Source organism: Balaenoptera borealis (genome assembly GCF_965194805.1).
Source record: "Balaenoptera borealis genome assembly, chromosome: 17".
Taxonomy (NCBI): domain Eukaryota; kingdom Metazoa; phylum Chordata; class Mammalia; order Artiodactyla; family Balaenopteridae; genus Balaenoptera; species Balaenoptera borealis.
Window position 1 is genome coordinate 13156951 of NC_138876.1, and position 1153433 is coordinate 14310383.

Consider the following 1153433-nt stretch of genomic DNA (forward strand, 5'->3'; position numbering starts at 1 on the left):
AAGCAATGGGTAAGAATATCTTCCTAGGAAGGTTGGGGGTGAGAGTAAAAAAAGACAATTTGTATCAATGGTTCTCAAACCTGTCTGCACATGAAAACCACCGAGGAGCTTTCTGGATACCCAAGCCCCATCCTCGGATCAATAAAAACAGAATGGGGGGCTTCCCTGGTGGCGCAGTGGTTAAGAATCTGCCTGCCAATGTAGGGGACACGGGTTCGAGCCCTGGTCTGGGAAGATCCCACACGCCGCGGAGCGGCTAGGCCCGTGAGCCACAGCTACTGAGCCTGCGCGTCTGGAGCCTGTGCTCTGCAACAAGAGAGGCTGCGATAGTGAGAGGCCCACGCACCGCGATGAAGAGTGGCCCCCGCTCGCCGCAAGTGGAGAAAGCCCTCACACAGAAATGAAGAACCAACACAGCCAAAAATAAATAAATTAATTAATTTAAAAAAAAAAAAAGTTGAACCTTCTTTATAAAAAAAAAACAGAATGGGGAGTGTGGACCAGCACTGGCATTTTAAAAATTGCTCCAGGTGATTCTATTGTGAAGCTTGGGTTAAAACAAGACTGATGTGCATGGAAGATTAGCATGACTCATAACTGGTCATCAATAAATGGTAGCTTAAAGGGAGAGGTATGAGCATATGGCTCTCACCTGGGACTGCCCCGTCCCCTGCAAGCTCCAACTTACCCCACTGTGGCAAATAGCCTGAGGTTAGCGTGTCATCCCACCCCACCTATATAATATATTTGCATCACAGAGCCTAATGGTGCCCTTAAATCACATCATGGAGACAGCTTCGGACTCCACCTGATACTAGCCCCAGGTCTAAGGTGGTTTCTGCTGCTGTGGCATCTGGGGTTGAACACTAGGGCCCATTAATGCACAGGAACCCATATCCTTAAGGATCCCAACAAGCACACTCCCTGCTCTTTAGGGGCCATCAACAATTCATGAGATGCTCTGGAAACACTCTAGAGCTCATCAAACTTATCCCTTGCTCCACCTGCTTACTATGGACATGGAACAAAGTGTGTGTGTGTGTGTGTGTGTGTGTGTGTGTGTGTGTGTGTGTGTGTGTGTGTGTGTGTGTGTGTGTAGACTGAGGGACTCCTGACCCTAGAGTCAGAGGCCTGGCTCCTCTCTCACCTTGTCCCAGCCTGGGTTCCCAAATGAAGAGCCTGAATTAGAGGCTTGTACCGAGGTAGTTTATTTTGGAAGTGATCCCAAGGACCATGAGTGAAGCACCAGTGAGTAAAAGAGGAAGGAAGAAACACGAACGCAAAATTATGCTATCAATTCGGCCATGACTAGGAGTGATTGTGGCTGAGTGTCCTACCAGGTGAAATATGTCTCAGAACAATTCAGCTGGGAGAATGAAAAGGGGATGTATTTATCCAGCAGTTCCAGCCCCCACTTAGGTTAGGAGAGGTCCCTCCAGCATTAATCTCTCAGATAATCGATCCTTAGAAGCCAAGCAAAGTTTTATAGAGAGCCAGAGAAGCTCGGGCAGAAAGATGACCCGCCCCCTCCTCCCCCAGCAGAAAAGCTGTTGAAACTGCATGGAACCGTTTGCACAGAATATGGGGTTGGGAGGGTGGGAGACAGTGTAAAAAGGTGCTTGATACCCAGCTTTCCCACTGAGCCCCTGCCACAGCGGAGGTTCCGGGCATGGTCTCATCTGGTCCTCCCCCGTCCCCAACAGGCTGTCATCTTTCTCTTCATTTCACAGACTAGGAACCAGGACCTCAGAGATGTCAGGTAACCGACAGAGGCTGAAGGGGACTCAAATCCAGGCCACCCACCTCGGACTCCTCTGCTCTTCACCCCTGTGCTGGGAAATGGAGTTTCCAGACACATCATCGCATCTTTCCGATTCTTGGTGTCCTTGTCTGTAAGACCATGTTAATAACCTCTGCCTCCTTCCTAGGCTGTGATGAAGACAAAATGAGAAATGTGTGTAAACTCTAAAGGGAAATACACATGCGAGGACTTTTTTTTTCCAGAAGGCAAAAAACAAAACAGTATAACAACATGTTCATGGTAGCAGTGGAAGGCATGAACAGGTTTGAAAGCCACATCCATGACTTAGGTGGTTCTGCTTGAACAGACAGGCTGCCACAGGGAGCCTGGTGCTGAGGCAGGTTCTTCCTGGTTAGGGGACAGCCTTTCTCTGGGGTTCAAAGAAACATCTAAGTAACTGGGGACAGAAGGACAGTTGCTGGGTGTGCCTCCGGTTGTCCTAGAGAAACAAAAGCTAAGAACTACAGTTTCTCTCACGCGACGTGAAGCAGCTTTGCAATTGAAAGACACAGAGCAATCCACCTGGAACAATTATGTTTTCATTATTATTCCCAAGCTGCTGTGTCACAAATCACATTCTCCATCCCGGGGCATGTTGGTGCAGATCTGCCGATTGCAGTTCCCATCATTCCACCAGCTGACCGCTCCAGCCGGGCCCTGGGAGCAGCGAGCCGGTGGCTCACCAACTGCCGTACTGGCACACAGATTGCAAACCCAGCCGAGCAGATGCTGTGTACTGAAGGAAATCTCCCCATTTGAAAACGACTACAAAGTCCTTTTTACTATCAAATGCCTGTTGGGGTTTTTCTAGAAAGAAAGACCGTGAAACCCTTGAAGATTTTCGTGTGACCTGCATTACAGCTCAGCTAAGAGTGCTGAGGCTGGGTGTAACTCTGTCTCGCCTGCGCAAACACAAACACACCCAGGCGCCCCGGCTCTATTTAAAGCGGAAGACTTGAGAGCTCAGGAGTGCTGCCATGCTCATGCCGCCATCATGTGGCTAGAAGAGGAACTGCACCAGGAATCTGCCAAATTTGATGCGGTCTGGTGTGTCTTCCATCCTTTCTTCCCTCCCTCCCTCCCTTCCTTCCTTCCTCCCTCCCTCTCTCCCTCCTTTCCTCACTTCCTCCCTCTTCTCACTTCCTCCCTCTTCTCACTTCCTTCTTCCCTTCTTTCCTTCCTCCTTTCTGACACTGTGACAAACACTGGGACATAAAAATGCATCTGAGACACCGCCTGCTTTTAAGTAGCCTAGTGAAAGAGAAAAGGAAAAGTGAGAGGGAAATAATTAAGTTCCACTGTTTCCAGCCCCTTCTCCTGGGTTCTTGAGCATTATCACAGTTAATTCTCACAAAATCCCTGTGTGGAAGGGGGTGTTATTGACAACTAGTTGTCAAATGAATTTGAGGGGTCATGCAACACATCCTTGATTACTCTGATTACTCGGCTATTAAAATAGATCAGGCGAATTCAATGTCAAAATTGTACAGCTTATATTTAAGAAGAGCTCATTCACACAAAAGTTCATAGGCTTTACATCTAGGGGGCACTGAACAAATTATGCTTTTGCTTACTTATTGCTTTGAATTAAAAATCAGTATTTTACCAAAAAAAAAAAAAAAAAAGACCTTAATACTATGTCCTTACCTATTTTTCTATTAGATTATTTGTCTTCTAATTCTTAACTTGTAGAAGCTCTTTGTATCCTAGGGCTATTATCCTTTTTTGTGTTATATGAGTTGTAAATACTTTCTCATAATCAATTATTTGCTTTCTTTGTTTATGGAGTTTCTTAACAGTCAGAATATTTAAAATTATTGTTTGTAACATAACTAAAGCTGCTAATTTTGTTTTCCTTTTATAGTTTCTGAGTTTCCTGTCTAGCTTAGAAGGCCTCCTCTACCTCAAAGTATGACAGAGTCTTATTTAATATTATTTTTAACAATGATTTTATAATTTATTTTTATGTTTATATTCAGTCCATGTGAATTTATTTTTATACTCCATTTAAGGTAAGCTAACTTCATTTTCATCCAAATGTGAAATCAATTGTCTCTGCACCATTTAAAAAAATCTTTCTCCACTGAACTGAAATAGCACATTTACCATAGAATGTATACACATATATAGCTGGATCTTATCTGTTCCACCAACTTATTTATACTTCTCCACTACTATGCTACTTTTATTTGGTAGGACAAGCCCCCACCCCTTACTAATTTTCTTTTACAAAATATTCTTAGCCATTCCTAAACGTTAACTTCTACATCATATATGTATACATTGTCTGAATTTTTAGAGTAAACAGGCATTAGTTTTGTTAATAGAAATAGTCTTCATTTCTTTATCTTTTGCAGGGCTTACATTGTTTTTTGGATGCCAGGGAAAGCCTGGGCCTGTCTCTGAAACTGCTGGAGGGAATTTGATTGGCCCAGATTCAGTCAGTCTATTCCACTGTTGCCAGGGGAGGGGTCTCATGGCTGCCAGGGGCCCACTCCTAACAGTGAGCAGTGGTTGTTCTCAGTAAATGGGGTGGTGTGACATGGGCAGAGACCCCAAAGGTGTTTCCTATGTTCCTTAACCCCAATTCATTCAAAAATCATGTATTGATTGCTATTTATATGCCAGGGCTTGAGACTGGGGAATCAAAATTATATCAGATACACTCTTTGCCTCCAAAGAGCTCAGGGTCTAGAAGAGATAAGACATATATGAAGACAAAATAAGTGCCTTACTAGGCAGAAAAGTGTAATGGACACATGTGCATGGTGCTGAGGTGGCTTTGGGGCAGGGGAACAGTGAAGTCCTCCCAGGTGAGTCAAGAATGGGACCAAGAAGTAGTTAATGCTGTGTGAGGGCCACATAGCACATTGTCCCCTCCTCCCACAGCTCAGTGGCAGAAAGGTGTGTGATGATTCTTGTGTGTATATCTGTGTGTGTGTGTGTGTGTGTGTGTGTGTGTGTGTGCGCATGTATGCAGGTTGGCCTGATCCCCTGCTCAGGAGCCTAGCCAGAAGCCACAGAAGTTGCAGTCTTGGGTTGAAGAGAGGGATTGAAGGATTTAGGAAGGAAGCAGCTCATACTCATGCCGTTCTTCTTCGCTGTCCTCAAGTGACAACACAGGCAAGCACTTGAAGCAGGCTTTTCGAAAAGACAAAGTTCTCACTGTCCCAGGAAATGGAAGCTTATACCCTGAATAAAGACTCTGCTTCATACTGTACCACCTTCTCCTGCCTCTCTCCTGACACACAAGTGCTATTTGTTTGAGAGTTTATCTCAACTGGAGGTTTTAAGGAAGGGCCCCTTGACATTGCCGTAGATCCTGTGTTATGCTTCAGCTGTTTTTTGATGTTTGTCTGTTCACACAGATGAAGTCATGAAGATCACAATCTAGGGCAAGATGATATTTTCTATGGTAATTATTGTTCTTGGAAGTAGGAGAGCAGAGTAGGAGAGAATGTGAGGGATGGACAGGATCTAGGCAGTCATCCAATGCACTGTGGGGTTAACCCCTGAGGGAAGAGATCCGGAGAGGTGACATGACTTGGCCAAGTTCACACGGCTAGTTCGTTTGGCACAGATGTATCTAAAGAGAACTTTTCCAATTATACTCTAATAAAGATGTTTAAAAAAATAAAAAAATAAAAATAAAGATAACTTGTCTAGGAATGCTTCCCCCATCACATCATCATGCAATGAACGGAGGCCTCCTGCTGATAGAATGCATCACCTCTTTTCTTCCAAACATCAAGATCAGGGTTATTTATAATTTTTGCATGTGACAGTTTGCAAATATAAAATTTGATCCAGGATAGTGAAATTCTTTCAAAGGACAAGCCATAAAGGATACAGGCTCTTCTCCCCACAGCACCAAATAAAAAAAAAAAAAAAAAACAGGCCTCAAACAAGGAAAGGCTTATTAGATGGGGCATACTTATCTCCCACTCCAAAGTCTTCCTGACAAAAAATTTTCCCTAAATACTCCTGTCCCTTTGCTTATTCCTCCGCATAGAGAGCCCCAAATCTTCTCATTGGAGAGTTTGGGACAAAGCATGGGGCTTTCATAGCACACCTTTCTGCTTCCCTTTAACAGTCCAAAAGTGCTTGCAGAGAGCAGTTGTGTCTCTGCCATGTAGAATAAAGTCCTGACCCCAAGGAGAAACATGTCTTTTTTCCAGCACTGCCAGTAGCTGGGTGGAAAAGCCAGCCTAATTCTGGGGAACAGTCTTAGAAATCCATTGTTGCCTCAACCCCCATCATTCTCTTTGTCAGTAATAAGGCTGGCATTCTGTTCTCCATCTGGCCACCTCCGTGCATCTCAGTTGATTCAGAGCTCTGACAGGGAAAGGGGGTGTGCTGGGTTCACCCCTTCCATCAGAGAATGTCAATATGCATCAGTAGTAGCTAACTTAAAGACTGTGAGTAGCTTTCTCATGGTTTCTACAAACGTTGCCAAGTGGATCTACAATTTCATGTGAAATGAAAATGCTTTTCTTCGTCACAGTTGAAAGATGTTTCAAAACTCAACATTTTTTTCTTCCTATACTTGGCTTTTTGGACAGAAGCAGAACAGAAAGTATGATCAATGAGCACTGAACTCGACCTGCAAAACCAGCCACTCAGAGGACGCTCCCAGGGCCAGCACAACCTGGAGGTCAAGGAGATCACACCAGCATCTATTGAACACACCTGGACTATCTTCTTCCTAGAGTTTCAGAGAATCTCAGCATCCAAAAAGTTCTCACTGGTCACCTAATGCAACCACTTTGAGGAATCTGAAGTCCCGCAACACTATCCCCAACAGCATCTGTCCAGGCTCAGCTCCCTCACTGCCAGAGAACTGGAGTTTAATAAAACCCAAGGTAGCCCAGGCCATCTTTGGACAAATCAATTTGTGAGGAAGTTTGTTGTTTGGTTCTTCAAAGCATGTTCAAAGTCACCTCCCTGAACTCCACCTAAATTCTACTCTTTACGGGACAATACTGCCTTTCATCAATTCTAAGATGCATATTTGTTTACATTTTATCTCTGAACGTGGAGTGCCTCAACATTTTCTGACTTAACATCTTGTGACGGTGCTTGGCTGGGCCGTGGATGTGACATAGTTGTTGCTTGTGCATGTGTGAGCTTAGGTATTCCTGGTGGTGTAATGAAAACTGCAATCTCTCAATGTTTCAGTCATCAAACAATTTAGATGCCTTTGGAATAAGGAGCGTAAGTCCCCTTTGTGCCCTAAAGAAACTTAACAATCGAAATTTTCTGAAAATCACAAAAGTACCAACATCAAAATGTTCAAAGGCATCTTGGAAAAAAAATCCTGGAGATAATAATGGAGCACCCTTAAACGATGTTGTATTATAATGTTGTTATAAAAAGAACAGAATTGACAGCACAACAAAATTGCTTAACTAATGTGCCTAATACATAGAGTGTAATAACTATTTAGGAAATGAAATACTTGTTGATTTATAACATGCCAGTAACTGTGCCAAACCCTTTCCATATTTTATTCCACTTAGTCCACATAGAAACCTAATGAGGTAGTTAGTACAGATCTGCTATCCCTTATACAAAACTAACTTTTGGGGCAAGGTGAATTTTGATATTTATAACTATTTTTATTATTTTAGAGAAGTAATATAGTGCATATATTGTATCTAATCTAACACCATCAACACGTCTTGGGGTAATGTGCTTTAATCAAACACATTAATATTTGGCAGCAAAATACATGCATATTGACAAAAAGTGGGATAAAGAAAGACCCCAGCAAGCCCCATGTCAGTTTGGGTCACGTTTAGCTGTCAAATGAGTTTGCCACGGGCTTATGAAAATATTTTCTGTCTTCAGATATTTGGGGATTTTAGAAATGCAAATGAGGCATTTTGGGTTTGTAATACTATCTCCATTTTGCAAATTAAAAAAAAGTGAGGCTTTGTACGTTAGCTTCCCTGACGCACACAGCCTACAAGTGTGGAGTTCGGTGTGAGACCCAGATCATTCTCACTCCACAGCACGCCATGCCTCACGGTCTTAACCACGATGCTCTATGGCCTCAGGGAAACATCTGTCATGTGGTTGAGGGCCGGCCAGCATGGGCCCTGAGTCTTCTCTTCTGCACACTAACCACCAGCATACAGCCACTGTCTCAAATGTTCTTGCCCTGATGGATGCTCTCCCTTGAACACACAGCTGTTACCCCCGACCCCCTTTTAACCATTATAGCACAACAAATCTCAGAGAGCCCAGAGGGAGACATCTGCTAATGCAAGACCAGAAAGGTGTGGTGAGGAATTCAATTCGCTAGCAGCACCAACCACCTGTTCAACGAATTAAAAATACAAATACAAATTCACAAGCAGATGATGTGGTCTCTACTTTTATAGTGCTTATAATTTTAGAAGGAAAAGATAAAAGAGAGAGCCATCATTGGTTCCAAACTCAGGTTTGAAAAACTTCCATCCCAGTTCTATTGGAATCACAATGCCTCATATAAATTCCCCCGGAGAAGTCACAAATATCATAAGCATTTTAATAATAATACTGTATAGGCTTTGTAGCCAGCTTATCTGATTTGAATCCCATTCCTACCTGGGTGACTGAGCAAATTACTTAACCTCTCTTCGCCTCAATTTTTCCATCTAACAATTGGGGATAATATTGCTTATCTTTAGGAGTTAGTGCAAGAATGAAATGATTTCACACGTGTGGGCTCTCGAACTAGTAGTATCTGTCCATAATAAGAACTTGGTGAATGTGAACTTTGCATCATTGTCATCGTAAACACCATCATTATCATCATGGATATATTTTAACCTATGAACCATGGTCTCCCAGAAAAGAAAAGAGTCAGAAGCAAATTTAGGAGCCAGATCTGTCTGTCTCTGAAGCTCAGGATCTTAAGCATCAGACTGTCTTACTTCACATGCCCAGGAGCTGTGATGCCTGAAAACTAACCTACCCCTGAAATTTGACAGCCCTTTCAAAAACCATGCCAAGGAGCAATATCATGTCTTTCCCTGTCTCAGAATCAGTGACTTGGTGCAAAACAAAACAAATATGCATGGCCGTCTCCACGGAATCTCCTTGGTGTATTAAAGTGGGTTACATCTGCTTCAACACTATCATTATTAAAGCCTTTCCTATGGGTGAGAATTCATGTGGTGCCCTCTAAAGGAACAAACGTGGCTAAAACAGCCCTAGTTCTCAAAGAGATCTCACCCTAGTAGAAGTTATAATATTTATAGCAATACGTTAGAATATAGTAATATATATATATGACTCTGGACACTTTGCACTTAATCCTCATTTGCTGCATCTGAGTCCAAATTTATTTATTAAGAGAATGATTTTTATCTTCTCCTATGAATTCTTAGATCTTTAAAAGGAGATACCATGTCTTGCTCATTTCTTTATCCATATTGCATACAAATTGAATACTTGATAAGGAATGAATCAATGAATGAATGAATGACATGTGTGGTCTCCAGTCTCTAATAGGAGTCTACCATATTGATTCGTGGTCCCTCAAACAGTCTCTAGAGCACACGGGTGAGTACACCCCACAGTCAGTACTTCCATCAGTCTTTCCCCCACACCCAAGCATGCCCTCATCTGGCCGTGCCAAAAAATGTCCCCTCAGGGGCTACAGGGAAGGGGACAAGCTAAGACCTAAACGCAGCAAGGCTGACTTCTCTTTTAATAACCTTGCCAAAATGGGAAAGGGAAGGCAAAATAAAAGGAGAATGGGTCATAAATGCACGTTGCCCTAACAGCACAGGTAAACCCTCGGCGTAAACTTGTTTCCGTAGCTAGAGTATAAGTAAGTTCTGATTTCCCCTACAGTCTTAGAGGAATTTTAAGGGCATTCCCACTGAGCAAACTGTTAAATGTGTGCTCACAGATGCTCACCTTCAGGAAGCATTTCTTAGCTACTGCACATCTCACTGTGATTGCCCCTTCCCCTGAACACCTAAATTGGCAGTGTCTCATAGTGGTTGTGTTTGGGAAATGGAATCCAACCCGGATTCAAATCCCTCCACTCCATATACTAGCTGTGTGACCTTCTGCAATATACTCATCCTCTTTAAGCCTATATTTCCTTATTTTAAAATGCACATATCAATAGCACCTGCCTGATAGAGCTGTTTCAGAAATTAAAAGAACCTGCATGGAAAGTATTCCGCTCATTGTTTGACAAAGTTGTCTTAAAAGATGTCTGAGACTATTATTATTATTTATTGCATTGATAACTTATGTTACATTTAATATTAGATGTTCCTTAGGTATTTAAGTATTTAATGCCTGTTCGTTTTGTCTTTTTGATGACAATAGCTACATATTGAATTTCTGTTGTAGTCTCAAGGTGATTAATAACAGCACAATTTCAGCAAGATATGATGGTTTTTGGCAAAATTTTGAGGTAGGTGAGAGCAAGCTGTGTAGTAGAGTGGCAAGAATGTATCTGAGCCCTCTTTGTCTTCTCTGACCAATTGTCTCCCCAAGCCATCACCTGCCCACCTCTAGGTAGTATAGTCTCCTAAGTCCAGGAAACAAAGTGTAAGTTGGATCCTGTGAATAGGTTATATTATGTGGCAAGAGGAATAAAGGCTTTGGATAAGCTGTATTTATGATGGGGAGATTATCCTGGAACATCCAGGTGGCCCAATGTAATCACAGAGTAATTTGACGGGGAAGCGGGAGGGAGAGGGATCAGAACCAGAGAGATGACATCATAAGAAAAACTCACCAGGCTATTGCTGGTTTTGGAAATGGAGAAAGGGAGCCTTGGGCCAAGGAACGTGGTCAGCTTCTAGAAGCTGGAAAAGGCAAGGAAACAGAATCTCCCCTAGAAGTTACAAAAGTCCTGCTGACATCTTGATTTTAGCCTAGTGAATCCATTTTGGACTTCTGATCTCCAAACTGTAAGATAATTAATTTGTGATTTAAGGCACTGAGTTTGTACTAATTTGTTCCAGCAGCAAGAGGAAACTAATACACTGGCCCTTGAGGTTATATAATGGGGGAGCTCCCAGGGATAGTCATGACTTACAGAGTTTATTCAGATGACCTGGAATAGCATAGCCAGAAAGAGAATGTAACCTGACAAGTCAAGGAGGAGAAAGATGAGCAGAGTCTGAACCATCATTCTGAGCATGAAGACGGAATGACAGGGTGACACAGTACGGAGAGCAAATAGCAAGGTAAGAAGTTAGGAAGATCAAGGGCAGGGGGGCTAGGCTATAGGGGCAAGGGGGCTGAGGTTCAAGGCTGACACTGGGAACAGTAGCAGGGATGGGAGGACAAATGCTTGACTGCATCCTGACAAGGCAAGGATATGCCTGATATTATAGCTCTGGCAGCTCTCTTATTGGAGAGGCCCTGACAGTTCACCATACTGGAGACACGGTTCCACATATGATGTGTACCTGTACCTCCTATAATACCTTCCATGGCCCCTGACACCAAATCAGCTCTCAATATATGCTGACAAATGGTCTGTCCAAAGAAGTCAATGCCGGTGGTCAGTGGGATGATCTCCCCCATGAGATATGAACTCTATCTACTTGTGGAAGCACATCCTTCTCATCATAATAGTCCTAATATCTCACTTCATGTGAAGAAAGCCAACGCCGATAATACTCTATGATAAAGCTTGTTGTCACAGTTTTATGTTAATCAACAGTAAGCTTTTGTTCCTTCCTTTTTCCGCCCACTCTCCTTCCTCTTTCTTTCTGCTCACAGTAATATTCCAAAAGCTCTGAATGTGCCAAAGAATGAAAATTCCACTGAAAGTATGGGACCCAGGGAGATGGGAAGCGTGAAAGATGGTGTGTTTTATAGTTTTTTCCAGGATGCCATGGATAGCGTAACGGTCTTTTCCTCTATGTTTCTTGTCTTTTCTGTCCAACCTTAATCTCTCCTGACTCTCTAACATAAAAATCACTTCTCAGTGTTCAGCATACTTGGAGTAAGAAGGCAGCATCAGTCCCTGGGGAATATGACTAATTCTCCTCACATACGATTGGAGAAGGAAAGGAGCTTTCAAGTTCAGTGTCTTCAATTACTGCCAACAATACCTAACACCTGAAACAAGTATTAGGAATTTCATTTTTAAATTATGGATGCCTAAATAAACAAATAAAATTAAGAACACCATGAGAAACTGGAAAACACAGATAGTGTTCCTCACATTGGAGTGTTATTTCATTTTATGACAGTTGCCTAAGGATGTCCAGGGCGTATAATTAAAACCTGCACATTGCATTCATTTACACTGCAGGGGAAATGTGGGGCTGGCAGTGGGCCAACAGGAGCTCTGGGCCCAGATTTCTTTCCAACTGACTGTGTGTCCTTGGATTAGTCTCTTCCCCTGGAATAGGGCCTTTTGGCTCTGTGTCATCCAAGCTTCACCCCAGCTCTGAAGTCCATGTCCATATTGCTCTAACTAAAGGTCACTGTCATATTTCCAAGGCTGCCTTCACGGTCAGAGAATTTAAAGACCAAATACCAGTGTATCGTGGTGACAAAATGCTCTTGGCTACCTGGCAGAGCAGTCATTGACCACAGAGCAGCAGAAAGGAGTGGAGAAACTGTACCCTCGACATGGGTCTCAGTGGGCACTGACTGGCTCCTGAGGCTACTGCTTAGGAGGTTACTGTCACGAGATCCCAAGTCCCCCCCTTCCCCAATTCCTTTTTTTAAAAAAAAAGGAATTTCAACTTCAATGTCAGCATTAGAATGAGTCAGGCAGTCATACAATCTTAGAACTGAAAGGGGCCTTAGAGATAATCTGCAGCATATCATTGCTCCTTCCCAGTACTAAGCCCATTTATAGGTGAGGACACCCAAATCTCGAGAGAGAGAATCTGGCCCACAGGTCCACTTCCATTGAGTGGCAGAGTTAGACTTGAATGCCAGTGGCTCCCCCCAACAGACTCCTGCTGTTTCTGTGACTGCAAAGGCCATCCTTTTCTGGAGTCTCTATGTTTGGCTAAAATATAGCCCACGGGAGTCCTATAAACCCTTGCATTGCAAAGGGTGGTCCATTACCCAGCAGCATTGGCATCAGCTGGAAATTTGTTAGAAATGCAGAATCTCAGGCCCCTCCCCAGACCTACTCATTTAGAATCTGCTTTTTGTGATAAGGCCTCTGAGGTGATTCATGTGCACATTACAGTTTGAGGAAGCACTGGCATCAACTGTCCTTAATTCAGTACAAATAGTCACAGTTCCACAACACACTTCCAGCTTAGTAGTCCAATGCTGGGAATTATCACAATTCAGTGTGGCCCAAGAGGACCATAAATGGTTACTTATAAATCAGCATTAGCAAGTGGTTCTTTAGTCCTCCATACAGAAATCTGTGACCTCCAGGAAGAAGCCTTAATGATTTTCAATCTCTACTCAGGAATCAACATCCATTTTGGTATCCAGGAAACAAGGAAGAGGTTTGGGTTTTTTTTTAAATATCAGATGACTGTGACTCTTTTGTTAACTTCTGCTTACTTTGCTCTGGCTTCGGTTTCATGAAACCAGAACCTCTTATTTACATAGGGTTTACATAAGGTTCATTGTTCTTTCTGTGGCACAAAGAGGCAGCCTAGGGAAGAGAAAGGAGCAAGAACCCTGGGCCCAGAGTTCCCCAGAGCTGAGTTTCAATACTACCTCAACTACTTAATAGTTGTATGACCTGGAGCAGAGCAGTTTACCTCTCTGAGTTTTACTCTCCTCATCAGTAAAATTGTTATGTCAATAATAATGAACTTATCAGAGTTGTGAGAGATTATATATATGAAAATTCCCAGCATGCAGCAAGTATTCAGTAGGATTCAGAGCTGTGTGATTTAGAAAGGTAGTAAATAGAGCATGCAATAAATACTTCTTGAGTATCCACAATGTGAGTAGACACTGGGAGAACAACAGTAAATAAGGCACATATAGCATCTGTCCCCATTGGAACTACTATCCATTGAGAAAGTAAAAAAACAAAAACAAAAACAAAACAAAACAAAACAAAAGAAGACAATGGTTGAGTGCTTACTATGTGCCAGGTGCTGTTCTAAGGACTTTACATGGATTGACTGATGATCATCACTGCTATTCAGTGGTTACTAGGTACTATCCTTACCCCATTTTACAGATGAGGAAACTGAGGCACATAGGCACATAAGTAACCTGGCTAAAAGCTGTGCAGCTAATAAGTAGAAGCGGACAGGGTTATGTTCCCGGACAGGTCAGCTCTGGAGTCCAGTTACTTAAGCTCTATGCTAACCTGTCTCACTACGTGCAACAACTAAATATATATAAATAATGTGCTCCAAAAGGAGATGGCCAGAGAGCTAAGAGTGTAGTGGGGGGCCCCAACCTAGTCTGAGGGGTCAGAGAAGGCTCTCTGAGAAGGGGAAGAGAAGGAGGATGGGAAGGAGGTGATGAGAACTCAGGTAAAGAAGGGGAGGGGTCATTCCAGCAGAGGTCTTCCTAGGGGTGAAGACCTGAGATTAATTGAGAACTTAGTTAATTTCATATTAAGTGAAAGAATAGTGCTCGATTCCTGAAGAGAACTGAAGCTCTCCAACCAACACATACACTCACAGATACAACCTCTTGAATGCTATTTCTGTCATATATGCATTCCCAGGTTTTAGCCATGGCCACTGTCAATATCTATCCTTCTAAGAGGTACAAATGAAGGACAGCAGAGCTGGCAATGAGAAGGAGAAGACGGAGGGCTTTGGCATCGAGTCTGGCCATGGATCCACTGATTCCTCCTTTCTGTGTGACCTTGAGAAGATTATTTAAAACTGTTTTCTAAACCTCGGTTTCCTTATCTGGAAAATAGGAATAATAATACTGTACTTCTTATACTTGTAGTGAAGATTAAATAAGCCATGCATGTATGGTACCTGGCCCATAGTAGGGGCTCAAGGAATGTTTTCTCCTTCTCCTTTACAGTGTTCAAAATTAGAAGCTGGCAGTTGTACAGGGAAACCAGATACAATCTCTGAACACCCAGGTCCCCTCACTCAGCCTCCATCTGTGAAGATGTTTGGCTTTTCTGATGTCTTAAGCAAAGGTCCAGTTATCAAGTTCTCTCACAGAGCACCCACGAGCCTTTTCAAAAAAGCCTTTGCTTGTTTAAGATCCTTCAAAGGAAGCAAAACTCCAATTTAGATGAAGACATATAAATGCCCTATTGACAGTCTCTCTAATAAACAAATAAATAAATAAGATATGAAACCGGGCAATAAAATTACAAGATAAGAAGACAACTAATAAAATTAATGGGATTTTTTTTCCCATGCTAAAGGAATATGTATGATCTCAATCCCCAGAGAATGCCAGAAAGAGAAATTTGGAATCAACAAAGTCAGACTTTTTCAGGGATACCTGGAACTTCAAAACCAAAATCATCTTAAAGAATACTGGGTTAAGTCCCCCATTTCCCAGCATATTTGAGTGATTTTTAAAGCTGAAATGAAAATCACATGGGGTTACTGGCAGAATGAGGACTTGAACTTGGGACTCTTGGGGCAATCAAGGGGCAGCATATGAACTGATCAGCTAAGGGGATCTGCCACTCAACACAAATAATTCAAGTTTCAATGTTTAAGCAGAAAGCTATGGATAAGTGGCTAAATTCCCTTCTCTGAAGAGGGAAAATGGAGTTAAAACCACTATAAAGCAACAAAGCCTCAATTCAACAAATTTAAGAACATATTCTCTTTTCCTAATAGATGTAATAACCCTCATGCTTGACTTTTCTCATTGACCCCTTTGTGAGAAGTTAGTAAAGTTTGCTTAGATTGCATGTGATTTCCATACTGCTCACCCAATCTTAAACTCATGTCAGTGGGTAATCACAGGCCAGTTCCTGTTCTAGTTCTTGGTCATTAAGCAAGAACGCTGCGTGCTGTAGCCTCTGCCATGCAAAGCCATCACCCAAGGAAGGTAAGGCTATTCTCCATCATGGCCTCTTTCCAACTGGGTATCAAGGCAGGCTTCCTAATCCTGATGCCCTTCAAATGCCTTTCAAAAAGCTACAAAAGACTCCCCAGTGCAGTGATGCACTGTGTGGTCTGAACAAATCAGCTATGAAAGAAACTTCTGGGGCAACTGAGGACATTTGAATTTGGATGGGCATGATGTGGCACTAGGAAATGACTGTTAATTTTGATGGATATGGTAATTGCATTATTGTTATGTAAGATAATAGCCTAAATTTTAGAGATGTGCTATAGAATATTTGGGAGTGAAATGCCAAGACGTCTGTAATTTGCTTTAAAACATAAACTACTTTAAAGTACTAAGCAAATTTTAAAGGAGGATAAATCAAATGCAGCAAAATGTTAGTAAGTGTTAAATCCAGGTATAAGTATCCATTACAATATCCTGTCTACTTTTCCATATGTAAAAATTTGCATTCGAAAAATTTTTTAAAGAAATAAAATTATTCTGTTGCAATTTAGAAAGAGCTATGGAACATCACCTCTTGTTTTTCTGTTTGACCAGCCAAAAGTCAACCACCAAAGATAGATTCTATGATGAAGAAAATAAGAACTCCTTTCTTTTTAGGTAAAAAGAACACACAGGCAACTAATACATGAATATTTACTCACTGCAAAAACTTCCAACCATCAAGAATTACGAGGAGTAAGAAGTTAAAGTCCCTCTCTATGGATTGCCCTCTCCCTGTCCACTTCCCCCAACAGCTCCCATCCCCACCCTTCCCCCTCCCACCGTTAACAGTTTAGTGGAAGTGAGTAGGAAAATGGATTTGTGCTCTTGGGCCAAATTCAATGCTGAAATCATCCATTAAAAAAAAAAAATGATAGAAGCATAGTAGTGGGGTGGAGAGGGGGATAGGGGAGAAATGAGAGGAAATAAGCTTTCTGAAGCACTGGAAAGCTGGATGCAGGTATATTACTTTTGGAAAGACACCTTGGTGCTCACTCTGTTTCTCCGCATGAGGAGAATATCGCCTTCCTAATACTGAGTTCAGTTCATCATCCAGGAGAGCCTAAAGTTTGCAAATACTCCCTTAAACCGAAATGCCCAGGTTGGTAAAGTAAAGGCAATTCCCTCCCCCAAGGTTCTAGGGTCATAAAGTCCTTCCCCACCAATGAACATTCTCAATACTGCTTTCTCAACATGGCAGGCTCCAATCTGGGAAGACAGTGTCACCTTCAGTTTTTGGACCTGATCAGGATCCAAGGCTCCAGAGTGGAAGCCATGACAAGATGTCTCCCTTACATTGTGAATCCCTGGTTAAATGAAACAGGAACTTATGCTGAATCTGTAGGTGACATCTGTTTTCATTAATCAGCAAAACAGGCACTGTGTAATACCAAACACATTGGTGGTTTCATGAAAATATACAATTTGGTATGATTTATATCCTTATATTCCCTAAAACTTGATAGAAGCAGATTTTGTACTAATAGCCATGCTCATGTATAACAGTTTATACCTGAAGTGACAAAGGAATCATCTACCTTTAGAAAATGTGACTCCAGTCCTCTCAGAGTGCTCAAATGCACTTAGGTTTCAGCAGGAAGAATTTAACTCTTATGGTTTGATGAAAAACACTGAGCTAACTGTTGAGAATGCTTCACATTGTACTGAAACAATGGACCGGCTCTCTTGTTTTGGGTGGTATGGTTGTGATTTCCAGAAATTGTATGAATCATTTGTCCCAATCAGGTAATGATCATGCCAACTTGGCTGGGCACCAGGTGGCCTTTCCTAAAAGCTGCAGAAGAAATATGTGCTATAAATAGAAATGTTCAAGAAGTATTCCCTGGAAGAAAAACCCTAGGTGACCAAGATCTCTTTTTCAGCTATCTCGCTATCAAAAAAAAAAAAAAAAAAGGCTCCTTCGGGGTCTTTCTTCTCTTAGATCGGTAAGTGTAATTATAAGAAAAGGATCAACGGGCCATATTTTTTAGAGAGGGGAAAGGAAGTAGTATTTCTCACTGCTTTAGCCATGTATATCAGTTAAGAATGCTTTGGGTTGCAAATAAGAGAAACAAAGTCTAACAGAGGCTTAAGCAAATATTAGCTTTTTCTCCATCATACATCAAGAAATGTATAGTTGAATAATCCTAAAGTAATATGGCAGCTCAAGGGTAAGGTACCCTTGAAAGGTCAAGAACATCCATTCCTTCTACCTTTCAACTTCACTATCCTTAATAAATCGACCTTTCTTCCTCATTGCCTTGTCTAATGGCTACAAAATGGATCCCATAGCTCCAAGAAGCAAAATTTCAATAAAGGCAGAAAGAAAGAGGAGAGCAGTTATCTATCTGTCCCTTTTATCTGGAAAGAAAACACTTCAACCTTAACCCAAGTTTCCCTTAACTCTCATTGGTCTGAACTGGATTACATCATCTCCCTTAGCTAAAGGAAGGCAAGAAAAATGCCTTTTGCAAAGGGAAAACGTGTTCATGACTGAATTCGACCGATTATGATTTGCTGCCTGGGACTGTACACATTGCAGAGGTTGTTGGTATCAAGCAGTAAGACGGAGGTGGACATTCAGCAGATACCTGACCCCTCTGTCCCATCAGATGACCACCCTCCACCTTCAGTCCCTTGTGTTCTGTCTCTTCTTCCCCCTTCTGCCTTTAACACAAATAGAATATAAAGCATTCTCATTTTTTAGAGCTCGGTTTAATTTGTCCTGAATGGTCTCCTTGGGGACGCCACCTCTGAGGATTTTATCCCACAGAAACCATCCCACAGAAATCATTGAATATTTGCTGTAAGCCAAACATTAGGCTAAATTGGAAATATTTTTGATAATTCTCAAATAATCCCACCAAATAGTTACATCCCTCATCATATAGTAATTTTTCCCCAATCAGCACAATCAGTATGGAGTGAAGCATTGATCTGAACTCAACTCTATCCAGAGCCAAAGACCTTCTCTCTCTCCCCTCTCATGTATGTGCTCTTTTTCTCGACTGAATTCCCATGGAACTCAGAGCATTGCCAAAGCCCCTGTTTTCTCCTATATTACTCTATGAATTATTTATTTGTGTAAATTATACAAAAGGAGTTCTACTTCCTAGGGTCAGGAAGGTCTTCAAGTTGTCCTTGTCCTTTATTTCCAACCATATATAATTAGCCAAGTGAGCTTTCTTTACAGGGTTTTATATCCAGGGCATAAGGAAAGCTTCTCAGTGAAGACTTGACCTTAGTGCCCTTGCCTTATCAAGGAATAAGGAATGTTTGTTAAAATTATGATACATCGGTTCTCTATCCTAGCTAGTTTAGCTGGTCTAGGGTGGGACCTAGGTAGAGCCCAGACACCAGTATTCTTTTTAAAACCTCCTTAAGTTTTCATGTGCAGCCCAGATTGCGGTTCTAAGATGAGACCGAGTCTCTGCACGTGCACCCAGCAGTTTCAGCCCATTCTAATGATCAGGCTGGTCTGTGCAAGACTGGCCGCTTACATGACCTTTCTGAGGGAAGAGCAGAAATTCTTTCTTGGCTCCAGTCATGATGGAGAATTTATTCCAGTCCTAGGCTTGAGTGTGCCATAAGTGTGTTAGGGGCTTTTGTAAAACATAACAGAGCTAACCTCTTATAGAACCTCCACTACAAAGATAGTCACTACGCTAAGAACTTTTAATGACTGATTCTTTTCTTCCTTACACTACTCTTTGAGCTAGGTATTTGCATTACCCCATTTTACAGAGAAGGGAAATTACTTGAAGTCACACAGTTAGTACATGGTGGAACCAGGGGTCCAATCCAGGAAGTCTGACCCTTGGTCTCTCGTTTTCTCTATGTGGTGTTTCATGTTCTAGACATTGGAGTCTCTCAATGGCATTTTGAAGTATTATTCTCTCTACTGAGCCAGAAAAGAGGCTGGGAAGTTACAGCCCAGGATTGGCCTGTACCTCTGTCTTAGAGCAAGGGAATCTGATATAGAAGGAGAAACAAAGGCAGCCATTAGCTGTCAGGGGATTTATGATTCTATGAAGTCAAGCTAAAGAATCTTCCTACCATGTGTAAGACCTCACACTATGTACAAGGACTTGATCTTTTCAAGACACAGACAACAGTTATTTCTAGGCAGTATGATACAGTGAATTAACTTTGGAACTCAGAGTCTAACAGAGTTTGCATGGCAGCTCCAAATTTATAAGTAGGGTCCCATAAGCTAATGCCTTTAACTTTCTGAGCCTCAATAGCCTCAACTGTAAAAAGAATAAAACCTTACGCTCCCAATAGCTCTGAGAATAAAAGGAGATAATAAACATAATAGCCTATAAATAACTGTAAACAACTGCCTAGTTCCCTAAGAAACATCCATTCAGTTCAGCCATCAGATGGTTAAGAAAGCCAGCTTGAGTGCAATCACAAGGTTGAGATATTTTATTTCTGAACAAAGGTTCTATAATTTCAGCTTGGCTATGTCTGTACCCAGCTCCTCACCCAATCCTTGCAGCAGCCTGTGAGACTTGTAAGCAGATCCAGAGCTCTGCAGTAATGCTCTTTGAAAAAGTATTGTGTTTTAATAAGTCACTTTTCTCTCCTCCAGCTAAGTTCACATGAATTAGATTGCAAGGCACTTTATGCAAAACGTCTGACCTTCACTGGCTCTGATTTGCATTGTCATCGTTCCTTTATTCTTCTAAAGTGCCTTCATTTTGCATAATGTTATAATGTTATTCAGACTGTGCAGTTAGCACTATTTCATTTCTCCAATTATAACCATTTTAGGAAAAGCTATAGATAACCTTCAGATACCCATGCCTGTTTCATATTTCATTCACAAGGAGGAAGCAATGAAATTGGACTTTAAAAAAAAAAAAGGAAAACAAACTTAAAAAGCTCATTTTGGGTGGATTTTTAAAACTCCAAGCCTAGATTTTCTTTCCGTTTTGGGGATTGAGAGTGTTGTCTCTGTCCCCCATGAAAATCTCTGCATTACCGTTTAGTTATTACAGGCAAAGCTTTCTCTTGCAGCAGGGGCATTCACTTAAGCAGAATAACCCAGTGCTATAATGTGAAGAGTTTCTCAACCTCAGATCTCTCTTCCCACTGTTCCCATAGGTCGCACCCCACTGCGGGAAAGCCAGCCCAAGGCCAAGGATTAGAATCAGTTAATAAACCAATGTCTGTAAGAAACATGACATATTACGTTCATTGTTATCTGCCATGTGTTAGTGTAAATGAGGTTCTGATCCTTTCTTCCAATTTAAAATTAGTTGGAGAAGACTGAGAAATATATTCTGAGAGAGGGAAATGGAGAGGGAATGAGGAAATGACCCCAAACCAAATGTCAACCCTTTCACACTTTTGCAAAGACCCTTGATTACAATTTGGATATGGTAAACAATAGAAGGAAACATTCATTTTTCATAGTATTTATCAAATACCTACTATTCCCCAGACAAGTCAAGCAGCATGCAATACAAAATGCACCCACCTTCAACAGGGCTTACCATCCTAGTCACAAGATTGTGGTAGGCTAGGCAAGCAGTCAATGAATCATGGAAAGTCAGAGAGACTGAAGATCCAACGCAGAATTAAACTTTGATATACAAAGAGCATATCTGTTAGCTTACTTCTCTTCACATGAACTGCAATTTGCTAAATACTTAAGGAAATGATATTTAAAAATTTAGTCCATGCAAATTGAGAAATGAATCTAATCAGTATTTAAGGCCATCTCTTTGAAATAATTGCTGTTTTTCTTGGTCCTCTCCTCAACTCTGCTCATCTGGCTATGTGGGAGGATGGCTGACATGACCCCATGGAACTGTGTGGAAGGTCCTTCCTAAGGTTGGATATTTGAGTGTATTCTGGGCAGCATCTCATCAAGTATCCTTGATTTTGCTTCATCTGTGGGCAGTCGCTGATGCTGACATCCATGAATAATGAACTCTTCTATAAACTTTTCTCAGTCTGCTTGAGTCAGATGCCTCTACCCCGTAAGTCCCCGCCAAGAACCTCCTTAGTTCTTACTGACACTACAGACCTCTTTGAGTCTGTGCTACTCCTTCTCTCCAGACTTGGCTCAGGAAGCCACCCCTTGACTTCTGTTGAAGGGTCTCCTCAACCCCATTTTAGTTGGTCCCATTGCAGGCTCAAGGGCTCTAAACCTAGCGTCTCATCTGTTGTACTGGAATCAAGGAAATCTCAAGACTGACAACAAAACCCTCTCTCCATGCCATACCATACTCTTAAACCATGCTGGGACTCCTCTTACTGGCTTGTGGCTGCTCTGCATTACGGTGTCCTCCTTGAGTCCTCAGCAGGAAGGTGGACCAGAGCCCTTTGCCCTATATAGTCCCCCAATCTAGCCAACACATCTCCTTCCCCCTTCCAGAGTGGGAGGTGCAGTTACATCCCTGGTTGCCTTTCTCTCCCATCCCTGACTTCTTTCTTGGTTCTCTAGGTTCAGAGAGAGAGAGAGAGAGAGCCTTTCCCTTCCTTCCCAAAGGCATTCAACCATCCCCCCATTCCCTGTGCTGTACTGGCAAGCAGGGTATCAGGAAGCAGGAAAATTAAAATAAAATCAATTAATATGTATCTAAAATAATGTTTTTTATCCTTAAATATCCAGATTCTCAGTCACCAAATGCTAGACCAGCAATTTTTTGCTTCCCGTTTTATAGGTAAGAAGACTAAAATGAAGAAAGTCAGAAATAAAATTAACCCCACATTAAATATCCATCTCTTTAGTGACACTACACTTTGGAAATTTTCCAACATAATTGTATCTTATGTTTCTTTCTTTGAGGGATGCTCTTCTTGCTCCTGACCCTTAAAACAGAGGTGTTTCTCTAAAGTTATTTCCTTGGTTGCCTTATTTTTTTTTCTCTTCACTACTTTTTTATATGTGTGTGATTTCATCTACTCTCAGCATTTAGCCAGCATTTTTCAATCTAGACTCAACATTTTCTTCTTATCTTGCCCATTTTCCCAACTGTTGTTGGGCATTTCTACCTTGGGAGAACACTGGTTCCTCAAACCGGACATTCAGAGAACTGAATGGTCCCCATGGCATTGACTTTCTAATTTCTATTCATATCATGCTTTCTTCAAACATCTTACTATTATATTTGGGTCTTCACTCACCAATCCTGGCCATGCTGGTTCCCACAGATTCTACCTTCTTGGTCTCCATGATATCCTTATTTATTGCTCTCTCTATCCCTGCCTTACTTCATACAGGACCTCATTACCTCTCACTGGGGCATGAAGTCAGGTAGGTGTGATGGAGTATAAAGAAAATGGTATCTTGGTATCCATCTTGGTATCCTGGCATCCTAGACATTCCAATACTTGGCCCCAAACACATTTCATGTCTTATCTCCTGCACTCCAACTCATCCTTTACAGACCTGCTGAAGTTGGCAGCTCATTCTCCTTGAATGTGGGCTTTCCTGTTGCTATACGGCAGCTAAGGTTTTGTTTTTTGGGGGTTTTCTTTTATCTCAAGTGAGCTTGTCAAACCTCTCCACTTATTGCAATATACTGACCAACCAAGGTCCATTTTAGATACATCTTTGTGAACAGTTTCTTGAATGGCTGTCTTTCATGAAACCCAATAACACACCGTTTCCTCACCTATACAGCTACTCTTCAGCCATACAAATGAGTCAACTCTTTGGAAAAACTTTCTTTGATCCTCAGGCCAGGTTAGGTTAAGGGTTCCTTCTGTGTTATCCCAAAGTTTTAGGGGAGGACCTTCTTCTATCTCTGGCTCCCTCCTTCCATAAATAGACACCACTGGGAAAGAGACATACCTGGTTTCTCTATTTTCATTCTTCACTCACTTATTCTCATTGAAGGAAGAGTAAGGTATCTGATTCCTGGATTTGAGAGAAGGGGCTGAGCAAGTTTATCCTGACCTCTGCTTTTCTTCTCTCTCTCCCTGTTTCTCTACCCCCTGAAGCTTGACATGCATTCTGTTCTGCTCTCCATTAGGTGGTAATAACTTCTCTCTATGGGAAAAGCTTAGGCTCTTATACCATTATACCAGAAGCCAGAGGGATAAGTTCAGTTCTGGTCTGGAGTGTTATTAGTGAGACCTCTGGGTGACATATCTGGTATCACATTCGCTAATCCACTTTTTATCACTAATAGAACTGACATGCCGCTGTGCATGTGTTTCTCCCCTGTGCCTCTCAACTGACTCAGAACTTGACAGAGGAAACAAGCAGTACCTCATACCTCCTTCATGATGGTTTTCAGTATGGCCAATAGCAGTTTCTTTCTGTCTCTTCTCCCTAGCCTGTACATTCCTGGAAGACAGGGACGTTCTTTTTCATTTTTGTATCTCCAGTGTCTATCACATTATCTGGCTCAATGAATATCTTCACTGAATGGATGGATAAATGAAAACTCTATACCACACATATGGCTTGTAATATATCTTAGAATTGCATAAATAAATGAATGAATGACATGTACTTGTATACTCTCCGTAACTAACTCTGATTCCTTAACACAAGTTGCCTACAAGCTTGAGCAATCTGAACCTCAGAATTTTGCTGCAGGCTTACAGTTGAAGAATACTTGCAGCTCTTCCTCACTGCTTTGATTTTCCAATGCTGATGACACTTAAATTTGTCCAGGGAGCTGCAGAACTGTTCAACCCTATCACCCAGAGCCAAATGATCTACTAAGCATGGCATCAGAGCTGGGTGATAGCATCCCTCCACCCACGATCTTCTCTTTACTCTTTTCTGCTCTCCCTTTGTAAACTAATTCTGTCACTTACTGTATTTTAAACCATAATAGTATCTCACTCAGCCTCCCTTATCATGAACAAGCTGACACAGGAATTCAGGAAGCCCATTATGTCTACAGAAAAAGACACTTTTTTTGGTGAATTTTTTTCCCTCCAAATTCTTGTCCTCTTTCCCAGAAATTTAGCTGTGTTATTTTTAACCTGAATTAGGTGTGTCTCTTTCCAGGAGACTTCCTTTCTGCAAGCAGTGGAAAATACTTCAGCATGCATCCTCAATTTTAACTTATTAGCAATTATATTATTTTTTAGCCATCTCTACAGCCTGGGTTGGTATTTTAATATAGGAAATAGGTGCTAATTTGAGCATGATTTTCATCTTGGGGCTTCTAGACCACCACCATTTGTGTAGGGAAGGAAAGCATCTGATGACCCCAGAACATTTCACACTTCAACTTCTTTCATGAACTAATCACTTACTAGTAATGAGTAAATATTCTATACTCTCTCTACCAGTTACTTATTGCTGTTTAACAAATCACTCCGTAATTTAGTAGCTTTAAATGAAAGCCATGTATTCTTTCTCATGAGCTTATAGATGACCTGGGACGTTTTGCTGATCTGGGCTGAGCTTGGTTGATCGTGACTGGGCTCACTCACACATTTGTGGTCAGCTGAGTTAGGCAGGCAGCTCAGCTAATCTTGGCTGAGCTTCTATGTCACATGGTTGAGGATGGACTGGTCCAAGATGATTTTTTGACAGTTCAGCTCTGTCTGATCTCTCATCCTCTAGCAGGCTAATCCAGGCTTGGTCCCATGCAGTTGGTAGGATTCCATATTCAAGAAAACTCAATCATGCAAGAGAAGAGGACACACTCAAGGGCTTTTCAAGCTTCTACTTGTGGCATGTTTTCTAGCATCCTAGTAGCTAAAGTAATGTACGGTCTTAGTCCAAAGGTCATAGGAAGATGGGCTTCTAGTTACAGAATAAAGAGCATGAATAATGAGAAGCCATTGAGTAAGCCCATCAATGCAATTGATTTACCACTCTCCAAACTCTCCATCTGACTGGTGGACCTCAGGAGAGTATAACTGTAATGCCCTACCTAATTTTATCCCTGTTGGGAATAACATCATCATCATCAACAACAACAAAAAAATAGGTTTCATGGACCACCAACTACAGTGCTTAGACTTTATATAAATGTTCTTATTTAATCCACACGACCCTATAATGTAGATACTATTATTATTTCAAGCCAGGCACTCGAACTCCAAATCCTATGGGTATAAGCATGAGCCCAGTCTTCTGTAAAAGCAGTTGGCCATTTTGTCTCCTATAGGAACACACATCATAATGACGGCCTTTTGTTACACTTTGTTCTTATCTCCTGGTAAAAAGTCTTTGGTGAAGAGCTTATACACCATATCTCTTTTTTTTTTAATTAATTTATTTATTTGTTTTTATTTTTGGCTGTGTTGGGTCTTCGTTGCTGCGCATGGGCTTTCTCTAGTTATGGCGAGCGGGGGCTACTCTTCGTTGCGGTACACGGGCTTCTCATTGCGGTGGCTTCTCTTGCTGCGGAGCATGGGCTCCAGGCGTGCGGGCTTCAGTAGTTGTGGCACACGGGCTCAGCAGTTGTGGCGCATGGGCTTAGTTGCTCTATGGCATGTGGGATCTTCCCGGACCAGGGATCGAACCCATGTCCCCAGCATTAGCAGGCGGATTCTTAACCACTGTGCCACCAGGGAAGCCCCAAATCTCTTCTGCTGGTGCAAATTTTTTGAATGGCTAAGAGATGTGTGAATATACAAGCATTTATGAATTTGAGACATGAAGTGAAAAATACTACTCACGGATCATTTCTCAATCATGGCTCACAAATCATTTTATACCACATCTTGAAATCTCTCTTCCCCCTCTCAAATTGTTGCTAAGCAACAACAACAAAAAATGGGAAAGAAATTGCTTCTGTGAACATCCCTCAGCTCTGGATCTATCCCATCTAGACCTGCTTTCACAAAGATGCTGGATCCCGGAAGGAAGTGACATACCCATGCAAACATGAATCAAACTAACCATGTTTAGTAGTGGTTAAGAATGAAGGAGATTAGGGGGAGAAGAGATGCCTGGTACTTAATAAAGAAGCCATCATCTTATCATGCCTAACTTAGGTTACTTTTTGACACAATAGACTCTTCAACAAACTCCAGAAAGTAAAAAATCACTTTATCTTGAAAATCTCATTGCTTATCAAATAAGCTTCTGAAACGACCAACACTGTTCAGCATGATAGTCTTTAGGTGCTGTGATTTCATCCTTAATGAAGGCTAAGCTGTAAGGTGCAGAGGAACATTATGAAGTATATCATAGTGCTTATTGCAGGTCCTTTGTTTTGAGTGTTCAGGTTTAATTTACATTACATGTTCCATGGCCCCTGGGAGTGCCCCAAGTAACAATCTAAGCCAAGGGTCAATAAAGTTTTTCTGTAAGAGGCCAGATGGTAAATTTGTTAGACTTTTCAGGACATATGATCTCTATTGCAATTCTGCCATTTTACACAAAAACAGCCATAGATAATACATAAATGACTGTCCATGGCTATTTACAGAAAGAGATGGTGGGCCGGATTTGGCCTATAAGCTGTAGTTTTCCGACAACTGCCCTAAAGAATCAAGAAGTCTCTAGAGATTCAAACTCTGTTGCTTTGGAGAATAAGTTTGGCTTCTGAGTAGGATGAGGCTTAGGCCAATTTAACTCAGAAGCTTAACTTCCCCTTCTTGTCATACTCAGCAACTGGAATCTGGACAGCCTTGGTTAAGAACGATGTTATAACCAGTGCACTTGACAGCTAAGAAGGGGATTCTGTTGGGGAAACAGTCTGCCAGGGAGAAAGAGACTGCGGCCACAGAGGAGCCTTGTTTCCCTCTGACACAAATGCAGGGTTTTTCTCTGGCAAAGGCTTAACTCTAAAGTGCTTGGAGATGTAAAGACAGGATGAACTAAGGGACTCAAGTTAAATACTTAAAAACCACTGGACTAGAAGCAAGGAAGACTGAGGTCTAGCCCTAACCTCGCCACTAACTAACCGTACGAGTCAGTTATTTGATAATTGGGCTCAAGTTTTCCCCAACTATTAAATAAGAGATTCCAGTGTTTCTCATCTGTGTACTCATCCATCTGCATCAGAATCACTTAGGCTGCTCATTTAAAAGGCAAATTTCTGGACACCACCCTAGTCCCATTGAATTATCATCTCTGAGGGTTGGAGCCTGGTGACATGTATGAATAACATGAGCTCCAGGGGTTCTAAAGATACAGTAAAATTTGAGAACCACCGGACAAGAAAGATACTCTCCAATAAGCCTTCTAGCCCTGACGTCCTGTGCTTCTGAAATGTGGTATTAAATCTATCATCTTCTGCATGCTGACTTCTCAGGAAGAAATGCCTGTTAACTGTGACACATATGGCATTCATTAGAGCTGTGTGGAATTTCGGCAAGAATAACCAGCCTCAACTATACCTCTGCTTGGAGAAATGGTCTCTTGGCCTGGGCAGATGTATTTGACAATCAGAAGGGGAAAAAAAATAACTCCACACCCTTTTCCTCAGGCCAAAATGCAAATTTGGAACTCACCCTGCATGCCTTCCCAGGGAGGCGGCCACAGCTGATGAGGGACTTGTGCTTGTAGCAACAAGCCCTGGAAGCTGAATCACATCCTTGAAGCTGACACAACTCCCTTCAGCTATAGAGCAGCTGAGGGAGAAGGCAAAGGTGTGTGGATGTGTGGCTGTGGTATATGTGTTTGTGATGTGTGTGTGGTACCTATGTGAGAGTGTGTGTGGTATGGTGGGGTGAGTGGGGGAAAGGTGTCTGGTGTTTGTGCCTTTGTGCTCGATATGTGGTGTGTGTGGTACGTGTGATGTTTGTGTATATTGTACATGCAGTGTGTATGTGTGGGTGTGGTGTCTGTGGGTATGGTGTATGTTGTATATATATATATCAGGGTGTGTGTGTGTGTGTGTGCTGGCAGAGGGCAGGATAAGGGGGACGGTTAGCCAAGAGAGCCAGGGTCCATAGATTCAATAGTCTCTACTGTGTGCCAACCTCAGGCCAGGTGCTAAGAGTACAGAGATGAATGAGAACAAGACACTGCCAGGAAAAATCTGAGTCTGGTGTGTAGCCTTTCCTGAGTGTTATGAGCCAGGCTCTTTCCCTGCATCTCCCTCACAACAACCCCTTTGAGACAGAGATTGTGGTTGTTCTCATCTTACAGCTGAGGAAGACTAAAGCTAAAAGAGATTAACGACGGAGCACTGTAACAAACCTGAAGAACTTGGACCCAGGCAGGTCTGGTTCCAGAGCCCATTCTACTAACCACCACCATCACAGTAGTAATTTTATTGAGGGTTTTGCACACTTCAGGATCTCAGGATGTGCTCAAACAACCCCATGAGATAAGACACTGATATTCTCATTGTGCCAATGAGTGAGTTGTCCAAGGCCACAAAATCAGTACGTGGCAGACCCAGGATCTAAACCCAGGCAGTGCTGCTCCAGGGTGTGTGCTCCAAGCGTTCTGTTACTTTGCCTCATAAAGGCAGACAAATGTGGCAATAAATGACAACACAGAAGATGCACATGGAATGGTTAGAGGAAGGAAAGGATAAATTTCTGGGGGAGACCACAGAAGGCTTCCCTAGGAAGTGCTATATGCTTTCTTGAGTTTGCAAACCTGACTCTTGGAGAAATAGCAGAGTCCATATTCCTCTGGCCATAACTTTAAAGACAACAGAAAGAGTCTGATGGCTGTAATTTCATACCTGCTTGATCTGTCTTTGGTTGGCGGGGAGCAGGGAGTCGTGTTCTATTTCTTTTTTCTTTCTTTGAACATAAACTCCCTTGATGAAATGTGAAATGCCTCTTTTGGTCATGTAAATAGTCTCTTATAGTCCCCCCCTCCCCAAGAAGCCAAAGAGTAGTCAAGGGCAGGCAAGCCTCTACAAGAGCAGAGAAGAGGGAAAGTGAAAAGCCTGTATATGCAGAATACTGTTGCCCACAGAGCAAGGGGCGGGAAATTGGAGAAAAAGTCTTGCTGTATATTTTGTCCCCAGCCCTACCACAGTTTTTAGTCCTCTTTCCAAACTAACTGGAAATGATTTATTAATAAACTCATGATCATTATGTATTTCAGGAAGACAGGTCTGACTAGCTATATTCCCAAAAGACTATCTTCCCAATGGGAACTTACCCTCACAGTCTTGGCTTTAGCTGTGCAGGACAATAATGAATGCAGCCAGAGCCTAAAGTCTGTTGCAACTATGGTGTGTTTGTTTTTATAAAGAAAATTTTGAAAATAAAGCAACACATATAAGAGAAGGATCCAACTTAACTAAATAAATAAGTACAGAAACTGCACTGGAAGACACCTTACCAAGTCAACTGAACCAACTCAGTGTGAGCGTGTGTGTCTGTGTGTGTGTGTTTGTATGTGTGCATGTATGTGTTCATGTGTGTATGTGTTTGTATGTGTGTGTATGTGTTCACACATCACTTCTGGTCCCCTAGCACTCGCATATTTCCAGGAATGGGAGATCACCACTTGGCCAGGCAGGTCACTCCACTGTTTTGTGACTCAAGTGGTTAGGATGGGCTCCTTATGATATTTACCATTTGTCCTAGTTCTGACTTCTGAAGTCACTCAGAGTTGATTTTGAATACCGTTTAGTGACTTCAAAACCTTTTTGGAAGAAAGACATGAAAAGCAAATGTATATAAGTAAAATAAAGAAGCACATGAATTCTTCTCCACATAAAAAGCCCATTGATTATTTGAAGATGACTAATAAATTCCTCTAATCCTTCTCTCCTCCATCCAGCTTAAATACCACTTCTGCCTAGCTCCATTCCCCATGTCCAGTCACATGACTCTCCCCAGACACACACATGTGCACACATGCATACACACACTGCCAATTGGTGGATTCAACTCTCCTTTAAAACCCTGTGACTGATGTTGTCCTTAACTAAAGTGTGGAGTGATCAGGAGACTTCCTCTAAAGCTAAGTTTGCTGATGTCCAGCTCAGCACTTATGCAGCATCATTACAATCACACCCCTTGCCCTGTGCCCACTTTCCCAGCTTGTAGGCTCGGCTCATCACTGGGTCTTCTGGCCATTTCCTCAGTGTGTCCCCATCTTAAAACCACCCTTCTTTAATGGCTGGTTAAATAAGAAACATTTGTTTCTTCTTGGACTGAAGTCTTGATTCCAGGTCCCTAACCAGCAATATTTCCTGACACCATGGCATCAGACATTTTAACAAACTCAGTCTTCATTTTAAACAATCAATTAAATGTTTACAGAGAAGGCCAAAGACAGACAGGTATGCAGGTAGCTAAAGATTACTCTGTTCTTCAAGCAGTGTGTAGCTATCAAAAATTACTATCATCCAGTCTTCATTTCTCAAGTTTTTCTTCCAAAATACTCTGAAGGAAACTTCCAAGTCCCTTGCTGAGATTGACACACATGGCATCAGGGCACCCACTGCTTTGCTAGTCTAGCAATCCTACCAGAGAAGAAAAGAAGGGAATTTGCCATCACCTCTCTTATTCTTAGGTAAGCCATACGAGTTCCCAGTGGTCACTGCTTTCTTCTCTAAGTGCTGAGAAAAAATTATATGTATGTATCTATATATATATACACACACACACACATATATACACACATATACATATACACACATATATACACACACACATATATATACATGTATACATATATATATTTATACATACACATACACATATATTTCTCAGTTATAGAGTTTTCTTGGGGATAGATATCAAATTTAGATGTAAATTCTAACACATATTTTCTTCCTATTTAGTACTGAATAATTTGCACATTTTCAGTCCTCTGGAATTGTCCTCTGCAATTCCTAGAAGATTACTTAGAGTTACAATTGTGTACTCAAATCTTCTATTAAGTCATTTATTCAAGGTGGTGACCTTGAGCAAACGATTTCTTTTCTTTCCACAGTTTATCTGTAAAATGGATATATGTCTTCCAGAGTTGCTATGAGAAAGGAATTCAACAGCATACCTAAAACACCTAACGCAGTGCCTGACGTGCCCTTTAATGAAGGTCTGTCCCTGCCCTGTGGTGATCCACTTATTTTGTTTCTGCATCTTGACCTCTGTGCTTCCATGGTATTTCCTTATGTATCTTCCTCTCCACGTTCTGCCCTTTCCAGCTGGAAGATCATTGCCCTTGACAGAGATGACATAATTTTATAAAACTTAAACAGCAATGTTTCTTCACTCTTCACTGTTAACATTCTGTTTTCTGCCCTGGGCAATGAGCCTCTTCCTTCCTTATTCTTATTTTGAAAATAGCTTCTAAATAGTCCCACTGCAACTCCTAGTACCCTTTTAATTCTGAGTACTTTTCACAAGTCTCAATTTATTCAGCAATTATCATTTAAAGGCTCACTATATCCAGCATGTACTCAGTGTTGAGGACACATCAATGAACAGATTGATGGGGTCCCTATCATAACACATCTCACAGGGGGCATCAGTTTCCTGTAGGTGAAGCTGTGTTTAACCCGTGCCCCAAGTCCTAGGGTGAGTGTAGCACATAATGGAACTAGGATTCTAATCTAAGTGCACTTTCTGCTATGTGATATTGGCACAAATGAATTTTTTGGGAAATATTAACAGCACCAAGGAAATATTATGAGGTACACTGTTAGGAGGCCCCATGATCCTCCTTCTGACATCATCTACCTCCACTCAACTGATTATCCACTAATCCTTATCAAGTGGTTACTGGATAGGGTAGTTAAGGTGTAACTGATAACATGTAAGGAATGAGCCTCTTCCAGTGGGAATGGAGTAAGTGGCTTTATTCATATCCACACACTCTGAGAGGGGGTGGAAAATGATTTAAGTGGCTATCCTTTCCCCCATCATTTACCAGTCAGTCCTAATTCAATCTTTCCACAGCTCGCAAACATTAAGCTCTAAATACAGTGAACAGAAGATCATTACACTCCATGATTACACATCCTTTGCCTTAAGAACCCACCGCCTTCTTTACTCATTCCCCATGTAGTGAGGTATAAACAGTGTCTTCAGCAGCAGCGGGCAGTGGACCTGGACTCTTGTCTCACTCCCGTCATTAACTCAGTGTGTGACCATGGGAAGTCATACCTCTCTGGACCTCCCTTTCTTCAACTGTGAAACCAAGGACTTAGAAAGTTCTTGAAAGAAGGTCCTGCTCTAAAGTTCTAAGAGGTCAACTGCCTCGTTCCAGAGACATTTGGCTGTGCATAGATGTTAGCAATCAGCATCCTGCCCCAAGAGCACTTAGCTTAGCTCTGTAGGAACCAGGACACAGCTCTTCAAGGGGGCTCCCACGGTGTGACCTGAGCATTCACATTCTTTTCCGAGAGCTCATTCACTCATTCACAGTCTTCATGGGGCTTATACCATGAACAGAATTGGATCTGGGCAGAGGGCTGGTAGCCTGACTGTGTTACTTATACACTCTGTGGCCTTGAGAAAAACACGTCACCTCTCTGAGCCTTTTTACTTTCTCTGTAAATCTGTCACAATGGTACATCTTTAAAGGCAGTGGTGGGTCTAGAAATTTTATGACTATATAATTGATCTGATTGGAAGATGGCCTGAGGGGCTTGCCTTGAACCTGTGATTGTGAAGTTAGCAAGCACGAGCACAGTGCATTTGCTTAGATTGTGTATCTATTTAAGGAGTCTAGAATGAGAGCACAGGTGTAGGTTATATGAGGTGGTGGGACTCAGGCCTCCTCAAGTTACCCCAACAGCACAGTCATTATTCACAGAGCTGTTCTGACAATTCAATGTGATTCCATATGCCTAAGTGCCTGGCATGTGTTTAGAGAAATAAAACAACATGCTGGTTTTGAACGTGAGTCAGCTTTGTGCCCAGCTCTAGGTGAAATACACATCACCCTGAAGTCCTTTATCCTGAAATAAGGTCCATGAGAGGAAGACAGCATTTTTGTAGGGGCAGCATGTAAAGAAACAAAATGATCCTCTCTTGGGAAATACTGTCTTATTCTTAAGATTTGAGGTAAACATTTGAGATTTTGGAATATATCAGATGGTAGCTACATGGCTCCATGAGTCCTCAGTTAAAGCACTGGGCTTGCAGAGTTGTGGAATCAAGATTGCTTATCCTACTCTTGACAACATTTGGAAATTGAATTTGTGCCTGACTCCTAGCAGGCCTTCAATAAGTGTTCAGTGAATGAATAGATGAATTAGTGAATTAATGTATAAATGAAAAAAAAGCAACAATAATGAACTATTTTCTAAGACCACCTCTGGGAATTTTCAATTTCCACACATCTCCTCACTCCCCAAGTTAGTCTACCTGAAGGAAAAACTCCAGAATATTTTATTCTCATAACATTTCTAAACGCATAACCACAGGAGAATGCTCAAAGTATTTTGTAAACTTCTTATTTTTCTTCTAGCACTGGCAAATTCCACTCCGAGCTTTTAGATGGATAGATAGATAGATAGGCAGGGCGGCACTCCTCTGCAATCTAAGTGTTTGTAGGAGTTGTCCCCAATATCCATTCGCCCCTCCTCAGTAACAGAGGCCTGCTTTTTCAGTTGGGCACATGGCTGCACAGGATAAACACTACATTTTCCCGCCTCCACTGCAACTAGGTATGGTCATGGGGTGAGCTCACAATAGAATGTGACGAGTTCACAACAGAATGTGGGCAACTTCCTGGAAATATCCTTAACCAGAGGGGGCTGTTCTGGCCTTTCCCCTTTCCTCTTAAGTGCTAGCTGAAAACACAACCATCTTGGAGATTGAGATGAACTTAGAAATGGAAGACACTTGTAAAAAGTAAAAGATAGGAAGATGGTCCCTAATACGGGTCCCTTCAGACCTTACCTAAAAGAGAAATAAACCTCAATTTGAAAAACAAAACCAAAACCGTATTTTGGTGTTTTTTTTCCCACATAGTCAAAGTAAATCCTGACTCACACAGAGTTGACACTAGGAAACCTTGGAAATACTATTCGTGCAATGTGCTCATAGAAAATGACCACTGGACTAGGAAATGGTTATTGGACAAAGTGTAACTGATAACAGTGAGGGTGAGCTCTGGTCCAGCTTCTATCCCTAGTTAGTTTGCTGACATTCAATAAACCACTTCCTTTTTAAAGCCTCAGTTTTGCCCCTCAGCAGAATATGAGCATTAAATAAATATCTCCTCTACAAATTTACTACCCCATGATAATTTTAGAAAAATACAGCATGAGCTCCCGTGTGAAATATCCTGTCAAGCTTAAGGATATTAAGGAAAGAAGAATCTGGTTGTAAACACACTCAGTCAATAGTTGCTGTGTACCTGACTCATGCCAGGTACTGTGCTAGGTGCTGGGAATATAGAGGTGACTTGAACAGAGACATTAACAAATATTGATAAATAATTGTAAGTAGGAAAAGATTTGCATAGAATAGAAGCACGCATGTTATGGAACCATGTGTCAGGGGAACATTGCCTGGTTGTAGGAAGAGGAGATCAGGAAGAAATACATGAGGAAGTGATATTTAAACTGAAATATGAAGGCTGAATGGCAGTTGACTAAGGTGGAGAGTAGGAAGAAACACAAAAACATCTATCTTAAGTGAACTTTAAAGGTTCCTCAAGGACAAATTGATCAAGATTATTGAGCCACAAAAAGAGACTCAGATTTACTCTCTCCCAGACCTGGCCCTATTATAAGCTGATGCCTCCCAGCAAAATCTCCACCCAATCCTTAATACTCATAACTTCCAACTCTGGAAGATATTTTTTCTTGAAGTGGTAACACTGAGCATTTTTAGACTACATACTCTCCCTTTCATGTGTACAGCAGTTTTCAACTTAGTGTACACAAAGCAGACTCACATATACAATTTCACATAATATACAAGGTAGATAGCACTAGCCTCAATTACAGGGCAGAAATGGAAACCTGGTGAAGTTAAGTAGCATACTTGTGTGTAAGTGATGGGACCTGAATTTTTCCTCTGATATTCTATTTCCTGGTCCAGTGTCTGTTCACCCCTCTTTCTTGTGTAGATACCATTTTCACACACAAGTGCGACTATAAGGGAAAGAAATTAATTTATCTCTTTTAAAGGAAAATTGGCCAATTAATCGAACAACGCTAGCAAGAGAGATTAAAGTCAAATAATTTCTTCACTCCATTTAGGACTTGCTTCCAAGCCAAACAAGAAAGTAAATAAAGACTTTAAATCCACCCTTTGGTTTTTGACCCCAAACATTATTATACAGCTTGATCAGAGTCTTTATTCAACAGAATTGGATGTAAATGACAGTTGTGTCATTTCGACTCCACCCTCAAAGGATAAAGATTCACCACCTTAGGGAAGACTCAAAAGAATGTGCTATAAGCCCCGAAGGCAGTTCTCAGGAATGTTCAAACAAGTTTTGAGCAGTGTCAATGCCCTCTGAATCAGGGTTCAACTGGATGAGATCTTTAATAGTGATCAGCAGTTCTTCGAATGATTTGGTTGTGATATACAAAAATACACTGAATTATACACTTTTAAATGGGAATTATATCTCAATAAAATGATTTTTAAAGTGTAACCTCATTGGTTTATCTTGTACATAGTGTTACCACTGGATAGCTGCTGGAAGACTCAAAGAAGTAGCTTTACGCCTATAGGTTACAGTTAAGTTGGAGACACATAAACCTACCATTAACCTTGTTCCTTCCTGCTCATGAGACAGCTGGTGACCTCCCATCACCTCCTTCAGTTCCATGAGCTCATCACCTCCAGTACTTCACAGGAGCCCAGGGACCTAGATGGAGCCTGTCTTTCTTCAACAAAGATCTTTGCAATGACAGTCTAAAAGAGAGGAATCTCCATGTCACGGGCCAGCTACTTTGGGCTCGCCAAGTGTTCATAGAAACTCACAAATCTCCCAAGGCTCCTCAGGAAAACCATTTCCTCAAGAAGATTCCCTACAGCAGAGGTCAAGGAAGCTGCAGAAATCTCCGCCACGTGGGGGCAGCAAATGGGAAAACAAAGGTTGGAGAGGTTAAAGCTAACTGCTCTGAGGACATGTGTGGAAGAGTTTTACCTAAAACTAAACTAAACACACACACACACACACACATACACACTTTACATGTCATTTTAACATTTATGCATAAAATTCTCTCTTCATTTTTTTTATATATACTCTCCCTTTCTTTATCACTCCTTTTTTCTTTCTTTTCCTACTCTCTCTTTTTAACTCATTCATCAAAGGGTGTACCCAGTGCCAAGCACTGATGGAACAACACTGCCATAGTCCCTTCTGCCACATAACTTATGGTTATTGGGATATGTCCAGATAAAGAATCTAGAACATTGCAAAATTCCTTCTCACACTCATTCTTGCAAGGGGTCCAGTCTAGAGCCATATGTGAAGATGTGTCATTCCTGGAAAATGCCTCCTTTGGTCAAGATTAAATTGAATTTGGTCACCAACAAGTCTTAGCGTTTCCAGAGGCACCACTGAAGCTAGGATGAGTCAGAATAAGCCCAGAGACCCAAGGGAATCTTGATTGTTAACATCCCTGGAACAGAATGGGAGGCCCCAAATCACGGGAATCTTGGTTTTCAATATCTACCTGGCCACAAAGAACCCTGGTTTTCTTTAACTCCTCAGAAGTGGGAGAGGCCCAAACATCACAATGAATGATTTAGGAGCAAAGAATATGTCAACCTGCCAGTGCTGCAGGGCCCCAAGATTACTGATGCCAAAAGAAAGGTAGGTGGGAACACTAAGTACCTCTGGATTGACTCAAACACCAGAGGTCCAAGTGGCACTGGAATGGCGTTTCCAAGATAGAAAATCATACATATTTGAGTTCATTAGGATTAAGTTCTGCTGTGAGTAAAAGAGACCTAGAAAATTATTGCTTAAGTAAAGAAAAAGTTAATTGCATTCTCAAATTTAAGAAGTCTTGAGGTAGGCATTTCACAGTTGATACATGGGCTCCCCATTGTCAGCAACGAGGACCCTGCGGTATTTGGTCTTTCATTTCCCAAAATACCCACATGATACAAATTTCTTTCTGAAATTAGCTATTGCATATTCCAGGAACTAAAGGGAAATAAAGAGTTAAGGACACCCCTCCTCTCTTTTAAAGAAAACTCCTGGAAGATCCCAATGACACTATTGCTGACATAACATTGGTCAAAAATTTAGTCACATGACCACACCTTGTTGTAAGGAAAGGTGGGAAATTTGGCCAGGCAGCAATATGCCCGGGTAAATATTTGGGCCTGTTGCTAAATGAAAAGGGAGAATGGATTATGAGCTCAGCTATAGATAATCTCTGTCATGGTCATCAATGGATTAGCTAAAAAAAATTATTTTTAAGTTTCGTAAACTTGGGAAGGAAAACTTCTGCCTCTCTGAGCCTTGGTTTCTTCAATTGTAAAATGAAGACGTGATTACTGAGGTGTTACCCATCTCATTTCTTTTTAAAACCTATTTAACTTGGGTAGATTATGCAGAGGATTTTTTTTTTCCAATTCCTAGGCTCCAAGTGTCTTCACAGCTCTCTGCAAAACCTGGGTATCTTTTGGTAATACGTGTCTGACCAGGATATGTCACTTTCAGTAAGAAGACAAATCTATCAGAGTGTGGTTGAGCTAATGATAAGGAAGAACAAGGTCCATTAAACTCCAGGTTAACTGCCAATTAGCAGTTGACTTAAAAATCAGACAGAATTATATTAGTCCTTATTTTTCCAAAAACATGTTCAGCCATGAGTATAAATGAATCTTTTTGTGCTATTGAAATACAACTGATCCTCTCTGGGGAACCCACTGAGGACCCAGAAGGCAAGGAAAATGAACTTCACAGCATCTTGTGCAACTTTCCCAAACACAGATGCTAATTCATCTTCTGAAAATTTCAATCAACCTGTGTGTGCACACACATGATTACAAGGGGAAAGGAACGTGTCTAAAAGAACTCCACATGCCCAGGTTTTTCTGGCAGTTGACCAGGGAAATTTTAATGTTCCTATTGTTGACCCAGTACCTAGAAATAAAGTCTTTAACTTTCACCTTCACTGCCCTTCAATCACTGAACACATAAGACTAGTTCCTGAGATACCACGATCACCAAACGCTAATCCAATTGTAATATCTCATTCTGAAAGTCATGCATTTATACAACCTGAGGTGCTTTTATAATGTTGAGGCAAAGAATTCAGATTCAGGAACTGGATGGCTGAGGGTGCTAGTTCCATTCTGAAATTTATAAGCTGTATGACATTGAACAAATAACTTCGATACACCTCAGTTTCCACTTCTGCAATATTAGGAATGATCAGGACATTTATCTCTTTATGGGAGTATTAAGTACAAGAAATCCTGCAATATAAGCAATTGATAAATGTTACCTTAAAAAAAGGCAAGCAAACTTTTATTCCTCCACATTCCACTTCTTCACTTCCACTAAAATTTCTCTTCAGCCTTATTTCCAATTGTACATCCCTAAATCCCTCCCACTTCCCCAGATCTATCTTTTTTGAGTCCTCTGCTAGCTGGAGACCATGGGGGAACTGTTTCAACTGCAATCGTGTGAGCCCCCTCCTCTCTCTTCTTGGCCTTCCATTGTCATCTGCCTTTCCAATTTCCACCCTCTAGTTCCAGGCCCTCGAGTACTGATAGGAGAAAAACACTTAGCAACACCATAAATTCATATCCAGCCTCAGCTGGAATCAGAATGCTGAGCGGTACCTCTGTTAGTCACACCTAGTTCCCACTTTCCACAGTGAGGTTCCCTCTTTCCACATACGAAGCTGTTATGCCAATCATGCCCTCTCAGCATGAATTATTTTCATCATACATGTCCTAATTCACTCAGTTAATAAATATTCACTCACTCTCTACCACAAGCTACATTAACAGTTTCCAAGGAGGCTACTCTCACTAAGGGAAGCCTGAGACTCACTTGTTCATTCCTTCCTTCATTCATTCATTCAAAATGATCTTACAAGAACACCCAGATCTTTATTACCTTTCTCCCTTCCTCAAACTTTCTCCCAAACTCAATCCACTAATGTCTAAGAAAGAAAAGCTTATTTCTTTGCAAGTCTAGTTCCTTCATCTGCATTCCTTTCCAGTCTCATCCTTTTCATTTGATGTCCATTTTCACACTTCTTCCTTTCTCCCCTTAGGCTAATCCTTTACTATTCAATTTTTTTGAAAGTTTGCATTCAAAAAACAAACGCACATTAATTCTTTTTAAACATCTTTATTGGAGTATAATTACTTTACAATGGTGTATTAGTTTCTGCTTTATAACAAAGTGAATCAGTTATACATATACATATGTCCCCATATCTCTTCCCTCTTGCGTCTCCCTCTCTCTCACACACCCTATCCCATCCCTCTAGGTGGTCACAAAGCACCGAGCTGATCTCCCTGTGCTACGTGGGTGCTTCCCACTAGCTATCTATTTTACGTTTGGTAGTGTATATATGTCCATGCCACCCTCTCACTTTGTCCCAGCTTACCCTTTCTCCCTCCCCGTATTCTCAAGTCTATTCTCTAGTAGGTCTGTGTCTTTATTCCCGTCTTGCCCCTAGGTTCTTCATGACCATTTTTTTTTTTTTAGATTCCGTATATATGTGTTAGCATATGGTATTTGTTTTTCTCTTTCTGACTACCTCACTCTGTATGACAGACTCTAGGTCCATCCACCTCACTACAAATAACTCAATTTCATTTCTTTTTATGGCTGAGTAATATTCCATTGTATATATGTGCCACATCTTCTTTATCCATTCATTTGTCAATGGACACTTAGGTTGCTTCCATGTCCTGGTTATTGTAAATAGAGCTGCAATGAACATTGTGGTACATGACTCTTTGAATTATGGTTTTCTCAGGGTATATGCCCAGTAGTGGAATTACTGGGTCGTATGGTAGTTCTATTTTTAGTTTTTTAAGGAACCTCCATACTGTTATCCATAGCGGTTGTATCAATTTACATTCCCACCAACAAGGCAAGAGGGTTCCCTTTTCTCCACACCCTCTCCAGCATTTATTGTTTGTATATTTTTTGATGATGGCCATTCTGACCGGTGTGAGATGATATCTCATTGTAGTTTTGATTTGCATTTCTCTAATGATTAATGATGTTGAGCATTCTTTCATGTGTTTGTTGGCAATCTGTATATATTCTTTGGAGAAATGTCTATTTAGGTCTTTTGCCCATTTTTGGATTGGGTTGTTTGTTTTTTTGATATTGAGCTGCATGAGCTGCTTGTAAATTTTGGAGATTAATCCTTTGTCAGTTGCTTCATTTGCAAATACTTTTTCCCATTCTGAGGGCTGTCTTTTCATCTTGTTTATGGTTTCCTTTGCTGTGCAAAAGTTTTTAAGTTTCATTAGGTCCCATTTGTTTATTTTTGTTTTTATTACCGTTTCTCTAGGAGGTGGGTCAAGAAGGATCTTGCTGTGATTTATGTCATAGAGTGTTCTGCCTATGTTTTCCTCTAAGAGTTTTATAGTGTCTGGCCTTACACTTAGGTCTCTACAAGCAACTATATGCCAATAAAATGGACAACCTGGAAGAAATGGACAAATTCTTAGAAACGCACAACCTTCCAAGACTGAACCAGGAAGAAATAGAAAATATGAACAGACCAATCACAAGCACTGGAATTGAAACTGTGATTAAAAATATTCCAACAAACAAAAGCCCAAGACCAGATGGCTTCACAGGCAAATTCTATCAAACATTTAGAGAAGAGCTAATACCTATCCTTCTCAAACTCTTCCAAAATATATCAGAGGGAGGAACACTCCCAAACTCATTCTACAAGACCACCATCACTCTGATACCAAAACCAGACAAAGATGTCACAAAGAAAGAAAACTACAGGCCCACATCACTGATGAACACAGATGCAAAAATCCTCAACAAAATACTAGCAAACAGAATCCAACAGCACATTAAAAGGATCATACACCATGATCAAATGGGGTTTATCCCAGGAATGCAAGGATTCTTCAATATATGCAAATCAATCAATGTGATAAACCATATTAACAAATTGAAGAAAAACCATATGATCATCTCAATAGATGCAGAGAAAGCTTTCGACAAAATTCAACACCCATTTATGATAAAAACTCTCCAGAAAGCAGGCATAGAGGGAACTTTCCTCAACATAATAAAGGCCATATATGACAAACCCACAGCCAACTTCATCCTCAATGGTGAAAAACTGAAACCATTTCCACTAAGATCAGGAACAAGACAAGGTTGCCCACTCTCACCACTACTATTCAACATAGTTTTGGAAGTTTTAGCCACAACAGAGAAGAAAAACGAAATAAAAGGAATCCAAATTGGAAAAGAAGAAGTAAAGCTGTCACTGTTTGCAGATGACATGATACTATACATAGAGAATCCTAAAGATGCTACCAGAAAACTACTAGAGCTAATCAATGAATTTGGTAAAGTAGCAGGATACAAAAGTAATGCACAGGAATCTCTTGCATTCCTATACACTAATGATGAAAAATCTGAAAGTGAAATTAAGAAAACACTTCCATTTACCATTGCAACAAAAAGAAGAAAATATCTAGGAATAAACCTACCTAAGGAGACAAAATAACTGTATGCAGAAAATTATAAGACACTGATGAAAGAAATTAAAGATGATACAAATAGATGGAGAGATATACCATGTTCTTGGATTAGAAGCATCAACATTGTGAAAATGACTATACTACCCAAAGCAATCTACAGATTCAATGCAATCCCTATCAAACTACCAATGGCATTTTTCACAGATCTAGAACAAAAAATTTCACAACTTGTATGGAAATACAAAAGACCCCGAATAGCCAAAGCAGTCTTGAGAAAGAAAAACGGAGTTGGAGGAATCAGGCTCCCTGACTTCAGACTATACTACAAAGCTACAGTAATCAAACCAGTATCCTTCACAAAACAGAAATATAGATCAATGGGACAGGATAGAAAGCCCAGAGATAAACCCACGCACATATGGTCACCTTATCTTTGATAAAGGAGGCAAGACTATACAGTGGAGAAAAGACAGCCTCTTCAATAAGTGGTGCTGGGAAAACTGGACAGCTACATGTAAAAGAATGAAATTAGAACACTCCGTAACACCAAACAAAAAAATAAAATAAACACAAAAATAAACTCACGCATTAATATTTATTGGGTTGGCCAAAAAGTTCCTTCGGTTTTTAAGTAAAAATAAGGGACACATTTTTCATTTTCACCAAGAACTTTATTGAACAACATATTCACCACTTTGTTCCACTACCTTCTGCCATTTTTCAGGCAACTTCGTAATTCCATCTTCCCAAAACTTTTTATCTCTTTGAGCAAAGAACTGTTCCAGATGCCTTTTACAGTCTTCCAGGGAATTGAAATTGTTTCCATTAAGAGAATTTTGTAAAGACCGAAATAAATGGAAATCTGAAGGTGCAATGTCTGGTGAATACAGCGGATGAATCAGAACTTCCCAACCAAGCTGTAACAGTTTTTGCCTGGTCATCAAAGAAATATGTGGCCTTGCATTATCCTGATGGAAGATTATGCATTTTCTGTTGACTAATTCCGGTTGCTTTTCATTGAGTGCTGCTTTCAGTTGGTCTAATTGGGAGCAGTACTTGTTGGTATTAATCGTTTGGTTTTCCAGAAAGAGCTCATAATAGAGGACTCCCTTCCACTCCCACCATATACACACCATCACCTTCTTTGGACAAAGACTGGCCTTTGGTGTGGTTGGTGGTGGTTCATTTCACTTGCCCCACGATCTCTTCTGTTTCACATTATTGTATAGTATCCACTTTTTAATCGCCCGTCAGAATTTGTTTTAAAAACGGAACGTTTTCCTTACGTTTAAGTAGAGAATCTCATGCAGAAATATGGTCAAGAAAGTTTTTTTCACTTAACTGACGTGGAACCCAAACATCAAAGTGATTAACATAACCAAGCTGGTGCAAATGATTTCCAACGCTTGATTTGGATATTTTGAGTATGTCAGCTATCCCCCGCGTGGTATAATGTTGATTGTTTTCAATTAATGTCTTGATTTGATTGCTATCAACTTCAGCTGGTCTACCCGACCGTGTAGCATTGTCCAGCGAGAAATCTCCAACATGAAACTTCGCAAACCACTTTTGACACGTTTGATCAGTCATAGCACCTTCTCCGTACACTGCACAAATCTTTTTTTGCATTTCAGTTGCATTTTCACCTCTCTTGAAATAATAAAGCACAATATGCTGAAAATGTTGGGTTTTTTCTTCCATATTCAGTATTAAAATGGCTACACAAAAATTCACCAATTTTGATACTTCTCTTAAAAAATGCACTCTGATATGACAGCTGTCACAATACAATCTAACAAAACTGTTTTGAATGAAGTTAAAGACAACTAAGTGCTACTAAAGCCATCTTATGGAAGAAAACGAACGAACGTTTTGGCCAACCCAATGCTTTGTTACTTTTGTTCTCTCACTCTTTTTACCCTCTTCTTTTTAAACATCCCAAACATATCTAACACCTTCTCAAACCCTCTCCCATTCACTCCTGGACTCACAGGAATTAATTTTAGCCCCTCAGATGAATAGCTCTCTCCAAGGTCACTAATGGCCGTCTTAGTGACAAGTTCTAGGAATCTTCCTCAGTCTTCACATTACTTCTCTTTCCTTTCTGAAGCATTTAGCCCTGGTGACTCCCAGCTGCTTGAAATATCATTGCCCCTTTGGTCATTTTATTCTGAGCACTTTCTGAAGCATTTCTGACCGTTTTCTTCCCTGGATCCAGGTCTCCTGACCACCTATGGAAGCATTCCCCAAAAGTCTGTTCTCTCTTCTCCTTCCTTCTGTTACTGGACATCTCCATATAGATGGCCTCCTCACACACGTCTCAAGAGGAATGCATGGCTTTCATCGCACTCTGTGCTACTTCTGCAAAGGTCCCTTAAGTGGTCCATTTCTGGAGTCTTGCCAAAATTGGCCATAATCCATAGTGCCCATGATAACCAAAGACATTCTTCTTAGGTTCACATATATCATTATTCCCATTCAAAAATCACTGATCAAAATCTTTCTTCAAAGGAAAACAGAAATTTAAAATCTTTACTAAGACAGTACATAAATGCCTCAGTGATGTGGGTCTAGCTCATCCTATCAGCCTCATTCATTCATTCACCCAGTCAGTCAACAAATATTTGAGTACTTACTATAATTCAGCACCGCTCCACCTTTCTAGCCATCAGTGAATAAAACAGACCAAAATAATAACAATAGTAATAATAATAATACAAAATTATTCAATAATTTTGTTTTCAAAATAATACAAAACAATTTTGTATTATTATTATTTAATACTTATGGAGCTCCCATTTTTGTGTAGGTTTATCCCCCATATTATGCTACACTCCACTTAAACTATGTTAGTCCCTTTTCTCTGGTCCATGCAGTTTTGGTTTTTTTTTCACTCTTTCTCTTGATTTGTTTTAATGCTTGGAATTTCTTTTCTTCATTTTCTTTTCTCCTGACATTTTTTTTGAATAGCAGCCATGATCATGAATAAAATCCCAGAAAAAGAGGTTTATCAAAATCTATCATGCACCGACTCCTCAGCCTCATACCCTCCCACATTCCCCAGATGCACCATGGGTTTCAGAAACACCAAACTCTTATAGCTCCTGGAGTGGCCATGCCCTCTCATTGCTCTGTACCTTTGCTGTTGGTCTGATCATAGTATCTAGAACGCTTTTTCTCCCTTCTTTTCTGGCTAATTCCAGGAAGACAATTGAACAGAACAGTTAGAAGCTGGATTGGAATCCTGGCTCCATCCTCTCTTTACCTCTAGCATGACCTGGGCAGATTATTTAATCTCTCAAAGTCACAATTTCATCACTTGTTCAATGTGGCTAACAATAGTAGCTACATCCTAGAGGTATTGCCATGATTAAATGAGATAATACACAGAAAGCAAATGGAACACTGTCTGACACATGCAAGGCCTCAATAACTGTTAGCTGTTATTACTGTTGTTTCAGTCCTATGGTAAAGATAAACCAGGAGTTATGAACACACATAAGAAGAGCAGTTAATATAACTTTGGGAGGTCTGGGAAGATTGAAGAAATTGCCTCTTCTTATGTGTGTTCATAGCCCCTGGCTTATCTCTACCATAGGACCGTGAAATATATTTTAACTGAATATTTATGTATCTCTGCACCATGGAGAGGCTGGGAGGGTAGGTGCCATGTCTCATTAATGTTTGTATTCATAACACATAGTATAGGGACTGGCTTTGTAAAAACTCAATAATGTTGAGTGAATGAAGGAATGCCCTCAATTTAACTGCAGAGTCAGCCTCTCCTCAAAGAGCACTTCTGGCTCTCCTCCATCCCAGATGAGGTAAGTCATCCTGTTTTATTCCCCATAGCAGCCAGCACTTCTACATTTCACAGTCATATTTACCTGGGCAATATCCCATTCCCCCACTAGACTGTAAGCTCCTTGAGAGAAGCCACTCCATCTGCAGGACCTAACCCAGTGTCTGTTTGCTAAAAGAATGCCTGAACAGGCTGAGATTACTCTTAGACACAGAGTTGCTTGGAACTCAGTAACTGAACTGCTGAAAGCACTGACATGAGCCTTGAGTGGGTGGCCAGGCCTTGCTCACACTTCCTGCCTTCCTCCAGAACCCCATGCTTGCACAGCTAAAAGACCCAACTCTCTGTGTGGCAAAGCTTTGGAATCTGGCTGCTAAAATCAAAAGAAGGGAAAGCAGAGGGGCCAGGGAGTCATTTGAAATGACTGTCCTGAGATCCCGTTTCATCATGTGTATGCACTTAGTGACACATCAGGAAACTTTTTTCCAGCAGCAAGTTTTTTCCCCCCTCACTTGTGGATGTGTTGAAAGATCACACATACGTTTTCAATGAACTCACTGACAATCACGGCAAGCCAGCAGCAACAGCTGGTGGGTCCGAGTTACCCCGAGGCGATTTAATCTCTTGGCCTCACATTGGGAAAGCAGTTTGAGGAAGGTAAAGATTCCATTTAAAAAAATTTTTTTTTGAAGGAAGAAAGAAAGAGATCAGGAACAACAAGGAGAAATTGTATGACTTGAGGCAGCTGCTGCTGTTACTAAAAACTAAGAAAGGAGGCAGGAGGGGCCCTCGGCCCGAGGATGACAGGGAGTCTTGTTATCAGCAGCCAGGGCGGCCAGGACTAGTGCTCCTGGGAGAATATCACTTCCTTTGTGGAATGAGATAGCAGAAGATTTCCAACTCCCAGCAGACCAGCCTAGGGAGTATGGGATTGGGGACACTTTCTGATCCGGAATGCCTGGACTCAAACAATGTCCGTACTGCTCATGAGAGATGAGTAACAGGAGAGGGACAATTCACAGGCCAGGGAACCCTGGAAACAGTCATTAAAATATTGAAAGATGCAGGCAGCGGTGTAGTATAGCTGTTGAGCCTGTCAGTTATGAATTCTGGGGGAGAATGCCGTTCCAACGAGGCCAGCAGTTCTCATCCTGACTGCTTGCACCACAGGCATGATATCCAACAACAGAACCTCTTCCAAAAAGCAAATCAAAGAGATACGTAGATTGTGGAGGTCCCTGATGCTCACATATTTCTGATGCTCACTTAATTTAGAGGTCTACATGTTGGACTAGGATTTCATGATCATATTTTTGTACATCAGCCAATTAAAAGAAACTATTCTTCAAAGGGAAAGCTTAGTTCCCTCTGAAACTGAGACATTTGTTAATCAAAAGGAATAGTTGACCAGGAGAAATGACCACCTCTACTATTACAATTAATGAGATTGAAACCCTCCTATCATAATGTGCTGATCAGCTCCAAAGGCTTTTTTACACCACATTCACAAAGATAAATAAGGTACAGTCACTGACCTTGAGTAATTCAATAGTAACAAGGTGGAGAGAGCCACAAAAACAGGTAATTACAACACAGTGGCGTATGTACTACAGTGGAGGTTTGTGCCTACTGTGAACACTGAGACTGAAGAGGGGAGGGATGAGACTGGGGCTGAATATGGAGAATAAAGAAGGGGAGGATGGAGGGCAGCAATAAAAAAAAGCGAGGTCAGGCTGCCAAGGTGCAAAGTGGTCTCCTTGCCACAAGTTTTTTACATTTGTACTTGTGTGGTCCTTCATTGCTTCTTATACACATACTAATTGGTACTCTGTTCCCTTTCTGAATTTTTTCCAACCTTTTCCTATTTTTCCTCTCAACAATTCCATCCTTATTTTACTCCTTCCTCCTACAGGCTTCCTGCCTATTCACATCTGTATCTATTTCATTCCTGACATATGGGATGCCCTCTCCAGTCCTTTCAGTATGTTAATCCACCCGTCATTAAAATCCTATCTTCCTCTTACTCCCTATCTTTAAACTTATCTTTCAACACATGGGGCGAGGATGTTTGCATCCATTAATTTTTGCTTAACAATGAGCAAGAGAATAAATATGGCTGTTAAAATGCCTGTATAAAAGGGGTTCACTTTTCTGGTAAACATTTTCAGGTTAGTCACATGTCCAGGGCTGTGAAACAACTTGGCTTTGCACTGTTGTTGCCTCATCACATTCTCAAATCATTTCTACTTGAAGTATACAGTGGGGGAGATATATTTTGGGTGACAGTATCTTCTGACTTCAGGATGCTGTAAAAGATTTTGGTTACTCTTCACCTACCACAATATTTTCCACCACCACCACCCTGCTCTTTTTGAGTCGGTCAATTATATGGCTCGCAGAGTCAGGACCATGATCCAAACTGCTCAACCAGAATATCTCATTTCCCTGGTCACAGTGATTGATTTAGGCATGATGACATGACACAGGCCCCAGACAAATCAAAGCCACCCTAGGATGTTTTCCTGAAACCACTGGGGAAAAAAAAGACTATCTAGATTATCTGAAACAACTAACATCATGTGAAGGACTGTGGGTGGTAATCTTAGACACTGTGTGGAAAAAGTATGAGTGAGAATAAAGTTAAAACAGAAAACAGAGGTGGGACAGGGGAGAAAAAGCAAGAGAGAATCATTTTTCTCCCCCTTGAATTCAGCTATGCCCAAAACTAGAATGGCCACTCTTTAACTTCTTGTTATGTAAACTTATTAACTCTGACTTTGTTGCTTAAGTTACCTTCCATTGAGTGTGTGACTCTTGCAACCAAAAGCACTTTTTTAAATCCTGTTGTATAGACACACATCAACTGAAACATTAATGATAATAGTATCTTAAATGAAAACAGTGTTTTAGCAGAGTAAAATCGAAACAGAATTATATAAGTAATAGTACTATATATAGTAATAGTATATGTAAGCTATTCTCTTTTGATTTTACTCTTACATATATATGGTCGTTTACTCTTACATATATATATACACACACACACACACACACACACACATATGTGAATGATTGGAGTATTACATGATGATAAAAGGCTCAATCTACCAAGAAAATAGCAATCCTAAATACATATGCACCAAACAACAAACCCTCAAAATATACAAAACAAAAAATGATAGAGCTGAAAGGAGAAACAGACAAATACACATTGTAGTTTTGTAGGTAATTTACAGCACCTAAGACATCAGAAAAGATAATAGGTCTCAACTCAATAATCTAGATTCTCACCAAAAAAAAAAAAAAAACCCTAGAAAAATAAGAGCAATATAAACACAAAGCAAGAAGAAAAAATAAAATATCAAAGATAAGAGCAGAAATAAATACAATGGAAAACAAGAAGACAATAGAGGAAAATCAGTGAAACAAAAAGCTGGTTTCCTCAATAAAGTTAATAAACCTCTATCAGTATTGACAAAGATACAAGATGAAAATACATAAATCACCAACATCAGGCATAAAACAGGGGATATTACTATAGATCCTGCAGTCATTAAAAGGGTAATATGAGAGTAATACAAGCAACTTTGTGCTTATAAATTTGACAACATTAAAGAAATGGACCAATTTCCCAAAACCCACAAACTACTATCACACAACCAAGATTTAATAGGCTGCTGAAGAGTCCTATAACCACTAAAGAAATTTAATTTGTAATATAAAGCTCCCCAAAAAGAAATCTTCAGACCCAGATGGTTTCAGTGAAGAAATTTACCAAACATTTAAAGAAGAATTAACACTAAGTTTACGAAATCCCTTCCAGAAAACAGAATAGAAAGGAACCCTTCCCAATGCGTTTTATTTGGTATTACCATGATATTAAATCATAAAAAGGACTGTACGAGAGAAGGAAAATGACATACCAATATCTCTCATAAATTTAGATGCAAAAATCTTCAGTGAAATATTAGTAAATTGAATCCAGTAATGTATAAAAAGAATTATATGTCACGACCAACTGCAGTGTATTCCAGGTATGTAAGACCTGGTCCAATATTCAAAAATCGATTAACGTAATCCACTGTAACAACAGACTATAAAGAAGAAAATCATATGATCATATCAGTTGATACAGAAAAAGCATTTGACAAAATCCAACACTTATTTATGATAAAAATTCTCAGCACATTAGGAATAGAGGAGAATTACCTTAATTTGATAAAGAAAATACACAAAAAAACCCCTGCAGCCAACATCATACTTAAAGGTGAAAGGCTGAATACTTTACCCCTAAGATCAGGAACAAGGTGAAGATACCAATTCTCACCATTCTTATTCAACATAGCACTGGAAGTTCAAGCCAGACTCTATTCAGTCTGTCTAAAACAGGCCTTGTATTGGCAATAGGGCTGGGGGGCTGGTAGTTATCACAGGAAAGAAACACACATACATCTGGAAAATAACAAGTGGGTAAAGCCTCTGAGTTGTATGAAGTATAGAGGGGTAAAGGGGTGGTAGGTTTGAGCACATATCAGCAAACTGGAAAGAACTTCAGAATTACTTCTCCCCATTATTAGGTAAAAAATAGGAGACGTGAAGCTAGTGTCCCAGGTTACAAGTCCCCCCACCCCCATGTCCCCACCAAACTGCCCCGTGAATCACAGCAGCAAAACTACATTCTGTGCAGCACAGCAGAACCGGTGGCTCTTTGCACCTAAAGAGCAATTTTAATTTTATCAGGCCAGCTGGAGCTTGTTTTTGTGTCTGTGGAAAGATAGGAAGCTTTCAAACAGGAAGTTGGGATAGGGTTACACTGACAAATCTGTAATTTCGTTCATGACTTTAGAGGAGAGGAATGTTCTGCTGCAAAACTGCATTGCTACGACCAAGTTTAAATTTTACGTATATGTGTTTAGGCCAATTTGCCTGTTTAGAGCTGGTTCTGATTCTTAAAGTTTGAGTGTTATCTTTGTTTTGTCCTAAGAAAAACCCCTTCCCTTATATAGTGAAGCTGTCCCCTTCCCTGGCACAGTCTTCAGGATCCCCTTTCAAAGTTTTTGGCTCAAACCTCTCTTAACTGGATCCCAACAACCCCTAGTTTTTCAGAAATCTCTAACCCTCCCTCTGCCTCCTCACATATTCCAGTCACCAAGTCCTGGCATTTTTGTTTTGGAAATGGTTCTTAAATGCATGATCTATTTCCTACTAGGATATGCACGACCCCAGTTCAGATCTTTACCACCTCTTATCTGACCAACTTCCTGAATCATCTTCCTGACTCAGTCTCCACTTGTAGGCCTTTCTCCACCATGCTGCCAGCATGACCTTCCTAGGACACAAATTTGATCAAGGCATTTTCCTGATTACATCATTCCTGGTGGTTCCTCATCCTCAACTGTGCCATTCAAAAATGTGGTCCACAGTCAAGGGGAGCCAATCTTTGTTCCTGTTCATGATAAGGTAAGTGCAGAAAGGGAGAGCAAGTGTTTGGAAACTTTATAGACATTTGACATTGCCATGATATCCAAGCATGTCATGAGTGGACTTGTGTCACTGAACAGGGTAAATACAGGGTGCTGCTGAACCCATGTGGTGAATCATTTGTATCACAAACTCCATCCTCCTTTTGGTCTGTGAAAGATTGGGGAATAAAAACCAACAACTGGTTTTTCACCATAAATAGTTTAAGAAGCCCAGTGCTACAGGATAAAGTCCAAAGACTTCACCCCAAATCCTTCATTATCTGGTCTGCATCTGTGGTTCCTCCAACATCTTCTGGACTCCTATACCTTAGCCCTCTTCTGTGAGGCACCTTGACAGTGCTCCAAGCACTATGTATATATGAATTCTTCTTTCTGACATGCCCTTCCCTGCCCTGTCTATCTGGAAATTTTTTCTTATCTTTTCCTGTTCTGCTAAAACAACTCCTGTGAAGCCATTTCTGATGCCATCTTTGAATCGCCAGCACGGATATATCTTCCTTGTGTCCTTCTGTACTACCCAGTATATTCATTCAAGAAGCATTTTTGCAATGCCAAATTCAGGATGAATAGAATAAGACAAAATTCCTGCCATCAAATGATTCCTAGTCTCATGAATTTTCTGTGTACTGTCTCCTTGAAGATGGTGGCCATGTCTGAAACATCACTGTGTCTCCAAAGCATCTGTGCTGTGAACATATTAGGGACTGAGGTAGTGATATATTTGGAATTAAGATTGAAAATAATGTATGAAACATCTTTAACCCTCTTGGTTAACCTATCTGGGCTTTCATTTCCCCTTTTACCACTTTCAGGATTTGAACTGTAGGACACCTGCATTTCCTTTTAACCTCAAATATTGTACTCTAGAGCCAGGGAATTCACATTACCAGAACTCACTTCCTCCAGATTCCCCTAGAAGATAGCCCTTAACCTCCTGACCTCCACCCCACACCAATTCCTCAGACTCCAAACACAAAAGGTGACAACCACATGAATGTACGTAGCTCTATTTTCCTGAGACTTTTTATCAGGTCTTTCTCGATACTGCATCCCTTTGGTGATAGTGGCCTTTCAGCTGCTTTGTAGACTGCTCTTTAGCCAGGTGATTAAAATAGAAATAAAACAGGAATTTCAAACTTGGATTTTTTTCTACTGACGTCTTCGCTAAGTGTTGTTGGGAAACTGAGGTGACAAGAAAAGGCACATTTCAACACAAACATGGCATATGCTCCTAGGCTTGGGGAAGATCATCCAATAGCCATTCATGTATAAAACAACAGATCTGGAACATCTCAAGTTAAACAAATTACATTGGAAATGAGCTGGCATTGTGGGTAATTCAGTCAAATATGTCCCCATTAAACCTACTGAGGTCAGTGTTCTTTCTCCTCTCTCCATTCTACCAGCTTTCACAGAAATATAGGATAAAATATATATTGTTCTTTTCAGATCCGATACAAGTCTCTTGTACCCACAAGATTTCAGTGCAATAGAAAATTCTTTCTAGACCTGATCCAACATCCAATTCTTGATTTGGAATAAACAAGTTCTACCTGACAAAATTCTTCCATTGCTCATATTTGATATTGTTAATGAATTGAATTTAATTATTCTTCTTAAGTCACAGCAGTATTATGGACAGTGATAATTTCCATTGTGTTGCTTTCTGGAAAAACGGGCAACATGCTTTAAGAGCATGATCTTCCTTCTGAGCCTTCTCTTGTCCAAAACACACATCCCAAAGCCCTTCATGCCTGACTAGAACTGACTCGTCCTTCAAGTTTCAGATTAGATACCACTTCCCTGGGGCCCCTTTTGTGTTCCCCAAGCTGGGGCAATGACATTCTTTCTTGCTCCCATAGTATCCTTGAAAACGAGTCTTTGAAAGAAAAGGGATAGTATTGTAAATGTCAAATTATACCTAGCGTGGTGGACAGCAGAACAACTAGAATGCACTCATTTTGAGGTCGTGTCTCCCAGTTCAGTCTAATAGAAGAAGAACATTTAAATTAGCAAAGATTGAAGAGCCTGACATTTTTATTTCCTCAAACAATTCTTCTCAGAAATACTCAATTGAGTCAGAAATATCTAATAAGATGGTCTAAGATGCTGCAAGTATAATTGCTCTACAATGGGGTAATTTATATCACTGGAAATGTCTCAGGTAAAGTCCTCAAATAATGCTGCTGTAGATGTTTTCTAAGGAATCAGACATTAATTCATCCTACACATCACCTCTCTTTTATAGTGCCTCACCTCACCTCCTCCTCTCCCCCCCCCCAAAAAAAAACTCTCCATGAAATTGGCATGTGAATCTGGGGTAGCAATTCTTCAGCCCAAGAGAGAATGACTCTGCTATTGGTCTCTGGGGCAGGCTTGCAGAGATTTCTGTCACCACAGAATGCCCCTACATCTGTCCTCATCTTTCAGATTCCTTTCACTTTAATTGACAGGACAGCTTCCCTCCTCCCCTTTCCCGAGTGCCATACCCACGGGCCTGCTATACACATTAGTTTTCTCAAAGCAATATTCCCAGCAGGAGTTCCCAGAGCAGGCTACACACCCAGGAGGAAGGAGATAAAGGTCTGAAAACTCAGTTTTAATTGCATTTGGATTTGGGAAGCCTGTTTTGATTAACAAGTAACGCTGTAACAGCATATCTCTTACAATTTAATGAAAAGGTTGTTTTTCCCTCTTTAGGAACGTGAAAGAGGGAGTCAGATAACTCCACAACAGCTCCAACCCCCAACCCCCAACCCCCAACCCCCAAGCAATAATTTGATGCACACTGGCTAATTTGAACTCCAGGACTGCGACGGACAAAAAACAACTTTCAAAGGGCTCTAGCACCCTCTGCTGGCAACTGGTACTCAGACCAGTAACATAGGAAGGGCACTGAATGTTAGAGCTGATTTATTCCACTCCACTCATTTAAAGATGAACAAGGTGGGGATGAAGAGCCCCACTCAGTGCAGTCATTTAGCTTGTTAACAGGAATTGCATGTGGTCCAAGGACTCCCTGCCATGTTAGGAAACCTCTTTTTTGAATACTATGTATTTCCTTACTAGGTACGTCCTTGAGCAAGTTATTGACCCCCTCCAAGTCTCGGTTTCCCACTTCTACAATAAGACAATAATGAAGATCAGACGGCTTTGAAGGGATTGAAAAAGTACCATTCTTTGAAATATATTATTTACTTGGTAGTTATTTTCTTTGACATCATCTTCATCCTACTGATCATCAAGGTTGTTGGGATAATCAAGTTATCAGGGCTGATAGGTTCCCCTCCTTACTTACTGTTCTATGAGTTAGGCTAAAGAGAACATGGGCAGTTCTTCAGTTAAACTTATAGAAATAACTGCTCCTGCACACATCTGATTTGTGCCCATATTTATAGCAAATTATAATCCATATAACTTCAGGACTAACTGAAGTGTAGATGTGGTGTCAACTACCAAGCCTCCTGACCAATTTACTAGGACACCACCTTCTTCCTCTGGAAAACGACTGAATGCCCTCTCTTCTCGTTCTTTCTGTTTGCGTAATCCAGCATCAGTTCTGTCACTTATCTCAGAGCTAACATGCTGATGACAGGGAGCTCTTGGAAATCTCTTTGTGTAATTGTGCACTTCTGTCTTTGTATTAATTTGGCAATGCAAAATCTGGATGAATTCAGAAACTTTAGAAGGCATGGAGGTCTTCCAGTGTTGACTTGCTCTGATAAATTCCTTCTGCCTGTGAAAGCCACTATAAAAATGCTGGCTCTGATGAAAAGCATTTTAAAGACCTTCCTGGCTTTAGGCAAGAAAAGTGTAATAGTTAGATTGGGTATTGGTCAAAAAACTCTTTCCCCGTTGTACAGAATTGTTTTCCTCAATTTATTAAATGTCAGATTTACGTGGGCATAAAATATTGTTCTTAGTATAGGATACACAGGGAGCAAGAGAGGCTGGCCATGGCCCCACAAAGCTACTGTCCAGCAGAAAGGATGGTTGTCAGTCACGTATCATTTGGTTATTTCTTCCTTGTCACCATAAACCATTCTTCTGATTGCAGCAACTGTATGTAGAAGCTGGCTATAAGCTGTTTCCCTGTGATTTTTCTATTAAATAATTTTGAATATGCACACACATATTTTTAAATGACTTTGAATACACACATAAAAACAAGTAGTAAATTAGAGACAGCTGTCCCAGATTGTATCAATAACATAATATGCCCCAGATATTATATTAATGTCCCAGATATTTTACCTCCCAGATCCTACTCCTTTAACCACTTTAAGTAGCCTTCAAGCTTTGGTGGTCAAAACATTTGTCAGAGGGGAGAGTCAAATATGAGCATTCTTGCACCTCAGTCCCTGCATTTCTGATTCTCTAGGTGTAAAATAAAGTCCAATACTCTGACATGTGTGGCCCACAGACAAAACTCTGAGAAATACTGCACGACAGCATGCAGATTTCTTTTCTAGCTATTCAGCAGTACTTTTTAAACTACTCTTTTGGGAGCTGCACGTTTATTGGCTATCTTCTGTATGCCAGGTACCCTGTGTGGTACTTTCCCATGGTGGTTCAGAATAGTGGTTAAGAGCAAAGAAGGCAGACCGCCTGGGTTCAAATCCCAGCTCATTTAACCTCCCTGTAGCCACTGTTTCATCCATAAAAGGAAGATAATATTAGTACCTTCATCATACAGTAATTGTGATGATAAGAATGGCAGAGAGCAAGAAGCCCTATGTGGGTTTAGAAGAAAAACCTCCATGTGGACCTTGAAAGATTTGTTCACTGCCTGGTGAATGGACAGATGTCTGGGTTTAGGTGAGCTGGGAATCCAACCCTGGATTCAGTGAGAGCAAAATGGGAAGTTGTAGCTTCTAATAAGCTACAGAACATATTGCTCTCTGGATTTTCCCCGGTTTATGTCTGAAAAGTGGAGCAAGTCCATTCTATAATGTATTCTCACCCTTGGGTGCAATCAACCTCATCTGATCCAAAAGTTTTTTTCCTATAAGTAAAAAGAAAATCCCCCTTGTGGCAAACTAAAATTATTTCATCCCCCTTATCATCATTGGAAATTAAACTCTTAAGTAAATCACATTACTGGTTAAAAAATATACATGCATTTCTCAACAGTGGTCAAGAAAACGGTACTTGGTATAGCCATTCAATCAAGTGACTAGTAAAACCCAGAGTAACTGCTTTTATGTTTCAACCTTCTCTGTGCTCTATCTTTTGACAAGTGCTGAAATGGACAGATAATGGTTTGGATACAGTAACATTTTCTTACATTTCTGTATCACTCAACACACACATATACAAATAATGCTTCTCGTATTAATGGTCTTTTATTTAAAAAATAAATCTGTAAATTCAATACTCCAAAGTTGGGACATTGAGATCATAAGACTTGGCATTCAAATCTGTTTGATGAGGGCATGTTAAAGATTCTTTATACATTTGAATATTTGAACTTGTTCTTTCAAACAATAAAGTTCTACAGAAGAGTAGATGTCAAGTCTCCCAACGATAGTTTCTCTCTAAAGGAATGTGGAAATATGCATTGTCCATTGCCATTCTTACCCAAATTAATTATTATTCCCTCTAAAACATTCTACTGCTTTCTTGTCTGCTAGCTCTTTTCTAGATTATTTAATTCTCTTTCCTCTCCCATAACCTTTAGAGTTTCCAGATGCCACAATCATGATTTTGTTTAACGGTTAGCAATTATAATGGCCGTGACTAAATTTAACCAGTAATTGTACAAAACTTTGATAATCCTTGTGTAATCCAAAAGTTACCTAGCTTTACAGACAAAAATGCAAGAAATAGGATACCTTGAACAGCAAATGTGACAAACAAAGGACTTTCTTTGGGTTTTTTAAATAAGGTGATAGTCAGGGGACTTCAGCTAAATGAGCGAGGAGGACAAGAAAGGGGGTCATACCCCAGTTGGTTAGAAGGAATTCCCTGAGATTTAGTTGACAGGAATGGAATGTGCTGTCTGGGCAATATGATAAAGAGAAGGAATTTCTGAAAACAGAAAAAATTTCATAGTTTGGCCCTCCAAATTAAATATCAATACACTATCATGAAGCTAAAGACAGAGCTTAAGAACAGAGAGATTGGTCCTTACATGCTTGGATTTAAGAGATGGTATATGGGTGTGTGTGTGTGTGTGTGTGTGTGTATGTACATACAGTATATTTGTGTATGTGCATACATATGTGTGTGTATCTATACACACACACACCATACACACATAAATGCTTGTAGATGTAAGACTACATAATTAAATGAGACAGTAGAGCATGTAATGACTACATGTTCTGGCAACATAGATACGGTACAACTATCAGAAAATGAGAGGAAATGGGAGCATGTATGGAACGCAGATTAAGCTTGCTGATAGCCTTCTACAGTATTTGGGGTAAAAGAGTATTACTTCAATCCAGATGCTGAGGAAAATAAGATGGTACCAGCTAATTTAAATAGTGCCATAGGACAAAATCAATAAATAGCTAAGAAAAAGAAGACACTAAGGGCATTATACAAATATATGAGTACAAAAGTAATCATTATCACAAATAAATACATCTTCCTAAATAACAAAAGCTTTATCGAAAGAGAGAGCTAATTAAACATATAAAATATTGGATCGTTTCTGTTTAATTATACATAATTACATATCCTACATATTAAAATAACTAAAATATCTACTTTATAATAAATGTATTTTATATGTAATATATACAAATATATAACATTCGTTATATATGTAACATTACATATTTAAATATATATAGATGCATATGGCAAATATATATGGAATATATTATATATATATATATGTCAGAACTGAGACCAACCATTTCATTTTATAATTGTATCAATAAATATATATGGACTTACATCACCTATAAAAAGGAAAAGATTTTCAGAATGGGTAAGAAAGCAAAATACACTATTACACTGTGTATAAGAGGCATATTTTTATACAAAGAGATTCAGAAAGATTAAAAATTAAAGAATTAAAAATTAAAGAATAGTACATCCCGACAATGGAATATTATTCAGTGCCAAAAGAGAATGAACCATCAGCCATGAAAAGACATGGAAGAAACTTAAATACATGTTACTAAGTGAAAAAACAAGGCCAGTCTGAAAAGTCTGCATATACTATACGATTCCAACTACATGATATTCTGGTAAAAGCAAAACTATGGAGACAGTAAAATGATCTGTGGTTGTCAGGGGTTGAGAAGAGATGGAATGAATCAGCAGAGCACAAAGGATTTCTAGGGCAGTGAAACTGTTCTGTACAACAGAGTAATGATGGATACAGGTCATTATAAATTTCTCAAAATCCATAGAATGCATAACGCCAAGAGTAAACCCTAAGGTAAACTAGGGATGTTGGATGATTATGATGTGTTAGTGTAGGTGCATCGATTATAACAAATGCACACTATGGTGATAATGGGGAGGCTATGGGAGTGCGGGGGCAGGAGTATATGGGAAATCTCTGCACTCTCCACTCAATTTTGCTGTGGACCTAAAACTGCTCTAAAAATAGCCCACTAAAAATATAAATAAATAAACAAAAGGATAGGTAAAGATAATACTAAGGAATTTTTTTTTAAAAAAAGAAAGCAAGGGTCACAACCTTTATGATTAACAATACCGATTTAGATCCCAAATTATTAAAAGTCATTTTATAAGGCTAAAGGCAACAACTTACAACAAAGCAATTATAGATGTTAATATTTGTTCATCTAATAACATAGCAACACTTTTCATAAATCATTGTCTAAATGAGACAAAAGAGAAAATACATAGACTAATAACTGGAGATTTTAGCACACATCTCAATTCAAGAGAGATGAAGCCAACAAAAACTAGTACGTTTAAGACATAAGCAACTGCACCTGATGTTGCCAGTGTCCCAGTGCAAAGCTCTGGGCCTCACCTCTGATTTTTGCCACATGGTAGGCAGTTCCAGGTGGGGTTTGACTCACTTCCTGCTGACAGGGCCTTGCTTCAGGCTTCTATCTCCACCCATCTTTCACTTTCTGCTGCAGAAATTCTACATCTAGACACTGGCAAGAGCCCACTTGGCAAGCACATATGTGCAGCCCCAAAGCAAAGGGGAACAAAAGCCTCTAATGACAGCCCTCAACATTTGAGACAACTGCTTCATCACTCAACCCAAAGTGGACAACGGTGAGAAGCATTATAAATGCTCAGAGAGGCTGGGTGAGCATCGGGCCCCAGTTTCACCAAGTGGTACCCTCAATAACACACTCTTATACTGACTGTTCCTCCTTCCTTCACTCCTGCTGCCAGAGGTGATCTTGTAAATAGACAACTTGGACAATGCCAGCCCTTGTCGTAGGGTCTGCTCTGGGGGAATCCAAACAAAGATAACCACATAATCAATGAAGTAGAATATATGTGTGTGTATACATATAACATAAATATACATATAATAGAATACATGTATGTGTATATATATATATATATATATATTCTAAAGTATTATATATATATAAAAAATGAGAAACTATGAGAAAATAAATGAGTACTGTTTTAAGTCACTAAGTTTGTTGTAATTTTTACACAATAATAGAAAACTAATGCAAATATACAGTAAACTCTGAACAAATAAGTAAGCATTGTAAGTACTGGGTAGACTAGCCCACTGGAAATTTAAACATAATAGGCCTCTATAATTAAAAGCTGTTCAGACACCAGAATAGACAAACATATAAACGGAGAATAGGGAATCCAGAAATAGATCCAGTTACACGTGACTTTTAATATAATAAAAGGGAGCATCTCAAATTAGTAGTATGGCGATAACTGAATACCTATACAGGCAGACCTCAGAGATATTGCAGGTTCAGTTCCAGAACGCAGCAATAAAGTGAATATCACAATAAATGGAGTTGCAAGAATTTTTTGGTTTCCCAGTGCATATAAAAGTTATGTTTACACCATACTATAGTCTATTAAGTGTGCAATAGCATTATATCTAAAAAAAAGTATGTACCTTAATTTAAAAATACTTTATTGCTTAAAAATGCTAACCATCACCTGAGCCTTCAGCGAGTCATAATCATTGCTAGCAGAGGGTCTTGCTTTGATGTTGGTGGCTGCTAACTGATCGGGTGTCGTTCCTGTAGGTTGGGGTGGTTGCAGCCATTTCTTAAAATAAGAAAACATGAAGTTTGCTGCATCGATTGACTTTTCCTTTCACGAACGATTTCTCTGATTGATGGCCTTTTACCCACAGCAGAATTTCTTTCAAAATTGGAGTCAATCCTCTCAAACCTTGTCACTGCTTTATCAGCTAAGTTTATGTAATATTCTAGATTTCTTTTTGTCATTTTAACAACCTTCATAGCATCTTCACCAGGAGTAGTTTCCATCTCAAGAAACTGCATGCTTTTGCTCATCCATAAGAAGGAACTCCTCTCATCTGTTCAATTTTTATCATGAGATTGCAGGAATTCAGTCACATCTTCAGGCTTCACTTCTAATTCTAGTTCTCTTGCTGTTTCTGCCACCTCTGTAGTTACTCCCTCCACTCAAGTCTTGAGCCCCTCAAAGTCATCCATGAGGGTTGAAATAAATTTCTTCCAAGCTCCTGGGTGTGTTGATATTTTGACCTCTTCCCATGAATCATGAATGTTCTTAATGGCATCTAAAATGATGAATCCTTTCCAGGTTTTCAATTTACTTTGCCCAGATCCAACAGAGAATCACTGTCTATAGCAGCTATTATTGTCTTATGAAGTATATTTCTTAAGTAATAAGACTTGAAAGTCAAAACTACTACTGGATCCATGGGCTGCAGAATGGATGTTGTATTAGCAAGCATGAAAACAACATGAATCTTACTATATCTCCATCACAGTTCTTGAGTGACTAGGTGCATTGTTAATGAACAGTAATATTTTCGAAGGAATCTTTTTTTTTTTTCTTTCTGAGCAGTAGGTCTCAACAGTGAGCTTAAAATATTCAGTAAACCGTGTTGTAAACAGATGTGCTATCATTCAGGCTTCGTTGTTCCATTTGCATATAAAGCATAGGCAGAGTAGATTTAGCATAATTCTAAATTCTAAGGGCTCTAGGATTTTTGGAATGGTAAATAAGCATTGGCTTTAACATAAATCACCAGTTGTGTTAGCCCCTAACAAGAGAGTCAGTCTGTCCTTTGAAGGTTTGTGTCTAGCATTGACTTCTCCTCTCTAGCTATGAAAGTCCTAGATGGCATCTTCTTCCAATATAAGGCTGTTTGACCTTCCCTGAAAATCTTTTTTTTTTTTAGTGTAGCCACCTTCATTCATTATCTTAGCTAGATCTTCTGGGTAACTTGCTGCAGCTTCTACATCAGCACTTGCTGTTTCACCTAACGCTTTTATGTTATGAAGATGGCTTCTTTCCTAAAACTCATGAACCAACCTCTGCTCGCTTCAAACTTTTCTTCTGCAGCTTCCTCACCTCTCTCAGCCTTCATAGAATTGAAGAGAGTCGGGGCCTTGCTCTGGATAAGGCTTTGGCTTTAAGGGAATGTTGTGGCTGGTTTGATCTTCCATCCAGACCACTAAAACCTTTTCCATATTAGCAGTAAGACTGCTTTGCTTTCTTATCATCCGTGTGTTCACTGGAGTAGCACTTGTAATTTCCTTTAAGAACTTTTCCTTTGCATTCACAACTTGGCTGACTTGCCCAAGAGGCCTAAGCTTTCAATCCGTGTCGGCTTTCAAATGCCTTCCTCACTATGCTTAATCACTTCTAGCTTTCGATTTAAAGTGAGAAATATGTGACTCTTCCTTTCACTTGAACACTCAGAGGCCTAATAATTGGTCTAATATCAAAATTGTTTGGTCTCAGGGACTAGGGAGGTCCAAGGAAAGGAAGAGAGACAGGGGAACAGCTGGTCAGTGGAGCAGTCAAAACACACACATATTAAGTTTGTCATCCTATATGGGCAGAGTTTGTGGCGTCCCAAAAAATTACAATAGTAACATCAAATATCACTGATCACAGATCACCATAACAAATATAATAATAATGAAAAAGTTCGAAATATTGTGAGAATTACCAAAGTGTGACACAGAGACAGGAAGTGAGAAAATGCTCTTGAAAAAATGGCACTGACAGACTTGCTCAACACAGGGTTGCCATAAATCTTTAATTTGTAAAAAACGTAATATTTATGAAGTGCAATTAAATGAGGTATGCCTGTATAAAAAAGTTAAAATTAGATTCACTGCTTACAACAGGATACATTATAAATGTATAAAAGAGTTAAGTATGGAAAAAAAAAAAAAACTATATGAGTTCAAGAAGAAAACATGAGTAAATTTCTTTCACAAATGGGGGAAAATTTCCTAGCTATGCCTCCAAATCCAGAAGCGAAATGGAAAATGGTTGGTAAATTTGATTAAGTAAAAATTTAAAACATTTTATGCCAAAACACAATAAGCCAAGTTAAAAACCAGGAAAAAATATTTACAAACTTGTAATTTCCCTGTTGTATAAACAACTTCTAAAGACAGAGAAATAAAAGGCCAAATCCTTACCAAAAGGGGGGTTGGGGGGCGGGGGGTGGGCAGGGATCTTGTTGGTTCACAAACCCGGGAGCTTCCTGGGTAAAAATCTGAAACTTATCCGCATACAGGGTAAGGAGAGCCTGAAGAAACAAAGACAAGGGCAGCCACTCCAAATTGGTAGGTGGCAGGTTTAATAAGCAAGGGAACTTACACACCAGACTTGTTGTGGGCAGACACAAGACAAGTAGATCTTGGCATCCGCCCACCAGAATCTTAAAAGTTTATATAGAGGCCTTAACTGGGTTCAGTCACGGACACTTTTCAGAGGGTCTCAACAACACCCCACTTTCTCAAGGCTGCATCCTTGAAAATATCCTCTCACTGTGGGAACAGTGGGAAGAGTGTACATGCCAAGGACAGGGGTGGGCAAGGCACCTCCAACTGCCTGGTCCAGGACTCAGGTCAACTGGCAGTCACATCCTCTCAATTATCTCCTCCAACAGATACAAAGTGTTCACAGAAGAAAAAGAAATGCAAATTGCTTTTAAATTCATTAAAAGATCCTTAACCTTGCTTATAGTAGGAGAAATAAAAGGTAAAACTATACTGACTGACAAAACAGACTGTGGGAAAGCAATATCATATATTGATTGTAGAAATTTTTTAAATGTTTAAACCACTATGAAGGAGAATTTGGTGATATGTAGAAAAAATACATGTGTACTTAATCCGTGTCCCAACTATCCCACTACTAGGAATGTATTTCAAAGATACATTGACAAAATTTTACACAAGGCTGTAGTAGATTATATATTTCTCTCCAACTCTTCAGCCTTCCTTGTACCCACAACTCTGTCATGGCCTCATCATGGGCGAAGCAATTCTCCACCATTGATGTTGGGTTTGACCAGGTGGCTTGCTTTGAATGATGGTATGTGAGTGGAAGTGACAGTGTGCCAAGCCCAAAACTGAGCTTTAAGAGATGTAAACAATAAATGATTATTTTTATATTCAACTAAGTCTTGGTGGTTGTTTACTACATGGCATTTTGTAGCAAAAGCTGATACAAAGGAAGCATTATTTGTAATAAATAGCAAGTAACTGGAAACAACTCAACTGTCCATCAATAGGGGACTGATTGAATAAACCATGGACAAATTACACAAAGGATTATTATGCTTCATGCTTAAATTTTTTAACAGCAAGAGCAACTGCCATTTAACTAGATCAGTTTAAGATATTCATAAGCAATTATTTCTTCTGAGAATCTTCAAATATTTAAGAACACAGAGCATTTAATTTTTCACAGTGGCATTGGTGTTAATCAAGGGACCATCCCCAAAGCACTGCTTTGACTGGATCATTGCTTTCAGCCTTAGTAAATCAGGAAGTGTAAGTATCAAATTTGGATTGCTCTTCAAAGGAAAATCATGAGTTACTGTGGGCCAGGAGTCTCGGACTTCTTTCTCATCAAAAGTGATCTCATTTTCCTAATGGCCACCACACATGAATGAACAGGGAAGAACTGCTGGGGGTATAAGTTGCTGACTGTGCATGGCTGCTGATTTCCTTGATTGCTGTGGGGAGCTATATATCATGACACATAAGACGACAGGTTTGAGGTCAGATACACCTGAGCTCTAATCCCTGACATTCTGAAGTATGACCAACTTAGTTATTGTAAAACTAAAATTCCTTGTCCATCAATTAGGGTTACTAATACCTACCATGGAGAGTTTCGATGACGATGAAAAGGGAGAGCAAATATACAGACTGTACACAGTGCTTGTGAGATCACAGACACCCAAATACATTTGTATGTTTGTTTGTATCCTCCATCCCTTCTCATCAAAATTGTGGAAACGTGAATGTAAATGTGGGCTCTGAAATCTCCTAATAATAGTTAAATTCAAGACTTTCCTTAATATTTTCAAATAAGCTTATATAAATGATTATAATACTCACTGAATAAATACACAAATGAAAACAAAAAACCTTCTTGAGAACTCATTAGTAATATGAGAAATTCTGCAATCACATATAAAGGCTCAGAGTTAGTACTGCCTTGAAAGAATATCTACCTTATTTAGTCTAGGTGTGTATGTTAGATTTGATTTACAATCATGCACTCTTTTTTCCAGAAAAATGATCCTATCTGTTAACATGCAGTGACATGACAACAAGTGTTTCCTTGTTGGGAACTTACAGCTCCATCCCATTGTCAAATATGGCCTATAATTTGCTTTGGTTAATGGCAGGCCAATGGATGTGACATACAACACACTGAAGCAGAATTTCTGACCAAGAACCAGAGTGGAAAATCTCATAATAGATAAGGCATCAATTAGAATACTAAGAAGGGTCTTGCCTCAGTACTGGGGAAAAATTAACCTTCGTAAACTTCTATGAAGAGGTTGATAGGAAATATTTTAGGCTTTGCAGACCACATTCAGTCTCTGTTGCATATTCTTTTTTTCTTTTACAATTTAAAAATGTAAAAACCATTATTGGCTTATAGGTAGTACAAAAAAAGCCCCCGCCCTAAACTAAACACTGCTTTGGTACCACCTAACTAAGCTTAAAAGCAAAACTCAATAGGGCTAAGATAATTCTAAGTAACTTAACTGGGTCCTAGGACAAAGCTCAAGAATATTTATAGGAATACTAAAATATCAAGACCCTACAAGGCAAAATTCACAATGTTTGACATCCAAGCAAAAATGACCAGGCATGCAAAAGCAGCATAATAACTGCAAAGAGAACATAAACCAATAAATCAAAACTGACCCAGAAATGACAGATGATGAAATTTGTTCCCATAACCTGAGAGAATCTAACTTGAGTGGAGGCTCACAACTTTGGCTTTAAGATATTTTTGTTTCTAACACTTGGAAATTTTATCTCTCTTGAATTCATTTCCAATGATTTTTCTTGTTAAATCTACCTAAGATTTTCCAAGTGTTTGGAGGAGTAAAACAGATCTTTCAAGGTATCTCCATCCACAATAGTGCCTGAAAGTCATTGCTCTATTTTATCAACAGATCTCAGTCCTTGAGAATCTTAAAAGACAAAGTTTATCCTAAACCTTCAGCAAACTAGTCTCCATTGTATCAGGTAATATTAGTGACAACCAGCCAAGAAAGCAGATTCATATAGATGTGTGTTCAATAAAACCACTAGATGACGCAATATGTTCACATTTCATTAACGCTGAAACCCAGAAGGGAATTTAGTCCTTTACAAGGGACACTTACTGGATAGCTATCGTAATTTGTCATTCTGGCTGCCTGCCTTACTTGCTGATGATCTTTTAGAAGGAACTGAGTCTAATACATCTTTGCTTTGCTTTAACTTGAAAGGGAGCTTTCTAATTTTTTTTTTCTGTTGATGCTGTGGTGAGAGTTTGAGTATTTTCAAATGCAAACCATGAGATGAATTCTGATTTTCCCATTCCCCACCTCTGAACAGAAGCTGCCTGCCATACTCATCAACCTTGCCCCAGAGTCCAGCATTTTTCAAGGCCTAGGGTGGCTTCCTCTCCTGTAACAAGCCATCACTGACCTTTCCAGTCTACGAGTATCTCTTTTTCCTAAATTCTTATAACACTTTTGTTTGTTCCTTACTTAGACAGGACAGTGTAACACTGGGGAAGTTACTTTCTCTATTTGAGGCTCAGTTTGCTGCTCTATATAATGGAATTCACTGTAGTACGTCACTCATGTCTAATACACAGTAAATTCTCATAGATATATTTATTTATAAGCCTTTGGTACAATATTAGGTATGACTTCCCACTGTCCTTTAAAGCACTGTCCCACTGTGCTTTAATTATATGGTCAGTAATTATTTCTTTTTTTTTTTTAACATCTTTATTGGAGTATAATTGCTTTACAATGGTGTGTTAGTTTCTGCTTTATAACAAAGTGAATCAGTTATACATATACATATGTTCCCATATCTCTTCCCTCAGTAATTATTTCTTGAACATGGACAACTTTCCAAGCATCTGCTTGCTGCTATAGATGGAGTAGTGAATAAAATGTGTACAAGCCATGCCCTTACAAGCCTTACAGTAGAGGAAGGAAGAGGGAGATAAATCATTCCAATAAGATCTACAATATAGGAAGTACAGTGGACTATAGGGACACGCGGCAAAAGTAACTTCTCTTGTCATACAGAATCAGGAAAGTCCCCTTCAAGGAAGTATTATCTAACCTTAAGCTGATAAAAACAGTGGTGATTAGCCAAGTAGAGGGGAGAAGTGGGTGGGATTTTAATCCAGCCTGTAAAAGTCCAAAGGCACTAAGACGGGGGCTTGGCAAAGTCACAGCTTTCAAATGTTTTTGACTACAACTTTACAATAAGAAATACATTTTATATCATAACATATACAAAGACTCAGACACACGTGAAACAAGACTTACTGAAATACTGTTAACCTTATTGCAAAAATGAATTCTGTTATTTTCTATTCTATCCTCTTTTATTTAAAAATTACCGATCTCACCTCACAACAAAGCACCAAAATACCTGAAGCAAAACAGGCCAAAATGAAGGGAAAAATAAAAAATTCAAATAACATTTGGGGACTTCTATACGCCACTTTCAATACTGTACGGAACAACTAGGCAGAATACCAGTAAGGAAACAGAAGGCAGCACAACACAATAGATCAACTAGCACTAATAGACATCTGTAGGACATGTCACCCAACAACATCAGAATATGCATCCTCTTCAAGTGAACATGAAACATTCTCCAGGAAAGACCACATCCTAGGCCATAAAATAGATCTCAATAAATTTAAAAGTAATTAAATATAAACTTCATTCTGAGAACAACGGAATGAAATTAGAAATCAGTAACATAAAGAAATGTGGGAAACTGACAAATATGTGGAAATTAAACAACACACTCTTATTAACCAATGGCTCAAAATAGAAATCACAAGGGAAACTACAAAATACTTTGAAAGGAATAAAAATTAAGACATACTATACCAAAACATATGGAATGCAACTAAAGCAGTTCTTAGAAGGCAATTTAGAGCTATAAATACCTATATTAAAAAGAAGAAGAAGAAGGAGAAATATCTCAAGGCAATAACCTAACTTTTCACTTTAGAACACTGAAAAAATAAGAGCAAACTAAATCTAAAGCAAGAACAAGGAAGGAAATAATAAATATTAGAGCAGAAACTAATGAAATAGAGAATATAAAAACAAGAGAAAAAAATCAACAAAACCAAGTGGTCCTTTGGAAAGATAAGCAAAATTGACAAACCTTTAGCAGAACTGACCAAGGGAAAAAAAGAGAAGGCACAAATTACCAAAATCAGAAATGAAAGAGGAGACATTATTTCCAAACTTACAGAAATAAAACTTTTTATAAGAGAATACTCATATAATATGAATTATATACTAGTAAGTTAGATAAGTTAGATGAAATGGAAAAATTCCTAAATCTGAATCAAGACGAAATAGATAATCTGAATGCACCTATAACAAGTAAAGAGACTGAATTAGGAAAAACAACAACTACTACAACACCAAACATCTACCCACAAAGAAAAGTTCAGGCCCAGATGGCTTCACTGGTGAATTTCACCAAATATTTATTAAAAAAAAAAATAATGCCGATACTTTACAAACTCTTTCAAAAAAAGAACAGGAAAAAACACTTTCCAACTCATTCTAGTATTACTCTAATATCGTTATGACTCTAATATCAAAACCAAACAAAAACATTACAAGAAAACTCCAGACCAATATACCTTATGAATATATATGCAAAAATTCTCAACAAAATACCAGCAAACCAAATCCAGCATATAGATAGATAGATAGATAGATAGATAGACAGACAGACAGACAGACAGATAGATAGGCAGGTAGATAGATGAAACGACCAAGTGGAATTTCTACCAGCAATGCGAGGTTGGCTTAACATCTCAAAATCAATTAATATAATATACCATATTAACTGAATTAAAAAAACAACAACTACATAATCATCTCAATAGACACATTTGACAAAATCCAATACCTGTTCATGATAAAAACACTAAACAAATAAAAATAAAAGGAAACTTCCTCAACCTGATAAAGGGTATCTATGAAATATCCACAGTTAATATCAAACTTAACGGTAAAATACTGAATGTTTTTACTCTAAGATCAGGAACAAAACAAAGATGTCTGCACTCATCACTTCTATTCAACACTGTGCTGGATGGAGGTTCTAGTCACGACAATTAGGTGAGAAAATGAAACAAAAGTCATATATTTTGGAAAGAAAGAAGTAAAGCTATCTCCCTTTACAGATGACATTATCTTGCATATAAAAATCTTAAGGAATCCACTAAACACCTATTAGAACTAACAAGCAATATCAGAAAAGGTACAAGAGAGAAGATCAAAACACAAAAAGCAATTGTATATCTATACACTTGCAATAAAAAATCCAAAAATGAAACTAAGAAAATAATCTGTTTACTACAGAATCAAAAACAACAAAACGCATAGCAATATATTTAACAAAGTGCAAAAATCATGCTCTGAAAACTGTAAAACATTGTTAAAATATATTAAAGAAAAAATTAAAGAGGTTCTAAATAAATGGAAAAACATCTCATGTCTACGGATTGGAAGATTTAATATTGTCAAAATGACAACACTCCCTGATCTACAGACCCAGCATAATCTCTGTCAGAATTCTAATTGGCTTATTTGTAGAAACTGACAAACTGATCCTAAAATTAATATGGAAACTCAAGAGACACAAAATAGCTCAAACAAGCTTGAAAATGAATAATATAGTTGAAACTCATACTTTCTGATTTCCAAACTTATTACGAAGCAACAAAGCAACAGTAATTAAGACACTGTGGTGCTGACATAAGATAGGCATACAGACAAATAGAATGGAATTGAGAGTCAATTTATTTTATTTATATTATGTATATAATACGTATATCATATTTTTTTCAATTGATTTTTAACAGGGGCATCAAAATCATTGATTAGGAAAAGAATATTCTTTTCAATAAATGATCCTGGGACAACTGGATATCTACATGCAAAAGAATGAAGTTGGACTCCTACCTCATACAAAATTTCAACTCAAAAGGGATAAGAGACATAAATCTAAGAGCTAAAACTACAAAACTCTAGAATAATGCATACAATTAGATCCTTATGACCTTGGATTAGGCAATGATTTATTACTTTTAACACCAAAGCACATCCTAAAGAAAAAGTACATTAATATGACCTCGCCAAAATTAAAACTTTTGTGCTTCAAAGGACACTATCAAGAATATGAAAGGACAAATCGCAAAACAGGAGAAAATATTTGTAAATCATATACCTGGTAAGGGAATTGAATCTAAAATATATAAAAAATTCTTACAACTCAACAATAAAAAGACAATCCAGTTAAAATATAGGCACAGGAACTGGATAGAAATTTTTCCAAAGAAGGTATGCAAATGGCCTATAAATATTTGAAAGATTCTCAAAATCATTAGTCATCAGGGGAATGCAAATCGAACTACAACAGAATACCCCTTCACACATACTAGGAGAGCTATAATCAAAAAGACAACAAGTATTGGCAAGAATATGGAGAAATCAAGACCCTCATACACGACTAGTAGGAAATATAAAACAATTCAGCTGCTTTGGAAAATAGTCAGGTAGTCCCTCAAAGAGTTAAACATAGAGTTACCATTTCACCCAGTATTCCACTCCTAGCTATATACCCAAGAAAAATTAAAACACATGTCCACACAAAACTTGCACATAGATGTTCATAGTAGTATTACCATAATAACGAACAAGTGGAAACAACTCAAATGTCCAACAACTGATAAATGGATCAACAAAAAGTGGTAACATCCATACAATGGGATATTATTTGACCAAAAAAGAAAAAGAATGAAGTTCTGATACGTGCTACAACATGAATGAACTTTGAAAAATTATGCTAAGTGAAAGAAGCCAGTCACAAAAAGCTCCACCTTATATGGTAGCATATATATGACATGTCCAGAATAGTCAAATTTATAGAAACTGAAAGTAGATTAACGGTTGTCTATGGTTGGGAAGATGAGAGGGAATGGGGCAGTGATAGCTAAAAGGTACAGGGTTTCTCTTGTAGGTAATAAAATGTTCTAAATTACATGGTGGTGATGGTTGCACAGCTCTACAAATACCCCAAAAGTCACTGAATTTTACGCTTTAAATGGGTGAATTATGTGGAATATGAATTACATCTTAATAAACCTGTTAACAATTATTGGTCATGACCAACTAATGAGCTGTGACCTGGTACTCTGAAAAACACTTTCTTAAGAATTAAAAGAATTCCAGTAGAAGGACATGCTCTCACTCCCTCTTGTGAGAACACCAGAATCAAAACTAGCTGCTGGACAATCATTGACAGGAAGACGCTGGAACTCACCAAAAAAGATACCCCACATCCAAAGACAAAGGAGAAGCCACAATGAGAAGGTAGAAAGGGCACAATCACAGTAATATCAAATCCCATAACTGGTGGGTGGTTGACTCACAGACTGGTGAACACTTATACCACAGAAGTCCACCCACTGGAGTGAAGGTTCTGAGCCCCACGTCAGGTTTCCCAACCTGGGGGTCCGAACAGGAGGAGGAATCCCTAGAGAATCAGACTTTGTAGCCTAGTGGGAATTGACTGCAGGACTTCGACAGGACTGGGGGAAACAGAGACTCCACTCTTGGAGGGCACACACAAAGGAGTGTGCGCATCAGGACCCAGGGGAAGGAGCGGTGACCCCAAGGGAGACTAAACCAGACCTACCTGCTAGTGCTGGAGGGTCTCCTGCAGAGTCGGGGGGTGGTTCTGTTTCACCGTGGGGACAAGGACACTGGCAGCAGAAGTTCTGGGAAGTGCACCTTGGCGTGAGCCCTCCCAGAGTCTGTCATTATCCCCACCAAAGAGCCCAGGTAGGCTCCAGTGTTGGGTTGCCTCAGGCCAAACAACCAACAGGGAGGGAACCCAGCCCCACCCATCAACAGTAAAGTGGATTAAAGTTTTACTGAGCTCTGCCCACCAGAGCAACAGTCAGCTCTACCCACCACCAGTCCCCCCCATCAAGCCTCTTAGATAGCCTCATCCACTAGAGGGAAGACAGCAGAAGCAAGAAGAACTACAATCCTGCAGCCTGTGGAACAAAAACCACATTCACAGAATGACAGACAAGATGAAAAGGCAGAGGGCTATGTACCAGATGAAGGAACAAGATAAAACCCCAGAAAAACAACTAAATGAAGTGCAGATAGGCAACCTTCCAGAAAAAGAATTCAGAATAATGATAGTAAAGATGATCCAGGACCTCGGAATAAGAATGGAGGCAAAGATGGAGAAGATGTAAGAAATGTTTAACAAAGACCTAGAAGAACTGAAGAACAAACAAACAGAGATGAACAATACAATAACCGAAATGAAAACTACACTAGAAGGAATCAATAGCAGAATAACTGAGGCAGAAGACCGGATAAGTAACCTGGAAGACAGAATGGTGGAATTCGCTGCTGCAGAACCAACTAAAGAAAAAAGAATGAAAAGAAATGAAGACAGCCTAAGAGACCTCTGGGACAACATTAAACGCAACAACATTCGCATTATAGGAGTCTCAGAAGGAGAAGAGAGAGAGAAAGGACCCGAGAAAATATTTGAAGAGATTATAGTCGAAAACGTCCCTAACATGGGAAAGGAAATAGCCACCCAAGTCCAGGAAGCGCAGAGAGTCCCATACAGGATAAACCCAAGGAGAAACACGCCGAGACACATAGCAATCAAATTGGCAAAAATTAAAGACAAAGAAAAATTATTGAAAGCAGCAAGGGAAAAATGACAAATAACATACAAGGGAACTCCCATAAGGTTAACAGCTGATTTCTCAGCAGAAACTCTACAAGCAAGAAGGAAGTGGCATGATATACTTAAAGTGATGAAAGGGAAGAACCTACAACCAAGATGACTCTACCCAGCAAGGATCTCATTCAGATTCGATGGAGAAATCAAAAGCTTTACAGACAAGCAAAAGCAAAGAGAATTCCGCACCACCAAACCAGCTCTACAACAAATGCTAAAGGAACTTCTCTAAGTGGGAAACACAAGAGAAGAAAAGGACCTACAAAAACAAAGCCAAACAATTAAGAAAATGGTCACTGGAACATACATATCGATAATTACCTTAAACGTGAATGGATTAAATGCTCCAACCAAAAGACACAGGCTTGCTGAATGGCTACAAAAACAAGACCCATCTATATGCTGTCGACAAGAGACCCACTTCTGACCTAGGGACACATACAGACTGAAAGTGAGGGGATGGAAAAAGATATTCCATGCAAATGGAAATCAAAAGAAAGCTGGAGTAGCTATACTCATATCAGAGAAAATAGACTTGAAAATAAAGAATGTTACAAGAGACAAGGAAGGACACTACATAATGATCAAGGGATCAATCCAAGAAGAAGATATAACAATTATAAATATATATGCACCCAACATAGGAGCACCTCAATACATAAGGCAACTGCTAACAGCTCTAAAAGAGGAAATCGACAGTAACACAAAAATAATGGGGGACTTTAACATCTCACTTACACCAATGGACAGATCATCCAAAATGAAAATAAATAAGGAAACCGAAGCTTTAAATAACACAATAGACCAGATAGATTTAATTGATATTTATAGGACATTCCATCCAAAAACAGCAGATTACACTTTCTTCTCAAGTGCACACGGAACCTTCTCCAGGATAGATCACATCTTGGGTCACAAATCAAGCCTCAGTAAATTTAAGAAAATTGAAATCATATCAAGCATCTTTTCTGACCACAACGCAACGAGATTAGAAATCAATTACAGGGAAGAAAACGTAAAAAACAAAAACACATGGAGGCTAAACAATACATTACTAAATAACCAAGAGATCACTGAAGAAATCAAAGAGGAAATCAAAAAATACCTAGAGACAAATGACAAGGAAAACACGACGATCCAAAAGCTATGGGATGCAGCAAAAGCAGTTCTAAGAGGAAAGTTTATAGCTATACAAGCCTACCTCAAGGAACAAGAAAAATCTCAAGTGAACAGTCTAACCTTACACCTAAAGGAACTAGAGAAAGAAGAACAAACAAAACCCAAAGTTAGCAAAAGGAAAGAAATCATAAAGATCAGAGCAGAAATAAATGAAATAGAAACAAAGAAAACGATAGCAAAGATCAATAAAACTAAAAGCTGGTTCTTTGAGAAGATAAACAAAATTGATAAACCATTAGCCAGACTCATCAAGAAAAAGAGGGCGAGGACTCCAATCAATAAAATCAGAAATGAAAAAGGAGAAGTTACAATAGACACTGCAGAAATACAAAGCATCCTAAGAGACTACTACAAGCAACTTTATGCCAATAAAATGGACAACCTGGAAGAAATGGACAAATTGTTAGAAAGGTATAACCTTCCAAGACTGAACCAGGAAGAAATAGAAAATATGAAGACACCAATCACAAGTAATGAAATTGAAACTGTGATTTAAAATCTTCCAACAAACAAAAGTCCAGGACTAGATGGCTTCACAGGTGAATTCTATCAAACATTTAGAGAAGAGCTAACACCCATCCTTCTCATACTCTTCCAAAATATTGCAGAGGAAGGAACACTCCCAAACTCATTCTAGGAGGCGACCATCACCCTGATACCAAAACCAGACAAAGATACTACGAAAAAAGAAAATTACAGACCAATATCACTGATGAATATAGATGCAAAAATCCTCAACAAAATACTAGCAAACAGAATCCAACAACACATGAAAAGGATCATACACCACAATCAAGTGGGATTTATCCCAGGGATGCAAGGATTCTTCAGTATACGCAAATCAATCAATGTGATACACCATATTAACAAATTGAAGAATAAAAACCATATGATCATCTCAATAGATGCAGAAAAAGCTTTTGACAAACTTCAACACCCATTTATGATAAAAACTCTCCAGAAAGTGGGCATAGACGGAATCTACCTCAACAAAATAAAGGCCATATACGAGAAACCCACAGCAAACATCATTCTCAATGGTGAAAAACTGAAAGCATTTCCTCTAAGATCAGGAACGAGACAAGGATGTCCACTCTCCCCACTATTATTCAACATAGCTTTGGAAGTGCTAGCCACAGCAATCAGAGAAGAAAAATAAATAAAAGGAATACAAATTGGAAAAGAAGAAGTAAAACTGTCACTGTTTGCAGATGACATGATACTATACATAGAGAATCCTAAAACTGCCACCAGAAAACTGCTAGAGCTAATCAATGAATTTGGTAAAGTTGCAGGATACAAAATTAATGCACAGAAATCTCTTGCATTCCTATACACTAATGATGAAAAATCTGAAAGAGAAATTATGGAAACACTCCCATTTACCATTGCAACAAAAAGAATAAAATACCTAGGAATAAACCTACCTAGGGAGACAAAAGACCTGTATGCAGAAAACTATAAGACACTGATGAAAGAAATTAAAGATGATACCAACAGATGGAGAGCTATACCATGTTCTTGGATTGGAAGAATCAATATTGTGAAAATGACTATACTACCCAAAGCAATCTACAGATTCAATGCAATCCCTATCAAGTTACCAATGGCATTTTTTACGGAACTAGAACAAATCATCTTAAAATTTGTATGGAGACACAAAAGACCCCGAATAGCCAAAGCAGTCTTGAGGGAAAAAAACGGAGCTGGAGGAATCAGACTCCTTGACTTCACACTATACTACAAAGCTACAGTAATCAAGACAATATGGTACTGGCACAAAAACAGAAACATAGATCAATGGAACAAGATAGAAAGCCCAGAGATAAACCCATGCACCTATGGTCAACTAATCCATGACAAAGGAGGCAAAGATATACAATGGAGAAAAGACAGTCTCTTCAATAAGTGGTGCTGGGAAGACTGGACAGCTACATGTAAAAGAATGAAATTAGAACACTCCCTAACACCATACACAAAAATAAACTCAAAATGGATTAGAGACCTAAATATAAGACCAGACACTATAAAACTCTTAGAGGAAAACACAGGAAGAACACTCTTTGACATAAATCACAGCAAGATCTTTTTTGATCCACCTCCTAGAGTAATGGAAATAAAAACAAAAATAAACAAATGGGACCTAATGAAACTTCAAAGCTTTTGCACAGCAAAGGAAACCATAAACAAGATGAAAAGAAAACCCTCAGAATGGGAGAAAATATTTGCCAACGAATCAATGGACAAAGAATTAATCTCCAAAATATATAAACAGCTCATGCAGCTCAATATTAAAGAAACAAACAACCCAATCCAAAAATGGGCAGAAGACCTAAATAGACATTTCTCCAAAGAAGACATACAGACGGCCAAGAGGCACATGAAAAGCTGCTCAACATCACTAATTATTAGAGAAATGCAAATCAAAACTACAATGAGGTACCACCTCACACCAGTTAGAATGGGCATCATCAGAAAATCTACAAACAACAAATGCTGCAGAGGGTGAGGAAAAAAAGGGAACCCTCTTGCACTGTTGGTGGGAATGTAAATTGATACAGTCACTATGGAGAACAGTATGGAGGTTCCTTAAAAAACTAAAAAACGAATTACCATATGATCCAGCAATCCCACTACTGGGCATATACCCAGAGAAAACCATAATCCCAAAAGACACATGCACCCCAATGTTCATTGCAGCACTATGTACAATAGCCCGGTCTTGGCAGCAACCTAAATGCCCATCGACAGACGAATGGATAAAGAAGATGTGGTACATATATACAATGGAATATTACTCAGCCATAAAAAGGAATGAAACTGTTGAGACATGGACGGATCTAGAGACTGTCATACAGAGTGAAGTAAGTCAGAAAGAGAAAAACAAATATCATATATTAACGCATGTATGTGGAACCTAGAAAAGTGGTACGGATGAGCCTGTTTGCAGGGCAGAAGTTGAGACACAGATGTAGAGGACAGACGTATGGACACCAACGGGGGGAAAACCGCGATGGGGTGGGGATGGTGGTGTGCTGAGTTGGGCGGTTGGGATTGACATGTATACACTGATGTGTATAAAATTGATGACTAATAGGAACCTGCAGTATAAAAAAACAAACAAAACAACTAATACTAAACTTTCTTTGGGTTATTTGTATGGAAATATGTTAATATAAATGTTTCAAACATTACATGAAATTTCTAAAAATCTTATATGTTCTGGTATAATGTTATAAGTCATAATTCTAGTTATTACTTTAAAATGTATATCTCAGAAATAACTAAATCTCCTTGTCAATTGCATTATTATGAACTTTCATCAAATCTTTAACTGTGGTCATTTTTAAGTCTTTTGTCATTTACAGACAGTTCTGGGTGTACTCTGATGCTTTTGCAAATATGTTCCTATAAAAGGGTTTCATCTTCAAGGAATTCATGGAAAAGACTCTGACAAGTACAGGTTTCTGGTAACTGACTATACTGCGGAACTGAATGAATAAGCATTTTCAGAACTCTAATGGAAAACTGATGAACTCATAAAAGTGCTAACAAAAGATCAAGATGAAAAAAAAGATTAATTACGTGGGACTGAGTGAACTGATGAGGATGATTATAATTTTTGTGACTTTCTGTTTGAATAAAAAAAAAATCCCACAAGGACTCAGAGGCAAAAAATATACAAATCAATTTTCACTGCAAAGTTAAGGAGCTGTTACAGTGGAGGATTACTGGACTGAATGTCAATATTATGACATAGTATGAGTGTGTTTCGTGTTTGGTAATTGCAATCATTGTTGCTTTTGTTGTGTTCATCCATGTACAATGCTTGGTGTCAGTCTATTTATCTCTTGTAAAAATAAAATACAGTGTGTGTGTGTGAAAAAAAAAAGTACTCTTACTAAATCTTATCATAAGGCAATGTTAGGGAAAACTGCATTGAATCACACTATGTTTAGTGGAAAGAAAAGTGAGATTGATATCTAAACTCAGGCACTATCATAGTTTATTTAATAAATACACGTGAGTGAAATGCATAAAATTCTCATTACACGATTCATAAAGTTGCAAGTTCAAGAACTCTAGGATACTCTTATAGAGAGACCACAATAGGGAAGATATATCATCAAGGCGGTGGTACCTAGAATAAGCATCACTGTTTATAAATCTGAAGTGTTTTTCCTCTATTTTTAATTCAATAAGGCTATCCATTGAGCAGATACAAATTTTTTCTTATTTATGTCAAACATACATGTATGTCATAGATTTTTATTCATAGTCTTCATGTATGCTTATTTTTGCTCCATTATAGCAATGTTTACTACAGTTATTCCGGCCTAAAACTTTGAGTTACTTCAGCCATCTTTTATCTTTCCTTCCCCGACACCTATACCTGAGAATCCTCGAGACTCGTCAGTATCACTAAGCATAAATGAACCATGCACTTGTCCCTGAAGTAATCTATGCCTTTCAGTCCCTTGGTTCATTACTATTCTCTTTCTTAAAACTGAAAATCCTGAAAATCTATTGGAGACTATTTCTAGAGTTTTACAAGATTTAGAATGTATGCCTGTCTCTCAACATAGTGATTTATGTTATCAAGTTCTCCCAAATACCCTCAAACTCATGTCTGTTGCAACCTTTACAACATATGTGTATACTGTGTGTTCCCATTTCTCTCTTCCATTTCAGTTTGTAAACTGAGTACATACATATAGTAGGTGTTTCTATGTCCATTACAGCAAACCATATACTTCAATGTTTTGTTATTAAGATGTTTTATTTTTTAATCTTTGCTATTTTTTAAAATTTATGTAGAGCAAGTAGATATGAATGAAGCAAGGAAATAAAATCCTCCTTTCTCAGAAAAAAAAAAAAAAGAATTCCAGTTTGGCTAGGGCACAGAGAACCAATGGGCTACCGATAAGCAACAGGGTTCAGTGATTTTTCAAAGCCACCCAGCTAAGGAAAATGGAGTTTGGAAACTAGATCTGTCTGCCTCTCAGGTATGTGTGTTTAAACATTATGATACATAACTTTAGTTTGCAAATAAAATCTCAGGTGCAAGTCCAAGCTCACCAACTTGCTAGGAATGTGAGTCTCAGGTAAGCATCTTGGATTGTTTCTTGGTTAGAAAATGGAGAAAATTATACTCACTTCCTGTGCTCTTTGTGTGGAATAAATGACAACATATAAAATACCTAGTAATCTACCAGACAAAATAGGGAATAGCCAATACTGTTGCTGTGAAAAATTTGGTTGATTGTTATGTAGTAGGTGGCATTTTACTCTTTGAAAGATGAACTCAAATTTTGACAGGAGGAGATGGGCATGGTAGATGGAAGTGGTCAAGGCAGGGGAAACATGATAAGCAAAGGTGGAATCAGAAAATGTTAAGGCTCTGAAAACACTGAGTGCATCTTGGCTGAACACAGTGTGAGTCAGAAAGAATACAGGATTAGGACCTTGAATGACAAGCTACAAGTGGATCTTTAATTAGGCAACAAAGTGGAAACACTGAAGCTTTCAGACTGAATGAGAATATGTTCAGATTTGCGTCTTAGGAAAATTCATCCATCAGTATCTGGCACAGAGTAGATACTCAACAAATGTTCTCTGGATGAATGGCAGCAAAGTCAAATATGCAGTGAAAAAATAGAAGCAAAAAGAGAATCCAATTAGAGGCTGTAACACACTCAAACCCCATCTCCCCACCCCATTCCTCTCAAACAGAATTTCATTTTGGCTTTCTCCCTCCTCCATGAAGGAATGTACTTCAGAGAAGATTGGTCCCAGCACCAGGGAACAGGTCCTGCTTAGCCAGAATAATTCTGGAGGTCCTTCCAGGGACTGGTTTCAGCATGGGCATGTGTTGGAATGCTTGACTATGGAGACATATGGGAATTCTGCTAGAGGAGCCCAAGGAGAGGAGTAGCACTTTTCATGCCTCTGGATGTTTTTGTGTCTGTGTATGATGTCTAGAATGGCTACATCCATCGTACAATCAGTCTGTGGGTACGGGTGACCAATAAGGTGTACAGAACGAAGAGAATGAAGCAAAACAGCCCTACGTATACTGTCTCTGGAGACACCTTAGACTCCTTATTACAGAGAAAATACATTTACTTATCATTTTAGCCAGTAGGGTCAAAGTTACATCATACTTAAAGCCAAAAACTTGCTGATTGATAAGAGACCATTACAACTCTCCAGGCAAAGAGTAATTAAGGCCTGAGTAAAGACAGTGTTCTCAGGAACAGACTGAGTTGAATAAATTTGAAAGGCAATTTAGGCATAGAGTAGGATTTTTAGATTTAGCAAATAAAACTAAAGACACACAGTTAAACTTGAATTCCAGAAAGACAATGAATACCTTAGTATAAGTATGTGTTGTGCAACATTCAAGACATACTTATGCAAACATATTATTTGTTGCTTCTCTGGAATTCAGATTTAACTGGATGTCCTGTATTTTGTCTGGAAACTGGAGTGTAGAACCTTCAACACTTAACCATGGATTTGAATTGAGGAAAGTAACACTTCAAATAACAAAGTGATATCCCAAAATATCACTTGGGATACAGTAGTACCCCAAGACTCGCTGGGAGTCTTGGGATACTACTGTATAAGAAGAAGTAAAGGCATTTTGTGGAGAGAATAAAAGTTTAATTGGGAATTTCTGGTGGGGGAGATAGTCATCACATTATCTTAGAAGAGTAATTCTCAACCAGGGGGTATTTTGTCCCCTGGGGATATTTGGCAATATCTGGAAACACTTTTGATTGTCACAGCTTAGGTGGTGGGGAGGGCAGATGCTATCGGCATCTAGTGGGTAGACACCCAGGATGCTGTTAAACATCCTACAGTGCACACAAAGAATTATCCCACCCAGAATGTCAATAGTGGTGAAGTTGAGAGACCCTAGGTTAGAGGATGGGGTAAAAAAGGATGCTTTTAGGATTTGTATATTAAGGCTGCATTAGATTTTAATAATCTGATTTCATTCTCTGTTCTGCAAGCATTTACTGAGCCTCTAATATGTAGCAGACCAGTTGCCAGAGACACGAGGAGGAATAAGATACAGTATGGGATTTCTAGAAGCTCAGCCTGTCAGGGAAAATTGATGTGTAAAAGTGTCTGGATAAAAACTTCCAATAAGTATACTGAAGAAAACATAATTTTATCTAAATTTGAGAAATTGTGCAATAATATTGCTGCTTCTCAAAAACATAGTCTCCAGAACATTAGTCTGGCAGATACTAAATCTAGGAGGCAGACAGATCTTCCCTTATCCCAGAAAAACATCATGCAGCTATAAGTAAAAGACATACCTCAAACACAGTCTGGAAGAAAATTACTATGGATTGCATTTTAGGCTCAAAAGGGAAGGTAGAAATACTTGTTGGTGTCTATCATGTGCCTAGCATCTTCCTAGATGCCATCATATGTCAACTCACTTGTTATTCACAGAAGTAGAATGAGGTGACTATTAGCGTAGGTATTTTACAGGTGAGAAAATTGAGACTAAGAGAAATTGCATAATATATGAAGTATGTCTTTTGAGATTCTAGCACCCTCCCTTTTCAGATTGTTTTCCTTTTTTATGTGTTTGTTTTGTTTTGTTTTTACCTACTACAGCTAAGCCTGTGTTCCAAATCTCAAAAAATTATTTTTGGGTAAAAGAGAATTAAAATTGTGCAGTTACACAACTAGACAATGGAATACTATTCAGCACTAAAAAGAAAAGAGCTATCAAGCCGTGAAAAGACATAAGAGGAATCTTAAATGCATATTACTAAGTGAAAGACAAAGGCTAGACACTGTATAATTCCAACACGTGACATTCTGGGAAATGGTAAAACTATGAAGACAATAAAGGGATCAGTGGTTGCCAAGGGTTAGGGGGAGGGATGAATCAGCAGAGCACAGAGGATTTTTAGGGCAGTGAAACTATTCTGTAGGAAAGAATAATGGTGGATACAGATCATTATACATTTGTCCAAACCCACAGAATGTACAACACCAAGAGTGAACCCTAATGTAAATTATGGGCTTGTGGTGATGATGTGTTAGTGTAAGTTCATTGATTTTAACAAACATACCACTCTGGTGGGGAATGTTGATAATGGGGGAGGCTGTCTAGGTGTGGAAGCAGGAGGTAGATGTGAACTTCCTGCACATTCTGCTCAATTTTACTCTGAACCTAAAGCTGATCTAAAAAAAAAAAAAAAGTCTGTTAAAACATAAAATAAAATGCAAAGGCTACTTGAGAAGTTCTGTTTGAAAAAATGGTTGTGTCCCCCTTTGGTATGTGCCTCAGGCTGTTCATCCTTTGCATTTGTCTGCTTTTGCTGATGAAGTCTCAGTCCTCTGTTTTGAAAGGACGTTTTCCCTTAAGACTCCATGCATTCATGCATCCTCTCTGGAAACATACAGTTAAGAGGCAGCATGGTGGAACATGGGCAAGCTATGGATCTTGAACTCTCCTGGTTGATTGGTGAATGCAAGTGTAAAGTGTAAGTCACTTTAATGGACTAAGTCTCAGGTTCCTCATCTTTAAAATGGAGTTCATAGTGATAATTATATTTAATTATTCATTATCATCTGACTATTGTGCTAGAGAGTAAGGTCCACCGAGTCAGGAACAATGTGTATTTTCTTCTGCATCGCTTCCACAGCGCTGACACAGAGCAGGAGCTAATAACGATGTACTGGGTGAATGGACGGATGAACACACGAAGGAATGACACTGTCTGGCCTGCAGGGTGGTTGTGAAGCCTGAATAGCCAGTGCAGAGAGCAATGCTAGGTGTCTCCTTTCCCTGGCCCTGTGAATCTGTCTTTTCACCTAAAGCAGTCCTCCGCTGCCACCAGGAGAATTACTCCTGGCAATTAAGAACAACCATAGACATACAGACAAAGAGAGACTTCAGCAATATGACTGACCTAGAGAAATGAGAGAAAGGAGACACCTGCTCATTTTCCCTTAACAACATTTACAAAAGCAGGTCTTTGTCTTTCTTAATTGCACATTGGGGAAAAGCAGTATCAGTTTAAACATAACACACTTCAACCAAGGGATAGGCTATTTCTAGCCCAGATCTAACGTAATGATTCCCAAGAAGCCTCAAACCTACTGATTCAATTATTCGAAGAAAATTTCTGAAGTTGAGATAGGCTTTATTTTAGACCCTGTTATCATTTTCCTTGATCCTAAAGAAAGCAGGAGTGAGAAACAGAATGAGTGGCACTTGGCTTGAGGAAAAGAAAGCTGTCTTGTTCTGGCTCTGTCAACAAGCTGTGTATACTTTGGGCAAATCATGTCACCTCGCCTGGCTTCAACTTCTGGATTTACAAAACATAGAAATTAGCTACATCAGTAATTCTCCAGAGCACATGTTTGGAGAAAATGTTGGATTAATATTCCGATACAATTTTACACTTGTAAAAACAAAAATAGCCATCATTTTAAGATAGCAAACTATTATCTTGATTGGTGAAGGACTATGGCAAATAGAGTGATTATAAATGGAACCTGTTCTTAGCCGTCACTCCCTCTCAACTCCCAAGGAAATATACCATCATTCTGAGAGCTGTGTGTGTGTGTGTGTGTGTGTGTGTGTGTGTGTGTACTGTATGCATGAGTATGAGCGATTTTTGTTGTTTATCACAATATGGAAAAGAGTAATTGTTGAAGCCCCAATTATGTGATTCTTTTATCATTTCCAGATCTCAGTTTAAAGGATCCCATCTGAAATGACAAAGATGATTATTAGGATTTAAAATATTGAGTTTTTTCTCATGCATAAGGTATTTGAGCTCACTCCTCAATGGCCACTAAATAAATTGTCAGAGAATATCTCAATTACATTCTGCAACATTTCTCTCCTGGCTTTACAGGGTGGTGAATGTTATTAGTCATTAAACTCACAAGTCAATTTACAGGTAATAAAGATACTGCTTTTCACCATAAAGGCCCAAGTTAATGGATCAATAATGGGGTAACTTCAGTTTAAAGTTATCATCAGGGATCTGGACATTTATAATTCAATGTACTCTGTACAAACTTTCTTACATATGGGAAGGAAATTGGTATTTATTAACTTCCAAAAATGTGGCTTTGTCTTCTGATTTAACATTTTAAGTGGCTCACATTACTGACACATAGTAGGTACTCAATAAATGCTTACTGAGTTAATGAATTAATCAGTTAATTATGGTCAGTGTTTTATAGATGAGGAAATCATGGCCCCTAGAGGCAGTATGCAGTAGGGCTAAGATTCAGGTGTGTCCAGTGTCAACGTCCTGTTCTTTCCTGTGCCCTTTCTCCCTTTTGTTTCCTAAAATCGATCCTTGATTTCCCAGCAGCACAGTGCATAGCACACAGACTCCATGTGGCTCAAGATATTTTTAGCTAATATCACCTTCAAAATTTGAGTTGTCTATAAAGCAAAACATTATAATCTACAAAGATACTGCAGAGGTGACAGGATAGAGAAGTAAGCAAGAAGAAAAAGAACTAAAATAAGTAGATTAATATTGATCGCCTCAGCTGGAGCCCTAACAGTGGCTTGTCACCCCTCTCACTTCCCTAACGCCCCTGTTTTTAAAGTTTGGTGATGTTCTTCTGTAAGGTAATCCTTTTATGATCAGTGTGTAACTACAAATTTTGAGAATGGTGTTGGTGGGAAACCAATAAAAGCAAAATTAATCTACTAAATACAAAGGGCAAGAAACTGAATTCATGAAATAATGTAATACCTTTCAAGAACTGGCTTACATTTCACCGGCAATCTGACAGCAGCTTTCTCCTAGGACTTCATGAAAATCAACCCTCCTCTATCTCCAGATATAGAATATTTAAATGGCTTTAATTATTACTCTAAATCAGTAACAAAAATAAATTACTGGGTTTGAAAACATTAGAGCTTATGGAGGTGACGTGTCCTACCTGGATAATCCAGTTAATTAGGAGATAAAACATCAATCCCATCCTCTCTCATTTCTCACCATTTGCCATTTTTTTGGTAAAATACATACACACACACACACATATACATATATATGTATATAAAATAAATCACAGAACTACGTTTTAATTGCTCTGAAATTGATTTTCTGGTGCTGAATGTAATGCAGTATAAGTAACATTTAGAAAATAGAGACACATAAATAATTAAATAAAACCAACCAAAATGCAATAATTCAGAGGTAACCATTGTTAGAATGTTGTTATACTCAGTAGAAATTTGGGCAACAAATATGGGTAAGTAATTCACAGAAGAGAAAAATCCAGTAAATATTTAAAAAATAATACGTTCAACCCCACTGGTTGTTCAGGAAATTGAAAATAAAATAATACAAACAACAAATATAAAAAACTAACATGGGAGACATAGCTGAAGAAAGTATCAAAGAACTGGAACATAAAGTCAAGGAAATTATCCAGAACGCAGCACACAGTGAAGGAAATAGAACATATGTAAAACATCTGCTCTCCAGAAAATATAGAAAAGATCCCCTCATTCTCTCATGCTTTCCCTTCCCTTTATGTACCTTCTCTGAATGATGTAGTTGTAAAGCCATCAGTTTAGACAGAGCAATTAGACAGTAGACTGAGGAGGACTGCTGTGTGGAGTGTCAGAACATGAGCAGAGTGAGGCAGGTATCCGTGTAGGAGGAGAGAGGAGGTAATATTGACAGTGAGATTCCAAGCAGGGTGAAGAAGGTAAACCTGTTGAGGGGTGGCCCAGCATGTAGTGTCAGAACCTAAGCAAGGTAAGGTCTTCCTTGTATGAGTGACTCAATGCAGGGGGGACTTGGCATGGAGCATGGAGAGTCAGACCAAAGTAGGGTGAGGAGGGAGCCAATGCTTGAGAATGGCCTATACTTGAGAATATATATATATATATATATAATGTGTGTGTGTGTATATATATAGTGACTGGGAGGTTTGAATCAATACTGTTTATGTGGTAATCTTTTTCATATTGCTCTACAGATTCAATGCAATTCCAATCAACATTCTAAGAGTATTTTTGAAGAAACTGATAACCCTATTATAAAATTTATATAAAAAGACAAAGGATCTAGACCAGCCAAAATAAATTTAGAAAAAGTTGGGTGGGGGGGGGGGACTCATACTACATGATTTCAAAGCAATATAAAGCTACAAAGGTCAAGACAGAGAGATATTGAAATACAGACCCATAAATCAATGGAAAGAATGGCGAGTCCAGAAATAGATCACACTTTTATGGTCAACTGATTTTCAGCAAAGGTGCCAAATCATTTCAAAGTATGTCAAAGGTCAGTGTTTTCAAAAAGTAGCGATGAAACTACTGTATATATGTTTGGAAAATAAATAAATCTTGACAGTTATACCATATAAACAAATTAATTTGAAATGTAACAGAGACCTAAATGTAAGAGCTAAAACTATGGCACTTATAGAAGAAAACATAGAAGAAAAAATTTTTGACATGAGATTAGGAAAATATTTCCTAAACTGATCCAAAAAGAATATATATACACCTGTTGCTACAAAGAAAAAAAGTGGTACAACCATTTTGTAAATACAATATGGCCTTATGTTAAAAAGTCAAATCTGCATTTACCATATATCCTAGCAATTCCACTCCTAGGTATTTACATAAAGGAAATGAAAACCAAAGCATATGTCCACACAAACTCTTGAACTGAATGTTCATAGCAGCATTATTATTGTTCGAAACTGGAAACAACTCCTCTCAAATGATACCAACTAATGACCTAATAAAGGATTAACAAATTTAGCATATGCATACTATGAAACACCACCCAGCAATGAAAAAAGGAACAAAATACTATGGGTCAATCTCAAAACACGTGTTAAGTAAAATAAGTCAAACACGAAGTCTACATTCGTATGTTCCATTGAAATGAAACTCTTAAAAAAGCAAAACTAAGGGAAAAAATCAGATCTGTGTTTGCTTGGATTTGGGAGTGGATCAACTGCCAAGTGGTACAGGAAACCTTTTTTTAAGGTGAGGAAACTGCTTTTTATCTTGGTTATGGCAGAGGTTATAGTGCTATACACAATTTCCAAAATTCATCAAACTGTACACTTAAGATGAGTGGGCATTACTGTATGTAAACAATACATTAATAAAATAAGCTTTAAAAAGGCTAAATCAAATCCTTATATCACAACACTCACAAAGTTAAAGCATTCCAGATGATTTATACACAACACAAACTTTTAAACTTTTACAATGAAATACAGGAGTAAATTTTTCTGATCTAAAAAAGGAAACGTTTTTTAAACACACACAAACAAAAGCCCTAGCCATTATTGCAAAGACTAGTAAATTCAGTTTTATTGAAATTAAGAATTTATAATCATTGAAAAAAGGGAACAAACTTGCCCTATTTGCCTGGGACCTTCCAGGCTTTAGCACTTTAAAATCTTGTGCCCCCAAGAAACCCTTCAGTCTCAAACAAATCAGGAGAGTTGGTAACTGTCCAGAGTTGAGCTAAGCTTCTCCATGGTATTGCTGCCTCGGCCTCCATTCTGTTTGGCAAGTGGCCAGGGGGGCTTAACGTGACACTAGCCCTCTCACACAAGCACATGCCCTAGATAACAGCCCACAGAGGCAAAAGTAAGTTCCTGATATGACTCCCCCAACAGCCCTTGTGAGAAACAATCTCCCCTGCCTCTAGGCCTTCACCCTGTGTGCCCCTAAGGTAAGACCCCTTGGAACTTACCAAAACCCAGCATTTTTCGGTTTGAATTGACCAATCGGGTCTTAGCCCAGGAACCTCAAAGCACTCCATCCATGGGCCCTAATAAAGGAATGTGGCCCAGGTCCTGCCTCTCTCTCTGCCTGCACCCTGCCTTGACCTCCCATGTAGGTCAAGGTATGCTGTGTACTTCCTCCAGGACCTGTGAGTAACAAACTTCTCTGTCTCAGTTTCTCTTGTGGTCTTTTGCTGAACCATAGCTCACCACCCAGCACCTTGGGGTTCTACTTAACAAATGTTAATTTAACAAATCATAACAGTAACCCTATGGTAAAGTCGTTAAAGGAAGTGAAGACAAGCCCCAACGGTTAACCAATATTTTCCATAAGAGTAAAGAATAAAGAATTCTCTAGACTATTAGTAAGGAAAAGATGGCAAGCATCTTATTAGATAAATGAACAAAAGCCTTGAATAGACATTTCCAAGAAGAGGAACTATAAAAGGCTAATACACATAAAAGGGTGATCTGTTTGATCTTTAATCTGGGAAATGAAAATTAAAGTGAAATGCCAGTGATAGACCATTAGAAACCAACAAGTTTGTTAGAAATTTTAAAAACCTGACAGTACGAAATATAAGCAAGAATTTGGAGATATGAGAACTCATATGAAACTCTGACTAATATATAAATTTATAACAATTCATTGGAAAAATTCTGGTAAATAAAATTACGAAGCAGAAATTTTGCATATCCTATTAACCCAGTAATCTCACTCCTAGGTATGAAACTGTATGGAATTTTTAACATGTATGTGTATATACATCAATTGATACTTGGAGGATCTTTATGGTAGTCTTGGTACTAATAGAAATAAGTAGAAAAAAATAGAAAAAGCCCAAATTCCATTGAAAGGAGAATGAATAAATTAATTAAATATATTCACACAATAGAATACTATTCAGCTGTGAAAAAAAAAGAACTGTAGCTGCATTTTTCAACATGAATGCATTTTAAAGACATGAAGTGGAATAAAAAAGCAAGTTGCTTTTAACCATAGCATGATGCAATTTTGTCAAGTTTAAAGACAAAGAAAACAAAGAATTATATATTTTACAGCTATGGAGGTATGCAGCAATATTATTAAGGAAATCAAGGAAATATACCACTAAAGAAAAGAAAATCGTATTATCAAGTATCTCTACATAAAGATGTAGAGACATGGTCATATTTACCAGGGGGAAATATGATTGCTACAATATTGTTGAAAAGTAAAATGGCAATATTTACTAAAATAAATATATATTCTTTGATTCAGTAATTTTACTTATTGGAATTAATCCCATTAAAAAAAAGCCTCTAAATAAATATATTTGTGCAAAGGTGATCATTGTGTTAGCAAACAATGAAAGCAAGTGAAATATCTCTCAATAGGGGAATGTCTGAATAAACTGTGGTATATCTGTTCTTTGCAAAATTATCCAGCTAGTCAAAAGGCTGAATTAGACTTTGAGAGATAGTTATATTCAGTTAGATGAAAATTTAAAATGGCAGAATAATGTATAAATATGATATTACTTTTGTAAATGATTGATGCGTAAATAATAGCATTAGCCCTAAGCATTTGTTCATATGAATGTATATACTTGTTCTGCAGGAAAAGAAATGGATTAATGCACATCAATTTGTTAATGTGTTACCTTGGGAGATAGAAATGAAAATGCAATGAGATGAGATCATTAATTTTTAAATACAACTTTACATTGTTTTATTGGTTCAAAGGAGGGTATGTTACATTGTTAATACAAAAAAGAAAAATTAAAAGAAGAAAATGTGTAAATACTTTACGTCCACTGGGGACATTTTAGAATGTTTAGTTTCCAAAGTGTGTTCCAGGGAACTGTATTTGATAGTAAATTTAAAGAATTCTCCTTCCAAATAAGTTTGTGAATATGGGGTAAAAACAGTTAAAGGTATTTTTTTCACTAAATTATGTATCATATCACTTAATAATTTTTACTTATGATGTGAATTTCTGATATGAGGGTTTCACTTGTAGAATTTCTTAAAAATTTTGACAAGCTGGAATATCTCAGGGAGCCACTGCTTCATAAAGCCAATTTTCTGAAATAATGTGCTAATCCAACTCCCCAGACAAGACCACTCTCAATACAAAGTCCAATTCTTTCTAATCTTTTTGCTAGCATTTTTTACATAGTGTAGATTATATGGGACACGTAAGTTTTACTTCCTTTTCTTTTGTAATGTTGCATTGTTTTATCATTGAACAGATTTTTATGGACATCGGTTAATTATAGTTGTTAGAATTTCAACATAAATGTTTGTGTGAAATGTAACCATTACAATCTTAAAATCACAATCCTAAATATAATTAACCTGTAAATAATGTGGTTGTGTAATTCACACTAAAAGTTTTAAAGGGAGTGACCAGAGACAGTGGATGTCTGGAGATAGGAGTGGATGTCTGGAGGTAGGACGAAAGCCTTCATGCGGAAAAGGAATTTGAAGACACAGGATCAAGGCAGCCCTGGCTAGAATTAAAGGATGTACATATATCCTGATAAGAAATGAGCTTGCTCAGGATAGGGACTCTAGCTTCTATTTAAGAGAGTAATCTGACTGGTTAATATAGGAGATCACAAAGACTTAAGGATGAGATGCAGTTCTATAGAATTCTGTAGAAGGAAGAAATATTTGTTATTATGTAGCTAGATCTGGATTGTGGTAACTGAGACCTATAATAAAAAGATTTATGTTTCCAAATACAGTGAGCTATCTTCACGGTTCCACAACAAATCCCTTATTCATGGAAATGGTTATCCCCTGAAAAGAAAACTGAAAGCCTGTCACAGTTCGTTCAGGCTGCTACAGAGGAATACCATAGACTGGGTGGCTTAAACAACAGACATTCTTTTCTCACAGTTCTGAAGGCTGGGAAGTCCAAGATCAAGAGGCCCACAGATCTGGTGTCTGGTGAGAGCATGCTTCAGGATTCACAGAGGGTTGTCTTCCTGCTGTATCTTCACATGGAAGAGAGCAGATAGCAAGGCCAAGCTCTCCTGTCTCTTCATGTAAGGAAACCAATACCATTGATGAGCGCTCCACCCTCATGACCTAATTACCTCCCAAAGTCCCCACCTCCTAATGCCATCTCATCAAGGGGTAGCATTTCAACATATGGATGTTGGGGGGACACAAACACTCAGTCATAACAAAGCTACTCTGATAATTCAGCTGGAAGCTGCATAAACCTGTAAGTGAGTAATAATAAGTACTAAAATTTTTAGAGTTATTTACTAATCCCACTTATATGCATTACCTAATTTCATCTACTTATCCCACCTGTGAGAGTTTGGTATCATTATCTTAATACTATAAGTAAAGAAATTAAGACTCAAAGAGTTTGAGTGATTTGCTCAAAGTCACAAAGTTAATTAGTAAATGAGCTGGGATTTACACCCAGATGTTTCATAGTAAGTTCTTTCTGCTGTACCATACATATATTCCTTCTCCAATATTAGGCACTCTGGTGATAAAAACAAAATATATTAGTATGCTTAATTTGTTGCCTATCCATTCTTGATTTTTTTTAAAATCTGGATTTATTTTGTAGTCAGTTGGAGTATCTCTTCGGGTTTTTGGTTTTTTTTTTCAAGAAGAAATACACTGGTGGCATATCTCTGTTGTTGCATATCTGAGAATATGTTTCCATTGTCACATACATGAAAGATAACTGGGATGTGTGTAAAGATTTTGGATCAAAACCTTCTTCCATTAAAATCCATCAGTTGTCACTCCTTACATCCTAACTTCTGATGTAATGAAGTCTAAGCCAGACTGATTTGTGTTTTTGATAACTCGTTTTCTTTTTTTTAATTTTCCCCTTACCTGAGTACTTGTCAAAGTTTCCTTTATTCTGATCTATCATAAATTTTGCCGAGGTATGTTTTTGTCAGTTCTTTTCCACTGATTTCATCAGAGAAGCAAGAACCCTTTTGTCTTTACTTTCTAATCTAATTACTTATCAGGATTTTAAAAAATTATACTGGTGATGCCTACGTTGTAGTTACTCTGATTTTTTTACTGTGAACACTCGTTATGTTTAAGTAGAACTCCTTCCTCTGCCCTTCGTATCTATCATTTCTGTTATTTTTCTCACTTTTTATTTTTTTTCTTAGAATTCCAGAAGAACTCCTCAGTTTATTTCTTTAGAAGACAGACATTTATTAAGTGTTACTCTGTGCCACTCATTGTCCTAAGTGTTCAGGATACAAGAGTGAACAAGAGAAACAAAAATCCCTGCCTTTGTGGAGACTGCAAAAGAAAATAGAGATAGAGTATTTCAGATATTTATAAATAATCTGGAGATAAATAAAGCTGGAAAGTGAATGCCGGGGGTGGGGAAAGTTGCACTTTTAAATAGGATGGGAAAGCAAGATCTTACTACAAAGGAAAACATTTGAGTAAAGACCTGAAGTAGATGAGAGAGTGAACCAAAAGGATGTATAAAAGAACATACCAGCCAGAACAATACCAAGTGCAATGACCCAGACTACTTGTGTGTTCAAGGAAGAGCACAGAGACCAGTGTGCCTGGTCTAGAGTGAACAAGGGGGACGGGGGGGAGTAGTAGGAGATGAGGCCAGTGAGGTAATCCAAAGCCAGATCATGTGAGGTCATATGGGTAATAGTAAGAACCTTGGCATTTGCTCTAAGAAGGAAAACTAGTGAAGAGTTTTGAGCAAAGGAGTAGCATGAACTGATTTGCTTTTTTTTTTTTTAATTTTTTTTATAATTAATTAATTAATTAATTTATGGCTGTGTTGGGTCTTTGTTTCTGTGCGAGGGCTTTCTCTAGTTGTGGCAAGTGGGGGCCACTCTTCATCACAGTGCGTGGGCCTCTCATTATCGCGGCCTCTCTTGTTGTGGAGCACAGGCTCCAGATGCGCAGGCTCAGTAATTGTGGCTCACTGGCCCAGTTGCTCCATGGCACGTGGGATCTTCCCAGACCAGGGCTCGAACCCGTGTCCCCTGCATTGGCAGGCAGATTCTCAACCACTGCGCCACCAGGGAAGCCCTGATTTGCTTTTTAATAGAACGACTCTGTCTGCTGTGAATACGACCAAGGGCAGAAGGGGAGACATCGGTGAGAAGGCTATTGTCATAGTCCTGATGAGAGATGATGGTGACTTGACCCAGAATGATAGGGAACAAGGTGGTGATGTGGTTGAACACTTAATGTACCTCGAAGGTAAAACCAATAAGACTTTCTGATAGATTGGATATGAGAACATAGATTCTTGTCCTGAGCAATTGGAAGGACAGAGCTAAATTTTAACACAGAGAAAATTCTAGGAAAAGTAGAGAAAGGCGATCAGAAACACAATTTAAAGAATGTTACTTATGTAAATTTTTTTTTTTGGTTTGGCTTCTTTTTGCTCAAGATTTTATTTCTAATATTCATACATGTTAACAAGTGTAGCTGTAGCCCCTTTATGTTCATTGATCTATAGCAGGGATTGGCAAACTTTGTCTGTAAAGGCAAAATATTTTTTTAAAAATTGGCTTTGCATAAAAAAGAAGGAAAAAAAATGGTCAGAAGAACCTAGGGGCAAGACAGGACTAAAGATGCAGACCTACTAGAGAATGGACTTGAGGATACAGGGAGGGGGAAGGGTAAGCTGGGACAAAGTGAGAGAGTGGCATGGACATATATACACTACCAAACGTAAAATAGATAGCTAGTGGGAAGCAGCCACATAGCACAGGGAGATCAGCTCGGTGCTTTGTGACCACCTAGAGTGGTGGGATAGGGAGGGTGGGAGGGAGGGAGATGCAAGCGGGAAGAGATATGGGTACATATGTATATGTATAACTGATTCACTTTGTTATAAAGCAGAAACTAACACACCACTGTAAAGCTATTATACTCCAATAAAGATGTTTAAAAAAAAAAAAAAAAATGGCTTTGCAGACCAGATGGTGTTTACTGCAACAATTCAACTCTGTCATAGCTATTGCTATGAAAGAAGCTATTACCAATATATAAAAGAATGAGCTTGGTTGTGCTCTAATAAAACGTATTTGCAAAAATAGGCAGTGGGCCAGATTTGGCCCATGGGCTGTAATTTGCTGAACCCCCTAATCTACAGTACCCTATTGAGTGACAGTACCACAATTTATTTATTCATTCTGCTGGTGATGAGCATTTGGATTGTTTCAGCTTGGGGCTTTTACAAATGATGCTCCTAAGAACTTTCTTGAGGATGTTTTTTGGTGACCACATGTTGATTTGATATAAATATAAGAAATGGAATTGGTGTGTCAAAAGGCACGTTAATCTTCAATTTTGATGACTCTAATAATTTAACTTTACTCTAATAAATTCACTTCCACCAACTGCATTATGAGAGTTTCTGTTGTTTCACAACCTTACTACCAATTCGCTATTGCCAGTCTTTTAATTTCAGTACTTGGGTGAGCATTTAGTGGTACCTCATTGTTATTTCAATTTGCACCACATGATCACTAATGAGGACAAATGCTTTCACGTGGTTTTTGGCCACAGAAGTCTTCTTTCATATGGGACTGGTTAAAGAATTGGGTACATATTCCTATTGGTTTGTCTTTTTTTCTCATGGTTTTGTAGAGTTTCCTATAAATTCTGTGTATATGTTGCAATTACATTTACCCACATATTTACTCTTTTCTGATGTGCTTTATTCATTCTTGCATTTCTCTGCTTCCATGTGGCAAATATTTCATGGGTACTGAATAACTCTTTTTAGTGTTTCTATTAGAGCAGTTCTGCTAGTGATGAATTCCCCTGGTTTGTGTTTGTTTGAATATATCTTAAATTCACATTAAGTCTTGAAGGGATCTTTTTTCTATGTTAACATTTTAGATTGTCTATCATTTTCTTTCAGCACTTTAAAGATATCATTCCTTTGTCTTCTGCTTTCTGTAGTTTCTATTGATAAATCAGCTACTTGTCTCATTGTTGCTCCTCAGAAGATGATATGCCTTCCCCACTTCCCCTTTGTACTTAAGATTTTTGTCTTCGTTCTTAGTTTTAGCAGTTTTTTTCTGATGTTCCTAGGCATAGTATTCTTTATTCATCCTGCCTGGGGTTTATAGGACTTCTGGAATCAGTGGCTCAATTTCTTTACCATTTTTTGGAAATTTGTATTGCTTTTTGCCTTTTTCCCTCTCCTTTCCTTCTGGGTTTCCAATTATATGCATGTTAGACTTTCTTATTGGACTCTCTATGTATGTTACACATTTTTTCTGTATTTTTATTCTTTTGCTATATGCATTATTATGGATATTTTCTTTGAGTTTATCTTCCAGTTAACTAATTCTGCTTTTGGCTTTGTCTAATCTGCTCCTTAACACAATACATTAAGTTATCATTCTTAGTTATTATACATGCTTTTATTTCTAGAAGTTCAATTTGATACCTTTTATAGTTTCCAAGGTCTCGTCAAATCATCAGTTCTGTTTTTTAATTACTTGCACATGTTTAGCACAGTTGTTTGCTGATTTTAATCTGTACTTTCTAGCTTTATTATGTGGACTACCTCTGGATTTATTTTTTTATTTGTTGTTTGTCTTGATTTTATATCATATTACCTTGTAGGTGTATAAATGTGTACTTTTTAAGTTTTGTAAATATTTTGTCCATTTTTTTCTCAGCGGGAAGTCAATTGGAACTACACAGTCTGTCATTCAGGAAGAACGATTTCTGACTCTTCCTTCTTCCCCCTCTCCTCAGGGATTATTTTAATTGTGCAATTGCAGTTTTTTGTTTTTGTTTTTTTAGTTTCCTTATCATCTTTTACAACACTTATCTGTATTTTCAGCTTATCCTAATATCGTTTATCTCAGCCTGTGTTCCTTTATTATGATGATCTGCCTCTGTTTCAAAGAGGCAATGTTTCCTTACACTCTTATACCAACTGGTTTCTAAAACTGTCATAAGCTTGTCATTCTTCTGGGTCTTCTAGACAAAGTTCCCTTTTCTTTAGCCTGCAATTTTCCCAAAAAGTTATTAAAACTGGTCTTTCTGTTCATTTGTTATTTAAGGAGAAAATCTTTCCAAACTTGTTGACAAAGTTAGTAGATCACTATTATTCTTTCTTTTTTTTTTCTTTAACTTTGGGTTTATTATTAATTTATTTATTTATTTATTTATGGCTGTGTTGGGTCTTCGTTTCTGTGCGAGGGCTTTCTCCAGTTGCGGCAAGTGGGGGCCACTCTTCATCGTGGTGTGCGGGCCTCTCATTATCGCAGCCTCTCTTGTTGCGGAGCACAGGCTCCAGACGCGCAGGCTCAGTAATTGTGGCTCACGGGCCTAGTTGCTCCGTGGCATGTGGGATCTTCCCAGACCAGGGCTCGAACCCGTGTCCCCTGCATTGGCAGATAGACTCTCAACCACTGTGCCACCAGGGAAGCCCCTATTCTGCTTTCTTTTAACTGTAGCTCTGGTCAAGTGTTAGACTGAGACCTATACCTGGATGGCAGCTTGATGTGCACAACTTTTAGGCAATTCTTAGTATGCTTTCCTTGAGTAGATTTTAATTAGACTGAAAGATAATTTCTTTGAACATATAAAAATATAGACTAAGAAACATATAAAACCCAGTATATGTACTCCATCATGTTCTCCCTGTTTTTAGCTTTCCCTTTCTACTCATAACATGGCTTAGAAAGATTATACCTCCAGTATGCAGCAATAGAGCCTGTTGAAGAGTATGTGTTTAAGGTAGTCCAATTTTGACCATTTTATCAACATTTCTAAATGTCATATTCCCTATTTGTAAAATAGGGATACTAATAGAATTGTTCTTGTAAGACTATTACTCGAAATGATGCATGTAAACTGAATAGCATAATTGCTAGCACTTAGAATTAAGTAAATGTTACCCATTATTGGTAGACGTAAATAGTAGTACCAATATTTTGGTTATTAATTTGCTGCCTCTTGCTTCCCACTCTGACCTTAAGCTTCTGGATTTAGATAGAAATGACTTCATGAGATTGTTGGTGTCTGGGGAGTGGACTATTTGTTCATTCTTTGAAAGGCACTATCCAAGCATTAAAGAAATTGACACCCAGCTTTATGATAGGTGCAGTTTCCTAACTTTGTTAAGGACTGACAATGGAGGAAGCAGAAAGCAGTCTAGAATGCCTGTAGGTGTCAAACATGTAACAAAAATGAGTGCAGTAGGACAAATGCAATTAAGAGGGACTGGTAGGGACTGCGGAAAATCTAAGAGCACCTGCCTAGTATTTTATAGGCAGCCATACTTCAGTTCCAGTTAACTGATACTACCTGGAAATGTGGGTTGAGTGGTTTCCCCAGGAGGCAGTCATTGATATTTGTAAGTGAAATCATATTTTATATTTATGTGAATTCATTTTTAAAAAGACCCAGGATATCAAACAATCTGCATGGGCTATATAGGGTGTATAGGGCTCATGGTATGCTGTTTTGTGACTTCTAACTTGTTAGATAAAGCCTACCACCTTGTCAATAGGATCCAATGACCTGGCTCTAGAAGTCCTCTTCAAAGTTATCTTCCACCTCTTCTTGATTTTAACTTTACAATCTGGTAATACCAAAATGCTTCCAAGAATCCTCTGACTGCCTTCTAAGCTATAGGATTGCCTAAGTGGCCCTATTATAGTTTTAATACCATTCTGGGCATATACCTATCATAGATCTTGCAGCACAGTTTTAAGACATCTGTTTCCATCATCCTCATTCACTCAAAAACTTCTTGAAGCTGAAGACCATGTTGTGTCCACCCCTCACCCATATGCCTAGCACAATGCTGAACACACAGTAGGCCCTCAGATACCATTTGTTAGATTGGATTGAATTTTTTGAAAGGAACATGGTAAGTGTTATGATCATTCTTTGCAGAAGTTGAAATGAGATACAGAGAGCATAAGTGCAGAACACGTATTATTCATCGTTTTCTTTACTCATCATTTTTGGGTCAGAAGAACCAAAGACCTGTAAGATCTCTAAGGTAAAATATACTTAAGCAATTCCCAAAAGTCTGATTTCCCTATATTATAATATCCAAAGAGCAAAGGTAAAATTAGTATAAGTAATAGTAACCATAGTTATTATTTATTTATGAGGCTACAACACCAAGTTCTTTGCTAAATAGTTTACAGGAAATATGTTTTTTTCAATCTTCATGCCAGCCATAAAAGGCAGCTACTCTTATTTTTCCCATTTACCAGATGGAAGACATTGAGACTCAGAGAGAATGTCCATGATAATACAGCTAGAAATTGGTGGATCCAGTATGCACAATCAGGTCTAATTCCCCTTCACTTCTTGATGCTACCTCACCAGTGTCAAGTGATATCAGTGACCTATGGATGATTTTCTTGTTCCTATAAACCTGAAATTCAGAAAGAATTTACACTCCTTTGTGACTTTATCATGACAGTTTTGAAGAGGTAAAGAACCAGAACAGGATCAGAGGCACCCTGGATAAAAATGACTGCATTTCACCGTTCTGAATGCACCTCTAAGCATTCTTTTGGTATACAGATCCTTTAAAAAAAAAGAGGCACTCTAACTAATAGGGAGGTTTCTGAGAAATCACCTCTCCCTACCTGTGAATAGGGGATAAAGCAAGGACCTTGGAGTCATGTATTCTTGAGTTCAAATCTCCACTCTGTTCTTTTATGAACTGATTGTATGCTTTCAGGCTTATTTTCCTTATATATGAAATAGAATTCATAAAGCCCTGCTGGACTCACAGGTTTGTTACGAAAATCAAGTAGCAAAATGCAGGGGAAAGTCCTTTTGAAACTGTAGAGCACTAGGCACACAGGAAGAGTGGTTATTGTTTTGCAGAAATGACATTCCCAAGCCATTTTATGTGAAATATGGAAAATTAGGGCAGGGAATAGGTATACACTATGTATAGTTGTCCTGCTTTGACAACAGTTCAGTGGTTTAAGTGACCAGCAAATCAATGGAAATCAGGCTATTAACACTGGACACATACAGCATATTAATATGGACCTTTATTTGCCAGGGGCCTATAGTTACACCTTATAATAAGCAATACATATTTTGCAGCATTTTACTAAAATGCACATCAATGAGCAATGAAAAGCAAGAAGGAAATAACAAAAAGAGATACCAGAGGGAAAAGCATATCTTTATGAGGACAGAGGGAAGAAATTCAGTGTGCTTTTTTTAATGTTTACTTATGTAGCACTTACCCAAACTCATCTTTATAAGAACCTCAAGCCAGGTAGACATGATTTCTATCATACTTATGTCCATACAATAGAGAGGAAATTTCCACTCAACTGACAGGTAATACTAAGAAATCAAGAAGGGGTTTCTCTTTCCATCCCGAGGCACTATGTGTACCAAACCCAGAACTTCTGATTTAAAGCTATCCTTTGCATGAAAATCTTTTCTACAATACAAAACCAATCTCTCTTACTCCCCGCGACAATCCTTTTACCAGGAAATAAACAACTCACTTGTTATCAATTTATTTATCATAGATTCTCACTGAGAGAGTGCCCTGGGACTGTGGAACTCTGTGCTACAGAATTAGCAGATGTGATTTCGATAGCATTTAATAGTGCGAAAGAGCCTGTCTCGCCAAAAACCCTCTCACTGACTATTAATTAATAACTAGTAGATGCTTCAGTGCAATAAAGAAACCAGTAGGTAAGGGAGAGAGACACTCCAGTAGATGAGAGAATATGCTCATTAAGGAGAAAGACAATTTGAAACATTTAAAATGAGAATAATAGTGATAGTAACAATAATATTTATTGAGTAGTTACTCTATATCAGGCACCATACTAAGCACTTAAATAGATCATTTAACTCTCACAACAACCTATGAGGCAAGCCGTATTATTATCTCAATTTTATAGATGAGGAAGCTGAGACAGAGAGAGGTTAAGTAAAAGCCTCACAGCTGCAGGGGCAGAAAACCTACAAAGTCCAATTTGAAGGGGATCAGTCATTCTTCTTCAAATAATCCTCTGATGCTATTAGCCTTCACCTGGCATAAAGACAGAAAAATTAAAAAACAAAAACAAAAAATCATCATCCTTGGCTTTCAAGAGCTACTTTCTACCTAATTCACTTTTTCTTTATTTGCCTATCTTATTCTATTCTTTCTGGGTCACAAGCTCACCTTTCCACTCACAGATCACCTTCTACTTCCTGGGACATGACTTCACTTTTGTTTTATTGATCTAGTTCTACTTCCTGCATCAAAAGCTCACCTTTCCACTCACTGACTTTGTTCTACTTCCTGAATCATCAGCTCACATCTCTTAAGTGACCTTGATTTGCTTTTTGGTTCTCCTTCTAGAAGGAAGACATGTTTGAACCTGGGAAACAAAGAAGCAAAAACAAGAACTATTACCTTCGTAGTTCTTGCTTTATGAGCAATATCAAGAATGGAAGAGACCTCTGTTTCAAATCTCTTTATCTTAAAATCTCTTTATCACACCAGTCAGAATGGCCATCATCAAAAAATCTATAAACAATAAATGCTGGAGAGGGTGTGGAGAAAAGGGAACCTTCTTGCACTGTTGGTGGGAATGTAAATTGATACAGCCACTATGGAGAACAGTATGGAGGTTCCTTAAAAAGCTAAAAATAGAACTACCATAGGACCCAGCAATCCCACTGCTGGGCATATACCCTGAGAAAACCATAATTCAAAAAGAGTCAAGTACCACAATGTTCATTACAGCTCTATTTACAATAGCCAGGACATGGAAGCAACCTAAGTGTCCATCAACAGATGAATGGATAAAGAAGATGTGGCACATATACACAATAGACTATTACTTAGCCATAAAAAGAAACAAAACTGAGTTATTTGTAGTGAGGTGGATGGACCTAGAGTATGTCATACAGAGTGAAGTAAGTCAGAAAGAGAAAAACAAATACCATATGCTAACACATATATATGGAATCTAAAAAAAAAAAATGGTCATGAAGAACCTAGGGGCAGGATGGGAGTAAAGACGCAGACCTACTAGAGAACGGACTTGAGGACAGGGGGAGAGGGAAGGGTAAGCTGGGACGAAGTGAGAGAGTGGCATGGACATATATACACTACCAAATGTAAAATAGATAGTGGGAAGCAGCCACATAGCACAGGGAGATCAGCTCGGTGCTCTGTGACCACCTAGAGAGGTGGGAAAGGAAGGGTGGGAGGGAGACACAAGAGGGAGGAGATATGGGGATATATGTATACATATAGCTGATTCACTTTGTTATACAGCAGAAACTAACACAACATTGTAAAGCAATTATATTCCAATAAAGATGTTAAAAAAGAAAGAAAAAAGATGTTTATAGACAAAAAAAAAAAAAAAAGTGGCAAAACACTAGAGAACCTAGCATTTAGGCTGAGGCCACAAAGGGTCTCATTCTCTGAATACACGAAAGGGGTATTACAGCTATGAATTCAGACCCTGCGGCTGTCACAATGAAAGTAATTCAGCCTAGAAGCAGTGAATCCAGAATACCACTCTGGACTTTCAAAAACAAATTTTTAATGGGGACTTCTATGCATGAGTCCTCTTCCTTATAAGATGTTACGGAAAAAACTGAATGAACTTTCTGGCCAACCCAACACATACATACATACATACATACATAAATATCATGGGAATCAGGTCAGCATAAAAAAATAAGTTGCTTAAGAATACCCACTACTGAGTAGGTAGCTGAGGCTTGAAATCAGATAGACCTAGGTCAGGCTGTGTCACATCCAGCTCAGATCGTGGAGCTTTAGATTCCCCATCCATAAATAAAAAAGTACAAACTTCTCAGCATCTCTCCAAGTAAAGCAAATAAGAATAGTTAACCTTTATTGAGAGCTAGGTGCTAGGCACTGTGCTAAGCTTTTAACATACATCATCTGAGGCCTCACATTGGCAGTCTATGACATATTTTGTGTGTGTTTGCATGTTTTTTACTTATAGATGTTTTAATATTTTTAAATTAGTTGTCTTTATTTAAAACTGAGGAAATGTCACCATTTTCCCCATTTATGTCTTCTCTTTTTAAACAATGTCAAAGCTGAACAGCAACTGCCTACTTTAGGCTGTACATGCACTCTCCAGTTTGCTTCAGGCCCCACCCTGCCCTGTTGCCTGGCACTCAGCCCATTTGCCCATGTACATGGTCTTCCTGGCCCCTGCAGACTTTTGAATTTGCCACACCTGCAACAAATCTTAATCCTAGAAGAAGCTCTACAAGGTAAGTATTGCCTTTTCATTTTACTCATATAAAATTAAAAAAAAAAAAAAAGTTGTCCAATACATACTAGTTAACTTTCTTCTTCACTTTTTATCCACAAAATTTGGTTGGGTTCCAATGTAGAGGGGAAGGCCTATTCTTAAAATTTTAATTAAATACAGCTAAAAATAGAGGCTCTTTGGTGAAGCTTTTATTCAAAGAACCACAAGTGCTATTCAAAGGGAATTCAAATGTAAAAATAAATCTACCAATGTCCACTCCTGCTATTGAAGGTAGATGAGCCATATCATCACTTCATTTCAATCAGAGAGCCTATTAAGGTGAAAATGTTTTTAGCTTAGATTATATATTTGAACTGGAACTTGAATGTGGCATAAACTGCTGAATGTTTGAAGCAAACAAGGTTGAGGCAACAAATTTAGGAGGTGGGTTGTAAATTATTTATGGGCCTTTTGAAAAAGGTCAGCATTTTTGTTTAATTCCACCAGGACCTTCTGAGGAATGCAATACTGCTACCCTAGATGCTTCATCCTTAAGATGCCTGCTCTTTATCAGCATCCCTGTCTCCATGGTAATATGTTAGTGCTCATCCCCCACCCCCACCCTGACCTCCAGGCCCACAGTGAACCTTAGCAGGAGGAAGAGCCCTCTGGGGGGCCACGCTCTGCAGCTCCAGGACATAAACAACTCCATGGGTGGTTGCCATGGCAGTTCTTCATCCACAGTATAATTACCCCAAGGTGCACTGGTGATGCATTTATGTGCATTGAAACAAGAACAGCTACATTTCAGTAAATCACTCTAGCCAGGTGGTCACCAAGCTAGTGTTCTGAGAAGCTTGGGTTACAAGGCAACCACAGCCATAATTCATCATTAGAAAAAATGGAAGGCCTGGAGTTCATCCTGGGCATGAAGGGCCTCTCCAGTTTTATAAAAGAAAGCCGCATGTTTCCATAAAAAGAATACCAGGAAAATTCAGATTTTCATCCAGGCAAACCTAGAGATGATGCCTGCTTCTTTTACTTAGTAGTTGTGGGGACTGGTTCAAATCCCTTTACCAATCTGAATATAGATTTGCTCATCTGTAAAATGCAAGTAATAATACATACCTTATGAAATCGTGAATTTATATGTGACTAGTGACCAACACAAAATGGCAATTATTACTATTATTTTTATAATGAGAGGGATTCTGGTAAGTTTTGGAATAGAAGATAGTCATCAAATAATTAAAAGACAAGCTCTTTCAAATCAAAAGACCCATTCACCTCTCTTCTCCACACAACCATATGCATATATAGATGGGGACAGTAGCCACTTACACTCAAAGATATGAGTATAGGCAATACTGCAGATGAGTATAGGCAGACACTCCACATGTATTTTTCACTGTTTAATTCCTCCATCAGACAGTCTACTGAAGTCTAGCATGTATTTTCTTCCCAGTGAATGTCTCATCCCCACACCTTCGTATAAAAGCAGTATATCTAATCAAGTTTCAAAATTGTATTTTATGAGGAAATGAAACTCATCTTGGATTAATCCTCCTGCTAACCAAATGTTACACGTCACCTCCAACATTGAGCTTGTCTTTGTCTTCCTGTCAATCCCTCATCACCAACTGTTCTCCATTTTCCTGCCCCTAGGATCTAAGCAAGCATTCTCTCAGTCAAGAACATCAGAAGCGACCATTCTCAATCCCATTTTAAATGTGAAAACTGTTGATCACAGAAGTTATGTGGCAGCCCACACAGTTAGCTCATAGCAGGGCTGAATAAAACACAGGTTGTCTGACCTCTATCTACCCTTAATCCATTACTCATTACATGGCACCCGCATGCCTCTCCTAATATTTGTTAAAAAAAAAAAAAAAAAGTATTATGACATTGGAAACGTACTTTTGATACTATCAGAATTAGTCTCACTTTCAAAAGTCTCAGATATTTCAGGCAAAGTTACTAAGAAATTCCGCTTGTAATGGAAGTGACTGAATTCTTTGAACAATACAGTCATTAGCGATTAAGCCTGACATATATGTTGCTATTTCTCAAGCTCAGTCTTTAATTCCTGACACAGAGATGACCTATTTAAGCATGTGGACAACTGCTTCATTTTATTTTAGCTTTACTGGTAATATTCATGCATGTGTTTAATTTCATGTTTCATCCAAACTGCCCCCATTATACCTCTTTGTAGCAGGTTCTTTTAGAGGGATGCAAATATCTTTTTACAAGTTTATCTAGCTTGCCTGAAAGTTTTAACATTTTCATTTTGTCAAGTTTTCCCTGGTCTTGAGGGATTCAGAATTGGAAGAATTCATGGTTATAACTCACTGTTTTACAAGAAGTTTCTTTTATAACCAGTCTTCTCATCGTCGTCAGAAGTTTCACAACTTTATCCTTCAGGAATGGAAATTTTTATAAAGTGATTTCCTTCGTATTCTAAGGGATAATGTGGTTAAAGAGAAAACTAAGGGCTGAATGTGCAAGTGTTTCTATATCTGGTTTCTAGTTATAGACTTTCCAGTTTTCCTTTGGAAATGGAATCTCTTTGTGTAAATAACCTATGAAAGACATGTTTTCTTTAACATGAAAACTATCTTCCTGGTAATGAGTAACTTTATGAGCCCTCATTTTTACTTTAAAAATTAGATAATTCTTTTAGGGCAGTGAAACTACCCTGGATGATACTATAATGCTGGATATATCTCATTATACATTCGTCAAAACCCAGAGAACACACAACATAAAGAGTGAACCCACAAATAAACCATGGACTTCGGATGATAATGATATATGATTGTAGGTTCATCAATTGTAACAAATGTATCACTCTGGTGGGGGACGTTGAGGATGGGTGAGGCTGTGCAGGTGTCAGGGCAGGAGATATATGGGAAATCTCCGTACTTTCTGCTCATTTGCTGTGAACCTCAAACTGCTCTAAAAAGTAGTCTATTTAAAAATAGGTTAGAATAATTGATATAAAAACACTTTCCTTGCAGATACATAAGTTATACCCCAAATAAGCTGGTGTTATCTTACTGCCATTTTTTTTTTTTGCTTTACACATAGCTCTGTTCCTAGTTTCTGTACAAAGATCTGGCTGTTATGAGTGTGTGTGTGTGTGTGTGTGTGTGTGTGTGTGTGCGTGCGTGTGTGCTTTAAATATATTTCAGTATAAGAACTATGTGATTATGATCTTGTCATCAAATAATTAGTTAATTTGGATGCTTCTAATTGGAATTTGATATTTGATGCACAGGTTGCAATTCTTAGTTGAGATTATAAAGGTGTGAGAGAGGGACGTGTTAAGGTTATTATTAAAAATTTCCAAAATTTTAAAAATTCTTTATCATCAGGCCTTTGAATATAAACACATATAAATTACAGACAATTCATAGCCATCTTTAGAACCTCTTGATGAGCATCGTTTTGCTAGTTGCCACCTTTAATTACTGTATATTATGTCAAATAATAAACTTGGCTGCTCTTATATAACTCACATGGTAAGGAATGGCTTTCCCTCAAGTTCTTCTGAATTAGTCAAGTTTAACTATACATGTTTTTCCTCTAGTATCTTTGAAATTTTGATTCAAAAAGAATTTAACAATAGAGATTTTGTCCTATTTTTCATGTATTTTACACGATCCAAAAATCACATGCAAAACAGATGCACAGTACATATTTATAAACTGATAAATTCTATGTAAATTTTATAATCTCTTTTGATAGCCTTACCTAACCCAGGGTTTCTCAATCTCGGCACTGTTGACATTAGCGGCTGGATAATTCTTTGTTCTGGGAGGCTGTACAGTGCATTGTAGAATATTTAGCAGCATTCCTGATTTCTACGCACAAGATGCCAGTTGCACCCCCCCAACTGTGACAACCAAAAATGTCTCCAAACACTGCCAAATGTCTTCTGTCGGGGAAATCTCCCCAATTAAGAACTACTGGGCTAACCAATAACTGGGATCACAAAGTTCTCCTTAAAAAAATACATACATATTTATAATACACATATATATATTATACATATAATTTTTAATTGTGCTTGGCCTAACGAGTTAGCTCAGCTCTTTAGAACATCGTACTGAGTTCAAGGTCAGGAGATTGATCATGAGGTTTAATGCCTTCATGCAACAAGCATTTATTGACTGGCCTACAATTACATTGCACTGCGCAAGGTGCTGAGAGGGATGACACAAAAACATGAAAAGCAACCAGTGCCCTGCAGGAGTTTATGATCCTGCACAGTGAGTGAGAAAAAGCCAAAATGAGTGGTGGATTCAGGGTGACACCAGGGACTGAGAAAAGCTATGCCTGAACCTAGTACTGAAGAATAGAAAAGAATGTGGTCAGACAGAGAGAGGAAAAGGGTTGGTTCCTCCTATAAAGGAAGAATAACAGGGAGAGTTATTTATTATAGAAGGTTAATATGTGCTAGTCACCATGCTAAGTACTGATTATATCATATTTTCTGTATATGATGTACAGGAATGTGACAGAAGTTAAGTTCTGGATCTAAAATCACCAGACTTTGCTTTAAATCACTACTTACGACTTGGGAAAATACTTATCCTATTTAAATATTAACTTTTTATGTATAAAATGGGAATAATGATATGGTACGGTTTTTTTGAAGCCCGAAAGAGGTGATACACAAAAACCAGTTTAATACAGTACCTACACTAATAATAATAAGTGAATATTTTTATTCTCCTTATTTTTATTATTGTAATTACTCATTTATTTAGGTATTTAAACCCAGGCCTGTCCGCATTCAGAGCTGTGCACTCTACAATTCACCAAGTTCCCAGAATGTAGGGCTTGTGCAGAGAGCAATAGAAGCTCCATGTTCTGCCTGGAGAAGACAGTGGACTACATAACAAGGGGTTTGGCCTATTCACAAACAACAGGGGATATTAATGGCTCTGAGCATTGCTCAGATGACACCCCAAGAAACTCCAGTGTAGCTGGAGTAAAAACAAAAAATAACAGCAGGAGAAAATGTGGTAGTAGATGGAAGGAAAATGGTGGGAAAAGTGTAAGCAAATCATGCAAACCCTTCTAGGTGATGATAAGGAGTTTGAATTTTATCCTGAAACCAATGAAAAGTCACTGAAGGGTTTTAAGCAGAGCGATATCAGGACCAAACATGCCCTCCGAAAAGATCACCCTGGCCATCCCTGGCCAAGAAGAATGGAGAATGGATTGGGGTATGAGAAAACTGGGAACTGAGGCCAGTGAGGAGACTAACTGATAAATAATGGTAGTCTGGGCTCAGCTAGTAACAGAAAGATTAGAGAAGTAGAAGGATTTAAAGATGTTTTTGGTGATAGAATTGATAGGCTATCCTTCAGCTAGTAAGTGGCAAAGCCCAGGCATTTGATTCCAAATCTAATACCTTTTACCATACATTATAGCTACATTCTCCTTTAATCTAGCTACTTATAAGCCATAGACATTGAGATAGCAAAAATTACTCCATGCATAAATCAGCATTGCCACCCAAGAAATGGAAAAAAACTCAAATTTTATAGTCTTCGGATTTTTTGCTGAAAATAGTAAATATCTGTGGAAATAATAAAATGAATGATATTGTGTCAGTGATGTCATCTTTGTACATGACGCATGGAAAACATGACTTGCCTGGAATGTGGTATTTACTTCAATGCAGCCCATTACCATCTAGCGTTTGCCAGATGATGTCTCTTCCAGGATAAATTTGAATAACTGTGTATTTTTAAAATACACTGAGATGCTTTTGGTTTGATATCTATTATACCATCATCTTAGAATAAAATGGCATTTATGGATGTTTTTCTATAAGCACATCTTTGGTTAACTTTTCATGGATTTAGTGATTTATTCAACAAATGTGTTTTAAGCTAGTTCTCAGCCATGTATTGTATTTGATGCTGCTGATAAAATGAAAATAAGATAGAGTATTTCCACTCTTAACCAGTTTGCAGTTGAGAGAGAGATAAGACAGGTAAACAAGAAATCTCAACAAAGTCAACAATTGGGTGGATGGAGCAAGTATACAGAACTGGCAAAAGGGAAGGACACCTAGCCCTCTCCTGGAGGAGCTGATATTGACATGGAAATCAGAGGAAAACGAGGACTAGCCTGTAAAGGTGTAATGGGAGGGAGAATGTTTTGTGGGGAGGTCAGAGTATATACAAAGGTCCAGAAATGAAAGTGAAAATGACATATTCCTGGAAAAGCAAATATTGCAGACTAGCTGGAGAGTAGATTCATAAAGTGGTGACCACCCGGGGGAAAAATCATGAAAGAATTAATAATCCATACTAAATAGCCTGAATTCATTCAAATGGCAAGAAGGAACCATGAGAGAATTTTCAGCAGGGAAGTAACATGATCAGGTATAAAATTTAGAAATTCCTCCTTGACTGCAGGATGGAGAATGCCTGGGTGGGGATGAAGAGATCAACTTAAAAAACAAGCAAGTCAACTGGAAGTCCTATGTGTTATTACAGACTAGAAATTATGTATTCTGAGAAAACTGAGTGGATAAGGACAGAAGTAGGCAAATTTATTTTTTTACTTTAATAAACAGAATTATTACTTGTAGTGTTCACACACATAGTCTTCCACGGTAATGTTAAACTTACCGTTTTCTTCAACTGCCCCTCAAAATAACACACTTTGCCTTCCTAAGTGAATCTCGGACAAGGAAATTCAGTGAAAATGATCTACTCCTGACTGTCCCATGTCTCTCTATTTTCTTTTTTTTTTAACATCTTTGTTGGAGTATAATGCTTTAAGATGGTGTGTTAGTTTCTGCTGTATAACAAAGTGCATCAGCTATATGTGTGGCTATATACCCATATCTCCTCCCTCTTGCGTCTCCCTCCCACCATCCCTATCCCACCCCACTAGGTGGACACAAAGCATCGAGCTGATGTCCCTGTGCTACGCAGCTACTTCCCACTAGCTATCTATTTTATATTTGGTAGTGTATATGTGCCCATGCCACCCTCTCACTTCGTCCCAGCTAACCCTTCCTGTTCCCTGTGTCCTCAACTCCATTCTCTACGTCTGCATCTTTATTCCTGTCCTGCCCCTAGATTCTTCAGAACCATCATTTTAGATTCCAGGTATATGTGTTAGCATACAGTATTTGTTTTTATCTTTCTGACTTACTTCACTCTGTATGACAGACTCTAGGTCCATCCACCTCATTACAAGTAACTCAATTTCATTTCCTTTTATGGCTGAGTAATATTCCATTGTATATATGTGCCACATCTTCTTTATCCATTCATCTGCTGATGGACACTTAGGTTGCCTTCATGCCCTGGTTATTGTAAATAGGGCTGGAATGAGCATTGTGATACCTGTCTCTTTTTGAATTATGGTTTTCTCAGGGTATATGCCCAGTAGTGGGATTACTGGGTTGTATGGTAGTTCTATTTTTAGTTTTTTAAGGAGCCTCCATACTGTTCTCCACAGTGGCTGTATCAATTTACATGCCCACCAACAATGCAAGAGGCTTCCCTTTTCTCCACACTGTCTCCAGCATTTATTGTTTGTAGATTTTTTGATGATGGCCATTCTGACTGGTGTGAGGTGATACCTCATTGTAGTTTTGATTTGCATTTCTCTAGTGATTAGTGATATTGAGCATACTTTCAAATGTTTATTGTCAATCTGTATATCTTCTTTGGAGAAATGTCTATTTAGGTCTTCTGCCCACTTTTTGACTGGGTTGTTTAGTTTTTGGTATTGAGCTGCATGAGCTGCTTGTAAATTTTGGAAATTAATCCTTTGTCAGTTGCTTCGTTTCCAAATATTTTCTCCCATTCTGAAGACTGTCTTTTAGTCTTGTTTATGGTTTCCTTTGCTGTGCAAAACTTTTAAGTTTCATTAATCCCATTTGTTTATTTTTGTTTTTATTTCCATTTCTCTAGGAGCTGGGTCAAAAAGGATCTTGCTGTGACTTATGTCATACAGTGTTCTGCCTATGTTTTCCTCTAAGAGTTTTATAGTGTCTGGCCTTACATTTAGGTCTCTAATCCATTTTGAGTTTATTTTTGTGTATGGTGTTAGGGAGTGTTCTAATTTCATTCTTTTACATGTAGCTGTCCAGTTTTCCCAGCACCACTTATTGAAGAGGCTGTCTTTTCTCCACTGTATATTCTTGCCTCCTTTATCAAAGATAAGGTGACCATATGTGCGTGGGTTTATCTCTGGGCTTTCTATCCTGTCCCATTGACCTATAATTCTGTTTTTGTGCCAGTACCATACTGTCTTGATTACTGTAGATTTGTAGTACAGTCTGAAGTCAGGGCACCTGATTCCTCCAGCTCCATTTTTTTTTTTTTTTTTTAATAGGGAGCATTTTCTTTTTTCAAATTTTATTTATTTATTTTATTTATGGCTGTGTTGGGTCTTCGCTTCCGCGCGAGGGCCCTCTCCAGTTGCGGCAAGTGGGGGCCACTCTTCATCGCGATGTGCTGGCCTCTCACCATCGCGGCCTCTCCCGTTGCGGAGCACAGGCTCCAGACGTGCAGGCTCAGCAATTGTGGCTCACGGGCCCAGCCGCTCCGCGGCACGCGGGATCCTCCCAGACCAGGACTCGAACCCGTGTGCCCCACATTGCCAGGCAGACTCCCAACCACTGCGCCACCAGGGAAGCCCCAGCTCCAGTTTTAATTCTCAAGATTGCTTTGGCTATTCAGGGTCTTTTCTGTTTCCATACAAATTGTGAGATTTTTTGTTCTAGTTCTGTGAGAAATGCCATTGGTAGTTTGATACGGATTGAACTGAATCTGTAGATTGCTTTGGGTAGTATAGTCATTTTCACAATGTTAATTCTTCCAATCCAAGAACATGGTGTATCTCTCCATCTGTTTGTATCATCTTTAATTTCTTTCATCAGTGTCCTATAGTTTTCGGCATGCAGGTCTTTTGTCTCCTTTGGTAGGTTTATTCCTAAGTATTTTATTCTTTTTGTTACAATGGTAAATGGGAGTGTTTCCTTAATTTCTCTTTCAGATTTTTCATCATTAGTATATAGGAATGCAAGAGATTTCCATGCATTAATTTTGTATCCTGCTACTTTATCAGATTCACTGATTAGCTCTAGTAGTTTTCTGGTAGCATCTTCAGGATTCTCTATGCATAGTATCATGTCATCTGCAAACACTGAAAGCTTTACTTATTCTCTTCAAATTTGGATTCCTTTATTTCTTTTTCTTCTCTGATTGCTGTGGCTAAGACTTCCAAAACTATGGTGAATAATAGTGATGAGAGTGGACAACCTTGTCTTGTTCCTGATCTTAGAGGAAATGGTTTCAATTTTTCACCATTGAGAACGACGTTGGCTGTGGGTTTGTCATATGTGGCCTTTATTATGTTGAGGTAAGCTCCCTCTATGCCTACTTTCTGGAGGGTTTTTATCATAAATGGGTGTTAAATTTTGTCGAAAGCTTTTTCTGCCTCTACTGAGATGATCATATGGTTTTTCTCCTTCAATTTGTTAATACGGTTTATCACACTGATTGATTTGCGTATATTGAATAATCCTTGCTTTCCTGAGATAAACCCCACTTGATCACGGTGTATGATCCTTTTAATGTGCTGTTGGATTCTGTTTGCTAGTATTATGTTGAGGATTTTGGCATCTATGTTCATCAGTGATACTGGCCTGTAGTTTTCTTTTTTTGTGACATCTTTGTCTGGTTTTGGCATCAGGGTGATGGTGGCCTCATAGAATGAGTTTGGGAGTGTTCCTCCCTCTGCTATATTTTGGAAGAGTTTAAGAAGGATAGGTGTTAGCTCTTCTCTAAATGTTTGATAGAATTTGCCTGTGAAGCCATCTGGGCTTGGGTTTTTGTCTGTTAGAAGATTTTTAATCACAGTTTCAATTTCAGTGTTTGTGATTGGTCTATTTATATTTTCTGTTTCTTCCTGGTGCAGTCTCAGAAGGTTGTGCTTTTCTAAGAATTTGGCCATTTCTTCCAGGTTGTCCATTTTATTGGCATAGAGTTGCTTGCATATAATCTTTCATGATCTTTTGTATTTCTGCAGTGTCAGTTGTTACTTCTCCTTTTTCATTTCTAATTCTATTGATTTGAGTCTTCTCCCTTTTTTTCTTGATGAGTCTGGCTAACGGTTTATCAATTTTGTTTATCTTCTCAAAGAACCAGCTTTTAGTTTTATTGATCTCTGCAATCGTTTCCCTCATTTCTTTTTCATTTATTTCTGATCTGATCTTTATGATTTCTTTCCTTCTGCTAACTTTGGGGGTTTTTTTGTTCTTTTTCTCTAATTGCTTTTGGTGTAAGGTTAGGTTGTTTATTTGAGATGTTTCTTGTTTCTTGAGGTAGGATTGTATTGCTATAAAATTCCCTCTTAGAACTGCTTTTGCTACATCCCATAGGTTTTGGGTCATCGTGTTTTCATTGTCATTTGTTTTTAGGTATTTTTTGATTTCCTCTTTGATTTCTTCAGTAATCTCTTGGTTATTTACTAGTGGAATGTTTAGCCTCCATGTGTTTGTATTTTTTACAGATTTTTTCCTGTAATTTATATCTAGTCTCATAGCATTGTGGTCGGAAAGGATACTTGATACGATATCAATTTTCTTAAATTTACCAAGGCTTGATTTGTGACCCAAGATATGATCTATCCTGGAGAGTGTTCCATAAGCACTTGAGAAGAATGTGTATTCTGTTGTTTTTGGATGGAATGTCTTATAAATATCAATTAAGTCCATCTTGTTTAATGTACCATTTAAAGCTTGTGTTTCCTTATTTATTTTCATTTTGGATGATCTGTCCATTGGTGAAAGGGGGGTGTTAAAGTCCTCTACTATGATTGTGTTACTGTTGATTTCCCTTTTTACAGCTGTTAGCATTTGCCTTACGTACTGAGGTGCTCCTATGTTGGGTGCATAAATATTTACAATTGTTATATCTTCTTCTTGGATTGACCCCTTGATCATTATGTAGTGTCCTTCTTTGTCTCTTATAATAGTCTTAATTTTAAAGTCTACTTTGTCTGATATGAGAAATGCTACTCCAGCTTTCTTTTGATTTCCATTTGCATGGAATATCTTTTTCCATCCCCTCACTTTCAGTCTGTATGTGTCCCTAGGTCTGAAGTGAGTCTCTTGTAGACAGTATATAAACAGGTCTTGTTTTTGTATCCATTCAGCCAGTCTGTGTCTTCTGGTTGGAGCTTTTAATCCATTTACATTTAAGGTAGTTATCAATATGTATGTTCCTATGACCATTTTCTTAATTGTTTTGGGTTCATTATTGTAGGTCTTTTCCTTCTCTTGTGTTTCCTGCTTAGAGAAGTTCCTTTAGCATTTGTTGTAAGGCTGGTTTGGTGCTGCTGAATTCTCTTAGCGTTTGCTTGTCTGTAAAGCTTTTGATTTCCCCATCGAATCTGAATGAGATCCTTGCTGGGTAGAGTAATCTTGGTTGTAGGTTTTTCCCTTTCATCACTTTAAATATGTCCTGCCACTCCCTTCTGGCTTGCAGAGTTTCTGCTGAAAGATCAGCTGTTAACCTTATGGGGATTCCCTTGTGTTTTATTTGTTGTTTTTCCCTTGTTGCTTTTAATATTTTTTCTTTGTATTTAATTTTTTTTTTTAATTATTAGCACCTTTAATTATTATTTATTTATTTGGCTGTGTTGGGTCTTCGTTTCTGTGCGAGGGCTTTCTCTAGCTGTGGCAAGCGGGGGCCACTCTTCATCGCGGTGCGCGGGCCTCTCACTATCGTGGCCTCTCGTTGCGGAGCACAGGCTCCAGACGCGCAGGCTCAGTAGTTGTGGCTCACGGGCCTAGTTGCTCCGTGGCATGTGGGATCTTCCCAGACCAGGGCTCGAACCCGTGTCCCCTGCATTAGCAGGCAGATTCTCAACCACTGTGCCACCAGGGAAGCCCTGTATTTAATTTTTGATAGTTTGATTAATATGTGTCTTGGCGTGTTTCTCCTTGGATTTATCCTGTATGGGACTCTCTGTGCTTCCTGGACTTGATTGACTTTTTCCGTTCCCATATTAGAGAAGTTTTCAACTATAATCTCTTCAAATATTTTCTCAGTCCCTTTCTTTTTCTCTTCCTCTTCAGGGACCCCTATAATTCGAATGTTGGTGCATTTAAGATTGTCCCAGAGGTCTCTGAGACTATCCTCAATTCTTTTTATTCTTTTTTCTTTTTTCTGCTCTGCAGTAGTTATTTCCATTATTTTATCTCCCAGGTCACTTATCCGTTCCTCTGCCTCAGTTATTCTGCTATTGATTCCTTCTAGAGAATTTTTAATTTCATTTATTTTGTTGTTCATCATTGTTTGTTTGCTCTTTAGTTCTCCTAGGTCCTTGTTGTAATTTCTCCATTCTATTTCCAAGATTTTGGATCATCTTTACTATCATTACTCTGAATTCTTTTACAGGTTAGCTCCTATTTCCTCTTCATTTGTTTGGTCTGGTGGGTTTTTACCTTGCTCCTTCACCTGCTGTGTATTTCTGTATCTTCTCATTGTGCTTAACTTACTGCATTTGGGGTCTCCTTTTGGCAGGCTGCAGGTTTGTAGTTCCTGTTGTTTTGGCATCTGCCCCCTGTGGCTAAGTTTGGTTCAGTGGGTTGTGTAGGCTTCCTGGTGGATGGGACTGGTGCCTGTGTTCTGGTGGATGAGCCTGGATCTTGTCTTTCTGGTGGGCAGGACTGCATCCGGTGGTGTGTTCTGGGGTGTCTGTGAACTTATTATGATTTTAGGCAGCATCTCTGCTAATGGGTGGGGTTGTGCTCCTGTCTTGCTAGTTGTTTGGTATGGGGTGTCCAGCCCTGTAGCTTGCTGGTCGTTCAGTGGAGCTGGGTCTTGGCGTTGAGATGGAGATCACTGGGAGAGCTTTCACCGTTTGATAGTACGTGGGGCCAGGACGTCTCTGGTGGTCCAATGTCCTGAACTCAGTTCTCCAACCTAAGAGGCTCTGGCCTGACACCCAGCTGGAGCACCAAGATCCTGTCAGCCACACAGCTTGGAAGAAAAAGGAGGGGAAAAATAAAAAAGGAAAGAAAGAAGGAAGGAAGGAAGGAAAGAAAATAAAGTAAAATAAATAAAGTTATTAGAGTGAAAGATTAAAAAAAGTATTAAAAATAAAAAAGTAATAAAAAATAAAAACAAGAGGAAAGAAAGAAGAGGGCAACCAAACCAATAAACAAATTCACGAATGTAACAACTGCTAAAACCTATACTAAAAACAAACAAACAAACAAACAAACAAAAAATGGACAGACAGAACCCTAGGACAAATGGTAACAGCAAAGCTATAGAGACAAAATGACACAAAGAAGCATACACATACACACTCACAAAAAAAGAAAAAGGAAAAAATATATATATATATATACCAAAAAATAAAGGAAGAGAGCAACCAAATCAATAAACAAATCTACCAATGATAATAAGCTCTAAATACTAAACTAAGATAAATATAAAACCAGAAAGAAATTAGATGCAGAAAGCAAACCCCAAGCCTACAATTGCTTCCGAAGTCCACTGCTTCAATTTTGGGATGATTCGTCGTCTATTCAGGTATTCCACAGATGCAGGGTACATCAAGCTGATTGTAGAGATTTAATCCACTGCTCCTGAGGCTGCTGGGAGAGATTTCTCTTTCTCTTCTTTGTTTGCACAGCTCCTGGGCTTTAGCTTTGGATTTGGCCCCGCCTCTGTGTGTAGGTCACCTGAGGGCGTCTGTTCCCCACCCAGACAGGACGAAGTTAAAGGAGCAGCTGATTCAGGGGGCTCCGGCTCACAGGCTGGGGGGAGGGAGGGGTACGGAATGTGGGGCGAGCCTGCAGCGGCAGAGGCCAGCATGACGTTGCACCAGCCTGAGGCCCGCCGTCTGTTCTCCTGGGTAAGTTGTCCCTGAATCACAGGACCCTGGCAGTAGTGGGCTGCACAGGCTCCTGGGAGGGGAGGTGTGGATAGTGACCTGTGCTTGCACACAGGCTTCTTGGTGGCTGCAGCAGCAGCCTTAGCATCCCATGCCCGTCTCTGGTGTATGCACTGATAGCCGCAGCTCGCGCCCATCTCTGAATCTCATTTAGGCGGTGCTCTGAATCCCCTCTCCTGGCGCACTCTGAAACAATGGTCTCTTGCCTCTTAGGCAGTTCCAGACTTTTTCCCGGACTCCCTCCCGGCTGGCTGTGGTGCACTAGCCCCCTTCAGGCTGTGTTCACGCCGCCAACCCCAGTCCTCTCCCTGGGATCTGACCAAAGCCGGAGCCTCAGCTCCCAGCCCCCGCCCACCCCAGTGGGTGAGCAGACAAGCCTCTCTGGCTGGTGAGTGTTGGTCAGCACCGATCCTCTGTGTGGGAATCTCTCCACTTTGCCCTCTGCACCCCCTGTTGCTGAGCTCTCCTCTGTGGTTCCAAAGCATGCCCCCCATCTCCACCAGTGAAGGGGTTTCCTAGTGTGTGGAAACTTTTCCTCCTTCACAGCTCCCTCCCAGTGGTGCAGGTCCCATCCCTATTCTTTTGTCTCTGGTTTTTCTTTTTTCTTTTGCCCTACCCAGGTACGTGGGGAGTTTCTTTCCTTTTGGGAAGTCTGAGGTCTTCTGCCAATGTTCAGGAGGTGTTCTGTAGGAGTTGTTCCACTTGTAGATGTATTTTTGATGTATTTGTGGGGAGGGAGGTGATCTCCACGTCTTACTCCTCTGCCATCTTGAAGGTTCTCTCGAGAAGTAGGCAAATTTTAAAGAGACTATTTAGTGATAGGATGGACAGGCATTGGTGATCGAGTGAATGTGGTGAGTGAATGCTGGGAGGTATCAAAGATTATAGCCAGGTTTCTGATAGGAGTTAGGTAATACAAGAGAAATGGTTAGGACATGATAGTAAGCTGTACCCTGGACATGTTAAATTTCATCTGTCTGTAGGTCATTTAAGTAGTGATGGACACCATGTAGTTAAATTCACTGTATTTACAGGAGAGCTCTGTGACAGACTCAGAGATCTTGTTGGCATCAGCATGTAGTGCAGGAAGAATTTTCATTGAATATGGTCCATGAACAGAAGAGTCAGAGAAATGTGACAGCATTGTGTGAATTAGCCCTTCACAGCTATCCTGGGGCTGTTATAATTCCCCTCTCTAATCAATGATACACCAAGCAGTTTCCTAAGGGTCACTCCAATGACCTTGTTGCATTAGTCTATTATTAGGCTTCCACTGATTCCTGTTTACCATGATTCCAATCTGCAGCCAATATGCCAATCAATATCTATATATTGAGTGCCCCATATATGCTCAGCATAATGACTATCTGAATTCTCTTTAGAGTTTTGGATGTGGTAGGCTAGAATTAAGGCAAAGGACCCTAGACAAGGTGATCAGGCATGGGAGTAACCTGCAGAGAAAACTGCAGTTTTAGGCACAGAAAACAGCAAATGTCAATCTGTAAAAATCAAGATGGGTTTGCAAACCCAAAGAGCAAGAGTGTTGCAGAAACCAGGAGACAATCCCAAGGGTCAAGAGATAGGTAGAACAGGACAGAACATTGTCCAAAACCAGGAGGAAAGCATGGAAGACCCAAGGCGATTAAGGTGCTTAAGCATCCATATATTGACTTCATTGTTTATCAAGGACATGGCTCTTGGATGGGCCGAATCTGCTTTGTAAGTACTGGCTTGTGATAGACAGCAAATACTCATATTGGTCAGATTCCTTCATGATTCTAGAACTTTATTCTAAGCATTTTTTTATTAAGGCAGTATTTCCACTTATAATAATTCCCCCATTGTCTACATCCCTTAGACATGGACTCCTGAAATAATTATAAGTAGATCCCACTTAATGAATACTTATGGTACGTCCCTGAATGGGCATTTTGCCTGCTCTGTCCCATTTAATCCTCACAACTGTTAAGTGAAGAAACTGAGGTTCCTATTGTCACTGGGAAGACAACAAAAACTCTGAAGATCTGCCCGCGAGACTCTGCTTTGCTTTCCTCTCTTTTTTCCTCCGGACACTTCCTCCAACTCACACTTTGCTCCAGTCACCCTGGCCTTCTTCCAGTTTACCAAAGCCACCATTCTCCAGACCCCAGGATACTTGCATACGCTGTTTCCTCAGTCTGGACTTCTAGTCTCTCTTTCACTTTGCTATCTCTTTTAGATCACAGCTCAAGGACAGCTTTTAGGCAAGCTTTCCCTGTCTTCCCAGTACCAGTCAGTACCTTTGGTCATGCTTTAGAGGACCATACTCCTTTACTGCCAAGCTCTACGCTCAGAATGTAGTTATACCTTTATTAGCAGGATTAGTTGTTTGTGTTTTTCCACCTTAAATAGATTGTAAGCACAATAATAGGCCTTATTGTGTATTTCTTTGTTCACTATCATATCCCTGATACCAAGCCCAGTCCTGGCACATAGTGAGGATTCAATAAAGATTTGCCAAAAAATAAACAAATAAAAAAGGTAATTTCCTCAAGGTTACAGCTAGTAAATCTATATACATATTATTTTATCAAACCCTACAACAACAGAGTTAGTTTTTATTATGTGTAAATCATAAAAATGAGGACCAGAAAAACTGTCACTTATCTAAGATCGAACAGCTCCTCAATCAGTACCAAAATTACAGCTCAGAGCTCCTACCTCCCCGTCCATTTTCTTTTAAAAAATATTAACCCCAATTTGCTCACGTTTGACCTTCCCTTCACCATCTCCATTGTGATAATCTGTGTAGATGCCCAAAGGGAAATAGAGACAGTAAGTCTACATCCTAACAATATAAGCTTAATGAACTAACCAGGAAAGTCATCTACCACTAAAAGTCTAAATTAACATACTAAAACCATAACTAAAAACATTGCTTCCATCTGGCAACTGCACTTGTCATTGCTATAGAGTGTGGGTTTTTTGCATACTGAATATTTGCCTTCAAAGAAAATTGAGAATTTCTATTGAATTGTGCCAGAAAGAGTCGTAGCTGTGTTGAACATTCTACCAACATTCCTTTAAAAGCATGTATCATCTTGGCATCATACTTAGATATATCTTTTAAAGAAGCTATTGCCTCTGTGCTGTAAGCTAATGGAAAGCAACTGCAGTTTCTTTTTAAAACCATTTGGGCCCCCAGAGCAGAACAACAATTCAAATCATGGCTATACAGTAACCACTTATATGTATGACTTCCCTGTGGCAAAGTTCTTAGTTAAGCCCATGGACCATATTATTCTGAGTCAGTTGATCCCTCTTTGAATGCTATTGCCTGTGTTTCTACAACTAAATTTACAGACGAGCTTTTGCAGTAGTACCATACCAACTATTTTATATCTTCTTGATTATTTCTGTTCTCTCCTTTTGCCCACATTGTCAGGTACAGACTATGAGCAGCAAGCCCCAAAGCTAATAAATGAGAAATGCATTCCACTGACTCAAAATGTGGTAACACACTGGTGTTATCTAGAGGGGTTTTTTTCTCATTAACCCAGCTGGACCTTTCGCTAATAACTCACTGAAGAGGGTAGCTGAATATGCCACACAACTGAATTTTCTTTTGGTACTTTCTAAAGTCAATTGATAACTTTTAAAATCAGAACACCACCCAGCCAGGACTCTTTGCTGAGAGAAAAGCAGTATCTTTATTAGCACTTACCCAAATGACCTCAAAAGCACCTGCTCTTTGAAAAAATTAAATAAAAAGGAAGATAAGTGGAGGATTTGAAGTAATGATAATGAAGACACTTCAGTTTTGGACTCAGAAGAAAACTGATGAACAAGAGCAAAAAACATAAGGAGAAATGGTCAAGAATATTTTGGTGAACATCAGGGAACAGGGAGAGCAGTATAATAAAGGGTTAGGAGGACAGCCTTGAGTCAGACACACCATAGCTCACTGGTTCGTTCATTTATTAATTCATTTGACAATGGCAGCATGGTATAGTGGTTCAAACTGTAGACACTGTAGCCAGAGTAACTAAAACCAAATCTTCATTCCACCATGGACAAGCTGTAAAGCCTTTGGCAAGTTCCTTAAGCTCTCTGACTTTAGTTTACTCATCTGTAAAGTAGGCATGATAATGCATCTATTTCATAAGGTTGCTAGAGGATTTAAGGAGTTAACACGGGTAAGATGATTAAAACTGTGTCTGGCACATTGTGAACACTACGTAAGTTTTGCTTTTACTGTTATGTTTCCTGTGTATCTGCACGTTCCAACCCCCACAATAAGTGCTGCATATTGGAAGGGAATACAACAGGCACTATCCTTCACTTTGTAAGTCACAATAAATATTACAATGGAATGGGGTAGAGAGATGTGAGAGAAAAGAATGAGGCTGTGGGGTGTTTTGATTTCCTGAATGTGAGAAAACACCTCTCTGGAAAAAGTGTCATTGTATCTGAAAGCCAAAGTTTGAGGGGATAAGAGGTAGTTAGGTGACTTAAGGGAGATAAAATATTCAGTCAGAGGACATGACAGGTGCACAGCACAGGTTGAAGATATTGGCTACTTTTGAGGAACTGATGTAAGGCTCCTATGTCAGAGACACAGTAAGAGTGGTGAAGTACTGGGAAATGAGCCTGGAGGCATGGTGAGGGGCTGACCACCAGGACCTCGTACAGAACATGCTTTATTCTCAGAACAGTGGGAGGCTATTGAAGGATGTTATGCAGAGAAGGAATATAATCAGATTTTTTTAAGTGAATAGATTAGTTGTTAAGAGCAGTTTTAGGCTTACAGAAAAATCCCACAGAAGGTACAGCACATTCGCATATATCCCTTGTTCCCTCCTCCCCCCCAGTTTCCCCTACTAGTAACATCTTGCACTACTGTGGTACATTTTTTATAATTTATAAACTACTATTGATACATTATCATCACTAAGGTCCAAAGTTTACATTTGGATTCACTCTTTGTGTGGAACAGCTCTATGGGCTTTAACAAGGCCTACTGTCATGTTTCATACATGACAATGATTCTATGTAGAATCATACAGAATACTTTCACCACTCTATAATATGTTTATTTTAAAACTGGACTAACTCAAAAGTATGGGGAAAATGTGGTCGGAGCAAGAGTAGTGATGAGAAACTTGTTAAGTGGCTGTTGTCACAATCTTGACGAGAGTTGATGGTGACTTGGACTAGGAAGGAAGCACGGAAATTAGGAGAATGGATACATTTAATGGATACGTTGGGAATGGGTTTGATGGGAGTATATTAATCATGGCAGGCTAATTACTTTACATGCGAACCTCAAAATCTCAGAACCTTCTCATAATAATAGAAGTCTATTTCTTGAACCTTGGCAAAGTGGCTTCGCCTCAGGCTGTCATCCAGGGAACGCTGTCATCGTCCAGCATAGTCCCACCCCTGTCCCATTCTGCCTCCTTGGACCCCTCTCTATTCAGATGGGGACAGAGAAGGAGTGGAGAATCACAGGGGAAGTGCATATCAAATTCTCTTAGCCAACATTCAGTCCCATAGCCCTTAACTGCTCGAAGTTTGGGGGAATGTAGTCCAGTTATAGGCCCAGGAGGAAGAGTAAATGGGGTTTGGTGAACACAGAGTAATTTTTCCACAGGATAAAGGAGAAGGTATTAAGGATGACTTCTAGGTTTCTGGCTAGAGCTCCTGAATTTGTAGAGATGCTGAGATTAAGGCTACGGAAGAACCAAGAATCTTGGTGGAGAGGAGGTAAAGAGATCAGAGTTCATTTTAGGATCCAAGATCCAACCTTTAACCGTGTTTCCTTAGGCAATGTACTTAGCCTCTCTGTGTCTCCGTTTCATCATCCATAATATGGAGATGACAATGGCCCTTACCTTGTAGTGTTATAAATACTTCATGAAATAATCCATGTAATAAAACACTTAGCACAGCACCTGGTACATCCTAAGCGCTCTAAAACTCTTCCTTGCTGTCGTTATCATTATCATTTTTGCCATTATTAAACAATAGGTTAGGCATAAGAGAGGTACATGATACACAATCCACCTTTCTCTTCCTGAAATATGGAACTTCCAGGGATGATCTTGTCCCATTAACTGGCAGACCATACAGAGGCAGTTAAGCCTAAAGAACCCACTTCTAAATTGCAATGAATTTCTTGGAATTTTGTGTGGCTCAAGTCAGAGCTTGCTCTTACCCCTTATGACATAAATGGGGAAAAGGAGAGTGGAAGAATGAAAGGCATTTTCAGTGTGTCCCTGGAGAAAGGTTATGACTGTAACAGTATTCAAGGAGAATATCAGCGGAATGTAAAGTGAAGAAACTTTGTAAAAGGATGAGTGTGCCAATAATGTACTTATTTACTTCCTTCCACTCTAATCTCAGTATTTCTAATCTCACCTATTCTCCAAGGTCCAGGTCAAAGAGCAAATCCTTTGGTGGCCATCCTGCAAATAATATTGCTTTCTCTGGAAACAGGACCCTAGTTTCCTGTTTGAAAAAATGCCCCTTCCTCAGCTCATGTGCTCAGAAGCAAAGCATGTGACTAGATGTAAGGCAAGGAGAGTATTCAATCCAATCGCAGGAATCCTGGGACTTATGTGAGACCCACCAGGAAACAATGCTCTCCATTCTATTCGACTTGAACCTGGGAGGGTACAGGAGTGAGGGGAGAACTTGTTTGAGAATACAGCCATCATAGAGGAAGCAAAGCTGAAAAAGGAGGAGAGAGACTGGTCCCAGTTGTGTGGCACCTGGATCAAGATTTTCCTGAAGCTACATTTCTCCCTGGATATCAGTTATGGAAACCAATATCTTCCCTCTTTTGCTTAAGCCCTTTTTCATTTGGGTTCTGTTGCTAATGACTAACAAAGCCCTTACTGACACATGTTCCATGAAGCCTTTCTTGATCCTTCCAATTAGAGCTGATTTCTCTCTTCTCTTACAATATTTCCTTCTGTATACTCTTATAGCATTTCTCTCTGTAGCTGTCTTGTAGAACTTGCCACTTTCTATCATTCATTACAATTATTTATGTATATATCTAATCACCCTACTAGAATTTAAACTTCTTAGGGAAAATGACTATTTCTGATTTGTCTTTAAATTTCCCATTTTCTACCATCTTTATTAGAGGGTCAAGAAATGGTATCATGCTGGAAGAATTTGTTGAGGATGTCTTGGTTGGTTCCCCAGTTTTTTAGCGATGAATCCTAAACTTAAGGCTGAGAACTCCAAAGCGGTTGGAGATTTATTGAGAGTCCCTCAAATCTGTATGCACATTAAGCATTGCATAAAGAATCAAATCATTAACATGTCTCATATATAAAATGCTATAAAAATGTTTGTATAATCTACTGTGTTTGTTAATTTACTGTGATTAACAAAATGCAATTTCATTTAACTCTCTGAATCCATGGCAAGTATTATTTAATGTATATTCTCTGAATTAGCACATATGTAGCTAGATAAACACCATAACTCAGCACGGACAATAAGCCAGACACTGCTGAGTAAACACTTTATATACATCATGTCACATAAGCCTCCCTGAACTGACATTCTTTTGCAATGTCCTCCATGGGGCCTTACTGCCTATAGCAGTGCTTCCCATTCTTTACATCAAAGCACTGAAGGAAACACTAGTATCGATATGGTTCACTGTGGTCACAGGACAAAGGTGCTTGCAGCTGGCGGTTATCTACATTGATTTGTGACTATTCTAGGTCCCACCCAGTCATCCTGAAGACTGAGGGCATGATTATCTTGGCACAACTAAAATTTGTTCATGGCACTGCAGTGTACTATAGCCTAGTGGATAACTTCCAAGTCCTCAGTACTGAATACAACATCTTCAAGACGCCATCCCCACCTGTACTCTACAATCTTGCCTCCCCCTATCTTTCCAGCCCCAACACTCACATGAATACACACACACACACACACACACACACGTGCGCGTACACAGGTACACAGGTGTAGGTATATTTGCTACCCTACTGCAGTGTTGGACTCATACAGGTTCCTGTGCACACCTTGTTTTGCATTCCTCTGCATCCCTATTTTCAAGTGAGGAAACTGAGGCATAGAAAGGGTAATGTGCCCGAGGTCTAGATTCAAACCCAGACAAATCTAACTCTAGAGTCAACAGACTTACTCATTGCTATAGACTGATTGTTATCACAGTTTGAATTTGAATCTTATCTTCACTGACTTTATTCTGATTGAAGAACACACCTCAATAACATTATTTTTAGATCGGGCATATTTTCCCTATTGTCTTTTGAATTAGATTTATGAAAGTATTGGCTTAAAAAAAAACTTGAAGCTGCTGTTACCTGACTCCAGATGAGTACCTCTCTGATGTACACCTCTGCTACTTCATCGCGTATGGGGTAGCTTTGTGGCTCTGCTCTTCAGAGCAGTTGCTTTTAGGAATTATAGTGCTATGTGATTTGAATCAAAATTATACACGAGAGGGATGATGTGTGTATTTGGGTGGGAAAGGAGCCTGAAGTGGGAGAATGGGCAGTAGCACGTGAATTCCTGTTATCCATCAACATTCTGTTAATGTGCCACATTACCCCAAAGATGAAGTATCAGGAGGCGGCAGAAACAATTCACTTATTCAGCAATCATCTGATACAGGAGCTATTTGTCAGAATCTTGAAAATGCATGTTGATTAGGCTTTGGTCTTCCTCTGATAAAAGGTCTTATTCTAATGACACAGAGAGGTGGTGTCTGTGGGCTCCTAATTCTTTTTTTTTCCCTCCCTCAGCCCTGAAAATTACCCGCCATCACTGGAAGCCTCATGTTGTTTAGTATGACAATTGCTGAACTGACTTTGACATCCAAAGCCATGTTTTTGTTTGTTTTTCATTTTCTTTGAGATTTTTCATGGTGTAGTAGGTACAAGGTATGGCACAGAAGAACTGTAATTACAGGGAATACAAGAGGACTAGAGAGAGGGACATAATTATATTCCTTGTAAATGAAGATTGTTAAGCAGTGGGACAAGCAATAACACTTAGCTGGTTGATGACTGTCTCGCCCTTTTTTCATTCTGGTGAGGTAGTCTGTCCCTGAGCCATCCAGAGGTGGTTAACCCCGTGGGATGACCAAGGAGTCTATTGCTTGTTATGGTTAAGAGAACACGGTGTGGAGCCAGACTTTCTGGGTTCAAAGCCTGGATCTGACACATGTTCATGTGACCTTTGACACTTAACTTAACCTCCCTGTGTCTCAGCTTTCGCATCTAGAAAATGTGGATAATAACAATATATTTCATAGGGTTGTTAGAAGAGCAGATGCATTAATATAAGTAGAGAACTAAGAACCGGACTTGGCACAGATGAAGAGCTGTATACATGTTAATTATGATCATTAATACTAAGTGCATGTTCCTTATTATTTGTTACTTAGTGCCTCCAAAGAAGTAATGTGGTCTCAGCTAAACTTTCACTTACCCAATGCACTACAGTCCTGTTACTTGTGAAGCATTTGGATTAAAATTCCATTTGCTAGGCCACAGGGTTTCAGCCAATTTCCCCCATCTCTCACCTACTAAGGTGCGCTATTTTTGGAGTCACCAAGCAGGTATCGCAAAAGCAGGACGTTCTTCTCTCCCTGTTTAAATCAGTAACTATACACATGGAAAGGAATTACTGTTTAATAAGCAGCTATAATTGTGATCCAACTGCTTGGTTGGTTATTTCTCACACCCTGGGTTGGGGAACTGAGGTTTTAGCCTAAGTCAACAGCTTCAACCATATAGCTTAATTATCTTTTTTTTGTTGTCTGATGTCTGTGAATTTTGTGTTCTGCCCCCTAGGATTCCCCATTCCAAAGATTCAAATGAAACTGTTGCTGCAGGAATTTGAGTGGTTCCTATAACTTGAAATCTGCCTACCCTTCTTGAGCATTCTTGGACACAGAGGATATTCCTCTGGGGTACTTGTACCCCATTTGGAGAAGCACAAATGTGTGTATTCTCTTCTCTATATTATTTCCCTACGAAATTCCATCTTTCAATATCTTGGTTACATAACCAACTACTTGCCAATGACTGCCAAGTTTCTATCTTTAGCCTAGAACATACCTCTGAATCCTAGACTTATACCTGACTCATGAACATATTCACTTAGTGTCTCAAATGTGGCAAAAGCAAGCCATTCCAGTTTCCCAGATCAGCATATTCAAATCTGAACTCAAGAATTACCCCACCTTAAATCTCCTCTCCCAGTGAATGGCACCACCCCTTATCTAGTTGTGCAAGTCAGAAACCTGTCCCTGCAATCCTTGAGGCCTCCTTCATCCCCCATAATGAATCCATCACCAAGTCCAATCAATTTAATTTCCTAATTTTTCTTGAATTTACCTACTTTTCTCCATCTTCACTACCACTATCTAGACCAAGCTACTATCAGGCCTTCCAACGACTCCTCAGAGTCTACCCTTGCTCTGCTCTAATCTGCTCTCCATGCTGCAAACCAGATTACTATTTTAAAATACAAACGCAATTATGTCACATATATGCTTAAAAACCTTGGGTAGCTTCCCATTGCTCTGGAGAAAATGTCAGAATTTCTTACCAAAACCTTTAAAATCTCCTGTAATCTGTTCCTTGCATACTTCTTCAGATGCATTATCCATCAAAAATCACCCTCTCCAACCCTGTCCCTGCCACACTGGCCATCTTTGACTTCCTCTGCAAGAATGACACAGTTCCTCACATTGTCTATGACTGCTTCTGAGCTCCAGTGGCAGAGCTGAGGGGTTGAAAGAGAAACTGCATGGCCTACAAAGACCAAAATATTTTGTATTTCACACTTTGCAGAAAAAAGTTTGCCAACCCCTGAACTATAGTCTGGTCATTCAAGCAACTGATTTTTTTCTGAGAACTTAACTTGTGCCCAGTAGTAGGTTAGCCACTGAATTATGTCATTAGAAAAGAACAGCTAAAAAAAAAAAAGAAAAAGAAAAAAGAAAAGAACAGCTAATGACAGGAAATGGATGTTTTGACAGGCAACTATTGTCCTCCTTAAACACAGTGAACTTAAAATCAAAACTGAGTTTTTCCCTTTTACTATAGACACTTCCTAGATGTTTTTATCTTCTTACAATCTCTGTGCAAGATGCCAGTTATCTTTCAAATCATTTCAAACTCTACACTGCTTTATTAACAGAAATAAAATCTGCCTTGGAATTTCTGGGGACTTTGAATATCAACTAAGCTGCCAGAGTAAGAGGAAAGAGGAAAAGAAGAAATGGAAAGAAAAAAAAAAGAAGAAATGGGGGAGAGAGAATGAGAATTATACAACAGGTTGAACTGGAGACCTGATGGCCACTTCTAGATTGAAGGGCACACAATTTAGAATTAGACAGTCCTAAGATTTAGTTCAACGTTAAACCTTACAGACCTTAGATGAGGGGATGACTGATAAACTTCAGTAAAATAAAAAAGATTGAATTTAGTCACCAATAATGGCTTGACCAAGAAATTCACCTATAGTCTATGAATCTCAATGTCCTTGTCTGTAAGATGGGTATAGTAATAAAAATACGTTTAGTGATAATGTGTGTACATGTTAGCTATAAATATAGCTTAAAAGTCAACAATTGCTTATAAGAAGTTAAGTAAATATATCTGTAAATATTATACAAGTATTATAAAGTATTAAATACTATATAATTAATTACAAGTATACATTAAAATTAATTTTTATATAGTATGATTTTATATAATGTTTTAATGTTAATTCACTTGTATAAATGTGAACTATTTCTGGCTCATAATAAGTGCTCTATATATACTAGCTGAATAAATGAGTGAATAAATAAATAAATTTAAATTACAGTGTAGTATAAAAAATCTGCATAATATGTTCACTTCTTCTGATGCTATGCATACCTTTAAGTCCCTGAGAACCCTGAAAGACAGGGAGGACCATGCCAACGTTTGGCTGGGGATGCTGCCTGGTCAATCGTTAACTGTTGAGCAAGAAATAGGCATGATTTATTCTTCTACCTAGGTTTATACGTGATGTCTCCTGTGTCGCCCTACAAAGATGCTGACCTGGATTTTCTGAGTGCAGCTGCATAACCTAGTCTAGGTGATTTGGTGCGTTTGCTACTCTATAAAAGGAAAAATAATCAGGAGGTGTATCTATATGAGTGTATGACTCTAGAGTAGATAGCTAGTCTTAGGGGATCCAGTTACTATGGCAGCCCAGAATGATGGAAAGGTCACTGTTCTTTGCATCAAACAGATCCAGTTTCCAATTTCAGTGCTCCAGCTTTAACAAACATTTGCTGTTGATGCTGTCCAACATACATTCTCCTTCTCCTGACAATACTACCATGAGTGTCCCTGGAGGAAACACTTCCCTGCTGTCAATTTCAATAGAAATTGAGTCTATCACTGACTGAAGGGATGAGCATTCGAAGATATCTGTCTGCTGAGTGTGTCTGGGAGCAGCAATGCCTTAATAGCAGTGAGCACACCCAGAGCCTGTTTGTCAATATCGTTTTATACTAAAACGAACTAGGGATCCTTGGAGAAACGGTTGTTAGGGAGGGAACGTAAAGTACAAAATGAGCCTGAAATACCTTGTACCAGAAAGTACGGAAGTACTCAGAGAATGATGGGGACATGTCAAAAGGAAGCCAGCTTGAAGGAGCTCCCATTGGCCCAACTGGATGCAACTGTAGATCAAAATAAATAATGATAGTACAGATTTGGCCCACTAAATAAACAGGAAACCACAAGTCCACAAATATATCAGTAAATAAATTTAGAACCTAAATAAATAAATACATATATAAATGAATAAAAGTCTGATGAACAATGGAATACTTAGTTTAAACAACTTCCTCAAACATAATTATTAACAACAAAGAAGAAAAGAAAAATTTACAGTGAGAAGCTTGGCAAATACCACCTTAATTCAATGATTAAAGTTAACATCACCAGTAACATCACCAGACAAATATCGTGTGCCTCCTGATGAGATGCAATGAGAAAAACACAACATCACTTCTACTATATTCCTGCCAAAGATGCAAACACTGAATCTAATCATGAGGAAATATCAGACAAATCAACAGTGAAGGACACTCTGCAAAATCACTGGCCTGAGATATTCAATAGTGTCAACATGATGAAAGTCAAGGAGATGCTGAAGAACTGTTCCAGACCAAAGGAAGCCAAACAAATGCAACAGCTAAATGCAACATGTGATTCTGGACAGGATCCTTTGGCTAGAAAGACATTATTGGGACAACTGGAGAAATTTGAATGGAGTCTAAGGATTAGATGGCAGTAATGTATCAGTGTTACCTCTGATGTTGATGGTTGTGACTTGGTTGTGTAGGGAAATACCCTGTGTATAGGAAATGCACAATAAAATTTCAGGGGTGATGGGGCAACAGATTGGCAACTCTCAAATGGTTTCGGAAAAAAAAAAAACCTGTGTTCAGCACTTGAACTTTTGCTGTAAGTTTGAGATAGTCTGTAAATAAAAATACTAGTAATACACATGAAGAACATGTCTGGAAGGACACACCAGAATTGCCATTGTCTATGAGAAGAGGACGAGTGTCCAACATGAAGAGACTCACTCCCCACTGCTTACCTTTCACACTATTGAGATATTTTATGTTGGGAATTAAAAACTAAAACGGAGACATTTTAATAAAAATTTTAAAATAAAGTGCATACATGATCATGATAGAAATTTTGAAAATTACAAATATTTTAAGGGCTTGACCAGCTCCTTCAGGGATAATAGTCTTACTCCTATGCATCATTTTCGTCCCTTGATTTTACAACATTATGATCCTGTGGTCCTATGCCATACATAATTTCACATTTTAAAAATTAATGTCATTTTCCATACTCCTTAAAACTTTTAAATATCAAAAACTGAATAAATAAAATAGATTCTCTCCTTCAGTCTGTACCTTTAGGCTATTAATTTTGATTGCTAGCACTTATCATTACACGACAAAATATATAACTAATTACTGTTATTATTATTTTTGGCTGTAGCTCCTGCACTAGAATGTTGGCCCCTCATATAAGACTAGGGATTTTGGTTTATTCCCTGCTGAGGCTTTGATGCCTAGTGCTGTGCCTAGCACATAGTAAGCACTCAATAAACATTTATGTTAGAAAGATAAGTGCCAAGGGAAGTTAATGACTTTCATGTTTCAGAACCTGTTACGTAGAAATTATTTTCTGGGCTGATATTAAGTATTTACTATATGCTCAGGCACTGTGCTAAATGCCTTATAAATATTCTCTAATTTAAAGGTTTATCAACAATCCTATGAAAAAACTATCACCATGTACAGATGAGCATCAAGAGGCTTAGGGATGAGTGAACTGACTAAGTTGGCATTTAAGGAACCTGAGATTGAACCCTGCCCTGTCTCTTTGGCCTTTCCTCCATCTGTACCACCCCACAGTCTTAATGCCATGGCAGCCACATCCACAGTGGAAATTACTGGCCCTCTGCCTTCTCCCTGGCTCAGCTCTTCATTACCTCTCCTCTGGATTCCGGCAGAGCTATGCTCTCGGCCTCCTACCCATCCTATAATTTCTTTCCAGATGATGTTTCAAAGAAAAGCCAATGATGCCTCTACCAACTACTTTCAAGGGCTATCTAGAGGCTACAGCAGAATTGCCCAGAGCTTGTGGAACATTGAGTCCATAAAGGACAAAGCAAGAATTGCTATTTCCTAAAGCAATGAGTAAGGGAGCTAAGCATTCCTTCCAAAGAGGAATGCTGAAGATCAAGGGTGTTCAAATGGACATCCATCTGACAAATAAATTGCACACCTGGGGTAGTAGGTATGGTACTAGGGTTATAGCTATAAATAACAAGAGGAGGTGGAAGTGGGGCCGGATGCTGAGACGAAATGTGAAAGGGGAGATATGAGATGTACAGTCAGAGATAGTAAGGGCAAAATGAGTGCAAGAAAGAGTGAAGTGGGATGGTAAAACTGAGGGTAGGCTTGACATATTCTAGAGATAAGACTGATTGAGAGGAATCATATCAACAACAGTGAGTTATTTTAAGGAATTAAATAAATAAAGTTAATGTTTATGAAGAGTCTAGTACAGGGTCTGGCCTATAATAAAAACTCTATAAATAGTGTATCTTATTAATACTACCTCAATTTTAAAGTCTTGGAATGTGCAAAAAATCACTGTAAACACTTCTCAGAAGCAGAGACACATCTTTCTTTAGATGCATTTGTATATAATATTTTCAAATGCCTTCCCATACAGTGACAATCTCAGAATGCATTCCAAAATATTAGTATGGTTTTTGGGGAAGTCAATAAACATTCTTTCCTATCTCTTGTGAAATCTATGGCTCTGTTGATTTTTCTGGGTTTCACTTTTTAGGAGGGTTTTCTAGCCTAAAATTGAAAGTATATCATCAGGGGTTTTACAAAGCAACTTGAATTTTCCAAACTAGACATAGTCTGAGGTTGTTTTAAGTAACCTTTGATTTCTTATTTTCCTCCTACCTGCTTGCTAATGCCTTTGTGCTAGTGTTAAGAAATTATCCCCTATTATTCATGGTGCCATCAATTACACCCTGAAATTTAGACTGACTAGACACCTAAACTCAAAAAGCAAAGCAAACTTGAAATCAAATTATATAACTTTATAGACTCCCCTCCCTCCACTGCCCTACAATACTACCACCTGCCCCTTCAATTAAGCCTATATAAATCAAAAGCAATATTCATTGAATAAAAACAAATTGAGGGCTATTGTACACCCTGTGCCTGAGAACTTACTGTACTGTAATCAGATGTGATGTTATAATTCCACAGACTCACATGCCTAGACCATACTTGAACAGTGAGTAACAAATCATATAACCAGAAATCATTGTAATGCCTTTCAAAGCAAGAAGTCCCAGTGTTCCCAGGATACTCTAAAATAGAATCCAGGCAAATCTATCAGACACAAACGTGAAATGCCAAGCTCAGGAGTTGGATAGAACATTTCTAGATGATTTCCTATCTTTCTTTACTCATTGTTCCTTCAACATACTCTGTATTATACAAATCTATGACCCTGCTGGTGGTCTTCTCTCTACTTGCTCTGCTTGGGATGCATTTCAGCTATCTTGTCCACTAGATGTCTTCGCTGTTATGCTTGCTAGAGCATCAGTGGAAATAATCCATAGAGTTTAGTGTCTGGAATTACATAGGCTTGGACTCAAGGCCTGACTTTGCCACTTCCTGGCTGCATGATAGGGGATGCCATAATAGGTAGTCAAGACTGTTTAATAAAGCTCTTAGGATACTAAGAGTTAAGTTAAAAAGGAAATGTTATGGGTTTTTCCCCTCCATTTTTTAAATAGGGAAACTGAGATGATAATGAATGACTTCCTCCAGGCCATACAGTGAGTAAAGGTGAACTAATGCTTTTTAGTTCATCATTGAGGATTCCAGGGAGACTTCATTTCAAACCTCTGGTTGTCTGACTACCAAGATCTTTGTATTTCACAGTTATTTGCATGTGGACCCTAAACAGGAATGTGGAGTGGGATTTTGGCAACTGAAAGGGGGATTTGAGGGTATATGGGCCTCTTCTGAGAAGTAGACTGAGTGGGAAGGTCTCAGCCATTGAAAGCCAATTCAGGTACTGAGTATGAGAAGACATTATAAATCTGACTTAACCTCACTGAGGTTTCTACACAAGAGATTTAACTCACTGTTTCCTCTTGCCTGAGTGCATAGCTTCGAGGCCCCAATGCCCCACCATCCCCTCTCTTATCATCTAATTCAGTACTAATTGAGCATATGCTATGGTTGTTTCTGGGACCACAGAGAAAAAGAAGATGAGTTTCTGCTTTCATGGAACTCAAAGCCTATAAGGGAGACTGACATAAACAAAAACTGCAGTCAAGTGTGGCAAGTGCTGTAACATACAACTCTACAAAAACAGCACTGGCACCAAAGGTGGGAGAGTTTCATGTGGATTTGTGGTCTGATGAGGTCCAGAGGTTTCACTGCAGGAAGACTCTTGAGTGGGTGTTGAAAGATAGTTAGGAATTCTCTAGGGAAATTGTACTGTGTTTAATGATGAGCCCCAAGAAGATATGTCTATACCTTAAAGCTTGGAACCTGTGAATATGACCTATTTTGGAAAAATACACTTTGCATGTATAACTGAGTTAAAGGTCTTGAGACAAAATTATCCTGGATTATCTGGGAGAGCCCTAAATCCAATGACATTATATAAGAGACAAGAAAAGACACAGACACAAAGAAAAACGCCATGTAAAGATGGAGGAAGAGATTGGCATTAGGCAGCCATAAGCCAAAGAACTCCTGTAGCCACCAAAAGCTGGAAGAAGAAGAAAGCACTCTCCCCTAGAGCTTTCAGAAGAACTATCACCCTGCCAGCATTTAACTTTGGACTTCTACTGACTACAACCTTGAGAGAATAAATTTCTGTTGTTTGAAGCCACCCAGCTTGTGATAACTTATTGCAGCAGCTCTAGGAAACTAATCCAGAGGTGAAAAGAGAAGTGGCATTTGAAGCAGAAGAAATGTGTGAAGTTGGAAAGACATGATGAGTAGAGCTTGATCAGGACAGCTTCCACAGTCCCTAGGGCTCACGCTTGGATAGAAACCTGGACAAGAAGGAAACAAAATGAACCACAGGAGGGTGTGTGTACCTCAGTAAGGGCTCTGAGTTTTATCCAGTAGGCCATGGGGAGCTAGGGAGTAACATTCATCCAGTGTGCATCTTAGAAAGATCACTGTGGTGGTACAAAGAATGGACGGGAGAGAGAAACCCAGGAAATCACCAGTGAGAACTCTTGCAGTCATTAAGGTAACAAATGACAAGAAATCAGTCAAAATGATCACAGTGAGAATGCAAAGGAAGAGGCTGAGAAGAAAGATGTTTAGGAGGCTAAATCCACAGGATTTAGTAACTGATTGGATGTAGGTGGCAAAATGGAGGGGGAGAGTAGAGTTCTCCAAGATCGATGTGGGTGACTGGGCAGATGGCAAAGATTTTCACAGACTAGGAAATGCAGAAAAGTAGATGAGGAGGGATAATTTGTTCATGAATAGACATATATGAGGTTAAGATGCTTGGAGTAACATCCAGGTAAGGATATCTAGTAGGCCATTAATATATGATTCAGGATCTGAAAAGAGAGGTACAAACTGTAGATAAGTCTTTGGGAGTTACTGAAATGTAAGTGATAGTGGAAAACATGGGGGCAGATACATTTGCACAGGAAGACATGTGCAGCAGAAGTACAAGGATGGAACCCCTCGGTATGCAAACAGTTTTGTCAGAAACTTCTGTGATTTCATGGATAATGCTTTCTACTTCTGTTACAACAAAGTGTTATAGTTTTCCATGAAACAATATGAAGATTTTCTTCATTCTTAGGCTCCAGAGTTATTATTTTACAATAAGAGCCAATGAGAAAATAAAAGTGAATACATAAAAAATTCTCATTAAGAAAAATCTCTCTCATAGAGCAAGATACACAATCTCATGTTTTGTTCCTTCTAGCTGCTCCTTTTTCTTATATTCTGAGCTCAGTAACTGGCACCATCATCCAACTAGTTACTCAAGCCAGAAAACTGGAACTTAAAACTGATATCTCCTTCTCCCTGTGGCTTACCTCCAATTAATTATCAGGTTGAATCTATTTCTCTCGAATCGCTCCACTTCTCCCCATGCCACCAACTTAATCTGAGCCACCTTGCTCCTTTGCCAATAGCCTCCTAACTTGACCCCCCACCCAGTTTCTCTAGTCTCCCTCTAGTCTATTCTCCACACTAGTTATAATGATAAAAAAAACTTAAACCTGGTATTTAAAAAATGTAACTTCTTCCTTAAAACACTTTGTCTTTTCAACACTCTTAAGAATAAAGATAAAAATTCATACAGCTTCCAACAGCTCTGCATGGTCTGACCTCAACCTATCTCTCCATCTTCACTGGGTGCATCTCCTCCTCTGTCTCTAGACTTCAGCTATTTTGTGCACTTTATCAAAAATGCCACACTCCTTTCCTACCGCAGGGTAGGTATGGCTGCACTTCTCCTAATAAAGTCTTTTTAACCTTCAGGTCTCCTTGGGGAGGACTCCCTAATCCTACTACCTCTCACTATATACTATCAAACATTCAATCTCTCTCTATTGTAGAAATTAAGAGCATTTAATTAAATTATGTAGTACCTTGTTCAGTCTTTGTGTTCTCAGCAATACTCCACAAGGGAAGAAATTTAAAAAGACAGAAGAAATAAAAAGAAAATGGAAAGGAGAAGATATGGCTTGGGCTCTTTTTGGCCTTGAAGCCTCTCAGAGATTGGGTTCCAAAGAGACCTAAACAAAGCAGAAGTTGTGGTTGTTTTTGTGGGTTTATTTGAGCTATTATTGAGAGAAATAGGAACCTCAGAGTTAAAACTAGGTCATTTGATCAATTAGGATGATCACCAAGGCCTCACACAGAAATGCCCCTGCTCCTACTACATCCATCGCTCTTTTTGCCCCCCAGCCCTTTCATTATCCATTTTCATTATTCTGGAAGATGTGGTGGAAGATACCCTGAACTAAGTGTGTACACCTGGCCCTTTATCCTGTCTCTGTCACCTACAAATCATTAACTTCATTTCAATAAGCATTTATTGAAGACCTATTTTGTGCCAGGATCTCTTCAAGGGGTTAGGTTTTCAGAGTCACACTCTCTGCCCTCAAAGAGCTCACAGTTTGAGAAAGACATGAAAAGATTAAATGTTCATGAGGTTTAAGTACTCTCTCTAAGGAGGTGGTCCATTTCTTCATGTCACCCACCACCACTGCACTGGTGCCTCTTCACCTGGTCACACTACATGACTAGCCGGCTGAGAAAGAAAAGAGCTAGACTTCATTCAGTGATGAGTTGGCCTGGTATGTGGTTTGAAGCTGAAAATGGTCTACTTCTGAACTGAAGACACACTGACAGTGCCCCCACCCCGGGAGCAGTGGGGAGCTTAATTTTCTATGTGAGCAGAGCTTTGGTACATGTACCTGATTATCCACTTTGTGTTGGAAGAGACGTGGCCTGAGATAAGGAAATATATGGACACGTGGGCAGGAAAATGACATGGCTGGTTGGTCAGGGGTCTGAAAGAGAAAGATTAAAATTCAGAGCCCACTGATCTGGAAAAGAGGCTTGAGGATGGGGCCAATTCCAGGGACAAGAAATGGGACCATTTTTTAATTGCAAGTTAATGCCCATGAGAGCCTTCAACATGGAAGTGATGCTTAACAACCAAGCAGGCAGAGTGACTTGGCCAGCTGACATCAACCAGCCTCTGTGGCTCATAGTAAAAGAGAAAGAGCGTGCAATCCATCTCTAGATAAGTAAGTTATTTCTCAACTTAAGTTGACCCCTATTGTGCCTTGTATCTATATTCCATTCTGTGATTTCCCAGGCCCTTCTCCCAATAATTTCTCACTCCAGAAAGTAGAAGCCAACAAACTCCACTCCTCATATTTAGAACATAGTAGGATCTTGTAAAAGAAACAATGCAAGCTTTGAAGCCAGGCAGACCTATCTCTTGTTCCTTTATTTATAAACTATATAGCCTTGAACACACTGGCTTACCTCCTTGAAACTTAAATAGAAATGATAATGCCTACCTGTAGGATAGTTACAAGGACCAAATGAAATAATGTTTTAAGAAGGCTTAGTGCAATGTCTGCCACACAATTAATACCGAGTACAGGTTACTATCCCCTATAGTCAGAACTCTGCAGCCAGGTTTCTCTGAACCCTTGTTATCCTCCTACACCTCTCCTTCTCACCTTTAACCAGACTCCCAGATGCCTTTTTAAAATGATTTTATACCTAGAATGGTAAAGAGACCTTATTTTGCTTCCAATCCCCTCATAACCACTATCAGAGACAAGCCTGAATCCCACAACTTTGATTTCCTCTTCATTTTAGTCTCTGACTCCCCAGAGCACCTCTGAAGTTCCCTAGAGTAATGGCACTTGAAATCTACTGGCCTAGAGCAATTGTCGTAAGCATGTAACAAAAGGAACTTACTTAATGAAAGGTCTAAAAGATATGTATCATTTAATAAGGCAATTAAACACATTACCCAAGACTGTGCCACCTGGGTTCCTGTGGCCTGCACCAGCAAAATCTAATAACACCATCTCAATTACACACCCACAGTCAGCCCCAGGTGTGGGTTAGTAAACAAATGCTAATACAAAAAAGACAATATGTACAAGGAGAGAATTATAATGGCAGATTAACATATGCAAGCCAACAAACTGTAATTCTTCAAATTAATAAAACTAACAATAGCTTATTGTTAGAGCTATCCCTTACAGCATTGAATTATTTTAAGAATCTATAAGGTGGGGAAACAAACTATAAAACAAAAGTAGACCAAAAACAGGGGGAGGGGGTATGAGCTGGATTCTAGCTTTAACTCCGCTGCCAATAGTGATGCTAAATAAAAATAGTCTCACTGATAAGAAACAAAATGTAAAACTATCTTCCCATATGACTAGCTCTTCCACTAGACCCTGGACAAATCAACCTCTCTTTTCTAGGTTTCTATCTCATTTTAAAGATTAGGAAAAGGGCAAAAGAGAGAGGCTTGGGAAGTAAGAGGAGTGTTCATTTCTAAAAGCCAATCTTAACACCATCATTTATTGAAGCAAATGTAGAAACAAAAAGAAAAGCAAAACAAAGCCAAGTGAGCAGTTGGCAAACAGAGCAGGTCTCACATAAACTGTGAATCAACAAATATGATGAAGTATCTATTATTTGGGCCCAGAACAAGAGTATCTACTAAGGGGACATAAAAGCGTACTTGCTAAATTAATTGAGCACTTATCCTCAACCAGTCCTTATAAAAGGCCTATGAGGTGGATGCTTAGAGACAAGCGAGCTTAGTTTTCAGGACATTTAACCATCCACCAAAATGCTTTGGCTTCAAGTACCAGAGACCCCTATTCAAACTGATCAACAAGGAAATGCATCACGGCCTACAACTGAGAGTGCAGTGGCCGGCAGTCTTCCAGGTGTCATACAAGAACCTGTTTTCTCTGTCTTCAGTATCAGCTCCACCCTGTATCTGTACCACCTGATGTTCACACAAGATGCGTCACAGTGAGAATCTGAGCTACATGTTTCCTTGTTTCTGTCCAGCATGAGAGAGAACCTTTCTCCTCCCTCGTGTAGTCTATCTGTTCTTTGCCTCAAGCTGCCAGGGACAGCTTAGGTCATACGATAACTCCTGAATCAATAACTGTTGCTGAAGGATGTCGTGTGCTGGGATGCTAAAACTAACAAGGACCATTTCAAGAGCTGGGGATGGGGCCACTTTCTTCTGAATCATGAATATGAGAGGTGTATATGTGAACAAAAACAGGGTGCTTGTAAGAGGGAAGAAGAGAGAATAGACGAAATAGGCAGCCAGTAGGTCCACTCCATTCGCTCAAAGTCCAATGCTTGGCAACTGGCGGAGCCAGCATTGCATTAGTTAAAAAACTTGTAGAACCTCGGACCAATTTCTGCAACTTAGAAAACCACATTATCAGGCAATTCTTCTTATTACAACCCAACAAATCAGTTCTGACAACTATACCCCCAGAGATATAACCATATCTACCCAACAGAAAAGTCAGGTCACTTGGTCGAAAGAATAGTGAACTTATCAAGACAACTGAAAACAACATCTGAAATCCAGAAAGTCATGGAACAGCCAAAGCATATGAATGCCATGCCAATAGAAGCCATTTGCTTTGAATGAGAGTCAACCGTGTTATAAATATATAATAACAGTATCTGCACAACAGTAAGTATTCATGTGCCATTTAGCCCATCTTATTATTAATGATATTTGTTCATGGTAAAGCAACACTGTTGTATTTAAAAACTGCAAAAGGTATAGAAAGCCTTTAAGCAATTATAATTTTTTTAATGACTAGTCGTAAACAAAACACCTCAGCCTGACAAGCCTTCTCTAATTTCTTCTGGCTGCTACTGATAATGGTCTGTAAATAATGCTGTCCAGTGTCTGGTGTCTCTGAAATATTTAACACTGGGACAGAGATGAGCTGGCTAGGTGCTGGCCTCTTTTTAGCCAAGACCTAGATCCCAAAATATTCCCTCTTCATCTAGGGTTATACAAGTTCCATTGAAATAAATACCCGTTTTTCACAAAGGGTTTTTTGTCCTGTGAGGAGAAAAGATAGATAGTGGCAGCCCAGGACAGCAAGTCTGTTTAGAGGACTAATTCCAGTTTGCTATGCAGAGGGAAATAAGCCAGGTAATTCAACTTTTGGACCATCTCCCAATCTCTCCCCCTGCTTAGGGTCATTACCATAATATACCTGGTCATCCAAGCTGGACCAGTAAACCCATTCGGGTCCTCTCCACTCCTGGGTAAACAGAATTCCGTCCCACTTTCGTCCTTCTAGTAGATGCTCAGTCAGTTTTTGGTGAGTGAAAGATCTTAATATAGGTTTTTTAATTGAACTGAAATGCCAAAATAAGACATTCAGAAATAGGGAGTGATCAGGCTTATAGCTGCCTTGTTTCCTTAGTATTTCCCTTCCTTTTTATTCCCCCTGCCCCATTCTTGGCCAGCTCTTATCACCTTCATCTGAAGTGTCATGGACTCGCCTTTCCCAACTCAAATTCCACTGCAAAATTAATTTTGTAAACATCTCTTTGCTCATTATCTTCCTACTCAAAAACCTTCATTGTATTCCCACTGCTCCACCAGAGGCTGGCAAATGTTCTCCATAGTCAGATAATAAATATTCTTGACTTTTGGGGCCAGATGATCTCTGCTACAACTATTCAAACGTGCCCTCTGCCATTGCAGTGCAGAAACAGCCATAGACAATATGTGAACAAATGGGCTTAACTATGTTCAAATAAAACTTTATTTATGAATGCTGAAAACTGAAGTTGATATAATGCTCATAATAGTCTTCTTCGAATTTTTCCCCAACCACTGAAAAAGGTAAAAACTATTCTTAGGTCATGAGCCATACTAAAACAGGTGAAAGACTGGATTTGACCTGTGGGTTGTAATTTCCTGACTCCCTGGTCTAAAGCCTTTTAGTCCAACATCCAAATTAATTCCCATTCAGAATCCAGCCACTTCTTCAGCATTAGCTTTCACTGTTCCCAATTCACCACCAAGGTACTACATTACTCCTGCAAAATCAAGCAACATTTTGTTCCCTGAATGTGCCAAGTGCCCTGTCACCTCAGCTTTTTTGATGATGTCATTCCTTCCGTCCAGCTTCTAAGACTCAGATAAAGTGTCACTTCTTTCATAAAACTTTTCCTAATGGTCTTAGCTTGAAATAACCTCTTTATCTCTTATAATATCAATCTCCCCCTAGTTCTATGTTAGCAATTTACATACATTATGTCCTTTAACCCTTAGATGATAAGTGTTGTTGGACCATTTTACAAATAGGAAATTGAGATTCAGCATGATTATGTAGCCAATGTCATAATAAATGGCCAAGGCAGGAGTCTAACCCAGATATTTTAGACCCCAAAGCCCATGCACTGCTTTTTAAACTCCAAGTACACCACAGACACTAGCATTTTATTTGTACTTCTTTTATGATGCAGATTTCATTTCTACCCACTATTAGAGCTATTTGAGTGAATTTCTTCATCTCCTTTTCTAAAGTCTGGAATTCTTGAAGACACAGTCTATGTTGTATTCATATTTGTATCCTCAGAGGGATTTGCATAAAATAGGTGCTTAATACATCTTTGTTGAAAGAATGAGCACCATTCAATACATACTTTTAGCAATGAATCACTATTATTAACTTTTGGATTTGATTTCCTGTAATCACTACCCTTGATGACAGAGAATGAACCTGTCTTTTTTTTTCTTTTCCAGGAAGCAAACCCAGAGATAAACAGAAAATCAAAACTGGTTTCCATCAGCATGTGTGGAAAGATTTCATTTATGCTCAAGTAAAAACTAGACAGACTCAAATACAAAATGCATTTGGCCATTTGTTTTGAATTTTAGCACTTTATTTCAGGAGGAAAAAAAAGCCCAGAACTGTTGGTGTGTTAATGAGTTCCATTAGCATGTGAGCACTGAGGCTGGCATTATATTCCGTGGGTTTTATAGACCCTCTGACATCAACAACCACTGGAACTGTTGGTCGGCAGGCACAGAACCTACTCCCAGCCTCGCTTATGACAGGGTCATCCTCTGTTTCAATTGGACACTTGGGTCATTTAAAATGGAGCTTCAGTCTGGCCGTGGTATTTGGTAACAATGACAAAGAGAGCAATCAACAACTGCCACCCCGCTCACTGTTCAACTTGCCAAAGCTAAAAAGTGACTAATTTTTGTGTCTTCTGAGGTTAAGTTTGATAGATCTTTTCTTCCTTTAGATGTGAGGCCTGTCTGGTGATAAAGTTAAGAACTTAATGCAGTGAAGAACAGCATGGCATCATGGCACAGACCCTGAGTTTTGGATTCAAGAACTCCCATTCACCCATATGTGTTGCTTTCCATGTTTCATGTGATGTATCTGATTTTTTGTTTTCATTGTTTTCAAACTGGAGAAAAAATAATATCCTCTTTAGAGAATTTTAAATGAAGTAATCAGCATTTACGCCATCCCTTGGACAGTGTCTGCTACATAATAGGTACTTAATTACTCTAATCACTGTCACTTCCTTCTTTCCGTCTTAAGATATTATTTTTGGAAACAAGGACTAACATCAGTTCATAAATTAGTTGTGTGACAACAGACTTTTGTTGTTTTGTTTTGCATTGCTTAGTGGCTATCTCAGGAACATGAATGAAATCTGACTGTATTTAATTGTCAATTATGTCACAAGAAGAACCTATTTTAAATGAGTAGTAAGCCTAAAAGTTAAGACCCCAGATTTAAACTTGATGTTTTGAAAGCAGAGAATACGTTATGCTACAGATATGCTAAAAGTCTCTGGGTTACAAACCCAAGCAATGGAAAGGGGGATTCAAGGAGATATGACCACTGCATGCGCTGCCATGCCGTGGCTCAAAGACTCAAATGTCACTGCTGTAAAGCAAACAGCTGTTTTCAGCTAATCATGCCCTAGTGATGAGTCTATTCTATTCCTTAAATCTAAATGATAAGACTAAATCTATTCCCTAGAAAGATTTTCTCCTTCCACAACCTCCTTTCTTCTTTCCCCTTCAAGATAAATCACCCAAGCCATACTGTTCCCTTGGTCCTCTCCACTTTTCACCTCTAGTCATAGCTAAGTTAATACCATCCTAGGTCATTTTTTTAAATTTCCAAACTATACACATTCTCCTTAGCTAATTTTATTTTTTCCTCTCTCCATAATGTATTCAGTTATTCCAAGAACGTCTATCTCCTTTCCCACCTTGCAACTTTTCTGAACATCTGCGCAATCCTAACTTCTTGGGCTTTCTGTAAGAGTAGGTCTATCAACAGAAAAATCTCTCCTCCATTTTGGGGGACATAATTCATTTGTATGATAGTTTCTACTCGGATATAAGCTATTACTGTAGTTGATTTTAGAAAATTCATAGCTCACTCAATATAGTATACATCATATAATTTGTTGTTTTACTTATTTCTTAGAAAATGTTTGTAATTGTTAACATATACTTACTATTTGGGGATTTTTAACTTCTTGAAATTCTCAGTGACCATGAAGGGCATACCGTCATTGGCATTAGCCAGTATGGTTGTTGACAATTAACAATTAGATATGAGTGGTTTCCATGGTTGGAGTTTGGAGTGATGGGTATCCTCCTTGACAGTTTTTCTACCAACTGGCATGTTCTCACGAAAGCTAGTCTCTGAGCAAATCTGGTCAGGTATTCAAATGTTTACTAGTAAAGCAGTCATTTAACAAACTGTGAACGCTTGATAATATCTCTGCTCTCTTATCTTTTCTATACTCTGACACATGCATTTGATGAAAGGCTTTCCTGAGGCAGGTTCACAATAGTCTAGTGGCAGGATTCAGCTAACCCTCCAGTAGAGAGGAGATGACGGAATCCTGCATCAGGAGCTACGCACAGCCCCTGATGGAATCCCAAGGCCAAGGCTTTACCCTGAAGTGAAGAAATTTTATCAATAGATTTTATAGCATGCAAGGGCAAAAGGCCTTGTAAGCCATCTGGACAATCTATGTATCTTGGACCCAGTCATTTCACCAATTTAAAAATCATGTCTAACATCCATTGTACTAATCAACAAACTTTCTGGTGTTGATCATTGATAAAAGAAAGTTGAATACTTCTAAAAGAACTGCTAATCTGTGGGCTTCTGATTAGCTTTCAAAGGCTAACTAATTTAGTGCTTATATTGTCTATTAAGGTGTTTCAAACATTAAACTAATTAGAATGGGATTAAAACACTTGCACACGCACATACACACACCATCAACGATAAATTACACATAATGTAAAACTCCTGAAAATTCCAAAATCCAAAAAATTAAAATTCTATAGATTCTTAGATTCTTGTCTTTGCACACAAGAGGTCTTATGCAGATTCATAGGTGAGAGATGGCGGTGAGGGAGCTACAGTAAATATAGTATGTGAGCCAAGCCCTAGGAAACTAACAGTAGACTTTACTGTCATTTGGTAGTAGGGAAATGCTGAAGATTTTTAATTGGAATCAATTCCCTTATTTCATGCCCATGCTATAAGGGTATGAAATAAGGGGCCAGGGATTTTGGGCCATAGCAAGTATAGGAAAAGAAGAAAATTTAAGTAATCTGAAACTAAGAAAAAAAAATATGATTAAATGACCTATCTTCCTGACAATGTAATATACTTTTAAAAATGAGTATAGCCTGTCCATTAAGAAAATAAAATATGTAAAAGAATGGCTATTCAGAATGCACAATGCAGATTGACATATTTGTTATTATTTTCCCAGTGTAATTTATATCTCTGGTTTTCAAGATGCCTATTTAAGACTGGGTCATGCAATTAAGGTAAAATGCCACCAGGGGTGAATAATGTCTGTGTTAGGATCATATGACCCTAAAGACTGGCTTTAAGATGGTATGATTTATCTGAAATAAGCCAGCACAGTTTAATTTTTTAATTATTAAAAAAGTATTTGATTAGTAAAATTATTTAGTCACTAACTGTAATTTAATGAACATGCATTAAAATAGATTATAAATATTTAATCATTGCTAATTATTTTTAAATTCAACCGAAAAAGCAATTAGGTGCCTTTCTGGTAGCAGCACAATCTGAGATCCGGAGAGGAAGAGCATTGCACTTTTAAAATATGATGCTAGTTATCCTTCATCTAATTAGAAACTAGACACAGTTAGTGCTTCAAAAGAACAAAACATTTAATTACCACCCAATTCTCAATACCGTCTACAATATCACTGCCAAGGTTTGTCCAGCCTAAGCCTGAACCCCTCCAATGATAGTGCTCTCACTTTATCCCAAGGCTTCCAGTTCAACCTTTCAAAAGCGCTGGCTGTTACAGCATCATTCTCATGTGCTTTCGTCTAACAAATGTGAACTGAGGGTCTCCCACTGTCAGGTACTGTCATTGGCTCTGGGACCCAGCATTAAATAAATTACACAAATGGCTTTGCCCTCATGGAACTACATTCTAGTTGGAGAAGACCGACAATAAAGACAGTTACGTGAAATATCTGGTCTGGGTTGGAAGAGATGTGTTCTATGGAGAAAAAACAGAAGAGGGCAATAGAGAGACCTATGATGTTGAGTAAGTTCCAAAAGTGGTCAGTCAGTCAGCAGGTAACTGGGGACAGGGCAGTTTCAGCAAACACCAAGATCCTAAGGAGGAAATGTTCCTGGAGTATTTAAGGAAAAACAGGATGCCCATGTGGCCAGGGCAGGGTAGGTGAGGAGAGGACACTAGGAAGGTCAAAGAGGCAACAGGGTGGGATGGGCACAAAGCATGGAGGGAGGGCCATGGTAAGATCAGTCTCCCAGAAACTACTGTATGTGAGGAGTGGGAGTAGGACCCAAACCAAGAAAACTTCAAATGACAGACCTTCGGATAATGAAAATCTGCCCTCATGTCCAGAATCTTATCTTCCTCAGTTTCAACAAATCTCCTTAATTCATTCCCTTGCTCTTCATGTCACCCGGTTCTGCATCCCTTCACCATCCTGCTGACTCTCCTCTGAATGTGATTTAGGGTGCTTCGTCTCTCTTTCTATATGAGGCCTATAACTGGATAGAACAATTAGTGAACAAAGAGCAGCCTTTACATTTGAGTAGTGATATGCTCCCATACTGCCCTGAATTTCCCCCATGGAAGCACTTTTTCTTGGTTATAATGGCTGCCTATTTGCTTGTGCATCTCCCCAATAGAAGGGGAACTTCCTAAAAGCAAAGAATTGATCCCATCATAATTATGACCCAAAGCCTCACATTTCATTGGCTGACATACACTTGAACAGCCTCACACAGAGTGACAAACCTGAGGCACAGAAAGATTAAGCAACTTGCCCAACATCACAAAGCTAGAAAATAGATGAGACAGGATGTAACCCAAAGCAAGCAGTCTATCTAAACAGTCTGCCTGTCCACCTGACTCTACTATAGTACATCCCACTGAAATTTTATTTGATTCTCTTGTCTACCTTCCCCACTACACCCTGAACTTCCTCAGGCCAGCAGCTCTGTTGTGCTCATTTCTGCATCTCTCATATCTAGCACAGTGTCTGGTGAAATGAGTGCTCAGTCGTTGGACAGGCAGAAGTTTGAACAAGTTTGGTTTGGCTTTTGCTCTTGTTGAATTCATCCAGCTGAGGCCAAAACTGATAGCATTTAAGGAAAGACTAGATTTTGTGTCTATCGATGAGCATTACAGCAGGTGTGACACATTCAGTATGTCATTCAGGCGGGACAGAATTATACCCCGCTCTGTGCGTGTATAAACACAAACACACACAGGCCACGACCCAGAGCTTTTCTGAGTCTACAAGATCAAGGGTGCAGGCTCTATTCTCTTAGGGGCCGGTTTACTCCAAGGTCATTAGTTCAAATAGGGCAGATGAGCCAGTTCAAACTAAGCCCCCAGATAGGATATAAATATATCTCAAAGGACTTGTTTAATGGATATGAATGAACAGAGATAGTCCACAGACCAGTAAAGTCATTTGTATTTTTAGAGGTGAGAACTATAGACTTTTGGTTGATCCCATCACTCTACATTAAGCACCAAAGTCAATGTGGCAAAGTGGAAAAAGTTCAAATCTTAGAAGCAGAGTGCCAAACTGCAATATCTGGTTCATACACTCATTGCCATGTGAGCTTCGGAATGTCTTTTCAACTCTTGTCTACACTGGGTTCTTTGTAAAGCCCTTCCTGTCTCCATTGGTTACTAGGAGAATTCAGTGGAATAATACGCGTGGCATTGACATGTGGAGCAAACCTACCTCGTAGGATGTAATCAGAATGTAATTTTATTTTTGCTTTCTACTACTTCATTAGTCTTATTACATAGGGTTGGCTGTTCTATCTCTGCATGAAAACCTGATTGATCTCATGACATTTCTGTTCACTTTAAGCCAAAAATACAGTGTCAGTTCAATCACTCAGTGTCTAGTCTGTCTAATAATCAGAGTTCTGAGCTTCATTCAAAAGTAAAATTCCCCTCTATTTTCATACCCAGGGCCTTGTGTCAAGACATCCCCAAGAGCCCCTCTGGTTCAGTGATTTCCTAGGAACAATCATAGGATTTGCATATAGTCGTACCAATGCCAAAAGGATACAAAGCAAAATCAGCAAAGGGAAAAGGCACATGGAGCAAAATCTGGGGGAAACTAGATGCAAGCTTCCATGGTCCTCTCCTAGTGGAGTCACACAGCATGAAATTAATTCCCCCAACAATGAGTTGTGATGATGTGTGTGAAAGGTTTCCAATCAAGGAAGTTTATTCATGACACCCCATTCAGGATTTCTACTGGGGGCTTACTTCATGGGTACCCTTGCCTAACGTGTAGCAAAATTCAGGACTCCCAGAAGGAAAGCAGGAGTTCAGCATAAAGCATATTGTTTGCATAAACAGATTAGACCCAGAGAGCTACTCCAGTGAGTTGGAAGCATGGGAACCCTCCTGAAATCCAAGTTCCCAGACACCACCCAAGGACCAGTCTTATAAGCAGGCCTTTCTAAGAATAAGCAGTCAGGCTTGCTATGTTGCTAGTTGCCTTCAGTATGGAAAGTAGTGTGTCCTCCTCTTTCTTTCTTCCTTCCTTAACTCCTTCCCAACTGTCTAGCTGACCTTGAGTACAGAGGAATTCTTGGCTCTGTACCTTAACAACCCTCCTTGTCTCCCTAGGACTTGACTCTCATCTTGGTTTGTTTCTTGTCAGTTTACACCTCAGCACTCTTTCCTGTGGTTTAATCCATCTGTCTGTACAATCTTGGCATCTTCCATCATTTTGGGAGAGCACTCCCTGCCTCAGCTCCCTGATTTCCTGGAACAGTTATCTGTTCCTGCCTTTTGGCTCTTGTCTAAATCTGATCGTCCCCCTTTTCCCCTCGAAGCAAGAGATCTGGAAAATATTCATGCTGCTGGAGCTATACAATACACGCAAGTGATATTTGCCTACTTAACAACTGCCCTTAGTGGGCATTCCTTCAAGTATGGAGGAACTGGGGAGAAGGCAGAGAGGTAACACATTTCTTACTTAACTGGCAACCTTTTTAACTTTGCCTCACACATCTGGGCTGTGTTCAGATGTGTGAACATCCGATGTGTTCAGATGTGTGGCTGGTGTTCAAAGGTTGTCACTGTGCCTTGCTGGTATCCCTTTAGGGTCTTCAGATTTCTCCCCTGGGAACATTTAGCTGGACTTTCTGTGATGTGTTGACACATTTTCCTCGGCCAGAGGTAGCTTCTCAGCCCCTGGTTGTTCAGATCACTCCACATGGACTCTCTCCGTGGAGCTCCACTGAGCCTCTGCATGCTCCTCCTGGGCAGGATTTCAGAGAGCTGCATGTAGTCTCTCTCTGGCTCATGGGAAACGTTGGGGCATTTTTACCCCTAATAAACTCTGTGAGTGTAGATGGCCTAATGCAGTCGCCTCTCCTTGGCTGTAGCTACCTGAACAGCTAGCTACCTGACTCTCCCTTTTAGGCTCCAGCCTAGAGTCAGATACTGGTCCTGTTGTCACACCAGCTGTAGGAGCTAAACATCAAATTTTCTGAGTGGTCCCCTTTTCATTTGATGTAAAAATAAGCAGAACATCCTTATCCCTCACCTTGGTGACTGGTGGGGAGTGGGGTTGGCAGGGGATGGGGAACGACTCATGGCGCACCAAGAGCTCTCTCAGGAAATTACTTCCATATATACTCCAGGGATTTCTATCTCCCAACTCACTTTGATATCTAAAATCCAGGTGCAAATCCAGGTTTTAAGGGGCCTGAAGTTTATGTAATTTAAGTGGAGATGTGTCTTCTTTACCAAAAAAAATATAAAACTATGAATACAAAACTAAGTACAAAATGAATATTTATTTTGATTTAGACAATAAATCACAACAAAATAAAACATTTAAAAAGCTGACAAATACTACAAACATAAAACTCAGAAAAATAATATTGTTATTAACTACCTGACCCTGCTCTGTAACACTTTTTTTCTATATTTTTAGCTGTAGACTCTTTGATCCCCTCTATAATAGATAACTTTGTACTATTTTCAATAGTGTGAAAAACAAAGATATTTCAGTCTTTCCTCTAGAATTTATTTTTATTATTGATATGTTAGGTAATTTTCTTTCAAATTCATAATAAACCACATATATTTTGGGGATTTGCTGTCATAATTGGGAAATCTCCATCAAGTTATTTTCATACATGAGTTGTAAGATTTGGAAGAAATCTCTATAGACTGGCCTCTAACTCCATCATTTCCAACTTTTCTTTCTACCCCGTCCCATGTGCGTCCATGCTGGGATCTGCCATCCTGGTCCTGCACCTTTGTGTCATGAGGCTGGGTGAGTTGGCACTCAGGGCAGTCTGTGTATTTGTGGAAGACATGCCCATACTGACACTGTCAGCAATATTGTAAATCGACACAAATATGACCCTGGGCCACAAGATTATATTCCAACACAAGCTAGATGTATCCACAAATCAACTTCCCACTAGTTCAGTTGTTCTCAGTGAATGGGGTTCAACTCTCCTTCCCCAGGGAACTTTGTCACAATGGTGGGGGTGGCGAGCAGTTTGGGGGTTGCTACTGACACCCAGTGGATAAAGAACAGGAACGCTGCAAACATCCTTCAATGTTCAGGACAATCCCCCTAGCAAAGAATTATCCAGCCCAAAATGTCAGGAGTGCCAAGACTGAGAAGACTTGAGAGTTGAATCTTGCTAGCTGGATTTCCAAAATATGCCCCCAGTTGCTATACCACCACTGGACATCGGAGGAAATGTGAAAAGGAGAAAACTCAGAGTGGATATAGACCATGGTCCTAAAGCACTGCAGCTAGAATATCTTACTTCTGCAAATTCTGCAAGAACATGTAATCATATAATCTCATTGCCAAGGCTCTCCCAGGGCCTTGGAAGGGGCCTGGCGATTGATGAATCCTGAAGCTTCAGCTTCATCAACTTCAGGATAAATCTTGTCTTCCCTCCCTGCCAACACAGAGGTGGACGGCAGAGTCCCAGGTTTAGCATCCTGTTTATATACTGAAAAGGAACAAACATCTTTGGAATGTTTCTTTACCACAGACTAGCATATTATCTCAATTTTGTAAAGTGTTAAGACAGAGGGAGGCCACAAACCGGCCACTGGCAGGCTGGGACCTTGCTTACAGACATGATGTGTTGATTCTCACAGGATTCCCACATTCGATTTGAATGAACTGCCAGCCCTTAAAAATTATACTTTATACAGAACCCCAGATTTCAGGCTTTGAAAAATCCAGCAGCGTTGGGCTCCCACTCCCACCTAGCAACAACTGAGTTTTTATTTAGCTTAGTGGTTGCTTTTAGTTTGCCAAAGACCCCACCCAGCCAGTAGTTTATGCTCCCTGCCTAGCCCTCTAGGTATCTGAATCTGCAAGCTTGCCCTGTGGCATCAGTTGACTACAAAGGGCTGTGCAAATATTCAACAGATCATTGGTGTTTACACTTTAACTTTCCCTTCTAGCCTCTTCTGAATGCTGGACAAACACTCCCTTATTTATCATGGGTCATTTTTCTTTTCTTGGACAGTCACAAGGTCCATATTTTAATAGAAGCCACACTGCTTTGGCAATCTGTCACATGCTGGACTTCCTATGAAAATGCAAAATCGGAGGAAAAAAAAAAAACTGTCCTCTCTGTTGAATGCAGCAGGGTTGACCAAAAGGTGGCAGGCCCCAAGGGGGCAATCTGTAGTCAACTGCTCCAGGAAAACCATTTCTTAAAGAGGCCAGGGTACAGAATGCCAAATTGATTTCAAAGCCCAAAAGGCCAATTAAGTCATGTGAAAATTAATGAGCAAAATAAAAGGCAAGGAATAATAATGGCGATGTAATCATTTCAATGTGTCTAAAATTAAAATTAGGACTTTTTTCTCATTTGATACAGGAAGATGACACCCACTGACATTTAGCAAAAAGTGGGCTCCTTAAAAAGCCAGGCCTTCTGGCCCCATCCTCAAATCATTAGTGATTCCCAGCGAGGCACCAGGTAGTGTTAGATATCAGACATCAAAAGAGGTAGAAGTTTTGAACATCCTCTGCCTCTGAATCCTGAACTCTGTCCGGTCAGTCTACTTCCTAAACACAGAATTCATTATTTTAGTTGGAAGACACAGAGTCCCACTTTCTTATTTTTCAACAAAAGAACTGAGACCCAGGGTTACTTGGAGACTTCCTGTGATGCTTAATGTTATGTGTCAATTTGGCTGAGCTATGGTGCCCAGATATATAGCCAAACATTATTCTGGATGCTTCTGTGAGGTGCTTTTGGATGAGATTAACACTTAAAGCTGTGAACTCTGAGAAAGCAGACTGACCTCCATAATGTGGGTGGGCCTTATCCAATCAGTTGAAAGTCTGATCAAGCAACAGGCTGACCTCACCCAAGCAAGAGGGCATTCTGCAGCAGACAGCCTTTGGACTTGAACTGTATCAGTTCATCCCTAGTTTCCAGCTTACTTTGCAAATTTTGGACTTCCCAGCCTCCATAATTGCATGAGCCAATTCCTTAAAAGAAATCTCTTTCTGTATATATACACATCCTATTGGTTCTGTTTCTCTGGAGAACTCTGACTAATACACTGCCCAAGGAGAAGATTTTAGACTAGGATTCAAGTCCTGGGCCTTCATATCCAGTGTCCTTTCAACATCTAATGACCTGACTGCAAATGCCACTAAGGGCAGTTGTTAAGTAGGCAAATATCACTTGTGTGTACTGTGTAGCTCCAGCAGCATGAATATTTTCCAGATCTCTCGCCTCGAGGGGAAAAGGGGGACGATCAGATTTAGACAAGAGCCAAAAGGCAGGAACAGATAACTGTTCCAGGAAATCAGGGAGCTGAGGCAGGGAGTGCTCTCCCAAAATGATGGAAGATGCCAAGATTGTACAGACAGATGGATTAAACCACAGGAAAGAGTGCTGAGGTGTAAACTGACAAGAAACAAACCAAGATGAGAGTCAAGTCCTAGGGAGACAGGGAGGGTTGTTAAGGTACAGAGCCAAGAATTCAAACCAAACCACTCAAAGCAGGTACAAATATAGACGCTAAGAGGGAGATTCAGTGATTCATCCAGCAAATATTTACTATGCATCTGCCATGGGTCAGGCACTGTTCTAAATATCATACCGAGGATGAAATGCTAAGCACTGTCCCTGCCCTCGAGAAGTCTGGAGCTTGCCTTTAGCGATTACCTGGAATAGTGATTCTCAACAAGTAAAGTAGAGGGCATCCCTTGTCATGAACTTGTTTTATGTCTTCAGGGGAACAGGGAAGAGATGAGTAGTTGTATAGTTTTTAAAAAGCACATTCCAAATGATTCTATACATTCTTGCTGGAAAACCACTGACAAAATCCATTGTTTTCATAACATAAACTACAGAAAGTAAAGTATGGGGTATTCTTCATGCAGAAAGGGCAGTTTGAGGAATATTTGCCAAGAATATTAGTGAGCATTTGCAGCTTGCTTTTGTAAACTGGCAGGGTTGGGTGGAAGAACCTTGTTGACTGCATCAAAGGGCCAGAATGAAACAGATACAGCCTCTTACTTCACTTACACATGCTCCACCTCCCGTGTCCCCACCTCCCACTCCATGTGCATACACATACTTCAACATATACATACACACACATGCTATCGGAAGAGAGTCTTTTACCCATTGCTTTATTCAGCAACACTTGACTGAGTGGCAGTGCTGGGTACTGGGAACGTGGCCCCTGCCCACATGGAGCATACCGTCCACCAGAAGAGAAAAGCAATGAGCAAATGCTTGCACTGATAAGTGTACACTGCAAACTGGATATACAGCTAGGAAGGAAAGGTACACAGTACTGTGACAGCACAACTGAGGGAGACCAGCCAGCCCTGTGTGTCAGGAGGAAGGTGCAATCAAATGACTTGACATTTTTAGGTAAAAGACATGTTCCTCTTTTCAGAGCAATGGAGACATCATATTATTCTTTTCCATCCTGTATTTTATCTACGTATCAGACAGGACGGTAGCAAGAAGAGGGTGGAGGCCGTTAAACTGTGTCAGAGTGACTGATAGAAGTGCCACGATCTTCTGAAAATGTTGCCTGAATATCACTCACACAATAAGTGTGCCTCTCCCACAGTCCTTTAAGATTTTCATAAATCCTACTTGTAAGAAAGAGCGCTTCTAACACTACCAACACGGAGGTTATTTGCAGCCTTTTGATTTTCACCAGGTGATGTGCTGTCATTACTAATTTAGTCAAATAGCTCAGCTTCAATAAGTCACTGGCCCCAGGAGTCTGAAAAACCAGAAAACAAAAAACAAAAACATACATTCTGGTCCTCGTCCGCGACCCCAAAGCCAAATTCTTGACATTTACTGATGCTTCTTTACAAGATTTCCTTAGGGAACCAATGTGTTTGTTAATTTTTAGCCTCCTTCTTTTTAGATAAATAAGAAGACAATTAGGCTCATCCTGTAGCTCAGAAGCATTTATTTATCAATGAGCATTTTTGACTACCTACTATGAACTAGGCTCTCAAGTTGTTGACAGGCTCGCAGAGATGCAAATAAATAAAAACAATAAACCAGGGGAAGTGTGAAAACGGAAGCAGAGACTAACCTCTTGACAGAGGAGAGGGTGAGGGATTGTTCCATGGGGAGGACGCTATATTAGAAGCAAAGAAAGATGGAGGGGAGTTTGCCAGGCAAGAAGGCGAGAGGAGGGTAGGAAGGAGGAGGAGTGTCTCAAGCAGAGGAAACTGCTCATGTTCAAGGGCACAGACGTGAGGAACAGCCTAGCCTGTTCATAAGCAGGAAGCTGTTCAGTATATCCTGCAATCACGAGGCATTTGGGGGGAGGGGACAGGCATGGCGAGCAGTGAGAACCGCGACGGGGCCTCGTAGCTTTGACTGCCCTGTTAAGAAGTTTGGGCTTTTCCTGAAGGCAGAAGCAATCTCAGAAGAATTTTAAGCAGAAATGATGGTGCAATAGGATTTGTGTTTCAGCAATATCACCCTGGTAACCGTATGAAGGATAAACTGGGATGGAGAGATCCAAAGTAACGTGATACACCGAGAGACCACAGCAACATTGATCTGAGCTGAGAAAGGCTGTTTCATCTAGTTTTATTACTTCCAGAGCCTTTTCCTCTACCTCAGTCCCTGATCCAGGAACATGCTTTTAGCCTGAAATTGTTGTGTTTGTTTCAAACTTCCTTCCCAATATCCAGCACTGGGTATATCAAAATGGGTGAGGGATAAGAGGAAGGCATGCTTGAAAAAGCAAATATTTCAGATTCCTTGTTGTACCTCCTCCATACCGTCAGCCCTGGAGAGTATGGTGCCTGACTGTTGGTAATCCCTGGTTTAGATTTTGAACCTTTGTTAGTCCTTAAATAGTCTCATTTAATACCATGAAAACTTGTACTTGGAGACAGATGGCATCTAATCCTCACACTTCATCTTACAGACAAAACAGAGGCCCAGCTAAGAGAAGTGACTTGGCCCAGGTTATCACATGCAGTTAGTGGCAGGGTCTAAACCATTGTTGGCACAGCATAATGGCTTATCATGATCGACTGTGAGATTTTCAAAAAGTAAGGTAAATATTACCAATATTAGTGGTTATCTTGTGTTCTAAAATGTGTTTTTTTTTTAATTATTTGCTTTTATTTATTTATTTTTTTTTTTAAATTTTATTTATTTATTTATTTATTTATGGTTGTGTTGGGTCTTCGTTTCTGTGCGAGGGCTTTCTCTAGTTGCGGCAAGTGGGGGCCACTCTTCATCGCGGTGCGCGGGGCTCTCACTGTCGCGGCCTCTCTTGTTGCGGAGCACAGGTTCCAGACGCGCAGGCTCAGTAATTGTGGCTCACGGGCCTAGTTGCTCCGCGGCATGTGGGATCTTCCCAGACCAGGGCTCGAACCCGTGTCCCCTGCATTGGCAGGCAGATTCTCAACCACTGCGCCACCAGGGAAGCCCTAAAATGTGTTCTTGACTTGGTGAGAAATGGATTGCGGTTCTGGGAAAGGAGATCAGGCATAGTCATTCCTTAAGTCCTTACCGAGCAGTGCTGTAGTTAGCATCTACGTTACCAGAATACTTGGTGGCAAGTGACAGAAACCCAACTTTAGGTGGGTTTACCTTTAACACAAAGGGCAATTGATTGGAAACTTCATTTAAATGCATAAAGGGCTGAGCTGCAGCAGGTCTCAGGAATAATTGGAAGCCAAGCCACCCTCCATTTCTCATTTCTGCTTCTCTCTCCTGCAATAGAATCATCTTTAATCTCTCAAGCTGGCTTTATCCTTTGGCAGAGGTAAAAAATGGATGAAATGCGGTGGCTGTAGACTCTCAGACCTCACCTCTTATAACTGTGCCCAGAAAGAATGACTGTTTTTCCTCCCTTGGGAAGTCAGAATACTCTCAGAGGAAAATTTTGATTGACCTAGCTTACGAGATATTTCCCAACCCCATCAACCAACTGAGGTACTGTCACCAGAAGCCACCACAATAACCACATAGTTGTGGTGGGATCCAAGAAAAATGACCTAGGAGATAGATACTTCTACTATAAATGGTTTCACTGATGTGGTAAATACAAACAACTGTAGAACTTGATTCTCTTGCCAATATTTAAGTTTTATCATCGTAAGGATGGCAATGTTTTCTTTGTATGAATATCATCTATCATATGCTTCTCTTTACTGCTTGTATTGATTTCTATTTAATATATGCAAAGACATTTCCCCCAAAGAAATTTTAAGCTTAAAGAAAATGGTAACTTTGAGGTACATTTTTCTTATTCCCCCACAGGGTCTAGCATTCATTCACTGCATGTGGTGAGCACCTGAGCTCTGCTAATTCCAGTGCTAGGCGTGGTTATATTGACAGGGATGAGACGAGAAGAGCTTACTGAGGAGAGGAGACGAGAGGGCACATTAAGCGTGAAATCTGACCAATGGGAACTAATCCCTAGTCCATCAATCAGATTCCCTCTCTAGAGAATATGCAAGAAAAGGATTGGGGACTATTTTCGAATTTGCAGTAGGACCTGAAGAGCAAGTGAAGGGTCCTGGGCCTGGGACTTATAGAAAATTGCAAGGCAGAGTAATGCTGCAATAGAAACAAGAGGAAGGAATGAATCACCCTGCATGGGGATGCTGAGGAAAGCTTTGCAATACTGACATGTGGACAGATTCTTCAAGGGTGAATACAGGTTTTCCAGGTAATAAAGGCAGACAGGCAGAAACACCAAAGGGAACTGCATATGCAAAGAGATGGCATATGGAAGCATATGGCATGTGTGCTTGGAAAGACTACTGTAATTGTAAGGAAAATAAACCTACTTAACTTATCCAAAAGGAAAAGGAAGGAAGGGAAAGAAAAAGAAAGGATAGAAGTGAAGGAGAGGGGAAGGCAATGGAGGGGAGCAGAGGAGAGGAAAAAGAGAGTTTGAAAGTGTAGAGTCTGACTCCTGGACCTCCAGGGGGCTACACACACATGGGGAGTATGGCCATTTTCTCTATCTCTAATGCACAAGTGGCAGCTCTCCATTCACTTCTCTTTTATGTCATCTCTGCCTTTCTACATTTGTCTGCTCTTTCCTAGTTTTGCTCAATATATCATTCCACTTACTCATCAGTTGCTCATGGTTTAAAATGACCACCTACCCCCAACCCTAGACCTCTGGATCCATACAACCTTTCCCTTCTCAAAACTCTCTAGGGAAAACAAGCAAACAGCCTGTTTCACTCTGCAAAATCTTCAAAAAAAAAAAATCCAACTTTTTGTTGGTCACCCCATGGTCTGTTTCCCTTAGACTGAAATGCATCCTTTGTCTGTTTAGTGGAGCCCCTGAAAGAGGCCTGTCCTGGTGCCCTTTAAAGTAGAAGCGCTAATAACATGGTAGATGAGGTAAAGACAACACGTTTGGTAAACGGAGAAAAGTATGGGGCAGCCTGAGCACAGAGCACTGCTTCACTTGCCATGTTGTAGGACTAAGGAATCAAACCACAACCAAAAAACATCAGCACCAGCATCTAAAAGACAGCAATGGGACCCGTTCTCCATCCAAGCAGCAGTGTTACTATGGACAATCAAGGACAACATGACAGAATAAAAGAAGATGTCAAAATCCAAGCAGGGGTGATACCAAAGCTGGAGGAGTTAGTACCACTGAATTCAGCCAGGTTAGCAATGACAATGTGACTACAGGGTATTTAACCTGGATGATGTCTTTCTCATCTGAGGTCACACTGAATGGCATATAGCACATCAATCATTTAATGTTTCATAACATTTTCCAGATTTGAAGTAGCTATTCATTATCATAGCCTAAGTGCTATCACTGATCATTCCAATACTTTGTGATACTCTTCCAAATGACGGTGGTCATGCTCAAATCTCATCTCATGATACAAGATAGTATCCTCCCCTTCTGTGCTGTGAGCTGATGGTTTATGAGCAAACAGCCAAGAGGGTGAATCTTCCTTTAAAATGTATAGAAGCAGAAATAGGGATTTTATTTAAGAAAAATAAAGTGATCTTAAGAATATGTCCTCTTGGGAACCAGAAAGCCCATAGCAATCAGCTTGCCTGGAAGCTGCAAAGCTCACCCTCCTCTCTGTCTCTCTGTTTCCTAGCATTCAAAGCTGGCAGACAGAGGAGGAGAAAAAAGTCAGAAAATGAGCATCCTTAACTCTGGAACCTACAGAATGTTCCTCTCACCTTTGCTGGGAGCTGGATTTAAAGTAAGGCTTTACTTTGCTTTTTATTTATTTATTAATTTGGGGGCTGAAGATTTGCTTATTTTTAAGGCAGAGATGAAAACAGAACTGGGAAAGAGAAGAAAAACATGTAAGTCTCTCTTCAGTAGTTTTTCTGATGCAGGAGCTAGACAGCAGCTCTGTTAGATTGGAGGCTGTTGGCAGCACATTAACGTTTAACAAGTTTAAATGCAGTCAATATCTTTCTATTCAAGAATTAGAACCACCTCTTCCTAGCCAATTGTTTTAATTTGGGGTTCATTTTTGAGTTATTTTAGCCATATTTAGATTATTTGAGTTATTTTGGCCAATTCTTAGATTAGAGAAAATGGGCTTATGCCCTTTTATCTAAGAAGTAACAAGGGAAAGAGATCCATCATCATTAAAATCATCATCATCGTCATTGTTGCTACAATCATCATTGCTACTGAGCTCCCACTACATGCTGGGCCCTCATGCAAGCTTCTCACGTGCATTGCCTTATAAGAGACATAACTACTCTATAGGAGAGCACTATAACTGTCCCTATTTTGCAGATAAGTAAATTGAGGCTCTTACAAAAGTGTAAATTACCTAAAGTCACTGAGATGTTAGGCAGGGGAATTTGGACTGAAATTCAGGCCTTTCTGATTCCAAATTGTGTATTCTCAACCAGGATGCCGCACTTATTCTAAGCGATCTGAATCCTGGGGCCGTTAACTTCTGAACAGAAAATCAGCTCATAGAGAAAGTACTGGGCTAAGAGACCTAAGGTCTATGTTGCAGTCCAGCTCATCAATAAATAATCATTTGGAGGGACTTCCCTGGTGGTCCAGCGGTTAAGACTCTGCGCTCCCAATGCAGGGGGCCCAGGTTCGATCCCTGGTCAGGGAACTAGATACTGCATGCCGCAACTAAAAGATCTCGTGTGCCACAACTAAGACCCAGCGCAGCCAAATAAATAAATTAATTAAATATGTTTTAAAAAATAATTTAAAAAATAAATAATTGTTTGGACTTGGCAAGGTTACTTACCACCTGAGCCTCAGTTTCCCCAACTTTATCATGAGGGGGTTGAACAGGTTGATCTCAGTCCTGACATTCTGTGATGTGGTCATTTTAAGGACTACCCATCAATACTAGATTTCTTCCAAGGAAAAGAGTAAGCAGTCTCGGTTTCCTCATCAGTAAGTGAAAAGATTGAAATACTAGGTCTTTTTAAAAGGAGGTCAAAATTCTGTCTGGTTTTATAAAAATATACTACTTAGGCTAATGATCAACCTGTGTTTAATCTTCTCCCAAGTCCAGCAAGAACCGCTACTCCCACACCCCTCAACCACAAGCAGGTGCACTCACCCCCACACCAAGGTCCTGCACACTCTAAAAGCCTGACCTTGCAGAAGGATAAGCAATGCTTACTTTTATAATCACATTCTTTGCTTTGTGAAAAGATCTACTAAATGGATCCTTTAAATAGCAATCTCTTTTAGAACATTTAAAAGTAATTCAATTTACTCCTTCAGAAACACATTTACCTTACCAAGCAAGGCCCACCTCTATCTCCAACCAGAGTTTTGAATAGTTACCAGTCTAATGGAAGCAGGGACATTTTGTGCTTGTAAGGGAAAAGATATGCATTCACTGAGTGAAAGTACATTCATTGCCAGCCTATTTATTGAGCATTGAATGCTGGGCTAGGTTCTTAGAAAATAAGTGTGAGTCAGATTTGTGTGGCAACTTTCCACACAGAATTTTCAAGTCCAGTGTGTTAGTAGATGATTTTTAAAGTAACAGCTTAAAACAGAATAAGTGCTATGATAGGAGAGGTACAGGTTTCATGGATACTCCTAGCATAAGCATGTCATGGGAGATTCCCTAGAAAAAGTGAACCTTGAGCTAAGACCTGAGAAATCAAAAGATAGTGAATAAAAGCAGGTGAGTGGGTGGGAGGGGGAGATTGTTCCAGGGAGAGGACAAAGCAAGTATGAAAACCAAGACAAAACAGAGACCGTGGCATACTGAAGCAGCTCATAGAAGTACAAGACAGAGTATCCAGAAAATGAGGCTGTATAGGTAGGGAGGGACCATCTCAAGAAGGGACATAAGCCTTCTTGAACATCTCAAGTCTGAGTATCCTTGTCACTTAACTTCTCTGATTTACATAAGACAGTACCTAAGGTCCCTTCCAACTATGAAATTCAGTGCCATAGTTAAAGACAGGGGATAAGATTGAGGAAATAACTTCACCTGAACTTCAGTGGAAGTGTAGAGAGACCAGGTTAGGGAGCACTCATTTGTTTTTTCAATAATCATTTATTTAATAGCTACAAATTTAGTACTTACAAATACTAAACCAATAATGCAAAAAATAAGTATACAGTCAAATTTTATGAAGGAAAATAAGGTACTGATCAAGGATATCTACCATAAGCCTACAGAAAGCACCATACTACATGATAAACATTAGAAATGTGTCAGAAATAAGGCAAGTTCAAATTCTGTCATTTTCATTCAACATTGTAATGGTGATCCTAGCCAGTGCAACAAAACAGGAAAAAATAAAAAGTATAAAGATCAGAAAGGAAGAAATAAAACTGCCAACTTTAGCAGACAATAAAATAATTTAAGTAGGAAATCTCAGAATATTTCAAACCTTTGGAATTAATAAGAAAGCACCTCAAACTCAAAGTCTGACGTAAAAAATATCAATTGTGATGTCATAAAATGGTTACATCAGAAATTGAAAGCTTGAAATGTAGTTGAAATAGCATTTCTAGTATAAGTTCTTCAAGATCTTTAAGGAAAAATTTACAAAACTTTTAAAGTATGTTTTAAACAATCTAAATAAATTGGTGATAACCGTATTTATTAGAGGAAACCAATATTACAGCAATGTCAATCCTCCCCAAATTGTTCTATAAATTAAATGCAATTCCAAACAAAATCACAAAGCGCTATTCACAAAACATGGTAAGCTGTTTCTAACGCTTACTTGTAAAAGGAAAACGTCAAGATTAGATAAGACAAATATGACTTATAAGATATCAAAATTTATGATAAATCTATAACAATTAGAACAATATGACAGTTGCCTAGTGATAGAAAAAAAATGACCAATAGAACAAAATAGAGAGTTCAGAAACCAACCCATGACTATTTTGATACTTGAATATGATAAATCAGTGGGGAAAGAATGGACTATACAATATTGATACATAGTTCTAGGGAAACGACCTATATATTTAAAAAATGAAATGAGATCTCTACATCACACCTTACTCCAAACAATTAAATGTGAAATAAAAGCCTAAATGCAAAGTATCAAATTAACACATTGTACACCTAAACTTATACAATGTTATATGTCAATTATGTCAGTTATATGTCAACACCTAAATAGGAAGAAGTAAAATTTATATATACAAAAAAATATAACAATTGTAAATGTATATACACAAAAATGTATAATAATTATGACCTAACCTCTGATATTGCACACCATCATTTCTTTTCATGCCATGGATTATATAAGTTCTTGAACTGGACACAAAATGCCTAAACTACAAAAGATTTTACAATTGCCTACATTATAAAATCTTTAATTTTCATTTATAGAATACACCAGAGTTTTAAAAAAATGTCTCAGACAAGCTAAACATTTAAGAAAATATTAGTATATAGAATATGTAAATAATTCTCATCAATCCAAAAGATGCAAATGACCACAGGCAAAAATGGGCTAATATATATAAATAAGTCGCAGATAAAGAAATGTAAGTGGCCAAGAAACACAAAATGAATGATTAAACGAAAACTATAACTTATATCAGATTCAAAGGAAGGAAGGAAAGAAAGAGGGGGGAAAAAAGCAAGCCTCGTAATATAAAAGGCTTGTGAGGATGTGGAAAAATAGGACTTCCCATGTACATCAGACGGAAGCATAAATTAGTACAACCGTTCTGGAAACTATTTTGATAATAACTAGAAAGTTAAAGGTGAATATGTACCCTAGGGAAATCTTATATATGGAATTAAGTATTCAACTAAAGAATGACAACATAGTGGTATTAATAAGAGTGAAAAACTGAAAATCACCTAAATACCCTAAAAGGAGAACTGATAAATAATTATGGCATAGTCATAGAATGAATACTAGATGTCAGTTAGGATGAATGTTCTAGTTCTACATATGTCAACATAGATAAATCTAAATAAACATAGTAATGCCGAACTCAAAAGAAAGCAAGCTGCAGAAAGACATCATGATTACTTCTGGGGAGGTAAGAAGGAGAATGGGATTAATGAAACCCTGGAATTTTATACTGGAAATATTTCATAATATTTTTTCAAAGAGAAGGAAGACATGGTCAACTTCTGTGTTGAGTGCTGTTGCGAAACAAATAAAATGAAGACTAAAAAGTATCCATAGGATTCAGCAACATGGATGTCATTGGTGGCCTAATGAGCAAGTACACATGTGTATTGGATATTGGTAATCTATTGCTATGTACACATGTGTATTGGATATTGGTAATCTATTGTTATGCAGCAAATTACCCCAGTATCCAGGAATGACTTAACTGAGTGGTCTGGCTTAGAACTGTTCATGGGATTGCAGTCAAAATATCAGCTCAGGCATCATCATCTGAAAGCTCGAGTGGGACTGAAAGAATTGCTTCCAATGTGGCCCACTCACATGACTGGAAAATTAGTCTGATGGTTGGTAGGAGCCCTTAGTTTCTAACCGTGTGGGCCTCCCCATTGCCTGCTTGAGTGTCCTCATGATATAGCTGCGGCTCCTCCCTGAGGGAGAGACCCAAAAGACAACTAGCAATAAGCCACAATGTCTTTTATCACCTAGTCTCTGATATTGCACACCATCACTCCTGCTTTATTCTTTTTAACAGAAGCAAGTGGCAAAGTGCAGCCCACATGCAAGGGTAAGGGAATTAGGCACCACCTCTTGAAGAGAGGAGGGTCAAAGAATTCACTGACATAGTTTAAAACCATCACAATATGTCACAAGCTCTTTGTGCTGTATGGCATATAAATATAATGTTAGATGTGATTTCCACTGTCCAGAGTATAATCTTGTAAAGCAATTAAGTCACATGCAAGGCAGTTCACACCCAAGACTGATCAGAACTAGTTTCAGTGAATGGAGATGGAAATAGTCTTATCCAAGTGGTCAGAAGTCTTTGTGGAGGGAACAGGGCCAGATGAGGATTCTAGCATATAAGCAGGATGATGAAGACATTCCATGCAGGAAACAGCATCAATGAAGGCCTGAGATCATAGAAATTATGCATTTGAAGCATATTTTATTTGCCTTTATTACTGAAGACACCAGAAGAATAGTTGCTTATGGAGATTTTCCCCAGATAGATTGAAATTCACATGTTATCTGCAGAGCCTTTGTGTTCCCTTAGGGCCAAGACAGCGTATTTTTCATTTCTGTGTCTCAGGACCTAATGCTATACCTGGCACAGAGTAAGTTGTCCATAATAGTTTACTAATAAAATATGTGTTGAAAAACAGAAGGAGCAAGTGAGTAAATGAATGACTGGGTGAATAAATGAACCCTCTACTACTGAACTTGCAGCCCAGAGTACTTGTCTGGGTGGAAGGAAACATGTGACATGCAGAGCACTGTGATTTCTTGGTCTACTCAAAGACCAAATCATAGCTAGAATGAACGCCAGCCTCTACTACCTCAGGGGCTAGAGCCAGTCCATTTAGTCTTCCAAACTTCCCAACATAGAGGGTCCAAAAGCCAACCAATTTTTAACCTTCTGTCTCCAGATAAACAGACAAGCAGACATACGAGCTGCCTCTCCTTTCCCCCACAACTCATCTTTAATGTTCATCTTCCAGTCATCTTCCCAGGTTTTCCTGTCTCTCAACAAATACTCCACGAATGGCTGTATCTCACCAACTCTGATTATGCACCTGACAATCCAACCATGAGCAAAGTCATATGAACACATACGTGTATATCTCACCAATTCAATACTTGTAGAGGAGTTGTTATTAAAGAACACTTCATATTTCCGTATAAAATATTTAAAAGCCCTGTGCTGAGCTTCCTGACTGCCTCCACTGTCTTCTTCAATGTTCTGCATTCCAGAAGAGCCCCAGGAAATCCTGTTTAACTGATTAATCTCCACTCTCAGCATAATTAAAAATAAGACACAGCCCCCACCTGAGCAGCTCTCAATTGAATAGGAATTCACACACACACACACGCACACACGCACACACACACACTGATGTCACAATATTAGGTGGGCCTTCAGAAAAATATCAGTACCTTTTCTCTTTCAGTTCACAAGAAGGAACTGAACATCAAATGAATCTGGGTTGATATGCAGTTCTGAAATGGCAGGTGGTAATGAGCTTGCTAAATATTTTGTACCATCCCTAGCTAGTCATCATATCTGGCTACCTGGAGGATATCTTCTATCTCACCTTGGAAATCCCCAATGTCTCTTCTCCAAATAAAGATTGCCAAGCTGGTAAACTGAAAAATCTCTCCAAATGACCTTCGGGTGCTTAGGCTAATAAAGGAATTGAATATGAAATATTAATGCCCCTCATTGAACGTGAACTTTTGACTGTGTCAAAGCCCTCACCAGCCTTTTCCACATGGTCCCTGCTTTCTGTTTTATTGTTATTGTTGTTGATATTATTCAGCCAGAATATAAACTGCCCTCTGAAAGCACTGTTACTCCCCCCAGAAAGGCATTTATATGCTTCTTATGGCCTTGAAGATGATTAAAGGATGATTTCTATTCCCCTTTAGTCATTTGTCATTTTGCTTTGGATCATAAAAGTGCAGGGTAAGTTTCCAGGGAGATTTAATCAAGTGACTGGAGTGGAATTTTACAAGACATGTCTCCAAAGGTAAGGGGGTGGAAAAAAGATGAGACTGAGTTATACAGATTGGAGTTCCCACCATTCCCTGGGTATGTGATCTTAATCAAGCCCCTTTATCTCTGCACTTTGGTTACCTCATCTGTCGAATGTTATGATTAATGAGCTGATATTCATAAACACACACAGCACATGCTCCACAAATGATATTTTCCTTTCCTCCTCATTTCTAGAGAAGGGCTCAGAGTACTGTCACTGCAGGAGTGATTGTGTTCCAGGTGGGGAAGGTTTGGTACCTGTGGAAACATAGCCAATCAAACTAGGAAGGCCATGGGGAGGACCACAAAGGCTGATGACAGCAGATCTTTCCAAATCTCTTTGGGGGACGGTGGTCAATGTGCATTGCAAGGCAGTTTACATCCAGATGGGATACAGTGTCCTCTCCTGTCTCTTGGAACTGTTCATTCCCTAAAGTCCCAAAATCCTGGAGCCATTGCAATATGAGAATGGCCAACCTAGATCAAACCCTGGCCAGCCTCACTCTGGCCCATTGTTCTGAAACCAACGAGAGGCTTAAGGGACCATCTCTGAAAGAAGACGTGCATTGTTGTTGGTTATAATGGTGCAAGCTAGGAGGAAACTATCATTGTGAGTAGCCATTCTTTGGGAGGGGCTGGGGAATGGCAAGATGAATGAGACACATCTGTCATGATGTGAGAGGGGCTGTCCCAGTACTGCATATGTTGTGCTACGAATGTGTACAGAGGGAGGGATTCCTTCTACCAGGAATTCATGGGAGGGCAGGCCTACGAACAGTGTGACTTGGGGTTAGGCCTTGAGGAATGCACAAGAGTTTACTAGATAGAGAAGCTGCCTGGACTGAGGGGAGAGGATGAGTGAGAACTCAAAGGTACAAGGTGGGGGTGGGGGAGGGATAAGTCTGGAAAGATGATTTGGGCCTCCCCTACAATGCCAAGGTTACCCCTGAAGAGTTCTCAAGCAGGGCATGACACAATCAGATCAGTTTGTTTGTCCTGAAGGCCCATTTTTCCTCATATTTCTGAATCTGATCAAAAAGTTTATGCTCTTAGGAGAATTTCCATGAAATATTCATATTATTCTTTAGATTCTATAAAGTATTTTCCTATACAGTATTATATTTTTACTTAATGAGTGTAATTTAATACTTATTATTTATATATAATAATGTAATTAAATAATATATTATTTAATGAATAATAATGTAATACAATGATGATGTATCAGTTAGTACCCTTTGAGTGGAAAGGTGTGTATGCGAGTGTATGTGTGTGTATCAGGTCATAGTGTAAAAGAGTTGGCTTAAATTGAAAAAAAAAATGTTTAATAAGATGACCTAGAATTTAAAGTAAAACTTTGTGCTTCAAGTCAAATTCTCCTGCTCCCAGTAGATACGTGCCCAGTATAGGGGAGAATTAGGTGTCCTATGGGCCCTTAATCAATATTAATTGCTAGTCATGGAATGAGTGATGGAAATCACCAACTGAGGGACTAAGGCATTCCTAGGAATTAATGTCCTGATGAGAAGGACTGATATCCTAGCAAACAGCTGAGGGTTTTTAGCACTAGCTCAGCTGCATCTCTGGGGAATGTCTAAATCAGAAGTCATCATTACCCTCTCAAGAACTGCAAATGAAGATTCATAAGCCCATAAATTTCCTTTTCTATGGGCCCTGGACTTGCACGGACTCAGTTAAAAGGCAGGTTCAAGAATAAATGCTCTATTTAGTAAACCCAGAGGTCAGAGGCAAAACACTTATTTTATAATTCTCTTAGAACCATCCAGTTTAGAGCCCACCAACAGAAATATCTCTCAGGAAATTATCTTTGAAGGAATCTCAGTTTGCTCATTTGGAATTGAACTATATGATCTTTAAGTCTTCGTTCAATTTAACTTTCTATAAGCTGAGGTGAAATTTTAACGAACAGAACCCACTAGTGAATCTTGACAAGAGAACACAGTGATCTTGGAGCCACAACTTTGATTCATTAACTCATTAGATTATATTTTAAACAAAAGTGTATTGTACTCCCACTATGTTTTGATACCAGCTAAAATGAGAGGATGGAGCGAACAAGACAGACACATTGAGCACAAGCATATTGTTTATAAAGCAAAGGCGGGATGCTGCAGGAGTACAATGGGAGTGCACACAGTGTGAGCCATCTTGCTGGTCTGAGGGTTCATGGAAGACCCTTTTAAGGAAGTAACACTTAAATTCAGACCTACTGGAAGGATTATTAGGAACCAGTTTGGTAAAATATCAGAGTGGGGGGATGTTCCAGGTAGAAGGGTACCATATTTGAAAGCCACAAGAAAGAGAGAGTGAGAGAGAAAAGCAGGGAAGGAGAGAGAAACAGAGAGACAGAGACAGAGAGACTGAGATTGAGATTACAGGAGGAATAAAAATGAGAGGGCCTGCAGTAAGAGGTGAAGCTGGAGAGGAAGTCACTGGGCAAGTAAAACTTAAAAGCTGTGTCACGAAAGTCGGAATTTATCCTAAGAGCAATGAAGAGCCATGTGAAACAACTTAAATAGTGTTTTGACAGAGCTAGTGGCTGGTACATAGGAGTCAAACAGAACTGACAGACTTAAGGGTCTGTTTTTAGTCTACAATGGAAGAAGCAGTAAGGGAAATTTAAGAGATCCTCAGCAATAACCCTAATTAAACATATCTCGACTAGACGAGAAATAGCTGGCCACTCGAAGAATTATGAGGCCAAAAATACTGGTCTTTCAAGGAGCACCCTACTAGACATTTTCTTCCCCACCTTAACTCTTGCTTCCCAACACTGCTGCGTAACAACTACTCCAAAATCAGAGGTGTCAATAATAATTACTAACCTCATTAAACCAATTATGGGTTATGGAGAGAGCTGGCTGATGTAGGCAGGGCTCATCTGGGTGGTTCCACCTCAAACTGTGGATGCAGAGATCCTGGCTCCTCGCTGAGGCTTGGACTCAGATCTGCTCCATGTCTGTTTAACTCATTCTAGGGCTCGGTCTGAATGGGCATCTGAATGGCTATGGAGAAGCCCCTCCCCAGGCCAGGGCAGAAGCTCAAAAAGAGCAAGGGGAAGCACAGGAGGCCTCACAAAGCCTAGGGTCAGCCTTGACACACTATCACTTCCTCCTCTTCTATGGCTAGTCCCATCCCTTTTTTGTGATAAAATATACATAACATAAAATTTACATTTTTAAGTGCACAGTACTGTGACTGGTTTATCTCACCATAATATCTTCAAGGTTCATCCACGTTGTGGCATGTGTCAGAATTTCTTTCCTTTATAAGGCTGAATAATATTCCATTGTATGTTTCTACCACATTTTGTTTATCCATTCATCCATGGATAAACACTTTGGTTGGTTCTACCTTTTGGCAATCACGAATAATGCTGCTACGAAATATAGGTGCACAAATATCTGAGTCCCTGTTTTCAGTTTGGGGGTATATATCCAAAAGAAGAATTGCTGGAACATAGGGTAATTCTGTTTAATTTTTTGAGGAATTGCCATGCCATTTTCCAGAGGGGCCACACCAGTTTACATTTCTACCAGCACTAAATAAGAGTTCCAATTTCTCCATATCCTCACCAACATTTGTCATTTTCTATTTTTTTAACAATAATGATCCTAACGGGTATCTCACTGTGGATTAGATTTGCATTTCCCTAATGATTAGTGATTCTGAGCATCTTTTCAGGTGCTTACTGACCATTTGTACACCATTTTTGGAAAAATGTTCAGGTCCTTTGCTCACTTTTTAATAGGGATGTTTGCTTTTTTGTTGTTGTTTTGGGTTGCAGGAGTTGTTTAAATATTCTGGATATTAATCCCTTATCAGATATCTGATTTGAAAATATTTTCTCCCATTCCATGGGTTGCCTTTTCACTCTGTTGACAGTATCCTTTTACACACAAAATTTTTAAATCTTGGTGAAGTTAATTTCCCGATTTTTTTTTCTTTTGTTGCTTGCACTTTTAGTGTCATATCTAAGAAATCACAGCCCAATCCAGTGTCATGAAGCTTTTCCCCTGACCTCATCCTTTTAAGGGAAGAACTACTATGTTACATGGCAAAGAGTATGGATACAAGGAGCAGAGAAGTGTCAGTGCAAAAAAATCAACCTGGATACCTCCCTTCCCTCTCTCAATTGCTCACTGTACTAATACCCTCTCTTTGCTTTGCTCACATACTTTTGTTCTTAGGTGACAGTGACTAAGACTTGGCTAAAAGAACTACAGCTCCTAGTGATACTTTCATTTCAATCAGGGGCAAAAAATCTTAAACCAAGGAAAGGAAGACACATGTTTACATTTTGGTCAGCTCTGAGCATGGGATAGAAAACTTATTCCCTGAAGAAACAAATCAGAAAACTGCTCTGTTAGTAGAAGTTACCAGGATTTCACTACAAACAGGATATGGTGGAGGGGTAACTCATTAACCAAACAGACCCAACGAGTGAAACGAACAAACACAATCCTTATAACCCTCCCTCATAGTTTGACCCCTTCATCAAGGCAGTATAACACCTTCCCTTGTGTAATGGCAGGGACTACTTTTCCTTCTTGTCCAGCTTTTCCAAGTCGGATTTACATTGAGTAATTTGTTTCATAAAACAAAAGAAGACATTTTCTTGGAGTCTTCTCCAGGTCTTGTCAAATCTTGTTTACATTGTGTAATACAGATAATAAAACAAGACTTTTGTGGGTTTTTTTTTCTGTCTTCTAAACGTAAAATCACAACGCTGAATATGGTCTTTCAAGCTATACTCCCTTACTACAGATTATGATTTTATTTTTTCACTATCACCCTAAGGTACCCACACATACACAAACACACATATACACACACACACTCACTGGTTCAGAAAGCAAAGGGACTGGGTTTGTTGCTGTTGTCTGTTTGTATTTTGTTTTGTTTTTTGTCGTAGAGAGTGCAAAGATTGATGCAAATCAAGGTTTGTGTGTGTGATGGACAGAGAGGCAAGGGATTAGAGAGGAGAGTAATGAACAAAGCTGGCTGTGCGAGGGCACTAGGGATCTGGACGGGATGGAGGTGTAGGCAAGGGCGAGTTTATTGCTGACACAAGCTGAGGAGCAGGTGGGTGGCAGGGACACAGCTGGGAAGATCAGGTTCCATCTACCACTCAGTTATGAGCCTTAGTCAGCCCATTTCAGTCCACCTATTGATGCCCACAGTGGACACACAAATGTAGGCAAAAAAGCTGAACTGTCTCTCCTACGGCCTTTATGATAAAAGTTCCAAAGAGGCTTAGGGGTAATGTAGAGAGGCAAAAAAATACGCATGACTGAGGTTAGAGGAAAAGCTTTCTATGCCTAATTTGTTGCAGAAATTATTCAAGAATAAGTCAACTGTGAAAATATGGCCATTGAGACCTTGCCAAGGTTAGTATGAACCATGAGGATCTGCTGAGCAAATTCTAGCTACGTAATCAAAAACTGCTTGGTTGAAGCTTTAACTTAAGCACCAATTTTTCTCGCCCCCAGTTTTAATAAGGGAGTGGTGTAGGGGGCAGGCTGAGGTGACCACGGTGCAGGTATTTGTGCTGAGCCGGATAAAGTTGCTCCTGGTCTCTCTGTCAGAGAAGCATTTTTTTCATTCCCTCCACTTCCTCTCTCCCCCAAGACCTGGACATTCACCTCAGATCCTACACAAAAATGACAGAGAGACACTAGTTTTGCTGAGGTTTTACCAGAGAGCTAGGAATAGTCTCTTTTTCATTCAATTTGTCCAATTCTTGGCTAGATACAGGGGTATAGATAAGGGATAAACAAAGCCTGGAAAGCAGGAATAAGAAGGAGGGAGAGTATCACGGTCTCACACGGGGTATGAATTAATTGGTGTCACCAGAAGAAAACCCTATTTGATAACTCAGTGAATATTCTAGCAAGGGCATATTTCACATCGTCTCTGAATTTATAATTATGCTCACTACACTCCAATGGAAACCCCTCCCCAGATTTTACTCTCTAATGGCCATGTAATAAAAGGTAATATATACTCTTATGCTAAGCAATAAATAGGGAGCACTCAGCAGCACTGTCTTCCTGAGGAAATCTCAGGTCTTTGGGGATGCATATTCGTTCACACAATAAGGAGACACAAATCAACATTGTGGCCAAGCAAGCACGGAATGAATGATGGCCTCAGCTCCTAATGAAATGCATTAGAAAGACTGATTGGTGTTAAGTTAGCTGCCAGTGTTAGCTGGGGTACCCCAGGCTGTAATGAAACTGCCAGGGGTAATTTACAGAGATATAGGGTTTAGGGTGTAACTTGTGTCCAGCAGGCTGGTGTTACAGACAGATACACGCTTGAACCTCCACGATGAATGGAGCAACAGACACCCAGTTCCATGTGGCTCCTTTCCCACTGGATGGGATGGCATGCCTTCCCGAGCATTTGCACCAGGCTGAATAAGGGCAGGTTCCCAACCGGAAGGAAAATGGGCCAAGGTTATGTATAGTGTGAAAATATTGACTTTAGGTAGGATAAGAGAAGACGTCAAAATAATTGCTGCTGAAACCAAGCCAAACACACGCATCCACATACAAAAACAATGCCCTTGTCTAAGCCAGGAGACAAGATACACGCTTATTTTCAATGTTTGGGAATCCTCTTTTAACCATGGCTCCTTTCATGAGAGCCAGAAAGGGGGAAGAAAGAAGGAAAACCAACATTGATTCTGGTAATTCAGTCATGTGCTCAGACTCCGGGGACAAAGAGCAAGGGACAAGGGTGGAGGGTGGATTTGAATGGGGAAGCAGAATAACCAGCATGTTGTCACCTTCTTCAACCCAGGTCTCTGCTCTATATTATTTGGCTTTAAGGTGAATGTGGAAAAAAGGATGGAAGCAAGCTGAAAAATAGGACTTCTCAAGAGCCTTCACTAGGAACATGATTATACAAACTGTAGCACGTCCAAGAGGCTGGAAATGTCATCCAATCAGAGAGTCTCTTTAATTTCCTGCCTGACTGGATCCAACAGGAGGAAAAGGGGAAATGGTGCATGAGCTTTGTGATACAGTCGTGAGTCCTCAAAAGCCACCTCTCTCTTATCTATTGCCTCCAATTCTACAAAAGTAGCTATAAAATGATGTGGAGGGGCCTGGGCATTTGAGGAGACATGCCAGTGGGCAGAGCAAGAGCAACTGCTGGGGACACAGAAGCTCATGACTCCAGAGAGAAGGAAGAGGGTCAGGGAGAGAGTGAGGGCTGGACCCAGCAGAGTTCAATGCTACGTGTTCCTATCAGGGCTCCCTCAAATACGGACTCTGAGATGAGGACCTGGGGTGCTAGCTTACTTGGGAGGTGATAACAGGAGACATAAATGAGGAAGTGGGGAAACTTAAACAGGAAATAAAGTCAAAAAAATGAAAAATTGTATTGAATACATTTCAGAAGTAACCCACTAAAGGGGCAAAGAGATCGGGGCATCAACCCACCAACTCTTATTCTCCACTGGTTGAGAGTTGTTCCCACAGGGCATTTTCATGCTCTTGCTTATGCTGGACCGAGCTCTGAAATGCCATAGAAGCCAGCAGACAAGAAGAATCAAAGGAGCCTGGAGGGGGCAAGCTATCAGCAGGCCAGGAACTTCCCACCAGAGCTGCAGGTGCCCTCTGGTAGGCCAAGAGGTTACGGACCAAACAAATTATGACTTGAGTCATCCTGGCTCAGTCATCTGAGAAAGCTGGATCTGATGAGCAGGATCAAGAATAGACTTCAAGAGGGACTTCCCTGATGGCACAGTGGTTAAGACCGTGCACTGCCAATGCAGGGGGCCTGGGGTTCAATCCCTGGTCAGGGAACTAGATCCCACATGCATGCCGCAACTAAGAGTTCACATGCCACAACTAAGGAGCCCACGAGCCACAACTCAGGAGCCCGCCTGCCACAACTAAAACCCAGTGCAAATAAATAAATTAATTAATTAAAAGAATAGCCTTCAAGAGGTAGAGGCTTCTGAGTGAGGCCTCAGGTGAGGTGAGAACTGGAACCAGTCAGACAGATGCTGGATTAAAAATCAAGAGCCTTTATTAACATGACTGGACTTTTCCACTAACTCTTGCCCAGGAAGATGAAATTGTTTTTCTGAAATGTGGTAAGCTGAGAAATGGCTTACTGTATTAGTTTCCTAGGGCTGCTGTAACCTATTATCATAAACAGAGTGGCTTTAAAAAGCAGAAGTATGGTTTCAGAGGCTTTAAGTCCAAAATTAAGGTGTCGGCAGGGCCACGCTCTCCTCAAAGCTCCAGAAAATCTGTTCAATGCCTTTCTCTTAATTTCTGGTGACTGGGCAATCCTTGGCATTTCTTGGCTTGTAGACACATCACTCCAACCTCTGCCTCCATCATCTCAATGTGTTCTGTTTTCCCCTCCCTGTATGTTTCTGTCTTTGTTTCTCTCCTTATAAGGATACCAGTCATTGGATTAGGGCCCACCTTAGCCCAGTATGACCTCATCCTAACTAATTACGTCTTCCAAGACCCTATTCCCAAATAAAGTCACATGCTGAGGTTCCAAGTGGCCATGAAGTTTGGAGGAGATACTATTCAACCTAGTACACGCCCCCAAAAGATATCCATGTTGTATCTCTGGAACCTGGGAATATTACCTTATACAGCAAAAGAATGGACATTATGTTAGATGGAAAAAGATATGATTAAATTAAGGATTTTGAGAGAAGGCATTTATCCTGGATCATCTGGGTCTGGACCCTAATTGCAATCACATGCATCCTTATAAGAAAGAGGCAAAGAGACACACTCATTCACGAAGGAAAAGCTGACGTAATGACGGAGCAGAGGGAGGTACAACTACAAGCTAAGGAATGCCGATAGCCACCAGACACTGAAAGAGGCTAGAAGGATTCTCCCTTATGGCCTCTGTAAGGAGTGTGACCCTGTCAGCTCCTAGGTTTCAGACTTCCAGCCTCCAGAACTGTGAGAGAATAAATTTCTGTTGTTTTACGTTTGTGGTAGTTTGTTCTACAGCCTCAGGAAACTAATATAAGGGACTTCCTGAAAACCCATTAATCTGACACTATAGTATGCAATTTATCCTTATTTGAGTGAAAACCCCCTTCTTGGTGCAATAAATAATATCAAACAACAGTCTCCTCAAGATTTACTTGGAAACCACCACCTAGCTCTGGCCATGGATCTTGAACTATTCTGTCAACTCTTTGCCCAACCCAATAAAACCCCTGAATCAAATGACTCGCATTAAACCAGACCCCAATATCCTCAAACATATCGTCCTTTGCCTTCTCTCCTCCAATAAATCTACTGAGACTCTATCAACGTAATGATCTACCTTACTGCAATATTTTCAGGAAGCCAGCTTTCAATGCTGGTGACTGGTTCTTGAGCATGCTAACCATTTTAGACTAATGGGTCAGCTAGTAGCATGGGATATGGCCTGTGTAGTTGACAAGGGGAAAACAGAGCTTTGGGGCTCTCACAAGAGACTCTGTCTCTGTAGATATTGAGAACTTTTATCTTAGTCTCTGGAACTGATCGCCAAATGTTGTGACAATACATCTTCATTGGTACTTCACTGGTAAATGATTTTTTTACATCACAAATATTTAATATATATATTTATGTTTATTCTTGTACAAAGTATTTACAAGTTCCATCGCTTTGCATACATTAAAAAGCACAGACAAAAATATAAAATGTAAAGATTTGAAATAGAAATGAAATGAAAACTGCTTTAAAATAATTTTAAATTTACTTACTAATATCACCAAAATCTTCAGTTATATATATCACTAAAAATAATATGACTAATATTTCTGTGAGAGTACTGCAATCAGGAAAATTATAAAAGACTTTGAAATGTCTAGCAAAAGATTACTAGGTATCCTTTCAGTAGAATGCTGAGCATTGTCTAGCAAACCCTTCAGGGTTATCTGATTCTATAGAGCTTTGTACCTTGATTGTCTTGGACGAGGCTATTCTACAACTCTGTAAATTGTAAGGAAATGATGATAATGCAAATTATTTTTTATCCATAGAAATGCAAATGAATTTTGTCTCGTAGAGGTGCAACTGATTTCTGCCCCATAGAAAAACAGTTTGCTGCCTTACAGGATATTAACCAGATTTGTAAATATTAACAAATTCATTTTAACATTCTCGATTGCCTGTAAATATGTCTGCTCTTCAGATTTCCCTTTGAATTGTATTAATCATCTTATGGGTTCTCTCATTCATTAATAAACTAGATAAAATCTTTGACACATGTTCATTTTACATATGTATGACAGCATGATTTTGTATTTTTTGAAAATTATCCTTTAACAAATGAAAACAAATATGTCTTTTATTTATTTATTTATTTATTTTTTGCTATAAAGCTGACTCTTTTTTTTTTAACATCTTTATTAGAGTATAATTGCTTTACAATAGTGTGTTAGTTTCTGCTTTATAACAAAGTGAATCAGTTATACATATACATATGTCCCCATATCTCTTCCCTCTTGCATCTCCCTCCCTCTCACCCTCCCTATCCCACCCCTCTAGGTGATAACAAAGCACCGAGCTGATCTCCCTGTGTTATGCGGCTGCTTCCCACTAGCTACCGATTTTACGTTTGGTAGTGTATATATGTCCATGCCACTCTCTCACTTTGTCCCAGCTTAGCCTTCCCCCTCCCTGTATTCTCAAGTCCATTCTCTAGCAGGTCTGCATCTTTATTCCCGTCTTGCCCCTAGGTTCTTCTGACCTTTTTTTCTTTCTTTCTTTTTTTAGATTCCATATCTATGTGTTAGCATATGGTATTTGTTTTTCTCTGACTTACTTCACTCTGTATGACAGTCTCTAGGTCCATCCACCTCACTACAAATAACTCAGTTTTGTTCCTTTTTATGGCTGAGTAATATTCCATTGTATATATGTGCCACATCTTCTTTATCCATTCATCTGTTGATGGGCACTTAGGTTGCTTCCATGTCCTGGCTATTGTACATAGAGCTGCAATGAACATTTTGGTACATGACTCTTTTTGAATTATGGTTTTCTCAGGGTATATGCCCAGTAGTGGGATTGCTGAGTCATATGGTGGTTCTATTTTCAGTTTTTTAAGGAACCTCCATACTGTTCTCCATAGTGGTTGTATCAATTTACATTCCCATCAACAGTGCAAGAGGGTTCCCTTTTCTCCACACCCTCTCCAGCATTTACTACAACTCTACAAATCTACAAATCTACAAATCTGTTTGTAGATTTACAGATTCAATGCAATCCCTATCAAACTACCACTGGCATTTTTCACAGAACTAGAACAAAAAATTTCACAATTTGTATGGAAACACAAAAGACCCCGAATAGCCAAAGCAATCCTGAGAAAGAAAAACGGAGCTGGAGGAATCAGGCTCCCTGACTTCAGACTATACTACAAAGCTACAGTAATCAAGACAGTATGGTACTGGCACAAAAACAGAAATATAGATCAATGGAATAGGATAGAAAGCCCAGAGATAAACCCATGCACATATGGTCACCTTATCTTTGATAAAGGAGGCAAGAATATACAGTGGAGAAAGGACAGCCTCTTCAATAAGTGGTGCTGGGAAAACTGGACAGCTACATGTAAACGAATGAAATTAGAACACTCCCTAACACCATACACAAAAATAAACTCAAAATGGATTAAAGACCTAAGTGTAAGGCCAGACACCATCAAACTCTTAGAGGAAAACATAGGCAGAACACTGTATGACATAAATCACAGCAATATCCTTTTTGACCCACCTCCTAGAGAAATGGAAATAAAAACAAAAATAAACAAATGGGACATAATGAAACTTAAAAGCTTTTGCACAGCAAAGGAAACCATAAACAAGACGAAAAGACAACCCTCAGAATGGGAGAAAGTATTTGCAAATGAAGCAACTGACAAAGGATTAATCTACAAAACATACAAGCAACTCATGCAGCTCAACGGCAGAAAAACAAACAACCCAATCCAAAAATGGGCAGAAGACCTAAATAGACATTTCTCCAAAGAAGATATACAGATTGCCAACAAACACATGAAAGAATGCTCAACATCATTAATCATTAGAGAAATGCAAATCAAAACTACAATGAGATATCATCTCACACTGGTCAAATATGTGTCTTTTAAAAAATCTTGCTTTAATCCTTTATGATTCAACAGTTGAAGTGTCTGGTTCTAAGTTCAGTTAATTTCGATACTTGGTTTTAATGGATGCTATAGCCCAAACCTCAGAGTGATCAGAAAAATCGTGGGATGGCCCTGGATTTCATTCAAGGGTTAGGAAGAACAAGCCCCAGATAGCAGATATGAAAGTGGAGAGAAATAAAGTTCTCTTCTCTTGTACTCCAGGGAGGTGCACTCTTTCAAGGTAATGGCTGTGAGTTTAGAAAAAGAACAGAAAAGGTCCAAGAATGAGGCTCCCAGAGCTGCAACATCTCAGTGTGGGCAGGAAAAGAGAGGCATAAGAGACTGAGAAAGAACAGTGAGGAAGGAGGAACACCATGAGCTGATGGTCTTGTGGAAGCAGCTGCCTTTTCCTTTTAAATGTTACCCTGTTTTTCCTGTATCCTCACACACCTCCCCGTCCACAGACACACTTAGTGCAATCCTAGGACAGCTGGTAGGCTACTGACAGAAAACTTGTGAACTGAACTGACAGAACAGTCCTGCAAATAGTTTCCATCCAACTGTCTCAGCATTAAAGATTGTAGGACTCTGTACAACAAAGAGGTCTTTGTTGTATAGATACATGAATAATAAGATCATGGAAATGGGTTCACGGTGCCAATATAGAGCCAGAGCTGATGAGATACTAGCTGCATCTGATGAATGCTTTCTGCTTTTTATAACACTTTCATCCTATATCATGTAAACAGTGAGCACAGTACATCACGCCCAGAGGAAGGGAGAACAGGTGTGCTCTCTCCATTGGAGAGATGAAGGGGGTGGGGTTAAAAAAGATGAGAAACTTGCTATTACTAGAGCTAGGACAAGACACCAGGATTCCTGTGTCTCACGGGTTTTTATAGAACATTTTTCTCTCTCCCTGAGATGCCTTTTAATATTTGCCCAGCCCTTTAAGTTTACAGGCTGTGGTCACTGACTTTATTTGAAGGTTCTCCATCCCCCTCAGCACGTCAACTCCTAGTTATACCACAAAATCCAGCCCTTTGTCCACACATCTTAAATCTTTACTAAACCGCTTAAACTATAAACAATCTTAGACTATCTGGGATTCCTTCAGCTCATTTAAACAAAATGGAAATAATGCTATTTCTCATTACATAGGAATGTTGAAACAGTTAAGATATGGTGAGGGCCCAACACATAGAAGGCTTTCCATGAGTGATTATTAGTTAATGGACACTCTCACAGAGTTCAGTGGACAGCAGGGTGGGGAAAAGGCACTGTGAGGACTTCAGCTCTAACCTTGGGGATATTCTGGTTAGCACTGCAGACTTGCTTCCCTCCTGTCATCTAAATGGCAAATCTTGGCCTGCCCAAAATCAGCAGGAACACACAATGCTTGTGCTCCATAATTGCAACATAAAAACAAGGCTCAGGTGACTTCTCGGCCAAAGCCATTCCAAATGTCTCTGCCCCTTACTTAATCGTAGTGATAAATACCATGTAAAGAGCTGAGGCTAAATGCCAAATGCATAAACCAGCTGGATAGCAGCAAAAACACGAGCTATTAGGCCCTTCTTTATGATGCCTGGGGGAGCTTACCTGCTCCTCTTTTTCAACAGGCACCACAGTTGGAGTACTGTTCGATGTGTTTTGTAACAACAGCAGCAGCAGGGATATATATATTTGAAGTATTCTGCATCCAAACATCTCTCTAAGTGCTTTTAATACCAGCTTATAACACACAGACCAGCAGGAGTTGGTATTTAATAACAGAGCTAACAAGAGGTTCAGTGTCCCAGAAAATTCCACCTGTTTCCAGTGCTGACCAGGTGCAAAGCATTTTCATGAGATTCTCTCCAAGACCTGAGCACCTGTGAAAAGTGGGTATTACAGTCGCATCCTAGACACTGGGGAACTGAGACCAAGGTTGAGGAGCCAACAGTGGCAATGTGGGTAGCCAATAACGAGGCAGAGCCTATGTCTCCTGACCCCCACTGCACGACCTTGACACCGTAGTGTGGTTGTCTTTGTCTTCTATACAACTTCCTGTCTCCCTGATGCAATCACGCACATCCTGGGGACTGTGGAAGAGTGTGCTAAGGTGCCTGCCATGGGAACTCAGCCACCACCCAGTGTAGCGATTTTCTTTCTTTTTTTTTTTAGATCATTATCTGTAAAATAAATTTTATTGAGAATCCTATTATGTAAGGTAGATCCAAATGGGACTCAGCTTCCTTCATTATAAATTTTGGGAGGAGTCATGTCTGGCCTCTCAGCAGCATCCTGGCTCCTCCCCACTGTGGCCTGGAATGGCCCCCTGCTTGGAGCACAGTTTGAAAACCACTGGTTTGAACCAATCCCCAAAGTTTATAACTGAGGAAACTGAGTCCTAGAAAGAGAAAAGGACTCAGCAAAAGTCAACTTTTTGAAAGTCTTCAGAGCACTTTTACTTTCATTCACATATGTAACTCTGTTTGTACTGTGTCATCGTAACATTACATCATGAGGAAACAGTCTGCAATTTCCGCAGCCCCACACAAAGAGTAAGAACTGGAGGTGGGATTCTAACCCAGGGCTTCTGACTCCAGCTCTGCACCTTCTCACCACTCCACAGCTGCATCCCAGGTCTCTCAAGAGGAAGCAAAATTGTGCCTCATTAAAACAAAAGTTCACAAAGACCCAGAACTGCTCTGTAAGTTCTGAAGCACCCAGACTCTAAGTATTTATTAGACAGGCATCACTTCACTGGTTCATATTCTAGATCACGTTCTCAGAGTTTTAACTCAGCACTGCAAACATTCCTTGTGTTTTCCCCTCCTCCTATGCCATGCAGGTGAAATAATTATACTTCATGTAGTTAATCTGTACCTGCTATTGCTCAGCAAGTTTATCCTTTCCATGCAGCTTAGAGGAAGGATGTCTTGTGGGAGCAGGTTAGGGGAGAGAAGTATGAGTTTACAGTTAACCAGGGAGGTAGCAGTGCAGCAAGAGAACAAAGCAAGTACAAACAAAGAAGAGGAGAGTAAGGGAGGATGCATCCTAAGTGCCTCCTAGCCTGGCACTTTGCAGATGTGGTCCCTGTGGGACTTGCCAGGCACTGCATCTGAGCACCTGAGTCTTCTGTTGTCTTGGCTGCTGCAGAGCAAGACATGTGTTGTGCAAGCTCTACCATCCTTTGTCTATTTATCCCAGGACCCTGATGGGCTTAAATTTAAAGAGCAGTGACTTTTTTTTTTTTTTAATTTATTTTTTATTTGTTTATTTATGGCTGTGCTGGGTCTTCGTTTCTGTGCGAGGGCTTTCTGTAGCTGCGGCGAGCGGGGGCCACTCTTCATCGCGGTGCATGGGCCTCTCACTATCGCGGCCTCTGTTGTTGCAGAGCACAGGCTCCAGACGCGCAGGCTCAGTAATTGTGGCTCACGGGCCCAGTTGCTCCGCGGCATGTGGGATCCTCCCAGACCAGGGCTCGAACCCGTCTCCCCTGCATTGGCAGGCAGATTCTCAACCACTGCGCCACCAGGGAAGCCCAAAAGAGCAGTGACTTTTTAAAAGAAATGTAAAACAATTCTCGCAGGTAGCAAGTCACCATCTATCCATCTCTCCAGCCATCCTTTACATCACTCACTCACCCATTCACCCCTTGCTTTCTATAAATATATACTGAGTGCATATAAAGATATGTACTATGCTAAGGGCTACAAATACAATAATGATTTCAGCTGAATATGAAAGCTAATGTTTACTGGGTGCTTATTACAACACAACCACTGTACTGAGCATGGACTGTTATAATTAATGCTCTAAATTCCCATGATAATATTATCACCATTTTACAGATTTAAAAACACAGAGGTATATCACCCAAAGTCATGCAGCTAATAACTGGCAGATCCTGCATTCACTCCCAGAGTTCAAGCAGTTAACCATCATGCTAGACAGACAGACTTCACGGTTTAATCCAAGAATAGTAATGGTGGACCCCTGTGATAACCTTTCTTCCCCTGTATTAGTTTTCCACATATGTGTAACAAATTACCACAAAATTAGCAGCTTAAAACAATACACATTTTAAAATTTTATGGTTTCTGTGGGTCAGGAGTCAGGGCACAGCTTATCTGGGCCCTCTGCTCAGGTTCTCACAAGGCTGCAATCAAGGTATTGGCCAGAACTCAACAATCTCTGGGATTTCTATGAGCCTATGGAAAATTCCACAATGTGCGCACTAGTCACTTGATCACACTTCAGTCTCATATCATTATTTTAGTAGAACTTTTTACTGCTCTGCCCATGTTCTCTTTTTCTATTCATGAGCAAGAGTTCTGTGCAGGTTCTAGGAAGTCTGCACTTTCTTCAGTGCCAACTTTTCATTATATTATGCCTCTTGCCTCAAGTTTCAAGTTGTAACCCACTCTATGCCTTATTCCACAAACTACAGAGCTTAACACTTTGGGACAGATTTTGCTGCAATAATATGTGGTGTATACGTGTGTGTGTTTGTGTGTGTTCAGTGATGGCAAAAATAAAAGCTATACATTGATCAAAATTCGGCAGCACATCTGTCAAGTAATAACTCAGTACATGTATTAGTTAGCTATTGCTGAGTAACAAGCCTTTCCAAAACAACAGGCTACTTAGCCCAGGATTCCATGGGTTGAAAGAAAATTAAGTTGTTCTCAGGAGGGCAGTTGTTCTGATCTTCACTGATCTCAGCTGGGTTTACTCATGGATCTGTAACTAGTTCATGGATCAGCAAGTAACTGACTGGTCTAGGTTGATTTAAACTGGAATGACTCGTCATTCTCTCTTCTATTCTTCAGGTAGCTGTCCCTGCTACTCTTTCACTTGGAAGTGTTGCTACTTCCCCATTAAAAAATTCATAGGAGGGACTTCCCTGGTGGTGCAGTGGTTAAGAATCCGCCTGCCAATACAGGGGACACAGGTTCGAGCCCTGGTCTGGGAAGATCCCACATGCTGCAGAGCAACTAAGCCCGTGCGCCACAACTACTGAAGCCCATGCGCCTAGAGCCCATGCTCCGCAAAAAGAGAAACCACCGCAATGAGAAGTCTGCGCACCGCAACGAAGAGTAGCCCCTGCTCACCACAACTAGAGAAAGCCCACACGCAGCAACAAAGACCCAATGCAGCTAAAAATAAAATATATAAATAAATTTTTTTTTTAAATCCATAGGGTTCTTGGTGGATGTGGAGGGCTTCCAATGACAGTAATCTCCTCCCCACTCCTATCACAGAAATAAATTCATGGCCTGGGACTAGCCAGTTAAGTATCTCATCTCCTTGGCCACATTGTTTGGCCCAAAGTATGGATATATGACACAAGCAAGACCAGTTTTACATATATATATACATATATATATATATATATATATATAAACACATATATATATATACACATACACACATATATGTATATCTCCCAGGGAAAATATAGTATTACCTATTAATATTATATGTATATATAAAAATATATGCATATAATATTTTCCCAGGGAAAGTTTATCAATAAATATATACAAATATATATATGAAACAGAAGAGAAGATTGATTTCTTTTCTAGGTTGGCAACTGCAATAATATAAGCCTGGAATGTCCACTAGTCATGTATTTTCTCCCCCACCACATGGAGGAAGCTAACAAACTCTAGAACAGAATAAGACCAATACCAAAGGGTACAAAGTTTCAGTTATGCAAAAAGAATAAGGTCTGGCAATCTAAGGTATAGTGATGTGACTATAGTTAACAATACTGTATTGTATACTTGAAACTTGCTAAGAGGGTAAATCTTAAGTGTTTTCACCACAAACAAACAAACAAATAGAATGAGATCAACACACAAGAAGAGGAAGTAAGGGATGGGAAGACAGTGAGGCCAGCAAACAAGTCCCTTGTCACCCTTGCTGAAGGCCAGCTCTGTGGTGGCCTGTCTGTGCTCTGGGTTTGTAACATGGTAGTTTGAAGTATTAAGTGAGAGATGTTTCCATTTTCCATGAATTGTGATCAAATCAACAGCTGAAGTACTATAACAAAATGATGTTAAGTTCTCCCACAAACACCCGGAAGGGCTGGGGTATAAAATCCCCCTTTTATAGTACTCTTCTACTTTCCTTAAGATGTCAGATAGGGGCTAGGGACAGGGAAGGAGTCTGCCTTTTAAAAGAAGAGAGAATTTGCTGAAAATCAACCATTTCTTATTTCTACCCACTGCCCCTCGCATGGAGGAGAACCTTCGATTTATCTCAGCCCCTAACCTTTTTCCTATAAGACGTAGTTGCAGAAAACATGATGTTCCCACCACCAGTACTCAGGAGCTGTTGACCATCTGTTTTATGAAAGTTTCTGAACCACTAAACTGGCAGAGTCCACTGCTGTTGGGATGTGAAGAAAGGAGAAGACCTGTGAAGCCAAGAAAGAAAGGCCAAGGGGACCCAATGCTACCTCTATTTGGCAGGAAGAGATGACAGTTCCATGGGTAGAGCTGATACAACAGAAGTTGTCTGGGGAAGATACTATCTTACTAGTATCCCCAAGAGGGCTGTACACTAGGCTAAAATGATCCAGCAGGAAGGGCTGTGAGGTTGACCACCCAAGAAGGTGGCTGATGTGGGAGGAGGATGAGCCTCAACCAGGCCTCTCCCAAAGAAGCTGAATGTGCAAGACTGAGCCCCTGGGATCTTCCCCAAAGTATAATACAGAAGTATCCCTACAAGAGAGCTAATGTTTGGACTCCTGTGACATAGAGAGGGCTTAAGGTCAGTATAATAGCAATAATCAAGAGAAAAGGGCCGTTAAAAACCATCCATGAACAGCCATTTAAGGAAATATCTTTTTGTCACTTTCTTTCCCATTCCCAAGACCAGCGAAGTAAGGACAGGGCAGAGAAATGATCATATGGAAGAGTAATATGTGAACCTCAGCTCCCTTCCTGTTCATGCCAAGGGGGGCCAAACTCACCTATGCTTGTGGGGGTGGGGGAAAATAAGAGAAAAGAGTTGTAGAACAAAGAGGACTTAATATTAGCCCTTGAAAGTGACCAAGAAGTTATAAAATCTGACTAGGATGTCATTAAGTAGGTGACTATATAATTTATTGCAAATTCCAGGGCACTAATGAGAGGCACTATTTATAATTGCTTGACGACAAAGGTGTAAACCAGAATAATCCCAGGCAAATAGAGACATATGTCACTATGCCTGTAAGGAAAGGGGCCTCCATAAAACACAACTGCTAACAGATTCTAGAAAAATAAAATTGTTTCAGGTTTATATTTGAAATTGAATTATGAAGCCAATTAATGTCTACTAATTTTTTACTTTTTGCAATGAAGCTACTTTGAGAGGTTTTTGTCACAACTGAAGAGCTCTCACTAAATAATATGTAAATGTAAAAATAATCAGACAGGTGTAAGTACTAAGATAAAGGTAAGCACTAGGTACTAGAGGAGCATGGGTGAGAAGCCCCTAACCCAGCCTGGAGGGTCAAGGAAGAATTTCCAGAGGAAGAAACCCTGGGCTGAACCTTTTAGTACAAGCAGATAACACAAATGAGAAGGATGGGCAGAAAGGAGAGAGGAAGGCTAAGGAAAAAGTATGTGAAAATAAATAAATGCAAGAAGAATACTAAAGAGATGAAAGTGGTAGGATCTAAAGGAGGGACAGGCAAACCACAGTCCAGAGGTCAAATCTGGCCCTCTTCCTGTTTTTGTCAATAAAGTTTTATTGGCACATAACTATAGCCATTATTTTACATATTGTTTATGGCTGCTTTCACACTACAGTGGCAGAGTTGAGTAGTTGCAGCAGAGACTGTCTGGCCTGTGGAGACTAAAATTTTTACTAGCGGGCCCTTTACAGAAAAGGTTTGCTGACCCTCTTCTCTAAAGCACAAGATAGTCAACCAGGTGCCCCCTCAGGTTCACTGCCAGTTCTAAGAGAGGTATAAAGAGGGTGAGGGGTCTTCTTTATTACTACAGTTAGGTCTTTGATTTTGCATTTCTGTTTGGCTTCCTACCTGGAGAGCTTGGCTGGATCCTGAAATAAAAAGTAATAAGACTTGCTTTGTGAATGTCAGGGAGAGTTCTTAAGATATTGCCTCTAAGATTCTGTGCCCTCAGGCCCATTTTTTAAATTGGGTCCTTACAGAAGCAAGTCCTCAGAAGAGAAGCAATAGCATGTTATTTATTCAAGAGGCACAGAGATCCTGGAGGGGCAATGGCAGGGTGACACGGGAGGAGGAAGGCAGACAAAGAGGAGGGTGTTACACATTCAGTAACCACAGAGCACAGCCAGAACCTCATTCCTCCGGGAAGATATGGGATGTTGTGTACAATGCCGGCCTCAGAAATATTCCAGCCAAGGGAGGAGGAGGCCAGGCTACTTATACCCAATACCCAGCAATTATTGGTTAGACCCCCCCATTACCAGATAGCAATTCCTGGTCAGGAGCTCCAACAGCCTGAGGACAGATTCAAATGAATAATTACTTCAATTAATAATAACAATGTCTTGATTTTACTTGAATAATGCCGTCTCAAGTACACACACACAGACACACACACATATACTTTTACAAAATAAATACATGTGTTAAATATGAATTTTATATATTTTACAAAAATATATATTCACATGTTAACCCTGAAAATACCTTTGTGAGATATGTGTACATGTATGCATGCATGCATATAAATATACGTATATACATGCACTTACATATATATATTATGCCCATTTTATAGATATAAGGAAACTGAAGTGTAGAGAGGTAGCATGTAAAGAACAAGAACATAGGCTTCAGCATCAGGTAGACTGAGATTTAAACCCTAACTTGGGACACCAGAAGAAGAGACAGGAGAGATGGGAAGTGGGAGAGAGACCCACGTTGCCATTACCACTAGCACTGAAGATGGAGGAAGGGGGCCGTGAGCCAAGGCATGTGGCTCTAGAAGTTGGGAACAGCACTTGGCTGACAGCCAGGAACCCCAAGGAACTGAAACCTGCCAGCAACCTAGATAAGCCAGGAGACAGAGTCTCTCTAGCCCTTCCAAAAAGGGATGCAGCTCTGCAAACACCTTGATTTTAGCCCATGAGACCCATGCAGAACATCTAACCTGCAAAACGTACTGGAGGCAAGAAGTCTGAAATCAAAGACTCAGCAGAGCTGGACTCCCTCCAGAAGATCTAGGGAAGATTCCATTCCTTGCCTCATTCAGCTTCCGGAACATTTCACTAAACATTCTAGAACTGCAGAGACTGGAGAAAACAAGGCCATCACTTCTTTGTTAGGTTCATCACAATTGAGATAGGATAGTTTTCAGTGTATATAATTATTTCATCAAGAAAGAAGTGGAGGAGATTGGTTCAACATGGCAGAGTAGAAGGACGTGCTCTTACTTCCTCTTGCGAGAACACAGGAATCACAACTAACTGCTGAACAATCATCGACAGGAAAACATTGGAACTCACCAAAAAAGATACCCTGCATACAAAGACAAAGGAGGAGCCACAATGAGATGGAAGGAGGGGCGCAATCACAATAAAATCAAATACCATAACTGCTGGGTGGGTGACTCACAAACTGGAGAACATTACACCACAGGAGCCCACCCACTAGATTGAAGGTTCTGATCCCCACATCAGGCTTCCGAACCTAGGGGTCCGGCAACGGGAGGAGGAATTCTGAGAGAATCAGACTTTGAAGGCTAGTGGGATTTGATTGCAGGATTTCAACAGGACTGGGGAAAACAGAGACTCCACGCTTGAAGGGCACACTCAAAGTACTGTGCGCATCAGGACCCAGGGGAGGGAGCAGTGACCCCACAGATACTAAACCAGACCTACCTGCTAGTGTTGGAGGGTCTCCTACAGAGGCAGGGGGTGGCTCTGTCTCACCATGAGGACAAGGACACAGGCAGCAGAAGTTCTGGGAAGTACTCCTTGGCGTAAGCCCTCCGAGAGTCCGTCATTAGCCACACCAAAGAGCCCAGGTAGGCTCCAGTGTTGGGTCACCTCAGGCCAAACAACCAACAGGGAGGGGACCCAGCCCCACCCATCAGCAGACAAGTGGATTAAAGTTTTACTGAGCTCTGCTCACCAGAACAACAGCCAGCTCTACCCACCACCAATCCCTCCCAACAGGAAACTTGCACAAGCCTCCTAGATAGCCTTATCCACCAGAGGGCAGACAGCAGAAGCAAGAAGAACTACAATCCTACAGCCTGTGGAACAAAAACCACATTCACAGAAAGATAGACAAGATGAAAAGGCAGAGGGCTATGTACCAGATGAAGGAACAAGATAAAACCCCAGAAAAACAACTAAGTGAAATGAAGATAGGGAACCTTCCAGAAAAAGAATTCAGAATAATGATAGTGAAGATGATCCAGGACCTCAGAAAAACAATGGAGGCAAACATGGAGAAGATGCAAGAAATGTTAAACAAAGATCTACAAGAATTAAAGAACAAAGAGAGATGAACAATAAAATAACTGAATTGAAAAATACACTAGAAGGAATCAATAGCAGAATAACTGAGGCAGAAGAACGGATAAGTGATCTGGAAGACAGAATGGTGGAATTCACTGCTGCAGAACAGAATAAAGAAAAAATAATGAAAAGAAATGAAGACAGACTAAGAGACCTCTGGGACAACATTAAACACAACATTCGCATTATACGGGTCCCAAAAGGAGAAGAGACAGAGAAAGGACCCGAGAAAATATTTCAAGAAATTATAGTTGAAAACTTCCCTAACATGGGAAAGGAAATAGCCACCCAAGTCCAGGAAGCGCAGAGAGTCCCATACAGGATAAACCCAAGGAGAAACACGCCGAGACACACAGCAATCAAACTGGCAAAAAGTAAAGACAAAGAAACATTATTAAAAGCAGCAAGGGAAAAACGACAAATAACATACAAGGGAACCCCCATAAGGTTAACAGCTGATTTCTCAGCAGAAACTCTACAAGCCAGAAGGGAGTGGCATGATATACTTAAAGTGATGAAAGGGAAGAACCTACAACCAAGATTACTCTACCCAGCAAGGATCTCATTCAGATTCGATGGAGAAATCAAAAGCTTTACAGACAAGCAAAAGCTAAGAGAATTCAGCACCACCAAACCAGCTCTACAGCAAATGATAAAGGAACTTCTCTAAGTGGGAAACACAAGAGAAGAAAAGGACCTACAAAAACCAACCCAAAACAATTAACAAAATGGACATAGGAACATACATATCAATGATTACCTTAAGCATAAATGGATTAAATGCTCCAACCAAAAGATACAGGCTAACTGAATGGATACAAAAACTCGACCCATATATATGCTGTCTACAAGAGACCCACCTCAGACCTAGGGACACATACAGACTGAAAGTCAGGGGATGGAAAAAGATACTCCATGCAAATGGAAATCAAAAGAAAGCTGGAGTAGCAATACTCATATCAGAGAAAACAGACTTTAAAATAAAGAATGTTACAAGAGACAACAAAGGACACTACATAATGATCAAGGGGTCAATCCAAGAAGAAGATATAACAATTATAAATATATATGCACCCAACATAGGAGCACCTCAATACATAAGCCAACAGCTAACAGCTTTAAAAGAGGAAATCGACAGTAACACGATAATAGTAGGGGACTTTAACACCTCACTTACAACAATGGACAGATCATCCAAACAGAAAATTAATAAGGAAACACAAGCTTTAAATGACACAACACACCAGAGAGAGTTAAGTGATATTTATAGGACATTCCATCCAAAAACAGCAGATTACACTTTCTTCTCAAGTGCACATGGAACATTCTCCAGGATAGATCTCATCTTAGGTCACAAATCAAGCCTCAGTAAATTTAAGAAAATTGAAATCATATCAAGCATCTTTTCTGACCACAATGCTATGAGATTAGAAAACAATTACAGGGAAAAAAACGTAAAAAACACAAACACATGGAGGCTAAACAATACATTAAATAACCAAGAGATCACTGAAGAAATCAAAGAGGAAATCAAACAATACCTAGAGACAAATGACAAGGAAAACACGATGATCCAAAACCTATGGGATGCGGCAAAAGTAGTTCTAAGAGGGAAGTTTATCGCTATACAAGCCTACCTGAAGAAACAAGAAAAATCTCAAATAAACAATCTAACCTTACACCTAAAGGAACTAGAGAAAGAAGAACAAACAAAACCCAAAGTTAGCAGAAGGAAAGAAATCATAAAGATCAGAGCAGAAATAAATGAAATAGAAAAAAAGAAAACGATAGCAAAGATCAATAAAACTAAAAGCTGGTTCTTTGAGAAGATAAACAAAATTGATAAACCATTAGCCAGACTCATCAAGAAAAAGAGGGAGAGGACTCAAATCAATAAAATTAGAAATGAAAAAGGAGAAGTTACAACAGACACCACAGAAATACAAAGCATCGTAAGAGACTACTACAAGCAACTCTATGCCAATAAAATGGACAATCTGGAAGAAATGGACAAATTCTTAGAAAGGTATTATCTTCCAAGACTGAACTAGGAAGAAATAGAAAGTATGAACAGACCAATCACAAGTAATGAAATTGAAACTGTGATTAAAAATCTTCCAACAAACAAAAGTCCAGGACCAGATGGCTTCATAGGTGAATTCTATCAAACATTTAGAGAAGAGCTAACACCCATCCTTCTCAAAATCTTTCAAAAAATTGCAGAGGAAGGAACACTCCAAAATTCATTCTAGGAGGCCACCATCACCCTGATACCAAAACCAGACAAAGATACTGCAAAAAAAGAAAATTACAGACCAATATCACTGATGAATATAGATGCAAAAATCCTCAACAAAATACTAGCAAACAGAATCCAACAACATATTAAAAGGATCATACACCATGATCAAGTGGGATTTATCCCAGGGATGCAAGGATTCTTCAATATATGCAAATCAATCAATGTGATACACCATATTAACAAATTGAAGAATAAAAACCATATGATCATCTCAACAGATGCAGAAAAAGCTTTTGACAAAATTCAACACCCATTTATGACAAAAACTCTCCAGAAAGTGGGCATAGAGGGAACCTACCTCAACATAATAAAGGCCATATATGACAAACCCACAGCAAACATCATTCTCAATGGTGAAAAACTGAAAGCATTTCCTCTAAGATCAGGAACGAGACAAGGATGTCCACTTTCGCCACTATTATTCAACATAGTTTTGGAAGTCCTAGCCACGCCAATCAGAGAAGAAAAAGAAATAAAAGGAATACAAATTGGAAAAGAAGAAGTAAAACTGTCACTGTTTGCAGATGACATGATACTATACATAGAGAATCCTAAAAATGCCACCAGAAAACTACTAGAGCTAATCAATGAATTTGGTAAAGTTGCAGGATACAAAATTAATGCACAGAAATCTCTTGTATTCCTATACAGTAACAATGAAAAACCTGAAAGAGAAATTATGGAAACACTCCCATTTACCATTGCAACAAAAAGAATAAAATAGCTAAGAATAAACCTACCTAGGAAGACAAAAGACCTGTATGCAGAAAACTATAAGACACTGATGAAAGAAATTAAAGATGATACCAACAGATGGAGAGATATACCATGTTCTTGGATTGGAAGAATCAACATTGTGAAAATGACTATACTACCCAAAGCAATCTACAGATTCAATGCAACCCCTATCAAATTACCAGTGGTATTTTTTACAGAACTAGAACAAAAAATCTTAAAATTTGTATGGAGACACAAAAGACCCCGAATAGCCAAAGCAGTCTTGAGAGAAAGAAACGGAGCTGGAGGAATCAGACTCCCTGTCTTCAGACTATACTACAAAGCTACAGTAATCAAGACAATATGGTACTGGCACAAAAACAGAAATATAGATCAATGGAACAAGGTAGAAAGCCCAGAGATAAACCCACGCACCTATGGTCAACTAATCTATGACAAAGGAGGCAAGGATATACAATGGAGAAAAGACAGTCTCTTCAATAAGTGGTGCTGGGAAAACTAGAGAGCTACATGTAAAAGAATGAAATTAGAACACTCCCTAACACCATACAGAAAAATAAACTCAAAATGGATTCGAGACCTAAATGTAAGACCGGACACTATAAAACTCTTAGAGGAAAACATAGGAAGAACACTCTTTGACATAAATCACAGCAAGATCTTTTTTGATCCACCTCCTAGAGTAATGGAAATAAAAATAAACAAATGGGACCTAATGAAACTTAAAACCTTTTTCAAAGCAAAGGAAACTACAAATTAGATGAAAAGACAACCCTCAGAGTGGGAGAAAATATTTGCAAACAAATCAATGGACAAAAGATTAATCTCCAAAATATATAAACAGCTCATGCAGCTCAATATTAAAAAAAACAAACAAGCCAGCCCAAAAATGGGCAGAAGTCCTAAATAGACATTTCTCCAAAGAAGACATACAGATGGCCAAGAAGCACATGAAAAGCTGCTCAACATCACTAATTATTAGAGAAATGCACATCAAAACTACAATGAGGTATCACCTCACACCAGTTAGAATGGGCATCATCAGAAAATCTACAAACAACAAATGCTGGAGAGGGTGTGGAGAAAAGGGAACCCTCTTGCTCTGTCGGTGGGAATGTAAATTGATACAGTCACTATGGAGAACAGTATGGAGGTTCCTTAAAATACTAAAAATAGAATTACCATAGGACCCAGCAATCCCACTACTGGGCATATACCCAGAGAAAACCATAATTCAGAAAGACACATGCACCCCAATGTTCACTGCAGCACTATTTACCAGAGCCAGGTCATGGAAGCAACCTAAATGCCCATCGACAGACGAATGGATAAAGAAGATGTGGTACATATATATAATGGAATATTACTCAGCCATAAAAAGGAACAAAATTGGGTCATTTGTAGAGACGTGGATGGATCTAGAGACTGTCATACAGAGTGAAGTAAGTTAGAAAAACAAGTATCATATATTAACACATATATGTGGAACCTAGAAAAATGGTACAGATGAACCGGTTTGCAGGGCAGAAATAGAGACACAGATGTAGAGAACAAACATAGGGACACCAACGGGGGAAAGCGGCGGGGGGTGGGAGTGGTGGTGGGATGAATTGGGGGATTGGGATTGACATGTATACACTAATACGTATAAAATAGATGACTAATAAGAACCTGCTGTATAAAAAAATAAAATAAAATAAAATTCAAAAATTTAAACCGTAACTTGGACTGAAACTAGCAGTGACTCTGGAGAAATTATTTAACCTGTCTGAGCCCATAAATTGAGGATCATAATGCCCCTTCCATAGGGTATTTAGGAGGAGTAAATAAAGTAATGTTGTGATAATAACAGCTACCATTTTGGGGAACCTACCCTGTGCCAGGCATTGTGCTAAACACTTTACATACTTTACTTCATTTAATTGTCTCAGTCTTATGTGATATGTTTAACATTACACTCCCATATGGACCAAGAGAATTGAGCAAATATGTGTAAACTGTATAGAACACTGGTAGCACACTGTGGGAAAGCAAAAAGACTGGCTGGTCTTATAAATCGAGACGCTGAGCGAGAAGCACTGCCGAGGAGGAGCAGGAGGAGGAAGACAAAGAGGCAGGGGGATGATATGATACGCTTTCCACACCGCTGCAGATGAAGCTGCCCTGCAGGAGTCAAATGCTTGACAGATTGTACCTTTAAGATGTAACATTCTTGGTTTGTTTCTACTACTGCAATAAATCAGGCTGTGTAACAGTAAAATATTTATTTCCTGCAAGAAAAAAAAACTCTATTTACTTATAGGGCAATAGTAACATCACCGTGGTCTAAATATACATTTATAATAGCAAAGGCGGAAAATCAACGGGGAGTGGCAACGAGAGATGTCAGACCCCATGTATTGGGCCATGCCAGTAAGCACCAGCACCGGACTTTTCCTGGCCCCTGAAATACATGGTTATTTGCCAGGGCTACACCTCAAAAATGAACTCCAATGGAAATGCAAGCAGAAATGGAAAAGCCATACTAGCTTCGTTCCTAGTCCTTGAACCTACAAAACACAATCTTGGCATTTGCTGTCCTTCCACCTGGAACAGTTTCCCCCCAGGGAAAGCTGACTACAGACTGGCCCGCTCCCTGACTACATTCATTTCTGTAATCAAATGTGGACCCTGAGGCCCTCTGTCACCTTATCTGAAATAGCATCCTCCCCACCAGCACTCACATTCTCCCCAGTCCTGCTGTATTTGTCCTTCATGGCATTTAGCACCACCTGACACTTCAAATGTCACTTCATTCCTTATTACTAATTTTATATTACTAATTTTATCTATCCATGCAGTAATTTATTTTTTATTTTATGCATGTGTTTATAATTTTATGTTTTTGTGCAGTGTCTCTCCACACTAGCATGTAAACTGCACAAGGATAGGAACTTTCATTGAAGCACTTCAAACATCTACAACAGAGCTGGGCATGTAGTAGGGATGAACAGATATTTTTCTGAACAAAAATTTGTCTTTACACTTGTTTGGAGGTTGGTTTTATTTGTTGATTTGTTTTTAAGCGCAAGTTATAAACGAGTTGCAAACTGACTAGAGTTGTACTGTCTGTCCATTCTGAAAAGAACCCAGAACACATATTAACAGTATTGCTTTCTTATCAAGGCTTTATACACTAATTTTAAACTGAATGTCCTATCGTGGTCTCACACTACATTAGGAGGACTGAGTTGGTATCGCTGTTCCCATTTGAAAGATAGAGAAGCTCTGGTTCGGGGAAGTTAAAGGGCTTGCCCAAGGTCACACAGCAATTTAGTTGTTGGTGGAACAGGTGGTTAAGGTTAGAACACAGAAGTCTGGATTCCAATCTAGTGAGTGTTTTCATTAGGCACAAAACAAGAAACTGATTATATGCACATAACCAACACCTGCCACAACACCTTCATGATCACAGAAGACATTAAACATCCACCAATGGCACACCTTCCCCTGGACCAGGGCATGGCATTCCAGTCAGCCTCCATCAAGCAATAGATGTTGAAAGAGATTAACCTGCCTACCTGCCTCCTATCCAACTGACTCTTTTGCCCTCTCCCAGTCACCTGTCCACAAGATGGAGACAACGCATGGCTTAAGTTCTAGAAAGGGTCTTTAGGGATTACTTACTGAAAAGCTTTACGAGTTGCTCAGCACTATTTCCCTATTGTATACTTATGTACAAGTATATTACTGTTATTTTGATATATTGCACTGGAATGAATTGTGTGTTTTATACCCACACACACATACACACACAGAGTCATAAAACAGTATTATAAATTATGTGTAAGAACAGGAGTAGATGCTTTAAAATATTTATTTCATTGCCATTACAGATACATCCCATATTTATACTGTATAGAAACTAGAAAGAATGAATCTAATCTTTGATACTAGATGATTACATGTTTCAGATGGTCCTAAATCTTACATGCCTGCAGTATCAGATTGAGGAAACTGGTCTTGATAAGGCATGTGTGTTTATTTATTTGTTTTGCACAGGCCAAGACCAAAGAATAGTCTTCCTTTTAAGAAGTATTCCCAGAGAATCTGGTTTATACCCAAGCAATAATTGTAATGCATAATTATTTTGCAAACAGGCAGTCATGGTAAAATTTCTTTATACCTGATTGCTCAGTAACCACCTGGGGTTCTAATTAAAATTCGCTCTTGGTATATGTAATAGCATCAGATAATGTTATTCTTACCTCATTATGTAATAATTACATCTGTGGCTTTTGGTTTTGTTTTTAATTAGCTTCCACAGTTCTCTACAAATGACATGGGGCAACCAACACAGTTCACTTTTTTATGATATAAAGAAGGATAAAGGACAAAAAAAGCATCCAAAGTTAATTAGGACATCATGAATAAAATGTCGATGATTTGAGGTAGATAGACTGGGTTGTATTTCGTCCATCCTTTTCTCTTACTCATCAGTTCCTATGACAAGCCTGTGCCCACAGTAGAGGGGACCTCGTGGATATATTTTCTAAAGGCAGACACCTGTTTTAAGTGGTGCAACTGCATGATACTGACTTCATGGCATTTTGTCCTGTTTCATTCATTCTACATCACAGCCTTGCACCATACTTGCTGTGGAACTCTGGAAAGCCTGGAGGGGTGGCATATGATGATAGATAGTATCAGAGAAAGAACCAGAGGAATCAAAAGTGGTGCTTAACCCAGGACCTGGCTGCCCATCTGAGGGCAGGAGGAGCAAGGAGGATGGAGGGTTGCCATGATATCTAACCTCATCTCACCCCTTGGACTGGGTTTGCGCAAGAGAAAGATTTAGTCACTTACTTCAGATTTAAAATGTCACATCATTTTATATGAAAAAGCTGGGGAGGCCAAATAACATCTGGGCTACAGTAATTTTATATTCAAAATAAAAATTCAGCACACATATGTTGAGAACACAAGGCTCTGTGCCAGGGGATTGTTCTTGAGTTGAACATAATAATGCTTTAGTTGTAGATAATAACTATCCTTTTTCCTAACTAATTTGCTAATTCAGTTTTACCTCCTATGCTTGAGACCTGTCTCATCCCTGTTTAAGAACCTTCAGTGGCTCTTCTCCACTACCTAGGAGATCAATTCTAAATGCCTAGGCTAGCATCAAAGACTTCCAGTTAAGTCCCCAAACTATATGTCCTGCCATGCCCTCTAATGTTTCTCTTAAAGAACATTCCATTCCAATCTTTCTGGTCCCCAAGACATGCCTTATACATTTCTACTTCTGTGCCTTTCTCTCTCTCTTCCCTTTGCTCTCCACATCCTACCCACACAAACATAAGGCCTTACCATACTTTTCCTACTCTTACTCCTCCTATATAAGCCTGACATATCCCTGTCTTCCCACTGCACACTCCATGTGTTGTTCTAGAGTGTACAGAGACTCTGTGACTTAATACAAGAAAGACCTACTTAGGAGCAATCAGCCTATTCATGTTTTTGTCTATTCATGCTTCTTTTGGCCAAATGGTCTCTTACTGATTTGTAATAGCTCTTTATCTATTGAGGAAATCAGTTCTTCATGTGTCATTCTTTTTTTTTTTAATAAATTTATTTATTTTTGGCTGTGTTGGGTCTTTGTTGCTGCGCGCAGGCTTTCTCTAGTTGCAGCGAGCGGAGGCTACTCTTCATTGCGGTGCGTGGGCTCTAGGCACGCGGTCTCAGTAGTTGGGGCTCGTGGGCTCTAGAGCACAGGCTCAGTAGTTACGGTGCAGAGGCTCAGTTGCTCACAGCATGTGGGATCTTCCCGGACCAGGGTTCAAACCTGTGTCCCCTGCATTGGCAGGCGGATTCTTAACCACTGCACCACCAGTGAAGCCCCCATGTGTCATTCTTTATGCTTTTTCTCCTGGGTAGAAATGTTATATTTTTATGTAGCTAAATCTGTCAGTCTTTTCTCTTAGACCTTTTAGGTTTTATGACTTGTTTAGGAGGACTTTCTCCATTCCAAGATTGCTTAAGGATATATTTTCTCTAATACAGCATTCTTAAGCGGATTTGCCTAATAAGATTTTCCTTTCTCTGGGCAACAGAATGTTGTCAACAATATTCAGGTAGGGTCCATCCAGGTTGAATTTAATGCCTAAAGGGTTCTTTAATGTGAGACTCTACAAAGATGATCAAAAGAAATAACTGAACAAGACTAATGCCACTGTACAGTATGGCAAATAGACAGGGTTTACTGAACAACTGACTAAAATTTTATATTGTACAACATACTACAGATATTATTTGGTGGGTTTCTGCTACTCACCCACCATTCGTCATCATGAAGGAAATGAAAATAGTTAGCCAGACATAGTCTAAGCTCTCATCTAATTCCTCTTCTTTTTGCCTTTTCTAAGTTATTTTTTAAATTGATATATAATTGACATACATTGCATAAGTTTAAGATATACAACATGTTGATTTGATACATTTACATTTTGCAATACAATTATCACAGTAATCATATTAGCTAACACCTCTAACATGTCACATAATTATCAATTTTTTAATTCTTTTAATTTAACGTCACACCTCCCAGGTGATCCAGCCTGAAATATTTCTTCATGTGTCGAGATCGTTATTACTTGTGGGGGGGGGGGGTAGAGTCTCAGTTTCTACTTGTGCAAAAGCATCAAAGTTCACTCAACATATAGAGGCTATACCTTAAGTATTCCAAGGAAGCTTGTTTCCTTCAACAGCGTCTGAAATATCTGTATTGCTAGTAATGGACTATCCCAAGATGTTTCCATTTGCTGTCACTCCTTTACCACCTTGCCCTCTGCTGTCTCTCGTTTGAGGAAGAGAAAGAACAGGCGGGACGTCCTTGGCAGTCCAGTGGTTAAGACTTTGCCTTCCAATGCCCACTGGGTGCCCAGGGGGTACCGGTTCGATCCCTGGTCAGGGAGCTAATATCCCACGTGCCTCGTGGCCAAAATACCGAAACATACAACAGAAGTAATATTGTAACAAACTCAATAAAGACTTCAAAAATGGTTCACATCAAAAGAATCTTAAAAAAAAAAAGAGAGAGAGAGAGAGAGAGAACAGGCTCTAGCAGTCATAAGACCAGCCACTGTTGTTAGAGCCTGTACACAAACTACCTCCTCACTATTACTTACATTACTTATAGAAGAGAAAACAGAGGCTCTCAGAGGTGGAGTAATTTGCCCACCATGGCAAGGCCAGAGAGAGATACAGGCAGGATCTAAATCGAGGTCAAACTGCCGACTGAGCTCTTAAGAATCAGACAATATATCCACGTGAGAAATTAAGAGGTACAACAGGACTTCAATGGAGAGGCAAAAAAAAAAAAACTTTGCCTGAAGAGATCCACAAAAAAGGAGACCTTTGGGAAGGGTCTCAATAATAGCAGGTGCCCCTCAGGTTTAGCACAACAACAGTCCTTTACAGAAAATATCCTACACACCCACTAACTGGAATAAACAGGGTGCCTGCGGGCTCCCCCTTCCCTTGCTGGCTTGTTCTCTGACGGTTGCAGATGGCAGCGTGGCTGGCTGACTTTTTGTCTAGACAGAACCTACTCCCCACAGCTCACGTAATTTCTCAGATGCTGCCAGGCCACCTCCACCTCCTCCTTTCCCGCCTCCTCGTTATTCTGTATTCTCCGTGCTGCTCCTGTCCTGTGGAAAGGAACACATCAAAGCCATATGGAGTCATTCTTTCTGGGCACCCCATGTCCTTTCTCTCTTCTCCTCTTCCTGGAACATTAATATTAATAGCTTGTTTCCTCACAGTTGCTTTCTTCTCCAACCTCAAGGGACCGGAACCTTTTCTTGGTCTTTGTGACAGGCGGAGGAGGCCTCATCTGAAGGCGTGGGGAGGTGCGCCGGGAACCACAGGCGTGGATGATGTCTCTGATGTGACCCCAGGCCACGCAGGGCAAGCATGTGATGTCGCTCCACTGCCCGTCCAGTCCACCCGAATATTCTTTGTAAAATGTGTCCTTTTGGAACAGGAGGAGAAAGAGATATGCAAACAATCTAGCCAAAGGCCAGTGAAATCATCCCTAATCAACAATCACTGGTTTTGCAGCCAGGCTCTGCACTCATTTTGCATATCTCATCTCACATAATTATCACAATTCTACCAGCTTAATACTGATATCCCCATTTTATAGACAGGGAAACTCAGGCTCAGAGAGAGTCAGTCACTTGCCTAAGCTTGTGAGCTTGAAAGCGAAAATTCAAATCTCCTTCTAACTAATTTCAAACCCCGTATTTTAAACCTTCACCATCAACTATTTCCTATCCTGGAGCCTCTATTCAGGCTGAATTCCCAGAAAATGGAGACAAGAAGAAAGGCTTCTTTTGTGCTTAGTGGACCCCACAGCATCAGCACAAGAGAGCTGGCGCAGCAGGACCCAGCCTTTGTGGGTCTGCCTTCTCCTCTCTCACGCCCACTCCAGTCCAGTTTGGTACCATCTCTGAGGTTCATGGAAGCTCTGGCATGGAGAGCTGTGAAGCCAGAAGCCACTGGCCAGATCTGTGCTCACCCGCCCTCAGAGAATGCCTGATTCCCCCACTGTGCTTTCCCACCATGGGCTGGAGGGTGGCTGCACATCAGGAATAACAAGAGGAGATGTACCAGATGTACTAGGCTGACTGGGGTGAATCCCAAAAGGTCAGCAGCCACCTTGCCATGGGGAAAGGTGACAGTGCTTCAAGTTCAAGTTCATGGACATAAGATATGGAAGTGACAAAGACACCACACCTCTGTAGTTTTGTTTTGTTTTAACTTTTAATGCATTCCCTGGACTCTGAAAGTCTAAAATGGTCAAAATATCTAGAAATTTCATCATGGTTTACTAGGCTTTGTGTGATATGGCTTTGGCAGGCTTTTTCAGTCTTACCGTGAACAACTCTTTCTCCCTCCTAGCTCTGATCAAGGCAGCCTCCTTTTGCTTCCTCAAACACATCAGATTCCTCCCCGACTGAGGGCTTCCCAGCCTCAGGGCTGCTCCCTCTGCCATTTACCCAGCTCATCTCCACTTACTTTTGAGCTTCTTTGCTCCTGCCCTGTCAGATTAGGTGAGTTCATCAGACTGGGCAGCCACCAGGCACTAATTTATATAGGGCACTGGAATAGCGGGGGGCACATTTGCCTGTGAAGGACCAGATAGCAAACATTTTCAGCTCTGTGGGCCATAAAGTTTCTGTCACATCTACTCAACCCTGCTTTTGTAGTGTGAAAGCCAGCACAGATAATACATAAGTGAATAGGTTTAGCTGTGGGTTCCAGAACAACCTTATTTACAAAAACAGGTGGCCAGCTGGATTTGACCTGTGGGTCACAGTTTGCTGACCTTTGCTCTAGGACATCACTGAAATACAGAACTTCGGAAGCAGTTAATTCAAGTTTCCACAGTAAACTAACGAACCATGTACACCAGTCTTGATTCCAGAAAAGTGAATCATACCTTGACTATAAATTGAAGCAAATATTTCTTGCTGGGCTGAGCCCACCTGTGATGTGTATTTTTTTAAGAGATGCATGTTATTGGCAGTCAGTTGAGATCTGGAATCCCAATAATCCACGGGGTGAAATGGCAGCAAATTATTTATTTTAATATCTATATGTTGGATCCTTTAACATGTTTCGCAAGATGCTTTCTGTCTTGAGAAATTACGAAAGAAAACTTAAGTAAGAATAAGAACTACGGAAACACAGAAAACATTTTGCCAGAAACATGCACAAATATCAATTCTGCTTCAGTCAGTGGAAGTGAATTAATGGGTGGAACTATTTTGGTATACAGTTTTAATTAATTTAAAATAAGTTTCTGGGCTTCCCTGGTGGCACAGTGGTTGAGAGTCTGCCTGCCAATGCAGGGGACACGGGTTCGAACCCTGGTCTGGGAAGATCCCACATGCCGCGGAGCAACTAGGCCCGTGAGCCACAACTACTGAGCCTGCGCGTCTGGAGCCTGTGCTCTGCAACAAGAGAGGCCGCGATAGTGAGAGGCCCGCGCACAGCGATGAAGAGTGGCCCCCGCTTGCCACAACTAGAGAAAGCCCTCGCACAGAAACGAAGACCCAACACAGCCAAAAATAAATAAATAAATAAATTTTTAAAAATAAATAAGTAAATAAGTTTCTTGGAAGTCTGGCTACATTCAGGCCATGGGTTCCACGGCTGTGCCCTCTGTTTTTACCACCCACCTCTCCCAGGCAAGCCAAATTACAGGCTCTACTGCTATCAGTTTTATTTTTAGATACACAGACTTCCCACCAGCTTCCAGTGTCTGGTGGAGCCCAGCAAGAGCCAGCCAGAGGAAGTTCTCTTTATTTATTCTTCAACCGTTAATTGGACACTTACTATGGGTCACGGGACACATGAATGAAACACTGACTCTACCTATAAGGATCTCCCTGATCAGGTGAGTAAGTAGGTAATACGCATGAAATATGATTCAAAGGAATAAATATAACATGCAGCACTGAAGAATGCACCCACATATGAGTACCACAGCCACCTGTACCCTGTGGCCCTCAGCCATACGCATCCTTGTAGTCAGCTTGCTGCTGGAGCCTCGGGCTGTCTGGATAAAGGCTCAGGGTCCGTTGGGGCATTAGAAGACATAAAGGGCACAGAATGACGGTGTTGTTGGAGAACATGGGTGACCAGAGCAAAAGAAAGAAGTGTTTAGACCTTGCATAAGTTCAGGCTCCCCAAGATTCTTCCACAAATGCCCATTACATCAGCTGGTTAGTTGAGTTATAACTCTTCACTGGCCCATGAGTTCTGGATGGGCTGGCACTGCCAGTAACAGAATGCAGTTCTTTAATTCTTGCCTCTTTTCTCCTACCCCCACTAATTAGGATGATCTCCAGCCACCCCCCAAATATCTAACCCAGTTATAGTAAGAGAGTTGCTGGAAGTCCCTAGCAATGTCATACTGGGGCCCAATGGATGTAGCAAGAACTAAAGGGAAAAGCCATTAGGTTGTGCAAGATGCTTGGAAGCATTCTATAACCTTCCCAGCTACAGCATAGTAAGAACCCAGAACCCAGATGTTAGGACTGGGTCACCAGCCTCAACAAAGATGGAAGACAGGTAGCTAGAAGGCCTGTACTCCTCTGACCCAGTGGATTTGTCACTCTGCATAGGCTGCTAGTGACAGATCTGCGATCGCCCCACAAAGCACATTCATAAATCCATGCCTGTCTGCCACATCAGTGTATATTCTCTCTCATACATATCCTGAAAAGATCTTGTTTGCTGTTTCTTTAGTAAAATGAAGTGATTGTTTTTCAAATCTGTTTCTTCCTGCCTCCAATAAATAAAAGGTGAACAAGTTTTTTTTTTAAATCTGTTTGAAAGCATACCAAATTATTAGCCTGTGTGGGACAACTATATTTTTGAGTCCCTCTGATATGTTTTCTCATTGCTTCTTATACTTCTCTTTTAAAACACTTTTCAAAGTTTCAGTTAATTAATGTTTTGCTAATTCTTCCTCCAATGTCTCTCTCTTCTGATTGTGTACCACATGAGGACAGGGGCCATGTTGCTTGTACCATTTAGGTTCCTTCAATATTCATCTGCTGAATGAACAAAGGAATGCAACTGACTTTTTTTTCTTTTTTTTTTTTAATGGCTGCATTGGGTCTTTGTTGCTGCATGCGGGCTTTCTCTACTTGCAGCGAGCAGGGGTCACTCTTTGTTGGCGGTGTGCGGGCTCCTCATTGTGGTGGCTTCTCCTGTTGCAGAGCACGGGCTCTAGGCGCACGGGCTTCAGGAATTGTGGCTCGCGGGCTCTAGAGCGCAGGCTCAGTAATTGTGGCTCACGGGCCCAGTTGCTCCGTGGCATGTGGGATCTTCCCAGACCAGGGATCGAACTCGTGTCTCCTGCATTGGCATTTATTCATCACACCTCTGCTGGGAATGCCTATATTTGGGCTGATTATCTCTGACTCTAACCGTGAGCCTGTCAGTATCAGATGCTCCATCTAGATATCCCCCATCTTGATGAGGAATGGAAACATCCCCATTGATCCTTGTGGTGGGAAAACAGGATGAGAGGCAAAAAGAAAAGGCTGGTTGGCAGATAAGGCATTTGCCCACTTTCAAGTCCAATTATTAATATTCTGTGGAAAATAAGAAACCTATTTAATATTCTATGGCAAATAGGAAACCCAACACGACAACAAATAACTTCCTGCTGGACATTTCAAGTAATTCAGACTCTAATTCTGCTGTTTGAAAAACTCTAATTCTGCTGCTTGGCTCTCCTGGAGTAAGGGAGCCAAGGCTGAGTTACAGTTTGCAAGGCCCACGTATTTCTGAGATCACTCCAGAAGACCTAATGGGAAAATTCAAATGAGGCCACCTGCTTTATTACATGTCGAAAGGAGCATCCCCCCTCCTCCCTGGGTGCAACTTATTCTCCTAACCCTACAGCATGGGAAATGTGATTTTTCAATGGATATTTTTCCTTCAAAAGTCATCGTCTTTACCAAGCCACCAAGCTTTTCATTGATAATGGATTTAGATAATTTGGAGTTTGGTGTGCTGGGCTTTTATTATTTTTTTCCCAATTTTCTTTTTCTGTTCAGGAAGAGACCCATTCTGGTGTAGTCATGCCCCACTGAACAGAGCCAAACCTGGATATGATTATTTCCTCTGAGATGAAGGCAGCCTAATATGGAAGAAGCTATTGAAATTGAAATCCCAGAAAACTACCAACCCAAGGCAGGGATATTTTTATCAATGATGCATTCTCCCAAGAGGAAGGTGATTAAAATTTCAATTTTATATGTGTGTGTATACATATATATTCACATACATATGTTCACACATACATGAATGTGTGCATATAGATACGTATATGGTTTTATATATACGTATATATACACATATACATATATGTATATACATATAAATAGTATATACATATATATATATATATATATAGTCTTCAGAAGGAAGACATGCAGTAATTAGTGGAGAGAGCAGAATCACTAACATCTAATTAGAATGGAAAGAGAAGTCATTTTTTAAAACTGTCATATATTTAATTAAGAAAAATTAGCATTTGGATGCATGGCTACCAGTTGGTAATGAGGTGAAGAAAAGCAGGTTTCAAGAAAACTGGGACGAGTTCTAAATGCACACTCTGCCCCACACTCAAATAACCACAAACAGACCCTCTAACTGGAGCAGCCATACTAAGTTAAAACTCTTGTTCTATCAGGTTTCTCTTCTTGTTAAAGAACCACTGGAAGCACATCCAGCCACACACCTTAGCTTTAAGAGGTTTCTGTTCTTTAGAAGTGAGCACGGTGATGTCATGTGGGTATGGCACTGTTCCCTGCTTCCTTTCCAGAGACTAAGAGAGACCTTTAGATGTTTAAGGTCTGAATGTGAAGCTCATACAGAAGCTTGTAGCTCCACTTGGCCCTCACCAGGCAGGATTCCCAAGAAACAATAGATTGTTCCTTCTGCCAGCTATGCTTGGTCAGTCACTGGTTGTTTCTGTTGTATTTCTATCCTTTTTGGTTTGTTTGAGCCCTGATTTGGCTCTTACAGAAAATCCACCAGGACAGTTATCTTAGTCCATTCAGGCTGCTATAACAGAATTCCATGGACCGGATGAGTTAGAAACAACAGAAATTTATTTCTCACAGTTCTAGAGGCTGGGAAGTCCAAGATCAAGGGGCCGGCAGATTTGGTGTCTGGTGAGCGCCTGCTTCCTGGTTCACAGTTAGACACCTTCTCACCATAACCTCACATGGTAGAAGGGGTGAGGGATCTCTCTGGGATCCCTCTAACAAAGGCACTATCCCCACTCATGAGGGCTCTACCTCCAGCTCCAAAAACCATCATATTGTGGATTAGGTTTCAACATATGCATTTGGCAGGGACACAAACATGCCATCTATAGCTACAGGGGACTCTAAAATTTGTACTTTGTGCTCTGTGCTCTAAAATTTCTTGGCTTAGAAAACACTAGACTTCCTGGTCCTCACAAGGAAAATGCCTGCTGCCTGATTAAGTCAGGGCTTAATCTCCCTATATTGTTCCTCCTGTTCTTTTCATTGCCTGGAATATCCTTTCCCATCTTTTCAACCTGGCTCTCTCCTAGGCATCTTTCCAGCATCAGTTTTGGCCTCTTTTACTTTCTATACCCCTCTGGGCTGAAGTCCATGTCCCTGTATGTGCTCCCAGAGACCTGTGTTTCTCCCTTTCACTGACCTCATAGCATCCAATTGATTGGATCATGAGTCTCTCTCCCCAGTGCCATACTTGGCAGGAAGAGCACCTGTCTTTATAGCCCTTATATCCATAACACTTAACACAGACTGGGGAAATTTTAAATGATTACTAGTTCAATTTAATTGAAAATGCTGCTTCCTAGTCTGTAGATATCACAGTGGGCTAGGTTATGCTGCTATAACAAATACCCCGCATCTCTGTAAAGACCAAAAAATTACCTTAAAATGAAAAAAGTATCTCTCACTTGTACTAAATGTCATGAATATGCCCGTTGGGGGCTCTGTTCTCTACTGACCTCCCTCTGAGCCCCAGGATGATGGACAGGCACTACATGGAACACGGCTGAGTTGCCGTGGCGGAAGGAAAGAAGAGGCCCTGGCAAGTAAATACTTTGAACCAGAAGGGACGCACATCCCCTCCATTCACAACTCACTGGCAGGAAATAATCATATGGCCCTTTCCAAGCACAAGTGAACCAGGAATTTTACTCCTGATCCTAGAAAGCCGAGTGCCAAATATTTGAAAATTAACACTCATGATTTTAGAATACCTGCTGCTGTTTATATGCATGTGTGCATATACATACAAATATAGTTTTACAAAGAAACAGGAGTCGTGTCTTACTTGTCTTAAGAACCTAAACCTAGCACTGTACCCAGAACTAAATGACTGTCTGTATGTTCTACTGGCCTCTAACTTATTATGCTTTGACTTCTGTGCTTTTATATAAGCTGTTCCTTGGACCTTGAGCTCTCATTATACTCTGCCTGCTTTCACCTGATTATGCCCGATTTATCTTTCAGACCTGTGATTATATGTGACCTCCTCCAGGAAGCCTTCACTGGAAATCCCTTATACACACACCACCATACTGTCCGTAGTACCTTGGTCTCTCCTTGTCACAGAGTCCTCCATCCTAGAATTTAACACTTTACTTCAGTCTCCTATCATCTCACACTAGACTGAATGTTCCATGAGAGTATGAATCCTGTCTTATCCAATAACAAATAACCACTGCATCCCCAATGCTATTAGCTGCTCAAAAAATATCTTTGAAGGAATGGATCAACTTATGTACAAATGAATAGATGAAATCTCAACTGCTTCTATATTGTTTCAAGATGGTTTACTCCAGTTCTTTGATTCCCTGGCTGCCTTACGAGAGAGAAAGGAATCTATTTCCTTTATTCATCCTCATGTTTAATCCAGAATCACCATTCAGTTCACCTTCAGATATACTTCTCTCTGGCCAAAATTTTAATTCATCATTTTTGCTTTATTTCTAAGTTGTTAAAGCCCCCTTTGGTTAATAGAAGACATTTTCAGAGCTCTCCACTCTAAAGTTTATAAACTCATTATACACACACACACACACACACACACACACACGTATTGTACTTAGGGACTTGATTTCCTACATTTAAAATGGAAGATATGGCCATGACTGCCTCTAGAGCTCCTACTGGTTCTGACCCTCTGATTTTATGACCATACGGTTGCTGCTTTCCTATTTCTTCGCCAGTGCTTTCTTTTTTAAACTTAAATTCCCGAAGCTCTGACCAGCTTAGCTGTTTCTAAGCAATCTTAAGAAGGATTAATCTTGTCTGGAAGAAGGTGATATATTAGGTCATTACTCCCTTGCGATGGGCAGAAAACTTTTTCTTGTCATCAGCAATACTGTCTGAAATTCCACCATTCATTGATCCAGTTTTTCTGACATTTATGTGCCAAATTCTATGCTAGATGTTTTCCCACAGGTGAGTCATAGGTGCTAAGGTAAACCTCTTCTCTCACAGGCCACTTGCCAGTGATGTAATCTCTGAATAAGACATGATGTAATCTTTTCTCTGCCTATGAAGTGTGTTTTACTCCAACTCATTCTTCCTTGGGGAAGTTGTTTTCTGTGACCCTTAAACTAAAGCATCTATTCCTGCGATCTGTTCCCACATCACACTGTGCCCCCCCCCCCATATAATCCTCCTCATACCTGTTGTAAGTACCTATTTACTGTCCGTCTTTCCCAACAGAGAGCAGGCTTCACTGAGAGCGTGGTTTGTGACTCTTACCCAACCGCTGCTTCCCGGTACCCAGTACATTATTCAAGTGCTTTCTTAACAGGCACGTAATAAATATTTGTTCAATGTGTGAAAGAAAACTTTCTGGTTCTGCTTGAGACTGAACTAGGGGTAAATTCTACAATCAGTACTGGATTATCCAATTCTCAGGCTAAGCATGTGCTTAGGGCACACGGTGGCGGGTGGGGGAGGGAAGACAGTTAAAAAAGCATAAAAATTCCTTCGACAAACTTATTCAGAGCTTTGGAATCAAACCATCCCATAAGTAGCTACTTTAATGTTAGGATACATAAACATTTTGTGTTACTTCAAAAAGGTAAAACCCACTTTGTAGCCATTTTCTTTCTAGAGTAAGAAGGCTACCGTTACATTTATTACAATTAAATGAATGGTCTCTAAAGTCTTGATTGAACTTATAACTCAAAGGTCTTAAGATATCCTTATCTAATCTTCTATTTGTACTCTTGCTACAACTTCCCAACTAAACAACTTCCCAACAACAAGCTAAACGTTTGAAGTGACAAAGAGAGGCCAGCAGTTGTGTGCCTGATGAACATGTGGAGAAAGGAGGAAGCTGGATCTGGACTGTTAGTCCTGGCTGAGTACTGAGGCTGCTGCAGTGCTGTGTAAGGCATTGCTGAGAAAATGTTCCAGTAAGTCTCATCTGTTACTTCATATGCATAAACCTGAGTGCATTTAGCAGTTCCCAACTTTCAAATGTGTTCAATTCCAAAATCACATTTCTTTGTCAGATTCTTTTAAGAATTTGAAGCCATTTCCCCACAGAAGCAATATTGTGTTTGTAAGTTTCCCAGGCTAGCTCACCAAAACCCTTTTTTCCCATAATTTAACTGAAATACATGTTCAATTACAAAAGTAGAAAACAATGCTGTAAAGGCATCGATTTCTTTTAAATGCCATAAAACATGTCTAAACATGAAGAGTAGAGCAAAAATACATTTAGAAGTCATGATAATTTTTCAGGCCTCAGGTTGGTTAAGATACAAAACTTAAAATAAGGAAAATAAACAGGAATTCAGTTTTATGTTGCCAATTAGTATTTGTAAAAGCAGCATGGAACACACAACTACTTGTTTCCTAACATCCAGTCTCTCCCTCTTCATTTAGAAAAGGAAAGTAACACTCAATCTGTAGCTGAATACAAAGCCAACCGGAATAAAAAGCATATTCCACAGCCACCTGTGCTGCTAGGTATGACCATATGATTGATTCCACCAAAAGGGTGTACCTGAAAGTGATTTTGTAACTTCCAAGTTATGCTTTTAAAGTCCCTTAGCCTCCTCAACTGACTGGCACACAGAAATACTGGGGGGCCATCCTAGACAGTGCAATTGAAGGTGGTACCCTGGGGAATGATGAAGCACAAGACAGGTTTCTTAGACAGTCTTATGGAGCAAGGCCTCCCCATCAGTTCTGAACCATCTACTTAGTGATTGCTATGTCAGAGAAAAATTAATTTCTAACTTGTTTATTTTTAATCTTTTTGTGATATATATATACACACATATATAGTCTTAACTAATATGAACAAAGAATGATGATGTAGTGAGGAATCCTGTGGGGGTTCTGGAGGGAATATCTCAGAATTTCCAGGATGGGGCTAGTACAAAAAAACTGTTCAAAACTCACAATTTTTTTCTTTGAAAAAACCTATTTTTTAACTTCATGAATATTTGCCAAAATAGGTCATAGGGATATGTTCTCCAGACCATATCCTACAGACTAAACCAAAATTTCTATTACAATTTCCCTCTTTCCTTCCTTCTTACATCTTTCTTCCTTCCTTCCTTCCTTCCTTCCTTATCTTCCTTCCTTCCTTCATTATTTGAACCCCAAGATATACTAGGCATTAGGCTGAAAGTATAGCTATAAAGTTTAATACGGCACAGTGTTTAGTCCTCAAGGAAGTTACAGATTCATAGGAGAGACAGAAAAAGAAAGGACTAATAGCCCTGCTCTGTGATAAATGCTATAATGCAGTTATTTCCAAAACTCTGGGGGAGACCAGAAAGAAAAATGTCTTTTGAAAATTAGCGGAACCCTTGCCTCAAAAACTGAGAAAAGAGGTTTTGAAAAGTCACAGTTAAAGAGTATGGGTTTTTTTTTGAGTTGATGAAAATGTTCCAGAATTGATTATGGTGATGGTTGTACAACTCTGGGAATATACTAAAAGCCATTGAATTGTACAGCTTTAAATGGGTGAACTGTACGGTATGTAAACTCTATCTCAATAAAACTGCTAACAAAAAAAAAATACTAAGGAAAGATTCAGAGCTTCATCAGAAAGAACTTTTAGTTAGCCTGACTCTTCCAAAATGACTGGATACATGCACATGTATTCATTTTTACATATATGATTACATCAAAATAAGGCTAAAAAGGTTTTTATTTTAGATCCACATTTGCTTGATAAGAGTCAGAAACTCAGGCACCTTCATAGAGAGTCTGATTCAGAATGTTATGTTTAACATAGTTAACAGAAGACATAGGATAGAGTACATGGATGGTTCCAGTTCTCCACCCTCCCTTGTATCTGTGCTCTTTGCCATGGAATATCAGTGGGTACTATATAATCAAAGTTTGAAAAGTCCTTAAAGTTATTCTTGCACTTTTGACACTGTCATGAAGAAAATTTGTCCTATCTAAATCACTGACCCAGGAGAAGGATGACAATTTGTGGACCAGATGGGCCCAACCCAGAATAGATGATCCCCAGGTGACAGCAGACTCACGTGTCAGCCCAGCTGAGACATGAGACCAGAGACCCTATGAGACAGGCTCAGTCTAGATGAGCTGACCCCCACACAACTGACAAAAGACATGTAAGCTAAATAAATTCCATTGACAGGTGGTAGTTATGTCACAAAATTATAGACAGAGTTAACGGATATGAGGCCAAGTAGCACTTATGATCAGGCAAGGTGAGGACACTTTTCTGGTCCTTACCACCACCTTCTTTTCTCCTCTCTTAACTCAAATGCCAACAACTGCTCCTGACACTCCACGTATAACCCTGCCACTTCTGGGAGGCTCACTGTTTAAGGTGCTACATGTACAATTGCTCTGAACTCTGAGACTGGAGGAACAGAGATAAATCAAAATCTTCCTATTGTAGCAGAGAAACTTCAAGTCATTTTCTCTCATTACCAAGCTGTTATCCCTGGCCTTTTGCTGCTAGTCAACAACCACATCTCAAAACCAGAGCTCTTACGTGCCACAGAACAAAATCAATAGCATTGATCCCAGGAAACAATAGAGGCGTTTGCCCACAGATACAAACTCATTTTTCTCTCTCTTTAAAACCCATACTTCATTTTCAAGTTCATGTGACTTATTCACTCAACATGAAACTTGTGCTCAAGCTGAAGTAGAGGGAGGTAGTTGCTGTACCATTTTTATTTTCCTTTACATGTGACTTGTACCTGTGCCCCCAGGCCAGGGTTTTCTCCAGAAGCACTGACATGGGATTTGATAGCTCATACTGCTCTTCAGGTTCTCCCAAGACTAACAGAAGTTAGGACTTATCTTTTACAGAAATCACAGAATTGCAAACATTTGATTTGATTTTTGTAATTGTCTGTTTTATTAAACTGCATCTGAATTCACAATTTTAGGTTCCCAGTGTTTGTCACAATGTCAAACACATGCTCAGTAGACACTCGTTATGTATTTGAAGACAAATCATAATCTTTATAGAGAGAATTTATATTTTAGATTCAAGATCAGATATTCTCTAAGTGGTCCTGAAATTCAGACAATGAATGACAACTTCCAATACACACATACATACATACATACATATATATATATATATATATATACACACACACACACACATACACACACATACATATATATATATATACATACATACATACATACATAAAAGAGACAGTGTAGAGGAGGTTTTTTTTAATTGTGGGCTTTGGAATTAGACAAACAAATTTGAATCCTGATTCTATTATTTTCTATTTGTCTTTCTGGCAAATTAGTTCAGCTATCTATGCCTCTATTTCCCCATCCGTAAAATGGAGATAAAAATCTCACAGAATTGTTGTAAAATTAAAATCACTTAAAATCTCTTAGCATATTCCTCATGCACAGCAATGTAATACATGGTAATAAACTGAATGACTTTTAAAGACCTTCCAAATTATTTTTGGTATTTTTAAAAGAAATGGAAAAAAACATACCAATTTTAAAGGAAGAGTGTATCAATTCAGAGATATTATTCCATTAGGCTTTAGAAACTTACTTTTGATGAATTAGTCACTCTGATCATATAACTATGGAAACAGCATAAATGTGGCTGAATTAGAAGCTCCCAGCCCTGCTCTACGGGAGCCATAGAGACTGGATTAATAATGGAGACTGGATTCATTCCCCAAAGTGCTCATGGGGAATAGAGGACTTGGAAAAGGTGCTGGACCTCCTGGTGCTAGGTCCACTTAACTCTCAGGGTGTTCTTTACATTTAATGAACATTTGTTAAGTGATGGGGCTAGAGAATTAAGTACAAACTCCTAACCACATTGCAGCAGAGCAACAACCTCAATCTGAATGTATTTCCCCAACTAAATTCAAAGCCTTGGTGGTCCCATATGACTAAGGTTCAGGCCTTAATCATCTCTGAAACCCTAGAATGAACTTAGTACCTGGCATGTAGCCGGTGCTAACTGTTTGTTGATTGTTGATGGAATCAATGAATGCCTTTTACAATAGGCCCACAAAGGTCATGGTGGCAAACAGTGTCCTTTTTAGGTCAACAACAATAGGCTTTAACACTGAACAAAGCACCTCGCCCTGTACGGTGCTCTAACCTCATCTGTGCAGAGTCCAAATGGGACTGAAAGGCCCCCACACTGGGCCACACCAAATGACACCTGAGATTACCAAGGATCAACCCATCAACTCTTTGGAAACAACTGCTGAAAACACTGTGTGAGCATGCTTACACACACAAACTCACACACTCACTCACACACACTTTTCTCTCAGGAATAGTGAGCACCTTAACTGAATATTCATCTAGGATTAGGAACAGACATTTAATTTCCCAAAGAGGTACAGTATTAGAAGTATTCTGATCTGGTTCCAGGAACCATACATTTATGTAAAGTATTTAAATCGTGACTTTCTAAGGAATATTCCAGAAATGATAACTATATTTAAATAATGAACAGAATGATGGCATCCACCAGAGAGGCTTGACTGGTTCATGCTTGCCCATGGACTCCCGTTACATGGGGTTTATTCTAAATGTAAAAAAATAAACAGATTCCCAATCCTTATCTCTTGAGATTGTCCTAATTCTGTCCCAGTAAGTCTATGCCCTGGGTTTCTCTATTTTTATAAGCTTCTAGGTGATTCCAGTTCCAGGTATGAGAACCACTAACTTGATTCAACTCTAAGACCTTTCCATTCCTAATAATCAATCAGCCAGGTGAGAAGGCTGCAACATCCGTCACCCCACAGATCTTGAGGTGCTTGATGTGGCTACCTGGAAAGGTGTACCTGACTTCTTTAGCTCCCCCTTAGATGTCCATCTGAAAGCTGTAAGCCAGGTATGAGAGGATACCCACCCCAGCTAGATGTCAGCTCTTCAATCAAGAGTATACTTTTTACTGGGATCCCCTGCACAAACTTCAAAGATTTTCTCAGGGTCCATGTGTGAATCCAATGAATCTAGATGTCAATCACCCTCCATGCTCTAAGTTTCTCTAGTCCCCAGAGCTAAGCCAATCACTCAGAGCCATCAGCTAATGTTAAAAGATTCTACCCCCTCTTCTCAGGTTCTTTCCTTGTTGAAACCCCAAACCCCATTTCATCTAGACCTGTGATCTGAACCTCCCCCCTTTGCAAAAATTCCAGAACCAAGAAATGAGATTGAAACTTTGTCACCTGGGTGTGTGTAAGGACTTGGGGTAAGTACAACTACAGGGTCAAACCAATCACCCTGTAATCTTCTTTAGCATCCCACATCAACATGAGTAAATAATTATTTGTGCAACTTTTCTTTGACAGCACCTAACACTGTTGTAATTTGATAAACATTTGTGTAATTTCTTACCCAATGAGTCTCCACCAAAAGATCAGTGTTATGATGACAGAGACTTTGACTTGTCTTGCTCACTCACATCCCCAGCACCTAGCACAGAGCCTGGCACACAGTGCTCAGTGAATTCTCACTCAATAATACAGAAAAACGCGTCTTGTTGTTGCTGCATGGGATGTTAGTTTCCTGCCCCCTAGGAAAATTCTCCTTCAAAATCAATTTGTGAAGATTTATTGCTCATACCAACCACAGGAATTCTGAGTTCCCTTGCCTGGGTTCTAAGAGGATTAAGCAACCATAAGATGCAAATACCTTGCCGTGCTTAAGCCTCAATTCAACAATCAACAGACATGGGCTATCTGTAGTAGTTGAGGAGAAAGGTGATGGACAACTCTACAAGACCTCTGTTCTGCTCCTCTGATAACTACTGCACCGTAGACACTGCAGGCAAGTGTGCAGTGCAGGTTAAATGCCCTGCTTCTGGCAGAGAAGAAGCATCCAAAGACTGTGTTCTGAAAGATATTGACTGGGACTTGAGTAATTAGGGGAGGAAGGGAAATAGAGGGGAAGGGATAAAAGGAGAGAAAAATCTTAAGGGAGAAAGAAAAGTGAGTCCAAGAGTGTTTAACCAATCAATCAAGGTATATTTTTATCACAACTTACTCACAAAGCACTCCTTCTTCCAACAAGCTAAAGCATCTTTCTTAAATCCTCACCTAATATTTGAGCAATATAGTGGGGATGAAATCAATTTTTCATATTTTACAGAGCCAAAAAAGCTAAAAAGGGTTTGTAAGAATCCAGAATGATTCAAAATCAGAGGTTTTAGAGCTGGGATGGATCTTCCAGAAATCTTCTGGTTCAAATGCCTGACCTTGGATAAATAATGTTTAATTTCCCCCGTTTCATAGATAACACAAGCTGGTTCTAGGCCTTGCTTCTGTTAGAAAGGTGTGAAGGTGCTCAAAAGAGCATAACCCGGTCCACTAAACACAGTGCTTTGCAAAAATGTGTTCCTGACTTGGACAAGCTAGGACCTTATCTAAGTGACCCAGTGATTCCCAGACTCATCAGAACTTATTTCAAAAACTTAATAAGTGATTTCCATATGCCAGCTTCTGTTCAAAATCCTTTAATCCTCTCAACAACCTGGTGAGGTAAATACTATCAGTATTTAGATTTTACTAGTGAAAAAAAAAAGTACAGAGAGGTCAAGTAACTTTCTTGAAATTGCACAGCTAAAAGTATCTGAGCCAGAACTATGCACACAAATATAACACCCCCTAAACCTGGACTCTTAAATCTCTATTAAGTGCCTATCAAGTTAATATTCTATCAATGCATTCCTTTTAAGGAAGGAACCGCCTTCTTCCTTTTTTTCCTCTCAAAGAAAACTGTGTTCAGAAAGTCCTGATAATCCCATTACAATATCAACACCCCAGAGAAGGGTGAAAAATTGTGTGCATGCTGCATGTGCTATGCATATTCTGATTTTATTAAAATAAAAAGTTGAACTGCAAAAAAAAAAAAAAAAAAAATTGAGTGCTAAGAAAGGTGACACCGGGCAACAGATCTGGCTCACCTCAGCTGCTTTCTTCTAGCGAGTATGGCAGCCAAGAGGAAAAAACATGCCCAAATCATTACCCCAGAGATAGGTGAGAAGTAGGCACTAAGAATTATTTTATTCTGCTCTGGGGCCCATTTTATACTCACTCTTCATTTCTCCATGTTTTTGTGAGCCTGTGTTGCGATAGCTCTCTATCCCCAAATGGAAGTGTTCATTTTCCCCACTTATCTGAGGGGGGGCAACAGGTCAAAATACATGATGTATTGAGAAGTGATTGGGTCCTTCCACGGTTTACATGTTCTCAGAGTAACAGGTCCAGAGGACCCGATTCCTGCAAGTACCCGATTACAACACCTGTCCCAGTGTCTCCCAACAGCCTGAAGACTACCCTTCCCCACTAGACTGAAGCTCCATGAAGACAGGAGAGCACTTACGCTTTTCACAGTGGAGTCCCCGGTGCATAGCTCAGAGTCTTTCCTATCAGGTATTCTCAGTAAATATACAGTGGATATAAAATCTGCTTCCAGCCAGTGGTGCAACCAGGGGCAATTTTCCCTCCCAGGGGACATTTGACAATCTCTGGGGACATTTTTGGTCATCACAACTCGGGAGGAGGGTGGGAAGGAGTGATACTGTCATCTAGTGGGTAGGGGCCAACGATGCTATTAAAAACCCTATGAAATAGCACAGGACAGCTTCCACAACAAAGAATTCCCCGAACAAAGTATCAGTCCTGCTGAGGTTGAGAAACTCTGTTCTAATCCAGTGTAGCCCTTTGATAAATGAAGAAAACTGAGAACTGAAGAAATGATATTTCTGACCCAATCTTGCTCATCAGAATGGTGGCAGAGTCAGACCTGGGACCTGACTCCCCGCCCAGGCTCCCTTCCTCACTGATTAATATTCCAGAAATTGGGACAGGTCTCTTCAGAGCACTCATGTGGTTTCTTAGGCCAAACAAGCTCATTCTAAAAAGAGAATCTTAGATTACAGCACGATTTCCTGCTGTCTATTTTTACTTAAAAAAAAGAAAAAATCTACATAGCTTAGTGTATATAAATAAGGCAAATGTTGCATATATATGTATCTTTAACTGCTTTTTTCTTCTTTAGTTTTCCACAGACTGATGAGACATTGCTTCTTTTATTACTCATTTTTCTAAAGATGGGTTAATTGCTGGTTAAATAGTGATAAATTAAGGACAAGGAAGTAACTCTCTCTCTCTCTCTCTCTCATTCTGTCTTTAAAGAGAGTCATCTGAAACAAATATGGGGAAAAAAGTTAAATCCACTAACTTTGAATAGCAGTTGCATTATTAATTTTTGTATTTTTCAAACTCTAGGCAAGATGACCTCAGCTTGAAACCGCTGACCATCCTCCAAGATGACTTGTTTTCACAAGTGTTCACAGGCTCCAGGAGGCAAAGTGGAAGATGAGGAGAAGCAAAATCTTTGGGTCTAGACAGCTCTGCCACTTTCTTGGGCAAGTTAATTAGCCTCTCTGAAACTGAGTTTTCTCTTCAAAATGGAAAATTTTTAAAGGAAAACAATTATAGGGATGTTAAAAAAAATTTAAAGATGAATTAAGTTCCTCCTGAGAAGAGTGAGCACACACTTGGTGAAGATAGTAGATGTCTGCTTTTTACTGTCGACAGAGCTTTTACTTTCGATAGAAGACTAAAAATACCAGGGCAAGAATTAATAGCTAAAATATATTCCTCCCCCTCTTCTTCCTCTGCAGTCAGTAACCCCCAAATTCTTCAGGCACTACAACATGAGGAATAGTTTGCTCTGGGATTTAACGTGGTGACTTACGTCTGCTACCAGCTCCACAGATCTCAGTAAGCATTTATTACCTAGTGTGCATTGGTTACTGCACTAGACATTCACAAGGATAGAGGAAGGGCAGACAGGAATGAATCTGATCCACACCCCTCCCTCAGGAAGCTTACAATTTAGTCAGGGGACAAGACAAGGGCACACACAATCCAAAACCACATAGAATGGGGTGCATGCAAGGCTGAGACAAGATATTTATTCCATAGCTTCAAACATCAGATTCCACTTCTGGCTGGGCACATGTAGGGACATTAGACGTGACCCTTCGAGGAGGAAAAGCTTTCAAGGAGAGCTTTCAGGGAGGAGCACATTTCAGCAGGAGAGAAGAGCCTGGTTACAGAAGGCAGAGAGCATCAGTACGTAAGAAGAATGGTTTTCCAGGAGGGCAGACTCTGCAAAGGGAGCTAATGGGAGCTGAAAATAAAAGGAAACAGGCTTTGAAAAGGGAAATGCACCTTTTTAAAAATTTATTCCATATTATTTTATTTATCTCATAGGCAAATGGGAGCTGCTCAAGATTTTGGAGCAATGGTGGGATACACACTGAGAATGTGCTTTCAAGAAGGTTATTCAGCAGCTCTAGGAAGAACAGATGAGTTGACTGCTGCAGGGCAGGGAAGAGACTATAAAGATATCGTGAAGCTCTTCAACTGTGACCTGTTCATTTATTCCTTGGTTTGAATTAGAATTAGGGTCTGATGTTTGGAAGGAGTCTTAAAAGGTCACTTGGTGCAACCTTGTACCTGGTGCAGGCAGTAATGGGAGGGTCACTGGGACACAGAATGATGCAGGGTGTTAGTGAACAGCTCAGCTCCACAGGAGACAGAGAAGTGCAGGGGAAAGACCTCAGGGGTGGGAGCCAATCCCTCCTGCCCAATGAGCAGAGCAACCTGGGGTAGGCTACTCTCTGAGTCTTGCTGTCCTTCCATGTGAATGCTAACCTTCAATGGACAGAGATGTAGTGATGCAAAAGCATATATCCTACTCACTGTGGCCTAGCATGGTAGACACATACATACTCTCCCTCTTGGTCTCAGCCAAAATCTTCCTCCCACTCACAGGACCTAATTTCATCTTCCAGAAGTACACAGGACATGTTTGCTACCAATTTCCTAAGACAAATATTAGAAGATAGAAACCATGTTGCCACAAGTCTTCTCTTTGCTAAAAGAAGATTAAACATCGCCTTCCTCAGACAACATATCTTCCAAAGCACTTATCTTTGCAATCTTAATATATGCACTGTGATGATGTCTAAATTGGTCTTTAATATAAAACCATATTCCTGTGTAGGGTGAGGGGTAGACTTTCTCTAATGCAGCCCCGATTATCTCACTCCTTCTAATGAGTTAATTTGCTTGGCTAAGAGGGAGAGATGGGGCTGTGTTGGTGATCTCTAGAGACTTCTGACCCCTTTTTCATTCCACCAGGCTCTAGTCTGACAACTTCTCAAATGTAGTCTAGGACAAGCCACTGGGAAAAAAAAAAAAATTGAGAACCACTGGTGTAAGACACATGGATCAGTGTTCTGGCTGACTACCCGAAATAAACTAAGACTAACAAGATTAAAATAACTTCAACACTTCATGTTAAAGAGGCATGGATGAGCTCTCGTTAAGGCAGCGCATAAAAGAGCACTGAAGTTTTCAGTACAATTAGTCTGGCCTGGGAATCCAAGTATAGCCCTGCACAGGAGGGAAGAAGTAAAATGGGTAGGAGTGACCCATGCCTGTCCCATCAGTGTGGAGGACAGGCTGCTTCTGCTTTAGAGAACTGGAGCCTCTCTTCCAGCTGACCCCATGGCCCACAGCAAACACACTCAGCAACATGCATGGACCCCTTGTCTGGACCAAGCTCTGTATGAGGTCTTAAGGATGACAAGGTGATTAGCCCAGCACTGCTGTTCTCAAGCGGCTGGAAGTCTGGCTGAGGAGACTGACAGAGAACAAGAAAGATCATGGCAATATAATGTGCTAGATGAAACAAGGATAATCGAAATCTAGATTTTGCACTTCAGGTCTAAGCAGGGGGCCAGCACAGAAAAGACAGCTCAGTTTAATACAGCCATTAAGAGCTAGGATGGAGATTTATTCAAAGTGCCATCGGGGGCGGGGGTGGGACGCCTTCTCAAAGCTAAAATTTCACAAGGATTTCACCAGGCTGATAGATCAGGCAGGGAATTGCAGGCCAATGGAATAACATATCCAAAAGCTTACTGGCGGGAAAGCCCAAGGAATATCTAGAAAAGGGGCAAATGTACTTATGGGTTTTTCAATCCTTAAGTAATGTGGAGTCAGAGAAAGGCTTTTAAGCATGGAAATTACACAAAACAGATTACAGTGGAATCCTTTGGTAACTGTGTAGAGGAGGAGTCAGAGGAAAGAGCCCAGAGGCAGGGAGAGCTGCTGGAAAACTCAGTCCAGGTCTTAGATGAGGCTGTGGATTAGGGCAGTGTCTTTAGGGATAGAGAAGAGACAGTGGGTTTGGTAAACATTTTGGACAAAGAGCTAAATCGAGATGTATCACATCCCTGCATAAATATTTGAACATGGTGCTGTGCTATAATTGGGGGCCCAACAATTAAAGGACAGGTCCTGATATCCCCAGTACAAACACAGGAGAACCAGCGTGAAGTAGGGCCACTTTATTTAGGCATTTGTGCTCTGCAAAGATGCCAGGACAAAATTAAATACTTTATTTCACTAAGTATTTATTAAGCACCTCACTCATCCCAAATTCCCATTTATTTCCAGGCACCGTATTATGCTCCCTACAAACATAATCTCATTTACTATTTTTAAAAAAATGTTTAAAGGTAAATGTTATTATTTTATATATTTTTAAATAATAAAACCAAGTTTGAATAAGTTTAAGTACCTTGCCCAAAGTCACAGTTAATAAACTGTTGGCTTACAAATAGAGGGGAACAAAGCAAATTAAATTGAATTTAAAATGTCTATATCCCGAGAGCTTATGTGGCCCAGTCTCTGACCATTAAATAAAGTCCCAAAGGAAACAGTTTCTCTCATACATTGCTGGTGGAAATGCAAATTGGTGTGCTGCATCTAGAAGGGAATTTGGAGATACTTAACAAAATTTCATACGCACCAACCTTTTGACTCAGCAATCTCACTTCTAGGAATTTATCCAGCAGCTACATCTCCAACAGTATGAAAATATATATGCACATGTTTCTTTATTGCAGAATTGATTGCATATGCAAAATATTGGAAACAACATAAATGTCCATACACTGGAGAGTTATTGAATAAACAATAGTCCATCCATACATTGGATAATAGGTAGCCATTAAAAAAAAGAGAGAGAGAGGAGACGATTTCCCTGAACTGCTATGCAATGACTTTAAGGATCTATTTTTAAGTGAAAAGAGAGAAGTATAAAATGTCTTCTATAGAGTATGCTACAGCAAGAATCCTGTTAGGTCATTTTAGCCAGACCCCTTCCTTACCCCTAATGTTCTCTCTTAGTAATTTTTTCATCCACTGCCCCTCCTCACCTTCCTCCTTGGCTATAAATTCCCATTGGTCCAGGCTGTATACAGAGTTGAGCCCAATCTCATGGCTCTATTGTAAAATCCCATTGCAGTGGTCCCTCTACCTACCATGTTGGTCCTGAATAAAGTCTTCCTTACCATCTTTAACATATGTCTTTGAATATTTTTTTCTTTAACATTAGTAAATTTGTTTTTGATGCAGGAGTATGAGTTAGAAATTCTGAAACTACTTTATGTGTACACTTGGATTGAGTAAGTAAGTGAATATATGGTGAAAAATGAAGGCCAGGTTTCTCCCTGTCAGAGAAAGGAGTTATAAATAAGGAAAGGAAGAAGGTGACAATAAATCTAGTGATACTGGATTAGGATCAGAGATATTAGTATGAACTCAGCGTTTTAATATATGTGAGTGCATAGATAGATAGGTAGATAGATAGATACAGAAATAAATATATATGCATATTTTACATTAGTAAGTAATTATACACACATTTCATAGGTATCTTTTGAGAAGTCTTGGAAGCAATAACATCTCAGTAGCAATAAGCATATCTAGTGCCCATATTTTGGTTTCTAAGTATCATTATTTGATAAAAGGAAACAGATCCTTGAAAAAGTAGGAGATTGGAGGGCAGGTGCATTAAAAAAATATGAGCCTGGAATATTTATGGCACCAAAAAACAAGGAAGTGTTCAATAAATGATGTGGACATGTTGAAAAGACACAGGGACCAACTTGAATAAGCTCCCACTGACTAAATCTGGGACAATTTGAGCAACAAAATAAATAAAATAGTAATAGATTATAACCCACTGACTAAAATAAATATCCATGCGTCCATACTAATACAAAATATAATTGAATAATAAATAAATGGGGATGAAGGGAATGCTCTTTCTTACAGTAGAATTCAACTAATAATTTTATAAGGAATGATGAAAATAAAAAATGACCATTAGTAAACACCACAGTGAATATTGTTGCTGGGAAGTATCACTGAAGGATGCTAAAGTTAATGGGCAAAAGTGCAATGAGAAACAGGACATTTGCATAGTCTCAAAGTATCTCCCCACAAGATATTTATTAATTACAAAGATGAAAACACATTTACAGTGGAGAATTCTGGCATACAGCACCTTAACCAAGTTATCAAAATCGGTATTATCAGTAATGACACAAACTGAACTCATGCACCTTCTGATATGATGCACAAAGAAGGATAAAGGTCATAACATCACTTCAGTGGCGATCTTGCCAAAAATACTTAACTCGTCTAATCAGACAAACCCAGATCAGACTGAGGGCATTCTACAAAAGAACTACTAGGTAGTACCCTTCAAAAGTGTCAAGATCATTGAAAAAGAAGGAAGGAAGGGAGGGAGGAAACGAGGGAGGAGGGAGGGAGGAAGAAAGGAAGAAAGACAGACCAAGGATTTCACAGATTGGAGAGACTAAAAAGACATGATAACTAAGTCAATGAAGGATTCTAGATTGGATCCTGGACCAGAAAAAGGACTGATCCAGTCCAGTGGAACAACTGGGAAAATTCAAATATGGTCTGTAATAATAACTGCATCAATGTTAATTTCCTGATTTTAATCATTGTAATATGTAAGATGTCAACATTAGTAGAAGCTAGTTGAAGGTATGTGGAAATTGTGTACTATTTTTCAAGTTTCTGTAAGCCCAAAATTATTTCAAAATAAGAAGTGAAATACATACATATGTAAAATCCCAAAATGGTACTAAGGTACTATTACAAGGTACTAAGTTAATCAGGCTCTTTTCCCTTGCTACTCAGCTCTTAGCTCTTTGTTTTGCATATTGACAGTATACTGACATTTTTTTTCTTTTCTTCTCACCTGGATTCTCTAGCAAAGGGAGCCCAGGAACTGGCCCAATACACAAGGATCCTTCCCCTTTCTTCTCATTTCCTCATTCCTGTCTCTCAATTCCGTATAGAAAAAATCCATGGGTCAAGTTAGTTAAAACAGATCTCTCACTGCAGAGTGGGAGAAAGATGCTGATTGACCAACAACAATTATTTTTAACGAGTGGAAGAAGGGGGAAGACTTAAATGGTTCTGTCTCTATAGCACAAACACAATCAAAGACCAACAAACTCTGGTTGGATGGTATATCCTAAGGGGGTTCAGGAAAGAATAAAGCAATCTGAGGTGAGGAAGTGGGCTGGGCTGATGGTCATCCCAATTCTAAGACCAAATTCACAGTTGGCTTTAGGTGAGCCATTCTCTCTGTCTCAAATGAGGGACTTTCAGATTAGTTCCTAGTATAATCACTTCCAGCCATCAATTTCTCTGATATACATCATTCATATGCACAGATTTAAATGTGTCCATTTTGGATATTTCCTCAAAACCAACTCAACTCACTAATTTTCATAGCATCAGAGTATCTCCCAACAAGATGCTTGTTAATTACAAAGGAAAAATTTAAATCTACGTTGAAGAAACCTCGCAGACACCACCTTAAACACACGATCAAAGTTTACCTCACTAGTAATAAAATGTATCAACCTCATGTACCTTTTGGTACGATGCACTGGGAAGAGGATACTTCCACTTCTGTGACAAGATCTGCCCAACCATCTTATCCACACCAATGTAGTGAGTTTAGGACCATATTTTCTGTATGCTGTCCTTTCTGTACACTTGACCACTCTTACTCCTGAGTCATAGCAGGGATACCTGTGGATGTGGATGCTGAAACACCTTAAATTTAGCTGAATTTATCAATAACAATCATCACAAAATAGAATAGTGTTGATGAAAAATAAGTCTTCGTTCTACTTGGGGAAAAATTCAATTAACAACAGAACCATGTAGAGCTACCGGTGGTTATGGAGACTTAGTGACTCACTGCAATGGAAGATTGCTTAGAGTGGCTGTGGTGTTATTTCCCCTTATTCTTGCTTTGCCAGCGCCCAGCAACCAAGCCTGGTTTCCACCCATCACAAAGCAAAATGCAACAAAAATCACCAGGGGTTAAAAAGCCTAAACTGGATTACAGTTAATACCATTTAGAACACAAAATTTTACTGGTAATTGAATTCAGCTGAATAGATATCCTTACATTAGCTTATGGCCAATTAGTATTCTGATGGTGACTATTTTTACTTAAATGTGTCTGCCTCTGAATAAATGAGGAAAGGATGCAATGATATGAGGTTCTGAGATGAAATGGATATTTTGTTCAGTAAACGAGAGGTTTGGGCATGGAGCTAGGATTGTGGGTGAAACTGAAATTACACAGAGATTTATTTCCTATTATGTCTTTGCAAAGTTATCTACTGAAGCCATAAACTTATGCTTTTCAAACTTTGTTGTGTGTATCAGAGCCAGGGGCCAGAAGTACAGATGCTGAGGCTCTTCCTCAGACATTCTGTATCTGAATCTTTAGGAGCGGGACTTAGGAATCTACATTCCTAACATAGTTCTCAAGTATTCGTGAACAACCAGTTTGAGGAATACTGTTCTAAATGTTTACCAGGCTTATTCCAAGTTATCAGTGATGATTCAAGTATAAATTGATCTAAAAGGACAAAGTGCACCACTGGAGATAGACCAAGGGACAGCAACTATGGTCCATGGGCCAAATCTGACCCATCACCTGTTCTTGTATATAAAGTTTTATTGGAACACAACCATGTCTATTTGTTTACAAATTATCTATGGCTACTTTCTTTTTTTTTTTTTAATTTTTTTATTTTTTGCTACTTTCTTGTTAAAACAACAGAGAGAACAGTTGTGACAGAGACCATATAACTTGCAAAGCCTAAAGTATTCACTACCTGGCCCTTTACAGAAAAAAGTTTGCCAACATCCAGTGTAAACAGACACCAGGGACTGAGGGACTAGGAAAGTGGATAAACTAAGAGAGATAAGCTGCTGCCAAATTGTCAAATCCCTTCTCTATATTCTTACAGCTTTATTGAAATATAATTGATATATAACACTGTGTAAGTTTAAGGTATACAACGTGATAATTTGATACATGTATATATTATGAAAGAATTACCACAATAAGGTTAGATAACACATCTATCACCTCATATAATTACCATTTTCTTTCTTTGTGTGATCAAAATATTTAAGATCTACTCTTTTACCAACTTTCAAGCCTACAATACAGTACTGTTAATTATAGTCACCATGCTATACATTAGACCCCTGGAACTTAGTAACCTTTTAAGTTTATGCCCTTTTACCAACATCTCCCCATCCCCCCCACACCCCAGGCAACAACAATATGAGTTTGGCTTCTTTAGATTCCACCTCTAAGCGAGATCATACAGTATTTGTCTTTATCTGACTTATTTCACTTAGCATAGTGCCCTCAAGCTTCATCCATGTTGTCACAAATGGCAGGATTTCCTTTTCTCACAGCTGAATAATATTCCTTCATATATATATATATATATATATATATATATATATATATATATATATGCACACACACACCATATTTTCTTTATTCATTCATCTGTCAATTGACACAGATTCTTCTATTTTTTGGCTATCGCAAACAATGCTGCAATGAACATGGGGGTACAGATAGCTCTTCAAGATATTGATTTCATTTCCTTTGGCTTATTTCCCAGAAGTGGGGTTGCCAGATCATATGGTAGTTTTTATTTTTCATTTTTTGAGTTAACCGTCATTAACTGTTTTCCATGGTGGCTAGACCACTTTCCTTGGATTCTAATCTCAGCTCTGCCACATACTAGAAGGGCTTAACCTTCCTGAACTTCAGTTTTATCTATAAAAATGATCAGGATTAAACTAAATAAAATGACATATAAAGGAGAAGCATTATAGCAGTCTTTGCACTAGGTATAAGGAAGAGAGATGAATAAATCATAGACTGTGCCCTCTGGGTTGCTCAAGCATGACCTCCAGGTTCCATTTTATCTTTAGCTTAAGAAGCTCTGTGGTCCAGTTATTAAGACTATAGGTTCCAGGGTCTAATCTAGGACACTGTTTAAAATCTGGTTCTGCCATTTACTTAGCAGTATAGCCTTGAGAAAGTTCTTTATCCTTTCAGCTATTCAGGAAAATGGAGACAGTATTTACTCCAAAGTGTCAAGGTGAGATTAAATTAGACAATGCAGGTAAACTGCTTAACACAGTGCAGGTATATAATAAATCATTACTACTAGTATTATTCTTTTTTTTTTTTTTTTATTTATTTATTTTACTTATATATTTTTGGCCGTATTGGGTCTCTGTTGCTGCGCGCGGGCTTTTTCTAGTTGCGGCGAGAGGGGGCTACTCTTCGTTGCGGTGCACGGGCTTCTCATTGCGGTGGCTTCTCTTGTTGTGGAGCACGGGCTCTAGGCACACGAGCTTCAGTAGTTGTGGCACACGGACTCAGTAGTTGTGGCTCGTGGGCTCTAGAGCGCAGTCTCAGGAGTTGTGGCGCACGGGCTTAGTTGCTCCGCGGCATGTGGGATCTTCCCGGACCAGGGCTTGAACCCGTGTCCCCTGCATTGGCAGGCGGATTCTTAACCACTGCGCCACCAGGGAAGCCCACTAGTATTATTCTTATTCTAGCATTTGTTTATCAATGGAGACACCACTGGTTAGGGCTGGATAATTCTTCTTTGTGCAAATCTTTCCAGAGTGTCCCTGCCCAATAAATACCAATAATGTCCCCCAAGTCAATGGAACAACCCAAACTGCCCCCAGATATGTTCAAACATGGAGAGAATAGAATATTGTTGCCTTCTCGTTGAGAACTACTTAGATAGCAAACTTCTTAAGGACTTGATTATTTTTGTGTTCTCAGTCTAACACTGTGACTAGCACATAACTCAATAAATACCCTTAACAGAAATGAGTGGAGAATGAATAAAACAATATGACTTTATAAATGTGCTTGAAACGCCACCATTATATATTTATAACTTTTCTTTTGTATATCATTCTATTAAATTTCTATAATCCCTCATTAAATTGCAAATAGTTCTGAGGGGAAATACTCTCAGCTGTTATTAACTAACATCAAGGTGGGTGGATGCCAGCTGTGACAAATGCCCTGCAGGAGTAGTTTACAGGACAGAGAAAATGGAGATGGAACCGTGTTCAAGTATACATTCAAAAATGTAAAGCTTTGTATGGCCTCTAACTGTGCCTCTGCAAAAGTCTGTGCATAAAAATAAGAAAGTGTGTGACAATGGGAGCTCGATGGGAGACACATCTCTTACCTCCCGCTTTATTTTAAAAGAAATTGAAACCCAAAGTCCTTTTGCATCTATCATCTGTTTTCTCCTTTTTCTTTCTTACAGGAGAACTCCACATCCCATATTTCTCTTTCCTCAGCAATCAGTCTTCCTGAGAAACTAATCTGAAATTCTCTTCATTATTTATTTAATACCTGGTTTTTAAAATTTATTTATTTTTTATATTTATTTCTTTTATTTGCATTTTATTTTATTTTTTTATACAGCAGGTTCTTATTAGTTATCCATTTTATACATATTGGTGTATATATGTCAATCCCAATCTCCCAATTCATCCCACCACCACCACCCCCTCTTGCTTTCCCCTCTTGGTGTCCACACGTTTGTTCTCTACATCTGTGTCTCTATTTCTGCCTTGCAAACCGGTTCTTCTGTACCATTTTTCTAGATTCCACGTATATGTGTTAATATACGATATTTGTTTTTCTCTTTCTGACTTACTTCACTCTGTATGACAGTCTCTAGATCCATCCACATCTCTACAAATGACCGGATTTCATTCCTTTTTATGGCTTAAAATTTGTATGAAAACACAAAAGACCCCAAATAGCCAAAGCAGTCTTGAGGGAAAAATACAGAGCTGGAGGAATCAGACTCCCTGACTTCAGACTATACTACAAAGCTACAGTAATCAATATGGTACTGGCAGAAAAACAGAAATATAGTTCAATGGAACAGGATAGAAAGCCCAGAGATAAACCCACGCACCTATGGTCAATTAATCTATGACAAAGGAGGCAAGGATATACAGTGGAGAAAAGACAGTCTCTTAATAAGGGATGCTGAAAAAACTGGACAGCTACATGTAAAAGAATGAAATTAGAACACTCCCTAACACCACAAGCAAAAGTAAACTCAAAATGGATTAAAGACCTGCTTTTTTTTATTAGTCAAATTCTTATCATAATTCCTTGAAAACTCATTCCCCAGGAACTTCAAATATTTTTGTCCTCAACCCACTAGAAGTTAGTGGTCTCATGAGTACCTTGATTTTCTTTCCAGCTCTCCCAAAGCACTTTACTCTGAAGAACATATCCATTTCCATAGCCTCAACCATGACAACTTATCTTTATCTGAGTGTTTATCATCAAAATCACCAAATTCACAAAGTTTAATTCTGTAAAAATATTTACTACAAAACTGACAATTTATAAAAATTAGTCTCCACTTAAACATCCCTCCCTACTTAACACAAAGATCTCCTAATCCATTGAGACAACTGAGGCAGCATTCACTGGTTATCACCTGTAAACCTCTATTAGCACCATGAAATACAAGAGCAAATCTATTTCAGAATAGAATTGCACATCTTGTAAAAGATGCAGGATTTCATGATGTCAAAGCACAGTTCAAACACTTGCAAAGCCACTCATATGAGAGGATCTGGAAGAGTTACTCCAGTGAACAAATGAAGAAGATAAATTTACAAGGATGATGATACAATAGCGACTTCAAAGACTTCACAGAAAATGATTTGAATATCAAAAAATTAAGATTATTGGGGAAAAAATGATGAATCCTCACATACGTTTTGCACATTTTGCCCTCTTCATAACTGTGTTGTAATGGTAAAACAGAGAGCTTGAATAGCCAAAACAATCTTGAAAAAGAACAAGTTAAACGTCTTTCAAGCTTACCACAAAGATACTACAATCAAAACAATGTGGTATTTGTATAAATACAGACAGCTAGACCAATGGAATAGAATTAGAGAGCCCAGAAATAAACCCTCACAATCACAGTCACTTGATTCCTGATGAGGGAGCCAAGACCATTCAATGGGAAAAAAAGACAGCTTTTCAAAACGATTTTGGGAAAACTGGATATCCACATGCAAAAGAACGAAGTTGTACCCTTACCTTGTACCATACACAAAAATTAACTCAAAATGGATCAAAGATCTAAATGTGAGGCCAAAAACTATAAAAGTCTTAGAAGAAAACACAGAGGAAAAGCTTCATGACATTGCATTTGGCAGTAATTTCTAGCAAATGTAGGGGAAAAAAATTTTTCCTCCACGTTCTTGGGATCCCTGGCTGGGTTTGAAAATTAAACTGACCAAGACAGAGTAACAGTAGAAAGCATACATATTTATTTAATATAAGGAAATCAAGATCTGAAGAAACAGTTAAACCTGAGTATTTTTATGCTAGGTTTGATGAAGAGTGTCTAGTCATGGAGAAATATAATAGGGCAAGGAGTATGAGGTGAGTATAGTAAACTGGGGGAAACTTAGCAAGGCCTATTTGGATTTTTGGTGGCATCCCGTTGTCTTTGGAGATAAGGATGCTCCTTTGCTTCATACAGGGAAACCACTTCTCACATAAGGACTTTATGACCTACTTCAGGGGTGAAAGGTTAGGGGAGGGTCAAAGTAACCTTCCTACTTCTGCTGTTTTGTCAAGATCCTTCAACTTAAAAGATTAAATATGCCAAGGTGCCATATTTTAGTGTAGCATGTTCTGAACCCCATCAGATATGACACCAAAGGTACAGCCAACCAAAGTTAAAGTAGATAAATTGGACTACATCAAAATTTAAAACGTCTGTGTATCAAGGACACAATCAACAGAGTGAAAAGACAACCCATGGAATGGGAGGAAATATTTGCAAACCATATATCTGACAATGAGTTAAAATCCAAAATATACAGACAACTCCTAAGATTCAAGAACAACAACAGTAACAAAAACAACCTGATTCAAAAATGAGTAAAGAACCTGAATAGACATTTCTCCAGAGAAGATATATGAATGTCCAATAAGCACATGAAAAGATATACAACATCTCTAGTCATTAGGGAAATGCAAATCAAAACCACAGTGAGTCTCTTGCTGCAATGACACGAGTGGGAGCACCGGGACCGCAGGCTTAGAGTGACAGTTCTCGGACTGTTTTAAGAAATGGCAGACAAGCCCGACATGGCGGAAATTGCCGGCTTCAATAAGGCCAAGCTGAAGACGATGGAGACGCAGGAGAAGAACACCCTGCCAACCAAAGAGACCACTGAGCAGGAGAAGCAAGCGAAGTGAAATTTCCTAAGAACCTGGAGGATTCTCCATCCCCATCATTTTGGAGACCCTAGTCATGATGTGGAGGAAGAGCCACCTGCAAGATGGACACGAGCAACAAGCTGCACTGTGAACCTGGGCACTCCGTGCCGATGCCACTGGCCTGTGGGTGTCTGAGGGGACCCTCCAATCAGACTGCTAAATTCTCGGTTTGCCCTGGGCTATTATAGAAAATTATTTGTATGATTAATGAAAATAAAACACACCTCGTGGCATGGAAGGAAAAAAAAACCCACAATGAGACAGCCACCTCATACCCATTAAGGTGGCTACTATAAAAAGAAAAAGGAAAAAAAAAAAAGGAAAGAACAACTGTTGAAAAGGATGTAAAGAAATTAGAACCCTTGTGCACTATTAATGAGAATGTAAAATAGTGCAGTCACTGTGGAAAAGAGTATGGTGGTTCCTCAAAAAATTAAAAATAGAATTTCCATATGATCCACCAAGTCTACATTTGGGGATACACTCAAAAGAATTGAAAGCATGGTCTTGAAGAGATATTTGTACACTCATTGTCCTAGCAGTACTATTCACAATAGCCCAAAGGTGGAAGCAACCCAGCGTCCACTGACAGATGAATGGATAAACAAAATGTGATGTATACATACAATAGAATATTTTTCAGCCATAAAAAAGAAAATTCTGACACATGCTATAGCCTGTTTAAACCTAAAAGACATTATGCTAAGTAAAATAAGCCAATTACAAAAAGACAAATATTGTGTGATTGATTACACTTATAAGAAGTATCTAGGTAGTCAAAGTCACAGGAACAGAAAATACAATGGGGACTTCTCTATCGGTTCAGCGGTTAAGACTCTGCACTTCCACTGCAGGGGTGCGGGTTCGATGCCTGGCCGGGGAACTAAGATCCCACATGCCCTGAGGTGCAGCCAAAAAGTAAAAAAAAAAAAAAAAAAAAAAAAAATACGATGGTGGTTTCTAGGAGCTAGGGGGAAGGAGACATGGAAAGTTGTTGTTTAATGGCTATGTAGTTTCAGTTCTGCAAGATTAAAAATTTCTAGAGATTGCTTGCACAACAATGTGTTAAGTATATACTTAACATTATTGAGCTATACACTTGAAAATGGTTTAGATGGTAAATTTTATGTTATGTGCATTTTACCACAATTTCTTTAAAAATATCAAAAAGAGTTCAGGGGAAACAATGATAAAAATCTAAAAGGACCTTGAGTTCAGACTGCTTGCCAAAAGAATCTTTAAATTTTCACTCCACGTTGAAGAGCCCAAGACTGGCTTCTTGGGGGCTTCCCTGGTGGCGCAGTGGTTAAGAATCCGCCTGCCAATGCAGGGGACACGGGTGAGCACATTCTTATGTCACCACCATGCCTATTAGCATTAGACAAATAGTCTCTAAATTTTAATCCTATACTTCTATTTGTCTGTTTATTGGTTTAAAAATATAGTAATTTATGTATAAATTAAATATATGCATTACTGTACTAATAAATCTTGATTCTGTCACATATCAGCTAATTGTTCCTATGCCAGTTTCTTAACCTACCTTTGCTTCAGCTTCCTGATTCTTTAAATGGGAACACTAGTAAATATATTAGGTGTTGTGAGAGTTAAAATAATTAGTATATGTAGAGCATTTATAACAGTACCTGGTAAACAATAAAATGTATAAAGTACTAAATATAATTAGGGTTGTATCTATAAGAAGATGCACAAAAATAAACTTTAAAGAAAATGAGAAATATGAGTTAAATTTTATTTTAGTTTACTTATTAATGACAAACTTTTCTGCCTTACCTAAAAATATTATTAATATCACTAATTTTAGCAAGAGAAATATGATTCAACATGTTCCATTGTTTTTGAAAGTCTGGATATAACATTTTGTGATACAGTGATTTGATGGACTGGTTCTAAATTTATTTTGGTTTTTGATTTTAATAACTGCCTAGTTGAAAAATGTACTTCACAAAGAAACCCAGGTCCTTGTGGAAAAAGTATACTCATATATAAGTGTTGATATTTGATCAATAAATTTCCATCTTCTATAATGTTACTCTTTTTTTTACAAATTAATGGAAGGTATTTAATATTTGTATTTTTCACAAATGGTCTTAAAACCTACCTAAAGTCTTCATTTGGAAGATTTTTAAACAGATTAGAAAATTCAGTTTCACAGCCTTATTAATATTGAAATATGAGAGTTTTATAGGTAAAATAAATCAGTCAATCTCAGGAACAAAAATCGCATAGTGATGGAAATATTTTTAAACATATGTTTTCCAAATGATTTCTCCAAAGCATAAGTTTTCTTCAAAAAGCCGTTATTTTCTCATTTATGGTCAAAAACATCACTTTCACTTCAAAAACACTGGTTAAGTGGGTATATTTTGTCAAAAAAAAAATGTTGCTAGATAACATATCACCAATAGCCATTGTTTTTAGCTCATGACATATCTTAAAAAGAATCCAGACAAGGAGGGGGCATGCTGCCCTTCCATTTTTTTGTTGTTATTGTTGGCTTTAATTATTAGGATCATTTTGACCAGCAGTTTCTTCACAGGAAATATTTTAAGTCACTTGTACATTTTAAGAGTGTTAATTTACCATAATCAGTAATGTAGTGCATAAATCCATTTCACCAAGAATATATAAGCTGTAATATGTCACTGTATGTTCAGATGAGGTAGCCACCACCAACTCTGAGTTATAGAGCTCTCATTCCTCTTGCAGACCACGTAACACAGAATCATCTGCCTTACTGATTAAGTGATGGAGCCAGTATCAATCATATTAAATACTAGTAAAGCTTAGTACGTTTCCATTTTCTCAAAATAAAATCTAAATAGAGATTGAAGTTCTAATATTTTCTTCAGCCACCTCAAGGGATAGTCTTGCACATCCCTAGAATGTACACACCCTATTTTGCAAATGACAGCACTAAGCTGTCTCATGCCAACAGTGCCACCACGTGGTTACGAAAGAATAATATGATTCATGTTTTTTCTCAGACCTCTATTCTTCCCATTAAGGAGACGCAAGCACTAACAGCTTTCCTCTCTGTCCTTCACTATCCTTATTATCAAACTCAAACATATTAATACATACACACACTTTTAAACTCCATTTCTCTCTTGTTTCACCCTTATATTCCCCCATGAATGTTCCTCTTCCCCACTCTTTTTCTTTTCTGTGAACTGAAACATTACTCTAATTATTCCTTATAAGCATAAAGATAGTTACTAGTCATACGCCAGAGACAGAAACTATCCATTTTCATCTAAAATTAAACAATAAGTACCAGTATTCTCAATTTCAAAAGCTTTTGTAGATTTTTAGATGGCTCCTTCAGAATTAATATTTTTCACTTAAACTTCTACCCCCATCTTCCTCTTCTCCTAATTGTATCTGTTTGCCTTAAGCATTAGCATTCAAAAAACATGTTTCCATCTTTTTCCTATTCAATTTTGATATCATTCTGTTTCAGGAGTTTCCGGTTCCTGGCAAGATGGAGTAAGCACAATCCACTCTGCCTCTCCCACTAAATGCAGCTGTAAAACCTGGACAAAATGTGTGAAGCAGCTACTTGAGTACCCTGAGAAGTAAACAGTAATGCGAAGATTGGGAAAGCAGACCACCATCTGAAGTACCACCAAACCAAAAATTACCAAGTGGCAATTTTTTCATTCTTTTTTCCTCTGGTATCTCCCAGCCTGAGCACAGTGCAGCCTGAAACCCAGAAATTAGTATCAGCACAAACAGAGAGCTCCAGAAGAAGCCCTTAGATCTGCCTCAAGGAGTGAAAAGAGAACTCTAACACTGAAATAAGAGAGTGTGTAAATTTTCCTCATCTTTTTTTTTTCTTTTCTGTCTTCTCACACTTCAGACCCTAAGCAATGCGATGGTTGTGGTAGCAGCAGCCCCTTTGGGAGACCACTGAGTGGGTAGAGTGTTGGGGGTCCTTCTCCTCTAATCAGTGGAGCTGTAATTCCAAGAAGGTGGGGTGACTCCCCCTTGATTTTTACTCTCTCTGTCCTCCAAGCAGTTGGCCCTGGATGTGTATGTACATAGTCACAAATATGTGCAGCAGGGTAGGATTAATGAAAGCCTCAGCTTTCTAGCTAAAGAAGCAAAAGGGGGACACCCAGGGAACAAGTATCTGTAGATTGCAAAGGAAGGAGACCAAGAAAATGACCCCATAAAGCTACTCATGAACTCCTAGATGTCACCCCTATCTGTCCATGCCTGGATGTGATCTTAATCAGCATTTCAAAGAATTTAAGAACCAAACATCCGGACAGGCAACTGCCTACATCACAGGCTGACCCCTGGGTGGCACACATGTGACAGATCTAATTAGAACTGCAAAGTCTTTAAAATCTGAACTGACGTTGGAACTATAGCCGGCAGAAGGCAGACTGGAACTTGTAGCCTGAACCTAACCAGGTCAATTGCCTAGTAAAACAAGAATATCTATGTTTTCAATAGGATTTAAATGAGGTCAAGAGTCTCCCAATGTAACATATGAAATGTGCAGGATACAATTCAAGATTACTCAGCATATGAAGAACCAGGAAATCCTCAATCCACATAGGAAAAGACAATCAACAGACAGCAACCTCAAGATGACACAGGGTTATGATCTCAACTGTGTTCCCGCAAAATTCATAGTTGAAGCCCTAACCACCAGTACCTCAGGATGTGACTATATTTGGAGATAGAGCCCTTTAAAAGGAGATTAAGTTAAAATAAGGCCATTAGGGTTGGCTCTAATTCAATCTAATCGCTGTCCTTATAAAAAGAGGAAACTTAGACACACAGAGAGACACCACGGATGCCTATGTACAGAGAAAGACCACATGAGGCACAGTAGGAAAGCAGCTGTCTGTCTGCAAGCCAAGGAGAGAGGCCTTGGGAGACATCAAACCTGCTAGCATCTTAATCTTGGACTTCCAGCCTCCAGAACTGTGAGAAAATAAATTTCTGTTGTTTAAACACCCAGCCTATGGTATTTTGTTAGGGCAAACTAAGCAAAGTAATACACACTGATATTATAACTTTCTGGCAAAGACTTTAAAACAGCTGTTTGTAAAATGCCACAACAAGCAATAGCAAATATTCTTGAAACAACTGGAAAAAAAGAAAATCTCAGCAAGGAAAAAAGAATTGAATGGAAATTTTAGAAATATAAAGTACAATAACCAAATATATATATATATATATATATATATATATATATATATATATATATATATAAACTCACTAGATGGACTCTGAGATGACAGGGAAAACAGTGAATCTAAAAATAGATCAATAAAACTCATCCCATCTACACAACAAAAAGAAAAGAGATTGAACAAAAATTAACAGAGTCACAGGGACCTGTGAGAAAAAAAAAAAAAAAAGTCCTAAAATTAAGGTCACTTGAGTCCCAAAAATAGAAGAGAAGCAAGATGGTGCTAAAAAAAAAAAAAAAAAAAAAAAAATTGGGCTTCCCTGGTGGCGCAGTGGTTGAGAATCTGCCTGCCAATGCAGGGGACACGGGTTCGAGCCCTGGTCTGGGAAGATCCCACATGCCGCGGAGCAGCTAGGCCCGTGAGCCACAATTACTGAGCCTGGGCGTCTGGAGCCTGTGCTCCGCAACAAGAGAGGCCGCGACAGTGAGAGGCCCGCGCACCGCGATGAAGAGTGGCCCCCACTTGCCGCAACTAGAGAAAGCCCTCGTACAGAAACAAAGACCCAACACAGCCATAAATAAATTAATTAATTAATTAATTTTTTAAAAAAATTGAGGAAATAATGGCTAAAAATCCCCAGATTTAGCAAAAGACAAACCTACAGATTCAATAAGCTAAGCAAAACTCTTATAGGAGAAACTCAAAGAAATCCATACACAGGCACATCATAATTAAACTTTTGAAAACTAACAAAGAAAAATATCTTTAATGCAGCCACAGAGAAACGATGCCTTACCTATAGGAGAACAATTCAAATGACAGATTTCTTAACAGAAACCACAGAAGATACAAGAACTGGAGTTCTTAGAAATGATACCAAAAGCATGACTCATAAAAAAATTATAAGGTGAACTTCATTAAAATTAAAAACTTTGCTCTGCAAAAGACATTATTAAATGATTGAAGAGACAAGCTACAAACTAGAAGAAAGTATTTTCAAATTAGATATCTGACAAGAGATATGTAGATATAAAGAACTCTCTAAATTCAATGTAAATTTTAAAAACCCAATTTTTTTAAAAAAATAGACAAAAGAACAGATACTTCCTTAAAGAAAATACAGTTGTGGCAAATATGCATATGAGAAGATGTTCAACATAATGAGGCAGTAGAGACATGCAAATTTAAAGTATAAGATGCCACACTACATACCTATTAGAATGGCTAAAATTTTTTTTTTTTTAATTTTAATTAATAATAAGCACTTGTGAGTATGTGGAGCAACTGAAACTCTTGAATATTGCTGGTAGGAATGGAAAATGGTACAGCCGCTCCAGGAAACAATTTGGCAGTTTCTTATAAAATCAAGCATATATATATTGTATGACTCAGTAGTTCTACTCCTGGACATTTCCCCTTGAGAAATAAAATATTGTATTCACAGAAAAACCTGTATATGAATGTTTATTCTCAATTACCAAAAACTGGAAACCCAAATGTTCTTCAACCAGAAATTGGATAAACAAACTTTAGTATATTCACACGATGAAATACTACATAACATTAAAAAGAAACAAACTATTGATACAGGCAACAATACGGATAGATCTCAACAGAATTATGCTGGGTGGAAAAAAGCAATCCCCAAAGATTCCATTTATGTAACCGTCTTGAAGTGACGAAATTACGGTGATAAAGAATAAAACAGATCAGTGGTTGTCAGGGTTAGGGAGAGGGCTGTGATTTTAAAGGAATATCACAAGGTCGTTTTGGGGGGCACTGTAACTATCCTGTATCCTGATTATAGAGGGGGTTACATAAATCATACATGTTAAAATTCAAAGAACTATATACCCAACAGTCAATTTTCCTCTATGGTAATTTAAGAAATGAAATTAATCAATGAAAAGTATACTCTTCTGTTTTATTTAGCTATTCATTTGGTAACATTATTACTTTTCCAAAATTTGTATTGCCAGTTATCAGTTACATTGTTGGAAAAATGAGCCTTTGTCAACTAGCCTAGAAAATCTAAACACAACTTATCACACTAGTTTTAGGGGAAAACATATTTTGAGTTTCCATCATTACTTGACAATGAAGGATAACTTCAATGCAGAAGACAGAGAAGCAAGATGAGGGCCAAGTGAAGACTAAGATGAAGGTAGGCAAAGAGAGTGGTGCCAGAAGAGCATAACCAAACAAGGTGAGCAGGTGTGGGTCCTCCAGGAAGAAAGGAGAGACTTCCTAAGAGGGAAAACATCACACCTGAAGGGAGTTTGAGCTTTCAATTAGTGGCTCATTTACCTGAAAGCGATTGAGGAGAACGTTGCAAAAAGAAAGAGACTGATCTTTCCAGTCACCACAATTCACGATAGTTTGACTACTCTCCCCCACCTGTTCCAGCCATTTCAGGCTGCTATCACAGAATACCACAGACTGGGGGGCTTCTAAACAACAGAAATGTATTTCTCACAGCTCTAGAGGCGGGGAAGTCCGAGATCAAGGCTCCAGTAAATTCAGTGTCTGCTGAGAGCCTGCTTCCTGATGCATGGAGGACACCTCACTGTGTTTTCACCTGGCGGAAGGGGTGAGGGAGCTCTCTGGAGTCTCCTTAGAAGGCCACTAATCCATTCGTGAGGGCCCTGCCATCATGACCTCATCACTTCCCAAAGGCCCAGCTCCTAATACCATCACCTCCACGGGTAGGATTTCAACATGGATTTGCGGGAAACACAAACTTCAGTGGTTATGGTAAATTCTAGAGATAATGTTTTTTTATCTCAGATATATAAACATATATATATATGCACATAGACACATAATACATATATTATGTGCAGTTAGGAGTTCAACATATGAATTTTGGGGGGACACCAGCATCAGTAGTTATGGTAAATTCTAGAAATAACCCTTTTTTTTTTTTTTTACCACAGATACATAAACATATATATACATATACACATGTACATGCATAATATGTATATATATTAGGTGCAGTTAGGATCTCAACATATGTATTTTGGGAGATCACAGACGTGAGGAGTTATGGTAAATTCTAGAAATAATACTGTTTTCCACAGCTACATAAACGTATATATGCATATATACATATACACACACATATATATGCACACACACTGTACATAATATACATCTTATGTGCCAGGTGGGTGAGGACGACAGGGCCTGGCCGCGAGCAGAAGCGCGGGAAGCGCGCGGAGGGCCTACCTGTCCCGGGGATCTGAGGGGAGGCGCCTTCTGCAGCGGCTGTTTCAAGGTGTGAGCAGACGCTTGGGAAGAAGCAGCTAATCATTCGGGCGAGAAGGTTCTTAGGACGCGGTCTGGCGGTCGTGGTCCAGCCCACAGTCTGGCAGGTCCTTGAGGGCCCGAGCGGAGAATCTGACAGAAACGTGCATTTTGTGACAGGGGTTGTTGTCTAATTCGACGTCGCCGCGGGAACGGCCAACTGCGGCTCCGGCCCGGAAGACAGAGCAAAGCGCTGGGAAAATGGAGCCGATCCCGCAGACCGTCAGCTTCTCGCGGCACCTTGAGGCGGGATCATCCAGAGGTCGTGACCTCAGGTTGACCCGGGAGCTGGACCCGGAAGTGAGGCTCCTCGCCCTCCCCTGGCCTTGGAATGCCCGCCCACAGTTCCTTCCCACAGTGGGAGCCGTTTTCAAGGACGCAGCTTTGAAAGAGTGGGGTGCCATTGAGACCCTTTGGATGGTGTAGGTGACTGGACCCCGTTAAAGCCTTTCTATAAACTTGAGATTCTGGCGAGCAGGCGTGGAGATCTGCTTGCAAGGATGAGCAAGTAGCATGTTATCATCGTTTGTATAAATAAAAATATTTTTAGTTAAAAGAAAAATATATATATATGTAATTAAAATTACGATAAAAGTTGACATTCATTACAAGCCTGTCACGGATCTAAAATATCTTAAGTTCACTGACACTCTTCCATTCAAACAGTGGAGTCTAAATCCCTTCATCTTGAATATGGGCTGGACTTAGTGACTGTTTTTCAACAAGTAAATGTGGTGGGGGTGATGTTATGTGACCTCAGAGGTTAGGTCATTAAAAAGATACACCCTGTGCCCTCCCCCCCTCCCACACCCCTACTGTTCTAACGGGGGTGTGGGGGGGGAGACAGCCACATGCCATGAGGCTTTTCAAGCAGCCCTGAGGAGAGGCCCACCTGGAGAGGGACTGAGGCTTCCCATCAACAGCCAGCACCTGGGTAAGCAGACCTGTGTGAGATGGCCACGTTCAAGGTGAATTCTCCAGCCACAGCCAAACCTTCAGAGGTCCAGCCAACATCTTATTGCAGCCTCATGAGAAACCCCATGACAGAACAGCCCAGCCAAGCTGCTCCTGAATTCTGAAGTCACAGAAACGGTAAAGGATAATACATAATTATTGCTGCTCTAAGCCACTAAGTTACACAGCATTAGATAACTAATACAAAGCCTATAGGCATCAGGTTTCACATACATTATCCTATTTAATTCTCATAAAGTACAACATCTCATTTTACAGATGAGGAACCTGCTGCCTGGAATTATTGAAGAATTTATCACATGGTTATGGGAGCTGGTCCACAGCCCAGCTGGGCTTTATACTCAGGATAGGATATGTAGGTCATATGACTGCATGTCAGGCCCTGGGGACACAGTCATGGAAACTGGTGAGTGAAGTGTTGATCAGAGGGAGAGGCTCCTGAACAGGAGAAGGGGAAACATCATCAAGTTCAGTTGGAAGAATGGAAGGAGCTAAATTAGCAACTTCAGTAGCAACTCTGCAGGTCAGGTTGAACTTGAGGGTAAGGAATGAGAACTTTGGCAAAGAGAAAAACAAAGAGCTAAATTAGCAACTTCAGTAGCAACTCTGCAGGTCAGGTTGAACTTGAGGGTAAGGAATGAGAATTTGGCAAAGAGAAAAGCAAAGAGCTAAATTACCAACTTCAGTAGCAACTCTGCAGGTCAGGTTGAACTTGAGGGTAAGGAATGAGAACTTTGGCAAAGAGAAAAGCAAAGAGCTAAATTAGCAACTTCAGTAGCAACTCTGTAGATCAGGTTGAACTTGAGGGTAAGGAATGAGAACTTTGGCAAAGAGAAAAGCAAAACGAGGTGAGAAAAATAATATAAATAAATAAAATTCAAAAAAAAAAAAAACCAAAAACGGTTATATCCTTTTAATAGCAAATGAGAGGGTAGCCAGGGACACAGTAGGAATCAGTCAAAGTGGAGTAAGAGTCTCTATCAAAGCTACACTGCTCATTTTCTGTTACTAGTTGCCCTGGCAATAGGATCCCCACCTTATTGTAATGATATTTAAATGAGAAAAGTGCATGATACTCACATGTGTCTAGTTACCTTCACCTTCTCAGGAGGCCTGAGTAAAATTTGGGCAGAGTTTTGTCCCAGAAAAAGAATTATACCAAAAAAGGAAACTTGGAGAATATGACTCATGGTCTGGGGCTCAGCCTCCCAGGAAGATCTTCCAGATACCCCTGATCTGTTTCTTTCCCTCATAACGCTGGTAGGAGTCAGTGTTAAGTAATAAGGCTTGCAATTTTTCACATCTGGTGCATTCTGGTTTTAATCTAAAGGAAACCCTGTAAATCAGGGCCCCAGCCTGCCCAGCTGCTCCCTCCCAGAACTCTGTGTAAGGGATTAGAATCCTACAGGTGCCCTGCTGTTTGGACAGCTCTGCCAGCTTTGACCATTTCTGAGAGTCGGGCTGGCCAAAAAGAGTATATTTGTTTCCTAGGGCTGCCATGACAAAATACCGTAAACTGGGTAACTTAAAACAACAGAAATATGTTATCTCATAGTTCTGGAGTCTAGAGTCTGAAATCAGGATGTCGGGAGGGCCGTGCTCTCTCTGAAGTCTTGTGTAGGGGGATCATTCCTTGACTCTTGCTAGCTTCTGGTGTCTTTCTGGCAATCTTGAGTGATTCCTGACTGCCAGCTATAGCACTTCAACCCCTGCATTCATTGTCACATGGCCATTTTCTTTGTATGTGTCTGTGTCTTCTTATAAGGACACCGGTCATATTGGAGTGGAGCCCACCCTAATGACCTCATCTTAACTAGATTACATCTGGATTACATCTGCAAAAAAAAAAAAAAAAAGTAAGGTCACATTCTGAGGTATTGGGGGTTAGGGTCTCTACAGGAGAATTTGGTGGGGTAGGGGCACGGTTCAACCCGTGGCGGAAAGGGAGTAGGACCCAGAGTCAGTAGAAATAGGCCAAAGGAGAAATGACCCAAAATGAATACCCCAAGGTGATCCACACTTTATATACACCCACCTGCACCCCCGTGAGAGTCCTTCTTCCCTTAGCTCCTCACGTCCCTTGCAGTCCTCACAACACTACAGTTAATCTAAGAGATAAGGTGCCAGGCTGCAATGGTGAAGATTTGGCTTGGCAGGACTCTGCCTCTGGCTGAGTGTGTGACTTTTCCAAGTCGCCCACCTGTGCACCTGATCAGTGACCTTCGGATGAGTGTCCCTCAAACATACAGCAGCTCGTTGAGTCACTTGAGCTTTGGTCAGGCATTCGTGCTGGGCAGGAGTTTCATCAACACAGCAGACAGGTTACTCCCTAGACAGGCTCTGGGTCTCAGGTGTATTTTCTAGCTCCCATCATCACATCTGCAACTGATCCTTTAGGAAAGGGGATAGGCAAAAGGAACTCTAGTCCAAAAATGCTTAGGGGACAATATGGAAATGGCATGCGTCGCTCCTGGTCACATTCCATCGTCCAGAATCAGCTACATGGTCACACTCAGAAGCCAGGGATGCTGAGAAACGGTTTCTAGCTGGGTGGCCATGTGTCCGGTTAAAAATCAGGAGTTCTATTATTAAGGTAAAAGGCCAGAATGAATATTAGTGAAAAACTGTCTGTTGCATTCTTTATACATGTTTTTTATATTGTGAACTTCTTCTGTGCCATAAGTTTTGAAAATTTTATTTTAACATTTGCATAGTTTTCAACCACATAGTTTTATAATAACATATCATTATTTTCCTCTTGTTAGACATTTAGTGTTAAACTTTTGACATTATAAATAATGCTACAAAGAACAAACTCACCGATCTTTGTGCGATTCTCTGATTATCTCCTTATGATAATCTCCTGAAAGGTTTTCTTGAGGCCCCTTGACCCAGGTCTTTGATCCAGGGACCAAATTAGCCTGAAGAACTGCTGATCTAGGTCATCTTTGAGAAAAGTGAGTTTCCTATGGTCTTAGCACATTCTGCCCTTCCCCCGGGCCACCTTGCTTTGTCCAGCTCTTCTTCTAGGCCCAGGGCTGGCTACCAGCAGCAAGCTACTTACTTGGGAGATAATTTGTAGCCAGATGCGCCATTGCTAGATGTTTTCAGAGGGTTTGATTTGAAGGGTTTGCCTTGAAATTGTGTCCCGTGCATCCTTACTATTTTTACTCATCAACTGTATTTGCACACTGCTTTACAATTTGCAAGATGCTTAACTACACATGACCTCATTGGCTGGATCCAACAGTGATTTTTCTGAAACACAAATCTGATACTACCACTTTCATGGCTTAAACTCTTTGAAGAACCCTTGGCATTCTCCGATTCAAATCTAAATTCCTTAACATGATTTATAAATCTCTCTGACTGATACATCAATTAGCTTTTACCTAATAATAATAATAACTTAATGGATGAAAACAAAAGCCATTTATTTAGATCATGATTCTGTGGTGCTTTGAGCCAGTCTCAGCAGGGCTCACTCATGCATCCATGGGCAACTGCAGGTCAGCTGTGTGACGCTGTTTCTGGAGATAGCTGGCTGTAGACTGGGGTGACCAAGAAACTGCGGCAAGCATCTCTCTCATCATCCATGAGGTTACCCTGGACTTATTAAAATGTCATTGTAAGTTTCCAAGAGTAGCAAAAAGCTTCCATGTACAAACATTTTTCAAGCCTCTTCTTGTATCACATTTGTTCATTTTTCATGGGCCAAAGCAAGTCCCACCGTCAACTCAGAGACGGGAAAATAGACTTCCCCTGTTAATAGGAGGAAAAGAATCTGTGGCCATTTTTACCATCTACTACTTCTTTCTCGAGTCTCATCTCTTTTTGTCCCTACTTTCATCTCTATGGACTCTGTTCCAGCCAAACGGAACTGTTCACAACTCCCTCACCCTGCCTTGTTTTTAGGCTTTTGCTCATGCTAATACCTTTCCTGCTCTGTCCTCCCACTATTTACCTAGCCAGCTCCTGCCGGTCCCATCCTGGTGGTCCTTTCCAACAGGAAGCCTTCTCTCATCTCCAGCTCCCTGTGCTTCCTCTTATAACGCTTACCACACTCTGTTACAAATGTCTGTTTTCTTGTCCATTTACCCCACAAGACTATAAGGTACTTGAGAGCAAGATGTGTTTTCTGATGCATACTTGGTACCTAGTGTCATACAGTAGGAAGCACAAAGCTATTTGTTGGTCAACTGATCAACTGCATATGAATGAAAGAAAATAGATGGAGGAAAGCCTTTTGCAAATCTGCAGACAGATACTTCACAATGATGGAATCTTTGGGCTGGAAGGGACCTTAGCTTGTCTATGCATAAATCCTTAGAATAACATTGATAAAAATTGCTTCTAAGTCCACTGCGCACATCCCTTCTAAGGGATGAGAAACTCAGCTCTTCATCACAGATAATTCTATTGCTGAACTGTTTTCAGGCTTGAAACTTTTTCTCTCCAGTTGAACCCAAATCTGTCTCCCAGTAACTCCTACCTGTTGCCCAAGACCTTCCATCTGAAGCCTCAAAGGTAAAGTTAATCTGTTTCCCATGCATCAGGCCTCTTCATCCGAGATCTAGCAACTGTTACTCTTAGTGTATTCTCACAACCCTGACCATCCTGGTGGCCTTCCTCCTGGCATGCCCAAGTGTGTGTCTGTTTTTCTTGGAAAATGACATTCAGAACTGGACAGGATATTCCCCTGGAATTGGGGGATGCACCTCTTGGTAAACCATTTGTCAAGACCATGATGGCAGCCACGAAGTTTAGGAGTGCTGGGAATTGTAGCTCCCACAAGGATGGAACTCAGCCCCAAATCAAAACATTGGGATGACTTTTCTAAGAAGTGTGTTTGAACTCTACACAGGCACTGGCAGGAGGAAAACCTGAATCTTTTTCACTTGTTCTTGTCATACGTATCCAGGTCAAGGCCCCCAAAAGGCCAAATTTGCCAGACTTCAAATACCTCTGATAAAAAGAGGGAAGGGGTGTTGAGGTGTGTTCCACCATGAATAGATCACAAGCTTCGGAAGGAAACAGACATGGACTGGACAACAAAATGCTTTAGATGCCTGTGTTAGGAAAGGGAGTTAATCCCCTAGGGTTTGCATTTCCTCATCACCTCCTGGGCTACTGTTAGGATCATGTGTGTGTAATTAGAGCTAACATTTGTTTGGAACTTGTCATGTGTCAAGCCGAGTGTGTACACACATTTTATACATTTTAACATGTGCCTACCTCTACCAAGAAGGTTCTGTTATTATGCTCATTTTGTAGAAGAGGAAACGGAGGCTCAGAATGTTAAAGTGATTTGCCCAGTGTCACAGAGCAAGTGAATGGCAGTGCTGGGCCATAAACCCAAGTCTTTCCAGCACCAGACTACAGGCACCCAGTGAACCCTCAAGCCATGTTGGTACCTGCAATTCCACATCAAAAGTCAGAGGAATGGGTGATTCCTGTCCCTAGATGGTGACTGACGTGAGCTGCTGCAGCTCAGTGACCACAGGGCTCACACAGCCACCGTGCTCAGCCCTCAGTGGTAAAAGCCTGGCAAAGATGCTCAGCTCAGAACAATATGCCATCAGTCTCTTGGGGTTTGGCAGCAGTGACCAGTTTTGCTGCTATATTGGCACACTTTCCCAGAGATAAAGTAGAAAGCAGGAAAAAAAAATTTTTTAAGGGAAAAAGAAAACCCACCCCTAAGTGTTATTTTGCTAACAGCCTCAACTTTGTAATAAATAAAGACTGCAAGTGGGAAGAAAATGCATAAAATGAAAATAAGCTGAGTGAATCATGGAACACACTATGTATAATATATAAATATTCATGTTAAATTACCTTTTACTCCAATTCCTAGTTCTCCTGTGTACACTTAGGACTGAGTGGTTTTGTTCGGGAGGGCTTAGTTACTGACACAATTGCGTGTCACTTTTAGGAGAGCATGAGGAATAACTAAGAATGATTCGCACCGAGTAACGTCAAATCCCAGTGTAAGCCCCAGGAGCTCAAGCACCCTCTCTGCCTTTGGCAAGGGAACAGTAATCCATCTCTTGGTCCTTCCCAGTCAACGGAAACTGAGCTGAGGGAGAAAACAGGGAAGAAAATCCTTAATCTTAGCAACAGCAGGATCTGGTATTTTAGCTGTGGAGCTTAAAGAAAAAACAAAACGTAACAAAAAGCCTTGTTGAAAAGTTCAAGTCTAGGTAAGCAGTTTCTGAAAGAGTCTTTTGTATGAGTGGGGAGATGGGCTGTGCGGGCAAGAAGGAACGAGGGCCAGGCAAGGAGGGGCCCTGCTTTCCTGCCCGGGAGGGGGTGGGTTCCCTTCCTGTGGGAAGAACGTGGCTGCGTTGCTAAAGGCTGGTACAGACTGTCACGGCGCTGATGGGCAGGCCAGCAGAGGGAGGCCAGTGTGCCTGGAGGCTCAGCTGGCTCAGGGGCCAACATTCTTTCCTTTGTTCAGCTCTGGCCTCCCAGTGACCTCGAGGTTAAACTGCAGTCAAGCCCAATGGCCATGATAACATGTATCTTACTCCTCTATGAGGCCATGAGCTGCTTCCCACCAAAGGCAACATTCTAAATGTGAGCTCTTGGAATTTCCAGACCGAGCGATGAGTTGGAATCTCACTCTCTAAGTTATCCCAGCTTGTCCCTACCTGGGAAAAGTATGGTGTGTGTAGTTTGTGTGTGAGTGTGTGTATTTATACCATGTTAGATAATGGTCTGCATGCCAAAATGGATCCTACATAAACAGTTTTATATATAAGAACAGAATGACTTTAAAGTGTTAAATCTGGCTTTTTCCTGTGCCTCATGGACATAAGTTCATTACATCAGCCTTTCCTTCAAACAGGGTCTAAACTTTCTACAGCTCTGTGCATTTACTCCAGTTAATTCAATAAGTACTTCCTGAACACGTACTATGAGGCAGGAATGCCCACAGCCAGTGTAGAGAAAAACAGAGGCTCTGCAGTCAGACTGGATTCAATTTCTGGCTCTGCTACTTGGACCTTTGAGAACTTAGGTTAAAAAGTTGAAACTTTTGATGCCTCAGTTTCTTCATCTGTAAAGTGAGGGTAACAATGCCTCAAAGGGCAACTGTGAGGATTCATTAAGATGCGTATAGGATGCATAGTAAAACAGTGTCTGGAATCCAAAATTCTTTGCAAGTGTTTGCTGGTATTAAATCTCAGATGCTACCTGCAGAGAGGGCACCTCCTGACAGGGAGCATCTTGGCAAGTCGAGGCCCCATTTCCCACCCCTCCAATAACCCAGAGAACCCTTACTCTTTCAAGAACCACTGCTTTAGTGACTAGTAGCTTAAATCACATTTTCTTCATTATAGCATGGTCACATGCTACCAGAAATGGCAAAGACAAGATGATAGGAGTGCAGAAAGTGCAACAGGGTGCACGAAGTATTTGAGCATTCCTCAGAGAGGAGAAACAAAACTTGACTTTCCTTTTATACCAAAGGAAGCACAGACTTATTACCTGGGCTTGGGTGGGGACCATGTATATAACCCTCTATTACTCCAGACAGGTCCTACTTCATGTGCTCAGCCCTCAATCATTGACAACTATTTCACTTTTGACCTAGAAAAGAGAAATACTAATAATCTTAGCTAACTTTCGTTAAACACTTGATGCCAAGAACTGTGTTAGCCCTTAATGCCATTTCATTGTTTAATCAGCTGAGCCACACCGTGAACGAGTTTGTGCAGGATGTTTGACCTACACAGCCATCCCCACCCTCCTCCATTTTGCTCTCTGCCCTGGCAGGCTGGTCTATACAGATTATATTGCCTCCTCTCATGTCCTCCAGCTTCTAGTTGGGTTTGGCCAGCAGGGAGCCTTAGGAGAGCAGAATTTTGGAGAAAGGAAGGAAAGTCAAGTCAAATTGCCCGCTGCCTTCCGTAAAGTCATTTCTGGTGAACTAAGGTCATAACTTTTCTGAGACCTTTTTTAAGAACCACTTCCCCATTTTGGTTCCTGTTCCTTCTTTCTCCCCTCTTTCCTAGCGGCTTAGGAGTGGCTTAGCTCTGTGCTGTTACCCTGGGTTCCCTCATTATCTAGGGTGGTTCCCTAAACCTTTCACACCTCTATGATTTCTCCTTTTGTGAACACGTCCTGTTTGAATGATCCTTATCTGAGTGCAGTACCTATTTCCTGTTGGGATCCTGATACACAGATACTATTATTATTCTCATTTTACAGATGGGTCTAGGGGGGTAAAGCAACTTGTCCAAGACCTCATAGCTAGTCAGTGGCAGAACTGGATTTCAAAACCAAAACTGTCTAAATCCAGAGCCCATGTTCTTAACTGCTGTACTGTAGCAGTGACAAACAGTTCTGGACAAGGCAGGCCAGCTGGGAAGCCTGGGAGATGCAGCCTCAAGCAACACCTCATGGAAACCTGCAGCAGGCAGAACTACATAGTACAGGCAGTTTGAATACCTGTCAACTTCTTTATCAGGCAGGGGGCTAGCGCATGTGAACTGGGGGTGAAAGATGAACATCCTCGCTGGGTCTCCTTGTCCTGGGCAGAAAACATCTGCTGGTGCAGAGAGGCTGTGTGGAGCTGTCAGATCTCACTCACATTCAACTCTTGGCTGGAAATCACGCTCCAGGGCGCCTTTGGCCTTTCTCTAATTGTCCTGGCCAAACCGTGAGAGTCTCCCATTGGGTCAGAGTCTTATTTAAAACAGCCAACCAGACCAGGACAGGCAATGATTGATTCTTCATCCAAAAGGAAAAGCAAGGCTACTTTTGCCCCTGAGCATCTAATTCATTCACTAGACCCCAGGAGAATTCATAGCGGGAACTAACTGAGGATGTCATTTGCATCTAAGCAGGACTGCCCTCCGCATGCTGGCTTCCATCTTCCATCTCAGGAAGCTCAATGATCTTTATTTAATGCTGCAATACTGAGGCTTCCTCTGCAGAGTGAGGAATTTATCATCTCAGGCTTCAGATTAAACAGAGAGAATTTTTTAGCTAAAATAGTTACGTATACACATTTCCATAAATGGTTTTATGATAAAATAGGAAGTCTACTTCCTCTGCCTAAAGCATTAAAAAAAAAGAAAGAGTTTAAGCAAAGACTCTCAACCATGCCTTCTTCCAAGGAGTTCTGTTGTCTCTTGTCTCCATCTTGGCCCTCGCTGCCCTGAATCGTGTTTACAGGTCACCCCCTGCACCAGAAAGTGAGATCCTTGTAGGCAGATCATGTGCCTCTTTCATTTCTGTGTCCCCAGCCCAGCACAACACCTGGAACACAGCAGGCACTCAATAGATATAGTGGGATGAAGAGACACATGGATGCCCCCAGAGCACCCTGCAAGGACTGTCATCAGAGTGTATTATCCAATTATATGTTGACTCATCAGCCTCATCCACAAAGTCAGACACCATATTTCATTTAATTTTATACCTCCTATGTTTGGAGCATGATGACTGCTCAAAACATGTTTTGCAGAAAAGTTGGTAACAGAGATGTAGCAAGCAAGAAATACAGCTTCATTAACACGTGCCCTCCTGCATTCCTTGGAGATACTTGTCCAGCTCCTTGGGTTGGTGTCTATGGGCTAAATGGTTGCAATTATATGACATTCCGGAAAAGACAAAAATATGGAGTCAGTAAAAAGCTCATTGGTTTCCAGGGTTTCAGGGGAGGGATGAATAGACGGAGCACAGAGCATTTTTAGGGCTGTAAAACTATTCTATGTGATACTGTAGTGGTGGATACATGACATTATGAGTTTGGCAAAACCATAGAGTGTACAACAAGGAGTAAACTCTAAGGTAAACTATGGGCTTTAGTTAATGTATCAATATTGGTCCATCAATTGCAACAAATGTATCACACTAATGCAAGATGTTAATCACAGAGGAAGCTGAGGAGGGGGAGGAAAGGGGGTTTATGGCAACTCTGTACTTTGTTCTTAATGTTTCTGTGTATCGAAAGCTGCTCTAAAAATGTAGAGTTTGCTAATTAAAAAAATTCTGCATCTTAGATGGTCACTCAATATCTAAAATATAAGAATAGAGGGGCATTGGCTCAAGTAGGGGGTGTAGCCCCCCCCCCTCCACTTTATATCCACAAACACATCTCAGGTCTCATTTTCCTTCTCTTGGGTTCCTGAGTCATTTGAAAACTTCTCTTGTTTCCCTCCCCCACCCCGCAGCTCCCACCTCCACTCCTGGCACCATAAATGTACCCTGAGTAGCTTGAACTAGCTCCTGGCTCTGTTGCCCAACCTTGAAACCCATGGATTCCTCTTGCGTCTTCTCATGGACCTCTGCACAACTTGCCTGATTTAAACTTTTCTCATTTTGGCTTGTCCACTGCATTCAATGAGAAATCCCTGTTTGGGCCCTACCATCTCCCATAAATTCCCATTCAGGACCAGTGCGTAGGGGAGATGAGATAGCCAAGGAATGCAGGGAGAAGGGAACATTAATTCTGAACTGGCTATATGTGAAGCCAGACTGTTTTCATATTCCAAAGTCACAGCCGAGACTCCTCAGCAATCCTGCTGATAAACACACCCTAACTGCCAACAAAGAATCTAAAAGAGAACTAAATAACCCCTTGAAGCAAACCAGAGCAGGTTAAATAAAAGTGGTGACACCACAATTACTGGCCAATGTTTGCTGGGCAGAAGGGGTGCCTGTGAAACGCCGCAGGGCACCAAGACAGGGAGGAGTGGCACCAAGTAATGAAGTGCTTCCAAGCAGGAGTCGTGTCTAGAAGGTTTCTGAAATAAGCCACGGCTGCACCAGCTAAGGCTCCTGGGAAAGGGGAACAAACTCGCTCTTTGGCAGCAGGGAGGCGAGAAGCACAGCATGGCCATAGCTACCCAGCAGAGCCTCCCTCAAAGCCTTTCAGGAATCTCTACTATTTGTGGAAACTGGGTAGCATTCCCCAAAGGCCAGCATTCCTCCACTCTTCTGCACTTTCAGTGCTTGCCTCTCAACTTTCCTTCGATCCAGTTAAAAAGCAAGAGTGGGCCCTTACACTCCGCTCATGCTGGGGACCCTCAGTGACACTCAGGTGGAATGCCTCCATCAGAGACCCCTGCATGGCCGAGGTGATCCCAGTGATTTCTGTTTGCCCCAAATCCCATATATTCACAGATCCCGATGTGGAACTTTGTTAGCATGCTCTTAAATTCCTAACAGGATTGGAGGAAACAAATAGACCCTCATTGATGTGACTGATGTGCCAATTAAGGACGCAAGTCTTTCTTCTTTTGCTTTCTGTGTGCTGTTTTCCCGACACAATCTCAGAGGGAGGTGAGTGACAAGTAATGTAATCTCTATTGTATATTTGCCACAAAGAACACTCAGTTAGAAACCTTCCCATGGGGGCCAGCAGTGGATGTTAATCTGCATTTTTTCAAAGAAAATAAGGAAAATGTGTAGATTGGTTTAGTAAGGTAATGTTTTGGAAAACAATAGAAACTGATTTTTAAACTAGCTGAAGTTCTTATTAAATCCAGACTCTCCCAACCACCTAACAAAACAAATAAATCAAAAAAAAAAAAAATTCTAGAAAGAGAGCCTGTGAGGTTTTCTGTTCAATGGTCCCCAACACTGCACATCTATTTGTCTTTTCTGGCCACTATATCTCCATTATTCCAGAAGGGATCTCCATTCACTTTTAGAATGGTGTCTCTAAAATTGCTCCTTCTGCAACCTCTCTCCAAATATGAGGGTCTACTGGGAGCTGCTAATGATCGTATCCCAACTGCTTAGGCTTGGGGTGAGCATCTGACCCACAGCAGACCAATCAAAGTTCTTCCTAGCTATTTTCAGAATAGAATTAAAGAGGAAAAGACCTGTTTCCCTTTAGGTGGGAAGCTGAAGAAGTGATTCCTGGATTACAGACTTAGGGGAAGTAGTTTGTGTAAAGGAATGAAGGTGACATGCAGAGAAAGGCAAAGACATGATAAGGAGTACCCTGCAGACATTCAAGTCCTTGGTCTAGGGTATATGTGGTAGATTGTGATACAGTAATGGGCCCCAGTAAGCCATGCCTCCTTGTATACACAACCTTGCACAGTCCCATTCCGCATTGATTCAGGTCTTGACCAAGTGACTTGCTTTGGCCAGGAGGACATCAGCAAATGCAATGCAAGCACAGGCTTAAAAATCACTTATACGTTGGGACCTACCCTTTCTCTTGCAGCTTTCAGAACTCAGTCACCATGTGAAGAAGCCCAGGCTAGCCTGCTGGAGACAGATGGCCCAGCCAATAGCCAGAAACAATTGCCAGCCATAAAGAAGACCATCATAAACCATTTGGTCCCAGTCACGCCACATGTGAGACACCAGAGATCATCAGAAGAACCATCAAGCTGAGCCCAGTCCAAAACGATGACTCATAGCTCACAGATGAGCAAATGAAGTGGTGGTGATTTATTTCACCAAGTTTTCGAGGGTTTGTTTCTCAAAAATAAATAATTTGCTGCTCTCTGAAACTGTTCTACCACCACATGAAGAAGGTGAATGTAGGGCAAGAAACCATGTAGAAAGAAAATCCCAGGTGTCCCAAACATCCCAGCCATCTAGCTAAGGTCACAGCAGTAACACTGTGTCCAGGTGACACCACATGGAGCAGAGATGAGTCTCCCAGATGAGCCCAGTCCAAGTCGTCAATCCACAGATTCATCATCAAATAGATATTTGTCTGAACTTAAACTTTAAATTTAAAAAGTCACTAGGTTTTGGAGTGGTTTGTTATGAAGCAAAAGCTAACTCATACAGCCTTCTTGAAGCCACTCCACTCTTGCTTTTCTCATAAAGGCAATTTATTCCCCATTCTGCCCAATTTGCTGTGCATGATTATTAAGTGCTTTCCTAATATCCAATCACTTCTTTTCCTTTGACTACAAAATCCTCATTTTGTGTAGGGAGGCAATGTACCCAACTAACCACTCACTCTATCCATTTCTCTTGCAGCTAGATATGGTTATGGGACACAGTTGAAGCCTTAAAGAAGGATATGAACAACTGATGAGATGGACCACACCCCTTCCATTTTCCACCTTCTTTCTTACTAGAACACAGATGTGATGACTGGGGCCACAGCAGCCATTTTGAGTAAATGAGTAAAAAAAAAAATTGAGCAAATGAGTCATGAGTAAAAAAAGAAAATAAAAAAGAGATGTCAGACCTGATATTGTTGAACTTCTAAAGCAATGCCAGTGACCACCTAACTCCAGAAGTGTTATTGTACAACAAAATCAGAAACTTGGTTCCAAGACACCTGTGTAAAGTGAGCTTCTGTTACACACAACCAAATACAATTTTAAATGAGTGAAGTTAGATTTTTGTCACTTGTGACCAGAAGAGTCCTGACTAGTGATTGGGCCTTTCCTCTGGGGAGTCCTCTGGCCACGTCTGAACTCTAAACCTTAAGGTGCACTGCTCCCCCTTACTCTCTGATTTGCCTGTAGACACAAAGTCATTTCCCTTTTTCCCCTTAAAATAGATGAGATAGGTGGATAGTTCCAAAAAGTATTTTATTAAAATCCAAACAAAAACACAAAGGAAATAATTACAAGAAATATAAACAGCATGTAATTGCCCTATTCCCATGTCTGACCCTAAAATCACCAAATAAGCTTTAAGAGCCCCTATTCTAATCTCTTTACTTTATGGCAGTAGTTCTCAAAGTGGAGCCCCCAGACCAGAGTATCAGCATCCCCTGAGAACTTGTTAGAAACACAAATTCACAGGCCCTAGCCCAAACCTACTGAATCCGAACCATGGGGGTGGGGTTAGCAATAAGTGTTTTAACAAGCTCTGCAGGAGATTCTGATGTAGCCAGTGTCTGAGAGCCCCTACCTTAGCATAATTATTTGCCAGTTTCTTGTAGGTAATTAAGCCCTGTCTCCTTTTCTTCCAGGCAGTGTTGGGTAGAGCCAAAGGTTTGGAATCAAAGAGTACTTGGAGCCACATGTGACTCTGCCATATTATCAACAGCTGTGACATCTTGGGCCAGTTGATTAACCCCTAACTGCCTGGGGTCTTAATTTCTTCACAGGTAAAATGGGATATTACTTGTTAGGATTATTTAAAGATTAAATGAGATGAGACCAGCAAAACACCTACTCACTGTCCGGCTTCATGCAGTACTAAACAAAGTCAGCTAGTTCTTTTAAAGTCTGCATCTCAGTTATGCAGCCACAGGTCAGTCCAGCAAGAAATGTCTGGTGTGTACACTCATCTTATTTTCAAAAAAAAAAATACATAAGTTCCCTAAATTCAGTTCAAATCTCCCAATACTTCTAGCTACTCCCACTTCAGCTAGGTATCGAGACAAAGAGTCCAGCTTATTTCTTAACTGATTTACTGGAATTACTGACACTCATCACTCCCTGGTGGTTAATCTGGCCTTTCCTGGCTGGGGCTGGAGGAATTTCCCTCCTCTAGGGCGTTTCCATCCTCTTCACCTCCAAGGGTCTTCCATCAATCCGCTCCTCTCCATTGAACCATAAACAGCCTCCAACCGTATCATAAATACTCTCAGAATTAATCACATTCAGAAACAATCATTCACTCATAGGAACCAATTCAGAAACATCGGAGTGTAAGACAGACACGGGAACATTGTTTTTGTGTGTTTTTCTTTTAACAGTTTATTGTTTTGAATAAGGAATCCATATCCATGATTAAAAGGTTCAAGTATTATAAAAGGGAATGTAATGCAAAGTTACTCTCTTTACCAACTCTGGCACTTAGATCCCTACTCAGAGGCAATCATGCTTATAAGCTTTTTGGGTAAACTTACAGAAATAGTCTATATGTGGAAAAATCATGGGAAAAAAACATGAATATATATATTACATATCTCATCCTTTGTTTTCCATAAAATGTAATATATTATACACACTGTCTGCACCAGGAATATGGAAAGTATGACTAATAAGACTAATTAGAGACTTTAATAATCTGCAAAGTCCTACGTAGGGGAAGCCTGAGAGTCGGGGTGGTATTACCTGCAACATAAAAGAATCCTATCCTGTCTCTTGTATCTCTGGCTGCACACAGATGCTCTCTTGATGGCTGTATCCATGCGTGGGTGTGCACATGTGCATGCATGTGTGTCTGGCCTTACTCTCCACACAACTGTGGCCACACACATCTTTGGGGATCAACCTGTTTTCTATCCCACCAGGCTGTTCACTCATCAGTCTTAGACTGGACTTCTGATACCTGGGTTGAATTGCCCCTTGAAGCCCTTGTAATAGTGACTGGCTCTCTGTTAATTTTTCTCATGCCCAAGTCTGTGTGGCAACATCTCGATTTACTGGGGACTCCCACTTGACATTGCTCAAGCCTTAAAGCCCAGCGTCCCGGGCTGCTCACCTTCTTCTCCTGCACTTCTGACACCCACTGACAAGCAGCCTGTGGGATCCTAGTCCATCCCTCCCCCAGTTTTACAAATGGGAAACATGGGGCCCAGGCCTAGGCTCAGGGAAGTCCCCAAAGGAACATGGAGGACCTGGGATCGTTACTCTAGCATCAGCTTGGACAAAGTGGGGTTGGACATCTAACAGTAGTAGGTTTGAATCCTGGCTTCATTACATGAGAGCTGTGTTTTCTTGGCTCTGGACCCTCAGTTTCAATATCTGTAAAGTGGGATAATAATAATTACATATAGATTAATTAGAATTATTTTTAAAATGGCAGAACACCAAATAGTAAATATTATAGGATAATGATAATTTTGCAAAATTTAAGTTACATTCCTGTATTTCTTAAAGAGGTTCACCCTCAGAGCTCCAGCTTTCTTTCTTATTTCTGTAAACATTTTTAGCACATATAGAAAACTTACACATAAGGGATATAAAGATTATCAAGACTCTGCGTTTGTCCTCTAGAGGTGTGGTGGAGACAGCTAGCCAGTTCCTAGAGCTCAGTAAGGGCTTCCTTCCCAGGAAGTGTGATGAGAAGCTCTGGAAACTAAGAGCACTTTATCTACCTGCTGTTGACAAAATAAAGGGCAGAGGCAGGTCTAGGGTGGGTATGACTGCTGGACCAAGGCCAAGATGGGCTGAAATGGGAACACATGTTTCCTGGCATATTTCCTCAATCAGCCTCAGGGATCACACAGTTACTCGCTTCCATCCCAGCTCCTCTCCAGGATTTTCCAAATACTATAGCCCCGTGCCACTTTCATTTCTGAGCTTCCAGATGTGCAGGGACAGAAGAGTCCCCCTCCTCTGCCCCCAGGCATGTCCTTCCACCTTTCACATTTGGGCCCCAGTGAGACCTCCAGATAAAGTCTCTTAAAATAAGCCTCTGAGGATAATTTGTCAAGCACACGATTCAGCAACAGGGCAGGGAATCTCTCCTGACTTCTGCAGATAGGGGCTTACATCACAGCATGAAATTTGTTTACCCTTAACTTAGCACACAAGAACAAATTATCCCGTCAGTTATAAATCCATCAGCCCTGCTTCTGTGGGTAGGTTTCTGCGTAAATCTCCAGCAAACTCTACTTAGCTGACTGTTCACTTTGGTTTGCTGCCTTTTCCTGGCTCCGTGCTCACAAAATTGTCAGTCTCACTAGAGGACACACTGGCTTTTATCTGTAGACAGAAGAAAAGAAAGAGAGCAACCAGAGTCACTGCTGTCACAGAAACCACACCAACAAGGGCATGTGTCTTCTCTCCCAGCTGAACTGCAGTAGCTCCCTCCCCTCCTCTCCACCAAGCCCTGGTAAGAAAAGTTCTTAACAGACTGGGAAACCAGAACTTACCAGCTTCCAGGTCCTGCTGTAGACTCACCCTGTTCAGGATGGTTAGTACCAATAGATGATCATGAGTGGGGTGAGGAACCTGTCCAAGGGGCTTAAATAGCATCACTAGTCCCAAAGCCAAATGACCAGGATCAGGAAGGGGAAGGGGAAACTTTTCATACAGCTGACTGCTAATTAAACATCAAACATTAAAGTAAATATCCTTGGCCTGGTTGCTCATGTCTCAAGGACAACAGTATGGCCTAAGAAAATGTTTTTTAAAAATCGTTAGCAATAACAACAATAGCTATGGCATCCTTACCTTACAGAGTGCTAAGCTCCACTGAGCGCTCTCTCACTTGCCCTTAACCCTCCAGGAGCATTACCTTGCAGGGATCACGATAGCCCAGAAGAGGAGTGTACTGTTAAAACTAGGGAACTGAAGCACAGGGTTAAGTGATTTGCTCAAGGGCACACAGATGTAAGAGATAGAGCTTGATTAGGTGGTCTGACTTCAGAGCCTTTGTTCTAAATCAGTGCTTCCCAAGCCTTAACGCTCACTAGAATCACCTGGTGATCTTGTTAAACGGCAGATCCTGGTTCAGCCAATCAGGGGCGGAGTCTGAGATCCTGCATTTCCAGCAAGCTCAGCTCCCGCGTGAGGCCCGTACTGCCTGGTGGTAACCACCCTTGGAGAAGCAAGCGTTGCCCTGATCCAGCCCTGCAGAGTGAGACATGAGTACCTCTGCTGATCCACCGACTGTTTGTTACCTGCCGCAGCGGAAGAACGGAAATTGGGGGTGAGCTGCTAGAAATTTTATAACTATTTGGCAGTTATTTTATGTCTGCTAAATGTAATAATAACTTAAAAATTGGGCTTCTATGTCATTTTATTATATTCTTACTTCATTCTTCTAATAATTTATATCTATGTTATTTTACAAAGGTATCAGCTCACAAAAAGTTGGAAGTTATAAACAAAACAAACAAACAAAACAAACAGCCTGGCCCTTTTTTGCAGATAATTTGAAAATCACTTCTCTAAACTACTACACTGTCCTGGCTCCCTAACCGATGGGGTGTGTAGGACCAGGGTACGTGTGTGTCTGTGTGTCTGTGGGTGTGGGTGAGGGTATCTGTGTACATCTGTCTGTCCCCCCCTCAATTCTCATTTCACGTAGGTTCCATTTCCTTATGGTTTTAGGGGCATTCCTGCCTATCTAGCCTCATATGCAGATGGAGACTACCATCCATAAAACTCCGCAAGTAATGTGGATTCTAGTTCATCCCTTCCTAGCTTTGGAATCTCGGCCAAATCATTCAACCTCTCTGAGGCTGATCTGTGAGGTAAAACCCACCCACTGTGTGGCAGGGCTGCAATGATATAGAGCACACAGAGTGCTTAGCACAACACCTGGAACCATCCCTAGCAATCAAAGAGCAGATACAATTATTATTGGGGGGAAAAACCCAACAGCAAGAAATAAATTCATATCAGACATTCATCGACTTAGCAGAATTTTTGAGAAAATGCCCTGATACTCTGCTAAGTATGGGGTAAGCAAGATGCTGTACTTCTCTCAACAAAATTAAATTAAAATTTCTTCTTCAACTTAAACAGTTAGAGCCCCATTTCTCACAAAAGTCGACAACTACAGTGAAATTTTAATCCTAACCCTTAGGCAGAATAGTGCCCCAAGGCGCTGCAAGATGTCTGAGCATCAAGCAAAAATGTGATTATTTTCATTCTGCTCCAGAAATTTAGGCAGGTGAGTGAACTAACACAGTTTAAAAAGATTTTCAATAACAAGCCCTTAAGGCAGGTTTTATTTAACCTTCAGTTAAGCAGGAATCCATTTAACTAGAGATGGTCAAGGTGGGAGGGTTCCTGGTTAATGGCTTTAGATTCTGCCTGTAAATTATTTACATAATGACTCAGGAGGCAAAAGCCCCTGGGGCTTGAGGATAAGGAAGGAAAAGGGCTGAGGACTGTATTGGTAAGAGTTGATCTAGTCCCTGACAATGGGACAGGAATTTGTAAATCGCTAGGTGAGGGAAAATTGCCCTGGTGGGAAACAGAATCTTTGTGACCTTGCCAAAATGGCAAACTTCATGCCCAGGTTACTGTTGTGTTTAAGTGTCTGCAGGGATGTAGTGATTTGGTACAGCACACTGAAATCCAATTTATTTATCTTAGTTGGCACTTCCCCAAAGCTCTAATGACTCAGACCCTCCCACAGTAATACATTCGTCAAATTAGTCAGAGTCCCCAGGTTGTTTCTTTTTCCTTCTCCCTGGGCCATCCTTACATGGAAAGTTCAGGTTCCTTTTCCCAGTGGGGACATCTTCCATCAGTCTGTTTCTGCAATCAGTATGGGCATGCTAAATTCTAAGAAACCTGTTTGAAACCCTTGGACTAACTGCTATGGGTGAAGCATGCCCCACTTAAAGGAGGAGGAAGAGGAAAAGGAAACAGTTAATGGCTGCATTTTGCCTCACCAAGAAGCTCTGTCCTATTGTTTGTGACATCGATGGGACACACAGTGGTCGGAGTGCAAAGGAGCCATGTCCAGTGGGGCTTCGATTCAGACCTGCCTGGGTCCACATCCAGTTGGTGGGATGACTGGCCAGCTCTGTGATAGGAACAAGTCACTTCTGACATTTCACCTTCCCCAGCTCTAAAATGGGTATTAGGATAATAATAGTATGTGCCCTGTGAAGTTGTGAGGAGTGTTAACCAGGTGATGATTACAAGTAGTTAGCACAGTACCAGGCACAGAATAAATCCTCCTGCCATCTCAGAGATAGGACCTCATCTTTTTGCTGGTTTGTAGTGAAGAGTAGCAGAATATGCTACCCCAAAATAGGCCACTTTGGTACAACGATTATTTTGAATTGAAGGCAATTGAGAAGAAGATACAAGAAAAGCTCTCCGCCTTCCCCCTAGTTACCTAAAAACAGAACATAAATTTCCCTTGTTAAGGTGTCCCCTTCCCCACTTTTTTTTTTTTTTTTTTTTTGGCTTGTGGGATCTTAGTTCCCAGACTAGGGACTGAACCCCAGGCCCTGGCAGTGAAAGCACCGAGTCCTAACCACTGGACCACTAAGGAATTCCCTCTCCTTCCCCACTTCTGTACCAGGAGGGGGATAACAACCTTATCATTGGAGACAAGATGGCACCCAGAAAGGGTCAACATGAACAAACCTTACTAACTAGCTTTTATCCCCCTTTAGTTTCCCCACATATTTGCATTCTCACAATTTTCTGCCTCTAGAAGCTCAAAGTCCTTTTCCTTTGTCTTGTCACTTCTCTACAAAATTATCGTTCTTGGCTAAGATGCTATACAAGCCCAAGTTCTAATATCCCTTTATCTACTTATCACAAGAGTGCTCCCATGTGTACATGATACACACATTAATAAACTTCTATTTGTTTTTCTCTTGTTAATCTGTCTTTTGTCAGTCTGATTTGAGGGCCCCAGCCAAGGAACCTAAGATACATAGAGCAAAAACTTTTTTTCCTCCCCTACAATAGGTATGTGCAGAGTGGTTATAGCCTCTCCGATTTGCAAAAGCTAGGTCAACATAGCTTCTGTAGTTATATTGTTGGCTCAGTCTCTAAATAAATATCCCTTGTCTGACATTCCCAACTGCTTTTAAGACTCTTAAGGCAAAGGCCCTATTCTACGCACTCATTAATCCAACTACTTCAAAAATGTTTACTGATCATCTACTAAGTTGTTCAGGAGGTGCTAGTTGGGGTGATGGGTCTGTGAGCTCCCAGAGGGCAAAGATCAGGTTTCAGTCCCTTTGTTCAGCAAGTAGGAAGGGTGGGTGACATAACGTAGGTGTTCAGTGAGGATTCCTGGAACTCAACTGCCAGGCACAGCAGCTGACTGCCAGGTGCACTGGTGCACATTCAGCTCCAGCCACAGGGCCCAGGGCAGCGCTAGACCGAAGCTAAGTCCTCACCATGCAAAGACAGAACTCCATCCCACTCTTTACTCCACTGCAGTCAGATGACTCATTCAATCAACTGGAAGTCAACCCCTCATGCAATGAACTTTAGCAAACTTTGTTTCTCCTTACTAGGCATAACAGGCCCTTACTGCTTTCCTCTTCTTGTGTTTTGTTTTTTGTTTTTTCATTTCTCTTCCTTGACCCACTTTACTCCATCAAGCTTCCTCCTGGTTCCACTTAACACCTTAGCTTTGCAAACCTGAGCACATACCTGAAACTCAAAAATCCCTTTTTGAAGAGCTGTTTCTCTTGACACATACAGAATGAGAAATATCAGGCTAATCCAAAGAAGCATTTATTTACTCAGTGCATATTTGTTAAGCATCTACTGTGTGTAGGATATGACACTGGACACTGAGGGTGTGACAGTGACATGTCAAAGTCTGGACTCCTGAAGAGACAGGCAGGCAATGACGAGCAAATAAGCAAATACCATCACTACTGTAATAGGCATTTGTAGGAAACAAGCAGGGGCTGAGGAAGAGTGAGGTGGGTAACAGGCTAGTTAACAAAGCTCGCTCTCTATAAAGACTTGACTTAATTGGAAGCAGAAAGAATGCGAGGAATTTAGCTTTGTGAAGAGTGAGATGAACATAAACCAAGGACTGGTAATGGCCGAGGCATACAGGGTGATTGGGAAACTGGCAGATAAGCCCAGAAGGATGGTGAAGAGTCAGACTTATGAACACATGCAAAGGCGATGGCTTCATCACCCACAGACGGGACCAAGAGGAGTGTGGAATATGAAGACAGAGGAACTCAGCCATATGGGTTACTGCCTGGGCAAGATGGGTAGCAGGAGGTTACCCCTACTCCATGGCACTGTCCTGTATATGAATCTTGGCTCTGCAGATCACTAGTGGTGTTGTCATGGGCAAGATCCTTAAATTTACTATTCCTCTGCTTTCTCGTCTGTAAAATGAGGATAATGATAATAATGCCTACCTCACAGGTAAGGATTAGAGGAGTGAATACATATAAGGCTCTTAGGGTGGTGCTGGATACAGTAAGCATTCAATAAATATTAGCTGCTACTATCTTGTTTCTTTGTTTAGTACCACCTTTATGAATTCTCTATCATCTGAGGTGAGATCCTCAAGATCGAAAGTTCAGAAACCCAACTCTGCCAACCCACTGAAAATGGAGAGACTCAGCCCACAGAGTCAGACACATAAAACCAGCCCCCTCAGCTTACTGAATGGCGAAAAGAACTGTAATTACTAGGTCAATGTGTCATCTTTATAAGCAGGTCTATAGGGGCAGCAGAAAGCCTCTTAGAAGGTTGCTCGCTTGGCAGGGAGTAAAAGGGAGTAGAAGATGCTCAGTAATGCTAGGGGTGGAGTTCTGGCTCTGTGACAGCCAGCCTCGTCCACCTCCATCAGACTGGGAATTCCTTCTTCACAGACCCCACTCTCAATTTTGTGCAGGGGGTTATCTGCTTTATCAGGAGTTGCTTAAAACACATCCCCCTGGAGCCTACTTTAGCCCATTTGCTTTCTCTGGAGATTTACTGTCCTCCAGAGACAGGCATTCATCTTTAGGTACTGTCTCGGGCAGCTTGGGCTACCATAACTAAATACCACAAACTGGTGGCTTAAACAACAGAAATTTATTTTCCTACAGTTCTAGAGCCTAGGATTCCAAGATCAGGGTGCTGGTTATGTCAGGTTCTGGTAAGCCCTTCTTCCTGGCTTGTAGATGGCCACCTTCTCACTGTGTCCCCACAAGTCAGAGAAAGGAAGATCTGGTATCTGTTCCTCTTCTTATAAGGGCACTAATCCCACCACAGAGGCTTCATCCTCATGACCTCATTCTAATCCCAGTTATGTCCCAAAGGCCCTACCTCCAAATACCATCACATTTGGGGTTAGGGCTTTTACATATAAATTTGGGGGGGACACAAGCAGTATATAACAGGTATATTAATGCTTTTGAGACTTGTTGATGCATTCTGCATATCTTTGCTCTTATCCTCATAGGAAAGACAAATTCATCTCACTCTTGCCCTCAAGGGTCCAAGAGGTAATATACTTGAAGACAGAGACATAAGGTGTCATGGAAACAGCTAGAAGAGCCAAATGCAAGCCACACATGTAATTTAAATTTGTATAGTGGCCGCATTAAAAAAAGTAAAAAGAAACAGGAGATATTAATTTTAATAATATATTTTGTTTAGCCCAATAGATTTAAGATGTTATAATTTCAACATGTAATCAGTATGGAAACATTAGCAAGATCTTTTACCTTTTTTGTACTCATTCTTGGAAATCGATGTACATCTTACATTTATGACACATTTCAGTTCAGATGCTTAATAGCCACATGTGAGTACTGGCTACCATGTTGGACAGTACAGAGATACAATTTCATGGTGAACTTAGCTGTGTTACCTGGGCCCAACTTCTTAAGCCCCCTGAAACTCAACTGCTTAGTACAGTACCTGGTGTACCCTAAGCATTTAGTACATTTTAGAATTCATTTTCTCATCTGTAAATTGACAATATTCCCGCACCATTAAAGCTGTTGTGAGGATGACTAGAGATGACCCATAAAAAGCCTTTTCACTTATTCGTTTAACTACAATGTATTGAGCCTAGCACTGTTCTAGGAGGTCGGGAGAACCCAATAAACAAGACAAGGATCCCTGATTTCATAGCGTGTATCGTCTAACAGGGAGAGATAATAAACAAAAATAAATTAATAAAGTATATAGAATACTAAAAGGTGATAAGTGAGTTGAATAAGTGATAGAGAAATAGAGCAGGAAAGAGGATAAAGGGTATTGTGGATGACAAATGTCGCCTGCCATATCAGTAAACAAAGGGTGTTTCAGCCATCAAGCCATCAGCCACTGCAGTCACCCTGACTCTGCACCCTGAGGGGATTCGGGATGGAAAAAAAAGAAAAAAGATACTAGCCCTGGATAGTTAAGGTGCACATCAAAGGAATGGTTTCAATGAGCCCAGACTCTTGCATCTTCTCATAAATAGGAAAATGCTAAATTCATTAATTTGAGATGTCTGGTTTTTCTTTAATTAACAGTAATCTTTTGATGGTCTGACTACCTGGTTTTTGTTGCAAAAGCTCCTTTCTGTCTTGGCTCTTCCTTTACCATTTTTGTAGCCGTCCCTCAGAGATGGCTGAGCAGCTGCCTCCCAGACTTAAGTTCTCAGCAAGCCTGAGGAATAAAACATAATTCTCAACTTTTAGGTTGTGCATTTTTCTTTTTCAGTTGACAGTATGTATGGGAGGACATTTGAAATTTTAAATAGGGCTGTTGGGGAAAGCTCACCAAGAAGCTAACATCTGAGTCAAGACTAAAGAGCACACCATGAAGATACCTGGGGGAAAAGCGTTCCAGGCAGAAGGAACAGCAAATGTTGAGGACATGGGGGAGAAGCATGCCAACCACGGGGGAGGAAGAGCAAGGGGACAGTGCATCTGGAGGTGTGAGCGATGGGGCATCAGACGGGTAATGAAGGAGGCAGGCAGGGCTGTGGGGCTATTTTAGGGACTGATACCGAGCAGGACCCTGTGGGGCTCCTGGGCACAAAGCCTTTGTGTGTCCCCCATTTCTTTGATGACAGGAAACAGGCTTTATTCAGCCTCCATGACCCTCCCTGAGTTCCAATGGGCAGGTTCAAGTAGTTGTTAATTAGGGAAAGGAGGGGATGCAGAGACAGGGGAGGAACAAACAGTCAAGAGAAACCATAGTGCAGCCTTGGGACGAGGTCCTGGTTCCCCATCAAGGGATACACACAACAACATCTTTGAGCTGTTTTGCAGATACTGAAACCCCCACCAAGTGGGAGAAGTTAACAGTTAATGGTTAAGGACAGTCTGCTGCCCACAAGCACAGAGACCCCAGACTGGTTGGAACCAGAAGGCTGATGATGCCGACTCTTGCTTACCTCACCACCAAACCATCAGGAGAATGTCCACCAGCTGATCACACCCTCTTTGAACCATTCCTATAAAACTCCTCACTACCCTCTCTGGGTTGGGACACACAGTTTCGAGGGCATTAGTCTGCTGTGACCCCCTTTGCCTGACAAAGCAATGAAGCTAATTCTTCTCTACTTCACCCAAAACTCTGTCTCCGAGATTTAATTTGGTGTCGGGGTAAGAGCCCGGATTTGACTTCAGGACTTTGGCTTTTCTCCACGGGAGACAGGGAGCCATAAGAGAGTTTTGAGCAGACCTGGCTAGGCTCGCTATCTCACAGGATTGCTGGGGGCTGCTGTGTTGTGAATAGACTATAGGGAGGTGAGTCCTTCATCAGGATCCCTTGGCCCCAGGCCTAGAAGTGGTTTGGGGAAAGCAGGCAGAAATTGACCAACCAGATTTAGTGAGCCCAATGCCCCAGTTACTGGGTGGGTGGTCCCCCTAATCTGTCCTGCAGAAAGCTGCGCTGAACAAACACTGTCTTCCTCTCTCTTGTCGGAGCTCTTCTTCCCTGGAAGCATGAAGAATGGCCAAGGAAAGAAAAGGACACTGGGTTTGCTCTGCCGAAGCTTCTCTTGTTATTGACAGCCTTGTCTCTTCTCTGAATAGTTCATCCTCCCCTTCTTGCACAAGAAGTGCAAAATAAGATTCTTAGAATTTAGATTTTTTTTTGAAATCCCTACATTTGGATTTGCAGATATGCCAATATTTGGATTTGTAGAGCTGTAATTTAAGCTAGTCTCTCCCCTGGAACCACCTGGTGAAATGCATCTTTCATGAGGCTTCTGCAGGAGCCCAGCTACAAGCTCAGACTCCTGGGCACAAATCAAACTCCGGTTCAACATCAACAATATAATGTCAGGGGCCTCCTAAAACAGCCAGCTTCCAGGAGGCACAAGCCTCGGTGTTTTCCAACTGGTGAGCCCTCTTCCAGGAAAGGGTTAAAAGCTTCCTCACAATTTAGGCACAGGATTAATGCATGGAGAGCTGAAGGTCTGGGGTGGGTGACAGCCCCAGACCACTTCTCAGGGCATCTCCTCCACATCCCAAACCACAGGGCAGCCTAGCTCTTGCCCAGCCTGCTTGAGAGAGCCTGTTCTGGGGATCTGAGGGGAAAAGGAAATAAAATGCAGAAGCCAAGGAAAAGGATGACACTCGGCAGCCTCTGTGCTCCCTTCCTTAATCTGAAGATGGAGGAATCATTCAGCCAAAGTGCAAAACTGTTTCTGCAGGTTTTAAAGCCCAAGACAGGCTGGGAGGGTGAAGAGAGAGGGAGCAGCTGCAGGCTAGTCCTCTCAAAGGAGAGACAGGCCCAGCCCTCACCTCCTGGAAAGAATCCAAGTAAAAAAGAAAAAAAAAAAGGAATGAATGCCAAAAGCATGTAATATTTATTGTCTCTTTTACTGGATAACCCAGTTTGCGTAGCTGCTGCTGTATGCATAACCTCGCCTGGAGATGGCGACCTTTTATGAGAGTGAGGTCTGGACTAGAACACCTGACTCTCCTTTCTCCCCTCCCCCTTCCCTGCTCCACCCCCAGCAATATCCCCAATCCGCTCAGGGGCAGAAAAAGCAATGACCAGGATAGGGAGCCACCAAGGTAGGGCAGCCAAGTGTCCCAGTTTGCCTAGGACGTGGGACTTTCAGTGTGAAACCAGGATCATCCTGGGCACACTGTGACAAGTTGGTCACTCTACATCCAGAAGACAAAGCAGCCCCCTGGTCCTCAGACTGGCCAGTGTCTGGATGAACAACGCACATGCTGGTACTCCTGAGGCAGCTTGACATGGCGTGAAAAGTATGGACTTGGAGCCAGCCAGATTTGGATTTGAATCCAGCTTCTCCCACTTATAATCCATAAGATTCATACTCCTGAGCCTTTGTATTCTTATCTGGGAAATGTAAAGAAACAGGATTGGTATGGAGATTTAGTAAGCTGATGCCCGTAACAAATGGTTATTCTTTGGCTCCGCATATTAAAATCATCATCTGGCTCTAACACGGCCCTAACCTAGGGTTTGGTAAGTGTAAATAACACGTGGCATCTACACAGTCTTTAGGATTTTCGAGGTGCTTCCACATACACTGTCTCATATGACGATTCCCAAGTGAGGCAGATAGGATCATGAGCCCCACTTTAGAGTTTGGAAAAGGAGGCCCAGGGCAAGTAAGGGACGGCTCCAAGGTCATGAACCTGGCAAACAAGACGCCAACCCAGGTCATGTGTTTTCATTCTGCTACCACTCACTTTCTATGTCTCAACAGAACTCCAGCTGTGGGTAACAGGCACGGGGAAGTCTGGAAGTTTCCCAACACAAGGAAGTTGTGGAGGAACCTGTTTTCCAGCAAACTCACTCAGCTATCTGCCGTTGCCGTGAGCCTGGGGCCCGGCCCTGGGAACAGGCAGAGTTCCAGACTGCTTAAGCAGATAATTCTGCCCTCCTGCTCCTGTTTTGTACATTCTTGGGTCGAGCCATTTAAACCGAGATCTCCACTACACCTGCAGAGTCCGGAGCCAATGCCTTGTCAGGTAGAAACATCTATTCTCAATTATTCCCCTCTGCTCTGGACAGGAATACTGTGAGAGTAATTAACTGGCATTCAACACAACTTGTTTTTATTGAGTGCCTCCTCCAAGGAGGTGTGTGGAATGTGACACCTGGGTCACTGCTGGGGGAGGACGAAGCTACAGTATGGCTGAGAATTCAAATCTAACGTTTGAATTGAATCTAATGGCTGCTCTCAGGGAAGGTGCGTTGGTGGCTTTATCCTTTGTTCATGAGGCTCCATCTGTAGGGAAGGCCTTTCCTCCCTATGGCCTGGTCATTTATAGGACCTGCTTCCTCTCTCATCCCTTTACAGTCCATTTCCCATAGGGCAGCCAGAGTGACAACCCTAAACCCCCAAAGCTTTCCCATGGCTCTAACTGCACCGCCTTATCACATACCTTCTCACTGACTGTGCTCTAGTCGCAACCTTTTATCCCCCCTTTTTCCTAAACACTCCAATTCCTTCTCACCTCAGGCCTTTGCTCTTGGTGTTCCCTGTGGAGGGAATGCCAAGGCCACCTCCTTCTCATCCTTCAAGTCTCAGCCCAAGTTTCACTTCTTTAGGAGCCCATCTCTGACCATTTTATCCAAAGTAGGCCACCTCACCCCTGCCACCCTCTGTAGCCACAGTTATTCAACCCCATTACCCTAGTCTATTTCTTTATGGCCCTTATCACTCTCAGAAAGGAATATACAGTTACTTAAACTTGTCAATTGTCTCCTCCTGTCAACACATAAAAGCCATTAAGAGAAAGGACTTTGTCTACTGAGTCTGTGGCTTTTTATCTCTGGAGCCCAGTAAAGCCAGACACTCAAATATTTGTTAAATATTGAAGAATGTATTTGTCTCTATTTAAAACAAAGTGGTTATGAGCACAGGCCTTGAAGTCAAGCAGACCTGTGAGATCTCACCAGCTGGAAGAAGTCACTTAGCCTCTCTAAACTGAATTGTCTTTTATAACAGAATTAGGAGCTCACTCAATGGTAGATGTCATTGTTAATTTTAGGGTTGTGTCACCCTAGTCCAAGCCCCTGATGGCAGGCACTTTAACATTCACCTTTGTATCTACATGTCTTGAAACTTCCCCTCAGCATCCTCTACTTTCCCTTCCTGTAGGACATGTCACACTGTCTTAAGGAGTCTATATATTTCATGGGGACATGAATACCTACAAAACCTAACATAGTGCCTGTTGTACTTGTAGAATAAATGTGTGGTGTTTAAGACTAACAGGTACCTAGTAGGTCTTCAAGAAATATATTTTGAATCAAGTTCTCTTTACTATTATTTTTTTATTGGAGTGTAATTGTTTTACAATGTTGTGTTAGTTTCTGCTGCACAACGAAGTGAATCAGCTATACGTATACATATATGCCCTCCCTCTTGGACCTCCCTCGCATACCCCCCATCCCGCCCATCTAGGTCATCACAGAACACCGAACTGAGCTCCCTGTGCTATACCGCAGGTTCCCACTAGCTATCTATTTTACACATGGTAGTGTATTTATGTCAAACCTAATCTTGCAATTCATCCCACCCTCCCCTCCCCCCCCACCCAGGAGTTCACACATCTGTTCTCTACATCTGCATCTCTATTCCTGCCCTGGAAATAGGTTCCTCTATACTATTTTTCTAGATTCCACATATATGTGTTAATATACAATATTTGTTTTTCTTTTTTTTCCCCCATCTTTACTGGAGTATAATTGCTTCACAATGTTGTGTTAGTTTCTGCTGTACAACAAAGTGAATCAGCTATATATATACATATATCCCCATATCCCCTCCCTCTTGAGCCTCCCTCCCACCCTCCCTATCCCATCCCTCTAGGTGGTCACAAAACATCCAACTGATCTCCCTGTGCTATGCAGCAGCTTCCCACTAGCCATCCATTTTACATTTGGTAGTGTATACTCTCTCACTTCATCTCAGCTTCCCTTTCCCCCGCTGTGTCCTCAAGTCCGTTCTCTACATCTGTGTCTTTATTTTTGCCCTACCACTAGGTTCATCAGTACTGCTTTTTAAGATTCCATATGTATGTGTTAGCATACGGTATTTGTTTTTCTCTTTCTGACTTACTTCACTCTGTATGACAGACTCTAGGTCCATCCACATCTCTACAAATGACCCAATTTCGTTCCTTTTTATGGCTGAGTAATATTCCATTGTATATATGTACCACCATGAGGTATCACCTCACACTGGTCAGAATGGCCATCATCAAAAAAAAATCTACAAACAATAAATGCTGGAGAGGGTGTGGAGAGAAGGGAACCCTCTTGCACTGTTGGTGGGAATGTAAATTGATACAACCACTTTGGAGAACAGTATGGAGGTTCCTTAAAAAACTAAAAACAGAACTACCATATGACCCAGCAATCCCACTACTGGGCATATACCCTGAGAAAACAGTAATTTAAAAAGACACACGCACCCCACTGTTCATTGCAGCACTATTTACGATAGCCAGGTCATGGAAACAACCGAAATGTCCATTGACAGATGAATGGATAAAGAAGTTGTGAATCAAGCTCTCTTTAGAAGACATTTTAAATATATGAATTAAAGAATAATACCAGATGCTATGTGATCAAGTGCTGACTTACATATAATCAAGTGATACAATGTATAATGTAGAAATTTGATGGCAGAGGTGGCCAACACAGAGGCTCCCAGGGCCAGTCAAGGAACTAGTAGGTGAGGTGGGTAGGACAGGGACTGGGGCCAACTGGAGGCTACATCTCATCTCCAAGGCAACCACTGCTCAGCTCTAGCTTTTTGTTGCCATCCTGGAATGTGGGCCCAATGGTCTCATACATTAGCACTTTCAAGTGAATCTGAAAATCTGAGTTTTTATGTGAGATTTCCCAAGTCTCCAAATTATTGACAGTTAATTTAAATTTATTAAACAAGCATTTGAGATGAGCAAAGCATGTTTGGGAGCCATTCTGTAACCTATGACCAAGAGCCCTGGGGGATCAGATGGAGGCTGGGCCCTAAACAGGCATTCATGGAAGAAGTTACACAGGAGACAGGCTATTGATATGTCCAAGAATTCCCCTAAAGCGTCCATCAAGCATTTATCGAGCACTTACTGAGTGCCAGGCATTGGGATATAAAAGACTCAGAGCCTGTTCCCTCTGAGACTTTATAGTTGGTGAGTTCAAGAACTGTTGTTGAGCCACAACCGTGTATCTGAACAGAGCTCATCAAGGCAATAGGGTAGACACCTGGACAACAAGGTGTTGTTTCCTTACTCATTAGATCTGTGCCTCAGAGTGCTGGCAGCAAACTGTCATACTACTGTGTCCTTCTGTGGATTCCCCCCATCACCAGGCAAACTAGCCAGTACCACCTAGGGGCAAAGTGACCTACCACAGCTGATGGTAGCAGACGTTCCCCAGTCTAACAGACATGGGATGACTTGCCATTGCCTCTCTCAGTCTAAACCCCCTCCCTCCCTGTAAAATGGGCATCTACATGAGCTCACATGCTAGTGGCAAATACTAGTCAAGTAAAACAGCAGCTTCCAGAGCACGTGTTATCAAAAAGTCCAGGGAGGAGACTCATCTGGTCACACATGCCTGAGGCTGGTTGGAAAATACTTAATCTATACAGCAGACATACAGAAGTCTCTTTTTGGTCTAACTTATACTGTGATCTTAGACTTGCTGAAGGACTAACTTCCATCACAGCCCTGCCAATATTGATTGTTGGGGCTCAAAAGTATGTAAGTAGATTAATTTCTTTCTTTTTTTTCCCCTCAAACTAAAAAGGATCACAGTGGTGTTAGTATATTCCTGTTTCCACTGGTCGGTATACACACTGAATAATAGTGTTACCTGGAAAAACTGAGTCAAAAGAAACAGTGATGGAAAACAGGGTAGAGGAGGTCTTGAGTTGCATTCTTAATTCCACCAAGAATTACTTTGGGTGTTCCAGTGAAAGTCTAAGCTTGTTTATTGTCATCCCTCCACCCCGACTCCAATCCATTTTTTAAAAAATAAAAAAATAAAAATAAGAAAAACCACTTTGGTAGCTTCCATCTTAGGTACAAGAAACAAAACCAACATAGAGGGGAGAGGGAGGAACTGTCCTCTTGTAGTGGAGGTTAATAGGCAATACTATTCTCCTGTCACTTCCTTCTGTAAGTCAGCAGGAAGGAAATATATCCACCGAGGGCCTCTGCTAATATGTTCTTAAAGCCAATTAGGCAATTCCTACATCCTCTACCCCCAAAATAAACAAGCAGAGCTGAATGCTTTCTTTCACTATCTCATGTATGAACTGGTAACTCTCAAAACAACACTGGAGGTTATAAAATCAACTTTGTACTAACTTCGAGGGATATTATTAAGAGCCCGGGTCTTGGAACCAAGTCAGTAACTAAGTCTTCATTCTGTTTTATACTGTTTCCTTTCTGTGAAAATTTTTTTTCTTTTTCTATCTTAAAGTTTCACAGGGCTTATTCTGGTAATACCTCTAAACGGAAGCACTTCTCCAGCTGTCCTAGTGCAAAATTCTCTTCTGTGACCTTTGGCAAGAAATCGGTTCTAGGAAAGAAAAGAAAGAAGCAAAAGTTTGTTTGCTTTCTAATGACTGTTCCTCCCTCTCCAGGTACTCTGGGGATGAAGACACGAAGGGGAAACGGAACAAACACCAAACTCTTAATCCCTCTCTCCTTTCTACACTGGCAGGTGGCGTTTGCTTTCCAACTCCATTTTAAAGCTCACAGCTCCGAAAGATACGACCTGAGCAAGCAGCGAGGACTCCACAACAAGGTCTCGCTCTAAGAAGGTAAGCAGGGATCCTACTGGTTAGGCGCGAAGACCGCCAATCCAGTCGGCGCGTCGGTTATTTACCGGCGGGATTTAAACCCGCTCCGGGGCGGGGGCGTGGCCTGGGCGGAGCCCCGTGGCCCGTGTGGGCGGGGCGGAGGCGGGGATGCCTGAGGCTCAGCGCCGTGCAGGAAAGACCCGGGCTCCGGGAGCGAGCGGCTGTGTCTTTAAATGCCAGGGGCTGCTCTCCCGCCTTGGGAGCCCGGAGCCGGATCTACAATCCCGTCTCTCCCGCTCCGGCGCTTGTTGCTCGCCCGGCCCGTGCGGGAGCTGCCGCCGCGGGGCACCAGGGCTGCTTCCTTCTCCTCCTTCTGGAGAGCCCCACCTCCCCCAAGAACAGGTTGAAGGGGAAAAGCGGCCTCAGGTGGAGGGAAGGGGTGCTGTGTGAAGAGGCGCCGCTCCCCACCTTCAAGTCTTGAGGCGCTGCGTAGCCGCGGTGGCAAGACATGCGCTGCTCCCCCCTGCCCAGCCTCGCAGCCGCTGGCGCCCGGAGAGGAGAGACTGCGGAGCCCACACCTGCAAACTCGCCCTAGAAGTCTCAGGGTGCGGCGGGGGGCCCCTCCCAATTCCCCACGGCCTCCACCTCTAGGCGGGTGAGTTTGCGCAGGTAACCGGAGCTAGAGGGCGGGCGCGCGGGGGGAGGGGCGGGCAAGACGGGAGGAGAAAGCGCCGCAGGTGAGCCAGGTAGGGCGGTTCACCTGCCCGGGCCGCGCTGCGGGGTCCTAGTCGGTTTCCTCAGCGATGGATGGGGGGGCGTCTCTGGGGCTAACTTAGGACCCTGAGGTGAAAGGAGGGGGCTAGGAAAGGGTAATTAAAGTTTCTTTTCCTTTCTCCCTCCTGCTTGGGATTGGCAGGTAGGGCGCTGGCGGAAACGGTAGGAGTCGCTGATGCAATGGGCTTTTGCCTGGGCGAGGTGAAGGGATGGGGGCGGGGGAGAGCTGGAGTTGCCCGGCCTCCTGCGACCGTGACCCTGGAGGCGGAAAAGTGAGGAAAAGCTCGCCACATCTGAGACTCCCTGTAAAATGGCTCCAGGTGCCCGGCTCCCAACCTTTCTTCCTCCTCTTAAGAACAAATCGCACGTTTCACGGAAGGGCTCCTACATGGCTTCCTTGCCTTCCTCTCCCAACAGGTGGTCTGGGCCCCTGTCCGGGGACCTGTGCCAATGACCCTAGTGGTGGTTTCGCTTTCTCCTCTCACGGCGGTGTGAACGTGTGTCCGCAGCGTGATGGGCAACCAGGTGGAGAAACTGACCCACCTAAGTTATAAGGAAGTTCCCACTGCCGACCCAACGGGCGTGGACCGGGACGACGGGCCCCGCATCGGGGTCTCCTACATCTTCTCCAATGACGACGAGGACGTGGAGCCGCAGCCGCCGCCCCAGGGGCCGGATGGCGGTGGCGGCGGTTTGCCCGACGGCGGGGATGGGCTGACGCTGCCCTCGCCGCAGCCCTATGACCCGCGGCTGCACGAGGTGGAGTGCTCTGTGTTCTACCGCGACGAGTGCATCTACCAGAAAAGCTTCGCGCCGGGCTCCGCGGCCCTGAGCACTTACACGCCCGAGAACCTGCTCAACAAGTGCAGGCCTGGCGACCTGGTGGAGTTCGTGTCGCAGGCGCAGTACCCGCACTGGGCTGTCTACGTGGGCAACTTCCAGGTGGTGCATTTGCACCGGCTGGAGGTGAGCAACAGCTTCCTGACGGACGCGAGCCAGGGCCGGCGCGGCCGCGTGGTAAACGATCTATACCGCTACAAGCCGCTGAGCCCCAGCGCCGTGGTGCGCAACGCGCTGGCGCACGTGGGCGCCAAGGAGCGCGAGCTGAGCTGGCGCAACTCGGAGAGCTTCGCCGCCTGGTGCCGCTACGGCAAGCGCGAATTCAAGATCGGCGGCGAGCTGCGCATCGGTAAGCAGCCCTACCGGCTGCAGATCCAGCTCTCTGCGCAGCGTAGCCACACGCTCGAGTTCCAGAGCCTGGAGGACCTGATCATGGAGAAGCGGCGCAACGACCAGATCGGGCGCGCCGCGGTGCTGCAGGAGCTCGCCACGCACCTGCACCCCGCCGAGCCGGACGTAGGCGACAGCGACGCCGCGCGGACTACGCCGCCTCCCGGGCGCCCCCCCGCGCCCGCCCGGGAGGAGGGGGACCGAGAGGCGGTGGTTCACTGACCGGCGAGTTGAGAGCGGAGCTATGTGAGGGAGCTGTTGTAGCAGCCGCTGCCCCCTCCCTCCTCTCACTCCCTCCTCCACCACCTTCTGGGCCCCTTCTGGGCTCCTGGGCCGTTTGGAAAACGGAGAGTTGGCGAAAAGCGCAGCCAGGTGTGGCTTGAGTTTGTTATCTTGGACGGAGGAGGAAGAGGGAGCAGGTAGGAGCACTTTGGCCGGGGGCGCTTCTCGGCTTCTTGCCCGCCGGCTCAATCTGTCTTCCTTTCCCGGGGTGAGGCACACTGTGGACTTGCCACACACTTAATCCCTGCTGGACTTGGGTCCAAATATCGACGCTTCTTATGCACTTAGGGGTGGAGAAAAGTTCGGAGTACCAATGCCTGCTGTTGCGTTCCGCCCGCTTCCCCTCCTGCCATGGGCTCGGAGGATGCCCTGTAGTAAAGCCAGAGCAGGTTTGTGGTGGTGCTACCTCCAAAGAGCAGTGTGAGGGATCCGGGAAGCTGGGGTGATTTATCTTGTGGTTTTCCTGGGGTGCAAGGCTGGTAAAACCAGGACCAGGTCTGGGAGCCGCAGACTGAAATCAAGCAGCCCCCTGTGAAGTGTAACAAATAGTTGAGTAAACTTGGGCTACAAAACAAAGATTTTGCTACTTTCCCTCTCCCCATCCCCAAGCGATTTGTCTTCTGGAGCTGGCTTCCAGCTGAGTCTCCTGGGCCTTCGCCACTTCCCAGGTTACATGTAAATCATTGTCAGGGCCAGCTAAAGGAAGGATTCAATTTTGGTTCTGTTTTGCTGCCTTTGTTTCTCACTTGCTATTGTAGGCACTTACAGCTGCGGTATTTGTTATCAAAGGAAGGAATAGCCCTTTGTGTCTCTGATCTAATTAAGCCTGCTTGGCCGTGTTCATCCCCAGGTCACACAGGAGGTTGGCTGCTGCCACCCCGTAAGGTATCCACTACAGAAACAGCCAAACAGGGTTGCCCTGGCAGGAATCAGTTTCCTGTCCATTCCCCCACCTGACTCTTCCTGAATAGAGAAGGTAACTTTTTTTTTTTTTTTAGTTTAAGGCTTTGGTGTGGTGGTCCTGTGAATTTTTTTTTTCCTTCACTGCCTCATCCCTCTCACTCAGTTTTGTTTTGCTGGTGGTAAAATCTTAGGCTTGAGGCATATTTCAGTGGTAGTTGTTTATTTTGCTAGCCACACTCGATGCAATTTAATTCAAGATGTAAAGTCTTGTCGCTTGGAGAACAGCCCTTCAGAATGCTTTCTCAGTGAAGAGGGGTGACAGCAATCATAAATAAATGCAACCTGGTGTAGTCAGCGCCAGATCTGGTGACAGTCCTAAAGCATGGATTGGTGATTGTGGGATCTGTCCGAAGCAGTATGGCTGATACTATTTGAATCTGCTGCTGTGTTTGCTTTACTCTGAGGCTTTGAAAAATGTGTACAGTCTGTCCTTTGTTTTCATGTGAGCTCTTTAATGATGTGTGCCCTTGATTTCAGAATCCTTCTCTGCTGCGCATTGGCATTGCTAATGCTGTCTCAAAAGTTGAGTAAAGTTTCTTTTTTTTCTTTTGGGAATCATTATAGGTTACACTGAACAAGTCATTTTGTGACCCAATTCTTACAGCTGGAGTAGACTCATACTTGAGTGTTCTACAGTGGTGGCCATCTCAGGCCTCCTGCCTGGAGATCTTTACATCAAGGCAACAAAACTTGAAGGATTTCCTTGTACACGTACTTTTTTTAAACTTGGGAATTTGAGGCCATAATTTTTAAAAGCCTAGACCTTTATAGCACCTCAACATGAAATTATTTCATTACAAGGGCATTAGCTATGTTCCCTGTTTTCACAGGAATCCCCAAACAGGTCCTGTCACTGTTAAAGATGAACCACACTTAGCCCTGGTCCAGGAATTTGGAGAAGTGTCAGTCTCCTGTTGGAAATGTTGATCTAGTTTTCTTGTTTAATAATCTCGCAGCTTTGTGTTTGTATTCTTTTGCTCGTGGAAAAGCGGAGCAAGGTAAACGTGGGTAAAGACATTTAGGAGAGCCTTCTAGATTTGGATTGTCTTTTATGTTTAACACAAACAAGGGAAAGTTGAATGTAATGACATTGTGCAGACAGCAAGAGAGAAGAACAGAGCAAGCAGCACTGTCTAGCAGCTCTGGGCTAGCCAGCCAGCTCTTTTGCACTGCCCGGTCTCTGTCTCCCTCCTTCACCCCTCAATGGAAAGTGAATGTCATTGGTCACACCGAGGGACAGCAGTGACTCTTTTACAAACAGCTTTGTGAGAAATCTCAACTTGAAGGAAGAACTCCTATAAAATCTATATCAATAGTAGCATTCTCCCTCTAGAGAAGAGGTTTTTGATAACAGGGCTTGAAAATGATCTAGAAGAGGAAAGATCTACTCCAGATGCTGCTTTATCACGTGTTTTTACAGGGTACCAGAGATGTGAAGTACGTTTTGCTTCGGAACAGTGATTCTGTTGGAAGTTTTATTAGGGTCATCATGCTTAAATTAAAGCACCAACCAGCCACTGAAGGTTGCAAGGAAAGGGGACTGAATCAGCTGTTGGCATCTTTCTTGAAGATGGCAGTGTTGTGGATAAGAGTTTTTAATGTCCAGGCAATGGCTACATCTGGCACTTTAAAATATATATATATATTTAATAATTTTTGTTTCTCCTTAGGACTAAGACTCTAGAACTGTTTTGTACTGTGAATTACGGATGCTCTTTGAAGGCAAGGAATATTGATTCTAATGTTCTTTAGAAACTCTGGCAGGGATAAGCAGGACACCCAACTGGAACGGATGCTAAATGTAATCAGACAAATTATATTTTCTTACTTGAGCAAGTATTTTATTGAGACTGCTTATGTATGGCAAAGGAGCCTACAACTTCAGCTACACAACTTTTTATATTGAAAGAACTCATACTTTTTGTAGTTTTACTCCACATTTCATTTAAAATGACTTTATAGCACTAACAAGCCTAGCAGAAGACTTTACTCCAGACCTTTAAGGAAATTTTTAGTTTTTATGAAAAATGACACTTCAGTAGTTAAATTTCTCATGTCTTTGCTGCTTCTGGCCCTAATAGCACCAGTCGACAACACCATAACCACATGGAAACATATTTTTGGAAGCAAAACTTTAATTTTCTACAACATACGCTATGGAGAGTGAAGAAGATTTAAGGATTAATTGTTTTCTATTTTTTTTCTCTTAACAAAATGGAATCCACTGTGTTGAAGACTCTTGATATTCTGTGATTGTCTAACCGTTGTTTTTTTGTAAATTAAAATAAAATCTAGTGTGATCATCATCATTGAAAGGATTTGTTTGGAAAGTTACATTTTATTTGTGAATTTTTTTTTTTTTAAATCAGGGTAACTATAAACTTGACTGGTTTATTCAGCTTTTCATTATGTTTTGTTCTTAACGATACTTGTGACCCATGGAGAATTACATTGGCTAACTTGATAAATTTCATATGTATTTTATTTCCTAGTGAATTGTGTAAACTTTACTTTTGTTGAAGATTGTATGTTAAATCAATGTTATGTTCTCACACCACTTCTTGAGAAGGAGGTTCTGATTTGAAATTGTATCATTTCCTTCAAAATGAAGGGCAAGTGCTTAGTTAAATAAAAGATTGATGATATCTTTTAAACCATTTCCTCTTCACTATGTCTTATTACAATAGAATCTGTCAAGTCCTTTTGAAAAATGCTCTGAGGGTTTCCAATAAACCATTCATTAGAGTTAACTCTATTTATATACGTTTTTTTTTCCATTTGTATACTTTCTTTCTGCCATTTTTGGTCCAAATCCAAGCTCCTCGGCTTAACTGCAATTTTTCTGAAATATTAAGTGTGTTTCATCTTTGCATTACTCAGTAAACATTTTGATGAATTCTTTTAGTGACTGAAAACCCTCCCTGCATTTACTGTGTGGGAATTAATCACCTATTGCTTCTAGGCTCCATGTTCATGAAGAACGGCTTGTGAACATAAATTTTCAATACCCATTGATTTTTTTCAGGATCAATGCAAACGTTGCCAGAAACCACACTCACATTTTGTAGTCTGTACTGGGGAGATTTGGTAATAAGATCAGTAACCCATGTTGTGTCTTAGGTGGTTTCAGAATCCCAGACAAAGGGAATGGGTTCGCTGAGTGATTTAATTACAGAAAACAGGCACATGTGATCAAGTGGCACTGCTGACATGATAAAGGATGCAGGTGCCAGCAGTAGGTACAGGATCAGATGTGTCCTCTGGGACTGGTGTGTGGAAGGCCACCAGCACTCCTTAGACCAGCACCTGAAGTCACTACCACAGTCCTGTGAGGCTCAAAAACCTGGGCTCCATCAACAGGCTCCCGTGAGGATTTTAAATAGGAAGAGTGTTGAATGCTGAAGGTTATTGAGAGCTCAAGCAGCAGTGAGACCATTTTTCCCTAGAGTGGTTGTCCTTAATTTATCATGGTTCTCATTGCACAGGAAAGTAGAGGGAAGGGAGCCTAATATAGAATGTGCATATATTTTGGGGTGATTTTGGTGGAGGCTGCTGTTCCTCTTTCTCCTAAATGGACTGAGTTTGCTTAATGTAGGAAAATGACATGTTTGGAAGTGTTTAAAAGGACCTCCAAAATGAACAGGCCCAAAATGTGTGCAAAAGGGCTTTTATTTCCCTTTACTGAGTTTCCTGGAAAAACTGCTTATTAAACACGATTTTATCTGCACAGTAGATGCAAGAAAGGTTAGTGTCTGATTTGCAATCACAGCAGGGTACTGAATATGAAGGGCTAAAGGATGCTGAGCCCTAGACGAGATACTAGCACATATAAAGATTACAGACGAACAAAAACCTTAGAAAATCTCTACCCCTGAGCTTGTTTCTAAGGGGAAATCAAATTTCACTCATACTTGTAGAACAAATATAATGAAAGGTGGTCCTGTGAAGTGCTGATGGTTGATCGGTATTCAAATAAAGCAGATATGTGTAGGTTTAATTGGAGTACTCAGAGAAATTGGAGAAATCAGATCAAAGCCCTGAAGGTACAACGATGATAGAGGGAAGGATGTAACTAATATTCATGAAGTATTTAATGGAGAGTCTCCTAAATTCCATTGCCTAAGGTAAACCAGATCCACAGTGTCCGTCCTCATGTGACTTACTTTCTAATAGGTAAGACAGATAACTACTTACTACCAAAATCTTCACAAGAAGGAATTTAGAGATGTGATAGGTGCAGTGAAAGAAATGTGCAGGGTGTAGGGAGAGACTCTCTCTCCATCCCTGAGTCAGTAGGCTTCCCTGAAGATGCATTTATGCTGAACTTTGGAAGAGGTAGAGGAGAAATCCAGGTGCTTCAGAGTGGACACTGATTACATTAATTCAGGGAGGAAGGCTGGGGAGTGAATGGATGAATGGTGAGTGGTCTCAGAATGCCTTTGCTTAATGCTCCAGTGGTAGCCATTTCTCCTTGGGGTCCCTTCTGCAACCTGTTGTCTAATTCGGTGTATCTGACACTTAACACAGGAACAGGCAGAGATACTCTCAAAGTTTGAGTGAATGAATGAATTTGGAGGTTGGGATTTGTTGGTCTAGAAAGCCCTCCTATTAACTCAAGGTGATGTCAGGACTGTGGTTTGAAGAGGTGAAGTCACGGTGGTCTTTAGGATGGATTGAACAGGGAGAGCAAATGTGACTCTGTACTCCCCTCTTCCAGAACTAGAGGCTGTACTGCTCATGCTATTGATGGCTTATATTGGCAGCCAGGTAATGATGTGTGTGAATTCGGGCCTTTGCCCAGTGCAAGTGAAAGGAGAAGTGGCCAGGCTGGGCTTGATGGGAACAGAGGTAAGCGGGAGCAAGAGGTTTTATAGCCTGCGCGCCATAGCCTTGGAGCCATGATTGAAATAGAGGCTCTTTTGTACAGTTGGCTAACACAAGCCACTGGTATAATACAGTCTCTCATGCCTTGTCTAGTGTGGCCATAAATGACTCAAAGATTAGCTCACTGCTCTTTTGGGAAACTTGTGCAACAATGTAATTAACTCCCAATGTTTGATTATCAATATTCCGTGCCGCCTTTTTAACCTCATAACTTTGAGGATTCTCAGTTGTTAGGCTAAACTGGAGGTAGAGGGTCTGGTCCTAGGCCCACAGAATCAAATAGCAGTTAAGGCTTGACAGTCAAACTACCTGGGTTTCTCTACTTCTGGCTCTGCTGGTAACCTTGGGAGAAATGAGACACCTGCTTGGAAACTTTATTTCTTCCTATGTGCAATGTGGCTTATTGCACTGGTCAATTCAATTCTGAATATCAGTTGTATTTGTAAAATAACATAATATATGATACATGTAATATAATATAATAATAGTATCAACTTCAAATGGTTGTTTTTGAGTCCAAAATGAAACAATGCACAGAAAGCCCAGATCATTAGCTACTGAGATTAACTAGAGAAAATCTGGGATATTATAGGTGTTCAAAAGCCTTCTTCAAAATAAAGTTACTGTCTGGGAGAGAGAAGTCTTCCCTTTAGTCTTGGAGAATTTCTTAGCTAAATAACTCTGGTTAATACGTAAGTTGTTTAGCTACTGCTGTAGTGTTTGAAATGTTTCTTGAGCTTTGATCTTTAGTAGAAGAACCATTTAACTTGTTTCTACATTTTATATGTTTACTCATTAATTAAACAAGTTATTTCCTGTGAACTTTTAAGTTGCTAGGTGCTGGAGAGCCAAGAGGGGATAAGAAGGGATTATTGCAATAGATAGTAATATTGACAGTGATGAGGTCACCTTGCCTGCCCTGTCCTATTTTAATCATCACAATAGCCTTTCTGGACAGATACTAATATCTTCATTTAATAGTTGAGGAAACAGGTTTAGAGAAATGAGGTGATTTGTACATGGACACGTAGCTAATAATCGACTGCTTCTGGCCAGGAGCAGGAATGCTGGTCTTCCAAGCCCTAGGCCATGGTTCCTCCACAGAGAAATCATCTGACCACTTCCACCCCTTTGGCCACTCCTCCCTTCTCCTTACCCTGGGAGAATGTATAGAACCTTATTCTGCTCCAACTTTCGGCATGCAGCACGATCTGAGTAGCACACATATTTTCACTCTTGTTGCAGCAACTCTGGAGCAAGTGACTCTGGGAGGCAAAAAGAGGCAGGAAAAAGAGGAAAGGCAACTCTCAGCCATGAGGAATTTTACGTCCTTATCCATCCTGCATAATAGTGACAGGGCTAGGGTGAAATTGGCCAACCCATAATTACACCCCCTTCCCTGTGGCTGGGCACTGTGACAGTCCCTCCTCAAACTGCCCCTCTTCTCTCTGCCCTTTGTGACTCTTTTTACCCCTCCAGGCTGAGGTCAGGTCACACAGGTCTGCTTCCAGCTGACCTGCTATGTGACCTTGCCAAGTTAGTGACTTTTTTAAGCCACCTTGACTTATTTAAAAATTAGTGCCTCCAACATAGAGGTGTTCACTGGCTTACACGAGACATAGTAAATCAAGCACATATGGGACACTTAGGTGTGGCATGGTGGCCATATTGGTTGGCTCTGCCACAAATGGCTCTGTTAAGAATATATGACCTTGGACTTCCCTGGTGGCGCAGTGGTTAAGAATCTGCCTGCCAATGCAAGGGACACGGGTTTGAGCCCTGGGCCGGGAAGATTCCACATGCTGCGGAGCAACTAAGCTTGTGCGCCACAACTACTAAGCCTGCGCTCTAGAGCCCGCGAGCCACAACTACTGAGCCCGCGTGCCACAAATACTGAAGCCCGCACACCTAGAGCCCGTGCTCCACAACAAGAGAAGCCACCGCAGTGAAAAGCCCGCGCACCACAACAAAGAGTAGCTCCCGCTCGCCGCAACTAGAGAAAGCCTGAGCGCAGCAATGAAGACCCAATGCAACCAAAAATAAATAAATAAATTTATATTAAAAAAAAAAAGAATATATGACGTTGAGGAAGTCCCTTTACCCTCTAGGACCCTGGATCTACGTTTCTGTGTGTGGAGCACCCAACTCGAGCAGGAGTCTATGACAAGATTCCAAGTGCAACTTTGAGATGGTTATAGTAGTTGCTCTACTTAATTATAATTAATACTAATTAATACTGATTCCTTGGCCATGACCCTAAACCTCACCTCATTCATATAAAAAATTAATATGTAAAATGTAAAAAAGTTAGTGATAGTAATAATATGATGGAATTTCAGGGAGTGCTTTTATTGTGAAAAGTAGGAACTGTACACAAAACTTTTTTTGAGAATGGGCAAATTTTTTTATGATCTTTCATATTAGAAGTCCAAATCTGGGCCATGGATAAGGAAAAAGATGATAATAGAAATAAATTAATCCATGTCTCCTTTATTTTGGAAAAAGTGTTTAGAATTTTTGTTTGTTTAAAATTTTTTAATTTTGCTTTTCGAACACTGATTCCTCCCCCCATTCCCCCCTCCCACACACACTCGAGTACATTTCTCTTTGCTACCTGGCTCTACTCTTGGCCAATACATCATACCCATGAGAGAATTCTTCTTTATCTTCAATAGATAGGCGTGATTTATTCTACTTTATTTTAATGGGGTCTATTTCTTTTTGTATTTGAGAAAGAGCAAGGTTGTTCATAAAGCCATAAAACATCACATGGTGGCTGTTCTTTGTGCTGACATCTATTTTACTACTTTAAAAAAATACTAATAGACTTAATTTTTTAGAGTAGTTTTAGATTTACAGAAAAATTGAGTGGAAAGCACAGTATTCCCATATAACCCCCCTCCTAACCACACAGCCTCCCCTTCCATCAACATGGATATCAGAGTGGTGCCTTTGTTACAATGGATGAACCAATATTGACTCATCATTATCAACCATAGTTTATACTAGTTTTCACTCTTTGCGTTGTACATTCATTGGTTTTGACAAATGCATCCACCATTATAGTATCATACAAAGGAGTTTTACACAAGACGTCTTCTTTATTTCTTTCCCTTCCCAAGCTAAGAACTGGACTATTTTCAGCTGCTCTTATCAAACCTTAAGAGACACTTCTCTGCTGGGCCCTTCTGCTTTCTTTGCCCTTCCAACAGACATTCCTGGCTAGAACTGTGTTCATTCATTCTTTAAGTATTTATTGGGGCCTACCAGGCAATGTGCTACTTGCTAGGGCTAGAAATAGGAATGCTGCAGGGTCCCTATGCTACACGTGCCTGCCCACATTCCAATGAGGAAAACAGGCAAACAATGAATGCAATATCTTGTGATTAAAGTGTGATGGTGGAGCATAGGTAGGCATCAGGAATTATGGTGGCACTGGAGGGGCAGGGGGTCTGGTGACTAACCCCACCTAGTGGGGTGGGGAAGGGTCCAGGATAGGCTTCCTGGGTAGACTTAAGCAGGTAAGGGGAGGTATTATCAGATAAAAGTTCTGACATAATCCTGCTCACATCTCATCAATCCTGTATTTTAGGAGTAAGACACACATCTGTCTTTGTATGTGGCTGGGGTGGGTGGTGGGGGGAGGGGGTTTTGAGGACAAATACTTTAAATTGCTTAGCAATTCCTTTTTTCTTTTTCCTAGTGCTGATATAGATTTCAGCCAACTAGGGAACATTATCAAAAACTCTGAAAGGATATTAAGTCAAAGTGTTCTCTTATCTTTAGCACCATTATCCAGCTGACTTTGGGCATAGCCAAGCAGTTCCAACATGGTGAGGATTGAGGCTGCTTTCTCTGTGTTTTGAGGGAGCTGAGAGGCACTGGGGAAAACATTGCCTATAGTTGGAATTAAGCCTGGGCTGACACCCCAGCACCTCCCTTGCTATACCACCTGGACAGATGACCTCCCCTGGCTTGGGAGGCTGCATTGTATTCATTTGTAAAGTGGGTATAGTATGTCACCTATCAAGCAGGGTTATGGAGTTAGTGGTAATATACATAAATCACCCAGAAGTGGTCCTGGCAGGAAGGTATATGCTCAGGGATTGGTTGCTATCATTATCCATTTTCTCTTTTTCTGTTTTGCCCAGTGTTCATGACTCAATCCCAAAATCTCACAGATGAATTTCAGATTGGAGCAGGTTAAGCCAAACAAACAATCAGAGTTAAGATGGTCAGAGGTGGTGAAACATCTGGTTTCGTAATGGTTAACACCATCTGGCCCCAGGTGTTTGGGAGAAAATCATAAATATGTATGTACACACACACACACACACACACACACACACACACACATACATACCAACAACCCAAGTGCATTTGACTCTGGTTTCTACCCAACCTGACAACCGAAGAACTGAAGCTCTGGACTTTGATATCATCACAAAGCTATGATCACTTTCTTACCTCCCTAGTTAATGTCTCTCTCTACCTGCAGTTTAAGCTTATGGGTATTTTTATTAATGTAATTTTATCACTTTATATCTTATTTTACTTTTTTGGCTGTGCCACACGGCTTGCAGGATCTTAGTTCCCCGACCTGGGATCGAACCCTGGGCCCCTGGCGGTAGAGGCACTGAGTCCTAACCACTGGACCACCAGGGAATTCCCAACTTTATATTTTAAAAAATATGTGCTTAATATAAAAGAAGTTCAAATACCAAAGTATACATAGTAAAAGTGAAGGATATCCTCCACTGCCTTTTCTCACCCTGTTCCACCTCTAACCAAGGGTTATTGGTATTAAGTGTATTGTGTGTTCCTTCTAGACTTTTTTTCTGTAAACTTTCAGATATCTTTATCTGCATATATTCTCCCATTTTAAAAAAAAATTTTATTTTATTTATTTTTTATACAGTAGGTTCTTATGAGTCATCCATTTTATACACATCTGTGTATACATGTCAGTCCCAATCTCCCAGTTCATCCCACCACCACACCCACCCCCTGATGCTTTCCCCTCTTGGTGTCCATATGTTTTTTTCTCTACTTCTGTGTCTCAATTTCTGCCCTGCAAACCGGTTCATCCGTACCATTTTCTAGGTTCCACATATATGCATTAATATACGATATTTGTTTTTCTCTTTCTGACGTACTTCACTCTGTATGACAGTCTTTAGATGCATCCATGTCTCAACAAATGACCCAATTTCGTTCTTTTTTATGGCTGAGTAATATTGCATTGTATATATGTACCACTTCTTCTTTATCCATTCGTCTGTCGATGGGCATTTAGGTTGCTTCCATGACCTGGCTATTGTAAATAGTGCTGCAGTGAACATTGCGGTGCATGTGTCTTTTTTTTTTTTTTTTTTTTTAATTGATTAATTAATTAATTTATTTTTGGCTGTGTTGGGTCTTCGTTTCTGTGCGAAGGCTTTCTCTAGTTGTGGCAAGCGGGGGCCACTCTTCATCGCGGTGCGCGGGCCTCTCACTATTGCGGCCTCTCTTGTTGCGGAGCACAGGCTCCAGACGCTCAGGCTCAGGAGTTGTGGCTCACGGGCCTAGTTGCTCCGCGGCATGTGGGATCTTCCCAGACCAGGGCTCAAACCCGTGTCCCCTGCATTAGCAGGCAGATTCTCAACCACTGCGCCACCAGGGAAGCCCGCATGTGTCTTTTTGGATTATGGTTTTCTCTGGGTATATGCCCAGTAGTGGGATTGCTGCGTCATATGGTAATTCTATTTTTAGTTTTTTAAGGAACCTCCGTATTGTTCTCCATAGGGGCTGTATCATTTTACATTCCCACCAACAGTGCAAGAGGGTTTCCTTTTCTCCACACCCTCTCCAGCATTTGTTGTTTGTAGATTTTCTGATGATGCCATTCTCACTGCTGTGAGGTGATACCTCATTGTAGTTTTGATTTGCATTTCTCTAATAATTAGTGATGTTGAGCATCTTTTCATGTGCTTCTTGGCCATCTGTATGTCTTCTTTGCAGAAATGTCTATTTAGGACTTCTGCCCATTTTTGGACTGGTTTGTTTGTTTTTTTAATATTGAGCTGCATGAGCTGTTTATATATTTTGGACATTAATCCTTTGTCCGTTGAATCGTTTGCAAATATTTTCTCCCACTCTGAGGGTTGTCTTTTCATCTAATTTGTAGTTTCCTTTGCTTTGCGAAAGCTTTTAAATTTCATTAGGTCCCATTTGTTTATTTTGGTTTTTATTTCCATTACTCTAGGAGGTGGATCAAAAAAGATCTTGCTGTGATTTATCTCAAAGAGTGTTCTTCCTATGTTTTCCTCTAAGAGTTTTATAGTGTCTGGTCTTACATTTAGGTCTCTAATCCATTTTGAGTTTATTTTTGTGTATGGTGTTAGGGAGTGTTCTAATTTCATTTTACATGTAGCTATCCAGTTTTCCCAGCACCACTTATTGAAGAGACTGTCTTTTCTCCATTGTATATCCTTGCCTCCTTTGTCATAGATTAGTTGACCATAGGTGCGTAGGTTTATCTCTGGGCTTTCTATCTTGTTCCATTGATCTATATTTGTTTTTGTGCCAGTACCATACTGTCTTGATTACTGTAGCTTTGTAGTATACTCTGAAGTCAAGGAGCCTGATTCCTGCAGCTCTGTTTTTTTACCTCAAGACTGCTTTGGCTATTTGGGGTCGTTTGTGTCTCCATACAAATTTTAAGATTTTTTGTTCTAGTTCTGTAAAAAATGCCACTGGTAATTTGATAGGGATTGCATTGAATCTGTAGATTGCTTTGGGTAGTATAGTCATTTACACAGTATTGATCCAAGAACATGGTATATCTCTCCATCTATTGGTATCATCTTTAATTTCTTTCATCAGTGTCTTATAGTTTTCTGCATACAGGTTTTTTGTCTCCCTAGGTAGGTTTATTCCTAGGTATTTTATTCTTTTTGTTGCAATGGTAAATGGGAGCGTTTCCTTCATTTCTCTTTCAGATTTTTCATCATTAGTGTATAGGAATGCAAGACATTTCTGTGCATTAATTTTGTATCCTGCAATGTTACCAAATTCATTGATTAGCTCTGGTAGTTTTCTGGTGGCATCTTTAGGATTCTCTATGTATAGTATCATGTCATCTGCAAACAGTGATGGTTTTCCTTCTTCTTTTCCAATTTGTATTCCTTTTATTTCTTTTTCTTTTCTGATTGCCGTGGCTAGGACTTCCAAAACTATGTTGAATAATAGTGGTGAAAGTGGACATCCTTGTCTCGTTCCTGATTTTAGAGGAAGTGCTTTCAGTTTTTCACCATTGAGAATGATGTTTGCTGTGGGTTTGTCATATGTGGCCTTTATTATGTTGAGGTAGGTTCTGTCTATGCCCACTTTCTGGAGAGTTTTTATCATAAATGGGTGTTGAATTTTGTCAAAAGCTTTTTCTGCATCTATTGAGATGATCATATGGTTTTTATTGTTCAGTTTGTTAATATGGTGTATCACATTGATTGATTTGCGTATATTGAAGAATCCTTGCATCCGTGGAATAAATCCCACTTGATCGTGGTGTATGATCCTTTTCATGTGTTGTTGGATTCTGCTTGCTAGTATTTTGTTGAGGATTTTTGCATCTATATTCATCAGTGTTATTGGTCTGTAATTTTCTTTTTTTGCAGTATCTTTGTCTGGTTTTGGTATCAGGGTGATGGTGGCCTCCTAGAATGAGTTTGGGAGTGTTCCTTCCTCTGCAATATTTTGGAAGAGTTTGAGAAGGATGTGTGTTAGCTCTTCTCTAAATGTTTGATAGAATTCACCCGTGAAGCCATCTGGTCCTGGACTTTTGTTTGCTGGAAGATTTTTAATCACAGTTTCAATTTCATTACTTGTGATTGGTCTGTTTATATTTTGTTTCTTCCTGGTTCAGTCTTGGAAGGTTATACCTTTCTAAGAATTTGTCCATTTCTTCCAGGTTGTCCATTTTATTGGCATAGAGTTGCTTGTAGTAGTCTCTTAGGACGCTTTGTATTTCTGCGGTGTCTGTTGTAACTTCTCCTTTTTCATTTCTAATTTTATTGGTTTGAGTCCTCTCCCTCTTTTTCTTGATGCGTGTGGCTAATGGTTTATCAATTTTGTTTATCTTCTTAAAGAACCAGCTTTTAGTTTTCTTGATCTTTGCTATTGTTTTGTTTCTATTTCATTTATTTCTGCTCTGATCTTTATGATTTCTTTCCTTCTGCTAACTTTGGGTTTTGTTTGTTCTTCTTTCTCTAGTTCCTTTAGGTGTAAGGTTAGATTGTTTACTTGAGGTTTTTCTTGTTTCTTGAGTTGGGCTTGTATAGCTATAAACTTCCCTCTTAGAACTGCTTTTGCTGCATCCCATAGGTTTTGGGTCGTCGTGTTTTCATTGTCATTTTTCTTTAGGTATTTTTTCATTTCCTCAGCGATCTCTTGGTTATTTAGTAATGTATTGTTTAGCCTCCATGTGTTTGTGTTTTTTACGTTTTTTTCCCTGTAATTGATTTCTAATCTCATAGTGTTGTGGTCAGAAAAGATGCTTGATATGATTTCAATATTCTTAAATTTACTGAGGCTTGATTTGTGACCCAAGATGTGATCTATCCTGGAGAATGTTACATGTGCACTTGAGAAGAAAGTGTAATCTGCTGTTTTTGAATGGAATGTCCTATAAATATCACTTAAATCTATCTGGTCTATTGTGTCATTTAAAGCTTGTGTTTCCTTATTAATTTTCTGTTTGTATGATCTGTCCACTGGTGTAAGTGAGGTGTTACAGTCCCCCACTATTATCGTGTTACTGTCGATTTCCTCTTTTAGAGCTGTTAGCAGTTGCCGTATGTATTGAGGTGCTCCTATGATGGGTGCATATATATATATAATTGTTACATCTTCTTCTTGGATTGATCCCTTGATCATTATGTAGTGTCCTTCCTTGTCTCTTGTAACATTCTTTATTTTAAAGTCTATTTTCTCTGATATGAGTATTGCTCCTCCAGCTTTCTTTTGATTTCCTTTTGCATGGAATATCTTTTTCCATCCCATCACTTTCAGTCTGTATGTGTCCCTAGGTCTGAGGTGGGTCTCTTGTAGACAGCATATATATGGGTCTTGTTTTTGTATCCATTCAGTAAGCCTGTGTCTTTTGGTTGGAGCATTTATTCCATTCACGTTTAAGGTAATTATTGATACGTATGTTCGTATTACCATTTTGTTAATTGTTTTGTGTTGGTTTTTGTAGGTCCTTTTCTTCTCTTGTGTTTCCCACTTAGAGAAGTTCCTTTAGCATTTGTTGTACAGCTGGTTTGGTGGTGCTGAATTCTCTTAGCTTTTGATTGTCTGTAAAGCTTTTGATTTCTCCATTGAATCTGAATGAGATCCTTGCCAGGTAGAGTAATCTTGGTTGTAGGTTCTTTCCTTTCATCACTTTAAGTGTACCATGCCACTCCCTTCTGGCTTGTAGAGTTTCTCCTGAGAAATCAGCTGTTAACCTTATGGGAGTTCCCTTGTATGTTTTTTATTTATTAATTAATTTATTTTTATTTTTATTATTTTTTTAATCAGTCATCAATTTTATACACATCAGTGTATACATGTCAGTCCCAACCGCCCAATTCAGCACACCACCATCCTCACCTCACCGTGGTTTTCCCCCTTTGGTGTCCATACATTTGTTCTCTACATCTGTGTCTCAACTTCTGCCCTGCAAACCGGTTCATCTGTACCATTTTTCTAGGTTCCACATACATGCGTTAAGATATGATATTTGTTTTTCTCTTTGTGACTTAGTTCACTCTGTATGACAGTCTCTAGATCCATCCACGTCTCAACAAATGACTCAGTTTCGTTCCTTTTTATGGCTGAGTAATATTCCATTGTATATATGTACCACTTCTTCTTTATCCATTCGTCTGTCGATGGGCATTTAGGTTGCTCCCATGACCTGGCTATTGTAAATAGTGCTGCAATGAACATTGGGGTGCATGTGTCTTTTTGAATTACGGTTTTCTCTGGGTATATGCCCACTAGTGGGATTGCTGAATCATATGGTAATTCTATTTTTAGTTTTTTAAGGAACCTCCATATTGTTCTCCATAGTGGCTGTATCAATTTACATTCCCACCAACAGCGCAAGAGGGTTCCCTTTTCTCCACACCCTCTCCAGCATTTGTTGTTTGTAGAGTTTCTGATGATGCCCATTCTAACTGGTGTGAGGTGATACCTCATTGTAGTTTTGATTTGCATTTCTCTAATAATTAGTGATGTTGAGCAGCTTTTCATGTGCTTCTTGGCCATCTGTATGTCTTCTTTGGAGAAATATCTACTTAGGTCTTCTGCCCACTTTTGGATTGGGTTGTTTGTTTCCTTAATATTGAGCTGAATGAGCTCTTTATATATTTTGGAGATTAATCCTTTGTCCATTGATTCGTTTGCAAATATTTTCTCCCATTCTGAGGGTTGTCCTTTGTATGTTATTTGTCGTTTTTCCCTTGCTGCTTTCAATAATTTTTCTTTGTCTTTAGTTTTTGCCAACTTGATTACTATGTGTCTCGGTGTGTTTCTCCTTGGGTTTATCCTGTATGGGACTCTCTGCGCTTCCTGGACTTGGTGGCTATTTCCTTTCCCATGTTAAGGAAGTTTTTGACTATAATCTCTTCAGGTATTTTCTCGGGTCCTTTCTCTCTCTCTTCTCCTTCTGGGACCCCTAGAATGCGAATGTTCTTGTGTTTAATATTGTCCCAGAGGTCTCTTAGGTCTCATTTCTTTTTATTCTTTTTTCTTTTTTCTGTTCCACAGCAGTGAATCCCACCGTTCTGTCTTCCAGATCACTTATCCATTCTACTGCCTCAGTTAGTCTGCTATTGATTCCTTCTAGTGTATTTTTCTTTTCAGTTATTGTATTGTTCATCTCTGTTTGTTTGTTCTTTAATTCTTCTAGATGTTTGTTAAACATTTCTTGCATCTTCTCCATCTTTGCATCCATTCTTTTTCCGAGGTCCTGGATCATCTTCAGTATCATTATTCTGAATTCTTTTTCTGGAAGGTTGCCTATCTCCACTTCATTTAGTTGTTTTTCTGGGGTTTTATCTTATTCCTACATCTGGTACATAGCCCTCTGCCTTTTCATCTTGTCTGTCTTTCTGTGAATGTGGTTTTTGTTCCACAGGCTGCAGTATTGTAGTTCTTGCTTCTGCTGTCTGCCTTCTCCTCCCAGATTTTTTAAAATTAGATCATGCTGTGCATCTGTCTTTGATGCCCATTGATATCAAATTTTTCCTAATTATAAATGGTACTGAAAGCATCTTGCTACACCTGGTCTTGGTATATATGTGAATATTTCTGAAGGATATAATCATTGAAGTGAAATTTCTGGCTTCAGGGTCATGCAAAATTTAAATTTTGATAGGAACAACCATATAGCACTCTATAAAGAATTGTGCCAATTTACAGTAATACTAATAACTTTCTCAAGTGTTTGAAAATATTTGCTTATTCATATTTAAAAATTAGTAGATTGTTGTTAGAGTTTCTATGAGAGTTTTATTTTTCACCACCTGAGCTAGTCTTATTAGTATCTCCAAGAATTCAGTTCAGTGGTTTACCAGTTTTATTCTAGTACAAACATTCTAATTCCCTCCAAAGCACTTGGTTATTGGATCAGCCTGGCAAATTCTAGAGTCCAATCTATGAACTTGAACAAACAGTAGAAAGGTAGTGGTGGGAGGTATCCAAAGTTATCCTTCTTTTAAAAATGTAGTTCGGAGTATGAAACATACTGATTAACATCATTTAGTGGCTTGCAATAGTGCTTAGAATGAAATCTAAGTTCCTTGCCATGGCCTGTTGGCCTGCACAGCCTGGCGTCTGCTTATGTTGCTGACCTCACTTCTTATCACCCTCCCTTTCAGGGTATATCGCAGCCTCACTGGCTTATATTTATTTTCTTAAACACACCAAGGTTATTCTTTCTTGCTTGAGAGCAGTATTTTTCACTTTCTGACTATTTACCTGCAATAAGAAATGCACTGTGTATCACAAGTAAATGCCCACATATATGGATGTGTGTGTGTGTGTGTGTATGTGTGCATATATATGAAAGTAAAATTTATAAATAAATAAATAAACTAACATTGTACCAAATACCTCCTAACTGTACTATGATGCCATGGACTAAGATAATGTGGTGAGCAGAATAATGCCTCTGCCCCCCACAGAGATGTCTGCACAGGCCAGGGATTATGTTTTCTGACCAGTCTAAATCCCAAAATTGAGGATTTGCTGCACTGGGGAGTGAATACCCAGAGCCTCATATTTTTACCAATTTACAGCATCAATTTGGGCAAACCTTTCATTTTATTGCCTCTCATATCCTTAGCCTTCACTTTGGAAATGCAAATGTTTACGTGTTTGGAGTGTCCACAGCCCTGGATTAGGCACTTTAGGGTGATGTGAATTGTGTTTGGAGGAATAAATAAATTCCATAGTGTGTGCTTGTTGGAGAAATCCAGATTAAAGAGTTAGAAGAAACTTGAAAATAATAAAAACAGAATGAGACACTCCACTGTGAAAAGTAGTTAGGAGCAAGAGGACACTTGGGTTATGTTGGTCATCTCCAGCAATAACAATACCCATTTGTAATGGGATGCCTTTCCAAAGCATGCTTCACAGATTATCACTTTTGATCTTTGCAGTCTCTCCTTAATAGGTGTGGACATTGAGCCTCAGAGAATGGGAAATAAAATGTTTATTGAGCACATACTATATGCCGGAGCCCATGATTGGAACCTTGCAAATGGTATTTCATTTAATTCCCAGCATAACCTAGGAGTTCCCCACTGTGATTATCATGTTGTAGATGAAGTTATGACTCTTCCAGGCTTGCTGAGCTGCAAAATGGACTAAACAAGATTCAGTCCACAGTCATCTGACTCCTGGGTCAAGGTTCTTCCTGCCACTTTGCATGTTACACTCATTCTCATTTGCAAGCTTTTCCAAATCACATAATCACAACGGCTTCTCTTCAGATTTCTACAGTGCTGCTGAAAGTTGAGTAGGTGTAATATTAGACTAAGATTTTCCTTGGTGGCCCCGTTACTCTGAAAAATGAGTTGATAAAGGCAAGAAACTGAATAATCCAACTGAGAGATGACAGAGAACCAAGGAAGATGAAGTTCCATGTGCAAAGGACTTTGCTTTTTTACTTTAACTTTTTATTTGGGCATAATTTCAAAGTTGCTTGAATAAGCAAAGTGCAAAAGAACCTCTGTCTACCCTTTCTGAAGATTCATCTTTTCTTAACATTTTATTTCATTTGTAAGTGCAAGTGGGATAAATGATTTTTTTTTTTTAGCCTCCATGTGTTTGTGTTTTTTACGTTTTTTTCCCTGTAATTGATTTCTAATCTCATAGCGTTGTGGTCAGAAAAGATGCTTGATATGATTTCAATTTTCTTAAATTTACTGAGGCTTGATTTGTGACCCAAGATGTGATCTATCCTGGAGAATGTTCCGTGCGCACTTGGGAAGAAAGTGTAATCTGCTGTTTTTGGATGGAATGTCCTATAAATATCAATTAAATCTATCTGGTCTATTGTGTCACTTAAAGCTTCTGTTTCCTTATTTATTTTCATTTTGGATGATCTGTGCATTGGTGTAAGTGAGGTGTTAAAGTCCCCCACTATTATTGTGTTACTGTCAATTTCCTCTTTTATAGCTGTTAGCAGTTGCCTTATGTATTGAGGTGCTCCTATGTTGGGTGCATATATATTTATAATTGTTATATCTTCTTCTTGGATTGATCTCTTGATCATTATGTAGTGTCCTTCCTTGTCTCTTGTAACATTCTTTATTTTCAAGTCTATTTTCTCTGATATGAGTATTGCTACTCCAGCTTTCTTTTGATTTCCATTTGCATGGAATATCTTTTTTAATCCCCTCACTTTCAGTCTGTATGTGTCCCTAGGTCTGAAGTGGGTCTTTTGTAGACAGCATATATATGGGTTTTGTTTTTGTATCCATGCAGCGAGCCCATGTCTTTTGCTTGTAGCATTTAATCCATTCACATTTAAAGTAATTATCGATATGTATGTTCCTATGTCCATTTTCTTAATTGTTTTGGGTTTGTTTTTGTAGGTTCTTTTCTTCTCTTGTGTTTCCCACTTAGAGAAGTTCCTTTAGCATTTGTTGTAGAGCTGGTTTTGTGGTGCTGAATTCTCTTAGCTTTTGCTTGTCTGTAAAGCTTTTGATTTCTCTGTCGAATCTGAATGAGATCCTTGCCGGTTAGAGTCATCTTGGTTGTAGGTTCTTCCCTTTCATCACTTTAAGTATATCATGCCACTCCCTTCTGGCTTGCAGAGTTTCTGCTGAGAAATCAGCTGTTAACCTTATGGGAGTTCCCTTGTATGTTATTTGTCATTTTTCCCTGGCTGCTTTTAATAATTTTTCTTTGTCTTTAATTTTTGTCAACTTGATTATTATGTGTCTCGGCGTGTTTCTCCTTGGGTTTATCCTGTATGGGACTCTCTGCACTTTCTGGACTTGGACGGCTATTTCCTTTCCCATGTTAAGGAAGTTTTTTTACTATAATCTCTTCAAATATTTTCTCGGGTCCTTTCTCTCTCTCTTCTCCTTCTGGGAACCCTATAATGCAAATGTTCTTGCGTTTAATGTTATCCCAGAGGTCTCTTAGGCTGTCTTCATTTCTTTTCATCCTTTTTTCTTTATTTGGTTCCACAGCAGTGAATTCCACCATTCTGTCTTCCAGGTCACTTATCCATTCTTCTGCCTCAGTTAGTCTGCTATTGATTCCTTCTAGTGTAGTTTTCATTTGTTATTGTATTGTCCATCTCTGTTTGTTTGTTCTTTAATTCTTCTAGATGTTTGTTAAACATTTCTCACATCTTCTCGGTCTTTGCCTGCATTCTTTTTCTGAGGTCCTGGATCATCTTCGCTATCATTATTCTGAACTCTTTTTCTGGAAGGTTGCCTATCTCCACTTCATTTAGTTGTTTTTCTGGGATTTTATCTTGTTCCTACATCTGGTACATAGCCCTCTGCCTTTTCATCTTGTCTATCTTTCTGTGAATGTGGTTTTTGTTCCACAGGCTGCAGGATTGTAGTTCTTCTTGCTTCTCGGATAAATGTTTTTTAATGTCATTTTTGCCCAAGGACTCTGTGTGTCTTGCAGCGTTTTTATTCCTCATTTGAATTGTCCTACAGCCCAGCTCTCTTGTTCATCCTTTCCTACCCATGTTCTCAAATTCAGTTGTGCATTATTGCCCAGGATTTCCTTCTCTCTCCCATTTTGCATACAAGTCTGGCTCTGCCACGGGTCAGCTTGAATTTGGATCACTGTTCTACCACTTACCAGCCATTGTCACTTTTATAATAAGAGTGTTAGAATTTCCTTATCTGTAAAAAGGGGCTTGAAGTAGCACTTTCCATAGTGTTTGTGAAGATTATATGGAATCATTGGTAAGTTTAGCCATAGTACCAAACACAGAGTAAGTTCCCCTGGAAATGCTTACTCACATTGCAAAGGACCCGTGTTCATTCTACAGCTGTACCTGTTGTTAAAATATTGAAACACTTTCATATCAGTTGATAAACAGCTGCTTCCCTGAAACCCACCCTTCACCACTGTAGCACTCTCATCTTCCTGGCCACCGGGCCACTGCCCTGGGGCCACCGTGGATATTCCCACAGTCCAAAAACAGGTACCTGCCTGTGGAGCTGGGGCCTCCAGGACCCTGCTGTAGCTCTGTGTGCAGCATTGTGATTGGTTGATGACTTCTGAAAAATATTAATTTCTGCAGAATATTAGCTTAGTGCCTATAAATACTATGACTCCTGTTTACAAATGACAAAGGAAGCCAGGGGAGAGAATGAGTAACTTTGCCCAAGGTCACACATAATGACTCAAACTGAAACTATTTAATTTCCAAAACCAAGTCCAGTCTCCATGGAGTCAAGTCCCAGTCACTAAGTGTGGTTCAGCCCCTGTGACCTTGGACAGGGGACTACATCTCTTAGAGGGGGCCAGAGTGAGAATGATTCTTCTGGCTTCCCTTTCTCTCCAGGCATTGAAAAGTGCCAATATAGGGAAATTTTCCTTGTCTTTTTGTTCAGGGCAAAAAAGTTGAGCAGTCAGTTTTAGGCCAGAGATCAAACTCCACTCGTTAATTATTCACAGAGTTGATCACTCTGCTCTGTTCTTGAAACTGCTAAACCAGCTGAGACAAACCAGAACTACAATGCTGGTAAAATAAACTTTTTGAAAAGAACTTGTTGAAGCAGAGCATACAAATACTTTTAGAGAGGGAATGTGAGCCAATGAAAGCAAAGACACATAGTGAAAGGAGCATGGTCTTGGGAGCCAGAGAGATGCCACTAAATGAGCTGTGTGCTCTTGGGCAGATCATGTAATAGGTAACCTTGGTTTCATCATTTGGTAAATGAGAGTAAGTACCTTGAAGAGTTATTTAGAGGCAGATACAGTAGGTGCACAGCCCCAAGCTATGTACCTGGCACCAGGAGTGAGAGCCAAAATATCTCCTAACCTAGACTACAGGACCCTAAAGAAACCAGGGTCACTGTGAATCAGCATCCCAAAGGCTCCCGGAGGGCCCCAGCAGGCCAGGAGTTAACATTTACCTTGCTGGATATAGGGGGAAGGATGAGACTATTGACCAACCAGGATGGAAATCTTTTATCTGCTGTGTTCACAAGTCCCAGCTGAAGAGCAGCCCTGCCTGGCAGTAAAAGGAAGTGCTCAGGCACCATCAGGTCCACTCTTCATTACCGGAGAAAGAGGGAAGGACAAGAGACTGCTAATAATTGGGGGGTTGGTTTGTTTCCAATGGTACAGAAGGCGTAAAGAGAAAGTTGAAGCCCTTCTCCTTCCTACTTCCCATGCTTACGCCCAAGAAATAACAATTAGTAGCAGATTCTTGTATCTTTTTCTATAAATGAGTCATTAACCTTCCTTCCTTCCATACAAATGGAATTATAATAATGGTTAATATTTAGCATGTGCTTGCTATGTGCCTCAGAATATTTTAAGCATCTTATATAGACAGTATGTTATTTAACCTTCATGACAACTCTGTGAAATAGGTACTGCTTTTATTTTCATTTTTCAGCTGGGGAAACTGAGGCACAGAGAGGTTAAAGCACTTGCCTAAAGTCACACAGTAGGTAGGGACAGGAAAAAGAACCCAGGAAGTCAACGTATATCTATCTTATTCTGTTTTATGCTTGTATAGCATCTCAGTATGAATGAATGATAGTTTATTTAACTTATTGTTGGATATCAAAGTTGTCCAAATCTGTTCTAACAATCACAGCTCCACCAAACATCTTTGTGTATTTATCTTTGAAGTTTTAACTCTTGTTTGATGTCTACTTTGTGCCAGGCACTCTGGGACACTCTTGACCTGCGTTTTGTCATTTAATGCTCACACTCCCTGAGGTTAGGAACCATTCATTTTGCAGGGAAGGCTATTGAGACTCCTAGTCATTAAGTAACTTGCCCAAGGTCCCAGAGTTGGTAAATGGCAGAAGGTGAAAATGAACTCAGGCTCTCTGATTTCTGGGTCTATAATACCACAGTTGCTATGGAAACTACACGGTTGTATGTGAAAATGCGCACGAGGAATTCACGCATCTACAGGAATCTCCTTTTAATAACATTACCCTTTTATATTTTTTCTTCTGTATTAATCTCACTGAGGCCAGTTTTCATACCTATGAAAGAGAGTTAATAATACCTATTACTATGGACTGAATTGTGTTACCATAAAATTCATATGTTGAAGCCCTAACCCCTCAGTGTGTTGGTATTTGGAAGTGGGGCCTTTTAGAGGTAATTAGGTTTAGATGAGGTCGTGAGGGTGGAGTCCCCTTGATGGGATTGGTGTCCTTATATGAAGAGACACCAGAAATCTTGCTTCCCCTCTCTCTCTCTGTCTCTTTCCACCATGTGAGCAAGCATCAAGAAGTTGTCCATCTGCAAACCAGGAAGTGGGTCTTTACCGGAACCTGACATACTGGCACCTTGATCATAGACTTCTAGCTTCCAGAACTGTGAGAAATAAACTTCTGTTGTTTGGGAATTCCCGGGTGGTCCAGTGGTTAAGACTTGGCGCTTTCACTGCCGTGGCCCTGGGTTCAATCCCTGGTCTGGGATCTAAGATCCCGCAAGCTGTGCAGCACAGCCTAAATAAATAAATTAATTAATTAATTAATTTCTGTTGTTTAAACCACCAGTCTATGGTATTTCATTCATTATGTTACCCTGAGCAGATTAATACACCTCCCTTATAAAATTATTTTGAAGATTAACAGAAACAACAAGGTAAAGCAATTGAGAATAATTTCTAGCATGAATTATGGAGTTATTGTATGCTAGGTATTGTTCTAAGAGCTTCAAATGTGCATTAGTTTCCTAGTGTTGCCGTAACAAAATATCACAAACTGGGTGGCTTAAAACAATGGAAATGTATTCTTTCACAGTTTTGGAGGTTAGACATCTGAAATCAAGGTGTTGACAGGGCCAAAGTCCCTTAAAAGCCTCTGGGGGAGGATTCTTCCTTGCTTCTTCCTAGCTTCTGGTAGCCCAGGCCTTCCTTGGCTTGTGGTAGGATAACTCCAGTCTCTGCCTCCATTGTCAAATGGCATTCTCCCTGTGTGTTTGTGTTTTCATATGGCCATCTGCTTATAAAGACATCAATCCTATTGGAGGGAGGGCCTACCTTACTCCAGTATGACCTCATCTTAACTAATTACATCTATTGATACAGTGACCTTATTTCCAAATAAAATCCCATTCTGAGATATTGAAGGTTAGGACTTCAGCATATCTTTTCTGAAAGGAACAATTCATCCCATCACAGTACATCTTACCTCATTCAATCTCCATGGCAACCCAATGAAGCAGATATTATTACATTAATTTTAGAGATGAGGACATGGAGCTTGGAGAATTCACGTAACTTGTCCAAGGCAGAGTGACTAAGCAAGTATATGCTCTACTACTTCTTGGCTACTAGAGTTTAGGGGCATAGTAAGCACTCAGAAAAATATGAGTTTATTACTCTTTTTGTTTGTTTGTTTGTTTTATTTTGAAATGCCTTACAAATGACCATATACCCCAGAGTAAGGGTAAGCAAACTTTTTTTCTGAAAAGGGACAGACAGTAAGTGTTTTAGTTTTTGCAGGTGATGTGGTCAGCCTCTGTTGCAACTACTGAACTCTGCTATTGTAGCACGGAGGTAGCCAAAGATAATATGTAAGCAAATGACCATGACTGTGTTCCAGTAAAACATTATTTACAAATAGACAGGGTTTATCTATTCAACAGTTGATGGACATTTGGGTCACCTCCACATTTTGGCAGTTATGATGAATAATGTTGCTATTTGATAGTGTCTTTCAAAGCCCAAAACTTTTAAATTTTGATGAAGTTCAAATGATCTATCTTTTTCTTTTATTTCTTATGCTTTTGGTATCCTAAGAATGCATTGCTTAATCTGAGACCATGAAGACTTACTCTTAGGTTTCCTTCTAAGAGTTGTATAGTTTTAGTCTGATATTTTTCTTATCCATTTTGAGTTAACTTTTGTACATGGTGTTGACTAGTTTCATTCTTTTTCGTGTAGTTATCCAGTTGTCCTAGCACAATTTGTTGAAAACACTGTTCTTTTCCCCACTGTATTATCTTGGCACTCTTGTCAAAAGTCAATTGACCATAAATATAAGGGTTTATTTCTGGACTCTCAATTCTATTCCATTGATCTGTATGCCTATCATTAAGCCAGTTCCTCACTGTCTCGATTACTGTTGCTGCATTATAAGTTTTGAAATCAAGAAGTGTGACTCCTCCAGCTGTGTACTTTCATTTCAAGATTGTTTTCACTTTTCAGGGCCCTTGTATTCCCATATACATTTTAAGATCACCTTGTCAGTTTCTTCAAAAAAGCCAGCTGGGCTTTTGACAGAGATTGCAATGAATCTGCAAATAAAATTCGGGAGTATTACCATCTTAACAATATTAATTTTTCTAATCCATGAACATGAGATATCTTTCCATTTATTTGTGTCTTCATTAATTTATTGTAATGTGTTTTGTAGATTTTAGTGTACAAGTGTTGTACTTCTTTTGTTAAATTTACTAAGTATTCTGTTCTTCTTGATGCTATTATAAATGGAACTGTTTTCTTAATTATATTTTCAGATAGTTCATTGTAAGTATACAGAAATATATTTGATTTTTGTACACTGATTTTGTATCTTGTAATCTTGCTGAATTCATTTATTTGTCTTAATGTCTTTTTAGTCAACTCCTTACTTTTTTCTATAAACAAAGTCATGCTATCTGCAAATAGAGATAGTTTTCTTCTTCCTTTTCAGTCTGGATGCCTTTTATCTCTTTTCCTTGTTTAAATGTTCTGGCAAGAACCTCCAGAACAATATTGAATAGAAATGGCAAGAGCAGGTATTTTGTCTTGCTCCTAAACTTAGGGGGAAAAACTTTCAGTCTTTCACTATTATCTAAGATGTTAGCTATGTTTTTTTCATAGATGCCTCTCATCATTTGAGGACGTTTCTGTCTATTCTTAGATTGAGTGTTTTTACCATGAAAGAGTGTTAGATTTTGTCAAATTATTTTTTCAGCTATTGAGATGACATTGTGATTTTTAAACTTTATTCTATTGATATAGTGTGTTATATTAATTTCTTTCTGTATGTTGAACCAACCTTTCATTCCTGAGATGATCTTATTCCTGGTATATAATCCTTTTTATATGTTGGTGAATTCAGTTTGTTAGTAATTTTTGAGGACTTTTTGTCTGTGTTCATATGGGATATTGATCTGTAGTTTCCTTTTTTGTGATGTCTTTGATTTGGTATCAGGATAATGCAAGCCTCATAGAATTGTGTCCCATAGGTCTCTGTTTATTTCCTTTGATTACTTTCTATTTATACTGAGTAATCTTAATTGACCTGTCTTTAAGCTTACTAATTCTTTGACCTGCTCAAGTCTGCATTTGGGCATACTTTATATCTTTTAGTTGATGGTCTCTGTTTGATGATACATTTTTCTCATACTTTAATTCTTTAGAAATGGTTTCTTTGAGTTCTTTCAATATATTTATGATAACTGATTTAAGTCTTTATCTAGTAAATCTGTCTTTCTTTCTAGTAATGTCTGGGCTTTCTCAGGGACGGTTTCTGTAAACTTTTTTTCTCTTTGGGCCATATGTTCCTGTTTCTTTGTATTTCTTATATTTTTTGCTATTGTTATTGAAAATTGGACTTTTTATCAAAACAAACAACTTTTTATTGAAGTATAGTTGATTAGCAATGTTGTATTAGTTTCAGGTGTACAGCAAAGTGATTCAGTTATACATCTATCCATCTATCTCTCTGTATACATGTCTGTTCTTTTTCAGATTCTTTTCCATTATAGGTTATTACAAGATATTGAATATAGTTCCCTGTACCATACAGTAGGTCCTTGTTGTTTATCTATTTTATATATAGTAGTGTGCATCTGTTAATCCTAAACTCCTAATTTATCCCTCCCTCCCCTTTCCCTTTTGGTAACCATAAATTTGTTTTCTATGTCTGTGAGTCTATTTCTGTTTTGTAAATAAGTTCATTTGTATCATTTTTTTTAGATTCCATATGTAAGTGATATCATATGATATTTGTCTTTTTCTGCCTGACTTAGTTCACTTAACATGATAATTTCCAGGTCCATCCATGTTGCTGCAAATGGCATTATTTCATTCTTTTTATGGCTGAGTAATATTCCATTGTACGTATATACCACATCTTTTTTATCCATTCTTTTGTTGATAGACATTTAGGTTGCTTCCATGTCTTGGCTATTGTAAATAGTGCTGCTATGAACACTGGGGTACAAGTTTTTTTTTTTTTAAATACTTACTTATTTTACTTATTTATTTGGCTGGGCCATGTCTTAGTTGTGGCATGCAGGATCTAGTTCCCTGACCAGGGATCGAACCTGGGCCCCCTGAATTGGGAGCGTGGAGTCTTAGCCCCTGGACCACAAGGGAAGTCCCTGTACCTTTTTGAATTAGTTTTCATCTTTTCTGGATATATATCCAGGGGTGGGATTGCTGGATCATACAGTAACTCTGAAAATTGGATATTTTAAATAGCACAATGTGTCAACTCTGGAAGTAAGATTCTCTCTCACCTTTGTGCTTTGTTGTTGTTGCTGCTGTTTGTTTTTTTAGTGACTTTCTTGGACTAATTCTGTAAAACCTGTATTCTTTTGTCATTTGTGGCCACCAAAGTCTATCTTCAGTTTGCTTAGTGCTTAGCTAATGACTGGATAGAGATTTCCTTAAAATTCCTTGAACTAATAATCTCCCAGCATTTTTTTTAACATCTTTATTGGAGTATAATTGCTTTACAATGTTGTGTTAGTTTCTGCTGTATAACAAAGTGAATCAGCTATACGTATACATATATCCCCATATCCTCTCCCTCTTGCGTCTCCCTCCCACCCTCCCTATCCCATCCCTCTAGGTGGTCACAAAACACCGAGCTGATCTCCCTGTGCTATGCGGCTGCTTCCCACTAGCTATCTGTTTTACATTTGGTAGTGTATATATGTCAATTCCACTCTCTCACTTTGTCCCAGTTTACCCTTCCCCCTTCCATGTCCTTAAGTCCACTCTGTATGTCTGCATCTTTATTCCTGTCCTGCCCCTAGGTTCTTTTTTTTTTTTAGATTCCATATATATATATATGTTAGCATACGGTATTTGTTTTTCTCTTTCTGACTTACTTCACTTTGTATGACAGACTCTAGGTCCATCCCCCTCACTATAAATAACTCAATTTCATTTCTTTTTATGGCTGAGTAATATTCCATTGTATATATGTGCTACATCTTTGTTATCCATTCATCTGTTGATGGACACTTAGGTTGCTTCCATGTCCTGGCTATTGTAAACAGAGCTGCAGTGAACATTGTGGTACATGTCTCTTTTTGAATTATGGTTTTCTCAGGGTATATGCCCAGTAGTGGAATTGCTGGGTCATATGGTAGTTCTATTTTAGTTTTTTTAAGGAACCTCCATACTGTTCTCCATAGTAGCTGTATCAATTTACATTCCCACCAACAGTGCAAGAGGGTTCCCTTTTCTCCACACCCTCTCCAGCATTTATTGTTTCTAGATTTTTTCATGTTGGCCATTCTGACTGGTGTGAGGTGATACCTCATTGTAGTTTTGATTTGCATTTCTCTAATGGTTAGTGATGTTGAGCATCCTTTCATGTGTTTGTTGGCAATCTGTATATCTTCTTTGGAGAAATGTCTGTTTAGGTCTTCTGCCCATTTTTGGATTGGGTTGTTTGTTATTTTGATATTGAGCTGCATGAGCTGCTTGTATATTTTTCTCCCAGCATTTTTAAGTCCTCTGTGTGTGTGTGTGTGTGTATGTATGTATGTATTATATTTTAAGTGCTCTAGCAGCCAGTTTACAACTCCATCTTATCCTAAACTTCTTGCTCATACAGAGACTCAAGATAACCATAGGTGAGAGAGTAGACTTTATCAAGTCTTTCCTAGATGTATGCAGTTCTGAAAATGCACTTGGGTTTCTGGATTTCCAGGAATACGCTGGAGCTTTTCAAAGACCCCTATGGGCATCTCATTATCCAGTTGTTCTTTTTAAAATTTCTGGTTAGCCCCTTGTTAGCGCCAACTGTTAAAATATCCTCAGGTAGCTGTGATATTAAACAATTGCCACTAATTGTATTTGACAAATAGTCTGTGGGTAGGGCTCTTCACAAAAAGCAAGCTCTGATTAGGTCAAATAAAGACAATCCCTGAAAATGGAGCTTTTTAGTGAACCTCCAGACAGGTCAAATAGTGATAGTTTTCTAGAAATGGGGCTTCTGGGGAGCTCCAAACCCATTTTACTTCCTTCAGTAACAGTTTAGCTGATGTTTTTCACACCTATTGTAGTTGTGAGCCTGTTGGCTTTCAGTGCTGCTGAAGAGCTAGGGAGAGGGTGATGGGCACAGGTTAAAATGCCATAAGTCTCACTGTCCTTGCTGAGATTCAGCCATTTTTCTTGAATAAATGTTCCTTGGATTGTTGCAAGCCTTTGGTGATTTTTCAGAGTTCTAAAAAAGTTTATTTTGACACTTATCCAGGGTTCTCATTGCTTTTCTGGAGGAGTGTATTTCAGAGGTCGCCCTCAATCTGCCGTTTAAGAACAGTTGATTGTATGTTTGGTTTTTATAGCTATATGTCAAATTATCACACACTTAGCAGCTAAAACAACCCCCAGGTATTATGTCATAGTTTTTGTAGGTTAGAAGTCCTGGCACAGAGTAACTGGGTCTTACAAGGCAGAAATCAGCGTTTTGGTTGGACTATATGTTCTCTTCTTGAGCCCAGGGTCTTCTTTCACACTCATTCACGTTGTTGGCAGAATTTAAATTGTTGTTGTAGGACTGAGGTCCCTGTTTTGTTGCTGGCTGATTCATCTCAGCTCCTAGAAGCCACCTTTAGGTCTAAACCATGACCTAGAAGCTTACTTTCTCAAAGCCAGTAGGAAGAATATTGCTCCAGTCTGTTAAACTTGAGTCTTATATAACCTAATCATGGGAGTGAATATCCTATCATATTCACAGGACATTCTCAAGGAAAGGGTAGTATATAAGGTATATTTACTAGGAGGTGAGATTCTTGGGGGCCATCTTAGAATTCTGCCTTCATTAGGCTTAATTGTGGGCTTTTAAGCATTTGGTTACAAAAGATATCATTTCCAGCTCTACTTCATTTGTCTAGAACTGTTTCATATAAATTAATCTAATATAATCTTTACACTAACCCTCTGAGATAAGCAAGGACGGTATTCCTAATCCCATTTTAGAGCTGTGAACCAAATGGCTCAGAGAGATTATATGATTTTCTCATGGACACACAGCTAGTGGGGGGCAAATTAATTCCTCAGACTCTAGGTAGAGTGCCCTCTGCCCTACCCCATACCTGTTCAGTCCTTTGAGTTTTGTTACATGGCAATGAGGATGTTAGTACCTGAGGTTTCTTTAAGGGACTTTGTCTCTGAAACAGTCTCCCTCTGGGCTCCTGTATCTCCTGCATGTGTATTTGGGGAGAATACCTGAGCATAGAAAATAGTATTAACCAGGAGTTTTGATAAAATGGAGTTTTCAGGGGTGAATTGCAATTTAAATAGCTGAAAAATTCCATTTACTTCCAGCAATGTATTCTGAATGCTCCCTCTGGCCCAGCTCAAGGGGAGCAGACAGTCATCTCCTGCAGAAAGTAAATGGAATTTTTCTTTTTCTTAAAAGGGCCTTGAAATCAGCAGTCTCAAGGCTGGCAGTGGGGCCTCAGTGAAGACATCATCAGAAGGAACAGCAGAAGGTTCTGAAGGTACTCAGGCATCGAACAAACTCGAACAAACTCACTCTCACTTGAATTTGATGGTTTTGCAAGTGGTAGAAAAAATTAACCATTTAAGACCAGCTTTCTAACCTTCCTATACTTAATCTCCTGGTTCAGTATATCCAATCATTTAAAAGATAATGGGGTTTCATTAGTTCCAATTCAACCCTTTTAATTATTCTGTGTCTTTCTACAGCAGTGCAAATGGCTGTTTGTAGACTGCATTAATCAATCCTCCAAATTTCTGAGGGCAGCAGAGATAGATAGGATATTGGTTCCCTCTCCAGATTCCTTTTACCTGGGCCCTGTACCATTTCCCCAGCTGCTGGGAGAAGGTGGTTCTCACCTTCTACATAGGCCAGCCCCCTTGCCTCAAAGTGGCAGTAACTTGGGTGGCTTTCATGCTCCAGAGCTCCCTGCGTGGTTGGGCTGAGGCTGGATCCAGCTGGGACCACATCTTTGCTTAGCCACCTCCCCTGCCCATCCTTCTTCCTGCATTTCCTGTCTCCTGAGAGCCCTTCCCATCAGAGAATCACATTCACCCAAATCACTGTCTCAGGTGCTGCTTCGATGGCAGTGACCTAAGACAAATAGTAAAGAAGTTCTGCTGTACCATTCCAATATCTAAGTTAAAAAAAATATATATATGTATGTGTATATATATATATATACATCTCCAGGAATTAAAGGCTTTGCTTACAGAAACATCCATTTAAATAATATGGAGGTCATTTACCTCTCAACCTCAGTTATCTGGAATATGGCCACAAATATAGAAAAGGCCTACATGTAACCGATTTAGATATTGTAAAATGAAAGGCAGTCTGTACTTTCATCATTGAAAACAAGTGCAGGTTTTGGTGCCTGACAGATACACAAATGAATGACCCCCATTGCATGTACTGGGCAAGTGAGCCTGGGTAAGCTTTAACCTCTCCAGCTCTGTTTCCTGTCTGTGATACAAGTGTCACTCCACACACTCACAGTGTTTCTGGGAAAACAAAGGATACGATACATTAAATGGGTTAATACATATCACAGCTTCAAAACCCAGAGCTTTCTTTTATTATTAAGGTCTTCGTGTAACAGGGAGCATGCTATTTCAGTCTGGTAACAGGCCAATTTCTGTTTCAAAGCTGAGGCTGAGAGCAGATCCTTTTTCATGCACAAAACAAACAAACACCAGCTGCAAGTAAACCAAAACTGAACTTTGATGTTGTTTCTCACCGCCCTGAGTCCCATTTGCAGAGGAAGGGGACGAATCGCTGAACCGAGGAGAATGTGGTGGGTTACAGTGCTCCAGGCGTGGAGAGATAGGCATGGAGAGCAAAGGGAAGCAGGCATTGTCCTGGGCTGCTGGAGTTTGCTGAGCCCAAGGAGCTGGCTCACCCTCATGCAGACAGAAGAAGGGCAGCAAATGTGGGAGGTGGCTCATGTCAGCATTGGTTAAATCTGGGGAACAGGTGGTCTATGGATGTTTGTCTTATTCTCTGTAATTTTCTGGAAGTTTGAAATATTTAAAAATGAAAAGTAACATAAGAGTAAAGGTAACAAAGGATTAAATGAGAATGATTAAATCCACTTTGTGAATGAACTAAGCATGGTATATATAATTTATACTACCCTTAACTCAAATTCATCTAAACACACCTTGTGCATGCATGTGGATTTCTATACATATATATATATATGTCCCTCTATATCTTTTTACATAACATATATAATCATGTATGATTATATATATATATATATATATTTTTTTTTTTTACACACATGATTTTAACTGAAGCTTCTACCAGCTTACATGGCATCTGTCCCAGGTTAGTGAATGAGGAAATGCTTCGTTCCTGTGTCTCCTCTACAGATGTCTATTTCTCCCCAGATTTCAGGTTAGCTTCATAGCCTCAGTTCTTTGATGGGTTTAAGAAAAATTGTTAACTTGCAGCTTGTCCATCTTTTTTCATGTTGTAAAGATTGGAGCAATGTTCATTCCAGCTTTCTATATCTCTGAGCTGAAACCAGAAGTCTTTGCATTAAAATTGTGAATCTAAAAATGTGCCCTGCTTTAGAAAGCTTTCCTCCTTTGTTTTAAACCATTATTGTTATTTAGTTTCCTTTCCGCAGGTTTCTAGTGAAGTTGAACCTCTGTTCTGCTCTTCCTCAGTCATTTGTAGCACCCTGCCCCCCTGCCAGATCCAGTGTGGTCCGGATCTACTCTTGGGAGTCCTGGGAGGGAATCTGGGGGTGCCAGACTGGGAGGAAGGCGTGGTAGGGTGATTTTGGGAGGCAAGAGAATTGATGTAGGTGGTTCCTAGTTCCAATCATCAGCTCTTTCCTTAGGCTTTATTCATCTCTGGGGCTAAAGTCTCTGCAACACTCCCCTTCATTCCTCCAGGGCCTGAGCTGTCCACTCCAGGATCATGTATTTTAACTAGTACTTCATTCTCAACTGTTCTACCAACAGAGACTCAAGCCAGAAGAGCTTCAGAATTGGACCCTGACCTTCTGTCAGGGAAAGCAGCATCTAAGGCAGAGTGACGAAGCCAGGATCAGTCAGGGTCCTGGGAGAAGACATCGCCTTCAGGTTAGTCATGCTCAAGGAGAGTTCAATTGAGAGATTATGATGCTGTGAGTGTGTATAAGGAAACCCTGATGGAAGAAGCAATACCAGGGCTATTAAGAGCAAGGTTCCTTTCTTACCCCAAGGTCTGTGGTATGGGGGAGAAAGTGGTATATGGAGCAGGGACAGAGGGGGCCTGTATGGAGAAAGCTGCGTGACCTGAGCCAGACCCAAGGCGGAGAGAGGTGGCCAGTTCCAGGTGTGACTGAGAATAAACACCCACCTCACTCTCCTCCCTCCCTCTTTCTTCCGCTGGTGTTTAAAATTGGCCAAAGCCAATTAGAAGCCAAATGGCAAGGGAGCCCATTGATGGCTTTTTTTTTTAATTTTTAATTTAATTTTTATTTATCTATTTATTTTTGGTTGCATTTGGTCTTTGTTGCTGCATGCGGGCTTTCTCTAGTTGCGGCGAGCGGGGGCTACTCTTCGTTGCAGTGCATGGGCTTCTCATTGCGGTGGCTTCTCTTGTTGCGGAGCACAGGCTCTAGGTGCGTGAGCTTCAGTAGTTGTGGCATGCGGGCTCAGTAGTTGTGGCTCACAGGCTTAGTTGCTCCGCAGCATGTGGGATCTTCCTGGATCAGGGCTCGAACCCGTGTCCCCTGCATTGGCAGGTGGATTCTTAACCACTGCACCACCAGGGAAGTCCCCCATTGATGGCTTTTCCAGGTCAGTCTCTTGGGGCACAGAGAAGATGGAGAGAGGACCTGGGAGGGTCAACTGAACACATCCAACATGAAAGCCATGGAGACCACATCTCAGTAGGTATTCATATGGCTATTTAAGAATTTTTGAATTAAGACCAAAATACTGGGTAATGATAATTATCGTGCTCTCATAATTCAGTCACTTCTTTGCGTTACCCTATACTATTATTACCTCCACAAAGTCCAAGGCAGAGAGTGATTAATAATTGCCCCAAATTATATAGCTAGAAAGACTGGTGAGAAAAAGTTTATACAACTCCTAAGTCCTTTCTTATGACTACTACACTCTACAAATTTATTCTACCCTTTTCTTGGGCAATCCCTTGGAGCCAGACTCTTCTCCCTCAACATTCTAAGGAGCCTTTCTGACCTCGTCCTTGCCTTTCCTTCCTCTCCGAAAGAGTCACTTGTCAACAGCTTCAAGAAATTGGGCTCAGGCACTAACAGGCAGAACCAGACCAAGCAAGGCCGCCATGTGGCCTGTAAGCAGGGCACGTGGTGGACAGACAGAGCCAGGGAATCAGGAACAGGGAAACAGCAGAAATAAACAGACCAGATGCAAACATTTCACCTACAGCCTGGAGGTCAGCCCAAGGGGAAGAGAGATAAGGGTTGCAAAGGTCACAGGCGAGGTTAGCACAGCTCCTTAAGAAATGGGTGAAAGATGAAAGTGACTTTGCTTTAATCCAACAAAAGCAGCTAATATTTTTACAGTGCTTTAGTGGTTAAAGCAAATTCCCAAATGTTTTACTAGATGATGTTTTATTAGACTGTGGGCTTCCTGAAGGCAATGCCTTTTCATTTTGTTATCCCTACCACAAGCAAGGTTCTGGGCACCTAGTAGCCAATATCAGCAAACATTTGTTAAATAAATAGTTGTAAATAGAGTAAAATATGGAATTTTGGGGGGTTTGGGAGCCCATAACATCAGGAACATCAGGTTTTGTTGACTATTGAGTGAGAGTCCTTGGGGTGATCTGGTCTTTGTGAGCTTTAGTGTGCTGATACATGAAATGAAAATTTAAAATTCATACATTTGCAGGGTTGTTGGGAAGTTATACACACACACACTATACACACACACATATACTATACACAAAATGCTGACATACTGTATGTTTTATATATATATATGTATGTATACACACACACTATACACACACACATATACTATACACAAAATGCTGACATACTGTATGTTTTATATATATATATGTATGTATACTCACACGCAAACACACTCATACACAGTCAGCACCACTTTTACATCTAGCAAGGTAACCATGACAATATGATGACAGTGACCATGATAATGAAGGAGTAACTTCCCATAGGGGTGTTCCTATATATTTTTTTGCACAGTATATTTTAGGCAAAATTCAGAAGGAAAAATTAAAAAAAAACCAAACAAACCTCCCTTTCTTCCTGGCTATTGGGATTCTCACTCCTTTCCCAAAGGTCAATGAAAGAACTGTGTCCAGAGGCAATGTGACACAGCGAAGGAGTCGTGGTAGGGAAGGCTGTGTTGTAGCCAAGACTCTAACACCAGTTGGCTTTCTTAGTCTGTGTAGTCTCTGCAATACTAGCTGTGAAGAGGTTAAAGAAGAATACATCCCCTCAACCCCTGCCACACAAATACATCCTGGAAAGGACACGCTGATTACACAGAAAGTTTGGTGGCTTCCATGTACTCCAACAAGCACACCCACAAATATTCACCAAGTGTGCAAAACCAGAGAGTTAGTCTTCTTAAAGAATGGTCCATTAGCAAGGTTTTATTTGTGCCCTACTAGTGAATTTTTGCAAGTCCTTTCATGCCCCAACCTGTGTTTTCTCACCTGTTCAATCCAGGTGAGTCTACTCACCTAACCTGCCTTTAAAGGATATAATAGTTAAATGATAGAGCTGAATCACCAAGGAAGAAATGAATGAAAGAACATAGAAACGTAGGTATGCTAGTCTTCATGGAAAGAATCTGATTGTTCTGAAAGGGCAACTCTGACGAAAGTAACAGGGTAGATGGCCTCCAGGAAGAAGAAACTAATGGATAAGGTAGTAAGGGACTTGCTGAAAGTGAGTTTGGAAACCAGAGTCAAATATTTTGTATGAGTTTGCTCGTACAAACATACATACTGCTATAAGAGTTTGAAGATTATTATGTGTGCCTGATGTGCAAGGGGACCAACCAGTAGTGTGGATTTGGACCAGATGTCAGTTCAGTGATCATTGTGAAAAACCTGTGGACCTTTTGTATTTTGCTGTTAGCTTTCTGGACACCAGCCTGGACACTCAAGACCCTGAGGTCCCCTAAAAACATATCCCTGAGCTCCAAGCCCACTGGGCAACCACTCTTCTACATTAACCATGTCAGACTGTGACTACTTCATGTGTCATTAACTTGCATGTGCAACACAGAGACTGAAATCTTTCTTTCTCCCTCCCTCCCTCCCTCCTTCCCTCCCTCCCTTCCTTCCTTCCTTCCTCCCTTCCTTTCTTTTTATTTTTGGCTGTGTTGGGTCATCGTTGCTGTGCGCGGGCTTTCTCTAGTTGCGGCGAGCGGGGGCTACTCTTCGTTGAGGTGCATGGGCTTCTCATTGCGGTGGCTTCTCTTGTTGCATAGCACAGGCTCTAGGCACGCAGGCTTCAGTAGTTGTGGCATGTGGGATCAGCAGTTGTGGCTTGTGGGGTCTTGAGCGCAGGCTCAGTAGTTGTGGCACACGGGCTTAGTTTGCTCCGTGGCATGTGGGATCTTCCCGGGCCAGGGCTTGAACCCGTGTCCCTTGCATTGGCAGGCAGATTCTTAACCACTGCGCCACCAGGGAAACCCTGAGACTGAAATCTTTAATAGTAATACTACAAGTAACAAGGATGTACTGTGCTAGGTACTACTTATGTTCTTATAGTTATTCTTCACAAATACTCTGCGAAGTAAATATAATAGATTTGTTGGAAATCGGTTAAATCTGGTCGATAACAATCAGGAAATAGCTTTACTTGTCTCCCTATCACCTTCAAACTCACTGGTGTATTGGCTTTCTCCTTCTCCTGATGGCATATCAGGGAGACTCTATAGCTTCCTGGTCACTTTCAAGTATTAAAATACACAGTCGAACCTAAAACAAAATTTAACCTACATCCAGTTTAAAGCTTCTCCTCATTGCCCTGCTCAGGTGTGTCCAGACAGTTAGGTAAACCTATAGGGCGCTTGGTCTGTTCCTCAATTCTCCTTGCTCCACGTCTTACCTGATCCCCCTAATTGCTGATGGATTTTCCAAGGTTAGGGGAGTGGGAAGGATGAGAGATCAGGTGGCAGATGCTGTTTGTGCTGCTCTCTTGGCTGTTGAAGCTGCTCCAAGTGGTAGAATCCAAATGTTGGCTCTTCCAGGTGCACCTTTCATGTGGGTTCCTCAGAGACAATGACTTGGCAATGTGCTAGACTAATCTTGTGGGACTTCTCTCAGCTCCTGCCCCTTGTGGTACCCCAGTCCTCATGAGTTAAGCTGGTTACCTTCCATCATATTTACCTGGCCCCTGTGAAATGTGCATACACTTGCTCTGCCATCATGGGCAGTTTTGACGAGCTTCACCCTTAGTCTCTTCAGGCAGGTTCTAGTCTCTGTGTTCCCAATGCCAGGGGAACATCTTTTAAGATTGTCCAATATCTCCACTGTGCTCTACTTCAGGGGCAGCTTGGAACCTTGGAACCAGTCTTTGCATCTCTGCATCCCAGCAAGCGTCCAGCCTGGGAGTGAGATGCCAGTCTGCCCTCTTGCAACAGACCCTCCCTCCAAGACTGATTACCCTACACTTCTTCATTTTGCCATGGCTGAAGAGAAGCAAACCCACCCCCAATACTACAAGGCTCTTTGGAAGAATCCTATTCTCTCTCAGGAAGCTTCTAGCTTGCCTGTAAGCAAGCTATTGGGAGTGTTAGATTTGGTCTCCAACGAGCAGTTCTCATGTGGGAGTGTCTAGCTCTTCTCTTTAGAATGCATGGCTACTTAGCTTTTTCCCATCTTTGGGGGGTCTCAGCCAAAGCTCTAAGTTCTATTGAACATTTGTTATAATCCTTTTACCTACAAGGAACTGTATCACAAAGAGATTTGTTGCAAAATGCTGGAGATTATTCAACTTGTAAGAGCAAAAGTTGGATTTAAACCCTGACCTGTCCTTCTCCCAAGCTAATAGTCTTTCCCATCCTCCAAGTGTCCTCTTTAAAGTTGCCTAGGACCAGGAAGAAGGAACTACACTTAATCCCATTTTACAGATTAGTTAATAAAAGCTTAAAAAATTTAAAAAGACTTGCTCATGATTACCCCATGGACTGGTCAAAGTCCCAACAGGAAACAGATGGCTAAACAGAGGAGGCCACTTTAAAAACAATTTAGTAAAAGAGTATTTGAAAAGGCGTGGGCAGTATTAGGAAGCCACAAGGGTTAGTGCAGTACTTCAGCACTAGTTAGCAGCAGGGCTGTTACCCGTAGGACTAAAGGGAGGAGAGGAGAGGATTGTATTCCGAGGGGCACCTTGAGAGGAGCAGGGACTTCAGGTGGTAGGAGACAGCCAGTCCTAAGTCATGACTCAGAGAGGAAGCTGGCCTGCCTGCATTTCCTCTCAATCTCCAACCTCCTCTGGAGCCAAACCCAGTAGGGAGCCAGAAGGCACTGGATCTTGTTGAAGTTGTGCCTGCAGGTTGGTATCCCAGAGCAGAGAGCCAATGAAGGTGGAGAGTGGATCTGGCCCACTCAGCTAGTCATGGCAGAGCTGGGGTTTGAAACCGCATCTGCTTGCACGAAACCCAGTGCTACCTCTTGTTGCCTCTGCACTTATTTCCTTATGTGACTGTGACACTTTATATTGTAAACGTTCTCTGGGTGGGGACTTTTTCTTACCATCTTTATACATGCTGCCATTCCAAGCACACAAAGACATTCAGTAAGTTTGTTGACTGAACGAATTAAGGGACGGAGGGAAAGGCTACAGATAAGCTTGAAACACATGGGGACATTATAAGTAAAGCAAGGGAAATGGTATGTATTGCAGTAACTCCCTGCATACGAGATGATGTCTATATACTTTTTTTAAAAATTAATTAATTGATTTATTTATTTTTGGCTGTGTTGGGTCTTCATTTCTGTGCGAGGGCTTTCTCTAGTTGCGGTGAGTGGGGGCCACTCTTCATCGCAGTGCACGGGCCTCTCACTATCGCGGCCTCTCTTGTTGCGGAGCACAGGCTCCAGACGCGCAGGCTCAGTAGTTGTGGCTTACAGGCCCAGTTGCTCCGTGGCATGTGGGATCCTCCCAGACCAGGGCTCGAACCCGTGTCCCCTGCATTGGCAGGTGGATTCTCAACCACTGCACCACCAGGGAAGCCCCTATATACCTTTATGTACATATACTTTTAAGTTAAATATTTTGTATATATTGTCTCATTTAAACCTCACATACATCAACACTTGAATTATTACTCCTTGATGATTCGCCCAAGTTTATTTGTGTAATGACAGTAGCTGAAGCAGGATGTGAGCTCAGGTCATCTAGCCCTAAAGCCAGTACTCCTTCAAGTACCACTCAATTGAGTATAATATTGTATAATAATAGGATAATCATAGTTCACTCTCAATATCTTTCTTTCTCTCTCTCTTCCTCCTGCCATTGACTCATTGCAGAGATCAAGTCGTCTTTCTTAAAAGAGATGTCTCACATTCTGGATGTGTCTGTTTGCTTCCTTGTAGTTTCATTTAAGTTGTTCCTCTATTCCATGCCCTATTTTTTATAGATAAAGCTATTGAGGACTGATTTGATTAAGAGTCAGCTTTTGGCAAGAACACTTCATGAGCAGTGCTGTGTGTTTCAAATTGCAATACCTCAGGATAGACACCAAGCCTGACTATCCCACCTTTCATGAGGCAAATATTAATTGGTGGATTTAAGTGACTTAGGAAAATTTTAATTATTATAATTAATCGTTGGTATTCTAAAGTTAAGCATCAACCATGTGGCAGGCACTGTGCTTGGCATCACACATACGTTATCTTGTTGAATCCATGCAAAGGCTGAATGAAAAGGTGATCTCATCCTCATTTATTAAATGAGAAAACTGAGGCTCAGAGAAGTTAAGTAGGTTCCCTGAAGTCGTACAATTAGGAAGTGACAGAGGCAGGATATGAATTTGGAGCTGATGGACTCCAGAGTCTATGTTCTGAACAACTATGTGACATTATGTATGGCTTCATTTCTTTTCAGCACATTCTCACAGACTGCTCCTAGAACTTTTGATCCTTGCTCCTTTAATAGACTGTCTGAGTCAGAGTAATTTACACATTTAACTTTAGAGTGAGTGTTGGGAAAAGGACCAAGGAGGGAGGCAACTTTGGTGCCAACCATGCCATAGAAGGAGGGAGGAAAGTATAAGAAGGAAAAGAAGAAGTAGAGCAAGGCACTTAGAAGAGGTGGCAGTAGGTAGCAAAATCCAGAAAGGCGATCTATTAAGATCTTTTTAATTGTACATTATAAAATCACAACTCAAAGTAGCTTAAGGAAAAAGGGTCATTGATTTGCTCAAGTCACCAAACTATGGAAAGGCCTGAGATGGACTGACCTCAGGGATCACTCAACCCACCAACTAGATAGAATTCTGTAGAATGCTCTCTCCATCTCTCAGCCCTTCTTCTCCATGCATGCTGGTTTCTTGCTCTCTGTCTCCACATGGCAGCCACATGGCTGGCTGTCTCCACATGGCAGGAAGCATGGCTACAAGCAGCTCATTCTTAAAACTACAAGACCCAAGAGGAAAGAGACATTTCTCTTTTTTAAAAATATTTATTTATTTATTTTGACTGTGCTGGGTCAGAGTTGCGGCACGCGGGCTCTTAGTTGTGGCATGCCTGCTGGATCTAGTTCCCTGACCAGGGATCGTACCCGAGCCCCCTGCATTGGGAGCATGGAGTCTTATCCACTTCCACTTCCACCAGGGAAGTCCTGAGACCTTTCTATTCTTAACTCCAGTGGGGAAAACCCCAGAGAAGGACTCTGATTGGCTGGACTTGGACCAATCACTACAGTCAGGGAAGAGGGGCCCTACTATTGGTCCACTTGGGTCGCATGTCCCTCCTACACCAGGAAGGCAGGGCCCATTACTATAAGAAAGAAATGAATCACATAGATGAGGCTACTTGGTGGGACTGCGATCTGGGTAGTCACCTCCATCTCCATTTTCCATATATTCTTATTACGAACAAATGACAACAGGTGATATTCAGAGGCAGGCTCTGGGGTGACTGAAAAAAAAAAGAAATGTAGAGGGAAGGAAACTGATGTTTATTAAACACATGTGCTATATAATATTCCAAGTGCTATATACATAGCTCATTTTGTTTTTACAACAGTACCACAAACTCAATATTTTATTCTCATTTTTAAAAAACAATAAACTGAAGCTCACAGAAATTAAATGATTTGCCCAAGATCAAAGTTAGTAAGTATGAAGCTAAGATTTGAATCTAGATTTTTATAGTTCTAATATCTATGCTCTTTCCTTTGGATCCAACATCTTTTAGTGCTGGAGGCACTGAGGAATATTACCCAAGTACTGAAATTCTGTGCATGAAGCAGATGCTTCTTCACAAAAATGAAGCAGAGCCCTAGTTATGTACGGGTCACATGGTCAGAGCAGAATCAAAATCCCAGCATGTAGTGCAGAATAAAGACTTTTTCATCAGACAAATCCAAATTGAGGGACATTCTACAAAATATCTGACCCATATTCCGCAAAGCTCTCAAGGTCATCAAAACCAGGAAAGACTGCAATACTGTTACAAACCAGAGGAAACTAAAGACACATGACAACTAAATACAATGTGTTACCCTAGATTTCGTCTTGGAACAGAAAAAGGACATTAATGGAGAAACTGGTGAAATCCAAAGAAAGTCTGGAGTTTAGTTAAAAACAGTGTACCGGGACTTCCCTGGTGGTGCAGTGGTTAAGAATCCACCTGCCAATGCAGGAGACATGGGTTGGAGCCCTGGTCCGGGAAGATCACACATGCCATGGAGCAACTAAGCCCGTGAGCCACAACTACTGAGCCGGCGCTCTAGAGCCCATGAGCCACAACTACTGAAGCCCGTGTGCCTAGAGCCTGTGATCTGCAACAAGAGAAGACACCGCAGTGAGAAACCTGTGCACTGCAACGAAGAGCAACCCCCGCTTGCCGCAACTAGAGAAAGCTCATGTGCAGCAACGAAGACCCAACGCAGGCAAAAATAAGTAAGTAAATAAATAAAAACAAACAAACAAAAAACAGTGTACCAATGTTTGTTCCTTAGTTTTGATAAATGTACCATTGTAACGTAAGATGGTAATGATAGTGGACTCTGGATGAAGGGTATATGGGTATTCTCCGTACCATCTTTACAACTGTTCTATCAATTTAGAATTATTCCAAAATTAAAAGTTTATTGAAACAAAATTGTGTTTTGTTTTTCTCCCCTGAGTAAAAACATGAGCAGTTGCAGAGCCTTGGGCAATTCTGCAGGTCGGAGCTCATTACTGACTGTGATGAAGGGGTCTCTGGAGCTCCTGACACAGGATGTTATGGACTGGATGTTTGTGTCCCCCCAAAATTCCTATGTTGAAGCCTTAATCCCCAGTGTGATGGTATTTGGAGGTGGCGCCTTTGTGAGTTAATTGGATTTAGATGAGGGCATGAAGATGAGGCTCCATAATGGGATTCATGTCCTTGGTAAGAAGAGGAAGAGAGACCAGAGCTCATTCACTCTCTGGTATGTGAGGACACATGAGAAGGTGACCATCTGCAAGTCAGGGAGAGAGCTCTCACCAGAACCAAATCTACCAGCACCTTGATCCTGAACTTCCCCTCCTCCAGAACTGTGAGAAATAAATGTCTGTTAAGTCATCTGGTCTGCTATATTGTTATAGTGGACTTGGCTAACTAAGACACAGGGGATGACATACATCGTTATGGGTGGCGAGCTAAAGGAATAATACCCGAAAATGAGATTGCAGTCATGTGAGGGAATTGGTAATGGTTAATTTTTGCTCAAACCTCAGGTTCCACCCAAGCAAACTTTTCCTCTACAGTTACCCTGCTAACGTGCCTTCAGTTCAGAGTGCGGCATCTCTAAATCTCACTTCTGTGACACATTCGAATCACCAATCCATGGTGATACCCCCAAACAGTGTTGATAGATGAACAACCCTTGATGAAGTCGTCCCAGCTGCCCCCCTCCCCAGGTGCTTCTCATCTCAACTCCTGTCCATGGCTTCTCTTGGTTCTTTTGGTTTAGAAACACTGCAGACCAGAGACGGACTTACTAGTATCTAATGGTGACTGGTCTCAAATGCACCACTTAGACGACTTACTGAAAATGAAGAATATCCCCCCTATTACAGTCTTTACAGATGATAAAACTGCACAACCCACTAAGTGTATTATGGCTCCTCACTCCTGCCAACGATGTCTAATTATTTACCTGTGTTCCTTAACCAGATATAAGAGGTGGGTTTAAAAGAGAAGATAGTGAGTGTCTTAGTTCTAATTGAGAGAGGTGAGATTCTGTGGATGTGACCAGTTGACCCTCCTCTTTCCAGGGTAGAACAGAGGGTCTCACATAAAGTTTATAAACACACAGATTTCAGATTTGAAAGTAGGGTGACCAACAGTCCTGGTTTGTCCACGACTGAGGAGTTTCCTGGCATGCGAGACTTTCAGGGCTAAAACTGGGACACTTCTAGGCAAACCAGGATGGTGGAAGGGACCTTGAAGTGATCTTCTCAGACATAAAGGCTCCAACATATATTCTCTCCTCTGGGAATTCTGACTAGATAAATATCCAAATGGATTTGTGCATGGCAAATGCATTGTCAGGAAGAAATGGGTGTAACTGACAGAGATGGATTCGGGCTGGACAGGGGGAGAGAGGAGGCCTATGTGGCATACTCAGTGTCAGAACACCTGGGTGCAAATATCATCCCTATTGCATAACAGCTAAGAAAACTTGGATAAATGATTTTTGTCTTCTTTTTCAGTATCTTCATAAGCAAAATGGGAATGTTATTTAGTACCTCCCTCATATGTCTATCTTGAGATTAAAATTCAGTAACTCAGGTACAGTTCTTAATATTCTGCTGAGCACACAGAATGTGCTCAATAAATATTACATTTTACCATTGCTGTTGATACTATTAGCAGTGAGGATTCTGACTCCTAGTTCCACTAGTTACCAGTTATGTGGTCCTGGTAATTGCAGCTTCCTCATCTGTAAATGGAGATAATGACAGTATCTTCCATAGCGTTTAGGTGGATTTAGTGAGATAAAGCAAGTGCATAATCAGCATGTGGATTATGGAGGCTGCTTTCTCAATTCCTGAGTGTCCAGGGCTCATGCTTTCTTGTCTTATATTTAACTCTGCTAGTGGAGTAGAGAGACAACAGGATTTATAGACAGGGTCTTGATGTTGGCTATGCTATTACTAGGGTCTTTATTCAGTGGCTTTTCCTTTAAAGAAAAGCTGCGATTTTCTTGGAAGGCTGGGAATTGGCTCTGAAGGCAGTTACCCAAAAGGAGTGTCAGTTATGTTTTGACAAATGGAATCATCATTGGAAGAAGCATGTAATCTCTTTAATTATTCATTCTATAAACCACGTGTTAGCTTTGTCCTCCTTCTTCAGTTCTAGTCCTTTCCATTCATTCACAGTCATTCCTGAACAATGTACACACTGAAGTATTTTTCTAAGGACAGTGGAGTCAGGGATGCATAACACTAGCCAGCACAAACTCCTTCAAGTTCTCCTTTGCCCTTCCCTTCTTCCCTTCTTTCTTTCCTTTTCCTTTTCCTCTTCCCACCTTCTCCCCTTTCTTTCCCTTCTGTCTTGCCAGTTCTTCCTTCATTTTTGACACTCCCCAACTTTCTGGCCTGGCAGTAGAGACTGCTATGTGTTCCTTAAAGTTGACTTTCTCTTGTTCTTGGGCACATAGTAAGACTACATTTCCCATGTTCCTTTGCAGTTAGGTGTAGCCACATGACTAAGTTTATCCAATGGGACATGGGTAGAAGTGACATGTACCACTTCCTGATAGTCTGGCCCATAAAATCCTCCCATGGACAATCCTTTCTCACTTACTCCCCCTCCTGGCTTTATGTTGAAGTCCAGGGACTGTTGATGGTATTGAAGTCTCCATCAACCTGGCTCTGTGTGGGGCAGAACTAACCCCACCTCTAACCTACAGCCCTACCCCTTGCCATCAGGATCATCTTATGGGGGTTTATACGAGTGAGAAACTTTATGTACGTGAGAATAAACTTTATGTGAGTGAGAAATAAACTTCCATTGTGTTGAGTCAGTGATATTTCAAGGTTTATCTGTTATAATCACTGGCTTTATATAAACTAATATAGCCATCTCCCTGAGGATTCCTCTTCCACTGTTTCTGATCTTGTGCTCCTCCCAATCTCTCTCTTCTTAACTATAATTAACAATGTGGATCTCAGGCTGCTGTTTCTATGCTTGCACACTCACAATCAATGCAGTACTCAGCAAAGAAACTTTTGATTACAAAGAACCACCTCTTTAAAAGGAGGGGTATATTAAATAATATTTATTTTCTGTGACATACCATCTTTCATACAAAACATAATCACAAGACACCCACTATGTCATCTGTCCTTCTGTAGACACTAGAGATAGAGCAATGAAAGTCAACTTCCACCTTCAGCACCTCTTGGCCTAGTGCTAAAATAGACAACAGAAGTATAGTTTCAAAGTCATAGGATTTCATGTAAGTCAAAGGAGAGATATCTAATTCAACTCGGACTTGAATCAGGCAAGTCTCCCTAAGGAAGGACCTGATTTGAATCTCAAAGAATGAGTATGAACCACGCAAAGGGTGGAGGAAGGATATTCTCGCACGAGGATTGTGAAGGATATTTTTGCACAAGGGTTGTGAAATGACATGGATTTCCTGGAAACTTCATTTTAGGTCAGGCCAGAATGAAAGGCATATGACTGGGGTATGGGTGTGGTGGGAGATAAAGCTGGACATTGCAGCTGGGACCAGATCCTGACGGTTGGTCAAGTTGAAGGTTAACATGCATCTAGCACTATCTGTTCTTGTCTTCTAATTAAGATACCATGTCATGATTTCCCAGTCGCCACATCAAAGATAATTCCCATTCCTCATACAGGGCTCTTCCTGTGTGGTAAGCACAGTCCCTCAGGTAGAGGAGATGCCAGTGGGATGACAGAGCTTCTCACGATTGCTCTGAATTGTCTCTGTCCTTCGTATTTCTAGGGTCAGCCTTGCTCTATGTGAACTTGCTGGGGAGCTTTCATGAAGAAAAAACCATGAAGCTTAGGAGACCTTGATATGGAACACTAAAAATCTCCTTCTTTCTGTGTGGGCCAAGAGCCTTTTTATCTTCATCCACATTATCATCATTGTTGTTGCATTTTGTCCTTTTTACTTATAAAGTTCTTTACCGTTCATAATGGCTTTCACATAAATGATTTCATTTTCTCTTCCCTGCTGTCCTCTGTCATTGGATTGGATTCCATGATCTCATTATATAGGTAAACAGCCCAAGGTCTAGAGAGTTGAGATAATTTGCCTCTCCTCCTCTGTCAGAGGTTGAACCAGGACTAGAATTGCAATTTAACATATATTTTCTAGGCCTTGATCTCCTTGAGACAAAGCATCACATCTTCTAAATATTGCCACTTTACCAGTGCCTTATATAGCTCCTTAACCTATACTTGCTGTTTAGCGTAACATAGTGATGAAAAACATGAGCTTTGAAATCAAAGGACACCTAGATTCAGCACCTGGTTTTTGGTATATTGGGCAAGTCATTCAACCATTTAAGCAGCAGGTTTCTTATTTGAAAGTGGGACTCTTAATGTATTTCTCATAGGGTTGTTTTAAGGACCAAATGAGATGATATAAATGAGGCGTTTAGCATAGTGCCTGGCACACAGAATTGCTCAATTTATGCTAAGGTCTCCTGGTCTCTCTTTCAAATCATTTTGTTTTTTAATTTATAAAAATTTTAAATGTATTCAAAAGTATGCAGAATAGCATAGTGAACCATTACATATCAAACTCACAGCTTCGGGAATTCCCTGGTGGTTCAGTGGTTAGGACTTGGTGCTTTCACTGCCGTGGCCCCGGTTCAATCCCTGTTTCCTGGTCAGGGAACCAAGATCCTGCAGCTGCGTGGTGTGGCCAAAAAAACCAAAAACCCAAAACCAAAAAAACCTCACAGCTTCAACAATTATCAGCTCATGGCCAGTTTTGTTTCATTTCTCTCCGTCTTCTTTCCTCTCTTATTTTGAAGGAAATTTCAAGCACCCTATCCTTTCATCTGTAAATTGTGCAATATGTATCTTTGAAAGATAAGGACTGAAAAATAATAATATCCACAATGCAATTATCACTTCCTCCTGCAAAAACAAAAACACAAACAAAAACAAAAACCAATATTTGTAGCAGGCAGAATAATAGTTCCCAAAGATGTTCACACCCCAATCCCCTGAACCTGTGAATATGTTACATGTCAGTGGAGAATTAACATTGCATATGGAATTATGGTTGCTAATGGGCAGAATTTAAAATAGGGGGGTTATCTGGGATTATCCAGGAGAACCCAATGTAATCACAAGGATCCTTAAAGGGGAAGAGGGAAGTAGAGAGGGAGAACCATAGAGATAGCAGCACAAGAAAGACTCAGCCAGATGCTCTGGTCTTGAAGAAGGAGGAAGAGGTCCCTGAGCCAAGGAATACACATGACCTATAAAAGCTGGAAAAGGCAAGGAGGGAGATTTTCCCCTAGAGTCTCCAGAAAGAAGGCAGCCCTGCTGATTCCTTTATCTTAGCCCAATGAGACCCCTTTCAAATTCCAGAACTATGAGATAATTAATTTGTGTTGTTTTAAGTCACTAAGTTTGTAGTAATTTGTTACAGCAACAATAGGAGACTAATACAACAATAATCACTTAATATCAAATATTCAGTCAGTTAGCTTAGTATTTGAACTAACAGCTTAGAATTCTAGTCATCATACTTCTCTGTTTGGACTAAAAGTCTGAAATACTGCTTTCATAAAGAATATTTCAGAGGGCTTAGAGTCTGCATTTGACCAGATAATTCAATTGAAGTACATTTCTTCTAAAATGGAAGGTTATCCTTGATGAAGTTTCTTTTATTTATTCATTTGCTCATTCTTTTACTCATGTGCTCTTCCTTTAGAAAGCACATAGTAGCAAGGGCCTACTATGAGTTATCAATTGTGCTAGCTCTTGGGAGGGTAGATCTACTAAGACCCACTCTTTCTCCTTAAAGACAGTAGCATCAGGATAGTACAAAGATTAAAAACACACATTCTGGGAACATACTTGCTGTGTTAATTTCAGCTATGCCCACCACCAGCTGCATGATCTAAGGCAAGTTAACATCTCTGAACCTCAGTTTTTTCACATATAAAATGGGGTCAGTAGTGGTACCTACCTGATAGGAGTGTTATGAAGATTAAATGAGTTAATTAATATATGTAGAACCCACAGAACACTGCCTGGAACATGTTAAACATTCCACAGGGTTTTTTGCTTATTATTCTATACCAAGGATTGATGGTCTTGAGTCAGACAGATCTTGCTCAAGTTCTGAATCCTCACTTTCTCATCTACAAATGGGATTAATAATAGGGACCTACAATACTTAATGAAATAACAAGGGTTTGGTTCAGTGCATAGAACACAGTAAATAATCAATAGATATAAGTGGTTATCATTTTTATTGTTCATTTGGTTGCTCACTTAAGAAATTCCCAGATCAGTGATGTTATACAATATTTTTTGAACTAAGAAGAGAAAAGCCAAGCAGTGCTCATGCATCTCCTCCTTTATTCCACCAGGTCTGTCAACCATTTTTGCTTCTGTGCTATGGAGGGAGAAAGCAGAAGACCAGGGTTGGGAAGGGGTTCAAAATCATTATAAGAAGCATGGTGTGGTGAAACACCCTAAGGTAACTCACCTTAGTAGTTATCCTTTATATAATCCCCTCCTCTTTAGTGTGGGCAAAACCTGTGACTTGCTTCTAACCAACAGAATATGGCAAAGGTGATGGATGTCACTCTCTCGATTGGGTTATATTATGTGGCAAAGAGTGTCCCTCCTCTCTAAGGCCTAAGAATAGAAGGATTTTTTTCAGGAAAGTTCCAAGTTAGCTGGAAAGTCATCATTTGCTCTCACTATGTCACAATCCTCTTCTGGCATGACCTGACTTTTCAGTGAAAGACTTCAAGTGTTCTTGCAATCTGCAGGATTTGACTGGTGGGGGTGAACAAGAAGAGGGCCTGGAGAGAGATGAGTCAACTCTACCCAATTTCATTCCAAGTTTTGGCAAAGAATTCCTCTTGGGTGAATTTTTCTCTTGAATGGATTAGGGTGAGGCTATAAGTTGTAGCAGAAAGACTTTCAATCTGGGGGCTGTAGAGAAGATCTAAGTACTAAGTAAAGTGACACCAAATTATACTCTCATCAATACTAGAAATGAATAGGCAGCCCTTAGAGTGGAGAATTCCTGAAGCACCTGCTTTTCAAGGCTTAATTACACCAAAGAAAAACAGAGAACCTGCTTGGGAGACCAGGGAAAGTGAGGCACCCCCCCCCCACACACACACAGACATACACAGTCAGACCTACACAGTCACAGAAGCTTCAATGAATAATCCAAGATTTTACAGTCAGAAAATCTTTTACTTTTAGCATACATGTAAGTTTTATATCTTATCATTCACAAAAGATGATAAGGAACAAGCATTGTGAGCCTTTCTTTGTTTAGGATCTCTAAAGGGTTGTAGAGACCCTGCTCAGGCTATACATCTAACGACACTTGGAGATACTCACTTTGCATGGCTCTCACAGCTCAGACAATGGCAAAGGTACAGATAAAAACTCAATTCCTGCACAGCCATCTGCTGTTGATCTCTCTTTGGCTCTCTCTAGTCTCTAGAGATACACAGACTTGTGAGTACTCTGAGATAGGGGAACCTTAAGGAACACCTATGTCGTCTCCATCATTTGGCAGAGGAAATAACTGAGCTCCAGAGGAGTGAAGTGATGGGTTCAAAGTCACATGACCACTCTGGTGTGTGGACAGGATGAGCAGCCTTAGCCTGGCCCTCTTTCCAGCTTTCTGTGTTTGGCCCTTCCCTATCGCCATTCTGCACATGCTGGAGGAAGAGGTGGGTAGACGTTCAGGGAATAAACTCATGCTACTGTTTGAATATTAAGATTTGATATTGTAATTTTAGCCTAAAACAAAACCAAATGAAAAAGGTACATCTGCTGCCAAAAAATTAAATAATGCACTTCTGGCCCCAATACACATGATTCTGAATAATTTGGCTTTATTCCTGGTAGCAGGGCTGACATGGGCAGCATGGGTAGAAAGGGAGCAGGGCTTCGTGGGGCCTCTATCCTATTGGACATTTCTTCCCTTTATCCCATTATACTCCTTAAAGCCTTTTGCTTCCATATAGTGGCCCCAAACTTTCCTGCATTCTCAAGGGCACCCTTTCTACCATCAAAACTGAGGTTTTGTGTGCTCACTGGGTGACCACTTGTATTCATTTGCTATGGCTGCCATAACGAGGTGTCCCAGATTGGGTGGCTTGAATAACAGAAATTTATTGTCTCACAGTTCTGGAGCTTGGGACTCCAAAATCAAGGTGTTAGCAGAGTTGGTTCCTTCTGAGGGTTGTGAGGAAAGGCTCTATTCTAGGCCTCTCTCCTTGGCTTGTGGATAGTTGCCTTCGTGTTTACATGGCATTCTCCCTGTGTCTTCACATGGTCTTCCCTCTGAACTTGCCTGTGTCCAAATGTCCCCTTTTTATAAGGATGCGAGTCATATTGGATTAGAGCCCAGCAGAATTGTTACCGAACACAAGTTCATGTGCCCGATGAGGACAAACAATACCAAAAGCTCAGAGTCTGGAGCAGAGAAAGGTTAATTGCAGGGCCATGCAAGGAGACAGGTGGCTTGTACCCCAGAAAAGCCCAAATTCCTCGAAGGGTTTCAGCAAAGCCCTTTTAAAGGCAAGGTGAGCGAAGGGCGTGGTGAGTTGTTGCAAACTTCTTGGTGTTAGAATCCTTTGTTCTTGCACCTGACCACGTAGGTCAGGTCACGATGTTCCTGTAGACCTCCAACAAGACATATCATTCTTTGTTCTGCAACTTTATGAATGGCCTCTTAAAGGTCAGAGCCAGCATGACTAAGCACAGGCAACAGAGCACAAAGGTTAAAGTGAAAAAGGAACAGATCCAATATGGAGGCAGATTGGTTCTTCCCTATTACACAAGGTCTTCATGTCTGCTAAGGCTCCAGTCTTCTCTCTTGCCATTTTCCCTGCGTCCTCACACGTCGACACCACACTCCTTGGACTCACTCACTCTTGGACTCATGTCTCTCACAATTCCAGCACCTTTGCCTACCCTCCCTCAGCCAGGAATGCCCCTTCCCCCATTCACTGTCTAGCCAACATTCTAGTCACCCTTCTATTCCCTACGGAAACAGGAACAAAAGCGACCCGCATCTGTGAAGCCCTCTCCTGGCTCCCAAGCCACTGTAAAGGCCACTTTCCCTATGTCTCAAAGACCTTAGAAAATTACTACCATTAAATGATGACAGGGGGCTATAATTATTTGTTTGCACTTCTGTTTCCGCCCTAAAACTGTGAGCTCTTGGAGGACAGAAATAGATTTTTCACTCTCAGTTCCTTTCTATCATAGCACCTAATAGTTTTCCTTGCATTCTTTTTTTTTTTTTTTAAATTAATTAATTATTTATGGCTGTGTTGGGTCTTCGTTTCTGTGTGAGGGCTTTCCCTAGTTGTGGCGAGCGGGGCCACTCTTCATCGCGGTGCGCGGGCCTCTCACTGTCGCGGCCTCTCCCGTTGCGGAGCACACGCTCCAGACGCGCAGGCTCAGTAGCCGTGGCTCACGGGCCTAGTTGCTCCGCGGCATGTGGGATCTTCCCGGACCGGGGCACGAACCCGTGTGGCCTGCATTGGCAGGCGGATTCTTAACCACTGCGCCACCATGGAAGCCCTTTCCTTGCATTCTTTAAGGATAGAAGAAGCCTAAAGAATGTCAACTCTGAGAAGAAACAGACTGCGAGGAAGAATTGTTACTAACGTAAAGGGAAATCTCGCGACATGTAGGTCTTGAGCGCTGACCGTTATTCAGCCGTTGAACTGCCATCCGCCCCGCCCCCCCCCGCTCCTGGCCGCTGAGGCGGAGCGGTTTCCCGCCTTATCTGAGCTTCAGAGGCAGGAACTCTTGCTGGTTCTTTCTGCTGCCCTCCTAGACGGCAAGTGGCGGCGGTTCGCGTGGGTCCTGAGTCCGTGGTTTCCCGCTATTTTTTAAAGGTAAGGGCAGGTGTGCCAAATCCCTTCCCTATTACAGAACGACCTGGCTTCGTCTTGATTACCTCTATAAAGACCCTATCTCCAAATACCGTCATGTTCTGAAGTACTGAGATTAAGGACTTCAATGTATGAATTTGTCAGGGGACACAATTCAAACCGTAACACCAACCAAACTGGTAAACCGCACGCTGTGAGCTGGCCAGAGGACAGGACCCGGTTCTCACGGCTCTCGGCTCCCTTCTCAGCCCCACCATTGTCTCCGTGCGAGAGCTCGGCCGGGTCCCTGCCAGCCTGTACTCCCCAGGTTTCAAATGAGCGGAAATCACCCCTGCTTCTCAGAACTGCGATGGCAAATAAACAAGGTAGCCCTAGGACAGCATGTGATACATCAAAACATAATTAAACAGAACTGTTTATGTTCCTCCTTTTGTCCACACCCAGCAGCTCTTCACAGAGAAGGACTTACCCCGGTCACTCAAAGAGGAAACTGAGCAAAACACATGCACGTATCTGCCCTTGGGAACTTTTGTTCCAACAGAACCTCGTGGATGAAAACAAAAAGTCCACGTGTAAAATAAAGAAAGGAGAGTGGTAGAAGTGAGGATGGGACCACCCAGGTCCTTCCCTCTTTTCTCCAGTATTTATACATTCACTGAGAACGCTCAGGCATAATTTCTTACATTGTTACTCTAATCATGCAGGGCAACTGCTTGGGTAGTTTTATTTTATATTTAAAAATAACAACAACATGATATACATATACATATATATATATATATATATATATATATATACACACACACACACACATATATATATAAAAGTTGGGAATATCATACATACTTTTTTCAGTAAAAATCTGTTGTCATTTTTTTTTTGGTAAAAAGTAGGCTTATATGATAAGTGCCATTTGAGAAATCCTCACATTCCCCATGTTAACAATGTACCTTGAACATCTTTTCGATATTAATACATATTTTTCTCTGTTATTTCAAATGGCTAAATAGTTTTTTGTTGTAAGAATGAACCATAATTCATTTAACTATTCATTATTGATGGGCATTTAACTTCTAGCCAGCTTTGAATTATTATGTTATTATTAGAAACCAACGCTAGGATGAGATCCTTAATCTTTCTACATTTCCCTGTTCTTTCCACTGATACTACTATTAATCTTTGGCTATATAGACCCAAACTCACAATAGCTGGGATGGTAGGAGATGAAAGGGACAAGCTATTCACAGAGCTGTATTCACAATGTTTTTAAAAATCCTGTGCAGGGATTTGTAAGTTTTTCTGGAGAGACTTAGTATGGCTGTGCCTCAAATGAATGTTACCAAACCGTTGCTGAAAAAATTCTTCTAGTAGGACACTCCAAAACAATGGGGAGAGAAAACATAATAATTAGATGTCAGAATAAGTTGCAAATGAGTGGCAGAGGAATCTGCAGAGGGTTTCTGATTGGAAGGAAAAATGGTTGAGGAAACACGTAGTGAGTGAAGATTGAAAGGGCAGCATACCTTTGCCATAATTTAGCATAAAGGGGGCTCTTATGCAGAAAGTGTTGCATTAAATAAAAAATAATGCCTTAAGTAAGGACCCACTTTATGATTTTTGGTGCTGTTGTCTTTATAGAGCTTTGTGGAAAAGGACTGGGAAACACATAGCCAGGATTTTGGTCCTGGAGTTTCAGCTGATCTTGTTGTGCAAATTAAGCAAGTCTGTTTTGGCCATTGGCTGAGCTTTCTAAATCTGTAAAATAAGGACGCTAGATTAGAAAATGAATGAGGTCCCTCTTAGATGCCGTTTTTAAAAAAATCCTGGGTCTTCTAAGATTTCATAGGTAGAAAACCAGCATCTTAATGGATAAAGAATCACAGAGGCCAGGAGGTTAAAAGTGCAGCAGTCAGGGCTTCACCAAACTTCATTAAGCGTCTGCTCCCACCTCAACTATAATCCTATGACTCCTGCCCTCCCTTCTGGGTCCTGTCAATTTACTATTCAGATCAACAGACTAATTTTGTCTGAAAAGGGAATGGAAAATCTCCGTGTCATTGGATACACGTTTGATTTGATGGATGAGGCTTAAATTCCAAAGAGAGTGTCAGGCAGGAAATATCCGGCTCTTTCAAACTAATTACTGCATATCTGATATATTTCTCTCCTTACTGCTGTTTATTTTGTTTTTATTCAAAATATAAAATTGCTCCCTGAGTTGGGAGATTAATAGCTTTCTTCTCCTTTAGCAACAGATCATTTGTGGATCCAGGTTATAAATAGGAGGTAAGAATCCATGACTCATTGTTTTTTCCTTTTTCATACAGGATGTCCCCTGAGATGAACTGTGGCTTTTTTTAAAAAAGTTACAGACATTAACACCTAATTATTTGCAGGCTGCTATGTTGGAGAGTTTTGTTTCTAGGAAAATGTAATGGTTTTATTTTGTGCCATGCTCCTGGAAAAGTTTATATTTTGATAAACTATTGATAGAATTTTTAACATTATTGAGCTATGGCTTGATGGAGCACAATTTTGCTTGATTCATTCATTCATTTAACAAATGTGCACTTACTGTATGCTGGCTCTGTATAAGGCGGGTGGACATTCAGTGTCTCACATGCAGCAAGGCTCTGATACTGAGGCTGGAAGGAAAGAATACAGAGGGAGGGAATAGCTTCTCAGGTCGATTTGCTGTGTGCTTGCAGTTTATTCATTTGTTTATTATATATCCTCTCACTGGTCTATCAAACATCTTCTGCAGTCACAGATCCTGCTGGGGTTTTACACAAGCATGGTATGCATGCATTTGGCATGCATGCATTCATTCACTTATTCATTCATTAAGCAACAACAATTACTCCCCTACAAGGTGTCATTCTCCAAGTAGTCTATGAGATGTGGATGGAGAAAGGGAAACATTTCTGAAGGACTTTGAATGACATGCTTAAGGAGCTTTGACTTAATTTAGAATTTTTTTTTTCTTTTATCTGTGTTTTCTGGTACTTCCTAGCTGTTTAATTGGGGTAAGTTACTTAACCTCTCTGTGCCCCAGTTTCTTTATTCCTTTAACGGTGTATCCAGCAGTGTCCAGTCAAGAAAATAGAATGACATACAGATAATTCCAGCAGAGAGGGATTTAATGCAGGGAGTTAGTTACAATCTTTTGGAAGAGGAGTAAAAGGGAGAAGAGAGTGAATGGGAAGTGAGGAAGTGCTGATCAGCCTTGGGCAGGAGCCCAGCCTGCACATGCTGTTGGTGTGTGGGAGGTGCTATTGCTGTTACTGATCAGGAGGTCCCTGTAGCTGTGTGGTTCAGAAACAACACTCCCCCTAATGTTGCTACCACTTGGGGAAGGAAAGGGAAAAAAATCAGAACAATGCACGAACAAACTTCTCCCTTCCTCCAGCTTTCCAGTCTCTCCTCAGTGCCTCCCCATTGACATAGAACCCAACCAGGAGGCAGCTGACCAGTGAGCCTGGGAAAAGTAGTTGCAGGCTTCTTTCTACATGCCCTGGAGTATAAAGGAGGTCATAGGAGGGCAGGAATGGAGCTGACAGCTACCAGACAAATAACCAGCACAAATGGGGACAGTAATGGCACCTACCTTGCATGGTTGCTATGAGTTATTGAGTTAAAGTATGCAAAGCCCTTTAGAACAATGCCTGATGCATAGGAAGCAGCTGCTGTTAGTGATTATTACCGTTATCTAGTGACTCAAGGGAATCATGGAGGGCATGTAAATGGCACAGTAACAGAATCGGATTTATATTTGAGAAAGTTCAGCTGGGGCCATACAAGAATCTGAACCTTAATGGGTCACACAAGAGGCAGGGACCATGTAGGAGGTGGTTGGAATATCTTTGCAGTAATAGGGATGAAGAAGAGGGTTCATCGTTACTTGGTTATTTAGGCAATTGAATTATTTAGACTTTGTGATTGATAGGCCGTCCAAGATGCTTCCAAACTTTGGTTCTGGGTGGGTGGTCTCACTATTCATCATTATGTCATCAGGACAGGGATGGAGTGTCCACTGACCATGGACTTCCTGCAACTAGGATAGTGCATGGTAGTCTATGTGTGTGAGCTTCCTGCAAGGACACGCTGGAGAAATTCTGCCTGTGGCCTCATCAAGCTAGGACCTTCAGCTGTTAGCCTGCCACTGATTTGATCCTTCTCTGAAAGGCAAAAGCAGTCTCTCTCCTCCTTTAATCCTTTTTCCTTCCTCTGGGCCCTCCTTGTTGTGTTATGCATGTCTGTCCATTTACATGTCTTCTCACTAGCCTTTCTTCGCTTTGGAATGACACGAGCAGCTGTCTAATTGCAGTTCCCCAAGTCCCCCAGGCGTGTGGACCTGCGTTCAAGTCCCTGAATGTGCTTTGCGTTCTCTTGACTCTAAGCATCTTCACAGCTAGTCCTCACTTGACCAGTCTCTCCATGTCTTTGTTTTGTTGTCTCTTAATCATCTTCCCAAACAGCCCAAACGACTTCTCTTCCAGGAATCCTTTCCGCACCTCTCACATGGCCAGGTTCTTTGTGCTCCCCTTATCTGAGTGATTCTCTTTATATTGTAGCTTTCTCTCTGTTTATCTGCCTCTTCTGTCTCTTACGCTGGAGTCTGCACTCCTGTGATGGGAGGGAACCAGTTTGGGTTCTCGGTACCCCCAGATTTTGGTCTGTAAAGTAAGTCTCCATTGAGTTAAAGGGCAGCAGAACTGACCAGCTAACTACATGTTTTGTCCTCTGACACATGAGCTTGATTCTGTGTTCTGGGGAAAGAGGGGGATGAACTTTTACCATCTGGCCATGGTGCCAGTTTAACAACATCTGCCATTTCTGGGCAATGTGTCCTTTATCCAAGGGCTGGGTGAGCCTTGCACTTTTGTTCCCTTGGGTGATTATTCCTGTTTGAAGAGGGTCTTAGGGGTGGAGGGAAGATTTCCACCAGTGCCCAAGGTCCTCTCTCCGCCCTAAGTTACTTAACCCTAGAAAGTGGTAATGTAGCTTTTTCCTTCCCCCCGTCACTGCTGAGGACACGCTTCTCTACTCAGAAACAGAAGCTTGTTTCCGACACACCCGGTCATTTGTTTTCCAGGATTTGGAGCAGAATTAATTAGGTTGGAAAAGTATGGGGACAATGCTAAGTATTATTAATGATACAATTAACAGTTCCTTCCTGCAGTGGATGGGTGGTTCCTGGCTCCCTAGGCATCTCTTAAAGATGTATTCTGTTCTTTCCATTTTCACTCTTAACAAGCTCTGCTTGGTGCCCTGGGTCTCTGCTCCCAGTCACTCCCTGGCAGGGTTGTTGCCAGGGACTCACTTGTACCAGAATGGGGCTACGTTACATGGCAGAGGAAGTGGATGGACCCAGGCATACCTCCTCAGCAAGGGAGGAAAAACCTAAAAGATGCAAGGGGGAAGCAGAAGTGATGTGAATTTAGCACATGTTGTGTCCCAGGAACTATGCTTCGTGCTTTATACACTTAATCTCACTTAATTTAATCCTCATAACAGCCCCATAAGGTAGACATTGCTAGCCCCATTGTAGAGATGTAAAAATAGAAATTCACAAAGGTTAAATGCATTGTCCATGGACAAACTTCTAATGACTGTCAGAGACACGATTTATACCTAGGTTGCTTTGACTTTGAAATGACTAGTGCTCAGCCAACATGTAGCGTTGATGTAGATTCTCTATAAGGACTTAGTGGCAGAGATCTACTTTATTGCAGGTCCTGCACACCAGTGTTTTTCCCCATCCCCACCCCAACCCCTGTGCCCTCTGTCATCCTCTCAGGCCTTAGTACTCGGCTTCACCATGGATCTCACAGCCCATGCCGATCCCATTCAGTTTCTTCATTCCGTTTGTCAAATTTCCACCAGAATCACCTCCTTGTCTAGATTCCTATGGCAAATGAAAGATGATCCCAGTTAATAATTAAGACCTGTTTTGGAGGTAGTGTGTGTTGAGGTCAAATATCAGCTCTGTTAATTGATAACGATGCACCTTGGGAAATGTATTTAACCGTTCTGTGCCTCAGCTTTTTCATCTCTAAATTGGGAATAATGATATTTAGCTCCATTATTGCTGCCCCCCACCCCAGAATCTCCACTCTCTCCATCTCTCTAGCTGTGTCAAGCATCAGCCTGCCAGGGAGCCTTATGTGGCCCATTACATCAAGTTAAGGGCTCCCCTTCTGTGCTCTATATTCCCTGAATGCTTGCTTGCATGATTATACTCACCACATTATAAGTGCCTATTTCTCTTGACTAGATTGTAAGCTTTTTAAGAACAGGAACCATGTATTGTTCGCTTTTGGGTTTCCCAGTCACCAGTATGCGTCCTGGCATATGGTGGATCTTCAATACAGCTGGTTGAATAAATGAACGAATGCGTACATGAATGAAGTGATCTTTAAGTTGAGTTTTGAAAGATGAGAGGTGCTTGCTGAGCAGATAGAAAGGCAGAAAGAAGGAAGGACCATCTAAACAGAAGGGGCTTTATGAGCAGAGACTTGGGGACCTTTGGGGCACTGAGAGTAGCTGGAGGCGACTGGGATATAGGGTGTAAGTCAGTGGGGCAGGGTGTCGTGGAGTCACGGGCCCTTCTACTTCTAGGACCAACACTTCAGAAGCCTCCAGTCTCAGGATCCACTGAGGCATGAAGGGAACAAAATATTAGTTCAGCAGGAGGGATGTTTTGTTTTTTTGGTTTGTTCCAGTTGAGTCACTTCAGATAATGCATTGATTTGGTCACACTTTGAAACCATTCCAGTACATGTATGTGTAGAGAAAACAAACAAAAAACCAAAAAATACCTTTGATTCAAGTCACAGTTCAAGAAAAAAAAAAAAAAAACCACGTTTCTTTGATGAAAAGAAGCACTTAAAACCCCTTTGGTGCTTCTGAAACTGTCATCCGTCACTCAAACTATTGTGCCTGTGTTGCCCCGGGGCAGGGTCAGACTATCTTTTCCTCCCCACATTTCTGGGGCTCCTAGAATGTGAGTTGTATCCCCCGATGAAATATCAGGAAGAGGATGTCTGCTCTTGCCTCTACTCCCTTCACTTACTCCCCCCTAAGGGAAAAAGAATAATTTGTCTGAATGACGGGGTAGGAATTTGACGTCCATTGGTTCAGAATTTTTCGCACTGAGGTAGTGACTAATTAGAGGTCATGAAATCAATAAAGGTTGAGATTTATTGGGTTGGCCAAAAAGTTCATTTGGGTTTTTCCATACATCTTATGGAAAAACCTGAGCGAACTTTTTGGCCAACCTAATACTTTACATAAAGATAGAGAACATTATAAATATAGTTTCTGAAAACTTTTATTTCGGTGTGTGTGTGTGTGTGTGTGTGTGTGTGTGTGTGTGTGTGTGTGTTGGGTCACAGTATAAAACATATCTCTTGCTGTGAGTTTTGGCCAAAACTTTTTAAACCTCTGCCCTTTTTGGTGTCGCTTCACCACGATGGATCATTATAGGCCATTACTCCTGTGTAGTCTGCCTATCTTCACTTTTTCAGTCCACTTGGTGTGCTTAATTAGTGTGATGTTTACTCTCTTTGCTTTGTCTTCAACGTAATAAGGACATCTGGATTCAGGGCCTCTTTTAGAGGCAGGTCTAGAGACCCATGGTTTCCCTGGACCTCTGTTGGGATCAGTAGGTTGGAGCCAGAGGAGTGAGTCCTTACTTGACAGAACAGCTGTAAGGAATTGAGTGGCTAGTATCCTGACAAAAGCACCCGGCCAGCCATGAGGACCAGTGGGGGCTGAAATGCAGTCCTCATGTTATATGCCAAGCCATGCACCCAAGGAGCTACTCTCACCAGAAAGAGCACCTTTTTCTATTGCATGTAAAGGTTCCCCTAAGGGCCCTGCTGCTTTGCAGACTACACCCAAGGTAGGGTGGTGGCCTAGACTTGGGGGGGAACTGTAAAACACCTCCTTTTTGACAGCCAATCCAAGCGGTAGTTCTCCAATCCAGTGTCATCCATGATGAAGTTGATATTTTATTTCTTAGGTGACACTGGTTTCTATTCTCAATGGGGTCCAAACTCAGAAGATAAAGGCTTGTAATGATAACCTCTGAGAAACCACAACAGCTACGTGCCCACTTAATGAAGGGTTAGTTCCCCATTCCCCTGCCTGCTTCCGGAAGTCTGTTATCAAATCCATGTGTGTCTTACAGTCAGAAACATAAGACATGATATTTCCATGGATTTTTCTAGTTCAGACTTGCTTTTCCTACTGTTGTCAACTGGTGCCTCAACTCAGAACTAGAGCCTCTGAGTTAGTGAGAGACTTCGTTCTTTCCTATTTCTTTTCCCTTCTTTCCTTTAAACCTATTCTTTTGTTCTTCCTCTTCCTCTCCCTTTCTTCCTCAATTCCCTCAAGTCCCTCTCTTTCTCTAGTATTTATTGAGGATCAACTTTGGTTAGTCCATGTCATTATTCCATGAGGGTACACCGTTCCCTGTAACACACACAGAAACAACAAAAATGGAATGCAAAGAAGAGCATTTAAGTCACCCTGGTTATTTGTGTCTAGTCCATGCCTCTTTCTATTTTACATAGGGAGTTTTTGATTATGGAAAGGGGACACACAGAATCAGATACACATGCGTTAAAATTTATTTTCCACTACTATACATTGGCTTACCTTTCTGAGCCTCAGTTCTTTAATCTTTAAATTGGGAATAAGTTGGAAAGACTCATTGGACATTGATTTATTTTTTCACTTCCAAAGGAAGCTGCCTAAAAAGGTTACCTGGTGCTTTCCAGAACAGGTGGAGGTAAAACGTCACCTTTGTGATGATCTTTAGGGTCCCTGTTAGGCAGGCTGGTGGATGTTAGATGGCCCTATTCAGAGGAAGAAGTGAATCCAAAACTGTATTACTTAATTCTACTTAATTCTATTCCATGTGGACTGCTGCCAGTTGTTCCACGGTACGCAGAGCTCTAGGGAGGGGTGGGCCAAACTGCTCAAGGGGCCAGAGGAGAAGTCTTCCCTGCCTCCTCCTAGCCAGCAATCCTTGGTGTTCCTTGGTTTGCCGACATTCCTCCAGTCTCTGCTCTGTCATCACATGGCATTCTCCCTGTGTGTCTATCCTCTGTAATTGAGCCCAAATTTCCCTCTTCTTATAAGGACACAGCTACTGGATTCGGGTCCAGTATGACTTCATTTTAACTTGAGCACAACTGCAAAGACCCTCTTTCTAAATAAGTCACATGCACAGGCACTAGGGGTTAGGATTTCAGTATATCTTTTTAGAGGACGCAATTCAATCCACCTCAGTTTCAAGAGGGTAGGTGGAGCTAGGACTAGTGGGATGGCCCTGACAACTGTGTCAGAAGATGAGAAGGGACATGATGCTTGCAGGTCTGTATGTCATGGATGCTGGAACCAGATCCTCCTGAGTCTGACTTGTACCAGAGACTCTCTTTTTTCCTGGGCCTGAGCTGAAAGAACTGGTAGTGAAGTAATCACGCCTGAGGTTTGAGCCTCTTGTGGTGTGGAGTCCTTATCACAGAGTATAACCCTGGGGAGTGGAGCAACTCACCCTCAACTAGGTGCTGTTCTTGCTGTAAGAACTATGGCTTCTCCAGGAGCCAGGGACTCTGCCCCAGCTCTGCATTTTGGACTTGACCTTCCCCCAGTCCATCTTCTATTTAACAACCAGTGTTCTTTCCTCCCTTTCCCCTTCTTTTCCATCAGACGTTATGCCCAGATAGACATTGAAGTGCCGACTCTTGGTTTTACTCCAACTTCCTCCATTAGAGAATAGTAACAACGACAACATTAACGGCTAACCCGCTAAGAAATCTTACCACGTGCCAAGCCTTGTTCAAAGTGCTTTCTGTGTATTAACTCATTGAACCCTCATAAGATTCCCTTGAGATGGGTGTTGTTGCCATCCCCACTTTTCAGTTAAAGGAACTGAGATGAAAGGAGGTAGCCTGGGCTCTGATGGGCCCATCCTACCTCCAGATAGTGAAAGGAGGTACCACCATCCCTCAGTCCCCACCATCCCCTGCCCAAGGCTGCTGCTTTTCAGTGCAAAGTCCCCTGCAGGCAGGGTGACCTGTGGTGTGGCAGGAGAAGCCCTGTGGATCCCCAAACAGTTTATTGTTTACACGGACTCTGCCCAAGTCAGCAGAGGGCACCATGGTCTGTAGTACTCAAGATCTTCCTCTTAGGTACCTCTGTGCTAAATTTAATTCTTTCATTCCCAGACTTTCCCCCAGACCTTCCCCAGGGTGATCTTGCTAAATCACATGTCCATGTAGTTTTTTTTTTTCTCATGATAACATCGTGATCCTCAAGAAGGGGTTACCAAGGTAACCAGGAATGGTGCACACGCAGTCTTTATGGAGACTTCAGCTCTACTTAATCGGATTATGTGTTCTTGGCTTACTCTGTTCTTACAGCTAGAACACAACATTTTCTTCTTATGTAGTTTTCTTCTCCCTATTTTGTATTTTTCTCACAATGTCTTATTGACTTTCAAACTTTTTCCAGAATTTACTAACAACTCAGCTTTTCTGTTATCCAAACGTGAAAGCTTCCTAACCTTCAATGAAATAAATAACCCTTTTGAGCCAAGCTTCCCCTCAACGTTAAGCACCTGGGGATTCCTGCATGTGTGAAATGGGGAAGAGTTAGTGCCTTAGAATGGGGCAGACCAGATATTTGGCCTCTCTCTCATACCACTGTACACACTGAGACGTGACTTGGGGACATTAATGACAACTCAAATAGCAAAGGGGGACACTCTTGTTAAAAAAAGATAATCATCACCTCCTATTTTTCTGATGATTAGAAGAGACCGTGTTTTAGTCCCTGAGTTCTTCTGCCTTCTATCATGTCACACTTTCCTTGAATATCTAAATAAACTAACTCAAGGCCCCATTCAGTATAACTGAGAGAAGTCCAACATCCTCCCTGAGATTTCTAAAGATTCTTACCATTCTCCGGAGTATCAGTGTTCCACTAAAAGGCTGTTCTTGCCTTTAATAACCTCGTTTTTTAAAATAATGGCAGGCAGTTACCACAAAGAACAAAAGATATCCGTTAAAGTGAGTATCTGATACCACTTTCTAATTTCCTTAGCCATCGCTAAGGATGGAATATTTTCAGCCTAGTTCTCCTTAGGTCCCAGCCTAGCATTATTTCCTGGGATTCAGTCCCTCTCTAAAGCAATTCTCTCTTATCTCTTCTTTTTCCCACTTCCAAGGACTCAACCCCACAGTCTCCTGGGCTGAGGACTGGGGGATTGGGGTGCGATGAAAACTCTATTTTTCAGAGCACTTTATCTCCCTAACCTTCTCCTTCCAGATCGCAGCTGAGACTTGTCTTTCCTAACCAAAAAGGACATTGGAGGGCTTTCCTACATTAGTGAGCCAATCATCATATACAACCACTTTAAGCAAGGGGGAAACTTTGAAAAAAAGTGTTTTAAATTCTCTCTCTCATCCCCTATTTTAAAAGAGGGTCCAAGACAACTCTCTCCCTATTAGCATCATGTGGAAGGGGGAGAGAGGCGATGAAAAGAATTTATTCTCTGCTGTCCAGAGCAAACCCTAGAGGCCATAGGCTCTTAGCTTTGTATTTCTTTCTGTTTCAGGTAAAGCACACAGCAGATGACTGCAGTGAGTCAATAAATGTTGGATTTCCCCATGTCCAACTTAACCTCCTTACTTTCCCTGCAAACAAGGGGAAAAGCAGAGTCAGGGCCCTGGTGCTAAGGTTCTGTCCAGTCATGACACTGGTGCACTCCCAAAGATGGAGCCCCATTGTTTTGCCAGAAAATTTCAAGAGAAACTCAGACACTTTTTTGTAATTGTCCTTGGTATCTGGCATCACACTGAAACTTACTGCAAAAATCTTACAGGCAACAGTAGTGTCAGCATTTCTGCGAAGCTTATGGTGGGGTAATTTATGCTTCTTTCCAGCAACTCTGCCTTCTAAATTCCCAGTGCATCCTCTCCATTTTTTGAGACCATGATTTCACTGGAAGAGTCTGGATCATCTGTCACCACCTTCCAGATTCAGCAGGAGCCCAGTGTGCAGCCTAGGAAGGGGAGGACTTGGGAAGACAAGTTGAATTCATTCAGTCTGGGTGGTCGCAGAGAGGGAAGTGTGATTGGCTCTGCGCCTTTTAAAATTTAGTTTTATTTTTATTAAGGGGTCCATGAAAATGGTTTAATGAGTCAAATCGTTCTACAAGGTTTATGAAAATAAATCCAAAAAGCAGTGTTCCACTCCTTTCCAATTCCCAAGTTCGCAGTGACAATCACTTAAATCATTTTAGTCCCTTTTTGGGGGGTATATTCTTCCATATCTCTAAACACTACTTTTTGGTTTTTGGGTTTTAGGTTTTCTTTATTTGGTATCCACTCTAGGTTATGAGGATTTAGTTATCTTTCACACCATTTCTCAAACTCCCACTACAGACATGCAATTTCCCCCTTTCCTGCCCTCCCGCAGGTTTTATCTAAGTAGTGAAATAAATATCCAGTGTTTACATTATTTAAAATATGTAAATGTTATTTACAAATAAGCCATGTAGTATACGAGGGTTGCATTTCTTTTGGGCACAGATTTTTATTTTCGCTGACGTTATTAATTGCCTTTCGTATTTGTTGCCTTTGCTGTACATCTCACTGATAATCCCCAGTCTCCCTACTTGCCTGAATGTCCTCTGACACTCTCAATTTCATCTTCTTGGAGAAGTTCATCCAGAGCCTTCTCTATTCCAAGACACAGCCATCCGTCTGCCTCTCCCTCACCATCATCCTGGACCCTCCTGACTTCTGCTAGATCTCTTGTCTTCTGCGCTCCTTGAATCTCTTTCTTGTTTTATTCCCTTCTTCACATGGAGCTCATCCTCAAGTAAATTCCCAAGGAAAAGGTGCATGAGAGTTAAATGAACATTTTAAAATTCTGTGTGTCTGAAAACAGCTTCACTATACATTTACTCTTAATTTAGACTTACTCTGTGTATAGAACACTAGGAATCGTTTGATTTTCTCAGAATTTTTGTTATTCCTTCTAGCCTCTCTTGTTAAAAGCTATGTAGTCCAAAGCCATTTTGATTCTTGACACTTTGCAGATAAACTACTCACCACCTCTCTCAGGAAATTTGTAGGATGCCCCACTCCCAACCCTTTTTTTCTTGATTTGAGTTTTGGGAATCTTTAAAAAAATATCCATTTGCTAAGTACTAATTAGGTGGACATTTTACTCTGAAAACTCATGTCCTTATATTGTGGGAAAATTTCTTCAGTTATTTTATTTGATGTTCTTCTTTCCATCTTCTCTATTTTTCCTTCTAGAGTTGCTGTCATTTGGATGTTGCATCTCCAGGAATGAAATTCAGGTTTCTTCATTTGTTTGTTTTATCTTTCTCTCTCATTTTTATCTCCTTTTTCTTTTTTACTCTAGGTATTGGCAAATTGTCTCAACTTTACCTTCAGATGCTTTGGTTGAGGTTCTTGACAATAACTTACTGGTGTCATCATTTCTAAGAGCTTTTCATGTTTCTCTGATATTTTTAAACTGCTATTCATTCATGGGTACAACATCTTTTCTTGGTAAAAATCACATTTTGTGTAGCCTCTTTGTTTTGGATCCTACTTCCGTGCTAAAGTTTTCTCTATGATGTTGAGTGATGCTTGGGTGTCTTCTATTTGTGTGTGGCTCTCAGAAGCTGATTAGAAGCCTAAGTGTGTGCTTCAGGCTCCTCAATTGTGGGCTTCACCGGAGGAAGTACTGATTTGTTCATTTCACTGGGAAACCGCTGTTATATTTAGGTCTTTACATCTTGGGGCCTGTCGAACGTTGGTTTGCCTGGAAGTAGCCACTGAGACAAAACTGCGGTGTAGATATTTATCCAGGACCAACACTCTGAAGGCTAGGAAGCAGGACTGGGCAAAAGGAAGAAAAACTGGGATGCAGGCCACCCGGGCCGGGTGCTCTGGAGGGAGTGCTGCCCATCCGAGTGTCCCATATTGGGCTGAAATGGCCACCTCTATGCCCCACCTCCATCCATGAGCCATTGGATTTGGGCCATCCCAGCAAGGGCATGACCTTGGGCAGGACACTCTCTGCAGCTAAACCAGACACCTGAAGGAGTTGGCATGGCTGCCCCCAATGTGAAGTCACTCGTTCCTTGAAGGGGAATCTGGGTGGTGCATCTCTGTGTTTACAGATTCTCCAAGAAGGCTCCTCCAATCTCCTGCCTTTCTGCAGGATAGAAGCTGGTTCTGAGAGTTGAACAGGGAGTTGGGAGAGGGGGTCAAATTAGCCTGTAAACTTTCTCATTATATCATGTTTTGCATTACGGGAGCCCCATCTTTATCTGTGTCTGGTATCCTGCAAGCCAGAGACCCTGTGTTTTATCCCTTCCAAAGAATAAACTTCCAGGCTTTTTGCTGCAGTGGGAAAGGGACTGACTCTTGGTTGAGACTTAAAGAGAAAGAAATGTGGGGTTTAACTGCTTCTTAAGCCTATTAAAAAAAATAAACCCTCCTGTTATTAGCCCCCAATCTTCCTGTTTGCAGAGGTATGCAGTACCACCAATTTCTGATTCTTTGAGGACATGTGTGACATAAAGCAGCTTGCACAACTGGCTTTCCCACTGCAGCCTTCAGATCAGCACTTTGCAGTTACTATGTCCTATCAATCATCCATCTGCTTTGCACCTTCTAAGATTTTGCTGCTATTATGTCCTCTCCTGTCTTCTTTGTCCTTGAGGGTTTATACTTAAAATAATCTCTTTACTCTCTTTTGACTGAGTTTGGGTAGTTGAAGAGATTGATGGATGTATGTTGCCATCTTTAACTTGATTTTGTTTTTAAAGAAACACAGTATGTAAATTTTCTCCTCAAATAATTGCAGAAATATCTCAGCATAAATTAGTGAAGCGGCATGGAATTATAAAACTAGCAAGGGTTTATATATTTACCTGCTAAACACAATCTTTACCCATGTGAACCTTATTTAACTGTCCGATGGGATCAGAGTAGCTCCCTGAAAGTTACATGAGATCAAGTATATAAATTATTTGTCCTGCAGTAAATATATACTATATTTGGTTCCTACCTTTTTTGGAACCCACAAATGAATGTGTTTTATAATTAAAACATGAAGAGCTCAAATAAAACCTTGCAATTAGATGGTGGTGGGCTTGTTTATCATCTCAGCCTCCTCTTTCTCTGGATACAGTGGAGTGGTAAATCAGCCTTCCAGAATGATCCTGAAGCCAAAGATGGTGGAGCCCTTGTTCCCCAGTTCCCCACCTCTGGTTCACCGGTGGAGCCCTGGTTTCTTGGCATTTCCTGTTTCCCCTTGGCTGACAGCTCATTTGTTTTATTCCTAGTCTTGACCTGGCTTTCAGGCTAGTAAGAGAAATAGCATGTACATAAATCCACTATTGTCATAAACCCTGGTAGCTTCGCTTCTGTGGTTTAACGATGACTATAAGAAGTGAGGAATAACAGTTGGGTGGCTAAGTGGTATGCATTACTTGTTTATGACTTTACATTTAGGTTCGAGAGGGTGACATTCTTTGCACTGAGCTTGACAAACTTTTTTTGGCCTACTTGCAAACTAGGCTGAGCTGATTTTCCAGTCTCATTTTTACACATCATCATCTCCAAAACTTCATTTCACCCTCAGTTCCACTACATTAGAAGCACATACACACACACATAAATACACACATATGTACACAAACATACACACATACACACAAGCATACAAATAAACACAAAAACACACACTCACATACACACAAACACATAACTACACCAAGGTCTTTCAGAGATCCTGGTCCCTTGGCAGACTCAGGACCTCTGCTTCTCCCAGAACAGAAATTCCTTTGCCAAAGTCAATGGGAAAACCATCTTCCTTTTTTAACTTGTCGTCTCCTGCAGTGTTAAGACCACTGGCATTAGAAATATAAGGTTTGCATACTAAAAATTGTGATTTCTGGTATTTACTTTCTGAGAAGTCATTAAATTTTTTGTGTCACAGACCTTTTTGGCCTTTGGACTCACTTCTTACGACACTGTTTTTAAATGCACACAATTAAATAGATAGGATCACAAAGGAAACTAATTATACAGTTTTCTATCTCAAAACCGTATATAACCTTCCTGATGCAGTAATATATATGCTAATTTATTAACACATAAAAGATCATTTAGCATCAAGTTTAATAACTTCTGTTATTTCAGCGTAAGTATTATTTGAATATATCTAAAACAATGGTAATGAGACATCAAAGTATTTGTGGTTTCTGTCACAGATACTGCTAATACTGAACTAGTTTGTTGCCTACATTCAAAATTTTAAACTTCAGTAGAGGTTAGTGAAAATAAAGACGTAAAATGTGTCCCATCCAAGTGCAGGGACTTCCTGAATTCTAATTATGTGCACCAAGTTAAAACGGAAAAAAAAAAAAAAAAAAAAAAAGCAAACAAAGAAAACCCTCCCCTAAAGCTATTGAAGTAGAGTCTCAGGGAGAAGGCCTAAGAGTATGCATTTCAGCAAGCTTCCAGAACAATGCACTGTTTTCTAAATAGGTCACTCTTTCAAGTCTCTGTGTACTTGCAATTCTTGCCCCAGGATTGGACCCTCTTTCCTGAAGCCTAGTGAAGACTGTTCAGCTAGCTCACTTCTTGCCAAGCCTTTCCTGAGAATATTCTTTATCCCCTACACCCTATCCTCAGGTACATTTAGTATCTCTTTTATCCGGATTCCATAGCACTTCTGGAATGTACTCATCCCTCTGCTCCTTGCTCCAGCCCATCATGGAAGGAGAAGGGTGGGACAGTGTGTTATGAATGTTAACATCAGCAGGAAAAACCCAAAGAGCACGTGAAGCCCTGGACAATATATTTCACGTTCCTATTAACATAACTAATAGAGAATCCACAGAATGATGGGCATTTTGGAGTGGCTTTTTTGGATCATTTATCTTGTCCCTCAGCTCCATTTCAGGAGTTTGAGGATTTCGTCCTAGGGTTTCCAGGCACATTCCTTGGCCACCTTTATCCTCTGTACAGTGTGAACCTTGGACCCCTTCCCACTTATCTTTTTTTCTCCCAAACCAACACCTTTACCCCTTCAACTGCATCACTCCCCCTATTCCATCCTCAAGCAAAGTCCACTTTTCACTGTTAATTATTCTCTTATCTGTTTGTTTCTGCAGCTGGTGGAAGCATAGCAGGGGCTTTAGGTTTGGGGGATAGAGGTGAGAGGAGAAGGAGAGTGGGTCTCACAGTGCTCTGGTCTCCAAGTGGATTATATATTTTTTTAAATCAGATTTTTATTCCACAAAGACCAGCTCCTGTAGACACACCCTCTGTACCTTATTATGCTGAAGAGAATCTATCTCCCCCCTCAGTTTTAGTTACATTATCAAGGTCACCAGCTCCAGGAAGGTAGGCAGTGGGGGAGAATGGTTAGGGGAGAAAAACCCCATCAACTCACATAGAGTTATTTCTTCAAGTGCTTATCTTTCCTATTAGACTGATTTCTTCCACAGCAGAGTCTGCTGTTTAAAAGTAGGTGATTTTTTTCTCTTGGTCAAATTAAACTCTTTAAGTTGAAATTCTCTGATTCAGTTATAGTAACATTTCTGTTACAGGACTGTATTATATAAAACTATCATATGTGTAGTCAGTGTTCAATAGAGAAGCGCTTTATTGTTATTTGTCTTTTTTTTGTAAGGTTTTTTGATGTGGACCATTTTTTAAAGTCTTTATTGAATTTGTTACAATAGTGCTTCTGTTTTATGTTTTGGTTTTTTGGCCGTGTGGCATGTGGGATCTTAGTTCCCAAACCAGGGATTGAACCTGCACCCCCTGCATTGGAAGGCGAAGTCTTAACCACTGGACCGCCAGGGAAGCCCCATTATTTGTCTTTTATTGCCAGTATTCAACAGAGTGCTGGCACATAATAGGGGCTTAGTAACTCTTAAGGACGTGAAGGGCAAGGAGATTAAAAAAACCCTTGAGAATCAGGAAATTTAGGTTCAAGTCCTACCTCTGCTACTAATTTGCTTTGGGACCTTGGCCAAGACTCCTATCCTTTCTAGAGTCAGTGACCTCATCCATCAACTGAAAGGATCAGTTTATGTAACTTCAAAAGTAGGAGTTCCAGTGTTTTACAACCTACAGGGGATCTTAATAATAATAATAAAGGCAATTTTCATAAGGAAATTTGTATTTTAGTTTTTGAGTGTGATTTTGGTCATCTCTCCGGTTGAGAAATACCGTCCCAAGGTCCTCTTACCTCCTGTCTCAAAGATTATATTTTAGAACTGTATAAGGAATTATGCAAATGGTCTTAACAGGAAAATAAAATATGGAATCTTTCCCATACACTGAATTTTTATATCATGAGAGCATCTTTTAATCCTATGAGATCTACCCCCTCATTTAGTCATTAAATATCTTTTTCAAGCCCACTCTATGTCAGGAGCTGTGGAAGAACCAGGAATCCCAGAGGAAACAGCACGTGGTCTTTTCCTTGGAGGATCTCAGAAGCTGGGGAAGGGGGAGAGACAAGAAAACCAGTGATCTCAGTACAACTGTCCTTGTCAGGATGCAGGGGAAGACAAGATGCAATGGTCCCAGGGGAGGTCGGAACTCAGTCTTGGGTATTTAGAGGTGACCTCCTGAAGGAAGTTATACTAGCTGCCTTCTTTCTTCCTTTTCCAAACACAAACGGAAGCCTTTCCTGAAGTATCACAGCTTCTTAACAGCAAACACACTAAGCTGAACCACAACCTGCAGATTGATTAAACACCCAAAACTCCCCTCTGTGAAATGGCAAAACATAATTAAAACTTCGATGCTATTAAATTAGGGGGAAAGAAAGACCACTTCTCCTTTTTTTTTTCTAAATGGCAGCTGAATGGAATTCTTAAGCATCCACCAAGTGCTCATTATAGACTCAAGCCAAGCCACATTTTGGCTTCCAGAGGAGCAGGAGGGAGTTGCTGTGGAGTTGCCAGTTCCATTACTGGGCAGCTTGTGGGTGGGGTGGGGGTCTTTTTCCTAAATGCATCATTAAAATTTCCCTAGCGTGGACAGAAAAATTATTAACTCGCCAATGAAAAGTACTTAAATGTTGTTAAAAAGTTTCAACTCTCTCATAATTCTCCTTAATGGTGCAAAAATCAGCTCTGGACTCCAGTTCTGAGATTGCATTTTCAAAGAACCCTGCAAGGGAAATCTCAAATTATCTAATTACCATATTTATTGCCAGATTCTGTTTTTGAATCCCTGATGACTTTGTCAGATATATTTATGTGCTGTTCCTTTTCTTCTCTGGCCATGGATACTGATCTGGGCTTGTTGCAACTTGAATTGGAGGGCCTTTTCATTACGGATAATAGGAAGAAGACTGGGCTGGAATGACCTGCAAGGCACACCCTGCCTGAGCCAGACCAAGAGGAGAAACCATGGCTGGCTTCCTAGGAATCATTACCGGCATCAGACACACCATATTGTAATTGTTATTAATATAAATTAAGCTACATAAATAATCTGGCTCCTTTCCTGCTTAGAGGACCCAGGCCAGGGAGTACCCCAGAATTCAGCTCCAATCCAGAGAGAAGCAGTTTCTCTTCATTCTTTCCTTAATGGAAGCTTAGCTACATAAAAAGTTTGTTATCACGAAGAAAGGAAAAAATAAATGGTAATCACACTTAGGTGTCCTGCAGTCCTATCCAAGGGAAAGAATGGTCGTGACTCTGAAGATTTTAAAAGAACTGTAGCTTGATTTATGAATGCCAAATTTCAGTTTTATACAGTTCAGTGGGCAGAGTGGTTCTGTTTTTGTTTTTGTTTCTCAGGAAGTTGGGCACTGTTAAGAAAAGCAAAATCCCACTTCAACTTATTTCGGACATTCTCTGTGTCACTTGCTTCCCTGAAGAAAATGCTTGATGGGCTAAAATGAACATAACTTGACTTAGCAGTTCCTAGTCTATTTTCTTTTGCTTCTCATTAAGTAAAGATAAAAGAAAGCTCATCTACTCACACAGCTAAACAGAATAAAATAGAAAATCACTTCTTGAGAATGCTTTCTATTTTAATGATCAAATACAATATGTGGAAAGGCTTTGTGTTTACATACTGGTTATGGATAGATAGTTTTAGTATTGCTTTTGAATTAAGATATTCTTAGCAACTTTTTCTCTAAACTAACACAATATTATCATATATCCCTTCCCCCCCGCCCCCCCTTTTAGGTTAAAGACTGTCTTCCTATAATGGCTGGGTGGTTTTCGTATATCATTTTATTTATTTATTTAAATTTATTTATTTATTTATTTATGGCTGCATTGGGTCTTTGTTGCTGCACGCAGGCTTTCTCTAGTTGCAGTGAGTGGGGGCTACTCTTCATTGCGGTGCATGGGCTTCTTATTGTGGTGGCTTCTCTTGTTGTGGAGCACGGGCTCTAGGCATGCGGGCTTCAGTAGCTGTGGCTCGTGGGCTCAGTAGTTGTGGCTCGTGGGCTCTAGAGCGCAGGCTCAGTAGTTGTGGCACATGGGCTTAGTTGCTCCGCGGCATGTGGGATCTTCCCAGACCAGGGCTCAAACCTGTGTCCCCTGCGTTGGCAGGCAGATTCTTAAACACTGCACCACCAGGGAAGCCCTCATATATCATTTTAAATTAAGATATTCTTATCTATGTTCTCCCTAAATTCTTGCAGTATGCTGATGTATTACTTTTTCTCCCCTCCAGGTCAAAGACTATCTGTTGTTTTTTTTTAAAATAAATTTATTTATTTATTTATTTATTTTTGGCTGTGTTGGGTCTTCGTTGCTACGTGTGGGCTTTCTCTAGTTGTGGCGAGTGGGGGCTACTCTCCATTGTGGCGTGCGGGCTTCTCATCGCGGTGCCTTCTCTCGTTGCGGAGCACGGGCTCTAGGTGCGATGGCTTCAGTAGCTGTGGCCCACAGGCTAAATAGTTGTGACTCAAGGGCTTAGTTGCTCTGCGGCATGGATCTTCCCGGACCAGGAATCGAATCCGTGTCCCCTGCATTGGCAGGCGGATTCTTAACCACTGAGCCACCAGGGAAGTCCCAAGATTATCTTCTTTTATATATCTTTTTTTTTTTTCAAAAGACCTAGTTGATTTAATCCCAAATAGATGCTGCACTTAGCACTTAACTATTCTTAGCAAGGAGGCCCTTTGCTTACAACGTGCAAATAGAGATTTGCTTCTTGGAATTCCATGATAAAATAACATGCCTAATAGCTAAAAGCACAGAAAAAAGCCTCAGACTTTCTTAAATGTGTCCAATTATAACATTAAACCAACATGTAAATGATAGTAAGTCATAAGCCACAGAAGATCTTCATTAGAAAATGAAGGAAGGAAATGTAATATTTACTGGGCACATACAAAGGTGAGGAGCTGTGTGCAGTGCTTCCCCAAAGTTCTCTTAACTTATTCTTCATAAGAATCCTGCCAGGTTGGCCTTATTATCCTATTGGCTACTTATTCATCTATTGATTCATTATGTATTTGCACACACAAACACGTGCAAATGCACTCATTTATTTGCTGGGTGCTGGTGTTGGCCAGACACTCAGCTGGGCTCTGCTGTGCAAAGTGAGTCAAGCCGGTCTTTGAGGTGCACACAGTTTAGTGGAGCAGGTGGAGGTGAGGGTAGAAGGGAGCAGAAAGATAAATCCTGAAATGCTGAGTGCCACTCCAGAGATATGAATGAGATATCGGTGGAGCTAAGAGCAAAAGCTAGAGTCACTGAGAGATCAAGGAACTTTCTCTCCTTTTTCCCCCTAGATAGAAACTACAGAGAACAAGGGCCTTTGGCTAAGAAATTAATTGAATCCTTGCTAAGGCAGCAATTGCACTGATTTTCTTCCAGTAATGAAGGAAGCAGGCCTGGCCTTGGGCTCTGTTCTTTTTCCTTGCAAACTCCAAGAGACCTAATTTGGAAAAGGAGGAGTTTGAATAAAAGGACTAAACTCTGCAGGATAATGTGATTTTACAGATGCTATGGGTAGAGATGAACTTTTCAATGAAATTTCATTTCATTTCAGATGAAATATGAAGCACTTCCAAAATTAGTGTCTTCTACTTATGACTGAGATTTCTTTCCCCAAATTTTTCCTTGGGAGGTTGTATATTGGGCATGTTTTGCCTAATAAATGTGTCTGCACTTTCACTAGTGGGAGGTTGTGAAGCGGTGGGATTTGGTGGGTCTGAGAATGCTTGGGCCATGCTGGGAAGATTTCTTCCCCTATTCTGTGAACTGTCAAAGGCAGTCAAGGAAAGTTGTTGTGTGGCGTTTTCTGACATCAAATGCGTGTTTGTTTTTTCATGCCACTGCTCCAATTCTCCAACACTAACTGGGTGTCCAACAATTCAATTCAAGTTCTGACACTAACTGCCCAAAGTTAGTGCAGACCCCATAGGACTATCCCTGCTTCAGACACCAAATGCAAACGGGAAGCTACCCACACTTCTGCCCAGTTGACTACAGATTTGGAGGTTTCCACGAGTCCCCCGTCTCAGGTCCTAATAATTCACTAAAATGACTCACAGAACTCAGAAAAACACTTACTTACATTCATGGTTTATTGTAAAGGATAGAAATTAGAAACAGCCAAATGGAAAAGATGCATAAGGCAAGGTATGTGGGAAGTGGGGAATGTGAACAAATTCCATGCCCTCTCCAGGAACATCAATGTGTTCTCCAACCTGGAAGCTCTCTGAATCTCATCATCCAAGAGCTTTCATACACCAATCTCCAGGCTTCCTTAACCTCCCTGGAGGTCAGGGTTGGGGTGGGTGGGAGCTGAAAATTCTCACTCTCTAATCACGTTTGCTTGTTCTGATGACCAGCCCCCATCTTGAAGCTACTGTCACTTCATTAGCATAGACTCAGGTGTGTTCAAAAAAGTCTCCTTATGAATCATAAAAGACCCTCCTATCACTCAGGAAATTCCAAGGGTTTTAGGAGCTCCGTGCTAGGAACTGAGGACAAACATCAAATATATATGTTTTATTATACCTCAGTTGTACAAGAGTCAGTAGAGGAGAGGGATTTTAAGCTGCATGTCTGACTCCTGAGTCCTGCTTGTGATTCCACATTATTTCTCCCACCTACCTTTGGTGTTACTACACTCTCACAGCTTTAAAGAAGATCCAAAACTCAGGTGGTATTGTAAGAAGACCGGTGAAGTGACAATCCCAAGGGCCCACAGTGGCTTCTTGTGATTCACAGTCAGAATCACAGGAAGAGCTCCAGGATGGGGAACAGATATGCATATGGGCACGGCTGCCATGCATAGTGCTTTAGGTCATTCACTGCACAAGGCCACCCAACCAAGGGCAAATGGAGATCACTAGAGATTGAAATTTAATCTGTGCTCTGCTTCCCCAGCAGTGTACCTGGTATGGAAATGTGTTAACTTGGAAAAAAGAAAAGTCTTTCTCTAATTCCCTCAAAGTTGCCACTTGGGTTAGCTGTGTCTTGCATACATCTAACAATCATTATGAAGACTGTACAATATTATAGAAAAAAATGTTTTAACTAAGTGAAAATTGCAGTGTGTGAAATTGTTGAACAACGTGAATATAACTGCTAATATATATTATAACATATAATATAATGACAACTCTAAAAAAAATATGCTCAGGAAAAATAAGACCTGAGGTGAGGTATTGGTTCTTTCCCTTTTATTTCCTTCTTTCCCAAATTTTCAGTAATATGGCTATATTACATTTATAATGAAAATAAATATTTAAAAAACAAAATAATGCAATGCTATTTTTATATCCTTAGCTTTCTCAAAGACAGAGTATGTGTATGTAATGTAAATGTGTATTGGGCTGGAGGAGACAGAGGCAGGGTTACTGAATAATCCCGAATTGGAGTAGTGAGAGGTACGTGAGCCGGAAGCAATAAGAACTAAGGGAAGATTGCTTTATGTACAAAAATTAGCTATGTATTCTTTTCTGCCACCACTTTCCAATTTTCACTTATTTCAACAATTGAAGATTTTTGGTGCAATAAGTAACTCTGTTAATGTGAAAATGCCTCCTCTGTGAGGGTTAAGCCTTGTAGACTCCGTAATGTACATAAACTTAATTAGATCAACATCTAACTAAGAGTCCCACATTCAGCTTCCCTGTTGTCAGAACTTCTTCAGACTGAAGAGCCTGAAAGGGAGTTTTGCATGCTTTCCTATCATCAGCCTTCTTCTGGTAATCACTGTTCCTGTAGAGGACCTGCTTTAGAGGGATTTGGAGTTTCATAACTGAGCTTCAGAAGAATTGCTCTAATAATAATGATGAAGATAACAGGGATGATGATGTAGACACTGATAATAACTAATACTCACTGACTTAGTTATGTGCCAGGCACATACTGAAGTGCCTTACATGCATCATCTCATTTAATCCTCAATATTGTTGCAGAGCAGGTGCCATTTTTCCCCCATTTAATAGATGAGCAAGTTTGTGAGACATATGTAACTTGCCCAAAGTCACCCTGCTCTGAGTTGCTGCAGCCGGGAATTCCACCCAAGACAGCTTGATTCTAAGACCTGTGTTTTTAACCATGACGTTACAGTTTTTCTCTACCGTAAGGGGAGGCAAACTTTTTATGTAGAAAGCCAGATAGTAAATATTTTAGGCTTTGTGAACCAAAGGGCAAAACTGAGGCTATGATGTAGGTAAAAGAGAGAAAATGAATTTCTACAAATTTTTCATTGATGAAACTCAGTATTTTATTTATGGACGTTGAAATATGAATTTCATATACTTTTCGTATGCCAAGAAATATTATTATGCTTTAATATTTATTTATTTATTTATTTACAACCGTTTAAGAGTGCAAAAACCATTCTTAGCTTGGAAACCATACAAAAGAAAGTGGAGTGGGAGAGTGCAATAGTTTGAAGACTGCTGTTTAGCTGGGGTGTCCTTGGGTAGGCAGTTGTAGATGGGAGTGAATAGGATGCTTAACCAACAATTAAAGGGAAATTGGCACCCTGGGATTTTGGCTGAGAAACTAAAAGGATGCTGAATGCCAAGAAGGAAAACTCTAATCATGTTGCCATTCAGCTGAAGTTTCTCTGGCTCAACCTTCAGAAGCACTACCTATCCTTGCTATGAGTAGTGAGGTTTCCATTTTGAATTTAGCACTGTGAAAAATTCTTAAGGGAGAGTGAACAGAATACTTGAAATCGGAACTTGTCTAGAAAATCTAGCATATATTTGTTTAGCTGTAGGTTAAGTTTAGATGTTATAATTTGTTTGGAACTCTGCCCACTTCTCTCTCTTTCTGACTGTAACACACTTGCTCAAGTAGAGGGAAGAAGAAAAAAAAAAAAGAGAGCAAAAGGAGAACAAAGAAGAGATGAGAGAATAGCTGTACTTATGGCACATGTTTCCGTTATTCCGTCTTCAGGAACTCTTAAGATTTCATCATATTCCTTGGGGAATTTATGTACTTACATAGTATTCTGGAATTCAGCCAACTCTAGTGGAGGCCAAGTGATGAAGAGAAAGGACACTGAGAGGATATTCAGGACATGGCCTCATTCCCATCTGGCTGAGTGACCTTCAGCAGGTGACTAACTTCCTGGATCTCTGTGTCATCTTCTATAAAACAAGAGATGAGAGCTTCCCTGGTGGCACAGTGGTTAAGAATCCACCTGCCAATGCAGGGGGCACGGGTTCGAGCCCTGGTCTGGGAAGATCCCACATGCCGTGGAGCAACTAAGCCCGTGCACCACAACTACTGAGCCTGTGCCCTAGAGCCCGCGAGCCACAACTACTGAGCCCGAGTGCCACAACTACTGAAGCCTGCGTGCCTAGAGCCCGTGCTCTGCAACAAGAGAAGCCACTCAATGAGAAGCCCGCACACTGCAATGAAGAGTAACCCTGCTCACTGCAACTAGAGACAAGCCCGCGTGCAGCAACAAAGACCCAATGCAGCCAAAAATTTTAAATAATTAATTAAAAAAATACAAGAGATGAGCTCAAAATGTGGTAATCCTTATGAACCGAGACTTTTGGTTATCTCCAAATCAGGACTAGCGATTGCTTCTCTAGGAAAAATATTATGAGCAGAGAGTGCAAATAATGTAAGTGATCACATTTTGTCTTCCAACACTAAGGACACTCAAAATAAATTCACTTTGAAAGAGATAAGCTCTTGGAGTCCCTTGGGGACCCTGCATCAAATTTTAGGAGAGAATATGGGGCTCTTACAGTTAAGGCTCAATACCAAGTACATTAAATCAGAACACTGTAGTCAAGATCCAAATGGTACCAGCTGAACCTACGGGAAGAGGTAAGATGGCATAATAACAACCTGCAGATACTAAGGGATTTATATACATCACCAGGTAGCAGGCAGACCCTTGTTTCAGATTCTAAGAATAAGTTGAAGTTATAAAGAAGGACGTAGTCAAAAGACCTGGGATTGAGTCTTGGCTTTGCCCTTACTAGCTGTGTGAATTTAGGGAAGTTATCTAGTATACTGAGCCTCAGTTTCCCATTTTCAAAATGGAGATAATATTTATTGGTCAGTGTTATGGCTCAGACTTATCAATTCATTCATCTATTCAATGAGCATTGCTTAAGTTCCTTCTATGTGTAGATACTAAAGATAAAAACATATATAGTACATGGTCGTGTTCCTCAAAAAGCTCATAGATGAGAACAAGGTGGTAAGACAGTAAGTATACGTGAAGCAGCCTGCCAATGGTCCGAGCTGGGTTCTGTGGGAACAAAGAATAGGGATTCCCTACCCTGCCTAAACAGAGAGTGAGGGACCCGGAAGAAATGTAAGGTCAGAACTGAATATTGATGGATGAGTGGCGATTAGCCAAGGCAAAAGGAGAAATTGTGTTCCAGGCAGAAGCAGCAGCATGAACAAAGGACTAGAGGGAAGAAGAATGTGGAACGTTTTGCAGACTCCTGGAAAGTGTAGTGAGAAGAGTTTTGGGAAATGAGGTGATTTCTGACACATGATTTAAAAGTTGTGTCATTTTTATTTAGTCCAGTTCTCAGCCAGGTGATTAAGGCAACCACCAGTGACACTCATGTTGGTTGCATGTATCCTTGACATGATGTGATGAGAATGGCACTTCAGCTCTGTGATCTTCCTCCCCAAAACCCAAAATACCAGTCTGTGAAAAAAGATATAAGACAAACCCAAACTGAAGGGCAGTGTCTCTAACCAGTAGTCTTCAAAACGGTCAAGGTCATCAAAAACAAAGCAAGTCTGAGGAAACTGTTATTGGCCAGAGAAGGCTAAGGAGACCAGTTGACCAAATGTAATATGGTTTTCTGCATGGGATCCTGGAGCAGAAAAAGGACATTAGGTAAAATTTAGTGGCATCCAAGTAAAATATAGTTTAATTAATAATGATTACCAATCTTGGTTCTTTAGTTGTGACAAATGTACCATGGTTATAGAAGAAGATGTTAGCAACTGGGGAAACTAGGTGAGGGATATATGGGAACTTCCAATATTATCGTTGCAACAAAAAGTAAACCTAAAATTATTCTAAAAATAAAAAGTTTATTTTAAAAAATATACAACATTCTCTTTGACTATCAGTTAAGAAATGTAAAAAGCAAAGAACTCTCCAAGGCATATTATTGATACTATCTTTGAGCACATTTCACAACCTTATCATTATCTGGGAGGAATCTCCAAGTCCCCTTTCAATATAAGCTGTGCTGAGAAAAATGGATATTTGTGAGATCAGGTCTCATTAAGCCTTATTTGAAGGTCAAAGAGAAACGGAGCAAGTTAGGAAGAGGTCCTTGGATTTAAGATTCTTGCAAACTCTTTTTATCTGACACAACTTGATGTGATCATGTTGCAATCTTTCTTCTGACATCTTGGAATCTAGGAAGAGGGTAATAGAGTCCAGCGCTTTGCAATTATCCTTATAGACCCCATCCTATAATTGAGGGGAAAGATTCTCTCACACAGTTGAGGAAGACAAATGATCTACAGTGGTCAAGCTTGGGGGTTCCCTGGTGGCCTAGTGGTTAGGATTCCGGGCTTCCACTGCTGTGGCCCGGGTTCAATCCCTGGTCCAGGGAACTGAGATCCTGCAAGCTGCGCTGCGGGGCCAAAACCAAAAAAGACAAAAAACAACCCCCCCCCAGCAAAATAACCCAGTTTTTACAGTGGGCAAGCTAAAGGCAGTATGGTGGGATGGAGGACCCTGACAGGAGAGAGAACAGGCATGGATTGTAGGCATGGCTTGGGCAGACCACTGCTCTGCCTCCTCATCTACATTATAAAATGAGGACTTCGGAGTAGTTCCTTGATTTAAAAAAATTTTTTAAAAATATTTATTTATTTATTTTTGATGTAGTACATATATACAATGGAATATTACTCAGCCATAAAAAGGAACAAAATTGAGTCATTTGTTGAGACGTGGATGGATCTAGAGACTGTCATACAGAGTGAAGTAAGTCAGAGAAAAACAAATATCGTATATTAACGCATGTATGTGGAACCTAGAAAAATGGTACAGATGAACCGGTTTGCAGGGCAGAAGTTGAGACACAGATGTAGAGAACAAACGTATGGACACCGAGGGGGGAAAACAGCGGTGGGGTGGGGATGGTGGTGTGCTGAATTGGGCGATTGGGATTGACATGTATACACTGATGTGTATAAAATTGATGACTAATAAGAACTTGCAGTATAAAAAAACAAACAAACAAAACAACTAATACTAAACTTTCTTTGTGTTATTTGTATGGAATATGTTAATATAAATGTTTCAGACATTACATGAAATTTCTAAATATCTTATATGTTCTGGTATAATGTTATAAGTCATAATTCTAGTTATTACTTTCAACTGTATATCTCAGAAATAACTAAATTTCCTTGTCAATTGCATTATTATGAACTTTCATCAAATCTTTAACTGTGGTCATTTTTAAGTCTTTTGTCATTTACAAAGAGTTCTGGGTGTACTCTGATGCTTTTGCAAAAATGTTCCTATAAAAGGGTTTCATCTTCAAGGAATTCATGGAAAAGACTCTGACAAGTACAGGTTTCTGGTAACTGACTATACTGCTGAACTGAATGAATAAGCATTTTCAGAACTCTAATGGAAAACTGATGAAATCATAAAAGTGCTAACAAAAGATCAAGATGAAAAAAATATTAATTACATGGGACTGAGTGAACTGTTGAGGATGATTATAATTTTTGTGACTTTCTGTTTGAATAATAAAAAAAAATCCCACAAGGACTCAGAGGCAAAAAGTATACAAATCAATTTTCACTGCAGAGTAAAGGAGCTGTTACAGTGGAGGATTACTGGACTGAACGTCAATATTATGACATAGTATGAGTGTGTTTCGTGTTTGGTAATTGCAATCGTTGTTGCTTTTGTTGTGGTCATCCATTTACAATGCTTGGTGTCAGTTTATCTCTTGTAAAAATAAAATATAGGGGCTTCCCTGGTGGCGCAGTGGTTGAGAATCTGCCTGCTAATGCAGGGGACACGGGTTCGAGCCCTGGTCTGGGAAGATCTCACATGCTGCGGAGCAACTAGGCCTGTGAGCCACAACTACTGAGCCTGAACGTCTGGAGGCTGTGCTCCGCAACAAGAGAGGCCACGATAGTGAGAGGCCCGCGCACCGCGATGAAGAGCGACCCCCGCTTGCCGCAACTAGAGAAAGCCCTCGCACAGAAACGAAGACCCAACACAGCCAAAAATAAATAAATAAATAAAATAAAAATAAATTAAAGCATTAAAAAAAAAATACAGTGTGTGTGTGTGAAAAAAAAAAAAGACTCCCTTAGTGAACACAATTTATAACTAAAGCCAGGCACAGTTAAGCATCAATTCTACTAATTCCTATGTAAATAGATGTACACATTAAGGTATCTTTTTTTTTATTACTTTTAAAAATTTATTTATTTATTTATTTATTTTTGGCTGTGTTGGGTCTTCATTTCTGTGCGAGGGCTTTCTCTAGTTGCAGCAAGCAGGGGCCACTCTTCATTGCGGTGCGCGGGCCTCTCACTATCGTGGCCTCTCTTGTTGCGGAGCACAGGCTCCAGACGCGCAGGCTCAGCAGTTGTGGCTCACGGGCCTAGTTGCTCCGCGGCATGTGGGATCTTCCCAGACCAGGGCTCGAACCCGTGTCCCCTTCATTAGCAGGCAGATTCCCAACCACTGCGCCACCAGGGAAACCCAAGGTATCTTTTTTATAGAAATTAAGACATAAAGGGCTTTATTATAAGAAAAATATACAATATTTTTATTCAAAAAAAAATTTATTTATTTATTTTTGGCTGCATTGGGTCTTCGTTGCTGCGTGCGGGCTTTCTCTAGTTGCGGCGAGCGGGGCTATTTTTGTTGCGGTGCTCAGGCTTCTCATTGCGGTGGCTTCTCTTGTTGCGGAGCACGGGCTCTAGGCGTGTGGGCTTCAGTAGTTGTGGCTCACAGGCTCTAGAGCACTGGCTCAGTAGTTGTGGCGCACGGGCTTAGATGCTCTACGGCATGTTGGATCTTCCCGGACCAGGGCTCGAACCCGTGTCCCCTGCATTGGCAGGCGGATTCTTAACCACTGTGCCACCAGGGAAGTCCCTGGAGTAGTTTCTTTTCTCTTAGCCCTAATATTCTAAGATTCATTTTCTAGACAGTTGAAAACATGTTCAGGAGCATGGCATCTTTTTTCACAAGACTGAATATTTGCAGAGCCAAGAGGAATTTCTAAACCGTGATTTAACACAACTACTTATATTTTGAAAGGCAATTTATTTTTCAAACTAATGAGTTTGGATGGTTCAACTTAATGCGACATATTTTTCACAGAATTAACCAATCTACCCATCATTTCTTTTGGTTTTGCTTATATCAGCTGAGGTAGTTCTAGGGAACGTTTGTTTCTTTTTTTCCTTTCCAGAGTTTCCCTTTCAGTGTACACATTTCTTGGAGTACTCCTTTTGCTGGAATGCTGAGCACAGACAGGCAGGTCTCCCCTGCTTCTCCCTTCCCCTCAGAATATAGCTACAGGCCTGATGGAAAGATTACTCGACCAGACCTGAATGTCTCAAGAGACCTGGAATTTAGCCCTGACTCTCCCACTAATTTCCAGTGAGGCCCTAGGCAATGACTTTTTTTCTTTGAGTATCAATTTCCTTATCTATATAGTCAAGAATGAATTATATCCTCTCCAGGGCTCCTCCTGGATACAGATACTTGTCTCATTCCAGAGGATCCTAAGAAGGAAGGGGGAAAGCTTTACTCTTTTATTCATTCTGTCAGTCATTTCCTTAATCATGTATTGATTTCATTCTTCACACACTCAAATATGTAGAGGGATCCATATTTAGTTAGTTCCTAGATACCATCAAGAAGCTCATGTTTAAGTAGAAAAAACAAAGAAGAACATTATAATTCAGTGTAATAAAAGTATACGGAAGGTGCCAAGTTGCCCAGAGGAGGAATAAACGAGCTCCACCAGGGAACATCAAACCCGCTTCCACTTCAGAGTCTTTGCACTTGCTGTTCCCTTGATCTGAAATACTCTTCCCCCAGACATACTCATGGCTTGCTCTGCAGCCTAACCCAGTTTTCTGCTCAGAATTCCCCCTTTGGTGAAGATTTCCTCGACTACCCCATCCCTCTCTTATTGTGCTTCATTTTTTTCAACTTGCTTCATTATATCACATAATTAGTTGTTTATTTATCATCTGTTCATCCATTAGATGTAAACTCCCAGGAGGGCAGGAGCTTCTTTCCGGTTGACCATAATATCTCCAGCACTAGGTCTGTGTCTTGTGAATATTTGTTAAATGATAAATGAATGAATGAATGCTGAGTGATGCACGAAAGCTTCCTGGAGAAGGTAAGTGGTGGTGATTCAGGTGAACAAGTGAAAGCATGAACAGGCATTACCAAAGCAAAGGCACAGTGAGAACAGGAATTCTAGATAGAAGAAACATGAGCAGAAGCCTGTAGGGATGAGGAAACTGGGATTGTTACCCAAACGGCAAATAGTTTGGTGCTGCTGAAGTTTAGGATGAGATGGTGATGCGAGCGGCTAGCCATGAGGCTGGAGATGTCAGCAGATGGATCACCTGTGGCTGTGTATGCCAAGCAAGGAAGGGGGGTACTGGGTAATGAGGGTGAGGAGCCATTGAAAAAACCCAGACAGAAGGGGGTAGAATCCCTGTATCTTCTCAAACCATATTATGGCTTTCCCTTCAAATCCTGACCAACTCCAGCCCCCTTCTATTGACATTCCTTTGAACTGGGGTTTTTCAAGCATCTTTGACTGTGAACCTCAGTAAGAAATAAATTAAACATGATGTCCCAGTTCAAAGATAAATTGATAGATGATAGGTAGGTGAATAGATAGGTAGATAGATAGACAGATAGATATTTAATACAACTACAAGCAATCTATTCTATTCTACTCTAATTAATTTTTAAAGTATTAGCTGCTCTCACTAAACTGATTTCTCTACCCGCTGTTTTCAAACTCACCTGTAACTGGATCATGATATAAACATACATACACATGATATAAACAAATAAATATATATATATATTTTAACATCTTTATTGGAGTATAATTGCTTTACAATGGTGTGTTAGTTTCTGCTTTATAACAAAGTGAATCAGCTATGCATATACATGTATCCCCATATCCCCTCCCTCTTGCTTCTCCCTCCCACCCTCCCTATCCCACCCCTCTAGGTGGTCACAAAGCACCGAGCTGATCTCCCTGTGCTATGCGGCTGCTTCCCACTAGCTATCTATTTTACATTTGGTAGTGTATATATGTCCATGCCACTCTCTCACTTTGTCCCAGCTTACCCTTCCCCCTCCCCGTGTCTTCAAGTCCATTTTCTACATCTGCGTCTTTATTCCTGTTCTGACCCTAGGTTCTTCAGAACCATTTTATTTTTTTAGATTCCATATATATGTGTTAGCATATGGTATTTGTTTTTCTCTTTCTGACTTACTTCACTCTGTATGACAGACTCTAGGTCCATCCACCTCACTACAAATAACTCAATTTCATTTCTTTTTATGGCTGAGTAATTCCATTGTGTATATGTGCCACATCTTCTTTATCCATTCATCTATCGATGGACACTTAGGTTGCTTCCATGTCCTGGCTATTGTAAGTAGAGCTACAATGAACATTGTGTTACATGACTCTTTTTGAATTATGGTTTTCTCAGGGTATATGCCCAAGAGTGGGATTGCTGGGTCCTATGGTAGTTCTATTTTTAGTTTTTTAAGGAATGTCCATACTGTTCTCCATAGTGGCTGTATCAATTTACATTCCCACCAACAGTGCAAGAGGGTTCCCTTTTCTCCACACCCTAGCCACCATTTATTGTTTGTAGATTTTTTGATGATGGCCATTTTGACCAGTGTGATGTGATACCTCATTGTAGTTTTGATTTGCATTTCTCTAATGATTAGTGATGTTGAGCATCTTTTCATGTGTTTGTTGGCAATCTGTATATCTTCTTTGGAGAAATGTCTGTCTAGCTCTTCTGCCCAATTTTGGATTGGGTTGTTTGTTTTTTTTGATATTGAGCTGCATGAGCTGCTTGTAAATTTTGGAGATTAATCCTTTGTCAGTTGCTTCATTTGCAAATATTTTATCCCATTCTGAAGGTTGTCTTTTCATCCTCTTTATCATTTCCTTTGCTGTGAAAAACTTTTAAGTTTCATTAGTCCCATTTGTTTATTTTTGTTTTTATTTCCATTTCTCTAGGAGGTGGGTCAAAAAGGATCTTGCTGTGATTTATGTCATACAGTATTCTGCCTATGTTTTCCTCTAAGAGTTTGATAGTGTCTGGCCTTACATTTAGGTCTTTAATCCATTTTGAGTTTATTTTTGTGTATGGTGTTAGGGAGTGTTCTAATTTCATTCTTTTACATGTAGCTGTCCAGTTTTCCCAGCACCACTTATTGAAGAGGCTGTCTTATCTCCATTGTATATTCTTGCCTCCTTCATCAAAGATAAGGTGACCATATGTGCATGGGTTTATCTCCAGGCTTTCTATCCTGTTCCATTGATCTACATTTCTGTTTTTGTGCCAGTACCATACTGTCTTGATTACTGTAGCTTTGTAGTATAGTCTGAAGTCAGGGAGCCTGATTCCTCCAGCTCCGTTTTTCTTTCTCAAGATTACTTTGGCTATTCAGGATCTTTTGTGTTTCCATACAAATTGTGAAATTTTTTGTTCTAGTTCTGTGAAAAATGCCATTGCTGGTTTGATAGGGATTGCATCGAATCTATAGATTGCTTTGAGTAGTATAGTCATTTTCACAATGTTGATTCTTCCAATCCAAGAACATGGTGTATCTCTCCATCTGTTTGTATCATCTTTAATTTCTTTCGTCAGTGTCTTACAGTTTTCTGCATACAGGTCTTTTGTCTCCTTTGGTAGGTTTATTCCTAGATATTTTGTTCTTTTTGTTGCAATGGTAAATGGGAGTGTTTTCTTAATTTCTCTTTCAGATTTTTCATCATTAGTGTACAGGAATGCCAGAGATTTCTGTGCATTAATTTTGTATCCTGCTACTTTACCAAATTCATTGATTAGCTCTAGTAGTTTTCTGGTAGCATCTTTAGGATTCTCTATGTATAGTATCATGTCATCTGCAAACAGTGACAGCTTTACTTCTTCTTTTCCAATATGGATTCCTTTTATTTCTTTTTCTTCTCTGATTGCTGTGGCTAACACTTCCAAAACTATGTTGAATAATAGTGGTGAGAGTGGGCAACCTTGTCTTGTTCCTGATCTTAGTGGAAATGGTTTCAGTTTTTCACCATTGAGGATGAAGTTGGCTGTGGGTTTGTCATATATGGCCTTTATTATGTTGAGGAAAGTTCCCTCTATGCCTACTTTCTGCAGAGTTTTTATCATAAATGGGTGTTGAATTTTGTCGAAAGCTTTCTCTGCATCGAGATGATCATATGGTTTTTCTCCTTCAATTTGTTAATATGGTGTATCACATTGATTGATTTGCGTATATTGAAGAATCCTTGCATTCCTGGGATAAACCCCACTTGATCATGGTGTATGATCATGGTGTATGATCCTTTTAATGTGCTGTTATATTCTGTTCGCTAGTATTTTGTTGAGGATTTTTGCATCTATGTTCATCAGTGATATTGGCCTGTAGTTTTCTTTCTTTGTGACATCTTTGTCTGGTTTTGGTATCAGCGTGATGGTGGCCTTGTAGAATGAGTTTGGGAGTATTCCTCCCTCTGCTATATATTGGAAGAGTTTGAGAAGGATAGGTGTTAGCTCTTCTCTAAATGTTTGATAGAATTTGCCATCTGGTCCTGGGCTTTTGTTTCTTGGAAGATTTTTAATCACAGTCTCAATTTCAGCGCTTTTGATTGCTCTGTTTATACTTTCTATTTCTTCCTGGTTCAGTCTCAGAAGGTTGTGATTTTCTAAGAATTTGTCCATTTCTTCCAGGTTGTCCATTTTATTGGCATATAGTTGCTTGTAGTAATCTCTCATGATCCTTTGTATTTCTGCAGTGTCAGTTGTTACTTCTCCTTTTTCATTTCTAATTCTATTGTTTTGAGTCTTTCCCCTTTTTTCTTTGATGAATCTGGCTAATGGTTTATCAATTTTATCTTCTGAAAGCACTAGATTTTAGTTTTATTGATCTTTGCTATTGTTTCCTTCATTTCTTTTTCATTTATTTTTGATCTGATCTTTTTTTTTTTTTTCCACACACACACACTGTATTTTATTTTTACAAGAGATAAATAGACTGACACCAAGCATTGTACATGGATGACCACAACAAAAGCAACAATGATTGCAATTACCAAACATGAAACACACTCATACTATGTCATAATATTGACATTCAGTCCAGTAATCCTCCACTGTAACAGCTCCTTTACTTTGCAGTGAAAATTGATTTCTATATTCTTTGCCTCTGAGTCCTTGTGGGATTTTTTATTTTTTTAATTCAGACAGAAAGTCACAAAAATTATACTCATTCTCATCAGTTCACTTAGTCCCATGTAATTAATTTTTTTTTTCATCTTGATCTTTTGTTAGCACTTTTATGAGTTCATCAGTTTTTCATTAGAGTTCTAAAAATGCTTATTCATTCAGTTCAGCAGTACAGTCAGTTACCAGAAACCTGTACTTGTCAGAGTCTTTTCCATGAATTTCTTGAAGATGAAAGCCTTTTATAGGAACATATTTGCAAAAGCATCAGAGTACACCCAGAACTGTCTGTAAATGACAAAAGACTTAAACATGACCACTGTTAAAGATTTGATGAAAGTTCATAATAATGCAGTTGACAAGAAAATTAGTTATTTTTGAGATATACATTTTAAAGTAATAACTAGGATTATTACTTATAACATTATACCAGAACATATAAGATTTTTAGAAATTTCATGTAATGTCTGAAACATTTATATTAACATATTTCCATACATATTTCCATACAAATACAAATTAAGATTTTTAGAAATTTCATATGATGTCTGAAACATTTATATTAACAGATTTCCATACATATTTCCATACAAATACAAATATAAGATTTTTAGAAATTTCATGTAATGTCTGAAACATTTATATTAACATATTTCCATACAAATAACCCAATGAAAGTTTAGTATTTGTTGTTTTGTTTGTTTGTTTTTTTATACTGCAGGTTCTTATTAGGCATCAATTTTATACACATCAGTGTATACATGTCAATCCCAATCGCCCAATTCAGTACACCACCATCCCCACCCCACCGAAGTTTTCCCCCCCTGGTGTCCATATGTCCATTCTCTACATCTGTGTCTCAACTTCTGCCCTGCAAACCGGCTCATCTGTACCATTTTTCTAGGTTCCACATACATGCATTAATATACGATATTTGTTTTTCTCTTTCTGACTTACTTCACTCTGTATGACAGTCTCTAGATCCATCCACGTCTCAACAAATGACTGAATTTCGTTCCTTTTTATGGCTGAGTAATATTCCATTGTATATATGTACCACATCTTCTTTATCCATTCGTCTGTTGGTGGGCATTTAGGTTGCTTCCATGACCTGGCTATTGTAAATAGTGCTGCAATGAACATTGGGGTGCAATGTTGGGGTATCTTTTTGAATTATGGTATTCTCTGGGTATATGCCCAGTAGTGGGATTGCTGGGTCATATGGTCATTCTATTTTTAGTTTTTTAAGGAACCTCCATATTGTTCTCCATAGTGGCTGTATCAATTTACATTCCCACCAAGAGTGCAAGAGGGTTCCCTTTTCTCCACACCCTCTCCAGCATTTGTTGTTTGTAGATTTTCTGATGATGCCCATTCTAACAGGAGTGAGGTGATACCTCATTGTAGTTTTGATTTGCATTTCTCTAATAATTAGTGATGTTGAGCATCTTTTCATGTGCTTCGTGGCCGTCTGTATGTCTTCTTTGGAGAAATGTCTATTTAGGTCTTCTGCCCATTTTTGGATTGGGGTGTTTGTTTCTTTAATATTGAGCTGCATGAGCTGTTTATGTATTTTGGAGATTAATCCTTTGTCCGTTGATTCGTTTGCAAATATTTTCTCCCATTCTGAGGGTTGTCTTTTCATCTTGTTTATGGTTTCCTTTGCTGTGCAAAAGCTTTGAAGTTTCATTAGGTCCCATTTGTTTATTTTTGTTTTTATTTCCATTACTCTAGGAGGTGGATCAAAAAAGATCTTGCTGTGATTTATGTCAAAGAGTGTTCTTCCTATGTTTTCCTCTAAGAGTTTTATAGTGTCCAGTCTTATATTTAGGTCTCTAATCCATTTTGAGTTTATTTTTGTGTATGGTGTTAGGGAGTATTCTAATTTCATTCTTTTACATGTAGCTGTCCAGTTTTCCCAGCACCACTTATTGAAGAGACTGTCTTTTCTCCATTGTATATCTTTGCCTCCTTTGTCATAGATTAGTTGACCATAGGTGCGTGGGTTAATCTCTGGGCTTTCTATCTTGTTCCATTGATCTATGTTTCTGTTTTTGTGCCAGTACCATATTGTCTTGATTACTGTAGCTTTGTAGTATAGTCTGAAGTCAGGGAGTCTGATTCCTCCAGTTCCATTTTTTTCCCTCAAGACTGCTTTGGCTATTCGGGGTCTTTTGTGTCTCCATACAAATTATAAGATGGTTTGTTCTAGCTCCGTAAAAAATGCCATTGGTAATTTGATAGGGATTGCATTGAATCCGTAGATTGCTTTGGGTAGTATAGTCATTTTCACAATGTTGATTCTTCCAATCCAAGAACATGGTATATCTCTCCATCTGTTGGTATCATCTTTAATTTCTTTCATCAGTGTCTTATAGTTTTCTGCATACAGGTCTTTTGTCTCCCTAGGTAGGTTTATTCCTAGGTATTTTATTCTTTTTGTTGCAATGGTAAATGGGAGTGTTTCCATAATTTCTCTTTCAGATTTTTCATCATTAGTGTATAGGAATGCAAGAGATTTCTGTGCATTAATTTTGTATCCTGCAACCTTACCATATTCATTAATTAGCTCTGGTAGTTTTCTGGTGGCAGTTTTAGGATTCTCTATGTATAGTATCATGTCATCCGCAAACAGTGACAGTTTTACTTCTTCTTTTCTAATTTGTATTCCTTTTATTTCTTTTTCTTCTCTGATTGCCGTGGCTAGGACTTCCAGAACTATGTTGAATAATAGTGGTGAGAGTGGACATCCTTGTCTCGTTCCTGATCTTAGAGGAAATGCTTTCAGTTTTTCACCATTGAGAATGATGTTTGCTGTGGGTTTGTCATATATGGCCTTTATTATGTTGAGGTAGGTTCCCTCTATGCCCACTTTCTGGAGAGTTTTTATCATAAATGGGTGTTGAATTTTGTCAAAAGCTTTTTCTGCATCTATTGAGATGATCATATGGTTTTTATTCTTCAATTTGTTAATATGGTGTATCACATTGATTGATTTGCGTATATTGAAGAATCCTTGCATCCCTGGGATAAATCCCACTTGATCGTGGTGTATGATCCTTTTAATGTGTTGTTGGATTCTGCTTGCTAGTATTTTGTTGAGGATTTTTGCATCTATATTCATCAGTGATATTGGTCTGTAATTTTCTTTTTTTGTAGTGTCTTTGTCTGGTTTTGGTATCAGGGTGATGGTGGCCTCCTAGAATGAGTTTGGGAGTGTTCCTTCCTCTGCAATTTTTTGGAAGAGTTTGAGAAGGATGGGTGTTAGCTCTTCTCTAAATGTTTGATAGAATTCACCTGTGAAGCCATCTGGTCCTGGACTTTTGTTTGTTGGAAGATTTTTAATCACAGTTTCAATTTCAGTGCTTGTGATTGGTCCGTTCATATTTTCTATTTCTTCCTGGTTCAGTCTTAGAAGGTTATACCTTTCTAAAAATTTGTCCATTTCTTCCAGGTTGTCCATTTTATTGGCATAAAGTTGCTTGTAGTAGTCTCTTAGGATGCTTTGTATTTCTGCGGTGTCTGCTGTTAATTCTCCTTTTTCATTTCTGATTTTATTGATTTGAGTCCTCTCCCTCTTTTTCTTGATGAGTCTGGCTAATGGCTTATCAATTATGTTTATCTTCTCAAAGCACCAACTTTTAGTTTTATTGATCTTTGCTATTGTTTTCTTTGTTTCTATTTCATTTATTTCTGCTCTGAACTTTATGATTTCTTTCCTTCTGCTAACTTTGGGTTTTGTTTGTTCTTCTTTCTCTAGTTTCTTTAGGTGTAAGGTTAGATTGTTTACTTGTGATTTTTCTTGTTTCTTTAGGTAGGCTTGTATAGCTATAAACTTCCCTCTTCGAACTGCTTTCGCTGCATCCCATAGGTTTTGGGTCGTCGTGTTTTCATTGTCATTTATCTCTAGGTATTTTTTGATTTCCTCTTTGATTTCTTCAGTGATCTCTTGGTTATTTAGTAACGTATTGTTTAGCCTCCATGTGTTTGTCTTTTTTACGTTTTTTTCCCTGTAATTCATTTCTAATCTCATAGCGTTGTGGTCAGAAAAGATGCTTGATATGATTTCAATTTTCTTAAATTTACTGAGGCTTGATTTGTGACCCAAGATGTGATCTATCCTGGAGAATGTTCCATGCGCACTTGAGAAGAACGTGTAATCTGCTGTTTTTGGATGGAATGTCCTATATATATCAATTAAATCTATCTGGTCTATTGTGTCATTTAAAGCTTCTGTTTCCTTATTTATTTTCATTTTGGATGATCTGTCCATTGGTGTAAGTGAGGTGTTAAAGTCCCCCCCTATGATTGTGTTACTGTCAATTTCCTCTTTTATAGCTGTTAGCAGTTGCCTTATGTATTGAGGTGCTCCTATGTTGGGTGCATATATATTTATAATTGTTATATCTTCTTCTTGGATTGATCCCTTGATCATTATGTAGTGTCCTTCCTTGTCTCTTGTAACATTCTTTATTTTAAAGTCTATTTTATCTGATATGAGTATAGCTACTCCAGCTTTCTTTTGATTTCCGTTTGCATGGAATATCTTTTTCCATCCCCTCACTTTCAGTATGTATGTGTCCCTAGGTCTAAAGTGGGTCTCTTGTAGACAGCATATAGATGGGTCTTGTTTTTGTATCCATTCAGCCAGGCTATGTCTTTTGGTTGGGGCATTTAATCCATTCATGTTTAAGGTAATTATCGATATGTATGTTCCTATGACCATTTTCTTAATTGTTTTGGGTTTGTTTTTGTAGTTCCTTTTCTTCTCTTGTGTTTCCCACTTAGAGAAGTTCCTTTAGCATTTGTTGTAGAGCTGGTTTGGTGGTGCTGAATTCTCGTAGCTTTTGCTTGTCTGTAAAGCTTTTGATTTCTCCATCAAATCTAAATGAGATCCTTGCCGGGTAGAGTAATCTTGGTTGTAGGTGCTTCCCTTTCATCACTTTAAATATATCATGCCACTCCCTTCTGGCTTGCAGAGTTTCTGCTGAGAAATCAGCTGTTAACCTTATGGGAGTTCCCTTGTATGTTATTTGTCGTTTTTCCCTTGCTGCTTTCAATAATTTTTCTTTGTCTTTAATTTTTGCCACTTTGATTACTATGTGTCTCGGCGTGTTTCTCCTTGGGTTTATCCTGTATGGGACTCTCTGTGCTTCCTGGACTTGGGTGGCTATTTCCTTTCCCATGTTAGGGAAGTTTTCGACTATAATCTCTTCAAATATTTTCTCGGGTCCTTTCTCTCTCTCCACCTTCTGGGACCCCTATAATGCGAATGTTGTTGCGTTTAATATTGTCCCAGAGGTCTCTTAGGCTGTGTTCATTTCTTTTCATTCTTTTTTCTTTAGTCTGTTCCGCAGCAGTGAATTCCACCATTCTGTCTTCCAGGTCACTTATCCATTCTTCTGCCTCAGTTATTCTGCTATTGATTCCTTCTAGTGTAGTTTTCATTTCAGTTATTGTATTGTCCATCTCTGTTTGTTTGTTCTTTGATTCTTCTAGGTCTTTGTTAATCATTTCTTGCATCTTCTCAATCTTTGCCTCCATTGTTTTTCCGAGGTCCTGGATCATCTTCACTATCATTATTACGAATTCTTTTTCTGGAAGGTTGCCTATCTCCACTTCATTTAGTTGTTTTTCTGGGGTTTTTTCTTGTTCCTTCATCTGGTACATAGCCCTCTGCCTTTTCATCTTGTCTATCTTTCTGTAACTGTGGTTTTTGGTCCACAGGCTGCAGGATTGTAGTTTTTCTTGCTTCTGCTGTCTGCCCTCTGGTGGTTGAGGCTATCTAAGAGGCTTGATGGGAGGCTCTGGTGTTGGGTACAGCTGACTGTTGCTGTGGCGGTCAGAGCTCAGTAAAACTTTAATCCACTTGACTGTTGATGAGTGGGGCTGGGTTCCCTCCCTGTTGGTTGTTTTGCCTGAGGCAACCCAACACTGGAGCCTACCTGGGCTCTTTGGTTCGGTTAATGGCAGACTCTGGGAGGGCTCACGCCAAGGAGCACTTCCCAGAACCTCCGCTGCCAGAGTCCTTGTCCCCACAGTGAAACAGAGCCACCCCCCGCCTCTGCAGGAGACCCCCCCAACACCAGCAGGTAGGTCTGGTTCAGTCTCCCCCAGGGTCACTGCTCCTTCCCCTGGGTCCCGATGTGCACACTACTTTGTGTGTGCCCTCCAAGAGTGGGGTCTCTGTTTCCCCAGTCCTGTCGAAGTCCTGCAATCAATTCCCACTAGGCTTCAAAGTCTGATTCTCTAGGAATTCCTCCTCCTGTTGCCGGACCCCCAGGTTGGGAAGCCTGACGTGGGGCTCAGGACCTTCACTCCAGTGGGTGGACTTCTGTGGTATAAGTGTTCGCCAGTCTGTCTTTGATCTGATCTTTATGATTTCTTTCCTTCTGCTAACTTTGGGGGTTTTTGTCCTTCTTTCTCTAATTGCTTTAGGTGTAAGGTTTGGTTGTCTATTTGAGATGTTTCTTGTTTCTTGAGGTAGGGTTGTATTGCTATAAACTTCCCTCTTAGAACTGCTCTTGCCGCATCCCATAGGTTTTAGGTCATCGTGTTTTCATTGTCATTTGTTTCTAGGTATTTTTTGATTTCCTCTTTGATTTCTCCAGTGATCTCATGGTTATTTAGTGGTGTATTGTTTAGCCTCCATGTGTTGGTATTTTTTACAGATTTTTTCCTGTAATTGATGTCTAGTCTCATAGCACTATGGTCGGAAAAGATACTTGATAGGATTTCAATTTTCTTAAATATACCAAGGCTTGATTTGTGACCCAAGATATGATCTATCCTGGAGAATGTTCCATGAGCACTTGAGAAGAAAGTGTATTATATTGTTTTTGAATGGAATGTCCTATAAGTATCAATTAAGTCCATCTTGTTTAATGTATTATTTAAAGCTTGTGTTTCCTTATTTATTTCCATTTTGGATGATCTGTCCATTGGTGAAAGTGGGGTGTTAAAGTCCCCTACTATGATTGTGTTACTGTCAATTTCCCCTTTTATGGCTGTTAGCATTTGCCTTATGTATTGACGTGCCTAAATATTTACAATTGTTATATCTCTTCTTGGATTGATCCCTTGATCATTATGTAGTGTCCTTCTTTGTCTCTTGTAATAGTCTTTATTTTAAAGTCTATTTTGTCTGATATGAGAATTGCTACTCCAGCTTCCTTTTGATTTCCATTTGCATGGAATATCTTTTTCCATCCCCTCACTTTCAGTCTGTATGTGTCCCTAGGTCTGAAGTGGGTCTCTTCTAGGCAGCATATATACGGGTCTTGTTTTTGTATCCATTCAGGCAGTCTATGTCTTTTGATTGGAGCATTTAATCCATTTACATTTAAGGTAATTATCGATATGTATGTTCCTATTACCATTTTCTTAATTGTTTTGGGTTTGTTATTGTAGGTCTTTTTCTTCTCTTGTGTTTCCTGCCTAGAGAATTTCCTTTAGCATTTGTTGTAAAGCTGGTTTGGTGGTGCTGAATTCTCTTAGCTTTTGCTTGTCTGTAAAGTTTTTGATTTCCCCATCGAATCTGAATGAGATCCTTGCTGGAGAGGGTAATCTTGGTTGTAGGTTTTTCCCTTTCATCACTTTAAATATGTCCTGCCACTCCCTTCTGGCTTGCAGAGTTTCTGCTGAAAGATCAGGTGTTAACCTGAAGGGGGTTCCCTTGTGTGTTATTTGTTGTTTTTCTCTTGCTGCTTTTAATATTTTTTCTTTGTATTTATTTTTTGATAGTTTGATTAATATGTGTCTTGGCGTGTTTCTCCTTGGATTTATCCAGTATGGGACTCTCTGCGCTTCCTGGACTTGATTGACTATTTCCTTTCCCGTATTAGGGAAGTTTTCAACTATAATCTGTTCATATATTTTCTCAGTCCCTTTCTTTTTCTCTTCTTCTTCTGGGACCCCTATAATTCGAATATTGGTGCATTTAATGTTGTCCCAGAGGTCTCTGAGACTGTCCTCAATTCTTTTCATTCTTTTTCCTTTATTCTGCTCTGCAGTAGTTATTTCCACTATTTTATCTTCCAGGTCACTTATCCGTTCTTCTCAGTTATTCTGCTATCGATTCCTTCTAGAGAATTTTTAATTTCATTTATTGTGTTGTTCATCATTGTTTGCTCTTTATTTCTTCTAGGTCCTTGTTAAACCTTTCTTGTATTTTCTCCATTCTATTTCCAAGATTTTGGATCATCTTTACTATCATTACTCTGAATTCTTTTTCAGGTAGAGTGCCTATTTCCTCTTCATTTGTTTGGTCTGGTGGGTTTTTACCTTGCTCCTTCACCTGCTGTGTGTTTCTCTTTCTTCTCATTTTGCTTCACTTACTGTGTTTGGGGTCTCCTTTTCGCAGGGTGCAGGTTCGTAGTTCCCGTTGTTTTTGGTGTCTGCCCCCAGTGGCTAAGGTTGGTTCAGTGGGTTGTGTAGGCTTCCTGGTGGATGGGACTGGTGCCTGTGTTCTGGTGGATGAGGCTGGATCTTGTCTTTCTAGTGGGCAGGACTGCGTCTGGTGGTGTGTTTTGGGGTGTCTGTGACCTTATTATGATTTTAGGCAGCCTCTCTGCTAATGGGTGGGGTTGTGTTCCTGTCTTGCTAGTTGTTTGGCATAGGGTGTCCAGTACTGTAGCTTGCTGGTCATTGAGTGGAGCTGGGTCTTGGTGTTGAGATGGAGATCTCTTGGAGAGCTTTCACCATTTGATATTACGTGGAGCTGGGAGGTCTCTGGTGCACCAGTGTCCTGAACTCGGCTCTACCACATCAGAGGCACAGGCCTGAAACCCAGCCGGAGCACCAGGTCCCTGTCAACCACACAGCTCAGAAGAAAATGGAGAAAAGAAAGAAAGAAAGAAAGAAAAATAAAGCAAAATAAAATAAAGTTATTAAAATAAAAAAATAAAAAATTAAGAAATTATTAGAAATAAAAATTAAAAATTTAAAAAATAATTTCAAAAAAGAAAGAAAGAAGAGAGCAACCAAACCAAAAAACAAATCCACCAATGACAGCAAGTGCTAAAAACTATAATAAAAAAAAACCAAAAAGAACCCCCCAAAAACGGACACACAGAACCCTAGGACAAATGGTAAAAGCAAAGCTGTACAGAGAAAATCACACAAAGAAGCATACAGATACACACGCACAAAAAGAAAAAGAAAAGAAAGAAATATATATTTATATATAAAAAGAAAAAAAAAACGAAAAGAGCAACCAAATTAATAAACAAATCTACCAATGATAATACTAAACTAAGATAAACATAAAACCAGAAACAAATTAGGTGCAGAAAGCAAACCCGAAGTCTACAGTTGCTCCCAAAGTCCACCGCCTCAATTTTAGGATGATTTGTTGTCTATTCAGGTATTCCAGTGATGCAGGGTACATCAAGTTGATTGTGGAGATTTAATCCACTGCTCCTGAGGCTGCTGGGAGAGATTTTCCTTTCTCTTCTTTGTTCGCTCACCTCCTGGCGTTCAGCTTTTGATTTGGCCCTGCCTCTGCGTGTAGGTCGCCTGAGGGCATCTGTTCCCTGCCCATACAGGATGGGGTTAAAGGAGCAGCTGATTCAGGGCCTCTGGCTCACTCAGGCCGGGAGGAGGGAGGGGTACGGAATGCGGGGTGAGCCTGTGGCGGTAGAGGCTGGTTCTCCCGGGGAAGTTGTCCCTGGATCACGGGATGCTGGCGATGGCGGGCTGCACGGGCTCCCGGGAGGGCAGGTGTGGATAGTGACCTGTGCTTGCACACAGACTTCTTGGTGGCTGCAACAGCAGCCTTAGCATTTCATGCCCGTCTCTGGGGTCCGGGCTGATAGCCGCAGTTCGCGCCCATCTCTGGAGCTTGTTTAGGCAGTGCTCTGAATCCCCACTCCTCACACTCCCCAAAACAATGGTCTCTTGCCTCTTAGGCAGGTCCAGACTTTTTCCCGGACTCCCTCCCAGCTGGCTGTGGTGCACTAGCCCCCTTCAGGCTGTGTTCACGCAGCCAATCCCAGTCCTCTCCCTGGGATCTGATCTCCGAAGCTCGAGCCTCAGCTCCCAGTCCCCGCCCGCCCCGGCGGGTGAGCAGACAAGCCTCTCGGGCTGGTGAGTGCTGGTCGGCACCGATCCTCTGTGTGGGAATCTCTCCACTTTGCCCTCTGTACCCCTATTGCTGTGCTCTCCTCCGTGGCTGTGAAGTTTCCTCCCTGCCCACCCCCGTCTCTGCCAGTGAAGGGGCTTCCTAGTGTGTGGAAATATTTCCTCCTTCACAGCTCCCTCCCAGAGGTGCAGGTCCCGTCCCTACTCTTTTGTCTCTGTTTTTTCTTTTTTCTTTTGCCCCACCCAGGTACGTGGGGAGTTTCTTGCCTTTGGGGAAGTCTGAGGTTCTCTGCCAGCGTTCAGTAGGTGTTCTGTAGCAGTTGTTCCACATGTAGATGTGTTTCTGATGTATTTGTGGGGAGGAAGGTGATCTCCATGGCTTACTCCTCCGCCATCTTGAAGGTCCCCCCATATATATATATATTTATACCGAGGATTACATTCAAGAAAATCTGAGCAATACTGCTTTACAATCCAAGGCCCAGGCCCAGACATTTCTGCATCAGAGAGCACACCCCAGGCAAATGGCCTTTGACCCTAAGATCACTGAGATTCCACGCTGGGAGAATTCTGTGATGAAGAGCTGGGAGGCCAGTTAATTGCCCTTGCCTTCAGCAGCCAAAGCTCAAGGAGTGGGCTGCCTTGTGATAGTGCGCTCCTGAGCATGCCAATAGCAGTTGCCTTTCAAAGCATAGATGTATTAAATGAGTTCTTAAAATGACCTGATTCCTGGCAGGAAGCCCCAGGGGATGTGCAAGAATTTCTTGTGAAGATCATCATTGTTGATATCGGTCATCCTCGAGAAAAGGCATTTAGTAGACTTGCATTTGTCTGGCGTGTTTGGAGTCTGCCTGGTTTATGGGTTGTTTTAGGAAGATGGATGTTTGAAATAAATCTTTGCCTACAGCAACCAGAGGCCTTCCAGATCACCTTTAGTAAGGGAGAAGGCAGTGTACTGATGGGAAAGAGCATAGCATTGTGAATTTGAAGACCTGGGATTGAGTCTAAGACTGTCTTCCTGGGTGGCCATGGGCAAGTCATCTAATGTTTTCAGACTCAATTTCCTTACACATAAAACAGGAGTAATGATACCTTTCCTTGACTTCACAGAGGCATTTTAAGGATAAAAACAATAACGTATGTAAAAGTGCTTTGCAATATCCCAAACTTTTATACAAATGGTAACGGTTTGTATTGAACATGAATGATGATAATTAAGAGATGCCTTCCAAACAATAATAAAACTACCATCTTACAAATGAGGAAACAGAGACTAAAAACTTGACAAATGAAACAGCAGTAAGTGATGACGCCAAAATTCAAACCCAGGCCATTCTGGTTTTAAAGTCCGTGCTGAGAACCACTATGTTGGAAAATATGCATTTCAGAGAACATATGGACTCCAAGGCTGCATGCTTCTTGAAGGAAAGGTATTGCTGCCTGTCTCTTACTTCTGGCAGTGGCTGGTAGAGAGAACACACTGTGTTAGTGGAAAATAAATATCCTCACGTGTCCTCCTCTTCCTCTTTCTTTTTGGGATTCTTAAATTATTGTTGTAATTTTTTGGATGCAAAAATTGCTCTGTCAGCCCACATAGCTCACTGTCTTATTTGGAGTAGCAAATAAACAAGCAAAAGCTGGGCTAAACTTCAGGAATAAAATTTGTTCAGGTTGAAAAATATATAATTAGCCAAATGCCTGTTTTGTTCATTTTCAGATATGGGCACCAACAAGGAGCACAAGCCATCAGGAAATCACGCGGCAAAGGCTCACACTACAATTGAATTTTAGCACTGCTAAAATGAACTTGAAGACTGAAATTGTTGTCCAGCTTAGTTGAGCTCAGTTTGGGACAAGCTCATTTGGAATTTCCTGCCTTTTCTGTAAAAGATCCAGCAAGGTAGAGATTATAGCTTCATAATTCAGAATTTTACCTGTATTTATTATGCACATACTACAGGGAAAGTCACTAGAGCCGTCCCTTGGTATATATAAGGGGTATTGGTTCCAGGACCCACCATGCCCCCTCAGGTACCGAAATCTGAGGATGCACAAGTCCCTTGTATAAAATGATGTAGTATTTGCATATAACCTAAGGATATCCTCCCATGTACTTGAAATCATCTCTATATTACTTCTAATACCTAATACAATATAAATGCTATATTTATATATATATATTGCTAGTATGCAGCAAATTCAAGTTTTGCTTTTGGAACTTTCTGGAATTTTTTTTTTCTAATATTTTCTATCTGCAGTTGGTTGAACCTGCCCGTGGGGAACCCATGAATATGGAAGGTCCACTTTATAGGAGTCTTCTAGGGCTGCCATAATGAAGTACCACAGACAAAGTGGCTTAAACAACAGAAATTTATTTTCTCTTGATTCTAGATCAAAGTTCATGTGTCTGCAGGGTTGATTTTTTTCTGAATGCTTTTCTCCTTGGCTTACACATAATTCTTTTCTATGTTTTCACATAGTCTTCCCTTTGTGTGTCTGTGTCCTAATCTCCTCTCCTTATAAGGACACCAGACAGATTGGTTAGGGCCTACCCTAGTGACCTCATTTAACCTTGATTTTCTGTTTAAAGACCCTAACTCCAAATATAATCACATTCTGAGTTACTGGGGTTTAGGACTTCAACATATGAATTTGGAGGCAGGTTGAGGGGGCAGGGACGCATAGTTCAGCCCATTATAATCACAAAGTGGGACAAAATAAAAATAGCAGTTAGATCTCCAAATGACACTTCCAAGCTTTAATAAAAATCTTGGGACCTAGAAATGAAAGGGAGACAAACAAAATTCTTTAAGATTGTGTATTTTTCACTTTCAGCTAAGGAATTTATTTTAATTCCTTTCATGCTTCTGTTGTTAAACTAACAAAGTCCCTTTCACATTTGGGAATTGCAGGTTATTTCCCAAGGAAAGGGGTTATTTGGTGACATTAGTGACATGTAGCTTCTAGCTTCATTCTGTGAGAACCACTCACTGCACAGATACATGCACTTCTCACATGAGTCATGGAGGAGGAAGAGAAATATTTCACCATCAGAGGGAAAGCTACCAGCAGTCAGAATGATTTTGTGTTCTTCTAGAGCCTATTGAGTGCAGAGTTGAAGGCAGGACCTTGTGGTGGCTTCAGATAAAGCTTGTGCTTGTTGGTAGGACCTCTACCCAAACTAATGTGATACCCACCACTCTGTCTAGATACATTGTCTGAGAATGCTCTTCAGACTTGTCATCTGACTCAGCCTGCATTCTTGTCTCCCCAATAGTTACACGATTTCCTTTCTTCATTTGTTTTTCTTTATTGAGGTTTATTGAGGTATAATTTACATATAGTAAAATTCACCCCTTATTTTAGGTGTACAGTTTGAAGGGTTTTGAAAAATGTATGCATTATGTACTTGCACCACACTTGAGATACAGATGATTTCTTCCCACCCCTGAAATATCTCTTTACTCCTTTGCATTCTTTCTTAAATGTTTAAATAGAGTTCAAAAGTGAAACCATCTGGGCCTACTGGTAAGGATGCAACTTGGAATTCAACTTCTTTACTAGATAATAGGCTATTCAAGTTATCTACTTCTCTTTAGTTAGCTCTGCAAGTTTGTGTCTTTCAAGGCATTGGTTTATTTATCATCACATTTATTGGAATAAAGTTGTTTAAAATGTTCCCATACTATCCTTTTCATGTCTTTTGGAGCTGTAATGATGTTCCCTCTTTCACTTCTGCTATTGGTTGTTTGTGTCCTCTCTTTTTTATTCGATCAGTCTGATTAGAGGTTTATCAATTTTGTTGATAAAAACTGCATTGAGCACATAAGATAACACAAGAGCAAGCAGATGAGACAATTTTAAGTGTTTGCTTTATAATCCCAGGATGCTCTTCAAACAAGTGATTGCTGAAGTGTGAAAGAACACTAGTAAGAAATTTGGTTTCAAAAATGAACCACCAGTCATGGCAATGATGATGATTATAATTATCTTAATAAATAAGACTTTGTGTTTAGTATAGTCAGTCTTTGTGATTAGTGGTTGCTGTGGATTATATCACAACTATTTTAATTCGATATTATAAATATAAAAATGAGACAATAAGTACCCTAAACTTATGTTAAGCACACAAACTATCTACATGCTTTATATGCTTTCCATTCATGGTTACTCTTTTTGCAGGAGGGATGCAGGCAGGCAGCATTTATTGATGGGGTGCAGAACAGTGGTATTGCTATACGATTAGGTAATATCTTACTCAAGCATCAAGGTAGAAAAATAACAAATGAGCTGAAAACCAATTAATGGTCCACAATCCCTCTTCTTAAACTGTGTGGTCAGATGTGTCCTGAAACTCAGAATTTTCATATTTTATGAAGGTAGTAAGGTGCATGTGTTCTCACTTAATTAACACCTTTGGTGGGAATCTGGGGCAGCATCTCATAATCAAACACACTGGAAAAACAATGACCATAAATAACCTCACAGAATTTGCTGCCAAATGAGTTACTCCAAAATGCTGTCTTTCAAAGACTTTTTTGGATTTTAAGACTGAAGATAAGAAAGGACTATAAACATACATGGTCAAATAGCCCATGAAAAATATTCTAAATCTCCCATAAAAAATGGTATATTGGTTTTGTGTATAGTGTCCCATCTTTCCACTGGAAAGATGGCTTTCCTGGAGGAACAGCCAATTGTTCCTCCAGGGTAGAACAGATTGCTATTGCTTTAGTCGAGCACCAGATGAAGTAATTGGCTTGCATTAGGGGCCCATTTTGAATGAAAATTATGCTTTCTCTCTTTATTTTTTGGCCAAGCTCATATAGTTGAATTTGGGGAGATTAAATCAATGTATGTTTGATACAACTGAACCACAGAGTACTTGCTTGAACAGTTTTACATGTGCCAACAGGAATAGACAAGAATAAAAATAAACACCAGTGCCAAACTACAGCCTTCCGAAACAGCAACACATTTATAAGAAGTTAAAATATATGCATAGAGATGGCAGAAGATGATGTATTCTGAGGCCTGCACAGAAGCAAGTTAATGTGGCAACACAAGCTAATGAACTGGTGGTATCCAATGTGTTAATACTTCTCTGTGTGAAGTTTTGTACTGCAATTTTAAAAATAATCCAAATATATTTTAAAAATGAAATCTGTATCAAATTCCATGATACAGTTTGATTGTCTCCATGATTTATTCTAGATGTAGACAAAAACATAGCAACAATAATAAAAATAACGTATTGATCATAATTAACATTTCTTGAATACTTACTATATGCCAAATACTGTTTTATGTGCTTAAGACATTAACTCATTTAACATTCATTTATTCTTTCAATAAATAATTACTGAGCATTCGCTTTGTATTAGGCATTGCTTTAGGTCAGTGATACTCAAGTAGGAGAGATTTTGCCTTCCAGGGGATATTTGGCAATATTTGGAGACATTGTGCTTGTAATAACTGAGGAAGTGCTATTGGCATCTGATGGGTAAAGGCCAGGGATGCTGCTAAACATCCTACAATGTGGGACAGCGCTCACAACAAAGAAGTATCCTGCCCAAAATGTTAGTAGTGCTGAGGTTGAGAAACCCTGTTCCGGTTGACAGAGATACAAGAGTGAACAAGATAGACAAAATGGCTGCCTTCTTCACTTTATGTGTTGCAGTGAAAAGAAACAAACCATTTAAAAAGTAAATATTTATCAATTTTCTTAGAAGGTAGTGAAGGTTTTCTATTACAAAGGAAAAAAAAACGGGGGGGAAAGGATAGGGTGTGTGTGTGTGTGTGTGTGTGTGTGTGTGTGAGAGATTGGCTGCAGGGTGTTGGACATTTAAATAGTATTTAGGGAAGACCTTGCCTAAGAGGTGACTTGGGAGGAAAGTCTTGCAGGTGAGGGAGCATGTATGTGGATACCTGGGGAAGAGTTACTTCCAGGCAGAGGGAACTGAAAGAGGAAAGAACCCAGGCAGGAAAAAAAAAAAAAAAAAGCATGGCAAGGAACAGCAAGGAGACCACTGTGACCTGAGGAGAACATAGGAGGGGATGCAAGATTAGAGAGATGGGGGAGGGACATTGTGTAGGGTTTGTAGACTAGACGAGTGTAAGGATCTGAGTTTACTCTGAGTGAGAAGGGGAGCCATGGCAAGGTTTTTTTTTTTTAAACTAGATAAATAATATTTTAATACAATCTTTTTTAAATCAAAATTATTCAAACTATTATGATGAACAAAATATCAAAGTTTTGGTTTTTTTTAGTTTTTATTTTTTTCTAAATTTTAAAGATAGTATTGACAATGCTGCACTGAACGATACTGGAACCCAAGGCAAAAGGAAAAATGGAAGCTCCTATGTACAGTTGACCCTTGAACAACGCAGGGGTTAGGTGCACTGACCCTCCAGATAGTAGAAAATCTGTGTGTAACTTTACAGTGGACCCTCCCTATTGGTGGTTTCAACCAACCATGGATGGTGTAGTACTGTAGTATTTACTATTGAAAAAAACTTGGGCAGCATTTTGAGCTAAGGAGTGTCATGAGCTGATTTATGTTTCTAAAGGATCCTGCTGACCACTGCATTGAGAATTGACCAAGGACAGAAACAAAGAGACCATTAAGTAGTCATGGCAACAGTCCATGAGATTGTAGTGGCTTAAACAAGGGTTCCAGCAGTTACAGGTGAGAGGTGGTTGGATTCTGGACATGTTTTTCAAGGTTGAGGTAACAGAATTTTGTGAATGCATTTTTAAACTGAGCCCCTAGAAGAATGGGATTGTCATTTACTGAAATGGAGAAGGCTAGGGTAGGAGTAGTTTGAGGAGGAGATCAGAATCATCATGTTTAATTTGGATGAGGAGTTTTTAATTTGAGGAGTCTATTCAAGCTTTCAAGTGGAGATGTCCAAAAACTTGTAACCACTGTGTGAAATAGATACTACCATTAGTCCCATTTTGGAATTGAGGAATCAGGAATAAAAAGGTTAAGTAACTTGTCTAAGATCACCCAGCTATTAAGTGATATCATCAGCCTAGATTCTGATGATACAAACTGACATCTTGCTGAAAAAAATCTCATCAGCCCCTTTCTCCTGGGATGGCACATCTTGGTCTCCATTTCGATGGATGGCCTTGACCAGCTGTTAGAGAAATTCTCTGCCCTGAAGTGAGGTCTTGAGACAGAGCCTTTTATGCAGTTGGTACCTGAAAATTAAGCTGCTTTCTTTGCCAACTTTTTCTTTGAATCATGTGCTAAAGCCAACCACAATGTAAAACCTAAAGAAAAGATGGGGATTCTGCAGTTGCAGGCAGCTTAGAAAATGATCCTTTATTGAGCATCTACATTAGAAAGACCACTGACTCTGGGGATTCCACAGATAAACGTGCATTAAAATACAGCCTCTGTCACTCACTAGATGTGATTTCCTGGTACTAAAATGTAACTTTTCTAAGTCTGTCTTAAGCAAGTAGGTAATGCATGTGGGAGCAGTATCTCTGTGGTGTGTCCACGTACCCCAGTGGCTTTTTCACCCCAAGGGTCAGGCTTATACCTGATCAGCCCGGTGAAGAGGTCCATTCTTCACTGCTTTAGTGGCCATAGAATCTGTATGGTTTTGCTACGTTTTTGTTTATTGTCTGTTCCCCACTCTAGAAAGTATGCTTCCTGAGGGGGCAGGGGTTTGTCTGCTCTGTTTACTGTTCAGGACAGTGCCTGGCACATAGTAGGTGCTCACTGAATATCTTTTGAATAAAGAAATGAATAATCCTCACTGTAATCATCCCTGGGAGCGTGGCTCTATTTTTATTCCCATTTTACAGATGTGGAAACCAAGGCTTAGAGAAATGGGGCAGGGTACCCAGAGCTACCCAGCAGCAGGAGGCAGGACCTAGTCACATGATATGAAATAGATGTAGAGTTTAGAAAACCCACCACTGAGTGTATCAGCAGTAGCAGAGTCTAATAATTAAGTCTTTCTGAGTTCAATGCCCATCTCTGTTTGACCTCTCTGCTTCGTAATTCCATCCATAAGTGGGAGATGACAATAATACACCTACATTATAGAGTTTCTGTGAGGATTAAATGAGTTAATACAAATATAGTGCCATGTAACAAATGCTATTATGACTATTAGATAATATTAATATATTTTGTTCTTTAACTTATAACACATATACACCTTGCTCCCATCTTCCACCTCAACCTTCACATTTTCCAACTGTGTCCAAACTTTAGCAAGGTATTTGCTTATATATATATTTAGCTAATTTGTGCGTGTGTCTTAAATTACCCATTATGTAAATGGCTTTGGTTTAGTAAGCAGAATGTGCTAGGATATGGTTAATGGGAAATTGTTTTGTGCAACTTAGAAAACAGAAGAATCATAACAGAATCCTCTAGGGAGATAGTCTGATAAAGGTGTAACCAAAACATTTTCAGGTTTTTATTTTTAAATAATAACCAGTCACTAATGCAGTAATGGCTAAGAGCAGAACATTGATTTCTCTGTGGCAAGGTGGATTGTGTTTTCCTGCTGCATTGCCAGCTCTCATCTTTGATATTAAGCTGCCTCCCTTCAATCTAATATCTGTCAATCTGGATTTCAAGAAATACACTTCAAAACAGTGTGGAGGCTTTGTCATTTTTGTGGATGGGTGATAGAAGATTTTTTTGCATGTGTGCTTTTTTTGGTAGGAGCCATTTACTTTTTAGCAGAGCTAGAATCTAACCTGATATGATGCCCTGTGCAGTTAAATTCCTTAGCAGACTGGCGAGGCTCTTAAATTCTTTTATAGAGAAGGCTCTTGGAGTTGGCTGTTTTTCAGGTGCCCTCTGATGCTTTAGGCAGAACTGCTGTTTGATCTATGCAAATCTTCCTCTAGCCTGGAAGTACTGGCCCCTCTCTGCTGAGGGGGAATAGCATTGTTCAGTGTAACTAGATCACAGTAGAACAAATCCCCGAGGAAACTTAAAAAAATCAAAACCAAAGTCTTATTACTGAGCTTTCCCCAATATTTTCTTTTCCAAAAAAACTAAAACGAAAAACAAACAAACAAAAAACAACCTTAACTTGTTGTGTAGATGTCAGAGGAGATTATTAGTTAAGCCTAAGTGAAAAATTCTTCCATGCATTTATTTATTCATTCATTCATTCGTTTACTCACTTATTCATTTAACATTATTCATCATGGACTCACTATATGTTGGGTATTTTGCTAGGTGACAGAGGGGTGAGGTGGCTATACAATTATTAACAAAATAAAAAAAAACCACTTTCTATCCTTATTTTCTTTATGAAAGCTGAGATTTCAAAGCAGATGTCCCCCCAAAAGCCTCTTGTTTCTATTTAACAACCCATATTAAGCACCTTAATATGCAAAGAATTGTGTGCAAAGAATTGTGCTGGGCACTGTGAATATATGAATGTGACCCTCAAGTCCTAATAAGGAGAAACATAGTGTATGTATTCAAAGCTATTCTCCAGTAGGTTTATGATCTGTGGTAGGCAGAATTCTAAAATGCCTTCTTCCCCAGATGTTCAGTCCTAATTCCCAAGAATGTAAATATGATGAGATATCACACTCATGATTATGTTACATTTTATGGTAGAAGGTTTTTGTGGTGTAGTTAAGGTTACTAATCAGTTGACTTTGGGTAAATCAAAAGAATGATTGTTCTGGTGGACCTAATCTAATCACTTTAAAGCAGAATTGTCTTTAGCTGATAGTAGAAGGAGGAATAGATTTGGTATAAGGGAGGTTGCTGAGATAGAGGGGGCCACAGGGCAAGGACCTAAAAGTAGCCTCGAGATGCTAAGAGTGGTACCTTGCCAACAGCCAACCAGAAAACGGGGACCTCAGTCCTACAACTCAAGGAATTTAATTCAGTCGGCAACATGAATGAGCTTTGAAGCAAATTCTTCCCGAGTCACCAGTTGACACCTGTCCTCAGCCTTGTGAAACCCTAAACAAAGAATCCAGCTGAGCCTGCCTGGACTGCTGCCCTCCAGAATTGTGCCATTATAAATGGTGTTGTTTTCAGCAACTAAGTTTGTGGTTGTTTTTACACAGCAATTAATATATATATTATATATTTATATATATATATATATATAAAATCCTTGGTTATTTTTGTAGATACTTTGTAGTTAAGATATCTTAACACTTGAGTGGATGCTAAGTGATCTATGTAGTTTTTTATGAATGATAATAAAATTACCTCCTTATATTTGCACAAAGCCATTTACCTAGTGCTTTTACATATGATTTTCTCATTTGATTTTCACAGCTTGTGAGGAATCATTATCTCCATGTTAAAGATGAAGAAACTGAGAATGGGACATAATATGACTTGCCAACTAATCATCCTAAGTGGTAAGAGTGGTATTTGAATTCAGGCCCTGGCAATCCCATTTTACTTGGGCATATTCATCAGAAAGTTGATAGGTTACCCCATATAGGCTCTTTTTTATCTTGCTTTCTCTTCATTCCTTCTAACGTCATCATCATTGTTGTCATCAGTACTGAGGGCATTCTCCTCCTCCTGCTTGTTTACTAAATGTTCATTAACTAAACTATGGCAGTTAAAACAATTTTTTTTTAAGTCAGAACATTTACTGAGTATCTATTATGTACCATGGCACTTGCTGTCCAACATGGCAAACAAAATGACAAGTGTCCTCGTGTTTATACACATGATATTGAGTCTGAGAAATAGTCACCAAGAGGATGCACTTCTGATGCATGTGAAATATATAAAAAAGTAGAAATAGACTTCTTTTTCTACAGCTGGCTCACCAAATAAGACAATCCAGCAATCTTTGCTCCTCTGGAAAAATTTTTTCCCAGCTTTATTGAGATGTAATTGACATATAACATTATAGATATATTGTATTTTGTATATATATATACGTACATATATAACAATTGTTACAGTTACATAGTTAAATTTTTTCCTGTGATTAGAAATTGTAACACAGTTGCAATTTTTCCCCCCTGTGAAGAGAACTTTTAAGATCTATTCTCTTAACAACTTTCAAATATACAATGCAGTGTTGTTAACTATAGTCACCATGCTGTACATTAGATCCCTAGACTTTATTTCTCTTATAACTGGGGGTTTGTACCTTTCGATCACCTTCACCCATTTACCCCATTCTCCCATTCCCTCCCTCCCCCAGCCTCTGACAACTACCAATCTGTTCTCTGTTTCTATGAACTTGAGGTGTTTTAGATTACAGATATAAGTGAGATTATACAGCATTTGTCTTTCTCTGACTTATTTCACTTAGCATAACTCCCTCAAAGTCCATCCATGTTGTCACGAAAGTCAAGATTTTCTTCCTTTTATGGCTAATATTCCACTGTGTGTGTATGTGTATGTGTGATATTGAGTATATATATCACATTTTCTTTATCTGTTCATCCATTAATGGACACTTAGGTTGTCTTCATGTGTCAGCTATTGTGAATAATGCTGCAATGAACATGGGGGAGGGTGCAGATATCTCTTTAAGACAGTGATTTCATTTCCTGTGGATATGTAAAAATTTTCAGTTTCTGTATGACCTTGTTCTTTTCTCTGCCAAAAAATTTCTTTGGGGGAAGTATTCCTATTTCCAGATTTTTCTTTCAGAAAAATGGTCAGGGTAATTTCACTTGTGCTGGAGAGACTGGAATCTGGGAGAGCATAAGGTGAATTTCCAGGTTGTAATCCTACCAGTTTCCTAAACCAGTAACCTGCCTCCCCCCACCCCTGCCCCCCAGCCCCCCTCCCACCCCACCAACCCCCCGAGAAAGGTGGGGCAGTGAGCAGGTCTTGGGAAGGCCAAAAAACCTGCACTCACTCTCCCACACAAGACTGCCTTGTGTCCCTTTGAATCAATACAGCTTCCTGGGGAGCCTGTCTGATTGAGACCAGAGAGCCAAGCCACTCTCAACATAGGGCAGAACACCCACCACCCTAAGCTCTAGTCCCTCGTTGTGTTTTTCTTTCTTTTTTTAATTTTTTTTCTTTGATGGGCACTTTTTGGGTAGGAAGAAATAAAGTCCAGTAGTAAATTAAATTTGAAATCTGGCTTGAACAGTTATTCAGCTATACTTATTATCATCTAATCAGACAGTTTGGGGTTAAAGTAGCCAGGCCTAACCAATCTTATAGAGTCTGTTGCAAGCTGCTCCTGTACCAACTGTTGTCATGGGAATGGGATCATGTGGGTGTGGACATCCCCCCACCAAAGAACATTCTGTGCATAGACCACACTCAAAGGATCTCCGCTGGCAATTAATGGGAGGGCTTAAAAAGGGCATTTTGTGACCAGGGTCAGCTCTGGAAGGCCTGTTTAGGAGGAGCTTGTGGGCTGCAATCTGTTGGGACTCATCTTGAAGCCGGTTCTGCGTGGCCTGCCCACTGCTTTCACTTAGATTACAGGAATATCTGGGGTAGGTGAGGCTAACCATCTCCCGTGTCCCCTGTTCAGCCATCACTTTGTAGATCAATGCCGAGAAGCCCCTGTCTCATTGCTTGTGAGTCTGAAGAGACTCTTCCGGTGTGCAGCTCCCACAGCTGCTCTTTTGAGGCAGATGGAAGAGACCTGGGGGCAGTAAACTGCATCCTTTCTGGTTGATGAGTAAAGCAAGGCCCAGTCCAGCAGGGACTCCCAGTTACAGAAGGGATTGATGACAAACAAGGAGAGGGAACCCAAGAACTCTCAGTGTTAGCTATGCATGTGATGAGGGGGAAAAAAAGCCCAAATCCCCTCTCCCCCGCCAAAAAGAATCCATTATGTCTATTTCTCTTCTATCAAAAACAGATTTAAAAAATCAAAGTCCCATCTGTTCTGTGTCAACATTAGAAATCGTACATTGTGTTTCATCACAGGCAGGTTTGCCATGGTGGTGGGGGTTATATTTTTGGAAAGTGCTTGAAAACCCAGAGTAACTGAAAACAGAACTTGGCCCTTCAGGCCCTTTCCTGCTGCCTGTGTTTGTTCGTCCAGCAGTTGATGTTTTTAATTGATTTGTTTGACAAAGAGGACCCTGGGAAAAGACAAGCAGGTAAAGGCAGCTGCATAGGCCTCTGGAAGCAACACAGGTAACAGCCCCATGGCTCTCAGCACAGCAAGGCAGTTTTCCTGCATGAATCTGTACTCTGCGTTCACAGCAGCAGCCTTGCTAGTCCTGCGATATCAAGGGTTCACATTCAAGAGCTGCTGGTTAAATCTGGTCATGCGTTAGGCTAGGGTAGACATGCACTCCTGGAGCCTCCCTTCTGTCCTTCCTCGTCTCTTCCCTGGGATCCCCCCTCCGCTGGTCAGCTGATGAGCACGGATAGGCTTGCTCCTAATTGCTTGGCTGCCAGGCCAGACAAGAAAAAGGCAGACAAACCCATCTGTTGTGAGTCTCCTCTTGCTGCTTTCCCTCCCTGCCCTGACCAGTTTGCCCAATGTCGACTCCATGCCACTCTGAGGATGGAACACGTTGATAAGTTCTGATGAAAAAGAAACGGCTGCCATCCCACTCACAGCCTTCCACACTTGTTGCTTTCTTCATGCACGTTGCTGCTATCAGGGCGTGATCAGGCAAATCCTGAAAAATAATGCCAGCCTCTTCTTGAACTAGAAATATTGACAAAAGTCCCAGAGGAATCTCTGTTCAGAAGAGAGTCATAAAATCACTCCATCAGTTGCATAGATTTAGGAGGAACAGGCATTCATGAGGACAAAACCTTGGTCAAGGTGCCCAACGCTGAGACCCCTGGCAGGGAATACTGATCCCTGAGAAAAAGAGGACCAGTTTGCATTAATAGTCCAAGGACAAAAAGAAGCCAGGAGAATTTGAAGCTAAAAAGATGGACCAGGGTGGTCCAGCTGAAAGCCCAGTGATAGAGAAAATAAAAAAAACCATCCCCCAAAGAGGTAGCCCAGGTAGGTGGCCCAGGCTCATGGAAGCACTCTTAAGTGGAAGAGGGTAGGGGAGAGATGGTTTTGGCAAATCATGGCTGAAACTGAGCCCAGGCTCACTGGATAAGCTTTGGGGCCAAGTGGCTAGGCTTGTCTTCCAACATGGTCAGTGACTTAGATCAACAAGGGCATCTTAGTAGCCATGGATGTGCATCAAGTGTCAAGTTATGCAGGACCAGTCTGATAACGACACAATGAGGCAGCAAGAAGGAATGATAATTGACAGGTTAGACTCAATTTCTCTCTCCTCTTGCTATTTAGAAGCAGAAGCAACCCCTCCCCTCTCCTAGATGCAGTGAATATGGTGACATATTTCTACAGCCATTGTTGGAAAGGTTTCACGTCTTAGCCTTTCTTGTTAGTAAGTTAGGTGGGTATTCTGGTGATTATTTGGAAAAAATGAAAGAACTATTACCATATTTGGAAGTCACGTTGTTGAAGGAGGCATATTTTATAATTTCACCTCACATACTCTGAGCTTGATTGTGAAATTTATAGCTGACTTTGTTATTTTAGGAATAAAACTCCATCTTTAGCTTTTTCTAATTGCAATCTCATCTCTCTTATCCTCAAAACGCTGGGGAACGTGTATTCTGAGATAGTTCTGACTCCAAAGGGAGAAGGTGTGGAAAGTCTGACCACATCCTTCAAAGACATTTTTTTTGAGGATTGGTTCAAAAACACCAGTTGTCATCTAAAGAATGTACTGACCTACTATTGCTGCATTCCTGGAATTCGCAGCAGACCCGCCACCAGAGAGCAAGCATAGTTCTCAAGGCAGAGCCAATACCCAGTGTATTGAGACAAACCTCTATGGGGATTAAAGGGATCCCAACTAAGTTTGTGTTACTGCAAGTGATTGAGCTTGAGGTTATATTAAATCAGGCTACCACTGCTGACGTCACTGGAATGGAATGCTCCTTGGTGCCTCTTCACTGGCAGTGGGCAGGGGATGGGTAGGGAATTGGTAAGTGAATAGTCCTCACTTCAGTTTCTGACTGATGGGCTCTTGGTATGTTCATGTTGGAACAAAGGCTATGGACTTGAAGTGATTTGGAAAATGTTTTCTCTGGATTGTAATTATTGGTTCTTCAGGAGAAGAATAATGTCATTATTATTATTATTATTTCCAATCTCTACCACTTAGTAGTAATATTTATCGGAAGAAGGAAAGAATGAATGTATATTGACTATGCACTCAGAAGGCCTGGATTTTAATCCAAGGTCCACCATGTTGACTTTAATCACCCCTGTGTCATTGCTCCACTCAGGAATCTTATACTTCTTTATCTTCCTGAATTGTGATGATCTAATTTACATGTCTATTTCCCCAACGTAGTCTATGAACTCCTTAAGGAGAAGGGTGTGTCTGTGTCTTATTCAGTTCAGAAGCTCATTATTTAGCAAAAGGCTGTGTTTGTTATAGCTTATTAATGAGAACATGGGCTCTGGAGCCAGATTTCTTGGTCTCACATCTTGACTCCTTCATTTCCTAGCTCTGTGACCTCAGGTTAAGCAAGTTGCTTAACCTCTCTTGTGGCTTAGAATAAGGATAACAGTATCTCCAACTTCACAAAGTTGTGTGAGAATTAAGTGACAAATACATTTAAAGTGCTTGGAGCTTTGATACATGCTCAGCAAATATTAACTACTACTTTCCTTACTATCATTGGTTTTTTTAATTGAAGTATAGTCGATTTACAATATTGTATTAGTTTCAGGTGCACAACATAGGGATTCAATATTTTTATAGATTATCCTCCATTTAAAAATTATTATAAAATAATGGCTATACTTCCTTATGCTTATTAGTCCTTATTATCATTGTTGATAATACATATTTGTCAATAAAAACAACCTCCGTGTCACTGAACCTGTTTTCTTATCTATAGTATAGGGGCTATGATATAATAATAACAGTAATATCCTGAAGAGCTGTTGTGAGGATCAAATGAGACAATAGCTAACTGTCAAAATGTCTTTTTTGAGAACTGTAAAGTATTTTGAAACTCTCTAGTACCATTATTTATAGTATTAACTGCAGCACAGAGCAGAGAAATGATTTGCACAAAATTCCACAGTGTGAGTGAGGCAGACAGAGCTGGGCTGGAATATTCTTGGAGCTTCCTGTGTGCCCAAAGTACTGCTTAGCTGTGATGCACGTAGCTGAAGCCTCTGGGATTACTGAGGCTTTTTCAGTATTTACGTTAAGATACAGCTACCGGTCTTTCAGCAAAGAGCTATGTTTTAATCAAAGCTGCCCTGGCTTTACTGTGCTCATCCTCACTGCCCTTGCCCAAAGGTCTGACAGTTTTCAGAGCTGCCCTTGTTTTCTGAGATGCTGGATATCAACAGTTAACTCTTTAAGTGCAGACTGGATGCCTACGGATAGATTGTAGTAGGTGCTATTGAGTATCCAGAAGAGGTAGAAAAAGGCCTAAACTAGGAGTCGGAACACATGAGACAGAGGTATAATATTTACCACTTAGAAATCATGGTGCCCTAGACAAGCCCCATTGATTGTTTGGGATTCAGTTTTCATGTCTATAAGTTAAAAGCAATCAGATCATTTCTGAGATCCCTGCAGAGTAAATGCCCTTGGAGTCATGAGTCCTGTGTTCCGCTGGGACTTCTGCCATTCTCCTGCACTATGACCTTGGGCAAGTCACAATCTCTCTTCCATCTATAGTGTCCTCATTTGCACGGGACTTTTTCCTGAAAGAGACAATCTTTGTGCTCCTGGTATGTCAGTCACTGCATCAGTCAATGAAAGTGTGCATACATACAAACACAGGTGTACACACACTCTAATACGCACCGATACCTGTTGTGTGGCTTAGTTCTTCGCACACATTATTCAATTTCACCTTTATAACAACTTTATGAGAAAGATATTTCTGTCCTCATTTTACAGATGGGGCAACTGAGTCTAAGAGAGAGTAACTAACTTGCCCAGTGGCAACCCTAGTATAGTTAGAGTTTGAACCCAACGAATCTGACTCCACCTAACCATGATGTTACATAGTCACCTATAAAAGATAAGAAAAGTATCATATCTTTCCTAGACTAATGTCACTTCTTTTTTATTAAGGTTATTCAACTAGTGGACATGTAGGGAATGTTGACTCATAGGGTGCCTAGATTTTAGCCTGAGATGTAACATAAGAGTTAGCTGGATTCATGGCGAGTTGGAAGACTATTCCTGTTCATTGGGCATCCTGCCACTGAACCCAGCAGCAGCCTGAAGGGTTCTGCCCTTTTCTTTGTTAAGATTTTAAACAATGGCATGAATGAAGGCATGAACTGGACAAATTCGCTGTGACATGAATTTGGAAGGGCTGGCAAATCGACCAAATGACAGAATAAAAATGAGAAAAGATGTGACTTTATATGCATTATCACATTTTAAACACAATTCTCAGTAGGACTCTTATTATCTCCATTTTATGCATGAGGAGACCCAAACTCAGGGTGGTGACCATCCAAAGATGACACAGCCTGTGAATTGACCTTTTTTCCAAAATAAACATTTATAATTAAAAAAAAAAACTTGCAAAGCTAGCACATAGCATTCTTGGTATAACACTTACCTGTTTTACCCTATGGTCAACATCTTATATTATAGTGATACACTTGTCAAACTAAGAAACCAACATCAGTACATTATTATTAATGACTCCAGCCTTTAACTTGATTTTACCATTTTTTTCCATTAATGTCCATTAATGTCTAGGGCTGTTATAACGAAGTACTACAAACTGGGTAGCTTAGAACAACAGAAATTTATTCTCTCACTGTTCTGGAAGCTAGAAGTCCAAAATCAAGGTGCCCAAAGGGCCGTGCTCTCTCCAAAGTTTCTAGGGAAGAATCCTGCTTTGCCTCTTCTAGATTCTGGTGGTTGCTGGTAATCTGTGGAGTTCTTTAGTGCTATGGTGTGAATGTTTTTGTCTCCTCTAAATTCATATGTTGAGATCCTAATGCCCAATGGAGATAGGGTCTTTGGGAGGTGATTAGTTCATGAGGACTCTGCCCTTATGAGTGAAATTAACACCCTTATAAAAGAGGCCTGAGAGAGCTTCCTCTCCCTTCTGCCACGTGAGGACGCAACAAGAATTCTGTGACCCAGAGGAGAGCCCTCACTCGACCATCCTAACACCTTGATCTTGGACTTCCAGCCTCCAGAACTGTGAGAAATAAATTCCTGTTGTTTATAAACCACCAGTCTGTGGAATTTTGCTACAGCAACCTGAACAGGCTAAGACAGGCTTAGATGAGGCTAAGATGCATCATTCCAATCTCCACCTTCATCTTCACATGGGCTTCTCTCCTTGTGTCTGTGTCTCTGTGTACAAATTTCCCTCTTTTTATAAGAACACCAGTCATACCGGTTTTATGGCCCAATTGAATCAAGTATGACCTCACCTTGACTTGATTATATTTGCAAAGAACCTATTCCCCCAAAAGGTGACATTCATAGCTACTGGGTGAACATAATTTTTTTTTTGTTGGTGGCGATGGGTGCCGGGGGTGGGGGTGGGGATGGACACTATACATAGTAAGTTCTTTCTCTTCCAGCATCCAGTCAGGGTACCACATTGCATTTAGTTGTTATGTCCCCCCCCATTCTCCTCTGGCCTATTATAGTTTCTTAATTTTTTCTTGTTTTTCATGACCTTGACAGTCTTGAGAAGCCAGGTATCCTGTAGATTGTCTGGGTTTTTCTGATGTTTTTCTCATGATTACTATGGGCTTATAGAATTTTGGAAAAAATACTGTGGAAGTCACATGCCCTTGTGAATTGGCCTTTAAACTTAAAGTCCAGAGCTCAGGTTTCAGTTATAAAACATATAACTATAAAGATGAAATATTTCTTAGAATCAGCTGTCGGCTTATTCTTTTCCCTTTCTTTTGGGGGGCTTGCATTGCATTGGACATATAACTGGAGGTTCAATAAATACCCAATAAATTGAAAGATGCAGGATCTGCTGTCACCCCCAACCCCAACTCAATTACCTTTCCCCAAATGTGGAACTGCTACCTTCCCTCTCTCATATACATGACAAACCTATCCACATTGCTAATGTTAATTTACTTTTTTTGAGATCCACCAATATATCAGGTGCTACTGCAAACACAGAGTTGGACATGACCCTTGCCTGGGAGGCTCGATAATCCAAATGGCAGGAAAGCAGAGGTCACCTGCAGGAGCTGAGTTGTGTGTAAAGATTCCTTAGCCTCTCAGGGCCCAGAAGAATTGACAGGATGGAAAACTAGAACTTGCTCTTCTCTCGCAAAAGGTGGACTATGTGAATTCAAATTCTGTCTTCAATATTAATGATAACCAAATAAGGAAAGCTCTCTTATTAAACATACCTCAGCCTTCACTTCAATTTAGTAGTGAAGGGAGAGTATATATAAAGTGGATTAAAATTTTGGAATTCTAACCTCGCCATGTACTTGTTTGCTTGTTTGTTTATTTATATATTTACTCATATATTAATTTATTCACGCTGGGAGTGGGCAGACTGATGCACAATGGGGTGGCTAGAAAGAGTACATCATTTGGAATTAGCAGAACTTTTTGTAAGTCCCAGGTCTCTTACATTACAAGCTGTACTTAAAGCTAAGACTCAGTTTCCCCAGCTATGATAGCAGGATGACACATCCCACTGCAGCACTGCTTTTGACTGCTCAGCATTTACTCCCCCATGTTTGGAGACAGCCCCTTGATCTCCCTTCAGGAAACTACCCACCCCTATTTGATGCAGTCTTGTTCCAAGTGTCCTGGATTCCCAGAACCGAAGAGTGGACACATGCCTTGATTGGACTTCCTGTCCTGGGAGTCTGAATTTCAAGGGGTCTGCTGTAAGGGCAGAAGTGACTGGGGTGAATTCATTCCGGAAGAAGCATTCGGAAGAGGCTCTCCACTGGTTCTAGCTACCCAGACCCCTGGGAGTGACTTCCATTTATTTTATTTTATTTTTTTCACAAGCCAGGTTCTTCCTCTTTCCCTTGCATTCTGTGAGTCTCCTTCTTTTTTTCCCTGATATACATATTTTATCTGCTTATAGGAGACAAAGTTGGTCTCTTTTGCCTGTGACCAAGAACCCTGATGGATATTTCTTTAGCTTTCTCACAGCCCTGCTGCATTCCAGGAGCTGGAGATAATCCCTTCCTCTGCTCAACTCCCACGTTAGTTTGTTTATCCACTCCTGAGAGCTTACGTAGCTCCTTCCCTTACATTCCCAATATTTTTGTACTACTCTTGTCTAGTTATGAAAGAGGCAATCTAGCATACTGGTTGTTATGGGGTGGACTGTGTCACCCTCAAATTCATGTGTTGTAGTTCTAACTCCCATTACCTCAGAATGTGACGGTATTTGGATCTAAGGTCTTTAAAGAGGTGATTAAGGTAAAATGAGGTCATTCGGGTGGGCCTTAATCCAGTATGACTGATGTCCTTAGAAGAAAAGGAGATTAGGACACAGACACACATAGAGGGAAGAGCATGTGAAGACACAGGGAGAAGATGGTAATCTCCAAGACAAGGAGAGAGGTCTTGATCTTGGACTTCTAGCTTCCAGAACTGTGAGGAAATAAATTTCTATTGCTTAAGCCACCCAGGCTGTGGTACTTTGTTATAGCAGCTCTGGGAAACAAATACAGTAGTCAAAGATAGAGACTGGGGTGGGCCTACTTGCATTCACATCTACGCGTAACCATGGACGGACTACTTAACCATGCAGTGCTAACGTTTTTTGGCTGTGACGTGGAGGGCAGAGGGAGGGCGTGGAGGGAGACTGCAGAAGGTGTGCCTTTTCACTTGGTCAAGTCTCAAGAGGAAATAAGAGAAAGGGATTAGGTGTAGTTTCCCCTTCCAAATTGCTAGTCTCTTCAAGTCACCTTTCCTCCCCACCACATGCTTTGCTAGGGGAGTTTCCTCCATGCAGAAGGAATGTCAGGAATGGGAAAGAGATTCCCCTCCTAACAAGGTAATTGTGCAAAATAAAAGAAAAATAGTTAAGAACAAGAAAAGAATTTCGTATGCTTTGGGTGAGTCACCTAACCTTCCTAAGCATGTGTCCTCATCTCTAAAATGGGGATAATGATCCCTGCATCTTATAGCACTGTTGTGAGCAGCTCATGGCAGAAAATGCATCTAGTCTATAAAAAGTTCTCCACCAGTCTATGAATCCCTTGAAGGCAGGCACTCTGGTTATATTATTCATCTTTTTGTTCCCACCTTACAATTCAGGGCTGGATACGTGGTAGGCATTCTGCTTATATTTGTGGATGACTAAGCAGTGGCAGTTGTTATCAAGGGAGAGAGGAGACAGATGGACAACTGCTCAGAGTTGGGGCTGCTGCCTCTGGGTTTTATGTGCTAGCCCCAGGCTAGTGCAGGCAATGGCAGAGTAGGACTGAAGGGTCAGGATGGAGCTTACACCAAAAACAATGATAGAGAAAAATGCATATAATTTTCTAAATCTAGATTTTTCTGCTTGAATGTTCATCTCTGGAGTGGGTGAGAATTCCTAAACTAATTACAATGAATTAGCTATAAATGATGGAGTATGTCCATGGGGGGGGCTGGAGTTGGGGGAACACTATTGAAGTCACCTCCCTACTTGGTCTCCCCCCACCAACCCCCCAACACACACAGAGCAGCCCATCCACCACATCACAGCAGACACGAAGACATAACTATGTATAATTCCTCTACTGAAATTTACTCATTGCCTCCCTGTTTCCTATGGGGTCAAATTCAAAGTGTTCATCCCCATATTCAAAACCATTCCATCAGGCTCCCTGCCCACTTGTTTATCCCATTTCCTCCCTCCTGCCTGCATGCCAGAATCAGAGCACTATTTGCTCATCCTCCACATATTTGCACACGATTCGCCTTCTGCCTGGATTTGTCTCTTTCCACATGTCTGCCTGGCAGACTATCCTTGTCACACTCAGCTCCAGCATAGCCTCCTTACGTGCATACCGTGTTGGTCCCCTCCATCAAAGCCCTTTGCACCAGAGTTTAATCACTTGTTTCTATACTGAGCTCCCACACTGAGCCTGAGGCTCCTCCAGAGCAGGGTCTGCCATCTTCATCTTTGCACCTGTAGGTTTCAGCAAATCTGATGACAGAGTGAATTGCATACACTCATATCTCATTTAGCCTCCTGATATGAAGACAGTAAGGCTAAGGAACTTGCCTGAAAGCCTCCCAGTGATTAAGTGGAATCTGGGGACTGGGATTCTGCAACTGACTCAGTCGTATATCAAACATTTAATGAGCATCTACTGTGTTCAGGATTAGTCATTGTAGGGTTTGCTGGTTTTAGCACAAAATACAATATTTTAAAGCATCCTCTTTTTAACTAGCAAGACTGGGGGAAGAGGGGTGATATCTTTTATTCAGAAAAGTCAGAAACCTAAGGAAAGGCAGTAAAGAGGAAGGAGAGGCCAGACTGACAAACACTCCTGATAAGAAGGTTTCTTTGCATTCATTCCCATAGATGAGAAAGAAGTGGGCTTAAGAGTCCCAGAAGAAGGGCTCTGAGTAATGAAAAAGGAAGCACTTTGACTCTGGAGGTCTGGAATCTGTCAATGAGGTGGGCTGCTGTTCTGTCTCTGATGTTGATTGCTCACTTTTCCAAGCTCCAGGGCTCAAATTATGTAAGTCAATGGGAAATTTTGCTCTAAATATTCTTCCCAACCTAAAAACACATTTTAAATCATAGCAACCAATGCACAGTAGCACAGGTATCTCAAATTTACTCCCCTCCTCCCATCCTGCAGCCTTTGCACATGGGTCTCTTCCTCCAGGAAGGCTTCCTGAATCTTAGGCTTAGTGCTCCCGTCCTGCATTTACTTACATCATTATACATACCACTCACTCTCAAAGGTGGATTGACCTTGAAGTTAATGATGCCTAAGGTTTGGGACCCCTGCACACATGGGCCTCTTTGGGTACTAGGCATCATTTGTGACATAGAGTGTTCCAGGTGTTGAAGAGAAGGCAGTGAGCAGTCAAGGAGAATTGATATGTATGTTTATTTATTGTAAATTGTGCAAAGAGATCTCAGAAGAAAGGGACCTGTATCTGAAAATATTTAGATATTTGTTGATTTTTCTCATTCTGAATAAATACTCATTTACTTCTGAACCTTCTTTTGTGAATTGGTTTTAATATTATTGTTTTCAGGAGGACCCCACTCAATCATATAAGCTTCAGGCCCAACAAAACTTATATCTCTACCCCCCTGCCCCTCATTCTGCATTGCAACCACCTCCATTTCTTTGTCTCTCCCACTCAAAGACGTCCCTCGTCCTTCACAGATGTCGTATTTACCTTTGTATTTTCAGGGCACAGTGACTAACACACACCGTCACATTCCTGATCATAGAACATCGCTGTGGAAATGGAAGTAGGTGTAACAGGCCTGGAAGGAGCAAAGCACTGCCTGGTCATTTCATTGTCAGGGGAGAACTGTCTCTCTCAGATCCTTCTCTTGACTGTTGTGTATAAATTTAGGCAGCCGATTAGGAAGAGCTCCGAGGTGCCCTGAGAAAAGATTACCAACAGCAAAAGGCTAAATCCTGAGTCATCAAGAAAAGGTTACCTTATGTTTTGTCTTCTCAGTTTCAAATCAAAGGGGAAGTGTGTTGTTTGGTTTTGAAATATATCCTTAAAATTAGCATTTCCGGACCCTTGGCAAGTTCTCATTCATTTGTGGAGATTGCCCCCGACTTCAAACAATACTGATTAGGACACAAATCATGCTGTGTGCTTTGGTTTCTTCTTTCAAAGCATTTCTTAAGCCCTTTGAGGAAAATATACAGGACAGTCACCTCCTCTGTGAAGCCTTCTCTGATGCCTAACAGACCCGGTAGAACTGATCACTTCTGCCTCTGAAGGGAGTAATGTGTGTGTGTGTGTGTGTGTGTGTGTGTGTGTGTGTGTGTGTGTCACTTTTACAGGCTATGTGTCAAGTGCCATTCTAAACCCTTACATATATAAACTCATTTAAACCTCACAACGACCCTTTGCTGCATTAGTGTGTCCCCACATTTACATGAGAGGCAGTGGGACTTGGACACTGCTTCCTGGTTTGAGTATGCCTCTATTTCACCACTTCTCTGTCCAAAGTGACATTGTCTGAGGACCAGCTGGTGAGCTCTCTAGGTTCGGTGCTGCCTCTTAGTTTTGTATCCCTGTGGGTTTTACCCAGTGGGTTGAGGAGAGAAGGGCTCAGCAGGTGACCAGGGCCCTGGAGCCAGTTCCTTCAGGGATTCATCGTTGTTCCTGAGCGGAGGATTCAAGGCTCACTGACCCAGTCCTTTAACACATAAACAGGGGACCTCGCTAGATCCTGAGTCTCCCTTTTTACATGTGTGAAATCTGGAAGATACCATGCATGCTTTACAATCCAGGAGTAAATGTAGAAGCCCTTTGAAGAGGATAAAGATTGCGACAGATTCAAGGCATTTTAATAATTAGCAAAGCTTTAAACACATAAAAAAGCTGCATTACAACATCAAAAACTAAACTATGCTGCACAAACCAATTAATATTGCTGGACCAGTTCATTCATGTAATGCAATTATCTTCTCCCTCTAATCTATGCATTACACTGTCATTGGAATAATCCCCATTTTAAGGCAAAAACCTGTAAACGAACTCCACTTTGCCTATTTGAGGCAGTTCTAACAGTAACAAAAATTGCACCTAATCTTACATGAGAACCTACTTTGTACCTGTCACAGTGCTGGTTGCCTCGGCTGAAAGCACAGTGATACCTCTTGGCATAATCTCAACCAAATTACTTAACCTCTGAGAACTTCGGTTTACTTATCTGTAAAATGGGGATAGCAATCATAGCTACAGGTGTGCTGCATGCAGTTGTGTCAATTGTAGAGTGCACAAAGGCACCAGATCTAAGGGAACACCATTTACATCATCAACGTGAGAGACCAACATGCTTACTGCCCACGTTTCCCAGCAGATGCTAATAGAATTTCTTATTCTAACAAAAATAGTACATTATGACAATCTTCCGACAGATGGAAGTAAAGTATCTTGAAGAAAGGGAGGCTTTTACTGCTTCATACCTAGGCTCCAAATAGGCAAAGAGCAACCTCATGTGCCTCTGAGGTTCATTATGTGGTTTGATTGAATAGCTGTATAGAAAGCACACAGAACCCATAAGAAGAACCCATAAGTGGTAGTAATTATAATTTCTATCACAACCTTAAAAGGAAACTTTTTAATCCTTGTTTTACAAATAAAATGAGAGTTGGAGAGATTAAATAATACCTTAAATTTCAACTAGCTGGTGAGTAGCTGAGTTTGGGATCCTAACTGGAGCCTGTCTGCTTAAGCCTGAGCTGTTAACCACTGCCTTGAGCTGACTCGATGTGTGTCAGGGCGAATCCTGCCCCAGCCATCTGCCTGAGCTGCGACCACTCCCCTGGCGTCCTCATCATGAAACATCATGGGAAAGACAGTGCAGCCAAGTCCATCCTTCACTGCTCCCTGGGGCTTCAGTCTAATTTGTCTTCCCTCCACAGCGTGCTAGCCTCTGAGGGTTCTTCTCCCCGTACATAGGTTAAGGCAGTTTTCTGGAGCCTGCTCCTGACTTACCTTTCCCCACACTACCCACCTGGATCCCACTTGACCTTCCAAGGGCAGGAGGTGGAAAGGGGGTTGGGAGGACTGGGAGTGGATTGCAAGCCTTCTTTCAATCCTGGCCTTTCCTACTACCTTGTGACAGGAGAGTGAAGAGCATGGAGAGAGGAAACTCCCAGAATATCCTCTCTGAGTAGAAGGGAGCAATTGTCCCAGTCTGATTTCTGCTTTGAACCCTTACTCCTTGCAGTGACTCTCTGCTCAATCCCTCTTTCTTCCTCCCCACCCCCACTATTACAACCTCACTGTGTCCTTGACCTTCATTTCTTTTTTGACGCATAGCAAAATGCTTCCATGCTTGGGGAGGAGCCAAGGCAGGGAAAGTAATGAGAGCCTTGGGTTCTCTAGAGGTCAGGAGGGTATGGCAGCTAATGCCGGCATTAGAAGCCAGGTCCATGGGCCATGCTGATGAATGTAGTGCAAACATATGCACTTAAGTACTTGGACTGGCAAAGGGCAATGGGCAAAGTAGTGGAGAGATGTTTTGACGCTTTCTTTAATTTTTTCTATCTTATATTAAAAATTCAAGAGAATTTTCTATTTCCTTGCTGATTGTATCTGTTTCTCTTAATATAGACATAATTTTTCAGATTTCCAACCACAGAATAGTCAATAGATCAGAAAGATAAGACAGTCCTGAGACTTTGTGTATAGCCTGTGTTATGGTTAATTTTATGTGTCAACTTGGGTAGGCTATGGTGCTCAGCTGTTTGGTCAAACACTAGTCTAGATGTTATTATGAAGGTATTTTTTAGGTAGGATTAATATTTACAGTCAGTAAACTTTAAGTAAAGCAGATTACTCTACATAATGCAGGTGGGCTTTATCTAGTCAGTTGAAGGCCTTAAGATCAACGACTGAAGTTTCTTGAGGAAGATTGAATTCTGCCTCCAGACTGCAACATAGAAAGTCTGAGCTTCCAGACTTTGGACTCAAGACTGCAATATCAGAGCTCTTACCTTCTTACCTGAATCTCCAGTCTGCCATCCTACCCTGTGAATTTCAGATTTGCTAGTCCTCACAATCATGTGAGCCAGTTATTTTAAAACACGTCTCTAACTCTCTCTTTCTCATATATATATATATGTTTCTGTGTGTGTATGTGTAGCATATAATGGTCTGTGTAGGCCAAACAAATGTATTTATATATCTATATCTATCTCCTATTGGTTCTGTTTCTCTTGGGAACCCAGGCTAATAACACATCCTGGTACAGAGATTACTCAAGAGTATGTTCTTATTTCCCCATAGATTATACCACTGACAACAGAAAAGCCCCATGTATTAGTCACATAGACTGGCTCTGCAGTGGCAACAAATAAGCCCTAAATCTCAATGGCTTAATACTATACAGACTTATTTGTCCCTCCTGCCACAGCCCATCACAGGGCACACAAACTCAAATGACTACTGGGTCCAGACAGGTGAAGTAAATGCCTGATGGAGCCTGTGGGGACTGTAGTGACCTAGAGAGCAAATGCCTAAATTAGGAAACTTTTGTTACCTTGTAAGAAAAGGACCTCATGGGTCCAAATTTCCCAATCTTCCAATAGACAGAATACATTGGGATTTTAAAATATGAAATGTCTAACTTTGATATCTTGATAACACATTCCAATTAAAAAAAAAAAAAAAGGTCTGGGTAGTACCAACAAAATCTTTGTGCTGGTTGCAATAGGCCCGAGGTCCTCCAGCTGGCAACTTCTGTTTGTTATTGACTACCCAGCGATATTCATTCTTGTTTATTTTGAGCTCAGGCTCAGCTTTGATCAAAATCATAGTCCAAGAAGAGGCAATGAGGTCCTGTTTATGAAGCACGGGGAACTTCATCTGTCAGGACTATGTGGAAAACCAAGAAACTTGGATGATAAGAACAGAAAACCAGCCTGCATAGTTACTCATAAGTACACGTATGAGTGAGTACACAGACCAAGAGTGAACAGAATGGGAAATAAGCGGAAACTTCAAAAGATCACTTTATCACTTGCATAGATTGGAGCCCTCCTTTGTTTAAAAGTTCTTGCCAGAGACATTTGAATTGGAGTCAGTCATCAGTAGAATATTTTCTATTTGTTTGAATGACATTATCTTAATTATCCTCAGAAAAGGGATATTGAGTTCCAGAAAGACACGTTGTAGGCCTGAACTCCTAGGCAGGGGAAGGAGGGAGAGTGCTGTTGTGTATTGCAAGGCAACAAGAATGAATTAAGCACCATCTGCATGTTTTGTGTGGAACCAGAATCGTACGTTTTTCCCCAGAAATCACCCTAGAAAATGGACTGTAGTACTTAGGTCTAGCCAGGTGACAAAAAACACTTGGAGTATTTTCAACAGAGGAAAGTCATTGTATAGAAGGAGTTACACAAGGACTGAAAGAGTCTGATAAACCAAATGAGAAGGAAGGAACCCAGAAATTAGCCACCCAGAAAGAGCAAGAAGCCACTAGCACCCTTGGGTGGGAGGAACTAAGGACCGTGGTCCCCTACAAGAGGTCAGGGCCATGGGGGATGTGTCAAGCCAGAGCTAGAGCCATGGCAGAGACACAGTTGCTGCCAGAGATGCAGCCATGGCAGTGAGGAGAAAGAAGAAGATTCTGTTTTCTCCCTTCTTTTCACCCCCTAACCCACTCCAGTGCTTTCTATTGACTGTGGCCTGAAAGCAGCTGGAATTGAGAAATGCATCCTGAAGAGGTTTGGGAGGGGCAGGGAGGAAGGACACCCAGAGGTGCACAGGGCCAGGATTAGCACTGTCACAGCTAACACCCAGATTGCAGCCCCACCATTTCTCCCCCACAGCACATGTCCTGGGCAGATCACCAGGGGCATCCACTCATCATAGTAACCCAAGGACCCAGGCAGAGGGGAGCTCCATTGTGTCACTTCCTTCCATACTCACATCCACTGTGGGGAAAGAGTGACTGTAGTGAATCAGGCACTGTTTCTTAACTCTTCTACCTGGAAGTGATTGCCTTACTTTTCTCACCTTTTATCAGACATAGCAAGTCCTAGGGCTGTGCCTAACACCAAAGGAGACAGGGAAATACAACCCTACAGTATTCTCAGAAGGTCAGGAGCCAGAAATAGTTGGGAAATAGAGCTAATGACTACCACAGGGGCCAACTCAGAATGTAAAAATATAGGCTCTACCAAGATATATTTACACTGACGGATTGTGAGGTTTCTGGAGGGCCTGAGGAGGGGCCAGAATTTGTAAAAGCCAGAGCTTTGGGTCCAGGCAAAACTGGATTCAAACCCCTGCTTCTCTTCTTAGATGTGTGATCTTGGATAAATTAATTATCATTTCTGAACATCAATTTCCTTATCAGTAAATTGCTTATGTTATAGTCTTACGATCTCCTAGGGTTAAGGGATTCATTCACTCATTCAGTGAGATGATTGGGCTTAACACAGCAGCTGGGAGAGAAGCTTCAATGAGATTAGCTATTATTACTTTGTTGACAGTTTTTTCCCAGTCAGTCACACAGAGATCTGGGAGCTGGATTAAGCCCTGGGACAGCTGTAAAACACACAGTATTCTCAGAAGGAACCACCAATCCAGCCTCAGAAACTCACCGAGGCTTTGTCACCCTCTCATTCTGAAGCAGATACCACCCTTACACAATTAAAGTGGGTAAGCCCATCCAGGTCAAATCCACTATATTCATTTAGTACAAATCATGGGCAAGTCACTTTCCATAACATGCCCTATTTCCCTTCAACATTAAAATCTGAAGTTAGGTATTAGTTCTTTTTTCAAAGGATAAAAATGAGGCTCACAGAGACTAAGCAACTTGCCAAAGCTCACACAGCTAGTGAGTGAGTCATAAAGGCATAATTTAAGTTTATGTATGTTTATCCCCCATTCATTCATTTATTTATCTACTGCCCGTTATCCATTAGGCATTACACTGCAATACTACAAGTATATCCCAGCCTTTATCAGTTAATATAAGATAGCATAAAGTAGAGTAATATAAACCTGCATTTGTCCTCAAATATTTTAGGGAGAGTGATCCTTTTAGAACATAAGTCAGATCACGTCACTGCTCTGCTCAAAACCCTGCGTTGTGTCCCGTTTCACAGAATTAAATTCAAAGTTTATCATAGTGTTCAACTCCCTACAGACATCTCACTACCTTATTAATCAAATACTTCCTCTGTTTCTTTTCCTTATTGTGTTTTTCTTCTTCGTGCTAATCAAGCTATTTATGCATTTGTTTATTGTTTGTCTCCCTCCACTAGTATGTAAGCTTTAGGGGTGTAGAGACTTCATCTGTTTGCCCTATTGTTCATGCTTAGAATAGTGTGCCTGTCTGTATTTGTCTACTAGGTCTGCCATAACAAAATACCACAGGCTGGGTGGCTTAAGCAACATAAATGTATTTTCTCACAACTCTGCAGGCCAGAAGTCCAAATCAGGGTTGATACCTGGGGAGGCTGCTCTTCCTGGTTTGTAAATGGCTGCCTTCTTGCTGTGTCCTCATATGGCCTTGCCTCTGTGTGCAAGGAGAAAGAGAGCGAGAGAGAGCGAGAGAGAATGAGAACTCTGGTATCTCTTCCTCTTCTTATAAGGACAACAGCCCTCTTGGCTTATAGTCCTACCCTTATGACCTCTCTTAACCTTTATTATCTCCTTATGGGCCTTATTTCCAAATACAGTCACTTTGAGGGTTAGAGCTTTAGTATATGAATTTTGGGGAAACAATTCAGTCTGTAACACTGGTGCATAGTGAGTTCTCAATTTTTGTGGAACTGAATTGCATTTCTTTTATCCTATTCCATGCTGTACTTTCTGCACTGGTTTTAAACACTTTGCTGTCTTGCAGAAACCTCTCTAAATTGACTTAGGGGTTTATTCTACTCTACAGTGAGATGGAATTATTGAAATGCTGGGGGGACTTTATTCCAGGTGTCCTTTCATTAACCACCCTAGGCTTCCTTGGCCTTAGAGGAGCAAGGCACATCTTTTCAAAGTATATCCTGAGACAAGTTAATGTTTATCTTACTACCAGAAATGTGCAGTGTCACCAGAAATGTTGAGTATGAGGGAGATGAAAATGTCATGCAATTCATCCACATAATACTTAGTAGAAGGGGTATTTTGCAGGCTTTGTATTGAGTGAAAAAGAATGTGCATTTGGGAGAGGGTGTATATCCATGGGTAGAAGCTGTAGAATACATAAGTTGAAAGTGCATAGTGTGAAATCACTCTTTTGTAGGTGTGAGATAGTGGAAAATGGATATTGGTCTCTATTCCCAGTTGCTGGCACAGAGCTCCTGAAACCCTTGGAATTTCCTAAGTGATAAGAGCACTAGGAGAATCTTTTGTTCTAATATTGGTCTTTGACCCCAGCTCCTGACACAAGGTTCCTGAAAACCTTGTAATTTCCTGGATATAACAGAGTGTCTTTTGTTCTGACAAGGAGACTCTGGGTGGGCTCCTGGATGAGGGCTGGTCACCAGAAAGACCAAGACATGATTAGAGGCTTGGAATTTCAACCCTGCCCCCCCCCGACCCCGTTCTCTTGAGAAGGGAGAAGGGCTGAAAATGGAGTTAATGATTGATCATGCCTATGTGATGAAGTCTCCATAAAAATCCCAATAGTATGGGGTTTGGACAGCTTCCGGGTTGGTGAACACATGGAGATTCGGGCAGAGTGGTGTGTTCAGAGGGCATGGAACCTCCAGGACCTTTCCCACATACCTTGCTCTATGCATCTCTTCCATCTGGATGCTTATGTATATCCTTTTGTAATAAACCAGGAAACAGAAGTATACTCTTTTCTTGAGTTCTGTGAGCTGCTCTAGCAAATTAATCAAATCCAAGGAGGGGGTCATGAGAACCTCAGATTTATAGTTGATCAGTCAGAAGCACAAATGACAATCTGAAGAGAACAATCTTGTGGGACTGAGCCCTTAACCTTGAGGGATCTGATGCTATCTACGTGTAGATGGTGTCAGAATTGAATTGAGTTAAATTGTAGAACACCTGCCTGTGTCAGAGAATTGTTAATGTTGGGGAAAAGCAGCCCCGTCCCCCACCCCGCACTGGAATTTGGTTTAGAATTCTTTTAGAAAGTTAAAAAGTCCAATATTGGTAATTTCATATGGTTCAATCTAATATGTATGGTTGGGCATATGTGTAGGGGGCATAAGTGTAAATGTGTGGATTTCTGTTCACCTGTGTCTCTGTGTGGGGGGTGGTGTAAGTTGAGTGGATGCGATGTATACTTGTGTGTGTGTCGGGGGAAAAGGGCATGCATGTGGATGGCTGGATATAGGAATCAAGGAAGGCTTCTTGGAGGAGTTGACTTTGAAGCTTATAGTGAAAGGACAAATAAGGGCTAGTCAGGTGCACTGACAAAAAAGGGTGGAACAAGTGCTCCCACCAAAGAGAACTGTGTGCAAAGGTCAGGGATAGACATATAGAACATCATCATGTCTAGATCATAAGGGGTAGGGAGCTGGGAGAGTGAGAGGAGTGGCCTCAGAGGAGAAGAAGGGACAGAAGGTCCTGTGAGCCATGGCAAGGAGAGAAAACCAAGAACCATTCACATATTAAGCAAGAAGTCTACCAAGGTGGCACGAAATAAAGACTACAAAATGAGAACAGGAAGAGGTTGTGAAATTGTATTACGTTGCAAAAAAAGGTTTTCCCTGGGCTAATAATGGTCGCCTTCATCTTTCCTTGGTACTAGAGCCCTTGATCTAAAGCAGGAGAGGGTCTAAGTGGAGAGAGAAGCAGGGGCCAGTAGACTGCTGTTGAATCTGATGATCCAAAGAGGGTTCTTTTAAGCTGTTGAGGCACAGAATCCCCATTGGAGGGGTCTACAGAATTCCCACATAGAGGCCTGGGGGTTCTGTGCTCATGGCACCTCCTCCCCACTGACCCACTGTGTGAGGTCAAAGCCCAGAGGGAGTAGAATGAGAGCTTCCTGTTCTGTTTCTGATCATTGCTCTTGATGTGTTCCTTGTTAATAGCAGAAAAAGCCATTTGAACGGAGTCCCAGCAGTTGGAACACATCAAAATGATCAGGAGGCAGAATGAGAGCAGGGAAGGGAGAGGAAGGTGGGCCAGGGATTGGGGGGTGTGGAGATGAGGAAGGAGAAGGAAGGAAGAAACAGCAAGGATAAGCGAGATAAGCCAAGGGTCAGAGATAGAGGGAGAGCAGAAAGGAGAGGAGGACTCTGGGAGAGAAATTAAACACTCACTGTATTATAAGAGAATAGTTTGAGACCTGGGAGGAGCATCTATCTGAAGGTAATAACATTGCTTGAGTTTGTGTGCACACATCTGTCAGGACGTTCTCTGAGAAACTGAGAACTAGACCCCAGTTTGAAGGGTGTTGAATGTTCCTCCATCACCTTACTAATTTTCCTTTCTATCCGGAGTTAGAGCCCTAGGACGCCACCCCATCCCCATCTGAAAGCAGCCTGATTTCACAGCCCCTGGGCCTGCAATGTGGCTGCTCTGACATTTTTTTCATGGGTTTTCCATCTGCACCAACCATTGCAAATCCAATTTCATATTTGGCATAAAGTAAATCCGTTTCAAGAAATATCTTGTCATCATCCAAATCAAAACGCCACATTGAAAATGCTCAGTGCCAGCTACAAATTGTCAGAAGGGACTGAAGAAAGAGGAAAAGACTCTTGCTCTAGACAGGAGGGGAAAAACACCTTTGAATGCAATATAGTGGCTCTGTGTTATCTAAATCATTCAAATGAAACTGGAAAAAGATTTTTGAGAGCTTGGCTAATCTGTTCTGCTGTTAACATTGTCTCACCCCACCACCACCCCACCTTCCTCTGTTCTGGAAGCTTCTAACAGCAAGGACCACTTCAGAGTGTGAGCAAGTCCATTTCTTCTGAGTATCTGAAAAAGCGAACCCCATTTGCCTGCAATTATGCGGGCTGCTCCAGCAGCTCTACTAGGTTCTGAGGCGACAAGATGCTCTCTCTACAGCCCTGGAGATTTCAGTTATCACTTCTTTACTGGGGTTGCTTTTAACCCCACAGCTCTCCGCCTTACCACTCACCACAGCCCTAGAAGTGGGAACTAGATATGGTCAGCACACGATCTCTTAACCCATACTTATGCTTCCTATTGGACTGCCTTAAATGCCCTTAATTTCATTTATGAAATTCTTTAAAGCATTATGTACCTGGTTATCTGGAAGAGAGTCTACATTAGCAAATTACCAAATAAAAATTTGTCTCATTTCCCATGGTGTAGAGGAGCACAACCGGAAGAGGGACTGGAATGTTTTGAGAAGAAATGAGATGATAGGAAAAAAGCAAGAGAGAGACTAAGGGCAGCTCTTTGGATGGTTACCTCCATTCCTTTATACAGCCACTATCCCTGCCTTTGAAATCCTCCCCCCTTGATTACTTAGTGAACTCATTCAAGCTCTGGAACGTTCAAGGCTGTATTCCCAGAAAGCCCAGACTGTGCTTGGCACTTGGTGGGTACTCAGCAAATGTCTGCTGAAAGAATGAGTGCAGGAAGCAAACATTCCTCATTTGTGTTACTTTTGCCAACTTCCCATCTTACCCCATAAGGTTAGGTTGAATGCTTCCGTTTGACTCTCAGGGGTCCTCTACTGTATCTCTCACCCTCCATCGTTGTAGTGAAAGAATCTCTTATTATGTGAGTTCCTTAAATGTAGAAATTTTGCCTTGTTTACCTTTTCATTCCAAGCACACAGCACACTGTTGGCATCTGGTAGATACTCAATACATGTTGGGTAAATTGTGAATAAATGAAGGACATTTGAGCAAATTGGTGGTCACATGAAGATACTGAATCTGAGTGATAAGGGATTAGATCAGTCAAAGAAACTGCAAGGCCCCCCAAATTTAAGTGACAAAACCCTATGAACAACTTCAGGGCTATCAGTCAAGGTTTCAGATATGGACTGTATTCATATTTAGCATAACCAAAGAGCTGGAAATGGGCTGCAGAGTGATCACCAAGAAAGCCTTGGCAGTACCAGTGAGTGCTTCTAGGGGCTCCTAACCTTTTCAGACACCAGAACACTGGAGCCACCAGGCTCTAAGCATAGAGAGTTGGTGGTTTCATGATGGCAATTAAAGCAGATAGCCTTCTTAGGTGATGTGATTGAGGGACACCAAAGTCCTCCTCTGTCCAAAAATCCTTCCCCACTCGACACTTGCAGGAGGAAAATGTCCGCAGAGCCCCTCTCATATGGGAGCAAGAGATTCACATTTTGGTCCTTTTAGCAGCTCTCATCATGACCACTGACTTTATTGATTAGGTATCCAGAAGCCAGTAGGGTTCTGAGGGAATGGGGTAGACATTTTCGGTGAAGGGTAGGACCAAATCCTTAGAACTCAGAGTTCATTCCATTAACTCAGTAACTGACTCATTTAAAAATCTCACTGAGCATCATCTGAGTGCCAGACACTGTGCTAAGTGCTTGGAATACAGCTGTAATCAAAACAAACATGGTCCTGTCCTCTTGGATTCTAGGCAAGAAACTTGGGGTGGAAATTTGCAAATTCTAGCAGGCATAACTCACCTGGAGAGTTTGTTAAAGTAATGATACCAAACCTCATGCCCTCACTCCAAAATTTTTTCTGATCAAGTAAATCTGGGCTGGTCCCAGGCATCTGCATTTCTAACCAGCTTTCTAGCTGATCCTGATTAAGTGGTCCAGGACCACATGCTTAAAAATACTGACACAGAGGGGAGGATTAGCTGTAAAATGGAAGTGGGGGAAAGAGAAAAGCAAAGGAAAATGCAGCCCAAAGACGAATCTAGAAATGAGGTTTTGACTGAGTTTTTCTGCAGTGATTTATTCCAACCCCCTCATTATATAAATGTGAGGTCTGAAAATGGGGTGTGATTTTCCCAGTCACAAAAAAAATGGAGATGGATGAGGAGCAGAGCTCTAGCCTTCCAGCTCTTTCCCCTTTATTTTTTCTCCCCCCCTTCACCTGCTTCTTAAGTGTGCCCACTTAAGGGAAGCTGTTAAGGGGCATGTGAGGACAGACCACGCAAACGTCTATGGAGCTTAAGAAGGACATAGGACTAGGCATAAATGGTTTCACCAAAGGCTACTTTGAGAATAATAGTAAGAAATATACAGTCTCTCAAAATTTCACCGTCAGCAAAATATTCTCAGACCTCACTATCTCACTTGATTCTCACAACTCCCATCCATGAAGTATCGCCTTAATGATAAGGAGATTGCTCAAGGTCACATGGTGGGTAAGTGGTAAAGCTGGGTCTCAAACCCTGGTCTTCTCACTCCAAGTCCAGTGCTTGCCTTCGAGATATAGAAGACAGCAAGTCAGAATCTTAAAGAAGAGGGGTCATTGGCAGCCTACTTACCAGTCATCAGCACACCAGGCCACCAGCAAGTCATCACCAGGCCAAACTGTGGGACGTAGCGTCACAGGTGTCCACTGTACATAAGGAGCATAAGAGAGAAGTGAAAACACTTCCGAAAGATTCTTCTCAGGGTGTGGAATTTTGCCTGGATCAGACTCTCCATTTGACTTGCATTCAAACACTGAATAATAAGATATTAAAATTTGAAAATGTCAGAGACCATCCTTCTAGCATGTAGAGTGCCTGTTGAGGCTAGAGTGTTTAAAAAAAAAAAAAAAAGAATCTTTGAGGTTAGTAAAATCTCTCGTGTTTTCCAAAATCATATTTTCTCCCCCTCTTCCTCTTTTGTTCTTCTCTCCTCCTCCCAATCTCTCTCCCTCTCTCTCCCTCCCTCTCTTCCTCCTCTCCCAGAGGATAAAACTTCATGGAAGTGACCAGGAAAACCACTGGACCCATTCCTATCAAAAACAAAAAATCAAATTCTGATTTCTCCACTGGGTCTAAAAGGATGTCAGGAGAGATCTCGCATCTGCTTTGTTAAATCCTGTCATAATATATCTGTGTTGCTTTCCCGAACCACCTACCTACTAACAGTATCAATACAGGAAATAAGCTTACTGTGGCTTTATTCTTGGTTTTCTGTCCTTAATGGATTTCTTTACTTTGGATACATAATCCTTCTGCTTAATCATCAGCATGTACATTTCTTTTGGGGCCATAATCAGCTTTCCTAAAATGTCATTTCTAAGATACACATTACTTTTTTGGAACATCAGAGTGAAATTTGCTCATCTCAGATCTGGCCTCTCTCCTAGAGCTGTTTTCTCAAAGGCTATCAGTAGGGTTTGATAGCCATCTATGTGGTCTCCCAGCACTGTGGCCTCTAATCTGTGGACCTGAAGATTAAGCTCATTTTAGCTCACTCAACATTCTGCAAACATCTTCTCTGACTTTTTGGATTTCAATTTCCAATTAAATAATTTTTTCAAATCATATCCATTTCAAAAACAAGTTTCTCAGTGACAGAGATAGAATAAAATGATTGTTAATTCCCAGATGCTCCAAAGGCAATTCTGGAAAAAGGAAGTTCCAAAGCTCATTTTTCTTTTTTTTCTCTAGATCTAATTTTTCACCTCAAGAGTAAGGTAGTTCACTTGTACGATCTAAGATATTTCTCCAGACATCTGTCCTCTTCTCAGTCTGTTCTGGTGGTGTCTTAATCTCTTTCAAGTGCAGTTTTCTTTTAATGGTTTTCCATGACTTTTTATACAAAATTTTTGGAATTTTTCGGTGATAACTACAGAAGACTCTCCATGCTTTAGTCTAGGGATCAGCAAACTATGGCCACAGGCCAAATCCAGCCTACTACCTGTTTTCAGATGCCCTGTCAAGTAAGAATGGTTTTTCCATTTTTAAATGATTGAAAAAAAAAATTAAAAAGAAGAATATTTTGTAACACCTGAAAATTATAGAAATTCAAATTTCAGTTTTCAGAAATAGCTTTATTGGAACACAGCCATTCTTATTTATCGAAGTATTGTCAATGTCTGATTTCATGTTGTAACCCCCAAATTGAGTGGATGCAATAGATACTGTGTGGCTCTCAAAGCCTAAAATATTGACTATCTGACCCTTTACAGAAAAGGTTTGTCAATTCCCGTTCTAGTGAGTTCCAGATAACTTATCAATTTGTCATTTTATTCTTAGTTAATTTTTTTGGTCAATAAAAATATATTTAATGCTATTATCTTTTTTAGTGCTGCCCAATGATGATCATTTTAATCGAGAATGCAGGGGGAGGGAGGTAAGAATGTATTTTTTCAAACCTCATGATAGATTGAAATATTTCAAGCATTTAGTCTAGCTACTCTTTATCTCTGCAGGAAGGATGGGAGGATGGCAAGGCCTTTCTGTAAGAGGAGCTCTCCTTTCCACCTCTCTTACCATCTCTTGCTCTCTGTTTCTACAGCTCTAACTTACTTTAAACCATTGCCATCTCTTACTGAGACCGTACAGTAGCTTCCCAATTAGTTTCACGCATCAGCTTTGGTCTCTGCATTTCATTTGCATGCTGATGCCAGAATAATCTATTTAAAACACAAATCTTACTGTGACAGCCTCTTGCTTGGAAACATTCAAGGTGTGCTAGTTGGCCTGAGAACCTGGGCCCAGCTTTTTAGTGGGACACACAGGTTCCACACTTTGTCCCTGTGTCCTTCTGCAATCTCATTTCCTCCCTCCCATGCTCCCTCCCTCTCTTCTTCCTCTTTATTTATTTAGCATTGGACTGTTTGCAGCCCTATCACAGCTATTTCTACTACAGGGAGAGAAAAAGTTTTCTCCTTGCCTTATCTGACATGATAAACTCTCAGAATTATACTTTTTTTTTTTTATTGGAGTATAGTTGCTTTACAATGTTGTGATAGTTTCTGCTGTACAACGAAGTGAATCAGCTGTATGTATACATATATGCCCTCCCTCTTGGACCTCCCTCCAACTCCCCCGCCCATCCCACCTATCTAGGTCATCACAGAGCACCGAGCTGAGCTCCCTGTGCTATACAGCAGGTTCCCACTAGCTATCTGTTTTACACATGGTTGTGTATATGTGTCAGTCCTAATCTCCCAATTCATCCCACCCTCTCCTTCCCCCACTGTGTCCACATGTCCCTTCTCTACGTCTGAGTCTCTATTCCTGCCCTGCAAATAGGTTCGTCTGTACCATTTTTCTAAATTCCACATATATGTGTTAACATACAATATTTGTTTTTCTCTATCTGACTTACTTCGCTCTGTATGACAGTCTCTAGATCCATCCACATCTCTACAAATGACCCAATTTCGTTTCTTTTTATGGCTGAGTAATATTCCATTGTATATATGTACCACATCTCCTTTATCCATTCATCTGTCGATGGACAGTTAGGTTTGTTTCCATGTCCTGGCTATTGTAAACAGTGCTGCAGTGAACATTGGGGTACATATGTCTTTTTGAACTATGGTTTTCTCAGGGTATATGCCCAGTAGTGGGATTGCTGGGTCGTATGGTAGTTCTATTTTTCGTTTTTTAATGAATGTCCATACTGTTCTCCATAGTGGCTGTATCAATTTACATTCCCACCAACAATGCAAGAGGGTTCCCTTTTCTCCACACCCTCTCCAGCATTTGTTGTTTATAGATTTTTTTGACGATGGACATTCTGACTGGTGTGAGGTGATACCTCATTGTAGTTTTGATTTGCATTTCTCTAATCATTAGTGATGTTGAGCAGCTTTTCATGTGCCTCTTGGCCATGTGTATGTCTTCTTTGGGGAAATGTCTTTAGGTCTTCTGCCCATTTGGGGATTGGGTTGTTTGTTTTTTTGATATTGAGCTGCATTAGCTGTTTCTATATTTTGGAGATTAATCCTTTGTCGGTTGCTTCATTTGCAAATATCTTCTCCCATTCTGGGGGTTGTCTGTTTGTCTTGTTTATGGTTTCCTTTGCTGTGCAAAAGCTTTTAAGTTTCATTAGGTCCCATTTGTTTATTTTTGTTTTTATTTTCATTACTCTAGGAGGTGGGTCAAAAAAGATCTTGCTGTGATTTATGTCAAAGAGTGTTTTTCCTATGTTTCCCTCTAAGAGTTTTATAGTGTCTGGTCTTACAATTCAGAATAATTATAGTAGCAAAGATAATAATAGTTAGCATTTACTGCACCTTCTTGACGTAACAGTCCACCCTGAAAAATACCTGGCATATATTAGATTGTCAATATCTCAAAATGAAACAAAACAATCTTAAGAGACAGATATTCTTCCCATTTTATAGATGAGAAATGTGAGGTTCAGAGAAGTTATGTAGCTTGCCCAAATCCACAGTATGCAGATTCAGGTTTCTCTGACTTTGAAACCCAAGATCTTGCCATAAAGCCCTACCTTCTTCACCAAAGAACACATCCTCCTGTGTGTTGATGTGCTGGCAAATGTTTAACAATGGCTGTCTCTTTTGGGGTGTGGACATGGTGTGGACTGGGTGTGGGAGACTCTTATTTGCAGTTTTTTCCAATTTCAGTGGAGTAAATACTGCAGTGGTGAATTTCAAACTACCAATGTGATATCACTGAATGAGAAGTTGGGAAGAGATGTGTGGTAGTGCACCATTCTATAGAATCTCTATCATATCAATGCAATACATGCAAACAAACTCAAGAGCACAGATAGTAATAAAAGATGGTAAAATAATTAGGAAACAATGAGTTTGGAATATTTATTAACCTTTGTTTTTCTAATATAGTGTATGAAAATTTAAGTTTATGTAATTTAAAATGGCTGTCTTTAACAGTTGGTTCACAAAATTCCTGAACATGTAACAGTTGGCTCTCCTGAGCTGGTACAAGTCATTTCCGGTTTCTATGGGAGGTAGGATTGCAGACGTGTAAAAAGACTTCTGCTATTACAGATACAAAATGAAATGTGAACATCCTGTGACAAGTTTGGGGACTGGGAACAAAAGAATAAGACTGAGTTAAATTTTCAATAGCGTCTTCCCATACAAAGTAAGTTTAGGGTCAGTTCAACAGTGGGATTAAAAAAAAAAACAGTGGGATCATATGGCATCTTAAGAAGGCTTTTAAAAAAGGTCTAATCTTTTTTTTGTTTTCTTTGGAGATATAATTGACATATAGCACTGTATAAGTTTAAGATGTATTGCATAATGATTTGACTTACACGTATTGTAAAATGATTGCCACAGTAAGTTTAGTTAACATCCATTGTCTCATATTGGTATTAAAAAGAGAGAGAGAGAGAGAATTTAGTTTTTCTTGTAATGAGAACTCTTAGGATCTGCTCTCTGAACAACTTTCAGATATACCACACGGCGGTGTTGACTATAGTCATCATGTTGTATTTTATATCCCTAGTACTTATTTATCCTATAATGGGAAGTTCGTACATTTTGACCACCTTTATCCAATTCCCCTTCCCCCTCTAGATCTTAACACAATGTTAAATAAGTTACTAGACTTCCCATTGCCTTCATTCCATCTCTTGGGAACTCAGGAAAAGTGATTCTGATCTAGACCTTGGAGGAAAAAGAGACTGTCCTTTCCAGCAGGAAAGGAGCTGGTCAGACATTGGAGGGGTTTAATTAGTGAAAATTATTGAGTAACTGTGCATTACATAAACAGATGGTACCAATGCATTTCCTGTCTTAACATTTTCAAAACTAAGAGAGAATTCAATTCTTTTAGCCTAGACCCTCTTTTTTTCCATTGGATATCTACGTAGAGTTCTAAAAAGTGGAAGTTTCCATCTCTTAAACCACATTACCAAAGCTTCTTATTTTTAAACTCTTTTCAAATCTACCATATTATAGCAGTGCCTATTGAAACCAGGTACTAACAATGAAATGAAAAGTCATTTACAGAAGTATATTGTAATAATTTTGCTTTAGTTGTAATCTTCACTTATATATTTATTCGTTTATTTTTTCCCCATTTAGATATGGAACCACTCAAGTTTGGTTCTCAGTTTGGGAGAATTGGCAAAACTCTGTGATACTAATGCTATCAGCACAGCACTAATAATTGACTTGCTTACATGGTGCGGTTGTTTTTTTTTCTTTTTTTCTTTTTAATTCGGAGATACAGGACAGCAGAAGACGCTACTCTGTGCAATATAATATATGTGACCTTCATCCAGTGAAACAAAACTTATTACACACTTATTTGCCCTGTATCAAGTCAAATTACAAATGAAAAAAGTTTAAACTTAGTAGTCTTCAAAAATGCAAATAAATATGAGCTGTCTTTTTTTTTCATAATTAAATTTGTAAACGTCAGAACTTCTCTGTGCAAGAGAAGTATTGTACCAAAGGAGGAAGAGCAAATAGTAAGGCCGTTTGTGAAACCAGCTTATCAATTTGCATCAAGAATCTAAAACCACACAGATGTTTTTCCCAGGGTTATTTATATTAGCAAACAATGAAAACAACCAACATATACAACAATAGGAGTACGTGTAATTAGATTGTTTTATACGTTTATACATTTTTACATATTTTATATAAAATAGAATGTCATGCAGCTTTTAAAATGATATTTTAACAGAACTTTTAAAATACAGATAAATATTGATACTTTCCATTTAAGGGAAATGAGCATTCAAAATTGTATGTGCTGCATAATCTGAATTATGTTAAGTCAAGTCTGAAAGGAAATAAGCCCAAATATGAATAGGACTTATCTCTGGTTGATGGAATTATAAATGACTTTTCTTTCTTCTTTTTTCCTTTTCTATTTTTCCACAAGAATTCTATTATGGACATGTATTACTTTTATAATACAAACATACGTAGTGCAGCCCCTGTCCCTGGCCCTCTAGAATCCCTAAGGCAATCAGTATACTAGAAATAGAACAAATATCCCAGCAACCCATACATTAACAAAAGAAATAGTAAAATAAATCATGTCATCGTTCAAGTGAGCCCAGGTGCAGAGCTGGCTCAGAGACCTGGATTGGATGAGAGTGGCGGGAAGAGGGGGTAGTGCAGACTAGAATGAATAGTTTTGGGCTGAGGGATGTCTGCTGAAGGAGGAGGTGGTCGGATGATAGGACCCCAGCCAAAGGGCGAGAGAGGGGAAGTCACATCCTGCAGGAAAATTAGTACATTCAAGGAACTGAAACTTACCCTGATTAGTTCAAAGAAAGGCGGAAGAGAGGATTGCCCTGGGGTCGGGGTGGGAGGAAGTCAGGCATAATGGGAAACGGAGCTTGAGGAGTGGAGGGTCCTTCAGATGGTGCCGCTTCTATGCTGTTTGTGACTCTCTGGGGTGTGATGGTCTGTCATCTCTGTTTTTCTCCACGCACCCCTCTTCTCCCCTTTAGAGATAACTACATTTCTCTGCACATTTATGGTTTCTGCTCCTTCATAACATCAACTTGCTTTTGCCTATAGATTGTTCTGGTCCTATGTGGTTTTTCAGCTCAGATTCTCTAGATCAGACTCACTTTCTGTGTTTGAGATTCGTGGGAGAGAAACCTGACAGGCCCAGCTTAGTTCTGGTGTCAAATCTTAGTCCGATCGCCTGTGGCTTGGGGTGAGGGTAAGAAGGGGCAAATGTGAGCGCCTAGGACCAACTCCTCAACAAAGAAAGTGGGTGGGGGACGACTAGGAACTCACCAAAACATTTCTGGACTGAGGCAAGAGGACGCTAGGGGAGACGGATTCATAACGATGAGCATTAGGGAAATCCTGCAACTCTCGTGTCGGCTGCTGACTACTGATGGCAAAGCAAGGCTGACAAACCACACCTAAGGTGACAATGATCTCTCTGTAAATTGCAATGTCTACTTCCTTTACACTTCAAAATGCATGCAGATGACATTCACAAGCCGGCCACCTACCTATGGCTTATAGTTTACCAGCAATTCCTAGTCTTTCCAAGTAAAAACGTTAACCTCTCTCTCATCACACACAGTCCTCTTACTCAAGAGTGACATTATTTTAGTGCAATAACATTGAATCAGTACTAATTCACTTTTCCCAAATATTAATTTTGAAGTTTCAAACCTATAGAAAAATTGCAAGAAAATTACAATGAGCACTCATTTTATTTTATTTAGATTCACAAATTGCTGACATTTTGCTACATCTGATTTATCTTGCTCCTCTCTTTTCTCTGAACCATGTAAGAGGAAGACACACATATAAATGACTCTTAAACCCTAAACCTTTCAGCATAAATGTCCTGAGGAAAAGGACTTTCTTCTACACAATCACAATACACATTTGCCTGCATGGAGTCTTCAAGTTAGATTAGCCACCTTCATTCCTTGTGGTCAAGATTCCAATTTGCTTCAAAGATTTGTGCTTAAAATGCATTTCCACACACACTCCAAATGAGGAAAATCTTTAAAGTCTCTGAAAAGTGAAGTTATTTTTACTTCTATTTCCCCATGGTCTGTAGGGAGACTTCGGTGAGTGATTCAAGTCTGTATACTAGGGCAGGTGAATTGCCTTATAGGGGGCAAATGTCATTCCGAGGTGCATATGTCATTTTGGTTAAAATTGGATTTCTCTCCAGGATATTATGTTTTCCTTGGGAAGATCAATGTGTTAACCTCACTTCATTGAGAGGACAGAGAATGCCAAATTATGTGACAGGATTAAATGGATTCTTTGCGTGCTTTGGGCTAATTGCTAGGTTTGGTGTAGGGAGATTTCCTCCCTTCTCCATGCATTATGACTGCAAGAGGGGTAGCTATTTCCTTTTGACTCAGGTACATCACGAGAACCTCAGACCCGATTCCCAATGCCTCAGATAGAAGAACCACAGGAGTACTACCAAATTCAACAACTTTATCTTACGGATGAGGGTTGTATAACAAACTCAGCTGATTTCACAGATGAGAGTCAAATCGGTGAAGGCTTGTTCTGGATCCAAAGCTTCACATGAAGGGCAGAGCTGGATCTAGGAACTGGACTCCTGATTCCTAGGAAGGCACTTTTTAACAGAATTCTGCCTTTCCAACAGACCTAGCATTGCATATTTTCTTATTTGCTGCAAGGGTGAGCAGTTGTAAATCCATGTGTAGCCACTGTTTTCCATGGCACACCGACTGGAAATATCAAAGGGTCCCAATAGACAGGCAATAGTTTCTGACATTATCCTAAACAGTAATATATATGGGACCTTGCTTCTTCCTAATCCTCCCTTTCTGGTCTAGGAGTCTCTTGGATTGTCTTTGGTGAACTCACAGAGGACCTTGACTTTCCTCCGGAATATGTAAGCATTTCCGACTCCTCTGTCATCTTACCTTATGTCTCTTTGATTTTTTGTGCCTGGGAGTAGCTGCATCTTAAGACCATATCCTTAGTTGAGTCCACCCTCTAGTTCTTCCTCCAGCCTTACATTGTATGGCCACGACCTTGTGTGGAGGAGAAGGAAATACTCTCCTCTCACTGTTGGTCAATTCTGACTTGGAGCAGAATTGTCTTGGTCTCAGCAGCTGACAGCCTCGACTTTTAAGAAAATTTTTATTTAATGGGCTCCCTCCACTGAACACAATCCTGCTTATGGGACTTTGTCACACATCCTTGCAGGGACTGAGCCAGAAGATAATGCTCTGTGAAATAAGAATTATTCCACCCACGTTTTCAGAACAGGACACTAATGCTTAGAGATAGTAAGGGTCCTGCAACTATTAAATGGAAGAATCAGAGTTTGATTCCATGTGCATCTGTCTTCATTGCCCATGGCCTACCCATTAATCCACACTGGTTTTCTTAATCACCCTGGCATTCAAGTTGGAGAGAAGAGGATGTTTGATGACATGAGGGTCTTCAGTATCCATGAAATCACAGCCCAGGCTCTTCAACGAAAGGAAAGGCAAAGAAGCACATACTCATTTGCACAACCTGCTCCATAGCCTTCCGGACCTTTGAACTAAGTCTTTCTGAAAGCTGCTATTAGCAACTCAGTCATGGAAAGTTTGCAAGCCTGGACCTCTAGAGAATTTCCCACTTCTCTCTAGAAATAAGAAGCCTGGGGAAAGTTCTCCCTCTCCCTCAACATCCTATGAAAAGAATAACTAGAGTCTTCTTTGACATGAAGAGAGACGAATACAGCCCATAACCACCAACCCATTAATCTCTCTAAGAAGAAATGATGACAATCATGATGACGATGGTGATGACAGTGATGATGAGGAGGGGGAGGAGCGCATCCAATGGACCAGGCAATATGCCAGGCATTGCCATTATAGATTTCTAAAACGTTTGATGACCTTAAGAAAGAAATACGATTGCTCTCATTTCAAATGTGAGAAAACTGAGTCTCTGAGGCGTTCACACTACAAAGCAAGTAAGAGTCAGTGCTGGGATTATTTTAGGAGAGGGGTCAGTCCCTTCTCCCTACCACACTTTCTCCCATAACTATTTGCCACACTAATGCTCAATTACTTTGGACTCGACTGTGTCATGACAATGGAAGCTCATGTCATCTTTCACATGTGGGGATATTTCTAGTAGCCATTCTGGCAGTTGCAGAGTTGCAGGGTGCTGTCAGAGGATTCAATTATTTATGACCCAACCCAACGGGAGTCAAGGATTCTGGATCACGCCTCTCACTCTAGGAGGAGACACATCTCATTTGCGCCCCAAGCTCCAGGGAACGTGAGAATTGCGACTGCAGTGATTCAATCACAATTGTTCAATAACCTTACACAGGAGGAAAATGTCAGTCAAACGTGTCTCTTCACATTACATGCCTGTCCTCGTTCCCTCAGCCCAGTTCATCCATCTTCCATTCTCCAGGAGCATTAAGGGGACAGGCATCTGGGGGTGGCGGGCTGTTGGGCTGACTGATGTGGGGCTTGCGTGCAAAAAGCAACCGAGGCTTTTGAGTGCAATTATTGAAGTCCGCCTGCTTCACTGCTGAAGGATCTGAATGAAAGCTGCCTTTAAAGGGTTCTGAAAAGGGAGGGATAAAAAGAGATCAAAGCCGGTCCAAAAAAGAGAGAACACTTTATTTATAGCTTCCACACTAATTCAAAACAATCTGATGAGCAGAGTTTTGCCCATGCACGCACTTTCCACAAAAACAAATGCCTCTCAGGTTGCTTTTATTCTAATATAATATCAGTGCCCAAGGCGAGAAACATTCTGTACTTCACTCAGCAGAGCCTGTCCAAATTTACAATTAAATGGAACTGACACAGCTGATCATACTGGAGCTTGTTTCCTTTTCAGCTGGGGCCTTTCTTTTGGAAGCTTGGTTATTATGCTGGCTGTGTTCCAAACTGATGGAGCTCACTGTACCATTTTCCTTGCAGGCACTGGGACACTGTGTGCAGTTAGAGCAGTGGGTCTCCAGCCAGGGAGATTTTGTCCCCTGGGGGACACTTGGCAATGTTTGGAGACATTTTTGATTGTCACCGCTGGGGGCTGGGGGTGGGGGGTTGTTACTGGCATCTAGTGGGTAGAGGTCAGAGATGCTGTTAAACATCCTACAATGCATAGGATAACTCTCCCTCCCCTGGCCCTGAATGTCAATAATGCTGAGGTTGAGAAACCTTGAGTTAGAGGACAGCTGGTTAGTAGGGCCCTCCAGGGTCGGGGAGATTGGAGAGGCTCTCATCCATGAAGTTGTATGACATGAAATCATCAGTGGAGTTTGCTGGTCAAAATTCTCTCTGAGAAGGAGGTGCAATAAGCCCAAGAGGGAAACCAGAATGTCACACAGAAAACAAAAGGCTATAAGTAGATATTTGATTTAAGATGATGGAGCCACGTTGGCAGCCCATGGAGATGCATGAAGGAAAGGAGGTTGAGTAGGTTTGGAGCAATGTCTGCCAGTAGGTCTTGTTGTCTGTCTCTCAAAGTTATTGTTCCCTGCAACGTGGAGTGTGAAGACATGGTGTCTTTTGGAGGGCTAGTAATGGGGCAGATGCTTTTGGAATATTTTTATTATTTTTTTTCCCTAATGTATCAGAATGTCTTGAATAGGGGTCTCAAAGAGGTGACCTACCAGTGAATTAACCATGCTGCAGGTTAATCTTTCATTCTGTCAACATGATAGAAAGAAAGAGAGAGAGAGAGAGAAAGAAAGAAAAGAAAGGAAGGAAGGAAGAAAGAAAGAAAGAAAGAAAGGGAGGGAGGGAGGGAAAGGAAGAAGGAAAGAAAAGAAGGAAAGAAAGAGAAAGAAAGAAAGGGAGGGAGGGAAAGGAGGGAGGGGAGGGGAGAGGAGGGAGGGGAGGGGAGAGGAGGGAGGGGAGGGGAGAGGAGGGAGGGAAGGAAGAGAAAGGAAGAAGGAAAGAAAGAAAGAAAAAGAGAAAGAAAGAAAAAGAGAGAGAAAGAACGAATGAAAGAGAGAAAGAAAGAAAGGGAAAAAGAAAGAGAGAAAGGAGGGAGGTAGGGAAAGAGTGAGGGGGAGAAGAAGAGGAGAGAGGGGAGAAGAGAGGGAGGTTGTCTGAAAGTTGACAGGTCACACAATTTTGGTTCCACAAACCCCAGCCCTCTCTGTCTCTATTATACCTGGCCTCAGTCACGCATTTATGTGACTAGCCAGACCCTGTAAGCATTTCAATTTTTTACTCCTCTGGTCTCAGATTTCATCATTACCTCCCAGATGTTTAGCATTAGAAAAATTCCTAAAACCATACTATGACTTGGTCTGTCCACAAAGCTGGCCTAGCTTTCATTTACTACACAAAGAGAAACCTTAGCATTTAGATCGCTTTTCATGAGAGGTGTGGGAAGCCAGCCAATTGCTTTATGGTCACTTTAAATAAAGGATCATAAAATGAATATTAGATGAATAACCACAAACATCATCTAGCCCAGTGGTAGCTTCCTATTAGAATTATCTGGGAGCTTTTGAAAAACACCCTTCCTCCAACCCTACCTCCAGAGGTTCTGATTTAATTGGGCAGGAGCGGGCCTGGGAATTTGTATTTTTTAAAGTTCCCAAATGGTCATAGCTGCAGCCAAGGCTGAAAACCTTGATCTAGTCTGTCTTCCTCATTCTCAGAATAGGAAAGTGAAGGTCAGAGAGCCATAAAGTTTGCCCAAAACATATTTGCTATATGTATGTGTTTCTGCGTCTTTTGCATACTCCTCTCCAACCAGGGCTAAATATGCATCAGAAAAGATAAGAGGGAAACCCAAGAAGTGTGCTAGGAGCGTTTCCAGCTCTTGTTCGCAGAAAGACCTGTTGGTTGGCAGCTGAGTAGAGGACTGTGGGTCCTCCAGTTCCCAGAAACATCCCACAGCCATGGTGGGTGGCTTGCAATGCTGTCTTAGCTTGAGAAACACCTTCTTTTGCTTGCTTTGTTTGAGTCCAGTATTTTCTCTGCTTTGAATTTCAGGCATATCAGCATTATCTTAAGGCACGGATGGGGATTTGCTTGGAAGGATGTAGAGATATCTGTTCTTACTGAAAAAATAAAATTCAGTCGGTCATTATAGTGATGTTTATAGGAAAGGAAACACCAGCCAAATTCCTGTTGAGCAAAACAGTAGCCTGGAGATGTGTGATGGGGAACATGGTGACCCGCCTTTGTAAGAGGGACCAGCGCCTGGTGGTTGCTTGACTCAGTTGCGGGGGGCAGTAGAGGAATCAGACTTCCTCAATCCCAGCTTTGCCAGCTATACATTCTGCAAACAGGCAAGCGCTCAAGCCCACACACATAACTAAGGCCGTGAAAACACGCAACCCCGCAGTATCCCACCTCTTCCAAATATTTCAAAGGTGTCAGGCGCTTTATGTGTCTATTCTCACTTTTCCCATAGTGTCCCACGTGTGAAGTTGATATTCAAGTCCACATTTTATGAGAGCATAAACTGAGGGTCAGAAAGATGAGGAGCACTCTCCCAAAACCCCATGGTGAGGAGCTAGCAGAGGCAGAATTCACAGCCAGTATTCTTTCAACTAGAGATGAGCATATTTACCTGTACGCTTCACGGGCTTTTATTGAACACTTGCTTGTGCTTGGAAAGTGGGTTTTGGTTCTTTGGAAAGAGCTGGACTTGGTAGGGTTAATCAAGAAATTGATTTATTCTAGTTCCACATTGTCCTCAAACGCACTCTCTGGATGTTCATTCCCATCTTTGACCACATTTCAGGCAGATCGCATGGCTTTTCTCACCTGTTTCTAGTTAACTTTCAATTATTATGAGTCTCACTTTCAGATATTATAAATAGAAACATTTAATCTCTGATTCAGTTTAGTACTTTTCCCCTCCTCATCCCTTCCAAACCCCTTGGTCCTACCACTCTCCACCCCAGCTCAGGTCAGACTCACATTTTTATAATCTGCAAAGTGGGAGGGGTATTCACTTTGTATCCCACTTGCTCATTTTCTCCTCCTTTTCATTTGCTCTTTCTCCCCTCCTCCCCCACACCCCTTGCTGCTTCTGCTTTCCCCAGGATCAGCTCAAGGAGAAAACTGAGAAATTAAAATCTAAAAATCGTTTTACATGACTGATGCTATCAGACCTGACACCTGTGCTGTCTTTCTGGCAGACACCCAGTTGCTGGTATTGCTTCTGTTGGGGGGCAAGGTAGGTTCTTTGGAGGCACCCCTATGTTTGATGAATCACCAGGAGGACACACAGGACTCAGCTGATAGTGGCACCCACAGCTATAATTTACTATGGCAAAAGGATACAGAGCAAGATCAGCAGAGGGAAAAGACACAGGGGGAAAATTGGGGAAACCAGGCAAAAGCTTCCAAAAATCCTTCCCAGTGGAGTCTGTGAAATCCTTCCCAGTGGAGTGTGTGAAATTTTGCCAACTAGGGAAGTTTATTGGAGACTATGCACCCAGAGTTTTTATAGAAGGCTGGTCGGTAGGCAGTCTCTGCCTGGCACATACCAAATTCTAGACTCCCAGAAGGAAAGCAGGTGTTGAGTATAAACAGTATACTGTATATGTTTTGTACAGACAATTTAGGCAGAGGGAGCCAGAACTGTTATCAGTTCTTGAAACAGTGGGAACACTCCGAGTTCCCAGAAACAGTCACGGCCAGTCAAGGGCCGACCTTGTAAGCAGGTCTTTCATAGGAGAGCAGTCAGGTCTGCTATGTTCATCTTTTCGGTACACACCCCCCTCCCTTCAAGGCACTCTCATGCTGCACTACTCACCAGTCCTCTCTCACTATAACGTTGAACCCCAGCTCTCAGCACAATTCTGCCTCTTCCTCCTGGGAAACCGCAGCCCAGGCAGGCTGCCTCTCAATTCATGGAGACAGTGCCGTCTTTGTCTGTGAACTCTGGAGTTCCAGGCCTCTCCTGCTGCAGCTTCTAGCTCTGGTGGCAGCTCCAGCCAGCCCTATGCCAGAGTAAGAACCAGACAACTTACTCTGTCCCACCAAACTCTAAGACATACCTGTTACATCCTTTCAAGAATTTTCTCACTACTCTGCACCCCTGTTGATCTCGGAGACCACTGGAGTTTGCTTTCTAGGCTTGGCAGGGAAGACTTTTCCCTATGTTCTCAACAATGTTCTGCAAAGAAAGCTCTCCTGAACAAATCTCTAGGCTGCTCTTATGGGAAGAATGGAGGTGGGTGATGGGCTAAAGGATTCAGGAAGGGATTTGGCCACTTCTTAGCTTCTTCGCTGATGTGTACAGCGCCTCTTTTCAGAATTCGCCAGTATTTGCTCTTTATTGTTTAGAGCTTTCGGTTTCTGCCAAAATCCTGAGAAACAGGAAAAATCCCAACTGGCATTGTGTCACTTGATTCCTATTTTCATATCTTTCATTCCATTCCCACGGCCACTGCTCTGGTTCAGGCTTGATCGCCTCCCAGCTTACCTGGACATTTGTAGGCTTTCTGTTTCTTTCACTTACATTCTCTCTTCCATGCAGTCTTCAGAGTTATCTTTCTAATATGCTTTGATCTCATCATTCACCTGCTTAATCTCTGCTGGCTGTCCTGAGGCCACGGGAATGTCCACACTCCTTAACACGGCTCAGAAAAGCCCTTCAGAGCCTGGCCTCACCTGCCTTTCCAGTTCCATTTCCGGTCATTTCTGGTTTGCCTCCAAAACTTTTGTTTCGTTTGTGTTGACCTCTTTCTTTTTCTAGACCTTTGCTCATGCTGTTTCTTCTGTTTGTCTGCATGGGGAACTTCTACTCACTCCTCAATGGCCCCAGAAAGAATGATCCACTTCCCTTGCTGTGCCTCATAGCACTTTGTGCACCCCAGCACCACCTATTACTGGCTGGGTGACCTTGAGCAAAATCACTTAACTTCTTTGTGCCTCAGCTTTCTCATCTGTAAAATGGGGATGATAATATTACCTACCTCATGGGGGAGTTAGGAGGATTACACTAAATCAGTAAATATTATAAAGCATTGAAAACTGTGCCTGGCATAGCTCATACTCTGCGATATTTGTTATAAAAATAAATGCCTCAAATTTACATGTTTTAAGATCTATGTCCCCCTTCAATGAACTTTGTGAGGGCAAGGGGTCTTCCTTATCTATTGATATTTTTGCCTGCCCAGTGATAAACATATACAGAAGGTGCTCAGTAAATATCTGGGAAGAAATATTATGGATTAAATGATATGGTGTCTGAGATTTTCCTTAAAGTAGCACAGGAGGAAGAGGAGTGAGTGCAGGTAGAGAGAGAAAAAGATTGGATAATTGTTGAAAGTGGTTATGAATACATGGCAATTCATTAGGTTATTCTATTTTTATACATGTTAGAAATTTTTCATAATACAAAGTTAATTAGCAAAAAGGAACATTTAAAAATCTGTTGCAAGAATTAGTGAATTCAAGCTAATATTCTCCATTTCTTTGATTCCTCTCTTTCTGTACTTCCATTTTAGAAGTTAGCTTCAAGCTCTGATTTTGGAGGGAAAGAGGAAAGTGGGAGGATGGGGTAGCCAGGAATCTTTGCTTTCCTGTGTATGGAATGTTCATTTTCCCCCTCCATCTTGGAGCCAGAAATCGCACTGCCAAGTCTGTTTGGAAATGTTCTTTCTCTATACAACAGGTTGCTCTCTTACTTGAAATGAGATAGCTGTCATTCTTGAGTCATTTATGAAAGTTTTGTTAGGAATTTGTGGGTTTTTCTTTTTTTCATATTTGGTCAGAATCACCCAGTCACCTTGCAGCATCCCAGTCTGACAATTGATTAAGTCATTTCAAAAGCCTCACATTTCCTGATTTGCATTTCCTGCTGTCTGCAAAGGATGCGGCCGGCCTCTGGAAAGGGCAGTTCTATCAGACTACTATCTGTCCCCAATGTTGGCAGCAGGCTGACAGCCAAGTCTGGCTGCAGGAGACCCCAGGTACCTACTGCTGTCCATCAAGCATGGGAAAGGGCCACCTCAAGTGTTGAAATGGGGCTGGGTGTTGTCAAATTCCTTTGTAACCATGTCAGTAGGAGGCTTTTTCCTGCTCTCCTGGAGAATAGCAATGAACTACTGTGCACTTAGAAGAGTGTTTAACAGAGATGGAAGCAAGTTCATTGAGTGCCTGCTAAGTACCCAGAACTGTTCTAAATGCTCTGCATACATTTCTTTATTTCATCCTCACAACAACTTTCAGACAAATTTAATTCCTAAATTGCAGATTAGGACTGAAGCTCAGAGAGGTTAAGTAACTTTGCTTTCTTCTAAGTAATGAATCTGGGATTAGAACCCAGTTCTGGTTTCCATGCTTGAGTCCTTTCCATGGTGATTCCACTGCTTTCCACTGATTTCTAATATCCAAAGGGAGCACAGGGGCTCTCTCCAGCACAGTGGGGGAGGGGAGGAAGGGAGAGCAGATGGGGCTCTGTATCCCCCAACTTGGTTCAACAATATTGGCTTCATTTTCATTACCTCTTCTCACGTACCAATAATTGCTAATATTTAGTGGGTAGCTGTTAAGTGTCAGGCATTGTGATTAGCAGTTTCCATCACTATGCTATTTAGCGCTCATGACAGCCCTGAGAAATGGATTGCATCATAACCCTTCATGTGTCCACGAAGAGACTGAGGCATAGAGAGCCTAGAAACTTGCCAAAGATAGTACAGTGCAGTCTGACTTGAGAGCCCGGTACACCAGATCCCATCAGGTTTGACTTAAAGAAGCAGTTAAGTTGGCACTATTCCGTGCTGCCTCACTCAGCAGTCCCACCCTTTCCTCCCTCCCTTCCTCCCTTCTCCTTCCTCCATCCCTTGCTTCCTTCCCTCCATTCATTCTGAACCAAGTAGACTCTGGGCATAAGAAACTAAGACAGAGTTTTTACCTAAGGAGGATCTTAGGGTCTGGAAGAAAAGAACCATATATGTGAAGCAAAATGTGAAAGAAGAGCCACATTACCCAGGCCCAGAAAAGAAAGAGAGGATGCTTTACAATCTGGCAAACAGGTCGAGAGGTGTTAAAAGACTTCCTGAGATCATCCCTCAGGGGCAGATCTGAGACTCACCCCCTGAACTTCTAATTACCAGTCGCGTCCCTTTCCCATCCCTTGGCTGTGTCCCCAGGGGTATGTCTGAGCTCAGCTCCCTGAGTTCCAAGGGTGACCCCGACAGAAGGAACTTGCTGGTGCTGTGGAGCACTGTTCTTTACCCATTCCCTTCCTCGGGCTCTATTTTGGATTTTTGCTTGGTTTGTGAAGAAGCGGCTTCATTTCCCCCTATCTTTTTAATGACATTGTGCTCAGAATGCTGGGTCAGTATTTCTGTCTCCCATTCTTCTGCATAAATGTCACTACCTGTCACCAGGTGTTACTTTGTTTAGGGCAGTTTTGCAGCTAATGGGGGCTTCTGTCCTTGTTTAAATGACTTGTTTTGTTTTGCTTTTAATCAGAGTGTTGGGGTATTTCCTCTCTCTCTGTCTCTCTCTCTCATCTTCTCTTTCTTTGATGCCTATGTTTGAACCCAGGTGTCTTTGCTAACAAAAGAAAAGTTATTAGAGATAAAGAAGGTAGCAAGCATGATTAGACTTTCTCAATCTGGAACTCTCTTGGGAAGCAAACCCGTGGCATTGCACCCTGACCAGACTTACAGCTTACTGTGTACCAGGAGCAGCTGCCACCCAGTTCCCTGGGGGAGGGTGGAGTTTCCTGGGAGAAGAAAGTCCTAGGGGATTCATCCTGATGGCACACCTGAGGTGGGATTGGAAAGCCACCCCTCCACACCACAACCCAGGTTCTGCTTTGCAATCTTGAAGTTTGATTTGCTGTGTAAGCCACATGTGGTGAACGCAGCCCAAGCCCTCCCAATTCTGTCATCTGAAGGTATCAGGTATCAGGGTTTCCTGAGCCAATTCTGACTTACACTGGTCACCATTGGGGTAGGAGTCCCCTCTCTACAGTCAGAGGGCATATAGAAGACTTCTGCTGACCAGAGCCTGATGTCAGAGAGGAACTTACTAGACCAGAGTCACCCCTCACACCCTGAGGAACTGTCTGGGTTCCTGTGTTCTAAGTCCCTGCTGGATGCACCCCTCCGTAGACTCTCTGCTTCCGAGTCTTGCCCCTGGCCCCGTCCCACCAACACCCCCTCCAGTGCAGCCCTTCTGGATGCCCCTCCCTTGAAGCCCTGCACTCCAGAGGGACAGCCATTGTCCTCTCCAGGACATCTGTCGTAGAAAAAAATGTGATTTTTGTCTTCCCAAATCTAACTCTGCCTAAAGGAGGCATGGCTAACTCAGAATGAACTCATGCATGTCCTCTCATTTTGCTAATAGAAAACTGGACCTATTAGGAAAATAGGTTTCATTGCAGCCATCCATAAACCACTTACCAGCCCTTCTGGTGCTCAGCCTTGGCTCCCAGTTCTTGGGTGGAGCAAAACCTTCACTGAAATGGGAAGTAAATACAAGGCAAATAGGGTCGAGGCATCTTTAAGGCTGTGATGTAATTATTTTTGGTTCTGTGTGGACTCCTACTGAGGCCTGCTTCACTGAAAAGAGCTTTGCCCTGTTTACGTCCTGCAATCTCCTTTTTACAGTCAAACAATAGGCATCCTAACAGAGCTGAGTTACCAAAGGCAGTCACTGACTGTTTACTCGCCTTCCACAAGACAGAACAAGGGAAAAGGGCTCCTATGTTCCAGCATCAAAGACCGAGGCATTGTTTACTGAGATAATGAGCTGCTCTCAGGCAGGGAATGAGTCATTCATTTGTCTGGATCTCTCCTTACATCTAGAATAGTACCAACGTTCCATAACCAGTCTGATCATTCCTTCCACAAACTCCTCTGAATTTTTTGTGTGATTTAATGGCCCTTTTCTCATCTCTGCAGATTGAGGGAGCACCACGTAGGAACCCTTTGGGATGTGAAGTCATAAACTTGACATTTCTAGCAACAGATTTGTATTTATGGCATGCTGATCGATAGTGAGGCAATGGCTTGGCTACAGGGACTGTCCCACGTGCCTACTTCCTTGTCATCTAAGTAGATCTGTATCACTGTTTGGGATCATCAAACTCTGCTGCACATCTTCCAACCAATGGTCAGAGTCCTTTGCTATGAAATAGAGCTTAACTTTGCTGATAAAATGTGGCCTAGAAATCCTCTAAGCCTAACCCTCATTTTACAGAGGAAAAAAACAAGGTTCAGAGAGGTGAAGTTGCATGCCCAAGGTCACACAGGAGCTCTGCCCTGTCCAGTGCAGTAGCCACGCACCACACATGGCTAGGAAGCGCTTGAAATGGGGCCAGTCTGACTGGAGTGTGCTATCACCATGAAAGGCACAGGGGATTTCATTGACCTAGTGTGACTACAAAATAACTGATTGGTATTTTTATATTGATTATATGTTAGAATGGTAATATTTTGGATACATTAGGTCAAATAAGGTGTATTATTAAAAATAATATCACCTTTCCTTTTTTACTTTTTTCATGTGGCTATTAGAAAATGTAAAATGACATATGTGACTCGAATTATATTTTTATTGGACAGAGTGCTTCTAACGCTTGATTGGAACACAGGTCTCTTGACTTTGGTGTTAATCTGGAATGGGGTGGGGGGTATTGGCTGGATCGGGGTAAGCCAGAGGCAAGGAGACAGGTTAGGAGACTACTGCACCAGGCACGCAGGGGTGAGGGCTGTGGGTGCTCACTGTTAGTCACTGGAACAAGTTCCTACCACTCTGCCAGTTGCCCCTCATACCTCCCCTCCCTCCCCTGCTCCTTTTCTAATTATCCAGAGCCCTGAAGCTTGCTTTCTCTTTCTGTGTCACTCCAGGCGTGCGAGATGCAAAACAACTAGTCTCAACATTGATCTGTTTCTACCACCTTCCCGTCTGGTTCGATTTGTGGCTGCTCCCTCACGCCCTCCCTGTGGTTCTTCAACTTCTTTAAACAACTTTTCCCTCCTCTTCCCTACAGCACTTTTACTCAGAGAGCATTTCTTTTTTTTTTTTTTCCTAATATTTATTTATTTGGTTGTGCTGGGTCTTAGTTGCGGCAGGCGGGCTCCTTAGTTGTGGCATATGATCTCTTAGTTGTGGCATGCGTGTGGGATCTAATTCCCGGACCAGGCATTGAACCCAGGCCCCCTGCATTGGGAGCGTGGAGTCTTAACCACTGCGACACCAGGAAAGTCCCTAGAAATCATTTCTAAACAGCACTTTACTTTGAAAAAAGGTAGAATGAGCACTTAGTAAAGGAATGAGAAGCTTTTCTTCATTCCCTTCCTCACAATATCTTAACCCCAGCTGTGGATATCTGGGTTCCAAAAAATGCAGAGGAGTTTGTGGAAGGAATGATCAGACTGGTTATGGAAAACAGCTTTGAGTATTTGTGTTGAGTATTAAGCAATCTGTTCCTCTGCTGGCACCAGATCCTCTTTATGGAAGAGTTCTAGGCTCAACTTCTACAAACAGGAAATAGGAACTCTTCATTCATTTATTCATTCATTCAACAAGGGTTTAGAAAGCATCTACAGTTTTCCAGGCACTGTATTGGGTTCTGGAGCTACAATGGTACTTGTGGCAAACATGGTCTTTTACCAAATAGAGGTGAAAGATGCAAATCAATGGGTCGGGGTGGCTGGTGGCTGTCAGGTCCCACAGACCCTGGTGGCCTCAACACGGGCTGGCAGCTCACCTCCCTGACCAGGGTGAAGTTGCTGGTAGAAATGCAACCCAGCGGAAACCTGGAGTCCTATGCCAGTTTGAACGCTGAATAACTATTTTTGAGTTCATTCAGAATTTTGAGGACTGTTGTTTAGACTCAGCTCCCTCTATCCCATTTTTTCTAACATCCTGGTCAGCCCCTGGCCTCCTGGACTAAGGTCATCTCCTCTGGATTCACTGATGCATGAAGCACACACTTCCCATTCCCCTATTTCACCAATGCCCCTACCTGCTCTTCTGCACTCTGTCACTCCACAAGGGGGCAGGTCCTCCTCCTGCACCTCTCTACACGGTATCTCAGGATTAGGTTCAGCCTAATCCTGGGGGGTGTTGAGGCTTCCTGTCTCCATGACGCTGCTTATAAATCATTGCTTTTGTTTTTCCTTTAAACTTCCTTTTCAAATGGAAAGATATATATAGAAAGGTACAGAAATACATGTATGGTTTAAACAATTATTATATAGTGAACACCTAGGAAAACACTGCACAGGTCAAGAACGAGATCACTGCTAGAACCCAAGAAGACCCTCTGCACCCCTGACTGGTCACAGGTCCCTCCCTCCCCCACAGAGAGAACCCAGTATTATGGTATTTTGTATAATCCCTACTTTTTTAAGAAAAATAATTGTCCATTTTTATATGTATCCCAAAACAATATAGATTAATTTTGCCTTTCTTGAACTTTATATAAATGAAATCATATTGTATGTATTCTTTTGTGTGTGATTCAATACCCTGTTTGTGTGGGTCATTCATGTTGTTACCTGTTTCCGTAGTTTATTCATTTTTATTACTATATACAATGACCGTTATATTTATGCTCTCTTGGAACCCTGCCCTCCTGCTTTGAGCTCAATGACCTCAGGCTGCTTTGGTCTCATAGTCCTCACACTCACCACAGGCACTGTCCTCATCCTGGATAATACTTTACAAACTCTTTTATTATGAAAAATTTCAAACATATACAAATTTGGGAGAGCAGATTATATCCAGCACTCTTATACCTTTTACCCAGCACCCAACTCTACTAATTATCAATTCATGGTAAACCTATTGTAACTATATCTCCATGCAGTCCCCTTCTCATTTATTTTGCGACAAATCCCAATGATCATATTATTTTTTTCATAAATACTTTCATGTTTTTCTCAAAAAGTTAAGAATTCTTTTTAAAAACATAATGCCATATATTATCATACGTAGAATAAAATCAACAGTACTTTCTGAATATTAAAAAAGTCAAGCTGATATTCACATTTTACTCTTAATTTTTTTTCATACTCTGAATTAGGATTAAAGTAAGATGCATAAATTGCAATGCAATGGTTTGTATTTCTCTTAAATAGCTTCAGTCTATAGATTCCCCATTCTGCTTCCTTGTTCTTTCTCTTTCATGATCTTGATCTCTCTTGACCCTCACTATTTATTTATTTCTTAAAGAAACCAAATCATTAGTCTCTAGAGTTCCTCTCAGTTTGGATTTTTCTGTCGTTTAACATGTTCTTCTGTCCCTCATGTTTCCTTGACATTGGTGGTTGGTTTTAGAGCTTTGTTCCAGATATAGTTTGATTTTTGGCAAGAATTCCCCATAGGTGGTGTTTTGTACCTCCCTCCATCAGCAAGCTCTCTGAGATGTCAGCTACCAGTGGTCATTGTTGCCTAGATGATCCATCATCCATCCTTGCCTCTAACATCATGGGTTGCAATATGGCAGCATCCCAATTCTACCATTCCTTCCCTTGTCAGCTAAAATGCTTCTATAAAGAAACTTTCCCTTGTCTGCTATTTGGTTTCCCTGAGACAAGCTCTTATAGGAAAGGAAGAATAAATGTTTGATTCTTTTCCTTCATTATTTTTTGGTTTTTAAAATAAATGAGATATTTCTGTAACATTCTCTAAAGGAGAATGAGGTAATTTTCTGCTCCTTTTAATAACTTTACAAATTCAAGGATAAACCCATGACTGAAATGTTTCAACCTGTTGTGATTATTCTTGATGCCCAAATTATCCCATCTTTGTTCAGTAGGAGTCTCTTAACTTGACTCCTGAGCCCATAAGACCTTTCAGTACAACTTATTAGACATTACAGCTTCTATCTTGGCATCACATCGTCTTATCACTTCATCCATAAATATTTTAGAGATCCTGGAGTTCTTTTAAAAGTGGAAGACCACAGTCTGGGTGCTAAGGGTGTTCCTTGTTACTAATAGGGTTGGCTATTACTTCTAAGCCCTTTCAGTGGACAGAGGCAGGAGGCAAAGATAAATTGTCATGAGTTCAAATAGATACTTATAAATCAAATGAGGACTACGTAGTTTTTACTTAATATCTTTGATTGTACAGCTCTGTTTCTTTTCTCTTATGTCAAGCATTGTAATTATCAATGACACCAGTATAACTATTCATTTTCTTTCTCACATAGTTCACAAACAGCAGACTCAGAATAACAATATAAACACTACCATCAACAATATGATTATTAAAATCAATTTCAGATGTTTTTTACAGTTCATTTTGTCCTTAGGGTACATAAGCTGAAGATGTTTAATAAATTACTGTGTGGTAAAATCATTTGAAATATTTTCTCTCCTGTGGTTATGGCACTAACTCAGTATACTATTGAGGTCAATTGTTTTATTTTACTTTTGATAAATAGATATTACTTATTATTTATTTTTAAAATTATGCAAAATATTAATGTGTTCCAAAGTCATATCATGAACTAGAGTATATCCACAGAAATTTACTCTCCTTGTTTCCCTCTCCTGTTTCTTCCTTTCCCATGGGGAAGCATTTATTTAATTTATTTATTTATTTATTTATTTATTTAATCAATTAGTTTTTTTAATCTCAATTTAGTCATAATATAACAACTGAAAACCATTTTCAGAGTAAGTAGAAAGAATTACAGGTTATCATGTAATTACTCAGTCCCATGTAATTAATTTTTTTTTTCATCTTGATCTTTTGTTAGCACTTTTATGAATTCATCAGTTTTCCATTAGAGTTCTGAAAATGCTTATTCGTTCAGTTCAGCAGTATAGTCAGTTACCAGAAACCTGTACTTGTCAGAGTCTTTTCCATGAATTCCTTGAAGAAGAAACCCTTTTATAGGAACATTTTTGCAAAAGCATCAGAGTACACCCAGAACTGTCCGTAAATGACAAAAGACTTAAAAATGACCACGGTTAAAGATTTGATGAAAGTTCATAATAATGCAATTGACAAGGAAATTTAGTTTTTTCTGAGATATACATTTTAAAGTAATAACTAGAATTGTGACTTATAACATTATACCAGAACATATAAGATTTTTAGAAATTTCATGTAATGTCTGAAACATTTATACTAACATATTTCCATACAAATAACCCAAAGAAACTTTACTATTAGTTTTTTGTTTGTTTGTTTGTTTGTTTATACTGCAGGTTCTTACTAGTCATCAATTTTATACACATCAGTGTATACATGTCAATCCCAATCGCTCAATTCAGCACACCACCATCCCCATCCCACCGCTGTTTTCCCCCCTTGGTGTCCATACGTTTGTTCTCTACATCTGTGTCTCAACTTCTGCCCTGCAAACTGGTTCATCGGTACCATTTTTCTAGGTTCCACATACATGCGTTAATGACAAAGGATGCAAGGATAGAGCTTGTTTTTCTCTTTCTGACTTACTTCACTCTGTATGACAGTCTTTAGATCCATCCACGTCCAACAAATGACTCAATTTCGTTCCTTTTTATGGCTGAGTAATATTCCATTGTATATATGTACCGCATCTCCTTTATCCATTTGTCTGTCGATAGGCATTTAGGTTGCTCCATGACCTGGCTATTGTAAATAGTGCTGCAATGAACATTGGGGTGCAATGTTGGGGTATCTTTTTGAATTACGGTTTTCTCTGGGTATATGCCCAGTAGTGGGACTGCTGGGTCATATGGTAATTCTATTTTTAGTTTTTTAAGGAACCTCCATACTGTTCTCCATAGTGGCTGTATCAATTTACATTCCCACCAAGAGTGCAAGAGGGTTCCCTTTTCTCCACACCCTCTCCAGCATTTGGTGTTTGTAGATTTTCTGATGATGCCCATTCTAACCGGTGTGAGGTGATACCTCATTATAGTTTTGATTTGCATTTCTCTAATAATTAGTGATGTTGAGCATCTTTTCATGTGCTTCGTGGCCGTCTGTATGTCTTCTTTGGAGAAATGTCTATTTAGGTCTTCTGCCCATTTTTGGATTGGGTTGTTTGTTTTTTTAATGTTGAGCTGCATGAGCTGTTTATGTATTTTGGAGATTAATCCTTTGTCCGTTGACTCATTTGCAAATATTTTCTCCCATTGTGAGGGTTGTCTTTTCATCTTGTTTATGGTTTCCTTTGCTGTGCAAAAGCTTTTAAGTTTCATTAGGTCCCATTTGTTTATTTTTGTTTTTATTTCCATTACTCTAGGAGGTGGATCAAAAAAGATCTTCCTGTGATTTATGTCAAAGAGTGTTCTTCCTCTAAGAGTTTTATAGTGTCTGGTCTTACATTTAGGTCTTTAATCCATTTTGAGTTTATTTTTGTGTATGGTGTTAGGGAGTGTTCTAATTTCATTCTTTTACATGTAGCTGTCCAGTTTTCCCAGCACCACTTATTGAAGAGACTGTCTTTTCTCTATTGTATATCCTTGCATCCTTTGTCATAGATTAGTTGACCATAGGTGCATGGGTTTATCTCTGGACTTTCTATCTTGTTCCATTGATCTATGTTTCTGTTTTTTTGCCAGTACCATATTGTCTTGATTACTGTAACTTTATAGTATAGTCTGAAGTCAGGGAGTCTGATTCCTCCAGCTCTGATTTTTTCCCTCAAGACTGCTTTGGCTATTCGGGGTCTTTTGTGTCTCCATACAAATTTTAAGATTTTTTTTCTAGTTCCATAAAAAATGCCATTGGTAATTTGATAGGGATTGCACTGAATCTGTATTTTGCTTTGGGTAGTATAGTCATTTTCACAATATTGATTCTTCCAATCCAAGAACATGGTATATCTCTCCATCTGTTTGTATCATCTTTAATTTCTTTCATCAGTGTATTACAGTTTTCTGCATACAGGTCTTTTGTCTCCCTAGGTAGGTTTATTCCTAGGTATTTTATTCTTTTTGTTGCAATGGTAAATGGAAGTGTTTCCTTCATTTCTCTTTCAGATTTTTCATCATTAGTGTATAGGAATGCAAGAGATTTCTGTGCATTAATTTTGTATACTGCAACTTTACCAAATTCATTGATTAGCTCTAGTAGTTTCCTGGTGGCATCTTTAAGATTCTCTATGTATAGTATGATGTCATCTTCAAACAGTGACAGTTTTACTTCTTCTTTTTCCAATTTGTATTCCTTTTATTTCTTTTTCTTCTCTGATTGGCGTGGCTAGGACTTCCAAAACTATGTTGAATAATAGTGGCGAAAGTGGACATCCTTGTCTTGTTCCTGATCTTAGAGGAAATGCTTTCAGTTTTTCACCATTGAGAATGATGTTTGCTGTGGGTTTGTCATATAAGGCCTTTATTATGTTGAGGTAGGTTCCCTCTATGCCCACTTTCTGGAGAGTTTTTTTATCATAAATGGATGTTGAATTTTGTCAAAAGCTTTTTCTGCCTCTATTTAGTTGATCATATGGTTTTTATTCTTCAATTTGTTAATATGGTGTATCACATTGATTGATTTGTGTATATTGAAGTATCCTTGCATCGTGGAATAAATCCCACTTGATCATGGTGTATGATCCTTTTAATGTGTTGTTGGATTCTGTTTGCTAGTATTTTGTTGAGGATTTTAGCATCTATATTCATCAGTGATATTGGTCTGTAATTTTCTTTTTTTGTAGTATCTTTGTGTGGTTTTGGTATCAGGGTTATTGTGGCCTCATAGAATGAGTTTGGGAGTGTTCCTTCCTCTGCAATATTTTGGAAGAGTTTGAGAAGGATGTGTGTTAGCTCTTCTCTAAATGTTTGATAGAATTCACCTGTGAAGCCATCTTGTCCTGGACTTTGTTTGTTGGAAGATTTTAAATCACAGTTTCAATTTCATGACTTGTGATTGGTGTCTTCATATTTTCTATTTCTTCCTGGTTCAGTCTTGGAAGGTTATACCTTTCTAAGAATTTGTCCATTTCTTCCACGTTGTCCATTTTATTGGCATAGAGTTGCTTGTAGTAGTCTCTTAGGATGCTTTGTATTTCTGTGATGTCTGTTGTAACTTCTCCTTTTTCATTTCTAATTTTATTGATTTGAGTCCTCTCCCTCTTTTTCTTGATGAGTCTGGCTAAAGGTTTTTTTAAAAAAATTAATTAATTAATTTCTTTTTGGCTGTGTTGGGTCTTCGTTTCTGTGCAAGGGCTTTCTCCAGTTGTGGCGAGCGGGGGCCACTGTTCATCACAGTGCGTGGGCCTCTCACTGACGCGGCCTCTCCCGTTGCGGAGCACAGGCTTCAGACGCGCAGGCTCAGTATCTGTGGCTCACGGGCCTAGTTGCTCCACGGCATGTGGGATCTTCCCAGACCAGGGCTCGAACCCGTGTCCCCTGCATTGGCAGGCAGACTGTCAACCACTGCGCCACCAGGGAAGCCCCTGGCTAAAGGTTTATCAATTTTGTTTATCTTCTTAAAGAACCAGCTTTTAGTTTTATTGATCTTTGCTATTGTTTTCTTTGTTTCTATTTCATTTATTTCTGCTCTGATCTTTATGATTTCTTTCCTTCTGCTAACTTTGGGTTTTGTTTGTTCTTCTTTCTCTAGTTCCTTTAGGTTAAGGTTAGATTGTTTATTTGAGATTTTTCTTGTTTCTTGAGGTAGGCTTGTATAGCTATAAACTTCCCTCTTAGAGCTGCTTTTGCTGCATCCCATAGGTTTTGGATCGTCGTGTTTTCCTTGTCATTTGTCTCTAGGTATTCTTTGTTTTCCTCTTTGATTTCTTCAGTGATCTCTTGGTTATTTAGTAACGTATTGTTTAGCCTCCATGTGTTTGTGTTTTTTATGTTTTTTTCCCACTAATTCATTTCTAATCTCATAGTGTTGTGGTCAGAAAAGGTGATTGATATGATTTCACTTTTCTTAAAGTTACTGAGGCTTGATTTCTGACCCAATATGTGATCTATCCTGGAGCATGTTCCCTGTGCACATGAGTGGAAAGTGTAATCTGCTGTTTTTGGATGGAATGTCCTATAAATATCAATTATATCTATCTGGTCTATTGTGTCATTTAAAGCTTGTGTTTCCTTATTTATTTTCATTTTGGATGATCTGTGCATTGGTGTAAGTGAGGTGTTAAAGTCCCCCACTATTACTGTGTTACTGTTGATTTCCTCTTTTATAGCTGTTAGCAGTTGCCTTATGTATTGAGGTGCTCCTATGTTGGATGCATATATATTTATACTTGTTATATCTTCTTCTTGGAGTGATCCCTTGATCACTGTGTAGTGTCCTTCCTTGTCTCTTGTAACATTCTTTAGTTTAATGTCTATTTTATCTGATATGAGTATTGCTACTCCAGCTTTCTTTTGATTTCCATTTGCATGGAATATCTTTTTCCATCCCCTCACTTTCAGTCTGTATGTGTCCCTAGGTCTGAAGTGGGTCTCTTGTAGACAGCATATAGATGGGTCTTGTTTTTGTATCCATTCAGCAAGCATGTGCCTTTTGGTTGGAGCATTTAATCCATTCACGTTTAAGGTAATTATCGATATGTATGTTCCTGTGACCATTTTCTTAATTGTTTTGGGTTCATTATTGTAGGTCCTTTTCTTCTCTTGTGTTTCCCACTTAGAGAAATTCCTTTAGCATTTGTTGTAGAGCTGTTTTGGTGGTGCTGAATTCTCTTAGCTTTTGCTTGTCTGTAAAGCTTTTGACTTCTACATCGAATCTGAATGACATCCTTGCCGGGTAGCATCATCTTGTTTGTAGGTTTTTCGCCTTCGTCACTTTAAGTATATCATGCCACTCCCTTCTGGCTTGTAGAGTTTCTGCTGAGAAATCCACTGTTAACCATATGGAAGTTCCCTTATATGTTATTTGTCGTTTTTCCCTTGCTGCTTTCAATAAGTTTTCTTTGTCTTTAACTTTTGCCAATTTGATTACTATGTGTCTTGGCGTGTTTCTCCTTGGGTTTATCCTGTATGGGACTCTCCGCACTTCCTGGACTTGGGTGTCTATTTCCTTTCCCATGTTAGGAAAGTTTTCGACTATAATCTCTTCAAATATTTTCTTGGGTCCTTTCTCTCTCTCTTTTCCTTCTGGGACCCCTATAATGCGAATGTTGTTGCGTTTAATATTGTCCCAGAGGTCTCTTAGGCTGTGTTCATTTCTTTTCATTCTTTTTTCTTTACTGTGTTCCGTGGCAGTGAATTCCACCATTCTGTCTTCCAGGTCACTTATTCATTCTTCTGCCTCAGTTATTCTGCTTTTGATTCCTTCTAGTGTAGTTTTCATTTCAGTTATTGTATTGTTCATCTCTGTTTGTTTGTTCTTTAATTCTTCTAGGTCTTTGTTAAACATTTCTTGCATCTTCTCGATCTTTTTCACCATTCTTTTTCCAAGGTTCTGGATCATCTTCACTATCATTATTCTGAATTCTTTTACTGGAACGTTGACTATCTCCACTTCATTTAGTTGTTTTTCTGGGGTTTTATCTTGTTCCTTCATCTAGTACATAACCCTCTGCCTTTTCATCTTGTCTCTCTTTCTGTGAATGTGGTTTTTGTTCCTCAGGCTGCAGGATTTTAGTTCTTCTTGCTTCTGCTGTCTGCCCTCTTGTGGATGAGGCTATCTAAGAGGCGTATGCGTCTTAAATTGTAGGTTTAAGTCTTTTGAAAAGTTTGAGAGGTTTCCAGCCATTATTTCTTTGAGAACCTTTTCAGTCCCACACTCTCTCTCCTCTCCTCTGTTACACTGATGACAGAAATTCTAGGTGTTTTATTGTAGTCTCACAGGTTTCTGAGGCTCTGGTCCTTCTTTTTTTTTTTAATCTGTTTTCTCTTTGTTCAGACTTAGTGGTTTCTATGTCATGTAATGACTGATTCTTTCCTATTCTCCCTTCCCCCCATTTTGCTGTTAAACTCACCCCATCTTATTTTTGAAGTTCAGCTACTGTATTTTTCATTTCTAAAGTTTCCATTTGGTTCTTCCTTATATCTCTTACTTATATGCTGAGACTCTATTTCTGTGTTGAAACTCCTTTTTTTTTTTTTTTTTTTTGGCCACGCCACACAGTATCTTAGTTCTCCCACCAGGGATTGAAAACAGGCCACAGCAGTGAAAGCACCAAGTCCTAACCACTGGACTGCCAGGGAAGTCCCAAAAGTCTATTTCTTCATTTGTTTCAAACTTGTTTGTAGTTCTCATTGAAGCATATCTATGAAGGTTTATTTAAAATCCTTATCAGAGTATTCCAATATTTCTGTCGTCTCAGTGTTGGCATCTGTTAATTATCTTTTTCATTCAGTTTGAGATCTTTCTAGTTCTTGAGATGATGTGTGCTTTGCAGTTGCAACCTGGAAATTTTCATATTATGTTATGAGACTCTGAACCTCATTTAAAGATTTTGTTTCAGCCAGCTTCCTCTGTTACCACTCTAGCAAGGAAGGGGGTCAGGGGGCACTGTCTTGTTACTCTCGGGTGGATGTACAAGTCCAGGTTCTCTACTCAGCCTCCTTTGACACCCAAAAGGGAATGTAATGGTTCATTTTATGTGTTAATATGAGGTGGGCCATGGGGTGCCCAGATTAAAAATTATTTCTGAGTGTTTCTGAGAGGGCATTTCCAGATAAGATTAGCGTTTGAATTGTCAGACTCAGCAGATTGCCCTCCCCAGTGTGGCTGGACATTGTCTGATCTGTTGAGGAACATTCTTCCACTCCTACTTTCCTTACTGCTACACATAGAGAACATCCAAATTTGAGAAGGTTTTTTTCATAAAAATGGTTAAATTCTCTGGCTCGTCTACACAAACCTCTTTTCACTCAGTATGGATCTTAATAATACTGTTTATGTGTATAGTCACTATTATTCCTAATTACTACTGGTATGTTGTTTCTATTGAAAAAATACATCCCAAACTGCAAAAAAAAAAAAGAAGAAAAGAAAAGAAAAGAAATAACTTAGAAAGAAACTAGCCAAGCAATCTCAGGGTTGTGTTCCAAAGACTTAGGAAAAAAAACAAGGAGAGTGACAGCTGGCATCTACTCCCTCCTCCATTTTGAGCTTTAAACTCATTGTCTTACCTTTAAGACCAAATAAAGCCCTCTTCTTCCTTTTGTAGGTCTTCCTGGAACAGGGGCTGGGGTTGAAGACATTATTTTAATTGCTGGAATATGGAGAAAATATTGTTGTTGTTTTAAAATCAGAAATCCCTTCCTTCTCCCACCAAAAAATTGGTTTTGTTGTCTGACTTCTTTAATTAGAAATTTAGGGTATTCAGAGAGCCCCTGAAAAATACACTCACTAACAACAGAAGTTTACTAAACTTCATCCTAAGGAGGGTAGGTTTGGTTAATCCCAGGAGATATGCACAGGGCCACTGGGGTGCCTAGAGTGGCATCAAAATTGAAATCCAACCTAGCTGCTTTCCTGCTAAATAAGGAGTTATGTCCTCCAGGGGCAGTGCCTCTGTCTAATTTGCATAAAGGCAGCTTTGGACCAGTATCCACCCTAATTATAGAAGCTTAGAGTTAGGGCAGAAGTGCTGGGAACAATGGCATCAGTTTTAGACCCTGACGGAGGAAGGGAAGGAAAGAAGGGCACTAAGGCAGATAATTACCAGAGAGGGCCATTGTGGGGAAGAATCAAGATGTCAATTTTTGGTTTTAATTATTACTAATTTTTTCATGTAATTGTATATGATGTAAATACCACCTATTAATTATTCTGGAGTTGGATGGGAGAGGAGAGTACATGGATGCAATAAAGTACTGAGTCTTGCTAAAAACTATACAGTCGGCCCTCCATATCCATGGGTTCCACATCAGTGGATTCAACTGACTGGGGATCAAAAATATTTTTTAAAAAAGTTCCAGAAAGTTCCAAGAAGCAAAACTTGAATTTGCTGCAAGGGCAACTATTTGCATAGCATTTACATTGTATTAAGTATTATAAGTAATCTACACATGATTTAAAGTATACGGGAGAATGTGCATGGGTTATATGCAAGTACTACACCATTTTATTTGAGGGACTTGACCATCCTAGGATTTTGGTATCCCTGGGGGAGGAAATGGGGAGCTGGTTTTGGGACCAATTCCCCGAGGATATCTAGGGACAACTGTACTTGAGCCAGAATGAGAGGCTGCCCACTTAGGTGAAGAGGGTGACAATAACATCTAGAGACACAATTATCAGATGTTGAATTTTTTTCAGATGTGTTCCATTCAACAAAATGAATGTTTGTTCAAAGACTCAACTAAAGGCAGCCTTTACATCTTGATCTAATTTCTTCCAGTAACATATTTTAAATCTCTTGATAGCAAAGGATGTTGATATCTAATAAAGATTTATCAACCTCTTCATGCACATGCAAAACACTTACTTGTGCCAATACAAGTGAATTATTTATTTGCACTGACAAAGTAGGTCTCCTAGAGGTCACATTTTATATTAACACTGAATTTTAATAAAGACAGTCACTTGAGTCTCTAGTTAAATTCCCACTGTTCTTTATTCCTTGAAGTTCCACATTAGCTGATATTTGGCAAAATATAAAATTACAATTGGGTTTGAAAGAGAAATTTGTTTTTCTTGATTTGTTCCTGTAAGCATGTTAGACATAAGTCACCTGTGTTATGCAAATTGGTACCAAGCAAAAATGAGGATTTATTCATTAAGAGAATCTCTTCTCTTTGAATTCTATCTTTATTTAAAATAAGGACAACTTGGATTTACAGATTATGTCAGGGGCCGACTTCTGTCTATGGAAACAAAAACCTATTTATTGATAGTTCTCCTGTTAGGCTGGATAAGGGAGGGGAGCTAAATCTTGAGCAAACTTAATATTCAGACTCAGTGCAGGAACAAATGTTATTCTAGGTTTCTTCATCCTTTTCTTCAAATCATGACATTGCTGTAATCAACTCCAGGGTTGAAATATAAGATTAAAACTCTGCTCATAATTATACATTATCTTTTCTTAAAGCTTTTTGTAAGAACCAAAAGAATTGAGATACTAAATAGAAAAATTAAGGAGTAATTAAGAGGATGCTATTTATTTTTTTAAAAATATTTTGTAGCTGGTGTGTATGGAAGAAGTATTGCTATGCAATCAGAAAGATGTGGATTCAAATCTCAGCTCCGCTGCTTGCTGGCCAATACAGGCGCTGCACTTTGAAGCTTATTTGATAAAGCTTCAGCTTTATCCCAATATTTGCTTGAAAACAAGGCTAAAAGAATTGTTTTGTAAACCTCTAGAACCACCTCATGCTGCCCCCATATGTCTGAGAAAAGAGTGGTTGTGCTCACCTCAGTTTGCATGTTAAAATAATCTGGAGACATGAAAAAGGTAAAAGGCTCAGTTAGTTGATTTCTTCTTTTTTAGTCTCACTCTCCAGGTGAATCTAATTATGCAACCAGGTTAGAGAAGCATAGAAATAGGTCATAAACTCCATAAGGGCAGGGGGTTTTGATTGTGCAGTTGGTGATTGTGTTGTTTTGTCTAGAAAAGTATCTGGCTGATAGTAGTGCTCAATTAATGTTTATTGAGTAGATAAATTAATAAATGAATGTGTACTTGACTTCGTTTAAAAAGTGATATAATCAGCCCTCAAGTCACATCCTGCTGCAGTGATTGTAGTTATCATCAGTTGAGCCTTGCCAGTGTCCCTGGAGCAGATCTTAAAACCTTGGCTTAAAATCTTCTAATGGAGTACCTTTGAGTGTAGAATAATATTTGAACTTTTTACCATAGCATCTGAAACATTGTACAGTCTGGCCCCTTCCTACCTTTCCACCCTCATCTCTTGTCACCTGCCCTTTTCAGTCACCCAGGCTCTATTTACTCCTTGAACGAATCAGGCTAGTTCTCATCTCAGGACCTTTGCTCCTACTGTTCCTTCTACCTGGATTATTCTTCTCCAGATCTTCCTGTGCCTGATTCTTTCTCATCATGGGAATATCATCCCAAACGCATCACCTCCTCAGACACATTTTCCGTGACTACCCTATCTAGTGGACCCTCACCTACCATCACTCTTTATCCTATTACCTTGTTTCATCTCACAGTAGTTCTTACTATCAGGGGCCACCTTTTTATTTATTTGTTAATTTGATATTTTATGCTTCCTCAATCCCCACAAAAACTTAAAATATCACTAGACCAGAAATCTAATCTTTTATTTTCTTTCATGCAGTATGTTGGGCACTCAGAACAGTGTCCAAGACCAATAAAAATTTATTAAATATTTGATGAATGCATAAAATAATGAAAGAAAGCCTTATCCGTTATTTACTTGTTACCTTTGGGAAAGTTACATCTCTCCTGTAATAGCATGTATAACTTGCCTTGCACAGTGCCTGGCAAGTGCTCAGATAACGTCGGCTTCCCTTGTCTGTGCTGTTTCTATTGGACCTTAAAGGAAAGCTCTTCAAAGAATCCTGTATAAAATCATCTAAAAAAAACTGTGGAACCTGTTTTCTTTTCTTTTGTGTAAATATCTAGGAATGGAGTTTTAGGTAGTTATATATGTTTAGATTTCCAAGAAATTGCAAACCATTTTTAAAGTGATGGCGTCATTTCACACTTCCATCATCAATAATATACAGGGTTCTGATTGCTCCACATTCTCGCTAGCATTTGGCATTGTCAGTCTTTTTAATTTTAGCATTCACATGGGTATAAAATGGTATATCATTGTTATTTGATTTTCGTTTCCCTCATGACTAATAATGTTGAGCATTTTCATGTATTTATTGGTCATTTACATATCTGCTATTGTGAAGTGTCTTTTCAAGTCTTCCGTCAACTTTTCACTAGCGTGTTGTCTTCTTGTTGTCGATTTTTAGAATTCTTTATTTATTCTGGACACAATTCCTGCGTCAAATGTATTGCCAGTACACATCAATGCCTAGAATACACTGACAATAACTTCTCAATTTTTAATAGTGTGTTTTGATGAGCTTTTATTTTTATGAAGTCTAATTTATCTACTTTTATTTTATGTCAAAGACTTTTTATGCTGCATCTAAGAAGTCTTTGCCTATCCCAAGGTCCTAAAGATGTTCTATATTTCTTTTTTTCTCAGGAGCCTTATGGTTTTAGCATCTACATTTAGTTTCATAATCTATTGCAGATTAATTTTTTGCACATGGTTTGATGTAGGAGCCCCACTTTTTTTCCATGTATTTATCCAGTTTCTTATCCAGATTTTTATTAAAATGTCTACTACAGCCTTATTCATAACAGGAAAAAAAGGAAATAACTCACAAATCCATCAATAGAGGATGGAAGAACATACTGTGATTATTCTAACAATGCCATACTAATCAGCAATACAAAAACTAACTACAGATACATGCAGCGGCATGAATGAAGCTCAAAAATGTTATGCTGAGTGAAAGAAGCCAGACATAAAGGACTACATACCGTTGATTCTACTTATATAAAATTCAAGAACAGACAGTGTTAATTTGTGGAATGAATATCAGCATAGGGGTTGACTATGGAGAGAGGGGGATTAACTATAGGGGGCACGAGGGAACTCCCTTTGGGGATGGAAGTGCCCTATGTCTTGATCAGGGTGGTGGTAACACAGGTATAACATTTATCAAAACTCATTGAATTATGCAGTTAAAATCTGTGTGTCTCACTGTGTGTAAATTTTATCTTAAAAATATGGAATAGCTGATAATGACAGAGAAATTGTAAGCATAGACTGGGCCATTACATGTCTCTAAATATTTCAAACCCAAGTTCCTCTCACAGCCATCTATGTTTATAATGATAAAATTAAGATTTTTCCTCAGAATCTTAGTAATTCAGGAAATCTACTTAGAAAGTTTTTAAATGTAAAACCTTTAATATTTGAGAAGTTTTGATCTTTAAAGAGGCACACCTTACTTAGGACAATCTATGAATAAGGAACCTCTAATAACTAACAATGTATGATGTGCTTACATAAATATATCAATTCACAGAACAAATACATATATGTATATGTATTTACTTTAGAGTCAATGAACAAAGCCACAAAAGACTATATAATTATACTATAAAAGACTGATGTGTTTCTTGGGCTTCATATTGTTTTTTCAAATCGAATTGAAATACTCAGTTCTGAAACCTCAGATAGAATTGCACATTAACAACGGAATACTTGCAACCATAAATGTGCAATCCCGATTCTTCGGGATTTTCCAGAAAAATCCCTTTGAGCCTCTCAGGCTCTGACAGAGAAGTGTACAATCAGCCTGCAGCATTTCTACCCCAGACCAGTCAGCAGAATCCTAAGCAGCTTTAATTCATGCTCACTGACTCTTTTTGTGCCTTTCTATTGAAGCTCAGAACTACTTACATATTTATTAACCATGAAAAACCGTGTTTTTGCATATCTATCAGCATCATCACTGGGGCTACAAGGAGGAGAAATCCTGTTGCTCCTTGGTGTCAGAAGGATGGGTAGCTTCCAGGGAACGTGTCAAACAGAGCCTTCTATTGGGTCATGAACAAAAGTCAGAGTACTAGCACACTTCCCATGTTTTAAGGGGAATGAATTATCAGACTACAGACAGAATTTGGGAATCTTACTTTGTTCATGGAAAACATTTACTTACCTCTTTTATTTCTGTGTGAGAAGTTTCCACTGGTGTAGCTCTCTTGGGCTCTGTCATCCCATCACGGACCCCTCAGGAAGAGAGTCTCTTCTGATTGGTGATCTGGGAGAATAAGAGGAGCATGGCTCATCTTTTTCTCATTATCTCTTAGCCATGCCACAAGCGCAGTTGAGCTGGGTCAGTCCTTATGGGGTGGTCTTTGGTTTTGGGGAGTTTATCAATTCAGGAAAATATTAGCAAGCCACTTTGTCCAAAGACTTCTAAGCCTTCATTTTTATCTGACTTTTGTGCTTATCTTTCAATTGGATCTATACTCAATTGGGAAGGGGAAGGTTGCAGCTTTCAAAACTAAGCACTACGGCTTCCCTGGTGGCGCAGTGGTTAAGAATCCGCCTGCCAGTGCAGGGGACATGGGTTCAAGCCCTGGTCCGGGAAGATCCCACATGCCGCGGAGCAACTAAGCCCGTGCGCAACAAATACTGAGCCTGTGTTCTAGAGCCCGTGCTCCGCAACAAGGGAAGCCACCACAATGAGAAGCCTGCGCACCACAACAAAGAGTAACCCCCGCTCACCACAACTAGAGAAAGCCCGTGTGCAGCAGTGAAGACCCAACGTAACCAAAAATAAATAAATAAAAATAAATACATTAAAAAAACCAAAAAAACTAAACACTACTGTCTAGGGTTGGGAACCACTACTTTCAATCTTCTCTCTCTGGTTTTGTAAAAATTCATAAATTTTAGCACATGGATATGGCTGACTGTTTAATGTCTAGAAAAAGGGAAGAATTTCATTCTTACTGGCTTGAGTTTTTAGTGTTGCCGTTGTACCTGTGTTCTGAAAACCTTTTGATTTGTATGTAATTTAGGTGTTCAACTAGCTTCTCATTGAAATCTTGTATGAGCCCCACTATAATTTATGTTTTATTACGTAGCTTGTTAGTCATTAATAACACCTATTGAATAAAAGTAGTTGCACATCCCATCAGTACTTTCAATTGTTTTCCTCATTAATTTTCTAATGTTTATGTCCATATTTTCCCCTTATTTTTGGTCATCTTCTGTGGGCCAGAGATTGTGGCTGATTAATACGGTCTGTGAAGAACTCATCAAATACTAGAGGGAATATATTCAAATGTCACTCTCTCATTGATGGCAGAATATACGACGTATCAAAAAAGAGGCATAAACAAGTTTCCCTAGAAACACTGAGTAAGGAAATATCACACTTATGACCATAGATAGGACTACCCCTCCACCCCCAGCATAGACTGAATATCAACTTTAGATAGTCAAAAATATTTTTTTAACTTTGATCTTACACATGTGTCTGCAATAGCAGAAAAAATTTGTCTGGAAATAAACAGATTAATAAGTGAGCAAGTCTGCAAGTTCTGATGAAGTTTTCACGTGCTCTAAGGCATTTCCTATCAGGCTCGCCATGGGACCATCCATTGGATTAAGATATTGAAAGGCCATTACCTTTACCAAGAAAAGCAGTCCAGCTGACAACACAGTGCAGATTACCTTGGATTATCTTGCCCTCTCCTGGCAGAAAGTAGGGTCTGAGGGAGTAAATAATGGACAGTTAGGCCCATGGAGAAGGGCTAGAACACTCTTCACTGAAAGTGTTCCAGTAGGGGCTAGGTGATGACCTGCCAGAGATTCTGGAGGAGATCCCTGCCCTTGGTAGAAAGCTGGTAAGAATACCACCCTCTGCAGGCCCTTCCCACTCTGAAATCTTATGGTTCTTTGATAAGGAGGTATATGTAAGGACCCACAATGGTGGGGAGAGAATTGGGTGTTTGGACTCTTCTGCCCCTCTCCAGTAGAATTACTGGTGCTTATTTCACTCCTTTCCAGAATCAGTCTTGGTTCAAAGGACAACCTAGCATAAATAGGAATCAACCCTGTACACCTATATAGTTCTAAATTGCAAAACCCCCACTTCTTTTCCAGGATTAGAGATTAGAATTCTGATTCACTTCTCCTGAATGTCTCAATGCTAGTTTCCTTGGTTAGAGACTTTACATTATATATAATCACTTTAATACATTTTTTATTGTATTATGACATACTTCAGAAAAAAGAATGTTTAAAGAAAAATATGATAAACACACAAGTATGTATCCCACACAACTTAAGAAATAAAGCACAGCAGTATAGATGAAACTTTCCATTTCTTCTCCCCTGAATATATTTCACTCCCCCACCTACCCATTTGTAATCACAATGAAATCCACTCAAAAGCCCCTTTTCTTTTCTTCTTTGACATGCAGCCATACTATATTTGCCAATTTCCTTTGCAACAAGGTCAGAGCATGCGACCAAATTCTCGCCAATAGAATGTGAACGAAGTGAAGTATATCCCTTCTATATATGGCCCATGGAAACCTCCTGAGTAATCCTCCAAGCTCTCCCCTTAGCTGGCGGCATGGAGAAGGTCCAGAAGTTTACAAAGAGGAGGAATTACAAAGAACAATACTGGTTCCCTGAGTGACGGTATAGAGCAATTTTTTTTGCTACCGACATCATTTAACTATAACACAAGTGAGGAGTGAACATGTGAGTTAGCCTACTCTGATTAATAGAGTTAATTATCATTCCCATGAAGTGCTTTAGACTTTTACCACATAAGGAGGTGTCCTCAATCAGTACATAATTAATTTCCATGTTTTCCAGCTTAATATAAATGCTATAAAATTGCATGTGTTCTTCAGCATCTTGGTGTTTTCACTCACCATTGCTTGAGAGATCCATCCATGTTAGTATGGCCTGTTCTCAGTTTATTCTCACTGCTGTTAGAGTTCTCCGTTGTATGCACATTATAGACCTTGTGTACCTATGTCCCTATTGCTGACTAATAGTTTCAAATTTCTTGCTATTATAAACAATGCTGCTATGGACATCCTTATATCTATTTCTTTGTTTATGTATATAAAAAGTATGTATACCTAGTATTATAGAGGTTGTTTCTAAAGAAGCTACTTCAGGGGGGTTAAACAAAATCATGCATAATTCTAAACTTCATGGTCTTGATCACTGCCTAGGAGTTTCCTTTCTCACAAGTATATATATATATACTCTGTTGATTGACTTGGTTGCCCTGTTATTGTGAGAGAAGTTGTTATGAAATTATTAGAAATAATGCATGAAGATATATAGCTGGAGATGAGTTTGGAAAATCAATGCATCCAATAAACCTTCATTAGGGATCAGTTATGTGCTAGGTGCTAGGGACCCAGAGTTTTATAGGAGCTCACTGAGCTAAGTATGGGATGGAGTATTTAAGGTGCTCATACTCTGGGGTGGAGTTGATGGGAGATAGTAAAATAGACAAATATAATATACTTAATGGGTACAACAAATAGCCTAAAAGGAGTAATCAAAACTGATTGCTGAGACTTTTCAGGCTATAAAAGACCACTGATAATACCTAACTGATCACATCAATTGCAAAAGATATTCTTTAGGTATTCCCTTTATTACATTACATTCAAGAGGCTCATTTGCATGTGAAAATTGACATCAAATATGGAGTCTGAAATGAGGGCAGGCCTGCATGTTCAAGCACTAAGCAAAATTCAATCCAGAGTGATCCATATTTCTTTAGGTAAGTTAGTTTTACTCTGCATGTATGCTTCTTACTAAGGCTAGGAAACACTGATGTCTGCCCTGGGCAGATGCCAGAGTCATCCTTCTGTACCTCTGAAAGAGCCAATACTGGTCTAGTCACTTGCTGTAAGTGTATGTTTCCAACAATTACCCCTTCCAAGAACTGTTCACTTTCTCCTCTGATGCTTCTTCACCAACCATTGGGTGTTTGGAAGGAACTAAATGACATAATTGTATTTTTCACAAACAAATGCCTTTTCAGAGAGCCATAAAATAGCAATTGCAGCATCACTGGAGCTATTCCTTGAGACGGTTGTTTTGTATTTTCAATTTCTAAAGAAACAGATCAAGTTTTGAGCTTTGAATTAGTAAAGAAAACAGGCAAATTGCACTAGAGTCCACTCATAAAACTACTTCACTTAAAGGCCAATAACTGTGGAAAACGTTCTCTTCTAGATCTGTCAAAATTCAGGGCTACTAGCAAGATATTTGCTACTGACATGCTAAAAGGTGTGTGGGGAGAGACAGCCTTAATGTTCCTTTCGGATATTATAGCTGCGGCTATGCACACCCCAATAATGAGAGCTATGCTACAAACCTGGCTGCAGACACAGCTGTGAAACTTTGCTGGAAAAGCAGGCATGAAATCAGAATCCCTAGTTCTCCAAAAAGAGCTCTTTTGTTCCTCCATCCACTGGAGCAGGCTAATAAAACTAGCTCCCTTGGTGGCCAGAGAGTTAAAACTCCTTCCCCTTATAACTTAGCTGATGATCAGAAACACCAAAACCTTTGGGAGCATAAAGGGCAAATAGTCAATCAAAATCACCTTGACTCTTTGCAAAATTGTGAAGAAGGGTTAGCTGTTAAGGGTTAAAGTCAGAGAGACCTCATCTTCAACATAGACTCATATATTCTGTCCTAGAGAACCCACCGCAGTCTTGGCCATGCTCTGAATACAAGTGCGGGGATTTTAGACTCTACTAAGTAGGAGGGGAGGCAATTCAGGAAATGAGGCATGGAGTATTTCAGAACTGAAAGAGACCTTAGATGCCATCTCTTTATTATTCCTCTCATTTGAGAAGGAAGAAAACTGAGATCTAGAGAAAACAAGTGACAAAGATGGCCCACCTCTTCCCAGTTGCAGTGTAAGGTTAGCTGGGAGTTTCTCCTAGCCTTTGCGTGGGTACTGGGTATTGGGTATGTCTGGTGTGTTGGTCATGGGGTCCTTGAACATCAGGATTTCCATGAGTATGTTTTCCTTGGCTTTATTAGTTATTAGAATACAGCCAACGTACATAAATTAACCTTTACTGGGCTGGTATGTGCTTAGGGAAGGACAAGGGGCAATGCTGGGAGGTGGGTGGGAGAGAGAAGGGAGCTAAGTTTATGGATTCCTACATTTGGGGAAAACACCATGCAGAGAGGCTTGTGTACATCATCTCATTTCATCTTTACAACATCCCTGTCAGGGGCATATTTTATCTCCATCTGAAAAATGAGGAAACTGAAATTTTAAAAACTGAGCTAGCAAAAGGCAGAACTGGGATTTACAACCAGGTTTCTCAGGTTCTTTATCAGTTAGAGATCTTTTGGTTGCAAGTGACAGAAAACCCAAACCAAACTGTCATAAACCAAAAGAGATATGTTATCGTATGGAAGCGTTAAGGCCAGAAAGATCCCTGGCGTCAAGCTTGGCTGGATTGGTCATCTAGTCTCAGCCTCCCTTATCTCTCAGTTTTGCTCTCCTTCCTGTTATGTTTGTTCCCAAACTCAGGTTTGACAATAAGATCGTTGCCAGCAGTTCCAGGCCAGTATCCTCCCAAGTTCAAGTCCAGGAGAAAAGGAGAGATTTCTAAACAATTCCAGCAAATACCATATTGCATTTCATTGGCTCTGAATGAGTCACATGCCCATGAGAACCAATTACAGTGGCCAAAGTGATTACAGTGCTCTGATTGGCCAGTCCTGAGTTACATGACTAATGCTAGAGCCACAGGTGATGTTATACACCTGAGGCACACGGTCTGAGGATGGAGGGGCTAGTTCTCCACTCTGTTAGCAGAAGATGGGTGAATGGCTAAGAGGCAAAAACTGCAGCTGTCACTCAGGTTCGGAAGTCCGATGCCATTAATAAGATCCAAAAAAGAGCATGTAGAAGCAAACCGCTGGGGAAATATACTTGAGGCTTAAGAATGTAGTAAAACCTCCCTAATACAGCAGGATTGTGCACAACTGAGGAAGAGAAGCGGCAGTGTAATTTAACCCACTAAGTGTGGCATGGTGATATAATTGAATCAGAATGTGTAAGCTTAGAGACAAAAAAAACAAAACAAAACTGCTCTCACAAGTTTTATCAATTACCAGAGAGCTAGGATATTATACAAATGTTGACCAAATGGTAATATATGTACCTAATGTAAAGTCATTTCAGTTTCATTTCAGTATCATGTTAAAATAAATTCACTAGGTGGCCCATTGGATTTGAGTCATCAGATGGAATTCCACAAACACTTCCTGAGTACCTCAGTGTGCACTGTACTGAGTAGCAGGTAGGGAGAGAAGCTTCAGATGGAGGAGAACCCAAAACAAGAGAATGCATCAGCAAAGTCAGATGCTGGGAAAATTGGGCTGGAGGTGGTAGCAAGCAAGGAGGAGGGAGGCTTGGCTGTGCATCATGTGGGGCATATGGCAGACACTTGCAGCACTCCATTCATAGCCCCCCTACCTCAGCAGTTCATCACGGACCCTCCATGCTTCTGGCAGCTAGCTCCTGCATTTCCTTATCTTAGAGATTCCTTTTTCTGTAAGAGACTCTTTTGCTATGCGTGGCAGACCAGAAGAGCCAGAGAAGTAACTCCCGTGCCACCCCAGTCCTAGCAGCCCTCAGTCAGTGACTGGTGGGGATGGACGTCTAAACACCCCCAGCTCCCTTGTCCCTCTGGTAGGGTAACTCAGAGATGTTTCACACTGGCTCCTAGGGTTTCTCCAGTGGGATCAAGCTCCAGTCGCCTTCAGTGGTAGCAGGTTGATAATATATTGACTGTCTTCCTTTCCTTGTCTTACTTCTCCAACTTCCCTACTGGTCTTCATATCCTCAATAAGCTACTTGCACTCAATTCTTTGCTTCAGAATCTGCTTCTGGTGTAACAAAAAATTGGAGATGGAAATGGCTGCTTCTGAAGATGTGGATGTGTGAGTTATGGGTGAGGCGATGCCAAAGGACTGAGAAAGTAGACTTAATATTTCACCAGCTCAGAAATTCTGTGTGTATCTTCAGAGACTATATTGTGGTTTTCCAGAATTCCAAACGGGACTTTGTTGAGTGAAGGTATTGAAGGAGGGTAGCCTGGCCTGAAGCCCTTGAGAAGAAGTCAGAGAATCTCAGCAGTGGAAACCAAACTGACATCAGCCTCAACGCTGGACACATCGCCTTGCCTTTTCTACCATGGCAGCCTTTCATGACTTTCTCTCTTCCTCACATACAGTGCCATTTCTTCCTTCCTTTTTTAAATTTTTAAATTTTATTTTATTTATTTTTTATACAGCAGGTTCTTATTAGTTATCTATTTTATACATATTAGTGTATACATGTCAATCCCAATCTCCCCATTCATCAAACCACTACCCCCTCCCCACCACTTTCCCCCCTTGGTGTCCATACGTTTGTTCTCTACATCTGTGTCTCTATTTCTGTGCTGCAAACTGGTTCATCTGTACCATTTTTTTAGGTTCCACATATATGTGTTAATATACGATATTGTTTTTCTCTTTCTGACTTAGTTCACTCTGCATGACAGTCTCTAGATCCATCCACGTCTCTACAAATGACCCAATTTCGTTCCTTTTTATGGCTGAGTAATATTCCATTGTATTTATGTACCACATCTTCTTTAGCCATTCGTCTGTCAATGGGCATTTAGGTTGCTCCCATGACCTGGCTATTGTAAATAGTGCTGCAATGAACAGTGCAGTGCATGTGTCTTTTTGAATTATGGTTTTGTCTGGGTATATGCCCAGTAGTGGGATTACTGGGTCATATGGTAATTCTATTTTTAGTTTTTTAAGGAACCTCCATACTGTTCTCCATAGTGGCTGTATCAATTTACATTCCCACCAACAGTGCAAGAGGGTTCCCTTTTCTCCACACCCTCTCCAGCATTTGGTGTTTGTAGATTTTCTGATGATGCCCATTCTAACTGGTGTGAGGTGATACCTCATTGTAGTTTTTTTTTTTTTTTAATTAATTAATTATTTATTTATTTTATTTATGGCTGTGTTAGGTCTTCGTTTCTGTGCGAGGGCTTTCTCTAGTTGCGGCAAGTGGGGACCACTCCTCATCGCGGTGCGCGGGCCTTTCACTGTCGCAGCCTCTCTTGTTGGGGAGCACAGGCTCCAGACGCGCAGGCTCAGCAATTGTGGCCCACGGGCCCAGCCGCTCTGCGGCATGCAGGATCCTCCCAGGCCAGGGCTCGAACCCGTGTCCCCCGCATTGGCAGGCAGACTCTCAACCACTGCGCCACCAGGGAAGCCCTCTCATTGTAGTTTTGATTTGCATTTCTCTAATAATTAGTGATGTTGAGCAGGTTTTCATGTGCTTCTTGGCCATCTGTATGTCTTCTTTGGAGAAATGTCTATTTAGGTCTTCTGCCCATTTTTGGATTGTGTTGTTTGTTTCTTTAATATTGAGCTGCATGAGCTGTTTATATATTTTGGAGATTAATCCTTTGTCAGTTGATTCATTTGCAAATATTTTCTCCCATTGTGAGGGTTGTCTTTTCGTCTTGTTTATGGTTTCCTTTGCTGTGCAAAAGCTTTGAAGTTTCATTAGGTCCCATTTGTTTATTTTTGGTTTTATTTCCATTACTCAGGGAGGTGGATCAAAAGAGATCTTGCTGTGATTTATGTCAAAGAGTGTTCTTTCTATGTTTTCCTCTAAGAGTTTTATAGTGTCCAGTCTTACATTTAGGTCTCTAATCCATTTTGAGTTTATTTTTGTGTATGGTGTTAGGGAGTGTTCTAATTTCATTCTTTTACAGGTAGCTGTCCAGTTTTCCCAGCACCACTTATTGAAGAGACTGTCTTTCCTCCATTGTATATCTTTGCCTCCTTTGTAATAGATTAGTTGACCATAGGTGTGTGGGTTTATCTGTGGCCTTTCTATCCTGTTCCATTGATCTATATTTCTGTTTTTTTGCCAGTACCATATTGTCTAGATTACTCTAGTTTTGTAGTATAGTCTGAAGTCAGGGAGTCTGATTCCTCCAGCTCCGTTTTTTCCCCTCAAGACTGCTTTGGCTGCTCGGGGTCTTTTATGTCTCCATACAAATTTTAAGATTTTTTGTTCAAGTTCTGAAAAAAATGCCAATGGCAATTTGATAGGGATTGCATTGAATCTGTAGATTGCTTTGGGTAGTATAGTCATTTTCACAATATTGATTCTTCCAATCCAGGAATATGGTGTATCTCTCCATCTGTTTCTATCATCTTTGATTTCTTTCATCAGTGTCTTATAGTTTTCACATACATGTCTTTTGTCTCCCTAGGTAGGTTTATTCCTAGGTATTTTATTCTTTTTGCTGCAATGGTAAATGGGAGTGTTTCCTTCATTTCTCTTTCAGATTTTTCATCATTAGTGTATAGGAATGCAAGAGATTTCTGTGCATTAATTTTGTATCCTGCAACTTTACCATATTCATTAATTAGCTCTAGCAGTTTTCTGGTGGCAGTTTTAGGATTCTCTATGTATAGTATCATGTCATCCGCAAACAGTGACAGTTTTACTTCTTCTTTTCCAATTTGTATTCCTTTTATTTCTTTTTCTTCTCTGATTGGCGTGGCTAGGACTTCCAAAACTATGTTGAATAATTGTGGCGAGAACGATGTTGGCTGTGGGTTTGTCGTATATGGCTTTTATTATGTTGAAGTAGGTTCCCTCTATACCCATTTTCTGGAGAATGTGTATCATAAATGGGTGTTGAATTTTGTCAAAAGCTTTTTCTGCATCTATTGTGATGATCATATGGCTTTTATTCTTCAGTTTGTTAATATGGTTTATCACATTGATTGATTTGCGTATATTGAAGAATCCTTGCATCCCTGGGGTAAATCCCACTTGATCATGGTGTATGATCCTTTTAATGTGTTGTTGGATTCTGTTTGCTAGTATTTTGTTGAGGATTTTAGCATCTATATTCATCAGTGATATTGGTCTGTAATTTTCTTTTTCTGTAGTATCTTTGTCTGGTTTTGGTATCAGGGTGATTGTGGCTTCATAGAATGAGTTTGGGAGTGTTCCTTCCTCTGCAATATTTTGGAAGAGTTTGAGAAGGATGGGTGTTAGCTCTTCTCTAAATGTTTGATAGAATTCACCTGTGAAGCCATCTGGTCCTGGGCTTTAGTTTGTTGGAAGATTTTTAATCACAGTTTCAATTTCATGACTTGTGATTGGTGTCTTCATATTTTCTATTTCTTCCTGGTTCATTCTTGGAAGGTTATACCTTTCTAAGAATTTGTCCGTTTCTTCCAGGTTGTCCATTTTATTGGCGTAGTGTTGCTTGTAGTAGTCTCTTTTGATGCTTTCTATTTCTATGGTGTCCATTGTAATTTTTCCTTTTTCATTTCTACTTTTGTTGATTTGAGTCCTTTCCCTCTTTTTCTTGATGAGTCTGGCTAAAGGTTTATCAATTTTGTTTATCTTCCCAAAGAACCAGCTTTTAGTTTTATTGATCTTTGCTATTGTTTTCTTTGCTTCTATTTCATTTATTTCTGCTGTGATCTTTATGATTCCTTTCCTTCTACTAACTCTGGGTTTTGTTTGTTCTTCTTTCTCTAATTCCTTTAGGTGTAAGGTTAGATGGTTTATTTGAGATTTTTCTTGTTTCATGAGATAGGCTTGTATTGCTATACACTTCCGTCTTAGAACTGCTTTTGCTGCATCCCATAGGTTTTGGATCATCGTGTTTTCATTGTCATTTGTCTCTAGGTATTTTTTGATTTCCTCTTTGATTTCTTCAGTGATCTCTTGGTTTTTTAGTAAGGTATTGTTTAACCTCCATGTGTTTGTGTTTTTTACATTTTTTCCCCTGTAATTGATTTCTAATCTCAAAGCGTTGTGGTCGGAAAAGGTGTTTGATATGATTTCAATTTTCTTAAATTTACCGAGGCTTGATTTCTGATCCAATATGTGATCTATCCTGGAGCACGTTCCCTGTGCACATGAGAAGAAAGTGTAATCTGCTGTTTTTGGATGGAATGTCCTATAAATATCAATTAAATCTATCTGGTCTATTGTGTCATTTAAAGCTTGTGTTTCCTTATTTATTTTCATTTTGGATGATCTGTCCATTGGTGTAAGTGAGGTGTTAAAGTCCCCCACTATTATTGTGTTACTGTCGATTTCCTCTTTTAGAGCTGCTAGCAGTTGCCTTATGTATTGAGGTGCTCCTATGTTGGGTGCATATATATTTATAATTGTTATATCTTCTCCCTGGATTGATCCCTTGATCATTATGTAGTGTCCTTCTTTGTCTCTTATAACCTTCTTTATTTTAAAGTCTGTTTTATCTGATATGAGTATTGCTACTCCAGCTTTCTTTTGATTTCCATTTGCATGGAATATCTTTTTCCATCCCCTCACTTTCAGTCTGTATGTGTCCCTAGGTCTGCAGTGGGTCTTTTGTAGACAGCATATATATGGGTTTTGTTTTTGTATCCATGCAGCGAGCCCATGTCTTTTGCTTGTAGCATTTAATCCATTTACGTTTAAGGTAATTATCAATGTGTATGTTCTTATGACCATTTTCTTAATTGTTTTGGGTTTGTTTTTGTAGGTCCTTTTCTTCTCTTGTGTTTCCCACTTGCAGAAGTTCCTTTACCATTTGTTGTAGAGCTGGTTTTGTGGTGCTGAATTCTCTTAGCTTTTGCTTGTCTGTAAAGCTTTTCATTTCTCCGTCGAATCTGAATGAGATCCTTGCCAGGTAGAGTAATCTTGGTTGTAGGTTCTTCCCTTTCATCACTTTAAATATATTGTGCCACTCCCTTCTGGCTTGTAGAGTTACTGCTGAGAAATCATCTGTTAACCTTATGGGAGTTCCCTTGTATGTTATTTGTTGTTTTTCCCTTGTTGCTTTCAATAATTTTTCTTTGTCTTTAATTTTTGTCAACTTGATTACTGTGTGTCTCAGCCTCTTTCTCCTTGGATTTATCCTGCCTGGGACTCTCTGTGCTTCCTAGACTTGGGTGGCTATTTCCTTTTCCATGTTAGGGAATTCTTCAACTATAATCTCTTCAAATATTTTCTTGGGTCCTTTCTCTCTCTCTTCTCCTTCTGGGACCCCTATAATGCGAATGTTGTTGTGTTTAATGTTGTCCAAGATGTCTCTTAGGCTGTCTTCATTTCTTTTCATTTTTTTTCCTTTATTCTGTTCTGCAGCTTTGAATTCTACCATTCTGTATTCCAGGTCACTTATCCGTTCTTCTGCCTCAGTTATTCTGCTATTGATTCCTTCTAGTGTATTTTTCATTTCAGTTATTGTATTGTTCATTTCTGTTTGTTGTTTAATTCTTCTAGGTGTTTGTTCTTTAGTTCTTCTAGATGTTTGTTAAACATTTCTTGCATCTTCTCCATCTTTGCCTCCATTCTTTTTCCGAGATCCTCAATCGTCTTCACTATCATTATTCTGAATTCTTTTTCTGGAAGGTTGCCTGTTTCCACTGCATTTTGTTGTTTTTCTGGGGTTTTATCTTGTTCCTTCATCTGGTACATAGTCCGCTGCCTTTTCATTTTGTGTATCTTTCTGTGGATGTTGTTTTCCTTCCACAGGCTGCAGAGTTGTAGTTCTTCTTGCTTCTTCTGTCTGCCCTCTCGATTTCTTCTTTCCTTTATGTGCTGTTGCTTGTGGGTTTTTTCTTCCTGCCTGGAGAGTAGTTATTCCCTTCTTGGACTTGTAATATCCCTCTTTAAAACTCAACTCTTCACTCTTTCCAGAGCAGTTCATGCTTTCCTGTCTAAGAGCACCTCCATATTGTATCGATTTACTATATTCCACTTCTGCTGTCTCCAAATGGTCCCATCACCAGCTTGTGAAAGTCAGGAGGGCATGAGGTCTGTTCATCTCAGAATCCTCACCCTCAGCATGGACGTTTAGTACACCTCACTAAATATCAAGTGAAAGAAAGTGGAGTGGGGAGAAAGAGTTAAGTGTTCCAGCAGCCTGCAAAATTAGGGGGACAAGGAGTTGCACACCCTTGAAACAGAGTTAGCAACATGGCAGAATAGAAAGCATTTTTTTTTAAATTATTTGCTTTATTTATTTATTTATTTTTAAATTTTATTTATTTATTTATTTATTTATGGCTGTGTTGGGTCTTCGTTTCTGTGCTAGGGCTTTCTCTAGTTGCGGCAAGCGGGGGCCACTCTTCATCGCGGTGCACGGGCCTCTCACTATCGCGGTCTCTCTTGTTGCAGAGCACAGGCTCCAGACGTGCAGGCTCAGCAATTGTGGCTCACGGACCTAGTTGCTCCGCGGCATGTGGGATCTTCCCAGACCAGGGCTCAAACCCGTGTCCCCTGCGTTGGCAGGCAGATTCTCAACCACTGCGCTACCAGGGAAGCCCAGGAAGCATTTTTTGATTTTACTGCTGGAGGCATATGCATTGCGGACTTGGAGAACTTTTTGGGAGGGAGTCAGAAGAAGAAGAGGCATAGGAACAGGAGGGCACAACATCTATTTAGGAAAGAGCAAGCTGCTCAGCCTGGCTGCAGTGTGGGTGAAGGCCAGAGGAAAGGGAGATGAGGCTAGGCATGATGGAACTTGAGGCATGGACCATAGACCAACAGCAGGCATCAACCAAGAGTTTGTAAGGAATGCAGAATCCAGACCCACTGAAACAGAATCTGCATTGTAACAAGATTCCCAGGTAATTCGAATCACATTGAAGTTTGAGAAGTGCTAGGGAGTCATTGCAGATTTTGGAACCAGGATGTACTCAGACAGAGTAAACAAGGTCTCTCCATCATCTGGGCAAAGCAGCACACCTGAAATTGCTGACAGCCTTAAGCTTCTTTCCACTTCTCTTCCTAATAAAGCCAGAGATGAACTTCACTGCACGCTATCAATGACTTGCTTTGCCACCTCCTTCCCTTTATAGATGGCTTTTATGTGGGAAGCTATCTGACAGGATGGAATGGTGCTGTGCAACAGTGTCTTCTGAGTGTAGGGAGAGGTGTGTCTCTTCTCATTCTTCCATCCTGCTCTCCCTGTTCATTCTCCCCTCCCCCAAGTCTTCCTTCTTTCCTCATTAACTGCATGGAGAACACTCCTCATGCATTCCAGGGATCTAGAGAAGCTAAGGATCAGATGAAATGAACAAAAGTCTATTAAAAGAAAAGAAATATCCAAATTGACCTATTTTACACTTAAAGTATTTAAATTTATATTCTTGTTTCAGAGACTAAGCTAACAGAGTAAGAGTTCTAACATTGGATTTTTAGACTAACGATGATTTTTCAAAACTGTTTTAAAATTTACTTTAGTATTTTCCAAACTGTATACTTATACTTGGCTTCCCCTTATTCTTGGAAAATTACCACCTTTCCATAGCTGTTTTACACATGGGCAGGTGAATTCCTCAGGAAATTTACCAGAGGCGAAATATCAGGTGATATTATGACAATATCCTGATATATTTTTCCATTGTTTTATTAATCCGAGGGCTCATATAGCATCTCCATGTGACCAAATAACAATTATAATTTTGTTGTCATGTTGGCTACCTGCACAATGTTAAGCATGGCTGCAAAGATCTTTTTCTTAGCAGCATTAAAAAAACTATCACTTTATTCTGTCTTTGTCAAAATAACTTTGGGCTGTATCTGTAGGAGGCCATCTACAAGTCAATTACCCAGCTACCAGGAAATAGATATACCCACTTGGATCAGAGTAATCGAAATCTCCAATTTGCATCCAGATGTTTCTGTGTGGAAGCTGCCTATGACCAGGAAATATGTGCAGTGCAGATCAACAACTCAACAGGATAGCATTATTTTAAATGCATGGTTTCCCATGTACTATTTAAAGAGTGAATTGTATTGTTTAATATCTTGCACATAGTAGGGGCTTGGTGAGCATTGTTGGGATGTAGGCATAAATAGAGCAGGCTTGAAAACAGCACATCTATCATCCACTCTTTATATCTAGTCGGTGCTTTCTTTGAATAGCCTGCATTGATTTGAGTACACATAACCATTGTGTGACTTGATTTTAAGTGCCTTTAAACTTAAATAATGATGCTCTATGGGAATATGCAAATGAGATTCAGTTGAAGATCATGAATGTTGATAATAGGAGAATTAATTAAGTCATGGGAACTATCTTTGCCACTAATTCCACGTGATAGACTTGGGCTGATTACCCTATTTGAACATATTGCTGGAATTTAACGCAGTGAGAGTTTTCTAATCTGAAATACAGAAACTCTTTCCATTTCAAACTAGACAAGGGTAGTTTGTGTTTGCAAAGGGGAGCGGATTCATGAAGGAGATGCTGAGTGAGTCCTCCCAATGCGGAGGGTTTCTGGATGGAACTCTGGATGGTTGGCAGGATGTCAATGTCTGACCAAGCAAAGAAGGGAAGACAGCTGAGAAATCAGTAGAATATAGTACAAGGAAAGGGAAATTCATTAGATTCCTTCTCTGGTAGGTTGTGGTTTGTGGATTTACAAATGAAGCCCTTTTGGTGGAGTACATATAATCCCAATTAATTAAAACCCTTAATGAAGCCTTCATTTCTAGGTGGAAAAGAAAGCACACAAGCTTTGAGTGAGACAGACCAGGATTCTAACTACACGCATGCAACTAACAAGATCTCTCTGAGCCTCTGTTTCCTTGTTTGTAAAGTGGTGTTGTTGTAAATATTAAATAAGATAACATATGCAAACATTTGTTACTGCAAATGCCTGGCACATGCTAATAGCAATGTTGATATTTATTCCCCAAAGGGAAATTCCTAGGATTTGAGCTAGGACGTAAGGCTTTAATACTTTCCTAGGCAAGCTATGTGGTATCTCTCTGCTTTGGTTTTCTTACCAAAAAAATGTGGGAAATGGTAATACCTATTTTATAGGATTACTTTTAGAAATAGCTGAGAAAATACATGTAAAACAATGACAACAGTTTCAGGCATATAGTAAGTGACTGATAATATTGAATGTTTTAATTATTATTACATACTTTTTTTTTTTAAGATTGATTGATTGATTGATTGATTGATTGCTCTGTTGGGTCTTCGTTTCTGTGCTAGGGCTTTCTCTAGTTGTGGCAAGCGGGGGCCACTCTTCATCGCGGTGCGCGGGCCTCTCACTATCGTGGCTTCTCTTGTTGCGGAGCACAGGCTCCAGACGCGCAGGCTCAGCAGTTGTGGCTCATGGGCCTAGTTGCTCTGCAGCATGTGGGATCTTCCCAGACCAGGGTTCGAACCTGTGTCCCCTGCATTAGCCAGCAGATTCTCAACCACTGTGCCACCAGGGAAGCCCTATTATTACATACTTTTGACAAACTTAGCCATAAGAAAATCAATATGAATCCACAGAAATTTTAATAGCAGTAGTTACCATTAACTGAGTGTCTGCCATGTTGGAGGCATTGTAAGTATATTTCGATTTAGTTTTCACAACCACACAGCTAGAGAGGTGTTATTATTCCCACTTTACGTAAGTGTAATCTGAGGCTCTGAGTAGTTACACAATTTATCTGTAACTACAGAGCAGTTAAGACAAGCTGAGATTTCAGACTTCCTTCTAATTCCAAAGCCAATGCTCTGTCTGCTATACCACATGCATAAGTGTGACTCTGACTGGATAAGGAAGCATCATGACTTATGCGTACTCTGCTTTGTAAGTGAAGGGTAGCAGATAATTTCTGGAAAGAATATTTAATATAGGACAGAGAAGAGAATGTGCCAGCCCTGTGCACATGGAAGGCATGTGTGTGTGAGGTTGGGATTGGTGAGGATAAGAACAAGGGAAGGTAAAGGAAAAGACGAGCATTCTTAAAACAAACTAGGTCTGTATATAGTGATATTGGACTAAATATACCGTCGTGAACTATGTGCCTTACGGTGTAGCTTAGTGATTAAGAGGAGGCTCTGGAACCATTTGGGACCTTGTCTGGGTTCAAATTCTAGCTTTGCTTCTAACCAGGGATGTAGTCTTGAACACGTTATTTAACCTCAGCTTCCTTTTCTGTAAAATGAGAATAGAACCCTAACCATCATTAGAATTATCTCAGTAAATACCAATGTCTGCCTCACCTCTAAGAAATTCTTATTTTTTAGTCGGGCATGGAATCCAGGCATAGGCATTTTTAAAACTTTGTGATTTTAATATGCAGTCAGGGTTTACCCTCAACAGTTGAGCATTAGAATGTAAGTTCTTTGCTGATAAGATCATCCTTATTCCATAGTTATGGCCCCAGAGTCTAGTTCACTGTCCAGTACACATTAATACTCAACAAAAGTCTGATGAAATATGAAGAGATGAATGCATGATTGGACTTAGATTCAACTCTGAGGTTTGACTACGTCCAGTGCTCATTCTATACTCTAGAATGCAGCTCCTTGGAAATTTGTAGACGACTGCTATTCTCCCCAAACAGTATGACTCACCCTCAGTTCTTTACATAATCTAAACCAAACTGGCTTAAGTAAAAATACGAATTGATTGACTTACTAAATTGAAGGATGGTCCAGCTTCAGGCATGGTAGAATTCAGGAGCACAGATAACCTCATTAGGGCTCTGCTTTTCTCCTTCCCTCTTTGGGCTCCTCTACTCCATTAGACTCCTTCCTCAGAAGGACTGTTCCCCTGAGGTGTCAGCGTAGCGCCCCTTGTGTCTACTTAGCTCAGAGCTCTGTGTTAGTTGTGCCATCCCAGGAGCCAGGGGTAGGAACTCAATCAGAGGCCATGCTCTTCCCAAAAGAGAATCAGAGTTTCACTATCAAAGAGGAACAATGGCTTCTTGAGCATTAAATCCAACAAAATAGATGGAAATATCTAGAACTTGACTGTCTATATGGTTTTTAGAAGAAAGAAGAGCATTGTAAAAGGAATCTACCTCTCTTCTTCTGAGAAGCCCTAATTCCAGAAGTGTACCATTATGATGCACAATGATAAACGGTTGTTCCCTGTGGTAAGTCACTTTCATTCAGTGTCCTTGGTATCTGACCCATTCTCTCATCCCAAAGACTATCACCTTTGATTATACCATATTACCCATCTCCTAGATCAGTGGTTCTGAAAATAACCAGGGGTGATTTTGTCCCCCAGGAGATAGTAGGCAATGTCTGGAGACATTTTTAGGTGTCATATATTGGGGGATGGCTGCTACTGGCATCTAGTAAGTAGAGACCAGGGATACTGCTAAACATCCTATAATGCACGAAATAGAATTACTCACAATAAAGAATTACCAACCTAAAATGTTAATAATGCCAAGGTCGAGAAATCATGAACTAGATAATTATAGTAGTTTCCTAATAGTTTTCTGTACTTTTATTCTCTTCCCCCAAGCTTTCCACTACTGGATCACTGAAGTGATTTGTATAAAGCACAAACCGAATGATACTATCCTCCTACTTAAGAAACTTTGATCACAGAAAGTGCAAATTATTTAATATGATTCAAGGACTTTGAAAATCTGGCTCCATCTGGACTTTCAAACTTTCCTTATATGATGCCCCCCATACAGTGTACACTTAACCACCTCAGATGTTTCCTCTGTCTTACATAACTCTGTGTCCACGTACATTTGACCACACCAGGCATTTTTTTCTTTTGCATCTTGATGGTGTTTCTCCGTACCTGCATTGCTGTTCCCACTTTCACTCCTCATTTTTCTATTACTCATGCATTTGTTCATTGGGTATTTATTGAACGGCTGTCTTGGTCCAGGCACTGTACTACGTCATGCAGATACAGTGATGAGTAAGGCAGCTTCAGTTGCTTCTCTTATGGAGTTTAGCAAGGTAAACAGATAAGTGATGTGATAATGGGAAAAGTACATCTGGAATATGTAACCTGGCTGAGGGCTGGTACTGGAGAAAGCTTCCAGGAGGAAGTGTCTTTTAAGCTGAACTGCAAAAGTGGTTAGAGTTAGCCAGGAGTTGGCCAGGTAAACAGAGTTGAAAGTGTCTTTACCAACCTACTCAAACATCAAGGTATAGTTCAGATGTTAACTTCTACCAAGAGCCTTCCAGATTTCCCTGATGGAGATTAACGTCCTACTGTTTGGCTGTCATAGCACTTTTGAGGTCTATTATAATACTTATCACCATCTGCCTTGCATTATGTATTCATGGTAAACATGATAATTGGACTCATGGTAAATATTTAAATTGAAAATTGCCATACTTTACAAAGGATTCATAAGCAATGTTCTCTTATCTTGGAATGACAGTTTGAATGCTGTGGAATACATTTTTCTCCCTCACCAGTGAAACGGCTCTACCAAGCACCACACATGTATCTTTAGAAGAAGGTTACTCTGGTGTGTGGTGTTGAAATTGGACCCTGAGAAGTAGAGGGAGCAGCGTGCACACCAAAGTTCAGGCTTTTCTGTAAGTGAGGTAAAGCCCCAGTCCACATACTCATTCATTCATTCATTCATTCAGTGACTATTTCTTGAGCACCTATACTGTACCAACCGGCAACATTAGGTCCTGAGAATATATTGCTGAGCCAAACTTACACAGTTCTTATCCTATGTCTAATAGAGGACGGACATTAAGCAAAGAATCACGCCAATAGCTGTTGACTTACTAAATGTAATGGGTCCAATGAAGGACCCATCCAATTACAAACAAATGGTTCCATTGAAGGATACTTTGAAGGAGTCTGACTAAGGGATTGACCTGGTGTGGAGGATGAAGAAGAAAGTGACCCTGGAACTAAAGTCTCAACATTAACAAATTTAGCTAGTGATGGGGAGGGAAAGAAAGAGAATATCAGGGAGAGGAAACAACATGAGCTAAAGAAGGAGCATTCACAGAAGGAGCACTGTGAATCAGGAAAATTGAAAGAGGGCCAGTGTCTATGCAAGAAATTCAAGGAGGAGTGAATCATGAGATGAGGCTGGGAAGCTGGGGGAGGGCAGTATACAGGGCCTTTCAAGCCATGTTAATGTTTATGGCTTTTATCCTAGGAGCAATGGGAACCCATTGGATGATTTTAAACAGAGTGACATAATCAGATTTGCATTTTAAAAGATCACTCTGGCTACAATGTGTGGAGAACCAGAAATTGTACCTGTAATGGGCCCTGAAAACTTGTTTCATTAATGACCCTCATAAGGGATAAACAGCAGAGTGTGACATGTTTGATAAATTAGCTGCCAGTCATTTAATATGGCCATAGCAGCAGCAAACCCTAACTCTTGCTGTTGAAGAGAAAAGGAGTCTGAAAGGAAGGTGGGAAATTAAAAGAAAACTGAATAATTGTTCAACTCTCAGAGTCGCTTTTCCCTAGTAGCAGTAGTAGTAGAAGACACAGTAAGAAAGTCTAAGCCTATATCTTACAAGCAGGAGATAGAAAAAGGACTCTATTCTGAGACAGTGGTTTTAATGCATATTTACTACATCCTTGGGGGTCCCCAATGGCCATGCACTTTAAGGGTGTTGTCAACACTGGTGCTGACCATGGAGTTTAAGGTTTATATGGGTTTGTCTGTACCTCAGGATAATACAGCCTCTGAGCTTGAAGGTTCCTCAAGAGCCTTGAACCATATTAATGGAGAAATCATGACAATGGGTAGAAGTTTGTCACTTAAAAGAGTCCATTAGAAGGAAATAAGACTTCGAGGGCGGGAAGGTAGAAGAATGTGCTTCTTTGGGCTTAGTGTGAGTAATATAGCAGGAGACACAAAGATTGCCCTTGCCAAATGATTTTTGCTGAATCCCTTGTCAGGAAACAAGGCTGGGGCTCAGAAAACAGGAGCAAGGTCACAGCAAAGGGTAATGGAAAGAAACCCCGGTTCCAGGCCTGAGAAGCAGGGAGGGATGAATTTTCAGGCTCCATCTATGGCCCAGCTGGGAGTGGAGATGGAATCGGCAGTCATCCTGCCCTGATCTCATACTCCATTTCAGTTCATTTACATTAACATCAAATGGAGGGCTGCAGTATGTCCACGGGAAACCAAAGTCACTTAAATATCCATGGCTGCTTCTTGACACTTAGCCAAAAGCGAGACCATACGGAAGACATGAGTGGCAAATCCGCTACACATAGAATGTACAAGATTTAGAGAATGATGAGCACATATATTTGTAAACATGCATCTGCACATATCAAAATGCACACACATATATGCTGCCATATACCTAATCGTACTTGTTCACAGACCACATGCATATGCAAACTCATATGCACGTGTGCGTATATATACATATATGCACATGTAACAGTGAATGTGTAGAAGAGTACACATATTAGAATATACTATGTATATGCACACATATATACATAAAGATAGATGTATAGATAAATAAATACACATGTTCACATATGATATATACATATACATGCACACATATGTAAATACCCCAGTATAAAAAATCATGAGCTGAACTGACTAGGCTTGGGTCCATTCTACATGGAAAGAAAGTTGGATCTGAAAGAATGCCAGAGCCAGACCTGGCTTTAGGCCCTGGCTCACATGCACCCAGTGTTCTGCACAGGTCGGATCTTCCTCTGAACCTCAGTTCTGTGCTATTGTTTATCTATTTTATTTTATTTTATTTTTGCATATAAGAAGCTCCATGTATCAGGATTGTCACAGAAGCTCAAAGAGATTCCCAGAAGAAATGTCATTTGTTGAAGCGGGTGACCCGTCACCCAATTTGATTCCCTATCAAAGGCAGAGAAAATTGCATCAGAAAAGGGATGAGTGTATAACATTAAGAAATTGATTTTGGGTTCTTCTTAGAATGCCTGGGAGTTAAAGGAGGAAAGAAAGCTATGCACCATACAGGCATACCTCACTTTATTGTGCTTCGTATATATTGTGTTTTTTCCAAATCGAAGGTTTGTGGCAAGTCTATCCGTGCCATTTTTCCAACAGCATTTGCTCACTTTATGTCTCTGTGTCACATTTTGGTAATTCTCTCAATATTTCAAATGTTTTCATTATTATGATATCTGTTATGGTGATCTGTGATGAGTGATCTTTGATGTTACTACTGTAATTGTTTTGAGGTGCCACGAACCATACCTGCATAAGATGGAGAACTTAACTGATAAATGTTGTGCATGTTCTGACTGCTCCATCCACTGGCCATTCCCCCATCTCTCTCCCTCTCCTCAGGCCTCCCTGTTCCCTGAGATGCAACAATATTGAAATTAGGCCAATTAATAACCCTAAAACGGGCTCTAAGTGTTCAAGCGAAAGGAAGAGTTGCACATCTTTCACTTTAAAATCAAAAGCTAGAAATATTTAAGCTTAGTGAGGAAGGCATGCTGAAAGCCGAAATAGGCCAAAATCTAGGCCTCTTGAGACAAACAGTTAGCCAAGTTGTGAACGCAAAGGAAAAGTTCTTGAAGAAAATTTAACAGTCAACACATGAATGATAAGAAAGTGAAACAGCTTTATTGCTGAATATGGAGAAAGTTTTAGTGGTCCGGATAGAAGATCAAACCAACCACAACATTCCCTTAGGACAAAACCTGATCCAGAGCAAGGCCCTAGCTGTCTTCAATTTCATGAAGTCTGTAAGAGGTGAGGAAGCTGCAAAAGTGTAAAGCTAGCAAGTTGGTTCATGAGATTTAAGGAAAAATCCACCCCCATAACATAAAAGTGCAAGGTGAAGCAGCAAGTGCTTACTTATGTAGAAGCTGCAGTAAGTCATCCAGAAGATCTAGTTAAGATAATTAATAAAGGTGGGTATGCTAAAAAACAGATTTTCAATGTAGATAAAACAGCCTTATTTTGGAAGAAGATGCCATCTAGGACTTTTATAGCTCAAGAGGAGAAGTCAATGCCTGGCTTCAAGGCTTCGAAGGACAGGCTCACTCTTTTGTTAAGGACTATTGCAGCTGGTGACTTTAAGTTGAAGCCAATGTTCATTTAGCATTCCAGAAAATCCTGGGACCCCTAAGAATTATGCTAAATCTACTCTGCCTGTGCTCTGGAAATGGAACAACAAAGCCTGGTTTAGAATATGGTTTACTGAATTTTTTTTTTAATTAATCAATTAATTTATTTTTGGCTGTGCTGGGTCCTCGCCTCTGTGTGAGGGCTTTCCCTAGTTGCGGCGAGCAGGGGCCACTCTTCATCGCGGTGCACGGGCCTCTCACTGTCGCGGCCTCTCCCGTTGCGGAGCACAGGCTCCAGACGCGCAGGCTCAGTAGTTGTGGCTCACGGGCCCAGTTGCTCCGCGGCACGCGGGATCCTCCCAGACCAGGGCTCGAACCCGTGTCCCCTGCATTGGCAGGCAGACTCTCAACCACTGCACCACCAGGGAATCCCTTACTGAATATTTGAAATCCACTGTTGAGACATACTGCTTAGAAAAAAAATTCCTTTCAAAATATTACTGCTCATTGACAATGTACCTAGTCACCCAAGAGCTCTGATGTGGATGTACAAAGAGATTAATGTTGTTTTCATGTCTGCTAACACAACATGCATTCTGCAGCCCATGGATAAAAGAGTAATTTTGAATATTAAATCTTATTATTTAAGAAATTCATTTCACAAGACTATAGCTGCCATACATAGTGATTCCTCTAATGGATCTGGGCAAAGTAAATTGAAAACCTTCTCGAAAAGATTCATCATTCTAGATGCCATTGAGAACATTCGTGATTCATGGGAAGAGGTCAAGACATCAACATTAACAGGAGTTTGTAAGAAGTTGATTTCAACCCTCATAGATGACTTTGAGGGGGTCAAGACTTTAATGGAGGGAGTAACTGCACGTCTGGAAATAGCAAGAGAACTAGAATTAGAAGTGGATCCTGTAATTACATCCAATTCAGATGTAACTGAATTGCTGTGATCTCGATAAAATTTGAAAGGATGAGGAGTTGCTTTTCTTATGGATGAGTGACGAAAGTGGTTTCTTGAGATGGAATCTACCCCTGGTGAAGATGCTGTGAAGCTTGTTAAAATGACAACAAAGGATTTAGAATATTACATAAACTTAGCTGATAAAGCAGCGCCAGGATTTGGGAGGATTAACTCCAATTTCGGAAGACGTTCTACTGGGTGTAAGACGCTGTCAAACAGCACTGTATGCTGCAGAGAAATTGTTTATAAAGGGAAATATCAATCATTGCAGCAAAGTTCACTGTTGTTTGTTTTATTTTAAGAATTGTCACAGCTGCCCCAATCTTCAGCAACCACCACCCAAATCAGTCAGCAGCCATCGACATTGAGGCAAAACCCTCCACTGGAAAAAAGGTTACAACTTGCTGAAGATTCAGATGATGTTTAGCTTTTTTTAGCAATGAAATATTTTAAATTAAGGTATGTACTTTTTGTAGACATAATGCTATTGAATGCTTAATAGACTATAGGATAGTGTAAACATAACTTTTGTATGCACTGGGAAACGAAAAAATTTGTGTGACTCACTTTATTGTGATATTCTCTTTGTTCTGGTGGTCTGGAACAGAGTCAGCACTATCTTTGAGATCTGCTTGTATTTTTTCTTTTTTAAAGTCCTGGGGAAATGGTTCGGTTGTTTATTTTTTTGAATTTTTGAATTTTATTTTATTTATTTTTTTATACAGCAGGTTCTTATTAGTTATCCATTTTATACATATTAGTGTATACATGTCAATCCCAATCTCGCAATTCATCACACCACCACCACCACCCCGCCACTTTCCCCCCTTGGTGTCCATACGTTTGTTCTCTACATCTGTGTCTCTATTTCTGCCTTGCAAACCAGCTCATCTGTACCATTTTTCTAGGTTCCACATACATGCATTAATATACGATATTTGTTTTTCTCTTTCTCACTTCACTTTGTATGACAGTCTCTAAATCCATCCACGTCACTACAAATGACTCAATTTTGTTCCTTTTTATGGCAGAGTAATATTCTATTGTATATATGTACCACATCTTCTTTAGCCATTTGCCTGTCGATGGGCACTTGGCTTGCTTCCATGACCTGGCTATTGTAAATAGTGCTGCAATGAACATTGGGGCGTATGTGTCTTTTTGAATTGTGGTTTTCTCTGGGTACATGCCCAGTAGTGGGATTGCTGGGTCATATGGTAATTCTATTTTTAGTTTTTTAAGGAATCTCCATACTGTTCTCCATAGTGGCTGTATCAATTTACATTCCCACCAACAGTGCAAGAGGGTTCCCTTTTCTCCACACCCTCTCCAGCATTTATTGTTTGTAGATTTTCTGATGATGCCCATTCTAACTGGTGTGAGAATGGTGTAACTCATTGTAGTTTTGATTTGCATTTCTCTAGTAATTATTGATGTTGAGCAGCTTTTCATGTGCTTCTTGGCCATCTGTATGTCTTCTTTGCAGAAATGTCTATTTAGGTCTTCTGCCCATTTTTGGATTGTGTTGTTTGTTTCTTTAATATTGAGCTGCATGAGCTGTTTATATATTTTGGAGATTAATCCTTTGTCCATTGACTCGTTTGCAAATATTTTCTCCCATTGTGAAGGTTGTCTTTTCATCTTGTTTATGGTTTCCTTTGCTCTGCAACAGCTTTTAAGTTTCATTAGGTCCCATTTGTTTATTTTTGTTTTTATTTCCATTTCTCTAGGAGGTGGATCAAAAAAGATCTTGCTGTGATTTATGTCAAAAACTGTTCTTCCTATGTTTTCCTCTAGGAGTTTTATAGTGTCCAGTCTTACATTTAGGTCTCTAATCCACTTTGAGTTTATTTTTGTGTATGGTGTTAAGGAGGGTTCTAATTTCATTCTTTTACATGTAGCTGTCCAGTTTTCCCAGCATCACTTATTGAAGAGACTGTCTTTTCTCCACTGTATATCCTTGCCTGCTTTTTCATAGATTAGTTGACTATAGGTGCATGGGTTTATCTCTGGGCTTTCTATCCTGTTCCATTGATCTGTATTTCTGTTTTTGTGCCAGTACCATATTGTCTTGATTACTGTAGGTTTGTAGTATAGTCTGAAGTCTGGGAGTCTGATTTCTCCAGCTCCATTATTTTCCCTCAAGACTGCTTTGGCTATTCGGGGTCTTTTGTGTCTCCATACAAATTTTAAGATTTTTTGTTCTAGTTCTGTAAAAAATACCAATGGTAATTTGATAGGGATTGCATTGAATCTGTAGATTGCTTTGGGTAGTATAGTCATTTTCACAATATTGATTCTTCCAATCCAGGAACATGGTATATCTCTCCATCTGTTTCTATCATCTTTAATTTCTTTCATCAGTGTCTTATAGTTTTCACATACATGTCTTTTGTCTCCCTAGGTAGGTTAATTCCTAGGTATTTTATTCTTTTTGTTGCAATGGTAAATGGGAGTGTTTCCTTCATTTCTCTTTCAGATTTTTCATCATTAGTGTATAGGAATGCCAGAGATTTCTGTGCATTAATTTTGTATCCTGAAATTTTACCAGATTCATTGATTAGCTCTGGTAGTTTTCTGGTGGCATCTTTAGGATTTTCTATGTATAGTATCATGTCATCTGCAAACAGTGACAGTTTGCCTTCTTCTTTTCCAATTTGTATTCCTTTTATTTCTTTTTCTTCTCTGATTGGCGTGGCTAGGACTTCCAAAACTATGTTGAATAATAGTGGCGAAAGTGGACATCCTTGTCTTGTTCCTGATCTTAGAGGAAATGCTTTCAGTTTTTCACCATTGAGAATGATGTTTGCTGTGGGTTTGTCATATAAGGCCTTTATTATGTTCAGGTAGGTTCCCTCTATGCCCACTTTCTGGAGAGTTTTTTTATCATAAATGGATGTTGAATTTTGTCAAAAGCTTTTTCTGCCTCTATTTAGTTGATCATATGGTTTTTATTCTTCAATTTGTTAATATGGTGTATCACATTGATTGATTTGTGTATATTGAAGTATCCTTGCATCGTGGAATAAATCCCACTTGACCATGGTGTATGATCCTTTTAATGTGTTGTTGGATTCTGTTTGCTAGTATTTTGTTGAGGATTTTTGCATCTATATTCATCAGTGATATTGGTCTGTAATTTTCTTTTTTTGTAGTATCTTTGTCTGGTTTTGGTATCAGGGTGATTGTGGCTTCATAGAATGAGTTTGGGAGTGTTCCTTCCTCTGCAATATTTTGGAAGAGTTTGAGAAGGATGGGTGTTAGCTCTTCTCTAAATGTTTGATAGAATTCACCTGTGAAGCCATCTGGTCCTGGGCTTTAGTTTGTTGGAAGATTTTTAATCACAGTTTCAATTTCATGACTTGTGATTGGTGTCTTCATATTTTCTATTTCTTCCTGGTTCAGTCTTGGAAGGTTATACCTTTCTAAGAATTTGTCCGTTTCTTCCAGGTTGTCCATTTTATTGGCATGGTGTTGCTTGTAGTAGTCTCTTAGGATGCTTTGTATTTCTGCAGTGTCTGTTGTAACTTCTCCTTTTCCGTTTCTAATTTTATTGATTTGAGTCCTCTCCCTCTTTTTCTTGATGAGTCTGGCTAATGGTTTATCAATTTTGTTTACCTTTTCAAAGAACCAGCTTTTAGTTTTATTGATCCTTGCTATTGTCTTCTTTGTTTCTATTTTGTTTATTTCTGGTCTGATCTTTATGATTTCTTTCCTTCTACTAACTCTGGGTTTCGTTTGTTCTTCTTTCTCTAATTCCTTTAGGTGTAAGGTTAGATGGTTTATTTGAGATTTTTCTTGTTTCTTGATGTAGGCTTGTATTGCTATACACTTCCGTCTTAGAACTGCTTTTGCTGCATCCCATAGGTTTTAGATCATCGTGTTTTCATTGTCATTTGTCTCTAGGTACTTTTTGATTTCCTTTTGATTTCTTCAGTGATCTCTTGGTTATTTAGTAAGGTATTGTTTAACCTCCATGTGTTTGTGTTTTTTACGTTTTTTTCCCTGTAATTGATTCCTAATCTCATACCATTGTGGTCAGAAAAGATGCTTGATATGATTTCAATTTTCTAAAATTTACTGAGGCTTGATTTGTGACCCAAGATGTGATGTATCCTGGAGAATGTTCCATGTGCACTTGAGAAGAAAGTGTAATCTGCTGTTTTTGGATGGAATATCCTATAAATATCAATTAAATCTATCTGGTCTATTGTGTCATTTAAAGCTTGTGTTTCCTTATATCTTTTCATTTTGGATGATGTGTCCATTGGTGTAAGTGAGTTGTTAAAGTCCCCCACCATTATTATGTTACTGTCGATTTCCTGTTTTATAGCTGTTAGCAGTTGCCTTATGTACTGAGGTGCTCCTATGTTGGGTGCATATATATTTATAATTGTTATATCTTCTCCGTGGATTGATCCCTTGCTCATTATGTAGTGTCCTTCTTTGTCTCTTGTAACCTTCTTTATTTTAAAGTCTATTTTCTCTGATATGAGTATTGCTACTCCAGCTTTCTTTTGATTTCCATTTGCATGGAATATCTTTTTCCATCCCCTCACTTTCAGTCTGTATGTGTCCCTAGGTCTGAAGTGGGTCTTTTGTAGACAGCATATATATGGGTTTTGTTTTTGTATCCATGCAGCGAGCCTGTGTCTTTTGGTTGGAGCATTTAATCCATTCACGTTTAAGGTAATTATTGATATGTATATTCCTATGACCATTTTCTTAATTGTTTTGGGTTTGTTTTTGTAGGTCCTTTTCTTCTCTTGTGTTTCCCACTTGCAGAAGTTCATTTAGCATTTGTTGTAGAGCTGGTTTTGTGGTGCTGAATTCTCGTAGCTTTTGCTTGTCTGTAAAGCTTTTCATTTCTCCGTTGAATCTGAATGAGATCCTTTCCGGGTAGGGTAATCTTGGTTGTAGATTCTTCCCTTTCATCACTTTAAATATAACATGCCACTCCCTTCTGGCTTGTAGAGTTTCTGCTGAGAAATCAGCTGTTAACCTTATGGGAGTTCCCTTGTATTTTATTTGTTGTTTTTCCCTTGGCTGCTTTCAGTAATTTTTCTTTGTCTTTAATTTTTGTCAACTTGATTACTATGTCTCGGCATGTTTCTCCTTGGGTTTATCCTGCCTGTGACTCTCCGTGCTTCCTGGACTTGGGTGGCTATTTCTTTTATCATGTTAGGGAAGTTTTCGACTATAATCTCTTCAAGTATTTTCTCGGGTCCTTTCTCTCTCTCTTCTCCTTCTGGGACCCCTATAACGTGAATATTGTTGCATTTAATGTTATCCCAGATGTCTCTTAGGCTGTCTTCATTCCTTTTTATTCTTTTTTCTTTATTGTGTTCCTTGGCAGTGAATTCCCCTATTTTGTCTTCCAGGTCACTTATCTGTTGTTCTGCCTCAGTTATTCTGCCATTGATTCCTTCTTGTGTATTTTTCATTTCAATTATTGTATTGTTCATCTCTGTTTGTTTGTTCTTTAATTCTTCTAGGTCTTTGTTAAACGTTTCTTGCATCTTCTCGATCTTTGCCTCCATCCTTTTCCTGATGTCCTGGATCATCTACACTATCATTATTCTGAATTCTTTTTCTGGAAGGTTGCCTATCTCCCCTTCATTTAGTTGTTTTTCTGGGGTTTTATCTTGTTCCTTCATCTGGTACATAGCCCTCTGCCTTTTCATCTTGTCTGTCTTTCTGTGAATGTGGGTTTTGTTCCACAGGCTGCGGGATTGAAGTTCTTCTTGCTTCTGTTGTCTGCCCTCTGATGGATGAGGCTATCTAAGAGGCTTGTGCAAACTTTCGGATTGGAGGGACTGGTGGTGGGTAGAGTTGGGTGTTTCTGTGGTGGGCAGAGCTCAGTAAAAATTTAATCCGCTTGTCTGCTGATGGGTGTGGCTGGGTTCCCTCCCAGTTGGTTGCTTGGCCTGAGGCGACCCAACATTGGAGCCTACCCGGCTCTTTGGTGGTGCTAATGGAGGACTCTGGGAGGGCTCACGCCAGGGAGTACTTCCGGAACTGCTGCCAGTGTCCTTGTACTCACGGTGAGCCACAGCCACCCCCCGCCTCTGCAGGAGACCCTCCAACACTAGCAGGTAGGTCTGGTTCAGTCTCCTATGGGGTCACTGCTCCTTCCCCTGGGTCCCGATGCGCATACTGCTTTGTGTGTGCCCTCCAGGAGTGGAGTCTCTGTTTTCCCCAGTCATGTCGAAGTCCTGCAATCAAATCCCACTAGCCTTCAAAGTATGATTCTCTAGGAATTCCTCCTCCTGTTGCTGGACCCCAGGTTGGGAAGCCTGACGTGGGGCTCAGAACCTTCACTCCAGTGGGTGGATTTCTGTGGTATAAATTTTCTCCAGTTTGTGAGTCACCCACCCAGCAGTTATGGGATTTAATTTTATTGTGATTGCGCCCCTCCTACCATCTCATTGTGGCTTCTCCTTTGTCTTTGGATGTGGGGTATCTTTTTTGGTGAGTTCCAGTGTCTTCCTGTCGATGACTGTTCAGCAGTTAGTTGTGATTTCAGTGCTCTCGCAAGAGGGAGTGAGCACACGTCCTTCTATTCTGTCATCTCGAACTCATTCTCGTCTGTCTGTATTTTGAATACTCTTGGCCTCTGTCTTTAGAGAATGGATTGTGTTGGGAGATTTTAAGCATGGGAGGGATAATAGCAGGTTTGAGTTTTGGTCTGGTCATGGTCTGGACATGAGGTGATATATATAGGGATATTCCTAAAATAATAAAGCAGGCCTTTTAAAAAAGGCTTTTGCAGCCATCCTGATGGGATGTGAAGAAGGTTTAAACCCAGGCATTGTCTGTGGGGAAGGAGAAAGGGAACTCCCTCAAATAGTACAGAAGGATGTGCTGCAAGTACTCTGTACCTGTCACCAGCCTCAGTCATTATACTGGACACCTGAGGAAGTCTTATTTTATGTCCAATATTGTATGGAGCACATGCTTATCAGCAGACTGTTGGATGACTTGTGACTCAGACCTCTTTTTATTGAGACTTGCAGATTGCTAATAGGCACTTGGGCATCAGTTTGTTTTATCAGTCTGAGGAGACCAGAAGCCCTAACTAAGAATAAAGAGTCAATGAGAAAAATTACCAGTAATCCCAACAAGATGGAACCCCAATGAGTTACTTAGAGAATAGTGCAAAGTAAACCAATAGGAAAAACTGAAAGATATGCTGGCTATACAGAACCACACACTTAATACAAATCAACGAATAAATGTAATATTAATAATAACTTAGAAATTAAAATGCTATACTAGTCATATGCTATTTTCACCTTCACGGATGTCATGGCAGTTTAAGAGATTTAAGCCTAAGTAACATCCACTAAGACTTCCAATGAACCTTTGGGGCATAATGGCTTTTATTGTGGACATTTTTAAAGAATGAGATAAGCATTTATTTTGTAACTGCACATAGACATTTCTTCTGGAGGCAGGATATGTTAGTGCTCTTTTGCTTGTGTAGCAAATTACCACAAATTTAGTGACTTAAACCAACACACATTTATTATCTCAGTTTTCATGGGTCAGGAGTCCAAGCACAGCTTAACTGGGTCCTCCACACAGGGTCTCACAAGGCTTCAGTCAATGTATCTGCTGGGCCGGGGTCTCATTGAGGCCCAGGGTATTCTACATTCACATGGCTGTTGAAGAATTCATTTTACTGAAGCTGTAGAACTTATGGTAGCTTGCTTCTTCAAGGCCATCAGGAGAATCTCTCTTACTTTTTCCATCTCTAATCACTAGACCCTCTTTTAAAGGGCTCACTTGATTAGATAAGGCCCACTCCTGATACTCTCCTAAAGAGGTTAATTTAAATTAAATTGATTAGGGACCTTAATTACATCTAAAAAATCTCTTCACTTTTGCCATGTAGCATAACACAATCATGGGAGTGATGCTGTATCACCTTCTCCACATTCTATCAGTTAGAAGTAAGTCACAGGTTTCGCCTACACTCAAAGAGAGAGGATGACACAAGTGAGTTGGTCTCTGAGGACCATCTTAGAATTCTGCCTGCTACAAAGGAGGATGGACAAGTTAATCACAGTGATTTGACTTTATCACATGAAAGTCTAAACTGAGAGCAAATCAGTGAACTCACCACTGAAGGTCAACTCTTGCATACAGAGCATTTCCTCATGAGTTTGAATACATTCTAGCTATCTTGTTTTACTTGTTTTGGTTATTCATGTCCACCTCAGTGTCCATGATGTCTTCAGATAGTAAGCACTAAGATTATTAATTTTCATTTTAAATTGGGAAATTAGTGCTCAAAAGAACAAATATTTCTAAGAATGTGACTAGTCAGGTTGCTTATTGAAAGACAGGCAGTTTCTGCCTTCCTATTGATGCTTAATGTTATGTCAAATATCTGAAACATTAGAATTCATCCCATCTTGAGCTGCAAATTTCTCAGCTTTGCTTTGAAAGCTTTGGAGATCATTGTTGCCATACTGTATTTCAAATCTAATATTTTTTTGTGAGGGAGGGGGAGGAGGAAAGAGAAAATAATTGAGATGTGGTGGTTGAGGTTGGCAGATTGTAGTGGATGTTTTGAGGGGCCACACAGATCCCCCTCCAGGAATAAAGGACTTACTTACTGCCTCAGCTCTTGGAAGTGTTGCTGGAAGATGACCCTCCTCTGTCAGCCCTCCCTGAGGACTGTCTTGGACTAGAGGAAATTGCCTTGCCCAATGTCAAATCTTTTTCCAGGGACCGCCCACATACAATGACTGATAAAGGCAGGGGTATCAAGGTCTGAGGAGTCATCCCAGCTCCAGACCTAACTGTGGAGTGATCTGATCCAACTTCAGGGATTGCATGCAAATTCAACTCCTCCCTCTTCCCAGTCCTGCTTCCTTGGCCTCCCTTCCACAGGTGTTGATCCCAAGAGCACTCCCTAATAAAGATCCACATGCTAATCTCTTATTTAATCTGCTTTCCAGGGAACCCAACCTGCAACAGCAGAGAGAGAGGATTTGGGCCAGATAAGGATTTGGGCCCTCTCCTCTGCCATCCCAAACTACTTTCCGTTCTCCAAGCATGTAGCTTTATGTTTCCTTGACTTTGCACAGGCTGCTTCCTCTGCCGCCATTTCTCCACACTGTGATTATACCTCTATTTATACTTAGAGACCTATATGAAATGTGAACTTTGTGTATCCTTTTCATATCTGCTGGGTGAAATTAACTCTCCCCTCTTCTGTGATTTTATAGCACTCTGTATGTACCTGTGCTCCATATATAGAACCTATTGCATTATATCCTAGTTATTTGTTCATGTGTTACTAATGTGGTACTCTTCCCTGATGGAATAACTATATCTATATATCCATATTTTTATTCATCCATTTGGTGTTGAACAAGGTCATGATTTCTCCAGGCTGCTCCCAGCCAATGACTGCACATGACAGGGCATCTAGATGCAGTTCATTCTTGCCCAGTGCAGGACTCTGTTAACAACCCTCTGCTGCTTGGAGACCCCCATTCACCTATCTGAGACCTTGTCAGAACTGTGGCTGCAGTCTGAGTTTCTTCCATTTCACAGATATTAGATCTGTCTGACTCTTTGAAGGCTCTAGCTGCCTGCTTGTGCTCCCTCCTGCTTTCCCCAGTAAATCTTTTGCCTACTAATCCCACCTTGGTGTCAGCTTCTTGGAGGACCCAGAGTGACACACTGACTTTCACCTGTTTGGCTTTTCAGTTATCCTAATACCCGCATAACTAGGTCCCCCATGTTAAATTCCCTTTACTGAACCAGCTGGCATGACTTCTTTTTATGCTGACTAGACTTTGATTAATACAAAGTCCTACGTGTTCCAAGAAGATACTTTAGGGATAATAATGGGCTGTTTATCAGGTAGGGCTTGTATCCCTCACTTCTGCTTCAACCAGAGGAGGTCTACATTTCAATGTTGCTATTGGGCTACAGCAGTGAGGTTGAGTATAAGTGGGCAGCTTCTCTCTCACACATTCATTTTGTTCACCAGGAATTCTCACATCCCTTGCCTGCAGCCAGGGTCTGCCATTTGTCCAGCATGTGACATAATGAAATGTGAATTCCACCAGTTAGAAGGTTTGAGGATAGCGCTCAACAAATTTCTGGAAACCCCAAGTACAGACTCTAGTCTTGAAGCTTGTCCTGCTTCACCTCAAATGGTGTACAAATAGCAGAGGGTTTATTTGGCATCCTGGAGTCTGGAACTATTTATAAACAGCACATACTGAGTTTGAGACATGAATAATGTGTCCCACTGGCTGGACAGGGGTAGGGGGTTGACTTGATTGTCTTTTTATTCCCCTTTCCCTCTGGAAGTCCAATCGATTGGGACTAATTTGCAAGCTGCCTGTTTTAGGCAGGTGCAGGCTCTCAGACACTGCTATTAATGTAGTTCTTTATTCTACTCTGAACTTTCACCTCCTTGGGAAATTAAAAGAGCTTTGCCAAGAAAAGCAAGTTCTGTCTTTGGTAGTGAGCCTATTAAACATATGACCACAGTTCTAGATGCCACTACCCTTGAGTTTCAAGATGGCATCCTTCCAAAGAGGGCTGGGTAAGGGGCTTGCACGTTTTCTCAAGGTTTGTTGAGTGGGGGAAGGATTATGGTAATAAAACTTTTTGCCTGGCTCATAGATACTTCATTACCCACACAGATGTGTTCTTCTCCCCAAACCAAGCCTTCCAATCACAGTGATTGGGACTTAGTTGTACCGTGTATTTACTATCTGGGCCTCCATTTAAGTTGCTAAAATAAGAATTATAATGATATATGTCCATCCTAATTTCACAAGACTATTATAAGAATCAGATTCAAAACAAACTAGCATATGTAAAGCACTATTAGTATAAAGTGCTGTCCAAGTTCAAACAGCTTTAGATGCCAAATGATATAGTAGAAAAATAGATAAAGTGTGAGCTGTAGAATCAGACAGACTTGTCCTCAAATTCCAGGCACATTCATTTATCAGTTTTCTGATTTTGGGCAAAATCTCTAACTTCTCAGAAGCTCAGTTTCTATCTGAACATAAAGATAACTTAATCTATCTTAAAGGATGAACTGATGTAGCAGTCTCTCAATCTGCCTTCCTGTATGATCTTTGTTAACTTACATAATTTTTTCTTCACCTGTGCAATAGAAATAATCATATACAATCTGCCATCTAAGTGAAATTGTTGTGACATTAAATGAGAAAAGAATCTAAACCTAAGACTTTAGAAAGTGCAACTGTAATGTATTATTATGTTATGAATAATAAATTCTTCCTTTATCAATTAAAAGCCAATAATAGCAATAAGTGATGAATGAACTCTACTGGGGCAGAACAAAAGAAGCAATAGTCTTGATTAAAAATAGGTTTTTAAAACAAAATTTTACCTAATTGCATAAAAATTAAAAGGAATTGGTGATTTAATTCTTTAGGACATTCTCACCATTCCTAAAAATTTCAGCTACTCACAAGACCTAAAATTTCTAACACTTAAAATTCATTCTTTTTTAAGAAGGAAGGTGGGAAAAATGACTAATGTTAATGAAACGTCTCTTATGTGGTAGATACTTCTTTTCATTTTTCTTTTTTTTTTGGGCTGCGTCAGGCCTTAGTTGCGGCTCACGGGATCTTTTGTTGCAGCACGCAGGATCTTTATTGTGATGCGCTGGCTTCTCTCTAGTTGTGGTGTGCGGGCTCCAGAGCCCACGGGCTCAGTAGTTGCGGCATGCGGCCTTAGTTGCCCCACGGCATGTGGGATCTTAATACCCTGACCAGGGATCGGACCCGCATCCCCTGCATTGGAAGGCGGATTCTTAACCAATGGACCACCAGGGAAGTCCCAGGCACTTCTTAAATGTTATGTCATTTAATGTGGAAAAGTGTTTTATGATACAAGTCATCATCACCAATGTAGGGATGAGGAAATGGAGACAGAGCATTTAAGTCATTTGCCCAAGGACAGTCACAGCCAGTAAGTGATGGATTCTTAAAGCCAGATATAGCTATCTTTGAAAGCCCATGTTCTTTGTTTACAGACCTTTGCTTTGAGGTTAAAACTGCAGTATCAGGAGTCCTTTGTTAGAATGGAAATACAGTGGACCCTTGAACAACATGGGTTTGAACTGTGTGGGTCCACTTATACACAGATTTTTTTCAATGTAAATACTGCAGTACTACATGATACATACAAGGTAGGCACAGTTGGTTGAATCTTCGGTGGTGGAGGAACCCCAATACAGAGGGCCAACTATAAATTATACATGGATTTTCTACTGCACAGAGGGTCAGCACCCCTAACCCTCTCATTGTTCAAGGGTCAACTATATAATCATTCGTTGGCTTACTAACATCCACTTTAATATGGCATAGCACATGGGAAATCCTGGAAGCCCACACATTCCTTATAGTGGACCCGAGATCATTTCTCTCAGCCTATGGATGATGATGTCACCTTAGTGGACAAGGCAAGACATTGGCAAAACCAGAATTTCTTCTCTACTTCATGTTTCCTACTTCCCTCAGGACATTTTTGCTCTCTGTCTCCCTGTCTTGATTTTTACTGATTATAGTGCAGTTTGCTTCCAATAAGCAACCTTTTTTCACAGTTGAGAAATATGAGACTATTGTAAATGGGGAAGGTATTTTTAAAATGGATTGACAGTGACAAAATGGAGAGAAAGTTGAGTATTAGCCTAAGGAAGCCCTGTAAAGGAAAAATGATTTTGCTGGATTTCCCTATCACCTTCCTAAACTCTAAAGGCAGGAGTTTGATGTTAAAGCCATGGTTATCCTTGGAGGAAAATGGTAAATGAAAGTGTCTTAGTCTGTTCAGCCTGCTATACCAAAGTGCCACAGACTGGGTGGCTTATAAACAACAGAAATTATTTCTTACAGTTCTGGAGGCTGAGAAGTCCAAGTTCACATTGCCAGCATGGCTGGGATCTGGAGAAGGCCCTCTTCCAGGTTCAAAGATGGTGCTTTCTCTCTGTGTCCTCACACAGTGAGGGGGCTAGGGGGTTCTGGTGTGGGAGGTCTTTTTTATAAGGCATTCATCTTATTTATGAGGATTCCACCTTCATGACTTAAGCATCTCTCAGAGGCAGCACCTGCTAATAATCATCTTTGAGGGTTAAGATTTTAACATGTGAATTTGGGGTGGACACAAACATTTGAACCATAGTGGAAGGGACAGAAAGTACAACTATAAGCTGAACTTGTTAAGTGGCCCAGCTGTCAGATGAGATAAAAGCAAAGAGGGTTTCTTTCTTATAAAGAACTGTATTTATGATAATGTATGAGAAAGAGAACATTTATTAGCTATTGATAGGAAGTTAGCTAATGGCACATAAATGGCACTTAGAAAATAGAAGTGAAGATGATTACTATTGTTATCATCTGTGTCTAATCAGGATCTATGATGATGAAGTCATTACTTTTAGAGAACAGGATGTGGCACTTCATGAAGATCAAGATTTTTGCATGAAACATAAGCAGGTTTACATCTCTCACTTAAAAAAAAATATGGTCAAGAGGCTAGACTAGAGCTTGAAACTCAAATTGTGGTTTATATTCCTGCAGCACCAGCATCACCTGGAGCTTTTCAAATGCAGGATCTCCAGCCTATCCCAGACTTACTGAACCAGAATCTTTGTTTTAACAAGATTCTCAGGGGATTTTTATGGACATTAAAATGTGAAAAGGACTGGTTTTAAAGGAATCATCTCTCTCTCTGGGAAGGTTTCTTGGGGGAATATCTACATGGGGGGAGGAAATAACTAGAGTCTCCTGGAAAAATTATGCTACCAGATCACATATAGGGATTACTTTTTTCTGGATTCCAGGAGAGGGGACTTTTCTCACACCTGGATTATTCCTCTACTAGCCTGATTGTCACCAGACATGTCATTCTTAACATCAATCTTTCCCCTCCACTCATTCTTAAATTCCTCTTAATGCTATGTCTGTCTTCCTCTTTTTTCTCTCTCTCTCCTCACTCTCTTTCCCAGTGGTGTTCTGAAGCTGGCCTGTAAGTCTCCATTAACTAGCAAAAGCACATGTGTGGTAGATGGAGGACGCCAACTGGGCACTTCTTTTTCCAACTCTGTGTTCAGGATGTCATCCTGGTAACCTGAAATCAGGCATGACGAGAATATTTACACTGTGGAAATTTCAAACCATACAAATCAAGGCTTCCCTTTGTCTCAGCCAGTTTACCAGCATAGGACTGCCTCTTCTTTCCTTTCTCAGAACCTTTTCTTCTTCTCCTTCTTTCTGTATTATTAACCCTCTGTCCTTCTTCTCTCTTATTTTTGCTTTCTTTTTTCTGCTCTCTTTCTTTTTCTCTTCTGGGAAACCACCATCAACAACAACAACATGACAATAACAACAACAAAATAAAGAACAACCAACTTTCTCCTAACCCAAACAACATTTAAAGCCACAGAACCTTTTAAAAAAGCAAGTGAAAGTTATTTTAACACCCCAGTTAAGGAAAAGAAAAGCCATGAATTTTTAAATGAAATTAGAAGTAGTGAAGTATCAGTTTTCTCCAAGCAAACATAGGTCAAAGTGTCCAGAAATATTCTGTTATTTATCTAATCTATCTTTCTACTCTATAAAGCCAATTTCTTCTTCAAACACCTATATTCAAAATAATCGAAAAGTGATATTTTAGTAAATTAAATTATTTTCTTTAGATTCTAAGCCCTGCTGACCCTTGAACAACATGAGTTTGATCTGTGTGGGTCCACTTGTACACAGATTTTATTCAATAGTAAATACTACAGTACCACACAATCCACAGTTGCTTGAATCTGTGGATGCAGAACCACAAAGAACCATGGATACAGATGAATCTCAGATATGGAGGAACTGTGGATGTGGAGGGCGGACTATACATGGATTTCAACTGCATGGAGGGTTGGTGCCCCTAAGCCGCCGAGTTGTTCAAGAGCCAACTATATTAGCAAAGGTATGCTAGGTGTCAAGACACTATGCTGGGGTCTCTTAAGTCTGTGATATTTTTTCTATTACTTTATTGCATATAGATATATTCTCAAATATTTCATAGGATCAAGAGGTTTTAGTAGGCTGGATTGGGGAACTAAACACTTTGCATTATATTGTTACTGTGGGAAACTATGCCTGAGATTCTAATCAACCAATTTACCAATTAACTTTGAGACCAAAGGATATTTATGAGTTTGGAATTTTGTGTTTATTTTTTTTCCTTGATCATAATGTTGGTATGTTCTTTGGTGTTGACTACCAATCTGCATGCTGATGTTCATAAATAAATATTTTTGCATTAATCAACGTTCAGCTTCTCATATAGAGATGAGTATACAGAGGATTAAGAATATGATTATGATGATGAGATTTTAATTGTTCATTCAATCATTTAATTATTCATTTACTCCTTAAACATGTGATGAGCATTGACTATGCACCAGGTTCTAACTAAGTGATGTGGATGTAAAAATGAATAAGACATGCCCTCCAGGAGCTTATGTTTATGTTTAAGAAAGGAAACAGACACACATGCAATAATTATAATACAGTGTGATGAGTGCTATGCTAGTGGTATTTACAAGGTGCTGGGGGAGCACAGAGGAAAACTTAGTTTGACTTAGGGCAATTAGGGAGATGTTTACAGAAGAAGTGATTTTTAAAATGAATTGTAATAAATGAGTAAAAAAATGAACGTATGAAAAAGTGAAACAGTTTTATAGCATACAACACAAACAGAATAAACGACAACAATGAGAGACTAAGTGCGGATGTGCTCAGTGAATATATATTAATTCAGAGAGATTGGAGGTATGTGTGGTGGATGGAGGATGCTATGGTTTGAATGTTTGTGTTCCCTCCAAATTTGTATGTTGAAATTCTAATGTCCAATCTGGTGGTATTAGGAGGTGGGACCTTTAGGAGGTGATTAGGTTATAAGATGGAGGCCTCATGAATGGGATTAGTACTCTGATAAAAGAGTCTCCACAGAGCTCCCTTATGCTTTCCACCATGTGAGGACACAACAAGAAGGCCCCATTTATGAACCAGAAAGTGGGCCTTCACCAGAATTTGAACATGCTGGTCTTGAACTTCAGGCCTTCAGAACTGTGACTAATAAATTTCTGCTGTTTATAAACCACTCAGTCTGTGGTATTTTACTGTAGCAGCCTGAATGGAGTAAGGCAGAGGATATTTGGGAATGAGGAGATATTGATGTTGAGGCTGGTTTGACAGTTTGTTGCCTAATTTAAAATATCTTGAAAGTCGATAAAGGGTATTTTTTCAAAAACAAATTAATCATGACTCTCATACAAATGGACATACGTCAAAGATTTTATTGAACTCATCAAGTGGTGAGGATAAGGTGATTATAATCAGTTCAAAAGAAGAATTCAAAAAACGTCACATATGAGCTGTAAATAATGCTGAAATTAATTTACAAATATATGCAAAGCTGGCTTATGTCAGGAACTAGAGGTGTGAGGAATGAGGTTGAAGGAACAGGAAATGAGGGAAGGGTAGGAGAATCAACTGTATTTACTTTAGACAAGATTCTCTTTCCTGTCTGTGGAAAGGAATCATTTACTTGCTATCAGTTATCTACAAATTATAGAGTTGTAAAATGGCTCGAAGAGAATGAAAGGCTCAGAGAGTCCATAGAATTAAATAATCTAGAAAAATGTGCTTAGACTATGCTTAGCTTTCTGCCGAAGACACCCAGATATCTTTATTTCAAAGCATTTTACAATTTTTTTCCCTATAGCATGAACTTAATTCTGAGTACTATGTATGTATTAGAATAGTAATATAAATTGAAGAATATTTTGTAAGAATCTACACCTTTCACTCATTTAAACTCCTTGAGAGGGGAAATCAGTCTTGTATCCTAAGAGCCTGGTGTAGTGTTGAGTGTGTAGTAGGCTCTCACTAAATGTTGATTGAGTGAGTCAGATTTGATTTGGAAATGGGAGCAGATCCACTTGGAAGTGGATCCATATTGCAAGTAGTCATTATGCTGATCCTGTGATATTGCAAGTGGACATATTTGAACATATGAAAATTCATTCACTAATTATTTAATAGTATTAATAACTATAAACACCCCACACAAGTAACGATATAAACTATTAGTAATCGAAAATTCATTCTAACACACAATAAAACATGAATAAGTACACTGCAATCTGATATATGCACAGGAATGACCAGAAAAAGTAGCAGCAACTTAGTTTGGCTAGTATAAAATTCTGATTCATGTACATCAAACCGTCAAAAGTGTTTGACCTTTACTTTCCTTCTGGTGTTAGCTTTTGTTCTTGCCCGTTGTTGGTCTCTAGAGTAGAACTGATTGACAGGTGTGTCAAATCCCATCGTGGCAGCTCTTTTTAATGAGGACTGATGACCGTGTAAGAACAGGCATTAACCTTAAACATGGCTTATTAACCTGTATGTCTTGAGGCTATGTGCTGAGGTGCCAAAGCTTCCTTTGGGCTCAGTCAGTTGGGCCCCTAGGCATTAGCATTTTCAGCGGGGACCTGGATCTACTTAGAAAAAATAAAGTTTCTCTTCCTTGAAAATGAAATTGTGGTTACTGGGTTTGAAGAGGAAGGAGCAATAATAAATAATGCTCTTTTCCAGATAACAATATTTTAGCAAAAGTATTTGAGGAGGTGGCCAACATCTTTTTTTAAATAAAAGCTTAAAAAATGTTGCACAAATAAAGTCAGAATTAGAAATTTTGATGTGGTTTGGTATTGAGATTAAAGAGCTGGTATTTATTATCTAAGCCACTTTACTCCTGCTTTTATGTAAACCCAGTTTGTCTCTGCCAAGTAGTTTGCTATCATAATGAGTTATTAGCCTTCTAGTATTTGGATGGTGTTATCAAGTGTCCTACTTAGAAGCCACAAGGCATCTTAAAATGCCTCTTAAAATTTTTTAGATGGCTCTGAAATATAATTTTCAGATACTATGGATTCTTCTAGTGAGGACTATCTCATTTATTATAATATATAATAAGAATATATGTTACATAATTGCAATAAATATGTATATAATATTTATATATTTATATAACATAATATATAATATATTTCATAATATATAATATATGCTATTATATATTATATAATATATATAACATGTAGTTTAATTACAAATATTATATATAATTGCAAAATTGTATATAATATATATTAAATAAATATTATAATATTATGAGCAAGCCAATAGTAAAATAGGGATAGAGACTCAAAAAAAGCCAGTCCTTTGCTTCTTTTAATTTGCCATCACGAGAACAAAGAAAGAAGGTAATAGGAATTCTGCATTTACATAAAGAAATGACTTTCAAATAGCTTTTGGAGAGATAGAGTAAGCACAGCAGAGGATGCCAGATGCATAATACTTGCCCAAAGTGGTCCCAGGGGTCAGTTTTCTGGTGAAATTGTAGGAATGTGCATTTAAATTGGACATACTGTCTAATATGATGGACAGATACAGTCAAGGCTGAGAGATTATTCAAATGAAGAACATAACGCTATGACCTCTGACAAATCTGTAGTGGAAATTCCAAAGGGAAAAATAACAAAATGAAGCAAACCCAACTCCACACTTATTTAGAATCCTCTTCTCGTTGGTGATGGTGGCAGCTGGCCTGACACGACCAGGGAGGGCCAGAGTAAATTTTTTTCTCCAAATGAATATTGGACAATTCTACATATCACTAAAGACCATTGTTCCTCAGCTGTTAAAGAGAATCCTATGTTCTAGGCATGAAGTCATAAATACAATTTTTAATTTTTGAGATGTTTCTATTACATGCTTGACTACAGAGAATTCCACTGACAAAGATGGCAGCTTAAGTATTGTCTGAGCATGCTGAAGATGGAAAATCAGCATGGCTTCCTCCTTTCAAATCAACTCTGGAGGGAATATAGAAGCAATATAGAAGCATGGATTAGAAGAAAAAAAAAAAGAATAATTGCCTTATATAAATTACTGGGAGACTGAAGGCTTTCTGGGTACAACAGCTGGGATGGAGGTGACCTCACTGGAAGGTGGAGTAAGGGTTAGAAGAAATTGTTTTTTTTTTCAGCAATATTCCTTTTTATTTATTTATTAAAAGGGTATTCCTTTTAATACCCTTGAAGGTCTTACATACAATTTTTAGTGGTCACATTCACCAATTTAATTTTTAGAAATTCATCAGTGGTCTTTGGAATACTAGGAGACAAAGGACTGTACTGTAATCTTCAGTATACAGGTAGATTCTTGCTCATTCAATAGTCCAGGTCTTCATCAAGGTATCTTAAATGCTGAACTAAAGACATACATAGAAAAAAATGTTACTTTTCTCTTCATACGCGCATGCTAGAAGAATTATATTATAATGTAATATAATGTATTACATTACATCTGTCCCTCTGTCTCTTTCTCTCTCTTTCTCTCTCTCTCACGGACACACACACACACACACACACATATGCTCGCTCACTCACATATATTAAAAATCATACTACTTTCCTCAACAGAAAACTTAAATGCAAAGGTTTTCAAACTTCAGTGTGCATAAGAATTATTTCTATTCCAGAGAACTACGATGCAGAAATGCCATTTTTAAAAGAACCCTTTTTTTTCTTTTAAAGAATACAACATTTATTTTTTTCTCCCCCACTCTTTATTTATTTATTTTTTGGCTGTGCTGCTCAGCATGCGGGATCTTAGTTCCCCGACCAGGGATTGAACCCGTGCCGCCTGCATTGGGAGCTCCAAGCTTAACCACTGGATGCCAGGGAAGTCCCTAGAAGAAATTTTTTATCTTCTTTCTCCCCAAGTTGTCTCAGAGGCAATAGTTGATTCCTCCTTCTCCACATATTGTGAGCAGCATTCCAGGCCACAGAAATCAGTGGGGGTGATGTTAGGGCAGAGCATGGCCCTGATGGGGTGATGAACACAGATGGGAATTGACTAGTCACCTTCAATAATGTCTTGTTCACCTCCTCCCTCTTCAAACTCTTAGGATTGGTGGATTGGAATGTTGGAGATTGCCTCATTCAGTGCTGCTTATTTCTAAAAATTTATATGTGCATTTAGAAGAGATAAGTTTTAGAGTGGCAGCAAATGGGAGGGTAAACTCTGCAAGATCTGGGACTCACTGGGGGCTCTCCGTCCACTTCTTAAATTCAGATAGGGGGATGTAGACCAGGACTAGCTTTTGGGTCTTCCCCGATATGCTTTACAAGATAAAGTAGCTAACTAATGCCTCCTGGAGAACATGAGCTCACAGGCCAAAATAATCAGACACTTGATCAAATAACCTCTATAAAGTGCGTGTGCACGTGTGCGTGTGCACACACACAAGAAATTATACAACGAAAGAGTTATTGAAACAGAAGCCTAAATAATTTTATTGAAGTAAAATAAATATAAAGAGGTTAAGGGATGCTATAAAACCATTACTTCAGGTTATAAAAAAGAACAATATGGAAATATTAGGTATGAAAATAGTAAATTTGATATAGAAAACACAATACATGGAATAAATAGCTGAAGAATAAAATAATGAGTTGCAAATCAGATTGAAGAACTTCCTCAGAAGGCATCAGAAAAGAGGGGCATTATACCCTGATGAAATATATCTGATTTTTCTTATTACATGCCAATTTGGAAAATCCGATACTGACTCATGGTTTTAAAAAAATTAAAAAAATTTAAATTAAAAAAAGCTATAAACCACCACAAAACCCCACAACCAACATTATATTTTTTCTGCCAGTCTTATTAAGATATAATTGACATAGAATACTATATAAGTTTAAGATGTACAACGTAATGATTTGACTTGCATACATCATGAAATGATTACCACAGTAAGTTTAGTGAATATCCTGTCATCTCATATAGAAACAGAATTAAAGAAATAGAAAAAAATATTTTTTTTCCTTGTGAAGAGAATTCTTAGGATTCACTCTCAACAATTTTCATATATAACGTACAGCAGTGTTAATTATACTTATCATATTGTACATTACATATCTACTACATGTTTAATCTTATAACTGGAAGTTTGTACATTTTGACTGCCATCATTCAATTCCCCCTCCCCCCAGCCCCCACCTCTGCTAACCACAAATCTGATCTCTTTTTCTATGAGTTTGTTCCTTTGTTTGTTTTTGAAGTATAATTGACCTATACAACACTATGTTTGTTCCCATTACACAGCATATTGATTCAATAGTCCTATACATTTCAAAGTGATCACCAGGATAAGTGTAGATGCCATCTGTCACCATAAAAAGATATTACATAATTATTGACTATATTCCCCACACTGTACATTTTATACCCGTGATTCATTTACTTTGCAACTGGAAGTTTGTACCTCTTAGTCTCCCTCACTCATTTCTCTCCTCTGCCCAAGCCCCTCCTCTTTGGCAACCACCTGTTGGTTATCTGAATCTATTACTCTGTTTCTGTTTTGTTGTGTTTGTTCATTTGTTTTCTATTTTAGATTCCACATATAAGTGAAACCATACAGTATTTGTCTTTCTCTGTCTGACTTATTTTTTTTTTTTTTTTTATAAATTTATTTATTTATTTATTTATGGCTGTGTTGGGTCTTTGCTTCTGTGCGAGGGCTTTCTCTACTTGTGGCAAGCGGGGGCCATTCTTCATCGCTGTGCGTGGGCCTCTCACTGTCACGGCCTCTCTTGTTGCGGAGCACAGGCTCCAGACACGCAGGCTCAGTAGTTGTGGCTCACGGGCCTAGTTGCTCCGCAGCATGTGGGATCTTCCCAGACCAGGGCTCGAACCCGTGTCCCCCGCATTGGCAGGCGGATTCTCAACCACTGCACCACCAGGGAAGCCCTGTCTGACTTATTTCACTTAGCATAATCCTTCTAGGTCCATCCATGTTGTCACAAATGGCAAGATTCCATTATTTTATGGCTGAGTAATATTAGATTTTACATATATATGTATATATTTTACATATATATATATCACATCTTCTTTATCCACTGACCTATTGATGGGTACTTAGGTTGCTTCCATGTCTTGGTTACTGTAAACAATGCTGCAGTGAACGCAGGGGTGCATGTATCTTTTCGAATTAGTGTTTTGTTTATTTCAGATAAATACCCAGGTGTGGAATTGCTGAACTGTATGGTAGTTTTCTTTTTAATTTTTTGAGGAATCCCAATTCCATTTTTCATAGCGGCTGCACCAATTTACATTTCCAACAGTATATGAGGGTCCCCTTTTCTACACATCTTTACTGACCCTTGTTATTTTTTGTCTTTTTGACAATAGCCATTCTAACAGGTGTGAGGTGATAGGCCATTGTGGTTTTGATCTACATTTCCCTGATGATTAGTGATGTTGAGCATCTTTTAATGTACCTGTTGGCCTTTGTATATTTTCTTTGGAAAAATATCTATTCAGATCCTCTGCCCATTGTTAATTTTTTTTTTTGATGTTAAGTTGTATGAGTTCTTTTTATGTTTTGGATATACCCTTTATCGAATATATCATGTGCAAATAACTTCTCCAATTCAGTAGGTGAACTTTTCATCATTTTATAGGCAGTTTCGTGTGCTGTGCAAAAGCCTTTTAGTTTGATGTAGTTCCATTTTTTTATTTTTGCTTTTGTCTTCCTTGCCTAAGGGGACATATCCATACTAAGACTGGTGTCAAGGAGTGTACTGCCTATGTTTTCTTCTAGAAGTTTTATGATTTCATGTGTTACATTTAAGTCTTTAATCCACTTAAAATTTTTGTGTGTGTGTGGTGTGAGAGAGTAGCCCAGTTTGATTCTTTTGCATGTAGCTGTCCAGTTTTCCCAACACCATTTATTGAAGAGGCTGTCTTTCCCCATTATATATTCTGGCCTTTTATGTCATAAATTAATTGCCCATATAAGCATGGGTTCATTTGTGGGCTCTCTATTCTGCTCCATTGATGTATGTGCCTGTTTCTATATCAGTACAATACTGTTTTGATTACTGTAGCTTTGTGGTAGTTTGAAATCAGGGAGCATGATACCTCCAGCTTTGTTCATCTTTCTCAAGATTGTTTTGGCTCTTTGGGGTCTTTTGTATTTCGTTACAAATTTTAGAATTATTTGTTTTAGTTCTGTGAAAAATGCCATAGGTATTTTGAGTGGGATGGCTTAGAATCTGTAGATCGAATCTGTAGTATGGTCATTTTAACAATATCAATTCTTCCCACCCATGAGCATGATATGTCTTTCCATCTGTTTGTGTCATATTCAATTTCTTTTATCAATGTCTTATAGTTTTTTTGGGTAAAGGTCTTTTACCTCCTTAGTTAGATTTATTCCTAGTTATGTTCTTCTTTTTAATGCAGTTGCAAACAGGATTGTTTTCTTCATTTCACTTTCTGATAGTTTGTTGTTAGTGTATAGAAATGCAACAGATTTCTGAATATTAATTTTGTATCCTACAACTTTACAGAATTAATTGATTAGCTCTAATAATGTTTTGGTGGTGTCTTGAGGATTTTCTGTGTATAGTACCATGTCATCTGCAGTTTTACAAGTGACAGTTTTACTTCTTTCTTTCCTTTTATTTCTTTTCTTGTCTGATTGCTGTGGTTAGAACTTCCAATACTATGTTGAATAAAAGTGGCAAGAGTGGGCATCCTTGTCTTGCTCCTGATCTTAGATTAAATACTTTCAGCTTTTCACTATTAAATACGATGTTAGCTGTGGGCTTGTCATATATGACACTGTTAGTGTCTCACTGTCAATTTCTCCCTTTTTGTCTGTTAATATTTGTGCTTTATGTATATACATATATATTTATAATTGTTCTTCTTAGATTGATTCCTTGATCATTATGTAATGATCTTCTTTGTTTTTTGTTACAGTGTTTGTTTTAAAGTGTATTTTGTCTGGTATAAGTATTACTACTCCAGCTTTCTTCTCATTTCCATTTGCATTTCATTTCATTTCCAGTTCCATTACCTTTCTTCCATCTCCTCACTTTCATTCTGTGTATGTCTTTAGGTCTGAAGTGAGTCTTTTGTAGGCAGCATGTATAGGGGTCTTGTTTCTCTATCAGTTCAGGCACTCTATGTCTTTTCATTGAAGCATTTAGTCCATTTAAAAAGGCTACTATAATAATCCAGGTAAAAGAGGCTGGTGGCTAAGGCCACAGGTTAGCATAGAGGTGGTGAAAAGAGGGCTCAATTCAACATACACTTTGAAGGTAGAACCAACAAAATTAGCTGACAGATTGCAACACAGTGAAAGAAGCAGAGGAGTCAAGGATGGCTAGCAAGTTTTTAGCCTGAAAAATTGGAAGAATGACTCAAATGACATAACTAATATGTCCAAAACTTTTCTTGTCATCTCCTTCAAACCAGTCCTTAGCTTTCTTAATTTTAGTTAATATCACAGCATTTTCTGTAACTCTGGGAGTTCAGAGACATCTTTAAGTCTTCCTTAACATTTTTGCTCCTGACTTGCCTCCCTCTTAGCCTTTCTTCATGTTATTCTCCACTCTGTGAATGTCATTTCTTATGCCATCTTTATGTATTGAAGCCTGATCCATTCTTCAAGGTTTTTCTGATGTTTCTGCCTTCCCTGATCTTGTCAAATGATTTTCACTTCTCTCCTTTTTTTCTTGTCATAGAATAGGAGAAAAATAATTTTGAACATTTATTTTCCCCAATAGGAATTTGGCAGTAGATGGATAGCTGAATGGATAATTCATCAAACTTTTCTCTGTTCAAGAACTTGAAAGTTCTGGGGAAGAATATGGGACTCTGATCAAGCCCAGATTTCCAGTCAAGTATATTATAGCCAACACCTATATCCAACTGGTAGGTGTGCTTGAGGGTGGTGGTTGAGAGAGGGTTGAGTGTAAGACTATGAAAGATGGCAACTTGCTTTCTGGGCTCTATCAATGGTGTTACTATATGCTTGAGACATCATGAAATTTCATAGCAGACATATCTATGTTCAAATGTAGCTCTGCTACTTGTGTTTGTGACCTAGAAAGCATTATGTCATTTATCTATTCTCCATTTTCTTATCTATAAACTATTAACATCCTTTTCTAGACTTTATTGAGAATTAAATAAGACAAAGCACTTAAAGGTGTGTTTCATAGTGCTAGAATTATAGTAGGTGCTCAGTACATTTGAATTCCACTCCCCCTGTGTGAGTCATAAGTCAATTCCTCCCAGTAGTAAATTAAGCTCTCAGGAAGATGGATGAACTCACCCATGCCTCTGTGGGGTACTTCAGTGCTTGACAACAATAATGCATTTTTCTGATGACCTGAAAGTGTTAGTATTGCTTCCTGCAACACTACTCAGAAATGATTCGAACCCTGGAGAGAATCTGCTTCTTTGAGTTGCAATCACCTTCTTGTTTCCATCAGTGAAATCACTATACCATACTTTCTGATTGAAACTAATCATCCTTGTGGAAATTACATGGCTTAAGGGTTTCCCCTTAAGAGAACTGAATTTTTCATGCAATGACACTGCCATTGCTGCTACAGAATTTAGCAAGAACTATTTCCAGTTCTTTTGACATTCTGAGGATGCAACATCAGCAGTTACTTTCTTTAATCAAAATACTACACCCCCATTGACCATCTATAAGTCACTAACTTTTGAATGATGGAATGAAATATACATGCGATCTGATTGAGTCATGATGGATACTCTCTGGGAGATATTCATAAATTAAACCATCCTGACACACCAGGGAACCTATAATATAATACTTTCTCCCAGGGAGAAAAGAGACGGAGAATGATCCTTTCTTTACTTCTCTTTACAAAGTATATCTTTCTGGTAACACAGAGGCTGACAGCATTTAATGACAGATAAGTTATAGTCCTCATGCATTTAATTTTCAAATAAGAGAAGAGTATATTGAAAATCGGAAAATGATAATAACATAATATCTTAAAATGTTATGGTATATTTTCCCATAGGAATTCAGAAGTTTTCACATAAATTCTTCTCTTTAGCACTTTTGTCCATTTTGAAGTCTTATTGGTATAAAATGCAAATAAAAAATTTAAGTATTTTGTGAAGATTCTGTTGATATATTTATGACTTAGGAGCATCTAATATCTTTTCCAAGTTCAACATAGTACAATTATAGAAGTATAATTTAAGAGATTATTTGGATAAACCACTTTACCTGGCCCACTTTCCTTCTTAGCTTTATTGATAGAGTAACTTTTACTTACATATGTATACACTTTAGTATTTGCAAAGACATTTTACAACTAGAGTCTTTGATCATTATAATCAGGGCAGATATTTTCTAAGTTTTATAGATGAGAATTTGGGGCACGATGAAATTCAATGATAACAAGTTATCTGACTCCTGAATCTTAAGACTTTAATGAATTTTATACCCCATTTTGCAAATGGTAATACCAAGGCACTGAAATAAAGTTAAATGCTCAAGATCACAGAGCATGTTTGTTATGGAAATTTTGGTGGGCTCTGATAAGTGTAACTTGTTCAAAATAAAAATCTACTGAGAATAATCAATGTTGGTTATTTGATGGAGGAAGTATTTATACCACGCTCTTCTTCCTAGTGGCTTCTGATGACAATTAGAATAAAATCTGAACTCTTTACCATGACCTACCAAGCCCTGCCAGAGATCTGGCCCCTGCCTATTTTCCATCTCACATGTAACTCTGCTCACCATGCTGTAGCCACTAGTCTTCTTTCTGTTCTCCAACATCACTAGCTCATTCATCCTACACTTTTTTGCACGTGCCATTCCCCCTTCAAGGTGTCTTGTCCCCAGGTTTTCTCACAGTTTGCCCCTTCTCCCAGTTCCACTGGCAGCTTAAATGCAGCCTCCTCAGAGAAGCTTTCTTGAGCAATGCTGCTAAAGCAGTTTCCCTTCTCTGACCCTGGTCCTTCTCTCCATCATATCACTCTGTTTCTCTTTCAGGTCGCATTTTTTGTTTGATTTTGCCTGTCTCCCAACTAGGATATAAGATCCATGGAAGTGAGGGTTATTGATATTATTCATCCTATTTATTGCTGAATGCCCAGCACTTAGAACACTGCTTAGCATATAGGAAGCATTTTTAAAATATGTATTGAATGGATAGATGTTCTCCCTCAGGAAAATGGAGCAGGTTTGGGAGGAAGAAGAAGAATTAGAGAACAGTCTTTTGTTTAACTTTGACTTGAAGGGGATTGAATGAGTAAAAGTTAGCTTTCAAGGGACAGAGCCCAGACCAATACTAGGGAATTCAAGAGCAATAAGAAACATACCTATTAACATCTTTTGGGGAGTAAAATATAATAATCTTTTTTATTTAAAATAGATCTTTACTGGAGTATAATTGCTTCACAATACTGTGTTAGTTTCTGTTGTAGTGAATCAGCCATATGCATACATATGTCCCCATATCCCCTCCCTCTTGAGCCTCCCTCCCATCCTCTCTATCCCACCCCTCTAGGTCATCACAAAGCACTGAGCTGATCTCCCTGTGCTATGCTGCTTCTTCCCACTAGCTAACTATTTTACATTCGGTAGTGTATATATGTTGATGCTACTCTCACTTCGCCCCAGCTTCCCCCTCCCACCCCGTGTTCTCAGGTCCATTCTCTGTGTCTGCACCTTTATTCCTGTCCTGCAACTAGGTTCATCGGTACCAGTTTTTTTTTTTTTTTAGATCCCATATATCACCTCACGTGGGTCAGAATGGCCATTATCAAAAAATCTAGAAACAGTAAATGCTGGAAAGGGTGTGGTGAAAAGGAAACCCTGCTGCACTGTTGGTGGGAATGTAAATTGATACAACCACTATGGAAAACAGTATGGAGCTTCCTTAAAAAACTAAAAATAGAACTACCATATGATCCAGCAAACCCACTACTGGACATATACCCTGAGAAAACCATAATTCCAAAAGAGACACGTACCACAATGTTCATGGCAGCACTATTTACAATAGCCAGGACATGGAAGCAACCTAAATGTCCATCGACAGATGAATGGATAAAGAAGATGTAGTACATATATACAATGGAATATTACTCAGCCATAAAAAGGAACGAAACTGAGTTATTTGTAGTGAGGTGGATGGACCTAGAGACTGTCATACAGAGTGAAGTAAGTCAGAAAGAGAAAAACAAATACCGTATGCTAACGCATATATATGGAATCTAAAAATATAATAATCCTAAAGAGAATATAGAGTCTATATTTAGAGAGCTTGATTGCATTTGTAGTTATTATGATTGGTTTCCATCTTTTCCTTATGTTCCCCCTACTATTTAATAACATTATTTTGATTATTTAATACTGCTTTCTGGTGTTAAGGGGAATCAAAGAAAGGGTGCCCCAAGCCCCCAAATTAGACCAGAACATTAAAGAGAAAGAAATCAACCCTGGAACCAACAAGACAGTAGAAATAATCAGATCATAAGAAAAACAAAGGAAATATAAAGGTTGGGAGGGAAAATGTTAGGATTGCTGCTTTAAAGATTCTCCTTCTATCTGAAATAGTGCACGTTCTATTTTGTTTATGGCAGTAATTCCATAACATTGAAAAAATAGACAAATTTTGAAGTATGTTTCTATTTTCTCTCTTCCCAAAACCAACTTGTTTACATGACCAAAATTCTACCCTATGTAAGGTCATAAATATACTTAGTCCTTTGTTTTTAAAAATTATATTTGGCATTAAAATTTTTATTATATAGTAGGTAGATTAAGTTTCAAGGACAGTAGATAAGTTCTTACTTGAATTAAAGTAAAAAGTTTTATTAAAACCAATACATGGTTTGCCTTGAAAATGGAAATGTTAAGTAGAAGCACACCTAATATGCTCCATTTTCTTCCTTGCAATGGATATGAGACATCAAATAATATTTATATAAGCACATAAATGGTAAATGTGCATGAGAGCTATTAATGGTTAATGGATCCCAGGAAATAGATAAGAATGAAGAATTGCATGGGTTTTTTGTTTCTGTTTTTGTCGCTTTTGCAGAAAAGTTAGGATAGTGGAAAAAACCTTTTTTTCTTTTAAAATCAAATATAAAATGACAAGAAATCTGTGAATCCTAAGAAACAGCACTCACCTCCTCAGTTCTAATAAATTTGCTTTAGTATCTCTGTATTTTCCCCCAAAGACAATTTTCTTTTTCAATTCTATCACCAGTATTACTCCAGTGTTTTAGTACATGAGAAAAAATTCCCTGGTTTAAAAGGAAAATGGCAAAAGACTCAAAGCAATACTTCTCAAAGTTTTTGAAACAATGGAACAGACACTGTGGGGTTTGGCTTCTCTCTCTTTACCCCCTACCTCTATTCACAAACTTGCTTTATGTGATGAGAAACAAAAGGATATTATTCTGGCTTTGCATTTGTGGCCAAGTCCTAACAAGATGGTACTTTGGTGTTTAATTCAGTCCCCAAGGATTCTTCTCAGAAGTTACCCCATGGACAGATAAAAAGACAGAGAAACATCCCACTGAATGCCAGACCTTTTGAAAATATTTGTTCAATAATGTTTTTAAAGTCAATGGAATCACTTTCAGAAACTCCCTATACCTCAAGTCTCCAAAAGCCTAAAGCCCATAGCCTGGAAACTTCCTTTGAATGCTAAATAATTATTAGAATATCTTCTTTAAAGTGATAATAAAAAGTTCTGATATGACTACCCTGGAGAGAGTACTATTGAAAGAGAGATATTTTATATTCTCACAGAGAGTGTACTCATCATTAGTAATACAAAGGAAGTTTGGGGCAAGGGTTTGATTTTATCTTTTAATTATAGGTGATGGAAGAATTTAGAAGCTGTAGATATCTACTTAATTCTATCAGCATTCCATAATGTCAGTTTTAAGGTAAATACAGATTTTTGAGTATGGGAAGGCAAATGGGATGGGAGTAAGGATTCTGAGCAGAGGACCCTGATCTTCTCATATTTGCACAGCAGTTTACAGCACTCTTAAGTCAGGAGGGCAGAGGTAACGGCTCCCAAGGAACTTGCTCCAAGGCTGTCCATGTTTCTTCTCCTGCTTTCCATGAACTCCTCTTTCTGGGCCTTGCTCGTGGGCCCCTATATCTCAGAGCTGGAAACCGTGTTTCCTGTTCCTTTCACACTTCAAATACCTGATTTCTCCTTTAGTCCCAGTGGTGTATAGGCATCAAAGGTGGCCACCCTAAGAAGGTCATGGTTTTTGGGAGAGACAGAGCCTCTTATTCCTTGATTTTACTATAATTTAGCAAGAGCTGAAATCATTAGACATCAATTTATATTTCATTAACCAAACAGAAGAAGCTGCAAAAATCAGTTCATGATCCCCAGAGTCTATTTGGGTAACCAGATGAGGACATCTTTCCCAGTTTGGCTGAGCTGTTCAAATACTTCCTCCCCACCCCCTTAACAACATTGCCTCATTTTTGTCTTCACATTTGTAGGGCCATTCATCCTCTCACTTCTTTTCTCATAGGAATAGAAGATATCTGAGCTGATAAGTACAGTTGTAAACAGGGAAGTAAGGGATGAATTCAAAGTCTTTGGTATGGCTACCATATGATCAACTAGTTTGTTTTGGTTGTTGGATAGAAGTTGCACCTCTAATTCCAGACTGCCTTTTACCAATGCATGTAATAACTCACTTTTGAGAACAAGTCAGAGTATATGTCTCCTTTAACCATGTTCCAGTTCAAATATCCAGGAAAATAGAACATGATAGCCCATTCCCCATTACCTGTCAGAAGCCCCTCTGGTCATAAAATTCTTAGTCATGTTTCTCTGTACTTCTTTTACTCTCACTCAATTTCTTGGTTTTCTTCTCTCTCAAACCTTTCTTCTGCACCTACTAGAATTGCTATCGCATTGTGAGTCATCAAACTTCCATTTGATATTCCCTATAGTTCCTGTCCTTAGCTGAAAACTGGCTGAATTCTGAGGATGTTCGTCCCAGCCATCTTTTCAAGGAAGGGCTTCTCATTTTCTTACACACCATGTGGCAGGCAGCCTCTAAAACGGTCCTTTATGAGCCCTGCCTCCTGGAAATCACACCCCATGTGATACCCTCCTTTAGAGCATGAACTGGTCTAGTAACTTGCTTCTAACTAATAGAATATGGCAAAGGCAATGAAGTGTCACTTTCATGATTAGGTTACAAGATTGTAAGTTTTATCTTGCTAGCTGATTCTACCTTGTTGGCTTTGGTAAAGCAAACTACCATGTTGGAGGGACCCACATGGCAAGAAACTTAGGGCATCCTCCAGCCAGCTAGAGACAGAGGCCTTCAATCCCACAGGCAATGAGGAACTAAAACTCTGTCAACAACTACGAGAGCTTGGGAGTAGGTCCTTCCCCAGGTGAGCCTTCAGATGAGAACTCAGCCTTGGCTGACACCTTGATTGCAGTCTTGTGAGAGACCCTAAAGCAGAGGCCCTGGTAACTATTCCCAGATTACTGACCCACAAAAACTGTGCAATAAGAAATGTGTGTTGTTTCCATTGCTAAGTGTGAGGAAATTTGTGTTGCTGTTGCACACATACCACCTCACAAACTCAGGTCATAAGGCAGAACTGACATCTTTCCTGTTCAATGATAAGGCTTCTAGACAGTTATGCTTCCAGTCTTATGAGAAAATCCCTAATTATTTTACTGTTGTCCAATTCAGCCCTGTATGTTCTATCCCTTCTCTTTACTGTTATCTATCCTGACTTCTCCTTTAATAAAGATTTTGGAAACTGACTAAACATAACCTCTCCAACTCAATGGAAGTCATTATCCTGGTAAGTTGAACCTTAAAATGAACTTCCCACTTCTTTCATCTCCTCTGCAAAAATTTTCATTATTTGATTCACTTTAACCACAGGACAACTGGTTTCTCTTTTTTATTTAAAATGGGAGCACGTCTGAAATTCTAAATTCTAACTTCTTAATCTCTATTCAGAGCATTCTGTTCCTCTAGTGTGTGTGCATGCGTGTGTGTGTGTGTGTGTTGTTTTTCTTTTTTACTAATCTACTCTTTTCAATCCTGTTCAATCACATTCAGATCTCTTCTCCACAGACTCTTCCAATTTATTTTATCTGCTCCCTCCTGCCTTCTTATAGTGAAGTAGTCAATGTGTGCAGTTAGTATCAGACAGACCTGAGCTAGAATATCAACCATTACTTGCTGCTGTGAGACAAGCCATTTATTTAACTTTGCTTTAATTTCCTTATCTGTAAAATAAGGATATGCCTGGCACATTGTAGATATCTAATACATATTGTCAATTAATATATACTTTATAAAGCTTAGGCTTGGTTAAATGGACCATTCAAAAAATAAAACCAGCCAATATCTGAGAATCACTTGCCCTATTATTCTTCTGTCATTCTCACCTAGTGAAACTTCAAACCTAAAGCAATTCAACTTTCTACATTTTCTGAGTTGCACAGAAGCGTTGGAAGAAAAAAATCACGTGACCTTGAAAACTGGTATCTCAATAAATATTTTGTCCCTAGGCTTCAGCTGAGCCATAAGAGATGCCTCAAAATGCTTCTATCTTGCCCTCGTTAGATCTTGCCCTCATTTCCAATAATGGCAATTTCAAACTGTAATGGGAAGAAAAATCTTTTAGAAGACTGAGGTTTTGGAGTTTTTTGTTTGTTTATTTTCATCTTTTTTTACATTTGTATATACAAATGTAAATGTGTTGTGTGATTTTTAGTGGAAATCTCTAGACTTCCCATTAACTTCTTAGTATTTTGGTGGGTGATGATGGAAGCGGAAGCCCATGAGAAGTTAGCTTTATAACCAACAAGTTAAAAATGTTGCATAGCAAATCAACTCTACAATGAAGTACCACCTCACGCCAGTCAGAATGGCCATCATTAAAAAGTCCACAAATAACAAATGCTGGAGAGAGTGTGGAGAAAATGGAATCCTCCTACACTGTTGGTGGGAATGTAAGTTAGTGCAGCCACTGTGGAAAACAGTATGGAGGTTTCTCAGAAAACTTAAAAATAGTTTAGTTAGTGGGATTGATCCAGCAATCCCACTCCTGGGCATATATCCAGACAAAACTATAATTCAAAAAGATACATGCACCCCTATGTTCATAGCAGCACTATTCACAATAGCCAAGACATGGAAACAACCTAAATGTCCATCGACAAGTGAATGGATAAAGAAGATGTGGAACATATATGCAATGGAATACTACTCAGCCATAAAAAAGACTGAAATAAGGCCATTTGCAGCAACATGGATGCAACTAGAGATTATCATACTAAGTAAAGTAAGTCAGAACGAGAAGGACAAATACCATACGATATCACTTATGTGTGGAATCTAAAATATGACACAAATGAACCTATCTATGAAACAGAAACAGAATCAGGGACATACAGAATAGACTGGTGGTTGCCAAGGGGGAGAGGGTGGGAGGGTTGGATGGGGAGTTTGGGATTAGCAGATGCAAACTGGTATATATAGAATGGATAAACAACAAGGTTCTACTGTATAGCACAGGGAACTATATACAATATCCTGTGATAAACCACAATGGAAAAGAGTATGAAACAGTGTATATATATGTATAACTGAGTCACTTTGCTGTACAGCAGTAATTAACACAACATTGTAATTCAACTACATTTCAATTAAAAAATAAATTAAAAAAATCAAATTAAATTTAAAAATGTTGCATAGAATTTATGAATTATTCATATACAATTAGCATAGAAGAATTGTCTTTATTTTCTGCTTTTGAAAGTACACGCAAAAAGGATGGTAATGGAGAGACATAGATAGGGCTCAGAGGTCATATGAACATGCACCCTGGCACTTTAATGTTCTATTTTAGAAATATAGCATTGGAGTTTTAATCAATGCTATCGGAATCTCAAACAAAATGAGATGAGAGTTACCCTCCATTCAAGTGTCCATACCAATCTGAGAGAACCTGCCTTGGCTTTCATTTGCTATTAGCCAATCTTGGGCAATAATAGTATAAACAAATGCAAATTATTTAGACATACTTAAGATAATGCATTTCAAAAGAACTTTGAAGAATCCCTAGAAACATGTGATTTGGGTTTAAAACATAAGAAGACATTATATCTATGAGGCTAGATTATGTAATCATGAAATGGGGACAGATTGAAACATGAGAGAATTCTATGGAGATGAAAATTCCATGCCTGAGAGTAGGAAGGGTCTTCTCTGGACTCCTCACTTCCTCTGGAGCTGGAGGATATTTGAGGTTTCCAACCCAGCTGCTGGGAGGTTGGAATACTGGACAGCAGTGTAGACCTACCCTGTAATGCCAAGTGATATTTCAGTGTTTCGAATATCGATAGGAATTGATATTGTCAGATGGAGCCTTTTATTGGGACTTCCCATGCCTTGAGGAAATGACTAGCAGCCCTTGGGGAAAACAGTTCAAGTTAGCCTTTTCTGCTTCCACCTACATTTGGGATGAAATAAAAGTGTCCTTTTTTGTTAGACCAGTTTTGGGCCAAGCAGGAATGTGTGAAGAAAGTACTGTACTTGGAGGAGAAAGAGGAGGTGCAGAAAGAGAAGCCAGTAAAACATTTGGAGAAAATTCTTCCTACAGAGGCCATTGCAAAGTAATGAAAGAACAGGTGTTGGTCCCCAAATTTTTCCAGTTCAGAGAGGCTGGGATTTTATGTAAAATGCCTTTGTATAGATTTCTATAGAAGTCTTTTTCTTATAGTTTTTCCGTGCTTTGCAATATAATGTAAAATAACAAATTTTATTGAGGTGTCGTCTTGGCCCTTTGGAAAATGGACTGAAAAAGACAGGAATTATATGTAAGTCCCAAGTAAACCTGTTAGAAAAGGTAGCTGCCACTTTTCAATTCTTCCGTTTCCTGATTGCTCTGATTTTGTCAATTTCTTTTAAATAGTGTGTTGGATAATCTCACTATCCAGGAAACATTCTTCATATATGATGGTTGTAAATGAGGAGATTCATTGTGAACCATTGTGTTCCTTTAGTTCCATTTAGAGTCCTTGTGTGAAACAGACAGAACCAAAAAGCCTTCCTTGAAAATATTAGCATAAGGCCCTTCCTCTTAGAAAGGGGAAGAATTTAAAAAGCTTATATCTTGAAAACTATCTTGAACTTGAACATATGAGGTAGCACTATATGGTTAATTATACACATTATACCTAATACATTTTGGAAAATAAATGGCTTCCTTATTTTATTTGCTATTTATGTATTGAAGTTGTTTGCCTACATTTGAAAGGGAGAGAGTTAGGACTTCTGATTCACAAGCCCTTGTTAAGTAGAGAAATACCATTAAGCACTGCTCCTTGTTTTTCTGAAAGCTCATATTTGGGACTCATTATAATGATAGTTTTTTCCTCAATAGATTCCTTTTAAAAATCACTCTTGAAAGATGAGGACTGAGCTACCCAGAGGAGACATGAGAGGAAAAATAAAAGTTCATCCTAAGTACATAGTTTTAAAAAACGTTGAATCCAAAGAGTTAGATGTGTTTTATTACTGAGCAATAAATTTTGGTAATTATTATATATGCACTTAAAAATAATGTATATTCTGTCATTAATGAATGGTCCTATACACATAAGTTTTTTTTTTCTTAACACCTTTATTGGAGTATAATTGCTTTAAAAATGGTGTGTTAGTTTCTGCTGGATAACGATGTGAATCAGATATACATATACATATATCCCCATACCTCCTCCCTCTTGCATCTCCTTCCCACCCTCCCTATTTCACCCCTCTAGGTGGACACAAAGCACCGAGCTGATCTCCCTGTGCTATGTGGCTGCTTCCCACTAGCTATCTATTTCACATTTGGTGGTATATATATGTCCATGCCACTCTCTCACTTCATCCCAGCTTACTCTCCCCCCTCCCTGTGTCCTCAAGTCCTCAAATCCATTTTCTACGTCTGCGTCTTTATTCCTGTCCTGCCCCTAGGTTCTTCAGAACCATTTTTTTTCTTTTTGGTTCCATATATATGTGTTAGCATACGGGGCCCAATCACACTTGGGTAAGAACCACTTGGCCTATTTCACAGGTACATTTTAGAGTTATCAAATGACTTATAATTCTGGGTTAAACTGCCTTCCCCTGTGAGTCAGGATGTTGCAGGTGAGCTCTAGCTAGCAGCTTCTCTGGGGTCTTTGTAGAGGTTTCTTGACAGAGGCCTTTCCTTCAAGGCAAATGTCATTCTTTGGTAGGCTTCCTAACTGGGGACACCCATTTCTCACTGGTTGCAATGGAAGGGGAAAAGGAAAGCTCCTAATATAGCTGGCACACTTTGAACAAGATGTGGTGTCCCAGGGAGCAACAAGTACACCTTGGCATATGTTCCTTGGTACTTTTCCTATCTCCAAGTACTGAGAAGCCCCTGCCAAAACTTCTCTTTCTTCTGTCCTCTCCCTTACAGTTTCTCAGCATTCCTTTGGGAATGCCACTATGTAGAGATCAGACTTTCCAGACCCTCAGGTGGTGAGAAAAATGTTGTTAAATGGGAGACATAGTATTGGGTTGGCCAAAAAGTTCGTTCAGTTAGTGAATACGTTGTTCAATAAAGGTCTTCGTGAAAATGAAAAATGTGTCTTTCATTGTTACTTAAACCCGAATGAACATTTTGGCCAACCCAGTAGAATGAGCCCTGGGCATGGGGTCATGGAACCCTATTCTAGGCTCAGCTCTGAGATATGATTTTGATGCAGTAACTCAACCTCTCTGGGCCTGATTCATCTGCTGGAAAACCAGGGGACCAGTCTAAATATTTTGTTCTAACCTAACCTAACTTGCAGTTCTCTAATTATTTCTTCTCCTGTGTTTACTCTGTATTCTTATTTATAAAGTTTGTAATTTATTCATTTTATTTTTCAGTTCTGGAATTTCTATTTGGTTCATTTCTCAGGTGATAGTATCTACTTTTTATTCTATTTTTTGAACATATTTATCACACGATTTAAATGTCCTTGTTTGATAACTCTAATATTTATATCCCTTGAAGGTTTTCTGTCATTCATTTCTTCCTTCTGTCTTCCCTGGTGACTTTTATTGTATTCTGGAGATTGTGTGTAAAAAATGAGAAAGATCCTTTCCCTGAAGCATGTTTATTTTTTCTCAGCCAATGAGATACAGTAGGGACAGATCAGCTAGATGTAAATGTATATTGAAACGATTCAATGCTGGGTGTCAGCCTTTGTGAAGGTTGGTCTCGTTATGGTTTTTCCACCATCCTAGGACATCACCATTCAGCATCTCAACTAAAAGTTACATGAATTGGTTAAAATGTTTCTAAACATTATAACTTTTAGGTTCCTACCCCTTTCATTCAGAGCTGACTATGTCTTTGTTTTTCCAACCAATCATTCTTGCTTCCAGTAAGACCATTGGTAATGAAACATGTTTAAAACAAGGCTCTACTATTGTCTCTGAGATATTTTTCCATGATACTGAAAACTCTGGCAAGTTTTGGTGGACATGCATAGGCCATGACTGTTATTACATCATGACCACTGCTTGGCCAGCAGTAATGAGATACATCACAATTTAAACAATGTTAACATGTGAAAAGAAAAGAATACATCTTAAAATGGATTGAATGCCATGTGAATAGCACTCAGAACAGTTCCTGATGAAGAGTAAATGTAAATTATTATTTTTATTTTGAGAAGAGTGGTAACATGATCTAACATACATTTTTAGAAGACTCTAAAACTCAATAGTAAGAAAATGAACAATCCAATTAAAAAGGATCAGAATAGAAATCTCATCCAAGAAGATATACAGATGGCAAATAAGCATATGAAAAGATGTGCAACATCATATGCCATTAGAGAGTTGCAAATTAAAACAAAAATGAACACACACATCTGAAACATGAACAACATCAAATACTGGAGGTGTGGAGCAACAGGAATTCTCATTCACTGGCTGTGCCATGCAAAATGGTACAGCCAATTTGGAAGACAGTTTGTCACTTTTTATGAATCAAAACATACTCTTAAAATATGATCCAGCAATTACCCTTTGTGGTATTTATCTAAATGAGTTTTTAAAAAATGCCCGCAGCTGTTTATAGGAACTTTATTTATAACTGCCAAAAGCTGGAAGCAACCAAGATGTTCTTCAGTAGGTAAATGGATAAAAAACTGGTACCTCTAGACAATGGAGTGCTGTGGTATTCAATGCTAAAAAGAAATTAGGCATCAACCCATGAAAAGATATGCAGGAACCTTAAAAGCATACTGCTAAGAAGAAAAGCCAATTTGAAAAGGTCAATCTGCAAAGAAAAAAACCAGTCTGAAAAGGCTACATACAGTATGATTCTACCTCTATCACATTCTGGGAAAGGCAAAATTATGGAGAGATTGAAAAGATCAGTGGTTGCCAGGAGGCAGAGGGGACGCAGGTATGGTTAGGCAGTACACAGAGGATTTTTAAGGCAGTGAAACTATTCTGCATAATACTATAATTGTGGATACATGTTTTGCATTTGTCAACACTCAGAGAGTGTGCAGTACCAAGACTGAATCCCAGTGTAAACTCTGGACTTTGGGTGATTATGATGTGTTAACGTAGGTTCATTAATTGTAACAAATATAGCACTCTGGTGTGGGATGTTGATAGTGGGAGAGGCTGTGCATGGTGAGGCATGGGCCGTATGGGAACTCTCTATACTTCCTGCTGAGTTTTTGTGTGAACCTAAAATTAGTCTATAAATAAACTCTATTAAAATGTAAAAAAAAAATCTCTACCTGTGATGTAGAGAATGGTTTGAAGCAGGTGAGTTTAAGGAGATCATTTAAGAGGCTTTTTTCTTTCAAATAATAAATCATTAAATTTTGAACAAGTGATTAGTGTGGGGGTGCAAGGGGGTCCAGTTCTTGACATGTTTGGAGGCGTATTAAACAGAGTTTCTGATGAATTGCATGTGGGTCATTAGAGAAAGTGGAATTATAGATGAATGCACGGTGTAGTGCCAAGAAGACCGGAATTGATATTTAACAAAATGAAGAAGGAAGGAGAAGAAGGTTCATTAGGGTGTTGGGTAAGTAGAGGAAGGAAGATCAAGATTATGATTTAGGATATTTAAGTGTCTATTAAATATTAAAAAGTAAACATGGAGTAGGCAATTGCATACAAGTGTCTAGAGTTCAGGGGACAAATCTAAGGTTGGGATCTAAATTTCGAAATCATCAGTGATAACATGGCATTTCACATCCTGAGAATGATTGGGATTACCTAGGGAGTAAGTTTTAGATAGAGGAGAGGGCTGATAATACAGCCATGGTGGACTTCAATGCTAAAGATTTGGAAAATGGGGAGAAATCAGAAAAGAAGACTGAGAAGGAGTAACTCCTTGGATAGGAGGAGAACCAAGAGGAAGTAGGATCCTTTAAGCCAAAAAAAAAAAAAAAAATGCAGAAAGATGAATCAACAGAAAGATGGAGGGTGTTGTATGCTGCTGTTAAGTTGCATTATGAAACATCTTACATTCTTTTAAAAATAATTGTTGGGGCTTCCCTGGTGGTGCAGTGGTTGAGAATCTGCCTGCCAATGCAGGGGACACGGGTTCGAGCCCTGGTCTGGGAAGATCCCACATGCCGCGGAGCAACTAGGCCCATGAGCCACAGCTACTGAGCCTGCGCATCTGGAGCCTGTGCTCCGCAACAAGAGAGGCCGCGATAGTGAGAGGCCCGCGCACCGCAATGAAGAGTGGCCCTCACTCGCCACAACTAGAGAAAGCCCTCGCACAGAAACGAAGACCCAACACAGCCAAAAAAAAAAAAAATAAATAATAATAAAAAAATGAAAACTGACACGTGCTATTACAAAGTAGGTGCAGCTGAAGAAAAATGCTTTAAAAAAAAAATAATTGTTGAATTTCATCACCTAATATTGTATTTAAGATTTTCTTATTTTGATCATTTATAAATGAAGTAGAATCATGATTTTCTGTCATTGCTCAGTCATTATTTGTAGATTAAGGTTACAATAGCCTCTTGACATCAGCTAAGCAAAATTACCTAGGTGAGTGCAGGACGTAAGGGGTATCAGTGAGAATACCCCACACTGCCAGTTTCCATCCGTTTATATAAATTTAAATAAATAAATTTATTTATTTATTTAAATTTATTTTTTAACATCTTTATTAGAGTACAGTTGCTTTACAATGGTGTGTCAGTTTCTGCTCTATAACAAAGTGAATCAGTTATACATATACATATGTCCCCATATCTCTTCCCTCTTGCATCTCCCTCCCTCCCATCCTCCCTATCCCACCCCTCTAGGTGGTCACAAAGCACCGAGCTGATCTCCCTGTGCTATGCAGCTGCTTCCCACTAGCTATCTATTTTACGTTTGGTAGTGTATATATGTCCATGCCACTCTCTCACTTTGTTCCAGCTTACCCTTCCCCCTCCCAGTATCCTCAAGTCCGCTTTCTAGTAGGTCTGCGTCTTTATTCCCGTCTTGCCCCTGGGTTATTCTGACCATTTTCTTTCTTTCTTTTTTTTTAGATTCCATATATATGTGTTAGCATATGGTATTTGTTTTTCTCTATCTGACTTACTTCACTCTGTATGACAGTCTCTAGGTCCATCCACCTCACTACAAATAACTCAGTTTCGTTCCTTTTTATGGCTGAGTAATATTCCATTGTATATATGTGCCACATCTTCTTTATCCATTCATCTGTTGATGGACACTTAGGTTGCTTCCATGTCCTGGCTATTGTAAACAGAGCTGCAATGAACATTTTGGTACATGACTCTTTTTGAATTATGGTTTTCTCAGGATATATGCCCAGGAGTGGGATTGCTGGGTCGTATGGTAGTTCTATTTTTAGTTTTTTAAGGAACCTCCATACTGTTCTCCATAGTGGCTGTATCAATTTACTTTCCCACCAACAGTGCAAGAGGTTTCCCTTTTCTCCACACCCTCTCCAGCATTTGTTGTTTGTAGATTTTTTGATGATGGCCATTCTGACCAGTGTGAGATGATATCTCATTGTAGTTTTGATTTGCATTTCTCTAATGATTAATGATGTTGAGCATTCTTTCATGTGTTTGTTGGCAATCTGTATATCTTCTTTGGAGAAATGTCTATTTAGGTCTTCTGCCCATTTTTGGATTGGGTTTTTTGTTTTTTTGCTATTGAGCTGCATGAGCTGCTTGTAAATTTTGGAGATTAATCCTTTGTCAGTTGCTTCATTTGCAAATATTTTCTCCCATTCTGAGGGTTGTCTTTTGGTCTTGTTTATGGTTTCCTTTGCTGTGCAAAAGCTTTTAAGTTTCATTGGATCCCATTTGTTTATTTTTGTTTTTATTTCCATTTCTCTAGGAGGTGGGTCAATAAGGATCTTGCTGTGATTTATGTCATAGAGTGTTCTGCCTATGTTTTCCTCTAAGAGTTTGATAGTGTCTGGCCTTACATTTAGGTCTTTAATCCATTTTGAGTTTATTTTTGTGTATGGTGTTAGGGAGTGTTCTAATTTCATACTTTTACATGTACCTGTCCAGTTTTCCCAGCACCACTTATTGAAGAGGCTGTCTTTTCTCCACTGTGTATTCTTTCCTCCTTTATCAAAGATAAGGTGACCATATGTGTGTGGGTTTATCTCTGGGCTTTCTAGCCTGTTCCATTGATCTATATTTCTGTTTTTGTGCCAGTACCATACTGTCTTGATTAATGTAGCTTTGTAGTATAGTCTGAAGTCAGGGAGCCTGATTCTTCCAGCTCCAGTTTTCGTTCTCAAGATTGCTTTGGCTATTCGGGGTCTTTTGTGTTTCCATACAAATTGTGAAATTTTTTGTTCTAGTTCTGTGAAAAATGCCCTTGGTAGTTTGATAGGGATTGCACTGACTCTGTAGATTGCTTTGGGTAGTATAGTCATTTTCACAATGTTGATTCTTCCAATCCAAGAACATGGTATATCTCTCCATCTATTTGTATCATCTTTAATTTCTTTCATCAATGTCTTATAATTTTCTGCATACAGGTCTTTTGTCTCCTTAGGTAGGTTTATTCCTAGATATTTTATTCTTTTTGTTGCAGTGGTAAATGGGAGTGTTTTCTTAATTTCACTTTCAGACTTTTCATCATTAGTTTATAGGAATGCCAGAGATTTCTGTGCATTAATTTTGTATCCTGCTACTTTACCAAATTCATTGATTAGCTCTAGTAGTTTTCTGGTAGCATCTTTAGGATTCTCTATGTATAGTATCATGTCATCTGCAAACAGTGACAGCTTTACTTCTTCTTTTCTAATTTGGATTCCTTTTATTTCTTTTTCTTCTCTAATTGCTGTGGCTAACACTTCCAAAACTATATTGAATAATAGTGGTGAGAGTGGGCAACCTTGTCTTGTTCCTGATCTTAGTGGAAATGGTTTCAGTTTTTCACCATTGAGGATGAAGTTGGCTGTGGGTTTGTCATATATGGCCTTTATTATGTTGAGGAAAGTTCCCTCTATGCCTACTTTCTGGAGGGTTTTTATCATAAATGGGTGTTGAATTTTGTCGAAAGCTTTCTCTGCATCGATTGAGATGATCATATGGTTTTTCTCCTTCAGTATGTTAATATGGTGTATCACATTGATTGATTTGCGTATATTGAAGAATCCTTGCATTCCTGGGATAAACCCCACTTGATCATGGTGTATGATCCTTTTAACGTGCTGTTGGCTTCTGTTCACTAGTATTTTGTTGAGGATTTTTGCATCTATGTTCATCAGTGATATTGGCCTGTAATTTTCTTTTTTTGTAGTATCTTTGTCTGGTTTTGGTATCACGGTGATGGTGGCCTCATAGAATGAGTTTGGGAGTGTTCCTTCCTCTGCAATTTTTGGAAGAGTTTGAGAAAGATGGGTGTTAGCTCTTCTCTACACGTTTGATAGAATTCACCTGTGAAGCCATCTGGTCCTGGACTTTTGTTTGTTGGAAGATTTTAAATCAGAGTTTCAATTTCATTACTTGTGGTTAGTCTGTTCATATTTTCTATTTCTTCGTGGTTCAGTCTCGGAAGGTTGTGCATTTCCAAGAATTTGTCCATTTCTTCCAGGTTGTCCATTTTATTGGCTTATAGATGCCTGTAGAAATCTCTCATGATCCTTTGTATTTCTGCAGTGTCAGTTGTTACTTCTCCTTTTTCATTTCTAATTCTACTGATTTGAATTCTCTCCCTCTTTTTCTTGATGAGTCTGGATAATGGTTTATCAATTTTGTTTATCTTCTCAAAGAACTAGCTTTTAGTTTTATTGATCTTTGCTATCGTTTCCTTCATTTCTTTTTCATTTATTTCTGATCTGATCTTTATGATTTCTTTCCTTCTGCTAACTTTGGGGTTTTTTGTTCTTCTTTCTCTAATTGCTTTAGGTGTAAGGTTAGGTTGTTTATTTGAGATGTTTCTTGTTTCTTAAGGTATGCTTGTATAGCTATAAACTTCCCTCTTAGAACTTCTTTTGCTGCATCCCGTAGGTTTTGAGTTGTCATGTTTTCATTGTCAGTTGTTTCTAGGTATTTTTTGATTTCCTCTTTGATTTCTTCAGTGATCTCTTGGTTATTAAGTAGTGTCTTGTTTAGCCTCCATGTGTTTGTATTTCTTACAGATTTTTTCCTGTAATTGTTATCTAGTCTCATAGTATTGTGGTCGGAAAAGATACTTGATACGATTTCAATTTTCTTAAATTTACCATGGCTTGATTTGTGACCCAAGATATGATCGATCCTGGAGAATGTTCCATGAGCACTTGAGAGGAATGTGTATTCTGTTGTTTTTGGATGGAATGTCCTATAAATATCAATTAAGTCCATCTTGTTTAATGTATCATTTAAAGCTTGTGTTTCCTTATTTATTTTCATTTTGGATGATCTGTCCATTGGTGAAAGTGGGGTGTTAAAGTCCCCTACTATGATTGTGTTACTGTTGATTTCCCCTTTTATGGCTGTTAGCATTTGCCTTATGTATTGACGTGCTCCTATGTTGGGTGCCTAAATATTTACAATTATTACATCTTCTTCTTGGATTGATCCCTTGATCATTATGTAGTGTCCTTCTTTGTCTCTTGTAATAGTCTTTCTTTTAAAGTCTATTTTGTCTGATATGAGAATTGCTACTCCAGCTTTCTTTTGATTTCCATTTGCATGGAATATCTTTTTCCATCCCCTCACTTTCAGTCTGTATATGTCCCTAGGTCTGAAGTTGGTCTCTTGTAGACAGCGTATATATGGGTCTTGTTTTTGTATACATTCAGCCAGTCTGTGTCTTTTGGTTGGAGCATTTAATCCATTTACATTTAAGGTAATTATAGATATGTATGTTCCTATTACCATTTTCTTAATTGTTTTGGGTTTATTATTGTCTTTTCCTTCTCTTGTGTTTCCTGCCTAGAGAAGTTCCTTTAGCATTTGTTGTAAAGCTGGTTTTGTGGTGCTGAATTCTCGTAGCTTTTGCTTGTCTGTAAAGCTTTTAATTTCTCTGTCAAATCTGAATGAGATCCTTGCTGCGTAGAGTAGTCTTGGTTGTAGGTTCTTCTCTTTCATCACTTTAAATATGTCCTGCCACTCCCTTCTGGCTTGCAGAGTTTCTGCTGAAAGATCAGCTGTTAACCTTATGGGGATTCCCTTATGTGTTACTTGTTGTTTTTCCCTTGCTGCTTTTAATATTTGTTCTTTGTATTTAATTTTTGATAGTTTGATTAATATGTGTCTTGGCATGTTTCTCCTTGGATTTATCCTGTATGGGACTCTCTGTGCTTCCTGGACTTGATTAACTATTTCCTTTCCCATATTCGGGAAGTTTTCAACTACAATCTCTTCAAATATTTTCTCAGTCCCTTTCTTTATCTCTTCTTCTTCTGGGACCCCTACAAATCGAATGTTGGTGCATTTAATGTTGTCCCAGAGGTCTCTGAGACTGTCCTCAATTCTTTTCATTCTATTTTCTTTATTCTTCTCTGCAGTAGTTATTTCCACTATTTTATCTTCCAGGTCACTTATCCGTTCTTGTGCCTCAGTTATTCTGCTATTGATCCCTTCTAGAGAATTTTAAATTTCATTTATTTTGCTGTTCATCACTGTTTGTTTGCTCTTTAGTTCTTCTAGGTCTTTGTTAAACGTTTCTTATATTTTCTCCATTGTATTTCCAAGATTTTGGATCATCTTTACTATCATTATTCTGAATTCTTTTTCAGGTAGACTGCCTATTTCCTCTTCATTTGTTAGGTCTGGTGGGTTTTTGCCTTGCTACTTCATCTGCTCTGTGTTTCTCTGTCTTCTCATTTTGCTTAACTTACTGTGTTTGGGGTCTCCTTTTCACAGGCTGCAGGTTTGTAGTTCCCATTGTTTTTGGTGTCTGTCCGTAGTGGCTAAGGTTGGTTCAGTGGGTTGTGTTGGCTTCCTGGTGGAGGGGACTACTACCTGTGTCTAGTGGATGAGGCTGGATCTTGTCTTTCTGGTGTGCAGGTCCACATCTGGTGTGTGTTTTCGGGTGTCTGTGGCCTTATTATGATTTTAGGCAGCCTCTGTGCTAATGGATGGGGTTGTGTTCCTGTCTTGCTAGTTGTTTGGCATAGGGTGTCCTGCACTCTAGCCTGCTGGTTGTTGAGTGGAGCTGGGTCTTGGCATTGAGATAGATATCTCTGTGAGATTTTCACTGTTTGATATTACGTGGAGCTGTGAGGTCTCTTGTGGACCAGTGTCCTGAACTTGGCTCTCCCACGTCAGTGGCACGGTCCTGATGCCTGGCTGGAGCACCAAGAGCCTGTCCTCCACATGGCTCAGAATAAAAGGGAGAAAAAAAAGAAAGAAAGAAGATAAAATAAAATAAAATAAAGTTATTAAAATAAAAAATAATTATTAAGAAAAAAAAATTTTTAAGTAATTAAAAGAAATACCAAAGCAAAACGGACAGACAGAACCCTAGGACAAATGGTAAAAGCAAAGCTGTACAGACAAAATCACACAAAGCATACACATACCCACTCACGAAAAGAGAAAAAGGGAAAAAAATATATATGTCGTTGCTCCCAAAGTCCACCTCCTCAATTTGGGATGATTCGTTGTCGATTCAAGCATTCCACAGAGGCAGGGTACATCAGGTTGATTGTGGAGCTTTAATCCACTGCTCCTGAGGCTGCTGGGAGAAATTTCCCTTTCTCTTCTTTGTTCGCACATCTCCCGGGGTTCAGCTTTGGATTTGGACCTGCCTCTGCGTTTAGGTCGCCTGAGGGCATCTGTTCTTCGCTCAGACAGGACGGGGTTAAAGGAGCAGCTGATTCGGGGGCTCTGGCTCACTCAGGCCGGGGGGAGGGAAGGGCACGGAGGCGGGGCGAGCCTGCAGCGGCAGACGCCGGCATGACGCTGCACCAGCCTGAGGCGCGCTGTGAGTTCTCGCGGGGAAGTTGTCCCTGGATCACGGGAGTCTGGCCGTGGCGGGCTGCACAGGCTCCCGGGAGGGGCGGTGTGGAGAGTGACCTGTGCTCGCACAGAGGCTTCTTGGTGGCGGCAGCAGCAGCCTTAGCGTCTCATGCCCGTCTCTGGGGTCCGTGCTGATAGCCGCGGCTCGCGCCCATGTCTGGAGCTCCTTTAAGCGGCACTCTTAATCCCCTCTCCTTGCGCACCAGGAAACAAAGAGGCAAGAAAAAGTCTCTTGTCTCTTCGGCAGCTCCAGACCTTTTCCCAGACTCCCTCGTGGCTAGCCGTGGCGCTCTAGCCCCTTCAGGCTGTGTTCAAGCCGCCAACCCCAGTCCTCTCCCTGGGATCCGACCGAAGCCCGAACCTCAGCTCCCAGCCCCACCCGCCCCAGCAGGTGAGCAGACAAGCCTCTCGGGCTGGTGAGTGCTACTCGGCACTGATCCTCCATGCGGGAATCTCTCCGCTCTGCCCTCCGCACCCCTGTGGCTGCGCTCTCCTCCACGGCTCCGAAGCTTCCCCCCCTCCACCACCCACAGTCTCCACCCGCAAAGGGCCTTCCTAGTGTGTGGAAACCTTTCCTCCTTCACAGCTCCCTCCCACTGGTGCAGGTCCCGTCCCTATTCTTTTGCCTCTGTTATTTCTTTTTTCTTTTACCCTACCCAGGTACGTGGGGAGTTTCTTGCCTTTTGGAAGGTCTGAGACCTTCTGCCAGCGTTCAGTAGGTGTTCTGTAGGAGTTGTTCCACATGTAGATGTATTTCTGATGTATTTGTGGGGAGGAAGGTGATCTCCGTGTCTTACTCTTCCACCATCTTGAAGCTCCTCTCCATCCGTTTTAATTCATGAGTCTTCTTTGGTCTTCAAATGCGTTTCTCACAATTTTTTTGTTTGTTTTGTGGTTATAGTTGTAAGATTCTCAGATCCGTGCTTCTCTCCCTCTTTCATAGTCTATCCAGGGTGAATTTTGGAGAAGGATCCAGCAGTCAGTGCTGGTGAAATTTTAAGAAAAAGTTTTGGAGATAATTGACATCTTTACAATGTTAAGTCAAACTCGCCATGGATGTCATAATTTCTCCATTTTTTCGGGTCTATTTTATGACTTTTAATAGGGTGTTAAAGTTTTCTCTGTTAAGATGTGCATTTTATTAGGTTAATTTCTATATACTTATAGTTTTTAAAATGGTATCTTATTTTCTACTATCTGTTTGAATTGCTTATTGCAGAAATTAAAAAATGCTATTGATTTTTCTATGTTCAGAAAGCTTGATGAACTCCTTTATAATAGTTTGTTGATTCTGCTGGATGTGCAATGGAAATTATTATATCCTCTCTATATAAAGACATTTTTACATTTCCCCAATTTGTTTTATGTTCTCCATTAAGAATTTAATATTGACTTTAAAGATATAGCCTTTATGATGTTAAGAGAGTTTCTAATCTGGTTTGTGATACTTTGTGTCATAAATTGGTATTGAATTTCATCTATATGTTTCTGAACCTACTAATAGGACCAGGTAATTTTTTTCCTTTTGGCCATTAATATGTTAAATTATATTAACATATTTTTATGCGGATTCATTATTTTATTCGTGTTGTAAACCTTATTTCATCATCGTATGGTTATTTAAATAATACTAGGTTTGTTTATCCAGTATTTGTTTTAATATTTTAGCAATTATATTCATAAGTGAGACAGGTATGAAATTGTGGGGTTTCTTTTATTTATTTATTTATTTATTTTGACATCTTTATTGGAATATAATTGCTTTACAATGGTGTGTTAGTTTTTGCTTTATAACAAAGTGAATCAGCTATACATATACATATATCCCCATATCTCTTCCCTCTTGCATCTCCCTCCCTCCCACCCTCCCTATCCCACCCCTCTAGGTGGTCACAAAGCACCGAGCTGATCTCCCTGTGCTTTGTGGCTACTTCCCACTAGCTATTGGTTTTACATTTGGTAGTGTATATATGTCCATGCCGCTCTCTCACTTTGTCCCAGCTTACCCTTCCCCCTCCCCGTGTCCTCAAGTCCATTCTCTAGTAGGTCTGCGTCTTTATTCCCATCCTGCCCCTAGGTTCTTCATGACCATTTTTTTTTTTTTTTTAGATTCCATATATATGTGTTAGCATACGGTATTTGTTTTTCTCTTTCTGACTTACTTCACTCTGTATGACAGACTCTAGGTCCATCCACCTCACTACAAAAAACTCAATTTCATTTCTTTTTATGGCTGAGTAATATTCCATTGTATATATGTGCCACATCTTCTTTATCCATTCATCTGTTGATGGACACTTAGGTTGCTTCCATGTCCTGGCTATTGTAAATAGAGCTGCAATGAACATTATGGTACACGACTCTTTTTGAATTATGGTTTTCTCAGAGTATATGCCCAGGAGTGGGATTGCTGGGTCGTATGGTAGTTCTATTTTTAGTTTTTTAAAGAGCCTCCATACTGTTCTCCATAGTGGCTGTATCAATTTACTTTCCCACCAACAGTGCAAGATGATTCCCTTTTCTCCACACCCTCTCCAGTATTTATTGTTTGTAGATTTTTTGATGATGGCCATTCTGACTGGTGTGAGTTGATATCTCATTGTAGTTTTGATTTGCATTTCTCTAATGATTAATGATGTTGAGCATTCTTTCGTGTGTTTATTGGCAATCTGTATATCTTCTTTGGAGAAATGTCTGTTTAGGTCTTCTGCCCGTTTTTGGACTGGGTTATTTGTTTTTTTGATATTGAGCTGCATGAGCTGCTGTGGGGTTTCTTTAACAAACTTTTTTGAGAAGTTTTAAGTTTCAGAAAAATTGAGCAGATATTAAAGAGTTCCTACGCACTGTCTCACACCCCTCCCCCAGTTTGCTCTATTATTAGCACCTTACATTTATTACAATTGATGAGCAATTATTGTTACGTTATTATTAGCTAGAGTCTATAGTTTACATCAGGGTTTACTCTTGGTGTTGTAGGTCCTATAGGTATTGACAAATGTATAGTGTCCTGTATCCACCATTACAGTATCATACAGAATAGTTTCATGACCTAAAAAAACCTCAGTGTTCCTTCCATTTGTCCTTTCCCCTGCCTCAAGCCTTGACAACCATTGGTCTTTTACTGTCTGCATGGTTTTTTCTTTTCCAAAATGTGATATAGTTGGAATGGAATCATACAGTTTGTAGCCTTTTCGGATTGGCTTCTTTCACTTAACAATAAACATTTAAGGTTCCCACATGTCTTTTCATGGCTTGATAGCTCATTTTTTTTTGATTGCTGAAAACTATTCCACTGCCTGGATGTACCACAGACTGTTTTTCTATTTATCTATTGAAATACATGGAATTATGTTTTCGTTTATTGTCCTAATCTAGTTTGAGAAGCTGGGCTGCACTAGAATCATAAAATTATTTTTCTTTTTTTTCTTTGTTCTGGATAACTTGTATAAAATATATTATCTGTGCCTTGAAATTTGGTGAAATGTCCCTTTAAGACTGTCTAGGTCTTGGACTGTATCAGTCAGTATCCAGTCAGAGGACAGAAATCATAGAGTAATTTGAAGAGAAAAAGGAGTAACACGAGTTATTAAATAGTAATGTGGAACTCTAAGGAACACAGAATAGCATGTATATAGACAATTCACTCCTTTTATGGCTGAGGCAGAAGTCCAGGGGGAACAAATTTGGAAAAGGGATCCCTCCTCCCCACCAAAGGCTGAGATTTAGACTTTGTTGGAGAGGGCGTGACTATAGTTCTCTGGGTTGTGGGAAAGTTACTTATGTGCCATAGGACCAGGCTGATAATGAGGAAACTGCCTACTGGGGCATCAAAAGTTGCAGGAACCTGCCTTCTGGGGTCCTGATGATGGAACTAGATGGGAAATTGGCCCTTGAGTTCTGCTGAAACTCAACAGGAAACCCTCTACTGGGGTGCCTAGGAGACTCTCTAGAAAAGGGAGTGGGACACTGTATACAGGGTTGTTCCTGAATTTGCTAGGGGCTGGCTGTGGTGCTAGCAGAACTCACCAGAAGCTTCCTGCTGGATCACCTGTGAGATTCCCTGGAAAGTCAGATGGAGAGCCCACAGAACTTGCCAAGTACAAACCCCTTGTGGAGTTTACACTGAACTCCCAGGGAAGCTGCCTGGGGGGCTGATGGAACTCACTAGAATGCCACCATGGGGGTGCCACTGAAATTTGCTGGTGGGCACTGAATGCTACAGGAGCCAGAGGGGAGTAATAAGCACATGGAAACCAGGCAGAGAAGTCTCCTTCTCCTGCAGTGTTCCTCCATAACACTGGACTGACAAAACCTAATGTTACATCAGCTGGCAAAGAAGAAATGTTTATAGGGTCCAGCTCCAGTATCACAAAGCAGGACAACTAAGGGAGGATATGGGGTTGAGAAACAATAAGATTCTAGCTGGTACAGGGACTTTATTTTTTTGTTGGGAAGGGGGGCAAGGATAGAGAGAGATTTTGATAAGAATTTCCATTTTTGTTAATGTTTGGCTGTTGACGATACATAATTTATTCTTGTTCCAATTTCAGCATTTAATCTTTTCCCAGGAATTTTTCTGTTACAGCTAGACTGTCAAATTTACTGTTGAGTAGTTTTCTAAATATTTCTTTAAAAATAATAAAAAATAATCATACATATTTAAAAATCTGTTTGTAGATTTTTATCCTTTTATAGTCTTTTAACCTTTTTTGTATCTATTGCTGTTGGTTCACAAAATAGTCCCTATACATGGAGGGCAGGGAGAGACTAAAAACAGAGGCAGACCACTTCAGATGGGTAGATGGCAGTTTTAATAAGCAAGGGAACTTACATACAAGACTTGTCTTGGGTGGCTAAAAAATGAGTAGATCTACACACCTGCCCGCCAGAATCTTAAAAGTTTATACAAAGGACTTAACAGGGTTCAGTCACATATACCACCCAGAGGGTCTCAACAGCACCCCACTGTCTCAAAGTTGTGTCCTTGAAATTGGCTCCCACTGTGGGAACGGTGGGCAGAGTGTACATTCAAAGGACAGGGGAGGGGGTGAGGAGCCTCCTATTGCTGGGGCCAGCCCAAGGGGTCAAGGGGTGGTCACATCCGCTTGATGACCTCTTCCAACAATTGCAGAGGTTGTTAGTGATCACCGAAACAGTGTATGTGTTTTCCTACATTCCCTCATCTTCATTTTGGGTGAGGACATGTGACTGTTGGTTGGTGCAAACCCAAGAAAGATGAGCAGAGTGTGACTTCCAGATCAAGGAAGTGAAGAGCCAGTGTTCCTCATCCTTCTCTTTCTTCTTCTGCCACAGCTTCCATGGACCCCTGATTGCTGCTTGAGGAGAATTGCCCTGTGGATTTGACTGACCAACGATTGCGATATAAGCAGGTAAAAAAACATTTATTATGCTATACCAGTGAGATTTGGGGTTTTGTTGTCAACTATCCTTAATTACCCAGACTAAAACAACAATGCTTTCTCTTCGTCCCTCTCTCTCTTTCTCTCTCTCTCTGTGTCTCTCCTTGATCAGTCTTTCTGGAAGTTTATCTACTTTGGAAGTCTTTATAAAAGAAAAATCAGCCTTTGGGTTAGTAGAGCACAGTTGATAAAAGCACGGAATATTAATCATTCTCTGGTCCTTACTAGCTTTGTGATCTTGGGAAAGTTATGCAATCTCTCTCTGCATTGCTTTACTCATCTGTAAATTGAGAATGAATAATTTTGCCTTTATCTAAGGGTTGTTGTGAGGAGTGAGTGAGTCAATATATGTAAAGCACTTAGCCCTTAGCATATCGTATATGCCATATGTGCTGTAAACATGTTATCTATATTTTTTCTCTACTTTATGGATTTCTGTCTTCATCTTCACAACTTCTTCTTACTTCTTTGGATTTATTCTCTTTTTTCCCCCTAGTGTTTTGGGGAATGTTTAGCCCACTTATTTATAACCTTTCTTGTCATCTGGTAAATAACTTCTAAGATATATTATGCCCCTCACAGTACTTCCTTCACTGTTCCCAGACATTTTGACATGGAGTGCTTTTGTGCTCACTCAGCTGTAATTTAGTATTTTCACTTATGAATTTCTCTTTAACCCAAGTGCTGTATAGTTGTATGTTTTTTGGATTTAAAGATATTTGGAGTTTCTATAAGACTTTATATTTGGTTTTGATTCCTATTTTATTGAGTAATAATTGGAAAACTCTAAGATATTGCTTCTTTGCAATTTATTGAGGCTTTTTTTGTGTGTGTGACTCAGTACTTGATTGAGTTGTATGAATGTTTCATGTCTGCTTGGAAAAGAAAAATTGTGCTATAAAGTCGCTGATGTATATTTTGGTTCAGTTATTAATTATCATATATATGAATTTTTAATTTGTTTCCCTGAGCTGTCTGTTTCTGAAACACAGAGTTTTAAATCTACAACTACAACTACTGATTTAGCTGTTTCTCTTTGTAGTTCATCAATTGCTGTCAGAGATTATGTATGTAGTTTTTATGTGGTAATATATTCATTTTTATCATATCTTTTGGATCTTTTGTTCCTTTTATCAGCCTACATACAAGATAAAATTTTATTTATAATGATTTTTTGCTTTCAATTCTATTTAGTCTGAAATTAATGTTGCTACACTATATTTCTTTCAACCATATTTGCCTGGTGTGTTAGTTTTCACTCTTTTATTTTTATTTCATTTTACGTGTGTTCGTTGTTGCATATGTGATTATGAATTGATGCGTAAAGGACACATGCATACCTGCTATAAGTATGTGATTTAGAAATTTATACATTTCTTATTTAATGCAAGTATAAGAGCTTAATGGAATGAAGGTGGTAAAAGCAACCAAGAACAGAAACATATCTTTGCATGACTGTTTCACTGTTTTGTTTCTACGTGGTGCGCTGGTGCAAGAGACACTTTCCATGAAGTTTGTTTCCTGCTAGAGTTGAGTAAATGCTAAATTTTTATTGCACCTCTGTCTTTTTAGTTCTGGCTTGCAATGCAATTCCAGAACAGCTTATACTAAAAATCATTTTGCCTTAGTTTTTGAGAAGACATATAAACATATAGTTTTCTTGATTCTTGAACTAAATGCAGCACCATAGAGGCTAGATCCTTATCAGTGCCAGGGAGGGGATGGTGTCCTTGAATAATATCTTCACTTCCAGATTTCCAGTGTTCTGAAGTATTCTGCCTTATTCAGGCAGTTTCTTGGAAGTAATTTATGACCAGAGCTCTTTTTCAATATTAGTCAGGGTGAGGCCATACTAATATGTGCTTAAACCCCAAAAGATGCAACAATAATTCATTATTTTTTATTCACGTCATAGTTTGATGTGGGAAACATGGCTCTCCTGCATCATTCTACTCCAAAAGGGGACTCAAGGGTATAGGCTATTACCAGAGCTGTAATACATTGGCTCTTGAGTTGATCCAACCAGGGAAAGGAGAATTAGAGCATCATATTTTTAAGGGCCAACCTTGAAAGTGATTTACACAACTTCTGGCCAATTAGCACAGTCCAGAACTCAGTCATATGTTCAGAAATTAGCTGTCAGGAAGACTAGGACATGCCTTCTTTTCTGTCAATCCAAGAAGAGGAAATGGTGGTGAACTTGTCATTGCCCTGTCAAATGATCCAGTTGAAATCTTTGTCTTTTGATTGGTACATTTAAGCTACTTAAATTTATCACAAATTTTAGTTACTTTTGAAATCTCATTTCATGTTTTTTATTTATAATACATATATACTGCTTTTATCTTTCTCTTTTACTAACTTCCATAGATAAATTTTATTTTGTTAGTTTGAAGGTCTTATGTTCTACTTTAATTTTGTTAGTTATCCATAACATATTGAGGCTTATAGTTATTTTTTCCCCCAAGCAGCCTCTTAAGTTTGTCAATTTTTATCTTCCTTTGCAGTAAAGCTCTCTCTTACCTCCTCTGATCTTTCTCCTTGGTCCTGCTACATCCTCATATAGTTATTACTTAGAAATGCACTCTGGATACACTTTAATAATTTGGGAGGATATGTCATTGGTTATTGTTTATCTTTACAAAGACATATTTGATTAAGTAATTTACTTCTCATATCTTACTGCTTTCGTTTCTTACTACTGGAGTACTTACTCTAAGACTTCTTTCACAAAGGCTCTGGCTGTGGCTAAATTTCTGCTGCAGTTATTAATGAAAATATTTGTATTTCAACTCTTGTTTAAGTGATAATTGAGCTGGTTATAATATTCTATATTTGCAATTCCTTTCCTTTACCACTTTGTTATTATTACTCCATTACTTTTCATCTCAGGTATGCGTAATTCTTGTCATTTCCTTTCAGGTGATCTGCTTTTACTCATGGAAGTTTTTCTCTTTCATGTGGGTAACTTAAATTTGATAACTAGTTACACCTTTGACTTTTCTAATCTTTATTAAACTATTTAATCTAATTCTTACATATTTCTTTAACTTGGGTATATTCTTAATCATTTATTTACATATTTCCTCCCTTTTAATTAGTTTTTCTCAGATTTTATAATGTTTATTTATGTGGTTATGGACAATTATTTTTCTATCTTTTATATGGCTTAACTTTAAATTATTCTTTTCCACTTTATGCCTTCTGTGAAAGTCCTAGACTTGATATTTCAGCTCAATATTTCATTTTTTGATGGGATGTATTCTATTTTTCAGCCTATCTGTTCAGCTCTTTATTTCAACAATTCTGTTTTTATTCCACTTATTTCTAATCAGTTCTTTTCTATGATTGCTAATTTTTCCTTGGCATTTCCAATATCCTTATTTTCTCTTTGAGCATTTTATTGTGGATATTTAAAATTCTTATTTCTCTCATGTGCATTTATTCTGCTTCAACCTGAATAAACTGCTCAGTGTGCGGCTTTTCACTTTTTTAATAGTTGTGGTCCTCATCTCTGTTCCCTCCACCCCCGTGTTTCATATTCCATTGGGAATATCTGTCATTGTGATTGATCATGTCAACTTGGGGATGTGGTTAAAGCATAGACCCTATTTCTAGGTGTGTTGGGGAAGTGGGAACAGTGGGGAGAGTGTTTATGATTGAAGAGCCTTTGGATTTACAGTAAGTCCCCTACATACGAACGACTTCCGTTCCGAGAGGGTGTTTGTAAGTCCAGTTTGTTTGCAAGTCCAACAAAGTTAGCCTAGATATCCAACTAACACGATCGGCTATTTACCACTGCTTTTACACTTGCTTCCAGACATCCTGGGCTTGAAATAAAGATACTGTACTACTGTACTCTATACAGTACTGTACAGTAAAGTACACAAAAGCACACCCACTTGGAGTGGATGCACACATGTGACAATGTATGCCAGACACATGACCTAACGTACATGGTTGGACATGTGAAAGCATGTACGCATCTTTGGAAGTTTGCAACTTGAAGGTTTGTATGTAGGGGACTTACTGTACTATCTTGGTTCAGTTACTCTCCATTTTACCACACTACTCCCAACATTTGCTCTGGGGAAAATTCCTTGGTCCTTTTGAATGCTGTTTTGTCCATCCCAAAAGTTGAATTTCCAGCTTGTCAAATCATGGAGTGTTTTGTGGTGATGGGGTAGAAAGACAAAGGAAATAAGCAGCTATTGGGTCAGACCCAAAGCCCATTGCCTGAAAACAATAGGTATTCATTTAGTTCATGAATCTGTGGGTCAGCAATCTAGTCTGGACAGTTCTTCTGATCTAACCTGAAATTGTTCGCTCTATGGGTATGGCCTGTCTCAGAGTGACTGTTGCATCTATGGGTCCTTTGGCTGCTGTCTGGAGGGACCTGATTTAGCCCCACATGTCTCTTATATTCCTCCAGCAGGCTAGCCTAGGCATGTTCTCAAGAGAAAGGCAGAGGTGCAAGAGGTAGGGCAATTTCTACACCCAAGCACACTTCAGGCCTCTGTGTATGTCACATTTGTTACTATCCCTTTGTCTAAAGCAAGTCATGTGGTCAAGCCTACCGCCAGAGTGAGGGCTCTGCAGAGTTATATAGCAAAGGATGTGGATACAGGGAAAGGTGAGAACAGGGACTTTGCATGTTTACAATAAAGCTATCATAAGCTGAGTTAAATTTGATAACTAGTTATACCTTTAACTTTTCTAATCTCTATTAAACTATTCAATCTGTTTCTTACATATTTCTTTGGTAAGAAAATATAGATATTTATGGGCCCTGTGATATATACATTAGGCATTTTCTAGTAAAATACGTGTTATTATCCTTTACTGCACTTCCAGAACATTCTTACCTCTAGGAACTCCTATATTTGGAAGCATTCAGACACTAGTCAACCTTGCTGAATCACAAAAGTTTCTTCTGTACTTTAGAATTCTCTCATTCTGGATTGGGAACACTGAGTATTTCAAAAATTTTCCCATATATTTGGGAATTTAAAGTGCTTAACTGTAGTTGAATTAAATTAGACTAACAGATGCCATAATCTAATACTTTCTATTCTTCAAGTTGATAAATTCTTCAATGCTGCAGGTTTTGTGAAGTAAATTTATTTTTTCTATTGAATAATCCAAGTTTAAGTTTTTGCATAGAATGTTTACTTAGTTTGGGTATTGCCTTCTATACTAGGTGTTTTGATCACTCCTGACTTGTGATCACATTCAAGACTGAGAAAAACAGATGATGCATAGAGGGAAGATGTCTTTGACTAGAGGAAAGAGGCATGTTGCTGAGTTACAAAAAAGGAATTATTCTATTCTCTTTATCTAATTAAATGACTTAATTCACTACCAGACTAGCACATCCCTAATAGGCAATTATATTGACATTAAAAGTGCTAGAGGTCCTGAGTCCTCTATCACTGCAGATATTCAAACAAACACTTCAATTCTTACCTGGGATATTAGAGAAGAGATGTAAGAATTGGGCTAAACTAGAAGATTTCTCAATTTTTTTCCTCACCTCTGAGTCTACAATTATTTCAAGTTAGATTCCTCCCTATTTCAAAGATATGAACATTATTATGTCCTATTAATGTCCCAGATGCTATATAGTTAAGCTCTGTGGTAGATCATCTGTGTATTCACACAATGCTATAATCCTAGCATAATTAAGGCATGAGCACTTGTTAAGAGTCAAAACCAAATTCAAAGACTATGTGTTCTCACTTCAATGACCCATATATGACTTTGATAAATAAGCAGTGTTGCCTTGGTAAATAAAACCTGAAGATAAAATACTGGTTTTCCCTTGGTATTTTCTCAATGGAGTAGAAAATTTGTCTTAACTTCCACTAAATTTAATGTGGCAGATTGGCATTATTTCTAGAGTGCAGCAAATATTATTTACATGGAAGAGGAACATTGGGTAGGCAAGCTTTTTGGAGAAACTAGCCTCATTCAGTTGTTTCATTCAATAATTATTCATTGAGAGCCTCTATGACAGATATAGTGCTGGGAACAAGAAAAACAAAGATGAATAAATTCTGCTTCTTGTCCTTGAGGATATTAAAAATTTATAGGAGAGGTAAACAGGGGATACACACTACAATACTGAAAAAAAAAAATCTGTGCTTAATTATACATGGAGGGCAATGGGAGCACAGAGGGGGACACTTAGCCCAGTAGTCAGGGAAGGCTTCTTGAAGAAAATAAAATCTGAGCTGAGGAGTAATGAGCAGGATTAGAGGTTGCAAGCTTGTGTGTGTAGAACACTGAACCAATTGTTAAAAACTCGTTCTTTAAAAAACGTATATGGTGTTATGGGAAAATTGCTCTCATACCAGGCCATGAAGCAAGTCTCAACCAATTTTAAAGACTTAATATCCTATAGATCAGGGGTCCCCAACCCCCAGGCCATGGACCGGTACTGGTCCATGGCCTGTTAGGGACCAGCCCGCACAGCAGAAGGTGAGGGGCAGGCAAGCGAGCGAAGCTTCATCTGTATTTACAACCGCTCCCCATTGCTTGCATTACCACCTAAGCTGAGCCTCCTGTCAGTATTATGGTGAGTTGTATAATTATTTCATTGTATATTACAACATAATAATAATAGAAATAAAGTGCACAATAAATGTAATGTGCTTGAATCATCCTGAAACCATCCCCCACCCCGCCCCACCACCAGGTCTGTGGAAAAGCTGTCTTCCACGAAACTGGTCCCTGGTGCCAGAAAGGTTGGGGACTGCTGCTATAGATCACAGTGCAATTAGCCTTAGTAGTAAAAGAAAACTAGAAAACCCTCATGTGCTTGGAAATTAAGAAACACACTTGCAAATTACTCAGGAGTCAAAGAAAAAATCAAAAAGGGAATTTGAATTAATTAGAATTAGACAATAATGGAAGTTCTATATACCAGAACTTGTGGGATGCACCTAAAAGAGTATTTGGAGGAAAATTGTTTAGCTTTCAATTCCAATGTTAGAAATGGAAAAAATGCAGAATATAATGAACTTAACATCTTACTAAAGAAGTTAAAAAGCAAATAAAGAATCAATATCACACAAATGGAGACAATAACAAAAATAAAAATAGAAAGTATCAACAGACTCAAAAGGCTCTTCTTTAATGTGGTAGACTGAATAATGCCCACCCCCACCCCCCAATATATCCACATCCTAATCCATGGAATCTGAAAATATTACCTTATATGGGAAAAAAGACTTTGCAGATATGATTAAGTTACAAATTTTGGGATTGGGAGATTATCCCAAATTACCCGGTTGTGCCCTAAAAGTAATCACAGGGTCCTTTAGGGAGACAAGAAAGTCAAAGGAAGAAGACAGTGTGACAACAGCAGCAGAGATTGGCATGATGTAGCCACAAACCAAGCGTGATGATTAAGTTTATGTGTCGACATGACTGGGCCAAGGAGTGCCCAGACATTTGGTCAAACATTCTGGATGTGTCTGTGATGTCGTTTCTGGATGAGATTAATGTTTGAATCAGTAGACTGAGTAAAGCAGATTTGCTTCCTAAGGTAGGTGGACCTTATCCAATCAATTGAAGACCTGAATAGAACAAAAAGGTTGAGTAAGAAGGAACTTTTCCTGCCTGACTGGTTGAGCTGGGACATTGTATTTTCCTGCCTTTGGACTTGAACCGAAACATCAGCTCTTGTGTCTTAAGACTGCCGACGCTCAGACTGGAACTTGCACTATTGACCCTCCTGGTTATTAGACCTTCAGACTATGTGACTCAGACTGGAACTACACCATCTGCTTTCCAGCTGGGTCTCTAGTTTGTCAACTGCAGATCCTGGGACTTCTTAGCCTCCATAATTGCATGAGCCGATTCCTTATAATAATACATATATATAATTGCATATATAATTTAATAATATACATATAATTACACATATGTATATATTTATATTTCTCTGGAGAACACTGACTACTTATACGTCAAGGAATGCCAACAGTCTCTAGAAGCAAGAAGAGGCAAGGAGAAAACAGATTTTCCTTTGGAGCCTCCAGAGGCAATGCAGCCTTGCTGACATGTTGATTTTACCCTGTGAGATTCATTTCATACTACTGACTTCCAAAACTGTAAGAGAATAAGTTTTTGTTGTTTTAAGCTACCAGGTTTGTGGTAATTTTTTATAGCAGCTGTAGGAAACTAATGCAACTAATAAAATAGAGAAACTTCTGTCAAGATTGATCATGGATAAAAGAGAGGAAGAACAAATACACAATATGAATGACAAAAAATAGGAAATAACTACAAGGACCATAGGTATTAAAATACAGTAAGAGGATTCTATGAACAACTTTGTAAAATGAATTTGAAATATTTGGTGAAATTTAAAAATTTCTGGAAAACTTATTACTAAAACTGACTCAAAGAAATGAGAAACTTGAATGGTGATACAACCATTAAAGTAATTGAACAAATAGCTGATATTTCCCATAAAGATCTACTGAATGTTTAAGAAAAATTTTCAATCCTACACAAATTATTTCTGAGTATAGAAAAAAAGAAACACTACCCAATGCATTTAATGGGATTATCATAACTTTGATACCAAAACTTTACAAAGGCAGTATGATAAAGAGAAAATATAGACCAGCTTAAGTCTCAACCATAAAATGCAGAATTATAAGTAAGATACTAGTAACTGAATGCAGAAATCCATTAAAAAGAAAATATAGCATGATCAAAATGGGTTAATTCCAAGGAATAAAAATTGTATTAACATTAGAAAATCAATATAAAAACAGGAGAAAAATAATAAATCATAAAAGCATTTCATTAGCTGTAGGAAAAGTATTAGATATAATTCATTACTTATTCATTAAAAAATAGTAATTAGAAAGGCCTTTCAGAAAGCTGATATACTCTACTTAAAAGAGCACAGAAAATGTCATATATAATGGTGAATATTTAAAATCATTTCCTTTAAATCAGGAATAATAAAAGTATAGCTATAATCACTCCTTCTATTCAACATTTTCTTGGAAACCCTAACCAATATAGTAAGGTGAGAATAATTTTTAATTTATAAGGATTGAAAGGAAGAAATAAACTTTCATTATTCTCTGATGGTAAGGTTGGCTCTGTTGAAAATGCAAAAGAATACATAGAGAATTATAGGGAACTTAGCAAGTTTGCTAGGTACAAAAATCAATGTAAAATCAACTGTAATTCTATACAATAGTACCAGTTAGAAAGTAAATTTTTTTTAAAAATAGTATTTACAATAGTGCCAATAAAAATACAAATAGGAATAAATTAAACAAAAGGTATAAAACACCTTTAAGGTGAAAATTATGAAACTTTATGAACAATGTTAAAGAAAATCTGAATAAGTAGAGGAGCATACTATATTAATGGATTGGAAGACTCAATATCCTAAAGTTGACAACTCTTTCCAAATCCTTCTATCAATTGAGAACAATTTCAATCATTGATATGTGGTATTTTATTTTTTATTTATTTTTTAAATGGAAGTATAGTTGATTCACAATGTTGTGTTACTTTCAGGCATACAGCAAAGTGATTCAGTTATACATATATAAATATATTTTTTCTTTTCCAGATTCTTTTCCCTTATAGGTTATTACAAAATATTGAGTATAGATCCCTGTGCTATACAGTAGGTCCTTGTTAGTTATCTATTTTATATATAGTAGTGTGTATATGTCAATCCCAAACTCCTAATTTATCTCCCTCCTTTCCCCTTTGGTAACCCTAAGTTTGTTTTCTATGTCTGTGGGTCTATTTCTGTTCTGTAAATAAGTTCTTTTGTAACATTAAAAAAAATATTTGTAGATGTGTCTTACCCCTTTAGCCCCTGGAGTGAGATTTTTGACAGTGTTTTCACCCCATTTTGTCAAATTATAAGCATATTTTTCTTAAGACATGGCATAAACTTTGTTTAATGTAAAACTTGTTTCTGAACATGTTTTGAAGGGAGTTTTTTAAAAACAAAAACATGTTTATACCTGAAAATAAAGTGCTATAAACAAGTTATTTGTGTTTGAGAGAAAATATAAGAATCTGTACTCATACTTCTGGCAGCTGTAAAAGTTTTGCTCTTAAAGTACAGCCTGCTGAGTATCACTCAGCATAGAAAACCCATCCTCCTGTGTCTCACAGAGAATACTGAACTGGGTTTTCTTTGGAGCACTACCCACAGACTGTGAGATGACTCCAGTCTCTTTTTAAAGACTGGAAAAAACAAATCTTGCTAGGAGAGGTCATGATACACTCCTGCTGGGAGTCAGCAGCAGCTGAGGTAAGGAGAGACTAGCTGATCCCATTAACTAGTGAATGCCTGAAACCTTGCCTCGTCTGTACTATTCAGCACCCTGATTAGCTTGTTGAGGGAAATAAATGTAAAATTTGCACTGTGTATGTGTGTGTTTTCAGTAATTTCTCTCATTATCACCTATCCTTTGACATTCTAAAACTTGAGTTAATACTCAAAACAAAAACAAAATTAAAACCCCACATATGATTGGTTGACTCTAAAATTTTGGAAGGACAAAGGGCAAAGAATAGTTACAATATTTTTTTAAAAAATATGAATTTGCCTTATCAGACAAAAATAACTATAAAAGTATAATAATTATAATAAGTAATGCAGTACAGTAATAGACAATTTGACAAATGGAACAGAATCAAGAACCCAGAAAGAGAAACATATGTAATTGTCAACACCTTGTTTGTGAAACAGTTGGCCTTGTGGCTCCAAATAGAAATAATGGACTATGTAATTAATAAATCAATAATGCTCTAATAGCAGATTAACCATAGGAAATGATGGGATTTAATTTTATCTCATAACCATATATAAGATTATAACCCTTAGGATTAAAAATTTGAATAGGAAAGTCAAAATTTTAAAGCTTTTAGAAGACAATACAGGAGAATAGCTTTCTGACCTTGAGTACAGAAGCATTTCTTAAAAAATAAATAAAAAACAGGCCATAATTTGGAAGATCAATCAAATTGATGCTATTATAAAGGAACATCTATTTATCAAAACGCACCAGAAAGAGGATGAAAGACAAACCACAGAATGCAATAATTAGAGCTCAAAATATATAAAGAACTCCTACAAATTAAAAAGACCACCAATAGGAAAATGGACAAAAGACTTGGATAGCGCTTTGCAGTGTATATTAGCATAAACATGTTGGAAAACTCTTTGGCAGTATCTAATAAATTTGAACATCACATATCAAGTGAACCTGTAAATCCATTCCTAGGTATACATTTTCACATGGGCCCCAGCAGACATAGCCAATAATTTTATAGTAGTCATTAATAGTAGAAACACTGGAAGCAGCCCAGATGTCCATCAACAAAAGAGTGGATATATTAATTGAGATGTATTTAAAAAAACTGGGTACTATAAGATAGTGCAAAGGGATGTATTTCAGCTACAAGGAGCAATGTGGGTGAAACTCAGGAAAATAACAGTGCGTGATTCCACGAGATATGCACAACTGAACCACATTATTATTTAGGGATGTAAGCACATGTGTTACAACTTTAGATAAGAGCAAGGGGATAATAAACACAAGATTTAGGATTTTGATTACCTTTGTGAAGGAGGGAAAGGAATGGGACCCAGGAGGGACACACAGGAAACTTCAAAGTTATAGGCAATGTTCTTTGCTTAAGATGATTGGTGAGTTCACAGCTGTTTGTTTTATTGTCATTCTTTGTATGTTACACTTTTTGAAACATGTTTTATAAATCCTTTATATTTGTTCAGTACTTATTACATTTTTAAGAAGTAGGTGTGTCTTAGGGTTCACTTGGGATAGGTAGGCAGAGAGAACAGCATCTGACAAGGCACAGAAGTGGCAATCAGCCCAATGTCTGGACAAGGATGTAAGCTCTGAGATTTTAAAGGGGTATGTATTGTGAGTGAGGTGAGAACAGGTGGAAGCAAATCCACAGAGGTAGATATGAGTCAGAGAGGGACTTACTAGCAAGTACAGAGCTTCTACTTTCTGCTGCAAATGATCAAAAACATTGTGAAGGGATTTTAAATAGAGAATGACAGGTACAATGCATGGTACATAAATTACTACTGTTGTGACAGAGAGTAGAGCTGCGGCTCCCAATGCTGGCTGCATAATAAAATCACAGAGGGAGCCCTTTAAAAACACAGGGCCTGGGCTCCACCCCCAGATATTCTGATATCATTAGTTGGAAATGGATCTTGGATTCAAATGTGACCAGGTAAAGAGGATGGATTTGATGGGAACAATAATGATGGTGATTGTGATAGGCAGACGTTCAAGGTGGCTTCCAGTGATTTTTGCCACCTGGTACTCATGCTTGTGTGAAAACTCCTCCTCTTGAGTGTGGGCTGGACCTAGTGACTTGCTTCTAATGAATAAAATATGGCAAAGGTGATGGAATGTCACTTCGGAGATGTTATTACAAAGGACTCTGCCATTAGCTCCTTCTCTCTTCCTCTGTCTCTCTGTCTGTCTCTGTCTCTCCTCTTGATTGCTCACACTGATGAAGTCAGCTGCTATGTTGTGAGCTGCCACCTATGGGGCAGTCCATGTGGCAAGGAATGGAGGGGGGTCTCTGGCCAGTGGCTCACAAGAAACTGAATTCTGCCTACAGCCACGTAAGTGAGCTCAGCTTAGATCCTCCCCAGCCAAATCTTAAGATGACTGCAGCTCCAGTGGGTACAACTGGTTGCAACCTGTGAGAGACCCTGGATGGGAGGACCCAGTTAAGTGGCACCCAAATTCCTGACCCAGAGTGACTGTGAGATAATTAATGGTGTTAATTTGAGCCACTACCTTTTGGGGCAATGTGTTATGCAGCGGTAGATAATTGACAGACTGATGATGATTGTGGTAGGAAGAACAATGCCTCCCTCCCAAGATGTATGTGTCTTCATTTCTGGAACCTGTGAATATGTTATGTTACATGACAAAGGGGCACGTTCTTTGCTAATCATCTGACCTTGGGAAGGGGAGATTATCCCACTGAGCCCAGTGTGATCACAGGGGTCTTATAAGGGAAAGAGGAAGGCAGGCGAGGCCACGTCAAAGTGGTGCAGTGATGCATGGCTGGCTTTGAAGATGGAACGGGGCCACAAGCCATGATATGTGGGGGGGCCTCTAGAAGCTGGACAAGGCAAGGAAACAGATTCTCCACTAGAGCTTACAGAAGAAACCCAGTTCTGACACTGTTATTTTAGCCCTGTGAGACCCATTCTGGACTTCTGAGCTCCAGAACTGTAAGATAGTACATTTGCCTCATTTTAAGCCGCCAAGTTTGTGATCATTTATTGCAATAAGAGATTAATGCAATGATGCTAATGCTAATAATAATGATAATAAGAATAACATCCCCATTTATTCAATGCTTACAATGTGCCTGGAAATCTGTTACACAGCTTTCCATGTGTTATATTACGGAATGCCCAAACAACCCTATGAGGTAGGCACTTTTATCATCCTTACTTTACAGATGAAATCAGGGCTCAGAAAGATCAGTTGACTTGCCCAAGTCACATACTTAGTAAGTGAAATTCATGCTTTGCAAAAAGAGGTTTTACCATGCTGTCACCCATAAAACTTTCCAATGATTGAACCTGGTAGGTGAGAGAAATGGTATGCGGAAAATAGAACTCCAGTTTCTTCCCAATTTACCTACAGCACAGTGGGATATGGTGGTAATCACACCAGAACTGCTTTTTGCAAATGAGTCTAATTGCTTTCCTAGTAGGCATGTGGAAGGTCACGCTTATTTTGACAATGCTGCCATTGCCAAAAGTACTTTTTAAAATGCTTTATTTGTTAATCATCATCAGACCCCATAGCATATTGCTGGGAACCTCTTCACATGAGAAATTATTAATCCCTTAAGCGTCTTTTTAATTTTCAGAAATAGCCAAGATTCTTTCAGAGTTAAATCAAGGAAGGTGGCTACTTGCCATGAATGCCTGAGAAAATAATAATAGCTAAAACCTGTTCATTCCTGACAGTGCTAAGACCTTGATAAGCTTTTTTTTAAAAAAATTTAAATCTCAGAATAAGTCTAAATAGTTTGTGTCCTTATTATCCCTACTGCAAAGATGAGGAAACTGACACATGAGTTTAAGGAATTTGCCCGTATTCTGAGAGCTAAGAAGTGGCCAAATAAGACTAAACTGAGGCTGGCTAGCTCCAAGTCCTGCACTCACAAACACTGTGTGTACTACCTTCCAGGAATTTCCTTCTGAATTCCATGTGTTTAATGCTGCTGTAATGTAGGGTGATCATATTTTTTTTTAATAGAAGATTGGCTGTCATTAACTTCAATCCAACTTTGATCGAGCATGCTAGATCAGCTTTCTCAAAGGCTTCCAAAAACCATAGTTTCATGGGAATCATGTACAGGGAGCCTTGTGGGTATATGATGCTTTACACTGCTTCAGTAACACACTTTTTTTTTTTTCTTTCAAACGTTAACATCTCTAAAATTAAAATGTACCTTACTATCACCATCATCTAGGTGGCAGTTTTGATGTGCTTGTTTTTCCTACACAAATATTTCAACCCTTGAAAACAGGTGTCAGTAGCTTGGATGAAAATCATGGAGATGATAATGAAGCGGTTCAGATAACGATATTGTGTGGGAAAATGTGAGTATCAGTAACTCTGAGATAAAAAGGGACTCAGAAGAGTTGGGATTTGTTTTAGAAGTTTTAGAAATTCCTTAATTGACTTGTTTCTTATATAAATATATATCTAGGGATAATATATAATAAAATCGTTGTCAAAATAATTCTAAAAGAATTCTTTCAGTAAGTATAAAATAAAAATTCTTTCAAGTGTTAAGAATGCATCCAACTCAGCTTAATTGGCAATTTTTTTCCCTATATAACGTCTGCATAAATTAATGGTGAATCTTATCACAGATGTTGTCTTAGATTTGATGAAATAGAGTAAGTTGGGGAAGCACTGGTTAAATAAGTTTATTTTTAAGCAGGGCTTCTAAGAGATTTGGATCTGCTAATGCAAATCAAATAAGGGGAGAACAAAGGTAGATTTTTCTTAAATGTATTTAACCATGGAAGGATGTTTCATGGAGTGTCTATATAGAAATTATTCAAGGAAATACATTTTGGAAAGCACTGAGCTAGTTAGTATAATTTGATAAAAATGAAAGACAATCATCACTTTTTTGCAACTTGCAAATATTCTCTGAAGATAACTCCAAGAGGAAAGTCTAAAATATTTCAAAGGATTAGAAAATAATTGACACATGTATTCCTTTATGTTCATGTTGATTATCTTGAAGAACACTGCTTTTTTGAATAAGGTCAATAATTTCAGCCCAAGTTAGTAACCCTCCTGCCCCCGCTTAGTTTAGCATTCATCACTTTACATGAGCGAACATTTGTTGTGGGTATTTTCCCACTAGGCTACAACTCCTCTAAGAGGGAGATTCTCATATTTGCATCCAAACCACTAAGCACATGATGAGAATGCTCCAAGCTGGGTGAGAGTGGGGCTGCATAAATGTTTGCTAGAGGGAGGAAAAGAAAGGGAAATCCATGATATCATGTTATAGACAATGGGCCTTAATTTTTTTTCCTGTAACAATCACTGTCATATTAACTTGTTTGTAATATAATGGTCCCTTTCTGTTTCTGAAGGATGGAATAGGGAATTGGGCATTAAATATTTCTCTTCATTCTTAATGGGTACTTAAATATCTTCACACTATGAATTTCTCTTAATTGTCCCCAAACCTGAGACTGACATATCAAGTTTATTAAGTGGTCTCAGACAAATTATAACAAATTGAATTTCACACTAATTCATCCATGAAATTAACGCACAGTATTTGAAAATTCCAGTGATGGGAAGTGATGAGAAATTTCCTCAAGGAAAAGGGCTGCAGTGGCTCAGCTCATGTTTTATGGGGACATTTCAGCTTACATAAGTTCTCCCCACTAAACTCTTTGAAATGTCACAAAACCTACTGCTCTTTCTGGAATAAAAAAGAAAGAAATCAGTCTTATTAAATAGGTATAGCTCCAAATTGGAGCTCTGATATATTTATTCACTCATTCATTTACTGATCTGTCGAGGTCCTTAGTGATGTTTGTTTACCGTACTTATAGTAAACTGACCACCTGTTCTCCAAGGAAAATACTCACCTATATACACCTCTGCTTTGCTTACAGCCCTAATATTATCTTGGCTCTTTTACCTCCTGGTTGTTTAAGTTGGAAACATGGGCACAATTTTTTAATCTTCCCTCTTTTTCACACCATAATCCAGCACATTTAAGTACATAAATATGTATCAACGCACCCACGTCCACAATCTGTCAGGAAACTTGTTAAATCCGAAACTCTCAAATATATCTTTATCTTTTAGTCCCCATGCCATGCTGTGTTTGGGGTTTGCTCATCTTTTGCCCAGATTATTACAACAGCCTCCTAATTTGCCTCTGGACTCCCATTTTCTCCAATCCATTCCACTTTATGCAGCCAGAATAATTATTTTTTTCCTAAAAATACATATCTGATCTTTTCACTCCCCAGCTCAGAAATCTTTACTGGCTCTCTATTTTTCTCAAAATAAAATGGAAAAAGTTTCAGCTTCCATTTAGAATGTAGAAAGTTGGAAAAACATAGATTTCATTGTCACAACAAAAAAAATCTGAATAATTTATAAATTACAACCTTAACCTGATTCTACCAAAAAAGATGAAGTTGCAGGACTAATTTGAAATCTCAGGAAAGATAAGTCTCTCCAAGGAAAAATGTAATGCAAGTACTCACAGCAGATGCCAGATGCCATGCACACCAGAAGTAATTCAACTGAAAATTTTAACAAATGGCTCAAGGCTGAGTGTGGGCCACCAGAGAGTATAGTGCCCCTGGAGCCACTAAAACCAAGGGAAACTACATCCACTTGTAGGCTCTTCTCCACAGATCACCAATGGATCCTCATAAGAAAGTCTAGGGTTAGGATGAGAGTGTAGATAAAGCAACCTTTGTGATACAACCTTGGAAGAGGGGAACAGCAGCTGTTGAGGGAAAGGCTCAGAGGCCGGCCTGTTTTATTCTTTCTCCACTATTTCCTCTATGGAACAAAAGCCTTAAGGTATTGAGGGATGGGGACCAAAACCTGCTGCCCTTAGGACACAGGTTAAGGCCCACTGCAAGTAGGGGAAGGGAACAGAAAACAAAAACAAAAACAAACACAAAAAAACCTCCTTTGAAAGAGGCAGGAATATGTTCTGAGGCTAGACCATTAAAGACCCCCTACCATTGGAGGAGGGGCAGATTCACTACCTATCCCTTCCCAAGTGGTAAAGATAAAAAGAAGGCCCCACCCCTGAGATGCAGGGTCAGGACACCTGCCTAAGAAGGAGGACGAACCAGAGTGAGCACCACACCTACAACCCCACCCCTCCTCCAAAACATGTACTGAGCTAGCGCTGGGGGAGGACCAGAGAATGAGAAGGACCTTAGGTACTGAGGTGTAGGAGAAAAGGAAAGATCTGAAGCTGAAGGTGAAACGATCAACTGAGAAAAATCCTCTGACAAACCAGCCCCACCCTAAACACAAAATACTGCTAGAGGAATTTGAAGTTTATACCAGGTATAACCGTAGCAATACCAAAACCTAAATCCACCTCAACTTTTGGCTAGATTGACTCAATATCCCCACACTAATGCCTAGCAAACAAACAGTTTGCCTGTTTCCAGGCATCAAATTATTTATCTCACTTCCTAATTCTACTGTTTCCAACCACAAATTACAACAGACAAAGAAACAAGAGAAAAAATAAACATACTTTTCAAGAGACAAATCAATCAACAGATGTATATAGAATTAGATATATACACAGATGTTGAAAATGGAGAAAAATCTATGTAACCTTTGGTTTATTAATGAGTTTTTAGATGAGACACCGAATATGCAAGTCACAAATGAAAAAAAAAGGATAAATTAGGCTTCATAAGTACTTAAGACTTTTGCTCTATGAAAGACAACGTTAAGAGGATGAAAAGACAAGCCACAGACTGGGAGAAGATATTTTCATATCACACAGCTGATAAAGGACATGTATCCAGGAAATATAAAGAACTCTTAAAACTCGACAACAAGAAGATAATCAACTCAATTAAAAAATAGACAAATATACACTTCTCCAAAGAAGTTATTGAATAGAAAATAAGCAAATGAAAAGATACTCAATATTATCAGTTATTAGAATGCAAATCAAAATCACAGTGGGATACCACCACCAATATATACCTATTAGAATGGCGAGAGGAGAACTGACAATTCCAAATACTGGTGAGAAGGAAGAGCAACAGGAATTCTCATTTGTTAATGGTACAGCCACTTTAGAAAACAGTTTGTCAGTTTCTTATATAATTAGACATACACGTATCATATGATCCAATGATCTCACGCTTAGGTATTTACCCAAGTGAATTGAAAACTTATGTTCGTGTGATAATCTGTAAACAAATGTTCATACCTGCTTTATTTATTATCCACATGAACTAGAAACAACTAAGATGTTCTTCAACAGGTCAATGGATAAAATGTGGATAAAAATTCTGGTATATCCATACAATGCAACCAAAAGGGAAGAACTACTGAAACACGCATACCCTGCCAAAGACCCCATAGCAACTGTTCACACAGTTTTGTCTATTTTATTTTCATATGTTAAATATAATGTATGTGTTTTAAACATAATCTGGAAAACAGAAAGAAAATATTCACGCTGCCTTCAATACGGCACATCCACAGACAGTGTTTAAGTGAAATGCCTTCCAATATATATATTTTTCTATTTGCATAGTGTTAGTGGTGTCTGTATATAGCCAGAATTAGAATCTGCAGGTCATCCTCTGGTCTCAAGTCTGTCATGGCTAGCAGATCAGTGGTGCAAATTTGCATAGCAGATAAGAGCCTCATTAACTATAACATAGTTTTTAAAAGCACAGATTTTGAAGTCAGATGACACTAGGGTCAAACCACAGCTTTGCTCTTTACTGGCTACATAGCTTTAGGCAAATTATTTAACATTTTGGAGCCTCTATTTCTTTTGTAACACGTTTGTAAAAAAATCAACCTCATAGTCATTGATTGGCAAATTGATCCCTGTACACGGAGGGCAGGGAGAGACTGAAGACCGAGTCAGACCACTCCAGATTGGTAGGTGGCAGGTTTAATAAGCAAGGGAACTCACATACAAGGCTTGTCCTGGGTGGCTGCAAGAGGAGTAGATCTCCACCCCTGTCTACCAGAGTCTTAAGAATTTATATAGAGGCCTTAATGGGGTTCAATCACATATACTGTCCAGATGGTCTCAACAACACCCTACTCTCTCAAGCCTGCATCCTTGAAAATGGCATCCACTGTGGGAACAGTGGGTAGAGCGTACTTTCCAGGGGGAGAGGGTGAGGAGCCTCCAATCGCCTGGGTCCAGCCCAGGGGGTCAACTGATGGTCACATCCTCTCGATGACCTCCTCCAACAATAATATATTGTCAGATTAAGTGCGATAACGTATGAAAAGTGCTTAGCTCAGAGAGCAGCACCTAGTGAGTGTGCAATGAATGGAAAATAGAGTAGCTACTTGTATTAGCTGGTGCTTGGTCTGTAAATCCTGAAGGACACCCCTTACTCTGGTGAGCCTGGGAAGATCTCACATGACTACAATGATACACTTTGTCTAGATGAGAATCAGGACTAATTTGCTTTCATTATCCCTCTTTCTTCCTGGGACAAACCCTCATTCTTATTTGGTTCTGTAATACATGGAGTGGGAAGGTCTTGACTACTGGCACAGTACAAACAAAGAAACAAACAAACAAACCAAGATGAGCACCAGCTTCAAACCACAGTAGACCCAATATTCAAAATGAATAAACAGATCACAGAATCAAGTACTACCACTGCCACAATTTACAATAAGATATTAATTTCCTTATTCAGTGTAATTTCCAAGTAAAATACACAGTGTCCCAAAGCCCAGTAAATTACAATCTAGGGTCATATTAGAATTACTACTCACAAACTATGGCAAAAATTAATGTTTTCTGAGAATTGATGTAGTGCAGGGATGGACAAACATTTCTGTAAAGGGCCAGATAGTAAACGGTTTCAGCTTTATGGGCCATATGGTTTACAAGGCAATTACTCAACTCAGCCCATTATAGCGTGAAAACAGCCACAGACAATAAGTAAACAAATGAGTGTGTCTATGTTCCAATAAATCTTTATTTACAAAAACAGGTGGTGGGTTGGATTGGTCCATGGGCTATAGTTTACCAGCTCCTGATACAGAAAATAAAGGAAAAGAGGAAAATTCCCTTGGATTAAGCTACACTTACAACTATTGTCAATCCTAGCCAATTGTCTAGTCACTGTAAAACTCAATCAGGAGAAATTTCTTATTGAGACATTAATTACCGCACTATGCATTTCATAGGCTAGTTACAGACTGCTATTTCTCTTGGAAAACGGCATCTGAAACATTAAATCAGTTTCTAAAGTAGGATAATGCATGGGTTTGCAGAGTGACACATACCTTTGTCTGTGTCAAAACTCTTCTCTTCCCAAAACTCCTTTCTTACCCATAGTTTCCATTCCTAGTACAAAATCCACTAATTTCTCTTTTCAGTTTCCTTTTGACCTCGGCATTGCAGGCACCTGATGTTGATTTGAGGACGTGTTCTGACTTATGACCCAGCCTGCCTTCTTTCTTATGCAGTCAGTTAGATTATCAGCAGATCCTGATCACACGTTTTGCATGCATGCTGAGCACGATGTGTGGAGGCTGTAACCCTGAACTGCTGTCCGTTTTGATACCAGGCAACTTAGTTCATATCAACCACCTTGATGGGAGAAGCAAGAAGGAATGTGAAGGCCCCAGGAGAAGTCAAACTATGTCACTTAGGAACAGCATTCTTCCATTTCAAAATGCTATTCCTATGAAACACAGGGGAAAGGAGGTGGGGTGGTAAATAACTAAGTTAAAAGAGAAGTACTTGGATCACACAACTAAAAGCAAAATAGAGAAGAGGAAAAAACAAGACTGTGAATGCCAGTGTGGGAAACAGTCTCCAAAGATGACCCCGAGCAATTCCTCCTCTTGCCTGTTCCATGTGTATCAAAAGGGGGAGTCTAATTCCCCTCCCCTTGAATCTCGGTTGGCCTTTGTGACTTGTTCGTCAGTACAACTCAGCAGAAGTGATGGTTTGGTCCTTTTGAGGCTAGATTATAAGAACCTCTGCAGCTTCTGCCTGTATCTCTCAGAACACTGTGGCTCTTGGGACACTCTGTCATAGGCACCTGAGACCCTACATAAGAAGACCTGGGACCACTCTTCTGGGAAAGAGGTCATATGGAAGAACACTGAGGGACCAGACATGGGAGTGAGCTATCTTTCACACCCAGCTGACTCCAGTGTACACATGTAGTGTACGTGCTTGACAATCAGCTTTTTTCTATTGTATTGAAAGTTCCCGACATTAAGCTTTTGATTGCCGAGGCATTCATTTCAAAGACATCCATCTCCAATAGATACATTGCCAGCTACACAAATTAGATAAAGAGCCAGGCAGCCCCACCCATGAAGTTCCCTTTTTTTAGAAAGCTCTGGGTAACTCTGATGACTAATCTCTTGAGTGACCTTGCTTTTCCCTTCCCATACTTTAACTCCCATTCTTACCTTTTAAATTCACCAATAGAGAGTGAACCTGCAAAGCCCTAGGCACCCCACCATCCATCTCAATAAAGGCAGAACCCCAGGTCTGCACTCTCTTTCTCTGTCTTTGTACCTTTGACCTTACTGTGTGGCCTCAGGCATGCCACGGACTCTCCAGGAACTGTAAGTAATAAACATTATTTTTTCAAAGCTCCCTGATGGTTGTTACTGAGGTGTGTCTTGCAATCATAATAAGAACCACAAAGGCCTGTCCAGCCACAACGTTGGCTCCGGTCAGTACAGTCAGTCCTTCCTAGGTGGGTGCCCACAGGCATTTCTAGCCAACAGCATCACTATCCACTATCAATAGGCTGGGAGACACAAAACAACCCATGACACCAGTCTCAGCCACTATCTGCTGCAGTTGCACAAGAAATCCATGTAAGAACCACTTGGCTGAGCCCCAGTCAACCCACAGAACCATGAAAAATAATAATATTGTTTTAGAAGCACATGAAAAGCTGCTCAACATCACTAATTATTAGAGAAATGCAACTCAAAACTACCATGAGGTATCATCTCACACCAGTTAGAATGGGCATCATCAGAAAATCTACAAACAACAAATGCTGGAGAGGGTGTGGAGAAAAAGGAACCCTCTTGCACTGTTGGTGGGAATGCAAATTGATAACAGCCACTATGGAGAACAGTATGGAGGTTCCTTACAAAACTAAAAATAGAATTACCATATGTCCCAGCAATCCCACTCCTGGGCATATACCCAGAGAAAACCATAATTCAAAAAGACACATGCACCCCAATGTTCATTACAGTACTATTTACAATAGCCAGGTCATGGAAGCAACCTAAATGTCCATCAACAGATGAATGGATAAAGAAGAAGTGGTACATATATACAATGGAATACTACTCAGCCATAAAAAGGAACGAAATTGGGTCATTTGTAGAGATGTGGATGGATCTAGAGACTGTCACACAGAGTGAATAAGTCAGAAGGAGAAAAACAAATATCGTATATAAACGCATATATGTGGAACCTAGAAAAATGGTACAGATGAACTGGTTTGCAAGGCAGAAGTATAGACACAGATGTAGAGAACAAACGTATGGACACCAAGGGAGGAAAGTGGCGGGTTGGGGGGTGGTAGTGGGATGAATTGGGGAATTGGGATTGACATATATACACTAATATGTATAAAATGGATAACTAATAAGAACCTGCTGTATAAAAAATAAATAAAATTAAATTTAAATAATAAATATTGTGTTAAGCCACTAAATATAGGTATTATTTAATGTAGGGATTGATAACTGAGGTAGCCAGGAAAAGTAATTAAATCCCCCTTCCCGGGAAACCTAGATGATTGACTGATATTTTTGCCTCAAATGGAGAGGATACTAGACTGTCTAAACTTATCAGGGGGCTTTTTAGAAGATGAACAGTGAGGATTTGACAAGACAAATAACTGGAAATGTGAAACCAAGCTACTCAAGTACTGCCAGTGGAGAGCAGAGATGACAGTTTGAGATGAAAGTTTTATCTGGCTTTTTTCATGAATTAGCTCATGCCTTGATGTCCAGGGAATTTAGAAGGTTATGCTTAAAAGCAAGTTTACTCCAGGATCACTGTGTCTACAAAAGTCCCCTTCTTTTGTGTCTGTGTTGCAAACTGAACGTCCCTAAGTTGAACAACAGCCTTTTAGGTGTAAGAAGACGTTCTCTCACAGAAAAAAATAAACCATTATAAAATAGCTTATAATGGTTCTTGTGGGTGCTGTTGCTTTAGGATGCAGGCCACGCAGCATGGTTATGCAGCTGGGAAATGAAGATGGAAATGGATATATGAGAAGTGACTTAGCTGAGGCAATGCATACGGGAGAAAGTGTAGCCTATAGCAAAGCTGGATGTGGAGAAGTCAAGTACATCCATTATTCATTCTATTCTATTTCCTTTGTTCAGATCCTTGGTCCTTTTTTCCTGTTGTTCTCTTAATGGGTTTTGTTGTTTGTTTGTTTATATGCTTTTTAAAATTTATGTAAGCCATTTATATGCTTAAGATAGGTATCTTTTACTGTCCTATTTAACTGTAAATCCTTTTTACTATTTCTTTAATGGGCTTTATTTTTTGGACGTACTGAAATGTAACATTTTTAAAGGTAACCTCTGTGTTCTTAGGCATTCTTTCACTGATTTAAAAATTTTAAATCCTCCCACTCTATAGGTTAGAATGAATATTGAAGTGTTTTCTTCCTTTTTTAAGGTTATAAAATATTTAATTAAGCTGAAATTATTTTATCATATTAAAATTGCTTTGGACAGAGCTAAAGCAAATTTTTTCAATAATAAGGAAATGATCAGTCGAGTGTATCCAATTGTCTTAAGTTTGATTAACATGTTACCTAAACCAACTAAAAGAATGAATTTGACTAGAGTCATGTTGATTTTATGACTGCGTGTAAATCCATATGAAATGAGAAAATGTTCTAATGATCTATTTATTTCTTGTTCTTACTGGTTTCGAAGTTTATCACAAGATACTAAATTGTGTAGTGTAGTCCTCTGCAAAGCTTGTAGCATCAGAACACTAATTTTGCAGAATGTTAATTTATATTAAGTGATAAAAGGGTTTTGTAGTAAAACACATTTGGGAAATACTGGTTTGAACAAAATTAAATTGGTTTTTTACTCAAGGACTTCTCAGAGTATTTAATGTAAATTGTGAATTTCCAAGAGTGTAATATAATAAGCAGCATTGCCTAAGCTTACTCAACCATGGCCTCCTCCCATCCCCGCCCTCCCTCCCTTTCTGCCAGAGCATCTTTTAGGACTAGTTCTATGGAATATATTTTGGGTAATGCTGATGTGTTGAAAAAAAATTCTGAATCAGATGTTAGGAAATTTTCAATAAAGCCCTTAGCCAATATGGAGCAGTTTCCTCATCTGTATAATAAACCCTGGACTTTCACAATAATTATAAATTGTCTGCAAAAGTTCTGTCCAGTTCTAGCTGTAGGTCCTTTGTGTCAGTGTTGCCTAACAAAATCACAGGCACTCTTTCAGCACCAGTATTCAATGAGGTCCCTTCTGAAACTGAAAATGTAGGACTATTAGGTGACCTCTAAAATCTTTTCCACCTTTGACATTCTTGGTTCAAAGCTCAATGCTTTGGATCATATTACAGAAATTGCTACCAATATCCTCACCTATGTAGTGCTATTTGATCATGGAATTTTTGTCTATGACACACCTGGGAAGTTTGAATAAACAAGAAAAAATTTAGAGTAGGGTTTCTTGTATGTAGGGTCACAACCCCTTCTGATTTGTCTTGAATATTCCTCCTTTATACTTGGCACCCTGGCATAACCATTAATAGCATCCCCTTTCATTTCAAAGGCTAAATGATTTAAATGATAAATTATATGGTCACTTTATCTATACTCCAAATCCAACCACCTCCTTAGCTACTGACAGGTTTTTTTTAAAACAGGTAACAGCTTTTTAAAAATGTCAATTTAGTATAGGTGCTATTCTAATGAAGGCCTTTTTATGCACTCTCTTATTTAATTCTCACAAAACTCTATGAAGTTGGTACTAATATCATCTCCATTTACAGATGGAGAAACTGTCTCATAACTTGTTCAGAAGTGATGCACATTTGAACTCCAACAATCTGATTCAGAGCTTCCTCTCTTAAATCTATACTACAGTATTCATTGCAACCTCTAATACCAATTAGCATAGCTCGAAAAGATATGGCCCACTCTATGTCTTTGCTCAAACTATTTCTTCATTGGAATATCCCCACTCCCTTTCCTCTTTTGTCTGTAAATCCTGTTAATTCTGTAAGTCTTTGCGTAGAGATGCGTATAGAGGCCTTCACCACAAAACCTGCTTATACTCTAGCTCATCACAAGTGATTAGTTGGGACTTCACTGGCAGTTATTGTCTCTTCTCTCATTTCAGCATATATTCAGATATCCCCTTTGAGAGCCATAAATGATTCAAAGATTGTATGCCTATTTCCAATCCAGATTAAAGTTCTTGCAGGCCTGGGGCCATGACTGCACTGTGCTTTCCACAGTGCTTCCTAAGATGCAGTGCTGTCATAGTCAATACCATTTTAGCCTTTCACCACCACAGGGAAAGAAAATGCAAAGGCTAATGAAAAAAATCCACAGCTTCAAAATGCCTTGTGTATTCTTGCCCCTTGTTTGGATATCAGTAGTATTGTGGGGGTCAGAATGTCTAGCTTTGACTTTGTTCTTTGGTGACATTAGGCAATCATTTTCTTCAAACCCCAGTTTTCTCATTTGTAGATGATTGATTACCTGTGTGATAACATATGTCCTGCCTAGTTTAAAGGATTTTACATGGATCTAAAGAGATAACTTGTGGAGAAGTGCTTTGTAAATCGTAATGTGCTATTCAATTATAGGGGGTTGATTATTTACAGTGATAAAATATCTTGTATCTACAGGCATGCCTTTCTGATTTGGCAGAAGAAAAATTTGAAAGCAACATTTCCTTGAAGTCTTAATCTGGTTTGAAATCTGATTTTGCCCAATTAATTCTAATAAACCTATAGAAGAGGCAGGTGAAAGCCTCCTCCATAAATCAACAAGAATCTTCCAGGGCAGCCCCAAGCATGCTGTAGGAGGTACCTGGTGCTAGTGTCTGATGCCTGCTTCTCCCATTAAAATGCAGATCAACTTTCTAGATAAGTTGATTAGTCTGAGTCTGTTTATTAGCAGGCAACAAATTCTTCTGCCTTGTAGAAACAAGCGAACAAAGCATCCAGGGGTTAATAAGATCTTCTCCTATTCAGACATCTTTCTATTACTGGTCATTTGTTGTTTCCATCCACTCAGCTCGCCTATTTCCCATGTTGAACTCCTAACCCATCCCACGTGGATTGCTGAGCTACAATCCTATAACACTTGGAGTTAACGAAATTAATTTTCTGATGTTCCCATTTCAACTTTCTTTTATTGCATCTTGCATGTGTCTTATATTTTCCCTCACCTCACTGACTCCAAATATATATATTCTTCAATATACTCCCATCCTAGGGAAGGCTGTAGGTCAAAAGAGGTTAGTTTATCAGTGCATGAAACATTGTGTCAGGGCCAGTTGGCAAAAGAAAGAATGTAGAAAATGACTGTGGAGTAGACAGTCTTCCCCTTCCCCATGTCCCCTTTAGGGGCTTGTAATCAGGACAACAAATAAACTTGATGTAGTAAACACATAATAGGTCAAATTGGCCATTACTCTCTCAGGGCATGACTGCACCTCTGTTTCATGTTTCCCTGTTTAGTGAAATCTTTCCCCAAGAGAGCATTTCTCAGTCTCTTTGAACTCTGTTGGAAAGATTATTTTTAATCCTAGTAACTCATCTTAATTTTCTTTTCCCATAGCAATTTGTACTGCAGATATAGCCTGACATTTCTCTCCTTCTTGTATTTGATTTTATGTGCAAATAAGGTAAGGGTTCCCATTACTCAGAAAGGGAAAGAGATAGGACATCTATAGGGGCTCAACATTTGTTGAGCCCCTATAATTTACTAGGCAATGTTCTCTGTGCTTTGCATATTTCATCTCATGCAGTTCTCATATCAACTCAGTGAAACAGGTATTATTATCTCTACTTTAAGAACAAGATATCCAATTCTCAGAGACCAGGCCCAAAATTAACCTGGGATTCGAACCTAAGTATGCCCTGACACAAATGCCCTTGCTTTTGGTTATATCAGCTGAGTGTAATGGAGTATTTTGGCTTCTTAAACTTTTTGATTGAAACAGAACCAAAAACAAAATATTTTTATTTTAAACCATTCTTGATCATGGTATTTCTAGAAAGAAACAATTACTTGGGAAGCAATGAATGCTCTTTGAATTTTTTAAATTAAACTCTACTTTGAGATAATTATAGATTCATAGGCAATGGTAAGAAATAGTACAGAGAGATCCCGTGTACCCTTTAACCAATTCCCCTTAATGGTAACATCTTTCAAAACTATTGTAAAATATCAAATCAGCCTATTGACACTGATGCCATCAAGATATAGAACATTTCTGCCATTAAAACCATCCCTAATGTTTTCCTTTTATAGTCACTTTGATTTCTCTTCTGCCACACACCCTGACTTAACAACTAGCAACTACTAATCTGTCCTCCATTTCTACAATTTTGTCATTTCAAGAATGTTATATAAATGGAATCATACAGTATGTAAAATTACAGGATTGGCTTTTTTTCACTCAGCATAATTCTCTGGAGATTCATCCAGGTTTTTGCATGTATCAGTAATTTGTTGCTTTTTATTGCTGAATGGTAGTCCATGGTATGGATATACAACAGATGGTTCAACCACTCAGACATTGGGGGACATCTGGGTTGTTCCTAGTTTTTGGCTATTTTGAATAAAGCTGTGATGAACATTTGTGTACAGGTTTTGTGTTTCTTGTGTGTGCTTTTCTTTGGGATAAATGCAATTACTGGATCACATGGTAGTTGCATATTTATTGTAGTTTTTAAAAACTATCAAACTGTTTTCCAGAGTGGCTAAGTCGTTCTATATTCCCACTAGCAATGTATGAGTGATTCAGTTTTTCTGCATCCTCACCAGCATTTAGTGCTGACACTATTTTTTTTTAAGTTTGTCATTTTGATAGGTATGTAGTAATATCTCATTGTGATTTTAATTTGAATTTTTCTAGTGACTAAGGATTTTTTTTTTTTTTTTTTGGCCACACCACGCGGCATTCGGGATCTTAGTTCCCCATCCAGGGATTGAACCGGGCTCTTGGCAGTGAAAGCATCGAGCCCTAACCACTGGACAGCCAGGGAATTCCCTAATGACTCATGATATTAAACATTTCTCATGTGCTTATTTTCCACCTGTACTGTGTATCTTATTCATTTACATGTCCCTTTATGTTTTTGCCCATATTTTAATTGAATGATTTTTTTTTAAACTGTTGAGTTTTGATATATTCTTGATATTAGTCATTTGTCAGATATGTGGTTTGCAGATATTTTCTCCCACTCTGGAGCTTATCTTTTTATCCTCTTTGCATCATCTTTTGCAGAGAAAAGGTTTTTAATTTTCATGAAGTCCAGCTTTTCAGTTTTTGTTTTTGTGCATCATGTTTTTGGCGTCAACTGTAAGAACTCTTTGCCTAGCCTTAGATTCTGCAGATTTCCCCCCATTGAATTTCCTTTGCGCCTTTATAAAAAAATCAATTAGATTTATCTGTGTGGGTCTACTTCTAGTTCTTTCTGGGTCTATTCTGTTCCATTTATCTATATGTCTATCCCCTCACCAATACCATAATCTTGATGACTATAGTTATATAAATTCTGAAATGAGGTAGATTCCTCCCACTTTATTTTTTTTATCAAAATTGTTTTATCAATTCTAGTTTCTTTGCTTTTCCATATAATTTTTTTCTCCCATAACATCTGCTATCATGTTTTTTTCTGATAGTTTCTTCTTTTCTCTTCAAAAACTTTAGAAGTTATTTTCTTCTCTAGGAATATTTAAAAAATATCATAGGGCTTCCCTGGTGGCGCAGTGGTTGGGAGTCTGCCTGCCAATGCAGGGGACACGGGTTCGAGCCCTGGTCTGGGAAGATCCCACATGCCATGCAACAACTGGGCCCGTGAGCCACGATTACTGAGCCTGCGCGTCTGGAGCCTGTGCTCCGCAGCAGGAGAGGCCGCGGTAGTGAGAGGTCCGTGCACCGCGATGAGTGGCCCCCGCTTGCCGCAACTGGAGAAAGCCCTCGCACAGAAACGAAGACCCAACACAGCCATAAATAAATAAATTAATTAAAAAAAAAAAAAAAAAGAATTATCAGACAAAAAAAAAAAAAAAAATCATATTCCCCTTACTTAGGTTTTCTACTAACAACCTGCTAACCAAGACATATTTGTTTTTCCCTATTCTTTACAACAATTTTTTTTTCAACTCTGTCTTATAGATGCTTCCCTCAATCATTTTTTTTTTTTTTTGGCAATAAAATGTCCTAAGCTGAACTTATTAGTACCCTATTCAGAACAAAATATATATTCTGGATTGGGGGAGAATATTGTATTTCATTAACTTGAACCACATCAATAAATAGTTTTTAGGCACCGTGCTATGAACTGTGGGCTATAAAAGTGTTCAGTATAGTACACAATATGTAATATATATAGTAAATACATATATGTGTATATCCTATATATATATATATGATTTTCCTTGAAGATGTTTCATTTATGAAGGTATTTTTTTTAGTTCAAATGAATCAGTATGACTTTTGTCCAGCTTTTGTCTTTTAATAAGTTTTTGAGTCATCTATATGGACAGTGACTACATAAAAGAACTTAAGACTTGAGAAAACAGACATCAAAAAGCTGTAAGATGGGCTTCCCTGGTGGCGAAGTGGTTAAGAATCCACCTGCCAATGCAGGGGGCACGGTTGGAGCCCTGGTCGGGGAAGATCCCACGTGCAGCGGAGCAACTAAGCCCGAGCGCCACAACTACTGAGCCTGCGCTCTAGAGCCCGCGAGCCACAACTACTGAAGCCCATGCGCCTAGAGCCCGTGCTCTGCAACAGGAGAAGCCACCACAGTGAGAAGCCTGTGCAACGAAGAGTAGAACCTGCTCATCGCAACTAGAGAAAGCCCACGTGTAGCAATGAAGACCCAACGCAGCCAAAAAATAAATAAATAAAATAAATTTTAAAAAAACAAAACACAAAAAAAGCTGTAAGACAAGCAAGTTTAACTAAACACTATGAGAAAGGAGTAAAAAGCACTCGGGAACTACAGTTTAAGATTTACAGACTTTATCAAGAAAACAGTTCTCTTCAGGACCCTGATTTTACTCTTGGTAATTCTAAGTTAGAAGTGTATAAACTGAAGCCAGTCAATAGGATAAATATGACCAAAAGCATAATGAACAAAAAGTATGTAGAGTGTGACAATCAGTGATTTCAACCATCTAAGATGTTCTTTTTTACTAATCTTTTAAGTGGAAGGTTGTCAGTTTGTTCCATTGAACTTAGCTTTAGCTATTGGACTTTTTTTCAAGGATTAATTTTTTCTGGTGGTTCACCTAGAACCTTAGTTTAAAGTTTCTAATTGTTGCAAATTTACACTTCTGAGAAGACCCTTTCTGCATTTTCAGAGTTTTCATGCTGATGATGACAGTGACATTTCAGAGTAAGGGGCAAAGCCATCTCTAATTCACAAGTATCTGTCACTGCAGTGTTGGCTCCATCCCCATCTTTGAAAGTTGTTATGCCCTATGTAAGAAGCACAAAGTTTAATAGTTTTTGTTGTTGTTTGCTTGTTTTTTAGCCACCGTGAGTGATATGACTTTTGACAATAGAGTGTTTTACCCCATCCAGAAAATAAACATTGTTGCGAAATATGTTCATGAAGGCATGAAGTCATAGCTGTAGGAGGCAATTGTGTAAAATCCATTTGGAGATGCTGAGGGTTTCTTTTTGATCACGGTTCCACCCATGTCTAACCTCTACATTTTTAGTTACAGGGCTAATAACATGGATTAACCACAACGTCTAGAAAAGTTTCCCCATTGGAATTTTAAATTGTGGACAGTTTTCCCCTACTGTGGGATATCTCCTGGAAGATTTTGGCAAGTGTCCATTTGAGGTTTTATTCAGTGTTAGAAAGCAGCCGTCTTGGCTTTGCTAGATATTATTCTCATGGATCTTAAAACTCATTTGGTCCCAGTATTTCTTTTAGAATTTGGGTCAAAATTTGTGTCTCTAGTGAAATCCTTTAACTTTTCCATGGAATTGTCTTTATATTACAAGATGTTCACAGGTAATGACTATATTAGAGAAGCATATTTAGCATGATGATATGGTAAAGCATTTAATATATTTGTAATGGTATCTCTTTACCTATGAGCCTCCACCTTTAGGATAGAAATTTTTGTGGGGCGGGGGGAAGGAAATATCTTAGTTTGAACATCATCCCAAGATAGTTAAACTATTTCAAACTTGTATTGGCTATCAGAGAATGTATTTACACTTTTATTTTTAACAATTTGATGTGTCCTACAAAGGACCATTGTTCAGCAATTTGAATCAATTGGGTTTCCAGTGAGGGATTAGCTTGCATAAGATTGACTGAACTAGTTATTGCATATCCAACCTAGCATTATCCCTTCTCATTTTTAAGATAAGCTCTGGCAACAAAAATATATTAAGTCAAGACTTAAGGGAGTGTCCAAAAGATCGGTTCTGGGCATAGATACTTCTTGAACACAATCAAGAAATTTTATTTCATTATGTAAGTGTAAGATAGTTTTTAGATTAAGGGGCAGTAACAATATTTCATAGTTCGGTAGTTGACTAGCAGAAAAATGTTGGTCATTTTCAGTTGAGAATAGGGATTATGTTGCATGTGAAATCATCAGATTTAAAGGTGATACTGGTATGAAATCCAAAGATACTTTGAATAGTGTAGCCGAGACCCCCATTGCTCTAAGGCAAAAAAGGTAAGACTTGGCTACTGTATCCAAGCATAATCTAGAGTAAGCAATGGGTCTTTGAAGTGTACCATGTGGTTGAGTTAATAGTTCTAGAATATGGCCTAATATGTTAGTAAATACAAAAAAGAAATTTATGATTATCTGAGAAAAAATTATCTGGATTCTTATGTGCTCTGCACTAATTATTCTATCTCTGTACATGAGTGTTTTGCCCATAAGAATTCTGAAATTATAGCTAAGTATTTTTCTCCAATCACATATAATGTAGAAATATTAATCATATTCAGGATGTTTTCCTGGGACTTTCAATGATAATTATTCTGTAGTGCAATTTATCAGGAAGTACCATTTGTAAGGTGAATTTTATCTTACAAGTTTGTTTTGATTTCTAGCTCATTTACTTTCTAATAGTCTGTGTAAATGTTCGGTTACACGTTGAAGATATTCTGAATTGAAAATTACCCATTTCATTTTTTTTCTGATAAAGTTCCTTAATTCAGGTCTGAGCTTATTTGCGAAAAGAGAAGATAAACTTCTCTTAAGCTGTTGTGTCTACCCACAATACTATTTGGGAGTTTTAAAGACTATTTTTTAAAGACTACTAATGATTTGACTTACACTTTTGAATCCTTATGCAATCTACTTCTAAGAGAAAGTCTTCTTAAATTGCTTTTATGCAGTACATTTCCTTTTATTTATTTATTTATTTATTTATTTTTGCCTTGTCCGGGCCATTTAAAAATATGCATAACGAGGCTATTTAAATTCTCTTCTGGTCTTTCCTCCTTGCTCCTTTTAACAGTTTCTCCTGTCTAAAGGGCTAATAATTTAGTGAACAAATTAGAACATCTATGACCATTCAGGACCATAACTATCTTGCAAAATCCTGAATTCTGTAGCAGATTTTGGTATAACTTCTAGAGGCCTCGGAACAATTTTAATTATGGCTCTCAACTTTTCTCTACACTGGTTTAAATGCAGCTTTTATATATTTCCTTCTGACTTAGGAATTTAAAAGGTATTGTGTGCAATGTGACTTTCCTGAGCACAACTCTCCCAAAAGGGAGCTCAGGAGGTCAGAAGAAGGAGCAGAAGGAACTGGAGGACAAGACAGATGAGGAGAGATGCCAGAAGTATGGATTCCAAATGGTTGAACAGGAGTGAACAGGAGAGCCTTTGCAGGGGATTTTCTTGAAGTCAGCATTTTGTTTATTTGAAGTTAGCATACAAGTTAAAAAGCTAACTATTGAATGTTTGATTTTTTGCTCCATATTTTTTTCTGAAACTCCCCTAAATTTTGACATGTAAAAAGTTTCGGGGCTTCCCTGGTGGCGCAGTGGTTGGGAGTCTGCCTGCCAATGCAGGGGACACGGGTTCGAGCCCTGGTCTGGGAGGATCCCACATGCCGCGGAGCGGCTGGGCCCGTGAGCCACAACTACTGAGCCTGTGCGTCTGGAGCCTGTGCTCCGCAACGGGAGAGGCCGCGACAGTGAGAGGCCCGCGCACCGCGATGAAGAGTGGCCGCCGCTTGCCACAGCTGGAGAAAGGCCTCGCACAGAGGCGAGGACCCAACACAGCCATAAATAATAAATAAATTAAAAAAAAAAAAAAAGAGTTTCACAAAATAGCCATTGTTATTATTTAAAATAAAAGTAATTTTGCCAGTTACCGAGATAAGCACAAAAGCTAGTGTTGCAGTGAGAATTTATAGGAAAGCAGCTGTTCTGCCAGGAGCAGGTTATGGCTTTGCTATAGACAAACTCATGACAAATAAGGAAAAAGCCCTCTATAGTTGGTCAAGAATGTGTGTTTATGAATAATGTTTTTGGTTCCTAACCAAACAGAAGATAGGAACAGACTGTGTGGTCAAAAATGCAGCAAGTGTGGATGTTGGAATATAAACTAAACAATATGACCTACTTTCATGAACTGGCAAGATGCATTGGCGACTGATCAAGCCTGTGCCTTCCTCTCTTGTTTATGGAGCACACTCTTATACATGCAACAGAAACAAGACCATCTAAGACAAAAGAAGGTAAGCCATTCATCCGCTCACGAAGCACATACACACATATGCACACACATTATATATATATGACGGTTTTATAGTTAACCTAGGTTTTATAGTTAACCTAGGTTTTATAGTTAACCTAGGGGGTAGGTGCTTGGAAATAGGACCATACATTCCTAAGTCAAAGTTCATGAATGGATAACTAGTCTCGTGGGGGCTGGGAATACATCAGCAAAGGTTTTCATCATTGTTTGGGACCAACAGAGCATAGAGGCCACTTGATCCTAATGATTATTAAACAATATCTATTAACTACAAAGCTCTTGATGACAGAGAAGAAATTTACTGCACAGTACAGTCCTGGGTAGGGTCAGCTAAAGGACAGAAGAAACTGTAAGGGCCCAAGATGGTGTCAGATATGCTAACAGCCATACGCTGTTGTTGATTGGATGTATATAGGAAGTTCGTGTGCTCACTTGATGACTTTCAGAAGTAAGGAGCTATTTCTGACTAGCCAGTTTTAGGAAGCTGAAGTGAATTGTTGATTGATTAAATGGGTATAAAATCAACTATAGTGATTGCTTTTACCATGGCTATAGAACTGTAATTGATAAATTAAACAAGTGTAAAATCTGTCTGTTGACTACTATTTACCATGTCTACAGCACATACAGGCTTCTCCCAAAAGTGTTCAAGTCATTATTTTTTAAATTTTCATGATGGTTAATGCTAGGGAGTAGTTAAAAAAGAACAGGTGGCTAGGAGTAAGAAGCAATCAGTTAAGGGTCACTTAATGATGATCAAAACCTAGAGTCAAAAAAAATAAAAAACCTGGAGTCAAAGATTCATCAGAAGCCCTTCCCTCTACTGAGACCCGTTGGTAGAAATTATGATTCAGTCAGTTTCCAGAAGCTTGGAAACTTTTATATTTAAAGGCTTTTTCATGGGCTTCTGATTGAAATTCTTAGTCTTTGGATTTACAGTGAGAGTTACTTTTAAGACTGTCTCATCCTATATACTGCTGTTTTATAGGTGAGACCAGAGGGATCAGTAAAATTGTCTAATCTAGCTATTGACTCAAATGAGACTAAAGCCATAACTCTTCACTTCAAGTCTTGTAACCTCAATTTTAGTTTCTGAATGCAAGTGTGTATATTTGAACCTTTACATTGGTTAGAGTAGCTCTGAGACTTTTAGGGTTTGATTTCAGATTATGTTTCTGGATTGTTTTGATTAAACTATTCCTTGAGGATAAGAACTTTTGTTTATTTATTTTTTTATTGCTTAATTCCTAATGTCTAGAACAGTGATTGGCACATAGTGAATATATATTCTGAATGACTAAAACAACAAATGAATTAATAAATTACTAGTCCTCCGATTTATGACTGTGGCCTTAATATAGCTCCTAGGCCCTGGTCCTTACCTTTCTGCCCCTTAGTTTCCTCCCCTATTAAAAAAAAATGTAATGGTGGCTAATCTTTAACATCTTTCCAAATCTGGCATCCTAATTAAGATATGACCTGTGAATTTTTTAGTGTAGTGTATTTGGAAGCATTAATCAGAATGGGAAGCTGAGATGAGAATTGGATCAGATTTAGGAAGCAGAAATAAAATGCATTAAAATATATTGTTCAGGTTGTAAAATTATAATCCACAGTTGGATGGGTAGGGGATCTTATAAATAATATGAGGGCTTGTAAAACTTTTAACTTTATATTGAGATATTAAAAGTAAAAAAGATACACTACTGAAAGTAACGGTGAATGCTGCCTGATTGGTGAGAGAGCCCCTGTTCACTGTTCCCACTCTTGTACCCTTAAGAGCAGAGTGAATCAAGAGCACTTTAGGAGTCCCCTCCAAGCATGGACAAGTCCCAGCAAAGATGGGCCAGGACAGACATATTGCCAGGTTTCCTAGGCAACAGAGCCCCTTGCTTTATATTATACAAGAAGAGCCATGTACAAATGAAGAAAACAATAATCAAGGGGAAAAGAGATAGGATTTGGATAAAAGCTACCTGTGAAGAAAGTTTGAAGAGGCGTTCGGGAGGGGTTTGGGCTGAAAAGGATGAGATCACAACTGGAGCAAAACTGAGTTCTGCTTTATAGGGTAATACTCAAGTGCATGTTTAAGACCATCTAATATGAGGTATCCCAAGCCTTTTTCCTGCTGTTGTGGTCATAGGTTGTGTTCATTAACTCAGGTTGCCCCACCGGTTCTATCTGCTGACAGCATTCCCTTTAACTCTCAGAATCTTTCTCATTTCTCCATTTGGCCACTACCAAGTGATTGGAGTGAGCATGTGAAATGAAACCGATTTGTCATTCTTGTCCTCCCTGCCCGATGGTTCGGGACTGAAGTTTAGGGTCAGATGTTTCTCTTCAGAGAAATGTAAAGGCCAATCTCTGAATCTGTGGGAAAAAAGATTGAAGGGAAGATGGGGCAGGATCTCGGCCATTCTCAAAGTGATAGCCCTGTGAACACTGCTTCAGCCGACAGAGAAATGTACCTTTCAGCTCTGTGTTTTGGCCTTTCTTGAACCAGAAATAGCAGAGGATCAGCTTAAGGAGATGGGCTGGGAACATGACCTCTGGAGAAATGGGAATCAAAATCGTTGTTGTCCAAACAGTGACTATTCTTAAGTCTTTATTCCTGGCTTGCCAAGGGAGAACATGGGTCTTCTAACACCAGCATCCTGGTTTTTGATGGAGTGGCCATAAGCCTAAAATAAAGGCAGAGTTGGGTTCAAATCCTGCATTTGCTGCTTGCTAATTAGGTCATATTGGACAGGCTTCTTAAACATTTCAAACCTTAATGTCTTCATCTGTAAATCGAGGGTACTAGTACCCACGTGAGACATTTTTTAACAAACAAATTCATTGTAAACAAGTGAGTTGATATGTAAACAAAAAGTTTGGCACAGTGTTTAACACCTTTTAAGCAGTTATTAAATGTCAGTTACCACTAATATTCTTGGCTCATTTCCGTAATAACGTAGGTAGGTAACATTTTTTCTTTTCTGTTATCTTGCATTGCTTATTGAGCTGAGCTGAACGCCTTATTTTAAAAAATCCTTGCTGCCATCAATAAGCTGAATTGCTCTTTAACATTTAAAAAATTATCCATGCCTCTTGAATCTCTGGTTTTGCTCTACACAGCTGAGTTTCAAAAAACACCAAACGTGTTCCCACCTCAGAGCCTGTGGGGTTCACTCCCTAACACTAATTACTCCCCAGGTGTTCAAATGATTCTCTTTTGCTCATGCTCCCCCTCCCCAGGTTTAGCCCAATATCTGCTTAAACGTTGCCCTTCCAAAGAGGCCTCCCAGACTGACCAGTGCATCTAAAAGATGTCTCTCTCCAACATAGATATGGATACTGACTCTCCTTAATTATGCTTCATAGCACTTTTCCTTACTAAAATTATACATTTGTTTTCTTGGTTATTGCTTGTTTCCACCAAGATATAAATGAAGACAACGTCTCTTTTTAGTCTTGTACACTGCTGTGTGTCCAGTACCTAGAACCATGCCTTGCACATAGCACACATACAGGCACACGCTCATAAATGGATGGATGGATGGATGGATGGATGGATGGATGGATGGATAAATCAAAAAGTGAATGGTCATAGGTTTGTTCTAATTTTAAAACCCAATTTCAACCACTATAAACAGTGCTACAATGATAAACACCATCTTAAGTACATACGTAGACATTTTTCCAGAGAAAACACTTAGGAATGAATTTGCTAGGTCATAGGGTATGTTCATCTTCAACTCTATTATATATTGTCAAATTGTTCTCCAAAGTAGTCATATCTATTTACACTTCTACTGGCGGTGTATAACAGTTCCTGTGTATTCTCATTCTTGTCAATATTTTGTCTTATTAAATTTTTAAATTTGGCAATCTAATGGTGTGTGCGTAAAATTGTATGTCATTATTATTTCAAATATGTGCTTCCACAATTACTATGGAGGCTTAGAAAACACCCTAGTGAATTCTCAAGCATGCTGTGCAATCATTCATAGCATCACCATGGTGGTATCTGAGATGCTGAAAATTTTTTTCTTCTCTATCCAGAGCAAGGATTTTCAATGAAATGCTTACTCCTCAATTTTAGTTGACTTTTCACTTGCAACCTCTGTCTTACGCCTAAGTTATATGGAAAAAGTGGAACAAGCACTGGTCAATTTTGAATTCTGAGTCTAGCAGTCTTGGGTTTGGGCAAGGTACTTAGGGTTTCTGAAAATGAGATTAGCCAACATCCTTATCCTTCGTCCCTTGTAGGATTGGTATGAGAATCAACTAGGATAACTGAATTAACGTCTAGAGAACTACGTAAATTGTAGTTATTATTACACTTCTTTTGCTGACCATTGTGAGGCTCTCCTGGAAGAGTCTTCCTCCCTGAAGCTATAAGGCACACAGACAAAGCACATGCAGCCCTATGTTAAGGGTTCAGTGTGGGATTGAAGCTAATTTTCCCCTGTGACTTTTTTTTTTTTGCTTCGGGAGTGAATTGTTCAACTATACACAACGTATAAGGTCAGTGGGAGTCCTATTCAATAAGGAATTTACTCTTTCAATAATGAGCACTCCTCCAGCACCTTTAAGGCTGCCCCTCCCGTGTTAAAAGAATGTGTAAAATCTTTGGTTCCCATGTGACACTGCCTGCCTCTCAGGATTTCCGAAGGAGCTGGAACAAAGGGCCCTTCATTAGGTCTCCTGGCTCAGTGAAGAGCGAACTTGAAGTGAGATTTTCAAGTGATGCAAGTGTGTCTTTATGTTTTAGATCCTTTCTTCCCTTTTTCCTATACAAGGGCACCACTTTGCTTCTACTGCATTCACACACACACACACACACATACACACACACCAATAATGTTAAATTAAACTTCTCTGGGCTCCTGCATCCTGCCAGCATTCCTGGGGATTTTCATTTTTGCAGAGATCAGAGGTTTAATCTCTATGGATTAAGTGTTAGGAATTGCAAGTCTCAGTTTGTGTATGGAAGATGTCATTGGGGCACAAGAGGACCTGGTGGTGGCCCAGATCAGGAGGGGACCTTGGTCAGATAGGGAAGGTGTGGGTCTGACTCAGTGAAAGGCAGCCCTAGTCAATGTACAGTCTCAGAAAGGAGGCAATTAGAGACCAGGAAACAGGATGTTCTGGAAGCCTGGAGCTGCTGAGGTGATCAGGGATTTGCAGTCACACACGTTTTGAAGTGGAAAGCAATTTGAATGAAGGAGGCATTTTTTTTCTTCTTTAAAGAGAGGTTTGAAGAAAAAATAATGTGCTATTGAACCCACTTTATGAAAAGGGACCATAGTAACTGCGATGTAATGCAATCTATGCATTTAGGGTCATTTTCTGGTGTGTTGTCACTGCCTTTCTCTGCCAGAAGAGCCTTGTGAAACAAAGCAAGAAAATACCTCACAGTGGTATTTCCTTTCTGGAACAATTTCTTAAAAGCCCAGTTTATGAGTACTATGTTCACATATCCTGCAATGCCCATCACCACATAAACTAACCAATGTTTCCTGCGTTGTGCTGAGTGCTGAATACACTTTACCCCATTTAGTCATCCATGTAACTCTGTAAGGACAGTATGAGTATGCCCATCACACTAAGGAAAGAACTGAGGCTCAGAAAAATTAAATGACTGACCCAAGGCCTCACAGCTAAAGAATGACTAGTGTGATGGTTGATTTTATGTATCAACTTGGCTGGGCCACAGTGCCCAGATATTTGGTCAAACATTACTCCGGCTGTTTTTGTGCGGGTGTTTTTGGATGATATTAACATCTTAACTGGTGGACTTTAACTAAGGCAGATTACCCTCCATAAAGTGGGTGGGCCTCATCTAATCAGTTGAAGACCTCAATAGAAGAAAAAACTAACCTCTCCTGAGCAGGAGGGAATTCCACCAGCAGAAAGCCTTTGGACTCAAACTGCAACATTGGCTCTTCCTCGGGTCTTCAGCCTGCTGGCCCACTCTGCAGATTTTGGACTTAACAGCCTCCGTAATTTCATGAAACAATTCCTTAAAATAAATCCCTTTCTCTCCATATATATGCACATCTTGGTACTTCTGTTTCTCTGAAGAATCCTGACTAATACAACCAGTCTAGGATTACAATGCAGCTCTCTCTGTGTCTCTCTCTTTCCACTAAACCACGTAGCTTCCCAAGACCACTGTTAGGCAGCAACTGTAATTTAATACTAGATTAGTCACCATAGAGAAAAATAACCTCAAAATGGAACTTACTGTGCAATTAAGAAATCAGGTTCACTAGTGAATAAAGTAATGTGGAGAGCATATATACACAGATTTAAGCCTAAATCCAACCTTTACTTGCTCTGTGAGCATGAGCAAGCTACTCACCACTTCTGAGCCCTCAGTTTCTCCATTTGAAAAGTGGAGATGATGCTTATTTCTACAAGGTTGATGAATATTTTGGTTATCTGTCACTGGACAACAAACCACTCCAAAATTTAGTGGCTTAAAATGACAAAAAAAAATCATTTGTCTGCTCACAATTCTGTAATTTGGGCAGGGATTGGTGCAAATGACTTTCTTCTGCTTTACACTGTATGTCTTAGGCTGGAATATCTAATATGGCTTCTTCACTCCTGGGTCTGTTGGCTCAGGTGGGATGGTTGATAAGGCATCTCTATTTTTCTTCACTTAATCTTTCCACCTGACTAGCTTGGTTTCCTTTACAGCATGGAAGTATCTTACATTTTGTCCAACTTAAAGGGAAAGCAGAAGCTCACAGGCCCTGAAACCTAGACCAAGACTTGGTACAATATCCCTCTGTCTCATTCTATTGGTCAATGTCTGCCACACAGATTAGCTCAGAACCAACGGGAGAGGCTTAAATAACATGCGGCATATTTCCTTGGGAGCTGCAAAAGTGATAGTCTATTACAATGGAAACAAATAAAAGGGCAGATTTACAAGGTGCAGCTCAGGACCAGGTATAAAGAAGGCAGAATTAATTCAGATAAAAACAATATTTATTTGCATGGCTTTTTTCCCTCTACAAAACATGTGCATAGAGATTTGTTTGAGTCTTCAAATTGCCTCTGTGGTCCAGGAAGAGAAGAGAAGGAATTGTTTTTCTTCTATTAAAGTGAGAACATAGTAACTTGTACAATGTCATACAGTTGTGGTGATGCAGGTAGATGGTCTGTGTCAGACACTGTGTGCTGGCAAACTGACTCAAAAAAAAAAAAAAAAAGTCAATTTGTAGCATTTGACAATTTCTATGGTGTAAATACTTCCAACATAGCTGATTCCAAACTAACTTGGGAAAAGATGAGCACAGACAGCGTTCATCAGCCAGTGCATGCAGCTCCAGCACACCACTGAGCTGGAGGAAACAGAAACTGATTGCCCAGAAAGTCAAGGTTCTGAAGTCAAAACTTATGAGAAAATACATATTTATGAACTTTGAATGACTGACCCTAAATCAACTAACCCTGAGACTCAAAATGGTCAACATTTTGCCTCTCCATGGAGGCAAATGAGAAAATGACATGAGACCTATCATGTGCTCTATTTGAAGCAGGATATTTCCTTATAGAAAATAAAATAATAAACAAACAAAGGAATCATGTGAAATAAGCAATTTGTCTTTGGTACCCTCCCACCTTGTTTTGGGAGCCCCACCAAGAAGAAGTATGCTCCTGAAATGTTTCCTTTTTCACCTCTGGTAGGCTGCCTGAGCCTGTGGGGTTCAGGCCTTTCTACTCCTCCCCAGAATGAAATACTCATAAAAGAGTTTAATCATTGGTAATGGCTTCAACTATTAAGATTCCAGAATATTAGGCAGACCCATGTTTATTGATGGATCCGTCCAAAATGCATTAGTAAGTCATTTGTAAGTCAGTTGTTTGGAACCTAGTATACATTATCCCACATAAATTACAATATAAACAGTCCTTACACAAAAGTCTATTTTGCTGAGATCAGTGAACCCTTACAGATTCCTGCTAAAAGGCAGAAAATGATAACTATTGTAAAAATCGATAAATTGAATAGGCAACTGAATTGAATGAAATGTTTTGAAATAATTTTTTAAAATTTCTACAGGTAAATTAGTTTTAATAAGAGGAGATTAGGAGTGTCACTGGATGTTTTTGTGAAGATGGGAGGTTTCTTGACACTGATAGTTTTATGGGTAGATGGTTGTAATATTGCATTTCACAATTTTCAACTAAGTGTATTTTTAGCACTATGCTTCATGCATCCTAATCATTACTAGTGGTGTGTTTGGGGAAATCACAAGTGAAACAAAGAATTTTGAGATAGGGAAATGGAAAGAATGAAAAAGGAGACATTATCTTGATTAACTATTTCTTGAGTATATTCTCTACTGCACTGATCCCACAAGTTGCTTCATGATCAGTTAAATTTTAGAAACTGAATACTAGATCCCCTATTTGGATAGTCACGTTGCATGTTAACATATATGTCATTTAAGAATAAAGGGGGACCTTATTTATTTATAATAAACTTCTTTAACCTGTAATTTCTTAGCTTACTAGACAACAGATTCCTTTGCTTAAATAATATTTATTAACATCAATGAAACTGGTAAATTCTAGACCAGTGTTTCTCCAGCTGTAGGTCATGACCCAATAGTGAATCATGAAATCATTTGAGTGGGCTGTATAAGCATTAAAGAACAGAATAGAACATTTCAGAATCCATTGCAAAGTATTTATCATTTAATACAAAAATGTTAAATATATTTTGTTTTAAGAATGTGTGCATATGTGTGTGTGTATTAGATCACAATGAAAAATATGTTTCTTACTGTGAGCTGAAAACTCTAGCACACACTTTGGGAAACATTTGTTAATGAACCTGAAGAATTAAAACAAAGGATGTCAGTTTATTCATTATTATTTTTATTGGGTTATTAGACCAATAGAACACAATATTTTTCACATATATGTGAGTTATAAAGCTTAACAATAAAATGAACACCATGATTCTAGCATACAATTTAGAACTTTACTGATATCATTTTATTTATCTACGTGCAACTCTTGCTCTTTTATTCCATTCTTGGCCTCCACATAAGAGGTAGCCACTATCTTGAAATTAGCATTGAGTTCCTTTTTCTTTTTTTCCCAATAATTTTTATCAAACATGTAAGCATTCCTATGTTTAGTTTTGTTTATTTTGTGCATTAAAAGAGTATCATACTAAATGGAGTCTCCTGAGATGTATACATACATATTTTTTTTTTTAAGATTTATTTATTATTTATTTATTTTGTTTAATTTTGACTGTGTCAGGTCTTAGTTGCCGCACGCGGGATCTTCATTGAGGCATGCGGGATCTTTCTTTGCCGTGCGTGGGCCTCTCTCTAGTTGTGGCGTGCGGGTTTTCTCTTCTCTAGTTGTGGCGTGCAGGCTCCAGGGCATGTGGGCTCTGTAGTTTGCCGCACGTGGGCTCTCTGTTGAGGCCCGCAAGCTCAGTAGGTGTGGCACGCGGCTTAGTTGCCCTGCGGCATGTGGGATCTTAGTTCCCTGACCAGGGATCGAACCCACGCCCCCTGCACTGTAAGACAGATTCTTTACCACTGGACCACCAGGGAAGTCCTCTGAGGTATATTTTTTTAACTCAACATTCTGTTTTTCCAGTTCATGTATGTTGGTTCATGTAGCTGTGGTGCATTTATGTACTATGGTATTTTCTTTACTGCAAACATTTCTGAAAACTTCTCCTGGTAAACATATTAAAGAGTTTCTCTGAACTATATACCAGGAGTTTCTGTATGATCTATTCCTAGAATTGGATCCATATCCATAGAGTATTATAATTTTCAACTTTACAAAGTAATGTGAATTTATTTTTCTGAAAGTTTTTTTATCAATATACACTCTCACCAATATTTAAATTGTTCCACATCATCAACATCTGGTACTGTTAGAGTTGTTAACTTTTGCCAGTCTATTGGGTATAAATGACGTTATTTTTAAGTATTATTGTTAATTTCCATTTCTATCATTACTATCAAATAGTAGAATAGGTATCTGCTCACATATTTATTTTCTATGGACATCTGTTTTCTGAGTTGCCTTTCTATGTCTTTGCATTTTTCTACTGGGTTGTTTTCTGTTAATTTGAGAATTTTTTTGTGCATAATGGTTACTAATCTTTTGTTGAACATATGTGATTTAATATTTTATCCTTGTCCTTTCACTTTCTTTACAGTGTCTTTTGTTAAACAGAAATTCTTAACTTTAATATGGTTAATTTTATCAATACTTTCCTTTATATTACCCTCTTTCATGTCTTTTCTAAAGAAACCTACACCTATCCTGAAGGCATAAAATATTCTCTTATATTTTTTCTAAAAGTTTTAAAGTTTTGTTTTCAAATTTAATCAATCTGGGATTAAGTTTTGTTTATAGTGTGCGGTAGTGGTCCAATTTCATTTTATTTACCTAAGAATAATCTTTTTCTTAGCACAATTATTAAATCGTTCCTCCTGTTCCTAATGCTTTGCAGTAACACTTTTATCATACATAAAACTTCCATGTATGTATGGACCTGTGTCTCGGTTAAGATTAGGGTCACCAGATAAGTCATGCTGTATTTTGGACACACTCATACTAAAAATTATTTGTTGTTTATTTTAAATTAAAATTCAACTGGGTGTCCTATTTTTTTTTTTATTGGGGTCTAGTTGCTTTACAATGTTGTGTTAGTTTCTGCTGTAAAGCACAGTGAATCAGCTATTTGTATACATATATCCTCTCTTTTTGGATTTCCTTCCCATTTAGGTCACCACAGAGCACTGAGTAGGGTTCCCTGTGCTATACAGCAGGTTCTCATTAGTTATCTGTTTTATACATAGTAGTGTATATATGTCAATCCCTATCTTCCAATTCATCCCACCACCCCCCAGCCCCCTTTGTGTCCATACATTTGTTCTCTACGTCTGTGTCTCAATTTCTGCTTTGCAAATAGGTTATTTACTAAATATGGCAACTCTAGTCAGAATCCACTCAGGGAACTGAAACCATATCAGCATTTTCCAACAGCTTTAAAGAGGTAGGTTTCAACCAGGGGTGTACATGTTTACTATGTGAGGAGATTTTTTAAGATACAGATACCAAAGAAGCTGTTCCTCAGATCTATTGAAACGAAATCTCTGAAGAGAGATCTTAGGCACCATGGGTCTTTTAGGGCAATTCTTTAAGCTGAATCTCAAGTGTCCTCCTTGTTAAGAGCCACTGTCTCACAGTCATTTCAAGAAATCCTTCAGAATGAGTTTTATTTTGATTAACTCAAGCTAACAAGTTTTGTGTGAGAAATAAATTGGTCCCTGCGTCAAAAGTTTGAGATACAGTTTAAGCTCATGAAACAACCAGTGAAAATTGATAAATTGATTCACATTCTAATGTTGGAATCTATAGTGCAAGGTCTAAAAAGAAAAGATCATCATGTGCTTGGATTAGCTAGGAAAGGCTCTCTGGAAGATACATGGTTTGAGCTGGCCCTTGAGGGGCATCTAAGATTAAAGCTTTCACTTTTCTAATTTAATTAGACAGAAGAAGAATAGAAATTAGGCCAAAGAGGGTCCCTATCACAGTAATTTCCAACTCTTAGCCAAACAAAAGGTCACAGAGGTACTAGGAGATCCAGAAAGAAAGTTTAAGTTTGGCTTCCTAACCCTAGAATTTTTGGACTTAGAGATTCAAACCCAGGAATATGGATAAGGACAAGGGCAGGCATGGAAATTGGGGGTTAAATAGTATGAGGGACAAATAGATTAATAAAATCAATTCATTCCTTTGATCATCATTTTATCAGCTACAAAGAATGAATGCACAACTCTTCCTGCTCTACCAGGCAGAAAACAAGTAGGGCTCAAGGCAGGTATCACATTCCTGAAATACTACAGGAAAAGAAATCCTTAGTCTTAGGCACATATGACATCTTTTATAGTTCCAGCCTGAACATCAACACAAGAACTGATATCTTGTTTGGAATGTCCTTCCATCCTAAAGCCATGGGGTTGGGCCACCCATCTTTGTCCCACTCATTTTGACCTCTCTGTTCTCAATATTTCCTTAATAAAAATCAGTTGGACCTCACCGGGCAAATATTTCTAAGCCTTTAAGCATAGTTATATGAAGCCATAGTAGAGTCGCTCATCCTAAACCAACAAAAATATAGACTGTCTTCCCTAGACTGCAGCCATTGTTATTTCTTCCCACCTTTCCTCTACCCAAGGTGTGATATTTGATTACAATGGTAGAAGATAATTTTAGGCATGACTGGAGTGTTGTGATTCATTTGCTTTTTTGAAAAAGAAGAAAATGAAATTAGATTTTAAAAATCACAGAGCTTTTCAAAGGACATGGTAAAGGCAGAGAGAAGAGGGAGCTTAAAAATTAGGGTCCATCTGAATCCATCTTTGCTACAATTGTGACCAATAGAAAGCTTCATGAATGGAAACTATGAGAGAAATATAATGGGTGGATGTTTTACGACTGTTAGAGGATAAAGCATTAAATTGCAGTGTAGTTATCAAAAAGACCAAAGCCTATCTCTGGATAAGGGGGCATGAAATTTTATACAAAAATACATTGCATGAAAAATACCTATTTTCACATAAAATTGAAATGAATATTCCTCAAGGCTTATTCCAAATTGCACTTGTTTAAACTGTAATGAGAGAGAAGACTAGCCAATGTGTGGATAATACTAACAATACTGGTGAGATGATTAGCCATGGGGTATCCAGCCAAAGATTGCTCTTCTGATAATTAGCTTCAGAATACAGCGTCTAACATTTGCCAAGACAAATATATATTGACAAAGATTCTCTTATGGACTGGCAGATATGTGTTTGGGATGTGAAAGAAATTAGGAATGAAAGAGCTAGGCTCTGAATTGGGACATCTGAATGACATTTTTAAGTATATTACTCATTCTGATGGCCAATTCTTGACACTTCCACATACCTGGGGCAGCCACGAAGGTGCATGCTTGGATCTTCATCCAAGAAAGACCTTGCCATTCCATTACAAGGAGTGCAGTTACTTGACAGCCTCTAGCTGTTAGTGCTTTTAGAATCTGCCTCAGCTTTCAAGTCAAGGACTGGCTATTATATTAGCAGTTCCTACGCAAGTACTGAGCATGACAAGCACATTTGGTCCTGGCCATTTCCACCCAACACAGGATGCCTCCAATAGGCAGATTCTGCTCCAAAGCTCCACAGTGAGGTAGTAGAATCAGATACGCAATTCAGGCTTACATTCTCACTGCCTAATCTTTTACTTTAATATTGTATTAAAAGCTCATCACCAAACCCAAGGCAGTCTAGATTTTCTCCTACGCTGCCTTCTAGAAGTTTTATATTTTTGCATTTTACATTTAGGTTTATGATCCATTTTGAGTTAATTTTTCTGAGAAATGTAAGATCAGAGTCTAGATTCTTTTTTTTTTTTCTTTTTGCATATGGATGTCCTGTTGTTCCAGCACTATTTGTTGAAAGGACTATTGTTTCTCCATTGAATTGCTTTTGCTCTTTTTGTCAGAGATCAGTTGACTATATTTGTATAGGTCTATTTCTGGGCTCTCTGTTCTGTTCCATTGATCTATTTGTCTTTTCTTTCATCAGTACCACACAGTGTTGATTCTTGTAGCTCTATGGAAAATCTGAAGTTGAGTAGTGTCAGTCCTCCAGCATTATTTTTCTTCTTCAATATTGTGTTGTTGAGAGTCTTTTTCTTTCCATATAAACTTTAGAATTATTTTGTCAATACCCCCAAAATTAACTTGCTACAATTTTGATTGGGATTGCATTGAATCAAGTTGGGAATAACTAAATCTTAATGACAATGAGTCTTCCTATCCACAAACATAGGATGTCTCTCAATTTATTTAGATATTCTCTGGTATTTTTCAATAGAATTTTGCAGGTTTTTTTCATGTAGATCTTGTACATACTTTGTCAAATTTATACCTAGACATTTCATTTTGGGGGATGCTAATGTAAATGTTGTGTTTTTAATTCCAAATTTCAATTGCTCATTGCTGATAGTATGTAGAAAAGCAATTGGCTCTTGTGAATTAACCTTGTACCCTGCAGTCTTGCTCTTATCACTTACTAGTTCCATGAGATATTTTGTCAGTTCTTTCAGATTTTCTACATAGATGATGATGCCATCTACAACCAAAGATAGTTTTATTTCTTCCTTTCCAATCCATATACCTTTTATTTCCTTTTCTTTTCTAATTGCTTTAGTAGGACTTTTTTTTAAATTAATTAATTAATTTATTTATTTATTTATTTTTGGCTGTGTTGGGTCTTCGTTTCTGTGCGAGGGCTTTCTCTAGTTGCGGCGAGCGGGGGCCACTCTTCATCGCGGTGCGTGGGCCTCTCACTGTCACGGCCTCTCTTGTTGTGGAGAGCAGGCTCAGTAGATGTGGCTCTCGGGCCTAGTTGCTCGGCGGCATGTGGGATCTTCCCAGACCAGGGCTCGAACCCGTGTCCCCTGAATTAGCAGGCAGATTCTCAACCACTGCACCACCAGGGAAGCCCTAGTAGGACTTTTAATACAATGTTGAATAGGGGTGGAAACAGGGGACATTCTTGCCTTATTTCTGATCTTATGGGGAAGGCATCTAGTTTCTTACCATTCAGTATCATGTTATCTGTAGGCTTTTTGTAGATTTTTTTTTATCAGACTGAGGAAGTTCCCCTTTATTCCTAGTTTTCTGAGCGTTATTATTATTATTATTATTATTATTAATGGGTGTTAGATTTTGTCAAATGTTTTTCTGCATCTCTTCATATGATCACATGGCTTTTCTTCTACAGCCTGTTGCTGTGATGGATTACAACAACTGATTTTCAAATGTTGAATCAGTCTTGAATCCCATGATGTATGATTGTTTTTATTCATGGTTAGATTTGACCTGCTAATATTTTGTTTAGGATTTTTGCATTTACATTCATGAAACATATTGTCTGTAGTTTCTCTTGCTTTTAATATCTTTATCTGAGTTTGGTATTAGGATAATGCTGGTCTCATAGATGAGTTAGGAAATGTCCCTTTTATTCTCTAGAAGAGATCATAGTGAATTGGTACAATTTCTTCCTTAAATATTTGGTAGACTTCACCAGTGAAACTATGAGCTTTCTGCTTTGGAACATTATTAACTATTGATTCAATTTTTTGAATTGTTTAAAATTGTTTAAAATGTTTTGTGGTCCTGAATGTGGTCTGTCTTGAGGAATGTTACATTTGAGCTTGAGAAGAATGTGTATTCTGCTGCTGAACCATCCCTAAAGTAAAAGCTATTCTAGATCCACTTTAGCAAAACCACCCTAGGTTTCAAGGGGATCAAATTCATCTCCAAGTTACTTAGCCAGCCAGAAGAAAGCCCAACAATCTTCAGAGCAAGACAAGAAAATCAAAATATTCAACAATGTAAATTCACTCTTTTATAATGTTGCATATTATGAATTTTTCATAATTTATGGTTTGTTCTATTTGTGATGGAAACTTTGTTTCTAGTTTTTTTTTTAAATGAACATGACTGATATGAACACCCTTGTACATGCCCCCTGGTATACATATATAAGGAACTCTAGAGTATATGCCTAGAAGTGAAATTACTGATTCTAGGGCTATGTACATTGTTTACTTTTTGAGATAAGATCAAATTGTTTTCCAAAGTGGTTTTGCCAATTTACGCTTCCACCAACAGGGTGTTTATGTGTGTGTGTGTGTGTGTGTGTGTGTGTGTGTGTGTGTACTTACATTACTTGCCCCCTTGTCAATACTTGTTAGAGTAGGACATTTACACTTTTGCCAATTTAGTGGACCTTTAAAAAAAATTTCTTTTTTCACTAATCTCTTCTACCTCCTATTGTTACTATCTTGTTTGAAGTAATTTCTGTATCTTTATATTTTCTCTAAATTATTACATTTTAAGAAGAATAGGTCTTAGGTTAGGCCTAGAAAACAAGTGGTTATATTTTTGGCTCCCTTTTATTGAAATTTTATTCTTTGCCAAACAGTGTTCTAAGCATCATGTGTGCATTCATTATTTTGTTTAATTATTACTATAACACACCCCTCTGAAATAGATATTATTATTACTCTTACTATTATTATTTCTGTTTCATAGATTAAAAAACAATAGCTTAAAGATATAAAACACTTCCTTAAGGCCACACAAGGTCATTGGCACGCAACATAAGGCTTGTAATCACAACATCAGTGGCAAAACCTGATTGGATGCCGTTTTTGATTCATTTCAAAACCATAGCACTTTATACTAGGCTTCACTGCCAGTCCACAAATGCTTCCGAAAAACTAGATGCCATTTGTTAAATTCTCTACTAACACAATTCTACTAGTATGTAGATTGCACTCTTCAGATAGTTGATTTTATCAAGTATTCTGACAACTGCATACCCCCCACTCACTGAGATCCACATGCTCACATCACTTTTTAAAAAATGGGACATTAATAATTTTCTACATTTGGACAAGGCTATTTGACCATTTAAAAAAAAGCCATACTCCAGGTATGGTCCTATAACTATAGATGCATATATTTTTATTGTCCTGGTTTTAAATTCAGACTTCTTTATATCCTCCCAAGCCCTAGTATAAATAACTCTGAAGTTATATCTCCATGCATAAGTTCCTAAAAATGGGACATTGGAACATAAGCCAATTAAAATTCTGGGTTCAAATAACCTATCACACAAAATCAGTGTGGATGCAGTGTACATTCATCATCTTTTTATTTATAAAGAATACAAACTTGCCCAGTATGTTTCTGTGAAGTGTGCTAGTTAGAATTCCCAATAGGTGAAATATGCTGCCTAAATGAAAGCCATTAATAGAATCCTCTTTGTTGTTTTGGAAAAGCTTATTTATGTGCCGAAATTCAATATTCTATCTTCTCTTATCAGCTGTTGCCATGGGATTTTAAATGTAAATTACTTTGGAATATAAATGTTTATATTTGTCAAGCTGAGAAGAATAACTTGTTAAAACAGTATGCTAAGGTGCTTGTTCATAAATGACATCAGCTTTGTATTCACATGCAGCTATCAGCTTGGATTAATGTAGTTACATTTAGGATCAGTGAAGGCAGATGGATTTGGAACACACGGTTTTGATGGAGAACAAAATAATCTTAACAAAAAGACTAGAATAAAAGTTCAGAATTTCATCTGGGGTTTTTAGTAGGCATAGTAAGCAACACAATGTTGAAACACAATTGTATTCCCTTTCAGTTTGTTTTAAAGCAGAAGCAGCAAGTGTTGGCTGTAACAATCTTTTTCTCTAGTATACAAATAAGCAAAGGATGCTGCATTTTGTTTCTGGGCACAGAATTTCCCCCCACTGATGACAGTCTTCTCTATTGGATATCTTCGTAAGGTCAGTACATAGCATAGTAACAGATCCATCTGTAAAGACCGTGGGAATAGACTGTCACTTCAAATTTTCATCATTACAATAATTTGGCAAGAATTTCTCCTAGCATTCAACTCTACAGGGATTATCTCACCATGTCTTCTAGATAATTCTCCAGCTATTGGATTTAAGATTACTGACAGGGTAAAATATTGTTTTAGATGGCTACTTCTACATTGGTTTTATTGTTCCTGTATATATATATACATACGCACATACATACATATACATATGGAAATGGAAAGAAAAAATGATTTTTTTATTCAATGGTTGTCAGTTTATTTAGAGTTAAATTATTGTGCGGTCAGTGCTACACATCGCATACTAAAATGTATCAATGTCCATTAACCCCCTCCAGTGAATTCAGAGTCCTTGGAAAAATAATGCTACAGTGTCTTCCATATTACCTGTGGCAGTGATTTTCGAGTGTTACCCTGCATTCTAACTGACTTGCATAACAGCCTATTTCCCATTCCCACTTCAGAAATTCTGATTCAGCAGCTCAGAGAGAGAGTCAGGTACCCGCATTTTAAAGAGCACACCACCTTTTGGACCACACTTTGAGACCTAATCTGTGATCTTTGTTGACAGAACTATTGATGGGCCCTTCCTAGTTCCCAATCTCTATAAAATTATTTTCTCCAGTTGTGGAAAATGACCACCACTCTCTCTTACAACTCTAGCACGGTATTTCTCCAAAGGTGGTTACGCAACCACCTACACTGGGATTAGGTAAGGTCCTTACTAAAATATACATTCGGAGGTCCCACTACAGATCTATTAAGTCAGATACATTTGGCTGTGGAGACTTAAAATCTTCATTTGAACCCAACTGATTTTTTTTTTTTTTTTTTTTGCCACCCACTGCCTTACTTCTAGGATCTTTCCTCACATAGGAATTTTAAAAGGATCATTTTGAGAATAATTCTGCTTTGATCTTGTGTTTCAGGCATTGTTGCCTCAAACCAAGCCAATCCATTTCACACTTCAGGACAGCCACCTCCGTAAAATTAATCTTGAGAACTTAGATAAATTTGCTGAAATAATACCAGATTCTCAAGTTCCTCCCCTTGCCTATGCTCCTTATTTCCTGATTCATTTCACAATCTGTCTATTTGACTTTTGGCCTCCTTTCTCTCTCTGACTCTGTGAACAATCTTCCATCTTGAGAATATGGAGTAGATGAGAATTTCCAAGGCAGGAAAAAAAAAAAAAAAAAAGCAAAAGAAACTAGGGGGACAAAGTCTTATTTTAGACATGTTTACTAGAATACAATCCTATTAGTTTGAGATTCTGACATCTGTAAAGACCTACCAAGAAAGCAAAAAGGATTATCCCAAAATCAAAGTGATATAGAGTGATTACTTCCAGTATAGTTTTAAAAAGTTTAAAAAATCCTCTGCAGGAAGCTGTTTTAGCTTGATAAATCAAAGAATCTCAGGGTCGAAACAGAGCTCAGAAGTTGCCTAGCCAAGGCATGCTAAATTGCTTTAGGAAGCAAGATAGTCTCCCTTTTGCCTCACTACCTGTTGTCTCTTTGGCCTTAGATCTTAAGAAGAGTTCTTATGGTAGGTGTGGTAGCTTGGTGCTCACCATTCATTCTAGTCTTTCTGGTGTGTCCCCCTATACAGTGGATGCCAGAAAGCCAAAACCTATATTTCCTAGATTCCCTTACAGCAAGGGTTTGGATGTGATCTATCTTCAGACAATCTGGTAGATTTGTGAAAGATTTGGAGGGCAGAAGTGAAGTGGAGATACTACTGCTCCTTCTAAAATATCTGCTAGCAACAAGAATATGGAGACTTTGGGATTGTCTGTAGACTATCAGGGAATGTCATGTTCAGACACTCGCTCTGTGAGGACCTCTACAATGTGCAGATCCTTTAGGCAAGGTGAGGCTTTGGAGTTACCAGTTCTGGTAACATCGTCAGTCCCTGGAAAGGTGAGATATGGGTTCTAGAGCAGCAGTTGGAATGACTGCTTCTTCATGGTGGATCCTGACTAAGAGCTAGTGATTAACACAGATTTGCCCTGAATCCTCCTTCGTTTCCTTAGTAGGCCAATTCTCTGGTATTTTTCTGGAAATTGTTCTTTTTTCTATTAATGCATATAATATGAATATGCAATTAAATGAAATTGAATTTGCATTGCAGGATTTAATCCCTAAATCCTTAATAGCTTAAATTCATAAGCTATCCTTAAATAGCTACTATACACGTGACTCTCAAAGAAGGAAATTTCACAGATAGCTTTTCAAAAGGAGTCTTGTTGCAGGCTTTTTTGTTTTTAAATTTTCATTTTAGTCCTTGTATCTAGGGAGATTGGGGACACAATGTCTAGGGAGTGATTGGGACATCTCTTCTTCTCTCAGTCTTCTCTATGATTTAGATTCATTCATATTTAGCTGTGGTGCCTTCATTTTCACTGATATTTAATATTTTATTACATGAATATCCATAATTTATTCATATATTCTTTTGTAGATGGACATTTAGATTAAGATTTTTTTCTACTAAGAATATTCCCGTGCGTGTCTTCTGTTGCACACATGCACGTACACCAGGTAATACACTTTAGAATGGAGTTGCTGGGTTGTAGAAAGAGAACATCATGATCAGCTCTGCTAGGAAATACAAAGCTGTTTTCCAAAGTAGTTTTACCGAATTAAATTCTCAACAGCAATAGATGAGAATTTCCATTTCTCCATATTCTCATCAGTACTTGCTATTACTAGATATTTTTAGTTTTCCTTTCAGGTAGGAGTAGCTTTAATGTTCATTTCCCAATTATTAATGCTGCAGTGAGGAAATGAAACATTTTTTCATGCACTCATTAAACATTTACTGAGTGAGAAACAGGGAAGACAGCTTTGAGCAAGACAGAAAAGGCCCCTGTTCTCATAGAGCTGACATTTTAATGGAGGTCGGCAGACAATAAGCAAACAAATAAACAAAGAGGTAGTGATATGTGCTGTGATGCAAATAAAAGAGGGTGATATGACAGAGAGATAATGGGAGTCTACTTTTGATTAGGTGGAGAGGGAAGGCCTCTCTTGCAAAATGACTTTTAACAATGTAGTAGGAAGATGGAGATGACATTACTCAGGGTAACTATAGACTATCATCCAAACCAGGGCAATTTTGAGAATAAGGAGCACCAGGATGATAGGTGTAGACTGAGACTGTCCAGGGCAAACAGTTCTGTATGGTCACCCTAACTTTCCTACTTTTGCTCGTATCCAGTTTTCCTCCCCGCAGGGCTCAGGGAAGACTCACTTCTCAGCTTCCTATGCAGTTTGATGGAGCCAGGTGACTAGTTCTAGCCAATGAAAAGTGAATCACTGCTGGGCTGGAGCTGTGGAAAGCTCGTGCATGACGGTCAGGTTTTTCTCATTCCCTGATGCAGCCATCAAAGTGGCAACATGTTCCAGATGAGTGGCTGCAAGCTACAAGATGGTGACGCCTCCCTCCTTCTGGGACATTGAGTAAATATACAGAGCAGAGCTCTCTGAAAAGCCTTGATGGAAACGTAGAATAAGCGAGAAATAAACATTTTGTTACTGTTGTTTTAAGACATTAAGAATTGGGAATTGTTTCTGCCACATAGCCTATCCTAACTGTTATGTTCTGAGAGTACAGAAACCTCTGAGTTTCTGTGGAAATTGTCATTAGCTACAATTCTCTGGTTTTCTTAGGATTCTGTGTCTCAGTTATAAATCATTTATTAGTGATTATCAAGCATTATGTGGTACAATAATGGCAGTCATAAGTTCACATTTTTAAACTCCTATCCTAGTTACATAGTATTTGATGCGTATTATCTCATTTTATTTTCAAGACAACTCTATGAGGTAGGTATTAGCATTACTCTAAGATTATAGATTAAGACATAATAAAAATTACAGAGGCACAGAGAGGTAAAGAAAAGTAACTTTCCCTGATTTATTTGTATAAGGAAAGAGAAAAAAGAAGTGATTAGAACATAGGTTTTGAAGATATACATAACTGGGTATAAGCATTGGGTTCTGCCACTTACAAGGCATTTGCAACTGATTAGGTCATGTGACCTCTCTGAGTCTTAACTTCCAATCAGCAGAAATGTTGTGGATAATAAATGTTTGCAGACTATGAACTTATAGTGAGTTTCAAATAAGATAATTCAGTTACTTCCATGTGTGGCTCATAGGAAGTATACAATAAGTAGTACTTATGATTTTTATCATCATCAACATTATGATCACAACTACTCATATCACATCTGGAACTTTGTGTTCAGTTCTGGATATCACATTTTAATATGGACATTTACAAATTAGAGTGTCTTTAGGATTTGGTCAGTGTAAGATCTGGAGATCATATCATTTACATGAGGATCATGTGAAAGAATTGTAAAGAGTTGGTTTGGAGAATAAGGCTTCAGATAGTTATCTCCTAGTATCTGAGATGCAATCACAAGAGGAAATATTAGAGGTGTTGTGTAACTCCAGAACAACAGCAGTAGATAGGAGTTTCAAGGAGAACTTTCTAACAGGCAAAGTTATTAAAAAATACAGTGGGCTGCTGTGTGAGGGTATGAGCTTGTCCAATGCTTGATGGCTCAAAAGCAGGTCATGCCATTTTGTAAAATTGAATCTTGTATGGAGTTAGAGGTTAGACTAAATGAATTCTACAAGTAAAATGAGTCTTCGAGAAAGAGCCTCTTCAGTGCACAAGTGATGCAGGCTCCAAGAAATTGGTATAGACAAGCAGTCATCTATTTGAAAAGAATTCCAGAGTATTGGTGTCTATGTTCTTTTTATGTGCAAATAAGAATTCAGGGCCATTTTTGACAAGTTTTCTAGGAGCAAGTATGCATGAGAGGCTGGGTCAATTCTAACCCATGTGGGTTGCAAATTACTTTATTTATGTGGTTTTCTGTTTAATTTTTATTGTATCTCTCCCTAACGTGCTATAAGCTTCATCTGGGCAGGGATTGGGTCTGTCTAGTTCACTTCTCCACTCACAGCATCTAGAAAAATACGTGGCTCATAGCATTCACAGAATAAATATTTGCTGAATGAATCAATTAATGAATGGTGGTAAAATGGGCAGCATTTGATGACCTTTTAGATGGGAGGGAGATCAGGAAGAGGAAAAGCCAAGAATGGCTCCCAGGTTCTGAGCCTAGGTAACTGGTTACATGGTAGCACCATCCATCTAAATAGGAAATGTAGGAGAAAAAGATATTTTGAGTGGTTGGAGGATGATGACAAATTGAATTTTTAATGTGTTATTTGGGTCCCTTGTGGGACATCCAGGTGGAAACCCCTAAGGAGACAGTTTTATGTGTGCATGGGGAACTTGGTTTAGGGGCATGTCTGGCAAGCATCTATTCTGTGTTGAAGGTAGAGCTATGGCAGTAGATGCAATCTCACAAAGAAAATATCGGGACTGATATGGAAAGAAGGCTGAGGAGAGGACCCTGGGAAACCAACCATTCACACTATTGCCAGAGGAAGACGGCCTCTTGAAAGAAATCCAGGAAAATGTAGCAGAGGGATAAGGAAAGAAACAAATAAACCAGGAGTGAAATCAGAAACATCACAGTAGGAGAGATTCTACTCCAGAAAGTCTAAGAAATTGAGGCAAGCTTCCAGATAATCTATCATCACAACATCAAACCCATTTAAGTGCCAAGAGCTTAGAATCAAAATTCCTATCTTTAGAATACCTAAAACCTGACCTCACACTTTTGTTTAATTTCAGTGATGAGGTTACTATCTTATAAGGCAAATCATGTATGACCCTGATAAAATGTGTATACACATTAAATGTGTATATAAGTTGACTTATTTTATTCCAGTTTTTATTTGAACTTCTGTGTGTAAAGTCTAAACAGTAATTTATTAAATGATGCCCCATCCAAGTAGAAGAAATATAGGGAATACATGCCTTATTCAAAGCAAATGTTCCACAAGGGAAAATTTCCAAACTGCAGGATTCTGGCTTAATAAAGGGCTGAGATCAGACCATCAATAGTGAGTTAAACCTACCCCAAGAGAATTAAAGGAATGAAAATGCATTTATAAGGAGAAAGAAGCAGTAGTAGGGGCTGAGGAGACAACCTACTAAATGAAATTAATGATAACTCCAAACTGGTTTCTCTCCTGAATTCATTTTGGCATTTTTCTGGAACAAAAGAAGATAAAAGAACTATCTGGATAACTGGAAAATAATAAAGATATATTTAGAAAGTCAATGGCAATAATAACCTTATGTATACCTAAACATACACAACTTCGGAGTTTTTTAGTCATGTAGCTGAGGAATAGGCAGAGTGGATGTAATTTCCAGTAGCTGAGGGGTGCTGGAAAACTGCCCATTCAGATAAATGTTTATCCCATGGAACTTGAATAATGTCCATGAAATTTTATTTAAGACTGTGCTATCCAGTACAGTAGCCCTATCCATATGTGACTATTTAGATTTAAATTTTAAATACTTAACATCATAATAAAAGTAAAAATTCAGTTTCTCAGTTGCAATAGCCACATGTCAATTGCTCAACAGCCCCATGTGGCCAGTGGCTACTCCACTGAACAGCTCAGATAGAGAACATTTCCGTCATCCTTGTAGAATGGTCTGTTGGAGAACTCTGATTAAAGTGGAGTTCTCTGTGTTGCAGCTTTCTAGAGACTTTCAGGTAAAATGTTAACAGTGTTAAGTTATGTGAATAAATTAATACCTGGTAGAGATCATCATATGAAATCGCTTTGAAGTAACAGGGATGGGGTGTTCGTGAGGGGTAAGTGAAGTAAACCAGACATTTATTACATGACAAACATGAACATCTATTACCTAATGAACGTGAACATAAACTTAGGTTTATTCCTCAAAACCCAGCACACAACAGAGCTGGAAATCAAACCCTGGGCAACCTGACTCTAAAAACCGCACTCAACACCGCCTTCCCACACCTGTGTGAGAAGAGTGTAGAAGAACCTTGAGTAAAAGGGATAAGTCTCTCAACATGTGGCATAGTTTGGGACACAGTAAGAGAGGCTATGCTCTGCAAATGGCTGAAGTATTAAGTTTAATGTCAATGAGAGCAAGAAAGAAAATAATTAGATACACAGGTAGATGATAAAAGGGAAAGCAGACAAAAGCCCAAAGGTCAAATTGACTAACCCCACAATTTTCTTTTGTCTAAGAGCTCACGAAATAACCTACCAGGCTGTTCTGGCAAGTGCTTAGAACCGAGTTCAAGCTCCAGTTTCACATTCTACCAGCTTTGAATCATGAGCATATAGAGTTGTTCCTTCTTGGTCATAGAGTTGGAGCATTCATGATGAGCCGACATTATTGATCCAGTAGCAGCAAAGATAAAAACCTGGTTGGGCTTGGGTACTTTAAGAGAGATTGCTTGTGTGCAAAATGGGAGACAACATGTAGAGGCAGAGCCTGGGTCTTGAGCAAGTTCAAGGTCTAAAGCAAGTAGAAAATAACTAGGTGAGTCAAGGTAATTTTCTTTTCTACCTTTCTATGAGGAGATAACAAAGTTATAATTAACATTAAGAGAAAACAGTGTCAGATTTACACACTTTTCCCAAGCATCAGTTTCTTTCATTATACACTGGGGACTGTTCTTTGTAAATACTTAGTATTCACTAAGGAAAGATTCACTTTTCTATACATCAGAATTCATGGGCAATGGGACAACGTCTTTATGAGAATGCCCCAGCTTTATCCTTCTCCCCCCCCCGCCATTAAAGGAGAATTCTGGATGAGCTCAGAAAATATCTTTCCCTCTCTTGCTCTCCAAGTTGCCAAATTCCTGACAGTCTTACAATCTCATATTCTGGACTTTGAATGCCAAACCCAGAAAAATGGGAAGAGAAAGAAGAACCAGGGCAAAGACATCTGGGCTGAGCAGATGCCCAGTCAGAGAAGGACTGAAGTATGAGGTGTAGGAGTAGCTGGGACATGTAATAGAATTTGATGAAAGAAAAAAAGGAGATATTAAGAAATTTACATCCTGCTCACAAAATTTAGGTAAAACATTGACTTAATTTTTTTTGCATTGTCTGTATTCTTTTGACACTGGCACTATTCCAAGATGGTGAAAAGGCAGATAAAGCCGTTTTTTAAGCATTACTTTAGGCAATGTCACTGTAGCCTGACACTTGCTCCCAGCCAAGAACCATTGCTTTCTTAGATGCTTCCACTTTCTCTTCATGTACTCACCAGCATTTTGCTTAAATTTCCTTTGTGCAAAGAAAAACAAAGCCATGATGGTCTGAGTATGTTAAATGGTTAATCAGGCTTACTGACTAGTTAAATGGCTGAACCGTGAGTTTCAACATCTTGCCTCAGCAAAATTACAAGTGATTTTTAAAATTTTGTACTGTCCGAGTCACTGGTGCATTGATAAAATGCTTAGTTTAACCAGTGACAGTCAGGGATATGTTGTATTAACAACCACATCATAGGGTCCCTATAAGATTTCAATGAGCTGGAGAGTAAGTGCAAATACAATGCAAGCTGTAAATTGCCTATGCAAGTGCAGGTTTTTACGTGGAATAGAACATAATTGCAACTTTACCTTAATGAAACATATCAGCAAATATATGTTGAGTACCGAAATTAGCATATTTGTCATAAAAATAAATGCTGTATTAACCACTTAACTGTGTACAGCTCTATCCTTGCTGTTGAGCAGAGGTTCCTTCTGCCTTACCATTCCATACTAATCATAGACTTGCATAAAATACTTGCTCTGTGAGAATAGTGGGTATTGTGGAAACAGTGTGGGCTTTACCTCCAGGCATTCACCTCATTTATGTATCTATTCATTTAACACATTTTTATTGAGACTCCAGAGCCTCTTTCATTGAACAAATGTTTCTGAGATCCCAGCAATGTGAAAAAGGGGTAATATGAAGAAATTACTGAGCTGAGATACGGAAAGTAAGAATAATTAGAGGAGTAAGGGGAGAATTTTTTCCACGCAGAGAGAACAACACGTGCATCAGGACCACGGATGAAAGAGAGTGAATGTGACTGTAGCCCACAGAGGAGGGGTGAGGCTCTGTGCCAAGGCTGGAGGGAGAGACAGAAGCACACCCAGTTGGTGCCCTGAAGCCCACACCAGCAATTAGGGACTCACCAAAATAGGGATGCTACCTTGTCAGACTGACAGCTGCTGCAGTAAAGAAAGAGTGGGTGAAAGTCCATCAGTTCAATGGCAGATGAGGTGGTCCCAGGAAGAGAAGAACGTAGCCGGTTATAAAAAGGTAATGGTGAGGGGGGTAGACATTGTTCCAATGAAATGTTCCTGGATATGCATTGCATCTTGATTTTCCACACCTTAGCAGAGATACCAAGGCAGTCACTTCACATCTCCAAGGCTCAGTTCCCTCATTTTAAAACTGGAATATTAACCTAAGGATTTGGGGGAATTAAGTAAATGGATATGCATAAAAACACATTGTCAGCTCCACAGTGGTATACAACTTCAATCATGGAACTCATTAGCCCTGTTTACTTTAGAATTGCATTTTCAAACTAGAATTGAAAGACAGCAAATTGATCAAGATTTGCTGTGTTCCATGAGGAATACAGCTGCTGCGAGTAGAAGCCAATGACCTTGCAAGGGCCTCAGTGGCCTCACAGGATCTGGTTCCTGTTATCTGTCTTTCCGTATCTTCTACAACTCTTCTATTCCAGGCATCTCTTGAACACACCAGGCATCTCTTGAATATACAAGGCATCTCTCATTGTACGGTCTTTTCTCTGTCAAGTGTAAAGTGCTTTTAGCACCAGCAACCCCAGCCAATTCCTTTGCACATAGCTCAATATTGCCTTTGTTTTTCATGGCACTCATCACGTTTTATGCATACCTTATAATTTATATGTGTCTTATGTTTATTGCCTGTATTCCCCTAGAAGAATGTAAGCTCCATGAGAGAAGGGAAATTTGAGTGTTTTGTTCACTAGTGTATCAGGTAAAATAGTGGTTGACCCATAGAAGACACTCAACAAATGTTTTTTGAATGGATCTGAGAAGAATGCATTTCAAATATCATATGTCCTGGAGCTTATATGTGACAATTCTCATTCTTCTCCTGCTTCTCAGTGACATCCATCAAACTTGTAGATAGCCAAAAATATTACAATGAGACTTTATAGAGGAAGGAAGAACAGATATGACTGAGCAAAGGGAATTCTAATTCTCAATGTGTCTATGGAAAGAATAACGTAGACGTTAACACCAAGCAAATCTCATTTCAGATATCAGTGGGTAATTGAATAAGTTATGAAAGAAAAAGTCCAGAAACTCATGAAATAATTGGTAATGGATACTGAGGGACTATGAAGAAAAAATTATGCTCCATGAATTATGCTCCTTAGACGGACTTGTTAAATATGCTTATGAACAGGTTCAAAAATTGGTTGAGGGGCTTCCCTGGTGGTGCAGTGGTTGAGAATCTGCCTGCTAATGCAGGGGACACGGGTTTGCGCCCTGGTGTGGGAAGATCCCACATGCCGCGGAGCAACTAGGCCTGTGAGCCACAACTATTGAGCCTGCGCGTCTGGAGCCTGTGCTCCGCAACAAGAGAGGCAGCGACAGTGAGAGGCCCGCGCACCGCGATGAAGAGTGGCCCCCGCTCACCGCAACTAGAGAAAGCCCTCGCACAGAAACGAAGACCCAACACAGCCAAAAATAGATAAATAAATAAATAAATAAATAAATAAATAAATAAATAAATAAGCTTTCATTAAAAAAAAAAAAATTGGTTGAGAAAGTCTTGGCATATTCTAACTGCACCATCTTAATTTAACTTCATTCCTCACAATACATGCATCTCAGATCATAGAGCACCTGCTCAGAGATGCCATTCTATCGAAAACCATTTCCTACATTGCTACCCCATCACTAACCAACTTTACTTTTCTTCACTTATCACTTCTTGAAACATATTATATTTGTTCACTCATTGTTTATATCTCCTTCAGGGAAGGATAAGCTCTATCAAGTCAAGAACTTTGCCTTTCTTGTTGCCTGTGATATCCCTAGCACCTCAGCAGGGACTGGCATACAGCAGGCACTTGATAAATATAAGGTAAATGAATAAATAAACATTTTTTACATTTTTTGTGGGGGAAGAGGAAGAAAAGGGAGGACCAGCTGGGCAGTGCCTCTCTATTGTCCATTCCATCAAAGTCAAACTCTGGATTAGAAATTTAAGGTCTTTCATCATTTTATTCAACAACAACTCATTGATGTGTATACACAAGGTTAAAGATAATGAGATGTGGCTTCAGCTTTCAGGATGTTTATAATTTAGTCGGGAAGAAAGACAAAGTTCCTAAACATAGGTCTAGATAGGCCAAACAAATGCTGAAGCTTGTCAGGGCTACAGAACTGAGCAAACGTAGGGCCATTGCCTAGGGCAGAAGTGGCCAGGGAAGATGGGGTGGGGAAGGTGAGGGATTGAGGTTCAGTCATTCTTACTTTCACTAACTTCTGCTGCCTCTCACTGAATTGTACCCTACTTATTTGCTCTTCCGTGAAAAACATCTTTGCTGTCATTCTCAAAGCACTGACCTTGGTATACCAACTAACACAACTTTTCAATTCTCTTTTATTAAAGTACACATACTCCCCACCTTACAAATTTAACATTCACTTCACATTGACCTTCCTCAAGAAGCCCACCTTAATGAATTCCTCCTTACTCTGTATTTATACAGTTAAAAGGTATTCACTATATTTGGTACGTATAGGCGCTATACATTGAATGTAAGTTGAATTGGCTAGGGAGACAGACATACAACTAATCATAATTTAGGGAAGCATTAAGCATTATAAAAAGCACTGTGGGAGCAAAGGAGAGGGAATAACCTATTTTCCAAAGAAGCAACATTGAGGCTAAGATTTGAAGGATTAATAGATATTTCACCTGCCAAGAAGGAGATATGTACAGAGAAAACAGTAAGGAACACAGATATGAAAATGTATTGCAAAACATGAATCGTTCAGTGAAGCTGATCTATAGTACATGGAGTGCTGGGAGATTGGATTAGAGATATATTTTGGAGTTTGATTGGGAAAACCTTTGGATGTCTTACTAAGGAGTTTAAACTTTGTGCTATAGGCACATATGTTTAAGAGAGGAGTGTGATATAATTAATTCTGGTTTTGGACAGATAACTCTGCAGGAGTAGATCAGGGTAGGGCGAGATTAGAAGTACATTTATCACCCCACGGATGGTAACTTTTACATTTTTAAAAGATTGTCCAAAATGCTCTGATATAAAAATCAAAAAGCTATTTTAAGGAGTGGAATACCTTAATCTCTTAATCTCTTTTAAGACCAGCATTATTTTACTTTTGCTATTGTTTTGAGGGATTGTTTTTAACACTTTTAAGTTTGTTAAAATATTTGCCAGTTATGTCCAACATTGAATTTTATGCTTACTGCACTATAAATTCCTGGAATTAATATAGTAGTAAGGATGCAATAGTACAAAAGAAGGAAGAAAGAAACCATAATACTATTTGATAGTTTCCTACATACCAAGTGTTTAAAAAATATTTTCTTTTATTTTTTTACAAAGACCCTGTGAAGAAAGCATTATTATTTCGATCTTACAGTTATGGAAATTGGAACAAAAAATTTAAGGAAATTGTCTAATATCTCACAGCTATAAAGAGACAGGGATGGGGTTCTAGACCATGCTTAGTTGACTCCCAAACCCTTTTATTTCCATTTTGCCATTTTCCATTAACTAAACATGAATCAAGGGTTTACTATGTCCCCTTCATGAGTACTAGACTTTAGGAACATACCCTAAGTAAACTGGTTTTTCTTCATTTTCAACATCCCCCCTCTTTCTGCCCCCCAAAAAGAAAAAAATGTTCTCTACTCTTGTAAACCATACTCTGTGTCTCAGAAAGCTGAACTTTACAGGCTGTATCACCCAAGTTCCTTTACTCTCTGGTTACTAATGGGGTTCTTCCATTGGGGGCCATAGGTAGTAGTTCGGAGACCAGGAAAATTCATTTCCCATACCTACACCCTCTCTGCTTTTTTTTCCATCTTTGACTATATTCCTCTGCAGCCACAGGTCCTGTTAGGCAGCCCTTTTCTGAGGTTCAGTTCCCTCAACCAGGCTCTGATAATATCATTTCCTCCTCTTGCCTCTTCTATCCTAGAGATGGGATCAGCTCCCCAGTATTGTCAGCCCTAAGCTGCTTCTCTGTCCCTTCCAGCTCCTTTACCCTTGCTCATAACTCAGTAAACTCATCATTAAACTCTCTCCTTTGATGGTGCTATTGCTTTCATTCTGGGACCCTAACTGATTCCATAACCTCCCACTAGACCACAAGCTACATGAAAACAGGGGTGATGATTGTCTTGTTTATTGATTCATTCTCAAGGATAACTAGTTCTTGAAAGGACTATAGTTACACAGAGCCTGACAACCTGATAAAAATAGGTCCTATTGTTTAAATTTCCAAGTTGAGATGTCAACTATCTTAACTAGTAGATATCAACTACTTTGCTCCCATCCCCAGGGTCTTTCCAATATATTTTGTCCAGCTGTGTTTATGCCCAGATTTATTCTTGTAACACCTTCTATTCACAGAACATTTAATATTCCAATGTATAGTAAAATTCTACTTACTTGGAGTGGTTGGAAAGAGGGATATTCTGATTAAGTAAATGTAATTGTAAAGAGCCCTGTTGGGACTAGTTCAGTTTCTGCCACTTGATCCCAGTTTCAATTGGGGCATGTCCTTCAAACTTTCTGAGCCTCTGCATTTGTATAGATGGAATAGTATAATACTAATATGTAATCATTTCCATCTATTCTTGTGAAAATGGAAAGGCTCTTCTTCCCCTATGAGGACTTCAGGTAATTTTCCCATGAGCCTCAGGATTGCAAATAGACCAAGTTTCTTTGAGCCAATATACCTCCCACACCAACTGTGTGTTCTCAAGTATTTGTCAGCTTCAACCCTCCAAGATGAGAAGTCCCAGCCATATGTTCTGAGCCGTTAGGCCTTGACTAAGCAATGCAAACAGATGGGCCCACTGGAAAGATGCCGAGATGTTGGCAGAACCAGCTCCTGGAACTTGGGTGCTTTCTTTGAGAAATGAGAATTTTCTGGGTGATAGTAACAGTGATGGCAATAGGAACAGTGTTGAGGAGAACCATCCTTGTTAAAAGTTGGCTCTCACCCATGTAAAGCTGTGCAAAAGCCTGCATCCTATAACACAGTCTTGAAACTCAAACCTTCATGGAAAGGAGTTGTGAGCATTTGAGATTATAAGCATTTGTGGCAGTAGAAGGAAGCTTTGCCAAATCTAGTTTGTTCATTTTTAAAATATTTTAAAATAGGACTTGTTTATAAAAATACATTTTATGGGAAAGTCCAATATAATGTAATCTCTTTAATATGACCTTGACTATATATAAAATAGCATAATTACTGTTATAATTTTACAGTTGGCTAATTATCAAACAAAAAGAATCTGGAAATATGTGGTAATCAGTTAATAACAATAGATAATACTTATGAATCATTTACGGTATGTCTAGTAGTGTTCTAAGCTATGGGTCCCCAAACTACAGCTGCAAGCCAAATCTAGCCCTCCATCTGTTTTTGTAAAAAAAATTTTATTGGAACACAGCCACACACATTTGTTTACATATTGTCTGTGGCTGCTTTCCCCACTACAAGAGCAGGGTTGAGTAATTGTGACAGAGACCGTGTCCTGCAAAGCCGAGAATATTTACTATCTGGCCCTTTACAGAGAAAATTTGCTGACCTCTAAGTACCAACCTAAGCACCTCACATATTTTATCTTGTTTACTCCTTTCCTCACCTTAAGAAGTACAGCATCCCCCCCCCCCCAACCCTTAACTGCAGTTTCACTTTCCATGACTTCAGTCACCTGCGGTCAACCATGGCCAAAAATATTAAATGGAAAATTCCAAAAATAAACAATTCATAAGTTTTAAATTGCGTGCTGTTCTGAGTAATATGATGAAATCTCAAGCTGTCTCGCTCCATACCACTTGGGATGTGAATTATCTCTTTGTCCAGCGTATCCACACTGCATATACTACCTGCCCGTTCATCACTTAGCAGCCGTTTTGGTTATCAGATCGACTGTCATAGTATCGCAGTGCTTATGTTCAAGTCACCCTTATTTTACTTAATGATGGCCTCAAAATGCAAGAGTAGTGATGCTGGCAATTTGGATATTCTCTTACAATGCCTCATTTATAAATCAGGCTTTATCATACGTATGTATGTATAGGAAAAAACGTGTTGTATATATAGGATTCAGTACTATCTGAAGCTTCAGGTATCCACTGTGGGTCTTGGAACATAGCCACATAGATAAGGGGGGGGCTAATGTATATGGTATATTTATCTTCATCTTATAAAGGAGAAAACTGAAAAATGGGAGAGTTAATTGGCCTAAAATCTCACAAGTAAGAGATTCAGTCTCTGAGAGTCTGAACCTAGCACCCATGTGGCACTGCCTTTTCTTCAGGCTTATTTTGACTATTATACAGAGTCTAGGAATTAGTGAAGAATTGGAAATGGTTCTCTATTCTGTTCTACCCAGATTGCCAGCTCCTGAGAGCACCTAGAGCCTTTAGCTTTAACTGGCATGGCCCAAACTGAATCTTCTCTGAGTCCCTCCTCCCTTCAACTCCTCCTTTCCCATGCCCCCAACTCTCAAACTCTTTTCTCCAACTTCCCCTACCCCTAGGTGCTCTGCCACATTACTTATTCTCCTAGTCTCAGAAGTCTTTCCATTCCATTAGATTTTTTTCCACTTGACTATAGCTGAGAGGGTTTGAATTATATGTAGGTGGAAAAGAAACATGAAGAGAATTCCCTTGCAAAGTCAAACATCCATAAGGCAAAAGAACACTTACGAGGTTTTCTCCCCCCATGCTCTTTGGTATTATTAAGCTAAAAGAGTTTCCGTTTCTTTTCTATGTTTTGAATTGTACTGCAAAAGGCCTCCTTCCTTTTTCCTAATTTACTATATGCCTGGCCAACAAAAGAAATGGGATGGTTTTGGAACCCGGGTAGGTGAGAATAGAGAAACTCCTTACTCTGTGACAATATAAAATCAATGAATGTAGAACTTTAAAGTTGGCAATTGGAGATCAGGAATTGAGCCTGACATACTCAGTCTCCCCTCTCATGACTGAAGCAATTATCCAGAATGCTGGTACCCAAGAATATAGTTGTAAAAGCAGCTGCTTGGGATTCTTATGATAGAACATACATAAAGCTCCTATTTCTGGTGACGGGAAGATAGATGTTGTTCAAGATTTTACAGTTACTGAAATGAGGACAATGATCGTAATAATGTTGATGATGATTATCCTTAGAAGTTCCAGATCATGAAAGTTTCCATTACAGCACACCAACATTTCCTCAGGGTTGTGTTCTCCAGGAAGAGAGCTTTCTAGAGGAGGTAGAACCGATTGTTGCTGGTTACCAGCCCTGAGGCTTTTCTTTGTGCATCTCTGCAAGACGTTGCAGATGGAGTGATCTTTCTAACAGGTGATGTGATGAAGGCACCTTCACCAACCCCCAGCCCCTTAGAACCAGGGCAGAACAGAACGGTTCTTCTGTTGCATGAACTGCAAAGCCTTTTAATGACGCATATCATTTTGTTAGTAGTCATGTGAATTAAATATTTTAATGACCCTGATGAAACTGGAACACTTGACATTGAAATTTTAATAAACCCGCAATTGAACAAGGGTCACTAAACGTAGAGGGGAGTACAGAAATGTTATCCCTGTAGCATGGGGTTCTGTGCATCAGGTATCAGTGGAATTGCCTTAGGCTTTACTGGATGAAGTGTCCTTATGGCTAACTTCAACCACAAAAGTCCCAGGGGCTTGGGTTTGCTCTAAATTACTTTGTAGCCTGAAAGAAGATCTACGTTCTAAGTAGTTTTCCACTTCATGGAGTATCCAGAGCTAGCCCACTCAAAGTTATAACCTGTACCCCCTTTATTCTCAAAAGCATTTTAAGTTAAACTCTATTCAAATCTGTTTCTATAAAAAATTATATACATAGAAAGCATTACTGGAAGGATGTATGTCCTGAATGTCAAAAAAGATTGGCTAGTGTAGTGGGGAGTAGGGTATCACAGTTCAGTGCTGTTTGTTTTCTCTGTTTGCAAATGGATAGTACTTGTATAACGAGAAGAAAAAAGTCTTTGGAAAAGCTATACCCTGGATGGAAAGAGAAAGAAGGGCTTTGTTGTTGTTTTTCATTTGTTTTGTTCTGGTTTGTTTTAAATGTGTGATTATTCTTGAAAGTCTGTTTCTGTTCTGCACAGGGTAGTAGAGCCATTTCCAAGGTGTTCTGAGTATTAAAGAATGGTAGGCATTGAACTATCTCCCTCTACTTCCTCTATAGCATTTTGCTTATATTTTAGGTACTTTTCTTCCTTCAGGAAGAACAATATCTAGAAGAAGAACTTGGCCATCTTAGCAAATGTGCCTTGGACCAGCCATGAGTGTCTGAGGTGGATCCTACTCAATAAAGTAATAGTGGTGACATTACTGGTGGTTGTAATATTAACATTAATAAAAATATTATCAACAGCCCTCTATTTTGAGGGCTATTTGATTGCACTGCATGTATTAACTAATTTAACCTTTACATACAATAAGTTTATGAGGTTGGTTCAATGAAAAAAACTGTGATGTATAAAGGTTCAATAATTTGCATAAGGTGACAAGTATGTGTTTGACACAGGATTCGAGGTATCTGGCTGCAGAGTCCACAGTCAACAGACAATGGACAATGCATTGAAATTGTCCATGGGAGTTGAATTGGAATGGATACTTGCAATAGAAGACAGACAATGCTTCTTTTCAGGCTGATGAGACGTCTCTTCTAGCCAGAGAGGCTAAATGCATACTGGGAGGAGATGGTACTTGTACCCAGTTGTGCACTGAGTCTCTTCTGTCATCATCAGAAAGGAATGTTAGGCAATGGTCTGTCTGTGGACACAATACTCATGGAGTGAGTCAGGAGGTCATGAACCTCATCCATCTGGAGTTCCCAATGTCATATTACCAGAGCTCCATAGAACCATAGAGCTGGATAGTGCTCAGAGGATACAGTGAGCCTTTGTTGTTTTTTGATTACCCAATATCCATTACACTTTCTTTTGGAAACTGCACCCTCATTTCCTCTTGAGAAATTATCTCTTCCAAGACTTGCAGTCTGATTTGCCAAATAATCAAGTAATCTAATAAAAAGGCTAGGTACACGATTCAAGATTCAAGATCCATCAGATGCTTCCTTTCTGGAACTTGAATTACCAGTTAGCATGGTGAAAATACTGAAAACAACTGGAGGTCTTGTTCATTCCAGAGATGGCACCTGGAGCCACTGATACTTCCTAAATCCCATTCCAAACCAACTATTCAGGGTCTCTTCACTCCTGTATGTCCACTTCCCCGAATCAGCATTCCAATAAGATTCTCTTTGGGTCTAAAAATTCTAGAGCCATTTTCCATGATGAAAACAGTTCAACCTTTATATAAGCCATTGAGTCAAAACTTTTACAAAACATAAACGTCATCTACTCAGTATTTCAGACATTTCAACTTCTGTTTTATTGAAGAAATGCTTATATAATACTCTTATGTGTCAAAGCTCCACTCTAAACACTTTATACATATGGATGTGCTAAATATCCCCAGTGTTGGAGGAACACAGTTCTTTGTGAAACTGCTGTTTCATTATTGGGTGGAAGCTCACGTTGTTGGACAATCGTTTCTCATATTTGGCTAAAATCTGCTTCTTTGTTCTGTTTACCCTCTTGATCCTTGTCCTGCTATCCACTACACAGAATAACACCAGATGTGCTCTCCCTTTGACTCCTTGTTTTACATTAACCAGTTGTAGATTTAGATATATGGATGAAGCTCACAAAGACTATAGTGTTTTAACTCTTGCAATTCTAACTTGAGTGTCATCTGCGTTAAAGGACTGTCCTTCATCTGCTACCTTTGTCTATCTTGCAATGATTGAGAATATCATATTAGGGAATTGGTAAAATCCTAATACACAAAAACAAAAGAGAAACATTATTTTCTTTAAATCCTATCACTGTCAATGAAAAAGAGTCTCAAGGCTTTATATCTTGAACGCCTTTCAATATAATGTCATTAGTTACCTCCATCCATGCTTTGTCTTTATTCATGCATTTATTCATTCAATAAATATTTATCAACCACATATGCCAGGTGCAAGACAGAGTGCTAGGTGCTTTGGGATGTAAAACAATAAATCAGACATGGGCATCTAACATCTGCATTAAAAAATAAAAAAATCAAACATCCACTTACTTAGTGTTTATGGAACCAGTACCTAGACAATAGATTTTTGTTATTGTTATTTGATTTGTTGTTTGTTGCCGCCATCTAGCTCCTTGATGTTACGTAGACAGCTAGTATAGGTGCAATTCTTGGAAGCATCTTCTCTAGGACAATACTCAAGGATGACATACTAGCTATTTAAAGACATAAGAAGAAGCTTTCTCTTGCTCCTGAAAGGTTTCTGACTATTGTTCAATAAGAATTAGTGGTTCTTCCCCAGAAATGGTTTTAACTTTTATTTGTCCCTGATATAAAATGAGCTTTGAGAATACAGGTGAAACACTTTTCTAGAAACCTCCAAACCCAGCAAAAAAAATATTGAAGCACAGCAAGACGGGGAGAGGAGGAGAAAGGGGGAAAAGGAAGATGAATTTTAATTTTTTATATTAGTATTACAAGAAGTATCCCATGTTTTATGCCTACTTATTGCTCACATACCACCAAGATAGATGATCTTTAAAACCCACTGGTGCTAAGATTGATACGGAATACTGATCATGAAAGATACTCATGGAAATAGCGCATCTCTTTTTAAATTTTAGGGAATAGCCTCTATAATATCTGGTGGCATACAATTTGAAGTCAATGTATGTACAATACATAATATGAGAGCACGTCCCCACTTTCCCACCCTCCAGTCCATTTTAAAGAGAGAATAAATATCACCTTTGATCCAGAGGCGAGGTGCTGAAGGAGAATTTCCATCATTGCCTTCTAAGAACCATTTACTTTACTTTGCTTACCTTTACTGAGTTATGAGTTGGTTACATTTGCTCTTTTCCCTAGCAAAAGATTGTATCCCCAGCCCTGGCTATATCTATGCTTTCTCCATTCCCACATAGACAATACCGATCCCCCCAAATTAAAGGCCTGGGATGGAATGGAACAGAAGAGTCAGTGCAGAAAACATTGTATCTACTGCAAGAAAATCCACGATATTCATGAAATTTAGGTGAATTTATTTTTATGTATATAGAATAGTCATTCTTTTCAAGTGTTTGATGGCATTAGCACATGCATGGTACTAAGATAAGGACTGGGCATTAGAGGAGAGGGGAAGGATGAAGTACAGTGGAGAGTTTTCCTTGTTTGGCCTCTAGCCTCCTTTTCCTTGTGGACTTATAACAGTTTCCAAGAGAAGAAGAGACTAAGAAGCAAGAATAAGTGTTCTCATAAGACATTACAGACCCCAAGGTGGGACTTCTTTGTACCGTATGCATGTGGTCACCAGAAATTGATTTAAGAGAAACCCCTTCAGCACTACTTGAACTTGTGGGTAGGTGATATACAAAGCAATAGAAATTGAACCTCTGAATTCAGCCATACCTGGGTCTGAATTAAAGCTCCTGATTCTCACTTTATGGCTGCGTCACCTACAACACGCTACTCCTGCTGTATCTCATTGTCCTCATAAGAAATGGGATCAGAGCCACAATTCATAGATGGTTGTATGGATTACATGTGTGAGGCAGAATGGGGTTTTCTTTTTTCTTTTCTCATCTTTGTATCTGTGATAACAAAAATGATTTTACCCCAAGATTTAGCTTTTTTTAAAAATTATTAATTAATTAATTTTATTTTATTTATTTTTGGCTATGTTGGGTCTTCGTTTCTGTGCGAGGGCTTTCTCTAGTTGCGGCAAGCGGGGGTCACTGTTCATTGCGGTGCATGGGCCTCTCACTATCGTGGCCTCTCTTGTTGCGGAGCACAAGCTCCAGACGCGCAGGCTCAGTAGTTGTGGCTCACGGGCCTAGTCGCTCCGCAGTATGTGAGATCTTCCCAGACCAGGGCTCGAACCCGTGTCCCCTGCATTAGCAGGCAGATTCTCAACCACTGCGCCACCAGGGAAGCCCTTTTTTTTTTTTTTTAACAACTAGTTATTCTACAACTTTTAGTTTAGAACCAAAATGCAGACTGATGTGAGAGAAACTGGGTGATTTATAGTACACTTAGTCCCAGCATTATGAATGAATTTTGTTCCAAAGGTTCATTTGTATGTAAATCATCTACCACATTACAGGCACTGAACAGATGCTAATTGCTGGGTACCTTCCAGTTTTAAATGGCATCTGACATTTTAGCAATTCCTAATGCAGCTTTGTCCATTCTTCTGCTACCCATGAAGACAGTGAATAAAGCAAAGATGCACCTCTCCTGAAATTGACTTGAATTTTTGAAGGATTCGTAATAATTTTAAATCCGGTGAAATATATTGCAATAAAAATTCAAAAAAACTTCTATCCAGTCTTCAGCAAATAGTTTTATTCATGCTCAAAGTATTGCTCCAAAGAAAATTGGAAGAAAATTCTTCCACCTCAGATTGTCCTCCTGATGGAGACACCTGGGTCTCCCACAAATTAAAACTAGGCAATTAATGCATGGGTACTGACTTTTTTCCTTCAAATAATCAGCTATATTTCACTTCTCCTCCATCTATGTCTTCTACCCAAGAATACAACAGGGCAGAAAATGTCAGGATTTGAGGAAGAGAACTTGTGAGGTATGATCCTCAATGGTAAGCAGTGAAAGCAATACAAAAAATATATATACAGAAGCACTGCATTTTGGAGATTAGACAGGACATGTCATGTATGCTGTAGAGATAGAAAGGTTCCCAGTCAATAAAATAGATCCTTTTTACCTAGATATCTTGCAGAAACCAGGAAATGAGTTGGGAGCCTTGCCCATCACTCCACTGTAGACTGCAAATGAGAGTCCAGCATTAGACAAATGAGTAGCAGAGTTAAGAGAAATTCTCACATTATTGGCAAACACCCAGTCTGGAGACACCTTACTCCATCCAAAGCAGATTCAAGTGAATTAAGAAAATATTGCATAAAGATGTTTAAAAAAAAAAAAAAAGAAAGAAAATATTGGGCATATACAAGTTACAGAAAAGGAAAGGAAACTATAAGTAGTATAAGAATATCATGTTTTTAAAAATGACATATTAAAATACAAAAGAAAATTTTTAAATTAAATATTCAGTGAAATACACTAAGAAAAAGAAAAATATCTGTTAAATAGAAGCAAAAAGTCACAAAAGAAAATAAAATAAAAGAATAACAGAATAGAATGAAAACAAATTTGGGTGAGCTAAAAAAAAAAAGCAAAAATACCAAAATTATAGTAGCAGAATTACAGACCATATTGAATGCAGATGGAGGCAGAAAAGATAAGAACGTGAAAAAGCAAATCAAGATGGTGGAGGAAAACCTGAGAAAACAAAGACATGAAAATAGAGAGGGCAAATGGTCACACAAGAGTAGGAAAGAGAGAATCACCTGCCAGTGTCTGGATACTTGCTATATCTGAAAAGGAAATTGATAAATGCAACAAAAGCAACAATGGAGTATTTTTTTTAACATCTTTATTGGAGAATAATTGCTTTACAATGAATGGTGGGTTAGTTTCTGCTTTATAACAAAGTGAATCAGCTATACATATACATATATCCCCATATCTCTTCCCTCTTGCATCTCCCTCCCACCCTCCCTATCCCACCCCTCTAGGTGGTCACAAAGCACTGAGCTGATCTCCCTGTGCTATGCAGCTGCTTCCCACTAGCTATCTATTTTACATTTGGTAGGAACAATGGAGTATTTTTAAGAGAAGAGATCTTCTCTGAGCCAATGACCTGAGGATGCAAATGGAGAAAGGTCAGGGTATACTAAGCAAAATCAAAGAGTCATATATGTAGACACATTCTGGCAGAAACATGAATTTCAAGTTTGAAGAAAAACATTCTACAAACATCTAGACAGAAAAAAACGTTTCTTCCCACAAGAACAAAGAGAGACAAACTTCTTTTTAATTACACAATACTTCTCTTGTAATAGGACACTGATCTATAAAATATAAGCCAAATGCTTCTAAGGAAATTCGATCATGACTAAAAGCCCAGATTCTTGAGACTTAGAAATTAAATGCTATACAAAATGGAGTTCATGAGTCAAATGCTTATTTCACCCTAAAGGAATATATATATATATATATATATATATATATATATGTGTATATATATATATATATACACATATATATATATATATATATATATATATATATATATATAATTTTTCCTGTTTTGATATTATGACACCTGCAGTTAATTTTAGAATACACCCTATGGCCCCTCATGCTGCTAAGCTGTACCATACTAAACTTTAATTAAAATGTCATTTTTCTTCCTCCCTCATCTGTATTTCAAAGATGACTTAGTTATATCTTTTTATTGAGCCCATATAATATTGACCATCTCCACACATAAATGGAAAGCAAATGCCTCTCCTAAGAGTTCCCTAAGAACTCTTTCACCAAGGGGTTTCAATAAATTTGGAGACCATGAATGTCTCCAAGATGTTTATTAAGTCTTTCCTTATGTTCATGATCTTTACAGAGAGTGTATTGAATCCTATCTACTTATTCTTCACAGCTCCCACTTTTCCCCAAATCGGATGAATATACACTTTCTTGTTCATCATCAAACTATTCTGGTTCAATCTATGGTTTGTTTTCTCCATCTCCTAGTTTTTCTGTGGGCAAGACTTTAACTGAACTCCATTAAATAATTGCTCAATGAATAGCCTGCACTATACCAGGGTTAATGAGAGAGGCCCCAGTCTCTTTAGAGTCCTGGCTTTCAGTGTCTTTTCATCCAACTACAGAGACTGTTTTCTTTGGGAGAGAATGTGGTGTACAGATTACTTCCTCTGTACTAAGTTCTGAGCTGAAGATGGCCTTCCCTTGGATTAATGCACTGCAGTAGGATGAAAAAAAAATAATTAGCTGCACAGCATATGTCCTTAATGTTTTGAAAAAGGACCACAAGGGGCATTGTGAAGAAGATGAGTGTGGAAAGGATTCCTTTTTATTAAGCTTAGCAGGAGAGGAGGTTTAAGATATTCATTTCCATAGATAAACAAGCCAAAGGAATAGAACATCTGCTGGGAAAGGCTCCTCCAACATGTAGCAGATGTGTTGCAACAACAAAGCATATCCTAGAAGCATTTTAGGATTTAATTATTTAGCTATTTCATTGAGCTGTGGAGCAAGGGGGTGGGGATGGATTGAGGAAGCACATTGTAAATTTACTGAGCCTGGAAATTCAGTTCTGAATGTAGTTTAAGCCTCCGCATGCTGAAGTTTCTTCCAGAACGTATGCTAACTGCTTTTTGATACACAGACCCCAAGTGCAGTTACCCATTCCGCATGTACGGTGGCTATCACTCTGAAGTATCCTCTCCTTGTCATCACCCCCCTTTACCCTCATCTCTCCCTTGCAGTTTTGCAACAACTTCCCATCTGCTTTCACTGCCTTCAATTTTTCCTTGTTCAAAACTGTTGTCCACTGAACAGTCTTTCTAAAATGCAAATCTGATCATTGAACCTGTAAAACAAAAAGGGAGGGATGTGACATGAGAGGTTAAGGGGGGATTAATTAAAAGAAAATTGATCAGGGACAGGAAGAAGGAGGAAAATAAAATAATGGCAGTGGAAGCTGTCTGTAAAGTAGCCAAAGGGTTCAGACAGAACAGTTCTGGAACATGTATAATATACATGGCTGCACTCCGGCTCTCCAGGGCAATGCCTTCTCCTAGGAATGATATGGGTTTTACAGGGTAATGTCAGTAAAGAAGGTGATGCCAGTCTGTGTGCAGTTTTTTGAAAGGTTAGACAAGTGAAGAAAAAGCAGTTTTATCACAATGGCCCAACAGAGGCCAGAACAACCTCATCCATCTGAATTCCTTTCCGTGGTCCTCCATTGCTCACCGTATAGAAGTCCAAGAATTTCAGTGTCATATACCAGAACTCCCAGTTTTCTCCCTCTAGACTCTTCTTCCAAGCTCCTACTGTGTACTTTGCACTCTAGCAAATATTTGCATATCTCCAATTATCTATCATCTCTATGATTTTGCATGTCTTCTCTCTTAGGATTCCACATAATTTCTTGACTAGATAGTAAATTCCCGCCAAACCTCTAAAAGTTAATTTTGATCTCTTGTCCTCTCTGAAGCCTTTCCTGCTCACCTTCACACTAAATCTTTGTCAGGGCTAGTCCCTACAATCAGCTTTCCTAAAGCCTGGCATTCTAGTCTATGTTTAGCAGTTATCATTTCATTTTTAACCCTTTCCTAAATAGAATATACAATTTTGAGGTTATAATGTGCTCAGTTTATGTGCATTGAATGAATGAATGGTGTGGTCAGGACTGCAAAGTCCAGTGTAAACTGAGTTATATGCATGTGGGTAGGATAGGGAGGTGAGGCAATGCAGGGACATACCTTCCCCTCTAACTTAGAGTAACAACTGTGACCTAGAAAAAATGTTGGTTGGGGACTAAGACAATGGCACAAAATGCCTACCACTTTTATTTTTGTTTTGCAGCCAATACTTTAGTTATGATGCTTTTAATTGCAAGTGCCAGAAAATTCATCTCATCTAATTTAAGCAAAAAACATCCTGAGTTACTCTAGTTTTAGAGAGTTCTTAATCAAGGACTCGTGATAAATGATTAGGATTTAGTTTCTCCCATCTCTTGGTTGTGTTTTCTTTCATGGTGGCTTCATGCTCAGCCTTCCTGGAGAAGCCCGAGGCAGCTCCAGGATATATAGCATCTTCACCGCTGGCCAATCCAGTAGAGGAGAGAGCCTGCTTCTCACTTGGCAGTCCCAGCATTAGGTTTATTGCTCTGATCACACCATGAACCCCCTACCCATATAAAGCAAGACACTATTGCCCTATAAACATATTACCATGTGAATATATATACATACACATTTGTGTGTGTGTAATTATAAACTGTTTTAAGACTTTTATTTTACATAAGTTCACAGAAAGAACTGTGGACTGCTTTAATACAACATGTTATTAGTTTTACCTTTTCTTCTAACAAATGTCCTCACTTTTCAGGGCTGTTTCCTCATCTTTCGAACATAGAAATCTTCAGCATCCTCTCCTGCTCTATAGTACTCCAAGATGACATTATAATTCTAGGGCAAAGGCAAGACTAATCCCAAGTGATTTGGGAGATGACTTTTTTTTTTTAAACATCTTTATTGGAGTATAATTGCTTTACAATGGTGTGTTAGTTTCTGCTTTATAACAAAGTGAATCAGCTATAGGTATACATATATCTCCATATCTCCTCCCTCCCACCCTCCCTATCCCACCCCTCTAGGTGGCCACAAAGCACCAAGCTGATCTCCCTGTGCTATGCAGCTGCTTCCCACTAGCTATCTATTTTACATTTGGTAGTGTATATATGTCAATTTTACTCTCTCTCTTCGTCCCAGCTTACCCTTCTCCCTCCCCATGTCCTCAAGTCCATTCTCTACGTCTGTGTCTTTATTCCTGTCCTGCCACTATGTTCTTCAGAACCTTTTTTTTTTTTATACACTCCATATATATGTGTTAGCATACGGTATTTGTTTTTCTCTTTCTGACTTACTTCACTCTGTATGACAGACTCTATGTCCATCCACCTCACTACAAATAACTCAATTTCATTTCTTTTTATGGCTGAGTAATATTCCATTGTATATATTTGCCACATCTTCTTTATCTATTCATCTGTCAATAGCAACTTAGGTTGCTTCCAAGTCCTGACTATTGTAAATAGAGCTGCAATGAACATTGTGGTACATGACTCTTTTTGAATTATGATTTTCTCAGGGTATATGCCCAGTAGTGGGATTGCTGGGTCGTATGGTAGTTCTATTTTTAGTTTTTTAAGGAACCTCCATACTGTTCTCCACAGTGGCTATATCAATTTACATTCCCACCAAGAGTGCAAGAGGGTTCCCTTTTCTCCACACCCTCTCCAACATTTATTGTTTGTAGATTTTTTGAAGATGGCCATTCTGACTGATGTGAGGTGATACCTCACTGTAGTTTTGATTTGCATTTCTCTAATGATTAGTGAGGTTGAGCATCCTTTAATGTGTTTGTTGGCAATCTGTATGCCTTCTTTGGAGAAATGTCTATTTAGGTCTTCTGCCCATTTTTGGATTGAGTTGTTTGTTTTCTTGATATTGAGCTGCATGAGCTGTTTACATGTTTTGGAGATTAATCCTTTGTCAGTTGCTTTGTTTGCAAATATTTTCTCTCATTCTGAAGGTTGTCTTTTCATCTTATTTATGGTTTCCTTTGCTGTGCAAAAGCTTTTAAGTTTCATTAGGTCCCATTTATTTATTTTTGGTTATATTTCCATTTCTCTAGGAGGTGGGTCAAAAAGGATCTTACTGTGATTTATGTCATAGAGTGTTCTGCCTATGTTTTCCTCTAAGAGTTTTATAGTGCCTGGCTTTACGTTTAGGTCTTTAATCCATTTTGAGTTTACTTTTGTGTATGGTGTTAGGGAGTGTTCTAATTTCATTCTTTTACATGTAGCTGTCCAGTTTTCCCAGCACCACTTATTGAAAATGCTGTCTTTTCTCCATTGTATATTCTTGCCTCCTTTATCAAAAGTAAGGTGACCATATGTGCGTGGGTTTATCTCTGGGCTTTCTAGCCTGTTCCATTGATCTATATTTCTGTTTTTGTGCCAGTACCATACTGTCTTGATGACTGTAGCTTTATAGTATAGTCTGAAGTCAGGGAGCCTGATTCCTCCAGCTCCATTTTTCTTTCTCAAGATGGCTTTGGCTATTTGAGGTCTTTTGTGTCTCCATACAAATTGTGAAATTTTTTGTTCTGGTTCTGTGAAAAATGCCATTGGTAGTTTGGTAAGGATTGCATTGAATCTGTAGATTGCTTTGGGTAGTATAGTCAGTTTCACAGTATTGATCCAAGAACATGGTATATCTCTCCATCTGTTTGTATCATCTTTAATTTCTTTCATCAGTCTCTTATAGTTTTCTGCATACAGGTCTCTTGTCTCCTTAAGTAGGTTTATTTCTAGGTATTTTATTTTTTTTGCTGCAATGGTAAGTGGGAGTGTTTCCTTAATTTTTCTTTCAGATTTTTCATCATTAGTGTATAGGAATGCAAGAGATTTCTGTGCATTAATTTTGTATCCAGCTACTTTACCATATTCATTGATTAGCTCTAGTAGTTTTCTGGGAGCATCTTTAGGATTCTCTATGTATAGTATCATGTCATCTGCAAACAGTGACAGTTTTACTTCTTCTTTTATGATTTGGATTCCTTTAATTTCTTGTTCTTCTCTGATTGCTGTGACTAAAACTTCCAAAACTATGTTGAATAATAGTGGTGAAAGTGGACAACCTTGTCTTGTTCCTGATCTTAGTGGAAATGGTTTCAGTTTTTCACCATTGAGAACGATGTTGGCTGTGGGTGTGTCATATATGGCCTTTATTATGTTGTGGTAAGTTCCCTCTATGCCTACTCTCTGGAGGGTTTTTATCATAAATGGGTGTTGAATTTTGTCGAAAGCTTTTTCTGCATCTATTGAGATGATCATATGGTTTTTCTCCTTCAATTTGTTAATATGGTGTATCACGTTGATTGATTTGCGTATATTGAAGAATCCTTGCATTCCTGGGATAAACCCCACTTGATCATGGTGTATGATCCTTTTAAAGTGCTGTTGGATTCTGTTTGCTAGTATTTTGTTGAGGATTTTTGCATCTATGTTCATCAGTGATATTGACCTATAGTTTTCTTTCTTTGTGACATCTTTGTCTGGTTTTGGTATCAGGGTGATGGTGGCCTTGTAGAATGAGTTTGGGAGTGTTCCTCCCTCTGCTATATTTTGGAAGAGTTTGAGAAGGATAGGTGTTAGCTCTTCTCTAAATGTTTGATTGAATTCATCTGTGAAGCCATCTGTTCCTGGGCTTTTGTTTGTTGGAAGATTTTTAATCATAGTTTCAATTTCAGTGCTTGTGATTGGTCTGTTTATATTTTCTATTTCTTCCTGGTTCAGTCTCAGAAGCTTCTGCTTTTCTAAGAATTTGTCCATTTCTTCCAGGTTGTTCATTTTATTGGCATATGGTTGCTTGTAGTAGTCTCTCATGCTCCTTTGTATTACTGCAGAGTCAGTTGTTCCTTCTCCTTTTTCATTTCTAATTCCATTGATTTCAGTCTTCGTCCTTTTTTTCTTCGTGGGTCTGGCTAATGGTTTATCAATTTTGTTTATCTTCTCAAAGAACCAGCTTTTGGTTTTATTGATCTTTGCTATTGTTTCCTTCATTTCTTTTCATTTATTTCTGATCTGATCTTCATGATTTCTTTCCTTCTGCTAACTTTGGGGGTTTTTTGTTCTTCTTTCTGTAATTGCTTTAAGTGTAAGGTTAGGTTGTTTATTTGAGATGTTTCTTGTTTTTTGAGGCAGGATTGTATTTCTATAAACTTCCCTCTTAGAACTGCTTTTGCTGCATCCCATAGGTTTTGGGTTGTTGTGTTTTCATTGTCATTTGTTTCTATGTATTTCTTGATTTCCTCTTTGATTTCTTCAGTGATCTCTTGGTTATTTAGTAGTGGATTGTTTAGCCTCCACGTGTTTGTATTTTTTACAGATCTTTTCCTGTAATTGATATCTAGTCTCATAGTGTTGTGATCAGAAAAGATATTTGCTATGATTTCAATTTTCTTAAATTTACCAAGGCTTGATTTGTGACCCAAGATATACTCTATCCTGGAGAATGTTCAATGAGCACTTGAGAAGAAAGTGTATTCTGTTGATTTTGAATGGAATGTCCTATAAGTATCAATTAAGTCCATCTTGTTTAATGTATCATTTAAAGTTTGTGTTTCCTTACTTATTTTCATTTTGGATGACCTGTCCTTTGGTGAAAGTTGGGTGTTAAAGTCCCCTACTATGATTGTGTTACTGTTGATTTCCCCTTTTATGGCTGGTAGCGTTTGCCTTATGTATTGAGGTGCTCCTATGTTGGGTGCATAAATATTTACAATTGTTATGTCTTATTCTTGGATTGATCCCTTGATCATTATGTAGTGTCCTTCTTTGTCTCTTGTAATAGTCTTTATTTTAAAGTCCATTTTGTCTGATATGAGAATTGCTACTCCAGCTTCCTTTTTATTTCCATTTGCATGGAATATCTTTTTTCATCTCCTCACTTTCAGTGTGTATGTGTCCCTAGGTCTGAAGTGGGTCTCTTGCAGACAGCATATATACGGGTCTTGCTTTTTTATCCATTCAGCCTGTCTCTGTCTTTTGGCTGGAGCATTTAATCCATTTACAGTTAAGGTAATTATCAATATGTATGTTCCTATTACCATTTTCTTAATTGTTTTGGGTTTGTTATTGTAGGTCTTTTCCTTCTCTTGTGTTTTCTGCCTATAAAAGTTCCTTCAGCAGTTGTTGTACAGCTGGTTTGGTGGTGCTGAATTCTCTTAGGTTTTGCTTGTCTGTAAAGGTTTTAATTTCTCCGTCAAATCTGAGTGAGATCCTTTCTGGGTAGAGTAATCTTGGCTGTAGGTTTTTCCCTTTCATCACTTTAAATATGTCCTGCCACACCCTTCTGTCTTGCAGAGTTTCTGCTGAGGAATCAGTCGCTAACCTTAGGGGGATCCCCTTGTATGTTATTTGTCACTTTTCCCTTGCTGCTTTTAATATTTTTTGTTTGTATTTAATTTTAGATAGTTTGATTAATATGTGTTTTGGCATGTTTCTCCTTGGATTTATCCTGTATGGGACTCTCTGCACTTCCTGGAGTCGACTGACTATTTCCCATATTAGGCAAGTTTTCAACTATAATCTCTTCAAATACTTTCTCAGTCCCTTTCTTTTTCTCTTCTTCTTCTGGAACCCGTATAATTCGAATGTTGGTGCATTTCATATTGTCCCAGAGATCTCTGAGACTGTCCTCAATTCTTTTCATTCTTTTTTCTTTATTCTGCTCTGCAGTAGTTATTTCCATTGTTTTATCTTCCAGGTCACTTATCCGTTCTTCTGCCTCAGCTAATCTGCTATTGATTCCTTCTAGAGAATTTTAAATTTCATTTACTGTGTTGTTCATCATTGTTTGTTTGCTCTTTGGTTCTTGTAGGTCCTTGTTAAATGTTTCTTGTATTTTCTCCATTCTATTTCCAAGATTTGGGTCATCTTTATCAACATTCCTCTGAATTCTTCTTCAGGTAGACTGCGTATTTCCTCTTCATTTGTTTGGTCTGGTTGGTTTTTACCTTACCCCTTCATCTGCTGTGTGTTTCTCTGTCTTCTCATTTTGCTTAACTTACTGTGTTTGGGGTCTCCTTTTCACAAGCTGCAGGTTCGTAGTTCCTTTCGTTTTTGGTATCTGCCCCCAGTGGCTAAGGTCGGTTCAGTGGGTTGTGTAGGCTTCTTGGTGGAGGGGACTAGTGCCTGTGTTCTGGTGGATGAGGTTGGATCTTTCCTTTCTGGTGAGCAGGTCTGTGTCTGGTGGTGTGTTTTGGGGTGTCTGTGACCTTATTATGATTTTAGGCAGCTTCTCTGCTAATGCATGGGGTTGTGTTCCTGTCTTGCTAGTTGTTTGGCATAGGGTGTCCAGCACTGTAGCTTGCTGGTCACTGAGTGGAGCTGGGTCTTAGCATTGATATGGAGATCTCTCGGAGTGCTTTCACCGTTTGACAGTACGTGGAGCTGGGAGGTCTCTGGTGGACCAATGTCCTGAACTTTGCTCTCCCACCTCAGAGGCACAGGCCTGACACCCGGCCAGAGCACCAAGATGCTGTCAGCCACATGGATCAGAAGAAAAGGGAGAAAAAAAGAAAGAAAGAAAGAAAAATATTTAATTTAATTTAAAAAGTTATTAAAGTTATTAAAATAAAAATTAAAAATAAAAATATTAAAAAGTAATAAAAAAAGAAAAACGAAAGAAAGTAGAGAGCAACCAAACCAAAAAACAAATCCACCAATGATAACAAGCACTAAAAACTATACTAAAAAAAAAACCTAACAGACAGAACCCTAGGACAAATGGTAAAAGCAAAGCTATACAGACAAAATCACACAAAGAAGCATACACATACACACTCACAAAAAGAGAAAAAGGAAAAATATATATATATCATTGCTCCCAAAGTCCACCGCCTCAATTTTGGGATGATTCTTTGTCTATTCAGGTATTCCACAGATGCAGGGTACATCAAGTTGATTGTGGAGATTTAATCCGCTGCTCCTGAGGCTGCTGGGAGAAATTTCCCTTTTCTTCTTGGTTCGCACAGTTCCTGGGGTTCAGCTTTGGATTTGGCCCTGCCTCTGCATGTAGGTCACCTGAGGGCATCTGTTCTTCACTCAGGATGGGGTTAAAGGAGCAGCTGATTAGGGGACTCTCGCTCACTCAGGCGGGGGGGAGGAAGGGGTATGGATGTGGGACGAGCCTGCGGCCGCAGAGGCCAGTGTGACGTTGCACCAGCCTGAGGCGCACCGTGCGTTCTCCCGGGGAAGTTGTCCCTGGATCACAGGACCCTAGCAGTGGCGGGCTGCACAGGCTCCCGGGAGGGCAGGTGTGGATAGTGACCTGTGCTTGCACACAGACTTCTTGGTGGCTGCAGCAGCAGCCTTAGCATTTCATGTCCGTCTCTAGGGTCCGCGCTGATAGCCGCGGCTCGTGCCCATCTCTGGAGCTTGTTTAGGTGGTGCTCTGAATCCCTTCTCCTCGCGCACCCCAAAACAATGGTCTCTTGCCTCTTAGGCGGGTCCAGACTTTTTCCTGGACTCCCTCCTGGCTAGCCGTGGTGCACTAGCCCCCTTCAGGCTGTGTTCACGCAGCCAATCCCAGTCCTCTCCCTGGGATCCGACCTCCGAAGCCCGAGCCTCAGCTCCCAGACCCCGCCCGCCCCGGCGGGTGAGCAGACAAGCCTCTCGGGCTGGTGAGTGCTGGTCGGCACCGATCCTCTGTGTGGGAATCTCTCCACTTTGCCCTCTGCACCCCTATTGCTGCGCTCTCCTCCGTGGCTCCGAAGCTTCCCCCCCCCCCCACCCCGCCACTCCCCATCTCTGCCAGTGAAGGGGCTTCCTAGTGTGTGGAAACTTTTCCTTCTTCACAGCTCCCTCCCAGTGATGCAGGTCCCATCCCTATTCTTTGTCTCTGTTATTTCTTTTTTCTTTTGACCTACCCAGGTACATGGGGAGTTTCTTGCCCTTTGGGAAGTCTGAGGTCTTCTGCCAGCGTTCAGTGGGTTCTGTAGGAGTTGTTCCACATGTAGATGTATTTCTGATGTATTTGTGGGGAGGAAGGTGATCTCCAAGTCTTACTCTTCCATCATCTTGAAGGTCTCCGTGACTGACTCTTGAGACAGATTGAATCACAAACTTATAATACTTTTGGCTCACTGTGGCAGATTTGATATTTTCAAAGCCCTAAGAACAAAATAAAAAACAACAACCATATATCAGAACTTATTACATGCCAGCTCAGTAATGAACTCTTTATATGTTATTTCATTTGTCCTCACCCAACTCAATGAGAGAAGCATCATTAGCCCCATTTTATAGCTAAGGAAGCTATCCCTGTCATCACTCAGTGTTATCGCTCAGCGAACACTAATTGGAGGCTCACTGCATGCCAGATCTTCTTCTAGGTACTGAGGAAATAAAGATGAACAAGACAGTGTAGGTCAGACTTCACAGAATTTACATTTTCTCAAACTAAAGCCGTTAGGAGTTTGCCTAGTTCCAGTTCATTCACCATTCAAGGGCAAGTCCAGCTTCCAGAGTGACGTAGAGATCTCTGGAATGCTGTTGGCTCTTCATGGCTCCGCCTCTGTGAATTCACAGAAAGTATATGGTAGTGGGCTTATGATCGGCTTTGGTCAGCAGGGCTGGAAGTCAGGAAGGAGACCTGGATGTGGGGTGAGGAAAAGTGAGGACAAACTGGAACCTGCCAGCACCTTTGCATCTGTCCCTCAGCACCTCTAACCAATGGTGACCTGAAAGAAAAATAACCACTGCTTCACTCCCACCTCTCAAATCTCACGCAAAATGTTCTGATGGCTCCATAAAGGAAGGGAATTCCAAGAAATCCAGCTCCAGCGTAGCCAAATGGACACAGCACGTGAGCACCACAGAGGGCGTGGGGAGCTTTGGAAGATGGTGAGTTAAGAGAGAGAGACAATAAACAATTTTAAAAAATTAAAATTAAAATGTCAGATACCAACACGTGCTTGATAACTACAGGGGGATGCTGTGCTACACAGTCACTGGTGGCTACTTTAGATGGGGGTCAGGGAACTTTTCAGAGTCGTAAGTGGAGAAGCAGAGACGCCAACCCAAGCAATGTGGCTCTGGAGCCAATTATTTTATCTTCTACACAAATTCTGTGCAAACATGAATGATAAAATAATTTCCTGGGTGGGGGGAAGGGCAGAGGGTATGGCTTAAACATGGAAATTCCCAGGCACCTTTTCAGAACAACAGGATCAGAATCTCAAGGTCCTGGAACTTGTGGTTTTAACAAGTACCGGGGGTGGGATTTAGCAGACCAGTTTAGAGAACACGGCAACAGTGCTTCACAAAAGAGTAATAAATTCCTGAAACAGGGCTGCTCACATGTTCCTGAAAAGAAGACCAAATTATCCCTGGGTGAGTTTGAACCACCAACCTTTCAGTTAGCAACCAAATGTGCTAACCAGGTGCACCACAGAGACAACTGTGCAGCTCAGCTATGACTTCAGCCATAACAGATGAGTCTCCTCTGTGTGCCATGTTGTCTGGAATAACACACAAGGACTCAGCAATATACACACACGCACCATCAACTTTTCTGATTTATCATAAAAACTGTGCTTGTGTGTGTATATGTGTTCAAGAAGAAGAACCCACAAAGCTTTTTAACTCTTCAAAAGTACTTTAAAAAGCCCTGTGTTTAGACATCTCAGCAACTCCCTCATACACCTGGGAGAGACATGTGAATGAAAACGTGCTTCATTTATATGTCAAGGCTTTGAGGCTTTAGAAACACAGCCTGAAAGGCAAAACTTCACCAATAGCAATAGATATTCGTCAACATTAATGGAAATATTCACTACCCTCAATGCTAAGAGCTTCCAGGGGGATTAATTGTTTAATATTCACAAAGGACTTTGAAGATGAAAAGGCCCACATAAAGGCTGAAAATGAACACTCACTTTGTTTGCTTTTCTCATCCTGTAGTTGAATCTGCAAAGCCACCATGTGTTTGAAACAGCTCCAAGATTATAATAATGATGACCACCCTTGGAGTTGGGAGAACAGAGTGAGCAGGGAGGAATAATTTAGACTGAGCTATAATTCCAGTAACTGTAACAGCAAGGACTTTGGTATCAAACAGAGTCCTGACTCGCTACCACCTGCCAGCTGTGTGACCTTGGGCAAGTTACTTACTCTCTCTGAGATTCTATTTCCTTAGCTGAAATATGAGCTAATTATACCTACCTGGTTATTGTCAAGTTAGAGGTATTTTAAAGGACTTAGGTAGTGCCTGGCACATTGCTGGTACTTGTGCAATTATAATTATTGTCGCTATTGCCAATGTTTGAAGAATATTAATAAGCAAGATTTCCAAGACCTGATGCTGCAAAAGACAACATTGATCCTAATTAAATTAAAAATGACAAAAGAGTAGGAATGAGCCAGTCTGACAGGCAAGAAATCTTTTTTTGTTTTTTATTGTTATCCTACTTTGAGTTATTTCTTATTTGTAGAATTTTTTTAAATGATACTTTTTTTAAAATTTAATTTTATTTATTTTTTTATACAGCAGGTTCTTATTAGTTATCCATTTTATACATATTAGTGTATATATGTCAATCCCAATCTCCCAATTCATCACACCACCACCCGCTCCCGCCACTGCTTTTCCCCCTTGGGGTCCATACATTTGTTCTCTACGTCTGTGTCTCAATTTCTGCTCTGCAAACCGGTTCAGTTGTACCATTTTTCTAGGTTCCACATATATGCGTTAATATACGATATTTGTTTTTCTCTTTCTGACTTACTTCACTCTGTATGACAGTCTCTAGATCCATCCACGTCTCTACAAATGACCCAATTCCGTTCCTTTTTATGGCTGAGTAATATTCCATTGTATATATGTACTACATCTTCCTTATCCATTTGCCTGTTGATGGGCATTTAGGTTGCTTCCATGACCTGGCTATTGTAAATAGTGCTGCAATGAACATTAGGGTGCATGTGTCTTTTTGAATTATGGTTTTCTCTGGGTATATGCCCAGTAGTGGGATTGCTGGGTCACATGGTAATTCTATTTTTAGTTTTTTAAGGAACCTCCATACTGTTCTCCTTAGAAATCTTTTGAATCATTTGTAGGTATGTGTGTCTGTGTCTAAGAGAAGACTATGCTATTATTTACTCAAGATTACATAACTTTAAATAGTCCTTTCTTTCATAATGTTTCCTTTTTTCTTCTTATATATCAACTAATTTCTTTAATATGGCTCTGCTATCAACTCCCATTCACACCCTCCCTCCCATCTTTAATGTTTATTTCAGTGTTTGTCAAAGTTGAGAACATAAGGACTTCTGTGAAGCATCTGAGCAGCTCAGCATTGAATGGAGACTCTTGAATATAGAAACCCCAAGCTATAAGATGCTGCAGGAAGAGACACTTAGGCCCAAATCTCTCTCCATCTCATTTAGACATTGGGGATTATCTTGCCACTTTTTCCAAATCAGGAGCACTTCAGGTAATGAGGTGGGAGTTGGCAGGAAAGAATTATTATGTTTACTCTGCTTTGAATTCTATCTGGATTTAACCCACATGGGAATTCACTAAGCACCACTGCCCAGCTCCTATTTACTGTCACTGTGGCTTTGAATCTGCTTCTTCAATAATCTCAAAGAAGTAATGACCCTGGCGTGGGATTCCCCTCCCTATGCCAATCACAACAATCCTGTGAACACAGTAGTTATGATTATATGGGTATAAAACCATACTGCTATGGAGAGAAAAAGTAAAATCAAGGATCCCCAATAGGTCCATTTTCTCAAATTTGGAAATCATTGTTCTAATTGTGCTACAGTGCACTGGTTTACAGTATAAGGCACCCTGCTTCTCTGATATGTACAAATTAAGAAACTTGGGATCCTAAAACTTGCAGTGCCAGAATGTGAAGCCTGAAAGTTTGTAGCGTAGTAGGCTCTTCATAAATCAGGAAAGAGTTAAGAAAAATTATAGTAGACAAAAATTTCTCTTTGGTTCCCCTTGTAGATTGCCATGATATGGGAGGGGGTGAAATTAGAGGGAGGCTTAAGAAGGTAGCATACAAAATCTTTAGGAAAATTTCCTTTATGTGAGTCAGGTTTAGAAAAAATTATAGGGCCACATAATTGGGTTGGTTGGGGGTTTTCCTCTTTCGGGAACAATATTAATAATAAGTCGTTCTGCAAAAGAACTACCTAAGGGTTTGTGGTCCAGAAAAAATGAAATCTCAATTAGGATGCAGAAGACCTGAGTATGAGTACTACCTTTAACATTAATTAGCTCTGTGATGTTGGGAAATTCTACTAAACTTTGCTGGCCTTGTTTTCCATTTGTTTGTTTGCTTTTTTAGTCACTTGAAAATTGAGACAACAAAAGAAGTTTTAACTAGACAACTTACTACATTTTGACAGGAATTTCTCTGCACGTGAATATTTTTCTTTAAGAACAAAACTCATGGTTGTCACTATTTAGCTTCTTAGTGTCTTTAGTTGGGAGTTCAAGGTATGCTGGATCCTCACGTGCACATCTTGGTGGGACTGGATGACAGGCAGAGCACTGGGGATATAGATTTGGCTCAAGGGTCCAGAGCATTGTAATAAACTCTGTCTTAGTTTGGTAAGAATTGATATCCATGAATGTCCAAACAAGGCATATATAAGTACATAAGTATCCAGGAATACTTAATCCAGAAGTAATTAATACGTTATATAGGGAGTGCCAGAAGTAACAATAGAACAACAACTGAGCATCCAGTACCAGCCCAGTATAAATACTAATCACAGGCAACATGTATAAGGTGTGGGTGGTCTGGCTATAAAAAGTAGGAATCAGTCTCAGTGGCTTCAGAAGAGAGTTGTACTAGGAATGTAGAGGTGAAAAGAGGGAAACTAAAACAGAAATCCAAGAAAACAGCACAAAATGGTGGCAGAGACAGCAAAATGGTTAAGAAAGGTGCCATCTGGTGGATTTAGGCTCACCTATATTTGACAAAGTGTTGACTAAGTCTTGAACCTTCTCTCTGATGAACCAAGGTTACAAATGTCTAAGCTGAAAACACTGTGATGAATGAGCTACCAGATTTCTGCTTCCAGCCAAGATGGAGTAACATCCCTCAGATTTACCCCTCCACCTAAAACAAATGCAAAACTAGACTAAATAGATAAAACAATGATTTCAAAACAGTGGAGATGGGAAATGAAGGGCAGGAATCTCTAGGGTTTGGGAGACAAACAATCCAGTGAACCTTACAATTGCTCCAGTGAGAGAATTTTCAGGCTGTGGTTACAAGGAGGCAAAGCCTGATGAAATCCTTGAGTTGAAGAAACAGTTTGGGAAGACCAACGTGACTATATTTTCAAGTACTAGGGAAGAGAAAGCTGCACAGAGAGGACTTCACACAACTGAAGAGAATCTCCATTGAATATCCAGCAGAATACTGACCAGTGAATGCTTGTAAGGCAAAATACCTGAGGCCAGGGAAAGCTCCATCCAAAAGGATTAGAGAGAACAGCACGTGGTGCTCACACAGAACCATTAGTATTTCCTGCTGTTATGACTATCCTGAGTGTAAAGGAGAACTAATAAGGAGCCTTAAGTACAGGAGGGATAAAGTCAGATTGACCCTTTAGAAGTAGAGCTCTGGGTACAATGTGGAGAACTGATTGAAAGGAAAGAAACCCAAATCAAAATAAATGTACAAAAATTACAGGGATTATTAACCTTTTTAAAAATATATAAATATGGGCATTTGCTATGTTCCAGGCACTGTGCTAGGTTAAGTACATGCATAATCTTACTTAATCCAACAACTGACTGAAGTCAGAGAGGGCACATAAGTTGCCCAAATCACATAGCTAATAAGTAGATGAAATGGAATTCAAATCCAAGTATGTGGTTCCAAAATCTGTACCTGGTTCCTAAGCCATGCTGCTTCCTTTCCTGTTGTTGACTAATTCACTCCTGAGCCTATAAATCAAAGTCCTATATTTGTCTTAGAAGTAGAATGTTGAGAGCACTGCCCTTGACTTGACACCTGACAGTACATAAAAATATTAATATGACAATAATAACAACTAGCATTTGTTTAATATTTAGTATGTATCAAGTCTATGTGCTATACCTACATCCATGCATTTAATGCTCCTAACAAGCAAGAAAGGAGTCCATTTATTTTTCCTTCTGAAGAGTCTAGCTGCCAGAGCCAGTATATTACCCACCCTGGTATTTCACAATTCACTGCCCTCACATCAACCAGGCCCCCTGACTTCAATGCAGAAAAGACATCAGCAGCATGCCAAAGATTAATGTGTAAGAAAAGGCAGCACTAAAAGGAGGATAACATCACAGTTAATAAACTAGCTTCTCTTTAACTACCTTAAGATCTTTATTTTATGTACAAAATGCAGAGACCCAGAGGGGTCCCTTAATACTAAGGCATAGTTGGAGCCTTAACCAAGATAATATGAACTTTTATCTTTTCCTAATGATCGCAGAATTTAAATATTATGTGCTGAGACTTGTTTTGCTGTTTTCTTAGTAAGCCCAGTGTTTAGCAAAATCTACTAAACTTAATGCGTGCTGCTCCCCAGGTTATAAGCCACTGGGTATTCTTTGAATCCATGGCTTCCTAGCATATCTTTTTTGTCCACAACCATACACCCACTTCTCTTTTTTGCTGTTTAGAGGCAAAAACAGTAATGAATCAGAACATGTCAACTATTATGAAACTACTCATTTTCCAGTTAAAAGAAGCAACTGTGAACATTAAATTTTTGCTTTAACTCAAAAAATAAGAGTTTCCAGGCAGTGTACCCAATGAAGAGCTGTTTTGACTGAAGAAATGATAGCCCCCCTTTAAGACTTTCATTTTATAATTCTGTTTGTTTCTGTGTGTGTGTGTGGTGGATAACACAGAAGCAGGGATGTAGAAGGACAGATATGGACCATTACTGCATATTCCATTCAGTCCTAAGAAAGATACTAATAATTGATTGTACATTTTTTTCCTGTCCATCCCACATAGAGTCTCAGACTCTTTCTCAACACGACCCTTTAGAAAACTGCCAATTTATCTATTTGGCACTTAAAATATATCCTATTAGCATTTCATGGACCTGCCTTTCAATTTGAACATTTTCAGTGACAGAAAATTCCCTATTTCTAAAGCCAGCATAACATGTTTTCAGATTGTTCTAATGTCTGAAGTTCTTTCTTGTATTGCATGAAAATCTACTTTCAGTTCACTTCTACCCATTGGTCCTAGTTCTGCTTTCTGGTCTAAATGAAAAAATCAGTGTATACTGCTTTATACCCTGGCAATGGCTTTCACACTTCCATCTGCAAATATCCTTATTCCGTTCAAATTCCTTTATCTTTTATTCAAGAATGAATCCTTTCAAGGCACAGTTATCCACTGAGCACTGTATTTGGTAGTGTAGGTAAAATAGTGAAAAGGCAAACTAAGTCCTTATTCTCATATAACTTTCTATTTAGTAGAGGAGCCAAGTAAATGGCAATTACATCAGAGTGTGATAATGTGCTAAGATAGGGAAAGCTCAGGGGGCTATAAAAGCATAAAGAAGGGGCCAACACTCTGAAATCTGGAGCAGGGGCTGTCAAGGAAGGCTTTCAAGATAAAGTGAAGCCTGAGCTGCCCCCTAGAAGAATGAGCAGGAATTAGCAGGCAAGGGGTGTGTAGAGGGCAAGTGTGTGAGCGGAAGTTAGAGGTAGGAAAGTGATCCAGTAAAGGGAGAAGAATGCCCTAAGGATGGGGATAAGAATCAGCAAGATCTGCCTGTGGGTGGCTGTGTGTGTGTGTGTGTGTGTGTGTGTGTGTGTGGTCTGTCTGTCTGAAGAAGGAAATGGGTATGAGAACCTGAGGACTTTTGAAGCCTTATTAAGTGATTTTAATGTCATTACAAAGGCTTTGGGGTGAACTACAGCTGGGTGCGACATGAGCACATTTGTATTTTGCAGAGATCACTGTGCCACAAGGTGGATAATGTTGGCAAGGCCAGGTCGAGGCAGGAAGACCACTGAGGAGGCAGTGACCCTAACTGTGCAGTGAGATGAGGTGGGTGGAAACCTGGATGATGGCAGGACTTTTCCATCCCTTCATCATGATGGTCACTCTTGCCTCATAAAGTTCAGTTTTTTTAAAGTTCATCTTGTAGGGGAGGAAAAATTTCTGTCTTTCTTGATTCTTTGTCTGGTCTAATAATCAAATTAACATAGAACTGATTAATATGGGAAAAGCAAATTTAATTGCATATGTATTGGATTCCATAAGAATATGAGACCCATAGGCAGCCAGGCAATTGAGGCTTATATGCCATTCTGAGCTAAGGAGAAGAGAATAGAGGTCTGGGACATCAAAGGGGAGAAAGATAATTCACAGGAAGATGGGAAGAACAAATATTTAGTAAACAAATGTTTGCCATGCCATACAGAGACAATGGGACACGGAGAGGACTTTGATCTCCAGGCCCTGCTGAGTTTCCCCAGCTTGCCACACCTAGTCCACATTCTTTGTACTTACCTCTGGTAATGGTTATCTTCCTGGATCAGGCCCTCTATCTAAATTCTTTTAGGCAACTAAGAGGGAAGTAAAAAGCTGTTTCTGAGTCTTTTGGGCTGTGATTGACATCAGCTCAAAGTAATCCACATGTCAAAGCAGCACATTTTAGGGAGGGCTCATTTTGAAACCCTTCACTCTGATGATCTAATACTACAAATTGAATTTAAAAATTCCACTTGTGACCTGATCATTGCAGAATAAAGATGAGTTATCACCCTGCTTGTTCTGCACACTGCAGAAAATGGCCACATTTATTTTTTGATAGCTGTACAACATTGTTTATTAAAACATGATTGCAATAGGCTAGAACACATTAATCCTTTTTTTGTGCTATATAGGCACATATATTCTTTCTGATAATTTTGCCTATTTTTTTTTCTTTTAGTTCAGTTGCAAAATGTTGCATGTATGTTTGGTATAACACATGTTTTTTAGATTTTGCCCGGTATTCCAGATTGCTGAGAACATTTTAGATTTTAGCTCTGATACCCAGATGGTAGCTCAGATTAAAAACACTATGGTTTTTAAAGTCAGACAGACCTTGGTTAAAATTCTGGCCTGGCCACTTATTAGCTTTTTGCTGTTAGGGACTTAACTTTCCTAACTTCCCTTTTTCTTTTTTTAATGCAATCAAATATTTATTATATTATTACATGATAAATTATTATATATGGTAATGTAATATAATATATTAAACATATTAAACATTAAACAACATATAATATCATAATATATAACTACTCTATATAATACCACTGTGAGGATTAATAGAAATAATATATGTAAAATGCTTGCCACGTAGTTATTAAATGCTGTTTATTAAACCATGGCCTCTTGGCTCCATACACACTCTGTTTTTAGCTTTGGCACACTGTAGCTGGAGTCTTCAAGCCACATTTATTCATCAGCTGACTTCCTGTTAGGTTCTGTCCATAAAGAGCGCTAGAAGGAGCCTGACAGACTAGAGGAGGATGAGGTCTTGCTCCTTCCAATTTGCTCCCTGTCACCCCACCGATTCTTCATCCCAACAGTGAAAGTTGGGTTTAGCAACAGTAGTTGGGACCAGTTTCTGGGTTTTCCCACACTCTCAGAGCCAGACTCATCTTCCACTGACCAGGAAGCACAAGAGGGACAAAGCCCCTTCCTCAAGGTCTAAACCCAGTTCAGCAGTCTTTATTTAAACTTCAGAGACACCAGCACCATCTGAGCAGTACACCTCCTTAGGACTTTGGTTCCTAACTCCACAGAGCCCTTCCTCTATGCTTCTAAGTCCCCATGACTCCAACCCCTTCCCTTTGCTCCCTTAGCTGGGAATGATAGCTGTTTCCTGCAGTGACTATGTCTGTGTTACTTCAGTGTTTCGTTTTTGTCTTTTCGGTCCCCACTGGTTTGCCAGTTCCCTCTATTAAATTCTCTATGTTAAAGCCTGGTTTGGTTCTGATTTTTAAAATACATTTCGTTTCATTCCTGGCATCCTATCACTGGAAATTGTTATATCCTCTGGGCTAAATAGAAGGCAACTTGCTAGACTGTTGACATTTCCACCGCTAAAACTCTCTCTCAGTACGAAGGCAAAATAGCTACAGAAATGAGACAGAGTAATTTGTGTTTTCCAGTGTGCATATTTTCCTCATCTTCATAAACAAGAGTTTATTAGCCCCCTTGTGCTTTCTTGCCTTAGGTATTGTTAATGGGACTTTGAATTGACCCAAGAGCACAAATTAACAACTATTCAGAAATTAACTCCCCATTATAGCAAATACTGCTTAGCAAAGAATATTTATTGTTTATTAGGAAGTCTTTAAGCTCTTTACATGTATAAGCTTCTTTTATCCTCAGTAAATTTATGGAGCAGTTTACTATTATTATTATCATCATTCTTCATTATACAAAGGACCAGAGTGAACATTATGCAGTTAAAAATTTCTTAAGTTTGCTGTAGTGGGTTGAATGCTGGTCCTTCAAAAGATATGTCCACCCAGAATCTGTGAATGTGGTTTTATTTGGGAAAATGGTCTTTGCAGATGTAATTAAGTTTAAAATCTTGAGATGAGATCATCCTGGATAAAATCAAATGACTAAATTGAATGACAAGTGTCCTTATAAAAGAAGAAAAAGGAAGAGGAAGTGATGTGAAGATGGAGGCAGACATTGAAGTGATGCATCTACATGCCAACCAAAGCCAAGGGTTGCTGGCAACTACCAGAAATGAGGAGAGAGGCAAGGAACAGATTTTCCCCAGCTTCTCCAAAAGAATCAATCCTGTTGACACCTTGATTTTATACTTCTGGCCTCCAAAACTATGAGATAATAAATTTCAGTTGTTTTAAGTCACCAAGTTTGTGGTAATTTGTTATGGCAGCCCTAGAAAACTAATGCATTCATAGTTAGAAAGAATTAAAGTTGGAACTTGAACTCAACTAGTCTGGTTCCAAAGCTCAGGGACTCAAATATTAAGGTACACTGCCTTCCTATCCTGCAAAAAGCAGTTGAAAAAATTTATGCTGAATTCTCCCAGAAGATGGAGCATAGGAGGTAAAAACTGTAGGAGCTGAGAAGCCTTTAGAGTTTCTCCCATGGAACTGGGAATGGGATTGGAGTTTGAGGACCTCAAGGATTAATCCATAGCAATATCCCCATCCTCATGCATGGTGACCATCCTCCCTTTCCCCTAGAGGTGACAATTCCTATGTTGGGATGGCTTGGTGATGCTTATGTGACATAATACTTGGAGTGAAACTTCTAGAGCCACAAGGAAAGAGTGCCGACCCAAGTTTAGCAACAGGAGCTTTGTGGCCCTGGACCAGGAGCACATCAGCCATAATAAGTGTAAACTCCATTGATGATCTGCACTATGTAAAACCTTTACATAGTCCTGGGAAATGGATGCAACAGCCTTCTCAATGAAGATTGAGATGGACTCTTCTATGAGCCCAGTCTATAGGAGCTGGAAGTAGGTACAACTTAATTTGGAGAAATTGATAAATTAATGAGTGTGACATTTATTGCACTTTATTGCTGTAGGAGTAAACTTCATAGCTGATATCCACATTTATTTGTTAGTGCACACAAGATTTCTTTAATGGGCTTCCATGGGTGGATGAAAGATCATGCGTGCCCTCCATGGAAACTTGAGCCATTGAAATTATACATAATGTGTGTGTGTGTGTGTGTGTGTGTGTGTGCGCCCACAACTTTGAAAATGTACTTTCAAAAGGTCCGCATTCCTCAACATGTCAAGCCTACATGAATTGAAAGGAAACTTCCAGCCCTGACACTTTATGATTCAATTACTTTGCAATGGAATAAACTAGGAATCTGTACAATTCTTAACATCAAAGTACCAGTGAGGTGAATAGATGTTCAAAATGCATCTTCTACTCTCACTGTTGCTGAATAAAGAACATAAAGACATATGCTGCTATTACTGTTCTTGTTCTTGTTCTTCTAAAACTGCATTTCATTGAGTTGACGTTTGTTCTTACCTCAGGACTCATGGGTTTTCAGGGTTGTTAGTTTGTTTAATTCAGGATTATAACTAACAATGGTTAAATTTAGAAATCAGAGGTTTCCAGGCTTATAATTCTTCCAATTAAATAAATAACACAGCTCAGAGTATGAATTCAGGGAGATCTTATCATAAGCTCATAAAGACATGATACTAATTTTTTATCACCCAGGATATTGTGTAAGCATTACTTCCATGCTGAAACTGAAGTCCATGGGTCATAATGAAGATAGATAGGGCTCCGAGGTCAGACAGTTCTGTAACAAAGTGGGGAGAACGGGAATGGTTGACATACAGAAGTCTCAAGTAAAAACTTCAAATAGATGAGTAGATGGTTGGGGTGATAGGTTTGGCAGCAAATAGTGGGTACTGGTTAAAAAGGTTCAGAGTTCAGGGACAAGATTTTCATCTTAGGAAGGATGGGGGAAGGGAAGGCAGACTACAATTCCTGTCCATTCAATTCAAATTCTTGAGACCATGTATGCTCCATACCTAATGCTTGGTACTGGGGATACAAAGGTATATGAGACCTTTTCCCTGTCTTTGTGAAGCTCATGTTCTAAAGAGAGACAGAGAAGTAGAGAGAGAGAAATAATTATGAACAATTAACTCTAATCCAGTTTGAAAAGTGTTGCCACAGAGGTATAAATGAGGTATATAAAATAGGAAACTGCTACTTCTACAGAAGTTAAGAAGGACTTTGGAGGGAGTATATTGGTTAGGGACATGCTAGGTGCTATAATTCATACGCCCCAGCTGTATAATAGCTCAAAATAATTTATTTTGGCTCATTTAACAGTTCTCAGTGGGTGAATGGGTCAGTAAATCAACTCTCCACCATGGAGTATTTCAGAGATCAGGCTGACAGAGCTGTGCCATCTTCAGCCCATAGCTTCCCAGATCATCTTGCTTTTCTTCTTGTCAGCAGGCAGAAAGGGAAAAAGCATGGACAAGGCAACTCAAGATATTTTTATAAGCCATGCTCAGAAATGGTAGTGTCACTATGTTTATATTCCATGAGTAGACATAAGACACATGGCTACACCTACCAACACAGGAGGCTGAGAAATGTAAAATAACTGTGTAGACCATGAAGAAGAGAACATGAATGTTTGCGAACAGCTAGCAGTATCTGTCCCAGACAGTAATATCTGAGCTGAATTTTGTAGGACAAGAAAGAGTTCACTGGTTAGAAGGTCTGAGTGTGCGCTCCGACTACACACAGAAACATTCCCAGCAAAGCTGAACATTCTGTTCATCCTTTCTTCTCCGTTACCTACCACCCACCCCTCCCTGTCGCCTCTGAAAAGTTTGTGTTCACAATTGTCTCCAAACTCATTCTAGAGAAAAGAGAAGTAAAGGTTTAATCATGTGCTCTTGTGATACATGCATTTATAGCAGGGTAAATAATTGTGTGGCTATCGTTTTTCAATGCTATACTGTATATTAAGGACAATCAATCTTTTCCAAGGCTAGAGAGTCAGAAAAATTTGGAAATATTTATGACTTCTTCCATGCAGAGACAAAATAATTTTACTTAGTGATTCAATAAAGGTCCATCCAGAAAAATAAAAACCATTCCAAATAAATCAGAGAAACATTTATATAGGGAATTAGTAACAAAGATGCTAGAAGAGATGAAAGAACAATGGGGAAGGTGAAAAAAATGAAATAAAAAATGCTAGGAACCCAATCCTATCTCGAGGGCTGGAGGTAAAATAGGTGGGGGCTGTGTTGCCAGAACAGAGTCAGGACAAAACACTGGAAGCTAGAATCGCAGTGATTCTCACACACAGCAACTGAGCCTATGCGAGGGAGGGATTGCGGGTGGAAGGGAAGGTGCTGGAGCTACAGAGAAAACACAGTCCCTTCTAGAGACTCTGCCCATGGCAGAGAGAGAAGGAGACGCATCACAGCTCCCCTCTTTGCCTCCAGGGATTCCTACTGGCTCTCTAAGGCCTCTATAGTTTTCAGGGATCTGCCCTCTGGTGATATGGAAAGAGCAGGAAGTGGATCTGAGAGCAAGAAAGCAAATGACTGGTCACTTGCCTCAATTGTTTTCAAAACCTCTAATTCTTCCACTTGAGGCATGAATGAAGGTAATTTTTATTCCCCGCTATGAGGGTTGTAATGGCTCTGTTTTGCTTCCTTTATGATGTTGTTATTATTTTCCTGAAGTGGTGGAAGCTTTAACAAGCTAGGTTAATAGAAAAACCGAACATGGAATTTTTCCTTTATAGGCTCTGCAGTTAGGTTAAGAAAAGGATAGAAACTTTGGAAATGAAATAACCATTTGATTTCCTCACCCCATATTTGAAGAGTCTAGCTCACAAAATTAAAAAAATATAAATAATTAGATTGGTTTATATTTTCATAGTCCTGTATGATAAAGGATTGAATAGTTCTAGACTTCTCAAAATATTTCACATTTTGTTGTCAGACACACAGTATCCCTTTGAAAATTAGTAAATCCAGAGAAATTATTCCCTTTTTATAGCACAAGAAAAAGGCCTGGAGAGAGTAAGTGCCTTGCACAAGTCTCACTTTTGGATGGTGACATATCGAGAATTAGATCCTAGCTCTCTATTTTTGAAGGCTTACTCTCTTTGCACCAAACTGGTGGGCCTTGTGGAGAACACCTCCACTTTTCTCAGGTCAATCTTATCCACATTTGGTAAGCACTTTCCTCCCTTGTTATTCTAGGAAAACCCTTACTAATGCCTCTCAGGTTCTGAACCAGCTCCACTACAGGGACCACTGAGTTAAGAGTGGAATCAAAGACTCTTTCTAAACAGACCCAGTATTAGTTTTCTAGAGTTACAGTGCAAAGAGTAACAAACTACGTGGCTTAAAATAACAGAAATTTATTGTCACACAGTTTTAGAGCCTATAAGTCTGAATCAAAATGTCAGCAGGGCCATGTTCCCTCTGTAGCTCGTAGGTGAGAATTCTTTTTTGCCTCTTCTAGCTTCTTGTGGTTGCAGGAAATTCTTGGCGTTGCTTGACTTGTAACTCCATCACTCCATCTCTGTCTTCTCTTGGCCTTCTCCCTTGTACATCTGTGTCTGTATGTCCAAATTTCTCTCTTCTTATAAGGACAGTTTTATTGGATTTAGAACCCACCCTAATTTGATATGGCCTTAACTTGACTGTATCTGCAAAACCCCATTTCTAAGTAAAGTTCCATTCACAAGTTCTGGGAAGATGTGAATTTTGGTGAGGCACCTAAGTAGTGGCAAACCATATTCCAAAAATCCATAAAGCCACAGTAGGCTTTAGCCAGTTTTAAATATCAGGGATCTATTCTTTAGGCCCTGTTCCTAAGCCTCCTAAAGATTTCCTTTCAAGTATTTTAGAATAAATATACTAAGCGCTAGAGATAGAGCTGCAGACACCAAGAACACTGAATTTGGAGTGCAAAAAAATACTTGAGTTTGGTTCTTAGCTTGGCTGCCACCTGGTTAGAGTGTAGCTTCTCTATCTCAATTTTTCATATGAAAAACAGGAATCTTATTAGTTGTACTGCCTACATCACTAGTATGTTCGCATCATGAAAGAGTTAAGTGTGCTGAAAATTCTATGCGATATAAGATTATAGGTTCTACTGGCTTTATGGAAAGCAGTCATCACTCATTACTTTCAAAGATAATATAATTGGGATTACAAGTAAATAAGAGAAATGCTTCTGTCCGGTCCCTTTCAAACTCCATGAAATCTTGAAATAAAATACATATTTTACATATTTGATGTGTCTACCATAACCTTATGGGGAGACACCATAAACAAAATAGATTAAACTGGAGCTATTCTTGCTGGTGTGGTTTCGGTGGGATAGCGCCACCATGACGTGTCTCCATCCCCTCTTAATCTTTCTCTGCAGCTTTCAAGGCAACTCTTCAAAAGCTTTGGGGTTCAACTTAGCACATCTTAAATACCACTAGACAAAAAGACATTATAGACATTATCGTTTCCTCCATTGCTAAAATTTTGATTAAACTTTTGATATTGCAGTTCTGGGAATGAAAAAATTCTCAGGCTCACACACGTGTTCAAGTGGCATTGGCCCTTAGTAATAAAAAAGCTTTTTCTGAACTCTATTGTGTTCCATCGATCAATACGTCTACCTTGATGCCAATATCACACTTTTTGATCCAATTATAAATGAAGTGTTTACTTACTTTTATTCTGGGATTGTCCAGTGCTCATATATACATCTAAAACTGATTTCTTTGTGTTGACCTTGTATCCTGCACTTTGCTGAATTAATTTATTAGCTCTAACAGAGTTTTTGTGGGTTTTTAAAAATTTTCTATATATAAGACCTTATCAAATGGGAATAAATATAATTTTACCTCTTTCTTTCCAATTTGGTTGCCTTTTCTTTTTGTCTTACCTAGTTTCTCTAGCTAGAACCTCCATGCAGTGTTGAATAGATATCACAAAGTCAGCCATCCTTGTCTTGTTCCTGATTTTAAGGGGAAGGAAAGCTTTCAGTCTTTAACCATTGAGCACGGTGTTCCTTGTGGGTTTTTCATAAATGCCCTTTATCATGCTGAGTGAGTTGTATTCTATTTTTAGTTTGTTCCATGTTTTTATCATGAAAGGGTGTTATATTTTGTCAAAAGCTTTTTCTTCATGATTTGAGACAATTCTGGGTTTTTTCCCCCCTTTTCCCCTTTCTTCTATTAATGTGATATATTACATTGAATGATTTCTTAGTACAACTCTTACGTTTCTGGAATAAGTCCCACTTAGTTATCATGTATAATTCTCTTAATCTGGGGCTGGATTCATTTTGCTAATATTTTGTTGAGGCTTTTAAGGTCTTTTCTTTTTAAATGGAATGAAGTTATAATTATATTGTGATGCAACTAATATTTGTTGAATGACTTTGTATCAGCCAGAGAATCCTAATCACAACTTATTTAGAAAATTTGTTTCTATCTGAACTTTAAGGTGATACCTCTATATAGCTTTGAAATATACTATAATTAAGATTATTTATTCATCTGCACTGAAATTTCTCCAAAATTAGTCTGAGATCTACAGCTTGCCTTGCCCAGATGCAGATGACTTCATAGAAAATGTACTATTTGCCTTTGATATTAAAATTTCAGCCTTGCCTGTTTAAAAATCCTAGGGATTGTCAGTTAAGAACTTTGAGATTGTTTGAAGCCCATCTTCTGAATTATAGTGTTATAGACTTAGGTTCTGGAGTCAGACAGGCCGGGATTTGAATCAGGACTCAATACTTGAGAGTTCTTATACAAGTTATTTAACATCTCTATGCACCTATTTCCTCAGTGCTATTCACACTATAACAATGGTATGTACTTAATAGCATTCTCAGAAGCATTAAATTAGAAAATGCAGGTAAGTCACTTAGAATCATGACTGGCACACACTGAATACTCAATTAATTATGGCTTTTATTGGATTCCAGACAATCAACTTCTCTATTCCCGTTTAAGTTTAAATCTATTTAGGCAGAATTTGTTAGTTACTGAATTACACATGTTTCTAAATTTTCTGTACATATCTCTAAGCAAATATTAAATTATAGAAGAAAGGGAGAAGAGAGGATGGGCAAAACAATGATATAGGAAATAACACTCCCACTTTTCCCAGAAATATGTGATGTGACACTAAGCTGTGAAGTCAAAGTAGCCCAAAGTTTTCTTGACTGGAATTAAGAGGAGTGTGGTTGAGGAGGGATAAGAGCATAGCCAAGCCAGGGAAAATGAGTGGGCTACCTTAATATTTCCATGAAAAATTTATTGTACATTAAATTAATGTGTCAATTTTCAAATTAATGCACCATTCTAAAAGAGGTCATGTAAAGAGCTATTTAGGATCTGTGATAAATGTTATTCTGTTAAAAATAATTATAAACATTTCTTATGATGCCCTCTCTCTGGGAGAATTATACTTTTTATTTCACTGACATCAGGTTTGCCCATGTGTCTGGCTTTAGCCAATGAAATGTGAATAGATGTGACATGGGACTTCTCAGCAAAAATTTAAGAACCAAGAGTGGTTGCACCATCTCTCTTCCTTCCTGTTATAGTCTGTTATAAGACTTGTACCATCCCAAGTAGAGGCTGCTCCTTGAGCTCAGATCTGAAAATGGAAACAATATGGAACAGAGCTTCAGACAACTTGCAATAGACAGGTTTCCTAGAAAGAAATAAGCCTTTGTTATTGTAGGTCATACAGACTTTGGGGCTACTTATTGCTGTAGTATAGTTTTGTCTAAGGGGAAAAAAAGCTTCTTCCAAAACAATTAAAGTGTCGTTCATGGCAAAAGGATATTTTAGTAATGCAAAAACATAACTTTCTAGGATTGTAACTAACCAGTATATGTACTTTTAAATGTGTTATAAGAGAGAGGAGATCAAGATGGTGGAGTGGGAGTTATTCCAGGGATGTAAAGATGGTTCAATATCCTCAAATCAGTCAATGTGATACACCACATTAACAAAAGGAAGGATAAAAATCACATTATCATCTCAATAGACACAGAAAAAGCATTTCACAAAATTCAAAATCCATTCATAATAAAAACTCTCAACAAAGTTGGTATAGAGAAAACATATCTCAACTTTATAAAGATCATTTATGACAAATCCACAACTAACATCATACTCAGGGGTGAAAAGGTGAAAGCCTTTCCTCTAAATTTAGGAACAAGACAAGGATGATCACTCTCACCACTTCTATTTAACATAGTATTGGAAGTCCTAGCCATAGCAACCAGTCAAGAAAGAGACATAAAAGGCATCCAAATTGGAAGGAAAGAAGTAAAAGTTTCACTATTTGCAGATGACATGATACTTTATATAAAAAACCCTAAAGTCTCCACCAAAAACTATTAGAACTAATAAATGAATTTAGTAAAGTTGCTGCGTACAACATTAATATACAGAAATCTATTGCTTTTCTATAAACTAATAATGAACTATCAGAAAGAGAAAGCAAGAAAACAACTCCACTAAAAATCATATCAGAAAGAAAAAATACCTAGGAATAAACTTAACCAAGGAGGTAAAAGACCTATACTCTGAAAACTATAAAATATTGATGAAGAAAACTGAAGATGGTACAAAGAAATGGAAAGATATTCTGTGTTCATGGATTGGAAGAATTAATATTGTTAAAATGACCATACTACCCAAAGCAATCTACAGATTTATTACAATCCCTATCAAAATACCCATGACAGTTTTCACAGAGCTAGAACAAATAATCCTAAAATTCATATGGAACCACAAAAGACCCCAAATTGCCCAAGCAATCCTGAGAAAAAAGAACAAAGCTGGAGGCATCATTCTCCCTGACTTCAGACTATAGTACAAAGTGACAGTTATCAAAACAGCATGGTACTGGTACAAAAACAGACACATATATCAATGGAACATAATAGAGAGCCTAGAAATAAACCCACACACTTAGGTCAATTAATCTACCACAAAGGAGACAAGAAGATGCAATGGAGAAATGATAGTCTTTTCAATAAGTGGTGCTGGGAAAACTGGCCAGCTACATATGAAAGAATGAAATTAGAACATTTTCTCACACAATGTACAAAAATAAACTCAAGATGGATTAAAGACCTAAACGTAAGACCTGACGCCATAAAAATCCTAGAAGAGAACACAGGCAAAACACTCTTTGACATAAATCCTAGCAATATTGTTTTGGATCTGTCATCTAAGGCAAAAGAAACAAAAGCAAAAGTACACAAATGGGACCTAAGTAAACTTAAAAGCTCTTGCACAGCAAAGGAAATGATCAACGAAACAAAAAGACTGAATGGGAGAAAATATTAGCAAATGATATGACTGATAAGAGGTTAATATTCAAAATACATAAGCAGTTCATACAACTCAATATCAAAAAAAAACAAAAAACAAAAAACCCAGATGAATAGATATTTTTTTCCAAAGAAGATATACAGATGGCCAGGAGGCATGTGAAAAGATACTCAACATCACTAATCATCAGAGAAATGCCAATCAAGCCCACATTGAGATATCACTTCACACCTGTGAGAATGGCTATCATCAAAAAGTCTACAAAAAACAAATGTTGGCTAGGATGTGGAGAAGAGGGAACCCTAATACACTGTTGGTGGGAGGGTAGCTTGGTGCAGTCATTGTGGAAAACAGTATGGAGGTTCCTCAAAAAACTAAAAATAAAGCTACCATACGACCCAATAATTCCACTCCTGGGTATATATCAGAAGAAAATAAAAACACTAGTTTGAAAAGATTACATACAACCCAATGTTATTTACAATAGCCAGGATATGGAAGCAACTTTTCTCCATCAACAAATGAATGGGTAAAGATGATGTGTATCTATTTATCTATCTATCTATCTATCTATCTATCTATCTATCTATCTATCTAATGGAATTTTACTCAACCATAAAAAGGAATAAAATTTTCCCATTGGCAACGACATAAATGGGGCTGGAGTGTATTATGCTTTGTGAAATAAGTCAGACAGAGGATGACAAATACTGTATGTTATCACTTATATGTGGAGTCTAAAAAATAAAAAAAACAAGTGAATATAACAAAACAGAAATAGACTCACAAATATAGAGAACAAACTAGTGGTTACCACTGGGAGAGGGAAGGGAGAAGGGGAAAAATAGGGATATGGGATTAAGCGATACAAACTACTATATGTAAAATAGATAAGCAACAAGGATATATTGTATAGCACAGGGAAATATAGCTATTAATTTGTAATAACTTTAAATACAGGATAATCTATAAAAATAGTGAATCACTATGTTGTATACCTTAAACTAATTTAATATTGTAAATCAACTATACTTTAAATAAAAAATAAACAGAGGGGAGACAGCAGAGGCAAGAAGAAGTACAGTCCTGCAACCTGTGGAACAAAAACCACATTCACAGAAAGATAGACAAGATGAAAAGGTAGAGGGCTATGTACCAGATGAAGGAACAAGATAAAACCCCAGAGAAACAACTAAATGACGTGGAGATAGGCAAGCTTCCAGAAAAAGAATTCAGAATAATGATAGTGAAGATGATCTGGGACCTCAGAAAAAGAATGGAGGCAAAGATCAAGAAGATGCAAGAAATGTTTAACAAAGATCTAGAAGAATTAAAGAACAAACAAACAGAGATGAACAACACAATAACTGAAATGAAAAATATACTAGAAGGAATGAATAGCAGAATAACTGAGGCAGAAGAATGGATAAGTCACCTGGAAGACAGAATGGTGGAATTCACTGCTGTGGAACAGAATAAAGAAAAAAGAATGAAAAGAAATGAAGACAGCCTAAGAGAACACTGGGACAACATTAAATGCAACAACATATGCATTATAGGGGTCCCAGAAGGAGAAGAGAGAGAGAAAGGACCCGAGAAAATATTTGAAGAGATTATAGTTGAAAACTTCCCTAATATGGGAAAGGAAATAGCCACCCAAGTCCAGGAAGTACAGGCAGTCCCATACAGGATACACCCAAGGAGAAACATGCCGAGACACACAGTAATCAAATTAGCAAAAATTAAAGACAAAGAAAAATTATTGAAAGTAGCAAAGGAAAAATGACAAATAACGTACAAGGGAACTCCCATAAGGTTAACAGCTGACTTCTGAGCAGAAACTCTACAAGCCAGAAGGGAGTGGCATGCTGTACTTAAAGTGATGAAAGGGAAGAAGCTACAGCCAAGATTACTCTACCTGGAAAGGATCTCATTCAGATTCAATGGAGAAATCAAAAGCTTCACAGACAAGCAAAAGCTAAGAGAATTCAGCACCACCAAACCAGCTCTACAACAAATGCTAAAGGAACTTCTCTAAGTGGGAAACACAAGACAAGAAAAGGACCTACAAAAACAAACCCAAAACAATTAAGAAAATGGGCATAGGGACATACATATCGATAATTACCTTAAACATGAATGGATTAAATGCTCCAACCAAAAGACACAGGCTTGCTGAATGGATACAAAAACAAGACCCATATATATGCTGTCTACAAGAGACCCACTTCAGACCTAGGGACACATACAGACTGAAAGTGAGGGGATGGAAAAAGATATTCCATGCAAATGGAAATCAAAAGAAATCTAGAGTGGCAATACTCATATCAGAGAAGATAGACTATAAAATAAAGAAGGTTACAAGAGACAAGGAAGGACACTACATAATGATCAAGGGATCAATCCAAGAAGAAGATATAACAATTATATATGCACCCAACATAGGAGCACCTCAATACATAAGGCAACTGCTAGCAGCTCTAAAAGAGGAAATCGACAGTAACACAATAATAGTGGGGGACTTTAACACCTCACTTACACCAATGGACAGATCATCCAAACAGAAAATTAATAAGGAAACACAAGCTTTAAATGACACAATAGACCAGATAGATTTAATTAATATTTATAGGACATTCCATCCTAAAACAGCAGATTACACTTTCTTCTCAAGTGTGCACGGAACATTCTCCAGGATAGATCACATCCTGGGTCACAAATCAAGCCTCAGTAAATTTAAGAAAATTGAAATCATATCAAGCATCTTTTCTGACCACAATGGTATGAGATTAGAAATGAATTACAGGGAAAAAAACGTAAAAAAGACAAACACATGGAGGCTAAACAATACGTTACTAAATAACCAAGAGATCACTGAAGAAATCAAAGAGGAAATCAAAAAATACCTAGAGACAAATGATAATGAAAACATGACGATCCAAAACCTATGTGATGCAGCAAAAGCAGTTCTAAGAGGGAAGTTTATAGCTATACAAGCCTACGTCAAGAAACAAGAAAAATCTCAAATAAACAATCTAACCTTACACCTAAAGGAACTAGAGAAAGAAGAAAAAACGAAACCCAAAGTTAGCAGAAGGAAAGAAATCCTAAAGATCAGAGCAGAAATAAATGAAATAGAAACAAAGAAAACAGTAGCAAAGATCAATAAAACTAAAAGCTGGTTCTTTGAGAAGATAAACAAAATTGATAAACCATTAGCCAGACTCATCAAGAAAACGAGGGAGAGGACTCAAATCAATAAAATTAGAAAGGAAAAAGAAGTTACAACAGACACCGCAGAAATACAAAGCATCCTAAGAGACTACTACAAGCAACTCTATGCCAATAAAATGGACAACCTGAAAGAAATGGGCAAATTCTTAGAAAAGCATGACCTTCTGAGACTGAACCAGGAAGATACAGAAAATATGAACAGACTAACCAGAAGTAATGAAATTGAAACTCTAATTTAAAATCTTCCAACAAAGAAAAGTCCAGGACCAGATGGCTTCACAGGTGAATTCTATCAAACATTTAGAGAAGAGTTAACACCCATCCTTCTCAAACTCTTCCAAAAAATTGCAGAGGAAGGAACATTCCCAAACTCATGCTATGAGGCCACCATCACTCTGATACCAAAACCAGGCAAAGATACTACAAAAAAAGAAAATTACAGACCAATATCACTGATGAATATAGATGCAAAAGTCCTCAACAAAATACTAGCAAACAGAATCCAACAACACATTAAAAGGATCATACACCATGATCAAGTGGGGTTTATCCCAGGGATGCAAGGATTCTTCAACATATGCAAATCGATCAATGTGATACACTGTATTAACAAATTGAAGAATAAAAACCATATGATCATCTCAATAGATGCAGAAAAAGTTTTGACAATATTCAACACCCATTTATCATAAAAACTCTCCAGAAAGTGGACATAGAGGGAACCTAATTCAACATAATAAAGGCCATATATGACAAACCCACAGCAAACATCATTCTCAATGGTGAAAAACTGAAAGCATTTCCTCTAAGATCAGGAACAAGACAAGGATATCCACTCTCGCCACTATTATTCAACATAGCTTTGGAAGTCCTAGCCGCAGCAATCAGAGAAGAAAAAGAAACAAAAGGAATACAAATTGGAAAAGAAGAAATAAAACTGTTTGCAGATGACATGATACTATACATAGAGAATCCTAAAGATGCCACCAGAAATCTACTAGAGCTAATCAATGAATTTGGTAAAGTAGCAGGATACAAAATTAATGCACAGAAATCTCTAGCATTCCTATACACTAATGATGAAAAATCTGAAAGAGAAATTAAGGAAACACTCCCACTTACCATTGCAACAAAAAGAATAAAATACCTAGGAATAAACCTACCTAGGGAGACAAAAGACCTGTATGCAGAAAACTATAAGACACTGATGAAAGAAATTAAAGATGATAACAACAGATGGAGACATATACCATGTTCTTGGATTGGAAGAATCAATATTGTGAAAATGACTATACTACCCAAAGCAGTCTACAGATTGAAAGCAATCCCTATCAAATTACCAATGGCATTTTTTACAGAACCAGAACAAAAAATCTTAAAATTTGTATGGAGACACAAAAGACCCCGAATAGCCAAAGCAGTCTTGAGAGAAAAAAACGGAGCTGGAGGAATCAGACTCCCTGACTTCAGACTATACTACAAAGCTACAGTAATCAAGACAATATGGTACTGGCACAAAAACAGAAATATAGATCAGTGGAACAGGATAGAAAGCCCAGAGATAAACCCACGCACCTCTGGTCAACTAATCTATGACAAAGGAGGCAAGGATATACAATGGAGAAAAGACAGTCTCTTCAATAAGTGGTGCTGGGAAAACTGGACAGCTACATGTAAATAATGAAATTAGAACACTCCCTAACACCATAGAGAAAAATAAACTCAAAATGGATTAGAGAGCTAAATGTAAGACTGGACACTATAAAACTCTTAGAGGAAAACATAGGAAGAACACTCTTTGACATAAATCACAGCAAGATCTTCTTTGATCCACCTCCTAGAGTAATGGAAATAAAAATAAAAATAAACAAATGGGACCTAATGAAACTTAAGAGCTTTTGCAAAGCAAAGGAAACTACAAACAAGACGAAAAGACAACCCTCAGAATTGGAAAAAATATTTGCAAACGAATCATCAAAGGATTAATCTCCAAAATATATAAACAGCTCATGCAGCTCATTATTAAAAAAAACAAACAACCCAATCCAAAAAATGGGTAGAAGACCTAAATAGACATTTCTCCAGAGGACATACATATGGCCAAGAAGCACATGAAAAGCTGCTCAACATCACTAATTATTAGAGAAATGTAAATCAAAACTACAATGAGGTATCACCTCACACCAGTTAGAATGGGCATCATCAGAAAATCTACAAACACCAAATGCTGGAGAGGGTGTGGAGAAAAGGAAACCCTCTTGCACTCTTGGTGGGAATGTAAATTGATACAGCCACTGTGGAGAACAGTATGGAGGTTCCTTAGAAAACTAAAAATAGAATTACCATATGACCCAACAATCCCACTACTGGGCATATATCCAGAGAAAATCATAATTCAAAAAGACACATGCACCCCAATGTTCATTGCAGCACTATTTACAATAGCCAGGTCATGGAAGCAACCTAAATGCCCATCGACAGACAAATGGATAAAGAAGAAGTGGTACATATATACAATGCAATATTACTCAGCCATAAAAAGGAACGAAATTGGGTCATTTGTAGAGACGTGGATGAATCTAGAGACTGTCATACAGAGTGAAGTAATTCAGAAAGAGAAAAACACATATCACATATTAACGCATATATGTGGAACCTAGAAAAATGGTACAGATGAGCTGGTTTGCAAGGCAGAAATAGAGACACAGATGTAGAGAACAAATGTATGGACACAAAGGGTGGAAAGCAGTGGCGGGTGGGGGTGGTGGTGAGATGAATTGGGAGATTGGAATTGACATGTAGTCACTGATGTGTATAAAATGGATGACTAATAAGAACTTGCTGTATAAAAAAATAAATAAAATAAAATTCAATAAAATAATAGAATAAGCATAGCAATATTAAAAAAAATAAACAAATGTGCTATAAGACATCCTCTTTATTTTTTTTTAATTACAGAAAGGTAATTGTAAAATTCATGCGGAAATGCAAAGGAGAGAGAATACTCAAAATAATTTGCATAAAAAAGAACAAAGTCTGAGAACTTAGACTTCCAAATTTCACTACTTGTCATAAAGCTAGACCAATCAGAATAGTCTAGTTTTTTCTTAAGACAGACAAATCAATAAAACAGAGCAGAGCATCCACAATTAGACCCACACTTATTTAGTCATTTGATTTTTGAAAAAAGTGCAAAGGCAATGCAGTGGAGGAAAGATAATCTTATCAACAAGTCATGCGGGAACAGTTGGGTGCTCACTTGTAAAGATACGAACTTGAATCCATGCCTTGAATCATATGCAAAAATAAGCCAATATTGATCGTAGACCAAAACCTTTCTAGAGGAAAACATTGGAAAAAAAATTTATGACTTTGGATTAACCAAAGATTTGTTTCATTTAACTCCCAAGGTACAATCTATAAAAGAAAAAAATATCAATAAATTTGGATTTCACCAAAAGTTTAAAACTTCACTTCAAAAGATACCGTTAAGAGAGTGAAAAGACAACCACAGATTTGGGTGAAAATATTCCCATATCAAATATTAAAGGATTTATATCCAGAATATGCAAAGAACTCACAAAGTTAATAATAAAAAACAAACAATACCCTGAAAAAATTGGTGAAATATTTGAACAGACACTTCACCATGGAAGATATATGAAAAGATTCTCAACATCATTAATCATAAAGGAAATGAAAATTGAAACCATGAGATTCCAATGGACACTTTCAGAATATCTAAAGTTAAAAGAATGATCATATCAAGTATTGCTGAGGATGTGGAGCACTTGCAATTTTCATACACTATCAGTGGGAATGTAAAATGGTTCAACCACCATGGAAAACAGTTTGGAAGTTTCTCGAGAAGTTAACATACACTTACTATATGATCCAGTCATTCCATTTCTGTGCATTTATCCAGGAGAAATGAAAACACATGTTAATACAAACACTTGTGCACACATGTTCATTGAAGCTTTATTTGTAATAGCCATAAAACGGAATACTACTCAGTAAGAAGAAGCAATGGACTATTGACACACACAAAGGCATGGATGGATATCAAAATAAATATGTTGAGTGAAAAAAGCCAACCAAAATGGAGTATATACTGTATGATTTAATTTATATAAAATACTAGAAAATGCAACTAATCTACAGTGACAGAAATCAGATCAATGTTCGCTTGGGGCCTGGGGTGGGAACGGATGTATGGGAGAAATTCCAAAGAGACATGAGGAAACTTTTGACAGGATTGGATATGTTCATTATCTTAATTGTGGTGATAATTTCACAAGTGTAAACATAGTTCAAAACGTATGAATCTTTACACTTTAAATAATGCAACTAACAGTATGTCATTTGCTCCTCAATAAAGCTGTTGAAAAATCCTCAATTGCCACTTAATTTCCAACCAACAAAATAAAGTGTAAAAATTCTTATCTGAGGCCTAAAGAGTCCTTCACAGCCTAACTCCAATACATGATTAGTATTTGAAAATTTCCTGTGTTTCTCATTATATCCTGCATTATTTTAGGCATCCTTTTCCTCAGGAATATGTGGCCTATTCATAACAGATTCTTGGAAAAGATGAGTGAGCTGTAGCTCTTTTTGCTGACCTACAGGTTTGTCCTTCCCTCGCTCCCTCCTCCCCTCCTTCCTTCTGTCTATCTACCCCACATTCATCCATAGACATTTAATATGTACCAACCATAGACTAGTTATTCTGCTAGTTCCTGTAGCTATGGACTTGAAAACAAAACAAAATAAACAGAATAGTCTTTCCTTTTTCTAGAAGCTTGCTGTGTAGTAGAAAAATGGAAAATTATATTTATAAATATTCTTTTAAGGATTCCTCCCAGAAGTATGCTCTTAAAGAAGGCTTTCCTGAGGGGATAACATTTTTTCTAGGAAATCACTTAGGTAAATTTTTTCCATGTACTTGTAAATGACCACTTTGAGCATTACCAATGAATAGATTAAATATTAATTAAATATTAAAACAAAATATTTTAAAATGTAACACCAGTGTAGAAGAAGCATCTTTATACTTTGTACCCTGATGTGAAATGGAATGAAAACCTAAGCGTCGGATTGCTGGGTTTCAGATCACCGTCCCCTTGCCTTTTACTAACTCCTGTGTTGCCAGTTAGGGGCCTTCTCCCTCAGATGATTTCTTTCCACTTAGAAGGTAGAAAGAAGAGAAAAACCACCCAGACAAATGATCTTTTCATTGGTACCAAGAATCACAGTGTAGCCGGCTACCTGATCACACCTACTGGGTGGGGGAGAATGGGGAGGGGGTTGGCGGATGGCCCTCAGAAATGACCAGGATTCCATTATGTTCTAAAATGGCACCTCCACATTAGAGAGAAATATTAATGGCACAAATGTGTGTTGAGATCCTGCTGTAAGACAGGCATTGCGCAAGGTTTTCGAGATGAAGAACAATGACTTCCTTTCTTCCCTCAGAAAAACCAGCAAGTAATCCAATGTGATAAACTGATAGGTTTTACCCTGTTTGTATGAGGCACAGAGAATAAGGTCACAGAGGAGGAAATGCTTCAGCTGAGTCCTGCAGACTCCCTGGAAGCTAGTGAGGTAGAAAGAACAGCAGAAAAAAAACCCAGGGAATAGATTTTGCCAACTTATGGAGGCACAAAAAGCAAGATCAAGATTTGTCATCAGGTAGTCTGGTGTGCCTTGAGCCTGGGCAGGTGAAGAACTGTGCCACAGTTAAGGCTGCAGAAGCAGGCAGAGGCCAGGCTGGGGGGACACTTGAAGTCCTATTAAGGACCGTGAACTTCATCTTGAAGCTGGTGGCAAACCATTGCATGATATGATGTTCTCCTTTTAGAACGCTGAGTCTTCCAGCAAACTTTTATAAGTGTATTATATACTTACTACATGTTAGGAGAAATTAAAATTTAAAATTTAGAATTTTATTCTTGATTCAAGGCTATTGTTCACTCATCTAATCAACCAATCATCAATTCATCACACATTACTATCAGCCTTGGGTAGCATCAAATTTAGTGGCTGAGTGTTCTCAGATATTGGAATGGAATGTAGTTATTACTTTGCCTGAACTTGAAGTCATCAGATGGTTTTAAGCTAGATGATTCAGAACCACTTGTATCTCCTTTCTGTCATCTCTCATGTAGCAGTTGCCAGCTGATTTAATCTGTTATAATACAAGAAGGAAGGAAGGTATAATATTTGAGGATAATAATAATCAAGAAAACCTTTTCCCTATTTATGTGAGGAGGGTCTTTACCCTGATAGAAAATAAAAGACAACTTATGTCACTCAGTTGTGTGTGTGTGTGTGTGTGTGTGTGTGTGTGTGTGTGTGTAATTCTTTCTCCACTCTCTCTCCTTTTATACCTCTCCCCTTCCACCCCTTTCCCCTCTTACCTCACCACTCCTCACTTCATTATGTGGGAGCAAAATCATAACTGATATCTCTAGGTCAGCTAACAAGATGATCTTTGGAATATTATGAATGGTTGCACTTTAGAAAGCCTTAGCAATCCACTTTCCTAAACCCAAGGAAATTTTGCTCTTCCCAACTCTAGGAGATAGGACTTGCCTGTGGTCAGAGATACACTGTGAACTGAAGACCAAGTCAAATAACCCCTTCCCCCAGTGATTTGTCTAACCGATGTTTAACTCCTTCAATTTACAAATCTGCGATGTTTGCAATCCCTATGCCAATAAATAAACAAAACGTTGAGATCAAGGTATCAGATATGCTTTGGGGTCACTGGGTGGTAGGAAGAAATATTTAGTTATTACTCTATTTGAACCACTTTACATGAGGTTGTTGTTTATCATGATATAAATTATAACAAATTCTTTCTCACAGACTGGACTTACAGTTGACCCAAATAGAAAATCATGTGAGAAATTAGCCCCAAAACACTGGAGGGAGAGCAAGGCAGCGGGGTGGGGAAGGAGGGAGAGAGAGAATGAGAGAGGTTGGAGACAAGGGTAGGATTTAGGCATCTATTAGAAAAAGCAGAAGAATTAGAAGAAATATTCCTAGAGAATCAAGTCATTATGCCCTTCTTAGAGCAAAAGCCCAGAAGTAGCATTCATCTATGGAAATAAAGGCCAAGGAGTGCATGTAATCTGTACCAGTCAAGCAGCTAGAGAGAAATGGGGTTCTAATTCCCACATTTGGTCCAGCCGAGGGAGTGGTTTTCTCCTCTAAAACAGCTTTAACTCCATCTTTGTTGAAGCCACACCAGCCTTTGTCTGAGTTTCCCTCTGCGTTTGTTTACTCTCTCCTCCTCTGCCACCCACGTGGTATTTTCCTTTACTTACAGGAGTCCTAGAGACCTGAAACAGCAGCAAGCTGATTAAAAATTAATAAGAGTCTCAGAGGGAAAGTACCAAGAGGCGGTTGGCTCTGTGATGGTCAATTTTTTGAGGTTCTTTAAATAGCCAATTATTTTCAGGACACCTACGGAACAGAAACTACAGGACATGGGAAATAGGTTTTCAGGCCAAAGGGAATATATTTTTAAGCAAAATTCTTTTAACTTGGAGAAGAGAAGAATTTTGTTTATGGTGCTGCTCTCATTGCCAACCCCTCTCCCCCAAATCTCCACCTATTTTTTTCTCTCTTGTAGTTTCAGGTGACTGGCCCAGCAGGAGTGAGAAGAATTTATCTTCAGTATAAACTTCATTATTCTACAGTGTCTCTTCATTTGCCTGGGAGGTAAGTATGCTATGTAGAAAAAAAAAAAAAAAAAAAAGGCAGTGAATGAATTAAAATCAGGCCCGGGAATACTTGATGATATATTACATCCCAACTCAACCAGAAAGAAAATTTAAACCTGATATGTCAAGGAATTGAGAAGTACACATCTTTAGATTACTAAATTTAGATTACACACATTTTTAGATTCTTTGGATGAGAAACACTTTCTTAAAGAGCCTAATGAATGCACCAAGCCATAAAATGGCCTCTAAATACTGTAAAAATGAACCTTTAGGAAATATTTTCTCTACCACTTTCATTCTGCCATTTCCTAAAACCTATATTGTGGTTAGTAAAATATTTATGTGTTGCACTCTAGAAACGTATTATTTATGATGCTCAAACAGGAAGGTTTGCATCTGATGACCACATTTTCATTTAGCCATGGGAAGGAACAAATTGTAGTTGAATTACAAACATGGAAACAGATCAGGCAGGGTGCAAATAATTTGTTCAGCCTGAGACAGGGTTGTCAGGAAGCGGTGCTGTAATATGGCTCAGAGGAGAAAATGTGTTATCATTACCTTCCAACAGGTTGTCAGAAATCAGCACGATGAGAGGGAGCTTTCAACAAAGGCAGGAAAGATAAAACCAAAAAAAAAAAAAAGATTTTAAAAAAATGTAGTGTTAATGGAATGCTGAATTATTAGCATTGCAGAAGAAATAAATGTAAACTTTGGTACCTAGCAGAGTCAATTGACTATGTCTTCTTTATACTGTGTGTGTTATTTTTCAAACCTAATATTCCTTTCCACCAGTAACTGTTAACTTTAAAAAAGCAGAAAGCTCAGGAGATCTGAATTATGTTTTCAGAATTGTCTAGTAGGCTTTACTATAAATCACTTAGCTGTCTGAAACAAGACCTTTGTACTCCATTCTTCTGCTGTAAGAAAAAATTATTATGTATACATTCTTGCATGCTACGATTATAAATTGGATGGTGAAATTACTTAGAAGAGCAAAACTAGAGAATAAGGGAAATTAACTACAGAAAAATATACCAATTAACATATACTGACCATGTGTCAAGAACTTTTGTAAGGAAAAAATTACTTGGAACTCTGGTTGGTTATGATTTATATGACTCATGCTTCCTGTTTCTCTGGTTTTGGTTTTTGGTTTTTTTTGTTCTACTGGAAACATACTTTATGTATTTATTTGGGTTTTTTTGCTTTTTGTCTATTTTATTCTTTATACATTTATTTTCCCCCTCTTCCTAAAAAGGATTTGAGAAGATTCACCACAGTATACTTCTCCTCACCAGACAAAAACAAACCACATTTATTAGTTGAAAAGAGATTGCCCATAGACGATAATATGTCAGTCTATTGCTCAAAAAATGTCAGTGGCTCCCTGTTGCCTACTGAATAATGTCAAAATGCTTTCAACATAGCATTCAAGGACGTTCATAGTCTGTCCCCAACCTGCATGATAGAAAACATAGATAGTCTTGGAAGTCTGAATGTCGAGTCTACCACTGGTCAATTGGATTAGATTTGGCAGTATACTTAGTCTGTCTGCATCTAGGAACTAGAGCACAAAGTTTCTGAAAGGGAAATGGCACAGTCTACCTAGGTGTTTTCTGATTGTGACATCAGCCCCAAAGCAATAGCCTGAACTTCTAGCTTCTGTCACTCTTGTGATTGATCCTTATTTGTGTCTTTCCAGGTTATCCGAGAGGTTTGATTTTCCTTTCTTGGGGTTCCAAGCTTCTAGCATGCTTCCCGGTATACAACAAAAATTTCTGGACTCTATTGCTTAAACCCTGCCTCATTCTGGGGTTCTCTCACTGTTCTCTCCAAGTTCATAAACTCTGCTTTCTCTTCTTTTAGCATCTGTCCTTTCCAATATGCTAGAGTGAGACTAGGAATTTAAATCAAGAAGAAAGTCCACTGTGTTGGGTGTATACCCATGGCACAGGGCCATTCCCAAATGAGACCTAGCTTCCACATTAAGGATTTTGGCTGTGGCATTTTTAAGTCAGTAAGTGTCTAAGGGATGCCACTGGGGATTGTAAAAGTTTTTACCAAAAAAAGCTTTTAGAAGAGTAAGTGCTCAATGGTGTTTATTAAATGCTTTCTATTATCATTCGTGTTGACTTAAGAGCTCTAGACTCAGGCAATACTTTTTCAAGGAGAACCTTAGGATGATGGATGTAGCAGGAAAAGTCCAAAGCATCAGTAATTACAATACTTGGAGAAGAAAAATACTTGTTTTGGTTAATGCGCCTGCCATCCTTACAGATATTGACTCTTTGAATAACAGGGTCAGTGGAGACTGAGGAATGAATGCATTTTTATCTATCCAAAAACATTTCCATGACACTTGTCTCCAGAGAACCAGAATGCGGAGAGAGAGAGAGAGAGGGAGAGAGAGAGAGAGATTAGACAGAACATCAGAAACTTGTGACTTATGACTTCAGGGGAGAAAACATTTCAGAATACCCAGCAATTAATGATGAAAGAACATTACTGTGAAGCTCCTTTAGGATGAAGAGGAAGCTTCAGAAGGCACTTGATGTGTTTCCCTTTATAAGTAAAAGGGAAAAGGGAAAAACAGGTGACACCTCGATCATCTGGGAAAAAAACAATTTAGCAGTCATCACACTGCTCAAACCCACCTAGCCTCTTCAATATAAGTGCATTACTAAGTGTCCATCAGTGCTGATAAATTTAAATAGGAGTAACCATGGTGGTAAAAGGAGACGTGTAAGTATGGCGAAGTCTGTGTATTACTTCTTTTTTTTTTTTTAAAGGTAGTTGTCAGTCATATTGTTCTTTTTTTTTCCTAGTTTATGTATTTATTTATTTATTTTTATATTTATTTTTGACTGTGTTGGGTCTTTGTTTCTGTGCGAGGGCTTTCTCTAGTTGTGGCAAGTGGGGGCCACTCTTCATCGCGGTGCGCGGGCCTCTCACTATTGCGGCCTCTCTTGTTGTGGAGCACAGGCTCCAGACGCGCAGGCTCAGTAGTTGTGGCGCACGGGCCTAGTTGCTCCGTGGCATGTGGGATGTTCCAGACCAGGGCTCGAACCCGTGTCCCCTGCATTAGCAGGCAGATTCTCAACCACTGCGCCACCAGGGAAGCCCCACTTATTTCTTATATTTAAACAGTTAACCTAAAACATCTAGAGATGTTCCAACATGGAAAAAATTATATTTTCAGGCTTCTTGGACATATTGATTGGTTATTTCAGTCAAAGAGTTATTGTAACAGATTTTTTTCCCTAAAGAATTGCCTTAAAGTCTCCTTTTATTTCCTTTCTCTCTTTCTATATCTTTTTTTCTATCCCTTCTTTCGTTTCTTCATGCATTTAAGCAAACTCAAAATATTTATCCTTATTTAAGGCAGCATTCTACTGTGTGGGGAGTGCAGCTCTTTACCTGAGATGCCATCTTAAGGAAGAGTCATGCCTGCCAAAGTTATAGGTAATTAAATTCTTCAGGAATTGATTCATAATGATACCAGAAAGACTGTTTAATCCAGGACTTTATGAAGACAACTAGAAGATTTGGAAATGGCTGAATCCTTACACACTTATACACTTATACTGAATGTTTACTATGTGCCCTGGATGGCCAATTGCTGAAACTCTGGCAATGTAAGAAGATGATAATGCATCTTTCCTGACTTCAAAACGGTCACAGTTTTGTTGTTCAGTTAGCAAAGTAAAGCTGAAATGTGAACCTCGGATTTCTGAGGCAAAATTTAGGGCCATTTAGAATGAAAATAATTTCAATGAAATATTTGTTTTAGGGAAATTTGGGGGAACCACCAGAGCATCCATTCCAAGATCATTGTTTTATTATACAACATCAGGGCATCATCATAAGCGTTTGGAATGATTCTTCTTGACCAGAAAGCACAGATGGCATGTTTGGTAGATGAAAGAATTCAGGTAGCCTGTATAACCCAACTGCTTTGCAACCAGTGCTGCACAAAGTCATATAAAAATAAATAGTCCAGCAACTAAAAATAATTAAAAAACAATATTTAATGTAGTGTGTCTCAAAAAAAGCAGTAAAATCAGAAGTTTCAAAAGGAGTGGATACATTCTTGGAAGCAAGCAAAACTCCTTAAAAAAATCCCCTTCCCCCATATATCACTTCCTTTCAATTTCTCTTTCACTCCACAGTTGTCTCGAATCTCTTGTTTCCCCCACTACATGCACCTCAAAAACTTCCATCCTCTCCAGGCTTGTCTCGCTGCCTCTCTGGCTCAGATCGTTTATTATTTTCTTTTCTTTGTGTTATCCTTTGCCTTTTGCCCTGATTCTTATATACATAAAGGAGGATCCAGAATTGACCTAACAAATAATATGTCTCTCTCCTTTGGGAGAAGTGGGAGAGAGAAGATGGTAAATGCTTACAACTTAATGTCATTCCTTTTATCCCCTTCACACTTGAATTTTTAAAAATGGAGTTAATGTTGCATCCCATACCTTCAGAAAAGTGCTAAAAGGCCCAACCTGCACTCACATAAGGAATCACCATTCAGAGTCACCAAGAATGTAGCTGTTAGGTCTGGATGTACAATAGATTCATTGGGAGTTTACTAACTTCTTTAGTAACAGCTGAAATTTCCACAGAAAATATGAGTATATCAATTTCCCAGTATGGATTTCAGTAGTGTACTGGGAGGGGAAGGGCAGTGAGAGAAAACTTCAGTCGTGCCTCTGCCTCTTAGGGACCCTTAAGCCACAAGTTAAGTCTATACTAAAGGGAGGGTGGAGGGTAGGATTTTGCAATTAAAGCTTTAGAATAGCCTGGACTGAATATAGATTGTTTTAATAATCATAATGCTTAAGATGGCTGCTAACCAGTGGGGAAGGAAGGTTCAACAGAGCAGTTAACAGTAACTGTGGGAAGAAGACATTTCATGTTTTCATACCTTACAGAATCGAAGCTGTTCTGTCACCAGGCAAAGTATTCTTCCCATACACCGTTGTGATTACTCTGTGTGTGCCTGTGTGTGTGTGTGTGCGTGTGTGTGTGTGTGTATACATTTGGCAGGACAAAACCTCTCCTATTTCTCTTCTTAAAAAGAAAAGGACTATTTTATTCTTTTCTTCCAGCTGAATTTTACAAGAATTTTTTTAACTTCCAAAACAAGATGTCAATTTCTGAGTGGAAGTGCTATAAATTCATAGATTATTAGAGAATTTGGCATCTTTACAATGGTAATTCTTTCCAACCAGAAATACATTAGTGTTCTCCTTTTATCAAACCTTCATTATATCTCAACACAATTGCTTTTTTTAGCTACTTTATGCACATTTGGAAATTCATTTATTCATTCATTAAATATTGATTGAACATTTACCATGTGCTAAGCACTGTTTTAGAAACCAGAGATACAGAATTGAAGAGACCAGACGTGATCCTTGCCCTGATGGAGCTTAAATCCTACTGAAAGAAGACAGAGCATAAAAGGAAAACAAAGACTTGTTTTTGATGGTCATACCTAGGAATTTTATATATCTTTATACTGAAAAATTTGTATGTACATTTTGGATTATTCCCTTAGGATAGAATTTCAGAGGTTAAATTCTTATATCTAAAATTATGAACATGTACAAGGGTTAATCGCTTTTTGAAAAAGTTTAAATTTATTAGAATAGAAGTTATAGAAGCAATCGATTGTGACTAGATGGCACTGCAGGTCACATTTCTTCAAGCCTTAGAGAGCCTGCAGGATTTTCAGGGCAAAAGATGGGAGAAGACTTAGAAGAATGGAAGCCACATTTGAAGAAGGTTGTTGGTAATGACTGGAGGTGAGGGGATTTGATCCGAGATGTAGACATAATGATGACACATCATCCACGTTCCCAAACCCTGAGATGGTTGTGCTCTGCCCTTCATACACCATACCCCTAAGAAATGCAATAATGTACCATGAGATCTCCATACCCAGAAGAGGTTCAGGAATGTTCTCTTGCTGCCATAGCACCTGGAAGGCAACCCTGTGGCCATAATGACTCAACTCCAAAGGGAATCCTCTGGGGGCCTGTACAGACATGAACAAATTGAGAGGAAGAAGCTTCTGAAACACTGAGCAGGAGGATAGCATTTCACCATTTGTTTAGCGGTAATTAAGATTTTTCCATGCTGCCCTGAACATTCAAGACTCGGAGATAAAGTAATGTTAATGGATGTGCTCACGCAGACCTGGATCTCTTTTCTGGACCACTGACTTAGCCTCTGACAACAGCTAAATTGCTTCTTGGAAATCAATAAAATGTTTCCATTCTGATGCTTATGAAAGTGCTCCTGATATTTACCATGTCCTGCTGTATTTACTTGACGCTACAGTAAATATTTGACGAATCATTAGAACTTCCTCAGAAATACAGAGAGTAACTGGAGTTGGCTGCCACGACAAAAATGTGTGCTTTACCGCATATTGCAATTCAGGTTTCCTGGGAAATAGACTCTAAGGCATTGATTTGTATGCAGGAAATTCACTGGTAGTGTTGTTAGGGTGAATACCTGTGGCAAAGTGAAGGCAGACAGGCAAGTTGAAAGAGAAGTAGTCAGAACCTCAGCTGATTTCACAGGGAGACGGGTAGGGGCTTCTGGAGCTGGGTGGCCCTACAGAGTTGCCCCACATTGAGGCAAGGGGGATAGCCCTTTATACCTCTGCATTGACAGTCATTGGATGTAGGCCATGTCCTAGAAGGGGACTGACCTTGGACAAGTGGACTCTTTTCAGCTGGTGGCAGTGCTCAGAGGGGGATGCAGGGAGAGCTGTCAGCGAGAGCCAGCAGCAGGGGGGATAGTTTATTTTGGTCCTGAAGGGAGGGATCTGGTGACACATCGCAGCATCCACTATGACTCTTAAAAAAGAGAAAGCTGCAGGTTTTAATTGCTCTACTCTTCCTTGTGTCTCACACATATCTATGAAGTTGAGACTACTTGTTCTCTCTTCTGCAACCTCTGCTCCCAGGACTAGCACTGAACCTATGCAATTTAGGAGCCAACTCTTTAATTAAAACAAAGAACTGCAAAAGTCCATTGCGGGTGTTGGTGTGATGTGACTTCTGCCCAGGGCTTTTTCAGTCCCATTTTCTGGCACCCATAATTGTTACTATTGTGGATGTTCTGACCCCAAATATTTTCCTCTGGGTTTTATAAATGCTGTCTCTGGTCCAGAGTAATATAGTATAGAAAAAAGGTATAAGAACCAGACCAGGGTTCCAATCCCATCTTTGCCACTTGTTAGCTCTGTAACATTGGCAATTTATTCGCCCACTCTGAGTCATGGTTTTCTCACCTGTAAAATGCAATAATAATCATGATTTTAATAGTTAGCATAGGATTTTATGAAATAACATCTATGACCAAGATGAAAGCTCTCTGACCCTTGAGAAGTAATGATAAAAATGAAAAATAATAATTATAACAGTGTCCAATATTTCTAAGTGTTTTCTATGTGCCTTATACAGTGTTTTCTATGTGCTTTACATTGGTTACCTGTTTAATCTTTACACAAAACCCATACGATATGGTTATTTTATGGTTAAAGCCAAACCATTTAACAAGTGGTAAAAAAAAATTTAAGAAGTGGTAGGTTACAGATCAATCAGAATGGAAACCACTGAAACCGTTGTGAGGATAAGTGTTTTATTATACCCATTTTACAGATGGGGATATTGAGACATAGAAACTTTAAATAGCTTGCCTAAGAACACAAGGCCTGTAGGTGGCAGAGATAGGTTTAAATAGTCTGACATTCCAGACTATAAAATTAAAGTTTTTTTTTTTAATACTATCTCCCAATCTTAAGATCTAGCCAGGGTTGCTTTAAAACTTTAATTTTATTACCTCGGGAAGCCTTAAGCCTTCCTGATCTCTCAATACAGCTCTGATCCACCAGATCCAGCCATCACAGCTATTTTCTTACTAAAAATACCCTAGACCTTCCACCAAATACAACAGCCAAGGTTTATTGCGCTGAAGGCTAATGTTGTGAGTCACTCTGAGCCAAAGTGATTATTGTAATTATAAGAGATAATAGTAGTTATTAAGAGTGATTTTAGTAAAAGCAAGCTAAAAATTGAGTTTATTTAAATAGTTCAATCAGGAGCGACATTTGAATCCAGACTTGGGAAGAAAGTGACTCTGAGAAGGTCTGCAAAAAGAGTGAGGGTGATATTAGTGACAAAGAAACCCTCAATAATAAAATGACATGAAATACGATAACCTTGTCAATTCCACCTCACACAGGCTCTTTGACAATGGTGGAACCAGGGAATTAACACAGAAGGCTGTTCCCTGAGGCAAAATAGATTGATTCAGATGCAGAAAGCAAAACAGAGCATCATGATGGAGACATTGGGTAAGCAGAGAAACAGATGAACGTTTCTTTGATTTTGTCTGAAAGAAACACAAAACTGGAATGCCTAGAGGAGCAGCCCCTGGAAACCACAGATGGCATCTCTATAGCCACTCTAAGATACTTGTGCCAATTATTTTGCAGTAGAACTGTGTGTGGTGTGTGGTGTGTAGTGTGTTGTGTGTTTGTGTGGTATGTGGTGTGTATGTACCTATGTGTAGTTTGGTGGTAGTGGTGATGAAAGATGTGTAAGTACCTGTTAAACTTATTTGAACACATTCATACATACACATACATCTCATAAAGTCACACATGAAAGACTGCAGAGACAAGAAACCAATATCCATGAAGTCTTCCCTGGCAAACTCCACTATATATGTAAACTTTCACCTTCCACTTCCCTCTGTGTTTAAATCCAAGCACTTCCTGTACTTTCTTTGTCTGCTTTGACCTTGGTCACTTGTGCCTCTGACCTCCCTCAATCCACACTTTATCTCCTAATATATATATATAGAGAGAGAGAGAGAGAATCTCTGCTGAGCTCTTGAAATCTACAAGGATAAATAGAGCTTTTAATCCTATGGATTTGAAAAAAAATGTATTTCCTCGGCCTGCCTACTGATAACCTCAGATTAAGGGGTATTGATGAGACTTCCCAGAATTTCTATTACCCCAAAGTTTTCTGCCTATATCCCTGTACCACTCCTAAGCACCAGGATTGGGAGCAGGAGCTGTCATGAATATTCAGTGTCCTGTTTGGCAGCCACTTCTACTCTTTGTGAGCCTAACATTATATCTAGTTTCTTGCTTATTTGCTGCTAGTAGATTTTTTGCTGACACTTACTATTTTGTTGTTGGTGGTGGTTTTGCTAGGTAATAGGAAGTAAGATGTGTGACCCAGATTTACTCTGCCACCTTACCTCAAAGTTTGCAAAGCTAAATTTCATGCTCACTTGCAGCAATCATTGAGTTCTGGTTCTTGGCAAAACTGTTTTCCAGCTTCATCTATGTAGTGTTGAATCTCTTTGTATATATCATCACAGTCCTCATCACCATTCTCATCATCATCAAATTCCGGATGTGCTTTAAGTCAAACTTGCCTCAAATAACTTTTGTATGTAGGAACATAGATCTGTAGAAGGTAAGAGGAAAAACAGATATTATCTAGTTAGGTCCTTCTAGTTGAAGAAAATGGACCCAGAGAAATTAAGTGGAAGTCACATTTACACAGCTGACTATTTTCCAAAGGGGTTCTAGATTATGAATGAAGCCGTATTGGTATAACAGAAAGAGTACAACTTTGGACCCAGATAAACTTGTTTGCATCTCACCTCTGCCACATACAAGCTATGTGAACTTAAGTTATTTCATCTCCATTTGTCTCATTCATCTCATCTGTGAAAACCTTAGAGGGTTTTGAGAAAGATTTAAGGGAGTGATGATATAAAGTGTTTAGCACTGTATCTTATATAGTAAGTTCTTAATAAATGGTGGTAAGCATTATTATTAAGGAAATTTGTAGAGCTAATTAGTGGTTGTATCAATGAACTATTACTGTGAAAGAAACAACCCAAAAATTCAGTCGTTAAAATGACAATCATTCCTCATTTGTCCTGAGTATATGGATTAGCTAGAAATTGAGACTCTTCTAGCCTGTTCTGCTACTCTTGTCTGGGCTCATCTACCTGTGTATGGCTTACTGGGGTTTAGTTGATCTCGGCTGGGCTCAGCTGGGCTGTTCTGCTTTCCTTGGATGGGTTCACTCGCATGCATTTAGCTTTCTGGAGGTTGGATGATTATGACTGGGCCCAGCTAAGGGTGGTTCTGCTCCATACGTCTCTCCTCATTCTCTCCTGAGACCAACGGGATAGTCCAGGCACATTGTTCTCATGTCTATAGGAGAGGAACAAGAGAGTAAGCAGAAGTATGTGAGCTTCTTAGGGCCCAGGCTTAGAACTAGAACTCCTACCTAATTCTATTGGCCAAAGCCAGTTTCACAGTTTAGCCCAAAGTCAAGGGACTAGAGTATGAAAACAGGGTGAGATAAAGAATTGCTATCCAAAACACAATCCATTGTAAGGCCAAATGAGGTCCAGAATGCTGCGGAGAGAAGGAAATAAAGCTTGAACTTTGAAGTCAGACTGACCAAGATTTAAGGCCTAGTTTACCTAGTTTACACATTATCTCTGTGAGTTTGGTCAAGTTATTTAATTCTTATAAAAATCATTTTCCTAGTCTGGAAAATGGAGAAAATCACTTGCCATGCAATATTGTGGGCTCAAAAATAATTTATTATATTGTCTGGCACATAATATTTAATAGTTAGTAGCTATGTTAGTATTATCTCCTACTTTCAGTCTTGGGTTCTTCCCTTCATACAACATCAGGATATGTTATTATTTTAAAAATTTAAAAAACACTTCCCCCTCCATGTTAACAAATGCTTATTTATTTTCATCTTAAACAAGAGGAAAGATAGTTGCTAATGTTTCTTCTTCCTGTTTTCCTCTACTAAATGCAAACAAGTAAATACTGACACTGATGAAAGCATGTTTAATGGAAAATTCAGTTTGATTTATTTGCTAATTAGTACCAATTAGACTTTGAAGGGACAGGTGAATGATGTGTTCATACAAATATTTGAATGTGATACAGCCCATCAGGTTTGCAGAAAAGGGTTAGTTCCGGGAAGCCAGAAACTGGTGAGGTATGTCCTATTTATGAGAATTCACTGGGAACACAACAAGGTAGCATGCACTCTGCATAATGTGGAAGTCAAGAGAACACAGTACAGCAAGGGATAAATAGAAAGATGAGATGAATGGTTGGAAAACACCATTAATCAGGGGAGAAAGTTAGCATTCTGCATTATGGATCTATAAGCAGTTTAGCTAAGGTGTCTCCAGGATCCTGTAATTAAGTGGGATTTACCCAGCACTTTGCTTTCGGAAGGAATTCAATGCAATTCAATAAATGTTTCCTGAGTGCCTTCTCCACACCCGCCATTGGAGATAAAAGATGAGCCAGACAGAATCTCTGCTCTCAAGTAACACATAATTTAGTGGAGGCGTCAATTGCATATACAAAGTAATCAATTAATTGGTGGTAAGTATTATAATGGGAATAATAACCAAGAGCTGTAGAAGCACAGAAAAGAAATAAATGAATCTGAGTGTATTTATATTGGGTGCTGATTAATGAAGAAGATTTTGACAGATTTGGAAAGGAGGTAAAGTTATAATTAATCAAAGTAATATGAGATTTCTGGCTATTCCAAGGGATGAAAGGAGAGCGGGGTTGTAGACCATCCATAGCAGAAAGCTTCAGAGTTCAGGTTGCATTAGGATACTTTAATTGGGATGTACTGAAACTGTTTAAGCATTGCACTGAGAGACCTTGTCCTTACCTTTCTTGCACTTCTAGTAAGGTTGGTACAATGCAGGCTCTTGGGCACCAAAGAAACTGATGTTCTCTGATTTTTTGAGGCAATGAACTCAGCCTACAATGAGCAATGTTCTAAAACTGAACATCTAACTGATAGCTAAATCAGGGCCGAGAACTAGCCCCCTGATAATATGGTACTTCCTTTCACTGAGCTTTCATTCCAAGGAGTGTAGCAGATAATAACTAAACAAATAGACAAGATAAAAGCAGATTACAATAAATGCACTGAAAGAAATAAGGAGGCAACAGGGAGAACTTGGAAAGGACTCTTTAGATAAAGTGTTGAGATAAAAGGAATGTGAAAATCAAGGAGGAAGATATTCTGGACAGAAGGGAGAGTAAATATAAGAATATAAGAATTCTAAGGTGAGAAACTGTTTGGCATGTTGAAGAAACAGAATGAAAACCAATGAATATAATGGTTAAAGTGAAGGCTGGAATGAGATGAAATTGAAGAGGTAGCAGGATAAAAATCAAGTAAGCTTTGTAGGTCATGGGGGCAAGTTTGGGTTTTATCCTAAGAGGAAGCCACTGGATTATTTTAAGCACGGTTATAAAATATTCTGTTTTTAGGGTTTAAAGATAATTTGGCTGCTGTGTAGCAAATGGTGGGGCAGGCTGTCTGTTGTCAACTGAGTGCCACCACCATGTCCTTCTAAGGCTGGCAATTCTGCTTCTCAGAATCACCTCCTATGTTTCGTCCTGGGCTAGCTTTTGTCAAGGAATGCAACATCTGTGATACCTGGAAAGTGGAAGTGAATTGGAAGCTTTGTTCTCTAGAGGTGATAGCAGCCAGATGAATGTGCACATGTGAGCATCACAGAACTTCCCAGCCAAGTCCCGAAAATTACTCGCTTCATGGCTATTGACGAAACCTGTTGGGGAGCTTCTCAGACATTCTGAGAATGATGGCAACTTCCAGGCAAGCTTTGAAAACCCACCAGATTTGGTACTGCAGGCCTTGATCTTCAGCGTTGTCTTCTCAGACCTTCAGCATCAGTTTCTCTGGCATCTGCCCCCACTCTGCAGCTGTTTCAACAATCTCATAAGCCCCTACTCTATGTTAAACCCTTTGTTCCTGGAATGCATAGTTTCTGTTTCCTGACTGATAGAAAAAAATATGTTGGAAAGGATTAGAAGCTGTGAGAGGACACAGTTTGGACATTATGAGTAGTGGAGAAAAATGATGGACTTGAGACATACCTGGTAGCAGCACAGAAAATATTACATATGGATTGTTTGGGACAGTGAAGTAAAGAAGGAATGGAGGATGTCTTCTCTGTTATTAGCTTGATGATGGTGCCATTTAATGAGATGAGGAAGTTTAGTACTGAACACATTATATGGATAGATATCCTAAAAATGAGGGGTAAACCTTGAAGAGGGAGATAGCTGGCCAGGATCATGGACCTTCTGGAATGGCATTAGGAGACCTGGGATCACTGGGGATGTAGGGAACGTTGGGGGCAAAGAGTCAGTCAGGTGAGGACATGTTTTGACTTTTTTACATTCACTAAAGGAAAGGAATTGGGAAGCTGGCTTGAGGAATCTCAGGAGCAATTCCTTTGCAGTGGGAAGGGTAATTTTTCTTGAGCGTAAGAGAACTGAGTTCAAATCTTGACTCTACAACTTATTAGCTATGTGAGTTTGGGGGAGTTGTTCAACCTCTTTGAGCCTGCTTTATTGTGTATTAGAGATAATTTGAATGCCTACCATAAAATATCAAATTAAATTATGGATATCAAGTATCTGGTCATAAATAATGCCCTTTATCCATGCAACACATATTTGTTGAACAACTACTGAATACTAGACACTGTGCCAGGCAATTTGGATATAACCCTCCTAAAAAGTACAGGGTGCTACTAATCAGATTATGAAAAGCCCTGACCCACTCTGGAGAGTTAGGGAAAGTTTCCTGTGAAGTGATGTTTGAGCTAAGCTCTGGAAGTTGAATAGGAATCAGACAGATATACACAACGGGAGTTTTTGTCAGGTGGAGCATGAGAAAAGATGAACATTCCAGGTCACAAGTACAACATTGTAAAAGGCACTGGAACAGGATGCAGGAAAATACATTTGGTACTCAGCAAAGTCAAGTGTGGCTGGTGCTGAAAGCCTGAGTGCAAAGAGAATAGGAAGACTTTTAGGATTTTTCTTCATTAATCCAGGCCAGCTCTCAAGACTAAGATAAAGACTATGATTAAAAGCAGGCATTTCGTTCAGCCAAAATCATAATCATTACTTGATGAGCCCTTACTATTTGTCAAGCATTGCATTAAGCACCTAACTCTTGTTCTGAGAACTATTATGTCTCAGACACTGGCATATGATGATGAACAAGACAAGCAGTTCCTCTGTCTTTACTCAAATTTTACTTATTTAATTCTTGTAGCAATCAACTGAAGTTAGAGATAAAGCTTACATAGGTCACCCACTTGCCAAGCTCATACAGCTAAGAAATATTATAGTTATTATTCCATTTATTCACTTGCTTTACACATATTTAGTGAGCACCTACGATGTGCTGGGCACTGTTCTAGGCTCTTGGGACATAGCTGGGAGCAAAAAAAGAGATCTCTCAAGGAATATACCTCCTAGCAGCATAGCCCGACAATAAACTGTAGCCATAATATGTGAATTACATCACGGGTTAGAAAATGATGCATTCTTTGAACGAGGAATAACAGCAGAGGAAGGGAAACTGGGAATTCTAGTATCACAATGTTAATAGAATGTTGTGATGGGATTCTTTGAAGAGATGACATTTGAGAACAAGGTGAAGGAGTGGGGAAGTTAGCCTTGTGGCGATCTGGTGTCTTAGTCTGCTCAGGCTACCATAACAAAATACCATAGTGTGGGTTGTTTAAACAACAGAAATTTATTTCTCACAGTTCTGGAGGCTGGGAGGTCCAAGATCAAGGTATCAGCCAATTCAGTTTCTGTTGAGGACTCTCTTCCTGGTTTGCACATGGCTGCCTTCTCATTGTGTCCTCTCTTGGCAGAGAGAGTTCTTTCTAAGGCCACAGTTCTATCGGATTAGGGTCCTGCCCTGACAAACTTATTTCACCTTAATTACTTCTTGAAGACCCTATCTCCTGATACAGTCATACTGGGGGTTAGGGCTTTAACATATGATTTTTGAGGGAACATGATTCCATGCATAGCATCTGGGGAAGTGCCTTCAAGCAGAGGGAACAGCCATGGCAAGGGCACAAATGCAGGAGTGAGCCTGGCGAGTTGAGACCAACAAAGAGCCTACTGTGGCTGCAGCTGATGGAGGTGTGGGAGAAATGAAGCCAGAGAAGAAAAGGGGACTAGCGTATGAGGAACCAGCTGGGTGAGGGGCTCTGAATTGTAATCTGAGTAAAACAGGGGCCAGTGCAGAGCTCTGAGCAGAGGAGTGACCTGATTTGACTTGTTTTAGTAATATCACTGTGACTGCTTGGGGAAGCAGAGACCAATTTGATGCTACTGTAGTTACTTAGGCAAGAGATAATGCCAGCTGAGCTGGTGGTGACAGTAGAAATGGTGCGAAGAAAACATATTCTCGATATAGTTTTTAAGTAAGGTAAACAGAATTTCCTGTAAAAAAAAAAAAAAATTTGGGATGTGAGACAGACAAGTCAAAGATAACATCAAGATTTTGACCTGAGCAACAGAAATTTTGGTTTATCATCAACTAAGATGGAGAAAGCAGAGGTGGAGCTAGTTTGGGGACAGAAGATAAGGCACCACAATCCCTGTAGAGCTCTCATTTTCTCAAGGTACAGGCATCTGATTGTAATACTTGGGGGAAGTGAGCAGAGATTAGCTGCCAGTGAGGAAGTTGCTTCCATCTTCTCAAAACTGCTCAGATTTTACTTGAACAAAGGGTCCTGGATGAAAAGTAGTTTGAAAAACTATTTACAAAGGTCAGTCACTCTATCTTACCAGAGAGAAGACTGAAGCCCATACAGGTTTAACAACTTAGCCCTGGTTGTACCCCAAGGTTTGGGTAGGAGAGAACACAGAAAATCCACAGAGACAGAATATCTAGAAAAAGAGAAAGGAAAACACTGCCCAGTCTTGATATTGGGCATTTTGAAGAGGCAATGTCTTCAATACTGCAAGTTGGATATACATAAAGATAAAGAAAGGAATACCATCTACTGAGTTCCAGGCACCAATATTATACCATTTAATTCTACAGCAACCCAACATTACAGATAATAAAAATTAAGGCTTCACAAGCTTAAATAAATGGACCTTCAAATGTGATTTAATGGACACAGCTGGAAAGTACAGAGTTGGGGCTAGAACCCTGGCCTCTTTCATTCCCAGTCTCACATTCTTTCTGCTATGCCGACATGAATGTAGCACCATTATTTTATTTTAAGTGTTCAAATATAGCCCATGTCCATGTCAAAATACTGATCTGGAAATACAGACTGAAGTCCTATGATGTGAGCATATTATTCAGTGATAGGTGATGTGAGGAAACAAAGAATTGAGTAAGAATTCATGATATAAACCATAAGTGACATCGCTAGCTACTGAGTCTGTGTCAAACAACACTGTCCACCGGACAGCTTGACGTCTTCTAGCTGATGGCTGTGGCATGGGGGACTTCATAAGAAGGGAGGAGAAAAGAGTGTGGGGTATAAATAATATGCACTAATTACTGGGGGCTCAGTAGCTTATGAAGAACAAGCCTTTGTGATATGGTGCCCCTCATCTGGGACCATAGGGCAGTCATAAATGTCATGGATAAAGTCTCCAAGCCAAGGCTTCAAGGAGCCAGTCTCCCGAGCTTCGACAGGCGGGGGGTGGGTGGGGCTGCAGAATGGCAGAGGGCCTCCCACTCACTGCCCACTGCGTGGACTCATCGCTGCCTCCTCCGTCCCATCGCGCATGCTAGCATCCCCAGAGTAACTGCTTTTCACAGGTGCCTGTCATCTATTTCTTTTATCTATGCTGTCCCCTTGCCTAGAATACTCTCTCCTTCTTGTCACTGTGACCAGAGCCTTCTCATGCCTTCAGAGTCTGTCCAAGAACCGCTTTTCCCAAAAGCTTTTCCTGCTCCATCCAGGTTAGTTATCCTTATCTTTACTTTCCTAATTTTCTATGCATACTTTCTCACTGTACTTATAGTGCACTAATAAGTGCGATTATGATGGTCTTTCTATACTTGCCTCCTCTGTTAGACTCTGACTCCCGGATGTCAGGGAACCTAATTTTTTCTTTTTAAATCCTTAGTGCCCAGCATACAGCCTACATACTAGTGGTTCATAAACTTTGGTGTCCATCTGAATCACTCAGAGGGCTTCCTAAGGCCCATTCCCAACAATTCTGATTCAGTGAGTCTGTGGTAGGGCCTGAAAATGTGCATTTCTAACAAGTTCCCAGGTAATGCTAATGGTACTGGTCTGAGGACAAATTTTGAGAACCACTGCTGCATACCATAGTTCGTTTTTGCTAAATACATTTATGTTCTATTACATAAGTGGTCATAAGCATTGGCTATGGAGTCACCCAGAACCTGAGTTTAAATCATAGTTCTCCAAGCTAGAAGACCTTAGAAAAGTGACTTAAGTTCTCTGAGCCTCGGTTTCCTTATCTAAAGAATAAGATAAGGATACAATAAGATAATATAATACTAAAGCATTTACCCTGGTGCTCCACAGCTCCTGCTGGTATTGAGCTGGAGGTAGAAGCACCAGAAGGAAGGGAAATAAGTGAGAAGGCAGGATGCAGCAGTCCAATAATCCCTGAATGAGGACCAGCCTCACGCATGGAGCCCAGCAGCGAGTTTAATTAAATACTACACACATTTACTTACTGAAGTATCCTATCTCCTTAACATAAACAGAAAAGAAGGCAGTGAGGTATGACAGCCTGTAGAGTGCTGGGAAGAATCTGTTTTGAGTTTTTTTCACATCAATCAAATGATTCACACACACCTCCTGTTCTGTGGATGGCTTTCAGGATTGAGTCTGGTAGGTTTTCCACCAGGGCTCACCACTAAAACCTGCTCATTAGCAGATAATCAGCTTCTGCTGATCTGCTCCTAGGCTGCCTTCCAGAGCAGCTGTTTCCTCCTGTGTTGTGATTTAAGCTATGTTAACAGTGATGAAAACAGATTTGTGTTGCTTCGCTTCTCATTAACGTTATTATAGAGTTTTGCTCCCAAGATACACACTTCCTAAAAATATATCAAATTTATAAAAGTGTTAAAACTTTTTAACCTACAATGACTTGATATTTCTCAGTATCTGGATAAAGAGTAAATGATTTGGTCAATCTTCAAATTATGGGTTTGATTGGAGGTGACTGTCCACAGTCTAGCCTCTGTGCCCTCCAATTTAGGCTGACCCTCACATATTTACACAGTTTCCTGGGGGCAGCCCTCACTCTTCCCAAACCACTGGCCTGCCTCACCTGGCTTATTGAATTATGGTCAGCTAGATCACCGGTCTTCCTTAGGGTGACCAGCTCTTCTGTTTTCCTGGGACTGGGAGCACAGTGAAAGTGGGACTTTCCATTTTAAAACCAGAAAAGTCCAGAGCAAACCAGAATGAGTTGGTCACTCTGCTACCGATCCTACAGTTTGCAAGTAGCCAAGCCCACCAAGTCCTCAGGTCACAACTATTTCCAAGTCACCCTTGCCTTCCCTGCAACATTTATTTCTGGCAATTTTGAGTTTTCAAATAGCTCTTAATCATCATCACCTCCCCCTGTTTCTGCTTCCCATACTCGTGGCACTACCAGGCAAAGGTATAATTAATTAATCTCAAAAGCTGGGTGAAGATAATCATAAACAGTTTTAAATCCAGCCTGTGGAAATCAGTTGTCAGTGGGTTCAGAAAGATATGGAGCAGTGTGAAGGTCATGATGAATTTCCCAAACACATTTCTAAATCCCTGATTTTTTTCTCTGCCTTGTCCTTTATTTTTTAGTTGGAAATAATGTATATGTCCCAGCATCATTTTTAGCCTTGTTATATGGTTCCAATGCCTACAGCTATTTGTACTTCAACAGCTCCATTGCAGCTAAACTTTGTTTACATATTTGAGGTGAGTCAGCCTCAGGTAGATTTGTTCTCTTACCTGATTTCCCAGCCCAACTTTCTACTTCCGTTTCTGAACCTACACAGAGTGTGACCCAGCGGTGGGTGAGGAAACATGCAGGTGCAGAAATGCAGAGGATGAAAAACTCTCTGTACTTTGCAACAGCTTGAAGATATTGTACTGAAATCTGAAATGTGCTCAGGTAACAAATTTGAAAACATCGTTTGAATTCCTACCGTCTTCACCTCCCAGGTATCATCTCATTGGAATGCACCCTTTGAAGCAAACTGATTCCAGGCATATGTAACAGGGAGCCCCATCATACAGTATGTGTGAAAATGGTTGTCGCTTTGGCCAGCACATGGGAAGCAGATGTTTTCCAAGAGAATTGATGGCATCCCAGGCTCATCACAATCTGTCCACAATCTGTCTTTCCAGACATATCACACCCCCACCCCCATACATGCTCAGTCACATGAAATGATTCTCCAAAACCCATTATGCCTTTTCATGCCTCCATTCCTCTCTGCACTTGCTATTTTCATAACCCAGAATATCCTCTACACTCCTGTTTCCCATTCCTCGCCTGCTAAACACCTACTGATTTTTTAGGATCCAGTTCAAATGACATCTTTAAATCCTTTCTGGACTCCAGCAAGCAATTATTTATTCATGACTCTTTGTTCCCTTAGCATGTTAAACATGCCTCTGTGTATCAGACCCCAGCAGGACGTTAGGCTCTGTCACCTGTGTCAATTCAGGTATGTCTGGGATCCACTAGTGATATGGTATGGCAATAAAATGGAGTGTCAGCAAGAGGAGCCTGCAGCTCTGTGGGAGGCTACTGTAGGACTAATAGCTTACTCAATATCTAAGACTCCTCAGAAGTTGAAAATTATTTTCCCCGTTTAACCTTATTGTCAATTGTGGTAGCTTATATTTTTGGTGCTCCAGTACCCCTTCCCATGACCCTTCTTCCAATAACAGGCAAACCTGGTTCCTGGCCACAGTGGTGGGCATGTCCAGAGGCCCTGCCAATCATAGAACTGATTCTCTCTGCAAGTCAGTTTGTGATTGGCCTAAGGGATGGGCACATGACCCCAGCAGCCAATCAGGATCCTTCCGTGGGACAGATAGCTGAACAGTTGGAAGAACCACTGAGGACTGGTTCAGGGTGTGAAAAAGAAGTCAAGCCAACTAATGCTGCAAGAGTTAAGGTCACTGTTGCCATGGTAATAGTAACAGGCAAGGCAAGCTGGGCAAGGAGAATCAAGTTCCTTGTCTCCAAACTTCTGCCTTTCCAGCTCTCTGTAGTGCCCCCTACTGGCAGAACCTAAAAGGAAGACAGCTGGCAAAGGGAACACTGAGTTTGCAGTTTCAACTCTGCATCGCAGAACAGAGCCTGGAAGGGTGATTTGGAGCTGAGATGCAATCATATATACAGAGAAGAATGTATACAAGCATTTTGCCATTGACCTATATGGTTTTTCAGATGGTTGTGGAAATGTGTAGGTGTTCTAGGGTCTTCTGGACATACAGATACAAAAGAGATGGTCAATAAAGTACTCTGGGAAACAGCAAGTCATGAAAGACTGTGTTAAAAGACTAGAAATATGAAACCACCCCTATAGTCTATTCTTAATTCCTCTCCACCTTTCTTATTTTAAATAGCATATTAGTGAATATTATTGGGATTATTGGGAGCAAATCATGGGATAGCAGTATAGCAATTAGGATTATTTTGGCAATGTTTCCTGCTATCTTATTTATTTCCCATACTTCAGAAACAACTTCTCCATCTGTTATAGGCCTTTTTCATATGGCATTGTAAGCGTTTTCATGTCCATTTACCCCACCAAACTATGAACGCTCTTATGGAGATCCTCTGTCTTATTCATCTTTGTACTGATTTACTGCCCAGGATTCGCTGAACATTTACTCATTTGTATTATTCAGCAAACACTTACTGAGCACATTTTATGTGCCAGATCCTGAACTACAAGTTAGACATATAATAAACCTTAGCTGCTGCCTGCAAGATGCTCATAGTCTAATAGAGCAAAGGGATGATAAAGAGGCAGTATTAATGCAGACCGTGTAAGTGCCATGGGCATAATGAGAACATGGCACTGGGGCCCCTAATCCAGGTTGAGGCAAGGAGACCAGAGAGAAGATTGCTGAATTAATCCACATTAGAGATTAGAAGGGCTTCCACCAAAGGTGGGCAGTGGGAATGAAAATTAGTAGAAAGAACTGAGACTTCTTGTATCTCAAACTTGATTGCAGATGAGAATCAGTTGGAAGCTTACAAACAGCCCCCCACCCCAATGATCAGGCCTTTTCCGAAACCAATTACATAAGAGTCTCTTGAGATAGGACCTTAACATCAGTATTTTTTAAAGTATCCCAGGCGATTACAATGTGCAGTCAATTGTCTTAAAAATATGATGTCAACAGAGCTTGATAACTATATAATGGCATATATAGTAAGGAAGGGGGAGAAGTACAGGGTGGTTCTCTAGCTTCTGGTCTAGGCAGCCACATAGATGGTAGATGCTTAAAAAGTTGTCCTAGTATGATTGTGTATTTGTCATTCCCAAGGTGCCCTGTAAATGTGCTATGTAAACAGCAACTACTCAATAAATCTTTTTTGGATAAACGAGTACCTGGGATGTAATGTCTGCTCAGAGGGGAAGATAAGAAGCAGAGGCTTGAATAGGTACAGTTTCTACCAACAAGTACAGGTTCTACCGGCAGGTGCTTAGTAAAGGTTTGAAAGAAATCAGCAGTGATGACTGTAAACAAGTAATCTCCTGTATGTAGATAGTGGACTTAAGTAATAGGCCCGCATACATGTGAAAATTCAGACATATCCTTATGAGTAGTGCAGTTTTTAACCAAAACTATTATTGTTACCGACCAGGGTTCTTGGCTTGCTTAATAATAGAAATTGATCAGAGGTCAGACAAGAAATTCAGGCAAGGTTTTATTGGGAACGAGAACTCCAACAGTTCCGTAGCAGTGGGGACGGAGAATAAACAACAGTTTCCCTTGCTGGCTCACTCACTGAGAGGGGGGCGAGTTGTTCCTTATATGGGTGAGAGTAAGGGTGTGTCCAGGGGTAGGGCAGGAGCGGTGGCTTAGGTGGTTTACCCACCCCTTAGGTGGTGGTGTGTGCAAGGGCCTGAGCAGTACCCTGCTTTTGCTCCAGCCTCTTCAAAAGTGGCAGTTGGGTTTTTTGGTTTCTTTGTGTCTTTTGTCCAGGATTTGTCCCAACTGTGCATGCAGGCAGTTACTTTAAGTCTCATATAGTTTCTTTGTATTTTGTTGCTCAAAGAGAGGTGTGTCCAGGTGCAAGCATTGCAGCGCTGCAGCAAAGGGTCCCAGGTCCCAGTCTGTCTCAGTATTTAGAAAATATAGTATTTTTTAAAATGTTGATTTGTAAAAATCACTAAAAAATAGATTATGTTAGACTCTTGTAAGAATCACATGGTGTTAATTACTACTGCCATTTACCAAATATTTCCAGATCTCCCACTTCTCAGGCACACAGTGGAATTAGGCTTTCTGACCCCCTTGAGTTTGCAAAGGTCACATGACTAGTTCTGTCCAATGACTTGAAATTGGAAGTGACTCTGGACCACAGCATTCAATGGCCAAGCATTTAATTAATTTAATTAATTTTATGACTCTCTGGAGTTCTTTTATCACTTTGGCAGTTACCAACAATATCAAAGGCAATGGTATCTACTTCAACCTGGTTTCCTAAGCAGCTATGATGTGTCTGACTTTGAGGGCCATGAGCTAAAACTAAATCTTTGCTGTTTTAACCACTGAAATTTGTGAGTCGTTTGTTACTGCAGCATAAGGCAACCTATCCTGGTTGATAAACACTTTAACCCAGGAAGATTTCTCCTTCTGAATTCTTGATGCTTATCACCTGTATTTACTCAATTGTAGGTACTATATCTGCCTTTATAATACTTCTTTCATACTGTACATCTTCTTTGCTCTTCAGATACATGTTACTCATGTCTCCAATTAGAATACAAGCTCCTTCAGGGCAAGAAATGACTCTGGATAAGGTGTTTAACTTCTCTGAGAAATAATTTCTTAATCTGTTAAATGGGAATATTAAAAACTTCCCCACAGGTTTTCAGGAGAATTGAGATGTGCACACATAGAATATCAACCACAGAGCCTAATACAAAATAGAAAATCAAAAATTATAATTTTCTTTCCTTCTGTTCATCTTTGTGATCCCCACAAAATTTAGCACATTGCTAACTGAAAAGATATACTTATGCACTGAATACCTACTATGTGCCAAGCCCTAACTAGATGCTATTTTAACTCTTATTAAGTATGTATTATTTTCTCCATTTTACAGGTGAGAATATTGAGACTCAAGGAGATTAAGCAAGGGAGTACTTTCACTGCTCAAATGGTAAGAACCAATATTCAAATCTAGCCTAATTCCAAAGCTTGTCCTTGTTTTCCCCTAAAGCACACTGCTTCCTTTGTTGATATAATTATGGACTTATGATTTAATTATGAATTTTATAGAAATAAATGTAGTTTGAGACAATAAGAAAAGTGATATCTTTATCTATTTAACTATCCATCTCTATAATAGTCCTCATTTCTATGAAGCTATTGATTATAAGATATACTACCAATTAAAAACAGTTTTTGGAAAGAAAATACTAACATATGAAAAGTAAATATAGATTTTGTTTCACCTTGATTTTAAAAATTCAAGATGAAAGGGAAAAAGGAGATCGGTTAAAATTGATGAAATACCTTGATATAAGTAGAGACAATGACAGGCACGATATCATGAGGGCATTTTACTTGTATGTTAATGACTTAAATCCTCAAAACAATCCTGAGAAGAAGTATCATTGTCTCCACTTAGTACTGAGAAAATAGAGTAGCTGAGAAGTCCCACAACTAGTAAGAGGTAACCCTGCCAGACTTATCAACGCCATCTTTCTTTACCTGTTAGGCAGAGTTGATGCCTATTTGTGGGGAGTGGTTTGAGATTTCAAAGTCACTGGTCAGTCTCTTAAAAACACCTTCTCGTCCGTCTTTAGATGAAATCAGCTATGAGGCATTTCCTGAGATTGTATGATTGAGTGTGCTGACTACCCTACCCAAGGGTGCAAGGTCCCCAGGGACGTGTCCATGCAGAGCAAGGGAAGGAGCACCACATCCCTGCCTAACCCTTCCTCCCCATGCCTCCCACCACTCTGCCCAGACAAGGGGTTATCACTGTGTGTGTGTCTAAAACCTTGTGAGATAAGATAAGGTCACTCAGGGAGAGCCAGAGACAGCAGTTTCCTCGCCTCAAAAGATAAGAAACTTTGAGCTATATAAGCGAGAAAATTAAAGCTGCAGACTGTTTGGCACCAGAAAACTAAAAAGATCAAAGTCCCAGGATGCCAAGAAATTGATGCTATCAAAGGGCTTGTGCTAATAAAATGGTCCAACATAGAACAAGGATCTTTGCTAGTTGGAGGTGTGCCATTTGCTCCATTACTACCAAGACATCCTAATGATGTCATCTGTGCTATGAATGCCCATGCCCCTCTGAACAGGGGACAGCCTGGGACTGTCCTGTTACTGAAACAGGACAGACTTTCCTGGAAATAAGGTTTTAAAGCAAAGGTATTCAATTCCACTTTGCTCAACCATGTTGGCTTCCTAGAAATTGACTAGTAAGGCTCATGTCAGCCCAGCCCCAAGCTCAGTTACCTACCAGGCATGTGGGTCTGTTTTTATCTGGCTACATGGAATAAAACTGTCTTCCAAATGTTCGCCAGCTAATGTAATGTGGAACACATTGCTGCCTAATATTTATCAAAGCTCTGCTGAGGGATACAGCCAAGAATGGCCTGATGGATATGCCACCCCCAGGATTCCACTAAACAGGCTGAAATATGCCCCCAGATTAGGCTCAATCAATTTAAGCCAGAACTTGACTGTGTCCAATCAGTTCCTTAGGGCATTGTTTTCACTGCCTCGCCCTTTTACTAAATTGTGTCTTGGTGGGAGACCATTAAACTGGATTGAGGGTTGCTGTAAGAAACTGCTCACAGTATTCATCACTGAGTCTACTGAGAGGTGTTGTTGAACACGTCAATCTTTACATCACATATTGTACTCTTCTTGAGGATCCTGGGGAGAAAGTCCCGTCTGCTCCCAGCAATAAGAATAGAACTGATCAATTTATAGTTTGTAAGTACCGTGAACTATGTAACAGGCAGGGTTTTAAAATTTTCCTTTTGGTTGCCAACTCTTACTAAATAATATTTTCAGCATAAATATTTATAATATGCACATTAAGTCTCATCCTTGCTATTCTTAGGTCTCCTGCCTTGTTTCTCTTTATTATTTTACTCCTAATTTTAACCTATTCCATCTTGCTCTGTATTATACAAGTTACCTTAAATCCCTTTTGGAAAAAAAAATTGGGGTTCTAAATAGACTTATTATACTGTGTTGATGGTAGTACTCTAATAAAAGATCCATTCCTTCATCTTTAAAGTGTTGTTTTTATGAAATTATTTAAATGAAAATGGCTCTGGACAGGACTAAGTGAGGTAACATATTAAACTGTCATCAGTCTCTTACCCATCATTTTCTATTATTTGAATAAAGAAATAGATATCTGGTTGAGGCTCATATTTGCTGTTGACATAAAATGGATGAGGAAGAAAAAATAGAAATAATGGCTTTATAACAAAACAGAATAACAATTTTCTAAGTTCCTCAGAGATCGGAATAATAGGATGACTCCAAAAAAATGAAAGTTAGCTGAGTCATATGTCATGTCCTTCGTTTTAGTTCAAATAACCAATTGCACAAATAGAGAAGGAGAAATCTTCAATTAACTAGAGTTGGAATGGAAAAAAGATCCAAGGAATTTGATTAATTATTAGTTTACTATTTAAGTCAAAATGTGTCACCAACTGATTATAAGGCTAATAAAGTCTTAAGCAGGAGCCACAGAAGACCCATACCTAGTTCACAGTAAGGTAACAATCTCAGAGCATATGTGGCCCTGGTTAATCTATATCTGGAATAGGGAACTAATGAAGGATAATACTTCTTTTAATTGAGATAAGTTTTTAGAGCAGTTTAAGGTTCACAGCAAAATTGAGAAGGAGATACAGAGATGTCCCACATACTCTTTGCTCTCGCACGTGTATAGCCTCCCTCATTATCAATGTCCCCCAAGAGTGGTATATTTGTTGCAATTGATGAACCTACATTGACACATCATTATCATTCAAAGCTCATAGTTTTCCTAGGGTTCACTGTTGGTGTTATATAGTCTATGGGTTTGAACAAACGTGTAATGACATGTATCCAAGATTATAGTATCATACAAAGTATTTTTACTACCCTAAAAATCTTCTCCCACCAACCTTAACTCCTGGCAACCTCTAATCGTTTTACTGTCTTTATCATTTTGCCTTTTCCAGAATGTCATATCGTTGGAATTGTATAGTATGGAGCCTTTTCAGATTGGCTTCTTTCACATTGTAATATGCATTTAAGTTTCCTCCATATCTTTTCATGATTTGATAGTTCATGTTTCTTCAGTACTGAATAATATACCATTGTCTGGATGCACCACCATTTATTTATCTGTTCATCTAAAGAAAGGCATATTGGTTATTTCCAACTTTTGGAAATTATAAACAAAGCTGTCATAAACATTTGTGTACAAGTTTTTGTGTGGACGTACGTTTTCAACTCCTTTGAGTAAGTACCAGGGAGCACTATTCCTACATCATATAAGAGGATGCTTAGTTTTGTAAGAAACTGACAACTTGTCTTCCAAAGTAGCTGTACCCTTTTGCGTTCCCAACAGTAATAAAAGATAGTTCCTGTTGCTTCACATCCTCATCAGCATTTGGTGTTTCAGTGTTTTGGATTTTGGTCATTCAAATAGGTATGTAGTGGGTATTTTATTGTTGTATTAATTTCCATTTCCCTAACGACATAAGATGTAGAACATCTTTTTTTGTGTATATTTGCCATCTGAATGTCTTCTTTGGTGAGATGTCTGTTAAGACCTTTGGCCCATCTTTGATTGGGTAGTTTTTTTTTTTTATTGTTGAGTTTTAAGAGTTACAAGTACATATTGGACAACAGTGCGTTATCAGAAGTGTCTTTTGCAAATGTTTCTCTTAGTCTGGTTTTTCTTCTCATTCTCTTAATATTGTCTTTCATAGAGCAGAAGTTTTAAATTGAAATTCCAGCTTATCAATATTTCTTTCATGGATCATGCCTTTGGTGTTATATAATAAAAAGTGATTGCCTTACTCAAGGTCATCTAGGTTTTCTCATATGTTATCGCTTGTGAGTTGTGCAGTTTTGCAACTTCCATTCAGGTCTGTACTTCATTTTGAATTCACTTTTGAAGAGGATGCAAGTTTTGTGTCTAGATTTTTTTTTTTTTTTTTGTATGTGGATGTCCAGTTGTCCCAGCACCATTTGTTGAAATGGCTGTTTTTTAACCCATTGTATTGCCCTTGCGTCTTTGTCAAAGAACAGTTGACTATATTTATGTGGGTCTATTTCTGGGCTCTCTATTCTGTTCTCTATTCTTTCATCAGTAACACACTGTCTTGATTATTGAAGCTTTATAATTCTTGAAGCTGGGTACTGTCAGTCCCCCAATTTTGTTTTTCCTTTGAATATTGTGTTGGCTATTTTGGGTCTTTTGCTTTTTCATATAAACTTTAGAATGAGTTTGGCAATATCCACAAAATAACTAGCTGGGTTTTCATTGGGATTGTGTTGAATCTGTAGATCAAGTTGGGAAGAACTGACAACTTGACAATATTGTCTTCTTATGAATGTCTTCTATTGTCTTATGAATGTCTTATCTACTTGTTTAGTTCTTCTTTTATTTCATTCATCAGAATTTTGTAGTTTTCCTTATATATATCATGTACATATTTTGTGGGACAATGATAATAAGTTACTAAGAATACTGAAAACCATGTCATTTGGGAAATTATTGAAAGCATCATGTTGTACTATGGTGAGATAGGCTGTGTCTTTGGAGTTCAAACATTGCTAGCCACTTGAATTAAGTCTCTTCTACTAGCTGTCTGATTCTTTGTTTCTAGTGAGAATTTATTTAGCAGATTGCTTTTCTCCCTGGGAGGAAAGGGCAACACATAGATGACATGGAGATCCATATGGGATCATAAAAAGGTAAAAAAGAAGACAATTTTTAGAGACTGCTCAGGGCCAAAAAGTAGAGAAAAGTCTAAAAATTATATCAGAAAGGTAGTGGGAAATAGAATCTGCATGAAATTGAATTCAGAATATACAGCTGAACCTTGAACAATGTGGGAGTTAGGGACACCAATCCCTGAGCAGTTGAAAATTCACATATAGTTTTAAAGTTGGCCCTTTGTATCTGCCGTTCCACATCCATGGATTTAGCCAACCGCAGATCATGTAGTACTTTGGTGCATGTTTGTTGAAAATAATTTTCATATAAGTGGACCCACACAATTCAAATCCATGCCGTTCAAGGGTCAACTGTACATACCAAGTGAGATAATTGTGTTTTAGAAAACAAATTATGATGGTCGGTATATCAGATATATATATTCCAGATCTTTTTCTACTTGAACAAAAACTAGACTATCAAATTCATGAGTCAAATCACAGAAACTGATAATCATAGCAACTTGCCGAATTAACCATAGTAGGCATAGTGAAAAGAAAAGGAGATGAGTTCAAATCCACACACTATCACTTAATAGTTATGTTAACTTAAGCAAGATTAACTCCATTCAACTTCAAGTTTTTCAAATGAAAAATAAGAAATAAAAAAGCTCACAGGATTGACACATGACTTAAAAATGAGATCATATTTTATAAAGTATTTTGCAAACTGTAATATGCTAGAAGACTATTATTTTCATCATGACTGTTATGATTAAATAAATTTCATAACGATCAAAGGCACTGAGTAATTGTGGACCTCAGTCTCAAGTGGAGCTGAGTGCTCAAGTCTAATGCTCCCAGGGGAGAGCCCGTGACTTCAAGAAGCATATATATTAATAATAGTGAGTCTGACAAGGAGAGAGGGATGTAAGTGCTGAGGTGATTCAGCTTTTATTCCCTTGTCAGTTAATATAATAGTTACACCTAGAGAGAATACCATATGCCTTCCAAGATGTATGAGTCTTATTAATTCTACATCTTTTGTTTTCATGGATAGCAGAATAGAATGAGGTTTATCATTTTGAAAGCACATGTTATAATAACGTAACATTTTATATAAAGGAAGTGAGAAATCTGGATATCCATGATAACAACAAAAAATTAAAAAACAGAGGAAGGAGTATGAGAAAAGCAAATCCCAAGTGGTGACAAAGTCAAAAGTAACTTTCAACCATTGAAATATTTGATATAGTCTGTGTTGAGCAAAATAATGGCCTCCCAAACTTGTCCACAACTTAACCCCCAGAACATGTGAATATGTTATGGTATCGGGCAAAGCGGAATTAAGGTTGTTAGCAGGTGACTTGAAAATAGGGGTATTAAACTGGGTTATCTGGGAGGGCCCAATTAAATCACAGAATCCTACTCCATGAGAAACAAAGATCAGAGAGAGAGAAATGCAACATGAGAAGGACTCAGCCTCGTTACTGGCTTTGAAGATGGAGAAAGGAAGCCACGAGTCAAGGAAATACAGGTGGCTCCCAGAAGCTGGGAAATGCCCTCAAATTACAGCCAGTAACAAACTGTCGCACAGTTACAGGAAACGGAATTCTGCCAACAACCTGAACAAGCAAGAAAATGGATTCTCCCCTGGAGCATCCGGAAGGGAATGCAGCTTGCTGACAGCACTTTGATTTAAGCACAATGAGACCCCATAACAGATTTCTGACCTCCAGAGCTGTAAGGTAATAAATTTGTGTTAAGTTGTTAAGTTTGTAGTAATTTGTCATGGCAGCAGTAGAAAATTAATGCATAGTCTTCTTAGTATGATAAAGAGCACTGTGTAATGTGAGGCCTTCATACATATCTTAAATAGGCTATTAAAAAATAAGATGTTTATTATGACTTGATTTTCCTAGTAATAGGAGTGATTTCTCATCCAACATCCAGGTGTTCCTAAGGCAAAAGTACAACCAGTTAAGTATGGCCAGGGGAATAGCTGAATGCTGGGTTACACATATTCTAGAACAGCATAAGAATAGTCAGTAGAGATATCTTAGGAGAAGCACTGGCAGGAAATATCTTAAGAAGATGCTTTATTTGCCCCCAAAGAGTGAATGTAAGGGGGAAGAATATGGTAAAAGCAAAGATAAACAAGGTATTTCTGGCAGAAGATATATAAGGGGACAATAAGAACATGGAAAATTATTAAACATTATGAGTTATTTGAGAAATGCCAATTAAATGTAGGGGGTACCACTTCACACCCACTTGAAAAGATAAAATTTAAATACTGACAAAACCAAATGTTGATGAGGATGTGGAACAACTGGAACTCTCATACATTGGTCATGGGAGTGTATAATGGGCTATAGAAAAGTCCATTTCCTTCTGGCCCTAAGCCCATGCTACGTTCACTCTACTACACTGGTTAATTATTTACAGAGCATCTAATGTATGTCAGACACTGTGCAGGGTCTAGGGATAGAAGAGTGAACAAGAACACAAAGACACAGTTGCTGAAGTCATGGAATTCACAGTCTAGTGCAGGAAACAAATATTAATCAGAGAGCCAAAGAAATAAAAATAAATTTAGAGTTGCAACTCTGATAAATTACAGAAAAATATATTTTGTGTTATGAGAACACATAATACTGGGCATTTATCTAGTTAGGGGAATATCAGAGATTTCTGCATAGAAGTGATGATTCAGTGGGCATAATCCTTGGGGAAGGTAATTTTTTGTTGTTGCAGGTGTTTTATTATTATTGATACTATTATTTTACTAGGAATGTCTAAAGTCAGGAAAACCACTGAATTGGAAGAATGTTAAAAACAAGATAGATGCCTATCTCTCTGAGAAAGGTAGATATCTGTCCTGCCCAGAGAGAACATGCCCACTCAAGGTCCCTTTTAATTTCATGATCTAGTTATTTTATGATATAATGTACTGGAAAGAATTAAAAGCAAAAACAAAAAACCTAGGTTCACATTCCAACTCTATTATTAAATTCCAGCTCGAGAAATACAGAGATTCAGAGACATTAAATTCTTATTCAATATCACACGGTCTATAAATGATTGGGTTAGGCAGCCTTGGACAACTCAGGCTTTTATTTAGAGTTGAAAGTCTTGTTTATTCCATAGTGAAGTAGGTATGTTGTCGCTGAGAGGCAGGGAAATAGATATAGGGAACATTGTCATTTCTTTTTTTTTTTTTTATGTTAAAAAAATATATATTTATTTCAATTTTCAGATGCTTCAACTGTTACAGGCCATCATGATTTAAATAAGAGGAAAAAAAAATTTGTGAAAGGAAAAGAAACCTTTTGTTTAGAGAACCATTGTCATTTCTTGCCCAGATTCCCTCTGATTTACTTACCAGTTCTGTGCACACATCCACCAGTTTCTATACATTTGCTCCTACTGCCTTACATCTACAATCTTCCAAGTGCTGTTTCTGAACTACTAGAGCCATTTGGGTTATGTGCACAGGAAGATGGAAGTTTCTTCCCCACCCACCCCATAACCCATAGCCAATGACTGACTCCTGTGGGAAGACAAAAGCTCAGCTCCCTTGCCTTGAGGCTGGAGACACTTTGATGTGTAATGTATATTGCAGAGAACTATGCAGGATTAGGCTGAGACTGGTACTTTGCCAGAAATTATACTCTTCCTGGGGTCCTTCTTCCCCATCCCTTACCAGTTTCTTCCTGGAACATTTCCTTAATAAATCACTTATGCATGAATCCTCATCTCAGGATGTGCGTCTAGTGAATGCAGTCTAAGAGCAGGTGAGAGCTAACCTCCCAGACGGTAGGTGAGAATCTCTGACCCAGCTTGAGAGAGGAAGAGGCTAACAAGGCAGGCTCCTGAGTTCTGGCAGAGCAGGCTGTGTTCTCCTCAGCAGGCAGACAACTCATCGCCTGTTAAAATTTCCACGTGGTCTTTAAGGGAAATCCTCTGGTAGACCAATGACAAAGAGCAGTACCATCAATCCAGAGGGAACTATCAGTGGCATCAGTGAGCACGAGCTACAGATAGATACCCAAAGAGATGAAAGCCTCGGAAAGCTTGTACCCAGTCTCACTCTCCAACTCAGGATACATTGTACTAGAACTTTCCTATTTCCGAGGCTTTTTAGAGATAAAAGATTCCATATCCTGCTTTATTTAAAACATTTCACCAGAAACCTATTCCATGACACAACCCAAATCCTGTCTTGAATTTACATTTAGGTGCAGGCTGGTAAGAAAGGTGGAAGAGAAGTTTGTTGAGTTTCTGTTATGTACCAGAAATTTTCTATGCAATGCCATTTAATCCTCCCCATAATACTCTTAACTACCATTACCCCCATTGTAAAGGTGACAAAACTGAATCACAGATCTCTTAGGTAAATGACCCAAAGACACACGGCTTACAAGCCAAAGATCTGGAGTTTGAAATCACGTGTGTTTGGACACAAAGCTAGTACTCACTCCCATACATCAATCAGCCTCCTTCCTACAACCTGCAGACCCAAAGCTGATAGAGAAGCTGTCAACCTTTTTAAATTCTAAGACTCTTGTATAATACTTCATTGAGAAGGCAAGGGTACAATCCAACTATCGTGACTTAAATAATATTGACAAGTATTATAACATATGAAAATTGGAGGTCAGCAGATTCAAGGCTGGTTCAACAACCTGACAATCTCATTAGGAGTCCAGAATCTTCCCATATTTCTGCTTTAGCATTGCAAGCTCGTTGGTAAAGTCTCTCCTCATGATTACAAGATGATATTACAACTTCCAAGGTTAGGAGAAGAGGTGAAAGGGAGCAAAAAGAAAAGGAAGGGCATCTTTGTGGATGTCACTCTTGTATTTCATAAAAATAAATTATTCTTATAAATTCTCTCATAAGCTGTTGCCTCCTGTTACTTGCCCACCCCTCGTTGCGAAAGCAACTGGAAAAGTAAATATCTGACAAAAGGAAATGAGACACTGTGAAAACTATGATTTGTTTCTAGCAATAACGTTTTATCTCATAGGGCTGGGAACATGGCTTTTAAATCAGTGTTTTACAAACTGAGAAAGAGGTATACGGTAGTTGGTAGGAAAAAGCACTGTTTACTATATGGTGAGAAATAGATCTGAAAACTTAGCTTTCTGTCCACATTCTCCCAGTTCAGGTAAGCTCCTGAAATCCCTGGAGACACAGAGAATTGTTCCTGCTCCTAAAGCTATATGCTGAGATTATGTCAGAGGGCAAGAGTTGGAGGAAGGCCTGAAACAATAGCATTTGACACCTATTTGATTCATTTCTTGACAGCACCCAGGATGAGAATGAAGAAGAGTGATAAGAGATAAAGAGAATTTTCTTTGTTTTCATCCTGTTACAGCTACTGACCCCAGTCATGCATACCCCAAAGGGACAAAGTTCAGCCAGCACATCGCGTGAGTGCAACATTTTTAGTAAGAGCAATGACCAAGTACAACAACCAATTGGTTTTTTTAAAATGACAACCCTAGTCCCTAGAAACTCATCTCCTGCTGCTGCCATCTGGTATCACCTACCATGAACTTGACCCTGGCACAGATGAAGAGAAGGGAGTCTTTTATTTTCAGAGTCCTACATGTTAGAGAGAAGGAAAATATAGAAAAGGGAGAGAGATTGAAAGTTTGGCAAATCCAGTTCTGGAAAATGGACAAATGTGGAGAAGTGATGTGCAGAATTTGACACTGAGATTTTGAACAATGATAAAGGTCCAGGGCGGTTCCAACGCCACACTGCCTGAAATGGAAACTTCTATGTGATAACGTTCTTATTAAGTGGCAGAGGCACATCCTGAAGCACAAAAATGACTCACTTTTCATCTTATGGACCTAAAATTTTATATAGACTTACATAGAATTGCAGTAATAATAGTAAATATGTGTTAAGCATAATCTGCTTGATAGGTTTTGCTTTACACCTTTCAGCTAGATTACTTCTTTTAATACTTATAAAAACAACTCTATGGAAATGACACTGTTATTATTTCCATAGTACAGATGAGGAAACCGAGGAACAAGAAGTTCACAAAACTAGTAACTGACAGAGGCAGGATTTGAACTCAACAGAGCTGGTGTTCTCACCTACTAAGCTAGATCTTTCTAGAAATGAGGTCCCCTTAGTATAGTCATCTAGCTGGATGTTAACAGGTACACCCCCCAACATCCACACATGCAAACAAAATGGCTGGTGGTCAAAAACATTTGGGAAATGCTGTTTTAGGCAGTGTTAAGCATCTTCCAAACTTATTGACTCAGTAGTCTTTTATTTTCTAGAGAATATTTGGAGATGGATATTTCATGTAATCAACTTCAGGATGAGAAGCTTTAAAGACAACCTGTAATGAATTCAGATAGGGATAAACCTCCTCAAGGCAGCAGTCATCAAGTTCTCATTATTTCATCAGTCTGTTCTAGTCTTGATGCCATTTCAAGAAGATAATAACAATAAGTAAAATAATAGTAAATAATAACATTATTATCTGAGTTTACATGTTTTCAGTGTGCTGGGCATTACTTTAAATGGTTTCCATATGATTTCTTATTTATTCTACATAACAACTTGATAATGTAGTGACTATGCCCTGTTCATTATTCCCATTTTGCAAATGAGGAAACCAAGAAACAAGGGAGGAGATATGGGGATATATGTACATGTATAGCTGATTGACTTTGTTATAAAGCAGAAACTATCACACCATTGTAAAGCAATTATACCCCAATAAAGACGTTTAAAAAAAAAAAACAAAGATCTTAAATAACTTGGCCAAGGTCTCAAGTAATAACTGTCACCAATATTTTAATTCAGTCAGATTGACTTAGTCGAAATGAAAATTCAGATTTTTAAGACCCACATAATTACCTGCAGAGTTTTAATTCAGCCTTTTAGAGAATGAAAGGATTAACTGGGAATGACTAAAACTACAGGGATTACAATGTTCTGTATTTAATGAATGAGCTAATTTTAAATAAAAACATAGTAGACAAATTATTAATACTATGGGATGTTGCTCTGGCATTAGCTTTTAATTCCACCGTGTTAGTAACAAGATGCATTATTCAGCCAGGTATAGCCACAGGGAAACCTTTGTCTCTTTGTCACTTCTGGCTGATGGTTTTCTTTTTATAATCATTATTGTCGCTTGTATACGTTTGGACCCGAGTACACAGAATTGAATTCATTGTTCTCCTAAGTTCATGGTGTGTCATCACCATTGTCCATGCCAGCGCTCACTTTTACTTTATTTTACCATTATTTTCACTTATCTGCCACCTCTAATTCCACTCACCAGCCCTCATAAAGTTCACTGTAGTGCACAGTATATTTTTGTTTGTTCATTTGTTTGGTTTTAGAAAAACGCATGTCTTTGGCTAAAGAAAGATATGCTTTTTGCCTGGCAATGGGCCCACCTCTCTTTTGAGCACCATGACTCTCAGCTCTGTGCCAGTCCCTCTCCCTAGAGCAGCAGCAAACTATCTGACTTCTGAGAACTCTCTGATCTGGGCCCCTCTGACTTTTAATGAAAATGATGCATTGTTTTATTTATTTTTCTTTGTTTTGTTTTGTGTTGGGGGTGTGTTGAATTAGGCAAGAAAACGTCTCTCCAATTTTACTGGATAACAGTCCTCACACTCTGTTCTGTACAATACATGCAGATAACACTAAATACTCCTTTAATATAAGCTGTGTCTGCTCATAGCTTATATTTTAACAATTTATCTCATTTTTTATAGATTGCATACTTTCTGCCATTTTTTTCTAAAACAAACCTTACCTATAGTTTATTGAATTAACTATGTTCCCATCCACCCTAAGCCTCTGAATTACTGCCCCCACTACCTGGAACACATCTCTCTCAGCACTCTCCATTCCTCATTCACACTTACTAACTCTGCGCATAGTTCATTTCATCTGTAGAATGAATGACTTTGTAGAATGAATGAATGAATGAATGACGAGCATTTTTGAAGGAGAGTATGTGCTGTTTGATCAAATGATCCCTGCAGAGGTCACTGGCAAACAACCTTGTCTGCCCTATATTTTGCTGCCCAGCCTAACTCAGTGAGGCTGGCAGAACTACTTTATAGTGACATCCATGAGCTGTTTACCAAAACGTGTGTCTTCATGGGTGTGCCTGGAAAACCCACCAGGTTACCAAGAGACAGTTTTAAGTCCAGGATGGATTTTTCAAGCTTAGTGCAGAATTACAATTATGAACAAGAGTACAATCAAGGTTACTCATACACTTTAGATTTAGAAGATGCTGCAGCTACTTGAGATTTGGTATCTGATATCTGGAAATAAAACATTGTTCATCACACCTAATTGGATAATAATTTGATATTTAATGGTGCAGGGCATCCTGCTGTTAATCCTCTCTTCCTCAGTCCCTGTTCTAATGAGATTAGCGCTAAATCAGTATGCTGGCTCTCTGAATCTCTTGAGAATCAAACAGTGGTCTTTATCATTAAGACTTTCCACGAGATAATGAGGAAATTTTCCCTGAATATTTGATTGGAATATAAATAAAATCAACATTCACTGGAAATGGGACCTTCGAGAATTTGAGCAGTTCATCGTCCTCACGCTCTCCTTCTGCATGTGGTGATTGCCTTCCTGAGAATGGGCCCCTCTGCCCATCTGCAAGCGAGGAACAGCCCAAACTTAGACCAAGGACCTTGCACAAACTCTATACCCTACAGGAAGTTCCTGCTGGTATTACTTTATTTGGAACAAGGCTTGTGGAACCCCATGCTTAAGGGATTTATCAAAAACAATGGAGATCTTGGTGGAAAGCAAGTAAGAGGAGGCTCATAGCTCTATGATATAGGCAGAATGGCAGAGCAGTGTGAAGTTTAATAGAGAGAACCAGGAGGAGGCAGGCAAGAAGAGTCCTCCTGGGATCACAGTCAATCTTGGGGTCCAAAAGCCTGTGTGCATGAACTAGGCTGCTCTCACACAGAGGCAGTCAGAACAGGATGTGAGGCAGACTTCAAAGCATTCCATGAGCCATACACAGACCCATCAACACAGGGTAGAAATCTCACTGGTATAAACTCTGACAAAAAGAATCCCACCGACTGAATGTTGAACAATAAGCTGTTCTGGCCCACGGGAGACTCCTAGGAATCAAGGCTTCAAACTAAAATCACATTCTTCCCTGAAAGTCTTGAAGATTTTGTGCATATCCAAGGCTGCATCCTCTTGGGAACAATCAGAGAAGGAATCTCCAATTTCCTAGTTCTCAGCTGAAATTGCAGCAAAATACATAAATGCCCTGAACTTTGATAGCTACCTTCAAGCCACGTGCGAATCCTTTGGTAAAGGGCAAAAATGTGACTGGTTAACAGACCTTAAGTACAGTCTTTGACCAAGGAGTAGCTTATGCTGACCAGAGGTGAACTCCAAATAGCCAAGCTAAAAGATAATATCAAGGGGAAAAAAATCTGAACGTGGATATCAGAGGCAGCAAACTGCAGGGGAAAGAAACTTGGCAAAATTAGTTCAGCCAAGTTGTTAAGCAAATAAACAAATAATCAAATAAAAGAACAAACCAAGGAATAGTGGTTAGTATCCAGAGTTGTTGCAATATATTATCTAAAATGTAGAGTTTTCAACCAAAAATTACAAGATGTGCAAAACAAAAACAAAAACAAAAAAAAAAGGAAAATATGACCCATATATATGAAAAAAATCAGACAAATAGAAACTGCCCTTGAAGGGACCACAATGAGATATACTTTACACCCTTTAGGGTGGCTATAATCAAAAAAGCAGAAAATAGCAAGAGTTGGCAAGGATGAGGAGAAAGTGGACCCCTATATACACTGCTGGTGGGAATGTAAAATGGATCAGTTGCTGTGACAAACAGTTCAGTGCTTCCTAAACAATTTTAACATAGAATTAACATATAACCCAGTGATCCCACTCCAAGGTATATATCCCAAAGAACTGAAAACAAGTATTCAAGCAGATATTTGTGCACGAGCATTCATAAAAGCACTATTCTCAATAGCCAAAAGGTAGAAATAACTCAGATGTCCATCAGTGGATGAATGGATAAACAAAATGTGGTAGATCCATGCAATGGAATATTATTTGATCATAAAAAGCAATGAAGTATTAATACATGCCACATGTGGATAAACTTCAGAAACATTATGCTAAGTGGAAGAAGCCAGGCACAATGTCCAATATCCCATTAATCCCATTCTGTGTGTTTTTCATCTCAGACATTGTATTTTTTTTTATATCTAGAGATTTAATTTGTCTTTATTTATATCTACCAAGTGTAAGGTTGTTTAGAAAATCAGTGGAAGGCTAGAGAAGCAGGCTATAGGCTGGACTTCCAAGAAAAATTTCTAGTGTTTAGAGTCACAATGTCTCTGCTCTGGTTGTAAGAACGTCCTTTAACGCTGTGAAAAATTGCTAAATTGAGAAGCCGCTCACCCCAGAACCAGGCTGCATATGGTTCAGGAAAGCTGCCACCTCCACTAGAGAAAGTCACTGACTCAGTGGGTGACTAATAATTAGCTACATTGCCCTAGCTGTGATCCAAGCCAGAAAAATGGATGCCTAACCTTATCCACTCCTTATCCAGTTCCAAATGTAGATCAAATGCAAATACTATATATTGGAACAACTTATGTCACATCTCTACCTATACCCACAAGGAGGGCTAGAAATGCCTTCCTTTACAGTTTCTGAAATATGGAAGGCATTCTAGAAGAAAGCATGAATGAATGTTGAGCAGTCAGTCTATATATCTTCCATAGTTTCACAGTATAGATAAGAGATGGAAAGAAGCCAGATTATGAACTTTTGATCAGGCTACATATAACTAGGCAGTACCTCAAACCTTTTACTTTTTCTTTTTGATCACTTGAGTCAGTCAATACATTATTTTATCGGGCTTAAGCCAATTTTAATTGTTTGTTTTTGTTTGTTTGTTTATCATATGCCTGAGTCCTAATTGATAAACTTTAAGGTTTCTTCCAACTCTAGTGTTCTATGACTCATTTTACTTTGCTCAAGAAATTTACCAGCAATGATTTTGGTGGGAAGGAAATGCAATATTAAACAGGAATAACCTAGATCAAAATTGTCAGTAACCTAGAGCCTATCTCTCTCCTTCTCTTTTATCCTAATATCATCCCTCATCCTTATTTTGGTTTACCATCCCTAGAGAGGGCAGAGTGCCCTAAAACAGCCATAGGATATTTAGTTTGGAAAATTTTGAAAAGGTTTTAGCACTTTTAGTGCCTGATAAGAAGACTAGGGATAATAGAATGTGTCCAATTGTGTAGACAAAGGGATAGTTGAGTTGAACTTCTTTTCCTTGGGTGAGAGGATGGAGATAAGCTTTCTGTGGTAGAGTACCCAGTGGGAAAGTTGCATTAGGTAGAATTGAAACAATGCAGTATAAATGCACTTTTATTAAGTCCTGGGAATACAAAGACAAGCAATGCAGGGTCATCAAAAGACTGCAAGCAACTAGTTTCCCAACTAGGGAGAAAACAGCAAAGTTTTGGAAAGCATATCGAGGAAAAACTCTTCAAACTTCACATTTCCAATGGGGATAAATCTTTCTCCAGGGAGTAAAAAGCTGTGACTTTGGTTAGATTTCTTCTGTTCTGTACTCTCCAAGCAAGCTGCATTTTCCCTTGATAGCATTTTATTATAGTTGTGCATAATTATTTGTCTAATTACTTGGTTAATCCATGTCCCATGATAAACATCAAGTTCTATAGGGCCAAAGATGATATCTACCTTGCTAATTTCTATATTCTCAGAGCCTGGAAAATAGGAAATCATATAATAAATATTTTTTGAATATAGTTGAATGAAACTAGTGTCCTGACTTCAAAATCAGGGCAAAAGTTGGAAGCAATTACCTTCCAAATTTTCTTCCCCCTCTGTATCTTCTAAGCAAAATCTTCCTCAAATACCAAATTCAAGATTAAACAAAATAACATCTTTCCTCCCTAAATAATCAGAAGCTTAATGATAAATATCTAGAAATTACTATGCTTGCTGTCACAGCAATATTCCCTAACTCCCATTTATATGTATTTCCTATGTGTTTGATATCCAGATTTCAGCTTTAAATATATGATTCAATTTAACCTTCATCACTATCTTCTAAGACTATTGTCTAAGATAAGTACCACGATTGCACGAATGAAGAAACTAAGGCCCAGAGAGTTTAAAGAACTTGTTAGAAATTGATAGAGCTAAATATGAACTCTGCTCTTTTTCATTCCAAAGTTAGAGTCAGTCCCAGGTTGACTGGGCATATCATCTTCCAAAATGAACTGGGCCCCAAATTCTTCTCTCACTGATTTAACTACAGAGAAGCTGGTATAAATTCTGTTTCATCTCTGGCCTTAACAGTGTTCAAATGTGATTTCTAGCAGTGCAGTAATTGTCCCCCAAATCCCATCACAACTAACCAGTTTGGACAAACCAAGAAGTTTATTCCAATGGGATTTTATGTGACATAGGAAAACCCAACAACTCTCCCTGGAAGACAAGACAGATGGTACATGCTCTGGTTATGGGTCCCACACCTCCATTTCTGGAAGAAGTGTATTATTTTAGCTCTAAATCTTTAAAAGCTCCTTGGTAAAGTCATAGCAAACACTCTTAGGTTTGTTTTGTTTGCAGAGCGGAATGGTAGTCTGCACTTTTAAAATTATGATCTTTCAGAGGATCCTTACCCTTTGTTACATAGCACAGTAAGAACTGAACATTTTTATTTTTAATTTTCCAATGACGATGACAGTCTAGACACCTCAGATGAAATATGCCTTTGAATTACTAGGTAGTTCCACAGGAAGTAGAGACATATTATGTTTTGATGCAGACATGCTCTTTAAAAGCAAGATGCAACAATCCCATTTTTTAAATACCTGGTGAGAAAGCAGAATAGAATTGTAACTTTTAGGGGATTATAATTAAAAGTGAGGGCCATAGTCAAAGAACTTTATTTTTGCACCATAAGCTTTGCTCTGCTTTCTAACTTCTGGGGCTCATGGGGTCGGATTCCCAGAGCTCTGTCAATCATGTGGCTCACTAGCAAATTTGATGTGTTTTCTCAGCTGTAACAGAGCATGTTAGCATAACATTTGGACACAGCTCCCAAAGGATCAGAAGGAGTCTAGAGGTTTATATTAGCATTTTGAAGATTGTGATTATTTTAAAGTTTTGTAAGAAGGTAGAGAACTCTCAGTGAGAACCATTTGAAGCTTGAATAAGATTCCACCCAGCTATTTCATCCAGCATACGGCTGCAAAAAGGTATTCCTCTACAGTGGATTCACAGAGTCTTGGAAGGATGAACAATTTCTGTTTCATCTAATGTGGTCTGAGTTTTATTGTCTTATGGGGACCAATCTATACATGGAGAAAGACCATCTGTGACATCCACTAACAAGGGTTCCACTTAAAAATCTACTGTTGTCCTTAAAGAATCTTGACTTTGGAGAGCTGTTTTTCCTGTATGAAAGCCAGTGGTGCATATTAGTAAATGATATATACAACACCTACATGTTCAGCTTACATCTTCTATTTTGCAGCAGGCATCCAGCTTCCTAGACCCAGGATACCTAAGTATGTCATCATCTTAGGAGACATCAAAGTCTATGTGAAAATCTTACCAACATCATTTAGAGCTCTTGTGGGTCCAAATGAACAAAAACCCCAACCCAAACTGATGTAAGCAACAAAAAACATTTAATGGCTCATATAAGTGAAAGATGCAGGGATAAAGTACATGTTAGAAAAGCCGGTATCTTTTTTTGTTTGGGGCACATTTAGATCTTCTATGACATTTGAACTTTGACCATTACTTTTCTTGAGAAATCTCTCTTTGCTTGACCTCTGTGAGTTCATTGTTCTTATTCTTTCTAATACCTCATTGACTATTCCTTCATGGACCCCTCCGTTTCTTCTAACCACCCAAATGTTGGTTGTCTCCAGACCTGGGACCGTGTTCATCTCTTAACATGTTTTCCCTTAATGGCCTCATCTGAAAACACACACCCAACTACCAACTTTACACTAACGACTCTTAAATCTACATTTTCAAGTCTAACCTCCCTCTAGATCTTCTCACTTGTATGTCCATCTTCCTCCTCAATGTCTTTATTTAACTGCTCTACAGGTATGGCCAACTCAATGTAATCCATCTGACCCACTCTTCCAGTTTAAGATACAAATGAAACAACATTTCTTTTATACTTTCAACTAATTGTTCAAATTTTCACCAGCCCAAATAAATCTAGTCCTTCTTCTCAAACTCCAGATGGAAAAGAATAGTTATAAACCCCTCCTACCCCACTACTAGCACCATTGTTTCATTGTGGCCACATGGATTGCTTTTAAACACTGGGCTTACCCATACTTGTGGACACTTATTCACCACAACTTTATGCCTTTACTAATTTAAATACGGGCCAATTTGCAAACTTCAAGTTTGCAGCTGTTTGACAAATAGTCACATACTTAGAAACTGTTTCCCAGGTAGGTTGGTTACACCCAAACCAGCCCTTCCCCATGAATTCAGACCATTTTGTTAATAGTGGAAGAGTCAGTCACCAAACCAATTTCCTTTCCCTCCTATGGAGTCCCATTTGGAGCCCTGGTGTTTTCCTCCCAGTGTTTTGTTTGTTTGCTTGTTTTGCTTTGTTTTTGGTCAGTGCCTTATCAATCTTAGATAATGTGTTTTTCAAATTTGGAATCTCAGAGAGCAGAGGTTGGGGATGTCTGACTCTTGCCTTTTTGGTGTGCTGCTTACAGTATCAAAGGGCACAGTTGTACCCAACCCCCAATATAATGGATGACTATTCTCCTTACATACGCATAACTAAGAAGGGATACTCAATGACCTGTAGCAGAAAAAAGAAGATGACTTTCTCTCTCTACCCATATGAACGTGCTGACAGAGTCTCTTACCAAACAAACAAATCAAATCCATACTTCAGTTGGTACCCGGATACATCAATATGCCCAATTGAAATTATAACCTTTTCCCCTAAATTTGTTCCTCTTACTATACTCATCATATATATATATATATATATATATATATATATATATATATATATACTATCTATATCTGCAATTCCAGCCTCAAATGTGGGAAACCTTCTAGTCTTCTCTCACTCATGCACCATCCACATCCAATTTTACTTCATCATCTGGAATCAGTTTCTTCCCTTCTACTTTCAATGCCTTAGTCATTAATTCTTGAAGGGATTATGAAATAGCTGGCCCTTCTGCCTTCCTCCTCCATCATCCATACTGCTTCTGAACTGATTGTTTTCAATACAAAAATGATCACTATATTTCCAGGATTAATATTGATCTGTAGTTCCCCATAATTCTCAAAATGAAGAATGCACTCATGGCTTCTAAGGCTTCCATGTTCCATGACTTGAACCATGCCAAGCTTTGGAGCCTCATTTCCAGCTACTCCTCCATATAGTTTGTAAACTCTCCAAACTTCATATAGTTCACCAGCCACACCACAGTGTTTCCCACCCCTTTGTCTACACACATGCTAGTCTTGACACCAGCAAAATCCACTTTTTCCTTTTCAACTGAATTGACCTCTTTCTCCTCCTGCAAAACGTAGTTCAAGTACTTCTAAATTTAGGAAATATTTTTGGCCTTTCTGTCTGGTTTTGATACCGTTCTCTAAGTAACAGAACTATTTATCACATCATAACATGAAGGCTGACCTATTTGTTCATCTCCTCCTCTAGGCTATAATTTCTTTAAGATAAATACCACGTCTTATTTCTCTTGACGGTCACGTCAGACAGTACACTGCCTGTCACCTAATGGGTGTTTCATAATATTGACTTGAAAGAATGAATAGCATGGATAAAGTGTCTAGAACAGTGTCTAGCACATTACCAGTGCTCAACAAACGTTAGTTTCAATTCACACCTTTCCTTCTTGTCCCCTAACTTTGTGTTGCTTTAGTAAGCTGTATAATTAGTTCTCACATACACTGTAGGAGCTATTTACCCCAAGAAAAGTGAAGATTTGTAGTTATTCAGATTTGCTGATCTGAATTATTATTTTCTTCTTCTTGTTCTTATTAGTTATATTTTCTAATAAAATTTACCAGTTATTTGCCAAGTATTCTCTTCTTTTTGTGCTGTCCAGGTACAATTTCTGTCAGTAATTTGCCACTGATAGAGAGAATAGAAACATGGTGCTTAGACTTCTTATAGAGATAACTTCTACCATTTATGGTTGCTATTAAAACAAGATCTGACACAATTTAAGAAACTATCCATTCAAGAAATAGAATTGGGGATTTGGAAAGCAAGACACCTTGGCGCCAATCACCACAATAAGTCAAGCTAGGCTTCTATTGAGTCTTATTAATTCCCTATCTCCCCCATCTACTTATAGCAATTCCAGTGTGCATCATATGGGAATATGATGATATTTGGGGTCATTTTGATATCACAAAGAAAAGGATCCTGAAGTCAAAACCAACATACAGAAGAGGCAATTCTCAGATGAAACAAATCATGCTTTCTTTCAATTCTCAGATTAAACAAATTGTGCTTTCTTTATCTCTGAATTTTTTGAGTTACAAGTAACAATTATCATCATCATCATCATTAGCATCATCATATTTGCCAAAATATACAAAATGGAAGGTTTTTATAGGCAAAAGAGGGTAGGACAAAGAAGTTGAAAGGGTGGATTATTTCACGCAAGGTCAACTTCCTTCAGGGGACAGCAAAGGATCTCTGGCAGACTACATCACTAGTGCTGACCAGGAAATTCCAGACTGGTTTAAAATTTCCCTCCTGAGAAAGGTTGAAACTGCACTAGGTTAGGTGTTAAGTTTTGGTGAGGCTTAGCACAAGTGACTCCATTTGGGGCTTGTTGTTTCTTTTTAACACTAACAAACTCCCAAGATAAGTGTCATTATTTCTACTTCTCAGATCTGGATTCATGGAGAGATTAAATAACTGGTCCAAGGTCACCCTAGCTGTTCAGGTTTTAAATAGTCTCTAAGTGAGTCTAATAAGAGTCATTTAAGAAAAATGCAAAGAGACTTGGACGTCAGCATTAAAAGTCCCTATTTAAAACTATATAATGAGTTTCTTGAAGATAAGATCTGAATGTTAGTTATCTTGGAATACTAAATAGCTGGCACCTAGTAGGGATCCCATAGTTAAGTAAAGTTACTATAGGCAGGCCATGGGACACAATTTGGGGCACGATCTGTCACCATTGTCTATGTATTAAGATGTTTCTTTTATTTCCTTCCTACAACAGAAACCATGTCATGTTCAATTTCATATTCTCCCTCTGACATCTGACACAGCCTTCCATTCCCGTAGTACTCTCCTCAAACCCCTATTCCAGACCTTTAATTCATCTGCTATGTGTTTAAGTCATGGGTGCTTCTTAAATACCATGCATTTTTATTTGTATATATCCATAACCCAGTGAATAATACTTTAGGTGCTTATTGAATATGTGTTATACAAATCAATAAATATGCTTGGGGTGGATTTATCATGTAAGTAATATTTATAAATAAATATATTTATAAATAAATAGACTTGAACGGAGTAAATATATTTATAAATAAATAGACTTGAACGGAATCAAGTTAAACTGTTGAATAATCTTCTTAGTAAAGGTGAACTTGCCCTATTCACCAGTACCTGGTACAGAGTAGAATACTTAGTACATGCTTAAGTATTTGCACTTTAGTATGGGATCCAGATAAGTGAAGCCTTCACTTATTTTCTAGAGGACTAAAAAAGAATGGGGTAGCAGAAGCAAAGATTATATAGTTTGTGGTGGATTTTTAATATCAGATAACTTGTCCAGTATCACTGCCTTACACAGGGAGCCATGCTCACCCTCATCTGCCAGTCTTGGCACATAGGATTAACTCTCTCTAGTTCCCTAGAAATCTTATCTCCAGAGTAAGTAACTGCCTAAATAATAAAAGTATCATCTCCATATATGCAAGTGTAATAAGTAAGTTCTAAGCTTCTTTTTAACTTTATTCCTTTGTACTTGAGAGATACCTTTTGTAAAATTTCATGGAAGAAGACTCAAAGTGTTCACCTATGGCATCCATCTTCAAATGGGATCAAGTCTCCTTCTAAATTCACTTTATATTAATAGGGCATTTTGGACCTTCAAAGGATTTCAACAACATGTTATTTCTGTTAATATCCACAATGGCCTTCAAGGGTAGTACTGTTACTCTGTAGCAGATACTGGGTTGTGAGGGAGGAAAAAAACAGCCCAAGTAGCTGACCTACTCACTGCCAGTTAGATCTGGTTCTCCTTTATTGAACATTAACAATGTCACAAAATCATCAACATCAACAATGACACTGGAATCTCATAGATCCCAGGCATGTTTGATCTCTCTTGCTGCAGTAAGCACAATGAACATAACTTTGTTTAACTACACGTGTGTCCTTGTAGTTTTAGACTGGTAGACATCCAGTTACTTATCCAGATCTATCTTTCATCTCACTTCCTTCTGGCTCCAGAGCTATGAATTTCTTTGGTATATATTCTCCTCTGTGTGACTGTGATATTGTAATTTATAATAAGAAATACATATTTGGTCTTTGTCTCCATCCCCAGTTCTGGCAGAGAGCTTCTAAAACCCTTGGGATTTCCTAAGTGGTGAGAGAAATAAATGTGTCGTTTGTTATATTAATGAGGAAACTTTTGGAAAGCCCCTACATCACCTAAGGATGGGAGGACTGTTTACCAAGGAACCAGCCATGTGATTGGAGGGTTGGGACTTTCAGTTCTACCCCTCAACCTCCTGGGAGGGGAGAGGGAATGAAGGTTGAATCAATTGTCAATGGCCAGTGATTTAATTAATCATGCCTATGTAATAAAGCCTCCATTAAAACCCAAAAGATGGGATTCATAGAGCTTCCAGGTTGGTGAACATGTGGAGATGAAGGAAGAATGGCACACCTGGACAGATCATGGAGGCTCCACATCCCTTCCTACATACCTTGCCCTATGCATCTCTTCCATTTGGCTCTTCCTGAGTTATATCCTTTTATAATAAATCAGTAATCTAGTAAGTAAAATTCTCTGAGTTCTGTGAGCCACTCTAGCAAATTAATCAAACCCAAGAAGGAAGCCATGGAACCTCTGATTTATAATTCGTTGATCAGAAGTACAGGTAACAGCCTGGATTTGTGACTGGCATCTGAAGTGGGGGTGGGGAGCAGAAGTGCAATCTTATAGGACCGAACTCTTAATCTGTGGAATCTGATACTATCTCCAGGTACATAGTGTCAAAATTGAGTTGAACTGTAGGACACCCAGCTGGTGTCAAAGCATTCCTTGTTGAATGTGTGGAGAATATCCGCCTGACACACACACTGAAAATTGGTCTCAGAACACCAAAAGAGTGTCCATGACATAAGAAAAACAATATATATTCTCTTTCTGAGAATAGTGGATCTTTATTAGTTTAGGACAGGGGTTGGCAAATTTTTCTGTAAAGAGCCAGAGAGTAAATATTTGGGGGTTTGTATGGGCTATATGGTCCTGTTGTAGCTTTTCACCTCTGCCATTGTTGTGTGAAAGCAGTAACAGATAACATGAGTTTATGAAAATAGGCAGCCAGCAAGATTTGGCCAATGGGCCTTATTTCGCAATCTGTGGTTTAGGCCAACAATGGAAATTCTATTAACACAGTAACTACTGTCATAGAAGGGAGCTTGTGGCCCATATAGGGCAAGAAAATGTGGAAATACTTTGGCCATGGGGAGACTCTGAGAAACACTCTTAAAAAGAGACACATCAAAGAAATAATCCCTGCTGGATGTTTGTGAGTGAAGTTGTGGCACCTGGAATTCTCGAGGCATCTCAGGAGCACAAGGAGAGCTAGCCCTCAAGCTGAAAGGTAGAAAGAATCTGGTCCACTGACCTGCTTAATTAACTAATTCTGGGGTTTTTCTACTGAGATTTCTTTGAATCCTTTTATTGTTTAACCAGTTTTGAATTGCTTAGCTGATACTTATCTCTATCTTGCTGATGTGGGAAATGAGGATTAGACACTGAAGGTGACTTATTTTAGGTAAGACCTGGGATGGCCTTATACTCACTTCCTCTTTGAGCTCATTGTCCTCAACTTCATGCAGGAGATACCAGTTCTCTCTCTCTTTCTCTTTGCTGCTTTCCTCCCTTCCTCCCTTTCTTTATCCCTCTCTGCTTCCCTCCCTCCCTTTCTCCCTTCCTTCCTCCCCTCCCTTCATGGAAATAGTGTACAGTTGTGAAAAGCAGAGCTCTGGAGTCAGAGGACCTGACTATATTATGGCCCCAGCAGTTACTAGCTCTGTGAACTTAGGCAAATGAATTAACCAGGCTGAGACCATAGACTTTAGGATAATACAGTCTACCTCATATGGTTATGGAAATTAAATCTAAAAACAATATAAAGTACTTAGTACAGGGACTGGCCCATCATGATCACTCAGTATCATTATTCTCTTGTCATTTAGTTTTAGATTTTTACTGGCTTAAGAATATTTCTAATAGGCTGCTGTCACCTTAGACTGAATGTGAATAAAACATTATTCTCTGTCTTTATACTAAACCTTTCTGGTTGAACAACTTGCACAGATGCTTCATATCCTTGGTTAATTATATACACCACTTTGTTTTTCTCCTCCTACATTTCACTTGAATGCCCAATGTAATTGCCTTGTTTTTGGCAATAGCATATAGTCTCTCTCTGTCCAAGACTATGGCTACATTCTTATTCTGAGTTTTTCTTACTCTAAAACTTTACCTCAAAACTTATACTCTGAAAACTTTAAAATGTTGATGAGGGAAATTTAAGATGATATAAAGAAATGGAAAGATATCCCATGTTTATGGATTGGAAGAATTAATATTGTAAAAACGTTCATACTACCTAAGGCAATCTACACATTTAATGCAATTAGTATCAAAATACCCATGATATTTTTCACAGAACTAGAACAAATAATCCTAAAATTTATATGGAACCACAAAAGACCCCAAATAACCAAAGCAATTTTGAGAAAAAATGAACAAAGCTGGAGGTATAACACTCCCTGACTTCAGACTATACTTCAAAGCTACAGTAATCAAAACAGTATGGTACTGGCACAAAAACAGACACACAGATCAATGGATCAGAATAGGGATCCCAGAAATAAACCACACACTTATGGTCAATTAATCCATGACAAAGGATGCAAGACTATACAATGGGAAAAAGACAGTCTCTTCAATAGTGGTGCTGGGAAATCTGAACAGCTACATGTAGAAGAATGCAATTAGAACATTTTCTCACATCATATACAAAAATAAACTCAAGATGGATTAAAGACCTAAATGTAAGACTGGAACCATGAAAATCCTAGAATAAAACATAGGGAGAACACTCTTTGACATAAATCATCATAGCACCATTTTTTTGGGATCTGTTTCCTAAAGCAAAGGAAACAAAAGCAAAAATAAACAAATGAGACCTAATTAAACTTAAAAGCTTTTGCACAGCAAAGGAAACAACTGACAAAATGAAAAGACAACCTACTGAATGGGAGAATATATTTGCAAATTATGACCAATAAGGGGCTAATATCCAAAATACATAAACAGCTCATACAACTCAATATCAAAAAGACAAACAACCCAGTTAAAAAATGGGCAGAAGACCTGAATAGGCATTTTTCCAAAGAAGACATACAGGTGGCCAACAGGCAACATGAAAAGATCCTCGATATCGCTAATCATCAGAAAAATGCAAATCAAAACCACGTGACCTTTATCTTGAGCTGCTCAAGGGACCAGAGCACAATACTCCTTTACTATAAACCAGAGGTTGACAAAGCTTTTCTATAAAATGCTACATAGTTAATATTTTAGGCTTTGTGGGCCAGATGGTCTTTGCTGCCACAATTTTGCTACTGTAAGGTGAAAGCATCCATACACATTACTTAAATGAGTGGGTGTGACTGTGTTCTAATAAAACTTTATTTACAAAAAAAACCACAACACATGAGCTATCACCTCACACCTGTCAGAATGGCAATTATCAAAAAGACCACAAATAATAAATGTTGGCGTGGCTGCGGAGAAAAGGGATCTCTTGTGCACTGCTGGTGGGAATGTAAATTTGTGCAGCCACTATGGAAAACAGTATGAAAAAAAAACTAAAAAATAGAACTACCGTATGATCCAGCAATCCCATGCCTGAGTATATATCCAAAGAAAATGAAAACACTCATTCAAAAAGATACGTGAACTCCAATGTTCGTAGCAGCATTATTTACAATAGCCAAGATTTTATATATATATATATATATATATATATATATATAAAATGGAATAGTACTCAGCCACAAAAAAGAATGAAAATTTGCCATTAGCAACAACATGGATGGACCTGGATGGTGTTATGCTTAGGGAAATAAGTCGGACAGAGAAAGACAAATACTGTATGTTATCACTTCTATGTAGAATCTAAAAAATAAAATGAATGAATATAACAAAACAGACACAGATATAGAGAACAAACCAGTGGTTACTGGTGGGGAGAGGAAAGGGAGGAAGGGCAAAATGGGGTAGGGGATTAAGAGGTACAAACTGCAAGTATAAAATAAACAAGCTACAAGGATCTATTGTACAGCACAGGGAATGTAGCCAGTATTTTATAATTACTTTAAATGGAGTATAACCTATAAAAATACTGAATCACTATGTTGTACACCTGAAACTAATATAATATTGTATATCAACTGTACTTCAATTTAAAAATAATAATAATAAAAAACCCCAAAGCTTCACCTCTATGACTTGCTGGTTTGTTGTCCTGCCTCTTACAGCTTACTCTCAACCAGTTACCATATTCTCCATCCTGTACCAAAAGTCATTCCTTAAAATGTTGCATTGACTACTAAATTCTTTTCAGTCTTCCAGTCACTACAAATCTTTGTTTTGACATAGAAAGTTAACATTTGTCTTCAAAATGCTTCACTAGATTGCTAGCCTCATTTTACTTCTTTTTTAAATACATATCTTGGTGACCCCTTCCCAACTAAAAAGCTGCAACCTAAAAGCTTGGGGTCCTAAACGTACTTATGATCTAAAAGTGGACTAGGTCGCGCCACACACTTCCTATACTCTCAATGTTCTCATCTATAAAATGCTTACCTCACAGCATTTGGAGGAGGAAAAAGAGAAGTGAGTTTTATGAGAGCACGTGATAAGACTCTAACAGTATAATGGATTATTCACTTTATTTTTGAATGGTGGTGACATGATAAAGAGCCAAATGTATTCCAAAGAGTTTTCTAAGTTCTACACCCTGATGTTTGCAATATTTGAATTCTTTGTCTATCAATCATATTTGGTGAACACATACTAAATACCTGACTATATATTATGCATTGTGGAGTACAAAGAAAAAAAAAAAACAGACATGGCCCTCGCCTTTTAGAAAAGTGTGATATTTTCTCCTTAGATAGTAATGCTGTACACTATATAATTGTACCAATTTTCTATCAGAAAACATGTCAGAGTATATTCAGATAAATTTATGGAGCAGGAAAGAAAACAGTGTAGAGTCAGGGTTAAAATCACAGACGTTGAAATCTACAGACCCCAGATTCAATCCCAGCTTTTCCACTGATTACTTTGTGACCTGGGACTTGTTGCTTAATCTAGACACGCCTCAGTACCCACATTTACAATGTGAGAATTTTAATACTATCTATCTGAAGGGACGGTTGTTGAAATCAACGATATAAGACATGTAAAGCCTTTAAATGAGTACTGTCTTGCAGACTTTCAATACCAGGTAACAACCATCATCTTCACTTAAAGGGTCGAGATCTATGTTACTATTTGAAGTGAGGCTTTGCCTACATCCAGAATGACTGACAATTTTCTAAGCCTATCATTATTTTCTCTATCTTCAAATAACTTCACGTGTGACTGCTTCTAAGAGGGGGAGAAATGTACATGCATCTATCATCATTCACTTAAAGAATTACCCAAATTAAAAATACCATCAGATTTAAATAGATGAGAAACATTCATACAAATGAATTCCCTGTATAAAAATTGGAAACAGACAATTAAAATTACTTTCTCCTATGCCCTAGCAAGCATTCTGCTCAAGAGGATTTTAAATTTCTCAGGGGATCAGGAAGAAACAAAGAAAAAAACATCCTTTCTGCTCTCAGGCAGAAATTCAAAGAGGAAAAACCCTTCTTATGTTGATCTCCTTCTCTGGATTTTCTTGATTTTATAAAATGGACTTAAAGGTCCCCTCTAGTTTTGATTTTTTTTTTTTTTTTCCAAGCCAGGGTAAATTGCATAAGCAAGGTCTGATACAAACTTCATGTTATGCATACAGGAGACTTAAAATAAAAACTGCAAAAAATAGGCCTTCTCAACATCGTTACTTGCCACCGCTTTCCTTATCCCCTCCCTATGTACCCTTCTGCCTGCAATTCACACAACTCCACACCTTTGCTCCTTTTTCTTCCAGACTGCAATGCCTTTCTCTCCTTACCCACTCAGCTTTCTTGGTCCAAATCAAATTTCACAGCCCCTGCTAAACTGTTCCTATAGCTACCTCTCCCCACAAGGCAGAATCAATCACTCCTGGTGCTGTGATTCTACTGTGGCTTGTTCATGCTGTTTCAACAGTTTTCACATTGTTTTCTAATTAGTTACTTACATTTCTGTTCCTTTGCTGTTCCAAACCCTCTTTTTCTTCCCTCAGTCAAAATAGCTGTTGTCTCACACTGGCCTGGGGACCTCTATAAGATTATAAGTATTTGGCCCCAGTTCTCTTTGAGGAAAAGACAGTATCCAGAGCTATGGTTATCAACCAGGGCAATTTTGCCCCCCAGGGGACATTTGATAATATGTGGAGACATTTTTAATTGTTGCAACTGGGGTGGTGCTACTGACATCTAGTGGGTAGAGGCGGGGAATGTTCCTAAATATCCTACAATGCACAGGACAGCCCTGACGACAAAGAATTACGTGGCCCCAAATGTCAGTACAGTAGTACCAGAGTTGAGAAATCCTGGTCCAGAGTGAAGACTTTCTTAACATACTCATGCCAAGGCGCTAAGTGCATATAACGCTCCAGCCAGCTTCCCGGATAGATGATACCACACATGGGCAGTCAAAAGAGTTGTACACAATACCAGCCAAGATTCCCTTACAAAGTTAAAGCTCATTTGATTAATCAACAAACTTTGTCATGATCCTTTTGGGAGAGTTGGGATGGGATCCATAGAAACTAATTCAAACTTCAGAAACTTTGTTCCTAGGTTTCCCTTGCTGATTCAGGGAAGTAGCCAGCCTTCTGCATTTATTAATTTTTTAAAATTTCTTCATGATAATTTCACTCATGGTCCTATCGCTTCTGCGTCACTTTTGGTGAGGGCCACTGTTGGTTTTCCGAAGTTTGAACCTCTGAAAGAATGGTTTGAGACTTGGTCCTTCTCCTTGCCAGGGGCTCCTTGGGAAAATGGGTTCGTTCCCTTTGTTAACTTAAAAAAAATGTACAATGTGAGAGCGAGGTAACTTTTATTTGGGGCAAAATGAGGACTGCAGCCTGGGAGAGAGCGTTTCAGATAGCTCTGAGAAACTGCTCCGAGGAGGCGAGGGGATGAGCCAGGATATATAGGAGTTTTGCAACAAAGGACAGGTAGTCGGAACGTCAAAAGATTATTGTCAATTAAAGAAAGCCAGATATCTCAAGTTAAGGAATTTAGCGCTTTTCTGTATATGGGAAAATGCAAGAGTCTGGACCCATTGAAATCATTCCTTTGATAACGCACCTCAGCTGTCTGGGGCCGGTATTCTGACATATCCTGAGTTTCCTCCAGGCTCACCACAGGGCGTGGCTGCAGTCTAATGGCTGCTAGATGGCAGGCATTCTTTTCAGCCCTGAGTTTCCTCAGCTCACCGGCTCACTTTGGAGGGCTGCAATCCTTGGTGACTGTGACATCCTTTCTTTATTGATATGGCAGGAAATACTCCATTTCTCACCTTCTCAGGTGTCGGCATTCCTAAGAGAATTAGAAAATATAATTTTGCTAAGGGAGAAGATCCTCAAGTCCTATTATACTTTTCCCTGGATCATAAGCAAAGATATCATTAAGTGATTCTTCCCATAGTAAACAAAGTCTTCTCTAGCATCCTCCTATATTCATAGAAACAACTAGCATAATTTCTAAGTGGGTGCCTTCCATGACATTCCATTTATGGAAACCTGTAAAATAAAAAAGGTTTTAAGCAGGTTGCTTTCCAGACCAGATGCAGATTGAGTTTTCAGTTTTGCCCCAGACACCTCAGGCTATAGTGGAATGGACACATCCAAGCAAGACCTTGGCTCCTTCCTACTCAGTCTGCAAACCTGGAAGCTGAACTTTGCGTCTTACTCTTTCCTTCCCATCTTCTTTGCCACACCCTAGGCTAAGCCACTACCAACTTTCTTTGGCACCAAGGCAGAACTTTCCTATTGGTCTTCAACATCCCCTCTTGCTATGCATGCCCACAGTCTGTTACGTACACAGTCAATTCAGTAAAGGTTTTGAGTCGAAATATGATTAATCACACCCTGATTAAAAGTAATTCACTAGCTCTTACAGCTTTTAGCATAAGGCCCATCATTCTTAAATATGCACTCAGAGTTCTGTATGGTACTGACAACCTAACCCTTATTTCCAGCCATGCTCTAAGTGCTCTGCCTCCTCTGTCAACTCCAGATCCACTAGTCTTCTTCAGTTCTTACAGTGTCCACTGCTTGGTTCCATCTCAAAGGCTTTGCCTGTGCTCTTCTCTCCATTTGGAATGCTCTTGCATTTATCAAGTGTCACTTCAAAGAAAACTTCCATGATTTCACAGATGATAGAACATTTAATTTCTATTCTGTGCTGTACAATATGGTAGCCACCATCCACAATGTAGCCATTTAAATTTAAATTGATTAAATTAAATATTTAGTTCCTCAGTCACACTAGCCACACTAGTCACTACTGCAATGGACAGAAAAAATACAGAACATTTCCGTCGTCACAGAATGTTCTATTCGACAGTTCTACTTATATATTTTCATAGTACCAGTTATCTTTCTCAGCATTTAGCACAGTAGTCAATTTACATTTATTTCTGTGATTTTTGAAGATGATAGAATGGTCTCCCCAACTAGACTCCAGGTTCCATGATGGCATGAACTGTGATGTATTTCCCTTGTTATTCCTGGCAGATATTTGGTACTTAATGATTATTCATTGAAAAAAAAAGATGAATGAATAGTTAATAGTCAAAACATGGTTTTATAAACAACTCTATTGAAATATAATTCATGTACTAAACAGGTCACCTATTTAAAGTGTGCAATTCAATGGCTTTTAGTATAGTCACAGAGTTGTACGATTATCAATAATCTAATCTTAAAACATTTTTATTCTCCTAAAAGGAAACTCTGGACCCATTAGCAGTCACCCCTGATTCCTTTCCCCCTCTCCGTGCCCTAAGAAACTACCAGTCTACTTTCTTTATCTATAGATTTGCCTATTCTTACCATTAAATGTAATAGAATCTTAATATATGTGGTCTTTCATGACTGAATTCTTTCACTTAGCATAATGTTTTCAAGAATCATCCATGTTGTAGCATGTATCTGAGCTTCATCCCTTCTTATTGCTGAATAATATTTCTTATATAGATATACCATATTTTATTTACTTATTTATTTTTCAGTTGATGGACATTTGGGTTGCTCTGCTTTGGAGCTATTATGAATAATGTTGCTGCTATAAACATTCACGTACATGTTTTTGTTTGTACATATTTCCATTTTTTTTAAATAAATTTTACACTTTATTTATTTATTTATTTATTTTTTGGGCTGTGTTGGGTCTTCGTTTCTGTGCGAGGGCTCTCTCTAGTTGCGGCGAGTGGGGGCCACTCTTCATCGTGGTGCGCGGGCCTCTCACTGTCGCGGCCTCTCTTGTTGCGGAGCACAGGCTCCAGACGTGCAGGCTCAGTAGTTGTGGCTCACGGGCCTAGTTGCTCTGCGGCATGTGGGATCCTCCCAGACCAGGGCTCGAACCCATGTCCCCTGCATTGGCAGGCAGATTCTCAACCACTGCGCCACCAGGGAAGCCCTCCATTTTTCTATAGTGGAATTGCTGGATCATATGATAACTCTATGTTTAACATTTTGAGAAACTGCCAAACTATTTCCCAAAGGAGATGCATCACTTTACATTCTCATCAGCAATCTTTGTGGGTTCTAATTTCTCCACATCTTTGCTAACACTTGCTATTGTATGTCATTTTGATTATAGCAATCTTAGTGGGAGTTGAGTGGTGACTCATTGTGGTTGTGATTTGCATTCCCCTAAGGACTGATGATGTTAGGCATCTTGTCACGTTTGTTAGCCATTTGTATATCTACTTTGGAGAAATGTCTATTCAAATTATTTGTCTATATTTTATTTGTGTTGTCTTTTTGTTGTTGAGTTGTAAGAGTTCTTTATATATTCATGATGCAAGTCTGTTGTCAGATATATGATTTGCAAATATATTTTTCCATTCTCTGGGTTGTTTTTTCACTTTCTTGATGGTGTGCTTTAATGCTCAAAAATTTTTAACTTAATGCAGTCCAATTTATCTACTTTTTCTTTTATTGTTTGTGCTTTTGGTGTTATATCTAAGAAGCCATTGCCTAACCCAAGATCATGAAGATTTACTTCTATGTTTTTTTCTAAGAGTTTATAGTTTTAGCTCTTACATTTAGGTTCATGATCCATTCTGAATTAATTTTTGTATATTATGTGAAGTAGGGGGTCCACCTTTATTCTTTTGAGTATAACTATCCAATAGCACCATTTGTCAAACAGAATATTTTTTTCCACATGAATTATCTTGGCACCCTTGTTAAAAATTAATTGACCATAAGTTGAAGGGTTTGTTGTTGGAGTCTCAATTTTATTCCCTGGATCTATTTATCTTTCTGTATGCCAGTATCACATTGTCTCAATTACTGTAGCTTTATAATAAGTTTTGAGATGGGAAGTGTGAGTTCTCCCACTTTGCTCTTTTTCAAGATTGTTTTGGCTATTCTGAGTCTCTTGCATTTCCATATAAATATTATTAATTTCTTCAAAAAAAGTCAGCTACAATGATGATACGGATTGCATTGAATTTGTAGGTTAATTTGAAGAGTATTGCCGTCTTAAAAATATTAAATATTCTGGCCCATGGATACGGGGAAACTTTTCATTTATCTAAATCTTTTTTTCTTTCAGCTATGTTTTATAATTTTTGGTGTAAAAATCTTATGTTTCCTTTTTAAGTTTTAGTCCTAAGTATTTTATTCTTTTTTATTAAATATAATCCTAAATATTTTATTCTTTTTGAGGCTATGGGATTGTTTTCTAATTTTATTTTTGGATTGTTCATTGCTAGTGTTTAGAAATAGAATTGTTTCCTATATTGAGCTTATATTAGCAATCTTAAAGCACTCATTTATTAGCTGAAATAGATTCGATTTTTAGCTGATTTTTTTAGTTATCTAAATATAAAATCAGTCATCTGCAGATAGAGATAGTTTTACTTCTTACTTTTTGATATGAATGTATTTTATTTATTTTTCTTGCTTAATTACTCTGACTAGAATCTCTAGTACTACAATGTTGAATGAAAGGGATGAAAGTATACATGTTTGTTTAATTCTAAATCTTAGGGGAAAATCATCTGTTCCTTCACTACTATACATGATGTTAACTGTAAGTTTTTAATAAGTGCTCTTTATCAAGTTGAGGAAATTCCTTCTATTCATATTTTGTTAAGTGTATTTATCATTAAAAGGTGTTGGATTTTATGAAAAAGATTTTTCTGTGTATATTGAGAGGATCGTATGGGTTTTGTCTTTAATTCTATTAATGTAGTGTATTACACTGCTTAATTTTCAGATGTTGAACTGATTTGCATTCTGGGATAAGTCCTACTTGGTCCTGGTGTATAATCATTTTTATATGTATCTGGATGTGATTTGCTAGTTTTGTTGAGGGTTTTTGCATCTATATTAGTAGTGAATATTGGTGTGTAGTTTTCTTTTCTTGCAATGTCTTATCTGGTTTTGATACCTGAGTAATACTTATCTTATGGAATGAATTAGGAAGTATTTCTGCCTCTATTTTATGTAAGAGTTTATAAAGGATCAGTATTAATTTTTCTTTCAATGTTTGATGAACTTCACTAGTGAAGACCTTTGACCATGGGCTTTTCTTCATGAAAAATTGTTACTAATTCAATGACTTTTCCTGTTGTAGCTGTATTCAGATTGTATACAGTTGATGTTGGTAATTTGTGTTTTTCTAAAAATGTGTCCATTTCATCTAACTTACCTAATTTGTTGGCAGACAGTTGTTTACAATATTCCCTTATAATCTTTTTTTTTTCCCTGTAAAGCCAATAGTAATATCCCCTTTTTATTCCTGATTTTAGTAATTTGAGTCTTACCTTTGCTTTTCTTTGTCAATCTCACTAAAGGTTTTTCAACTCTGTTGATCTTTTCAAAGACCCAACTTCTGGTTTCATTGTTTTTCTCTTTTGTTTTTCCATTTTCTTTTCACTGATTCCTATTCTATTCTTTATCTGTTCCTTCCATTTGCTGACTATGGATTTATTTTGCTCTTTTTTTTTTCTAGCTTCTTAAGTTTAGGCTATTGACTTAAGATCTTTATTTTTTTAACATAGGTGTTTACAGCTATAAATGTTCCTATAAGCACTGTTTTGTTACATCTCTTAAATTCTGGCATATTTTTATTCTCATCCATCTCAAAATATTTTCTAGTTTCCTTTGTGAATTTTTCAATGGCCAGTTAGTTATTTAGTAGTGTGTTGTTGTATTTCCATATATTTGTGATTTTTTGCAAATTTCCTTCTGTTATTGATTTCTAATTTCATTCCACTGAGAACACACTTTATGTCAATCCTTTTAAATTGACTGCGACCTGTTTTATTGTTTAGCATATAGACTATCTTGGAGAATGTTCTATATGTGTTTGGGGAGAAGTTATAGTCCACTGTTACTGGGTGGACTGGTCTAAAAATGTTTATTAGATCCAATTGTTTTATAGTTTTATTTAAGTCTTCTATATGCATGTAAATCTATCTAGTTGTTCTAGCTACTGAAGTTGGGAAGTGAAATCCCTAATTATTATTATTGAACTATCTATTTATCCTTTCAATTCTGTTAGTTTTGTTTCACATTTTGAGGGCTCTATTGTTAGGTGCATAGATATTTGTAATTGTTATGTCTTCCTGATGAATTTATTCTTTTATCATTATAGAATGTCCATCTTGTCTCCTGTCACGTTTTTTCTTTTACAGTGTATTTTGTCAGATATTAATATAGCCATTCCAGCTTATCTATGGTTGCTGATTGAATGCTAACTTTTTAAAAATCTTTTTTCTTTCAATCTGTTTGTCTGCTTAAATCTAAAGTATATCTCCTGTAGACTGCATATAGTTGGGTCATATTTTCAGTCTGACATATTTTACTTTTGGTTCGGGTGTTTAATCCACTCACATTTAACATTATTATTTATATAGCTGGATTCACACCTGCCATTTTCCTTTTGTTTTTTATATATCAACGATATGATTTTAAATTTAATTTAATAAGTCCTCTTTTATTATGCTCTCCTTTTGCGTAATGTGGAAAGCACAATATGGTTGTGGCCAGGACTTCTCTATTTGGATCACAGTTTCACATTTCGATACTTTTATGAAGACTTTAAAATTCTCTGGATATAATTTTTTTCATCAGTCAAATGGGGACTACTATTCCTGCTTTGCTGAAGCCCGAGCATTTTTGGTGAAGGTGAAATTTGAAACATGTACCTGAAAGGGTTTTTGTATGAAAGCTGGCTATCACTACAAATAGACCAGGGATTATAGGAAAAGTAGGTAGATGACACCTTCACCATAACTTCACCCAGATTCTAGCACTCTGCATGGCCCACATACCTCTGCCTCAGCAGGGCCCACATCTACTAATCAGGGCTTCCACCATTTGCATTAACTTGAATCTGAAATCCCTTTATAGTCTTGAGCACTGAGCAAATGTATAGCAATTATTTCCAACTAGACCATATTTTTTTTTATTCCATAACATCTCCATTCACAGGATTGATGCTATATTTGAAACCAGGGGCTTCAGCAGCATGAGCAAAAATGAGCCAAGGGCAAAGCATATATTTGGACTCATTGCTTTGAACTTTTTTTTTTTTTCATTCAAAAGCTCTCTCCTGCAGTGGGAACGAAGTTTAACACACCATCCCTGACACTAGAAGCAATTTGCCTTCTGGCAAAAAAAGATCTCCCCTCATGCCTGGGATTTGGACTCTCTCAGACCTATGCCACTTAGTTGAGTTTCAGTTTTATCAACCATAACAGTTGTGAGAGGGTGACAGAATTTACTTCACAGTATTATTTTGAGACTTATTTTAGATGAATATATAGAAAACTACTTACACATATTTGGTACTTGGTATGAATTATCTCCACTACCTACCTCATCTCTTACAAGAACACCCGTTTGTGAGGACTCTGTATAATGCCTTGTCAATCCTTCATGCCTCAAGTATAAATAGATACAACACTCATGTCAATTAGCCCTTCCTTTAATATCAAGTGTACTATTGGGATCAAGGTTGAGGATAAAATCCCGCTAAGCACTGACTGAAATCTCACTGATGAACGGGAGTAGATAAGGAAAAGAGAGGGAGGACAACCTACTTCACATAGAAGAAGAAGTGGACACCTGGGACAAGAGAAGAGAAAGTGTTAAAAAAAAAAACATATATATATATAATCATGCCTAGGAACTAAGTGAAAGAACAGAAAATAGAGATGAGGAAAATTAGGATAGATTTATTTCATACATAATGACTTTTATTTTTAACCTTTTATGCCAGGATTTGCTCTCTCTAGCATCCTTTCTGCACTTTGAAAGACTCTCCGTTATCTAGATCAGCCAGAACGGGAGCTGGTGAGGGTGGAGAGCAAACTATTTTTAGACAGAAATTCATCCTATTAAATTTTCTAAAGCAAGACCTATTCTGAGAAGCATAATTGAATATTTGCAAGGAATACTTTGGGGGCCTCTACAGGGCAGCCAGTTGTCAGACTTCTAAAGACACTGCATCATTCTTGGTAACCGTCAAGAAAATGAATCACCACTCCTTTTCGTCCTTTCTTGAAGACATTCCAAACCTTAAGATTTTGTGGTGCTTGGGGCAGCATCTCTCTGAAGTTTTAGGCTGTTAGATCTTAGTTGAAGAATGTCAATGTGAAATGAGATTTATGTCAGCTTGTCTAACACACCTGACAAGCAATTCAAATATTATCCCAACCTGGATACTCTCACAGCCACCAAGGTGAAAATTAAGTCCTATAGAGGCTCAAGATGAGTATTTCCAAGGCCAAGTCTCCCCCAACTCCGTTCTCCCTTTCTATGTTTTCCATGATTTAATAATAAGCATCCTGCTGCGAAAGAACATTTAAAATTCTAGATAATGTGTACATAATGCAAAAACAAAGGAATCATCAAATGTGTCATATCAGTCATTGTAATATTCTTATAATGCTCTTCTTTGTACCATTGTTCCCTTCAAAGAAGCAGTGACAATTCCTTAAAAAATAAATTCATGAAGCACCTTCTGTGTGCAAGGAACTTTGTTCCTTGTTAATGGGAACACAAGATAAAAGCAGATATGATTCCTACCCTCAAAATGGTGTAAATAACAGTTTAAGATAACAATGGAAAACATCTGTCAGGGCAATATGGGAGTTATTATCAAATGAAAGCACAACAATAAACGCTATAAAAAGTCTAAGAATTGAGTGACTCTAGCATTCCTGGTTGTTCAGGAGTGTTCTTTGAAAAGAAGGTGAAAGTTTTCTTAGGAAGCAAAAGGCAAGACATTTCCTTTGTTACTATTACGATTTTTATTTAATAGGTTTAGTCTTAAAAGAATTTGTTACACAAATTATTGTTATTTGGGAGTTTTTTGACTTTAAAAGGCTTGCCTCATTGTTAAGCTAGTGTGTAACCTTGGACAAATCATCGAACTTCAAGTTGTTTATATATAAAAAGGCAACAGTAATACCAACTTTTTAAGGTTGTTGTGAGACTACTTTAAATAAAATAATATCTGAAAAGCTCTTTGCACAGTGATTGACACAGTGTAAATGCTTAGCTGCCTCTTAGGTTGATTATGTGGCCTTGATTTTCCACTTATGTTCTTAATCACCAAGTTTTTCTTAAGAGGACCAAAAATGTGAACAATTTTAATCAGCAATTCCTTTTATTGTGGGGTTTTTTTAACCATTTTTTAACACAATATTGTGTTAGTTTCAGGTGCACAGCTGACTCAGTTATATGTATATATGTACTTTTTCAGATTCTTTTCCTTTATAGGTTATTACAAGATATTGAGTAGAGTTCCCTGTGCTGTACAGTAGGTCCTTGTTGTTTATCTATTTTATATATAGTAGTATGTATCTGTTAATACCAACCTCCTAATTTATCTGTCCCCTCCCATCCCCTGCTATTCCCTTTGGTAACCATAAGCTTGTTTTCTATGTTTGTCAGTCTATTTCTGTTTTGTACATAAGTTCGTTTACATCATTTTTTTAGATTCCACATGTAAGTGGTATCCTATGATATTTGTCTCTCTCTGTCTGACTTCACTTAATGTGATAATCTCTAGGTCCATCCATGTTACTACAAATGGCATTATTTCATTCTTTTTTATTACTGAGTAGTATTCCATTGTATATATACACCACATCTTCTTTATCCATTCATCTGTCAGTGGACACTTCCATGTCTTGGCTATTGTAAATATCAACTATACATTCAGCTAAACAAGGATAACTACAGTAGATGTAACTATTGTTCCCCTAAATATTTGGGTATGACTGTGTGAGTCAAAGTGATGTGTGGCACTTCCATGTGGAAACATCCAATTTCTGATACTTGAACCTCCAGCCCACCCCTCTCAGCTGAAGTGACTGTGAAAGTATTGCTCGATATGGAGATCCACTGCTAAACCATAACATGAAAAGCTGCTTCCCTGGAAAGAGGCCCAAACCTGTAACAGACTTTGCACAAGTAAGAAATCAGCCTTTGTTGTTTTAATTAAGACACTGAGATTACAATAATAAACCTCAAAAAAATGTTATGGTAGCTTCACATTAGTGATGTTTTCAGATGAGATTAAAAAATTAATATAATATTATTAATAAGGGACTTTGTGCTCAAGCTAAATAAAAAGGAAATATCTGGGTACTATCTGGAGATGCTAATACATTGCTTTCCCAAGCTTGAAAATACCTGACTAAGATCTCAAATAGTGAACATCGATCATCTGAATTCTATAATGAAATGCAAGCTCCCTCTCTGACTTCAAAATTTGGATTGTGATACCCCATTCTTGCCAACAAAACCATCTGGCTTGGTAAAATTAATTCTTGGGTAAGAAACTCATAGAGTTTCCGAGATAAACTTCTTGGAAACTTTTGGCAACCAGGAAGTATCCTTGGCCAGAACTCAGAGATCTGAAAAACTGCTTTAACAAACAGTGTAGCTTTCAATGTCAATGCCATGGATTAGCTTTGGAGCTTAGTCAGATCACTTTTCACTTGTCTGGGCTTTAATTTCCTAGCCATATGATGAAAGTGTCTGATTAATGATATCTAAGGTCTGTTTTAACAACTTATTAATGTGCAACCTGTAGTTTCAAATGAGAAAATAAAATATAAATTTCTATCCCATAAGCTAGAACTTGTTATTCTGGGGAAGTAAAGCCCATGATGAAATCTGAAAATATTTGTTAATGTAGACAATAACCAATCACAAAAAAAGTGGTATGAATTACCATTATTGCATAACAAGTAAAAGTGTGAAAAAATCCCTCAGATTATGATCATCTTGAGGGCAAATACTACTCCTTCCTAATCTTAGTATATCTGTGTAACATGATGTCTGATTTACATAGGAGGTGCTCAGAAAATTATTTATGGAGTTGATCAATAGGTTTATAAATCTGCGGTTGGTTAAATGGAATGGATGGATATTGAAGATTTTTCCTTGGCATTTTTTTGTCCTATGTGTGTATAATTTACTGTATAAAATACTCTTTGTGAGAAAAAAAAGAAACATTGCATAAGTTTTAAAATGCTTGAATAGATGGTATGCAAAGTAGAAAGAAGTAGGAGTCAAAAGTCTTTAGTTGCTGAGCTGGTGTGTCATCATTAACTAGTGGTGTAACTTTGGGGAAACCACTTCACCAGCTGAACCTCAACTTTCTCATCTATAAAATGGCTATTAGAAATTTATCATGTCTTCTAAGTAAGAATTGCTGTGAAAATAAAATGGGATGAGGTATGAAGAGGCTTTGAAAAATGAAAATATATGTCATTATGATTGGTAATCAGCCAATGAGAAACAGCTTGTATTTCTGAGAATAAAGATTCTCAGAGGCAAGCACTTTTTGTGGGAGCTGGAAATCTTCCTTTGGTTCTTGCAGTACCTTGAAACCTGCTTTTTATTGGGAGTCCTAGGCTCTCTGTTCTTCCTTTAGCAAAATTGCCTTTCAGAATATCCCTGTCCTCAAAGCAAACACTGGTGTTATTTTCAACTAATAGCATTTTTTTTCCTATCTTGAAATTCTTTCATCAGATTTCCCTTCCCTTTCCAAACTCTAGATGTCAGTGTTCTCAGGTCCAACCTATGGGCTTTTTCTCTCTATATATTCACCCTCTTTCAATGTGCTCTCGTCCAGACCTATTACTTCAGTGAGCCCATCACTCCCAAATTTAGGTCCATCTTTTACCTTGCCCTGAAATCTAGACTCTTGTTTCCACCTGCTTGATCAACATTTCCAGTTATATATCTGATAGACATCTCAAACTCAACAAGCTCTCAACCCCATCTGCCACTCCCATATTTTTCTCATCTCTGCAGAAGGAATCAAGTACCCAATAGCTAAGGTATGAAAGTTTGGAGTCATCTTTGATTTTTATTTTTCTCTCACATTCTACATCCAATACAACCATTAAAATTTTGTCTAATTGCTCATCTGCTCTTGCCACTTAATTGGTCTTCCTGTTTATGCTCTTACTCTATCACCAGAATATTTTTCACACAATGGACAGATTAACCTTTTAAATATGTGAGCCAGATCAAAGCATGGCATTGTTCAGCATCCTTCAAATAATTTTCCATCAGACTTAGGACAAAATCTAAAATCCCGGAGGTAAACTTAAGCTCCTTCACCGTTGCCACCTTGCTCACTGCACTCAAGCCTCAAAGGCCTTCTGGCCACCTGGTTGGTGTTTGAACGCACCAAGTCTCCTCTCATTTGCGGATTTTGCACATACTGTTCCTTCTGTCTGGAATGCTACTTCTCCAGCATCACAGTTCAGATCCTCACTCTTTTCAGGAGCTTCTCAAAAAGTCATCACTTTGGAGAATCCTTCCATGACCATCGTCTTTGAAATGCCTCTCCTTGTTATCTTTATCTCCTTAGCCTGCTCTCTTTTCCTCCACTGCACCATCGCTATTGATTTTTCTTCATATTTATTTTTTCAGATTGTTTTTTCTCAAATATCTATAATATGCAGATTTGTTTTTGTATAAAGAAATAAATATAAGCTTTCATAAATCAAAATAACTGACAGATCCAGGCTACCTACTCTGAGGCCCTTTTGCAGAGAGGCAAAACTCGGAGAATAAGCAAGAAGAATAAGACAAACGGGCTTATAAGTACCTCTTATTTAATTAGAAAAACTGAGAGAAGGTAAAGGAGCTTAGAGTTTCAGAAATGGAAGAGCCCTAGTTAATGTGTATTGGGGGGAGACAATCTTTACATTTTACAGAGTAGAAGTCTTAGGGGTGGCAGAGAGGAAGTCTTACAAATGTCATTCAGTAAATGCAAAACAGTATGTTGTGGGTGGGAGGTGTCACTTGACACTCCATCACACTTTTTTGGCTACACAGTTGAGTATTCATTACCACCGATGGTTTGAACAACAATGGAAGGTCACTGCTGTCTGGAAGGAAGAGAAAAGAAAGGTGTCAGTATAAGAATACTTTTCAGTTAGGATTGAATTATGCTTTATGGCTAATTCTCAAAACCAATGTTTAGAATATCTCAAAATACCATCCAAATTCTGAGATTGCTGCTGCTTCACAGTTTGACTAAACTCTATAAAATGAATGACACCATTCTAGAAATGTCAAAAAGTGGAAACAAACCTAGACTTGATTTTATTCATAATTTCCTTTCTGCCTGAAATCCTTGCTCAGTTTAATTTGAAATGGCAATGACAAAAAAGTCATTGATCACGTCAGGTTTTCTAAGCAATATTTTGAGTTTGAATTATAATAAAATATTTCTCTAATCTTCTGAGAGATGGCCACTGCATCTGCTAAATACTACATAAAGCAATGTTATTAAAATTTAACGTTTTTAATTTAACTGGTATTGCCATTAACACTCATATTTCTTATAGTAATATGATTCTTCCAGTTCCATTAGACCTTTTGTGCATAGCCATGTTTATCCTGCTCTTCTATTATTTATATGTTTAATTTGTGATTGGGTTACTTCATATATTTCAATTGCATTATAATGCAATGTGGTGATATAAAATTCTAGTCAATTGTATTTCCTCAATCAGTAGGATTCCATTTCTTTTATTAGCGCTTGTAGTAAAGGGTCTGACTCCATTGTGATGTTTGACTGCTGACAGCTTTTAAGATCTACTTCTCCTTCTTTTCCTCCTGCCCCACATCTGGTCAAACTGATAAGAAAGCCCAGTTCTCCCTCCTTTGGCATGAATGGAAAATTCGTACCACACAAGCCCTGTCCTATGCATGGAAAGCCCCCGCCCCTACCTACCCCCCACATCCAGTATCATAAACACCCAAGCCAACCTCCTTTCCATACTATCTCAAGCCCCTTTGGGACGAGCTTGGGGAGCCTATCCTGCTGTACCCAGAAAGACTCATTAGGTGAGTCACAAACCTTTTCCTACCCACGAGGAGCGTACATGGTGTCATCATTCTCAACATGTGAACCAAATTTTGGGCCAGGGTCCTCCATCACTATGCAGTGTGGATACAACACTTGGCATTCTATAGGTTACTTAATCATTATGTAGAGAACTTACATAAAGTATAGAGGAAAAGATCTCAATTGGTCTACATCATTTTATTGAAAAAACAACACTATGCATCTTGTTAGATTTAAACTGGGTACAGCAACATTTTCATTTTATTTGCAATTACAAGCAAAGAAATAAGGTAAATCAGGTGAGCTAAGTTTTCTTTTCCCTGAATAAAAGGAGAGCTGAGATGATTAATAGCAATAAGTACATTAGCACAGTAGTTTAAAGCTTAAATGAGCAAATTCTAATAAACGTACACACACATTCTATAGAATAAGAAATGGTGCTTATTAAATAAGATTATATTTCTGGTAGACTAAAATCAACTTTGTATTTAATATTTAGTGAATGTACTCAAGAAGGACTTCGTGCTGAGTAGCCTGAGGTGGAATATGACCATCTCAGGAAGATGCTTGTCCCTTCCAAGTAAATAAAACCAAGGACAAATTTTCTCCACTTTTTAAAGTACTTGACATAATAGAATTATTTTCTCCCAAGATTTTATGACATCACTTAAACCTATAATTTATATTCCCAAAATAATTTTTGTAAAATTACATGGTTGAATTGTTTATTTACTGATTTTTTTTTAAATTCTGTATCAGAATTGAGTTGGCAATAGTTTTTGGACATAACACATTATGATATGTCTGTGCAAGACCTTTTGTTCCTTATTATATGTTATTGCTTCTCTCCATATTAGGCTTGACAGATAAAATACAGGATGCCCACTTAAATTCAAATTTCAGATAAAAAAATTTTTTTAGTACACATATTTAGTATAAGTGTGTCTCATGCAATATTTGGGACTAAAACAAAAGAATCTACTACTGCTGCTTTTCTATGTACGTCCCCTCAGGCTGAAATTCCTAAGGATGGGAAGGTCTTTTTAATCCAATATTACTTGGGTATTAGTAAGTATTATTTATCTTTGATCTGAAATTCAAATGTAACCAGATGCCCTGTAATTTTATTTGCTAAATCTGGCAACCCTACTGCCTACCCCCCAAACTCAATTCACACTTTTATAAACAGAGTCTTGTATATTTAATATGTATCTTTCCCATCTATGTTTATGTATATATAATACATATGTAATATATATTCATAAAGTATTGTATATGCAAGTGCATGTTTAAAATTTAAGTAAATGTTATTGGGCTTTAAATCACATTCTGTTTTCCTTTTAAGTATCATTACTTTAGTACTTTCTCCATGTAGATATAGCTCATTTCACCTGGCCAATACACAGTGTCCCGCCTAGCCATGGACTATAATTCACTGAAGTTTTCCCCCAAGGATAACACCTAGGATATTTCACTTCTTTGCAAAAAAACCAATGCTGAAATTATATTCTTGTTGCATGTGCCCCTCTGTTCTTGTGTGGAATTTCTCCAAGGTGTATATTTATACTTAGGAGTGCAATCCTGCATGGGGTATACATTTGTTATTCATTTTAATATGAACTTTCAGGTGGTTCTCCTAACAGCTACTTCAGTTTACACTCTCAAAATAAGAGCGTGAGATTTTCTTTCTCTTCATCTTCTCCAACATCTTATATTATTAAACTTTCTTTTTTGTCATAATAATGAGTATAAAGTATCTATGTATTCTCTTAATTTTCACTTCTCTGATTACTAATGAGATTGAGAATCTCTTCATTGTTTTTTTCTAATAGATTATGTTTTCCTGCTTCTTTGTATATTGAGTAATTCTGGATTCTATCCTTTACATTTTGAATGTTATATTATAGGCGGTCTTTGGGATCAAAGGCCCTTACTCCTCAAAAGAGTGTTGTATTCATTTGCTTGTTACTTCGTTTAACAAATTCTCCTACAGAATGCATTAGCTCAGATCTCTGTGCAATTGAAGGCATTTTTATATGTTTACTTTGCTGGGTTCTTTGCTGTCTGTCCTATAAACGTGTATTTCAGCAATCAGGCAGAGATTGGACAAAGTTACAAGTACAACGTGACTGCAGTTCCCCTTACCTGTCCCTTTTCTTTTGGATAAGTCCCTCACTTTGGGGCAATAAAGATCACCACCCCAGCTTCTTTATTCCTTGTGCAAGAAAGATGACATGTTTTTATCAGAGCTTCAGGCTCCTCCACATGGAATGACCAGAGCTGACCCTCAGGCCACAACTGCTAAGGTGAGGATCTCACCCAGTCCCATCTCTTCTTCCAGATTTCAGCTCGTCCCTAAAGTCTACCTTCAGTAGTTGCTTTTTATTTTTTTATTATTTAGTTTTTTATTTTATTTTATTTTATTTATTTATTTTTTTGCCAATGGTAATGGATATGTAAGGAGTTGCTTTTTAAATTTTGCTCAGAGTCCATAATTGTTATCTGTAGGTGGATGATCTACCTTGAAGTTGCTGTGTCATACATGAAAGCAGAACTCCTCATCTATTAAGTTTTGTATTTCAACAATTATATCTTTCACTTCTAGAATTCCATGTTGTTCCTTAAAAAAAAATTCTGGTTACTATTTATAGCCTCTTGTTTCTCATATATATTGTATTATAATTTTCTATTTCTTTTATTCTTTATATGATAATTCTAGTATCTGATCTCTTTGGGTGTGTAACTCTTCTGTTTGCAATTTCTATGCCTCGTCTCTCGGAAATGTGTGTTTTGTAAATATTTTTTTCATTTTAAGTTGATAATTAGCTCAATTTATTCCGTGGAAACCCTAAGGGACATAGATTAGGCATGGTTTTCTCAAGATAAGATTTTAATTCATTTCTACTGCATGTTCCAAACGTTACCAACATGAAACAACATTCATTCATGTATGTATGTACTTACGTATAGATGTATGTATGTACGTACGTATGTATGTTGGCCTAGTGATTATCTTATTGAGAAGATGGTTAAGGCCAGCTTCACAGTGTGTGACCTATGCAGTCACACAGGGTCCCACACTAGGAAGACCATCATACTTGGCTTAATGCTCTGTTGTCATCATCTTGAAGTTTGTAATAATTTTTAAGCAAAGAATGTCACATTTTAATTTTGCATTGGGTCTCACTGTGACTGGTCCTGAGGATAGTATACATAAGTTGCATGTGACAACATAACCTATAGCCATAAATTCTAGAGAAATACTATTGTTTTTTGTTAAAAGTATTTCCATGGTAGAGGAAGAAATAAATAAGCTCTTTCATTGCTTCAATTTCTAAGTAGTTAGATGTCCCCATGCCCACACTTTTATGGAAGTTGTACTTCTTTGAGTGTCCAGGAATGCTGGGTCTCTCCATTTCTGTTCCCTCACTTTAGCAGAAAATGTTAGTGATGTGCACAGATTCCCTCAAATCCATTTTAACCTAAAGACCTTCATCAGAGGACCTCCTTTGAACTACCAGAGCCATTGTATTGAGTTTGCCCACAGAACTAGAAGTTACTAAGAGTTTATCCCCCCAACTTCCCCCTACATGCCCTTAGCTAATTACAGATAGGTACAAAACTTTGGAAACCCAGTTTTCTTTTCCTTGGGTCAGGATAAATTATTTATTATAATATTATTTTTATGATAATAATAACATCTCAATATTATAATAAAATTAATATATTATAATGAAAAGTTATACATTATATTAACTTATACAAATAATAATACATAATAACTAAATAATAAAATTAGAATCCCTCTGTGAGATCAGGTTGAAGCTACCTTAATAGGACTTTGCCTCAGATTATACCTTTGCTTGGCTTCCTCCTCTTTCCTCTTTTATTTTCTCCACTCTTTATTGGTTTCTTCTAGCAGTACTTCCTTAATTTCCTGCACAAGAATCCTTATTTGGGTGTCAGCTTCGAAGGAACTCATTGACCTGACATAGCCCTGAAGACTTGTCTCCTATTCTTTCAAGACAGAATAATACCCCAAATTCTGAGTTCCAAATACTGGCTTAGATCCTAGGGAAGCATGGGTTTGCAAGTTCTCTTGTAGGTTTCTCTGTAATTTCAGACCTCTCTTTATTATTCCTGGCCTTTGGGGATTTCCCATACTATCCTGTGCACTCAGAAATGTATTTAAAATAAATTTGTTATGAATTATCTAGAATGTGTGTATTTTAAGGCAGCTAAGATATTTACCTGGACTTCCATAGTACTGGACATATAAGACTTTTTGCTCTTTATTGCTAGATTTTATGTTGAATGCTTAGCTCATGTTTTTGGTCTTTCTATTTTCCCTATCTATGGATTTTAAAAAAATACATACATCCCACACATTTTGTTTTGCATTGTTTCATTGTCATTTAGCTCTAAGTATTTTGTCACTTACTGTTTATCTTCTCTAATACAGGGGTTTTCCATAAGTGCTTTATTGATTTAAAGACATAAGTGATTTAAAATTTTATCCTTTTGGACATTCATTTCTAACTTTATATGTTTTGTGTATGTAAAGGAGAAACTGTATGGTAGAATGTTAATTCTTTAGAATAGTTTAAAGATACATTTGTGGTCTAGCAAGTGACAGATTTTTGTGACTGTTCCAAATGGTACAGAAAATTCTCTATGTATCTCTGGATTATCCTCATTCATCAACTCAGACAAATCTATGGTCTTGTTTGTTTTTTCTGCTCTTTTTATCAGTTTCTGAGAGTGATATGTTAAGATGTCCAATTACAAGATTAATCACTAATCTGTCACTTGTTGCTTTAATATATTTTGAACTTATATGCAGTTACATGCATATATTTGCTGATTGTTCTATCTTCTAGATCGATCACTGTTTTTCACAGTAAGCAGCACTCCTCTTTGCCACTGATTATGCTGCTGTCATAAAATCTATCTTGTGCTGTGCTAATATTGCTACTCTATATTTCTTCTGGTTTACATTTGCCTCACGTTTTTTACAGTAACTTCATTTTTCACACTTATATGTCCATTAAGAATGTTTCTTACAGAAATCAGTGATGAAAATTAGTTTATTATATATTTGTTGTTGCTGTTTTTGTTATAACATAATACAATCCGAGTATTCTCTTTCACCAATGAGTTTAACCAGTTTTAATTTATTAAAATTTACTTTATATTAAATGTACAGTATATAATAAATATGTGTATATGTAAATATTATGATCTAATTTTGCCCCTTAATCTTATGCCTTCTAATTACTAAGCTCTTTTTGCTTATAGTTTTACTTCTTTCTACCTTGAATTAGAGAGATTGAATCCTGATTTAGTACCATCCACACTTAAATTTACTTTTCCCTCTCCATGCTCAAAGTTTAGCAGTATATGTATTTCTTGCAGAGCAGATCTTATCTCCCACCATCACTCTTAAATTTCGAAGTTATTACAAATATTTTTATAAGTAATTCTTTATTTAGGATATATCTTATTAAAATCTTAATTTATTTATATTTCTTATACTTTATTATTAACTCCCAGATTTATGCTTTGTCTTGCTGGGGTATAACCTTCAACAGCTCTTTCAAAGAGGCTTAATGTGGTAAAATTTCTGAGAAACTTTGTATGCATAGGAATATTATTATTGCATCCTCATTTTTAGATGATTACTTAGTTGAATGTAAAATTCTAAGTCCCAAGTTCTTTCTTCCAGTACTCTGAAGATATTACACCACTGACTATTGCTGAAGCATTGACATTGAAAAGTCAGGTATCGTTCCGGAAATTAATTTCTCTTGGCTTTCAAATGCTGCATTTGTAAACGTACAAGGCTGTAATAGATCATGTGTAAAGAGGTTTGCATTAGTTAGAAATATTCCTGGCTGCAAGGGGGGAAAGTATTAAGATCGGGTTGGTAAACACAGAAAAATTTATTTGTTTCACATAAAAAGAGGCCATGGGGCAGGAAATTCAGAATTAGTTCATAGCTCAGCAAACCCACAAAGAACCCATCAAGCCCTTAAATCTCAAGTAAAGGAATGTCTAGTTTCCCCACATTTAAAATGAAGGGATTGCTCTAGACAGCTACTAAGATCTCTTCTAAGCACAACATTCTATTGTTCTATGAGCAATAATATCACATAATATAATCAGAGGAGCTCACAATAATAATTGTGAGTTTGGTTTTTTTTTTAATTTATTTATTTATTTTTGGCTGTGTTGGGTCTTTGTTGCTATGCGCGGGCTTTCTCTAGTTGCGGCGAGCGGGGGCTGCTTTTTGTTGCACTGCGCAGGCTTCTCATTGCGGTGGCTTCTCTTGCTGTGGAGCACGGGCTCTAGGCGCGCGGACTTCAGTAGTTGTGGCACGCGGGCTGTAGAGCGCAGGCTTCAGTAGTTGTGGCGCACGGGCTTAGTTCCTCCGCGGCATGTGGGATCTTCCCGGACCAGGGCTCAAACCCGTGTTCCCTGCATTGGCAGGCGGATTCTTAACCACTGTGCCACCAGGGAAGTCCAATTCTGAGTTTTTAAGAAATTAACATATCAAGCAGTTTGATAGAAGTATTTAACGTAACAGTTTTTTGCCTTACAAAGGCTGACAGAGCACTCAGGAGAAAACCTTACAGAAATCCCTCTGTCTCACAGTCTAATTTTGAGCTTTCTTCATTTGAAATAAAATTGCTAATATACCCAGTGATAATCCAGTTCTTAGGCACTGGCCTCCATTACTAAATTCACATGATACTGACCCATAAACACTAGAATGACAACGTATTCAATTACAATAAAAATAAAATAATCAAGTGAACTATTTGCCTGTGCCTTCTGCTCATTGCATTCTCTTCCTATAGATAATTATACAAAGACAGACGTATTTATCTTCAGAATATGGCTTGATGAGCATGGGAACAGAGCAAAAATATCAAGATAAGCATTCATTCATTTGTTCATTCATTCAGATATACTGGTTCAGAGCATACCATGTGATAGAAACTTCTAAGAAATTCAAAAAAATTAAGCATTTTATTATTTAAAGAAAAAAGTACATGCAGTAAAATACACGAATATTAATTATTTGGCTCAATGAATTTTTCAGGTCTGTATCTCTGTGACAACCTTCCATATCAAGTTATAGTATTTCCAACAACTCAGAAAATTCTCTGTGGTCAATATCTCTTCCTAACTCCTTGGCCATTATTCTGACTTCTGTAACATTAGATACATTTTGTTTGTTTTTGAACTTTATAGTCATGAAATTTTTACAGTTTATATTCTTTTGTGTCTGCCTTCTTTTGATCAAAAGCAAATGTTAAGGACTCATTCAATACTGTTATGTACACCAGTAGTTTATTCCTTTTAATTTCTGAGTAATATTTCATTGTATGAATATACTACAATTTATTTATTATCCTGTCCATAGACACTTAGTCTGTTTCCATTTTTTAATGTAATGAATAAAGCTGCTATGAATCTTCCTGTGAAATATTTTATGGACATATACACTTATTTCTCTTTGGTATATACGTGTGAGTGAAATTTCTTGGTCACAGAGTATGTGTACTTTAATATTTTTACAAACTTTAAAAAGTTTTCCAAAGTGATTTTGCTATTTTAAATTCCCACAAGCAATGCATAAGAGTTCTAGTTTTTCCATATCATCACCAACACATTATATTTCTCCAATAAAGGTTTAACTCACCAGGTTTGGGGTGCTCAAACCCTGCGCATGCCAACAATCAACTCCTCCTTGACCAGCTCCTGAAAGTAACCTTGAATCCTCAGAATGTCTTGCCTGATAAAAGCGACTTTGTATACCAGACCAAGCATTCCTTCTAACAATGTGATTTATGATGGGAAACATGGACCTCTGAGGGGCTGGAGACCAAGTAATAAGGTCAGCTACATGGCACTCCATGCCTATGTGACAAAACTCCAATAAAATCCCTGGATACCAAGGCTTGGTTGACAATATTCCATATGTTTTGTCACACATCATTGCTGGGAGAATTATTTACCCTCTTTGAGTCCTTCTAGTAAATCACTGAACTTCAGGGTGCTCTTAGCAACCTATGACACACTATTGTTGGTGTTATAAAACTTAGCCATTCTGGTGGTTTGGGGGAGATATCGCATCATTTGCATCTCTGAAGACTAATGATGTTGTACCTTTCCATATGCTTATAGGCCATTTTGATATTTTCTTTTGTGAGGTTCCTGTTTAAATTATTTACCATTTTTTAAAAGTTGGGTGTTCATCTTTTTCCTTTTTGATTTATCAAAGTTCTCTGAACATTCTACATATGAGTTCATCAGATATATTTTATTTCAAATAGCTTTTCCCAGGCTGTGGCTTGTATTTTTATATTTTAATGGTAATGTTTTGAGAAGTTTTTAATTTGATAAAGTCCAATTTAACAGAGTGATAAATAAATTCTCCTCTATTTTCTTTAAAAAGTTTGATTGCTTTAGCATTCACATTTAAGTCTGTATCTTAAGTTAATTTTTTCTTATGCTGTGAGAAAGGGGTTAAGCTTCATTTTTAAAATATGAATAGCCAGTTGCTTCAGGAGCATTTAGTGGAAAGACTGCTATTTTCCCCAATGAATTTCTTAGGCGCTGTGTTGAAATCAGTTGATCATATACGTGATTATTTACTCTTGGGCTTCCCTTTTTTTCCCCACAGATTTAACTTTATGTCAATACCAGACAATCTTGATTTCGGGTAGAATTATAGTAAATCCTGAAATCTGACAGTTTAGGTATCCCAACCTTGATAGTGTCAGGTGGTATAAGTTTTCCAACTTTGTTCTTTGTTTTCAAGATTTTTTAGATTATACACATGCCCATAGCAATCTTAGAAGTAGCTTTCCATATCTTTCTTTTTTTTTTTTTAATTTTTGTGATATCAACTGGGATTACATTCAATCTATAAGCTGATAGAGAACCGCCAACTTAAAAACTATCTAGTCTTTCAACCCATAAACGTGGTGTATTTCCAATTAATTAGGTATTCCAGGAGCATTTTGGGGGGCATTTTTTTTTTTTTAGTGTAGAGGTTTTATACGTCTTTAATTAAATTTATTATAAATATTTAAGATGAGTATTTTTACATATTTTATTGTATTTTCCAAAAGTTTTTTGTTAGTATATAGAAGTATGACTGATTTTTGTATATAGATTTTATATGCAATAATCTTGGCAAAATAAATGATTAGTTTTGGTAATTTGCAAATTCCCTTACATATTTTATGTATGCAGTCATATTATCTGTGAATAAAAATGGACTTACATCTTTCTTTCCAATCTTTATATCTTTTGTTTCTTTTTCTTGCCTTACTATACTTGTTAGAACCTCCAAATTACTCCTGCATTTAAGTTGTGAGAGTGGACATCCTTGCCTTGCTTCCAATCTTAGCAAGAAGACATTCAGTCTTTCACCATTAAGTATGACAATACCTATAAAACTATATAAACTCCTAATCAGATTGAAGAAGTTCTGTTTTATTTTTAGTTTGCTGGAAGGATTTTTTTTGTTTATCATGAAGGAGTGTGTAATGTTGTTATCTTTCTTCCTCTCTAAACTTTACTCTTCAACCATTTTCAAGGGTTTTGGCCAGGAGTATAAATAAAAAGATATAAGATACATAAGAACAGGAATATGTGTCCTTTTTTCCAGTAATATATACTAAAACTCTAGGATTGTTTCTAAAATGTAGTAGACATTCGATATAAATATTTATTGAATAAATAAATTATGCCAAATTGACCAAATGTTGTACCACTATAGTATTTCCCAGTAAAGTTGAATTATTAAAGATAGTAGGGACTTGAGGCAAAGGTCTGGCTAACTTTTCCTTTCCCTCTAAATTGAAGAAATCTGAACTGGAACAACAGGGTCTGCCTGGTTTAGTTACAGGCTTAAATGCAGAAAGCAGAGGCAGGTTTATTACATGGAATCAAGACCCAGAAAAGACAGTCCACTATGCTTGAGAGAGGGAGGGAGAGAGGGAAAAAGAGATGCAGAGACAGAGACAGACATAGGGACAGAGAGACAGAAGGAGATGTTTTTGAGACCCCACTGACACCATGTATAAATCAGAATAGCCATTCATCCTTCTTGGGAGAAGAGCAATTAAACGGTGGGCAAGAAGAACAGGAATCTCTTTTTGTAAGTCAGGAGGAAGGCAAAGCATCGGCAGAGGAGAGCCTGTACAATATCTTTATTTTGATAGTCAATAGGCATATCAAACTGTATGCGTCCATAACAGGAATGACTATTTTCTCCCTCATCGCTGACCCTAAAACTCCCTTCTGCTTCTTGGTTAATGACTGAATTAGTCTGCTCAAGTTTCCATAGCAATATACCAGAGACTGGGTGACTTAAACAGCAGAAATTTATTTCTCACAGTTCTGGTGACAGGGAAGTCCAAGATCAAGGTGGCAGCTGATTTGATTTCTGGTGAGGATCTTCTTCCTGGCTTCTAGACAGCCACATTCTTGCTGCGTCCACACGTGGCAGAAAAATATGGAGCTCTGGAGTCTTTTACTTTGTTAAAAGGACACCAGTTCTATGGGATCAGGGCTCTACCCCTATGACCTCATTGGTTTAACCTTGACCCCCTCCTTAAAGGCTCTATCTCCAATGCAGTCACTTAGGGGTTAGGTTAGGGCTTCAAAATATGAATTTCAGGAAGACACAATTCTGTATGTGACAATGACATTTTCATTATTTCTAGTTGCTCAAGAAAAATACTTTAGAATATCCTTGACTTCTCTTTTGTTTCTTTCTTTCACGATTTACATGCATTTTATCAGCAAGTCCTGCTGGCTTAACCCTTAAGATATTTCCAGAGTTTGCAACCCTCTCATTACCAATGCCTACTACTCCAGCTGCCATAATTCTCTACCTGAGAATAGCCCCCTGGCTGGTCTCTTTGCCTCTGCTCTTGCCCCTCTTTCTGCTGCTTCTTCATAGCACAGCCGCTGGGAGTAACCGTTTTCAAATATAAGTGGGATTATAACGTTCTTCTCCTCAACACTCTCCGATGACTTCCCATCTCACTTGAAGTAAAAGTCAAGTCCTTACAATGAGCTCTATCACTTGTAACAATTCGGCCACCTGTGCTTCTCAGATCTCCTACCAACCTTGCCCTTGGCCATTAGCTCCAGCCACACTGGCCTCCTCATTGCTCTTCCTGAACATGCCAACAAACCTCCCACCTCAAGGGTCTTTGATTTTTCTGTGCCATCTTCCAGAAACACCTTTTACTAGAGCTCCCTGGGGAGCACACTCTCAGGGATATCCCCTGATACCCCTAAATAAAAAGACTAACTCCCAGCATTTCCTTTTCTCCTTACCGTCTTTTTCTCTCCAGCATTGATACTATCTTGTTTATTTGTTGTCTTATCCCATAATTAGAATGCAACCTCCATAAAGTCCTGATTGCTTTTTTTGTCTTATTAATGGCTTTATCTGCACCACCTAGAATACTCGGCACGCAGTTGATGCCTCATAAATAATGAGGACTAATACATATATTAGAGAGGTAGCTGTCCACAATTCTAGTTGGCACAAATCTTGAAACAAAGAGTTATCCCACTACATTTTTAATCAGTCTCTCTTTTGTAAAAAGTGCTCAGTGGAAGGTTCATGAGGCAAAGTAAACTAGAATGGTAAATGTTCTTCTACCCAGCTCATCTAATGTTGGGGTTTTTTTCCCCTCTTTTTTCATGATTCTTTTAGTGAAAAGTTGGGACCTGCTTCATGAGCGGCTGCTAGCCATTTGTAATTTTAATGTAGAAATTGAAAAGAAAAAAATTTAACTGAGAGGACATACAGTTCTGGTCTGGGTCTTAGCTGTGAAAGGAATAGTAAAGATGGGAAGGGGTCACGGTCATATTTTGAGTCCGTTCCGCTAAAGAGTTAGAGAGGCAATTCAATCAATAATAAATCAAGGTAACTCTTCAAAGTGATGAGGACAGATGTCAGATTCAGCTTGTGAATGCCACTGATCCAGGGTTCTCTGAATCCAACACAGAAGATAAATGATTTTGGTGCTACTATTGAAAAATGTGAGAGAAATGACTCGCTCATCTTTGGGGATGGCCTTAAGTGAAGGTAGAGGTTTGCATTATCTTTTTAGAAAGGGAAAACCATGGACATGGTAAACTAACTAGGAAGAACTTCCGTGTTGTTTTCCTTTAAAGTAAATAGCACCAAGTTTGTGCAGTCCAGTTTCAGACTGTAGTCCAGTGTCAGTAGCTCACAAATCCCTAAAGATAGGTGCCTATGAATCTTCCCTGGAAGCTGGATTTGAGGGAAAGTGCTCAGTAGATTTAGAAGACTGACTACAATTCTTTCCATCTCCCCCTAAGAAATGTACACAGCAAAAGAGTGAGGCGATCAAAGCAAATGTTTATCACAGCCCCAGAAGAGACACTAGGAGACATGAAGAAGACAAGAGTAATATGTAACTAACGTGTTTTGATTAAACAACAACAACAAACATAGCCTACCCATCTTTTTTTTAACAAACAACTTTTTATTGAAGTATAGTTTCTCACTGTATATTTTTTTAAATTGAAGTATAGTTGATTTACAATGTTTCAGATGTACAACAAAGTAATTCAGTTATACATATATATTATTTTTCAGATTTTTTCCATTACAAGATATTGAATATTTTCCCTGTTCTATACAGTAGGTCCTTGTTGTTTATCTATTTTACATATAGTAGTGTGTTTATGTTAATCCCAAACTCCTAGTTTATCCCTCCCCCCACCTTTCCACTTTGGTAACCATAGTTTGTTTTCTATGTCTGTGAGCCTATTTCTGTTTTGTAATTATTTACAAAATTATTTACTTTTATTTGTATCATTTTTTTTAGATTTCACATATAAGTGATATCATATGGTACTTGTCTTTCTCTGACTGACTTCACTTAGTATGATAATCTCTACGTCCATCCATGTTGCTGCAAATGGCATTATTTCCTTCTTTTTTATGACTAATATTCCATTCTATATATGTACCACATCTTCTTTATCTATTCATCTGTCGATGGACACTTAGGTTGCTTCTATGTCTTGGCTATTGTAAATAATGCTGCTATGAACTTTGGGGTGCATGTATCTTTTCTAATTAGAGTTTTCATCTTTTCTGGATATATGCCCAGGAGTGGGATTGCTGGATCTTATGGTAATTCTACTTTTAAGGAACCTTAAAACCTTTTAAGGAGGTTTTAAGGAACCTCCATACTATTCTCCATAGTTAGCTTTCCCTGTCTTTAAAGGCATGTGACTTGCCTGATCAGGTAATCTCCCCTCTAACTATCCTGAACATGTCTCCAAGTATAGTAACAAAGTGTGGGGCAAATTTTTTTTTTTTTTTTGGCTGTGTTGGGTCTTCATTGCTGTGTGCGGGCTTTCTCTAGTTGCAGTAAACAGGGGCTACTCTTCGTTGCAGTGCGTGGGCTTCTCATTGCAGTGGCTTCTTTTGTTGTGGAGCACCGGCGCTAGGCGCGCGGGCTTCAGTAGTTGTGGCTCGCAGGCTCAGTAGTTGTGATGCACGGGCTTAGTTGCTCCGCAGCATGTGGGATCTTCCCGGACCAGGGCTCGAACCTATGTCCCCTGCATTGGCAGGCAGATTCTTAACCACTGCGCCGCCAGGGAAGCCCGGTGTGGCGCAAATTTTGATCGTCTGAGAATATTCCTGCATTGAAGGGTGGTATGCAGCTCTCTCCTATTGGTTTTGAAACCTATCCCAGATTGTTCTTCCTTCAAGTAGGTCCTACCATACAACCCAGTGAGCCCTGAAAGACACTTTCTCTTATTCCTCTTTGTAAATTACATCCCTGGCACATACTAGGTACTCCAGGATATTCAAAATGTCTGTTGAGTATAGAAATTAATGAATGTGGATGTTCAAAAATGTGGATGTTCAAATATTTATTGAAAAAAAAGGAATAAATAAACTTGACATTTATTGCACATACAGTATTTGCATCCCTACTTTTCCCCACCTGCAGGCCACAGTCCACCTCTACTTCCAGAATCAGTCACTATCTGACATACTATATTTTTACTTGTTTACTTGTCCTCTATCATACTCCTAAAATACAAGCTCCATTAGCAATCAATAAATGTAGCCCATCATATTGTGCTATACAGAAAAATTATGTAATATCTCTTTTGATCAGAAATGTATTTGACAAAATTCAACACCCACTCATGTTAAAACATCACATAAAATATAAATTGATGGATACACCCTTAACATAGTATTATTTACCTCAACCCTCAAATCAACACTTTACTTAATGGAAAACAATACAGGACATGTCATTTTTTCCACTGAAGTTAAGAAAAAGACAAGGATATCTTGTCAATAATATCTCCTGTATTATTTAACATGACATTGAAGGCATCATTAGCCAATGCAATGAAACAAAACGAAGTAATTAGGAGCATAAGATTTGAAAAGTAAGAAGTAAATCAATGGTTATTTACCAGTGATATAAAATAAATCAGGAAAATTCTCCCTTCTCTTTTGTACTCTCTGCTGCTCCTGTCCAGTGCTGTCAGGATACCCACACTAGGCTTGCTTCTTTACAGCAAACCATCAAAGAGATGCCAATTTGCTGTTAAGCCCTAACTGCCTGCCTACCCAAAGTTAAATTTGCTTCCCCTAAATTGAAGGCTATCAGGCATTCCCTTGATTGCCCAATTTGACATTTAACCTTTGTGAGTACATATCTGCCAGTCAATGTAAAGAAACAAATGGTGAGAGGTAAGATTTCCAGATCTTCATTCAGAAAACTTAGTATCAGATGCATCACAATTGGTGCTCAAAGGGCTCTATATTGCTGCTGTAACAAATTACCACAAACGTAATGGCTTAAAACAACACAAATATACGATCTTACTGTTCTGGAGGGCAGAAGCATGAAGTGAGAAACATGGAGTAGCATTAAGGTGCCAGCCAAGCTGTGTTCCTGCTGGTGGCTCTGGGGGAGAACCCCGATCCTTGCCTTTGCCAGCTTCTACAGGCTGCCCACATTCCTTGTTTTGTGGCTCTTTTCTCCGTCTTCAAAGCCAGCAAGGTTAGGCAGAGTCACCCTAGTGCTGCCACCACTTTGGTTCTCTCTCGCTTCTGCCTCTCTTTTTCACTTCTAAGAACTCTTACACTGGGCCCACCTGGATAATGCAGAATAATCTCCCCATCTCAAGGTCAGTTGATCAGCAATCTTAATTCTATCTGCAGCCTTAATTCCCCTTTTCATGTAACCTAACATACTCATGGATCCCAGGGATTAGGACATGGACATCTTTGGAGCACCATTATTCGGCCTACAGCAGGGTATTAGATGACAGACCCCCAATTTTACAAATCGAGAAAATCTTGGCTGAGCATGGATTAGAATAAAAATACTCCTATCTCTCAGACCTGAATAATCTTCACAGAGCAGCCCCAATACACTTTATATACTTAAGTCCTCCCCCAATAAAAATGAATACATTGCTCCATTTACCGTAGATACACAATTTAGAAAGTTTAACATACAATATAGACATTCCACATGCATGTTTTCTTTTAAATTCAAAATACAATGCCTAATAATATTTTTAGTATAGTAGGTGGCAGTGAAGATGACAGCAAAAGTAAATTACGCAATTGAGATTTTAACGAATATTTCTGCCAGTGAAACTTGAAAATCTGAGCACTGATGTGAGAAGGATGTTGTTGTTCTCTTATTAAACATACACTGACCTTGCACATATCTAAAGGGACTTCCTGTCACAGCACTGAAATTTGATGTTTGATCTTCAGGTTCAAATTTGATCTGACACACTGCAATTACCCCATTTTTTAAAATTAATAAGCGTCTGGGATTCTTTTCCTTGGAAAGGTTGGCATTCAGAAATATCATTAAGAGATGCCTCTCTCTTTTTCTGGTGAGGCAGCAGGGGTGTTAGCTCTGGGAAGCACAGAAATCAGGGAAACCAAAGAGGTCAACACGTACATCAGCATGATATTCAGGGACCGCCTGACACACAGAGTCTTCAGCGATGTGTTCTCTTCTGTTTTGACTCCAGAAGAAAAGGTGCTGTCAACCTCATTTAGAGGGTTATTCCACATTTCTACTTACTAGGTGCTCGTTTCACTCAATTTTCCTATTTTATTATAACCCAGTGCCCTTGGTTATTATCTTTCACTTCCATTCCTACGTTGCCACTTGAACTTGTTCAGGTAATTTTGATCCATGGAAAGAACGAATTAGCTTCTGTATTCTCTATAAAGAGGTCCTCAGCCCCTATGGAGAAAGATGACACAGGCAGAGGAAGAAATTAAAGACTGACTCCATGGCTGAGTCAGGAGCCTTAAGGTTAAGAAGGAACTCAAGAGTAATTGTTCATTCCTGCTGTGGTGTTGACTGAGATTCAATACCCATGAATCCCAAGAAATCTCAGGCTCTCTTAGTTCTGGACATATCCAGGGAGGAAAACAGCTGTGGGCAGGGAGAACTGAAAAGGATGCTATTGGGCTACTAGGGAAAAGTCAATTCCATGTAATTCTTCTGCAAATCATGAGGTTCTTTTCTTGGCACTGAAGCTATGGAAATCATAATATATGGCCCCTGTACTTAAAAACCTTGAACTGTAAATATGTAATAAATCAGATAATTATTTTTTAATATATTTATTTTTAAAAATTTGTAACCATGTGTGGTGATGGATGTTAAGCAGATTTATTGTGGTGATCATTTCTCAATATATACAAATATCAAATTATTATATTGTACACCTAAAACTAATGTAATGTTATATGTCAGTTGTATTGCAATTTTTGTATACACAGTTGGCTCTTGAATAACACACAGGTTAGGGGCACTGACCCTCTATGCAGTTGAGAATTTTCATATAACTTATAGTCAGCCCTCCCTACACCTGGTTCCTCTGTATCCGAGGTTCCACATCTGCAGATACAACCAACCGCAGATCATTCAGTGGTCATAGTATTTACGACTGAAAAAAATCTGTGTGTAAGTTGACCCATGCATTTCAAACCTGTGTTGTTCAAGGGTCAATCTATTTGTAGTGTTAGGAGAAACAAAGGAAAGAAAACATTAATTCCACCATGAGCAAAGGGAAGGGATGAGGAGCTGGGACACTTTTATATTTTTTAAAAAAAGTTATTTGAGGAGGGTGATTGTTTGTTACATTCTTCATTGTAATACCAGTACTTCAGCAGTATAGGGAGCCTTGAGTGTAATACTAAGAAATTTGATTTTTTTTTTTTTCTATTTGGTGTGGAAGTATGGTTTAGTGGAAGAAAAAAGGACTTTGTAGTCATATAAACTTTGGTTTGAAAATCACTGGGGGAGGTGTCAAAAGTTATTTAACCATCCTTAGTCTCAATGCCCTCATTAGAAAGGGTAACAGGCAAGGGTGTCAGATTATAGGTTTGTTTTGTCAATAAGATGAGAGAATACTCAGACACTTGGAAATACCCAGCATGAATCATGCAAATCTTAGGATTTTAATAAATGATAGAGATTCCACTCCTTGTTCTCTTTCTTCTTCCCTTGCTTCCTCCGTTTTCCCTTCTCATGGGATGTCACTAAAGATATTAAATAGAAATGTAGTTAAGAAGATAATATGTTTTGGACTGTCACAGACCCTGCTTAACTTGATTCATCACCTCTGTTCACTCAGTTTCCATCAAGATATCCCACTTCCTACTTCCAACATTCAACTCCATACTCCACACTCCACATATTCCATACTCCATACTCCATATTACCATATCACATTTGATTTTTAAAAAATTCTCGGCCCAAAATAAGAGCTCTTCAGCATGGGATTCAAATCCATCCACAACTTGGCCCCATTTTGTTTGGCAACTCCTGTTCTTTGAGAGTGGCTTCCTGGGACACTGTGTTGAGAAGGATTCTGAAGCTAGTTATAGCTTTACCAACAACAAAAAGGTATTATGATTAATTAGTAATTTTGGTCATGGACATGGATCTTGCCATTCATGATTTAAACTATTATTATACATAATAATTTACAATTTAGTTGGAGTGAAGAATCTGAGAACAGTTTTGATAGAGATGTAGAACATGACCATACGTCCCAGTTTGCCTGGGACAGTTTCAAGTTTTACCTATTGTCCCAGTGTAATTTTTTGTAGTAATTTTTAGTAACATTCACTCTCAGAGATGTCCTATGAAGAAGGTGTATGGTTATCCTAGTGATAGAATTAGGAGGCATTAGACTTAGGGTCCTATTTATGAATCTAAATAATAACAGATTTCAGAAAATAAGATTTAATAAGGGACCTTGGGGGCAGTCAGGTGTAAGAGAGATAAAGCATTAATGGGGTAGGAGATGGCCTGTATGAGTCTTAAGATCACTTTAAAATTGAGATCTTGGTTTAAATATCTTATTTCACTGACTGGGTAACTGAGACCTAGAGTTCAGGCTAGAATTCAAACTCAGGCTGTTAAATCAGGAGCATGTTCATTTACACCACTGCTTTACAATGTGATAATGGACCACCAGGGCAAATGATGTGGATGCCCCATGGATTTGGGTTTCAGTTAAGCCTGAAACCAAATGTACAAAGTCAGAGGCAGCTCCACTAGAGTTAGAGAAGTCTTAAGTGAAAGTCACACGTGAAATAAGTTGTTTTCCTCTTCCATCTGCTTGTTTTATTTTCTGCATAACCTCCTTCAAATGTTCTGCTTTTCTCATATTCTTTGCTGTTTGTGCACAATTTTGTGATGGGTGTAACCTCATTTTAGTAGTCACTAACTGATTCATTCTTTGCTTTTTCAATCAGTTTATGTTGCTTATGAATTTCCATATTATCTTCCACTGGAGTTGAGTCCTAAGTTTTCATAACTTCCATAAACTGCTCTGACTGTGTGACTCACATGTGAGCAGAGTCTGGCTGAATTCTGATTGATGAAACCACTTGTGGTTTGATAGGTAAAAACATACGGACTTTGTGTGCTCTGTAGAGCATCTAACAGCTTTTATCTGTTCCACATGAATATCTGGCAATGTGTCTTTCGACAGATTCTGCACATGTAATACCCCCATAAGCAAAATTTTCCCGTAGGATGCCCAAGTCATGGAACAGAGAAATTGAGGCTGAGACTCTTGTTAAAGACTGCTCGGCCACAAATTTCAGCTCCACTCGTTGCTAACGGCTAGCTTTAGACAAGTCACTAATATTTCTAAGCCTCAGTTGCCTCATCTGGGCATGATAATTGTGCCTACATCATAGGGATTTTTTGAGGATCAAATCTGATAATGCATGCCAAATACTTAATGTATTTGTAATTGTCCCTGGCTTATCTAAGCATTTCACAAACATTGGCTATCATCATCATCACCATCATTATGATAAGTGGTGAAAATCCATATTTATTTTTATTATGTTGATTACTAGCCTGCACTTACAGAGATGAAATAGGGACATAAAATTTTGCAATGATGGAATGCCTTCAATTTGCAAGTAAGCCAGTGAGATGTTTGTTGTAGTCTAGTTTGCAAATACAATGGTTGTCTCTCTCATGGTGGCAAATCTTGTAGCTTAGTTTATTTAACACCTATTTCCAATTATACCCTCCTCCACCATAGGAGATAAGGGGACTAAATCTTTATTCTCCTGGCCAGTTAATGAGATTGAAATAGAAGACTTCTAGGAAGTGCTCCCTTTCCTAAATAAAAGACAAAAGAATAAGCCCTCTTAATGTCCAAATCTTGGTTCTAAGGCCATTCTGCAATAAGACACCAGAATTCCTTAGGTAGATGGCTTATTCTAGGACTGGGACAGGGAATATATAAGATGAGCAGGGAGCATCTTGTGCCAGAAAGTAAGGAAGTGCTCAAAACAACAACAGCAATGGGGGTTTGTCCAAGGGACACAAGGAGCTGACTGAAGGAGCTTGCTCTGAATAGCCAAAGCTGAAACAATTTGAGAAAAAAGTAAACAAAGTAGAATTGGACTCTAACCCAAAGCATCAAATAAATGTCCATAAAGCTCTATGAACATAAATAAAGTATTCACAATATAAATGAATGGGAGAAAGGAGACAAATCTCTGGTGAAGAATCTCAAATAATGCCATTTATGCTTTCAGAGAGAGGCTTTCATTCCATAAGTATGTACATATTATTACTCATGACAATAACCATGATGCAGCCCTGAGATTGGCCCCAGCTCAGCCCAGTTCTCATGCGGAATCTGCCTGCTCCCACCAAAGCATAGTTGCAGAGCCATTTCTATCCATACATCCTCCATGCATCGAAGACCAGGGCCCACCCTCTCTCATGGGTGAAGGAGAAATCAAGGACAGTGAGTGTGGTGTTTCATGGGGTAAATCAGGCAAGGGCCAAGCAAAGGTTTAAGGCAGACATAGGCATCCGTCCAGCTGAGGAGTCCACAGGCAAACATTGCCTGTGCTTTAGACACTAATGACAGTACCATGGCTAAGCCCCTCGGGATGGGACAAGAATAGTGCTCACTCGGGAGAAGCTGAGTCTTCCTGGAATACTGATTCTGCTCCTCCTATAGAGTGCTTCCAGTTCTCGTCCTGTATCTGGGGTCACACAGTCCCCTCAACCTTTGCACATTTTCTGTTCCCCTTTCCACTCAACAAAGCCCAGGGAAATTATATTCTCATCTCATAGATGGAAACCTTGCCCCTATCTTCATCTATTCCAGTTTTGTTGTATATGCCATGAATTATTTCTATTGACCACCAAGATTTAGGATTTTGAGTCTCAAAACCATGGTTCTGCTGCCACGACCTTTATCCAAGACACTTTATGAACAGCCTAGCTTAAAGAGAAACAAGTGATGATAGAACTGGAAATAAAAAATAGTGAATATTTCAGAAATATCCCACTTCAGCCTCTCTCTCTTTCCTCTTTTCCTCCCTCCAGCCCTTGCAGCATCTATATATTCCAAAGATCATAATGCAAGGTAGAAAGTTCCAAGTGCCTCAAGGCATGTACAGATGAAATGCGGAGGCGATGAAGGAGAGAGCATGGTTAGCTTTTAGATACACCTTAAAGGATGGGAAGTTGAACATGCAGGACTTTGAAAAGAGCATTCTTGGCAGAAAGAGCAGCCTGGAGCTCGGCAGAGAACAGGGAGGTGCTCATTTAGAGCAACTATAGCTTGGCCAGTTTGTTTGGAGAACAAACAACATTTGAAACCTGATTATATAGGGCTTCAAATGCCAGACAAAGAGGTTTGGACTTTGCTGGACAGTGCTAGAATCTACCGAAGGGGTCAGAGCAGAGGAGGGACATGATAGAAATGGTGCCATGTAAAATGTACTACCGACTATCTAAAAGATAGATGAGAATTGAAAATGGAAATAGCAACAATGATCATTAACTATCAGGTGAGAAATGACAAGGGCCTAACCTAGGGCAGTGGCCATGGAAATGGAGAAGAGTTGACCACCTGAGACTACATTACAGCTGGACATCATGAAGTGTTTACTCAGTGCCAGGCACATAGCTTCAAGTTTTACCTGGATTACTTTACTAAATCGTCATCATAAGACAATGAGTTATATTATTATTACACTATTTTACAGATAAGGAGACTGCAACTAAGGTTGGATGACAGTCCTTGGGGAAGTCCTGGGTTATTTCTCTTTCCCTAGTGTAATTATTGAGGTAACTTCTCTCCAAGAGGGCTACCCATCAATTCATTTCCTCTGGGATATGAGTGCCATTCCTCCATCAAGAGGTAGAGTCTACCCATCCTTCCTCTTGACTCCAGGCTGTGCTATGACTCCTTCAGGCAATAGAATGTTGTAGATGTGACACTCTGCCACTTCAGCATCACTTTTGGGCCAACTTGCAGTTGCCACCTGTGTTTCATAAAATACTCGTTTGTGCAGAAGACCCTTCTCAGAACCAAGCCACCATGCTGTAAGAAACCCACACCACATGAAGAGGCCATATATAGGTGCTCAGGTTGCAAACTCAGTGGAGCTCCCTGTCCACACTCAGCACCAACTGCTGGACATATGAGGGCATCATCTTGGATATTCAGCCCAGCTGAATCTTCAGATGACACTACCCCCAGTCAACAGCCACACAAAATACTGCAAGTGAGAATCACCCCGCCAATCCTGGGCAACACAGAGAATCATGAGAGATACTTAATCATTTCTGTTTTAAACCACCAAATTTTAGGGTAGTATATTCCATAGCAATAGATAATAAAAACAATTATTAATGGTGCCCCCTTTGTCTCTCAAAGTGTTCTGCTGTAGACAACATATTGCATGGTTAACCTAGGTTTGGGAAGTACAAATAGCTGGTGCAACCAGAACTCAAACCCAGGTTAACTATAAGTTCCACTACCTAAGAGAAGAAATGATGTATGGGTATTAATTCCCTGGGAACCCAAGATGTTTTATTAATCTCTTCAGACCCCAGATTACCAGGCACCCTGCAAGTGTTGAATGAAAAAATGTTTGTTAAGTGAATAATTAAATAAATGAATGGGTTAAAGGTTGAATGAGAGTCAACTTCCCTTAGTTAGTTGGTAAGACAGTTGGGGGAAACCATCCTCCACTTTCCCCTATAACATGCTTTTGAAGAAAAATAAGCCTGTGGATACATTTATCAACTCACGATGTGGTCCAGCCTAACCTCTAACCATTGTGAGGAGGAAAGGGTGAGAAAAAGAGTACGGGATAAAGCCTATTACAGGGTTTTACTAAACTCTAGGGTAGATTCTTTTTAAAAGAATGATATAAATTTTTTTCTAAAATAGAAATTATACCAAGCTTTTATAACAGCTCAGGCCTTCCTCAAGCTCTTTTCTCATGAATTTTAATATTAGCATCCTTGGTGCTGCTTAATTTTCTCTTCTTTTTTTTTTTAACTCTATTCTCCTCCTAGAGCTCATTGAAAGCTCTCACTCCTCTAATGATTTCTGGGCCTCAACTTAGACTTATTACTGCACAAGGAGCAATAGATGCCTAAGTGTCAGATCTATTTACCAGCTGAAAGGGCTGTTACTGGTGAGGCATTTGTCTTCTGCAGGACGTGTTGACCGTGGCTAGTTAATTCCATTCTTCCTGATGGGAAGTGGTCCTCCTGAATCCAAAGCCATTTAGCCCAACCAAGCTTCAGCATGGAGAATTGCACTCTGGGTCATGCAACATCCCAGTGTGTTTTTAACTGGAGGAGGGGTTACTGATGTTGGTGCAGAGTTTTTCTCCTGAGCAGGCATAGACCTGTGTTTTATTTATCCTTGTGTTTCTGGTGCTTGTTACAGTGGCTGGAACCCAGGTAACTGTCCAATAAAGGTTTGTCTGCTTTAGCCTCACTTTCTTCCCTTCTTTCCAAATAATCTATTACTATTTAATCAATATTTGAAATTCTTTAGTTTCAAACCTTTTTAATAATTCTCAAATCCAACCCCTCTCAACTCCATTCTCTCCCTTGTTACCTGAGTCCAGGCTACCATCATCCCTCAACTGGATTCTTGGACAGCCTTCTAATTAATATCATCCTCCTCCATCCATTCTCCACATTGACACCCAATGAAAGTGAAATTTTTTGCATCCATGCTTAAAACACTTCAAGGACTCACCTTTGTCCATCTCTTAAAACAGGAAAAAATAAATCTAAACTCTTCACTATCCATTCAAGGCCCTTTTTAATCTGGTCTCTCAATGTTCTCTAGTCTTATTTGTTACTCAGCACGTCTAGTCAAACTATGGTCCAATCAAGCCAGACTCCTCATTCCCAGAACACTTCATGCACTTTCCTTTATCATGTCACATTGCATGATTCTTCCTGACTCTGGAACAGTCTTCCTGCCATTTTGGCTTGCCGAAATTCTACTCTTCCTTTATGACCCAGTGAAAATGCTTCCAACATTCTCAAATTCTTTTCTACATCTTTCTTGTTTAAATGAATTGTTCCCTCCTGTATTCCTGCACTGCACACTGTTTATTCTATTAAAGCTTAGCCAGAAAGGCATCTGGGTGAAAAGCCCAAATCTGGAGCCTGCCTGCTGAGTTGGAGCCCAGACTCTGCCACTTACTGGCCTTGTGAACTTGAGCAAATTACTTTATCTTTCTTTCTCAGTTTCCTCATCTGTAAAATGGGAATAAGAAAAGTATCAAGTTGTAGCAGTGCTATAGTAATTAAATGACTTAATTGTCTGATACATTGAAAGTGCTTGGGATTTCCCTGGTGGTCCAGTGGTAAAGAATCCACCTTACAATGCAGGGGACTCAGATTTGATCCCTGATCAGGGAACTAAGATCCCATGCTGCAGGGCAACTAAGCCAGCGCGCCACAACTACAGAGCCCATATGCCCTGGAGCCTGCGTGCCACAACTAGAGAAGAGAAAAACCCTCACGCCACAATTACAGCGAAGCCCACATGCCGCAACGAAAGATCCCGCATGCCGCAACTAAGACCCGACGGAGCCAAAAATAAATAATAAAATAAATAAATAGATAAATAATAAATCTTTAAAAAAAAAAAAAAGAAAGTGCTCTATAAGCATTTCTACAAATTAAAAAAGTAGTAAGTGAGGCAGTCGACGGAGCAGTGATATCTTAAATCACTGATTAGTGTTTCTCAAAGTGTGGTCCAGCAACACCAAGTCCCTCACCTGGGAGCTGGTTAGAAATGCAAATTATCAAATCTCACCCTAGACCAACTGAATCAGAAATACTGAGCATGGGCCCAATAGTGTATGTTTAACAAGGTCTCTGGGTAATGCTGATGCTCAATCAAGTTTGAGAACCACCCTGTAGCTGATCTCTAAGATGCCTTTCAGTTCTCACCACCTATAGATTGATTACAATCCTCCAGTCCACAGCAGTGAACACTAGAATATCCCACTGAGGTCAATTCTCAAAGGTCGGAGAGGGCAGTAAGGATTAGGTCTGGAAACTGGAAGTGAAAAGGGAAGAAAGCTATCCATTTGCAAGGGAGCAAAAATACAAGAGGGCAAAACATCCTTAGAGAAAAAAAACCAAGATGTTCCTTCTACTTCTTCCTTCTCTCATAAAATCAGGAAGTTTCACATGGGTTATTGTTCTAAAATTTATTAAGACTTTAAAGAATATTTATATATTCTATATTTGTATATATGAAATATAAAAATATATTTTATGTTTCTTAGAGTATATTAATAAGAAATATTAAATTATTAGAAAATTATTTTTTAACAAAACCCTTTCTTTCTCTTCTTCTAGCGATTGGGGAATTGATTTGGAGGGGGGAAAGAATAATGGGAAAATTTACTAAAAAATGCAACACAATTTAACATTTATCTCCCAACATAAATAAATAAATATATATATATATTTGCAAAACTAAACTCATTCTGCAGACACCACCACCAAAACAAAAGGCATCATAAAAATATTTTAGACATGAAAAAGCTCAAAATAACAGACTAAATATCTGTGCATCCAACACCCAGCTTAAGATGTAAATAATTACTGCATATACCTAAAACAGATTTTTAAAGGGGTCAAAGAGTCTAATGCATTCAAAATGCTGCCTGGCTGTTTAAAATTTAATCAAAAAGCACAGCACAGGGCTTAACATAATAAATATCCACTCCCTTCTGTTCTCTTCCTTGCAAAATGTGTAAACAAGCTCCCTGGCAGTGGGATTTCCAGACAGAAAGATGCATTTGTGGGTAAGTTTTGGGATGGTGAAATTGTTACAAGTGAATAAAACAATTACTGCTGTTGTATTTTCCAAATAAAGTAATGTATTCTTAAGGGAGACTTATTTCCCCCTTTTATTTTTTTTCCAGTTTTTATTTTATTTTATTTTGCTTTTTTCATTTTTATTGGAGTATAATTGCTTTACAGTGTTGTGTTAGTTTCTGCTGTATAACAAAGTGAATCAGCTATATGTATACATATATCCCCATATCCCCTCCCTCTTGCGTCTCCCTCCCACCCTCCCTATCCCACCCCTCTAGGTAGTCAGAAAACATCGAGCTGATCTCCCTGCGCTATGCAGCAGCTTCCCACTAGCCATCCATTTTACATTTGGTGGTGTATATATGTCAGTGCTACTCTCTCATTTCGTCCAAGCTTCCTCTTCCCCCACAGTGTCCTCAAGTCCGTTCTCTATGCCTGCATCTTTATTCCTGCCCTGCCACTAGGTTCATCAGTACCGTTTTTTTTACATTCCATATATATGCGTTAGCATATGGTATTTGTTTTTCTCTTTCTGACTTACCTCACTGTGTATGACAGACTATAAGTCCATCCAGCTCATTACAGATAACTCAATTTGGTTCCTTTTTATGGCTGAGTAATATTCCATTGTATATATGTGCCACATCTTCTTTATCCATTCATCTGTTGATGGACATTTAGGTTGCTTCCATGAACTGGCTATTGTAAACAGTGCTGCAATGAACATTGTGGTACATGTATCTTTTTGAATTGTGGTTTTCTCAGGGTATATGCCCAGTAGTGGGATTGCTGGGCATATGATAGTTCTATTTTTAGTTTTTTAAGGAACCTCCATACTGTTCTCCATAGTGGTTGTATCAATTTACAGTCCCACCAACAGTGCAAGAGGGTTCCCTTTTCTCCACACCCTCTCCAGCTCAACATCACTAATCATTAGAGAAATGCAAATCAAAACCAGAATGAGGTATCACCTCACACCAGTCAGAATGGCCATCATCAAAAAATCTAGAAACAATAAATGCTGGAGAGGATGTGGAGAAAAGGGATCCCCCTTTTAAAAGTAAAGATTCTGTACTGAAAATGTTTCAGAGAACTCCCAGGGATAATTCCACTATTCAAGTACAGTATTACAGATTCTGAGGGTAGAGAATGAATGATTGTGAAGGTTTTTGTAATCTCATCTTTCAGTTCAAGCATGGCCTGGTGGTGGGGGGATATGTCCACGTGAGCCTATAAAGAAATTAGGCAAACATGTAAAATCAACTAAATATATTTCTATGTGCTCTTCTCTTGATTTCTCTGGAACTCTGGGTTTACAAGGTAAATCAAAAGGACATCAATAATAATATTTATGTTTATTGACCAGATTTCAGGTGAGAGTCATCATGCTAAGTACTTTACAGATATTAATCTTTATAATGACTTGAGGGTAGGTATTGTGATCCACTCTTTCCAGCTAAGGAAATCAATCATCAGAGAGGCTGAGTAACTTATCCAGGGTCACAGAGTTGGAGAATGGCAGTGCAGGGATTCAAGGCCATGTTTTTAACCACTGTGCCATACTTTGTACAATTCAGAATATATTGCCAAGGACTGAGGGTCCCTAGTCATCTAGGGAGCAGTGACTAAGAGATCGCTCATCTAGCCCAATCTCTTCATTTCACAGGTGAGGAAATTAAGGCTAAAACGGGGAAGGCCCTTCTGCAAAGTTAGAGAGCTGAGGCTAGAATTCAGGATTCCTGAATCTCAGCTCAGTGCTATGTCATTTCCTCCTTTTCACGTGTCCAAAATGGAATGGATCTTCTTTGCGTTAAGACCAACCATATTCCAGATCGCACGAGCAGCACCATAATCTGCCCCAGGGTTCTCGACCCTGGCTGAACTGCAGTCATCTAAGACCTTTTTTAAAATACCAAAGCCAGACTATCACTCAAGAAAATTTTATGTAGTTTGTTCTGGAATGGTACCAGGACTCCATACAGCCTCTGTTTTGAATGTATTATAGGATTCTCAAAATTTTCATATACACAACTCTTTCACTTCCATCTCTTTGAGCAAAAGCAATCTAAGCAAACCGTGCTCAGATCCTGAATTTTTGCATCTCAGTGAATGGCACCATCAAGTTGCTCAGATCAGAAACTTAGCCTTTATCCTTGATTCCTCTCTCCCTTCCATCTACATCCAATCCATTGCCTTGTGTCAGATGTTGGGTAAAATGTTTGTTAAATGTAAAAAGGCAGACAGTTATTGTGTGAGGTCCAGTGTGGGTCTTCATTTGGAAGAGTGTAAATGTTTAAATCACAAACATTTTGTGTGTGTGTGTGTACACATACACACAAACAACTTTCTGGATGGCTCCTTCTGTCATTCCTACATGACTTTGAGGTGCAGGGCTCCCCTCTGAGAGAGTCAAACGTCAGGCTCTCTAAAGAGAACTCCAATGCTCTGAGTGATACCCTGACACCACTACAAGAAGGCTTGGAGCGCTTTTGAGCTCTCATGTTTTTCAGCTTTATTCTTCCCACCTATCTCTCCTACCTTTCTCATCACTGGCTTATGCACAGGTCATTTGTATAGCCCTGAGAGGGATTCTCTGCTCTAAGAAGAGCTGACAGAGAAAGGTCCTTTAAAGCAATAATCTCCACCACTTTCTAGTCAAGCAAGCAATAAATGCCTGCCAAGATTGATTAAACAGACAAGTCAAGCGGAGGCCTCTGATCAGTCATGAGTGCTATCTGTCTGGATAATATTGCCACAAAGAGTCAGCACTTTTCTGGCTTCCCACCCCACAGCCCCCTTCTCGGTGGTGGGAATGGACCTCACAGACCCTAGACTGTGACCATCCACGTTCGGAAGAGTCAGTACCGGCTAACAATTCAACAGTCAGAAAGCCATAGAAGGGATTTTTTTTTTTTTTTTTTTGATGATGATCATGAGATCACATGGCAGGTACAGTGTTTCAAAGTTTGGGCTTTGTATTTTTGTCTGAGAAATAAAAAGATTCTCAAGCTGTGCTGTCAAATAGAAGCAAATATGAGCAACATGTGAGATCTTAAATTTTCTAGCAGCCACATTAAAAATAATAAAATCATGTGAGATTAGTTTTAATATTATATTTTTCCCAATATATCAAAAATTATCATTTCCACATATAATAAATATTAAAGATTATTAATGAAATACTTTACATTCTGTCTTCATGCCAGCCCTTCAAAACCCAGTGTCTAGCTCATGCTTACAGCACATCTCAATTTGGATGCTAAATTTTCAACAGTTTAAGTGAAATGTAGTCCTACCAAATCATTTGTTATATTTAATGAAAAAATATTTTAAATTTTAACTAAAAGTAATTAAAATTAAGTAAAATTAGAAATTTAGTTCCTTGGTTATACTATCCACAGTGCTTTCCAGGAACCCAAAGGATGGGGGATTTCTTAACCATTACTCTTTTTCAGGGACACAGAGCTCAGAAAAGTTCAACATGGTCAATCCCTCTTTTTGTTCACTGTGAATGATTATAATAGGTTCCTAAGCAACTAAGAGACAATCATAAAACTCATGAGTGAGATGAAGTAGGATGTAATCAACAGTCTTCCTAGGGCTCTTGTTGGTGTTGTTACTGTAAAATAAATTGAACCATCTTTTGAGAGGTTATAGCAAAGGTCAGTTGTTTAGAATCTTGAAGTCCATGTGTCTTAAACAGGAACACCTGAAATGAAAAAGAGAACTATTAATATAAAAGGTTAAATTAAAGCAAATAACCAGTAGTAACACCCTGTGCTTCACAAGTCTAGTGGATTCCAAGGGGTTGGTGGAAGAAAATCTTTCGATTAAGCAGCACTGCTGTGGAAATAAATGAAAACCATCCAAATGAGAATGGGCAAAGACTATTCAGAGCTGGCTATAGCAAGGGAGTCAGCCACCATTACTTACATCTGGCAGAGTCTGCAGCCAACAGAAGCAGGCATGCTGGCTACAAAGGAAGTAGTACTCAGTAAGGACATGTGGAGATCTAGGAAAAAAAGGAGTTAATCATGACATGAGGTCAAAACCAAGCCTTACATCAGCTGGATTACATATTTAGATCTCTATTATACTCTTCCAGATGGGAAGTATTTGGCCTATTACCCTAAGAGTGTTGTGGAAATAAAATTTAGAATTACATAGCATCCAATCAATAGATTGTAATAATTGGTTCTTTTGCTGGGAGAGATCGACACTGATAAAGTCATTTACCAGTTGAATTTTTAAATATCATTTTCCCATATAGGAAACACCATCAGCTATAATCCCTTATGATCGCATATGATGAAATTGGAATTGCCCAGAAGTTTCTATAATGGGATGCAGTGATGGATGGTATATCCGGCAGTCAATAAGACTGAAGGCTATGGCTACTGTTTGAGATAATCTAAGAATGGCATTAGAATAAGTATGTTCTGACCTAACAATTATATAAGGAGGGAAAAAAGAAAGATCCATTATGTATAGATGACAACCAAGGATCTATAGAAAATGAGAAGAATTATTATAAGCAGAAAGATAAAAAACAAAATAGGAATCAGATAGGGGTCTCGGTCCAACATCTTGGGCAGAAGCTGTCCATTGTCTGAAGTCATCTGCTCGTTCCAAAGATATTAGGTCAAGTTTCTTTTTCCAAAGACCAGCTGTGTCTATAAGATCCTATTAGTATCCTCAATTTGAAGTCCCCTATTGGAGTAGGCTTCCAATTGTGTGGAATTCTGAATTATATTTTAATTGTTAAACATGAACCCAAGCATGGACTCCCTGGCATTTCACTGCTGTGTTCGTTGTTAACAGTACCTGATAAGGTCTCTTCCAATGAGGTCAAGAGCAGCAGCTTTCCTCTGATGTCTCTTCTAGTAGATGAAATATCCTGGCTGAAGATCATAAAGAGGCGGTTTAGGAAAATGTCTTGGAAAGGTACCCTAATCCATTGGTGAAAGGACTGGTTATAATATAAGAGTCCCTTGCAATATTTTGCCATGTTACCATGCAGTAAGGTGGAGTCTAATATTGGAGGCAAAACCCCCAAATGCATGGGCCTTCAAATTACCAATTTATAGGAAAATAACTGATGTTACCCTGAGGGAGTAGCCATAAGAGGCCATAAGAGCTAGTGAGAGTACCTTTGGCCAAGAGAGTTTAAAGGTTTCTAAAAGTTTTGCTTATTTTAATTTAAGGGTTGGCATTGGTCTTTTCAACCTCTTCAGAAGATTGTGGATAATAAGGACAGTATAGTTTTTGAATAAGAGGAAATGTCTTACAAAATTATTTTATAATGTTTTCTGTTAAGGTGTATGCCGTGAATCACTTGATATAAAAGCTGGGGTGTCCCATGTTGAAAACGCAAGATTAAGCAGATTTTTAGTGGTGCTAAGGGCTGTAGCTTTTCAACAAGGAAACGTTTCAGCCCATCCTGAAAATGGATACACAATAACTAAGATATACTCAAATCCCATAGAGGTTGGAAGCTGGATAAAATCCATCTGAATGCTTTCAAAGTTCTATTGAGGCTTTGGGTCCTGGCCATGTCCCATCTTTACAGTTTTTCCAGGATTAAGTTTTTAACAGATGACACATGACTTGAAATTAACCTCAGCTATCTTTTTAAAGTTTTCACCAATGTTGATTTAGAATAATAATCAATTTATCTATTCCATGATGAGCAGTTTCACGGAGAAATTTAGTTAATATCCATTTGAAATGATCTGGTATCACCAAGTGGCCATCTTGAGCTTGTTATCAGACTAAAGGGTACAACCAGATTTTTTTCTGTTCTTCCTTTTCAAAATCTGGGGCTAAACGCTGATATTTTTAATGGCCTCTTTGAATCCCTCCAGAGATTTATCCTTTGAGAGTTTAGAAAGAATCACAAGGTTGGTTAAAGCAGCTCATTTAGCATAATGATCTGCTGAAGCATTTCCTTTAGCTTCCATACTGTCTTTATATCGGCCTCAATCTTTGTAACAGCCAACTCTCTAGGAAGTAGGAATGCATTGAAAAATCCTTAAGTTGTCCATTTTTAGGAGGATCCCAGCAGAAATGAGAACCCACTTTAGTATGAAAGCATCCCAAAGTCATGGAGTACTCCAAAAACACATCTGCTGTCTGTATAGAGGTTTATCCTCTGATCTTTATCTAGTTGCAAAGTTCTAGTAACGCATAAGCTCTTCCATCTAGTATGATTTTACTTCAAGTAGAAAACTATATTCTAAACTATCTTCTTAAATTATTGATAGCATATAGTGTTTAATAATCTCAGTTTTGAGGTATGAGCCATCAACAAATAATATTAGGTTAAGTTTCTCAATGGGATCTCTAATACATTAAGTGAGTTACAGAAAGTTTCCTAACTGAAGTAAGACAAACATGATGTTGCCGTTCTTTCAGGAGGGACAGGTGGGTGGCAGGATTCAGGTTTTTGCAAGGGTGAATGGTAATGTGAGAAGGAAAGTGTAACAAAATCTCATTAGAGGTTAATCAGTTGGCCGAAAAGTGTCGCATGTTCTCAGTCAGTAGTCATGTCTTTGCTGCCTGAGGAACCGTGAAGTTAAGCAGAGCGCCTAGAACTAGTTTAGCAGAAGCATCAACAATTTTTTCAGTGGCACCTATTGCCCTGAGTCAAAGGAGATAAGCCTTTACAACCAAGTCAAGGGTGAGGCTATAGTAAAATTAAAAAAAAAAAAATGGTTTTTGGTGATTTGCCTGAAATTGAGTTAAAATTCTAAGGGCTTATCCAGATTGCTCACACACCATCAGATGAAATGGCTTTTTGTACTTAGGGGTGCCTAAGGAAGAAGGCTGAAGAGCTGTCTTTAGGTTACAGGAGGTCTGTTTATGTTTGGGTGTCCAAATCACAGGGTTTCTTACTGAGGACTTAATAAGTGTCACAACCACAGACAAATTTGGCACCCATTGTCTGCAGTACCCAGTTAAACCTAGAAATCCTCTCAGTTGTCATCTTGAAAGAGGTCTAAAATAAGTTTGGATAGTCCTTAATCTATCAGGAGAGAGTGTTTTCCCTCCTTAGATAGAGCATGTCTCGCCTAATGCACTGTATTGTGTAACATTCATGATTTATCTTTTGAAACATCATGTCCCTTTTCTGCTAAGGCTGAGAGTAAGTACTAAATTAAATCTTTTTTACAAACTTCCTTATTCTCGGAACAAAGTAGAAAATTAGCTACATATTATATCAAAACTGAATCACAAGGGAAATTTAGGTTTCAGAAATCTTGAATAAGGACCTGGGAAAAATTAGAAGGGGCTTCAGTGCACTTCTGAGACATGACTGCCCAGATATATTGTTGTCCTCCCCAGGTGAAGGCAAAAAAATATTGACTCTCTGGATCTAGAGGTACACTGAAAAAGGCAAGCAAAGTGAAGAAAGTGTCTTTAGGCAAAATAGTTAACAGGATGATATTTGGGTTAGGTACCACAGAGAAACAAAAGATAACAATTTGTCAGTGGTCCTGAAGTCTTGAACAAATTGATATCTTCATCTATTTGGTTTCTTTTCTGGCAGTATGAAAGTGTTAGAAGGGCTACTGCAAAGTTTGAGGAGACTTTTGGATTAAAGGCTTTCAAAGATAGGTTTGAGCCCTTCCTATGCGTCTGGTAGCAAAGGATATTGGGAAAGTTTGGGTAATGATTTGGTAGGATCTATCTGAACTTTAATAGGTTCTGCTCCAATTATTCTGTTTTTTATTTTTAATTTTATTTATTTATTAATTTATTTAATTTTATTTTTGGCTGCATCAGGTCTTAGTTGTGGCACGTGGGATCTTCACTGTGGCATGCGGGATCTTTCGTTGTGGCACAGGCTCTTCCTTGTGGTGTGCAGGCTTCTCTCTAGTTGTGGTGTGTGGGCTCCAGAGCACATGGGCTTTGTAGTTTGCAGCACACGGGCTCTCTAGTTGAGGCACGCAGGCTCAGTAGTTGTGGCGCATGGGCTTAGTTGCTCCATGGCATGTGAGATCTTAGTTCCCTGACCAGGGATCAAACCGCATCCCCTGCATTGGAAGGTGGATGCTTAACCACTGGGCCACCAGGGAAGTCCCTAATTATTCTGTTTTAAATTCCAATGTTGGAAATTTTATCCCATAACATGTCAGGAATGGTGTCAAGGTCTTTATCAGGGGTATGTATTAAATATTATGGAGAAGGCAAAGATATATCCAGAGCAGACACACTTGATTATGAATAGAGAAGTCCTCTGAAATGTCAAGAAATAGTTCCTCTGATGTGCATTTAATATTACAAACCCATTTGCAGAGTAAATATCCCTTTATTAAACTTGCAAGGGTGGCATCACAGAGCAGGAAGTAATTTTTTCTTTCAGTCAGGAACGCAAGGGTTACATTAAGGGATAGGAGAAAAAAAATCCATAGATTATTTCAAATACCTACTATCTGTGTGGTATGCTTACTCTAAAGAAGAAGTTGAGCAACGGTGACAGAATTTAACAGAGAGAGAGTAGCACCTACATGTACCAGGAATTAATGAGGCTGACCAATTATATTTATAATTCATTTTGTGTGTTTAAAAGTAAGGCAGAATATTGGATGCATTTTCCTTCCTCAGAGTACCCTCACTGATCCGAATTGAAGGATTTTTGTTTGTTTTGGTTTTTCTTTTGTAATTTGGGATAATTTTTTTTCCAGTGTCCCTTCTTTTTACAATACCTGCAAGAGTCCTTATCAATAGTAGCTGGTTGGGGACTGGTCTGCTTAGCTTTTTGATCTTTAGGGCCACACATTTATTTTGAATCTTTTCTCATTTTTATCCTAAAGCTCTTTCACAATGTTTTGCCAGCTGTTTTAGTTTAGATAAAGAGGCTATTTCCCATTCCAGTTTCTTTGAATTAGGTGACTAATTTCAGGTTTAGCTCAACTGACAAAATGAGATGAAGGGGCTACTGTTACAACAGCATCTTCTTTAAGTCCCAGATGCTTTTGGAAGATATTTTTTAGTCTATTCTAAAAATTTCCTATAGTTTTACCTTTACTTTTTTGCACAGTTGAGTTATGGTCCAATCAACTTTTATTAGAAATGTTTCAGGTATAGCTTTTAGGAGACTGTGCCTTATTTTTCAAGTCACTTTCTGACCCTCAAGCTTGTTGTAGAAAGAACAAGGATCCAATAGGTCTCTTTCTGGATAAGTCCAACCAACTTTTGCCATATAGGATTTAGCATCTGGTTCCAACCAACACGTGTACAAGTTGATATAGATCAACTTGGGGTCATATGCACCCAAAAGAATTCTAAATTATTTTATGAATATCTGCTGGTCTTACATAAGTTTAGAGAAGTCTTTATATCTCTTAATTTAACTCAAGTTCAAGGTTTAAATTCTATAGTTCCCTGAATACCCAGCACATGGAAAGGATGCATTTTTTAGAGGCAACTGGCATTGGGAGTCTTAGGGAAGTTGGGAAAAGGTAAAGAGTCTGGAGAAGGGGAATAGGAAGGAGGGGTTGACAGAGATGTGAAAGGAAAGAGGTCAGAAGGATTAGAGGGAAGGGGAAGAGCAGGATTTAGGGAAGCAACTGGAGGACAAAGAAGAGGATTTACTAGGAAAATTGGTCTAGTTTGCTGTTGCTTAAATTTGTCAGGTTGCTCATAGCTTTGGCCAAATAATCTTTTAATGAAGCAATTTTTTATTCAGAATTTTGTTTGGAGGCCTCTGTACACCAATCAAAAAATGCTGCCCATTTAAGCTGAGAAATCTTATGTCTTTCTTTTCTAAGGAAACTTTTGAATAATTTTGTTAAAGTCAAATGATCCCCAGAGTGCCCACTGAAGGCCTCAATCATACTTGGAAAAATTATGTCATTTGGAAAGGTAAGTGCAAGAGTTAAGACTGCAATGAGAGTAAATATAAGAAACAAGAGTTTTCCTAGAAAAGGATAAGATTTAGATTTAGTTGAAACCATGAGAGTTGGCAACGAGTGGTAGAAATGAAATGCTTGTGCCCCTCGTATGTCAGGGTCCTGAACTGATGGTTGGCCACCTCCGAACCCAGACCCAACAATCTGTGCCCTCAGCAGGTGGACTACCAGAGAGAATGCTCTCTCTGAATCAAAAAAAATCTCTCAGGACAAAGACATAAGATATAAAAGGAACTTCGTCCAGTTTTACTGGTGACCTACAGCAATGTTTGTCCAAATGGGCACCTGTCTGGTAAGAACTACAAATTCACTGATTTGTGAGGCTGCCATGAAAAACAGGTTCATAAGGTCTAAGCCTGTATTCTACCTTGTGAGTCCCCTTCTTATGACAAATACCACTTTTAGATAGCATACCATAAAACAGTAACACAAATGCAGCAAAAAGGGATGAAGAGAATGACTTGATGCCACCAAGGATGCCAAACAAATGAGAAATGACAACAAAATCTGAGTACCAAATTGAGAATAAATAACCAAGGAACTCAGCACAAAGGGAATGGAGTTCAGACCTGATGCCGACTTACCATGTCGTTGTGGACTTGACAAGAGGTGAGGAGCAAGGCACACAGACCTCCACACCTAATTGAAGACTGGACTCCATGGTGATGGTCAGTGCAAACTGTTTCTTGGTGGAACTTCAAGAAATCTGTGGAAACAAAGGAAGAATGAAAACAAGCAACTGTTATTTATTCAGAGTTTATTATTTGAATTTGGCAGAAACTCAAATGCATGCAAAACAGTGGGAAAGCTCTAGAGTGGGAGAAAGGGAAGGCTTCAGGTGTGCCTTGACTGGAGGCTGTTGGCATGCAGAAGCTGGAAGCAGGCTAACTGAAAGTGGGTCATCCTATATGATTTGTTAGGAATATATATTTGGCTTTCTATGATTGGTCCTAAGTTAGAAGAGGGGGCAAAAATTAGGGAAGCTGGAAATTATTGACCAGGTCCTGATTTGTGGCTAATGTTGAAGTTGTGGTTGGATTCTTAGACTGGTTTCAATAAAGGTTAAGTGTCAGAGTTCTATTTTTACATTGGTCTGGCCATTGCCTGTTTGTATATTTAGTGACTCATCACTCACTGAGTTTTTTGAAGATAAGATTAAATTGGTGATGTTGTCCACAGCACTGACTCCTTCTCCAATAAAGACATCGATGACCTGAGTGTTTCACCAGACTTCCTTAGTGACCCAGACAGCAGCTTGTCAAGGGAGAAATCGGGCCATGCATGGTCTGCAGCAGTAATGAGTCCTTCTGATCTTTTAACAAGTCTTCAGGCTTCAGCTTGCAGTGACTCTTCAGATCCTAGGGACAAAGACCAGCTACAAGGCAACCTGAGAGTCCAAATAAGCATTTGGCAGTCAGGTTTTAGCTCTCAGTGACTCCAAGACGAGGAGGAAGGAGAAAAATTTAAAAGCTTGGTGTGGAGGCTAAGGTTAGTTTGCAGCCAGATATTGAAGGAAAGTGGAAGAATTGAAAATTTGGTAAGGGTTGACAATCTGTGCCAAGTAACAGATCCAAATCCACTTTACAAGTAGGCATCACAACTGGTTTATCCACAATGGGAAAGCAAGCCAATTAAGTCTCTACCAGACAAGACAGAGTTTGCATATCCATGAGTTACCTGCAGTTTACAAAGTGATACAAAATAGCTCAAAGACAATGAATAGCATCAGAATGTGATAACTCAGAATGTGCATAGTGTCCCATTGAAATACAGAATTTCTCTCTACTGTCCCTCTTTCCCTTCTGATCAAAGACAATCTCTAAGGAAAGATTATTCTTCATCACAAAATAAAGCCATTCTCATTAGATGTGGCCTGGTTATTTACAGAGGTGCAGCAAGAATGACAATTTACCACATGAGTCTTATATTTGCTTTGCTGGAGGTTTTCTTAAAGAATCTCTGACTGGACTCTTCTAAGCTTCTTGAGGATAGGAAGCCAAGCCATAAATTCACCATCATTTTTCACCTGCAGTACCTAGTGATTTGGTGGGAATTCCTCTCTTCCTTGTGGTCTCCAAAATATCTTAAGATTCCTGAGCCTGCCAAGAGGAGGTGACCTTCCTTGCTCACCTATGAGGCTGGCAACCCTATAAAGCCAGTAACCAGGACAGTTTTCCCAAGAGGGACTTAGTAAGCATTGGCCCCGTAAAGTCAACCTTAGTTCCTCAAAAGTGTCTGATCATAACTGATTAAATGAGCATCATTCTCAAATATGACATTATAGGTAAAGCCTAGTTGCATAACCAACATAATTTCCAATTATGTACTATTAACAAGGTGGTCAGATTCTTGCTGAATGTATGCAAATAACCGTATTGGCATGAAAATAAGAATACTCAGTAAGAGTTTCCAAATTTTGGAAGGGGTGAGTCAGGGTAGAAAAGATAAATGTTTCACTTCTGTTTATAAGAGCACAGTCTACTAAATAGTTATGAGTGATAGCTAGCTTAAAAGAAAAAGAGGTTCCTTGTTACCCAAAAATAGAACATTAAAGCATTAGCACAATTCCAATCAAAGTTCATATTCATCCAGTTCATTCAGTCCTATGTAATTAATTTTTGTTCCATTCGATCTTAGGTTCCTAATCTCATGAATGCATCCAATTCTTGACTAGACATCTGGAACTCCTGACTCAGTCCACTAGTATGATCTGATAGTTGTTTAAGCAATGCCATCAGTAGCCTGTACCCAAGAGTACCAGGCATAGTCCCTTTCCACCAGGCTCTAAGATAGTCCTTCTTTGCTAAAGATGGAACACTGCCCTATAGCTGATTCCAAGTGATTTCATGGAAGCATCAGGAGTTTAAAAACACACACACACAAACAAAACTATCTGTGGATGACAAAAGACCAAAAATGACTATTGTTTACTTATTACTGATATTTTTCAAAAGGGAATGATCTGAACAGAATTCATTATAAGGATAATGCAAATGACAAGCCTATCTGCTTATTTACATGGCATGAAAAACAAAATAAAGCCAATCCAAAAAAATATAGACAAAATATCTTTAAATAAAAAGATTTAAGCCTATTTTTTTAAAAACATGATTATTACATCTAATCTATGAAAATGGATGAACACAGTCTTTACAGAGAAAACATTTTCAGATATAACATAGAAAAATCCTGAGACAATAGATGTCCCATATAAGAATATATCAAGTAAATAGATTCAGTAAGTCTGGAGTAGGTTCTAAACACTAGTAGATTACTAAATGTCCATAGATAAGTGATGTGGATCCCCAGTAGAAAACTACTGGCCTGGAATACACAAGATTCAAATTAAAACAGTAAAGTCGCAACCAAGTTAATGTTTTAAAAAATAACTGCAATAATGACTGATAGCTTTTTTTTTTTTAAATATTACTTTATTTATTTTTTTATTTTTATTTTATGGCTGTGTTGGGTCTTCGTTTCTGTGCGAGGGTCCTCTCCAGTTGCGGCAGGTGGGGGCCACTCTTCATCGCGGTGCGCGGGCCTCTCACCATCGTGGCCTCTCTTGTTGCGGAGCACAGGCTCCAGACGCGCAGGCTCAGCAATTGTGGCTCACGGGCCTAGTTGCTCCGGGGCATGTGGGATCTTCCCAGACCAGGGCTCGAACCCGTGTCCCCTGCATTGGCAGGCAGATTTCCAACCACTGTGCCATCAGGGAAGCCCCCTGATAGCTTTTTATATACTGTATAATTATACTGCTTTTGTCTAATAAGCAACATCAGGACTCTGATAAATAGAAACACATCATGGACAGCAAAAACATTGACAATTCTCTAGAACCTTCCCATATGGAATACAATTGTTTAAATATTTATGTTAATAATATTTTACCAATACAAATTTAACCTAGGGAAGTCTAAGCATTTCCTCAGGTTTGACAATATTTCCCATGCAACTCATCATTAGTAACATATCAAATGACCCTAATTATTTCTAACATGTCTCTTCTTACAAGGTGAAAGAACAAATCTTTGTGATTTTCCAGGGTCCCCTTTGGACATCTCAAAGACAATTTTCATTGCTGACAAGGCTAATCAAACTTTGACCTTGAAGCAACTTTAGAACCTTGAGCCCTCAAGGCTATGTGAATTCCCTGCGCTTCAACTTGTTTGCTCTAGCTCAGGTGCAGACCCCACCCCATGTGTCTAACCACAAACCAACATTTCCTGCCTTGACTTTCCTGTTAGCACAATATTTGACAAAGATTGGCAAGTTTCAAGAACACCCTACCACCAGCAGCTTTCAACATCCTTCCCTCTACTTTTCACAGCCACCTGTCCCAGTAGTCTCTGCATTTAACAGTTTTAGCCTCCCATCCCTTCCCTGAGACATTTATGGCTTAGTCTTTGAGCATCTTCCTGTTATAATACTCCCCTCCTCCTATTGCAATATCCCCCTTAAAGAGATCTTTCATATTAACATCCAGATTGCATTGTTTTTCTTTGACAGTAATGATGCCATGACTTTGATGGAGTGTTCACCACCCCTCATACACTGCTTTCTTCACCCAAGTGCTAATTCCATCTTGTCAGATGCTGTGTCCTTTCCTGGCTGAGGAAACCAGGATCTACAGTGGTGAGTCATAACTCCTAATGCAGCATTCCAAACATTTGTCTGTTGTAGCACGATAAAGACTTGGCTTTGGTTTTCCTTTATTTTTGTCTTTTTTCTTCTATTTATCTGTCTTCTCCTTCTGGCTTTTTTGACTATGGGTTAAGCCCCTGACTCTCCCAGTATATCACACCTTGGGTTAAAGTCCCAAGGCCTTAGCGCCAAAAGGTGTTCCTTTTATTATCATGGGAGATTGTCAGTCTAATCATTGTCCCACAGATCTCTTCACTGTAGAATTTGTACTCCATCATTATGGTACTAATTCCACCCAAATTCTTCAAAAATGTCAAAATTTTACTAAAAAAAAAAAAAAAAAAAAGAACCTTAGAATATCAATGACCTCTTTGGGGGACTTAGAATCTTCCCATATTGGCTCATTCTGAGTGGGGCTCTTGAATACGGTGACTCCAAGATCTCATCCAAACAATGGATTGCTTTCATTGTTTGGTACAAAGAGACAATTATGTCTCTCCCACAAAAACTTTTCAGAGGCTATTTCTTTCTTCAAAGGCCATCTTCCTCCTTAGTGCCTTTAAGACCTATCCCTCACCATCACCTTAGCTGCCTTGAATCCTTTGTTCCTCCTCCTTTAACAGCTCTACTCCTCCTCCACCAGACCTTTCCTTTCTCATTCAGGCCCCTCAACCCCCCCCCCCCCCGCCCCGTTGTCACTTGAGATTGAAGTCTCCAACCACTGTCGGGGCTCTGGAGGAGCTCAGGGACATCAAGGGCAACAGCCTGAGGCTGGAAAAGCTAACTGGAAACAGGCTGTCTGTTTTCTCCACTCAGTTGGACTTTGAAGACACCAGATGGCCCCTTGGTTTCTTCTCCATCCCTTTCTGGAAATTTAGTCCAGAGAATCCATAGCGTCACATATCAGGGCAAAGGACATCTTAAGAGTCTCCTTTGCAAATACTGGTGAAGATGCTTTAGCTCTCATATTGAGCAAATTATTTCAAGTTGCCCCATCTACCAGGAATATAATTTTTGTAAAGATGTAAGTGAGGTAAGGATGAGAGTCAGCTCTTTTATATGAACCAGTGAGTTTTGTGTTTTTGTGTTTATGTCTGAACAATGGCTAAAATTTTAAAATTAAAAATTAAAGCTATAAGTTCTCTATTTGTGTGTATGTATATGTGTGTATGTATATGTGTATGTATTATGCACATGTAATATTTTTCTACCTCCAAATAGTATTACCCCATTAAACTATAAAATTCTTTAAAAGAATACCTTTTGGTTGCTAAGATTTGATTGGCTAAGAGATAAATAAGAGCTTGTATAATTTTAAATATTCCTGAAATTTTCAGAAATTAAGGAAATTAAAATTTTTATATGTTTAATGTGAAAAAGTATTTTTATAGAAACCTATCAAAATGTTTTAAAAATTCAAGCTACCTGATATAAGTAAATCTTTGGCAAATGAAACTAGTTTGATGTTGTTGGCTTAATAATTACATCTATGTCTTCTGAGTTATCAGCCTTGCAAAATTACATTTTTATACTAATTGGATATGTTCTTCCTAAGTTTATATAGGTTTAGTGAATATCTTTGCTTGATAATCTAGATATATTATTGCTTTATTCTAATCATATGCTTGATATATTCATGGCATACTATGTCTCAGGATTCTTATATCTGACATTTTTTCCCTGTAGAAATTATGTTCATCCATTTTCATAAACGGGATGCGATTTCCACTCTTCTTTGAAAATAGGATTAATCATTATGTTTATGTATATTTTGCCTAAAACCTTTTCAGTTGATTTTTAGGTCTCATATAAACAATCAAATTTCCTTATCAATTGTATTATTTTTATAATGAATTCTCATCAGACCTTTCCCTTTTGAAAATTATCAAAAATATGTTAACAATAACCATTTTTAGTCTTTAGTCATCTACAGACAGTTTTGTGTCTGTGGTTTTTCTTTTTTTTACTCCTGATGATTCCATGAAATCACTTGGAATCAGCTATAGGGCAGAGTGTTCCATCTTTAGCAAAGAAGGACTATCTTAGAGCCTGGTGGAAAAGAACTGTACCTGGTACTCTTGGGTACAGGCTACTGATGGCATTGCTTAAACAGCTATCAGGTCATTCTAGGGCACTAAGTCAGAAGTTCCAGATGTCTAGTCAAGAATTGGTGGAATTGATGAGATTACTAGCCCAAGATAAAGTGAAACAAGAATTGGATTGAATGAACTGAATGAACTGGATGAATATGGACTTTGTTTGGAATAGTGCTGATGCTTTAATGTTCTGTTTTCTGCTAATAAGGAACCCCTTTCTCTTTTCTCTTAAGCTGTCTATCACTCATAACTATTTAGTAGACTGTGCTCTTATAAATATGCTCTTTCCAAAATTTGGAAACTCTTATTAAGTATTCTTATTTTCATGCCCATATGGTTATTTGCATACATTCAACAAGAATCTGACCACCTTGTTCATAGGACGTGATTGGAAATTATGTTGTTTATGCAACTAGGCTTTACCTATAATGTCATATTTGAGACTGTTGCTCATTTAATCAGTTATGATCAGACACTTTTGAGGAACTAAGGTTAACTTCATGGGGCCAATGCTTACTAAGTCCCTCTTGGGAAAACTGTCCTGGTTACTGACTTTATAGGGTTGCCAGCCTCATAGGTGAGCAAGGAAGGTCACTTCCTCTTGGCAGGCCTAGGAATCTTAAGATATTTTGGGGACCTCAAGGAAGAGAGGAATTCCCACCAAATCACTAGGTACTGCAGGTGAAAAATGATGGTGAATTCGTGGCTTGGCTTCCTATCCTCAAGAGGCTTAGAAGAGTCCAATCAGAGATTCTTTAAGAAAACTTCCAGCAAAGCAAATATAAGACTCATGTGGTAAATTGTCATTCTTGCTGCACCTCTGTAAATAAATAACCAGGCCACATCTAAAGAGAATGGCTTTATTTTGTGATGAAGATTAATCTTTCCTTAGAGATTGTCTTTGATCAGAAGGGAAAGAGGGACAGTAGAGAGAAATTCTGTATTTCAATGGGATACTATGCACATTCTGAGTTATCACATTCTGATGCTATTCATTGTCTTTGAGCTATTTTGTATCACTTTGTAAACTGCAGGTAACTCATGGATATGCAAACTCTGTCTTGTCTGGTAGAGACTTAATTGGCTTGCTTTCCCATTGTGGATAAACCAGTTGTGATGCCTACTTGTAAAGTGGATTTGGATCTGCTACTTGGCACAGATTGTCAACCCTTACCAAATTTTCAATTCTTCCACTTTCCTTCAATATCTGGCTGCAAACTAACCTTAGCCTCCACACCAAGCTTTTAAATTTTTCTCCTTCCTCCTCGTCTTGGAGTCACTGAGAGCTAAAACCTGACTGCCAAATGCTTATTTGGACTCTCAGGTTGCCTTGTAGCTGGTCTTTGTCCCTAGGATCTGAAGAGTCACTGCAAGCTGAAGCCTGAAGACTTGTTATAAGATCAGAAGGACTCATTACTGCTGCAGACCATGCATGGCCCGATTTCTCCCTTGACAAGCTGCTGTCTGAGTCACTAAGGAAGTCTGGTGAAATGTTCAGATCATGCACACCCTCATAAGAGAGGTAACCCAGACTCTGGACAAGATAATTAGGAGCATAATAAAACTCTAAAAGCATTGCTGCACAATCAAATGTTTTCATCTACTGACCTCTTGAAATTCACTGGACTAGCTACCCTTAGAATTTAACTTCTGTCTCCTTACTTTAATACAACTATTCATATTACCATTTCTCTTTTTCACTTTAGGCATCCCACTTTTAAGATGTCTGATCTGAGGAATGTTGTAACAGCTGACCTTTGCCAGCACACAAAACAGATGGTTCAACTAGTCCTCTAGGGACATCACTGAGAAAAAGCTGACCCTAAGGACTATTTCACTCAGCCATTCCTTGTTTGAGATATCCCCTACCCCTGTGTTGTTCAGAGAAAGTCTCTTTCTGAGACTGCCTTGAACAAGAAGAGGCACTGACAAGGCTGAACAAGCTCTGTGCTTAACACAACTTTAGGCTGCTTAGCTGAGGACCACTAGGCTCTCAGCTCTGTGTGAATTTCCTATACTTTAAGTTGTTTGCTCCATGTCAGACCCAGAATCCCAACCCCCCGAGCCTAACCACAAACCGCCTTTCCTGCCCCAGCTTTTCTATTAGTACAATATTTGCAGCACTTCATACGTTTCAAGGCCATTCCCACATACCAGTTTTTCACAATGCATCCCCTTCTACTTTCTGTAAGCCCCTGTCCCAGTGTCTCTAACTATAAAAGCTTTGCTTGCCTACCCTTTGCCTGAAACTTTTCTGACTTCTTAGGCTTTAAGCATCTCCCTATTACAATAGTCTTGCTTAATCATGTCTTTTCTTACTCAAGTCCATACTTACATTTTTTTCCTTGACAATGCAAAAGATACCATCTAGGATTTGGTTTTTGGAAGGTAAAATATAAAAAGTAATCCAAAAGTTTAAATATTTGATTAAATAAGAACATGGATTACTGAGAAAGAATTCTATTTAACCAAAATGACAAAAAAATTTCAAAAGTAGATGTAGAGCACTTCAGTTCTTTCGAGTGAAAAGACTTTGTTCTCTTAAATAATCAAGGATATTAAAAAATCAACACAATGCATAAGGAGTTATTCTGGTAAGACCCTGAAAAGTTGTCTTCTAGGCAGATTACTCAGAAGGTAAAGAAAAAATCTTTTATAAGCACTTATTAAGAGAAGACCAATAGTACAAGAAAAAACTTGTCATCTTAATAGAGAAAATCAAATTAGAGTTTTAAACAATATATTTGATACTAATGCGTTTATTAAGAATCTTGTAAATAAACTCATTAAACCTTAGCCAACTGTGACTACAAGAAATAAAATTCCCTTTTCGTGAACCATCTGCAGCTTTCTCTATCCAGACAGGTTTTGTCATCCACTTTTCTCTTTCTCATTCTGGAACAGCAAGTCATTTTAATTTAGAGCAAAACTACTCTCTTCTTCCTTAACAAAATACATCCTGCACACTTTGCATGCAAAATTTTTCCTCTCTGACACTACCACTCCTATTAGAGTCACATTCACATATTGATTATAATTTTTAACTGCAGTAACTTCTATTGCATAGAGAAAACTAGAAGGTGGTATAAAAGAAAAGTTATTCAGTAGACACGTGTTAAAATGGCAAGACAAATCTTATTTGAACTACTGCAGCAGGGGAGAGAGACTTCAGTATAGAACTGAGCTCAACTCCCAATTCAGCAAAGACAGCTGGAGATTTATAGCCAAGTAGCAGAGTGAGGGGGGTCAGTGGATGAAAACTTACAAAGAGGAACTTGATTAGATGTCAAGGGTAGGGGGATTCTTGCTAAGCTTGCTTAATAAGATTCTTCCTAAAAACAGGCCTAGGACTTACATATCCAGGGCAGGGGTTAAGGGACTTGATCAGATAGCAAGGATGGTCAGGTATCAGAGGTGGGGGGATTTCCAATAAACTGAGCTCAGCAGGCCAAGGCCATGGCCTAGACTACAAGAAGGCTCCAGGAGCATGACTAAAGTTTGGTCAAGGAGGGAATCTGTCAGTAGATAACTGCAAACTATCTTTCACATGCCAGTAGTTTCTTGCAGACCAGCAGAGCTTATAAATATGCATCTCATAACTTTTTATAGCCATAAACATTCCTTTTATTACAACTTCTCAATGTGGCAAAAATGAACATGTTTATTAACAGACCCAAATATATAGCCTTTCTGTGTTGTATAAAAATGAGGCAAAATGTATGTAAAATGAAAGTACATTTAGTAATTAATGTTTCAGTATTCTAAATATCTTACTTAGATATGATCTCGGTATTTAATGAATATTTATTAATTAACTCAACTTAACACCAGTCAAAGGTTTTAAGTTACCAAAAGATTTTGGAAACTATTTTCAAGCTGACATACTGTAAAACATAATTACTTTTGAAATAAAATTTGTTAGAATAATGATTTAATTTGACTAAATACAAATTTACATTTTTTATAATCTTAAAAATATAGTAACTGAAATGATAGCTTATTAAGTCAGCAAATCTTTGTAAGTTGAGGAAGAGCATGCCCAAGTAGAATAAAAATGTATGTTGTATTATATTTATTGCTGATAACTCAGAAGATATAGCTGTTTTATGAAACCAACAATATTAAATTAGACCCATTTGCCAAAATTTACCCAAATTATGTGGACTTGAATTCTTATAACTTTTGAGTTAGTGCTTATTAGAATATATTTTTAGTACATAAAAAGTATCAGAAGTTTAATTTTTTCAATATCTGGGAATTTTAGGAACATTTCATTTGTATAAGGCCTTATTTAGCTCTAAGTCAATCAAAATAGAGCTCTTTTAAAACTTTTATAATCTATTTTAGTAATACCATCTGGAGATAGGGAAATATTACATACCCACAGACACATAAACATACAGACATAGACATAGAGAACTTATAGCTTTGATTCTAAAAGTTTAGCCTGTAGTTCAGGCATAAACCCAGAAATAACAAAACTCACTTTTTATTATAAAAAGAGCTCTTGCTTCCCAGTGGGTACACATTCTTAATTGATTTGAGTTCAAAATAGGGAAAATAGATAAACAGAAAGGGGTAACAAACTCCATTTTCTGTCATCTTTCACATATCAGAAACAAGATATCCATAAACCATTTAATGCATTTACAAGGATTACCAAATTGTCAGACTAAAACCAAAAAAAAAAAAAATTAAAAATCTAGCACAAGAATCAACTAAATACTCAAAAAGAATCAAAATCAAATCCTTACCATGCTAGCAACAGATAAGAATCTGGAGCATAGGACCAGGATCAGGACTCATCTTTAGATCCCTGGGTTGCCAGTCATGAATGAAGCACAAAAAACTCCAAGTGGCCTTATTACCTGTCTGGAACAGATGAGAATCTGAAGGCAAGGTCCAGTCCTGAGTCATGGCACCAAACTGTCAAAGACAAAAACCAGACAAGCTGGGAGACTAATATGATTGAGACTATTGAGATAGGGAGGTCACCGCACCTGAAGATCTTCAGCTGTCTCAGCTTTTATGGAAAGGAATAAACAAGTTGCCAGAGATGTGGTTTACACTGTGGTTAGAGTGCCAGCCCCGACAGTCCGTTAGCCATATAAATAGGAAACGTTGGTTATTTGTTTTTCTTTTATTCTGGTTTAGCTAGCTTTGTGCGCAGAGTTTTAATCTCAGCTAGTTAACCATGAGACAAAGAACTGGAAGCTGAGGTGTCCGTGTTTTGCCTGGTCAGCAGATTCAGACAAAAGGGGAAGTTTGTTGGGTTTTGTCACATGGTAACAAAGATCTCGAGGGAAAGTTTCAAGCAGAGTTAACAACAAAAGCAATAAGCTTGGGGCTTCCCTGGTGGCACAGTGGTTAAGAATCCGCCTGCCAATGCAGGGGACACGGGTTCGAGCCCTGGTCCGGGAAGATCCCATATGCCGCGGAACAACTAAGCATGTGTGCCGCAACTACTGAGCCGGTGCTCTAGAGCCCACGAGCCACAACTACTGAAGCCCACGTGCCACAACTACTGAAGCCCCTGTGCCTAGAGCCCGTGCTCCGCAACAAGAGAAGCCACCGCAATGAGAAGCCCGCGCACCGCATAGAAGAGTAGCCCCAGCTCGCTGCAACTAGAGAAAGCCCATGCTCAGCAACAAAGACCCAACTCAGCCAAAAATAAATAAATTAATTAATTAAAAAAAAAAAAAAAAAAGCAATAAGCTTTCTAGTCACTCCTGAAGCTAGGCTAAGTCATGTCTCCTTCTTCAGCCCAGCTGGCTCTACTGCATGGAATGCACTTATTTTCATGTCCCCACCACCTCCTTACATGTAGCCTCTCTCCCCCCCCTTAACACCTACATCCACATCTCTCCATTTTCACTGCTGCTGGCCAGTCACTATATCACCTTATCCCTTCAAGGCTACTGCACTACCCTCCTAAATGGGTCCTTCCTTCTTGTCTTTTTTCTCACAATTCAGTTTCCATAGAGCAGTCAGAGTGAAGTAAAGTGAAAATCTGATTTTGTAACTGATATATTCAAAAATTTTCAATCTCTCGCTATTACCCTTCAAACATAGTCTATACTACATAGCATAGCATTCAAGGCCTTCACGTTCTGGCTCACCTCCTTTCTCTCATCAGTCCTTAGCGGACTCTGCATTTCAGGGATATTGAACCACTCCCAATTCCCCCACATCCTATGCTCTTCTCCACGTCTAGATGCTTGCTTCTGTTTTTTCTTCTGCCTCCAATGCCCTCTCTCCACCTAGCTAAGTCCCTAATATATGTACAGACATACCTCGAAGATGTCATGAGTTCAGTTCTAGACCACCACAATAAAACAAGTCACATGGTTTTTTGGTTCCCCAGTGCATATAAAATGTATGTTTACACTATACTGCAGTCTATTAAGTGCATAATAGCATTGCCTTTTAAAAAGTACATATTTTAATTAAAAAATACTTTATTACTAAAAATGCTAACCATCATCTGAGCCTTCAGTGAGTCAGTTTTTTTGCAATAGTAACATCAAAGATAACTGATCACAGATCACCATAACAAATATTATAATAATGAAAACACTTAAAATATTGTGATAATTACTAAAAGTGTGACACAGAGATATGAAGTAAGTAAATGCTGTTGGGAAAATGGTGCTGATAGGCTTGCTCCATGCAAGGTAGCGACAAACCTTCAATTTGTAAAAAAAGCAATATCTGCAAAGTGCAATAAAGAGGAGTGCAATGAAACGAGGTATGCCTGTATACATGAAGTTTAGATGACATCCACTCCAGGAACCAGCCCTGGCGCCACTTCCTCTCTCAGTCTTCTCAAGCCTGAATGGGCTGAAATTCCTCTATTCCATACTCTCTTCTTTCATACTACTTACCATACCATTTGGAAAATTTCTCTTTCTTTGCCTGTCTCTGCAACTAAGCCAGAACCTCCCTGCACGTTGGAATTGTGTGTTCTTTATTGTTGTTTCGTGTCAAGGGGAGCTAAGTGGTTGCAGTAGTGACTGGGCATCAGGTCGCAAAAGGCACGCGATGAACACTCATTGAACATGCGAAATTAATTAAGTGGGTGAACTCATCAAGTGTCTTTAAAATTATACAACATGCTGGGATTACACAACACATCTCACAACTGTGTTGTGGAAACAAAACAAGCTCACGTAAAGCAGTTAGAAAAAGCTATAGATTACGAGGTAGAACATGAAATAGAGTGATTTCTTTTTAAACAAATGTGTCTCATCTCCTGCCTCCTAAAGAAGGTTACCACCCACTAACCAGACACCTTGGGGGTCTGGATATGCACTTATTTCAGGATTGCCTTTCTTTACTCAAAACCAGGAAGGAATTCCTCCTTAGAACCTGATTCCTGAGACAGAATCTGAGCAAGCTGCATACTAAAATCAGTTCCATTCCTCTTTACTTAATCAACATAAAAGTCCCCATGGCTTTCATGACTATGGGATGCATTCCTGAAGATCAAATCTGCATTTACAGCTATCTTGGCTCTGCACCATGCCTTGTACATAAAAAAGATTTGATAAATACTTGCTGAATCAGTGATTTGCAGAATAGCTTCCCACTTTGGGGATGATTGTGATTTCTTTAATATGAGTCTTGATTTTATTCTCCCTAAATGCATTTTGCTTGCAATGCCACTCATGATTATTCAGACCATAGTCAAAGTGAAAAAAATAAAGCTTTATCCTTATCAGCCATATTCCTAAACATGAGTTACAGAGTCTGAAACATTTTCCGAAACAGTGTGCTCCGAACCTGCAAAGCAGAGCCACAGGTAAATTGCCTTTTAAAGGCACTGCCTCTCAGGAGAGGACATTAATATGAAAGTCCAGAGGTTGAAACTGTGTCTTAATTCGGGTTCCCCAGAAGCAGATCTTGACACAAGGATTGTTGGCAAGTAGATTTGGAATGAGATCCCAGGAAACATCAGTAGGGAATTGGAGAATGGGGACAGGCAATAAAAAAAAAAAAGCCAAAAGAGAATGCTATTGTGGGAGACTAGGTCTCAACCTCCAGGAGATGGTGTAGGACACGCCTCACAGCTGACTCACTTGAGCAGTGAGAAATCTGGGATATTTAATGCACTATCTCCCATTAGTTGAGAACTAGTCCGAGGATATTAATTCCCTGGCATCTACTGCCCACCTGACTATCAGGTCAAGCATGTTACCTTGCCAGAGGGAGCCCTTATAGCATGAAGCAGTTTCCTGAACGATTGAGTCCTCAGGAGACATGGGTGAGAAACATGGGTAGTGTCTCTCACCCACACTTTGAACAGTCAAGTCCTAAACTGCAAGATGCATTCATAGAATGCAGACCCCATTATATTTCAGCTGAACCTAGGCAGTTGCGCCTAGGTAAAATAGGCTCTCTCAGCTGATACACAGGCAAAAAGAATTAGGAATTCCTTAGCTTCATGAAATTTCTGCAAAGTGCCATCCAATAACCGGATTTCTAAACTGTTCTCCAGAATTTTCATTCACTCCTTTTGTACCTAAATGAAACTAGTTACCTCAAGCAACTTAAATATGCTTATTCTCTCCTTTAAGCCTTGATTCCACCCACCTTAAGTGCCCTTTAGTTTTAGGCCCAATTCTCTTAAAAGCAGTCCCTGAGGCAAGGGTCCTAATGCAAGGGAGGTATTAAGGAAGTGCTCCTATAAGAAACTAGGAAGGGAGAAAAAGAAGCAGAGGAGGGAAGAGAAAGGAACCAAACAAGGGTATGACTTCCATGAAGCCCCAAGCTGCAGCCAGATCCTGCAGAACTCCGGAACATAAATTACACTCTGGAGGTATTGTCTTAAGACAAAGGAGATGGGGCTATTGTATTCCCATAGTCAACCAAGCATTGGCATCAAGCTTCCCTGAGGGGAGTGGAAGGCACTCCTGGCTCTCTATAAAGGAAAGGGGCCCCAGTGCCTGGGCCCAGTCCTCTATAGCAAGCATGAAGAGGCTAGAGGATGGATGCACAGAGCTGGTGAAGGGATCTGAAGTGCTCTGGGTGGGGCACTTTAACTTCACTTCATCTCTCATTTACAGATTTTTCCATTTTCTGGATGGTCACAATTTCTGGGGGAAAATTTATGAGAAGGAAGTTGGAATAAGCTAATCTGCTGCTGCATTTGGTCCTGAGACCATGAGTGATTCCCCTCATCTTCCTCCTCTATCACTCTTTTAGAGCTCCCCTTAAGCTGTGGTTCGTGCTCCCACCAGGGCACCTGACTTGTCTTCATCTGAGGAGTCTGGGTCCCTGGTTACCATATTTCATCGAGCCATACCATGGAAGTACTAAGAGATGCCCCAGTAGGTTTCCTGAGTGCCAAGCATAACCCTGCCTGCTCCCATTATACAGCAGCAACCTCTGCTTATTCCCCTGGTAAGTCACCTCTGTCTCACCTCTCCTGATGCTGTACTTCCACTGAGTTTTAGCCCAAGATCTCACCTCTTCCATAAAGCCTTCTGGATGCTTACAGACCTCAGAACTTTCTTCTTCCCATAACTCACAGAATTTACTGCTATGCCTCTCATCTGGCCTGAATCACAGTCTGCCTTGTGATTCCTCATTACGGGATTTCTTAGGTATTGTCTTTGGAAAACATCATTTGGTTGACTTGTGAGTGCACATCTTGTCTTTCCAGTGGAAACCTGAAAGGTTCACTGACTACCTCCAGTGCCTAGCACAGACCACTCTGCCTCCCCAGGACTTGGTGAATGCATGTTGGATCAGCCACTGAACAGCTTACAGAACAGCACATTTGCACTGTAAGACTGGATCATGATTATTTCACTGGAAGTCTTGCTTCCCAGAGTTCCCTAATTTATTTGGTTTCCGAGTCCCCAATCATCTTTCAAACAACACAAAAAGATAGCTTTGAGAAATTTAACTTTTCACATTTTGAAACCAGTTCAAACCCTTAAAAGTATATATTTTTAGATATTTGATTACAAATTTCTTGCCGATAAAGGCCGTAAATGCCGCCACACAGAGAAAATTTCCCTTTTGGGCACTGCTCAGACCTTGAAATTTACAAACATGCTTTGTTTGAGGATAGTGGGTATTTGTGGAGAGGGCATAGAAAATGTTTCCAATCATCACATAAAGAGGCCATTCAGCTTATATAGAACACCTTTTTGGTGCCAGGAATTGCACTAAAAACTTTATACAGACTGAGTTGTCCAGATTTTCTTCTCCTTTTCTCTGAAGCTCACATGTTGAAGTACTTTGAAACATATCATAGCCTCTCATGGAAGCTTAAAGAGAAAGGGGGAATACTCAAGTCAGTTCATTTCACAATTAATTACTTCTTCTGAAAGGCTTTGCCTTGTAATTGTAGTATTTATCTCTACGTATTTATTATTTCTGATTGCTTCTGTCTTTTTCTTTTTTTTTTAAACTGCCCTGATGTGGGCCAGTTAGTTTTTTTTTTTTTGGTTGTTGTTGGTTTTTTTTTTTTTTTTTTTTTTTTTATTTATTTATTTATGGCTGTGTTGGGTCTTCATTTCTGTGCGAGGGCTTTCTCTAGTTGTGGCAAGCGGGGGCCACTCTTCATCACGGTGCGCGGGCCTCTCACTATCGCGGCCTCTCTTGTTGCGGAGCACAGGCTCCAGACGCGCAGGCTCAGTAGTTGTGGCTCACGGGCCCAGTTGCTCTGCAGCATGTGGGATCTTCCCAGACCAGGCCTCGAACCCGTGTCCCCTGCATTGGCAGGTGGATTCTCAACCACTGCGCCACCAGGGAAGCCCGCTTCTGTCTTATGTACTCTATTCAGAAGAAAAAGTTGAATACAGTAATAGAACTAATCTTGACTATCTGACTCCAAGTATGTAGTCTACTCTCCACAAGCAATACTGGGATGAAATAAAATATTTATATGACTGTTAATAAAGGTTAAGATATATTGAATGCTTGCTATGAGCCAGACACTCTGTAAAGCACTTTATATACATCATCTCATTCAAATACTCATCACAATTCCCAGAGATAGGTTCTACAATTATCTCTGTTTTATAGACACAGAAATTAAAACTCAGAGAGGCTGAGTCAATTCCCAAAGATCATACAGCCAGTAAGTAGAGAAGCTGAGACTACACTGCACAGAGGAGAGAGTCCTGGTTCTTTACTTGGAGATGGCCGGCTAAGTTGCATTATCAGCGCTGGTCTTGCTACTTAAGAGATCAAAAGAAAATCACACACTCTTTAAGCCTGAGTTTCTTCATTTATTGAATAAAACCCTCGATGCTCATGCTGCTTATTCCCATCTATCTACACTCTCATTTGTCCATCTTAGAGCATTTAACTTGCACTGTTTTATACTTTGTTTATAAGAGTAACAGGTAGCTCTCAAAGAGCAGAAATTATGTCATATTCGTCTTCAAAGCCATAGTTCCCAGGCCACTATTCTATACGCTTTAAATGCATTAACTCATTTAGTCCTCACAACACCATAAAGAAGGTTTTATTTTTATCTCCACTTATTTCACACTTAAGGAGGTTACTGGACCCCAATCACGATTATGTTAATGATGTCAGATGGATCTGAACTTAGGTAGTCAGGCTCCAGAATCCATGCTCTTTTTTTTTTTTAATTAATTTTTATCGGAGTATAGTTGATTTACAATGTTGTGTTAGTTTCTGCTGTACAGCAAAGTGAATCAGTTATACATATACATATATTCACTCTTTTTCAGATTATTTTTCCATATAGGTCATTACAGAGTGTTAAGTGGAGTTCCCTGTGCTATACAGTAGGCTCTTATTAGTTATCTATTTTATATATAGTAGTGTGTATATGTCACTCTCAATCTCCCAATTTAATCCCCCCCCTTTACCCTTTGGTAACCATAAGTTTGTTTTCTACATCTGTGACTTTATTTCTGTTTTGTAAATAAGTTCATTTGAACCATTCTTTTAGATTCCACATATAAGCGATATCATAGGATATTTGTCTTTCTCTGTCTGACTGACTTCACTCAGTATGACAGTCTCTAGGTCCATCCATGTCACTGCAAATGGCATGCTCTTAATTACTATGCTATACACAAAAGTAATTTAATTTTTTTCTTAAATCCAGGTCTAGTTTCAGAATGGAATTATATATACATTTTCCTCTCCACTTTCTCTTGACTCTTTAACTCTTGTTTTTGTTCTGTGACCTGTATTTATTTGTATGTAACTGGAGATGTGATTTTCATTGCACTCTACTTTAAAAATCCCAGATATTAAATCTCATATGTACATTAATATTAAGATATCGTTGATATTTCTTAGGAGCAACACTAAAAGAGCAAAGCCTTCCTCTAATTTTCAAGTTTACAACCTTAAGTGTAAAGGGTAGCCAAATTTGGCCACCCCAAAATATGCCACTTTGGCATAAGTATTATTTCGAACAGAAGGCATTTGAGGAGCAGACACAAAAACGCTCTCTGTCCTCCCCCTATTTGCCTAAAAGCAAGACAAAAATTTACAAAGGTGTCTTCCTTCCCCCCACCCCCACCAGGAAGGACAAAAGTTAATCATCAGAGAAACTTTAGTTCCTTATTAGGCTGGTGGTAGCGCTAGAGAAATCTACATAACAAACTTTACTAACTAGTCTTTATCCATTATCAGTTTTCCTTATATTTGCTTTCACACAATTTGCTGCCCCTAGATACCCAAAGTCCTTTTCCTTTATCTTGTCACTTCTCTAAAAATGTACTGTTCCCTTGCTAAGCTTAAGTTCTAACCACCCCTTGAGTCTCTCCACTGTATATATGAGATATACATGTTAATGAACTTCTGTTTTTCTCTTGTTAATCTGTCTTTTGTTAGAGAGCCCTAGCAGAAAACCTAGAAGGGGAAAAAGATTTTTTTTTTCTCCTCCCCTACAAATGCAAGGACATGATCTTACACAGGTCCAGCAGAAGTCCAAGGTTTAGAAAGTCAACACAAATCTAGGATAAAATCACAATGAGCATAAGGTCCCAGATATGCTCATTTTGGCCTAGTAGGACACAGAAAACAGGTATAATACATAGGACCTAAAAGAGATTAAAAGTCCCTCACCTTTAAAAAATAAAATAACAAATGATTTAAGAATAAAACTAAATGAAAAATCATTTAAAAAAATAAACACTGTGATTAAAAAAAAGGAAGCAGTAAAGTACCTAAAGAAAACTGATTGGTCAACTAGGCATATCATTGTGAAAACCTAAAGGTATAACCAAAGACTATCCAAAAGAATTTAGACATGACCCCCAAAGATTAATATCTTTATAATATTTATCTCTATAAATAAAGGAGACCAAGACTAAAGTATAAATGGATTCACTTTTTAATGTGACTTTTTTTCATTTACTTAAAAATTTGCAATTAGGCAATATAAAATGAACATATCAGTCAAAACCGAGTGACTACTCCCCACGAGTTCTTAAGAGTTCTTAACATGTTACAGTTCATTGTTAGAGGCATAATCAAGATCACACACATACACACATTCTTCCCAGATTTCCAACAATTGTTTTGGGATCCACTAGTGAGAGATGCTCTTGTAAACACAAGTTAAACGAATAGAATAGAATAGAATAGGATAGGATAGGTTAGGATAGGATAGAATAGAATAGAATAGAATAGAATAGAATAGAATAGAATAGAATAGAATAGAATAGAATACAACACAACACAACACAACTCAACTCAAACGTACAGTTTGAAACTAGAGCAATAATATGAAACGTAAAGATAGATGATAGATGGTAGATAACAGATATAGAGCTATAGAGAGAGATTTCAATAAATGTGGCTTTAAAAATAAGGTTAATCACAGTATTCCCTCAGATTGTTTAACTTTGTAAAAGTGATACTCCAAGGCTGTCCACGACCCAAAGCGTCTGTGAATTTTTTCTTATCTATCTATGACAAGATGAGCACAGAAATTGAGAGTAAATCTTTAGAAACTTTTATAACAGTCTGACAGAAAAACTTCATGACTTTTGAATGTAGTAACAACAATGACAAAGTTTAGAGTTTCATTTTGTGCCTTTTTATAATTTTTCTAGTAATTCATTTTTATTATATTTTACAAAAGAATCAAGCTTGATGGGTTAGAAGTTTCAAAAAGAAAACTATCCATTTTCCACAGGTAGTTTGAGAAGCATGTCATAAAATTATATTTGGTCAAGATGATGCTGTGTATTCTTCCCCTCTCTCTGGTTGTACAAATCCACACATTTCATTAGACTATTATTTCACCTTCCCAGGAATTGTAATTATTCACTTTCACTGTAAGAAAAATCAGAGGAGGTGGGTGAACTGAGAGAAAGGGGAAGACCACCTTCCTGCTTAGCAGCTGCAAGCTAGAACTGTAAACGAGGTATACATTTAGGAATTCTACAGTCAGTGTTAGGTCAGTAGTTTCCCCTTTTATACCACTTGTCACAAGGTTATTTTTCTTGCATCTCCACACAGTTCTTCCAAACTTTGTTCTGGACTTCATGCCATCACTCACAGATACCACAAGACATCCTCTCCCTTTGACTTCTAGGCTCAAGGGCAGTGAAAATGCAGGGACCCTTTTAGGCTTTGGGGAGTTAAAATGCCATCTGAGATTTGCGTCTGTCCCCCCCGGCCCCTTGCTTTGGTGGCACTTATTATATGGATGCGATTTGTTGTCCATGTAGGGCTGAGCTGACTCCCAGTGGAATATGTATATACTGGAGGTGCTCAAGAGTGTCCAGTGCTAAGGTTTTTCCTGCAAAAACAGAGCTGTAAGCCTCAAGCTCACACCACCCATTTATCTTGCTTAGCTCCAAACCACAAACTGTACAAAAGGTACTTGCCCAGATTTGTTTACATTTCTGTCACATTTTCTGAAAAGAGAAAAGGGCTAACTTCCAAATTCACTTCTCAGAAAACTGAAAACAGGTAACTGACCTTAGAGAGCATCTGCCTGGCCCCGACATCACATCCTTGTTTCTTGGTTCACTTGTCTCATGACCAAGCCCCAGAACTCAAAGCACCTATAACTTATAAAACCACTGCTAATTGCCAGATGTCAGGGTCATTGCCCTTTTAGGCTGACCCTTCTAATAGTAGCAAATAAAGGTGCTTTCTTTTTTCCTCATCTCTATATCCTTCAACAGGAGATTTCTTTCAGAATATAGTCCACCTTGTGGCCAGGCAGTTCTTCCTCCAGAATTCCTTTAGGTACACTCTGTGAGCTGAAATGTGCTGATGTCCAGTTTAATGCTGTAGATTACACATGTTGACAAGAAACTCAGAATGGAAGGGATACTAATGTGTCCTCCAGATATTAGATAAAACAGCTGGAAGAGAATTTAAATAATCATTGACTGAGCCCCACTTTCCATTGATCTGTAACCCACATGTCCATCAGGACAACTGGAAGTTCCTAAGGATACTTATAGCCAGTTTTGTTAAAAATGACATCATCTTCTAAAGAGGTTTAGGCTGCCTATATTCCTGTTTCTCAGAGAGTAGAAGTAGTCAGCTAATTTAAAAACAGAAAAAAAAAATAGAAGGGAAAATAGAGTTCTAAAAAATCCATGTTAATATTTTAAAATATAAGGAAAATTAGATGAGCTACAGTTATCCTTCAAATGAGTTTAAAAGGGAAAGAGCTTAAAAGCATCTATTACACATAATAGATGCCTGAAAAGAGAACTCTGGGAATAGCAACAATAAGCTTGTAGGATAAAAGGAAAAAATCCAGAATGTGTCCAATATACTAATTATTGTGAACATCTTAGTGGTTTCTATTAAAAGAGTCTCTTCTAAACCTCAAAATAAAATACAACAAATTGTAGCCTACAGAGATGTTAATATAACAAAATGAAAACATGCATTCAAAGTATAGGCAATAGAGGCAAAAGAGTAATTAATCAGCAAAAATGTACTAATTAATGCTATTACTATTCCTAAGGGAATACCAATACAATAAACTACCTTCAAATATGTATTAAATAAATAAATATTTAAAATCCATCAAGAGAGAAAAGATGACAACATAATATCATGAATAAAACAACAAAAAGATAAAATAAAATTGATTTCTGCTAATATGATAGCAATATTACTAGTGCTTTGGAAAATTCATAAAATTTATATATTTGGATTTAACCGATTTATCAAAAACTAAAAAATATAACAATTAATAAAACTTGGAATAAAAAATGAGAAACCTAGTAACTTCCTTGTACCTGTATAATATCTATTATTTTATTGTGTCTAGAGTGATGTAAATCAGTGCCTGGCTTCCCTAGTAGATTGACACCTTGGTGGGGATGGTGGGTAGGTTATCTTCACGTTTTGGTTACCTACATAATAAGTACTCAGTAAATGTTTTTAAGTAACGGAGAATGTGAAGAAAAAGAGATTCTTAAGTTACAGGATAAGATCAAGAGATTGAAAACAATATAAAAGGTTAATAGCAACTTAAAAAATTAAAGCACCTAAATCTGACATATTTACTGGGCAATTTTTCCAGGCATCTAAAAAAAAGGGAAAAGAAAAATAAGAATAAACTTCTATTTTTTGAAAAATAATATGTGTCAGGCACCATACTCAGAAGACACTGAAATATCAATGTTTGTGGATGTGATTGTATAAGTAGAAAATAAGAGAAAAATCCTAAAGCAAATTAAGCTCCTTTTGTTGTAGGATATCAGAAAACTGCAAGCATTACAATTAAATTCTTAAGTACTGATGATAACTAGAATGTGAAATGAATGGAGTCCATTCCTGGCAGCAAAAACTGAGTACTTATGAATTAATGCATTAAGAAATAGATGCTCATCAAAACACATGCGCATGTACTACCCTAAATGAATGTACAAGAATGCATACATCAATGAAGAGGGAAAGTCTCCACAAGAAGTCTATTTTGAAGTCTATTTTGAAAGACTTCAAAATACCTGTATTATCCTACGTAGCAATCCATTTCAGTGATACTATTTCTGAATCCTATCATCCCCCAACCACACTTCACCCTAACTTCCACCACCAGATTGATTATCCTAAAATAGACATTTTTGATGCATCCTTACTGTTTTTTATTTATTGTATTTATTTATTGCAGTAAGCACATTTAACATGAGATCCACCCTTTCAATAAGTTTTTGCATACAGTGCGGTATTATTAACTGCAGGCACGATGCCGTACAGCAGATCTCCAGGACTTACTCAGGCTGCATAACCAAAACTTTATGCCCTTTGAATAGCAGCTCCCCACTTCCTCCCTCTCCCAGCCCCAGGCAACCACCATTCTACTCTCTGCTTCTATGAGTTTGACTATTCTAAATTTCTCATATAAATGGAATCATACAATATGTGTCCTTCTGTGACTGGCTTATCTCATTTAGAATAATGTCCTCCAGGTTCATCCATTTTGTTGCGCTCACTTTTTAGGTAAGTTTTTCTCCAAACTTACCTATTTTCAATGCCTATGCCACATGATCCCCACCCCTACATTTTTCTATTTGTGTGCCTTTCGTGAAGCTTTTCCAGATTTTTCCAACTGAGGCGACCTATCCCTTCATCATATAACATTTAGTCTTATAGTATCTGCAGCCATTTACTGAAACCTGACACTCCATGTGACATTTCTTGTAGGTTTTGCTTGTACTGCAATTTAACAGTCTGTGTGTTTCTGCCTAATGTTTTCAATTCAGTTAAATCTGTGCCCTATACAACATCTATATCCCTCATCGTATGTAGCAGAGTGTCTTACAGTAATTATGCAGTAAATATTATTTAACCCATTGGATGGTTGTAAACTCCTTAAGAAAACATTTCATTTACCTTAGTAACCCCAAGCGCTAGGAAGTATCTGACATAGTAAATGCTCAAAAAATGTTGAGCTTTGTGTGGGGATAAACAGAGAGAAAGGAGAATGCAATGATTTGGCTGAGAACACGTTGTTGCATGCAGAGGTCAATACTTAGCTCTCTTCTTATTTGACCTGTCAGCAGCATTTGACCCAGCTGGTGACTCCTTCCTACTGGAAACACTTCCCTCACTAGACTTCTAGGACATTTCCTCTCTTGGTTCTCCTTCTATGTCACTGACTGTTTCTTCTCAGTCTATTTTGCTATCTCTCTATCTTCTCCCAGCCTCTTCACCTTGGAGTGCCTCAGGAATCAGTCCCTGGTCCCCTTCTTTTTTGTTCTCTTCTTTTCTAATACTCACACCCTAGGTGACCCCATTAGTTCATGGCTTTAAAAAAATAACTAGGTGCTGATAATTCCCATATATACATACATCTCCAATCCTGACACCTTCATTAACTCAAACCTATAGTGTTCAATGCCTACTTGATATTTCCCCTGGGATGTCCAATAAATGTTTCAAATTTAATATATCCCAAGATGAACTCTGAATCTTCCTCCTTAAGCCTGATCCTCCAGCAACATTCCTCATCTCAGCTAAGAGTGAAAACATCATTCTTCCTGAATCCCAGGCACTTCTGACTATCTCATTCTCTCACATCTCCATCCATCAGGAAACACCTTTGTGCTCTGTCTCCAAAATATGTACAGATGCCAACTTCTCACCTCCCACCCCTCTGCCAACCTGATCTGAGCCATCGTCTTTGTTCCTCTGGATGGTTAAAACAGTACCTGCAATTGCTTGCCCACATAGCAGCCAGAGAGATCCTTTGAGAATTTAAGTCAGATCACATCACTTCTCTTTCACAACCCTGCAACAGCCCTCCATTTCACTTAGAGTAAAACCCAAAGTCTTTACGAGGAAATATACAATTGGACTTCCCATGTTCCTCTCTGACCTCATCTCCTACTATTATTTCCTTCCTGCTCACTCCCCTCTAGCTGCAATGCCCTCCTTCCTGTTTATTTCAGTTCTCTATTGCTCCATAACAAAATCCGCAAATTAAGTTTTGTTGCCATCCCTGTGGCTCTGTAGGTTGACTTCAGCTGGCGTTCTTGCTTAAGGCTTCTCGTATGGTGGCAGTCCAGGGTCAGCTGGGTCTGGAGTCATCTGAAGGTTTAATGACCAGGGCATCCAAGATACCTCACTCCTGTGTTTGACAGTTGATGCTGGGCTTGTGGACCAGCGCACCCCAATGTGGTCTGTCTGTGTGCCTCGGACTTCTTACAGCCTGACAGCCAGGGGACTGTCAGTGATCTGAGAGTCAGCATCACGAGAGCAAGTGTTAAAGAGGCAGGAAGTAGAAATCTCCAGGCCAGCTAAGAGCCACACCTGCAACTGGCACAGTGACACTTAAACCATACTCTATTGGTTTAAGCAGTCACAGAGCCTGGCAGGATTTAAGGACCTAGAGAAATAAACTCCACCTGTTCATGGGAATGGGGCAAAGTCTCATTGCAAAGGAGCATGTGGGATGGGAGATAATGGGGCAATCTTTGGAAAATATACTCTGTGGAGCTATTTTTCAAACACATCAGCTATACTCTCACCTCAGTGCTTTGCACTAGCCTGTCCTTCTGCCACGAATGCTTTTCTCCCAGTATCAGCATGTTTTGCCCCCTCATTGCTTTCAAGTCCTTGCTTTCTCACTTACTTCAACTCTGCTGATATGTCACCTTCTCCATGAGCCCATCTGTGGCCACCCTATTTAACATTATACATAAACACTCTCCCTTATGGCCAGGTGCTCACAATGGCCCATGACATAACCATTGAACTTCAGGCTCCTCTGGTCCCCACAAGTGCCTGAACTGTGGCTTGCCCTCAATTTTCAGCAAGCACTAAACCACTAAGGTGCAGAATATCCCCTTCTTCACAAAACATTCTGAGAATCTGCTAACCACACAGAAAAACATTTCCCCATTAAAACACCCCAGTGATGCCACCTGTTCACCCCACCCTGTTCACCCACTTGCCCTACTACCCCACAGACTTCTGCCAGCTCCTCCCCACTCTCCAAGAAATAAAAGCCTTTTTTGGTTTAATTTTGTGATATTTGCCGACTTCTGGGATCAAAATATTCTCCCTATTAGAATAATCATTTTAAATAAAGTCTCTGTTTATCTAAATCCGTATTTATTTTGATTTGACATTCAGCACTCTTAATCCTTTTTACCCTACACCATTTTTTTCATATCACTTATTACCTTCAAACATACTGCATATTTTATCAATTTAGTATGTTTCTTGTCTCTCTCCCTTTATTAGAATATAAACTGCATGACAGGAGGATGTTTTTCTATTTTGTCTACTAAATTCCCATCACCCAGTACACACATTGTAGATGCTCAAAAATCATTTGTCAATTTAATGCATAAACCCTCTCCTGTGGTGTAATGAAAGCAAGTCCATCCAGCACATAGAGATAGAGAATAAAGAGATATTGGCTACTGATCTGGGATCTCATTCTCCATGGCAGGTAATTGAGTCTTTGACACGTTCCTTGAGCCAGTTTCTCCTTTCAATCATGTGGTTCCTATAAAACTCTAATTAGTGTTCTGTCATATTATCCTTAGTCCTTCCTAACTCCTTTCCCTCTCTGCTCTTGAACTTAGCTCAGAGACTGGAACCTGGTTACTTGTGAACAGTTTCCCCTGATGCTGCTAGACCACTGGATTTTCAATCATTTTCTCTTGGCATGCTCTTGTTAACTTGTGTTGAGTTTATATCCTATCTAACCCCAGCCATTAGTCTAGACCTTCCCTGTAGTCTGTTACATGTTCTCAGATGCTATATTGTCATATGGCCTGGACCATCTTCCCTCCTCTCCAGCTGATCTGTCCACCCAAGCTTGCCCTGCCTCAATGGGCAAGGTACACTACTGTTTGTGACACCTCCTAATCTTCCACATCCTACTTTAGCAAACTAAGTCCCTTATAGACACATCCTGAGGCAGAAGGAAAAGAAACTAATCTCTTCTTCATGATCATGCACTGGTAATATTTATGGAGTGAATTTTTGTCAGAAAATCTAAGGGCACAGTGATTTTGTTGTCCAAGTTATTCCTCCTTTCCTAGGATCTAGGCAGAGAGAGAAAGAGAGGGGGGAGGTCAAAAGTCTTAGGATCATAATGACTTTCAGTTTGTGACCATATAATTTACCTTGTTATTACCCACTGTTGCTCTTCTAAACAAAAATATCAGAGTCCTATTCAAATGAATGGGATACCAATGCCTCAGAGTTTCCCTCAAGCATCGCTAGTAAAGGGGCAATCTTCAAATTTATTCAAACTGCGTATATCTCTTGAGTTTGCAAAACTGAGCTGGAAATCCGTTAAAGAAAATTTATGGGATTTTGGCCCAGGAGGGAAAGCACGAAAGCTAGGATATTCCAAACTGTGAGGAAAATCTTCCCTCACGTTGAAAAATAAAATTTTGTTTTCAACTCTTCTTTTAAATGTAGGAAATATCTCACACTATCTTTTATATCTTCCCTGTCTTGTTTTCCAATTTTATATCTTCAGATGAGGCAGAGGGTGAAAGAAGAGGCCCTAGAATCCAAGTCGATAGCCTTGGGTTCTACCTTCTTCTGATCAACATCTGAGTCTCATCTATGAGATGTAAATAATAATTTATTTACATGCCCCATGGGTAATAATGTGAATTAAACAAGGAGGGCAAATTGAAAATATTTTTACTAATAGACATATGACCAATTGCAAATTGGCATGTAAAAAAATGGTATAAATGGAAATATATTTGTATTGGATAATTAAAATTTGTAAATACCATTCCCCCCCAAATAATATATAAAGTAAATATATTTGCAAAATGAGTCTAAAATTTAAATAGAATAATAAATGTATGAGAATAGCTGAGATCTGATGAGGGGGGATAAAGGAAGAATAAGAATTGGTTTATCCTATCTAATATAAAACGTATGATTAAGCTAAAACAGACTTCTCAACTGGGGGTAGTTTTTTCCCCCACAGGATATTTGATAATGACTTTGAGACATTTTTGCTTGTTACTACTGAGCTGGGTTGAGGATGGGGGACGTGCTGCTGATCTCAGTAGGTAAAGGCCAAGGATGCAGCTGAACATCCTGCAGTGCACAAGACTTCCCTGGACAACAAAGAATTATCCAGCCCAATATGCCAATAGTGCTGAGGTTAAGAAACTGAACTCAAAGTATTAAAACTGTGGTGCAGGTATGGGGACCAATAGACAAATACTGGTGCAGACTGGAAAGTCCAAGTTCAGTCTCAAGTATACACAAAGGTGTTACATCTGATAAAGATGTCCCACCAGTTCGGGAAAGTACTCAGCAAATGTTAGTGGATCAACTGACTAATGGATTGCAAGGAATAGAATTACAACCTTATTTCACTCAAAAAGATTCAACATTTTTTATCCAAGTAGCTAAAGAAAAGAATAAAGTGAATAGTAATTTAACCTTGGGATGGAGAAGCTATTTCTAGAAATAGCATTTAAGATGCAGTGTGTTGCAGTTCCTGAGCCACATCCCTGTGAAGAGGGAAGTGGGAGGGTAAACATTTCTATCGCCCAGCAAACAAAGTAAGTTTCAGCTCTGGGGAGGCTAGCTTATGGCTGCAGATAAGCAAGAGGCCTGATTAAATAGGGCTTTGTAAAAGGAGCTTAAGTTTCGTTTCTCAGTCTATGCTTTCAAACAAGAATAGAGAGTGTTCCCAAAGAGATATGGATGCTGAGGCATTAAGTCCTAGCTCCGGTGATTAGCCTCTGTCTAGAGAACACAAACGTCCAGAAGTGCACGCGTTTCTTCCCCTACTCATGACTGCAGAACTACATTTTAGTCTTTGCACCTGATTTATTGTTATAAATGTATTATTATGCCCCTTGAAAACCAAATGGATTGGGTCACCTTGATTGATGAAAGCAAAATCAACTGCTTCAGTGTCATTTTCCAAGAAAAGGGGGGTTATATTATATATGAGAAAGTAAAAGGATGCAATTAGAAGGTGATCCCTCCAGCTAAAAACAGGGAGAGCTTTTCTTTAATATGGCTGCAAGTCTTCCTTTTTGTTTGACGTTTCTTCCTTAAATTCCCCATGTATCATCTCTGTGGGCAAACCTGGAGGAAAGAAGCTCAGGTCTGACCTCAGAGCTATAACATACAGAACTATATTTGCAACTATTTAGTTCCAAGGGGCCGTGTACAATTCAATCATAGTTTTGGTTGCGTTTGGAGATGCTCTTCCTAGTCTGCTGTTCCTCATTCACTTATGACTTGTGCGTAGAGATCCATATTGGCCTGTGACATTTTTCGGAAATAGAATATGGAGCCGGTCCCATTGCTAGCTGCATCACAAGTGAGAAGGCAATAACAGAAGTGGAGGATTTGGGCTTAAGAAAGCAGATGAGTTTCTCTATTGAGAAAATGAGAGCCAAGCACAGGGATGGTGGGTTATATATTAAATGAAGAGGTAGAATATCAAATTAGACAGCACAGCTTGTTGTATGAATATTTCAAAGAACATTTCTAAACCTGCAAAGAATATTTCTAAATCTTTACATATAAGTACAATCATGGGTTTAAGCATCAAGATATTTTAGGACTACAGTAAGTATACAGAGGTTGGACAAACTTTCCTTGACAATACTGTCTTTCTGTAAAAAGATTTCTCAGCCTGCTCCAATCCTCAGTTCCTTCTCTGAGTTATCCACATTACCTGCTCAATCATTTGTTTTTTAAGAAATTTCCTTTATTTTTGCCATTTTAAAAGAAATTTGAATTGTCATATAACTGTGCCTGGGCTTTCCATGTTTGTTTTGAGCAACTTGAGGGCAGGGATTTTGCTTATTTTGTACCCTCCAGAGTATAAAGCATAATTAGTTCTGCCCAAATAGTGGCATTTATGATTTTAAATTATAACTGATTAATGAATCCATACAAGTGAGTGGAAGACAGAATAATATCTCATCTACCCAGAATTCACTGCTCCAGTAGTCTTATCTTTTTGAAACATATGAAAGAACCATTAGAAAAAGAAAAGCTTTCGGGCTTCCCTGGTGGTGCAGTGGTTGAGAATCTGCCTGCTAATGCAGGGGACACGGGTTCGAGCCCTGGTCTGGGAAGATCCCACATGCCGCGGAGCAATTAGGCCCGTGAGCCACAACTACTGAGCCTGCGCGTCTGGAGCTTGTACACCGCAACAAGAGAGGCGGCGACAGTGAGAGGCCCGCGCACTGTGATGAAGAGTGGCCCCCGCTTGCCGCAACTAGAGAAAGCCCTCGCACAGAAACGAAGACCCAACACAGCCAAAAATAAGTACTAAAAAAAAAAAAAAAATTTAAAAAGAAAAAGAAAAGCTTTCAAACATCCAAAAACGATATTATGAAGTTCATTTGTACCATCTTAAATGAGCATGAAATAACGAAAGGGAAAAACCTGAGATGGTTACAGCTAGGAATTATTTTAACAGTGTGACACAGGAATTAGTATAGGGTAAATAACTTTTGACCCAGTGAAGCAGACTTTTTTCAGATAGCATGAAACCTGGATTTTTTTTTCTTTTCATCAAAGGCAAACAGCCTAAACCCCTCTCCTTGCTGCAGAGAGAAGACACTATTCCCAGATAACAAGGAGCTTTTCCAATATAATTTTGCAGAATGTACTCTGGATCGGGGGGAACCCTCAATTTTCAGCATTTTCATAGTTGTGTGCAGTAGGCAGTAGGAAAAAGAATGGCTAAAAGAAATGCAATAAATGAAGCCTCTGCTCATAATGGGTATAGGAGGAATTATGGACAAAGAGTTTGAAAATTCTCTGGAGTTAGATCTTCAGCACAGAGATAAGGTAATGACTTTTATGAAACAAAAATATCTGACGTATCTGTCATAGACAAGTATGAAACACAGAAGTGATTCAGCAAAATCAGAATCAGAATCAGACATGCATCAGTAAGAACATCCAGGCGAGAGCAAGAGAGCAATACTGCCCTTAATATATTACTGAAGGGTTCACCATCACCTAAGTGAAGAGGTATGGGAGGTATCAACCAGTTATGTTATACCTACATCAGGATATCATTGGTACTCTGAGATGGCATATCATTGTGCTTAAGTAAACCAATTAGCAAGCCATTCATAGCTGATCTTATATATTAAATTAGTCATTCTCAACTGGTTCTTTGCGTTATCTTTTAAAAGGATCAAGTAAAAAGCACCGCTCAGGTATTGCCGGAAAGAGGTTTTCTACAGCAATTCAGATCCAGTTTAGTTGCTCAGAGTGACGGAAGCTCACACATTGAGATAGAAATGACTCAATAATTTTTCCCTCTGAAGGTTATAAACGGAATGAAATTGCTATTAGAAATGCAAAGGAAAATCAAGTTAGAACCCCTGATAAAAATAAAATAAGTCAATTCTGTTACATTTTTAAACATGCATTTTAAAACCTAAATTTCCAAAACCCCTTTCTGACGTTAATATTGGTAACTAAATAGGGTTAAATTAAAAAGCAATGTTTGGGTTTGACCATCACAGAGTACGGGTCCTAGACTGCTCCCTGTCCCCCCTCCTGTAAACAACCATAAGACTGGACGAGATACATGAAGCATCTTCGGAGGAGAACTGGGAGAGCTGCGGGCTGTGGAGGGACAGGGCCAGTGTGGAACTGTAATGCCAGCCAAAAAGAAAACACATGTGGTGAGCTCAGTGCTTTCCCAGCCTTCTGCCTTGAGGAACGTTCAGGGCTGCCACATGTCACCGGAAATAAAGCCCATGGAGAGAACAGCAGTCTTGCTGGGCTGAGGAGGCAGAGATTAGTGCTGAAGGCTGTTAAAGCCACTGAAATTTGCAGGGCAGTATACCAAAGAGAAGGCCCTGTGCAGACGGAGTCCCCAGAAAGCCACAGGGGAAATCTCCATGGATCCCTCCCCAGGGCTGGACTGCACACATGTAAAGTGAGTCTCTTCCAGAGCTGAAAGGAAATACCACAGGGCTTACAGACTGTTTGTGAGTACAGAGGAGGCAAATTAGAATTCAATAACTGTTGGTGGGAATGCAAATTGATGCAGCCACTATGGAGAACAGTATGGAGGTTCCTTAAAAAACTAAAAATAGAACTACCATACGACCCAGCAATCCCACTACTGGGCATATACCCTGAGAAAACCATAATTCAAAAAGAGTCATGTACTACAATGTTCACTGCAGCTCTATTTATAGTAGCCAGGACATGGAAGCAACCTAAGTGTCCATTGACAGATGAATGGATAAAGAAGATGTGGCACATACATACAATGGAATATTACTCAGCCATAAAAAGAAAGGAAACTGAGTTATTTGTAGTGAGGTGGATGGACCCAGAGTCTGTCATACAGAGTGAAGTAAGTCAGAAAGAGAAAAACAAATAACGTATGCTAACACATATATATGGAATCTAAAAAAAAAAAAAAAAATGGCACTGATGAACCTAGTGGCAGGACAGAAATAAAGATGTAGACATAGAGAATGGACTTGAGGACACGAGTCAGGGGGAGGGGAAAGCTGGGGCGAAGTGAGTAACATTGACATATATACATTACACTACACTAACTATGTAAAATAGTTAGCTAGTGGGCAGCAGCCGCATAGCACAGGGAGATCAGCTTGGTGCTTTGTGACCACCTAGAGGGGTGGGTTAGGGAGGGTGGGAGGGAGATGCAAGAGGGAGGGGATAAGGGGATATATATATACTTACAGCTGATTCACTTTGTTATACAGCAGAAACTAACACAGCATTGTGAAGCAATTATACTCCAATAAAGATCTGTTAAAAAAAAAAAGAATTCAATCATTAAAAATAAAATAAAAGTATGCAAATATTTGGAAATTAAACAACACACTTCTAAATACCACATGGGTCACAGAAGAAATCACAAAGGACATTTAAATATTTCAAACAGTCAAAATGAAACGGCAACATATCATAATGATAAAAAGGCATAAAGAAAGGTAAAGAAAAGGTAAAATTTTAGGAAGTGGCTAAAGCAGTGGTAGAGGAAAATTTGCAAATTTAAATACTTATATGTAGACCAAAAAAAAAAAAAAGCTAAGAATCATAAATGACCATCTGTCCGCAAATGATGAAAAATGAGATACCAGAAATAATCACTAAAACTTTGTAGCTTCTACTTGAGTATCCTTCCCACATTATTTTTTGAAAGCAGGTCCTCTGATTGTTTTGGTTTTCTTTTGTAGAATTTATTTCTATTTTTAAATGTTCAAGAGACTTTAAAAAGACCCAAAGGCCCAAATATGTCCAGGTTTAATATAATATCAAACCAAGGTGGTATCTGTTGGTTCCTCCATTGCTAAAACCTCGATTTGATCCTGGTTAATTATACACCTTAATAATTCTTCTCACTGGATAGTGGTGATGTCCTCTGATTCCTGGCATCTTCCATAAATGGCAAAACAAAAACAACAACAACAACAACTAAGAATCAATGCTTTGTGTTTCCATTATAAAAGGTTAGAAAAAGAAGAGCACAGTAAACCCAAAGTAAATAGAAGGAAGGAACTAATAAATATGAAAACCTAAATCAATAAAATAGTACACAAACTTCACAGAAAGTAAGAAAGGCAAAAATTTGATCTTTGAAAAGATCACCAAATATGTCCAGAGTGCATATAATGTGCCACTTCTTATGCTATCTCTTACTCAGATTAAAACAAGGCAGTCCACTCTGCCCCTACCCTCAAGTTCATCATATTTGAAGTTTCACAGATGTTTTTCACAGGATGGTTCAACTGTAAAACTAGCTGAAAGTTTATCTAGTCCAGCAGTGCCTAGACCATAATAGGAGCTCGACCAATATTTGTTGAATAAATGATTGAATTATTATTTCCTTTAACAGATGAGGAGGTCCAGAGAGAGGAAGGGACTTCCCTCAAGGTCACCAGAGTCTTAAGTGGTGGATCCTGGGTTCACAACTTACTCTCTAGACTCTGGGTTTTGTCCTCTACACCAGACAATATTTTCTGCCTTAACCAGATCAGACTTTAGTTTCAAACCTCTATGCCTCTAGAGACCCTTAATAGCTAGTTCTGTTTTGGTTTTTTGAATTTTATTTTATTTTTTTATACAGCAGGTTCTTATTTTATTTTATTTTTATTTATACAGCAGGTTTTTATACAGCAGGTTCTTTTTTTATACAGCAGGTTCTTTTACTTTATTATTTTTTTATACAGCAGGTTCTTTTATTTTATACAGCAGGTTCTTTTATACAGCAGGTTCTTTTTATACAGCAGGTTCTTTGTAATTTTATACAAATTAGTGTATATATGTCAATCCCAATCTCCCAATTCATCCCACCCCCCCACTTTCACTAGTTCTGTTTTTAAATTGCCCTGGCAGCCCATCTTACAGTGACATTTCATTAACATTCTTTTTTTTTTTTTAATATCAGCTTGCTAGCCAGGGAGTCCATTGAGAGATGAGAAAGGGGAGAATTAATGGGCCCAAAAACTAACATTGGAACTTCCAACTCCAGGCAGCACAGGTGGAGCTGAACTGTGTTTACCCACTCCAGCAGCCACCCTTCTCAAGCTCTCTCCCCTCCCTAGCACTGCTCCTTCTAGTAGATTGAACCTGTTGAACCAAATTTTCCTGAGACAGAGATCAGGTATAATTGAGACTTCCCACCAGTGGAGAAATTTCAATGGAAATAACCATGAAATTGAAATTGAATTTGAAATTGAAATTTGAGTTTTGAAATTAAAGGAAATTTCCTTTTCAATGGAAATCACAGAAAAAAAAAAATTGAAACAGGAGGGAAGGGGGCAGGGCACAACCTTTGAAAGAATGACATAGCCCAAGGACATGACATAAACTGATTAGAACCAAATGGGTCCAAGATGGCTGACAAGTCAACTTCCACTAGACCTTGAGCCTCAGTGTACGCTCACTGTAACATCAGCAAGCTAAATGACACACCCACAGGCGCCATGACAGTTCCAAGACTGACCATAAGGATGAAAAAAGTGGGTGGTGGCCCAATTCCTGGAAATCCCTGCCCCTTCCTGAAACAGCTGGAATACTCCTCCCACTCATTAGCCTATGAAATTACCCACCCCTATAAAAACTGGCAACCCCATACCCTGGTGCCTTTCTCACCTTCTGAGATGGCCCGCACTCTGTGGAGTGTGTTTCTGTCTAAATAAATCCACTTCTTACCTATCACTTTGTCTCTCACTGAATTCTTTCTGCAATGAGACTTCAAGAACCTGAGCTTCATTAAGTCCTGAAACCAGGTGTGTGATCTCAGTTGGAAGACTGTGGGTTTTGGCCAGGTTAGAGTCCCGGCTGCGTGGGTTCAAGTCCCAATCTGGGTTTTGGCCGGGTTCGAGTCCTGGCACGGGGTGTCAAGTCCCAATCTGAGGTGCACGGTTTCAATATTATCATAATCCAAGTAGGATCAGCAAATGGTCAGATTATAGCAACTCAGGTCAGAGGGAGGCAGGAAGAAGCCAGAACTATGAGAGAAATGGTAGGAGACTTAGGAAGGAAGTGGTTTTAGGGGCTGGCACATGAAAAGGCATAACGTGATTTACCTCGTAAACAAATATATAAAATAATAGTCAGTACTTATATAGCATGAACTATAAGTCAGGAACTGTTCTAAGCACTTTGTAAAATAAATGTTGAATTATTTAATCTTCACGACAACCCTCCCATATAAGTACTGTTATTATCCCCATTTACAGATGGTAAAACTGAGTCAAAAAACTCATTTAAATTCACAGAGCTAATAAATGGTGCAGTCAGGCTTTAGATGCAGGCAGTCTGGTTCCAAAGTCCATGCTTAACACTGCCCCCCCCCCACACACACACAAAAAGAATCGCTCTGGACGTATGTATGGACATGAGCTCCTGATTAGGTAGGCAGACCAGCTCCTGAATTCTCTTCCAGAGGTTGAAACCCTGCAAAATAATGACAAACACTCATTGAAACTCAAGCTTTGCTAACAGTTAAGTGTATAGATACCAATTATATCCATTCCTTCCTTCCTCCATTTAGTCGTTACTGATCATTTGACCAATTAAGGAATGTGTAGATATGAACTAAGTTAGTGATCGGAAGGAATAGAAGACTGTTTTGGGGGAGTGCATCACAAATATTTATTTAGCATCTACTACATGCTAGTTTCACAAATTGGAGACTGAATAGGATTTAGAGAGGGATTTAGAGAATATTTACATAGTAGGTATCTGTGATTAGAAGGTATCTAAGTTCTGTGCCAGTCATGCTATGTTGTCCCCCCTCTCATGGAGCTTAAATCTAAAAGGAGAGACAAATATATATATTTTTTAACATCTTTATTGGAGTATAATTGCTTTACAATGGTGTGTTAGTTTCTGCTTTATAACAAAGTGAATCAGCTATACATATACATATATCCCCATATCTCCTCCCTCTTGCGAGGAGAGACAAATATTAATCAACTGATCCATTAGACAAGGTACAGCTGCAGAGTGAGGCATTCTGAAGGAAAGGAAGGCAAGTATTAGTGATTCACGCAGGAAGCTGAGCTGGCCCTGGGGTAGCCTGCCTCGAGAAGGAAAGGCTTGGGCTGAGAGCCCCCAAGGATGAAATAGCTTTCGTTGATGACACAAGAGTGATACAGACAGAGTTCTAGTCAGAAGAAGCAGCACTTGCAGAGACAAGAGGGAGCAGGCTCCGAAGCTGCAGGGTGTGTCCGCCCCACGGCGAGGCGCAGGGTGGAGGTGACTCGAGTTTGTAGCAGGAAGCAGAGGCGGGCCACGCAACATCTGAGAGCGCCAGGGTCTTCGTGCAGAGGCCCTGGGAAGCCACAGGAGGACGTTCACACAGCAGTGGCATGAAACAAGCAACACCCAATGCACCCAGGGAGTGACAAATAATGAAACGCAGATCCTTCTTCCTCCCGACCTCCAACCTCACTGCATGCACACCAGCATATGAAATTCAGCCAGTAGAGGTCCTCGCCAAGCCCCCCAGATCAGGAACCTCTCTGCTGGCAGAGGCTTAGACATCTAGTTACCCCACCTACTAGGTAAGCACTAACTTGCCCTCTCTGAGGCCCAAGCAACCTCTAACCCATATGAAACTAGATATCAGGACTCAGCCTAGGCTTAATAGCTGGGTAATCTCCAGCAAGTTAAGTCATCTCCATGAGTCTCTGTTTCTTCAACTGCACAAAAGGGGATTGTAGTGTCAATTGATTAAGATAATGTAGATAATCTTTCCAGCACCACCCAGTCTTTGGTATGTGCCCAATAAGTGACAGTTTTATCTGAACGCATTCATTTTGAGTGATATCATTCTCCCATTTGATCCTCACAATGTGGAATGATTATTATTCCCCCCACTCCATTTTGCAGGTGATAAAACAACCAAAACCCAGACTAGTTCAGTAGCCTGCCTGTTGCCAACAAGCGATGGAAACATGCCTCACGCCCACTTCATTCTGCTTGCAAACCAAGTGACTCTGCTCTCACATTTAGTTAGGAGGAGCCCTGAGAATCGTCTGTGCCTGTTGCAGACACACAAATCCTGAGGACACCCAAGCAGGTAAGAGCAAATAGTAAAACACACACACACACACACACACACACACACACACACACACACACACACACACACAGGAGATGGTTAGCGTGCAGCCCTGCCTCTTCCAGCAGGCAGGGTCAGTGAGGGAGACGGGGTGACGCCTGGACCAGCCCTGCCACGGAGAGAAGCCTCGTGGGGGCTACGGTGCCTGCATGAGCTCATGTGTCATGAAGCTGGCATCCTGTAAGTGCGTGTGCCGACGATTATGCCGATCAACCCTGCAGGGGCCAACTCTGCAGAGACGAGACACGGCCACCTGCACGTTTGTACAGCTTCTTAGGTTGTAGGACATTTCAAGGCTGGGAAAGTATGTTATTGCTTTCCTAAAGCCTCTCTCTCTTTCCCTTCCTTTTGCAGCACACATCGGCTGTTTCTCAAGCAATTTCAATTCAAAGTAATCAGTTTGCCATTGTGGCCTAATTTGGGGTAGCCCAACCTGACCCCCAAAACATCCATCCATCCATCCAACCACTATGTACTGTGTGCTTTCTATGTGCCATGAAACCTTCTAAGCACTTTCAATATTTACTTTCACTTTCATCTTCACACCAACAATATGAAGCTTAGGTGCTGACACTTGTCTGAGATGACCCAGATGGGAAAAGGTAGAGTGAGAAATATAATCCAGGTGTCTCTAAAGCCCGTGCTTTCATCACCATCATATTACACTGTCATCCCAGCTGGTACACAGCTAAAAGTCAGACTATGAGAAGTGATAGACAGTAATACAGATACAGGAGAGAAGATGCATTTAGACAGGTGAGGCTGCAAGGCTTCTGGAGAAAACACAAGTTAGCCTTTGGAGTGCCCAGACTCACTGCCAGATCGAAAGCTCCACAATTTTGTTTGCGAGAGAGAATGGAAGGGGCCCAGGCTCCAGGGTCGGCAGACTTGGGTTTAAGTCTTGTCTTCATCTATTACTAGCTGTGTGACGTTGGACACCTTACTTAACCTCTCTGAACCTTCATTTTGTCAGTGTGAGAGACCTCATTGACTTGTTGTAAAGCTTAAAGAAACCATGAAACTCATCTAGTCCAGTACATAATAACATAGTAGACGTTTAACAAATGATGCTTGGTTTGAGCCAACTCAAAATCTCTCGGTTATAGTAAGAAAATGGAGAAAGTTTCATTAATCAGCTTCTCTAGTGTATGCCTTAGAGAAGGCTGAGCCAAAGAAGGACTTTGCTCTCGTCCTTGTATCTCATATTACACTATTGGTCACAAAACCTATGCACTTGCACATGCACACATGTAAATACACACATACACACACAGGCCCACACACGTGCACAGACACTCAGGCACGAGAGCCACAGACCCACAGAGCAGAAGCGCTCAGAGTGCTTAGGTGCTATAATAAGCTTCCACATGGAGTTCGGTGCCATAGTGTTCTTAATTAAAATCTCTAAAAAACTCTCAGTGTTTACAATCTCACCACCCAAAGCCATATTTACGTTGTTAATTATTTAAGTTGCGGTGAATAAGAAACAATGCCCAGGCTTCCCATAAAATTTCCAAAAATTAAACCAGGGAAATGGGCAACAAATGTCATTTGAAATGGTCCTGCTGCCAGTCAATTGCACGACAACTGTAAAATAATAGGGCATGAGGTGCTTCAACAATGCCTAATTAGTAACAATATGAACATTTTCTTGGGAAAAATGGCAATTACACGGTACAAACGCTTAGCAGTCATCATCAAAGGCCTTTTACCAATATTAGCTAATTCATCTTCCCCACAATACCCCAGGAGGAGGCTGCACAAGTCCTCACTGAGAGAGAGAGAGAAAGAAAGGCCAAGTAATGAAATGGCAAATCCTCTTCCTGCTTAGCATCTTTGAACTACAATTTGAAGATCTCAACATAGAAGCATCCAGGAGGGATACCCAGGAAAGGGGAGAAGGATTTTTTTCTTAATAAGTGACTTGCCCAGGTGATGTATAAGTTAGTGTGGTGAATTCTTGGCTTCCTCCTGATCTGCCATGTCTCACATCCCAGCTGCTCCTGAGACCTTCCCACCCTGAAATGCTGTCTCGGGCAGACGTACACTCTTGTACGTGTCAGCCCTGTCCCTTTTTCTATGCAAGAAGGCTTTTGATCACAAACATACTAAACCATTGGGGGAGGAGGGAGAAATATGCCTCTTTCCCTAAAGCCACACATATTTTATTAGAACATGGTTCACAGCTTTTGGTTTCAACCCAACTATAAGGTCTAGAATTATTTCTGGAATGACTGCTTTTGATTCGGTGAAAAAATCAAAAGATTTTACGAAATCAAAGAAAAATACGAAAATCAAATTTTCGTAAAATCAAATTTTACGAAATCAAAAGAAAATATGAAAAAAGGAGTGAATTATATCTTGTATGTACTAATTTAATCTCCATTAAAAATTTTTGAATAACAATAAGACAGTGGAGACGAAGAAAGGGGAGAATAAAGAGGAACAGAAAGAGGAAGAATAAAAGGGAAAAGAAGGAAGACGAGAGGATGAGGAATGGGGAGGAGAAGCAACAGCAGAGTGAGTCAGGCGTGAAATGCAGTGCTTTGTGGATGTTAGCTTTTAACCAACGCTATGAGGTTGGGATAATAATCATCCCCATTTTAGAGATGATGAAACTAAGGCGTGGAAAGGTTAAGTGTCTTCCAAGATCCCATAGCTAGTAAAATGGTGATCCAGGTCCTGAAATCATCTCTACTTGATCCTAAATTCTTAGTTTTTTCCATAACCACTGCCTTTATGATGAGTTTCTTTGCCACCTTCTAAGCTGCCTCTAAACCCTAGTTTAGTTTGAGGTCTAGTTCCAGGTCAAACCAAATACAATTTTCTTAGAGCAACACATACACTTCATGGAAGAGGATTCATTATTTGTCTCTTCAGTATCACAAAAGAGGAAATAAGACCACACAATATTGAGAGGATAAGCTTTAGGGTTTGATAAACTTAGATCCAAAAATTCTAGATCCTGTGCCTTATCTATAAAGTGAGCACAATAATAATACCTACATTATGAGGCTGCTTTGAGGATTAAGTGAGCAGATACTTAGTGCCTCACATGTAGAAAGCATTCAATAATTGTTAGCTATGTTTTAAACACATACTGCCATATTAATGATTGATAATGATCACTCCTTCACTGGAGGTAGCGTGCTCTGTTGAACCATGCTGGCTTGGAAGTCATACAACCTAAATTTCAATCCTGCATCATCTAATTACTCTCTATGAACCATTGGGGAGCTACTTAGCCTCTTTGTGCCTCAGTTTCCTCATTAGTAAAAACAGTGTGATCAGTGTGATGATTGCATCTTCATGATTTTTTAAAAAATTTTCAGCCTTTTTTTTTTTTGGCCACACCTTGCAGCTTGCGGGATCTTAGTTTCCTGACCAGGGATGGAACCCAGGACCTCAGCAGTGAAAGCACAGAGTCTTAACCACTGGACCACCAGGGAATTCCCTGCATGATTTTTTCAATAGATGTGTTTGTAGGGTTTGAATGAGACAATGCATGTAGGCATTAAGCCTGGCACCTGGGCAATAACAAGCGCTTGAGAAATATTAGCCAGTGATATTCATGCCAAGTAGGCATACTTAGTACACAAAAGAAATTCAGTCCATGTTCAAACCCTAAAATCAACAAAGTTAATTTGCTATTTGCTCAACAAACATTTATTGTAAATCTACTCTATAGAAGGCAGTGTCTTCTGTGCTACAGGTTCAGACATAAACAAAACACTGCTCCCAGCGGAAGTAATAGTATAGACAAACACTTTGGGTATCAACAGTGGAATAAGGATCCTTAGATATGTGTGGACTGGGAGACTCTTTTTTTTCAGGCCATGTTGAATGAATGAACAAAGTATGTTGCAGTTCTTGAAGTCTCAGGAAAACACATTTTATCCAACTTCCTACCCAATGTAAGAGTTCATTTAATCTAAATTCTTACCTCAGTAGTAAACAAATTTTGATGAACCCTCTTCCATGAAGTGATAAGCTGTTTTTAAATATTTCTACAAACAGGAAGCTTTGCGAAGCAGCTGCTTCCACTGTCCAATAGCTTTTAAGTTCTTCCACCAAGTGATTATACGGAAACCTGGTCCCCTTGAAATGTCCACCTTTGGTCATTGTCTTTTTCTGGAGCTGGGCAGAGTCAGTGTAACCCCTTTCCAACCAATAGGCCTTTCCCACACTTCCGCTCCCACTTCTGAGTCTCTGTTTCCTTAAGTGAAACTTGCAGACGCACTGTGATGAAAACCCAAGAGATATGAGCATCTCAGTGGGGAGCTTCCAGATGGCAGGAGCCATGACTAGGTCTGTGCCCTGGTACTCAGCACCCCACAGCTTAGTCTCAGCATTTTCTCTCCCCGAAGGTCCGTGTCAGTCCTGTCTGTACTTGTGAACTGGGACAACCCTACCAGAGTCCTCTCCCTTTAATCCTTCCTGGTGGCATAACTCGTGCTCATATACTCATTTAACAGTGACTTGTTGAGTTTCCTCTATGCCTAGAAGTGTGGGTAATGGATTACCTGTCCACTTCACATTCACGGCTAATTTTTGATATCAGTGAACTATTTTCCCCCACCTGAGAGAGCAAAGTTCAGTGACGTAGACAATATAATGAGCATAATTAGGACATGAGGATTAACCTTCAGGTGGCTATCCAGAACTGTTAACATTCCCAGAAAAGTTCATTAAAACCAACTTCTTACCCAGCTGAGAAATCCCTACTTCCACATTCCTAACACAACATCTCTGAAAAGAAGGGTTTTATGAAGCAACTGCTTCTACTGCTTAATAATTTTAATGTTCTTCCATAACAGGGTGATTTGAAATTTGCCCCTTTGTCCCTTCCACCCCTGGTCACTGTCCTTCTCTCTCGAGCTAGAGAGACTGAACACAGCCCCACTTGTGCAAATAGATGTCTGCATGTTTGAAGATTTCTCATGCTTCCATTTGCATTTCTGGGTCTTTGCTTCTTCAGCCTAAAACTTTACAGCCCATCAACTGTTCCTCTCTAAAATGATGTTCAGATTCCTCATCACATGAATGTCTTAATGTACTCATTTTTTTAGTGTTTCTCTTAGGCTTTGGCATCTAAATCTCAACAATGCGAACAGTGCCAAGCCTTTAAAGAAAGGATAGCTAATTCCACAATCTCACAGTGGAATTTTCAGTAGCAAAGTCTTCTGTGCAATGAAAAGGCCATGGGTCCTCTGGGAATCCACTTAGTGGATTCTTTGCTCTTACAGAAAAATGAAACAATGACCCTGGGAATATCTTGCTATGTTTATTGACCCTGAAGGATGCTAGTATCATTTTGATTCTGCAGATGAAGAGGATATTCACCCACACCTCATTCCCTTAAGAGTCAACTCCCCAAATGAGCCATAAGGCTAATTCCTAAAACATGTTCTTCAACCACTACCTTATGTGCCAGTCCCAATCCGGATGGCATTTGGCTTAACACTTTATTAGCTAACAGAGTGGAGATCTCTGAAAATGAGACTTCTCTGGCTTCTCCTTTATATACATTTGGACTAATTTCCAGTAACCGAATTAAACCTTTCTGTGATTGACAGAAGCTTGTGACAAGCAGATCTGCTGATGGAACTAAATATTTTCAGTTTTCCCTTCAAGACAATAGACATCCAGAACAATTTTAGAGATCAGAAATTTGGTGAAAGTAGGAGATCATTTATAAAAAGGATATGAGCATGAAGACAGCATCAGATGAGGCCCCTGACTGGGCAGAGGAAGAAGCCCAGAAAATAAATGGACAGAAATGGTCCTCTATTTACTCTGCAGGAAATAAAATTCCCCAGACAAATGCACAAATACATCCTTGGACAAATACCTTTACTCTTGCAGTGAAAATCAACACTCTTTGCTGAGCCCCACAAAATAGCATGGAATGATGCAGTGAGCACTGACCTCGGAATCCATAGACGTGGGTTTCAGGACTTATTCTGCTTCTTATTGGCAAAGCATGTCAGTCTCCTCTTTTTTTCTTTTTTTTAAACTGAATACTTTTAAATATATATTTATTTATTTATTTATTTATTTATTTTTGGTTGTGTTGGGTCTTCGTCTCTGTGCGAGGGCTCTCTCCAGTTGCGGCAAGCGGGGGCCACCCTTCATCGCGGTGCGCGGGCCTCTCACTACCGTGGCCTCTCTTGTTGCGGAGCACAGGCTCCAGACGCACAGGCTCAGCAGTTGTGGCTCACGGGCCCAGTCGCTCCGCGGCATGTGGGATCCTCCTAGACCAGGACTCGAACCCGTGTCCCCTGCATCGGCAGGCAGACTCTTAACCACTGCGCCACCAGGGAAGCCCTCAATCTCCTCTTTGAACTTCAGATAATGTTAGCTAGTTGCTTTCCAGTCTCAAGAATTATTGAATGAGCTTCAAGTTATACGGGTGGATGAAAAGGCTTTGTGTTACTGTGAAATGTTATAGAAAGGTGAGACATTAATAACACCAAATTCTGCCTCATATAATTATTTGTACACACTTCCCACTTGAATGCAAATGCTGAACAGCAGGAATTGCTGTCATCTCAGCCTCCTTTGTATCCAGCATAGTATCTGTCGTAGTAGGAACTTGCTAAATGTTTGCTGAATTGAATTCCATGGAATTGAATTACTAACTTGCATGGTCTTTGAGGGCAATTGTAGAATCTCACTTTACATCATCACCATCACCTTGCTGAAAACTGACGTGAAAAAGTATGCAATAAATGGTGAGTGAATGAATGAATAAATTGAGAGGACTTGAAAAGATGGTTTCCAAATCTGAGTGCACTTTACAACTACCTGGGGTGCTTTTAAAAATCAGTCTCTGGGACGCTGCCCCACAGATTGATTTAAAAGTTCCCCAGGATATTCTAATGTACAGTCAAGGTTGAGAAATAATGACTTTAAACAATAGGAAAATATAAGGAAGACATCACCTTCCCTTTTTTAACTACCTTAGGATTTAGATTCTTAAGTGGAATAAAGCATTCTGAAAGCCTATGGCACTCTAAAATGGAAAAGTGGTGTCATTACTGCTTTTTAGAAAATACTGTCAAGAAGTGGTTTTCTAGACTTTTGCCTGATGGACCTCTTTCTTGGCAGCTACACCTTGGCAGACATTGACCTCGCTATGGCTGAGCTGTGAATGCAAGATCAGCCACCAAAGCAATTGCTCTGGACTTCTGCTTGGCCCTAATGTTCTGGGAGGCTGCCACCTTGTGGTCAGTCTACAGTGACCATTATAGCAGCTTCCTGAAAGCTGGCACAACTCAGACTTCTGTAAGGTTTTCTCTTTCTCAGATTACATGCAAAATCCTAGTGGTATATATATTCTGATATTTCTAGAAAATTAAATAAAGAGGAGAGGGTTCTGGATGCTCCATGATGAAGAGAATGCTGTAGATATTAACAACAGGCATGATAAGAGGTTATATGAGCAGGTAATTTGTCTATCACTGTTGAATAGCAGGCGACAGAGGTCAAGAGAGGACAACGTACTCAATAAGAAACTAGGATTCATTTCCAGGGGGAAAGTATCGGCTCTGTCAAACCCATTATAAACCTTTATTTCCATGAGGAAAAAAAGTAGGACAGTAATATGGCCATAATTCCCATTTCACAGGTAAAGAGACTGAGGCTCCAGGAGTTAACTGTCTTTGTCAAAGTTGCATGGCCAACTACTAGATAAATTTAAACTGGAAACCAACTTGTTAAGCCAATATCTTCTGAGAATGAGATTTCTTTTTATCCTAAAAAGAAAAGTTCAGGGGAAACATTTAAATTTCAAGATTGGACTAAAGTGTGTGTTTGTGGGAAACAAAACACACATACCCACACATTTTTTAAAACCTCATAAAGAGGACTAGTTGGATGATGGAAACTTCTACTTCATGAAAAATTATGCTTTGTAATACTATTAAGGAAATGCATTTTCTTCAAAGACACAAACTAATTCAGACAAACATCTATATTTTTTCAAGTCCTGTCAGACCTGCTGTAATGAATAGATATGACTCCCTGGTAAAGGCACCTGGAATCTAAATATGAAATATGAATTATATTCTGCACACCAGCCTGATTTTTCAAGCAGATTAAATGTATGAGAAGTGGAAAAGCTGTCCCTGTGGACATACAGACCTGGGTTTGTGTGTCAACTCTTCCACTGTGAACTGCAAAATCTTGCAGAATTTTCTTTAACGCCCTAAGCTTCAGTTTCCTCATCTATGAGTAAGAATGAGAATGACAACTTACTAATAATTCTTATTGCTGCTAAAGAATGTACCCAGACAGAGGTCCTAAAATGGGAAGCACCAAAATATTAAATGAATAAATGAAGAAGAGTTTCCCTTATCCTATGATTTTTGTAGAATGTTTGGCTAATTGATCACATTGCTAATGAGTGGGGTACAAATTACTTCGGTGCTGCACCACTCTAGATGTCCAGGATTTTATAAGGGTTCAAAAAACAAACCAGTCACATCATTAGAATAAAATAGAAAAGGATATTTTAGGCAGCTAAGAGGAGTTGGGAACTTTGCTAAATGGGTCAGTGCAGTCTTCATAGTGGGTTAAATTTCACATTTGGACCCAGTTTTAGGAAATAATTTATTGGAATAACAGCTTTAGAAAGCAGCCCTGTACTCAGCTACCAAGAAGGCTCTGTTTTTTGATTTCTGCCTGACTGGGTCATGAGTCAGCTAAGAAACTGGGCATCAGTAACCACAGGTCATGCACTCAGAAATCACTGTTGATTTCAGAAGCTGAGAAACAAAGACCTCCCAAAACATCTCCAGGCCAGACACTAGACACGAGATATTGAAGAGGAAAATTTCTATTGAAACTAAGAAACCTTCCTAAGGGCTACCTATGAAATGCTTTGTCTGTCTTCCGTCTTTGAATATAAATGCTTGTATTAATCTTGTTACTTTTTTTCCCTCCAGTATCTAGTAGAAGGAAGGAAGTACCTGAGTAGTATCTATATTTACACAACACATGGGGATGGGAGGACTAGAGATAGATGAGCAAAGTCTTTAAAAATGAAATCATTACTGTTTTAAGAATGGAGTCTAGACTTAATGACTTAGAATAGTGAAAGCTATTGGTATTCAATTCATTATCAGGTAATTTTAAAGGGAATAAGGCATTGCTACAGCATATCAGGAAATGTCAATGTCAGCAACGCAAAAGATGCTCAACTATGCCTTCTGTTCTAAACTGGCAGAGTAGATACTTACCTATAAGAGGTAGTTTGAGGAGCACAGGATAACCACAAACCTCCTTAACTGCAAAGGATTTCCCTACCAGAATTCTACAAAGCCTGACATTCTTATATTTTTCCACTTTAAACGTTGTCCCCAAAAGGACTCTATCAAAAAGCAAATATGTTTCCTTGGGAGAAACCCTATTTGGCCTGGGTTACTTTATCATGTATAGAGAAAAAAAAACAAAACCCAAAAAACTTGAAGTAGAAGAAATTGAGGAAAGTGGGAAGGGAGGAAAGAGAAGGAGGAGAGGCAAAGAGGCAGGCTACCAATATCTATTCATCCAACCTCTAGAACAGTCTGTCCAGTATGGTAGCCTCTACTCACATGTGGCCATTTCAATTTAAAGTTTACATTAACTAAATTAAGCAAAATAAAATATTCAGCTATTCCATCATGTTAGTCCTATTACAAGTGCTCAATAGCCCCATAAGTTTAGTCGCTACCATATTGGTCAGTGTAGACAGAGAACATTTTCATCATTGCAGAAATTTCTGTTGGACAGCACTGCCCTAGTGAGTGACTCTTACAGAAGACCTTATCACCTGCTTCAGAAGTGACAGGCTTAAAAAACAAAAAAAGCTGAGCACATTGTGCTAGAGAGAGGGCTATATATCTTGCAGTCCTTCTTGGCTTTGACATATAAAGAACCAAGAAGCAGATATTTTGTTGCAGACTAAACCTATATGGGGAAAGGACAGGATGGGTCACAGAGAAAAACATTCAGACATGACAAGTCCAAGGCCTCTTCCTTAGCAACCCTGAATGAGAACAGTTCACCCGTGGGCACTAAATGGAGACTGATATTGAAACACGCTTTGTTCTGTAGAGCTAATTGACTCTAACCATGTGTTATACACTATGTGAAGTTCTCATGGCAGAGTGAGATCAGCCTCTCACAAATTTCCTTTGTCATCTCCATAATTTCCAGGTTGTAGAACCCTCCATATATTCTATAGCTGGGGCAGCTGCTACCTGACCACAAGAATTACATAAAAATCAAGATTATGGAGGCTAGAGTTTTTTTTGTAAAAAAGGTAAGTAATCTGAATTTGAACCCTGATCTATATGACTCAGAAATCCAAACTTTTAAATCATACCATGCTGCCTCTATGAGAAGAAAAAAATATCATGAAAGGGTTGTTTTAGCCAGAAATAAGTGCAGGAAAGACCACAATAACAGGACCCTCTGTATTGCTTTGGCGATGTTGGGGAACTCATGGCTTGATCATAGTTCCAGTAGGCTCAGCACATTTATGGTTTCTGTGAATTTCAGTATCCTCTTCTGTAAAGGAGAGGTTGGACCAAGTGATCTTGGACTCCTTTCAATTCTACATAATTGTTGAATACTCAAGATTTCTATAAAGTATTCATTGTAAAGCCTCTCCAGGTGAGGATTACTTTATTATCTAGTAAAAATGGTTTTATGAGCATATATTATTTTAGTGCTAAGGAAGGACATCAGTGCACATTAGCCAGCCAAAAAATTGATAGTTAACCAATTTACTCAGTAGCCCATTTCTCCAGTACATGTGGAGCCTTAAAAGGATTTTTTTAATTAAAAAGAAATTATTTTGAGAAATAGAATTATTTAAAATTTTGCATATAGTTGTCGTCTTCATGTGCATGTGTGTTGATTTCTACCCCTCCCATTCCCCCAAGCTAAACATGTTTATGCTTGAAGCTGCTTTGTGAATCCCAAGAAAGCATTTGAAGAAAATTAAAAATCTCTGCCAAACACTATAACCATCACCGAGCTTGGTCATAAACTTTAATTGGAGAACTGATATTAAGTATGTATCTTTATTACATTTTGAAAGCATGAGTAATATATGTAATCGTCCAAGGACTGAGCTATGAACATTGCTTTATTATTCAAACATAAATGAAAGTGTGCTATATTATCAATTAGTGTCCAGCTTCTTTGGAAGAGCGAGAATAAAACCTGTTAGACCTCAGCTGGTGATTTACGTTCTCAAACATCTTTATTCACAAGCCTAAAAAGCAGGCTGGTAACAGTTGCCAAAGCAGTTGCCAAGACAACTTATCTCTGGATTTAGTATTACTGCATCACGAAAGACGCCTACGGGGAATTTAATTAACGCCTTATCCTCCCTTGGCCAAAAAAAGATGGATTTTCCTTTAACTCAAAGTCCCTAAAGAATGAGATTCAATAGAGTCAGGGTAGACACAGACATACAAGATAGACACACACATTCACAGATGCTGGGATTTAATTATAATATAATGAGGCTAGTTTTCAGGCAGGGTTTACATAGGGTCTGCCACAGTAGTTCATATGTGTTTATTGAATGAATGTGAATAGATATGTATATACATATATATAGTTTCTTTATTCATTCAATCATTCATTTTCCTTCTCTCTCCCTCTTCCAAAAAAGGAGTAGGCATTTTAGAGAAAGTTAATTGGAACAGAAAACTAGCATCAACGGCCAGATAAATCAGATAAAAATTTGATAAGTATTTTAGAATTGTTAGAACTGTTTCATAATTGGTTCTGAGCTTCCAGGTAACCATGGCAATAACGGAAATGGAACAAAGTGCTTGGCTTACATTATTCCTCACAGAAAGGAATGCTTTTACTCTCCTAAATTTTAACATCGTTTTGGGGGGTTTGTTTGAAAACCATGGATATTTCTGACTAACGTTATAAAATTCCTAAATTAAGTGCCATACTTTGTACATCATGCTCTACATGTACTTTTGTCTCATTTAATCCTCACCACTCACCCGTAAAGCCCAATATCTACTGAGCTAGTAGGAAGTCCTGTTTAATTGTATTAATTAGTATATACCTGGATTATACTTCCATTTTACCCACATGCTGCTCCTCTAAATTAATGTCCAACCCCATGAGATGTGGGGTTGAGCACTGAGCTTTTGCACCCTACAGGTGGTCCAGGCTTTGGGTATCTTTTGGGCACTTTTTCCCCAGAATGGGCAATAATTGAGTGTCTCCCCTTTCCCAAATACACATTATGAAAGATCTGCATTCACATGCTAACAATTCCAGAGTTGCATAGTGTTTTGTGCTTTTAAAACATATTTACGTGCTTTAATCCTCACAACGAAGAAAAGAAAGGTAAATACTGTTTCTCCATCTGTATGCATTAAGAAATATGAGCTGTGTTAGAACACAAGTTTTTTGATCCCTACTCTTAGTGCTCCATACTTCATTTTTCTTTTCTTCCTGTGTATAATCTGGCAACTAAATCGTAATACATATACTTCCAGCACATTGTTTAGCTCATCGAACCAGTCATTTGCTAAATAGGAAAACAATGATTTAATACAGCATCATGATATTCCTAATTGTCTGCCTCAGGGTATAATTTTGAGCTAGCCAAGTTTTGTCTACCTATCAGGTAGTGTTAGCCCTCTGACTTTGTTCTTCATTTCCAAAGTTTGTTGCTGTTGTTGGCTAGAGTTAGATCCTTTTGCATTTCCATAAGAACTTTAAAACCAGCTTTCTTATTTCTACCAAAGAGCCTGCTGGAATTTTAATTGGGGTTGTGTTGAATCTTTAGATCAGTTTGGGGATATTTGGCATCTTAACAGTTGGAATCTTCCAACACATAGACAAGGTATATCTCTCCATTTACTCAGGTCTTTTTAAATTTATCTCAGCAATATTTTATAGTTTTCAATGTACAGGTTTTACCCTGTACATTGTTAGGTTTATCCCTAAGTATTTTCTAATTTTATGCTACTGTAAATGACCTTTATTGCAACTTCCAAATATTCATTGCTAATATATTTAATTACAATTTAGTTTTATATGTCAATCTTGTATCCCAAAACTTTTCTAAATTCATTTATTAGTTCTCATTTTTTTGGTAAATTCCATCAAGTTTTCTACATAGACAATAAGGCCACCTACACGTAAAGACAAGTTTACTTCATCCTTTCCAATCTGGATGCAATTATTTTTGTTTTTCTTGCCTAACTGCACCAGCTAGAAACGCTAGTACAATGTTGAATAGAAATGATAAGAGCAGATATCCCTTTCTTGGCTCTGATCTTAAGGGGAAATAATTCTGTCTTTCACCATTAAGTATAATGTTAACTGTAAGACCTTTTTTCACATAGATGTTCTTTATCAGATTAAATTTCCTTATTCCCTAGTTTGCTGAGAGTTTTTATCAGGAATTGATGTTGCATTTTTCTCTGCCCTTGTGTAGTTTTTTCGCATGCATGCACTGGTCAGAACTCAGCTGGAGACTAAAGAAGGTACCCTCTGCAGTTTTTTGGAGTTCTTTCTGTATGTTTTCTCTCTCCAGTACTTTATTTTGCAAACTCCAGCCACTTTGGCTTTCTTGGCCTCCCAAGTCCATTTCCCCAACACGGGGGAGACTAACAGGCTTAGCCTGGGCCCCTTCTGCCAGTAACATAACCTGGAAACTCTCTAAGGCAATAGTCTGGGATAATTGTAGGACTCACCTCATTTGTTTCCTATCTCTCAGGGATTACTGGGCTTTGTTGTCTGATGTCCAATGTCTTAAAAATCATTTTTTCATATGTTGTGTCCAGTTTTTTAGTGTTCCTGCAGGAGAGTTAACATAGCCCTTGTTACTCCATCTTGATTGGAATAGTTTCAGAGCATGACTAGGACCCTGAACCTGGGTTCTCTGCCCCTGTAGCCTTGATTTCTTCTACTCTTCCCTATAGGTACAACCAGTGTCAGTGTCTGCTACATTAGTGCTGATGCTGGGAATGCTAATTTAATTTTATACATTTCAGTAATGCTTAACATCTAAATATTCCGAAGACTAACTGTAATATAAATTGGGTTGTTCAACGGAAATTGGATGTTTCTTGCCCTTTGTTACATATTACATGCTTATACCAGATGAGGAAGGGGCAATGATAGTTCCATTATATATATAATCATCTTCACAAAGGGAAACCCATCAAAATTTGGATGCACTGAATAGTCACCAAGATTGCTATCATCTTTTGTCCTTCATGTGTTACTGGACACCTTTCCAGGGTAATATCTCTGTAGCAATGGTATTGGTCACTCTTAGACGTGTTTTAAAACACAGCTGGGTAGTCATTTCCTCGTGATGTCGTCTCATAAAATTCTAGGCAGCTTTAATTGCTCCCACTCCTGAATGCTAATCAGGCAGGTCACATAGCAGTATTTTGGCCTTCTTCACAGTGTAGAAAAACGTGTATTTGTATAAACAACACCTGTATCAGTGTATTCTCATGTTAACTTTCCCAGGTAACCAATCTTATGGAAATTATTAATTTGGCATATCTATTCCTCCTATTCAGTTACTCTAGAAATATTCAGAAATCTAGAATATATGATAATTTACATTACATAATATGCATATATAATTATGAATACATTTATGATTATGTAATTTAAATATACATTTACTATGAATGCAGTGTTATTTCTTTTTCTCTGGTATTCTGTTTGGGAATATCTGAAAAACAGATAACTGAGTTATATTAAGTTTAATTAATATTAAATAGCATTGAGTTGGCAAGTCCCATTTCCTATGTTGGCAAATTTCTGATTTCATGAGTATCTAAACTGGCTTACAAATGGCTGAATATGTGAGGAGTTGTTTCCATTTGGGATTTTTTTGGTAATGAGCACACCCTAATAATACAGTTACAATTCCTTAGGATTGTCTGGGTACCCTCTGATTTTATGACACTGATTTTTAGGGAGCCTAGGAAATCGCCCTTGGCAGGACCTAATCCCTCCACACAAATGTTAACTCAATGAAACTTTATCCCTTCATTCTTCAAATCATCTTCTAAATTACTCATAGCCTGTCAAACAATGTACAAGCAAAAAATTGGAATTTTGTTATAGTTCAACAGTTTGATTTTAAGCCTAAACGCTATGCTTTAACTGTGAAGTTTGACTGAGAAGGATTTAAAAGGATGGGTGGGCTTTGTGTACACACACAGCCAAAACTAAGACTGTTCCACCAATATTAATAGTAATCTTGACCATGTGCAAACCCACTTGATGATAAACTCAACCCCCTATAACTGAGGTTTAAAAAGAAGAATGTCTCCTTATAAGATCCAGCCCAATTCATTGACAGAAGAATCCTACCATAGAAAAGGGTAATCGTGGATGTATTTTATCTGAAAGAGGCGTTAGATATCATCTAATGCTGTATTTCTCCAATTGGTAGGGGAGGGGGGTGATAACCAGAATTACCTGGGCTGTGAGGAAGAGAATAGAGGAGAACTGAGCATATATAGTTTGACGAACCCCCAAGAGAATCTTTTTAACCTTTCATAATTTATGAATCACTGATCCAAACAATGCTTTATAGCTCTGGCTACCATTCAAACCATCTGGGGATCTTTCAAAAATCCTACCATCCAGGTCACATTACAGACCAAATTAGAATCTCTGGATTGGACCCAAGCACGAGTGCTTTAAAGAGTCTTATATGAGAGATTAGGAATCCGTAGGCCCACAGGTAGGGGAAAGCTTGCTAACATTGGAACCAGGATAAGTCCCCAGCTCACATTTGAGTAGCCACAAAGAGCTACTTCTCCACTTCTCTCTAGATGCCTCACCAACCAAGGATTACTGTTATCTTTAAATTAGCAATTTTTCTTTAATCATGGTAAAAAAATGCATATAAAATTTACCATCTTAACTATTTTTAAGAGTACAGTTCAGTAGTGTTAAGTATATTCACATTGCCCTCTTTAGAGCTTCTTCAGCTTGCAAAACTGAAACTCTATGCCAATTGAACGCCAATTCCCTATTTCCCCCTCTTTCAGCCCCTGGCAACGACCATTTTATTCTGTTTCTGTGAGTTTGACTACTTTAGATACCTCATGTAAGTGGAATCATATAGCATTTATCTCTGGGTGACTGGCTTATTTCTCTTAGCATAATGTCCTCAAGGTTTATCCATGTTGTAACATGTGACAGGATTTCCTTTTTTTTTTTCAAGCTGAATAATATTCCATTGCATGTATATGCCACATTTTCTTTATCCATTCATCTGTCCATGGATATTTGGGTTGCTTCTACCTCTTAGATGTTGTGAGTAATGCTGCAATGAACTTGAGTATGCAAATAACTCTTTGAGATCCTATGTTGAATTCTCTTGGCTATACACCCAGAAATGGGATTCCTGGATCATATGGTATTTCTATTTTTAACTTTTGAGGAATCTCCATTCTGTTTTCCATAGTGGCTGTATCACTTTTCATTCCTACCAACAGTACACAAAGGATTCCAAAAAATGTGGAAAGCTTCATGAATTCACATGTCATCCTTGTGAAGGGACCATGCAAGTCTTCTCTGTATTGTTTCAATTTTAGCATACATGCTGCTGAAGCAACCACTAAATCTTAAAATTTTGAGATGATTTTCAGAACTTATTAACAAATCCCATGTGGGTGGCAGGCTGAGTCTCCCAGATTTATAAAAAATAAAATAAAATACATGTTTGAATAACTAATTTTATTTTAAGAGGAATCAGATCAATGGTCAAGGAAAAGTTACTAATAGGAAGCCCTCAAAGCATAGTCCCATACCAGAGCATCATTGGAGAACTTGCTAGAAATGCAGACTCTCAGGCCACACCCCAGAAACTTACTGAATCAGAAATTCTGCAGGTTGGGTCCAGCAATCTGTGTTTTTAAGGCCTTCTAGGGGCTATTGATGCATACTAAAGTCTGAAGCACTCTCTACATTTTGATTTTATTGATCTTAGAAAGAACCCTCTAAACTCTAATACTTTTCCTATTAATGCTTGAAATGCCAATACATTTATTCCTTTTTGTTTTATATTACTTTTTTTGGTTGTTTGATTGCCTGGTCGGTGAAACAGCCTTGCTCTAAGCATCAGTGACTTCAGGATTAGAAGCAGGCTCAGGCAGTAGTTCACATTATAAATTGTAACTATAGTAACTTCTTAGTCATGACGTAAAATGACTAAGTCTGTAAAATGAGAAGACTAGATCAAAGATGGCAAATCTCTGCCTTACATGCCACCACCACTTTTCCAAAGCCCAAGGCAGACATTGCTAATTGATCAAGACACTCTATACCTCCCAGTGCAGATAGAGTCTCAGAATCTTTCTTAACACAGCCCTACCAAAAAATTAGTTATGTCATGAGATGAAATCCATTTGCTACCAGATAATCTTCATTGCCCCATTTATCTCTGTCTTTAAATAATATGGACTCCCAATACTATCAATTCTAGGCTGTTCTCTAGAACTGTAAATACTCTGTGAGCTTAGTTTCCTCATCTATAAGATACTACTGATGTTATCTACCTCATGGGGTTTTTAGGAAGATTAAACAAAATAATGCATTTGAACCAGCTAGATCAGCACTAGACACAAAGTTTTTTAAATGTCATTAAACCTTAGTTCCTGTATTCTTTACTCTTATTTACATTTTTTTTCTGACCACTCACCTTATCCTTGGCTAGCAACCATAGCTGATCAAGCTCAGTGTTTCTCTGAGAAGTATAAGTGCTCCTGGTATTGGCTTGGCCATAACGAGAATTGACTGATTTCTTAGCCTTTGCCTCTGTTGCAGTGTTTTCCTCACCACTCTGCTTACCAAGTCTGCACACTGATTCAAACAAGTAGCGTTTGGGTGAAAAGGGAACATTTTTACTTCTTATTTAAACTAATCTCACAACAGCAAAATCTAAATAATCATCTTCTCCAGCACAAAACTAAACTTTGCACACATATAACCAATGTTCTAGTGTTGACTTAATATGATGTTAATGAGGATGTTTCCCTCTTGGATTAGATGCAAAGAAGTTAAGATTTCTTGATGACTATGCATGTGCAAAAGCTTTGTTAGCCAATTTGCTATTATATCTGATTTATTCTGCTCAAGAACACTCCGAGATATGTATAACTACACTGTTCCTGATTTACAGATAAGAAAATTGAGGTTCAGAGACCTTAAGAAACATAACTAGTCATAAGCTTAAAAGAAGGATCAGCTACCTAATTTGCAGGGGCCAGTTCAAAATGAAGATGCAAGTCCTCTTTAGTCAAAAAATTATTAAGAATTTCAAGACAAATACTGTAGAGCATTAAGCCAAGCACAGGACCCTCTGAGCATGGGCTGTGGGCTACTGCACAGGCTATACGCCCATGAAGCTGGCCCTGCTTGTGTCAGAACTCATTCCAAAACCTATGTCACTTTTCTATTTCATCATATATGAGAGCCAAGCGACTTTATGGAACCTAAAAGTTTAGAATAGGAAACAATGCTTCTGGGTGCAGTATGGAGTTTTTTTGAAGTAATCACAAGCAAGCCTCTGTAGCTGTTTACATATAAACCAAAGGGTGACAAAATCTTGGGACTCAAACAGAAATGCCACGGAACCCTCTTCAGTAGGTGCAATCTATTGGATAAAAATAAATGATGGACTCCATTGCTTCACTTTATTTCCCTCCATCTTATAATTCCAAGAACCCCAGCATGGTTCTCTTAGACCCAATGGGGTTTTGGATGAATGGATTCATCCAGCAATTCATTAAGTGATGATGAAAAGGAGGCAGAACCTTGGAAGTAGGAACCCTGTAGACCCCACATAGAGAAGCTATAACAGTGTTACTGTCAAAAGCCCAGAGGGTGCTGAAGCCAAGAGCTTAGAAGAAGAGAAGCAGCTGTGATTGATAAGTATAATGACCCAAATGGAGCAGTGAGAGTGGAAATTCAGGGCAGATGCAGGGCAGATCGACAGGACTTCATGGGAGAACCTCCTCCCACATTCTCCTACCATGAGATGTGTCTCCTACCATGAGACAAGAAGAAAAGAAAAAGAGTGGCCTGGGCTTTGCAACTATGCAGGTCATGGTTGGGGCCCAAGTTGTCATTTTGAATTTCACCCTCCAAGGACTTTAGTGTGACAGTTATTTATGATGACACAATTATCCTGTGATGCTTGCCTTAAAAATCTAGCTGCTTCTGCCCCTGACATTCTGAGAATGATAGAAACTGACTGAATCATTAGCGGTTGCCCCAGTCTCACAGGTGTCTTTGTCACCCTCTTCACCAAATCTCACTCCACATTTTGTTCTACTTCATGACTGGTGGGTGGGCTGTAACTGACAGAAGAATCTGAATTATCATCTTTTCAAACATGAGTTTAAACTAGGTCTGTATGACTTCATCGGTTTAGGGCAAGGGTTAAGAAATATCTGATTTTACCAGATGCAAATTTGCAGAGGTGATGAGAGTCAAAAAGTTCTTATTATTCAGTAAGGGATCTTGCTGAGACATCCAAAGCACCTCAAGGTTTTAACACCTTTTAAAAATCACTTTCTTCAAGTCCATGTACTGCCTGGTCTTATTAAGATCAGACAGACCCAGGCTAGCGTCTCAATCTTGCCACTAGCTGTGTGACCTTGGTCTAATTACTCATCTTTTTTTGGATCTCAAATTTCTCAATGAAGATAATAACTACCATTCAAACCTGATGTAAAATTAAATGAAATAGTACAAGTGCAAGGGTTTAGTAGAGTCTATGTTCTATTGTAGCTTCTCAAGTAATATTTGCTTCATGATAAGTGATTTCATGAACGGGCAATCAACACATGGAAAAAATGGGTTTTTTTTTCTTTTCTTACACTTTCTCATTCCAGAGTCACCTAAGACATAAACATGAAACATAAACACTCTATTTATTCTTACATAGAAATTTATAGTTTATAAAATGAGGCGTTATCTCATTTAATCCTTGTAGAAGTTCTTGAGTGACAGTTTAGGAAGGGGTTGTCATTTCCATTTTATAGAAAAAGAAAGTAGGCTAAGGGCAGTAATTTTAATTTAATTAACAAATCCATACATTTGAAAGAAGGAAGGAAGGAAGGAAAGGAGGAAGGGAGGAAGGGAGGAAGGAAAAAAGGAGGAAGGATGGGGCTCAAGTCCAGGTCCTTTAACTTTAAATTCTTTCCATTTTAGAAAACCACCATCCCATATATCCTTGAACACTGAAGCAACCCATCTGTAATCATTGGACCTGATTAATGGCTTAATCTGTCCATGGTATAATTTCTGGAAAACACAAAGGAAACTTTTCATATAAGGCTGTCAGAAAAGATTCAGGCTCAGAAGAAGCATCTTTTAATCACCTTCAGTTGTGTTATCTCCAAGACGGCTTCTAGTGGATCAGAGATTAGGACACATAGTCATTTCAAATGTGTCATTCTCAGTGTTCTCACCTGCCAGTCAGAACCTAGAACAATTTCAGATGAAGCCATGGACAGGTTTATGATGAAGGAGTGCTTTTAGATTAGACACCAAAGGGGTGGACGAACTCAGAAATTCCAAGAACACTTGGCTCCCTAAATAGAATGATGACGCTGAGCACTGAAGTGAAAACTCTAAATACAGTATCCCATTTAGTCTCCCCATATGCCTGCAAAGTAGACAGTTTTATCCCCATTGTATAAATAAGAATCTGTAGCTCATAGAATTTAGGTAACTTGTCCAAAATTAGTGGCTGAGCTTCAATGTAAACCCCGACTTGTCTGAACCCAAAACCCACGTTTTAACACCTGACCAGGAGTTCTCAACTAGCAGTCCACAGATCAGAGCAGGGCTGACAAGAAAGGAAAAATACAGATATCCCTGTTCCATTTGATCACCAGTATTCTAACTCAGTACATCTGGGATGGAGCCCCTAATTCTGTATCTTTAGCAGATGTTCTGGGTAATTATAAGGGACAGGTAGGTTTGAAAAGCTTTCCCATGTGCCTCCTCAGGAGACAAATACATATTTTGTAGAGAAATGGTACCTGGTGTACTCAGCACTTAGCTGGTGTGATGGGTATGAATTGCTCCTTGACACCCAAGGTGCATGAACAATCCTATTTCTCTATATTTGCAAATCAATTATGTCCTTTCAAACTCTCACTTAACTACGCTAATTAGTCATTTTGTATGACCTTGGAACATGCTAGAAGCTCTCAGGATTACTCAAAAATTAGGAAGGAGCCTTTTCTTCGGCTCCTCACCGTCATCACCATTGTTCAATCTGCTGCACCGGTTCTCCTCGTTTGCACAAGCCGCAGAGTCACCAGCCCTTCCTGTAGGCACCCTGTTGCTCCCTGGCTGTGACCCTGAACTCCTCTTCTTTTAAGACCCCATTCCCTGTATGCTATTGGGGGTAGTTCTCACTAACTCAAGAAAACCAGAAGTGCAATCATCCTTCCCGATCTCAGAAGAGCTCCCCTAATCTCCTCCTAACCTACCAAGCGAAGTAGCCCTTTACTCTCAACCCTAGGACCACTGTCCACTTGTCTTTCTCCACATTTTTTCTTTAACAAGGAAATTTAATGATTGACTAGGATGCATAAAATATTTTAGGTCCCAGAATCAACAGATAGCAGTTTTATCTTTTCTGGGAATAAGATTAGTCTGAAAATGCATGAGTTAGTCTTCTATCCCCAAGGACGAACAGCTACTTCTACAAAGCAATGGGAAACACAACACAAGTTTGAGTCTTCTTATTCTGCTACATTAAATTGTCATTAACCCACCTTGGCACTGTTTACAGACTTCAGTGTAAAATAAGACGACATTCAAATCAATGTGCATGTGCTTGGCCATAACAGATGCCTGATACTGAGTGAGCAAAATATGGGAAACAAAACAAATACAAAATATGGCCCCTTCCCCACAGAGACTTTATAATCCTATTGTGAAATAGAGTATATGTGAAATGACCCTGAACTTTTACACATTGGGATTCCTTTCTTTGTTCTATTATCACTACCTTTGGGCATTCTGAATCTAGGCCTTACATCCTGCCCTCTCCCCGCCAAAAATTAAAACGTTGATATTATGGTTATTCTCTTTACACTACAAGATAAGGTGTGGCAAGGTACTTTGAAAGCTGTAAAACTTTATACTAAAGTACCAGAAATTCTTAAAAGTAAGGGGAAAAAGTAGAGAGTTTTTTCACTGCAATATGCAACCACCTCACTTCTGGCTTCATCTTATCTTTTCTACCCTAATTTCTTCTTTGCTCCACTGTCCTCATCCTCTTAGGCTTATCTTTATTCACAGGTAGCATTGTTTTCTATGTAAAAAATCCCAAGTATTGACCTAAAACAATAAAACAGCCAGTTATTTTACCAGCAAAATAGGTTTATTCAGGTACAACAAAGAATCGCAATTTGAGACACAATCTATGGCAAATCACCGGTGAGTCAAGAGAACGAAGGAGAGGAAAATTCTGTTATAGAGGAGAAGGGAGAGTTGAGAGGGGCAGTTATAAAAAGTCCGTCAGAGGAAACTGGGAGTTTGAAGTGAGGTGGCTTTTCATTGGCTGAGTTGTGACAGTCTCTCATTAGCTTGCTTGTTGCCAGTCAAGAAGAAATTCTTCCTTCCTCCTTCTGGCTAGTAAAGTAGTAACCTCTGGAATGTTTCTTTTTCAAGTTAAATAGATTTTCTTGAGTTGGCCTAAAGTACATTAAGCATTCCACCCCCAAACCCTAGCAGAAACAGTTATATTATAAATATAAAATTTCTCTAATGCTAGTTCGCACATGCCAGGCTCCTAGCAGGGACCCTACACTTTGCCTGTGTTATCTCACTCAACCCTCACAATAATGTTATAGAGTCAAAACATCACACATGTTCTCAAGATTGAGCAAACTGCACTTCCAAGAAGTTAGAAAATTTGCCCCAAGTCATACAAGTGATTTGGAACCCAGGTATATTTATGCAGAAAACCGCAGTGCCTTTCTTACTCTGCGACTATAGACACCTATTATTACATCTATTTTTCAAACACTGTATGGTTCTTATCTTTTGCTGGTCACAATTCAAAATGCCTTACAAATATTAATTTATTTAATACTCATAACCACTTATTAGGTAGGTGTTATTAATATCCCCATTTTAAAAATTAAATAACTGACTTCATTTTCTGAGTCTCTGACTCATTTTCTAAAAACAGTTTCTAAGAGTCCCAGACAGCTCTAGCAGACACTGATTCAATAACAGACAATATACCTCCAAGGTCAAACTCACCAACCCTGTACTTGAGACAAGGCCATTTGGAAGACTGGGCAAAATCCTTTGAAGTGGCTTCTATAAAATTCAGGCCAAAACAATAAAACAAAAACAAATCAAATTTAATTTTCCTTGGAAAAATTATGGCAAACAGAGAGATGACATCAGCTGACATTTGTGCAAGTTGCTATTTTAATACATATTCATTTGAAAGGGTGCCTGAAAATATAATAAAGTGAAAGGATCCAAGAAGCTTCTGTCAAAAGTACTCAGTCTTTCTTTCCTCTTTTCACTTAACAAAAAAGGGAAAAGAATAAGAGGAGGAAAAAAAGGCAGGGAGGGAGGGAAAGAGAAAGAAAAAGAGAGAGAGGAAGGAGGGAAGGAAGAAAGGAAGGAAGGATGGAAGGAAGGAAGGAAGGGAGAGACAAAAGAAATCAAAGAAAAATTAAAGAAAGAAGTGAAATAATATCCCTTCCAGAAGCTAATGAGATATATGAAATAAGCAAAATATCAAGTGTAATATCCTAGACTTAGTGTCAGCTAAGATCAAGTCTTTCTTCCATCCCTCAAGAACTGTATGACCATTGACAAGTTACTTAACCAGTTTAAGTATCAGTTTCTTTACCTGAAAAATTAGAACAATATCTGATTTATAGGATTTTTATGTGATTAAATTAAATAATGTATGTGAAGAGTCTAATACTGTGCCTCACACATAACAGGTAGTAAATAGAAGTTAATCCTTTGTCATCCACTCGCTAGATGTCTCAAATCATGGTAAACCCGGAGAATTGACTGTACCTACTCTAACAAAGTGAGACTTGAGGACATAAAAAAATACAAATGGAAAGCCTTACTTTGAACCATCACCAAATGGTATTTGGATGCCCATTCTCAAAACTAGATGGAATCAGATGATCTCTAGAATCATTACTGCCCTGTAGGAAATATTGATCACTCCCAGATGACCCATCCTAACTATTTCAGATTTCTTAAAACAATGAGCAGAGTAAAAGGTGGTCAAGACTGGTTCATCCTAGATATTCTAAGCACTGTTAACACATAAAAATAATAAGTATGTCTTGAGAGTTTCCTCAGTAACATTGTCCTGTCACATAAAATATCAACATCATAGTCTATAAATTGCATTCTTCTTTCCATTTATAAGACATGGCCTGCCTCCTAAATGTTGGAGACTTCCACAGGGAGGAAGTCCATAATTAACCTATTGACTTGAGAACATTCTTCTCACTTTACATCCTTCAGTCAACATTTCTTTTTTACCAAACAGATTTCATTCCTAAAGATTCTGCTTTCAAATTCAGGCTCTTTTAGTTACTAGCTTTGGGCACATTAAATAATCTTTCTTGGCTTCAGTGTTCTCATTTAAAATGTGGAGTTAAGACTATTGTCTTCATAGGGAATCAAATGAGCTAATATGTCAAAATGCCTATCAAAGTGTCTCGGCACACGTTCATTACTCAATATGTGTCAGGTACTGATTTATTTATATTATTACTTATTGTCATTTCTGAGTTGTGTTCCTTATTAATGATCTCAAATAAGTCCATTCTGAACTCATGTCTCCATGCCCCAGACACCATAGCTAAAATCCTGCCCTTCTGAGATAACTTATGGTAACTAATCTAGATGACTTCTGATCAGGTCCTTCAACTAGAGCTTCTGAGGAAACTGTCAGTTGGCTCTCAGTATCCGCGGGTTCTGCATCCACAGATCCAACCAACTGCAGATCCTAAATATAGTGCATGATTTGTGGTTGGTTGAATCCGCGGAACCCGTGGAAATAGATGATGGACTAAGGGACTTAAACATCGGGGATTTTGGTATGAAGGCAAGGATGAGGGTGTCCTGGAACCTATCCCTGGCAGAGGATACTGAGGGATGACTGTACTTGGAAATTTGTTCAGAAGAAAAGGTCCTGTCTTGGATTTAAGCAAGGTTAAGAGCTAGAAATAAATGTATTCTCACTAACCTTGGAAAGGGAGACACGACTGTTCAACTCATTGGTTAATAATCAGGAAGAAAGTGCAGGTAGCTAGGATGACTGATTTGCAGATTACTGAATTCCTCAGGTTATTCTGGAAGAAGGATGGCCACAAGGAGAGCTAAGAAAACTAAAATATTAAACCGTGCAGAAACAAGTACATAAGGTCACTCACGGTGTCAAGAATAACATAAACGACATGAGCATGACATGTGCATTCTGGATTTTGAAGAGCTTATGATTCTGTTCATGCATTCTAATGGCATCCTTGAGATAATTAAAATGTCTCAAAAACTAGTGAGTGATGTGTCAAAGCAGATAACTCAATAGAGATGTCAGCTTTCTGTATAAGAGCCATCAAAACAGTGACTAAGATTTAAGGGTAGAAGTGATTTTCTTCTTCCCTGGCCAATTGAAGAAATGACAGTGACTTCTCACTAGCGTATGCTCAATAAAGTATAAGCTTTGGAAAGGAGAGAGGGGGCAGGGGAGGAAGGAAGCTGGGCTGTTTGAAGGACAATATCCCAGTAAATTCTACCCTAAACTGCTGCAAAGACCTAGTTTTACCTCTTCTTCTTATGACAGAAACAACTTTCAAAAATGCTAAAGTAATTCATGTTCTTCCCTGATTAAAACACTTCAGAAAAGTCACATTTCATGGGAAGGACAGTCTTTTGTGACCTATCTTTCAGTCATCTGATGTGCAGTTTTTCATGAACCTTGCAGACAAAATTAATTGACCTCCCTGTCTTGTCTCTACCTTTTATCCACATCTGTTCTGTGTGTTTCTCCAGGATATTTTTGAAATTTTTGTGTCCTGGTTCACGGTACCAATAGGCTTACTCCTACATGTTAAACCATGTATGATGATGTATCAGTTAAGAGTATAGGCACTGGAATCAGATCACATGAATATGAATGCCAGTCTGCCAGTTACTAGCAGTGGGACTTTTGTCTAACGAGTTAACATTCGTGCCTGAGATTCCTAATCAGTAAATCAGATATAATAATAGTACCTGACTCCTAGGATTTTTATGAGTGTTTAATTGGCTAATACATGTAAAGTTCCTAGTAAAATAAATGTTATTATTTCATGTTTAATAAACACAGTCATCATAGAGTCAGGTCATTGTGGTGGTTCTGGGGAAAGAACGTGGGCCCTGGTGCCATGAAGACCAGAGTCTGAAGCCCAGCTCCTCTGCTAACCAGCTACTTGCCAATTAACAATATCCTTAGCATCACTGCACCATTTCATTTATACAGTGGAGATGAAAATATCTGTAATACACCGTTTGGGAAGATAATTAGATCAAACCACAATAAGGTGTCACTTCTCACTTGTTAGAATGACAATTATCAAAACAAAAGATAAGTGTTGGCCAGGATGTGGAGAAAAGGGAACTTTTGTACACTGTTAGTGGGAATGTAAATTGGTGAAGTCACTATGGAAACCAGTATGGAGTTTCCTCAAAAAACTGAACTACTGTATGAAACAGCAACATCGCTTTTTTTTTTCTTTTTTTAATTTAATTTTTATTTTATATTGGAGTATAGTTAATTTACAGCAATCTCACTTTTGAGTGTATATCTAAAGGAATTGAAATCAGGATCTTAAAGAGATATCTTCATATCCATGTTTATTGCACCATTATTCATAATAGCTAAGACATAGAAGTAGCCTAAATAAAAAGAAGGAAATCCTACCATTTGTGACAACATGAATGAGCCCTGAGGACATCATTCCACATGAAATAAACCTGACAGGGAAGAACAAATACTACATGACCCCAATAACATGAGGAATCTAAAATATTCAAACACATAGAAGCAGAGTAGAATGGTGGTTAGCAGGGGGTGGGAGAGGGAGGAAGCAGAGAGATGTTGGTCAAAGTGTACAAAGTTTTAGGTATGCAAGACAAACGAGTCCTACAGACCTACTACATATGATCATACGTATGCACAACATAGTGCCTATATCATATACTTAAAAGTTTGCTAAGAAAGGAGATCTTATGTTAAAAGGAAAAGGTTTTTTGCTTAAAGCCTGACCCTGTGATGGCCAAAGACCATAAGTAAATTAGTGTTGGTGAATTAGTCTTCTTATGGGATATGACTCTGAATAACTTATAGATAAGCCTTGGCAGGTGAAAGTTCATGCATGAACTCTGAACAGACCTCTGGTCAACCAGCAGATGAACAGTGCAAGATGGTCTTCTTTCAAGGCTGATGGCTATATGTGGGGGAACAGGGGAGAAAAAGGAGAAAGACAGAATTCCTCACTCAGCTTCTTCTCTGCAACCCTTTGCACTTCTGTATCTGGGGGAATTGATTTCTGCAGTTTTCTGGGTGACTGAGCCAAGTGTCAAAAGCCAGGGGCCCTTTGCCTTACAACACCGAATAGCCAATTGATCTAATATCAGTCTTTGTTATAATTGTTTCTTATTTATCTCTTCCTTATTCTGAGTTGTTATGCTGACTCGAGAACCAGTCAGGGAATATGTAAGAATTTGGTGGGTTTGCCTGACCCATTCCCCACCTTTTCTCACAGGTTAGTGACGGCTCTAGGGAGAAAATTGAGCTATTTAAGGGTGGTTGGCAGTGGAGTCCATTTGATGAATAGTAACGATGTCAGGAATAGGTGAGTAAGGTGAATTCAGAAGACATATAGGTAAGAACAAAGACAATGAGTAGTAAGATGCTCTCTATCTAGCCTGGGGAGTACTGGGGAGGTTGGAGAGAAGGAGAACATCTAAGGCACTGCCGATAGGTAGGTTTTGATTCATGTCATTTCATTTTCAGCAGTGTTTTGCCTGGGTAGTTTACATCTCTCCAAACTGCCATTGCTTATGTGTACAAATGAGATCAAATTAATATCTGGTGTTCCAACAACTGTTACCCATCCATTAAGGGGGTATTGTTAATATAAGCTGTATGACCTTCTCACATTTGTGCTATTTTGTCTTCTGGAATCCTCAGCTTGCTCGTGAGTAAGTAGTCATTCTACTAATAAATGGTGACCTCCATGTTTTCCCACTGGCTACCACTGGGCTTGCTAAGGTCTCTACAGTATCCCTGGGAGCTTCTTGGGGAACTAGGTTCCAGTAGCTCTAACAAGCACTATGACTATTTATGCTATTGATTCCCAAGTATGATCATTGCCACTGTTGCTCTGAGCCTCAGGTATGAAGGTACAAAAGTTCCATGATGGGCTTTACAGTAGAGCAGAAACACAGGTCTTAGATGAAATTATTCTTTCTATTAAAATAATAAGAATTTAAGTATCTCTTGCCTTCAAATGTGTCAAACCTGAGTTCATAAAAACTGGGCTTGGAAACAAATGCAGAATATGGACATCATGTTGTGTTTTAGATTCCTCTTCCCTTCTCACATCCAAGACTGTTATTCGACCAAGTTTATCTACCTGCTTCTTCCCTCAAGACTCTTTCCTCAGTTTTCTCCCAGATGTTTCTTATTCTCTAATGCAGACCTATCCCTGTAGCTTTCTAAGCTTGCTTTAATTCCAAGAGTCAATAGAGCTTAGCCTAAAAATAGAACTCTTACTCAGCTATTGTTTAACAGATGGCATTACCAATAAATAAAAGCAATTTAGGGAGAACCCAGATAACATTTATATCAATACAAAATTTAATATAGGAAAATTAGTTCTAAACACTGTTCAGGAGACTGCTTGTAGCTGAGCTTTTTGGCTAGGGAAAAAGTGGAGGACGATACATTTTTTTCAAGTATTCTTTAAACATTTTCACATATAATGTATGCATAGAGTTTGAAAACTTTTGAGGAAAGATTTTTTTTTTTTTAATCAGTCATCATTGAGGAAAGATCTTAAATGCAGTTCATTTTAGTAGATCTTTTGGACAAGGTCAGCTAAAGAGAGTGATACTAGTTCTTACTGTACAGGAAAAAACAATGATGTAGGCGATGGAGAAGGAGCTGAAACCTACTCCCTGTCCCTCTAAGTGCACCCTCAGAAGAAATTTATGTTTATGAAGGGAAAGTGATGAAGCCAGCCAAGACTCTGTTGGACACCGAATCTCTTCCACTCTGAATCAGACATCAGATAAATTTTTAAAAATCATTTATAAAGCCCTCCAAGTGACCTAACATACTGGCACTCACCCATAATGCTTGTCAAAACCCTTGTCTGGATATCAGCTCTACCGTGGGTCTTCCTGACAGCAGTATGGCATCTTGTGTAAGGATGGGGGAGCTTTACCAAGTGCATTTGAGAAATCAATGAGAGTGCAAAAGGAATTTACTGGACCTACCCTTATCAAGATGGCTCCACTGCCTGTCTTACATCAGCAGGGCTTTTGGTTGCCAAATGACATTTGAGGTCCCTATTTCACCCGTCCCTACTTGATGACCTTTACCAATTACGATGCAATGGCTTCTCAAACTCTTTGCCAAAGAATAAAAAAGGATTTTCAAGTTCACTTTTACAAATGAACACATTGTAAAGGTAAAAGGAGGAGGGTGAGAGAGAAAATGTCCATGAGATTTCCCTTTATCAATGACACTAAAGTCTCCTTTCTTCCCGCATTAAGGTGGCACCATCTTGTGCCATCTATTCTCTGAGCATCCAAATTCAAACCATTAGTTGACAATGAGCTTGTGGCTGCCCCATCCATGAAGCCTTGTCCAATCATTCCACCACCATTAACTTCAACTATTCACGGAAAAACTTGAGCAGACAGGGCACAGCTTACCACCTAACTCTAAAATATGTACTGCCTCTTTTCTGTGAGTTAGTCTTTTTTTTATGTCTATGTTGAATAAACTTGAGTCAGGAGCTATATGATATGAAAAGGGAGTATGTCAAAGTGGAAATACTATGGGATTTGGAGTCAAGGAGACAGGTTTGCAAAAGAAAATAGAAAATTGGCCAGAATGTTTTTTAGAAAACGTGTACACATTAAAATGTAATACATTGGACAAAATAACCAAAATACAAAAAGTTCTCTTTTGCATCCCTCTGAGGCAACAATATTGGTTTTCTTTAATTATCCAAGCATACATATAATGAGAGGATTTCTACATGTATTCATTCAACTACTACTTATAATGTATCCATGCTGCCACTACAGGCACCATGAGTATTAAAAGTCTTTTAAGAACAGCTCCTTCTCTTGAGCAACAAATAATCCAGCAGGAAAAATAATAAATTGCTCCCATTGACCACACTAGTAGGTTATTTGTGAGAGGTACAAGGTGTCAGGACTACAGTTGTCATGGATGGGTTCCCTGGGAGGCAGACAGTGAGAGGGAGTTTGGTACTCAGGATGTTTATTAAGGATCACCCTTACAATCAAGCCCTCTGGAGAAGGAAGGAAGCAGGAATGGACAGAGGGAGGATCAAGATATAATATTCAACCTACAACAGTCTTCAGTGAACACTGTGGGAAACTCTAGAGCTAGGACAGCCCTTCAGTACAGCCCCCTGTTGGAAAGAGATGGCCAGGACTATAAACCCAGCTTCAGTCATTCATTGAAGGTGGGCAGACCAGAAGGGATGTGAACTCAGGTGAGTCGGCTCTCTTCAGCTGACACAACCCTGAAAGGCCTATAGCTGAACGCCACCTGCTGGCAACTCTCCCAGCAGCTAGGAAAGTATACGCTTTCTTGAAAGGGGATCTGGGCATTACAGAATCCATCAAACATGGGGATGAAGAGACAGTGAGTGTGGACAATGCATTTGCAAGCTTGATTGGGCAGGGAAGGAGAAAGGACAGCGACTCGAAGATGTATGCTTGAGGGGGGGTTTCTTTCCGGTAGTGTTCTTCTTTGCAGGATTTCAGTTCCCCAACCAGGGACTGAACCCGCGCCCTCGGCAGTGAAAGTGTGGAGTGTTAACCCCTGGACTGCCAGGAAATTCCCTTCATTTTTCTATTTTAAGATGAGAGAAGCCAGTACAGAGGGAGAAGTTGACGATATAGGAGAGGAGAATATAATTAGCAAAATAAAGCAGACTTATTTCTCTTTCCTCCATATCCACGCAGAAACTTTTCCACCTCAGTTATAGCACTTAGTCCATTATAATATGCGTAGTCTCCCCAAATCTACTGTGATCTACACAGAAGCAGAAACCCGAACAATTTTCAAATTGTATCCTCTATATTTAGAACTGTAGAGAGCACACAGTTAGTATGTAACTATTGAGTCACTGAACTGAACATTAAAAAATGGAAAAACATAAACCCCTTGAATATTATTTTTTAGTTAACTTAAATAAGAAGTGTCTAAATATTATCCGTTTTTTAAAGTAATAATATTTCCTACCTACTGTATAAATGCATCTTTCAGCTGGCATGGGACAGGGGAAAACACACAGATGTTTCTCGCCATAGTTATGTTAGGTAATTAAGACGTAGATTCTGGTGGCCCCCAGGACCTATCAGCTTGTCAACTCACTACACGAATTTAAAAATCCAAATTAATACATACACAACCCAGGAGTTGATATATACAATGAGATTTTGAAACATCTCAAATTGTCTTAACAACTTTCTTCTTTATAATGCCTTTTTCTTCCCTTGAAGTATCTGCTGTGAAAGATGATTAACACACAGCTTATTGGATTGGAAACCAAATAAATCAATGTTGTTTTCTTTAAACCTAGAAGGCTCACAAGGAAAAACTTTTACAATATTTATTTATCTTTAATAATCTCCAATGGACAGATCTTTGCAATTGAGCTGTCAAGGGTCAGCAAAGAAAGAGGGAAACTCTTCTTATCGTTAACCTTCACGGGGCCTTTATTTCTTGTTAGCGTTTGTATTGTCTGTTTCCTCTGTGGCTGAAATGAAAAGCAGCATTACAAGAAAGATTTGTTTATGGCTTTCATTCCTGGAGCACTGGAGGAAAGTAAAAGAAGGCATTATTAATGGAAGAGCATCATTCCAGATTCTCGTAATTCTCCACAGAGGCATCTAATTCAGTCTAGTATGTGATAAAAGGACACCAATTAGTGAGAAGAATCTTTAATATGAGTCTGTGCGGCACTCACCCTTTGGGGAGTTCATGATTATGTAAATCTCTGATTCCACATCGAGGGGTTTGGATATGTGCCGAACAACAGCAAAATACAAAATAGACTATTTCATTCCAAGTATTAGACCCTCAACACTTACATTTCAAGAAGGAGAAATTGTAGTAAATAACTGCAGTGTATTTGGGGAAGTTTTGGATGCCAGTCCTAAACACAGCTTAGGATTTATCTATTAAAATGGAAGGAACGGTTGAAACTTCTCCAAGACTGCTGCAAGATAGAAATTGAGAGCCAGAACATCAAGCCATTGTTTAATCAACCCATTAGAATTTATACAAGTTCCTGGTCAACTTAAAGTTTTCCCTTTGAGAAGCTACAAACTTAATCTCACAAAGTTGCATTACTGAGGACATTTTGGGTGTCCTTCTTCTGCAATTCTTTTTAGAGCATGTAACGCATTCTTTTAAATAACTTCTGGGGCAATACCTAGATCTTCATGCTCAAAAGGTGGATTTATTTTTTGAAGTTTCTTATCCATTTGAAACTGTCAAAAGTCACTCAGAGCTGAGCTTGCACAAAAAGCTGGGTGACCACAGTGTGTTACCACTCCAATCTGACTTCAGTTTTATGGACTGAATTACTTAGAACCTGGCCAAGAAGGTAACTGCCAAAGGGGGATGGCAGAAATAGCCTGAGTGAGGGAAAGGCAACAATGTGTGGTCTGTCCAGGAGAAGTACCTTGGAAGAAGAAAAAAAATCTGTTTATGAGCCCAGGCGTGCTTGTTGAAAAGCACTCTTGTTCATTCATTCACTAATTTAGCAGCATGTTCAGCGAGCAGTATCACCACCTACCAAGCTTTGAGCACAGTGCTAGGAGCTGGAAACATTCAAACAATTAGGACCCAGCCTCTTCCCTGGAAGGCTCACAGTCTAGTTGGTGAGAAAGTCATTTTAATGGAGTATCACAGAAACTGGAAAAGTTCTTTGATAGAGACATGCATAGACATCAGAAACTCACTCATCAGAGACTGTGACTAAGAGATTCTGGACATTATAACCTATTTGTGTCATGGACACTTTGGACAGTCTGGTGAAACTTATAGACCCCTTATCTGATAATATTTTTAAATGCATAATATGAAATACGTATTATTACAGGGAAACTAATTATATTGAAACATAGTCATCAAAATATTTTTAAAATGTGAACTTATAATGCACATGCTTCTTAATTAACTTACTAAAATAAAACCAAGTGGTGGGCCTAATAACTACTGTAGTTACCAAATAGTGAAAACATAATCGATATTTTGAGATTTTTGCAACAACTATAATGTGGTGTGAAAATATCTATTCTTTCTTTAGTGACAAAATCACAAATACTGCTAATCCTAGTAGGATTTATTAACTACATTTGTAATTAGAGGAAATTATCAGTTAGAGATTGATGAAAATAAAGACAATTTCCCCATCTTCAGACTCCCTGAATTTTATCCATGTATCCTTTGGGGGTTGGTGAACCCTGTTTAAGAACCCCTTCTAATGGACAATGTCCAAGCTGAGTCTTAAATTAGCAGCCAGGCAGAGGAATCTGGGTAGAGCCATGGGGAGTCCCCCAGGCACCAGAGGCTGTGTAAGCAAAGGCACACAGTTAAGAAACAACATGGTATCTTCGGGGAAATTCAAGCAGTATTCATTACTAATAACTGGTATTTCATAGTATTATTTTTAGTGCTGATGACTCATGATTTTGTTCATTCTGTTTATCATATGTCTGTGGATGAGCCAATGGAATATTATCCACAGATAACCCCTGTTCTCTAGGAAATGTCAGCTTTGAGACAACTGTCATCCTTTTTAGTATGGTTTTCACAATATTGCTCAGAGGAATATACAGGAGAAAACCTGGATTATAGTACTGACTTCTGACATTATTTACCTCTTATTGCAAAATATTCATTCATTTATACATTTATTCCATCAATACTTCTTGAACACCTACTAGCACCGTGCTAGGCACTAAGTGTACCAAGATGAGCAAGTCATAGATTCTACCTTCAAGGAGTTCACCATCTAGTAGAGGCTATAAGACTTGAATGTAAATACCTAAAATCTCAGCTAAGCCATGAGATAATGTATGAAAAATCACATAGTCCAGTTCTTAGTGCCTAGAAAGCTTTCAATAAGTGGTCAGGCATACCTTGGAGATATTACAAGTTCAGTTTCAGACCACTGCAATGAAATGAGTATCACAATGAAGTGAGTCACACGAATTTTTTGGTTTTCCAGTGCATATAAAACTTATGTCCACACTATACTGTCATCTGTTAAGTGTGCAAAAGCATTATGTTTACAAAAACAATGTATACACCTTAATTAAAAAATACTTTATTGCCAGACAGTGCTATCCTCTGAGCCTTCAGTGAGTTGTAATCTTTTGCAATGGGAACATCAAAGATCACTGATCACAGATCACCAAAACAGATATAATAATAATTTAAAAATTTGAAATATTGTGGGAATTACCAAAACATGACACAGAGACACTAACTGGGCAAATGTTGTGGGAAAAGTGGCACTGATAGATTTGTTTGGTGCCGTCTGGCCATACACCTTCAATTTGCGAGAAATGCAAAGCATAATAAAATGAGATATGCTTATAGTTGTTTTTAAGTTCTATTGGGTTCCCAGGAGGAAAGCAACACATCTATCTGGAGAGCATCAGGGAAGGCTTCCTGTTACAGGTGACTTTCCCTTTCTAAGCCTCACTTTCCAAACTTATGGAACATCAGGATTTAGACTAAACTCCAGTGACCTCAAAGGTCCTTTCCTGTTCTACCACTCTACAGATTCATGGTATGGTTTAGGGTGAAGGCATGGTGGTGTTCAGTAACGGGTTAAGCCATCAGGTTTGGGTTGCCCAAACCCTGCACATTCCAGAGGTCTTCAAGATGGGACTTCAACCAGCACCTGGGAGAAAACCTCTGAGGCCCTGGAATAGCCTGCCTGATAAGAGTGTCTTTGGATGCCTGAGGCCTTGGGCCAGCCAGATAGATTATGCTAACAATGTGACATGTTGAATGCCTGTTTTTGTATGCCTGGGGCTTTGGACTATGCTGTATCAACTTGACTTCTAAGGGGGCTGGAGTCTGAGCAGCCAAGGTCATTCACATAGTTCTTTCATGCCTATGTGCCTGACCCCTCCAGTAAAAGACCTGGGCACCAAGTCTTGGGTAAACTTCCCTGATTGACAATATTCCATACATGTTGTCACACATCACTGCCAGGAGAGTTAAGTGCTGTCCATATGACTCTACTTGTTTGCCTTCCGTACCAAGGCAAAGGTCCTGATTTATCCCTCCTCATGACTCCACTGAGAGGGGACATCTGGAACCTTGCACCTGGTCTTTCCTGGACTCCACCCTATGTGCGTTTTCCCTTCTCCTCATTTTAATCCATATCTTTCCACTGTAACTATAATACATGAGTATAACAGCTTTTCTGAGTTCTCTGAGTCCTTCTAGGGAATCATTAAACCTGAGTGTGGTCTTGGGGACCCCCAATACAAGTGAGTAGTTCTTTCTCAAAAACCCTTCCCTGCATCTTCAGTTCAAGTTGCTCTCTGCTTGCAAGCTATTCTAGAACTTATAGCATAGCCTGTAATACACATGTGAATTTAAATCAATGTCCAGTTATTCAACTGCTTCATGACTGGGTATTTTGTTTATCAACCAGACCCTTAATTCTGCAAGGCCTTGCTTATATCTTATACTTCCATAGATCCCGTGCAGCCAGGGCTGGACACACAGTACATGCTCAATGCATACTTGCTGCAGGAAAGTGAATTGTCTTGCTGTATGTGAAAGAATCAGCAGGGAAAAAAAATAAGTGGAATTCTTGCAGCCAATCAACCAGGCATGATAAGGAGGAATAAATCAGGACCTTTGCCTTGGTACAGAGGCAAACAAGTTGGAAAGTAAAAGGATCAAGGGGGATTAGACGTGTGAGAAGGAGTTGTCTGCCTAGAACAAAAGCAGGGAAAACAAATAGGAAATCTGTAGCAAAGAGATTGCACAAAGATTGTACTGGAAATTGCAGGATGAAAGGAGAGGCAAGAGGAATGAAGTAACATAGCAATAAGTCCTCAGAGAGACTGTTGTGTACTGAGTGGGGGTCAGAGAAGGTCTCTGTTTTTAAAGATTAGTAGAGAGGAGACCGAGACGATGCATAGAAGCATAATAAATGTGAGCTGTCTTGGGGCCTTGGCTGGCTTTGTTGCTCTTGGCATTCTAATGCTGTGAATGGGATGAGAATTTATTAACCGGAGTTGGAAGAGAAAAAGGAGGTCTCTGGTATATGCTAGTGAGGTCAGTTCTGGAGGACCTAACCTGAAGCAGTGCCAACCACAGGCCGAGACAGAGTCTTCCTGCAAATATTATGTTATTCTCCCCAAGCTCCTATGTCTGCATCTGACCTTGCCAGCCTGACGACAGCCCCAGAAGTTAAGGAACTGAGGGACCACCATTCTTTTTCTTTACTGAAGGGCCTTACCCTAACCTAGCACTGATGTCTTGTTTCTGTTCAGTTCAGCAAGAACCTGCTGCATGTAGGGCACCATAGCTTAAACGGTCAATGAGTAGCCAGAGAGATTCCTAAATCTCCCCTGGAACGTGACCATGAACAGTTCTCCTACAGCAGCTCTGCCTGAGGGTATTCTCCAGCAGGGGGCGTACGTGGCCAGCTCCTGGCACAGGCTAGGAGTACTGGGGAGTTAACTCCCAGGAGCCATGCTTAACCAATGAGGGGTTCAAGTTAGGGGGCAAATGCTCCAGTTTCCTTGACCCTCAGTGAGACAGGCAAGAGGTGGATTTTAAGAGTTTGTCAGAGTCTCTAGGGGGTTACCTCCCATAGAGGCAAGCTGCCTGCTGGCATGCCTTTCACTGCTTTCAGTCTCTTCCCTGTCCCCTTCTGCATCCCAGACAGTGCTTTCTGGACTGACCTCCCCAAAGAACTACCTGCACTTGAATCCTTGTCTGCTTTTAGGAGAAACACAAGCTGAGACACCATGGTCAGGCGTGAATGAGAATAGAAAGAAGACTTAATGTGTTTGGAGAACTTATGGTAACTGAGTACTTCACAGGTAGTACCCCCATTTAATCTTCACAACAACCTGTCAAGATAGGTGTTGTGATTACCCTTATTTTATGAAGTAGGAAACTAAGGTTAAGAGAAATTAAATAGCTTGGCCCAAAGCACTAGCTAGGAGGTGGCAGAGCTGGGGAGTCGATGGCAGGCCTGTATAATTGCAAATCACATCCCTTTCTACTGCATCACACAACATTCCTGGTCAATGGAATATGCAAAATATGAATGTCCTTGTGACATTCAGATTTATGTTTCTAAGCTCTTACATCCTCTGGTATTTGTGCTGTGATGATTGTTCTTAAGAGGACATGTCAGTTTCTGTAGATTTGTTGAGATGGCGTTTCAGCTTTCTTTCACGTTTTTGGAATTGAACTCTGACAATGTGTCCTTTGACGTTAAGTATACATTCAGAATGCTCTGTTCCTTGTCCACTTAAACCTCATACCAAATCCCTTTTACATTCCTTATTGTCCATTTCAATGAAATCACGAAATTTGGTTTTCTCTAATGAAAGTCCTAGGTTAGAGTTTTGATTGAAAAATTCTGCTTGTATTCTTCCTTAAGAACACTCTCCCTTCATTGATAGTAGGCTGTTTACATATTAAAATAATCAATTATCCTCAAATATCCTATGCATAGCCATTATTTCTTTTTGGGGAACTGTTAACAGGTATAGATATTTGATAGATTTGTAGGCATTTGTACCATTTTCAGAATGATAATTTGCATAAAGTAGCAAAACAGGGAGGTAAAAATTGCCATATGGTCAAATGGTTGGGGTGTACTTATCACCCCATTGCTTGTTATCTTTCTGATGTCAAATTACTTACACAATCCAGATCTCAGTTTCCTTATAAGTAAAATGGAAATAATGTTTTCTCTTTTAGAGTTTTGTTGTGAGGCTTGAAAAAGAGGAAAAACTACACAGCCCAGAGTCTAGCATATAAATTGCACTCAATAAATAATAGCTACTATTTTTATAAGGCTTTTCCATCTGCAGGTTTATGATAAGGTAAGAATCTAGCAAACTTCATGGGAGACAAGAGATGATCAAAACTATATAAGGTGATACAAATAGATGGAGAGATATACCATGTTCCTGGATTGGAAGAATCAACATTGTGAAAATGACTCTACTACCCAAAGCAATCTACAGATTCAATGCAATCCCTATCAAACTACCACTGGCATTTTTCACAGAACTAGAACAAAAAATTTCACAATTTGTATGGAAACACAAAAGACCCCGAATAGCCAAAGCAATCTTGAGAACGAAAAATGGAGCTGGGGGAATCAGGCTCCCTGACTTCAGACTATATTACAAAGCTTCAGTAATCAAGACAGTTTGGTACTGGCACAAAAACAGAAATATAGATCAATGGAACAGGATAGAAAGCCCAGAGATAAACCCACACACATATGGTCACCTTATCTTTGATAAAGGAGGCAAGCATATACAGTGGAGAAAAGACAGCCTCTTCAATAAGTGGTACTGGGAAAATTGGACAGGTACATGTAAAAGTATGAAATTGGAACACTCCCTGACACCATGCACAAAAATAAACTCAAAATGGATTAAAGACCTAAGTGTAAGGGCAGACACTATCAAACTCTTAGAGGAAAACATAGGCAGAACACTCTATGACATACATCACAGCAAGATTCTTTTTGACCCAGCTCCCAGAGAAATGGAAATAAGAACACAAATAAACAAATGGGACCTAATGAAACTTAAAAGCTTTTGCACAGCAAAGGAAACCATAAACAAGACCAAAAGACAACCCTCAGAATGGGAGAAAATATTTGCAAATGAAGCAACTGACAAAGGATTAATCTCCAAGATTTACAAGCAGCTCATGCAGCTCAATAACAAAAAAACGAACAACCCAATCCAAAAATGGGCAGAAGACCTAAATAGACATTTCTCCAAAGAAGATATACAGATGGCCTACAGACACATGAAAGAATGCTCAACATCATTAATCATTAGAGAAATGCAAATCAAAACTACAATGAGATATCATCTCACACCGGTCAGAATGGCCATCATCAAAAAATCTAGAAACAATAAATGCTAGAGAGGGTGTGGAGGAAAGGGAACACTCTTGCACTGTTGGTGGGAATGTAAATTGATACAGCCACTATGGAGAACAGTATGGAGGTTCCTTAAAAAACTACAAATAGAACTACCATACGACCCAGCAATCCCACTACTGGGCATATACCCTGAGAAAACCATAGGTCAAAAAGAGTCATGTACCAAAATGTTCATTGCAGCTCTATTTACAATAGCCAGGACATGGAAGCAACCTAAATGTCCATCGACAGATGAATGGATAAAGAGGATGTGGCACATATATACAATGGAATATTACTCAGCCATAAAAAGAAATGAAATGGAGGTATTTGTAATGAGGTGGATGGAGTTAGAGTCTGTCATACAGAGTGAAGTAAGTCAGAAAGAGAAAAACAAATACAGTATGCTAACACATATATACGGAATCTAAGGAAAAAAAAAAAAAAAAAAAAAGGCCATGAAGAACCTAGTGGCAAGACGGGAATAAAGACACAGACCTACTAGAGAATGGACTTGAGGATATGGGGAGGGGGTGGGGTGAGATGTGACAGGGTAAGAGAGTGTCATGGACATATATACACTACCAAATGTAAAATAGATAGCTAGTGGGAAGCAGCCGCATAGCCAGGGAGATCAGCTCGGTGCTTTGTGACCACCTAGAGGGGTGGGATGGGGAGGGTGGGAGGGAGGGAGATGCAAGAGGGAAGAGATATGGGAACATATTGTATATGTATAACTGATTCACTTTGTTATAAAGCAGAAGCTAACACACCATTGTAAGGCAATTATACTTCAATAAAGATGTTTTAAAAAAAAAAACTATATAAGGATGAAGAAATTAATGAATGAAATATTCAATATCATATGAGAACATACCAAACTATAATGGGCTCCCATTTTACTGGTAGACTGGATTTCTCAGGTTCATACCCCACACTGAGGTATTATACCCTTTATGGAAATAGGGACACTCTTTTTTTTTTTAGATTCTTTTCCCATATAGGCCATTACAGAGTATTGAGTAGAGTTCCCTGTGCTATACAGTAGGCCCTTATTAGTTATCTATTCTATATATAGTAGTGTGTATATGTAAATCCTAATCTTCCAATTTATCCCTCCCCCCTCTTTACCCCCTGGTAACCATAAGTTTGTTTTCTACATCTGTGACTCTACTTACGTTTTGTAGATAAGTTCATTTGTACCCTTTTTTAAGATTCCACATATACGTGATATCATATTTGTCTTCCTCTGTCTGACTTACTTCACTCAGTATGACAATCTCTAGATCCATCCATGTTGCTGCAAACGGCATTATTTCATTCTTTTTTATGGCTGATCTACTTGTTTTTAAAGCACACAGCTCAGGGTGCTCAAGGTCAAAGGAAGATACTCAGGAATTTACCTAAAAAGAAGCTCCAGACGAGCATGTTCCAAAGACCACTGACTTGGGAACCACTGATATACAAAAATAAGGACAAGATTAAAAGACATGTGATTTAGGTTATAACCATGGCATTTATACCTCCATATCCATGTGATATTGAGCAAATTAGTCATCTTCTCTGTGCTTGAGTTCCCTACCCTTAAAATGACCTAATGGCCTTGGTATTCCAAGGCTGACAAACTCACAAAATCTCCAGGTAAGCTCTAAAATAATATGGTTCATATGTAAAATGGTGTTAATATCTCCCTTCTCCCTTAAGATTGAACTCTTTGGCAATTTTTCTGTTAATTTTTAACTTATTTTAGTTAGAATTATAGAGACACCATCAAAAGAACCAAATATGCTTATAGTTGCTAGAGGTTAAGAGCAGGTCCTTCCTGGAAGGAGCCTGGGAGTGAGGGGAGTGGGCTGGGGCTACTGTATTTCATTATTGCCCTTCAGTACCTTTGATTCGTTTTACAATGCACACTGAATACCAAGTAACTATTTACAGATAGGCGAGTATCAATTCATACCGCCCCAATTTCCCTTTTTCCCAACATATGTCATTATTTTTGTTTAGCTGTTGACTAATCTTTAAATTTAGACACTGTATTTGATCCTTTATTTTTTATTCATCAAATATTGGCATTATCTCTTAAGCAACTGTTAAAATGAACACATTAGCAAACTTGCCCTTCCTTTCATTCTCCTCCTTGCCCCCCACCCTGCTTCTACTTGTAAATTCTATAGTTTGGGTTTACATTGTCAAGACTGACAGTATTTACATTTTGTATCAACACCATTCCAAGCATTAGCTACTACAGAAAAGACATCGTTAAGATTTGACTCTTAGCATGTTTGGGACTCCTAGGAATCTGTTAGGCTTTAAGCAGACAATCAAAGGACAAACCAAAAGTGGTGGTCCAGTGGTTAAGACTCCGCTGTTCCACTGCAGGGGGCCGAGGTTCGATCCCTGGTCGGGGAGATCCCACATGCTACACGGTGTGACCAAAATAAATAAATGAATAAAAATCTAAAAAAAAAAAAAAAACTTTGTGGGTGGAATTTATGCTTGCCATCCAGGGAGTATAAAATTTCTTGACCCCCCCCCCAAAAGCTGTATTATAGATGTAACATTGAGGGGAAAATTCAATTTCAAAAATATTATTTTTCCCAAGAAGTTTAGGAGAGTGATATGTGAAGTAGTGTCCAGGAACAAATTAACTACAAATTTTTCTCCAGTCCAAGTTGCCTGCAATGAACTCAAACCATGAATGCAAAGTGGGTATTGAATCAGTCAGGTATTTATCTGCTCACCCAAGACATTCCTGTTTACAAAATGATGACAGGTAAGTTGCTTACACTGGTTAAACATCTTGGAAGTTGGCTCTTTGCAATCACTGTCTAATCTTTCCTGTAGAACTGGTACATCTAAAAACAGTCACCTTGGACTCGGTGTCCTTAAAATCTGCTGGGGTTCTCTTGTCAGCCATTGCTAAGGCTTTTCTAGGAACAACACCAGTATAGAGCTGTTTCACCAGCATCAGCAAATTTGTTAAGGATTAAGGTTTTCATCAGACATGATCTTAGCAAATTTATACATGTAAATCTCAGCTGCTTTATGACAGCTATTTCACCACAGATTTTCAAATATTTTACACTGACACTTAAGTTTTTGCCTTCAACTTTCTGGATATTCATACTCACCTTCAATGTTCACCTTTTCATGGAATAGTCTGGCTGGTTTCATGATTAATAAACCAGTCATTGGCATGTAGCTACTTTGTTGTTTTGAAATCTAATTAATACAAAACCAAGATCTTCATTTGTTGCCCAATGTGATGCTTCACTCACTTTTCTTTGGTTCCTATTTGTTGTTGTCACCATAAGACATCAACAACTTGTCTTCCTGCTTCACTGAATTATTTATGGTGGTTGTTCCCACATTGTATATCAATATATTCTTTAGTAACACACCTCACAGACACACCACTTAACCTTTCTCCTCAATATATTCCTATGATTTTAAGTTTCACTATAGTGTAACATTTATTGAAATATATTTGATTTACAATTTTCTATTAGTTTCTGGTGTACAATATAGTGATTCAATATTTTTATAGATTATACTCCATTTAAAGTTATTATAAAATAGTGGCTGTATTCCCTGTGCCGTACACTACATCCTTGTACCTTATTTATTTTGTACCTACTAGTTTTTATCTCTTAATCTCCTTTCCCTATCTTTCCCCTTCCCCCACCCCTCTCCCCACTTGTAACCACTAGCTTGTTCTTTCTATCTGAGAGTCTATTTTTAACTTAAACACTTTTATTCCTTTATTTCTCTCTTTGTAATTCTTGCTGTCTTGATATTGGATCTTCTAAACTAGTCTTCCATGTCCATGCCTTTCTCTCATATTCTCTCTCTCTGTCTCTCTTTCACACACACACACACACACACACACACACACAAACATTCACTTCCTTTCTCTTTTCATTTCAGCAATCCTCTTTAACTTCGATATTGTTCACTAGAATTGTTTCCTTTTCGTGACAATCTATGTTACTTTATGGATATGATAGCTTGTTAAATCTCTAACCCTAACACAAATTAGGATTCCGTGGTTATTTTACATTTATATGGTTATCTTTTTTTCCTTGAATCATTTCTTTGTTTCTTTGGGGCTATTTTTTTCTGTTTCTTTACTATGGTCTTTCTCTTTTATCTTATGAGCTTTTTTCAAATATCTGGTGATCCCTGTTTCTCAATTCATATTTAAGGTTGGAGTACTGTAACAGCTGTCTGGGAGCTTTATGTACACAGGGGAGGCCTACAGAACACAAGGCAGGCAGCCCTCTCTTCAGAATGAGCTGGTAGGTAGTTGGCTATCACATTAGTGGACTCCTGAATACCAGAATATGTAGGTTTTGCTCTGAGATGGCCAACGCATTTAGAGGCTTGTTTGTTGGGCTAAATGCATGACCTCTGAGCCTTCTGCATGTGGAAAAGAGAGTGTAGCTAGGTCAACTGTTCTACACACAGACTTTCATGGAACCTCCCAGCCTTCAGCCACATGCTCTGCCTCCTCTGTCTTCCATACCATTTCCAGAGCCTCTCCAGAGTTCATCAGATCAGCTCCATTCTTGGCTGGTGCTTGCCCTGCCCTCATTCTACGCAATGGTTTTTTTTGCCCTGCTGCATTAGTTGTCACTTTTCTATTGATTCTCATCTTCAAGAGAATGTCTTGTCTTCTAATGGCCTCTTTTCTATTCTCTTCATTGTTGAGAGCTTATACCTTTTTGTTCCTTTATTCATATTCTAATGAGGCTACAGGAGGTAAAGTTAAACACATGCAGTCAATCCACTATTGAACTAGGAGTTTTATTTCTGAATTTCAGAATGCATATACATAAAGGGAAGAGGGAGGTAAACTGTGTAGAAAGGTATTAACTTGAAAAATTAAAGTTTTCTGCCATAGAGAACCTTGCTCCCTCACTCAATCTCATTTTCCAGATGTAACTGTGTGTGTTTTAAGTTCACCGGGAGATTTACATCATAATTCTTAGTAACACACTTCTGATCTATTTCTTGATTCAAAAACCTTGCTTAGTATTTACTAACACTTTACCAGTACAGATGAGGAATTTAGTTCACCAAATTGGATGGGTATAATATCTTCTCAGATCTCAATTAGGCAACCACTTTTGTTAATGATATTATTTTTGTTTTTTAATTGGTTAACTTTATTACTTTAAAATATAATTAAACTTTAATTTGTATTTCAAATAACTTTTAGACATTATCCATTGCATCCATGATGGTGTGTATATATGTGTGTACATACACATTCAAAAACCAATAAACAGCATTGCAATGTTGTGATTACATAATAATACATATTTTTGAAAACAGTGATGTAATCCAATGTAACCACATTTATGTAACTTAAAGGACAAAGCTCTAAAGGTTGAAAGCGAGTAGATTTTCATTTCTTTTACCTCATATACATGATTCAAATCTTACCACCTGGTAGTTTATTTCACATTTGGACCATGACTTGCTTATACAGAGTTTTGTTGTGCCTGCAATGTCTAATGCTGTTTCTTTTTCTATTGACAGAGGGAACACAAGCCTTACTCACCATGTCACTAAAGTCATGTTATTTGGACTAAATTGAACTATTTTCTTTCTTTCTTTTTTTTTTTTACTCATAATCCCAATACATAGAAATTTACTGGTTTTTAAAAATTAGCTTTATTCTAGACATAGAATATTTATTTGCAGATAAAAAGATAAAACAAAAATTAACACACTATAATAACATTTTGAAATAAATAAAATAGAATTTTACTTGGAAGAAATTAAAGCTATGCTGAACTTTAGATAATTAACTTCCCTACCCCATGACATGTTCTATTTTTTTTCAATTTTATTTTATTTATTATTTTATACAGCAGGTTCTTATTTGTCATCCATTTTATACACATCAGTGTATACATGTCAATCCCAATCTCCCAATTCATCACACCACCGCCCCCCACCCCCTGCTGCTTTCCCCCCTTGGTGTCCATACATTTGTTCTCTACATCTGTGTCTCAATTTCTGCTCTGCAAACCGGATCATCTGTACCATTTTCTAGGTTCCGCATATATGCACTAATATATGATATTTGTTTTTCTCTTTCTGACTTACTTCACTCTGTATGACAGTCTGTAGATGCATCCACGTCTCAACAAATGACCCAATTTCGTTCCTTTTTATGGCTGAGTAATAGTCCATTGTATGTATGTACCACACCTTCTTTATCCATTCGCCTGTAGATGGGCATTTAGGTTGCTTCCATGACCTGGCTATTGCAAATAGTGCTGCAATGAACATTGGGGTGCATGTGTCTTTTTGAATTATGGTTTTCTCTGTGTATATGCCCAGTAGTGGGATTGCTGGGTCATATGGTAATTCTATTTTTAGTTTTTTAAGGAACCTCCATAATGTTCTCCAGAGTGGCTGTATCAATTTACATTCCCACCAACAGTGCAAGAGGGTTCCCTTTTCTCCACACCCTCTCCAGCATTTGTTCTTTGTAGATTTTTTGATGATGCCCATTCTAACTGCTGTGAGGTGATACCTAATTGTAGTTTTGATTTGCATTTCTCTAACAATTAGTGATGTTGACCAGCTTTTCATGTGCCTCTTGGCCATCTGTATGTCTTCTTTGGAGAAATGTCTATTTAGGTCTTCTGCCCATTTTTGGATTGGGTTGTCTGTTTTTTTAATATTGACCTGCATGAGCTGTTTATATATTTTGGAGATTAATCCTTTGTCCATTGATTCGTTTGCAAATATTTTCTCCCATTCTGAGGGTTGTCTTTTTGTCTTGTTTATGGTTTCCTTTGCTGTGCAAAAGCTTTTAAGTTTCATTAGGTGCCATTTGTTTATTTTTGTTTTTATTTCCATTACTCGAGGAGATGGATCAAAAAATATCTGGCTGTGATTTATGTTAAAGAGTGTTCTTCCTATGTTTTCCTCTAAGAGTTTTATAGTGCCCGGTCTTACATGTAGGTCTCTAATCCATTTTGAGTTATTTTTGTGTATGGTGTTAGGGAGTGTTCTAATTTCATTCTTTTACATGTAGCTGTCCAGTTTTCCCAGCACCACTTATTGAAGGGACTGTCTTTTCTCCCTTGTATATCCTTGCCTCCTTTGTCATAGATTAGTTGACCATTGGTGACTAATAGGTGCGTGGGTTTATCTCTGGGCTTTCTATCCTGTTCCATTGATCTATATTTCTGTTTTTGTGCCAGTACCATATTGTCTTGATTACTGTAGCTTTGTAGAATAGTCTGAAGTCAGGGAGTCTGATTCCTCCAGCTCTGTTTTTTCCCCTCAAGACTGCTTTGGCTCTTTGGGGTCTGTTGTGTCTCCATACAAATTTTAAGATTTTTTGTTCTAGTTCCGTAAAAAATGCCATTGGTAATTTGATAGGGATTGCATTGAATCTGTAGATTGCTTTGGTTAGTATAGTCATTTTCACAATATTGATTCTTCCAATCCAAGAACATGGTATAGCTCTCCATCTGTTGGTATCATCTTTAATTTCTTTCATCAGTGTCTTATAGTTTTCTGCATACAGGTCTTTTGTCTCCCTAGGTAGGTTTATTCCTAGGTATTTTATTCTTTTTGTTGCAATGGTAAATGGGAGTGTTTCCTTAATTTCTCTTTCAGATTTTTCATCATTAGTGTATAGGAATGCAAGATATTTCTGTGCATTAATTTTGTATCCTGCTAATTTACAAAATTCATTGATTAGCTCTAGTAGTTTTCTGGTGGCATCTTTAGGATTTCCTATGTAGAGCATCATGTCATCTGCAAACAGTGACAGTTTTACTTCTTCTTTTCCAATTTGCATTCCTTTTATTTCTTTTTCTTCTCTGATTGCCATGGCTAGGACTTCCAAAACTATGTTGAATAACAGTGGTGAGAGTGGACATCCTTGTCTTATTCCTGATCTTAGAGGAAATGCTTTTAGTTTTTCACCACTGAGAATGATGTTGGCTGTGGGTTTGTCATATATGGCCTTTATTATGTTGAGGTAGGTTCCCTGTATGCCCACTTTCTGGAGAGATTTTATCATAAATGGGTGTTGAATTTTGTCAAAAGCTTTTTCTGCCTCTATTGAGATGATCATATGGTTTTTATTCTTCAATTTGTTAATATGGTGTATCACATTGATTGATTTGCGTATATTGAAGAATCCTTGCATCCCTAGGATAAATCCCACTTGATCATGGTGTATGATCCTTTTAATGTGTTGTTGGATTCTGTTTGCTAGTATCTTGTTGAGGATTTTTGCATCTATATTCGTCAGTGATACTGGTCTGTAATTTTCTTTTTTTGTAGTATCTTTTTCTGGTTTTGGTATCAGGGTGATGGTGGCCTCATAGAATGCATTTGGGAGTGTTCCTTCCTATGCAATTTTTTGGAAGAGTTTGAGAAAGATGGATGTTAGCTCTTCTCTAAATGTTTGATAGAATTCACCTGTGAAGCCATCTGGTTCTGGGCTTTTGTTTGTTGCAAGATATTTAATCACAGTTTCAATATCAGTGCTTGTGATTGGTCTGTTTATATTTTCTATTTCTTCCTGGTTCAGTCTCAGGAGGTTGTGCTTTTCTAAGAATTTGTCCATTTCTTCCAGGTTGTCCATTTTATTGGCATAGAGTTGCTTGTAGTAGTCTCTTAGGATGCTTTGTATTTCTGCAGTGTCTGTTGTAACTTCTCCTTTTTCATTTCTAATTTTATTGATTTGAGTCCTCTCCCTCTTTTTCTTCATGAGTGTGGCTAATGGTTTATAAATTTTGTTTATCTTCTCAAAGAACCAGCTTTTACTTTTATTGATCTTTCCTATTGTTTTCTTTGTTTCTATTTCATTTATTTCTGCTCTGATCTTTATGATTTCTTTCCTTCTGCTAACTATGGGTTTTGTTTGTTCTTCTTTCTCTAGTTCCTTTAGGTGTAAGGTTAGATTGTTTATTTGAGATTTTTCTTGTTTCTTGAGGTAGGCTTGTATAGCTATACACTTCCCCTCAGAACTGCTTTTGCTGCATCCCATAGGTTTTGGATCATCGTGTTTTCATCGTCATTTGTCTCTAGGTTTTTGTTTTTGTTTTTTTAAAGAAATTCACGTTCTTTTATTTATTTATTTATGACTGTGTTGAGTCTTCGTTTCTGTGTGAGGGCTTTCTCTAGTTGCGGCAAGTGGGGACCACTCTTCATCGCGGTGCGCGGGCCTCTCACCATCGCGGCCTCTCTTGTTGCAGAGCACAGGCTCCAGACACGCAGGCTCAGTAATTGTGGCTCACGGGCCCAGTTGCTCCGTGGCATGTGGGATCTTCCCAGACCAGGGCTCGAACCCGTGTCCCCTGCATTGGCAGGCAGATTCTCAACCACTGTGCCACCAGGGAAGCCCTCTAGGTATTTTTTTATTTACTCTTTGATTTCTTCAGTGATCTCTTGGTTATTTAGTAATGTATTGTTTAGCCCCCATGTGTTTGTGTTTTTTACGTTTTTTTTTCCCTGTAATTGATTTCTAATCTCATAGTGGGGTGGTCAGAAAAGATGCTTGATCTGATTTCAATTTTCTTAAATTTACTGAGGCTTGATTTGTGACCCAAGATACGATCTATCCTGGAGAATGTTCTGTGCGCACTTGAGATGAAAGTATATTCTGCTGGTTTTGGATGGAATGTCCTATAAATATCAATTAAATCTATCTGGTCTATTCTGTCATTTAAAGCTTATACTTCCTTATTAATGTTCTGCTTGGATGATCTGTCCATTGGTGTAAGTGAGGTGTTAAAGTCCCCCACTATTATTGTGTTACTGTCGATTTCCTCTTTTAGAGCTGTTAGCAGTTGCCTTATGTATTGAGGTGCTCCTATGTTGGGTGCATATATATTTATAATTGTTATATCTTCTTCTTGGATTGATCCCTTGATCATTATGTAGTGTCCTTCCTTGTCTCTTGTAACCTTCTTTATTTTACAGTCTATTTTATCTGATATGCGTATTGCTACTCCAGCTTTCTTTTGATTTCCATTTGCATGGAATATCTTTTTCCATCCCCTCACTTTCAGTCTGTATGTGTCCCTAGGTCTGAAGTGGGTCTCTTGTAGACAGCATATAGATGGGTCTTGTTTTTGTACCCATTCAGCAAGCCTGTGTCTTTTGGTTGGACCATTTAATCCATTCACGTTTAAGGTAATTATTGATATGTATGTTCCTATGACCATTTTCTTAATTGTTTTGGGTTTGTTTTTGTAGGTCTTTTTCTTCTCTTGTGTTTCCCACTTAGAGAATTTCCTTTAGCATTTGTTGTAGAGCTGGTTTGGTGGTGCTGAATTCTCTTAGCTTTTGTTTGTCTGTAAAGCTTTTGATTTCTCCGTCGAATCTGAATGAGATCCTTACTGGGTAGAGTAATCTTGGTTGTAGGTGCTTCCCTTTCATCGCTTTAAGTATATCATGCCACTCCCTTCTGGCTTGTAGAGTTTCTGCTGAGAAATCAGCTGTTAACCCTATGGGGGTTCCCTTGTATGTTATTTGTTGTTTTTCCCTTGCTGCTTTCAGTAATTTTTCCTTGTCTTTAATTTTTGCCAATTTGATTACTGTGTGTCTCAGAGTGTTTCTCCTTGGGTTTATCCTGTATGGGACTCTCTGCGCTTCCTGGACTTGGGTGGCTATTTCCTTCCCCATGTTAGGGAAGTTTTCGACTATAATCTCTTCAAATATTTTCTCGGGTCTTTTCTCTCTCTCTTCTCCTTCTGGGACCCCTATAATGTGAATGTTGTTGCGTTTAATGTTGTCCCAGAGGTCTCTTAGACTGTCTTCATTTCTTTTCATTCTTTTTTCTTTATTCTGTTCCGCAGCAGTGAATTCCACCATTCTGTCTTCCAGGTCACTTATCCGTTCTTCTGCCTCAGTTATTCTACTATTGATTCCTTCTAGTGTATTTTTCATTTCAGTTATTGTATTGTTCATCTCTGTTTGTTTGTTCTTTAATTCTTCTAGGTCTTTGTTAAACATTTCTTGCATCTTCTCGATCTTTGCCTCCATTCTTTTTCCGAGGCCCTGGATCATCTTCACTATCATTATTATGAATTCTCTTTCTGGAAGATTGCCTATCTCTGTTTCATTTAGTTGTTTTTCTGGGGTTTTATCTTGTTCCTTCATCTGCTACATAGCCCTCTACCTTTTCATCTTGTCTATCTTTCTGTGAATGTGGTTTTTGTTCCACAGGCTGCAGGATTGTAGTTCTTCTTGCTTTTGCTGTCTGCCCTCTGGTGGATGAGGCTATCTAAGAGGCTTGTGGAAGTTTCCTGCTGGGAGGGACTGGTGGTGGGTAGAGGTGGCTGTTGCTCTGGTGGGCAGAGCTCAGTCTAAATTGAACTATTTTCTAAGTCTCGTATAGAACTGTCATCCAGGCATGTCTTTTCATTAGCTTAGTGAACTCAGCTATTTTTCAGATTCCCTATCTTGTTCCTTTTATGATGCCTTTTATTTTGTTTGTGTCTTTCAATTTGTTTTCAGAATAAATCCTCATGTAATTTTTAAAGAGATATTAACTTAAGATCATGAATATCTGAGTTATCTTTACATTGCTCTCAGACCTGAATGAACAAAGAACTCTCAGCAGTTCTACTTGGTGAATGTTGCTTAATCTTTCTACCTCAGTTTCCTCATCTGAAAATGTTTTTAAGTATAATAATTATACCAACTTCAAAGGATTGTTGAGAGGATTAAATATGATAATTTATATAAAGCATTTAAAACAATGCCTGGCTCGTGGCATTCAATAGATATTGGTTCTTAGTGTAATATTTCATTTCCTCTCAGAACTTTGAGGGCCCTTCTTCATTATCTTCTAGCATCTAGTATTGCTGTTCTGATTCCAGTATGATTTTTGTTCCTGTGTAAGTGATTTATTTACCTTGGAAGCTCTAGAATTATCTTTATCCTAGGGTCTATGAAATTGTATGAGTGTTTATCAAGGTCTGTGTCTCTTAATTTTTCCTATTTGGTACTTGTGTATTTCTTTAGCTCTGAAACTAATTCTTCTATTTTAAAAAATAATTTTCTCCTTTCCATTTTTCTTGATCTACTTTAAAATCTTATTAGTAAAGTATTGGATGTCTACTTGACTCTGTATATCTCTAGACTTATTCTTAATATCTTCTCTCTCTGTCATTTTACTCTTTGCCCTGGGAGATTTTTTCAATATTATATTCCAGCTCTACCATTGAATATTTTGGTTTGGAAATAATATTTAAATTTCTAAGGATGTTTTTGGTCTCTGAAAGTTCCATTTTCCCAGGAGCATATTCTGGTTTTATACAAGTGGTATCTCCTACAACCTCTCTGCAAATAGCATTTGGAATATTTTCTATTGTATTGTTTGGTCCTGTATTAATCTGCTCAGACTGCCATAACAAAACACCACAGGCTAGCTGGTTTACACAATTAAAATGTATTTTTTTCACAGTTCTGGAGGCTAGAAGTTCAAGGTTAGGGTGCCATCAGGAGTGGTTTGTGGTGAGACCTCTCTTCCTGGCTTGTAGAAGGCTGCCATCTCTCTGTGCCTCTTCTCTGTGCATGTGTGTGAAAAGAGAGAGTTCTCTGGTGTCTTCCCTTTCCTGTAAAGACATCAGTCCTATCAGATTATGGCCCCACCCTTTTGACCCATTTAACTGTACCTCCCTGAATGCCCTATCTCCAAATACAGTCAGGTTGAGGGTTAGGGCTTGAACCTATGAATTTGGAGGAAATACAATTCAGTCCATAATACCTCCTATTCCTTAATTTTTCTCTTTTTCTGTGCTATCAGTTGATTGCCTTTCTTGGCCCATTCCCCCTTGTACTGTTGGTTTTCCTCAAATGCTTAGTGACCCTGAGTTGTCTCTTCATACTTGTCAATAAAGGCCTGGGTTGATCAATATCTTTAATTAGTCCTTGTTTCCCTCTTGTTACATAGAAGGGTTTCCTTATCCTGTCCTCTGAGTGGGAGGGCTGATAGCAAGCTCTATGAACTTGAGAGTTCATGGATGGGGAACCTATAGGCAGGCAGATTACACCTCCCCATCTTCCTGTACCACGTCAAAACAAGTGAAAAGGGCTGACTGGTGGCCCCCCAAATATATATCTGCCTCCCAGGCAGAAGCTTGAATTTAGATTTAGCATGATTTCAAGAAAATAAGTACTGACTTTGTATTTTAAGGCTAAAAATTTTTTTAAAATACAGAAATATGATACCCTAGAGTTTAGAGTTTAGTAGAGTTTTTTACAGGAGTATGAGTTGACTTGAGCATGGTTTTAACAAAATAAGTATTGAACTATGTATTCTAAGGCCAAATACAAAAAAGAACTTACACAAATATTATACTCTAGTTAGTAAGCTCATTTTTCACAGGGGTATGGTTGGCAGTTTTGAAACTACTTATGTGTATTCTGGGATTGAGCAAATAAGTTAATATATCATAGATAATGAGAACCAGGTTTACTGCTGGAGAAACAAGTTATAAATAAGGAAAGGGAGAAGGCTAGCATGAATCCTGTGGTGTTGGGCTGGATATATCAGTATAAACTCATGGTTTGTTAATACGTATATACAGATAGATAAAGAATAGATATAACTCTGTCCACTGAGAGGATGAGAAGCAGTGACACACTAATACCAATGAGAGGCTCTTGATTTCCAAATGTCATTCTCTAAGCCTTAGAGAAATGGTCAAGGGGCTGCAGAAGGAAAGTACAAGCTGTGACTCTAATAGCTTGTGGTGTGAAAAAGTAAGAAAGTGCTCAAAAGATGACAGAGACAATTAAAAAATTCACAGAAGCCAAACTGATGGGGCTCCCTAAGGCCAAATCTGGGGCAATTTGAGGATCAAATACGCAATGATGGAATGGATTGTAATCCATAGAATAGAGTAAGAGTCCATGAGTACATAGTGATATAAATAAATAACAGAATAAATAAAGAGGGGAGGAAAAGGTCTTCCCTACAATAGCATTCCAACTAATAAACATAGAATGAATAAAGGAAATAGCAAATCACCACATGGCAAATATCACCAATGATTATTTTAGACCAGTATCATCTATGAATGTTAAAAATGAGTGGGTGAACACATGATGAAAAACAAGATAGTAATACAATCTTAAATTATTTCCCAGAAAGATACTTATTAATTGCAAAGAGAAAATAGTTACTGTACAGTGGAGAAACCTGGCAGTCACCACCATAGCAAAGTGATCATAAATACACTACCATGTGTAAAATAGCTAGTGGGAACCTGCTGTATAGCACAGGGAGCTCAGCTCTGTGCTCTGTGATGACCTAGATGGGGGGGAAGGGGGGAGGGAAGTCCAAGAGGGAGGAGATATAGGTATGCATATAGCTGATTCACGTCATTGTACAGCAGAAACTAACACAACATTGTAAAGCAATTTTACTCCAATTAAAAAAAAAAAAGTGATCAACGTTAACATTTTGGAAACATATCAACATCATTTGCCTCTAGATTCAATGCACTGAGAAACACATAACACCATTTGTGCACTATTCTTACCCAAAAGGCATAAGGTAAATTTAATCATAAGGGAGTATCAGACAAATCAGACTGAAGTACATCTACAAAAATAATTAGACAATACTCTTCGAAAGTGTGAAAATCATAAAAGAGAAGGGAAGACTGAGGAACAGTCACAGGTTGGAGAGGCTAAGGAGACATGACAATTACATGCATTGTGTGATCCCCAGACTCAACCTTGGACTAGAAAAAGGAAATTAGTGGGAATATTGGTGAAATTTGCATAAGGCCTGTGTATTAGTACAACCTATAGCATTGTCTCTGATAATTCCCTGGTTTGGGCCATGTACAGTGCTATGTAAGATAATGACATCTGTGGAATTTTAGTGAATGGTTTATGGGACTTCTTGGTACTTCTTTTGCAATGTTCTGTTATTCTGATGTTGTTTCAAAATGAAAATAAAATTTAAAATAAATCATCAATGGATAAATGAACTGTAGAACATCCAGACAATGGAATATTCCTTACTGCTAAAAAGAAATGAGTTATCAAGCCATAAAAAGACTTTAAAAGTATTAGTTCATTCCCAAGACTTTATCCAAATCACCATCATCTGTTCTAAATGATGGCAATAACTTCTCTGATGTTTTTGTACCGTGCCAATCTATCTAATGGCAAATTGTGTTTCACCACATTCCTTTCTCTGCCTTGTTCTGGGTTAGGGTTGACCACCAGAGAAATAAGCAAAATTTGGAAGGCAGAAGGAAATCAGCGGCCATTATGCCCTAAGAGTTGGTGTAGAGAGTTAGAAGCTGGTGCATCTTGTGCATCTAGCTGCTAATCTACTAGCCTTGCAGGACATTTGGTCCTCTCAAAACGTCCGTAAGACATTTGGTCGATGCCAAAAGGTCCTTGATATTTGGTCCTGTCCAAAACCATTTGGCATGGACCAAACATGTTCATGGACATTTTGGAGAGGCTCAAATTTCAAGGACCATTTGGCATGGACCAAATGTCTTTTTTTGTTTTTTTTTAATTTATTTATTTTATTTATTTACTTTTGGCTGCGTTGGGTCTTTGTTGCTGCACGTGGGCTTTCTCTAGTTGTGGAGAGCAGGGGCTACTCTTTGTTGCAGTGCACGGGCTTCTCCTTACAGTGGCTTCTCTTGTTGCAGAGCACGGGCTCTAGATGCGTGGGCTTCAGTAGTTGTGGTACGAGGGCTCAGTAGTTGTGGCTTGCGGCTCTAGAGCGCAGGCTCAGTAGTTGTGGCACACGGGCTTAGTTGCTCTGCGGCATGTGGGATATTCCCGGATCAGGGCTAGAATCTGTGTTCCCTGCATTGGCAAGCGGATTCTTAACCACTGCGCTACCAGGGAAGCCCTGGACCAAATGTCTGCTAGCCATCTGCTGGCTCCCTGTGTTGGTGTGGAGCAGCAGGCAGACCCGCAGGTCTCCAGTCTCTTCCACATCTCTTCCTTTACTACCTCCAGGTTCTGAGCCAGGCGTGTGGGCATCTACCTAGGGAAGGCACCAGCTTCTTCTGCAGGTCACCCAATATTGTGAGAGATAGTGAGAAAGGACACAGGTTCCCATTTGTCCTCAGTTCCCAAGATTTTCATCCAGACTGTTACCTCTCTAGCCCCCTCATATTCCATGCCTGTGCCACCATATTGCTCCCACTTCATCTTATACATGCCCACACCTCTCTCTCTCCCTCTCTCTCTTCAGCCACATGGACTTCATTTTGGTCCTCATTCTCTTCACGCTATGTCTGTCCAGCCATATGACCTTTGCACATGGTGCTCCCTTTTTCTTGGAAATGTTCTTTCTTCCTTTTCCATCTGGTTCCCTCCTCACCTTTTAGATCTCAGCTGCAGCATCTCCTCTTCAAGAAAGGCTTCCTTGACCTGTTGACAAGTTAAATAACATGCCCATAGCTTTCCTATGCCAGTGTGCCTCTCCTGATTTTCAATTCACTTGTGTGCCTATTTGATTGATGTTTGACTTCAGTCACTGGGTGGGGGTGACGGTGGGCCAAGGGACTTGCCGGGTTATGTGCCCGGTCAGTAGCACAGTACCCAGAGCTAGTAAAGTTTTAATAAATATCTGTGGGTGAAATCAGTGAGTTTTAAGCCACACTTGACACAAAATTTGATTGATGCATCTATGGCTACTGATGTGCTTGAATTTCCCCTCTTCTGCACGGTCATGGGTAATATGAAAAGATCAATTTAGCCTCTTCACAGGACCCGTGTCTCTGGCTTACAAATGTACCTTGGTCACCTCCCTTCTATTCTCTTCAAGAAACAAGAGTCCTGACACTGAGGAGAATTGCACCATGAATCAGCAAGTTGATGGTCATTAACATTGAACTCAAGCATTTTCCCATTTTATTATTTGTGGGATGATGTGTGTTTTTACGAGGCTATCAAAGTAAGCTGCAGGAAAGCTGCCAGTGTGTTTCTGAAGTGACTTTTGGCAATGTATTTCCATCAGCTTCCTGCAATTCTGCACGTATTAACACATCCCTTTGAGATTCAATTTCATTCTGAACTCCATCAGCTGTAAACCACATGAATCAAATTAAACACCAAGAAATTTCATCAAAATATTCCAATTAATTTTAACTAATTTCATTCAGGTTGACAACTCCAGACACTGAAATTTATGTTCTTCTTGCCAGAGCATACACGAACTGATCTTACTTCCATCAGATCGTTTGCCTTTTACCCCTCTACAAAGTAGCTGTAAACGTGGTTACTACCACATCTTTTCAACTTCTACAAAATCTTTTCAATTCCCAATAATTTGAAGGGATCGATGTGTTGCTATGACCATCTCAATCCCCTTCCCTTTGATAGCCAGGACCTCTCTGATATCAAATAGTAGAGCAAAGAAGCCAGAGTGGTCTCAGGGAATATTATGGACCACATAATTCCCCTGACCAGGCCTCTCAAGCCTGTCTTAGTACAGCTTCAATACAGCCTTTTTTTCCAGATTTATATCTTTTTTCAATCTCCTCCCATTTTAGCCTAACCCTCTGCTATCATAAGAATCCACATTCCATGAGGCAAAGCTCGAGTTGATAATGGACATTTTTCATGTTCTGTGGCTCAGTAAATGAACGCATTCTCACCTTTTGAATCCCTCCACCCCAAAGAAGAGGTCATATACATGTCCTGCCTCCCCTATGGCAAAGCTCAAAGTGACATGGGGTCCATCAATCAGGTGCATCTGGATGATTTTGTGGTTTAAAGGAGAGGGAGGGAAGAAAGCATCACACCAAATCCACCGCGAGTGACATGCAGCATTCTGAGGAGGCAGTGGCGGACATCCTGGTGGCTTTGCCCCTGCCCAGCATCACCCATGAAAGCTGTAATGTCTGTGTCCGTTGGCAGCAGCAATGGGGTCTCAATGGGAACAGTCAGGGAGGGTCATCTGGATATTTTTTCTGACTATATGGCCTCCAGTCACTTTTTTCTGACCTTCCTAGACTTTATAAAATACATAATATCCTTTAAGAATTTCTTTTTTATTTATTTAATTTATTTATTTATTTATTTATTTATTTATTTATTTATTTATGGCTGCGTTGGGTCTTCGTTGCTGCGCGCGGGCTTTCTCTAGTTGCAGCGAGCAGGAGCTACTCTTCGTTGTGGTGCATGGGCTTCTCACTGCGGTGGCTTCTCTTGTTGAGGAGCACGGGCTCTAGGCGCACGGGCTTCAGTAGTTGTGGCTCACGGACTCTAGAGCGCAGGCTCACTAGTTGTGGCACACGGGCTTAGTTGCTCCGCGGCATGTGGGATCTTCCCAGACCAGGGCTCGAACCCGTGTCCCCTACATTGGCAGGTGGATTCTTAACCACTGTGTCACCAGGGAAGCCCAAGAATTTCTTTTTTATTGAAGTATAGTTAATTTATAATGTTGTGTTAGTTTCAAGTGTACAAAAAAGTGATTCAGTTTTATATATATATATATATTTATATATATATACTTTTTCAGATTCTTTTCCATTATGTTATAAGATATTGAGTACAGTTCCCCAGTTGTTTACCTATTTTGTATTTAGTAGTGTGTACCTGTTAATCCCAAACTTCTAATTTTAATTTCCTTAAACTGCCTAGAGTGAGTAAACTCTGCTGTGTGTACTCTAAATTCTGACTGATACAGACCTGCTATCACCACATCTAAGAATACATTTTCGCTGAGGGACAATTTATGTGCCAGGCACTGTTCTAGATTCTAGGTAAGCATTACTGCATGACACTGTGTACAACAGACATAGTTCCTGCCTAATGAAGCTTGTGTTTCTTAGAGAACTAAGCAGGAGAGTGTATTTCTTTTCAGAGTTTGAGATTTGATGAGAATGAGCCCTGTGGCATGTAAGTCTTACACAGGTTGCATGTGGCTGTAAAAAGCTCAGCAGATGTGTTTTTTCAGAAAGCCATCTCAAAGTACATCAGGACTGAGACATCTAGTGAATGTGACTGCTGGATTTCCTCTAGTTTCCTGACAGAGGTTGTGACGACAATGATACTCTGCCTGTCTGTGATGAGGTCCTGCCTGTAGCAAGGAGCCCCAGTGGACTTCTACACTCAATCCTGTTACCCTGAAACTCCTGCATGATAATTGTATATATTGTTAGCAAGTTTTGACACCGAACCTAATATTCATGTTATAGGTGGAATTCTTCATTATGCCAACAAGAATCATCTTGCTAAATTGTCCAGAGGCTACGTAGGAGTCACTGGGTATTTCACATGAGAAGCCTGTGACAACAATCTGAACGTGGACCTGTGACAATCCTTTATCTGCCATCAGTCCATCTGGGGCTTTAATTTCTTCCTGTGGGATTTTGACATTTAGCACTATATTAGTCCACCAATTAACACTGTAAACTTTTTCATATGCATCTAAAAATTTCTGATAACTTCATTTCCACATTACATAAGTTCTATTCTACACAGTGATTAGCTGAGTGATTTTATCCATTAGCTGAGTGATTTTACCCATTCACCTAACTTCTAACAGCAACCAATTCTGACACCAGCTGAATGTCCTACAATTCATTTCTGAGAGTAACTACTTGGAATCAGACTAAGAAGTGACACTTCAGATTAACACTCCAGCCTAAGACGTCAGACTCCACGGTTTTAAATCCTCAATCCCATAGACTGCTCTCACTTCAGACACCAGTGGCAAGTATCAGGTCCCAAGTTACCCACACTGCTGTTCAACTTGCCTTCAAAGTCAGGGGTTTCTGTTCATGGGACTAGGAAAACATTTTACTATTACTTACTTATTACCAATTTATTATAAAGGACAATTCAAGAACAGCCAGTTGTAGGAAATGCATAGAGCAAGGTGTGAAGAAGGGGCAGGGAGCCTCCATGACCTTTCCAGCATGCCATCTTCCCAATACCTCAATGTGTTCACCAACCCCAATATCTCTAAACTCCTTTGTTTAGGAGTTCTTGTGGAGGTTTCATTACATAGGCATAATTGATTAAATCATTGGCCACTGATGATAAATTCCCCAGAGGTTGGAGATGGGGATGAAATTTCCAACCTTTAATCAAGGCTTGGCCTTTCTGGTCACCAGTCCCCATCTTGAAGGTATCTAGAAACCCCCAGCCACAGTCATCTCATTAACACACAAAAGACACTCTTATCACTCAGAGTTTCCAAGGGTTTTAGGACTGTGTGCCAAGAATAGGGAACAAAGACCAAATTTATTATTTTTCTTATACCATAGTGCTTTAATAGATATGTAAAGAAAAGATTTTAGGAAGGGCAAGAGTAAAACCCTGGGGCAACAGCTAGGAAGCTTTTGGCATAATGCAGGCAAGCACCTAACCTATAGTGGTCAGGCTACAGTGGTAGCAGTAAAACTGATCAATGGGCCTCTGCTTGGACACTCCTAGTAATGTCGACTACTAGGAATATGGGAACAAGAGCTCCATTTCATTCTTGGGAAGTCTAGACAGTTAGAAAATTCTTCTTTAAGCAATTGGACAAGGTGTATCAAGACTGTTGAAAATATCCATGTTCCTTGGTTCAGAAATTTCATTTTAAAGAATTCATCTTAAGGAGATATTTTAACAAAAAAAGAAAAAAATGAAAATGTGTGGAGTTATTTATTGTAGCATTAATTGTGAGCGAAAAAACCCCTTAAAATCTGGTCATAGAAAGATGATAAAGAAAATTATGGTACTAAAGCTCAGTGGATTTTTATGCAGCCACTAAAAATTAAAATTATGAAGAAACAGTTCATCATAGAAAATGTTTGTGATAGAATATAAAGCAAGTAAAGATGATTATAAAATGTATGTTAGCTTGTATCCACTTTCTTAAAATTGGTCTTTATGTGAACGTCTTGAAAAGGAACATGGGGGAAAATAATGTGTTAAAAGGGTGTTGAGGATGGGTTTTTTTTTTTAACATTTTCCATAAATTTTATAGGCTACTGATTTTGATTTTGCCTTCTGAGAGATTTCATGTTCATTTGACAATAGTTCCATACCAAGATATCAAATTGTTCTCTGATGAGTAAAAGGTAAACGTCCCCAATAAACTGAACCATAATGCTAAATGAATCAGAGGGAATTGCTCTTTTTTGGAATCAGAAGCCTTTCTGCAGAGCCCAAGGCCAAGGATGGGAAGGTACAAATATAACTGGAATCTAATCCAGAAGCTTATGTGTCTTTTTAAGGTCTTGGAACAAAAAATACACTCTTCTAATACTTTTCTCTTCCCTTCTGTAATCCCTGCTTCTCCATGAAGCAAAAAACACCTCCCAGAAAGGATTAACATTCCTTCTAGCTGCCTTGTTGTGCACACACCAAGGAGAAGCCTATCCGTGTAATAATATCAATCCACTCCCAAGAATTTGGCTCACTAGATAACCTCTTCTCATTCTTCATAGGTGTGTGACTGACTCTAAAATGGTATAACTAGAATTTCAAATAGAATCATTAAGGTCTGTTGAATATCTTGCCCCATGAAAACCTAAATGTAAGCTCTCCTGTGGACAACCAACTCCCCAACGATGACATGACAGAAAATAGAGGATAAAACGATAGAACACTGAGGTTAAGAGCATACTGCACAGGCTGGTTTCAAACAGAATTGGAATGCTCTTAAAATCAAGAAGGGACTTGACAAGAGTTAGTCTTACCACCATTGTTCCCCCAGGTCCAAATGGCTTCATCAATTATATGCCCTTCCCCACTTTAAGCTCATGACACAAGCACAGCAAGTATTTATCAAATATATGGTGCTCGTAGAAATCTAGAAGTAGAAAACATGTTCTTTGAATTCAGGGAATTTTTTATTTCATGGGCATAAGAGATTCACTCCAACATCAATTAGAGAACAAACCAAGACATATGTAATGAAATGCTGAACTTAATGGTCAAGTTACATGACATAGGGGACAGAACTTCCTCTGGAATCACAGATCAGCTTTAAATTCCAATTCTACCACTTACAAATTAAGTGACCTTGATGAGTCATTTTAATGATGTCCTTGAGCTTCTGTTTCTTTTTCTGTAAAATGTAAAAACAACAATAATCAGGCCTCATATGTGTGAGAAAACGTTACCTAATGCAGTGAGGTTCAGGTTTCAGAAAAATGTTTAGAAAGGATGTTTGTGGTATAGAATTTCAGGCAGAGACAGTAGAGCACAATTTCAAAAGTAGGTGGCATATCCAGCATTTTGTAATAAATGTAAATGAAAAGTAACTCTGAAAAATTGTATAAAAATTTTTAAAAATTTAATTTAAATAAATAATTTTTTGAAAAGTGGGTGGCATATTATGTTAAAATTATATATATATTTTTAAATTTATATATATAATATATATCTATAATATGAAGCAGTTTGGAGGAGGTGCTAAGTTGGAAGCCATCCTGTAAGTTGATATTTATTCCCCTGGGACGAGTATAAGCTAAAAGAATTTACCTGTAGACACAAACTAGTGTCATGGAACCAGGGAAATCCCTGCTCTCCTGGATGAATGCTACGGCCCCTCTGTAGGTGGATGACATGTAAAAAACTACTCCACAAAATCTTATCTCGTTTAAAAATTATTTATCAAAAAATCACCACCCTCCTAAAAATATAAGGTTTACTGTATAAAAAAGAAGAAAGAATGAAAATATCCTCAATGGCAAAAACACTCACCAGGAAAACATGACCCTGAAAATTATAATGACAGATGAAAATTGTAATCAAAATTAAAAATTAATCAAACAATTGCCTCTTTAAAACAGTGGGTATAAAGGTTCAGTAATGCAAGATTAATAAGTTTTAGAGGTCTGCTGTACAACAATGAGACTATAGTTAACATTATTGTATTGTACCTTCAAAAATCTGTTAAGAGGGTAGATTTCATGTTAAGTGTTCTTACCACAATGAAATAAAAATAAAATTTAAACACACATACACTTTCAAAGTAGAGAAAAAAATTGTTCAAAAATGCTATAGCCATACAACAATAACAAAAAGATAAATCAGCTTGTAGAATTCAGGGAAAAAATAGTAGGGAAAATAATCATACATGAAGATCACACTAGGAAGTTAAAAAAGACAATCAACACTACCAAAAACAGAGTAAGGGCCAAGAGAACAGGATTAAGAAAAGTAGATAAATGAAATGATACTGATTAGGTACTTAAAGGAAAGAAAATGATAGATTGGAAAACAGGTAAGAACTAGTGGCCTTGAGTTCATGAAAAAAATAGCAGGAAAAAAGAATGAAATTCAGAAATACAGAAAACTTCAATATGCCAATTGAAAGGCATATGTCCCAGGAAAACTTTACAAAATGATCAAACCAAAGCATAACTTAATAAACTTAATAGATTTCACAAATAAGAAACAACTGTTCAGGTAATCTGATAAAAAGATGAAGTCATTTCTAGGGGTAAATAGGCTGGCCACAGTCTTTTCCATAGTGATATTAATGTTTATAAATAATGTTTATAAAGTACTTCCTGAAAGAAAGAAAGCAAGATACCAGAATTTTATACTTGAATAGACAAATACTGTTTAAGTACAATGGCAGAACAAGTATTTTCAGACATGAAGGTACTTGGCAAATACAGCGTCCAAGCAATTTTCTTAAAGAAGTTATATAATAGGATAAGATTCAGCCAACTAACAGATCATCAGAAAAACTCTAGCAAATGTACTGGTGGTGAGCAGTGAGCTCATTTAGAAATAATTGTATGAATAAAACAATTATGAAAATTATGGCTGTTAAAATAGACTAACGTAATCATGACTGTGTATAAACTATATTATTAGCAAAAGTTCAGAAGACGTAAAAATGTCGGGAGGTAATGTAAGTATGCTGAGTTCCTTATATTACTTAGCTGAGTTCATTAATAATAATAATAAAAATGTTTTATAACACCTGACCAGGAGTCATGAAAAAACAGTTTAAAATACTTAGGAATACACTTGATGAGAAATTTGTAAGATTTATATGAAGAAACTTTAAAACACTCCTAAAGGACATACACATAACAAAAAACTTAAATCAAGGAAAGGTATAATGTATCATATTCTTAGATATAAAGACACAATATGATAAAGATGTTAATTATCCCCAACCTAATATATAAATACAATGCACTCCAGATAAAAATTTATAAATTTGATGTTACCATAAATTTCAAATAGGCCCTCTGGTTCTAAAGTCTATATGCAAAGAGGTATTTTCCAGTATATTCTGAAAATGAAGAGTAATGAGGTAGGAACTATTCTAATTAGACACTGAAATATTTTATAAACGACACAAAAATTAAAATAACATTATATTGTCACACAAATTGTAAAAACATTATAACAAAATGGAGAACAGAAGAAGCATGTATTAAACCTTGATCCATAAGTGATACAGGTAGCTTTATATAAGTTGAGAAATATGGATTATTCAATCAATGTTGTCAGTATAACTGGGTAGCCATGTGGGGAAAAAAATAAAATTATGTTGACTCCTACGTCAGTCTTCATAACAAAGTAGATTCCAGATAGAGAAAATATTGAAACGAAATTATAAAATCATGAAAATTCTAGAGGAAATAATTTTTCAAATTTTAGAGGTCATTTTTCAAAATAATTTCTGCATGGTAAATATCTTTCTAAGTATGACATAAATTCCAGAGACCATGAAGTAAAAAACTCTATAATTTTCATTAACATACATTTTTTAATACATGATGAACAGGAAGCTCACAGAAAAGAAAATACAGCTGGCTCTCAACTGTATAAAAAGATGCACAGTCCCATTGTAATAAGATATGCAAATGAAAACTATAAGGAGATAACACTTCCTAAATATCAGATTGGCAAAAAGTAAAAAAAAAAAAAAAACTTAATAACACAATGGTTTGATAAGTACATTTGTGGTAGGAGTATAACTTCATATATGCTCTATGATAAGGAACTTGGAAATATCTATTCAATATAAAAATGTACACCCAGCTTTCCACTCTTTGGAATTTATCTTACAGGTATTCTTGCACCTTAAAATAATGATATATGTATACTGCAGAATTATTTGTAGAAGCAAAAGTTAGGCAGCAACCTAAATTTCCATCAGTAGAGAATTTGTTAAGTAAATCAGACACAGCTAATAGCAATGAATAATATGCAGCCAACAGAAGAATGAGAATTTTTTCTAGGTTACAAATATGGAATAAATCTCCAAGATATATTGTTAAATAATAAAAGCAAGGTGCAACGTGTATACAATAATACAGTATGATTTGTGTGTGTGTATGTATGGGTGTGTATGTGAGTATGGACTTGAAAATTCATAGACTATCTCAGGAGGAATACACAAGAAACTAGTAACAGTGTGTATCTCTGGAGAGGAGAAATGGATGTCTGGGAGACAGAAATAGGAAAAACAAAGCTACATTTCACTCCCCCTCTTTGATTTTGCCGAATTTTTTATTATTCTGCTAAATTTTTGTATTATCTGGTCAAAGAAATTGATTTCTTAAACTATTGCCCCAGGAAATTAGGACCAGACTAGGGAAAGGGGAATGGGGGGTGGGGGGTGGGTGGGTTTGTTTTTCATTATAAGTTCACTTCGCTATTATTTGACTTAATGTGTGCTATATTTATCTTGTTTTAAAAATTCAAAAATTAAGTATAAAAATAATTTTAAATACTCTGTTCTATTTAAAATACTCTATCCCACTATTCGGATTAAGATTTTTTTTTTTTTAATATTTATTTGTGGCTGTGTTGGGTCTTCGTTTCTGTGCGAGGGCTTTCTCTAGTTGCGGCGAGCGGGGGCCACTCTTCATCGCGGTGCGCGGGCCTCTCACTGTCGCGGCCTCTCTTGTTGCGGAGCACAAGCTCCAGACGCGCAGGCTCAGTAGTTGTGGCTCACGGGCCCAGTTGCTCCGCGGCATGTGGGATCATCCCAGACCAGGGCTCGAACCCGTGTCCCCTGCATTGGCAGGCAGATTCTCAACCACTGCACCACCAGGGAAGCCCTTATTCGGCTTTTTGTGCCAATTCTAGGAGTAGAAAATATGTCGCTGTAGCTGTAATAGAGACAAAATGTTCAATGTATTATGGGAACACAAAAAAAGAGATCAATTAATCTCTGAGGAAACTCAGAGATGGAAGGTGGAAGTTTAACTGGCCCTTAAGAAATGGTCAATTCACCAGACAGACACCTGTGCAAAAGTCTTGTAGGCACAGGGTACAGCATTAGCGAAAGCATGGGGATGCACAGAACCTGTCATGTGTGGGGAGCCACAGTGATCCATGAAGCATGAAGGTAGAAATGACACAGGAGGGGTGGCTAGAAATAAGCTGGAAAAGAGAAGGAGGGGTTGCAGAGAATATCACAAAGGGCCTTGAATGCCATGCTAAGAAATGACCTTATTTAGTGTATCCGTGGATCCTAAACCTGAGTGGTTGTTAGAATCACCTGGGGGAATTTTGTAAAAAGACAAATTCCCAGGCCTCTCTCCCCTACCAAATAAATCTGACTCTCTGATGAATAGACCTGGAAATGTGTATTTTGAAACCAAAAATCCCTCTGCCTCAGTCATAGACAAAGGCGAATCATCAAAATTCCGTGTATGGTGTTTAAAAGCACCACTCGGAGTGCAAGGGGAGAGGAATGAAACCAAATGCCCCATTAGGAGGTTAATAAGAATTAATCACATGCAAAGTCCCGTTTCTGGTACCTGTCAGGCTGAAAATTAAGATCTCTTTCCAGGTACTTAAAGTTCTGAACTTATTCTTGCCTGGACTATGCTGAAGGTGGGGCAGGAATGAAATTGGGAAGAAAGTAGGAAGAGGAATGTCTGCTGTTGAATCGACTACATTTTCCCTGCCCCTTCCTCCAAGCATCCTCATGAAGTTCACACTGTGAATTTCTAGTCAGAAAGAACACAAAAGACACAAGAGCCATCAAGCCCATTCATCAAGGTTTTTCCTTAGAAGCAAGGACTCTTTCCCTCTCTTTTATAAAGCAGCAATAACCACACTCATGACCAGTCCATGTTCCTGGGCAGCAGATCTTGCGTGACCTTTTTAAAAACTGACTCAGTTGCTTCCATCAGGTCCTAAGCTGATGGGAATTATAATACACAAATGATGCTCACCAGGCACTGGTGCTCTTGAATTACTCCGGAGTCCTTCTTCCAGTAAAAGTGTTTCTTCATTGATTCAATACATATCTGTTGAGCATGGAGATACGAAGACACATTAGACACGGGTCCCACCCTGCAGGATCTAACCTTTCCCTAGTGATCAATAGATCCCTGCAATTTCTTCATCCTGCCCATTTCAGATCCTAGCAGTGAAGAGCCACCGTGAAGTGGTAACATCCCAAAAGGCTGGATTATTCTTCAGTAGAATAATCCTGGCAAACTTCAGTCTCGAGCTGAACATAGAATATTAAATTTGAAAAGAACCTTCAATCTCATTTCATCCAACCACTTCAATTTATAGATAAGAAAATTAAGGTGGAGAACAATACATTGATTTGTTCAAAGCTATACAGGAAGTGAAGGGCAAAACTCAAGCTGATCAGATGTCTTGACTTCCAGTCCGAACCTTATAAGCTAAATTATAATTTCGAGTTCCAGTGCCATAACTAATCTTCCTGAATAGGATATGAGTGGGAGTGGGCATTAAATTCACCTCATCTCTTAGGAAAGGTGAGGAAATTAGAGAAATTTAAGTTACTGGAACAGGGGGTATATTGACCCAGAGCAGGGAGATTACATGACTTGAGTTTACTCACATGCCCAATTTCTGCAATAGTTATTGAGTGTATATGATCAGTGATAAATGATACAGATAAAGTCCCAACTTTCTGACTTGAATATCCCCTATTATCCCACCCAAGACATATGAGAGTGAGTGTGGCCAATCCATGCTTATTCTTATCTGCTCTAGCTCCAAACCTATAGTTCGTCCTTCTTCCTTTCTCAAGTTTGGCTCTCAAGGCATAAAGCAGAGATTACAAATACACAGCGTGCATGCTACCTCTGTCCTATCCTCTATCCTTGGCAGACATCACTAATCAATCACAACACTCTTTTCACTGTATTGTAAGAAGACCTTAGAATTCTTCCCCATACAACTCTACACCACTACTGCTAATCTATCTAAGATGACATATGATTGTAAGGTGCATGAATATTGCTCATTTTTTTTCCCTACGTAATCTCAGCCTGAATCAAAACTTAAAATAGAATTGCTTGCAGATAGAGTACAAGAGGAAAAGCAAGAGAAGAGTTCTAATGGGTAACAAACAAACAAAAAGGGATGTAAGACTGGCCCAGAATCAATTCAAATGATTCAATACATGTTTATTGAGTGTCAGCACCATGCTGGATCAAGGGTAAAATGACATGAATAGACATAATTTCCATCTTCAAAAGTTTCCACACCAGATGGGAAAGATTTCTATAAAGGGATAATTTTCAAGCAATATAGTAACGGTTATAAGCTCCATGTCTTCAGGCAAGGATCATGACTCTATTTTTCACTATTGTATACCCAGCACCCACCAACACACCTGACATGGATGTGGAACGCAGTAATATTTATTAAATGACCAAGGCAGAGGTCAAAGTACTTAATTTTTCTGGAATAAATGGGCAAAGGCCTTAAGGAAAAATCAAAGTTTTCCTGAATCTTGAGAAATCAGTGAGAATTTTCCAGTTGAAGAGTCATGCATAGAGAGAGGAAATCCTATTTATAACTTTGCTCCAAAATTATGATGAAAAACAAAATAAACCACTTGTCCTCCATTTGTTCATAGATAATAATTACCCACATCCCAAATGACTTCAAAGTGTGCTTAAAGAATATGTAATAAAGTGAAAGGTATGACTATGTTTTCATCAAAGCTGTTGTAATCCATCTTTATTTGCTATAGATATCCTAGAAACCCCAAATTCAACAGTGCTCACAGATTCCACCTGGGTACATGCTCTCAGAGTGACCTTTTATCTGCTTTTTTTGTGTGTGTGCAACACTAATTAAAATCAATTAAGGTGACATGTCATTGACTGGCCTGCTTTTGCCAGGACATAACAAAGAGACAGAAGAAAAGACATGAAGGGTAATAATGTGCTATTTGTTTTTACTTCCTAAATTGCAGATGTCTGTTTCTAATGGATGAACAACTAAAATTTCAAAGCACTTACTTCAAGCATAACTAAATGTCTTCAATCAAGCAGCTTTATTAGAGATTTGATTAACATTATCTCTTCTTCAAATGTGTTTGAAAGAATTTATTCCTGAATATATTCTTGAAGAATATCTTCAATCTTCCCTGTCTTTGAACTGTGATAAGCCTTAGAGCCTACGCCTTCCTCTTTTGTACTTGATTATATATTCTTTTGTGTGCGTGCATTAACTGTTTTATATGTGCTAAATCACGTCTCCAGCGAGCTTGTAGGTCCAAGGCAAAGAGATCAGGCCTTCTATTTCCCTTATGTCACATATAAAAAGGAGAGAGGGCAAAGAGAATAAAGGAGAGGAGAAGGGAAGAAAGGAAAACAGGAGAAAACAGGAGAAAGAAGTAAGACAGAAGAAGATCCAAATGTGCACATATTGGACACCCATTATCTTCCAAGCAGGGGGCTATGTGCTTTCATATAACGTGTGCCACTTAATCCTGTTAAGAATACTGTAAAAAAAAAGCACCTCTTCCCCTTTTGAAGATAAGGAAAGTGAAACACAAATTGGTTACCAGCTGAATGCCAGAAGCAGAACAAAACCCAGGTCTGCCCTTTGTGTTTACTTTTCCTTCTGAAGGAAGTTGCCTTGTCAAAGCCCCTACTCAGGGGACAGAGATGGACGGCCCTGTCTTATACCAACAGACTCTGACTCTCCCCCCATCCCTTGGGCACAAATGATTGAATAGGATTTCGGCATCTGAGGCATGTCTGTGTCCTATATGAAAAGATTAAGCCATTCAGATTATTTTTATTATTTGACTTAGAAAATAACTGAGAGACTGAATTAGTTAGATGTAAGACACATGACCAAAAATAGTAAGTTAAGAAATTTCCTGTCAAGCCACAGGATAGAATATATTTACAATACTTGTAACCGACAAATGACTTATATATGGATTATATAAATAGTTCATACATATCTATGAGGAAAAGGCAGACAACATTATAGAAAAATGGTCAAAAGGCTTGAACAGTCACCTCACAAAAAAAATATGCTATGTAGGGTGGCCATCTAATGTATCATCCAAACTGGGGCCACTTTTGAAATGAAAAGGTCCCTACTTCTAATTTTATCAAGACAACAGAGTAAGCCAGGACTGACCCAAGCAAACTATGATGTATGGGTCATTCTACCCAAATAGCATCAAATATATGAAAAGATACTTGACTTCATTGGTCATTCAGGAAATGCAAATTAAAACTACAATGAGATACTTCTATACACCCATTAGAATAACTGAAAAGAAAAAGAATAATAGTACCAACAGTCAATTTTTTTTTTTTTTTTAGAAATAACCCTTTCTTTTTTAAAAAATTATTATTTATTTTATTTATTTATTTTTGGCTGCGTTGGGTCTTCGTTGCTGCGCGTGGGCTTTCCCTAGTTGCGGCGAGCAGGGGCTACTCTTCGTTGCGGTGCGTGGGCTTCGCATTGGGGTGGCTTCTCTTGCTTTGGAGCATGGGCTCTAGGCGCACGGGCTTCAGTAGTTATGCACACGGGCTTCAGTGGTTGTGGCACACGGGCTCTAGAGTGCAGGCTCAGTAGTTGTGGCGCACGGACTTAGTTGCTCCGCGGCATGTGGGATCTTCCCTGACCAGGGCTCGAACCCATGTCCCCTGCATTGGCAGGCGGATTCTTAACCACTGTGCCACCAGGGGAGCTTAGCATCTGGGGAGTTTATCTTCATCAAAAGCTGTTTCTGTGATATAAATGAAACCAAAAATAAACTGAGCCAAGTGGATGATGAACCCTCATGTCTTCCACAACAAGGGCTAGAAGACTTCCAAAATTTAGTGCAAATAGAGAAGTATCCTCTTGGTTCAAACCCATCATCTTTCCTGGTTGTATAAACCATGAGTGGTGCCGAAATAACAGATCTTATGGCATTTCTTGTTGACACATTTATTGAGCTGTACAACGTGCCAGATGCTAAGCATGGGGTGATGGAGCTGAACGTAACATGACTTCTCCTTTTGGCCTCATAGGTTTTGTCTGTTTTGTTTGACACTGAATCTCCAGCACCTGGAATAGCATTTAGCACATAATAGCACATTCATTTATGGAATGAATCAGTGAATGAATAGGTACCATAGACATACAAACAAGCACCATGCAATGGAACATAGTAGCTGTATAAAAGGCTTCAGTGATGCAAGGGAAGTAGTTATTTCTCCAGTAGTGAGGAAAAGCTACACAGAAAGGACTATTAGGTTGAGCCCTAAAGAAATTTCTCTGATTTATGGAGAGACAATGAAAGACATCACAAGCAGGGAGAACACCACAGGGAAATTTGGGGTATGTATGTATGTGCATAGTTTGTTCAATTCTTCTCTTCCGCAATCCAATCAATGAAAAGTGAGGCGATGCAGTGGTTCACAGACCACAAAGTACAAACTCCAGTGGTCTCCTAAATCAGCTGCTCAACTCTGTCTACACAGCATAAAGAGGGACAAAGAATTATCCAGATGATATATGCTACTAGAAAAAATAAAAGAATATTTGAGGACTTAGTTCTCCAGCTTAGTAATCTTCCATGGTGGTTTTCAAATTGAATTTCATACAGCCCTAGGGTATCTCTAAGAGGTACATCTTCATAAACCACCCTGGAGTGAGAGTTGGAGGAAAAGCAGACGAGGCCCCAGGGCCTCCACCCCTGATTTAACAGCAACTGCTCCTCTTTCATCTGTTTGCTGTGAGATTTTACTGGGAAAGACATTCTCTATATAACTAGGTAGTTATTCTACTTTTTTAAAAAATAAAGTTTTAAACAGCTGACCTATAAGGTGAAAACTCACAGAATAATTGTACAGCCACTTACTGTACTTTTTGTAGACACAATTTAATCACTGTAAGTAAAAAGAAAACTCTATGGGTTTTTATTTCTTTGAAATTATGATCTACCCTCACATTCCTAGTCTACAAGGGAGTAATATCTAGTTGTGATTTTTAACACCATAAAAGAGAAGGCATCTGTCACAATTGTCTCAAAGATGAAAGAGCCGTCAAAGTACTAATTTTGATCACCTCTCCCCATCCTCATATCCTGTACCATGTTATTTTTTTGGTATACTTTGCACTGGGAACTTTGAGCCCCTTCAAACATGTCTCTTGGTTGCCATGCTGTTTTGGTGGCTGGGTGTGAGAAATAAGATATTATCTCATGCTCCTCTCTTAGATTTCCCCATTTAGTCTTAGTTCGTGACTTTATTTGCATGCATTTACATTCTTCATTTCATTTATAAAATAAGTCAAGGGATTTTATAGGCCTGTTTAATGTGCTAACATACAGGATGCCCATGCCATTTCCAGATAATTTATATATTCAAATGATTCATTTCCTTCGTTCTTTCCTCCAACTCTCCTAAGTGTCACTATTCCTCTTTTAGCAGATGGAATACTATAATTTTTAACAAAGCAATTTTATAAGTTCCTGAAGCAATAGATGTATGTGTGTATACATAATTGAAACTGACCAAATACATATATATAAATATATGTGTATATAAAATTAGACTATTTATATCACCTGTATATAAAAGATAGCCACAGTCAATTTCTGCTCCTTCACTAGCCCTGTGTCCTTGGCCTCCTCGATTATAAAATAGGAGAAACTGTACCTAGATCTCACAGAATTTATATAGAGATGCATCATATGTATATAATAGCCATGCTGTAATTGATCTTCATTTCCTGCTATTGTTCTTTCATGGTTTTGACCATAAACTAAGGAAACTGATTTTAAATGTGGTCAGAAGTGTTACATTTAGGTGAGCACTGTTTTTCCATGTGACTACCCTAGGAAACAGAAATGTATTTCAACAATCTTTGTTTATTCAACAAAAATATATTGGCTACCACTACCCATCAAGGAGGCACTGAGCTTGGGATTGAGACTGAAATATACAAGATCCACTCTTTCTTGCCATTTATATCCTAAAGGAGACAAATATTAATCAGAAAAATCACACCACTGGATGTACAATTACAGTACTGGCATGAGCTAAGGGTGAGACAGAAAGGTCCCATTAGGGCCTATGAGAAGGAGCTGATCCAGCCTGAAGGGATTGGGAAAGACATTTCTAAGGAAGGACCTCTTGAGTTAGGATATGAAGGATGAGTGGGAGTTAAGTAGGCACAGTGGGTTGGGGGAGAAAGACCAGAAATCAATGAGATCAGCAAGAGGAAAGCCCCCAGGAAGGGATAGACCATGGGGAGTATGAAGAACAGAAGAAAGACCATGAGTCAGGAGCACAGATGGAGAGATGAGAGTGAAAAGAGACTATTGGCCAACAGTGACCACACATCTCTAGATGCCAGGCAGTACTCTCAGCACTCTACCTGAACTAACTCATTTGATCTTCACAACAACCCTACAAGGTAAGGTGGAAGCTGTGGGGCAAGTACCGTACTACCTCGTGAATGTTACTGAATACTGAAGAGTAGAGGATAGAAGAGTTCATTTATTTAACAAATATTTATTGAAGGCTAATTGCATCTCAGGCACTCTTCTAGGTACTGCTTTATGTGGGCAAAAAGAAAAGAAAAGCAGGAGAGAAGAGAAAAATTCATAGGAACCATGGAAGCTTTCCAGAGGTACTGGGGCCAATAGTATAATTCTGTTCTGCTAATGGAGTGTGAAGTGTCGACTGGCCAGTTGGCAAAGACAGATCTATGTCATTTTCCATTGGTAGATATCCATGGCCATATCTCTCCTCTTCCTAAAATGAAAAGCAAAATTGATTCAAGGCATTTGCTTGTAGCTGGCCTCTGCCGCCGCAGGCTCGCCCCGCATCTGTACCCCTCCCTCCCAACGGCCTGAGTAAGCCAGAGCCCCTGAATCAGCTGCTCCTTTAACCCCGTCCTGTCTGAGCGAAGAACAGACGCCCTCAGGCGACCTACACGCAGAGGCGGGTCCAAATCCAAAGCTGAACCCAGGGAGCTGTATGAACAAAGAAAAGAAAGGGAAATTTCTCCTAGCAGCCTCAGGAGCAGCGGATTAAATATCCACAATCAACTTGATGTACCCTGCATCTGTGGAATACCTGAATAGACAACGAATCATCCCAAATTGAGGAGGTGGACTTTGGGAGCAACGATATATATAATTTTTCCCTTTTTCTCTTTTTGTGAGTGTGTATGTGTATGCTTCTGTGTGTGATTTTGTCTGTATAGCTTTGCTTTTACCATTTGTCCTAGGGTTCTGTGTCTGCTTTTTTTTACTTAAAAAATTTTTTTTCTTAATAATTATTTTTTATTTTTTATTTTAATAACTTTATTTTATTTCATTTTACTTTATTTTATTTTATCTTCTTCTTTCTTTCTTTTCTCCCTTTTATTCTGAGCCATGTGGATGACAGGCTGTTGGTGCTCCAGCCAGGCATCAGGGCTGTGCCTCTGAGGTAGGAGAGCCAAGTTCAGGACATTGGCCCACAAGGGACCTCCCAGCTCCACATAATATCAAATGGCAAAAATCTCCCAGAGATCTCCATCTCAACGCCAAGACCCAGCTCCACTCAACAACCAGCAAACTACAGTGCAGGACACCCTATGCCAAACAACTATCAAGACAGGAACACAACCCCACCCATTAGCAGAGAGGCTGCCTAAAATCATAATAAGGCCACAGACACCCCAAAACACACCACCAGAAGTGGATCTGCCCACCAGAAAGACAAGATCCAGCCTCAGCCACCAGAACACAGGCACTAGTCCCCTCCACCAGGAAGCCCACACAACCCACTGAACCAACCTTAGCCACTGGGGAGAGACACCAAAAACAAGAGGAACTACGAATGTGCAGCCTGCGAAAAGGAGACCCCAAACAAAGTAAGTTAAGCAAAATGAGAAGACAGAGAAACACAGAGCAGATGAAGTAGCAAGGCAAAAACCCACCAGACCTAACAAATGAAGAGGAAATAGGCAGTCTACCTGAAAAAGAATTCAGAATAATGATGGTAAAGATGATCCAAAATCTTGGAAATAGAATGGAGAAAATACAAGAAACGTTTAACAAGGACCTAGAGGAACTAAAGAGCAAACAATCATGAACCACACAATAAATGAAATTAAAAATTCTCTAGAAGGAATCAATAGCAGAATAACTGAGGCAGGAGAACTGATAAGTGACCTGGAAGATAAAATAGTGGAAATAACTACTGCAGAGCAGAATAAAGAAACAAGAATGAAAAGGATTGAGGACAGTCTCAGAGACCTCTGGGACAACATTAAACGCACCAACATTCAAATAATAGGGGTCCCAGAAGGAGAAGAGAAGAAGAAAGGGACTGAGAAAACATTTGAAGAGTTTATAGTTGAAAACTTCCCTAATATGGGAAAGGAAATAGTTAATCAAGTCCAGGAAGCACAGAGAGTCCCATACAGGATAAATCCAAGGAGAAACACACCAAGACACATATTAATCAAATCAAAAATTAAATACAAAGAAAAAATATTAAAAGCAGCAAGGGAAAAACAACAAATAACACACAAGGGAATCCCCATAAGGTTAACAGCTGATCTTTCAGCAGAAACTCTACAAGCCAGAAGGGAGTGGCAGGACATATTTAAAGTGATGAAGGAGAAAAGCCTACTACCAATATGACTCTACCCAGCAAGGATCTCATTCAGATTTGATGGAGAAATTAAAACCTTTACAGACAAGCAAAAGCTAAGAGAATTCAGCACCACCAAACCAGCTTTACAACAAATGCTAAAGGAACTTCTCTAGGCAGGAAACACAAAAGAAGGAAGAGACCTACAATAACAAACCCAAAACAATTAAGAAAATGGTAATAGGAACATACATATTGATAATTACCTTAAATGTAAATGGATTAAATGCTCCTCCCAAAAGACATAGATTGGCTGAATGTATACAAAAACAAGACCCGTATATATGCTGTCTACAAGAGACCCACCTCAGACCTAGGGACACATACAGACTGAAAGTGAGGGGATGGAAAAGGATATTCCATGCAAATGGAAATCAAAAGAAAGCTGGAGTAGCAATTCTCATATCAGACAAAATAGACTTTAAAACAAAGACTATTACAAGAGACAAAGAAGGACACTACATAATGATCAGGGGATCAATCCAAGAAGAAGATATAACAATTGTAAATATTTATGCACCCAACATAGGAACACCTCAATACATAAGGCAAATACTAACAGCCATAAAAGGGGAAGTCGACAGGAACACAATCATAGTACAGGACTATAACACCCCACTTTCACCAATGGACAGATCATCCAAAATGAAAATAAATAAGGAACCACAAGCTTTAAATGATACATTAAACAAGATGGACTTAATTGATATTTATAGGACATTCCATCCAAAAACAACAGAATACACCTTCTTCTCGAGTGCTCATGGACCATTCTCCAGAATAGATCACATCTTGGGTCACAAATCAAGCCTTGGTAAATTTTAAAAAATTGAAATCGTATCAAGTATCTTTTCCAACCACAAAGCTATGAGACTAGATATCAATTACAGGAAAAAATCTGTAAAAAATACAAACACATGGAGGCTAAACAGCACACTACTTAATAACCAAGAGATCACTGAAGAAATCAAAGAAGAAATCAAAAAATACCTAGAAACAAATGACAATGAAAACACGACAACCCAAAACCTATGGGATGCAGCAAAAGCAGTTCTAAGAGGGAAGTTTATAGCAATACAATCCTACCTTAAGAAACAAGAAACATCTCAAATAAACAACCTAACCTTACACCTAAAGCAATTAGAGAAAGAAGAACAAAAAAACCCCAAAGTTAGCAGAAGGAAAGAAATCATAAAGATCAGATCAGAAATAAATAAAAAACAAATGAAGGAAACGATAGCAAAGATCAATAAAACTAAAAGCTGGTTCTTTGAGAAGATAAACAAAATTGATAAACCATTAACCAGACTTATCAAGAAAAAAAGGGAGAAGACTCAAATCAATAGGATTAGAAATGAAAAAGGAGAAGTAACAACTGACACTGCAGAAATACAAAGGATCTTGAGAGATTACTACAAGCAACTATATGCCAATAAAACGGACAACCTGGAAGAAATGGAAAAATTCTTGGAAATGCACAACCTTCCGAGACTGAACCAGGAAGAAATAGAAAATATGAACAGACCAATCACAAGCACTGAAATTGAAACTGTGATTAAAAATCTTCCAGCAAACAAAAGCCCAGGACCAGATGGCTTCACAGGCGAATTCTATCAAACATTTAAAGAAGAGCTAACACCTATCCTTCTCAAACTCTTCCAAAATATAGCAGAGGGAGGAACACTCCCAAACTCATTCTACGAGGCCACCATCACCCTGATACCAAAACCAGACAAAGATGCCACAAAGAAAGAAAACTACAGGCCAATATCACTGTTGAACATAGATGCAAAAGTCCTCAACAAAATACTAGCAAACAGGATCCAACAGCACATTAAAAGGATCATACACTATGATCAAGTGGGGTTTATCCCAGGAATGCAAGGAGTCTTCAATATACGCAAGTCGATCAATGTGATACACCATATTAAAAAATTGAAGGAGAAAACCCATAGGATCATCTCAATAGATGCAGAGAAATCTTTCAACAAAATTCAACACCCATTTATGATAAAAACCTTCCAGAAAGTAGGCATAGAGGGAACTTTCATCAATATAATAAAGGCCATATATGAAAAACCCACAGCCAACATTGTCCTCAATGGTGAAAAACTGAAACCATTTCCACTAAGATCAGGAACAAGACAAGGTTGTCCACTCTCACCACTATTATTCAACATAGTTTTGGAAGTTTTAGCCACAGCAATCAGAGAAGAAAAAGAAATAAAAGGAATCCAAATCAGAAAAGAAGAAGTAAAGCTGTCACTGTTTGCAAATGACATGATACTATACATAGAGAATACATACAGATTCTACCAGAAAACCACTAGAGCTAATCAATGAATTTGGTAAATTAGCAGGATACAAAATTAATGCACAGAAACCTCTTGCATCCCTATACACTAATGATGAAAAATCTGAAAGTGAAATTAAGAAAACACTCCCATTTACCACTGCAACAAAAAGAACAAAATATCTAGGAATAAACCTACCTAAGGAGACAAAAGACCTGTATGCAGAAAATTATAAGACACTGATGAAAGAAATTAAAGATGATACAAATAGATGGAGAGATATACCATGTTCTTGGATTGGAAGAATCAACATTGTGAAAATCACTATGCTACCCAAAGCAATCTACAGATTCAATGCAATCGCTATCAAACTACCAATGGCATTTTTCACAGAACTAGAACAAAAAATTTCACAATTTGTTTGGAAGCACAAAAGACCCCGAATAGCCAAAGCAATTTTGAGAAAGAAAAACGGAGCCTGGAGGAATCAGGCTCCCTGACTTCAGACTATATTACAAAGCTACAGTAATCAAGACAGTATGGTACTGGCACAAAAACAGAAATATAGATCAATGCAACAGGATAGAAAGCCCAGAGATAAACCCACGCACATATGGTAACCTTATCTTTGATAAAGGAGGCAAGAATATACAGTGGAAAAACACAGCCTCTTCAGTAAGTGGTGCTGGGAGAACTGGACAGCTACATGTAAAAGTATGAAATTAGAACACTCCCTAACACCACACACAAAAATAAACTCAAAATGGATTAAAGACCTAAATGTAAGGCCAGACACTATCAAACTCTTAGAGGAAAACATAGGCAGAACACTCTATGATGTAAATCACAGCAAGGTCCTTTTTGACCCACCTCCTAGAGAAAGGGAAATAAAAACAAAAATAAACAAATGGGACCTAATGAAACTTAAAAGCTTTTGCACAGCAAAGGAAACCATAAACAAGACGAAAAGACAACCCTCAGAATGGGAGAAAATATTTGCAAATGAAGCAACTGACAAAGGATTAATCTCCAAATTTACAAGCAGCTCATGCAGCTCAATATCAAAAAAACAAACAACCCAATCCAAGAATGGGCAGAAGACCTAAATAGACATTTCTCCAAAGAAGATATACAGATGGCCAACAAACACATGGAAGAATGCTCAACATCATTAATCATTGGAGAAATGCAAATCAAAACTACAATGAGACATCATCTCACACTGGTCAGAATGGCCATCATCAAAAAATCTACAAACAATAAATGCTGGAGAGGGTGTGGAGAAAAGGGAACCCTCTTGCACTGTTGGTGGGACTGTAAATTGATACTGCCACTATGGAGAACAGTATGGAGGTTCCTTAAAAAACTAAAATTAGAACTACCATAGGACCCAGCAATCCCACTACTGGGCATATACCCTGAGAAAACCATAATTCAAGAAGAGTCATGTACCAAAATGTTCATTGCAGCTCTATTTACAATAGCCAGGACATGGAAGCAACCTAAGTGTCCATCAACAGAGGAATGGATAAAGAAGATGTGGCACATATATACAATGGAATATTACTCAGCCATAAAAAGAAACGAAATTGAGTTATCTGTAGTGAGGTGGATGGACCTAGAGTCTGTCATACAGAGTGAAGTAAGTCAGAAAGAGAAAAACAAATACCGTATGCTAACACATATATATGGAATCTAAAAAAACAAAAATGGTCACGGACAACCTAGGGGCAAGACGGGAATAAAGAGGCAGACCTACTAGAGAATGGACTTGAGGATACGGGGAGGGGGAAGGGTAAACTGGGACAAAGTGAGAGGGTGGCATGGACATATATACACTACCAAACGTAAAATAGATAGCTAGTGGGAAGCAACTGCATAGCACAGGGAGATCAGCTCGGTGCTTTGTGACCACCTAGAGGGGTGGGAAGGGAGGGTGGGAGGGAGGGAGACGCAAGAGGGAAGAGATATGGGGACATATGTATATATATGTATATATAACGGATTCACTTTGTTATAAAGCAGAAACTAACACACCATTGTAAAGCAATTATGCTCCAATAAAGATGTTAAAAAAAAAAAAAAAGAGAGAGACCCCAGCAAAATTCATAAATTCTCGTGCCTTGCATACCTCTTTACAGAATTAATCATGTCTACGGACTTCTGCTCTTAAGGCTATAACCACTACAGATGTTTCACTGATTTTTTTTGCTTAATCTATCCAAATGTAAAACAAAAATGAGAATACCTTATAATTTCCAAGGCTTCCGTAGTGTTTATTTAAAGTCATGGAGAGAATGTAATGGTAAAGAGTAATTACTTCTTTTCCAGGTAAAACAGCATGAGAGCTCCTTTGAGTTGACCAGATTCTCTAAGTGAAAGAGCATAAGATTTAGAGGACAAGCTTAAGCAAATCAATTAACCCCATTTGCCTCATCTGTTAAGAGAATGTCTATAAGGGATTACATAGGGTCTCCATATGGCACAACTCAATTGTTGTCTATGTGCAGTGTACTACTTGAACATCTGTACATAGAAGTCCTGTGAGTGAGTAATGAAGACTTGCCATATACTGTAGGGATAGTAAGGGATTCTTACATGAAGTGGTGATAGGATGGAAAAATAAAGCTTTATTTGGATCTATAAAACAGGAACCTGAGAAAGAGACTGTGTAGATATAAAATTGTTTGATTGAAGCTATTGCTCAGATTCAATAAGATAGTTGATCAGCCCAAAAACATACATGTGTGCACAATTCAGACATCCACAAACACACACATTGTAGAGGACACTTAAGGTTCCCTGCCCATATTTTGATTACATTCTCTTTTCTTCTGGAAAATTCCTGATTTCCATTTTTGGACAGAGCTACTGTTCCTCCAATCTCAGGATATGTGGTATTGTAGGGCTCCTTATTCAGCTACAAGGATGGAACACATAACTCATGCCTTTCCCAATCAGCACACCACCTTTCCTTGGGGAGAAGAGGAGGAGTATATGACCCAAGCTGGGCCAGTCAGAGTCAATCTCAGAACTCATACAAGTGCTCCTGGGTAAGGGTCTGGCTCTCCTCTGCTAGACTTGTACTGAAATGGGATGAGACAGAGGTTGTCGCTGCCATTAGATACTAGGAAAGGTGAGACAGGAACTACTCAGGAATAAGGGGGGCAACTCAGCAGACTTTTCAGCTACATAAACCTGTCAATGCCCCTTCACGTTTTTGCCTCGGCCAGCCTGAATGATTTTACCATCACAAAATGAATACTATGCACAGCACACAGATCCACTGTTTGACTGACACATACCAGGGTTTTACTTTGTCTGCTGTTTGCCTCTCTGCTAGTTTTTATTACACTGATATATCAAGTTTAATTATGGTGAATATCTAATTTATCTTCCAAACCAGGACATTTTGGAGAGTGAAAGGGGCACTCTTTATGATTATGTCAGGACAAAAGCATAGTCCAAGACAAACCAGGATATATGATCATCCTAATTTTGACCAAATGGTCAGACTGCTGATAACTTGAAGATACAACCAGAGTGCAATTTTTTAAAGTGGTTTGCTTTACAATGCGTGGCATTCCTGACACTTAGAACAATGTCCAGCACAAAGTCAATACTCAATATTTATTTAATGAGTAAAGTATTTCAAAAACATTTCAGTATATTCATTCATGTATTTCTTCAACAAATACTTGACTAAACTTTACATACTATCATTGTTCTAGGTACTGAAGATACAGATGTGAGCAAGATAGATAAGGACCCTACCCTCCTGGAGTTTTTATTCTTGGGGAGAGAGACCAGGCAATACACAAGTAAGTAAACAAGTACTTTCTGGTATGGGGTATGTGCCATGGGAGAAATGAAACAAGAGTGGCATCTGGGGAAATAGAGACATTTTCAGGTGTTATGATCAGGGAGTATCTCTCTGAAAGTTGACATTTGAACTGAAACCAAGTCAAAGGCAAAGAGTGAAAGGAACTTCCTACAGCAAAAATCATTTCTCTGTCTGCTATTTTGCACTGCTCTCCAGCTCACAACTCACAGCATGACCCACAAGATCATACATTGCTCAGTACTCTAGGAGGTGCCAAACTGGTTGAGGAGGAAAAGCATAGACCCAGGCACAGAGTGAGTGCCATAAGCATCTCAAGGTGGGAGAATTTAGAGCATCCTAGAATTGAGGGTGGGCATGGGGAGGGACTTCATCGAGGAGGAAGTGAGATTTAGGTTTAGGGAGTAGAGAAGTGGTTCAAGGCTCTGGGATCAGGCTCAGGGATCAGGTCCTAAGTTTGAACCCTGACTCTTCTGTTTATCGGCTTTGTGACCTTGAGCAGATAATCTGTGGGAGATTCACTATCTCATCTCTAAGACTAGGATAGTAATAATAGTATCCTAATATGTACTCAGGACTTAGCACAACATCTGAGAGACAGTAAGTGTTCAGTGAATAGTAGCTCTTATTATTAAATAGTGAGGAGAAAATAACAATTTAAATATGTTCGAGAATACAAAAAGAAATAAGATGCTGGCCTTTCCCCTCAGGAATCTCATTATGTATGCACAGTAATGGAAGTTCTCAAAGCTCATACTGAATGTCAGATCTCTGAAGGCTTAATGGAGGTGTTCTGCCATGAAACCAAATAATGGTAATTTTTTCCAATTATCAGGAAAAAAATTAGTTTAGAATCATATTTTTTCCAATTTCAAGCTTTCTTCCCAGATATATTTTTCTTAAACGTTGGCCATCTGCTACCTAAGGTACTGGCAGATGAAAAAATAAGTGAACAAGCAGCAGACAAATATTAGCAGGACAACTCAGAAACAGCCAATCACATTTAGACCAACAGCTTGTTCCTTTCATGGACATATGTACTCAAGGTGGTGGTTTTTAAATCATGCACAGATTGTCATATTGTCTGGAAGTAAAACTGTTCCTATTACATATACCGGAATTAAATATATCAATCAGTATTTCATGGCGTTCTTCAAAGAGTGCCATGCTTTCCAGATGCTCTATCTCCTAAATAAGTTTGAGAATCACTCTACAGAAAAGTTCAAAGCCCTTGAAAGAAGGTTTCTAATTCATCCTCCCACTCTCCTAAAAGCTGGGAATATGGCAGAGGTGTAAGAGTGACCAAAAAAAAAAAAGTAAAAGTAATCTTTTACTGTTATCTGTTATCTTCTTGAAGAAGAAAGTAAGACCCAGGAGATGGTTGGTGATTTGCCCAAGGTCACTCAGGAAGTTCACAAAGGAAGTAAAACCAAGACTGACATTTCAGGGAGGAATAGTTCATACAAGTCTCTGTTGCGTGCATAAAAATCACTGAGCCTCCCAAGAGCAATGATAATGAACAGTGTGATTTAGGAATTCTGACTTCAACATATATTGACATTTCTAGTCCCAGAGGCACGGTAACTAAAGTGATCTCAAAGCAGTGGGCAGAAAGTGTCTGGTTCTTTTAATGAGTGACACCCCAGATGACCGCTAATCCCCCCCATTGCACTCTACATATCCATCTAGGCCACTGTGTCTTTGATTACACTAGAGAGTCCTCTCCATCAGTTATAACTAGTGCCAAGCTCAAATGCTGCTTATTCCATGAAGTCTATGGTTGGAATCTCTCCCTACTCCAAATGTCTTTAGTGATGGCTTTTACCAGTTTTCTAATAAGATTCACATGAAAAATACCTTCATATGCCTACATTCACTTTTTGTTGCTGCTATTAAAAACTACCACAAGTTTAGTGGCTTAAAATAGCACAAAGTTATTATCTTACAGTTCTGGAGGGTTAGAAGCCCAAAATGGCTTTCCCTGCATCAAAATCAAGGTGTCAGCAGACTATGTTTTTTCTGGAGGCTCTGGGAAAGATTCCGTTTCCTTGACTTTTCCATCTTCAAGAGGCTGCCTGCATTCCTTAGCTTGTGGATCCTTTCCTCCACCTTCAAAGTCAGCCATGTAGTATCTCTCTGACTCTGCTTCCAACATCACATCTCCTTTTCTGATTAAAGCTAGAAAATGGTCTCATGTTTTTAAAGACCCAGGTAATTATATTGGGCTCACCAGGATAATTCAGGGTAATCTCTCAGTCTCAATGCCTTTAATTTAGTCACCTTTGCAGCATCCTCTGACATATAAAGAAACATATTCACCAGTTCTGAGACTAGGGATGTGAACGTCTTTGAGGAGCCGTTATTCAACCTACCACAGTCTGCCTTTAGCCCAAAAGATTCATGTCTGTCCCACATGCAAAGTACATTTACTTCATCCCAAATTCTCCAAAAGCCTCAACACATTACAGGATCAACTCAAAGTTTAAAACCTCATATAAATCAAATCAGCTCAAAGGTCCCAAATCTCAGAATCTAAATTATGTAAATTAGGCAAGGGTGAGATTCTGAGTATAATTCATCCTAGGGCATAATTCCTCTCCATCTGCCGACCTCTGAAACTCAAGAAATAAGTTATCTACTCTCAAAGGCAATGCTGGGACAGACATCAAATGACAGTTATAGGCATTCTTGTTCAAAAAGGGAAGAAATTGAAAGGCAAAAAATAGTCAAGCAATTTTGAAATCCAGGCAGGAAGATTCCATTAGGTTTCAAGGCCTGTGAATAGTTCTCTGAGGCATGTGGCTTCTCCCTCTGGGCTCAAGGCTCCCTCCTCTGGACCCATAGCTCTACCCTCTGAACATGAGGCTCTATCCCCCGAGTTTCCCTACTTTTTCATGAAAGGTAGCACTTGCTTGCAGCTGAGTAGTTTTATCAGCTTGTTTCCTGCCAGTAGACTGTAGAAGGCTGACAGCCTTCTTTCATTTAGTACTCTCTTTCAGTCGAAGCTGACAGTGTTTATGATGATATAAAATTCTCAGGAACTTTGTAGGTCTTCTGTGTATGTCATGGGGATTCACACACAAGTCCCATCTGTTCTCAGGTCCTCTGAAACCCAGCCAAGTTCTAATCCCCTCCTTCTATCCCAATAAAAACAGATTCAGCCCAGGGATGGGGCTCAAAGTCCCCTCGGGAATATCTACCATTGTCCAAATCTTTTGTTTTCCTTTGGGATATGTATTATGGCAGGGGAGAATAACTATTTTTATACCAACCTTCGTTCATAACCTACTGTTATCTATGGTATAAAAATCTATACTTCATGAGTCCTCGGGGCTCTTTGACTTTTGATACTCAAAGCCAGGGTTTTAGCCTGGAAGAAAACCGCTGCTCTCTCCAAAAGCATGGCTCCTGCAACTAAAAGCCTTGGTCATGTGTGTTTAAAAGTCCATTTAGCTGCTCACCTGACTTCATCACTCCGGTCAATGTATTTAGAGAGTTCTCATTGACTCCTGCATGGAAGAAAAATACTGAGCAAAGAGAGCCCAGCAAAATGATTATTACATCTGTTAATAGTCATATTATACACTGAAATATGTTACATGGTTCAATTCTTTTGATGATTCTCAAGATGGGGATTACTATTCCTGTTTTCTCATTGAAGAAATAGATACACAGAGCATGAACTGTTTGCCTAAGTCACACTGCTTAAAAGTGTCTAAGTGTATATTCAAAACTCAGTCTGTCTAACTTCAAAATGGAACTAGGCAAGCAATTCTTACAAATGTCCGAGGCAAATAATCCTGCCAGCCTTCAATTTCCACATTTGTCAAATGAAAATATTGTTTATAATTCCTCATCCACAATTCCAGAATCTAAAAAGCTTTAAAAACTAAAAGTATTGTTGGTATTGTTCACAAGTTTGGTGCCAGAATAAGACCTGAACTGCCATTTGATGCCAGTTTTGTCTCAGTGCTTCTATCACTTACATACGCCTCTGCTGCTAGCTGGTGTTTTTGTTGCGTTTTTGGGGTGCGTGTGTGTGTGTGTGCTCGCGCGTGCATGAGCAGTCTCTTTGCTGTGAGTCACGGAGCGACCATCGCATGTAATATAATTCAGTAACTCTGTGAACAGTGAGAAACAGTGATTTTACCCTGAAGATTTTTCACTCAGAATTCAACTAATTGACTATGATAATTAGCAGAAATGTAACTCTCTATTGCTCACCTGGGAGCAGAATTACTAGAATATTATAGGCAGCTACTCCTGCCAATGCCACACACATGCAAGTCCAGCAGTCATCTTTATTAGCACGCGGCTTCTATCAGCTATACGAAAGCCATAATTTTTTTAAGCCTCACTTCGGTTTCACTGAACCTGCCTATGAGCCTCCTGGGTTAAGCCCTAACTGCTGCAAAGAGGCCCCAAGACAGGAAACTGCCATTGAGGAGACCCCAGGAGAGCAGGGTCTCAATCTATTTTTTAAACCATGCTCTCTTTGTATAAAAAGAAACCACTCTTTTCCTTCCTAATCCAACATTCTTGAGTTAAATTATAGCGTGGATAAAGCCAATGGTAAGATAGTATATGTTTTTTCATAAAATCAAATCAAAGAAACTATGTGCTTTTTCAAACTTGGCTCTCTCCGCATTCCCCACGCATGGCTGAGAACCACAGATCTGGAAGGAAAGGACTACATCAGATCTTGCAGCTTTTTCAATCTGGATGCACAGCGGGGCCATGAGGCAGGGAGACAGCTCAGGCTTTGGTGGTGGGCAGATCTGGGTCCAAGTTCCACTAGCTCTGCGCTTGAGAACATGTATCATCTAAGGAAAGTTGTCCCACCTCTCTGATCCCAGTTTTCATGTTTCCAAAATGAAGAAAACAGCTAACACTCATTTGTGGTTTGTCGTGAAGATTAAATGGGGTATGTGAATTTTTATATGAGATAGCTAATGTCGTGAGGCTTTTCTACGTACAGGGGCTGTGTCGAGTGCTTTACAAGCTCATCTACTCCTCTCAATAACCCTATGAGGTAGATACTGCTTTCCCATTTTACATGAGGGAAAATCGAGGCATCAAGAAATTAAGTCCCTTACCCAAATTCTCCTGTTATTAAATGACCGAGAAGGAACTTAAACCCAGAGCTGTCAGACCCCATGAGAAATGTTTTGCACCGTTATGTTATATGCCTCCCAACAGGTATGTTGGCTCCCTTCCCTTTGTCAGCAATACTACTACTTATACTAAGACCCACCCCACTACTATTATCTCTACAAGGACAAGTATCTTAGTCTGCTTGGGCTGCCATAACAAAATACCGTAGACTGGGTGACTTAAACAACAGAAGTTTATTTTCTCAAGTTCTGGAGGCTAGATGTCTAAGATAAAGATTCTAGTCCATTTGGTTTCTAGTGAGAGCTCTCTTCATGGCTTGCAGACAGCTAGCCTCTCGTTCTGTCTTCATGTGGCCTTTCCTTGGTGTATGCATGTGGGGGGAGATAGAGAGAGAGAGAGAGATACAGAGACAGAGAAGGCACGCTGGAGTCTTTTCTTATATGGACACTAATCCAATTAGATCAGGGCCCCATCAGTATAACCACATTTAACCTTAATTACTTCCTTAGATGCCCCATCTCTAAATACAGCCACACTGGGTGTTAGGGCTCCAACATATGAATTTGCAGTGGACATAAACCTTCAGTCCATAACAGCAAGGATATTGGATTTGTTCACTATTCTACCTCCAGTGCTTAGAACTATCTGGCACAGAGTTGGCACTCAGCAAATATTGGTTGAATGTATGCATTAGTAAATGAATAAACACAAAATGAACTTGAATTAATATAGGACACTGATTCTAAACCTTTTCACCAAGAGGGATTCATTTTATTAATTTCTTCCCATGAGGCTTGTGCTTTGATAAATGCCATCTTCCAAGTTGATACTAGTAACAAATGGGCTTTTCCCCTGTTTAATTAATCAAAGACAGATAAATCGCTAACCAGTACTTCTAATCAGCATGAAATATGTAAGCACTGTAAGCAGCCTGAGTTGTTTAATTCTAGGCTAATATAGACAATGACCTGTTGGCGTGGGTGCCCTGACTGCAAGCAAGTGAACAATTACTCCCAAGATTTCAAAATTCCAAAGTTAGTTTATCAACCTGTAGGGATCTGGGGACCTCAGTTTGGGAAACACTTCCTTAGTGTGATCCATGTCATACAACAAAGTGGCATCTTATCAAAAGTTTGGGTTCCAATGTGAGCAATTAAGTAAACACATGCATTTAATCAAAATTATCTTTGAAAATCCATTAAATCACCCAGACTCTAGGTTTTGTACATGGCTTCTGCAGTAATGTGTCTATAAATTTGCAGTATATGCAGTAATACGCAGCACATAATCAAGTATTTTTGTGCAAACCATAATTGAATATATGGTATATAATTATGTGTAATTGAATATCCAGTATACATATATGATTGGGTTGGTAAGTTAGATGTACACATGATGTGACTCCAACATAATATTGTCATATGTACAAAATAATACATACAGTAAATATTTATATTATAAAGAATAATTAAATAAATACTTCCAACCAGATTTAGGAACACTGCCAAGAGTTTTAAATTCCTATGTTGCCCTCCCTCCTGACACTCCTCTGCCTACTCTCCCCTAGCCTAATACTGTCCTGCATTTTGCTTTGTTTTTCAACTTTACCACGTGTCTGTATTACTAAATAATACATTGCTTAGTTTTGTGTATATCTGAGCTTTATATAAATGGTATCATATGGTATGTATTCCTGTGTAATTTACATTATGTAAATGTTTTTGCCCAACATTATGTTTCTGTTTCTATGCATGCTGCTGTAGTTCATTCATTTTCACTGCTCTATAGAAAGTAATTTTTCAACTTAAGGTGTATCTTTTCCTGAATTTAGTTATTTTTATCTAATTTAGTCATGTAATACAAATGCATCAACATAGAAAACTGACACTAATTTTGCAACAAACAACCCCCAATCTGAGTGTCATTAACAAAATAAAAAATTTATTTTCTGTTCACATCACAGTCCAAAGTGAGTGGGCAACTCTGCTAGACTAATCTCCTCCTAAAAGTAACTCAGGGATCCAGGCTCCTTTCATCTTTGACACCAAGATCTTCAACATTGACCTTCTGGTAGCCATGGAAAAAGAGAGAGCAAGGAAGATCTCTTAGGGTTCAGGAGAGGCTGAGAAGTACTTTCTGTATGCCCAGAAAAGGAAATGGATATGCTATAAAAGTGTTCACTGAGCTTAGGATCAGAGGTTTGGCATGAATAAAATTTGAAAGTTCTCTAATCTAACTCCCTTGGTTTTATCATTCAGTGAATATTTTTTTAGCACCAGCTATATGCCAGGTAATGGTCTAGTGACATCTATAGCACCTTTGATGAAGAACTGCCCATCCCCTGCTTCAACACTCCCCAAGACAGGACGCTCACTGACCCCAAGGAAGCAACTCCCATATTTGCACAGTTTGGACTGATTATTATTCATTATGCTCATGTCAAGCAGTTCCAATTAATAACAAGGACCAGGATGTGTCTGTCCTTATACACAAATGTAGAGGTCCCAAGATGACCCATAGGCTGGTTTTGTTGAAAGGGTCACCAATGCTGAGGTTATCCATGACAATGACAGTAATTCTATATTTTGAACATGATACCCCACTGAATTTTCTCTCTTTTTCATGTTCCAACAAATTGTCATATAGTGTTTTCCAAAGTTTGGATGTATTAGATGTCTCCAGATCCCAAAATAGTTGAGCCAGCTGGGCTTTGCCTTTACCCAACTGTTCCCCAGTTTTTCTCTGTACCCTGCCACACACACACACACACTCACACACATGTACATACATGTACACATGCAGACTGAGACCAATATATTGTTTCGTAACTGATGACATTTTCAACGCTATTCTTTAAGGTTTCATAATACTTCCAATACCTAGCAATCTAGCACAAACACACCGCATCTCTAACACAGATATTTCAAAGGCGTATGTTTGATACTGTCAACAAACTCTGTAGAGGACAGGGACTTTTGTAGGAATACAGGCATACATATTAAGGCCCAGATTTTCAAAAAAGGTACCAGCACAAATAAATCTCGTTCCCAGAAAGAAATGCTGAAACTTTTTTCCACTCAAAAATACTTTGAACTCAGTGAATTCTAACTCCTGTGCCTTATCTAACTCATGTGACTTATCTCCTCTGTTGCCCTTGAGTTTATAGTTTGACTATGAAATCAAATAACCATTTTGCTTATATATATATAAGCAAAATGTGTGTGTGTGTGTGTGTATAAAAAAACACACACACACAAACATCTCTTGGAAAATTTTTAGGGTAAACAGCTTGAATTCAGATGTACTAGTTATGCTTAGGTAAGATGTTGGCAAACTTTTTCTGAAAAGAGATAGATAGTAAATATTTTAGGCTTTTGCACACCATATGTTCTCTGTTGCAGGAAAGGGCTCTCCTGTCTTTCTTTGAGTTTCACTTGCTTGCATCTCAACTTGGAAGATTGTAGACTTGCTGGTGGATGAAAGATAAGAGGACAATGATGGCCTCCGCCACTGTCCTGGAAGGCACTTGCAGACTTTGACAAAGAGGAAACCTTGAACTTCCCTCCAAACGGAAAGGAGGGTGAACTCTGTGTTATGAAGCACTCTATCTAGCACACTACCATCCAGCTTTGCTCCCTCACAACTGCCCTGCTCCATCTTCTGCCACAGCTGCCACCTCCACCCTAATAAAAGGAAAATCAAATTTCTGATTAAGTCACCCCCACCTGCTCTGCCTCGCATCCGCCCCATCTCAGTAAATGTCAAGTCCTTTCTTCCACTTCTAACGTCAAAAAACCTCAGAGTCAACCGCAACACTCTTTTGCTCCCCACCATTAACTCTGGTTGTAATTTAACCTCTTCCCACCACTGCTACTCCCTGACTGAGAGCCAGCATCACCTCTCCCCCATCTCCAGTCCCTCGGAGATCTTATCAAGTCTCCTGACTTTAAACGTAGTCTATCTATACATGACAACTTCCAAACGTACACTTCCAACCAGACCCGCTTTTCCACTGACTGTTCAACACCTCTACATGAGCATTAGAGCATTAACAGGCATGTCAAACTTCACATGCACAAATTTGAACTCCTTATCTTCCTCTTCAATTCAGCTTTCCAGAAGTTTTCCCCATTTCAGCAAACAGGACCTCTGTCCTTCCACTGGCTCAGACCAAAATCTAAAATACCTCTCTGTCTCTCTCGCTCTCTCTCTCTCATCTGTCTCTTTCTCTCTTCCTTCCTCCTTCTTCTCCTTCCCCACCCTGCTCCACACCCATCTAATCCACCAGCAAATCCCCCTGGCTCTACCTTTAAAGTGAATCCAAATTCCAATTCTCACCCCCTCTTCTACGCCACATTAGCCCATCACTTTCTTAGACAATCATAATAACCTTCTGCCTCCCTGTTTCCAACTTTGTCTCCCTGCAGTCTATTCTCAACCCAAAAAGTAAAGTGTTATTGTTTTTTTAACATCTTTATTGGAATATAATTGCTTTACAATGTTGTGTTAGTTGCTGCTGTATAACAAAGTGAATCAGCTATATGCATATGTATATCCCCATATCCCCTCCCTCTTGCATCTCCCTCCCTCCCTCCCTATCCCACCCCTCTAGGTGGTCGCAAAGCACGGAGCTGATCTCCCTGTGCTATGTGGCTCCTTCCCACTAGCTATCTCTTTTACATTTGGTAGTGTATATATGTCCATGCCACCCTCTCACTTCATCCCAGCTTAGCCTTCCCCATCCCCGTGTCCTCAAGTCCATTCACTATGTCTGTGTCTTTATTCCTGTCCTGCCCCTAGGTTCTTCAGAACCTTTTTTTTTTTTTTTTTTAAGATTCTCTATATATGCGTTAGCATACGGTATTTGTTTTTCTCTTTCTGACTTACTTCACTCTGTATGACAGACTCTGGATCCATCCACCTCACTACAAATAACTCAATTTCATTGCTTGTTATGGTTAATACTCCACTGTATATATGTGCCACATCTTCTTTATCCATTCACCCGTCAATGGACACTTAGGTTGCTTCCACGTCCTGGCTATTGTAAATAGAGCTGCAATGAACATTTTGGTACATGACTCTTTTTGAATTATGGTTTTCTCAGGGTATATGCCCAGTAGTGGGATTGCTGGGTCGTATGGTAGTTCTATTTTTAGTTTTGTAAGGAACCTCCATACTGTTCTCCATAGTGGCTGTATCAATTTACAGTCCCACCAACAGTGCAAGAGGGTTCCCTTTTCTCCACATCCTCTCCAGCATTTATTGTTTGTAGACTTTTTGATGATGGCCACTCTGACCGGTGTGAGGTGATACCTCATTGTAGTTGGTTTGCAGTTCTCTAATGATTAGTGATGTTGAGCATCCTTTCATGTGTTTGTTGGCAATCTGTATATCTTCTTTGGAGAAATGTCTATTTAAGTCTTCTGCCCATTTTTGGATTGGGTTGTTTGTTTTTTTGATATTGAGTTGCATGAGCTGCTTGTATATTTTGGAGATTAATCCTTTGTCTGTTGATTCATTTGCAAATATTTTCTCCCATTCTGAGTGTTGTCTTTTCATCTTGTTTATGGTTTCCTTTGTGGTGCAAAAGTTTTTAAGTTTCATTAGGTCCCATTTGTTTATTTTTGTTTTTATTTCCATTTCTCTAAGATTTGGGTCAAAAAGGATCTTGCTGTGACTTATGTCAAAGAATGTTCTGCCTATGTTTTCCTCTAAGAGTTTTATAGCGTCTGGCCTTACATTTAGGTCTTTAATCCATTTTGAGTTTATTTTTGTGTATGATGTTAGGGAGTGTTCTAATTTCATTCTTTTACATGTAGCTGTCCAGTTTTCCCAGCACCACTTATTGAAGACACTGTCTTTTCTCTGCTGTATATTCTTGCCTCCTTTATCAAAGATAAGGTGCCCATATGTGCGTGGGTTTATCTCTGGGCTTTCTATCCTGTTGCATTGATCTATATTTCTGTTTTTGTGCCAGTACCATACTGTCTTGATTACTGTAGCTTTGTAGTATAGTCTGAAGTCAGGGAGCCTGATTCCTCCAGCTCCACCGTTCTTTCTCAAAATTGCTTTGGCTATTCGGGGTCTTTTGTGTTTCCATACAGATTGTGAAATTTTTTGTTCTAGTTCTGTGAAAAATGCCATTGGTAGTTTGATAGGGATTGCATTGAATCTGTAGATTGCTTTGGGTAGCATAGTCATTTTCACAATGTTGATTCTTCCAATCCGAGAACATGGTATAGCTCTCCATCTGTTTGTATCATCTTTAATTTCTTTCATCAGTTTCTTATAGTTTTCTTCATACAGGTCTTTTGTCTCCTTAAGCAGGTTTATTCCTAGGTATTTTATTCTTTTTATTGCAATGGTAAATGGGAGTGTTTCCTTAATTTCTCTTTCAGATTTTTCATCATTAGTGTATAGGAATGCAAGAGATTTCTGTGCATTAATTTTGTATCCTGCTACTTTACCAAATTCATTGATTAGCTCTAGTAGTTTTGTGGTAGCATTTTTAGGATTCTCTATGTATAGTTATCATGTCATATCCAGTGACAGTTTTACTTCTTCTTTTCTGATTTGTATTCTTTTTATTTCTTTTTCTTCTCTGATTGCTGTGGCTAAAACTTCCAAAACTATGTTGAATAGTAGTGGTAAGAGTGGGCAACCTTGTCTTGTTCCTGATCTTAGTGGAAATGGTTTCAGTTTTTCACCCTTGAGAATGATGTTGGCTGTGGGTTTGTCATCTATGGCCTTTATTATGTTGAGGTAGTTCCCTCTATGCCTTTCTGGAGGGTTTTTATCATAAATGGGTGGTGAATTTTGTCAAAAGCTTTTTCTGCATCTATTGAGATGATCATATGGTTTTTCTCCTTCAATTTGTTAATATGGTGTATCACCTTGATTGATTTGCATATATTGAAGAATCCTTGCATTCCTGGGATAAACCCCACTTGATCATGGTGTATGATCCTTTTAATGTGCTGTTGGATTCTATTTGCTAGTATCTTGTTGAGGATTTTTGTATCTATGTTCATCAGTGATACTGGCCTGTAGTTTTCTTTTTTTGTGACATCTTTGTCTGGTTTTGGTATCAGCGTGATGGTGGCCTCGTAGAATGAGTTTGGGAGTGTTCCTCCCTCTGCTCTATTTTGGAGGAGTTTGAGAAGAATAGGTGTTAGCTCTTCTCTAAATGTTTGATAGAATTTGCCTGTGAAGCCATCTGGTCCTGGGCTTTTGTTTGTTGGAAGATTTTTAATCACAGTTTCAATTTCAGTGCTTGTGATTGGTCTGTTCATATTTTCTATTTCTTCCTGGTTCAGTCTCGGAAGGTTGTGCTTTTCTAAGAATTTTTCCATTTCTTCCAGGTTGTCCATTTTATTGGCATACAGTTAGTTGCTTGTAGTAATCTCTCATGATCGCAAAATGTTGTTTTAAAACTCAAATCAGATGATGTCACTCCTCTACTCATAACCCTTCTCCCTCCGGATTAGTTGTCTGGTAACTTTTGCCAATACAACTAACTATAAACTGGAGAGGAAAGGAAAAGCGGACTCTGGTGCTCATGGTCATTAGAAAGCCCCAGTGTGTTCATTCTGGTTTGGTACTTAACCAGATTAAAAACTTGTTTATTTTTGCTTACAAAACGTTCATCTGCTTTGATGACAAAACAACGCTTTTCTCTTTTTCTTTTTTTGACTAATTCTCTTGAACCCAGTATGTGAAGAGTTGGTCATTATAATGATTCAATCTAATTTTATAAGAAGTAGTTCTTTATTTTCTAAATACTTAAGGACCACACACTTTTAATAAGTGTTAACAAATATACCAAGATTTCTGAGTTCAAAACTGCTTTCATTTATTTAAACTCATTTTTGGCCTCATAATATTGTTTTTTTAAAAAGGTAGCATTTTTTGAATGTTTACTATGATCTTCACTTGCAATATAATCTCAATTGATTATCAAGAGAAACATGAGGTAACTACTATTATCCACGTAATTTAGACAAGCAAATTGAAACTCCGTGAGGTAAAGTAACTTTCCTAAAGACACACAAGACTGAAATTGGAATTCAGACTCACACCTGTCTGGCGTAAAGCCTTACTCGGTTTGACCTCTTTATTATGTTGTTATAAGGGAAGAATTGCAGCATAATAAAGCCAAGAATGATCTCTAGAATCGGCTTAGCCAGAATTGAATTCTAGCTGTACTACTAGACTTTATACAGGTGATGTTACTTCTCCAAGCCTCAATTTCCTCATCTGAAAAATGAGGCAATTGATACCTACCACAGGCATTTGTGATAGCATAGTGAGAGAAAGTAGGTAAAATGTTAGCACATCTTAGTTATTATTATTTCTGATCTAATAGGCAAGGAAAGAAGGAAAAATGAAATGAAGTATCTTATTAGAAGCTAAATTGCTATTAGTGGAAGAATCAAGAAGAGCTTAAATTTGTGAAATCTATGATATTCCATATGCCATTTACTGAAATGGCAATTTCACATGGCAAATCATGTGACTTAATTGATCTTCTGGTCCAAGTTCTGTGCTCTATCTACTGGTATAGACTGGGCCATAGATGAACATTTGAGAGGTATAGTGTTGGCAGCTTTTAGTAATCTTAGTATGAAAATCTGTCTTTTAGGATTCTCTAATTATCAGGGTCAATAAAAGAGAGACTTCAGGCACTTCTAATTTTCAATATCACTGCTAAATTTATCACCTTAAAACAATATATATTTGCTATCTCACAATCTCTGCAGGCCAGGAGTTCAGGCACAACTTTGCTGGGAGATCATTTTAGGGTCTCCCAAGGATGCAGTTAAGGTATCAGCAGAGTTGCCATCTCATCTGAGGCTGGACTGGGAAAGATCTGTTTCCTAGTCTGTGTAGGCTGTTGGCACAAATCAGTTCCTTGTGGTTGTAGGACTGAGAACTTCAGTTTCTTGCTGATTGTTGGTGGAGATCACCCTCAGCTCCTAGAGGCTGCTCATAGCTCTTTGCCAAATAAGGTTTCTCAACATGGTGGCTTGCTTCTTCAAAGCCAGTAAGGGAGGCAGAGACTCCAGCAAAACGGGCCCTACAATCTTATGTAATTAATCACATAATCACATCCATGAAGTCATGTATGTCCCAATATCTCAGCCATAAGTCGTTGGTTAGAAGCAAGTCACAGGTTCTACCCACACTCAAGGGGAAGGAATCACACAAGGGCCTCCCCAGGAGATAAAGATCTTGGGCATCTCAAGAGTCTGTCCAGCACACAAGACATGGAGACAGAACCCCATGGGGGAAAAATAGTGATGTGGTTGTAGCAAATAGTAGGAGGTATTAAAAAAAAAATCAGCCTGGGGCTTCCCTCGTGGCTCAATCGTTAAGAATCCACCTGCCAATGCAGGGGACACAGGTTCGAGCCCTGGTCTGGGAAGATCCCACATGCCGGGGAGCAACTAAGCCCGTGCGCCACAACTACTGAGCCTGCACTCTAGATCCCTTGAGCCACAACTAATGAGCCTGCGTGCCACAACTACTGAAGCCCGTGCACCTAGAGCCTGTGCTCCGCAACAAGAGAAGCCACCGCAATTAGAAGCCCATGCACCGCAACAAAGAAAAGCCCTGCTCGCCACAACTAGAGAAAGCCCGTGCACAGCAACGAAGACCCAACGCAGCCAAAAATAAATAAATTAAATAAATAAATTTTTTAAAAAATCAGCCCACAGGTTACCATAGATTATCTACTTCTGTCATTGAGCTGACAAACTGGTAAGTGAAGTGACAGATTCAAGCCAAGGGTTTGGAAGTCTTAAAGTTCTACACTTATGATTTGTGTACTTTGGATATGCTATGACTCAATAAAATAGCTATGGAGTTTTACTCTTTGTTACAATTTCCCTTTAAGTAGGTATAATTTATTTCTTCTTATGACTTGTATGCTGGCTGTGTAACCTAATTTTTATCACTATTAGAGTCCTGATTATTTTCCTTGTTGTTTTAAATAACAAAAGACATTCTAATTTAGTTCTTCTTCAACCAAAAGAAAGCAAAAATCCTAATTTTAACATAGTGCTACCCCCTAAAGAGACTGGAAAAGTCAAGCATGGTTGTTTCATTTTAATGCTTGATCTCTTAAAACAAGCTGACAAAGAAGTGACATATTTCAGTTGAATTTATCAAATGTTTATTATTTTTTGCTACCATTATTTGGGGGTAATTATGGCTCAATAATTCAGTAAACATGTTCTGATGTAAACAACTGTGAAAATTGCATTTTTGAATGCTCCAACTGTGCCCACAACATAATCAGAAGCAGTATTTTATTACTCAGACTAATAATTAGAAGTAATTAACTACTAGACACAATTAGAAACAGTAATTTATTTCTTAACATAATGTAAAGAGCTGCTGTTTCAATGCGTGTTTGAATATTTAGCAACCAGTAATTACTCTTAGAGGAAAGAAAGAAATGTGACTGTTTAGTTAACAACCCTAGATGCCTGGCACATGTGTCAGTCTGGCCCATTAACATGGAGGTTTGACAAGTCACTGGGTAGAATCCTGCTGATAATGAGAGTTCTGTGACAAACTTGGAAAAAAATGGTGTGAGGATTTCATATTTATTCAATCATTGAATGCATATTTACTATCTGCTAGGTATTATGTCATCTGTGCTAGGCACTGGTGATATAAAAGTGAATGGGATAGACACAGTTTCCCCACACACACACACAAGAGGTCACACTTTAGAGAAAGATTTAGTTAAATGTGGTATATAGCATGATAGAGAAGTATCGGATGCTAAGGGAATTTAGATTAGAAAAGGGTTTTTTGGTCTGTTTTTAATACCTCACTAGAATTCTCTGACTGGCATGTAAACCATGGTGTGAACTAGATGAAGAGGAGAAAGAAGAGTCTCTGGCACTAGCAAAAACACAGTTGAAACGCCCCTGAGATGGGAATGAGCTGGGCACCTCCACAGAACTAACAAAGGACCCTGCCGGCTGAAGCAGAAGAACAGGGGAAAGAGTAAGAGCTGGCATGGTCCCCATAGGCATGGCTATACCAACGACGTTAACAAGTATGGTCTTCACCTTAAGAACAATGCTAAAACATTGAAGAGATCTAAGGTAGGCAATGACACCGTAAGATCTGCCTTTTTAAAAGAGCTTTCTGGCAGCTATTCAAGATAGAATGAGGGAAGGCAAGAGGAGATTTGGGGAAGCCAAGGAGTATGTTAATGAGCCGTTCAGTTGAAAGATATGGCAGCTTTAACTACAGTAACGGATGGAATGGAGAAATGTAGACTGAATCCTGAATATTTAGAAGTAAAACTGGCAGTGCTTGATGATGGATGAAATAAAAATGGTGACAGAAAGAGAAGGGAGCTGACTGCTACAGCTGAGTGGTGGTGGGACCATAAACTGACCTAAGGAACACAAGGGTAGCAGCAGGTTGCATTGTTGACTGATGCTGCTTTTGGAGATGGGAGTTTGAGGTGCCCAAAGACATCGAGGGGAGCTGCTGAGCAGGCAGAGCATATACCTACCCGTTTGGAGCTTGGATGACAGGTCTCAGCCAGAGCTATGTATTTTGGATTCTCATCAGCATATAGGAAGAGATTTACTCGAAAGAGAATTTAGATTAGGAAGAAAATACAAGCTAGAACTGAGCCTGGGGAAACTCCATCTACACAACTCCAGCAACTAGGCACTTGGCATCCCTCCCCACGTCTCCCCAGTTGTTTCTCAGGATCCTTAATGGTGACTCCTATGTGTTGACATTTCTTCTCCTTCACTCTTTTTAATGATATTCCTCTGCCCACAGGTCTTTCAAGGGAGGCAACTCTGCTGCTACGGCTGCTGGTACCACCTAATAAGAACGAAATCCTGCTTTTCTTCCTAGGGCCTTTTCTTGTTCTCAAAGCTGCAGACCCCCGAGGTAACCAGCAGTGCTGTGCTCTCCTCAGTCATCACTGTGTTAATCCATTCACACTAACCTCAATGCACAAATGAGACTGTCCCCCTCTGCAATTCTGCAGTGTGCATTCTTTCCGTCTGGAACACACTGCCTGCTCTCTACCTAAGGACCAGGCACAGTCCACACAGCAGGCATAGGGCAGATGCCATGCTAGTCTCTTCAGTAGCTCTTCTCTCTTCTGTCCTAAAACCATCCACTCACTGGGCTTGCGCACATAGACATCTGGCGGGGCGGCCGGGTGGGGCGCTGAGGGCACGTTGATCAGGTCCTTGGACGAAACCAGTCTCTGCAACCCAGTTTTGTTTCAGCCACATAACCCTTCCGAAGAAAGTCAGTAATAGATAATACTCTGGTTTGGAGCCAATACCCAGGAAATCAATAGGCATTTCTATAGTGTTTGCAGTTTATAAAATCAACATACTTTATCTTTTTAATTTCCATAGCAATCCTATGAGGCAGATGTCATTATCCTCATGACACAGATGAGGAAACCAAGGCTCAGAGAAGTTAAATTACTAGATTCATACAGCTAAGGTGGTGGAACAGTAATTGAAAACCATATTGTATAACTCTAAATTTTGGATACTTATTACACCAGGCTCAAGGCTGCTCAGGCTAGAAGAATCATAATTGTTAAAAGATTTCACAGGTCTATGTCATCACAACATGTGAAATCTGAACCATACATGATGGGATTGTCCAGGGCAAATGAGACTAAGAAAACTTTTGATCACATCTAGTTATAAAAAAGCTGCAAAATTCAGTGGCAGAGTCTTCATTTCATGAAGAAGAAATTAATTTGGGGGTATTGAGAGATGATAAAGCATTAGGAATTCAGAGACAAAAACAGGTGAAAAGCAAATTTTCTAGATCTCCATTTGTTATTGCAGCATTAAGTAGAAAGATAATTGGAACTGTGTATGTGGTCCATCATAGGAAGCAGAATCATCTTCAGTGCTTATTAAAATGCAGATTCCTTGGCCTTTCTCCAGACCGACTGTCTCAGAATTTCTGGAGATGGGACCGAGTAATTTGCATTTTTAAAAGATGTTCAGTGATTCTTTTGCACCCTCAAGTTAGAAAACTACTGAAATAGATCATTCAAGACTATTTACTGGCCCAGTAGCAGAAAATGAGAACAGCAGCTGGGTACAGGACAAACTAAATTTTCTTAATATAATGATTTTCACAGTAAGTGTAAGCCTTAGAGCCCTTGGACAAGTTCTAATCAATAGAGGCAGGTGTTGTGGGAAAGAAAACTGAATTTGGCTGTGGAAATTTTAAGTTCCTACCTTGCCAGATCATACAGAGAAAATAACTTATATTCTGAGCCTCAGTTTCCTCATCTAAAAATGGTGAAATTAATTTCTGCCTTATAAGGTTATTTTAAGCATTGAATAGGATTCAGAGGGTGGGACTTTGAAGAAGGTAAAACTCTATGCGTAGAAAAGCATGTGCCTTTTGTTTGATGTATGTTTTCATGAATTCTCACCCATGCATCACCACTAGTAGGACCTCAGCTATTTGTAAACGTCAAAATCAAGTCCATGACCGTGAGGTCTTGACAAGTTGAGTTCTCAATGCCCTGAGAGGCCAGTTTCCTATTTAATCTTGTTGCAAAAGATGGATGGCTGTAGGGTATCAAGCTAACTGCTGCCAAGGAGAGGAAACAGGTAAGAGCCATGCAAACTTGTAGCCATCCCTACACTCTTTAGTTTCCCCATTATATTTTCTCCTGTGGGTTCCAAAGCTGGGGCCATCACCATCCCCTCCCCCCAAAAAAACCCACAGATTATCCTCTGAAAAGCAAAAGTTATCTTTATGTATTTTCTGAATGATATGCTAAGGCATAGCTCTCATGAAGTGTTTTTTAATTATCTTACCCTGGAACATTTTATTGTTGAAATATTTACTGGACACCTAAACATACAATACAATGAGGTTGATTCTACTATAAGAACACCCCGAATTAAGTGAAAAATATCATTACTTCATCTTAGCTTAGACTGGCTTTCACTTCCTTTTCCCCTACCCAGTGTTTCCTCTTGTTCTCAAAGTGCTTGTAGATGCATTCCATTTCTGTGGTCAGTCAGCAAGAATTTCCCCATAAGGAATCCTGCTTCTGAAAGTGGTTGAATTATTCTACCCCAAAATTCCCTTTATCCTCCTTCACTGTGTTCTCTTGGCACTGGAAAGGAATGAGTTTAATTCAGCTAGGAATGAGTTTTGCTACTTTCTTAGGGAGACAGGCTAAACCATCCAGCATGTGCTTATATGGATCTTAAGAAGCAAAGAGTCTTAGAAAACAAAAAAATGGATGAAAATGGGAAGAGAAAAGAAAAGAACTTGCTCATACTGAGCACCTTCTACACAGAAAGCACTAGATTTGTTGCCTTATTTAATTAAAACCCTGCTTCCCCCCCGACTCCCAACCATAGGCTTTAATGTTAATCTCTCCTAGCAGGTCCCCACCTTTGGCTGCACTTACAGTGGAAATTTTATTTTGTTGGAAAATCCATCCAAAGAATGGCAGAATGAATTTTTTAACACAAACAGAACTTCCCCATAACAACCACTTATGCACTATCATTTACTGGTCCCCTTGGGCAGATATCATGTAATATATGCAGGAAGACCTGTTGCATAACACCTTTGTGGATACTTAAACTGCTGACTTTACTATGATGACTCTGACTCCACTCATAGTCAAACATAATGCTGAAAGGACTCTCACAGATCATCTAATCCATTACTCGTTCCCCCACTTTAGAGATGAGATAACTGAAGGCAACCTAGCAAATAGGCAGCCCCCATAATCTTTTTATTTCTCTGTGCATCAGCAGGTACTTAAAAGGGTAGAGAAATTCCCAAAACCCACCCACCAAGAAGGAGTGATTCAGTCTGATATTTCTAGGACTTCTGTTTAACCTTCTATCAAAACCTATTTTAATTGTTTATATTGATTTACCCACTTGTTTACATCGATTCTGGGGAACAGTCAATACCTTAGCCCGGAGCAGAATCGAGATGCATCCAAATCATAACCAATGGGCAAAATTGGCATGTCCTGCCCCATAGCTGAAACCACAGCCATTTGAGCTTAGCCTCTAGGGGCAGGCATTCCCAACATTATTGCCATCATTCTCATTCTTCAGGGTCATTGACAGATATCACTACACAGTGCTCAGGAGTAAAAAGAAAGCAAAGATGGGGGGGGGGGGGTAATCCATGTTTTTACAAAGAGAAGTGGAGACCTGATGACACCTAGAGCCAACAATAATATGGAACCAACCTCCTAATTCTTGGGTTAGAGAGTTTTATTTTCCAAAAGTTTTCTCACTGAAGGAAAGCAGAGTCACTTCCTGGCTAAGCCAAAGGTCATTTTATATCTGGGAGGAAAAGAAATCCACTGAGGCTATTTCGAAAGCACCTAGGGTTTTTCTTGGGAAGACATAACAAGGAATCTCACAGAAAACCCAAGACTTCAACACAGATAGATCTCACAGGATTGGAGCTGGGAAGTTGGAAATTTCAGCTACTTTTTCTGTCTTGCAGAGACCAGGTAGTGTTCCTGAACTGCTTTTCTCTGGCATCAACTCCTATCTCTCTCAGCTGTCTTGTCTGATCGGGACCCAGCCCAATACCTGAGACTCAACTTTACATCACTTCCAGGTGAGCACCTTTAATATTCTGACACCTCTGTGTCTCTACATTCGCTTGTACAATGATTCACTTTGGGTTCTGTGTCTTTCTCTGGTCCAATCAGCAATGGCTGGGGATGGGTTATGAGGCACCCAAGGAAAACAATTTCAAGGGTTGAGTGTGAGCAGATCAAACTAGAAGGGGAAGTTGGATGGCAAACTGATTGTCACCTTCAGTGTAACATTCAACTATGTAAGTGGATTTTATGAGATCAGTTATTCATGGTTTCCTCTTCACCTCTTGCCTCTGCTTCTCCTTTTCTTAAAATACCAGAGAATAAAAGAATCAAGGGATAAGCCAAAAGTAACATTTAGGATTCCCCTAAGTAAACAGTAAGTTCATGACTCTGGAACAGAAGAAATACATATGCTTCCTTTAACACACACACACACACACACACACACACAAAACACATCTATCCCATGTACTTAGCATATACAAATACATTGATAAATACTCAACAAGTATTCACTGAATGACAAATAAATGAATGAATGAGTGAATGAACAAATGAACAAATAAAATGTGTATGTTTGTGTAGATGTAAGTTCCTGTAACTGGTAGTATTACAAATTTCTGCAGAAATGTTTTGCCCACGTGTGATTAACTTCTCTTCCCTTCCATTAGTGTAATATGGAGAAGCAACCTAGTGTAGAGATAAAGAGCATGGACGCTGAAGATAGACTTCCTGGGTTGGATTAGTGTGACCTTGAACAATTAACTTCTTTGTGCCTCTGATTCTTCATCTTGAGGATAGGAATAAAAATAATAATATTAACCTTAGAGGGCTGGGGTGAGGATTAAAAGAGTTAATATACAAAAAGTTATTGGAAGAGTTTCTGGCATAGTAGGTACTGAATAAGAATTTATTACAAAAAAATAATAATTTATTATTACAATAAGACAAGTGAGTTGTTTCCATAAATTTAATGTCATTCAACAAATATTTATTGGTATATGTACATCACAGATATGTGAACAATATACATGTATATATGTATACACATAAGTTACAGACATATATATATATATATATATACACATATACACACACTTAGATATACATGTGTGTATATCTACCTATCTATATAGTATGACCTTATGGAATATAAGGATGAATCAGGGAATCCGGTGAGGGAGGTAACAGTATAAGAATAACCCAAGAGGTTGAACTGAAAAGAAAAATGCTCCATAAAAGTACCCATAAGATTATGAGAAATAAGAATAGGAGATAAATTCTGCCTGGAAATTATCTCATGTATTGCTCAGAAACTCCAATGGTTAGGGAAAGTTTGCCAGTTTGTACAAGAACTGAGGTCAAACCTGGACTGACAAGAGCCCACTCACAAAGAAGCAGGGATGAGAGGCAAAATAGGAGTAGTAAAGGCCTGTGTAAGGCTTGGGGGATGATTTGGAACCAAATCCTGACCTGAGAATCATAGGGCCTTGTCTGGGAGTTGAATTTGATCCAAAGAAAATAATGCATTCCTCTCCAATTAGCATGCTGAGTAGAGTTAATTTTGGCTGAGACAAGCCCAAAATGTGGCCAGGCCCTAAAATCAATGAATTACACTTCTTGGCCAAGGATAATAATTTGGCATTGCCCCTACCCAATGATCCATCTCTTACAACCTCCCACAGTCTTTCCTCACCCTGATCTGCTCAAATTCCAAGTGCAGCTATTAGCTATCAAGAGACATATTGATCTGGGAGGTGACACTGTGGAGGAGCCCTTTCTTCTTTCCTCCATACAAATATGAGGACATTGTCCCCTGTCTCCTCCCATTTAACTGAATTCTTTACTTTCTGCTTGTGTCCATGGACTCCAGAAGAAATTATCTTCCTTAGACTATTCTCACCCTATAGGGTTTCTTTGTGGAGTTCAGGGGAGGAGTTTGTGTAAATAAAAACCTATTCCCAGTTGATTCTCAAGGTCATTTCAGGACTGCCACATCCTCATTTAGAATTGATCTGCCATGAGTATTCACTCTGAGTGTCTCTGTCTCAATCTCTAAAGCTCTGTCAGGGTCTGAAAGAAGAAATCCCAGTGTGTTTAAGAACTACATATTTTAAAATGTCTCTATCCCATTTAATAGAGTAAGAACAGAAAATGAGCTAGCTGGCCTGAGGGCTGGAGAAAAAGTTGTAAAGATTGTTACAAGGCCTGATTCAAAAACAAATATCATATAATGAAAACAGCATGGTTTCTAGAAATCAACACACCAGGCTCTGCCAATTACCACCTGTGTGGCCCTAGAGGTGTGACTTAACAAATACCTGCCCCAAAGGACTAAAACGAAAATTCAGTTACACAATGTTTGTAATTACCTAGCTCAGCGGGGCTCCCAAGTTTGCCTCTTCCTTCTTAGACTTCTTGTGATAAATGAAATATTCAGCAGAAACAAAGGACCTAGAGAAAGGAAGAATGGCTGTGATGTGACCCAGGCAAATGTGGTAAATTTCCAGTCATTATTCATTCAAAAATTCTTTATTGAGTTCCTACTTGGAGTGGTTTTCAGGCCCAGTATGGGATGTTGTAGGACATACAAAATTGAGAAATAGACATGGATTCTACATTCAAGAAGCTTAAAACCTAATACATGATAAAAGATGTATATGCAAAACATTAAGGTATAGGTCAGATCATAATCTGTAAGGTAAATCAGATTAGACCTAGAAGAGATACCAGTAATTACTTTGGGACTTCAGAAGATAAGAGTTGGTATATAGTTGCTACAGATAAAGAAAGAACTGTGGGCTGGAGATGAAAACACACAGGTGTCTGACAAAGCATTTAAACTATCCTTGAAGGACTGAGTTAGGGTCACTGATAGGAAATTCCATCTAAAAGAAATGCATAAAATCATAGCTAAACTTCCAGGTGTTGAGGACCTACCATGAATCGAGTGTTGTGCTAAATAAACACTTTTCAAGCATTTTCTCATTAATCCTCTCCCTGATACTGCAAGGAAGATACCATAGCTCCTGTTCACATAAGAAGAAACCACCTCTGAAAGATTGAATGACCTGCTCATGGTCCCACGGAGCTGAAGAGAGCTGTGAGCTGAAGCCCAATTTGTCTGACTCTGAAGAACCTGCTCTGAATCACTCTACTGCACACAGAAGAAAGGAAAGGCAGGATGTGCAAGGCAAGCAGTGAGTAGCCCAACTTGGCTGGAGTTTAAGGTATTTAAACTCACACAAGAAGAAGCACATGGGAAAAAAGAATGGGGAAAAACTTGAGAAAACCCCGTATGTTAGCTTAAGAGTTTTGGCCTTTGTTTTGTATTTCAGAACTAATTCAGGAAAGCATACACCAGAAAGATAGGTATGTTTTCCATTAAGGAAGGCTTTAATCACAAAGACAAAAATAAGAAAGGAAGAACAAGTAAGGGGTCTCTCTAGCAGGAACTCTCTTATAACAACAAATGGATCAATCAAGAGAGGCTGGCGGTCCAGTTGTTAAGACTCCATGCTCCCAGTGCAGAGGGCATGGTTTCGACACCTGCTCAGGGAACTTAGATCCCACATGCCACACAGTGCAGCCAAAAAAAAAAAAAAAAAGATAGGCTAGGTGATGCTCCAATTACAAATAACCCCCAAGTATCAGTGGTTTAAAACAATACTCTTGCATGTCTACCGAGGGTCCACAAGAAAGCTCTTCTGCACATCACCTTACTCTAGGTCCTTGGCCACCAATGCCAATTCTGGCAGAGGGCAAGAGAGCTCTGGATGGTCTTGCAACTGTATTTAAAAGCTCCAGCCAGAAGTAACAGGCATCACTTGCATTCCAATTCATGGACCACCTGACCACAATGGGATGTGACCCTAATTCATGCACAAAAATAGAAAAACTAGAATCCTGAAGAAACGGCACTCGTGGCTATGCCAGCAAACCTGAAGTCTGAAACTACCCAGGGTTTTTTGAAGATCTCCTGTGCTGTCTTCTCTAGAAATGAATAACTGAGGGGGTGCAACCAAATGTAACCTCACACCACCCATTAGATTTGAATGAACATTTAGATTACTGTATAGTTTTCAGTATGGAAAATAGTGAAACGACACTTTAAAATGTCCAACTAGGAAACGAGAACTCAGAAGGGAAACCTTAAGTAGAAGGGGGAACCCTGTCTTTCTCTGGGGCTATGGTCTTGTGTCTGGACATCGGGGCATCCTAAAGATGCCCCTCACTGGGAAGAACTCAGCCAGGAGAAGGAAGGTAGAAAGCTCATCCAATTAAGTCCCATTTGTTTATTTTTGTTTTTATTTCCTTTACTCTAGGAGGTGGGTCAAAAGTCAGAAAGAGAAAAGCAAATACCATATGCTAACGCATATATATGGAATCTAAAAAAAAAAAAAAAGGTACTGATGAACCTAGTTGCAGGGCAAGAATAAAGAGGAAAACATAGAAAATGGACTTGAGGACATGGGGTGGAAGGGCAAAGCTGGGCAAAGTGAGAGTAGCATCGACATATGTACACTACCGAATGTAAAATAGTTGGCTGGTGGGAAGAAGCAGCATAGCACAGGGAGATCAGCTCAGTGCTTTGCGATGACCTAGAGGGGTGGGATAGGGAGGGTGGGAGGGAGGCTCAAGAGGGAGGGTATCTGGGGACATGTGTATGCATATGGCTGATTTGCTTTGTTGTGCAACATCAACTGACACAGTATTGTGAAGGAATTATACTCCAATAAAGATCTATTTAAAAAAAAATAGCTCATCCAAGATGCAGTCTGTAGGGGAGTCTATATCATATGGATGCAGGTTATAGTGTGTGTGTTTCCATCCTGTTAACCCTGTGCATTCAGTAGCGTGTTGAATGTTTACATGTGTCAGCTGGGGCTCAGCTGAGTGGTTGTTTTCCTTATTTGGCTAGCGGGTATTCATGTGATTGCATTTAGTTAGTGGATCGGCTCAGGGCTGGGCTCAGCTAGAGACCCTGGAATGGCTAGGTTCCCCTCCCTCACCCTCTCCATCACCCTCATGGCCTCTTCTTTTTGATGTGGTCTCTCCATGTGGCTTCTCCACATGATCTCTCCAGCAAGGTAAACAGATTTCTTACATGGTAGCTCATAGCTCCCAAGAAAGCAAAAGAAGGAGCTTCTAGAACTTTGTAAGACTTAGGACTAGAACTTGCATGACATCACTTCACTGCATTCTGTTTGCTAAAGGTAGTCACCAGGCTAGCACACATTCAAGGGAAAGAGACTAGTCAAGGACATGGATACAAGAAAGCATGGATCAACAGTGGCTGTCAATGTAACAGACCATCACAATATGCTGAAGGTAGTAATCTTACAGTTACAGCCATTCCACCTCTTAGAATTTACAATGCTTAGAAGATATAGAGATGAGTCTTAAGAAGAGACCCCATGACTACCTTCTAAGAGAACTTTACCCATATCTCTCATCCTCTACCATAAACATTCTACAAAAGTGAGAGAAATTAACTCATAGGCCCTCTCAGAAGACTAAGCTAGTTCTTCCCAGGCATATCCTTGGAAAAGAGCCGAGAGCCAATCCACAGGAGAAATGAGAAGGATAATGCCTGGTCACTCACCTTGGTAAACATTCTCAGAAACAAATTATCAAAATCTGTCATCCTGGTTTCATGCACTTAAGGATGGATCAGCTCTAATCCAAAGTGAAGGATAATGAGAAAAACAGTAATGAGAATTCTGGAGTGGAAGGGAACACAACTTTCCTGCTCCCAGAGGGGCCAAATAATTCCCACCAGCCACATCCCAAGGAGAATAACAAAACTGGGATAAAGAAGGGAGAAGTGGGACTTCCCTAGTGGCGCAGTGGTTAAGAATCCGCCTGCCAACGCAGAGGACACAGGTTCTAGCCCTGATCCAGGAAGATCCCACATGCCGTGGAGCAACTAAGCCCGTGAGCCACAACTACTGAGCCTGCACTCTAGAGCCCACGAGCCACAACTACTAAGCCTGCGCTCCATAACTATTGAAGCCCGCGTGCCTAGATCCTGTGCTCTGCAACAAGAGAAGCTGCCACAGTGAAAAGCCCAAGTACTGCAACGAGGAGTAGCCCCCACTCACCGCAACTAGAGGCAGCCCACACGCAGCAACAAAGACCCAATGCAGCCAATAAATAAATAAATAAACTTACATTAAAAAAAAAAAAAAAAAAAAAAGAAGGGAAAAGCCACCACCACCTTTATAGAAGGGATTTGAACTTGGACATGACAAAGCAGGGGGGTAGAAACAGAGATGGTAGAAGTTAAGTTTATTTGATGATGTTGTTTTAAAATAAACCCAATTACATATTTTAGTGGATTGTCCTGATAGTCTCATTTTAGAAACTAGTTATCCCTTATCTTCAACCCATGAGATCTTAGTGGCTCTCCGCTTTCCTATCTGAAGAGTTAAGATTAAAAACTCCTGTCAAGAGCTGGAAAGTAATAGAGTAACCTAGGGTTCCAGGAGAGTCTGAAATTGAAAGAATCCTGCTGTGTTTTTAATCTTTCATTTCAGAATCAGTGTGATTAGGTGGATGGTCAGAAACTGGTTATTAGATGTATTAAAGTTCATCCAACTTCACAGCAATGTACATTGTAACTCTAACGTTTGCAGGAATAGAGGGAGGAGCGTGCATCCTCACTGCCACATTTATCAGAGCCTTATCAGACAACACAGGAGCCCTGTCTGCTCTAAGTTGAGCACTCAAGCTTTGACAACAGGAACAAACATGGGGATTTTGTAAAACTTGTTGTGTCAGTTAGGGTCCCAACAGGAAACAGCATTCCACTCAAAAGGATTTAACTAAAGAGAATGTATGAACTTTGATGGAATTAAGAGAATGAGCTAATGATGTGGAGGCACTCAGAGACTAGCAATGGGTCATCACCACCCCTTCGGTTGAAGGGACAATGGGAGGAAATAGTGTTACCCGTGACACCTGAAACCATGGAGAAGAAAATACCTGCAGAAACTCTAGTATAGAAGGATGCAGTCATTCTCCAAACTGCAACACTGAAATAAGGGAGAGGTGAGGATATCAATAACCCAAACTTCCTCTCCTCAAACCCCTCAGACTCTCCAGTCTCCTAGTGGTGTATTTCATTGGCCAGGTCAAACCATAAGCCAGAGGACAATGGAGCCCTTAATAGAGTCCAAACAAATCAGTCCCCAGAAACACACAGAGCTGGGTGGAAACAGGAGAAAAATGAATTAGCCAAGTGGGGAGATAAGCATCAATGGAAAAAAATAGCACAATTATAAAAAGTGGGAGGGGGTGGAGAGTAATTACCATGAGTCACAGCCACAGAGATTGGAGTGTAATCAACTCTTTAAAACACTTAAAATTATATTTGAAGATTCACAGAGGAAAACACTGAAAATAATTTCATTCACTTCATATTACAGACTTTTACATATTACAGAAGAAATTATGGGTGGAGTTTAAGAGTCATTGTGGAACACTACTTAAAGGGCAAAAGCTTCTAACTAGAGGATCTAGCACCACCAAGCTGTGAAAATTTCACCTTCAAAAATCATTATTATAATCTTACGGTTAATTGAAACAAGTTGTACCTGTGAAAGCCTATTAGTTCATAATAATACTCCAGAGAGGAAATGAAACACTAAGTATAAAAAATTGCAAGTGTAAAACAAAAGAATGATGAATATTTAATTTTTTAGGAAATTTGGAATATAGATATATATGAGGATTTTGTTTCTTCTTTTCAGTGAACATCTACTTATAAAGTTTCAATATGTGCTATTTCTTTCTTTGTTAGTGGAGAAAGTGAATACAAAGAATGTGAGACAAACACTCCTAGGGATTATATACAATAGCTAAGTACAAAGGTAGCTTAAAATGTGTTCCAAAATTATAAATAAGGCTCGTGTTCTTAAAGAGGAGAGTTAACTATGCAAATTCATTCCCTCATCTCCAAGGAAAAGAAACATCTGATGGCTAATTAAATAAAATAAAACACACATTAGTAACATACATGTTTAATAATACAAACAGATCAGGTTGATTAATCAATACTTGCTTTGCATAGTTAATTCACATACAAAACAGTCCTTGGCATCTAGGAGTTTGTCAGTGCCAGATCTTTTAAGTTTACTCTTTACATAAAATATAACATTTGTTTAAGAATGGCAACTCCAGCTGATTTCTATTTTAGAAACACACTAAGAAAATTTTATGATGGTTTAAGACCCTTGTTCATGCTTATTAATGACTCGTACTTGCCTAGAAGCACATAGCAATGAGTGGCAAAGTGTTTTAATAAACTAAAAATCCCAAGAATGCAGCACAGTGCCCAAATCATAGCAAATGTTCCATAGATGTTTGTTGAATGAAAGGGTATGACACTGAGTACCAGTAATATTAATAAAATCAATAAAAGCTAACATACACTTCTAATATCTCCCAAAGGATGTTCTCAGACCTCTTAGCATTTTTTCCTTCCTTTTTACATCTTTAGTTAAAAAGATTATTTCTGATTTCTGAGAAGAAAGATGATAAAAGTATGAACTAAGCATTCCTCAGCCCCCTAACCTTACTGAGATGGTAGATCTTCTACATGCATTCAGTGGTGAAAGTTGTCTTTCAAAAAACATCTATGGAGCACCTACAATGTTCTGTATTCTTCACTAAGCTCTGGGATGCAAGGATGGGTAAGATATAAGGCCCTTGGGGAGAGAACATCTCAAGGTCAACAACATTGAATACCATGACTTCAAGGAGAACATGATCCAATAAAAGAGGCAAGACATACAACAGTAAATGTATCCATACAAGGAATATCTAGGTGCCCTAAGAGCAGTACAGATTGAAAGCACTACAGGATCCCAGAGGAGGGTGAGGTTACATAAGCCAAAATACCTGAAACCAAATACCAAATATGCACTGTGCAGATAAAAAGCTCATTTCAATTCTGACACGGCTGTTTTGTGTTTACCATTTCAAGGCTACCATGAAATAGTTCAGCAAGAACAAATTCTATAATATACCCTAATGAACGTCTCAGACAATTGAAATCCTTCTTTGGTGTTTGACACTTGTCCCAGGGAACGCCTGCCACGTGTCAACTCTGACAGAACACAAAAGCCAATGTTTAAACATTCCATCTCCTCAAGTTGTCTTTCCAAAATGCACCCAATTCGTCTTGTGTGAGGTGAAAGACGTGGTCAGATTTCTGAGTGATGAAATCATTCAGAAGGAATCCAGCTACCACATGCAAGATATTGCTATATTAATATTTGATTCAAGAGAATGTGGGACTGGTCATCAATAATTCAGTCATCATTTAATATCAGAGACGTGGAGTGCGCCCGACTGTTGTATTGGTTTACACATTAGAGTGACTAAGATGTAACGTGTTATTGCCACTGTCACATTTCTTATGTTACACGATGACAGAATGGCTTATGAGGACTGAAATGATACACGTATTCTGCCACCCAGATTCATAAAACAGTTGGGAGCAACTAAGCCAGCCCTACTGGAGGAGTTGTAAAAAGAAATGTAGATTAGGATTCTGTTTTAGTTTGGATTCTCCTAGAAGAATCAGTCCCTGAGATGGGGATTCAAATGCAAGTCAAGTGCAAGTAGAAGGTGAAGGAAATACTAGCAGGGGAGTGGATGAGACAAGAGAAGGTGGCCAAGTGGGAGCACGGTGTCTGAATGTCTAGACTTCAATCCCATTGGGTCACTCTGACAGTCAATGCAAAGTATGCCCAAGGGATGAGGAAGCTAGGGTGTTTATACAACAGCCCCCATTAGTGATTGGTTGAAAGCTGCCCCTAGTAGCACTAGGGGCAGCTTTCAATCCACCCACAGGCAGGAAAAACATGCTTCAGAGAGAAAGTTCTCAAGCACAGGGATGGAGGGGTTGGCAGTTGGAAATAGGGGATATGGCAAGGCACTGGTGGGATCTGTCACCATGTCACAACAACTGGCTCCTTGTCTTGTCCCCCTCACCCTAATAGACAGAAGGGGAGAGAACCAATATTCAGTACCCACTACATTATACACACATTGCACGTCATAACATCTAATCCTCAAATAAAGGCATACACTTTTTCCAAGGGAATGAACTAGATGTCAGAAGAATAAGGGACTTACCCAAGCTAGCCCAGCCCCAGGAAGTAAGAGGACAGAGACTCAATCCTCTCCAACCTCTAAGCTGACACCTTTCCAATGAAGGGCATGCAAATTCCCCTGTGCAGCCTCACCAGGCAATGCTAAGTCACTTAGATGCAATCTGCAGACCTGAATTTTGACTGGTGGTTACCAAACATCTCCAGTTTTGACTTTGTTTTCCCCCTGCCTAGAATACCTTCCTCCTTTTACATCTGCTTATTGAAGTTGGGCTGCTGGTGAATCGAAAGCCAGCCTTTAAAGAAGACAAGGGCTTATTAGATAAGCAGAGCGAAGCATAAAGAGACATCCCACGTGGAAGAACAGAATGAAAGTGGTGCTGATACTTTTAATGAGCTTCTTAAGTAATTCTCACACACACCAGAGTTTGACGACAACATCCACAAGCAAAAACCAAGAGGTGAGGATGTGCGTGAGATGCTCAGGAAAAACAGGGTGATTCCTTTGTCTGTAGCTCTGGAGGAAGAGTCCTGTGGGTACGCAGACACCAGCACTAGATGACCTTTGAAAGCAAGGCTATTGACTCTAGTCTCCTTCCAGGGACAAAAAAACACTCTTGTGGGTTTCTGAGCAGGGAAAGTGTCATACACAAAGTAATCAGGAAGATTAATCTGGCAGCCATAAACCAAATGGATTAGAAAGGGAGGATTGGAACTGGAATGCAGTCACAAAATATAAGGAGCTTTTAGAAATTTCCCTTGGATCCCCAGGGTTTAAATTTTTGCTTATTCATTTTTTGCTTTTCTATCCTACATTAAGGACAAGGCAAGCTAGCTTTGCTCAAATCTTGAGCTGGGTTTCAAGGACTTACTCTTGGCAAAGGACACTCAGAAAATTCCTTCTCCTGGCTTTGTGGAGTATAAAAATCTAGCCAGTCTCATTTCCCTCACTTTTCACTCATCGTTCTGGTTCGTAAGAGACTTTCAAGAAGTATTTTCTCCTTATGATCGAAAGCGGCTATTTTTTCATCTCTATTGTGATAAGCTTTTAAGTCAGAGCTAAAAAGTTCTGGTGTCTGGAGAGCCAAGATGCTAAATGTGGAAACCCATTATTTCATCTTGCCAGCTGAGTCTCAAAACTTTCTCAGGTATAGTGGCCCATGAAGCATGCCTCAGATGCTAATGCACACACACGCACACAAAGGCCTGGCTTTTGCCACTGTCAACACCCTGATGACACATCAGTCCTGCCCTTTATCCAAATAAGGGGTTTGGTTCTCAGTCCTAAGGGCCATTAGGAAGACAATTCAACAAATGTAAAAGAACAGGACTGTGTTGTTAGACTGGACCTTTCTAGACTTTTAATGAAACTCTCATTTGAAATCCCATATCCACTTGGATGCCAATCAATGGGGCAACTGCCAGGAGCCAATATTACCCTTTCACAACTGATGAAAGTCCAGCTTTTTGCTAACTAGTGATTGGAAGAGCTGTTTATTGCATGGAGAAAGTGACTATCAAATAAAGACTAAAAATCATTTTGAGTGGCAATTTTCCAATTTAAGTAAAACTGAAAAAAAAAAAAAAAAAAAAGACCTAAGCTGAGACTGGAGAAGTTCCTGGTGTCAGGGAAATTAGATCAAAATTGTTGGGAATTTTCAGGGCGCACTTAACCCTCTCTTCTTCAACCGATTCTGAACAAATTCAAAAGTAAGCTCGTGAGAAGCAGGTGGAGTATTAAAATATCACCTTTTCCATCCTACCACATGTGTCACCTCATCATCAAGATCCTGGATTTAAGTTCTCTTTCTTGTATGCACGATAGAAATCAACAATGGTGTAGAAACAAGAGAAGGACTTAATAGAACCTTGTGATTGAAATTATTTCCATTGTTGGTGAGTGTGAATGGTGGAAATGTGCATCCACGTGGTCTGGAAGAGTGACAAATATATCAAGTGAGACCTTATAACAAGACTAAATCCCAAGGTAGAAGACAGGAAATGCAGGGGGTTCTAGTGAAAAGTGGCCCCTCCAGAGGGCACGAGTGGCTGACGCAGGCTTCTGAAGGACACAGGAGGGGCTCAAACTGAATGGATAGCAGAGGATGTAGATGTATTTCAAGCTTGCTTACCCCTGCCATTTCATTCACTCAGCCTTCAGCAGTGATTTTGCCTAAATAAGCAACTTCAGAAGATTTAAAAAACAAAAGCATTTTGGTGCGTTTATTTTAAGGATAGACCCGTTTCCAGTCCATTGTTACATGCAACAGATGTACAGCAAGGATGGATTTGTTACTAGACTTTCCTTTACAGCCTATAAATGTGTGTGGCTAATTATATAACCACCTGAGGTTGTACAGATGGAAGTAGCTCCAGCTGGAACTTGCACCAAGACTAAAAGATGCTTGGCAGTGGCAATTACAGATTCTGATGGCCAAGGACTGGAATGGCTTGGCCTATTTTCCCTTTTCGGGTTCCAAACTACAGCACGGGTGCACAGAGGTTGCCCATGCCTTAAAATATTTCTGCAAGGGTGAGGCTGGCAGGCATGACTGGCCTATTTCAGTTCTGGAGAAATGGTTCAGCTCCTTATGATTCAGGATTTCTTTGGATTTGACCAAAGGAAATGAATTTATTTGATTTATTTATTATTGATTTTCTTCCATTTTATTGAGCTCTGAAAAATATTAAAAGATAATTATTAAAAATAGGGAATCAGATGAAGGCAGTCAAAAGGTCAAACTTCCAGTTATAAGATAAATAAGTACTAGGGATATAATGTACAACATGATTAATATAACTAACACTGCTGTATGTTATATATGAAAGTTGTTAAGAGTGTATATCCTGAGTTCTCATCACAAGGAAAAAAAATTTTTTTTCTTTTCTTTTATATCTATATGAGATGATGGAAGTTCACTAAACTTATTGTGGCAATCATTTCATGATGTGTGTAAGTCAAATCATCGTGCTATACACCTTAAACTTGTACAGTGCTGTATGTCAATTATATTTCAATAAAACTGGAAGGAAAAAAAGAACGCAATTTTTTTTAAAAGGCAATTATTAAAAATAGGTGTGCCGTGTATTAGTTATGTCAATAATAATGGCTAATAGACTTGCACTCTTTTGAGAGAGGAGGGAATGAACTCACAGGCACACTTGGCCAGGAACAACCTAGAATTCAGTCCAGACCCTGAGTCTACTCAGAGGTTTTCCACAACATCCCAGAGCTCTCTGCCCTTCAAAAGCTTGCTCTCGGCACCTAGGAAATCTCATAGTTCATTAATGATGGAGAATGTTACCTAGATTATTTTATGAAGTTGTGACCGTTAGGAGTAATAATACATATGGAGACTACAAGTTTCATGTGATGTAAAACTTCTGAAAATCTGAATGCCATTACAAGACCAGATTTTTCCTGTTTTTAAGGAGGGTCTTCTCCTTACACATCTACAAAGCAAACCAGAATAATAACCTTCCTCAGGTCTCGCTGTGAAAGACAAGGAAGGTGTTAATTTTGTGTGAACCTAAGGTCTGTGTGCTTCTTTTGAGATATTGAAAGCAGCTTGTGGCCTATTGCTTCTCTTTGCAATGGTTATTCCAACACAGAGCACACCGCTTTCTGAAAACCATTAGGCAGTTTTGAAAACATGATGAGGTCAGACATCTGCTCATGCCATCCTAGTTATGTGAAGATGGAGAATATTCTGCCCTGAACACCCTTGGTAAGCCGATTCTAGGAGAAATGTATGATTTATCATTCAGGGTACATTTAAGGTTTGCCAGTCACATTCACTTCAGGCTTAGCTATTATTCTCCATCACATTCCTTGGGAAAAAAATGAGACATTATTCCTATTAACATTATTATTATAGCATTATAATTCCCATTGATAAGATAAGAAGTGTAAAGTCCCTAAAAGCCACTTTATTTATCCAAGTTTCCAAAGCAAGTGTTTAATTAATTGAACAATAAGGCCATTAGACTGAGGTGGCCCTAATGCTGAGGTAGCTCTAGGTAAGCAAACCAAAACCTAAACCTATAAATGCCTCAAGGTTACAAATCAAAGAGCTAAGGACAGCCAATCACAAACAGCCAACTAGGCTTTAAGCTACAGCCAATCAAATAAATTCCTTTCTTTGCTTCTGCACTTTATGTAAGTCTTTCCCTTGAATCAGGTCATGAAGGGCTCCTAACCACTCTGGCTTGCCACCACCCTATTCAAATTGATTGTTGCTCACATAACCCTTTTTTTTCCTAACGTTTTTCCCCCAGAGGTAACTGACATACAGCCCTGTATAAATTTAAGATATATAACATAATAATTTGAGTTACATTCATTGTGACATGGTCACCACAATAAATTTAGTCAGCATCCATCATCTCATATAGGTACAAAAAAAAAGAAGAGATGTTTTTTCCTTGTGATGAAAGCTCTTAGGAGCTACTCTCTTAACGACTTTCAAATAAAACATACAGCAGTTTTAAGTACAGTCATCGTGTTGTGCATTACACCCCTATTACTTATTTATCTTACAACTGGAAGTTTGCACTCAAACTCTTAAAATTTTTACTATGCCTCAGTTTATCTTTTAACATGAGTTAGAAGCAAAATTGGAATTTCAAGACTCAGAATTACCATTCCGTTTAAATCAAGCTGACAGCAGTATATTAAACTGCTGCTACAGGTCTAATGGTAGGGTAAACATTGAGAAATATATTTTTAAAAATAATGAAATCGGCCTCTATCCTTGACACAAGTTCTGATCTGCGAGAAGACAAAAGTTTAACAAAAACAACTGGTAGAAAATGTAAGACAGATGATTATCAAGTACAAAGCACTTTGAATGTCAGAAAATGGACGTTCCTAACGTCTGTTGCTTCTGCTCCTGCTGCGCTCCTAATGATTCTGCTCCTGCTGCGCTCCTAGATCACCCAGCCGACTCCACCTGGGCACTTCAGGCATCCAGCCCCCTCCAGCCTTTCCTGGATTATCAGAACTTTCCTTCCTACCCTCAGCATCCGTCTATTCTCCAAAATAGTCACCTGACATCTGGTCCTGCTTCTTTTCTAATCTATTATCGCCAAAATATTATTTCTAAAATACATTCTTACCATGTCATTCCTCTAATTAAAAATGTCTGGGTACTTCCAGCTATAGTATAATGAAGAGCTCAACAAATCATCTCCGTGCATGTGTGTGTGTGTGTGTGTGTGTACTCTCCCTCTATCTCCCTCTTATAAGGATAATCGTGATTGCATTTAGGGCCTACCTGAACAATGCAGAATAACTTCCCCATCTCAAGATCCTTCACTGGGAACTCCAGGAGGACTCACACCAAGGAGGACTTCCCAGAACTTCTGCTGCCAGTGTCCTTGTCCCCATGGTGAGCCACAGCCATCCCCCCGCCTCTGCAGGAGACCCTCCAATACGAGTAGCCGTGTGGCTGACAGGGTCTTGGTGCTCCAGCCGGGTGTCAGGCCTGTGCCTCTGAGGTGAGAGAGCCAAGTTCAGGACACTGGTCCACCAAGGACCTCCCAGCTCCACATAATATCAAACGGCGAAAGCTCTCCCAGAGATCTCCATCTCAACTCTAAGACCCAGCTCCACTCAACGCCCAGCAAGCTACAGTGCAGGACACCCTATGCCAAACAACTAGCAAGACAGGAACACAACCTCACCCATTAGCAGAGAGGCTGCCTGAAATCATAATAAGGCCACAGACACTCCAAAACACACCACCAGACGTGGTCTTGCCCACCAGAAAGACAAGATCCAGCCTCATCCACCAGAACACAGGTAGTAGTCCCCTCCACCAGGAAGATTACACAGCCCACTGAACCAACCTTACCCACTGGGAACAGACACCAAAAACAACGAGAACTACGACCCTGCATCCTGCAAAAAGGAGACCCCAAACACAGTAAGTTAAGCAAAATGAGAAGACAGAGAAACACACAGCAGATGAAGGAGCAAGGTAAAAACCCACCAGACTAAACAAATAAAGAGGAAATAGGCAGTCTACCTGAAAAAGAATTCAGAGTAATGATAGTAAAGATGATCCAAAATCTTGGAAATAGAATGGAGAAAATACAAGAAACATTTAACAAGGACCTAGACGAACTAAAGAGCAAACACACAATGATGAACAACACAATAAATGAAATTAAAAATTCTCTAGAAGGAATCAATAGCAGAATAACTGAGGCAGAAGAACGGATAAGTGACCTGGAAGATAAAATAGTGGAAATAACTACCACAGAGCAGAATAAAGAAACAAGAATGAAAAGAATTGAGGACAGTCTCAGAGACCTCTGGGACAACATTAAATGCACCAACATTCGAATAATAGGGGTCCCAGAAGGAGAAGATAAAAAGAAAGGGACTGAGAAAATATTTGAGGAGATTATGGTTGAAAACTTCCCTAATATGAGAAAGGAAATAGTCAATCAAGTCCAGGAAGCACAGAGAGTCCCATACAGGATAAATCCAAGAAGAAACACGCCAAGACACATATAATCAAACTAAAAATAATTAGATACAAAGAAAAAATATTAAAAGCAGCAAGGGGAAAACAACAAATAACATACAAGGGAATCTCCATAAGGTTAAGCTGATCTTTCAGCAGAAACTCTGCAAGCCAGAAGGGACTGGCAGGACATATTTAAAGTGATGGAAGGCAAAAACCTACAACCAAGATGACTCTACCCAGCAAGGATCTCATTCAGATTCAATGGAGAAATTAAAACCTTCAGACAAGCAAAAGCTAAGAGGAGAAAAGGACTTACAAAAACGAACCCGAAACAAGAAAATGGTAATAGGAACATACGTATCAATAACTACCTTAAATGTAAATGGATTAAATGCTCCAACCAAAAGACATAGACTGGCTGAATGGATACAAAAACAAGACCCATATATATGCTGTCTACAAGAGACCCACTTCAGACCTAGGGACACATACAGACTGAAAGTGAGGGGATGGAAAAAGATATTCCATGCAAATGGAAATCAAAGAAAGCTGGAGTAGCAATTCTCATATCAGACAAAATAGACTTCAAAATAAAGACTATTACAAGAGACAAAGAAGGACACTACATAATGATCAAGGGATCAATCCAAGAAAAAGATAGAACAATTGTAAATATTTATGCACCCAAGATAGGAGCACCTCAATACATAAGGCAAATGCTAACAGCCATAAAAGGGGAAATCGAAAGTAACACAATCATAGTAGGGGACTTTAACACCCCACTTTCACCAAAAAATTGTGTTAATTAAAAGTACTAATTCCCATAAAATAGGGAGCAGAGGGCTTGGAACATCATAAGTATGAAATGACATTTACCCCATTTGCTCGAGACTCCAATACATAACACCTGAGGAGGCCAAGCCGCCCAGCAACTAAGCCTCACTGCTCACCATGTGCAAATTCAGGCTGTAAGTGCTGCTACCCGAGGAACACAGGACAGAGAAGCTACCTGGGGGGAAATGAAGCATGCCTGCTTATGAGGATTTGCAGCCAGGATGACAAAGCCCTTCCAGTAGAATACCTGGACCCTGGGGACATTGCAGAGGGGTCCCTTGAGGTTGCTACAAAGAACGTTAAATAGGACAGATAGACAGAGAAAGCAGATCAAAACACAAAGGACAGGAGGAAAGGAACAAATCACTGAGCTAGAGAACAGTTAACAGCCCCTGGCGTAAATAAGTTGTAAGATTTCACCTAATTCTTTTGCAAACCTGTACGCATTTCTGTTAAAAACCAAATGGGCAATAATTAAGATAGCAATAGAAATAAGTGCATGACCTGCTGATGATAAAACAGGGGTGAACTGAGTGCCTCTGCCTGGAGAGACTGAAGGATTAGACAGCTGGCGGCTGGTGGTTACTTATCAACCTCCAAAACTAGTACTAAGAAACGTTTATGTGATAATAATAACAACTAATGTCCACTGAACACTTGCTATGTGCTTTGCCTGGGTTATTTATTATTCACAATCTTAATGAGAGTCCACAATTATCCTTACTTAACCATGAGGAAACTGAAACCAAGAGGGTTAGCAGGTACTGAATTTAAAATTAGAACTGGTTCTATTCAGTCTTAAAAATGAAGCCATTTATTATAGCTCTGTGTACATCCTCTCTCCCCCAGAAGTAGTCTAATAACACATCTTCCCACTCCTCTCCTCCCAAAAACCCTGGCAGTAGTCGTTGTTTCTGGCATTTCCTTAGGGGATCTGCTTTTAGAATATTCCAATTTCACTCTTGCAAAGTGCATTAGTCACTATGGAAACAGTTAATTCATTGATAATAGCGGAGATCTTTTATTAATAAGGATACAACAGCATATGTGACCCATAATTAGCAGCTCTGCATAGAAAGGCATCCCAGAGAAAGTGTATAGCATGATAGGATTTTGGCCTCTACAATCTGCTGCAGGATGTAAATACAGGGCAACCACTCTTGGAGAGTCCATTTGGTAAATCTTCTGAGGATTGTTAAGTACTGGTCTCCCCAGACCTTATTTCCCGAACCTGCCACTTGCACAGAGGCAGCGAGCTGCCTGCTGAGCACAAAGTGGTCTCCATCCTCCCCACTCCCTCATCTCAGAGGGCTTTCAAGTGACTTGTGAGATGACCAAACAGTTACTGGGCCTAATTAGCTCCCCTGCCAACAGGAGCACTCCCTCCCACACCCCACGGCCTTCCACACAAAAGCTGCAAATTGCTTTCCAACCTTTGAAGCCATCCCAGGAAGTCCTGGAAAGCACTAAAGAAGAGCTTCCTAGCTGTGTCTTTAGTGGTCAGCACCCTCTGATCAAAAGCCTGGGCAAAGAGCAAGACAGCCAGCCCCTGAGGGGCAGTGGCTTCGGAGAAGCGCTGATGCCCAGAGCTAATCAGGGCCAGCAGGGGAAGGACCAGGGCCTGAGTATAAAAGCCCAGCTTCTGATGCCTGCTGTGTGGATCTGGCCATTCAGACAAAAGTCAGTGCGGAGTCAAAGCTGGATCCTCTCCCTCTTCCTTTTCCTCCTCCTCCTCATTCTCTTTTTCCTTCCCTGGGCAATGTTGACCTGGCTTCCATGCTCAGAGGGCAGCAAAATCAGGACAAAAAAGCTTTCTGCTTCTGAATCACTCCTTCACTTCCTTGTCTGCAGCCCCTCTGTTTTCAGACAGGCTGCATCTGAATTCTGGCTCCAACACCGACTAGCAGTGTGACTTTGGACTGATTCCTTGACTCTCCAAGCCTCAGTTTCCTTGTCAGACTGCCTGGTTTGCATTCCAGCACCATCACTTAGCAGCTGGAGATCTTGGGGAAGTTACTTCTTTCTGTACCTTGGTTCTCACACATCAAGTGAGGATAATAACAGCACCTGTCTCAGAGGCAGGAGCTGGAACCCACGGGGGCTACCTGTGAGTCTGCAACCGCAGTGGGAGGGGCGGGATGGTGGGAGCTGGAGCCATGAAGGAGACATAGCCACTGCTGGTGGCATCCCTCTTTGGCCTAACCAGCATCCAGTAAGCCAAAGAGCCCGGGAAGCACAGTTTGCAAAGGTCCATCCTCTGGGGTGCAGAGCAGTGCAGGAAGGATGCATCTGAGGGCGAACAGGCACAGGACTGTATGCTGCGTAGGACCCAAAGGCTTGTCTGTGGGGCTAAATCAGGTAAGCCATGCAAAGCCCCTAGCACAGGGACTGGCGCCTTATAGGTGATCAATAAGTGTTATGTGGCAGTGAGTAGTTATAATGGCTAATTTCATGTGTCAGCTTGACACGGAGTGCCCAGATTAAACATTATTTCTGGGCACATCTGTGAGGATGTTTCCAGAAGATACTAGCACTTGAATCAGTGGTCTCAGTAAAGCAGATGGCTCTCCCCAGTGTGGGTGGGCATCATCCGATCCTTTGAGGGCCTGAAATAGAACAAAAGGGTGTCAGCTGGAAAAAAAAAAAGTGCACAGAGTGAGAGTTGTGAGTTAAGTTTTATTTGGGGACTATAGCCTGGGAGACAGACTCTCAGAGAGCTCCGAGGAACTGCTCCAAAGAGGGAAGGGGGGACGTCAGTATATATATGATTTTAGTGAAGGGGGTACATGCAGTCAAGCACACATTTTGGGAAGAGGTTTCTGCTAGTCATGAGGAGTGGATGTCACTGATGATGATTTTAATGCTTTTCTAGATATGAGGAGATGCAAGAAATTGGGCTCATAAAATCTCCTGAAAATATCTAACTGTCTGAAGGACTGTTCTGCCAGTTTTTCCCAGAGCACAGAGTGCTTCGTTCCTGATCTCCACCCTGAACTCCTTTCAGGGTGTGTGGAAGGCCAGTGACTGCAGTAGCTGGTGACCTAATCCTTATAGAGGCAGGTGGTGAGAAACAGTTTTTAGTTGGCAAGGGAGAGGAAGGCGTTTTCACCCCTTTCTTCCTGCCTCACTGCTTGAGCTGGTTCATCTCATCTCATCTTGTTTCGCCCTCGGCCTGGGATTTACACATCAGCTCCCCTGATTAGCAGGCCTTCAGACTTGGACTAAGTTATACCAAGTGCTTTCCTGTGTCTCAGCCTCCATTAATGCATGAGCCTATTCCTCATATAAATCTCTTTTAATATGTATCCTATTGGTTCGGTTTCTCTGGAGAATCTTGACTAGTGGAGCGGTCATAGCATTCATAGTTGTAGGGGTGACAGAACTATGCAGACAGCTAATCCCCATGGCCACGGGTGAGTCCCTGTCTGGCCTGAACAACTTTGTCAATCACTGTAATGCTGCCCCCCTGATTCTAGAGTGCAGAACCCCCTTCCCTAGTTCCAGCTGCAACCCAGCAACACACAAACCCAAAACATCCCTTTCTCTGCCTTTTTTCCTCTCTTGTTCCCAAAGCCCAGACTATTAATGAAAAGTGTCACAGAAATATGCCAGCCAGATTGATACCAGAATGCAGCCCACAATTGCTGCTATCATCTTGTGTTGCTGGAGCACTCTCCTCACCAGGGCCCCTCTCAGAAGATCAACCCTGCTTCTCTTTTACTGAATCAGGATCACAAAAAACATATCTCCCACAACTCAGCTATACGGTGCAGGACAGTGGTTAACAGTATAGACTGGGGAATTAGGTCTGAAACCTGGCTGTCCACAGACTTGCTATGTGACAGTGAACAGATCACATAATCTCGCTGAGCCTCAGTTTTCCCATCTGTGAAATGGGTGGTTCTGACAATTAAAAGAGAGAACCCATAGAAAGCAATTAGCACAGTAACTCATACATTATGTGCTTAAGTAATGTTAGTTATTATTTCCTATTATTGTATCTCTGCCCCCTTAGCTGTCTTGTCTTCTTTTATGCCTCTCTTAGGAGAAAATGTGTCCCTCCATCTTTACAAGTATAAATTCACTTCCTCTTCTCTAGTAACCTTTTTGGATTTCTATCAATTATCTCTGCTTCTTTTCAGTCTTAGTGTTTACTCTTTTCCTTCTGCATTCAAGTGATTTCTCTCCATATTTGTACATAATTGACTCGAAAAAAATACAAATAAGAAACACAAGAAAATCTTCTTCCTTACTAATAAAGAAATAAATGTTAAAATCATTCCAAACATCCACCTTATATGTACCAAAATAATAAAAACAAATCCATTCATTTGTTCTTTTCTTCAAATGGCCAAACACCATGAGGAAAAATAAGTTTGGTGGTTGCCCTATAAAGTGGCACAATCTTTGCCGAAAGCAATTTGACAAGTGGTGACAGGAGTCATAAAAATGTTTACACTCTGATCCAGGAATATCAATTTGGAAAATTTATCCCAAGAAATTAATTCTAAAGGAAAAATGAGTTCTGCAGAGATGTTTATAGCTGCCCTAAATATTACCACTTGAAACTAGAAACAGCTATTCCTAGACTGACTAACCTGCTCAAATACTGCACATACTGGGAGAGGATGTGGTCCTGAGATGTGGCAATTAGGACGGAAGGAAGAAGAAACGTACTGTGCATCCATTGTTACCATAACTGCTTCCAAGAACTCTATACAGACCTGAAATGGACCACAGGGTGATGTAAGGAAAAGGAAGTTAGAATCAGCTATAAAAATAGCAAAGAAACTTTGTCTCTTAAAGCCACAAAATAGAAATAGGCAGCAGAATTTTAAAATAATTTATGCTACAAATGGCTAAGTGTTCTTTGCTCTTATGTCATTCAGCTTGATAGAAAATTATTGTCATCTTATTAGGTGGCAAACTAAGAAACAGTGGCAAAATACAATGTCCCTGCTATCAAAAGCTCAGAATCTAGACAGCTACTCACCAGAAAATCGCTCTATTAGGAAAGAGGAAAGGATGGATTGCTCTGAAAACACCAAGATGACTGGGACCAGGAAAATGTTTTCCGGAGGAGGCACACCTGAGCTAAGAGGAGAACTTAATACAAGCAGAAACGGGGTGGGAAAGGAAATTTCAGGCAGAGAGAACAGCACTGAAAGGCAGATAATTTATGTAAAAGAGAGTGGAGCCTTCCAGAAACCGCAGGTTGTGCAATATGGCTGGATCATGGCATCCTGGAAGGCAGGTGGAGATAAGGCCACCAAAGTAAGCAAGAACCAGATCAAGAAGGACCAACATGTTGTCAACTGTGAACTCCACACAGAAGGTTCTGGAAAGTCCTGAAAGACTTGAAGAGGAAAAGTTATATAATGGCAACTATTGCAAATAAGATGAGGAGTTACTGATGTCTAGGTGACTGGTTAATGTGAATAGTTTAATAGAGTGAACTTATAACCAAGGAGAAAAAGTCAATCTATTCTAAAAGAAGAATAATTTCCTTCCCCTCTGCCTACTAATATTCTTAAGCCATGTATCTTTTATCTTAAAACAAGAAAAACACATTTATTCAACCATGCTGCCTACTTTAACTACTGCGGCCCAGTTTTTTGGGTATGTGGCTGATACTTCCTACTTCTACACTTCCATTTATTTTTTGAGTTTCAAAAATTTATTACTCAACAACTATGTTATATGTTAACATGTAGTCAAATCCATTTTGTAAAGAAACTATCACAGTTATACCTGTAATTTTATAACATCCAGTTACAAAATATAAAATAAGCAGAAAAAGATTTTGACAAAATTCAATATCCATCCATGATAAAAACTCTCAAAAAAAGTTGGTATAGAGGGAACATATCTCAACATAATAAAGGCCATTTATGACAAACCCCCAGCTAAAATCATATTCTATGGAGAAAAGCTGAGAAGAATTTCCTCTAAGATAAGGAACAAGACAAGAATGCCTACTCTTGCCACTTTTATTCAACCTAATACTGGAAGTCCTAACCACAGCAGTCAGATAAGACAAAGAAATAAAAAGCATCCAAATTGGAAGTGAAGTAGTAAAACAATCACTATTTGTAGACTGCATGATACTGTATATAGAAAACCCTAAAGACTTCACACAAAAAAACTATAAGGATTAATAAGCAAAGTCAATAAATTTGCAAGATACAAAATTAATATACAGAAATACGTTGCATTTCTGTACACTAATAATGAACTATCAGAAAGAGAAAACAACCCCATTTACAACTGCATCAAAAAGAATGAAATACCTAGGAATAAATTTATCCAAGGAGGTGAAAGACCTGTACTCTGAAAACTGTAAGACATTGATGAAAGAAAATGAAGACACAAATGAATGGAACGATATTTCACGTTCATGGATTAGAAGAATTAATATTGTTAAAGTCTTCACATTACCCAAAGCAGTCTACAGATTCAATGCAATCTCTATCAAAATACCCACAGAGTTTTTCATAGATCTGGAATGAAAGAGTTCTATGAAACACTGAGATGCTTGTACACGCTCAGTTCTTTCTTAGGCTTTCATGTACCTACTGGGGCTTAATCACATGAGGGTCTCTAACATGTCCAGTTGAAGCCATGCTTCTTGATGGACAAATGTATTTGCTAGAACCCTTCTGATTGTAGGTAACAGAGAACCAACTGCAACTTCCTTATGCAAAGGAAATAAAGAAGTTAATCAACCTAATGAAGAAGAGCAAGAGTATGACAGGGTCTGAAGACAGTGGAACCACAGACTGGAACCTGCCTGGTCTCCCATACTGGTTTCTATCCCTGTTCCTCTCTGTGTGGTGCCTTTAGTGTCTACCACTACAGACTGGATTTTTATATTAAGAATAAATGTCATTGAATTGTCCCACATTTTCTGTCTTATGGATTTGGTCACCTGAAATTGACAACCCTCAAGATGTCTTTTGCCCCAGTTACAAAATTTCCAAGAAAAGGATTCACTGGCCAAGCTTGAGCAAGCTGTCCATCCCTAGACCAATCATCCGGGCCAGGGCACCAAGTCAAGTTATATTTTTATGACAACTCCCATAAAATTCCTAGAAGAGAGGGTTAAATAGAAAAGCTCAGGGGTTGGCCACAAAAAAATGATGAAAGCAAAACATGCACTAATATTACATCTGTTTCCCTCTGCCATGTTCTTACCACATCACTTGACCCAAGCTCTTTGTTACCTTTCCTACACTAAACATAGCTAAACTCATCTTTTAATTTTTCCTAGCACTTTTACAGCCTCAGCTTACTCTTTCTGATGTTGACATATTAATGTTCATAGTTGTCTACCTCACTTGCTGCCTTAGGATCACTTATACAGTCAATGGTCATTTTGCACACCTCCCACACCCAAGGTTCCCTCTCCCTATTCGAAGTCATTGGTCTGAGAGGCATAATCTATATTTTCTCTGGATTTTTTACAATATCCCCAGCTTGGTGGTAAAAAGGCACTTTAACAAATCAAATCACCATATCCATTCATTTCTTCCAAGAACATCGAAGCATCAGACACTGGGATGCATCCTGCAATTAGAGAGGTTGCCACAGGAAAAGGAATAGATACCGAGAGATGGCTCCTAACAGCCTTGAGAGTCTGGCAGGAGCCGCAGATATGGGTACAAATTAAATAGGGTCCAGTATGTTAAGTGCTGAAGGTCATCCTGCCATGGTATACAGGGGCCCTGAGAAAGGAGGCACTAACTTAGGGGAGGAACTGAAAAAGGCAAGAGTCTCTTGTACTAGCTTTAAAATATACATCTCCTCCTTTTCCATCTTGTCTTAGCAAGGACACTGCTGGAGTCACAAGATCATCGAATCACTAGCCTTGGAAGTAGAAATGACCTGAAAGATTATTCAGCATAAACATCTACCCAGGGTCCAGATTTCTCCTGCTAACCTGTCTCTCCCCAGAGGCTCCTACAATGAGGACCTCACTGAGTTACAAGTGAATGTGTTGGCAGGGTAGAGAAATCAAAGGGTTTGGAGTCAGACAGATCTAGGCTCAAAATCCAACACTTAGTAAATATGTGACTACAGACTGGCCACACAGCCACGCTGAGCCTCAGATTTATTGCCAGTTAAATGTCATCATATTACCTACCATACTGGGTTGTTGTGGGTGGTGGCTTTAACTACTTAACCTCCTTGAGGCATTCTATTGTGGGACAAATGGAATCAATAAGAAGCTCATTGTTGGATTAAGATGAAATCTGCTTCCTATGCACTTTGTATGCATTGGTCCTGATTTTGTGCTTTGCACAGGAGAAAGGAAAAAGAAGCCTTTTCACTCCCCTATCCAAGAATAGCTCAGACCAGACTATGATAATATACTAATGCCCTTTTTCCATAGCTGCCTCTCCCCACCGCAGTGAATTCTCCTAGCTTATTGCATTCCTGCTAAATCTTTGTATTTTTCTGAATTCAACCATCTCAGGCCTCAGAGATTCAGCCTAGTGGTCCTCACAGTATCTGCTTATTACAATAAACAGGCTTCAAATTAAATCTCGGGTCCCACAATTCCCTTTCAATAGAATCACATAAAAGGGAAGTGTCAAAAGCTGGAGAAAGTATAGCTGTTTGACAATTGAAGATGGAACCATGGGCTAGAGGAATTCAGACCAGCTCACTGGGTCACACAATAGATGTTTCTGTTACAAGAAAAATGGTGTATAGGATCTCCTGCCTCCCCTAAATCAAACTCATTGTGTTCTTATGCCAAAAGGAATCCCATTGACAGATATAAAATATTCACACCTCAGCCTCTGTGGCTGAATGCCAAGCTTTCAGTTCTCACACACACCATCTTTAGCAATGCAAAGCAAATAAGATGAGGTCTCTTTCATAAGAGAATGACAAATATCTTACTGATCCCTGTATAATGCAAACTCTTCCAACAAATGGTGGGCTAACAGTCCAATTATTTTAATGCATTTGCAAACTGCACAGCAAAACAATATGCCATATAATATATATAGTCAAATTTCACTTTCTGTCCATATTTCCCAAATACGTTTTGTGGGGTTGTGAAAAGGGAGAATCAGGTAGCACACCTTAACATCATTTTTAAAATTTAAGGAGAAAGGTAGCGATTTAGAAACAACTGCACACTTCAAAATTTTCCTTTTTGTTATTTATCTGCCATTGTTGTATATCCCAGCAGGTGAAAGAGTGAATGAGTATGGTATAATAAGATTGGGAGTAATGGAAGAGATACAATTGCCAATTACATTGTATCTTAACTTTGAGATGCTTCTTTCAAAATTATATGTTCATTTGACATTTCCCTGGAAAATAGTGGATAGGGAAAAATATTTTTCAAAGCTCTTGGGGCAGCTATTCAAAAACCAAAGTGCTAAGCAGACCTGCATATATGGAGAAAGGTCCTTTGTAGCTGAGGGTGACCCTAGTCGTTTGACCCAAGTCATCCCACTGCAATGGAACATATTCTACAAACATAATTGCCTGTTGTTTAAAATGATCCTTTCGAATCTTTTTAAGACATTTGTAATATGAAACACCATCAAAGAAAGGGGCTGGTATGGGAGTCATTAATGAGTTAGGTAGTGTTGGATACAGATGGAAGTCAGACACCTACTGGGAAAAAACAAATGTGAGAACCCTTGGAAGTAAAAGAGATTTAAAAGGCAAATGGAAGGAAGATGGAGACAAACAGCTTAGAGGGGTCTTCACTCTGGAGCTAAGGTACTGCAGCAGAGGTGGTCAGAGCACAGGTTCTACATCAGACTGCCTGAGCAAGCCAGTCTGTTAGCATCTAAGCATTACTTCTGCATCTGTAAAATGGGATAATAGCAATATCTAGCTCAATGTAAAACATTTGCGTAGGACCTAGGATGAGAAAAGCACAACTGCAATTAGCTATTAGTATACTGATAACAATAAATAATCCTTATACCTAGGCAAGGGAACCTGCCTGAGTTAAAGTGCTCTCCTGACTTTCTAAAGACATTTCTGGTACCTAAAATGGGTCTTGGGCAAGCAATGCCATCAGGCAGAGTGTACCAAGCCTGGGCCAGGAATAGACCCTCAGGTCTGTTTTTCCCTTTTGAGATGCTCTTCAACTCTCTATTACCACTCCTACGGTGTGTGAGGTTGACCAGATGCCCAATGGAGCTCCAGGACGTGTGTCTATTAAATTGTCCAGGAACCTAATGGCTGGGCCCTGGTTCCAGAAGGGTTGTCTGGCAAGATTATTGCTCCCACTGGCAAGTTTGGTATTTTTTTTGCAGGACTCATTTAAGATTTGGCCATCAGAATGGTGCTGTCATGTTGCAAAGGAGGCAAGGATATACAATGGAGAAAAGACAGCCTCTTCAATAAGTGGTGCTGGGGAAACTGGACAGCTACATGTAAAAGAATGAAATTAGAACATTCCCTAACACCACACACAAAAATAAACTCAAAATGGATTAAAGACCTAAATGTAAGGGCAGACACTATCAAACTCTTAGAGGAAAACATAGGCAGAACACTCTATGACATAAATCACAGCGAGATCCTTTTTGACCCACCTCCTAGAGAAATGGAAATAAAAACAAAAATAAACAAATGGGACCTAATGAAACTTAAAAGCTTTTGCACTGCAAAGGAAACCATATACAAGATGAAAAGACAACTCTCAGAATGGGAGAAAATATTTGCAAACAAATCAACTGACAAAGAATTAATCTCCAATATATATAAACAGCTCATGCAGCTCAATATTAAGAAAACAAACAACCCAATTAAAAAATGGGCAGAAGACCTAAGTAGACATTTCTCCAAAGAAGACATACAGATGGCCAAGAGGCACATGAAAAGCTGCTCAACATCACTAATTATTAGAGAAATACAAATCAAAACTACAATGAGGTATCACCTCACTCTGGTTAGAATGGGCATTATCAGAAAATCTACAAACAACAAATGCTGGAGAGGGTGTGGAGAAAAGGGAACCCTCTTGCACTGTTTGTGGGAATGTAAATTGATTCAGCCACTATGGAGAACAGTATGGAGGTTCCTTAAAAAACTAAAAATAGAATTACCATATGACCCAGCAATCCCACTACTGGGTATATACCCAGAGAAAACCATAATTCAAAAAGAGTCATGTACCACAATGTTCATTGCAGCACTACTTACAAGAGCCAGGTGATGAGAGCAACCTAAATGCTCATTGACAGACAAATGGGCAAAGAAGATGTGGTACATATATACAATGGAATATTACTCAGCCATAAAAAGGAACAAAGCTGGGTCATTTGTAGAGACGTGGATGGACCTAGAGACTCATACAGAGTGAAGTAAGTCAGAAGGAGAAAAACAAATATCGTATATTAACGCGTGTATGTGGAATCCAGAAAAATGGTACAGATGAACCGGTTTTCAAGGCAGAAATAGAGACACAGATGTAGAGAACAAACATATGGACACCAAGGGGGAAAGCAGGGGGTGGTGGTGGTGGTGGGATGAACTGGGAGATTGGGATTGACATATATACACTAATATATATAAAATAGATAAGTAATAAGAAGCTGCTGTATAAAAAAATAAATAAAATTCAAAAAAAAATGGTGCTGTCATGTTAATTTAGGGTGACTCAAGCTGTTTATGTAGACATGGGGCCTGTAAAAATTTATCTTCTGGGGCTCCTATACACCTTAGGGACAGCCTTGGTAATAAGATACTATTCATAGTGTTGGCTACTCTTTTTCTGCTCCCACTCAAGAAGAGGACTCAAAAAGTTCAAGTGAAACATAGCCAGGAAATTCTAGATGGTGCAAGATACAACAAAGGCAAATTATTTCAAGCCATTTAATTACTTCAAACAGAAAACCACTGTCAATTACTGGGGAGATGGGGAAGTTCTCCTTCCCAGACTCCCACAACCCCTACTGGTGAGTACTCCTGAACTTCAACCAGCCCCAGAAGATTTTTCAATGCCTAGATAAGAACTTTAAAAGTTACTACTAGTCAAAGAAATAAAATTAAAATGAAGATTCCACATTTTGCCTACCAGAAAAAATTTTTTATATAGTAATTCCAAATACTGACCAAGATGAGGTTAAAAAAATAAAAAAGCATTTCCCGATATTGCTGATTGTCATATGAAAATGTTCCACCTTTGGGACAGCTATTTAATAATACGTGTGAAGAGAATTTAAAATGCTTCTGCCCAGTTATGTCACTTCTGGGAATCTAGCCTCAGGAAATTATCATAAATATAGAAAAAGCAGTCAACTTTTCTCTACATAGCAGCTGGCCTCCATCTCCTTTATTTTTCTATCTTGTAAGAACTTCTAGAGAACCAAGTAAACCATGTATTACACTTTAGGCTATTCCTGGTGACAGATATAATGAATTTAGCCGTATTTTTTATTACAGCTAGCATTTATTGTTTCTTTGCTAAATGCCAAGCGGTGTGTGAAGTGTTTTATATAGGCTAATTCACTTAATATTCACCACAAGACAAACAATGAGTATATCTTAGAATTCCTTCAACTCCAAGAAACAGAAATCCCAGCTTCACTGGCTTAAACCATGAGGAAAGGTATAATAATAAGAAATCCAGAGATAGATGACTCTATGACCAATAAATTCCGTGGAGCCATTAAGAAAGTGCCTACAGGCACCATCATTCTCTCTGCCATCCTCAGGCAGGCTGATCCTTTGTGGTCACAGATGGTCAGCATAGTTCTGAGCCTCACCTCCACACATAAGTATCTAATAGAAATATCTCCATGTCTCCTTGACCAGAAATGCATTTTATGCTCATTTCTAAACCAATTCCTAGTGATTGGCATAGAGAAGAAACACATGGCCATGCAGAGGGTGAATCACATAAACAAATTTGGATTTTGCTTAGAAAGCATCAAAAGACAGATGGACATTGGGAGGCAACCAACAATCTCAGCTAGGAGTAGGATATTTATCATATCCATTTAGCAGGAAAGGAAGTTGATGACTGGGGAGGTTAAGTAACTTGCCTGAGGTCGCTAATAAGTGGCAAGGCTAGGATTTGAATCCAGTTCTGTCTCTATCCAGAATTCATGCCTTAGCATTATGGTGTAGTAGTGATCCACATAGGTGTACTCAAACATGCAGAAAGGTTCTGTATTAGTCAGGGTTCTCCAGAGAATAAAACTAATACATATGAATTATTATAAGGATTTGGCCCACACAATTATGGAGGCTGAGAAGTCCCACAATGCTGTCTGTAAACTGGAGACTCAGCAGAGCCAATGGTATAGCTCTCATCTAAATCTGAAGACCTGAGGACCAGGAGAGCTGATGATGTAAGTTCCAGTCCTAGTGCAAGAAAAGACTGATGTCCCAGCTCAAAAAACAGTCAGGCAGAGATAATTCTCCTTTATCCCACCTTTTGTTCTATTCAGGCCCACATTGGGTGGATGAGGTCCACCCACACTGGGGAGGGCAATCTGCTTTAATCAGTCTACCATTTCAAATATTAATCTCATCTGGACACATCTTCACAGATACACCCAGAATAATGTTTAACTGAATGTCTGGGCATTCCATGGCCCAGTCAAGTTTACACATGAAATTTACCATCACAGTTTCTCAGTGGAAATCATTTGCTCTCTTGCTGTGTTTGTTGATATGAACTTCTTTTACGCCAGCAAACAAAAACATTTCAGTCATAGTATTGAGAAGACATGAGAGAGAAAATCGGGTCATTTCCTTTTTGCTTTTGATTGGGAGGTGCTAAATAAACTGGGCAAGGATACCCATTTCATTCATTTTCTCACTCATTCATTTAACCAGTGTGTAAAATTAAAAATGGATGCTTGGCCTTCATGAGATGTGGGTTCCAATTCCAATTAAATCTTGGCTATAAAAGTTCTTTATAAAATAAGAAATAGAATACAAGCGATAGTGATTGTCAATGGTACCAGTAGAAATAGAAATAATAGCAGTTTGATAAGGACAACTATTAAGAACAAGGTAAAGTTCCCAGCCCTTTCTTCTCCTCCTGAAACTAAAGAGAACTTTCATGTTGCCCATTTTTCCTTCCCCTCCCTCCCTGTTCTATCTTTGTCTGCTTGCTTCTGGGATTTTTTAAAATACAGAATAGGAAGGATAGGAAGAGAGGAGCCAAAGAAGCCAAAAGAAGAAGCAAGAGAAAAAAGGCCAAAGCCACCTGACCAGGTGGAGAGACAAAAGGGCTGGAGGAGGATGTTGTGGGCCACCTGTGAGGAACGCGAGGATGAGAGGCTTGGAAAGGGAAGGAGGATGTGGCTCTGGGCTTTGAGTTGGATTCTCATTAATGTTCTTCAAGGGCTATTGGTACAGTTTGTAAGTGCTTGGTAAATACTTTTCTGTGTTGAAGTGTGTCTCTTTGAATGTGACCGTGTACCAGAGAGGAATGATATAGAGCCCTGGGATTCAGGTAATAGTAATAGGAGTAGTCAGAGGAGTAGTAGTAACAGTGGCTGCCACGGGTGCAGAAAAGGTAGAAGTATCAACAATTGGGCAAATCACTTTGACTCATAGGACCTCAGGCTCCTCATCTGCAAAATGAGAGCATTAGAAGTCACTTCTCTAATGACTAATATTTTGTGGTTTTATTCATGTCTACTAAGTGCCCAGTCCTGAGTTAAGTGCTATAAAGAGGAACACAGGAAATACAACATATGATTCTAGCCCTCCAGGATCTGACAGGGAGGATGGGCTTTCTTGCTGATCCTTCACATTCATGACTGAGCCCTGCCTCAGGGTCTTTGCACTTGCACTTTCTTCTGCTTGTACTGCTCTTTCCCCAGATATTCACGTGAGTCCTTCCCTCATTTCCTTCAGGTTTTTGCTGTAACGTCACCTTCTCAGTGAGTTCTTCCTTGACCACATTACTTAAAATTGCAACTCCTTATGAATTCGACAGGAATACAAACATTCAGCCCATAGCAGTATTTAAGGTCTTAAAAAGGAAGAGGAAAAGAAAAGAATGCTTATCTCCTACTGTGTGATGTGAGAATCTCAGGTAATATGGGGTGATTAGTTTCAAGTCGGCAAGGCTGGTTTGTGAGGCTTTTTTGGTGAAACATCTTTATGGCTTATAATTAAGAGTTAATAAAATTAACAACACCTGCCCCCCAAAATTTGCAACCCTCTTCTATCTATCTGCTTTTCTTAATTTTCCGCTACACTTGTCATCACCTAACATATTATATAACATATTTATTTGTTTAACATCTGTTATTTCACATAAGAATTTATGTCTCGTTAAGACAGGATATTTTTCTATTTTATTCATTGCTGTATCCCCAGCAACTAGAACTGTGCCTGGCATGTGGTCGGGCTTAAGAAATATGTGCTGAGTGAATGAATAGGAGACGTGACATGACTTGGTGAAGCAACAGAAGGAAGAAAGTCATGTGAGCTAGAGCTCTCAGGAAAAAGCTCAAAGGGATGGGGCAGCAGGCTGGGCGTGGAGAAGTGATGAGGCATTAGGTAGATGGGGGAGGCCTTTCTCTGACAGAGAAGGCAGGGTGGGAAGAAGGAACACGGAAAGAGGACAGAAAAGGCCTATGGGCATCCACATGTTATGTTCTGGGCTAACCCAGGATGAAGATCTACCTAGAGTGGAGGAAAGGACCACATTAGGAAATGGAGGGAGGTCAGGACAGGGAAGCAGCTGAAAGACCCAAGACCCCCAGACACACCATGTGCTACACGAAAATTCCCATATATTCTAGAGGCTGAGCTGGTAGACGGCTCAGCACGCGTGCATGGAACAGCATCGAAGCTGACACTAGGAACAGAAAAAGGGATGAAACCAAAGCACTTAGGATTGTAGGTGGCCTAGTAGAACTATTCATTAAATAAGTTTAAGTTAGATTTGATCTGATTCGTCATAAGAATCTAGGTCAAAGATGACCTTTCTCTCAGACCTCCCTCAATGTTGAGTCATTTGCATGGACATGAAGTGGTTTTGTCTCGGAAACCCTCTTCCTCCACCACCCACCTCATGCAAATATCTCTTGCGAATCGTTGTCAAACAGACCTAGGTTGGAGCTCCACTTCAAACCCTTACTAACTGAATAACCTTGAGCTATTTAATATCTCTAAGCCTCTATTTCCTCTTGGGTAAAATAAGGATAATAATAATATACTTATCTCATAGAGTGGCTCTATAGATTAAATGAGATAAATGCATATAAAGCCCTTAGCACAGTTCCTGGCACAAATCAAATACTCAGTATCATTTTTATTGTCTGTGGACCACTGTCTGCCCCTCAGCCTATCTTACATCTCTGAATCCCAGCAGTGGGCACAAATTACATTCTAGATGGGTCCTTCACAACAGTAATAAAATGAATTTTCTCCAACTTTGAATGATGCCAAAGGGACTGTAGCTAGGAAAGAAAAGATGACCTGTTTCTCCTCCTCAGTAACACATAGCATTCCTTGCATCAGGACACTTTCAGAAAGTCAGAGAGGAAAATCCTGCGATTTCTTCTGAGCTCAGGATGTGAGGATTCATCTGGCGTGTAACGCCCGGAAGGAAACCAGTCCCAGACGGCACGCAGGCTGGTACCTCTCTCTGGGTAACACATATCTGCTCCTTCATTTTCTGCCTTTACCACTTCAGTGTTCCGACCAACACAAAAGATGGTTCTGCAAGATACAAAGGAGAACCACTTGGAGTCCAGATTGTTCCTGGGCCAGAGTAAAAGCACTGCAGAGGAGCTATCACAACACCTGTCAGCGAGAAGTTAGGCTGGCCATTGTGATGCAAGTCCAGTTCCCTCTCTCCTGGCCTGGAGAGTTCATTACAACCTGTGACCACGCCCTTCTGTCCCGAAGACTGAGCAGGACCTCCCCAGGGACTCAGTTCTGTGAAACCTGGAAAAGCTCCTACCCTAGGCAAATCATACAGATGAAAACCCCCAATGGTGGAATTCTCCAATGTAAGAGGCCTACTTTGTGCCCAGGAAAGTAAATGAGGAATATATATAGGCGAATATGATTGGATTCCTTTGAGAATTATGAAATGAGGAGGAAAATTCTAAGCGCTTTTATTTGGAAACTGGAGTCCCCTTCTGCAATGTATTTACTATCTATGGCTTAAAATGAGCCTGAGAATCTGTTCTGAGGAAGACTACTGGATGCAAAGTTTATGCTGTAAATTCAGAGGCATACCCCCCCCCCCCCACACACACACACTCACTAGCCACCAATTAAAACATTTTGCTTTTTTCCCCCAGATATGACATCTATTTAGAGCCCTGTTAATTCTATACTCTTCCTGGTTTTACACAATCTCTAAGATTTGCAAAAGGCTATGCTATGAATGAAACAAACAAAATAATTCCCAATATTTAGGCACCAAAGTATTTTCATATACATGATGAGTGGTGTCATATAAACATTACAGCTTAAATAGCAAACCACCCCCATTCCAGTACTCCTACACCTCTTTCTTGGTATATTTTCCAGATAGTACTTACCACCCTCTGACATAGCATATTCTCTTTATATATGTTTAGGTTTTTTTCTGTTTTATCTGAACAGAATGTAAGCTCCATGAGAGAGCGGGGTGGGACATTTCCCATATTTTGTTTACTGCTCTCTCCATAGAGCCCAGAATAGTGCCTGGTCCTTGCTTGGCACTTGTATAAATCAGGGCCTGATCAGGAGACAGAAACCACACCAGCTATTGAAACAGAGAGAATAAAAATTAAACATTGTTAACCAGCCAAAAAGTTATTAACTTGGTAACTGAAAGAATAAAAAGAAAATTCTAAAGTAATCACTTAGGGCTGAGTTAACCAAGGGAAGAGGTTGAAATGATGATTAAAACTTGGAAACTTGGAGAGGGGCCCCACGGAGGTGAAACTCTGAGAAGGGGACACTGCTGGGCTGAGACTGGTGTCTCTGAGCTCAGAGGAAGACCCCGTGGGCCTGGGACTCAGATCAGAGGAGAGGCACTGCCGGACCCATGTCTTTGAGGTGGCACAAGATGAGGCTGAATCCAAGGGCACACGGAATTCAGCTGTTGCCACCTGAGGGCGCTGTCGCGTCCAGGAGATGCTCACAGAACCAGAAGCTCTAGGAAGCCCCAGGGACCTCACAGCAAGAAACAACTCCCCTCTGCCCCATCCAGCCTTGCAGAGTTGTAGCCCCAGAATCTCAAGGCTAAGTGTAGAAGGGAGGTGTTTCTGCTTAGAGTAATAAATAACGTTATCCGTAAGGTTTCATTTCTAGAAGAAATGAAAGGAAAGAAAAGAAGAAGAAGGAAGGACAGACAGACTGCTGGACATCGCTGATGATAAGTAATCCCGTGGTATTTAAAGTAAGAGTAATCACAATACCCACCAGTTATTTTTCTCTTACACCGTGCTCAGCTCTTTACACCTTTACTCTCTTGTCCCCTGACAAGTTTATGATACAGGACATTATCCTCATTTTACAGATGAGAAAGCTGAGAGCCAGAGAGGTTTAAGTGCCTGCTCAAGATCACAGAGCTAATAAATCCTGAAGTGGGGATTTGAACCTACGGGTATTTAGTATTAAAGCCCATCCTCCTCCCTGCTCCTCCCTCATGCTCATTGGCTAATGTGCATTTGGAAAGTTGCCATTTCAAAAACTCAGGGATACCTAGAGAAAGAGAGCACTTGGACTTTGCAGGTGTGTGTGTGTGTGTGTGTGTAAATTCCAGGTTCAACTGTTAATGTGACCCTATTTGTATTCATGAGCCTGTGAGGCCTGTGGACACTAAGTTACTATTATTGCCATCAAAGACTTTAGCCAAGGAAAGAAAGAAATGAAGAAAGAAAGAAAGAAAAGAAGAGGCGAAGCTAAGAAAGAAAGGGAGGAGAGAGGGTAGGGGAGAGGAGAGAGGGGGTGAAGAGAAGGAGGGAAGGAGAAGTGGAGGGGAGGGGAGAAAGGCCCCTGTGCTGGTTACACGTAGTCATGGGCACCAGCCCCTCCCCACACAAATAACTGCCTGAGAGAGTCAACTTTTCTTCCTGTCTCTCAACCAGAGCAAAAGAAGCTGTAATGAGGTTATTTATTCCCCCCAAGAAGCTCCGAGGTAATAAGTCCCTTAGCTGACGGTTCTTAGGCTAAGCTTCCCTACAAATACATGAAATGCCCAAACCCAGCAATCAGCACAACTAATTGAAATGCCAACTTGAAGTTCACTAGATGAGTGCCGCAGGGGTCACAGTCATTAACAGCTATTAAATGTTATGCGAAAAGATCCATGAAGAGACACAGGTTTAGCAACAGACTTTAACCCTACACACACGGTGGGAAAAGCAAGGGAAGGACAACGCTGGATGGGAAAGCTGGAGTGGAACCAGAGCAGAGATTGGCCTGGGGGGTTAGCAGAACACAGGCAGACCGCAGCAGGAAGGATTTGGGCTAGCTGTCAGGAAGCTGACCGTAAGAGCTTGGAGGGATCCACCTTTCTTTCCTAAAGCGTCTCTTCCTCAGGGTAGTAGGGTAGACCCAGGAATCAGACCTAGGTGCCAATCATAGCTTCACCTCTTTTTTGTAACCTGTAAAGCAAAGATAATACTATCTATATCAAGGAGTTGCCATGGGGATTAAATTAATAGTTTAAACGTTGAGACGAATGCCTGGCACACAGCTGTTACTCCATAAATAGCCCTGTCTACGATCAGTCAACTAACAACTGATCAACTAATGTTTATTGCAAATGTATTATTTCCAGAAACTCTTTTTTTTTCCCTTTTCTTTTCCAGCTCTTTTCTTTTTTTTAATTTTTATTGAAATGTAGTTGATTTACAAAGCTGTGTTAGTTTTGGGTGTACAGCAAAGTGATTCTGTTATATACATATTCTTTTTTAGATTCTTCTCCCTTATAGGTTATTATAAGATACTGAGCATAGCTCCCTGTGCTATACAGTAGGCCCTTGTTGGTTATCTATTTTATATATAGTAGTGTGTATAGTTTAATCCCAAACTCCTAATTTATCCCTGCACCCCTCCAGGAACTCTTAAAGGAATGCAAAGACGAATCCAACCCAATTTCTGACCTTTAGACTCACTTGTAAAGGTGGAGCACATACCAGATCCCAAAGCCTGTGTTCAGTATTCTACATAAATTAAAACTTGCAGTCCTCAAGAAACCTGAAATGAACTGAGACTCAGCAATCACACAGCAAGGGAACGAAGAAGCCGTGTTTCAAAGCTTGGTATGTCTGCCTCCCAAGACAATGGCATTTCTCTATACCGCTTGGCCTCCTAAGATGGAAACATAGTAAGTTCAAAAACAATGGGAGAGGGAACAGAACCCATAACAAGCCAGGTATTCCAAGGCAGTGCATGTTCCCCAGACAGGTGAGAGCCCAGGCTTTTAGGAGGAAGAGATGGCGTTGATCATGCCTGTACTAGTTTCCTAGGGCTTCCGTAACAAATTCCCACAGACTCAGGGCACTAAAAGAGCAGAAATTTATTCTGTTACACTTTCCTTTGGGGGCCTCTGGAATATATATATATATTCCTTTTCAGATTCTTTTCCATTATAGGTTATTACAAGATATTGAATATAGTTCCTTATGCTACACAGTAGGTCCTTGTTATTTATCTGTTTTATACATAGTAGTGTGTATATGTTAATCCCAAACTCCTAATTTATCTCCCCCCTCCTCCACTATCCCTTTTGGTAACCATAAGTTTGTTTTCTATGTCTGTGAGTCTATTTCTGTTTTGTAAATAAGTTCATTTGTATCATTTTTTTAGACTCCACATATATGTGATATCATATGATATTCGTCTTTCTCTGTCTGACTTACTTCACTTAGTATGATAATCTCTAGGTCCATCCATATTGCTGCAAATGGCATTATTTCGTTCATTTTTATGGCTGAATAATATTCCATCGTGTATATATACCACATCTTCTTCATCCATTCATCTGTAAATGGTCAAAGCCCACCAATTTAAATGTTAATCTCATCTAAAAACAACCTTACAGAAACATCCAGAATTCTGACCGGATATCTGGACACTGTGGCCCAGCCAAGCTGGCAGATACAAGCACCCCTCACACCCCCAGACTCCGTCACTTGCATGGCTGACTCCTCAGTGTTCTGGCATCACCATTTCAAAGGCCATCCCTCACCCTGCAATCTAAAGCAGTCTCCCATTTTGCTTTCTTCGTAGCAGGTTTCACTGTCTAAAATGAGCGTATTCATTTCTTTGCTTGCCTGTTTATCCTCTGTTGTCTCCATGACCCCTGCCACCAGCTACACGACATTAACGACTTTTGTCTTGATCACCATGACACCCCCAGCGCATAAAGCAGTGCATGACACCTATTAGGTGCTACCTTAGTGTGTTAGTTTGGATCCTCCAAGAAGCCAAAGCAATGAAGCAGCTAGAAGTGCAAGAGATGTGTTGGGGATACCACCTTTGAAGGCTTAAGGAGATGGGGAGCAAGGAGAAGCTTAGGTCTGTAATTCAGGCCTGACATCTATGAAAGGAGAGCGGGGAGGAAGAAGGGCTGGGTAGGAAAAGTCTTAGACTGCAGTGAATCTCTAAGAATGTTTTTGCCAGACCAATGGGGAGCCCAGCAGAGGAGTCCCGCATCCCAAAGGGATAGCCCGCCATCTGCAATCATTGGCTGGTAACAGCCCAGGAGAGATGTACCCTCAGCACCTGTGTATGGGTGATCCAGGGGGACAGAGGCTGGGTGGTCACTCATGTTCCCCTAAGGTCGAGATCTGAGTGGAGCATTTTCATGGCCACCCCAGGCACTCGGTAGCCACTGGGCGATTGAATGGATGAATGTCCTCGTCTATATCCTGCTCCATCTCTCCCCTGCTGCTGGCTGACTGCCACCTTCCGCCCTCGCCATTCTCGGCACTCTCCCTCGGCCCCTACCTGCTTGTATCCTCCTGGCGTTCCCGCTACCCCGCCAGCGCTTCAATTTCCCTCGCTGCTCCCACCTCCTCATCTCACCGCTGAAATAAAGGCATCCCCAAAGTTTCTACCCTCTGCCAGGTCTCTTTCCTCTGCCACACTGTCCTGTAGGGCTGTGCCAGGCTTGGGATAAGAGATGTGCATGGAGGCATTGGTCTGAGTGATGTCAGTAAACACTGTGGTTTACGGAGCACTCGCTGAGCGCCAGGCCTTTCCCTGTGCCTTTTGTTGGCATTATGTTGCTTATCTTCACTTTACCCATAAAGAAGTAACAGTATCTCATTTTATGGTTAAGGAAACTTGTTCAGAGGGGCTCCTTAGCCCAAGGCCTTATAAGTTGCCAGGATTCAGACTCAGGTCTACATGACTCCAGAGCCTGTGCTCTCACTAGACTGCAGGTCCTTGAGGTCAGAAATTGTGTTTTACAACTTCTTATATCCCCATGGCACCCAGTGTAGCTAGATGAGCACACAGTAAGTGCCTTGCAACCACCAAGTGCCTGATGGATTCCGACCGTGGTACACACCTGCCTGCAGAGGAGAAGGGAAGGGGTTAACAGCTCTGGCAGAGGGAGCCTGGCTCTGGGCAACCTATTCTAAATAATGAGCCTCTGGTATGCTTGCTAATGACATTCTCCCCTCACTGCTTCAGGTTTGACTCACAGGAGTAATGAATTAATTAGTGAATGTGGGTGAGAAGCTCTTTGAAGTTGTAAAAAGCCCCGAGTACAAATGCTAAGAAAAGGGACCAGTAGACTAAATCAGATACCCTGTGAGGGCTGAATAGCTCCTGGTGGCTGGGTCACCTGCCCTCTGAGGACAGTGCAGCCAGAACAAAGGAAAGGAAGAAGGGACAGCCACTGGCATCGTGAACACACCCAAACACCCAAGGCAGCCTTCAGAGGCTCTGTCACCCCCTGGGAGTCTGGCAAACAATTCATCTGCTCATTCCCATGGATTAACAGTGGAAGAATCTGAGGCCACCTAGAGGCTCAGCAGGAAACAGTGCCCTGTTATCAGTGTCATGGGTATTGTACTGGTTTAACTACTGCTGCAAAATCGCTAGATAACCACCCACCCCAAAGCCCAGAGACTTACAACAGTCATCATTCATTTTCATAATCTGCAGGTCAGTGAAGGGTCAGCCGATGGAGGATGGGTTTGGCTGGCGTGGTCCAGCTCTGCTCCACCTTCTCTCGCTGCCCTTTTGGGATGGGCAGCCAGCTCAGATGGGGTCTCCTCGTGGTGATGGCACAGATGCAAGAGGACAAACCTACTCTCTCAAGCCTCCATGTGTGTCTCAGCTGCTAATATACCACTGGGCCCAAACAAGTCATAGCAATGAGGTGAGCGCAGTGACAAGAAAGCATTCCCAACCACAATGAGATGACGCTGTAAAATTACATGAAAAGGGGCTGGATACGTAGAGGGGTAACGAATTAGGGCCATTAGTACAGTGTACCATGCGGACAGAGGGGTGGTATGGTGGTGGCAATCAGTCTAAGTATCTGACACGCCCATTGATCTAAACTCCCTACCCTGCTGTTTCTGCAAGACAACAGGCTAGAGCTTGAAGTAGGGCATCGGCTCTCTGGTTCATCAGTCCCAGCCAGGCCTGCTTCCCTCACTTCTCCTCCCTGTCTGGCTCCTGAAGGCATTGGAGGTTGGAGCCACCGTCATAAAATGCACTTTTTCCTTAATATTATATGCAGGATACATAACAGTACCTGAACCGAGGAATCTGCTGCTGAGAAAAGAAGTATTGCTGATCCAGTTGTCCTATGTGATAAATAGCTAAATAAGAATTGTGGCCAGTGTGTGAACAGGCTAAACCTGGTGAAGTCTAATCAGGAAATCTTTTTCCCCTCTAAGCCCTACCTTCTATGCTACCGTGTGCTCTCTCCTGTTCCATCCCTCAGTGACCGCCCATAGCTTTTCAGTCTCTTCTAGCTGTTAAAAATGCAGCTCAGTGCAGTTGAACACATGGCATCACGTCTAACTTGGCAGTCACCTCCCCGCCCATGTCAGTGCTCAATGTATCGGTCTGAAGGACTTGGCAGGGGAGGGGAGGTAGTATGTTCAATCCTATCTTCCCCTACCTCTTCTGTCTCCAGTCCCAGCTCCTTCAGAGAAGAAGAGGAGTTTAGAGGGAAGAGGAGGACAGCCTTTTTACTAGACAAGTGCTCTTTAGGTCACCTATGAGCTCTGAGTGATTGGCATCTGTGCCATGGAGCACACATGGAGGGACGCTCCACTGCACAATTTCCTTAACATGGGAGGAGATGTGCTTTGGATAATCTCTTCCAGTCCCTCCAGACCCACACTCAGATCTCACCCTGCAACCCACCCCACGGCTCTCTTGGGCTGGCTACCAGGCAAGGCAGTTGTGTCAGACATCTTTGATGCCCCATTTCTCGTCCTCTCGGCCACCATTTATCCCTGGCTGTTGTTGCAGCTACAGGATAGAGCATCTCTCTTCTGCTGCCTTGGGCATCTTTTACTTTCTGCCTGGGGCCTGTCACCTAATGAATTGCATGCTGGAGTCTGCTCAGCCACTCTGGTGTATGTGCAAACTGCAAATGCAAGGGAGTTAACACCCCCAGGACGCTTCATGACCACTGGAAGACCAACATCGTTTTCCATGTCTCCAGAGAACAGTCCAAGTCAAGATCCCAGTAGGATCAAGTCCCAGTTGACCACAGCAGTAACTCAGTTGTCCACGACAGTAACCACATCAAGAATTCACCCATAGGATTGGCTTTCCCTCCTTCCCCATCACTCTTCCCAGCCCCTCCATTCCTGATCTTTGGGATTACTTCCCAAGATATATGAGCCCTTGTTGTAGTCTCTGCTTTGGGGGAACCCAAGATTGCACAGCAGTTCATGCTCAGCTAACTTCTGCAGCAATCACTTGGTTTATGTGAAACTCCTATAGCCTTGCCATCCCAAAGGGACAAGGCAGGCTGCCCACTGCCATTCCAACTCTTGGTCCTGCCATTCCTCTCCAACACTCTTCTCTACAGAGTCAATAACTGTGCCTGTAACAGTAGATTCTTCTTTGAGGAAAACTGTCATTCAGACATGAAAGGCATGGATAAGAGCTATAGACTGAGCATCAATGCCCCGCTACAATTATCCCCAGTTCTGTAACCTAGGGAGTAATTCAAATATGTCATAGACTCCTAGAGCTGGAAGTTGCCTCATTTCTATACTCCATGCTTTACACAAGGAAGCTGAAAGGAAGAGATGGGAAGGGACTTACCCAACATGACTCCATAGGTTAGAGGCAGACTCAGCAGGACCAGAGCCTTCCTGACTCCCAGGCCAGCTCCTGCCCGCCATCCCCACCCCACCTCCCCGCCAACACCACCGTCCCTCGGGGAAGAGGGTCAGGCTACAGTGAAAGAAGCAGAGACTGGGAGGTTTCATATACAAATGTTTGAATCCTGGTTCTTCTCACTAGTGGTGTGACCTCAAACAAGTTATGTCACCTCTTTTGAGCTCAGCTGCATCATCTGAAAAGTGGTGTTAATAATGCCCTCCTCATAAGGCTGATGTGCATAAGGTTGATGTGCTAAATAAGTATGTGATTGGTACATGGCCTTGCAAAGAACAAGCTTAATAAGTAGAAGCTTTTACAATTATTACCTAACGTCTTGAGGCTCTGGATTTCTTATCTAAGAAATAGTGATAAATAACATTCAATAGGCATACTCCTGGACTTTGGTGATATCACAGTAAGTAATACATAGGAAGTTGCTCTGAAAAAACAAAAATATTATACATATAAAAGGCATTATTATTATTATTACTTCAAAACCAAAATAATTCTATCTGCCATCATTCAAATTATCACCCTGTGATTTCTGAGTAAGATCATTGCTGCTCAGGCTTTCCATAGAGTAGGTACAGTAGGTACCCATTTCCATGAAGTTTCCACAGAGTAAAAAAAAGGAGAAAGATTTGCAGAATTACCTGACACCCTAAGACCTGAGACTATTCTATTGTTATTACTTCACCATGGCTAGAAGGTTGGCACCCAAATGTGCTCTTAAGTGGTTGACGTAGGATTCCAGAATGAAAGGGGAATTATTACCCAAGAATTGGGGAAATGTCAGGTGAAGCCCTGGTAATTAATTTGGAATAAAAATAAAGTTGAATGTAAATGATGGACAATAACATGTGAGATCAAAAGAGGGAGACCCAGGGTTACAGTAATCCAAGATCCTTGCATTTTTCAGGAGTTCAGAGATATAATTTAACATTAGACTTGTTTAATGAAGATCTGTGTTGAAATTAAGGGTAAGCGCTAAGAGATTAGAAGTATACAATATAACTGCCAAATGGGAAGTCAGGGACAGAGGAGGCTAAGGAAATCTCAACTAAATTAAAACACAGTCAAAAGGATATAGGGAAGAAGCATAAAAATGTCAAATAGAAAATACAAAATAAAGTGGTAGAACTAAGCGCAAATATATCACTAACCAAAGAAAATGTAGACTAAGCCCTCCAGTAAAAGTCAAAATGGCTATCAGGGGCTTCCCTGGTGGTGCAGTGGTTAAGAATCTGCCTACCAATGCAGGGGACACGGGTTCGAGCCCTGGTCCAGGAAAATCCCACATGCTGCAGAGCAACTAAACCCGTGCACCACAACTACTGAGCCTGTGCTCTAGAGCCCGAGAGCCACAGCTACTGAAGCCCGTGTGCCTAGAGCCCATGCTCCACAGCAAGAGAAGCCACTGCAATGAGAAGCCTGCACACCGCAACGAAGAGTAGCCCCTGCTCACCGCAACTAGAGAAAGCCCACGTGCAGCAACGAAGACCCAACGCAGCCAAAGATAAACAAATAAATAAATTTATTTTTTAAAATAATAAAATTAAAAAAGAAAAAGAAAAAGTTTTTTAAAAATAGTTATCAGTTCTGGGGCAGGAAATATATAAGGTAAGCCTGGAGTATCTTATTATATCAGGGAGCAAAGAGGTTATCAAAGATGACAGGGGTCACATAAAAAAGATTCAGGAGCTCAGTCCAAGAGGCTCCGATTGTCCAAAGATGGGACCATCTGAGCAGTGTTAAGAGCAATAACTGTAATATTGAAAAAAACACAGAAAATATATTTGCAATATCCAAACACATAAAATATAATAGCAAATATGTTAGCAAATAATTGCAACAGAGTGAAACATTTTCAGTATATCACAATGGTAACTTTTAAATGGTCGTATTTAAGGAAATAAATTCATTTTAAAAAAACTAGTAACTAAAAAGGAAAAAATCAAGCATTTATCTTGCCTTTCCTGTATAAACAATACCTCAAGGCAACCCAATAATTGAGTAGAGAAAACTTCTCCTTATAGAAGTACCCCAGCTATTAAATGAAAAATGGTTATAGAACTAGAATTATTTTAAAAGTGATATAGAATCATTATTTTGCAACCCTACTGAAATAATGGATCTAGTGCAAAGTTTGGCAAAACTTTTTCTTAGAAGGCCAGCTAGTAAGTATTTTAGGCTTCACAGACTACACAGTCTTTGTTAGGACTACATAATTCTGCTGTTCTGGCTCAGAAGCAGAGATAGACAATATGTAAATGACTAGACATGACTGCATGCTAATAAAACTTTATTTACAATAACAGGCATGATCGGGATTTGTCTCACAGTGGCCGGAGTAGTTTGCGGACCTCTGAGCTAGGCAGTGATCACCAGTATTTGCTATCATTAAAAGAGACAACTATATCATATTTTCAAGCACACTGCAACTAACTGAAAAAAACAATAACAAAAGAAAATTACAGTCAGAAATTATAAAATGTACTTCTAAAATCTCAAAGATCAAAGAAGAAATCAAGACAGAAATTAGAAAATATTCTGCAACTAAATGATAATAAAAACACTATCTATCAAACTTGTGGAATTTACCTAACATGGCACTTAAAGGAACACTGTAGCCTTAAATGTTATATTAGAAAAGAAGAAAGATGGGAAATTAAGGAGCTAAGCTTGCAAACATTTAGGCAAAAGACAACAGGATAAATCTGAAGAAAAGAGAAGAAAGTACATAATAAAGACAAGAGGAAAAGTTAATAAACTGGAAACAAAAACACACAGCAAAATAAAAGTAAACCCGAAAGCTGATTATTAGAAAAGAACAATAAAACAGACACAGCAGGAAAACTGGTTAACACCCACACTTCAAACAGGCTGGATAGAAAGGAATCATGAAATGTCACATTAAAAATGCTACAAATGACAGATTAGAAAGACTATAAAGGGAGCTAGTGTTTTGTTAACTCATGACTGCAAACAATCAGGATTTTTTCTAGAAGTCCTCAGTATTCTACCTAGGGATTTATAATTCTTTCTTGCGTTCAGAGCCCATTAGTTTCTACCTGATTCTCTCTCTTCAGTTCTCCTACTCCGCGGAGCCTGCCCTCACTCTCAGCAGAGAGATACCTCACCTCCAAGGTCACTGAGGAAACAGAAACCATTAGGTGCAGCCGCCTCGCCGGCTTCGCTGGATTCACTAACGCACCTGGCCTGTACCCGCTCTGTTACAAGCGCAAACACTTGCAACCATATTTAAATATGCCTTTCCCAGGTGTCCTGCTTGGTAACTAGTATTTTAAGTTATTTCTTCACGATGTTTCTCCCAGCAGGTCTTTTCTACTCCACAACAACCTCATTAACACACAGCTCAGTGGGTGCAGCGACCTCTCACCCTGCCTCCCTGAGTCCTGTCGTTTTTCCCCAACTCACCATGGCAACCATGGACGATGTAATTTCCCTTAAAAAAAAGAAAAAAGAAACCTGACAATGCTGTCAAGCTACAAAGCCACCCAGGACTCCCTCCTGCCCGTAAGATGAAGACCAAGCATCGGTGTTGGCCATTCAAGCCTTCAGCCTCCCACCCACTTTCTGCCCCTGTACTCCTCCCTTCGAGATCTATGGACTCACTCATTGCAGAGCCTCCTCCTTTGTTCCTTAAGGACTTCCCTCCCAGGGATCCTCTTACACATCCAACTTCTCCCCCAAACTCCTATGCACTTCCCTCTATATAATGGATTTAGGGACTTCACTTATAAAATACTTTGTGTGATTTCTCATGCAGCAAGTAATTACTGTTTCACCAAATATTTACTGAGCATTTTCACCTAGAGACCTATATCAGAATATTTATACCAGCCCTATTCATAATTACCAAAGACTAGAAACAACCTAATGTCTTTCTACAGTAGAATGGACAAATAAATTGTGCTACATTTGTAGACTGGAAGACTATACAGCAGTAAGAATGGATGAACATTCATAATATGGGATGTATATATGATTTTATCCACATCAAGTACAGAAAAAGGCAAAACTGAGTGATAGTGTTAGAATCAGGATCGTGGTGACCATTGACAGGGATGAGCGGAGGGGTTGGTGACCGGAACAGAGCACCGTGGAGGCTTCTGGGGTAATAGTAGCTCTGTTTCTTTTTTTTTTTTTTTAATATCTAGCACATAACCTAGTTAGCAAAGCTAGTCCTCTTTTACTTATTTATTTATTTATTTATGGCTGTGTTGGGTCTTCGTTTCTGCGCGAGGGCTTTCTCCAGTTGCAGCGAGCGAGGGCCACACTTCATCGCGGTGCGCAGGCCTCTCACTATCGCGGTCTCTCTTGTTGTGGAGCACAGGCTCCAGACGCGCAGGCTCAGTAGCTGTGGCTCACGGGCCTAGTTGCTCCGCGGCATGTGGGATCTTCCCAGACCAGGGCTCGAACCCGTGTCCCCTGCATTAGCAGGCAGATTCTCAACCACTGCGCCACCAGGGAAGCCCTAGCTCTGTTTCTTGATCCTGGTTACAGTGTGTGTTCCCTGTGTGACGATTCATCAAGCTGTATAGTGATGATTTGTGCACTTTTTTTCTATATGTTAAACTTCAACAAAAAGTCAATTGAAAAAAAGCAGCGAGCACCTACTCTGTGCCAGGCACAGGGTTAGAGGCACTAAAGACATAGTCCCTCCCTCAAGGATTGGAAACTGAGTGCAGAGGCAGGTGAAGAAGTATGGCAGGCATTATGACAGAGTGAGGGAGTGATGATGGAGGTAAACACAGGATGTAGCCCATTCAATTCTGTGAGCCTCAGTTTTCTCATCCGTAAAATGGGGAACATATTTCCTACTTCACTGAGTTACATAAGGACCCAAAAGATAATAAAAATGGGTGTGCCCCACAGAGTATCTGGGGCATGGTAGGTGCCCGACGAATGGTTCTTAACTCTGAATCTGATTCTCAGCACGAATATTCCAGGAAAGCCCCACAGATAGCATCTTCTTCCTCTCTGCCTCCACCCCCCCCTTCACACCCTTGCACACACACTCAGACACACATAACACCACATGCACACAGGCCACCAGTCACAGCTTCTTGGATTAAGACAGCAGTGGAAAATATATCTTAAACTTCAAAGGTGTTTGTGGTCACGTTCTCTCATTTCTAAAAATGTCTGGCTTCCCATACACGCCCCTCTGCCAAGCCCTGAGCTGCTCCCACTCAGGTTTCCTCTGCTGTCCAGCGCCCGGCAGCAACCCAAAAGGCCACCAAAAAGTCCTGTTAGAGGTATATGCACCATGCCCTGGGGAACCTGGATAAGAAGCGAGTGGTGTCATCTCCAGGCTCTTTCTTTCTCTCACCAGGATTCAGGAACTTTCCGATCTGAATGAAAACAGTTCTTTGAAGTCTGCTCATGTTTAGAAATGAATGGGGAACGTGGACGGCCTCTGTCGGGTTTGGAGGCTGTGGCTCTGGTTGGTTTCATTTGAGAGCAGTCTCATGAGGTCTGACAGATAGAACAGACAGTGACCTCAGTAAACAGATCGCAGAATTGCTGCATGATCCTGAACAGGTCCCCCCAAAGGTGTGCTCAGGGTACAGGGAACTCTTTCCTGATGCCACCTGCCATGACTCACCCAGAGGTACAAATGTGAGCAAGTAAGCCATCGATGGGAAGGAGATTCACTACAGCAGGTCCGATCCCACAGATCTGTGCAAAGAGCCAAGAAGGCACCTTCACCTCTTTGGTTCCCCTCGAAAATCTCTCTCAAACCCCACCCCTACTTCCCATCTCCCTTGCCAAAACATCAGCCCCCATCAGCTCTCAGCCATACTTCGAAAATCCCCTCCTCACCCATCTCTCTGATTCCCTTCTTGCCCTGCCAGCTACACCGCTTCCCCTCAAGCCCACCAAGCTCCCTCCAAATTTGGCAGATTGCCCTGCCCGGAACATTCTACACTTCCTCTTCAGCGGGCTAAGTCCTGCTCATGCTTCAGATCTCTGTTCCCAAGTCGCCTTCCACAACTTCTTGCTGACCCCCATGCCAGTCTAAAGTAGATCCCTACCCTGTCATCTTCTCCCGTAATAACCATCACAATGTTTAAGAATCTATCCATCTGTGTATTTGTTTGCATATCTGTCTCATCTGCTGCTAGATTATAGACTTTCATTCATCATTCTGTCTTCAGGGGCTAGCAAGCTGCTTCAAACAGAGTAGGTGCTCAATATTATTGGACTGATTGGATTATTGATTGATTGATGGGAAGGGAGCATTGAACCTAGAACCACAGTCAGCACATAGCCGTGACAGAAGGGAAGCCCCTCTCTGGAAAGGGAGCATTGCCAAACAACTTTAAGCTGAATTAAAAAAAAAAAAAGTTTTTCCTTCATTACTGAAAGAGGTTTGGGGAAGCAATGGAAGAATCATGCTGCTTTTTATAGTGAAAAGTTATGGGCAGTCATATGCAATGAGCACAGAACCAGACAACATGTTCCTGCCACACAACAGCTGTGGGATTCCGAAAGTCACTTAGCCTCTCTGAGCCTTAGTTTCTTTCTGACAATGGGAAAAAATAATACATTTTGGGGTTATTGATAGGATCAGATGAAATGAGGAATATGAAAGTATTTTATAGAATCTTAAAGCACTGGAGAATTCATGGGGTCTGAGTTAAGGCAGAAACAGGGGAGGCAGAACGTAATGGAAGTGTGCAAAACCTGTCTGAGATGCAGTTCACACACATACACATACATGGGCACTGTGCTGTGTTGAGTGTTCCTCAAAATTTCACAGCCACCTGGAACCTGTGTATGTGACCTTATTCAGAAATAGAGTCTTTGCCTATGTAATCAGGTTAAGATGAGGCCATCCTGGATTAGGGTGGGCCTAATCCAGTGACTGGTGCATTTATAAAAAGGGAAATTTGAACACAGAGACACAGAGGAGAACATGTAAAGCCAGAGGCAGAGAGTGGAATGGTGCCTCTAGGAACCAAGGAATGCCAAGGATTGCCGAATACCCACCAGAGCTTGGAAGAGGCAAGGAAGGCTCCTCCCCTAGAGCCTTCAGAGGGAGCATGGCCCTGCCCATACCTTGATTGTGAACTGCCAGCCTCCAGAACTGTGCAAAAATGGATTTCTGCTGTTTTTAACCATCTAGTTTGTGGTGCTTTGTTACAACAGCCCTAAGATACTAATACACACGCAACCAGCAATTTGCCATTTTGAATACCTACAGGTGGTCCACGTGCCCCACCTTTGCCCTAGTGAGCGAGCCTTTGTAACCAAGGAAACAGCCCTCATGCTTAGCCTAAAAACGCTTTCAGGAAGATTTCACTTCAAAAGATAAGGCACAGAGATGAATTGTTCCTCTTGAGCTGCCTGCACTTGGATGACACTTGTCACTCTTAATGCCCCAGTTCCCTGCCTGCATTTAATGCCAACCAAGACTGCAGCAGTGGCCAACCCAACTTCCTCTGTTGCCCGAGGTCCAGCCAACATCTGGTTTCCCCTCCTCCTTACTGCAAACCACTGGGGGAACGATTCCATCACAGGCTCAAAATGACCGAGGAATAAGTGGCCAGGAAGGATTTCTATTTGCAGCCCTAGGTAAGCAGATTCTATACAAATGACCCAAAAGGAGAAACTGGCCAGATGTCTTGGATCAGGGTGTCCATATGTCATCTTCCCAGGAGGACACCAGACTGTGATTTCCCTTTCTCGATTGCATGTTAAAGATCAGAGCCTAGAACCGCAGTCAGCACATAGCCGTGACAGAAGGGAAGCCCCAGCTCACCCACTGCACCCATGTGCCGGGTCTGTATCTTCCTCTGAGGTGTTAGATGGGAATGCCCTTCCCTGCACTTGCTGGCCGTGAGGAGCAAGTCTTCCCCAAACGCTTCTAGCTCTTTGCTCCTTACGTCTCCCCACAGAGGTGGCATGTTTCCTGGTTTGTGAACAACAGCTGTTGGTCCATATTTCTCAAGAGGGAGGAGTTAATCCATCAGTGGTGTGGAGTGAGGTTCCTTCCCTCTCCACCCACACCTCTGGGTTGCTGGGACCTGAGAAAGTATATCTGCTCTGCAGATACAAAATTTGCCTTGGGGAGACTAGGCTGTGGATAAAGAGTAAGCAAGCCCACTTTGGCTCTCATTATAGCCTCTACTAATCTTCATCAATAATAAAGGTGGCTTTTTAGTTTCCACATCTTAGACATTTAATGATTTATCAATTGGTTCAGCGCATGGGTGGTGAAGAGAGGGACTGTTTGGCGGGGACTCCCAATGACCCTGAGGTACTACTGATTCTTATTTTTAGTGATAGTTATGTTCTATAAAGTTCTGCAAATACTGAATTAGCAAATACTAAACCATTGCTCCTCAGGGAAGTACACACACACACACACACACACACACACACACACACCTCACATAGATTATAACCTTAAATCTTAACAACAACGCATCCTGGTAGATTCAATTTGACTTTTTTATTTTATAAGAGGGAAAGTAAGCTTCAGAAGTGTTAAGTGGCTTGCCTGAGGACACCCCACTAATAGGGGCCAGAGCTGGGATTCACACCCAGTCCAACTGACCAGTGTCAGAGCCTCGTGCACTGCCTTGCCCCATCCTGTCTCCACTCTCTGCTCCTCTCTGCACAAAAGCTGAAACACGGAAGCAGAGTGTTGCCTCATTCCACCTCAGCTAGGAAGGTATGCATCGAGCAACTCAATTTTTTTGGGCTGCTCTGCACATGTCTGCAAATAACTTCTAAAGTGCCCAGAGTACTGACTTGGGGGTTACAAATAAATATCAGCTAGTAGGTGAATTTGCAATTATGGCATCTGTGAATAATGAGGATGAACTGGATGTTGTCTTATTGCTTCTAATTATTCACTGTCCTCATGGTAAAGGGATTATAATCTTTGCCCCTCTCATGTGACTTGCAGTGCCTCCCTGGGTGGGGGGGAGGAGAGGGGTGAGTATATGCACCTGTCCATTGCCATCACACCTGGCCATGTGACTTGCAGTGATATATGCCAACCCTGGGAGAACCTCTAAGAGCTACCTCATGGTTTTACCCACTTTCTCGCACTTTTTCCTCTTCCAGGAGAACATTGTGTCCCAAAAGAGGCTGCTCCTTCCACCCGGATCCTGGAATGAAGACACATGAATCACAGCCAACATGTGATGTAAGTGTTTGGGCTTGTAACCCATTGAGACTTTGAGGTTTGAAATTGCAGCCTAACCAAGCAAAAGCTGACTAATATAGACCCACGATGTCATGAGTAGACAGCTGTGCTGTTACCTTATCCTGTTGATTAAAGGCAATAATCCCCTTCTGTTTAGATAGTGGTTGGTTGGAACTTTACTTTTTTGCTTTCTGCAAACCTATAAAGAGGAAAAGTCAACCCCATGTTCTGGAGGACAAGAGAATGGGTAAAAACAGAGACCAGGACTTAATCCCACAGTAGCCAAGCATGGCAGCTCAGGTCCAGCAGGAAGCACTTGCCACGGTGGGATCCGATGTACAAGAGATTCAGTGAAGGATAGAGGGGGAAGGAATGGAGAAGGCCGGGAGGATCCTTCAGACAGCGATGAAGGTCTGACACCGGGGAAGGGAGAGAGCGAAGGAAGGACTGGGGAAGAGGAGCCTCAGACTGCAGCTCAGTTCTGGAAAAGTGTCGACCAGGATGACGGGGAGCCCCAAAGCCAGAGCTGTTCACTAGGGGAACCCCACAGTAAGCAGGTCCCCCAGCCGGGCTCAGTTACTGTCCGGGAGCAGCCTGGAGGCAGCAGGGCTTCAGTGTTCATGGGACGGCAGCTATGTTCCCCGAGGCAGATTCTCTTGAAAGAGATCTGAGTGGTGGGTCTCCAGGGCTACCACACCTGTTTAGAGAAGGCCTGCGCTCTGTGGAGCCCAAATACAGATGGTCTCTGACTTAAGACGGTTTGACTTATGGTTTTTCAACTTTACGATGGTGTGAAAGTATTGAGTAGAAACCAAACTTCGAATTTTGTATTTTGACCTTTTCGCAGGCTAGAGGTAGGCAGTGTGATGCTTTCTTGTGGTGCTGAGCCACAGCTCCCAGTCGGCCCGGGGATCAGAATGGTAGTCAACCGATACGCTTACAACCATCCTGTACCCAGACAAGCATTCCATTTTTAACTTTCAGTACAGCTTCAATAAATTACATGAGATAGTGAACACTTTATTGTAAAATAGGCTTTGTATTAGGTGATTTTTGCCCTACCGTAGGCTAATTGATGTGTTCTGAGCATGTTTAAGGTAGGCTGGGCTAAGCTATGATGTTAAGTATTAAATGCATTTTCGACTTAGGATATTTTCAACCTACAATGGTTTTATCTGGACGTAACCCCATCATAAGTTGACAAAGACCTGTAGATATGGGAAACAGGCCAGATGAGGGATATATTAGAGATAAAATCCAAATGGCACGCCCCCCCATAGCTCTCTACTGGCCACCCTAACACATGCCGTAGACTCAGCACCTAGAATATATGTCTATTTCTGCAAAGCCTTTGAGGATTGTGTCATTCCAAGCAAATATTCAGAGACTCCTGCTGCTTCGTCAAAGAGGAGGAACCATAAGGCAACCCACTCACTCGCAGTTATGCAACAAGTCCAGGCAGAACCAGAATTCAGACAACGCTCATGTAATCCCTGCCCTGAGCTACTTCCTTCCCAGGAGACATATGCAGATTCTCCAACCGAATGAGCATGAACTTGACTGCTCCTGCCCATGCTTACCCATTTCCTCCTGACATGGAAGATGTATCCATACAGAATCATATGAGGTCACAATATCTGCTTCCACCTCCTCATTTCACACAGAAGGCAGATGACACCCAGGCAAGGGGGTGGGGCGGTCGGCCACACGTTGGTCTTATCCGATGGAGACAACACCCCAGAATTTCCAAGTCTATCCAGGATTACCGTGAGGAAACAGAGGCCTGGATTTCGAGACTCTTCTTGTGCTGTGGCGCTCGTTTATTGAGCATCTACTATGTGCTGATCCTTGCCGCAGGCTGTAGGAATATGGATGAGAACGGGGGGGGGGGGGGGGGGGGGGGGGGACTGGAGACCCGCCCTCGTGGAACTTACCGCTTCAAAGCCTTCCCAGGTGTGGCTCAGAAGCGCAGCTGCAGGGTTCCCTGGTTTGGTTCTAAATCCACAGAAGTAAGAACTTAGCCTTTCCCTGCTGTGTGTGAGCTCATGATTTTTTTTTCTTATGTCAGTGAGGTCAATTACTCTCCTGCAGTTCTGCAGTAAAGCTTTCCAAGATTCTCAAGTCACTGCTCTTATTAATTACTGTATCAGCTGTTTTACATTCCCTAATTATCTCCCTATGGCACAGACAATGGCCTTTTTAATTTTTTTTCCTTACTCTTTCTGGTAAAAATAGAAAATATGAATATGTATGTATTTTAAGCTTTTATGGAATTTAAACACAACGCGAGCGCCATCTGCTGGTTACAATGAGAAATAGCTGCCTTGATTCCTACAGTTTCAGCTTTGAAAATCCTACTAATAAAACTAATGGTAATAAATATAAAGTAATGATATGTTTCAAAATAATAGATTAAAATACCATTTAGGCACCTAATGCATTCCTTTGCTAAGTGACCTAATCCTCATAGCATAACTAATTATTCTAAAATATTCGTCACGAATATCATAGCTAACCCTTGGTAAGAACTTGTTATGTACGTGATCTCAAAAACCTTCACAACAACTGTATTTGTTGGGTTCCGTTACTATTCGCATTTGAAAAATTAGGAAATGACAGCACAGAGATGGAAAGTGACTTGCCAAGGAAGTAGATGACACCGCCAAGATCTGAACTCCCATGGACCTGTCTTCTCCTCTGCACCAGCGTTCTATAATAAGCTTGGCGAAGGAGACAGAGACGATGTATTTAAAGACACAGAATGAGTCACAGTTTGCAAAGCACATGCAGGGGCATCACCTTGGTCGGTCCCCTCAACCACCTCATCAGAGAAGCTGTGTCATCGTCCCCGTGATACACATGAGGAAGCAGAGGGAGGTTAATGGTCCTGCCCAGATGTCACACTCAGAGGGGAAACAGGACCTGAACCTGGGTCTGCTGACTCTGGATTCCAGGTTGTACCCACCACATGGTACGGCTGTCCAATCCTCACAAGTGATAGAGAAGGACAGCATCTTAATCAGATTTCATCTTCCCCGAGGTCCAGAAGGAGCAGGCCCCATCTCAGAGGACAAATAGGAAAATGCTTGGATTTCTGAAGGTTCCCCGCAGCAGAAGATGCAACAACAGGGCCTGACCTCCTCCAGAAATAGGGCCTCTCCCCCATACTCCCCACATTCCCTTTTGTACCTTCCACACCCACGCCTGCTGGAGTAGGAACTGCTCAGACCCTCCACCTACAGGCAGACCACCCTCTTCACACACACACACACACACACACACACACACACACACACACACACACACACACTCCCTAACGCTGTTTGGTTCAGCAGTTAGCTTTTCCTGAGTCTCTAAGAACAGCAGGTATCACATTGCTAATCCCTGGTGTCTCCCAAACAGCACATTACACACATTGTTGGTGATTCATTGATCTCTAAGGAGTGATTAAGATGGAGAAATCCCAATAACTTTATATGGTGACAGATGGTGACCAGACTGACAGATCATTTGTAATGTATAGAAATAGCAAATCACTGTGTTGTGCACCCAGAACTAACATAGTGTTGTAGGTCAGTTATATTTCAATTTTTAAAAGGTCTTCAACAGTAAACCTATGAATAGGTAAAAAAAAAATGGAGGAATCCCAAGACCACAGCCACTTGGAGTCAAGCATTTAGGGTCAGGGCACAGCTTGCCCTTTCCAGAAAGTTTTAAGCCTCTTTAAACTTCAGTTTCCTCATCTCTAAAATCAGGATAACAAGCTCTGGAAAATTCAGTGAGGGTTAAAGGGATATCACACTTGAAAGTGCTTCATCAAGTATTAAACTCTTTGTATATGCCAAAGAAAGCCCTTCCTGAGCTTTGTGAACTGTAGATTCCTCCAAAAACTATGAAGCTAGTTGGAAACCACAGAGATGTAAAGACAAAAATTGTAACGTGCCATAAGAACATAGGTTGTTAATCATTATTAGCCCAGAAGAGTTGAGGCTCCACAATGAGTCATCAATTCCACAATTTACTGAGTGCTTCTGAGTTCCAGGCACCGTCCTGAGGGAGGGGAGGGTATTCAAAATACCCCTTGGCGCTGGACTTAAGGCACTCACTACCCCACAGGAACACTGTTCTCCTTCCTCTTCTCCCAAGCTGACACAAGGAGGACCAATGGGTATTTGCAAAGACGCCAGCTCCAGCTCCAGCCCAGCAAGTGTGCAGCATCAAAATACCTCTCAGCTCCTCTGACTCTGCCACTTACCTGCTGTCTATCCTTGAACCAGCTATTTATCCTGTCTACCATATGAGTACCAGCCCAGATAATGGATTTTAAAATGATATCTAAACAGTAAAGTGCCAGGCCAAAATTTGGCAAAGACCACTCATATTCCTCAGTATCATTTTCCTCTTCTTCCCTAGCTGGAAACATGACTGTTCAGCATAAAATTACATCTCCCAGATGTCCTTGCAGTTAAGTGTGGTCATGTGACTAAGTTCTTGCCAATGGGATGTCAACAAAATGTCATGTGGTAGCTTCTGGCAGATCCTGGGACTTTTTTATAGGTAGTTGGTCCACCCCCTCTGCCTCTTCTTCCCACCTTCCTCCATGCTGTGTTTGGAATGTGGGTGTGACTACTGAAACTCCAAATTGGGCCATGAGGACAGTGGTTAATCCCTAGGGAGAGTGGATGGAAGGTAAGAATAGCTGTGTTCCCAAGGACTTTGTGGAGACAGCCGTCATGGCTGTCCTGGACTGGATCGCCTACTGATGTTCACATGAGAGAGAAATCAATACCTATTCAAGCCACTCTCGTTTTGAGTTTTCTATAATTTTCAGCTGAACCTCATTCTAACTAATATAGTTTTCTATCGTGACTTGACATGCCACATTGACCTTTCTAACAAGGGCTTTGTACAATAGAATGGGATGCACAAATGAGAAAGTCAACTCCCACCACAAACAATACTGAAGGAAATACTGTACAAACTTCTGTTAAGGTTATTAGAGAACAGAATCTTCCATCAGCTGAATTCCAAGAACCAGCAACCCAGTGGGTGTGAGACCCATGTGCGTAGTAGGAGTCATGACAGAAACCAACCATGTTGTGAAAAATTCATGTAAAATATATTCCCAAAACCCCTACCATGCCAGGCCAGATGCTCGGGCTACAAGGGAGCTAAGATACGGTCCCTGCCCACAAGCGGCTCACAGTCTGGTGGGAGACAAACGATGGCCACACCGTGGGGTCTGTACTATAACAGAGTGGTTTGAGGTGCCACAGGGACATGCGAGGGCAGAGACATGGGCATCCTGGTAAGAAGGCAGAGGGACAACTAGGAAGAGTTTCTTTTTTTTTTTCAAATTGTTATTTATTTATTTTATTTATGGAAGAATTGTTGATTTAAAATATTGTGTTAATTTTGGGTGTACAGTAATGTGCTTCAGTTGTATATATTCTTTTTCAGATTCTTTTCCATTAGGTTATTACAAGATATTCAATACAGAACCCTATGCTATACAGTAGGACTTTGTTGTTTAGTTTATACATAGTAGTTTGTATCTACTAATCCCAAACTTCTAATTTATCACTCCCCTCCTCCTTCCCCCTTTGGTAACCAGAAGTTCATGTTCTTTGTCTGTGAGTCTCAGCCATAACAAAGAAGGACATAATGCCATTTTCAGCAACATGGATGGACTTAGAGATTATCCTACTAAGTGAAGAAAGCCAGACAGAGGAAGACAAGTATCATATGCTGTCACTTATATGTGGAATCTAAAAAATAATACAAATGAACTTAGTTACGAAACAGAAACAAACTCCCAGACATGGGGAAGTTTTCTGAAAGGAGGTATTGGAGCTCGGTCTTAATGGATACATGGACGTTATCCAGAAAGAGAAGAGCAGAGAAATCATCCCAGGCAGAGCACAAAGTGCACAAGGAAGAAGGTGTCGGTGGAAACCCAGAGCAGCATCGAGCGGGGCCCCCCTGTCACAGGCCACAGAGGGACACCCGGAGAGAGCAGCTGCTACCCCAGGTGAACCCGGCCAGCCCTTGGAACACAGCTGCACCCCCAGGTTTCACTTTCCAGGGTGACTCAGAGGATGACGCGGAGCGGCTTTGGGCTCCCTGGTGGTTTTTCGCAGCGACAGCTTCTGCTTGTGGGGTCATCACTGGTGAGTAACGAGACAGACAGCCTTTATAGATGGAAAGTGAGAAAATATCAAAGTGCTCAAAGCAGGAAGCGAGAGGAGCGGGTAGAGCAAAAGAGAAGCGAGCATTATTGATTCCCTTTTTGGAGCCAGTCCGGCTGCCTTCTTGCCTGCCCCCCTCAGCAAAAGGAGAATCTCAATCCCACAGCTACATCCACCGCGGAGGTCAAGTGGAATGTTCTTACAGGCTCCCCAGACCTTCTTGCCCTTTCTCCTACGCCAGAGCTGAAGCAGCCCCTTCCACAGGGTATTGGGACACAGCTTTGCCGTCTCTGAGAGCCCTGCCCTGCCCTGCCCTGCCCTGCTGCCCCAAGATCTGCCTTCCAGATATCCAGGACACAGCTCACATCTTCTCAAACCTGCTCACACACTCAGCCCCTGGCCTGGCTGCAACTCCACTGAGCCCCCAGGTAAAAATGGTCTAGGTAAAGAGAAGGATAATGCTTGGAAGATTAAAACATCCCTGCCTCACGTATACGCTTACGTGAGGATTCTCCCAGCAACCCTCGTGGAAGGCGTGTTGATCCACCCTGCTCAGACAAGAAACTGAGGTTTGCACTCATGTGCCAAGGCTCATGCCAGGCACTGTACCACTGCAACTCTGAGGAGGAGATGGCGGTGTCTGACCCAGAAAGTCCCATTTTAGCATGGCGTGTGTGACTAGCTGACACCCCCCTGTGCTAGGGACCATGGGAGACCCAAAGAAAGAGGAGGCATTGCCTTTACCCTCGATGGCGAGGACACCTAAAGGCATGCCCGCTGTGTGCCAGGCACTGTGCCGGTCACCTAACATGAACCACCTTAAACAGATGATCCCTTCCAACAACTGCTTTGAGGTCGGGATTATCACACCTGTTCTACAGACAAGGAAACAGAGCCTCAGGGAAGCTGAACGTGATGCATCAAAGACCCAAGAACAAGTAAATGGAAGATTCGGTCCCCAAAGCTATGCCCTTTCGACTCCAGGAGAGATCACCACCGTGAACGATGCAGACTCCGGGGCCCCACCCCAGCTTGGCTGAATCAGCATCTCCGAGGGTGGGACCCCGGGGATGTGTTTTTAAAACCATTTCTCTTCATGATTTTCTGATTGGCCAAGTGCGAGAACACTGACCTCCATCAGGGGCCCTGAGGTGGGGACTCAAGGCCTCTATGCCTCAAAGGTCCAGTAATACGAGACAGTGAGCCAGGATTGTCACCAGGAGGCTGCGACATGGACGGCTGATGGCACAGCGGTTAGAGCATAGTCTCTGGAGCCAGGTCGCTTGAGCTTGAATCCCGGCCCTGCTGAATGCTAGCTGTGTCACCTTGGGCAAGCCACAGTCTTCCTTGTGCCTCAGTTTCCTCATCTGAAAAATTGCAGTCAGGATAGGACACATCTAGAAGGTTGTTTGGGGGACTGAATGAGTTAAATGTGTAGAAAGTTTAAAACAGTGCCTGCCACAGAGTAACCATCCAAAATGCTGTTGTCATTGTTCCATGATCAATTGCCCCAAATGACACAAGAAAGAAGAGGATATTTGACACTGTGGTTCTTGAAAGGGCAGGTAAAAGGGCGGAGTTCCAAAGGATTTGGATGGATAGCGAGAGAAGAGATTAAATAGCAGCTCTTTCTTTAGTTCCTGGTCTGGTCTCGTGTCAGTTTGTTATTCCTCGGGAAATGTCACCAAGAGCAAGTCACTGCAGTGGAGACAGGTCATGAATCAGCCTGCAGGGCTGAATCACAGCTAAAGCACAACTTCTCCAGAGTCTTCAGGCAAAGGAGACGACCATTAGTCCTCTTTTAAGTTGTCGAAGACTTTCCCCAAGAAGTGAGCTGTGTATGCTTTTGATAGCCACCAGGGGGAGACAAAAGGGACTTAATTGACTACAAAATGTGAAAGGTATCCTTAAATTCCCTGAAGATTTGGGCTATTTCCCACTGATGTGTTTTCACTCGTGCTATTTCCCCTACTTAGAATGCGTCCCTCTTTAACCCTTCAACCTGTTGTCAACCTCCCAGCCAACTTCTTCACATGCAACCTTGGGCCAACCACTGTGCTAGGGGCCAAGGGAGGTACAAAAAAATATAAGGCATTGTCCTCACCCTTGAGGGTAAGGGCATTTAATGAATGTTTGCTGTGTACCAGGCACTCAGCTGGAATCCCTACAACTACAATGAGGTAGGTTTTATATATTCATTTTCAAGACTCAGTTCAACAGGAAGAAGATTCAGGGCACTAAGTGCTAAGCACTTTCTGTGAATTAGCTGATTTAATTCCCAGAACTATCCAATAAGTAAGTACTACCATTATACCCATTTTATAGCAGAATAGACTGAAGCTTGAAGAAATTAAACAACATCCTTGACCAGGAACACAGAGCTAACAAGGGGGATGGAATTCAGATATGAGCCCATGGAGTCTGATTATAGAACCAAAGCCGCATCGTGGCCACCTCTCTGGTCCTTCCGCAAACCCTTGACTCATGCCTGCACTGTGCTCTCTATTCTCTGAATTCTGATCTTATTTACCAGCAATCCAAAAAAGGGATTTGTACTTAGGTAAATTCCACTCTCCTATACCCACCCCACCCCTGCCAGGTAAAAAGTAAGTTTCTTGACGCCAATGACCCTAACTCAACCTTCTTTCTATGAAGCTGCCAATTTTTGAGCACCTCTGTGTCTGGCATTATCAAGGGCACATTATTCTTTAGATTTGTTGATTATTAGTCTTCACGGTAACCCTGGGAAGTCAGTAGCATTATCCATATTTCATAGATGGAAGATTAAGTCTCAGAAATTACATGACCCTAGACCACTGTCACCTAGATAACAAGAAGAATATGCAGGACCCCGAAGCCTGTGATCTCACCATGACCCTAAGCTACTGCCTCCCCCTCTGCCTTGCAAAGAGTAGCACCCAGGGTGAAGGAAAGCCTCAGAACATGAACTTGAAGACTTCAGTGAATGTCCCTGGTCAATGATTGACTAATTGTACAGGTCACTTCACCTCCCTGGGATGCAGGTCAAAAGCATCATCTGTTAATTCTTATCCTGGTACAGTTCCCAGACACAGGCGCTCTCCTGGTCTCAGTGCTGCTCCTTCTTCTGGGGGATTCCATGTTTGGATCCCAAACATTAGTCTAAGAACCATGTCATATTCACCATCAGGTCCCTGGAGCCCAGCACAGAGCCTCACACACAGAGTGAACTCAGTATATACTCGGTGAATAAACGGACAAATAAACAAAACCACAAATTAATACATCTGGTCCCTTGGGCACTCTGTACCCAGATCCTCTCTGTGAACTGGCTTGACTACGTCCTGCCAATCTCCTGCCCTCAATTCCATCATGCAATTTGGACAACAGAAAAGCACTTTGTGGACTTTAGCAGGCTATGGAATACAGTAGATCCCTCTCTCTCACTCTCTTACTCTCTTTATTTCCCCAAAATTAATCCTGTCTTTTGAAGAGAATTCCGCAGTCTTAGGTCATCCCACAGTCACTCCCACTTTGGAAGCTTAGAGAGAGTGAGATAATACCTGATCTATCCCTTGAATCTAGGATGCTGGTAAGGACCTAAGAAAGAGTCTGTCTGAAACTCTGATCTTAGATCAAAGATGCTGGAAGGGTGTAGACATTTTTCAAGGTAGTGGTGATGTCAAGAATCCAGCCATAGCGTGGAGTTCACAGGGGTTGTCACTGTGCTGGTGGCAATGTTATAGCCATAGTGCCCAGGGCTGACCTTGGCTGCGGTTGCTGCAGCCCAGCCTCCCCTGGTTCCCAGCCTGGTTCTCCAGCCCTCTCCCATCCATTCTGTGAACTACTCAGTATACTCCAGTGAATTCTAAACTGAGGCAGAGTCCACTTCTGTAGCTTGAAAATCGTGGCAGAAGCTGGCCAGATGATCACCAATGCCACTTCCTCTTTTCCTAAGCACACAAGACCATTTCTCTCAGCCTCCCTTGCAGTTAGGTTAGTGGGGTTCCGGCCGATGGGGCGGTCATCGAACCCTTTGAGCGATCACCATATTCTCTCTTTCCTTTCCACGGGGACTTCAGAAGCTACGTGGCTAAGAAGAGAGCATCACAGGATGGAAGGAGCTATACCCCCAAATCATCGTGTGGAGAACAGACACCCCAGACAGCATCAAACCATGAAATAAATCTTTCGCTGTTCTACCACCAAAGTCCGAGGGTGGTTTAGGACGGGACATAGAGTTTATCACTCTAACTAATACCATCAATAACCCAGACTAGTTCAATCCATATTATCATTAGGGTTGCAATTATTAACATGGCTCTTCTTAATACAGTGTATATTCGATAGGTACTTTATTGCTAGGAAATTGTGCCATTTTTAGGCACAATTTTAGGCAACCAATAACTTGTTCTTGGTTTTCAATGATGTGCCTCAACTTATACTAGGTATGGGGATGCTCGGTGACTAAGATGTGACAACTCAAGAGGGAATATGGTTGTGATTTGTCTAATAGCCAGCACATAGTATGTGCTAAATAAAGAGTAATATTCTCAGGAGGCAGGAGAATATGGTGGTGAAGAGGAAGATCCCTAGAGTGAGACACACCTGGGTTCAAATCCCGGCTCCTCCACCTAACTGTGGGAACCAAGACGAGCCACTCTGCTTCCCTGAGCTGCCTTTTCCTCCTCTGTTAAGTGGAGAAATTCAGTATTTCTTCACTAAATACTCCACATTTTACTAAAAACTATTATCTTTGGGGATTAAGAGAGACAAAATATGTACATCCTAGATACAGCTCCCAGCACAGAGTAATTATTAGAAAATAAAATGTTCACAATTATAAGGTATCCTAATACTAAAATGTTACTCAGAAGCAAAAGTCTAAAGGAGATTTACTTCCCCGGACATTTTTATTTCTTACACAGATACCACAGCTGCTTAAGTGCTAGTGAAGTGTTAACAGTGTAGCATTTCTGGCTTGTTTACTTGCTTCACCGAGGTTTGCTATCCTTATTAGGTGCCCCGTGCATCAGCGTGGGTGTGGGCAAGCCCAGCAGGTGCCCCTGTGTTTTCTCTTTAATGCCCACAACCAGCAGTTGGGAGGGCAATTTTACCTCCCAATACAAGGAAAATATGAACAATCCCAACAAGCAAACATTACTCTGAGAAAAAACCATGTCTCCGCCAGGTGAAGACATCCTATTGATTTGTAGTTTCTGGGGGTCTTCATCCAGGTGACAAGTCTTTATGGAACCAGCAGCACATTTCATCTCTGTGAAACACCAGCAACTATTTATTGAGTATTGGGCACTCAACACGCACCATCCCATTTAATGCCAAAGATAACCATCAGAGATTGAATCCATTATGATCCCCGTGGGACAGATGAGGACGATGAGGTTTAGAGATTTAAAGTAACTCGTTCAAAATCAACATCTAATGAGTGGCAGTGACTCCCCTCCATCCTGCATCATTAGCGTCTCACCCAACACTGGGTGCGCTTAGGAGCAGACACATCTCTTTGACTTGAATGCTCCCTCTTTTTACCTTAAATTTTAACGCTAAGTGCTGTATACACCTGATAGTGCAGTTATCCAAATGCAAGCTCATTTCCCTGACTTGAGCATCTTCCAGCTGGTCTGTGGGATGCACTGCCCCTGAAGGTCTGGCCTTGATGGGCTGGTGCAGTGGACGGGGTACAGTTTAAAAACCTCACGTGCCCAGGTCTCACTCTTGACCCCACCACTTATTAAGTCACATCACCTCTGCAGCTTCAGTTTCCTCATCTATAAAATGGGTATATTCCTACCTCACAGTAAGCTCTGAGGATTAGGTGCAAGCCCAGCACAGGCCTAAACATAACACATGCTCCCTAAACAATGGCTCTGTGTGCCTTCATTTTTGTCTTTGCCAAACTTTAGGCCAAAAGATTCGCAGCCCAGTGGAGCTCCCAGCCAATCAACAATTGTTGTTGTTGTTGTTATTTTCTAGACCTGGGTAGGGATTGGGGTGTGGGCAAGGGGTGTGTCACGGCCTTAGGACACATAGAAACTCCCTGAGGAATCTGTCATAAATAAAGAATCTTGGACTCCACCCTAGAGATTCTGATTCAATAAACCTGGATTTTTCACCAGTTTGTAGGGAGTGCTGACACAGGTAGTCGCCAGACCACCCTCTGAGGAACTCCGCCCTTCAGTCATTCGGTTCCAACATCACAACACCCACCTTATCCTCAAACCGTCTCAATATCTTTAACTTATTTATTTATTTATTTATTTATAGATTTATTTATTTTTTATTTATTTATTTTTGGCTGCATTGGGTCTTTGTTGCTGCGTGCAGGGTTTTTCTAGTTGCGGTGAGCGGGAGCTACTCTTTGTTGCGGTGTGTGGGCTTCTCATTGCGGTGGCTTTTCTTTTGCGGAGCACGGGCTCTAGGCGTGCAGGCTTCAGTAGTTGTGGCTCGTGGGCTCTAGAGTGCAGGCTCAGTAGTTGTGACGCACGGGCTTAGTTGCTCTGTGGCATGTGGGATCTTCCCGGACCAGGGCTCGAACCCATGTCCCCTGCATTGGCAGGCGGATCCTTTACCACTGCGCCACCAGAGAAGTCCCCTTTAACTTATTTTTTTATTCATCATGTTTATTCCCATCAACATGCCTTTGTGACTTTCAATAAATCTATTGTTTAAACATATTTTGTATCAGTCCCTGAAACACAAATATATTGCAAGGAAAGACAGCAGGCTGTTACCAGGGGCCCCAAAGCCCAAACTGCCTGATTGAAATCCCATGTCTGCTGCTCACCAGCCGTGTCAGTTTAGACAGGCTACCTAAGGGCTCTGCCTCAGTATGCCACGTGTCCAAAGGGGTAATAAGAGTAGATACATTGCAAGGCTTTAGTGATGATTAAATGTTTTACTGTAAAGCACTGACAACCATGCCCAGCACATGGTAAGCACGCACAAAATGTAGTTATTCTTATGATAAGAAATGAAAAAAGAAATATCGCTTGCTACAAATAGAAAATAGCCACCAAAAATATATGCATAACCGTGAAATGTCATTAAAAGCTCATCTGTAAACCATCTAACGTCATCTGTGTATCAGCCGTGGTATACATTCCGGGTTTAGACAAGCATTGCTCCAGAAAGTGTCAAATAGCATGTCAGGGAGGCCATCACGGCACAGACCGACTTGGGGGTTATTTTGGTTCTGTTTCAGACCTAATTTTGCATTTCCAGTTTACCTGAGAGCTGCATATGTCTACTAAAACTTCCCTTGGCCTCCGCTGTTTTGGTTCATCCGGAAGCAGCGGGAAGACACTGTCTCCCAGGGATTAGGAGCTGATGTCTATTCAGTGGGAAACAAAGCCGCCTCTCAGAGCAGGTTGCCCCACACCAGGCTCGTGAGGACGCTGTGCTTCGTGAGGCTCGTTTATCTACAGATCTCGACGCACCTCAAAAGGCTCAGCGCTCACACCACGACCCTTTTGTCCCAGAAGCGTGGTCCCCATTCTGCAGATGGGAAAATGGATAGAAAGGGCTATTAAGTGACGACACTCGTAAGTAACTGAGAGATTAGGTGGCTGTGGAGCAAACATGGAGATGTGACAAGAGGGGAAGTGGTGACTCTTAAAGATCCAGGCCTGCTGGGCCTCCCCACAAATCGGGGACGGAAACACACGCTCAGCAGAAAGCTACACGGTTCCTCCTGTGGTTGCCATGACGGGGCGGGGGCGAGCGGTTGCCGGGGGAACGGGACAGGATCTCTGGAGAGCATTGCAAGAGTCGGCCATGCAGTGGGCATTTCATAAGGTTTTATTGGATTAAAGGGTAGAGGGGATGCTCCAAAAGGAGCCCAATGTCTTCTTCTCATCCAATTCCCCATCAGAAGAGTGATGATAAACACAGCAGGCCGCAGAGGGTAGGGCGGATTGGGCTGAGAGATTTATGACCCAGAACGAAGAGGTGTGTAGACAGTAACCAGAAAGGAGGCCAAGGGCATGGCCGGCATCAGATCCAGGGAGCAAGATGAAGGCTGGGATACAGGAGCTACAGATGAGGTTCAAAATTTACTCTGGGAAGTTGTATATATCAAGAATCATCAAGGGCTTCCCTGGTGGCGCAGTGGTTAAGGATCCACCTGCCAATGCAGGAGACACGGGTTCGAGCCCTGGTCCGGGAAGATCCCACATGCCGCGGAGCAACTAAGCCCATGCACCACAACTACTGAGCCTGCGCTCTAGAGCCCACAAGCCACAACTACTGAAGCCCGCGTGCCTAGAGCCTGTGCTCTGCAACAAGAGAAGCCACCACGATGAGAAGCCCGCGCACCGCAACGAAGAGTTGCCCCCGCTCGCCGCAACTACAGAAACCCCGCGCACAGCAAAGAAGACCCAACGCAGCCAAAAATAAAGTAAATAAATTTTTTTTAAATGGGTTGTTTTTTAAAAAGAAAAATCTTCAAAATGCTCATTTCAGGAATTTGTCCAAAGCAAGTAATAGGACAAGTATTTAAAGATTTCTAGGGGACTTCCCTGGTGGTCTAGTGGTTAAAATTCCGCCTTCCAATGCAGGGGACGTGGGTTTGAGCCCTGGTCAGGGAACTAAGATCCCACATGCTGCGGAGCAACTAAGCCTGCGCGCACTAGAGCCCACACGCCACAAATAGAGAGAAGACCATGTGCTGCAATGAAGAGCTGATGCACCGCAGTGAAAGATCCCACATGCCACAACTAAAGACCCCATGCAGCCAAATAAATAAATAAATAAAATATTTTTTTTAAAAAAGATTTCTATAAAATTATATAAAGATCTCTAAGGGACATTGTTTGCAATAGTGTCATTTATATTAACAAAAATTTTAACTAATCTAAATATTCAAAATTGGGAATCACCTTAAAGAGGTTCTGGTACACCCACCCTATGCAACCATTAAAAAATATATTTAAGGATGTTTAATTATATAAAGAAAAGATTGTAAACAAGTGAAATGTCAGGAAACAACATAAAACTATTCATAAAGATGTCAAAGGAAACAGAATTCTATGCTTCAGAAAAAATTAGAAGGAAATACTGCAAAAGTATGTGAATAATCTGGGTGGTGGAGTTAAATGTGATTTGAATTTTGTATATGCACTTTTGTATTTACTGAAATTCCAGCAATAAGTATGTGTCACTGTTATTTTTAAGATGTTAATTTTTTTTAGACTTTTACTGTGAATGTCATTGGGGCTTTAGTCTGGGACTTGCTCCCCTGGGAGATAGTTATGTGGTTCTAAAACAGATCCACAGACTTTAAAAACTACCTGTTGGCTGGATACTTCAAGGGATCCAAGTGGCCAAGGTGCTCCCAGACCTCTGAATTTATGAAAGGCATCACAGGGCATGAGAATAAGCCCTGGATTAGGAGTCAAGAAATCCTGCTCCAGGTGAACTGCTAACCACTCCATGATCTTGAGCAAAGCACTTCCCCTCCAATTCCTCATCTAAAATGGGAATAACAGTGCACGTGCTGACAACCTCAGAGTGCCATAATTTGTAAAAGGCATGCTCACCTGGGTGTTGTCATCCCAATGAAGATAAATAGCATCCTAGACCTTGACCCAAAGAATGACCTCAGGGCCCACCCTTGGTAAGGTCTGCCCATCTGTGTTCACCCTCTCCATCAGCCACCTACTGAGAACTAGTGTTCACAGTTGTGACCCTGGAGTCACATTCAGCTCCTGGAGGACCTTCTGAATCATCCCATAATGACTAAATCAGGAGTGGAATCCTTGGAAATTTATAAGCACCCATGTTCACCATGGTGACTCTCAGTGAGTCAGGATGTCTTAATTTAGCTGAAACATCCCATCCCAGATCCAAGTAGATTAATATGAGAGAGCCATTGCTGGCAGGTAGTGGAGTCTACTGGTTGCTTTGAAGAAGAGTACCCACACTCAACTGTTGACACACATTTGTGCTGAACCAGGAGTTTTATCTTCCTGTGGAGCCCTTCCTCTGAGGAGTTCCTCTTGCTTTAGTCTTTCATACGGCATGGCTTCTTCTCATAAAGTGGCCAGTGCATTTCTAACTTCATAGGATACTCACTCATGTATCAGCGTTGCCTGATAGCCTACACATCTCAATGTCTCCAGGCTAACAGTTCCTAAAAAATAACAGCGCAGCACTAGTTACAAGGAATGATAATTACAAAAAGATTGTTCTCAAGTCACTTTGGGAAATATACTTTAACAGCAATGTACAATTATAGAGGTCACTGTGATGACCATGGATCCTTTTTTCATGGCCAATCATGTGGGACTATTGGTCCAGGGCACACTTTTTGGTCAACACTGCTTTGAATCCCTGGAATGTCTAATGGTACCCAAGCTAGGTTTGTCTTTGGAAAGCTCCTGTGTGACTCTTACTGCCTGATAAATATTCTTCAAGGAGATGTCTTTACAATTACTCTGCACTCAGATCTGGAGAATACCCAGGGGGTTCCCTGTCCACCTTTGTCCCCAGGGAGCCATGCTTCTGAAGCATCTTCAGTAATTAATTCACAGACGAGCCACCATTACTGCCCCACCACACATGTACACTGCTGTTCTTGTTCATGGACTAGTGCTTTTGTTTTTTTTCAGCCACGCGCTATGACTTGTGGGACCTTAGCTCCCAGACCAGGGATGGAACCCATGCCCCCTTGCAGTAGAAGTGCAGAGTCCTAACCACTGGACCACCAGGGAATTCCCTGGGCTAGTGCTTTTGATTGGTCTTTTCTACTTTGTACAGTTGTCTTGCCCACAAATGCCGATGCATAAGCGGCTTGTATAACCTCAATCGAAGCAACAAACCTTGAAACAATCGCTGGATAAATTCAAGGCCTCAGTGCCATGACATTGGGAAATGGCTTACCTTCTCTGGCCTCATTTTCCTCATTTATGAAAGAAGAAGGTTGAACTTCTTTACTTTCCTTAACTCTCTTCAAACTGAAACTCTATTCATTTTCACTTAGCAGGATTAAACAAATCCTCAGAGCTGGGAGGAAAGGAAAGGGGGTATCTGCCAATACCTAATACCATAGTATACAGAAGAGAGGGCTTGAATGTCTTTGGACAAATTTGATAACTTCTCTGGGTCCCCATTTATTAATATGTAAAATGGGTATAGTTATACCTACCTCACATAATTGTTGTGAGGACTCAATGAGTCATTGCATGTATTAATGCCTGAAATTTAACAATTGACCAAGCCCCTCACAAATATCCTCCAACCTGCTAGAAAGAAAGGAGAGACTGGACATTGGCAATGGAAAGAAGAGTAAAACATCACTGGATCAAATCACATCACTCCCTCTCTCAAATATTGGCCTTGGCTTCCCATTGCCTGAAATTCACACTCTCAGGCATGGCATTCAGAGCTCTTCACCCTTTAATCCCAAACCACCTTCCAGCCTTATTTGCCACAACAGTATATTTTTCCTTTACTCTATTTAGAGTCATGTAGAATTCAATTTCTAGCTGTTCTTACAACGAGCACCTCTGTCTTCATGAAGATTTTCCTTTCATTGCCAACTTTGAAGGATCTGGGTTCAACTCTATTAAAGGAACTGGAAACTCTTCAACTGAATCCCAGACCACCTATACTTTCCCTTTTCTCTCCCCATCCCATCTCCTCCCAGCCTCCTAAATAGGTCTTTAGGTACAGGGATTATTGAGGAATGAGATTGTTAGAGCTCTAGAGGACACTTGGTCTCTGGCTCTGGGTACTGGCCTACTTCCAGCTATTTAAATCATCATCATCATCGTCATCATCATCATCCTCTACTTACAGCTATTTTCAAAATGCCCTTGAACCTCATTTCTCCTCTCCTATGATTCTGGAGTACAAATCTGCATGTCACACATTCACATGTGTTGCTTTCCTCCTATATTGTCATAGTGAGCCCATTGTTCTGAGCTGCCAGAGTTGTGTTCTGATTCTCTCCATCAAGACGCTCTCTGTGTCTCCCTTCTCTATGGCAAACACACAAATTAAAAAGCAGAGGGTCTCTGTCTTCACCCAGGCCATTGATTAAACTCTTGAAGGATGCATAGCAGGGAGTATGGTCTTAATATCCTCTCCTAAGGCTCGTGTTGATTTGCTAATGAGCACATTTAGTGTAAATGGTTATTCAAGTAACTTAGAATCCATGTAACTGTTTTATCATTCACCACTCATGACCCCAACTTGTCTAAAAAAGACCCCAACTTACCCCTAAAAGAGCCCACTGAAGGCCATGCTGAAATCCAGACACTCCTCATGAAGATATCATGAGACAGCTAGTCTAATCACCATATTCCAAAAAAGGCCTTGGACCTTAAGTGGTTGGCATATCCGTTGGCATATTGGGCAGGATGGAGCAGACTCTTCTGCAGTAACAGACAAGTTAGGAAATCTCCGTGGATTATCATAACACTTTATTCTTCAGGCATAAGAATTCGAGGATGGGTCAAACAGTTCTCCATCTTGTTACGCTGCGTCTGGAGCAGTGGCCTCTGAGGCTGCCACGGCAGAAAACGAGGCCATGCCAGCTCCTCCCCCGCTCACCATCCACTAGCAGGAAATAGTCATGTGGCTCCAACCCAAGCCGAGGGGACCTGTGAAATGTCGGGGAGAAAATGACTGGTGGCACAAACCAGCTCTGCCACAGCTGGGTATGTTTCTGTGTGTGATCCCATGATCGTGTTTTCCCTCTTCTGTGCCGGGAAAACTTGGTCATCCACTTTAGCATATTTAACAGTTCTAGAATCCTCCACACTGAAGTCTTTGGACAGATTCCATTAGCGCCAACTGCAAGAGTCATAAATGCCAGCACAATAACCTGGATGTTCCAAAATATTGCTTAAGAAGTCCCTTTCATGTCATTGAAACATACACATGCACACACACACACGCACACACAACCATCTAATCATCTGGCCCCTGGGGGATAAGTACTCTCAGTTCCCAAACAGCAAGCTTGACCAAGTCTGATTAATGAATTTCTGAAGTTATTTTTGTTTATCCTCCTACCCTTGATGCTATGATTTGCCTGTGGCAACATGGGTGTAGATTAATGAGGCTTTCAGCAGCTAGTGAAAAAGTGTTCATTAGCTTAATTATCCACACCTTCAGAGGGAGGGCAACTCAGGGCTGTCAGGACACAGCAGAGTGTCTGTGCCAGAGAAGAACACCAGCTCCATGCTGCTCAACGAGAACGGTCTTCCCTGGAGAGCAAGATGAGGAATGGGGGAAACAAGTACGTAGAGGCACAGAAGACAAACATGACAGGACTTAGTGTGATTAAATTAAATTAAATTAAATTCGCATTAAATTTCGCGTATAGTACTAGCTGGTGAAATTTACCTTTTTTTTTTTCTTTTCATTCCAGTCAACATAAATAACAAAAACATTGCTTAAGAAATGTTTGAAATTTGTTAAGAAATTCATTTACTATTGAAAATGTATTTTTTCTGGAATATCTTTCCTTTAAGAGCTGACAAGAAAGGGTGCTCTAATGTATTTCATTACTGAAATGAAGAATCTAGAAATAACGTAAGCTAAAATATGCTGGAAACATTTGTACTTTCCAAATTGTAATTTGGAAAGTAATTGTATTGCAAACCTCTCACACTGAATTATTTAAGTTTTCTTCAACTCTTCAGCAAAAGTTCTATGCATCTTCCAACAATATTTAATGACCAAGGAGTCCATTATAATGTGTCATTATGTAGTTTTTAGATATTTCTTCAGCCATTTCACCATAGCAAGAGTAGCAAGGGTTTGACCGATGGATTATGACATTAAGTAATAAGTTTAAAATTATCACATTTAATCCAATTTTATAAAGGACTGGGTTGAGTATATTACGGCTTTAACCAGTTGAAAAATTTTCTAAATGTCTTGGCGATTGCAATGGCTTCACCCTTTCACTAGCTATGTCAACACACAATATTCACTCAAGGACACAGTCATCATTAATGATAGTGGCCCACAGACCCTATTTCAAATATCAGTCAATAATTTTTTTAAGTCTTTTGACCAACTTTGTGATTGATATACTTAGACAGCCATTATTTTTCTCTTGTAATTAGCTGAAAAGCAGCAAACGCTAGGGGTTGCAGATGGATAGAGTCAGCCATTCTCCTACTGTTCCCTGGGTTGGCATCATTAACATGGTCCTCAGCTTGCAGTTTCTTCACAGGAATCATTTCAATCGCTTGTCCATTTTGTGAGGATTAGTTAAATTGAAATGAGATCTCCGAAGCTGTAAATCCACTTAACAGGACACAAGACACAAATAGGCAAGGCTTATAGGAGGCATACAAATTTCCATTTCAGGAAGTGTCCTCTGAATAAGGAGTGTTCCCTGCACTTCACCATGGGAGTTTCCAAGGTAGGAGCTCTCAGGGTTTCTAGAAAGCATCTTGTCAGCCTCCTCAGGCGATAGATGAGTAGGAGGCATCCAGGGGAAGAGTACAGACGATGGAGACTGAGGTGGGCTCTGGTGGTAGAGAACATAGGTTCAAGCCCCAGTCTCTGCCACCTCCTCTCTGTGTATGCTGGAAGAAATTATGCTGCCTCTCTAAGCCTGTTTCTCCAGCTGTTTACCCACACAGGGCAAACTTGCTACCATTTGTAAATTTTATCTCCATAAACCCATCTTTAAAGGGAAGGAAGGGAGGGGGGAGGGAGGAAAGAAAACATCAATGCTAAAGTCTGAAATTCAGTAGAGATTGTCAAACGAGCCTGGAGGCTCCCAATGAGTAGCATTTCTGTCTTGATTACCTCTGTATCCTTGGCATGCTTAGCACATAGTAGATGCTTAAAAGTTATTACTGATTGTAGTGGGTTGAATGGTGGCCCCAAAAAGATACGTCTATGTCCAAATCCCTGGAACCTCTGAATATGACCTTATCTGGTTAAAGGGTCTTTGCAGATGTAATTTAAGGATCTTTCTTTCTTTATTTATTTCTTTATTTATTTTTGGCTGTGTTGGGTCTTTGTTGCTGCACGTGGGCTTTCTCTAGTTGCGGTGAGCGGGCTTCTCATTGTGGTGGCTTCTCTTGTAGCGGAGCACGGGCTCTAGGCACGCGGGCTTCAGTAGTTGTGGCACACAGGCTTAGTTGCTCCGCAACATGTGACATCTTCCTGGGCAAGGGCACGAACCCGCATCTCCTGCATTGGCAGACAGATTCTTAACCACTGCACCACCAAGGAAGTCCCAACTTAAGGATCTTGAGTTGAAAATATCCTGGAATATATCCAGGTGAACTCTAAACCAATGACAAGTGTCCTTGTAAGAGACAGAAGACACAGAACACGGAGGAGGAACTCATGTAAAGATGGAAACAGAGACTGGAGTTATGCAGCCACGGCAAGGATGGTTAGAGCCACAGAAGTTTAGGAAGAGGCAAAGGAAGATTCTTCCCTAGAGCCTGTGGAGTGACTGCAACCCTGCCAGACACTTTGATTTTGAACTTCTGGTCCAGAACCGTAAGAGAATACATTTCTATTGTTTTAAGCCACCAAACTTGTGGTAATTTGCTACCATAGGCCTAGGAAATGAATACACCAATCCCATTGGCTTCATGTGATCGTGCAAATTTGGTATTACCTCATCCAGTGATTTCCAAACTTAAGTTCTGCAGAGCCCTCTGTGGCCCCCATGATGCAATTTTGTATTTAGAGGTACTTCTAAGATTCCTTGTAATTTAAATATTCTGCAGCTTAAAAAAACTAAATTAGGGAATTCCCTGGCAGTCCAGTGTTTAGGACTCAGCGTTTTTACTGCCATGGGCACGGGTTCAATCCCTAGTCAGGGAACTAAAACCCTGCAAGTCATGCAGCTTGGCAAAAAAAAAAAAAAAAAAAAAATTAAAAATCTAATCAACCAACCCCAAATCTTAGCCAACTCTAAATGTTAACACGGAAGATCAGAGGAGTTACGTAACTTGTCCAAGTTCCTCTGCAAACAAGAGGCAGAGCTACGGTCAGCACCACTGCCTTCTTCCTCCCTCTGCAAGGCTCTGCCTGTTCCCCAAGGAACCACCAGTACTTCATTGTCCTTGGAAAACAAAGAGGAAAATATCAGCAACACTCCCGTTATAGTGAACGACAAGGTAAAGATGCCCTTGATTATCAGCACCACCATCCAACATTCAACTACAGGTTCCAAACACTGTGAGAAGTGGAGATAAAGAAAGAAAATGGAAAAAGAGAAAGGAGAATTCAAGTAGTGGGAGCTCCTGACTGTCCATAGGAGATGTGAGGAAAGCGCCCATGGTATTGACACCGATGAAGGCAGAATCGTCTTCCACCACGGACTGAGCACTCAGCCCAACCTGCTGTCACTTTGGAGTCAGACAGAAGTGACTTCCCACTGCAGCCCTGTCACTCAAGTCTGTGTAACCTTGAGCAAAGTCAACTTCTCAGAGCCTCAGTGTCCTCTGAGGAAATAGCTACATTGCAGGATGGTTACAGAACGAAGGTTGCAAGAATTAAATGACATGACACAGCCTAGGGATCTGACCCAGATTCTGCAGCCAAGCTAGTAGACCCATGCCTCTGTGATACTAGCTGTGGGTCTTGGACAATTACCTCTCTGTGCCTTGGTTTTCTCATCTATAAAATGGGGTATGCTACCTGTCTCCAAGGGTCATTATGAAGGTTAGAATAAGCTAATAGTTATAAAGTACTTAAACAGTGTCTGGCAGAATAGTGCTGTATGAGCATTTGTAAAAACAACATGAAAATGTACCTATGGGAGGGGAGGGTTTTCCTCACCTCCTCACAAGAAGGGACTCCTAAGTGACTTAGAATTTGGTAAAAAAGACAGAATTTTGATTGCATAAAATGCATCAATGTCAGTTTTAGCAAGAGAAAAGTTTTCTTTTCTGACAGATGCTCCACTCTAAGAGTCTGAAAGCTCCCTCTCTGCCTGACTCAGTGTGGACAGAAAGAGAGTTTGATAAAAGTCTGAGGGTTTGGTGATTGGCTGACAGTGAGAAGGTTTTCTTTCCGGTGATGAATTGTCATGTGCCAGTCTTTCCAACACCATGGGCGTAAGTGAGGGGCGTGCACATGCACAGCCCCTGGCACAGCACAAGTGGTGAGTAATTCTCTCCCACTGATGCGACTAGGGTTACTCCAGGCCTGGGACCAGGCATTCCTGGACTATGGCTGCAGGTCTTGCTAATTTGAGCCTAATTCCTGTGACACTGGTGTGCAGGCATCTAGCTCATGTCAGCTGATCACTGAGCACTCTCATTCCTCCTGACAAAAATAATAATACTAATAAACACCCAGTATGTATCCAGCCCTCTGCTGCTAGGCTCTGGGAACACAGAGATGAGCTCATGGGAAAACAAGATTAACGAACAGAACATTGCAAGTCCTGTTTGGTGGGATCACAAAAGAGACACTGCAGCTAACCAGGGAGTGAGTGTAGAGCAATTATGGAGCTCTTGCTTTGTGCTAAACATGACTCAAAGCGTTTCCCTTTATTAACTCATTCCACCCGTACAGTCACTCAGTGGGGTAGATGGTACGGCCCTAATTTACAGTCAGGGAAAATGAAAAACAGAGAGGTTAAACCACTTGCCTAATGTCACACAGCTAATAAGGGTAGAATCAATGTGCATCCAGATAGCGGGACTCCAGAACCTGTGCTCTCTGCCCCTCAGACTGGGCTGAGGTGTCCCTGGTTGGTGACCCATTGCATTTCACCTTTGGGTTCTCAATTCCCTCAGCATTAGAAAAGAGAGTGGGATCTGCCTAGAATGCCAACGCTGGACTCCTGTCCAGAGAGAGGAACTCATCTTACCCTCGGGGCCCTGCTGCTCAAAGTTATTACTGTGGATGAAAAATGTCGCCTGCCATATAAGTAAACAAAGAATGTTGCAACCATCAAGCCAGCAGCCACTGTAGCTGCCCCCAGCTGTGCACCCTGAGGGGATTCGGGATGGAGAAATGCAGGATACTGACCCTAGATAGTGAAGGTGCATATCAAAGGAATGATTTCAATGAGTCCAGACTCTTGCATCTCCCCAGACAGAGAAAATGCTAAATCCATTAACTTGAGAGGTCTGGTTTTCTTTAATGAACAGTAATTTTTTGATGTTCCGGCCACCTGGTTTTTGTTGCAAAACTCCTGTGTATCCTGGTTCCCCCCTTACCTCTTTGCAGCAGTCCCTCAGAGCCACCTGAGAGGCTGTCTTCCAGACTTCCGTCCTCAGAAAAATCCGCCGAATAAAACAGAGTTCTCACACTTTAGGTTGTGCTTTTTTTTTTGGCGACATTGGCATATGTAGGTATGTAGGGTGAAATTTCAAGGACGATGCTTTGATGGTGTACCCGTGACGCACATTCTAACAAGATCAGACTGACTAAGGCCCAGGATGATCAGGCCTTGTACCTGACTTCACATCCTATTTTCAGCCCAAATCTGGAGATGGGTGTTCCTGTCCCCATTTCACAGATAAGGAACACAGAGGATTAGAGAGGCCTAGTGGCCTGTTTAAATCATACAACAAACAAGAGAACTCCAAATCTCATGCCTTTCTCACTGCGACACATAGGCCATGGGACCACTAGAGAAAAAGCCTAGAGCCAGATAATTCAGAGCTTCTGTTGCTTAAAGGGCCAAAAATCTGAGGGTGAGGAAAAATAAATAACAATGATAATAGTGGCAGGTAACGTTTACTAAGCTCTTCACATGCCATGCTAAGCACAGTATCTCATTTAATCTTCTTACCATCACCGTGACATAAGTTCCTTTTTATCCTTGTTTTACAAATAAGGAAAATAAAGCTCAGATGATAAATGATTTGCCCAGTTTGTATGTGGTGCAGGAGGAATCAAACCCAGACGAGCCTGAATCCAGAGCCCGTACTCTCAGTTCCTCTTGCCTTCGCAGCCAGAGATGAATCCATCTAAGTCGCAGCCTCTGCACGGCGGGGTGCCCTTGGATGCCATACCTCTCTGAGAGTTGGCTTCTTCGGTTGCAGGTGTAGGACCCATAATACCTACCTTCCAGGTGGTAGTGAGAGCCATTGAATCAGGACCCCTGGGGCGTGGGGGCTGGGCATGACCACTGTAAAAACTCCCCAGGTGATTCTGAGAAGGAGTCATGGTTAGGTTCCATCCACTGGGCCTACGTGGGTTGTAGGGGTGTCTCACACTTTAATGTGATATGGATGTGCCTTCTGGTTCAGCAAGTCTGGAGTGGGACCTGAGGTTCTGCATTTCTAGCCAGGCCTCCTCCCCCACCCCGAGGCTGGTGGACCACACTTTGGATACCAAGACTGTAGGTCTTGGTGAGGATATGAATTTTATTTTACGTGCCAGGGAAGCCCCTGCAGACTTTTAAACAGGGGAGTGTTACGATCCATTCTACCACATGCAAGGATCACTCCAACTGCTGTGTAAAGAACAAAGCCCTGGGTGATGGGGAGGTGGAAGGCTGCTAGAAGCAGGAGGCCCAACGTCTGCCGTGGTCCAGAGACGATGTAAAAGGACTCCTCTCCTCTCTTCCAAGCAGGAATGGATGGGGAACCGAGCACAGCGCCCATGCCCAGCGCAGGAGGCCAACAGTGTGAAGGGGTGGAGGTTATCGAGCCCGGGAAGGGGCCAAGCGTGGGCTTGCTCTACTGGCCTCCTGCTGCTTCTCACCTTCGCAGCCTCTAGAGGAAGGTGCTTCTTTGGGTGCTGGGTAAACTTTCTCTCCTCGGCTACTGAGGGCCCAGTCCAAGAACAACACACCCTCTGGGAAGACCCAGCAGGCAGGCTGGAGCGTGGGATCGAGATTTTCCAGAATTCCACGAGTCTATCTAGACCTAGTCCAGAGCCTGTCACCCTGACCAGTGGCCCTTCCGAAAGGTCCAAAAGCCCCTCGGCCTTTCTCGCCCCTTCTTTTGGGTGCTCAGATGAGAGTTCAGAGGGAAAGGATTTCGCTTCCAAAGGAGTGGCTCTGAGGGTTCGATAAAAGACTCACCTCTCCAGGCTCTGCATTTTCCTCTGGGCCGGGTGAGTCATGCTGCTCGAAAATGACAAACACGGGTAAATAAGATAATAGGAATGACACGGGTGACTCAGCTGACATCAACACCCATCTGGCAAGGCTCAGAGGCCCCACAGAGGGCAGGAGGCTCATTCGGAAAAGGAGGATGATTGTGTATAAGAGATCCACTCAGCACATTTTTTTTTCTTGTCCTGGTTACAGATAGTATTCACAAAGTACTTCTTTCCACCGGGAGCTGCCTGAGTCTGGCAGGCCCCGGCATTACTCACAGGGGAGGGGGGTCACAGCCCGGAATCAAGGTCCAGGGATGGACGGATGTGTGCGAATCTTCCTTTGACTGTTGCAGAAAACAGCAGCGCCCTTCCCCCAGAGGGCTGGTCTAGGCCTCATTTTCTCCCCCAAATCCTCCAACAGAATGAATTTGGACACTGGGGTGTTTATGTGTAAAATAAGAGGGTTCTGGGATTTATTTTAAAAATTCTATTCCCTACTCTAAAATCACTGGGAGGTGATAGATGAAATGAGACTGGCAAAATGTTGATAATTGTTCAACTGAGTGAAGGATGCATGAGTCCATGAAACCATTCTTTCTACTTTGGGATATGTTTTAAGTTTCCATAATAAAAAAATTTTCATGGTTGTCATTTTAAAGAGATTTGGTCCAGTCACCCCTCACCAGCCTTTAAGCTTCTGGAGCACCAAGATCGTGCTGGGAAAGTTTGACCTCACTTCCCCTCATGGGCCTCAGTTTCCCCAGAAGCCTAGCTGTCTCCTGATAAAGGAGGAGGCATTGGTTTCTCTAAGCCCTTTTCCAGCTCTGCTTCCCTGTGAGCTGATCATCTCCATGGATTCCAAACTCTCACCGCCCCCCGGGCACCTCAAGCTTGTGTTTTCGTAGCAAGCTTATGTGACCTGTGTAGTGTAGTGGTTAGAGAAGAGATTCTGGAACTCCAGTGTGCAGATTAGAATCCTGGATCAACCATGTCCTAATTATGTGACCTCAAACAACTCACTGAATGTCGTGAGATGTCAATTTTCTGATCTGAGAAATGGAGATAATAATATCCACCTCATGGGGTTATTATAAAGATCCAATGACCTTATATTTGTAAAACATTTAAAACAGAAGTAATGTTCAATGAAGAAAAGGGAAAGACTTCAGAAGCCAGCTGGTTCTCTAGGTCAGGGTCAGCAAACTCTGTCTCCAACGTGCCAGATAGTAAATATTTTTGGCTTCACTGGTCATACAACTTGGTCACCTCTAGGCTGAGGTATCTTGAAGCTGATATGCCTCTTCCATCTCTCTCTTCCCCAGCAGCAGCTGCCCCATAGGCTGTATATTCCAGAAGGTGTCACTGCCATTTACAAAATTCAAGAGAACTCACAATCTGCGTTGTGCTTTAGCAGAGCAAGAGATAAACCATGACTGTATTAAGCTACTGTGATCTTTGTGGCTTATTTTGTTGCTGCAGCACGACCTGGCCTAGCCTGACACACAAGGTACAGCCCTTGAGGCCATAAAGAATAAATCTATTGTTTTTTTCCCAAGACCACTCCAAGTTACACAAACTTTCTTAGTTTTATTTCTTTTCATTTTCATATACCATCTCAAATCCTTCTACTGTGCCAGCCGCCATCTCTAAATACCTTCCAATCTGTGCATGCTCTTCTCTAAGCCAATGCCCAGAATTGATGATGACCCCCCAGATGGGCCTGACTTTCAACAGAATGGGACCACTTACAGGAATACACCCTCAGGTCACATCAGGTGTGCGTGGGGGGAGGGAGGTCAGATCTTATTTTTGGTATATATGGAGTTTCCGGTGAATCAAAACCCTAAGCATTTATCATCGTTGCCTCTGTGAAGCCCATCTTCTCGTACAGGTTTTGTAAAATTGGCTTTTAATGGAGACCAAAAGGCTCTGTTCCATTTCCTCCTAGGCTGCCCTGCCAGCCTCTCGACAGCTATCACCCAGCTGAAGAGAACAGGACGACCTGGGAGGAAGAGTCAGAAAGTGCTGCAAAGTGTCCACAGTTCTGTATTTCTTACACACAATAGTCCCAGGTTCTTGGAGGGATTCTGAGAAATGAGTTCAGTTGGAGCTGTAGTTATGGGGGCTGTTTTTTCCAAGCTGGAAATCAGGATACCGACCAGATAAAAAAAATGTGATGCCACTACTGTGAGGGTCAGGCTGGGGGATTAATATGTAGGCTGACTTTGGGGAATTTTAGGAATATTGGGTGGTCCTCTGGGTTAAGAGGAAAGGACCCTTGGCCACAGGGGTTCCCCGGGCAATCTGGAGGGTACGATTATAACAGATCCTGTCATCCAGAGGCCTCAGAGAAGGAGTGGGTCTAAACTGCCACCGTAGGGTCTGTAAGAGGGCTGAAGGGGCCACAGGGTGCGACCCACAGGTAGGGAGCAAAGGAACTGGGCTTTGGGGCCAAGCAGGCCTGCGTTCAAATCCTAGTTCTACCCTTACCTACCATGTAAGCCTCAGGCATGTCCCTAAATTTCTCTGAGCTACAGTCTCTTCACTTGAATTCCATTTGCATGGTGACACCTTCTTTAAGGACTGGTGTGAGGATTAAATGATGAAGGTCTATAGACTCCAGGCTCTTAGGAGGTGCTGGAGCTGAAAGTACCATTTCTCATCCCTTCTTCTCCCACCAGGTACTAGGGTGCTTCTCTCACTAGGTACTAGGTACTTCTCTCTCAAGGTGCTAAGTACTTCTCTCCCTAGGTACTAGGGTGCTTCTCCCACTGGGTGCTTATTCCCACTAGATAACAGATAGAAGGAGCTGTCTGGAGAAATGAAAAAATTCACTTTATTTAAATGTAAAGATGCATTTCTCTCTTTAGAAACGGAGACTGCCTCAGAGCAGTGGTTCACATCGCATGTTAGAATATGGATATGCCATCTGGATCCATATTCTAGATAAGGGGAGTTTTTAAAAAAAAATCCCAATGCCTGGGCCCACCTCCAAGGAATTCTGATTCAAGTGGTCAGGGTGACTATGATGTACAGCTGGGTTTGAGAACCAAGGCCCCAGCACCTCCTACCGCCCACCAAAAGGAGCCCACCCACATAGCACTCACGGGTCAAGGAAGGAACTCTCTCCAGCAGACAGCTGAGAAGGCAGTGCAGGTGACACACGATTATATCTCAATATTATCTTGAGTAGAAAATGGAAAAGGTCTTGTTGAAAAATCCATTTGCTGATATGTGTCTCTTGGAATTCTAAACCTTGCACACCCTACCTGATTGAAGTAAATTTTTTTTTAAATTAATTAAGAGGTTGGCAAAAAAAGAAAGAATCATCTCTGTTCTTTGGCCAAAACTTTTCCTAAAACAGCTGCAGGGAGAGGGAAGGTAGTTTAAAGCATGAAGAGCAAAAGTGCAAGGAACCATGTCAGGATCCAAGCAGGTCCAGAAGGAGAAAGAGACGTGAAACCCTGCTCCACAGACAGACGTGACTCAATGAACACCAGGCTTTCCCAGTATCCCCAATATGACAACACATCTGTTCTTCCCATGAGGAAACATGAGTAAAGCAATAGAGAGAGGGAAGATCTGTCTCTAGTACTTTCAAAGAGGATGAATATGTTGATGGGATTTTACACGTCTACGAGCCAAGGCAGGAAGGTTAAGAGCATCTGTGGAATATTCCAGAAATCACACCAGCCCCATAAACCCCAGGGCAAACTCTTATCTTCTTTTTATTCTTCATGTGCCCCTTCAATCTTTACTCATGCAGCCAACACTTCGATGTCCCAGGCACACAGTGGGAGTTCCAAGTACCAAAAGGAGGTAGAAAAAGGAATTGGCTTTCACTGGTGCTTTAAAAAAATTCTTCAGACACCATTATATCAGGAGGAACGAGGGCTGGCTGCCCAGAAACAAGGCTGTCCTCACTTTCGAACGACCCTCTTCAGGCTCAAACCACCTGAGGCTCAGCCCCAGCCCTGCACGCCCCCTCTCCTCTCCCGGCTCCTGCCATGACTTGGGCAAGTCACCTGACTTCTCTGCAACTGGATTCCTCACTGATTAAGATAATGGCAGTTGTTCAACCTGCCTCGCAGGGTTGCAGTGAGAATCAAGTTTGTACAAACGCAGGATTGGGACTTATGAGACTATGTATGCAGATGAGGGCTACAGAGAATGGCATAGGAGGTGAGGAGATGGGGATCCGCCCTGCCCGCCCCCCCCCCCCACCAAACGGCAGTGATGAGGGGAAGGAGGAGCAGCCTCCTGCTGCTGGTGATGTCAAGGGCGACCACAGCCATGACAATGACCCTTGTCGTCTCAGAGTACAGATTCTGTACACAGGCTGAGCAGCGAACAGGTACAAAAGGGAAAGACTCATAGGCAGACCGCTGTTTCTCCTCTCCCTGGGAGCCTACCTTGGTTTAGGGCATAATCCTAGACAAGGAAACGCACGTGATTTAATTTGTTTTTCGATTCCTTTCCAGCATTTTCTTTTTGTTTACATTAAGGATGAGTATTCCATGGAAGTTGTTAAAAAAAAAAATGATCAGATTAGAATTGTGTGGTGTCGACCGCCACTGATAACCAAGGCTCCACGCAATGATGTTGATATCCTGCCTTTCTGCCCAGGTACTCAGCAAACCAGTGCAGATGGGATCTCATCTGGGCACCAGACACTTCCTCTGGACCCACGGGGAAAGTGGGGTACCCCTCCCTCAGGGATGCTTTCCCAAGATGTTGCAGCAATCTTTATGAGCTAGAGAACAGAGGAGCGAGGAGGGCAACTACTGTTTATTGAGTGCTAACCAGGTAATGCTCACAATTATCTTGTGCAATAAAAATCATGATCCCCATTCTATAGATGAGACAGCTCGAGGTCTCACAGATAAAGTAACTTCTCCAAGATCACATTGCTAATAAGCAGAGGAACTGGAGCTTGAGAAAAGCCTGGCTCAAAGCATTGCATGCTAAGTGCTGTGGGAAATGCAAAAGTAAATATTCCAGGGTTAATATGCCCTTTAAGGAACTTTCAGTCCTGTGAGGGAGAAAAACAGGTGCAACTGACATAAAATATAAGGTGGAATACAATAAACAGTAACATACCAGCAATGGATTCTAAGTGTCCAGAGGAAGGAACAATGAATACTGATCCCAGATCCAGAGGGCATTTGAAGGGACCCATGAAAGATGGGCAGAACCACAGCAGGAGGAGAACAGGGAGAGGTGGGGAAAGGAGGGAGGGGCAGTGAGGGAGAAAGACTAGCCCTGGCGAAGGCCTGAGCGTCTGAGGGTACCTGCCAGGCTGTGCAGTAAGGAGGGCGGAGACCACACCCTGCTTCCGATTCCTTTTCTTCCAGGAAAAGGTCCAGGCAAGGCTCACCAGGACCTCCAGAAACTGGGCTCCTTCCCAAGCCATGAACTGCCATAGTTGTGTCAGTCTCCCCAACTTCCCGTGCCCTCTTTCACACCAAAGTCACTCGAGGGGACACGCTTTGCACTCCCACCGTCCACACCTGACTCCGTCAGTCTGCATCCTAATCATCTTGAGTGCTAGATATCGTACCCTCACCCCAGGAAGACCAGGCTTCCCTCCAGTGGGCTCCCTCCAATGGGCTCCTGCTGATCCTCCATTCCCCATGTTACGGCACTCACCCAGCTGCACGGCCGGCACTCACCAGTGTACGTGTGTGTATCTCCCAGGAGGCCGTGAGTCTCATGAGAACAGGGCTCTCATTTGGTTCCCCAGAGTGTAAGGCAGCTCCTGGCACATAGGAGGTGATAAGGGAATAAAGTAGAATGGCAAACTTAATCAATGAACTGACCATAGAAAGAGAGAAGAAATGGGGAAAGAAAGGAAACGGGGGGGCCAGCTTTCGAGTTAGAGCAGGGCTTTCGGTGCCAGGTGAATTTGTTCCATTTTTACCACGTGGTCAATGGGGAAGGATTGATGGGTTTCGAGGAGGGAAGCAATACATCCTGTGCGTCGGGATGTAGTGTGGCAGACAGAGAGAGAGCAGGGCTGGAGGCAGGGGGAGTCTTTAGGAGGCTTTTGTGATGGTCCAGACAAGAAGTGAGGAGGTGGACAGACTACTCTCTTGAAGAAGCCTTTCAAAAACTGGAACCAGAGGGCACAGAGCACATCCAGGCTCTGGCTAAACTGGCCAAGAGTTGTTCTTGAGAGATGGCAGGATTCCATGACACCAGAGATGACTGCTGTGGACAAGCCTGGGGAGGGGTGAGAAATTGCCATGTGTGCATCGGAGCTCTTAAGAAATACTACATGAATAAATGGAAGCCTTGGCAAGAGCTTCCCTGGGAAACCGCCTATTACATGACTAAGGTTCTGAGAAATCTCTGCTGATGGCCTGGCAGAACCTTCGCCAGCAGAATCTCTCATTGAAAACCTCAAAGGGCTTCTGGGAGCATGTGGATAATGGGCTGTGGGAATCTCGGGTCATAAAACTTTCACCCAGCTGCTCGAGTGCCTGGCTGGGCAATTAAGGAGGATGCTTTCAAGCAGATCAAAAGACTCTGGTGAGGTGATCTCAGGAAGCTTCCTGCCCTCCCTGTGAGGAAGGCAAGAGTCAGGTCTCATAATCCTCATTTTACAGATGAGAAAAGTAGTTTCCCTGGTGACTAAGTCCCTTGCCTGAAGTCAAACAGCCAGCAAAGGGTGGAACCCCAAATAAGCATCACAGTCACCCAATTCCCAGGACACCATTACTCCAGAGCCTCCCACTACACGGAGGCTGGACCGCTCCTGGGGAGTCTGAACCCACATTTGGGATGTTAGGGCAGGGAGTGGTCCACAGGGTCTATTCCAACCATTTAGCACCCACGGACACTTCCATGAATACACGGCAACTTGGCGTCTGCCTTTGGCAACATCAAGATGTCTTGATGGTCTTCTCACATTAGCAGTTTATGAAACCCAGGCCCCCAACCTAACAATAACAACCCAGTTACTCCTCGGCCCACCTATACGCAAACCGTTTTAGAGGGCATACTCAATCTCAGCGGTCATGTTACAGAACTTCTCAAGTTCATAAAGTCGTACCCGACTTCAGATCCCAGTTCTGCCCTTGCTATTCCCAGGACCTAGGCAAGTTACTTAACCTAAGTCCCACCTCCCGCATATATGAACTGGAGATATACAGAAAACCTCTCTAATTGGGTTATTGTGAGGAGTCGGTGAGGTCAGGCACATAAAAAGCATAGCAGAAAGGCCAGCATGTGGTAACCATTCAATAAATGTTAGCAATTATTAATAGCATTACTCACATGAGTGATCTGAGTTTGAAAAGTAATTCTCCATTCTCATAGTCTGGCTATTAAGGAATTAAGTTCAAATCTCAGTGTTTGACCAATTCCTTCCCTTCTGGGACAAGGAAGTTCATTTTTACTCTTAATAATCTCAGCTACTTGCCATGTTTTAAACAAGAGATGATTCATTACTCTTAATGCAAAGGATACCTGTTATAGCAAGAACGCTCTAAGAGTCACAGAGATGCGTCTGGCTTGTCATGGCCTCAAAATTCTTTCTGGGGTCCTGCCTTGTACTTCCCTTGTCTTGTCATTGCCACCTGTTCATCCACAGGTCCAGGGTCCAACAAATTAAAGGCAGCTAACAAAGAAAGGCCAGAGGCTGGGCCTCTGAGACAAGGTGTCATGTGCAGCTGTGGTCCCTAACTGCAATCGCATCTTGGCTTGAGTCAGTTTTATAGTGTTTCCTGACCTGGAAGGCTGACTCTCCAAATGAGCCCGGTTACTCAATATGCTTGAAAAGGCATGTCCTATTACAGGCTCCCATTCTTTTTGGATATTACTGCTGCACTTCATACACGCCAACGTCCTACCTTCATCCCATCAGCTCATCCTGCAGGTCACCTGCAGTTTGGTGACAGTTCCCATACACTCCTCTGCCTTCTTACTCCAAACCCCCACATCTCTTGGTCTGAGTTCTTTCTCGGCCACAGGCGTGCACCCCCCTCTCTCAGGGCAGGCCAGGGAGATAATGCTTCCATGAGTGACCCTCAACTAATACAGGACAAGAATTAGTAGATAAATACCCCAGTTACCTCATCCCTCAGTGCAGCGATTTCGAGATCAGCCAATACTGCCTCTTAAAGGGTCCTTAGCACAACTGACTCCCAGGAGCCCACAGTGACAACTGACTCATTCGTGCACCTTCACTGGCTTCCGCCTTTCCCTGGATGACTGCCTTACTCCCCTAATGAAGCTTCCTCAGATCACCTCCGTATTGACTGCTGGCACCCAAATCTCTGCCTGGGGTCTGCTTTTGGGAGCACCCAAACTAAGACAGATTCTTCAATGAAAAATAGTTGTTATACTAAAAGTGCACAAATCATTTAACTATTAATATTAAATTAGGCAGACACTGGCACTGAAATATGATATGGAGCAAGTCTAAAATGAATAAAACCCCTGGTTACAATGTCTCTGTCTCAACAGACTCCTCTAATGCCGACCACCAGTTAACTCAAGGTCAGGGCCTTGCTCACTAGTCATACCAGCCCCAGCCATGCATATGATGTGAGTCCTTCCAAAGCCTGTGACCAGCCAGTGCTGAGCTCTCAGAAATAAATTAATTAGACTCTCCAAGGCCAAGAGACAGCTGCTTTTTGGCTCACTCAGTGTCAACTTCCTGCCATTCTCTTTCATCCTTTTTTTTCCAGATCACAGACTTAAAAGGAAAAAATCAGTGTACCCTCTCATCTTTTTCCTGCACAATCTTCAGAAGTCTTCTCTTAGCTGAGGAAAGGCATCTTCTCAATGACTTATTCAAAGAATGTCCTCTTCCTCCTAGTTGCATTCCTCATCTGTATCAAATAAGTACCCTTTACTTAGCTCTGCAGATGTGGCTAAGTTGTCTCTTGACAGACTGATCTTCCACCAAGACTTGTTAAAATTGTATTTGAGGGTTTTGTCCTTCTGAAGATTTCAAAAATATTTGGAACCTAACGACAACTGTTAAACAAAATTATATAGTCAAATTTGCTGTGCCCTGAAATGTTTTCTAGATTTTCACATGTGTCTTAGAGGAGGTGAATTAGCTTTTTTCTATTGCTGTGCAACATGTTACCACAAACTTAGAGGCTAAAAACAGCACATATTTATTTCCTCACAGTCAGGAATTCAGGCATTGCTTAACTGGGTTCTCTGCTTAGGGTCCACCAGGCTACAATCCAGGTGTCCGTTGGAATGCGTTCTCATCTGGAGACTCCTCCACTGGGAAAGGACCGAGTTCCAAGTTCATGCAGGTTGTTGGCAGAATTCACTTCCGGTGGCTGTCTCACTGAGGGTCCTGGCTGCGTGCCGGCTGCCAGCTAGAGGCTCTCCTCAGATCCAAGATGTACCCACAGCTCCTTGCCACGTGGGCTCATCTATCATGGTCGTTTACTTCTCATCTCCTGTTATTCAACCCTTGTATAATCCCCTCCTGATTGTGGGCTGAACCTAGTTACTTGTTTCTAATTAATAGAAAAAAAATTGATGGGATGCCAATTCCAAGACGAGATTGCAAGAGACTGTGACTCCTGTCTCGTTTGCAGTCTCTCTTCCTCTCACTTGTTCATTTTGATGAAGCCAGTGCTGTGTTGTGTGATGCTCTATGGAGGGATCCACATGGCAAGGAACCAAGGAGGGCCTCCAGCCAACAGCTCCTGAGGAACTGAGGCCCTCAGTGCAAGAAACTAAATCCTGCCAACAACCGTAGGAGCGAACTGGAAAGCAGAACCTTCCCAATCAAGCCTTGAGAAGACTTCAGCCACGTGAGAGTCCCAGAGCCAGAGGACCCAGTTAAGCCTCTCTTGGATTCCTGACCCAGAAAAGCTGTGAGATACTAAATGATGCTGTTTGAAGCCCCTAAGTATTGGAATAATTTGTTACACAGCAATAGATAACTAACACACCCCTCACCAATGGTTTGTGCCCAATACCTTAGTAAACATAATCCTAAAAGAAGAGTGTTGGGGCACTGTTCCAAGGGGATAAGTGGGGCAATGCAGAAAACAAAGGGACAGCTTGAGTGCAATGGCTCAGAAATTTCTCAATAGCCTCTTTACATCTTGGAGCTTGACCCAGAACCTGTGAGCAGAGAGGTTGAAACTGAAGCAAACAAAAATTAGAATTATTCCATTAAAATCTCCTTGTCTATTAAGAGGCAAGGTGGCCTTGTCTTGCAGACAAGATGCAGAGACAGGCATTCTCCTCAGGTCGTCAGGGAACACAGTGAGATGCTAGATGGAGACAGTAGCCCCAGTACAGATACCAGTCACACCAGCCTTGGCAAGAGCCACCAAAACTTGGCTGTAGACGACAAAGAGAAGAGTAAACACTACATGGGAGCCAGAAGGATGGAGTTCACATATACACATGAGCCATCCCCTGGGACTTCCAGAAATAACTGAGGTGAGAGCCTTGGCAGGGAGGAAGAGACTAGCACAAGGTGCGCATGGGTAAATATAAATATTTATTGACGGTGACAAAGTGATGGATGTGATGGATATGGTGACCCTGACCCTTCCCCCAATCTTTGATCCCTGAGGACGTAGGAATATAAAATCATTTTCTTCCTAATGGTATTATAAGTCCCTACACTACAGAGGTGAAGACTATGGATGGAGAGAAAGACAGTGGTCGTTCCTATTTAATGAGTTGAATAGAAATGAGTTTATGCTTCATCCACTTGCCCCGTCCCTTGGTTACAGGCTGCTTTTTGGGCCGGGTCGGCTGAGGGCAGAAGCCTGTGTATTCGGGGCTGCACGTCAGCCAGCTCGTCATCGCACCACAGCCAGGCCCCATCTCAAACTGTTGGAAAGTACAATCTCAAAGCCTTCCCCTTCCTCAAAGCTGAACCCACTCTTGGTCCAGCTCCAAGAACAATCAACCCAGAAAATGTGGAATGGAGAAAACATCAATGCAAGCATGGACCATTTCCAAAATAATAAATGATGCTGTTTTAAGCCATGAAGTGTAGGGGACATTTGTTACACAGCAATAGATAATTAATACACCCTCAACTGAGGGTTTGTGCCCCACGCTTTAGAAAACAGCATCTTAAAAGATCAACATTAAGTCACCATTCCAGGGGGGTGAGTGGGATAATGATGAAAAAGAGAGGGACAGAAAGCTAGATGAGAAATCAAAAGCCTTGGGTTCTGGTTCCAGCTCTATCAAGACTCCCCAGCTGTCTGAGCTCTGTGAGATCATTTCCTCTTCTGTAAAGTAGAATTCATGATAAATGCCTTTCTTACATCACACTGTTACTGTGAGACTGAGATTACAGAACCCGAGTGAAAGCTTTGTAATATGTGAGGTTATATCCCAAGTAAGGGGTTATAATCATCCACATTATCATCACCATCTTTATTGCCGGCTGTTACAAGGTAAAGCCAACAAAACTCTGAAAGGCTCAGTCAAAGTCCAACCAAGTGACTAGAAACCACTCTAAGTATTTGGAACCGGGAGAAATTAATATAGGAAGTGGGTTCCACAGGTGATGGAAGGGCTGGAAAGCCCACCAGAAAATAATGGGGGTGACCCAGAGATTAGTAATAGCAAGAAGGGCTTCCCTGGTGGTGCAGTGGTTAAGAATCCGCCTGCCAATGCAGGGGACACGGGTTCAAGCCCTGGTCTGGGATGATCCCACATGCCGCAGAGCAATTAAGCCCGTGTGCCACAACTACTGAGCCTGCGTTCTAGAGCCCGCGAGCCACAACTACTGAGCCCATGAGCCACAATTACTGAAGCCCGCGTGCCTAGAGCCTGTGCTCCACAACAAGAGAAGCCACCGCAATGAGAAGCCTGTGCACCGCAAGGACGAGTAGCCCCTGCTCGCAACTAGAGAAAGCCCGCACGCAGCAACAAAGACCCTACACGGCCAAAAATAAATAAAATAAATTTAAAAAAATAATAATAATAGCAGGAAATCTCTTAGCTGGAGGGATAGAGGAAGGAGGCAGGACCATAACAACCTAAGGCCTGGGGTCACCCTATAAGAACCTGGAACCATAGTGGGAGCCAGAAGCAGGGAAGAAATGCAACCTCTGCCAGATACTTCTGAAGGCAGCGGCGGGGGGTGGGGGGGGGTGAGAAATACCCTGGTTTCTCCCTTCCCAATGCCCTTCAATAATTATCCAGTGCCTCCCATTGGCCAGACCCAGCTAGAAACCAGCTGACACAGGAATGACAAATGGAACTGAAGCCAACAAGCCCTGGGCCAAAGAAGCAGTCTATTTAGCCAGAAATGCAGTAATATGCTAGAAATGAAAGTAACATAACAAAGAGACTCAGAAGTCCCAAAGACTCAGACTCCAAAAGAGCATGGGAATTCATCTGGCCCAATCCCTCATTCCACAGGCGAGGCCTCAAAGAGGAAAATGACATGACTTGCCCAGAATCAGCTGGCTAGGGGCAGCCTGAAACCCAGGCATCTGAATTCCTAGTTCGTAGCTTTTTTCACAGCATTAACCTTACAATGATGACTAGCAGAGGTGCTTCAGCTTAACAAAGGGATGTATTCCAACAGTTGATTTCTAAGATGATTGTTCAGACCTGAGAACTCATTTTCCCATAGAAACAAGGCTATCTTGGCTGATTGTGGTCCCAGTCTGGCTCTTTAGCCCACCACATGGGAAGAAAGGAACCTTCCTTCTACGAATTAATGTGAAATCAAGAGGCTGATGAGCATCTTTCTCCCAGGGCAGAACAGAAGAGAGTCTCTCCCCCATCTCCTTGCTCTGCCATTAAAGGGGTCCTGGGGGTGGGGACCTCCCTGCCTTCATCACTCCTCCTTCATCACTGCCAGACTTTCCCACAGTGCTCATTCCTCTGGCTGCAGGCTCAGCCACAGGGTAAGAGCTCCCGGAGGGCTGGAAGCAGGTTCTTTTTTTTTTTTTTTAAAACACCTTTGCACCCTCGGCACTCTTCTAGTAACTGGCCCAACCAAATCCTGTGATTGTCACCATGCCCTCCCTAGTGGGATCTGAATTAGCATCTTCAAAGTATAGTCATTATTCTGCCAATGCAGGGGACACGGGTTTGAGCCCTGGTCCGGGAAAATCCCACCTGTCTCGGAGCAACTAAGCCCGCGCACCACAACTACTGAGCCTGCGCTCTAGAGCCCGCGAGCCACAACTACTGAAGCCCGCATGCCTAGAGCCCGTGCTCCACAACAGGAGAAGCCACCGCAATGAGAAGCCCGTGCACCGCAACGAAGAGTAGCCCCCACTCGCCGCAACTAGAGAAAGCCCACGCGCAGCAACAAAGACCCAATGCAGCCAAAAATTAATTGATTAATTACTTATTTTTAAAGTATAGTCATTATTATGAAATCATTTTATATTTGGAAAATGAAAAAAATTGCCTTTTGTTTTTCTACTCTAAGTGAAATAAAGTAAAATTTGCACACACACACAAAGTGCTCTTAGATGGTGAGGCGAATGAGGGGAGATGTGGAGAGATGGGGGGCTGTTATCTGTGAGATGAAGTCTCCCGTTCTCTGGGGCCACTGTGGGGTCATTGTCCTGTGGTTTGGGCAGACAATTCCTTAAACAGCTACAAGGTTGCCCATACTTGATCTTCCTGTTTTAGACACGCCCCCTGCAATCGGTGAGCTCCAATTTAAGCAGCCAACCACCCAGAAAGAAACTACCCATCCACCCAAAAATGAGAATGAGGGCAAATTTCCCAGGAACTTAAAACAAAATGCAACTCGGGAGCTAATGCAAAAATGGAAACTGAAATACACTTTCTGCTCTACAGGTCGAAACGCAGAAACAAATTTCCTCAAAACTTAACCCTACCTCCCAGTTGAAGAGAACAGGAAATCCAAGTCTGTACAGCTTTGGCAGTGTTCACACTCCAGTGCCCTCTGCCGTGAAGCTCCCCTGCCCTGCAAAGGAGGAAGTGATTGGTCCCCACCCCTGTCCCCCATGCCCCTGTCCCTTGTTCCCATCCCACTGGGTCAGGGCCACCATATACAGTCACACAGGCAGCACACTGCCCAATTCAGGGGGTGCCATTTCCATCAGCGGCAGTGTGAATGGCGCCCCCTGGAGTTGTGCCGCGCTTCTATTAGAACATCTTGACAATTGCTATGTCTTAAGACTGACATCTACAAGGCCACAAGGTTCTAGCTGAATTACAGTCACCTCTGTGTCCCTAGCACCTAGCACAGTGCCTGGTACAGAGTAGAACGTCAATAAAAACTCCTAGGGATTTCAGAAGCAATGAATTTGAGAAGAGAGTCAGCACCCCACTTAGACAGGAAATAAGTGATTATTTTAAATAGCAGCAGCATCCTAATTAGAGTATGGATTCTTCTTGAACTAACCTTGGATACTTTAAAGAGCAAATATAACAGAGTGATTAAAATCTCTGGCTCTGAACTCAGAAGGATCTGGGTTTGAATCCCTGCTCCGCAACTACTGAACCATGCTGGGCACATTCGTAAACCTCTCTAAGCCTTAGGTTCCTCGTCTGTGAGGACCCACTGAGATCATGCTTTAGCCTAGTGCCTGGTACATAGTAATGTAAGTCTTACTTGTAATGATAAAGTACATTGTTAATGGCAGTTAATCCATAATTAAACATTAATCCTAAAAGGCACATTTTAACTATCGATATTTATATCCCACCAGCATGAATATGCCCAACATATTGAGTGCTCAGTTAATGCTTACTGAATGAGAGAGAGAGAAAGAAAGAAAGAAAGAGGAGAAACACAGAGAATGAGAATGAAAGCGAGGGGGGTGGAGGGAGGTGGAGAGGAAGAAGAGGGAGGGTGGGAGGGAAGAGGGTACTGAACTGGGAGTCAGGAGAGATACAGCTTCAAATCTGACATCACTAACATTGTGACTTTGAGTGAGCTCTTGTCTTTGTCTCAATTTGCTCCTTTTTAAGATCAAAGATTGTTAGATGATGTCTCAGGTCCCTTCTCCAGGATCCCCTCCCACCTCTCGCTCCTGATCTTTTTTTGCAGGGTTCCCTCAGATCCTGCAGGTGGTGCTGCTGAGTTAAGGAGAAGACCTGTTTTTCTGCAGCCTGGTGTCCAGCTGCCAAGCCTCTGCTTAAACGGCAGACTGGGAATTAGGGAAATCACTTACTTGTTGCTGAAAATGCCTGGGGCAGTAAACGAATCATTCCGTTTCCTTTCTTGCCTACTTGGCCTCTCCCGGTCCTGTGAAAGCTCTGTGGATGTGGGGAGACAGCCGGCCCTGGATTCCAAGTCCAGTTCCACCACTTCCTGGCCAGTGACCCTGGGCAAAGGCATTTGCCCTCTTGGAGTCTCTTTAGTAGTCTTCAAAATGAGGAAAATAATATGGACGCCCCTGGAGCATCGGGAAAATTAAATATTGTTTGTCAGTTGAAGAGCCCAGTGCCTGGCACATAGTAGGTGTTCAAGAAATAACGTTCCCTTTCCTTCCCTGCCTTTAATTCACTAAGGACTATGGCTAGTGCTTGAGAAGAAATGAACAAGGTGTAATGATAGAGTGATGGGGAGGTGGAGTTTCCGAGGGGGATCCCCTGAGGAGAGGACACATCATCTGAGGCAGGCAAGATAAGGAGAGATGTCCCAGGCAAAAGGACCAGCACGTGCAAAGGCACAGCCCATCTCATCCAGCTCCCCCGCCCCCTTCGTTTACAAACTCATCCTCAATCCAGTGGTTCTGTCCCCTAAGCCCAGAGCCCACCTTGTTCATGCCTCTAGAACAGCAGTCATCTGCCTGTGTTGTAAGTTTTATGTACCCAGTCAGGTCTCTTCAAGGACCAGGAGTGCATTTTATTCATCTCTGTCTCCCCAGAGCCTGGCACAACAAATGCCTTAGTGAATGGATGAGCTGATGAAAGTACCACACTGGCATCATCCTACCTCTTATTGGCAGTCTCTATACACAGGCATCCTGACCTTTAGCTGTTCCCCCACCACCACCACATATCTTGCATATCTAGCCCTTGGTACCTGGTAGGCCCTCGATACATGCTCACGTTGTTGAAATCCAGTTGCATTTTCCTTTATTGAGCACCTGCTGTGTGCCAAGCACTGGCAATGCAAAGATACACAAGGGCTCATTCTAGAAGAATAAAAGTACAGGAGCATATATGCCGCACTTGCTATGTTCATATCCCAGGGCTAAGTGCTCTGCACATACTCTTCCACTTAATCCTCACGAAACCCTATGAAGTAGGTACTATGATTAGCACCATTTCACAGATGGGGAAAGTGAGGCTCAGGTGGGGAGACTTGTGCAGGGTGGCAGAGCCAGACTGAAAGCCAGGAGCCTGTCATGAAAGGACCTGACACTCACCGCTTTGTCATGAACATACACACATGTGTGTATATAAATTGTCTAGACGTGTGTTCAGTGTAGGAGAGCAAAGGAATGGGACGGCAGTTGGGAAAGATTTCCCAGAAAGTCAGCATGAATTGGACCTTAAAAGATAGGAAGAGTTTTCCAGATGGATCATGGGTTCAGTGGGGAAGGTGCAGGAGAGAGGGAGGAAGGAATATTCTAGGTGGAGGGAAGAGGTCTGCAGCCTGCAGGACTCTGGTGGTGAGATGGCGATAAGACAGAGCCTGTCTGGGAGACACAGGCTGCTTCTCCCCTCTGGAAAGTCAAGTGCTGAGTCTAGAGCAGGCCAGCTCAGGAAAAGACACACAGGACTGGAAACTCTAGAAAAACATACTCTAGAGATAAGTTTAACGAATAGAAACTTTCACCCTTTTTAGTAGCCCATCTGCATGACTTGCCTGCTTTAGTCCAGGCAATCAAAACATACAAAGGCCCCAAACACTTATTCAACATTCACTAAACACCTACTAGGTGTCAGGCACTTACCAGCGAACACCCAATCTGGGCTGTAAACGTTGTACTATGAGAGGAGGTGGAACAATTAAGGTTTGAATTTGTCCAGGTTTGCATCTCAGCTCCGGTAAATACTCACCAGGCACGTAACCTTGCACAAGTTATTTCTCCCCTCCATACCTTGTTTCCTTATGTGTTAAATGAGAATACTGATAAACAGCAATCACATAGGACTGTTGTATTAAATGAGTTCATTTAATGAACAGCCTGGCAGATAGTAAGCACTCAGTAGATGTTGGATATTATACATGTGCGCTACCACTGAAAATATACTCTTTATTGAACACCTACTAAGTGCCAGGCATTGGGCTAGAAGCAGAGGGTTTAGAGATATTAAGGAGAAAACCGCAGGCCCAAAACGGGGTTGCTTGTGCTAAATCTCACGATACCAAATCTGGATTTAAAACATGACTTAAGGCTTCCCTGGTGGCGCAGTGGTTAGGAATCCGCCTGCCAATGCAGGGGACATGGGTTCGAGCCCTGGTCCAGGAAGATCCCACATGCCGCGGAGCAACTAAGCCCGTGCGCCACAACTACTGAGCCCATGTGCAACAACTACTGAGCCTGTGCTCTAGAGCCCGTGCTCCGCAACTAGAGAAGCCACCGCAATGAGAAGCCTGTGCACCGCAGCGAAGACCCAATGCAGCCAAAAATAAATAAATAAAATAAATTAAAATTTAAAAAATAAATAAAACCTGACTTAATTGCAATTTTGACCTTCCCCCAAAATGTAATCTTAGTCAGCCAGTCTGGAATTTTCTGGTCAGCACCAATAAGGTAATCTGTCACAGGGGCCTTCTCCATCCCTCCCCCAAAGGAAGAAGAGGCAGTCTGCATGACGAAGACCCCTGTTGGTCCCTGTTCCCAAAAGAAGACGTTCTGCCCGGAAATGATCTTTTCTTTTCCTTTGCAGATACCTTCTTGCCCCTCCTTCTGCCTATAAAAACCTTCCATTTGGTCCAACGCCTTGGAGTGCCTGTTTGTTTACTGGCTGGCATGCTGCCTGATTCATGAGTCTTTGAGTAAGGCCAGTTAGATCTTCACATTTACTCAGTTGAATTTTGTTTTTTAACAGAGGTGAATAAGACCATGGCCACTGCACTCCAGTAGGGCAGTCGAGTAAGAGTGAGGCTTATGACGAAAGTGATTACAACAGAGGAAAACAGTCCTATATTAATAATAATCATGAGGAATTCTCATCCATGGTGTGATTCGTGGGTGCAAAGGACTGTGTAAAGCTGGCTGTATATTCGATCCTCCCCACAGAGCTTTAGGGAGAGACCATCGTTGTCTCTAGTTCTACTTGAGGAAACAAGACTTCTCAGTAAAGGATGCAGCTGGGGTCTCAATTCAGACCGGAGGCCACGCTGCTAAGTAGGATGCGCAGGGCTAGGGGGGCACGAGGAAGGAGCAAGTTCACCCTCCAGTGGGTGAGAGGGGAGGCCACGCAGAGGAGGTGACGTCTGAGCTGTGCCTTTAAGGATGCTGATGCTGAGAAAGAGAAGGGACTGGGGGGCGGGGGGCGGGGGGCGGGATGGGGAGAGCGCACATGACACAGAGGCCTGGGGGTGAGAACAGTGTGCAGGACAGTGAGACGCTGCCCTGCCTGAAGCGGGGGGCGGGCAGGTGTCAGAGCCGCGTCTGGAGAGAGGCTTTGAGCGCTGGGCTATGGAGTTCAGACTGTTCCTGCAGAAGACGGGGACTCACTGCAGGTTTCCAATCACGGGGATGCTCCTCTCCACTCGCCCCCGGCCCCCAGGAATCCCGGCCAAGGCAGGATCCTCGGGCTTCTCATGAACGTGTCGGTCAAGGAGCCTGTCCGGCCTCCACATGGCGCGTAGATAATTTCCAGTGACGGAGCGTGTTTGTGTGGCCAGCCCGCGGCCTCGCTCCTCCAGCCTCAGTGCTTCCTCTCGCTCCGCGGGCCGGCGAGGCCCCGCCCCCGGCCCCGCGGGGCGGAGTCGGAGGCCGGGAGCACCTCAGGACTCCCCCCAGCGCCGCCCCTCCGGTGAGAGTCAGGGATTTCACGGTCCGGGAAGGCTGCGGAGCCCCTCAGTCCTGGGTCCCAGGGAAATCACATCCAATCCCAACCCCATGAAGGGGCCTTTCCTGTTCTCAGCACGTTTTCCAGAAATAAGTTAGAAAGGGTGGACGTGGCCTCGGGGACAGGGTGGAGGGCTGGGCCTGGAAGTGAGGGGCAGCGTGGGGGAGGCACGTGAGCGGGGCTTCCTGCCTGAGCCTGCAGGGGCTGGGGCTGTGCCTGCACAGCGGTTTCCCTGCCCCGGGAGTCCAGGGTCCCCAAGGAAAGCTCCTCAATCCCATGAACCAGCTCTCCCCCGATGGCAAAAATTTAATCAGTCTGTGTCATACAGAGTGAAGAAAGTCAGAAAGAGAAAAACAACTATGGTAGAATATCGCTTACATGTGGAATCTAGAAAAATGATACAGATGAACTTCTTTGCAAAGCAGAAATAGAGACACAGACATAGAGAACAGACGTATGGATACTGCTGCCAAAATCTTGGCTCTCTGTGCACCGATGTTGAATAGATGCACGAAGACAGTTAGGATACAAAGTGGGGAAGGGGGAGTGGGATGAATTGGGAGACTGGGATTGACATATATACACTATTGATACTATGTATAAAATAGATAACTAATGAGAACAGACTGTATAGCACAGGGAACTCTACCCAATGCTCTGTGGTGACCTAAATGGGAAGGAAATCCAAAAAAGAGGGGATATAAGTATACATATAGCTGATTCACTTTGCTGTACAGCAGAAACTAACAAAACATTGTAAAGCAACTACACTCCAATAAAAATTAATTTAAAAAAAAAAGAATGACATCAGAGGAATGTAAACTACTAGTAAATCAGAAAAATTAAAGTGAATGACACTAATTTTTTTAAATAAAAAAAAATTATCAGTCTACCAAGTGCAGGAATTACGTAGCACAAATGTGACTGTGACTTATTAAGAAGAAATATATATTTGGTCTTCATCCTGGTTCCTTACACAGCATTCCTAAAACTCTTGGAATTTCCTAAGTGAAGAGAGTGATCAAGGTGTCTTTTGTTATTTAAGTGAGGTAACTTTTGGAAAGCCCCTACTTCACCTAAGGATGGGGGCTGGTTGCCAGGGAAACCAGCCAAGTGATTACAGGGTTGGAAATTTCAGCCCCACCCTCCAGCCTCGGGGGAGGGGAGAAGGGCTGGAGATTGAGTTCCGTGGCCGAAGGCCAATGATTTAATTAATTGTTCCGACGTCCTGAAACCGCCATAAAAATCCAAAAGGATGGGCTTTTGGAGAGCTTCCGGGTTGATGAACCAGAACTCCTCCACGTGCCATAGTGGTGGCCCCCAAACTCCACAGAAGCTCCCGCATTTGGGACTTCACCCTACGTGTCTCTGCATCTGGCTGTTGATTCATATCCTTTAATATTCTTTGTAATAAACCGGTAATCTAGTGATTGAACTGATTTCCTGAGTTCTGTGAGCCGCTCTGGCAAATTAATCCCCTCAAGGAGGGGGTCATGGGAACCTCCGATTTACTGCCAGTCTGTCAGGAGCACAGGTAACACCTGGACTTGCAATAAACATCTGAAGTGGGTTCAGTCTTGTGGGATTGAGCCCTTAGCCTGTGAGATCTGATGCCACTTCAGATAGCAGTAGATAGTGTCAAAATTTAGTTAAAATGCAGGACATCCAGATGGTGTCTCGGAGAATTACTTGGTGGTGTGGGAAAAAACACACATCCAAACTGGTGTCAGAATCATAGGAGTAAAACCAAAATAATATCCAATTTAATACAGTCCTGTGATCTATATTGAAGTTGCGTTCAGGTACATTGTGACACCAAGGTCTGTTACATGTAAATTTGTATCTGAACCAAGTTGGTGAGATGTTGTGAAATCAGCTGGGTGTTGAAGCTGAGGATAAGTTCAGGCTGAATAGAAAGAAGCCTTTTGCTCAAATCTAGGCAGAAGAGGAGATGGCTAAATTGAATAAGGATTGCTACCAGTTAGGATTAGTAAGAAAGCTTCCAAAATTTACCTAGATGTTTGGATTTTATTAAATTCTTGCTGCAACTCTGAATTGTCTTGTTAAACATACTAACTTGTCATACTGAGCAAAAGAAATACTTGGCAGTGGCTTCACAGCACACGTGCGTGCACACACACACACACACACACACACAAATACTCATTATTCATCGAACTGTAGTGATGTTCTTTTAAATTGCCATGACCACTGAATTAGTTAATGCTGTACCACTGTTCCTAGGGGAAATAGAAGGTTAGGTTCCTGTGAGCCTCTGGTCACAACATTTTCATCAACCCATCAGTACCATAACCTTGCTTTATATATCAATACGTTTCTGTTTCAAGACACTTTATTTAGTATGTATTGTTGATTCATTAACAGTGAACTCATGGCTAACAACACTATAACCCATGCCTGAAAGAAGCTTAGCTAATACACCTATATTCCCCATAAGGCACCTCACAGCCTCCTGTGCTTAGGACACTACACAGCACGAGGCACTATGCTTGGGGGCGATGTTAAACAGCAAAGTCACCCAAAAGAAGTACAAAAATGCTCAAAAGATGGCATGAAATAGACTACAAAAAGGACCCTTGTTTACAATACAAGAGCTGAAACAAGAAGGCAGCGCACCGTTCAGGTGGGAACGTGAGGGTTGGGTGAGTCACATGTTTTCACTGTGCTGCACATGACCACAAATGATTGTGAAAGAGCCATGAATATAGGTTTGGGGGTTACAAGCAAATATTAGCAAGTAGGCAAATTTACAAATACAGAATTCACAAATAATGAGGATCAACTGTGTGTGTGTGTGTGTGTGTTGTATATGTTATACCTGACTGTGGTCCCCAGGGATGCTGGCCTATCAGGAGCCCCCTCCCCTGGTTTCCCCGGGCCCTCCAGGCAGATGGGGAACAGCTGCAGCTGTGGTTGGTGGCTCCCAGAGGGCAGAGCAGGAAGATGGTTCTGAGTAGCATTTACATGCAAAGAGCGTTTAGCCAATGCTTTCTCTGTGGAATATTTAAAACAGCCTGCACTGCTCTCTGCCCAGAGTTGTCCCCCTAACACATCCTCCCAGTTAGTGACAACTTAGGCCCAAAGGCTCACCCAGCACCCTCCTCCTTGAAGCCCTACCTGACTCCCAGGGGCAGCTGACCATTCCCGCCTCTGCATGTCCCCCATGTACCCTGTGTGATAATGGGACCCATTGTCCTGTCTGTATCCCCACCTGGAGTGCTAGACACAGAAGGCAGAAACCACGTCTAGTTCTTTTTTTTTTTTTTAATTCCCCACACCGGGCACAGTTCCCAATGACCAGGAGTTGTCGAGTGTTTTGAATCATTGAACAGCAGAAACAACAGGGTCATTCAAGATCATCCAGCCCCAGGAGACTCAAAGTGGAGACCATGACCAATCAGCAGTCCCACTGCGGAGTTTGTAAGCAATGCAGATTCCCTGGCCCTTCCCCAGATCTTTGGAATCAGAATTTCTGGGGAGGGATCCAGCAATTGGTATAATAACAAGTGTTCCAGAATATTCTTATGCCTACTAGGTTTTAGAAGCTCTGGGTTTGTTCGACTCCCCTCCACCCCCATGCCTTTACAGATAGGAAGTGGAGAATTGGTAAAGAGACAAGTTTCCCCAAAGACACGCATTTGGTTAAGGGCAGAGGTGGAGCAAAAGCCCATATCCTGACTCTTGATCCCGTGCTCTCCTGAGCATTCCACAGTGGGGAGGCCAACAGGTGCCCTCGCTGAAACCAGCCCTTCATAGTGTTTCTCCACGAGACAAGTTCTCATTTTTATTCTCATTCATGGGTCTCCTCCTCCTCCTCTTCCTCTCTCACCTTCTCTTCCCCCATCCTTCAACTTGGGGAAATAGCTTAAGCTCTCTGGGCACCTACTTCCTTTGCATGTCAAATGGGAACGACCGCCCCTCCCCTGGCCAGCTCAGGTCAATCCAAAGAACACAAGTTACCTCCAAGGGGATGCTCTGGTAATGACTGAAATGATGCAATTTGGGGAAAAGGCCTTGGGAAATTAAAACGGTCCACACAGAGGGCAGGAGTTATCTGTAAACTCTTCCTCCATCAAACGGTCATCCTGATTCCCACCGCCAACCCTCACTGCCCCCACCATCCTCTCCCTCAGCTGTGACAACAGGATTTGTTTTTCTCTGCAGTGGGCTCTGGGTTATACATACAGGCAACTAGGTGAACGTTCTGTGAGGCCGTTAGGGTTTCTCAGAATGAGTCATTTTTTCAAAAATAACAAAACCTCTCGACATCACTTGATTTCAGCATTCTTGCCAGGCTCTTGTAACCTCTTTTGCAATTGCATTCCAAGCACTCCTGACTTTTTTCTCAGGCCTGATGGCAAGTCCCCCCTCCCAGCAGAAGGACTGATAAACAAAGAAACCAAGCTCAGGATCTGCCCATCCTGGTCCAAATATGTTTAGGTTTCAGAGGCTGGGAAGGAAATGTCTGGAGGCTCTGGACGGCAGTGGGGGAGGGAGCACAAGATCAGAGAGGCTGCCCTGGCTTCCAGCCCACAGTCGCTCACTGGACTTTGACAAACCACCCCACTACATCACCTTCTCTACCCCCGTTAGGACTGGCTAAGGATACGAAGAGCGACAGCTAACAATTGCTTAATGTGTCATGGTTTTACAAAGCACATTTCACTTCCATCACCTGTGCAGATGAGAACGTTCAAAGCTCCTGGAGAAGTGGAGAAGGTGGATGTCTTGCCTGAGTGCTGGCAGTCGATAGTGATGCTTGTCTCTGTGCACTGAGTGAGCCGGGCACTTTGCCAGTTGTATCTCAATGTTATACTCTTCATCCACCAGTGCCCACAGGTAGGTTGTTACTATCCCCATTTTCTAGATAGAGAAACTGAGGCTCAGAGAGGTTAAGTAACTTTCCCAATGTCTCACATCGAGTGGCAGAGCTGGAATTGAAACCCAAGTGTGCCTGGTTTTAAAGCCTGTGTCTTTTCCAATCCTTCACAGGCAAATACTGCTCTCAAAGAACTTTGCACGTTATTCCACTGGCACTTATCGTGAATTTGAATTGACACTCTACGTCTCTTTGTCCTGTGAGCTCCTCAAAGCAAGGAGAGTACTTTATTCATCTCTGTACCCTCAGCACACAGCTCACTAATTGACATAGACGCATGCACCCATTGTTGGATGAAATCCGTGAAGGACTCAACCTCTGGCCCTCAGAGGGCAGACCTGGGCGTGTCCCCTGTACTCACTGCCACTCCCATTCCAGAGCCCTCAGAGCCTGTGGTCTGAGGAAACCCCAGATCTAAACCTGCCCCCTGTACTTCCTGACCTTAGTAAAGACATCTCATCTCCCCCAGGTCCATGTTTGCGCTGGAGAAGCTTTCTCATCTGTGCAAACATGTTATTGGACACGAGGCACTCAGAGGGACCTCTAGGCTCTCACAGGGGATGCTTCTGAAAGTGTGTTGAGTTTTCTCAAGAGGACAGGGCCTAGCACATTTGTTGCTTGAATAACATTCGTTTGCAAAAAGGGTGCAGCAAAACTCATTAACAGAGTCCATAACATTGATCCAATAGTATGCTCTGCATTTACTTTTGTCTCTGTAAGATCCTTGCACAAAAGGGGAAGTGGAACCTCAGAAATCTTAACTCTGTATGACTAAAATCCTGTGTGAATGAAATATATACACCCAGTATCACTATTGTGTTTGCATCTGCTTTAAGACTCAAGCTAGGTGTCACTTTCCTACGGTCCCCACCCCCTCCTGCCATCTCATCACCAGGCTGGGTGGGACGACCCTCCGCCATGCTTACGTCAGGGCACACATCACTTTTGCATTAAAACTTCCTGCTTATTTATCTCTCTTCCGGGAGGCTGTGTGCCTGTGTTTATCTATTTCCTACTACGCTTTGTGCCCGATGGTTCTTTGCATCTTCAGCATTTAGCCAGAGTGCAGAGCAGAGCCACGACTTAAATGTTCGATGATTGCACGACTTCCCCAAACCCATACTCCTGCAGAAGCCTCTGCTCTTCTGAGAGCACATCCACATAATAACCCTGGGAACTAGGTAGCGGTTCTCTCCTTGTGCCCATTTTAAAGATAAATGCACTAAGACTCAGAACGCTGAATGACTCATCCAACACTGTCCAGCCAGGAAGGGGTAGCACCCACACTAGAATTACAAAACCACGGATGATGAGATTTGGGGGAGCCTTGAAGGCCATGTAAGACAGAGCTCTTCCAACCTGGTTTTAGCAAAGGAATCTTTTTTTCTTCTTTCCCCAGTGAAATCTTCCTCGAAATCACAATATAAAACGTTTGCCGGGAGAACCTGCTCTTGATAAAGAAAAAGTAGAAATATTGAACCCCCATCATTTCAGCCCCTCAACTGGCCCTCAGGAGGAGGGAGAGGGTTCACGAACACCACTGGAAAGCCACTGATCCAAATAGACGTTCTAGAGCATCTACGTTTATGTTCTAATCTCGTGTTCCTTCAACTGTAGCACCCCGCTTCCCCGAGGTTGCCTTCCTCATTCAAAAACTAACTCCCTCTTGGCCACCACTGTGTCAAGCCCAGGGCTAAATGCTACCAAGGATGCCACTTATTTTGGACCTGGGGTCCAAGGATCCACTTTGATCCCCAGTCCTACCATTTCCTGGCTGGGAACCTTGGGAAAGTCACTTGATCTCTCTCTGAGCCTTGGCTGCTTCACCCATAAAGTGGCCCCAAGGCTTGGATTGAATGAGTTTGTTGTCCCATGAGTGTAAACACACTGAGCATGGATCTTGACACCTGCAGGTGCTCCTGAAGCATTGACGGCGTCTGCGGATTCAGGGCTCTCCAAGGTGCGGAGCAGAACCTCCAGGAAGGACCTGAGATCCCTTCTGTTAGGAGGTCCACACTTTTATTTTAATAATCACACCTCATCCTACAAGTGAGTGGGGTTTACGTTTACAGTAGCAACGTCTGTGCTAAAGACATGGATTTAAATGAAAGAAATGTGGGTTGATTTCATCTCAAATCCCAAGTTAGCAGCGTTACGGGTGAGAAACAGGTGTGGCCAGCGCGGAGCAGGAGCACCTGAATGGCTGGTGCCCAGGAGCCTGAGAACCCACGGGGCCACAGGTAAAGCGGAGGGTGGGGCGGAGAGCCACCCTTCGTGTGCTTGGCTTCTGTTTCCCCAACCCCAGCCAGCTATCTCTCTGGAGGTGCTGACAGGTGCATTATTCCATCAGGTAGCGCTGTCTAATTTGGAAGCCTCCCAGATCCCCTGCAGGCCTCAAAGGGAGAAAGGAGACAACGAGGTCTCAGGAAAGAAGCCTCCAGGAGCAGCTTTTCCTCTCTGCCTCTCATATCTTCATCTCTATCTGAAAGGTAGCAGCTGGCTGGCAGTGGCTGAATTTTGCAGGAGCCTCCAGGTTCCAACTTCAAAACCATTTGTTATTTTGAACAATAATAATAATAATCCTCTAACATGTGCGTTGTGGACCCAGTCCTTTCACTACATTGCGTCACTGCCTTTGAAATCCTCGTGTCTTGGGGAAGAAGAAAGCTGGACAGGGGCCACTAGCCCTCCTTTGCAGATGAGGCAGTCGAGTCTTACAGTGGCTGGGGGTCACGGAGTGCCCAGGTGGCAGCACGTGGACTGGATCCTGGGGTCTTCCCTCCAATTTCAGTCCTCTTTCTAGAGCCTGTACCTTCCAGAAACATCCAGTAACTTATAAGGTGGGTGGGAAGGAAAAGGACCAGTGCCCCTGGCCTCACAGCCTCCCCTCATCAGCCAAATGGCTCTGGCACGTGTGTGGCCTCCCGGCATGACGACGTTGCCCAGGGCATCAGCACAGCACGGCTGGCCAGCAGCATCCTTGTAAATTCCTGGCTCGGTGCTCTGAGCCCTCACCAGCACCCCCGGGTCGCTTGTCTTCCTTCTGTGGTTGGGTCACAGGAGGTAGGGTCCCCTGGGGCACCCACTGCCTTGCCCTTTCTCTCAGTCCTGGAGCCCATGGGCAGACTAGGTTCAGAGGTCTTGGGGCCAGAGCGGGAGGGTCCCCACAGAGGGGTTTCAGAGTGGTAGAGGCTGCGGCTCAGCGTGACCTGAGAAGCTTGTTCAAAATGCATGTACCCACCATGCTTTTCTCCAGGTGCGTCACAATTTCTGGGTGAGCTGGGCAGGTGTGTTTTCTACAAGCTCTCCAGCTAACTCCTACTTGCTTCACCGGCAAACTCAGAGCCAAAGAAGGTATTTCATCTTACAGAGAGGGAAACTGAGTCCCAGAGAGGAGAAGTTTCTAGAAGTATCAGAGGAAATTGGGGCTCCATGACTCTGTGGCCCAGAACCAGCGATTCTCCTTTCTAAGCCTCAGTTTCCCCACCGGTGAAAGGCCACCTTTAAGTCCAGAGTCCTTCCTTAGCAGAACAAAGACCAAGCTCTCGCACTTGCACCCCAAAGCTCAACTTAAGATCCTTCATTATTAAAGGAAGCATAGAGGGTAGAGGAGATAAAAAAAAGATGATGAGGGAAGGCATGACATGGGCAGTTGTGGTGCCTCCCCAGGCCTCATTCCTGTTTTCTCTTCCCACTGATTTCCATCGATGGCACTCTGGGAAAGCTGACGCTACCTCCCACCCCAGGAGTGGGACCTTGGCTAAGCCAACCACTGAAGTCCACCTACCTGCAAACAGTGATTGGTCCAAGGGTAGGCATTGATCTAAACTGAACCTATGAGAGTAAATTGCAGGATGTGTGCTTAAAACAAAGGAGAAAAATCATTTTCCGTCTCTATCTGGATATGATACACACAAAGTACATAACCAAGGAAGTGCTGGAAGCCATATTGCAACCAGAAAGAGAGCCAGCATTAAAGGAAACTGATATCATAGTAGGCAGAGTGAAGAAATAGAGAGAGGTCTTCAGGGGCATCTTTCAGCTAACTGCTGGATCAAGCACTGCCTGAAGCACACACTCTAGAACTAACCCCCTAACCCACAGTGTGATGGTACTTGGAGGTGAGGGCTTTGCTCTCTTGCTCTCTCTGCTATTCAAGGACACAGCCAGAAAATGGCTAGGAATCAGACACCTCTTCACCAGACATCCAATCTGCTGGCACCTCCATCTTGGTCTTCCAGCCTCCAGAACTGTGGGAAATAAAACTTACTGTTTAAGCCACCCAGTCTATGATATTTTTGTTATAGCAGCCCAAAGAGACTAAGACTCCCTGGCATGAGTGTTTTACTAATAGAGATGAAGATGAGCAACCAAACCCATCCCAGTTTCATGTCGAGAGAGTTCATGCTTGTCAAGGACTCTCTGCTCCCTGCCTTTCCCAGCATCCCTTGCAGTTAGATGGGGCCATGTAACCACTTCTGATCAACGTATTGTGAAGATAAGAAACAAGGATGTTAAGAACTAGTGCCCCTCGTTTGTCACTCTCTTCTCCTCCATGGGAGACTTTGGTGACCATGTGTTCCAGGAGATGCTTGCATAATTGTATAAAGCCACAAGATTTCGAGGGTTTATCTGTTATCACAGCAGAGACTATCCCATCCTAACTAATATACACTCAAGAATTTGAAGAAAAGATGCACACAGAGAATTGGACACAAAAAAGTTTCATGTTAATGTCAAAGCTCTAGAGTAGGAACCCAGTGAATTTTTGCTACTAAGTGGAAGATAACTCAGTTACAAGAAGTGGGTTCTGTCCTGAGCAATTTTATGGTATCCAACTACCTTCCACCCTCTGTGAGGCCTGGCTGTCCTGAGGATTGTGTTCATTCTGTGATGCTGGTTGTGGTATATTCCTGATTCCCCAAGAAGTTTGGCCTGAATTCTGGAAGCTCCTTTATTCCTATATGTATCCTCACAATTACCCCGTTAGTTGAAGTTATTTGAATGCCTCTGCAACCCAAAGAGGCTGCCAACACAACAGATCTTTATGATCTGGCCCCTGCTGGCTTTTCCAAGCCTACCTCCTCTACATGCTTCTCAAGTTCCCCTGAGCGCGAGCCATGTTTGCCAGACTCACCCAGGCCTCTCGTGCCTCTAAGCTTTGTGGTTCTCACTTTAGCCAGGAATGCCCTTCCTACTGCTTCCTCCATTTATTAAAAGTCTGCTCATCCTTCAAACCCCAGCTCAAGGCCAGCTTCTTCCTGAGGCTGCCAGTTTCTCCAGCTAGAATTAATCACTTCCCTTTCTTCACTTCCATAGTACTCAAACTCTGAGATTTTTAAGACAGGTATAATAATGATTTGTACTTTACAGGGTGGCTGAGAAGGTCAAAGGAAACAATGTGTGGGAAAACTCTTAGAAAAATATCACAGACTATGTCAATATGAATTGGTATTGTGACAGCTCTTCCCTCCAGGAGAGCATATTGCATTCTGGCTGATGTTGTGGTTTGCTTTGTACTTTCCTCCCTTCCCTGTATCAATTAGGGTATTTTTGGTTGTGTAAAGAAATTCTGCCTACCTCAAGCACCCTCCCTATTAAAAAAATGCAAAAAAATGCAGATTTCATATCCGTTAAGAGGTACATTTGGCTACAAGTAACAAAACCCCTAAACATAGTGGTTTAAAACAGTAAGGGGTTCTCAGCAAGAGATCCAAAGGGGAGGTGTTGCCTGACGTCACTAAGCAGGGCTGATGTCTCTTCACTTTTTCCTCATGCTCATAACGTATCTGCTACAGCTCCAACCATCCTGTCTTTCCTATATCCCAGTAGGAAGAAAGAGAAAGGGGAGAGACATCCCCAGCAGATGTACACTTGCATCTCATTGGCAAGCCACACAGCCTTCCCAAACTGCACGGGAGCCTGGGAAAGTGAGCTTTGAGATTTCCACCTTCTAGAATAGAGAAAGCATAGTTTGATTGGAGTTGGGATGTGTGCTGAGTGAACCAGCCTATATTATCTGCCACAAGGAAGCTCTCAGGAAAAGAGGGAAAAGCTGAATAGCCAGATGGTGGAAACTAATATGCAGGTATCTTCAGGATGTTGCTAGCTGGATCACTCAGCTCCAGCCATTTGAAGTTCTTGAGTCATAATTTGCTTTCCCATAGTCTGATTTTCCAGTTTGAGGCAAACGCCTACCCCTTGGCCAGAGGAGTGCGGGAACCCTGATGAGCAAGCCCCCCAGTGTGGCAGGCAATGAGGGGAAGGGAGATCCCAAAAGGAGAATGAGAGAGCTGGGCAGATGAGAAACAAGAAAAAGTCCTTATATAGCCCTTATTAGGATGTGAGCTCCCCAGAGACAGAACCCCTGACTTTCTCTTCTGCACATCTGCGGTTCTACCCAGCAAAATTATGCACTCAACCAATCCATGATTTCATTCTTCAGCCAGGAGGCTGAGTTTGTTTTCTCCTCCTTGTTTTGATTTGTGTCACTGTCATTTGAATCCTCATGGAAAGCATGGGTCTTGAAGCCAGACAGACCAGGGATGGAATTCCAGCTTCACTAACCCTCTTTCTGTGGCTTTGGTCAAGACAGTTAATTCTCTATGCCTCAGTTTTCCTATCTGCAAAATAGGGAGATTGAAACCAATCTCATGAGGTTGCTGTACGAATGAAACAATATAGTGCATGTAAAGCACTTAGCCAGTGCCTGGCATATAGTAGTCACTCCAACATCAATGGTCTATTGTTATTTTTATGTGGGAATTTTAGGCAATAGGAGCACAATGCATAACTCCCTACATCCAATTCCCCAATAATTCCTGTTTGGATTCCTACAGATTGCAGGTTTGATATTTGAGGAGAGAACAAAGTTCTAATCTTTCTAGTTCATCCTAAAAATAGTTAGCTCTTCTCTGTACATTCTGTCAGCTCAGCAAGCCCCATCTAGGGAACTGGGAGATTGTGTAAGGCAATCTTTCTAAACCGGGGTCAAATGTTCTTCTTTACCCGAGAGTAACTCACAGAAGATGCACATGAAGATAAAGGGCTGGCCGGGTAGTGTGTGTGGGAGGGTGAGGAAGTTGGGGGGGGGGGTCTTCCCATCCAGGCTGGGGTCTGGTGTCTGGAGCCTCAAGGATAAAAGGCACCTGCATCCTAGAGAGAAGGGATATTTTCCTCATGTTTACTCATTCAACCATTCAAGTCATCTGAAAGACATTTACTGAAAACTACCAGCTCAGAAACTGGTAAATGCCCAAGATGCAGAAGTAATTAAGTATACCTAACCCTAGAGATCTCATGGTATGTTCAAGCTTATTTATTGAAATCTTTAAGCATTCAATAACAACAACAATAATAATAATAATTAATATTTATTGAGCATTTATTAGGTGCTCAATAAATAGTTCTAAAGCTTTACATGCATCATTCACTCTTAATCCTCATCTTAACCTCATGAGATAAGGACTTTATCCCCATCTGCTGATGAAAACATCGAGGTACCAAGAGGTTAAATAAGTTATCTGGGCTCTTTAGAAACTGTCTTACCTGGAAAGCTTTCAATTGTTGCCCCCAATGTGGGGGGCATCTAACATATGAGGCATCACTGGTTGTCATAGAAACAGCAAAGGAACATAAACCTAGTGCACTTTACTGCTGGCAAACTAATTAACACCCTCTCTGGACTTTCTTAAGTCCTTCTCCAGGCTCAGACTGTTCCCTCCCTGAGAAGGTCTTCCCCTCTACCTTCTCTGTGTAGCTACACTCCACTCATCTTTCAAAGCTCAACTCCATTGCCACCGCTACCAAGAAAATTTTCCAGAATGCCCTTACCATACCACCTAGGTGCAATCTCTCATACCTTTGTGTTTGTCCAACTCTGGTGGCCCTTACATTCTGCCAAAAGTTATGATCTGCTGTGTATCTGGCTTATTTGTCTACTAAATGAGTTTTCCTCCAAAGCAGAGACCTTGTTTAGTCAACTGTCTTATCTCCAGGGCCTGGAATTCACGCGTGGATTAATGGGCACTAAACCCATATGCCTGGCTCCTAGCAAGCCCACGTAGGTGTGTGACAACCATTTACAGAAGGGAATTGGAAATTGACAAAATGAGACAACACGAGGAGAAAATCTCGCATCCCAGAGTTGAAGTATGAGGAGCAAAGTCAGAAGATGCTATGAGCAAGAAAGGCCAACAGGTTAGACAACCAAGACTTCCTAAGATTTAACAATTAGACTGCCCTCCAACTTAATCGACTCTGTCCTCTCAAGCAAGCTGCTGGATTCCCCAGTTGCCACCCAGAGTAGATGAAAAGCAGAAGTCATATTATTATTTTGTGCAACTTTGGGGGAAAACCACAGTTTCTACTCCTTTGTTTTCCACGCCCTGTGCTGCCCTTCCCTGCCCATCCAACTTTTCCCTCCCATCCACACAAGAAAATCCAAAAGTGCCTCTCTTTAAAAAACCTATGCCATGAAAATCCAGATTTACCAAGACTGTAAATCACTTAGGAGTAATGATCTGCTCTACCAGAAATTATTTACTTTTATTTTTATTTTTTTAAGGGTTTTTTTTTAATTGGGGTATAGTTGTTTTACAATGTTGTGTTAGTTTCTACTGTACAGCGAAGTGGAGTTCCCTGTGCTGTACAGCAGGTTCTTATTAGTCATCTATTTTATACATATATGTCAATCCCAATCTCCCAAATCATCCCACCCCGCCACCCCCCATTGTCCCCCCTTGGTGTCCATACATTTGTTCTCTACATCTGTGTCTCTATTTCTGCCTTGCAAACCGGTTCATCTGTACCATTTTTCTAGATTCTACATACATGCGTTAACACATGCACCCCAATGTTCATTGCAGCACTATTTACAATAGCCAGGTCATGGAAGCAACCTAAATGTCCATCAACAGACGAATGGATAAAGAAGATGTGGTAGATATATACAGTGGAATATTAGCCATAGAAAGGAATGAAATTGGGTCATTTGTAGAGACGTGGATGGACCTAGAGACTCATACAGAGTGAAGTAAGTCAGAAATTATTTACTTTTAAAAAAGGATTCTGTAAGTGGCAAATTGCCAGTGTGGTGCACTGAAAGTGAACTTGAGTTTTCAGAGATTCAATACATACGTTTGTTTTTTCCTGGACACATGCTAGGTGCACTGCAAGGTCAGTGGAGTCGGTGGTGAAGTAATGGTGGGATATTTGAGGGAGAACTAGAAAGGGGGAGGGCTAGTGAGAATCTGGAACTTAACTCCTCCCCCAAAACCTTCCCCCTGCAATTGCTTTAGAATTGATTTTCACAAAATATGTCTTGAGCTGATCCACCAGAAGTAAAGAGTCCCCATGATCAAATGAGTTTAACCAGTGCACCTGCTCTGTCCTGCTTTTAAAGAGCCTGATCATCATTTGGTTACGCAAGACTCTGAAGAATCCAAAAGTAAAGCAACTCATTTCATTTTATTTAACCCTACTTTTAGAAACTTATTTGGCCATGGGACGTTTTTATGATAGAATTTCTAAAAACATTCCATAGAATTCCTTTCCAGAGGAGGCTATCTTGAGAAAGACAGTAAAGTGAAGTGGGTGAGAGACTGGTGTCTGCAGCCAGACAGCCTGAGCTTATGCCTCGCACTCTCTGTGTGATGGAAGCACACTGCTCTACCCATGCTCTGTGCTTTCATTTCCTCATCTGCAAAATGTGGATGATAAGAGGACCACCTCATCAGACGGGGGGTGTGAGAATTAAAAGTGTTAACATAAGTACAGTTCTTGGAATGGATCCCATATTCAGTAAGTGCTCAATAAATATCAGCTATAATTACAATTATTTAGAATGTAGGACTCACATATCATCTAACAACATGAAGACCCAGGTATTAAACATCTCAGGATAGTCTTCCAGCCCAGCCCCAAATTTCTGGGAAACGGTAAAGTGTAACTAACGTGACAATATTAGGTAAATAGAGTTACAGGCTAGATGGGGTGTAAGAAAGATACAACCAGCTCTTGATGGTGTTTCATGTTGACTCTGAAACAATGGAGGAGAGAATGGAAGTGGTCCAAGGCTCTGGGTTACTAGCGTGACCTGTGGAAGACAATGGCTGAGGATAAAGCTCAGTCACACCGCGTGCATGCTGTGTGATCTGAGGCAAGAAACCTAACCTCTCTGTGCCTGGGAAGTAGAACAACACAGACCTTTTAGAATTCTTGTGAGGATTAAATGAGCAATGAAATGAACAGTGTCTGGCTTCTAGCAAGTAAAGGTAGTCTTGATTATTCTCATCTTAAAGTGGTAATATCAATTTTTTGCTTAGTTTTGTTCTTTCTTTTTTTTTCTTGGAAATACATAGACTCACAGACTCAGAGCTAAGGGGTACCTGAGAGGTCATCCAGAGCAGTATCTTTATTTTGCGGACAAGGAAACAGGGCCCAGAAAGAGAAAGTCGCTTCCCGCAGGTCACATGGCAAGGGAGAGGTAAGGGGAGGAAGCAACCTCCCTTCAGTGACACAGAAAAAAACGGGTACCCTTTCCCTGACTGCGCAGGCTCCTGGGGAGGAAGTGAGTCTTTAGAGAGACGTGAGGATGGCAGGAATGGGCATGTGTTCTAGGAGAGCAGAGGACAGCTGCTCGGGAGAACGGTCCAAAATCAAACGGTGTTCTATTGGGCGGGCCATTTCATCACAGCAGTGCAAGTGTGCTTGGCCATAGACAATGGAAAGAATAACTGTGATTCACTTTTGTCCACTGCCACGCAGCCTTTGAAGAATGTTTGCCATCAACATCTCACTTATTTTATCTTCCTATGAAGCTCATGTGCTAGGTGTCGTTATCCTTGTTTTTAAAAATATTCAGAGAGGCTAATGACAAGCTGGTAAGCAGCACAGAGAGGATCCAGAGGCAGGGTTTCCTGACTCCAAGCCCCTGCTGCAGGGAGCCACACCTGACCTGGAGCCAACCGCCCCATAGGCGTGGGATGGTAACTCTAATACGTGGATTTAACAGACTTTAATTTCTTAGAGCCACAAAATATTGGGGCTGGCCAAAAAGTTCGTTCGGGGTTTTCCATAACATCTTACAGAAAAACCTGAACGAACTTTTTGGCCAACCCAATAATTCCCCCGTGATGTCCCTCCAATTCATGTCTCCAGTCCCACATTCTCTGAGGAAGCTTCTCTGACCAGCCCAATCCACCAGCCCTCCTGACTGCTCTGAACAACTCCAGGGTCTGCCATCTACACCTTGATGGACACCTGTCAATCACAGCCTGGTTTCAGAGGAGAAAGGCTCGACATCTTATCATTCCAATGACAACAGTCCCTATACACCCACCAGGAATCAGGCTCCAAGTCAGATGACCTCCACACCCATAGAGGATGAAGGGGGTAGGAGACAAGTTACTGCCTCAGTTATAGGTTATGGGAAGAACAGTTATCACATCACTTTCTATGAGGATATGGTACGCGAGTGATATAAATCCTCACAGCAACCCTGAAAGGTAGATATTATTATCTGCATTTTAGGGATGAGGAAACTGAATGTCAGATAGAAAAAATAATTTCCATAAGCTCACACAGCAGGTGGGGTGATAACGATGTTGATTGTGAAAACAATAGCATCAGCACCTCGCAAGGACCTTGGGCAGATTTCATAAACTGGACCGGGTTCCGGTGGATACAGTGGTGGTGGCGGTAGCAGTGGGTTTTATTGTCACTGCGATGGTCCCATTCTGGTTCCCTGCTTCCACTCTGCCTCCTGTGTTCTCCACTCAACAGCCAGAGGCATTCTTCAATCTCCATCCTTTCCCTGTTCCTCCCCAGGCTTCCCATTTCACCCAGTGCAAAACCCACAGGCACCCCTGCGGCCTTTGAGGCCTTACAGGATCTGTTCGCACGCCTCTCTGACCTCGCCTCCCCCTCGCCCCTCCTCATTCACTGCACTCCCCTCCAGCCCTCCTCCTGGAATACACCGGGCAGCACGTTCCCTCCTCCAGACATTCATCCCTACTGTCCCCTCTGCCTGGTGCACTCTCCCCGGTACATCTGCAGGGACCCCTCCCTCTCCTTCTCAGTGACCCCTTCCATGACCACCTTTATAAAAGAGCTCCCATAATTTTCCTAACCTCCTCATCCCACCTTACTTTTTATCTAAACATCACCTGACAAATTAGGATCGTACATCTCTGTTTACTATCTATCTCTTCCCACTAGAACATAAGCTCCATGAGGGCAGGGGCATTGCTTGTCTTATTGGTGCTGTATCTTCATTGCTTAGACCAGGACCAGGCATACAGTAGGTGTTCTATGCAGATCTATTGCGTAAGAGAATGAACTATTAGGTTCCTTTGGGCATCGTGGGCAGAGGGAGCGGGAAGGCAGAAAGCAGGGGCTGAGTAATGTGGGGGGGGGGGAGGGGCGCAGAGCAGCTCTGAAGGAGGAACTGTGAGCTGCTGTCAGCTGCCGGCGGGTGCCCCTGGCAGGGCACAGCTGGGTGCAGTTGCTGATCTCCCCCCTTCTCCTCCTCAAAGTGGAGAGCACCCCGAAACCACCCAGAGCTGACCCCCACCCCAGAGCAGGCAAGAAAACTAAAAGCCAAACCGAGAATCTTCCGAGGTGAGGCAAACCTCAACGAGTCTCTAGCCTGCTGATTTGCTGCTTCGCTTATGCCCAAGAGATGAAATCAAGGTGGGGGGCTGGGAGTTCATCCTAAGCAAAGGAAACTCCAGCCTAAAAGAGCATCCATAATAACAGGAACATTCGGTGTACCCATAAGGGTGCCAGCAGAAAACAGAATTTACCCCAGATGGTGCAGATGGAGAGCATTCAATGGAGGGGCCATTTACAGATGTGGGCTGGAGCTGAGGCTCCCGGGGCCAGCAGCAGTGTGAAGCCACGACACCGCCTGAAGGAGTAGAGGGAGGCGATCGTGGTACTGGAGGCTCCGAAGAGAGTGATGGGAACCACCATGGCGGAGAAGCACAGCTGCCATGAAAGATGCTAACGTCTCTCTCCTTCTGCCCTCTGGGCTCCTGCCAGGGCCCCCCGGAAGACAGGTGGCTAGGGAGCTGGGGGGCGCAGTCGGCAGGGTCGGCCTCCAGGGCACAGAGCAGAGCAGGGAGTGGATCTGGTGAACCGCGGAGAAGAACCGGCAGAGGTGGCTGTTTAATAACCACTCAGAGTTTTCCCGCTGCTTGGTTCAGAGCCCGGCACAGACTAGACCTGAATAAACGCTTACAGGCATCCTGCAGCCCCAGCTCCCAGGGTCCTCCACAAGCTGCTCTGTCCTCATTACTCAGCACAAGCACCAACTGAAGGTGCTTAAATCACACACACACACATACACACTCCGACTGAGTTCTTACTATGTGCCAAGCGTGTCTTAAGCCCTTTGCATTCATGGTATCATTTACTCCCTATGGGGTAAGTTTGCCCGTCCCTATTTTTTCAGATATGGAAACTGAGGCTAAAAAAGGTTCATAGCTTTCCCAAGGTGACTCAACTAGTGAGGGGCAAAGCCAGGGCTCCAGCCCCAATGAGCCTAACTCAGCGGGCCATGCCTTCAACCACCAAGTTCTCCATCCCTGAGCCTAGCACAGGGCCTGCTAGGTGATGGGAGGTTAAGGAATAGTGGCCTATAGTGGGATAGTGGAGGGGTAGTGGAACTCTTCCTACAGTCTCCACGTGAGTGGGAGATTATGAGTTCTGCATATTGGTGGTCTCCAACCCAAGGTTACTAGGTACAAAGTGGAATTGCTCTTCGCTGATTTGAGATGGTCCCCACAAGCCAGGGTGAGGGCAGAGGAATGGAGCGCAGGCCTTCCAATGCCCTGGGTCACTCTGACTCTAAAATAATCAGGGAAGCGCTTGCCTCCCTCCTCACTGCCTACTGACCGATCATCAATTACCCCATCAATGCCAGCCCAAGCTGATCAGCTGGACGTTCCAACTCTGTGGCTAGAGTTTGGGGGAGTTGGTGATGGGGAAGCAAAATGCTGGATTTGTAGAAACCAACTTACTCAAAACTCAGAAAATGACCCCAGAAGAACACTGCACTGATGGTGCAACTCTTGTTTGCCTACCATTTGACTTCTAGCAGGAAGTATTTTTAAAGGGTATTTTTCTGCCTTGCTGGCCAGTTCCTCATTGAGAAATTCTCTTTTGTGACACTTGGACATCTCAGCTCCCAAAGTGATGATGGGACTTTTTTTTTTAATTGCCACTTCCAGGTTTGGATTCACTTCTTCATTCATCTGGAAGAACAGAAAGGATTTCCAAATGCTTACCAAACGTCTCCTCTGAGCACTGAAGATTGGCCTTGTCCCTAGACCCTGACTGTCACCTCTTGGAACCACACGGCACAAGATGGGGTGTCTCCACCTCCTCTTTGTTTCCCCCATCCTCAACTCGCACACTAACACAGTTTATCAGCCCCTTCCATGTCCCCCTACGTTATGAAGCAACATGATACAATCTCCTCTTAGGTTTAGTAAGAAATAGAATGTAACCCGATGGTGAAACCACAGTGGGCTTCAGAGCTGAATGGGCCCCAGATGATGCTGGAAACTTCCTTACTCCCTGCCCTTCCTGGGGGCCAAGAAAATGGAAACCATCACCCGTTATGGTGGCCCATGGACAGGGTCCCTGCCATCCCTTACACTGCATACTTACCCTGTCACCCTTCTTCCAGGCAGGTGCCTCAGTCTTCTCGGTGACTATGAGATGTAAGTCCTGCTTACTCTGCTGGCCTCCCTCACCTTATCTTCCTTTACTCAGACTCCATGCCAGGCAACACCAGGCCCCTGTCATGTCTTGCACAGGCTGTGCTGTTCCATCACTCTACCTTTGCTCATGTTGTTTCCTCTGCCTGGGACGCCGCTCTCCCTCAGTCTCTCTCCAGCAAGCTTCTACTTTTGCTGGAAGACTCAGCTCAGGCTGACCCTGAATGTCATTTCCTGAGCCCCAAGCTAAGCTGTGCCCCCACTGGGAGCCCCAGGTTCCCCTCTGCCTCGACATTTAGTACCTTGTGTTAGAGACATCTGCTTTCTGGTCCACCTCCCACAGTGAACTCTGAGTTCTGGGAAGACCCTCTCTGACGCCTCCCGATCCCCGGAGCCCAGCACAGGGCCTGACATACAGCAGATGCTCAAAGGAGCTCTGTCTGGAATTCGGCTCAACACCCTTTGTTTGCCCTCATCCTCTAAACAGGCATGTGAATTGGCTCAGTCCCTGCCCAGAGAAACAGGAACTTAACGATAAGTACAAAGTGACTGAATCTCCTGAGCCCACAGGCTCTTCCACCATTTGTAGTGGGCTGTGAAACAGAGTGGACAGCCCAGAATGGGGGCCCCAAGGAGCTGTTGGTGGTGGGAGTCCCCAGGTAGTCCCAAGTGGTATAGGTTTCATGGGTTCCAAACCAACCATCCCACCAGAAATTCCAGCACTAGAGCAACTTACCTTTAGCTGAAATCTCTCTCCCTGGTTAAAAGGGAAAGTCTCATGACAAGGACTTCTAAGCTGTCTTTACCTCTGCAGCTTTCTTTGTAGTCATAAAGTGATATACCTGTGCCCATCAACTCATTTAATTTCACAACAACTCTATGAGATTAGTATTATTTCCCCCATTTTATGGATAAGGAAACTAAGTTACTGAGAAATTACGGTGCCCAAGATCACACATCTCAGAAATGGAAGAGCTAGACCAGCTCTGTCTGGTCCCGTGGCGCTTCCTCTTACCCAAAATGTTAAACTGCCTACTTGAACAAGGGGAAAAGTCCCTGAACAGGAACCAGGAGACCTGCCACGTGACTGGCCTGGTCACAATCATTCTGACCCTTGATTTCCTCATCATTTCCCTCTAAGTCCAAGGTTACACTAAACTCAGGACACGTGTATCATCACTTCCTCTACAGGGCTTCTCCCAGCCACTCCAACTCATAGTCAATGGACAACTAATAATTCTTCCTTCGTGTTCCCACCAGTCCCTTTGTCACAGCACCTATGTATCAGTTGTTATCGCTGTGTAACAAAGCACTCCCAAACTGAATGGCTTCAAACCAGTGGTCTGAAAACATTTTCTTAAAGGGACACATAGCAAATATTTTAGGCTTTATAGATCACACAGTCTCTGTTGCAATTATTCACTCTGCCTTTGTAGATCAAAAGAAACTAAACAATAAATAAATGGACATGACTGTATTCTAATAAAGTTTTATTTACAAAAACAGACAGCTGGCTGGCCCACAGGCCATAGTTTGCCAATCCCTGCTTTGAGCAGTAAGCATTTGTCATGGTTCACGAGTCTATGAGTTGGCTGAAACAATCTGCTCATCTGGGTTGGGCTCCACTGATCTTGGCTGAACTCACTCATGCATCTGTGGTCAGCTGGCCAGATGCCTAAAGGTTAGCTGGTCTAAGATGCTTATTTGCATACTTGGTAGTTGACCTGCTATGAGTGAAGGTGGCAGAGATAACAGGGCTGTGTGTCTTTCATCATCAGGGAGGTTAACCTGGGTTTGTTCTTCTAGAAGCTCCGTAAGTTTCCTATGGTGGAAGCACACAAGGACAATTGAGACCTAGGCTGAAAACTGGTACACCATCACTTCCATCACATTTTATTGACAAAGCACCTCACAAGACCAGTCCAGATCCAAGGGGTAGGAAAATAGCCTCAGTCTCTTGATAGGAGGAGCTAGAAAGTAACAAGTCAAAGAATTGTGACCATGTCCACAGTCATGCCATCAGAGCCAGTTGCACTTGTGTGTATGTATTTGTTACATGTACACCTCCCTCTTTTTAGACTGTAAGACCTTTAAAGATGGGTTTAATCTTTGTATCTCCAGTGCCTATTGCAGTGCCTAGGGCAGTCTATTTTCACCTCCTGAATCAAACCCATCCATCTCCATCACCACCACCTCCACGCCAGTCCAAGGTATTGTCAGCACTCGCCGGGTCCACTGCCATAGCCTCCTGACTGCTGAGGGGGCGGTTAATATCCACTTGAATTGGGAACCAGTTCACATCCATGGGTGCAGAACAGCCTAGTGCAGAAGAACAGTACCTGGGAGGGGAGGTTGGAGGCTTCCACTAACTAGGAATTGGGCAGAAAGTCTGCGGATGCTGATTCCCTGGCCGTGATTCTGCTCAGTGTTGGTCCTGGTGCAGCTCCTAACAAGACACCTGGGATGGAAATCTCAAGAACTTTGGTGCAGGGAACCAATAAAACAAGCCAGGAGCAATGCAGGTTTAGCATCAAAATCAACCCACAGCTCTGCTTCTTTACAAACAACTTAACTTCTCTGTGCCTCATTTCATCATCTGTAAAATAGAAATAAAAATAGAGAACTCCCTTTCATCATAAAACCCAAAACAAAAGAGCTTCTGTTACAGGATGTTGTAATAAAGCTAACACTCATGGTGTGCCCAGAGTGGCTCTAAACCTTTTACCTGCTTTGGCTCATTCAATCCCCTCCACAGCCTCATAAAGCAGGTCCTACTACCATCCCCATCTTACAGATGAGGAAGCAGAGGCTCAGAAATGTTTAGTAACTTGTCCCAGTTCACACCGCTAGAAGGACATCGATCTGGGATTTGAGTTCTTGTTCTTTTGTTCCAGAGCCTGTGCATGATATCACAGACACATTCAACAAACTCCAGGTGACGTTATTATTAAGTCTCCCAGCCCTCCCCAAAGTCAGGCATGCCTTCCTCTTTCCTTCCCATCTGCACTTTCGAGGCCAAATGGCCAAACAGAGGTCCGTGTTCTGAGCTTGCCTCTGCCAGTTCCTTACCCGCTGACCTTGAGCAAGCAAGGTCACCTTTCTGAAACTCGGTGTTGCACTGTCCATAAAATGGGTCTAATAATTCATGCCACCCTGGTAGCAATCATGAGGATTAACTGAGACCCTTGTGACAGCACAAAGTAAGTTACCCAGCAAGGCCCAAAATGAACGGGCTACAGGATGGGGCACTTCCAGGCTGGAAGAATGGGGACACTGAAAGGCCCAAATCTTGGTCAGCAGGTTGGCTCTTACAGAGCAGGCCACCCCCGCCTGGAAGTCACCTTGTTTATGCAAAGATCAACAGAAGCTGAAATCCAAGAGGCTGCCATCTTCCCTCGGAGCAGACCTGGCCGCCACTTTCCTTTTTATCGTCACCGGCTTCAGGTTGGTTTGTTTCTTTACAAAAAAGTTTGGCAAGAGATGTTGTCCCAAAAATTTTAAGTGGTTTGGTTTTCTTTTTCTTCCTTTCTTTTCTTGTTTTTTTTTTTTCCTTTGATTGCATGTAACTTCAAACAATGGTGTCATTTACGGACTCCAGGTGGCCTCCTGCTGTGGGTCCCACACTGAGCTCCGCTTTCTAAATCTTTGGCTGCTGCCACTCTGACCCTGAAACCACAGCTCTCCTTTGAGGTCGGGTCACATGGCATCTGAGGGCTCCATAATCTTCAAGGGGCGGTATGGGCTAGCCTGGATTCTGATTTTTTATTTTAAGCTCATCACTGTTATTAAACAGTGGTGCGTTTAGGCTTTGTAGATCACACAGTCTCTGTGGCAATTATTCACTCCGGAAGAGCTAGACCAGCTCGGTCTGGCCCTGCGGCACTTTGCTCTCTCCTCCCAATGCGTCTCCCAGATTCTCAGTGTTAAGTTCCGTGGGTCTAACCCTCCCACTCTTGACTCCTTATTCTGGGAGACGTGACAAATAAGGCTGACCAAGATCTGCTGCACTTGGACGTGTAGAATATGTATAACATATGCTTCCCGCCCTCCTGGATTCCTGAAATCAGGACACTTCATGTTAAGACAGTAATTTTGGAGAAGAGGCACATTAAACCCCAGAAGTCATTTACGCTAGAGTATGATTGGCCTTTTAGCAGATCTGAAAGCAGTTGTCAGATGGAGAAGGTGAAGAAGATGAAACTTCTGGGAGTTACAAGCAGGACTAGATACCACAGTGGGTGCAAAAGGAGTAGGAACAGGATTGTCACATGCTGAAAATGAACTTGACTTCTGTCATGACTTTGCCTTGTGCCGGGACCATGCCAAAACTTTACTCTGAGAGGAGGTTATCATCTAATAGACCTCCATATTGTTTATGAAATTTATTCTTTATTTACTTTATTTGATAAATTTCATATAGTACATCTATTGACTCTGTGTTAGGGGTTGTTTTAAGCTCTTTACAAATATAATCTAATTTAATCTTCACAACAACTACCTCACTAGATGAGTAATATTAGTATTCCCATCTTACAGATGAGGAAGGTGGGGTACAGAAGAATTAAGTGATTTGCCACACGTCACGCAGTTTCTAAGTGGCGGAACGGAAGTTCAAATCCAGGCAAGGCTGGCTCTAAAGTCCACGCTATTAACTTTTATGGTGTAAAAGCGAAAGAATACAAAGCCATGAGTATAATTTTATCTTTTTTGGACAAATAAATGAATAAACTCTTGTGATGAGTAAGTCATTTCAACATTCAACTTTAAAAGCATTTTCAAGATTCTCAGAACCCGTAATCAAAGATTGGCTTATGAGCTTGATGATGACATTCATTAATTCACCTTTTTGACTCATTCAACAAGTATTACCAAGCACCCTCTGTGCCTCAGGCTGGACACTGAGTAGACAATCATCAGTGAGACAGTCACAGCCTTGCCTGCCTGGAGCTTACAGTCTGGCCAGCAGTCAGGGCCTCAGCTGGGAGCTGTAATATAGGTGGCAGGTATGGGCCAGCTCACTATGGGAGTGCCGGGGTGGGAGGATGGGGCAGGTGTAGAGAAGTGACGTCTAAGCCGAGGCCTCACGAAGAAGTAGGAGTCTGCCAGATGAGAAAGCAGAGGCAGAATGAACCAAGAAGCAGGACGAGCACGTGCAAAGTCCCAAGGGTGATGGAGAGCTGGATGGCTAGGAAAACAGAAAGTTGAGTGAAGCTGTTGGCAGGAGGGAGGTCAGCTGTGGAAGCTGAAGGCAGACAGACACCACAGGGTCATGTGGACCCTGACGTGAAGTTAGGGTTTACCCTGAGGTCAAAGGGGAGTGAACCGGGGAAGACACTGAAGCCAGGGCGGGCCAGGTAGAGATTTGAGGTGGAGCAGACTGGAAGCAGGGGTAACTTCCAATAACCACAGGGAGCAAAAGATACATCTCTCCCCCCATATGGACCTCTAGATCTGTGGGCTGATTAAAGGGGACTGAACCTGATTACCTCAAGTTAAATAACAACAGTTTACCTTTCAAGGAGAAGTGTCTGGACCCACTTCTCCTTGAACAATACAGACTTGGCAAAGAACACACGCCTGTAAAAGAAATAATCCCCAGTGATGAGAGAAACCAAACTGAAGAGTCTTTAGGGTTACAGACTAAAAGATACTTGATTCTATTTAACTTTCATTTCCCCAGACTCCATCAGTACAGGTCAAAAATGAAGGCAAAGGGGGACAGACAAATGGGGACACTGTAACAGAAACAAAGTAATGCTAGTGGCTTGTCCCACCCCAACCAGAGGTGTGTTGAAGCCTGTCCATCCACCTTCCCTTTGCCTGGGTTTTCGGTCACTTCCCTTGTGGCCACCATCATTCACGAAAGCCGATCATCCTGCAGGTATTTCCCGAGCTCATGCCTCCTGGCCGCCCACCTGGCCTGCTTCGGAGCTGCTTTCTCTTCCACACTGTAAGTCACGTGATGTGAAACCCTCTGATGCAGCCACAAGGCTGAGCAAATGCGCTGTCTTGGAAACCTTTCGGCGCAGCTTCTTCATTCCCCAACAAAGTCATTTTGAGTGTTTGCCGGATGCCAGGCACTGGGGACACAGGGGTGAATAAAACCCAGTCCCGACCCTTGAAGAGCGTCTAGCCTCATGGAGGAGGGGAGGGTGCTTACGTTGGGTTCTCCCGTTTGGAGGCGTCTCAAAGGCTGATGCCCGGGTATCAGCACAAGTGGAATGTCACCAGGTGAAGGGAAAGGGGAAGGCATTCCAGGAAGAGGGTACAAGCAAGGTATGGCCTCAGCCTGGCGTGCCGGAAGGGCAGATCTCCCCCTTTAGTGCTGGAGAGAGCCCTGGTAACTTGCTCCAACTTGAGCTGAGAGAGAGAAGCAAAAACAATAAGAATGGTAGTAGCTTACTATATTCTAGACCTGCTCTGTCCAATAGAACTTTCTGTGATGATGGAAATGTTCTGTATCTGTGACGTCCAATAGGGTAGCCACTAGCCACATGTGGCTATTGTGCACTTGAAAGGTGGCTAGTGCAATAGATGAACTGAATTTTTTTTTTTTTTTTAAAGGTATGCAGTACTTTATTTATTTATTTATTTATTTATTTATGACTGTGTTGGGTCTTCGTTTCTGTGCCAGGGCTTTCTCTAGTTGTGGCAAGTGGGGACCACTCTTCATCGCGGTGCGCGGGCCTCTCACCATCGCGGCCTCTCCTGTTGCGGAGCACAGGCTCCAGACGCGCAGGCTCAGTAATTGTGGCTCACGGGCCCAGTTGCTCCGTGGCATGTGGGATCTTCCCAGACCAGGGCTCGAACCCGTGTCCCCTGCATTGGCAGGCAGATTCTCAACCACTGCGCCACCAGGGAAGCCCTGAATTTTTAATTTTAGTTTATTTAAATAGCCACATGTGACTAGTGGCTCTAGATTAGACAACACAGTACAAGATATTGTAGTCACTAAGTACTTTATGGGTAATATATCAATTCTAACAATCAAAGATGAGATAAGCGTGATTATCATCTCCACTTTACAGATGTAGAAACTGAGAGCCAGAGAGGATGATTTGTCCAACTCGCTCAGTTAGAAGTGTCAAGCCAAGATTCAAATCCCAGCAGACTAAATCCAGAGAGAAGAAATGGTTCCCTCATCATTCATTCATTCATTCCTGAGACGCATAGTCATTGTGTGCCTGATGTAAATCAAGCACCGAACCACGTGATGGGGATACAGACATAAAAGGGGTGTGGGCCCTGACCAAGGAGAGCCGAAAATCTATAGAAGGAGACAGACAAACGAAAGGAAGCCTCACAACCAAGTCACAACTGCTACATTCAAGTTCAGTTCACAATGCCGAGGAGCCCTCAGCCAGGGCCATTAACCCAGCACAGAGATGTTAGGGTATCTGGACAAAGAGAAAGCCTTCTCTACACACAAATACTTCCTGCTTCTTGAGCCCTGGCTGGGTCCTCCAACTCTCCTCGCTAGGTGCCTTCCTCCCCCTGATGGGGAACACATGAGAGGGAAGGGCAGGGCAGTCCCAGGGAGGGGGTCAATGCCCCCTCTCCCACTGAAGCCCACAGGACACGCAACAACTCAAAACCTCCCCTGACGTGCCCTCAACTGTCCAAATTGGCCACTGGTAACCCACTCAGACTGTGATTTCCAACACTTTCCAAGTTTTGCATCTTCCAGAGCCTAACCTGGCACTCAATTCATAACAGGCCTGCACCAAGGCTGTGGAGCTTTAGGATCAGTTAGACCACAAGTTCAAGGTCCAGCTCTACCACACAGTGCCCCAGTGACCTTAGGCAAGCTTGTTTTAGCCTTTCTGAGTCTCAGTGTCCTCATCTGAAAAATTGGAATAATAATACTTACTTTCCAGGGTTTTTATGAGGATTAAATGTGTGCAAAGCCCCTAATACTTTGTAGACTTTTAACAGATGGTGACTATTGTTATTAAAATTGTTATCGATTAGAGCTAAGAGTAGACCATGTCCCCTTGCTCCTCTGTCCTTCCCATCAGGGCACTGAGGCAAAGGAAGAAAACCAGAGGCGTGGAATGTGTTGCTGAGTGTTAGGAGACCTGGGGTCTCATCCAAGCTCGATCATTTTCATAAAATTCATGTCATGTCCCCGCTCTGCATCTCAGGCTCCCCAGCTGTAAAATGAGACTATTGGCCTTAAACACGGTAATCTGACATACAAATGTCTACTGGGACAGTGCAGGGAAAGAAAATGGTCCAAGGGAACCTAATATGGGGGCATCTACCATTCAACTCCCACTGACAGTTGTCACATGGGAATTCTGGCCTACTGTTCCCAGATATTCTGATTTTCACCAAAGCTGGACATGCCATTTACAACCACCTGGATGGTCCTGGAGGGCATTAGGCTGAGTGAAATAATTCAGACACAGAAAGACAAATACCATATGATCTCATTTATATGTGGAATCTGAAACAAAACAAAACAAAACAGAAAAACAAGCTCCTACATATAGAGAACAGATCAAGGGTTGCCAGAGGCTGGGGGTAGGGTGGGAGAAACGGGTGAAAGGAGTCAAAATGGATTTTTGTAAAAAAAAGTCTTGAATTAAAAGAAGATGGTAACTCTTTGCATCTTTAAATCTTATCAAACACTGTGAAGTGAAACTAAGCAAGTCTTCAAGTCAAGGCTGGTCCAGTGGCTGCCACCGTGGCCTCTACAGGCCAGATAACCTCTCCGGACCTCTCAGCCTTGATGAGCAGCAAATCTGCGCCCTGGGGCCTCCGAGACGCTGCCCCTCCACCCCTGCTGTTCCCTTTGCCTGTTTCTGAGAAAACACATCTTTCAGGTCCCCTTTTCGGTTCCTTCCCCCACACGCGTCACAGACCTGTGAGGCCACAGAGGGTGTCCCTCTGAGGGCTAGGCCTCCTGGAATCCCACAGTGATGCATCCTGGCAAGTTCTCCTTGCATTTCCAGGAGGCTCCGCACCTCTCAGTTCCCAGTTCCCGTTTGTGATGATAGATTTCTTACACTGACCTCACTCCCAGCTGCGCCGAGCAGAAAAGGTGGATGAAATCATCGTGTCGGCCACCACGTGGGAGAGCAGGTGAGAAATCCGAGGCTGAGCTGACAAGCCGGAGGGTGTTAAGAGCCATCCCCCTGTCAGGCACTGTTCAAAGGATGTTGTAGGTGTTTAATCAACTTCATCTTCGTAGCACCTCTGCAAGGGAGGTACCATTATCAACATCTTTTTGCAGAGGAGAGCACTGAGGTTCCAAGAGGCTGAGTAACCTGCCTGGGGTCACCCAGCTGGTGCTGCTGAGACCCAGGTGGTCTGGCTCCAGATCCCCAAGCTTACAAGTCATATTCTCTCTGGTGTTGAAATACAGCGTCAACCCCTCCTAACAGGATGAAGCCCAGCCTCCATGGGTGGGCCTGTCTGATCCAGCCCAGTCTTGCCCTCCAGTGTCATATCTAACTCCCCTCATGAAATCATGTGTGCCTCTGTGCCTTTGCACATGCTGATCCCTCTGCCTGAAATGCTCTTCCCTCCATTCTCTGATTGGTGGGCACCATGGCTGAGCCTTCGAAGCATGTCTTCTGTGAAGTCATCCCGGACTGTGGATTATTCCCTTTCCAGGCCTGCATCTGCATGGTGTGTATTTTCATCCCTGAAGGACTCCCATTGGACAAGCTATATGTTTATCTCCTTGTAGGATTAGGAGGTCCTTGAGGGCAGGGCTAGCCTTCGTCATCCAGCCCCGACAACACAGCAGGTTCAACACATGGTGTCCAAGGTGACCTACACTGAACCCCTCCCCTTGTCTTGCCTGAACTCCTTTCATGTTTGGTTTAGCTGGACCCCACGAGGACCCAGATATCATGTTTGGGGGACAGTGCTGTTGAATCAGCCAATGGTGTCACCCTGTATCAGTTTGCTAGGATTGTCACAACAAAGGACTACAGACTGGGTGGCTTAAGCAACAGAAATTTTTATTTTCTCACGATCCTGGAAGACGGAAGTCCAAGATCAAAGTATTGTCAGCAGGGGGATTCTTCTGTGGTCTCTCTTCTTGGTTGTAGATGGTTGTCTTCTTCTAGTGTCTTCACAGGGTCATCCCTCTGTGTGTGCGTGTCTGTGTCCCAGTCTCCTCTTCTTATAAGGACACTAGTCAGGTTGGGTTAGAGCCCAACCCAATGACCTTAATCACTTCTTTTTTTTTTTTTGGCCACGCTGCACAGCTTGCTTAATCACCTCTTTAAGACCCTATCTCCAGGGACTTCCCTGGTGGTCCAGTGGTTAAGAATCCGCCTTCCAATGCAGGGGACGTGGGTTTAATCCCTGGTTGGGGAACTAAGGTCCCACATGCCAAGGAGCCCCCGCACCACAGCTAGAGAGAAGCCCGTGCACCACAAAGACGCAATGAAAGAGACCGTGAGCTGCAACCAAGACCCGATGCGGCCAAAAATAAATTTAAAAAAAATAATAATTAAAAAAAAAAAACCCTATCTCCAAATACAGTCACATTCTGAGGTCCTGGGGGTTTAAGACTTCAACATAGGGATTTGGGGGAGATACAATTCAGCCCATAACGTACCCCAGTTCCCCTCTTTCCTCCTGCTCCCCTAGGTGACCCATATGCAGCTAGAATCACTGAAGATCAGGCTGGGAAAGACTTTCATGAGTATCCAGCTCAACACTGGCATTTCACAGATGGGGAGACTTGAGGCCCACAGACGGGAATTGGCTTACCACCCAAATCACCCCACAAATCAAGTCAAAGCTCCTGACTGCTGGTCCAGGGGTCTTTCTGTGACCACACCTCCATTTGCAAATACCATCTTTGCGATTTTGAGCACCCATCCAGCCGCCAAGGCAGAACAGAGGGGAGGCTTGTGGGAACCGGAAGCAGATTCCCTGCCAGGAACTCTCCTACCTTACCTGAAGCCCAGGCCTCTGGAGCAGTCCCCAGCTACCTGTGGGATTTCTGCAAGCTACCCCTGGTCACTCAGGCTCAACCTGAGAGCTCCCAGAAGGGGAATTTGATCAAAATGCCAAGCATTTGACCTTCTGTTCCAATCCAGAATGTCAGTAAAAAAAAAGAGCCCCTCGCCACCCGACGTGCTCTGCTTCAGTTGGTCAAAGGATTCCCAGAAGCTGAAAGTCACCCCCGCTGTCCTGGGAGCCTGGGGGCCAGCCCCGCAGCCCCTGTTTCACAGCCTCTTCAAGCCTGCACAGCCCAGGGCAGGGCAGCTCACGTCTGTATAGTACAAGACTCTCTGGGACTTCCCTGGTGGCACAGTGGTTAAGAATCCACCTGCCAGTGCAGGGGACACGGGTTTGAGCCCTGGTCCGGGAAGATCCCACATGCCACGGAGCAACTAAGCGCATGCGCCGCAACTACTGAGCCTGCGCTCTAGAGCCCGTGAGCCACAACTACTGAGCCCGTGTGCCACAACTACTGAAGTCCACGCACCCTAGAGCCCATGCTCCACAACAAGAGAAGCCACCGCAGTGAGAAACCCACACACTGCAATGAAGAGTAGCCCCCGCTCGCCTCAACTAGAGAAAGCCTACGTGCGGCAATGAGGACCCAACGCAGCCAAAAATAAATTAATTAATTAATTTTAAAAAAGACTCTCCAGGGCCCCCCTCAGTCTGTCCACACTGTGCGAACTCAAAGCCCTCCCACGGCTCTCCATGCCTCCAAAAAAAGTTCATCCTCCTCCGTGTGACCGTCAAAGCCTTTTGCCTCGGCCCCCAATTAGGAGCATGGACCTTGGGGCCAAATTGCTCGTGTTCAAATCCTTTCTATCTGTGCAACCTTAGAAAAGTGACTTAGTCTCTCTGTGCCTCAGTTTTATCATCTATAAAATGGGGACTATAGCAAAGCCTTCCTTATAAAATGGTTATGTATATTAAATTAGTTGATATGCGTACAGCACGTGGATAGTGCCTAGACTATCCTAAGCCCTATGTAATACTGGTTACATACATACATACATTCCCTCCATCCCACCCAACACAGCAAGCTTTCCTAAGAACCCACATTGGACAAGGCACAGGAAAGGGCTTATGGAGGCAGGCATACTCGATATGGCCTTGAAGGGCAGGGAAATACTCCTGGGTGGGTGGGGCAGGGGGGCGGAGTAATTCAGGTAAAGGAAAGCACCTGAGTAGAGTCAGTCTGGCTGAAGAGCAAGTGGGTGTCGGGCAAACAATAGATCATAGGTGTTGAGGAGGAAAAGACAGGAGCTCAAATCTTGAAGAAAAGGGATGTTACAGTGAGGGGCCTCGGGGTATGGACCGCTTCTCAGTCTAGGGACGTACCACACACGTGTCCCTCTCTGGGCCTTGCTCACCCTCGTCCTGTCTCTGCTCACGCTGCCCGTCAGCAAACGTTGAGCTGCAACTCTGTCCCGACTCAGCGTTCAGCCCAGGATATAAAACCGCATGGGGTGTGTGACGTCTCTGCTCTAGAAAGAAGACAAGTCGAAGAAGCTGATTAGCCAGTTTGAGTGTGATGTCAACGAAGAGTAAGACCCTGGACGCAGGGCAGCTCCAGCTGAACTTGGGGGTCAGGGAGGGCTTTCCGGAAGATGAGACATGTGAACAGGATGGTGAAGGGCACGTGAGCCTTTGCAGTGGGGGAAGGTAAGGAATGTTCCAGTCTGTGAGAAGGCGCAAGAGCATGGAGTTGCTTATGGCTTGACACAGCAGGAGCAAAGGGCACCCAGGGGCCAAGAGGCAAGGGATGGGGCTTCTGGGGAGGAAGTGACCGGAGCTGAAGGGGCCGCACGGACCAGGCCGAGGAGCTGTACCATCTCTAGGAGTCTGTGGGCTCAGGGATGGAGCTGGAAACGGGAGAGGCACGAACAGAGCTGCATTTTAGAGGGAACCCTGCCGGTTCCCCCAGCACCAGAGCCTGAGACAAGAACGTGAGTGGAGGTGGTTTATTTGCAAGGTGACCCCAGGAAGCAGTGACAAGAGGAGGAGAGTAAGCTAGGGATTTGGGGAAAATACAGTGAGGGGTGCATTACTGAGCTGGTTATCCCTGTGGGAAGCTAGAACCAGTCGTGCTGGGGACACTCAGAGACACCGTTAATGAACTTCATATTGTTGCCAACTTTGAGTCCCCACTGTTTGAGGGCAGCCTCCAAGAGGCATGAACTGCCTCCCCTCCCATAACATTCTTCCAGATTGTTCCTTGGCCGGGGTTGATGGGCCTTCTATGGTTTTGAACAAGCCCTGAAAGTTTGAAATAGGACACTCATGTATGCATGTAGCTGTCCTCATAGCTGTGCTGAAATCAGGTGGCTCAAGGGAGGTGTGGGGCAGGGGGCCACAGAAGCATCTGCAACAATGTCCCAGGTACAAGGTGCATGGTAAGAATTGTGTTTTGTTGCAAATAACAGAAAAACAAAAAATAATAGCGGCTTAATCAGGTTAGATATTGCTTTCACCCTTGCACTGAAGAAGTCCAGAAGTAATGCTTTAGGGCTGATGTACATGTGAAGGGCCTTTCTCTAGCTATGGAAGGCCATGCTCTAAATGGCCCGAGGTAGCTACTAGAGCTTCAGCCATCAGATCCGTGTTCCAAGCAGCAGCAAGAGCCAGGAGAAAGAAGAATGCTCTCTCTCCACTTTAAGGAAACTTCCCAGCCCTTCCACTTGACACTTCTGCTTCTATCTTCTTGGCCAGAACTTCGGTCCCTGGTCATTCCTAGCTGCAAGACAGGCTGGCTGATATTGTCTTTTAAATTTATTTATCTATTTATTTATTTTGGCCACGCCGCAGCCCACAGGATCCCAGCTCCCCAGCCAGGGACTGAACCCGTGCCCTCTGCTGTGAAAGCGCAGAGTCCCAGCCACTGGACTGCCAGGGAACCCCCAGATATTGTCTTTTAGATCACTGGCTATGTAGCTAACTAAAAATTGGGGTTCTTTAACTAAGAAGGGAGAGCGAATAGACCTTAAGAGGTGCCTAGTAGCACCTGCCACAAGGATGTGTGATATAAGTTGGAAGTTAATTAAGAAGTAATTGTCATAATCCAGGGAGAGATGAAGAGGGCCTAAGCAAGGAAGAGGGTGGGGAGGGGATGGAGAGGGGGCTGCACGTGTCAAATGTCTGGGTGTGGATTTGGCAGGGCTCAGTGAGGGATGTGGACAGGAAAGGAGGGCCAGGAGTCAGGAAGGCCATTCGCGCAGGCAGGGAATATATAAGATAAACAGTTTAAGGGAAGGCCATGAGTTCTACTGAGAACATGCTGAGTCTGAGATGCTTGAAGGACAGCCAGAGATGTCCAGTAAGCAGATAGTTGCGTGTTCAGGAAGTCAGGAGAGAAATCTCTGCCCGAGAAAGCAATTTGGGGGCATCAGCCATTGGGCAGTGGAGGGCCCTCAGGTTGAGAATGTAGAGGAAGGGAGTGGGGGGTCAGACAGAGCAACAGGCCAACATCAGCATGTAAGGGGCACGGGAGGCTGACCTTTGTGAAGTCATCCAAGGGTGGGAGAAGAGTCGGGGGTATTTACACCCTTGGGTGGCTGTGTCCCTCTGTCAAAGCAGCTAACAGGAAGTCCCCTCTCATAGCTATACTCACTTGGCCTTCAAGTCTAGGGTTAACAATGGCTCTTTGAGATTATTCATCCTAGCATGCTGTACTATTTCCTGTTGGATTCCCTTAATCCTCCCTTACTTTTGTGAACAATGCCTTCATTAAACTCTCCTTAATTACAGAGATGATAGAGATAGATAAATAGATGATAGGTAGGTAGGTAGGTAGGTAGATAGATAGATAGATAGATAGATAGACAGACAGACATAGGAGAGAGAATAAATACATGGATGGATGGACGGATGGATGGACGGATAGTAGATAGATGGTAACAGGGAAATTTAGAAGGAACAGCGGGGGAAGCAGGGGAGAAGCAGCAGTCAAGGGGGAAGTGAAAGGTGACCCCACGTTAGTTAAGAGGAAGGCTGTGATGCATCCGTTGGATTTGCCACAAGAAGGTCGCTGATGACCTGGCAGAAGCCAGATTGCAGTGGGTGGAGAGGAGAAATGAGTGGAAGATGAGGAAGCGGGGACAACTGCTTTCTCCCTCATCTCCACCTAAAAGGCCTGGCTCAAATGTCACCTCCTCCACAAACCTTCTCTGAACCTTCCTCCTTCCCCCGTGCGCCCTGAGCATCCAGTCAGTCACTGGCCACAGACCAGTGGCTGAGCTCCCAGGGTAGGGGTCCTCTGGGACCCTGCCACATGCCCAGTGCCCCACACCATGGGAGGTGCCTCCCAGCCCCTCAGCATCCACTAAAGGACCACAGCCTGCCCGCCACCGCCCTCATCTGATTCCTTGGCCATGAAAAAATGTAGGAGCATCCAATGGTCATGGACATCTCTCTTCCGTACAATCTCCAGGACAGGTCCAGGACAGAGGTGGCCTCTGCTACAAGACAATGCCCACACTGTTCCTGGAGGCTCAGTGAGGAGCCCAGCTACTACTGCCCAATCACCCTGGACTGTCACTGCCTAGATCTGTCACTCAGGGTCAACTCTGACCCCTTGGACCGAGGCTCCATCACCAGCAAAAAGAAGTATACATAGCCAGCCACAAAGCTGACCTTTACAGGGCACTTCCCATGTGTTGGGCACGGTCTAGCATGGTGCCTGTATCATGTCAGTTAACCTCATAACAACTCCATGAGACACATTCTATTCTTATCCCATTTTATGGAACTCAGAAAAGACCAATCCCTGGAGCGATTTGACATTTTCAGATCCAAATCTCTTTTCTTGGCAAAATCATGAGGAAATAAGTATGGAAAGAGAAGGCAGTTAGCACTTTTGCTGGGCACCTTACATATGTAGGAGCGTCATCTTATAACAGCTCCGTGAGGGGGAACATTTTATAGATAATCAGACTGAGGCTCAGAGAGGGTAAGTGTGGCCAAGTGGGTTAGTGACGAGGCAGAGAGCTATGATTTAAACCCAGGCCACCTCTTTTGTTGGATCTGCTTGATAATTCTCAACTCGGAGAGGCAGGTAATGTTATCCCCACAACCCGGATGAGAAAACGAAGGCTCAGGCAGGTTGGCACGACCTGGCCAAAGTTGCCGTGAGATAGGAGGGCTAGCAGAGGAGGAACACAAGGGGGAGAGCTGGCATTTGAACCCAGACCTCGGACTTTGAAGCCTGTTGACACCAGGTAGGGAAGATGGAATTGAGAAATGGAAGTCTTTTCTCTGCCATGGTCTCTGTGGCTTTTACACCCCTCACTTCTGTGCCTTAGGCAGTGATCGTCCTCATGCCAGCCTCAGTACGCAGTCCTGCTCGTGTGGAATAACCTATGGAAATGTCAGGCCTGGGAAGGGTTGGCATGTGTGATGGAGCCATTCCCAGGCTAATCCTCTGAGCTCCTTGCCCCCCGATCCAGAAAGGGAGGAAGACGGGGCATAACCCTACTGTCATCGCCTCATCTTCCCTGCTGCACTCTGCCCTGGCAAGGCCATCCCTCTGAGCTTGTGGGATGTGTGGGAGAACAGAGAATGGCTTGGGTTCTTGGAAAGCTGATTCACTCATCTTTCACAGAAAAGAAGAAGACTGTCTTGTTTTCTGGACCCAAGTGGCGCTCGCCCTTGCACAATCCTGCCCTTTGAATCTCCTGGGTGATACCCAGGCTGGAAATCTGTGCCTTTTGAAACTTCAGACCTGTCCACCCTCCCTGATCAGTAGCAAAAACAATCACCCACTCAGGGCCGTCACCCCAGGTCCTGCCTGCTGAGAGAAGCTTCCAGCTCCCGATCAGGAGCCTGAGAACAAGCTCCATCACCCACTGCAATGAGAGGAAGCCACGCCTTGATGGCTTCCAGCTTCTGAGAGTGGCCTATTTCCGGGAAAGGGGAGGTGTCTGCCTCCCCTGGGGGAAGATTCGGGAGACCCCTCCACAGGTAATCTAAATAAACCCGAATGCTTTGGGACAGTCGTCTTGTTTGCTTTCCTCCAGTCGTAAATATAGTGGAGGAAAGCAAACAAACAAGCAGATACCACAGTCAGAGAGATCTGGATGCAGATCCTGGCACCACCAAATTGCTCTCTGCCTTTGGGAACACTCACTTCTCTGAGCCTCAGTTTTCTCACCTGTAAAATGGAGTTGGTTATCACAACTGTTGAAAATGACACCTGGGACTTCCCTGGTGGCGCAGTGGAGAAGAATACGCCTACCAATGCAGGGGACACAGGTTCGAGCCCTGGTCCGGGAAGATCCCACATGCCGCGGAGCAACTAAGCCCGTGAGCCACAACTACTGAGCCCGCATGCCACAACTACTGAAGCCCACGCATCTAGAGCCCGTGCCCCGCAACAAGAGAAGCCACTGCAATGAGAAGCCCGCGCACCGCAATGAAGAGTAGCCCCTGCTGGCCACAACTAGAGATAGCCCGTGTGCAGCAAAAAAGACCCAACGCAGCCAAAAATAAATAAAATAAGTTAATTAGTTAAAAAATAAAATAAAATAAATAAAAACACGGAGAATGCTCGCTGAAGAAATCAGCACTTAGGACTCCGTGCCCCCAAAAGCAGCAAGATGAAGCTCAGAGAAGGCAGAGAGTTCCCTGGGGCACAGAGCTAGCAGGAGGCAGAGTGGGGGTGAGCTTCCTCCCACCATTTAATAAACTACCTCCAAGGGTCACCCACCTTGGTTCCATTTTACCCAGGAGCTCCTCCTGTCCCTTCACTGGACTCTAGAAACCAGAGACGTCAGTGACCTCTGTACCACTTTATATTCAATCTCATGTCCCATCTGATGAACATTCAGACCCTTGACATCAGAAGGACCAGAGGAACTGTTTTCAAAAGCAGATGCCTTGGCCCCATGCCCCAGCTCGGGATTTCTCAGGGAGGTCCCAAGCGTGCCTATTCCTGAGAAGGGCAGGTCTGATGTGGAACCAGGGCCGGGAACCACCAAATCTAAAATTAATCATAGGAAATAAATACTGAGCACCTGCTAGGTGACAAGCAGTGTCTCCGTGGTTAACCTCGCCACCACCCAGCAAAGTGGGCTTTCTCAGCTTCACGTTGTGATGAAGAGGGGGATAAGGGGCTTCCCGAGCCACAGCTGGTAAGAGGCAGAGACAAGCTTTGACTCTGGGTCTTTCTGATTTCAATGCCCAGGATCACCAGGATCCCTCTAGGTGTAGGCCTACTGTGTGAGAGCCTTAGGGATATGGGATGAGTCAGACTCACGCCTGGTCTGGGAGCTGACACCTGAATGGGGGTGGCTGACACATCAAGAGTTATCTCTAACACAAAGCTGCTGAGAAGAAGGATAAGCAGAGGCTCCAAGGGCTGTGAGAGCCAGTGCTGACACTGGGGAGGAACCAAGGAAAACTGCCTGGAAGAGGTGGCGTTTCAGCTGGGTCTTGGCTGATCTCTTGGTTACTTCCATCTGTCACGCAACGTGCCTAGCACTGTGCTTGGTCCAGGAGATAGAAAGAGAAACAGGACATGGTCCCCGCTCTCATGACGCTTGGGATTCTACTGTCCAGGCTTCTCAGCGCCTCCCATTTTCTCTGCAAGCCCTCCCTCCCCTGCTCCCTCGCCCTGCCCTGCGGTTCAGAGGGCCCTTCACAGTGAGCCAGGCCTTCTTGGTCTTCCAGGAAACGGGGTGCTCCAGGCCCAGAGCCAGGGAGGGAGAGGCCCGAGGGCCCCACCAAGGCCAAGGGAGTAGGAGGTGAGCTCCAGAGCCAAGGGGTGAGTCACTGCACCCAGACACCCAAGAAAGGGGGTAATAAGACCCACTTCCTTGGGAAGTTGGGGAGAGAGATGAGATAGGAAGGGAAAGTGCTTTGGGCTCCTCGGGAGAAAGAAACCATAAACAGAGACAGGGTATTATTACCATGGTCATTACCCGCCTCCATTAAAGGGGAACCCATCTACCTACATGAAGAATCATTAACCTGTCCTGCAACCCACATGATTGGAATTTTAATATAATTTCATTTTTATTATTAACAGATAAGCCCATGATATATTCCAAGAGTCATTTTGACATGTTCATACGTCCCTTCGGGCTGGCTAGGGTCTCTTCCCCCTACGTAGCTAGGAAGGAGAGGCTGAGCCTCCTGGGACCCCTCAGCTCCCCGGCCCCCGGGGCCTCCCCACAGAGGTTTGGAATCATCCCTTGGCCCCCAACTCCATTGTCCAAGTTACCTTTCCCCTTGGTGCTTCATACCTTTCCTGCTTCACGCGTCTGCCCACAGCTGCCTTATCTATCCTTCAACTAAAGACCAGGAGAATTTAGTCAAGTCCTACTGGGCGCCAGGCACTGGGGAAACAAAGATTAGTTAGACACAGTCCTTGCCTTCAAGCAGACGAGTGCACCAGGGCATTTCATTCACTCGCCCAGCCAGCTCTGCTCATTGTACCATGTACCGGGCTCTGTGCCGAGTGCTAAGGTGGATACACACATCCCCGCCTGCAGGAAACACACCTCTGAGCGCCAAGGTGGATACACACATCCCCGCCCGCAGGAAACACACCTACGCGGGAGACTGCCCCTGAAACAACCAAAGAAATACGTCCCAGCGTGTACTGTAATAAGGCAATGCCCCCAAGTGATGGGGAGACAAGAGAGCGGGAAGAATTATATCTGCCTTCAAGTCGGGCTGCAGGAGCTTGTTGCCCATGCCTGAGGATGGTTGCCCGGAGGACACAAACATGGACCGGGCCTCAGGCTGTTTGGGGAAGCCAGGGCACGGCAGGCAGAGGGAACAGTGGGAGCAATGTGTGGGGAAGGAAGGAATCGGTGTGCTTGGGGCTGGGGAGGAGTCCAGCGTGGCTGGGGAGGTGGGGGAGTTGGGAGGAGGGATAGAAAGGAGGCTGAATGCAGAGCAAGGGCAGGTTGGGAAGGGCCTCTAGGACTCTAGTAACAGCAGAGTTTATGGACCAACCACGAGCCAGGCCCAGGTGAGGTGTTTTCTTAGCAGTCACTTAGGAAACCCTCCCAGCAGCCCTCGGAGGTGCTATTACCATTCTCTTTTTCTCCTGAAGACACTGAGATCTGGAGCACCCAGGCTGCCCAGTTAGTAAGAGGAGAAGCAGGCTCAGAGGGACCCTGGCTCTTACTGGAAAAATCAGGGGTCTGATTGAGGACAGGAGTGAGGGGTTTAGGCAGAGGGAAGGGGAGCTGCAGGCTCCTTGGGGTAAAGTGATGGGGTACCTGGTGCAGAGCAGGAGGAGGGCAGGGGTCACCATGGGAGGAAGCAGGAGCAGGTGGTGAGTGGGGGCCTGCAGGGAGCAGGGGGGCCCCTGGCAGAGCCTGGGCCTCCTCCACAAGAACCAGGGCCAGCACAGAGCGAGATCATAAAAGGGCAGAGCTGGAAGCAGCCCTGCAGAAAGTCTTCTGGGGAGTAGGACCTTCCTAAATCATTCACCGAGCTGCCCCATCTCTCCTCTAAGCCATCCGCACTCTAGTTCAAGTCAATAGCATCGCTTGCTTAGATGCTTTCTATGAAGCCCATATCCTTATCATGGCCCAGAAGGTTCTGTGTGGCCTCTTTCTGGCCCTACCCACCCCCTACTCCTCACCTTCCCACCCCAGTCTCGTTCCCACCCCACCCTGGACTTCCTTCACTCTGGCCACACAAGTCTTCAAGTGTCTTGCAAGAGCTAACCTCTTTCTGTCCCTGGAGCTTCATGCTTGGGACACTGGCTGCCATTCCTCCCATTTCCAGGCTGACCCCTCATCCTTCAGGGTTCCGCCCTCGCGCACCCGCTTCCTGCCTTCCGTCCCCTGTCCGTCCCCTGTGCGGCCGTTCAGCACTGCCCTGACCCTGCATCCTTTTCCAGCTCATGCTTTCCTCACTTGTCATATTTGTTCACTATCTGGCTCCCGCACAACTTTGTGAACTGGCCTTGTTCCCCGCTCTGCTCCCCAAGGCTGCAACAGTACCTGGCACAGAGCAGGGCTCCGTGAAGTATTTTTTGGGTGAATGAATGAGTAAACAAGAGAAAGAAGGAGGAAACGAGCGCATGTGTGAGCCCCACGTGCTGCTCTTTGGCTTGTGCCCTGTCCCCTCGCCTGGCCCAGCCTCCTGTCTTCTGACCGGAAGCCCCCACTTAGTCCCATGTGTTCCGAGAAGGCCTCCCTGGGCATCTGTAACACGAGGAGACACTCCTCCTCACGGCGCCGTAGGACGTGTCGTCTGAACGTGCCGAGGCTTCGGTAAGCCCACCGCAGCCCATGGGCTGCGATCTGCTCTGAGCGCGTCACTCTCACCTCCCCTGCTAAGAAGACAGCTCACCAAAGCCTGACACCAGGCTACACGACGACGCCAGGCGAGGGAGGTGAGGGGCCCTCATGCCTGAAGGCGAGCTCAACCACCAGAAGGGTTGACTCACTGTAAAGGGTGGTGAACGTGACACAGCGTCATACAAGTGCAGCCCAGCCTCCTTTCCTTCCCTGTACTGACTGAACACTCTCTACCCACAAGGGTCTGAGTTAGGTGGTACAGGACAGGGAAACTGTGCTTCAGCCCTGATCCCTGTGCGCTAAGGGTTTATGGTCTGGTTACAACATAAGCCCTAATCAGAAGTCATCACCATATAAGACTATCAGCTAAAGTGCAAGAGAACCCCACCTCCAGAATTCCATGTCTTTATCACTGAACAATCCCAAAGTCTGGCCCCATGCCCATGAGGCACCTGGGTGCTCGGTTCCCTTTCTCACTGGGCGGTGTTCTCTTGCACAGCACCATCACCCCTGGATCTCCTGTTTCCATCTTTCTATTTTATCTTCTCCAGTAGGGGTGTGTGCGTATGTGTGTTCCAATGAACTTGTCCCCGATGAATTGCACATGGCTAAAACCATTCCATTCCCGGTTGTCTACAGAATATGCCTAGGAATTGTTTTTTATGAGTGTTTGAACTCAACAGCCTGCCTCTAGCAAACTCACCCAGTTGGGCGACATGGCCAAATGGCCAGGGAGAGGGTAAATGCTAGACCCTGGGTCCAAAGGTTTCCATGATTACTTGGAGTCCTTAAGCACACTTTCAAGATCCTTTGATGGGAGAGGCAAAGGTGCTTTGGATACATAGAGACCCCTGATACCAAAGGAAAACAGATGAGTTGTGTAAGGTGACTCTCTTGGCACTCTTCAGGGCCTGAGGCACGGAAATTGCCAAAATTTCTCAAATTCTACCAGCCCCACCTGGAGTTGCCTGGATGATGAAATATTCTGAAGAGTTTGAGTTGCCTCCTCTGATGAGCTGAGCTAAAGCCAGCAGCCCAGCCTGCCTCCCAGGGGATCACTAAGGACTACAGGTCAGACTTGCTGTGGCCTCACCAACACTCTACAGACCACAGCACATCTCCCCTCCTTCACTGCCGCCAGCATCACAGTGAGTTACTTCACCGCTTCACTGGCCAAGAAAATGCCAGGTGGAAGCAAAATGTTGAAACAAAAATGGATGCATCCCCACCCCGAGGCATGATGAAACACTTGCAAGAGGCCTTCGCAGGTGCTCGGCACATGCGTGAGAGAGCAGGGCAGGTGGGTGCTGGGGCTGGGGACACCCAGCTGCAAGGTCTCAACTTGAACTTGAGTGTGCAATGGTGGCAGAGAAGCTGAGGATGGGACGAGAAGGAGGCTTCGGGGGATTGGGGCAGCTGCAACATTACCAATCTGAAATGGTCACGGATTCCAGCAGTTTAAAAAAAAAATCCTTCCGAACGAATGGAATGGTGTGTGTGAATATATGTGTGAGTATGTACGCATCTGTGTTAGTGTGCTAGAATGGTGTGTGTGTTTGTGTGTGTATGTGAATGTGTGTGCATATCTGTGCATCTGTGTCTGTACAGAATCCCGGAATGAAAACAACCGTGGAATAAGTCTCAAAAAAGATGGGATCTTATCCTGATCGGCCACACACAAGCTGTGCGACTTTGAGCAAATCATGTCACCACTCTGAGCCTCAGTTTTCTCATATGTTCTAGTTCCTAGAGCAATACCTAGTAACTAATAACCACTCAGTAAATATCTATTAGATGAGTGATTGTTATCTGGGGACAATGCTGCCTCCTTCTTAAGGATGACAAAGGTTCTTGGATGACAAAATGAGAAAATATATGCAAAACTACTCTCTTACTCTCTTGGTGCTTGGCACATAATAGAAGCCCAATAATTCTTAGCCCTTCCCCTCCCTAACTTCAGTTTTTTCCCCTCCTTTGTAGAAGGAGGTTGAAGGATGAAATGATGCATTAGGTCACATGCCTCTTGCAGCCCTCTTCCTTGGGCTAAGTACCACTGATCATATTCTTGAGCCATCTCCAGGGACTTCTGAGTTCCCATTAAGTTAGATATTAGCCAGGCCTCTTATGCCTGCTCTCCAAGATCGACAGTAATTCATTTGCAAGAATTAAATGCAAGATTGAATTTTAACGACTTAGAAATTTGAGGTCAACTTTGCTTGCAGTGACCTGTAGGGACGGGAAGCCTGGCGAGTGAACTGGTATCCTGACCTTTCATCTGGTGGTATGCTTTATGGGTTACAATCCTGCAAGATAGGAATTATTATCCTCTTCATGCAGCTGAAGGGACAAAAGCTCAGAGAGGTCAAGTGACTGGCCCAAGGTCACACGACTCACTCCAGGGCACAGGCACTGCCTCCAAGCCCAACCAGTGATATTCAGAAGCTTCAGAAAGGTAAAAATCTCCTCACTCAGGCAGACAGAAATGAGGTCTTAAATTCTGAACCCACAAACATCTCAAAATCTCTGACCAGTCAGCCCCGGTTGAGTATTGGCAGATAGAGCCAGGGCCATGTAGCAATCAGAAAACTAGTCAGGTGGGACGGGAACGGTGCCTCTGAGGTATTTCACAAACTCAGGGAACAAACACATTTGGTGTCGCAATCCTGGCCACCCGGAGCTGCCGCGTTGGCTGTTTTTTGAGAACGGTCGGTGGATAAGGAGTTTGAGGGCTGACAGGCCGGGAGGCCCAGGTGGGCAGCCATCTTGGAGACACACCAGCCCTCAGGACACACGGCTCCTCCAGCCCCCCAAGCCCCTCACAGTCACCGCCAGGTAGCTTCACGCCTCCCAAAGTGCCAAGAGCTGCTCTAGACCCCTTAGCTAGGTACCCAAGGCCTTCCACGGCCCAGAAGTAACCTGGACTTCAACTTCTCCCACTGTTGCCTCTGACAGACTCTATGATCTGACTAACCAGCCTTCTGGCTGGATCCCAAACATACATTTTCCTTCACTGTCTCCATTCCCAGGAAACAGACTATCCCCTGTCCTCAAAGAACTATTCATCCCATAATCCTAAAAACAGCAGTTAATTAAGACCAAATCTCTCTAGCTAGTGGGAAGCAGCCACATAGCACAGGGAGATCAGCTCGGTGCTTTGTGACCACCTAGAGGGGTGGGATAGGGAGGGTGGGAGGGAGACACAAGAGGGAGGAGGGATATGGGGGTATATGTATATGTACAGCTGATTCACTTTGTTATACAGCAGAAACTAACACACAATTGTAAAGCAATTATACTCCAATAAAGATGCTAAAAAAAAAAAAAAAGAACATTACATGTGTTTTCTGCCCTTAGGGAATAAATCTTCACAATGTACCTGTGGTCTTTGAAATGTATTCATTTCTGTCAAAATTTTTAAAATTATATATATATATGTTATATATAAAGTGTGTGCCACAAACACACTCTTTAATAGAAGCAGCAATATCAAATATATTCAAAGCAAGAATTGTGTTTGCATCTTTGACATAAATCACAGCAAGATCTTCTTTGATCCACCTCCTAGAGAAATGGAAATAAAAATAAAAATAAATAAATGGGACCTAATGAAACTTTAAAGCTTTTGCACAGCAAAGGAAACTACAAACAAGACGAAAAGACAACCCTCAGAATGGGAGAAAATATTTGCAAACGAGTCAACGGGCAAAGGATTAATCTCCAAAATATATAAACAGCTCATGCAGCTCAATATTAAAAAAACAACCCAATCAAAAAATGGGCAGAAGACCTAAATAGACATTTCTCCAAAGAAGATATACAGATGGCCAAGAAGCACATGAAAAGCTGCTCAACATCACTAATCATTAGAGAAATGCAACTCAAAACTACCATGAGGTATCACCTCACACCAGTTAGAATGGGCATCATCAGAAAACCTACAAACAACAAATGCTGGAGAGGGTGTGGAGAAAAGGGAACCCTCTTGCACTGTTGGTGGGAATGTAAATTGATACAGCCACTATGGAGGTTCCTTAAAAAACTAAAATTAGAATTACCATATGACCCAGCAATCCCACTACTGGACATACACCCAGAGAAAACCATAATTCAAAAAGACACATGCACCCCGATGTTCACTGCAACACTATTTACAATAGCCAGGTTATGGAAGCAACCTAAATGTCCATCGACAGACGAATGGATAAAGAAGATGTGGTACATATATACAATGAAATATTACTCAGCCATAAAAAGGAACGAAATTGGGTCATTTGTAGAGACGTGGATGGATCTAGAGACTGTCATACAGAGTGAAGTAAGTCAGAAAGAGAAAAACAAATATCGTATATTAACGCATATATGTGGAACCTAGAAAAATGGTACAGATGAACCGGTTTGCAGGGCAGAAATTGAGACACAGATGTAGAGAACAAACGTATGGACACCAAGGGGGGAAAGCGGCGGGGTGGTGGTGGTGTGATGAACTGGGAGATTGGGATTGACATGTATACACTAATATGTATAAAATGGATAACTAATGAGAACCTGCTGTATAAAAATATAAATAAAATAAAATTCAAAAAAAGAAAAAAGAATTGTATTTGAGCTATCAAAAGTACCCCTGTTTAGCCTAATATTGTTGCTTTTGAGTGTGAAAATTTTCCTAATATGTCATGTTGATAACAGGCATTTTGCAGTATTCAGGCAAACAGTATTCTGTTAGCTGGTGTGTAATATGTGTCAGTTATAGAACTGATCTAGTTAAATAAATACTCAAATATTAAAAAAAAAAAAAAAGAAGACCAAATCTCTCTTAGCATTTCACAGTGCCCTCTGGGATAATTCATGTAACTGGTATGAACCGCTCCATAAACTCAGAGCATAAATACGGTCACATTCCACTGACTTTTCTAATTAATCTCTTAAGCACACATCTATATTAAAAGCAGAAAGTCCAGCATCTCCCTCTGGAGGTTTCCTCCCTTCCCAACAAAATTGTCCCAAAGCCCTGGGGACAGGCCAAGTGAAAACAAAACTGAGTCCTTGCCTTCACCAGTCACAAAGGAACTGGAGTCTGTCCAGTTTACAAACTGCCCCGATTCCTGGCCACGAATTCTTACCACCACACAGCGTCACTGTTGAAACTCATGCCTCCGTAATTTCGTGGATACACACAAATGTCAAAACCAAGTCCCTAACCCACAGACAGGACCCCATGAGAGCTCTTAAAGTATAATTCTCCTACTTTATTTTCTCATACTCAGCTATTTCCCAGGGTATAAGAAGACAGCAGGGACACTAAGTCAGGCCTGATACTACTTTCCAACCCTCACAAACCCCTTTCTCCATGCCCCGCAAGCGCTGCAGGGAACACCTTCCATCTTATCTCTTCCAGATAGAGAAACATCTTTTTATCCTTTATCCTTCTCTCAAGAGCATGAGGGCTACGTGTGATGTCCCTACCCTGCTCGGGGAAGCTGGCCTTGGTTTTCTGCCTGTTCCCTGATATACCTGGCAACTTCCTCACTAAAGAAGAGAATGAAATTTTGCCCAAGTTAAACTTCCAGCAGGGCCCCTCCTTTTAGGACACCTGCAACATCTGCAGCGAATTTCAGGGCCACAAAACTGCTCCCAGCCATAGCTAGAGGATAGTCATTACATCCGGGAAGGGCCTGTTGTCTACCAGGCTCTTTGATGCATATGATCCTGGTCAACCCCTAAGACACCGGGAGTGAAGCGTCTCGAGCTACATTTTCCGCGGGAGGAAGAGGAGGCTCAGAGCTACTCAGCCATAAGACGCTTGAGCTCTCGCTCCCGCCCTGGAGAAGGCACAGGGGGTTCCCCCACCCCCAATAGTTTATTGCAAGTGAGGTCAAACTAAAGGAACCAGCCTGAGCAGCTTGAAAGAGATAAAGGGATCACAGAAGGGCAGCCGAACAGGTGTGTGAGGCCGAAGAGGGAAGATGGGGAAGGAATGGGTTCATTTTAGCCCCTAGAACTCAGCCTAGCACATAGTAGGTACTCTATTAATATACACACATGTTAATATGTGCACACATAGAGTTGTAAATGATATCATGTTTACTTGTCCTGGATACGGCTTAAGCACCTGCTCTGTGCCCAGACCTGAGGTGGACCAGTAAAGCACAAGGGCTGATTCCAGCACAAAACCTCATCTCTGAGCTTACCATTATGGAGAAGACTCACTTCTTGATTATTCTAATTTAACGTTGAAAGAGAAACATGATTTCAAAAAACTAGAGAAATGATGAAAAGAAAGCCCAGGAGAAGAAAATGCTAATTTCCACTTGGAGAAGCTCAGGAAGGCTTCCTGGAAGAGGGAGCATTTTAGCTGGGCCTTGGAATACACGTAACAGTAACAGCAACCATAATCCACTAACTACTGTTGACCACTTGCTCTATGCCAGACACGAGATAAGCCCTTCTTATGTATATCGTCTCATTTAATTCTTCCAATATCACCTCTTTAATTCTACAAGGTTAGGGCTGTTGTTATTCCCATCATACAGGTGAGGACACTGAGTTACAGTCATAATGACAAGCCAGTAATGGTCAAAGCAGATATTGAATCCCAGGTGTCTCTGGAACTTATCTGTCCGGTCAGAGGTGAGGCTGGGACAGAGAGGGAGAAAGAAGTATGGCTCCTCCAGTGGGAGGACTCCTCTGGAGTGGACTCCCTACGGGGAAGCAGGAAGTGGGAGCATGCAGGAAGGGGAGAAGGTAAAGCCTATTTCTGTTTGAAAGGCACAGTCTCTCTGCCTGCCAGTAAACAGCAGTACAATGAATAGCAAAGCTTGTCGCTTGCAGAACAATTAAAGAGAGAGATTGGGACTGTTTGTTCCAAAGTTTCCTGAATGCAAGAATGGTTAGAGGGGAAATGGACAAAGGAGCTCATTTTCCCACCGTTAATAGCTACACTTACTACGGGCAAGGCATACACTAGGCTTTTGCAAGCATTGTTTCATTTTAATTTTCCTAGAAACACTCTGATAATTATAGATAGTATCCATTGATTGTGAAGCATGTGCCGGCCATTGTTCTAGATGCTTCTATATTTTTACACTCATTGGATCCTCACAACTCTACACAATAAGTATTATTATTATCCCCACTTTACAGAAGAGAAAACTGAGGCATAGAGCAAGTAAGTGTTTATCCCAAGGTAACATAGGGGGTAAATAGAAGAACCAGGCTTTTGAACTCAGCAGTCTGGCTTCAGAACTCATGCTATTCACCATTATCCATTCAGCCCTATATCCACGTCAAACAAATAAGGAGGTAGAGGTCCAACAATATTATATGACCTGTCCGGTAATTTTGGTGGCAAAACCATTAGAACCCAAGAGCCACACTATTAACCACTTGGCAAGAGTAGCCCTCTGACTTCTGGTGTGCCGTGCACATGTCACTTCTCTCCCTGCCTCCGTTTCACCACCTGGAAAAGAAGAAGAAAAACTTTGATATTTTTTAAGAGCCTGGTCAACTCAGACCTCCCGGGACATGATGGGAAGTTTGAACATCCCAGAGTATCACCTGAGTATGAAACCAGTTGTTTTGTGGCCGGCAAACCACAGCTTAACCCTGAGCAGCTGCTCATTTGCATGAGGATAATAAAGGGTTCCTGTCACCACTCCTCATCCACCCCTGTGGCAGAGTCTCCAGTATGGCCGCCAATAGTTTCTCCCTTGTCAGTACATACATTCTGCTCCCGCAGCAAGAGGTGGAGTCTATTTTCCTTCCCCTTGACTCTGGTCTGGCCTTGTGATTTGCTTTGCTCAACCAAATGTGGTAGAGATGACATCCTGGGACTTCTGAGCCTGGTCTGAAGAGTTTGGAGAGCTCAGGCTCCTGCTTCTTAGAAGGCAGCTGCTAGGCTGTAGAGAAACCAAGCTAGATGATGAATGATGAGAAACCACATGGAGGAGGGAGGGCCTGAGGATGAGAGGTCACCTTGGATGTTCCTGCCCCCGGCAAAACCCAGCTGAGTATAGTTACTTGACTAACCTTGGTTACACCACGCAGAGCAAAAAATTGCCCAACTCTGGGGAGAAATAATAAATCTTTGTTGTTTTAAGCCACTACACTTGGGAGTGATTTATTACACAGTAATTGAAAGAACCCCATTTCTTCCACCTTATCTTTTTTCACCACAAAAGATAACTCCATAGCTCACAGGTGTCAGTGTCCACTGGCTGATGGCATTTAAGTGTTCTCATGCCTTCATGACTAATGGACAGGTTCCTACCTAAGGCAAAGGGCAGTGATGTGGCTTCATTCATTCAGTGTGAGCATCTGCCTGTGCCAGGAATAGGTTGGGGTCTAGAGACCCACAGATAAATAAGACACAGTCCATCCTTCAAAAAGCCAAGTTTGGGGAATGGCCGAATCCCTCTCATCACAACCCAGAGTGATGGGGTCAATTCATTCATTCATTCAACATCTTATGAGTGCCAACTACACGTCAGGGACTCCTACTCATTTGTACCAGTGATCAATGAACAAAGTGCAGAGCCAAGCCCTCATCCACTTTATATTTTAAGGGGATTTCATTCCAATAATCACAGAGGTACAAGTGAAGCTCTGTGGGGGCACAAAGGAACTAAACGCTGAGATGGGAAGGGTAACAAGTTTTATCCCTGTTTTACAGATGAGGATTCTGAGATCCAGGAGAGCTCAGACTTACTCCGCTGCTTATTAGCTGTGTGACCTTGGGCAAGTTACTGAACATTTCTGTCCTTCACTTGCCTCATCTATAAAATGAATTTAATAATTATATGTATGTCGTGGATTATTATAAAGATTAAACGAGTTAATATTTATAAAGCACAAAAAATAGTTCATGACACATTTAAGTACTATATTAATTTTATTAAATGAATTTTAGAAACAAAACAAAAGAAAATGACATGATTAGCCCAAGTTCACAGCACTGGGTCAAAGTTGGAATTGACCCCTGATCCAGTGGTCTCGCTACGCACCTCTATTCTGCTGCTCAACTAAATTTGTGCCTCCATTTTCAGTGAGAGATTTAAATCATCTGTGTACTCCCCTCTGGACATATATATCACAGGGAGACCCTTTGTGCATCCCCAAGTCAAAGAATTCAGCAGAAAGGACTCCCGAGGTTCAAATCTCAGGCTCCCCACAGATCATGTGCAGGGTAGAGATTGTTGCAATGACTCAGGTTGATGTTAATTTACAAATTCATGTGTCAGAAATCATGTTCATGCCCCAGGTGTTTTGAGAGGACTTGAAGGGTTAAAATGCACCATCCTGCAGATAGGGCCTGCCGAGGACTGTGAATTCTCCACAGACATTCCCACCTTCTATTGTCTGGCCATCCTAGGGTATACCTCCATGACCCTCATCTGGTGAAACTCGGTCCAGCCAAGGCATATAATGCCCAGGCTCTCTGAAGCTGGCATTGTCCTTCCATCAGGGTGGCAAGCAAGGGCCCTGGGAAGACTGTAGTCTCATTTGCAGCCTGGCTTCCATCCACTTACCAACAATGACACAACTCCCTCTTCTGACAAGCACTTCCCAACCTCCACTGAGATCTGCTGGATGAGGAGCCAATTTCCATCACAGCCGTGCACGGGCACTGTGGGTGGGGCTGTGGATGGAGCTCTCTTCCACAGCAAGATCTGGGAAGATGGAGATCATCTTTTCACCCGCCAGAAGCCCAGCCAAGCATAATAGGGCTGCTGTGAGGGGCCATGAGGAAACAAGTGGGAAATGACCCAACAATCAGGACTGTGAAAGGCACAGTTGTCAAAGAAGCATGCTCAACTGCCCTGCTGATGGAATTGTCCCAAAAGGAAAGATTTAACTTGTTTTAGGAACTAGTCAGAGCATGGCTTTGGCACGCTGCCTGTGTATTATGAGAACAATCTCTGGGAAATGTGGAACAGAGTTACTGTCAAGCAGATCGTAGCCCTGGAGCCTGATATTCAGTGGTCCCTGGTATTCAGCTAGCCCCTAATTCCTCAAGACCCCCCTGACCACTACCAGTGCCAGACAGACTGACCCGTGGTTCTCAGTTACTCCACAAGTATCAGGAGCTGGGGCAAGAGGTGCAAGGACATAGCCTCTGCCCTCGAGGACTTCTTTGTCTGGAGCCCATGGATAATTACAATCCAATATGATGGATGCCGTAGTGTGTATGGATTCTGGGAGCCCAGACGGAGGAGTGACTTGTCCTGTCTGGGCAATCCCAGGAGGATTCAGAAGAAGCAAATGGTGAACCGGGCCTCAGAGGATGACTTCAAGTAGTGATGGTGAAGTGTTTCTGGGATACCAGGCGAAACACCAGCACTGGCCAGGGAGAGTGAGCCAGATGTAGGGGATTCCAGCAGGGTTCTATTCCCACGCTCCCCGCTGACCCCAGTCATGAGGGTGGAGCCCTCATGAATGGGATTAGTCCTTTCATAAAACAGGCTCCAGGGAGATCCCTTGCCCCTTCCACCATTGAGGACACAGAGAGAAAGCACCGTCCCTTCTTGAACCAGGGAATGAACCCTCAGCAGCCATCTCACTGAATATGCCAGCACCATGATCTTGGACTTCCCAGCCTCCAGACTGTGAGAAATAACTTGCTATGGTTTATTAGCTACCCAATCTGTGGTATTTTGTTATAGCACCCCAAACGGACTAAGATAGTACACAAACAAGACTTTCTTAACGGGAAAGGTAGACACTTTGACATAGCTGAATCTCTCCTTGCCAATCTGGAAGGTTCCCCCAGCTGGGCCTAGAGAGGTACCTAAGTGATTGGGATCCAGAGGCTAAATATTCCATCCATCTGCAGAAGGCAGAAAGGCAGGACAGCAGGGAAAAGGAAGGAGGGAAGGAAGGAAGGAAGGAAGGAAGGAAGGAAGGAAGGGAGGGAGGAAGGACTGCAAGGTGGTTACTTTTTGAGTACCTACCATGTGCCTGGCACCAAGCGAAACACTTTACACTTACTATTAAACACTGTTATATTTAATTTCTGCTTCCAAACAATCTGTGAGAAAGCTTTCATTGACTCTACTTTACAGCTAAGAAACTTAGTCTCAGAGAATTTAAGTAACACACCTAAGGTCAAAGCCCTCATAAACAAGGATTCCATCCAAAATCTGAAGACTCGGAAGACAGTGCTTTTTCTAGATGGCCTGGATAAAAATAACTGCCATTTATCAAGAACGCTCTGCTTGTCAAGTCCTAGGAAGGCCCTTTACAAATGGTGTCACATGGACTCACTGAAAAGATTCTCCCGACAGAGCAGCCCGTGCCCAGGTGCTCCTCCGGCACAGGGGCCAACAGCCAAGGTGACCACATCACGTAGCATCCAAACCAGAGCAGTTCTGAGCAGCAAGTACAAGGGCACTGTCTCATGTGTTTGTCCTGGTTGTAGTCCCTCTTCCAATCATCCATCCATCCCCTTGAGCAAATATGCCTGAAGGGGCTTAAATCCAACTCTCCTGTGTGATCCTTGAGTCCTCTTCATCCTCCCCAGCAAGGGGCCATCAGTCTTTCCAGGGCTTCAGGGACACTGACCACACACTAAAGAATGTAAAAGAAGTGAGAGCAATGGATTTTATTATGTAGCTTTTTTATAAAACACTGCCCTATTCAAAGCATTGTCATACACCTTAAGAGCACATTTTTCTTGCTTTCTTAAGGTTTAAAAACACCCTTTATTTGGATGACACAATGGTTATAATAAATTGTCGCTTGGTTTTTAATGCCTTCAATGGACAAAATTAAAATTTGACAACATTATGATATTGGTTTGCTTGGTTTAATTTTGTTTTACCATTTTAAAGTGTACAGTTCAATGGTATTAAGTAGATTTGCATTGTTCTGTAAACATCACTACCATCCATCTCCAGAATTTTTTCATCATCCCAAACTGAAACTCTGTACCCATTGAACAATAATTCCCCATTCCCCCATTCCCCCAGCCCCTGGCAACCTCTGTTCTACTTTCTGTAGTTATGACTGCTCCAGGTACCTGCTATAAATGGAATCGTATAGTATCTGTCCTTTTGTATCTTACTTATTTCACTTAGCATAATTCCCTCAAGGTTCATTCATGTTGAAGAATGAGGTAGCGTTTCCTTCTTTTGTAAGGCTGATTAATGTTCCATTATATGTATATATCACATTTTTTTATCATTTATTCATCCCTGGTACTTGGTTCAATTTGCAAGTCAGCGTAATCCAAAGGCGTGGGAACGATTGATGCAGTCTGTGCCCATACTTAAGTGATGGGGTACTTGCTCCCCACCCTACACAGGACTTCTTTTTGTGGTTATATTTAAGCCTGGATGACAAGGGAGGACCAACCAAACTGAAGTGGGACAGTAGAGAATAATTTTCAGGCCTCAGCAGGCTTTCAACACTTCAAGATTTGATCTCGATGGCTGTGGGTCTAGAAGCTCGTTGCTCAGCTTACCCAGGAAAGATCGGACCCTAGAAAAAGGGTTCCAGCCACCTATACCCACAGCCACTTCTTTGTTCATTGTCTCATTCACAGAGATGTACCCTTAACTCAGAAACTCAAACCAAAAACTTTGGAATCACCTTCAACTCCTCTCTTTTTCTCACACCTCATATCCAAACCATCATCAAGTCCTGTCATCAGAACTTTAAAATAGAACTCAAATTTTACTCCTTTTCACTGCACCACCATCTCCCTAGTCCGAGTCACCATATCTTGTGCCTGAACTATGGCGATAGTGTCCTAACTGGTCTCCCAATGTGAGATCTTTCTCCTTACAATCCCATCTTCTCCCGACAGCCAGACTATCCTTCTAAAATGTAAGTGTGGTCATGTGATTCTCCTAAAATACAGCAGAAACCCACCCAGTTTAGCACAATAAAAATACTGGACAAAGCCTTTTTAAAAAATTATTCCTCACGCCCTAGGGCCTGTGCACCACAACTACTGAGCCTACACGCTGCAACTACTGAAGCCCGCGTGCTGCAACTACTGAAACCCGAACGGCTAGAGCCCGTGCTCCACAACAAGAGAAGCCACCGCAATGAGAAGCTCGCGCACCACAACTAAGACCCAACGCAGCCAAAAATTTAAAAAAATTTTTTAAATTATTCCTTAATGAGTGGTTAAGCTAGTAAAACAGAAAAGGAATCCCTTAAAGATCAGAAAAAATGAGAAAGCTTGAATCTGTAGGGGTAGGCAAAGAGTGGAGCTGACATGTACCCAGGGTAAGAGTGATTCCCCAGAGGCAAAGCGATGAGGTCTTAATGAATCTTGTGAATTGTGGGGGGAAAGGGCATGGGCAGGAAGCAGGATACAAGACCTGGGGCCCTAGCAATGTGAGAGGTCAGACTGGAGATGCCCATAAAAAAGCCGGGACCTCCAAGAATGACAACCTCAATGGATAAATGAGGAATAAAAATTCATCCCACAGCATGAGATTTGTTGGTCTGGCTTTGGCTCTGGGTGAAGCAGAAACAAAGGAAAAAACTATTCTCTTGAGAATTCCTAACCACAGGCCCAAATTTGTAGAGTTTGGGGCCATTATTCATGTCTCTTATGTGGCCCAGCACAACTTGAGTCGATTCAGGTACCTACCAGAAACATACCACAAATACTCTCTGGAGGTGTATGCTTTAAAGCTAAGCCTCAAAGAATGGCCACAGATACTGTTCCAAGGAGCATAAACTCACAATCAAGAATCGAAAACACACTAATAGACAAAACTTCGTAAGTGAGAAGCAGCAGAATCAACAAACGATGGTTCAGCTCCATAACTACAGATGGTGGAATTAATAGATACAACATATAAAGCAATCATGCAGATAATGAAATAAAAGAGAGATTTGAACGAGTGATAAAGGAGTAAGAAACCAACCAGGCATGTTTGGAAAAGAACCAGATAGAACTTCTAGAAATGAGAAAGTATAATAATTAAAATTAGAAATTTTAATTATAATAATTAAAATTAGAAACTCAATGGATTGCTGAAACAATGTTTTAGCAATTAGTGGGAAAGGGAAAATTAGTAAAAAAAAAAAAATCTTAAGAAATTATCCACACTGCACTCTAGAGAGAAAAAAACAACATGGTGGATAGAATGAGAGGTACTAACATATGTCTATTGGATGGTCAGAAGAAGATATGAGAGAGAATAGGCAAGCAGTTGAATAGGAACATATCAATTCCCAGCTCAATGTCTCCTATCACTTCCCTCACTCTGAGGAGAAATGTCAAAGTCCCTATCAAGGCCTACACAGTCAGACACAGTCTGGCTCCTAATCACTTCATGCTGGCCATCTGTTCTGGACCTTGTCAAGCATATTCCCGCACCTCCAGGGCTTCTTCGGGGAGCGTTCTTCCCCCAGAGCCCTGCATGCCTTACTTCCTTGCTTCATTCAGATGAAAGGCCATCCTTGACCACTCAGTTTAACATTGTCCCCTGCACCTCCACCTGGCCCTGCTTTATTTTGCTTCTTGTATAATTACCTAATATTAGATTATACTTTTATTTATTTTGTATTGTTCTTTTCCTCGGTGCATAGATATATGCCTTGCCCTGAGTAGATTCAGTGAATAGTTTTTGGTAGAAATAATGGACGAGTGAAACATAGACATACCCACTGTGTGGTCAGTGCTGCAGGGGTACAGAGATGGGTGAGGCGGGGACACTGGGTTGCCTGCCATTATCCCCCCTCTTCTTCTCCCTTAGTAACACAATCCTGATTTTGTTCAGGAAGCAATGGAAAGAGCTGAAAAGCTCTATTTCCCAGGTACCCTTGCAGAGAGATATGACCATTTGGTTATATTCTGGCTGGTGTTATATAGGCTTTCTTTGTTGGGTGGTACTTCCAGGAAGACTCCTAAAAAGAATGAGTGGACTTGTCTGGGGGACCTCTTTGTCCCTTCTCTTTCTTGCTACTTGGAATGTGGACATAAGGGCTGAGACTGCCATGACTATCTTACAACCATAAGTCAACCCTGAAGATGGGGAAATTCCCCGGCGGTCCAGTGGTTAGGACTCCATGCTGCCACGGCAGGGGACCCAGGTTCAATCCCTGGTCGGTTCGTGGAACTAATCCCGAAAGCCACGAGGCTCGGCCAAAACAAACAAACAAACAAAACCTTGAGGTTGGGAGCCATGAGCTAAGGATGGTAAATGGTAAACCACACAGACAAAAGGAGCCTGGGACATCAATGATGTCACAGTTGTCGTTCCAGGCCTGTCTTCTTAACCCAGACATATTTTAGCAGAGAGAAAAGTAAGTCCCTATCTTTTTTCAAACACTACCTACTAAAGGTACTTGTCAATGATACCTTGAATAAGATTCAGTCCTTGACTTCAGGAATTTACAACCAATAATAAGATTCAGACACACCCGCTGACCCCCAGGGCAATGCGCTGGCCAGGAGGAACTCAGCGGGGTCAAGTGCCTTGCCCAGCATGGGGCTTGGTGGGCAGAAGGAGAGCACTGGGATCTCCCCAAGGAAGGATTGGGTCATCAGCGTGGCCTTTCACACTCTCAAATTGTTGGGTTAGGCAAGGACTGGCAGTGTGAGGGGTCAAACCACAGCAGTTTCTGCTCCTTCTGGAGTCACCCAGTGGGGAAAATGTCACATATGTTCATGAGGTGTCACCAGTCAATCAGAAGTCTTAGCTCAGCATCCTCTCTGTGCCTGGCATTGTGTTAGATGCCATGGGGGGAGGCACACGGAGGAGATATGGCTCCTGACCCCAGGAGGCTTACACTTACAGATACTCACGAACTCATGTCTGGGAAGAACCTTGGTGGGAACCTCGGTTTCCTGGCCTCGAGGTTCCATGTGGAGGGATCTTATCTGGGGTAACATTTCCTACCTCATTTCCCCACAAGGCTCACTCCTCATGAGAGGTGGAGTGAGTCTGAGATCAGAAACAGATAAGCCTTTCTGCATTCTCTCTCTTTAAGATCCACCTTAGGATGTGCCTGTAGGATGTTCAGTTTCCACTGAAGGGGTGGACAAGTCCGTCTGACTCCAGGGAGCCCAATCACATACTTGTGCCACATCCTTCAACCCAGCTTTTATCAGTTAAAAAGTTGATTTTTTTTTTTAAGTATTTGTTTATTTATTTATTTATTATTATGGCTGTGTTGGGTCTTTGTTTCTGTGCTAAGGCTTTCTCTAGTTGCGGCAAGCGGGGGCCACTCTTCATCGCAGTGCGCGGGCCTCTCACTATCGCGGCCTCTCGTTGCAGAGCACAGGCTCCAGACGCGCAGGCTCAGTAATTGCAGCTCACGGGCCCAGTCGCTCCGCGGCATGTGGGATCTTCCCAGACCAGGGCTCGAACCCGTGTCCCCTGCATTGGCAGGCAGATTCTCAACCACTGCGCCACCAGGGAAGCCCAAAAGTTGATATTTTTATCTCCCTCTCTTTTTTGGTTCTGAATTCAAGAAGAGAAGGAATGAGTTATTTTTGGCCCGTCAGTATAATTAACGTTGACAGCTGTTATGAACAACCTCCAAATCTCAGTGTCCTAACACCATAAAAGTTTTAGTTCTCATCTCACAAAGTCCAATGATGATGTTTCTGGTCAAGGGGCTGTGCTGTAAAGGGGTGGCTCAGGGACCCAATTTGCTTTCATATTGTGTCTCCACCATTATGCGGCTTCCAAGCCAACCTGGAATCATCCAGCCATGGGAGATGGTGAAAGCCTGGAAGATCATGCTGTGGGATATTTTATAGTGTGAACAGCCAAACCTGGAAATGTCAGAGATGAATTCCACCTACACTCCGTTGGGCAAAGTAAGTTACATGACATCTCCTAGATGCAAAGGAGGCTGGAAAATGTGTCTTATTCACGTGCCCAGGGAGAACTAGATGTTGGTGAACTTTAGCGGTCTCTGCCATGCCCAACCAACATGGTCTAATCCCGTCATCATGAACATGAAAATTTTGAGAATCAAAGCCTGTAACAAAGCTGCCCAAAGCACATGGCCATTAACAACAGAGCTGGGAAGAAAACTGGGCATCGCTGAAACTAGATAGCATGTGTGGAGTGGGGAGGGGTAAAACCGAGGGCCTTGAACCTAGGTGAGGCATCTGCCCGGCCTGGCCTCAGGAAGTAGTGAGTTCCCTGTCACTGCAAGAAGGCAAACAGAGGCTGATCATTGGTGGAGTTATCAAGAATCAAGTTTTCCATCAGACAACTGGATTACATCAGCGATTCCCACACTTTTCATTCTCAAGGGCCCCTTTCATAAGTTTTCCCTTTGGACTTCATGTTTTGAAAGATTTTGTCAAACAAACAAACTGCACTTATTGAGTAATAACAAATATATTTCCCCACTTCTTCTTAATCAAGGGTGTATGTGTGCATGTGTTGTGTGTGTGTGTGATCTACAACTGGACACGCTCGCATTGGCACCACGGTTTTGATCTGCTCATCGTATTCCAGAAACACCCAAGATGTCATCAACAGCCAATCTAAGCATTTGACACCCTGCATGGATGATTTAATTCCAGCCAAAGCAAAGAAACTGAGAGTTTAGTTACCCCTATCATGGAGTAAATTAACAATTTTTTTAAAGATTATTAAAAAGCTCTTCCAGACCCATAGAGCTATTTAGGACTCTAGACATCTCATTTCCTTCTTCAACCCCTTCATTCCCCCCAACAGACAGTGTTGGGGTACATTTTTTTGCCCCACCGAGTAGGAATCTTCTCAAGGACATGGACCCTCTCTCCATATCCTTGGTGCCCAGCCTGGTGCCAGGTAGTCGCTCAATAATTAGCCATGAAAAAAAAAAATCTATGAATGAATATGAGGAACTCCATTTCTAGCGTGAAGGTAAGGCTGGCAGATCAGAAGAAATCAGACCCCTCTGAACTTGGCAGTTACCCTGATCAGAGAGACAAAGTCAAAAGTCAACAGTGGGGGTCTCCCAGCCCCCAGCAAAAAGTCCTCACTGTGTACACCACAAAAGGGGAATTCCTGGAGGGCTGCAACTCTTTCATTCCTCTTTGAATAGACAGAGGCTCGCCCAGTGCCTTGTACATAGCAGACCCTCGAGAAGAGATCATGGGGGTCTCTCTCTTCTTAAGTCCCACCTTTCTTTCTGTGTCTCCTCCCTCCCTCCCTTCCCACCAGTGCTAACACCCTCACCCCCTTGCTTATATCCAGGCCTGGCACAAATTCTCAGGCCCGCCCTGCATATGGAATAATTAATTAAGGGTACCACTCAAGTCACACAGTCCCTTTAGATAGAGCTCATAAAATTCCTAAATTGGAGCTTAAAAATAGCTTTCTGAATCCATGTGAGGGGTTTATCCTACAGGTTTGTTTTTTATACCCCGCCTTGCTCCACCAAGGCCCTGAATGAGGAACGGCATGAGCTGTTGGCCTCTCCCCTGCCCTTCTTCAGGCCTGGTGCTCACATTCTTGGTGGCAGTGAGTGGTCCCCAGCCACCCTGCCCCCAGCTCCATCCCAGAGTCACTGAGGCACTCAGCATCTCCCACAAGCAGGGAGACCAGGACGGCACGGCCATGACAGATATCCTCACGCCCTATTTTTGTCCTTTAGAACAGTGGTCCCCAAACTTTTTGTCACCAGGGACCGGTTTCGGGGAAGACAGTTTTTCCACGGCCGGGGTCAGGGCATGGTTCAGGCGGTGATGCGAGCGGTGCGGGAGCGATGGGGGAGCGATGGGGGAGCGATGATGGGGGAGCGGTGCGGGAGCGATGGGGGAGCGATGGGGGAGCGATGATGGGGGAGCGGTGCGGGAGCGATGGGGGAGCGATGGGGGAGCGATGGGGGAGCGGTGCGGGAGCGATGGGGGAGCGGTGCGGGAGCGATGGGGGAGCGATGGGGGAGCGATGGGGGAGCGGTGCGGGAGCGATGGGGGAGCGATGGGGGAGCGATGGGGGAGCGATGGGGGAGCGATGATGGGGGAGCGGTGCGGGAGCGGTGCGGGAGCGATGGGGGAGCGATGGGGGAGCGATGGGGGAGCGGTGCGGGAGCGGTGCGGGAGCGGTGCGGGAGCGATGGGGGAGCGATGGGGGAGCGATGGGGGAGCGGTGCGGGAGCGATGGGGGAGCGATGATGGGGGAGCGATGGGGGAGCGGTGCGGGAGCGATGGGGGAGCGATGATGGGGGAGCGATGGGGGAGCGGTGCGGGAGCGATGGGGGAGCGATGATGGGGGAGCGATGGGGGAGCGGTGCGGGAGCGATGATGGGGGAGCGGGAGATGAAGCTTCGCTCCCTTGCCTGCCGCTCACCTCCTGCTGTGCGGCCCGGCTCCTAACAGGCTGTGGCCCAGCACCGGTCCATGGCCCGGGGGGCTGGGGACCCCTGCTTTAGAAGATTTATCCCAGTCCATAAACACTGGTTTACACATGGGAATAGTTGCTTATTTGCTGTCTCGCCACTGGATTGTAAGCAGGAACCTTGTCTGTTGCCACCACTGTCGCCATTGCACCCTCAGTGCCTAGCACAGAGCCTGGAGCACAGGAGCTGTTCAACAGACGCACAAGTGGATGCAAGAATGAATGATTGTATGAACTCTGCTCAGCTCACTAAAGGATAATGGAGAACCTTTCCCCTCCCCCACTTTGCTCTAGGGAAGCTCCTGATGCGATGGGATGAATATTCCACCGGACATGAGGAGACCCGGGTTTTACAGTCCAGGTGGGCCTCAGTGGTGCAATCTCGGGTAGGTCAGCAGACCACAACAGGCCACACGCTCCTCACGCATACAATCGAAGAGGGTGAAGTAGATCAGTGGTTAGCAGACTGTACTCTCCAGAACCCCAAGGTTCTGTGGCAACTCCTGGAGAGCCACTGCCCAGAGAAGGGAAAGCCAAGTGGGTAAGAACCCGGACCCCAACCCTCTTTCAACTCAGCAGCTCTGCCTTTAGGTGCAAAATCTGTGTCCCGAGTGAGCGACACAGCTGGGATTTGAACCCAGGTCGTATATCTCTGAAACCCAGGCTCTTAGTCATGGTTCTGTGCAGTGGCACCATAATACAGGATGCAGTCAAGGATCCAAGGTGCTACTAGCTGTCTCAGATAGTACCTGGGATGTGGCAGGTGTTTAAAAAACAAACTTGTAGGCTGAATGTATAAAGCTAGGAATGAATGATTCTGGGTGAAAGTTCGGAATGGCTTCGTGGAGGGGATGATATTTAAGGTAAGTCAAGAAGGACAGGTAGGTGCTCCCCTGGATAGGAAGGTGAGCCCACCATTCCAGGCAGAGGCCAAAGCAAAGGCAGGACCCTGGGCGGTTTGGGGTCCTGATGGGCGCCCCATCTCCCTGAGAGTAACTTCCAATCTTCCCTGTGTCTTTATCCCACACCCTGTAGATCCTAAACTTCAGTGTCCAGCAGCAGCATTGCCAAGAGGCAGGGAGGGAGCCTCAGCCCCATTATCTTTTTTTTTTTTTAATTATTTATTTATTTATATTTATTTTTGGCTGTGTTGGGTCTTCGTTTCTGTGCGAGGGCTTTCTCCAGTTGCGGCGAGCGGGGGCCACTCCTCATCACGGTGCGCGGGCCTCTCACTGTCGCGGCCTCTCTTGTCGCGGAGCACAGGCTCCAGACGCACAGGCTCAGTAGTTGTGGCTCACGGGCCTAGTCGCTCCGCGGCATGTGGGATCTTCCCAGACCAGGACTCGAACCCGTGTCCCCTGCATTAGCAGGCAGATTCTCAACCACTGCACCACCAGGGAAGCCCCCCATTATCTTTTGTTACAGGGCCTTGATCCCACCAAGCACCCATAACTCTCAAAATTTGGAAAGGGTTCAAACACAGGCAGCTGAAAGGCTACATATTCTCTGCAAAGGTGAACTTCAGGCATGGAGTTCAGTACTGGCCCTCGGTGCAATTTCTTTTCTATAGCCCTTCTCTCTACTACCTTTGTATTGGAGTTAGTTTTTTTTTTCTTAATTCCATTTCTTTTTCTATTTGGACCACACAGTAAATTCAAATATGAAAGCAAAATAGAGCATACGAGAATGTTCACAGTAGCAAATGTTGTAATAGTAAAACTCAACAGACAAAAAGCTAGAAACAAATGAAAAGCCCATTTGTAAGGATCAGCTGAACTAAATATGGCACAATTTCTATAACTGACTATTGTGTGGTTACCTTTAAAAAGTAGACCAGTTCTGTTGATATGGAAAGACATCTACAATAAATTGAGAAAGTCAAGATGCAAAATGTCACAATAGGCTACCATTTGTGATATTTTTAAGAGGCTATTTAGACAGGTGTGGATTATATACATGGAAAATTGGAATAGTAATACATAAAAACTGTTGAAGGTGATTACCTCTGGGAAGTAGAATTGAAGATCTAAAGTGGAAGAATTATTTTTGCATTGGTACATCCTTTGCTTTTGAATTTTTACCTTGTACATATGTTATTTCCATAATGAAAATTAATTTACTGGTTTATCCACCTGTAATTTATCTCTATTAATTAATTTTAATAGAATATGTACCCTGGATACAAAGTCCAGTTATGAATTTATTTAATTAACATTGATAAGGGTTTATTATACCCCAACCAAGTGCTAGGTGCTGGGATTACGTAGATCCACAAAGGAAAGTAACACAGAGACCCTGCCTTCTAGTGGCTCATTGTCAAGTGAGGGAGCTAGCCAAATAAATGTTGGCAACAGGGGAAAAATCAGTGTCATGATTGAGAAAAGTCCTGAAAATTATGGGACCATAGAGGATGGCACCTAGATGGTAGGTTGAAGAAGACTTTCTGAAGGAGGTGCTATCTGCAAAGGGTTTTGAGGATGAATAGGAGTTAACTACAAGGAAGAAGGAAGCGGAAGAGCTTTCCAGGTGTAAAGAGCAAAGCACATCCAGCTCACGGGACAATAAGGATGATGGGTAGTTTTAACCATAGCAAATACACACTTGGAATACTTACGATTTTAAAATGCTCTCAAAATGAAACAGTATGCAACCCCTACAAGGAAGAGGTAGCTCTACTGGAAGCAACTATCAGTTGGGTAAAGTGGTTAGGAGTTTGGGCTTTAGAACCAGATGTTAGATCGGGTTCAGATTCTGGCTCCACCACCTACTGGCTGTGCTGTGTTCCCTCCCCATAAAATGAAAATAATGATAGTACATTCTTCATTGGGTTCTAATGAGTATTAAAATGAAATGATGTATACAAAGTCCTTATCCCAGTGCCTGCCACAAAATAAGCATTGTGTTAAATACGTGACAGTTACACTCCCATGGACTGATATTTAAGACATGTTAAGTATGAGGGAAAGAGACAAATTGCTTTTTATCTTTAGGATATTATCTTATTTCAGCAGGGACTTTGCTGTTTTGTTCACCAGTATGTACCCGTCAATACATAGGTGCATTCCAATAAATCACTGTTGAATGAATTAATTCCTGTAGAAGAAAATATATGTTGCATTTGCTACTACATACACAGAAAAAGAAACTGAAAAAGTATATACCAAACTGTTAATAGATGTTGTCTCTGGAATGACAGGATTATAAAGGATTTATCCTTTTTAAATCATACTTTTCTCTAACAAATGTTTTGCAAGGAGCCTGATACCTGGTAAAAAGCAGAAAACAGCAATAACGTTCGAATGTAAAACAAGAGGAAAAGTAAACATTTTAATTGTTTACTGGCACCATCATAGTCAATTCAAAGTTTTTTTCATTTTTTCTGGAATTTGTCTCCAGTCTTCTGAGAGAGAAAATATAGTCTTGTATATATACAAGACTGCATATGTACTGTATAACTGTATAACTTGTATATACAAGTTGATCTTTTCTTAATTTAAAATTATGAGATAGGCTGAACTTCAGTCATTGCCCCAGTTCTTGGCTCTGTGCTCCTTGGTAGTGCTCTCCCAACACTGTCTCTGGGCTCAGCCCTGTGGCTTGGTTTTGGTCAATGGAAAAGTAGCAAGCATGACAAAATTAAGGCTTGAAAAGCACTTGCACACTGGGGGTCTTGGAGCCCTAACAACATATGAAGAAGCCCAGGCTAGCCAGCTGAATGATGAGAGACAGGCAGTCCACTCCCGCCATCTGAGACCAGACCGACCACAGACACGTGAGCCGGTGCGGCCAAGATCATCCAAGCCTGACCTCGACCAGAGAACCACCTGACAGGATCATGAGCTAAACAGACAGCTGTTATTTCAGGCCACTAAATTTTAGGGTGGTTCATGGTTTGTCATGCAACAACGGATAACCAATACAAGTTACTTTAGTCACATGGCTTCTAAACAAAGTGCTCAACTGTATGTGATTTTTCAAATGAAAAAAAAAAGTCAAGAACCTGCAGCAAAATCACCACAAACTATTCACAAAGAGTCTCTCTTAAAAATAAAAGTATATCAAATTGAGGGCTGCCTTTTATGAAGGACAACAGACACAAGAATATTATAGTTTATATATTATATTCTTGTGTATAATATTTTATATATTATACAATATTATATTATAATAAGGGCTCTAGTTTTCCGACCACAAACACAGCTGAAGTTTACCCTGGTATAATACATGTTTGACTTCCTTTTGAGATGATGCAGCCAGTAGTATTAAGTGATTCATTGAATTTCTTGAAACATTTACATACCTTTACAATGAATTCATTTCTTAAAAATCACCCTGAACCTTTTCTTTTGGACATTTCTGAAGCATGAAGCGGCAGCATCAACCTCTCTAACAAAAACACACCTCTGCCAGGTGGGTCTCACATTCATACACATCACCTCATTTGTTCCTCACAGCATTCCTGGACATAGGTGTGATTATTCCAACCTAACCGAGGCAATGAGGCCCAGAGAAGTCAAGCGACCTGCCCAAGGTCACACAGCTCATAGGGGCAGACCTGAGCCCTGTCAAGACCAGGTCTTCTGCATCCAGATCTCTCATTTTTATCACATCACAGCACATGCTCTGAGATACTTTTAAACCTGGTGGAGTTAGATGGTTTACTCTGAGCATCCAATCATCAAATAATAATAGCTAACCTTCACATAGCATTTGCTGAATGCCAGGTACTGTTCTGAGCACTTTGTGTATATGAATTCATTTCATTCTCACAACAAGCCTATGAGGTAGGCTCTCTTATTATCCGCATTTTACTAATGAAGGGACTCGGGCATATAGAGATTAAGTGACGTGACCAAGATCGCACAACAAGTGAGCGACAGAGCCAGGATTCACACTGGGGAAAATAGCTCCAAAATCGATACTCCTAAACCAATAAGCTGCACTGCACCAAGACCTAGCATCCTGGTTGGCCTGGGACTGAGAGGCTTTCAAAGATGCTGAACTTTCAGCGCTAAAGCCAGGAGAATCCCAGACAAACCAGGGCAGCGGACAGAGGTTACAAACCAGCAGCCCTCAGGCCACATCCAGCCCATTCTATTTGAACCACACAGTATTCTGAAATAATATTGAGCCAACATTTAAAAATTAGAAGACATATCTTATTAAGAGCTATACTTTGGGGAGATCAGGGTATGCATTCAGGCATAGTGACAATAGCTGCTGGGCCCTGTCCCCCTGGCAACAGCCCACCTGCCTCCTCTGCATTCCCCACCACATACACCAGGTGTCACGTGCCCTCACCCCAGCCTGCTGGGCTCATTTCTGTGCCTGACCAGATGTTGTGTGCAGTTACTGGAGTGTGGGACCCAGATTCATCACCCTGATGCACTAGAGCAGGGCTCCTGCACCTGTGAATCATCTGGGGCGCTTTGAAGGTGCCCAGGACACACCTCTGCCCAACAGACTCAAACTTCAATGTGCACATGAATCATTAGGAGATGAGGCAGGTTCTGATTCAGTGGGTCCGGGTGGGGCCCGGGATTCTGCATTTCTGACAAGCTCCAAGGTGATGTTGATGCTGCATTTCCAGGGACCACACATTGAGAGGCAAGGGGCCAGAAGACAGCGGCTCATTAGCATGTGAGCAAACTGAGCTGGCTCTTCCGGACAGCTCCTGTCTCCTTGGAGCTCATTAGCAAAGGGGCCTAGAGAGGGGCAGTGAGCAGCCCCAGGTCACACAGAGCACCCAGATCTCTGCTGTTTCCCACCACACAATGCTGTCTCCCCCACAGGTGACTTCACCCACCCATCCAAATCACAGCACCTCCTAGCTCACTGTGTGAGGTGAGGCTGGGGTGAAATCCACCACGGAGACATCAGCTCCTGTAGAATGTTTCTGGATGGGGGTGGGTGGCAGCCCTCAGTGGAAAGGGGCTCCAGGGCAGGTGAAGCTTCCAACATGCATGCAGCAGAGAGAGCAGAGGCTGACGAAGGGAGGAGGGGCCGACTGAGGGATGGGAGCTGGGAACACGGCGGCGCAGTCTCCTCCCCTGCCCCCTGTCAGACAGGACACCCCGTAGCGCCTGAGTCAGAGGGCCTGTGAACTCAGCCCCCAGCTGCTGGGTGGGAGGGTGAGTCAGAGGGCGTGTAGTGAAGTGCACTTCTCCCTGGCCAAATATGGAGCTGTGCTCTGCTCTGTCTTGCCATTCACGCTGCCAGAGGCCTAAGGCTGTGTCTGTTCCACATGACAGCAGGGTCCCTGATGAAGAAGGGACACTATTGCACACTCGCTGACCCCTCTTGCTCCCTCACCAGTGGGTGGCACTTTGCTTTGCACTCTCCAAGCACCTTGTCAACCCCCCACTGCACATCTGCTCTCCCCACACCATTATATGAAGCACGAAATAGAGAAGTAATAATAACGCATTTTGAAACAGTGTTTTTGTCATAACGGGGTGCTGGTCTGCTGTCATACGCCCACAGGACTGTAGGCTCGGGGTGAGGGTTAGGAAAGAGACCACATCTTGCTTTTCCTTATACCCCTTCTCCCCCGCCAGTGCCACACACAAAGCCCGGAACAGGGCAGATGTGATTAGCTATTTGTTAAATTAATCACTGTGTGCATTGTGTGTGTGTGTAATTCTCTGCCACTAGACTTTTAATTTCTTGAGTAAATAACTTACATAGCATGCCCTGTGTGCTGGGCGCTGTTCTGAAAATCTTCTCATGTTAGGTCATTTAGTATGAGGATTAACTCATTTAATCCTCACAACAATTCTACAAGGAAACTACTATGATTATCCTCATGTTACAGATGAGGAACCTAAGGACCAGAGAGGTTCGGTAACTCGCCCAAGGTCGTACAGCCAGAAAGTTGTAGAATCAGGATTCTAATCTCAACAGCATGGCCTCAAATTCTGTACTCTTAATGGTATTGGATTCATTTCTGTATCTCTGATGCCTGGCACGTGATATGTAGTAATAACTGTGTGTTGACTAGATGAATGAATAATTAATTGGTTAATTACTGTGTTTGTGTATGTGCATTTGTGTCTCCCACTAGACATTGAATTTCTCGAAGAAAATATTGGTCTTGCCGATGCCTCCCTGTGCATTTAATAAATGATTAAAGAGAGAATATATTAAGGAATAGACGTTCCCCAATGCCCACTTATCTGATGTGTGATCCAGGGTGCCTGGCAGGCACCCTGAGGTTTTCAGAGTTTATTCAGGTGCCCAGGAGGAGACAGGTAGGGCCAAGAGTCAGGGCCGGCTTCATGGCCCTGTGTGGTCTGTACAGCTGCACAGGGTCCTGTGCTCAGAAATGTCCCCCCACTTGGTTCAATGTTCTACTGTCGCCATCTTGAAATTCTTAATAATTTTGAACAAGGGGCCTCCTGCTTCTCTTTTACACTGGGCTTCACAAATGATGTCGCCCGTCCTGCCAGGAGTGAATAAAGGCCATGAAGATGCCTGCAGGAGAGGAGAGGGAAGGAAAGGAACTCCAGGAGCTCTGTGTCCACAGCCTCCTGGAGAGAAGCCTTAGTTGTGGTGACCATTCTGATGGTGGGTCACAGGCTTAGTGATTTCAGCCCAGGTGTGTCTTCTGAAGGGGCATTTGCATCTCATCGCCCCTCCCCAAGAGCTGTCCCTGAGACACCTCTGGGCCTCAGGCACCAACAGCCTCAAACTGTCACCCAGGCCAGCTTCTACAGCCCTACCCCATTTCAGCCGCTACGGTAACAAGGCCTTCGTGTCATGGAGCTAAGCTCTTTTCTTTCATCTGATGCTCACTACCAACACCCCAAGAGATGGGTTTAACTGACCCCACTTCAGGCATCTGAGGTTCCAAGTTAACAAGAGGCAACATCAAGTGCCAATAAATGGTTCCAAGACCCTTCTTAACCAATGGGCCCCACTGCCCCTCCCTGTTTTAGGCAGGCCCTCTTTCTCCCTGTCTGGAAAACCCTCTCCCCTTTTCCCAAATCCTGTCTTCTCCCCTTACCTCTCCTCCAGCCATACAGCTGGGAAGTGGGAGGACCAGGGCTCCAACCCAAGCAGTCGGCCTCAGATTACTGCTCTTAACCATATTTGATAGATTTGCCCTCTTTGGGCCTGGCTCGGATATCTCAACTCACAGGAACATGAACCTGGAAGGAACTCCAGCTTCAGCTTCTTCATCTGTAATAAATAGACCTACATCACAGATTTGCCTGGATTAAATGTAATGACAGATGTCAAAGTGCTTTTTAACAATCCAGGTCTAAGCAGTTACTCCTATTAATTACCAGTAGTGAAACTAAGGCTTATTACACCTGGTGCTAAAGAAACAAAGGTCATTAGCTCCTACCCGCTTCACCTCAGTCAACCCGAGTCTGGCCACACCCTGGCCAGTCACACCACTCAGTAAAGAACTGAACAAGATGCATGCCTGCCAATCACCAGGATTTCTTCTGCATTGTCTTTCAATCCTGAATCTGCCTCTTCTTAGCTATGTGACTTCGGGAAAATCACTTTACCTCTCTCAGTGTTGAGTTTCTCCTCTACAAAGTGGAGCTGATGGAGATAGCTGTATTGCAGGGTGGTCGTAGGGTGACCAGCATGGTAATCACCAAGTGGTGGTTGGTGCTATTCTTGGAAAAACTCTCGTACACACAAGATTCCCTGCAAAGCAGCAAGCACCTGATGAGCATCTTGTGATTTGTAATGGTTAATTTTATGTGTCAAGTTGACTGGACTGAGAAATGCCCAGAGAGCTGATAAAACATTATTCAGGGTGTGTCTGGGAGGGTGTTTCTCAGATTAGCACTTAAATCGATAAACTGAGTAAGAAGATCACCCCCATCAGTGCAGGTGGTCATCGTCCAGTCTGCTGAGAATTCGAATAGAATAAAATGGTAGAGGAAAGGCGATTTTGCTCTCTCTGCTTGTGCTGAGATGTCCATCTTCTCCTGCCCTCAGACCTCGGCATGCCTGGTTCTCAAGCGGTCAGATTCAGACTATGACTTATACCATTGGCTTCTCTGGTTCACAGGCCTTTGAGTTTGGACTGGAGCCACCAGCTATCCTGAGTTTCCAGACTGCAGATAGACGATCATGGACCCTCTCAGTTTCCATATCATGTGAGGCGATCCCTTATAATTAATCTCTTTCCATCTATCAGTATATATCCTAATGATTCTGTTTCTCTGCAGAACCCTGATTAATACGCTCTTAGAGCATCTTTTCTGAGTGTTCTCTTCCCACTGAAGACATGCTACACTCCAAGAACATGGGTGAATACTCTACTGATAAGTCCTAAATAAGACAGCTTTCTAAATCTCTCAGCTTGCCCAAATCTTGACCAAGCTGCAACATTCCCGACGGCTCTTCCAATGTCTTCCCCTCCCTTAGCCTCCCTTTCCCTGACTGCCCAGGGTATAACTGATGGCCTTTTGATTCCACTCCTGCTCCCACCAAATCTTCACCCCCCACAACCAGGTTGGAACTTTCTCTCTGGTTTTTTTAATCTTTGCAGAAGAAGGGGCCAATTCAGGGCATAACAAGGGGTTAGGCTACCGGATACAGTGAAGTGTCTATTTAGAGTTGAAGGTTCCCTGTTCTTCACTCTACTCTCTCCCCAGTGACATTTTTCCAAAGAAAAGAAAATTGTGCCCATCAGAAACACACACACTAGCTTCGCAGGTGCTAACTCTGTGATCTTTGGCAAAGTCCATAGTGTCTCTAAGGCACAGCTAACTGGGAACAGTCAAAGTGCCCCTCTGGTAGGGCTGGCATTGGGATTAAATGAGATAACCTATGCAAAGAGTCTAGTACAGTTCCTGGTGCATAGTAAATACTCAATAAAGGTAACTATTTTGTAGTTATGGTTATATGAAATCAGTTCCAAACTGTGAGGTTGTACATCACAGTTTTATTCAATCCATCGCCGTAGCAAATAAGATTTTTTTATCGCCGTAGCAAATAAGAACTATGAGCATATTGACAGAAGTCAACTGATGATGACATTTTCACAGGCCTAGGTGCTGTTCTTCCTGTTGTCCCAGCATACTTTTTAAAAATTCCTGCCAGCACTCTGGCTCTGTGAGCAAAATTTTTAAAAATTATAAAACTTGCTCTCTATAGAGCTTTCATATTTTAGGTGTGATAATTTGTGGTTTTTCCCTGGTACCTGTAACTATTTGAAAGCCTGTATAGTCATTCTTCACAAAACTTGCTAAAAGCTTACACAGCAAGTCAAATGGGAGGGCAGATAATGATAATGTTGAATGACAGCAAATTTCATCACCACAGATAAAACATCAGGGGATATCTGGGACCAGTAGAGAAGCAGGATACAGTGCTGATGGTTAAGATCCTGAACAAGATTTGAAATTTATACCCTAAGAAACAGCTGCACTCTTTCAACTAAAATGGACCTTAAAGGACAGAAAGTTCAGGGTGAATTACAAAGTGTAAAGATTCTGAAAAACAGATTTTTGAAGGCTGAAGTTCAATAGGATTCTATTCCTCAGATTGATTTTGCAGCCAGGAAAATTTAGCAGTGGGAAAGGGGACTTTCTATTTCTATTAGGGGAAAAAACTGAAAATTTTCAGAAAATATGGGAGAAATAACATTGCAATTACAGGGTTAGTATTGATTTGTGGTGAAACCATTGGAGAATAGTATCGCCTGCTTAGACAAAAAGAGTTGAAGAAAAGAGAACAGCCTTTTTAAAATTAGGAGTTTAAAACAGGGGTCAACAAATTATGACCTGGGACTTCCCTGGTGGTCCAGTGGGTAAGGCTCCATGCTCCCAATGCAGGGAGCCCGGGTCCAATCACTGGTCGGGGAACTAGATTCCACGTGCATGCTGCAATTAGGAGTCCGCATGCTGCACTTGAAAGATCCCGCATGCCACAACTAAGACCTGGTGCAGCCAAATAAATAAATAAATAAATAAATAAATAAATAAATAAATTATGACCCAGTGGTCAAATCTGGCCCTCCACCTGCTTTTGTAAATAAAGTTTTATTGTCATACGGCCACACTCATTCATTTACATATCGTCTCTGGCTGCCTTTGTGCTACAATAACAGAGGTGAGTACTTGTTACAGAGACTTTATGGCCCACTGAGCCTAAAATATTAACTCTGTCGCACTTTATAGAAAAACTTTGCCAACCCCTCGTTTAAAATATCAATCTAGGGCTTCCCTGGTTAAGAATCTGCCTGCCAATGCAGGGGACACAGGTTCGATCCTTGGTCCGGGAAGATCCTACATGCCACGGAGCAACTAAATCCGTGCACCACAACTACTGAGCCTGTGCTCTAGAGCCCGTGAACCAAACTACTGGAGCCCATGTGCCACAACTACTGAAGCCCGCGCACCTAGAGCCTGTGCTCTGCCACAAGAGAAGCCACTGCAATGAGAAGCCCGCACACCGCAACGAAGACCCAACGCAGCCAAAAATAAATAAATAAATAAGTAAGTAAGTAAATTTTTTAAATAAATAAATAAAAATAATATACCAATCTATGTTCCCTGGAAATTGGGAGTATTTGGGAGTATATTTGAAATCAGAGAAAGAAATGAAAAACTTCATTTGTTCATTCCATAAATATATGATAAGTACCTACTGTGTGTCAAGCTATGCAAAAATAGAAAAATTTTTTTACAACAGACAAAAGGCCCTGCCCTCAGAGAACTTACCTGGACTGAGGAGTTTCCTAGTTGATCACTATAAAAGTGATTTCATTCTTTAAATGAAATCTTTCAAAGAACAATGAAGAATGAAACGTTTCAGGGCATAAGAATGAGATCAGTGTTTCCTCGGCTTAGTCAATAATGTGTGATGAGCCTCCTGGCAGGGCAATGAAGGAAGACTTGTCATCTTGCGCAGCAGAGATCCAAGAAGACCTCAAGGCCCAGCATAAACAAAGACAGGCTGTTAGGACGCATTAAGGTTGAAGGGAAAACTGGAACCAATTTGCACATGGTTGCAAAAACGGATTTGCAGCATGGAGTTCATCTGAACAAAATTCCTGGCCAGGCCTATCACAGAGTTGCTAACAGGAGCAGAAAATTGAATGGATTTGCAGCAATGCTGGTGAAAAGAGAGCCAAGCATTTCATACACACAAGGTTACGTCAAAGTTTGAGACTCGGTAGTAATAAGTTTTGATGTGAGATCGAGAAATTAAAAAACTCTGAAAAGCTCTCAATACTATCAACTCATGCATATGAGAAAAAGCTGATGATTTTTTTCAAAGCATTTCCACGCAGAGTGAAGGCGCAACAGGCAGGAAGCTGTGTTATTCTGTGAAAATGTCTTTGGGCTATCCAATATGGTAATTTGTGTTCATTTGGGTTTAACATCTTTTCAGAGATTACAGAATTTAGAAAACTGTATAAAATGATTCTTGAAAGATCAAGTGTCTGATAAATTGAGCAGGGCACTGAGGTTAACTTCCAACTTTGAATTTATCTTTTGTCTAATGCATATTAAGTATTTCAGGAATTCTTTCGAAGGGCTGCAAAATAAAATTATCTATAATCACTTCTTTTTTTCTTTCTTCATGATTTATCATGTGTAAAGCGATAAATATTTCGAAACTATTGAGGACGGGGTAGAAGAATCATGCCAAAAAATAATCATAGAGGGTTTCAGAGTTTAAAAATCATCCTTTCAAATGAGTACCAAAAAATCCTGGAAGAAAAAATATCTTGGGAATTTAAATCCTTTTTCTTTCAGAAAACAATATAACAGTGTTGTTTATTTACTAAGAATTTGATTCTTAGTTATTAAATTTAAATATATATTTTATGAACATGAGCATAAAAAAACTTTTTTTGAGGTTTTGTATATGTATATACATGAATATGTACATGTATGGAATAAAGCATTAAATGAAACAGCAGGCAAACTTTTTCAAGAATATAGATGTACATATGATGTACATATGGTCCCACAGCTTCATTTTCCTAAGAATGATACAAAGTTTAATTTTCTTCATGACGGCATCAACATAACCAACACGGGTTACTCCACATGGTCTTCACAAGACTGCTACACATGTCCCGAACCATTGCATTTTGTTTCAGTTCCAATTGCCAGACCAAGCAGGGGTGCTTATTCTTCTTCCACATCATCTTAAAACATACTGTGAAGGGCACTAGCCCTTGATGGTTATTAAGAATGACTCGGTGTGGGGCTTCCCTGGTGGCGCAGTGGTTGAGAATCTGCCTGCCAATGCAGGGGACACGGGTTCGAGCCCTGGCCTGGGAAGATCCTACATGCCGCGGAGCAACTAGGCCCGTGAGCCACAATTACTGAGCCCGCGTGTCTGGAGCCTGTGCTGCGCAACAAGAGAGGCCACGATAGTGAGAGGCCCGCGCACCGCGATGAAGAGTGGCCCCCGCTTGCCGCAACTAGAGAAAGCCCTCTCACAGAAACGAAGACCCAACACAGCCATAAAAAAATAAAAATAAATAAATAAATAAGCAAATATGGTTAAGAAAAATATTTAAAAAAAAAAAGAATGACTCGGTGACCAAACTGATGGACCTCGAAGGAAGGAACCAGTGGTGTTTGGAGAAATTGACCATGCAAGATGAGAGGCAGATGGTGTTTGATGGATCCAATCTCACCTATCAGAATTTCTCACCCAGCTTGGTAGATTGTCATGGCTGACATCCAAATCTGAACTCTAAGTCTGAAGGCATGCTACCCTGATAACAACTGGACACCGTTCCTGGGAGAGGATGGTGACACAATAGAAATCATCATGTTGTTTTTATTAGCATATTCCTGCATGTTCAAAGATTTTTGGAAACCTGCATTTGAAAGTTGTTGCTCTAAAATCTCCCACAAAGGGCTTCACTTGTTTGGTGAAGTTTCCCTCACATGGAAATCTGCTGAAAACAAGGATAAGGGATCTGGGTCCCCCACAAATGTCCTATCAGGCTCCACCTTGTCTGGGATTATTACAAAACCCCATTTTATAGATGATGAAACTGAATTTCAAAAGGTGAAGTCATTGCATCCTTGATTTCCTAAGGGAAAGGCCTCAGTAGGTACCTTTGTCACTCGATGTGCAGGGATTTGTGCAAGGGATTGTTTATTTTCAAGAAGGCAGTCGGGCCTCTGGGTGGGCCAGTGCATGACTGATATGCTTACAGGCCCTGGGGTTCTTGGGAACCCAGGGTAGCACCAGGCCAGAGGGAGCCACTTCCAGCTCCTCTCAAACCATGACCCCTACCTCTCTCGTCCTCCACCCCAGACTCTCACCCCTCCTCCCCTGCAGCCGTAATGGGCTCGTCTCAGTCTGTGTTCCCTATTACCAGCAGCTTTTTCTAGTTCCATTCCACTGCCTAGATCTTTCCCACAACCTCTCCGCAGCCTGGGCGGCCACCACCATCCTTCAGACCTCCACGTGGTCTCATTTCCTCCAGGAAGTCCTCCCTGCCCCCTCTCCACCAGCTGCAGCGGGAACCCTTTCTCTGGGCTCTTGTAGCATCCTGTGCTGCCTCTTGTCATCCTGCCCTGAATAAACAGTTGATTTGGTTATATGAACAAGAGGTGATCCAGCCCTGTGGTTCAAAGCCTGGGCTCTGGAGCCAGTCGGCCTGGGTTTAAATCTTGGCTCCGCCTCTTATGTATGAGCTCTGTGACCTTGAGCAAGTCGCTTAATCTCTCCGTGTCCCCGTCTCTGCCTCTGCAAAATAAGAATAATAACATAACCAGCCTGTTGTAAAAAACCCAAGAGTTAATACATGCAAGGCTCGTAAAACAATGCCTGACATATAGCAAGTGCTCATTACTGTATCATTACAGTAATCTACTGTTTTCTGGTCCATCCGTTCACTAGACTGAATTCTTGATTGTACAGATGGTATCATAATTCTCTCTTAGCATAGCCTCTGGCACGTAGTAAGTACTCAGTAAATATTTGCCGAATGAACGAATGGGCAATAGAGGCCATAGCCTCTGTTGAACCCTCTGCCTACAGTTGGCTTTCTCTAGAGGCCGCCTTGGTTTCCGTGGACTCGAGGCCCATGTTGGCTGAGCTGATTTGCTTAGAGGAGACTTGCTTATGCTCTCCCGAGGGCTGAGCTATTCCTCCTAACACAGCTGCTCATGCCATTGGAGTTGTGCAACTCCACGCGATTCAGCTTTGCAATGATGATTCCTCGTATGACTAGGGTGTTGACCTGTTTTCATGGAATTGAACTTCTCCCACTGGAAGATCCCAGGGCGTCAGTCTTAGCCAACAGCCTCACTGGCTGCTCTGTGAGCACAAAGTGCTCTCCTCACCATTGCCTGGGTAGTGCCCTAAGTTCTGGAGCTGGCTACCCCTGCTTGCCACCTGCTACAGGCCAGCTCTGCCTTCATCTCGACACTCAAAGGCCACCCCATCCAAGGCTTTTCCAGACTACTCCCAGCTGGAAACCATCCCTCACCGCTCTGAACCCCCATAGTCCTCTGTATCCTTGTTGCTTCACCTCTTGGAGTCTCAGTTTCATTATCTATGAAACAGATAACAATGCCTACTTCAAAGGGAGGTTATGAAGATCAAGTGACTCAAGCAAATGTTTCATATCATAAGCATTTGCTTGTTTACTACCTGGGAAGTTTCTCGAAGCCAGGAACCCTCTGTTTCATTACTATATGCCCCTTATTCTTAGCAACTGATTCGTCTTAGGCATTCACTAAATGTTTGCTCAATGAATGAATCAATCAAAAAAACAAATCAAAAACATAAATTATGGCAATGTAGCAATATCCTACAGTTGTAACAGAAAAGAATTGTCTTTGTGTGATTTTCTTTTTCTTCCTTTTTTTCTTTCTCTTTTCTTTTCTTTCTTTCTTTTTTCTTTTTTTTTTTTTTTTTTTTTTATTGTGTTCAGATTAGAAATAGGCAAACCAAATCAACTATTCATTTCCTGGGAGGTGGATTCACAGTGGCTGGTGTGTTCAAAATATCATTATTTAGCCAGAGAACTTGGACTTGGGAGTAAAGACATACACATATGTACTCACACCCTGGGGATACTTTTCAGGAAGGAGTGGGTTCTCGTAATTCTCCCCCCCGCACCATGTGAGCATTGGCTACGATGAGCCACCTCATCCAGCCTCTTACTCCAGCCTGGGCCCTTCCCTCCCTGATATCCACATGTCATCACCTGTACCCAATGTCACCAAAGCTAAGTGATTATCACCTACTCTTCTTGACAAACAAAATTTCCTCTCCCCACAAAACCCTCTAGACACCAAAGGGGAACGCCTGGAGAAGTTCATGTTAGGGGAGTGGGAAACAAGAGTACTGCCTCATTTCTTATAAGCCCTGGGCACATGGAAACCAGAGGATATGCCTCCTTTTGCGACTCTGTCCTGCTCTCTCTCACTGATATTCAGAGAGGCCTATCTCTTTCACTGGGTACAGGTCCCCACCCTTCTTTCCCTTGCCCATGCCCTGAGCCCTAGAGGGAAAGCCCAGATTCCCTACAAGGTGGTGCCTCCAGAAATTGCCCCATCGTCCTCATCAGACCTACTTGCCTGCCCGACCCAGACCTTTCCCTTGTATAGTCACCAGAGAGGCTCAGCCCGGATGGTTGCAACTTGCCCAGGTGAAGCAAACTGACTTGCCTGAAAGCTGACAGTGAGCCAGAATCAAGCCACCCAAGAAAAGCCAGAGCAGGTCAGTTTGGCAGCAGGATGCTATGGGGAGAACAGGGGAGGCCTGGGCTGCCCCAGTACACAGGAACAATCACTGGCCGACTCCAGGCAGGGACCTCAAGATCTGTTTCCCCTCCTCCCACCTCTGACTCTCACCCTGCAGCCCTGGCTACAGTGGGCTGGTTGCTCAGACCACAGTGATTGACAGGAGGGTATGCACAGCGTCATCATGCATCCATCTAAGATGCCAGTGACTGTGAGAGGTGTCTCAAGGAAAGAAAGAGAGCTGTCTACATCCATGGTTTTCCCCACAAGCTCGTCCCCTGTGCCGTCAGGAGCACAGGGACGATCACAGGAACAATGCAGCATGTGTTCAGAGAGTGGCCCCAGCACTGTCTCTGGGGTTTTCTTCCAAGCTGCTGACATTGTTTTGCCAGATTTGAAGCACAGGTGGTGAAAACCACATCATGAATGCCTCTGTCCCAATGTGACTGATAGGTGCATCCTGTTTTCAGAGATGATAGAAAGGAAAAGAAAGTGCATTTAAATTGATAAAACATGAAATAATAATGGCAGCTAACAGGTATTGAACAGCTGGGACGTCCCAGGAACTGTGCTAAGCATGCACCTTACATGTGTTATCTTAGTCTATCTTCTCTCTGAGGTGGGTAATAATATGAGCTGAACTTTTATAGAGCTTACTACTTTCCAGACATGGTTTAAGTTCCTTACATATATTTACTCGTTTAATCCTCCCAGCAGCCCTATAAGGTAAATAGTATAATTATCGCTATTTTGAAGATGAAGATGATGAGAATAAATTACTTGCACAAGATTACACTGCTTCTAAGTGGTAAAAGTGGTATTTGAATTCCGAAGTCCTGTTCTAGAGTCTACACTTAACCACTCCACTATACGTGGTGCTATTAATGTGCCCATTGTACAGATAAGGAAACTGAGGCTTAGACAAAGTAAAGACCTTGCCTAAGGGTACTCAGCACAAGGGGCAAGATTCAAATCCACAGCATCTAACTCTAAAGTCCATGCTGTTCATCATTTTGCTATCATCATATTTGTCAAGAAGATAAAAGGGCAAACATCAAACCCAGATATTTAGATTTTATCTTGTCACTCAGAATCCCACGTGGCATCATTCTGAAAAAACTTAACTTGCTTTCCTTTCTCTCAAAGATGCAGGTAGCACAATTGCTTGTAGTGATCTAAAGAAGGTCTCATCCATCTTCTTATTTATTCACTGAATAACTATTTTCAAAATGTCCATTATGGGCAAGGCCCTATGCTAGGTGCTCCAAGGAGCTCACAATGCAGCAGGAATAACAGACGTTCTACAAGGGATGATAAGTGTGGCCAAGAGAGGGGAGATGCTATTGATAACTGGAACTGACTGGAATCTCTTCTGCCACGGGGGAGGACAGTCCAGGAAGCAGAGGTACACAAAGTGGGGGAAAGATGTTTAAAATTTTTCAATGGCTATTTTTTTTTTCTCCCAACCCTCTCCTATTACTGGGCCAGAAGGTGGATTAAGTGTTCTCCTAACATCTTTATTGACTCTTCCAGTCTATTCTTTCTTCTTCCTCCCAAACCTACTCCCCACCCCACACCCAGCTCTAAATATTTCCCGGCTCTGTCTCACTCCAAAACATGCTAGCTAATAACCAACGTGAATAAACATTCTTTGCCCCCATAAATTAAATCATGTTAATGACTTATTGGGTCTATTTTTACTGGACTACTATGGGGCACAGGACTTCCAGAATTCAGATGCCACGGATATTTCTCAACACATACTCGGTGGAAGGCATTAGCCGGACTAGTCACTTTCACATCCTGTGGCATTTAATCCTCACCATAATCCTACGAGGTTGATAAACACACAGAGGCTCAGAGGAGTGAAATCTAGAGAAGAAATGGCCCCCACGGGAATGAATGGCAGAGGGAGGCTTTTGACCTGTCTCCAGATTCCTAGTCCTGTGTATTCAGTAAGCATGTGTTGAAGACCCGTCCATGAGTATTGTAGTATTGTACAGGATAAAAAGCAGCTGCAGTATCTCCCTTTGACCTTACAGCATTGATGCTGGGAAATTCTTCCAGGTATCTACTCTAAATTCCTTCTGCAACTCAGTCCCATTCCCTACCTCGCCCCCATCCTCAGATAAGTATAAAACAAACAGTTGCTGATGAGATCGACGCCAAGCTCCTCCTCTTCTTGTGGCTTCTGTCTTCAGTTGCCACAAGGCTTGAGATAAGCCTCATGGAACAGGCTTCTTATCTCCCTAGGCATTACTTCCACCTTGCCAGTCACTCCTCAGCCCCTGTCCAGAGTCGGGGAAGACCAAGTACTTTAGGAGAGTCTTCTCTGTGGGAGGGGAGGAAAGACAGAAAGCTGAAAGCTGGCAGCTTCTCTCAGTCCATCACTTCTTACGTGACACTTTGTGTGAAGACTGTCGCCTTTCCAGAGAGGCTCCCCAGATTAGGAACTGTACTGGATGGGCTGTAGTACGTGCCCTTGACCTCCACAGCTCCTGGAGGCTCCCACTAGATACACACCACAGAGGACTCTTTTTCACTGGCTTATCAAAGAAGACCAGGACAGCTACAGCCTCCCTGTGGAACTCAGAGATGACAGGGTCCCAGAACACAGAACAAACTTCATAGATGGTTTATGAGTAAACGGTTGAAACAAATGAGTGAATGCGAGAGTGAGTGAATGAGTAAATGAATTAGATATCATTAAATGGACCAACGAAGGGAGAAAGAAAATAGAAGAATGAATCAGGGTGAATAAAAGAATAAACTTCTAAGAGCTTGAAGGAATAAATGAGAGGAAAGAGTAACAAAGCAATTAAATGAGTACATGATTGAGCATGTGAAAAGATGAATGCACAAATATGTGAGTCAATTGAATGAATATGTGAATGATGGACAGATGGATGGATGGATGGATGGATGTGATGGATGGCTGAATGGACTGATGTATCAGTGAGTGAATGATGAGTAGATTCATAGCTTCTTAGAGGAAGACTAAGGAACTAAATTATGACCTCTATGAGACCAATAACCAGGGCTGTTTTAGTGTCTTACACATCGTAAGAATTCTTATAAGTGAAATGAATAAGCAGATGGATAATTAGATAGCCTCCTGCTTGCAATACCTGGTACTAAAATCTGCCCTTGATGGCGTATTTCAAATATCAAGTTTCTTCATGTGAAAAGAACTTTAACTCTTGAGTTAGATGAGCCTGGTCTTAAATCCATCTCTGCCATTTTCTAAGCTGTGTGGTCCATCAAAAGGCACTTCAACTCTTGGAACTTTAGTTTCCTCTTCTATAATGTGGAGACAATCAGACCTACTTCGTGGTGCTCTAGTGGAGACTGAAGAAGAATATGTGTAGAAGCACCCAGAAAGCATCCAGCACATAGAAGACACTTGGTAAATAAAAATTTCCTTCCTTTCTCTCCCAAGAGCATCTTCTTCCCCCATCCATCCAAAGCCCACCAACTCCAGTGCACTTTGAGGCCCTGCCCTCTGTAAGCCCGTAGTCTTTTAAGGGACAGATACAAGTGGAAGGAACCCTGCTAGCAAGTGGAAGGGTGAAAGAGTTAGGCTAAACTATGTGAAATTGCAACAATTCAGCTGCTTATGACCTAAAAAGCCAGCAACTTCACGTGTTTCAATTACAGTAGCTGGAAATATAAGGGAACATGAAGGATTCATCCCAAGGAAGGTCAAAGAAGGCTGGGAAAAACTGGTGGGATTGGGATGTGTGCTCTAGGAGTTGAGGAACTTTGTGGGCCACCGTGTCCACCCAGAGCCCCTAAGAAGAGGGGAACGAAGCTGGGTTGAGGGTCTAACAGAACTACCTCTGCTCCCCCCTCTATACCCAGGTCAAATGATCTTGGACATGTTTCTTCAATAAACTCAATTTCCTTACCCACAAAAGTGGCATCAGGAATATGAGCCCTGCCTGGCCGACGTAAGAATCCTCATGGAATTCTCATGTGAAAGCACCTGGCATCTGGTCGACCTGCCCAGGAAAGTACCATTTCTCTTCCCTTCCCTGAGGGGTCACCCAACACTTCCCCACCTCCCGGCCAGCAGCGCTGCTCGTGCTGTGTTTGTTGACACCACATCCGGGCTCAGCTGATGTTGTCACCATATGTTACACCACCACACCTCACCAGTGACATAACCCCCCTCCATCTCCCTCCCTACCCACCCCAGACTGGCGTAACCTGGGCTCTGCTGACATATCCTCACTGAAATTCAAAACCAGATGCTGTATGTGTGTTTGCTGGTTTGTTGGCGGGCAAAGCCAAGTCCAGCCCCTTTTTTGCTTGGCTCTCTCTCCCCTGGCCTCTGAGACCTGAGGAGCTGGGAGAGGGCCCCCAAGACAGCAGAGCCAGGCCCGGCCCATCCAGCACCTCCCGTCAGTTCCTGAGGCTGGATGGCAAAAGCCACAGGTGCAGCAATGTGGTGACGTGAGGAAACGGGCCTGCCTGTTGAAACCCATTTCTCGGTGAGGAGAGCCAAGGCGGGCTGGTCAAGGAGAGACAGAGAAACAGAGAGAGAGAAGAGCCAGGCTGAGTTCCCAGGAACATCTCCACTCCCTCACCCATTCAAAAATATTTTTTGAGTGCTGACTGTGTGCTAGGGTCACAGCTGGAGACACTGTCATGAGTCAGGCCGGACCAGAGTTTCCAGCCTCACAGAGCTGTACATTCGAGTGGACAGCACAGCTGATAGCCGAGTAAACTCACAACAAAACAAAGCAAGAGAGCTTCAGGTTGTGAAAAATGCTTTGCGGGAAACAGATGGGCCGGTGCCATAGTAACTGAGGCAGGGGAGAGGGTACTGAGTTAGTGGGGAGATTAGGGAAGGTTTCTCTGAGGAGGTGACAATGAGCAGAGGCCCAGAAGATGAGAAGGAGCCAACCATGCAAGGAACTGGTGTGGAATGTTCCAGAAGAGGGGGCTGGAAATGCAGAGGCTATAAAATGGGGGAAAGGCTGGCTTGCTCAAAGACAGGAAGGGACAGTGTGTCTGGAGCACATAGAACGAGGAGGAGGGCAGTTCTGAGAAGCTTCCAGACTCCAGATCACGAAGGCGGGGCCTCCTAGGCCAGGGCAGAAGCTAGGACTGTATTCAAAGGGAGATTTTCAACACCCTGGAGGACTCTTCCCTTCCTGGTCCCGAATGCCGGGAGGACAAGGGTGACCAACAGGACTCCCACTCATAGGCACTTGAATAGATCAACGCCCTCTGCTCTGTCGATGGGGGGACAGCCCAGAGATGGGAAGGCATGTGCCCAAGATCACACTGAGTGGCTATGGCAGAGCAGAAACTAGAACACGGGATGCTGGAAATGAACGTGGAGCTCACATGTTTAGCACTTACTGCGTGTGGTGTCCTCTTTCTCTTCACATCAACTCCATTTTTTCACAGACAAGAAAGGAAACATGGTCCCCTAGGGTCCACCAGGCTCTAAACCCAGGTTCTCCTGATGCCAAAGCCCACACCCTTTCTACTGGTCTGTTGCTTCAGTGGAAATGCTTCTGATTTACGTTGCCACTGGCAAATGCTTCAAATTTACGTCAATATTCCTAGACACCTAAGCTGCTCAGGACCCAGGTTCTTCCTGAAAATTGCTGGAACTTTCTTTGGGAAACACCTCAGGGCCCAAGCAGGTGAGGCAACAAATGAGTCAGTTGCCCTCATGGATCAGTCCATTGAGAAACATATGAACACATTTTAAAAAGTAGATCAAGGAAAACATTTATACAAAGATATTGCTCTATAGCTACTTCCCATCATCAGATGTGCCTCTTGGAATGTCCTTTGAAACTGAACTAGGGCAGAAGGATTATTTCTTGATAAATGGCCTGCTGGATCCTGCTGCCTGTGGTACCATGGAACTCAAACTTCCACTGCATCAAACTAACTGGGAGGGATTATTAAAACACAGGCTGCCGGGTCTTATACCCAGAATTTCTGAGTCAGCAGGTCTAGGGTAGGGCCAGAGATTTCGCATCTCTAACAAGTTCCCAGGTGATGCTGATGAGGCTGGTTTGGGGACCACACTTTGAGAACCACTGCCGTAGTGGACGCTGAGAACCGCTGCCGTAGTGGACGCTGAGAACCACTGCTGTAGTGGACGCTATGGTCTCTGCCCAAACCACCCTTTAGGACTGAGGCCCTCACTCACCCAGGAATCACCCCTCCCCAGAAATTGTTCTTCATTGAAGGGTACTGCCTCACCCGGAGTTATCACCCCATCCTGTGAGCAGCCCAATGCTGGTCAATGGAGAACCTCCGAGGCCTTAATTTGGGACAACTCTGCAGGGCCAGCTCAGCTTCAGAGTTCCCCATGGGACCGGCTGAGGCCTCCCTGGCAACTGCACCAGAACTCAACGTCTCCCTCTGCCAATCCTATATGCTTCATCCCTGTAGGTGTTGGTCCCCAAAGCACTCCCCGTGAAACACCCTGAATTCAAATTTCTGTCCCAGAATCGATTTCCCAGAGTGTCTGGCTTTAGAGAGTTGATACCAGAAGTGGGTGGTCTAAAGAAGCAGATTAAAATGGGACTTTGATTCACCCATTCACCAACTGGCTGACAATGAGTGCTCCGGCCCTGGGACAGGTTGGGAGTAAGTTGAGTAAGCACAGCCCTTGGGGTGATGTAACAGTGGAAACATGAAGCTTTTCAGTGGTGGCAAACTGGGATGGGTTACCTGCGGAAGGCAATGAACTCATAGGTGCAAAATCTCAGGCTTTGGGGAGGTTTAGATAAGGTATTAATTATAAGGACAATAAAATTGGTTGGCTCTCCAAAATGTCAACGTCAGAGGGCCTCTTTGGCAACATCTAAAGAGCCTTCATCTCCTGCAGTCAGAAGATAGAAAAGGCTGAGACTCAGGCCCGGGTCTTCATTATAAGGGCAACAGAGCACCAGAAAAGTCTCAACCCTGGCAATTCTCTTATGCCAAGGTCAGAGCTTTCATTCGAAAGAAGTGGGGCCCTGAGACCTGGAATAGGAACATGAATGTGGATGCACTCAAGAACCTTGGGGTCCCCAGACTCTCCAGAATTCTCTAAGCCTGCAGAAGTGGTCCAGGACTCCTAGTAAATACAAGCACTCCTGCTTGGCTTTAAAAGTTTGCAGAAAGTTATCTCCCCTTCTCTGTGCTGCAAGAAAACATATGCCCCCATCTCCCACTCAGTTAGATGCCCACCTTACCTCCTGACTGCCAAACCCATATCTAAGGCCAAGTTATAACCTTATTCAGCCAGAAAACACTGGGTCTGCTAGGCTTCCCCAAAAGGAACGGGAATGACAGGATCCCGAAATAATAGATGCCAGATGGCACTTAGCCATCAGAAGGGAGATGAGTGCAAATCTTGTAAGGAGCAGCAAAAGTCACAGGAAGCTAGGGCCTGACCCACAGACAGCCATGGAAATGATTAATAGAACACGACATCCCTAAAGACAAGTTAGATGAGCAATTGCTCAATCTATGCAATCAGAAAAAATCAAGAATCAGGATCTCTTGCCAAGTTCCCAGACCTGAGCCCATTTTCAGACACGGAATCTCTTGACTGAAGGAAAGACCAGCCCCCCAGGAAGAAGAACCCTGCACCGCCATGTCAAAGTGACCTCCAGGGTTTCACTCCAGAAAGGAAAATATCCAGGAATTTTAAGGACTGTTGGATTTAAGGTCTGAGTTCATACAAAATATTACCTTGGCCCCTGTTAGAATGAGAAGGTCCAGGGGGCCAGGTAAGAAATGGAGTCCAGACTCAGACCTACCACCCAGTGGTCATTTCATCAGTCCCTAAATATACAACCAGGATGGACATACTTGATAGTTGGCAGAACTTCCGTAGAGTTTCCTTGGTCTGTGAGTCAGAACAGTCATAGCAGGGGAAGGGCAGGTAGAAACTTCTGGAACTGCCTCCACACCCCCCCCCAACTCTACCCCCACCAGCTAAGAGAGTAAATCAAAATCACTATTGTATCAGGGAAAGATTAATGCCACCCTTACAGATCTAAAGGATATAGAGATGGTAGTTCCCACCATAGCTCCATTTAATTTGGGGTAAAAATACCCTAGAAGGATTTAGAGGCTGTCACAACCAAGTAGTAGCTCTGATTGGAATTGCTGTGTTGTATGCAGTATCTCTACTGAGCAGGGTAACAGCCTGGGCTGGAGTGTGGCCACTGAGCTGAGCTGATGAAGGTATTCCTTCGAATGTATCTCAGGAAGGTGAACCGGGAGCAGCTCTCACTCGTGTAGAATGGACAACACTCTACATGGACAGTCTTCCCCTAGGGCTACGTTGACTCTTCTACGCTCTGTCGTAGCAGTTTGGACCATCTGGACGTTCCACAGAACGGCACATTGGTCAACCCCATTAATGACTTCCTGTTAATCAGTAAGTGATGAGTAAGAAGTGGCAAGTACCTTGGAGGTCTCTGTAAGACACAAGCACTCCAGAGGATGGGAGATAAAACCCACGAAGATGCAGGGTCCTGCCACATCCGTTTTAATGGGTTCTGGGAAAGGCCAGGGCATCCCCTCCAAAGTGAAGGGTAAATTATGGTACCTGGCACCCCACACCACTAAGACAAAAGCACAACACCTGGAAAGCCTCTTCAGGTTCTGGAGTGAGCATATTCAGCTAATCATTCATTAGGATTTAGCATTTCCTAGTGAATACTTTTTCTATTTTGTAAACCACTGGGTAAATGAGTTTTATTTTTCAGAAATGTTTCTTGACAAATGATGAAGCATGCACTAAATATATTTTCTTCTTTATTGCTAGAGAGATAACACTTCAGTGACTTCATTATTTTTTCCTGACTCTGACGAACACCAGAATGAGAGAGAGGTGGCAGAAACCATATGTTCACATTCATGTCTGGCCACAAAACGAAAAGTATTGTACAGTCTGTAAACAGATCTGGTGTGATGTGACATTTTGTAGGCGAATACCATCAATTTAAAATGTAAAATTCAGAAAGTGTGTTCTGCTGTATAAACTCCTTTTATTCTTAACATGTTCAGGAAAATGGATATGGAATTGGTGCAATTCTATGACTGCTTTTTGTGTCAGATTACATCTTGATGAAAAAGCAATGACATACACTTTTCCCTATCTCAAAGAAAAGTATTTTCCTTTAAGGTGTCTTTCCTTTGGAAAATTTTTCAATTGTACATTTTATTTCCCTAAGAGTTGTATTTTTCACAAGGAAAATGTTGTGGCTATAATTTATGTTTGATGTATCTGTACTACACTTTTCATTATTTGCAGTAGATCTTATTTAGTTATATATTTTTTAAGAGAATAATGCTCCAAACCAATTTCTAAGTGACACAGAAGACCGCCAACTTTGAATGGAGCCTGGAGCAAAGAAGTGCTATGCAGCAGATTCTGGTTACTGTACACACAGTTACAATACTTGAGCGTTAAGCCCTGGCAGACCCTATGGTATTAGGGCAAATCTAAGGGGAAAAAAATGCTGCATGGAGTTTATGGCAAACCTTAGTAGGAGAATCACAATGTATATCCCTGCAGCAGATCTGCCCCAGTTGAAGGGGATGGGAACACCTAAGGTGCCGTGGAACCCACCCATTTTGGGAACCACTGAGTAAGATGTTCTCAAGGCTCCCTCCAGCTCAGATGTTCTACGGATCCTTCTTACTGTGGGTTTGCTCAAGCCCAGGCAACCTGGTCTTATTTATTTGGGGGCCAATTCTGCCTGTGACTTGCCCACATGCCTTGCCAACAGCAGCCCAGGAAAAAGCTCCCTATTACTCTCACCCTGAAGTTCTGGCTCCAAACGGGCTGAGAACGCCAGCCAGGGGCATTGCCAATGTTTCTAGTCTGAGTAAGAACTGTGCATCTTTTCCGTGACTCTGCCCTCTGCTTTGGCTGCAGAAGCCTAACTTGCACTGGTTTGGAAAGCCCAATCTTGTTCCTTCTTGCATGAGGCTGTGGTGTGTGTGTGTGTGAGTCCCAGACGGCAGCATAGTTGCCTTGCCCTAAACCTTCCTTTCTCTGGGGGTGGAGGAAGACCTTGTGGGGGGCACCTTTATTGACCACAGTAGCCCGTGCCCCTTCACTTCCCAACAGAACCCAGCTGAAGGAGAGGGACCATCGTGGCTTCCCTTCCCCTCTCTGGGCCTCAGTTTTCTCATCTATAAAATTAGGGGGCTGGATCAGGTGACATCTAAGGAGACTCTGCCTGCTTTGATGTTCTGTGACCCACAACTTGAAAAGGCAGAGAAAGAGCTGTCCTCTCCTCTCCTCTCTCATCTTCCGGCTCCTGTTACAACCACCTGCCCTGCATCCAATTTTGGAAACACGTCAATGCGCTTGTACTTGAAGAATGGAAATAAATGAATCAACACATCCTAAAATAATGAGAGGCCTGGCTGATGGAGCAACTTCCCAGCTGGGGCAGGTGTGGGTATTAAAACAATACCACCTCCTGGATGTGAGGATTAAATGTATATAAACCCCAAAGCACCACACCAGGACACAGTGAGCATTCAGTAAATGGCAGGTGCCATTACAATATCACATAAGGAACCAAGACTCTCCACTAGAGGGATGAGGCTCCCCTGTCTAATCCTCTGATACCCTAGTCCTCCCACCCACACTCTGATAGTGACAGGGAACTCACTACCTTACAGAGCGGCCAGGGCAGCTGGGTCAGGTACTGAGCCACATGCTTTAGAAGAGACATCCACCAACCGGCACTAATCCTGCCCTGGAGGAGCTTCGATTCCAGAGATGAGTCACGAATCCAGTTATTACACAGAGGGGTGGTGTTCTACGCAGAGTGAAACAACAGGCCTGGAGTTTCAGATGTGAGCTGTTTTTTCCAAGTGGGGAGGTCAGGGTGGCTCCTGAGGGCAGGGTCCATGTTTACCTTGCTCCGCAAGCGAACTCCAGACCCCAATACAGATCTTGGCATATAAGAAGTGCCTTACGAATATTTATATATCAAATCATTGAATGCATCAGAAAGAAGATGGCCTGGGAAGATCCAGATATGCAGGGATGGACAGAGGGGGAACATTCTAGGCAAAGAATTCCAAGAGGGGTCACTTCCAGGGAGGTATAGGATAGTGTTTCATTTAGTGACATCCAAACTCGTTCCAGGGAAACCAGAACCAACCACCTCCCCTTATCCCCAAAGCCCTGTATTGACCCAGAAAATCTGAAGAAGGAAAGTAGGAGTCTGGATGTGGGAACTTGGTTTCCAGTCCTTAGATCTCTCACCTGCAATCCTGGTGACCTGGGGCAAGTCACTTCCTGTCAGCCTCTCAAAGGAAAGGTGTCGGACAAGTTAATTTCTAAAATCATTTCCAAGTCTACAAGTTCTTTTTTCTATAAGTATAGTTATATTATTGAAGTATAGTTGAAGTATAGCTGATTTACAATGTTGTGCTAATTTCTGCTGTATAGCAAAGTGATTCAGTTATACATATATATACATTCCTTTTTATACTCTTTTCCATTATGTTTTATCACAGGATATTGAATACAGTTCCTGTGCTATACAGTAGGACCTTGTTGTTTATCCATTCTATATATAATAGTTTGCATCTGTCTATAAGCCCCTTTTTATTCTTCCCTCTCCCTTCCAACTACCTGGGGCAGCCTGTTGTGTGCTGCTATTGTCATTTTTCTGGATGTTTGGTCCATCACCGTGGGCCACAGAGAGCTGGCGAGGTACAAGGTGTTCTGGTTACTATTGCTATGAAATAAATTACCCCAACACTCTGTGGTATAAAAGAACCGCCATTTTATCTTGCTCATGATTTTGTGGGTTGAGAACCCAGCAATGGCTTGACTGGGCGGTTCTTGCTTCAGGTCCCTCATGAGAGTGGAGTCAATGCCGGCTAGGGTTACAGTCATCTGAAGGCTTGGTGGGGTTGGACATCCCGGGTTGCTCAGTCACATCCAGACTCAGTCCAAGATGGCTGGTAGTCGAGGCTGGTTTTGGGCTAGGTGCTCAGATGTGTCTCTCCAGCGTGGCAGTCTCAGACTTTTTACATACCAGCTGGCTTCCTCCAGAGCAAATGACCCAAGAGAACCAGGCAGAAGCTCCATGGGCTTTTATGACCTAGCCTTGGAAATCATGTGGCAAAACCTCTACTGCATTCTACTGCTTACAAGTGAGTCACTAAGGCCAGCTCAGATTTAAGATATGGGGCAGGGAGAAACATAAACCTCACCTCTCAATGGGATGTATATCAATGAGTTTGCAGACTTGTCTTAAAATTGCCACACAAGGTATCAGCCTGGCCCTCGGTAGAACACTGATGTACCATGTGTGGCCTTGGCCTTCCCTGTTCATCCCATGTCCACAGCCTCAGGGCCCTCATACTATCCTGGGATATGTCCCCTACTTTACCAGGTCTTAGGTCTTTCTTCTCTCTAATCAAATCTTGCCTTTTGTTATGGACTAAATGTTTATGTTTCCCCCAAAATTCATATGTTGAAGTCCTAATCCCCAATGTAATGGTATTTGGAGGTGAGACCTTGGGGAGGTGAGTAGGTTCACATGAGGTCATGAGGCCTCCCCGATGAGATTAGTGTGCTTGTAAGACGAGTTGAAGAGACCAAAGCTCTCTGTCTCTCTTCCTGCTGTGTGAGGACACGGTGAGAAGGCTGCCATCAGCAAGCCAGGAAGAGAGCCCCCACCAGACCCCAAATCTGCCAGCACCTTGATCTTCGACTTCCAGCCTCCAGAACTGTGAGAAGTTAGTGTCTATTGCTTAAGTCACCCAGTCTATGGTATTTTGTTATGGTCGCCTGAGCAGACTAACACACCTGCCCTATGTCCCATTCCCTCAGGATCCCAGTCTATGCAAGATCCCAAGGGACTCTACTAGACTAACTGGACCCCTGAACCCCATTAAACCTGCTCATCTCTAGAAAGCCTCCCACTAAGTGACCCAAAGAAGGCAATTTCAGACACTGTGGCAGGTGAGAAAATGAGGCACGTATTTTGAATCCAAATGGGTTTATGATGTCTACTAAGGCCCTATATTTGGAGTATATCATGACACAAAAAATTCATGAGATCAGCAGGCTACACATGGGGAAGTGTATCTGAGGCAACCAATTTCTAATTTCTTTCTAAACCTGAACCTGGTTGTCAGGCAGAACATCTGTCCAGACTTGAGCTGAGCCCTGCAGTGAGACAGAACCATCTCCACTGGCTGACCTCCAAATTAGCAATTATTGCATCTCTACCTGTTACCTGATATTAGACTAGTAACCCAGTTGGTTAAGCCAAGTCAAAAGAAATGAATTAGAAAAAAAAAAAAAAAAAAGAAATGAATTAGGACTGAAATAATAAACTAGGGGAGCATTTAAAGGATTGGAATAGGGTAGATAATAAATAAAAGAATGAAATGTAATGTGTGGAATCGAATGAACTGGAAGGGAATGTGTTCCCTTCTCAGGCCTTCGTTTCTTTTCTTTTTCTAGAACTTTCTTTAACCTTATGGCAGCTTTCTCATTTCATTCAGGTCTCTGCTCAAGTGTCACCTTCTCTGACCACCCATCACTCTCACACCCTCTTCCCTAATTTTTTTTTAATCTCCATCTGTAAATATCCTCTATTTATTGGCTTATTTCCCTTTCTAATCCCATGAGAGCAGGAACCTTGTCCTTTCCTGCTTCCTGCTGTTGTCTGCCCTTCCTAGTCTAGTAGCAGGTATACGGTAGGCCTTCCATAAATAATTTTTGTATGATTGAATCATTCAACCAATCAATCTCATTGGAATGTATTCAAGTAGAATGGATCACAATAAAATAAAGTGGAGTGGAGTGGAACATAAAAGGGAAAAAATGGAATGGAGTGAGATGGGGCAGGGTGGGGTGGGGAGGGGCAGGTAGTTCAAGATGAAAGGAAGCAGGAAAAAAAATCAATTCAGAGCAGCAGATGAACTGGAACAGTGGCTTTTCAACCCTCAATGCACATTGGAACCACCCGGGGAGCTTTCAAACCATGCAATGCCTGGACCTACCCATGGCCATTCAGACTCAATTGGTCTGGCATGGGGCCCAAGCGCCATTATTTTTTTAAAGCTTTTCATGTGATTCAAATTTGCATCCGGGGGTGAGAATCATTCTATTAGGACATTCTAGTTAAAGAAATTAGGTTAACCTCAAGCCCAGCTGTCAGGCTTATGCACACAAGAGTCACAAACCAGAACCTCAGACCCTACAAACAGCATGTCTGTAAGGGAAACATGTCCACCAGCAACAACCACAGAAAAAAACCTCTCCAATTTTCAGCTATTGCCCCATAGATATTGCGTGTTGTTCGGACAAACGTATGCGTGAAAACTCTCATCTGAACCTCAACGGTTGGTTCTGCCGTGGGGCCGGGCAGACTGCTGAAGTATCTCCAGGCTCTTCTGTGCGCAGTATGGATTGGGCACTCTGCGAAGTCGTTCCATCTTTGCAGACAGATAAATGGGATCACCCTGGAACTCCAGTCTTCTCTAAGGCAGACTGTCCCCCTTGTCTTTCTCCCACTATCCAGCTAATCGCAAAGTGCCCCTCTGCTTTGGACAAAACCAAGCAGAATTATAAAGGAACCCCAAAGTCTGACTTCCACAGTCTTCCTGACTACAGATTTTTTTTTATTCAATGTATTTAAACTAAAAAAAACCAGTTTACCCATCTCTCTCACCACCCACCTCTTGCAACTCCCAATCTGTTCTCTGCGTCTTTGAGCTTTGTTTGTTTTGGGTTTTGTTTATTTGTTTTTTAGATACCATATATAAGAGAGATTATTCAGTATTTGTCTTTCTTTGTCTGACTTATTTCACTTATAATGCCCTTGAGGTTCATCCATGGTATCGCAAATGGCAAAATTTCATTCTTTTTATGGCTAATATTCCATTTTGTGTGTGTGTGTGTGTGTGTGCGTGCGTGACTTATTCTCTATCCACTTATCCATCAATGGACACTTTGTTTTCATATCTTGGCTATTGTAAACAATGCTGCAATGAACATGGGGGTGCATATATCTTTTAAAATTAGTATTTTTATTTTCTTCAGGTAAATACCCAGAAGTAGAATTGCTGGATCATATGGTAGTTCTATTTTTAATTTTTCTAGGAACCTCCATATTGTTTTCCATAGTAGTTACACCAGTTTACATTCCCATCAATGGTGTACTAGGGTTCCCTTTTCTCTATATCCTCACCAACACTTATTTCTTGTCTTCTTTTCTTTTTAATATTTATTTATTTATTTGGCTGTGCTGGGTCTTAGTTGCAGCACACAGGATCTTCATTGCCTCGTGTGAGATCTTCATTGTGGCGTGTGGGATCTTTTAGTTGCAGCATGTGGGCTCTTACTTGCAGCATGCTGTATCTAGTTCCCTGACCAGGGATCAAACCTGGGCCCCTTGCATTGGGAGCACGAAGTCTTAACCACTGGACCACCAGGGAACTCCCTCTTGTGTTCTTGATAATAACCATTCTAATAGATGCAAGGTGATATCTCACTGGGGTTTCAATTTGCATTTCCCTGATGATTAGTGACGTTGAGCATCTTTTCATGTATCTGTTGGCCATTGTATGTCTTCTTTGGGAAAATGTCTATTCAGGGCGTCTGACTATTTTTTAATCAGATTGTTTGGGGTTTTGCTACTTAATTGTATGAGTTCTTTATATATTTTGCATACTCGCCCCTTAAGAGACATATGGTTTGCAATTACTTTCTCCCATTCCATAGGCTGCCTTTTCATTTTGTTGATGATTTCCTTGCTGTGCAGAAGCTTTTAAGTTGATGTAGTCCTACTTGTTTATTTTTGCTTTTGTTGCTTTTGCTTTTAGTGTCAGACACAAATAATTATCACCAAGACCTATTTCAAAGGATCTTACCCCCATGTTTTCTTCTAGGAATTTTATAGTTTCAGGTCTTACATTCAAGTCTTTAATCCATTTTGAGTTAATTTTTGTATATGGTGTAAGATAGTGGTCCAGTTTCATTCTTTTGCATGTGGCCATCCAATTTTCCCAAAACCACTTATTGAAAAGACTGTCCTTTCCCCATTGTATATTTTTGGTTCCCATGTCAAAAATTTATTGGCCATATACGCGTGGGTTTATTCCTATGCTCTTTGTTCTGTTCCATGGATCTATGTATCTGTTTTTATGCTAATTACCATACTCTTTTAGTTACTATAGCTTTGTAATATAGTTTGAGATCAGGGGCATTATGCCTCCAGCTTTGTTCTTCTTTCTCAAGATTGCTTTGACTATTCAGGGTCTTTTGTGGTTCCATACAAAGTTTAGGATTGTTTGTTCCTAACTTCAGGTTTTCTTCTCTCCAATGCACCTTCTGGCCCCAGCTTTTATCCAAATTCACTTCAGCTCTCTGGAAAGAAAGTAATGATGATAGTGAATGACAACTACACTTTCTTGAGCTCTGGCTGTAATTAATTTATGATAACATGCTATGATAATCACTTTATATAATGATACCTAGCACTTATTGAGAACTCATTATGTACCAGGCATCCTTCTTTCAATTTTACATATATTAGCTTATTTATTATATCAGCTATGAGCAAGATGCTATTATTATATCATCCCCATTTATAGATGAGGAAAGTGGGGCACAGAACAGTTAAGTCACCTGCCTAAGGACACACAGTAGCAGAGCAAGGACTTAAACACCTGGCTGTAGAGTCCAAGTTCTTAGCATCTACATCCTGCTGCCTCATGCAATCCTCATGTGTCTTTAATGACAGTCTTTCCAGGCAGATATTATTTCCTGATTTTACAAATGAGAAAGCTGAGGCTCAGCTATGTCTGGGCACATGCACCAAGTCGCCATATTGGAATTGGACCTCAAACCCAGTATTGTCTAATTCTAAAGTGTGAGGTCCCAACCAGCACACGTCTCTGCCCCTCAGCTCACACTCCTCTGAGCTTGGGGGAGCAGGGAGGGCCTCCCCAACTCCTGACAGGAATGGTTTGAGCCTTCTCCTCATGGTCAAGAACTTCTCACATGGGCCACCCAGTCAAGGGGAGGCCTCTGGGGTTTCTGCATCCAAAGCCTGTGTGTCGCCATCTAGCAGCTACACTAGCCACACCTCCTCGGATTTTCTCCAGTCTTCAACTCCTTGGTAAGCGCAAGGGACTTTGTTCCATGATGGAGTGCCGCTAGATTCCAGTGGCGGGCTCAGGTGGGCGAGGGATGCCTTTTGAGTCATGGAGGAAACCACAGACTTGGGTCCCTGCAGCCCCCGCTCCCAGGCCCCAGAGGCCTCACCCCTACACTTTGGAAATGTGTAATTCGCACCCTCATCCTCCTCCCACAGACGTGGGGTTCGGCTGCTGCTGATTCATTTTGAGAAGCTCCGCTTTCCACAGCTTCATGAGGAAGGATTGTCCCCACTGCCGGAGCCATGTGTGTTTGCTATGATTCATCAGATCGTCTGCAATCGCCTCAGAAATAGCCCTTACGCAATCCAGGAGCCTCTGGGAGCCTCGGCACAGGGGCTTCCCCTCTTAGTCACCCTCTGGGCCCCAGTCCACTTCCACGCAGCCACGGGAACACGGAGGGGCAGGCACATGCCCAAAAGAGGAACTTGAGAAACTAGCAGGCGGGGTGAAGGCCGCCCCCCATTGCTGGCAACTGCAGTGAGGCAAGATCGCAGCTGTGCGGCTCTGTTGAAGTGAAATGTGCACCGTAAACAAAATCTCCCAAGGTCAAGGGTGGCCGCTGGCCTGTGCCCTCTGGTCTTGGGGTCTGTGGATAGGAAGAAGGCCCTGACACGGCTGATCTTCTCTTCCTGCAGATCAGGATGTTTGACGGGGGAGGCAGGCTGCTGGCGGAGGCTGAAGCTGGTCTGAGCCTAAGGAGGAGGCCAGAAGGGACAGAAGGGAGGGAGGTGGCCCCATCAGGAGCTCCTCCTGATGGCCCTGAAGCCCTTTTGGTCCAGTGGTTTTTGGATTCTGGCTGCCCACAGAATCACCTGGGGTGGGGGGTTGAGGGGAGTTGTAATAAACACGGATGCTCAGGCCCCATCTCCAGAGATGTTGGGTAGGGCCTGGGCATTGGTGCTTTTGAAAACCAGACATTTTAGAGTTGAAAACTACTTGCCTAGTCCAAGCCCTCACTTTGCATATGAGGAGTCACTGGACTTGAACTTTCCCTTGGCCTACAAAGCCCTCCATGATCTGACCTCCCCATGTCCTCATCACCTCTCTTAAGTTCTCTCACTTTACCTCCTCTCTCTCCCTCTTTCTCTCCTAATCTCCACCGCCTCTCTTCCTCCCTCTCCCGCTCCCTGACTCTCTCTCTCTCTCTCTCTCTCTCTCTCTCTCTCCTCTCTCTTTCTCTCACCTCTGGGCCTTTGCACTGCCTGTTACCCCTACCTTTAACCCAATCCCTCAGGATTCTAAGTCAGAATCAGTGCCTCGGTGCCTCTCCATTTTCTCACTTCGCTTTATCTTCCTTCATGGCACAACCTGACCTTATGTCTGTATTTGTTTATCCCTTTATCCTCGATTAGAATGTGGTCCCAGAAGGGGCGGGGCTTCCTGCTGTACCCCCAGCCCCAGCAGAGTGACTGGAACATAGCAACTGCTCAATAAAAGTATTTGCTAAACAGATGGACAAGCCCGGTGTGGTGTTCACACCGACACCAAGGCCCCGACCCACACCCACCAGGGCAGCACATCATCTGCCAAGCCCTGGGGTCACATGTTTCTCTTCAAGAACTAGTTCATGAACGCGCACAAAGCAAGCTCAGAACCCAGACCATTTCTCTGTACAAACAGTGTCTCCAAGGCTCGCCCACAGAGGACAAAGGGCTGCTTCGTAACCAGCATACCAGGATGACCACAACCAGAAAATAGTTGTCTTGGCCCAGAAGCCTCTTAGGAGGCCCTTCCAATGATGCTCACACTGATCAAATGTGTTCAGACTCCCATGGGGAACTGGCCTTCACAATTTACTGGCCCCAACCTCTTGAACTGCTGCCACCATCTTGTTTTCAACCAATCATAACTTGTGTATGTACAGCTGTTTTTCAGTCACACAATGATTTCACAAATATGCTCGATCCTCACAGCAAATCTGGGAGCTGAGTGCTCCTGCCCTTCATTTTCCAGGTGAAGCCCCTGGGTCCCAGAGAAGTCAAGTCACTGGCCCAAGATCACACAGCAAAGGCACAACCAAGATCAGACTTAAAGCCAAGCCTTGGCAAAGGCCAGTCCTCTGCTGGGGCCTCCACCCAGCCCCACTCCACACCAAATGTGATTTATCACCCACCTTGAAACCAAGCTTTGTTCTGGATCATGTTTGGCTGCTGGCAGAAATCTCCCCCTCCTGGAAGATGAAAGGTTTGCCATGTTCAAGGAGATACAAAAGATCGGGGCTCAGCTTCCGAAGGGCAGTCCAGAAGAGAGACTGACAATGCTGTAAGCGATACCACCTATTTCAGCTTGTGTTCCTCCAAAACAGAGCCTCAGACAAGGACAAAGGTAAACGCAGTTTATTTAGGAGGTAGCCCCAAGACGGCAGAATGAGAGGTGAGGGGAATGAATCAGAAAAGGAGGAACAGTCAATACGAGAATGTGATTTCAAAGTCTCCCTGGTAGGCACAGGAACTAGAGTCTTCCGGGACTTCTGACCTCTGGGCGGCCCCTGCACCAGGGGAGCGACTCCAATTGGGGCCAAGAGAGATATCAGAGAGTCACGTGTCCAGTGCCTGAGATGGGGGGCTGTGAGCAAGAGTCAGAACTCTCATGGAACCGTCCACCCACCACAGGTGCCGCTAAAACCAGAGGCAGTCGGCTGGGATGTGCTCAGGGCACAGAAGCCCCTCCAGTGACATCTTTGGAATAAGTCCACAGTCATCCCTGGTGACGACTTTGAAAATAGTCCAAGTGTGTTTATTTGAAAGAAAAAGTTGGTCACGCCTCCCATCCGGTTCTGACCATCAGAGTCACGACAATGCATGTCAACAGTTTCTCAGTGACTTCCTGCACTAATAGCTGAAGTAAGGCCCTCTGGCCCACAGCATCCCAGAGGGCTTATGTGTCCCTTTTCTTTGGTCTCCAGCACCTGTCAGCCTCTCTAAAGCTCTACCAGGTGCCAGGTCCTCCCCGGCTGAACCCCAGCTTCTATCTCCATCAGGGTCCTTCTTCCCACAAGAGGTCTTCCCCAAGCGTCCACAGCTCAGGCCCTGTGAATGTGATGCTCTCGAGGCCTGACCTTTCACCCAGCCTCCTACAGTGCAGATAGGGACACTTAGTGGAAGTGACCAGCCCAAAGCCTTCTGCAGGTTAGGGGCATCGGGTCCCATAACCTTTTGTGCATACACCCAGGACTAGCCACACCATTTGCAGGGTCCCTTTTTCAAAAATTATTAAGAATTTCAAGGATGGTGACAGCAGGACCAATTAAACCAAGGGCAGGGTCCCTGTGAGTGCAGGGTCCTGTGTGATCACAAAAGTCACACACGCTTGAAGCCAGCCCTGTGTAGAAGCCACCTCTCCCAAAGAGGCAGGGCGGGCTGCTTCCAAAACAACTGCTTGCCAGCTAAATAAGCCTGCATTGAAATCCCAGCTTTGCTTTTCACCTGCTGTGCAACTCATATGAAATGCTTCACCCCTCTGGCCTCAGTTTCCTCATTGTAGAATGGGGATGAGATGTAAAGTGTATGGCATATGAAAGGCACTGAGCAAATGGGAGTTCTTTGCCTCCCTCCCCGCCTCCCTCCTCCACATCAGTTTCTTCCCCTTCAGGCTGGAAGAACCAGGACATGTACACCACCATCACCACCACCACCACCATCACCACCTTGGCCATGGTCTTAGCCTCAAAGTAAGAGCTGGAGAAACTTGGGGGACACTGTCCCAGCTCTACCACCGGGGGCCCAAGTCCAGTGAGGAAGAGGATCCAGGGCACCGCCACCCCCATCCTCATTTTTCTCCAACCCCACCCTAGGTCGGGCTGGAGCCACTGAGTCTGGCTGTACCCCTTCCCTCTCCAAAGAAGAGCCTGACATTCCCAGGGGTGGCAATTCTTCTTTCTGACCCTCCTTTTCTCCAGAAGGAAAGGGAACAAAGAGAGGCTGCAGGGAGCCTCAACTGACTCATCGTGGCACCATGGGCAGGTCACAAATGATAATCCCGGCCTCGGCTTTCCCATCTCTAAAATGGGACTAATGATGCCTGCCACTTGCCTCGGCAACAGGATGCGTGGAGAGCGCTCATTACGGCTGCACTGCTGCTGTGATTGTGCTTTAGCTAAAAATACGCTGCCCTGGTGAGGCCCCGGAGGGCCCTGGGAGCTTTGGGAAAACACACTCTGATTCATCTTCAAAGCATCCTTGAGAAATAGGTGGGAGGAAGGTCTCAGCTGATGGGGAGGGAGGAAACTGAGGCATCCCAAGAGGTAAGCACCTTTGTGACAGAGAGGGAGATGGAACGAACACCTGGGGGGCCCAGATGGGGAAGGTGGTGGAAGGTATTCGGCCTTAGGTGATACACACGCTTGGGTTCAAGTCTCCCCAGCAAGTCTGCTGAGAATAAGTTAGACAGGCTTGGGCAAGGCAAGCTCTTCAGGCTTCATCCTGAAATGCGAGTGACAACAGCTGCTTCCCGGAGTCGTGGTGAGATGAGGTGGCGTCACGTGAGTGCAAATGCCAGCACCTAGTAGGTGCTCAGGAAACAGCACCCCGGACTGTCCTGTTTCCTCCCTGAGAAATCAGTGTGATGGGTGAGGCTGCCAATCAGGTCCACACTAGACACTTTCCATGACAGTGGTTTGTTGACTTTCTCCTCTTGGTAAAACGTTACATAGTTGTTAGGCCACGTGTCACACCTCTCTGGACTGAGATAACGTGTGGTGAAGGGTGACCGGGTTCCCATCGTCCAGCTGGGGACACTGGTCCCGCCTTCCCTGCCCAGGGGAGCTGTCAGGAGGAAGGGGGAAGGGAGAGAGAGCTGCATTCTTGTCACAAGCAAAGCCTGGCGGGAGGGACAAGTGTGTAAGTGCCTACCTGGGCCCCCAGCACTGTGCACATCTAACACGGCCTCTCCTCGGCTCCACCCCGCAGCCTAAGTAAGATTTCCCTGTCGTTCACTTGAGAAAATCGCGGCCCAGGAGGATAAGTGACTTGCCCGAGATCACACCCTGACTGAGGGGCAGAGCCAGGGTCCAGACCGTGCTCTCGGTGCCCCGCAAGCCTGTCACCACGTGTGGCCCCTGCGGCCAGAATCCCAGCTCGAGTTGGCAACGGCCTGACACACCGTCTTGCCCAATCTCCCAGCTTGAGGCTGAGGAAACAGGTGCTCAGAGAACTCAGGGCAGCAGTGTGGAGCAGCTGGAATCAAGGGCCTGCGCCCGGCCCGGGGTGGGGTGACCTGGGAGGCGAGCGGGTGACCCTGGGGCGCTGACCACAGGCACCCGCCGGCCCTGACTCAGGCACCAGCATCACTGTGAGTGGGAGGTGAGGCTCAGGCGGCTTCTCCAGTCAGAGCAGATCGGCCATCCGGCCAGCGAAGCACCTATTTTGTGCCAGGCCCTGGGGGCACAGACCAGAACAGCACACACCTGGGCCCTCTGCGTGGCGGGTGACAGTAGCCCCACAGCAGGGGACACAGAAGCTCAGGGGGGTGGCTTGTCCAAGACCACACTGGGCTTGGCGGCAGAGCTGGGGCCGGAACCCAGCCTACTGTTGGTGGAGGGAAGAGGGACTCCAGCATTTAGGAGAGGGAACAGACCACGGCTGTGTCATTTAGCGTCCAAATGGGGACACTTTTGAGAGTAAAAGGAACGGCTATTAGTAATGACACTAGGACAATGGGCATAAACGCGGCTGTCCCAGGCTAACTGGGACACGTGGTCACAAGAGCCATGAGCCTCCGATGTGAGAGGAGATTTAGTCACTGGATCGTCACGTCAGCCCTGAAAGGTGGTTGTTAGTGTTACATGTCCATCTGTCAGGTTCAGAAACTGAGGCTCAGGGGGTACTAATACCTGTTCAGAATCCCCCGGCCAACAGGCAGCTGCAAAACAGGGTGAGCAGATAGAATCTGGGTACCGAGAAAAGAAAGGAAAAAGCAGGCGAATAGTCAGCTGGTCCGGTCACCTCTGGAGGGTTTGGGGTGGTTTCCGTCCATTGCGATTGGGCAAGCTGGGGACTATTACAGACGTTTAATATTCCCTGCAGAGAAGGAGCCCGGGGCAGCCCAGGACGGCAGAGGGCTCCGTGGGATGGGGACGGGGCAGAGGAGGGGTGTTGCACAGCCAGGAGGCCCCCCATTCCTGGAGTTTCAGGGACGCTAGAAGGAGCCACCGCAGGCAGCTTGGCCTCGCTGGGTGGTGGCCTCTCTGGCAGGGAAGCCCTCAGCTTCCTTCCTTTTTTTCTAAGTAGGTTCGAAAGCAGCCAGTCCAGGATCTGAGAGCCAGGAGGGTGCCAAAGGGAAGCAGCACCCTCAGTCAAGGCAGAGAAAGGCAGTGCCCCAAACTGGATGGGACCAGGACAGGGACAGGTAGAGGTCTGCAGGCCAACCTGGGCAGAGCTGGCCGGACCCGGTCAGACCCGGCCACGGGAGGCCATGCCAGCCCCTCCCGCTACAGGGCCGTGAGGGGCCTGGGCATCTGCTGAGGCCCGTCCACAGTCCCCCCCTCAATTCTGGGGCCCGGGTTCCCTGCTCCCCTTGCTTCACCTCCCAGCCCTCTGCTTTCTAACAGGAAGTGCCTTCCTCTTTCTATGTTTCCCCCCTTGGCCGGTACCCAGCAATCCCCAGCCCAGAGTCAGGGTGACTTTCAGGAAACTGTCATTGTGAAAAACCCAAACCACTCCCAACTGGCTGTCTCTAACCACCTGGGGTGAGGTGTCTGTGATCTGGGCAGGCGAGGCGGCCGAGCTGTCAGGAGGGCCCTGACTACCCCAGGAGTAAGAGCCTGCAGACATTGCAGCCACCTCCCCGGGCTGCCACCCTCACACGCGCGCACACACACACACACACACACAGCTGAAGGAGCTCCAGCACAGGGTGCAAAGACTCCCTGCTGAAGTGAGATTAAGTACGAATAACAGTTTCCATTTATTCACCTGTTGAGCACTTAGGACTTGCCAGGCATTTTATATATATTGTCATTAACTGAATTGCAACTCTGTAAAATAGGCCTCACTTGGTAGAGGGTATGTATATGTATACCCATTTTATAGATGGTAAAAATGAGGCTCAGAGACATGAACTGAGGTGCCCAAGGCCACACAGCCGGTACAAAAGCCAGCATGCTTTCACAACTGTGAGGTCTGTTTGGATCAAAGAGAACTTCCCACCTGTGTTCAGACCCCAAGCACTCTTACACGCACCCAGTGGTGTCTTCTCTAAAGGCACAAGGATAACTTGCAGCTTTCAGATGCAGCATTACTCCTCAGACTGTCACATTCCACACAATGTCTCTGGTCACAAAAGCTGCCTTCACTTGACCTGCCAGATTTCAGACCCTCACAAGAAACAGCCCCTCAGTGGTTTTCTGGTTCAGCCCCTCAGCTTGAGTCCAGCAGGTAGTGTTTGAGAGGGTATTTCATAACTGGGGATCCGACCTGGATTGGGAGAAGTCAGGGAATGCTTCCTGGAAGAAGTGGCATTGGCTCCAAGAGCTGAGGGATGCTCAGGTATGGCCAGGCAAAGAGGTGGGATAACGTTTCAGGCAGAGGACACAACTCTTGGGAAGGGCTTGAGGAGCAGAGAGAAGATCAGTGTGTCCAGGGCGGGCTTGGAGAGAGGGAGGAGTAGCTGGGGGTAAAGTTCAAAGAGTGTGCGGAAACCAGCAACATAAGGAGTGTAGCCAGGCTGTAACCGGAAACCTCTGAAGACTTTCAGGATGGGAGGCAAGGGAGTGGCTCTATCAGATTTGACATTTTAAAGATCGTTCAGGCAGCTGTGGAGGAAAGAAGTAGAGCAGTGGCTCTCAGCTGGGGTGATTTTGTCCCCAGGGAACATAGGGCATGTGTGCAGACATTGTTGGTTGTCAAAACTGGGGGTGGAGGTGCTACAGGCATCTGTCACCCATCCTGGGTAAAAGCCAGGATGCCGCCAAACACTCTACAGGGCACAGGACAGCCCACCCCCTGCAACAAAGAGTTGTTTGACCCAGAATGTTGACAGTGCTCAGCTTGAGACACCCTAGATTAGAGGAAAGCAAAAAGGAAGCAAGGAGGGTGGTAAGGCTGGCAGGAGAAGCAGGAAACGTGAAGTAGGGCATCAGCTATGAAAATGGAGAGATCCGTGCCAGCAGGATTGGTGATGGATTAGACGTGGGGAGAAATGGAATCAGCCTTCAAGTTCCATCCGTTCTGCTCCCATGATGCCTCTCACTTCCATTCTCTCCTTTTCGCTCCCACTGCCCTCTTACATGGATGATTGCATTAGCTTCCCAACCTGTCTCTCAGCCTCCAGGGACACCCTTCTTCACTCCATGACAATGCCAGAGTGATCTCTCTAAAGCTCAGCTTTGGTCAGGTCACACCCTCGCTCTACAACCTTCCATGGCTCCCCAAACCCAGGAAAATGAACTGACAATGCCCACTTGGCATTTAAGTCCTCCCCATCCTCCCTCACTCATCCCCAGTTCCACCTCCCTGGTGGCACACACTTTTGGTTGCTTATCCAAAATATATCTCCCCATCTTCCTAGCTAACAGAACCCAAATGTTGTTTGATAATCTATTCTCTTCTACACACATGCTTCCCTAGACTTCCCTAGTCCTCTTGCCGGTAAGCAGGAGATAAAATTCTGGCCTTGGAAACATGCAGAGGAAAAGAGGAGTGGGAACTTCTAGGGAAGGTTTCTTTGCTGATCAGCAGACATTCATGTGAAGAAACAGTCCCCTGTCTTCTGCTAGACACTTTCATGTCTGTACTAGGTCCCTGAATTACCAGCAGCCCTCCTGCGGTGAAGAGCCGTGGCCAAGGCAAACCCTGTGAGATGAGGGTGGCAGAACAGGGGAGGGAAAGAACAGGGGTCCCTGGCCAGATAGTCGAGGCACCATATTGGCCAACCTGGACAGTCCCTACTTCGGGGCTTCTTCTGTATGAAAGGACTTGAGGTTGTCTGTTGCTTATAGCCAGACATCCTGATAGAAAATCACTGACTCCAAACCCAACTCTGCCCTGGGTTCTAAATTCATACTCTGCTTTTCCACTTCTGTGCCATCATTCGTGCTGTTCCCTCTGCCCATTTGTGGGAATCTTATCCTTCCTTTAAAGACCAACTCAAATGTCACCTCTGATAGGAATCCTCCCAGGAACTCACTGACCAGAAGCCGCGTCTCTGTCACCTGCACTTGATCTGCAGCTTGACTCTAGCATTCATCACTCTGCGCCTCTCACTGGAGTCCTTTGCCTTAAGTCTGGTTCCCACTCCTAGACTGTAAGCTCCTAGATGGTAGAATCCATGCGCTATTTATACTAGGACATCTCCCTGCATCCTGAGGGATATCTGCCTACCATTTTCTCAGCTTCAGACAGTCCTTATTCCCAATTATATTTGTTTCGTATTTTTACTGTAACAAATCACCACAGATTTACCAGCTTAAAACAACACAAATTTATTATATTACAATTCCGGGAGTCAGAGTCCAAAATGGGTTTCAAGGGGCTAAATGAGCTGGATCGTGTTCCTTCCTGGAAATTCTAAGAGAGAATCCATTTGCTTGCCTTTTCCAGCTTCGGAGGCCACCTGCACTCCTTGGCCCATGGCCTCTTCCTCCATCTTCAAAGCCAGCAATCACATCAGCCCAACCTCTGCATCCATCATCACCTCTCCTTCTCTGCCTCTGACCCTCCTGCCTCCCTATTCTAAGGACACTTGTGATTATGTCAGGCCCTCCGGATAATCCAGGATAATCTCCCATCTCAAGAGCCTTCACTTAATCACATCTGCAAAGTCCCTTTTGCCAGGTGAGGCAACATATTCACAAATTCCAGGAATTAGGGTGTGGACATTTGGGAGATGGAGTGTTACTATGTCAAATGCACCCACTAGGGGCCTTAATGAAGCCACCAGGAATTCATTAGCAGGGCAGTAGGTAAACAGCATCATCGGGATGAGGATGGAGATCTCAGGGCCAACACAAGCTCCCAGGTATCATCCTACAAGTTTCCAATTTGACATTTCTTGGTATTTCGGCAAGTAGAGCCTCGTTAGGTGGAGGTCATAAAAGACTTGAACCAGAATTGGGAAAAATAAGACAAAAGGCAGCTGAGGGACGGGAGAAGGATACTAAGTCCCTGGTGCTTAGACTTAAAGATTTGAGACCCATCATCTCCAGAACAGAAGTGGTCCTAACCCCGGGGCTGGGTTTCAGGGGCCCCAGGAGAAGGAAGAGCCAAGACATAGAGGCTGGAAGCTCGAGAGGGCCTGTGACATTTAACACTTACCTGTCCTCCATCTCATAACCCCAAAGCCCGGCTTTCTGTTATCAAATAAATAAGGCCACCATGAGGCATTCGTTGGCTGGTGACAAGTTATTCATACTTTGGTAGAAGTTTTCTGGTAAGTAAGAACCATAGCCCAGGGCTTCCCTGGTAGTGTAGTGGTTAAGAATCTGCCTGCCAATGCAGGGGACACGGGTTCGAGCCCTGGTCCGGGAAGATCCCACATACTGCGGAGCAACTAAGCCCACACGCCACAACTACTGAGCCTGCGCTCTAGAGCCCGTGAGCCACAACTATTGAGTGTGTGTGCCACAACTACTAAAGCCCACGCACCTAGAGCCCGTGCTCCGCAACAAGAGAAGCCACCGCAATGAGAAGCCCGCGCACAGCAATGAAGAGTAGCCCCCGCTCACCGCAACTAGAGAAAGGCCGAGTGCAGCAACGAAGACCAAGTGCAGCCAAAAATAAATAAATTACATAAATAAATTAAAAAAAAAAAAAAAAGAACCATAGCCCAAAGAAGAAATCTCATGTGGCGGAAAATCAGTACCATGACAGGCTGGTGGCAGGGCCATTTTGCTGCCCCAAGATGGCATGTATGGTCGTGAAGCCCCACCTCAGTTGCCTGGTCAGGGCTAACGCCTGGTCCCCTCTTGGTGCTCTTGGGCCTTTGGACTTCTCTGAAGCCACTTCCAGGGCTGTGTGCCCGGCAGACATGGTGGTCACCTCCCCTGAATGGACCCCAGCAAGGGCAGGTAGCTGCACCCTGAGAAGGCCTCTCTGTCCGTTGAAAAGAGAGGGAGAGACCTTAAGTAACAGTTTACAAAGCTCAACAGTAGTTACCATCAAAATAATCAAAGGCAAAACACATTGCCTCCAACTCCCCTTTGAAGCTATTTCACAAACTGAATTCCTTTCCTTTGACCACCTTTCCCAATCCTCACATATTTACCTTGCAGGGGAGGCTGGTACCCACCCCCCCATGGTGGTGTCCACTCAACGCCTCCCCCTTGAGCACCTCAACACGATCCTCAGCTCACCTCCAGGACCAGTAGCACCTTCAACAGACCACGGGTTCCAGCACGTGAGCCAAAATTCTCACAGTCACCCTCTGAGGAGGCCATTGGGCTCCCATTTTACAGATGAGAAAACTGAAGCTCCAAAAATTTAAGGGACTTGCCCAAAGTTCACAACCAGCTAATGAAGAACCGGGCTGGTATTGAAGTCCAGGCCTCCAAGCCCAGGGCTCTGTCACCACATGAGGAGTCCCCAGACTTTTGGCCTCAGGCCCTCTTTACTGTCTTAACAATCACCGCGGCCCCCAGTGAGCTTTCATTTTTGTGGGTTCTATCTACTGATATTTGCTCCATTAGAAATTAAAATTTTAAAAATTTTCATCTTTATTAATTCACCTAAAATAGCAAGAAACCCATTTCACTTTAACATAAATAATACCTTTTCATGAAAAATAACCCTATTTTCCAAAACAAGACAAGAATTACTGAGAAGGGTGGCACTGTTTTACATCTGGTAAACCTCCTTAACGCTGAGCTTAAGAGAAGACAGCTGAGCTTCCGCCTCTGCTTCTACATTCAGGATTGTGCAATACGCTGTTTGGATTAAAGTCTATAGGGAAAATCCTAGGATCTTACAGAACCCCTGCAAGGGTCCCGAACCAGACTTTGAGAATCACCACGCTACATCGTACTACCTCATTTCTGATGCTCCAAACCCAAGTTTCTAAACGTGTGCTTTGCACAAAACAGATGCTTAACGTGTTTGTTGAGTGAATAAAGGAGCAAGTCCAGGGCAAAGCTGGGGGAGGAAAAGGTCGAGCCTTAGGTCAAAAGTCATCCGTGAGCTTCCACTATTGAGGCTCTGCCTTCATGGGGTGGAAGGGGAGAAAGAGAGTTTGCAAAACGTTCCACTTTGGGGCTGCTGTGAAAGGTTGTATAGATTGTAGACTCTTCAAGAGCCTCTGAGAGGGTGTGTGGAGGCAGGAATCCAGCCTAGGTTCTGTTCGCCAAGCCTTGTGCCCTGTAACAGGGCTAAGGAAGGGGTGCATTTTCCTAATCTGTCCAGTACTGCGGGGTGTGCTAGCAGCAGCCGAGGCCTCACCCCGTAAGTATGAGCCTCCCAAACACATCTGGGTGCAGCGAGGGACAGGCAAACCCCAAATTCTTAGAAAGGGTGCCAGGAGATGCTGCAGCCGCCCATGGGTTGAGGCAGAGACTGGACACAAATCCTCATTTCTGTGCCTCCTACACAGACTGGACCTGCCTTTGGACCAACCACAAACCCAGACAGCAAGGGGCCCTAGCAGTCAGCCCCATGGATTGGCACCTACTGTATATATGCCGCCCTAAACCCTGGGAAAGGACATCAAAGAAGCAGGCAGCACGGTCTGCTAGTCTTTACTGTATTGCGGTGGTTCTCAGTGCTGGGATGTTTTGTCCCTTGGAGGACATTTGCCGATGTCTGGAAACATGTTTAGTTGTCACAGTGGGTGGGGGTGAGAGCGCTACTGGCATTTAGCAGGTGGAGCCCAGGAATCCTACTCAGGATCTGACAACGCACAGGACAACGCCACACAGCCAAGAATATCCAGCCCCAAATGGGAATAGTGCTGAGTTTGAGAAACCCTAGTGCAATGAAAAAACTGTGGGCTCTAAACTCAGAGGTCCTAGGTTCAAATCTCAGCTCGGCCACTTTGTAATTCTGAAATTCTGGGCAGGTAAGTGGCTTTCCTCTTCTGTAAAATGAAGGGAATAACACCTAACCTGCCAGATTGTTGTGAGGATCGAATGAGGGAGGGGGTTGCTTCAACTTGCCAAAGGAGGGCAGTGATCTCAACCTCTGACTCAACCAAGCTAGGAGTGATAGCGACAGTAACAATAACCCTTGTATCCTGTGTCTGCCATCGGCTGGCACTCTGCTGGCAGTCAGGTGAATGACATCGGTCTCTGCTTCCTTTCAGGAAGCTCAGAACCCAGCAGTCAAGTCAAAGTTCCACGGTTGCAGCTATTTAAGTTGACATGCATGTGAACAGAGACTGGAATGTTCAAAAATAAGAGGGCTGATGGGTGGAGAGGTTTTTTTCTCTATTTTCCAAAAAAAGAAATCTTTGGTGTTATTTTTATGTTGTTTTCCCATCAAAAGGAGAAAGCGGGAGGGGAAGTGAATTCAACTGGTTTTGAAAAAATAAAACATGTAAATGATTGAATCTGAACACATGTGCCCTTCATTGTAGGCCTTAGTAGTAGCCTGGGCTTAAATCTAATTTCCTCACATCGAATCATTTTCTAGTGTATGATTGATATTTGACTGGCTCATTTGTAAAGTGAAGAACAATCCTCCCCTTTATTTGTCTTCTCTGAGCATCTGCACCTTCCTACTGTGTAAAGCAGGACCCACCTGCAGAAACCAAGTGCCCTCTAAGTGCTGATGGGTAGCAGGTGTGTGTGGTGGGTGGGGGCAATCAGAGAAGGCTTCCTGGAGGAGGCAAGGTTTGGGCCACTTTTGTGAAAGCAGCCATCAGTGGGGAGGAGGGAAGGCGAGCTGAGAGCCAGAATGACATATGCAAAGGCTCAAGGACAAAAGCCCCAAAATGACCAGCCCTGGTGGGGGGAGGGGGAGGCCTTGGAAAGATACTCGGAGCCCCCCAACCCTCACACCCCCGGGGCTGCTTGGCCTCCAGGGCGCTCAGGTGGAAAAGTCAGTGGGCCAGGTAGAAATGAGTCACAAAGCTTTCATCACCGCAGTGCCCTTCAGTCTCTCCCTGGCCTGCTGCTGGGAAGCTGGGAGCCCACCTTCTCACACTCACAGTCTCCCACACCCACCCGCGCCAGGAGGCCCAGCCCTGGCTGATTCTCCACCCATCCCCACCCCCCAGGACGCCCTGGGTTTCCTCTGCCCCCCAGGTCCCACATAAACCCCAAACTGGGGCATCCTGAACAATGAACTTCCCCTCTCTGAGTCTCAGCTTCCTCGTGTTGAGAATGGGGTTGATGACATCCACCTTCTAGGGTTCCTCGATGGAACCACGAGGGAAGTGCCAGACAGCCTGCCTCACACCCACTTCTTCTTGAGGAGGGGTGCATCCAGCCCCAACTCCCATACCCCACCCCTCCCGGCTGTCTCCTCTGTGGGCCTCTGCCCTGAGGGGGCCAAACACCACCCCCTACCCCACGAGCTCTCTTGAGAGACCCTGCCTGAAACACAAACACAGAGGGACCTGCGACCTAAAGCTGAATACGAGAGCAAGTTTTTGATCAAGACAGGGATGGGGGAGCAGACGTTGAACATCCCTCCCCTCCTTGCTAAACCCCACTCCCCATATACATTCACACAGGTTATAACAAAAATCCCCTTGGCTAGGCACCAACTAAGTGTTGGGTGCTGTGCTGGGCATTTACACACAGCAGTGCACGTGTCCTGAAAGGACGAAGCAGACGCACATGGAAACCAGAGCTTAGAAAAGGTAAGCAGCTTGCCAAGAACTCCGTGGCTAGCAGAGTTGGACTGCATGATGTCTGAATAAAAAGGTCGTGTTCCTTCTGCTGGACCACCTTCCCAACTACCCTCTTACCTACCCTGCAACCCATCCCCACATCATTTCAGTCTCCCATTTGGGGAAGCGCTGGGGTTGGGCCGATCCACACCCACACCCACCTCCTTCTCCCATGTCCTCCTCTAGTAGATAGGTGGGAAAACCAAATAATCAACTTCCCCATCTCCCTTGCTGTTAAGGGGTTACCATATGGCACAGTTGTGACGGGTGAAACATAAGCAGAAGTTTGCTGGGAAGTGAGGATGCATCTGGGAAAATTTATGACTTTCCTAATAAAAAGTAAACAGCCCCAGCTGGTGTGATCTCTTGCTCCTTCCTCCTGCCTGGCCGATGGGCACGATGCCCACCTCATAACCAGAAGGCTGAAAGTCAACACACCGAGATGGCAGAGCGCGAAGATCAAAAAAGCCTGGACCTGGATGACGCCGTTGAGTTTCTGCACCACCTCTTGCCCGCCCACCTCCAGACTTCTTGTTTTGTGAGAAAAATAATCCCCTTATTATTGAAGCTGCTATGGGTTGAGTTCTCTGTTACCTGTTGCCCAACACACTGTTAATACACTATTCAAGTTATAATCCTACACTCCAGCCAAAACACATACATACCCCCAAGCCCCACCCTAGCACCATCCCTTAATACTACTGACCCATATAATCACTCTCCCACTTCCCACAATACACCAAGCAGCCCACCCTAACCCCAGCACCCAGTACACGCGCACACCCTTAAATCACATGCCTTTCTCCACAGGGAGCTGAACAGTTCATCCCATCATCCACTCCCCTCATCCACCTTCCCACCATTCAGCCTGCGCTAATCACCTCTTCCCTCACCATCCCCAGCCCCCAAGCTTTATAAACTGCCTCCGCCATCATTCAGCTGCTCTGGGAAGAAAAATGCTTTCTCCCAAAGGCCAATGGAGAGTCTAGTCACGTTTGTATTTTCTGAGTTAGGACAGGTTTCTTTATCTATCTGAGATCATGCACCCCTCCCACAGTGCAGAGAAATTCTCCTCTGTGGGGAAAAACACAAAAAACAAACAAACAAAAAAAACTTTTGCCTTCTCTTTAAGAACTTTATTTCAAAACACCGGACCATGTCGATCATTTGACAAACATGGTGTTGGGCAATGCCTCCAGGGGCCAAGAGAGACTCTCAGGGAACATCCCTCCATCAGGGTGAGCAACCTGAGTTGCAAAGGGCTTCGAAGTAGCTGAGTGGCTCACTCACTTTGATGGGGAACGGAGGAATGGAGAAAGAGGAGGAAGAGTCCAGACACCCAGACACAGCACCCTGCTTTGTAAGGCCACCGCCCTGAAGATGGCAGGACTTGTTACTGCCCTTGGGGTGCAATGGCAAGAGGTTGGTGGCAACCCCACCTGCCCAAAGCATTTCACCACTGGACACCCCATCCCTTCCGACCCAGATCCTGAACTTCTACCCACCTACAGCGCAGTCTTGTCACCCACCCACAGCTCTGACTGCTAAGAGAGAACTGGCCTGCAGGCACAGACCCAGGCCAGAAAGCCCCAAAGAGGGGGCTGGAGACCAGGGCAGCACCAGGGCAGAATCCCTGTGCCATCGCTTCCGAGTTACATGATCTTGGACAAGTTACTAACTTCCCTGTCTCAGCTGTATCACTGTAAAATCTGGATACTAATAGTATCTACCTCCTAAGACTGCTTTGAAAATTCAAAGAGATTATATAAAACACTGAGAAGAGCACCTGGTGCATGTGGGCATTTAGGTACAGCGACAGGGGACAGGCATTCAGCGGCAGAAATGTCTCACCTCCCCAGGAGACATCTGCCTTCACCCTCCTGAAAGCTGAGATAGGCAAATAGCTGGGGAGCTGGAGACCCCGGGTTAAAAGGTCTTGCCCAGTTATAATCTCAATCCATGGATTAAAGACAGAAGAAGTGTATAAATGAAAGCTGACACCAGGATTTCTCTGAAGGAGAGAGCTGTTTTTGTTTGGGGTGTGTGAGGAGGGGGGAATGATAAATACCTTGATGGGTACTTGCGAGGCAGGGTGAGCCTGGGAGGGGATTTGCTGGGGAAGACCAGTAAGAGCGAGGTGTTTTGCCTTAGAAATAGTAAGACTTGGGAGCAAGCAAGAGATGGGGAGGGTGGGGGACAGGGGAGAAGACGGGGCTCCTCCCTGTGAGCCCCAGAAGATCTTCAAGAGCATCTCCTAAAGTTTCAAGATCTTGGGGGTTTGGGGGTACAGAGCAAAGAGATGGTCTAAGACTCACACTGAGGATGATGAGGTGCAGGATGGAGGCTCCACCTGGAAGCAAGAGAAGTTGGGGGGAAGCTTTGCATTTCCACCGGCAGAGGGAATGGAGGATTTGTAAACTGGAAGACCAAAACAGCAAGGTGTGTGCGATTGGCTCTCAGGAAGGAAAACTGCATTTGGAAATTGGAGAAAAGGAGGCAGAATCCAAGAGGCTGGGGAGATGGACCATGAAGAAGCATGAAGCTTTCTTCCCCAGGGCACCCATCCTTAAAAGGACCATTCCACATCCACGTGGGATTTCCCAATCACCCTTTTTCTCTGCTCTTTGCCAGAAACCCAGGCCCCAAGGATTCCAAAAACAGAGAGATGGCCCCAAATTTGGCCTGGGGGAAGGGATCAGCCCCTTCCTGAGACCATCACCCAGGGCCGTCCCTGTTGCAATGGTGGTCTCGTAACAATCGCTTACAAACCGGGTTAGGCAAGTTGCTTTTGCGTGATGGGACTATCTTGAGTAAATAGCATCCTATGTCCCCTGCCGGTCACTTGCTCAAGACATTGCTGGACATTGCATTAGAGTCACTGACACACGGAGTTTTGAAAATGAAAACAGGCCCTCTGGCTTCTGATCAGATAGCATTTAACTCATTCATGATTGCGCCAGGGTTTCCCAAGGCTCTGGGGCCACAGAATGGATATTGCTACAACGCAGTCAGAGGTTGGTGGGGACAGTTGGAGCCTCAGGCCACCTACAGGATGAGGCTTCCAAAGGTGAACAGGCCAGTTGGGGTCTGCATCACCTTAGCCCCAGTAGCCCCCATGTGGGCCTTCTCTGGGCTGTTTAGCATGTTGGGCTAAACCTGGGAGCCAGGTTCAAACCCCAGGGGGTTAGGGGTAAGTTTTGTTCCAGTCCATCAATTTTGCCCCTTATTCTGGGGACCTGTCCTGATGATAGAAATCCCGAGTTGAAAGGGGTGGATAAGATGTATCTCAGGCATCTATTGCTATGCAGCAAATCAGGCCAAAACATAGCAGCTTGAAACAATGACTGATGATTTCCCACAGTTCTGCTGGTCGGCTAGACAGTTCCTCTGTTGGTTTTGTCTGGGTCCGCTGAACAGTCAGTGGAGTGGAAGGTCCAAGATGGTCTTCCTCATGAGTCTGCAAGATGGTGCTGGCTGTTGTCTGGGGCACCTCAGTTCTCCTCCATGCGACCTCCCATCCTCCAGTCGGTGAATTGGCTGCCTTACATGGAGATTCTCAGGGGAGCATCCCAAGGGGCGAAGGTGAAAGCCACAAAGCATCCGGCTGCCTGGGCTCCAGAACTCACACAACCTCACCTCCACCACGTTCCGCTGGTCAAAGCGACTCCCCAAAACCAGCTCAGGTTCAAGGAATCACGAAATAGACTCCTCTTGATGGGAGTTGCTGCAAAATATGTTTTTCAATCTACCACAAGGTAAGAAAATATTGGGTTGGCCTAAAAGTTCGTTTGGGTTTTTCCATACGATGGTACGGAAAAACCCAAATGAACTTTTAGGCCAACCCAATATAAACGGCTCCATGGAAAAATTTCCTCACCATTAGAAAATAGTTTGGCAAAGTTATATTTTCTGAATCAAAAATCCAGATTCCCAGACTGACAACTTTCCTCTGGTCCGTGAGTGCGCATACAGAGGTAAGTCAACAGGCTCACATCAAGTCACATCAAGGGCGGCGTTTCTCTGCCCTGGCTGAACGTGAAAGTCCCTTGAGAGGCGTTTCCAAATCCCAAATTCCTGGTACGCACCCAAGACCTGCTAAATAAGAACTTATTAGGGGCGGGGCAGTGGGAGGATTCGGCCTGGTGATCTGCATTTTCAAAAGTTCTCCCATTGATTCTGATCCGCAGTCAGGGTAAAGAGCTGCCGAATTAGCTAACAAGCTTTAAGGGAAAAAAGATCAAGGAAGGAACTCTAGAAATATGGGCTATGAGCCTATCGTTTATAGAGAGGCTTCCGGTTAATCCAACCTAACAGGTCACTGCTGGGGCTACTGGACCCTAACACGAGGGTCTGGAGTGAACAAGACTCAGCCCCTGCTCCCAAATTAGAGCCATCATGCACTGCGCGCCAAGCCCTATTCTGTAGACCTTCCGTGCATTACCTCCTTCAGTCTCCACAGCTCCATGAGGTGGGTCTTGTCATAAGCCCCAGCTTACAAATTGGGAAACTGAGGCTCAGAGCAGTCGCATAATTTGAACCCAGTCACACAGCCAATGAAGAGGTAGAGTTGGAATTCACCAGCCCACCTGGCTTCAGAGTCCTTGCCCTTAACCTCTAGACCACCTGCCTCACTCAGAGCACGCCATCCGGGGGGAGCACCTCATCCAGGGGGAGCACCCCGGGCAGGGAAAGGAAGGGGCCAGGAGGTAGGGGGTCTCTGTTTCTCCGGTCCACTGGCCCTTTTTAAACCAGTGGCTCGCAACTCGAGCTGCACATTAGAACCACCTGGGAGGCTCTTTTACAATAGGGAGGTCCTGTCCCCAAATATTGTATTCTCTGCTCTCGGTGGTGCCCAGTTATGGAAGTTTTTGAAAAACTCCACGAGGACATTCTAGTGCAGGTGAGGTGAAGACAGAGGCTCTGAAGCTGGGCTAGAACCCCTGCTTCTCAGCAGGGAGGATGGCGGCCCCAGTGTTGGTGACACTTGTGACCACCATATCTCACCAACTTCCAAGAAATCGAACAAGCTTAAGCCAAAAGGGGCCCCTCCCGATCAACCAGATAGATGGTCCCAACCTTGGCCGAGCATTGGCAACAAATGGGTAGCTTGGAAATGATCCTGATGCCCCACGCAGATATTCTGGTTAAGTTAGTCTGGGACGGGGTGGGACGTCTGTGTCTTTATACCCGTCCCCCGAGTGGATTCTAATGTGTAGCTGGTTTGGAACTACTGATCCAGCCCCAGAGGCTCAGTTCATAGATGAAGAAAGCAAGGCTCAGAGAGAAGTGACTTGCCCAAAGTCACGCGGCATGCTTGCTCCAGAGGACGGACTAGAGCCCAAATGTCTGGCCAGCACTATTTCTATGCTGTAGCCCATAGAGTTTGCAAAAGTATTTCACATACATTACCTAGTCGGTCTACAGCTTGCCACACTGTGTTGCTTCCTGCCACCATCCTCTCATTTCACAGAAGATGAAACCAGGGCCCAGAGAAGGAAAGTGACCTGCCAAAGCCCCGCAGTGACAGAAACCAGATAAGAACTCTTATCTCAGGTCGGGGATGTGACCGCACCTCTAGTGCCCACAGCCGGTCTCCTGCCGACCAAGCTCCACAAGCATGTGGGGTTCTCCTGAGACTCTACACCATTAGCTGAGTTTGGACACCCCCCCTCCCCGCGCCCAGGACAGGCTGTGCAGGAATCTCCTGGTGGAATTTGCCAGACGCACTGGCAGCTCTACTCAAAGATAATCCCTTACCCACTGTTCTGGACACACTGAGCCTCCCTATTTACAACACACATTTGCATCTATTGTCTCTGAGGTGTATTCATGACAATCCCTATTCTACCAAAGGGCAGACTGAAGCTCAGGGAACTTTTAAGACTTTGCCCCAGAACCAAAGCTACACCCGGACCCAGAACCAGATCTGTGGGCTCCAAGTCCAGTGCTCTGTCCACCTGAGGCCAGTCCGGGGGGTCTGGGCATGGGATTTCCTGCTTTGTGCTTTATAGAAGTGTTTTCCGCCTGCCTGGACAGAGGGCCAGCGGAGCTTATAACCAGGGGTCAGGAGGAGAAGCGGGGAAGGGGGATGCAGGAGAGGTGCCCTGGTTTGACCAGTTCTGGTTTCTGGTTACCTGTTGCCAAAAGACAGATGTTCACCAAAGTGGTAGGTGCAGAAAGCAGACCTCACTTCTCACTTTAGATGAAGCCCAAAGCAAGCAGGTGATTTTGACCTTCCTCCTTTCTTCTCACCTAATCATCTGAGGATGAGGAAGATCGAAGCCTGCTTTCTCCCTGTCTTCACTTCCTGACAGTGGCCAGACACAGGGGGTCGGGGCTTCAGGAAGGGCACAGGATAGGTGGTAATTTATTTTACTTATAAGCACTGATGTGACCCTACTCTAAGTGCTCTGAAATTAACTCATTTCAATCCTCAAAATAACTCAAGAAGAGGATATTGCTATCATCCCCACTTCAGAGATTAGGAAATAAGGTACAGAGAGGTTCACTGACTTGCCCAACGGCACACAGCTAGGAAGAGAAGGAGCTGGGATTTGAACCCAAGCGGCCTGGCTCCAGATGCATCTTAACTGACTATGGTTTATTGTGCAACGTCGGCCTGGGCTTCTGGCCTAGGCCAGTCTCTCCAGGAAGGTTCTAAGCACAGCGCAAAGCAAGACCTTACACCCTGCTGGCTCTTCAATCTGTATGAAGACAGCGCGAGGACTCCCCATTTCCCGGGGGGTGTTGTAGAGCATGCAAGCCCACACGGATGCCCATTTCAGGCCCTGGCCATGCCCTCCACCCTCCTTCTCACGTGACTGCTGTGATTAGAGTCTGCAACTCCAGTGGTTGGTATGATAATTCCCATTGTACAGGAAGGAGCCCTGAGGCTGGGGGAGGATATAAGTGACTTGCTCAAAGGTACAAAGTTAATAAATGGCAGAGCTTGGAGTTCGACCTTCACCTTCTGCCCCTCACTCCATTTGATTCTTTCCAAGACCCCTCAGAAGGATTCAGCAGGAACTGTGCTCACCATAATGGGAAAACTAAGGTGCAAAGTTATGTGATCGGTATGAAATTCCAGGCCTCTTAGCTTCTGAGAGGGTCCTCTGCCACCTCCCACTGCCACCGTTGGTCTGTGTGTGTTGTTGCCATTTCAGTAACCCCATTTCTGGGATGTGGGAACACACGTTAACCTGCTTGGTGTACGGTTCAGCAAATGGCCCAGTGGACACTTGGTCTTAAAGGGAACAGGTCAGGTCTTGCCTGGCAGCTAGGTTAGGGCCCGAGAGCCCTTCCTGCCCCTCTCAGGATGTCCAGAGGACCCATTCCACCCTCCTGGGTGGATGGTGGGACCAGTCACCAAGGGAAGAGGCAGGGTGCAGAGGGCCATGTTCTAGTGGAGCCAGAGCCTAGCAACGCCAGGCACAGGGTTCTGAGTAATCACAACAGCTAACATGGGTTGAACACTATGTGCCAGGTGTCACTGTAGGTGTGTTAAGCCTGGCATGACCTGGGCTGTGGGCTCTACCGAGCACTTAGACGTCGGCTGCCCTTGGAAGCAGTGGGACCTGAGGATCACCTGTCACTGCAGCTGGCAGGGCACCTGACTGTTTCTGGAGGGTCTGCCGGGGTCCAACCACAGCCCTGAGATCCTGGGCCCTGCCCCCCACTCACCCTTTCCCAATCTCCATTTTGCAATCAGTCAGCCTGACCCAGTAAACATCCGCGGCCTGAGGAGAACCCATCTTCCTGACCCTTTTCTATGTGTTTCAAAAAAGAGTCCAGGGGTGTGGCGGAGAGGGCCCCAGCCATCCGTCGGGAGGCCAGGAGAAGGCCCCTGGGTCCTGGCCGGCCACACTGCCAGAGCATCCCGACCAGCCCCGCACCCAGCGTGGAAAAGGGAATCACTGGAGAGGAAACTGGGCAGCGGTCTTAGATAGGTATCATTTGCCGTGCCTCTAGGGCACCTTAAGTGAATAACAGTAACTGAAAAACAAATAATTCTATTGAGAAATGGGCAGAGGACTTGAAGAGACATCTGTCCAAAGAAATCGTACAAACGATCAAGAGGTCTCACTGTTACTAATTAGGGAAATGCAAATAAAACCACAATGAGCTACAACCTCATATGTGTTAGAATGGCTCTTATGAAAAAGACACGAGATGACGGATGCTGGTGAAGATGTGGAGAAAAGGAAGCCCTCGTACACTGTTGGTGGGAATGTAAATTGGTACAGCCAGTATGGAAAACAGTGTGGAGGTTCCTCAAGAAATTAAAAACAGAACTACCATAGGATCCAACAATTCCACTGCTGACTAAATTTTCACTGCTGAGATGAAATCATTAACTCGAAGAGATATCTGCACTCCCATTTCACTGCAGTACTATTTAGAATAGACAAGGCATAGGAACAACCTAAGCGTCCATCAATGGCTGAATGAATAAAGATGTGGTATATATATTCAATGGAATATATTTAGCCATTAAAAAAGGAAATCCTTCCATTTGCCACATGGGTGAAACTTGAGGGTATCATAATAAGTGAAACAAGTCCAAGAAAGACAAATACTGCATGATCTCACTCACATGTGGAATCTAAGAAAACCCAAGTCATAGAAACAGAACAGACTGATGGTTGCTGGGACAGGGAGGTGGGGAAAAGAGGTGAAAGTGATCAAAAGGTACAAACTTCCAGTTAGAAGACGAGTAAGTTCTGGGGATCTAATGCACAGCATGGTGACTGTAGTTAACAATATAGTACTGTACACTTGAAAGTTGCTATGAGAGAGGTCGTAAAAGTTCTTACCATAAAAAAGGTAATTATGTGAGGTGAAGGATGTGTTTACTAACCTTGTTCTGGTAAATTTCACATTAGATACATGTATCAAACCACCACATTGTACACCTTAAACTTACACAATGTTACACGTCAATTATATCATAATAACAGTGGGGAAATTTTCCTTTTGAGAGAGAGTGTGTGTATGTGTGTGCATGTGTGTGTGTGTGTGTGTGTGAGAGAGAGAGACAGAGAGTGTGTCCTGGAAGCCAAAGGACAACTATGTCATAATAATTACATCATAATTATATGATATAATTATGTCAATTATATCAATTATATCATAATAACATTGGGGAAATTTTCCTTTTGAGAGAGAGAAAGAGAGAGAGAGAGAGAGAGAGAGTGTGTGTGTGTGTGTGTGTGTGTGTGAGAGAGAGAGAGAGAGAGAGAGAGAAAATGTGTCCTGGAAGCCAAAGGAAGAAAGCATCTCCCGATGGCAGACGTGGTCAGCTTCATCAAACGCTGCCAAGTGCCTTGACCCTGTGCCTCTTTTTCTGAGCCGTGTTGCTCCTGAGTCCGTTCAGATAAGCTAGTGACTCCCTTCAATTCTAAGATTCGCTTTTTGTTTTCAAATGCTAACACTGAGGGAATCAGGGTACCCCTTGCAGTCAATATTTGTCCCCACCACACACACCAACCTTGCCAATAAATAAATAAAGAGATAGATAAATAAATAAAGGCTGTTACTAAATCAATACAGCATCTTATAATCAATGGGGGGAGGGATATGTTGTCATGACAACCAGGAGAGAAAGGCGCTAAAAGAGAGCCAGAAAGAGATCTACCATTTACTAGATGTCTACTGTGGACCAAGAACTGTGCTTGAATTACATTTTGTCTCATCAAACAGCAAGAGAGGGAAGAATCTACAAGGGAAGGAGAAACACTTTTCCAGTTTAGCATGACAAAGAATCAGAGCCTTATTCCTGAAAAGCAACAGGCTCTCCAGCTCAAAAAGAGGAAATGCCAAGGTCACACTGGTTTGCCCATCCCTCACCCTCACTCCCATCCCTCCAAAACACCACTAAGAAGTGACAGTCTCACCAAATTCAGTGTTCTCTCAGAACTTGTAAAAAGCTTTTAATACATAAACACAGCAAATGTTTCCCAAAGTCATAGGTGTTCACAAAAACCAGGGGATACATTTTTAAAATAGGTAGGAGTTACACCACTTGGTTTCCTGAGAGCTGTGCTTAAGACTCTTCCCAAAGTTTTGGCTCATTTCCACTTGACTAACTAAGTCACACTGACTTGCTCTTGGGCTGGGTTTGCTCAGATCTCCAAACTACTATCTTTAAGTAGAAGACTCTCTGGGGTTGGAGTACCTACGATGAGGGCAGAGATACAAGGAAATGGACTGGGTTTGTTTTGCCAATTTGTAGTTGCTTACTCACTGTAAAGTGAAGTCAGTAGCTTTGTGAATGACACTGACCTTTGGTTTTCTCTATCTTTTTTTTTTTAAAGCTCCAGCATAAGCTGGTGTGTCACTAGTCTTGACAGAACTTTACAGGTGTGGCCAATTCCAGCCATAGAGAACAGGAAATAGAGCCTACACTTTTATTCTCTTCAGAGCTAGAAATAAGATCAAGCCAAGATCAATAGTGAAAACACACTTGCCCTTCTCTGGGATCAAATACCCTACAAGGACTTGTCCTTGGCAAGTTTCTTCTTTTCCCTACTTCCAGGGGGCGGCATTTCCCTCCTGACCTGGGAGGTGTACCTTTTGATCATTATCAAGCCATCTGTCAGCGCCACTCTACCTGGCCCCAGAGTTTCTCCTTCCCGGAGGACCCATCTCTCCCTCTGCAGCCGTGCCAAGATCATCCTGGAGACGCAGACTGTCGCAGAGAGCAGCTGTGGGGATCAGCCACCTCAGGAACTGGCTGGGGCACCCCAGTTTTCCCAAGCAGCACATGGATGAGCACACCAAGGGCTGGGTCCCACAAGAGCTGCCTTCCCACTGCAACTCCCAGGGCCCCATCATCTCTCCCATCTCCCAGTGAAGCAATCTACATAATTAGCCACATTAATACCCAGGCCACCCGAGGCCACCTGTCTCAACCTGGGGCCCAGGTGCCTGTCACAACGAGCACGTAAATGATTATTCAGCTCCCTTCCAACCAGCTGCACAAAGATAAATGGGGTCTCGCTCTGGGATGGCTGCCTAACACCTTGTTCCCCTGGGCTGGGCTCTGTCCCCAGAACAGGTTTTTCCGGAAAGCCGACCCCTGTGCACCACAAGGGTACTGTTCTGACATGGCAGTTGAAATGCCAAAACAGCCCCAGGGATTCTGGACTTTGCTTTGGCTCTGGACATTCTTTGAAAGGCCGTTTTGTTAACCAACATCTTTTGAGCATTTTTGTATGGGCAAGACACTCTCAGGGTTACTGAAATGCTCTAAGCAAGATCCTCTGACCTCTAGTTTCCTACCACTTCAGAAAAGAAGTGGTAGGAAACTTTTCGTAAATCTGCAAAGACAAAGGAGTGGGTGGGGAGTAGGGCTAATTTCTACATTGACTGAGCACGGAGGGAAATGCCACCCCTGAAGGTATCACTCTCCCCATTTTAAAGGCTCAGATTGGTTAAGCAGAACCAGGAAGGGAATTCTCTAATTCTCTAATAATTCTCCACGTGACCTAAGGAGATTTACTCTCCCTCTCTGAACCTTTAATCCTGGGCAAATCCAGGACTAGCTAAGTCACTAGCTTAATTCCTCTACCATTGTCAGTGCAGGTGGGTCCACCTCCACAGCCCAGATATTACCCAGGGCTCAGCTGGCCCTTCAAGAATGATGTGGATAAAGGTGCCCACAGCCTGCTGGCTCTGCCCCCGGGGAGGGAGGGAGGGCATACCACTGTCACAAGCAGTGGGGGACCTTAAAGGGCAGACGAGGACTGGAGGGGCAGGGGGAGGGGAGAGTAAGTTTCACAGGCAACAGAAAAGGCTCAGAGGTGGAGAAACAGGCAAGGTAAATTGAGGCTAGAGGGAGAAAATGGAAGGGACTCTCAGACCTGCGGCTCTGCCAAACTCCCAGAACCTCCTTTTCCAGATTTTTCCATTCCCCAAGAGATGAAGCTGCATTGCTCAACTATTGCACTCAGTTTCTCATGGGTGTTCCAAGCTGTTCCCAGAGATATTATCAGCCCTGGGTCGTGGATTACCATATGAACTGACTTCGAGGTGGGAAGGGTTTGCTGGATACCTACTCATTGGTACCCAGCTGTATGCATCTCCCCTTGACCTTTTCTCTTTCAAAGCCCATGCCAAATGCTACCCCCAGCATGACTGCACCCTGCAAAGCTGCATGGGGTAATAGCTCTGCGCACAAATGCAGGCTCAACCATTTAAGAGCTATGCGTCCTTATGCAAGCTATAAACCTCAGTTTCCTGAGCTGTAAAATGGGGATTAACCCTAGCACCTATCACAAAGGTTCCCTGTGAGAATTAAATAAGTCTAACACGTGCACAGTCTCTAGAATAGCACATAACACACAGTAAATACCTCATCAATGTTAGCGATGGCCAGTGATTGTGTGTAGCTTTCCTTTATTCCCTCCTCTGGGAATCATTGCATCTCTGTATTAGCATAACGCCTTTGCCAGGAGGTGCCTGGGAGAGATGTGCTGAGTAACTGATGTTACTTGGGTTGGAAAGCCTGGGACAGCATTGCACAGAGGGTCATGTGTGGGCTTCAGGTCCCACGGCCTGTGCTTGAATTCCAGCCCTGCTACTTACAAAGAGTGACTTCAGCAAGTTACTTAACCTCAGTTTCCTCATCTGTAAAATGGAGATTAAAATAGTTCCAACCCAAAAGGATCTCTGGGCAGATAAACAAGAGAATGCCATGGAGAGTTTGTCAGCACACAGGGACCAGTGCATGGTGAGGGCTGGTATTGCTCTAACGCATGTTAACTTGCTCTCCCAGGGTTTGCTGTCTCAGACACGAGCTGCAGAGAACAAAATAAAGAAAGTGGTGGGTCTGGTGCCTTCTTTGTCCCCTCTCCTTCCCACTCCAAAACAAAACACCTCCTTCCCTTAGTCAATCAGGTGGCCGTGGGGAGGTAACCTTCAAGCACAGAGGACAAAAGTCCTTGTTCTGTCAAATACCATCTGCACGGCCTCGGGCAGGTCCCTGCATATCTTCAAAGCACAGATGCTGGTAACCACTCCACCAAATAAGTCAGTCACATCATTAGTCTACAGGGCCTTCCCTGAAAAGAGCCAGAGAAGCTCCTAGGTGTTGGCTTCTGCACAGCCTTTAGTGATCACTTCTGTGTCCTGCCCTGGGCTAGATGCTGGAGATACAGCGCTATGTGGGGCCTTCAAGTCCTTTCCAATCTCCTGCAGGAAGCAGATGCTTAAAGAGAGAACTACACTAAAGAGTGCTGAGTGGTTGACAGGCTGAGCGCGTCCTCTGAGCAAGGCACTACGCCGAGAGCTCCACGGAGATGACCTCTCTCCACCTCTCAACATCTCTGTGTTGTCCATGCAATTCCTATCACAACCATTTTACAGCTGCAGAAACTGAGACTCAAATAGATTACACAATATACACGGGGCCACACAGCCAATCAACTGCTCTGAGAGAGCACAGAGCAGAAGCATGTAACCCAGCAGGAGCAGAGGGTTTTTTGGGAGAGAGGGCTGTCTGGAGGAGGTGATGTCTGCATCTTGCAACATAAGGAAGAGTCAGCAAAGGGGAGAGGGTTTGGGAAGAGTGGACAGCCAGGGCAGGAGCCGAGGGAACAAAGAGCTGTTCTTTGTTCACACTGTTCCCTGTGAACAGTACAAGAAGCCTATGATGACGGGTGAGGCTAGAAAATAGGGGTCAGGTGACTGAAGTCTTGATTGCCAAGCTGGTAAGAATTGGGGGTTTTATCTGGAAGGCCATGAGGGCCTGTTGAAGGGTTGTAAACAAGAGAACGACATGATCAGCTTTACAATTTTGGAAGCTCTGCTCACCTGCCCTCATAAACATCCGGGCTTCCTGAGCTCCCATCTCCAAGAGGGAGTCTGCAAAAGGTTAAGGGCACCTCGCAGCCAGTACAAGGCCCATTTCCTTTATACCACCACGGTTTGAGCCCATTCCTTCAACTCCACACCATGTATTGACCAAGCTACTTTATCTCTCTGAACCACAATTTCTTCATCTGCAATGTAAAGTAACAGCAATTCTGTGGTCAGAACCTGGGATTATATCTGTAAATGCCTAGTCCAGCACCTGGCCCATTAGACAGGCTCAGTAAAGGAGTTTCCTTCCCCTTTCCTTTTCCTGAGATGCATTCTTCTTGTTCCTAAGCTGAAAATAAACAATTTCTAAACATGTTCTTTGATTGATTGATTGATTGACTGATTGATTGGATGTTTGATATTTTCCACAATCAGTAGTTTTGACTATCCATGAGCAATTCTGAAGGCCTCTGACATGGTAGTGACTTTGAATTTAGCTGAAGTCTGGATTAGAATTACAGAAACAATAAAGCTGGTGAGACAGGCAAGGCACTTAGCAAATGGGTCTGACCATATCAATCAGGTGAAGACTGGGCTGCTGTAACAAAGAAGTCCAAAAATGCAATGGCTTAAATAATACGGAGGCTTCTCTTTCATGAAACAGTCCTGAGATGAGCTGTCCAGGTCAGCAGTGAGGCTCTGCTCCACTTGGTCATTCAGGGACCCAGGCTCCTATGTCCTATTGTTCCACCATCCCCTCGACTAGAATATCATTGCTGTCTGCCTGGTCCAAGTTGGGTCACCATCACAGCTGGGTTCCAGCTGCCAGAGTAAAGAAGAGTTTTGTCCAGTAACTCAAGTCTCAGACCCACAAGTGGCACACATCACTTCCACTGGCAACCACTCAGGCCCGTGGCCACACCTAACTGCTAAGAATGCTGGGAAATGCAATCTAGCTGTCCATCTATGTGCCCAGCCACAATTCTAACAACAGGACAAATGGAAGAATGGATTTTGGAAGCCGACTCACAAACAGAATCTGCCTCCCTGGCTGACCATCGAGCATCTGCAGAATATGAGACTTTGTTGTAAGTCACTATAGGTACTTTACAGATGCATTTTGTTCACCCAACACAGGGGTTTACAGTTTGGGGGAGTCGATAGGCCATTAGACAGGATATTGTCTCTCCAGCTCAGCTCTAGACCTCACCACTCCCTATTTTTATAACCCAGTCCAAATTCACAATTATTTTATATTCTTGGCCCTGTGGGCATTTGAGTCTGGGGCCCCTGTTCTATAATATAAATTATAATTATTATTGAGGCTGGGATAATATTATGGAGATGTTATGACTGAGATTCATACCACCCATCTTGCCACTTATTGTGCTGTTATGTGCCATATCCTTTTATCCCAGTCTGCTTGCTGCTCACCAAAACCCATGTTCTCCTCTTCACCCTGGGTACACAGCTAGACTACATTTCCCAGCAGCAAGGTGTGGCCATGTGACTGAGTTCTCTCCACTGTAACATGAAGAGAAGTATTACTCAGGCCTGGCCCATGAGACCTCCATGTACTCTTTAACTTCTGGTTGAATGGGTGGCTAAAATGACCCCCAGGGTGACCTTAGAAGCTACATCTGTAAGATGACAAAACCACTGGAAGCCAGCATCCCCAGGTGACTGCATGGAGCACAGCCAGCACCAACTTGGAACCACCTTAGACTGTAATGTAACCAAAAACCCTTTCTTGAGCTATGATACATTTGGGGTCTATTTGTTACAGCAGTTAGCCTATCCTGACCAATACACTCCATTTTATAAATGTAGCAATGGACACACAAAGAGGTCAAGACATCTGTTCAGTGTCACAAAGATAACGTGGGAATGCAGGAGTTCAAACCCAGACCCACCAATTTTAAAGCCGGTGCTCAAAATAACTTTTATGCCTCATTTTCAGCCAGGTTTATTGAGGTATTAGTTACATGCAACAAAATTGATCTTTTTTAAGAGTACAGTGACTTCCCTGGTGGTTAGGAGTCCGCCTGCCAACGCAGGGGACATGGGTTTGATCCCTGGTCTGGGAAGATCCCACTTGCCACGGAGCAACTAAGCCCGTGCACCAAAACTACTGAGCCTGCGCTCTAGAGCCCACAAGACACAACTACTGAGCCCGCATGCTGCAACTACTGAAGCCTGCGCGCCTAGAGCCCGTGCTCTGCAACAAGAGAAGCCACCACAGTGAGAAGCCCGCGCACCGCAACAAGGAGTAGCCCCCACTCGCCACAACTAGAGAAAGCCTGCACGCAGCAACGAAGACCCAATGCAGCCAAAAAAAGAAAAAGAGTATAGCTTCATGAGTTTTGACAAATGCAGTCATGTACCCATTAACACAATCAAGACATAGAATATTTCTGTCATTCCCAGAAGGTTTCCTGGGCTTTTTGGCAGTCAATCCCTTTCTCGTCCGTCTTCCCCCAGCCGCTGACAACGATTCACCTGATTTCTGTCTCTGTACTTTTGGAATCACATGTGTGGCCTTTGAAGTCTGGCTTCTTTCACTAATTGTAATGATTTTCAGATCTACCCATGTTGTTGCTTACATCAGGAGTTTATTCCTTTGCTGAGTAGTATTCTGATGCATGGAGGTACCACTATTTGTTTGTCTATTCACCAGCTAATGAAGATCTGGGTTGTTTCCAGGTTAGGGCTGTTACAAGTACAGCTGCTATGAATATTCACATACAGGTATATGTGTGGACTTATATTTTCATTTCTCTAAGGATTGATGGATCAGACAGAAAGTATATGTTTACTTTCATAAGAAAGTGCCAAAGTGTTGTCCAAAGTTGTTTCCCAGATTTTTACAAAGATGGCACCAAAAGTGAAAAAAGAAGCCGTTGTTTCTACCAAAACCCAATCCAAAGCAAAGGCTTTGACGACCAGGAGGACAGTGCTGAAATATGTCCAAAGCCACCAAAACAATGAAGAGCCATATGTCACTTACCTTCCAGCGGCCCAAGACACTGTGGCTCCAGAGGCAGCCCAACTAACTAAGGAAGAGCATCCCCAGGAGAAACAAGCTTGACCATTTGCCATCATCAGGCACCCTGACCATGAAGTTGGCCAAGAAGATCAAGTTCACACTGGTGTTCATCATGGATATCAAGGTCAATAACCATGAGACCAAACAACGCTGTAAAGAAGCTCTACTACCTGGGCTGGCCAAAGCCAACACTCTGACCAGGTCTCATGGTGAGAAGACAGTGTGCATTTGATCCCTCCCTACAATATTTTGGATGTTGCAAAAAAAATTGGGATCATCTAAGCTGAGTCCAGTTGGCTAATTCTAAATATAGCACGCTTTTTTTTTTTACCATCTTAAAAATAAAATGCAGTCATTCCATTTTGCATTCTTACCAGCAATGTGCAAGAATTCCAGTTGGCATTGTCAGTCTTTTTAGCTTTAGTCATTCCAGTGTCTGTGTATTAGTGTTTCATTTTGGTTTTTATTCACATTTCGCTGATGACGAACAGTGCAGAGCATCTTTTTAATGGACCTACTGGCCATTTGTACATGATCTTTGGTAAAGTGTTTATTAAAAAATTTTTTGACCATTTCTTAATTAGATTGTTTGTCTTGCAAATATTTTCTCCCAGATTGTGGCTTATCATCTCATTTCCTTAATACTGTCTTTCAAAGGGCATATGTTTTCATTTTGATGAAGTAGAATTTATCATTTTTTTTCTTTTATGGTTTGTGTTTTCTGTGCTGTCATTTTTTTTTTTTTTTATGATTTAAAATTGCGTTTACACCTCATCTAGAGAGCTTTCTCTGCAAGATGAAATTGGATGTTTTTAGAAGGTTAAATTTACACATCAGATTTACTTTGGCGGGGGAGTGAGGGAGTGGCTGGGTTTTCATTTGGTGTGTTGTGACTTTCTGAAATTTGTGTTTATGACAGTAACCACCAAATGAGAAAGAAAAAATTAGGGCAATTTGAAAAGGCAGTTCAGAAGTTTTGTGAGCACAAGACGCTCTCAGCAGAAGCCTGATTCAGGAGGTAACAGAGGAGGGAGTCTTGCTAAATGAGCAGAACGCAGCAGACAAGATCCACGGGCCTGGCACCAACTATTTTAAACCTGTGGGCAGGTCTCCAACCCCCGACCTGCACTTGACCAAGAGAAAATGATTTCTACTGCTTAAGGAGGCTCCCTCCTGGAAGGGCCATTTATTCCCTCCCACGTTGGGCAGACTTTAATAAGCAAAGCACACAGCTTCTTGCGAACAGCCCAGACAGGAGGATTAACTCATTCTTTCCCCTGCAGTTACAACCAGCCAGATAATTCTGGAACAATTTGAGTCCCAGTTTAACAGGAAGGGCCGACAGTAGATAGCAGATTTCCCATGGCTCTCGCGGTGTCCTGCTGGCTGTGGAGCCCACTGGAGCTTGTCCAAGGAATTTCAGGGTTGACATTACGTGGCTGCCAAGACTGCAACTGCTGACCCGGGCTAATTCGAGACAGTGTCTGTGCCTGCTGCTGTGTATGGGTCCATTCTGCAGCCATTCCCATCAGGGCCTCATCCCAAAAGATGGCATAAAAGGTCACATGGTCTGGACTCACTGGAACTAAAAGGCCATCTGTCTAAATCTGGATTTTTAAAGAAAGAGATACACAGGGTAATGAAAAAGAGAGTGCCCGAACTTTGGTGTCAGGAGGCTTGAGTTAAAGCTGCCCTACTTACCAGCTGTGTGACCGAGGCAATGCTTTCCACCTCCCTGGTCCTCCAGTTCCTCACCTATAAAACATGGATTGATGAAATCACAGAAGAGTCCATGCAATGACCAAAAGCTACCCAGCTCAGTTAGTCCTTGGCACACAGTGAGTCTTCAATAAATGTGAGTCCCCTTGCTGTACCTTGTCTCTTCTTTCCCCTACAGACAGGTTGTGAGCAAGTCGGTGAAATAAACAGCTGGAGTTAATACTCAGCCCCTTCGAATGTACGTTGGTGCAGCCACTATGGAAAACAGTATGGGGGGGCTTCCCTGGTGGCGCAGTGGTTGAGAATCTGCCTGCCTATGCAGGGGACACGGGTTCGAGCCCTGGTCTGGGAAGATCCCACATGCCGCGGAGCAACTGGGGCCGTGAGCCACAACTACTGAGCCTGAGCGTCTGGAGCCTCTGCTCCGCAACAAGAGAGGCCGCGATAGTGAGAGGCCCGCGCACCGCGATGAAGAGTGGCCCCCACTCGCCGCAACTGGAGAAAGCCCTCACACAGAAACGAAGACCCAACACAGCCAAAAATAAACATAATAAATAAATAATAAATAAAAATTTAAAAAAAGAAAACAGTATGGGGGTTCCTTTAAAAACTAAACATAGAGCTACCATATGATCCAGCAATCCCACTCTTGGGTATGTATCCAGAAAAGATGAAAACTCTAATTCCAAAAAATACATGCATCCCAGGCTTCATAGCAGCATTACTTACAATAGCCAAGACATGAAAACAGCCTAAGTGTCCATCAGCAGACAATTGGTTTAAGAAGATGTGGTGTATATACACACTGGAATACTACTCAGCCATAAAAAGAATGAAATATTGCCATTTGCAGCAACATGGATGGACCTAGAGATTATCATACTAAGTGAAGTAAGTCAGAGAAAGAAAGACAAATATTGTATGATATCACTTATATGTGGAATCTTAAAAAAAATGATAAAAATGAACTTATTTATGAAACAGAAACAGACTCACGGACATAGAAAATAAAGTTACGGTTACCAAAGGGGAAAGGGAGGAGGGGGAGGGATAAATTAGGAGTGTGGGATTAACAGATACAAACTACTATATATAAAATAGATAAACAACAAGGATTTACTGTTTAACACAGGAAACAATATTCAATATCTTACAATAACCCGTAATGGGAAATAATCTGAAAAAAATATATATGTATAAATAACTGAATCACTTTTCTGTACACCTGAAAGTAACACAGTATTGTAAATCAACTACACCTCAATAAAAAAAAAAAAAAGAAAAAATACTCATCCCCTTCATAGTTGTGAACATGGACATATTACTTAACCTCTGTGTGTTTCAGCTTCCATATTGGTAAAGAGTGTTCTGAAGTGAGAGACCTGGGCTGAAAATATTGATCTGGGCAACATCAACAGTGGAAGGAGAAGAAACTGTTTAGGTGACATGTGTTTCAAGAAGAGGAACAAGGTGAGGTCAGAACAGGGGATACGCCAGCACTCAAGGGTCAGCTGGAGGATGGGGTGAAAGTTGAAGAAGCCAAGAAGAATGACAAGAAGTGTCCGGGGAAATGTGGATGCCACAAAGAGCGCCAGGAAGAGAAAATCTAACACATCTCCAGGGCGCTTGGCTCTCGGGAGCTTATTTATTTCAGGGAAGTGATGGGGGTGAAGGTAGTGGATTGAGGTGGGTGGATATACGAGTTGAGAATGAGGGGAAAGAAAAGGAACTACAATTAAAAAGCTAAAGCCAGGGGACTGGGACTTCCCTGGTGGCACAGTGGATGGGACTCCGTGCTCCCAATGCAGGGGGCCTGGGTTCAATCTCTGGTCAGGGAACTAGATCCCACATGCATGCCGCAACTAAGAGTTCTCATGCCACAACTAAGGAGCTGGCAAGCCACAACTAAGGAGCCCACCTGCGGCAACTAAGACCCAGTGCAACCAAATTAATTAACTAACTTAAAAAAAAAAAAAAAGAAGCTAAAGCCGGTAGGGTTAAGTCATTATGTCAAGACAGGAAGAGCTTGATGCATTAAAATGTCACAGGAAGGAAAAGGAGAAGATAAGGACAGAAAGTTACAGAAAGACGTCAGGAGCCAAGAGTTTGTTGGGTCAGTGTGGGAAGCCAACGTCCAGGTCACTGCGGTATTTGATGAAACCCTTCATGGCGGGGGGGGGCGGGGGGGACGTGGTGTTGTATGAACTTGCACAACATTGACTCCTGAGTGATAGGGAGCAAGGTCAGGGTAGTAAACAGCCCTGGTGACCCTGTGACCTGGCACTGGCCCAAGGAGTGAGTGCATACATGGGGATTCCACCTGAAGCTCCAGTCTCTAGAAGGTGCTAAGAGCAGGGGGAAGACTGGAGAGCCGCTGTATTTGTCCATGGACTGCTCAGAAGGCAGCGAGGATGAAGTCCAGTCATGACGGTGGGCACTATCTCCATTCCCCCCTGGAATTTGAGAAACCTCATGCGCCGTCAGGTACAGCAGGGCAGGAGGAGGAGCAGAGAATCTGAGTCTTGAGGAGAAGGCTCAATCTTCTGGGGTTCCACAGTAGTAGTGGTTTTGACTCATATCTGTCTTGTCCTTTGCAAAGTGATTTCACTGGCATTGTCTTAATTTTGGAAGAATGAGTCCCATTTTACAGAAATGGGAAATAGTTTTGGGAAAGTTCAGTGGCTTGCTCAAGATCACAGAGTGGGGAATGGCAGGGCTGGGATGGAGACCCCTGTTTCTGTGATTCGTGGTCCAACTCTCCCCACCAGGGTGCTTCTGAAATCAACCCAACCAAACACACATTTCTTAGGCACCCTTGTGTGCTAGGCACCACATGAAGGCATTGATGATTAATTTCATGAGTGGCAGACATGTTAGTTGTTGCCCAATACCCACTCCACACTCCTTGCTGCTACCGAGCTCTGATTTCACTTGAGGTAACAAAGTGTCTTTGACTGGACCAAACCACACATGACAATCCTGCTCCTCGGTTTCCTGCAACTTAAGGGTGGTAACATGACCCATTTCTGGCCAATGAGGTATAAGGAGAAATCCGCCAGGTGGGGTTTCTGGGAAGATTCTACTTTCTCCCTCTCTCTTTTTTTTTTTTTTTTTTTGGCTGTGTCATCTTAGATCCCTGACCAGGATTTAACCCGGGCCACAGCAGTGAAAGCACCGAGTCCTAACTACTGGACAGCCAGGGAAACTCCCCTCTACTTTCTTGAGAAGAGGGGACAGACTCAGCTGTGTCTCCCAGTCCTTCTGCTTCCCTAGTCCCCTTTCCCCTGCCTTGCTTGTAACCTGAGGCCTCAGGATGGCCACCTTGCATCCTGCAACCATAAGACCACAGCAGGATGTGGAAGATGAAGAGGAGAAACAACTCAGATCTCTGGTGGCACCATCAAACAGCTGAACCAATGCCAGCATCCCCTACCTCCAAACTTCTTGCCATGTGAGGAGAAAGAAATATCTGTTTACTCCAGCCATTGGTATTGGATTCCTATTACCTGCAGATGAATGTATTCTAATTGATAAACAGGCCCACTCAGGGAGGTAAGCCCTGGAGACAAAATCAATAATCCAATTGGATTATGTTTACTTGTGTGTTTACTGATTCCAGCTGTGATGGCTGATTTTATATGTCACCTTGATTGGACCACAGATACTTAGTCAAACATCATTCTGGTTGTTTCTGTGAGGATGTTGTTGGATACAATTAACATTTAAATCGGTAGACTGAATAAAACAGATTGCTCTCCCTAAAGCTGGTGGGCCTCGTCCAATCAGCTGAAAGCCTGAATAGAACAAAACCTCGACCATTTACCCAGTGAGAGGGAATTCCTCCTGCCTGACTGCCTTTGATCTAGGACATCGACTTTTTTTACTGCCTTCAGACTCAAACTGAAACATCAGCTTTCCTGGGTCTCCAATTTGCCAGCTGCAGATCTAGGAACTTGAGAGCTTAGATAATTACGTGAGCCAATTTCAATAAATAAATAATAGATGATAGATAGACAGATAGATAGGTGAGAGATAAATCCTATTGGCTCTGTTTCTCTGGAGGACCTTGAATAATACATCAGCTGTCTTTTATTTTCTACATACAACCTTGTATATAAACAGAGCAGTTATATTCATAATAGCCCAGAAATGGAAATAGCTCACATGTCTATCAACAGGAGAATGAACAAACAAATTATTATATTTGGAACACTACTAAGCAATAAAAAGGAACCACTGCTGGTATACATAAAATCATGGAAGCATCTCAAAAGCATTACGCCAAGTGAACAAAGCCAGGCACAAAAGACCACATACTGTATGGTTCCATTTATATGAAACTCTAGGAAAAGATGAATCTGATATACAGTGGCTGTAAGCTGATCAGTGGTAGCTGGGACCAGGTACAAGGGAATGTTGCATGATAGAAATGTGTTCCCTGTCATTATTGTAGTGGTGGTACATGGGTGTATACATTTGTCAAACTCATCAAACTATATACTTAAAGTGGATACATTTTATTTATGTAAATTATACCTCATTTAAGTAGATAATGCAAAACAATGTTTTTTAATTTGAAGTGGGTCACATAGATGGAGATAATCCAAATATATATAAACAAAGAAATGGAGGAAAGAAAGTCTGAATGGAAGATAAATCCAGGGAGAAAGTCAATTCACAAAGTACGTACACATCAATCCCTTGACCAAGTGAAGCTACAAATTGGGATTTGAGCTTCCCAGAAGCCAAAGCAAAAAGAGAAAAAGAAATACTCACAAGCTCTCACATGTCCATAGGAGAAAAATCACAGTGTGTATAAAATAAAATTGGACCACAGAGATATGGTGCCTTCTGAGTGTGGTGGGAACACAGAGAAGGAAGTGACTAATTCTGTTTGGGAAAACCAGGAAATGCTACAGAGATGAGGGTAGGAAAAAAAAATAGCTAATGCTGACTGTTTGGGGAGCGTGGATGTGAGAGGGGTGGGATTGGGCTTCTGGATGGGAAACAATCAGCTTAACTCATTTCCTAGATGTCCTTCAACTGTGAAGTGGGGGGATCAGAGGTTTCATTCTCAGGAAGCAGGAAGAAGGCTGGGGCCCGAGCCTATGTCTCTGCAAGGCCTGAGGAAGGAACTGCTACCCCACAGCCAGGAGGGGTGTGTAATTTATTTACCCACCAGTTTGCCACAGGTCCAGCCAAATGAGGTGCAGACCCCAGCTGGATCTTGTCTGGAAGGCCTTTGCCAGGTCAGCACTAACCCTTTTGCTGCTGGATTGTGGGGTGGCGGGGGTCCCTGAGGAGGGTCGGAGCCGTGAGGGAGGCAAAGGGCTCAGCAGCCCATACAGAGCACTTTAGTATTTTAGCAGGCGCAGCCAGAGTCATGCCTGATTATCACCAGCTAATGAGAATTCCTGAGCTTGGTCAACGGCCCACGTTCAGGAATTTGCTATTCATGAGAAATGTCAACTTTATGAAAACACGCCCTGTGTGTCAGCTCTTTTTCCCACATTCAGGGTTTACAGCTGACGAGAGTTGGTTTCACATGATTTGCTGATGGGGGAAGAGGTCGTAATCCAGGAAACTGCTCTGGCAAATCATCCCTGAGCCAGCAGAGCCTTCTGGAACATTCTTTTTATTTTTCCCCTTAGAACCCACTTGGAAAGGGAAGTGTTGGGATTTAAGCAAGGCTAGAGTGGAAGACTTGGTGCCCAAAGGAATACTAGAGCAGACCGATGAGGCCACCAAAACCTGAATTCATTTTTCCCAGTGTACATACGAAATGGCTACCAGATTGAGAGGAATACTGGAAACTTCGCAGGAATCCCAGGGTGATGAGAATTGTTATTCAGGAGTATGATGTTTCATGATATGACATTACTTTCTTCATTTATAGGATTGAAAGTATAAAGTCTGCTCTGTATAATATGCGACCTTTCTGGCCCTGGGTACATAACGGGACTCATTTCAACAAAGCACCAGCCCCTTGGAGAGAACTGCCCCACATCTGGTCCCTTGACTTTCTTTTTTTTTTTTTTTTTCCGGGGGGGGGGGGTGAGTGGGAGAGAATTTTAATACATTCACCAAATTAAAGGACAAGAACATACTGTAGGCACAACTTAAGACAATTTAGAATCATAAACAAAATGTGAGGTAGACTGACTAGTGAAATTCACCAAATTTTGGTTAAGAAAATTTTACAGTAATAAAGTAACACAGGTGCTTCCTTTTCTAAAAATCACAAAAAGCATTTGCATAAATTACAGCCAAAAAAATTGAATACAACAATTCTCATTGTAATTTTAGTTTACATTCAGTATTAACCTGTGTGAACTGTCATATGTGGCAAAGTTCAACAGGTCTATAGGTCAGTTATTATGCAGGCCTAGTGAACACATTCACACCACAATATTCTGAAGGGATGGCAAGGCTCGAAGTGGAACACACCAAGGTACGTATTAACCAGTCATGGTGTCCTGTGCTTGTGCAGTTTTATCCTTGCAGGAGAACGACCTAACATTCCCTAAAGAATTATACTGATAAGGTGATTTTAAAAGATCCAAACCTTAGTAAGATAGGCATTGAAAAGAACAGGCAGGTCAATTTGAATTCTCCATCATTGTGGTGATGGTCTTTTGGCTTTATTCTGGCATTTCTCTTCCCCAGAGTTAAATAGTATTTAAGAGATCATAATCATTTGATTTTTCAGAGTGCAGCCCTAACTAATATGGGGTCCCCTCAGGTCAAGTAACTACTTTAAAAAATTTTCCTTAGACTATGAAGCCATAAAGCCTGAAGAAACCCTGAGAGGCCATCTGCCCCAGGTACAACTGTTTTAGGATTATTTCAAGTATTTTATTTGCCCTATATAGTAAATATTTTTGGAATATTGCACAAATAGTGTGTTTCTTGATATCATCTGCATTAGGCCCTTTCAACAAAACAGGAACAATTGAAATACATTCATATCTAAATCAGCCTGCTTCAGAACGTACCTCTTTGCCAAAAATTCTGCTGAACTAAAATTGAGTATTTTTAAAGCATCTATAAGGCAGGTCCTCTTTCAAGGTCAGTTAAACATGGAGTTTAAAGGAATTGTTCATTTCAAGATACATTTAAAGCATCATAAGTAGCTATATTAAAACCAAAGAGATCTGAAACCATTTTCAGATTAGTACATGCCATCTTTTCACTAGCTGTAAACTCCTTGTTATCACAAACTAATAAAGCTGGTCAGTTAACACTATTTGTTCTAAGTAAATGCAGGCTTCAGGCCATAAATATGACATCGATTCAAGTTAAAAATGGCCATTTAAAGTGGGAATAAAGTGGTACATATGGGCTAATGAGAAAAATGCCCTTGACTTTCTTTTTTGCTCCTAATCTGACTTCTGAACCAACGGATAATTACCTTCATAAGGATAACAATGCCATCCTATGGAATTCCAGCAGGGCCTGTCCAGAGGATATATATTCTAGGCCACAGGCTGGGAAGGGATATTTCTGAAGGTGAACTTCCTTACATGCAGAGACCCTGGATTTTCAAGGTTTGGAGTGATAACTCTGGATGGAGCCAAGCACAGGAAATACTAAAGCTCTACAAGCACTCAGAGAGAACAGGAAGGGCTGGACTCCCACTGCCCCAGCCCTCCTCGAGGGCCCGGCCAGCCCCTGCCAAGTTCCCAAAGGACCGCGACAGCATAGAGCCAACTAAATCCTAATGACTGGGTTTGTATGGCACCCCAAGGTTTTCAAGGGCTCTCAGCCAACCTCCCACAGCCCAACAAGGAAGGTTCAGAAGGCTTTACTGAGATTGGGAAACTGAGGCCCAGAAAATTGCCCCGCGTCACACAGCTAGTCAAGGGGGAGATCGCCTAGTTATAAACAGCTTGGTCTTTGCAGTCAGAGGAATCTCGCAGAAACCTTGGCTGGCTGCCCTCAGCTTATTACCTCACTCCCTGGAGCTGGTTTCCTCCCCTGCAGTATGGCGCACGCTCCAGGAGCAGGGTTCCGGGGCCACACTGCCAGGGGTCACAGCTCCACCGCGTAACAGTTGTGTGATCGTGGGCAGGTTACTTACCCTCTCTGTGCCTTGGTTTCCTCATCTATAATGCGGGGATGATACCGGTACCCATGGCACACACAGCACAGTGACTCTCACAAACATATGTGGGGAGAAAGAAGCCAAACCCAAAAGGCCATAGTGCGTGATTCATTATATTTGGTATTCAAAAACGAGCCAACTGCTTAATGAGCGTAGGGTTTCCTTGTGGAGTGCTGAAAATGTTTTGGAACTAGATAGAGCTGTTGGTTGCACAACCGTGTGAATGTACTAAATGGCCCTGGATTGTGCACTTTAAGGTGGTGAATTTTCTTATATGAATTTCACCTTTAATAAAAATAATTTTTTAAATGGGCCAAACTCGTCTTCAGTGCTACAAGTCAAAAGAGTGGTCACTTGGGGGTGAGGAGAAGATGGGAGGGGACACGAGGGAGCCTGCTGGGAAATGTCCTGTATCTTAATCTAGGTGCTGGATGATCACAGAGGTAAAAACTGATCGAACTCCATGCTTGAGATGTATGCATTTAGAGGGTTGTTGTGAAAATGAAATGAGGTCATCCGCAGCAAGCCCTTTAAACAGCCCTAGCACATCATAAATGCTCAATAATTTGTAACTCCCATTAGTATGATTATCTCATACTGTTAGGAGGATTGGTTGACACAATACACACAGCTTCTTTAGTATAGAAGCTGGCTTTTCATATGGCCCCCAAATAGAGGCAATTTTCATTAATTTTAATTTGAACCCAAACCTTCTGGCTCAAGATTCATAGCATTTTGCAAAGCAGTGTGCTGCCCACTCCCGGGGGTTGTTTTGACATTAGCTTTGTGGAAAAGAGCCAAGGACTTAAGGATTAGGGGTTGGTACAACATAGCGCTGCCTCTGGATAAACTGGGTTACCTCCCCCAGGCCAGCTTGGGTACAAAGCAAACTGTTTGCCATCACACAGGCAGAACTTGGAAGGGAAATGCATCTCTCGCTCGCCCAAAGTCTGATGGTATGCAGGGAGAGACTGTCCTTGCTAACTCCTGCTTCCATTGGCCCCTGGCAAGCAGAGCCCACCCTGCTCGTTAACATGCTCATTTTATTTGCTTCCTATGCTGCCCGATTTCTTTTGATTGGCAAGCTTTATACAAACCCCAAAGAATGACACCTCCCGTCCACTGGGTCACCAAGTCCCCGGTACATCCTTACTTCCCCAGGACCTGAAAGGTGTGACAGCTTTCATTCATTGTGTGTCTCTCCTTCCAAACCCAACTCTCTGCAGGCATCAGTCCTGCTAGGGCTTGGTCATCTTTTCAGCCTAAGCATAGCTCCTGGAACTTAATAACAGGAACTTAATAAATGTGTGAGGAAGGAAGGGAGAAAGTAAGGGGCTCCCTGGCTGGGCAGACCTTTGCGAACACAATGATTTCCCTACCTTCTGATCCCAAGAAGATTCATTCAGAAACAAAACCCTGAAGCAGAAAGAGCTTGATCTCAGGTGGGAAAGGCAATGGCTTCCTGGTTCATTCTGAGTCCATTTAGAAAAAGTTATCAAGATCCAGAAATTGCAGTAATTGTTGCTTTGGGGGTGGGGAGTTGGGGGGGTGAAATTAGGTGCAAAACAAAATGTGTAATCTTTTTGTTTTGTTTTCATTTGGGGTTCAGGTTCTCTTATCTCTTATCAGCATGGTGATTTCGTGAGCATATAATGTCAACCACAACACATTTTCATCTAAACTTAACTGAATTTAGATCTTAAAAATAAGTGCAACCCTTTACCTCCATGGTCTTCCTCCCAAAAACCCATAACTCCAGACTGATCATGAGAAAAGCATCAGGCAAATCCCAATCCAGGAACGTTCTACAAAATACCAGACTGTTACGCCTCAAACCTCGTTAAAAGGTCAAACTCAAAAGGTCATCAAAAACAAAGAAGGTTTGAGAAACTATCATCGCCAAGAGGAGTCTAAGGAGACACACACAAAAAATGGAATGTGCTCTCTTAGATGGAATCCTGGAACAGGAAAAGGACATTAGATGAAAAACTAAGGAGACCTAAATAAACTCTGGATTTTTAGTTACTAACAATATATCAATATCGGTTCATTAATTGTACAAAAAAGAAAAAGAAAAGAGTCCCATTCTAATTTAAGACATTACTAATAGAGAAAACTAGGTGTAGAATATATGTGAACTCTCTGTACTATCATTGCAATTTTTCTGTAACTCTAAAACTATCTTTAAAAAATGAAATTCTTTTTTAAAAATGTTCTACAGAGCATTGTCCAAAATGTCAGTAACCCAGTCCCACTCACGACTCCCCTCCAAAATGTACCTGGTCATCAAGACTTTAACACCTCAGAGACGCCATCTCTCTTGTGTTTCTTAGCCCCAAAGCGCCAGACCACCATTTAAGGTTAAAGACAATTGGGGGTAGGATGGGGAAATGACCCTGCCTGGGCTGCCCCCCATTCCAGAAATTAAAATGACTCTAATATGTTTAGCTACAAACTAACAATTTGCTTATTCCAGGTATCCAAACTTGACAATTTAGTCATTTAGGAGAGCTGTTGCAATTTTATTGCATGCCAAGCATCGAGAACTATCCATGAGAAAGACAGATAAGGTCCCTTCCCTCCTGGGGATTCTGGTCACATTCCAGGATGCATGACAGACAGCTGGGCCAGGGAGGGGATGAGGGTGTGACGGTGACCGAGAGACCCTCTGCTCAGGGTTTGCTCCAGGCGCAGTGATGTGTGGTCAGGCCCCATCCGCACCCTCTGCTCTCACCTCTCTTCAGACCAGAGAGCTGGTTAACTGAGGTTTGATACAGCCTGCAGCATTTGGGTCAGAGATTTTTCCAGCCCAAGTGACCGGAGGCTTGAATATGATCCTGAAGGCAAGGAAAGGTTTCTTCAGTTAGCTCCATTACTTTGGCAAGTCATTACCAGCTCTTCCTTAGACAAACACTCCTTGCGTGTCCAGTGAGTATGAGCCACTGTGCTAAGTGATGGTGATCGTACAAGATAAGTCTCCGGGAGCTCAGAGTCTAATGTGAGACACAAAACAGAGAAAATGATGTGAGTCTGAAAACAGACTGAGAAAATACAGCGTGAGGAGGGTTCGGGTATAGAGATAGAGATCTGCAAGGCTTCCCCAGGCCAGACCCCATGAATAAAGTTATTTTTTTTAAATCAACTTTATTAAGGTGTCATTTACATAAGTAAAATAATCTGTTTTAACTGTTCTATGAGTCTGACAAATGTATACACCTGTGTAACCACCCCCACAAGCATGATCTAGAATAACTTTATCACCTTAAAAATTTCCTTTGTTAGTTCTAGGAGTCCTTTTGCAGATTGCATAGGGTTTTCTATATAAGTGGTCATTATCTGTGAATAAAGAGCGTTTTACTTCCTTCTTTCCAAAAAAACCAAAAATTTCCTATGTGCATCTTTGTACCCAATCCCTGCCCTCTCCACCCCCAACCCCTGCAAACCACTGATGAGTTTTGTTATCATAGTATTGCCTTTCCTAGCACTTCCTGGAATCATACAGTCTTTTGTTTCTGGTCCCTTTCATTTAGTCTCATGTCTCTGAGAGTCATCCACGTTGTTGTGTATGAGTACAGTCCTTTTTGTTGCTCAGCAGTACTCTGTCATATGGATGTACCACGAGTGGTTTATCCATTCACCAACTGATGGACACTTGGGCTGCTTCCAGTTTGGGGCTATCCTAAGTAAAGCTGCTATTGACCTCAGTCTTAAAGGACCGTGAGGGTTAGTCTAGAATATTCTAGAAAAGAAGATCAGCAAAGGGAGGAGGAAAAAGAAAGACTGGAGAAAGAGACAGAGGAACAGCCATGGCACCAATACGAAGGGAAGACGTTGAAAAGACACGGCATGATTTTCAGCAGGAGGATCCCTTGATACAGCTTGCTGATTGGAGCCTGAAGATGACCTACGAGGACTGGATCTAGTTGTTTGTGATATGCACCAAACATCCAGGAAGGGAGGTTCAATGAGAAGTGGGAAAAGATCTGTCTGAGTACACAGTTGGCATACAATGGCTGAAGCCATGGGTGTTGGTGAGATCACCCAGGCAAAGCACATAGAGTGAGGAGTTATTTGAGGGCTCCTCTGTCTCCCCCACGGGCATAGAAGAACCAGGCTGAGCATAGTACAGTGGTTAAGAACATGGACTCTGGGGCCAGACTTCTGGGCTTCAAATGCCAGCTGTGTGACATGGGGTAAGTCACTTGGTCTCAGTTTCCTTGTCTATAAAATGGTTTATAATATACCTACTCATGGGGTTGATATAAGGATTAACTGAGTTCATTCATGCATAGCTTTTAGAACACCATCAGACACTTGCACATGAGAGGTGCTACTATTATTAATGTGTATTAAGGTGTTAGCTATTATTAATCCAAAAAAGAAAAAAAGTCCAGGGTGTAGGTAGCAGGGAGACCTAAATTTGAATGCCGTCTCCATGCAAGGCAAGCTGAATGACACTGAGAAATCTAACATCTCTGAGCTGAAAATTCCTTACCTGAAAAATGAGGATAATACTTCCTACCTCACTAAGTTTTGGAAGGAGTAAATGAGTACCAGATCAAAAGAAGAAACAATCAAAGACTTCTCCCTACAGGGTTAATCTCTGTTCCCTCCTCTGCTCCTTTATGTTCCCCTGGAACACTATGTTTTTCATTTCCAGCACTACCCTCACCACTATAGTGGACTGTTTCCTGGTTTATTAGTCAGGATGGTCTAGGTTATGCTGCAGTAACAAAGAGCACCGGATTCTCAGTGGCTTACAACAGCCCAGGTTTACTTCTCACTCACCCTATGTGTCCAGCACAGATTGGTTGCCCCTCTGTTCAGCTTCACTCAAGAACTCAATTGGACAGTACATCCCATTTTGTGGACATTGCTGGTCATCATGAGAGAGAGAAAAGAAAAACACGTTAAAGAAGGTGTTGACTTTTAAAACTTCCACCTAGAAGTAATACACATTTATTCTTTTGACATTTCATTATTCAAAGCAAGTTAAACGACCACACGGGTGTTTAACGTGGCAATGATGTGCAATCCTACTCAAAGGGGACAGGAATACTCTATCACACCTGGGCCGCTAAACTGAGAGCCTCGGGAAGACAAGAACCGGGCACTAGTCACAGCCACAACCCCACCCTGGCATAGTGCCCTTGAGGGTTGATGAATTAAGACTGAGAGCGCTTCCATTTGGCCTAGGTTTACTCTGCTCCAAGGTGGAAAGCCCTGCTCCAGTCACTGCTCCTGTAGAAAGGGGAGTGAGCCTGCTGTCATCAGAGGGCAAAGCAGTCCCCCTTCCAGGTCACCAGAAGCCAGTGCGTTTGCTGACCAGTGAAGCAACTCCCACAGCCACCAGCTGCTCCCCAGTTCCCCAAGGGACCAAGCTCCTTTTGTATGTGGGCACAAGATAATAATTCACCACGTGCTTTACAAGCATTGTTTCATTTGGCCTTCAAAACACGCCTGGGAACCCTCTGATGCAGGCAGGTAGCATCAACCCCAGTGGGCAGATGAGTCCATCAGGACAGTGGAAACCCTTGCGCATGGCTTCCTCCTTCCGTCTGTCCATCCTCTGGGGAGACCCCCCTCTGTCCTCTGCCCTGAAGCTGCCTTCAGCCAGCCCAGCCCACAGGGGTCTGACCTCCAGGCCCAGGATTCCGATGGCATTTGCACGGACACCACACAGCACAGCCTTTCATGCCACACTGCTCTTCATCGTGGTCTGAGCACATGTCGCAGCTCATCCATCTCCGACTGAGCGCCCGCTGCATAAGAGGCCAGGCCTGCATCTGGGCAAGTCCCCTCTCCCTGCCACCACCCCCACCTCCCCAACCCTCATACAGACTGCTGCCATCCATGCTCCCCGGGGTAAGGACAGCAACCTCCCAACCCCTCTCCAACCTACGATCTTGCTTCCTCTCGGGCATCCCCTTCTACCAGAGTCACCTGCCTGAACACAGGTTGCTGACATCACTCCCCTACCTCAAAGCCTCCCAGAGGTCACCAAGGTCACAGGGCAAAGGCTGGACTCCCCAGCCTGGCATGTGAACTCTCTGGGAGCCAGCCCCAGCCTACCTTTTCAATCTGACCCTCCGTCCTGCTGCCCCTGCAAATATGATACTCCTGGCTGACTTCACTTCCCCCTGCAGAGCCTGGGTTTAATATCTGCTCTATCATCTACCAGCTGTGTGACCACCGGCAAGTTATTTAACCTTTCTGACCTACCGTAAAATAAAGATAATAATAGTATCTACCTCCTAGGACTGATGTAAGGATTTAATGAGTTTGGATTTGCAAAGCATGACAGGTCTTGGCACAGAATAATGCTGGGTGTGCTGTTATTATTCCTACCACTGTTCTCTCCCTCCAGGGTCTTCTTCCCCAGCCCCACATCTGCAGAGTACAGGCCTCTGTCTTTCAAGACCCCTCTGACATGCCACCTCCTCCACAAATGCTACCCAGACCCCCCAGAGCCCCATGGTACTGTCTGCATTACCTCAATATCATAGTTATTTCTGTTCACCCTTCACCAGACATCAAGGGCCTGTAGTTAGACACTGAGGCTCCTTCCCCTTTGTGATCCCCACAGGCCCCAGAGGAGTTCTTGGTACATAGTGTGGCACCATGATTAGTGAAAGTACACAGGCTCTGGGGTCTGACGGTCTTGAGTGCACACCCTGGCTCTGACACTACTAGCTGTGCAATCTTGGGTAAATTACTTAACCTCTCTGAGCTCCAATTTTCACCTTAGGAATGAGGATGACCATCTCGGTCTCATAGAGTTGCTATGGGAATAAATCCGATAACCTCTGGACACCCTGACATGGTGTCTGGCACAGAGGAGACCCTCAGCGAAGATTAGTTTCCTTTTTACCTTTAATCATGTGAATTCACATCTTCCACAGCTTGAGCGTAAGCACCTAGAGGGCAGGGATCATGCCTTCATCTTATAAGATGAAGGGAGAATTTGTGAGCTCGTACAAGATGCTCCCCAAATATTTGAGCATCAAACATCTGAGTGGTCCTGAGGGAGGTCAGCAATGCGGGGACTGGGGCAGGAGGCGGTGCAAGCAGGAGGACTGGAATGAATTTTTATTTGTCGCTAACTTTCCCCTAGGCAAAGCTTCTGCACCATACCTCCTTCTTTTTTTTTTAATAGATAATTTTAATAAGTCTATATTCATTTTTAAAATTGAGTCAATAATCAAAACCTTCCAAAAAAGACATCACCAGGCCTAGATGGTTTCACCAGCAAATTACACCAAATATTAAAGGGAAGAAAGGCTACAGATTCTCCATAATTTTTCCAGAAAATAAAAGCAGAGGAACACTTCCTAATTCATTATATGAGGCTAGTATCACCATAACATTAATCAGATCAGTTTGCTGGATCGTGCTGTTTAGAGTATCTGTGTTCATATGATTTTTTGCCGGCTTGATCTATCAGTGACAGAGAGATGCTAATGACTCCAACTGTATTGGTCCATTTGTCCATTTCTCTTAAATTTCTCAATATTTTCCTCGCTTCCTTCTTAAAGTGGAATGAGTTACGCAGCTCCCAGGGCCTTCCTGTCCCACAGTCACCTCCTGAGGCTGTGAGACACTGAGGCTCCAGAGACCAGCTGGACCCAGCAGAAGCTCCCTTCTGGCTGCAGGAGGGAGAAGGGAAGTCATCCCATCCAGGTTCCAGCTCTGTTTGACTTGCTGAGCATGGCCGTCCCCGTAGGCTGCATTCCGTGGCCTCACGCCAGCCTGGTGTGTAATACGCTCCAGCCACCCTCTCATTACCTAATGCCTTCCTAATCTGCAGTTTACGCAAGATGAGTGCAAATCTCTGAGAAACACTAAGAGAAACACCCGACCAGGCACTTCCCCAGCCGGCCTGCACCCTGCTTTGGGGCTGGCGGTTTCATCGTGGAGATGAAACCGCCAGATTCTGTTCGTTACCATGTGGGTCACTTGGTACGTGACTTGGAGCTCCACTTCTCACACGACGCTCCCCCCAGTCTGTACCTTCACCCTTTTCTCTGTCATCACTCACACTGGACTAAAAAGTCTATTCTGCATGGAATGGTGGGCAAAGCCTTATATCTTTCGGTAAAGCAGATCTTTCAACCAATGATGCTGAAACTATTGGCCGATCAATATGGAAGAAAAAAAAAAAAAAGCCTTGACCTTTAGTTCATATCATATATGAAAGTTCACTCAAAGTCTCAAGATGGATCATTGACCCAGATATAAAACCTAAAACAATAAAACTTTTACAAGAAAATAAATGTGGGATAGAATCTTTGTAACACTGAGCTAGGCAAAACTTTTCTTAGAAAGTACATGAACCATAAAAGAAAAAAGTGGTAAATTGGGCTTTAAAAAAACGTAAAACTTTACCTCCTCAAAAAGCATTCTTTAAGAACATGAAAAGACAAGTTATGTTCAGGGAGGAACTATGTATTTGCAAAACATGTATTGGATAAAGAACTTGCATCTGGAATATGAAAAGAATTCCTACAGCTCAATAAGAAAACAAACATCCCAACTGAATAATAGGCAAAATACTTGAGCAGATAGTTCACCAAAGAAGAGAGGGCAAATAAGCACTGGAAAAGATGCCAGACCTCACTAGACATTAGGGAAGTGAAATTTAGAGCCACAGCAAGCTACCACTGCACATCTACTAGGATGGCTAAAATATTAATTAATTGATTAATTAACTAATTAACTGACAATACAAAATCTTGGTGAAGATGTGGAGCAACTGGAACACTCCTACATTGCTGATGGGGATGCAAAATAGTACGGCCACTCTGAAAAGCAATTCAGTGATTTCTCAGCAAGTCAAACATATGAGCCAGCAATTTCACTTCTAGGTATTCACCCAAGAGAAATGAAAACATACATTCACACAAAGACATGTACATGAATGTTGATGGCAACTTTACTCATAATAAGCCCAAACTGGAAACAACCCAGGTGTCCTTCAATTGGTGAAGGGGTAAACAATAGGTTTCCATCCACACAATGGAATACTACTTAGCAATAAAAAAGAACGAACTAGGATACATACAACAGCATAGAGAAATCTCAGAAGCATTTTGCCAAGTGAAAGAAGGTAGACATAAAAGTTTATATCTGTATGATTCCAAATCTCTAGAGACAGAAATCAGGTTAATGATTGCTAGGGGCTATGGATAAACAAGGAGAGTGACTACAAAAGGCACAGGCGAACTTTTGTGGTGACAGAAATGTTTGAAATCTTGATTGTGGTGGGACTCATACAGGTGGAAGCATTTGTCAAGTCTCATCCACGTGTACATTAGACAAGGGTCAATTTTACTGTAGGGAAATTATACCTCAATGAATCTGACTTTTAAATAACAGAAAGTGGAATAAAATAAAATGCAAATCTGATGGAACCTGTCCTCATCATGAAGATAAAATGGCACCAGTAATTGTAACAGTCAATGTGCAGCAGGCACTATCCTAAGAAATTTACACCCATCGTTTCATTTAAGCCTCAGACAATCCTTGCAGGTCCTCAAACACAGCAAGCACTTTCCTGTCTCAGGCCCTTTGCACTTGCTGTTCCCTTTATCTGGAATGTTCTTCCACTAGATGACTCCATCTTCCACATTCCTTGGGTCTCTATTCAAAGTCACCTGCTCAGAAGAGACCTTCTGTCCCCATTCTATCTAGAATAGTCCCTCAACCTATCACTCTGTATCCCTTACCTAGTTTTACTTTCTTCCCAGATCTTAGTACTACCCGCCATTACATTGCACATGTTTTGTTTCTATCTCTCCATAAGAATGTCATTTTTTCATTCGCTCCTTCTTCCATTCCAACACCCACTGCGTGCCTACCCTGCGGTATGTGTGGGCAGAGCAAAACTCCCCAAGGCAGAAAGTTCCCACAAGGCCGAGATAGTGTTGATAGGTCCTGTCTCCCTCCCAGCACCCACTCTGGTAACCTGGGAGGGGTCTCTGCAAGGGCCTCGCCTGTTTAAGAGTCACAGAAGTTGCAGCGTGAAAAGATCACTGGTCTTGGAGTTAAGACACCTCTACACCAGCCTGGGAGACCCTGAGCCAGGCACGTCACCTAACAAGGTCTCAACTTCCCCACTTGTAAAATGATTAGAAGCGTGTTCTTTGGATGTTAGCATGAATAGGAATCCCCTAAGAAATTGATTTAAAATGCATGTCCTTTCCCAAGAAAATGAGATTCAGCAGATCATTGGTGGAGTCAGGAAATCAGCACTCTTAACCCTCACCCAGGGCAATCTGACAGTCTAGGGACCAAATGTTGGATATTGATAGTTTCAAATAATTTTTGGGCTGCAAAAGTCTTCCTCCAAATATCATTTTATGTAGAAACCATATATCCAGCACATAAATCGGAGAAGCTCTGGGCGGGCGAAAGGAACAGAATGATGCTGACTCCTTCTTAAGTGTTTCTCGCTCACACTCCCACCAACTCACCATGCGGTGACCCCAGGCACCCCAGCGTTCCTTGGAACACAGCTTGAAAACCACACACTAGAGCTCTCTGATTCAATCATTGCACAGATATTCACGAGCATCCACCACTCTAGTCATTCTTCCAGGTACTAGGTATCCAACAACAAGAAGAGATAAGTCCCTGCTCTGACACATTTCACATTTTATGGAGATGGCCTGCATGCTTGCCATGTGCCAGACACTGTTCTAAGGGCTATTCGTGTATTAACTCATTCAACTCTCACCACATCCCTACCAGGCAACTACTACCGTTAGCCCCATTTTACAGAAGAGGAAACGGAGGCCTAGGGAGATTAAATAAGTTGCCCAAGGTCACACACTAGAAAGTGGCAGAGTCAGGATTTGAACCCAGAGATTTTAGCTCTGGCCAACATGTCCTTCTGAAATCCTGCCCAGTTCTCAGAACCTCTGCTCTATGAGCACAGGAGATATGTGTGAGCCCACCTGAGGCATGTAGGTGCCTCTGCCTGCTTCACTAAGTGTGGGTTCAAACAGAACCCATTAGCACCCAGGCCCTGTGGGGTTAAGACTCCAAGACTGGGCTCCAGGTGAAACCGGGCCCCACATGACTTCCAGTTGACGCAAGTGGCCTTCTCTACCTGCAGGGACGCTGAAAGTCTCATCTCTGGGGTGTGGAAGAATGTTCTCTTTGGCCCGGGTGCTGAGTTTATTCTGGTCACCATTGCACCGCTTGGCCAGCTCTTGGGAAGATGACGGGGTCCAGCAGCTCTGCTGGTGTTCCCAACTTGACAGGGTGACATTGATGCATCTGCAACCAGAACGTCAGCACCAAATTAGGAAGCAGCATGGGGACACAGCCAAGTGAATGCTGAGTAAGAGTAGAGAGCACACGGACTGGCAAACTCTTCCAACAGGAGGCTGGGGAGGGAGCTTAGAGGTCATTTACACACAGACCACTCATTCTGCCAACTGGGAAACCAAGGTCTTATTTCAGCTGTGTTCTCAGGCTCTTGCCGTTGCCTCTGAGGTTGAGAAAGGTGATGGGACTGGAGGCAGGCAGACAAGTCCATATCCCAGTCCTGTCTTTAGTGAGCTCTGTGACCTTGAGCACTTAACATCTGAGTCTCCGTTCCCCATCTGTACAAAGGAGATGATAATATCCCTCAGAGATGCTGTGCGGATTGCAAGAGATAATTCATTCAACACACCCAATGCCCAGCAGCTACTCAGTAATATTAGTTCCTCGCCACTCCCCTCTCCTGGATTTACCCAAAATATACCCATTTTCAGGAATGACCTCACCTTAACTGAGTCTTAACAGGTCTCTGTTTGAAAATGGGTGGCAATCTCATGTTACCCTAATTGGTCAACAACATCAGCTTCAGCCAGGAGCTGGTTGAAAATGCAGAGTCTCCGGCCCCACCCAGCCCTGATGAAAGAATCTGCATGTTAACAAGATCCCCAACCCTACTCATGAGAAGCACCACTAAGTATATTTTTTTAATGAGTTGACTTACTGCTTTTGACCATCATTGACCCCAGTTGTTGGTAGCCAACATTTGTTGAGACTTTGATACATGGCAGGCATGTGGGAAATGTTTTACGGGCATGATCTTATCTAAACTGCACAATCTCCGGAAGTGAGAATGCTCACTAACCCCACCCATTTCACAGATAAGACAACCGAAGCTGAGGTGGATGAGTTCCCTCCGCGGGTGAGTTCTAGAGCCACACTTCAAACCCTGGGCCTCTGCAACTCCATGCTCCTCACTTTGCCACCCTGCTGGCTAGAACTAAGCTACCTCTGCCTCTGCAGAAACTGGGCATGGGTTAATTTTTTTAATCCCTGTTCTCCTGTGGGATCCCAGTGAGTCCTCTTGGGTATCTGTGAAATGGCAGTTTCAAGTCCCCCCGGGCTCCCAAGGTGGGTTTTTGAGACCCTGGAGGAGCCGGCCAGCTGGACAAAGTCAGAGAAGCCAGACTGCTCTCTGCTCACTTGAACTGACTAAGGCCAAGGTCAACAGGCCCCCCGGGGAAGCAGGTAGTGGGAAGGCTAATGCTCTGGGCACCGCCCTGCTCCCTGAGACTGGCCCTCCCATCTAAGCTGCCCCCTAGAACAGTCAACACTTTGACCTGGCAAGCCTGCAAGCCAGAAGGAAAAGAACAGTTATGACAAAGGAGAGAGGAGGACGTGTAATAATGACAATGGGAACACTAATCTCTGACCGAAATCCCAGGCCAGGCCCTTTGTGTGTTTTATCACCAATCCTGCCTGCAGCCCTGCAGCTCTGCAAAACACTTATTTTTATGTACCCATTTTACGGATGAGGAAATGATGGGTCAGAAAGATTTTGCAACTTGCTGAAGGTCACAGAGCAAGTAAAGAGGGAGGCTGGGATCCAAATCCAGGTCCGTCTGACTTCCCAGCCTGGATTCTTTCTACTTTGAAGGGATTTGCCTGAATTTCAAGCCACCTACGAGGCACCTTGGCCTAGACACTGAACGGGTTTCCTTCATGTAACCCTCACCGCCACAGCCTTGGGGATAGGTGGCATTATTATTGCAACTGAGGCAGTGAGCAGTCACGTGACTTGTCTGGGTCGTACAGCTAATTAGCTATGGAGCTGGTATTTGCTACCAGGTCTCTCTCACCCTGAAGTTCAAGCTCTTTCCTCTTTGCTGCCAGCTCGGGGAAGTGTAAAGTGTTTTACCCCAAGAGAGCTCAGGGTCTACTGACATGATAGGACTTTAGTTGTGGGAATAAATATAAAAGATGAACATCTGCCAAAATGGGGGAGCAGGTCACTCACATGTTAAGAGCATATTCATTAGCGTGAGACTCCCTATGTTCAGATCCCATTTACTAGCTGTGTGACCTTGAGGAAGTTACTTACCCTCTCTGGGTTTACATGTAAATTTGTCCCTGTAAAATGGGACAAATAAGAGTGCCTTCCTCACAGCGTTGTTATAAGAATGAAATGAGGCCATGCCTGTAAAGTGCTCAGGCAGCGCTGGGCGGATACTGAGTACTCCGTACACGTGGGTTCCTATCATCACAGTTATTCTAATGATTCCCTTTCTGTGTTCATAACTGGCACAGGACATCCAGCAGTGTGTCGAAAGCATATTGAGTGTTCAGGGGCTGTCCGTGAAATGTCCTCCACAAATTCGCTTCCCCAGTGAAGAGTGAGAAAGATGCTCATCAGCAGGAACTTGGAAACCAACTCTAACTGCAGCTACTGAGAAAGAAACTTTCAGATACAAGACGAGCGTTGGCTGCGAATTGGCTGTTCTTTCCCCTCTCTCAGCCTTGGCTTCCCCATCCATAAAATGGGGGGAGTGTGGGTGAACCTGCCTCCCGGCTGCTGGCAGCTATGGCTCCACAGGGAGCGGGTGTGGTGGCTCTTCACCTCCCAAAGGCCTCCTCGCGTGTAACGGGGATGGGAAGTCCGTGTGGAGTGTGCTTGAACCCTGACCCCACGGGCCCTCGTATTCCAGCCTTCTACTGGGGATGCGCCTGCTGCCTTCTAGCTAACGAGGCATGGAGTTGAGGTCATGACTGAGCTGCACAGCCACGGGCCTGGCTCGCCGGGCTGTGCTGACCACGTGCGACGGCCAGGTGAGGAAACTGCTGGGGACACTCAGGGAGTCACTGTCTGAAAGGACAGACCTCAGAACCGATGTTTTCAAAATGCTGTGTCCTCCGTACAAAATTTTTCTGGCTCATTCCATGGAAGTGCCTGACATTGATCTCATTTGGGTCCAGACACATTCTAGAAGGTCACGCACAGCACACCAGCTGGCACCCAGGAAGCTGAGCTGCAGGGGGCGGGCACGGGGGTGGGAGCTTGCTCAAGAGTGTTCTGGCCGCTGTTTGGCTGTGGCTTCCCCGGTCCCAGCCTTGGTGCCCCCTCCTAAAATGGGGGAAGTGTGGACTAAATCGTGTTTTTTATAATAAACTTTTTATTTTGGAATAATGTTAGATTTACAGAGAAGTTGCAGAAATAGTACAGATAGTTGCCGAATATCCCTCACTCAGTTTCCCCCGATGATATCATTTTACGTTTCCGTGGTACATTTGTCCCAATTAAGAAAGCAACAGTGGCACATTATTACTAATTAAAATCCAGACTTTATTTGGATTTCACTCATTTTCTCTCTAACGTCCTTTTCCTGTTCCAGGATGCCACATTGCATTTAGGACTAAATCGTTTACAAAGTCTCCCAGTTCTAAAAACCAAGAGGCAGTAAGCCCTCATGGTTAAGGGCTCTGGATGAATGCTGTGCTGTGTGACTTTGGATAAATCCCCCACCCTCTCTGAACCTCAGTCTCTTTATCTATAAAAAGTGGGTGGAGGGCTTCCCTGGTGGCGCAGTGGTTGAGAGTCTGCCTGCTAATGCAGGGGACACGGGTTCGAGCCCTGGTCTGGGAAGATCCCACATGCCGCAGAGCAACTAGGCCCGTGAGCCACAACTACTGAGCCTGCGCGTCTGGAGCCTGTGCTCCGCAACAAGAGAGGCCGCGATAGTGAGAGGCCCGTGCACCGCGATGAAGAGTGGCCCCCGCTTGCTGCAGCTAGAGAAAGCCCTCGCACAGAAACGAAGACCCAACACAGCCAAAAAAAAAAATAAACAAATGTGGGGTTAAAAATAAATAAATAAATAAAATAAAATACAACTTAAAAAAAAAAGGGGGGGGGGATGATACCAGTACTGCTCTATAGGGGTGCTGTGAGGTAATCATTCATTAATTCACGTGAAGCACTTAGCACAGCTCTTAGTACACCATGAGCGCTCTGTTGATAAGTCTCAGCAAGTAGAAATCATAGACTAAAACAAGGAGTAACCCAGCATATGGTACACTTCCTGGCAAAAAATCTCCTAGCACAATGGCTGCTCCAAAAAGAAGATATCATGTTGCTGGTCTAGCACATCAAACCCAAGGTGTAAAGCACAGAACTGGAAAAGGCAAAGATCTGGAGTCAAACAGGCCCAGGTTAGAGTCCCATCCACCCGCTGCATGAACTTGGACACACTGTTCAGCCTCTAGGTCTCGGCATCCATATCTGCTAAATGGGAACAAATCATTCACTTCACAGGGTTGCTGAGAAGATAAAATGAGACGCGTGCTGTAAAGCATCTAGCAGGATTGAGGTGTGATATTTGTGAAAGGGACCATCTTTCTCTTTTCCTACCTCTTCTAGGAACCGTAAGTCATTGACTGCTACTGGGATCTTTAAAGAATCCACTGAAATCTCATATGGGCAGTTCCCAGGGGTTGGTAGTGAGATCCTACTCCTCTTTTTTTTTTTTTTGGAGGGGAGCCAAAGTCATATTGAAAAGCCAGTTCCATAATCTTCATTGCTACAATGCCTTTTCTCATCCAGAATGAAATTTTCATTCTAATTTCACGCTGCCTGTGCCTAGTTTTAAAAGGAAGCATAAAGCTATTCTGATGGTCCCTCTGACGAAGATTACTGTAGGGCCCGTTTTCACAGAATCACAGAATCAGTCTGTTTTCACAGAATAGCAGCTGAAGAGGCCGAAGAAGTCAAAGAGTATCACTCCTGTTTAAAGATGAGCAAATGAGAACCAGAGAGGCAGATCTGCTTGTTCAAGGTCAAATAGTGGAAGGGCTTCAGAGCTAGGAAGAGACCCCAGTCACAAGATTCCTGCTTCTGTGCTCTCGGCTCTCTGACTTGGAGGCCCATTAGGCTCTGAGCTGCTGGAGGACATCCCTCCATTTATCCATCCACACACGCACCCACCCACTCATCCATCCACGTATCCATTCACCCAACCACCCATCCTTCCACTCATCCACTCACCCACCCACTCATCCACCCACGTTGGCATTGGACACCTTCTTATGATAGGCACTGAGCTGAGTGCTGGGAGTCAAGGGTGACAAAGACGGTCACAAGTCCCCGACTTCATGGAGCTTTCTATTCACTGAGCTAGGACTGAGTCTTGGTCATCTGTTTCCCAAGGGTCTACCACAGTGCCTGGCACATGGTAGGTGACCAACAGTAAATGTTTTTTGAATAATGGATCTCTCATCTTCAGTAATGCTCCCACCTTTATAACTGACGTACTGAATTGTTGTGAAGATGTTGAGGGGACTAAAATCTCAGTATCTGTATTTGTCTTGAACCATCTTCTCCAGTCGTCATTCTTACCAGACGAATTTAAACAGCCGTGTGCAGACATAGCCACAACATTAGACAAGGAGTAAAAGACCTGAGTTTATGTCCCAGTCCTGAGCTGCTTACTTCTAAGTAGCTTCTGAAAGACATTCGAGCCTGTTTTCTCATCTATCAAATGGAGCAAATAATATTTGACTTGCCTATTTCACTTGGCTGCTGTGAATATAAAAGGAGAGAGAGAAGGAGAGGGAGAAGGAAAAGGGGAGAAAAAGAGTGAAAACTTCTAGAAAGTACAACATGAGTAAACAGTCATTGAGATGTTACTTGAATGATTTATGTTGAGGGTACAAGAGAAAATAAAAGTGATCAGCTTTTTAACCAGTGCTCTGTACACTCTCCTTCCAACCTTCTATGATGTAACTGGTTGTGATTGCCCCAGATTTGTTCCAACCTTGGAAGAGATTAAATTTATGGATCTGTGGCATCACGTGTCGTCCCAGCCAATCCTGACCCACATTTCTCTCCACTTCGTTCATGCAACGACAGTACAAAAAGGTGCTGTAACCTTAATTGCTTGCAAAGTATTTTGAAATCCTTAGATTAAAAAGCTCTGTGAAGTACAAAGTATTAGACTTCTGTGTGCCCAAGGAGTTGTGCTGAGCCTCGCCTGGGTTCGTCAGGGCAGGGAGAAATTGCAGTGTATGTTCTGAGGACCCAGGAACTTTGGGGTTTAAGGGTCTTCTTCATGGAATGGCCCTAGATCCACTCCCAGCTTCCTAGTGTCTAAGCTACTCAGGCATCTGACCGTTCTTTGTGTTGCTTCGTGCTTTTTCCATTTCTTAAGTTCCTGGGTCACGAGGCCTGAGTTGCACTTACTTTGGTGTCATAGGTCTCTTTCCTGAGTGATCTCAGCCTAAGTCCTAGAAAAGGGCAATTGTGTCATCTGTAATTTCTGTATGCCTTTTCGTTTAAGCCCAGAGTGATGACTTAATCTTCATTCTAACTTTTACCATTAGAACTTAGAGTTAAAATTCTGTCCCATGCTGGTAACCCTTGGAGGAGGTGTCAGATAGGGACTGAAACGGGTAGGAGGGGGCTCCTGGGGTCCTGGCAGTGTTTTGCTTCCTTGCCCTGACTGTAGGTTAGGCCAGTTTGTTTGTTTTGTGAAAATTCAGAGCCACACACTTCTACGTGCATTTTCCTATATATTTGTTACACTTACAATGCAAAGATTTTTTAAAAAATCACTCTGGATGCTAACTGACTTCATATAGAATAAATTCTGATGTGATAGTGAAGCTATACACCTAATCAAATCAAAATCCTTTCTTTCTCTGCCTTTGCAATTCAAAATAATGTTGCTTTCAGTTTTCCTTCCTTTAGTTCCATTTTCACACTTACAGGAAAAAGGGAAAAAAAGGAAGAGCCTCAATTAGCCATTTTTTTTTTTAAAGTACATTTTTTTTTAATTAATTAATTAATTTATATTTATTTTTGACTGTGTTGGATCTTCACTTCTGTGTGAGGGCTTTCTCTAGTTGTGGCAAGTGGGGGCCACTCTTCATCGCGGTGCGCGGGCCTCTCACTATCGCGGCCTCTCTTGTTGCGGAGCACAGGCTCCAGACGCGCAGGCTCAGTAGTTGTGGCTCACGGGCCTAGTTGCTCCACGGCATGTGGGATCTTCCCAGACCAGGGCTCGAACCCATGTCCCCTGCATTGGCAGGCGGATTCTCAACCACTGCGCCACCAGGGAAGCCCAATTAGCCATTTTAATTAAGTCTAATGGGGGAGGTAAGGGGGGAGGTTGGTTCTCAACAGAAGTCCTGTGATGCCTCCAAGGGATGTATGTGGACCTCTGAAATTACAACAAAATTCTGTTGGATACACATGTACATTTTTCTGAGAAGTGTCCACAATTTTCATCAAATTCTCAAGGGTCCCTGAACTAAAAAGGACCATAAGTCAGAGGGACTCTTACAACTCAAGACTTTTTTATGTATGCTCCTCTTGAAATGTTTCTCGACTCTAAATTCAACCCATAGCCCTCACCAACCTGATTCACCAAATTGGTTTCACCCATCAAAATGAATTTGCCCACTTCAATGGAAAAAGTGAATGGGCTCAGCTGTCAAAGGTCATACATAATAATCATCATCTGTTTACTTCTCCATCTCCTCCTCGAGATTCCAGGCCCTGATGCCAGAGACCTTTGCACCCTCAGCATGAAATTGCACTAGGCAATGGCGGATTGGACTCCAAAGAAAGTCACTGCACCTATTTACGAAACCAGATTTATTAAAATTTCTCTACAAGTCAGAAACAGCCGTCTCACATATATACACATGTACAGGAAGGATCTAGTGTTTCGAAGCCCCAGCCAGCCCAGAGTCCTTAGCCGGGTCATGTATCACAGATACAACATTCAAGCAACCACGAGAGCGTTAGTGGGACAGAGGCTTCTGTCCTCCCTCTTCTCCAAGTCCCATGATTCTGTCAAGGTAATATTGCCAATGATCATTCACATTTCACGTGGTCTTAGACACGCAGGTTATTCAGACAGACACAGACAACAGAACAAGCGTCAGAGCCAAAACAACAACAACAAAAATCGGACATATGTATAAAAGGTACACTATATGTACAAAGTACACAGTACGTGAGGTATACACGGTATTCTCACAATGCATGTTAGTAGTTTGCCTAGGCGTAGCCCTTAAAAGTGACTGCCTGTTTTTGTGCCATTTCTCAAAATACAGTATGTTTGGTTTACCCGTTTAATCACCTGATTTCAGCACTGTCTGAGACATTTACTGATATTTCATCTGTACTTGTTTTTTTAATGCAAGTTGCAGTTTCTTTGTTAAGCTCTATCTTTTGTAGGTAGTGAGTTCCCATCTCTGGAAGCATTCAAACAGAGGTTGCAGACCCACCTGTGAAAGAAGCTGTGTGGTGGGGGGGCGGATTTCTGCATTGGGAGGTGGCAGAGAAACAAAAGAAGTTGGACCAGATGACTTTTAACGTCCCTTTCAAGTTTAAAGATTTGGGGCTTGCTATTTCATCCCAGATACTGATGATACAGATGTATTCATAAACCACACCACATCTGAAATATTAACCACCTGTCATGCAAAACTGCAGACCATACCCATGGGGGTGGTTAAAGTATAATTCTGGAAGTTAGTCTGAGAACCATCTAAGACTACCCAAAATTCACTTTCTCTGAAGCAAAAAGATGTTTAACATTTGCTCTTGGGAGAGGGAGTGGAGAGCCTTCTTATCTTCTCCTCCTAGACAAAATGCTCCACCCTGAGATGGTCTTGGGGAAAAAAGTAAAGGATAAATGCTAACATATTTGAGGGGAACCAGGAAAGCTAATGGTTTCCAAGCGCTCAAATCCTTGTTAAAAGTCTCCAGTCTCTCTGTCTGAGCTCAGAGTTCTAAAATAGCCAGGAGTTTGAATCTTTTATGATACTTTTCCACAGTTAGCTGGTAAGTGCTTTTATAGTGAAGGGGTGGGAGAGCGCATTTCAAGGTCAGAAAGAAGGCATTAGTGCAAATGAGGTCTTGGCAGGGAATGGAGGAGAAATTCTGGGTTCATGGTTCAGGCAGGCTCCTAGGCCCTGGAAACAGTCTGCTCCGAAAAGATGAAGAAAGGGTGAGTGTTAAACCAAACCAGAAAAAAACAGCTTTCCGATCAGAGAAGCTAGGGTAGCAAAAGTCTGGCTACCAAAGACAAGTTCGAAGATGGCAGGTTTATTGGCCCAAATTATTTGTCACCCTGTTAAAAATATGGTTATCGCCCAAAATGCCATTGTGCGATTCATTTCCTCTCCCTTTAGAATGTTCATTTCACTTGATCACATGCTGTAGGATATCCATACTCCTTGCCACCTATAAAAGATGCGGGACCCCCAAATCTGACAGAGGGACAGTTGGCGAAGGTTCGTTAAGGGAAACAACTCTGCAGGGCAGGCAATCAGAGTGTACGCTGCTCTCCTCCACAGTCACTCATCAGGACAGATACGAAAGAGGGCGCCATGTTGAATCCAGCAGCGACAGTCTTTATGCCATCACGTGTCTGGCTGGCCAGACGCCGAAAGGCCTGTCCATCTTTAGAAATGGAAATGCCATGTGTGAGAATTATGAGGTTTCTGAGGTTTGGGGATTAGCAGAAGAAGGAACTGATGTCACTGTCCTCCCGGTACTCTGGAACAATCTGGTCGGAAGTTCCTATTTCTGAGTCGACGTACCCAGGTTCCAAGACAGACTCGAACCAGGGATGGAGTAAGATCTCTGGAGCAGTGAGTCTTTCTGAAGGCTCCCGTCTCAGGAGGCTGCGAATGAGGCACCTGGCTTTGGGGGAAATGTGGTCAGGAATGCAGAACTGTCCACGTCGGATTTTGGAGAAAAGGGCACTGGGGTCTGAGTCATGGAAGGGGTAGCGTCCCACCAAAAGGGTGTAGAGCATCACCCCGAGGCTCCAAACGTCCGCCGCCTTTCCGGAGTAGGTCCCTGTGGTGTTGAGGATCTCGGGGCTCACGTAGGCTGGGCAGCCGTGTTTGTCTGACAAAGCATCATCTTCTCCCTTAATTATGTGTGTATCTTCTAGACTTTCCAGTCTGAGCTGGGTTCTATAGGAGAGAGGAAACAAGCCATTACTTCCAGATCAGCTACTATGAAAAACAAGGCGTTCCCAATAATAGCGCCCACAAGTACTCATCGCAAAGGCCTGAGGAATGCTAGTTACCCCTTCATCCAGTTAGCAGTGCCTTGCATCACCCAGGAGGACTCAGGATTTCACAAACCAATACAAATTGCAATAAACATTAGCAAAGTATTGAGAGAGAGCCTGGGGTGGAGGGTATGATGCAAAGCCCCAAATACTATTCATTATGCTACAGCTTATAAGACATATCCTAATAGGGGTTACACAATTTACAGAGTTCACATTGCAGCAGTGGGAGCCTGTCTCAGGGGAATGCTGACATTTCTCCAAAAGCTATCAGGGGAGAGCAGTTTATACTACTGCTTCAGGGAGACCCTGGGCATCCTACAAGCCGATCTTATCTCTTATCATGCCACTGACTGCCAGGGCTACTTGGACCCATTGCTTGGCATTACAGAACACGGAGCCCAAGGTCACTGTTACTGCGCACAGGTTGTTAGCACTCCTGCTCACATCGATATATACACACAGAGGGAATTCTGTCCACCTGAGCCCAAGCCATGATGGTCATGATGGGAAAAGTACAAGGAATGTTAATTACATTTACTGGGATGTTTAATTGCAAAGAATGCTTAGCCTGGACAGAGAGGACAAAGAAAAGCAGCTGGTGGATTTGAAAGATGCAGGAGCCCTAAAACACCCACGTATGTGTGCACATGCACATACAAACACACACACACACACCCCCTAGGATGGCACATCAACACCTGAGCTCATTTACTCAGGTAAGGGTTTATCTGTTCAGGTAACAACTAAGGTTTAAAACATCTTTAGTTAAGGCTCTCTGATGAAGCTGCAGGTGCCTCCTTGTTCAGATCCAGCCACTCAAGCCTCTTGGCTCCCCCAAAGCCCAGAGCCATGTGGGGAGTCTCCAATATCTGGTGGCCACTTATGCTCTTCCCAGCTTCTCAGAAATAGCCCTGTTTCAGTAAGTCACTCATTGCGAAGTTAGACGCAAACATTTGGTACAGGCTACTGGGTCAATTCCTTTTCCTCTCAAAGGTCTAGTTTCTTTTTGGTTTTTTTTTCTTCTTCTTCCTGCCTTCCTGTTCCCTGGAGTGTAGTATACATGTGCTAACTTCAGTATGTCCTCAGCCTGACCTCCCCCCCCACCCCCCCACCCCCCGCCCGTCGTTATGTAAAATACCCATTGGTTCTGTAAACGGAAAATATGACTCAACCCACACTGTCTGCCACTGATTGGCTGCTGTAGTACTAAAACCCTGCACCTGTGCTGGTTACACGAATAGCGTCAGCTTGCCATTGCTTAACCCTCGGGTTGCCAAACTCCACGCACATGACATTGGCCTGTGCAATGGCAGATTTCAACAGTAAGCAAGGAGGTGTGTAAGGTGTGTTTCAGAAAATACATCACCATATCAAAGGAGTGTGTTCCAGGAATTGGAAACTTCTTCACTGTCAACACTTTGCTTTTCTTTGCTAATCAGTATGATCCAATGACTCTTGCAAGGTCAGACACAAAGCCATGCTTTCTGGCAACTCAACCCTGTACTTTTTCATAGGATCTGAAGTTAAGGGTAAAAAAAGCACAGGTGGGGTGAGCCCTGCATGAATACCTACAACAAAGTAACACACACCCACCTGTGCAATTCTACAATGGTACTGCTTTTAATCTTTCCACAAGGGATGTGGCCCACCTCTTAAAATCAGGTAAGGTTTATCTCCTGTGGCTTCCTGAATTCTCAACTGAAACCTCAACTCTGAATCTTAATGTCACATTATTGTCTTATCGAGCTCATCTTGTTCTTTATGAAGTAAGCCATGATCTATATTTAGCAACCAATTCTAGCCAGCTTCCATTTCTCATTCAACTGTGGCTATCTTCTGAAGATGTATCCAAACAAGATGTGTAAACAGTCACCGGAGAATGGGGAGAAAATACTGGGGGCCAAGCCTGACACATAATAGGAGTGTGGTGTGAAGGAAAGGGATAGGTTTCTGCAAATACGACAGTCTGACCCGCTCTGTGATACTTACTAGGTACAATAAATAAATAAATAAACGGGAAAAAAAAACAAGGAAAAAACCCCACTCGGTGTAAACAAGGATTTGAAGACATCCTCTAGGAATGGATGTTGTGAAGGGCAGACTGACATTTGTACCCCAGAAGAAATGACCTTTCTGACAACGATGGGGAATAAACCTGATCCTGGGGTGGAAGTGGGGAGGGCATCGTGTCCTCACGTGACATCCCATAGATGCACCAAGGTGTCCTCAGGCCACATCCACAAGGGTGCAGGATAACCAACTTTGGCCTCGGCTCCTCTGGAGAGAGGATTTCTAAAGACTAACTCTGGGACAACTGAGCCCTTGGTGTTGTTTTGAACCAACACCCTGCACCTAACTGCTCGACCTGCACCCTCGTTTTGGTGTCAAAAGGCACAGGAGGGGCTGTGGAGGCCGCTCACCTCTCCTCCGTGGAGAAGACAAATTTCCTAAGCTTTAGGTCCCCCAGCACGATGGCTGACTGGTGGCAGTGGGCAACGGCAGAGACGATCTGCTTGAAGAGCCGGGCAGCCTCCTCTTCCCGCAGCCTCTTCCGGCTGCGCACGTAGGAGTGCATGTCCCCAAAGTCCCTCTCAAAGAAGACATAGGCTTTGGTTTCCCCAAGGATCACTTCCACAATGCCAGTGATGTTCCTGTGTGAGGGCAGCTGGATGTAAGGCCGGATTCTGTCCTGGTAGTGTTTAATGGGAAACACCTGCAGAGAGAAGGGGACTCACTTAGGAGGCTAGAAAAGCAGAGGCCGCTTCCCAGATCCTGGGCTGGGCTGCAGTTCTCAATCTTTGGGCTTTGGATGAAAGTAAGGCTCCGTTCATTTACCCCAACCTCCTGCAACCCCTGTTAGTTCTGCAACCCCACCTTATGCAGCCTGGGCTACTCCTAACACCCAAAAGCAGTAGCATCTAGGGCTAGCAAGTCTCCAAAGAGCGACCACATGGATGGTTTGAAAGAAGTCTTCTATGTATGGCCTTCCGGCTCCAGAGAGCTAAGCTCCTAAGTCCCCACCCTCTGTGGCCCTTTCTCGTTGGCAGGTAATGCTGTGCAAAGTGGCTGATAGAGGTCCCCCTGGGATCTCCAGGAGCAGCCCCTGGAAATGCATGACCTCCTGCAGACCAGAGAGAGCACAGGACATGGTGACTCTGCAGCCTCCAAGTGGAAGAACATACAGCTGGAGACCGTACAGCTCTGTCATTACTCAGAAGGAACAGATGACTCCAAGAGCAAGACTGTCAACACAGCCCTAAGCAACCTGCCTAGGCTGACTCAGGTATAAGCAGTCTTGAGTTAAAATTCCCACAGGAGGGATACGGGATCCTCTCCGGGGGGGGGGGGGGGGGAGTTCATTTGTTTATTTATCCCCCCCCCCCACCAACTCCCATCCCCACTGTCACTCAGGACACGGGTAGCATCTTCTCTAAGAAGCTGGCTGGTCTCTTTAAGGGCCTTTTGTTTAGTCCGGTTACTCATATCCTAGACTCAACTGGAAACGGTGACACACGGGCTGTCACCATCTGGATTCAGCTATTATCTGCTCGGAGGAACTGGAAGGGGTTGCACAATGACCAGACCCACCCCACCTCTGACGCTGGGTTGCTCTGGCACCAGCTCGAAAAACCTTTCCGCTGCCCCCCTCCTCCCACCCCAGCCCACATTCACACTCTCGGAGCTCTGCTCCCCAGCCACCCCGAAGAAAAGATTTTTTTCCCCCCTTTAAACTGGGCTTGATCACACATGTGAAGTTTCGTTCGGGTCGGACAGTAGGTGGCAGCAGCGAGCCCAGGGAAGGGAAGCTCGGGGGGTCAGGTGAGTTGCGGAAAACCAAAGAGCGACTTAAACTGAGGGGTGACCCTATCTTTCGGGTGAAAACGAGCAGCCCGGAGGGTTCTCAGGGATGTCTGAGGCCCGGGTGTCCAGCTCGCAAAGGGTGCATGGCCTGTGGGAATGTTCTGCGTCTATGGGCGCTGGAGGAGAGCGCGGAGGATCCTGTTTCCACGAGTTGTATCCCCTCCTGGATGGAGCCCCTTATGTTCAAAGGAAAATCGCGGGCCGGAAAAGCAAGACATGAATGGAAGCGAGGGTTCCTAGTCGGTGTGGGCTTTCCAACATTTCTATTCCGGCCAAATCCCCCCGCCCTCGCTGGAAGACCCTCTCAGACTACTCTCTGGGGAGGACAGGGTTCCGGTTCCAGCGCGGGTTCCAGCCGGAATCCCCAAGACCGGAGCCCAACACGGACTTCCCGCCCCCTTACCACCCACGGCTGAGCCTCGCAGCCCCAGCAAGAGAGTTGCCAGCTGCTCCAAGCTCCAAGGAGGCACCCACAGCAGGGCGCCCTTCCAGAACGAGGGGCGGGGGAAGCGAGGAGAATGGGAAAAGGGGAATGGCATGGCCCTGGAATCCATTTCAATTCCACAACTTATGTGGAACGCCTCGCACTATAAACTAGGCGCTAAGGAAATAATATAGATGTAAAGCGACTGAGCACCACACTTCCTCTCGACCGCCAAGCCCCCACTATACCACTCCATCCGAACCCCTCAATCCCCAATAGGGTGACCCTGGTCAAATGCTGCCTTACCGGGCTCAAACCCCCTTATCCGCCTTGCCCCAAGCCCAAGCCCTGATGGCACCTTCGGCCCCTGGGCGACGGCGGGCGAGACCCCAAACACCTTTGCCTGCCACCGTGTCCCCTCACCCCGCGACCCCCGCCAGGTCCCGGCCCCCTGAGTGCCTACCTTGCAGCGCAGCTCGCGGCCGGTGTGGAGGCACAGCGCCCGGGACACATGCTCGCGCTCGGCCAGGGGCAGCAGCAGGTAGTCGGCGATGCGGCTGGGCCCCGGCGCGCTCCCGGAGCCGCCGCCAGCCCCCGGAGCGGCGGGCGGAGGCTGCGGGCTGCAGGGAGAGCCGGGAGGGCTGAGGTAGTCCGGGGGGCTAGAGCACTCGGAGAGACGTGGGCACTTGGCCGCCACGGCCGCCGCGTCGTCCGCGTCCAGCAGGCGTTTGGCTGGGGCGCCCCGGCCGACCGGGAGCAGCAAGGCCGGAGCGCGGGGCTGCGAGACACCGCTCATGGCAGAGCGCACGGGACCGACCCGCATCCCGTCCCCGGCCGGGGCGGCCCCGGCTTTGTACGTCCTCGAATCGGCGCGGGAAGGCGCAGTGGGGTCGGCGCCGGCGCCGCGACTTACTCCAGCCCGCGGGATGGAGGTTGCAGACGGAGCTTGGTTCTGCCCCCACGGGGGGCAAAGCTGGAGCCGCTCCCGGGCGCTCGCGGTACACGCGAGGACCACGGTGGCCGCGCGTCCGGGGCAAGGAGGTCGGTTCGGGTCCCCGGATCCCCGTAGGTACCGGCTCGGGGCGCCTCGCTATTGTAGAGGCTGCCGACAGTCGGGGAAGCAGAGGCGGCGGCGGCCTCCGAGGTCCGGAGCAGCGAGAACAGGATTCCGCAGGCTCGGCGGAGCCACGGAGCAAATGCACTTCCCGAAGCAAGCAGTGTCGGAGCGAAAGCCGGACCAACTTTTCCGCGGCGCTCGGGATCCTACGCGCTCCGGGCTCCCGGCGTGAGTGTGCGCGAGACAGACGCGCTCGGAGAGGGTGACTGAGTGTGAGTGAGTGAGTGTGTGCGCCGCACCGATCCCGGCCAGTGCACTCCTCCTTCTCCTTTTCCTCCACCTCCTCCGCCTCCCGGTGACTCACGCTGTATACACATACACTCACAGGCCGGGCTGTGTAAACAGTTGGGAAGCCGGGTTGTGCAATGAGGTGGCTGCGACGACTCAGGCCCTGCCGCCGGGCGAGCAGTCACCGGAGCGGAGGGGAGGTGGAGCTGGGTCGGCGGAGGCGACGGGGGTGGCCCGACGGCTGGGGATGCTTCGGGCTGAGCGCGCTCCGGCGCAGGTGGCGTGTCCTGAGCCCGCTGGGGCGCGCGCACACGCCCCCCGGGATGGTCTAGGCGGGAGGAGGCGCGCGCCCTCCCGCAGGCCGCGGGCTCAGCGCGAGAAGCCGGAGGAGGGGGCGGAGGAAAAGTTCCCGTGACGTCAGGGTCCCGGGGAAGTGGGCGGGAGGGGAGGGGCCGTGGGGGGCGAAGCGACCGTTGATTGGTGCGCGCTCCCCATTCACACCGAGCACAATGGACTGCGGGCGCGCGCACCAGGGCTCTCAGCACCCGCCGCTCGCTGCAGCCGCGGGGTGACACCTTTTGCCCCGGGGATCCCCCCAATGCCCCGCGCCTTGGGACCTCCGGTTGGAGCCGTGGGCGTCGCCGAGGCCCGGCGGTAGTCGGAGGAAGGGAGGAGAGAGAAGGTGATGAATTCCAGAATCACTCATTCACCCCCACGCGGTGGTTCCGGGGAAGACCTGCGCGTGGTAGTGGATGTGGCTTTTTTTTTTTCCTTTTCCCGCCCCCTCCCAGCTCTAATCCCCAGCGTCTGTTCGCTTCCACAAATAGAACCTTCTGTTGCATGAAATAAGAGCAAACACTGGGCCTTCTGCGCTGCCTCCACCTCCACGCCCCTCCCGCGCCTGCCGCCCGCCCCGATTGCACGGAAATAGCTCCTCCGGGCTCCCGGGCCGCCCCTTCGCGGTGACTCGCAGAAAGAGCTTCCTGAGCCGGGGCCGGTGGGAAACAAAGGATGTGGGGAGAGGGCGGAAGGGGCCCACGTGGCCGTCGCCGAATTCCTGCCCTCTCCCCAGACTCCACACGCGCAGCAGGGTCTAGGACGCCGGGGCCAGCCCGGTTCCGTGGTGGCCGGGTAGCGGAGTGTAAGTCATTCTGGCCACCGACAGAGGTGCTGCCTACACCCGGGCAACCCTGCCAGGGCGTGTGCATGCACTCGTGCAGCGTGATTTGGGTGAGCTCGAGATGTGTGTCAGACCCTGCACAAAGGTCCGTGAAAAAACAACCTAGAATCTGTCGGTTTTCTTACTTTCGAGAACCAGGTCAATTTGGAGTCCCTGGACACCCAACATAGATAACTGTTATCAGACAGTCCCTTCTGTACTTCTGCTAAATACTTCATTTTCTAAAACCAGGTCGAGCCCCAAGGATAAATCCTTTTCCATATCAAATCTCCATTCGTTCAACAAATACTAATGAAGCATCTGCTAAACTAGACGCTAGGGATGAGAAGATGAAAACTCGTAATAATAGCTAACATTAATTGAGGTCTGTAAGGTGCACTTTACACACACTGCAGTTTTACAGCCACCCAGTGGGGTTATTTTTTGCCATTTTTCACACAGAGGAAGCCTGCAAATATTAAGTTACTTGCTGTGGTCAAATAGCTACTGAATGCACTCAAGCTCTTCAGCATTTGTGGGAACTCAGGGCAGGTTACAATTTGTACAGAGAAAAGAGGAGTTAGGGAGGATTCCCCCCAGAAGGCATTTGACCTGGGGGGATGTGTGGGATTGTAAACGAGTTGCTGGGGGGGGGGAGGGTTGGGGGAGAGGGCAGGGATGTGGGGAAGGGTAGGGTCAGCTTAAAGAGGCCAGGGTGGCTGCAAGGCTGGAGCGGAGCTGAGCCTGCACGTGTCATTGGGGAAAATGTGAAAAGCTCCAATGCCTGCCTGCTGAGAAGGCTGCACTTAATCCCGTAACCAGGCGAGAGCCCACCAGAGGTTTTCCTTCTTTCAAGTTCATTTTGTGCTTTTTATTTAAGATCCATTGAGCTGCCAGCTGGGCATCAGCACTTGGATGGCAAACTCAGCATGGGCCACCAGCATCTTCCTCCAAGGTGTGCACCTCCCTCACTGCCTCTTCTGAGAGAAAGTCATCACCACCACCCATCCCCAGGGCCAGAATCTCTGGCAGTCATTTCCCCTTGAATCCACCCTTTTCCTATCCCCCACTCAGTTGTCACTGGGTCCATCCTAGACCTGCTAGCTCTCACAGCCACCCCCTGCCGTCCCCTCCTCAGCTTCCTGGAGCTGCCCCTTGCAGACTATTTCTCATGCTCCCTTGCCCACTGGCTTACAGCCCATTTTGCCCAGAGGGAGGCCCTGGAGGGAGATGGGAGGGTGCTGCTTTGGGCACTGGCTGCACCTCCTCTGTGGCCCAGGCCCCACTAGCCAGCCCCTCTGTGTAGCTGTTGCCATGTGCTGCCAGATCTCCCTACAGGAATGAAGGATTTATCCACCCATACCCACCCACCCTCCACCCCGGGGCTGCTAGGAGCGCCTTTTGGGAGTTTTGGAAACTGCCTCAACTGAGAAGGGCTACCTTGCCCCAAGTTCACACTCCCTTCCCAGGAGGTCCACATCCAATGACAGGTGATTGTGAAGTCCAGCCTCCTCGCCCGAACTTGAGCCAACTCTGAAGGGCAACCCAGCTTCAGCCCGCCCATTTAGGGTCAACTGAGTTCTTCCTTGAGATTGCCTCCAGCCCAGCTCTTCTCTCCACCCAGTCCTATTCCTTCCCTCCCCTTCCACAGGCACTCCCTGATAAACCTCCTGCATGCTAATCTCCATCTCGAGTTGGCTTCCTGGGGGACCCGACCAAGGCACCGCCTCCCTCTTCCTGGCCCTAGCTTGCTCTAGGCACTCTGGCTCCTGGGATCAAGTGACACAACTTTCATCCCTCCTGCCCTAGGGTGGAAGCAGCTTCACAATGTTGATAACCTCTGGGTGTTGTTTTGTTCTATGTTTGTTTCTGCTCTTCCAATACCTTCATAACTAGTTCCTCGCTTTAATTTTTTTCCACTGAACTTCCTGGCCTGGGTTCCATTTTCCTGACTGATACAAGCCCTGTACCTTTCCCATGTCAATCCACTCTTCTCTACTCTCATGATCTTAGTTCAGAACCTTCTCCTGGCTTTCTGCAGTAAGCTGCTAACTGGATCACTCATTCACCCTTTCAACACACAAGGGCACCTACTCTGCCAGTGCACCTACTAGGTGCTGGAGATATAATGGTGCACAAAACAAAATGTATCCTTGAGCTCTTTAATCCATTCCCCACTATCAGAGTACTTTTTCTAAAATTTAAATTTGATCACATCAGGCCCTGGCCTAAAAACCTGGCAGGGGCCCTCAGATGATAAAATCCAAACACCCTCTTTCCTGGCCCTACTTCCCATTCCAGTCTCACCTTTCTTGTCTCCTCGCTAGCAACATACCCATGCCAGCTCCTGGTAGGGCCCTAAACAGATCTTGCTAATTCATACCTCTGCATTTTTGCCTGTGCTCTTTCCTCCCGCTGGAATTCCCTCCCCTCCCACTGCCAAGCCGATGAACTCCTATTCATCCTTCAAAACCCCACACAGATTTCCCCTGCACAGCAGTCAAATTTAAATGTCCTGCCAAGTGCTGTTGAGTCCTCCATCTAGCTTTTTCTCATGGCACTGTCCACACAGCTGTGTTCCAGAGGGCAGAGGCCATTTCTTATTCAGCCGTGTGTCTCCAGTCCCCAGCCCAGTGTCTGTTATACAGGAGGGGCTTAGTAAGTGACAACCAAACAAATGTACTCAAGGGCAGAGGGTCACCCACAGGGATGGCCTGAGATGAGAGACAGGGATGGAGAACAGGCATTTGGGCCAAGACAGGGGACTGGAGAATAGGGCACAGATTTCAGAGTTGAATGTCTAGCCCTGGAAGGCAACAGGATATGGAAAAAGAAAGGGCTGAAGCTTTGGGGGCCTCCAGCCTGCATGCCTGGGAGGACAGACATGTACTCTTGACAGGTCCTGAGATCAAGTCAGCCAAGGGGACAAGTGAGCTAAAAATTTCCTGACTTCATTGCTGGGGCTTTCCCTGCTGGCAAAGTCTGGACTGAACTTCCATCAGACTTTTCAGATACTTACTTGAGGAAGTCAGTTACTCTTTATAGGCCTCAGTTGCCTCACCTGTGAAATGGGCATAACAAAGGCCTGTTTTTCCTCCCCTGCAAGATTCTTATGGGAACAAATAGCTATAAACTATTTGTCCTTATGAGTTATCTACCCATACACAAATATGATTATCAAATATGGGCATGCCTTGATTTTGAACTAAGTTCACTTAGTCAACAAATATTCATTATCGGCTTACCATATGCTGGAGTTGGAAAAGGCCTTTACCATGAAAATCCAAATTGACAAATACAAATATATAAGTAAATAGGATGTGAATTAGATAGTAATTCTTCCTGTGTTAAAAGGGTTCTTTGCTTTATAAAAGGGTCTACCACGTGATGCCATTTAGCAGGCTCCTTTGGCACATTTATTGTGTGGTTTGGTAAAAATATAGGAAACTTGAAAGCAAGAATCACAGTTGGTTGTGCGTGTGTGTGTATGTGTGTGTCCCCTTTGTAGCCTCAGCACAATGCTGAGCTGACACCGGATGCTCACTGGATGACATGTTGAACTGGGGAAAAAATTGATTTACCTCCAACGTCTCAGGAAAGCACATATTACATAATGTGGGGAAACCTGTATTGATTTTTTGGGGACAAAGTTGGGCTACTGATGAGCTCAGGCTTGATTCATTTTCATTCATGCCCAGGTAGGTGCCTGGCAGCGCCATTAGGAAGGTTCTGAACATCCTACCCATTCCAAAAATATTGGGACATATTTAGGAAAAACAATATTAGTGTTTACGATAAGGTTCCAAAAACTGGAAAAGAGATGAACATTTACTGAGTTCCTCCCATATGGTAGAACCTTGTCTATTTTCTTGTTTAACGTTCAAAATTATCTCATAAACTAGTTATTACCACCATTTTACAGATTCACAAGAAGGCTCAGAGAAGTCGATTAGCTTGTCTAAGATCACGCAGCTGGAAGGTGGCCCGTTAGAATCGGAACCCTGATCCAGCTGACCTCAAGTCCGGCTCTTTTTGCTTTATATACCACCCAGTCTCCCAATGAAGAGAAAGTTTATCCATATATTTCTCCTCCTGTATCTTTTTTTTTTTAGTTCAGTAAAAATCTTTATCTTTTAAGAACTTACCCTTCCCCCACCAAACATTCACATACACAGATAGAAAATTAACATTCATAGAGCCTCAAATCTGACCTTAACATGATGATTTCATATTACTTCTTTTTTTTTAATTTTCTTTTTTTTAACTATTAATTTTAAGAGCACAGGAAGCCTTAGGTCTTCCAGGCCTCCCCCTAACATCTGTGGGGGGCTGGACGGAAGTGAAAATGAGAGTCTGTGACCTGATGCCCCTTCTCTCCCCCCTGCCCCAGCTCCTGCCTTCCCCCTGTAAGGTCTTCAGGGCACACCTTGGCCATGCCAACATCTACATCCATGGTGCTGCCCTTGGCCCTTCCTTGACCACCCACAGTCCTAGAGGTGCCCACAGCAGGTCACGTTGGGAAAATAGACCCAGGAAAGAACTCTTGGACTCTTGGACCCTAGAAGCATGTTCTGGGCATTGGGGCAGAGGATTCCCCAGTCCTGGGTACCTGGAATTTGGTCTAGGCCAGCAGGTACAGGCTCTATGTAGGCACACCCCCTGGCCATCTGGGGACAGATGCAGTGGGCAGAGGGCCAGGTCAGGGCTGGATCGCCCAGGTCTAAGAGAGAGGCACTGGTCCCCATGACGGATTCCTGGGAGCTCCACCAAGACCTTCTCTCCCACCTCCTCATATGCTCATTTCTGCCTTTTGCCTTTAAAATGCTCTTCCAGTGACCTGATCCGTAATTAGCATAATCCCTGCCCTTCCGGAATGAGCCTTAGTGGAAAAGGCAGAGTAAACAGAAATATAAACAAATGGCTGCAGTCTATTGCCTAGAAGGCAGAGAATAATTTGGCAGGGAGAGGAAGGAAGGATCAGGGCAGACTTCACAGAACAGGTGGCCTTGGAACACCATGGACGATCTATTACTTATCTCCACGGATGGTGTGTCCAGGGTTTACATGCACTTGTCAGGGTGGCTGGACCGGAAGCCTCTCGGGGACAGTGGCTGGAAGTTTCCTGGATCCAGGGGCGAGCACAACTCCACAGCCGCCTTAGATGACGTGGTGGAACAGCCCTCACTTTCTTCAGAGTTATTTGCTGCACCTTTCGTCTGTGAGTTGTCCCTGCCCACTGGCTCTTGGTTCATTTTTGCTTTAATTCTTCCAGCACATGGACAATGGCTAACCCTCTCTACCACTTAGCTGGGGAATCACCTCCCTCCCCCGGCCGAGCCCTTCACTGCTGACCTGGTGAGTCACTTGCCCTCACCAAGATCACCTGTAGGCTGGGAAGGGGTTGGGGGACAGACACAAGGCAGCATGTTGTCCTAATACAGGTGAAAACACTTTGTCAACGATTAAGCTTCGTGCACATGTAAGGCATTCATTGTATTGCCTGTGGAAAGGGCATAGGTCTTCGTGTCAGAAAAGACCTGGGTTCAAGGCCTGGCTTTGCCGTTAGCTCACAGTGTGAATTTGGACAGGTCACTTCCCCAGTTTGGGCCTCACTTTTCTCCTTTTTTTGCACGAAGATGTTAAACGGGTGGTTCTTGGGCTGGGTTCCTTGGAACCCTGGGCTTCATGGCGGTACCTTAAGAAGAGAGTGGGAGGACTTCCCTGGTGGCGCAGTGGTTAAGAATCCGCCTGCCAATGCAGGGGACACAGGTTCGAGCCCTGGTCCGGGAAGATGCCACATGCTGCCGAGCAACTAAGCCCGTGCACCACAACTACTGAGCCTGCACTCTAGAGCCCGCGAGCCACAACTACTGAAGCCTGTGTGCCTAGAGCCCATGCTCCGCAACAAGAGAAGCCACCGCAATGAGAAGCCCGCGCACCGCAACGAAGAGTAGTCCCCACTCGCCGCAACTAGAGAAAGCCGGCACGCAGCAATGAAGACCCAACACAGCCAAAAATAAATAAACAAATAAATAAATAAATAAATTTATTTTAATAAAAAGAGGAGAGCGGGAAGCTGATGTGGGATTCTGGGCTGCCCATTCCAGTTTCCATCACATGTTCCATGTCATGCTGCTTCTGTAAGATCATGTTTGAGAAAAGGCTTCCACTGCTTTGGAGAAAAAGAGTGTGAAAACCAGTGGCCTTTGTATCTCTGAGGCCCCATCTCTGCTACTGATTCTTTTATTTAATGTCAAGGGTTACAAATCAGAAGCCCAGGGGCCAGATCCAATCTGCAGCATGTTTTGTAGGTCGTTGCAGTGATGATGCACCGTCTAGTTTACCACAGTTCCCACTGTTCCTTATTGTCTAACACTTGCCACCTCACATATACATTAGCAGCATGGCCCTTGGAGCTCTTTGAGCTTGCATCCTCATAAGTGCTCCCTTGAGATCCTCTTTTCCCAAGAGACGCTCCAGATGGCAAAAAAGAGAAGGGTCCATAGCCTGGAAACAGATGTTCCCCACCAGAGGGACTGGGGTAGTCTAGGTATAAGGGGTGCCCCTCTTTCCTCCTGTCTGCCCAGCCCAGAAGACCACTGTGATAGTTATAAAAACATAGTTGCAACTTCTTTGCCACTTTTTTCATTGAGAGGCAGAGTCTCTCGAATCTGGACAGGCTCAGGACTGCTTTGACCAATCAGGCACAATGAAAGTGCCACTCTGAGGCTTCCAAGGTTGGGTCACAAAAGTCCATGCAGCTTCTGTCTTGTTCTGCAGGACACTTGCAGTTGAAACCCTGTGTGGCTAGGTAAGAAGTCCGTCTACCCTGAGAACACTGTGCTGGAGACACCACAGGTAGATCCTCCAGAAGAAAGACCCAGCTGAGACTGTCCTGCAGCTATCCCAGCCCAGGCGCCAGACAGGTGAGTAAGGAAGCCGTACTAGGGGTAAATCCTCCAGCCTCAGCTACCTGCTTCTTCCCAGCTGAGGCCCCAGGCATCACAGTGCAGACAAGAGCCGTCCTTACCTTGCCCTTTCTGAGTTCCTGATCCACAGAATCATTTACCCCCTAAGTTTTAGGGTGATTTGTTACACAGCAATGGATGACCAGTATACCATTCTGAATCTGTTCTGGATAAATTAGGAGGTCTGACAGGCAGGGCCTCACCAGCCCATAGGACACCTTTAGATGCTGACTAGAAAAGGGAGCTCCCTCCTCCGGATGGTCACAACCCCACACCTGGCAGAGGGCTTGGCCAGCAGAGTGCAGGCTGGATTTCACAACCAGGTGGCCCTACTGCCTAGAGACACTTTCTTCTCTTCTGCTGGGATCAGCATGGCTGAGCTGACAGGAAGGAAGGCATTTTCTCAAAACTCAGATAATTGCCCCATGAGCTCCTTGAGCATCTCCCAGGATTTGGGGAGGCCCCTAGTAAGGCCTCAGACCTTGCTAGCGCTGCCTCACAGTGAGTCATCTTGACATATAAAGCATTCATCAAACACACACACACACACACACACATATCCTACGGGCTTCTTTTTCCCTTTTCTCATTAAAAAAAAGCTCCACCCTACCGTGATCTGATCTGAGATCTTCAGGCTATTTTGAAGTAATTCATCTTGCCTCTTCAAACATACCATTTTCCCTCACTCAACTTGAATGAGGCCCTGGTGGCAGCCAGCCAAGCCCATCTACCTTCATTCTCAAAGGAAGCCTGGCCCCGTGTGCAGGACTGTTTGGTTTCTGGGATTTCCATTTAAAAAACTCGAGGCCTGTGGCTCTTCTGCAGTATTCCTGAGGAAGGCTGCAGGCAAGAACTGAAGGGCGGAGGGGGCTGGGGCAGATCACGTGGGGTCGCGGGAATTGCAGGGGGTGGGAGGGCCATCTCAGCAGTGTGGCAGAGAGGCCTGCCGGCTCCCTGCCATGGCTCTGGCCTCCCGTCTCCCAGCATGGAGGTCTTTTCCCCTTTGGTCTAACTGGCAGCTGCAAATTCAGTAGGGGCAGATGTCAAGGGCTTTGCAGACTTTATAACTCATCTTATGCAAACCTGGTGGACAAAAGTCTGGTTTTCTGAGAAAGACTGCAGAGGGGTAGTCGTCCACATAGCCTGTGGGTTCAGGCCACCTCCTTCCCTGGGAGACTGTCCAGTCAAAGATGATTTGCCTTTATTGGGGAAGAAGACCCACCTCTGCTGGATACCCACTCTATGTGCTTTGCATATGTTATGTCGTTTATCCTCACAACAGCCCTACAGATTGATATGATCATCTTCACTTGTCAGCTGTGGAAAGAGAGGCCCAGAGAGGCTAAGTAACTTGCTTAAAGTCACAGCTAGAAAGATTGGGAGCCAGAGTTCAAACCCAAGGTTGGACCATCTCCAGGCACTTGTCCTTCCCTTGTTCCTCTGCTCCATTCCCTGATCTCTCTCTCTCTCTCTCTCTCTCTTTCTCTCTCACCCTCCCTCCCTCCCTCACAGTCTCTCTCTCTCCATTTCTCTTGAGGAAACCACAGAGTAAGTGCCTCTGCTTAACGTATGGGTATGGGGTGAGACTACACATAGCTTCACCTGTGGGCTTGAGGGAGGGCTTACCTAGTGCATGTAAAACACAATTCAACTTATCAAAACTTGTTTCAAGACCTTTGGAGAATATTCCTATTTTGTATATTGGGGTGAACCTGGGCTGGGGCTCGGGAAGGGATCTTTGTCCTTGGCCAAAGTCAGCCTTCACTGGGCCCATACTTACCAGGCTCCTCCTGTGCACTTGGCATCATGATGGACACCAGTAGTGGAGGGCAGCCCTGTCCTCGGTGAGCTCCCAGTGGAATGGGAAGGAAGTCAGTGGCACGGAGCACTGTGGTCTGAGCAAAACGAAATAGATAATAGAAGAGGGACACACAGGAAGGAGAGATTGGTTCTGCCAGAAGGCTCCTCATGGGCCAGGCTCTGGAACCTGACATTGTCCTTGTAGAGTCTGGATACACGTCAGAAGCAGATTCACTTGAACCGGGTTCTGTGAACTTGACACATAGTGAGAACTACATTGATAAAGGCAGGCACCCGGCAGAGCAGGATGTACGCATCAGCAGATCAATGAAAGCATTCCCTTTGCCTGGACAAGCCGCCCACAGGAAGCCACATTATCGGAAAGTTACTTGCACAAATGGAATCCACAAAGGGGACTTGGCAGTATTAAGAAGTCTATGTCAGCCAGGGTAGCTCGAAGCCATCTCTGACCCTAAAGGGAAAGAAAGTCTTCCGCAGGAAACATTTGCCATCAAGTTTGCTCTGGCAAAACTCTCTCCACCTTAGAATAAAGATGATGTATTAGTTAAAGCAAAGCTCTACTGCTTTACCAAAGATAGCCAGAAAGAAGCTGTGTGAAGACTACAGAGACTGTTTCTCTCCCCTGTAACTTTCCGAGGTGACCATTACTGATGGACAGATTTTTAGGGACCTAGGTTCCCTCCATGCTGGGGCTCTAGCACATCATCCACATGGTCAAGGCCAGGTCTCAACCACATCAGGTCCTCTCTGGCTAGGGGGGAGGGGTGGGTGAAGGAGGCCCACCCACTACAGCCTGGAGAGGGCACATGTGCCCTGCGTTCATATTCACATTCCATTGGTGAGAACTTGGTCACATGGTCCCACCCAACTCCAAGGGAAGCTGAGAAATGACATGTGTCCTGCCATGAGCCCAGGAAGATGGAGAGAGTAGGTGTAGGTGGACCCCTGACTATCTCTGCTTCAAATGGCAGTTAGGGTGTTTCTCAGGTGTAACCAAAACCTTAACTTAAACCAGCTTAAAGCCAAAGGACAACTTTGGGCCGATTCCAGGGTTGGCTGATTCACCGGACTCAACCCTGGAGGGTGCCAGGTACCACCCTCATTGTCGGCTCCAGCAGGCCTGGGTATCACATCCCAACATGACAGTTTTCAAAGGAAGAAGAGAGCATCTCTCCCTGTGCTCTCCCATAGGAGAGATGAGGGTTTCCCCAGAGACCCCCCACTCCACCCCCAGCAGACATCCTCTCGTATACCATTGGCCTGAATTGGGCCATATGCCCATTTCTGAACCAATTACTGCTGCTGTAAGCTAAATTGTGGTCACCCTCCCGCAACACCCACCAATTCACATGTTGAAGTCCTTGATCCCCAGTACCGAAGACTGTGACCATATTTGGAGATGGGGCCTTAAAAGAGGTACTTAAGTGAAAATGAGGTCATATGGGTGGGCCCTAATCCAATATGCCTGATGTCCTTATAAGAAAAGAAGATTAGGACACAGATAACACGCATTCCAAGGGATGACCATGCGAGGACATGGTGGCCATCTGTAGGCCAAGGAGAGGGGTCTCAAAACAAACCAAACTTGCCAACACCTTGATCTTGGACTTTGAGCTCCAGAACAGTGAGAAAATACGATTCTGTTGTTTAAGCCACCTGGGCCATGGTGTTTTGTCACAGTAGCTCTAGCTAACTGGTACAACTGGCAATCAGAATGGATCAATCCAGTTCACTCCCGGGGTGCAGTCGGTGTGAGACACAGCTCATGGGAGAGGGAGGTCCGGGCTCTGAAGAAGGAAGCTGATGGGGGGGACGCTGGGCGAACAGAGGGCGATGCCACTGATAGCCAGCATGGCCGCCGTGCACCCCACGGGTGCTGCTTGACCCCTGTCCTCGGACCAGCGCCCTTTCTGTGCACTCCAGCCCCCTGCCATCCTTCTCCAAACAGGCATCAGGACAACTGTCTCATTAGATTTCTGCTTCCCAAACTACCATCACTCTCCAGTTCTCTTTCTAGAAGTTAATGCAGTTGACCTTGCTAGGAGTTTGGCAGGGAAGGGGGCGAAGGTCCCCCAACTCTTCTCTCACACCTGTATGGTCTGCCCCCTGGTTTCCTCCGCTGAAGACCAATCCCACTTTAACTCCGACGACAACCTCATTTCCAAGCTGCTGGGGGACAGAGGGGTGTGGTGAATGTTTAATAAGCTGTGCAGCGCTGTAGTTTTGGTGATTTCCATGGTGTAAATACTCCCCTGTGGCCCATTCTAAAGGACCCACATGAGGCCACTGAGCACAGAATTGGGAAGAGACGTGCACAGTGGCAGCCCCAGCCCGCTGGTGCTTAGGAAGACCTCCCCATTGCCTTCCGGGATGACTTTTATCATCTGAAAGTCCAGTCCCTCATGATGTTTGTGGGAAAATGGTTCCTGGGGGAGGAGAGGGTTAAAAACGTTTTATGAGCCCGCGAGTGGGAACCTGTGAGCAAACAGAGGGCATGGGAAAATCCTGAGGGTGTCCGGTGGGGCATCCTGGAAGGGCTCCCTCCCTCGCTGTTCCCAGGCTGCGAGGATGAATGCCGCTGTAGAGAATGAAGTGGAAGTAGGGCTCAGCCGGGCCCAGGCAGCCCAGGACTGTCACTACCCGCCCCCGGGGAGGCTCCCTCCCCCACTCACCTCTGTACAATCGCTTCCTCTGTTCCCCAGCTCCGCTTCCCTCAGGGTCTCATCCAAGCCAGACTCATGATAAAGGCCACCATTGACGGGCACTTCCTCTGCGCCAGGCACTGGGCCGGGCCCTCCAGACCCATTTTCTCGTTGAATTCATACCACTGACCCACAGACTTGGTGGGTATAGTCCCGTCCCAAAAATAAGGTTCACGGAGGTCAGAGGAACGGTCTCAAGGTCATGGTGGCAGGGCCGAGGTGACTGAAACTGCGGGTTTTCCATGGTGCTGCTAGGGTCAAACAGGCCAGGCAGAGTCATAGAGTAATAATAACAATGACTGTGGCTAGAGCTTACTGAGGACTTAATTTAAAAAGTGAGGGTGAAAATACACATTGATCTCCCTATGCGATCAGGGTGAATTTGTCTCCCGTTCTGCAGATGAGGAACCCAAGGCTCAGAGAGGGTGTGCAGCTTGCCCTGTGTCACAGCTGATTAGTGGCAGGGCAGGACTGAGGACCCTTTGAGGTGGGGTGGGGCAGGGGGCTGCTGCCCAGTCCATCCATGTCCCCCACCCCGCTTCCCAGGCTGGCTTTGGTGTCCTCGTTCTCGTCCTATCCCCCCAGAGGACCAGCACTTTTCTGGGGGTGTTTGGGTTAGATCCAAGGTCCAGCTGGTCCTGCTGCAGGCGCTGTCTGGGTGGTGGGAGAGGAAACACCTATCCTTCCCCGCAATGCCCCACCTCCGGCTGGCTGAGCCAGCACCTGGGTGGGGAAGAGGGTAAAATGGCGCCACTGAGAGAGTCTTCCTGATGCAGTAACTGATTGCAAAGCCCTTGCATCCCTGAGTGTTTTATGGAGGGTGGTAATTTCCCACAGCAGCAGGAAACCCTAAACTCACCTGGCTGCCAGAACAAGGCCCTGCAGATCAAACGCTAGTCCAGAAATACAGTTACCCCAGGCTGGGGCCTTAGAAAAACAGCAAGAACACCACCACCAACCCCACAGTTGATCCAATTCTTCCACACCCCTAATCACATTTAATCAACAAAGTCCACTCAGGTGGGAGGGGCAAACCCAAGTCTCAA

At 40.9% G+C, this 1153433-nt stretch overlaps 2 protein-coding genes and 7 long non-coding RNA genes across 22 annotated transcripts; 2 read left to right on the top strand and 7 right to left on the bottom strand.

Moving 5' to 3' along the window:
- Positions 1-239205: 239205 nt before the first annotated feature.
- Positions 239206-242069, bottom strand: LOC309614583. The gene is made up of 2 exons (XR_014236299.1): positions 241128-242069; positions 239206-240889 (listed from the first exon to the last, which is right to left on the bottom strand). It is a non-coding gene; the product is annotated as an uncharacterized lncRNA (long non-coding RNA).
- Positions 242070-246607: 4538 nt separating this feature from the next.
- LOC309614577 lies at positions 246608-270925 on the bottom strand. Of its 3 annotated transcripts, XR_014236291.1 has the most exons (5): positions 270813-270925; positions 270049-270121; positions 255076-264910; positions 254716-254905; positions 246608-253942 (listed from the first exon to the last, which is right to left on the bottom strand). It is a non-coding gene; the product is annotated as an uncharacterized lncRNA (long non-coding RNA). The 3 variants fall into 3 exon arrangements; XR_014236293.1 differs by lacking the exon at positions 246608-253942 and having other exon boundaries at positions 253949-254905; XR_014236292.1 differs by lacking the exons at positions 246608-253942; positions 255076-264910 and having other exon boundaries at positions 253949-254905.
- LRATD2 (LRAT domain containing 2) lies at positions 270245-860845 on the top strand. 12 transcript variants are annotated; one of them, XR_014236256.1, is made up of 12 exons: positions 271098-272767; positions 306394-309199; positions 314813-315519; positions 373506-373688; positions 382081-382166; positions 520589-520665; positions 636764-636852; positions 660112-660168; positions 744251-744376; positions 777778-777967; positions 788210-788315; positions 859414-860845. XR_014236256.1 is itself a non-coding variant. In XM_082363134.1 (2 exons), exon 2 carries the CDS (start codon positions 271632-271634, stop codon positions 272568-272570), a length of 939 nt encoding a protein of 312 aa, XP_082219260.1. In that variant the 5' UTR covers positions 270245-271013; positions 271536-271631; the 3' UTR covers positions 272571-276250. The 12 variants fall into 12 exon arrangements, 6 of the variants coding, with proteins under 6 accessions (XP_082219260.1, XP_082219256.1, XP_082219259.1 ...); XR_014236257.1 differs by lacking the exon at positions 314813-315519 and having other exon boundaries at positions 306394-306513; XR_014236258.1 differs by lacking the exons at positions 306394-309199; positions 314813-315519.
- Positions 699455-710706, bottom strand: LOC309614592. Its single transcript, XR_014236308.1, has 2 exons — positions 710605-710706; positions 699455-710261 (listed from the first exon to the last, which is right to left on the bottom strand). It is a non-coding gene; the product is annotated as an uncharacterized lncRNA (long non-coding RNA).
- LOC309614573 lies at positions 720783-740424 on the bottom strand. The gene is made up of 4 exons (XR_014236282.1): positions 740329-740424; positions 734655-734731; positions 733764-733842; positions 720783-733539 (listed from the first exon to the last, which is right to left on the bottom strand). It is a non-coding gene; the product is annotated as an uncharacterized lncRNA (long non-coding RNA).
- Positions 860846-929299: 68454 nt separating the features above from the next.
- Positions 929300-940477, top strand: LOC309614589. Its single transcript, XR_014236305.1, has 2 exons — positions 929300-932159; positions 937774-940477. It is a non-coding gene; the product is annotated as an uncharacterized lncRNA (long non-coding RNA).
- Positions 940478-953284: 12807 nt separating this feature from the next.
- Positions 953285-958298, bottom strand: LOC309614582. The gene is made up of 2 exons (XR_014236298.1): positions 954286-958298; positions 953285-953509 (listed from the first exon to the last, which is right to left on the bottom strand). It is a non-coding gene; the product is annotated as an uncharacterized lncRNA (long non-coding RNA).
- A 109166-nt stretch (positions 958299-1067464) lies between these two features.
- On the bottom strand, positions 1067465-1117911 carry LOC309614576. Its single transcript, XR_014236290.1, has 3 exons — positions 1112731-1117911; positions 1104633-1104686; positions 1067465-1070534 (listed from the first exon to the last, which is right to left on the bottom strand). It is a non-coding gene; the product is annotated as an uncharacterized lncRNA (long non-coding RNA).
- A 13736-nt stretch (positions 1117912-1131647) lies between these two features.
- On the bottom strand, positions 1131648-1140131 carry TRIB1 (tribbles pseudokinase 1). Its single transcript, XM_082363099.1, has 3 exons — positions 1138856-1140131; positions 1136528-1136820; positions 1131648-1134003 (listed from the first exon to the last, which is right to left on the bottom strand). The coding sequence occupies exons 1-3, from the start codon at positions 1139213-1139215 to the stop codon at positions 1133538-1133540; spliced, it is 1119 nt and encodes a 372-aa protein (XP_082219225.1). The 5' UTR covers positions 1139216-1140131; the 3' UTR covers positions 1131648-1133537.
- Between the last annotated feature and the right edge of the window lie 13302 nt (positions 1140132-1153433).

What these genes read in the sequence shown, in the direction of transcription:
- LRATD2 (XM_082363134.1), top strand. Translation starts at nt 271,632, where the DNA reads ATGGGCAACCAGGTGGAGAAACTGACCCACCTAAGTTATAAGGAAGTT.
- TRIB1 (XM_082363099.1), bottom strand. Translation starts at nt 1,139,215, where the DNA reads ATGCGGGTCGGTCCCGTGCGCTCTGCCATGAGCGGTGTCTCGCAGCCC. An exon ending in GCCGCGAGCTGCGCTGCAAG is followed by an intron (nt 1,136,821 to 1,138,855) that starts GTAGGCACTCAG and finishes TTCTCTCTGCAG; the next exon opens with GTGTTTCCCATTAAACACTA. An exon ending in GTCTTCTCCACGGAGGAGAG is followed by an intron (nt 1,134,004 to 1,136,527) that starts GTGAGCGGCCTC and finishes TCTCTCCTATAG; the next exon opens with AACCCAGCTCAGACTGGAAA.